This window comes from Giraffa tippelskirchi, chromosome 5, assembly GCF_054371585.1.
Source record: "Giraffa tippelskirchi isolate mGirTip1 chromosome 5, T2T-mGirTip1v1.2.pri, whole genome shotgun sequence".
Lineage (NCBI taxonomy): Eukaryota > Metazoa > Chordata > Mammalia > Artiodactyla > Giraffidae > Giraffa > Giraffa tippelskirchi.
The window spans coordinates 169661455-170608659 of record NC_137279.1 but is presented as its reverse complement, the minus strand read 5'-3'; the positions used below and the strand labels follow the sequence as shown (position 1 = coordinate 170608659).

The 947205-nt window shown below is 39.9% G+C and overlaps 4 protein-coding genes, 9 long non-coding RNA genes, 1 other non-coding gene and 2 pseudogenes across 30 annotated transcripts; 10 read left to right on the top strand and 6 right to left on the bottom strand.

Annotated features, from left to right (window-relative positions):
- The first annotated feature begins 35748 nt into the window (after positions 1–35748).
- Positions 35749–187547, top strand: ELAVL4 (ELAV like RNA binding protein 4). Of its 10 annotated transcripts, none has more exons than XM_081485568.1 (8): positions 36219–36374; positions 54701–54757; positions 138341–138581; positions 164498–164601; positions 179508–179661; positions 181538–181763; positions 183391–183429; positions 186800–187527. In XM_081485568.1, the coding sequence occupies exons 3-8, from the start codon at positions 138353–138355 to the stop codon at positions 187125–187127; spliced, it is 1080 nt and encodes a 359-aa protein (XP_081341694.1). In that variant the 5' UTR covers positions 36219–36374; positions 54701–54757; positions 138341–138352; the 3' UTR covers positions 187128–187527. The 10 variants fall into 10 exon arrangements, with proteins under 10 accessions (XP_081341689.1, XP_081341690.1, XP_081341695.1 ...); XM_081485567.1 differs by lacking the exons at positions 36219–36374; positions 54701–54757 and adding exons at positions 67795–67862; positions 75213–75412; XM_081485566.1 differs by lacking the exons at positions 36219–36374; positions 54701–54757 and adding exons at positions 67809–67941; positions 75213–75412.
- LOC145504519 (uncharacterized) lies at positions 161759–206554 on the bottom strand. The gene is made up of 6 exons (XR_014052264.1): positions 206281–206554; positions 198653–198760; positions 170433–170651; positions 167281–167519; positions 166643–166745; positions 161759–162177 (listed from the first exon to the last, which is right to left on the bottom strand). It is a non-coding gene; the product is annotated as an uncharacterized LOC145504519 (long non-coding RNA).
- On the top strand, positions 172720–172792 carry TRNAG-CCC (transfer RNA glycine (anticodon CCC)). The gene has a single exon. It is a non-coding gene; the product is annotated as a tRNA-Gly (tRNA).
- Positions 206555–206628: 74 nt separating the features above from the next.
- LOC145504521 (uncharacterized) lies at positions 206629–215184 on the top strand. Its single transcript, XR_014052266.1, has 6 exons — positions 206629–206978; positions 207309–207344; positions 209609–209768; positions 212680–212764; positions 213673–214502; positions 215112–215184. It is a non-coding gene; the product is annotated as an uncharacterized LOC145504521 (long non-coding RNA).
- A 41972-nt stretch (positions 215185–257156) lies between these two features.
- Positions 257157–277109, top strand: LOC145504520 (uncharacterized). The gene is made up of 9 exons (XR_014052265.1): positions 257157–257748; positions 258800–258853; positions 260125–260177; positions 262764–266908; positions 267403–267591; positions 270118–270371; positions 271125–271219; positions 274616–274869; positions 276663–277109. It is a non-coding gene; the product is annotated as an uncharacterized LOC145504520 (long non-coding RNA).
- Positions 277110–344839: 67730 nt separating this feature from the next.
- Positions 344840–356548, bottom strand: LOC145504515 (uncharacterized). Its single transcript, XR_014052261.1, has 3 exons — positions 356481–356548; positions 345436–345540; positions 344840–345102 (listed from the first exon to the last, which is right to left on the bottom strand). It is a non-coding gene; the product is annotated as an uncharacterized LOC145504515 (long non-coding RNA).
- Positions 356549–371411: 14863 nt separating this feature from the next.
- Positions 371412–375146, top strand: LOC145504517 (uncharacterized). Its single transcript, XR_014052263.1, has 3 exons — positions 371412–371968; positions 372367–372563; positions 373826–375146. It is a non-coding gene; the product is annotated as an uncharacterized LOC145504517 (long non-coding RNA).
- A 1425-nt stretch (positions 375147–376571) lies between these two features.
- Positions 376572–381898, bottom strand: DMRTA2 (DMRT like family A2). 5 transcript variants are annotated; one of them, XM_081485556.1, is made up of 4 exons: positions 381507–381849; positions 381033–381422; positions 379414–379977; positions 376572–378070 (listed from the first exon to the last, which is right to left on the bottom strand). In XM_081485556.1, the coding sequence occupies exons 2-4, from the start codon at positions 381088–381090 to the stop codon at positions 377022–377024; spliced, it is 1671 nt and encodes a 556-aa protein (XP_081341682.1). In that variant the 5' UTR covers positions 381091–381422; positions 381507–381849; the 3' UTR covers positions 376572–377021. The 5 variants fall into 5 exon arrangements, with proteins under 5 accessions (XP_081341682.1, XP_081341686.1, XP_081341681.1 ...); XM_081485560.1 differs by having other exon boundaries at positions 379414–380242; positions 381511–381836; XM_081485555.1 differs by having other exon boundaries at positions 381511–381826.
- On the top strand, positions 379614–387315 carry LOC145504516 (uncharacterized). Its single transcript, XR_014052262.1, has 3 exons — positions 379614–380015; positions 382817–382963; positions 386550–387315. It is a non-coding gene; the product is annotated as an uncharacterized LOC145504516 (long non-coding RNA).
- Positions 387316–388635: 1320 nt separating this feature from the next.
- On the bottom strand, positions 388636–393303 carry LOC145504513 (uncharacterized). Its single transcript, XR_014052260.1, has 3 exons — positions 392975–393303; positions 390904–391086; positions 388636–390639 (listed from the first exon to the last, which is right to left on the bottom strand). It is a non-coding gene; the product is annotated as an uncharacterized LOC145504513 (long non-coding RNA).
- A 5421-nt stretch (positions 393304–398724) lies between these two features.
- On the bottom strand, positions 398725–882072 carry FAF1 (Fas associated factor 1). 3 transcript variants are annotated; one of them, XM_081485543.1, is made up of 21 exons: positions 881587–882072; positions 825185–825253; positions 750311–750357; positions 749761–749875; positions 748521–748632; positions 736188–736393; positions 697516–697607; positions 689144–689235; positions 664920–665025; positions 618375–618461; positions 565258–565353; positions 546926–547052; positions 545934–545997; positions 544711–544792; positions 529155–529309; positions 506365–506501; positions 502106–502194; positions 454754–454834; positions 453131–453208; positions 438078–438293; positions 398725–398977 (listed from the first exon to the last, which is right to left on the bottom strand). In XM_081485543.1, exons 5-21 carry the CDS (start codon positions 748538–748540, stop codon positions 398894–398896), a joined length of 1812 nt encoding a protein of 603 aa, XP_081341669.1. In that variant the 5' UTR covers positions 748541–748632; positions 749761–749875; positions 750311–750357; positions 825185–825253; positions 881587–882072; the 3' UTR covers positions 398725–398893. The 3 variants fall into 3 exon arrangements, with proteins under 3 accessions (XP_081341669.1, XP_081341670.1, XP_081341668.1); XM_081485544.1 differs by lacking the exon at positions 748521–748632; XM_081485542.1 differs by lacking the exons at positions 748521–748632; positions 749761–749875.
- Positions 702182–704363, bottom strand: LOC145504511 (uncharacterized). Its single transcript, XR_014052258.1, has 2 exons — positions 703326–704363; positions 702182–702899 (listed from the first exon to the last, which is right to left on the bottom strand). It is a non-coding gene; the product is annotated as an uncharacterized LOC145504511 (long non-coding RNA).
- On the top strand, positions 714129–718464 carry LOC145504512 (uncharacterized). Its single transcript, XR_014052259.1, has 2 exons — positions 714129–714693; positions 715463–718464. It is a non-coding gene; the product is annotated as an uncharacterized LOC145504512 (long non-coding RNA).
- Positions 828661–829194, top strand: LOC145507916 (proline-rich protein 3 pseudogene; annotated as a pseudogene).
- On the top strand, positions 846156–850772 carry LOC145507915 (large ribosomal subunit protein eL34 pseudogene; annotated as a pseudogene).
- Positions 882073–888774: 6702 nt separating the features above from the next.
- On the top strand, positions 888775–894681 carry CDKN2C (cyclin dependent kinase inhibitor 2C). Of its 2 annotated transcripts, none has more exons than XM_081485553.1 (3): positions 888775–889892; positions 890348–890487; positions 893935–894681. In XM_081485553.1, the coding sequence occupies exons 2-3, from the start codon at positions 890359–890361 to the stop codon at positions 894310–894312; spliced, it is 507 nt and encodes a 168-aa protein (XP_081341679.1). In that variant the 5' UTR covers positions 888775–889892; positions 890348–890358; the 3' UTR covers positions 894313–894681. The 2 variants fall into 2 exon arrangements, with proteins under 2 accessions (XP_081341679.1, XP_081341680.1); XM_081485554.1 differs by having other exon boundaries at positions 890348–890491.
- Positions 894682–947205: the final 52524 nt, after the last annotated feature.

Below are 947205 nucleotides of genomic sequence, written 5' to 3'. Positions count from 1 at the left end.
TTTCCTTCTCCAGGGATGTTCCTGACTCAGGAATGGAACCTGTGTCTCCTGCATTGGCAGGCAGATTCTTTACCACTGAGCCACCTGGGAAGCCTAGTCTATCTCTCAGAATAACCTAGGGTGCTCTTTCCCATTTCTGCTAATCATCAGTACCTTCTAAGACCAAACTAGAACCTTATTCTTTACTGAATTGCTCTGTCACCCCACAGTCACCTGTGTGTTCGTGTCCAAATATTTACAATGCTCCTAGAGCCAGACATCCTGGAATGTGAAGTCAAGTGGGCCTTAGAAAGCATCACTACGAACAAAGCTAGTGGAAGTGATGGAGTTCCAGTTGAGCTGTTTCAAATTCTCAAAGATGATGCTGTGAAAGTGTTGCACTCAATATGCCAGAAAATCTGGAAAACTCAGCAGTGGCCACAGGACTGGAAAAGGTCAGTTTTCATTCCAATCCTAAAGAAAGGCAATGCCAAAGAATGCTCGAACTACTGCACAATTGCACTCATCTCACACGCTAGCAAAGTAATGCTCAAAATTCCCCAAACCAGGCTTCAGCAATACGTGAACCGTGAACTTCCAGATGTTCAAGCTGGTTTTAGAAAAGGCAGAGGAACCAGAGATCAAATTGTCAACATCTGCTGGATCATCGAAAAAGCGAGAGAGTTCCAGAAAAACATCTGTTTCTGCTTTATTGACTATGCCAAAGCCTTTGACTGTGTGGATCACAGCAAACTGTGGAAAATTCTGAAAGAGATGGGAATACCAGACCATCTGACCTGTCTCTTGAGACACCTGTATGCAGGTCAGGAAGCAACAGTTAGAACTGGACATGGAACAACAGACTTGTTCCAAATCAGGAAAGGAGTACGTCAAGGCTGTATATCGTCCCCTACTTATTTAACTTCTATGCAGAGTACATCATGAGAAACGCTGGGCTGGAAGAAACACAAGCTGGAATCAAGATTACCGGGAGAAATATCAATAACCTCAGATATGCAGATGATACCACCCTTATGGCAGAAAGTGAAGAACTAAAGAGCTTCTTGATAAAAGTGAAAGAGGAGAGTGAAAAAGTTGGCTTAAATCTCAACATTCAGAAAACTAAGATCATGGCATCTGGTCCCATCACTCCATGGGAAATAGATGGGGAAACAGTGGAAACAGTGTCAGACTTTATTTTTTTGGGCTCCAAAATCACTGCTGATGGTGATTGCAGCCATGAAATTAAAAGACGCTTACTCCTTGGAGGAAGGTTATGACCAACCTAGATAGCATATTTAAAAGCAGAGACATTACCTTGCCAACAAAGGGTAAACTCCGGGAGTTGGTGATGGACAGGGAGCCTGGCGTGCTGCGATTCATGGGGTCACAAAGAGTCGGACATGACTGAGCAACTGAACTGAACTGATGCATTATTTACTTCTCTTTTCCTCACTTGAAAGTGAGCTCCCTTATGCCTAGGGTCAGGTCTTTATCTTTGCATATTCTATAATACAACATTGTGCTTGAGGCAAAGAAAGTGTTAAGGAAATGTTTATGGAATGAAAGTGGTTCCTAAGTTCACACCTGCACATTCTTACCTCTTCTACTGAGCACTTAATTTTTTACCAAATACCTTGTTAGATAGGCCCCTAGTCCTCCAGAGGCTCACAAAGAAAGGGAAAGAGGTAATGAATTTGATGGAAGTTAACTAGTCTTACAAGTGCTACAGGATCAGAGGGATGGAAATCTAAGTTAGGGGAGAAGGGGAGGCGATGGCTAAACAGTGAAGACTGCGGAGGGAAGTGGATACCCTAGCTGAGTCTTGAGGAATGACTAACTGCAAGCCAGGGAAGGGAGAGGAATAGTGTGCCAGGCGGAGGGAGCAGCACGTATCCAGACACAGAGGGTGGGGATCACTGTTTGAAACTGCAAGAAGTCCAGTACTGCCCCGGTACAAACTGCACAGGGTAAAGTGTTGTCTCTAAAGAAATTCTTGTATAGTTAAGTAATTTCTTCTTTTGGGTTCCCAAGAAGCAGAGCCTGAGGCAAGGACTTGAGTGCTAGTAATTCTGGGGGGAGGTAAGACTAAGAAACAGAAGTGAGGTATAGACAGTGAAAGAGGGAAGGGGGAGAAAAAACAAGAAAAATGTGTTATTTAGGTCATTGCTTTGGTAGAAACTAGGCTTAATCTCACTGGAGACCCTCTGAAGAACCAGGTATCAATAGAATGTGCCTCAACATTGTCCCACTAAGAACAAGGGTCATTTACCTCAATTTCCATCCCCATTGGTTGAGGGTTAGGACCTTGAACTCTTTCACATTTCCTGGTTACACTGGTCCAGTGCAAAGCTGCCTTCTAGGGCTTACGGCAGAAAAGCAGGACTAGAACACTTTGGGGTGGTTTGCTGGTAACAAGCATGGAACTGTCCGTTCACCCTCACTGAACCAAAGAAAAGGTGTGGACACCACAAGAATATTCTGTAGAAAATTACATAAAAATACCCATCAGAAAATACCCCTCACATTCCAGCAATTTGAAATTCAGAAGTCGTGTTAATACAACCATCAAGATGAAAATACACAAGCTTTCACATATCAGTCCTAATGACTGCCTAGTAAAGGCTGTGAGGCTGTAAGAATTTCAGTGTGGGAGGGCTGAGGGACAAAGGTGCTTCATTAAATATTGTGTGTGTGTGTGAGAGACAGTGTGTGTGTGTGTGTGTGTGCTCAGTCACTCGGTTGTGTCTGACTCTTTGTGACCCCATGGACTGTAACCTGCCAGGCGCGCCTCTCTCCATGGAATTTTCCAGGCAAGAATACTGGATCAGGTTGCCATTTCCTACTCCACGGGATCTTCCCAACCCAGGGATCGAATCTGTGACTCTTACGTCTTCTGCATTGGCAGGCGGATTCTTTACCACTGCACCACCTGGAAAGCCCTCATTAAATATAAAAAGGTGGAAAAAAGGGAGTTTGAAGATCCAGGTTCTACTCAAACTCTGACCTTGTAACTTTATAATCTTGGGCAGATTACTTACATTCATTGAGCCTCAGTTTCCTTTTCCAACAAACTGAGACAGAAGTCCTGCCTGTCACAAAGAATTCACTAAGTCACAAATCGTGTGATAGATTACAATGCATTTGGCAAGTATAAATTTAGTAAATAAAGGATCTAAGATGTTTTAGAACAATTCACTTACACATCCCTTGATTTTTCCTGCTGAGGCAGACTCTGTGCAAGTGCTAGAAATGAAGAGGGGAATATAACACTGTCCATGTTTTCTAGGAACTCACAGTCCAGAAGGGTAAGAGATTTAATCAGTAATTACAACCCAGCATGATCAGTGTTCTGATAGAAGAAAGCATGGGAGACTGTGGGAGCCCAGAGGAAGAGGGCACAAACCAGTCTGGGAGAGAGGGTATCAGTGAAGGGAGATTCAAGGAAAGTTCTGAAGGAGAGAGTGTCTGATCTGATCTGACCCTTCAAGGGCAAGTACCAGTAAGCTGGGCAAAGAATACAGGGATACAGAGAGAAAGGATGATTGAGGCAATAGGAACTGCATGGGCAAAGCAAAGGATAGTGTATTGAAGTGAAGACCAAGGCAGGAGTGGTACCTCAATAGGTGAGGGCAGACTTGGAGAACTCATATGTGGGAGAATTGATCATTTAGTGGGTAGAAGCCCATTGGCAGGTTTTTAAGGAGGTCAGGGTCGCTGTGCTGGTTGCTGTGTCAAGAGTAGATTAGAGCCAGGAAAATCAAAAGACTGTGTAGTAAATAATCTACACAAATGTATGAAGCACATAGAAGATTCTCGTAAAAAGACAATCCAAGGCTTCCCTGGTGACTTAGTGGTAAAGAATCCACTTGCCATTTCAGGAAACACAAATTCTATCCCTGGCCCGGAAAGATCCCACATGCCGTGAAGCAAGTAAGCCTCAGATCAGTCGCTCAGTCTTGTCTAACTCTTTGCGACCCCATGAACTGCAGCACGCCAGGCCTCCCTGTCCATCACCAACTCCCTGAGTCTACCCAAACCCACGTCCGTCGAGTCGGTGATGCCATCCAACCATCTCATCCTCTGCCATCCCCTTCTCCTCCTGCCCTCAATCTTTCCCAGCATCAGGGTCTTTTTCAATGAGTCAGCTCTTCGCATCAGGTGGCCAAAGTATTGGAGTTTCAGCTTCAACATCAGTCCTTCCAATGAACACCCAGGACTGATCTCCTTTAGGATGGACTGGTTGTATCTCCTTGCAGTGCAAGGGACTCGCAAGAGTCTTCTCCAACACCACAGTTCAAAAACATGAATTCTTTGGCGTTCAGCTTTCCTCACAGTCCAACTCTCACATCCATACTGACCACTGGAAAAACCATAGCCTTGACTAAACGGACCTTTGTTGGCAAAGTAATGTAAGCCTACATGCGGCAATTACTGAGCCTGTGCTCTAGAGTCCAGGAACCACAACTACTGAGCCCCTGTGCCACAACTACTGAAGCCCACATGCTCTAGAGCCTTTGCTCTGCAACAGGAGAAGCCATTGCAATGAGATGCCCACACCCACAACTAGAGAGTAGCCCCTACTCACTGCAACTAGAGAAAAGCCCCAGCAAACAAAGAAGCTCCCACACAGCCAAAGAATAATGTAAATAAATAAAATTATTGTTTTAAATGATAATCTGAAAAGTCAACAAACATGTTTCTATGGAACTAAACTGTTTGATTTAAATTTTAAATAAAATGTAAAAGTCAATTATTTGGTCAGACTGTCCTCAGGTCCAGTGCTCAATAGCCACATGTGGTTAATAGCAACTATGTTAGACAGCATACATAGAGAGAGTATTACTATCACTGCCGAAAATTCTATTGAACAGCATTGATAGATAAATGCCAACTGAGCAGAGGAGATGGAATGCCTGGGAAAATCTGCACTGACAGGACCAGGTTTAGTTCTCCTGTGTGTCAGCTCCTCTTCAGAAAGTAGTGCATTCCTTCTGGAGTTCTCAGAGACTTCCCTTTTCTATGTGAAATAGCATAGCCTGGGGCACAGGATAGAAATGCCCCCCACCTAGTTAGTTTTGCCCCCTCACAATAGTTATTTTTACCAGGCTACCATTCAGAGAGTCCCTGGGACATCCGCTGTCCTCAAGGATCTCCTATGGCTCTGCCTCCACAGACAGACACCCACCTACCACAAAGCCAAGGTGACTTTCTTCAGAAAAATATTCTCTGTTTAGAATTCACCCCCTCCCTCTGTAAACATTGATTAAAATGACACCTACTCTGTGCCTGGCACTGAGCTAGATTCTGTATGGAATGAGAGAGATATTCAAGTTATAATCACACTTCTCATGTGCACAAACTCATTTAATTCTCACTGTAAAACTGACATTAATGTCATCATCCTATACAGAAGATGAAACTGGGATTCAGAGAATTTAAGTGACTTACACGAAATCACAGTCAGAAAATAGCAAGACCAAGGAAGACTTGAATGGTGCTAAGAAATTCACCTATGTTATATTATTATATTATATTATTATCAAAAATTCATTCTTTTAATGTTTACAATCTAATTGAGAAGAAAAGATTAATAAAGCTCCAGTTACTTGTAGAGTTCAGGTGAAGAAAGGAAGTCCACTCTGGGTTGCTTCGTAGGTTACCATGCTAAGTCACTTCATTCATATCCGACTCTGTGCGACCCCATAGACGGCAGCCCACCAGGCTCCCCCGTCCCTGGGATTCTCCAGGCAAGAACACTGGAGTGGGTTGCCATTTCCTTCTCCAATGCATGAAAGTGAAAGTGAAGTTGCTCAGTCATGTCCGACTCTTAGCGACCCCATGGACTGCAGCCTACCAGGCTCCGCCGTCCATGGGATTTTCCAGGCAAGAGTACTGGAGTAGGGTGCCATTGCCTTCTCCGGTAGGTTACCATAACTGTCAACTAAAAAAAATGCACAACATGAGAGCTGCAATTTAAGTTTTACTTGGGGCAAAATGAGGACTGCAGCCCAGAAGACAGCACCTCAGATAGCTCTGAGAGACTGCTCCAAGGAGATTGGGAGAAAGGACACTGTGTATGTGATTTTGGTGAAGGGGAGGCTACATACAATCAAGAGCATATTTTTCCAAAAGTTTCTACTAGTCTTGTGAAGCTTCTGCTAGTCATGAGAAACAGTCATCACCATGAGGGATTTTAGTGCTTTTCTAGATATGAAGAGATATAAGAATTGGGTTCATAAAATCAGCTCCTGAGAATATCTGTCTGAAGACCTGTCCTGCCAGTTTTCCAGAAGCACAGAGTGCCTAGTTTCTGCTCTCCATCCTGAACTTCTTCAGGGGCTGTTGAAGGTCAGCAGCTGCAGTAGCACATGATTTAATCCTTGAGAGGTAGACAGCAAGCACTCATGGCAAGTGCCAGTTTGTGGCTGACACAAAAATCCAGTTTACAATTTTGAAAAAATGTTGTAAAAGCAGTGATACAGGAATGATCAGAAAAATATAGGAGCATCAAAGAGAGTTACTTTTGACAAGCATCAGGGAAGGATTTGGGGATGAAATGACTTTTGAGCTGAGTATTAAGTATGAGATGGGGTCAGCCAGATGGAGTGTAGGGTGGAGAGAAGAGAAATTAAAATACTTTTTAATCAAACTTGTCATTTGTGTTTCTACTTTGCTTATGTTAGTTTTAAAAATATTTCCAACATTTTCTTATTTGGTTCTTGAGATTAAATTTAAAAAAGAATTGTGCTATGCTAAGGCTGTAAAAGAATTAGCCGAGGATTTTTTCTTAACCTGAATTAAGTGTTTAAAAGTTAGAACATGACTGAACTCAACAGAAAGGAAAATTATCTGATGTTGAAAGGAAGAGAGAAATCAATGATGCAGTCATTTATCCTTATAATTTACTCTGTCCAGACTACTCTTTTTTCCAGATATCTGACTCACTTCATTCTGGTCTCATCTTAGATGACATTTCTGGAGAGGTGTTTCCCTACAATACCACTTAAAATGTACTTCTTAGACATTTCATAGTTTTTAGTACTGTGAAAGATATCTTATGTTCTATAATTTTTTATAATTGCTTTGTTTGCTGTTAAGGTAGACAAATGCTATTGATTTCTTAAGTTAATATTAGAATTGTGAAATTCAATGAACTTTCATATCTAATGTTTGTTGACTGTTTTCATATTTTTTAAACTATAAGAAAAATCAACAGCAAAACCAGAATTGTATGTACCCTTCCTACTCTTTTAACATATTTCATTTTCTCTATTATTATTTTACCAGAGTCTCTAGTACTGTGTTTAAAAACTGGGATTCTTGTCTTTTCCTGACATTAAAAGAGCTACATCTAAAGTTTTTCCATTAAATGTAACTTTGACTCAAATCTTTGTCAACTTGAGGAATTTTTCAGAGTTTTAAATTACACATTCCCACGTGGTGCTAGTGGTAAAGAACCCAGGTGCCAATACCAGAGACCAGAGTGCAATGCTGGATCGGGAAGATCCACTGGAGAAGGAAACAGCAACCAACTCCAGTATTCTTGCCTGGAGAATCCCATGGACAGAGGAGCCTGGCAGGGTCCAGTCCATAGCGTCGCTAAGAGTCAGACATGACTGAAGTGACTTAGCACACAGCACTTTGAATTTTAGGTTTGTCATAGCTTTTCTTCCTAGGAGCAAGAGTCTTTTAGTTACAGAGCCATAGTCACCACCCACAGTGATTTTGGAGCCCCCAAAATAAAATCTGTCACTCTTTCCAATTTCTCCCCATCTATTTGTCTTGAAGTGATGGGACCAGATGCCACAATTTCAGTTTTTTGAATGCTGAGTTTTTGTTTTGTTTTAATTTATTTATTTTTTAATTGAAGAATAATTGCTTTACAGAATTTTGTTGGTTTCTGCCACACATCAACATGAATCAGCCATGGTATACAAATGTTGAGTTTTAAGCTTTTTCATTCTCCTCTTTACCTTTATCAAGAGGCTCTTTAGTTTCTCTTCATTTTCTGCCATTAAATGGCTATTATCTGCATATTTGAAGTTGTTGATATCTCTCCCAGCAATCTTGATTCCAGCTTGCGAGTCATCCAGCCCGGTATTTCGCATGATGTACTCTGCATATAAGTTAAATAAGCAGGGTGACAATATACAGCCTTGACGTACTTCTTGAAAAGCAGAGATATCACTTGGCACACAAAGATACGTATAGTCAAAGCTATGGTTTGTCCAGTAGATATGTACAGATGTGAGAGTCGGATCATAAAGAAGGCAGAGTGCCAAAGAATTGACACTTTTCAACTGTGATACTGGAAAAGACTCTTGAAAGTCCCTTGGACAGCAAAGAGATCAAACCAATCAATCCCAAAAGAAATCAACCCAAAGAATATTCACGGGAAGGACTGATGCTGAAGCTGAAGCACCAACACTTTGGCCACCTGATGCAAAAAAACCAACTCATTGGAAAAGATCCTGATGCTGGGAAAGGCTGAGGGCAAGAGGAAAAGGTGGCAACGGAGGATGAGATGGTTAGATGGCATCACTGACTCAATGGACATGAGTTTGAGGAAACTCTGGGAGACAGTGAAGGACAGAAACTTGGTGTGCTGCAATTATTTGATCACAGATTGTTTTTTAAATGCATTGTTGTATTCAATTAACTATTTCAGTTTTAAAATTTTTATAAATATGCTAGAAAATAAAATGGGTCATCTGAGCCTAGAGAATTTGGGAAGGGAAATTCTTATCATTTCTAAGTTTTAATGGTTATTATTTTGTATCTTTCTGGAGCCAACTTTGAAGTTTATATTTTCCAGAAATCCATCAATTTTATTTATGTTTTAAATTTTCATATTTTAATTGTTAAGGTCTCTCTTGTGTCTATTTATATTTTTTATTATGAATGGTATTTATTTCCATCTTTTCTTGATTGGCATTACCAGAGATCTATTTATCTTACTGATCTTTCCAAAACTTTTAATTTTGTGAAGCTCCCTCCCTCCCTCTCTCTCTCCCCTCTCACTCTCACTCTCTTTAACCTTTTTTTTTTCTCTCTCTCACACAAGATTAGATTAAGGTACAAATTACAGGAAAACCCAAAATGCCAGTGACTTACACAAGATAAAATATGCCTTTTTTCTTAAGTGTAAAAAATCTTGAGCTAGTTCAGGGCTGTTATGTTTCTCTAGGTGTCAGGGATCAAACTATATGTATCTCAGTGTTCTACCTTGCATGGTTTCCATTTTGGTCCAAGATGACTACTGGACTTCCAGTCATTAAAGTTGTATTTTTAGCGAGCAAGAAGGAGAAATGTCTTTAAAAAACACATTCCATAACTTGCACATATAATTCTACTTATATCCCACTGAGCAGAATTTGCTCATAGAAACACTACTAGCTGAAGAAATAAGTCTCTATTATGGGCAGGAGTACAGAATGAAGCAGGGCAAAGGCTAATAGAGTTCTGCCAAGAGAACACACTGGTCATAGCAAACACCCTCTTCCAACAACACAAGAGAAGACCCTACACATGGACATCAGCAGATTGTCAACACCAACATCAGATTGATTATATTCTTTGCAGCCAAAGATGGAGAAGCTCTATACAGTCAGCAAAAACAAGACCAGGAGCTGCTTGTGGATCAGATCATGAGCTCCTTATTGACAAACTCAGACTGAAATTGAAGAAAGTGGAGAAAACCACTAGACCGTTCAGGTATGACCTAAATCAAATCTGTTATGACTATACAGTAGAAGTGAGAAAATAGATTTAAAAGACTAGATCTAACAGACAGAATACCTGATGAACTATGGATGGAGGTTCATGACATTGTACAGGAAACAGGACTCAAGACCATCCCCAAGAAAAAGAAATGCAAAAAAGCAAAATGGCTGTCTGAGGATGCCTTACAAATAGCTGTGAAAAGACGGGAAGCGAAAAGCAAAGGAGAAAAGGAAAGATATACCCATTTGAATGCATAGCAAGGAGAGATAAGAAAGCCTTCCTCAGCGATCAATGCAAAGAAATAGAGGAAAACAATAGAATGGGAAAGACTAGAGATCTCTTCAAGAAAATTAGAGATACCAAAGGAACATTTCATGCAAAGATGGGCTCAATAAAGGACAGAAATGGTAGAGACTTAACAGAAGTAGAAGATATTAAGAAGAGGTGGCAAGAATACACAGAAGAATTGTACAAAAAAGTTCTTCATGACCCAGACAATCACGATGGTGTGATCACTCACCTAGAACCAGACATCCTGGAATGTGAAGTCAAGTGGACCTTAGGAAGCATCCCTATGAACAAAGCTAGTGGAGGTGATGGAATTCCAGTTGAGCTATTTCAAATCCTGAAAGATGATGCTGTGAAAGTACTGCACTCAATATGCCAGCAAATCTGGAAAACTCAGCAGTGGCCACAGGACTGGAAAAGGTCAGTTTTCATTCCAATCCTAAAGAAAGGCAATGCCAAAGAATGCTCGAACTACCGCACAATGCACTCATCTCATACGCTAGTAAAGTAATGCTCAAAATTCTCCAAGCCAGGCTTCAGCAATATGTGAACCGTGAACTTCCAGATGTTCAATCTGGTTTTAGAAAAGGCAGAGAAACCAGAGATCAAATTGCCAATATCCACTGGATCATCGAAAAAGCAAGAGAGTTCCAGAAAAACATCTATTTCTGCTTTATTGACTATGCCAAAGCCTTTGACTGTGTGGATCACAATAAACTGTGGAAAATTCTGAAAGAGATGGAAATCCGAGACCACCTTACCTGCCTCTTGAGAAACTTGTATGCAGGTCAGGAAGCAACAGTTAGAACTGGACATGAAACAACAGACTGGTTCCAAGTAGGAAAAGGAGTACATCAAGGCTATATATTATCACCCTGCTTATTTAACTTATATGTAAAGTACATCATGAGAAACACTGGGCTGAATGAAGCACAAGCTGGAATCAAGATTTCAGGGAGAAATATCAATAACCTCAAATATGCAGATGACACCACCCTTATGGCAGAAAGTGAAGAACTAAAGAGCCTCTTGATGAAAGTGAAAGAGGAGAGTGAAAACGTTGACTTAAAGCTCAACATTCAGAAAACTAAGATCATGGCATCTGATCCCTTCACTTCATGGCAAACAGATAGGGAAACAATGGAAACAGTGGCTGACTTTATTTTTCTGGGCTCCAAAATCACTGCAGATGGTGATTGCAGGTATGAAATTAAAAGATGCTTACTCCTTGGAAGGAAAGTTATGACCAACCTAGATAGCATATTAAAAAGCAGAGATATTACTTTGCCAGCAAAGGTCCGTCTAGTCAAGGCTATGGTTTTTCCAGTGGTCATGTATGGATGTGAGAGTTGGACTATAAAGAAAGCTGAGCACCAAAGAATTGATGCTTTTGAACTGTGGTGTTGGAGAAGACTCCAGAGAGTCCCTTGGACTGCAAGGAGATCCAACCAGTCCATCTTAAAGGAGATTAGTCCTGGGTGTTCATTGAAAGGACTGATGTTGAAGCTGAAACTCCAATACTTTGGCCACCTGATGCAAAGAGCTGACTCATTGGAAAATACCCTGATCCTGGGAAAGATTGAGGGCAGAAGGAGAAGGGGACGACAGAGGATGAGATGGCTGGATGGCATCACCTACTCGTTGGACATGGGTTTGGGTGGACTCAGGGAGTTGGCGATGGACAGGGAAGCCTGGCGTGCTGTGGTTCATGGGGTCTCAAAGAGTCAGACACGACTGAGTGACTGAACTAAACCAAATATACCCAGAGTAGGAAAAGATACATAATTGGAGGGACCCAGTGAAAATTTTGAAAAATAAATGTTTCAAAAACTTAAGAATTTCAAGATGGCAAGGGGAAAGCATTAAACTAATCTTGGAGCACTGTACTATGTGTGACTGCACAGGTCACATGCCCATGAAACTGATATTGCCCCAGGGTTCTCTATTTAATGAAGGAAAGAAGGAGGAGAAACATTTAGAGACAGATGGAAGTCTATGCCCCCATTATTTAATCTAATCATTCCTGCCCTTTTCCCCCCTTTGTGGTTCTTTGGGACTTTCCAGGTATCTCAGTGGTAAAGAATCTGCCATGGGTCAGGAGGATTCCCTGGAGGAGGAAATGGCAACCCACTCCAGTATTCTTGCCTGGAAAATCCCATGAACAGAGGAGCCCGGAGGGCTACAGTCCATGGGGTCGAAAAGAGCTTGACACAGCTGAGCACACACGCAGGCATGCAAGGTTCTTAGGGTATACTCTTCCTGATTTGAACATTTAGCTAATTGTTGTATTTCCTAAAAAAGTATTATGTATTTCCTTCCATGTACTTAGATGGGTATCATTACAATTGCCATTTTACAAAGCATAAAAATAAGCACTGAGTAGTTGAATAACATGATCAAGTTCAAACAGTTTATTGGCAACATAATTGGGATATGAACCCAACCAACTTATCTGGATTCTGTGCTTTCAACTAGTGCAACATACTCCCACTCTGCATCATGTATACCTCTTAATTGTATCTGTCACTTGAGTTGCAACTTCTCTTCGTGTATCTCCCTTTCCAGTTGTGGGTATATAGTAAATTAAAAATGTGCACAACAATTATTCTGTTTAGGGATACACACTTGGGTGATAAAACCATAAAGAAACATATAGAAGTGATTGCATGTCCTTGGTAAGTCTTGATTGTCTCCAAGAAATATAAGTATCATGTATACATACACACACACGTGCACACACACACACACATATACACACCCTCGGTGAGATGTTATTATTTCTTGGGTGAACTGAAGAGGAAATCAGTAGTGATAACTCTCTGTTAGGGATAGGCAATGACTGAGAAGAGCAGAAGCTAAGGGAAAATTGACACAAATCAGACATATATCAACAAAACATCATAGGACAAATTGTTCTCCTTCAGAGAGAGAAGTAGAATTTCAAAAGTGGGGAAGGAGATCACGGGCCTAAGAGATTTGGAAGAAGATAGAGCTAAAGAAGGAAGGTCAAGGAAACTGAGAAGGGAAAATGGTCCCAAGGATGGAAATTCCCACAAAGGCCACCCTCTTTTTGAAGGGCCAAGTCTAAAAAGCTTCATTTGCTCCTTAAAAAGACACTGCTGAAAATGGATGTGTTTCAGTCTCTGTTTTCCCCACTTCTTTCTAAGTGCTACCTCCTTAAAGAACTTTATATATTTTATATAGTTCTTCATTTTGTTGAGATTAGCAGGACAGGGTAATCCAAGAAGGGTCAGACTTCACCAACCCTTAATATCTAGGGACTCCAGTGGAGATGAGACTGGAGAATGCATTGTACCCATATATAAATTAATTTTTTTTAAATTGAGATCTCACAAAATATATTATCCGTGCCTTAGTTTTATCACTTAATGTTAATCAATGAGAATTTTCTCATGTCACAAGGTCTTCTTTGAAAACATTATTCCTGTTGCTGTAAAATATTCATCTTATTGAGGTGCAATAACTAAACCAATGCCTTCTTCTTGGATATTTAGGTCAATCAAGTCCTCCTTTTTTTCTGTCATAAATGATGCTGTAGTGAACATCCTTGTGCATATATCTTTGATCATCATCTCCAATCAGTTCTTTGGTTTGGATTTCTAGATATGAGGTCACTGGGTCAGAGAGTGTGAATTTTCAAGACTCTTGCAGTTATTGACAAATCCTTCTCCCTAAGGGCCTCATCCCTTTATCCTCACTGGTAGGGTGTGCAAGTACGTGTTACACGATACCTTTACCAACACTCTGGCTGTGACACTCACACAAAGATGTTTTACCCAATTAACTGGAACACATGCACTGATAGAACTTAAACATCTGCTGAGAAGAAACTTGAGAAGTTCGGTTTAAATGTGGCAAAGCTAATTGCAGTTGTCACAGGTGGGGCACCTGCCAAAAAGGGGGAAAATTGTTTTCATCAGTTTAGGAGAGAAGGATTGTGCCCTCCAGGTTTCATGCCTCTTTCAGAGTGTGTGGTATGAACTAGAGGGTGTTCTGAGTTCTCTGTGATTTAATGAAAGTATAGATGAAGATTTCAAGGTTTCTTCATGCTCATGCCTTAACTGATACTTATTTGTATATTTGAAAGAAGACTCAGTAGCATATGGAAACCTAGCTTATTTAATGAAGGTGGCTTGATTGTTAAAAAACTATTTTAAGAAATAAAATTTCAAGCTTGAAGCTAAAAGACTCTCTGACACTCATTTTGCTAAGTTCCCCCAGTGTCATTAGACTGGACTTAATGATGTACCAAATATCGGAATACACTGAGCTTAAAACCCTAGGGAATAAAACAAAGCTATTGCTGACTTGTTCACGAAAGTAACGACATTTAGTTTGAACTTGAGGCCACAGAACCATATTATCCAGTGTCCAGAAGAATAAAAATTTCTAAAGTCATAGACTTACATGGTAGAGATGGAGTAACAATTTCAGAAGAGGTTCACAGATTAATGCCAATAAGACTAAGCTTCCAGAACTGCTATTGGATTAGCATCTCTTCTATCAGTTTTAAGAGAAAGTGATTGTTATTGAGAAATATCAATAACCTCAGATATGCAGATGGCACCACCCTTATGGCAGAAAGCAAAGAAGAACTAATGAGCTTCTTGATGAAAGTGAAAGTGGAGAGTGAAAAAGTTGGCTTAAAACTCAACATTCAGAAACTAAGATCATGGTAACCAGCCTCATCACTTCATGGCAAATAGATGGGGAAACAGTAGAAACAGTGAGAGATTTTATTCTGGGAGGCTCCAAAATCACTGCAGATGGTGATTGCAGCCATGAAATTAAAAGATGCTTGCTCCTTGGAAGAAAAGCTATGACCAACCTAGACAGCATATTAAAAAGCAGAGACATTACTTTGCCAACAAAGGTCTCTATAGTCAAAGCTATTGTTTTTCCAGTAATCATGTATGGATGTGAGAGTTGGACTATAAAGAAAGCTGAGCTCTGAAGAATTGATGCTTTTGAACTGTGGTGTTGGAGAAGACTCTTGAGAGTCCCTTGGACTACAGGGAGATCCAACCAGTCCATCCTAAAGGAAATCAGTCCTGAATATTCATTGGAAGGACTGGTGTTGAAGCTGAAACTCCAATACTTTGGCCACTTGATGTGAAGAACCGACTCATTGGAAAAGACCTTGATGCTGGGAAAGAATGAAGGCAGGAGGAGAAGGGGACGGCAGAGGATAAGGAGGGTAAGATGGCATCACTGATGCAATGGACATGAGTTTGAGTAAGCTCTGGGAGTTGATGATGGACAGGGAAGCCTGGCTTTCTGCATCCATGGGGTCACAAATGGTCGGACATGACTGAGTGACTGAACTGAACTGATTGATATGGTTAACTATGCCCAGTTAAAATATCCCTGAATTTGTGTATGAAAGTATATAAATTCCAGAACTGCCTGGAAATTTACTGCTATGTAATGAAACACTGGGCCATGAATTTTTTTCTATACAACATGTGAAAAGAAAGCTTAATATACAATAGTGATATAAATCTGGAATTGGAATAGAGATGTTTCGATTTATAAGTACACAGTTTTCAATAATAGTTTAATCTGATAAAAACCTATATCCTCACTGAGTTGATCAAAATAGATCAATGAAAATACTAGGCTGAAAACTATATTTCTGTCCTGTTAAAGAAATATGATTAATTTTTCCAAAACATTTGTGCTACATTTAATACATTTCAATTTTATATTTTTTGAACAGGGGCCTTCCCAGGTGGCTCAGTGTTAAAGAATCCACTTGCCAATGCAGGAGATGCCAGAGACACAGGTTTGATCCCTGAGTTGGGAAGATTCCCTTGTGTAGGAAATGGCAACCCACTCCATTATTCTTGCCTGGAAAATTCCAAGGACAGAGGAGCCTGTCCACCCCGTGGGTTCACAATGATTCAGAGATGACTTAGTGATGGAACAACATTTTTGAACAGCCTAAAGGTTTCACTAGGAAGTGAAAGTCATTGTATTGTCGACTGAAATATAACACACAACCTAAAAGTTGAGAGTTATGTTTTACTTGGTGGAAATTTTTAGGACTTCAAGTCCAGAAGGCAGCATCTCAAGTAATCCTGAGAGAGCTGCTTTGAGGGGAGAAGAGAAGCTGAGTTATACAGAAGTTTGGCAACAAAGGGCAGGTAGTCAGAACACCGAAAGATTATCTTATCGTTAATTAGGGAAAACCAGATATCCCAAGTTAAGGAATTTAGTGCTTTTATATGTATGGGAAGATGCAAGAATCTGGGCTCACTGAAATCATTCCTTTGATATGTACCTCAGCATCCTGTTTTCACATCCTGAATATCCTCAGGGTTTAACATAGGGAGTGGTTGTAGCACAATGGCTGCTAGATGGCAGGTATTCTTTTCCTTCCTGAGTTTCCTCAGGCTCACTGGCTCATGTTGGAAGGCTGAAATTGCTGATGACTATAGCATCCTTCCTGAGCTGGCTTAAAAACCCTCTTACACTGTTGGTGGGAATGCAAACTAGTACAGCCACTATGGAGAACAGTGTGGAGATTCCTCAAAAAACTGGGAATAGAAATGCCATATGACCCAGCAATCCCACTGCTGGGCATACACACTGAGGAAACCAGGATTGAAAGAGACACGTGTACTCCAATGTTCATCGCAGCACTGTTTGTAATAGCCAGGACATGGAAGCAGCCTAGATCCCCATCAGCAGACAAATGGATAAGGAAGCTGTGGTATATACACACAATGGAATATTACTCAGACATTAAAAAGAATACATTCAAATCAGTTCTAATGAGGTGGATGAAAATGGAGCCTATTATACAGAGTGAAGTAAGCCAGAAAGAAAAACACCAATGCAGTATACTAGCACATATATATGGTATTTAGTCAATAGGTAAAGATAACCCTGTATGCGAGACATCAAAAGAGACACAGATAAATAGAACAGTATTATGGACTCTGTGGGAGAGGGCGAGGGCAGGATGATATGGGAGAATGGCATGGAAGCATGTAAATTATCATATGTGAAACAAATCGCCAGTCCAGGTTCAATGCATGATACAGGGTTCTCGGGGCTGGTGCACCGGGATGACCTGGAGGGATGGGATGGGTAGGGAAGTAGAAGGGGGGTTCTGGAGGCGGAAAATATGTACATCCATGGTGGATTCATGTCAATGTATGGCAAAACAAATACAATATTGTAAAGTTAAAAAATAGAAAATAAACTAATTAAAGAGAAAAAAAAAAGCTGACTTAGAACTCCACATTCAAAAAACTAAGATCATGACATACAGTCCCATCACTTTATTCAAATAGATGGGGAAACAATGGAAACAGTGACAGACTCTATTTTCTTGGGCTTCAAAATCAATGCAGATAGTGACTGCAGTAATGAAATTAAAAGATGCTTGGTCCTTGGAAGAAAAGCTATGACAAACCTAGACAGCATATTAAAAAGCAGAGACATTACTTTTCTGACAAAGGTCCGTATAGTCAAAGCTATCGTTTTTCTAGTAGTCATGTATGGATGGATGTGAGAGTTGGACTATAAAGAAAACTGAGCACCAAAGAATTGATGTTTTTGAACTGTGGTGTTGGAGAAGACTCTTGAGAGAACCTAGGATTAGCAAGGAGATCCAACCAGGAAATCCTAAAGGAAATCAGTCCTGAATATTCATTGGAAGGACTGATGCTGAAGCTGAAGCTCCAATCCTTTGGCCACCTGATGCAAAGAACTGATTCCTTGGAAAAGACCCTGATGCTGGGAAAGATTAAAGGCAGGAGGAGAAGGGGTCGACAGAGGATTAGATGGTTAGATGGCATCACCGACTCAATGGACATGAGCTTGAGCAAGCTCTGGGAGTTGATGGTATACAGGGAAGCCTGGTGTCCTGAGTCCATGGGGTCACAAAGAGTTGGACACAACTGAGCAGAACTGAACTGACTGATAGCATCCTTGTTTACTGATATGGCAGAAAATATTCCATTTCTCAGAATTATAGAATATGATAGGCAACAGGTAATAATAAGTAGGCACAAGTTTTGGAGTAGAGAAAGTTGAAGTACAAATCCTGGCTCCACCAACGCATGAAATTCTCTCCTTGGCCTTTAATGTCCAACTACCTGGCTAGGCTTGCCTTTCCAATCTCACCTCCGACCCCACCCCTCTTCACTCACCATGCTCCAGCCACACAAGCTCCTTGCTGTTCCTCAAACACTTCAAGCTTGTTTCCCTTTCGTAATCTTATTGTTCCCCTTTGATGGAACTTCTCTTCCCTCATATCTTCATATCATTTGCTCTCTCACTTTATTCGTGTCTTTTTTCAAATATCACCTCCTCAGAGACATCCTCCTTGACCACTCAATTAAAATAACCCACACTTTCAGTCACTGATTATTACATTAGCCAGATTTTTTCTTTACTATCTAAAATCATAAAATTTATTTAATTATTTGTCTAATTGTTTTCAAATTATTTTCCAACTATAATCTCTATGAGAGCAGGAGTCTTACCTGTTTTGTGCCCTGCTGTATCATCAGCAGATAGGATAACTTTGGACACATCATAGATACTTAATAAACATTTTTGAATGAATGATTAAATACATAAATGAACCAACAAAAGCTAAGATAACTCTATGCACAGATATTTGGGAAGTACACAAAAGGTGTACCTAACCTAAATTTGCAGTTGAAATGGTGTATGATCAAAGGAAATTTTCTAGAGGAAGGTAAACTATAATCTGAGTTTTGAAGGATGAGTAGGGAAAAAAAAGAGGATTCTAGGTGAAGGAAACAGAGACATGAGGGGCAGAGGATAAGAGAATACAGCCTGAATACTCAGAAAACTGCAGGTAATCTGGGATGATTCATCAAAATGTGAACAGGAGAAAATGGCTTCTGTGTGGTTGGAGGGGTTGAGTATAGTCCCTGAAGACTTATAAATGATTTGAGCCCCAAAGCTGCTAAAAATATCCTCTTTCTAAATGCTCCCAAAGGTGATCAAAATAATCTGGACTTTCCTTCCAGTAGATTTCCAGAATATGAAAAGTTAACAGCAACATGGAATGAGGAAGACTTCTTTAAAATTCTCTGCGTGTGACTTGTTCATTTCCTTCCTACATCCATTCCCCAATTAAGATCTGATAGAGATTGAGGTCAGCTATCCTTCAGGATATCCAACAAGATCCATAATTATAAGCCAGCAGATTCTATACAGTGAGTTCATCTCTGATAGCTGTATTTAATAATGTATTGCTGTATGTGTCTTGGCAGATGCCCCACGATAAACTGATTGCAAAAGATGTCATTTCATGTATGCATGTTTCCATTACTTTTACAGTGGCCAAGTTAAGAGCCACATGTCCTCTGCATTTGGTTGGAGAAAGGATACGTGCTGCTTTGCAGCAGGTAAAATGGTCCAAACAAAAAACCATATCCATACCCCAAGGAGTTTGTAATCCAAAAGCAAGAGTGGACACGTCATGAAACACTGCAGAACAATGCCCACACAAAACATGCAGATAGAGCAGCGTACGTCTATCCAGCTGTAATGCTTTGTAAAAGATCCCCAAACCATTGCTAGTCTTTGAACATTTCCCCAGTTCAAAGCACAGGATACCATCTCTTATCAGCAAACTCAGAAAAGCCAAGCAAGATGCTTAAAATAGACATGAATAAAGGTCATATTCCTAAACTGTAGAAAACTAAAAAGTAAAGCTCCCTGACAAGTAAACTACTGCCCATGCACATTACCATCTACCCTCAGTGTTAATATACTCTGTATTCATGTTGTCAGAGGCAAATACAACTCATTGACTTTTCCTGATAAGATGCCACTTTGTTCTTTAGTTGTTCAGTTGTGTCCAACTCTTGCAACTCTGTAGACTGTAGCCCTCCAGGTTCCTCTGTCCACGGGATTTTCCAGGCAAGAGTACTGGAATGGTTTGCCATTTCCCCTTCTAGGTTATCTTCCATATTCAGGGATCAAACCTGCACCTTCTTGTCTCCTGTGTTACAGGCGGATTCTTTTACTGCTGAGCCATTGGAAAGTCCAAGATACCACTAAGCAATGATTAAATGAAGATCTTAGATAAACATCTTTTGGGAACAAAAAGGAAAAGTTAAAGAATTATTCATCTGGCTTAAGTTCATTAGCAATTAAAACCCTAGAGCTGTTATTGCTTTTGTTATCCTTGCTGCTAATAGCTACAAACTATAAATAGAAAGGGAACTGGGATGTGATGAAAAGAACATTGAAATGAGAGCCTGATCAGCTTTTTATTCTCAACAAGTCACCTCATCTTTCTAAGCTTCATTTTTCCTAACTGTAAAATAAGAGCAATTAATTGTGAACAGTCTACTTCACTAGATTGTTTAGTCTTTGTGACCCCATGGACTGCAGTCTGCCAGTCTCTTCTGTCAATGAGTATTCTCCAGGCAAGAATACTGGAGTGGATTGCTATGCCCTCCTCCAGGGGATCTTCCCAACCCAGGGATCGAACCCAGGTTTCCTGAATTACAGGTGGATTCTTTACCGACTGAACCACCAGGGAAGCCCAGAAATTAGTTTGCATATATTATTAAGGCATTTTCTAAACCAGAAAGCACTACAAATGTTAGAGCTTATTATGTAATGTCCATTGTTTCTGTGTTCTCCTAAATTCTTGTGGAAACCATTCAAGTGACCCTCTAAGCATTTTTGTTATTTTTTAAATATATTTTACTTTTTAGAATAGTTTTAGATTTACAGAAAAGTTGAGAAAATAGTACACAGAGAGTTCTTATATACCCTATACCTTATTTCCCCCTATTACTAAGTTCTTACGTTAGTATGGTTTCCAATATTGATACAGTATTATTAACTAGTGCATGCATGCTTAGTTATGTACAACTCTGCGGCCTCATGGACTGTAGCCCTCCAGGCTCCTCCGTATTTTCAAGAATACTGGAGTGGGTCGCATTTCCTACACTAGATTAACCAGAGTTGAGAGTTTATTGATATTTCCTTTGCTTTACCTAATATCCATTTTCCTTTCCAAAATCCCATGCTGAGTATCACTTTACATTTAGTTGATATGTCTCCTGAGGTTACTCTTAGCTATGACATTTTCACAGACTTTCCCCATTTTTGATGACTTTAAGTGCTGTTACTCAAAATGATGCCCCTCTATTGCAATTTCTCTGATATTTTTCTCAAGATTAGACAGTGGTTATGGGTTTTGTGGAAGATGATAACAGAGGTAAGTTGCCATTTTCATCACATAATATCAAAGGCATATACTATCAGTATGATTTATGACATTGAGGTTGACCTTGATCATCTGGCTGTGGTAGCATTTGTCAGTTTTCTTCACTGAAAAGTTGTACTTTTCCCCCCTTTCTGTACTATATTCATTGGAGGAAATCACCATGTGAAGCCCATACTTGAGGAGTAGTTATGCTTCCTCTCTCTGGTTTTGTGTTTATCAAATAAAAGCAATATATCCACAGTACAGAGCTTGCCCTTTTGCAATAGGGACTGTTACCTTTTAAGATATTTTCAAAGAGTTGGTATGAGATCACTCTTTTCAGAAGAAAAACTACAGTTAGAGTAGCTTTCTATTCCTTGCCTTGCAAATCATAGTTCCCATTTTTACTTCAAGATAATTTTTATCTTAAAGAAAAAAAGTTTACTTTGTTAAATTTGCCATTCAATGTTTAAGGGGTCTGTCCTCTTCATTCAGTTCTGTTTTTCCTTCTTTCTTCTACTTTTTTATCTGCACCTTCTTTAAAAAGAAAACTCATGCATTCATTTCTTCTTTTAGATTTTTCCACCATGCTACTTCAAATATGCTGCCTGTATAATTTTCTGAGATAAAAATTAGAATCTAAGCTTCTCTCTGAGGGAATATTACCTTTGAAGTTCAGGGAGGCATCAGAATCAAAGTGAAATCTACAATTTACTTCCCTACAACAAATTCTGGGAAGATAAAACTAACAAGATACAAAAGGAAAAATCTGTTTCAAACTGATAATAAAGATGCAGTAATGAGTAGAAATAAAGAAAACATGAGGAAGTCATGAATAAGAACTACTTGATTTACAACAACTGCATTTCCCTAAACCTCAGCAAGCCAAAGTATCTAAATCTCAAACTTCTGATTCAGTCATTCCTAGACAAACTTCATTTCTCAAATACGAGTTTATCTGGCAGAATAAAAAGAGTAAACATACAAATACACCCAGTGAAATCTGACACAAGGAATTTAGATGGATTAAACAGGGGCCACTAACATTTGTCTTGAAAGAAAATCATACAGAGGTAGGTAATTTTTTTCTGGAGCTTCCCCGGTGGCTCAGCAGCAAAGAATCCACCTGCAACACAGGAGACACAGGAGACATGAGTTTGATCCCTGGGTCAAAAAGCTCTCCTGGAGGAGGGCATGGCAACAGACTCCAGTATTATTGCCCGGAGAATCCCATGGACGGAGGAGCTTCATGGACTGCAGTCCATAGGGTCACAAAGAGTCAAATGTGACTGGACACCCATGCAATCTTTTTCTAAAGATAGTAATGTGGATGTACAATTCTTGTCATCTTCCAAATCAAAAATTTACACATATCCAGGAAATAAATTTTGCATTTGGCTAACATACTCTTAATTTCTTTTTTTAACAGAAAAAATAATAATAATAATAATTAAAAGCTTCCTAGTCACAGGCAATACAGTGTAAAGTAAGGAATATTAGTTTTCAAACCAGAAGAAACTGAGTTCAAGTTCCAACCTCACCACTTAGTAGCTGTATGACTGTATGATAAATTATTTAACTTTCCTGAATCTCAATTTCCTCATCTATAAAAGACACACTAGATCTACCTTATGGGTCATTAGGATGATTAGATATAATGTAGGTTAGATACATGGCAAAAAAAAGTCTAATTAATATATAGCAGACTCTGAATGAGACAAAGAGAAGGAAGATACTATTCTGATCCTCTCGGTTTTTAATCTTAGTGGGAGAAATGGAGATTAATCAAGGAAAAATAAAAAACAATGAAATTATTAAAATTTTAAATTCTACAAAGTCACTTAGAAAAAGGTAGTTTTCCCCAAGTAGGTGATGATGGAACTAAAATATATCATGAAAAAGCTGAAAGAAAAGTGAAAATGTTAGTTGCTCTGTAGTGTCTGACTCTTTGCAATCCCATGGATTGTAGCCCACCAGATTCTTCTGTCCATGAAATTTTCCAGGCAAGAATACTCGAGTCAGTAGCCATTCCCTTCTCCAGGAGACCTTCCTGATCCAGGGATTGCACCTGAGTCTCCTGTATTGCAGGCAGATTCTTTACTATCTGAGCCACCAGGAAAGTAGGCACTAACTAAATAAAGCCCCAAGGAAGAGCAATTAAGATGAAGGAAACATGATATGCAAAGTTTCTGCGATGAGGAAAGGAAGGGTGCTTTCAAGGAAATGAAAGGAGAATACAGGTTTGAGGCACAGTGCAGCGAGAGATGCAGCTGCAGCCAGGACAAGCAAAGTCTTGTAGACCATCTTAAGGATTTTGGTCCTTGCTGTACATATAATGAAAAAGCATTGAAAAGTTTTGAACAAAGCAGTGACATTTTAAAACAGGTTCACTCAGGCTGCTGTGGGGATAAACTATATGGGGCAGGAAGTTCAGTTCAGTTCAGTCACTCAGTCGTGTCCGACTGCTTGCAACCCCGTGGACTGCAGCACGCCAGGCATCCCTGTCCATCACCAACTCCCAGAGTTTGCTCAAGCTCATGTCCATTGAGTCAGTGATGTCATCCAATCATCTCATCCTCTGTCGTCCTCTTCTCCTCCTGCCTTCAATCTTTCCCAGCATCAGGGTCTTTTCCAAGGAGTCAATTCTTCGCATCAGGTGGCCAAAGTATTGGAGTTTCAGCTTCAGCATCAGTCCTTCCAATGAATATTCAGGACTGATTTCCTTTAGGATGGACTGGTTGGATCTCCCTGTAGTCCAAGGGACTCTTAAGAGTCTTCTCCAACACCACAGTTCAAAAGCATCAATTCTTCGGTGCTCAGCTTTCTTTATAGTCCAACTCTCACATCCACACATGACTACTGGGAAAACCACAGCTTTGACTAGATGGACCTTTGTTGGCAAAGTAATGTCTCTGCTTTTTAATATGCTGTCTAGGTTGGTTATAGCTTTTCTTTCAAGGAGCAAGTGTCTTTTAATTTCATGGCTGCAATCACCATCTGAAGTGACTTTGGAGCCCAAAACAATAGTCTGTCACTGTTTCCATTGTTTCCCCATCTATTTGCCATGAAGTGATGGGGCCAGATGCCATGATCTTAGTTTTCTGAATATTAAGTTTTAAGCCAATGTTTTCACTCTCCATTTCACTTTTATCAAGAGGTTCATTAGTTCTTCTTTGCTTTCTGCCATAACGGTGGTGTCATCTGTATGTCTGAGGTTATTGATATTTCTTCCAGCAATCTTGATTCCAGCTTCTGCTTCATCCAGCCCAGCATTTTGCATGATGTACTCTGCATATAAGTTAAATAAGTAGGGTGACAATATACAGCCTTGACCTACTCCTTTCCCAATTTGGAACCAGTCTGTTGTTTCATGTCCAGTTCTAACTGTTGCTTCTTGACATGCATACAGATTTTTCAGGAGGTAGGTCAGGTGATATAGTATTCCCATCTCTTTCAGAATTTTCCACAGTTTGTTGTGATCCACACAGTCAAAGGCTTTGGCATAGTCAATAAGGCAAAAGTACATGTTTTTCTGGAACTCTCTTGCTTTTTTCTTGATCCAGCAGATGTTGGGAATCTGATTTCTGGTTCCCCTGCATTTTCTAAAACCAGCTTGAACATCTGGAAGTTCACGGTTCACGTACTGTTGAAGCCTGACTTGAAGAATTTTGAACATTACTTTGCTAGTGTGTGAGATGAGTGCAATTGTGTGGTAGTTTGAACATTCTTTGGTATTGCCTTTCTTTGAGATTGGAATGAAAACACCATTTCCAGTCCTGTGGCCACTGCTGAGTTTTCCAAATTTGCTGACATATTGAGTTCAGCACTTTCATAGCATCATCTTAGGATTTGAAATAGCTCAACTGGAATTCCATCACCTCCACTAGCTTTGTTTGTAGCGATGCTTCCTAAGGCCCACTTGACTTCGTATTCCAGGATGTCTGGCTCTAGGTGAGTCATAGATACAGGAATTCTTGAGGAAGCCAAGGCAGCAGGCTAAGCTGGGAATGAGAGAGGCATCAGAAGAGTAAGTGCAGGCAATCAGAAATTAGTAAGCGGTAGAGCCAAAATTGGCAAGTCTATCTTCCCCAAAATTTTGTGTTTTCTAGCTTTGTATGTTGTAATAAAATACTAAATACCTGCAGTGAACAAACATAGGAGGCAGGATACTGAGTTAAAGAATTTCCCTAGGGCCTGGCACTTAGGTTTCTTCCCAAGGATAGAATCACACAGAGAAAGTGAAGAGCACAGGATAGAAGTGTTCTCAAAAAACCAAGGGGCCAAATATATGAGGGAGGGAGAGTGGCTGGGTAGTAGAAATGGCACTAGATGCAGACACTGCACCCAACACATATTGAAGTTCTAGGCCCAACTCTGCCACATACATTTGAACAAACAAACCCCTTCTCCTCTTCAGACTAATCTCATCTGTGGAATGACCAGGATGAACTAGTTGATCTCTAGGATTCTTTTCAGTGCATATGTTTCCCTAACTGTGGAAGTCATATCTATAAAGGCAACTTAGCACAGTGGTGCAGAGCGCAGGTTCTGAAGCCATCATATTAACAACAAACATGTAATGAGCACTTACCATGCACCAGGCATTGTTCTAAGTATTACATACAAACTGCCTTAATCATCTCAACAAATCTGGTGAAAGTGAAAGTTGCTCAGTTGTGTTGGACTCTTGGCGACCCCATGGATTATACACTCCACAGAATTCTCTAGGCCAGAATACTGGAGTGGGTAGCCTTTCCCTTTTCTGAGGGATCTTCCCAACCCAGGGATCAAACCCTGGTCTCCCACATTGCAGGCAAATTCTTCACCAGCTGAACCACAAGGGAAGCCCACAGGTAGTAACTATTATTATTCTCATTAGCTTCATTTTATATTTGAGAAAATCTAGGCATAGAGACGGAGAAGGCAGTGGCAACCCACTTCAGTACTCTTGCCTGGAAAATCCCACGGACGGAGGAGCCTGGTAGGCTGCAGTCCATGGGGTCGCGAAGGGTCGGACACGACTGAGTGACTTCACTTTCACTTTTCACTTTTATGCATCGGAGAAGGAAGTGGCAACCCACTCCAATGTTTTTGCCTGGAGAATCCCAGGGATGGAGGAGCCTGGTGGGCCGCCATCTATGGGGTTGCACAGAGTCGGACACGACTGAAGCGACTTAGCAGCAGGCATAGAGATGTTAAGTAATTTTTTCAAGATCTCACAATTATTAAGAGACAGAGATAGAATTTCAGTATCATAGTCTATGTGTTATGATATGCACATTCTTTATGATATGCACATTCTTTTAAGGATGTCTAGGTTCAAATACTGGCTCTGAAAAAAAATACTTGCTCTGTTGTTTTTCATCAGTGTAGGTCCCTCTGTGCCTCAGGTTTCTTATCTATAAAATGGGAATAATAATAGTTCTTACCTAAATGTATTTTGTGAGGATTAACTGAGGATATATATCTATATATTTACATCGAGATACATACACAGTGATTAAAAGAATAGGCCTTGGAATCTAGTAAGTACTCAGTAAATGTTCAGTGTGAGTATTAATTGATGGCCCAAGGAAGAAAAGACACATATATTGTGGAAAACACTTGTTGGAAAGAATGACTCATTCTGATCCCAAGTTTTCATGATGTTTCCAAGCCAAGGAAGCAAAGTTTAGATATAAAGACCCTACAAAGAAGAGCTATTGTCTGTTCTATGCAAAGGATTTCTCCTTGTTTCTCTTTACGTCCTCACTTAACATTTGAAAATATGAAAGAAACATGGAGATAGTAAATAAAATAACCTATGAACAAAATAAAATATAATCCCTATATATAGTCCAAAATAATGCTAATTCATTTTGGAGTGCCCTATTGTTTTTATAAACCAATTTATTAAGTCACAGCCAGAATTTAAAAGAAATAACATAATAGGATGGTATAGGATTGGATAGAAAACATCACAGTGCATTGCAAGTAGTAAAGGTTAAGTATTTTTTCATAAAAATTTTGTTTCAGAGGGAGATAAACAGAGAGATCATGAAAATTATAGTCTTCAACTTGCACAGTTTTTAAAAAGTTTAAATAACACTGAACTATTCATTCCACAAACATACACTATCAGTAGTTTGTGCTAAGCATTCTGCCAAGAGCTGGATTCATAAGAAATAATTGAGTTCCAGCTTTAAGTGAAATGGGGAAACAAACCCTAAACAAAACCACATAGAACCTCATGGTGCTTGTACCACTTCCCAGTAGAAGAGTGATGTTTAGGAGAGAAGGAATGTTTGGAATTGCTAAAGTATCATGGGAACTACACCCCTGGGGAAAAGGGTGCTTATTCTGTCACTAAGACAGTTTGATATATTTTCTTTGTTTTTAGATTTACCATGATTTTTAAAAGTCTAATATTTACATGGCCAAGGAAACGGTGAGATATAAATCACATTTTATGTAGCTGATTTAATATATTTTCTTTATTTTTAACAGATTCTTTTCCTCTGGAACATTGTGGGGGCAAAGGGTGGCATGGGAGAAAGCTAGATCCTTGTCCACTCCTTCTCCTCTAGATCCTACCATTATGGGTTAAAAACAGAAGCTATTGAATTGTGGGAAACAGACATAGTTTAAACCCTGCTGTAATTAGTCCAGGAGCCCCACAGATTGTTAATGAGGTTGTTTGAATTAGCACCTGCTCCTCCAATGGTTGGGTGTGAGCGCATTGGCTGCCAGGCCCCTTGAGTCAGCAAGAGGGACATGGGTTTGGAGGGAGGGGTCTGCACACTGCCTTGCAGGTGTTTTCTGAGGGTCCCTGAATCAGTATCTTATTTTCTGGGTATTTTGTGTCATTCACTAAATGCAAGAGGCTGAGCTAGATGTTAGAGGAAATGCACAGATGAGAGACAGCCCTTGCCCACAAAGAACTCATGCAGAGAGACAAGATATTTAGACAAGGGACAAAAGCCCAAAGCAGATGTGGAGTAACACAGCGTGAGAACACTGACCTTGGAATGAATCATTGTCTTATCACTTTCTAGCTGTGTGACCTGGGGCAAAATCATCCTTAAGGAGTTTCAGTTACCTTATCTGCAAAATCAGAATGATTGGGTATTAATAAGGAGCAAATGATAGCCATGAGTGAAGTGGGCAGTATCTCACTGAGTGAATACAGTAACTGAGTTGATTACAAAATCAAAGTGCCTGCAAAGAAATACAAGTGAAATGCTTTGGAGCTTTAAGGAGGGAACACATCAGGAAAAACTTCTTGGAAGTGGCATCTGAAATAGACCTTAAAGGATTTGTCTGATGTTAGAAGGAGGCAGTGGGGGAAATATTCCCAGGGAGGAATGGAGTCAGACACGACTGAGCGACTTCACTTCCACTTTTCCCTTTCATGCACTGGAGAAGGAAATGGCAACCCACTCCAGTATTCTTGGCTGGAGAATCCCAGGGACGGCGCAGCCTGGTGGGCTGCCATCTATGGGGTCGCACAGACTCGGACATGACTGAAGCAACTTAGCAGCAGCAGCAGCAGCGGCAGGAATGGAATAAACAAAGGCATGGAGGTGGGAAGACCTGGGAAATTCCAAATAGCAGACATGTTTTTGCTGTGAATTGTAATTACATAGACAAATAAGTGTGGGCTTCGCAGGTGGTGCTGGTGGTAAAGAACCTGCCTGCCAATGCGGGAGATGCAAGAGAGGCAGGTTTAATCCCTGGGTTGGTAAGATCCCCTGGAGGAGGGCATGGCAACCCACTCCAGTATTCTTGCCTGGAGAGTCCCCATGGACAGAGGAGCCTGGCGGGCTATAGTCCATAGGGTTGCAAAGAGTTGGGCATGACTGGAGTGACTTAGCATGCATGGAGACAAATAAATCCAGTTGCTAATCTCAAAAAGCTCATAGTCTAATGGGGAGATAGACTCACAAATTGATAAAGCAAAGTGACACCAGTTTGTGATAGAGGGACTGTGCGAGTACAGTGGAGGTCCACTAGGACCAGTCTGGGCTAAGGCTGACCAGGTGGGAATGGTAGAGGATGAAGGGGGTGAATGGGACTCTACGGTGGCAGGGAAAATGCTGACTGTGTGGCCCATTCTCAATAGAAATGCCAGTAAGGAAATCATATTGGTATACAGGATAGGAACATGATGAGGATGAAAACTGGATTGGTAGCAGTGAGAGAATAAGAGAGGCAACCAAGAGCTGGAATCAGAGAGAAAAATGGCAGAATTCTAGAACTTAGAGTTGGAGTCATTTAGTGCCATGATGAAGCCTGGAGTTGCTTGTGAAGCTGGGTGGCTAAAATGAGAGAAAGTGATTCCTTGGTGATGAGGATTTCAAGGATAGTGGGATTAAGTGACTGAAAAGACTATTACTGTCTGTTGATGGCTAGGACGGCATAGATAGGAGGGAATGCTCTGTGGAGCAGGTCAATGAACCAAGTATTAATATAAATATCACCCAGAAAGGTAGGATTGTGTCTTGGAGGGCAATAGCTAGTTTTAGTGTTTTAAATGTGCTGTCTAGTTGCTGCTGAGCACCTGCTCTATGCTAGTCACTTCAGACTTATTTTAGTATCTCCAGTTGTGTAGGTTAGCATATTAGTAGGTTTGCTGTGACAGGAAGGTCCAAAATAAGTGGCCTAAATTCCTCTGTCATGTAAAAGTCTGGATATGTAGTCCACGGCTGCTATGACAACATATAATCATCAAGGTTCCGGGAGATTTTCTGTTTTGTTGTCCTGCCACCTTGTATCTCTGTTCCCACCATGGCTTCTGCATTCCTATCAACTGGAAGAAGGGGACAGTGGATAGTGTGACCCAGAGTCACCAAGAGAGACCAAGATTCAAGAGAAAGAGGATGAGATTCCCCTCTTGGTGAGGGAGTAGCAAGGTCACATTGCAAAAGAGAAGGTGGGTAGGGAGATATTGTTGTAGCCACATTTGGAAAATACAATCTGCCACACTTTATAATAAATGACCTTTAACAGAATGCTGCTCAGCTTAATAAATGTGAGTAATCTGCAGGACAAATGACCATGAATAAAATGGATTCCATTTACTTGTTCCATTCATTTTACTCCATAGAACAACCTTCTAAAGTAGATTTATTTCACACCCTCATTTTACAGATATGGCAAGTAGGTAACCTTCCAAGATCCGTGAGACAGTTGTGGAGCTGGGATTTGAACCAGAGCCTGTTTGATTGCCAAGCTTGTGCTCTTTCCTGACATGGCACAGCCTCTCATGAAGCCTGACATCCGGAGGAAATGCAACAGAAAAGAAAGATCTGCTTTTCCTATCACAAGGACTCGATAAATATTCGTCAGCTCGAACCAAGTTAAATCAAACTCCTCTAGGAAAATCTTAGAAACGATATCTGAAAGATGTACATAAAGCTAAAAAAAGTTAGCTTTGAAAGAAATACATTAACCAGCTAATGAAACAAGATCTATGTGAACACCATTTCTTCATTCCCTGGTACCCACACAACAAGTACTAACTCCCTGTTTAATTCTAAAAGGATTCAAATTAGAAATGTCAATAAAATAAAACTTAGAGATTTTCATTATCATGTTAACACACGGGAAATGTCCAGTAAGTGGCAACCCCAGTCATTGATGAGAGCAATGGGCAGGGAGCCCAGAGAACTAGGTTCTGTTCCTGGCTCTGCCTCTCATCAGCTGTGAGAACTTGAGTATATCTCTGGGCTTCCCTAGCCTTGACTTTTCTTGCCAGTAAAATGAGGGTGATATCAATGGTCTCTAAGGTTCTTTTCAGCACGAAAACCTATGTGAAGACTAAAGACTCTTTTTCTTACCATTTCCTGCAAGTCATGATTGCCTGAGTTATTTTCTACTAACAAGCAATTAATCATCTAATCTATTAAGTGCAAACTGCAACTGTTAAGGAGCAACTAAGAATAGTTAAAAACTGTTAGAGCAAAAGCTCTAATCAATTGTTTCTGAACATATGCTCACGGGCTTACTAAAAAACAGCACTTGTCAATTGTTTCCGTTAAAATCTCCTCTTATGAAACATCAGAGAATGCACAAGTTCTGTTATATTCATAATACTACAATGTAGCCTCATTCTGACAATGGAATACATCATTTACTTCACAGCTATGTCTTTTTTAAAAGATATCTCTATCAAGCTTTGATGTTCTGTCTTTCACCTTCTAACTCCTGCTTGTTCCTCAGAACTCAATTCTAGAATCACTTTTTCCCCAGAAATCTTTCCAGACCCTCCCCAGGCTGCTTTCGATGCTCCTGTTCTATACTTTCACAGTCCCCAGTGCTTCTCTCTACTTTAGTACTTGTTATACTGTGGGGTCATAAAGAGTCAGACACGAGTGAGTGACTGAACACACACACATACTGTGTTATATTGAATTGTAAGTCTGTCATTTCCTTATTTTCTATCCCCTGAGGTTGAGATCTTCTCGAGGACAGAAGACAACTCTATTGCCGCTGGTTAGCAGGAGGCCTAGACCTAGTAGGTGCTTACTGCATACCCGTTTAATGAATAGAGTTCTTTCATTCCTTTTCAGGAGGTGTTGATGATGAAGACAACATATGCATTTCTATCTTATGTCAAATCCCCAAATATCCATACTTTCACACATGCCTTTTCTCCTACAAATGTGTATAGTTGGAGACTTTTTTGACTATTCCCAATGCAAAGAGGAAAGAGGAAAGAGAAGCAACTTGTATTAACTGTTCACTTTAAACACTTTTTCCATTAACATTAAAAATAATCTTCATAACCTATGAGGTAAGTACTATTAAATCTATTATATAGAAACCGAGGCTCAGAGAGATAAAGGCACTTGCCAAAGATCACAGGACTCTTAAATGATGGTGGAGGGATTAATCTGACTCTGTCTAATATCACATGGCCTCCCCAGGGAGAAGAGGGAGAGGGTTGGGGTGATGGGAGAGAAAGGGGTGGGGGTGGAAGGGTAGGGATGGGGTTTCATGCTATGTTTTAAAATTAACATATCCCCCTCAAGTTTATACTTACTAACCCTGAATTTTAGTCCTTTACATGAAGATTCAGCAACAAATGCTCCTCCACCATAACTAATACCTGTATTCCTCCCCAGTCATTATTTGGGGCTTGGAGGTTGTGCAGATGGTATTGCTAAGTTGTTCTCATTAAGAGAGAAATAGGGCGGGACAGGGGAGGAGTGTGACAAAGCAAATCTTCAGGACTGACCAATCAGATAAACAAAGAAACACAGGTATCCTTATAATTAAGGTGCACAATGAGCTTGTAATGCCTTTGTGTGAAGATTCAGGACTTCTAAAGAAAAATAATATTGCCATTAATACAAGAATTGTCTTTCAGAGGAAGAAAGTAAGTTCCCAAGCTCTTATTAATTGTTTTGTTACATCCAAGTTGACTATTCTAGAGACACAGTTGACTTGTAATTGTAAAATTATCACAGATTCCATTTATGGTATGTTGGGAAGGAATATAAATTATCATTTACTTTGGAGAATTGAACATAATTCTAAAACAATACTATGCTGATAAAATTAATATATTACCTTTAATTAAATGTGTATATGCACATATGTATATAGTTTAGCCTAAAATATATTTTCAATTGATGACAAATAGTTTTTTTCCTATAGCATGGTTCTTAATACTATGATGATTTATTCTTTCTATGAATTTTTCATAAGCAGTATTATCTTAACATATTTGATTACAAAATTGAAGATGCTTTATTTTTTATCTTTGTGTGGAATTTTTCAATTATTTTCAAAAGACTTCATACATCCAGAGAATAGATCAAATCTCTAATTATAATAAACAAATGCAAGTAAAGTCCTAAATATGCCAGATTCTTTTGTTTGAAGAATCCATGGCTAAACTGATTTTGGAAAAGTTAAGACTGGGAGAATTGGTATTTTTTTGTATATCTTATTTCTGAGTTTGACTTCTGTTTTAGTGATATAAGTGCATGTAAATGCCACATGGGTTTCTTTTAAATGGAGACCGCTTCCTACTATGAATTCTGACACATTTTGCATTTACATAATCTTTTGGCATTAAACAATAATATGTTCAGATATCAATATAAGGAATATGCACTAAGATCTTTATATTAGTGTAAAAAGAACTTACAATTTGTAAAATATGTAATTATTTAAAAACTCTAAGTATACCACATACTATTCTTATTGCTTTCTGTTAACTCAGTTAATACTCAGAACCCCCAAGAAGTCAGTTCTAATGTTATGTCCAGCTTACAAATGAGAAAACTGAAGCACAAAAAGAGTTAAGTAACATAACGAGGATCATAGAGCTTGTAAGAGGTAGAGCTTGGATTCAAACCAAGATAAGTTTTAGATCCCATGATCTTACCCACCATAGTATAACTCAAGTAGATTCCCTGGATTTGAATACTAAAATTGTTATAAAGAAGAGAACTTGCTTCAAGGGTTGTGCTTAAATTATTAAAAAAAAAAAACAACAAACAACTGGCATTGAGTATATATATATATATACATGTGTGTATACATATATATGCATATCTGCCAGTATATTAAGCTAAGTGCTTTAAGTACCCATTGCATTTAACCCTCACCACCACACTATGATGTATTTATCTAACTGTGTAGACTCAGCTTGTTTAACTTGCCTCAGCTTGAGCCTCAATTTCCTTGTCAGTTGAGGTGGAGGTGAGATTGTAAACAGAGTGCATAGCACAGTGTCTAGCACAAAGTAAACTCTCGTTAATGTTAGCTATTACTGTCGTTGCTGTTTTTAGACTTGGAAAAACCAAGTAACCTACTCAAGATGACATACTATAAAAAGGGCAGAGCTTATCTGGAAACTGCCTCTGTTTAATATCTTAACTTCAGTGGTTAGGACAGTGTTCTTTACTGTGCTAAACTGAACTGAATTCTTGCCTGCTGGCCTTTCTTACATTGTCTTGCTCATTATAGGTACTTTAATAATAATCAGAGATGGTGATTCATTAAACAAAATTTAATTCCAAAACAATAAATGTTTACCAATGACATTTAAAAAAATACAGACAAGCAAAAGAGGGAGAAATAAAAATCACTCCAAAATAACCATTGCTAGTCTTTAAAAAACAGGATACAATTTTGTGACCTCCTTTTCTCAGTTTGAAATGTATTGTGAACATCTTCCCATGTTGATAAATATTCATCAACTGTATCATTCTTTATGTTTGCAGAATATTCCATTGTATGGATGATCAGTTCTCTTTGTTGACCATTAAAGACTATTTCCAATTATTCCATATTTCAAAGAATGCTACAGTAAATAATCATAGAGCCAAGTCTCTGAACATATTACTGATTACTTCTTTAAAACAAATTTATAAAAGTGAAACTACTGGGTCAAAGAATACAAGTTAGAATTTTGAGTTGGTATATCCCCATCTTCTCAGGAACAAAACACTTTTGTATTACACAGTCAAAGGAGACTGTGGGAAACAGCTCTTACACACATCAGGGATTATTCTATATTAAGGCTGCACTAAGAATGAAATCATTTAAAACTTGGATTAAATGAGATAATCCATGGAAAGTGCACATAATTTCTTAATAACTAACAGCTATCATTATAATGAAAATAACATCAAATTTGTTTCATTTGTCATTCCAAGTCCTTCTACTACCTAGGCAGTCTCTTTATTTGTGTCTATTTGAAGGTTTGAATGGATCAAGTCCTAAAAACAGAAAATGTGAAAATTCTGAGAATTGTAAAATAAAATAGTAGAACAAGGATCAGGAGAACTTTTACAGTTTCTCCTCCTGATTCCCTTGTGACATGGACCTCAGCGCTGTCACCTATAAAGAAACATCAGCTAAGATGATTCTTTAATATTTCCATTCTAACACTACTATGGTAATGTTTATTTCAACCCAGTAGGTCTTGTCCTACTCATGCTTGTATTTCCTGTATTTTGAATCAAAGTAGATTTCCTTTAGGCAATAATGGGCATTCTCAACAACCTAACTGAGTTTCTGAGTTTCTGGGCTCTTGGCGGGAAAGTTTTACAAAGGTCTGAAGGGCTTGAGAAGACCGTTTTTTAAACAATCTTTCCCATTTTTAACTATCAGATTTATCCAGCACCAGACCAACACTGCAATACTCGAAAGACTAGTGTGGTTTAAGAGGCCACAGAGTAACTCTGCTCTCCCATGTCATTGAAGCCAACAAACATAGCTGAAATCATAATGCACAAAAGTCTTGGTCATTTTTGTTTGGGATTTAGTAATGTTAATCATTGTCTCTATTTCTCACTTTGGATGTATCTTAGACACCAGTCAACTGGTCAAACATGGCTTGAAGGATCCAGTTAGTGTGTCCACACTCCGTCAAAAGTATATCCACACTTTTCTAGTGCACCTTTGCCTAAAGCATAAGATTTAACCTAGTGTTAGTCACTCAGTCGTGTCTAACTCTTTGCGACCCTATGGACTGTAGACCCCGCCCCCCCGAGCCGAGCCTCCCCCGCTCCCCCACCTCGAACCCCACCCCACCTCCTCCCCTATTCTGTTCACAGATTCGTCAGACAAGAATATTGGAGTTGCCATGCCCTCCTCCAGGGATCTTCCTGATCCAGAGATCCAATCTAGTCTTCTACATTGCAGGCAGATTCTTTACCATCTGAGCCATGAGGTAAAGGCTAAAATTTCATCTAAGGGTTCCAAATTGGTCGCGTTTGTAAATCCTTGGAGCCCAGCACAGTATTTGGTCAAAGCATTGGTCAGTTGCTGCTGGTGGACTTGAACTGCGCCCCCCCCAAAAAAAAAGCTAACTCATTTAAAATTTAAGCACCGGTAGGCAGTATTGGTGAAGAGATTCATTCGTTTAACTTTTTAAGCATAAACTCGATGCCAAGCCCGGGGCTAGGCGCCAGGGTCGGTTCCGCCACCTCCTGCGCAAGGCTCCCCCTGGAGCCGGCGGTGGGGGTGGCAGCAGCGACGGCATTGGCGAAGCGACAGCGCTGCGCCGGGCAAGCGAGCGCGGTGCGACTTCGCGGACATCCTCCCGCCCGCCGCGCCCAGCCCAGCCCAGCCCAGCCCAGTCCAGCCCAGCCTCCGCCGCCTTCGGCTGGATAGCGCCGCAGAAGAGATGCGCCTCAAGAACCAGGTAGCCGCGCCTCGGGCGGGCCCCATCCCGGACGCCCCGCCCACCCGCTGTCACGGGCGACAGCGGCCGCGCGGCCACGTGGCCGTGACTCAGTCGCTCCAGGCGCCCAGTCCCGCCACCCCGACTCTCAGAGAGGGAGAAGGGACCCTTGAAGGCAGGAGCTGCCCCCACGCGCCCCTAGCTCGCGGACTTCAGGCGGTCTTCGCCGCCCATGTGGCGGCTCTGTTCCCAATGGGCTCCTGGTCATTCCCTCGCCGGCCACCAGAGACTTCCCCCGCCTCTGGGGAGACAACCGAAAGTTGGGTTGCCGCGCACCCCGCCCCGCGTCACAGTCGACCCAGCCTGGCTGAGATGCCGCTGCCCCGCGCGCGCCACTCCCTTCTGCGCCTTTCCCGAGCTGTCCTCGGAGTGGCTTTGCTGAACTAGCTGGTGGCGCCAAAAAGTCCGGGCTTGTTCGAGCGAGCGGGGCCCTAGGGTGATGAGCGAGTGAGCACGGATCCTCAGGGGGATCCCTCAGTCTGTGTGACTCCCACTAATTGTCTAGAAGCAGCACCCTCGGATGCGTTTCCCCGATTATAGTTGTCGACCTGGGGCTCGGGATATTTCTATTACATGAAATTCAGGGGGCGCGTCTGTTGCACTGAGCAGTGCCCTTGTTTAGCAGAGGAAAAAGGGAGGATCAGATGTTGGGTAGGATATATTTGTTGTGTTGTAATCGTTGCCTCTCTTTGGGCTGGGGTTGTCAAACGTTTAGGATTTAGTAAACACAGGTCTTGAAGTCTTGAACTTGCTGGAGACAATTCGTTTCTAAAAGAGAGAAAACCTCCCTTCCCCCAACATATGTTCAGGGATTTGGGGAGACCACAGGGAAACTTCCCAGAGGAACTTCTCAAAAACAACTCCAGGTTTGGGGGGAAATGAGTCATATTGACTCCCCAGGGGTTAGCCAGTGCTGCTCAAGGGTGGTAATTCTCATAAATCTTCCCTCAAGGTATTCCTTCACATACCCACTCCACAACACATTTTGTCATGACCCCTGTGGGTTCCTGAAAGCCTTCTTGTACCCCTTACCTAGCTGCTTTATTTTAGTAGAACCCCTTGAACAGGCTGTCTCACATTACCTTCCTGCATTTGTGAGCCTAGTTTTTCATTATTTTATAATACTTGCAAACTGACACTGAACAGGCTTTAACCTCAGTCATTTCAGAATAAGTTTGATGTTTTAAGTGAAATGTGAATGGAGCTCCATTCATGAGAGAAGTAGTCTGTGTGAAGTGTTTTGTAAATGTGAGTAGGTTGAGTTAAAACACTGAATAAAATTAATGTAATGGGGAATCAAAAAGTTCAATCCAGCTGTTTGCCTCCGTGCTTCACTGATAAAGTGACAGTGTAGTGCTACAAAGTGATCTCCTGGTGGTTTTGGGGTAGAATGAATGGTTGGATTCCTTCTGTTCATTTTCTGAAGCACTAACCATTTCTTGGGGCTGATGGGGTTGTGACCCACCACCTATATAGAGGATTTTAGCCCTCTCCTAACTACCTTAGAAATATATGAGGGATTTATATGCAGGTTTTTAGTTAAGAAACTTGTAAGTAATCCTCTTTAGTTATCATTAGTATTAGCTTCTGAAACCTTTGCTTGCTTTATAAGATAAGGTACTTGGGTGTGATTGTAATAGAAGTGGAGTTGTGGGTTAGAGCTGGTGGCCTCACTAATTCCACTTCTTAGAATGTATTTTGAATTAACAGAGAACTCCTTAGCATTTGTGTAGAGACAGTGTAGTTTAGCATGAGGAATTCTAATTCAGATATTCTCGATTCAAGTCTATCCCACCACTCAGTAGTTATGTGACCTTGGGTAATCAATTTCTTGATCTTCCTATTTTTCCCCACTCTTTTATTCCCAATAGACTAATGGGGCTAATACCAGCCTTTGACATGGGAATTAAATGGAATACCATATATGCACAGTGCCTGGCGTGTGAGCACTCTGTAAATACTTCTGTTGTTAACAGTCCATAAACAGTAGCTATTACCATCACCGCTGCTACATCTGAAAAATACCTATCTATAGTTGGGGAAAGAGGTTGACTGCAAAGGGGCAAGAGGGAATTTTCTGGAGTAATTGAAATTGCTATATTAGGGTGTTGTGTATCCATTTGTCAGAACTCATCACATTGAACCCTTAAGATCTCTGCATTTCTGTGTATTACATCACAATAAAATGTATTTAAAAAATTAACCTCCAGATGTGTTAAGTATATCCCTTTTGAGAGGTGGAAGTTGATCTAACAGTGTAATTCTGCTTAACCTAGTAATTCATTTCCAGAGGCCCCTCTGCCTATGAGATATCTTCTTCATAAATTCATGTTGGGTCATAGGAAACATGGAGAGAGGGAACTCTAATTTTTCAGGTTGTTGTCAGGAGTGATGGTCCATGGAGAAGAATGATTATTTGGCTTATGCCAGGATTATATTTAATTTAGAACTTGCATATGGTATTAGTTTTTACTAATAGCTTTTTAAAAACCCGATTAAAATGTTTTATTTCATCTAGTAGTGCTCATTTGCATAATATATCCATCCAGTAAGCACAGTTCCTGAAAGGTCATAGTGATTTTGCATCCCTTTCCTTGCTTTCAATAAATTCTTTGCATTGCTGGTAGTGAAGTCAGATACCTAATGCACATTTAGCCTAGTATCAGGCACATAATAAATGCTAATATATGCTAGCTGTTATTATTAAAATTGATATATTCATCTTTTTTGGAGGTCAGAAATCAATACTATACAGATTTTAATGTAAATTCACTATAAAGATTCTGTGAAAAGTTTTTGAAATGAAAACAAGCCAATAAGTATTAATAAAATATTATAAAAATAAAATCTCACTTATCCAAACATAGTGGTCATAAAAACGTTTCAATGTTAGACCTTAGGAATACAAGCAAAAGCTATGGTGGAAGCAAAAACATTTCTGAGAACCAAAAAATATGCCACAGAGAGTATATTAAATTGTTTACTCATGGACAAGCTCTTTGGGCCCTCCCTCAAGCCTTTTAATTCTTACTTAAGACACAGTTCTAACATGCTTAGATCCCTAATTTCTCAGCCTGCAGCAGATTAGAAGGCCTGATAGATGGGAGACACACTGGAATTTTCAGTAAAGGTGAGCTGGAAGTAGGTGCATGCATGCATGCATGCTCAGTCACTAAGTCATGTCAACTGTTTGCAACCCCATGGACTGTAGCCCGATAGACTCCTCTGTCCATGGAATTTTCTAGGCAAGAATACTGTAGTGGATTGCCATCTCAACTGAGGAAAAAACAAATTACAAAAGACATAAGAAATTAATCTTAAGGAGAAGCAATAATTGAATTTGAGTACTGAATAACAATTGCAATTTTATTGAAAGTTTCCATTTTATTATTTAAAAGAGTTACATCATGGTATACTCTGTTTTAAAAGGGGGATAGCATATACCAATGCATTTTTAGGAAGATTTCCATCTGATATGATTAGAATTAGGAAATTTGGTTTGTTAAGAGGCAAGCTTTAGTTACCTATAAATTTTACTCAGTGTGTACTGATTATTCCCTTATGATGTTGCATTAATGAGGTGTCCATCAACATTCATGCTTGTGATTTGTGATAGGTAACTGGATTTTTTAAAAATAATTTAAAAGATTTTTTTGATGTGGATCATTTTTAAAGTCTTTGTTGAATTTGTTACAATATTGTTTCTGTTTTATGTTTTGTTTTCTTGCCATGAGGCATGTGGGATCTTAGCTCCCTGACCAGGGATCGAACCCACATCCCCTGCATTGGAAGGTGAAGTCTAAACCACTGGGCCACCAGGGAAGTCCCATGAGCTGGAGTGTTTAAACTTCATTCTTCTTTTCATGCAATGACATAATGAGATGAATCATACATGATATATTAGGTTGCTAGGGCCACCATAACAAATACCACAGACTCTGTTGCTTAAACAATAAAAATTTATTTACTCACACTTCTGGACGCTTGTAGTCCAAGATCAAGGTGTAGCCAGAGCTGTTTTTCCGAAGCCTCGCTCCTTGATTGGTATACGGCCATCTTCTCTCTCTTCATATGGTCTTTCCTCTTAGTGTGTGTGTTTCCTAGTTCTCCTCTTCAGTCATATTGGATCAGGCCCACTCATAGACTTAATTTTACCTCAATTACTATGTCTTTACAGGCCCTGTTTCCCAATACAGTCATATTCTGAGGTACTGGAGTTTAGGTCATCTATATACGAATTTGCGTGGGGGGACACAGTTCAGCACACAACACATAGTATCTAGTAACAGTGTGTTGATTCTTTCGGAATAGCGCTACACAGTATGGGAAACAAGTGAGATTTTACTTCTTGTTTTGAAACAGTTCAGTTTGGATCTAGATGTTGTAGTTCCGTGTTGCAGTAAGAAACCCAAAGATATCCATTGAGTATCAACACACACACACACACACACACCCCTTTTACTTGTGAGGTTGATTACAACTGAATCAGTTAGGGTCGTTGTCCAACTGAGTTTAATCTATGACTGTAGCCTGTCAGGCTCCTCTGTCCATGGAGTTTTCCAGGCAAGAATACTGGAGCTGAAGTGGGTTGCCATTTCCTGCTCCAGGGGATCTTCCCAACCCAGGGCCGACCCAGGGATCAAACCCGTGTCTCCTACATCTCCTGCGCTGGCAGTCGGATTCTTTACCACTGAGCCACCTGGGAAGCCTAATTCTTTACTGGGTCCACTAAATTATGTCCTTCATTGATTGGCTGTGCAGTGACTTCCTAGTCTTTCTGACTCTGTAGCACTTTGGGTGGTGGAAGTAGAAGATTTGGCTTTCCGGAAAGAAACCATTTAACCCTTTGATACCTTTATACATAATTCTGTCATTTGAACTCTTTGTTTGACTTTCCAGTTATTTCTGCAACACAATAATTATACTAATCCCTCGATTCATATTTTTTGCATATTCATAAACTGCCTACTTCATGATTTATTCCCCTTTCCAGTTTTAACTTTATCTCAGCTCCACATGTTCATGCATCAGGATTGATATTTTATCTAAAGAAAAAGAAAAAAATCTTTATTGACAAAAAAGGGACATAAACTTATGTTGTGTAAAAATGGGTTCCAAATACATTATGTGTGTTACTACCAGTTTGTCTAATTTGCACAGCCTCTGAACAACTGGCAAAGTGGCTAGTGTTGATATTGCAGCTGCCATGGAACTCCCAGTTGCTTTATGAATTTTTACATTTTATAAGTATGCTGACAGAGTTAACAGTTATCCACAATATGTTAATTACAAACACTTGTTATCTATAGTACCACCTTGATGCCTGATCTTTAATAGAAATGTTACAGCTTTTACATTTGGCTATAATGAGGATTAATCATCACTTATATGTTTTCACCTGTAAGAAAATTTGGAGTGAATTACAGTTGAGATGAGGCTATCAGATTTAAAATGCAATGTCAACATAGCTTTCTTTTTTTCAACTTATAAAATTTCCATTAACAGAAAATTGCTAATGTCAGTGAACCTCCTGAAACCATTTCATGTAACTAAATGATTGATTGATTAATTCAGTGAAAATTTGTTGAGTGTTCAATATGGGCCAGGCCCAGTTATATTTGCTTGGAATACATCAGTGAACAAAACTCAAACATCTCTGTCAATAGAAGTACAAGGGGAGATAGAAATTAGCATATGCTTATTAAAAGTTATTAAAAAAAATGAGTAGAATAAAGGGAATCAGGAACTTGAGCAGGGGATTGCAGTTTTGAATAGGGTTGGCCTCACTGAGAAGGTGACATTTGAATAAACTTGATGAAAATGAAGAAGTTAGTCATGTGCTTTCTGAGGAAAAAGCAAAGGGAATAGCCCGAGGAAAGGCCCTAAGTCAGGAGTGTAATTTGAGGAGTCCAAGGAATAGCAAGGAGGTCAGTATGGCTAAATAGGAGTGAACAAGAAGTAAAAAGATTATAAATTGCTTTATAAGATTTGTAGGCAGAATAAATTTTATCATGGTTCATCATCCACTGATAAGTAGATGTGCGTGCACGCCCAGTCACTAAGTCCTGTCTGGCTTTTGTGACCCCATGGACTGTAGCCCTCCAGGCTTCTCTGTCCTTGAGACTTTCCAGGCAAGAATACTGGAGCGATTTCCTCCTCCAGGAGATCTTCCTGACCCAGGGATCAAACACTGTCTCCTGCACTGCAGGCAGATTCTTAACCATCTGAGCCCCCAGGGAAGTTGGTATAGTTTACAAATTATATATGTTATCTCGTTTGACCCTCACAGCAAATCTGTGTGAGAAGTAGATGTCGATTATTACATTTTAAACTGGGTATCTTATTTACCACCTAGATCTACTCTTTATTCTTTTCCCCATTCTTTCTGTGGCCTTGGAGGCTGACCTTTATAGACTGCATCAGTAGGCTCCCTTTCCCTCTTGTTTGTAGAAGAATTTGGCCAACGGGGACACTGGCATGATATCTAAAGACAGAAAGAAAGTGAATTCTGGGTATTTATTTCCCCAACTCTCTCTGCTAGGCTACTGGTTAGTAGTGGCTGTGTGGAGGCCACAGCCCATATTTATCCTACAGCTACACCTCTCTTTCTGTCTCTGTCTCTGTCTCTTTCTGTCTCTCTCTGTGTTCTCTCAAGGTCAAAGAGGTGATAATGAGTCTCCACTATTGCTAGCCCCAGGGTGATTCATCATCCTGTGATGAATTTCCTTCGTTAAACCTTGCTCCATTTTACTCTCTAAGTATGCCTTCTGTTTCCTGACTCAGACTCTGACTGAGACACTACTTTTAAGATAACAATTTAGACATTGGGCAACTTTGCCCAATGATAGAAATCTTTTAAGTGACAGAGTAGGAACCTGGTTTTATGATTCAGAAGCATAATCAATTTTGAATATACCACAGAGGAATATATCTCAATTGGTTGATACTGTTGAAAACCTTTCTGCTTTAGTCTCCAGTTAAAAGTGTACTGTATGGGATATTATTTATTAGTATGTCCTTAAACATGAAAGGTCGGAGGAGCCTAGTAGGCTGCAGTTCATGGGGTCGCAAAGAGTCAGACAGGACTGAGCGACTTCACTTTCACTTTTCACATTCTCGCATTGGAGAAGGAAATGGCAACCCACTCCAGTGTTCTTGCCTGGAGAATCCCAGGGACGGCGGAGCCTGGTGGGCTGGTGTCTACGGGGTCGCACAGAGTCGGACACGACTGAAGCGACTTAGCAGCAGCAAACATGAAAGGGACTTTGTAAAGATTTGGACTCTATAAAAAGAAATACTATTCCCCTTCTTGCCAAAACAATACAAACAAACAAAAACCCTAAACATGATGTATCTTCATAAGAGAAGCATGTAGACAAAATCAGGAAGCATTTAGACTGTTTGCTTTTGGTTATTCATGGTAATAAAAATAGGGACAATTGTGAATAATCAATAATCTTAAATTTCTCATTTTCATCTCTTTACTGGTCTACCATAAAATTCTCTTTACTCTTAGCCCCACTTTTCAGTCTCTTCCCCTCCAACTGGCCCCCAAAACCAAACATCTCTAAAACGTAAATGTGACTCTGACATTTCCCTGAGCTCCACTATCCACAAGATGAAGCCTAAGCTTATTGGTTTGTTATCATACATTTATCCTTACATTTATATCTAAATATTTGGCCCTCCATTTTTGCTCACTCACATCCTGCAATTGCTCTGATATTAAACCGTTTGCAGCTGACCAAACGTACCGCTCATTTGGGCGTCCCCGGTGGCGCTAGTGATAAAGAACACACCTACCAATGCAGGAGACATAAGAGACAACAGGTTTTCGTATGGGTCTTATGGGTCGGGAAGATCCCCTGGAGGAGGGCACGGCAATCCACCCCAGTATTCTAGCCTGGAGAATCCCATGGACAGAGGAACCTGGCAGGCTACAATTCATGGGGTCACAGAGAGTCAGACACGACTGAAGCGAGTTAGCATGCATGCGTACACTGCACGTTTGCTTTTGCTTGTTTGCATGTGCTGTTTTCTTTGCCTACAATATCACTATCCTTTCCCTCAGCCCCATCATCTGTAAAGAGAACTGCTTACCCATCGGAGTTCTGTGGGAAAACATCACAGGAAACCTTTTGGACCCCATAGGCAGAGCTGCCAGACTTAGGGAAAGAAGCCCACCTCCTTGAGGACAGAATCTGTGTCTTTATTTAACATTGAATGCTCTGAGTCTTGGGGCATGGCCTAGGGCCCTGCACTTAGTGAGCAGTCAACAAGTGTTACTGAGCCAGTGACTCTGTGAGGCGCCTTTCACCAAAACCTTTACAAGAAAAGTTTTGAAGTTGTTTCTACTGATTTGAATTAAAATGCCAGAAAGGTGGAGTGAGAATGGAAGCAAAGAAAAGATAAAAAGCAAAAATTCTAAGTTATCATCAACTGGAAAGTTCCTAAAAATGAAGTCCATGCCATTGAGGCCCGTTTTTGCTGCTAGAGACTTGAGGAGGACTCTGTACAACCTTGGTCCCTTACCCAGTATTTCAGCTATGTTTGACCTGTTTTAGTTTTCTCTGCTACTATTATAGAAAAGATTTCACCCAAAAATTGGTTGGTCATTTTTTCCCTACATCTTGGATATTAAAGGTCTTTTATTTCTCACAGCACAAGTTTCTGAACAAAGGGTCATCTTGGAAGCAGCAGTTTTGAGGATCTTACTCAGGTCATAGGAACTAGAACTCGTGTTCCTGAAAGTGCCTGGTGCATGACTGTAATAATAGAAGTCAGATCCTGAGTTTGTATTACATGTAAGAAATTTGTACTACAAATTCTCCCTGTCCACTCAGATTATCACTTGAGGGGAAAATGATACTAACTGTAATACTATACTGTAATTTGAGGTTAAATTACTTTGCTATTTGGAGACATATGGTAGAAGGACAGAGCTCAGGAAAGTTTAGTATACACGGGACAGTCTTATTGTGTTGAAGCAGGATTTTGTTTCCCTTTGAGGGTGTGATCTATTCTTTTGTGATACATATTATACAAGATTAGAATATTCTTTTTTAAAATTAAATTTTTTCATTTTTTAATTTTTAAAAAAATTGGCCATGCTGCATGGCATGTGTGATCTTAGTTCCCTGACCAGGGATCAAACCCACGCCCCCTGCACTGGAAGCATGGAGCCTTAACCATTGAACAGCCAGGCAAGTCTCTAGAGTATTCTTACAATAAAAAATTTCAAAAGACAAACATTTTTACCATATTAAAGTAAGTTTAAATTATTTCTTCTGATTTTTGAAATGGAAGACACATAGTCTGCAAGGGCAAAGTGATCAGAGTAAACTTAAAATTTAGCAGTCTGTCCTCTAGTTACCAATGGTGTCATGCGGAGTCACCATGAAAAAGTGGACTATGGTCTGCTTTTCTAATTATGTTCTGTTGGGTGGGAGACATTCTCTTAATTCATAAATCAGAGAAGAGAGTTAATAAATTTGCCAAGCCATATTTGGATAAACAGTACTATAAAGATTGTCATAATAACCATGGAAAATTGGACATATATGAGATGGAGTGACATTCAGCAGGGATGAGGTCAGAATAGTACATAATAGGAGGAGAAATTTTTTTCCTACAAAATATTGAGATAGGAAATGTTTGTGAGTAGAAGCATTATTACATCATGTTTGTAGAATACCGTTTCACTTCTTTCTTACATTTTTCCACATAAGGAGCATGGTATATTAATAAAAGGAACATGAAAATTATTAAAAAATAAAAATGGAACTCCAAATTAATGGTAAGAATTCTGAGATAATTCCTTTATCACAAGTGTTCTTGCTCCTGTATTTATTATCCTAGCTAATGGCATCATCATTTTCCCACTGGACCTAGGTAGAAGGATCTTGAATTATCCTAGATCCACCCCTCTTCCTTATCACCTACTTTCACTTATAAGTCTCTTAATCCAGGTCAGGTCAGTTCAGTTGCTTAGTCGTGTCCGACTCTTTGCAACCCCATGGACTGCAGCCCACCAGGCTTCCCTATCCATCACCAACTCCCAGAGCTTGTGCAAATTCATGTCCATTGAATCAGTGATGCCATTCAACCATCTCATCCTCTGTCATCCCCTTCCCTACTTGTCTTCAGTCTCTCTCAGCATCAGGGTCTTTTCCAATGAGTCAGTTCTTTGCATCAGGTGGCCAAAGTATCAGAGTTTCAGATTCAGCATCAGTCTTCCAATGAATATCCAGGACTGATTTCCTTTAGGATTGACTAGTTTGATCTCCTTGCAGTCCATGGGACTCTCAAGAGTCTTCTCCAACACCACAGTTCAAAAACATCAATTCTTCAGTGCTCAGCTTTCTTTATGTTCCAGCTCTCACATCCGTACATGACTACTGGAAAAGACCATAGTTTGACTAAACATACTTTTGTCAGCAATGTCTCTGCTTTTTAATATGCGGTCTAGGTTGGTCATAGCTTTTCTTCCAAGGAGCAAGCATCTTTTAATTTCATGGCTGCAGTCACCATCTGCAGTGATTTTGGAGCCCAAGAAAATAAAGTCTGAAATTGTTTCCATTGTTTCCATCGTAGTCAACCTGATTTCTTTAGTTAGCCAATAGTTATTGAGTGCCTAGTATGTGCCTTGTTCAGACCGGGAAATGATGTAGACAAAAATTGCTGCTCTCAGGGGGCTTGCATGTTCTTAAACATCATATTTCTCTGATTTGAAAATAAGATTCCTGAAATAGAAACCCACTTTTACAATCAGGTTTGAAAAAAATGTGATTATCATTGCCTGTGCATGAGTACAGTTTGTGAAGCTCATCCAAGTATCTGTGTAACTGTCACCTTGTTTATTTGCATTTGGAAACCCCCTATACAGTTGAATTTTAACTTAAATTTGTATCCCTAGTTGTCATTTAACATATTAAAAAGTAGCCAAAAGACACACGAAATGGAAATACACATCAAAACCACAGTGAGGTACTACTTCACATCCACTCACTATAACAAAAAAAGAAACAAAAAAATTAAAAACCAAAATAAGTGTTAGGGAGGGTGTGGAGAAATTATAACCCTCGTATTTTGCTGGTGGGATTGTAAAATGATGTAGCCACTGTGGAAAAGTTTGTCAGTTGTTAAATAGGATTACCATGTGACCACCACAATTCTATTCCTAATTATGTACCCAAAAGAATTGAAAACAAGTATTCAAGTACAGATACACACATGTTCATAGCCAGAAGGTGGAAACAGCCAAAATATCCTTCAATGGATAAAGAAATTCTAATATATGCACACAATGGAATAATATTCAGCTGTGAAAAGGAATGAAGTTATGATATAGGCTACAACATTGATGAACCTTCAAAACATACTAAGTCAAAGAAGCCAGACACGAAAGGTGACATATTATGTGATTTTGTTTATATGAAATATTCAGAATAGATAAAACCACACAGTTAGTAGGCATATTGGTGGTTGCCAGAAGATAGGGACAAGGGAAATGGAGAGTAAGGGAACTATTTTTGAACTAGACTGAGGTAGTGGTTGCACAACATTGTGAATGTACTAAATGCCACTGAATCATTCACTTTAAATGTTAATTTTATATAAATTTCACCTCAATAAATTATTTTTAAAATGTTATACTCTGATGCAAAATTGAAAGAAAAGTTATTGTGTACCCTGGAATTTGCCTGTCATATGCCATTCAGTGCAGTTAAAAACTGAATACATTTTCAAATCTTTTTATGTAGATTCTAGAATTTCATAATTCAAAGATTGGTTTGACCTTTTCGTGTGTCATCAAGGACTGTCATAAAGGCATATCTTAACATCTCTATGTCAAGAGCTCAACTTCCAATAGAAGCTATATGGCTCTTCATGATACATGAATATAACAGGGGTATGTATATTCATTTTCTCTTCAGCATCTCAAAGCATGTCGCTATGCCCCACTAGAAATCAGGAGTGGTGTTTTCTCTTTGCAGCTAAGTCATGGAGTAAGCACTGGTGGCAGAGTTACAGCTTGTCTGGGACAGGTGGATTCAGAACCAAGATCCAGAACTGTGACTTAAGGACTTTGTGAAGCAGACTCCTGCTATTACCATGTGGAGGAGGGCCTGGGCTGGCTGTAGCTGAGAATATGCTAGACTAGGTCCTCTTCTAACCAGTGCAGTACCACCAGCATGATCTCACTTGTAGCAGTGCTCTCCCACTGTCATCGGCCAAGTCTCAGGTCTGAGAACTTAGTGGCACTGTGAGACTGTATTTCCACACCCTTACAGGCCTGGAACCCTGACCATCCTACTCCATCTCTTAAGAGTGTGGCTGGACAAAGCCATCTGCTTATTTCCTATGGCAAGATACTCTGAGTGCCTACAGCACTAAAGCATGGTTTACACTCTTAATGTGATAAATCTTTTAACTTAGGAAAGAGAGAACAGAGAGGTTTTTTGCTTTTGTTTTGTATTTATTTATTTTTGGCTGGGTTTTTACTGCTCTGCAAGGGCTTTCTCTAGCTTCAGTAAGCCAGGGGCTACTCTTCATCAAGGTTCTTATAGCAGTGGCTTCTCTTGTTACAGAGCACAGGCTTTAGTTGCTGTCAGTTCTGTCCCTTTCTTATGTCTCTCTGGGCATCCTTCCAGGTCATTTTGTTTCCTTGCAAATGAAATAATGCATATTATTGGTACATGCTTAGTAGTTGAGTAAAACTTTCATAAAGTAAATATTATTGCCATTATTATTAGTGCAATCATATAAATGGGCTTCCCTGATGGCTCCGTTGGTAAAGAATCCTCCTGCAATGCAGAAGACCTGGGTTTGATCCCTGGGTTGAGAAGATCCCTTGGGGAAGGGAACGGCTACCCACTCCAGTATTCTGGCCTGTAAAATTCCATGGACTCTGTAGTCCATGGGGTTGCAAAGAGTTGAACACAACTGAGCAGCTTTCAGTTTCATTTTTAATCACATAAATACATTCTGTTGCTTACACTTCTTCCTTTCTTTTCTGATGCCTGCTTTTGCCATGTATCCTGGCCACTGTCTGCTGTTCTACTTGTTGCTTTAAAGCTGCCTGTAGCTTTCCACATGAGTTTGAGCAAACTCCGGGAGATGGTGAAGGACAGGGGAGCCTGGCATGCTGCAGTCCATGGGGTCGCAAAGAGTCAGACACGACTTAGCGACTGAACAACAGCTTTTCACTATATTAATTCCACTGTTGGAAACACCTGCATGTGCCCTGGAGATTCATCAGCTTCCTCTGTGTCCAATCTCTAGATTTCTGTTCCTTTATCAGCATCTGCATTCATCTGTTTCTAGGACTTTGCTATGCTTATCTCAGCTAACCACTCCTCTCCCACCAAGATCTCTTGGAGCATCTGCTCTTTCTCTTGTCATGTAGAGTTTGTTGACATTTTTCCTACCTCCAGATATCAGTAATTGCTCTCTTCTGTCAGTAGTGAAGCATTTTCCTTGTGTTATGTCCTCCTTCTTTTATGAGGATCCCATGAACATTGGGGCTTGGGCTTTTTGTGATGAGAGTTAATTCATTCTTTATCCCACATCCTTCCTTTTTTCAAAGTACTAAATGTAGCTTTCAGTCAGAACCTCCACTGTACCCTTTTCCTTGTTTATGGTGTTCCCCAGCCCCCCACAAGGTGTTCTGTTTTCCTTCTGTTCAACCTGAAAGTAACATTTAAACTAAGGATGAAGAAAAAATAGAAATTAGCTAGTGGAAGAAGGGAGGCAGGATTGGGTAGGGTGACTAGAAGAGATGAGAGATCCAATAGAAGGTATAGGCTGTGCAAAGCCCCTGAGGCCAGGAGCAACATAGGTGTGTGACAGAGCAAGCAAGGTATGCTGAGATAATGCAAGCACTGCTATGTAGCTGGTGCATGATAGAGTGAAAGGGCTTAGAAGGCGAGCAGTAATTCTGGGAGGTTAGATTGTGTCAGATTAAAGCGTGTCTTTCCTGGATGTTGAGAATAGAAAAAATAAATAAAATTTTTTAAAAAGTTAAACTTGTTGAGTTTTGCCAAGTGCAGGTGTTTTATTCTTAACTAAGTTTTCCCTGGTCCCCCAAGGGCTGGAACATGAACTGCTGACGTTTTGTATGCATTATGCATGGCTTGGATTTCTTCTTGGTCATTCTCTCCACCTTCTTTCCTATCTGGGGGGATTGGTCTAGACATAAGTTTAGATTTATTATCTATTTTCTGAATTTGTTGACTGTCATGATATGGTGGTTGCTTCAAGTTTCTGGGAATATGTTAAAAGCCGTTCCAAGTTTTGGATGTCTTGAGACTCTCAGATAAGTGCTTTTTCCTCACATACAAAGAACTGGCCTTGTCCAAATCTACCAGGTTTGAATAATCACCACGTGGATATCTTGAAGCTACAATCACCATGACAACCCTACAAGAATCACACACCTCCAGTAACAAAAGACTATGATCCCGTAGGAAATCTCCCATCCTGTGTGTCCTTAATGTTCTCTCCCATGTGAATCCTTGCCAGACAGATCGAACCCACGTTTCTTTCCCTTTCCCTTGAACTCTGGACTCTGTTTTGTTTATTCCATTTATTCAACACTAATACCTTCTTACATTTCACCTCTTATTATATCATTTAGCTTTTTATCTATTTCAGTCTTGCATTCCCAACTAATCTTGAGTTCTTTGAGAACAAGAGAACATGGATTTAACTATTTTGAAATCTCCTCAAGAGCCAGTCTTATGGCTGGAGACATGGGAGATATTTGGTATCTGTCTGCTAAGTGACACTATTGACTGGCATTGAGCTGCAGGAAAACATGGAGAATGTGGAAGAGCTGCCTGCAAGGCAGCATGACATAGGTGCTGAAGTTATCAGACCAGGAATGACAGCCCCACTGGGCTACTCACAGGCTGTGTGACTTAGAGAGTTGTGTTAGTCTCTCTGAGACACCCCCTCCACCTTCTTTTCTCTCCTCTGTAAAACAAAGGTGATAACACAGCTTATTTTAAGGGTCAAATGAAGTAATGTATCAGCAAATGAAGTCACTGATGTTATTGTTATTTTTCGTAGAAATGGATCTTTGAGTTGGGACAATCAGAAGCATAGGAAAAGGTTAGAAAAGATTATTTATTTTAGAGAAGACTGGGAAAAGTTCCTTATTTCTTGGATTAAGTAAAATATTGTCTTTCTTGGATTAAGTGCTGCTGTGTAGTTGAACAACCTGATTTAAATTTTGGCCCCACTGTTTGATAGCTATACAGCACTGGGCAAGTGAACTTAAGCTCTGTGCTCGATTTTATAATCTGTACGATGGGGATAATAATATTTACTACATAAAGTTATTGTGAGAAGCAAATGAAATGACCCCTGTAAACTTGGGACTTCCCTGATAGCTCAGTTGGTAAAGAATCCCCCTGCAATGCAGAGACCCTGGTTCGATTCCTGGGTCAGGAAGATCCACTGGAGAAGGGACAGGCTACCCACTCTAGTATTCTTAGGCTTTCCTTGTGGCTTAGCTGGTAAAGAATCCACCTGCAATGTGGGATACCTGGGTTTGATCCCTGGGTTAGGAAGATCCCCTGGAGAAGGGAAAGGCTACCCACTCTAGTATTCTGTCCTAGAGAATTTCATGGACTGTATAGTACCTGGGGTGGCAAAGAGTCAGACACAACTAAGCAACTTTCACTTTCAAACAGTGCTTATTAGCATGGTGCCAAGCACATAAAAGGCTCCTGGTAGGTTGGTTTATTTATTGCTATTTATATCAGTTACCTATCTCTAGATAACTAGCCAGTCTAAAACTCAGTGGTTTGTTATGACTCATGAGTATACAAATCAACTGAGCAGTTCTTCTGATCTTAGTTGGGCTCATTCATACATTTGTAGTCAGCTCTAGGTCAGGTAGGCAGCTCTTCTGATCTTGGCTGGGCTCTGTCACATGTGAGGAGTTGGCTTGTTATAGGCCTTTCTGGTGGCTAGTGCATGTGCTCAGTCGTGTCCGACTCTCTGCAACCCCGTGAACTGTAGCCCACCAGGCTCCTCTGTCCATGGAATTTTCCAGGCAAGGATACTGGAGTGGGTTGCCATTTCCTACTCCAGGGGATCTTCTCAACCCACATTTCCTGTGTCTTCTGATTTGGCAGGCGGAATCTTTACCAATGCACCACCATTATCGTAATAGACTGTTCTAGAATGGCCTTGATTGGGCTCACTGGGCTGTTTTCTATGTAGTCTTTCTTTTTCTGGCAGGACAGCTGGGGCTTGTTCACATGACAGCTGGGCAGGATTCCAACAGAAATTGAAAGTAAGCAAGAGCTGACACAGTAGGAACTCTACTGCATCCTATTGACCAAAGCAAATCACAGAGCCGGCCCAGATATGGGAACCAGGAAACAGATTGCAAAGTCACATTGTGAAGGGCATGTGTACAAGGAGGGTTAAAGATTATGACCAGTTGTGTAGTTGCTCTGCTACACCACTCTTAACATTCCTTATAGAAATAATAGAAACAGATATTTGTAACACAGTTTGCAGAACAAAAGTCTTTTTGCCTATAACCCCTGAGTCTTACAGCAAGACAGTAAATTAAATATTTCTGAGACTCTCTTAAGTATCTGCTTCTATTGATACCTTTTTCTTAACCTTCTTCTTCTTGTTGTTCAGTCACTCAGTCATGTCTGACTCTGTGACCATATGGACTGCAGTAAGCCAGGCTCCCCTGACCTTCACCATCTCCCAGAGCTGGCTCTAACTATGTCCATTGAGTCAGTGATGCCATCCAACCATCTCTTCCTCTGTCGTCCCCTTCTCTTCCTGCCTTCTCTTTCTCAGTATCAGAGTCTTTTCCAATGAGTCAGCTGTTGCATCAGGTGGCCGAAGTACTGGAGCTTCAACTTCAGCATCAATCCTTCGAACGAATATTCAGGACAGATTTCCTTCAAGATTGACTGGTTTGATCTCCTTGCAGTCCAAGGGACTCTCAAGAGTCTTCTCCAACACCACAGTTCAAAAGCATCAGTTCTTCAGTGCTCAGCTTTCTTTATAGTCCAACTCTCACATCCATACATGACTACTGGAAAAACCATAGCTTTGACTATACCAACCTTTGTCAGCAAAGTAATGTCTCTGCTTTTTTGTATGCTGTCTAGGTTGGTCATAGCTTTTCTTCCAAAGAGCGAGCATCTTTTAATTTCATGGCTGTAATCACCATCTGCAATGATTTTGGAGCCTAAGAAAATAAAGTCTTTCACTGTTTCCATTGTTTCCCCATCTATTGCCCACAAAGTGATGGGACCAAATGCCATGACCTTAGTTTTTTGAATATTGAATTTTAAGCCAGCTTTTTCACTCTCTTCTTTCACCTTCATTAAGAGGCTCTTTAGTTCCTCTTCACTTTCTGCCACAAGTGTCATCTGCATATCTGAGGTTATTGATATTTCTCCCATCAGTCTTGATTCCAGCCTGTGCTTCATCCAGCCTGGCATTTTGCATGATGTGCTCTGCATATAAGTTAAATAAACAGAGTGACAATATACAGCCTTGATGTACTTTTTTCCCAATTTGGAACCAGTCTGTTGTTCCATGTCTGCTTCTAACTCTTGCTTCTTGACCTGCATACAGGTTTTTCAGAAGGCAGGTAAGGTGTTCTGGTATTCCCATCTCTTTAAAGATTTTCCACAGTTTGTTGTGATCCACACAGTCAAAGGCTTTAGCGTAGTCAGTGAAGCAGAAGTAGACATTGATTGTTCACATTTGGGCACTAAGGTTTCCGCCTCAGCCTTCAGCTCTCCTGACTCTTCAAGGGTCATTTTATTCACTTTCATGGTCCCACTGATACTCTAGCTTAAACCTTCCAAGCTTTGTTTTTCTATGTCTAACTGTTTGTTAGCCAGCACTTCATAGTTGTCATGTGACCACCTCAACCTCAGCATGTCCAGATGTGTACCTAGATGTGTTATCATTTTAAAATATGATTATACTGGTAATCCCAGAGTAAAAATACTATGGAAATACAAAATATATGATGTAATTGTTTGGTCCTTCTATGACCTTTATGTATGAACTTTAACTCAAAATTTAGAGACATTGTAAATTATTTTATGTAATTAACACTCGGAAAAATATTCTCTTATATAAAGGCATTGCCCATTTGGCCTTAATCTTGGGTTGGTAATTAGGGTCCTAGATATAGATTGGGTAGTTGAGGAGTTTCGGAAATTCAGTTTTTATTTAGGGATTTAGTGTGCTACTAAATATAGCATGTCCCATTTTCCCTTTTCCCTCAGACTGTCTCATTGATGTAACATGAAACCAAATAGAACAGTGCTGAACAGCTTGAAAGAGTGAGTATCATGTGTTGAAAAGGAATATCACAGTATCACCTGATAAAAATAGCTTGTATCCACAGCAAGCAGAGATTGGTGTACTCCAGAAGAGTGTGTGGTTTTTAAAGGTTTTATTCACTTTTTTATCCTCAAGAAATTAATAGATGTTTGCAAAAACCCTACCAGGTAAGGGTTTGATGGATGGGAGGAAAATAAGCTTTAAACTTGGTCAAGCAATTAGTTCTTAAAAAGAAGCAGCAGTAGTGTAGTGAAAAAGATCCTTCACGTTTCCATGTTATCAACCAGATATGTTTATATTTCTGATGATTGTGGTAGAGTTTTGACAAATTCAGGATTAAGAAGACTGAAGAGGAAGGGACCATTTGTTTATTTATTCAACAGATCGTAACCAAGGGACCACATGATTTGTATATTCAACAGGCATTAACAAAGGAAATCAAATTAACAAAGGAAATACCCTGGGTATTGAAGGATACAAAGGTAAAACAGACATGGATCCTCAAGGTGTTTCCTGCCATGTAGGGAAGACATATTCATGTATTAATATAAAAATAAACATATAAATACTACCATAGAGCTTCCCAGGTGGTGAAGTGGTAAAGAATCTGCCTGCCAATGCAGGAGATACAGGAGTCACAGATTCGATCCCTGGGTCAGGAAGATCCCTTGGAGTAGGAAATGACAACCCACTCAACTATTCTTGCCTGGAAAATTCCATGGACAGAGGAGTCTGGCAGGCTACAGTCTATGGGGTTGCAAAGAGTTGGACATGACTGAGCAGCTGAGCACAGTACATAAATATTACCATGTCAAAAGAAATGGATACCCTCAGAAAGGTACAAAATGATATGGAATTTGTGTGTTCTGTTATTTATTTTTTCTGACAAAGGTTGATTGAGTGCCTACTGCATCCAGGCACTGAGGAGGTTGTTGGATGCCACAGTTGGTGCTGGGGTCACAAATTACATTCCAGCAGAGCATATAAATTATAAGCCATTAACAATTAAATAAATAAATTAAATAAATAAAATAATACACTTTCAGATCACAGTTAAATGATATGAGGAAAATAAAGTTAGATGAAAGAGCATAGACCTGGGGATGTTGTTTTAGGTAGGTGGTCAGGAATATGTGGAGATGGGGGTGGGAAATGGAGATCTTGAAGTAAAAGACTAGACATGACTAGACATGGGAAAATAAGGACTGTTTGGGGAAGGACGGTTCAGTTGGACTAACATGGGGATGGGTGAGATGGTGTAATAAGGCTCAGGAGAGTTGATGAAGCTCCATATCCTAGTATTTTGAAGGTCTCTCTAGTGGAGAAGTCAGGAACAACCTGGGACCAATGGCTGGAGGTTTTAGGGGTTATAGTCTATGCTGTCTAATAGTAGAGGGTAGAATGGGTTCTGGCACTGTTATAACAGCATGGTTAACTGCATGTGAGCTCTGTAGGGACACAGAAATGTTGTCTTTTTCATCTCTATATCCCTGTGCGTCTGTCCTAGTGTCTAACACATAATATATGTGATCAAGAGTTCATTTTTTAATTGCATTTCTGAATGTTACACATGTAGTTGTGTGAAATCCATGAGTCTTCTTGCAGGTATTCAGTTGAGATATATGTGAATTTAAGTGGAGGTCTACAGATAAGTTTTCCCCAGAAGAGTAACCTATTCTGTTTTGCTCTCCGATATAAGATGAATTAAAAGTAACCTCTTTTTCATTTCATAGGCATTTTTTCTTTCTCAGATCAGAGAGTGGTTTTCATGTCTGTAGAGCTGTACCTGATTTAAACAGAGTATGGTAATTTAATTTCTATTTTTTCACTTATTCACAATCATTTATTTATTTCAGAGAGAGTAAGTAATTTATTGAGGATTTCACAGACAGTAATCACTGAGGCCTGGTGGCTCTAAGTTCATGCTTTTTCAGCTATATCCTGCTGTCTTATATGAAACAGATTTCATTTCATGCAAGTTCTGTTTATGTATCTCTGAATCATATTTCAATTTCTTTAACAACAGCTCCATTTTATCAACTAAGAGGACTGCCTATTCTGGATGGAGACCTAGTCACTGTGCTGATGAGGACACCTCACTCTCTGTCTTTCATTAATGAAGCCCTCCTGGATCTTTCTGGGCCCCGTTATTTTCTTTTGTCACCTCTAGCATTTATACCCAGACCCTTCTCACAAGCTTGTTTTCTTATTATCTCTTCTGGTGGAGTCTTATCTCCCTAAATGTTCTTGTAACCCAAGAGCCATGTTTTAAACCAGGAACTCTGTTAGTATTTTGTGCAACACTAGACACGGGTGCTTATGAAATATTTGTTTGATTCAGAACCACTCATGGGTGAAAGGAAAATTATAGTCAATTCCTCCAGGGTAGGGATCATATTGTCAACCTTGTTTATATTCCCTGCCACCACCATCTGGCCCAGAGTAGGTGCTCAATAAATGTGTTCTGGATATGTGGCCTTGGATCCCCTATACCCTTGCAGTTTGTTCCTGGCATCTGTTTAGTAGTATTCCTCTTAGTGATGTTACTCTTTTTTTTTTGGCTTCACCATCCTTGAGGCAGGATCTGGAACTTATTCATCTCTTTAATTATGGTAATAATAATAACAGCTTGGTTTTTAAAGTTATTATTATGTACTGGGCATTATGTTAAGTACTTTACATGAATTATCTTATTGCTGCTACTGCTAAGTTGCTTCAGTCGTGTCCAACTCTGTGCGACCCCAGAGACGGCCACCCACCAGGCTCCCCCATCCCAGGGATTCTCCAGGCAAAAGTACTGGAGTGGGCTGCCATTTCCTTCTCCAAGGAATTATCTTATTAAGCCCTTACAATCATGCTCTGAACCCAGGCAGTCTGACTCCAGACTCACACTCCTAACCTTGGTCCTATATTGCCTTTGTAACCCCCTCCCTGTGCTCAATAACTCACAGGGAGTCAGTCCTATCCTAGCGAATTTCTGGGGAAGGCGGAGATATTACCTAAGTATTTTAAACATTTCTAAGTCCTTTCTATTTTAGTTTCAGGGCTGTAATTAATATCTTTCATGAAATTCTGTGAGCTTTTCCCTCTTGGGTAAATTTGCTAAGTGCAGAATTATTACAGGAAATAGCTAGACTAAGTTAGAATTGGTGTATTTGCCATCCCTGGCTTTGCCAGGCTTCAGGATTCCTTCTTTTTCCAAAGTTTTCTTGGCAGTTAATGTAGTGAGACATAGAAGGATATGTGTAATGTAAATAATAGCCACTGGAATGGAGGGGATATCAATTATTGAGACAGTATCTCTGGTTTTCAGGAGATATCCTGCAACTGCAATGGCCAGAGAGGACTGAACACTACATTTGTTTCCCTGTTTCCTCATTTAGATTTCTACTCATTTAACACTATTAAGAGCAGTTCCTGGAAGAAAAATTCATGGTCTCTTCCATGGGGCTCTCTTCCCCATTATTTTCACTTTCCTCTTACCTGACTTTTCATTTGATGGCAAGAATATAGAATTTGAGACTTCCACCACTAACTGGTGAGATTTCAAAAGGGCAGAGAAAGTTATTGTTTTAGATCTCAAGTTTTTCCTGTAAATACCACATATTCCGTAGGACTGTTGCTGGAATAACAAGATCCATATTCCTAACTGTGGCCTGCAACAACCAGTATTGTCTGACCTCAGCCTGTCTCTCAGACCACCCAAGTCCAGCCTTGCTCCAGCCATCTGGTCTCATTTCAGGATGCCCAGCTGGCTCCTGCCTTGGGGTCTTCCTGCTCTACGCATACCTCCAACTCTCAGATGGCTTCCTCCTTCACTTGGCTCAGGCCTTTGCTCAAATGACCCCTCCTCAGAGAACTTTCTGATCCTTGGTCCAGAAGAGGTCTCCTTCTCTCCCTGTACTATCTATCCCCCTTATCCTGTATTATTTTCCTTATACTGCTTGCTTAAACTATTTTGCTTTTTATTGCTTCTTTGTTCTCTCCTCATTTAAATGTAAGTTCCAAGAGGTTGACGACTTCATCTTGTTTCTTTATCTCCTTAGCTCCTCCCGTGGTGCTTGGCATACTGTAAGTACTCAAACAGTATTTCTTGCTAAGGATGTAAACATGCCTAGTATTATCCATTCCTTGAGGAATAAATAGAAATCTTAATTTCAGTTTTGTAACAGCTTTTTTCTTGGATTACACATCTTTTTATTTATGATAGTGATGATAATGATGTAAGTTTAAAGTGTGTAGCATTATAAAATAGCATCAGTGTACACTACAGAGTGATCACCATCACAAGTCTAGTTACCATCCATTACCATATAGCTCCCCCCTCACCCACTCCCAATCTCTTGCCCTCTGGTAACCACTAATCAGTTCTCTGCATCTATGAGTTTGTTTCTACTGTATTTCATTTGTTTGTTGTTTTTGTTTTTAGATTCCACATGATTGAAATCTTATAGTATGTATCCTTCTCCATCTTACTTATTTCACTTAATACCCTCAAGTTCCATCCATGTTGTCAAAATAGCAAGATTTCATTCTTTTTTATGAATGAGTAGTATTCCATTGTGTGTATATATATATAGATAGATAGATATGTGTGTGTGTGTGTGTGTGTGTGTGTGTGTGTACACATATATATACACTCACATCATCTTATCCATTTATCCATTGATGGACACTTAGGTTACTTCTATATCTTGGCTATTAGAAATAATGCTGTAATGAACATAGGGGTACATTTATCTTTTTGAATTAATGTTTTGGTGTTCTTTGAGTAGATACCCAGAAGTGGAATAGCTGTGTCATATTATAGTTCTATTTTTAATTTTTTGAGAAATCTACATACTGCTTTACACAGTGGTTGCACCAATTTACCATTCCCACAAACAGTGTATAAGGGTTCCCTTTTCTCCATTTCCTTATTTGCTATTTCCTGTCTTTTTTATGGTAGTCATTTTAACAGGTATAAGATGACATCTTTTTGTGTTTTTGATTTCATATTCTGATGATGTTAAACTTTTTTCCTATGCCTGTGGACCATCTGTGTATCTTCTTTGGAAAAATGTCTATTTGGATTCTCTATGCATTTTTTAATTGGGTTGTTTGGGTTTTTGGTTCAGTTGTATGAATTCTTTATGTATTTTGGGTATTGAGCCCTTATCAAATATATGATTTTGAAAATATGGTCTTCCATTCAGTAGGTTGCTTTTTCATTCTAATGATAGTTTCCTCCACTGTGCAGAAGCTTTTATTTTGTTGTAGTCCCATCTGTTTATTTTTGGTTTTGAGTTCCATCTTTTCTTGAGTCAGGTACACAAAAACATCACTAAGACCTATGTTGGAGAACTTACTAGCTATATTTACTTCTAGGAATTTTATTGTTCACATCTTACATTCAAGTCTTTACTCCATTTTGAGTTAATTTTTGTGAACAGTGTAAGATAGTGGCCTAGTTTCATTCTTTTACTTTTGGCTCTCCAGTTTTTTCAACACTATTTATTAAAGAGGCTCTCCTTTATCCATTATATGTCATATTTCTGTTCACATTTATCTCTAGATTTTTTAAACATTTCTTCTTTGATTCTGATGAAGATCTATTGGTTATTCAGTAGTGTGTTGTTTAAGCTCCATGTTTTGTTTTACCCTTTTTGTCTTGTGATTAATTTCTGGTTTTGTACCATTATGGTTGGGGAATATGCTTGATATGATTTCACTCTTCTTGAATTTATTGAGACTTGTTTTTTTACCTATCTGAAGAATATTCCATGTGCACTTAAGAAGAATAAGTATTTTGCTGATTTTTGATGAAATGTTCAATATATATCCATTAAGTGAACCTGATTTAATGTGTCATTTAAGTCTCAGTTCAGTTCAGTCCAGTTCAGTTGCTCAGTCATGTCCGACTCTTCGCGACCCCATGAATCACAGCATGCCAGGCCTCCCTGTCCATCACTAACTCCCGGAGTTTACCCAAACCCATGTCCATCGGGTCGGTGACGCCATCCAGCCATCTCATCCTCTGTCATCCCCTTCTCCTCCTGCTCCCAATCCTTCCCAGCATTAGGGTCTTTTCCAATGAGTCAACTCTTCGCATGAGGTAGCCAAAGTATTGGAGTTTCGGCTTCAACATCAGTCCTTCCAATGAACACCCAGGACTGATCTCCTTTAGGATGGACTGGTTGGATCTCCCTTCTGTCCAAGGGACTCTCAAGAGTCTTCTCCAACACCTCAGTTCAAAAGCATCAATTCTTCAGCGCTCAGCTTTCTTTATAGTCCAACTCTCACATCCATACATGACCACTGGAAAAACCATAGCCTTGACTAGATGGACCTTTGTTGGCAAAGTAATGTCTCTGCTTTTTAATATGCTATCTAGATTGGTCATAACTTTCCTTCCAAGGAGTACACGTCTTTTAATTTCATGGCTGCAGTCACCATCTGCAGTGATTTTGGAGCCCAAAAAGCTAAAGTCAGCCACTGTTTCCACTGTTTCCCCATCTATCTGCCATGAAGTGATGGGACTGGAGGCCATGATCTTAGTTTTCTGAATGTTGAGCTTTAAGCCAATTTTTTCACTCTCCACTTTCACTTTCATCAAGAGGCTCTTTAGTTCTTCTTCACTTTCTGCCATAAGGGTGGTGTCATCTGCATATCTGAAGTTATTGATATTTCTCCCGGCAATCTTGATTCCAGCTTGTGCTTCATCCAGCCCAGCGTTTCTCATGATGTACTCTGCATAGAAGTTAAATAAGCAGGGTGACAATATACAGCCTTGACATACTCCTTTTCCTATTTGGAACCAGTCTGTTGTTCCGTGTCCAGTTCAAACTGTTGCTTCCTGACCTGCATGCAGGTTTCTCAAGAGGCAGGTCAGGTGGTCTGCTATGCCCATCTCTTTCAGAATTTTCCACAGTTTATTGTGATCCACACAGTCAAAGGCTTTGGCATAGTCAATAAAGCAGAAATAGATGTTTTTCTGGTACTCTCTTGCTTTTTCAATGATCCATTGGAGGTTGGCAATTTGATCTCTGGTTCCTCTGCCTTTTGTCAAACCACCTTGAACATCTGGAAGTTCACGGTTCACGAATTGCTGAAGCCTGGCTTGAAGAATTTTGAGCATTACCTTACTAGCGTGTGAGATGAGTGCAATTGTGTGGTAGTTTGAGCATTCTTTGGCATTGCCTTTCTTTGGGATTGGAATGAAAACTGACCTTTTCCAGTCCTGTGGCCACTGCTGAGTTTTCCAAATTTGCTGGCATATTGAGTGCAGCACTTTCACAGCATCATCTTTCAGGATTTGAAATAGCTCAACTGGAATTCCATCACCTCCACTAGCTTTGTTCGTAGTGATGCTCCCTAAGGCCAACTTGAGTTCACTTTCCAGGATGGCTGGCTCTAGGTGAGTAATCACACCATCGTGATTATCTGGGTCATGAAGATCTTTTTTGTACAGTTCTTCTGTCTGTTCTTGCCACCTCTTCTTAATATCTTCTGCTTCTATTAGGTCCATACCATTTCTGTCCTTCAGCAAGCCCATCTTTGCATGAAATGTTCCTTTGGTATCTCTAATTTTCTTGAAGAGATCTCTAGTCTTTCCCATTCTGTTGTTTTCCTCTATTTCTTTGCATTGATCACCCAGGAAGGCTTTCTTATCTCTCCTTGCTATTCTCTGGAACTCTGCATTCAAATGGGAATATCTTTCCTTTCCTCCTTTGCTTTTCACTTCTCTTCCTTTCCCAGCTATTTGTAAGGCCTCCTCAGACAGTCATTTTGATTTTTTGCATTTTTTTTCCATGGGGATGGTCTTGATTCCTGTCTCCTGTGCGGTGTCACAAACCTCCGTCCATAGTTCATCAGACACTCTATCAGATCTAGTCCCTTAAATCTATTTCTCACTTCCACTGTATAATCATAAGGGATTTGATTTAGGTCATACCTGAATGGTCTAGTGGTTTTCCCTACTTTCTTCAATTTAAGTCGAATATGACAATAAGCAGTTCATGATCTGAGCCACAGTCAGCTCCCGGTCTTATTTTTGCTGACTGTATAGAGCTTCTCCATCTTTGGCTGCAAAGAATATACTCAGTCTGATTGTGGTGCTGACCATCTGGTGATGTCCATGTGCAGAGTCTTCTCTTGTGTTGTTGGAAGAGGGTGTTTGCTATGACCAGTGCGTTCTCTTGGCAGGACTCTATTAACCTTTGCCCTGCTTCATTCTGTACTCCAAAGGCCAAATTTGCCTGTTACTCCAGGTGTTTCTTGACTTCCTACTTTTGCATTCCATTCCCCTATAATGAAAAGGACATCTTTTTGGGGTGCTAGTTCTAGAATGTCTTATAGGTCTTCACAGAACCGTTCAACCTCACCTTCTTCAGGTGAGGGCATAGACTTGGATTACCATGATATTGAATGGTTTGCCTTGGAAATGAACAGAGATCATTCTGTCATTTTTGAGATTGCATCCAAGTACTGCATTTTGGACTCTTTTGTTGACCATGATGGCTACTCCATTTCTTCTAAGGGATTCCTGCCCACAGTAGTAGATACAATGGTCATCTGAATTAAATTCACCCATTCCAGTCCATCTCAGTTCCCTGATTCCTAGAATGTTGATGTTCACTCTTGTCATCTCCTGTTTGACCACTTCCAATTTGCCTTGATTCATGGACCTAACATTCCAGGTTCCTATGCAGTATTGCTCTTAACAGCATTGAACCTTGCTTCTATCATCAGTCCCATCCACAACTGGGTGTTGTTTTTGTTTTGGGCCATCCCTTCCTTCTTTCTGTAGTTATTTCTCCACTGATCTCCAGTAGCATATTGGGAACCTACCGACCTTGGGAGTTCATCTTTCAGTGTCCTATCTTTTTGCCTTTTCATACTGTTCATAGGGTTCTCAAGGTAAGAATACTGAAATGGTTTGCCATTCCCTTCTCCAGTGGACCACATGCTGTCAGACCTCTCCACCATGACCCATCCATCTTGGGTGGCCCCACACGGCATGGCTTAGTTTCATTGAGGTAGACAAGGCTATGGTCCGTGTAATCAGATTGTCTAGTTGTCTGTGATTGTGGTTTCAGTCTGTCTGCCCTCTGATGCCCTCTCTCAGTGCCTACCGTCTTACTTGGTTTTCTCTTACCTTGGATGTGGGATGTCTCTTCACGGCTACTCCAGCAAAGCAAGATGTCTTACCTGAATGCTTCTATGATACTAGAAGGTATAAGTTCTTTTTGTCTGAATTCACCTCAGTCCTTTGCTCAGTTTCCCTCAAGACTCACAACACCTGGAGCTGGAGAGCATTACTCCACCTTTATAGAGAAATAAATATTCTCCCAGTCCTTCTGAGTAAACAATGAAGTTGGAATATAAACTCAGGGCCCTTAATTTCACATTGCATTATTTCACTTCCTTTGTATCCTTAAACTTTTAAGAAACTTATAAACTTCGGGTATGGGAGCAAGGATATTTGACAGAATCTCTTAATATTGTTTTAAAAACATAAGCTTACCCTAGTTGTAAGGCAAAAGCTATTTTAATCTCTAAAATAGGCACAAATGCTTTATTGATTTTTTTTAAGCAAAGTAACAAAAACTGATGTCCCTCTTTTTGTGAAAAATCATTTTTACTAGGTGTTGTGGTCTGCGTGATGCTAAATAAGGATTCTAGCTAAAATGCTTTGCAAAACTATTTCAATGCAAAATCAATAATATACATGAGAAATTTATGAAAAGATGAAACAGGGATAAAACAACTCCTTACCTTTTAGTGAATACATATACATGTATGAAAAATTAATATGCAGTGTAAATTTTTGGTCATCCACTGGGGGTTTGAGATCTAGTGGTTTTATAAATGAGGAAAATACCAGCAGCTTTGTCTGAATATAAATGGTAAGCATAACCAAATTAGACAGGCCATGGATACCAAAGACCTTTGATGCTTAGAAAGGTAGAGATCTAACTGGATACATGCTCTTGATTTCCAGGTAGGACTCCTTTATCTCCAATTGATTTCCAGACATCTTCCAAGGACCATGTGAACACGACTGTGAGCTAGTATCTGGATAGTCACGGTTGTAAGAGATGCTGTGCAGTGTAGAGCCAGGAGGAGTAGGATAGAGAGGGAGGGAGGATTTGAAAATTATTTAGGGATACAATGCCTGGCTCATAACAGTTACTTGATAAGTATTTGCTAAATGAATGAAAGTACAATCTACAGGATTCAGGAAATTCTGGGGATGAAGGACAAGGAGATAAGATGTAAAAAAAAAAAAAAAAAACCCTGTGCAAGTCATTCAACCTGTCTGAGCCTCAGTTCCTCATCTGTAAGATGGGAAAGGTGAGAATACTTCCTGTATTAGTTAATTAGTCATGGTTCTCCAGAGAAACAGAATAATACCATGTATGCTTGTATGTATAAGATTGGTTCATGTATCAGTAATTATGGAGGCTGACAAGTCCCAAAATACACAGTCAGCAAGCTGGAAACCCAGGAGAGTCCACGGTATGGTTCCACTATGAGTCCAAAAGCCTGAGAACCAGGGGAGCTGATGGTGTAGTTCCAGTCTGAATGCCTGCAGGCTCAAGACCCAGAAAGATGTTTCAGCTGAAGTCCTAAGACAGGAAAGAACTGCTGTCCCAGCTCAAAGCAATCAGGCAGAAGTTCCCTTTTATTCAAAGAAGGTTGGTCTTTTTGTTCTATTCTGGCTTCAACTGATAGGATGAGGCCCAGCCACACTGAGAAGAGCAATCTCCTTTAGTAAGTATACTGATTCAAATGTTAATCTCATCCAAAAGATCCTCAACCATACCTAGAATAATGTTTGGTCAAATATCTGGGTACCCTGTGGCCCAGGCAAGTTGACAAATAATTTAACCACCACATTTCCCATGCTTGTTATGGAAATACTATGTGAGTTTTAAAGCCCTGTATGAATATAAGGTAATACCATTATTTATTCAAATCTAAATATATTCTCTTGAGAGTCCCTTGGACTGCAAGAAGATCCAACCAGTCCATCCTAAACAAGATCAGTCCTGAGTGTTCATTGAAAGGACTGATGTTAAAGCTGAAACTCCAATACTTTGGCCACCTGATGCGAAGAACTGACTCAGTTGAAAAGACCCTGATGCTGGGAAAGATTGAGGGCAGGAAGAGAAGGGGACGACAGAGGATGAGATGTTTGGATGGCATTACCGACTCAATGGACATGAGTTTGGGTAAACTCAGAAGTTAGTGATGGACTGGGAGGCCTGGCGTGCTGCCGTTCATGGGGTTGCAAAGAGTCGGACATGACTGAGCGACTGAACTGAACTGAACTGAAATCTATTCTTTAATGATAATGGCTTTATTTATCTAGTGCTTCACAATACCAGTTACTGTTAAACTTATTTTATATAAGTTCTGTTAAACTTATTTTATCTCTTTTAATTCTCACAATGACCTTATCTCCCCTTTTATGCCTTGGAGAGATCCGTGTCTATAACTGTTACTGCACCCAGACGGCCTGCACTATGACATGCTAATCTGCTGTGATTTGAATCTCAACTCTCTCACTGGCTGCAAGGAGTCAGTAGTTAACTTCTCTGTGCCTCAATTTTCTCTTCTGTGAAATAGGATAATATTTATAAAGTGCTTAGAATAGAGCTGGCATTTCATATATAAATATTAACATATACTATGTATATATGTATCAGTTGTATGTAAATTGATACATATTAATTATGTATTAGTGTTAGTAGTGTTGTTAGTGGTGGTCGTGATGACAGTGATTACACAGAGACAAAGTCACATGCCTTCAGAGGCCAGTCAGGTAACATCAGTAAACATCTTTCCTGTCTTAGGACTTCAGTAACATGCAGCCAAGGATAAGCTGGAAGAAGTAATAGGATATGTGGAGACCTAGAGTGTGTCTTCTTAACTTTCCTTTAGGATTGACTGGTTTGACTGAATGACTGGTCTACCATATGCCAAGCTGTGTGATGAGTGTTTTACAAGTAGTTCCCTTAACAGTCCTGCTAGTGAGGTGGTCTGTTTTACAGAAAGTGAAAATTGCTCAGTCGTGTCCAACTCTTTGTGACCCCATGGACTATCCATGGAATTCTCCAGGCCAGAATACTGGAGTGGGTAGCCTTTCCCTTCTCTAGGGGATCCTCCCAACCCAGGGATCAAACCCAGGTCTCCCGCATTGCAGGTGGATTCTTTACCAGCTGAGCCACAGGGAAGCTCAAGAATACTGGAGTAGGTAGCCTAGCCCTTCTCCAGTGGATCTTTTGGACCCAGGAATGGAACCGGGGTCTCCTGTGTTGCAAGTGGATTCTTTACCAACTGAGCTATCAGGGAAGCCCATTTTACAGATGTCAAAATCAGAGCTTACTTGCCAAGTAGTAAGTACCAGAGAAACTGGTACTGAATAAAGACAACAGAGGCCCAATTCCAAAGCCAGTAGTACTCTTTTTTTTTTTAATTGGAGATAATTGCTTTACCACGTTGTGTTGCTTTCTGCCATACAAAAACACGAATGTCATAATTATCTATATACCCCCTCCATCTTGAATCTTCCTCCCCGCTCCCAGCCTACCCCTCTAGATCATCACAGAGTGCCAGGTTGGGCTCCCTGTGTTATATAGCATCTGACCATTATATGCCAATAAAAGTAGTACTCTTTTGACCCTGGTGTATGGTGTAGAGGTTGCTCGGCGAGTGGAACTGAGGTAGGCATCCTACAGGCCATCTGTTGGCATTGTCACCTTATAGATGTGCTTTCTTGCTGATCTGCTTTTCTAGGTGGTGGAGTCAGGGCAAGTGAAAGAAGGAAGGTGCCTGTGTTCCTTGCAGTCTCCCTGGAACGTCTTCAAGGCCCTCCTTATACAAATCACACGTCCTGCTGACATCACTGTCTATGCTCCATTCTCATGCCTGACACAGGATCCTGTGTTGGTCACCATGCAGGTTATGGCTGTGTTTGTGTTTGTGTTACTCACTCCTTTGTGAGCTCATAAGGGTTGGGCCCTTAATTCATCTTTTCATCCCCTGCCACACCTGCACACTGGTATCCATTGAATGACATCTGCTGGGTCTGAGTTCTGCTTGTGTCCATCTCATCAGGTGGTGAATTCAGGCAATCAGTTTACTGTCTGAGATTTTTGGTTTGCCATCTTCAAAACTGGGATAATAATTGTCACAGGTTAGATTACCTAGGAAGCAGACTCTCAGATATAGTCTAGCATGCAGGAGGTTTATTAGGGAGTGCTCTTGGGATCATTGCCAGGGAGGGGAAGGGAGGTTAGGAGAGAGGAAGAAGCAGGATCAGGCAGGGGGAGAAGTGGGGCTGCAGTACAGTCTCAATAAAGGCCTCAGGCAACCCCAAGAGGATCTCTTGAGATAGCCCTTCAAAACCGTCCTAAGTCAGAATAAGAGTGCCAGGTAGTGCCAGGTCTTCATATTGACCAGTCAGTGGATGTGAGGTGCCCCAAGAAGGGGGCATGACCTTGGGAGAAACAACTCTCTTCAGTCAGCTGAGGGCCATCTATGGGACTGAGACCTTCAGTCCTGAGGGCGTATCTGGGTGGCTTATCACAGCCTCCACAGCAGAAGCAACTTCCAGGGTCGTTGGAAAGCTGATACATACAAAAGCATACTCAAAAGTGCTAAGCAAATATAAGGTTTTAGTTGCTGTTAATATTATATATAATATATATAATAGTAATTATATATATAATTGTATGTGTATATATGTATAATATATATACTATGTATACATACATAATAATGTACTAATATATAATTACTATTAATATTTATATATATATGTATTGGGGAATCAGTAAATATTTCTTCAACTGAGTTTAGTCTATTTTCTTAGAGTAGGGTCTCAGAATCAGGAAGTCAATGTATACCCTTGTTTTTATTCCTCTCACTTCCCCAAAGACACCCTTTCCCCTCTCTCTTTTGTTATTAATCTTGTCTTAAAAGTGCTTATACTGTCTTATTTTTAAACCTCTAGGGTTGGTTTGATTTGATTTCCTTTCCACTGAAATGACTATTCTGAACTCTGACCTTAATCCGGGATGGTTAGAGCAGCTGGAAGCACTTTCTTGACTGTCTATCTATCTTCACACTTTATATCGCATACAGGCTCAGAGAAATTCTAAGTCCTGGTGCAGTTTTTAAATATTGCTAACGTTATTCCTACCAGTGAGGTTAATTAAACATCATTGAGTGCTGGCTCTAGCATTCCCAACTTTGTACTGACCCTTAAGTCAATTCTGTCAGCTTACAGGGCTCAGACACGAGAACACCTTGGCAAAAACCGTCAGTATGGAAGATGAATGTTCCAGAGATCAAGAATATTGAGCAGCTCTGAGTCAATTCCAGGGACCAGCTGCTTATAGGAAGAACTGTGTATGGGAGTTCAAAGGTGTAATACATTCTTGATTTCACACACACACACACACACACACACAGATTGCTTAGGCAGTTATTCTACGAATTTCATCATATGATTTCTCTCAAACATGCACTCATGAGAATATATTTCTAACTCACAAATCTCACTGTCACTTCCCTGCCAAATATCTTCTGTAGCTCCCTAACATCTCTACCATAACATCTAAAGTAATAGGAAAGCTCTTTTAGTTCTCTGTATATATCAGGATCTTTTATATCCATGCCATTTCTTTTCCCCAGAAAACCTTCTCACTATTATGCATTCTTGAGGTCTCAGTTCAAATGTCATGTCCACCAAGCGGCCTTCCCTGGCTTCCCCACAATGCCGCAACACCTGCCACTCTGTATTGCCATTCCTCCCAAATTGTGAGCCACTGAATGGGAAGGAAATTAATTCATGGACCTGACAGAGAAGTGAGAGGATGAGGGTGGGAGAGAATGAAACAAGTTATATGCAAAACCCTTTTAGTTAAAACTTATGTTCTGTAGTGTCAGAACTCAATTATGTATATGTATAAAAGTGTGACATAATATATCTGATATTTGATTTTGTTCTTGGTTTTAAGAAGAACCAAGAACCATCTTTTGATCCAAAGATTAGAAGAGCTTCTAAGGAAAGGTGTTCTGACAGAGGTAAAACTTTCCCCTGACTGCCCTCTTGTGGAGGTGTTAAAAGAGCCCAGAGATGATAGATAAAAAACATAAACCTTGTTCCCCAGGTTGAGAGAACAGTGTTCTGGATTGTTCATTGTTCTGTGTACTCAAGCTGCCATATGTAGGTAATTACAGATTTTTAAAGAATTAGAGTATAGCTAGACTTGCCTCAAATGGAATTCAGTTTGTCTCTGGTAGATCAGATGGTTTCTTGAGAACATTAAAATATCCAGTGTGAAGGTTAATGAACAGCACATGGAGAAAGGCCATGTGTGATAAGAGAGGTCACTGGTGGATTTAAGTGTAGATGCACACCAGCTTTCACTAGCATGTCTTCATAAGCTGAAGGAAGCACTGTTAAGCAAGAACACTTTAGGTTCTATTTCCCCTAGACCAGTGGCTCTAGCCATGCCAAGAATCATCTGCTGAGCTATGTTAAAACACTGATTTCTGAGCTTCTAATTCAGGTCTGATTCAGTGAGTCTGGGCCAGAGCCTTAGGAATATGAATTTTAGTGAGTACCCTGTTGTGATTCTAATGAATGAGACCCCACATATCTTTCAGTGGAGGGGGGTTTTGTAGAGTTACGTATATGCTTTTCCATAACTAGGGCAACTTTCTGTAGAAGTCATGATATTCTGACCCGTCATCCCATATAGTGTACTTTTTAGCCCTCATGCCCTGATTTTTGGCTTGAAAGACATGGTGGTGTTCGTTTCTGTACATGGGATTCCTAGTTAGAATTAGTGTTTGATCTGTAAGTATGGGACAGTTTCCCTATCTCCTTTCCTCTCTTCCTCCCTTTCTTTGTACCCACCCTCCTGTCTACCTGTCTATCTATTTACCTTTGTACCTGCTTACTCATATTATGGACTAACCTATGCTCTGTGCCTTGTGCCAAGTGAACCACAGGAAGAGCCAGCCTTTTGAAACAGAGGTTACCCAAGATTTGGGCATTTTTGATGGGGAAAGATGAAAGGCACTGGCTAGGAAAATAACTTCCCCTGGAGAATAATACCAACTACCATTTCTTGGGTCCTGGTGCATACAAGGTTTTGTTTGAGCCCTCCAAGCATCTCTGGTGGGTATGGGGTTTGATTCCAAACATTATTTTGCCCCTCCTACCATCTTCTTGCATTTCTTTTCCATGGGGATGGTCTTGATCCCTGTCTCCTGTACAATGTCACGAACCTCTTGTCCATAGTTCATCAGGCACTCTGTCTAACAGATCTAGTCCCTTAAATCTATTTAGCATATTTAAAAGCAGAGACATTACTTTGCCAACAAAAGTCCGTCTAGTCAAGGCTATGGTTTTTCCAGTGGTCATGTATGGATGTGAGAGTTGGACGGTGAAGAAAGCTGAGCGCTGCAGAATTGATGCTTTTGAACTGTGGTGTTGGAGAAGACTCTTGAGAGTCCCTTGGACTGCAAGGAGATCCAATCAATCCATCCTAAAGGAGATCAGTCCTGGGTGTTCATTGGAAGGACTGATGTTGAAGCTGAAACTCCAATACTTTGGCCACCTGATGCGAAGAACTGACTCATTGGAAAAGACCCTAATGCTGGGAAGGATTAGGGGCAGGAGGAAAAGGGGATGACAGAGGATGAGATGGTTGGATGGCATCACTGACTCGATGGACATGGGTTTGGGTAAACTCCGGGAGTTGGTGATGAACAGGGAGGCCTGGCGTGCTGCAATTCATAGGGTCGCAAAGAGTCGGACATGACTGAGCAACTGAACTGAACTGAACCGAACCATCTTCTTGAGGCTTCTCCTTTGCCCTTGGACATTGGGTATCTTTTTTTGGTGGGATCCAACATTCTCCTGTCAATGGTTGTTCAGCGGTTGGTTGCAATTTTGGACTTCTTGTAGAAGATGAGAGCACACGTCCTTCTACTCTGCCATCTTGGTTCTGACCCGCCTTGGGTCTCAGCTATGAAGATAACACAGCCCTTATGGCAGAAAGCGAAGAGGAACTAAAGAGCCTCTTGATGAAAGTGTAAGAGGAGAGTGATAAAGCTGGCCTAAAACTCAACATTCAGAAAGCTAAGATCATGTCATCCGGTCCCATCACTTCATGGCAAATAGATGGGGAAACAATGGAAACAGTGACAGACTATTTTCTTGGGCTCCAAAATCACTGCAAATGGTTACTGTAGCCATGGAATCAAAAGACTCTTACTCCTTGGAAGAAAAGCTGTGACCAACCTAGACAGCATATTAAAAAGCAGAGACATTACTTTGCCAACAAAGGTCCATCTAGTCAAAGCTATGGTTTTTCCAGTAGTCATGTAAGGATGTGAGAGTTGGACCATTAAGAAGGCTGAGTGCTGAAGAATTGATGCTTTTGAACTGTGGTGTTGGAGAAGACTCTTGAGTGTCCCCTGGACTGCAAGGAGATCAAACCAGTCAATCCTAAAGGAAGTAAGTCCCGAATTTTCATTGGAAACTGAAACTTCCAATACTTTGGCCACCTGATACAAAGACCTGACTCATTGAAAAAGACCCTGATGCAGGAAAAGACTGAAGGCAAGAAGAGAAGGGGATGACAGAGGATGAGATGGTTGGATGGCATCACTGACTCGATGGACATGAGTTTGAGCAAGCTCCAGGATTTGGTGATGGACAAAGAAGCCTTGCGTGCTTCAGTCCATGGGGTCACAAAGAGTTCAACACAACTGAGTGACCAGACTGAACAGACTGACCATTTCTTGAGCACATACTAGGTGCCATGTAATCTACAGGGCTTTTTAGGTACATTATCACTAACCCAGCAAAGTAGTTCACAGGTGAGAGAACTGGAAGCTTAAAGAAATAATGTAATCATTTAAGTTGTCCAGAGTCACCAAGTTTGAAACTATAAGTTGAATCCGGGTGTGTCTGACTCCAAAGCTTGCTGCTTGCTTTCTCTGGATTAACAATATCTCTAACTACCTTCAGATGGGCACCAAAGCTCATCAGCCTTTTCTAGGTCCATCAGTTAGTTTCTTTCTCATTAAACATAGAATTTTAGGTGAAAACTCCATTTTCAAGGAAGTAAATTAGCAAATCAAGAATTTCTCCAGGGAACTGCTACTAACATCCTCTCAGTTTTTGGAAAATCTAAAAATCAGTTGCATTTAAGCAAAGAGAATTATGCTTACCGTGTTTTTTAAGAGGTTTCTGAAAGTTGTTTAAGGACCAAACTGGACAGCCATATTTCTTAATTTTGTATTTTGTGGAGAACCTGCGGCATTGTTGGCACTCCTAAAAGGTCAATAGCAAGTTGTTTGATATTTCAAGTTAATTGTGAATCTCTGCATGTTTGCATAGCTGAACCTTTATTGCTAAAGGTCCCTTATAAATGTTGCATTGCCTTCAATGTTTGAGGCTGCCTTGAATGCCTTGTATGCCAGTGGAAATGCATTTGTTGCAATGGAAAAGCATTTGATTTAACACAGTATAGTTCATTTTCCTTTAGTCATCAAAACATTAAAAAAAATTAAATTTCTTTTTTTATGACTTTGAAAGAAACATGTTCAAGTGTTTAAAATTAGGAAAATATAAAACAGTGTATAAAGAAGATGAAAGTGTTAGTCGTTCAATCATTCTGACTCTTTGCGACTCCATGGACTGTAGCCTGCCGGGCTCTTCTGTCCATGGAATTCTCCAGGCAAGAATACTGGAGTGAGCAGCTATTCCTTCTCCAGGGGAACTTTCCAACCCGGTGATCGAAACTGGATCTCCCGCATAAAGATGAATCACCCATAATCCTCTCATCCAAGAATAATGGTTGCTGCTGCTAAGTCACTTCAGTCGTGTCCAACTCTGTGCGACCCCACAGACGGCAGCCCACCAGGCTCCCCCGTCCCTGGGATTCTCCAGGCAAGAACACTGGAATGGGTTGCCATTTCCTTCTCCAGTGCATCAAAGTGAAAAGTCAAAATGAAGTCACTCAGTCGTGTCCGACCCTTAGCGAACCCATGGACTGCAGCCTACCAGGCTCCTCTGTCCATAGGATTTTCCAGGCAAGAGTACTGGAGTGGGTTGCCATTTCCTTCTCCGAGAATAATGATAGTAATAGTTAAAAAAATGCTCTTTGAGTAAGGTGTGCTTACTGTGTGTCAGCCACTGTTGTGAGATAGGTGAGATAATCCTAACTTTGTAGATTTGGTAACTAAGTCTTAGAAAGGTTAAATAACTGTCCTCCTGAGTGGCAGGTACTGTAGCCTGGATATAGCATTCTGGTTTTTTTTCCTAGGTCCAAAGCTAATGCTTTCTGTGCCTCTCCCATGTAATCACTGTTAACATTCTAGTATGTTCCTTCCAAGTCATTTTTATGCATATTTTTAATGTCTGAGATCATACTGTGAACACAATTTTTGACCCTCCTATTTTCACTTAACATAAGGGCATAAGCGTTTTTGCTATATAATCTGGCTCTGCCTTCCTCTCTGACTTCATCTCATACCTGTCTGCCAGGTTTCAAGATCTCATGCAGAGTACAAATCTGATGAACTGAGGTTTAAAATGCTTCCATCCCTTAGTTGTCCCAAGTTCTTCCTCCATCATTGTGATGTATCCTCAGTCATCCTGGTAAAATATTTATTAAGTGACATTCTGTGAAAATAAAAAAACTGTCTTATAGGAATTTTTAAAATTTAAAAAAAAAAAATGGATGTCCAATTCCAGCCACACTGACCTGTGTGTTCCCGGAAAAACCCTGGAGTGCTCCTGCCTCAGGACCTTTGCACCAGCCACTCCCTCTGGATCAGCTGTTCATGTCTCAGCTCTCAAATTGTTAGTTTTTTTCCTCATCCTTTAGATCCAAGCTTAAATCTGTAGGTTTTTCCTGAATGTCTGTCTCAGGTAGGTCCTGTTCTCTTTCTTAGCCCTTGTGGGTTTCCTTCATGGCACCTGTTACAACTTACTATCAGTTTATTTTATTTGCCTTTGTATTGTATGCTCATGTCACCTTCATCTTTGTAGGTCTAGCCTTGTATGGGCCTAACATGATTCTATACTGAACACGTTTGTATACATGTGCATGTGTGCATGCTAAGTTGCTTCAGTTCCACGTAAGTTCCACATAAGGGTACCAGTCACACTGCACCCTTGCTAGTGTGATCAGTTTCAAAAGTCTTAGCTAAGTATACATCTGTGAAACCATCCCCTCAGTAAAGTGGTTTTAATATAAAGTGAAATAGACAAAAAAGAAAAGTATTAGCTTTTTTGATAGGTGACTCAAATGATGCCTGCACATTATAGATATCCAGACATTTTTGTTGAATGAATAAAGGAATCTCACTTGATAAGGGGATGATATAAATTGACACGTGGCCGGAGTTTCAAGAACACCTGAATTCTTTTCTCAGCCCATTTTCTTATCAGGTCACACAGAGATGTGTAAGTGCAGAGAGTGATGGCAAGCAGAGGTGCACAGCCGGGCCCCGTCTTCAGTCCTGGTAACCTGGGCTGGACCTTGCAGAGGATTCCTTTTGCTGGACCTACGGGCAGCCAGAGCCTAAAAACAAGGTTGCCCCCTTTCCCTTGACCCTACATCTGCATCAGAATGGTGAGCAAAAGAAGACTATTGTTCCTGGTATAGACCTCTCCAAATGTCATTTCGATATCATCTCCTTAACAGATGAGCTACTATTTTTATTTATTGTATCAAATTAAAAAAGACTTTAAAAACTGATAATATTTAATGCATGGCATAGTAAAAACTTTACCCTCTGAGACTGTGAGCCGATAAAAAGCTCCTGAACCTGACTGGATTTATTCCTGCAAGCCTCTTTTTCAAGTGAGCAGTGAAGGGGGAGATAAAACTGGAAACCTGCCCTCATCACTGTTGTTTTCATGTCTGTGTTTTATAAACTAGTCATGAGGTTAACATCTTATGGAAAAAAATCAAAATAACTTTTTGGCCAACCCAATATTTTCCAAATGTTTTTTAGTCAATTTTAAGCCCTCTTATGGGTAACTGTTCACATATTTTGTCTGAGTCTATGTTGATGTCTTTTGTAATATATTTATGTGAGTGCTTTAAATAGTAAAAGCAGTAATCCTGTTTTATATCTGTGGCAAATGTTTTTCCATCTTATGTTTCTTATAATTTTTACTGTTTTAGTCTTATTAAGCTTTTAAATTTACATGTAGTCCATTCTGTCAATTTTTTTTCTTGTTAGTTTCTTTTAAACTTAGAAAAATCCCAGATTGGATAAATGGTTACTCATATTTTATTCCTATTTTATGCTTTGATGAGTATGTCTGGTTTAGAAGGTGCTTTTTAGTTGTATAAAGGAACATTGAAATTGTTTGAGTTGTAAATACCTGGTCCTGTAGTACCTTCCCCGAAATTGGTGTAAATCTTTTTTTCCAATTTGGCTTTGAAAAAAAATAGATTTCAAAAAGAGGTATGTCTAGATAAGCTTTAGAGGTATTTCTTTGTTTAGTTCCTTGGAATCACTCAGCTTTTTTTATGCTCTCCATGCTAACTCCTGGAATAGTATGCAGAGGAACCCTTTAGCATACTAACATAATAAGGATGCTTTTTATGGCTTAAGAGATCTTGGGAATCCTTGGGAAATTGTTCAGTGACTCTCTGCAATGGAATTAATGTGTTTAAGCCAGAAGCCTGAATTCTCTGTAAGAGATACATTTTCAGAGCTCTTCTTGCTGTGAGCTCTACCACCCCTCCCTCCTGCTGTCCAAGGAGTGGTGCGCACTTGCCCCCCGCCCCCCACACTGCCGCCCCAGATAATTAGATCGCTGCCAGTGTTCCTTTGTTGCTTGTTTTTCACAGACGGGAGGTTGTATTTTATTCTAGAGGGCTGGGGGCTGCTGTGGTGTCAGTGCATTGTCTCAGGAGCTCCACAGATCCAAGGCTGGTCCTTCATTATGAACACCTCAAGTCACTCCCTGGCCTTGGCTATTCTTCATCTAAAGGGAGAGACTCCCAAAGGCAGGTTTGGTCCTTGAGTCAGGAAGATCCCCTGGAGCAGGAAATGGCAACTCACTCAGTATCCTTGCCTGGAAAATACCATGGACAGGGGAGCCCGGCAGGCTATAGTCCGTGGGGTTGCAAAGAGTCGGACATGACTGAGCAACTGAGCGCACACACACACACTGATGTTCTTACCTGTTTTTCCAAAGGGAGAGTGCTGGTACCAAGGAAGAGGGTGGGTGTAGAGGGAAAATCAATTATCTTATTGGCTTAAAACTAAAGAAAATGAGCCCACACTTTAAGGATATTTATTTTATCATCCATTATTTTCCTTAGATAGACCTTGTTGGAGCAGGAGATTCTTTTCCTAATCACTATACTGATTTGGATCCCCAAAACAGCCACCCAGAAATGGAACTCTGAAATATGATTTATTTTAAATTAATGTGTTTTCTTATTTAAACCAGCTTGGTGTAATAAGGAAACAGAGGCACAGAGAGGGTTAGGGATTTAGCCAAGATGTTACTAACTAGACACAGCTACTTAGTTACAGAGTAAAGATGCTTGGTGTTCATGTCTTCCATGCCAGGACTTTCTATTGCTTCTTTTCTCACAATCTCCAGAAAAGTATATTTTACAGCTTTGGCAATGAACAACAAACAGAATACATCTAGCTTCTATTTTTAAAAATTCTTTGCTAAAATGACCCACTGAGGACAGATCATTTTTATTTTTGTGAATTTCTCCTTAGTGATGTGATGTAAATTGTAACCACCTGAAGTAGACGCTGACTTTTCTACATAAAACTTGCTGTAGACTAAATAATGTCTAAAATTATGTCTGAAATTTACATGTTGAAGCTCTTAACACCCAGTGTGACTGTATTTAAAGATGGGGGTTTTAGGAAGTATTTGAGGTTAAAAGTGTTAGTCACTCAGTCGTGTCCAACTCTTTGCAACCCCATGGACCATAGCCCACCAGGCTCCTCTGTCCATGGGATTCTCCAGGCAAGAATACCGGAATGGGTAGCCATTCTCTTCTCCAGAGGATCTTCCCCACCCAGGGATCGAACCTGGGTCTCCTGCCTACAGGCAGATTCTTTATCGTGTGAGCCACCAGGGAAGCCCACTTGAGGTTAAATGAAGTCATAAATGTAGGGTCCTAATTCAGTAGGACTGGTGGCCTTATAAGCAGAGGAGGAGAGACATCTTTCCCTCTCTCTGCCATGTGAGTCCACAGCCAACATGAAAGTGATCGCGTCTATGAGCCAGGAAAATCACCATCATCAGAACCCATAACACCTTGATCTAAGGCTTCCAACTTCCAGAACTGTGGGAAAACAAACTTCTGTTGTTTAAATCACTCGGTCTATGATATTTTGTTATGATAGTCCAAGCTGACTAATATACAGGTTTTATTGTCTTACTAAATTCTGGTTCTTAGACCCAGCAGACCTGAGAATTACAAGATTATTTAGAATGATCTGTGGTTTTTTATTTCTCTGTTTTTGTATTCCGTTTTTGGCCACGCCATGCGGCATGCAGGATCTTAGGTCCCCAACTACGGATAGAACCCACACCCTCTGCAGTAGAAGCATGGCATGTCAACCACTGGACCTCCAGGGAAGTGCCATGATCCATGTTTTAGAAAAAAATTGTTCTGATGGTTTCTTTGATGCTCTGGGTTCCTTTTGTGGATTTGAGTTGTGAATGCTTCAGAGCACTTGCTTTATTTGTAAGAAATAGCTTTTTTTTTTGACTGGTAAGAAATAGCGCTTTTTTTTGACTGGCAATGTCTTGGCTCACTGATGGGTGGCAGCTGACCTGTCTTCCATTAAACCAGGAGTAAAAGATACATTAGCGTCATGATGTCACTGCAGCCAGAGTTCTTTGCTATGCTCAGAACTCACTGCTGGGCTCCTGAAATCACTTAATTAAAGATAAACGCACATAATACCTGAACAGCATTATTGTGCTGGTTTTGTCTTCCCTGCCATGCTGAGTTATTAATTCACATTTGTATAAAACATCTGAATCATAGAATTCTTTTAGGAGGTCATCCCTTCTCTCTGTAGACCAACTCTTCCACACGCATCTCTAATGAAATTCTGAGCTTCTCATCTACCTCACCACAGATTTGGTACCCTCACACCAGTGGATCCAGCTGATGTCAAAATTGGAAGCAAATATTTAATAATCCAACCTCAGACAAACTATGAGATCTAAAAATGTGTGACCTTATGCCTCATAAAGTTCTTTTTTTAATGACTGTATTAGCTCATTTAAAAAAAAATTTCCCTAAATTTGTATGGAAATATAAGAAACCTCGAATAGCCAAAGCAATCTTGAGGAAGAAGAATGGAACTGGAGGAATCAACCTGCCTGACTTCAGGCTCTACTACAAAGCCACAGTCATCAAGACAGTATGGTACTGGCACAAAGATAGAAATATAGATCAATGGAACAAAATAGAAAGCCCAGAGATAAACCCACGCACATATGGACACCTTATCTTCGACAAAGGAGGCAAGAATATACAATGGAGAAAAGACAATCTCTTTAACAAGTGGTGCTGGGAAAACTGGTCAACCACTTGTAAAAGAATGAAACTAGAACACTTCCTAACACCGTACACAAAAATAAACTCAAAATGGATTAAAGATCTAAACGTAAGACCAGAAACTATAAAACTCCTAGAGGAAAACATAGGCAAAACACTCTCCGACATAAATCACAGCAGGATCCTCCATGACCCACCTCCCAGAATATTGGAAATAAAAGCAAAAATAAACAAATGGGACCTAATTAAAATTAAAAGCTTTTGCACAACAAAGGAAACTATAAGCAAGGTGAAAAGACAGCCTTCAGAATGGGAGAAAATGATAGCAAATGAAGCAACAGACAAACAATTAATCTCAAAAATATACAAGCAACTTCTGCAGCTGAATTCCAGAAAAATAAACGACCCGATCAAAAAATGGGCCAAAGAACTAAACAGACATTTCTCCAAAGAAGACATACAGATGGCTAACAAACACATGAAAAGATGCTCAACATCACTCATTATTAGAGAAATGCAAATCAAAACCACAATGAGGTACCATTTCACACCAGTCAGAATGGCTGCTATCCAAAAGTCTACAAGCAATAAATGCTGGAGAGGGTGTGGAGAAAAGGGAACCCTCTTACACTGTTGGTGGGAATGCAAACTAGTACAGCCACTATGGAGAACAGTGTGGAGATTCCTTAAAAAACTGGGAATAGAACTGCCATATGACCCAGCAATCCCACTGCTGGGCATATACACCGAGGAAACCAGAATTGAAAGAGACGCGTGTACCCCAATGTTCATCGCAGCACTGTTTACAATAGCCAGGACATGGAAGCAACCTAGATGTCCATCAGCAGACGAATGGATAAGGAAGCTGTGGTACATATACACAATGGAATATTACTCAGCCATTAAAAAAAATACATTTGAATCGGTTCTACTGAGATGGATGAAACTGGAGCCCATTATACAGAGTGAAGTAAGCCAGAAAGAAAAACAACAATACAGTATACTAATGCATATATATGGAATTTGAAAGATGATAACGATAACCCTATATGCGAGACAGAATAAGAGACACAGATGCATAGAACAATTTTATGGACTCTGAGGGAGAAGGTGAGGGTGGGACGTTCTGGGAGAATAGCATTGAAACGTGTATATTATCATATGTGAAACAGAACACCATTCCATGTTCGATGCATGAGACAAGGGCTCAGGGCCGGGGCAATGGGATGACCCAGAGGGATGGGATGGGGAGGGAGGTGGGTGGGGGGTCCAGGAAGGGGAACACATGTAAACCCATGGCTGATTCATGTCAATGTATGGCAAAAACTATTACAATATTGTAAAGTAATTAGCCCCCAACTAAAATAAATAAATTTATTAAAAAAAATTTTAATTGGAGGATAATTGCTTTACAATGTTTACAGTGTTGGTTTCTGCTATACAACAATGAGAATTAGTCATAATTATATATATATATATATATATATATTCCCTCCATCTTGAGCCTCCCTCCTATCCCCCCACCTCATAAATTCTTGAAATAAAAGAAACCCTGTCCCTGGTCTACAGGTGTTAGCAGAGTGGTAACGCTACTTTCATAATGTTAACCATCTCTGAGGACGGACAGGCTCCTTGGATCACTCAAGGCTCTAGAAACCAGGAAACAAGAAAGAAAACCCACCCACATAGCTAGTGAGCACCTCTCACATCCTCCTACAGACATTGTTCTCCAAATGCTATTCAGTAGAATAATCAGTTAAACCTTGGTGAGTTGCAGTGATGCTTCAGGTCCATTCAGATGACTATATTTGGTTCCTAGACAGGGTTCCTAGACAAGGTGGAAGCAAGCAGGGTACAACCACAGCTCTATTTAACAGCCGATGATGTTGACCTAAAGCAAGGCTTGAGGATTCCACAGCAAAGCTCTGTGACTATGAGCCACCCTAAAAACCAACCAGCTCCCTAAGAATTATCTGGTCCACTGCCAGACACTGGGATCAAGAGGAGAATTAGACATGATCTGTGGCCTTGCAGAGCTCTCAATATAGTGGGAAAGAAAGACCTATAAACCTATCATTACAGCATGAAAAGTGCTGCAAAAGTGGAAAGGAAACAGGGGAGGAAATAGGAACAGAGAGGAGGGTACTTAATACATATTCTTAAAAACTGGCCAAATTAAGTTAAAGAGATAAGACATTGTGACCATGTAAGTTACCTTTTAGATTCTAGGTAACCTTCATAGTTTCTAATTGCGATGAAGAAAACAAATTTTGATATATGTCTTTTAAACTTTGAATTTCAGCATTTTCTCAAGTATTGGCTTCTTAAAAACTTCTTTCTCACCTTTTTTGTAGTTAGAATGGACTGGAGAGGTGGATGTGTGTTTTCAGTGGATGCTACCTTGGGTGGCATGGATGAAGCCAGGTGCAGAAGAACGCAGCTACTGGCTAAGGCCACCTGCAGAAGAAAGCCAAGTGGGGAACCTCAGTGTCCAAGGGATTCAGTTGTTTGTTTTAAGAGTCATGTAAAAACCTGGCTTTTGGGGTCCCAGCATGGAAAGCACAGCATTGGGATTCTGAGATTGATATTTGGGCATTAGGCAGGTAGAGATTGTAAGAAAGTCTGTCCACTGGAGGCAGTTGGAGGATTCTGGTGCTGAGATCAGTGGAAAATGGCAGAGGCCAAGCAGCCTCAGTCAGGGGTTCTGTACATCAATCTGTCTTTTCCTCTTCTTTAAAATGGTGATAGTTTGGTCTGTCTGATAGTTAAAAGAGATAAATGAAACTCACATGCTTACGGACACTGGTCCTTGAAAAAAATCTAACCTTCCCCACCCTTCCTTCCTTCCCATACCCCCTTCCCCTGCCTTCCTGCACTACTCATTTTCACTTTTCAGGAACTTGTAGTCAGTCAGTTCAGTCACTCAGTCATGTCCAGCTCTTTGCAACCTCATGGACTGCTGCATGCCAGGCATCCCTGTCCATCACCAACTCCCAGAGCTTGCTCAAACTCATGTCCTCCAAGTCAGTGATGCCATCCAATCTTTTCCAGCATCAGGGTCTTTTCTAAAGAGTCAGTTCTTTGCATCAGGGGGTCAAAGTATTGGCACTTCAGCTTCAGCATCAGTCCTTCTAATGAATATTCAGGACTGATTTCCTTTAGGATGGACTGGTTGGATCTCCTTGCAGTCCAAGGGACTCTCAAGAGCCTTGTCCAACACCACAGTTCAAAAGCATCACTTCTTCAGTGCTCAGCTTTCTTTATAGTCCAACTCTCACATCCATACATGACTACTGGAAAAACTATAGCTTTGACTATATGAACCTTTGTCGGCAAAGTAATGTCTCTGCTTTTTAATATGCTGTCTAGGTTGGTCATAGCTTTTCTTCCAAGGAGCAAGTGTCTTTTAATTTCATGGCTGCAGTGACTTGGAGCCCAAGAAAATAAAGTCTCTCACTGTTTCCATTGTTTCCCCATCTATTTGCCACGAAGTGATGGGACCAGAAGCCATGATCTTAGTTTTTGAATGTTGAATTTTAGGCCAGCTTTATCACTCTCCTCTTTCACTTTCATCAAGAGGCTCTTTAGTTCCTCTTTGCTTTCTGCCATAAGGGTAGTGTCATCTGCATATCTGAGGTTATTGATATTTCTCCTGGCAATCTTGATTCCAGATGTGATTCATGCAGCCTGGCATTTCACATGATGTACTCTGCAAATGAGTTAAATAAGCAAGGTGACAATATACACCCTTGACGTACTCCTTTCCCAATTTGGGACCAGTCTGTTGTTCCATATCTGGTTCTAACTGTTGCTTCTTGACCTGCATACAGATTTCCCAGGAGGCAGGTAAGGTGGTCTGGTATTCCCATCTGTTGAAGAATTTTCCACAATTTGTTGTGACCCACACCGTCAAAGGCTTTAGTGTAGTCAACAGCTCATAGTACACAGATCTACACTAAAATATTCTCTACAAAATGTACCAATAAGGCTTCTAAGGGAGGTGGAGATACAGTAAATTCTAAGACACTTAGTGTGGTATTGCCATTTGAATAAATGGAAGGAAAGGTTTGCTACAATAAACAAACAACCCGCAAATCTCAGAGACTTAACAAGGTTACTTCTTACTCGTACCAGAGTTTGAAGAGACTGTATTGCTGAAGAGGCTGTGTTGCTCTCATTCAGGACCCAGCCCCTCCCATTTAGTGGCTCTGCCTTCCTTTACTGGCTGGGAGTTTTCCTTGGTACCTCTGCATCTACTTAGTAGTCAAGAATGAGAAGATAAAACATCATACAGAAGTTATTTATGGACCAGGCTTAGAAGTGTTTGTTTCTACCCACATTCCAATGGCCAGAACCCAATTAACTCAGCCCCACTGTTGCCTAGCTGGGTGGCCAGGCAGGAAGGGAGACAAGATTTGGTGGACACGTAGTAGTCCTTGCCCCATGGCCAGAACTAACTAAAATTGGGCAAATTATTGGGAAAGAAGTGAATAACCTTCTCTCATTGAAGCTCTATAAGCAGAGTCCAGTGACCCTTTGTTTGGGATATGCTGTTGGGGTGGGTGGGGGCCTTGGAAGCCAGAAGAATAAGAGGACATTTCTCTCTGTGAGATTCTCTGATTTGGTAAAGCAGCAGAGAATTGGAACCAAATTACCTAGCTGAATTTCTGGTGCCTTAAACTGAGTTCTTGGAGTAGAAATAGAACACTGAATTTCATTTCGTAAATTGTTCTTCCAGCTTGATGTATTGGAGGTTTTTAGCACGCGGGATCACACCTGGCTGCCCGCCACCTTCTGCCATTGCAGATACGCTTACAGGAAGCTGTAAGAGGATCTGTTTCTGATGCTGGCGGCATCTTACTAAAATGCTTTTGCTGGCATCATGGAACAGGAGCAGAATTCAGCTGGGACCAATAATGAGGCTATTTAGAAAGTTCTTTCCTCCACCACCTGACAAGGCAGATATGGTGGGGATTTTTCCACTCTCATTCTGTCGATGGTGGCCGAAATTAGTTCAAGACCATCAAAAGTGTTTAGACCTTGAGAGCTGAAGTCCCAGACCCATAAAGAGGACAAATCCTCTTTTTCCTATCTAGTAAGAGAAAAAGAAACTCACCCCAGAAACTCCCAACACAAAGGTTTGTCACCTATTTGTTCTTTTAACAGACTTCGAAAAAGCACAGCCATGTGTTAGTTTGGAAGGAAAAAAAGTATTGGCCTTTGTTTAAAATATTTCTAGATAACATTACTGTGGCTGATGCTATTGCCCCATGAAGTAATATTAAATTGAAATATTTTTTTCTAAGCACTTGCACTTCTATCTTCTCATTTAAAACTCCTGGCTATTATTGTATGAGCTAGGGATTTCATGACTTATTCCGATTTAATAGACAAGACTACTTGAGGTTCAGAGAGATTAAGTGACTTGTTCAAGGTCTATGAGATGTGAATCAAGATTAGTACTCAGTTATCTACACTTCCAAACTCTTTCGCTAGACCACAATTGGTTATCTTAGCTGATGCTTTTTCTTTGGGGTGGAGGGGAAGGGGTGGTGGTGTTACAGCCCACTTTATAACAGGTTCCCTCTATATGTTGACCCATTCATCCATCTGGCCATCCACAAACTCTGTAGCAGGCATTGTGTTTGAGATACAAAGATGAATGAGGGTCTTTGCCTTCAATAAGTTCACAGCTTAGTACGGGAGACGGTTGTTGTTGTTTAGTTGCTAAGTCTGGTCCAACTCTTTGCGACCTCATGGACTATAACACACCAGGCTCCTCTGTCCATGGGATTTTCTAGGCAAGAATACTGGAGTGGATTGCCATTTCCTTCTCCAGGGGATCTTCCAAACCCAAGGATCAAACCCACATCTCCTGCTTGGCAGGCAGTTTCTTTACCACTGAGCCACCTGGGAAGCCGCTAGGGCAGATGCACATGTAGATAAATAAGTGATGGATACAATTATATGTGAAGACCCCAGGGTATGATGGGTGTGTACATGGGAAAGGAGCAGGATTGGACATACAGTGAAAGCGTGGCTAGTTCTTTCTGGTAAGGTCAGGGATGGTGTCACAAAGGGGGTGACTTTTGAGCTGACTCTTAATTACTATCAGACACATTAAGGGCTTGGGGGACATCCCAACCAAGGGCACCAGTTTGTGTGCAGAAGCATAAGAGATGGAGAGAATATGGCCCATGTATGGATATTCTGGCATATTTGGGGATGATTTGGAGAGTAGTGAACTCTGGGGGGTACCTGGCAACATTGCTGGGCTAAAAGTGAGGGATGACATTCTATAATGCTTGTATTTACTGGTTTCCTTGGGCCCATAGTGATATCTCAACTCTCTAAACTTAGGGAATGTTTTGGGTCTGACCTACTAGAGGCTTCCCTGGTGGCTCAGATAGTAAAGAATCTGCCTGCAGTGCAGTAGACCTGGGTTCGATCCCTGGGTTTGGAAGATCCTCTGGAGAAGGGAATGTCTACTCACTCCAGTATTCTTGCCTGGAGAATTCCATGGACAGACGAGCCTGGTGGGCTACAGTCCATAGGGTTGCAAAGAGTTGGACACGATTGAGCGACAAACACTTTGACGTCAATTCACATAGTCTAGTCCTTGATTGTGCACTCTCTTGTCTTATTCTGTCCTTATGCCCATAAGTAAGCTTGGCCTCCTTAGTGTAATGGTAAATGTTCAAAGATCCTGAACCATGTCATGTTCTTGCTGCATCCCCTATCCCAGAACTAAGAAAAGTACATTGTGGATGCCAAGGAATTGCTTAGTGGTTTGTAAATCTTCAGAAATCAAGCAGTTAACTCTAGGGAATATTCATAGGGTATGACATCATGAGGGGGGAAGCATGTGGCTTTCAGTTCAGTCAGGTAACCCAGCACTGTGGCAGTCATGGGGACATAGATGAACACTGGCTTTTGCCCTAGAAGAGCTCTCAGTCTTGAGTGGAAGGGAGACATGGAAGGCAGTCATTGCAATTCCATGAGGAATGGAATAGTCTTAGGGACAAGTTCTATGAGATGTCAAAAAGGGAACTGTTAATTCTGCCTGGGGGAAATTGGGAAGCTTTGCTGTCTGCTCCTAGTCTGATATAATCTCTCAAGGCAGGAGATTTGTGTGCCTTGTTTAATGTTGAATTCCTAGTGTCTGGCACATAGTAGGTGCTCTGGGAATTAATACTTGGACTTGATATTGAGGGGTGAGTATGTGTTCACCAAGCAGAAGAAGCAGGGGAAATTGTGATCCAGGCAGAGAGAATAGCTTGTACAATGATACATACACAAGTATACGGTTTTTTACCTAAATGTTGTTTCTTTGAATGTAATTCCAGAGAGTGTTCTTGTAGAGTGTGACTATCAGTGGACTTTCTGGATAATGGCCTTTCTTTTTCTGTTGTTGTTTTTGACCACATGCTCCTCACATATTGCTGTGCTAAGTGTCTTAGCAAGGTTGACCATAACCAGCACATATTCACCAGGGACTTTGTCAACATCCTAAGTAGGTATCAGATTAAGCTGGTTTTAGCTAATGTGACCATGTAACCTGATTTGCCTTGGACAGTGCTGATTTATGCCTATTGTCTAAGCATAGTTATTAACAAAGCCTCCTTGTACTCTCAAGTGTATCTGAGTTTGATCAAGAGAAGGAAGGGTTCCTTCTCTCAAGCATCAGTCTGGGAAAGTGGTTGATGTAGAAAATCCCACCACCAGATTTCAGGGGCACTGATTCAACACTTATTTAACAGATATTGATTGAATGTGATTCTATTCTGAATACTCCAAGAATCTCCAAGGATGACCAAGACATGGTTTCTCCTTGGCCCTTATTTCAAAGTGATGATTGCTTATATCCTGTCTTTCTCATGGTTGGTTGTGAGAATATCACAATAATACTCTGAAAATGTTTGTTGAATGATTATAATGAGTCAGTGTATGCATACTTAACTCTCTCTTCCTTAGTTGCCCTCATCTGTCAATGCAGGGATAACAGTAATAGTACCTACCTTATAAGATTATTGTGATATTAAGTGAGTTAGTGCATGTAAAGAGCTAAGACTGGTGCCTGGCATATTACTTATTGAACATTTATGCTCAATAGATAGTAGTTTTTATGTGAAAGCACTTTGCAAATGAAACAGAACTACCTATAGCTTTATATAGCTTAAAAATGAGAAAAACATCTATTTGAAAGCTTGGCTTAGGGAAGGTTGCATTTTTCAATTTATTCAACCATTTGATTATGAGTCAGATATGATCCTACCCTTAAGGAGGTTAAGCCTAATAAGAGAAACAGACATGCAAAAAAAAGACTATGAACTTACCCATCTTTGTGTCATGAAACAATGGTTTATAATTTGTGGAGCCTGTTATAGGTCTGCTGGGTACTCCTTTATAGACCATTCATTGAAAATCTCAGTACAAGAGGAGATGGACATTTAATCAAGGAAGCAATGTAGTTAGATTGAAATTTTAGAAAGGTCACTATGGTTGGTAAGTGGGATTCAGTCAAAACTGGAGGTAAGACTATGTTGATGATAATAATCCAGGAAAGAGATGCAAAGACTTGAACCATGACAGTAGCACTGGGTGTAAGAAAAATTAAGGAGATATAATCTACACAACCAAGCAGTTGGCAGAATTCTTGGGAAACTTTTTTTCTCAATTTTTATTTATTTGGCTGCACTAGGTCTTAGTTGCAGCGCATGGGATCTTTAGTTGCGACCAGCAAACTCTTTGTTGCAGCACATGGGCTCTAGTTCCCTGACAAGGGATCAAACCCAGGCCCCCTGCATTGGGAGCATGGAGTCTTAGCCACTGAATCACCAGGGAAGTCCCAGGACTCGGGAAAACTACAGACAGCTTTTCTCAACAAAAAGAGGTATATCTTGAAGGATAAGATAGAGACACCATTTTTATTTTCCAAGCCCCCTCTGGGTGCTTGTAAAACCTGTGTTGTCTTTGCTATTAATTATTGAAGTTTATATTTCTGTAAGTGAATAATGACTGGAAAGTGGATTAATTGTGAAGCTATAAGGTAGGTAGAAAGTATAAGAGAAGTAAGCACTATTACCCTACTTCGCTGGGGAGCCTCAGAAGCTGAGACTTGCCATTTGGAGTATCAGATAACAATTGTTGTTGTTCAGTAGCTAAGTCGTGTCCAACTCTTCGCGACCCTGTGGACTGCAGCATGCCAGGCTTCCCTGTCCTTCACTATCTCCCGGAGTTCAAACACATATCCACTGAGTCAGTAATGCCATTCAACCATCTCATCCTCTATCATCCCCTTCTCCTCCTGCCTTCAATCTTTCCCAGCATCAGGGTCTTCTCCAGTGAGTCAGCTCTTCACATCAGGTGGCCTAAGTATTGGAGCTTCAACTTCAGCTTCAGTCCTTCCAATGAATATTCAGGATTGATTTCCTTTAGGATTGACTGATTTGATTTCCTTGCTGTCCAAGGGACTCTCAAGAGTCTTCTCCAGCACCATATTTCAAAAGCATCAATAATTTGGTACTCAGCCTTCTTTATGGTGCAGCTCTCACATCTCTATATGACAATTACAAAATGCTTTAAATTAGATGTAATAGATAAGGAAACTTGGGCCTAAGGGTGGTAGCTTTGGTGCTAGAACCCAAGTCTTCTGACCCTCAATTCACCTTTTACCCACAATATTATCATTTAGACTAGACTAGGTTGGTTTCCTCACTGGTTTCTGAGTTCTTCAGAGTGCCCAGGAAGTACGTGGGGGCAGGGTATAGATATTTAATGGGACCCAATCTTCCCCCCACCAGGAGACCTGCACCATTTTACTTGTTATGTGTTAGGGATTTTCCTAAGATTTTACTTTGAAAAATTTACTTGCTGGAAAAAAGTTTGAAAACAAATCCTCTGGAGTTACAAACTGGCTAGAAATAGCATGATAGTCCTAGTGCAGAACTATCTTCTCTCTTTTTAAACTAATTATATACCTGTCCATCTGTATATAATGATTTAACTTTACTGACATGTACATATGCATATTAAATATTAATCAATGTTACTGTCCATATAAGTAGTTATATTAGTTACATGATATTTAGAGTACACTATTAATTCTCCTAAGCACTTGAATTTCCTAGAGTTTTTTCAGAGTTGTGGTTGTTTGGAGCTTGGGAATGTGAGCAGGTGATGAATTTATACTCCAAGCTGTAACATCAGCAGCACTTTCCTCTTTTCCATACTTTCTACATCATCCAGGCCTTATTGGAGTTCTCTGTGATTGAAGACCTCTCCAGCTATAGAAGCACAATTTCAGTGTGCAAACCCTCCCATTATACTCATTAAATAAGGTTGCAGCCAGAGCATCTCCCCCTCTAGCAATAAAATAATGTCTCCGTTGAAAGCTCATGGCTTCAGCTCATGGGTTTATTCTAAAGAGAGACTTCCACTTTATAGAGTTTCTGATTTTAGTCACTTGAACATTTATTAGAGGGGGAAAGATCATTCTTTAGCAGAGATATCTCACTTCAGAAAAAATGATTTTGTGCAAGGGTAGATTCCAAAAGTTAATTTTTTTAGAATCATCTTTGAGATTCATCTATTTATCATTTATTTCTGAGAGGCCGTATCTTCACCTGCCATGTGAATATATTCATTTTACTTTAACAAATATTTAGAGTGCTAACTATGAGACAGCCACTGTGCTCCGTTGGAGGGAAACAAAGACAGATAAGAACAATCCTTGCCCTGGAGTACCTTAAAAACAGCTCCAGGAGACAGACCTGTAAACAACTGTGGTAATTCTCTGGCATGAATTCTGTGGAGGCAGGAAGAACAAGCGGCTATGAAAGCTCAGATAATGAAGCAGCTAATTTTGCCTGGTGAGGCTGAAGCCTTGAAGGATGGGTATGATTTTTTCTAGGGAGAGAAGTCATACCAAAAGGAATGAAATAGCAGGGGGAAAAAGCATGGGATAGAAAGGCCAAGTGATGTAGGAGATTAGAGTGGCCAGCTTAGAGTGGTGTATATGGAAGGGAATTTCCCAGAGAAGTCAGAAAGCTTAAATGAAGGTCAGATTATAAGGAGTCTTGAACGTCATACTGCATAATTGTATTTGATATAGGCAGTGAGAATCATGAAGGTTTTTCGGGTTAAAAAGTCACAGAACATAGATTGAATCATATGAACTTGACAGGATTTGACTGCTTTTGACCTAGAAAAACAATTTCATATGTTCAACCTAATATAAAAAATAGTTAACATTTTGAGTACTTAACAGTATGTCATAAACCTGAAATACATGCCTTACTTCCATTATCTCATTTAATCTTCACAACCTCAGCTTGTTGTCCTCGTGTCAAGTATGATAACACCAAGAGTATCTTTGAACTTAAATCAAGGTTCTAGTCTAGTCAAATTGTTTATTTTTAACTTACCATCTTCAGTTCTGTAGTTTATTAAAATAACTCTAATGACCAAACTAGGTATTGGAGGAACATGATACTAATCTGACTCTTCATTGGGGGCAGTTTTTAAAATCTTCTTCAAAAACTTGATTTCCCTTTAGCCAACATTCTTATACTGTAACATCAGTTGAAAAATCTGAGTTAGCCTTACTGAAAATTTTGTTTGCTAATTAAAAACTATTTATATGTAGACCGTGACGTATTAGAGCTGGCATCCAATTTTACTTCTTCTTTACTCAAAAATATTCTGGTCCAAAGAGAACAAGTGATTTGCCCAAAGTCTAGAATTATTAGTGATAGATGGAACTGACCTTGAGATCTCCTGACTCCTCTCTGTTCCCTTGCAATTTAAAATGGATCTTACTTTCAAGAACACACATTTAACACCTCTTGTGCATGAGGGCCATTGTTCTAGGCATGTTCTTCAGTAATACCCTTACACGTGGATATGTGTAAAACTTCTTGTTAGTTGGATGGCACAATTTGGCTATATACTGGTAGCAACTGAAAAGATATGTGGGGAGAATCTGTCTCTTACTTATTTGTATCTTGTAATTGACGCACATAGATTGTGTGGACTTGATAATAAATTTTAACAGTGAAGAATTCCATTGAAATCACTGCCTTTGTGCATTTTGTTCTCTTGTACCCCAAGGTACCCATATACTAATAGACAGTAAAGAACAAATTTCAAGCAGGAAATTGTATCTGAATTGTATCTGATTGTATCTGAATTGTGAAACCTTTATGATGACAAAAGAGTTTCAAAATTCTTGAAAAAGAAGTCTTAATAATATGCATAGCATAGTTTATATTCCTGGGGTTTTGAAGGCTAGCAAAACCTTCAAGCATTCTCATTTTATTGGCAATGTAAAAATAATCAGATGTGATGATTAGTTGACTATCCCATGATCCTTTTTATGGCTAATAATTAGGCAAGGTAGGTATTGTGCTTAGTCACTCAGTCGTCTCCTACTCTTTGCGTCCCCGTGGACCACAGCCGCCAGGCTCCTCTGTCCATGGGGATTCTTCAGGTAAGAATACTGGAGTGGGTTGCCATGCCCTCCACCAGGGATCTTCCCAACCCGGGGATCGAACCCAGGTCTCCCCCATTGCAGCCAGATTCTTTACCGTCTGAGCCACCTACCAGGGAAGCCCAAGGTAGGTATTAAATGGTATTAAATAACAGTAAGTACCAGTTTGGGGTAAAATTGGATTTCTTTTTTATATTTTTCCTGAAACTGTCCACAGAAGCTTAGGTTATATGTAACATAGTTTGTAAAACCTTGATGTAGGGTTTAAAACTGTGATTTTAGTTATTCACTCTTCTCAGTAAGGGAGCAGACTGAATAGTGAGGTCAGTAACAATAATCCTTTTAAAAGAACTTAAGTATAATTTCTGTAATAACCTAGAATTGATGGTGACTTGATAAAATAAAAGTTATATATTTGTGAATAATGTTAGAGTAGGACCAGGGCTTCTCCAGGAGCTGATATTTCACAGGAGCCCAACATTATTATGGTTACATAGAGCATAATGTTAGATAATTTCATAATATCATAGAGCAAGGTTAGCATGAAATCAGTATTTGTAACCTACAAGGCTTTGGGGGTTACAATGTTAAAACTTCTGTTCAAAAATCTTATATTAAAAAAATACTCATCCTCGTTAAAAGTGTGATCCTTTTCAAGGAGGTATTTTGAACTTGAATCTGCTGTTGCTAAGGTGTTGCTAAGGGAAATGAGCTACTCAGCACTAATGTATAACTTTACCCTTCTGCCTAAAAGTAGTTAAATCATTCCCCCAGCTTCAGAGTCAGAGAGGGAAAGAACTAAAAAGGGTCAAGTGGACAGTTGCCTCTTTCTGACAGTTATATAGCATGCTTCTTGTTTTTCACATTTTTTTCTTCACTTTTCATAGAGAAAGGAAGTGACCTTCCTAGGCATAAGAGGGTTGAAAAGGTAAACTAGGCTGCTGAGTAGGGCAGGGCTTGTAATGAATGTAGACTGTCCCTGGCTAAGGCAGAAGGAAGTGCTTGACCACTGAGAGAAATGCTTCTGCTGATGACCAACCTCAACAAAGGGCTTTTTACAATAAACCGGCAAGCTGTAAGAGTGGTTTGAAAAAAGAAAATTGCATATCAATGAAAGAAGCACCAAATCATTGTGCCCTAAGCATGTGGTTCAAAAGTTCTTCTAAAATATTTGGAATTAATTGTTTGTGTTCTTTTATTGTGTGCGCATTATGTTCCAGGTACTGATATTCTACATACTGGAGTTGTAAGGGAAATAACATACAATTTCTACCCTCCAAGCTCACCATACAGTGTGAGAGTAACAAAGAACTATAATTCATCGAGTACAATCTGCAATAGAATTGTTTGAAAATTGTTGAAGTTCAGAATTACGCTTACAGTTGAGTTTTTGATAAATGAAATTTTGAAAATAGTTGGAAAATTTAACGTATTGGGGGTTTAATGGACAATTCTATCTGAAGATCAGGCACTCTTAACCTTTACTTTCAGAGATGGAGGAGGGACTAGAACACACACAAAATAGTAGCAGGCAAAAAACGTGCCCCTGTAATTCTCAAGGACCAGGATTCTATCACCGCCTGCTGGCAGAATACTAAAATTACAGATGTAAGTTAGGTGGTTGGGGGTTTTTTATTTTAATTATTGTTATTGTTTTAGATGTCAGCACATATCAACAGTATTATTCTGAATGTTAGTTTCTGATTTTAGAGTAACAGTGAATAAGATTTAAATTTTTTCAATGTACACTTTTCTATATAAGGTAGAATTTATAGCAAAAAAAGTTTGGACTGAGATTAAACATATTTAAGCTTGAAACCTAAATTTGCATCTTTCTAGCTCTGTGATCTTGTGCAAATCACTTAAATTCTCTAATCTTTCATTTTCTTATTGGAAATCTCAGACTTGTGAGATTAAATGGGATTTATAAGCAAAGCACCTAATGCAATGTTTGACACACAGTAGATGCTTAATAAATGCTAATTCTTGTTTTGGGGTTTTTTTTTCCCCATAGAAATGCTTACTGAATAAGAGGTTGTCTTTCCCACAGTCATCATATCATAATTTTCCTCTATTTACAACTTTTAAAAAATGGAATGGATTCAGTTCAGTTCAGTTCAGTCTCTCACGCGTGTCCGACTCTTTGCGACCCCATGAACTGTAGCACGCCAGGCCTCCCTGTCCATTACCAACTCCTGGAGTTTACCCAAACTCATGTCCATTGAGTCGGTAATGCCATCCAACCATCTCATCCTCTGCCATCCCCTTCTCCTCCTGCCCTCAATCTTTCTTCAGCATCAGGGTCTTTTCAAATGAGTAGCTCTTCCCATCAGGTGGCCAAAGTATGGATTCAGAGGAGATCTCAAAAGGGATCTAACTAGAATGAGCTGACTGCCAATATCCCCTTCCTGTCCTCCTTTTCAACCTTTGTACCTATATGAAATATTCTCCACTTTCCAAAACAAACCCTGTCATTCTTCAAGCCTACCTTCAGTTCCAGCTTCTCTCATGAAGCTTCCCCCATCACTCCAGATGATATCCTCATCATTGACTGCCCTTCAGGACTTCATTTTGATACTATTTTCTTTACATTCTTCCTTATACTATTAGGATTTATGCATAAAATGAAGCTCCTTCCCCAGCCAGACTGTAAGCTCCTTGGTGCAGATTGTGACTTGTATTTCTTTTTGTTCTTTATGCTAAGAATTTAGCACTGAACTTCACCCACAGGACCAAGTAAATGTTTATCTGCAGCAGAAATTTTTCATTAGAATTGGAACAGACCATTCAGCCTTTCTTAGTTATTATTGTCTTTTTATTCTCTAATTATTTTGAGAGACTCTGAATTGTATTTTCTTCAACAAGATTGCCTTATCTTGTAGCTAGGTACTAATTCATACAGTTTTCCCGTATTCTCCATGTTAATGATAATAACTACCATTTAGAGTGCTGCCTCCACCAAGCCTGTATCTACTTAATTCTGGAAACAAACTTTAATGGAAGTATTATTTTACCCATTTTTACAGATGAGGATATTAAAGTTTAAGGAGCCTACCGTATCATTTCCTCCCGAGAAGGTGTTTGTGCATGTGTGTGTGCTTAGTCGCTCAGCCGAGTCTGCTCTTTGCGACACCATGGACTGCAGCCTGCCAGGCTCCTCTGTCCACGGAATTTTCCAGGCAAGAATATGGAAGTGGGTTGCCATTTCCTACTGCAGGGATCTTCCCGACCAAGGGGTCAAACCAATGTCTCCAGCATCAGCAGGCAGATTCTTTACCACTGAGCCACCTGGGAAGCATCAAGAAGATGTTCAGCAACCCCTAACGAATCAAAAGTAATAGGCTGTGGGATAGTATTTGAGGTGATGAGTGCAACTGTTGATCTTCATTCATTCCCTGTGACTGGAGTGCTGTCTGGAGCCAAGCTCTGTACTGTAAGGGGCTGAGAACAAAGAAGCTGATTCACTGTTTGCTGAGCAGATACTCTATGTAAGAGGTTTTGCCAGTTTTGGAAGAGGAAGTTGGGGACAGGGCTGGGAACTCAAGTGTGCCCGCTTAGATTTTGTGCTTTGTAGCCTTAATTCTTTGTCTCTCACTCTGAATTTACAGCCTGGTCATAATGAAGGATTAAATGAGATACATTTTGTGGGCATGCCTAGTTAGAAGCACATTGCAAAAAAACCTTTTGGACGTTTTTAGTTGAGAAAAAAGTCAAACATGCCTTCCATCTTCCCTTTCCTTTCTCTTTTAGTCTGTGCCCATCTTCTTCATTCATTCAATATGTGTATACTATGTATATTTTTCTGTGATTGTGGAGGGGAGCTCTTACTTTTTTAGATGAGGAAAACACCTTTCTAGAATTCTTAGCTATAAAAATTGTCACTACTGTGATGTTGAATGAGATTGTGCATATCAAGTGCCTAGTACAGTGTCTGGTATATGGTAGACTCCTAGTAAATCAGCAGTGTTTATTCACAGTTTTTAAGTCCTACTATTGCTTTCTTTCTTCTTCTCTTCCCTCCCCTCTACTTCCCTTTACCTTCATCTTTCCCTCTTCCTTCTACTTCTCCTCTCCCTCCTTCTTCCCCAAATTACCTTCCTTGTCTTTTACATTACACCTATTTTTTATTTGTAATTACAGAATCATAAATGAGTCCAGAGTTTTAAAAGGCCCTACACTGAAGCATTTTCAATATTGTATTAACCTAGTTAAACACTATATCCTTTTGTGAATATTTATATCTATACTAGGGTTTTTTCTTTGTTTTTTATTTTTAGTACAGCTCATCTGAACTGAAATGAAAAAGCCTCAAATCCCTGAATACAAGGATCTTCAGAAATCTCTGGGTGTTTGCACATTGGCCCTGCTGAGTTCTCTTAAGTGATGATGAAGAGTATATCAGTGAAAAGTCCAATCAGGGACACTCCTAAATTAGATTTCTTGGATAAATGTGTACTTACCATTTTTTAGAATTTTGTAAGTAAGGCAATTTTCTTGTCTTTTAAATTTTCTTTCCCAGAAAGACACCCTGGTTAATTACGAGTGTGGTCAGAGGCACATTTGAAAAATCATGCATTGTTTCTGGAAAGAAGCCTCTGCTTTCAGCTGCTCTTCTAGCATAGGCTTCCAAGTATGGAAAGAAAGCAGGGAGATCAAGTGTGTATCTACCCTTAAGTTAGTTTCCCTGCCTAGGTGAACTCTTGGCCATTTAAGTGGACTAGACATCCATTTGTCATATTTCTCACACAGCAGCATTCTTACAGCTCTTTCCCACAATCCATAGTAGATAAAACTACTTAGGAAAGAGAAAGGCATCACACAGTCAGGTCATATATTAATATCTCTAATAGAACATCAACAGTGAGTTCCTGATCATACTGATAGACTCTGTGTCATTCTGGCATGTTCTTCTTTCCTCTGTGGTATGTTTGCATTTTCTTATAAAATTTAACTTATTGTTTCTACAAGAAAAAAAGAAAACTAGACAAAACCAACATCACAATTTATCATAGGAAAATTAGGCTTTAAATTTTATCAAAAGCCCTTAAATATAGTATGCCATTGTCTGGGCATACTGATTGTATTTTCCCTAAAAGAAGAAATGCCAGTAGCTCAGGTTTATTTTTCAAAGGAAGAGAGAGAGGATAAAAAAGAAATTGAACCACAGGAAAATGTCAGGTCATAGTCACTGATGATGCTATTTAAATGATGTGCCATAATCATATTAGACCAGAGCACAAGGAATTCCTGAATTCTGCATGACAGTGAAGAAGGGCTGGCAATTATCTCTGTGTGTGTGTGTGTGTGTGTGTGTGTATGTGTCTGTTCACTCTACCTTTCCACCCCATTTTGCTAATTCAATTGAGGGGCAAGAAGAGGTAATCCAGACACCCGGAACAGGAGGAAAAGGTCTGCAGCTGTGCTCGGAGGGACTGGTGTGAAGAGAGAGGCTCAGTCTGACTTGGAGTTGTGTGCTATTGCACGTGAATGCTCTGGAACTGCTCTAATCGACTGAAAATGAGCCGGCTACGGTCATATGGAACAGGTCTGTTTAGCCACATTGCTGGGTAGCATGGCAGATGGTAGACCGTCAATGGGTGGTATTGATTGGCTGGATTTGCCTTAGGGTAACAAGACTATGGGTCCTTAAAAACCCGCTTCATCTTATTTTCCTTTGTGCAGCTACGTACAGTTGTGGTTTTCTCTTCTCACTCCCCTAGCCCCCAATATCTCCTTTTTTCCCTTTCCAAATCAAAAGCCTTCCTTGGTAATCAAAATAGAGAGGTTACCTTGAGATAAACACTCTTTAAATTATCACCAAGTCAAGAAAACTCGAGAATATTTTATTTACTAGGCTGATTACATTTTAATGTTTGAATAAAGTGACATTTTTAAATTAGTGTTTAACGCATATGGTGAGTGTACAAATTAGCTTATTTCATACAACCAGAATTTGATGAGAGCAACTCCTCCTTCTCACTCCCCAGTTAAAAATTGTCATTTGAAACTTACTATATGCGAGGAGGTTAAATGGTATTAAGGGATGCAGACTTGACTTAAAGATGAAAAAGACAGTCACTGTTGTATGTGGCTAAATGTTATCTGGATGGGCTGGAAAAATACCAGTGTTGACATCCGTGTTTGCAAGAGGATGTGGAAGTTTCAGGGCTTTAATTTTGTCCAGCCAAGAAAACAAAATCCCAGGTTTCTCTCTGTGTTGGTTCCTCTTTTAGATATGAGGGAACATAGAGGGATGCTTGCTTGCTCTGTGAGTAATAAAATCCTCCCTAAAAATAGGCCATATAATGATATAAGTGATGAGATTTATTTTTGTCAGGTGGTGCTTTATCCTTTTAACATCATCCCTCCATCACTTGGGGCTTTCAACTTGAGACATTCTATTTATGCCTGGCAGAGTAGCAGATTAATTGGGATAGAATTGTACAAAGGAGACGCCAAGTTTAACTAGACAGACAAAATAGTACATGACAGAATTGTTCCATTTCAAGGTGGATCCTAGGGAAAAGGAACAGCACTGGGGAGATATATGTGATTAGTCTGTTCTTGTGGTTGTTTATAACTATTTGTATAATTGTGTTCTAAAAAGAGATGCTCAAGGCTTAATTTTTTGTTTGTTTGTTTGTTTCCAGTATCTTTTAAGCTTGTGGTTGTTTCCTATCATGAAAGATCATAGCAAATATTACTCTGAAAAAAGTTAACACCCTTGAACTCTTGCCTCCATCTTGTGTGTGCTTCGCTCATATGCACACTTTCGAATTGGGTTTTATCACGTGTCAATATTTCTTTCCTTTTGCTAAAAGAAAATATCTCCATGAAGATTTTGGTTTTCCCCCTTGCTCTGCGTTGATTGGATTTTCCTTTTTCATCCTTTGCTAAATGAAACAAAGCTTGTTTGTTTCATTCTTCACAGTTTTTATAAAAATGGATGGTGGTGTTTTGTTTCCTCACTATTAAGTCAGGAGAGGGAATTTTATTTGTTTATTTTGACAAGACACAGAGAGAGATACAAGACAGATGCCTGTTAGGATGCTGGCGTTTCTCATGTTACATCCTACACCAAAAGCTATTCCAAGGGAAAAAAAAACAAAACTATCTTTTAAGATGGTTCATTTGAATCTGTGCACTCTACCCACCTGGTGGTTATACAGTGAACTGTTACTTTAAAGAGTAGTTTAAACACCAGCCATGTTTGGGGCAGGCTGCTCTTGCAAAGAGAGCAGTACATATAACAGGAGTCTACTGTGTGTGAGATAAGGGGAAAATTCAGCTCACTGACTAGAGGTTTTAATGTGCGAACTCTAGGGAAATAATATATTGACTGTTCCGTGGCACGCAAGAAAATTGAAGAACCCTTTGCAGACGGAGTGCTTTGCAAAGGATTCTATCTGTTTCTCTTAAAACAAAATCTGTGGCAAGATGTTTGAAATCAGCAGGACGCTTAATGCTGCTTTGTTAAATAATGAGGTAATATTTTGTCACTTTTTTCTGGGCAGCATCTGTTTTTTTCCCCCCTCTTCATATTTTCCTGTGTGTTTATGAAGGATTCCTTTTTTTTTTTTCCTTCTTCCTTTCTTTCTTCTTTTTTTTTTTCCCTTCTCAGTGAAGTCAAGGAAATACAATTCACGCTTCTATTTCCATTCCTTCCTTTCGGTGCCTTTGGAGAATTTGGTTGTCTTTTTTTATTTGCAGTTTCAGCCGGCTGCTGTTTCCTAGCCCATTGTGCCACGTAAGGCTTCTCCACTGCGCGGAGTAGGTAGTTATTAACGCTGAATTGGCTTCTGGTACAGTCCATCTGGACTCTGTATGGGAAAGCTGTCTGCCGGCGACTGATGCTGAGATATCTGCAACCTTTGGGATGTGAGCATGGTGGCAAGGGGCTGACTGATAGGAGATTACTTCTTTTAAGGGAAATTGTTATTAATGAGTCAAGAAACTGCTCATTTATGGTAAGAAGGATACAGCGGCACTGGCAGCTCCACCGCTCTAGGATATCATTTTTAGGTTGCCTTTGCTGCTGGAGTGAGACAAGTTTCTTCCCGTGGTGGTGGTGGCTTGTGGTGGAAAAAAAAAAATCATGCATGACTGGGAGACTCGCCTGCCTGATTCTTGCGATAATATATTGAGAATCTGTTGCTTTACAAATGTCACACCACTGATGTAGCGGTCAGCCCCTCACTCTGAAAGATGAATGGTACTATTGGAAATGCAATAATAAGGTTGACTTTTCCCAACAATAGGATTCTGCCTTTGTCTTTAGAGAAAAGGCCTCTGAGGACATTTGTGCGTTTGTTTGAGGATTCTGTTGAAAGACTTTAGAGTGGAGGTTTTTGGAGAAGTGATCGATGTACAAAGTGCATGGATTTTTTAGCCTAGCAAAACCAGCTAATGATTTATACTGTGATATACAGTTACCATTTTGGAAAAGTGGCCGGAATATCTTCTGATACACCTAATGTTAATTTATGGCTCACTAAGCGTGCTGATATTAGTATGGATGAGAGAAAAGGATTTTAAGAAATACTGACTTTTATAAGCTCCAAAGAAATATACAGTAAATATTTCTTTCCCAGTGAGCTGTTTTTATTTGTGTGTTTGTCAGCATTGTGTTCATGTTTACTTTTCACAGTATCTTGATATTGGTGAAATTGCACTCAGAGTTTCTATTGTTGATTTGGGGCACCTGTACCTGCTCTGGGTACGTATATTGAACTCTTTAGAGTGGGTAACCTGTGCATTTGTCCTTTGTACACAGTTCAAAGGATGCTGTAGTACTATTGTGACTCGTAGGACTCTTTATACATTTGTTCAAGAAATTATTTTAAAAGTTTATGTAATTTAGTATTGTTCTACTTGATAGGATTATGGTTTTAACATTTCTACTTTTCTGTTTCATGTACTTTCATTTCTAATAGCTGAATTTATTTATATTCAAGTGTAATTGTTCATATTGTATATATACAGATATTTTTTATGGTGTATCTGTATATAACGTGTGTGTGTATATCTGTATATTTGTGTATTTGTATCTGTGTGTTCATGAAATAGTAGCTTGGAAAGAATAGTTTTAATTTGTAATGTAAAGGTTATTTTCTTTGATAATAATGTTTCACAGACTCATTTATTCTTGGACTTTGAAGCCCAGAGTGTAGCGTGATTTTCGGCCTGGCCTGTATTTCCACGTGGCCCAATCCCATCCCGCTGTCAACTACAGCCAAAGATTAAAAATTGTGTTAAACTATGTCTTGAGTAATATTTGTTACTTCTGTGTATTTATTGAGGAACGAATTGACTAAATTATGAATTAAATAAATAGTGATAAAATAGCCTTTGGGGTAAAAGTAAAACATAAACTCCTCGGATAAGCCACTTTAAAACCCAAAGTAGAACAACAACAAGAAATTATACTACTGAAGGCTTGGTAGCATAGAGGTTATGAAATGTATAAAATAGGCAGACAAACTGTATACATCACCGCACACTATTTTAAGAGGCCAAAATAAAAAGACATCCTTGGAGGGAGAGAAGCAAAATCATGTGTTCAGTTAAGATGAGCACTCTGCACTGGTTATAAAATGAGTCTGTTGTCAAAAACGTATTTTACCTTTCTCTGAAGCAGTAAAGAAAGCAAAGAGAGAATGTGTTCCAGTGGATTTTTAAAAATTCAGATCATGCCCCCATCCAAGTTGAGAAATAAATTTATTTAAATAAATCATCCATCATTCTCTGTTTTGAAAAACTCAGGCAGAAGGCAGAAAGGTAGAGGGTGGCAGCTGCCCCCCATCTCCCTCAGCTTTTTTTTTTTTTTCTGTTTATGAGGAAATAGTTTTCTGAAGCAAACTTGTATGAACCTAGTTCACAGAGCAAGCCCAATCTCAAAATTTCTTTTAGGACGCTGGCCATATTAGCTGCAGAAGGAGCATTACTTACTAAAAATCAGCAATATTGGGAAATAATGAAGTTAAAATGTAGATATATTTGCACATTAAAGTGCTTTTGTTGTATCTTTAAGCCCAGAGGCAGATCATTAAATATGCATTTCGCTAGAAAGCAACTGTCGAAAAAGATAAGGTGGTTGAAAACATTCTATGAAGGAAAAGCCCTTCTCTGAGGGGTGGGGTGGTACAGCCCTCAGGACAAGGGCAAGGGAGAACACTCCCACTGTTAAGGTTTGCAAGCCGCCAGTGACCTGCAGTTGTTACAGTACTTTTGAACTGGGAGGAGGGAAAAGGTAAAAATACAAGTATGGCTGTTGTTGCTTCAGCCTGGCCTTAATTACCAGACACAAGAAGCAGTTCAGAAATCTGGTCTCTGTTGTTGTAGAGGTCACCAAATCATTAACATCGTCAATCTGGCAGTAGCTAATTTAAATAGCACCTGATGTTGCAACGCCTCCCTTCGTTTCCCCAGCCAATCAGATCCTGGCTTCGGCTGACAGATGGTCCCATAAATGGATGTAAAAAGGGGAAGCTTCGAGCCAATTTCAGCAAGGCTCTGTTCAGTTGTTCTTATCTACATCCTAGAATCGGGGGTTTCAGCTCACTGCTCCTTTTCTTTCTTTTTTTTTTTTTTTCTCTCCCCCCACTCCCCCCATCAGATAATTGATTTACTTTGCAATCATCCACGCTGTGTTTGTGGATCTTTAAAAATATATAACAATAGTAGTCATTTAAAAATATATTCTGAAACCTTTGCAAATTTTAAGAGAAGAGTGGAAGCTCTGCGAGACCCAATATTTGCCAATAAGAATGGTTATGGTAGGTATGACTAGATTTATAATCTGTTGTTTGTGTTGCTGGAGGGAAGAAAAGCATCTCCACCTTGACCAGTCTTATGCTTGCACAAGAGTTTAGTTCTCTGCTGCTGTTTGGTTCCTACATTTACTATCTCTTTTGTGTAGAGAGTGCGGGTAGGTCCTTTTATTGAGAAGCAGTGGGGAAATAGATTGTCATTTTTAACAGGTCATTGTCAATTTTCCCTTCAACATAAAGGTGGGGGTGGAGAAGGGGAGGTGAGCTGAAGTAATTGCTGGTTTGCTGAAAGAGATTATATTACATGAGACAATAATGGCAAAAGAAGGATTTTCTTTTTTTAAGGGAGAGGGGTTTGTCTATGTGCCTGGGTTTTGTGGGGCTGGAGGTGGGTGCAGCCGGCTTAGGAATCTCTCCATTTCTGAGCTGGAAATTTAAACCTTGCGAGGCAGCTCCTGAATCCTGAACGTTGAGATGGGCCGTTGTGTTTCGGGGGACTGCGCAGTCAAAACAGCAAAGAGAGTGATTTATTTGGGCTTCAGTAAATGCTGCATCTTGTATTTCAAAGAGTTTCCTGTCATGACCTCATAAAAAAGAGGAGGCGGCTTGTATGTGTAGCGGTGCCTGGCGTGTTGAGTTGTTGCTTCCTTCTCTGGGCAGCAGCTCTGTTAGAAGGAATGTCAGCTTTTACATAACGTTCCTTTCCGCTTTTGACACACTGTGTGAGGGTCCATCTTCTTCTGATCACAGATGGAGTGGAATGGCTTGAAGATGGTAAGTGAAAAGAGGAAGGCAGCTTGGAGATTCCAGCCGTGTGTGTGTCTGTGTGTGTGTGCATAAGGATGGTGGACTGTGCATTGTAAATCACTGTGCAGATCGTTTGTGTATGTGTGTGTTTGTTAGTATTTCTCTTTTCTGAAAACCAGAATCCATCTCCAAGTGTGATGGCACTGCATGCACACAAGGCACACACACTGTCTCTTCCATCGAACTCACATTTTAGCCAAGGAAGGTTGGTGTCTTTTTTGACAATCACAGTGTCACCATCACTGTTGGCTGGCGTGTCCACCGCCTCTGTGAGCTTTCAATGGAATTGCACGACTGCTAAAGTTAAAGGCACATTTCTTTTTCCGTCTCCTGCTCGGAGTGATGGGGAAGGCTGGGAATGAGGGGTGGAGGAGATGAGGTTCAGTACCAGCAGATGCAATTGTGGAACAGGACTTTTGGATGTGGAAGGGGAAGTGGAAAACCTTTCTGCCAAAGTAGTAGATCTATTTTTAGCATCATCTTTTTCTGAAAAAAAAAAAAGAAGCAGGGAAACTCCTTGAGTCCCGCTCCTGTCACCTGATGTTGACCCTGAAGATATGGCACAAAATGGCACGATCAGATGCCACGGGTGCCCACTTTGACTTTGAATTTCACAAGCAATAGCTTTCACGGGATTTCAAAGCTGGTATGGGGGAAGGCTGTAAATTCATATCAATCTCACTTATTTTTTGCTAGAAAAGCCTGGGGAGGACTTTTCGCTCTGCATAGATGTTATAACAAAGCTGTGGTCTTTTTCCCATTCTTAGCGGATTGCCTTTGTCTGGCTGCTTGTTTTGATGGGTGTAAAACAAATAAGATTAGACCGAGCAGCCCAACTGAAAGCGATAGCTGGGAGGAAAACCCAATGAAAGGTTGCCGGGGAAACGAACAGAGGAAAAGCCGAGTAGGGAGCAGGTGGCTATCATGAGAACACACTGCAAACAGTGTAAAAAAGAGGGGGGGGGGACAGGACCTCGATTATCTTTGCTGTTCTTTGTGGCCGGCCCAACTTTAATTATTCTTTATAAATAGGTGTTAATTACATTTCTAACTCTGGTTTACAGTGATTTTTAGAAATCTATTTTTAAGCATCTGTTCTGTCTCCCCTGGCCTTTTTTTTTTTTTTTTTGGTTTAAAGAGATAGAGAGAAGGAGAGGGGGAAGGGAGGGTTGGGAATTTTGCTTTTTGTTTTCCTCTCTGCCTCTCTGTCTTTCCCCCTTTTCCCTGCTGTGAAATTGTACGTGCGAAAAATCGCAAGGAATCCTGTGAGGCCATTTGAAAAAAATGTAAATTATATTGAATGAAGTTGACGGAAGCATAATAGTGAACTCCCACAGCTGATACGTTCTGCAAATGATTTCTTCGAAATTTCCAGCAAAATATCCATAGGAGAAATATAGGTAGAATAGATTTAGTTACCCTAAGCAATGATTTTGTGCTAGGTGATATTGGTGTTTTTACTAAATCAAATATTGATACTACAGTTCCAGGGAGTTCATTGTATCTCTCATTTTATATCCTGAGTAGAAATTGCTTTTTAAAATAATACATGAAAAGCTATATTCTAGTCTATTACTTCACCTTCATCTCTATGCTTCTAGCCGCAGGATCCATCAGGCTGCACCCTTGCGACTACTGCCTTCCATTTGGCATTTGGTCCTAGTCCTGGTCTTGGCATAAACTGAGTGAAAAGCTGATTTTTTTCCAGCGTCTCTGAACGTCTGGGACCCATGCGTGCACTGGGTGATAGGCATCTCTCGCTTTTTCTCTCTCAAAGTGCTTTACTAGTGGTCTCTTTCTCATGATGGTGGGTACCGAAAGGACTGAAAGATATATTACTTAGGTTAATAGAAGGTATCATAAAAACAACTGAAAGTATGATCTATTATGGTTTCTTCCGGAGAGATAAATTAGGTACATGATGATTTTAAGCCCAAGAAAGAGAGATTAAAAGGCACTGAAATGTGTTAAAAGATTGGGAAATATAACTGGCTGTATTGAAAGTACTCTTAATTTTACTCTCTCCAATGCAAATCTCCACACCACCACCCTCCACCCCGATTCTTTCGTCCTTGCAGATGCTTATATTTTATCTTCTTATTGGGGGATTTTTAAAATTTGTTTTGATTGTTGAGATAATAATAAATAAACTTATATTTTTTGTCATACACTTAAACCTTTCTCTCATATCGTGAATGTGTAACCATATGTCACTATTAAAAATAGAATAGTTTTCTGATTATCTCGAATGTATTTTTTCTGAGAATTTTTTAGTATGTTTTAGTTAGGGGGAAAATAATTTCTGTAGGAACTGTCACCTTGGCTTGGGTTGTAATAAAGACACGTGGTTCTACTGCTGACCTTCTTTGCTTCTTTGTCTTAAAAATATTAATACATACTACCTGCATGTGGAGGTGTGTCTTTATAGAAGCACAAGGCTGAGTATGCATTTATTAAGAAATGAAAATCTGATTGGAAATATTTCTGCAAAAAAACACCTGACTACATCACAGTTTTAGTAATCAGAATGTTCATGTATCTTATTGTAAAATAATGTTTAAATAATTTAATATTTAAATTTTTGAATGTAGGTGGGTAGGTAGCTGAAAAATCTCTTTGAAAATCATTGATTTATAGGACAATGTTAATATCTCATTAAAGAAACTAGCAAGCCACTTAAACATTCATTTGTGATCTCAGTTCCATTCATTCCTAACTGCCATTCTTTCAGGTCATCCTCCTGACCAGATATAGATGAGTTTGCTTCTTTTTGATAGTTTTCCAAAGCCTTAAAACTTTTTTATCTTCCTGTAGCCTTTCCTTGGTCCTTTGAATAGTCAAGGATTTTATTATGATAGGAAGACCAGATTGTTGTGAGGTAATAACAATAGAATATTTTTTAAAGAAAGAGAAAGAAAATGGGCTACACAGTTTAGTATTAAAACTCTGTCTTGAAATAGAGTTTGAGACATGTTAGACTTCAAATATTTTACACTTAGCATTTCTGCTGGGGATGATCTGTTTAAATTTTTCAGTCTGGAAGTCGTTGCGTGAATGGTGCTCTGTGTGTGTGTATTTAATACCTCTAAAAGAATTTATAAGTGAATCAAGGTGTTTTACTCAAGTAAGGGTTACCATGAACAATAAAAGGGTTTCTTCAGGGCAGGTCTTTTTCTTTGGTTTGATTTCTTCCCTTTGCTCTTATTTCCTTATTGTGGGTGGGTTCTCTTCCTATATGTAGACCAAAAACTAGTCCTTCCATGAGGAGATATGTTGATATGCTGCTTCAATTAGCCCTTGGTATCTTTATGCCTTATTTTAATTAAGAAAAAGCTGAAACAAATTATCAGTGTGTACTGCGAGTAAGAAATGGCGGTCTTGATAGAGGTCACTGTACATAGACAGAAGTCCTTTGGCCTTGACAAATTTCTTCATCAGTTTCAATGATCTGTGGCCACTAGGCACTTAATTTATATGCCTGGACACTTAATATGTACATTTGTTGGCAAGCTGGCCAACGGATGCTAGACACGTGAGTATGCGGTGGCAAATGCTGCAATGCAGTATTTTTTCCCAATGTCATTGGGAATTTTGGGGGGTTGAAGAGACATAAACAGTCCCAAGCTTTTATCTTACTGTTTTCCAGTTGATGGGCCATATTGTATAGAATTGGCCAATTCCCCTTTTGAAAGTGAAGTCAACATTTTATTGCCCACTATCCATCTCCCATCCATTTGATAGATTATGTGTGTGTGAGCAAGAGGGATTGTGTGTGTGTGTGTGTGTGTGTGTGTGTGTGTGTGTATCAGTGTAAGCATTTGTGTTTCTGGAATCCTGCATCTGTCTTAGGCTTTCCTTATTTGGTATTACCAAATGTGTATACATACTTGCAAATATATGTGCATCTAAAAATGGAAAGAAAACCAAACTGGGCCATCTTCCCATAAGAAGTGGCTTCTCTTCCTCACAAACTCCCAAGAGTTCTCTTATTAGAAAAATACAAAAATTCATCAAAAAGACATCTCTAAACCCCTCAGACCATTAGTAACCAAACACCTTTCTTTAGTTGTGATTTGAGAAACCATGTATGTGCAGATTCATAACAATATTTGTGCACTAGATGCTGCCCTTTCAATCAAGCATTTGGGTTCAAGTTAAAATATACATGTATATGAAAGGAGAGGTGTGTTTTCTTTGGGAGCATTTGCACCTAATCTTTAACCATTGGTAAAAACAAGGAGGAGGTAAGGTGGCTTCTCGTGCTTCATTTTGTGAAGTGTGTGTATGTGTTTTTAGGAACTTCCTTATATTTTTTAAATCTCAGTGTATTTTAGGTGTAGAGGGCTTTTATAGGTGAGCAGCTTTCTAAGAGTAAAAGGAAAGGTGATCTGTGGGTGGCTGGGAGTCATCACAAGCAGTAATTGTCATAAATCAGCCTTCTAGAGGTGGAAAGAAAAACGAAAGCTGGAAGACAAGAGTAGAGAGGGGTACCAACATGGATCTGAACCTTGCCGACATAAGAGATAATGAGTGATAAATCTGAGCTGGTGCAGTGTGGGATGCCCGATAATTTCTCAGAACCTTGACTTTGCAGGTTCATTACTTCTTTGCTTGCTTGTTCACACCTTTAATTATATCCAGTTTGGGATGCTAGCTGGGGGCACTGAAGATGAGCCATTTTGTTTGTTGTTTACTTCATTAGGCATTCAGGCAGTGTGCTCACAATAGCTTTGGAGCATCAACAATAGGAATCAAGCACTTTGGAAATGGAATTGTTACAAAAGAAGAAAAAATGAGAAAGCAATCAGTCAGCTAGCTTGCTTTAGATGTTCACATCCACTCTGCCTAATGGTAATATTTATACTGTTCCTTGTACATTCATTAAGAAATCACTTATGCAGTGTCAGTGCTCTGAATAGGCGATGGCTCTCTCTCTCTCCCTCTCTCTCTCCTCCCCATCTCTCTATCTCTGTCTCTCCCCATGCCCTCTCCCTGCTCCTGAGATTTTTACCTTTTGATGGACCATTATAGCACTGGCCATTTTTGCTTCGGGGAAGAGCATTATTCAGATCCTCATTGTATCAAAAACCAGAAATATTTTCCCCTCTAATGTGGATCCCCCCTCTGCAAGAATCAAGAAAGATTGAATGCCGAAAAAAGAATTCTTAAGTAAATTTTGGTCGAAAAAGCAGTGAAAATGTTGAAGAAATAAGGTCAGAGTAATTGTTGTAGTTGCATTTTTGTCTTATGTTGTTTTAGGAAAGCCTTATTTTTAACCACAAAAGTAAAATGCAGAACTAGCAGATTTGATTTTTTTTAATGGACAAAAATTACAAGTCATAGGTCTCTCCTGAAAATAACTTTCTCTGGACTCTAGGTTTGAAAGTTACTTTTAAAATTGAATTTCATTTCTTAATTATTCATTTTAAAGCTATAAAATATAGTAATTCATGAGGATTTTTTTCTGTAAGAGGTTTAGTTCCTTTTTTAAGATATGAGGAAGCAGAGAAACAATTCCAATCAAATTCTAAAAAACACACCACAGCGTGGAGGTTGCTTCTGTTTTGCACTTTGTGGCTTTGAATCCACTCCTGCTCATTCCGAGTTAGTTACCTTCTATTGTCTGCTCTCTTGGAACAACTCGCCCTTGATGTTATTTTGCCAACTGTATTCATAGTCAGGCTGGCTGCCATTTGTTGTTGGACGAAGAAATACTTGTTGAAGACTTATTATGTGTATTTTTTTTTTTTGAAATGTGAAACTGAAAGTCACCATTTCTTCTGACACTGATCAAAATATATGTTAGAGACTAAATCTCTGTGACTTAGGGATAAAAGGGAGTGAGGGATTTTAAGGTTGGACGTCATTCAATGAGGTTTATGTCAAATTTTGGGAAAAGATCTGCTGAAACATTCAAGTACATAAATGTTTTTCCTTTTGTATTTTAAGAGTCTGTGCATGACTCTAGAAGATGAAAATGAAAACTCTTCTGGACATTTTTGTCTATAAGCTTCCATGTATCCAGATGTTCACTCTTAGGAAAAGGTAAAGTTTGGACAGCTGGAAGGAACTTGGCTATCTGCTGTAACTTGACTAGATAACCTATAATTTTGCAAAAATAAGAAGGCCTTGCTTCTGACATGGATGATTCTCTGAATACTTTTTCTCACGTTACTCTCCAGGGACAATTTGAGAAGATGGTGACCTGCTTGGCATACAACTATGCAAACTTTGTTTTAGTTATATAAAGTATAGCTGATGTCACCCCTGTGCAAACTTGACATTTGCTAGTAGAGAGTTACTTTGTCATGCACACCTATATACTATGTGCAGTGTGTGTATATGTGTGTGTGTGTTCGTGTGTGTGTGGTAGGGATAGACAGCCATGGCCCTCAGTGTGTCCTGGGAAGTCTCAGTAATGGCTTCTCAAGTAGCCTGTGTTTTCCTCAGCTGCCAGTCTAAACCCTTTAGAGTTTTGCTTTTAATTTGTACATGAAAAATAACAGGCTGAGTTGAACTTTTTTTCTAGTGCCCCCTTTGAAGATGCAGCAGTAGTAAATACAGCTTTAATGATAAACTTTAGCTCTAAGTGCTATTTAAAAGTCTGTAGTGGAAAGCCTGAGAACTTGCAATCTTTACTAATGAAACTTTCATTAGGAAAGGACTCACTTAAAATGGAGTAAATGACTAAGTCCCTGTAATTTGTGATTCTGACCAGATTTGACTCATCATTTCTGATGTTACTTTTTGTAATGCAGCCAGCCACACGTCTAAAATTCTAGATATTGTACATGTCCTCAATATTAATTATCTCTGTTAATGCACTGGGTACAGACAGTACAATTCCCATAAGTCCAGATTCTTACTGTAACACTAAAACAAAAGTGATATTTATAAATAATATTGGAAAAGTTGTCCTCACAGTAACCATTCCCCAAAGGAAGCTTTACATAAATGTGCATTTATTATTCACAATATTAAAAGGGAATCCTTAGTTTTTACTTTTTTAATTTGGGCTGAAATATGTAAATTGGTTTTATTTTGGAGTTGCTCTGTTTTAGGTGGCTTTGGGGGAGGATAACTTTCTAGCTTGATTATATTTTAATCGCCTCTGTGGTAGAAAAGGTTCCAGGCCTGAAATCAACCTGGTTATTGCGATTAGAAACCAGAGGGCCAGTGTGCAGATGAGGCTACAAACTTATTACATCGACTTGGGCACATGTAGGAAAATTAGATTTGTTTCTAACTAGATACCACTCTTCCCATGTCTTTATTAGCAGGGCCAACTCAGATGCCTCAGATGTCTGCCTCAGACTCGGAGGACCTTCATAGGGCATCTGTACTGGCAAGCCTATGCAAAGAGTGCTCTGTCTTGGGAAACCAGGATGTGCAAAGAACTTCAGAGTCAGGTGGACTTGGTTAGAATCCTGGCTTCTCCAATTAGTAATAGGGTGATCTTGGTTGAGATACCTGAGCTTTCTGAGCCTCAGTTTCCTCATCTTTAGGATGCGAATGATAATGGCTAACTCAATGGAGGTTCAGTGAGGATCAGATGAGAAAGTATTAGAAGGCACTACTCATACACAGGACTTAAAGAAGGCAATGACAACCCACTCCAGTACTCTTGCCTGCAAAATCCCATGGATGGAGGAGCCCGGTAGGCTGCAGTCCACGGGGTCGCGCAGAGTCAGACACGACTGAGCGACTTCACTTTCACTTTTCACTTTGATGCATTGGAGAAGGAAATGGCAACCCACTCCAGTGTTCTTGCCTGGAGAATCCCAGGGACGGCGGAGCCTAGTGGGCTGCCGTCTGTGGGGTCGCACAGAGTCAGACACGACTGAAGTGACTTAGCAGTCTAGCAGAGGACATTCACTCCCTTTCAGTCTGTAGTCATTCTACCCATGCCAGATGTCCTGGGAAGGAGTAACATTGCATGCTACGCTCACAGTCTCCTTCCTCTCCCTGGAACTCATGAGGATGGGGGTTTTGTTTGACACACATTTGTCTTTAAACATAGACAGGCCCTCAGTTCTTCCCTGGAGTTGTGTGGCTTTATTAAGTTTTCTATATTTTCCTAGGCTTTTGCCTAGGTATGTCCATTATCACTTTTGGAATTAGAATTAACTTGGGATTTAGTCATTAGAAAAAAGGTGAATATAAAATTAATTTTAGCTGAAGCAATCTTTTTCCATTTCATGAAAGAGTGTGTTTAGGAACTTCAGAGTTCAGCCATAAAGAAAATAAAAGTAAGTTAAGGTTAACTGATACGGTCTCGTCTTTGTTGTCTATAATAGATAGATAGAGTGAGTTATTTGACTTTGGGCCAGAAACCGACTTACTTTGGACCTATTTTTTCCCTTCATCACATCAGCTTTTCTTCCCTCTATCCCTCTTGTTTCCCCAACAGACTCAATTTTGAAGTTCTGTTTCTCAAGGAGTTGGGAAGAGGTTGAGGCAGAAAGCAGTTTAATGAGATTTTTGTAACTTGCCATCAGTTTTTCTCCTGCTTGATGAGGCAGGATGATGGATGGCTTTGGCAGTGTAAACAGCTCTAGAAGTGATCGGATTGACTGAGAGGTGTGGGAGATGGGAGTGGAATGCTGGCCCTCAATTAATAGCCTCCGATTTGAAGGAAGAAAAGAGAAAGGGTGGAAATCACCCCAAAGGTCTTGACATAGGTGTTGATCACACACATGTGGGAAGGGGTAGTGGGCGTCAGGACTGGTGTTAGGCCAAGCCTAATTTTATACCTTTTCCCAAGGCTCTGAAGCAGGAAATAAATAGGCACATAAAATAAATTCACAAATTGTTTTAAATTGGGACCTGTTGCTGTCACCAGTGAGGGTGAAGAAATAACACATGTAGCCCTTCAGGGGATTCAAGAATTAAACTGGAAACATACCTTTAGAATACTGTTTTAATATCATGGATTTTGAATTCCACTCCATATAATCATAGCAAGGATGTGAAAGGAGTAATTTTCTTTCCTTCAACTGAACACTTAAAACTAGGGGAAGGGGTTATAAATTGATCTGATCCCCCAAGTGCCATTTTGCAGGCCCTATGTTTTTATGAAAAATATCCTTTACTGTGAAACAGACAACCGAACTTTTCTCTTTCCACATGTATACTATCTCAAGGCTTCACCAAGTTTCATCACAGGATTTTGTAAGCAGACTTATATGCGGTACGCAAACTCTCTGGAAGACTTTGGTCAATTGTTAGATTCTGTTTATATGGTATAAATATATCAGTGGAAGAAAGGGGCTTAAATTTGAAGAAGCTAGACTAGAAGACCTTTCTGCATATTTTGTCCTAGAAAAATCTCATACCTAGTAATCAAAGACCAAAACAAGATGTTTAGGTGAAGGATTTGAACAGGTGAGTGAACAGGGGAGGGGCAGGTGGATATTCTTAGGGTCTCCTTGCCAGATAAGTGTTTGCATTATTTTAAAATGATACATATTTAAGCCTGTATATGTTTGCATTATTTAAAAATGACACATATTTAAGCCTACACTTGAACCTCAGTTCCTTCCCGCTTTATACCTCTGGCTTAAGGTTATCTGCAAGAAGGAAAAAAAAAGACGTCTAGCTTAGAAGAGCTTTAGTAAGAACTCTTGAACAGGTGAACTTTGGAGACGTGGGCTGTATTTGACATAATCTTAACAGTACTGTTCCTGAACTATCAGTTGTTCAGGAATAGAGGAGGAAGTTTACATTTCTAGAACTTCAGCTGTTCCCAGTCCAGTTCTGCTGTAATGGATCTGTGACCATGGAGATCATTTCTCATATTCACTTAACATTGTATGATAATTTTAACCCTGTGTTGGCAGTTCAGCCTCTTTAATGTAATTAAAGAAGGGACTGTTGGCCCCTTTTTATAGAAAAATAAAGCTCAACTGCCTGCCTTAGGTTACGTGTTTAGCAACATCAGAAGTCCAGATCCAAAGTGTTTGAGAATACATCCAACTTGGCTTCTGGGGAAGCGAGGGGGAACAATTCCTTTTCCAGATCAAGTTATTCAATGTGGAATCAGCAAACACAATTGTGTGTCTATTGCATATAAACTACACTGTCAGTGCCTCCTGGGATGTCACAGTATTTAAAACATACTCTAATATAATGGGTAAGGATTATTACAGAATGTGAAAATTGTCTCAGCAGAGGAGGTACAATGTACGTAAGAGGGAGACAGTCACTGTTGCAGGAAGGAGACACGGCTTCATGGAGGAAATGCCATTTCAGTGGGGTCAGGAAAGATGGATAGACAGAAAAATTAGGAGAAAGGGGAATTACATATGGAGGAAATAGTATAAGTAAAAACACAGAGGTGGGAACTTGCTTATGGAATAAATAGTCTGACATGAGTGCAGCATTTATTGTTGTTCAGTTGCTAAGTCGTGTCTGATTCTTTACAACCCCATGGATTGCAGCACACCAGGCTCCTCTGTCCTCCACTATCTCCTGAAGTTTGCTCAAATTCATGTCCATTGAGTCAGTGATGCTATCTCTCTCATCCTCTGCCATCCCCTTCTCCTTTTGCCTTCAGTCTTTTTCAGCATTTGAGTCTTTCCCAGTGAGTCAGCTCTTCGCATCAGGTGGCCAAAGTATTGAAGCTTCAGCTGCAGCAACAGTCCTTCCAATGAATATTCAGGGTTGATTTCCTTTAGGATTGACTGGTTTGATCTCCTTGCAGTCCAAGGGACTCTCAAGAGTCTTCGCCAGTACCACAGTTCAAAAGCATCAGTTCTTCAGCGTTCTGCCTTCTTTATGGTCCAGCTCTCACATCTGTACATGACTACTAGAAAAAACCATAGCTTTGACTATACAGACCTTTGTCAGCAAAGTGATGTCTCTGCTTTAATACGCTGTCTAGGTTTGTCACAGCTTTCCTTCCAAGGAGCAAGCGTCTTTTAATTTCATGGCTGCAGTCACCGTCTGCAGTGATTTTGGAGCCCAAGAAAATAAAATCTGTCACTGAGTACTGCATAGGATGTGTAAAGATAAAGCTAGAGAGACGGGTAAAAGCTATGGTTTAAGGTGATTCGGATGTTTTGTCTTGGTTTGGGCTTTATTTGAATCAGTAGCTAAGGAATGTCTTAGATCAGAGGACTAGAGTTTCCTGATGGTGTTGCAGGGGGTCAAGACCCATCTTTATTGAGTCATGATTTCTCAGAAGTTGAAGTCATCATGAAGATGCTTCAAAATTAAATATTGGTTGTTGAGAGGGTGTCGACATTAAAGCACTCTTCTGGTTATGGTTTGATGTTATAATGCTGCTGCTCATCGGTGCAGCCATACTGAGGATTGCTTTTAGGGTTACAATGGCAAAGAGCAGTTAGAAGGGAAAGACTTCATTTCAGATCATAGAGAAATGTGCCATTAGAGGAGTTCACTGCATTCTCTCACCTACAGGTACCGGTGCTCATTTTGTGGGATGGGTGGCCAGAGAGAGGATGGTGGTAGTTTGGGAATAAGATAATTTCCTCCAGAATAGAAAAGTACCCACTTCAGACTTCCAAGTGCATGTACTGAGACGTGCTACTCTCCTCTGGTAGTCTGGAAGCCCTAGGGGGTGGAGATCGTGCCAAATGGTCTCTTATTTCCGTGTTGGGTACATGGTAGGCACAATAAATGTTTATGAAATTGAGTTATCATAATCTTTTTAAACAGCTTGATTTACAAAGTTAGAAAACTTGTGAATCTTGGGTCTGTCCTCAATTTGTGGGAGTCTATTTAGTCCAAGTCACCTAACCTTTCTGAGTTTCAGTTTTCTAATTTGTAAAATAGAATTTACTACAGCTTCACAGCTTGATGGAAAGATCAGTTAAACTATATCCTTCATATGCTTGAACAGACAAGATAACAATATTAGTTAAATTACTAAGTTCTGGTTGGCCTAATGTTGTTTTACTGAGTCTTGACCAGAATTTTAAACATTTAAAATAGTAAATGAAATAGAAAATTTCAGTTGCTGGTGCTTAGTAAGGGTATTATTTCGTGAAACTTTTGTTTTAGTTACTGATGTTCTGAGTTGCAATATGAAGTTGCTGTGTTCAATATATTTCTTACTTGTTTTTACTTTGTTAGATCATGGTTAGTAAAGTTTGAAAATCACTGTTCTAGATGATAATGAGCTCTGAATTATCCAAAGGGAAAAAAACTAGACAACTTTTTCCAGAGCTGTGCAATGCAAGTTCTCTAGTATCTTCCAAATTATTAAAGAAAGGACAACTTCTAATTATTTTAGATTTAATATGGAACATTATATCCTAGATCTTTGAAAATTAATGTCTGCCCAATATATGTTGGTGCTCTCTATTAATTACAATATTTGTTAACTAGCAAATCTCATTCCTTGGTTGAGCTCTTTTAACTGAACCTGCAAAGTAATAATAATAATGAAAATAGTAAGTAGTGGAGATGAGCTAGATGTAGGACTAGAAATAATGAAATTAGCTTTCACTAGTTGAGCTCTATGACTCAGGCACTGCATCTTACAGACAGCATCTCTTTTAATCCTTAAAACAGCCTTAAATGGTAAATATTAATTTGCCTGTTTTATGGATGAGCTAACTGAGATTTTGGAAGATAAAGTTGTATAGTCAATAATTGTTTGGGCAAGGATTTGGTTTGAACCCAGGTCTGTCAATTTTGTCTATTTCCAGAGCGAAATTTTAAAGAACTATTCAGTTTCATGAAGTTGTAGTAAGATGTCTACTATGTGTTAGCACAGTACTCTTCTACAAAGATAGGTGGGTCCATTGGTCTTTACCCTTGAGTGCTTACTACCTGTCCTTGAGATTTTTCTGTGCATGAAAGTAAGTAAAATGTGATTTAATCATAAGAGGACAGACATAAAGACTCTCATACTAAATATTTTATTTTTGGAAGTACTGAATAAAGTGCCTGGCACATAGTTGTTGTTTGCTATTGTTGTTCAGTTGCCAAGTCGTCTCCGAGTCTTTTGTGACCCCATGGGTTGTAGCCCCCCAGGCTCCTTGGTCCATGGGATTTCCCAGGCAAGAATACCGGGGTGGGTTGCCATTTCCTTCTCCAGGGGATCTTCTCGACCCAGGGATCAAACTCATGTGTCCTGCATTGGCAGGCGAATTCTTTTACCATTGAGCCACCAGGGAAGTCCCTGGCACGTAGTAGGTATTCAATAAAGATGTACTAAACTGAATTGAAATTGGATTAATTCTTACCTGGTGATTGGGGAGAGAATGGGACAGTATTGGAGAAACTTTGTGCTAGAGTGTCTTTACATACAGTGTGGCAGATGTATCTGTCCTAAAGCCACTGGAACTCCTGGAATGGCAGCATGGAAAAGCCCACCAAAGTTGAAGAATTCAAATTATAAACTACAAGTTTCATTCAGGCAGAGAGAACCTTTCCCACTTTAGAATGAAACAAAAATCTGTGACAGAGACATTTGGAGAATGATAAATGGAGGGTGGGGTTCCTTAGAATTAAAAATAGCATTAATTATTATTGTTGTTATTTTTACTATACCACTTACTAACCTTACAACCTCAACAAGTCACATTACCTCTCTGAACCTCAGTTTCCAAATTTGTAAAATATTTATCCCTCTGAGTGTTGTGAGGATTAAATAGATCCACTTGATAAATATTTACTAAGCACTTGGTGATCTCTGAGAATCTATTATAATAAAGGTGACATAGCCCTCTGCCCTCAAAGAACTGAGTGTTTGGTGAAAGTGCTGTGAGAGTGGGATTCAGATTCCTACCACATGAACAGGCCACCACTGAAAGAATGCAACACCCTGCAGTCTGCTTTGGGGCATGCCTGTGATGGTCATGCATGCCTCATTTGCATCATTAGAAGTTCAGGTTTATTGAGGGTGCTATGATAGTCGAAGAATTGATGCTTTCAAACTGTGGTATTGGAGAAGACTCTTGAGAGTCCCTTGGACTGCAAGGAGATCCAACCAGTCCATCCTAAAGGAAATCAGTCCTGAATATTCCTTGGAAGAACTGATGTTGAAGCTGAAACTCCAATCCTTTGGCCACCTGATGCGAAGAGCTGACTCATTTGAAAAGACCCTGATGCTGGGAAAGATTGAAGGCGGGAGGAGAAGGGGATGACAGAGAATGAGATGGTTGGATGGCATCACCGACTCAATGGGCATGACTTTGAGTAAACTCCAGGAGTTGGTGATGGACAGGGAGGCCTGGCGTGCTGTAGTCCATGCAGTCACAAAGAGTCGGACATGACTGAGCAACTGAACCGAACTGACGATAGTCATCTTCTTATCCCCTCCTCCCCTTGGGCCCCAGCCATGCCCATTGGTACAATGTTACCTTATGTAGTTGTCACTCAATGGATCCAGCCTAATTCACCAAATATTTATCAAGTTGTTTGGGTACTGTACTGGGGAAGAGAGGGTAACATTTGCTGAACAGAGTTGAGTTTAAAACAACTTTGGAGCACACAGGGGGAACGTTATCATGAGGCGATGATAAACTACACTAGTGCTAAAAGTCCCTGTGATCTATTTAGGAAGAAAATAGGGTCCCAGAGAAAATTTGGCAGCAAGCCTAAAAAAAATAATGTATTCTTTCTCTTTCTTGGTGCTGTTTTGTTCATATTTCATGGGGAACCACTGTATTGCTACAGGCACAGAAGTTGAGATGCGATCACAGAGATGGCTACCAAATAGATTTGTGGCTCAGGACCAAAGCCCACCACCTTCACCAGGCCCAGGAGATCCTCCATGGCCTGGCCTTGCTCACCTTTCCAGAGTCAAGTCCTGCACCTCTCTGCCTTCCACTCGTTCTGCACTGTGGAGCGGCACTGTGCTGTGCTGTACTTATGCCCAGACAGATCCCTGGGTCTCAAACATCCACTGCTTTTCTTCGCCTGACTCCCTGAGACAAATTGGAGGTGATTTCTCACTCAGGAAAGATTGCCTGTGTGATGCCGGGTTAGAGCCTCCTCTGTGAGCACTGCCAGCATCCGTCCATCATTGATCTTCCACATGGCATAATCAGTTGCTGATTTGTCCATTTCACCACCACCTCAACACTTAAGACTGGGTTTATCTCTGTATCTGGCTCAGTAGGTGCTCATTAATTAATTGTTAATTGAATGATGTAGTTGGATGTCTGTTAGATTGTCCATAAACAGGTTCTTATCTGATGGCCTATTAAACTCTAGCCTATGAGAGAGATGTTGGCCCCAAAGCCCTGTTATCGCTAAGACTGATTTTGACACTCTTGTTGCTCACCAACCACAGTTCTATAACTTTAAGTTAAAGATCTTGAGTATGTCTGTTTACATGAAACTTCTCCTGATCACCATGACTCATCTATGATTCCTCAATAATTCTTCTTTCTTCTCGATTCCTTATGTCACTTGCTCTTTGTACCACACAGTTAACAATGATGTTTCACAGTAATAGTGGCCCTTTATAGTGTATGTGTCAGACTTTGCAAAAAGAACTTTGCTTAGGTTATCTCATTAAACTTCACAACAAATCTAGGAAGCAGGTATTTTTATTCCTGTTTTGAAGACAGAGCACCAAATGGCTTATATAACTCACATAAGGTCACATGAGTGGGAAATGTCAGATTTGGAATTCCAAGCCTAGTCTGTTTGATTCCAAAGCCCATGTTCTGTCTCCCATTATGTGTTCCTCACCTCTTAAAAGGTGGGGACTAATAAGAGGCATTTAGCCTGGTGGTTATTAATAGGGATTTCAATCAAAATTGTCAGGGTTCAAATCCTGGCTTTACCAACTATGACCTTGGGTAAATCACTTACCCTCCCTATGCTTCAATTTCTTCATTGGGCTCTTGTGAGGATTTGATTGACCTATACATATTAAGGACTAAAAACAGTGTTTGGCACATAAAGTGCTAATGATCATCATTATTATTATCATACAATATTAATTTGTGTCGCATTCTTCAAATATTTGTTTAGTTCCTGCTATATGCCAGACACTGTTCTAGGTGCTGGAGATGCAGTGATGACTAAGACAAGTCCCTTGCCTCATGGAGCTCTCACTTTAGAGAGGGCAGATAGACAGCAGAGTAAATTAAAAAGTGGATATTAGTAGGTAATATATATTGTGTGATATCTTAGTTCACATAATGGAATGTTATTTTAAAAATACAGATAATGGAAAGTGGCACTAATGAGTACATGTTTGTGGACATACCAGGAGGCCACCACAGTTCAGCCAATGTCCTGTTTCTACTTGATGAGATAGAACAGTCCATGTCCTACTCTGAAAGGCTGGGCTTTATACGTCCAGCTGCTGACTTTGGGGTGACAGACTTGCCTTGCCTGCAGTTAGTGTGGGGTGGTTATCCCTGGAAAAGTAATTAGATGATTAGGTTGAGGTATCTGGGCCTCAGTAAAGCCCGACATAGAGAACTCATAAGTACGCAGAGGTCTCTGCTCATAAGTTGTCTATGAGGGAGAGGCTCTATTCTATTTCCCTACAGTTGAGGCTGTGAAATGGAGTAAACGTCCTGAGAAGGTCAGAAGAAAGTTTTGGCCAATCATTCAGCTAAGGACAAGGTCAGTTGGAATGTTTTGTCAAGTAATTTCATAAGATCTCCTGGTAGCTCTTTGCAGAAGCCTGGACCTGAAAAGTGCAGGAGTCATTGACTCTATCTTAGGATTCTTTATGTTCATAAAAATATTATATTGGCTAAGAGCATAAGCTTTGGGCACTTCCCTGGTAGTCCAGTGGTTAAGACTCTGTGCTTTTACTGCAGGGGACATGGATTCAATCCCTGGTCAGGGAACTAGTCATGAGGCGTGGCCAAAAACAAAGCAAACAACATACAAAAAAAGATCATGAGCTTTGGAATCAGAGAAAGTGAGAGTTTTTTCTTTCTCTTCTTACCTGTAGTGGAGTCCTATAAGGTCACTAACTTGTCTGAGCCTCAGTTTGTCTATAAAATGGGGCTAATAATACCTACTTTAGTGGCTTGTTCAGAGGATTAATTGTCAGCATATGTAAACAGGCTGGTTCAGGTTCTACTACTAGCTATGTAGTAGAATTTTTTTTTAAAGTTCATTCCCCTCAAGGTGTGCATTTTATACATCGATCATTTATTGCAAGGCTCACAGGAAGAGATTTAGACTAAAATATGTGAGCTACTTCCCATTGTATAGCCTTGAAAAAGGAGAGCGGATAACCTCAAAACTGAGGATATCATCTCAGAAAGGACTGTGGATGCCAGAGGAAAATAAGATTTGATTTGCGCCAGATCTTTATAATAGAGACTGGAACAGCCAGTCTTCCATCGCAAAGTTGTGTGAGCACCATCCTTCTGGAGTCACAAGCCCTTAGAGGCCTGAGGCTCTATGAAGAAAGGTACTTGGTAAAAGGGCTTCAGAATCTGAAATCCTGAGTTCAGTTCTAGTTTTAAGTTTGAGTACTTATAAATGTGTGTTTTCATAGGTCAAAAGGCCCCTATACTAACTGGAATTGTAAATAAATCTACTTGACACTTCAGTGTGAGCCACTGAAGAATATTGGTTTTATAATATAAATAATATAGATAGAAACCTCTGTATATTTTTATTTGCTCTCCATTGTATATACTATTGCATAAAATTAGATTAAAAATCTTAAGATTAAAAAGGAGAGAGAGAAATAAAACTCTTATCCCAAAGCTCCATTGCTTTCATTAGCAATGTGTAAAGTTAAAATTACTTGAAACAAACTCTCCATTAGACTCTTTTAACAGTAGAAAAATACTTGTCCAAGCATTTGACAGCACACCTTTTGTGCAGAGCACTGGATGAAGCCCTAAATATTTTCTTCCTCTTGTGGTTAATGGCATGTTAGTATTGTGATTCTCAGAGACTTTATTTGACCCCCTCAGCTATTAGTTCGTGTTTGTTTTGATCTTGATGCCTGCACTCATCTAAAGTGAAGAGTGAAGAACCGGCTTAAGAAAAGAATTTAAAAATTCAGAACCACATTTTCCTCTTTCTCAGCACACTGCAGAGTCTGGTGGGTCAGGAAAAAGGAAGTCTCTTCCAGGATGTCCTCGTGCTCTCTCCCTCTAACTCTCCTAACACCCTGCCCTTGCCTCTGCTTACCGACTCATTCAGTGGGCTTTAGCTGATTTCTTTCCAGGTACTACATGCAGGGAGCAGGAAGTCAACCAAAATTCAGGCCCTGCTCTCAGGAAGCTCCCAGTCTGTGGAGAGACAGGCAGGTAGACTGTGAATGAATGCGGGATGGTAAGTGCTACAACAGGAGAGAGAGGAGGTCCCAAGATTGTGTGGGTCAGGGAGCCTGGCTTCAACTGAGTTTTGCAAAATGTCAGGGTTATTTAGATGGTGATGGGAGAAGCATTTTACTGAGGGGATAGGGAGCACACCTTCAAAGACGTGGAGGAGACATAACGTGAAAGGAGCATACCGCAGGAAGCATTTCAGACTATGGCACTTCCCTTATCGAATTTTGGAACTTTGTTTACAGATCTATCTGCTAATCCCTAGAGACCTGAATTCCTAGAGGGCAGGTATCAAATGCTTTGGAACTCAATTATCTAAAATAGTAAAATATTTAATCTTTGCCACATCTCTGTTCAGTTCAGTTCAGTTGCTCAGTTGTGTCCGACTCTTTGCAACCCCATGTACCGCAGCACGCCAGGCTTCCCTTGTCCATCACCAACTCCCAGACCTTACTCAAACTCATGTCCATCAAGTCGGTGATGCCATCCAACCATCTCATCCTCTGTTGTCCCCTTTCCCTGCTGCCTTCAATCTTTCCCACAGCATCAGGGTCTTTTCCAAGGAGTCAGTTCTTCACATCAGGTGGCCAAAGTATTGGAGTTTCAGCTTCAGATCAGTCCTTGCAATGAATATTCAGGACTGATTTCCTTTCGGATGGACTGGTTGGATTTCCTTGCAGTCCAAGGGACTCTCAAGAGTCCTCTCCCAACACCACAGTTCAAAAGCATCAATTCTTCGGTGCTCAGCTTTCTTTATAGTCCAACTCTCTCATCCCTGTGAACCTTACCAATACTGAGAAAACTGAGACACAGAACTGATAAGTAATATGGCCAAGGTCACACAGCACAACAAAGATTTGAACCTAGACATTCAGGATCTGGTACCTGTGTTCTTAAACATTATGCTATGCGACGGATATTTGCTAAGTGTTTGAACTGGTTTGAATTGGATGGATGTAGAAGTAATTGCATGATAATGTATTCTCTTATTTATTTGGAAAAAATGGCCAGCATGAAAGACTCTGATATTAACGGCCAAATATTAAGAAACCCCCTTGGTTTTGGCTATGGACTATGTGACATGTAGAAAACCTTACAGGTGGAAATGGTCTCTGGGCTCTTAATCTTCAGACTTCAGCCAGATTCAAATGCAAAGCGAAAATGAAATTTGAGTTTAGGCCTGAAACAGAGGAAATCAGAGGTCAAAGGAATCTGCAGGTGAAGAGACAGAGGCTATAAAGATGGCCTTACCCAGAAAATGAAAGACCCCTGGCCTTAAAATACAGTCTTTTGAAACAATTCTAAAGAAGTTGAGGGAAACAATAAAGGTAAGTACGTGTAGCTTTAAAAGATCAAAGTGCTCCTATTTTTAAATTGATTTTGAAGAGGAGAAAGAGAGAGATGAGAGAGGTTTATGATAAGAGCTGAATGGTGGGAAACAGAGCAAGGAAAACAGATTTCGCTTCGAGCACAGAGAGCCATCCTTTCACTCATTTATTCTACTAATAAAACCTGGAGCTGGTCCCTGGGATTACAGATGAATCAAACACAGTCCCTGTGCTCAAGGAGTTCACAGTCCAGTGAGAGAGGGAGACAGAAAGATGGAGAGTTCCGATGCAACATGCTCAATGTCCGTGTTGGAAATGTGTACAAGGCACAGAGGAAGGGGCCAAGATGGGTGGGGAGGGAGGGTGCATTAGGCCTGTTGATGAGAGAAGAGGGCCTTCTGGGCCAACAGGAGTGCTTTACGGAGCATGGCATGGGAGAGAACACAGTGTGCTCTGCTTTGTCACTGCTGGTCACAGAACACTGCTGCACAGAGTATGCTTTCCAAGGACTTATGGAGGTTGTGGTGGGTAAAGGAGGCAGATGGGAGTCAGATCCCAGCTCTGCACCTTATGAGCAGGGACTAGTCACTCTACCCTTCATTTTCTCCTTAATTCTCAGTTTGCTCACCTGTAAAATGCACTTGGTGGGAGGAAGGAGAATAGACCCCAACCACCTCTGAGGATCTTCAGGAAGATTAAATGGGATGTTGAATGTGCTTACAAACTCTCCTGCGTCTAGCCTGTGATTTAATGAATTCTTCCCAGTGGCTTTGTAAGGGTTCGTCTCATTTCTGCAGGGAAATAACACTTGCCATGTAATTTCTGCTCTTGCCAACACACCTTTCCCATGGTAGCCTGGAAAATCCCTGAAATGCATTTGGTCCATGTCTCTGCCCTTGGGGATCCACAGGAAGGCAGGAGCCATCCAAGTGGAGGGTGGACCAAGAATACACCCTGCTCTTAAACCCTGAGCAGGTCCATGTGGAAAGCCAGGAGTGCCCTCCACTTGCAGTATACAGAGAACACTAGTGATTTGCTGAAATTTCCCATGAAAACAAGAGGGTTTTCGTTTTGAGAAATCTGAAGCCCTAATGACTTTGCTTATTGCATTTGAAGTATCTAACTTTAACCCATTCACAGTAGAGAGTTTTTTTAAAAGGGCTAAGTGTACCTGAAATTGTGTTTGTAAGTGATTAAAATGGTGCTTTCATTATTCAGTTTTTAAAGTTCACTTAATCTCTCCCCCTTTGCTCTGTATTTTCCTGACTGGCATTATTGTAAGAACTTATTAGTTAATGCTTGTGAAGCATTTTGAAAATAGAAATGACTATTGATATAGCTGATGAGTAGTAACGTTTTTAAGTGTTCTTTTCTATTTCAGAAATTAAATTCCAAGGACAGATCTTTCCAGCTCTCAACTTTGCCACCTGCAACACGTTTTAATGGGCACATATTTTCAGTATGTTATGTTTTAGACAACAGGAGTGAACATATACTAAGTGGTTACTCTGTGCCAAGCTCTGAGCCAAATGCCTTAAATTTGTTATTTTTCAATCTTCACAGTAACCCTGCAAGGCAGACAGAAAATTGTTCACATTTTTCAAATGAGTAAATTTAAATTACACCTCAGAGAGTCATAAGTAGCTAAGCCAAGGTCAAGACTGGAGTTCATTTTCAAACCCAGATCAGATCAACTCTAAACTTCATGTTCTTTCCATTACACGATGTAGAATTTTGAATTAAGATCTTTCCAGTAATATCAATTTATTTGGCAGTATTTACTGACTAATAGCAGATATATAGACTAGAATTGTTTTAATAGGATTAGATTATTGACTTTCCCTGAGACTACTGGATTGCCTTTTATGCTGATAGGAATTCTCTGCCCAGACTTGGAGGTTTAGAAAAGGGCACAGAATTTGGTTTCAGACTTGAGTTCAGATTGTGTTCTGGCTGATTGACAGCAGGCACTGCCTGAAGCCTCATTTCTCCACTATATGTCAAGTGACTTCACTGCAAGCCTCAGGCCTCATCTGTAAGTGATAGGAGTGACAGTTACCTACTTTGCAAAGTTGTGGGAAAATTAAGTGAAGTAATATACGTGGAGATACGTATCACCATTTTTTGTGTGCTGTTGGTAGTATTGGAAAGACTTCATGGTAGTTGCTTGCCTAGACATCTTCCTGTGTAAACCGAAGTACTTTTTAATCAGCCTTATCACAGGATCTCCTTTGAGATTGAGCCTTTGCCACATTCCAGGCAGGGACTTTGTTAGCCACTTGATATGTGCTTCTCCATTACCACATTTATGACATTATATTAGTAATTACTTATTTACTTATTTATTTACTTCCTTGCAGGCAGGAACCTCTTTTATTTCCTTCATATCGCTGGCATTTAACAGAATGGCTTCTGGCTCATCGAAGGAACTCATTAATGTTAAGGAAGTTAGCTTGGCTTTTTGTTCCTTTACACTGCTTTTCTTCTTTTAAAAGCTAACTTCAGTTGTGGGAAGGGGCTATTCAAATGAACTGCTATATTATCATTATTAAGTTGTGACTTATAACTTGCTTTAAAATATGCCTATAACTAAAGCAGTGCAGGCTTCCCTGGTGGCTCAAACAAGAAAGGAATCGGTTTGCAATGCAGGGAACCCGGGTTCAATTCCTGGGTCAGGAAGATCACCTGGAAAAGGGAATGGCAACCCACTCCAGTATTCTTGCCTGGGAAATCCCAAGGACAGAGGAGCCTAGCAGGCTATGGTCCATGGGGTCACAAAGAGTCAGACACAACTGAGCGACTAACATACACTATGCTGCTAAGTCGCTTCAGTCGTGTCCGACTCTGTGCGACCCCATAGACGGCAGCCCACCAGGCCCCGCCGTCCCTGGGATTCTCCAGGCAAGAACACTGGAGCGGGTTGCCATTTCCTTCTCCAGTGCATGAAAGGGAAAAGTGAAAGTGAAGTCGCTCAGTCGTGTCCGACTCTTAGCGACCCCATGGGCTGTAGCCTACCAGGCTCCTCCGTCCATGGGATTTTCCAGGCAAGAGTACTGGAGTGGGGTGCCATTGCCTTCTCCAACATACACTATAACTTGCTTTAAAATATGCCTGTAACCAAAGAAGTTTAGGTTGCACTGATTTGACAACAGCTGATTCTGAATATTTGGTAGTCTTTCACTCTTTTAAAAGGTAGATTTCTGGGGTGAAAAGAACATATCAAGAGTCGGAAGACCTTGCAAACAAATTTATTTTGTGATTTCAGAGGAGATTGGTTACCCTACTCAAAGAAGTAAACTCTTCAATAACCTTAGTGTATTATAATTTGGATGTGTCATATCCAAATTATTCTTAGGGATGTATTAAATTAGCCCTTAAAAGACCTTACCTGAGAATTATTTATTACACACTTTGAATTTTAAAAAGATGCACATATATATGCATATATAATAATTTTGGAACTTTATCATGTGTTTTCAAAAGGCTGATTATTTCTCAATTTTTAAAATACCAGTTTGACTCTTGCCCAATTGGTATGAATTAGATTTAAAAGGCATGTTTTGATAAAGACAAAAGATTGTGAAGACAGAAATAGTAACATATTTATCCTCTGTTCTAATCCAGAGTTCTCACTGTTATGAAGCACATCATAATGCATATAGTAAGAGAGTTTGAAAAATAGCACAATGAGATTGAGATGAAGGAAAATGAAGAGAATTTTAAAAATAAGATAAACTCAGGGGTAAGGTTTGTGCTTAAGAAAAATTAGCTGCAGTGAGGTCCTGTGCTCTTTCTTCACACAGAGAGGGCTACAGATCTGGCACTCGTTTTCCTAGCAGTATTACAAAGAGGGAACCCAGTGAATTACAGGATGCAGCATCCATAAAATAAAAGTAAACCCATCACACAGATAATAGAGAATATTAGTTGTTCATTGCCATAATAATGTATTTGCCTCAAAGCAGATAGAAGTATTCTGATATTTGGTATTTGTGATTTTTTTTTTTTTTTGCCTCTCCACTTTGCCTCTTGTTCATGAGATTTTTATAAATATGTATTAGGAAGATCTCCGTAAGCAGGAAAGAGAGAGCGAGAAGCTTAAAAAGCGTAGCGTGGAATGCTGCTTGACAGTGTCATACATTCACAAGATGTCCTTGAAGATGGAGCACAGAACAGAGATCAGGGAAATTTTGGCAGCTGCAGTTGGGAGAATAAATGACTCTTGTATGATTGGGCAGATCCTGAAAGCAGGCTCCTGCTCAAACCATGTAATTAAGAAAAGTGGGAGCTTTTGTCCAAGTGCAGAATGTTCATAATATCAGAGTTTGTCAGCAGGAGCTTTTAGGACGAATCAGTACTTTTCACTCCCTGATCCAAGAAACAGTTTTCTTATAAATCATCCACTCTCCTTGCTGTCCTCATGAAGATTGCCACCAGGCAATAAGGCAGACTTCAGAGTGTAACCTTGCTAATGCGCAGTGATTTAGGTGAAGGGGAGACCAAATCAGAGACTGTCTCAAGAAATGCGATTTTTATTCATTTGGGCTCCTATGTAGAAACAAGCAGAGTGTAGCCAAGGAGAAATACTGCAGGATGGCTCTGGGAAGGAGATGGCATCCTTGTTAATACTGGGTCTGAACTGGGTTGAAGTATTTGATGCTTCTTTTCTTTTTAAAATATAACTTTCTTTCAGATTATAAAGGTGCTATTGTAAAACAAACAAAAAACTTGAAGAACAGAAATGGTGACAAGTATAACAATCACCTATAATCCTACTATTTATTATTAGCATTTTCATTTTTCCCTCCTACTCTGTGCATGTTTATGTAATTGACATAATCCATCTTTAATTCTACCTTTTCTCTACATTGATTACAAATATTTTCTCATGTTATAAAAATGCATTATAAACATAATTTTAATATTTGTAGAATACTGTATCACAAAATTATACGATAACTTAGTCACCCCCTTTGTTGGGCCCTCAGATTGTTTCTATTTTTTCACTCTTCTAGGTACACTGTTCTTAATATACCTTACTGTGCATACTTTTGGTCTACAGAATTTTGGATTCTCTTCTGAGCTTCAGAATGGATCAACAGGTCTAAGAATATGAACATAAGGTTCAGAAAGGTTGTGCCAACTTATATTTCCACCTATAATGATAAGAGAGACTATTTCACAGCACTTTAAAGCAACACTTGCAAACCTTGAATTTCTATGTATGTTCTCAGTAAGCATTTTGTCCAGAGATAATTCAGATCCACACTTCTCCCTGCCCAAGTCTGCATTATCACCAACCATGGTTTGCTAGAGCCTAAGTTTACTTGCTCCCCCTTCCTTTCCCAGAGGGTGTCCCTTTTTTTCTAATGTTTCTTTCTTATACAAAAACAAAGGAAAAAACCTGAGAGGAAGTCAGTGAAGAAGGAAATTAAAAACAAAATTTCAAGTGTGATAAAGTAATTTTTAAAACTACCATAGCAGATTGATGTTCATAATCTTTTCACTGATGAACAGGTAGATGTACTATGAGGCTATGTGCCTTGTCCATGGGTCTAATTTATATATTGGCCACTTACATTACATGCACTGAGGTGCTGAGAACCGTTTTGTTTCTCTCAGTGTCTTTGGCTTCGTAATGTCCCCAGATAATCACTCTCCTTTGAACCGGAAGAGCCGTCGGCATTATACAATTCCTCTCAACAAAGCAAACATTGCTCTGTGCAGATTTTTCTAGATGCCAATTCCCTCCACTTCCCTCTGCTCTCTTCCTCATCTCTACCCCAACTGCGTTAAGAAAATAAGTATCTGTTTTCAAGATTTTTATGTGGATTTCTGAAAAATTTAATCTGAGTGTGCACAGAACAAATTCAGAGAAGTGACCCAATGCTTTAGATCATGATATAGATACCGAATAACCCATGACTTTTTACAGCTGAATCTTGGTGAGTTTGCTCACACTCTGAGCCACTAGCCAGGCTTTTTATAAATACACAGTATTTAATATGTTTACATAATTTGTGCCACTGGCTATTCTTTATGCATTTAATCAGAAGTCTGACTTAGTCTGTGGACAGTTTTACAAGTGACTCATTAGTGTTCTTTGTATGAAAGATGAAGATAACATAGATACCATCACAACTGGCTCCCATCCCAACAGGAATTCATAGCTTATTATTAGGCATTTTGGTTATTTTGTCTACATTAAATATTCGGAGTTTGAGGTCTTAGGGAGTAGAATGGGAAGGGAATTGTTTTCCAATTGATTTTTTTATTAAAGGTGATTTTTTTTCAGGAAGCCTGAGAGCTTGCCCATGAAATTACATTTATATTAATATGAAAACATCTCTTTTTCAAATATGTCTTTAACAAAGAGAGCTTATTGAAAGTTTGGGACTGTATTTATTTACAGGCCATTTTGGAAAAGAAGACTGAATAGACAGTGGGGTGGGGGTGCAGTTTGAAGGTTTCCTTGTCTTTACAGTGAACTGGATGATCAAGCCATCCCTCTGCTCTGGAGAGTTTTCTGTAAAAATCTGTTAAAACCAAGTACTCAGGGGTTTTAGCAGCACTGCCCCAGGATGGGCACACTAGGAGATCATTTTAGGCCAAAACTGAAGCCCTAAAGGGACACTGTAAGATATTAAGGAGGCCAGTATTTATTTAGGAGGAGAAATGTATGTGATGTGTCTACGGAAGAAGATTAAAAACTCGGATTTCTGTGAATTTGAGAATAATGCCTAAGAGAAATTAAATTTTGATTATGCTTTTCATTTAAATGCTGGCCCTGCTATTTTAAGTATTAATGCCTCTTATTCTCTCCAGTGGCTGCTGATTTTAAAAAAAAACAACCCTGACTGCCACCACTGAGAATACTTTTGGCAGGCCCTGTGCTCATCTCCAGTGACGAAGATGCTGTTTCAGAGGAGTAATGCCTCAAGCTTACCTCATCGTTCCAAATAGTCATTTGTTCAGGACGTAAGCATTGAGACTAGAGACAGGCTTGTCAGTTCAGTATCAGAGTGGCATATGACTTGTCTGTATATAATTTCATTTACGTGCTTTTGGTGAGGGGGTAGGGGTGGAGTCATCAGAGACAGTCTGGAGGGAATTGCTTAAAAGAAAGGAGTGTATACCATTGATTTTAATTATTTATCTCCCCTCCTTTCTCATTCTCTCAACTTGAACCCTCTAAGAGCAGGGATCAAATTATTTTTGTTTCCCCAATTCCTCCAACGATGCCTTAGTCTATAAAGCATTCAATAAACTTGTCTTGAATTGAATACACTTGTTTTAAAGATATGCTGAGAATTTATTACCACATGACTTCCTAGAGTAAATAGGTCTTTCAGGTTATTTGTGCATCTGCCCAAAGGTATTATTAAACTGTCAGCATGTTTTCCCCAGTTGGAATTAAATCTTTTTTCTAGAGTTTTCTAGTTACCTTCTAGCAGAATCTACAAAAACTTGGTACAAATGGTTTGGGGGGACATGCGGGCAGTCTTCTGCCAGATTCTCCTGTCTAGCGGTCTCTGTGAGTCATCACCTATAATTTATGAGTCATTACCTTGGTGGTGGGGTATATTCCCAAGTTCCCTTTTCCTAGAGTGATCAGATCATAGATTTCAGCCCCTCCTCTCGGGCCCCATTAATAACTTATGTCTCTGTCCCAGTTGAATCATAACCAGAAAAGCACTGCATTTAGAAAAAACTTAATCTGAAGGGACCTGAGCAAATTAAAACCTCTTGAAAAGGAGAAGAGAGTATAGAGTTTATGAGCTGATGGACAAAACTTTAAAGAAATATGAAATTGGAGGGTGGGGGGGTTGTAAGGACATTTTTAGTATCTTTCAAGGAGCAAGAAGCGAAGTGAAGAATTATTCCTAAAAATAATACGTCTTCAGGAACACAGAGCCTGCTGTGTAATTTTCTAACTTTGGGGATTTGTTTTTCAGGCTTTTGAAAAGGGGGTGAGAGGCAGTAGTCTGGGCTGCTCCACCAGAGTCTCACATACTGCATGTCAGAATTTTATAAGGGTTAAGTGGGAAATGCCTACAAAGAGAATTAGGACTTTTATTTTTGTTCTCATGAATAATTTAAATCTATTTCTTTAATGGCTTGATTCAGTGACTGCCCTTGGTAAACATTATTCCTCATGCTCTTGGGAGTGCTTGTTCTATTACATAAGGGTTAGCTTTTATACATAAATTTTCAAAAGTCCTTCCAACATGGTAAAAGAAAACACCTTTAAATATGCATTAAAATATTTAATAAAATACATATGTGTATCTCAGATGTATACACCTGAGACATGTTTGCAATCAGCGCAGTGCTTTAGTATCTCTCTAGTTTCTGGGAATGCTGACATTTTGAGGGTGCTGAAAGTAGAAGGGAGAATATTTGAAAAAGAAACATATACCTGTGACCTTCTTAGGTTCTTTTCTCTTGATCCTTTTGCCTGCTTTTGGAGTATGAAGGCCACCCCTCCCCTAGAAAATCAGAAGTTGAGGATAGCTGAGTGTGGCGTGATAGAGTTATAAGGGCCCTGCACGGAGCTCTCTGATGATAAATGTCAGCAGTGAGTTCTGCAGGCGCAGGTTCCTGTAATATAAAGTTGTAATCTTTTATTTTGCCTCATGACGTAAATACTGACGGTGTAAACTAGGTTAAGATACATAAATGCAAGACCGTACAGTTTATTGTCAGACTGCCACTTCTATGGAAAATTCTGGAGCAAAGCTGTGACATGGTGTGGCTGACAGAACTGGTGAGGGGGCTATGGTGGGACCCCTGATTTGCCTCTCTGGAGCCTGAAATAGTGATGTCCTCAGTTGTAAGGTGAGAGACCAGCCCTATAATTCTAACCTGACTTCCCCACCCCTGAGCTTGAGCACAGGAAAGCCTTGTGAAGAGTGGGGGATAGAGGGAGCTGTAAGGGATTCATGAGCTGATGGAAGAAACATTAAAGGAGGCTTTAAGTCCTTTTTAGGATTTCAGAATGGCTCTTGCTTAATACACTTAAAGGACTTTCTGGCCATAGGACATGCTTATTCTCTCCTCTGACATGTGGACCCTTTGGCAATAAATATTTGTTGGAATAAATGAATGAATTCTGAGGGCAAGAAATTACATGAAAAGAGTGATTTGGGAAAGAAGGGAAGTTTCTGCCCTTTGATTATATTGCTACTCTTAGAGTCGATTGGGAGATTTTAGTCTGAGACCAAGGATTGATTTTAGTGTACCCAAAGTGTTATGTCCATATATATATATATATATTTCTAAGGAGAAAGGGCAATGGTATTCAGCAAGTTCTCTACAGGGTCCATGTCGGCCAAAGCTTTAGCAGTCCTGCTTGAATGAATGCCTCTTAAAATCTGCATTTAAAATAATATCTAAATGTATGTCTGGCATATGATAGGAACTCAATAAGTATTCTGTCTTCTTGCTATACAGAAAATGGAGATGACACTACTAAAATTATTGGCGTATACTTCACAGGGATGTTAGAAGGATTTAGCGAACTATTGGACTTGCAAGGACTTTCATTCATTCAGTCGTTCTTAATGCAGAACATACCCATTCTCAGGCCCTGTCCTACATGCAGGAGGTACTATTATAAATAAAACAGATGTGGTCTCTCTACTGTGGAGCTCGGAGTTGAGGCTGCCATTCTTTGTGAACTGCCAAGTACTCTACTCAGAAAAGTAAGGAAATAGACATATCTCCACACCTATATTCAGGCACATTTCTGTGATATAACCATCTTCACACTCCCCCCAAAGATAAAGTAGAAGTAAGCTCTCGTCCACATGGCCATGTCTGCATTGTCACAAGAATTCACAAAGAGATACAGACCTGGACTTAAGTGCCATCTCTGCCTCTGGCACTGCGACCTTGTGCAACTCACTTCCATTTTCTCGTCCTCAGATTCCTTGTTGAGATTTCACGGTTAGGCTCAGTGGCCCCTGATGTTCTCTGACATCATGCATCCACCCTGTGAGCTCAGTGAGGGCCAGCTCCCAGTCTTTGTTGTCTGTGTATCCCCTGGACCTTGCACAGTGCCTGGCACTCCAGAGCTCCATCCCCATTCATCTAACATTTCCAGATCTAGCTATCATGGAAATAAGCCCTTTTTTAATGAATATAACCTGGCCTGTCCAGGAAGCAGTATAACATACACTTTAGGTGAACAATAACAAAGGATGTTATCGAATGGTTACTTAGGACAGTTGGGAGGACCCTGGATTGTGGCAACAGAGATGCCACAAAGGGCCGAGAGGCTTGGCTTTTTTTTTTTCCAGTATCATCCTGAGAAAGAAAGCCTGGCCCAACCTCTGCTGCTTCTCCCTTCTGCCTCCCCAGAGATAAACGACCCTGCAGCTGCATGCCTGAGGCCTTCCCTCTTCCTTTTGTTGTATATTTTGCAGAAAAAAAAAAAAGAGGTGGGAGGGTTGAGGTTAATGCATTGAGTGTGAGTAATTAGTCATTCAAACCATCGACATTGACAGTGACAGGATTTGAGTGCCTGCGTTATTGTGCACTGCTTTAATAGTTTATCCCTGAAATTTTCTGCCTGTATAATGTTTCTTAAAATACATCATGGGAACATAAAAGATTTAATGTAGTGCTTTGTGTAACCATTAGAGTTTGAAGTCAACTGAACCTCCTCAAGGCTCTCTTCTGGATGCTGACTGTAATTCTGTTCTTAATTGCCGTTCAGAAGAGAGAAGGAAGGCAAGTCAGGGGTTTGCAACCTGGTCAGCTATGAAGTTGGCTGTGAGACCCACACAGAATCCTTCATTAAAGTACAAATGCACACTTAAGTAACTGATATATTTACTTGCAGTGAAAATTGTGCTGTTAGAATATCAAAGGTGTTACCCTGAGGAAGCAAGCGTTCTAATTTCACCAAGCCAGCTTCTGATTTTATTGGAAGATAGCTTCCCACGAACACACATGTTTACCTCTGGTCTTTTTCCCAAGTTGAGATTGCAGGTGTTCTCTCTGTAAGGTCTATCATGTGACCTTAAAATGCCGTAGTTTCATACTCCATATATTTACATCCTGGCAGCTTCTCTTATTTTCCAAGTAACTCTCTTGGTTCTCTTGTGTGTCAGATTTCAGTCTGACATTTTACATTTCTGATTCTTTTTTTAAGCCTGTCTTGCATCCTGGGATGCGTCATTAAGACCAGCAAGGGGTCTTATTACACAATGTATATTAACACATTTGCAAATGTTTCTCAGCTTTAAAACTGTACGCTTTTATTGAGAAAACTCTGTGTGTGTGCATATGTGTATTTTCCTCAGTTCCTTCTGAGCCCACAAAAGGATAACTGTGGAGTGTGTGTGCAGAGTAAAGAGAGCTCCATCTCCACGAGACGGCAATGACTTGACCTGATTTATAGGTTTGTTCGATGAAAGGAGCTCAGTACTGAACATTGTATTTCATGGTTCCTTTTCAGAGGTTTGGACCCTAGTTAGGTTAGGATTGTCTGATGCACAGATGGGGCTCAGCTCCAGGAGTCAACATAAATTAGGAAATCCACACAGGATGTAAGGAGATCCAGAAGGCTTCTTGGGGAACTGAAATTTCTTTGCTGCAGACTTGATACTTCCTAGGCCTTTCTGGGTCAGGGAGACCTGTGAGATAGTCACAGGGACAAGTACTGGCTTTCACCACATGTGTGTGTGAGTCGAGCATCCAGTGAATTAAAAATGAACACAGCTGTCAGATGACCTTTTATAGTCTTGGTCCCACAGAATCTCAGCACGCTTAGGTATGACTTACATTTGTCCTACTCCATCATTGATACTCTAAATGCTGCCTCACTGCAGGATATTTCTCAGGTGTTTGTGTAGGAACTGTAAGAAGGGTAACCTAAGAAAGTGGTTCAGGGAAGGCGTTCTGTAGATTGTAGGACTGATTTTTTTGCCACTAAGTCAAAATGTAGCTGTTGGGCAACTCTGTGGTTCTGCCAGGCGAGCCTCCTGAACTAGATAAATTCTGTTTTTCAAGTTCCTTATTGAGTTTGTGATGCTCCTTAGGTTTGTTGCCTGGACACCTGACTCAGTGAAGCAGTGAGACAACACAGCAAAGGGAGGCACTGCACAGACCCAGGAGGCCAATGGCTTGGCGGAGCAGAAACCTACCTCCCAGCCAGGAGCTGTGATGATGTTCGAAAACATCATCTCCATTAGCATGATCCCTCCCCTGGGCACAACGCCCTGATTCTTTCCTGGACCCTTGCCTCAAGGGCAGAGCATCTGCATAGGATTTACTGGGTGCATTTTTTTTTTAATCAGTGCTGAGGAGAGCTTGATTTAAGATTCCTCTACAGAGTCCTTCACTTTCTCCTTGCTCTCTGGACTAGCCTAACGCAATCCCACAGTTGTCCTGAAAGTTCTGATGTGACAAGTGAAGCCACTTAGTTACCTACATGATGGCAAAGAATCTTAGACGCGTCCCACCTTCCTCCAGCTGCCTTGTTTCCCTGATTCCTCTTGAGACTTCTTTTCTTTCTTTTGGTTTCAGTTCCCAATTGCGATTATCAGAAGGAGAAGCAATTAGAGCAAAGCTCATCCATGTAGGGCATAATGAGGAGTAATAGTTACGATGCTTGTAGCCACTTTATGTTCTAGGCATCTTACATGTATAAATAACCCTGCCCGGTGGTGTTATTCTGGTTTATGAAGAGGACACAGGCCCAAGAGCCCAACTGCCTGAGATCACAGAGCTAACAAGTAGTAGAACTGGAGTTTTAAGTCGGCTAAAACTCTAAAACGTATTCCTTTTTTACTATACCACTATGTTTCAGATGAGCAAATAAGCAAAAAGCAAAACAAAACAAAAACAGCAACAACAACAAAAAGGCCTCTGAACATTGATGAAGACGAGCAGCAACTAGAACTTTCATATTCTGCTAGTGGGAGAGTCAGTTGGTACATCTATTTAGAAAAACTATAGACAGTACCTACTAAAGCAGAAATACCTCTGAACCCCAAAATAGATTCCAAAGAATATTCCCAACAGAAACGTGTATGTACACCATAGGATGTGTATGTAATGCTCATAGCAGCATTATCTATAATAGTTAAAAAAAAAAAAAAATAACCCACTGTTCTTCAAAGTAAAAGAGATATATAAAATATAATATTTTAATACAATGCAATTTTCTCAGTAGTGGGGAAGAACAGCGTACCTCTACATTTCAAGACATGAAAGACACTCAGACATAATGTGCGAAAAGACATAAAAGAGTACATTTTGTGTGATTCCATGTATATAAAATTCAAAAAAAGATAAGTCTGTGAATTAGAAATCAGAGTAGTGGTTACCTTGGTGGGTGGTATGAATGATGAGGATGGGGACACAAGAAAGTCTTCTGGAATGCTGGTAATTTTCTGTATCGTGATCTGAAAGGTGGTTACTTTAGTGTGAGTTGTGTTCACTTTGTAAGCATTCCTTGAGTTGTACCCTTGAGACTTGTACACTTTACTACATGTATATTATATAAACAGACTTATCTCCCCAAATTTCTCAGAGCAGCCAAATAATAGTAATAATAATGGAAGCTACTAGTAATCAGATATCCGCTAAGCTTGGTTTTCCTTGTCTATAAAACACAGAGGACGTTAGAATATGCCTCACTCCTTTCTTGTGGGGAGTCAGTGAGAGAAATCACATCAGATGACTTGCAGAGCCACCAGGGAAGCCCAAGAATACTGGAATGGGTAGCCTATCCGTTCTCCAGGGCATCTTCCCAACCCAGGAATCAAACCAGGGTCTCCTGCATTGCAGGTGGATTCCTTACCAGCTGAGCTTCCACCAGGGGAAGCCCTAGAATGACTTTAATGGGTGTCAATGATTGTGGTTATGTTCCCACTGCCATTCAGGCACTTTACATATATTCTGTCACCAGATCCTTCTTACCACCTTGAAAGGCAGGCAGCATTGTTCTTCTCCTCTCTCCAATGAGGAACACTAAGGTTCTCAGAGTTCAAGTCCCTTACCCAAAGTTGCACAACTAGGGAATGACAGAGCATGATCCCATTTCCAAGGAGCTGATGTTCAATTTCACAGAAGATGGAAATAACACCATAAAGGATGAGTAAGGGGTGGAGCTCAGATAGAATGGAAAAGTGGGACTGATGGACTGCATTTGGGGCCAGGAAAACTGGGTACAGGCCTAGACTCTGCTCCACTTTCCTATGATGACAAAGAAATCTCTGGATGTCTCTGGAATTCATCTCCAACAGGAGAGTTTTGAACTGAATTGTATTTCCTGAAGTGCCTTCTTCCTGGCTCTGCAGTTTTCTGATTCTCAGTGCTTGTCATACCATACAAGGCATCTTCATGATCCAGCTCCATGAGCTTAAACCCACTTTTCATGTAAAACCTAGTTCTAACAACATCTTCTTGGGACTTTCCCTGAGTACTCCTATCCTTTAAGCAGGTTTGGTTGCTCCTCCATTACATGGCCACTGTCCTATTGCAGCCCTTTGCCTTCTGTGTCCTCTGTGGACTGACTGTAAGCTCCTTGTGGATAGAGACTGAGGCTCGTCTCTTAATCCCATGCATGCTGCCTCAAACAGTTAACACATTCGTGGAAATATTTCTTTAATTAACTATTTAAATACAGAGAAGTCTTTTGTAAGTAATGTGTGAGAGGACCATCTGGGGCTGTGCTAGACTTGAAGTAGAGACCTAGAGAGAACTTTCCTTCACGTTTTTAATTTTATTTGAGGTCCAGGAGAAACAGCAACAGAGTAGCTGGGGAGAAACATCATTAGATAACTTTGTAGCTCCCCAGCGTGCTTTTATGAAATCTAAAGTTTGATCATTATTAAGCATCAGTGAAAATCTAAACCCTTCCCATATGGAACAGCCCCACTTAATTTAATGTCATTTTACTTTATGAGATAGTTAATAAACAGGTACTGTATTTGATCTTGTGAGCGTAGCCCTCTATGTTTGGCTTTTTCAGCTTTAATGGAACTATAATTTTAATCATGATTATTACTTTAGATTTTAATTATAATTTGGTGTGGCTTAAGTATACATTTCTGAGAGTGATTGTGTAATGAAAACAGGAATTAGCTTTTCATTAACAAAATAATGGGAGAGTTCCCACTGCATTCTAGTCTGTGTTCAAAATCTATGGGCTGGCCTAAAAATAGCAAGGGGAGTTTAACATTTTGGTTAAAAACATGCTTCTAAATTGGCTGTGTTCACAACCCCATCTCTTTTGCTCCATCCTGCTTTATCTTGTTCCCTTTCTTTACAAAAAATAAAATCAAATCTTGAAAGAGACTTTGTGTCTTTGAGATATCAAAAGGCTTAATATTTTTATTTTTATTTAGATAATTAGCACCATGGAGCCTCAGGTGTCAAATGGCCCGACATCCAATACAAGCAATGGACCCTCCAGCAACAATAGAAACTGTCCTTCTCCCATGCAGACAGGGGCAGCCACAGATGACAGCAAAACCAACCTCATAGTCAACTATTTACCCCAGAATATGACCCAGGAGGAATTCAGGAGTCTCTTTGGGAGCATTGGTGAAATAGAATCCTGCAAACTCGTGAGAGACAAAATTACAGGTACGCTCTTCTTCAATATTCTAGGCTTGGGATTCACAGCTACCTTGTTCCATTAGATATGCAGATCTTGGCAGGAGTGCGTATGTGTGGTGGTGCCTTTGAGTGTCTGCAGCTTGTGTCCTGCATTCAAGGATAGCATGGGTACTGTCATAAATGCATATGTATGTGAATACTACATGAAACCGCATTGCAGATTGGTAGTACCAGGAAGCAGATAAAGATTTTGGAGCTTCCTCAGCTTTACTTTATGTGAAATAATCCTTTGATTGTATCCTGTTTTATTCTTAATCAGCCACCCCTACACTTTGTTCTTTAGGTCTCAGTTCTGCCCTCTGCCCCCAACCCCCGTACTCGTTTTTGTCTATTTATTCCTTTCCTCTCAAACATTTGGTTTGTGTGTGTCCAGTGTTCTTCCATGCGTCTGAGACAGTGTTTCAGAGGGGGCTATTGTCGTCACAACTGCCCATTGTCCCTGGGAGTAACAGGCCTTAAGGAGAGCAGATTATTCCGGAATAAATCTACTCTGTCATGGGAGGGAGATGCTACGTGAAGGAATTTTATTTTACTTGTTTGTTGTGAAGATATTCTTTGAGAAGTCAGAGACTTTTTACTGGAAAGTAAAACAATACCCTATCCTTCAATACTTGAAAGCTTTAGGTTGTGATTTTTTTCTAACTGACAGTCATTCATTGAGGACCTAGTGTCTGCCAGATACAGACGCTATAATCCTTTGGGGCTGGGGCTGGGGGTCGTTTCCCTGTAATCTTTCTGGAAGTGAGAATGTTTTCTTAGAAAAATACTAGACTACATCGTGATGGCAGTGAAGCTGCTATGCTTTGATGCTCCCCTCCTAAAATCATTCACGCTCAGCTTTGAGTATTTATCATTTTTGAATGTTAACTTTTATTTCCCTCTCTCTGGACAGTTTAATTGAAGAGCAGCTGGCCTATACAGGAAAAAGGAAACTTTAAAATACAGAAATACGTTATCTTGATTTTTAAATCAGAGAATACAGTGTATTTGTGTGCATGTAGCTATATTCTCCAATTCTTCTGATTCACTTGTCAATTTGTTCCCTATATATATTATTTTGCAAAATCATAAAACTCAAATAATTGTGAACATATAAAAATCACATAACTCACCAAACATAATTTCCTCTTCTGTAAAGTTGGAAAATAATACTATCTCAGAGGACTTTTTGTGAGGATTAAATGGGAGACTGGATGTATACTGCCTAACACAATGCCTCTTGCATAGTAGTCTCTCACTAATGGGGAGGGTGTTATTATAAGTACAGTTAGTGTGTTTCAAGAAGAGTGACTAGAACAGAGAAATTTTATCAGGGTCTCCAAATAGGGCCACGGCTTTGGTGTTCTTATCCCAGAGCCCTGGATCATCCATCTTTTGACAGAACTGCCTATGCTGTCAGAAAGCCAATGTTTAGATTCCTGAATAATCTTTATATAATAAGATGATAATTCAAACCGAATTAAAACCAGTTAACCATATGATTCTTCCTCCTACTCCTGTATGGAAAATGTATTTTTGGTATAGCCTTACCTTCTAAATAGGGACTCTGCCAGCTATCTTAGTGAATATTATTAAGCACCTTTTCAAAAGAGTTCCTTTAGAAGTGTAGTGAGATTTTTCAGAAGTACTGATTCATGGTGTTGTTCTTTGTTTTCTAAAGACACATGTTTAAACAAGCAGATTCCTTTACTGAAAGAATGCTAATTTGGTAGTTCACTGAATGGATTTGAATAGGAGTGACAGCTTCGAAGACAGCCTTTAATTTGGTATACAAAACCAAAATTGTCAACTTTGGTTTGTTTAGCACCCTCTCCAGCACAAGCAGAGACATACAGTAGCATCTGAGCTTAAAGAAGAAACTTATGGGTTGAAGGCAGAAATACAATTCAGGCATAAATTTATAATTATGCATTTTTTTAATTCAGGGGGAAAGAATTATTTGCAGAGAACTTAGGGAATGAGGCAGGGAAATATAGAGAGACCAGAGATATTTGCCCTCATTTGGTAGCAGTGTTTAATAAAAGTAGAACTTGTGGTTGTAAAGAGTGCTTATTAAATTCTTCATTTACACTACCTAATTAATTCTAGCATTTTAAATTAACAGTGAAACTGGTCCCTGCTGTACCATTCCATAGATGCAGCATATTTCCTCCATCCACCCGTTGTTCAGGTTTAATTGGCTACGCTAAAAGTCAGAGAAGGAGAGAGAGAGAGACTGTGGGGAGGTGGGGAAGGAGTGGGGATCTCTCTAATGAAAGACCCTCTGAGGCCTGCATTTGGGGTTAAGTGATAACACAGGCTGGGAGGCTGAGGTTTCACACCTGCCAAGTTAAAAGGCTGCTGCTGGTGGTTCAGAAGTCAGGGTAAATGACATCATAGGTATTTTTGTTGCCCTGATTTTTAACATCCCAGTCCCCACTTTTCCTCCAACACCTCCTACAGATCTCAATGCATCTCGATCCTGTGAAGTTTACAAGGAGTTCTAAATACCCAGTGGGAGGATTAGGGGGTGGGAAGTGGCAAAAAGATAAGAATTCAAGATTAAGATTTTCTAGCCTAACCACTCCCTAAGAGAATGTAATCGATCTCCTTAGAAGGTTCTGGCTTCCGAAAGTGCAGGAGGGTGGGGAGGGAGGGAGGAAAGAAGGAGGGAAGGAGGGAAAGAGAAACTGTTAATGGTGTTGCCAGTAGGCTGGCTTCGCTCCTTGCTGTGGGTTGTCAATGAATTCTCTATTTGAATTTGGGCATGGACTTAAGTGTCATGAGGCCGAGAACATACTTGCTATTATTTATCAAGTACTTACTCTAGGCCAGGTACTTATTGGACACTGAACATACCTTATTTTATTTAACACTGAAAATAGCCTCCATTTCCTTAGATGAAGACGCAGAAGCTTAGTGAGGTTAAGTAACTTACCGAGGCAGCACCGTTTATTAGCAGGTGGTGGAGCTGGGATTCGACCCCCGTTTCCAAAAGCATGATCTTAACACAGAAGCATGTGAGGACGCCCCTGCCTGTGTTACCTGAAGATACCTGCTAAGCCTCCCCCATAACCCAGTGAAACATCGCATTCCTCTGAGCAGCGGTTGCTCCACTCTGCAAAGTCTACCTAATGCACCATGGCTTAAAACAAGACCCCTGTGTATAACCGGAGGCAAAGATAACAATATTTATCATCCTCTGGGGATATAACTCAGCCTTCAGTGGAGAGCCAAATTTACTGAAAATGCCAGGTTTAAGACCCCCTTACAGTGCTTTTGGACATTTCTGTTACTTATCTTCTCAGCGATATTAGATCTTCTTTTTTCCAATTGGGAAAGGAGACTTATCAGAATAATCGGGGTACCAACCGGGGAGAGAAAATGTGTGTTGCCAGTTGCTTTTGTGTGCATCTGTGAACACAGGAGACCCTGGAAGCTCTGTCCTTTATTCTTCTCCATCCACCTGCACCTCTGCTCCTGGAGAGAAAGGAAGATGGCATGTGTCCTGCAAGGATTCTTGCCACCGAGGAACTCAGGCAAAGAACACCAACCCCCTGGTAGAAATTCTGTTATTCCCGTGGACTGCAGATAATTGAATTAAGTTCTTTTTTGTTGTTGTTGCCTTTTTGTTTTTCAGACTTTGAGATTGCATTTCTGAATCCAGGTTCCTAGATGATTAGTGTTTTAGGGGAGGAAAACATATGGCTGAACCGGGATAGTTAGGTGGCTCATGGTATGTCTTAAAGCCAGCACAGCTGGAATGCTAAATTGCATCTTTATAATTGTCTCTCTTGTTATCACCCCTCTCGAGAAGGAACAGAGAAAGGAGGGGGGAAAGTAACAAAGAAAATTCCCCAGAAATAAATCAGTGTACGACAGTAAGAAGTTTTGATCTGCCTATCTGGACTGTGTGATTATTTGCATTATGGTGATAAAAAAGAAATATTTTTACTTGATATCACTCTTCATGTGCCCATGCATGTGGTTTTTAAGAGTAGTTTTCTATCCATTTCAGGCAAACGAGAGCTCTGGAGTGGGAGTTTTGAGGATGGGGTGGTCCAAAATGAACATTATCCATTATAAAACTGAATATATGAAGTGACCAGTATATGAAATAAATTATATGGGCTGTGGGTGGTTGAGAAAAGGTGAAGTCTCCATTAGCTAGAGCTACTGAGGTGACATTTGAAGGATGGGGTTAGGATTTAGGTAGACAGAAGAAAAGCAAAAGGAATGGAGCAAAAATTCCAGTCTAAGAACAAAAGTCTTTTTTTATTTTTCTGTGCTTTGGACAAAGGAAGTAAAGCCAGGTCATGCCTCTCAGAAGCAGTCCTCTCATATTGAAGCAGCGCTGCCAAGTGAAGTTAAGCATATGAAAACATTAAGTCAGGGACTTCCCTCACAGTCCAGTGGTTAAGATTCAGCGCTTCCAATGCAAGGGATGTCGATTCAATTCCTGGCCAGGAAACTAAGATCCCACATGCTGTGCAGCGGGGCCAAAACATAGAACATTGTCAGTTAGAGTTGCACCTGATGGACAAAGACAGCATTTCCTAAACCCCACCTCTAATCCATCTTTTCATTCTTCCTTTATAATACATGACTTTGGCTTAATTAATATTATCATTTAGTGGAAAGAGCACAATGAGGCAAAAAAGATGCTTCGCTACTGGAGGCATCGGGGTGAATTCTTTGCCACAGCCTTTGGGAGTAGAATCACAGCTCTAATTAAAGGAACCAACTCAGTGTTGATTCAGTGACACTGGGTAACTTCTGTTCTTTCTTGGATTTGTGAAAGTGCTAATAATCCTGTATTTCCCTCTCAGGAGGTAGGATTGGACTACAGCAGTGGGGGGTTGGAGGCTAGAGGTTGGGGGGAAGCTGTGTCTGTTAGAACATCAAGGCCAAGAGATATTACATAGGATACAGTCTCTTGGGTTCAAGAGGGAGAGGCGAGTGAGGGTTGTGGGTTACTTTATGTTACCTCATATACTTACAAGGAACTGGACTAATAGGGACACTATGGGAATTTAATTGTTTTGCTTCTAAGGTAACATTATAAACAATAAAAAGGCTCTGGAAAAAAAAATCCTCAAGTACAAAAATGCTTTGAATTTACTCCTGAAATGTCAATTCAGCCCTGGGGTAAGTTTATTGGTGTAATTTCTGACAGCATCCAGCAAAGACAAATAAAAATAGTAGCAGCAGCTCTGTATGTTTTTGTGTGTCTTCTGCGTATTCTGGATACTATATTACAAGCTTTAAATATAGTTGCTTATTTAAATAGTAAATTGGGACTTCTTGGAGATTCATAATCATAGCCAGTGTTTATTGAGTGCTTGCTATGTGCTGATCATTGGGCTGAGATCAATAAATGAAGTTTCACGTAATCCCCCAAAGAGTCATTTTACAGTCCAAGAAACTCGGACTCAGGAGCAATTGAGTCATTTACCCAAGGTGACTTAGCCTCCAAGTAGGGGAGCTGGGACTTGAACTCTTGGCTCTCTGACTAATTGTGAGTTGTCCCATTATAGTTTATCTCTGGCAGTTTCCCTAAAAATACTAAACTGACATCTCCCCCTTACAAACCAACGCAACTTATATTACCTAGGGAATGAAAACTTTTAGTACAGGGAAAATATAATTAGAGTTTAAAATCTTTTGTCTTGGAAAATAGCATGGTATGCATTAAAAAAAATACCAGTAGCCAGTAAGGTCACTGCTTACCTGAACAAGAAAAATAGACTTCGAGTGGTTCTTACCTTCAAATTCTCTCTTCACAAGATACCCCTCACTGTGTTCTCCTTTTCTTTGTCTTGCAAGCACTGTGTTGAAATGGATGCTGCCTTAAGTTTAAGCATACTTAAAACCCAGCCTCAATTATGCACATCCAAGAAAATCCCAAGATATTGATTAGCTAAATGAACTTTTCTACATGCACATCAGAGGGATATGCATTAGTGATGGGAAGGGTCAGAGGAAATAGTAGCATTTATCAGCATATTTTGCTGCTGATTTTGCAAATGTACTTGATACAGTGTAATGTGCCTCCTGAATTCAGAGGAAAATCAGGCAGATTTGCAGCTATTATTTTATTTATCACCTCCCTGCAGTCATTTTATACATATTCCACAAAAAAGAGTAAAAGAAATTTGAGTTGTTGACTTGGGGAGAGGATTGATTATTGTTGGGGGTTGAATGGAAAATTTTTAGTTAAGAAGAAGATTTGACAGACTAATGGGGTTACAAAACAGGAGAATAGGGGTCTGCTTTATTAAGGGGAACTTAAAGAACTCCAAAACGTTAAGTGCAAACCGTGAACCGTATAATCATTGTGCCTCTTACACACCCATCAAGGGCAATCAGGGACCTCCCATCCTTTCTAATTAGGACAGCTTGGCAACTGAGTGGAGCTGTGAGGCTTAGAGCTTGTGCAGGTACATTCTGTTTCTTTCAACACATTTTTTTCCCAGGACAGCAATAAGCAGGATTATAGATCAGGTATGGTTTCCTTTTGCCCCCTGGCTATCTTTCCCTTCATCTTCCCTTCCAAATCAGATGGTTCTGTCCTGCTTCCAAACTCAGATAACCATAGGAAAGTATTCTCACATCCCAAGAGAGGTGTCTTAAAGGATTTTTACCTAGGATGTGAATCAGGACTGAGTATTTTAAGGATTTTCTATTTCTGTACTTTAGCTGGCTATTTGGTTCCTGAGACCAATTCCCTGTTCACTCAGCCACCCCTCCTTCCCCCAACACATACACACACACACACACACTCACTCTCTGCTTCTCTTCCCACCTTCTCTATAGAATGACCTGGTTGACTGAGACTAGGAACTAAGCAGGAAGGTAATGTCAAACTGAAATTTCCATACATTATCTAAAAATGTAATTCATCAGCTTCAGGGTAGAAGGAAAGTGCTTTCTGAAATGTGTTAATGGGAAAATCATTTTTTCTTGTCTTCTGTGAGCTGTGGTAGTGGTGATTTTTTTCATTCTCCCCCACCCCACCCCCATTCCACATTTCTCATACTGCTCTTAACTGATGAACTTTGTTACCTGTCTTTTATTCCTTGTCAAAACTAAAGATCTTTTAAGTTGCCTTTTTGTTTTTCCTACAGTCCCAAAATTGAGCTTTGATGGGAGAAGATATTTCTAGTTTGGAGAGAAGATAAAATTCAGATGGAGACCATATAGCTGTATAAGGCTTTTACATCTGTGAAAGATTTTCAGTCAGCCAACTTTATTTATTTAGTGTCTGCTCCCTCAGACCAAATAAATGTTGTATCTTTTCCTTCTCTTCTCTTAAATTCTACGTCAGAGTCTGTGAGGAAGCTAAAGAGAATAAGATGAGTTTGTGTCCACATGTTGCTGCTAGCATGGCCAATGAGTAGAGGAAGTCAGGACAAATTACAGGGCCCTACAGCAGTCTGCAGGTCTGGGAGGGTCTGGGAGCCCATGTGATGCATAAAGGCGGTGCCACATTTGCTGTTTTGTGTGTGTTGGCAAGGGGGGGAACACAGGGGGGCTGGCTAGTGGTTGGGCGTGGGCCGGGGGTTGTTTTCTTTTCACCAAAGCCCAGACTCACTTTTCCTGACCCTTGCTGTTAATTTCACTGGAAAGAGCACAAAAGGATTCATAACAGAACAATGAAGTTGGCGGTTTGATGAGGTACCTACTATGTGTCAGGCCTTCCCTGGTGGTGCTAGATCCCCTTAAAGAGCACATGGCAACCCACTCCAGGATTCTTGCTTAGAGAATCCCATGGACACAGGAGCCTGGAAGGTTACAGTCTGTGCTTAGTCACTCAGTCATGTCTGATTCTTTGCAACCCCATGGGCTGTAGCCCACCAGGCTCCTCTGTCCATGGGGATGCTCCAGGCAAGAAAACTGGAGTGGGTTTCCATGCTCTTCTCCAGGGTATTTTCCTGACCCAGGGATCGAACCCAGGTCTCCCACATTGCAGGCGGATTCTTTACCGTCTGAGCCACCAGGGTAGCCCATGAATACTGAGAATGGGTAGCCTATTGCTTCTCCAGGTATCTTCCTGACCCAGGAATTGAACCAAGGTCTCCTGCATTGCAGGCAGATTCTTTATCAGCTGAGCTACCAAGGAAGCCCTAGGGTCGCAAAGAGTCAGACACGACTGAAGTGACTTAGCACACATGCACACACTACTGTGTGTGAGCTACGGTCAGACATGTCATGTATGTTACCTCATGGAAGCTTTGTAGCAGTTATGCATGGTCCATGGTATTATCTCCATTTTACAGATCAGAAAGCCAAGGCTAAGGATCAGTTAGCTGGAGAATGCAAAGCTCATGGTGTTTCTGTCACCTTACTGCCCTGCCGTTGCTGAATGAAAGTGAATAAAACATCAGCTGTGGGTGTTCAAAGGAGAAAAAGATTGCTGGGGGCTGGGGTTCTCAGAGCAAGCGTCAAATAGGAGTGAGCCTTGAACTTGGTAGAGAGATTATCCGAGATGAGTACACACAGAGAAAACAGCTGAGCCAAGCTTCGGAGACATCTTCGAGGGACAGTGAATAGAACAGTCAGAACTACTTTGTGGTGTAAAGGTAGTACCCACTTTGTGTTGATGAAATAAGGTCAGAGAGGTTAAGTAATTTATCTAAGGTCACAACTAATAAGTTGTGAAACTGAGATTTGAACCCAAGTCTATCAGACTCCAAAGTCTGTGTTCCTTCTACTTTGCCAATAAATAACCTGACCTAACACAGGAGGTGGACAACTTGCAGACTTCTCATGGTGATTTGGGAACTATTGTTTTTCTCACTGAGGTCAGAGTCTGAGGTCATGTTCTCTAGTGAGTCTCTTTCCAAGAACTTCAGTTTCGCACTGATTTATAAGTTTGGTTTTCTGCTTGGCCGTTGTTTTGTTGTTGGATGTCTAGTGAGACAGGGCCCAATCTACACTGAGTGGAATACAGCTAATTAGGGTAATTACTCTAATTCCTATGGCTGCTTCTCTTCACAAACATCTTAAATCAGATTAAATAATTTTATTGGTAGTATGACCATGAAATGTATACTTAATAACCCCTGATATTTGCCTTTCATGTTTATTTGCAAAGGTTTTTATACTCAGTACCTCTTCTGACCCTATTAAAGTACCCAATATCCGCAATGTCTATACTTACTTTACAGATAAGACCAGTGCACCCCAAAGAAGAAACTCTTGACTTCTTATTTTCCTTTCTTCCTCTTTTTCTTTTCTTTGCTTGTTTCCTGTCCTGCCTCCTCTTTCTGCCTTCTTATTTATTTATATGCCATTTGATCCAAAAAGGATTTGAATTGACTTATGAGATAGAAAAGAGCTAAAATTTAAATAGCCATAGATTAAAAAAAAAAAAAAAAAACAAGGTAAAAGGGAAATAGGAGTAGAATGGTAAAAGGAGACCAGAGAGAAAGTTCGTAAATTAATTGTGGCTAGGTGCAGTCCATGGGGTCGCTGAGAGTCGGACACGACTGAGCAACTTCACTTTCATTTTTCCCTTTCATGCACTGGAGAAGGAAATGGCAACCCACTCCAGTATTCTTGCCTGGAGAATCCCAGGGATAGCGGAGCTTGGTGGGCTGCCGTCTATGGGGTCGCACAGAGTCGGACACGACTGAAGCGACTTAGCAGCAGCAGCAGCAGGTGACTCATCTCAAAAGTAACAGACCATCTCCTCAAAACCAGTTTTTCGTTTTCAGCAGTTTTCTTTACATCAAGGAAATGTGGGTGATGACAACCTTGATCCCATTCTCCAGTGGTAACCAGGATCCCAGCCCTGTTCCCTTCCCACCACACTCACTAGAGCCTCTGACTGTGAAGACTGTTGCCAGCTATCCTATAGGTTGGGGTATGAAGCCTGAAATCACATACATAGAATTTTCCTTTTTTCAAATTAAATCCATGTTGGATTGATAGACTTGTTTTTTATGGCTGGGGCAGGCAGCCAACAGAGAAGCTGCCTGAGTGGAGTCCCTGTTTTCATTAATAAAAGGCACAGACAGTTGAAGCAGGCTTCCTTGCCTGCTGCCCTGAACTGAGATACAGGTGGCTTCTGAGTCTCCGCAGTCACTCTGTCCCCTTTACATCCCAGGGTTGGGCATGCAGAAACATCAGACCTCTGCACCCATCTCCCTGGTGAGGGTTCCTACACTGAGTTCTGGCAGGTTCCCCATCATCCAAGACCCTGAGCTGGATAATAAACAGGAAAAACAAATGTCAGCCTCACTTCCAGGTACCGACCCTGGAAACTGCAATTAGTCCTCAGCTGCCTTTTCTCTCCCCAGTGGCCCTCACCTGTCAGCGGAGCCTTCCCAGTGAGACAGACCACCTCTTAACTACAAAAGAAATGAGCACTACCCAAGAGCACTGCAGTCCCCAACGCGCACACACACACACACACACACACACACACATACACACACACACACACTCACATACTTTCTGGTCAAAAACACCAGATGCCAGAAAAAGAACCACCAGATGCAATGCATTGGACTAACCAAAGGTGGGACACATGTCAAACTCCTGTACCACAACCCCCCTCCCCCCACCCCCACACTTAATAGAAGTGGGCATGCCCTTGCATAGGTCACTAGATTCACCTAGACCTCCATTCTCAATATACAATATAAAGGTAAATCTTTACTCTACCTTCTTTGAATGGTACTTGTGAGTTCAAACCAAATGCCACATGAAGACACTTGTAGACTAAAGCAACCTGTAAATGAGAGGGGCCCCTTCTATCTCATAACTCCTTCCCACTTCTCTCCAAGGGTTCTACCACTGGGCCAGCAGATGGATAAAGGGAGAGGAGTGGAGAGGGTTGTAAAAGTGGATTTCTGTTCTGGTTCAGTCCTCAGCATGTTATTCCAAGGAGCAAGTAGGACACAGGGTGTGAGAAGGCCAAAGAACGGAACGGGAACTTAGATTTATTAAGTACTGCTAGATGCCAGCCTCTCTGTTATCTCATTTAATCCTGGCCTTGCCCCCAAGAGGTAATGGTGGCCCCATTTTTCAGATGAGAAAACTGAGTCTCAGAAAGTTTAAAATGACTGACCTGAAGTCACACACTTGGCAGGTGGCCAAGCTGTGTACCTGTGTCTGTCTGACGACATGCCGCTGCCGGTTGGGGCAGGAGACCTTCACAGAGAGGGTTCCTTGTATATTCTGCTGTTTCATCCTGAGTCGTGAACGTGGCTGTGTAGGACGATCCTGGTAAGCCTCAGAAATAACCACAGTAACAATGCACAGCAGTTTTAGTGGCTCTGGAAGATTATAAATGAAAGCCTTTAGTTCAGTATTGGAAAATGTCAGGATGGTTTCTGAGAATTATTTAAAAATCAGACCAGCTTTTATGAGTGGCAGCATGAGGAATTGGAAAAAGTCGCCAAGTTCTTATTCTAGCTCTAGCTCTGGGCCATTCAGTACCTCAGTGCCTCATTTCATGTTGTGCATAAAGTGGGAATGACACTGGCTCTTTCCACCTTGCCGTCTGTTGTGACATCAGATGAGCTGCTAATGTGTTCATAAGTAGTTAAAGAGCCACACCAATTCAGGATATTACTGTGGTCACCCAGAAGATAGGATACTGTAAGCAGGGGATCTGAGGGTAAAATAAATACTAAAACCCCTGTGATAAGCTAGCTTTGCTTTCTAGTCCGCCTTCCAGATGTTTTGTTCAGTTATCTACGTACATCTCAACAAAAGCTGATTACCTCGCTCAGACATCAATGTGTAACTGTTATTAATGCTCAAGCTGATCAAATTACAATGCCACAGATCCTACTTGTGCTTTAATATTAGATTTTGGATTCCGGTCTATAATGAATGATTTTTCTCCATGCATTGGAAAAATTGGTTAGCAGAGTTCATAAGAAAGTTTAATTAGCAGGCTGTTTGTGAAAATAGCGGCTGTGAGTCATCATTCAGAATGAACTAACATTTCTCAGGGTTGGATTTGTTCTTCTCTTCCTTGAGCAGCCACACAGGATCCTTGTGTTTGGGAAGCTGATGTCTGCACGCTGCCCACTTGAACTGCATCGTGTAATAAATTAATGACAAAAACAGCAGATTTGAAAAGCTGGAGAGGAAGAGGAGGTGTAGGATGTTTATATATTTGAGTATGTGTGTCTCTGTCTTCCAGGGAAATATCATGGACCTGCTATAATCCACTGCTATAATCCAGGATTGTATGAGGCAGGAGAGCCTAGTGGTTAAGAGCGAACTGCCTAGGCTTGTATCCCAACCTCACCACCTGAAAGTTAAAAGTGTTAGTCTCACAGTCGTGTCCAACTCTTTGCAACCCCATGGACAGTAGACTGCCAGGCTTCTCTGTCCATGGAATTCTCCAGGCAAGAATACTAGAGTGGGTAGCCATTCCCTTCTTCAGGGCATCTTCTTGACCCAGGGATTGAACCCAGGTCTTCTGCATTGCAAGTGGATTCTTTACCATCTGAGTCACCAGGGAAGCCCTTACTAGCTGTATAACAGGCAAATTTTCATTCTTTCTGTGCCTCAGTTTTCTCATTTGTAAAATAGGGATAGAGATAGGATTGTTGTTTGACTCCAAAACCTCTATTTTTATCTACAATACTAAACTGCATCCCAGGGTTGTGTGCCTACTTAGTAAGGTATAGACAGTGTTCACCTGTGTGCCTGTGTGTATATATATCTGTAAGTGTGTATTCCTGCTTGGGGGCCCATGTAGCCACACACAATTGTGTTTTGTTTTTCGCCTGCATCCTTGGTTCTCCTAGTGAAATTCTGTGAACTCGTTGCATGCCAACTATTGATATGTAGCAAGCTAGACCCAGACTTGTACAGCGTGTGCTCAGTCTCTCAGTTGTGTCCGACTCTGCGACCCCCTGGACTGCAGCCCGCCAGGCTCCTCTGTCCCTGGGATTTCCCAGGCAAGAATACTGGAATGGGTTGCCATTTCCTTCTCCAGGATGTACAGTGTGTACTGACATGAAAATCTATACACAGATGTCTGATCTTCTCCCCACTGTGCTTTTCTGTCCTATGTCTAGATTATCCCAGAAGCAAGTCTGTGTGATGTCTTCTGAGAAACAGAATGATGGACTATCACAGTGAAAAGAGACCGTAGACGTAATCTCTGGCTTGGTCTCCATGTTTTCTGCTAGCCCCTCTGGTATCTCAGGAATTGTCAATGTCCACACCCCCAACTTTAGGTTAATTATATCCTGAAACAGTATTCAGTCCTGTTTCAAAGAGTAATGTTCATTTGGGAATTCTGTCTAAACTTCTTTCCAAAAGGTATTTAATAGGTAATTTATTTTTTAAAAATAGGTTATGTTAACGCATGAGTTTTGGAAACTGAAGTAAACCAAGTTAGGAAGAGGTCTCTTTCTATCACTGCTTCTCTAAGTCTGTGCTCATGTGCACTATAACTCTTAAAAATAATGGTATATAATATGTAGCATTACCCAAAGAAGCTTTTCTTCTCCAACATTTTATGGAATGTACATTCTAAACCAGGAGGAAGAAATGGAGCTCCTTAAAGTAGAAGGGAAGAAGACAGTTGGGGCAGTTACTACCTGATGACCTCATTTCTTTTGTTAAGAAAGAGGTAGGGTCATCTACTGCATGGGGATGGGCAAGTAGAGGCCTTGGTGATCCAGGAAAGTCTTACCAACACCCAGGAGGGACAGAAAATGATGTCACATGGGTCCATCTCTCAAGCACCAGCCAAGTCCCATCACATGCTTGGCATTTTTGTTGAAAATTATTGAGTACTAGATATGTTCTGAAACTTATTTACATTATGGATTCTTTTGGTCTCCTGATTGTCAGGGTGACATTTCATTTTCTATTGCTCAAAAGAGCTGAGTTGTTAGAAAATGTTCACATTTGGTGATTCTCACACACATCCCAGGCACGCCTTCACTGTCCTCTCTCCCAGGTATTTGGCTCAGTGTAATAAGGTTGGTCACACGTGCTTGGTGTCCATTTCCCATGAAGCCCTTAGCTTAAAAAAAATAACATAAGTCAACTTCCCTCCTCAGTTCTTACTCTACAGACTCCTTTCTGTGTGTTCAGTTCAATTGCTCAGTCATGTCTGACTCTTTGTGACCCCATGGACTGCACTACGCCAGGCTTCCCTGTCCATCACCAACTCCCGGAACTTGCTCAAACTCATGTCCATCGAGTCAGTGATGCCATCCAACCATCTCATCCTCTGTCGTCCCCTTCTTCTCCTGCCTTCAACCTTTTCCAGCATCAGGGTCTTTTCCAAGGAGCCAGTTCTTCACATCAAATGGCCAAAGGATTGGAGCTTCAGCTTCAGCATCAGTCCTTCCAATGAATATTCAGGACTGATTTCCTTTAGGATTGACTGGTTTGAACTCTGCTGTCCAAGGGACTCTCAAGAGTCTTCTCCAACACCACAGTTCAAAAGCATCATCAGTTTTTGAACCACAGTTCAAAAGCATCAAGGATTTATTTCTTTATTTTGTCTTACTTCTTACCTGTAAGCTAAATGGTGAAGAAAAGGAAAAATAGACTTTTGCTTCTTATTTCTCTTCTTTTTCATGCATCTGGGGAATTTCTTTCATTTCTAACATTTGTTGGAACCAAACTGAGCTTTCAGACCATGGTCACGAGCTTCCTGATGGCACTTTGCTATCAGTGAACTCTTTGATGGTAGGGATGGGGAGTTCCCCACAGCTGTTAGTGGTAAGTCCAAGGCCAGAGAACCCCAGGCGCTTAGTTCAGAAAAGACATACTGACAAAGGTTTTCCCGTAAAGTTCTTCAGCAAGTCATATTTGACATCTTGACTTTTCTCTGCACAGACAATTATTTATCTCACCTCCTTTGTTGGGAGCTATGAATTTTCTTTTACTTCGAATAAAGGAAATTTTAATAGATTTATATTCAGTTAATATTTATGAAGCATCTCCCTTGTGCCAAGCCCTCTCACATAACTTATCTCAATTAATTTAAATCCCAACATGATATCAGAAACCTCCACCTGCCCCTTATAAGAATAGTGTCTGATGGGAGTTTTGAAAGCCATTGTCTTAGTGCCTAAATACAGCAATTCCTTTCTTCCACAGACATTTCACCCAAAGACAATCTCATTTTGCCCAAAGGCTGATTACAGTGTATATAATTAGTATTAACCTGATAACTTTTTCTACCTCTTCTTCCTTTGTCGCTAAACCCTCCGGTGATATTAGCTGCATTTCTGAAATCACCAGTTGGTTCATATTCATTCTAGGGGAAAGTCTTGTCTGTCTGACCTCTGTATCATGTGAGAGTAAGCCAACCAAGAATGAAGAATTCTTCTTTGTTTCTCTGGCTAGCTGGGAGTTTGCCAAATTCTCCCTCTCTTTTTTTTTTTCAACCCTTGTTAAGAATATTTAAAGATGTGACTATTCTTTCCTGTCTGTAAGAATATTCTGAACATAATTTAATTTAATGTTGCTTCTATTAAGAATCTTTCATTGCCCCAGGGCCATCAGTCTGAACACTTCTTTCTGTGTGATAAATGCTGAAGGTAAGATAGTTGTCACTGAGGCTTCTATTTTTTCCCATACATTACCTAGAATATTTTTTCCTTTTTTTTTTTAAGTCTATGTACTTGATACTGGCTTTTTATCCTATGAATTGCCTTTCTTTCCTGAACAGACAGAAGAAAAATAAGGTTCATATTAGTTCTTAAATTCTACCTGATGAATTTATTGAGGCTTATTATTGAAAAGTATGTTTGAAGATCTGTCATTTGGAACAACTAATTTTATAGGATGGGCTTTCCTGGTGGCTCAGACGGTAAAGAATCTGCCCTCAGTGCAGGAAACCCAGGTTCGATCCCTGGGTCAGGAAGATCCTGTGGAGAAGAAAATGGCAACCCACTCCAGTATTCTTGCCTGGAGAATTCCATGGACAGAGGAGCCTGGCAGGCTACAGTGGCAAAGAGTCGGACATGACTGAGCGACTAAACAACAATTTTATAGGATGAACCAAAAGGGTAAATTAACCAAAAAACAAAACTCCTTTGAGAATTGGTTGATTGTCTTTCTTTATGAAATAGTATACTTTGTAGCTGGTCCTTCTTGCTTTGGGGACTCCTGAAAATCATCATATATGTACTCTGAATTTCCATGTACCTTACCCCAGTAGCAGAGGTAGTATTTTACACCTACTTGAACAGTATGGTTGATATTGTCTCTGAAATTAAAAAACTCTGTTGAAAGCCTGGGTGAGTCCACACAGATGAATTTGTGTCTTGGGATCTGAGGCCTCTGGATATCAGTCTTCTCAATGGTAAATGGCAGTGATCATGCCTACCTTGTAGGGTTGTTTTAGGGAGCAGAAGAGATGATATAAATAAAGCCATCAGGTAGAATTTAAATGTTCTCACCACAGAAAAAGATAAAGATGTGTTGATTAACTACATGGGAGGAATCCTTTCACAGTGTATGCACATAGCAAGTCATCATGATGTACACTTTATCTTACAAGCTTATTTGTCAATTATGCCTCCATAAAGCTTGGGGAAAAAGCACTCAGTACAGTGACTAACACATAGTAAGCCCTCAAAAAAATGATATCTATTTTGTTACTATTTATTTGCTTATTGAATTCATGCATTCATTTAGTCATTCAACACAGATTTATTGAAAGCCTACTATGTGCCAGACGTTGGTTGTGCCAAGATTAATAAGACCTGTATCCCTGACCTAAGGAGCTTAGGGTCCATTGAGAGACACAGTTAGTTCGACAAGTTTATATTGAAGGCCCACTGTGGACCAAGTGCTTTGCTTGTTTTCATCTTGATGTCACATGATGAGTTCTCAACTGGGAAATTACATCTTCTTAGGAAGCCAGAAGGTAGCCTCTGGAAATAACCACGTACTGCTTCAATGTAATTTTAAATTACTTTGGGAAATCAGAAGAAGGAAGGCTGGGTTCTGTCCTTTTCTAATAGCGCTTGTTGTTGGCAGAGAACTGAGGCATTCAAAATTTCAGATGTATACATGGTTTCTGAATCTGTGCCAGGCTATGGAGAGATCTCTTATATACATCTGAGCACTCAACTTAGGGTCCGTATTGTCAGTTCAGGTTGATATCAACGGTATTGACCTCCTGGAAGTGATAGTTATAAACTGAGTAGCAGTCTTCTCTCCTCAAGGGGTAGATGCTCAAACTGTCCCCTCCTCCTGGAATGCCCTTGTCTGTCTGTTACCTGGCTATCTCGTATCAACCTTTTCCAATTAGTCTCAGCTCATATATATCCTCCAGAAAATCCTCTCTCCTTCTCTCCATCATAACACTTAGCCACACTCTACTATAGTTGTTGATTCACAGTTCTGATTTTCTTACTGGGCCATGAACTGCTTGCTTCTTCCTTGGTCCTCTGGTGCTGAATTTGTAGAAGAGACTCAAAGAGGATTGATAGTTAAGTCTTTTCCAAGACTGTCGTTCTATGACATACCAGGTCCAGTTTGAGAGACACAGTCAGTGTGGAAGATGGGAATGGAATACTTTGGGACATATATGGGAATTAAATGGAAAGAATGAGGATTTGGAGATAGTCCTAGAAAACCCAGGCTCTCTTGAAGTCTCAGGCACACTGCTTTGTCAGGGCAAATGTTTAACACACAAATGAGCACATATTCAAGAAATCAAGGCACGGCAGAAGGGCACAGGCTCTGGAATCAGATGAGTCTGGCTACTATTCTCCAACCAAATAATGCTGGTATGTTGCTTCTCTTTTTGAGGCCTCAGTTTCCCCTTCTGTAAAACAGGGATGGAAATGCCTGCTTCAGAGATTGTAAAGATTTAGATAATAACATATGTAAAGTGCTTAGCCCACAGTATGTGCTTAATAAATATTCTCTATTATTTTTATTTTCTCAGTTAAAAAATCAGGATAAACTGTGGACATGGGGTCTCAAATAAATATAATTTAGAAGCTTTGTGTCTTAGCATTAGAAGGGATCTTATGAGTTGATTTTGCTAACTGCTGCAACATCTCCTGATAAAATGTAGACCTAGCCTCTGTTAGCATAGTTCTAGTCATGGGGTGCTTACCACCTCACAGGACAGCCCATGTCTTTATAAAATCATTGGCAGAAAGTTTTTCCTCTTATCAAGGCAAAAATCCATTCCCTAACTTTCTTCTGTTGCCTGGTCCTCATTCTCTCCCCTGGGAGCCCGCGTAGCACATCTACCCCTGCCTTCCCATGCAGCCTTTCAAGTATTGGAAGGGGCTTTGAGCACCTCTAGAGTCTTCTCTCCTTGAAGATTAAAGCCCACAGGGCTTTCAAATGTGTCTCAGGAGATCTGTTCCATATCTCTTACCACCATCGTCTGGGAGCATAGCAGAGAACTGAAAAGACTTGGTTTCTGCCATCAGTGTATTGATAGTCTGATTAGGAATGAGGGAGTGAGACAAGTTCCCTGAAGGCAGGAACAAGTTTTTGGTCACTATGGGCCCACTCATAGTATCTGGTGTGTATTAGGTGTCAGTTAATTGTGGAATTTATGTACTTATTGCATGGTATGTGCTCCAGTGTGAAAGTAAAACATCAGAAATATTCTCCACCTTTGAGGAGGTTGGGGTCTCATTCAAGAGATAGCATCCTCAGAGACATTGGTGAAGGCAGTGTCTACTGGGGCACGGGAGCAAAAAAGAAAGGAACCAGAACCTATTGTGAAAGTGTTAGTCGCTCAGTCATATCTGACCCTTTGTGACTCCATGGACTGTAGTCCTCCGGGCTCCTCTGTCCATGGGATTTTCCCAACAAGAATACTGGAGTGGGTTGCCATTTCCTCCTCCAGGGAATCTTCCTGACCCAGGGATAGAACCCAGGTCTCCTGCATTGCAGGCAGATTTTTTTTACCATCCAAGCCACCAGGGAAGCTCTATTGAGCATCTGTTATACACCAGGCACTTCACATGCATTATCACTCTCAATACTCCTAGTAACACCATGAAAAAATAATATTAAGTCCATTTTACAGATGAGATTACTATAGCAAAAAGGGGGGCAACATAAGAATGCAAAATCTGAGAATGAAAAGAAATAGCATATATTAAGAAATCCTGAGAGCTTTCCTATCTTAGGGGCTTCCCGGGTAGCTCAGCGGTAAAGAATCTGCCTGCAGTGCAGGAGACATGGGTTTGATGCCTGAGTCTGGAAGATTCCTTGGAGAAGGAAGTGGCAACCAGCTCCAGTATTCTTGCCTGGGAAATTCCATGGACAGAGAAGTCTAGTGGGCCACAGTCCTATCAGAGCTTCCCTTCCCCATGACTATGGTTAGATGTGTAGTTTTCTCAGAAACCAGGGTGGGGAGGTTCATTTAACTTAGCCAGGGTCACGCAGCAATAAGCTGAAGCTGCATTTCTTACAACTGGAGAAGGAAATGGTAACCCACTCCAGTATTCTTGCCTGGAGAATCCTAGGGACAGCAGAGCCTGGTGGGCTGCCGTCTATAGGGTCGCACAGAGTCGTACACGACTGAAGCGACTTAGCATTTCTTACAAGCACCCACTGAGGCCAGTAATGCTGGTACAAGGATCACACTTACAGGAACAAGGCTTTAAACCATATATAATTTGAGGAAATTGTGTGAACTACCAAAAGAAAATAAATCCAATTATTAGTTGGCTCTGTCAACACTGAATCTGCAGGAGAAAAGCCAAGACCCAGACTGTCCGACACATGGAAACAACCACAGAGGTGGAATGGGAAGGAGCAGAGCCATGGCTGCTCTAGAATCTCAAAGCATCCCAGTCACTGTGAGGAAGGGAAAGGGTCCCCAACATAAGGGGTGTGCATCCCCTTGAGTTCTTGCCTGATGTCAGACACTCTGCTGTGCCTTTGCACAGAGAGCCAAACCCGGTGGAGAGAAGGTGTGAAGTGGGAAGTCACACAGACCTGGGTTCATTCAAATCCTAGCCTGGAAGCCTGCTTCCTGGTTGACTTTGGGGCAGGTTATTGAACATTTCTTAGCCTCACATTTCTCCTCCTCACAATAGGCTTAATGGTACCCATTTCGCACAGGATTAAATTAGGTAATTTTAGTAAGCCACTTAGCTGGGTGCCTGGCACAGAGTCAGCACTGAATAAATTGTAGCTGCTGTTCATCCACATGTTAATATAGTTAATCCACAATGATGCTTTGATTGTGAGGATAAGGGATTATCTCTGTTTTTCCAGATAAGGGAACAGGCTGGTGAAGCTTAAGTGACTTAACCAAGGATATACAACAAGTACAGTTTGGGGTCACACACTCTAACACATATATACATGCAGTAACAGCCATGGAGCTCTCTGACTCACTTCAGGGTGTGTTGAGGTAGGTTTCAAGGCAGCTGGCGGCAGGGAAAGTCATCCCAGGACTGGCAGGGAGGGAGTCCTGGGGTTTGGAGTTGGCTGCAATGAACCCAGCATGTGGATTACTGCCATGCAGGTGATCTTGAGGTGACTGGGGATTTTATCAAGTGCTTTGAGAACAGAATTTCAGCCTGAGCTAGGAGTTCTAACATCCACAAAAACTCCTTACTCAACTCAGAAGTTTTTATCAACAGCAGCTACCCACCTGGCTGCCCCCAAGGGGACTTTGCAGATGAGGGGAGTAGCTGTCAGGTTTCTGGAGAATGACAGTTTGGGGAGAAAGAAAGAGCAGAGTGTGCAGGTTGACGGTGCAGAAATGCTGAGGTCCCTTCCGGTCATCCCTGAGAGGAGACAGATTCTCTTCTGCTGCCATCAGCCATGAGGATGTCACATTTAGGGTCCTGCTGTCATAACCTCTAGGGCCCCAAAGCAAGGGACAACAACTTCTATCTAGAATGACTGGAAAATGAGGGGTTGTATTTAGCTGTGATGGTAATACTTCCTACAGTTTGAATACAATAAAAGTGCTTAACACAAGCTATTGAAGGTAATTTGCTTTTTCTCCGGTGGTTCAAAAAAACTTCAGAAGTATTTCCAGGCCTCAGAATAGTCACTAACACTTTAATTCCAATGGAGTAACTGTAGTCACAGCAAAGGGGACTGGATTTGCAGTCAGATCTGGACCAGGGGTCAGCAAACTATGGCCCAAAAGCCAAATTGAGCCCACTGCCTATTTTTCTAAATAAAGTTTTATTGACACTCAGTCATGCTCATCAGTTTACACATTGTACGTGGCTGCCTTCATGGTACAATGGCAGCATTGTCATGACAGAGCAGAGGACCCACCAATCCTAAACTATTTAGTCTCTCACCCTAAACATGAAACAGTTTGCCGTCCCCTGATCTAGACTTAGTTTCAGCTATTCACAAAGAGTAGAGCAAATTGCTGTTTCCTCAGAGCTTCAGTTTCCAGCAAATCGCCATTCCCTCAGAGCTTCCGTTTCCACAACTGGGAATGATGATTCTCTCTCCCACAGGGTTGTTGTGAGAATCAGATGTGACAAAATGGGTGGGAAAGCATTTTGGAAACTCAGAATCTCTATGGAAAGGTGGACAGGGATGAGTTTTACTGTTCACCTGATCTGTGCTGGAGGGGAACCCACCAGGACATTTTTTGTTTCTGGTTATTTTTTTTTTCCAGTCCCTGGTGTCAGCTTGTTGTCCTGTTCTCCCTTTGACACAAATACTAAATGAATTCCCCTCTCAGGCACTCTCATGCTCTTCTCCTGCCAAACATAAACATATTCTGGTTATATACTTCCAGCAATGGAGAATTAGTACAAATGTATATATTCATTCTTCCCATTCTCAGGTATCTGTTGAGTACCTACTGTGTTCAAGTATGCAGACTTTATAAACTAGATCTTGTAGGGAGAAGTGTTCTGTTTCTAAGGAGAGAAGTTAGGTATAGAATTATAACAGAAGAGAGATAATGCCACATCGTAATACGAGGACACAGCATGTCTTTGTATGTGTACGTGCACATGTGCAAAGTTTAAAAAATAGAAGTATTCAGGTTCAGATTTAAGAAAAGCTTGTTAAAAACAAGAATCTGTTTAATCCAAAATACACTGAAGCGCCTTAAAAATGTAGCCATTATGTGTAACAGTTTTCTCTTCGAAATTACATTCTAATTTTAAGTTTCCATCCCAAACTGCCAAGAATGCCTTTCTTGCCCATTCATGGTCACTGAGGCCTCTCATCCAAGCCTGCTCGTCAGCCTATTAAGGATTATTAAGGACTGGTCACACATAAGGGTTATCCTGGGCATCAGGGAGCCAGGCACTCACTATAGTTTCTAAATGTTGGAGGTAGTCTTTATTTGAGGCTTTCCAGGTGGCTCAGTAGTAAAGAATCCATCTGCCAAACTGGTTCAATCCCTGAGTCCAGAAGAGCCTCTGGAGGAGGAAATGGCAACTCACTCCAGTATTCTTGCCTGAGAAATCCCATGGTCAGAGGAGCCTGGCAGGCTACAGTCCATGGGGTTGCAAAGTCAGACACGACCTAGTGACTAAACAGCAGCAACAGCAGTCATTTTATAACATTTTATCTTTTCTTTAATTATTGTTTCTCTTTTATTGATGATTCAATGAACACAACTTCAATGATTTAATTTCTTTGATTTGCTATCAAAATACACTCATAAACTGGGAGCAAAAAAAGTTTAATTTTGTGTTCTGAAAGTACTGTCACCATACCTGTATGGTCAGATCTTGCTACTGTTGATAAAGGGAGATGATGCAGTTATTAGAGAAAAAGAAGGAAACGTTATCTATTTTTGTGGTGCTCTAGACTCCAGACTGGTTATCCTGGGCTTTCCCAGTATGGCGACTCTCTTGGTCCTCATGGAAATAGTGTTGATATTCTTTGTGAATGTGTATCTTCCATATTTTTCTATGTACTATGTACAATTTAAATACAGAAGTGCAAATCAAAAACCCATCACCAATATATGGCCACCAAAATTAAGAAATAAAATTCTTCCTCATTTTACTCCCCGCCCGCCCCACCCCCCCATTACTAAAACAGTTTCTGAAAGAAATGAGGCTTGGGTTTTTATATTTTCTACCTAAGGGATTTAATTCCCTCTAGAGTTTTTTTTTAAAAGAATATGCTTAGATCCATCAAGTATTTTTTTATTAGATTTAGCTGTATTCCTTCTATGATGGCAAGAAGCCCACAAATGAAGCTTGTTCATGAACTAGGCTAACCACAGGTAGTTTCATTGTGTTGCCAGTTTATTTGATAGCTTTCAACTCACAGGCAAGCCTTTCCACCCCGCTTCTCCTCCTGTTCATTGCAGTGCCCTGTTTTTGAGTTTGCAGTTCGTTATTTTATATCAAGGAGAATCTCTGATCTTTTTTCCCCTTCCATTCTGAAATGATGTTCATCTGTTTTTTTAGTTTTCCCCAAAGCACCTTCGTTCTTGACTTTAAGTGCAATCTCTCTCTAAACCTAAAGCAGGTGATGATAACACAGTTGTGCTCACTGCAGTCAGGTACTAAGGAGATGGTGGGTTTGCAACCATACAGACAGGTTGGTAGATATGATGCCTCTTGCTGGACAGGAGTCATTCCTTCACTTGACCTTCAGAACCTTCCTAGAATCCGAGTGTGTTTTCCTTCCTCCTGAAGCAGAGCTCCAAAATAAAGATAAAATATAGAATATAAAATTAGAGCCACTATATATACTTAAGATTGCCATAAATATATGAATAATTGGAAAGAAAGTATCTCAGGGAACATGCACCACTAGTAGGCATGATAAATTCTTCCACATATATTTCATAAGTACAATGAGTCATGAATTGCTTGCAGTTAAGTGGTGAGTGTTTTGTCTATGTTTTCCATATTTCATTTTAATTTTATACAAATTAAATTTAGTTGGATAGATTGACTCTGTCTGACCTGTTTCCTAGTACTCATACATAAGGTTTGTCACTGAGATTATTGCTTTAAAAATGCCTTTTAAAGCCCCTCAACTTGGTGCATAACTGTTTAAAAGAAATAATTGTAAGAATATTTTACAGCAATTGTTAAGGCTTCTCTTATATACATGGTAAATGGGACTGATAAATTTGCATGATGAAAATAAATTTAATTAGGTGAATTTAACTAAGCTTGATGAGGTGAAGCTGAATTTAGGATAAATGATATTTTTAAACCAATGAATTAGTCTCATGTATTTTTGAATTTGCAAAAAAAATTTTCTCAGAACGTGTGGCAGGGTCTTGTAATTCTCACACACAGCTCTTTCTCTAATTCTTACTTTCCTGTGCATGTGTGTGAGTGTGTGCCTGAACACCAGCATGTGCGTGCACACACCGCTTGTACACACACGGCTCACATACCACACACAGCACAGTAAGAGAAGGGACCCAGTAGCTACAGGGTGCTCCACATTCTCTCCCCCTTCTTCAGTTACTAGCTCTGGCTGGTGAAGGCATGTCTGGCAAAGTTTGCCCCTGTCTTTCCTATTCTAACCTTGTTATTCCAAAACAGAAGGAATATCCTAATGTATTGTCATTTTAGGTTTCCCATTTTAGAGACAAAATTCATTTGAATTTCCTCCTGATTCTCTTTACTTCCACCCTATAAAGAATAACAAAGTCACCCATTTTCTGATCCGGAACCCAACTTGTTTTCCCAGGTTTCCTCCTGCAACCAACATAAACACAGACATTTACCAGCAAAACAGAAGCTGTTGGAAAGATTTTTTGGCTGCTGAAATGGGCTCCTGTCACCAGGACATGGCAGACTTTTTGCTGTATTGTCTCCCAGCCCTGGCCCCGGTACTCCAAAGAGAGCTTTATATAATCAGCCTTTCCTGACATGTGAGGTCCTGTCATCTTCCTCCCCTTCGGCTCTGCTGCCGCCCACAAATCAATAACATTGCCTGGGAAGTTCAAGCTGGTTGTGCAGCCACCCTAAGCTCTGTATTTCTTAAAGGATATGTCAGAAAATGTAAAGTTTCCTAATGATATTTCTGGCTGATGACACATGGCAGAGCTGATGGACTATTTATAATCAGTGGCACGATCGCAAGCACATTATTTTTATTTCACTTAGTGGGGAGCCCTGTCACTTGCTACTGCTCGTTTCAGACAAGTTGATGCCATCTTCACCTAAAGTAGCTAAATCCTCTTTGCGGAATTCATTTGCACTCTTCCCTTTGTGTTAGGTGCTCCCCAGTTCTTTCCAATCCAGCCACCTCCCCTTTTTATTGTTCTTAAGCTGGGTGGATGATGAGGGCAATGAATGATTTGTAGCAATTGCTTTAAATTCAGGCCATGCCTTCAATATAAATGTCTCCAGTCTTTGCTGCCTGGATCTTGCTACTGTCTTCTGAGTGCGGGCGTGGCTGACATGACCGAGGCAGCAGACACAGCCACTGCATCCAGTACTTGCCCCAATTTTACAGGTCTGAACATAGCAGAGCTGTCTTTTGTTGAGCAGCTACTATGTTCTAGGTAGGCATTTATTTCACATTGAGTATCTCATTAACTCTCTCACATCTGTCTGTGCAAGTGCTGTTATCTGCAGAGAAGAAATATTGGGGCATGGGGGGAAGCAGGAGATTAAATGAATTCAGAGTCACACAGCTTAATTCCTGGGAAAAGCCCCAGGACTCCAGTTCAAATCTCTTCTAACAGACCACACCTTCTTTCTTTCCACTTCCCTGCCCCGCCTCTTCCCAATTAAGTGGACACTTGTGGATATATGATGTGTATATGGTGTGGATGTAGGGAAATTTATGAGTTCCCAGCTAGGGCAGCTCCTGTGAGTTTAAAGGCTGGCCAGAGTGAGAGATAAAAGAAATAGAAACTTCTCAACCTAAGAGTAAACCCTGGTGTAAAAGGAACCATATACTAGAGGGTTTTGACACATTGCAATGGGAAGTGTTACCTCTATCAAGATAATGAGCTCTCTCTCTCTCTCTCTTAAAAAATGTTTCCACAGGACAGAGTTTAGGGTATGGATTCGTTAACTATATTGATCCAAAGGATGCAGAGAAAGCCATCAACACTTTAAATGGACTCAGACTCCAGACCAAAACTATAAAGGTAAGAGGTTATATGTTATATGCCTCTTTATTTAGGAGACACTGGTTAAATTTCATCCTTTGATCTAATAAATCCAGGCTATGAGGGAGCTGGCAGTGGCTTCTTCATTTATTCAAAGGACACTTACTATCTACTGTACTAAGTGAGGGACGCAGATCATTACAGAAGAACAAGGTGAAAGGTGAGTAGAAGGAGGGGACCACAAGCTATGGGACTTCCTATCCAGGGAGCAGATAAGATGCCAGGGATGACCCACATCAAGAAGGCCTGGGAGACCAAGCCTGCAAAGAAGGTCAGAGCAGAGCCAAGGGAAGAAGCTGCTTTAGGTGGAGGTAACACCACATGCAAAGCTGTGAAAATGTATATATACATTGTGAGTGGGGAATGACATACAGAACTCTATGACCTGAGATTCAGTGAGGAGATGATGAAAAGCTGAGGGTGGGAGGAGGGCAGGGGCCTCACATGCTAGACCAAACAGCTTGGCTTTACCCAAAGGTAAAGAGGACTCTCTTAAGACTTGAAAGGGAAGAATCAGTTATAAAGAAACACACTGGTATAATAGGGATGGGTACTATAACATCTGGGAACATAGTAAAGGAATGACAGGGAAAGTAACATTCTAGCAATCCAGAAATAATCAGACTGGTAGGTAATATCTCAGGAGGGGCTGTTTTAAGTAAAAAAAATAAATAAATAAAGCCAGTTATCCAGAGTCTGCTCCTCCAGATGAGGTTTCTGTGGCTGGATTGTCATGCTCTCCGTTCAAGTTTCACCCTGAGGGGATCCTGAGGAGGGGGTGCTGTTTGCTTTTGGCCCCTGACCCCTGGCAGTCGGTGGTGGTCTCCTGGATGGAGCCTGCCCCTCCTCAGCCTCCCTTTCCCTTCTTCCCTACTTCTGGGCAGCATCCTGTTTGGGGGCAGCTGCCAGCCAATTAATGAGTCCCATCCTTCATAGCCTATTAAACCACGAGGAGGTGTCTCCTGGGCACTCTTATCCTCACGACAGCAGGTCTGACGCAAAGTAGGACAAAAGAGAAACCTCTCCCAGAATGGAAATCTATAGATGGCACCAGCTCTTAGCATCTGAAAACACAAAATCAGAACTTTTTGGTTCAACAGACTACTTGTCTAACATCCAGATAGAGAAGGAGGCTACCTGGTGTAAGATAATCTTAGCTGGGAGGTAATCAAAACAAAAAACAAAACAGAAACCTTCTCTTTTGGGAGTGTATTATGTGGTTATCTATTTTTTCTTTTCTACTCTTCCTTCCTTCCTTCCTTCCTTTCTGCCTTCCCTCTTTCTTTCCTTCTGTCCTTTCCTTTAAGCCACTCTACTTTTGGAGTTTCATTTAGCTTATTTCTAAAGACGATTGCTTTCCTGATCTCATACAGTCTGTGCTTCACAAAGACCCCAAAATGTGCTTGATTCAGGTTGCCTCAGTCTCAGCTTAGAATCAGTCCCTGTGAGTTCTCTAAGGGGGAAATAACCGAGAGTTGTATATTTGTGGAATATCCTCTGAGAGGCAGGAGTGTTGATTTCTTTTGAAGGAAAAACATACCTATTTTCAGTGTTTTGAGATGGGATGCTCTTGTCACCTGACTCTTGGATGAGGCCACACCAGGTTGATAGCTGTATTTGTGGATTTAACTGATTTTTCTGTGCTATCCAATTCAGCATCAGAATGTCAGGCATTTGTTCTTCCCTACTCGAACTGAGAAAGGTACTTTTCTTTCCTCTACAGTTTTCTTAAAACCCAAGCCTCCCCAAGAGCTTAAGATCAAATCCTCAGCCATCCATTCTGCTTTTTTTAAATAAAATATTCCATGAAGCTGTTGGGGATTCCCCAAAGGCTGAGTGGACCCAGCTTTTCTGACCTCAGAATGCACTCCCTGGTCCACAGTGCCATCAGGAGCAGTGCTTTGTCTCAGTGGATCTTAGAGACTAGGAACATTGATTATTTTCTTTCTGTGAATAATAAATCTGCCTCCTTCCCTTCTCTGTATCCCTTTCCCCACCCCCTCACCCACCCTGTGCTCACCCGGCATCAAAATGCTGCCAACACGTTTGCACCCAGCAGTAACGTGGGCTTCTGTAGGATCCAAAATGCATGATGCCACGGCTGAATCAATAATTTCCATTCTCTACAACGAATGAAAATTTAATGTGCAAACCTGGGAATTTCAGCCCTTTCATTAAAGCAGTTTATTTGCCATACTAAAAATTAAGTTTGAGTGATAGGTTCCTTTATTAACTTTTCTTCCCTTTCCTAAAGGGACACAGTGTTTAAGGTAAAAATCATATTAAAGAGAAGGAAAAAAATCAGACCCTTTTCCTGTGCTGTTAATAGTCTCATCATTTATTAATTTTTTTAAAATTGCTTTTCTGCCTTTCAGGCTGCTATTTACTTCTTCTGCATCAGTTTGCTTTAATAAGCAAATGAGATTTATCTCTTTGCTCTGACTCTCATGAAGAAATAGATAACTTTCCTATCTGAAAAAAATAAGTATCTTCTCAGGAAGCATGCATTATAGAGAATACAGTCTTGGTGCAGACAAAGCATCAAAGCAGAAAAAAAGAGACTGCTTCATTAAGTACTCCCCTCCAAGTAATGTGGATGACTGCATATAACTTGCCTATCAGGAAAAAACAAGCATCTTCTTTGGAAGTATACATTACCAAGATCTCCCTGGAACCATCTAGTACATGCTTGCAAACATGAGACTGCAGAGGAATTGTTCTTTGAATCATAACTTCTTTAATGGGAGGAAGTGGCCAGGTCCCCATCCCTCTGGAGATCAGGTTCAGAGATGAAGTGACTTGTGCAAAGGCACACAAGTGGCCAGCAGTTGAGCTGAGTTAGCATCCAAAGACACTGTGAAGAGTCTTCCAGGAGTTACTTAATAGGAGAGCATGAGCTTGAAAGGAAATAATAATGATAGTAATGATATGCTGAGTGTTTATGGTGTCTTAACTCCTTTGCATTTCATGCTTAATAATATTTAACCCTTGAAGCTCCCAAAGACTAGAAGCTTTACACACATCAGCTCTGATTCTTAAAATAGTGATTCTCTCCCTTATAAAAATGAGGAAACTGAGGCCCAAAGAGGTTAAGAGACTTACCCAGGATAAGTTAGTAAGTGAGATTTGGAGTAAGAAAAATATGTGTGAAAAATAACTCTGGCAATAGGTCTCCTGTGTTGGAATGTCACACCACCTGCTTGCTCAGCAGCACATGTATTCTGTGAGTGTGTGGGTGTGTATTTGGTTCTGTGCACACATGGGTTATGCTCTCTGGCGAGGGAAGGAGATATAAAAAGCAAACAGATGAATTGTGTGGCTCCTCTAGGTTCTTCAGTAAACAGACTTGCAGTTCGGGGCTTCTGCCATCAATCTGGAGACAGACCTGACTTCACATCATGTCTTCTCAGACTCCTGCCTTCCAGGCCCTGCAGTAGGTTCTTAGGTGACCCAGAGATGACAGTGCCCTGGAGAGTCTTCCATCCATGTATGTCAGAGAGTCATGGGGTATGGACAAAGGGGTTATTTACACTGACTAGCCCCAAAGACCCCAAACTGGATCTTTTCTCAGCATTTCAACCCTAAACCCAATGAAGATAATTTGCCCTGTTTAGGACCTCAGAAGTGTTGTTTAGCGCCTCAGAAGTGTTGTTTAACACCCCGTAACCCACTTTCTCCAACAGAGATCACTTTAGACTCCAAGAAGCATTGGGTTAAACGGCTGTGGATTCTGGAAAATGATCCCCAGTATCCCCTAAACCTCACAGTGGATGCCAGTCCAGTCCTGGACCTCCCTGTGGGCTTTACAAAACAGCTTCTGAATTTCCCCTTTATTCCAGCCTCTCACTATGAAGCACTCCCCTTCTTGGTGCTTCTTAAGAATGCAGTTGCAGTGGTCCAGCTCTGTGTTGCATGAATTAGGAACAAAGAAAAGTAGATGATTCTGTAGTAGCTTCAAAAGAGGGATATGTTTATCAAAAGTTTGAGTTGATATACAAGTGACACTGACCACCTCCAGTAAAAAGTGATCTAAAATGGAATTTGAGGATTTGGAATCCTAAAGCTCTGAGTAGTGGGACACCTCTTTGGATTTTAACCCAAGTTTGAGAAGCAGAATTAGAGAAGTGTTCAGCACTCTTCCTCTGGAAGTTCCTCTCTCATGGGAGACACAAACACTCAAAGGAGCACCTCTAATGTAGGGAGGTGGGGGTGGCCACGGGGCTGCAGGGGTTCCCACTTGATAGGGGTAGAGGGGCGGGAGTAGGAAGCTGTACAAAGTTTGAGCACAGGAGGAGTCTAGTCAAAGTGAAGTTCCAAGAAATTTCATCCGGCAATGGCACGTCACTTGGGGTGTTTGGCGAATGAGGCCAGTGGCCTGCGGGCTGTTATGCTAAGTTTTGTCAGCCTTAGACTTTGGTTTTTCATAATCTCTATTAGGAGCTTTGTTTCACTCATTTTAAAAGCAAAGCAGGCTTATTTATAAATAATTTGGAAAATTCATTATCATCTGATGAAGACAACATCAGCCATTCCCAACTCAACGGTGTCAACATTTTTATGTGTTTCCTTCCTTTTCTCATTGTATTACATTAACAAATGATTTTGTGGTTTTTCTTGCCCTAATCATTGCATTCAGCTATTCCTCAAATTCTGAAACTGTGACTTTAAAGACAGCATTCCCAGAGCACAGCTCTTGTGCAGACTGGAGGTGTGAGTGATTTCAGAATTAGATTGGGCTGAGGGGACACAAAGTCTGCTCCTGCCACTCTGCCTGAACCCAGGAGAGTTGGCACTCTGTCAGGAGAGAGGGTGAGAGAGTAAGAAGGAAGCTTTATCACGAGGCAGCAGCCTGGTTCCAGAGGGAGCAGGGCTAGAGGAGGGGAAGGTGTGTGAGTGAAGGCTTTTCAGAAGGGAAAAAACCTCTTTTCTCCGGGAAGGAGAGCAGTTCCTTTATTTCAGCCTCTCTTGCTCCGACACTGCTTAGCCATTTCTCCCTTTTCGCTTTATTCTTCTAATAGCACTAACGGTGCCTCTAGGGGAATCTTTCCACACTTGAGTTTCGCAGGTTCCCGCTTGCCCCTCCTGCTTCTTTCTCTTGCCAGGGGTCATCAGGGAGCCTCGCCTCTCTCCCTCTGCCCACAATCCACCTGCCTCGCTAAAGGCCTCCATTCCGCTGAGGCATCTTTTCTTTGCACTCGGCATAAGCAATTATTTCTCCTATCACTGCCCTTAATGCCTCCCGGAGAGTTAGCAGATCATTTTTTGCTGACGGATATCACCCCACCCAGAAATGATAGACTACCTCCCTCGGTCTCATTAATAATAAAAAGGCATTTGTCTCTCCTCCTCCATTATGGCTGTAGTCAGAGCCAGTGTGGGAGTGCTTCCCGGCCAAGGTCAGCAGGGGCGGCTGGATCACTGAATCCTCAAGGAGTGAAGAGAGAGGGTGGCAACACCAGTGAAAATGGGAGACCTGTTTACCCCAGTTGTACTGGACCCTCTTTCTCTCCTGTGATAGAGTCTTTTCAGCTGCTTTGCTTCCCAGGGCCCTGTTAACTTGCTCTGAGTGAATAATTTCAGATACAGGTATAGGAGTTGGAAAGATGCAGATACAGTTAGTGAGGCTCATATGTTTCCAGTATCATCCACAGGGCCCCGTGTCTGGGAGACAGAAGAAGATTGGGCAGGAACAGGTTACAAGCACACCTAGGTTTTCACAGTATGTGGAATGAGGCTTAGGGCCTTTAGCTGGCTACAGGTGTAAAAGATCCCACAATGTGATGTGAGCTGCTTAAAAAAATTCGTCACACCTCAGGTGTCTTAGGAGAATTGTCGACTCCAGATCCCAGGAAGCAGTGGTCCTTTCTGGTCTACTCTGGTCGACCCATCCCAGGTGTCTTGTGTCCCATTCTCAGCTCCGCGTTTTGAAAGGACCAGACACTGTAAGGCTTGTTCAGAGGCAAATGAAGAAGACAGCCAAATGGTCCTGCACTCACGTATTCAACCCACAGTGGTTGCTCTTCCATTCTCTAGAGAAAAAAAAAAGTCTGCAGTGACTCTGAAGCTCAATCTTGTATGTCCAGAATCTGAGAAGAGAATCTTTGTGTCTGTCATTTGCCTCGGGTCATAGTGAGTCCCTGACTGTCAGAGACATTCATGTGGAGTCATTAGGGATGACTTAGAAGGACTGCTATACCAGACTGGAGTCTGACTAAATGATCCTAAAGGTCCCCTGTAGCTCTAAGGTGCTATAACTTTGTGTTGTTTCTGGACTCTGAACTGTTCTGTCAAATATAATAGCCACTAGCCATATATGGCTATTTATATTTGAATTTAAATTAATAAGTTAAAAATCAATGAAAAGTTCAGTTCCTCATTCACATTAGACACGTTTGAAGTACTCAGGAGCCACATGTAGATGGTGGCTACCATGTTGGACAGCACAGATCTAGAACGTTTTCTGAAAGTTCTCTTGGGCAGTGCTGGCCTAGAACATCAGTGGCCCTGGAGAATAAATGATCATTTCTCCATGGTTACCATGAAGCCCCAGAGCAAACCAGCTGGTCTGTCAAAGGTCATAGAGCCACATCCCTCTCCCCTTCCCCTTTGTTGTCCATTCAAAAGAACGCTGAGTTCAGATGAAGAGTCAGATCCAGCTCCATTAAAAATTACTAGGATGACCTTGGACAATTTAGTTTATTTCTCTGGACTTATTTCCTGATCTGCAGAATGGTTCCTTCCAACTTTAACAGTATAGCTAATAAAATATTATAGCATGATCTTTCCAGCTTGGTAACTTTCCAAGGAAAGTAGCAGTTTGTGCCAAGTACATAGCTTCTATTTCACTGTCCACATTAGCCTGACATAGTGGAAAGATCCCAGAATCATATCTAGCACTGACATGGTGCTGGCTATGTGACTTTGGACAAGTACTTGTCACACTGAGCCAGAATTTATCATCCGGAAAAGGGAACTAATAATATCTCACTTATAGGTAATCCTGGTTTATAGGGGATGCTCAAGTAATGCTTCCCAGAATGAAGATGATAGTGAATATGGATACCCCAAGGTAAGAATTACATGGAGAGAGGGGAAGAATTTTCCCCATCTGCATGTTTCAGAGATACATGAAGAATGAATCTGAGTCTCACTTTGTACCGTGGAAAGTATTACGGAGCTTTCAAGAGGCCACAGCAGTCTTACCAGTATAGCGAGAGTCAGGAGTTGCAATTTAGTGAGGACACTCAGCGTCTTAAGCCCTGAGCCTGAGACCAGCTCTTCCAGTAACCAGGCCATGAAACCTTTAGCACATCTCTCTCCCTTCCAGGGACCACTAGATAGACCGTAAGGTGCTTATACCAAGTAATCCCCCTTGATAATTAGATGGACTTTTAAAAAGAAGTTGTAAGGCACATGAATTCTATCACCACACCCTTTCTTAAAAGAAGTGTTTATCCAGCATACTCTGTACCAAATACTTTCATGATATTGTTGGATTCACCTCACATCCATGGTTCCCTCTAGCTCCTTCTCCACATCAGAGTCAGTTTCTGGGAAAAGAGCTAAAATGCATTCCATACAGAATATTACACATATTTTTCGCTTCAGTTCAGGGAATGTTATTGAGTTCCTGCCCTCTGTAAGGCTTGGAGACTAGATGCCACAGAGAGTCTGCAGAGACCACCAGAATGCTGTTACTTTGGGGGCAGATAAAATGTTAGCACAGATGGTTGTGATGGGTGGCAGGGTGTGATAGCTACTATCATTGAAATGTGTATCATCTGCAGAGTCTGAGGAGAGAGCAGGCATTTGTGCCTGGGCTTCACAGAGGAAGTGGTATTCAGCCTGAGTCTGGAAGGATGGGCAGGAGTTCATTTTGCCATGAGGATGACAGATAGCAGAAACAGAGACATTTTGTTTGAACTGAGGCTTAGGCTGCTTAGAGGGGTTAGCAGGAGATTAGAGGTGGATCCGGACCCCAGGGGACCTTGGATGCTCAGGTAAGGGATTTGAGCTTCCATCTCAAGGTGCTGGAGAAACAAACACTGAAGGTTTTGAGCAGGAAGAAGCAGCACAATATAACTCATTAGAGGGACTTCCCTGGTGGTCCAGTGGTTAAGACTCCACACTCCCAATGCAGGGGACCCAGGTTCGATCCCTGGTCAGGGAACTAGATACCACAAGTCACAACTAAGTGTTTGCACGCTGCAGCTAAAGATTCTACATGCCACAACTAAAAGGATCCCTCAAGCAGCAATGAAGATTGCATGTGCCACAACTAAGACCCAATGCAGCCAATAAGTTTTTTGTTTTTTTTTTTTAAAAAAAAGAACACAGAATCATTACCATCAGGTCTTGCCCCTGATAGAAGGACATCATATACCAGGTGGTGGGTGGGGAAAATATGAGGCATGGGGCCACATAAGCAGACACTGTCCTGTCTGTTGGCAGGGCTGCAGCCACAGGCACAGGAATACGCTGATCCTCACAATCAAAACTGTTGTTTCTAGAAACCAGCTGGCTGCTTTCTTCTCTCCCTACTCCTGGAGGTGGGATCAGAGGTCCCAGGGAGGGTTTGCTCCTAGAAGGCCTTGGAAGCACCAGAATCTGTTCTCTGCTGCCATCCTTCTGGTCTCTTTGGAATGAATGTCCCCAGGGATGTGTATGTTCTCGGAAGTTTCTGCTCATTCAGAGAGTACTGTGTTACAACAGACTGGGGAAAATCTGCATTCTGATCTTCTGAAATAAGTGTCTCCTCTGCTAGACTAATAGTGCTGTGTGTCAGGGGCTGTTGTATTCATCTTTGTACCGCCAGTGTCTAGCATCAGGCCTAAGTACACAGCAGTTGTTTCAAAGCCCTATTTATTGAGCATTTACTGTGTGGCAGGCATCTGCAGAAGGAAAAGGCAACCCATTCCCAGTGCTCTTGCCTGGGAAACTCCATGGACAGAGGAGCCTGGCAGGCTGCAGTCCTGGTTGCAAAGAGTTGGGCATGACTGAGCAACTCAACACTTTCACTTACTATGTGCCAGGCATAGTGCCTAAAAATCATATATGCATTAGCTTGTTTAATGCTCTATTAGCTCTAATAGGAAGCTTCCAACTAGGTTATTCAAGTGATAAGCTCAGAAAGTGTAAGTGACTTACCCCAAGCTTTACCATTTATAGCTAGTAAGTGATTAGGATTCAAACCTACATCTCTCTACCAAAACCCTTGCTGTTAATCTCTGTCTCTTTCCCACTGCTGAAGAGATGCTCCATTTCTGTTAAAGTAACATAAATGAGAGCTTCCTTGGAGTGATCTGTCTCAAAATACAGTTGTCTGATGCTCTAACTATGACGTATCAGTGAGACCCACAAGATAAGGGGTGATGAGGACAGGAGGGATGCTCCTAGTGTGTGAAACCAGAATAGAAATAGGAGAAGGTTGGAAGCTATGGGAGAGACAGGTTTGAATTCAGCAGAAGGAAGAACTTTCCAATAATCAGTGATGGCCAGTGATTACATACGATGCTTCCTGTCCTTGGAAATGTATAAGGTGTTTGGCCAACTGTCTTACATCCTGCCCTGAACTTTTGAGGTCACTTCCAGCATCAAGTTTCTATGAAACAGGTTTCAAAGATAATGCATTCTGCTGAGATCACCATTATCACTTGTCACCCTTGCCACTTACCGTGAACTATGGTTGTGGAGAGGAACAGTTTTGTGAATAGAATACCAAGCTCATGAAAACATCCAGTCAGTGCTAGAGGTCCTTATAACTCAAAGGAGCTCAACAAGTGACACCCCTGTTTTCTACATCCAAGTTTTAAGCCAACTGAGTGATAAGACAGAAAGAAAAACTATGGAACCCTACGTTCTTTATTACTTGTTAAGGCCCAAATGGATTCCATGGAGACCTTGAACTTCTTAACACAGAACCCCATGCTTTGACAAACTGACATTCTATGTCATTGGTGCTTTGGACTCCATAGGACTCCCCACATGAGAGCATAGCCGACTCCCATAGAACATAGAGCCGGAAATAGAAAGTGGGCTTCCGGCTGGCATCTGGCTCCCAGAAAGGATGAAGAAGGCAGCATCTGTGGCTCACATGCTCATTCCCTTTATTAAAGCCTATTCAGAGCCATTGCACCACTTCCCTGGAGAAGAGGGGATGCAGGGGTACAAAGGAGCTGGACGTTACTCCAGGAGGCGGGCTCCGTCCTGACACGTGGAAGGAAAGTGAGTCTCCCCCTGGCAGGAACAGCCCTCTGCATTGCACTCTCCACCTGTTTGCTTACTTTCCTCACTGGACTGTGAGCTCCTTAAAGAAAAAACCCTCCCAGCACAGGGCCTGGCACACAGTAAGCGTTCAAGAAGGGGAGGAATGAGTGAACGCTCACCTTCTATACCAGTGTTTTCCTAAGAAGCCCCTTTCCTCTCATCTCACCCTCCTTGTAGCACTCAAGACCATGTCTTTATCATGCTTTCCAAGTGCCCTCTTTTTCTGTTCCATGGTGGGTCAGATGAGGGCCACGGTGTTGCCAAATGATTCAGGAAAGGTTTTCCTCAGGCTGTGTTGTTCCTGCCACACCCCGGCTATGAGCTGGTGAAGGTACCTGTGAGTGCTGCCTGGCAAGGGGCAGATCCCACCTTGGTCCTGCTGCCCCATCTGGGATGAATGACAGTGCCTGTCTCCCCGCCTTGGTGAGAATTGCCGGGAACAGCCTTGTGAAGTCACTTTGGAAAGTGGAAAGTACTTTGTAGATGGCAGGCAGAGGAATCTGTAGGAATGTGCTAAAGGAAATTCATGGCTGTGAATGTAAAAGGATGATCCCAGACCCCACCAGTCTGATGGAGGAGGACAGGGCTTCTATAAGTGCTCACTGGTCGTGTTCCAAATGTTTGCTTGTGTGGTCAAATTGAAAGATGTGCCCTATGGGGGCTGGCATCCCAGGGTGACCCACAAAAGTCAGTCTGAGTCATCCCATAATAATATTTACTAAGTAGATTCTAAATTCTAGGTATGTGCTAGACGCATCAAGTCTGTCATCTTCATTCTTTTCGAAAACCCATTGAAGGAGAATTGTCCCCCTTTTTGTCAGTAAATAAACAGACTTATCCAGATCAAATTACTTGCCCAAGGTCACAAAGCTAGTGAGTACTGGAGGCAACCCACATCTCCTAAGCTCTGTGCTGTACTGTCCCTCTTGCAGAGAGAGGAGTTACTGTAAGCCTGTAGGGACGGGCAGGGAGAGGGAGTTTGGAGTGACTGCAGATCTTCCAACAAGATCATTTGTACAGTCACCTGCCTTTGGGCCGCCCTTCCCGGGAGAGAGGTGTGGTCTCCCTACTCCAGCTCCTGAGGTCCAGAGCAAGATTGATGCAGGCTTGGAAATGCCAGTCTTGTCTTCAGAGATTCTGGATGAAAGAAGTGAGCAGGACCCCGATGGTCTGAGACTCAGGGTTCTTTAGGGCATTTCCAGTGTTGGAAGCCCTGGGTTCTAGTGGGGTTAATAAACTAGCAATGGTGCTAAATGTCAGGACGGAGCTAAAAGTCAGCAATGTCTTTAGAAATATTTCAGCCTAACAAAGGGCCTGAGACTTGCAGTCATTCAGTTAGGATTTAATAAATGTATGAAGAAACTTGAAAAGTTTTCATACTGGGACAAGCATTTGGATACTGAACGTAGGAAGATCCTTTTTCTGTTATTTTTGCCCACTCCCACTTCTGCAGGTTTCTGGGACAGGGAATTAAAAGAAATGATAGACCTAAGGTTCCAAATAGAAGAGAAAAATTAAGCGGGATTTAGACTTTGGCGAATGATCGAGGTGCTGTTCACCCTTGAGATCTGTCGCTGGGCTGGGACTGGAGTATGTTGTAGTAGTCCTTCCCAGCTGAGATTCTGCCTCTGTCAGAATCCTCTTTGGGGGAATCGGTTTTGGTTCTGTCATTAACTTTCCTGTGCCAGCTCCTTTTCCCTAGCAGGTCTGTCCCCAGCCTGCTCTCCCTTGTACCCCAGCTCTGGCTGCCCAGAACTAAGGGGATCAAGGTCATTACTATCCATTATGCATTGATGGGGTGCCAGGCAGGCACTGCACTACGCCCTTGACCTTCATCATCTCTTTTGTCCTCAGAGCAGTGGAGGGTTATCATCAGGCGATGGTTCCCTGACCCCACCACACGCTGTCATACAACCTGTCTCCCCACCAGCCTCTCCCCATATAGCCCTGGAATGGCACTCATCTTGTGGCATTATGATAACTTGTCCATTTGTGCACCATTCTTCTGTTCAACTCATTGGTTGAGTACCTGCTGTGGTGTTACCTGTTGCCCCGTTGGACTCGGAAGTCCACTGGGGCAAGAGACCATGCCTGTTCTTGCTTGCTGTGTATCCCCAGCATACAGCACTATGCCTGACTCATAGTAGATCTTCAAGAAATGTTTTCTAAGAATGGCCTCTAAATCTAGTTCTTGAACAAGATTCAGTCCTTCCCACCCCAGATCCTGGAGAATAGGAGACTTATCTCTTAGCTCACAGCTTAGCAGATAAACACAGCTATGATTCTGGATGCTTAACTCTCAGTGATCCCCCTAAGTGGAAGAATTCAAGCTGCAGTTAACCCAACATGCCATTAATGCCCAAGTCATTCATTATGATCTGTGGGTGTTCATTTACTCTTTCAGTAGATGTTGAGCACCCTGTGAGTGTCTGGGTAAGGAGCTAGAACCACAGAGATGAATAAGACACACACACGCAAGGCATGACCTCAAGGAGATCAGCAGACAAGATAGAGAGACGGAGAATCAAGGTCAGAATGGGTTAAGTACCATGGGTGCAGTTCATCAAGAGCACTGCCAGGGAGATTTTTAAGAGAAGGTAAAATTAGGAAAAGTCATCTAGAGAAGGTGGCATTCAAGCTGGACCTTAAAAGGGCCATACGATTAGGACCTGAGGAAGTAGGTGGGAAAATGTTCCCTATGAACAAAAGCGTAGAGATGGGGACGTATGTTTTGGGGGAACATGAAGACATTCAGATGATTAATTTGTCAGCAATCGGCAGGGGTGAAACAAGGGTGACCCTCATTACCATAGACATATCACTATGATGTTTTTATTTCCTTCTCCCTACCGCTCCCTCCTCATGCCTAAGAAAAATAGTTCTGCTAGATTATAACCTGAAAGGTCAGGGTAGGACAACCTTATGTGGAGTGATGCCCTGTCTTGGCAGTCATATGGTCCTTCAGTCATCACCCCTAAATGCACACACAAGGACCTTCCATGCAAAGGCCTCTCTGCATGTCATCCGTTTGCTGGGAAGGAGCCTACAGAGGCCACACGTGAGTTTCTAGAAGAGGCAGACGCTACTGACGGGATTCCTTGCTCCACGGGCAGTAGGAGGCCAGTGTGGCAGATTCGTCACTTGCATCATTTTATCTGTTGAGTCAACATCTATTTTTAGGTGTGGAACCCATGAAGAGACCTGGCACTTCTGCATGGAAAGGGATAGAGTGACAGGGTATACTCATCCTTCATGCCCCTCTGTGGGATTCACTGCTAGACCCATTCTCAGAGGCAAGGTCTGCTTCATTGCTGGAGATTTAGTTCCTAATGCCAAAGGTCCAGTTTAATGCATACAATTCCTTTTGCAAACATGCTTTCATGTGTGCAGAGCACACATACACACAAGCATACCCACTCACTTCCTCACCCCTGTGTTCTTAGCAGGTCCTGTGAATTGTTTATACAAATTATATAAAACTCAAAAATGCTAAGGCATATAGGTCCCTTCCTGTCCAACATTGTCAGATGTGCTCTGAAATGACTGTTTTCATCATCTATTCTGAGCCATAACCACCCCAGAAATAGCTTTAGCAGGAAAATGCTTTTGTTAGACTAGCTGTAAATTATATTTCAAATGTCTGATGTTGTTTTCTTAAAAAAATAAATAAATAAGTAAATGAAAGTCTAAAATTAATGACTGCTGGGGTTTGCTTTGCTTATGTGTACTGCTACAGATTTGGCTTCTTGCAGATGGAATTTCAGATCTGTTTACACTTCTGTGTTAGCTTTTTGGGGAGAAAAAAAAAGCAGTTGAGAGATCCGGGAGGACAAATTTATAAAGTCAAACTTATTATAACCATTGGAGAGGCTCATGTCTCTCTCCACTGGCCTCTCCTCCCTCCTTCCCATTGTGCTCTCATTTTTGTTTATTGTGGTTTTAGCTGCTCCGCCTCCAAGTTCGAAGGCAACTGGTTCTTGCAGATGCTATGACAAGGTCACATATCTAGTTTCGCAAGCAGATGTTCATTCAGCCCCATTTCACCAGCACTTTGTCATTCAGCGAGAGCAGACCTTGTGGGAACAGATTGGAACAACACGAAGGATGGGACATAAAAAAAAAAAAATCTTGCAGAGAACCTGATAGCTTTTTATGTGTTCAAGAAGGGACTGGGGGTTGGGGGTGGCAAGGAAAGAAAGCTGCAGAGCAGAATTTTATGGGAATTTTTCTTTTTTTTTGGTTTATTCAAAGATTATTATGTGTTGGATACAGTAAATCATCTATACACCCACATCCAGGAGGTAAATCTTCAGAACTCCATGCGTGGGTTGTTCTGCATTTAACAGCTGCCATACAGTAGCTATTTTGTTCTGCACTTAGAGACCCTTATCTGTGCATTTGTTTTAAGTTATCATCCACTCTCCTTTTGTTCCTCTGTTGCTGTTCTCCTTGTTCTCATTACTAGTACAAGCACAGCTAAAAATCTGAACTACAGAGTTATTTGAAGTGACACTGTGAGTTAGAATGACAGACGAGGGGCTGTCATCTCGATTGTGGACTCAATCTCTACTTGGAGGGTGTTGCCTGTAACGCATTTAGCACCTCTTGCCTTTTCCTAGGTCTCATATGCCCGTCCGAGCTCTGCCTCAATCAGGGATGCTAACCTGTACGTTAGCGGCCTTCCCAAAACCATGACCCAGAAGGAACTGGAACAGCTTTTCTCACAATATGGCCGTATCATCACCTCACGCATCCTGGTTGATCAAGTCACAGGTGAAGTATTACTAGGCTATTTCCTTCCTTCGGGTCAGTGTCACCAGTCAGTGCCCTGTGACCCACAGGAACAGAGGGGTAATGGTTACTTAGGGAAAAGGATATGGGTTGTAAGTAGACAGCTTTTTGACTTAGAAGAAAGACGTTTTATCAGTCAACTGCTGAAATTTAAAATGGGCAATCCTGGGAAGTAGAAGGACTCCATCATGGGAATGGTTCCAGCAGCAGCTAAACTACTTGGCAGAGTTGTAACGAGGATTCAGCCATCAGGCTGGGAGTGGGGCTGAATGACCTTCAAAGTCTCTTTCAACCCTCAACCAAATAACATTACTTTTGCATGTGAAAAGAACCTCTGTGTATAGCTCTGGCTGCTCTGATAGCACTGTAGAGTTAGAGGGAAACTGAAACTGGCTCATTTCACAGGTAAAAGAACAGAGGTCCAAAGTGGGGCATCTGTCCAGTTAGTAGCAGTGCAGGGATAACCCAGGAGTGGATCCTGTGGTACTTGGGCTATCATAAAGAAAAGCAGCTGCCACCACCTCTCAGTAAGAAAGGCACCCAGGTTGCATTTTTGATGACAGAAGGTTTTCACCTACTCTAATTAAAAACACCCCCTGAGAGTCGTTTGAAAGTGAGAGTGTTAGTCACTTAGTCATGTCTGACTTTTTGTGACCCCATGGACTGTAGCCCACCAGGCTCCTCTGTCCATAGAATTCTCCAGACTAAAATACTGGAGTGAGTTGCCATTCGCTTCTTCAAGGGATCTTTCCGGCCCAGGGATCCAACCCAGGACTCCTGCATTGCAGGCAGATTCTTTACCATCTGAGCCACCAGGAGAGTCATTTAGCGTGTGTTTATCATCTGATTATTGGAACAAACCTCACTGAAGGCAGCTCTGCCCCAGATGCTGTGCAGAGGGACACCAGAGATCAGGGACGAAGGTGTCACAGCCCCATCCTTACAAGACCACACAGTGTGATGAGTACCAGCTAGGGCTGCCTAGCACCCCAGGAGAGCCCAGAAGAAGGTGTGCTGTGCCTGGTAGGCACTGATGGAAGGGAAGTCTCCATCAAGGGGATGGTGTTTGAACAGAGTTTTAGAGGATGACTTAAAGTTGTCCGGTGAGAAGGAGAGATAGAACATTCTAGGTGGATAGGATATATCCCATAGAATAGGTGATAGGACATACCCAAAGGCACAGAGTCGAGGAGGAACACAGCCTATTCAAGGAATATCTGGCAGTTAGCTTGGCTTACATGAGGTCCAACAGGGAGTTGGGGCCAGATCTTCAGGGCCATTAAATGCCATGCCAAGAAGCCTGGAATTCCTCTGTACGCCACCTGGAGCCATGGGAGGGGTTTTTATGGGTTTTGTTCATTTGTTTTTCTGCCTTTGGGGTAGGGAACAATGAGGAACAGGTACATTCACAGGGTAAAAAACAGAAAAGGTACAAAAAGGTATAACAGGTGTTTTTAAAGGGTATCATAAGGTCAGAGTTTGCTTTCAAATGGATTATTTAGTTGCCAGGTATGGAGGACACATTGAGGGGCTAGAAACCAGACAGCGGATGATCAGTTACAGCAACTAAAGTGGGGCTTGAGGGCTGAGCAGGATGGTGGAGGAAGACAGGAAGGGAGAGACGTGAAATATGCCTGCGTTCTGTGGGCAGAAATTGCCAGCCCAGAGCCATGACAGCAAAAAGGCAGGCAGAAGCATTTTGATGGGTGAGAGAAATTCAGGAAGCCAGGCTCAGTCCTGGCCCCACAAGTGGGCTGACTCCCCAAGAAACATTGATGGGACTCAGCCCACATCTTCCTGGGGATCTTTACCAGTCTGGTTTGTTCACTGTTTACAAAGGCTCTTTCTCTGTCCGCAGGAGTGTCCAGAGGGGTGGGATTCATCCGATTTGATAAGAGGATTGAGGCAGAAGAAGCAATCAAAGGTCTGAATGGCCAGAAGCCCAGCGGTGCTACGGAACCGATTACTGTGAAGTTTGCCAACAACCCCAGCCAGAAGTCCAGCCAGGCCCTGCTCTCCCAGCTCTACCAGTCCCCCAACCGACGCTACCCTGGCCCACTTCACCACCAGGCTCAGAGGTTCAGGTAGGTGTACCCACAGGGGCAAGAGCCCTACCACACGAGTACAGAGCTGGGCAAGAGCCAGGGAAGCCCTTGGCCCTGAAGGATGTGGCTGAGTGAGGACATCTGCCCCCTGGAATCACTGTGGGACACTCTCCCTGAACCTCAGTTTCCACTGCTGTAAAATGTGATGACTGGGCCAGATAATCTTCTAAGCCCCCTTTCAAACTAGCACATGACTGTGATTAAACTTCAGATTTTTTGATTGAAACAAATTTCTGCATTTAACCAGATAAGAAGGTTCAGTTTCAACCAGAGTTCATCACAGATAAGGGACTACATTCAGCAGTTTAGACTTAAGGCTAAGGTGGTGACTTTTAATGAAGTCAAAGACAAGAGGAGGCACGTCCTTGCCAAAGGGAGTGGTCTGGTCTGCGCTCCTCTTTCTCTTGCCGGTGCTTCTGTTGGGTTGGGTGGGGGGATCCTCTCTTCTGTGTTAACTTCACTCTGACATTAAGTCAGCAGACTTTGGGAAGGCAAGGAGGAAGACTTTGTCCAAGCCTTATTAGTGTTTCCCTGAGGTACCCAACCCTTAGGAAGCTCCAGGTGCAGTGGGACGTTCTCCTTCTCCTGGGACATTTCTGAAAGGCAGATATCTCTCCATGAAGGCAGTCTGACATTGACCAGTCTCTACTGTGCAAGAGATAAGAATATTTTTAACCCACTCATAATAATTCTAAATAATTATTTTAGTTGACCCATGCCCTGACTTCCCTTTAATGAAAGGGTCTTTCCCTTTTTCAAACATCACATGGAGAGTAGGCCCTTCCATCTGGCCACAAAGAGGAGAAAAATCAGCCTCCAAGTGTCCTCCCATTGCCCCCTGAATATGAAACGGTTAATGATTTCATGAAGAGTCCAAGTCATCTAATTTTTATTTTGTGTGAGAGCACATGCAGTATTTATGTAAAAAGCCTTTCCAGCAGGCTTCTAATGGTGGAAACTATGGTTACTACTGCCCCATGATGTGAAAAGCCTGTCCCTGAGTAAGATACTGAACATGAAGGCGATTATAACAAAATGGCAATTTGCTGGGAGGTGCTTTCAGGTTGTAAATAGTAAGCTGATTTAAAAAAAAAAAAAAAGTCTGAACCCTCAAACTCCCTCCTGCCCAAAAATGTGTGTGGTAAGAAGATTTAGTTAAAGTAGCCAGGCTAATAGGAAAGATCCATTCTGATATGCATGATGTGTGTGCCTGTATTGTTAATCCGTAACAGAGACCTTTATTCATAAATTTCATTACAATAAAAGGTGAACAACATAAGAAGCCATCGGTCCCTTTTTAAAAAATTTCACACACAACATAAATAATATCCACACACATGTTCTAAGAGATGGGGGGAGTGAGATTTATTTAGACCTTGAAAGAAAGGAAGGTTCATTTAGACACTTGCTTTAAACTCTAGCATTGACCTCAGCATGAATTACTTTAGGTAGGAAAAGGGGAAACTACCAGTGGATAGGCTCCTGAGCACCGGGGAAAGTTTTTGAGCTTTTCTTCTTTGAAAATGGAGCATTCTTATTAATAGTTCCATTGAGCGATCTTGCCATCTGTGAGGCATTAACCCAGAGACCCTCCTTCTCTTTGCAGGCTGGACAATTTGCTTAATATGGCCTATGGCGTAAAGAGGTAATTAAAACTCCACAGATTGCCAGATGTCCGTGTTGGCACAGACTGGGGCTAGAATTTTTTTTTTTTTTAATTCACTAACTTTACTTTTTTTTTTTTTAATTCTTCCTTTTTCTTCCACCAGCATGTCAGATTCCTTTTTACTTTCAGACCTCAGTTGTTTTGTTTCTTTTAGGGCACACAAGTGTGTTTGTGTGTTTCACTTTTTCTTTTATTTGCAGGTGGGCTTCTCCTACGGTTCAGGTGCCACAGCTACCAAGCCCTTGGTAATCTGGTCCTCGAACAGCTCCCCTAAGAGGGAAGGCTGTGACTCTTTGCCAGATGATTTTGCAAACTTGCAAGGCAACTGTTTTGCATTAGTGATGCCAAGATTCAGTTAAGAGGGCAGATTCCAGCAAATCAAAATTAGAACATTTTGCTAATCATGGTTGACAATCTTATGATTGCCAGTGGAAAAATTAGATTTTGGACTACCAGCCCTGGCCAAAGCATGAATAAACGCGTGGGTGACCTTATGACTCCTGCCCCCACCTCTGTTCATTCAGGGCACAGCCTGAGAATGAAGTGTATCTGTGTGCACCTCAACCAGAGGTTTCTTTTGTTACAGGTTTTAGCAGTAATTATCAGTCCTCCCTTGGTTATATGTGTATGTATGTTTTAAACTTGCTGTTTCTTTTATTTAAAACCTTTTTGTGGGATTGAGGGTTCAAACAGAGTCAAAGTTTGGGGGACTTTCTAAATGTAGTCACAGGGGTGTTCCAGACCTAGTCTGAAAACTGAATCTGCAAGTTGGGTGCTGTATGTCACTGTGTCCATGAGATTCCCACGTGTACTTTCGATAAGCCCCATTGAGCTGCCAGGGACATAGCATCTTTCTCATCCTGCTCTGCAAAGCTGCACACCTTAATTCCCCTTCCTACTGTCAAGAGAAAAAAGTGCAATCATGAGTAGTCTGAATTATACTGCCCATATGAGGCAAGTCTTTTACCACTTGGCTGTGCAGAGTAAGTATTGGGTTGCCCAAAAACTTTGCTTGAGTTTTTCTATAACATCTTATGGAAAAGCCCACGCATACTTTTTGGCCAGCCCATTACCCTGCTCTGGAAACTGGCACACAGAAGAGGAAGTAACTTGACTGCCGACTTCACTCTCAAGGCACCAGCCTCTCGAATTGCAGTCCCAGCCCCTGTGAGGTTAACTGTGAGTTACCTCCATGTATCTGGCACATGGCTTGCTTGTTCCCACACATTTTACATTTTTCCCAGCTCTGTTCCATACCTTTGCTCTTCTCGGACTTAGTGAGATACTGTGAAGAGAGTGATGCTTAGATACAGATGAGGTCAGGGAAGACAGCACACACGCTGCCATCTTCTCCAGTTCCTCGCCCATAGTGAAACATCACGAATTGATAAGAGCATTCTCTTTCCCTACTAAGCCCAGGTTTGGATCCAGAGTCCTTCCTACCAAAGTGCTCAGGTAGCATTACCACCTGCAGTTGAGGCTCTATTTGAAACCTCTTTGCTAGCCCCTGACTTTGGCTTTATAATATTTAGCTCTTCTCTGCCTGTAAACTGAAAGAGGTCATTTGACTTAGTTGGAGGAGAGAAAGTTGAGAAGACAGTCTTCAGAAATAATGCAAATAACAATTACACATGGATTTGCCCTTCTAAGAATTCATACCATGATAATTTGGGTTTTGTCCTGTTAATTTGTTTTTAAGTAAGAGGGAAGATTGACTTAGTGAATAATACCGAAAATAATATCTGTTGAGTTGTTACGTTTAGCATATTTTCAGCAGCCATTTGATTATTTATATTCTAGTTAGATACAGAGTATTCTTTCATAGGACTTTCAAATCCTATGCATATATGGATATATGCTTATTTTTGAAACAGTCCTAAATGACACTTAATCCATTCTCTTCCCCAGTTTTTGCTTCCTCTCCTTCTATCCATCTCTTCAGGAAAAAAAAAAAACTAACCAAATGAAAAGCAAGTACTAGTCAGTGTGGAGAAGGCAATGGCACCCCACTCCAGTACTCTTGCCTGGAAAATCCCATGGGTGGAGGAGCCTGGTAGGCTGCAGACCCATGGGGTCTCTAGGAGTTGGACATGACTGAGCGACTTCACTTTCACTTTTCCCTTTCATGCATTGGAGAAGGAAATGGCAACCCACTCCAGTATTCTTGCCTGGAGAATCCCAGGGACGGCGGAGCCTGGTGGGCTGCCGTCTATGGGGTCGCACAGAATCGGACACGACTGAAGCGACTTAGCAGAAGTAGCAGTCAGTGTATAGAATCAAAGTACCTGCATAAGTTTGGTATAAGTAAAATGTTAGCAAATATTTTTTCTGCTGTAGGCACTGGTAACCTAATTGTTTCATCTGATGCATCCATCATGAATCACATACATATTTTATCAGACAATGAATAGTATCTGAAGGATTGTTTTTCTTTCCAAGATTATGTGAAAACTGAGAAGATTTCGAAGCCTAATAAAAAAGTAGTCATAATAGGACAAATAAGTTTCCTGCTTTTCTAATGTACAGCGAGTCAAGTTATGTAAATGCACAAACCACTTGAAATCTCACTCCTGTGATGCTTAGAAATGAATTCCAGACAATATAGCATCAAGGAGTGATCACCTTTATTATTATTGCTCAGGGGTTTTTTTGGAACTCTCTTGAATAAATGCTAAATGAAACATAAGCCACCCTTTGGATTAATAGCAAGTCATGTCTGTTCATTCTCATGTATCTCCATCCTCAATAATGTCAAGAGATCTTTAACGATTGTTAAGTCAAGGGACTGCAAAGGTGGTGGACTTGAGCACTTCTAGGGCCATTGCCTAAACTTCCTTAAAAAAAAAAAAAAAAGTTTCCCAACCTCTACCAGTGTTATTCACCTATTCAATCAATAAACAGTTATTGAGTATTTTCTATGTGTCATGTCTGTGAGATTCCTGTATGGCCTCCACTGAACAAATCAATAGAGTGAAAGGATGGATGAAGGAGGGGCCCTTCTATGAAGAGTTCACTATCTACTGTGGGGAGGGAGGGTCAGGGTCAGGGTGGGATACCCTATGAACATATACTATGATAGTGTGACAGAGCCTTGCTCTGAGAGTTCTTCCTGGTTTTTAGGAGTTGACCTATGATTTTCTCTTGGCATTTACATGCCTTAGCCAGTCTAGCTGTTCCCATCAGAAGAAATGCTGCAGACATTAGATTTGCATTTTGGTTTTTAAACCCTGAAGACTCTCCTGCAAACACTCACTCAGCCCTCTGCCCCGTGTCTGTGTCTGTGCATCTGTGTGTTATCCACGGTCAGACTGATGTCTGGACCAGTCCCCCCTTCTGCTTGTCCCCCCAGGTTCTCTCCAATCACCATTGATGGGATGACAAGCCTTGTGGGAATGAACATCCCTGGTCACACAGGAACGGGCTGGTGCATCTTTGTCTACAACCTGTCCCCTGATTCTGATGAGAGTGTCCTCTGGCAGCTCTTTGGCCCCTTTGGCGCAGTGAACAACGTCAAGGTCATCCGCGACTTCAACACCAACAAGTGCAAGGGATTCGGCTTTGTCACCATGACCAACTATGATGAGGCAGCCATGGCCATTGCCAGCCTCAACGGGTACCGCCTGGGAGACCGAGTGTTGCAAGTTTCCTTCAAAACCAACAAAGCTCACAAGTCCTGAATTTCCCATCCTTACTTATTAAATTATATATATAAATATATACGAACAAAACACATGCGCGCACACACACACACACACAAGAGAGAGAAACAAACTTTTCAAGGCTTATATTCAACCATGGACTTTATAAGCCAGTGTTGCCTAAGTATTAAAACATTGGATTATCCTGAGGTGTACCAGGAAAGGATTTTATAATGCTTAGAAAAAAAGAAAAAAAACACAAAAAAATACCTTTGATGCATTGAATGTTCTTTCATAGCTGTCGTTGTTGACTATATATACATAGATAGCGACGTGCAGGGATTTTTACCCAGCCAGCTAACTTTACTACCTTCCTTGAAGGTGGGTCTTTTTAAGATGACCATTCGCTCATTTGAAGAAGAAAAACAAAAAACAAAAAAAAAAATAATAAAAATAAAACAATTTTTACAAAGTAATGGGATTCAAAGAGAGAAAATAAAAGATTTTTTTTTTGTCAAAATGTTGATCCAATCAGATTGGTTAAAAAAAAAAAACCCCACACAAATTAAAGAGGAATAATAAAAATTGCAAAAATTAAAAAACTTTTGCAAATTTTTTTATTTTTCCTTTTTTCTTTTGTATCATGTGAACTAAAACAGTCTTCTGTTAGGGGACGGGGGCGAGGGGGATACCTGATGACATTAACAATTTAATAACATTAACATTGTTGCCAAAGAGGTGGTCTCTTTGCTGAAAATGGGTTTCAAGAAAAATCTATTTTTATAAAATATAAAGAATTTTTACAAGAGAATCTGGATTTGAGAAAAAAATATTTTGACTGGCTAATTTAGGGGAAATTGACAACTTTGTCGCGTTCATACTGCACTGGTAACTTTTTAGAGATCAAGATGTGTGTTTTAAACTGGATTCGTAGACTGTTTTTTGAAGGATGGGCTATAAACAGATGATCTTCATATCTTTTCATAGCATGTAATAATAATAAAAAAATTATTAATTACTAGGGGAAAGGAGTGTTCGTTCTACCCAGGGTACCACAGTTCCCCACAGTCAAAACCCAAAAGCAAGGAGATGAGTTGAAAGACAGTTTTTCTTTAAGTCATCAGTATGGGATGTCAGCAGAACAAAAATTAAAAAGATTAATTTTCCTTTCGATCTAAAACTTCCTTAGTTTGAGCAGTAGGTGCTACTAAATTATTTACATATCTTAGTATCATAGTTAAATGTAATGTGTTTAGGAGAGGAAAACAAAAGATACATTTGCTTTAAATTCATTAAGGAATTTTCAAATTCACTTTGTAGCCCATGCTGATAGAATTGGGCTGTGTTGGTACATTTGAAACACTGTTTATGTTGCTTGAAACACTTATTTATTTAATCGCCGATGTGATGATGCCTATGGCCGAGATCAAATATAGCTAGATTGGCTAGACTACGTATTTGTTTACTTAAACTATGGGAAGAAGCATATTATTGTGTCATTCTGTTGTGTGTGTATGTGTATATACTATATATATATATATATATATAAAGTTATTTTTTCTTTGGGTTAATTTATTATAAGTTGTAACACTTGGCTAGTTTTGTTTGTATATGTCTTAAAATGTTTTCTTATGATATTTAAGTGACAGTTAAAGAGGTATCAAGGTAACTTGTGTAGAACTATTGTTTGATATATTGTCATGTTTGTTGTGAATATTTTTTTTCTTACTGCACAGTAGAAAAATAAAAACAACTGGGTCTTTCTTTTAATGTAATTCAGATTGGGAAAAACAAAACAGAGCTAAGGGAACAAAACGACTGAGGGAGCATTCTCCCACGTCCAGTGCACTGATCATTTTAGTATGTTTGTGCTTTGTACGGTTATATATTTAAAACAAAAACGAAACAAAAAAATACAAGGGTTCATGCTCTTCCCTGGGTAATAGAAACAGTTACTCGCTATGCATAATCTAGTTGATAGTTAAATTTGCTATTGCTTTTCTTGTCTTGTTATATACAATCTTTTCAATACCAGTTTAGTCTTAATGGTAATAAAACGTTATGGTTATTTATAACTTGTGCTTATTTTGTGCGTTTTTTCCCATGCTGAACCCACTAAATGCATGTAGACAGAACTGTTGTTTTCACACTGAAGAGGCAAACTTTGTAGTAGTAGTCGTAGTGGTAGACAGATAACAAAAACCGGGGCTGCACCATAGACTCCTCCTCGAAATTTTTTTTCTATTTTTTTTTTCCTCGTTTCGGTTTTGAGAAAAAAAAAACCCACCAGATTTCAGTTCAGAGAACACTCGTTCAACATTCAGGGAAACCTTTTTATATCACCTGCTATGAATGAACGCAGTTTGCTGGCAAAGTTTTGATGCATTTGCTAAGCATTAGTGGGAAAGGCATGCCAACATCTCTTCTCTATAATGTGTTCACTCTTGGGGGAAAAAAAAAGGAAAAAAAATCTTAGGACCAGGCAGTTGTATACTTTAGTTATAATGAATGACTTCATGTTAATCTTGCTAGTTTAGATGATTTCTGAGGGAAAGTATTGTAAATGTTTTTTTTTTCCTTAATCTTGTTGTGTTTGAATTATTTGTACTTTATCTGTCCAGACAATAAATGAAAGTGTGTAGAATGGATTTGAGCTTCCCAGATTTTTAAATGTGTTTATTCACACTTTTTTTTTTTTGGTAGCATCTTCAGATTTCCCCAATATTTTTACCGTTAAATGAAAAAGGCAGAGTAAAATTCTGTTTTGCAACTTAGCCAGTCTCTCAAAGTCAATTCAGTATTCAAAAGTCATTGCCCTAGTTCCACACTACCATAAGGTGTGGTCTTTAACCCACAGTATAAGCATCATCTGGGAGCTTGTTAAAATGCAGAGTCTCAGGCTGTATGCAAATCTATATTTAACCAGATCCACAAGTGATTCACTGGTAAAGTGTCAGAAGCACTGTCCTGGTTGATAACAAGCTAACACATTTGGCATTGTGTTTGGCTTTATGATCCATTAGCATCTGTTATTCATTTATAAGCATACTTGTGACTTGTGCAGAAGAAAGGGAGTCACTATTTTCAGACCATCTATTATGTGTCAGACAGGCTGTGTGGTGCCCTCTGTGTTCCCTCCCTTGGTCCCACAGCAATCTGGGAGAGGAAGATAACACTATTCTCATTTCACGGATGGCAAGACTGAGGTCAGTGAGATTAAGTAACTTGAAATGGCTAGCAAATTTCCAGCTGGGATTTATATATATATATATATATATATATATATATATATATATATAAATTATTTGGCTGTACCAGGTCTTAGTTGCGACATTTGGGATCTAGTTCCCTGATCAGGGATCAAACCCGGAGCCCCTGCATTGGGAGCACAGAGTTGTAGCCACTGGACCACCAGCACAAGTACCCCAGTTGGAATTTGAATCCAAGTCTGATAGAAGTGTACCACACTTCAGTTTTGAGATGGCAGAGCTTGAGCAATAGTAAGGAAACAGACCATCTCTACTGTAAGTGACAAGAAAGATCACCTCTTTAGTTAAATTCATTTTTGCTTTGAAGTGGCAAATATCTGACTTTCTTATCTTTGAATATAAACCCTAAACAAAGACTTTTTCATGCTGTATATAAAGTACATGATTTAAACTCAGCCTAGGGGGAAAAGACTACCTAAAATATCATGAAGTCATATTAAAATATGATCTGAACTTTACAGATGAGCTTTTTAGTGATTTCCTGATATGATCATTCACTGATGATCTACTGTCTTTCTTTTTCATCTTCTCACTAATTGAAAATTCATAATACTGCATAAAACATCACATCACCATCCACAGGCTGACACAGGAAGAAGAAATGCCCCCACTGATCCAGAGGAAGGAGTAGTCAAGATTCTCCTCCATTTCTCATTACCTCCTTTTTTATTATTATATTAAATTACTTCGATGGTTAGGATAATTAAATTCAGGGCGAAGAATGGGATTTAATTAACCACACTAAATATTAAAACTCTAAGTCAGCCTGAACTTCACATACTTAAAGCTTCTTCCTTTAGTTTTATCTTAAAGACAAGACCCTATGTTCCTTTTCTGAAGAAAAACAGGCATTCAAACTAATCACTGCCCCCCAGGAATAACAGAGCTTCACAAATGTGTGTCTAAGGTACAAAAATGTTGCTGCCAAGCCTATGATAGTTATCACCAAGCATCACCACCACTGCTCCTTAAAGGTATCATTTTAGTGCACTTTAAACAAATGGATACATTATTTTGGAATATTGGAAGCTGATGGAATCTTACCAGTTCAAACAGTTGATTCCCCAACCTCCAACAGATCTATCCTAAAAGTTTCACAAATAGCTGTAGGTGTTTAAATAGATCTTTAAAATATCCATAGAGGGGTATTCTACTTACACCCTCTCAGCAATGCTTCCCACCATCAGCACAACGTGTCTGCCTAACATCTAATAAAAAATCTATCTCACTGCAAGTGTAAGCCTGTTACCTCAAATCTCCAGGCAAACATTGTATAGTTTCTCTAGGTGTTTGTTGGAAAGGTTTAACAAATCACAAGAACACAGAGATTATTAAATTTCTTTCAGGTCCTAGGTACATTATGTTTTGCTTGGAAGAAAAATTGCATTCCAGAGAAGACTGAAGGCATTTACTTAGTATTCCTTCTGTCAAAATGATAGGAAGAGAAGGCAAAAAAACACATACTTGTGTCCATAACCAGCCCACATCATCACCACCATCATCAAAACTACTTACATCTGCTACCAAAGATCAAACACAACCAAATGATAGTTGCAGCCAGCAGTTTTTATCAACTAGGGTCCTGTTTAAGTTTCTTTCATCAAAACCAATCATTACTTGTTCATTTGTAAATAAAACATTTGAATCCCAAAGAATAATATTTGAAAGTATATTTGATACTCACAAAGCCTCTTGGGGCCCCTGCTTAGTCAGTATTTGGGTCTGGTTACTTGATCCTTGTCAGAGTTCAACACTTAATCACCTTTTGCCATAGATGATTCCGGAAACTCCTAGTTCTTGAAATTGTTTTGTCCTGACTTTCTGTAGGCACTATGCATTTGTTCCCTAACAGACATATGCATGTAAACACACAGAGGCAAACATTTGTACAGTTGAATAAGAAACGGGGTTTTCTACTTTCATCTGCAAATTCAAAAATCAGACCTGACAAGATAGCATTAACAGCCAGAGTGTGATTTCTAAACGGAAGAGCCATTGAGGCCATCCTTCCTGGATGCATTCCAGAGCCTTAACAAGAGCTCACGGAACACAGCTATATAATATCCTTACACCCTTCACTGCCTTTGTTCTACCTGTAAAAGAGAACAATAAAAGGAAATTACATTTTATTTCCATGAGCTAAAATCAAATTTTAATATTGTCCAAAAATTACTTGAACTGTTCCTTTATCTTATTAGCTTTTTGGCATATTAGGTAATAAGATAATTTCTCATGGTACAGTATTTATGTTAGAATCATATTTCTCTCTGTGCAGATCACTTACAGAAGTGTCTGTTAACAGGAGAGAATGATGCATAATCGGCACTTAAGATTAAAATAGACCTGAGAACATAAAAGTGTTCCTTCAATTAGAGGAATAGCATTTCTCCAGTCTCATCTGAGGCAGAATTAAAAACTGGCTCAAAATCACCCAACCCTGGGTTAATTACCAGAAGTCTTCCCTATGCAAGTCCAGTTTGATCTACTAGTAGTTCAAATGCAAAGTGGACTCAATGCCACTCCAAGATGCCATGTAATTATCTTAAATGGTTTCCAGCAAAGTCCTCGAGGTTTAAGAAATGGTTTCTAGAAAGAGCACTAGCATTTACTATCTTTCCAATATGCCAGGCACTGTACATTTAGCATTTGGTCTTTCTACCAACTCAATGAGGAGTGACATCCCCCTTTCACACTGAGCAAAAAGATTCAGAGAGATTTGGCATCTTGTCCAAGGGAGTAGGTGGTGAAGACAGAATTCAAACCCAGACCTATGTGACCCCAAAGCTCCCAGTTATACCACCCTGGCTATAAGCCAATTCTGTCATAATTAGAGTTTCATTTCAATTAAAAGTGGAGATGAGTCCTATTATATAACAAACAAGTGAAGTAGCATTAACGCTCTGTGCCTGGGGCTAACCTTCTCCCCAAATCTTTAATGGAAAAATGGGTCCAATAACTTTGGTTTACTGGCAAATTGAAAAACAAAAACTGAAAGTAACAGTTTTTAAACTGCTGTTTGCCCAGCAGTGCTAAAAAATCAAGCAAGATTATTTGTTGACAGACACCAAAAGTCATTGAGGTAGAAGGGAGTCAAGGATAAGATTAGAAAGTAAGAATGTTTACAAGCCACCTTAGCTGCCCTTGAACTTGGTCCTGTTAGACTCCCTATGAATTAAAGGCATTGTGTGAATGAACCAGCATTACTGCGGTGGGAGCTCTTTTCACTACCTGTGCTGCCACCAGATTCTCAGAACAATCCTGGGAAGCACATTACTTAATCCCCATTTTATACTTGACAAAACAGGTTCAGAGATGTTAAGTATCTGGCCCAAGACTGTACAGCATGAAGTAGAATTGGAATTTACACCCATGCCATCTGGCTCCAGTCCAATGTCTTTCCGCTAAACCACACGATGACCTTTCAATGCGACACCACCATCAGTGAGGAAACCAACCTAAGCTTTGTCCACACTAGAATCCTTACCCTGACCATCTGCCAGGTGCCAGGCACTGAGCTAGAAGCACACATTGAGTAAACATACTCAGTTTTCTTTTCTTCCACTTATTTTGTGTGACGCCGCAGTAGGTTATGACAGAAAACAAACAAAAAAAAGGAATAGAAGTTTGGAATTCTGTTACAAAGACAAGATACATGAAACAATTATTTAGCTATGCCAGATAGGTTCTATGCTGGGAGGAGAATTAGAGGAAATTTTTAAAATCCGTGAAGAGTGAAAGGAGTATTCCAGGGCCCAGAAAGGAAAGAGAATATGGCCTGGAGGTAAGAGGACAGCTCTGGTGAAAGAAAGTTCTGGGTTTGAATTCCCTGGTAAACTGTTTAATGTCTCTGAGACTCCTGATCAGAGAAAGAAGGATATAAAATATATCGAAATTCCCTTGTGGTCCAGTGGGGAAGAATTCATTTACCAATGCAGGGGACATGGATTCTGTCCTTGGTTCCGGGAAGATCCCACATGCTGGAGAGCAGCTAAGCCTGTGCGCCACAGCTACTGAAGCCCGAGAACCCTAGAGTCCATGCTCTGCAACAAGAGAAGCCACCACAATGAGAAGTATACTGCAACTAGAGAGTAGTCCCAGCTTGCCGCAACTAGAGAATGCTCATGCATAGTAACAAGGACCCAGCGCAGCCGAAAATAATACATGATTAAAAAAAAATGGATAAAATACATCAAGTCTCTGACACTCAGTGAAGAATAGTAGAAGCCAAAGTGTAGCCAGAAAGATTTCCAGAGGAAAACAGCTCAGACGGGGCCATCTGACTAGGGGGAGGAGGGCAGTGGGGGTCAGTGGTGGATGCCTCTGAGTGCAAAGAACAGAGAAACCCTCAAGTAAAGGAGGGACAAGATAGTAGTGATGCATGTGGGAATAGGCGCTTGGAAATCTTACTTGGTCTCGTGGTACTTGAGTTGCTTTCGAAACATTGGGTTGGCCAGTTGGGTTCTAATTGGGTTCCCCATCATACAGAAAACCCTGAACAAACTTTTTGGCCAACCCAATACTATAGTAAGTCCAACCACACACCAGAAGAGGCTCTGATTCCTCCTCAGCGACCAGAGAACGAATTGGTCCATCCTCTGGAGCCCGGCTGCTACAGTGACTCAGCCATTTTACTTCCTTACTCCCTGCAACTCTTCAATGATGCACTTTACCAAAGGTCCACTTCTCCCTGCATAAACAGCTCAAATACCAGAGAAAGGGACCAGGTTGACCCTGGTTGGCTGGCATTTACAGGCTGCTGCTATTATTAATTCTCTTTCCCACAGACCAACCTAGTCCAAACAGCTGAAGCCAGGGCTGGAGTCATGTGCTACACAACATGGTCTGCTGGTAAAGAATGGCTTGGGTGGGGCAGGCAGCTTGAAAAGCCTGGGCAATACAGTGAGAAGTGTCTGAGCATGGCGGAGCGAAGGCAAGCCTTCTTGAAGTTGGTGAATGGATGGAGGTAGGTGCTGAGGAGCCTAGATAGGCAGTGGTAGGCAGATAGCAGCAGAATAAGAAAAAGAGTTGAACACTCAGGCTGAAGCAAGGGGTTTCTTTAGAAACGCAGGGTGTCAGAAGGTTTTAGAGGAGAGAAATAAGGCATTTTCATTCATAAGCAAATACCTGTTAAAAGACTGGTATCACCAAATCCAGCTCCTCTTGGCTGTAGGCACAAGAGTCGTAAGTTCTGTCTCACCCAAGATGATCTGATCAGACTATTTATAAAAGGTAGCCCTCCCAAACTTGTCACACAATTGGCCCTGGCCTTGCCTTTTTTGGTGGGGCTTCCCAGGTGGCATTAGTGGTAAAGAACCCCCCTCCCGATTCAGGAGACATAAGAGACATGGGTTCAATCCTTGGGTGGGAAAGACCCCCTAGAAGAGGACATGGCAACCCACTCCAGTATCCTTGCCTGGAAAATCCCATGGATGGAGGAGACTGGCAGGCTATGGTCCACATGGTCACAGAGAGTTGGACACAACTGAAGCGATTTTGCAAGCAGCATGCATGCACTGCCTTCCCTGGTAGCTATGAGAAGTCCTTGGAAGTCAGTTCAGCCTCCTTATTTGGTCCTCCCTGACCCCCAGCATTAGTGAGAGCAGGGTTGGGGTTTGTGGTGGCCCCATCTGCCCATCCCTGAGCACACCCTCATCAAACTAGGCCCTCCAGGAGCAAGATGCCACCATCGGATCAATTTCATCTCTGGGCTCTCATGACTTGGTGAATAGAGGAGGGGAAGCCAAATCAGTGGGTCCAATGACATCAGGAGACTGTTTTTCCTCACTCCAGAGGATAGAGTTTGAAGAATAAAGTAGAAAAATGGAAAGAACACTTTCTTATGAGAGCTGGGTCCAATTCCCAGCTCTGCCACCAACTTCTTGTGAGATTTTGAACAAATTATACAGTTGACCCTTGAACAACTCAGACTTTAGGGGTGCCATCGACCCTTTGGCAATTGAAAATCTGAATATACATTATAGTTGGCCCTCTGCATCCCTGGATTCAACCAACCATGAACTGTATAGTACTGCTCTGGTGTTTACTATTGAAAAAAATTCATGTATAAGTAGACCCATGCAGTTCAAACCCATACAGTTCAAGTGTTGACTACATACTTCAGACCTACTTTTGCTCTTGTATTCCACATCCCAATTAATAGGGGACACCCAGGAGTATTTCTAAACTCCAACCCCTTCCCCTAACTATGCAATCATTTACCAAACTCAGTCATTTTTTACCTGCTGAAAATTTCTCATATTCCTCTCTTTCTCCCCCTCCTCATGGCTGATATCCTAGTTTGAGTCTTAATATCTCATTCAGAGATCACCTGGATACCGTCTGTGTTTGTACACAGATTCTGGCACTAACCTCACAGAAGAACTTCCCTCTTCACCATCAACACTCCTTTCACCCCCTCAGCCAGGATGATCTGCCAAAAACACTAATCTGACCAAATCACTCCCGTGCCTACATCCCATCACTGGATTTCCATCACTCAGATGATACAGCCCAGATGCCTGAATATGACTTTCAAGGTCTTGCATCACTTTGGCTCTGATGGTTCAGCTAGTTACATCCTTCTTTTTTTCCTGCCTCACAGTTTGTGGTCCAGCTATGCAAAACTAGGAACTGTTCCCTGAATACACGCAGCATTTGTCACAGTCCTACTCACATTTCTTCTTCCTTTCTAACAGAACTCAGATTTCACTGGGGCAACAAAATGCTTAGCTACAAAATATCTTTCAGCTTTCCTTACAGTTAGAGGTAGCCACATCACAAGGTTCTGGTCAATGAGATATACCAAGTCCTTGGTGAGGCTTCCAGGAAAGCTCTTTAAAAGATGACACAGGGGCTTCCCTGGTGGCTCAGTGGTAAAGAATCTGCCTGCCAATGCAGGAGACATGGGTTCGATCCCTGGTCTGGGATGATCCCACATACCACGGAGCAGCTAAGCCCATGTGCCACATCTACTGAACCTGTGCTCTGGAGCCCATGAACTGCAGCTACTGAAGTCCATGTGCCCTAGAGTCTGTGCTCTGCAACAAAAGAAGCCACTGCAATGAGAAGTCTGTGCACTGCAACTAGAGAGTAGCTGCTGCTCACCATAACTAGAGGAAAAAGCCCACACAGCAATGAAGACCCAGCACAGCCAAAAATAAATTAACAAATAAAATCTGTAACCATGGCTATTGTAAACAGTGCTGCGATGAACATTGGGGTACACACGTCTCTTTCAATTCTGGTTTCTTCAGTGTATATGCCCAGCAGTGGGATTGCTGGGTCATATGGCAGTTCTATTCCCAGTTTTTTAAGGAATCTCCACACTGTTCTCCATAGTGGCTGTACTAGTTTGCATTCCCACCAACAGTGTAAGAGGGTTCCCTTTTCTCCACACCCTCTCCAGCATTTATTGCTTGTAGACTTTTGGATAGCAGCCATTCTGACTGGTGTGAAATGATACCTCATTGTGGTTTTGATTTGCATTTCTCTAATAATGAGTGATGTTGAGCATCTTTTCATGTGTTTGTTAGCCATCTGTATATCTTCTTTGGAGAAATGTCTGTTTAGTTCTTTGGCCCGTTTTTTGATTGGGTCATTTATTTTTCTGGAATTCAGCTGCAGAAGTTGCTTGTATATTTTTGAGATTAATTGTTTGTCTGTTGCTTCATTTGCTATTATTTTCTCCCATTCTGAAGGCTGATAAATATACACAATGGAATATTACTCAGCCATTAAAAAAAAATACATTTGAATCGGTTCTATTGAGATGGATGAAACTGGAGCCCATTATACAGAGTGAAGTAAGCCAGAAAGAAAAACACCAATACAGTATACTAATGCATATATATGGAATTTGAAAGATGGTAACGATAACCCTATATGCGAGACAGAATAAGAGACACAGATGCATAGAACAATTTTATGGACTCTGGGGGAGAAGGTGAGGGTGGGACGTTCTGGGAGAATAGCATTGAAATATGTGTATTATCATATGTGAAACAGAACACCATTCCATGTTCGATGCATGAGACAAGGGCTCAGGGCTGGGGCAATGGGATGGCCCAGAGGGATGGGATGGGGAGGGAGGTGGGTGGGGGGTCCAGGAAGGGGAACACATGTAGACCCATGGCTGATTCATGTCAATGTATGGCAAAAACTATTACAATATTGTAAAGTAATTAGCCCCCAACTAAAATAAATAAATTTATTAAAAAAAAAAATCTGTAACCAAAAGAAAAAAAAAAGAAAGAAAGAAAAAAATGTCTAAAAAAGAGCAGATAATACAATGTTTACCCTTTTCCATTGGCCTCTTCCCCTTCTTCCTTCCTCCCACATGGAATGCTGATGTGATGTCTGGAGCTGCATGTGTCTTGCTGCAACCATGAAGGCACTAGTAAAAACCTATGAATGGCAGATTAGAAGCACATGAGGTGACTAGGTCCTCAGTGGTACCTCTGAATTGCTATAGCAACCCTGGATTATCTCCCCAAGATCTCTTATTACTTGAGAAAAAATATACCCCTTACTGCAGGGCTTCCCAACCACTGAACATATTCTCATTGATGTGCTTATTTTATTTCCTCGACCCTCTGAGCCACCAGGTGGGACCCTGGGCTCTTACAACCCCAAACCCCAAACCATGCATCTCTGGTCCCACATGTCTGTCCCTCTACTCTACTCAAATGAATATTTTTGTACTACATCACCATGTGACAAAGACTAGACAACTTTGTCTCACTGGTTTAAGTTTGCTTACTACTCTGTTGCACTTGGCTGTTGCCTGTGCCCCTCAGTTTGACCACATTGATGAAGCCTATCTTGAACTTCAAGTTCACACCAGATGTTCAGAGCCCCTACTGTCTCCACTGCCATGAATTCCATCCCCACTCACCTCACTGTCACAGCTGTATTGCTGCCTGCATCAGTCTGCCATGTGGCTAAGGCTTCTCCTGGGCTATCCATCCAGTGGCACTGACCTGTCCTTGACCTCTCATGCCCCTTGGGGCCTTGATCCCTGCGACCTGCTCACTGGAAATCTCGGCATCTTTGCTCACCTCCAGATCCCCAAGGCTGTCTCTCTCTCACACACACGCTTGCTCTCTCACTCTTGTTCGTCACTGGGGACGCACCCTTTCTCTCTGTTATCCCACTTTGCTGGGAAAGGAACAATCCTACCACAGAGTGACCCTAGTGTCTTACTGAAATGGTTTTTAGGATTTACCAAGGGGCCAGGTCAACATCAGCTAAGAAGAGCTCTACACAATGCCCACGACTAGTGCTCTGTACTTTCACACCAGTTTACCAGCCTGATCCTCTGTGCTTGCCTCCCTCCACTCCTACAGCAATGTTTTCTCTCAGTAATTCCTTGTCCTCATTGTAATCTGGCTTCCAATGCTCTCTTTCCCCACAACCTCAATGTCCATCATATATGCTTATATATATGTCAGAATCTCAAATATGAACAATCCAAATTCTTACTTGTGGAGTCTATGCCAACCTGGGAACGTAGCTTGACACCTTAAGGGCTTAGACTGTGTGCAGAATCCTGAGGCTCCTGTGACAGAATGAATGTTTAAATTCTCTAGGCCTCAGTTTCCCCATTTGTAAATGCAGGAGCAGTACTACCTAATCTCAGCTTCATCAGTCTAATACCAGGAGGAACCCCAGGGGAGGCTTGAGGACCCAGAATACATTAGAACCAGTCTAGGCACTGGGGGAGGGGGAGAGTGAGGGGGAGAGGAAGTTTTCAATCAGGTGCTGAGCTTTCACTGCCAAAAAATTTCCCACAAACAAACCCACCCCAGCAAAGGAAGCTACTGTCGGCTGGCACACTGTAGAAAAGAAGGCGGGCATGAGGCCTCATTAATCCAGCAAACGTGGGATCAGTCACAGATACCCCCAGCCCACCCACTTCTCACCATCTGCTGCTGCTGCCACGGAGCTGGAGGCATGCGGCTCTGGTGGGAGTCCAGCCTGAAGCCTGCAGAAGGACCTGCGCCCTAGACTACTGGGCAACCTCGGCCACAGGGATCCACACATTCCAGGCTGGTGCCCCAACTGTGTCTTGCAACCCCCATCCTCACTTGAAATGCAGTATCACAACCCTCCACAGAGCTCTGCCTCACTCGGAAGTACCTGCGGGAGAAGCCCCAGCACCCTGAACAAATATTAAGCAAATAAATGATCAAACTGCATTGACTGAGAACCAACCATGTCCCAGGCACACACCTATCTCTCATAAACACTCCCCCAAACCACACTAAGACTCTCCAAAACCAGTCGATCTTAATTCTTGATGATTTCGATATGCACACAGATGATCCTTCCGATATCCTTGCTTCTGAATTCTCAACCTCTGCTTCTCCCTCCTCCTCATTACTCCCTCTCTGCTCATACGTCAGTCCTTAAGACCTGACTGCCAGTTTCAAGCATCCTCTTGTCAATGCCTACTTCCTATCCCACTCTCTTTACTACCCTGACTCAAAATAACCCTTCAATCCACTGAGACCTTCAACTCACTTTTTACTGTCCCTTCCACTCCACCCCGCATGTGCTCACTTCCATTTCTATTCAGTTTAAATTTTGTGGTTGAATATATAATCCCACGCTTACAAGCATCCTTTTTTGGCCATCCCTCATTTCACTGTACTCTAGTTCATTCACTCTCCCTCTCTCTAAGATGATGCCATCTTGCTTTCTCCTCTTTCTTTCAAACCTCCAATACTTCCTGCCTCATCTTCATTTTCAAGTAAAGACTCTGCTTCCTATTCCTACTTTCCTGGCCATCTCTAAATTTCTTCCTCATCTCTTTGACCTCTAAATATTGGAGTCTGAGTTCTTGGACCTTTTCTCTAACTACATTCACTCATCAGAATCACTCATCCAGGATCATTGCTTTTAATATAATTTATGTTCAGATGACTCTCAAATATAATTCCAGCCCAGATTTCTCCCTTTGACTCTGAAGACATATATAGAATTGCTGAATTGATGTCTCCTCCTGACTGTCTAAAGTGCACCTCAAACTTAACATAACCAAAAGCCGTGACTTTTTAGCTTCGCATCCACTCAATCTACTCTCTTCGCCATTTTAGCAAAAAGCAGCACTATCCTTCCAGTCTTTTAAGGCAAAACCTTTGGGGTTACCATTAACTCCATTTATTTTCCTTCTCTCCTCTAGACATTTTCCCCATTGTGCAGAGATTTGGATCTTTGTTCACCATTGTAACCTCAGCTCCTGAAATAATGGCCCTTAGTAGGTGCTCAATAAATGTTTAATAATGAATAAATGTTAAATAAGTGAATAATTAAGTTAATTGAATTACATGACTTGAGTATCAAGTCAATCCATCTGTTTAGTCAATAAATAAAATAATTACAGAATGTGATAAGGTCAACAAAAGAATCCAAAATGCAGTATTTGGGTGCAGTCTCAAAAATGATATAGAATGATCTCTGTTCATTTCCAAGGCAAACCATTCAGTATCACTGTCATCCAAGTCTATGCCCCAATCACTAATGCTGAAGAAGCTGAATAGTTCTATGATGAGCTACAAGAACTTCTAGAACTAACATCAGAAAAAGATGTCTCTTTCATCACAGGGGACTGGAATGCAAAAGCAGGAAGTCAAGAGATAACTGGAGTAACAGGCAAGTTTGGCTTGGAGTACAAAATGAAGCAGAGCAAAGGCTGACAGTTTTGCCAAGAGAATGCAATGGTCATAGCAAACACCCTCTTCCAACAATACAAGAGAAGACTCTACACATGAACATCACCAGATGGTCAATACTGAAATCAGATCAGTTATATTCTCTGCAGCTGAAGATGGAGAAATTCTATACACTCAGCAAAACACAAGACCAGGAACTGACTGTGGCTCAGATCATGAACTCCTTAATGCCAAATTCAGACTTAAACTGAAGAAAGTAGGGAAAACCACTAGACCATTCAGGTATTACCTTAATCAAATGCCTTATGATTATACAGTGGAAGTGACAAATAAATTCAAGGGATTAGATCTGATAGACAGAGTGCCTGAAGAACTATGGATGGAGGTTCATGACACAGTACAGGAGGCAGTGATAAAGACCATCCCCAAGAAAAATAAATGCAAAAAAGGCAAAATGGTTGCCTGAGGAGGCCTTACAAATAGCTTAGAAAAGAAGAGAAGTGAAAGGCAAAGGAGAAAAGGAAAGATCTGAATGCAGAGTTCCAGAGAATAGCAAAAAGAGACAAGAAAACCTTCTTCAGTGATCAATGCAAAGAAATAGAGGAAAACAATAGAATGAGAAAGACTAGAGATTTCTTCAAGAAAATTAGAGATACCAAGGGAACATTTCATGCAAAGTGGGCACAATAAAAGACAGAAATGGTATGGACCTATTAGAAGCAGAAGATATTAAGAAGAGGTGGCAAGAATACACAGAAGAACTATACAAAAAAAAGATCTTAATGACCCAGATAATCATGATGGTATGATCACTCACTTAGAGCCAGACATCCTGGAATGTGAAGTCAAGTGGGCCTTAGGAAACATTACTATGAACAAAGCTATTGGAGGTGATAGAATTCCAGTTGAGCTATTTTAAATCCTAAAAGATGATGCTGTGAAAGCGCTGCACTCAATGTGCCAGCAAATTTGGAAAACTCAGCAGAGGCTACAGGACTGGAAAAGATGAGTTTTCATTCCAATCCATAAGAAAGGCGGTGCCAAAAAATGTTCAAACTATCGCACAATTGCACTCATCTCACATGCTAGCAAAGTAATGTTCAAAATTCTCCAAGCAAGGCTTCAACAATACGTGAACTGAGAATTTCCAGATGTTCAAGCTGGATTTAGAAAAGACAAAGGAACAAGAGATCAAACTGCCAACATCCATTGTATCATCGAAAAAGGAGGAGAGTTCCAGAAAAACATCTACTTTTGCTTTATTGACTACACCAAAGCCTTTGACTGTGTGGATCACAACAAACTGTGGAAAATTCTTCAAGAAATGGGAATACCAAACAACCTTACCCGCATCCTGAGAAATCTGTATGCAGATCAAGAGGCAACAGTTAGACAGACTAGTTCCAAACTGGCAAAGGAGTACGTCAAAGTTATATATTATCACCCTGCTTATTTAACCCATATGCAGGGTACATCATGTGAAATACCAGACTGGATGAAGCACAAGCTGGAATCAAGATTGCTGGGGGAAATATCAATAACCTCAGACATGCAGATGACACCACCCTTATCGCAGAAAGTGAAGAGGAACTAAAGAGCCTCTTGATGAAAGTGAAAGAGGAGAGTGAAAAAACTGGTTTAAAACTCAACATTCAAAAAATGAAGTTCATGGCATCTGGTCCCATTGCTTTATGGCAAATAGATGGGTAAGCAATGGAAACAGTGACAGACTTTATTTTCCTGGGCTCCAAAATCACTGCAGATGGTGACTGCAGACACAAAATTAAAAGATACTTGCTCCTTGGAAGAAAAGCTATGAGCAACCTAGACAGCATATTAAAAAGCAGAGACATTACTTTGCTGACAAAGGTCCATCTAGTCAAAGCTATGGTTTTTCCAGTAGTCATGTATGGATATGAGAGTTGGACCATGAAAAAGCTGAGCACCAAAGCACTGATGCTTTTGAACTATGGTGTTGGAGAAGACTCTTGAGAGTCCCTCAGACTGCAAGGAGATCAAACCAGTCAATCCTAAAGGAAATCAGTCCTGAATATTCATTGGAAGGACTGATGCTGAAGCTCCAATACTGGCCACCTGATGTGAAGAACTGACTCACTGGGAAAGACCCTGATGCTGGGAAAGATTGAAGATGGGAGAAGTAGGGGGCAACAGAGGATGAGATGGTTTAATGGCATCACCGACTCGATGGACAGCCAATACTGGCCACCTGATGTGAAGAACTGACTCACTGGGAAAGACCCTGATGCTGGGAAAGATTGAAGATGGGAGAAGTAGGGGGCAACAGAGGATGAGATGGTTTAATGGCATCACCGACTCGATGGACATGAGTTTGAGTAAGCTCTGGGAGTTGGTGATGGACAGGGAAGCCTGGCATGCTGCAGTCCATGGAGTCACAAAGAGTCAGACACAACTGAGCAACTGAACTGAACTGAACTGTGATAAGGACTGGGAAGGAAAATACTATGGAAGAAAATAGCAGAGGGGTGCTAGCTAGGCAGGGTAGAAGTCTTTTCCCTGAGAAAAAGACTTTGAAATGAAACCTGAAGGATTAGGAGTTATTATGAAAGAGACAGGCAAAGAATATCCATGCAAAGTCCTAGAGGTGAGAACTTGATATGTTCTAGGAAGCAACAAATGGCCAGAGGGGCAGAAGAACAAGAAGCGAAGGGACAGAGATGCCAGAAGACATTGGAGAGCTGGCTAAATCATACAGGCTTTTGCAGGACCCATAAGGTCTGTGGATTTTATTCTAAGGTCACTGAATTCATCTGTCTTGTCAACTTTCTAAAGAATGTGGAGTAATGTTAAGACCTGAGGATTTGAATCCCTGTTCTGCCAGACTTACAGTGTGACCTCTACCAAATATCACTCCTTTGGGATAACCATTTCTGACCTGCTTACTTTGGACCACTGTCTTCAGATTCAAGTGAGATTAGCCAGGGATCATCAGAGGTGTCATTGCCAGGGCCTGTAGGGCATTTTAACCACATTGTTAAACACACAGACCAAGTGAAAGGGAAAGCTAGAAATGGATTGCATTTAGAGAGGTTAAATATAGTTTATACCAGCAAGGGCTGTTTTGCTATGGTGGCAGTTAAAAGGCATTTTCTAGCAATGCCTGGGGGTTTCCAGCCAAGATTCCAGCTAAGTGTCTGGCATTTGAGAAGGGAGGTTGAAAAGTGACCTACTAACAGGAAAAGTACCTGGAGTCTGGAGCTCTGTCCTGTTAAGACCACAAAGTTGGGGCTGGCTTTGTCAATCCCCACTTCTGATTTGGCCATTAACCCTCACCCAAATTTTACCTCTGCAAAAACTTGCTAGGTCTCATCTCCGTGCCTGGGGAGAGTTAAATATAAACCTAAACGAAACTGCCTTGAGGTCAGGACAGCTCCAAGAAGAATTACAAAAGGAGTAGGACATCTGAATCAGGCTTGCCAGACCCATGTGTGCTGGCGACCTAAGAGAGCCAGGCTGGAGTTCTAGGTCAGCACCAGTGGGCAGCATAGTGGCTACAGGGAGCTATATCTCCTCCATCCTCAGATAGTTGCCCGTGGCTGCTCAAGGGAAACTGAGGCAGTTCGGGGAAAAGGACCAGAGTTATACACACTAACATGGCCAGGTCAAGCCCAGGCATGGGGTCTAGGAGCTCAGAGAAGACTTAATAACGATGATGCCTTTTCTTGAGTACAGACCAGGAACCAGGAGCTTGAATACACTGTCATCTTCCTACACCCCCTTTGAAGTATGTAGCATTTTTCCCACCTTACAGGTGAGGATTCAGATGCAAAGGAGTCTTGTGACTCTCCCAGCATCTACAGGTTGTCTGTGAGGAAGATGGGATTCTAGCCCAGTCTTTCTGACTCCAAAGCTTATGTACTCTTTCTACTAAATTTCATTACCTTTCCTAAGATGTCTGCTTCCTCCCTTCTCTCACATAGCCTGATGGAGGGGACATCTAAGGAACTTTTTCAAGAAAAGTATTTGCCCTTCAAAGGTGGAAATTTAAGAATATCACCATTGTTTTCAGTATCAGCATTATCATCTAACCAAGATCCCTTCCTATGCAGCTGTGCCTTTACCCTCAGGAGACCCAAGGTTATTCTTCTCTCATTGGGGTGAAATCCTTGAACTTGGTGTAGAAGTTAAGATAGTAATTCTTAAAGTGTAGTTCCCATACAGGCAGCATCACCTGCCAATTAAAAAAAAAAAATACAAGTTTTCAGGCCCTACCTCAGGATCTACTCAATTGGAAATTTGGAGTGGGGTCCAGAAGTCTGTTTTAACGAGCATCGCTAGTGATTTTGGTGCATGCTAGAGTTTGAGGAGCACTGAGTAAAGGCATCCACTAGCTGCTATAACGGCTTCCCAGGTGGCACAGTTGGTAAAGAATCCTCCTGCCAATGAGACACAAGAGATGTGGGTTCGATCTCTCAGTCAGAAAGATTCCCTGGAGGTGGAAATGGCAGCCCAGTCCAGTATTCTTGCCTGGAAAATTCCATGGACAGAGGAGCCTGGCAGGCTACAATCCATGAGGTCACAAAGAGTCGGACATGACTGGGCATGCTCAAAGGTAAAGCTACTGTAACAGAAAACCTCCCCCACCCAGAGAAGTTTATTTCTCATCCACACAAAGTCATAGCGGGCATTCCTGATAGGTAGGAAGCTTTCCATCAAGTGGAAATTTATAGACCCACATGGGTCTATAAAGCCATCCTGTGGCTTCACCATCTCCTAAGGCCCATGACTCCTCTGCATGTAGTCAGCAGACAGGGGAAGAGAGGGGATTACACGTGGGAGGTTTCTATGGAACCAGTGGCAGAATTACTTCTGCAAACCCTGGGTAAGAAATGTATTTCCATGTGCAAGTGATACTTTCCTATCACTGGAAGCAACAGCTGGAATCTGCAGCTAAACCTGCCCACTATGAGGTATGTGGGAGATGTGTGCTGGGCTGACACTGGTGAGAGAAGCAGAACTGTCACTGGGGCCTCTCCCAGAGATCAAAGAGGATGGAAGCAGTGGGTCAGAAGCAGAGACTCAGAAACATGAGCTAACTAGTGGGAGGGCGCAGGAAATCTGCCATGGTAGAACTTGGCCATATGGAGGGACCCCTGGAACTTGGTGATTTGCCCACCTCCCTAGCAGACCCGCACTTCTATCCCTTGCAATTTCCCCATTCCCCATCCTAGCCAGTTTCCATCTGTTCCTTCATCTTTTCTAAGAATCCCTGACATGCCACGTGGCTGCCTTTCTTCCAGGTCCATCCCACTTACAAGTCCTAGCTCTCCTCTAAGGTAAGACACAGGTGCCATGGAAAGAGCTTGAGTTTGGGATCAGACCTAAGTTCAAATCTTGACTGCATCACAAGATTTGCAACGGTTGGTTCCCTTGTCTCATAAAATACAGATAAAAGTATTAACCTTAATGAGTTGCTGTGAAAGCTAAATGAGAAAATGTATTTCAATCACACATAGTAGATAAGGAAGCTATTTTTGTTGTGCTGATCTTATGACCATGTGTTAAATCTTCTCTGCTAAACTAAAAGATCCTTGATGGCAAGGACAAGGCTTCTAGAGAATACTGAATCCCCAGCACCAGCTTCTAGGGCAGTGCCTGGAACCTAGTAGATGGTTAAGAATATTTGTCAATATACAGTGCTCTGTTAATATAAAAAAAAAGATCCTGTTATGTGACAGGTGGCAAAGACACACAAATCCAAAGTTTGGCCCATCCTCTGGAACTGGCATCCAGTTGTCATCATTCTCATACACGGCAAGAATTGGACTCATTATTAAAATCCCTCCAAGTAACTTCTCTACCAGCTGTCCTTCAGGCTGCAATAAGATGACAAAGATCTGACATCTTCATCACACAATTACTAAAACATCCTTCTTGAGTTGCCATTTTAAAATGTTTGCCTAATTTAGCTGGAATTTGGGTTTAACTACAGGAAGAATGTGGGCTTGAATTTGGGGAAGGGAGGAATAGATAACTGAGGCCCTTTCACTCGCTGAAAGACTTTCTTGCTAGAGAATGCCCAAGTAACAATGGCCTAGTCAAATAAAGCAAGTGACACAAAAGGAACCTGGAAACATCTTTTTTTTTTTTTTTCCAAAGAGCCTTGCAGCAGGAGTCTGAGAAGGTCTCACTCCAGCTAAAAATCCTTCAATATCTTTCTAGGGCTTCAGGACATAGGTCAAGATGCTTGACCTGGTATTTAAGATCCTTTCTTCCTTGTATTTAAGATCCTTCCAGGATCTGGCCATGCCTCCAGTCACTGCAATCTTGTCCCCTCCTCCCATATCTGATCCCCACTACTACCCACCCCATTGACTGTGTGGACCCTTGGGCTCTTCTAGCTTCTCTCCTGACCAGGCCCCAGTTTTATTTCTTCTCCTGTGCAATGGGATTGGTCTAGTCCATTAGCCAGCAAGTAATTATTGGGGATTTGCTATGCACCCAACATGATTCTAGATGATGGGGATAAAGCAATTAACAAACAGATGAAAATTCCCTGGCCTTAAAAAGAAAATAGACAATAAAAATGACCAGATAAATGTCAACAATACTGTCTTTTAAATGGTGATAATTGCTGACCATATTAGTTCATTTTCCCTTTCTGCTGGCACTGGTGAGTAAAGGTAGCAAAACAAAACTTGTGCTTGATTCAGCATATAATTGTTTTAATTTATTTATTTATTTGGGCACTAATAAATGCCACATTTATTACCATGTGGCATGTGGGATGGAACTTGTGCCCTTGCAGTGGAAGCTCAACCTTAACTACTGGACTGCCAGAGATGGCCCTCAAAGTATTGTTTTAAACGTCTTTCTTTGCTGTTCTAAAGACTCAGAGAAATGCTCTGTACCTTCTCCTACCATTGCACTGAGACCCTTAACTAATATTTATAGCACATTATACTGTCCTTCTGACTAGATCAGTAGCTGCTTAAGGGCAAGGATAGAGTTTCATTTTCATGAAGGCACCAGAGACTATCTGCTGAATAAATGGGAGAAGGATTGTGTCAACCCTGGCCTGTCTGTCCACTGACGCCTAGTCATAAACCCTTTTCAATATTTTTCAATCCTTTCATTCTTTTCTGCATTACAAAGTTTCTGCAACTCTTGAAGTGGGCCTGCCCTGGTTTCTAAAGGGGTCTACTGGGGTTAAAATACCTTGGAGCTGAGATCCCTGTGGACGTTTTAAGATTCTGGAAGTAAGCACAGCTATTTTCCAACCCAACTCAATGAAAATAAATATTGCAAAAGTCATCACCTAGTGAGCATCTTCAATTGCCAGGCACCATGCTAGGCCCTCAACTAGAATGTCTTTCTAATAAGTAAAAAAATTCTCCTTGGTAATCCTCACAGCACCAATAACCGTGAGAAATACATGGAAATTACTAGCTGCTATCAATATTACTGTGTCTGAAACTACCGTTTTCCGCTGCATTAGAACAATCTGAACATTGTTAAGCAAAGACATCTAAGCAATTTTAAAATTATTTGAGTCATGACAGAGAGACTCACAACTGAAATATTTACCTTTCAATTTCAGGTGAGGATGTTCCCAGAGATGGAAGATGTGACAAGTTCCCGCATCACATGAGCATCAGAGAAAAGTTCCCCTGACAAGTCACGTGCAGAGATGGGAACCGCTGATTAAGGAGAGGATTAATTTTATCTTCCAAGAATTTCTGCCAGGGAAATACTCTCAGGTTCATAGAATGGTGAGGCTGGAAGGGTCTTTTGAGGTCTCCTGCTCAGCCCTTTTGCCTTAGGGATGGGGAAACAAAGGGCCAGCGATAGAATCGCATCCTAACTGTTCAGATTGCCTTTTTATGTGCCCCACACTAAAATTCACTGCAGGAACAAATGAAACAAATGAAGGGGGTGTTTGGATCTTGAGTTGAATATGGATATCCCTTTACTCAACAAATATTTATTCTTTGCCAGACACTGTTCTAGGCACTGTAGATACAGCAGTAAACAAAGCAAACAAAAATCTCTGCCCTCATGGAGCTTACACTCTAAAGAGAAGAGGTAGGCACTAAAGATACATATGCTTACAGGACTTCCCTGGTGGTCCACTGGTTAGGAACCTGCCTACAATGCAGGGGACATGGAATTTGATCCCTGGTCCAAGAAGATCTCACTTGCCACGGGGCAACTAATCCCATGTGCCACAACTACTGAGCCCACGTGCTGCAACTGGAGTAGTCCATGCCCAGCAACAAAGACCCTTGAAGCCAAAAATATAAATAAATAAATTGCCATTTTTTGCTGTTTCAGTTGCTAAGTTGTGTCTGACTCTTGTGATTACATGGACGATAGCCTGCCAGGCTCCTCTGCCCATGGGATTTCCCAGACAAGAACACTGGAAATGGGTTGAAGTAAATAAATAAATATACATACAAACGTAAATAGCAAAGACTGTTAAATGACCATTAAAAATAGAGAAAAGTATAAAACAGGAAGGCGACAAGGAGGGCCAGTGGAGGAGGGGTTGGAAACTTAGGTAGAACAGTCTAAGCCCTCACTTAGAAAGTGATAGAAGGAAGGGAGCCATGTGGACACCCAGTGGACAAAATTCAGACAGAAGGAACAACAGACGTAAGGGCCTGGTGAGTCCGAAGAATGCTGCGGAGGCCCATGTGGCTGGAGCATAGGGAGTGAATTGCAAGATTTTGGACATGAGTTCAGAGAGCTAGTGAGGAGCTGGAGAGGGGTGTGTCATATCCTGAGGGTTCTGTGCCATCAGCGGCGGGTTTCCTCTTGTATTCATCCTTGCTTGTACTTCTCTCTTGCCCTATGACTTCTCACTAGGTCTGGTCAATGGAAGGCACTGGTAGGAGATGAGAGAGAGGGAGAAGGGAAAAAAGCCAAGTATATCTCCCACTCTCTCTATTTCAAGTGGTATATCTAGCAGGGGCCACAGTTTCCCGTGGGTCCAGCTCCCACCAGACAGGCCTACCTGGTTCTGGCTCCAGAGGGAGAGGTCTGGCCCTTGGGTTCCCTTTATTCCAGCATCCCAAGAGGAAGTGGCCAATCCCTGCAATCTCAGGGTTGCTTCATCTTCCCTTGGTTGCTCTTCCAGATCTTCTAATGCCTTTGTAACAAACTGTCTGTATTAAACAGTCTCTTCTAAATTCCCTAGAGTGGGTTGTTTTCTCAGCTGGGCCCTGCCTTTATATAGGCTGCATAGGCCCCTGTAAAACTTGAGCTTTTGCTCTAAGTGACATGGGCAGTCACTGGAGGGCTCGAGCGGAGGTTCATGAAGGGCTTGGAAAGCCCAGATAAAGCATTTGTTTCCATCGGACTTTCTTGAATTGAAGACACCTGTCCAAAGTCACACAAAATCTGTGATGGTACAGATTCCTGGTGCCTGCTCCTCTGCTCTCCACTCAGTGTTTACTAAATGGCATTGAGGATCCAAAGATTTCAAAGACAAGGAAAGGTATTTGCATATTCTCAAGCAGTTTTGCCCAGGACTCCAACTTGCAGCCCTTTGGTGGTCAGGAATGGAGATGACAGTGCTCAGAGGAAGGCTTTCCTTGTTGATTTCCCAGGAGTACCAGCAGAGTAGAGAAGAAAACCCAACACTTAGGGACCCTTTGCAATATCCTAGGCACCCTGCCAGGCAATTTCGCATCCAGTGGCTCATTTAATCCTACAAGGACACTACTCAGTGGGTATTTTTATCTTTATTTTGCAAACAGAGCTTCTGAGTTTCAGAGAGTTTAGGGGAATTGGTCCAAGATCACACACCCATTCCACTGACAAGTAGATCAAGGATTAATTCAGACCCTCAAGGTAGCCATCCTGGCAATGGAGTAGGAAAGTCTTTGGAGAAAGTATTGGACAAGAGGCCAGATATTTGGACTAAAAGTCATTTGGCCTCTCTGAGTCTCAATTTTCTTATCTATGAAATAGGAATAATATCAAAGATATCCATTTCAAAGGATGGTTTTGAAGGTTAAGATAGGCTACTGCATGATAAAGACTTCGTACATTTTAAAGCTCTATGCCATGAGACAAATGCCCAGGGCTGGGGCAACGGGATGGCCCAGAGGGATGGGATGGGGAGGAAGTTGGGAGGGGGAATCAGGATGGGGAACACATGTAAACCCATGGCTGATTCATGTCAATGTATGGCAAAAACCACTACAATATTGTAAAGTAATTAGCCCCCAACTAAAATAAATAAATTTATTAAAAAAAAATAAAGCTCTATGCCAAAAGCTCTTAACTTGGGGTCCATGCCTGACCTTTGAGGTTCATGAATCCCTTGTTGTTGTAGTTGTTCAGACTTGAGGTTGATGCTAAAATTTCTATGTACAGACAGAGATCTGCTGACACTGCAAAAAAAATCTGACTTTCCTCATGCATCTTCTACAGATAAGCATCTTGCTGTATGGATGGCAATTCTAATATTTAAAGAAAGGTGTTTTCATACATGGCTCCTAAATGTAAAGCAACTATCTATTGTGTAGACTATGTGCACATGCATGCTCAGTCACTAAGTCATCTCTGGCTCTTTTCAACCCATGGACTATAGCCCACCAGGCTCCTCTGTCCTTGGGATTTTCCAGACAAGGATACTGGAGCGGATTTCCATTCCTCCTCCAGGTGATCTTCTATACCACTGAGCCACCTGGGAAGGCCATAGACTATGTACTCTGGACTTCAGAGGCAATTCAAAGGATTTTCAAGGGTAAGTTTGATTACATACGATTTTTGCCTCACAAACTGTGTTTAGAATCCAACTCCTGCATAAGATGTGACTTCTCTGTTTGTCTGTTTGTGGCAGAAGAGTCTGCGGCTCCCAGTAGCAGATTGTCAAAGGAGAAAATGACCCAAAGTTGGCTAGGAAGCACGCTTCTAGACAAATCTTACAAGTATTACAATGTTAATAATGATTAGCATGCTATGGTGATTGTCACTACGTATACATTTACTGAGCAACTACTACATATGCGTCAGGCATAATTCAAGATTGAATTAGAGAAATCCATGACCCCACATGGCTCATAGTGCTGTGGGGATAATGAACCAAGTGTAACAGGCAGGTTTCTTGGAGGAGGTAGAATATGAGCTGGATCCTAAAAGATGCTAGGATTCTTAACAGGTGAAGATGATACAAGGGGTTGCCAGGCAGGAGAGGTGTCTTGAGCAAAGACATGGAGTGAAGAAGGTGGCAGGGCCTGCTTAGAGAATGCTCAGGTGGGACTGGAGTCCAGGCTGAGATGTGAGATGAGAAGTAGGGCCTGGCTATGGATACCTTCAGTGTCAGCCAGGATGCAAGCCTTCCCCTCTGTCCCAATTTCTCCAGCTCATTCAGCCCCTTCTCTTCCCCAGCACCCATTCCAGGGCTGAATACCTATGGATGCTTGGAAGAGGGAAACCTTTAACCTAGATAAAAGCAAGACATTCTTGGATCCCAGTCCTAATTCATCTACTATCCAGCTATGTGACCCTAGGCAAGATCCTTCCTCTCTTTGAACCTCAGTCTCTTCATCTCTAAAATGGGAATAGTCATACTTCTCCTGCCCATAGCATCCAGTAGGGTGTTCAGTGTTTAGTGGAAGCTCATTTCATGTCAGTTGAACTGGACTCTTGCAGGGCATCAAATGAGGTGGTAGATGGTCATGTGATTAGGAAGATAGACCACAGACAGACTCAAAGCCCTGTGTTATTTCCATGGCCACTGACCTTGAGCAGTTCTCACTGCATCCAGAGACAACAAACTCTCAGCCCTCTCTCTGCACACCAAGGTCCCTCTGCTGCAAAGGAGACAGGAGGGACATTCATCAATTGCCTGAACTGATCCCAGACATTGGAAATCTCCCAATGCATGCTAATGCCATCAACCCTCACAGAGATGTGCTGGATTTTCAAACAAGCATATTTGACTCTGATTCACCTCTGGAGAAAAGAAAAGTTACATTATTGATATGAAGAAATATCAAGAACAAAGTCAGTCATCCAAACAACAACAGTTCTCTCCAGGCTTCAAGTTTCCCAACTTCTGCTTAGGTTCAGGTGACACACCCTGGTTAGAGAACCCACAATGCCATCATCCACTCACTTGATTATCTAACAAATGCTCACTTTGAGCAGACCCCAGTAGCACCAAGAGAACACAGAGCAGACCCTGTGCTGAAGAAGGTCCCGGTCTAGGGGCAAGAACAGGGCAGAACCATGGACCCAGACCACTGGGTGAGATGGGTCGTAGGATGGGATAGCCCAGAGTGCTGTAGGAGCCAGAGAAGGGAGACCTCACTAGCTTGAGGTGCACAAGGCCAAAGAGGTTTTGAAGATACCAGACCCTCTGCAGGCTAGGCCCAGCTGCAGCCACAGTGCTTCTGCCCATATCCTCTGCATCACCACACCAATGACCTGCAACTTTTCATCTGCTCCAGGGAATTTCATGCATTCACACCCCTAATCAGGTATGTAAAATGAAGCTTGGGAACAAATGAATGAACCCTTTTCCTGGAAGAGGATTCAAGCAAAGTCTCATAGGCAGAAGCTCCAGTTGGCTCTTGTAACGAGTATAAGTTCACCCAAGTTGCTGGTCAGGTACTCCGAATGGCATGTGGGCAGAAAAGAAAACATGGGCATGGGATGGTACAGAGTTCAGTGTAGCTGGAGCATAAGGAAAGCGTGGGGGAATGTGGAAGTTGAGGTTGGGGGCTGGGACAAGGTGGATGAGGGCCTTGGATACAAGCTAAAGAGTTAGAACTTTATCCGGTAGATGATAGGAGCCCTTCATGGGTTGAAAGTAGGATAGTGACTTGATCAACCATCAAAGGAACCACAGCGTTCTTGAAGTAGATTCAGTAGGGGCCATATTTTTACATATTGAAGGAGAAAATCCTACAATCTGACTCAAAGGTAAGAAAGTGCACTCCAGGCCCTAACAGAGCCTCAGCCAGCGAGCAGTTGCTTCCCCTGCTAGTCTGCAAGGGGACCAGGACTTCCCAAGGTCACCATTCCCGACGGCCTTTGATGTCTCGAGCAATTCTCCCCCACTCTTCTAAACCATCGCCTTTCAGCAGGTTCTAAGCCAAGGACGGATTTGATGGCGAGCAAATGGCCCAGTGGAGAAATAAAATGCTTGTGTTTCTTCAGAAGGGAAAGCTGTTGGGGTTTTTTGTTATCATTATTATTATTTTTCTCTGAGCTGTACAAGTGGCAGAACATAATAATATCATTTATTCTAACTTGCTCCTGCAAATCAGAACTTTTTAATATTTTCCTTTCAGATGAAAATGCCATTTATCATTATCAAATGAAGTGCTAATGAAAACAACATGTATAAGAAGCACATTCGCACAGCAGAGCATGATGGAGCACCTTGTCAGCAGGCCATAGTCTTGCCGTTAATTTGATTTCTGCCAAAAATCACTTAAGTGAGACTTGGGGATTTTTTTCTCAGTGCTCCAGGCCTTTCTACTGAGGCCTGTTTATGCCTCTCTCCTGAGAAGGCTCTGAAATCCTGAGCCAATTTTAATCTGACTTTTAATGGGACTCCCATTGATTGCATGAGGGATGTGTACACAATGGGGAGATGGGGTCATGCTTGCCATGAGTGTATTTCTGCTCATTTATCTCACCCAAGATGTATGTGGCTGGTGGACTTTGGCTGCTTCCTTGTTTAGGTATGTGTCTGTTATGTGTGTGTTTGTGTACTTCATTCTGGGTGTGCCTCAGTAGGTGATTATGTGTGTGTGTCCGTAAGCCATGAGGACAGTATTTATGCCTATTCGTTCCCCATTGTAGGCCCAGCATTCAGCCTATTGCCTGACACATGTTAGGCACTCAATAAATATTTATTAAATGAATGTTAAGTGAACATGCCTGCGTGTCTTCATGAGGCCCGCATTTTTGTCTGTATGGGTTCATATCTGTGTAACTTATATATGTGGGACCTTCAAGGTAGGAACTATCCTTCATCTCTTGTGCTTCATACAGTGCCTGGCACAGGGGAGGTGCTCTGTAATTACCTGTCAAGTGAAAATATCTAGGGGTTTCCACATATGTTTTTTTTAATCGAGGTAAAATTTGCATAATATAAAATTAACCATTTTGGAAATTTGTCTGGTGGTCCAGTGGTTAAGACTCCACACGCCCAATGCAGGGCTCTAGGGGTTTGATCCCTGGTCAGGGAACTAGATCCCTCATACCACAGCTAGGAGCCTGCATGCCACAACTAAGACCCAGTGTAGTCAAAACAGAAATTAACCATTTTTGAGCGTACAGCTCACTGATGCTCAGTATAAATCCACAATGTTGTAAAACCATCACCTCCATCTAGTTCCATAACATTTTTATCATCCCCCAAAAGAAATCCTGTACCCATTAAGCAGTCACTCCACATCCTCCTGCCGCCAGCCCCGGGCAACTGCTAATCTGTTTTTTGTCTCTAAGGATTTACCTGTTCTGGATATTTCATAGAAATGGAATCATGTGACTTTTTGTGTCCAGTCCCTTTCACTTAGCATAATATTTTCAAGGTTCTCCATATATGTTTTCATGTTTATGTATTTAAGTCTGTTATTATTGTTTTAAGTCACTAAGGTGTGTCTGACTCCATCGCAACCCCATGGACTGTAGCCCACCAGGATCCTCTGTCCATGGGATTTCCCAGGCAAGAATACTGGATTGGGTTGCCATTTCCTTCTCCAGGGGATCTTCCTGACCCAAGGATCCTGCACTGCAGGAGGATTCTTTACTGCTGAGCCACTAGGGAAGCCCATAGGTATGTATTATGTGTTAGATATTTGGCACAACAGGTGTATCCCAAGGACATTGCATAGGGTCCAACAAAGAACAGCTGGCAATGAAGAAGACTCCTTTTGCCATTTCTCCATCCCCTTTCCTGTCTGGCACTGCTGAGCCTTTGGGTAGTGTGTTCCTCAGCCCATATCACCTTTCCTCACTCCCACCTCTGCTATAGCCAGGCTAACTCTGAATGATTCCTTAGTGATCTGCCCAAGTGTTATCTACACCAGGCAGGCTTTCCTGACCCCAGGCTGGGTTACAAGAGCCTCCTCTGGTCTCCCACTGCCCCACTGTCCAGTCATTGACAGTCTACATGTCTCTTTCCCTTTATTGGATCATGGGTTCCTAACTGACAGAACTGTATCTTCTTCACCTTTGCAGTCCCCGTGCTTAGCATGTTTAGCTTATAGTGGGTAGCCCATAAGTGTCGGTTAAAGGAATGAATGATTATTTTTTTTAGTAAAAGATGTTCCACGTAGAGGGAGCAGCCTTACAAAAGCCCTGAGGCATGAGAGGGTACATTCATTTTCAAAATTTTCTGCAGTTTGATACTACTTGAACCCCGGTGTAAATCAGGAGGAAATAAGAATTTAAATAAGAAGCAAGAAGCAGGAATGTGTCTATCATGAACCACACTGAAGACAGTGGAAAGTCCTAGGAAGGTTTAAGCAAGTGCATGACATGGTCAGATCTGTGAACTAGAATAATCTGTCTTGCTATCAGGTGGAGGATGGGTTGGAGTGGACCAGAATAAATGAGGGCGGAGCATTTAGGAAACTGCTGCAGAAGCAGGCAGGTAACGAGGGTGGCTTGGTCCAGCATGGTGGCAGTGGAACTGGAGACAGAGACTTGAGTAGTGCTCAGCGAAGTGTGGTCTGCAAACTGGAGCTGATTTGTGAGCTATAACCAGCCCATAATGAGAGAAGTACAAAAAGGGAAAGGTGAGAGTAGGGACTTAGAAATCTTTATAGTGATTTGATATTGCTGAATAGTGTTTTGATATTGCTGAGATGTTTTTATTGTATTTTACAGGAGTATTGGTCCAGAACATAGCAGAAATGGAAAAATAAAAGGTCCCTCACCATAGATAGTTTACAGGACATGCTAATGAGTGGGGTATGTTAGAGACAGGGAGAGAGGAACAGGAATGTCCCCAGCAAGACTGTCAATGACACAGGCCATGACTGAAGCCTCTCTGTGTCCTCAAGCAGCCCCCAGCGTTCATCAGGATGGAGGAGGAACAAGGTCGAGGCTCCCACAGAATGCCAGGAAAGGTATCTTAGTCTGTTTGGGCTGCTATAACAAAATACCATGGACTGGGTGACTTCAACAGCAACAAATTATGTCTCATAGCTCTGGAGGCTGGTGAGTCTGAGATTAGGGCATGAGCAGATTTACTGTCTGGTGAGAGCTCACTTCCTGCTTCATAGTCAGTCATCTTGCTGTGTCCTCACATGGAGGACAGGGCAAGGGAGAGCCCTCTGGGGTCTCTTTTATAAAGTCACTAAGAGCATTCATGAGGGCTTTGTCTCATGATTTCCTCCCTTCCCAAAGGCCCCTACCTCCAAATATCATCACACTGGGGCTTAGTTTTCAAAGTATGAATCTTGGGAAGACACAGAAATTCAATCTATGGCAAAAAGTGAGGAAAAAAGCTGGGCCCAGAAGGAAAACGGGCTCTGCATCTAGGTGGTCAGGAGCCGCAGAGGTGTCCCGCTGTGCTTCCTTCTATCACCAGCTCTGCCCTTGCTCTGCCTAAAGGAACAGGACAGTATGAGCTTCTGTGGAAACTGGAGCCATGGCAGACTCTTCCTTATCCTACATTTAATCAGCCATTAAGCACTGTGATCTCAAGGGGCAGTCTAGTGTAAGGTTGAGAGCATGGACTCTGGAGCCAGATTTCCTGACTTTGAATCCTGCCTTCACCACAAACTAGGCACATATAAATATATATCAAGTGCTTAGAACAGTGCTTGGCATATGGTGAGAGTTCTGTGTCATGGCTGTTATGGTTAATGCTATTATACTAGTTGCTTCTACTTCCTAAGTGTCACCTGGACAAACCTGCCCTCTCTCTATGCCTAGTCCCACTGCTTCAACCCAGGGCACCACCATCTTTCTCCCCAGACACAGCAGCCTCCTCTTCCCCAGGAGCCTCCATGTCTTCCATTGGATTGTCCTTTGCTCCACTCTGGCCCCAGAATGCTCTTTCTGAACCATGAATCTGGCCATGTCACTTCCCTGCTTAAAACCCATCAGTGGCACTCCACAGTCCCCAGGAAGAAGTCCACGCTTGCAGACATAACTCACAATGCCCTTCATGAGTCAGCCCTTTTGATTCTCTGACAGCCTCAGCATTTGCCTCGATTGCCTCCACACTCCATGCATCAGCCTCCTGAGCACTTCTCAGCTTCCCACAGGGGGAGCTTTTGCATATTCTGAGCTCTGTGTCTGGACCACCAGCACCCACTCCTTTATCAGACCAGCTCCTCTGTCTCCTTCAAGCTACAGCTTCTGAGATGCTGTCCCTGAATGCCCAGGCAGAATGAGGAGCCCATCTTCTGTGTTCCCATAAGTCCTGTCCCTCCTCGACATAGCACTGACCACACAGTGCTGTCTTCCGGTGACATACCTACCTCCCCAGACTTGAGCACCTCCAGGGCAGGCTCTGGGCCTAACCCATCTGTGCAGTTGCTCAACAAACCCATATAAAATGGGATTGAATTGGAACCAGCCCAATATTGCATTTTAAGAGCCAGAAAGCAGAATAAAGTGGCTGGATCCAACTTCTCCAGGAGAGGCTCGTGTGTGGGCAAGGGGAGCAGGGGATGTTCTTTTCTCACACAGTCCTCTTCCTGCTGCCAGCTCCCTTCTCACCACGTGAGTCTCGTGAGTTGACTCCAGATGGGATGGGCTTGGCAGTGGCTGCCTGGCTGTGTGCCCACCACCCGTGGGCGCCCAGGAAACACTTGCTGAAAGGAGCTGAGGACCAACGAAGCAGTCCAGCTCTCCAACTCCTGCCAGGAGGCATTGGAGACAGGAGTAGGTGGCAAGCAGGAGGTAGGTCACCTGAGTCTCCAATAACTCTATGAACTGGAGTCCATAATCCCTACTGTAATGATTGTCATGGGTGGTCAAGAAGGTCACAGATGTGGGCACATCATGGGCACTTTTTATTCCTGCTCAACCCTTGTTAACTTTCTTGGCATCACCAGGGAAACTGAGGTGAAGAGAGTGAGAAAAATCACAGATTTGGGTAGGATCCCACTTCATTGCAGTGTAGATAAGAAAGCTCTCTGAAAATGTACAATATCTGCCAAGGACTTGGCTTGTTTTTAAAAGCCCATGGGTGGTGAACTGGGCACTGATTTATAATGTTTAGGAAGCAGAGATAAGCAGTTCAGGAAACACAAGGTTGTGTGTATATGGAAGGGAAGTGAACTTAAACACTACTGTTGGAAAGAGCTAACATTTATAGAGAGAACAGTGCTTTACATATATAATCCAGAGCATCTTCTTCCTGCATCCACTACCCCTAGACACTCACATACTAGGGGTTGACTGTTCTCTTCATTTGGGAATTTGACTGAGAGTGAGCTTTGGAAGTTTTGCAAACCCGAGTACACATTCTCGACCAGATCATCCTGTTAGTCATTTAGTCCCTTCACCATTCAAGTCTCAGGCTTCTTGTTTGTAAAATGGAGACTGTCATACCCACCGCACAAGTGTGAGGATCGAGGGAGGTAATGTATGTGAAGTACCAGCTCCTGGCCAGCTGTAGATGCTTAATAACTGTATTCCCACTCCATCCTACTCTTCCTAATCATAAGCTCCCTTATTTGCTTATTTAACATATCCTGTATGTGTGTCTCTCAAGCTCCATTCTAAGATCTGGGAAAGTAAAGACCAAGATGTAGCCTTCCTTGTCTTACTCAGAGCACCTAGTTCATTTTTAAAACAATAAGAAAGATGGGAAAAGAGAAATAAGTTTTCTCCATTCAGCCCAAAGATGGTACACTGAGAAAGACTGCAACTTTAAAATCTACTCAGTATAAGCATTCTCTCCCAAACCTTTCTCCTTCCTTTTCTCCCTTCCTTTCTCCCACAAATATTTATTCTCCAATCCTGGACATACAAAGATAAATAAGACATAGTCCTTACTTTGAGGAGTCCACATTCTAATGGGGGAAACATCGTGTAGACAGATGTTCACAAGACATGGGTGCCTATATGATGCGTTGATGTACGTGCCCACAGTGGAGGCCAGTGCTGTGATAGAGGGAAGCACCATAGTGTGGGGGTCACAGAGGACACCTGAGAATTCAGAGAAGGCTCTTTGGAAGAACTTACTCATGGGCTGGATCTTAACAGAAAAGTGGAAAAGTGACACGCAAGAGCAGGAATGAGAAGATATCGTAAAAGGAGTGCAGCCATCAGAGTCAGGTAGACTGAAGTTCAGAGCCTCCTCCCTGTGTGGCTCGGGGTGACCCATGTACCCTCTGTGGAACTGAGTTTCCTCTTCTGTAAAGTGAAGTAATAATACCTACAGAAAAAGTTATCATAGGTTTGTTGGCAATACAGAAAAAACTTGTCATAAAATAGGCATCAATGGAAATTAGGTCCATCCCACCAACCACCACTGGGACAATGACCTTTCCTAAAGGAGTGTGTGTGTGTGTGTGTGTGTGTGTGTGTGTGTGTGTGTGTATTAATCGCTCAGTCGTATCTGACTCTTTTCAACCCCATGGACTGTAGCCCACCAGGCTCCTCTGTCCATAGGATTTCCCAGGCAAGAATACTTCAGTGGGTTGCCATTCCCTTCTCCAGGGGATCTTCCTGGACCAGGGATCAAATCCGTGTCTCCTGCATTGGCAGATGAGCCACCTGGAAAGCCCATCCTCTACTTTTCTAGATTTGGGACACGCAGTTCAAGAAAAAAAAAATCCCTGAATTTCTTCCTCCCTTTTCAAACTGAACAAGTTCCTGAACTTGTCAAGTTCAGTTCACTTCAGTTCAGTCATTCAGTTGTGTCTGACTCTTTGCAACCCCATGGACTGCAGCACACCAGGCCTCCCTGTCCATCGCCAGCTCCCAGAGTTTCCTCAGACTCATGCCCATTGAGTTGGTGATGCCATCCAGCCATCTCATCCTCTGTCATCCCCTTCTCCTCCTGCCTTCAATCTTTCCCAGCATCAGGGTCTTTTCCAATGAGTCAGTTCTTCACATCAGGTGGCCGAAGTATTGGAATTTCAGCTCAACATCAGTCCTTCCAATGAACACTCAGGACTGATCTCCTTTAGGATGGATTGGTTGGATCTCCTTGTAGTCCAGGCACTCTCAAGAGTCTTCTCCAACACCACAGTTCAAAAGCATCGATTCTGCGGCACTCAAGAACTTGTCAAACATAAATGCAAAATTATGAAAAAACAATCATAAGTGAAAACTCCAGTTATTAAAATGTATGGGAACTAATTATTGATCTGATGATATGCTGAATTAAAAAGAAAGTGACACGCTTGGATAAAGGGAAATCTTTTAAAGTCATAAATATGCATGTGTTTATTTTCCTCATCTATACTGGAAGCTGCAGTAGGGTGTATTGTCTAACAAATTACAAGGGGTGACAATGCCATGTTCAGCCTGATGTGTGATGTCTCCCCGCTCACTTATTAACTTCTGCCAAATTAAAACAAGGGCACCCTCCCCAGCTTGGGACACAGGAATGTGTAATGCAAATATGGAATGCTATTAGGAAGACTGCTGGGGGAACCTGTACTGGCTTCAAGTGGTTTCCAAGGAAACTGATGGCACTGCCAGCAGAGGGCGCTGCTAGGGGAGGGCAGCACCTTGGTTCTATTCCTGGAAGGGTGGCCCTACAGGCAATCCTTGAACCACCCACTCCCCACATGTCTCACTACTGCCCTGCAACTCCTTTGCAAAATGATTGCCGCCCCTCCGAACCTTGGTTTTCTCACCTGCAAACTGGATCTCAGTGTGCATGTGTGCTGTCTGGCTCTTTGTGACCCCATGGACTGTAGCCCACCAGGCTCCTCTGCTCATGGGAGTTTTCAGGCAAGAGTACTGGAGTGGGTTGCTATTTCCTCCTCCAGGGGATCTTCCCAACTCAAACCCGCATCTCCTATGTCTCCTGCATTAGCAGGCAGATTCTTTACCATTTGAGCCATTGGGGAAATCCAAATCTCCTAGTACCAAAAGACTCAGTATAATAGTGAGAAGCTGAGACTCTATCCAGAGTCAGGAAGACCCCACATTCTAGCTGTGTGATCCTGAGCTATAATAACCTCTCTGAACCTCAGTTTCATCAACTAAATGGGGAAACAATAGCCATGTAACCTCATGGGATTGTCTGAGAATCAAGGAATATAATACATGGAATGCAGTTAGTCAGAGCTAGGCTACATAGTAGATCTTCAATAATTTGTCAGCTATTGTTATTATTGCCTTCCTCACAGCTAAATTAAATCACATAAAGTTTGTGAAAGCAATAAACACTATGCCTCCTCAAAATATTTTCTCAAATTTAAACAAATGGCTCTAAAGTCACTCCCCTCAAAAGACCTCACAGCTTACAGCTATATCAGCCAGGCTGGCTGATCTCTGTCAGGTCTGGGCCCCAGGACCTAGCACAAGGCCCAGCCCAGGAAAATGAGAAGAATCACTAAACTTTACCAGATATTTGTTCTGGGAAAGGCTCTGGGCTAAGCAATTCACAAACATAATCTCACTGAATAGTGTAGTACTTCATAAGGTAAGAAGAAGCACCACATAGTTTTTGTGGACTCAGAGAAGTCAGATCCCTTACCGAAAGTTACACAGCTAGTGAGTGGTGTATCCTGATCAGACTGTGTCTTCCTTCCCCAGAGCTTTCATCACTTCTGAACCTAACTTTAACCACTGCTTCTTAGAGGGAAAGGAAGGTGGAAGGAGGAGAAACTACTTCACTTGCCCCTCTCAGCTTTGACTAGGGCAGGGACATTGGTTGGAAGGTTGTCTTCAGCTTCCAAAAGGGAAAGGTGGTCAAAGCTGACCACAGCCTCAGCAGTTGGGAGTAAGGGGAGAGCTCACTTGTTCCATGGTGGAATGGAGACATGTTTCAGAAGGAGCACCTTCAGGATTTGTTCAGTTGTTAAGTAAATGAGTGTTGAGGAAGAGGGATGGACGGATGGGTAGATAGTAGTGCTGTTGTCAGAAACATGGGCTGTGAATCATCACCCTCATCATTGACTGAGAGAAGTAATTTCATGCCACGCCCTGAACTAGTGCTTTACATACATGATCCCATTCAGGCCTCACAGCAACCCTATAAGAAGCTATTATTGTCCCCATTTTACAGATGAGAGCATTGAGGCTTCCAAGCAATAGCCTATTTGGGACAATTTATGTTGCCAATGACTTGAACCTTATAAAATAAATATCTCACGAGCCCCTTTTAACCATGAAATGTATGCTCTGGCTTCTCAGTCCCTTCCCCTGATGCAAAGAGGTTGGGGTGTCCTATGACCCTACGTTTGTCCCAAAGTCACAATTACAGCATACTGGCACAAGACTGTCCCTCCTAAATTGTTCCTCAGGCACCTCTCCCAGCAAGTTTAGCAAGCCTGCCTACCAAAAGAACCTGGAGGCACCCAAGAGTTCTCGAAGGGGACAGGCAAATCAGCATCTCCCCACTGATGTACCTAAATCTCTGCTGTCCACCCAATGTCTACATTCCACTGTTTCTGAATCCCTGAATTTCCCACCCCACTGGCTCACTGCAGCTTGGGTGTCAGACTCACAGCTACTTGGAGCCCCGGTTCCCGGAGAGCTATCACAATTGGGTAAATGCAGCTGCTCTTTTGAAGGAGTAAGTTGAGGGCACTTAGCAAATCAACTTCCTAATGAATCTTTTCAGGTCTGGATGGAAGCCGTTCCGTTACTATGGAACTTGGCTTGATTTGGAAATTAATGTGGTAATTTACAGCCACTCTGCCAGGCAAGAAGATTACAGGAGAGGGAGGGAGAGAGTGAGAGGAGAGAGATGTGCAGTGGCATAGCCTCAAGAGGCACCAGCCTGGGGCACGTCTGGAGAGCTGGGCCACACACACTGTGTGGAGGCAATAGGGTGGCTTCTGCCAGGCTGGGCCTACATGGGTCAGAGGCAGACAAAGATTCCTCCAAGCAGACCCCAAAACTGATGTCCTAGCTCCTCTTTAGGGATTTGAGTCACCAATACTGTTAATTTATATTTTTCTTGAAATGTACTCACTTTTTATCTTAAATAAATTTTATGTCACATCATAATGAAAAATCTATGTTACATACCAAGAAAAGTAAATGTAAAATTAATTACACTGAAAACAAAATTATTACATTTCAGAGAGGCCCTTGCCCACTAGAGGTTGAGTCTGAAGCCTCCTTTCTATTTGGAAAAAAATCAAATACTAGAGAAATACTCAAGACAGAGTATGAAACCAAGGTGTATGTGCCTCCTGATATAATCAGACAGATTGAAAGAAGAGTTAAAGGGAATCTACTTTCTCAACGTATGAGTTCACTGCTGTTTCATACAATGACCTTTAAAGTTTATGTATTTGACAAATGTTTACATAGCACATACTATGTGCCAGAGGCTGCTCCAAAAGCTTTTTTAAAAATTAATTCATTCAATCCATTTAATTCATCTAATAGTCCTACATGGTTCAGCATTCTTTATCACTCTTCCTGTCTTTAGAGAGAAGAAACTGAGGCACAGAGAGGTCCAGGAACTTGCAAAAGGTCACCTCAAACCATCTTACATGGCACCTAAAATCATGCATGCCCTGGTGAGAGTGGCCCAGGCCACTGAGCTGCAAGCACATGGTAAGGATACTGTTCAGGCTCAGAGTTCTGAATAGCTGCATGCTGATTCCTCAACAGCAGTGTCTGTGGGAGGCTCCCATCAGGCCGCCCCTCTGGGGCCCTCTGGGGCTCTCTGTCTGACTGTGAGTCTGGGTTTTATGACTAGTAGGGGAGAAACAGTTGGATGCTGATCCAAAGAAGAATTTCAGAGAGAAGGTAGTGGATTTTTTGTTTTGAGGGGAGGGTGTTTTTTTAAAAAGCGTAAAGAAATACACACAAACTTGAGAACCACTGCTTTTCTCTGTTAACTACTGAAGGACGTCTCTGAACAGTGCTCCAAGGACCAGTCTAGGGCTGTAGCTGGAGATCAGGTGGTTAGAGCTGAGTTCCCCTGGCACAGGAGTGGCAGCAGGGGTGCAGATGGGACCTGTGGAGAGACGAGGGGCTGTCTGCTGAGGGCTTCTGTGACCAGCCACCTCTGCAAGTGCAAGCAGGTGCCCTCAAGGAGCCCCACTCCAGCAGTCCCACCCAGAAGAGGCCCTGCCTGGCTCTGGCCACAGAGGGTAAGATGTGGGGCAACCATAACCAAAGTATTGAGTGGATGGTGGGAACCCTGCATCTTTACTGTGATAATAAAAGGGTAGCAGAGGCAGTATTTTGGAAATCATTAATGTATCATTTTCTTTTGATTCTCCAAGTACATGAGCCTTGCCCAGTCCAGTGTAAAGTTGAGAATCTTCCAGAAAGAATTTCAAGGAAAGATGAAGTAATATGTAGCTTCCAGTATTAAAAAAAAAAAAAAAAGCCAGAATTTTATCTTGGCTGGAATTGAAAGCAGTATTTTCCCTGTAACTAGTTGGGGAAGAGAGGGGACTCTCAAACGAAATGCTTGAGCATCAGTAGAAAAACTAATGCAATCCTTCTGCAAAGTTGGTCTGGAGTGTGAGTTAAATTTGAAAATTCATGATGGTTAATGGACTTCCCAGATGGCTCAGTGGTAAAGAATACACCTGCTAATGCAAGAGATGCAAGAAACGAGGGTTCAGTCTCTGGGTTGGGAAGATCCCCTGGAATGGGAAATAGCAACCCACTCAGGTATTCTTGCCTGGAGAATTCCATGGACAGAGGAACCTGGCAGGCTAAAGTCCATGGGGTCACAAAGAGTCAGACATGTTTGAGTTACTGAGCACACACACACAGGGACATATAATAGTTAACACTGGCTGAGCATTTCCTTTGCATCAGATTGTTTATTTGACAAGTGTTTTATATACACAGCCTCACTTAATCTGAATAATCCTGAGGTTGGTGCTAAATATTGTCCTCCTTTTATGGACGAGGAAAGGCAGGCCGTTTAGTAGCTTGGCCAAGGAGGCAATTGTACCCAAGAAGCAACCAGTTCCCTTGGCCACTGTGACTCAATTCCCAGAAGCAATCAGAATACATCTCCGGCGAGAGTCTGTCTCCAAGACCCACATTCTTAGGCTCACATCACTCAAGGGTTCATGTCATATCAGTGTCGGGCTCAGGTCAGTCAAGGACTCACCAGGGAACTTCCAGGTAAGAATCTCTGTTCTGTACCTCATGGATGCTAAAGCCCACAGAGGTTCTAAAGGCAACTGGAAATATACAGACCCTGGTCTGCCTCCTCTGGGCACCTCCTGGGACCTTAAACAGACTGGGCACCTGCTCCCACATTCAGATCCCATATCTGTAAATAACTCCAAGGCTTGACACATTTTTGGCAGCCCAGTGAGCCCCCACAGCTGCCACAGGCTCCAAGCATTAGCATACATGAGTTACCATGCTCTTCCTCCCAGGGGGCAGCTCAAAGGTCAAGCAGGACCTGGTTTTCCCTTTGATTGCTGGGACACTAGAGAAGGCCCACCTCCCTTCTCCACCTTTCTCCTGCCCTCTGGCCTCCAGACACAGTCCAGTAGAGAGGACTGAGGCTGTGTTTATCTGCAGGCTCTGCCCCTGGGGTACCCAGACCTCTTCTCCCCGTCAGGCCTTGGGCCTGGAGGTCAGCCTAGCTCTGCTACTATCTACCACATGACCTTCAACAGGAAAGCTACCCTCTCTGAACCTCAGTGTCCTCATCCACTAAATAAAAGATTGGAGGCTCTCAGATTTAGCACCTACTATTCCCGCAGTCTGGCAAATCCTCCCTCTACTTATTGACTGGCTAACTCCTGCATTTTCCTAGACTCAACTCATGTTATTGGGGTAAGGAGGTCTTGCCCCAACTTTCATCTTCTACCTCCTATCCCAAGCTGGATTGCACCCTCCATGATAATATTCAGTTCAGTTCAGTCGCTCAGTTGTGTCCAACTCTTTGCGACCTCATGAACCGCAGCATGCCAGGCCTCCCTGTCCATCACTAACTCCCTGAGTCTACCCAAACCCATGTCCATCGAGTCAGTGATGACATTCAAAAATCTCATCCTCTGTCATCCCCTTCTCTTCCTGCCCTCAATCTTTCCCAGCATCAGGGTCTTTTCCAATGAGTCAGCTCTTCACATCAGGTGGCCAAAGTATTGGAGTTTCAGCTTCAATATCAGTCCTTCCAATGAACATCCAGGACTGACCTCCTTTAGGATGGACTGGTTGGATCTCCTTGCAGTCCAAGGGACGCTCAAGAGTCTTCTCCAACACCACAGTTCAAAAGCATCAATTCTTTGGCGCTCAGCTTTCTTTATAGTCCATCTCTCACATCCATACATAACCACTGGAAAAACCATAGCCTTGACTAGATGGACCTTTGATGGCAAAGTAATGTCTCTGCTTTTTAATAAGCTGTCTAGGTTGGACATAACTTTCCTTCCAAGGAGTAAGTGTCTTTTAATTTCATGGCTGCAGTCACCATCAGCAGTGATTTTGGAGCCCAAGAAAATAAAGTCAGTCACTATTTCCACTGTTTCCCCATCTATTTACCATGAAGTGATGGGACCGGATGCCATGATCTTAGTTTTCTGAATGTTGAGCTTTAAACCAACTTTTTCACTCTCCTCTTTCACTTTCATCAAGAGGCTCTTTAGTTCTTCTTCACTTTCTGCCATAAGGCTGGTGACATTTGCATATCTGAGGTTATTGATATTTCTCAATCTTGATTCCAGCTTGTGCTTCCTCCAGCCCAGCATTTCTCATGATGTACTCTGCATATAAGTTAAATTAGCAGGATGACAATACATAACCTTGATGTACTTCTTTTCCTATTTGGAACCAGTCTGTTGTTCCATGTCCAGCTCTAACTGTTGTTTCCTGACCTGCATACAGGTTTCTCAAGAGACAGGTCAGATGGTCTGGTATTCCCGTCTCTTTCAGAATTTTCAACAGTTTATTGTGGTCCACACAGTTAAAGGCTTTGGCATAGTCAATAAAGCAGAAATAGATGTTTTTCTGGTACTCTCTTGCTTTTTTGATGATCCAGCGGATGTTAGCAATTTGATCTCTGGTTCCTCTGCCTTTTCTAAAACCAGCTTGAACATCTGGAAGTTCACGGTTCACATATTGCTGAAGCCTGGCTTGGGGAATTTTAAGCACTACTTTACTAGCGAGTGAGATGAGTGCAATTGTGCGGTAGTTTGAGCATTCTTTGGCGTTGCCTTTCTTTGGGATTGGGATGAAAACTGACCTTTTCCAGTCCTGTGGCCACTGCTGAGTTTTCCAAATTTGCTGGCATATTGAGTGCAGCACTTTCACAGCATCATCTTTCAGGATTTGAAATAGCTCAACTGGATGATAATATTAATTACCTTATTAAGCACTTACCATATGCTGGGTGCTGTTCTAAACATGCCACATATATTGATTTATTTGGTTCTTGCAATGCCACCGGGTGGATACTATTAGTATCCTTATTTTACAGAGAAGGAAACTGAGAAATAGAGGCAAAATGAATGACTCAAGTTCACTTAGCAAATAAGTGGCAGAGCTGGAATTCGAACCCCTGCATGGTTCCCATGAGTGATGAAAACTGGGAGAATGTACGAAGGAAGTCAACTTGCCTTGTCAGAGTTCCTGTTTTGATATATGAGCCCATTCAGGGAGGCCCAAACAAAATTTTCAGCCAAATTACATCTTTTCTCTGGGCAGTTTTATTCCTCAGGGATAGCCTCAAATCCAACTTTCTGGCCAAACTCCCAACATCCATAGTTCTGTCTGTTGCCATTGTCAAGCTGACTCTCGGTCCACTCAGAATAGAAGTCCTGGGTATGGAGGCACAAAGGTATGGCAGAGCTGTCAGAAAACTTGGGCTCAGCGTCTGACATTCAGCACGATTTTAGATAAGTTCCTGCTCCTCTCTGAACTGGTTCCTCATTGAAAAATGGGGATACAATACTTACCTTACAGACTGTGAAAAGATCAAAAGCTTGTTGAAGTTAGGAGGAAAGCTTGCAAAAACCCCTGGGCAAGAGAGAAATATTTGGTCCACAATTACTCAGCCAGCAGCTGCCTGAGCCTGGTGCTGTTGGTATTAGGACCAAAAAAAAAAGCTTGCTCTCTCAGAGTTTCCATTCGAAGGTGACATTTGCACTGGAGCTATTTCCCAGATCTGCTCTTCCTGAAGGAGCCTGTCTTTATGAAACCACTACATTCTCCCACATCAGAACCTTAGGATCCTCACTTTCGGGCACCCATAGCCCCACTCACTGTTGTCTCCTCTTCTCCCTCCTCTGCCCCACCTAGGTTAAGGGGTGACCTCTACCAGTTCCTCCTCTTCTCTGGGCCTGCTTCCTCTTCTCAAAAATAAGGATCCGGAGTCAGATGGACTTCCAGGAACGTCTAAGCGGCTGTCAGGGATTGTGTGGTTTTTTACTCTTTCCTAGAGGGTATCTCTCCCTTGCGTGATAAGGTGGTGGAGGAGGGCGGGGGTGGGGGTAGGAAAATGAACCCACACATCCAGGAGGGCCTTTGGAGATAACCAGACATGTTCTCATTGACAATGAGGCACTAAGTTTTACTCCCTGGCCACATCAAGCCTCTTCAAGTCCCTTCATCTCCTGCTAAGATCACATGCTGCTTCCTTTGCTGGGAGCTCCCCTCCAGTCCTTGCCTTCCTGGTCAGGACCTATATTATCTGTAAACTTCAGAGCAGAAATCACCTGCTCCCGAGTCTGTCTATTTCTCCCCTTATTGCGCTAGAGTATAATTTATTGATTTGGACATCTGTTCTCCCACCACACTGAGAGCTACTCAGAGGCAGGGACTGTATTTTATAATTTTGTGTCCCCAGGCCCTAGGTCAGTGCGCGGCTCATCGCAGGTTCTCAACTGGTATTGAATGGATTAAATTGAATGTAATTTAAAGTCACCTGCTAAAGTTCTCAGTTTCAGGAAATGGCAAGACAGGGACTGGAATCCAGTCCTGGGGATGACAAATCCAGCACGCCTCATCTCCCTGCAGCTGCCAGAGCTGCCCAGAGGAGGGGTGTCTGGACCAGCCGCCCTCACTGCCCTTCCTCCAGGGCAGGCAAGGTCTCCCAGAGCCTCACTGCCAGAAGAGGTCCTCAGGATGCCCTGGGGCCACTGTCCATGCTGGCATTGCTGTGCATCCTGTTTCCTTCCCTGTTCTCCTCTGAGCCTCCACCAGCTCAGTCCCTGGCTTTCTGGGGGCTGAAGCCAAACCACCCTTTCCCCCTTCTGCTCCCTCTCCCCAGACCTCTATAAATACGGGTGGGAGCCCAGCTTTCTGAATGAAGTGGGAGGGGACAAAGAGAGCCAACCACCCCCATGCCTGTCCAGTGCCCAGTTCATATTCCTGCTGCGACTGTATCTAAATTTGCAAATCATCACCCCATGCCCCACCATCATGTGTCATCTTTTATGCATGGCCACCTCTGCCGTGCTGCTCGGTCAGTTGCTATGCAACCGATGACGGCGCCGCAGGGGCCTGACATTAGTGAAAGCAAATTGACCAGAGGAGCCCTCATCCCGCATGCAAAGCAGCCAGGGCCTCCCTGAGCCTCCCTCTTCTTCTCCTCCAGGGCCAGACCCTTGGACCACAGCCTCCTGGGCTTAAGCCGTGGACAGGGGAAAAACCCAGCACTCCTACTTCTCCAAAAAAGGCTGAAACCTGGCCAGTGACAAGAGCTACCTCCAAAGGGAAAGGGGGTGGGGGGTGGGAGGCAGTGTAGCTTCAGGTTCTAAAATTCTGAGTTTCCAGTGGGATGGACATTGACTTCCATAGGAAGGAAAAAGGGCTACTATTCACTGAGTGCGTACTATGTGCTAGGCATGGTGAGAACAGTACAATGCAAAAACTCTAACTTCCTGGATTCCAGCCCAGTGCCACCATTTCTCAGCTGTGTGTTGTGCATGCAAATTTATAAGGACTGAGACTCAGTCACGGAAAGAGGCTGTCCTCAGACACCTCAGAGGGAAATAAAAGGCTGGATAACAGGCTGGAGGGGGAGGGAGACCAGCAGAGTAGAGGGATGAGAAGATGAGAGAAGGCAAGGAGTGGAGGATGGACCTTGCCCTCAGTATTGCAGGCCTCTGAGCCTCCTGTTGGGAGGAGCAGAGGAAATTAGGAGTTGACAGATCTCCCATTCTGCTGCATCCCTCATGGTCCCTACCCCCAGGAACTTGACCTCACCAATCTCCTACTTGAATATACGCCATTTTGCACTGGGAGAAAGCAAGTCGTGCTAGAAAGAGCAAGCGGTTTGGAAATGATTAGAACTGGCTTCAGATCTTCAAATCCTGAAGTTACTTCAGCCTTTCGAATTTCAGTTTTTCAATCTGTAAAATGGGCATGAGGATAGCTACTTCACAGGGTTAAACAGCTGACATTTGCAAAGTGCCTAATGGGAAATCAGCAAATGCTGCTCTTCTCCCCCAAACTTCAATGGCTCCCAATTGTCAGAGAACAAGTCTGCTTCCAGAGCCCTACCTGGCCCTCACCACTCAGCTTCTCCCTCTCCTGCTCCCTGCACCTCTGTACCTGTGCTCAGACTGCTGCATCTGCCTGGCAAGCCCTTCCTCCAGCTGTTCGCTTTCTGAAATCTGGTCTACCTCTCAGGACCCAGAAAAAATAAAATTCAACTCCAATAGGCAAGCCTGCCCTACCAGGCCATGCCCTCATCCACTGAAATTTTCTAGCAGAAAAAGGAACAAGGAACCAAGAAGCGATCTTCCCTTCTTCAGGGGTTAATTCGAGAAGCTTTCCCAAACTTTGTGATGAGATCACTCAAAGATCAATTATTTATTGAGAAATGCCATTTCTGTGACTCCTGGATCCACAGGTCTACATCTCACCCCAAGGATGTACAAGCCCTGAGGATGGGCACAGCTCACCACTTACTGGGCACCAGGCATGGTTCTGAGCCCTGTAACACCTTGGACTTGACTAACCACTAATTCACAACTATCTGTTAACATATTAACAGTATCTTTAATGTTTATACAAATCGGTGAAGTAGATTTTACCTCCGTTTGCTAAGGAGAAAAGTGCGGCTCAGAGAGAAAAAGTGACAGGCACAAGGTCACACAGTGGATTGCTAAAGATAAAACTGGAGCAGGAACACAGTTCTACGTGAAAATAGACTCTGAGGGTGTCATATATGGACTTCATATCATCAATCATCATTAACGTTTCAGAGAGATTTGCCCATTTTTAAAACCTACAAGTTACCAGGGGAAGCCATTTATCTGTCTCTTGTCAGGACAAAGTCTGTACCAAACCTAGAGAGGGATAGTGGGGAGGGTGCTGAGAGCGCCAGCTTAGCTCTGTGCCCCAGGGCAGTCCATCCTCTGAATAGTTCCCTTTCTCTGAAACAGAAGGTACGTTTACCCATCCCTTCCATGTCTATTCTAAAGGGCAAAAGTGATATAGACACCCAAAGGCTAAACTATGAAGCCTTGTTAGGTTTTAGTATCCCCTTAAAAGAGACATTCCTCCCAACCAGAAGTTTACCTGTTTCTGACATGTGCATTACTTTAATTATTCAACATTGAGTTGTCACTGTTGTTTAAAAGGAGACGTGCCAATTGTATTGCCTTCGTATTGTATTGAAAAGCATTTCTTCATTATTTGGACTAATTTCCAAACAAATTAAAAACTGTTGTAGCAGTTAAGCTCTGACTGCTCCATCTATTAGATTCAGAAGATGGCAAATTCCTTAAACACAGATATAAACAGTTCTGGTAACACAATCTGATTTTATAATTAATTTTCTGCCTGAGAAGGCAAAAGTTCTCCTTCCCGCTTTCTTTGCCCTCAAGTTCCTGACAGTTCTCACACTTCTGGCAGACTTTTGGTTAAAGAAAAGCAGATTCTGTTACATGGGATTCTGTGGTGTGTAAAAAGATAAATCCTCTCAAATGTCCTTTGATCACAGAGATGGCAAGGGTAAAGGAAATCAAGAAGTTCCTTTATGACCTGACCTCATTGCTTCCTATTTCTTGCCCAGTGCAGCCACAGTAATCACATCTTCCTCAATGCCTGGTCACTCAGTGAACCAGCAGAGGCCCCAGCCTGAGCCAGCCTATGGGACAGACATGTGCTGGGGGTGCTCAAGGTCTAATAGAGGTGTGAGGCTGAAACAGGTGAAATAAGGAAAAATATATATGCAAGGAATTGTTCAAATAGCAAGAAAGTTGCCTGGACTGAGCCCCTTGTGAAATGATGGGCATATTAGATGGATCCAAGGTCTAGTCTGTGACCAAGATCAGGATTCAATGTGAGATCAAGTTTATGGCTCAATATATGGCCGGGATCAAAGGCTGAGACAAAGGTCAGGGCTCCATTTGTGACCAATATCAAGACTCAGGCTATGAACAGGATCAGGGCTCAGTCTGTGGACAAGATTGAGACCTGAGATCCAGCATCAGTCTCTGGACTCAGCCAGGTTAACTTGTGGTCAGGATCACGGCTCAATCTGTGACATGCTATTGGAATTCATAAATGATTTAGTCTCTGCTCGTGGATTTCATAGTCTAGTCAGGGAGAGAGTAACAAAAATTACTCTATCAACTATTAAGAGCTTGTGAAAGAGGGTAGCAGGAAACAATAAGAACATGAGTATTGGTCTCTCAATAGTATTCGACTCTTTGTGACCCCATGGACTGTAGCCTGCCAGGCTCCTCTCTGTCCATAGAATTCTCTAGCCAAGAGTTCTGGAGTGGGTAACCATTCCCTTCTCCAGGGGAACTTCCAGACCTAGCGGTCGAACCCAGGTCTCCTGCATTACAGGCAGATTCTTTACTGTCTGAGCACAAGAGAGGGCCAGATTGTCCGGTCTTGAGGACCAGAGAATATCTTCTCAAGAAGGTGAAGTTAGAACTGTGATGCCTTAAGGACTTGGGCAGCTTCATTTCAAAGTCCTTTTTTATATCATTGTTTTGAGCATGTGGTCTCATCCACGTAGTGGTTCTCCAATTGCCCCCAGTACTCTGTTGGATGCAAAGTTAATTCCAAGAGACTATAACCAGGTGTCACCAACTCCGGGCTACAGACCGGCAACTGTCCATGATCTGTTAGGAACTGGACTGCAAAGCAAGAGGTGAGCAGCAGGTGAAATCTAAACCATTCCCCCTACCCCAGTCCATGGGAAAATTGTCTTCCACGAAACCAGTCACTGGTGTCAAAAAAGTTGGGGAGCACTGCTCTAACCAACAAGGTCCTAAAAAACACATAGTTTTCTTCAACCTGAGTACCTCCCAGTATCTGCTGTCCGTCATGGAGATGCTCTGTTTAATCCTGAAACTAATTCCCAGATAACTTTGTGTCTTTGGTTTGGTTGGATGTACTGGTTTTCTATGCAGGGATCCATTTACTCCCTTGTACTACTCATCTTCATCTTGCAGCACAAAGGTATGAACCCTTTCCCTTGGTTTGGATTCAATATCCCTCAGAGGAACAGAATGATGAAGAAAATCAGACCATGAAATCAAGGAAACCAAGTGGGTTCTGCTGCTGCTGCTGCTAAGTCGCTTCAGTCGTGTCCGACTCTGTGCGACCCTATAGACGGCAGCCTACCAGGCTCCGCCGTCCCTAGGATTCTCCAGGCAAGAATACTGGAGTGGGTTGCCATTTCCTTCTCCAGTGCATGAAAGGGAAAAGTTAAAGTGAAGTCGCTCAGTCGTGTCCGACTCTTAGCGACCCCATGGACTATAGCCTACCAGGCTCCTCCGTCCATGGGATTTTCCAGGCAAGAGTACTGGAGTGGGGTGCCATTGCCTTCTCCGAGTGGGTTCTGAGGCCTCTGGAAAATCACCCAATCACTCTGAGCTTCAGTTTCCTCATCTGTTAAGTGGAGCTGAAGCAATCATTGCCCATATTGCAGGGTGTTTTGGATGCCCAGGAAGAGAAGCGATGTAAAAGGACTCTGGAGATGGGGAGAATTACAACAAATCTCCCAGATATAAAGGAGGCAGAAGAAGTTCATTTCAACTTCATGGGACTGGTCGATTCTCACTTGGGTCCTAGGAGGTAGGATCCCTGGTCCCCTGTGTCTATTCACAGTCCGGGTGTGTGGGTGAGGGGAGACTGTGTGCTTCTGAACCACTGCTTTGGGACATGAGCACAGTTTGTACGCCCACTTGTATATCAGTGTATATACCCTTATTGTGTCTTACATTGGCTTCTTTAGAGCAGACTCTGAGATGGGGAATTCACATACAAGTGACTTATTAAGGAGACGATCCCAGGAGAAACCAGTAAGGAAGTAGGGAAAGCAGGACAGGAAGGAGAAGGAGCCAAACAAAGATGTGATCTCAGGAAAAAATCCTACAGAGAGTATATTTTAGTCTGACCCTGCAGGAGAACTCTAGAGTATAAGATTTCCCAACTCAAGATTGGAGCTGGGCTTTCACACTGTCCCTTCCAACAACCATACAATTATTGGCAAACTCCCAGATACTTCTGGCTGTCTGGCATGGTGGGCTAGTGCTAGTGACCAGCAGCCTGAGAGCTGTCCCCTGGAGAAAAGTCATAAGTGCCATTGAAGCACATGAAGTGAGGGGTGGGAATCCAAGGAGGCTGTGTAGAGCACCAACATTATCTGTTAGAAGGCTTTCATTGGTATTGGTTTCCCCCAGCCTGTGAATTTGCTTTCCAGTCTCTCCAGCTAACACTTCTCACTTTCCTGTAAGAACTCTACTTTGTCTGTCACTTAAATGGTGGTATTTCAGTGGCTTAAAACCCTTCCCTGACTCCTGACTGCCTGTAGGATAAAGTCCAAGTCCTTTCACATGGTTGAAAAGCCCTTTCGTGGTTTGTCCTCTACTGAACACCCCAAGCCTCATCATTAACATGTCCCCACACTCTACCCCCAACAAAAATTCTGTGGTATGGGGAACTACGGGGTACTGAAGAGCCCTCAAACTCCTCAATCCCAGTAGGAAAGAAGGGGAAGACAGGGATATGACAGGAAAATTTAGACCTTTTAGGAGAAAAGATAAGGTATATGACCCAGTCTGGGTTCCATGAAGACTTCCCAGGGAAATGAATGTAAAGGATACAGAGGGAATTGGCAGAAAGGGTTGTCTTGGCAGTTTTTGCAACACGAGGGAAAGGTGGGAAGAAGTGCAGGAGCAGATCTGGCAGAGAGTTGTCACACATTAAATATTTGTGGAGTGAATAAATGAATGAATGAATGCATAACACAGCCTGGACTTTGGAATTCAAAGGCCTTGATTCCTGACTCCTCTGCTTACTCACTAAGAAACATCCAACAAGTCATTTAACTGCTCTGAGCCTCAGTTTTCTCATTTAGAAAATGGGGTTAATGAGAATATCTGAGACGATAGATAAATATCCCTTCCTTCAAAACCCTGCTCAAAGGTTTTCATTTATTCACTCATTCAAATAATATTTTTGAGTTCCTGCACCATGCCAGGCCATGTGCTGGAAATTAACTTACAAACAGGAATTAGATGGGGACTCTATTTGTAGATGGAGAGGAGACAGGTTTAGGAGAGAAGGTAAGGAGAGGATAAAGTTTAGCTTTCTCCTATAATCAAGATCTGGGAGCTCAGAGACAGTTTGACTCATGTCATCTAACGAAAAGTTTTCCCAAAGAAGATAACATTTGTATAACCATGCCCTAAAGGATGAGTGGGGTCTTGCCAGATGAAGAATGGGTCTGGGTAGAAGGAGCTTATGTGGAGACACAGAGGCATGAAAGAGAAGTGTGTTTAGATCTTCGGGACTGGTCTGGATGGCAATTGTGTAAATGGGATGATATTGAGACATAAGAGGGAATGGGTAAGTCTCTTGAGGTCAATGGATGGATAACTAAACTGTAGTACATCCAGACAATGGAATATTATTAAGCACTAACAAGGAATGAACTATCCAAGGCATGAGAAGATATGGAGGAACCTTAAATTCATATTGCTGAGTCTTAAGTATTATAGATGAGACCCATCAACTTAGAGAAGTCTGAAACACCATGGACATTCTTCAGATCCACACTAAACATAGCACAAAACAATGGCTACATAAGTTCAGTGTGGTCAGGCAGTAATTTAACTTTCTCTCTTTTTCTTTTTTGGCTGCACCACATGTGGCACGTGGAATCTTCCTCTCTAACCAGGGATCGACATATGCCCCCTACAGTGGAAGCACAGAGTTTTAACCACTGGACCACCAGGGGAGTACCTGAACTGCCTCTCAAAATACAAATCAACACTCTTCAGAGGAAGACAATAGTACTCATGATTTCTACATGTAATATCCACAGTGTCCAATGTTCAGTAAGAAGTTATTAGGCATACAAACAGAAAAATGCAATCTGTATTCAAGGAAAAAACATCAAGTCTATTTGTAAGGTGGCCCAGATATCGGACTCAGCAAAGAAGCTGTTATGGATAATCTGAATAATGAAAAGAAATACAGTGAACAATAAGCAGTCTTAGCAGATAAATTTTATTGTTGTTTAGTTGCTAAATCATGTCCAACTCTTTTGCGACCCCATGGACTATAGCCTACCAGGCTCCTGTCCATGGGATTTCCCAGGCAAGCACACTGGAGAGGGTTGCCATTTCCTTCTCTAGCGGATCTTCCCAACCCAGGGATCAAACCTGTGTCTCCTGCTTGGCAGTCAGATTCTTTACCACTGAGTCACCTGGGAAGACCTTAGCAGATAAATAAAACTAGAGATGTAGAAATTACAGAAAAAGAACCAAATGCAGGGACTTCCCTGGCAGTGCAATGGTTAAGACTCCACACTTCCACTGCAGGGGGTGAGGGTTCAATCCCTGGTCAGGGAACAAAGATCCTGCATGCTTCACTGAGAGGGCAAAAATTAAAAAAAAAAAAAAATGGAAAAACTTCTCAGTTCAGTTCAGTTGCTCAGTCATGTCTGACTCTTTGCGACCCCATGAATCGCAGCACGCCAGGCCTCCCAGTCCATCACCAACTCCCGGAGTCTACCCAAACCCATGTCCATCGCGTTGGTGATGCCATCTAGCCATCTCATCCTCTGTCGTCCCCTTCTCCACCTGCCCCGAATCCTTCCCAGCATTAGGGTCTTTTCAAATGAGTCAACTCTTCCCATGAGGTGGCCAAAGTATTGGAGTTTCAGCTTCAACATCAGTCCTTCCAATGAACACCCAAGACTGATCTCCTTTAGGATGGACTGGTTGGATCTTCTTGCAGTCCAAGGGACTCTCAAGTCTTCCCCAACACCACAATTCAAAAGTATCAGTTCTTCGGCACTCAGCTTTCTTCACCGTCCCACTCTCATATCCATATGTGACTACTGGAAAACCATAGCCTTGACTAGACGGACCTTTGTTGGCAAACTAATGTCTCTGCTTTTAAATATGCTATCTAGGTTGGTCATAACTTTCCTTCCAAGGAGTAAGCGTCTTTTAATTTCATGACTGCAATCACCATCTGCAGTGATTTTGGAGCCCCCAAAAATAAAGTCTGAATCATTACCACACACACACAACCACAACAGCACCACTACCACACTTCAGCAATCTCTCCCTTAGATAGTTATTCACTGTGGAAATATCTGTTCAACATGGTTCTTCTTGAAAATTTTGCTTCTACATCTTGATAGTCATTACACATTAGCTCCCAGTGAGCTTTGTTTGATTCTATTGGCAAGGTATAAGATGAAACACCTTCTAAATACTCTTGAATACCACCCACCACCACCACCCCCCGCCACCGAAGAGGTCTTAACCAGTTATCTATTGCTGTGTGACAAACCATCCAAAACTTAATGGCTTAGCACAACCCTGGCTCAAGACTTTGTAGGTCAATAGTTTGGGCTATCCACAAGTTGATTCTCCTGCTGGTCTTGGCTAGGCTTATTTATCTGTTGGTGTATATCTGTGGGTCAGCGTGGAAGCTTTGTTTCTGGGAGTTTTCTGCCTGTCAACAGAGTGTAAGGGGGTCAACAGAGCCACGTAATTTTCATCAACCAGTAGCCTAGCCTGGGCTTGGTTACATGGTGATAGCCTCAGTGATTCAAGGACACCAAGAGAGGAAGCTGCAAGGCCTCTTGAAGCCTAGTCTTAGAATTCTTCCAATGTCATTTATTTTATTGGCCAAAGCAAGACGTAAAACCAGACTGAAATGCATTAAATCTCCTGCTGGAAGAATTTGAAAGTGTTGTGGCCATTTTTGCAATCTGCCCTAAGGCTTATTTAAGAACTTTTTTCTATTAATCCTGGCATACACAAGGAAGAAAGAATGGAGAACACTCCAAAGAAACTTTTGTTTTTGTTGTTAATTGAATTATTCCTTGTAACCATAACATATACTAACAGTGTCGTGTATTCCCACAGATTATTTATTGTTATATCTTATTATTATTTACTGAGCACCTCATAAGTGTCAGATACTAGTGAAATAACAGTGGAAAAGGCAACACAATACTTTTTTCCATGCAATTTATAGTGTAATATGGAAAATATCTTAAACAAGTAGCTATAATGATTTGATAAGTTAGACGCACTAGTGGTAAAGAACCCACTTGCCAATGCAGGAAACATAAGAGACACCAGTTCAATTCCAGGGTTGAGTAGATCCCCTGGAAAAGGGAATGACTATCCATTCCAGTATTCTTGTCTGGAGAATCCCATGGACATAGGAGCCTGGCGGGATACAGACCGTAAGCAAAGAGTCAGACATGACCGAGGCAAATTAGCATGTAGTATATGTGGCTTTATTAATCTTTTCCTTTCTGATTTCTGTCTTTAGAGTCTCGATTTTTAAAGCCTTCCATAACTCCAAGATTAAATGAATATTTTCTCGTCCAAACGGATCTGTGGAAGAAGGAAGGCAGGTCCCTGACTGGTGGCCCCTCTTCACTTGGGGCTCCAATGAACAAACTCAGACCCAGCCAGAAGGCCAAGCCAAGGAAGGGAAACCACAGTTCATTGCCAGACCCAGGTCTTGACCCCCGCTCCAGAAAAGACTGATGCTGTGTTCCTTTCATATTATGTGGCCTCCCTAGGTAGACACCATTAGAGAGATGTTAGAGACCCTACTTCAGTTAGCACAGACTTGATGCCGACCCAACTCCAGGCTGTATTCTGTTACCAGGTCTCCTACTGAACCCCTCTCACAGGTGTTTTAATGCACAACCTGATGTATAATTTAACCACTCAGTAGCATTTGACTGGATTTCATTTGACTGTATACATTCTTACACACTTACGTAGCTATAGGTGATAGATAGAAAAACAGATAGATAGATAATACATAGATATGATAGATACAGATAGACAATAGATAGTTTTATATTTTTCCACTTAACAGTATATTAGAAAAATTGCCCTATGCTGTTAAATAAATCTACCCTGAGGGATATAGAACAAATAAGTAAATATTAAAGAACCATAAAAGAGGAGCTGTTTACCCAAGCATGTCTCCTTGGAGTATCTCTCCACCCTCAACCTCCCACTGCAACCAGGCCAGTCATCACTGAGAATAGGGCCAACTACCTACCATCACTCCCTCCCTCCACTTTTCTGGGCGTTGGATTAATATTTCTTTGAATCACAGTGATAAGATATGAAAGTGGATTTTAGCATCAGTGGCCTGCTGAAGTATGGGGAAATGCATCCCTGATGGGTTTAGGAGAAGGAAATATATCCTGTGGCCCAGCTCAGTTCCCTGGGGCTTGGAAGTGAAACGCTTAGTTAACAGTAAAGCAGGTCTGGGCCTTCCAGTGCAACCTTGGGGGAGTTCAGAGCTCCATTAACAAAATGGAATTAGGAACAGTACATCCTTTTAGGGCTGTTGTGAGGACTAAGGCAATCAACACAAAGGCTTTAACAGGCCCCAACACACAGTAAAGAGCTCACTTGCTGCTGACTCTGCGCTGCGCTGTGCTTAGTCTCTCAATCATGTCCGACTCTTCGCGACCTCATGGCCTATAGCCCACCAGGCACCTCTGTCCACAGGGATTCTCCAGGCATGGAGAATACTGGAGTAGGTAGCCGATCCCTTCTCCAGGGGATCTTCCTGACCCAGGAACTGATACAGGGTCTCCTGCATTGCAGGTGGATTCTTTACCAGCTGACCTACCAGGGAAGCCCCTATTGACTTTACCCACCACTATTAACATTCATTTGTTTTATTGTTATTACTAAGTGGTCTTGAGTGAGTCACTGAACCCCTTTGGGTCTGGGTTTCACGTTTCACCTTGACACATGCTTCAGGGCTTCATGATGTTTTTGCACACACTTTTGCTTCTGCTAGAATCCCTTCTGCCTGTGCCTACTGGGAAAACTCCTACTCATCTCCCAAGTCCCCTCTTAGCCATCACTTCCCCAGGAAACCTTCCTTCACCTACTCAGGTACACTTAAGAGTTCTCTTCAGGGCTCCTGCACAATGTACCCCCTTTGTCGTGGACTGCTTCCTTCCTTATTTTTACTGTTTATATCTGTGCTGCCCCTACACCCTCCCCTCCTTCAACTCTTCTACCTTGTTTGCTCAAGTGTCACTTTCTTCAGGAGACCATCTTTCAGCATCCAGTGAAAACTGCTTCATGCAAGACATTCCTCATCCTCTTCCCAGCCTTAGTCATCTTATGCATTTCCTTCATTGTCTGCCTTCCTAGATGGATGGGCTTCCCTTGCAGCTTGGCTGGTAAAGAATCTGTCTGCAATGCGGGAGACCTGGGTTCAGTCCCTGGGTTGGGAAGATCCCCTGGAGAAGGGAAAGGCTACCCACTCCAGTATTCTGGCCTAGAGAATTCCATGGACTGTATAGTCCATGGGGTCACAAAGAGTCCTAGATGGCGCTAGTGGTAAAGAACCAGCCTGCCAATGCAGGAGACATAAGACTCAGGTTCGATCCCTAGGTCAGGGAGATCCACTGGAGGAAGGCATGGCAACCCACTCCAGTATTCTTGCCTGGAGAATCCTACGGACAGAGGAGCCTGGCAATCTACAGTCCATGGGGTCACAAAGAGTCGGACATGACTGAAGTGACTTACACACACCAGGGTATATGTTCCTTGAGGGCATGGATTCAGGTCTGTTTGGGTCACTGCTGTAACCTTACCATCTAGAAAAGGGCTGGGCCCAGAACATAAGAGACAATAGTTAATGAACAAATAAATGAGTGAAGTGGGTCTCCTGATACCATTTCATGCTGGGTATTGGCAATATTAGCGAGACCAGTCAGCTACCAGCTGGTGCTATGATGGAGGGACTCAGTACCAGCTGTGCCCCACCATGCTGAAGTCTCCCTTCCTTCTTCCTCCCTCAATATTTCTAGCGATATACTTGCAAAGGATGGGGATCAGCAGAGTTGAGCTTTGATGCCAGTGAACTGATTTCAGAAGCTACACATTCTGCCTTTATTGCTCAATATGGACTCAGAATTGCATTTTTCTATTCCACCACTTCCCAGGCATCTAAAGCCCAAAAGTTCCTTGGTCCCTCCCCCTGTCTTTGGACTGGTATGATGTGAATGTCCTCGTTTGACAGGCTAGGCCCCTGAGGTCCAGGAGAGATCAATCAGAGAGACCACTTCTGTATACAGGGCATGTGGCCACTGGATCACCTCACAGAGGATTTTCTCTTCTTTTTTTGTTTTTTGGTTCCCCTGGGTCTTCATTGTTGCATGCGGGCTTTCCTCTAGTTGTGGTAAGTGGAGGCTACTCCTTAGTTGCAGATCACAGGCTTCTTATTGCATTGGCTTCTTTGTTGCAGAGCACAGGCTTTCGCCATATGCGGGCTTCAGTAGCTGTGGCTTGAGGGCTCTAGAGCACAGGCTCAGTAGCTGCAGTGCATGAGATTAGTTGCTACATAGCATGTGAATGTGAGATCTTCCCAGACCAGGGATCAAACTGGTGTCCCCTGCACTGCAAGGTGGATTCTTAACCACTGGACCACCAGGGAAGTTTGAATTTTCTTTCCTTTACAGATGAAGCTCCTAGGTTTCATCCAGTCCACTGTTTCTTAATCTTTTTTCTATTGTTTCCTACTTAAGAAGTACTTTTAAATAGTTTTTTCTCTTAATTCTCTTTGCCCCATGAAATTTTAATACTACAGGTATATACTGTGTATCTGTTTATGTACTCTGTGTATGTTGGTGTCTTTTACACTTAAAACAGAGTAAGGTTTTTTCCAACCCCCCAAAACCACATTTCCCCCTCTTCATGTGAAAATCACCACTTTCTTGGGGGAAATATTGCCCCCTTTGAGAATGTATGATCTAATCTAAAATGTTCATTTTACAGTTGAAGAAACTGATACCACAGAGGACAAGGTATTGTCTCACGGTCACTTAGCTCAGACCCATGGAGTCAAGAGCAGGTCCAGGATTCCTGGCTCCTCCACCCCACACTGCCTCAAATACAGCTGTCCTCTCTCACTGCCACCCCTGCTTTTCCTTCCCCACCTCAGGGCTCCATCTAAATTCAAGCCCCCAACTTTCTTTCTTTTAAGGAATTCGGGGAGATTTTTTTTTTTTTTGACTGTACTGGGTCCTCATTGTGGTGTGTGGGCCTTCTCTAGTTGTGGCACCTGGGGTCTTCCCTCTCAAGCTCAACACTCAAGCTCAGTAGTTGTGACATGCAGGCTTAGTTGCCCCGTGGCATGTGAGATCCTAGCTCCCTAACCAGGGATCAAATCCACATCCTCTACATGGAAAGGTGGATTCTTAACCACTGGGGAAGAAGAACCACCAGGGCAGTTTCCAGGCCCTCAACTTTCTAAGAGCACGATTGTCTGAAACTAAGGAACCAGGTGTCTTCTAGACTTAGCTATGGATCAGTCCATGGGGAGACCCAAAGGGGCATCTGGGGCTTCCTTCACAGAGGGCTGGCGTGAAGGGACAAGCGTTGCTCACCTTAGGTCTTCACTGACAGATCACACTGTCACTTTCTTGGAGGTTCAGCCCCATCACCTTTTCCAAATGCATGACAAGAATAAAACTACTGCAGCAATGAAAAAAAAAAAAACAACTTGGAAATAATTAAACAGCAAGGCAGCCACCCATAATGATATTCTGCAGCACACTTTGGGGACAGTTTGCTGCAAAAGCGCCCGAGCACTCCGGTTGTTTAATTAACATTGAAACGGCAGTTCCACAAGAACTAAAAACCCTGTTAATTTATGTGTCTCTTAATGATGCTCATTTAAATACTGTCAACTTTCCATTGGTTTAATATTCATGATTTTGAATCATTAAAACACTCTGATATGGGGGCAGTGGAGGGGTGGGCACAACTTACTTATATACCCAAAGACACAAACTGAAGACAATAATTTCCAAATTCCTACCTTCCCATCCATCCCACCAAAATCCTAGCCCCTTAGAGAAACTGTAAACCAGCTGGGGTGCTTTGGGGGCTGCAGATAATGCAGCGGAATGAGTGTAGTTTTATCATTTACTGCCCACTCCCCTGCAAAACTGGGGCTTCCTTGGTGACTCAGTGGTAAAGGCTCCGCCTGCCAATACAGGAGATGCAGGTTCAATCCCTGGGTCGGGAAGATCCCCTGGAGAAGGAAATGGCAACCCACTCCAGTATCCTTGCCTGGAAAATTCCATAGACAAAGGAGCCTGGTGGGCTACAGTCCATGCGGTCACAAAAGAGTTGGACACAACTGAGCGAGCACACACACACACACACACACACACATACCTTCAGAACCAAGCTGGCCCACTCTCACTGTGGGTAGTCACAGAGCTGGGAATTCAGCAGGCAAATGCAGGCTCTTGATAAAGCACCAAGAGGCCAGGTTTCAAACCCCATGGTGTTCAGAAATATTTCAATCATGCCTGAGAGACAAAAGTTACCCTGAAATGTGTTTCTGGAAAAGAGGGACATTTAGGATGGCTCATTTAGGATGGCTCAGAATAAGATGCCAATGAAGTGAAGACGCATAGGTTCAGAAGGGGCTGCGGATGCCTTTGCAGGAAATATACAGCTGCAGGACCTCACACAGGAGCAACACACATGCAATTGCAAACAACGAGTCAACCCACACAGAAAGCAAAGACTCAACACACACAAATGCTCACAGAGACACGTGCAAACTCGGTAAGAGTATGTGAAAACCAGTAAGGGGAATTCAAATCAATCCAGTTCAAGATGACCAGATTCTGACAGTAGCCCACATAGTACACTGGCCTCTGAAGATTTCAAACTAATCAAGTAGGGAAAATGGACAAGTGAATGGGCAAGAGTCATTCACCATGAGATAAGAACCAGGGGAGATGAGGGTGGGACTGTGTTGGAAGCACAGAAGAAGGGGCACATGAGGGGGAAGTGAGACTGGTATCAGAACCCCAGGTTGTCAGTGGGCACTTCCTAAATGCTAGTTCCCATCTCCTCCTCAAGATCTTTCTCTTCAGGAGCATGCTGCAACACTGGATCCTGCTTCCCCTGAGCTAAAAACCAAGTGTGGGGGTAAGTCACATCTATCAGTATCTCTATTTATATATCCTTTCCTCGAGGCAGACAGATTATGATTAAGCATCTTGGGAGCAGGGAACAGAGCACTGACTCCAACACCACCCAGAGCTGGGTTCCACTTACTAACTATCCTTATGACCCTGGGCAAAGCTGGTTAATAAATAAATATGAGTCTGAGCTCCTCATCTGCGAAACTGAGATAATAGCATTAATATTATTTTCTTATTACTGAGGTACAGTCGATGTACAATATAAGTTTCAGGTGCACAACATAATGACTCAGTTTTTAAAGGTTACATTTCGTTTATAGTTATAAAATATTGCCTACACTCCCTTTGCGGTACAATATATCCCTGTGGCTTATCTATTTTGTATGTGGTAGCTTGTACCTCTTAATCCCCTACCCCTATCTTGCCCCTCTCCACTTCTTTCTCCCCACTGGTGTGTTCTCTAAGTCTGTGAGTTCTGTTTCTTTTTTGTTATATTCACCAGTTGGTTTTATTTTTTAGAGTCCACATGTAAGTGATTTTATACAAAATTTGTCCTTCTCTATCTGACTTATTTGGAGAAGGAACTGGCAACCCACTCCAGTGTTCTTGCCTGGAGAATCCCAGGGACGAGGAAGCCTGATGGGCTGCTGTCTATGGGGTCGCAAAGAGTCGGACACGACTGAAGCAACTTAGCAGCATCTGACTTATTGCACTAAACATGATGCCCTCCAAGTCCATCCACATTCTTGAAAATGGCAAAGTTTCATTCTTTTTTAAGGCTGAGGAGTATTCCGCTGTGTGTACATATTACACCTTCTTTATTCATTTGTCTGCTGATAGACACTTTGTTTGCTTCCATACTTTGACAATTGTAAATAATGCTGCTATGAACAATGGATCACCAATATCACTTTTGTTGAAAATAATCTGTTAATGGGGATGTCTTTCCATTAGAATGTGAGCTACCTTGGGGAATGAACAGTTTGGCTTATCTTTATTTTCATGACACGGCACATAGCAGGAACTAGATAGATGCTGAACTGAACCGCACCGTTCACCTCAGAGAGGTTGTAATATAAATGAAGTGAAATATATAAAGAGCACTTAGTAGGTACTCAAAATAAATTAATTGTGACCAGGGAAGGGATCAAGAAGGATCCAAGAGAGAGTCTGAATCTAAAGTAAACCTTGAAGGGTGGTATAAGGTAGGCCAAAAAGTAAAGCATCTTACATTGAAAGAACAGAGTGCACAACGAACCAGGCCGGAAAAGCCCAGCCCCATCTGTCCCTTCTTCAGGCCTCATTCCTACCCCCAACCTTGATAGACCCCTCTAAACATACCATGTTCTCTCACAATCCCCTTCCTGTCTTCAATTCTACCTGTTCTTCCTTAATCACCAGCTAACTCCTACCCAGGCTTCAAGAACTGGTTCTGGAGTCACCTCTTCTAGGAAGCCTCCCTTGATTCCTAACCTCCCACTGGTGCCCTCTCTGGTTTTTTACAAGTCCTCTGTCCCTGCATCATCACACCATGTGGTCATCGCTGTTTATATGCCTGTCTTCTCACTTGGAGATCAAGGCTCACTTCTGAATCACTATTGCCCGGCCCAGTGCCCAGCACAGAGCCTGGCACGGAAAAGTTTTGCCTAACAGATGGAAAGCAGTCTGAGTAAGAATGGTGATTGGAGAATGCAGCCCTCAAATCCACTGGACACAGACACTATCAGAAGTGGACACTTGGTATAAACCACCAAGGCCTGGGCCAAACCAGCTTCTTCCTCTCCCTCCCCCAACCACTATCCAATCGTGCTCTTTGCTTGGCACTGGGCATGCAGTGATGATTGATAAGTAGGCCTTACCTCCAAGTGAGAAGATAGGCATATAAACAGTGATGACCACATGGTGTGAAGAGGCTGGGACAGAGGGCTTGTAAAAGTCCAGAGAGGGCACTAGAGGGAGGTTAGGAGTTAGGGGGTCCCATTGTCTAACCGGATTCTGCTACCACCCTCCGTCCTCTATGCCTCTTCTATCCCCATTCCCACTGCCCCAGCTCAGGGCTTGCCAGCTCTCCCCGCCTCGGGCTACCACTCCCAGCCGCCCTATAATCTATTCTCTGTGCAGAGCCAAAGAGACTGAGCTAAAAACCAAACTTTTCCTCAGAGGGAACTAACTTCTCAACCTGACCTGGAAGGCCCTCAGGGATGTGAGGGCCGCCAACCCCTCTCCTTCTCCAGCCTCATTTCTCAAGCCTGCCGGCTTTAGCCATCCCCTCTCTCTCCTTCAGGCCTTTCACCTGCTGTTTCCTCTGTCTGGAAAATGCTTTCTCCTCTTCACCTCCTCTTCTCCCAGATAACATCTCTTCACCTTTCAATCTCAGCTTCAATGTCACCCACTCCAGAAAGCCTTTCCTGGTGCCTCTCAGGCTGGGCCAGGCCCCCTTGTATCTTCCTTGGGTCCCCCTCCTCTGATTCTGGGCATTTGTCAGGTGAGAGAGAAGATGCCTGGTTAGTCAGAGGTAACAATATGGAACAGGAGGGAGTCCTCTATGGGGCTGCTCTTTCCTGGCTTATTTCACCCTAAGGAGCAGCTGTACATAGACCCCCAAGCACGTCTGTGTGGTCTGTGCCAGGGGAGGGGGGCTGCCAGAGCAAGAGCACCTTCCTCCTGACCTTCTGCCTCTGCACGTTCCTGTGACTCACTGATGGAAAACATCCACCCCTTCTGGGCCTCTTCCTTATTTCATCACTTTAATAAATTAAGAACAGATTGAAAGGCAGGAAACATTGTCTCCTGGGCCCCAGCACCCACATTCCAACTCAATTACAGGATTTGTTTTTCGGGTCTGGCCAGAGGCAGCTGGGATGTGGCAAAAAGAGTGAGAGAAAGAGTTTCAACCAAGAAGCCAGAGAGAAAGCAATTCAAATTTCAGCTCAGCTGCTCACCAGGGGCCTCAGGCAAATTCTTTCACCTCTCTGAGTCTCCTAATCCACACCTGAAAAATGGGTGATAACAATGATGCACCCTACACAGGGTAGTGGGAGCCTGTCGAATGAGTTAGAGAGTGTAAAAAGGCTTTGTGAACTGTCATGTTCTAGGTCATGTGAGAAAAAGATCACTGCTGATTCTCTTGGTTAAAGTTAACATGGCATCAGGCCTGCTTTCCCCTCTAATAACTTAGCTCGGGGATTTTGAACCAAGACTCCCAAATTCCTCGAGGTAAGGTCTTCTCCCACTCCTCGCTGAAGCTAATACCAGGAAGAGGGACTCCCTGAATCTTTAGTCATACATTCAACTGTTGTTCCTGTTGTTTTCATTTGATAGCCAGATTGCTGTATTGGAAAAAAAGCTGAGGTCTGGGTAGGAACTGGGAGATAGAGCCTTGTTCCCAACTGCATCACTTTTGGGGCTCACAGTTTAAGTTTCTCCATGTATACAGTGAGGGCAGAGGGGGAATAAGTTAATAATCCATTATAATTTCACAGCGTGGAGAATAAGATCAAATTAGACCTTTTACAAGCTGTACACAATGTAAATTGCTGTTAAAAGGATATTACTAATTCAATTATTATAATAACAACTAAATAATGATTAAGAAAAATATTCCAGCTAGATGACAATGTCTCCTCTTCTTCAGGGAAGAGAATTGCATAGCTTTCTTTAATCACCCCTTCTGAGTTCTTTGCAATCTATGATACTGGATGTTTTCCCTTCTCAAACCCAATTATTCCATGCTTCAAGTTAAGCCATTCTCATTTCATGCTCTCCCTTGGAAAGGAGAATAAGGTCACCATATCCCCTACGAAAACTTTCACCCAGTTTAAGACCATTCATAAGACACACTTCTTCCTTCCAACCTGCCTGAGGGGAGCACACTGGAGGAAAGTGATAAATTCTGTTTTGGAAAGGTAGGTCAGAAGTGCACATAGATCTTTCAACTGAAATGCACAATAGGCTAGCTGGAAATAAAGTCTGGAGGTTCAACAGAATGCTCTGTGCTGAAAATAGTGGTTCGGGAGGCCTCAGAATAAAAGTGGCAGCTGAATAGCTTCAATCTTATTAAATGATTCTCCATTTCCTGGCCAAGTAATCCACTCTCATGCCTCCCTGCCTTTGTTCCTTCTGTTTTCCCTGCCTAGGCTGTCTTCTCCTTCTTATCACCCATGAGATCCTATGCATCACCTCCAGAGAGGCCCTAAAATTGCCAGAGATCTCATTCACCTTTCAACAAAGTGCTGAAAACTAGTTGTACATTCCAAGCACTGCACAAGGTGTTTTGTGAGACCTAACCTACTCAGTCCTCACAACACCACTGTTAAGTATTATAATCCTCAACTTACAGATGAAAAACTAACTAACATATCCAAAGCCATGCAGTTTGTGGTTGATGTAGGGTTCAAACCAGGGTCTTCAGCTGATAATTCCAGAGATAATTCCAGAATCTACAAGATTCTGTCAACTATTCCAACAGCAAGAGATGTAAGGCAGGAGTGGACTAGCTTCCAATTCTCAGACTCAGATTCAGATAAAAGCCTGACCTGAATTTAGGACAGTTACTCAAGCTTAGGGCTGAGTTGGCCAAGCAAATCACCTGGTCAGCAAACAGAGCACTCCTTTGCTTCATGTCATCTCTTCAGAGGTTGGCCTCCCTTGGAGCTCTCCATGGTACTGACCCGACTTCCATCTGCTAGTCCTAAAAGCCTCACATATTCTCCCCTTAGGGATTATGTCGGTTTGTTAGGGATCCACCTCAGCCATTTCCCAAGTATGTTCCTCAACTCGAACCTCTAGCTCTGCTCTTCCCTATACCAGATACTCCTCTCTCACATACTTTGTTTTGGCTCTCATCAGTTTCTTGATGTGAAGAAGTCACAGTAGCTTTCTCAGAGAGGGTTCTCAGGTAGCTAATATGTATCAACCACTATGGTGATGACTTTTACAGGCAATATCACTTATAACCTACTGACATACTATATGGCATACTTATTTATTGTATTTATTATTTATGGTTTCTTCTCCAACACTAGAATAGAAAGCCCAGAAAGGCAAGGCAAGGTTTATTGTCAATCCACTACTTTATCTCCAGAAGCCAGAAAAAGATGCCTAGCACACAGTAGTTCATCAGTAAATAATTGTTGAATGATTAAGTGAATTACTGAGTTATAGAAAAACAATAATATAACATAAAGAGAGAATTATGACTGCATTTTACATCTCAGAGCTTGGGCAAAATGACTTCTCATGGATGTTTCTTGTCCTTTCCAGATCCAAATTCACAGTGGGCTCTGAGGGAACTGAAATATCAAAGGCAGCCCAAAGAAAACAAACAAGGCATACCCTACAATTGCTCCAGCTTACTGCCTTGAGAGAGTTTCTAGACCTCAGAATAAAGAGGGAGGGCCCAAGAAGAACCTGGTGGACTCTCTGATTTGAGGAGTCAGAGCTTAAGTCAGGGAGAGCAAGTCAATGAGAGTTCATGAGACAGAATACTGGGGAGGAAAAGCACCACAAGAAATCCAGAGGTTTACAGAGATTTCTCTGTGAGCATTGAGCGCATGCATGTGAGAAAATTGTATAAGGCCTAGGAAAGACCCGTCAGTGCCCAGGACTCACATAGGTCAGAAACATTGTCTGGTGGTACAGTGGTTAAGACTACGCCTTACAATGCAGGGGTGTGGGTTTGATCCCTGGTCAGGGAACTAAGATCCTACATGCCTCAAGGTCAAAAAACCAAAACATAAAACAGAAACAATATTGTAACAAATTCAATAAAAAAAACTTTTTTAAAAGGAAAGAAATAGTGCCTGTTTCCACCAGTCAATTTGAAAAACAGCTCATAATTCATAGGGCATTGAGTAAAGCATTCAAAAGGGTCTTACCTTAATAATGGTGAATAGTTAGCTCTAGACTAGAAGCTGCTCTGGTCCTTTTAAAAAAATCTTACAATCGAGACCCAAATGGATCAAACCATTCCCAAGTAACTTAACTATATTCCAGAACAAATCTCAAGAATATTTAAAGAAAGACAAAAAATATTCAAGCAAAAATTATCAGAGATGCAAAGAGGCAGGAAAATATGAGCCATACTGTGGAGAAACATAAATCAATCAGAACTGACATGGATATTAGAATTAGGAGATAAGGTCATTAAATAGGTAATAAGATTAAATTTCCTTTTTTCAAAAAGATAACTAGAGTCATAGAAAATATGAAAAAGAGACCCAAGTTAAACTTGTAGAGTTTAAAACTACAGTGCCTGAATGAAAAATCCACTGGATTGGATTTAAAGCAGACTAGATCTTGTCAAGGAAAAAAAAATCAGTGAACTTGAAGAAATATAACAAAAACTATTTAAAATGAAACACAGACAGGAAAAAAAAAGAATTTTAAAATTAGAAGATCATCAGTAACCTGTGGGACAACTTAAAGCAACCTGACACACATATGATTAGAGTCTATGAAGGGAGTGCAGAAAATAATCTGAAGAAATAATGGCTGAAACATTTTCCAAATCTGATAAAAACTATAAACTCATAGATCTAAGAAATTCAACTTACCTCAAATACACAAAAAAAGATGATGAAAGCTACATGAAGACACTTCATATTTCTCAAAACTAGTAATTAAACTAGCCTTAAATCTATCACAGAAAAAAGAAATGTTTTCATTTCTTTTTTTAATTTCTTTTTTTTTCAGAGGAACAAAAATAAGTTGGAAATGGATTTTTTTTCTTAGAAACAATGTAAGTCAAAAGACAGTGAAGCAGCATCTTTAAAATACAGAAAGAAAGCTGTCAACTTAGACTTCTATACCTAGTGAAAATACCTTGCAAAGGGGAAAACAATATAAATCTTTTACAGACCTACAAAAGCTGAAATAATCCATCAGCAACAGAACAGTGTTGAGTTATAAGAAATATTAGAGGAAGTCCTTTAGTCAGAAGGAAAATGAAACCAGATGGAAAAATGGAATGAAAAATACCAGGAATGGCAACTACTTAAATGTACAGAACTTTTAACTATTGTTTAAATCTCTTTTAAAGATAATTGTCTTTAGTAAGTATAGAATTCCAGTTTTGCAAAATGAAAAGAGCTATGGAGATGGATAGTAATGATGGTTGCACATTATGAATGCATTTAATAACACTGAACTGTACATTTAAAATGGTTAGATGGTTAACTTTATATTGTATGTATTTTACCACAATAGAAAATTTTTAAGATAAGTGACTGTTTAAACAATAATAATAGCAATATATTGTGGAATTTACACATGCAATGCTTGACCAAGTTCACATAAATATCGGATGGGGAGAAACAGAAGTACACTATCAGTTCAGTTCAGTTCAGTTCAGTTCAGTCGCTCAGTCGTGTCCGACTCTCTGCGACCCCATGAATTGCAGCACGCCAGGCCTCTCTGTCCATCACCAACTCCCAGAGTCTACCCAAATCCATGTCCATCGAGTCAGTGACGCCATCCAACCATCTCATCCTCTGTCATCCCCTTTTCCTCCTGCCCCCAATCCTACCCAGCATCAGGATCTTTTCCAATGAGTCAACCCTTCTCATGAGGTGGCCAAAGTATTGGAGTATCAGCTTCAACATCAGACCTTCCAATGAACACCCAGGATTGATCTCTTTTAGGATGGATTGATTGGATCTCCTTGCAGTCCAAGGGACTCTCAAGAGTCTTCTCCAACACCACAGTTCAAAACCATCAATTCTTCGGCGCTCAGCTTTCTTCACCATCCAACTCTCACAACCATACATGACCACTGGAAAAACCATAGCCTTGACTAGACGTACTTTTGTTGGCAAAGTAATGTCTCTGCTTTTAAATATGCTATCTAGGTTGGCCATAACCTTCCTTCCAAGGAGTAAGTGTCTTTTAATTTCATGGCTGCAGTCACCATCAGCAGTGATTCTGGAGCCCAAAAAAATAAAGTCTGCCACTGTTTCCACTGTTTCCCCATCTATTTCCCATGGAGTGATGGGACCAGATGCCATGATCTTAGTTTTCTGAATGTTGAGCTTTAAGCCAACTTTTTCACTCTCCTCCTTCACCTTCATCAAGAGGCTCTTTAGTTCTTATTCACTCTCTGCCATAAGGGTGGTGTCATCTGCATATCTGAGGTTATTGATATTTCTCCCGGCAATCTTGATTCCAGCTTGTGTTTCTTCCAGCCCAGCGTTTCTCATGATGTACTCTGCATAGAAGTTAAATAAGCAGGGTGACAATACACAGCCTTGACGTACTCCTTTTCCTATTTGGAACCAGTCTGTTGTTCCATGTCCAGTTCTAACTGTTGCTTCCTGACCTGCATACAGGTTTCTCAAGAGACAGGTCAGATGGTCTGGTATTCCCATCTCTTTCAGAATTTTCCACAGTTTATTGTGATCCACACAGTCAAAGGCTTTGGCATAGTCAATAAAGCAGAAATAGATGTTTTTCTGCAGATTGTGGTCCACTGGAGAAGGGCATGGCAAACCACTTCAGTATTCTTGCCTTGAGAACCCCATGAACAGTATGAAAAGGCAAAAGGATAGGACACTGAAAGATAAACTCCCCAGGTCAGTAGGTGCCCAATATGCTAATGGAGATCAGTGGAGAAATAACTCCAGGAAGAATGATGGGATGGAGCCAAAGCAAAAACAATACCCAACTGTGGATATGACTGGTGATAGATGCAAAGTCCGATGCTGTAAAGAGCAATATTGCATAGGAACCTGGAATGTTAGGTCCATGAATCAAGGCAAACTGGAAGCGGTCAAACAGGAGATGGCAAGAGTGAACATCGACATTCTAGGAATCAGCGAACTAAGATGGACTGGAATGGGTGAATTTAACTCAGATGACCATTGTATCTACTACTGTGGGCAGGAATCCCTTAGAAAAAATGGAGTAGCCATCATGGTCAACAAAAGAGTCCAAAATGCAGTACTTGGATGCAATCTCAAAAACGACACAATGATCTCTGTTCGTTTCCAAGGCAAACCATTCAATATCACGGTAATCCAAGTCTATGCCCCGACCAGTAACGCCGAAGAAGCTGAAGTTGAACGGTACACTATCAAAAGGGGCCTATACTCTGCATGAAATCTTTCAATGTCACTGAAGGTACACTCTAATGGTAATGTTTACTATAAACCCTAAAAAATCACTAAAACAGCACCTTAAAGAGTTGATACACCAATAAAAGAGATAACATGGAGTCATTAAAAAATACTGTCCATCCCAAAGATGACAGACGTAAATTTACCCCACTTTACATCAATAATGGCATGAAATGTAGATGGCTCCCTGCCTCCCTGGGCCTGTTGAGATGACTATGTTATGAGCATGCCCTCTCACATCTGGATTCAATCCTCAAAGACATTTCTGAGGTAGACAGAGCATGGTTACTGTTTCCTAACACAGATTAGGAAAGCAAGACCTCCTGTGGGAAGATAACTTGTTCAGATCAATGGCTAGTTAGCAAATGAATCCCTGATCTCCCTCCTCCCAAGTTGAAGCTGCTTCGACCAAGCTCTGAGACAGACTCCTCCCTTTGAAAACTCATTTATTCCCACCTACCCCCACTTTTCTCTCTCTGTCTCACTCTTAAAAAGAGAAATACAATTTGGCATGAATTAATGATGAGCCCGCCTGACCAATTACCAGGGCTAAGTGCTCTCCCACTGGGAGCGACCCCCACAAAGCACTAAGTGATGTGGGCCTAGCCAAGGGGCCCCCACCCACAAAGGCCTAGTGCTCTCCTGGGTCCAGGCTTAGAGGAAGCAGCTTTCCAATTAGTTTTTGCCAGACAGACTGGCTTCTCTGCACAGCAAATTGGGTTAGAGAGCTCTCCTCCAGTTGGCCTCTTTGTCTGGTCCCACCCGCCCCAGCAAAGAGGGAGCTAATCAACTGTAAGGCCAAGCCTGCAAGCTTCAGGCCTCCACAGAGGGAGGTCAGCACAGATCTCAGGGTCCTTCCACTAAGGTGGCATTCCAAAAGCTGGGAAATGTACCTGCACCAGTCAGACAATGGCCTCAGAGCCCTGGGATCCAGGCTCCTGAGCTAATCAGAGAAAACCATGCTCAAAGGAAAGAACCCAAGGTCTTATACTTTCGCTCCGCCTATAACCACCCTGTTAACAAAGCCGCGAGTTCAGCTTGCCCAGTGTGCCTTCAGCCTGGGCTTCTCTATTTCTTTCACTTCTAGCACTTCAGAAGATGCAATGCAGGAGACCCAAGTTTGATCCCTGGGTCGGGAAGATCCTCTGGAGAAGAGAATGGCTACTCACTCCAGTATTCTTGCCTGGAGAATCCCATGGACAGAGGAGTCTGGTAGGCTACAGTCCATGGGGTCACAAAGAGTCAGACACAACTGAGCAACTAACATTACTACTCTTAACACTTCAGAGATAGCCCAGACGTCATTTGAATCTGGATAGAAACATGAGCAGAAGGGAGCCTGGGATCTCATCATGATATATTTTAAACCCTGAGTCCCCCTTTTCTGGACCAGCCCAGGTTCTAGCACAAAGGCAGCACTTCCTGTCCACAGGGCTCAATCAAGGAGGGCCTGACCTGCTCTGCCACGCCCTCTAGTGGGCACTGTTACATCGCAGCATTGAACTCACCACACGACTTCACAGTTCACTGTAATTTCAGGGACACTGTTGCACCTGATCCTCACAATAACTCTGTTAGGTAGGCTGAGCAGGGGTTGTGGTTCCAATTCTAGAGCTCAGGAAACGGGTTTGGACAGGTGAGGAAATTGCTCAGAGTCAACGTGAAGCAGGGTTGGGACCGAAGCCCAGGTCTCTCTCCAATCCATAGATGCATTTTCTCAGCTTCCCTTAAATGACAGTGTGTTTTATTTATCCTGTGAGCCTGAGGGTCAGGTGTATCTTCTTATATGCTGTAACCCTCACCTTCACACCTCATGCACACTAAGGTTTGATTCTGAGCAACAGGGAAGGTTCTAGCACAATGTACCCACACAATCAGCCAGCCAGCACAGACCTGAGCACCTGTCATGATCCAGGTACTTGGACTCCAACATGAATTGGACCAAGTCCCTGCCATCAGGAAGCCCACAGGCATTTTGAGAAAATTAATAGACAATGACACCTTGTGAACAGCATGACACTGGAGGTGCCACAGGAGTTAGGAGGTGCGCAGGGCAGGCCCCTGGCTCAGAGGAAAGGAGAAACCTGGACCAAGCAGAAGAGTGAGGAGGAGTTCACTGGGCAAAGATAGGTGAGTGGGCAGGTGGAGACAATTCCAGGCAGAAGAAACCGTAGAGAAAAGAGAAATCACAAGGTGTCTTCAGGAAACTTCTCAGTCTGGCTGTAGCCTGAAGTGTAAGAAGGATGCAGAGAGGCATGGTGAGGGACTGACACAGGGCAGGGCCAGACCAGGAGGCTCTCTGTATGTCCAGCTGTCCAGCTCAAGGCTTTCTCAGAGTGAGCTCCCTGTGAGGTGGTAGCTGCAATCCCACAGCTAGGTGGGTTTATGGCCAAATGTGCTTATACCCATCAAGGAGCTGAGCAGAGACAGGGCCTCTGGGGAGTGAGCAGCTGGTGATGCTGAAAAGTGTCTGCCAGGAGAATTCAGCTGTGAATACTTCCCATTCCCAAGAGGTCAAGAAGCCCTGTTGTTCCTCTCTGGTGGAGGCCCTGAGATCACACTGTCATCCATAATTCATTCAACAAACAGTCTGCCTTGTGCCTGTGCTAGCTCTGAGCTAAAACTCCAGGGACATAGAAATAAAAAGATATTGTCCCTGTTTTTGAGGGATGCATGGTCTTTGGGAAGAAAGGGAGTCAGAGGAGCACAGACTGGGGAATTACTGCAGTGCAGTGGGTGTAGTGGGCACAGAAAGGAAACAGCAAATCTTGTACTAGAGCCAAAGAGGAGAGGAAGCTTGAGCTAGGTTTTAGAGGATGGGCAAGAGTTTGCCATGCAGGAAAGGGCATTCTAGGATGCAGAAAGAGTCTGAAAACCATAAAGATATAAAGGGGCATGGAGGAGCAGGGAGCAGCAGGAAGCAGCTGTGTGTTGAGGTGCATGCATGATGGAGGATCAGGACACAGGAAACCAGTTTTGCTGGGTTAAGGAGCTGGGATGCTCTCCTAGGTTGGGTTTTGGTTTTTTAAAGATGAGTCCAGCAGAGAGTGGCTGAAGCTGAGGGCTGGCGCAGAAGGCTTAGATCCAAAGGTACTAAGGAGGAAGAACTGGCAGGGCCAGAGGACTGACTGACCATGGGAGGAGACATTCATTCATATCTTGCTTTTTTTAAATCACCAAGTACTGCTAAGTGAACCTCTTCTTCAAGGTAAATATGAGGATTCAATGAGCTAAGGTAAGTGAGAGCTCCCAGTACAGGCATCCTCACTCTCACACCCAGTAAACATAAAGTCAGGACTCAATAAAGATCTACTGTGCTGACTCTGTACCTGACTCAATGAGTGAGTAATGAATGAACAAGTGGATGAGGGAATTGATAACCTGTGGACCCCTAGCAAGCAGCATCAGAACAATACAAGTTTCTATGGCCTCCCAGAAGTTCTGGGGAAATGCTACCCAGAAGCCTAGCCGAGTGGTTTATGTTTCTTAGAGAAGACTTGAGTGAGAGTAAATCTCAGGGGTTGTCTTGGAGCTTGGGATCTATCTGATCCTCCTTGGAAGATCTAGCCTTCATTCTTCTGTCTGGTGTCAGGCAATGGAAGGTAACATATCTATACCTGACTCCGAGGACCCTCCATCTCTAGAATTGAGGTTTGAGGGTGTCCAGCTGTCCCATCTTCATTGTGCAAACCTCAGTAAGTCAGAAGACAACTAGTGGGAAATGAAAGACACCCCAGAGGAGTCATTAACATCTCTTAGTCCTAAACTGCACGGGCACTGTGCTAGGTATGCATGCATGCTGAGTCACTTCAGTTGTGTCTGCCTTTGTGACCCCATGGACTGTAGCCCGCCAGGCTCCTCTGTCCATGGGATGCTCCAGGCAAGAATACTGGAGTGGGTTGCCATGCCCTCCTCCAGGGAATCTTCCTGACCCAGGGATTGAACCCACATCTCTTGTCTCCTGCATTGGCAGGCAGGTTCTTTACCATTGAGCCACCTGGAAAGCCTGTTCTAAGTATATCATATGTATTATCTCATTAAATATAGCAATCCTGAAAAGGAAGTGATTTTCTCCACATTTTATTGATTAGGAAACTGAAGCATAGAGCAATGTAATCTTTCTTAAGTCATGTAATGACATTCTGGACTAATTATCTATACTTAAGCAACTTATAGAAAGTTGGAAAAGTGCTTCAGTGTGATCATCCTAACATAGAAGCTATTATTTTGCCTAGCTCCTGTATGTTTGGCATATACTTAGGATTTTATTATTCATAAAATTTTAACTCACTTTTTTCTTTATTTAACATTATATTATAAGCAGTTTTCCAGGTAACCATGTTGCCTTCAAACTATTGTTCTTCATGGCTGCAGACTGTGAAATCAGGTGTAAATACCTGACTTTATTTAACCATTTCCCATGGCTGTGTACTTAAATTGCTACCAATGATTTGATATTATAAATAATCACTCTTCTTCCTTTTATTTAAAATGGTCTCCTTTCAGCAGGATTATTTCCTTTGGGCAGACTTCCAGACACAGAAATAAGAAGTCAAAGGGTATGAATATTTTAAGGCTTTTGATAATTGCCGCAAATGCCTTTCTTGTGGGACCTTTCCGCCTCACTCCCCATGTCCAGATGCCTTCTTTACCTGTCCCTCTTTCCCTAGTCCCTTTTGCCCAGGCATAATGCTTCTTTGACCCTCAGTCTCCTTATCTGTGAGATGGAACTAATGACTCTGCTCTCCCAACCCCTTGAACTGGAGATACAAGTGATTCAGAGGCCCACATAGGGAAGAGAATGTTATTCTATCCAATGTCCTATTTATACAACATGGCACCAGACTACATGGATTTGAAGCCCACATCTGTCATTCAGGAGCTGTGTGTCTTTGGGCAAGTTACCAACCTCTCTGTACCTCAGTTTCCTCATCTGCAAAACAAGAGTGAAGAAAACGATAGCAAACTCCACCCCCACCCCAGAGTTGCAGATGAAGTTTTAAGGAGTTATTTTATACAGAAAGCACACAGCAAGAGCCGTGGTTGTTATAAGTGATGTCTTATGAGGGAGGCAGCACTAGCAGGGAAAAGCTCCAGCATTCCTTCCTACAGGGGCTGCCCTGAGGGGAGGGGGCACTTGCCAGGTGCCCAACAGATGGACCTTTTGTGGAAACAGCTGATCTAACTCTAATGGCAGTGACCATTACTCCCTCTCTGCAGCCTGCCCAGTATGGGGTCTGCGTCTCTCTGCACCCCCACCACCACTCCGCCTCGGGCTTCTGTGGCCCGATCTTATCCCTTTTTCATCAGGCTGCCTAACTGACCGGAAAATGCAAACGCATCCCTAAATGCTTGAAATGGCTGCCAGCTCCCCCCAACCCCCAGCCTTCTCCCCCTTTCCGGGAAGCCAGGCACCAGCGCCAGCCTGACGAGCGGCACTTAATTCTTTATTGAAAACCATTAACTGGAGTTCAGTTCTCTGAGCCCCAGTTTCAAATTACCCACAGGAAACGCCAGACTGAGAGAGTGGCTTTCAAGGGCAGAGTCATCTCCTCGAAGAGACTGGCTCCGGGACTGGGGCTGTGGGGACTTATTTATTTTGAGAGGCAGTAACAGCAACAGCAGCAATCATTTCAACTCCTGGATGCATAAGAGCCGGCAAAGCACCCTCCTCTTCCTGCTCTTCCTCCCTCTCTTTAACAATAACCCAAAGCAGCAGAGCTGGCAGGAAGCATTATCACCCAGGATGGATGGGAAACTGATGGCCTGAGGGTCACCCAAGCAAGCAGGCAGGCAGACTCCAGATCTCCCTGCTAGTGAGCCCCATGACCCTCCTGTCATAGCATGTCATGGACCACCCAGAGTGGGGCGTGCCCGGTGAGGAGCACTGCAAGGGAGACAGGTGAGGGGGATGGGACTCTGGTCCTTGATCAGTCATGACTGGGCAGGGAGACAAAGAAAAAGACAAGGGTCTCAGAGACCCTGGTTCTAGCCTGGGCCTGCCACTAACTGCCTGACCCATGGTGGGGTTAATTATTATTCATGGGACATGAAGGGAAAGGCACTGCTAGAAGATTAAGGACACGAGTGGGGGAACTGAAAAAAATGTGTCCTCAGTCCTCTCTATCAAGATTTCTAGCCAACTGGAAAGAAACTTCATTCATTCATTCATTTATGAATCGCTGAAGGTCACCTGTGTGTTCCAGGCACTGAGCAAAGTACAAAGAATTCTCACGGACTCCTCCAAACAGTATTTTGAGTGGTACTACTAGTCTCCCCACCAGCCAACAAGGAAAGTGAGGCTCCAGGAGCTTGGGTGATTCTCACATAATCACATACAAGTAGCAGAATCTGAACCCAGGTCACCCTGACTCCATGATTCCCACGACTTCTTTGTCACCATCACAGTCAGGATTTTATGAACATCTGCACTGTGACCCAACAAGAGCATGGAGACCACAAAGGCCCCTGTGGATCTCCAGGGAAGGTTTCCCAGAGTGGAGAGGAGGGAGAGACTTGGCCAGATGAAAAAAGCAAGGGAGAAAGTTCTGCAAAGGGACAATGACACAGCCCAGGGTTGGGGATATCAAAGCACATGGCGTGTTAAGGCGAGTCAGAAATTGCTGGACCGTCTGAACTAAGCACAGACGATACAGAGGGGCTCTGCCCTCTGGGAGTTTGCAGCCCAAGGGAGGGATGAAAACACATCAAATGACTTAGTATTTGAGGCAAATTGTGTAGGAATTTTTCTCTAAGAAAAAAGAGCTTTCTACTTGTGTATCTTGCTTCCTCCGCCCAGGAGCCTAAGAAGCAGCTGAACAAGGAGGCTGGCGGAGGGAAAGAGCTTTGGCCTCAAATCACGGGCCTCCTTCCCCGAGACTGACTTACCATCTCTGTGAATCTGGATTTTCTCTTCTCTACAAAGACATCTCCTTCCCAGCACTTCACATTACTATACCTGACAACAGCTTGAAAAGAATCAAGAGACTGGGTTTTATTCTCATTTACTTCGTTACACAAAATGTGAATACTGAGGTTCAGAGACATTAATAACTTGCTTATAGACATTCCCAGAAAATGCTTGATGTGATGTTTGATCTCAGATATAATGGATTCCTCTTCCTCTCTGTCACTTCCACCCACAGATCCTATTCAGCCCTCTGGAAAGCCCAGTGCAATAAGCCTGCTCCTCTGTCCACAACACCCCTTCGGATGGATGAAGACAGCAGCTGTTGTTCTCACATCTCCTCTTTCCAGCCAAACACTCCCAGATTTTGCACCCAATATGATTACCAAATTGCTACAGGATTTAGCCGCTCTTGAGAAAGAAACAAGAAAGAACAAACAATAGAAGTAATTCCCTGGTGCCTGGGCTGGTCCCTTGCCTCTGGATCGGCAGCCAGCACCGCAGTGAACTACCCGCAGAAAACCACAGTCACAACCTGTTTGCCTTCCCCAGTCCCTCAACTCCCACAGCCAAGCTGGACACCAGATTGGAACTCCAGGGATCTGTCTCCACCTAAACCTTGACTCATCCTTGCCCCCGACTGGCCCTTATTTGAGCTGGGTCCATTTTCTTGGCCACCTTGCTGACTGCGGTGCACACTCATTCCAGAAAATGCCGACCTCTGCTTCAAGCAGCCTTGTCGGCAGTTTCCCAGACATAGCTGGACTGTTTATTTATTTATCTTTGTGTTAGCAGAAAGGAGAAAATCACATCGGCCTAAAATGAATACTAATGAAATGCCTTCGTTAGCTTCCTTTGTGATCAGAATGAAAAATCGGATTTCTGCAGAATTGCAAGCCATATATTTCTTTCCCCCAACCTTTTTTTTTCTTTTTTGCCCTTTCCTCTGATAGGAAGATTAGGGACAACCAAGAAGGAGAGTTAAAGTCATTCCATAAAAGATATCTGCATTTTTAAGGGTGCCTTTGTTGCAGAGGGACGTGGAGGTGCAATTTCTCCAAACCCACTTTTCTCAGCCTGTAAAGCAAATGTACCTATTTGTCCTCTGCTGCAACAATGCCAGCTGCATTCAATCAACTGAGAAGCTGCAAGCCATAAACCTTCTTCCCCCAGCTACAGAGGTGGGGGTGGGGGGAGGGAGCAAGCAAGAGAGGAGGCATGCCATAAAAATTCATCAGAATAATGTAGGGATGAGACGCGCTCAGATCGCCGGCAAGCAATCAACCAATCACTCATCTTGTGGCATTTACAGCACGTCTCATTCCCCTGTTCCTTAAGGACAATTGATTTTTCCTGATTCCATTAGCATAACGGCGTGGAAAATGTCTGCAGTGCAATATTTCTGGAAAGTTCCAACAAGTAGGCTGGGCGCTGGAGTGTGACCATCTCCATAAAGCTTCCTCAGGCTCCACAGCAGACATGGCCACAGCTACCGCACAAGGCCCAGAGAGAGGGGCGCAGCCTCCAAAACTCAGGGGTCCAAGGACACCTCAGGGGTGTCTAACTAGGTAATTGGCATTGATATGAAACCCCTCATCTTCTCATCCCTGAACACAGAGGCATTTTCTTCGTACAAGACAGGGTACTATGGACTGAAACCCACCCAGCCCAGGAGGGATGATGTAGGTCTCCAATCCTGGGTCCATTTGTGGGCTTTTGAAGCTCCTGGATTTGGGAGCCATGAAAAGAATGCCTAAGGTGGTTATTCATTTGTGTGTGAACAGGAGGCTGCAGGAGTGGGTGCCCAGGAGTCATTATTCTGCTCCTCCGTCAGCAGGGTCACCATCACCTTCTCCAGTGAGACAGCATACACATGAGGAAGGGATGTGAGGAGTATGGAGCATGTAGACCTGGGTTCAAATCTGCTTCTTTTTATTTTGTGTGTGGCCATGGACTACAGTTAATTAATCTCTCTGATCCTCAGTTTCTCTGTGAAAATTATGGGCCTCATTAATTCACAGGTCACTGGGAGAATTAAATGAAAACATGCAAAGTTCCTAGCATGCGAATGCAGTGACTATTCAACAATCAGATTCTTGTCCCTCCCCCTTTCTCCAAACTTCAGTTCCCTCCTTCTCCATCAGCAATGAAATTCTCGAACTGTGTCAGTTTCAGCTGGTCAAGGTGGTGAATCTTGAAAGTGCCAAAAGGAAACATACAAAACCCTGAATGTTTCCATCTACTCTTTCAAGCAAGATGAAAACCTGGCTATGCCCTTTAGAATGTGCTTGGGGCAACTCTGTACTCTTATTTGGCCTCCTGAGTCAGCCCCTATCTCTTCTCTCACCCCCTCCTTTATTCTCACATTGCACTAGAGGATCTCTCTAAAACACTACATATATGACTTGTCATGCCCCTGCCTAAAACTCCTCCTTGGTTCCTCACTGCCATTGTCTCTTCAGCTCAGACGGAGTCTCCTCCTGAATGCGTGAATGAAAGAATGCATGTGTGCTCAATCGTGTCCAGCTCTTTTGCAGCCCCATGGACTATAGCCCACCAGGCTCCTCTGTCCAAGGAATGTTCCAGGCAAGAATACTGGAGTGGACTGCCATTTCCTACTCCAGGGGATCTTACCACCCCAGGGATGGAACCCATGTCTCTTGCATCTTCTGCATAGGCAGGTGAATTCTTTACCACTAGTGCCACGTGGGAAGCCCATTGTCTAAGGCTCTACACTTATTTCAGTGTTTGTACAGGCTGTTTGGGTGCTGGCCATGGTCCTGAATCTTTAGGCACAACGGAAAGAAGAAAGTAATAAAGAAACCTTGAGTGTGGTAAAAACAATCCACATTCAGATAACCTTTAAGCAGCCAGCCTTTGGAAAGCAGAAGGGGGCAGGGATTCCGGGCACTTAAGTTCCAGTCCTGGCTTTGCTGCAAACACTCTGCTCAAGACACAAAGCCTTTCCAGATCTCAATTTTTCTTACCTGTCAAATGGAAACAAAAATCTGATCTTCCCATATCACGAGATTGTTCTAAGGGTTACAGAGATGATGTCTGTGGATACTTTAGTGATATTTTTTGAAATTGCTTGCTATGAAATGGCTGTAAGTTTCCTTCCAGCACTTTAAGTGCTCACTGACCAAGAATTATCTACAACTGACCACCTCCACTTCCTTATCTCCAAATTGCTCCTCAGTCTATCCTATGTGACTTCTGGACCCATCACTCTGACAGAACATTTCTCAAGAATGACCTCATGCAGCTAAATTCATTGGCATTTTTCAATCCTTATTACACTTGCTCTCCTAAGACCATGTTTCTTGCTCTCAAGCACTTACCTCAGGATATAATTATGCATTCGTTTGTGTGACTGTTATATTAATACCTGTTCCCCAACTAGACTGCGAACTCCATGAGGTTAGGAATTGCATCTGTTTTTGTTCACCACTGCAATCCCATGTCCTGGCACAATGGTCATGAGGAGTAGCCTCCCCCATGATTTAGCAGGAAGGCAGGCAATGTGCCCAGAGCAGGCCTGACCATATCTAGCACTGAGACTCCAACAAAAGCCTGGAACCTCCTGGAAGTCCCAGAGACAACTTACCAATGCCAGAGCTTCTGCCCCAAGCCCCATGGGGCTTGGAGCTCTGAGGAGGCCTCCACCCTCTTGAAAAACATGCATGATATGATGAAGACTGGCATGGTGTCTATCCACCTGAACACAGTAAGTATAAAAAGGTAAGTATCATGGGATAAGATCTGGGAAAACATTGAGCCCAGATGCTTTGCTGTGTGAAAAATGAAAACCAAGGCCAGAGAGTAAGTGTGATCTTACTCATAGTGAGCCCATAGTGAGTTAGTGTTCTTCCTAGTACATAGAGAGCAAGAGGCAAGAAGTGTGATCTCCTGGGTCCCTTGGGCTCCCTTCTCTGGGCTACCATGACCTCTAGGCTGCCCTCTACCATAATGTATGTGTCCTTGAGTGGATATTTTCTGTTCACATGTCTGCCTCCTCCTGGAGGGCAAAGATGGTGTCTGATTGATAGTATTGTATTTCCAGGGCCTAGCTTAAAGTGTGACACATAGAAGGGGTCAACCAATGTTTCTTGAATGGACACCAGATGGTGAAGAGATTGAAGGAGTAGGTGTTGAGGTATAAAAAGGCTGACTGTGAACAGGGCTCTGAGCCCCACCTAGGTCCAAAGCCCAATAATGAGAGATGGTCAGTCTCTGGACATCCCTCAAGAGCCAGACTTGGGCTCCATGGTGAAGTCCCATGGGTATGCTACTGAGTTTTCAGCCTGTTCATCCAAGAGAGCCAGAGCCATTCCACAACCTCCTGGGAATGACAACTTCAGAGTTCATGATTCATCCTTGCAGGTAACACAAAGCAGAGAATACCATCTGTTTGCATTTGAAAGCCAGGGAGACTGAGGTTCTTCCACCCATTCCATGGGGAGGCAGAAGCAGAGATTTTGCAGTTAGAGCCCCCATATGTAAATTCCAGCTTCTTTACTTACAACTGTAAACCCAAGTCCACAGTGTGGATTTATGAGGATATAGAAAATATGAGCTTTGCCTTGAAGGAGCTTTGTTGTTGTTTAATTACTAAGTTGTGTCTGACTCTTCTGTGACCCCATGGACTATAGCCTGCCAGGCTCCTCTGTTCAGAAGATTTTCCAGGCAAAAATACTGGAGTGGGTTGCCATTCCCTTCTCTAGGGGATCTTCCCAACCCGGGGATCAAACCCACATCTCCTGTGTTTCCTGCATTGCAGTCAGATTCTTTACCACTGAGCCACCAGGAAAGCCCAGGAGCTTGTATTCTATTAATAGGAAAAAAGACATGTCAACAAGAACTCTATTGCCAGGTAGAAAGTGATTAAAAGTCCCCAAACAGGATGGTACTGGAAGCTCATAGCCAACTGGGAAGAAAGCTTTATGGAGAAAACAGCCTCTCATCTGAGTCTTGAAAGATGCATGGGATTTTAATGGCACAGAAAGGAAGAATATCCTGGTGAAAGAGGAAGCAGGAGAGCATGGGGCATGTTCCTGGAATGAGAAGTAAGCTTATTTGACTGGAGGGTTTAGTGGATACATGGAATGTAAGTGGGAGCTGAGACATAAAAGTAAGTTGGGCCAAAGAGACTTGAATGTTGTTTAAATACTCAGAGAGGTTAAATAACTTATCCCAGAACATACAGAGTCATTGGGGGATCTAAGACTGGACTCTTGAATGCATCCCCTTCACCACTTTGCCCTCATCTTCAATTTGAGTAATGGCACAACAGTTGGCAGAGCCAGGGGCTGCTATAAAAACACATGAAACAGAAATAATCAGAATTAGTGTAGCTGATTGTGGAGAGATTAGTTTAGAGACTCTAACAAAGGAAAGTGTAAATTACAGGATGAAATCAAGGAAATATGTTTTGCCCCATATCTCTACAAGTAGTATATTCTATTACCCATCAAACTCATGTTTAGAATAGCTCGCTTCTAAAAAAAAAAAAAAACTTTGTCATGGGCATATCATGTTGATACATTCAGTATCAATTAAGCACCCCATCACAATTTTTTCCTTCAGAAATATTTATCTTTGCTAAGATTTTTCATGGAAAATGCAAAGCCAAATTTCAGACCAGCTCACAAATTCTGAATTATCACAAACTGTGAATTTGTTAGTGAAGAGAAGCTGAGATTGGAACCAGGTTGATTCAAATATTCAGCAGCTTTAGAATGCTCTATCAAAATATTCCAGCATCCCCCAGGCTCTAACAAATTGACTTTGCAGAAGGATAGCATGGACTTAGCCAGACCCAGGTCCAAGGATCTGCTCAGACACTATCTAGCTATGTGACCAGGCACTTCAGCTTCACTCCACCCCTCAGGGACCATCTCATATTATGAGGATAAAATAAATCAGGCAATGGATTTGGAGTCTATCACAGATCTCACATTCTAGAGGGAAGAGACAACAAAGAAAACAAAATAAGTGAAATGGGATGCCCGAGCTCTGTAGGTAGGGTTTCAGGCCAGGGCAAGAGAACTATTTGTGTGTTAACAGGCATAAGAAACTTCCCAGGTGGCACTAGTGGTGAAGAACCCGCTAGTGCAGGAGATATAAGAGATGCAGTTCCGATCTCTGGATCGGGAAGATCCCTTGGAGGAGGGCATGGCAACCCACTCCAGTATTCTTGCCTGGAGAATCCCATGGACAGAGGAGCCTGGTGGGCTACAGTCCATGGGGTCACAAAGAGACACAACTGAAGTGACTCAGCACACATGCAACAGGCATAAAGTCACCTTTTGCTTCTGCCTCTCTGAGAGGCACTAAGCTTACCCCTTTTATGTAAATTATTTATTGTTGTTATGATAGAGGTTATTATGTCTCCATTTTACAGAAGAGGAGACTAAAGCTCAGTGTATCTTGCCTAAAGTCATATAGCAACGAAATTACAGGCTGAGATTCCAACCAACACCTCTCTAAGGGCCTGTATGTTCCATCTCTAAGTTATGCCATCTTCAGAGCCCAGTGGATGTCACCATGGAGACCTAATCTGTATATCCACCTTGCAATCCTGGGGTAGTAGGAATCTTTCTCAAGTGAGGCTCCAAGAACCTTGGGAGAAATGATAAAGAGAACTTCAGAATTGATGTTCATTTAAGAGTTACAAACTTAGAGAGGCAATAAAAGCAGTCTAATACCAGGATGGAGTAGTAGTGTGGAGGTGCCTTTTGAGGTAAGAGAGAGTTGAAACATGAATGTCTCATTGGGGAAATTAAAGGAGCCTCAGGGTTCCCAAGTTTTGGAGGGGAGTTCCTGCTCAGGGATTCAATAGCAAAATGGGAGTAGGGAGGGGCAGTGCTGGGCCCAGGTCTAGGCTCTCAGCTGCTTCCTGCTCCCCACCAGGAAGAGGTGAGACTCCTGGTATGGCTGAGGATGGATGCAGAGTCTGAGTGTATCTTGCTGTGGAGGGGTGTGAAGCAGGGGAAGAGGCTAAAAGTTTGGTAGAGCCAGATGCTCATCCTCATCAGAGGCCACGTGCCCGATCAAGTCAGTGCAATACCCAACTCTTCAACATCCTTAAAACCCTGCTTGGACTTCACTGGCTCTGAGATGCTTTCCATGACTTATTCCCTTAGATTTGATCCCTCTCTCCCTCTGACTTCCTGTTGTGACATCTTCCTCACCATATAAGCCACTGTCAGTTTACATGCCTATCACCTTGTGCAAAGTGAGAGATTCCCTGGAGCAAAGACCTACATCTGAGGCATCACTGGGTCCCAAGGGCCTGGCACAAAGTCCTGCTCCAGTGCAAGCTCGGGGACTGTTTGTTGAACTGGATAACAAAAAGAGTGCTCACCAAAAAAGAAATACAAAGGCATAAGAAGAGCAGTAGTGTGTGTGCGTGTGCGCGTGTGTGTGTGTGTGTGTGTGAGTGTGTGTGTGTGTGTGTGTGTGTGTAAGGGGTGCTTGAGGCCAGACCTTGCCCCTACCCTTTGAGGGAGCAAACCTCATTTCTGGAACTAAGATAAGCCTCCTGCCTATACCAGTTCCACAGAATGTTCAGCTGCCTCCACAACTTCTAGGTTAAACCTTCTGCATGGAGTTCATCAGCAATTCTTGTGTTTTCTAATGAACTTCAACTACTTAAAACCTACCTCAAGCTGATGAACACCTCTGGAGACTTCTAGAAAAATGCAGACAGACACCTCACCCTTTGCAGAGATATCTTCAAATACTACATGAGACTACTGTCTGGGCAGAGTCTTCCACATGGCCACCTGAGAGATCTTTCCTAAGACTGATCCCATCATGGCCAAACTGAAAATAAAATTGTAAGGTGATACACCCTCTGCCCCACCCATACTGCTATCCTGGCCATTTGCCAAAAACAGTCTGTTCACATCTCTGTGCCTTTGCAGATACTGTTCCCTCTGTCAGAAATTCCCTCCCCATCTCCACTTAATCTACCCCAACCCCAAGCAAAGGATCTGATACACATTAGGAACTATCCTAGGGGGTTTCCCCAGAAACAAATTCTAAAACAAGGATTCATTTACAGGTAGTATACTTGGGAAAGATATAGGTCCCTTCTAGTGTTTCAGGAAACACTAGAAGAGACCTTGAGAAATGAGACAGGGAAGGGAAGGCACCGATAAAGGGTGCAGCAATTTACATCCATGAGTAAATAGAACCTAACTGTGGGAGCCAATGCAGAACTCTTGTCTCAAAGTTACCCAGCCTGGGGGGGTGAGGAAGCTGGAGTGTTTATCCACCAGTTCCCATCCTTCATTGACTGAGAGCTGCTCTGGGGGAGGTGGGATGCTAACACCCTGGTACTTCTCAGAAATGGTAAATGCTGGAGGCCTAAGAGTGGGCACTGATAGCATCTGCTTCAGATGCTTAGAAATTTTGCTGAACAAATGGTTGACACGCAACTCAATAATGATGATAATAATTACTAATATTTATAATAATGAGTATATAATTACTAATAGTTTGCTATGTGTCCGGGCACAGTCTAAGTACTTAATACTTTTTTAACCCTTCTAACAACCTAACAAGTGAAGTTATTGCTATGTCCAATTTACAGATAAGGAAACAGAAGCACAAAGAGTCAAGTAACCTGCTCAAAGCTATGCGGCTAATAATTGACAGCACCAGGGTCGAATCTTGGCAGTCTGGCAGGTAGGTGCCCTACTTACTCTACCTGTACAATCTGGAGATGCTCCACCTTAGAACCTGGAGCTGCCATTTCATGCTATTTCATGTAGTCTTGGACAAGTCACCACAAGTCTTAGTTTCTTGATCTGTAAAATGAGGAGCCACATCACTTGATTCCTGTACACACAGCAGAAGCTAGTGTATTAGGGCTGGGCTAGAACTTGGTCTCCATCTATAAAAGGAAATCAAAAGCCTCTCCCAGCTCTGACACTCGGAAGTCTTGTAACTCAACCTCCTGCATCCTTCTGTGACCTTGCTCAGGTGCACAACCCCTCATGAGCCTCATTTGTCTCTTCTATGAAGCAAAAATCCCCCCAGTGTCATCAGGAGAGAGGAGGTTGTCTTCCTGCCATCCAATCCTCCTACCAAGAATCCTGACATAATGGCTATAGGAAACTCCAGAGTCTGGGCTAAGAGTCAGATTCAAATTCCAACTTAGCCACCACCAGCTGTGGGGTCTTCAGCAAGTCATTCATGCGAATCTCAGTTTCTCCACCTGAAACACAGAGTTCACAGTCCCTACCACTAAGTGGTTGTGAAGAGCTTAAGCCCCAACACATATTAGGTGCTCAAGTACAAGCAGTTTCACATTCTTTATTTTGAAGAAGTATGCTGATACAGTTCCATTAGGGTGAAAAAAATCTTAACGTTCACTTTAATTCTAAGCCCCGGAGGCCTTTTGCAGGGCTGACAACTTCGTCTGGAGGATGGTAAATATTTGTCTATTTCAGAGGCAGCATTTATCTTCTAAGGCGCTCGTGCCAGTCCCTGTGCTGACAAGCAACTTGTTTATTTATTACCCTAATAGCAAATAGATTGTCAGGCCTGGAGGCTCTGCAAGCACCATCCTTGAGTTTGGGCCTGCTTCAAGCCCAAGCCACCCAGGCTCTTGCCAGCTCTATGAGGCCTGGGGAGCTGGGCGAGCAGTGGCCAGCAGGGACTTAGCTCCTTCCATGACTTGCCATTTATATTTTTATTTGTTCTATCCAAAAACCCCCGTGCAGAACCCACATCATGAGCCTTGCCCTGGGCTGTGAAGAAGAACCACACACAGCCATTATCCTTAAAGGGCTTGCAGTCTTGACAGGGGGAGATGATGAGAATAAAAACAATAAAAATGCTACTAATAGAGTAGCATCAAACACTTACTCTGTGCCAGGTCCTGTGCAAGGTACTTTGTATATACTAACTCATTTGATCCAACCAACAAGTGGATACTTTTATTATCCCCATTTTACTGATGAGGACATTGAGGCATAGAGAGGTTAAAGAACTCACCCAAGACCACCTCTATTAAAATCACAGCAATAGAGAGCAGGGGTAGATACTAGAAATTATGTAATAATTATATAATAATTCTTGTACATTTTTGATGACCGGCACATGTCCTCCTAGCTATTCCTCCCACATGCCAGGCACACCCCTGTCTCAGGGCCTTTGTACTTACTGTTTCCTCTCCCAAAACAATCTTCCTCCAGACATCTACCTCACTCACCTCCTTTAAATATTCATTCAAATGTTGTCTTTTCAGTGAGACCTTCTCCATCTATGGCTGCAGTTCCACCTGACCCTCCCTAACCCTTTTGCTTAATGAGCTTCTAGAGCACTTACCATCCATCACAATACATACTTTACTTTTGTGTGTGTCCACCTCTCCACAGTAGCACCTCCACAGGGCAGGTTTTTTTCCTGTCTTATTTTCTGCTTCATTCATAGCGTAAAGGGCAGAGCCAAGCACACAGACAGAGCTCCATTTTTTTAATTAATAAATTTCACCTCAAAGATTGAAAAGCACATCTCAGCATCTCACCCTGGAACTGCTGGTCTCCTCCAGGTCCAGCCTTTCATCCTCCTTCCAGGAGTCACAAACATTCTCCCTGAGGGATTTCATGGCTTCAGGTTATTCCCTTCTCTGAGGACTCTTGGATCTTTATCTCTAGACCAGAGCCCACTCCTGAGCTCACCAGTATAAGCAAAAATCCAAGGGACATCTTCGTCTGGGCCCTACCTGAGTCTGAGTCCCAAGCAGATCTCCCTACCATCTACACAAAGGCACCCCCTCCTCCTGGAAACCTGTCCCCCAGTCACCCGAGCCAGGAACCCGAGGTTCATCCCCAACACCTCCACTCCTCTGCCCCACAACCAACAGTCCTAAGTCCTCAAAGAGAATGAGATGGTTGGATGGCATCACCAATTCAATGGACATGAACTTGGGCGAACTCCAGGAGATGGTGAGGGACAGGGAAGCCTGGCGTGCTATAGTCCATGGGGTCACAAAGAGTCGGACACGACTAAGCGACTGAAAAACAACAAAGTTTTCAAAAGCGTTTCTTGGCTGCCCCCTTCTCTATCATCACCTGAATTCAGACCATTATTACAGGAGCACTATGGCTACAGCCTCCCTCCTGGCTGCCCCACAGCCAGTTCCTCCCTGTGACCATGTTCTGCAGTCGTTCTAAAACACTAATATGCCCTGCAGCTCTACTGCTCCATATCCTTCAGTAACTGCCCTCTGCCCACTGACTGAAGGCCAAGGTCATAGCCTCTTCCTTTCCCAGTCTTATCGCTGACCTTGGCCCTCCGCATTCCCTAAATACACCTGGCTGTTCCACACACCCATGCCTGTGCTTGGGCAGCTCCCTCTACCTGGAATGCCTATGCGCCTCTCTGTGTAAGAACTCCTCCTCACCCTTCGCAGCCCAACTCAGGTGTCGCTTCCTCCATGCAGCCTTCTCTGAGAGAAGGGGGCTTTGTGAGGACATGAGTGTGAGAAAGAAGGAGGCCATTTTGGGGAACAATGACTTTTGCAGCTTCCAGGACCCTCTGTCAGGGCTGGGCACCTGTAGGTGGTGAGCTTACTCCTGCTTTGAGGGGATGGTGTGTGACTGTCCATGGCTGGGGCTCTCACAGTGACCCCCCCCAAAGGATACACGTCACTCCTGGGCTCTCAAGAGCTTGTGTCACAAGGTAGCTGATGCCTGAGACTGTGGGACTTCTAACCACACAAAACATTCTGGAGGAAAGGGCCTTCCAGGGCTTGAGGCATCACCTCCTGTCACTAATCAGAGAGATGAGGGCCCCACAGTGAAACTGGAACTGCGTTGTATGGTGGTTAAGCCCACAGAGACCCTAGAACTAGGCTGCCTGGCTGCTCTACCACATCCTATCTGAGTCCTTGGACAAGCTACAGATTAGCTGGCCTCAGTTTTCCCATCTATAAAATAGGCAGAGTGATTGTAGCCACTGTACCTCATAGGGTTATTGTGAGGATTAAATGGGTCATTAACACAAAGCACCTAAAACATGATAAGCACTGTTTAATTTTTGGTTATTGTTGTTCTTTACACTGTGTTTTGGCAGAAGACCAGCAATGAGACAGAACAATGACTAGGCACTGCTTCTCCAGGAGAGTAGTGGCCTGTGGACATGACCTTGGGGTGTCCAGGACTCAGCTCCAGCCTACTTTCTCCATCCTCCAAGGAGCTCTCCACTGGAGGTCTTGCCAACCTCCATTATGACCCAATACTGCTCTTGTCTGTCTCCACGCCTGTCTCCTCATCCACGTTGTGAATTCTAAATGGCAGGGTCCATCCTGAAGCAGCTCTGGAACCCAGGTGCATCACTTGGTGCCAAGCAAGTAGTATGGGATCCATAGCTGAGTGGAGCTACAAAAGTTGCCCCAGCCTAGAGCCTGTGGCCTGAAATTTGAAGTTTTCAGTGCCTGCCTCCAAGCTAGAGACACAGAGAAGTACCACACTCCCATGTTCTCAGACCTGGGCATCTTGAAGGGAGTGCTTTTGTTACTTTCTGGAGAGCAGGGCCTCCAAAGCTACTGAGACTGTTTATGAGTTAGAATTCAAGACCTGGGAGGGACTAAGGTGTTTGTCTGGTAGAGAAGGACAGGGCCACAGCCCATTCCCTGTGAAAGGCCTAAATGGCACAATCAACTTGACCAATCAGGAACCCCCTGCCATTGACCATTCCCAGTATTAACTTTTTTTTGTTTCTTGGCCATGCTGCTTGCTTACAGGATTTTAGTTCCCTACCAGAGATCAAATCCACTCCCTCTGCAGTGAAAGCACAGCATACTAACCACTGGACCACCAGGGAATTCCTCCAGTATTAACTCTTAACATTGCTAGACAGTGGGAAGGCTGAGAATCCTATGGGAAATGCCAGGAAAGCTATTGCCAATTGGTATAAAAATATTTCAACATGTTGGTAGTCAGCAGAGCTCTATTGGTACAGCCCAGCCATTAGCCCCGATCACACCAATGAAGCGGACCCAAGGCTTTGTCCTGCAGGAGTTTACTGCCCAGTGAGAAACTAAGGGGCACCGCAGAGACATAAATACCAGTTACCACCCAATGAAACCAGTGCTATAAAAGAACCACATGCAAAGTGTGATGGGACTCCAGTGAAGGAGAACCTGGGCTGTTGAGTGGAGGGGCGGGGAGTTACTTCGGTTAGGCTTTGGAGCCTTGACTGGGTAGGTAAGGGGAAATAGTACCACAGGCAGTGTGAACAGCAAGGACAGATGCCTGGAATTGGGAATATTCTGCGCATGTGGAGGGAACAGGGCCAGCAGGAAATGTGGGAGATGATACTGAAGGACAGGCAGGGCTCAGACTGTGAAAGGTGAGACTCGTATGCCTAGCCAACGAGTTTGGAGTTTTGTCCAGTTGGCAGAGAAAAGCTAAAAGTGTTTTTTGACAGGGGAGTGACACGGCAGGAAAATTGATGTGGCCTCAGTGTGGACAGTGAATTGGAGGGGGCCACATGAGAGGTGCAGAGGCCAAGGAGGGTCCTGGCCAGGGATGGTGAGGGTGAGGGCAGGGTGTGGGCAGTCAGACAGAGCAAAGAGAAGCTGGGCAGTGCCTGCGGGCAGCACCACCTCAGAAGAACATTATCAGCCATGTGAGGCCAGACTCGACCTACAGGAATTGTTCAGTTTCTGGACTGAGAGAACCTGGAAGGCTTCTGAGAGCCAAGGGAAACTTGACAGGTGAAGGTTTTCCTCCTCATGTATTTAGCCAACACACAGGGGAAGATTACTGGTAGGTCCCCACCAGCACAGCTCCCAAGCATGGCTAGCTATCCGAGCGACTGTTGTAATCTCCAGGCCTTGAAAAAGAAAGGGAGAAGTAGCTCCAACTCATCGCAGAAGGTTCAATCATCATAGATCTTTCACTAAGGGACTCTGTGGTCAGAGCAGTTCTAGGAGGCCCGTGGATTATCATCTAATCCATCAAAGAAATGTTGCAAAGTGTGAAGTCAAAAGGCTGTTGTTTGATGCTGAGCCCTGGAGATATTTCTGGGCCAGAAGTCCTGCTGCGGCCACTATTTGTCTCTGTGATCTTGGGAAAGTCATTCCACTGACGTTTTGCCCCCATTTCCTCATCTTTAGAGGATGACCATTCTGCACCTGAAGATAGTGAAGGACAAGGAGGGACCTGTTGCAGTCCATGGGGTCGCAGAGTCAGACATGACTTAGTGACTGAACAACAACCATTCTGTACCTCATCTGAGGATGGCACTTCTGTTCTTGGTTCATCTTCTGCACAATAGTAACAAGCCAGCTACCCAACTCCTCAGCTGTAAAGAGTTTTATACAAATATCTAGCACCCTATTGGGAATAATTAGAACAAGAGAGCTTGGAAGCAGGGAGGAAGGAAGAAAAGGGGGATAAGTTGAGATCATCAGGGTTAAACAGACAAGTAGATATCGGAAGGTTGAAAAGAAATCATAACAAGGTGCTGGCTAAGCCAAAAAGAGCAGCCTCTCTCCCCTCTTCTCTCTCTCCTCCTTTCTCTCAATTGCTATAAGAATAAAATAGAATGAGGTGTGATAGAAGAGATTGGCTAGCTCTTTACCAAACCCACACCCTCTTCTTCTGGGCACATGGCTAGACCACACTTTCCAGTCTCCTCTCATTGAGAGAAACCATATGACTGGATCCCAGCCAATGGAATGTGAGCAGAAGTGACAAGTGCCACTTCTTGACCTGGCACACAGAAACCTCCCTGCTCTTTCCCTTTCTGCTACTGGGTGTAGATGAGAGAATGCTTCCACAGCCACGTGTTGAACTTGACATGCCCACAATATATTAGGAGTCTGGGTCTCTGATTCATCACTTGGAGGAGAGATTCCTCTCCATCAGGAACACCCATTCTGTGAATAAAGAAGACGTAGTATATATACACAGTGGAATACTAGTCAGCCATGAAAAAGAATGAAATAATGCCATTTTCCAGCAATATGGATGAACCTTGAGATTATCATAGTAGGTGAAGTAAGTCAGAAAGAGAAAGATAAATACCATATGATATCACTTATGTGTGGAATCTAAACTATGACACAAACGTATTTACAAAACAGAAACAGGCTCACAGGCATAGAAAACAAACTTATTACCAAAGGGGGAAGGAGGTTGGGGAGGGATAAATTAGGAGTTTGGGATTAGCAGATACAAACTACTATATATAAAATAAACAAGATCCCACTGTATAGCACAGGGAACTATATTCAATAACCATAACAGAAAGGGAAAAAGGAATACCCATTCTAGACTTTACCAGAGAATAAAATAAAATTCTACTATATTTGAACCATTATGCTTTCATGGGTTTGCTTGTTATAGCAGCTAGTGATACACTAACTAAAGTTAATAATTGCAGAGTTTAGTGTAGTCTCTGGAACATGGTGATTACTCAGTTTATGGTAGCCAAGAATTCAGGAGGCCGGAAAGCCCAACAATGAGACCATAATATATCAAAACTTACATGGTTCTAGGAAACAAGTCTTTCATTCTCTGTCTATTCTAAACCCACAAAAGAACTGAGGAGTACATCTCTGGCTCTCTGTGAAATAGAATAAGTAATCCCCATCTGAAATGGTGACCCTGAGGAATAAAGGAAATAATTATGATGTGTCATTTTTGTCAAAATACTTGATTGCATCAGGCATTTAACTAATGGCTTTACCTACATTATCCTATTTCTTTCTCCCAAGAACACTAAGAATCCTCATTTTACAAATGAAGACAGAGACTAGGATGTTAAGTAACTTGCTAAGTCACACAGATAGTAAGTAGGCAATCAAGCCAAGACTTGAACTCAGATCTGATTCATGACAGAGTACAGTCAGAATCCTTAACCACTGGCCTTCCCTGGGTGAACAGATGCCCTCCAGGGCCCATCTCAGGCTAACGGGCTCCACACCATGACCCTCAGCTAACAAGGAAGGACAGTTAGGTCTGGGCTCACCAGGGCTGATTAAGTTGAGTCTCAGTGTAAGATTTGGGGGTTCTGCTGGCCCAATCCATCTCTCCAGGCTCAGCTTCATCCTTATCTCCTGGGACCTGGCCAGCTGCTGCCAGACCAGCATTCGATGCAGCATATAAAACACTGAAAAGAAAATGGAGGAAAACAACTCTGCAGTAGGCAGCAGGGAACTTGTCACCCAACTCCCTTCCACCCCATTCCCAGACTCCCAGGAGGCAGCTGGAGGATGGACCCTGGCTTTCTCCCAAGGTCACCTTCATGACAGTTCCACCAGGGCTCTGGCTGGCGCACCCGCCAACGCCAGGCCGTGATAGATTACTGCTCGCTCTGGCTACTGTTCACTGCACAATCCAATCTAGGAGACACACATATTTCTCAATTCAGGGACTTCTTTTATTTTATGAAAAATCAGCCAGCCGCTCAGGCATGAGCGGTTAGGCTTGGCAAGTGCTTGGATTTTGTGAGCCTCCTCCAGCCTTGTTGCCTTCCCAAATTCCCTTCCCTCTACCCTAGTCTACCCATTACCCACTCTCAGCCCTATAGACTATAGAAGAAAGAACACAGTTTGGGGAATGAGATAGTCCTGGGGTTAACCTCAACTTCTGCTGCTTATTCTCTGAGAGATTTTGCATGAGTCACTTACCCTTCCTCATCATGATGACATTACTACACTTGAAAGTTTTTACAAGGTATAAATGAGTCGTGGGTGTGGAGTTCCTGGCACAGTAGACAGCTCACCTGTACCTGCTATGTACAAGAGCTTACTCAGTTTCCTCTTCTCCATCTCTATTCTTCTTTTTTAAAATACGTATTTATTTGGCTGCATGCATGAGTGTTAAGTCACTTTAGTCATGTCCGACTCTTTGCAACATGGACCAAAGTCTGTCAGACTCCTCTGTCCATGGGATTCTCCAGGCCTAGATACAGGAGTGGGTTGCTGTGCCCTTCTCCAGGGGATCTTCCTGACCCAGGGATCGAACCTGCATCTCTTATATCTCCTGCATTGGCAGATGCTTTACCCTCTGAGCCACCAGGGAAGCCCTCTTTATCACTAGTGCCACCTTATTTGGCTACACAGGGTCTTAACTGCAGCATGTGAGATCTAGCTCTCTGATCAGGAATTGAACCCGGGTCCCCTGTATTGGGGGCACAAGTCTTAGCCACTGGACCACCAGGGAAGTTCCTCCATCTCCATTCTTAACCACTTGTTCTTCATTCTCTCTGTCCTTTGCTCTCTCTTCTTCCTTCTCTATTCTCTGCTTCACTGTAGTTCATGTCAATCCAAAGGATGTCCCAGACTGCTCTATCCTAAAAGTCAGATAATTACTGCCACAGGCCTCTCTGAACTAAGTTTGTTCTTTATTTTCTGTCTTTATCTGGACAACCCTGGTCTGTTTGTGCTGTCATTAGGATATAATCCTTATGACTCAGACAACAGTGATTATGATACTGTGTCACTGACTTCCAGAAAGGCTGATTCCAATGTTCCCTGAAGATCTCTTGCCATTATCCTTTCAAATTCTGGTGAGTCACTGTTCCCATTCCTTCATCTTTCTTTATACTTAACCCCTCAGATTTGAAAGAGATACCCCTACCAGCTCAAAGAGTGGGGAAATTATTCTCTCGTGGAAAGTGACCAGGAGATTATCTTTACAGAGGTGAGTAAAAGCAAAATGAATTTGGGCAAACTCTGGAAGATGGTGAAGGACAGGGAGGCCTGTAATGCTGTAGTTCATGGGGTCACAAAGAGTCAGACACGATTTAGCAACTGAACAACAACAACAAAAGCAAAATAGCAGCTTGATCTCTCTTATGAACCCAAGTTCTCCCACCACTTCATGGATTATTTGAGTCATCTCAATGACAAACTTTTAAATGGATGGAAAGTCAAAAAGATTGACTGGATATAAAATCAAAGCTGAATTAGTGCTATAAGGTAAGATAAAAATTGAAGATAGCATTATATAACATCCCTAGGTCTCCTTTTGCTGATGCCGTCTTAAGGGTTAGAGGAAGTTGGTCCTGCAAGTCAAGAGATACCAAAGACCTTGAGTCCAGGGCAGCCACATGCTGAGCACTGGTACCAGCAGTCAGAACAGAGAGGCTCTGAGCTGCCTGACTCATTTGTCACACATGTCAGCACCAGAATACAGCATCTCCCCAAACATCCTTGACTTCTCAAGCGGACCTTCCCCGCTCAGATACCCAGCCATCCTTCAAGCACCACCAAATCTACCTTCCTTTCTCCATTCACAGTGCTTCTGCCTTAGTCCAGGCCCCATCATTTCTCACCTGAGTCACTGCATCAGCCTCCTTCCTGCTCTTTCAGTGTCCCCCTCCCCCGCCGCCACCACCACCGTCTCTGCACAGCAACAGTGTTCTTCCCAAAATGCAAATCTGACCAAGGCCCTCTACTCCTTGGAAGTCTGCCACTGTTCTCAGGTTCATCTGACTGGTTAGAACAGCAAACATTCTCAGTAAAGGGCCCGGCAGTAAATATTTTCGCCTTTGTGGACTCTGTGGTCTCTGTTACAACTACTCAACCATGCCATTGCAGTCAAAGTAGCTGTTTGACAATAAGCGAACAAATGGGTGTGGCAAGTTTCAATAAAGTTCTACTTATAAAAACAGGCAAGGAGGGCCTCTCTAATGGTCTAGTGGTTGAAAATCTGCCTGCCAGTTCAGGGCACACAGGTTTTATCCCTGGTCCAGGAAGATCCCATATGCCAAGGAGCAACTAAGCCCATTGCACCACAGCTACTGAGCCTGCCCTCTGAGCCCTCCAGCCACAACTACTGAAGCCCACGTGCCTAGAGCCTATGCTCCACAACAAGAGAAGCCACCAGGATGAGAATCCATGCACTACAACGACAAGTAATTCCTACTTGCCACAACTAGAGAAGGCCCAGGGACAGCAACGAAGACCCAGAGCAGCCAAGAATAAATAAATAAATCTTAAAAAAAAAAGCAGGCAAGGAGCTAGATTTGGCCAGAGAGCGATAGCTTTCCAACCTCCGTGATTTACACCAATCTACAAGCCCTGAGTGACTTAGCCACTGTCTCACAGTGGTTAGCCTCGTCACTCATCATGCAGTGAGTTTACTGGCCAGCCAATTGATACGACTCAGTTCCTCCAAACAGGTTGTGCTTTATCAGGTGCCATGCCTCTGCTCATGCCACTCCTTATGCCCATGGCTTTACCTCACTGGTTCCTACTCATCTTAGAAGACTCAGCTCAGTCTTTGAAGAGAAATTTAGTAATACCCAAATATACGTTTCCCTTTGACCCAGCAATTCAACTTCTAGAAATTTGTCTTGCAGATAAACTCACCTACGAGTGTTCAAAGGCATACCTATGAAGAGTCTGTTGTATTATTGTTGCACTATTGTTTGGAGTGTTAAAATATAGATGTTCATGTGCATATGTGTATACCATAATTTAATCATCTGAAAACAGGAGGAGGTTGGTCCTACAAATCAAGAGATACCAAAGACCTTGAGTCCAGGGCAGCCACATCCTGAGCACTGGTACCAGCAGTCAGATGATTAAATTATGGCATACACATACAATGAATAGTATGCTGGTATTAAAAATAATGGGGGAGATCCATCTTGAAATTAATTTCAAGATGTATCGAGAAGGCAAGATGCAAAACACTGTACATGATAGAGTCCCATCTGTGTACAGAAGGATGCACACACACACACATGTCATGAGTTACACACAAATGCTTGATATGTATAGAGCATCTGAAAAGATACATAAGAAATGTAACAGAGGTTACCTCTGGGGAATGGAACTGCAGTTGAAGATTGGGGCAGGGCTCTCAGATATTGTTGTAAAGCTTATATACTACACAAGCCCAGATGGAACCATATACCTAGACCATAATTGTCATGGTGTCCTTTGGAATTGTGCAATACAGCAGCAGCCCTGATTTTGGATAAAATAGATCTTTCATTACCCAACCTTTTATCCCATTTGAATTTTTATGACAGCAAATCCTGGACCCTGAGAGTTGGCCCTGGATTGGAAGACTGTGCTATAGCTGTTCGCTTGCTTGCCAGGCTGCACATTTTTGAGGAGAAAAAGCCTGCTTTACTCAGACCACTGTGTGAGTCACACCATCTAACACAAGAGAAAAAAATACAGAGACCAGAGATTAACCTGACTTGGAGCTGGATCTTGTCAGAGAGAAAAGTAAGGAAGGGTACTTAAGCCAAAGGGAACAGCAAGTGTGAAGGCATCAATGGGTGAAAGAAGTTGCACACTCAGTAGGTGTTCAGGGTAATATGGAGAAATAGACTGCATGTGTGCATGCGGGTATTAGATTTATCAAACAGTTCCTACAATCTACTGGGTGACAGAAAACATGCTGGCCAAGTCACGTTCTTCTGAACAAGTCACATACAGTCAAGGCCAGCCATCCAGAACTGGACACATAACAGCCTTCTGTGATTCCAGTGCTCTGAGGCAGGAAATGAAGATGAAAACAAGCTCAGACACCTTTAAAATGAGGTAAAGTGTTGCTGGCATCCTGGGGATCAGAGGCAAGAGACAACTTCTGATAGGGGCTATCAGAGAAGGCTTCCTGAAGAAGCTGGCATAGCTCGTGGTGGGTGGAGGATGAGGTGAGTTTAACCAGGTAGAGATGGAACAAAGCAGGACTGAAGGGGGTGACACTTTAAGGAAAGGAAGGGACATAAGAGAGCCCAGGACATGCTCAGGTTGCTGGGGCATACAGCCACATGAGAGGAAGTTTGGAAATGAAGCCAGCGAGGTTGCTTGGTTGGCTAGATGGGGAGGGCTTTGATCATGAGGCCAAGGATGCAGGCCTGTTTCCAAACCATTGGTAGAGTCTGGGTTTCCAGCTGACATTCTCGGAAGCCGAGGGTCATTATCCAGGACATTAAGTGTCTAATGGGCCCATCTCAGTGCCCTGTGCAGCCTGGAGCACAAATGTTTTCCAAATGCTGTTTTTATCTCTTGGCAACCGTGAGGCCAAGCCCTCTGAACTAAAAGCCGCGTGTTGGCTGTTGTGCACTCTCGTCTCTACTGCCCAGGGCCTGAAGCCCTGAGAACTGTCTCCTCATCCCTGCCACCCGACCCTGCCCCAGCCACAGCCCAGCCCAGCCCTTCCCCGGAAACAAAGCCAAGCCCACACCTGGTCTCTTTGACCTCATCTCTTCCTCACTAATTGATCAGAGCACAATAATAGCAGGCAGCAGGAGGACTTGTCCCCAGTGGCTGCAGGACTCAGGAGAGAGCCTCAATTATTAATCCCTCACCAGCTGCTGGAGCCAACAGGCCTCTTGGGTGCCCAGAAGAGTGCCCTGGTCCCAGGTGGGGGTGTGGTCAGGGCTGGGGGTGGAGAAGTAATATGCAGCAGCTCCTAGGCACATCTGGAGTAACCATGGCAGCAGGATCTAGTGCCCAGGCTGACTGAGTAGGGGGCCTGCTAGCCATCTTGGCCTTGCTGAGAGGCAGGCCATTTAAAAAGCCCGGAGGACACCCTTCCACTTCCCTTCTGCTCATCTGTAGCAGATGCCCTTCCTGCAGCTTCCCCGTCCCACAGAAGCCCTCTGGATAGAACCAAAGAAGGAACACAAAGAAATCCATCGTCTTGGCCAGGACCAAGCCCAGTGTCTCCCAAATTTTATCTCCATGCTTCAGGTCTTCTTCCTAGGATTCAGATCAAGGTCTTTCTTGGGACCTGGGGGTAGGGACATAAATATTACTCTGCCCCTTCTGCCTGCCCTAGCTGTACCCAACTTCCATGGCCAACCTACCCAAGCCTCACCTCCTCCAGGAGGTCTTCCCTGACTGTTTTGCCTTCTCTGGCTCAGTTCACCTCTGAGTTCCTTTTGCTCTGTGTCATGGAGTCCACAGGATTATAGCCTGCTTTTCTTTATGTCTCTAAGTCAGCCACTGTATCCCTGTAAACTTTTCAAGAGCAAAGCTCTGCCTTCTCCAGACATCTCTGGTGGCACAGTGGATCAGAATCCACCTTCCAATGCAGAGGTAATGGGTTTGATCTCTGGTCCAAGAAGATTCCACGTGCCATGGGGCAACTAAGCCCATGTGCCACAGCTACTGAGCCCATGCTCTAGAGCCTGTGTTCTGCCACAGAGAAGCCACCACAATGAGAAGCCCATGTACAGCAATAAGGAGTAGCCCTGCTCACCACAACTAGAGAAAGCACGCACAAAGCAATGAAGATCCAGCATAGCCATAAATAAATAAATAAAATTATGGGGGAAAAAGCTCTGCCTTCTCGTTCTTCTTGTTGTAGGAAAAGGGAAAAGGCATGGAATCAGGAGCCACCAGAACAGAGTTCAAGCCTGGCCTCTGCCACTAATAAGCTGCAGAGAAGTTGTTCAGCCCCTGTGAGCCTCAGAGTCTCAGTCCACAAATGAAGAAGACAGTAATCCAAGCCTCCCAGGTGACAGGCCAGTGGGGCTGTCCTGTCCATGTCTTCTAACTAGGAACTCCACCTTCACTACTGGGTCTACTCCTCCAAATACCGTAAGTTCCCAAAAGAATCTTTTATCTACTTAAAAATCATATAAAGCAATATGTGTATGTATTGATGATTTGCTGTACCCTCCAGGCTGCTAATGTCACTTCAGTGGCATGTTCTACCAAAGGTGGGTTTCATGGTCAACAAAGGGATGCGTAGTTATAATATGACTCCTGGTAGAGAGACCAGGAACCAGGCACAACCTTGGGATATTTTTTAGAACTCATTAGGCTGCAAGAAAAGACTGAGGGATATGGGACTCAAGGCAACCATCCAGAAGTGGCCCAGGTCCTGGAGTCATCAGGACCTGGGTTCAAATCATACTTCTTTGAAAGCTGTCAGTTCCCATCTAAGCTTTGGTTTCCCCATCTGGGGATAATCATACCTTGAAAGCATATTAAAAAAGAAGGGAAACAAATTCTGTAAAATGCCTGGCACATAATGGATACTCAATAAACTGTATCTGGGGTGACTGATTTTGTGAGGAGTCATCAGCTTTCTTGAGGTATACCAAGATACATACCCTAAAATGCACCAATTTTAAGTGCATAACTCAATGGTTTGAACAACTGTTTCCAGTTATGTAATCACCACCACACTCATGACAGAACATTTCCATCACCCCTTTATCACACATTGCCAGTTCTCTCTTTCAATCTATACTCTCCCCCCAACCATGGCCCCTAGAAACCACCGATCTGAGGTTTGTCCTTATAGTTTTCCTTTTCTAGAATTTCATATAAATGGAATAACACATTACGTTATCTTTTGTGTCTTGTTTTTTTCATTTAGCAGAGTACATTGGAGATCCATCCATGTTGTTGAATGTGTCAATACTTCATTCCTTTTTATTAATGAGTAGTTTTCCATTGTATGGGTATGCCACAATTTGTTTATCCTTTCCCCTGTTTGATGAATATTTAAGTTGTTTCTGTTATTAATAAAGCTGCTATAAACATTGGCTACAAAAGCTATGGTTATTATTTATTATGGAATAGCAGAGAGTTAGAACTGGACACATCTTCAGAGATTACCAAGTCTATCTCCTCGAAGATGAAAAAAATGAGGCTCACAGGGGAAACTCATTCTGCTACTCAAAATCTGGTCCGTGAATCAGCATCATCAGCAACACCTCAGAGCTCACTAGAAATGCAGAATCCCAGGCTCCATCCCAGACTTTCTGAATCAGAATCTAGATGTTAGCAAGATTCCTAGGTGCCTCACAGGCACATTCAAGCTTGCGAAGCACTGGTCTAGAAGAAAAGAGACCTATATGGGACTAGTACTAAGTCATCTGACTCCCAGGCCAGGGCTGCTTTCCCCAAGTCACAGTGACTGGCAGTGGAAGTAGTGGGTCATGAGAGTCCCAGGCTTCAGGATCTGGAAAGCCTTTTGAATCATGGGTTTGACTGGTCCAGCTAAGAGCAGAGCTACAGCTGCCTCTGTAGCCCCGAGGGGCCACAAGGCTGCTCAGTGTCTGGGTCAGCTTGGCTCCCAGAGGTCCTGGGCTCCTTAATTGAGAATCATAATTATTTATTTAGGTAACAATGCTATTAGCATGTAGAATTAATGACAGCCATGTGGCCTCAGTTGAGAGAGGCAGAAGGCAAGGGCAAAAGAGTCCTGGCTGGCGCTTTTAAAGCCCAGAAGTGCTCAATAAACTTTTCTCCTACAGACACCCCTTAACTGTGTTATGTCTATTAAACAGATACCTGTGAGCATAAGCACATTTTCCCCAAACAGCTAAGGAAAATAATAATATTCATTACTATTAAATTATATAATAATAACATTTTATAATATTTTAAAATAGTGATTATGAATTGTTTCTGGTTTTAACAAATTGTAACAGTTCATTGTTCTCATTAGTGGGTGATAATTTCAGGATGGTAAGTTTAGAAGAGAAAATAATATTGCTAGATGTGAAATTTTCTTCTATTTTGTGACTGGCTATTACAGTATATTTCCAGACTAAGAAACAAGGAACAATCTGGTTCACCCCAAGATGGACAATCAGCTAGTAAACCCAGAGCCTTGGGCCTCTCTAAGAGAGAGGGTATCACTGATCTTCATATATTTGATGAATGTCCATGATGTTCTGCTAACTTAAAGCAGGGGGCAGAGAGACAGGAAAGAATTCTTGCTCTCTGGGAGCTCATAATGTAAAGGGGGAGAGAGCAGGAAAAATCTAAGACACAAGTCAAAAACCATACAAGGTATTCTGCCCGTGACCAGTTAGTGGTATAAAATGTCAGTGCTTCTGTAGCTCAGAAAGAAACAAAATCTCTGTGGTTGGAGTGGTTACACAATACTTCAGGGAAGATGTAAGACTGAGAAAGATCTTAAAAGAAGAAAAGGAGAGAATGCACCAGAAAGGGAGAGCAGCTTGAGCAGAGGGCTGGAGGTGGGAAACACACAAGCTGCAGTCTTTGCATGACAAGCATATGGGACTGTTGAGGACAATGGTGTGAGCTGAGTCCAGACACAGAGTTGGAGACCAGCACCCAGCCAGGCTAAGAAAGTATAACTTCGGGAAGTAAGAGTCGCTGAAGAATTTTACACAGGAGCTAATGTGGTCAGATTTGTAACCTAAACTTGAGGAAAATTATAGACTCATTACATATTAAATCTAGGAAGAACCGACTAGTTCACAATGAGAGTAGTCCACATGTCACAATCACCTGGTTTCTTGTTAGAAGTACAGAATCCTCGGCCCCATTTCAGTCCCAATTAATTAAAGTCTCTGGGGTGAGGCCTGGGAATCTGTTTGAATTTAAGAATGGTGACTTTAATTTGTTGAGAGCATTGATTTTAAGTCTTTCATTTTTCAGAAAAGAAAACTAAAGTTTAAATGACAGATTAATTTTTCAAAGGTCATACCACCAGTAAGTGGCAGGGCCAAGAATCCAGACTCCAAAGTCTTGGAATGGCCTGCCTCACCAGATTGACTTAGGATAGATTTTATTTTATTTAAAAAAAAAAAAAAACAACAATGTAGTACCAGACACTGTGATCTGCAAAGGTATTTAACAGCACTATCTATAACCTCCCCAAGAGGAAGCATTCTGGTACTTTCTGCTCACCCTTCTCCTCTGGCTGTCCTCCAACCTCTCCTCCCACCCAGGACACTCAACACAAACCAGCCAAAGTCGGTTTGGATCAGCCTTCAGAAGGGCTTCCTGTTGCTGTACAGAACACTAATGCCTCTCAGCATCCTCTAGACCCAGGTGTGGAGCAGATTAGAGGCAGAGAAAGGAGGAGTCAATCTAATTGCATTTCATATCACATAACACAGAGACTTCATTAAGGGTCAAATTTTGCAAAAAAAAGAAATAGTTATAAATTCTCCTGTGCAGTCTTCCTTGGCCTGCTCGCCCCTCCAGCCCCAGACACTTGGAACTCATTCTCAGAGCTAAATTTGTGGCAGGGGTGGGGGAGGAATGGATCATACTTCCTAAAGAAGGTAGACCTGTTTTACATAAAGTGGAGATCCAAAATGCACAAAATAATAATAGCAACCCTTTACAACATTTACTCAGTGCTAGGCATTGCTTGAAATGCTTTACATTGTCAACTCTTGTAACAACCTTATGAGATATTTGCCATTATTACTCCCACTTTACAGATGAGGAAGACCCAGAGATATAAGTGACTAGCCCTGGGTCTTCAGGCTAGTGAGTGGCCAAGCTAGGAATTAAACACAGGCAATCTGGCTTCAGAGCCCATGCTCGTAACCACAATGCCAAACCCACTACATGTCAAGCCCCATGCTGGGAGCCAGATACAAAGATAAACCACAACCAGCAGCAAAAGAGCTCACAGTGTAGCGGAGGGAAAGAGTCGCTAACACAGACAATAACTGCTCAGTGTGATAAGGGTTGGACAGAGGGCAGCCCAGCAATCTGGGAGCATGGACGAGAACCCCCTCAATGCAGCCTGGAGATCAGGGCTGTCATGCTTAGTTGCTCAGTATATCTGACTCTTTGCGACCCCATGGACAGTAGTCCACCAGGCTCCTCTGTCCATGGGGATTCTTCAGGCAAGAATACTGGAGTGGGTTGCCATGCCTTCCTCCAGGGGATCTTCCCAACCCAGGGGTCGAACTCAGGTCTCCCACACTACAGGCAGATTCTTTACCATCTGAGCCACCAGGGAAGCCAGGAGATCAGGGATGAATCCTAAAGGGAGTGCCTGGTTTTGCCCTTGAAAGATAATCATCTGTCAGTAATTGTTCCCCAGGAGGCAGGCATTAGCATTTCCTGTGCCTGGACCATCTCTTCCTAATAATCCCTTCGTCTCCTAATTGAATCTGGATGCTTTACATCCAGATCCTGCCCTTGATGAAAGAAGACTCAGTAAAACTCTACTTCCTGGATCCTCAATACTCAGGCCTCATAGAAAGCTCCAGCTTAACAGTCTCTCAAAGTCCCACGGCCACAGAGCAGAAGAGATTTTTTTGCAGTAAACCTTCCAACAAAACACAATTCAATTATGTCCTCCAAATCCCAAAATAGAATAATTCTTCTCTTCTCTCTTCTTCAGGATCTTTAAGGAGAAGGGAACACACACGGGGCCTGGCTTAATCCAGCCACTGGAGGGTTTCCGCAAAGGAGGAGCATGAACTGAGATGTGGACAATAACCCCCAGGTTTCTGCCTACATAATGGAGAGGACGGTCCTCAGCTGAGATCAGGAACAAAGGAGAGTATGTCTTGGCTAAGACAGCCTAAGAAACTGAAAGCGTCCTAAGGAGTGTGCCAGCTGTGTCATTCTCCCACTTGGAATCCTTTGAATGAAGAAAAAGGTACTGGTGGCTTCGTTTATTAGTTTGCAGGAGCACCCCATGCAGGTGAAACCTCTAATCAATTTCTGGAAAAGAGATTTTATCAAGCATCCTTAGGGCTAAAAATGGAATGAAGGAGGGGGGAAGACCAGTATTGTTCCCAGAGGCAAGGGGGAAGTCCAAAAGAACAAGACTGGCCTGTCTTCCAACTGACTTGCATGAAGACAGAGTTCTGGGCCCTAGGAAACTAGGGGTGGGCTGAAAAACCAGGAGAAGAGGTGATACTGAGACTATACTGAGATTCAGCTTCCTGGTTGATTACTTCCTCTGAGTCTCAGTTTTCTCATCTATAAGATGAGGCTGATAATCTGTGATAGACTCATCCCTACAGGCTCATCTCACAGAGCTGCTGAGGGAATTGGATGGGATCATGTCTGTGAATGCTCTTTACAAATGGTTTCAAGGCACAAATGTGAGTTTACAGTAACAATGCCCAGCTTGCTTTCTATTCAATCACTGATCTCCACCCAGGAATATGGTCATACTTTTTGTTTGTTTATACCTATCATTACTTTATCATGGGTATTTTTCACTTTATACCATTTCTTTAAGGTAGTCAGGCCAGGTATCATCTTATTCCATAGACAAGAAAGCAGAGGCCCAGAGAGGTGACTTGACTATAATTCAGAATTTTTTCTTCTCCATCAAGCTCTATAGAGGAGTAATAATAACAATTAACATATATATTACTTTATAATATATCAAATATTATATATTTATAATTAAGTATGCACTTATACTTAAGTATCTTCTGTGATCATCCTATAACCTTGAAAGGAGCAAAGTAGCCCCTACTTCTATTTCATAATGAAACAACTCATGCTTCTAGAAGTGAGAGTAGCAAGTTCAATGCCACATAGCCAGAAAGAAACAGAACAAAAACTGGAACTTAGCCCTTCAGATTCCAGATTCAGCGTCTGCTTCTCTCCACTGTTTCAGATTAAGCTACTCTAGTTAGAAACTCCTTCTATTGTAGTGGTTGCAGAATTTAGAGATGGATCAAAATCCATCCAAAGCATTTGCTACCTGACCTTGATTGTCCTTGACCAGTTCACATGAATCCCTTTGACCTTTAAGTGTGCTACTCAATGAATGCCCCTTCTTTGTAACTGCGCTAGGTCCCACATAGACTCTGTCCTTATGTCTGTGACACTTAGCTGTATTTACTTGTTTCTTTCTCTTAGCCTGGGAACCTTCTGAGAGAATGGACTCTATCTTACGTTCCCTGTCCCTAGTGTCTACACATAAAAGCCCACCATCAATGACTTCATAATACTGAACAAGCCCCTCATCGCTCTTGACTTCAGTTTCCCTGCCTATAAAATGAGTAGGAAGTGATTACCTCTACATTTCTTCTAGCATTAAAATTGACTGATTTCATGTGAACAATGTTCTCTCTACCTATCACAATCATATTCACCCTCCAGTGCCAGTTTGGCTCCCACATGCTCTCTGAAGATTTCTCCAATCTCCCATAGAAATTCAGGGACACTTCCTCTCCTGAAATGCTGGAGCAGTCATTCTCTGTACTATTCACTAGCCTGTCGCCATACCACTTCTTCCCTATTTCCTGAGTACCTGTACCTTATTTCCACACATCAGATGATGTAGCTTATCTACACATTTGGATTGTAGTTTGAGAACACAATCCATGCACCAACCTTCTGTTTTTGCCCCCATGGAGTGCTAAGTGCAGCCCTGGGTTCATGACTAGGAATTAGGAGAGCTGGATCCAACTCCCAACTTCTTCACTGACTCTCTGTGTGACCTTGATTAAGCCACTAGACCTGTGGGCCTCAGTTTCCTTTGGTATAAAATATAATTAATATTGCCTTCAGAATTATTGTGATAAAGTAGATAACAGACCAGAAAAGCACTTTGTTAACCATAATAACCTGACAAATATAAAGAACTAAACTTATATTACCATATGTAAAATAGATAGTCAACAGAAATTTGCTTCGTGTCTCAAGTAACTCAAACAGGGGCCCTATATCAACCTAGAGGGGTGGAATGGGGGGAGAGCTTGGAGGAAGGTTCAAAAGGGAGGGGATATATGTATACCTATTGCTGATTCATGTTGAGATTTAACAGAAAACAACAAAATTCTGTAAAGCAATTATCCTTCAATTAAAAAATAAATAAATTTTTAAAAAAGAACCATGTTAGTGTAATTGGTATTATGGTATGGTTGCTATTTAATGTATTTGACTAGGGAGGAATAGAAATAGCATGCATGTATTCATTTGATCAAAAAGTTTTTCAGACACTAAGATTGGTGAACAAGACATGGCTTCTGTCCTCAAAAGATTCTCTGTTCATTGTAGTGAAAGAAGCACTGAATTTAGTGTCAGAGACTTGGGCTTGAATTTCAGTTTTGTCACTTAGAAGTTATGTAACCTTGGGTCAAGTCATGGAGACTCTTTGAAAACCAATTTCCTTTATTTATAACAAGGAATTTGGACCAGCCCAGCCTCCCAGATTTGAAAATCTAAGATTCCATAAACATAAGAAAATTCACTGCATCTTTTCACTCAAGAGGATCTGTGGGAATGGGGGAAATACATGGCTAACTTCTGAGTGGCTGCTGTTAAGCACAGGAATAGAAAAGTGCACCATGACTAGAGTGGAAAATACTGTCCTCGAAAAGCACATGTCCTAAGCACTACCGATCCCTGGCCTGCCTGTGTCCTTTATCGAGGCCGTGAAGCAGAGACTGTTTCAGCACCACGGATAGCACCATGGTGCTGCCCCCATGGCCTGGAGCCTAAACAGGCCTTTCCACCACCAACCAGATGTTCCTGCTTTCTCAGCCAGCTTAAGGCTAAAACAAACCTTTTCAACCAGGGTTTATCAGAGTTTCTAAATTACATACTGGGAAGAAATTTAATTGGTTTAATTAAGAAAGTTTATTTCATGGTAATTCAGTTTTGTTATGCTGCAAGACTTAATGTGTCCTCTGGTGGGAGCGTCTGTTATAAATATTCATTGCCTCACTCAAATACCCTCTCCTGGCCCTAATCTCCCTCCCTTACCCCAATAGAGCTTGAAAATGTGTCTGAAGAACATTGAGAAAAGTGAGGCCTTCCTGAGCAAGGACACCAGGCCAGAATAAGGTCAACTGAGTTGAGTGACAAGGCATAGAAGGTAAGACTTTATAGTGTGTTACTCCTGCATTTTACAAATAGGGAAACTGAGGCCTAGAGGGGGAAAAGGCAGGTTATACACTTAGCCAATGACAGAACTGAACTAGGGACCAAGTCTCCTGGCTTCCAATCCATGGCTCTCACCTCCCAATTTCTAAATACAGAGTGTTTTCAAACTAACTCTATAGATCATCTGGTCAACTTGCTTACATACAAAGGGGAAACCAAGTCCTAGACAGGGATTTGTCTCATCTGTCTCATCTGTTTCACTGTCTCCAGTGAAAAGGAACTCAGTGTTACATTTGCACACATTTACTAGTTGTGATAAGGAGATAGAATTGAGGTTTGACATTGCCCTTCCTTGAAGAAGCTTATAGTTCATTGCACAAAAGAAACAAATTGAAAATAGGCAGCAAAATGGTAGTAATGAACACTTGTTATGCATAGCTCAAATACATTCCTCACAGTTCCCCTAATGTACCCCATTATTTCATGCCTTTGTGCTTTTGTTCAGAGACCCTTTCCCAATGCCTAATCAACTCTCATACATTCATAAAGACCCCAGAAAATCTTCCCAACCCCTCCTCTGACACACACAACCATAACTAAGTCCCTCTTTCCTCCATGTCCCACTAGACTCTACCCTCTTATCTCATGGCGTTTATCACTCTGAATGGTTCCTTTTTCACTTGTCTGTCTGTTCACCTTGGAATCACTCTTTGGAATCACCAGTGCCCAGAGCACTGTCTGGCAAAGACTAGAAGCTCAGCAAAGAGAAGCTAAATGGATGAGTATGAAACTGATTTACTGTGGACTTTCAGTACGTTAGTGTATATACCTGGAATAGTTGATTTTTTCCAATAACTGCTACCAACTGTACTTGGTTAAACTCCTTTTTCCTTCTAGGTAGCAGGCCACCTTAACAAATCCTCAGTCTGAGGCCACAACTTTTCCGTCACTTTCAGTTATTAGAACAGTTCCATTTGAGTTCTTTAGGATACAATTCTATTTGCTTTTTTTAAATTCTTGTTTGATTCAAATCTCTTCCTACCCCACACCCTATCATTCCCTGCCTCTCACCTCTACCATCCCTAACCTAGATCAAGCATCTGCCTCTAGCTGGGGTGGGAGGGGCAGCGTCTGCTCTCACTTCCTTATTCCTCTTCCACTGCTCCGATGTTGGGGTATGAGGGAGGAGAGAAGAGGAAGTAGACTCCTAGTGTGACGGCTCACAGTGAGATGTTGTTGTTCAGTCACCCATTTGTGTCCAACTCTTTGCAACCCCATGGACTGCAGCACGCCAGGCCTTCTTGTCCCTCACCATCTGCCAGAGTTTGCCCAAGCTCATGTTCATTGTATCAGTGATGCCGTTCAGCCATCTCATCCTCTGACGCCCTCTTCTCCTTCCGCCCTCAATCTTTCCCAGCATGTGGGACTGCTCCAATGAGTTGTCTGTTTGCATCAGATGACCCAAATACTGGAGCCTCAGCTTCAGCATCAGTCCTTCCAGTGAATATTCAGGATTGATCTCACTTAAGATTGACTGGTTTGATCTCCTTTCTGTCCAAGGGACTTTCAGGAGTCTTCTCCAGCACCATAGTTCAAAGGCATCAATTCTTTGGTGTTCTGCCTTCTTTACAGTCCAGCTCTCACAACCATGCATGACCACTGGGAAGACCATAGCCTTGACTATATGGACCTTTGTCAGCAGAGTAATGTCTCTGCTTTTAAACACACTGTCCAGGTTTGTCATCACTTTCCTGCCAGGAAGCAATCGTTTTCTGATTTCATGGCTCCAGTCACTGTCTGCAGTGATTTTGGAGCCCAAGAAGAGGAAATCTGTCACAATGAAATAGTCTTCTTCTAAGTATGCCTCAGCCACTGACCCAGTTTGTTGTTTGTGGGATCCTTATGGGTGGTGGGGAGGCTCTCATAAACCTGGTAATGAGGAGCCTCCCCAAGAAGCTCCCCTAAGCACTGGTGATCCCCACTGAGATCTGCCTCATTATTGGTTGACACTCTCATATCCTGGTCTCACAACTCAATCCCCTGACACCTCTCACTATATGAGGCCCTCAGTCTCATCTGGAGAAGGCACTGGTGACCCACTCCAATACTCTTGCCTGGAAAATCCTATGGACGGAGGAGCCTGGTATGCTGCAGTCCATGGGGTCGCTAAGAGTCGGACACGACTGAGCGACTTCACTTTCACTTTCAGGCATTGGAGAAGGAAATGGCAACCCACTTCAGTGTTCTTGCCTGAAGAATCCCAGGGACGGAGGAGCCTGGTGGGCTGCTGTCTATGGGGTCGCACAGAGTCAGACACGACTGACGCGACTTAGCAGCAGCAGCAGCAGCAAGCTCATCTAGTCTCTGTGGGCCCCTCACCCTCAGAGGCCTGTGAGCACATTTGAGACCTGACTGGAGCAGGGGAGCTGACCTTGCCCCTTTTGTTTGAACACCACCTGTCTCTCCTTAGCTTTTCCACTGCTACACCAGAGCCAGGCCAAGTAGTTAAGTGGAGAAGCAAAAAGTCAGTCTACCCTTTCTGCAGGGCCTTGTCTCAAGGAGGGAAAATTCTTTGTCTCCTCCAGAGCATTGGGACGGAAAAGTAACAGCTTTCCCCTCTCCCAATCCTCTCTTTTAGGGAGAAGAGGTCAGAGTGGGACTGATTTTTTAAACCAGGAGACTCTCAGCCAGCAGCGGTCATCCTGACTCCTGGTCACTCCAGCTAGAGTATGGAGAACAGAGATTACTGTTTCATTTTATAAATGAAGAATTTGAGATCAAAACATGCTGGTGAATGGAGGTAGTGACTTAAAATTTAGGGACTTGCTGTCTTTTTTATAAGCTATGGACTTTAGTTGTCAATTTCTGAGGGACAAAATGATCCACTTTGCACCTCTCTTTCTTCTGCTCACTATTTTCTGGAATTGAGGCTGGCACAAGAGAGTCAGAAAAGAGTGATTCCCAGGAGACAATCAGGGGAAACTTCCTAAAGGGAACAGTCTGAAGTTGAACCTCAAAGACCAGACAGAATTAGAATTATGGCCTGGCCATGGGAAAGAAGAAAAATAATGGTTATGACATTTTACAGGAGATAGAACAGAGCTTAGCACATAGTAGACACTCAATAAACAACCGAATTAAATGGATCCACCTGTAGCTGGCTCAGACAGTTAAGAATCCACCTGCAACGCAGCAGACATGGGTTCAATCCCTGGGTTGGGAAGATCTCCCAGAGGAGGGCATGGCAATCCACTCCAATACTCTTGCCTAGCAAATCCCCATGGACGGAGGACAGAGGAGCCCGGCAGTCTACAGTCCGTGGGGTCGCAAAGAGTCAGACATGACTGAGCGACTAAGCACAGCACAGCACCTGCAGCTGGAAGTTCTCTCAAGAAAAAAGTAAAATTGCAAGGACTGTGCAACCAGACTGACTGAATTCAGATCACCACCCTCCCATGATTTTGGCATCTTCAATAAGTTGTTTGACTTCTCTGAGTCTCTATTTCCTCATCTGGAAAAAAAAAAAAAGGATATTAAAACCATTTAGAGGATTGTTATAAGGATTAAGAAGGTGGGTGACGCATTGTAGCTGAGAAAATGCCATGTGTCCACCAAATAGGTTTATTTTCTCCCTGAGCACACAGCTTCATTTCAGTTCCCAGTTCCCACAAGGAACCATGGACTGAATTTTAGCCAATGGAATATGGACAAAAGTGAGGCATACTACTTCCAGGCTTGGCCTTAAATCCACCATGTACCTTCCATGCTTCTTTCATTCACCCTTGTCAATGAGGCTAAAAGGGAAAGAGTCTAGGAAAATAATGTTAGTATAGAGCTGTTCCCAAGAGCCAACTGGCCAACTTCTGACTATGATGGACAAGAAATAAACCTTTCTCGTTTAATCCATCGAGATTTGAAGGTTGTGTGTTTCAGTAGCAAGCATTAATACCTCAACCAACACACACATAGAAAGTGCTTGGTAAATATTGGCCATTATTACTGATAATATTTTATATCACTCTTTAGTTTATAAGAAGTTTGTAAGTAGCTAATCAACACAGAACCCTTGTGAATGGAGTAAGGAGAACAGAGATTACTGCTCCATTTTATAAATGAAGAATTTGAGATCAAAGCGTGCTGGTAAATGGAGGAACCCACTAACCGCACATAAGCAAGGATGTCACATAACCACGACCAGAAGCACTATATGCAACTCAAACCCCTCTTACCCTGCATGCCCCTGAATACTTGTTCTACTAGGCTACATAAAGCACTAGCTGCCCTGGTATCCATTCAGGCTAGAGGGTGATAGTAATCTTTGAGTCAGTGGCAGGATACAATGAATTACTAATTCCTGACAAGGATTGTGCAAGGGCAGGCAGACAGATACTACAGCCAGGTGAGTTGACATCATCACTCATTCAGAAGCCCACATGCTACCACAGAAAGAACAAGGAGTTGTGGATTCTAATGCTGGCTCTGTCACCATCTTGCTGAGTGACTCTGGGCAAGTCACTGTGATCTCAGGACCACAGTTCTGAATCAAAGTATATCGAGTAACACCAGGACAGAGGGGGTAGCCTTGCCCCAGAGGTCTGGGGCCCCCTGGTTACAGGTTGGGCAGAGAATTCCCCACCTCCAGGAGACCTTGGGAGTAGGCCAGCTCCACCCCTTACTCCAACCCCACAAAACTGCTCACTCTCCTGGGAGAAATCCCAGTCAAAAGGCACCTGTCACCAAAACAAGTGGCCTGCCATTCCAACAGGGGGCAAGAGCTGAAAACAAATGGTGTTTTGTCTAAATAACTGTTTCCACAGCAGTTCCCTTTCCAGGAGGGCTTTTATTATTATTATTATTATGCTTGTTCACTAAATATTTCCAATACAGATAACAAATGCCTCCATCTGAGGAATCAACTACCCTCCGACTGCCAACTCTGGTGAATTACCACCTGTTGGGGAGGGACCTGAGAACCAGAGACTACACTGTGAGACCCCAAGAGGGGACAGCCTTGCAAAAGATCACATATAGACTAGAGGCAGGGCCAAAATGAGGATGCAGGTTATCTTGACCCTGAGAGCCATGTCAAGCTGATAATTGTTACTAACATTTATATTATCATATTGTCAGTACCACTGTTATTATTTTAGAACAGATAGACCTGAGTTTGAATCCTGACCCTGCACTCATTAACCACATGCCCCTCTTTAAGTCTCAGTTTTCTCATCTACAAAATGGGTAAATAATTTCCATCATCCCAGGAACATCAAATGAAAAAAATTATGTTAAGTGCCTGCCCTGATCTTTCTTGTGCTTAGTTGTATCCAACTCTTTGTGACCCCATGGACTGTAGCCCACCTGGCTCCTCTATCCACGGGATTCTCCAGGCAAGAATACTGGAGTGGGTAGCCTATCCCTTCTGCAGGGGATCTTCCTGACCCAGGAATCGAGCTGGGGTCGCCTGCATTACAGGTGGATTCTTCACCAGCTAAGCTACCAGGGAAGCCCATTCTTAACTAACATTTAAACACAAGTGGGTAATGTCCTAGAAGGAAAAATAGCATTGTGGATAAGGGCACAGATGTAGAGCTGGGTTGCCAGGATTTGAGCCTAGCTTTACTATTTATTAGTGTTTTGCCCTTAGACAAGCTACTTAACTCCTGGAGCCTTGATTTCCTTCATGTTCTAAACGGGAATGATGATGGTGGTGGTGGTGATCATATGTATATTGTAGGGTTAGAGATGCATGCAGTAAGTACTATAAAAGTACTATCAATTGTTATTTCCAATTTTGCCTCACTCCTATTCAGGTTTTAAAGAATTTTCACAGTAACCTCTCATTGTGGCCTGGAAGGTGGGAGGGCAAAAATTATTCTACACATTTACAGAGGAGACAGGTGACTCAGAGACACCTAGAGACTTGTCCAGGTCACACAATCAGGAGGAGGCAGAGCTTGGTCTTGAATTCAGTGCTCCAGTTGTGAGTCCTGATCTCTTCCTGGCCTCTGACAACAGGTGGCCTAGGCCATAGAGCAGAGCAAGGAGGAAGGCCCCTGCCCCTTTCTACCAGCTTCAGCTCCATTCAGTGCCAGGCACCAGTGGTTGAAAGTGGACCTAGTGAACTGAAGAAATGAATGAGAACAGATAATGCTGCATGGCTGGCTCCTAAAGTGGGCAGGGGAAGGAGAAGGCAATAATTCTGACTGGATTGATTTCACCTATAGAGCCACTAACTTCATGCCTCCCACTTGGTTAGGAGCAAAGCCAAGTGCACCTGAAGGTCCTTGCAGCCTGCTGCCTCTGCTGCTGAGGTTAGAGAGAAGAGAGGGGGTCACCACCGGGAAGGAGGCCAGATCGGGCTGGGACAAGAGTGAGACAAGAAAAGAGGCACTCAACCCCAAGATGGTGTGAGGGCCTACCTAAATTTTGCACCATAGGCATCTAATTTGCCTTACCACTCCTGAACCTGAGCAGAGAAAAGGTCCCACACAGACTGGGGATCAGGACCCCTGAGTTCAAGTCCTGACTCTGCTGCTCACCAGACTGTTGACCTAGGCAACTGATTTTACCAATTCCAAGAAATAGGGGTGTGCATCCCTACAATGAAGGATGAAGGGTGACATGAGGCCTAGATGAGAGGCTGAGCTCTCACAGTGGATAGCATCATTTAGTCACCACCTGCTTTGCAAACAGACCTGCTCTCTGCTCCCTCCCAAAGTCAAGGCACATTGAGCTCCCCATTCTCCTCCTCACTCTTCCCCTCCATTGCCCAGCCTGCATATTCACAATTAGTCCAGCCCCCACACCCTTGCATAGGCTGCTCCCCACCCTCGCCTCCACCCTAGGCCACTAGAATCCTCTTCTTCTCATACTTGACCATCCCATTTTTCTACCTCTCCTCTAAATATCAAGTCCCATCTTGCACCTTTCGGCTCCACAGGACACACAAGAGTGAACATGCAGAGAGACAAGGCCATGTAAGGACATAGCAAGAACGTGGCCACCTACAAGCCAGGAAAATAGGCCTCACCTGAAATCAACCTTGCCAGCACATTGACCTTGGACTTGCAGCTTCCAGAACTGTGAGAAAATGAAAGTCTGTTGTTTAAGTCACCCAGTCTGTGTATTCTGTGGCAGCCCTAGAAGACTGATATAGAAGGCCTGTGTCACTGTTCATTTGTGATCTGGGCTGGTCACTTCCCTTCTTCAAGACTATTTCTACAGCTGATAAAAGAAGAAAGCTCTGCTGAGGGAAACTCAGGAACGTCTTCACAGAGAAGGTGGTTGTCAACATAGAGTAGGTGCTGGCAGAAAGGGTGACATCCAGCAGAGGGAGGGCGCCCAGCAATGCACAAAGGCTTGAAACAGCCCATCCTAAACCACCAGGTGAGGTTTCGTCTGAAAGAGCCATGCACAATGAAGCTGGAGCCTGCAGGGCCAGAGGATGGCCCTGGGGTGGGGTAGGGGGGTGGGGATGAGTGCGGCCAGGAGGGGTAGGTGGGACCTGCTAAGCCATACAAAGGGCCAAGTTCTCATTGCTGAGGGCAAAAGAAATCCACTGAATCTTGAGTAGGGCAGTGGCATGGTTTATGTTTTAAAAGGGTCACTCTGGCTGGCTGTGGAATCCGGATTGCATCTGCAGAGAGGAGGCTGCTCTGGGCTCCCTGACATGGGGTGGTGGTCTGGACTAGTGCAGTGGGAGGAGGAACAGGGTGAGTGAAAGCAGCAGAATGAATGGACTAGATATGGTGTTTGTCTGTATGCAGAGGGAGGAAGAGGGGCACTGTTCCCCATCTTCCATTTGGGCAGCTGCTGGGTGGGGCTAGTCCAAGGTGGAGGGGGGCCTGTGGATATGGAGATACTTTTCCACATTGAGGGTGGGGCTGTAGACCACCCTAGCACCAGCACCACATGACATGTGTTTAATAAACATTGGCTCAATAAATAAATGTGAAGAAACAAAATGGTAAGGTTGTCACCTTGGCTATACCCTTGGTCTGAAACTGGGCTCCCTATCATGAAACTGGCAATCCCCCTCATTACCTCTTTGACCCTCCCAACCAGCCACAACCAAGTAGGACCAGAATTAGGATCGTGTGCTATGGGAGGGACACTCTCACACTCAATACTTCATATAACCACTGCAAGGACCATCCTAGGTAGGAAGATCACCCCCACTTTGGATGGAAGGAAACTGGGGCTCAGAGGAGTTCAGCAACTGGCCTAAGGCTACCTGGGCTACTCGATCCCACAGCTTCCTGTTTCCTTGAGGGCTGTGAACTCTCCACCTTTGACAGAGAACAAGAATAAATTCCTAGAAGTCATCTGCTTCACCATTTAGCTGAAAAGCATTAATATTTCTTTAAAAATTATTCTGTCATCTTCTTTCTTCATATTTCAGAGTCCTGGGCCACAGTTTTTAACTTAATCTGCTGGAAAATATAGCCTGGCCATGTATCCTATCCCTCTGATCTGAAGCATGGCTCTCAATCACAAATTATTTCCACTTCTCATTAATAATATTCATTCATCATATCATATTCAGGGCCCACTTATCCTTCCTGAGACATATAATTAGAATAAAACTGGAAATTTAGAGTATCAGAACTTCCTCTGGTCTGCCCCTTATTGTCAGCTGGGGAAACTAAGGCCCAGAGAGGGAAAGAGACTGGTCGAGCCACACAGCTACTCAGAGGCAGAGCTGGGATTTGAACCCCAGTCTTCCAGCTCTGCAATCAGTTTTCTTCCCACAGCCCCTGCCTCCTCTCAATGAAGCCAGAAGCCAGCAGGTCACCCTTGTGGGCCAGTTCACTGTCTTCTTTGAGAAGGATTTTCTGCGGCTTGATTCCCGAGGTTCTGAGCTGTCACTGAACTCTCCGTTTACTCACTTCTGATTAAAAGGAAAAAGAGAAGAACTATGCAGCAGAACCACATGCTGACACTCTGGTATGAAGAGCCCAAGGACCAAGAAAAGGTGAGTGGAAAGTGAGTTGGGACAGCTGGGGAGGGGCGGAGGGTGGGGGTGGGTGGAAAGGAAGGATTCAAAGATCAAAGAAATAGATGAACCCATATTTTTGAACATCTGCTCTTGCCAAGCACTGGGCTAGACAAGATGCCTTCATTTCCTCATTTAATCCTCAAGTCAACACTATCAAGTGGTTTTCCTTCTTTTTTCGATTTCCTTCCAATCTAGGTTACTACAGAGCACTGCATAGAGGTCCCTGTGCTATACACTATATCTTCATTAGCTATCTGTTTTATACATAGTGCCATCATGTATGTATGTCAATTCCAATTTCCCAATTCAACCCATTCCCTTCTTCCCCCTTGGTATCCATACATTTGTTCTCTACATCTGTGCGTTTATTTCTGATTTGCCTTTTTTTTTTTTTCAGATTCTACATACATGTGTTAATATACAGCATTAATTTTTCTCTTTCTGACTTACTTCACTCTATATTGACAGTCTCTAGGTCCATCAACATCTCTACAAATGACCCAATTCCATTCCTTCTTATCTGCCCCTAAATATTGTGATTTGGATAGTTTGAACAGGGACCCAGGAATCTATTTCTAAATAAATGCTGAAACTGATTGCAATTCACAGTAGGAATTAAAAGCGAGAGGATCCCCTTGAAATATCCTTTGACTCCCACCTCCGCACCAAGGCCCAGTGAGGAGTGTGGAAAAGTTATCACCCTGATATGAGTTGGAGGGCTCTGTATCTTTCAAACAAGGGTTTTCCCTAAAGCCTGTGAAAATTCAGGTTTAATTATTCTTTAGCTCTAAGAGACTAAGATTCCCTGATTCTGTGATTTTTGCCCAGAGGTCTGGCTCAGCAGGGGATGGAGGTGCACCCTGCAGTTTCCTGCTAAGGGGTAAAGAGGAGGCAGGCAGAACAGGCTTGGGGCAGTGAAAACGGCCTTACCAAATTTGTTATACCATTTGATGAACATCTAGCTAACATAGCATAAGTATTTAATAAATACTTGTTGAGTGAATGAAATATTTGTCAGAGTTACAAGTGTTGAAAACCCAGTTGAAATTTGCCAAGATAAAGAAGGGAAGGATACGGAGTGTCCCTTATGACTGGAGTGCAGCTGGGCCTCAGGAACCACAGCAGCCAGGGTCTCAAATTGTTCCAGGTCTCCCTGTCACCCATCTTGCCCTCTTTCAGCATGTCAGCATCATTCCGCCCAAGAAAAGCATACTTTCCCCTATCTAGCCTGAAAAGTGACAACCTACTCCTACCAAGCCTCACATCCAACAACTCCTGCTCTCACAAAAGACCTAGGATTTCCTTCCTCTTATTCCAATTTGAAAAATCCCAAAGATGCCCTCCAACTGGCCCGGCTGAGTCAGGGATGCACCTCTGACCAAGTAGGTAGGATTACATAGCACATACCCTGTTCCTAGGAGAAGGCAATGGCACCCCACTCCAGTACTCTTGCCTGGAAAATCCCATGGACGGAGGAGCCTGGTATGCTACAGTCCATGGGGTCGCTAAGTGTTGGACACGACCGAGTGACTTCACTTTCACTTTTCACTTTCATGCATTGGAGAAGGAAATGGCAACCCACTCCAGTGTTCTTGCCTGGAGAATCCCAGGGACGGAGGAGCCTGGTGGGCTGCCGTCTATGGGGTCGCACAGAGTCGGGCATGACTGAGGTGACTTAGCAGCAGCACCCTGTTCCTAGAGAAAAGGAAAGGTCCATATAGCCAAAGCTATGGTTTTTCCAGTAGTCTTGTATGAATGTGAAAGTTGGACTATAAAGAAGGCTAAGTGCCAAAGAATTGATGCTTTTGAACTGTGGTGTTGGAGAAGACTCTTGAGAGTCCCTTGGACTGCAAGAAGATCAAACCAGTCAATCCCTAAAAGAAATCAACTCTGAATATTCATTGGAAGGACTGGTGCTGAAGCTGAAGTTCCAATACTTCAGCACCTAATGCAAAGAGCCAACTCATTGGGAAAGACCCTGATGCTGGGAAAGATTGAAGGCAAAAGGAGAAGGGGCAGCAGAGGATGAAATGGTTGGATATCATCACAGACTCAATAGATATGAACTTGAGCAAATTCCAGGAAATACTGGAGGATGGAGGAGCCTGGCATGCTGCAGTCAATGAAGTTGCAAAGAGACAGACATAACTTGGACACTGAACAACAAAAACGAATCAGGCAGTTACTCCTTTTGGTGACTATTACAAAAAAAAAAAAATCTATTTGTTTTCCATTGTAAAGCATAGTAAGAGTCAACTTTCCATTTTCATATTTTATTATTTGGTCTTCAAAACAGCCCTGATTGGGGGTGGTAAAAGGAGCATTCTTTACTGTCTGACAGATAAAAAAAAAAACAAAAACTGAGGCTCAAAGAGGTTAAGCAAGGCCCAAGTTAGGTTCAAGGGCTAGGACTAGACCACATGTCTTCTGACTCCTGGTCACATATTTGATGAGCAAAAAAATAGACAAACATGCAACAACAGTAATCACTGCCATTTATAAGTGCCAGGCCCTTTATGTAAATTATTACATTTAATTCCAACTACCCTATAAGTATTATTTTCACTCTCATTTTATAGATAAGAAATTTGAAACACAGAGTGGTTCTGTGGCATGCTAAAAATTAGCTCAGAAAGGACAAAGCCAGGATTGGATCCATGATGCTTCCAATGTGAAAACCTGAGCCCTTTCTCCTGCCACATGCAGCTAAAAGAACATAATATCAATGTCAGGTAATTTTGGAAATGCCAGAAAGTTCCTCAGCTTAAAACTCTCTCCCCCATTTGCCAACTACAAAAGTTCAGCATTCCTACTTGTATAGCACAGAAAACTATATTCAGTACCCTATGATAAACCATAATGGAAAAGAATAATTTTAAAAATGTATATATGTATAACTGAATCACCTCGCTCTACAGCAAAAATTAACACAACATTGTAAATCAATCATACTTCAATAAAATAAAAAGTTGAAATTGAAGAAAAGAAAACAAATGTTCAGCATTCCTTCCAATTGATGTTTATAGTTCTTTGAGCCCAAGTCTGCTCCTGCTGCTGCCGCTGCTGCTAAGTCACTTCAGTCATGTCCGACTCTGTGTGACCCTATGGACAGCAGCCCACCAGGCTCCTCTGTCAACGGAATTCTCTAGGCAAGAATACTAGAGTAGGTTGCCATTTCCTTCTCCAAGTCTGCTCCTGTTCAAGTGCATATATGCCAGAAAGAGGGGTAATCACCCTAAGCCAATGATTATGCAAGTACAGTCCCTGGACCAGCATCACCTGGGAGCTTGTTAGAAAAGCACATTCCAGGACCCCATCCCAGGCCTACCTTGACAGGTTGAACTGTGTCCTCCTCAAATTCACATGCTGAAGTCCTAGCTCTTCAGCATGTAGAATGTGACTATATTTGGAGATGGGCTTCCCAGGTGGCACTAGTGGTAAAGAATCCGTCTGCCAGTGCAGGAGATGTAAGGGATACAGGTTCCATCCCTGGATTGGGAAGATACCCTGGAGGAGGGGATGGCAACCCACTCCAGTATTCTTGCCTGGAGAATCCCATGGACAGAGGAGCCTGGCAGGCTACAGTCCATGAAGTCACAAAGAATAGGATGCTGAAGCAACTTAGCATGCACACACATATCTGGAAATAGGGTCTTTAAAGCAATAATTAAGATTAAGTGAAGTCATTGGAGGGAGAAGGCAATAGCACCCCACTCCAGTACTTTTGCCTGGGAAATCCCATGGACGGAGGAGCCTGGTAGGCTGCAGCCCATGGGGTCGCGAAGAGTCGGACACGACTGAGCGACTTCACTTTCACTTTTCACTTTCATGCACTGGAGAAGGAAATGGCAACCCACTCCAGTATTGTTGCCTGGAGAATCCCAGGGACGGAGGAGCCTGGTGGGCTGCCGTCTATGGGGTCGCACAGAGTCGGACACGACTGACGCGACTTAGCAGCAGCAGCAGCAGCAGAAGTCATTGGAGTGGCCCCTGATCTCACATGCTTGGTGTCCTTGTAAAAAGAAGAGATTAGGGCACAGACACACACAGGGGAGGACCACATGAGGACACCAGAGGAAGATGGCCATCTATGAACCAAGGAGAGAGGACCGCAGAAGAAACTAACCCTGTCAACGTCTTGATCTCAGGCTTCTAGCCTCCAAAAAAGTAAGAAAATAAATTTCTCTTGCTTAAGCTCCCCTGGCCTGTGGTAGTTTCTTATGGCAGTGCCAGCTAACTAATACACCAACTAAATCAGAAATCCTGAGACCTAGCAGTTTGTGTTTTAACAAGCCCTCTAGGTGATTCTGATGCACACTCAGTGTGAGAACCACTTCTCTAAGCTGTAATCAGACATGTATACCTCTCTGTTGCTAGGATGTATGAATACAAGCCTGGACCTGACTTCAGCTATGGTTCTAGCCTGGTGGGGGCAGCCTGTCTGAGAGAATGAAGTTAGACGCAGAGAGAAGCAAAGATGAAACTCAGAAAGGGAGAGAGAGAGAGAGAGCAACAGTGAGCAGAGATGGAAGAAATAGATGACAGTGTTCAAGCTCATAGGAGGCCACTCTGGGATATCCTTGACCAGCTCACTCCAAAGTTCTGACACTTAAAAGACATCTTTGTCAGTTTCGTGTCTGTAAATAGAGTATATGCTCCCAACAGATAAGACCTGGTTCATTTCCCCTACATTCTCCACAGCTCTGAGCAACAGGATCATAGAATAACAGATGTCTTCCAAGTAACTGTTGCCTGGTGAACGCTCACAAAACCACTCCTCCTTCCCGTCCCTGTGGCCATGGCTGAGTGCTGGCCTCATCAGCTCCTGCCTAGAGCCCTACAACAGCCCTTAACTGGTCTTCTACATTCAGTCTCTCCTCCTCACCCTCCCACATCCTTCTACCTTGCAGTGGAGGGAGTCAATTAATCCCCTGGCACTTTGTGACCACACTGCTGCCCTGATGACCACCCCCCTTCCAATAGCTCCCCACAGTCTTCTGATCCTTCAGGAGCTGTTTAGTTAACTCCTCCCCCAAGTACTAACCATTGACCCTTGTTTATGTGGGTGGGTGCACCTCTTAGCCCCCAGCACCTGGGACAGAGACCAGCTAGCTAGCCACCAAATCCATTTTGCCTTCCTTCTGGGAACACATCTAGACTCTATTACCCAAACTCCCTTGCAGCTCACCATATCTATGTGTCTAGCCAATAAAATGTAAGAGGAAGTGATGTGCATCACTTCCAAACTTGGCCCATAAAAACTTCCTGCATGGGGACTTTCCTGCTGGTCCAGTGGTTAAGAATCTGCTGTGCAGCGAAAGGTGCTCAGGTTCTATCCCTGATTAGGGAACTAAGATCTCACATACTGAGGAGCAACTAGAGAGTCTGTGAGCTGCAATGAAAGATCCTACACACCGCAGCTAAGACCCGACACAGTCAATATACAAATATTTTTTAAAAACACCTGCATGACCCACTATACTCTTTTCCCCCATCTACCAGCTGGAGGTCAACATCCAGGGTGACCTTGGCAGATGCAGGGAAGGTTGTAGAGCCTCTGTTGGCCTGGATTAATACTGGTGAGGTTCAGAGTACTCCTCCTCCCCCATTGTCTCTAACTGAACTTTACATGAGCAAGAAATTAACACCTATTATGTTAAGCCATTGACTTTTTAGAGTTTTATCTGTTATAGCATCTGGTGTTAAGCAGAAACCATGGCCTGGATCATTCCAGACTTGTTTGGGGCCTCAAAAGAGACTTGCTGTGTTTCTCTGTTCCCTCTCCTTCATCATCCTGTCCAATCCCATCCACTCTTCAAGTCTAGCTCTGGTCTCCCCTCCTCCACAGCGACTTCCCTCACCCCTCTATGCCCCATACCCCAGGCCCAGTGGATCCCCCTCTCTTTTCACCATGGACTCGCTAACATTTATTGAGCACTCACTATGTGCAAGGCTCTGTGCTTAGGCTTTATAATCATTAACTCTTTGAATCCTCATCACCATGAGAAGTGGATGTAACCATTCTCCCCATTTTAGAGATGAAGCATGGAGGACTAAGTGACTTGCCCAAGATCATACAGCTAGTAGGTGGCAAAGTTAGGATTTCAACTCATGAAGATTGGCTCCAGAGGCCCCACTTTTAATGGTGGCACAATACTGCCTCTCCATACCCCCATTATTTTTCTCACATCTGGTAAGACTGTCTCCTATGACGATATTTTTAAGTGCAAATTCAATATAATGTGATCCTTTAATTAGAGAGCACAATGAACACTGAGCAGATCGTGGTTGGTTATAACACAGTGGAGAGGAAGAATCTGCTACAGGGGAATCAGTGGAGGAGGTGGGTGGGGACTGGGGACCTATGGTCCTGATGTCTCTAGGATGCTTCCTTAGAGGGACTTGGCCCTTTGTTTTTCCAGCAGTGAACAGTCAAGGCAAAGGAAGGAGAGAGGAATCTGCTCTAGGACAATGTTGCAGTGATAGGAAAAGAAAGGCTGTTCATCTTAAGCAAAAGTGTGGGGATGTCTAAGGCTGGATTTGCTCCGTGATGTTCAGGTTTTATAGCCATACACTTATAGCTGTAAAAGCACCTTTATTATTGACGTTCCTAAAGGAAAAATAACTTTGTTATGGCGAGTCTGAAACTGCCTAGCCCTTAACCTCTTTCTCCCCATTGAGGCAATTGTCTCTATGATTCCATTTTTTATAACATAGGATTTTTCAGGATGCAACCTCTGCATCCTAATAGAACACAGCACACCACTGGTGTCTGTTGGGATGTCATTCCCACAGCTGAGTGCCCTGAGGGCAAGACCAGGTCAGCTCCATTGCTGGGACCTTAGCAGCTGGCACAGAGCCTGGCACGGTCTCTGCTGCCACCACCGTCCTTCCTGAGATACCCATCTTCCTTTCTCTTCTCTGTCATATCTTTTGGCAAAAAAAGTGTCACTAGCTGGTCTGACCCACCTGGTCTATCTCCTGGACTCCTATCTACTGTTACTGAAAACCACAGTGCCCAGAGCCCATCAGCATGTGAAACCCCAGCACATGCCTGCACACACTGCACCGTCGCTATTATAAAACTTGCAGTAGCCCAAATAGACCTGGGTTCAAACCCCAGTTCTACTACTTTATAGCTCAAAGATTTGCAGCCTCTCTAAGCCTCAGCTTCTTCATCTGTAAAATGGAGACAATAAAATACCTAGTGCTCAGGGTTGTTGTGAAGATTCAGTTCAGTTCAGTGGCTCAGTTGTGCCTGACTCTTTGTGACCCCATGGACTGCAGCACGCAACTGCAGCTGTCCAACTCCTGGAGCTTGCTCAAACTCAGGAACATCAAGTCAGTGATGCCATCCAGCCATCTCACCCTCTGTCATCCCCTTCTCCTCCTGCCCTCAATCTTTCCCAGCATCAGGGTCTTTTCAAATGAATCAGTTCTTCACATCAGGTGCCCAAAGTATTGGAGCTTCAGCTTCAGCATCAGTCCTTCCAATGAATATTCATGATTGATTTCCTTTAGGATTGACTGGTTGGATCTCTTTGCAGTCCAAGGGACTCTCAAGAGTCTTCTCCAATGCCACAGTTTAAAAGCATCAATTCTTCAGCACTCAGCTTTCTTTACAGTCCAACTCTCACATCCATAAATGACTATTGGAAAAACCATAGCTTTGACTAGATGGACTTTTGTTGGCAAAGCAATGTCTTTGCTCTTTAATATGCTATCTAGGTTGGTAATAGCTTTTCTTCCAAGGAGCAAGCATCTTTTAATTTCATGGCTGCAGCCACCAACTACAGTGATTTTGGAGCCCAAGAAAATAAAGTCTGTCACTGTTTCCATTGCTTCCCCATCTATTTGCCATGAGGTGATGAAACTGGATACTATGATCTTCATTTTTTTAATGTTGAGTTTTAGCCAGCTTTTTCACTCTCCTCCTTCACTTTCATCAAGAGACTCTTTAGTTCCGCTTTACTTTCTGCCATAAGGGAGGTGTCATCTGCATATGTGAGGTTATTGATATTTCTCCCAGCAATCTTGATTCCCGCTTGTGCTTCATCCTGCTCGGCATGTCACATGATGTACTCTGCATATAAGTTAAATAAGCAAGGTGACAATATACAGCCTTGACATACTCCTTTCCCAATTTGGAACCAGTCTGTTGTTCCATGTCTGGTCCTAACTGTTGCTTCTTGACCTGCATACAGATTTCTCAGGAGGCAGTTAAGGTGGTCAGGTATTCCATCTCTTTAATAATTTTCCACAGTTTGTTGTGATCCACATAATTAAAGGCTTTAGTGTAGTCAATGAAGCAGAAGTAGATGTTTTTCTGGAATTCTCTTGCTTTTTCTATGCTCCAACAGATATTGGCAATTTGATCTCTGGTTCGTCTGCCTTTTCTAAATCCAACTTGAACATCTGGAAATTCTCAGTTTACATATTGTTGAAGCCTAGCTTGGAGAATTTTAAGCATTACTTGACTAGCGTGTGAGATGAGTGCAATTTTGTGGTAGTTTGAACATTCTTTGACATTGCCTTTCTTCGGGATTGGAATGAAAATAGACTTTTTCCAGTCCTGTGGCCCACTGTTGAGTTTTCGAAATTTGCTGGCATATTGAGTGCAGCACTTTCACAGCATCATCTTTTAGGATTTGAAATAACTCAGCTGGAATTCCATCACTTCCACTTTGTTTGTAGTGATGCTTCCTAAGGCTCACTTGACTTCACACTCCAGGATGCCTGGTTCTGGATGAAAGACCATACCATCATGGTTATCTGGGTCATTCAAATCTTTTTTGTATAGGTCTTCTGTATATTAAATAAGATAATATATAGAGCCTGGCATAACATTTAACATACAGACATCAAATGAATGGTTAAGTAACACTGTTTCTTCTGCACAAAAGTCCTGAGACAGCAGCAGAGATGGTCCTAGTATTCATTTTCAAAAGAGGAAACTGAGGCACAAGAGCCTAGGTGACAAGCTTTGGATCACACATCCTACAGATTCTACTTCCTCCCTTCCTGCTTCAGCATCCAGTGAACAACCCCAGAAATCCCCACTCAAGCAAGGCAAACAGGGGAGGGCAAGTAGCATTTATGGAGGCTGAGGGTCTAGATGAGCCAGCTACATCTACAGACTGGCCCTATGAGCTGGACCTGCCCTTTGCCCCAATTTCTCTCAAAAAACCCAGAACCACAGGAGCCATGGGATAGTGACCCCCTATTCTGGCACTAACAGTCCTAAACCAAGAGGTGGGTGCACTCGCTTCTACCTTCTACTCCACAAGTCAGGAGCTGTGTGAATTTAGGAAAGTCACTGCGCCTCTCTGAGCCTTCATTTCCTCACTTATCCCTCTCTGGGAGTAGTAATACCTGCTCTTAAAAGTTATTCAAAGATCCAGTGAACTGTTACATGTAAAGTACCTAACCCAGGACACAAGACCTGATCTACACAGGTGTGCTGTGTAAGCAGAAGCTGTTTGACAATGATGGTGGTGATGGTCATGATACTGATGACATAAAATCTCTTCTCAGCGGAATGGGACCAAGGCCTCAGTGAGATTTCTGCCTGCCCCCCCCAACCCAGTAAGCACTAAACGTGCTTATTCTGATGGGTCAGGGGATGCTATTAGAAACCAGGATGAATCCAAGTGCCACTGGATATTCCTGTGCCCAAACCCTGCCCTCCCTTCACCTATCTCCTTCAAGTCCTTGAGTGAAGAAGAACCCAGACAATAAATAGAAAAGGAGTGGCTTGGTTACACTGATTTTTAAATGTAGCCTTGACCCCAAACCCAACACTGAGATCTGGCTGGACCATGGGAAATCTTTTCCACCTGAATGAGCTGGAACAGAACCAAGGCAGGTCCCCAGCTGATTATTCCAGCCCATGATTGAGCCCAAATCTTGGCAAACAGCCCCCTCTGTACCTAGGTAAACGTGGGAGGAGACCAAGGGCAGAAGACAGAGGCTGCCTGATACCCTGAGTAGTGTGGATGCCCTAGGGGAGAAAGCGAGCTGAGAGGGAACTAGGGAACTCCAAGATCAAGAGATGGAGCAGGACTGCAGCAAGGTAGAAAGTGAAGCCGCACTCATGAGCTGTCCTTGATGACCTCTGAAATTTCTAAAACTCCCCCAACCCAGAAAGGACCCCACAGATCAGAGGTCCTCTAAAGGCTGGACTCCACCAGAACCTCTGGGGGTCTAGTCCTTTTCAACTGGTGTGACACCCCAGAAGATAGGCCCACACTTCATCTCTTACTGGCCCCAGGTCTCTGCTCCAGCCAGGCCATCCCCTTGCTGGACAAGCAGCAGTAAGAACTGGTCCCAAGAATGCACAGTTTCTGGCCCAAATCCTTTAGCCTTGTGTTTTCAGCCCACATCTCTCCTTCCCATTGGCCTCAGGCCCAATGTGCCTCTACTTTGATCATCCAGAGCCCCATTTACCCAAACCCACTCCAAGTCATGCTGGTTCCAGCCTTCCCTGTCTATACTAGCACCCCACTGCCTGCTTCTGAGCTCCCACAGCCCATTCTCTCTGCTTCCTCATTTGCTATATTGGCCATTAAAAAAAAACAAACCCTTAACAGAAAGCACCTTGTATCGTCAACAGATGTTTAGTCCCTATTTTATGTTAGAGGTTTGGGGACTACAAAGACAAAAGGACATGGTCTCTGACCTCAAGGAGCTCCTGGATCAGGGTGGACAGCACTCCTCACTAGAATCCATGATGGTGTGGTGAAAGGATAAGAGAGTGACAAGCCTTGTGTGGTGGAGTTCAGAAGAGGGAAAGATGTGGGCAGGTTTCTTGATGTATGCTCAGTCGCTTCAGTCGTGTCCAACATTTTGCAACTCTATAGACTGCAGCCCACTAGGCTCCTCTGTCCATGGGATTCTCCAGGCAAGAATAGTGAATAGGGTTGCCATGGCCTCCACCTTGGGACCCTCCTGACCCAGGGATCGAACCCTCATCTCCTGTGTCTTCCACACGGCAGGCAGATTCTTTACCCACTGAGCCACTGGGGAAGCCCCGAGGCTTCTTGGGAGAAGCTGCATACCAGCAACGTCATCAGAAATGACTGGATTCCAGCAGGCAGATAGAATAGAGAGGGTGTTTGAGGCTGAAGTATACTGTGGGCAAAAACTTGGAATGTGAGATTGCCTCCTTGAGAACAGCGAGTATTTCCATTTGCCTAGAATGTACATATAAATTACATGTACTAGTAACCATGTAGAATATTTCGCTGATTGAGTCTTTGGTGAAGGAGCCTTGACTGGAAGAATGATACACTTATTCCTAGATGTGTTGAGGGAAAGAAAGAAAGAGAAAATAGGGCCTTTGAAAGATTTTCAGGAGGAACAAACACGACATGATCAAAATGTCATCACAGAAATATTAAGCTGGCAGTGTGAGAAGGATGTATTAAAATGAGAAGAGACTGGGTACAGATAAATGAAATACCATTTCACATTCATTAGATGGGTGAAAACAAAATATTTGATAACATCAAGTGTTGGGGAAAATATGAATCTATGGAAATTCTCAGATGTTAGTGATGGAAGTGTTAATTGTTACAACTATTTTGGAAAACAACAAAATTAATTTATATAGCTTGAATATTTGCCTATGTTCATATGCAACCCCTATGACTCAGCAATTTCACTTAGACCAATATTCCTTAGAGCAGCAGTTTTAAGTGTGGTTCAGGGACCCTGAGACTTTTTCAGGGGAATCCATGAAGTCAAAAACACTTTTGTATTATATTTGAAAGGCATTATTTGACTTTTTCTCTCTTGTCTCACAAACATACAGAGGAGTTTAACAGAAACTGTGTAACATAAGATATCTCAACAGACTGAACATGGAAGTAGATATGAGAATATGCTATCATCTATCAAGCCAGACACTAAAGACATTTGCAAAAATTTAATAATGCCACTCTTTTTACTTAATTTGTCTTAGTAAATGTAGTGATTTTTCACTTAAAATATATGATTTATATTAACACATCATGAGTTTGTTACTGCCATTTTTAAATGAATTAATAAATAATATGGTTATATTTTTCTGTTTTAATTTCTAATATAGTAAAATCTATAGATATAATGCATGTAAACAAAAGCTCTCTGGAATATTGAAACAAAAATGTTTGATAACCACTGCCCTAGACAAATTCTTGCACATGTGTACCAGAGACATGAACAAGAATACCTGTAACAGCATTATCTTAGCAAAATATTTGTAGTAGTAAAAACTGGATACAACTCAAATGTCCACAAACAAGAGAATGGATAAAATTATTACAGTATAGTCACACATACTTTAGTGGAATATCATACAGCAATGAAAACAAATGAACTACAGCTTAAAAAAACCAACAGGATATTTCTCAGATTTATTTTGATTTACATTAGGCAAAATCAAGGCAGAAAATAGAAGAACATACTTCACAATATCATTTTTACAAAGCTCAAAAAAGCTATAAAATAGGTATGTATATTTAAGGACACAAACATAAAGTAATAATTTTTTTTTTAAGCAAGAGAGTGATAAATACACAATCCACCCTCTCAGATGGAAGCTGAAAGCTGAGATAAAGAAGGGAGAACTACACAATGAACTGCTACTGATAAGCTTCCAATTATTAAAGTGGGCGGTGGCTGATGAGTAGCTTTTTTATGATGATGCTTCATAATTATATATATGGTATATATCTTTTTGTATGTATCAAATATAATATGAAAAAATACTCCTAGTATTCAGACTCTGGTTTCTAAATACCATTTCCCACTAAAAAGAAAGGGAGACAATTGGTAAGTAGCATTTTAAACTAGGAGCTAAATTAAACTACCTAAAGCCCCTTTTGCCCCAAGGCCTTGGAGAAATGGCTGATTGCAGGCCTAGGGAAGGACGTGCACAAAATGGAGCATCCTGTGATTCACGAAAGCAAGGAAGCCAGCAGGGACCGCTGCTGCCGCTGCCGAGTTGCTTCAGTTGTGTCCGACTCTGTGCGACCCCATGGACGGCAGCCAGCCAGGCTCCGCCGTCCCTGGGATTCTCCAGGCAAGAACACTGGAGTGGGGTGCCAGTGCCTTCTCCACAGAGACTGCTGAGGTTATCATCGAAAGCAGTTGAAGAGGTTCACATTAACGAAAGATAGGACCATTTGAGCATTAATAAAGACCAAAACTGAAATGGATTGAAAAACATCCCTTTTATTTAAATCCATGAGTTCATAATCATACAATATCATCTCATTCGTCACCTTTGGGTAATGCTAGGAAACCAACCCGTTATTTTTTAAATTGAAAATAAATGATAAGAATCAAGCATTTTTCTTGCTTTTCCTATATGAACTGTACCTCAGGGTATCCAAATAGTTTATGAGAGGATGTTACTCTTCAAACAAGTCCAGCTAAAGAACAAAGGAAAAAGTGATCCTGTGGTGGTTATCGTTCCCCTCGAGGCTATGAATGCGTAGATGGCTAGCACATCACTTGGCAATCCTCTTAGGTTATCCAACTATGCCCCCAAACTGCCCGCAATCAAACTGAAACACCTCATTGGTCAACTTCTCTGAATTTACTTCATCAAGTTAGAAAGGCACTCATGGCACTCAGAGGCACTCATGATTCAGGATTCTCTTCCTTTGGCAGATCCCTACTTCCCTGCGTAGTAGTGAGTAGGAATGCGGCTATAATCAGGAATCTCTCCTCAATTCTTAAAGATATTGCAAAATTCACTGCTAAAGCAATAGCTGTCAGACAAAAATCCTAAGCCTCTTTGGCCAAAGTTGTTCTTGATGATAGGATAGTCCTTGATTAATCTTTCAGCTAAGCAAGGAGGTGTCTGCTGTGGCCAATACTACTTGCTGCCACTGGATTAACACTTGTGGGGAAGTTGAAGTTCAGCTGCTTAAGATCACTGAACAAGTCAGTTGGCTAAGAAACCAATGAGATCTTTCTTTGACTTATTTGGTATTGATATTTGGGCCTTGGGGACCATAGCTCTGAGGTGCACTCTACATATTAGGAATTATCTTGTTTATAATAATCATAATGGTCTCCTAATGCACTGTATTCTCTCAAAATCTTTAAATGCATGTTTGCAGCCACTAACTACCAACTAAATTATCTTCCTAGGACTTGAACATCAGAAAAGGAATGAAGAAAATGACCAAAAATGGGCTTCCCATGTGGCACTAGTGGTAAAGAACTCACCTACCAATGCAGGAGAAAGATGCAAGTTCAATCCTTGGGTCCAGAAGATCCCCTGGAGGAGGAAATGGCAACCCACTCTAGTATCCTTGCCTGGAAAATCCCAAGGACAGAGGAGCCTGGAAGCCTCAGTCTATGGGATCATGAAGAGTCGGACACAACAGAGACAACTTAGCATGCAAATGAGTATGAAATTATGAACTGTAAACACCACATAGATTCTGCAAAAAGACATTATGACCTGTGAACCTCATACAAAACTAGAAAAACTGTAAGAACTTCAGGACAGTAACAAGGAGTGATGCTAAGCCCCTAAATTGTGATCAGATCTCTATTAGGCTCTCTCAGTTGACAACATCCCAAAATGGAGTCACTTATGCTAAGCCCCATGTCATCAAACCAAGACTTAATACTTAATTACAGTTTCAGCCTCTCCCAAGAATGAAATCTTAAACCAGTCAGTCAAGAACTACCTAGTCAGAACTAGTGAGTCAATCTACCTGACAGACCCCTGTCGACCCCCAAAGGAAGGTGACCTTGCCACATCCAGTTCATTCCCTTCTGCCTGTAAAGTTCTTCTATTTTGTGTAGGTCCTCAGAGCTCCTTTCTCTCTGCTAGATAAGATCCTGCCCAACTCATGAATTGTTGAATAAAACCAATAAGATCTTCAAAAATTATTTTAATGACAGACTATCATTATTGTGTAAATGCTGAAGAAGTAATGGATCGACGGCAGCTAACAACAAAAAGAGATGTGATGATTAGATAATTTTGTGCCTCATGGTAAAAGTTCACCCCACCTCTGAAGTATTCTTGCTCAGAATTCAAATCTGATGATGCCTCTAGATTTAACTTCTAATATATAGCAAACACAGGGGACAAATGACCATATCAAAGGACACCATGGGATACAAGCAGCAAAGTCCAGATGTGGCAAACAGGATAAACAACCAAGTTTCCTCAACAAATATAGAGCTAGGGAAAAATAGGAGGAGTAACCTACAGATTAAAAAAGACTTAAAAGACACTATAACCCGATTGTAATATATAGAACTTACTTGGATTCTGAATCATATAAAATTTTAAAGAAATAAAATTATAAATTAACTCAGGAAATTTGAACACTAACTGCATATTTGATGATATTAAAGAATTCTTTATTTTTAGGTATGGTAATGATATCATGCAGGCTTAGTTGCTCAGTCATGTCCAGTTCTTTGTGACCCCATGGACTGTAGATCACCAGGCTCCTCTGTCCATGGGATTCTCCAGCAAGAATACTGGAGTGGGTTGCCATTTCTTTCTCCAGGGGATCTTCCTGACTCAGGGATCAAACCCGGGTCTCCTGCATTGCAGGCAGATTTTTTACCATTCAAGCCACCAGGGAAGCCCCTAATGATATTGTAGTTTTGTATTTTTCCAATTTTTATTGTGGTAAAATATACAGAATATAAAATTCATCATCTTAACTATTTTTAATAGTTCAGTGGAATTAAATATATTCATAATCTTGTGCTACCATCCCCCACCATCCATCTCCACAACTCTCTTCATCTTGTAAAACTGAACTCTGTGCCCATCAAACCCTAACTCCTCATTCTCCCCTCCTTCCAGCCCCCGGCAACCACCATTCCACTTTCTGTCTCTATGATTGTGACTACTCTAAGTGACTCCTGTAAGTGGAATCATACAGTGTTTGTCTTTTTGTGACTAGTTTATGTTTATAGCTATGTATTTTAATGTATTCTTATATTTATAGGCCTGATGATATTTTGTCTAGTCTAGGCTTTGCTTTAAAAATAGTCTAGGGGATTCAGACAGACTGATTTTAAGGCAACTCCATCTATTATATGACCCTTCATCTCTGATACTTAGTTCATCTTTTTTTCCATTTGCTGAATGGGAATAATAATGGCAAATATTTCAAAAAAATGTTTAAGGTATTAAATTAACTCACATGAATAATGCTTAAGAGTATCTACTTACAGACAGGTATCTAATAAATGCCATTTTTCCCATTATTCTTTAAACAAATGTTTTTATTGTTCATTTGAAAAGATATTTCACATACTGATAAAAAAAAAAAACAACTATGTATTTGAGAATTGACTGGCTGGAAAGGTTAACAGTTCAGTTCAGTTAAATTGCTCACTCGTGTCTGACTCTTTATGACCCCATGGACTGCAGCGCGCTAGGCCTCCCTGTCCAGCACCAACTCCTGGAGCTTGCTCAAATTCATGTCCATAGAGTCAGTAATGCCATCCAAAAGAAAAGTTATTTTATATATGTATATACACACACACACACACATATTAATAATCTATGGGGACTTTCCTGATGGTACAGTGGATGGGAATCCTCCTGCCACTACAGGGGACATGGGCTCAATCCCTGGTCCAGGAAGATCCCATGGAGCATGCCACAATGCCTCAGAGCAACTAAGCCCATGCTCCGCAACTACTGACCCACACTCTAGAGCCCATGAGCCACAACTACTGAGCTAACATGCTGCAACTACTGAAGCCCATGTGCCTAGAGCCTGTCCTCCATGACAAGAGAGGCCACTGCAAGGAGAGGCCTGTATACCACAACAAAGAGTAGCCCCCACCTGCTGCAACTGGAGAGGGCCTACGTGCAGCGATGAAGACCCAGCTCAACAAAAACAAATAAATAAATTTTTTTAAACAATAATAATCTGGGGGCATGGAGAGTGGGCAGGAGTAGCTAAAACAAGGCAGGCTGTGGGTTGATGACTATGAAGCTGGGTGACAGGTACACAGGGGTTCATTACTCCCTCTACTTTTGTATGAGCTTGTACTTTCCATAATAAATCTTTTTGTAAAGAGCAAAGGCAAAACAAAGATATTTCCAAGCAATAGCAACAACAAAAGAAAGAGAATACGGAAGCGGGGTGGGGGGGGTGTACAATCGTGCAGAGGGAGGACAGCGATGCCATCGAGGGAGACAGAGAGAGAGCAGGAGAAGCAGCTTGGGAGGAGCAGTGATAAATAGGGTTTTGCACACATTGACTTCGAGATGCCAAACTCCCTCATTTAAGCATCCAGGCAGAATCAGTGCATCTCGGAAAGATCATTTTTAAAAAACTCCCAAACTAAGCCGACAAGTTGCAACACAACCAGGGAGAGCTCAATCCTCTACACTGCCTATCTGAGAAAGCAATTATTTGTCTCTGCCCTGTGTTTCCAGTCCATAACTCAGTTCTGTATCTGTGACAAACAGCTTCTCAGTCCCATGGTGACCAGACATGATGCAGCATTCGGTACCTTGGAAACCATGAGAGAAGGGAGGAGACCTTGACAGGGTGGGGGCCGGGAGCACTTCTCAGAGAAATGACTTCACTTCCCCTGCCAGGGAAACTGAGGCTTGGTGAGCACAGAACTTATGCCCAGCAGAGACACCAGCAGAGCTCAGGGAACAGGGTTCTCAGCTAAGAAGGACTGGGACAAAGAGGCAAAAGGTAAGTAGCATTTTTAACTACAAATGGAGGACATTTTTCATGCCAAGCCCACTGGTCATCCCACAGACAGCCCATCACTCCTAGCAACACTGAAAAATTCAAGTTTACAAGGACTGAGATCTGCTGGACATCAGCAGTGGGGACTCCTCTCATCTCCCATGTCTGCCCCCTCAGTTCCTGCAAGATGGAGCCTCTCCCCAAACCTCATATCACGGAGCCCCCACCGTCCACCCAAGCACCCAGGCAGAAGCCAAAGGACCAATCCTAATGCCATGTCCCAGTCCCTCACACCTCACAAGGATCCATCCATCCCTCCTCCATCCATTATTATTTACTGAGCACCTGTTGTGTGCCGGATACTCTTTTATGGTTGACAACATGTCAATGAACGGATCAGAAAAATCCCTGCCTTTGAGGAACTTACATTGTAGTGGAGGGAGATGAACAATAACCATAACAAGTAAGTTGATTATGCGGCACATCTAAAAGTACAGTAAAAGAGCAGGGTAGTAGAGGCTGGGGTTCTGGGTGGGGAGCGGTCCGTCACTGAGAACCATCTCTGCCTCCTCACTGCCCTGAACCAGGCCTCTCTCTCTCTCCTGGACCACTGTAGCTGCCTCTTCATAGCCCTCCCTGTCCCCACAGGCCCTCTCCCATCCATCTTACAGTCAAGTTCATCTCGCTCAATCACAGATCAGATCATGTCATTCCTTATGTAAAACCCTCTTATGACTATAAATCCCTCCTTAGCATCCACCTGCTCAGCTCATCACCCACCACACGCTCCTCATACAGCCCTGCCCTCCAACTGTGCATGCGTGCTAAGTCGTTTCTGTTGTGTCCAACTCTGTACAACCCTATGGACTGTAGCCCCCCAGGCTCCTCGTCTATGGAGATTCTCCAGGCAAGGATATTGGAGCTGGTTGCATGCCCTCCTCCAGGGGATCTTCCTGACCCAGGGATCGAACCTGTGTCTCTCATATCTCCTGCATTGGCAGGAAGGTTTTTTTTTTACCACTAGTGCCACCTGGAAGCCCGTCCTCCAATCCACGCCAAAGGATATGACACCCCCGCCCATCCCGCATGGATGTCAGACAACCCCTAGTCCTGAGCTCTGCAACAACCACCCTCAGCCCAGCTTTCCTCACCCTGCTGATGAATCCTGCCCCAAGACAGCCTGGGAGCTCAGGATCTCCATGACCAGACAAGGCAGCAAAAAATCAAGGACTGCAGCCTCTGCCCTTACACTGGGCTTCCTACAAACAGACTCTCAAGAGAGGAGTCATGTACAGAAGGCTTACTGGAGAGTCCTCTCCGGAATCACCCCTGTAACTGGGCAGAGACACAAGCTGACCCACAGTGAATCGCAACTGGTATTTCAGCAGATCCCGCAGAGAGCCCTGGGTCTGGGATGGCCCCTCAGAAGCATCCCAAACAATGGAAGACGGCTGGGTTCTTATATTCCCACATGGGCACAAGGGCCGTTCCTAGCCACAGTGATCCCCTGAGATAAAGTGTATGCAAGGGTGAGGCAGTTCCTACAGCCAAGGACAACTTTCAGTGAGCCACCAGCAACCAACATTCCCAGCAGTTGGAGGATGGTGCGTTGACCCTGGGGAGGGGATCCAGGCAAAACACCACAGTATCCACTACAGCCTCTGACAGACCTGAGTATCAAATTTGCTTCCATCACTTACAGCTGTGTGACCTCTGTGGAGATAATAATAGTCTCTGCCACTCACTGGACGCTGGGAGTCTTAAATAAGAGAAAACTGTCTGGATAAAAATGGCAGCTGAACTTGAATGCTTATCTTGTCTCTCTCTCTGCACCCCCTCCCCTAAAACGGCAATAAGGAAAAGAGAAGATATAAACCCAGAGGACAGGAAGCAAAGAAGAGGAGTCATAATGGATGAAAAAGTTCAACGAATTTCTGTAAGATTGAAAGGGGCCAGAGGAGTGAGTGGTACTTATGTTGCAGAGTGATGGGACCGAAGCTCTCACGCTCCACCACCGCCGAATGAGTGCTCTCGGAATAGCCACACTTGCCTTCTCTCTACGTACTTTGGGGGCTGAATACCCCTGTCTGGTAGAATGTTCCTCAGAATGCCCATATAATATCTCCTGCAGTTAATTCACCTGCTTTTCCCAGAAACAATTGTTTATTCCCAAACCTGTTTATGCCAGCTATACTTGCTCTTATAATTATGTGAGTCAATTTAATATTAATAAGCCAATAAAATATGATAGTGAAAGGGAGTTATTTTATGAAACTAAGTTGAAAGCCTTGAAAAACTCAGTGAAGGCAGATTGCTATTTAAAAACATGTTCAGATGAGTTACAGACAAGCAATTGTAACAGATTGGAAGGAAATTATATAAATCTAGAAGGAATCTGCGTTCAGATTGTTCCATAAGTTCCTGTAAGTTTAGCTGTACTATAAAGAAGCAAACCAGGATCTGGTAGACAATGCTTTAAGCACTGGGGTTTGTGCAAGAAAGACCTTACAGAATTCCCATGAATAGACCCATACTCAAATAGGCATTTGCATGTTTGGTGTTAAAATTAAATGTTTACAATGTGTTTTATTTTTCAGTGATTTCTTACGTGGAACAAATTTTGATGAACTAAACTTGAACTAGTTTCTACTGAATCAGATAAGACCTGCAGAAGGTGTACCACTGAGAAGAAAGTCAATGGCTCTGTTGAGCTGGGAAGGGGGCAGGGAATAGAAGATGAGATCTTGAGGCCAGAAAGGGCAGAAAATAGGATTAACTGAGAATCTGCCCGGGGAACAGTCAGACCCCACTGACCTCTTCTCTACTCTGTAGAGAATGAGGCTGCAAGCAGTGACCACAAGACCCATCACTATGTACCAGGATAATAGCTTTACAAACCCAACAACCCACGGGGTAATATTGTTATTAGGTCTAATTTACAGATAGAAAACTGAGGCACAGGGAGATTAAGTGACTTGTCCAAAGTCATACAGCTTGTAAGTGGCAGAGATGGGATTCGAGCCCAGATATTCTGGCTCCAGAATCCATAATTTAACCACATCCATCCTGCCTTATAGAGTGGTCCCAGAGAAAAGAATTCCCCTTGTTGATATTTATCTGTCTCCCAATCAAAAGGCCAGGCCCTGTCTGGTCTACCTACAGGGAAACTGGTACAATTGCCTTCGTAGCACATCAAATGCCAATCAACTTCTTGGACCCTCATCCTAATTGTGTACAAAAACCTAAGATCACTAAATATCAGCAATACCTCCAACGTGGTGAGGGATACAGAGTCAGAGAGAGACCACAATAAATCAAACAAACAAAACAGGTAAACTAGAGGAGACAGAGATAAGTCAGGGAACAGGAGGAGAAAATCACTAAGTAATATCCCGAGAGATAAATAAAGCAGCTGTATCAATTGTTTTATTTGGGGGAGAACAGGGAACAATAGGAACTCTTAGAAATTAAAAATATAATAGCTGAAATTTAAAAAATTCAATAGAAGGATTAGGACATAAATTTAAGGAAATAATCTAGAGAGCAGAACAGAAAGACAAGGACAAAGGAAATAGGAGAAAAGAGGCGAGGAAGAGCAGGTCCAGGATCCAGCTCATAGGAGCTTCAGAGAGGAAAGAGGAAGAAGGAAATTATTAAAGAAAAAGTGTTTTGTCTCCATGAAACTGAAGGACATGAGTCTCTAGATTGAAAAGGGCCAACCAAGGACTAGCACAATGAATGACAAAGTCACAAACGTGTCACATGCATTCTGAGATTCCAGAATTCCAAGGACAAACAGAAAACCCTAAAAAACAGAGAGGGAGAAGAAGGGAGAGAAGTTACATATAAAATAAGGAATCAGAAAGCACAAAGATTCTGAACAGTAAATCCAGGTGCAGAAGACAATGGAGCAGAGCGTAGTTTCCTGAAGGACAATAATTTCCAACCCAAAATTCTATGCTTAGCTGAATTATCAATCACAAGAGTAGAATGTAGATTAACTCCACATCCATGAAAATTTCCCACCCCTGCCCAATTTCTTAAGAAGCAGCTGGAGTGTCCCAAAGAAGGGGGTAACAAACAGAGCCAGCCAGAGGACCAAGAAACAGGGACATGGGAATAAATCTTCGGGGAAAAGAGCCCCAGCAGACAGCTGGCCAGTGCAGTTTGGGAGGGAACACCTCTGGGAGAACGAGGCCCAAGTCAGACTGCAGAACATGACAGAGGTTTTGTCCGGGGAAATATGGGTTGAGAGGTGCAAGGCGATTCTGATACAGCATTTGGGGAAATGAAGAGCCACATTTTCTTAACAGGAAGGCTGATCACTGAGTTACCTAAATATAGTGTTCCAGATATACTGGGCAGGGGAATGAGGTTGGAACACAGCTAATTCTTTATTTATTCCAACGGGCAGACAATAGGTAATGTCTGAAACTGGTAAATTGAGAAGCAGCAGTATAAGCTTATTAGTTCAAAATATATAAATAAACATTAGAAAACAAGTTAAAAGGGCTCAAACAATTACTACCCGCGGGCAGAACTGGCAGGGTGGATTGGGTGAACAGGTAGAGCTATTTTTTCAGTAAGAGCATCTGGCCTGGGCCTCAGATTTCCTAAAGCATTTTCACATGCAGTATCTCATCCGCTTCTTAGAAACTCCCCTGCGAGGCAGGAAACCGGGGCTCAGACAAGGGCAGTGATCTCTCAAGGTCAAAGAGCGAGTGAGGCCAGACCTCCCAGAGTTGTTCCTTGCCCCTTTCCCCCACCCACACACCGAGCTCCAGAAACCTGCTGAGGACCAGCGGGTGCGCCGGATGGCTCACCCCCAGTCTCCGACGTCCCAGACAGTGTCTGGGAACGACAACAGCAGGAGTGTGGGCGCGGCCGGGCTCAGCCAGCCACTGCCCCTGCGCCGCCCGCCGCGTCCACGCTGTCCTTGGAAGGACGCGCGGGGAGCCTCGCGCAGTGCGGCAGCGCCCCCTGCCGGACGCCGGGCGCTCCGCTCCCAACCAGCCCCGCGCTGAGCTGCGGGTAACGGGATGGGTCCCCTGCGCGCGTGGCTGTCACCCGCAGGCTCCGCCGACTGGGCCGACTGTGGACCATTCAGGGCCAGAGGATGAGGTATTGACAGAGAGACCCTCTCTAGAATCACAAGACGCGTCGGCCGCCGGGACCCTCTCCTTGGACGGACTCTAGGACTAGAGAGGGTGACGACCTACCCAAGGTCACACAGCACGTCCATGGTACAACTGGGACTAGGACCAACACCTCCGGTGGAACCTTCCAGAGATCCAAACCTCCCGGTTTCTAGAGCCCCTTCAAACTGGCCTCATGGGCTTTGGGGAAGAGCCAGGGACGAAGGGAGTTGGGTTCCCGCACTGTTGACACGCACCCTTGGGTGACCTTGGGCGGGACCTCCTCCCGGGGGACCTCGGAGGGCGCCATGACCTCCAAGGGTCCTTCGCGCACCCCGCCGGGCTGTGTTCCGCTCTTGGCTGCCGCTCATCGCTCGAGAGACGCCAACAGCGGCTGCGGCTGACCCCTGTTGGCCACAGGAAGAGTCGCTGCTCTGGAGGCTGGCGGCGAGGCGAGCCCCACTGACCGCGCCCACCCAGAGTCAGGGGGACCCCTCCCTCCCCGCGTGAGCATCAGCGGGCAGTCTCACGGCGCTCACACTGAGCACACAGGCTCAGACACACCGCGGCCGGCTCGGGCGGCATAAGACGCCTAAACACACCTTTCCAGTTGCAAGTTTTAGATGAGGGAGACATTCACAGTGTTTCTAGGAGGGAGCCAGGTTTCCGTAAGAGCAGCACAGTGAGGTGGTTAAGAGCCTTGACTCTAGAGCCCCAGCAACTGGGTTTGAGTCATAACTTTGTTCTTCTCAGCTGTGTGACCTCGGAAAAGTTAACAAAACTCTCTGTGTCTCAATTTTTGCCACCAGAAAGTAAGGATAATACCTAATATATAACATTGTATGTATGTGAACTCATTAAACTACATTGCAACCCTGTTGTGATGTGTGCTCAGTCGCTAAGTCACATGAGTTCCATGTGAACTCTTTGCAACTCTTTGCAACCCCATGGACTATAGCCTGCCAGGCTCCTCTGTCTGTGGGATTTTCCAGGCAAGAATACTGGAGTGGGTTGCCATTTCCTTCTCCAGGAGATCCTCCCGACCCAGGGATCAAACCCGGGTCTCCTGCATTGCAGGCAGATGCTTTACCATCTGAGCCACCATGGAAGCTCCATAGCTTTCTGGTAGCTTAGCTGGTAAAGCATCTGCTTGCAATGTGGGTAGACCTGGGTTTGATCCCTGGGTTGGGAAGATTCCCTGAAGAAGGGAACAGCTACCCATTCCAGTATTCTGGCCTGGAGAATTCCATGGACTGTATAGTCCATGGGGTTGCAAAGAGTCCACAGGCTGAGCGACTTTCACTTCATTGGTCTGGGTGCACAGGTTACTTTGTTTTTAGAAAACCACCCCCATAGCCGAGGGGAATTATTTGCTATTCAAGAGCTGGGGGCCCAGCTTGAAGCCTGAGGGAGGGGAACTCTGAATGGCTCCTTGGGAGGTAAACATCTCACCCCATCAGATGTGATTGACTGGCTGGAAGGCAGGCGCTTGTGTATGGGGAGGGTCATGGGACAGGCTGACTTTCCTGGTTCTTCCACTGGTAAATAAGATTGCTCTTTCAAAACGTCCTTGTTGATGCCTCTTTGGGAGCTAAAGGGACAACCACCCCTCTCCCCTAGGGCCAACCATTTAATCAGATTGCTTATCTTGTGGCTCCCAATTGCAGCCTGAGCTTGTAGGAGAAGAATCATGTTAACCGGATTCTAGAACTTTAGGGTCCTCTTACAGCTTCCCTAGTAGCTCAAAGGGTAAAGAATCTGCCTGCAATGCAGGAGACCTGGGTTTAATCCCTAGATCAGGAAGATCCCCTGGAGAAGGAAATGGCAGCCCACTCCAGTATTCTTGCCTGGGAAATCCCACGGACAGAGGAGCCTGGTGGGCCCCAGTGCATGGGGTCGAAAAGAGCTGGGTACGACTGAGCAACTAACACTTTCACTTTTAGGGGGAACAGACTGGAGAACTTTCAGAGAGAAGGACAAGGAGCAAATATTTGTTGAGCCCTCTTTTGTGTCAGACCCTTAGTAGGTGCTTTACTTCTATGGTTGTTTCCTTTTTAATTCATTTTCATTCTCTTTGGCAGCCGTATGAGGTAGAAGTAGCATTAGTTATTCCCCGTAGGCTTCCCCGGTGGCTCAGCGGTAAAGAATCTGTCTGCAATGCAGGAGACGCAGCAGGAGCCGTGAGATAGATCCCTGGGTCAGGAGGATCCCCTGGAGGAGGAAATGGCAACTCACTGCAGTATTCTTGCCCAGAAAATTCCCTGGACAGAGGATCCTGGTGAGCTACAGTCCCTGAGGTCAAAAATGAGTCAGACACGACTTAGCAACTGAACAACAACAACAAAATTTTATATATAGTAGAACCAAGACTCCATTGGTGGCATTGCTCTCCCAAGGTCATGGGGCAGGAAAGCAGCAGAGGCAAGATTTGAACTCCAATCAAGGTGACCTTAGAATGGGAACCTTTCCCACCACATTCCAGCGCTTTCTTAGAGGGGACTGGTGGCAGGGAGGGATGATGGGGACGACAGAAAAGGAGAAAGGCTAGAAGAGGGGGGTTTTCCAGACCAGCAAAGTTAGAGAAATGCAGGTTAGGAGTCAGCATCTTCACCAAGGTCTTCGTTTCCTCCCGGCCACACAAACTCAGCACGACTGGGGCCTCCTGCCTCTGCAGGGTATTTTTAAAACCACCCACCTCTAAAACTTCTCTGTTCCTGTGCTTTAAAGTCCCTCTGAAAAGTTGGAATAAATTTGCCTGTCTTTTCTCCCAGACAAATGCAGAGGAGGAAAACAAAAAGAACACGTATTTTATGAGCGCAAATTTGGGACAGTGACACCTCCAATCATCATTTTACAGCACAATGATATACAGTAATTAGGTGTCAGGAATAATCTATGGCCACGAGAATAGAGTCATCTCTGCGAGAGAAAAAAAAAATTCTTTCTTCCCCAAAGGAAATCTGAGCAGTGGAGAGAGGGAGAGGGTGGGAACTGCAGCCTGCAGAAGGCAGGGCACAGCTGCCCACGGGGCACAGGGCAGCTCAGGTGGCATCCATGAGGGAGAGAGGAGGGGTCACGAGGACTGGATTGGAGCCCAGCCTCCTGACTGTGATATTTTGCAGCTAAGAGATTCTGGGCAAATCTATTTCCCTCTCTGGAAAGTGTTTCCTGGGTGTGCCAGGGCCCCAGGTCCTCCTGGAAGGTTTCTGAGGAGGGGAGCTGGAGATGGGCCCTGAGAGACGGGAGGATATGGATGGTTCCAGTGAAGCAGGAAAGACATTCCAGACCAAGAAGCCAGCCCAGGCAAAGATGTGGAAGGGAGCAGTCTGCCTTGAGAACCCTCCTAAGGGAGAATTGTTTTTAAGACTGCACCGTTCACAACCATTTCCAGTTTAATCCTTTATGAGATAAAATTCTGGGGTTTTGCCTTCATTTTCTTCACAAAAACACTACCCAAAGAGTATTTTGTGTCTGATAACTTGAGCTCAATTTGTCTCTACAACTTCCTCAATTAAGCCACCACTCAACCTCAGTTTCCTGATCTATAAAAGGTGGATATTGAATCTGAAGCTATTGTGAGGATTACATGAGATAATATAAATCCATGCAGCATAGTCAAATTAATTTTCAACAAAGGAGCTACGAATATATAATGGGGAAAAGACAGTCTCTTAATAAACTGTGTTGGGAAAGCAGGACATACATGTACAAAAGAATGAAATGGGACCACTATCTTACACCACACACAAAATCAGTTCAGAATGGATTAATGACTTGAATGTAAGACCTGAAGCCATAAAATACCTAGAAGAAAACATAAAGGGAAAGCTCGCTGACAATGAGTTGCTGACACCAAAAGCAAAGGCAACAAAAGCAAAAATAAATAAGTGGGACTACATCAAACTAAAAAGCTTATGCATAGCAAACCACATATCTGATAAAGGGCTAGTATTCAAAATACACATGGAACTCTTACAACTCAACACCAAAAAAAAAAGAAAAACCACATAACCCAATTTTTTAATGAGCAAAGTATATGAATAGACATTTTCCCAAAGAAGATGTACAAAAGTCCAACAGATACATGAAAAGGTGCTCAACATCACATACAAGTCAAAACCACAATGAGATGTCACCTCATGAATGTTAGAATGACTATTATCAAAAAAGACAAGAAATAACGAATGTTAGCAAGCACATGCATTGTTGTATTGTTGGTAGGAATGTAAATCAGCCACTATGGAAAACAACCAAGATTCTAGAGAAATTAACAACAGAACTACCATATGATCCTGGAGCGTCCCTAGTGACTCAGTGGTAAAGAATGTAGGAGATGCAGTTTCAATCCCTGGGTTGAGAAGATCCCCTGGAGAAGGAAATGGAAACCCACTCCAGTATTCTCTCCTGGGAAATCCCTCAAATGGAGGAGCCTGATGGGCTACAGTCCATGGGGTTGCAAAAGATTTGGACACAACTTAGAGACTAACCAACAGCAACATCACCATGTGATTCAGCAATCCCATTTCTGGATATATATTCAAAGGATACCAATCACTATCTCAAAGAGATATCTTCACTCCATGTTCATTGTAGCTTGAATTTGTTATAGAGGGCATTTATTATGTTGAGATACATTCCATCTGTACCTAATTTATTGATAGACATTTGTTCCTTGGAAGGAAAGCTATGAAAAACCTAGACAGCATGTTACAAAGCAGAGACATCTCTTTGCTGACAAAGGTCCATCTAGTCAAAGGTATGGTTTTTCCAGTAGTCATGTACGGATGTGAGAGTTGTACTATAAAGAAGGCTGAGTGTGAAAGAATTGATACTTTCGAACTGTGATGCTGTAGAAGACTCTTGAGAGTCCCTTGGACTGCAAGGAGATCCAACCAGTCCATCCTACAGGAAATAAATCAGTACTGAATATTCGTTGGAAGGACTGACGCTGAAGGTGAAGCTCCAATACTTTGACCTAATGTAAAGAGCTGAATCATTGGAAAAGACCCTGATGCTGGGAAAGATTGAAGGCAAAAGGAGAAGGGAGTGGCAGAAGATAAAATGGTTGGATAGCATCACTGACTAAATGGACTTGAGTTTGAGCAAATCCAGAAGATAGTGAAGGACAGGGAACCCTGGCATGCTACAGTCTATGGGATCACAAAGAGTCAGACATTACTTAGCAACTGAACAACAATATATGATTTTTATTAATATGGTGTATGAAATTTATTGATTTGAATATGTTGAACTATCCTTGCATTCCTAAAATAAATCCCATTTGATCAAGTTGTATGATCCTTTTGATATTCTGATTAATCCAACTTGATAACATTTTGTTGAGAATATTTGCATCTATACCCATTAGGGCTTCCCTGGTGGCTCAGCTAGTAAAGAATCCTCCTGCAATGCAGGAGACCTGGGTTCAATCCCTGAGTTGGGAAGATCCCCTGGAGAAGCGAATAGCTACCCACTCCAGTATTCTGGCCTGGAGAATTCCATGGACTGTGTAGTCCATTGGGTTGCAAAGAGTCGGACATGACTGAGTGACTTTCACTTTCATAACATTAATTAATTTTCAAATGTTGAACCAGCCTTGCCGGCCTGGGATAAATATCACTTGGTCATGATCTATACAAAATTCTCAATATTTTAAAAACATTTTTATTATGGACATTTTTTTAAATATACAAAAATAGGGAATATAGTAACCATTCATGAACCTGTGTTCCAGCTTCATCAGTTATCAACGCCTGGCCAGTCTTGATTCATCTACATTTCTACCAGCTCCCCCTCCCCACCATCCCCTCATTGTTGAGGGTTTTTTTAAAATCAAATTTCATTCACTTCATCCGTAAACATTTCAAAATGTGCCTAAAAAAATAGGAATTATTTCTGTTTTAAACAAATACCCTTAGCCTACCTTAAAATTTTAACAATTATTAATATCATTAAAAATACAAGTGGGGGGATAGGAGGGGGGTTCAGGATGGGGAGCACGTGTTGGACCCATGGCTGATTCATGTCGATGTGTGGCAAGAGCCACTACAATATTGTGAAGTAATTAGCCCCCAACTAAAATAAATAAATTTATTAAAAAAAAAATACAAGCAAACAGAAGAAACTAACACAACATTATAAAGCAATTATACTCCAATAATTAAATAAATAATGCAATCGGCATACACAAATATTTTTAAGTAAAGTGTTTTGTTGATATATAAAATTGATACAGAAAGTGCACTAATCATAACTATGCAGCTTGATGAATTTAATAAAGCCCATTGCCTGTCTAGCCATTTCCCAGATCAAAATACAGAGCATCAGAGCACTCCCAGAAGCCTCCCTTGCCACAGAGTAATTCTGCTATTCTTTAAACCCAAAGATTTTCAGGGACAGAGGCAAGCAACAGTAAGCCTAGCCCTACGGGTCTAAGGCCCCAGCACTGATAACGATTCCAGACAGAATCCACACAACCGGTACCTCAATTACTTCTCCTATCTGTCAGCTCTTTGCAGTTTTCATAGATGGATTTTTAAGTACTCCTTGTATCATTTCATCCTTGCACTGACCTAGTGAGGTAGGCACAAGAGGCAGTCCATTAGTTACCCCATTTTATCAAGAAATTGAGATTTGGAGAAGTAGTGTGACATGCCCAGAGTCACACAGGTAGTTAACACTCAGTAGAGAGAAAGCAAGAAACTTGCATGAGCCAGGTTAGTCATATAATTTGTGTCATGTAAACCTCACAGCAGCCCTCAAGGAAGCTGAGGCCCAGAGAGGTTGGAGCCTCGCCCAGGTCACACAGCTGGTGGGTGGTAGAAGCTGGGATTTGAATACAGGTCTGCGTGCATGCATGCATGCTAAGTCACTTCTATCACATCCATCTCTGTGCCACCTTATGGACTATAGCCTGCCAGGCTCCTCTGTCCATGGGATTCTCCAGGCAAGGATACTGGAGCAGGTTGCCGTGCCCTCCTGCAGGGCATCTTCCTGTCCCAGGGATCAAACCCACGTCTCATGTCTCCTGCATTGGCTGGTGGGTTCTTTACCTCTAGGACCGCCTGGGAAGCCCAAATACAGATCTGTGAATGTCGCTCAGTCGTGTCCGACTCTTTGCAACCCCATGGACTATATAGTCCATGGAATTCTCCCGGCCAAAATACTGGAGTGGGTAGCCATTCCTTTCTCCAGGGGATCTTCCCAACCCAGGGATCAAACCCAGGTCTTCCACATCGCAGGTGGATTCTTAACCAGCTGAGCCACAAGGGAAGAGATACAGATCTGCTGGCATCTAAACTGCAACACTGCCCACCCCACCCCAGAGCCATCCCTCCTCTGGATTTCAAGACTGAGCTTCACACACAGTCACTGACCATGCTCCCAGCCCCTTCACTGAGCCTGTCCATTCAGCTCACTTCAACACACTCAGTGAGCAGCCACAACTCTGCTCACACCCACACAAGTTGCCTCCTCCTGGCCAACACCAGGCCTTTTCCAGCGCACTGAGATTTGTGGACCTGAAGGACAATCCCCACCTTCGGAACCCCAGAGGCAGGCAGAGAGGCAGGGAGAAGAGGGTCCCCAGAGCACCACCATCTCACACCCCCCTCCCCTTTTCTCCTCCTTCCCTCCTCTTTCCCTTCTTGCTCCCCACCACTCCCCCCTCCTCTGCCCCTCCCTTCCCCTCAGTTCCCTCCTCCTCCCCTCCCCGCTCCATCCCACAGCCTCCACCCCTCAGACAAACTTCGTGATCCCCAGGGCCTTCAGCAAGTGGGGGGAAATTTTTTCATTTAAAGTCTAGCCTCAAAAGAGAGACAAAGGAGGAAGGCGGAAATTAAAGCGGCTGCTGCACCAGGGAGCTGGTGTCACCTCCCAGCCCAGCGCCAGCAGGGAGGCCACTCTGGACACTGTAATTCTCTGGGTTTGTTATCACCAGCGACCTGTGCCCAGCTCTACTAAAGACCCGAGGGGAAGAAAGGGAAGAAAACAGGATGAAAAACAGGTGTGGGAGTAGGCCTGTGGTATGTGAGTAATATCACTTAATTTTAGCCACCTCTAATTTTCCATTTTGTCATCACATTTGATTTCTTCTCCCCGCCCCACCCCATTCCCAGCTGAACAGTGATTTCCAAATTAGTGGCTCACTCTGGCCCTATCATATAACAAATCTGTGGGCAGATACCAAGTAAGGCAGCACGCTGGAATGGAGGAAGGAGAGACAAGAGATGCTTGTCACTGTTGGTACATGACCTTCAGGAAGTTATTTAGCCTCTATGGCCATCAATTTCCTCATCTCTAAAGTGGGGAATAGATAAACAGCAGCTACCTCATAAACTTGATGGATATGAAGGGAGTTAATATGTGGAAAGCACCTCCAGTGCCAGGGACAAACTAAGTGCTCAATAAATGCTAATTGATATCGTGATAAGCAGCATCCCCAGCTGCATCTCTGGGGGGTGGGGGGACAGGGGTTAACTCTGTCCATCTGAAGCACCAGCCACCCCTAGGAGTTGCAGAGCTGCTGTCAACACTCCTAGGCTTCACTTAGGTCATGACTGCAGCTCTCATTTCATGCCTCTGAGTTTCACATGTGTGGTGTGTCCAGAACACTCTTTACCCCTATCTCTTTTTGGAGAACTGCTATGTACTTCAGGACCCAGCTCACATGTCACCTCCTCTATGAAGCCTTCCTGACTTCCCAGACCATTAGTCAGTCCCTCTCTACTCAGTGTATCCCTGGCATTTTGGGCAGAATCTCAGTTGAGAAAACTCAAGACCACCCTAAGTGCAACGTGCTTTATTATCTGCTCAGCCACTTCCAGGGGCAGATGGTCAATATGTTTCCTATGTGATACGAAGCCCGGGAGGACAGTGCGTTGATTGTCAACATTCCACCCCAGATAGTTGCTGAGGACCCACTGGGAGCCAAGGACCAAGGACTGAATCTTTTAAGTTTGAATCTACAACTGAGAAATTACTTCTGATAAGAAATAGTCTCCACCACAACATCCCAAACTTCAAAAACGTCAGGTGTTTGGTAGAAAACGGGAGTCACAATATCCTCCCCCTTCTCCCACAGAGTCTTTGTTCTGCTCAGCTCTGTCAGTAGCACACAGGGAGAGAAAGAAAATAGAGAAATACAGAAAACCCAGCTGTCGCCAGAGGGGATACACACCAGCACTGTCGCGCATCCCCTGACTTTACATCCCTTATTTCATGTCACCGCTGTAAGGCAGGGACTATTACCTGCTCCCCAATAAGAAAACTGAAGCTCAGAGGGGTGACTGACTTTCCCACCCTCCTGGGCAAAAGTGGGAAATCTGAGACCACAGCCAGTGCATCTCTGGGAAAAACAGGTGCCTTTCTCGCCACAGGGCGGCCTCCAATCACACAACTGGGGCCATAGTCTCCCATTATCTCTCTAATCTCCCCTCCCTGGGTTGGCCTGCCTTCGCCCCTGACTTCCTTCCCTGTTCTCAGGACATATCCGTGTCCCGAGATTATTTATGAGCTCACCATTAATCAGAGATCAATTTCCATGTGTCTTCTGACCTTACAGCAGCCATGAGGGAAACAAACATACCAGGCCTTCCATATACTCAGAGCTCTGGGTTACTTAGGGCAGCTCTAACACCCAGGTAATTGAGGAAACTACCAGACATACGGGTCAGCGATTCGGTGAGACTCCGAACTGTGAACAAGAGAATTAAGTGTCTGCTGCACATCACAGCAACTGTGACTAAGGTGCTGCCATAAGGTTGACAGTATATAATGGAAGATACTACGTTTCATCCCTATAAAACTCAGGTTTAAAAGACGAAGACGACATAAATATTTCAGCCTTTTATCTCACGCTCTACCATTAGAGAATTACCATCTCTCTCAGCCTCTTTCCATTCTTTGAGATTATATCCAACCTGAAAAACTTCTCTCAAATCTCTAAGGCCTTCCGCCAAGTGTTCTAAAAATAACAGCATGTAAAGCCCACCTCCGCCCAGCTCATCACTCTCCCCCCCACCCCCTGGGGAAGATTTTATGCAGCTGCAAAGATGTTTGCTGTTTAGATGGCAACTCAAGTAGAATCCATTAGTACCTAAACATCCTTCAGTTGGAAGCCTCCTGCTCCAAGGGACAGCGAAATTGCACGGGGACTGCAGAGTGGCATGGTGACAGAGCCTGCCTTTTTATTTTGTTATTTACATAGGGCAAGTGTGCAGTGTACATGGCCCTTCCAAACAAGCACTAATCTACAGGGAGCAGGTACCCGTTGTAACGTCACTGACTCCTCAGCCACAGCCACTGGAGGGGAAGGCCATCCCCCAGACAGAGAATGAGGAGTCCAGGAGGCCCAGCTTTCTTCTCTTGGTCCCTGGGGAGGCTTGTGATTCCTGTTCCACAGCATCCTGAGCTTACCAGCTGCCTGCACCAGCACTGCCAGCTGGGAGTTCTCCACCCCTGCTTCTGCTGCCCTCCTCCGTGTGGGCCCTGCACCAAACCAAGGGAAAGACCTGGACACTGCTGTTCCAACTCCAGCTCTGCCAGTTAATGCTGTGCAACTTTGGGGAAGTAATTTACCCTCTCTGAACTTCAGCTTCCTTAAGTATAAACTGTCCGGGCCCAGTTTAAAAAGTCAGATTGCTCCAGTTCTCATTTCTGTGTTTCTACTAAGCACCCTTGCCATTCTCTTTAGGAACCTGAGATTAGTTCTTGCTGGATGGCTTGGGTGGAAGCCACTTCAGGGTCCCTGCTCAGAAGCGCTTTCCTTCACGGAAGACAATGACAAGCCCAGCTGCTGCCTCTCCTGGACACTCTTCCCAGAGTCCCAGGACAGTCTTTGTCCCCCTTTCTTTGACTAACACTAGTGTGTGGAAGCCAAAGTTTTCTTTGGTCTTTTTTCCCAGAAGGTCAGTGCCTCTCTATGAAGACTGAAATCCTAGTGAGCCACCCTAATACCAATGCCAACACCCAACCCAAGAGCCATAGCTGATAGACCAGGATGCTCGCTAGGGCCAGGCTCAGGTCTCAGCACATTCTGTGTTGTTGTTCAGTTGCTAAGTCATGTCTAACTCTTTGTGACCCCGTGGACTGCAGCTCGCCAGGCTCCCCTGTCCTTCACCATCTTCTGGAGTTTGCTCAAATTCATGTCCATTGAGTCAATGATGCCATCCCACCATCTCATCCTCTGTTCCCCTCTTCCCCTCCTGCCCTCAATCTTTCCCAGCATCAGGGTCTTCTCCAGTAAGTTGGCTCTTCACATCAGAGGGTCAAAGGACTGGAGCTTCAGCTTCAGCATCGTCCTTCCAATGAATATTCAGGGTTGATTTCCTTTCAGATTGATGGGCTTGATCTCGTTGCACTCCAAGGAACTCTCAAGAGTCTTCTCCAGCACCACAGTTTAAAAGCATCAGTTCTTTGCCACTCAGCTTTCTGTATGGTCCAACTCGCACATTTGTACATGACTACTGGAAACGCCATAGCTTTGACTATATGGACCTTTGTCGGCAAAGTGATGTCTCTGTTTTTTAATAGGCAATCTAGGTTTGTCATATCTTTTCTTCCAAGGAGCAAGTGTCTTTTAATTTCATGGCTGCAGTCACCATCCACAGTGATTTTGGAGCCCAATAAAATAAAAGTCTGTCACTGTTTCCACTTTTTCTCCATCTATTTGTGGCATCTCATTAATCCTTAGTGTGCCCCCTTTCACAGATGAGGAAACTGAGGCATAGAGGAAGGAGCAGCTAGCTCTGGGGGGGCAGTGAAGGAGGGTATCCTAGAGGAGGTGGCTGGACAGCTCCAGTTACCAGATGGAGAAGAAAGGGAAGGTTCTCTGTGTAGAGAGGACAGGGCTCCAGATGCCCCTCTCCCCTGGCCCGCACTACCTTTGTAGCCTCTGGTGAAGTTCATATGGTTATTTTTTTAAGTTTGAATCCCAGGGTGTGAGCCACTCCTAGGCAGAAGGAAAGGTTCTTACCATGAGCCCATTTACTAGTCCAACTAGTGCAGGCTGAAAACACAATCTCTCCCAGTGCAGTTTAAGCATAAATTACAGGAAGTTTCCTTCAACAAAGAACAGACTGTATTCCTAATTCCACTGAAGTGACCTCTGCCCTCTCCTGAGGGCTGTCCTGGGTCCTCCGGCCCCAGTTCTGGCCGAGCCAGAGGCACTCTATCAAGAGGGAGGAGCAGCCTGTATCGCCCGGCAGGCACACTCGGGGTGGGGCAAGGTGGGGGGAAGTGGGGTTTGCAGGTACAACGGGGGAGATAGAGGAGCACACAGGCAGTTGCCCCAGTCCCGTCCCCACGCCCAGCTCATTCCAACAGGAAAAGGGAAGAGGGGCCACCAGGACAGACCTGGGCCCACCCACCAGATGGGATCATATCACCTCCAGCCAAGGTTTTCTTACCTGTTACAGGGTAAGGAGAGGGATGGACTCAGCCACAGGGGTGTGACCTTAGGGACAGTCTTAAGCCCCTCCTGCAAAAAGCTGAGTTTGGGACTCAGGATGGGGCAGGCTTGGACCTGCATGCTGGGGGCATCATGAGCCAACCACAGGGCTGTTGGAGGTGGTGAGAGAGAAATGCCACAGATGGGAAAGGATGGGAAGGAGGCTCTCTCAGGAAGGGTCCCACCCCCACCTGCCTTCTCATCTGCCCCAAATTGCCAGCTGCCAGATTAGATCAATCCTGAAATTTCAGTGGCTTAACACAATAGAAGTTTGGTTCCTGCTCACATTCCTGGCTGGACAACCTTCCACACCCTCCTCTAGGGGCCCGGGCTCCTTCCATATTGTGGCTCTGCCCACTGATAGGTCCTTGGTATGCTGTCAAGAGATGGAAAAAGCAAGGGTGTGCAGGAGTCATGGAAGGTTCCTGGGCCAGGCCGGGCAGTGGCCTCATCCCTTCCACTCATCTTCTTCGGCCAGAACTCAGCCCGTGGTCACACTGAACAATGAGAGAGGCCAGAGAAATAGTCTACGTGCTCAGGAGGAGAGGGAAACCGGTTTGGCAAACAACAAGCCACTGTTTGTCACTTCAGATCAACTCTTGGCATTTAAGAATCACAGAACCTTAGAACCATAGACCCATAGAATGTTAGGACTATCACTTTAGAGAATCTTAAAAATATGAAATCAGGGGCTTCCCTGGTGGCTCAGTGGTAAAGAATCTACCCGCCAATGCAAGAGACAGGGATTCCATCCTTGTTTTGGGCAGGACCCCACATGCCATGGAGCAACTATGGCCATGTGCCATAACTATTGAGCCTGTGCTCTAGAGCCCGAGAGCCACAACTATGGAGGCCACACGCCACAACTACTGAAGCCTGTGCACCCTAGAGCCTGTGCTCTGCAACAAGAGAAGCCACCATAATGAGAAGCCCACGCACCACAACTAGAGAGTAGCCCCCGCTCACCGCAATTAGAGAAAAGTCCATGCAGCAATGAAGACCCAGCACAGCCAAAAATAATAAATACATAAAATTATTTTTAAAAATATGAAATCAGAGAACTTCAAAGTCCTACCATCAAAAAATTTTGAAATAACACAATCTTGGACTCTGAGGAGTTGGTCATAGACTCATCCACCTTGTCCATCAGATAAGTTATGTGAGAAGCATTTCCCACAACTGCATATCCCCTCAGCATGCGTGCTTAGTCGCTCAGTCATGTCCAACTCTGTGTGACCTCATGGACTGTACCCCACAAGGCTCCTCTGTCCATGGGATTCTCTAGGCAAGAATATTGGAGTGGGTTGCCATGACCTCCTCCAGGGAATCTTCCCAAGCCAGGGATCAAACCCTCATCTTTTATGTGCCCTGCATTGGCAGGCAGGTTCTTTACCCCTAGTGCCACCTGGAAAGCCCCCATCCCCTCAGCACCACCACATTAATCACAAAATGGAAACACTCATAGTGGTAGCAGAGAGGGATGTGGTACCTCCTTTGTGCAAGACTCTATTCTAAACACTTTGAATGTTTAAATTAACTTCTCACAACAACCCTAGCAGGTAGGACTATTATTATCCCAATTGACAGATGAGAAAACTGAGGCAGAGAGGTTAAGGAATTACCCTGGAGTCAGACAGCTAGTAAGCATTCAATAAATATTATTGATGTATAAATGTTGAATCCGTAAGAATTGCTATACAAATGTCACTGTTTTCCTTTCACATTATCTCTCACTTGTAAAGGAGCAAGACAGTGAGTTGTCAGCGCTTAACTGAGCATATAGAAGAGGCCCCACTGATGGAGAACAACTCAGTTTGTCACTTGCTCCCTAAACTTCTGAAACAAATTCCCCATCACGGTGGGGAAACTGGCAGGGCCTCATTAATCTCTGGGAGGGGATTGGAAGTCAGTTTGAAGCACGAGCTACGGAAGGGCTTATCCACCCGCTCACCGAGGCTCCATCTAATTAACAATAAACCAGACGCCGACACAATCCGCTTCTACATCTGTAACACGCTGACAATCTAAAAATGCCAGCCTCCTCCTTGTGTGTCAGCTAAATGTCACTGGCGACATTTGATGCAATTCAGAAATGAAAGTAAATCCAATATTATCACTGACTAAATAACCACAGGCCCAATCACAGGGCCCCAGGCCCCAGAGCAGGATGGGGAGAGGAGGCAGTGCAGCAGGAAGGAGGGGGAGACGGTGCCCTCTGAGATGAACCAGCCCCCAGCTGCCCACTGGCAGGAAACTCCGGCTTGCTGACCTGCTCTGCTTAGGAAGATCAGGACTTAAAACTCCCAAAGCCACCTGATTGGCCACTGAGGGCTGTTTGCCCTCTCTGAGGCTCGATTTCCTCACCTGTTAAGGCAGCAGAACAAAACACTGCCTCTAGTGAAAGATTGATGCTACTCTGATGTTCAGCAATTCATTCAGTCAACCCTTGGTACTATGTGACAGGTACTGGTCTAGATGCTGGGGATGCAGCAATCTTTTCACCAGTGGTCGTCTCTGCTTGACTGTAAGCATCATGAAGGTAAGCACCAGCTCACAGTTCCAGCCCAGTTCCAGCCCACACAGGCGCTCAGTAAATGTGTGTGGTATGGAATGAATGAATGAGTCTACTTGTTTTACCTCCCACTCAACTGGGAGCTTCTTGGGAGGCTACGTAGTCCTCAAGGGCAGACATTAAGTATCACTTATCTCCTCATGTCCAGTTCCCAGCAGAGTGATGACCACCTTGATGCAAATTCCCACTTCCCACCACATGGGCCACTTCTCAGTGGCACCCAGGATAAAAAATTAACACCACCAGTGATGGACATTGAGTGCCTCCTGGTGTTACTCTGAGAAGGACACAATATCACTTATGCAGTGTTCCAGCCATGGGGGCAGCACCTGAATCTAGTCACAAGGAAACATCAGACAAACCCAGAAGGAGAAACATTCAACTGAAAAAGGAGCAGGCAGGGATGGGCAGACTCCATCTTCAAAAATGTCATTATCATAAAAGACAAATAAATGCCAAGAAAGTGATCCAGTTCTGATCCAGTTATAGGGAATTAAAAAGATATGACAACTAAGCAAAATGTGTGACCATAGACTACAGGGAGAAATGTTATAAAGGACATTATAGGGTCAACTGACAAAACTGAAATACCATCGGCATCAATGAAAGTGTTAATATTAGTTTCTTTGCTGCCATAACAAATTATCACAAATTTAGTGGCTTTAAACAGTGCAAATTTATTCAGGACATGGCCATCTTTAAGGGCCACTTTTCTGCCAACTCAGTCAATATTTGAAATAAGTATTGTATTAACGATAAATTTACAGAAGGTGATAACTGTTTATCAATTATGCTTATGTAAGAAGACATCCTTCTCCTTTAAAAATATGCTCTAAAATATTTAGAGGTTAAGGATTGCAATGTATGCAACTTACTGGCAAATGGTTTCAGGAGTAATAAATAATATACAGGGGGAGGGGAAATGACAAAGCAAATGTGATGGTTTACAACAGGTGATCCAGGATAAAAAGGATATGGGATTCTTTTGACTACACTTGAAATTTTCTGTAAATTTGAAATAATTTCCAAATTAAGTGTGTATGTGTGTGTTCTGGATTCTCAATAAGTGAGATTGCCAAAGAGCTGAGATAAGAGGTTTCCTGTGTCTTAGTTTCATCTCACCAAGTAGATGGAGCTCCTCAGAGGTTCCTCATTGTAGAGAGAAGAAAACCCTAGGTCTTCAACGTAGCATTCAAGCTGCTTCGTGACCTTCAGCCTCCTTCTCTGACAATCACATCTTCCATCTCCTATCTATTCCTTTATCCACACCCAATTACTCATCATCCCTCAAAACTGCATTATAACAATTTCTCCATTTATTAAGCAACTGGTGTGTACTGGGTCCAGCCCATGGCATTTCACTTAATCCTCAAGCAACCATTCAAGTTAGGCACCAGTATTTTCTCTTACAAATGGCAAATCATAGGCTCAGAGAGGCTGTTACTTAAGGTCATACAGCTAGAGCTAGAGTTTAAATCATGTCTCTCTGATTCTAAAGCCAGACTCTTTCTCACATACTACACTGCCCACCCTCCAAGTACTGATTCAATAAACATTTCCTAAGTACCCAGTCAGTGCTGGCCGCTATGACAGACTCTGGAGGTACAGTGCGATCAAATCCACTCCCAACCACTCAGTTCAGTTCAGTTCAGTCACTCAGTCGTGTCTGACTCTTTGTGACCCCATGGACTGCAGCACGCCAGGCTTCCCTGTCCATCACCAACTCCCAGAGCCTACTCAAACTCGTGTTCATCGAGTTGGTGATGCCATCCAACCATCTTATCCTCTGTCATCCCCTTCTCCTCCCGCCTTCAATCTTTCCCAGCATCAGGGTCTTTTCCAATGAGTCAGCTCTTCGCATCAGGTGGCCAAAGTATTGGAGTTTTAGCTTCAGCATCAGTCCTTTCAATGAGTATTCAGGACTGATTTCCTTTAGGATGGACTGGTTGGATCTCCTTGCAGTCCAAGGGACTCTCGAGAGTCTTCTCCAACACCACAGTTCAAAAGCATCAATTTTTCAGCACTCATTATTATTTTTAACAATTTTATTTATTTACTTATTTTTGGCTGCTCTGGGTCTTTGTTGCCGCATGCAGGCTTTGTCTAGTTGCAGGGAGCAGGAGCTACTCTGTGGTTGCAGTGCCCATGCTTCTCTTTGCAGTGGCTTCTCTTGTTGTGAAATACGGGCTCTAGGACATGCACAGCCTTCAGGAGTTGTGGCTCCTGGGCTCAGTAGTCGTGGTTCTCAGGCTCCAGAGCACAGGCTCAAGAGTTGTGGCTCACAGGATTAGTTGCTCCACAGCATCTGGGATCTTCCTGGACCAGAGATTGAACCCATGTTTCCTGCACTGGCAGTTGGATTCTTTACCATTGAGCCACCAGGGAACCCCAGCCTCCAGGAATGTATGATTTAGCCAGACAGACAGGGCCAGGACTGGGGCTGGAGTTAGGTAGGGGTCAGGGTCAATCAGTTCCCAGAGCTTCATCCAGAAGGCTATGATTCGAACCATAGTGGTCATGCAAGTAGAGGAGGACATCCTAATGCCCACTCTCAGCTGGTAGGATCAAGCCTGGTGCTTGCTTCACCACTGTTTCCTGGGTGAAGAGTCTAGGGTCCTTTTTATTAATAGTCAAGTCTCTGCTGCCCTCTAGTGGCAAATACGGAGATGACCGGAGGAGAGGCTTCACCAAAAAGACAGGGTAAATGTACAATAACGGAGTCTTGGGAATTCCGTGGCTGTCCATTTGGTTAAGACTCTGCCCTTCGGCTGCTGGGGGCCCAGGTTTGATCCCTGATTGGGGAGCTAAGATCTCGCAAGGTGCATGGCACAGCGAAAACACACACACACACAATTAACTGAGCCTCTGCTTAGCTGCGGTCTGTGAGCTGATTCCCAGGCTTGTCAACAGAGGCCTGGTGAAACATGGTTCAGTCTACCTCATCAGGAGAAGTGGTCGGCTTTTCTCAGATCATATATCAAGCTCCCAAGCTAACACCAGACACAGCCTCCGCAAAGACTGAGCCATGATGAAGGTCACAGCCTGAGCCTTATCCACAGGCTGCGTTCTGACCGTAATTAGAGACTACAGCCATCCTCAGACCTCACCAGACCTCCGCCAGTCCCCTGGTCCACTCCCCGTTGTTTAACACCACCATTATTAAAAACTAAATTCTACATATTTAAAATTATATAAGCTGTATAACAAAACAAAGATAATACAAAATGTATTACTCCTGAATTATTTTATTACATTTTATTTACTCTTCTCCATGCTCTTGAGGTTATTTAGATCTCTGCATCTGCATGGCCCAAATACTACATAACAGTGTGCTGGGGTGCTTCTCCCCCCATCTCTGTCGCCAGGGACGTCACATTGGTTGCTTGAAATCACCACGGTGAGAGTATTTACACCACAGAAATCAGTAAACACTACAAAACAGGCTTGAGTTATTGTTTTGCTAATTGTCTAGACCAGAAATTAGCAAACCACAGACATGTTATTTTTGTATGGTGACCTGAGAATGATTTTTGCATTTTTTAAATGCTAAAAAAAAATAACAAAAGGATAATACCCAAGAGAAACCATAGGAAGCTAAAATATTTACTCTCTGGCTCTTTACAGAAAGAGTTTGCTGTACTGTGGTCCACACCTAGGAAAGTGAAGGAGAAAACGTTAATACTGCAGATTATTAACATGTCAGGTCTTTAGCTGTTACACTGTAAATCCATAAAATATTCAGGAGATATTTTTCCAGCTTTGAAAGCTATTATCTAATGCAGAAAAAAAAAATCATTGACATCACTGACAAACGGGTAAAATTCCAAAATGTGTAGTACTGAAGCTGAAAGAGGTTTAAATCTAATTTCAATAATTTGTATGAATTTTAGGCAACAATTTCACAGAAGAACATACATCTGATTTATTGACTAAATTTAAGTGAGAAAAGAGCATATTGGAATGCATCTCTCTTTGTCAAATAATGATTGAATGACAACCATCAGTTAGCCACACATGTAAAAATTTGACAAATATCAGTGAAACTATCCTGTGAGAATCAATTAGATAGATAGAATTAATAATAAAGAATATTACATATTTTATTGTTGCAAACTTTTTACTCCTATCAGTAAAAATTTATAATAAAATTATGGATGCATACACATGCATATATTTTTAGATGGCTAGTTGTTAAAATTTTTTCAGCACACCCCTACCCAGAAGTTTTCAAATACCTGTTAACTCTATCCCTCATTTGGTAAAAGGCCAGGTTTGCCCTGGAGAAGGCAATGGCACCCCACTCCAGTACTCTTGCCTGGAAAATCCCATGGACGGAGGAGCCTGGTAGGCTGCAGTCCGTGGGGTCACTAAGAGTCGGACACGACTGAGCGACTTCACTTTCACTTTTCCCTTTCATGCACTGGAGAAGGAAATGGCAACCCACTCCAGTATTCTTGCCTGAAGAATCCCAGGGACGGCGGAGCCTGGTGGGCTGCCATCTATGGGGTCGCACAGAGTCGGACACGACTGAGGTGACTTAGCAGTAGCAGGTTTGCCCATGTCCACCAACACCCAGCCCCTTCTTTCCATGGACCTCACCATCATTTTCTCTCTTCTCTTTTTCCAGAACTTTTATCTTTCAGATTTTGGACCTCTGTTTTATTTTTGCTCTTATGTTTTCTACCTTTTTTTTTTTTGCTTCCATTTTAGGTTATCTCCTCAGCTTTATCTCATAGCCCCTCAATTGAGTTTTTCATTCACACTCTCAAGTATTTAACACCCAATATCTGTTTCTTCACTAATCATTCTCTTTATGGCATCCTGTCCTTTAATGGATGCAATAGCTTCTCCTCTCTGAAAACATGCACGATAGTGTGTTGAATATTTTTTAAGTGTTTATCTCCATATACAATCTGTTTCTGCCAAGTAGCCGTTATCCATTTGTTTGCTTGTTTGCTTTATTTTGTCTTGTCTCTATCTTTTCTACTAGACACCTTCCTTGGCTCTCTGGTGATCCTTTGTTGTCTTTATTTGAAGCATTACTGAAAGAATGAAGGGTCCTTGAAGAAATGTCTGATTCCTGAACCAGAGCAGCGAAAGTAGTAGATGAGGCCAGAACATCTCCGTGACAGCTGTGCTCAAAGAATGACATAATGATGGACACAAGAACCAGCCTAAAGGAGCTCCTACAGGATAAACCTGGAATATATTGAGTAGATATATTAAGTAGATATAGATGTAGACTCAGAGAGATTACAGTAGTAACAGATTGTAACTCACTGATTGAAATAAAATCCATGAGTCCACATTGATGTAACTTTATAAATAAATATATGGTAATTAAAGGAAGCTCTTCCTTATCCCAGAAACCCAACTAATAAATATAAAAGGAATTATGGAATTAAAAAATTACCACCAGATAGCATCATGATAAGAATGGTTTAAGAAAGAATCGATGATACTAAAACTAGTGAGTGATAGATATTAATTATAAAGGGGAAACCAATAACACTGGAGAAATGTGACACATACCTCCTTAAGCACTTGATTGAGGTTCACATCACTGGCAATGGGATGAAGAGATGCCATGGGCCTCCTGAATGATGCATCAAGAACTGAACCATTTCTGCAGTGTTCCTGCCAACAGTGCATAAATCAGGGGGAAACATCAGAAACACAATCTGAAGGACATTCTGAAAAATACCTGTCCTGAACTCTTGGAGAAAATTGTCAATATCATGAAGGCAAAGAAATACTGAGGAACTGCTTCAGATGATAAGAAACATGATAACTAAATGCAGCACATGATCTGGCCTTTTCTTCTTTAAAGGATATTGTTGGCACATCTGGCGAAATCTGAATAAGGTCTGTAGATAAGATGACAGCCCTGAAACAATGTTAATTTCCATGTTAAAAAGAACGTCCTTGGTTTTGAGAAACACTCACTGAATTATTCAGTGATAAAAGAACTTTATGTTTAGTAGAAAAATAACAGGAACATAGGGGAATTTGGTGAAGAGTAGACAGGAATTCTTGCGATTTGTCTATAAGTCTGAAATTAGCACCCCCACCCCAAAAAAAATAGTTAAAAGAAAAAATTAAAAAGCTGATTGGGAGCTGTGGGGCTTGGGGCTTGTTGACAGTGGCCACCCCTGGGATGAAGTCTGCCAGAGGTCTGACTGGGCCATTTCATTAGGTGCTGCCCTCGTCCCAGGATCATATTCCAGTCTTCTGCTTCAAGATGCCTGCCTGGCCAGGTGCCAGGAGCTGAGGCGGGCAGGGAAAGGGGCATTGTCCTGGGGATTCCACAGACATTCAGGATGTAAACAGTCACTTAATCTCCTTCTTTCCTGCCCTCAGGTCTCTGTTTCCCCCAGGTCAGAGACCCCCTGTTTTATACTCTCCAAAGAATAATCCTCTAGTTTCCTGCCCACTTGGGTGGGCGAGGGGAGGGACGGGGGTGGATGGGTGTCATCTAGCTGCCATGCTGTGCTTAGTCGCTCAGTTGTGTCCGACTCTTTGGGACCCCATGGACTTTACCCCCCCAGGCTCCTCTGTCTATGGGATTTCCCAGGCAAGAATACCAGAGTGGGCTGCCGTGCCCTCCTCCAGGGGATCTTCCCAACCCAGGGATCGAACCCAGGTTTGCCACATTGCAGGTGGATTCTTCACCACTGAGCCATCAGGGAAGCCCAAGGCACTGTACTTTAGTGAAATAAGCCAGTCACAAAAGGACAAATATCCAGATACATATAAAAAGTATCTAGAATAGCCAAATTTATAGAACCAGAAAGTGGAACAGTTGTTACCAGGGGTTGAGAGGAAGAGAGAATGGGCAATTAGTATTTAATGGGTACAGAATTTCAGTATGAGATGATGAGAAAGTCCTGAAGATGGATAACAGTGATGTTTGCCCCACAGTATGAATGTAATTAATGCCACTGAGTTGTACACTTAAGAATAATTAAAATGATAACATTTATGTATATTTTACTACAATAAAAATAAATTAAAAATATAGTACTGGAGTGTGAAGTCAAGTGGGCCTTAGGAGCATCGTTGTTGAGTTGCTAAGTCATGTCTGACTGTTTATGACCCCATGAACTGCAGTGCATCAGGCTACCCTGCCTTTGACTAACTCCCTGTGTGGTGTGGTTAGTCATCCAGTCATGTCCAACTCTTTGCAACCCAATGGACTGTAGCCCGCCAGACTCCTCTGCCTATGGGGATTCCCAGGCAAGAATACTGGAGTGGGTTGTCATGCCCTCCTTCAGGGGATCTTCTGAAGCCAGGGATCGAACCCAAGTCTCCTGCATTTCAGGCGGATTGTTTACCAGCTAAGCCATCAGGGAAGCCCAAGAATACTGGAGTGGGTAGCCTATCCCTTCTCCAGGGGATCTTCCCGACCCAAGATCTTCTCAACCCAGGAATTGAACAGGGGTAGCTGAGCTACCAATCAGGTGGTCTGTCTACTGCTCTCTTTTTTCAGCCCACCTACTTCTAGAAGTGCCTGAGCTTTTGGAGGGTTCCCAGTGTAAACCCAATTGCTTGCATAGACCAGTGGGGGTGTAACATGCAGCTTTCTGAAGTCTTTTGACTCAAATGAGCTCCTAGCTTCCTTGCTGCTGGCATCTCCTCTCCTGTTCACTAAGTCCTTGCGGCTTTAAATCTATTAATCAAATCTTTTTGCTGTCATTTTAGTGGAGTTTCAGGAAAAGAACATACGTGTCCAGCCTGTCATCTTTGGTTGGAAGTCCTTTGCTGTGTTTTCTAATCTTTCTACAAAGACTGCACATGCCTAATACAGTTTTAAAATATATTTAAGCATGTGAGTTAAATATTGTGAAATCATATAAAACAGTTTAAGAAGAGGATGTTCATCAGGTTTCCAACGGGAGAATACCTCGAATGGGCTGGGGAGTGTAAGAAAGGAATCCAGAGATGCCCGCGCTTTCAGACCACGAAGGCGAATAAATTCCCCTGTGTACTCATAGTGACCACCGCGACCTGCAGTTACAACCGCAACAATTAAAAGGGAGACCACTGGGTGTGGCGGGCAGAGCGGTCCTTAGGGTGATGAGGCTAGCGAAAAACCGTCACAGTTTCTCAGTTCAAACTTCACCGAATTTCAGAGGCAACGGGACGCTTGCACACCCAGATCGGCCGAAGCCCTCCTCGGGCTTGAAGCTCAGGAAGGAGCCGAGCAGCGTAGCGTTCTCGCGGGCAGCGGAGAATTGGGGCGTGGGGGGAGTCACACAGAACCGAGGTGAGAGCCAGGCCTCTGTCCCCTGCACCTAGATGAGGTCAGATAGGTCCGGGGGCGGGGGGAGGCGGGGAGCCAAGTCCAAGGCTGAGTGCCAAACCCACACCCTTGTCTGAAGCGGGCAGAGGGTGAGCCTCCAGCGTGGCATCACCTCTGGATGCACCAGGCTCACCCCAGCTGCGTGCTCAGGTGCGCGGAGCCCGGAAGGGGTGGAGCCCGAGAGAAGCGACCTTTCCATCTAGGGCCACACGGGGGCAGCAGAGGACAGGCGGAGAAGACAGAGGGTCTTGGGATGGGGGTGGAAGAGGGTAAGGAGACGGGGAGAAAGACCTAGAGAGGGCTAAAAACACACACACACACACAGACAAAAGATGAAAGTGAAGGCAGTAAAATGAAGAGAGGGGAGACAGGCAGCCAGACATTCAGTAAAGGTGAGCCTGGAAGCCCCAGAGCCACAGGGGGGCTAAGCACTGCTAATCCTGACAGTGACCCCTCCGGGTGCTGTTTGAGCCTGCGATAGAGTACGGCGAACCCATTTCATTGACGAAGGAACTGAGGAAGAGAGAGGACTGTGGTCAACTGTTAGGACGCGGAATCGTCACTAGGTCGTTTCCTGGCTGGGTTAACTTCGCTGCCTCACTTTACTTACTTGTCTCACGGGGTTGTTGTGAGGATTAAATGAAATAACGTATATAACGTGCTAGACTAGCACTCAGCATAAAAGCCAACAATTATTGTGTTTTTCTACCTTGTGACAACAGGTTAGAACGTTTTATCCATTTAAAAACTTCGTTATCTATTTTTTAAGTTTTTTCTGGGAAATTATTTACAGGTATCTTCCTCCTCCCTTGCCCTTTTTAACCTTTACACATATCACAAAATCAACCAAAATGTTTGCCTACTCTGAAATCTGAATCCTAATTAGTGGGAAAAATTTAAACTTGGTTGGCACATCACACTTTAAAAGTATATGTATCTCTTTTTTTTGCACTATCATTTTATTTGGACATCAGATTATAAACAAGACAAATAAGTAAAATCCAGTGTTAGGAAATAAAAAGAATTTTAAAAGAACAATCAGAGTGAAGAAAGTCAGAAAGAAAAACATCAGTACAGTATATCAACGCATATATATGGGATTTAGAAAGATGGTAACGATGACCCTATATGCGAGACAGCAAAAGAGACACAAATGTAAAGAACAGACTTTTGGACTCTGTGGGAGGAGGCTTGGGTGGGATGATTTGAGAGAATAGCATTGAAACATGTATATTACCATATGTGAAACAGATCACCAGTCCAGGTTTGATGCATGAGACAGGGCCCTCAGGACCAGTGCACTGGGATGACCCTGAGGGATGGGATGGGGAGGGAGGTGGAAGGGGGGTTCAGGATGGGGGACATATGTACACCCATGGCTGATTCATGTCAATGTATGGCAAAACCCACTACAATATTGTAATTAGCCTCCAATTAAAATAAATAAATAAATTTTCAATAAATAAATAAAAAGAACAATCAAGACAAATGAGTCACAAGGGAAAGGAGAGTTCAGTTTAGATAGGTATGTGACTTTTGAACTAGTCTGTGATTTGTATCATTCTGTAACTTAATTTCTAAATATACCAAGTGAATTGATAATTTAATCTCTCAATTGTAATGCTGTAATTTTAAAAAACTAATGTGAATTAAAACATGAAGAGATTTTCATCTTGTTAGTTTTTTTCTTTTGCTGTATGAAAGATAATTTTTATATCATGTTTTGGGAGTAATAACAGCTTGTTTGCTCTATATAAATACTAGTGGAGATTCTCCTGTAACTAACAAAATCATTATTGAAAAATAATAACCTCAAAACATGCAGGGGGACCTTGGTTTCCAAGTTTGCTCAGTGCTGCTGAAAATATTCCCTCCATCCTATAGATGGGGAACCTGAGGCTCAGAGGGATTCAGTGACTTGGCACACGGACTTGAGCCAGGGAAGACCAGAGCCAGAACTTAAAATCAGGTCCTTTGACCTTTCCTTCCATGGCTGGCTGACTCAGCGGGAGACAGGAAGTGCCTACTCAGCCCAGGGGCTAAAATTGGGTTCCACTGTCTAGCGGAGCGCAGCCTGATGCCATGACTTGGCAGGGGCTCGGCAGTGGCTAGCAGCATGTTTTGCTCTCAAGCGGCTTGCTGCAGGGCTTGAAAGGTCAGCGCTGGACCGCGTTGGGAAGTCTGTCAGATGGGCCCACCGTCGCTGTCAGGAACAAACATCTGGACAGGGAACACAACAAACAGGTGGCAAGGGAGGGGCACATGCTGGCACAGGAGGAGGGAAGCATGTAGTCTCCCAGAGCTGGGCCCCAGGTGCAGCTGGGCGCCCCTGGCTCAGATACTTAGACTCCCTCCCCCGCCCCACCCTCTTCATCTGCAAAATGGGGATAACAATGGTCCTTTCTTCCTCAACAAGGCAGATGGGAGGGTGGAATGAGGTGACAAATTTGAAGGGCCAGCCCTGTGCACAGAAGCTCCAAGCAAGGAGCTCCTTTATTATTACTTAAAAAAGGAATAATACTCTTTCAGGATTATTTCAAAGAGTAAAACAAATGAAGGTATTTCAGCACTTCGGACACAGCAGACGCTCAATGGAGACTTCAGTGGCATCTGCTGCCACGCCTTGGAGTGCTGGAGACCCCCGGGGGGATGCACACCCCCACATGGGTTGGTCTTTTCAGCCAACAACAGTAACTGGTGGACAGAACCCGTGGTGCCCCCCAGCCATGCCCTTCAAGAAGGATGTGTGCCCAGAACAGTGAGGCCGGTGTAGGAAAGTGAGCTTGGGGCTCCCTCAAGGAGGCCCTGCTGAGCTCTGCTGGGCCCACTGGTGGCCAATGGGGCTCTCTCCTGTGCACCAGCCCTCAGTCTCACAGATGACCCCAGACTCCGCCCGTCAGCTGTGGCCCCAGAACAGATGACCTGCCCTCCGGCTTTCCCCTTCACCAGTTGCCAGCATCCTCCACCACCCTTGCCCCTGTCTTTCTGTCCCTTCAAAAACCGGGATCCTTCCTCCTGCCCAAAGCCACCCTGCAACCCACACCCCTCTTCATCCATCAGCTCCTCCTTCTCCAGACACCCCCTCACACCTGCCCTCCAGCTCCAGCAGGTCACCCTCCCCCGGTCTTTGCCTCCTCCACACACTTGCAGCGTTGCAGCCCCCACTCTCCTCTCCCAGTTCCCTCCCTTGGCTTCCATCCCTGCCCCTAACAAGAGTCCTTGTCCCCTCCTGTCTCTGACTCTGTCTAGAAAGCTTTGAGAGTTTTTCAAACAAGCAAATGAAAGAAAACCTGGTTTCTATTTGCTAAAGCAGCCCCTTGGCAGCCTGTGGCAGTGATGACCTCCCTCCTTTGAGAAGGTCCCATGTCCCCTTGATCAGGTCATCCCAGGTTTCCCTCCTTCCTCTCCAGCCACATCTCTGCTTGGCAGACTCTTCTTCCCTGCTGACAATTCCTGAAACCTCTGTCTCCAGCCCAGAGATCTCTCCTAAGCACAGACTCACATGCCCAGATGCCCCATCCATCTCCACTTGTGTGTCCCACAGAAACCTCCAACTCAAAAGGTTAAAACCTGAGCTGACTTCCACCCAAACTGCTCGTCCTCTCCATCTTGGACATGGCCATCTCCACACCCTCTGTCAAATAAGCCCCAAACTTCAGCATAACCCAGCACTTCCATCTTTTACTCGCCCCCAACCAATTCACATTTACCTCCTGCCAGCTTCTCTCCCCAGCTCCCTCAAGTCCCCCTTCCCCCAGACACCCTGGGACATCCAGCCCACCTCCCCTGGGAAGTCTTTCCTGCCAGTCCAGGAGCCACTAGCAGCTCCACCTGCAGCTCCCCTCCCCTCTGTCACGTAGGTCCCAAAGCCAAGGGTGCAAACTGGCAACTCAAGGACCAGGGTCAGCCTCCAGAAGTGTTTTACCCACCCCACCATGGACTCAACACAAAGCTTTTGAAAATGAGCCACTGTCAACTGTATTAGTTTCTGAAGGCTGCCAACAGAGTATTACAAACTGGTTGGCTTAAAACAATAGAAATTTATTCTCTCACAGTTCTGAAGGCTGAAGTTCAAAATCAAGGTGTGGGTAGTGCCTTGCCCTTCCATTACCCCACAACCAAAGGCTCTAGGGAAGCCTCCTCCCTGAATCAGGAGGAGTGGCAGTGTTGATCTCCCTCCTTCAAGAAGGTCCTACATTTGCTTGATGAGGTCACTCTAGGTTTCCCTCCTTCTCTTAGGGCTTCCCAGGTGGCTCAGTGGTAAAGAATCTGCCTGCCAATGCAGGAGACACGGGAGATGCGGGTTTGATCCCTGGGTTGGGAAGATCCTCTGGAGAAGGAAACGGCAACCCACTCCAGTATCTTTGCCTGGAGAATCCCGTGGACAGAGGAGCCTGATGGGCTACAGTCCATGGATCGCAAAGAGTCAGACACAGTTAAGCACACACACACACACACGCTGGTTGATGCTGGCAATCCTTGGCACTCCTTAGCACGTGGCGGCACAGGTCCAGTCTCTGCCTCCGTCTTCACATGGCCGTCTTCCCTCTGTGTATCTCAATCCTTGTTTTCTCTTCATATAAGGACACAGGCATTGAATTAGGGTCCGCTCTAAACCACAGGACTGGGACTTCCCTGTTGGCTCAGTGGCCAGGTCTCCACGTTCCTGTTTCATTCCTAATCAGGGAACCAGATCCCGCATGCCACAACTAAGAGTTCAGAAGCGGCAACTAAACACCCCACACGCCACAACGAAGGTTGAAGATCCCACATGCCGAAACTAAGACTTGGCACTGCCAAATAAAGTAAATAAATAAAAATAAATATTTAAATAAATAAATAATAAACCATAGGACTCCATCTTATATATGCGAAGCCCCTATTTCCAAATAAGGTCATGTTCAGAAGTACCACATGAACAGGAATTTGGCAGGGACACTATTCAACCCAGTGTATTTAAAATTGGGAGATTATACATAAATATCTAGATTACCACCCTTCTTTTTTAAAAAAAGATCTGATCCTACATCATTCTCATACATTACTTTGCCAACAAAGGTCCGTCTAGTCAAAGCTATAGTTTTTCCAGTAGTCATGTATGGATGTGAGAATTGAACTATGAGGAATGCCGAGCACTGAAGAATTGATGCTTTTGAACTGTGGTGTTGGAGAAGACTGTTGAGAGTCCCTTGGACTGCAAGGAGATCCAACCAGTCCATCCTAAAGGAAATCAGTCCTGAATATTCATTGGAAGGACTGATGTTGAAGCTGAAACTCCAATATTTTGGCCACCTGATGTGAAGAACTGACTCACTGGAAAAGACCCTGATGCTGGGAAGGATTGAAGGCAGGAGGAGGAGGGGATGACAGAGGATGAGATGGTTGCATGGCATCACCAACTCAATGGACATGAGTTTGAGTAAGCTCCCGGAGTTGGTGATGGACAGGGAGGCCTGGTGTGCTGCAGTCCATGGAGTCGAAAAGAGTCGGACACTACTGAGCGACTGAACTGAACCGAACTGACTGAGGCGCCTACGTGGTGACAAGTGGCTGGAGCAGAAAAGTCTTCTCATTCCCACATATACTGGGCACACGATCTCCACCCACCACAGTCCCTACACTGAGGGGTCTAACAACTTTGACAGCAGGCCAGGATTAGAGACCACTCCCCTACACACACCCTACCTCCTTAAGACTAGCAGTGAGGTTCTATCAGAGTAAGAGGGAGTAGCAAAGCAGAGGGTATGCAACTCTTTAAGAGGCAACTGCCTTCCACCCAAGCATTTCTCTCATTGACATCACCTCCCTGCTTCTTGGAATTTTCACCTGGAGCCTGGCTGTACATTAATGACATGTTTATGTAACTGGCTATGGCTGGAGGTACCACTCACTCTGCACACGCCCACCCACAGCCCTTGTCCTAACTCTTCCACCACCAGCATCTCCACTGCTTTCCGTAAAGGGCTTCCTCTGGCTACCAGAGCCCATTTTCCCACCCCACCCCCTTGCTGGTTCTCAACTGACCGACTGAGTTCCTGTATAAACCCCACCCCCTCACCCTCAGCGGAGGGCTCCAAGGCGCGTGTTCTCCAGGGTTTTCCGGCGCGATATAAGCTCCAGCTGCTCACTGTGGGGACACCGTCAGGTGGCGCTCCGCCTCACTTCCTCTCTGCCCTGGGGAAGTGCCTTCTGGATCTCCCCTCAGATAACCTGTTTACACAAGAGCCCTTATCTCAGGGTCAGCTGCGGAGGAAACCAGAGTTGAGGACAGAGACGAGGTCTGTTTGCTTTGTTCATCTCCACAGCACACAGCACAGTGCAGGCACGCATCTAGTCAGCTGTGTGTGTCGACCCCTGCAGTCTCCTCTCCAGCCAGGCCTGGCTTAGGTGTTGGGAGACAGTGATGAGAGCGCCACTGTTTCCTGCCCTCCAGGAGCTTCCAATCCAGGGAAGAGATCAGAGATGGCTGCCTCCCTAGAAGCCTACCCCTTGGCCATGGAAAAAAACTTAGGAATGTGAAAAAGTGGGGAAACAGCACAAACTAACAAAGAGTGAGAACTAAGATGAATGAGCTGATCCTTCATTCACCTGGCAAAAATCCACTGAGGGATATCCTGACAGGCACACAAACACACAAACAGGCCAACAGAACACCAAGAGGGCAGTGGTCTGATAGGAGCAGAGAGACTGTGGCAGCACCAAGGAGGGCTAACTCAGCCTGGCAGGGCAGGACCCTAGAGGAGGTGTCTCCTCAGCTGAGTCTTAAAGGATAGGAAGATATTTGCAAGATATTAAAAGGAAAAAGGATTCTAGACAAAGAAACTGCACAGAGAATCGTAGAAAGGTATGAAGACGATTCTGTTTAGGGAACTGTAAGTGGCTTGGTATGGCTGAGACAAGGAGAGGGCTCAGAGGGAGGAGGAGCCAGGGGCAAGATTATGGACAAGTTTCTCCGTGCTAGACAGAGGCATTCAAACCTCTTTGGGACTGTTTTCTCCTCAGTGGAATGAACATGACGAGGCTCTTATAAAGCTAAGACGTACTAATGCAAGAACAGACCTTTATACAACAGCTGGCATTTCACTGGCTCTCAGGGAACTGCAGCTACTTCATCCTGAGAACATGAGAAGTCATTGTAGGACTTGAAACAGCACAATAGCGTGGTCAGCTAGGAGCCCTGGGAGACACCAGCAAGGAGGTTGTTGGGATCATAAGGGAGATGTCAGCTGCCTGGAGCCCTACCCTACCTACACAGTGCCAACAGCCTCTTATGTGTCTGCCTGAGAACTCTCTCTAGCGCTGCAGTCTTCTCAGGTACGGGCAAGGCAGGCCGGAAATGCTGAGGAGTTAACGCCCTAGAAACAACCTAACCCAAGAAGAGTTGGGAGTTGGTGGTAAGTCCTCCCGCCTCCTGGATCTCAGGGGGTCTTCGCTTGTTCTGAGCTCCAGGTGATGATAGAGGCAACCCACTTATTAGCTTAACTTTTACTAGCTTTTCTCCATTTCCTGACTCATTTCTGTATTCCTCATTGTGTCTCCTAGAATCATCTTCCAAATAAATGACTCACACCCCAATTCTTGTCTCAGGATATACTTTCAGGGAAATCCAAACTGAGTAGTTGGTAACTGACCCCCCCGAGAAAGCAAATGTCAGCAGGAAATTCCAGAATTAAATGGCTAGCCAGCCAGATGGCAAAAAAAATCCCATTTCTGGTGGAAAGTGGGAGGCTTTAGCAGCATCACAATTCATGACTCTTACCTGTGATGGGTGGGCTGGGCAGATAAATAAGTGGAAAGGGAATCCAAGCTATGTAATAGCTCCAGCGATTGAAAGATATGGAGGCAACGTAACTATAAGGATCATGGAGTTGATTAACTTTTGTTATCTGCCGCAAGAAGCCTCAAAGAAAGAGAATCTGATAGGCTTAATAAAGTCCACTAGCAACTCAGAGCATATTATGAAAACTAAAAGGGCTCCATAGAACAAAGAAACATTTATCTCTTACAACTGCAAGACAGACTGTGTCAAAAATCAGCCCAAAATTTGATTGTAAGCAAGGCCGGGTTACAAAAGAGGCTGAATCCACAGGCCTGGTAAGTCATGGGCTAAAGTTAGGGTCCAAAGGGCAGAAGAGACCCTGAGACTTGGGATTCAGATTTAAGAACTTCAGACTGCCACATTCTCCTGGACCCTGTAATGGTGTCACAAATACCTCCCTTCCCCTCATAGACATGAGAAGCTTCCCATTGCCAGGATATCAGGCCAAGTCCTCACCCAAAACAAATGCTCTCCAAGATAATGGTCCTCCTGCTTCCAACCATGCCACCCCACCCCACTGCCCATGACATCCAGTCCAAAAACTACAGAATGATCTCATAATGACTAGATGGAGTAGTTCAGTCACTCAGTCATGTCTGATTCTTTGTGACCCCATGGACTGCCACCCACCAAGCTTCCCCATCCATCACCAACTCCCAGAGCTTGCTCAAACTCACGTCCATCGAGTTGGTGATGCCATCCAACCATCTCATCCTCTGTTGTCCCCTTCTCCTCCTGCCTTCAATCTTTTCCAGCATCAGGGTCTTTTCCAATGAGTCAGTTCTTCGCATCAGATGGCCAAAGTATTGGAGCTTCACTTCAGCATCAGTCCTTCCAATGAATATTCAGGACTAATTTCCTTTAGGATGGACTGGCTGGATCTTGCAGTCCAGGGAACTCTCAAGAGTCTTCTCCAGCACCACAGTTCAAAAGCATCTATTCTTTGGTGTCAGCTTTCTTTATGGTCCAACTCTCACATCCATACATGACTACTGAAAAAAATCATAGCTTTGACTATACAGACCTTTGTTGGCAAAGATGGAGTAGTACTGGCCCTTATATTGAAGATAACAGATTATTCACCATCAAAGCAACAGGAACTGACTAATAAATAGTTTCAGAAGCAACTAGAAGATGAGGGTGTTGGACCATGGGTGGAAGAAAACTATAAGGCTGGATAGGAGATAGTTGTTGAAGTGGGTGCTCCTATCACTCAAGACTTAATAGCCTGACAAGGAAGTTCAAAGTGAACCTTAATATGTTGCTAGAGATGACAATGGCCTCCAGTAAATGAGGTGGAAATACCATAGCTACCTTGGCAAAGTGTTGTGGAAGAGGTCAGAGGCTCAGAGTGGTGGGTATTCTAGAATGGATTTATGATGTAAGGCCAGACAGCCACCAATGGACTAAGTCCTGTAGTAGGGCTAAAAGACATTCAATTTACTAAGTGGAGGGGCTTCCTTGATAGCTCAGTTGGTAAAGAATCCACCTGCAATGCAGGAGACCTGGGTTCAATCCCTGGATTGGGAAGATCCCCTGGAGAAAGAAAAGGCTACCCACTCCAGTATTCTGGCCTGGAGAATTCCATGGACCATATAGTCCATGAGGTCACAAAGAGTTGAAAATGACTGGGCAACTTTCACTTTCACACTTACTGAGTGACTGTGCATTGTAGAATAATAAGAGATGTACTGGAAGAAACTCAGTGGTAGCTTTCCTCTGTAAGCCAAGTTGATAGTAAGGATGCAGCTATGGAACTGGTCTACCTAGTGGTGGTAGGAATATAGAAATCTGAACTCTCAGAGGCCAAGTGGTAGCATTTAAGCATCAGAGGCAAGGTTGATGGGCCACAAAAGTAGAATGGTAACCAGAGACTCTGATCCACAGAGGGATATGTGGCGATGGCTAACAGACCACAGTATTCCCAGAGATGAGATAGATGGGCAGCTATCTAGAGCGTAGACTTATAAATCAAAAAAATACAAGAGCATGGAAGATGGAGACTGATAATCCATTGTCACGGTGAAAACTGATGGTCCCTTGTCTGGTTTCTAGACTTGACCAGGTTTTCAGACCCAGAGTCCATTAATTTAAGGAGAGGCCAGACCCCTTTGAGGAAGGAGCTGATGTGTCATAGCAAATATATACAATACATATTACCCCCTTTTCCCCAAAAGCCCTGTAACCAGTTACAAGACTAATTGCATATTGAAGAAAGGGAACACCCAAGTCCCTTAAGAGCTATTGAATAAAGTGCCTGAACAGGCACTCTTACCAGGGAGCCCAATATGCCATAATGGCTCCCTTGTTGGACTGGGATTGTTTTAAGGCCAGATGACACAGGGAGTCCTGGCCCAAGTCCATCGTATAGTAAAATCCACCCTATGATAAAAGATCAAGTGAGATCCCCTGAAACTGCCTCCTGCCCTGGCCAAGAGAAGGAATCAGAAGCAGTGCTACATCATGGGTAGGATGGCAGGAATTAGTTCCACCCTCAGTGATTTAAAGGCTGCCAGGGTGGTGGCTTTTACTACATGTGTGTGCGCTCAGTTGTGTCTGGCTCTGTGACTCCATGGACTGTAGCCCACCAGGCTTCTCTGTCCATGGAAATTTCCAAGCAAGAATACTGGAGAGGGTTGCCATTTCCTATTCCAGGGGATCTTCCCAACCCAGGGATCAAATCTGTGTCTCTTTTGTCTCCTGCATTGGTAGATGGATTCTTTACCACTGTGACACCTGGGAAGCCCCATTTTTACCATCTCTCTCTCTAATTTATCATTGTATCCCCTGCAAAAAAATAGATCATGGTAGACAGTAGTGGACTATCGGAAACATAACCAATCACAGCCATCGTGCCAGATATGCTACCTCTGCTAGAAACAATCAGCACTTGGTTATGGAGTTACTGATTCCACACATGTATTCTTTGCAGTCCCCATCAAAAAGGAAGATCAGCAGTTCACAGTTCTCGTTTCACAGTCACCTAGGATGAGCAGCAGTACACACTGATCTTCTTGCCCGAGGGCAGTGGTAATCCTCCTTTCCGTCTCAATATATGTCAGGGGAACACAGATCATTCTGACACTGCCACAGAGTATCATCATATCAATCCACCCTGCTGATGGCATCATGTTAATCCTGTTACAGAGGTACTCTTGGAAAGATACTTGTGTGCCAGAGAGTAAGTAGATTAACCCTACAAGGATTAAGGGGACTGCCACATCAACAACACTTTAGTCATCTAATGGCAAAGGGTATTGGAGGACATCCCACCACCCTAGAGTCAAGGCTGTTATTGTACTTTTACCTCCTACAACTAAGAAAGAGTCACAGCCCTTAGCAAGTCAGCCTACACTTAGGTAAACTGCTCTAATCTGTTTTCTGGGTGACTTAAAAGGTTACCTACTTCAAGAATTCTCTACAGTTGGTTCAGGTTGCTGTAAAAGCTGCCCTGACCCATAAGCTACATGAACTAGTAGACCCAGTGGTGATGGAGGCGTCCATGGTCGACAAAAAGACCATGTGGAATCTCCAACTAGTCTCAAAATAGAGCTTCAGTGTAGGCTTCTGGTGTTCATAGTTCTGCAGCAGAGAAGACTTCACTATTCAAAGACAAGTTCCCGGCATATTACTGGGCCTTAGGATATAAACCAAGAACATGACCTAGAATATAAGATGACTACAAAACCAAAGATGCTTATCAAGACCTGGGTGTTGGGAATTCTCTGGCAGTCCAGTGACTAGGACTCTTCACTTTCACTGCCAAGGGCATGAGTTGGTCGGGGAACTAAGATCCCATAAACCTAGTGGCATGGCCGAAGTAAAAAATACATAATTAATCCAAAAAAAAAAAAACTTAGGTAGGAGTTTCTCTGGTGGCTCAGTGGTTAAAAAAAAGTCTGCCTGCCAATGCAGAAGACACAGGTTTGATCTTTGGTCCGGAAAGATCCCTCATGCTGTGGAGCAACTAAGCAGTGCACCATAACTATTGAGCCTATGTTCTACAGCCTGGGAGTCATTACTACTGAGCCCACGTGCCTCAACTACTGAAGCTATGGTTTTTCCAGTAGTCATGTATGAATGTGAGAGTTGAACTATAAAGAAAGCTGAGTGCTGAAGAACTGATGCTTTTGAACTGTGGTGTTGGAGAAGACTCTTGAGAGTCCCTTGGACTGCAAGGAGATTCAACCAGTCAATCCTAAAGGAAATCAGTGCTGAATATTCATTGGAAGGACTAATGCTGAAGCTGAAGCTCCAATACTTTGGCCACTTGATGCGAAGAACTGACTCATTTGAAAAGACCCTGATGCTGGGAAAGATTGATGGCAGGAGGAGAAGGGGATGACACAAGATGAGATGGTTGCATGGCATCACCGACTTGATGGACATGAGTTTGAGTAAGCTCCGGGAGTTGGTGATGGACAGGAAAGTCTGGTGTGCTGCAGTCCATGGGGTTGCAAAGAGTCGGACACGACTTAGCAACTGAACTGAATTGTACCCACTCCTAAGTCTGAGTATTGTCAGTTAACAGGAAAATATAAAGCTTTTAGCCTGCTTGTTCTACTCAAACTGCCTGCCAAATTGCAGGCAACCAAGTACACTTGGCCAATGAGGAAAGGTCTTTCCTTATAAAAGAATTTCAACTAGAAAATGTTGATGGAATGATGGTATTAGAAAAACACTTTTTTGCAAGTCCTCATGGGATAATATTCTAGATGATGATAAGCAATGGTTAAAAAACACATTTGATCAAAATTTTGTAGATGTATTTTCTATTGCTACTGTAATCACAAATTTAGTGGCTTAAAGCAATATACATTTTAATATTTTACAGTTCTGGAGGTCAGGAGTTTGAAATGAGTCTCAACAGGCTAAAAATCAGAGTATCACAAGAACTGTGTTCCTTATGAGGCCCTAGGGAAGAATCTGATCCCTAGCCTATAGATGGGTTCTAGAAGCCACCTGCATTCCTCGCCTAGATGCCTCTTTCTCCTTCTTCAAAGCCATCAGTGTAGCATCTTCAGAGCTCTTTCAGACTTTGAGCCCTCCCTCTCATACCTCCCTCTTCCACTTTAAAAGACCATTATGCTTCACTGGGCTTCCCTGGTGGCTCAGAGAGTAAAGAATCTGCCTGCAATGCAGGAAACCTGGGTTCAATCCCTGGGTTGGAAAGATTCCCTGGAGAAGGGAATGGCAACCCACTCCAGTATTCTTGCCTGGAGAATTCCATGGACAGAGGAGCCTAGCGGACTATAATCCATGGGGTGACAAAGAGTTGGACATGACTGAATGACTAACACTTTTGACTTTGTGCTTACACTGGACTCACCTAGATGATCCAAGATAATCTCTTTATCTTAATTTCAGTTGATTGTCACCCTTAATTCCATCTACAGTCATTCATCTTTCTAGATAACACATTCACAAATTCTGCCTATCACAGTAAGGAACTAGATGCTTGCAATATATCAAATTATCAACTGACTTAGAGGTCATAAAGGGGGAAAACACACCTTATCAATGAAGGAGTCAGATTGTCTCCAACTAAACCCACTGATCAATTTTAACATCACTAACAGATATGGTATGCATTCTGATGTTATGTAGCATGAAATAAAAAGCATCACCTATGAAATAATCTTAACAGGAATGTTTTACATGACTTTAAACAAGCTTTTGTAACTAACTTGCAGTTTATCAGAAATACTGGGGATGGAGGAAAAAGTTAAATGACATCACGAAAAAGCAGGAAAATTGTCTCAGTTTCTTTAGTAAATCACTGACCTAAAAAAAAAAAACAACCCAATGGCTGTTTAGGATTAAATAATAATCGTTCCCTCAGAAGCAGACCCCCATATGTGGATTTGAGTGTATGTGGGAAGTACTAGAGTACCAGTAGAGACGCAAGGAAGAGATACAGGGAAGGGAAGGTGTTGACCCTGGGTTTACCATTAAGCCAGCTACCACAGTGGGCAGCTGAGTCTCAATCTCACGAGGAAACTCTTGCAAATGACACAAAACACAAGATTCAGAATTACTACACCCCCTCAAAAAAAAAAAAAAAGAATTACCACACCCAAAGAGCAAGGGAGCTGGAATAGCTATATAGCAACTGGCAAAAGTCACTTGTAGAGAACTGGTCCATGGGAGTGTTAATTCCTTGGCATGCAGCAAGCAAGTAAAGCAATCTTGTGCAGTGGTATACCTAGTATACTTAATACATGCAATGGATCACATTTAACCTTTTTCACAATATGAAGAAACTGTTTTCAATAATCAGTATGAAATAAGATGAAAAATAATCAGATGGGAAATACAGTGAAAAGTTTCTTTTGTTAAACTTTGTACAACCATGTCATTAAAATGTAAAATAATAAAAAATAAAATAAATAATACAGTACCAAAAAGGAAAAAGAAAGACAAAGGCTTTCTAAATATATCAACATATTTTTTGAAAAAGGGAGAAAACATACCCCTTATTGATCTATTGCGATAATGAGATAAATAACAATAACATTTATTTTTAAGCCTTAACTTTTATAAATTTGCCAGTGACTTCATCAAAATTATCTTCTTCATATATACATGTCAAACAGACAGTATAATCTGTCAATGTGTCTTTACTTCTTTATATCAGTTTTAATTTTGAAAAATCTCTTTTACATGAAGTAACCCATAAATACTTTGATGGAGATTCTTAAAAATCTACTTCACAACAAATTCTGGAAATTGTAACATCACATACTACTTTGTTTTTGGAGAATGATGCTAGTGGATTCTAATTCGTCTCCAGAGTCAAATTTTTCCACTAGAGTATCTTCACTATTTTACTATGCTTGGTAATCTCCATTTTTATTCTGCAAAATAAGATGAAGTGGCTGAATGACAGAAAATATTGATATTATCTGAGTCATTGTTTTAGAATGAGTGTCCAGTTCTTGGTCGAAATGATCAAAATATTCAAACATTGACTTTTTGTTTCTTCTGGAATCTCTTGTTGTTTCTCCTGGAATTCTTCAAAATTTGGTTCTTTTTTCCATGTAAACATTCATTCCTTTCATTTTGTGCTGTATAGTCAATGGCCTTCTCCATAAGTTTTATGTGTCAATCTTTAATCATGACTTTTACCATACATTGTTCAAGGTTGATTCTGGACCTTTGCAAACATTAGTTTCTTATTAACCTCATCTAAAATTTCAAACCAAATAATAAAATATAATTCAGAAAACAAATCATGTAGGACAAAGAACAAATTATGAGTTGACCTTCTTATGTGCATGCTTTCTTTTCGATTGCACAATATCTCTAAAGTTAACATTAACTTTCAAACTTTGTCCTTATTGTGGACACAGCTTCATTTGCCTAGAATAGTCTGTTTCACTGATATACTCACATTTAGCAGCATTTTTAGTAGATTAGGTGATATTGAAAAGAAAGAATAATTTTTCCCCAAAGTTTGATAAAAAAAAAAGTCACACATTAAAAAGGACTTCCAAAAGTGTGAACTTCATAAAAGTTCAGAGAATATTGTAAAAGGCGTAAATAAGGATTTGGAATTAATATCTTTGATTTTTACCTGAACTACACTATGCTCACCAAAAAAACAATACTGCACTCAAATTTCACACTTTGTTTTACTGTTTTAAATTTCAAACACAAACAAAAATCTCCAAGAGGTCACATGAAGTGACAAAATTAACTCAAGTTCTGATTATTCTTTTATTTTATCATTTATTTCGAATCTGCTGTTTGAACTACATCCTAAGTAAGCTCCGATGATTCCAAACCTTTACTAACTTAGTTTTGAAACAAATGCAAGTAGCTTTGAGTTTTCATATGTTGGGGACTAATTGTATACCTTTAATTTCTCTGAATTAACTTACAAGTAGAATACAAGGCTTGTTAAAATGTAAGTAATTAAAAAGAAACGATTTGGCTCTGGTTCCAGTTGAGTTGGAGTAAGCACATTTCACCCTCTCTCTCCCATTGTATGCAACCAAAACTTCCCAGAAAGGACACTTGGACCTGTCATCTGAAGACTCTGAAAAGTAAATAATAACAGGAGTGTTGAGGAAGGAAACCAGAACATGAAGAACCACTAACCCAGTGGTGAGTTTTCTTGTTTCACTCCTCTAATACCCCGCCAGCACCCCACCCCCTCCCCCTCCCCTCTCCCCCTCCACAGCCTGGACTTAAAGTTAGCCTGAAATCTAAAATAGTACATCCAGAACTAACGGTAAAAGACTAAATCTTTCCCTCCTAAGATTAAGATATGGCAAGGATCTCTACTCTCATAACTCCCATTCAACATTGTAGTGGAAGTAAAACTATCCCTACTTAAAAGATGAGATGATGATTTATGCAGAAAATCCCAAGGAATATACAAAAAAGCTGCTAATAAGTGAATTTAGCAAAGTTGTAAGATATAATGTCTGCTTATAAATATGAAATGCATGTATAATAGTAATGAACAATTGGAAACCAAAAACGTTTAAAAGAGCACTTTCAATGGTTTCCCCCACTCCCCGCAAATGAAAGAGGTATTAATCTAACACAACACGTTCAAAATCTGCGTGCTGAAAACGATGAAAAGCTGATGGAAGAAATGGAAGGAGAGCCATATCATGATCATGGGTTCAAATACTCAATATAGTTAAAATTCAATTCTTCCCTGAAACTGAAATTAAACTATCAATTCAACACAACTCTAACCAAAATTCCAGGAGGAATTTTTGCAAATACAAACAAACATATTCTAAAATTTATAAGGAGAGCTAAAAGGAACTAAAATAATCAAAGCAATTTTTTTTAAAATGAATAAAGTTGAAGGATTCGTGGCACTCAGTTTTAAAGCTACAGTGAGGAAGATGATGTGTGATTAACAAAAGGATAGATACATAAACCAAAGGAACAAAATAGAATCCATAAATAAATGCACATAGACAGGGCCAATTGTTCCTTCAACAAAGGTGCAGAGACAGTTCAATAGTGAAATGATAGTCTTTTCAACAAATAGTGTTAGAACATATGTTCACCTGTACACAGAAACATAAATTTCAATCTGAACTTCATGCCTTTTACAAAAATTAACTCAAAATGAGTCATGGGTCAAAAGTTAAAATATAAAGTTATTAAAATTTTAGAAGAAAATATAGAAAATCTTTATGACTTTAAGCAAACAGTTTGTAGATATGATACCCCAAAAATAATTCTTTAAAAATTGATAAATCGAACTTAATGAGAATTTGAAACTTTTCTCTGTGGAAGGTACTGTTAAGAGAATGAAAAGATAAGCTACAGACTGAAAGAAAAAACTTGCAAATTACATATCCAACAAAGGACTTGTATCCAAAACATACAAAAACAAATGCTCAGTCTTTTTCAGCCGCTAAGTTGTATACAACTCTTTGTGACCCCATGGACTGCAGCACACCAGGCTTCCCTGTCCTTCACTGTCTCCCAGAGTTTGCTCAAATTCATGTCCATTGAGTCAGTGATGCTACCTAACCATCTTATCCTCTGCCATCCCCTTCTCCTTCTGCCTTCAATCTTTCTCAGCTTTATGGTCTTTTCCAATGAGTTAGCTCTTCACATCAGGTGGCCAAAGCATAGGAGCTTCAGCATCAGTCCTTCCAATGAATATTCAGGTTGATACCCTTTAGGATTGACTGGTTAGATCTCCTTGCAGTCCAAGGGACTCTCAAGAGCCTTCTCTAGCACCACAATTAGAAAGCATCAATTCTTTGGTGCTCAGCCTTCTTTATGGTCCAACTCTCACACCCATATATGACTACTGAAAAAACCATAGCTTTGACTATATAAATCTTTGTCAGCAAAGCGATGGATGTCTCTATTTTTTAATACACTGTCTGGATTTGTCATAGCTTTCCTTCCAAGAAGCAAGTGTCTTTTAATTTCATGGCTGCGGTCACCATCCCACAGTGATTTTGGAGCCAAAGAAAACAAAATCTGTCACTGCTTCCACTTTTTCCCCTTCTATTTGCCATAAAGTGATGGGACTGTATGCCATGATCTTAGTTTTTTGAATGTTGAATTTTAAGTTTTAAAAGTTTTTATATTTAAGAACATATAAAAACAAATGTTCAACATTCAATAATAAAAAGAACAAGCCAAACCCAAGGCAAGTAGAGAAAGGAAATAATAAAGATTAGAGTGGAAATTAATGAAATAGAACATAGAAAAACAACATACAAAGTAATATTATACATTTTTTCTTTTTTTATTAATTTATTTATTTTAGTTGGGGGCTAATTACTTTACAATATTGTAGTGGTTTTTGCCATACATTGACATCAATCAGCCATGGGTTTACATGTGTTCCCCATCCTGAACCCCCCTCCCACCACCCTCCCCATCCCATCCCTCTGGGTCAATGCCATTGACCCAGCCCTGAGCATTTATCTCATGCATCAAACCTGGAATGCCATTCTGTTTGACATATGATAATATACATGTTTCAATACTATTCTCTCAGATTGTCCCACTCTCACCTTCTCCCAAAGAGTCCATAAGACTGTTCTATGCATTTGTGCCTCTTTTTCTGTCTCACATATAGGGTTATCGTTACCATCTTTCAAATTCCATATGTATGCATCAATATACTGTATTGGTGTTTTTCTTTCTGGCTTACTTCACTCTGTATAATGGGCTCCAGTTTCATCCATCTCAATAGAACTGATTCAAACGTATTGTTTTTGATGGCTGAGTAATATTCCATTGTGTATATGTACCACAGCTTCCTTATCCATTAGTCTGATGATGGACATCTAGGTTGCTTCCATGTCCTGGCTATTATAAACAGTGCTGCAATGAACATTGGGGTACACGTGTCTCTTTCAATTCTAGTTTCCTTGGTGTGTATGCCCAGCAGTGGGATTGCTAGGTCATATGGCAGTTCTATTCCCAGTTTTTTAAGGAAATCTCCACACTGTTCTCCATAGTGGCTGTACTAGTTTGCATTCCCACCAACAGTGTAAAAGGGTTCCCTTTTCTCCACACCCTATCCAGCATTTATTGCTTGTAGACTTGGATAGCAGCCATTCTGACGGGCGTGAAATGGTACCTCATTGTGGTTTTGATTTGCATTTCTCTAATAATGAGTGATGTTGAGCATCTTTTCATGTGTTTGTTAGCCATCTGTATGTCTTCTTTGGAGAAATGTCTGTTTAGTTCTTTGGCCCATTTTTTGTTTGGGTCGTTTATTTTTCTGGAATTGAGCTGCAGGAGTTGCTTGCATATTTTTGAGATTAATTGTTTGTCCGTTGCTTCGTTTGCTATTATTTTCTCACATTCTGAAGGCTGTCTTTTCACTTTGCTTATAGTTTCCTTTGTTGTGCAAAAGCTTTTAAGTTTCATTAGGTCCCATTTGTTTATTTTTGCTTTTATTTCCAATATTCTGGGAGGTGGGTCATATAGGATCCTGCTGTGACTTATGTCGGAGAGTGTTTTGCCTATGTTTTCCTCTAGGAGTTTTATAGTTTCTGGTCTTATGTTTAGATCTTTAATCCATTTTGAGTTTATTTCCCTAATGTCAGGAACAAGGCAAGAGTGCCCACTCTCACCACTACTATTCAACATAGCTTTGGAAGTTTTGGCCACAGCAATCAGAGCAGAAAAAGAAATAAAAGGAATCCAGATAGGAAAAGAAGAAGTAAAAACTCTCACTGTTTGCAGACGACATGATCCTCTACGTAGAAAACCCTAACGATTCTACCAGAAAATTACTAGAGCTAATCAATGAATATAGTAAAGTTGCAGGATATAAAATTAACACAGAGAAATCCCTTGCATTCCTATACACTAACAATGAGAAAACAGAAAGAGAAATTAAGGAAACAATACCATTCACCATGGCAACAAAAAGAATAAAATACTTAGGAATATATCTACCTAAAGAAACAAAAGACTTATATATAGAAAACTATAAAACACTGATGAAAGAAATCAAGGAGGACACAAATAGATGGAGAAATATACCGTGTTCATGGATTGGAAGAATTAATATAGTGAAAATGAGTACACTACCCAAAGCAATCAATAGATTCAATGCAATCCCTATCAAGCTACCAATGGTATTTTTCACAGAACTAGAACAAATAATTTCACAATTTGTATGGAAATACAAAAAAACTCAAATAGCCAAAGCAATCTTGAGAAAGAAGAATGGAACTAGAGGAATCAACCTGCCTGACTTCAGGCTCTACTACAAAGCCACAGTCATCAAAACAGTATGGTACTGGCACAAAGACAGAAATATAGATCAATGGAACAAAACAGAAAGCCCAGAGATAAATCCACACACCTATGGACACCTTATCTTTGACAAAGGAAGCAAGAATATACAATGGAGAAAAGACAACTTCTTTAACAAGTGGTGCTGGGAAAACTGCACCAATGAAACTAGAACACTTTCTAACATCATACACAAAAATTATACATTGTTTTGAAGATTAACAGAGTTGACAATCTTTTAGCTAGACTGGCCAAGAAAAAAGACTAAGGATTGAGGAAAAAGACTCAAATTACTAAAATCTGAAATGAAAGAAGGGCACTGCTACTGGCCTTAAAGAATTCTTTTAAAGGATTATAAGGGAATATTGTAAACAACTGCTGCTAAGTCGCTTCAGTCGTGTCCAACTCTGTGCGACCCCAGAGACAGCAGCCCACCAGGCTCCACCGTCCCTGGGATTCTCCAGGCAAGAATACTGGAGTGGGGTGCCATTGCCTTCTCCGCATTAGTCATTAGGGAAATGCAAATCAAAACCACAATAAGATACCACTGCACTACTATCAGAAAAGCTTTAAAAAAATGAGCCAGACAAAGCAAGAGTGATGATGCAGCAACTCTCATATGTTGCTGGTGAAAAAGCAAAATGGTATCACCCCTCTGAAAATATAAAGTTAAACATACACTTACCATATGACTTGGCAATCATGCTTCCAAGTATTTACCCTGGACAAATGAAAACCTGTGATCACACAAAAGATTGTTCATAGTTTATAGCAGTTCCATTCATCCATTCATAATCACCAAAAATGAAGACAATCCAAAAGTCTTTCAACAGTGAATGGATTAGCAAACTGTGGTACATCCATTTAATTGGATACTATGCAGCAATAAATATGAATGAACTACTGACATATGCAACAACTTGGTTGAACCTTAAAGGCATTATGGTGAGTGAAAGAAGCCAATCTGAAGAGGCCACATACCATATGATTCCACCTGTATAACACTCTGGAAAAGAAGGAACTGTAAAGCAGAGAACAGTGGGTGCCAAGGGCTAGAGGTTGAGGAAAAGTTTTCATCATGAAGGAGCAGCATGGCCAGTTTTCTGGAGTGATGGAGATGTTCTGAATCCTGATTGTGATGGTGGTTATGCAAATCTATTTGTGCATTCCACCACTTAGCAATGTATCACAGAACAGTCAAATAAAAAATAATAATAAAAATAAAAAATTTTAAATAATAAAAGAAAGAAATATATGAATGTATTATATACATGTGTCTATCTATCTGTATACACACACAGCCACTGCAAGGTTTGTTTAGGACTTTGATCACCAACAATGTTTTTAAGGTAAGTAATATTTTCTTTCTGACATTTTTCAGAATTTCTGGGCTCTGGTGATAATTTAAAAAGCTGACAAACCTGTCAGTATTATTATTGTTTTAAACTCTCTACAAATCATGTACCCACTCACTGCCTACTCTGGACAAAAGGCTCTCACTACCCCAACTCTGGCGTGCCACTTGCTTCTGCGATTCTAAACTTAAAGCCCTTACACATAGAAAAACTGTTTCTGGAAGCTGGAAATAAGTGAACTAAACGGCCCTAGGGATATAAATGAGACTCTGATAGGATCTGCTATAGATGACCAAATCCTGGTTCAAACAATCAATAAGTTATATGTTATATGTATGTCCATGCATGCTCAGTCACGTCTGACTCTTTGCAACCCTATGGACTTAGCCCAGCAGGCCCTTCTGTCCATGGGGTTTCTCCAGGCAAGAATAGTAGAGTGGGTCACCATGCCTTCCTCCAGGGGATCTTCCTGATTCAGGGATCCAATCCATGTCTCTTACATTTTCTGCGTTGGCAGGTGGGTTCTTTACAACTAGTGCCACTCTTTACCACTTAGACAAACAAATAAGTCTATCCCCAATGGGGGCAATTGGGTAAATCTTAATACATTTTGAGTATTAGATAATATAAAGGAATTATTTTTATTATTGATAGTGTATTAACAATACTGCAGTTCTGTAAGAAAATGTCTCATGCTTTAGAAATGCACAGTGAAGTATTTCACAATGGAACTTTACAATGTCAGTAATTTATTTTTAAATACTTCAAAGAAAAATTTAGACCAAACAAATATGGCAAATGTTAGTAATTAGTTAAGTTCTGTGATGAATATGTAAAGACTTATCATATTCTTCTCTAAACTTTCTTAAATGCTTGAAATCTTTCATGATAAAAGGCTTTCAAAATGAAAGTGCACCAGAAAATCCCAGAAATGTTGAGTCTCTTAGTCCCTGAGCCAATGAACTCTCTTTGCAACTAGACCCCATGGTCCGATTGTGGTATATCCTGAGATGAGTTTGAATCAGAGAAAGTTTAGAGTATATCAGTGTCCCTTGGAAACGAAAATGGAAAAGCAAGTAGCATATTTTATGTAGCTCCTACCCTAAAATGTTAAAACAAAACTAGTAGGGCTAAAATGGATATTCAACTGTCCAGAAAGTTTGGTTTTCCAGAGGCCCTATATCCTGCAGAAGCCTTGGTAACTGAGGATTGCTTTCAAGGAGGACATCAATTACCTCTTTTTAAGTTAGTGTGACTTGGGTGTTAGTCACTTGCAACAGTAGAGTCTTGTTACATTCCTTGATCTGTAAGGCTAGATTGTAAAGGGCTACATAGCTTTCACTTTGTTCACTGAAATACCTGCTCTTGGAACCCTGAGTCAACATGTAAGAGGTCTGATACCCTGGGCCACTCTAACAAAGGGCTGCAGATAGGTGCTCCAATCAATGGTCCAGCTGAGCCCAGCCTTCCTGCCATCCATGCAAAGGCACCAGACATGTGACGAAGCTGTTACCCTCCAGACCAACACATCCACCAGCTGAATACCACTAAGAGATCTCCATCAGCACTGTATGGGACAGTTTTTAGAATGACCCAGCCATGTGCTTAGTCGCTCAGTCATGTCTAACTCTTTGCGACCCTTTGGACTGTAGCCTGTCAGGCTCCTCTGTCCATGGGATTTCCCAGGCAAGAATACTGGAGTAGGTTGCCATTTCCTTCTCCAGGGCATCTTCCTGACCCAGGGATCAAACTAATGACTCTGGTGTCTCCTGCATTGCAGGTAGATTCTCCACCCACTGAGTCATCAGGGAAGCCCAATAAAATAAAATAAAAGACATTGCATATTTTTTACTAGAGGCCACGGAAGAACTCCAAACTGAGATGTGCTGTGCTGTGCTTAGTCGCTCAGTCGTGTCTGACTCTTTGCCAACCATGGACTGTAGCTCACCAGGCTCTTCTGTCCATGGGGATACTCCAGGCAAGAATACTGGAGTGGGTTGCCATGCCCTCCTCCAGGAATCATCCCAACCCAGGGAGTGAATCCAGGTCTCCCGCTTTGCAGGCAGATTCTTTACCCTCTGAGCCACCAGGGAAGCCCATGCCCTGTCCAAATTCCTGACCCACAAAAACGTGAGGTAGTAAAATGATTATTGTTTTAAGTCACTACATTTGGAGGTATTTGCTATGCAGCAATAATTAACAGAAACAGGAAACCAGAAGGTGTGACCAATGTTGTGCAGTAGCAGATGCAATTTTTAATGGAGCCTGAAACTTTAAGACAAAGAAGCCACTTGACTATGTACACCAAATGCAAGACCTTGGAAAGAACGTGTACAGGTGAGGAGTCTCAAAGTTTAAGTTTTAAGCTCCATTGTGTCACAATAGATCCAGGACTGACTGCCCAGGGTCCTGCCCCAGGACAATGACCTTTAAAGGGTGTAAAGTTTTAAGAGAATAATTTTAATATGCCAGCCTTCTTGGCATGAACAAAAATGGTGAGAGGCAGAACTCCAATGTCTGGGATCTTGACACCCTTCCCTGGTCCATGGCCTCTACTAAGAGAGTCCTGTGTCCAGGTAGTGCTGACACATTCATCCTCCCAAGGCCCTGCTGCCACTCAAATGTTGACTCTACCATTTCGGTGTCCATTCCTAGAGGCCCTATAAATCCTTCCAAGTCTGTAGTTTGAATATTGAAAAAATGTTCCTCACCCTCCTACCTTGCCTCTGTTTCAGGAGCCCACATTCTGAGTATCACCTTCAATGAGTCACCCAGCCCAGACATCCGCAAATCAGCCATGAGCTCTGCTCCCAGCTAACTCCCCACATTGGATCACCAATGGAGAGTCTGGCTCCCAGCAGTGCTTCTCTTCCTGTTCCTGCTCCCACTGGCCATTTTTGGTGCTCCCATCTCTCACAGCTCCTCCTCAGAGGTGATCAGCCTCCCTCCTAACAATCTATCTAATCCAGGATCTTCCCAACACAGGTTGAATCTTCCCAGTGCAGGGATGGAACCAGGGTCTCCTGCATTACAGGTGAATTCTTTACTGTCTGAGCCACCAGGGAAGCCCTAGGCTATCCAATACAAATGCAAATCTCACCAGGCTCTGCTATCAGCGTCTACCAGTACCCACACTCTAAAAGCCAGACCCCTTAGACTGGAGTTCAAGGATCTCCATGACCTAACCTCTAACCTCTAATCACAGCCTGCCCCCAACTCCTTCCTCTCCACCTGCTCCTTTAGAGGGACACGTCATTCCTTCACTAATTTCCTTCCATGAATTGCAATGCTGCCCCTCATCAAGCTTCTTGGAACCCAGTTGCAGCCTTCCTCTGTCTCAGAAGCATCTTCAGAACCCACACTCTTCAACCTGATGACCTTTCTCTGTGGCCTCTTGCCCTGGGCAGAGTGTCTCCCATAACTCGTGACACTTTAAGAATTTATAAGCTGAATTTGTCCCAGTCACTCTATCCCTCTGAGCCATTTCCTCCTCTGTGAATTGGGACAATGTCCATACCAAAGAATCTGAGAATTACAATAACGGAAGCCTAGTGAGTAGGCATTGAGTAGTGAGTACTGACTAAGAGCTTTTTGCACCGTATCTCATTTAATTCTCACAGCAGTCAAAGTGGCATAGGCTACCACAGCCCTATTTAACTGAGAAGGAAACTAAGGTGAAGCACCGTGCCTAGCTTTCCTTTCATTGGTAGACCTCCCTGGCAGACCTCCTTGACACTGGTCAGCACATCCTCCTTGCCTGCTTAGCTGTCTCCTGACTTAACTCCCAACACAGTTTTTATTGGGCAGGGATGGCACCTGTCTTGCACTGGGTTTGGCATTCAGTAAGCACTGAGTAAATACTTGCTGACTTCAGTGATCTGTGAATGAATACACCTGGCCAAGGACAGAGCCTGGATCCCAGCTCTTGGCTCTTCCTCCCCTGCCCCATCCCAGGAGGGTCCTGTGCAGGTAATATGCTTAGTACAGGTTCTGGCACACAGCAGACACTCAGTAGCATGGAGCTGTTGCTGTTGGGCTCGAAGGGGAGATAATTTTTAAAGACTACTGTTTCAGTGGTGTCTCCCGCAAGGTAGTCCAGCCCAGGGTCGGCTCCAGCAGGCTTAGGGGAGGGTTTGGAAATAAACAGCCAGTACAGATCAAGAAGGGAACTCCTGTCCCATCTTTCCCCTCCAGGAGAAAAGAGGTTATGCTCCCATCTTTGTCCTCTTCATCAGGGGAGAGAGCACTGCCCAATTCAAGAACCTCAAGCTCTTCCCCAATGAGGATCCCAGCGACCTCGGGGCCCAGCCCCCTCCAGTCCACCGAGGAAGCTCCCTGAACCCGAGGTGCCTCCTCACCCACCCCCCGTCACTCCCACCGGTGCAACGCAGCAACCTGGCTTGAGCTTCCTGGGCTCCCAATTCCCGCTGCTCGCACAGGTCCGACCCTGAACGGGTCACTGTCTTAGTCTTCCTGACTGCTCAGTGGGCAGTGGAGTCTGGAGCGCCAATAGATGTAGGCCTTCGCCAGACGCCGACGCCGTGACTGACTGCCCTGGGTTTCCATCGGACCAGCGAGAAGGGGAACCTTGGAACCCCACTACCCCACCCCCTCTAACTTCCACCGCCTGAGAACCGTTCTGAGCTCTATGAAAGATGACGGTTCGAACCTAACGGAGGCCCCGCGGCCTCTCTGGGCGCTAGGAGCAAGTCGTTTCTCCTCTCTGGGCCGCGTGTGTACACAGGAGCACGATTTCCGCAGAGCCCCCACCGTCGGTCAGCCGACACCGCTTCAAGAGAGGAGGAGGAGGAGTAGGCCCAGTGGGAAAATGCAAGGAAAAGAGATCCAAGGTCCCCTGATGGGTGGAAAGTCTCTGAACCACTCTGGATCTCAGTTTCTTGATGATTTGCCTGTGAGGATGAACTACAATAATGACCTTGGAATCTATGAAGCTCTAGGAATTTTAGAGAGTGGTTAACACGGGCCCGTAGGCAGCCTCCCTAGGCCTGGCTTGAGGACCATCAGGAACCAAGAACTTCAGAGCACCCAGTGTAGATCCCTCCTGAAACCAGATGATCAAGGCCGATCTTAAGTTCATCTCGAGTGGGGATAAGGGCAGATGCTGAGGAGGGGGTGGCTGGAACCCAGAATGAGAGAAAATGGGAGGCTTCCGAAAACCTGGAGTGGGAAGCAGGAGAGCGTAGCCTTGAAGCACAAGCAAGTTCACACTTCTAGAAGCTCCGCTCACTTTCTCCCACCTTCCTCTCTACTTCCTAGGTAACTCTTTCCTCTTTCCTTTTCCCCCTCTCTCTCCTTTCCTTCCTTATCTTCATTGCCTGTCTCGCGCCATCTCTCTTGCCCCATCTTTCTTCTCTCGCTCCTTCTCACCGCCCCCCACTTCCAGCTCTCCCTCACCCTCCCACTTTATAACCAAACAGCCAAACCCCTTTCCAATTAAAGTGGAATTAGGCAACTCAATCAAATTAGTTCCCTATTAAAGCCCTTCTTTATTAAACCGTTTTCTTGTCCTGCTATTAAGTTTCACCGCCTGGCGGAACTCGAGTCGGCCCCAGAAGTTTACCTTGGGAAGTCGCCGGCCCAGCCTAGGGGAGGGGGCGCGCCCAGTTTCTCGGAGAGGGGGAGTCACCCAGCTGGGAGCTGGAGGGACGCGGGAGGCCGGAGGAGGGGGTCGGCCCCGGAGCCGCTAATTTCCTCTGCTCCGCTAAAGCAGGGAAGGAAAAAGGGATGCGGAGTGAGGACTGAGGTCGGGCTGGAAAGCTCGTCCTCACTGCCACTCAGATTACACTGCCTAGGGCGAAGGCAGCACTCCGACACCCCGCCACCCCCAAATAACTCCCAGGCCTCTGGCCTCTGTGGGAACACGGTCTTAGCCTTCCCGCCCCAGTCTCCTGGTTGTGCCTCGGCTGCGGTTCGTTCCAAAACCCAGCAGGGAGGCGCGCGGTGGGCGCCCAGATCTGAACAGGAGCCGGGCCGCCAGCCTCGCAGGATTCCAGGGACAGAGAGCACTGGCCAGGCGACCCCGCCGCCCGCCCGAGCGGGAGCTGGAGGGACACCAGGTCCCACGCGAGCAGCGGGCGCCACTCCTCCCGGAGGGCCGAGCGCACGCCTCTCCCAGGCGCGGCTGGAAGTCTCCTCGTCCAGCACCCCCGAAGGTCGTAGCACCCGCCAGACCTCGGCCAAGCTTCTCCCGGGCACCGCGGCTTCCGCGAGAAATTAAGATTTTTCAACCCGGCCGCCCGAGAAGCGGGACGGGATTCGGTGTTGTTTTCTTAGAAAATAACATTTATTTCTAGCTCATGTCTATGCAAAGGAAAGCACAAAGTGAGCCATTCTCTTCAGCAGCGTGTCCCGCTGCCGGCCTTTCGGCCGAGGTGTTTGGCGAGTGCGGGGAGGCGGGGGATGGGCTCCAGCGGGCGGCTCTGGCTCAGTCACACGTCACTCCATTCCTGCTTTCGTGCGCACCTTGACCGCTCTTCAGGGAGAGACCGGCCGCAGGCAAGAGGGGCGGGTGGGCAGGATTCGTCTCGAGTTTACAATATATTTCATCTATAAAACCTGATAAGTACAAAGCGCGCATAGTCTAATTTTTTCCTTCTTGTCCTTTTTTTTTTTGCTTGTTTTTGAATATTTTTCACGTTAATACCGAGGTCACCTACAGATTACAATTAATAACTTAGAATTCCATTTTATAACATTATACACTGGCTTGTATATATATGTATAGTTTATATATAGATTTATACATATATAAAAACTCACACTGCACCAAGGAAACCCATGCTTATCGGCATAAGCAACAAAGAGAGCGACAAATACCGCAACGAGGAAAGTGCACCTTAGAACTTGTTTCCTTTTTTTTTTTAAACAATTGATATCGATATATATGTGTGTCCCAAAGACTCGACTCAGTGCCAAGAGATTTATACATCCTAAATTTATATTTGTTAGAGAGAATATTTAAACTTTTTTAAGGAAAGGGAGACACAGAAGACAGACTATCCTGCCATCCATTTACGAGCGCGGGCAGGTGGGACGAGCATAGAGACAGGAGAAGCAGGAGATGGCGCGGCGGCTGCAGCCTCTGAATTCTCAAGAATTCCTGGCCTTTTGAAAGGCTGGGGAGCCTTGATGAGGGGGTCGGGGTCGAGGATCTGGGTGGCGCATCCCCTCCGAGAACATCTGCACCCGAAGCTGCTCCTCTCTGCTCGGCTCTCCCCACCCACTGTCCAAAACAAAACTGAAAACCACCATGGAGCGAGAGGACCCCAGCCGGGGCGCAGAGAGCGCAGCAGGCGAGGACTGGCCGGCGGCCCGCGGGGACAAAGCTGGGGTCCCTGTTTGGCGGCCGACAGGCTCGGGGCCGCTCGCCCTACTGCTTCTCAGGGGCGCCGTTGACCATGGGCCCGTACAGGCCGCCGCCGTAGGTTGGCTCCTTGTGCACAGCAGCGGCGGCCGACCGGTCGCGCATGAGATCGCTGAAGGCGTAGTCCATGGGTGGGCGGAAGCCGAGGGTGGGCACCAGGCCAGCGGTGGAATAGGGAGCCATGAAGGCCAGGCCGCGGCTGTGCGCCGCCGCCGCCGAGTAGGCCAGGCGCAGGGGGCTGAGGCCGAGCGGAGCGCCCAGCGGGTAGGCGCCGGCGTCGGCGCCGAAGTGACTGGCGTTGGGCTGCAGTGGCGAGAAGGCCGAGCGGCTGCTCAGCGAACCCAGAGCCCCGGGCGCCATGGCGCCGGCCAGCAAAGGTCTGTGGTGCGGAGGTGCGGCGGGGCCCGCCTGCAGCGGAGCGGGGAGCCCCGGGCCGCCGGCGGCCGCGGCGTCCACGCGGCCTGGCCACGCGTCTTCCGCGGCGCCTACAGCCCCCACTGCGGCCTTGTCTGGGGGCACGGTGGGGCCGAGGCCGGCCGCCAGGCCCCCGCGGTGGTGGTTGAGCACCTGCTCGATGGCCTGCACCACGTCGCCGCCGCAGCCCTGCAACACCAGCTCCAGGACGCCCCGCCTGTGGCCCGGGAAGACGCGTGTCAAGATGTCCAGCGGCGTCCGCTGCCGTGGACCCGGGCCCCCGCCCAACCCTGGCGCGGGCGAGGCCTCCGCCTCTTCTTTGTCGGCCTCGGAACCGGATTCTGAACCCAAAGGGCTGGCGGATCCCGGGCTGTCCTCCTCGCCGCCACCTCCGGGGCCAGCACTGCCTGGGCAGCTGCCGCCTGCCTCCTTGGAGGCCCGGGCCAGGGGTGACCCCGAAAAGGACTCGCCTTCGCCGTTCTCCGAGCCAGAGCCCGGCCGCACCTCTGGGGACGATGTCCCAGGACCCGAGTCCGCACCGTCGGGTGATAAGGGCTTTCCCGGCTGCGGCTGCGGGCTGACTGGGCGGCCTGCCTGAAGCAGCGTCTTGGGGAACAAGTCAAACTTCTGTAACTTGGCCTCTAGGAGGGGAGAAAGGGGTATGTAAGGAGGGGTTAGCACGGAAATGACCGCACCCTGTGGCACCTGAGCCCTTCGGATCCCAGCTTCCTTTTCCTCTGAGTCCCACAACCCTCATTCACCGGGCTCCAAAGCCCGTCTTTTTGCTCCAGCATTCCTTCCCCTCTGAACTCCTATAGCCCTAGCTCTCTTTCCAGGCTGTCAGAGCACATTCTTTCTGTACCCAGAACTCCAACCACTTATGCCCTGTAAACTCAATGTCCAGTGACCCTCTTCCTACGACTGTGCCTAACATCTTCACTCTTCCTAGTCTTGCTCTGCTCTGGAGAAGTGGCCTGACCCAGAGTTCAAAAAGCAGCCAACACGACTCGCACCTGTACTACCACGCTGTATAGAAGGCCTCACTCTATCCCTGTGATTCCAAGAGCCAACCCAGCCCCGGTGCTCTCTGGCCCTGGGCAGCACAGCCTGTAAGGGAAGGTACCTTGGGCGTTTATAAGATCTCAAGCCTCTCTAAAGGCAAAAGTAGGGCCTCTGTTTCTAATCCATCCTTTCCAAAATCAAGAGCTAAGAAGTTCTTCCCTCCCAAGCTGGAAGCTGAGACCCCCCCTCCCCCCCTCCCTGGCCTAATTCCCAGCCCTACCAAAACAGCCTGAGTCTCAAAAAGAGTAGGGCTGGACAGCGGGTAGAGGGGGAGGAGGAAAGGGGATTGAGAGAAGGGAGAGAGCGCATACTCTGAGAAAAGGGAGACGAGTGGGGAAAGAAGCTGGAAAAAAGGAGCAGGGTGGTTGATCAGGGAACACTGGAAACAGAAGAAAACGAATCTCGCCCGGGGGACTGAGGGGTGGAAACGGAATTCGGTGTCTTCAATACCTAGAGAAAAGGAAGCGGGGCGGGGGAGGAGATTTGGAGACAGTGGAATTTCTGAAGAGAGTTGGGAAGGAGAGGGGCAAGGGCGGGGGTGGGGGAGGTTGGGGGTGGGGTGGGTAATCTGCGGCGTGTGGAGAAGCGCAGAAAGAAGGAAAATATAAGACGTGTGGGTTTTCGCGCTGGGGAGATGACCCAGTGAACTAACCAAGGAAGCTGGGACATCCCTGCGTTTGGGTAGAGACGATAAGATTAAAACTACTTTGGGGCCTGCGGTGGGAGAAAGGGATAAAGTGCAAATGCTTCAGAAAGGGGAGAAAGGAGAGTTTTGTGTGTTTATGCGCCAAATTAGGAGCTGGATTAGCGGCCAACTCCAGCAGTTGAGGCATTTGGAGAACGGGGTTCTACTCTTTCAGTACCGAGATTAAGCCCCTAAGGCCTCGCACCCCTGGACCCATCCCTGCTCCCCTCTCCTCACCTGAGCTCCCCGCGCCCGCGGCGCTGCCCCCGGTCCCCGCCGGCGCTCCTGCTCCCGGCCCCCCGCCGTCGGCTGCACACACAGAGCCAAAGACCTCGTAGGCCGGTCGCGGCGGGATGATGCCATTGGCGGCGGCCAGCGCCAGGCCCTCGGCAGTGCCGTAGAGCAGCTGTAACTCGCGCGCCTCGTTCTCTTCCTGCGCCTGTTGCCTGCGCAGCGCCACCTGCGCCGCCATGACGCGCTGGCGCTCGGCGATGAGCGTGCACTTGGCGCACAGGCAGTCCTTCCAGCGGCAGTAGCGCTTGTGGCCCTTGAGCGCAGACACCACGCCGTGGTTGCGGCAGCGCGCGCACTTGGGCGTCCGCGGGTACTTCTCCGCAGCCCGCAACAGCAGCGGCGGCGCCCGTAGCAAGCCGCCCGCTACGCTCACCGGTAGCGAAGCGGCCGCCGCCGCCGCCGCTGCCACGGACGCCACCGAAGCCACGGGCGGCCCCGTCGCTGCCGCCGCCGCCGTCGCTGCGCCGGGTACGCTGGGCAGCTCGGAGCGCAGCTCCATGGCAGGACCTGGCGTGGAAGACCGTGGGAAGAGAGGAGAAACTTGGGTGAGGAGAGCATGGTGCACTAAGCTAAAGCGCACCCTTGAGGAATCCAGGTTTAGAGAGGGGCCTTCCGGCAGCGGACAGTTTGGCTAGCAGCTACCAAATTGCTGGGAGGAGTTGCTTTGGAGCTTCCTTGTAAATGCCCAGCTCCTTCACCCCACTCCCATCAGAGTTCTTCTTATAACTCATTTATCCACTGTGTGTAGGTTTCATTTGAATTAGTGGTTCCGCTGGGGAAAAAAGTGTGAAAGTCACTGGTTCAGATGAATGTAACGTGGGTTCTTTTTTAAAAAATACCCCCAAACTTGAGCATAACTGAGGTTAGTCGGGTAGAGAAGAATGTTTGATGGGACATGGGTTAGAGAGGAAAATTTGACCCAACAATTAGACTGATACCAAGACCAAAACAGGAAAATCCAGGGCGAAACATTCGGTTTTGTAGAAGGGTGACGAGGAGGGAAGTACAAACGCATGGAGATCAGCTGGTGGGACTGGAACAGTTTTCGCTGGTGAGAAGTGAATGAGAGAAAAAAATCAAGAATAGAAAAAAAAAAAAAGCTCTAGGAAGTGGAATGAAGGCGAGGAAACAAACTCAGGGGCAAAGTTAGGCCCAGGGGCCCAGGCACCCGTGGGAATGTGGGGGCTCCAAATTCCAAGGTACGAGCCTCCAGAGAGTAAGAGAAAATGGTTGTGGAGCTGAGTTTAGGAGGCCTGGGGATGAGGATTAAAGAAAAAATTCAGAGCAATAAACTTCTTTTCAATAGGCAAACCCACCCCGAAGATTAGCATGAGAGGCGAGAAAAACAGCGAGAGGCAGGTGATATTGGGGTCTGGGACCGAGGGTCCACGCGGGAGAGAGGTGTGTGCGTGAAAAAAAGAACCCTCAGGCATAGGCTGGGCTGGGGATCGAGTAAAAACTACAAGTTTTTAGCCTTGTAGTCTGAAGTAGTCGGGGAGGAAAAAGTATCTTGCAGAAGTTAGGCATTGCAGAAGAGAGAGCCTTTTCGCTGAGCCACTCACCCAGCCTTCCCCTCCCCTCCTGGTTTAGGGATCCAGTCGTCAGACACGCCCTCCCCATCCTGGGGCCCCGCGGGACCCCACTCGGGAGCAGATTTCCCAAGTTCTGGTCTCGGAGTTGGGCTCGTGGGACTTGAACGGCCCAAGCTGGCGGGACCGAGGCGTTGGGAGTCGCCTCTGGAACTGGGTCTCGGAGAACACAGGAGTCCCCCCTGTGCCTTGGCCTCTGAAGGCCCAAGAAGGCCCAACTCTAAGCTTCCGCCGCGGCCTCCTCTGGGTCCCGGGTTCCCGGCCTGAGCCCGGGACCGGATCCTGGTGTCTCCGCGCAAGAATTCTGGACCCCGTTCCAGTGAGCGCTGCCTCTTCCCTCAGGCCCCTCGAGCCGCGCAGTCCCTAAAGCCAGAGTGGCCCGGGCTTCGTCAACAGGGGCGGAAGGCCGGGCCGCGTCCCTCCGCCCTCCCTGAGGCCCTCAACTACCTGCCTTGGGCTCGGGGATCCTCCTCCGCGGGCGCTGCGCGCGCCTCCCAGCTTCTCCCGCGACGCTGGCGCTCTCGGCCTCGTCCCCTTGCCCCCGGCCCCTGATCTGACCACGTCACCCTCCTTCAGTCACCATGTCCGAACTTCCGGACCCCCTCTGAACGCTGCGCAGTCCAACCCTTCCGTCAGAAATCGGAGCCGGGGGACCGTTTAGGGATCGACTGGCTGGAACCCGCGACCCGGCCCTCACCGCGTCCCTTCGCGGAGCGCGCCGGTCGCTGCGCACAGCCGGGCCCCAGTTGCCCGGCGCTGCCAGACCCTCAATGAGCCGCTCGCCCGCTCTATTGTTGCTCCTTAGGGCTCCATTAGACAGAATTGGACAACAATGTGGCGCCTGCCATTGGCCAGGGGAGGCAGACGGCGCTCTGATTGGCCGGGCCCGCGTCCGGGGAGCCCCGCATTCTACAGTGTCCGAAAGATTCGAAACTCCAAAAGCTTCTCTGAGCGCCTCGGGGAGGGGAGGGGAGGGAGCGCGCCAGGGAAGGAGTGGAAAAAAGTGGGCAAGGAGGAGCGTTGAAAATACCGTGACAAGTAGTTTCCGTGTGCCCAAGAGCGTGTGAATTGCGCCTAATTACCGTGTCCAGTGCGCCTCTACGTAGACGTGTGTAACCCTTCGGTTTCTGGGGCGCGGGCTCCGCTGCGCCGCTCTCACTGGCTAGGGGCGCTTGGCAAGGCCGACATTCCCAAGTAGCCCTGGCGGCCGGGGGCGGGATGGGGGCAGGTGACAATTCAATTACCGCGGCCGGGGTGGGGGTGCAGTGGGAGCGCGGGGGTGGAGAAGGGAGGGTGCTCATGGCATAAATGCCAGAACGATTTTTCCTGCCTCTATGCCGCTCTGTTTCGGCTCGCTCCCAAGTCCAACGCGTTTGGGGTAGTTGAGACAATTTTTTCCCCCCTTTTGCCGCCTTTAAAACGCAGGTCCTTTATTTTAAAAGTCCTGATACGATGGGCATCACGGAGGGTAAGTGTGCCTTGACGATTTTCGTTTTTAGAAACGAGCCAGGAGAGGAGAAATGAGATTGCACTTCCTCGTCGGCGACCGCCTGGGCAGTGCGCTCTGCGCCTTTCCCCTCCCAGCCCCCCTACCTCGTCCTTCTGCCCCATCTTGCGCTTTCTTTTCCTCACTTTTGCAGCATCCAGATACCTTTTCCGTGGTGGTAGGGGGGTATTTTCGTCCTTGTTTTAAGTTAACAAACAGTTTTATTTTCTTTTTTAAACGAAAGTAAAAAGTGGCCTCTCCGACTCCCCAGATCCCCTTGGACGCAGGACGCACATCAGTCTGTCTGTCCTTCCGGTCTGGAGACAAGGTCGCCGCGGGCCCCCAAGAGTAGTTTTAACTTTGGTTACACTCTCCCGTCCTGACGTCACGGCTCTGAGGAACAGCTCGGTGCGCTGAGGTAACAGGTTTCGGATTTTGTTTCCCTTTTGAATGGCAACATCTGGAATTAATGCCGCTGTGCTCGGGAGGCATCGCTTCGGGGTTTTCTAGCTCTAACTCTCTTTCCCTTTTCTTTTTGTCTTTTCCTCGTTCTAATGTTCTCTCATTCTTTTTCTTTTCTCTTTACTCCGAAAGTAAAGAAAATTCATTTAATTCATGAGAAAAGAAAAATGAATTTCCTGTCGTTCTCTCTCCACTCCCAACGAAGCGTTTCCGCGTTGCTTTTTCGAACTTCCAGGGCCCCCAGGCTCTGGCCCGCAGTCCTGGGCGCGGAGATTCGGCCGGGGCCTCCGGACGCAGCCCTTCCCACCTGGAAGGTCAAGTGCTGCCAGCGCAGCCCCCTTTGAGCCGGGGGCTGGGCAACTGGGGTGGGAAGGCTAGACGAGCGGGGTTCCCACTGCATCCTGCAGAACATCGCTCAAGTTCCTCCGCGAAGCCAAGCCGGGGACCCCGGCAGGGGAGGGGCTGGTGCGCGGAAGCGCCTGGCACGTAAGGGGAGATTGCTTCCAGAAAGTTGACCAGGCCCATGCGCGACATGCTCAGACCTTGACGGTCTTCGATAATGATAGAAACCGGGCTGTTCGCCCCTAGCAAATTCCACTCACTGGAGCCCGAGAGAGAACGGCATCAGCCCCCATTGCGTCTCCCGCTCTGGGTGAGGGTAAGGGAGTGAGTCTGGGATAACAAGTCCTGCAGGGGCGTAGGACCCAGACCCCCACCTTCCAGCACCTTGAGGTTATGAGCTTAAGGAAATCTATGCGTTAACTGCACCCTAGCAGGGCGAGGGGGGTGGGTGGCTGGAGGAGAGAGAAAATCTGGCGCCGGGGGCCAGGCGCCTTCCAGAGCTCCCTTGGATAAAGTTTTCGAGTCATTTTAAACCCCAAACGAAAAGAAGTATAGACGTTCGCCTAGTTTGGGAGGCGGAGGCGGGGGTGGGCGTTGAGGCCAGGCCGCTGTGAGATTCCCCCACTCCTGTCTCAGTGATCCTTCGGCAGCCAAGGGTCAAGCCACAGGGTTTGGGGTCCCCGTGTTTTATCCCGCTGGTGTAGAAGGAATCTTATTTCCTTAAGATGGGGAGAGAACACAGCCTGGACCCCTGCTCAACCAGAGGGAACCTGCCCATCCCTAGAGTCTGGCCTCTTTCCTCGCATTCACAACCCAACAGGTCCAGGACCACAACCTTTTCTTCTGAGGTTCTGATGTCCCCCTTGCTCATGTGAGTGCATGTGTCATGGAAGGAGTCAGAGTAACCGTCCTCCGACGAGGTGGCTGTTCTCACACCTCCATAGGCCACTTTGGGCTAGTCCTGATTTGAGCTGTGCTCTCAGAGGGGAGCAGACCGGAAGGGGGTCATTGGACCTGGCCGTCAAGGGTGGGGAAAGCATGCCCAGATTGAGGCATTAGGGGCTATGCCCCTAACACACGCTGGAGTGTGGCTTCACAGCTGGACACACAATCTGCACGTGTGACCTCATTCTGCACAAGTCTTGGACACACTCTCACACCTGAACACCTCAGGTGGTGGTGGTGGTTTAGTTACTTAGTCTATCCAACTCTTGTGACCCCATGGAATGTAGCTCATCAGGCTCTTCTGTCCATGGGATTTCCCAGGAAAGATGACTGGAGTGGATTGCCATTTCCTTCTCCAGGGGATCTAAACGCATCTCTGACGCTGCTCTCCCACCCCAGAGGACCCCTTCCGAAAGTTTGATGGACTTCACAGCGCTCTCATAAGCATGTTCTCATTCTGAGACATCCACTCGCTGTGTGACCTCTCACCCAGAGGTCCACAGACTCCCACCCAGGTGACTGAACACCTAGACCAGAGCATACGCGCTTGTGCCTGGCTCGTTCACGGACCTAACCCTACTACAGGGCCCTGCGGGCCGCCGGACCCTGGGCAGAGAAAGTCAGACCTCAGGGAAAAATGAGATGCGGAGAGCAGAAAGCCCGTCTTCACACAATCGCACACATACACACTCGCTCACGCATGTCCTCTTAGCTCAAACTCATTTGCACACACAGTTCTGCTGTGCCAAGGTGTGGGGGCCCCGGGTGAGCGCTCCGAGCAACGAAAATCTACCGCTTGCACGTCTGAGACTGGCCCCCAACCTTTGCCCCCGCCCAGGCAGCGTTGGGGTATAAAGAGATGCTCCTGGTGGGGGCCCAGGGAGAGGCCAGGGGTGGGGGCTGTAAGAGGACGCGGTGGCGCTGAGTAGGAGCCGGGCCGGGACGCCTATGGGGGGACCCGGGAGGCATTGACTTTTGCGCTGTTTGCCCTCGGCCGCGGAGCGAGCAGACGCCATCTGTTTGCCGGCTGCGGCGCGTCCCGTTTAATTACCCTCCCGGCAGCCTAATAGAGATGATATTAAACTAAATCTTTCTGACATTAAAAGTAATTATCCCCAAATCAGTGGCTTCGGGACGGAATCGCCCCTCCCGTCCCTGCCCCTCAGATTCCGTTAGTTTGGCTGAAACTCCTAACCGGGAAGGGGGCGCGGGGAAAAGAGGGAAGGTGCCTTTGGGAAAAAGGAGTCTACGCGGGCCGCACCAAGCACGCTGTTCCCTGCACAACTACAGACGCTCTTGTGCATACGACCTGCGCATGGATACACGCACACCTGTACACGCACAGGCACACAACAACAACATCTTTCTCCAGATCAACTCGCGAGCTACGTTCATTAAAATTGTCTGCCGCGTGCATCCCCAGATGGACAGGGAGAAGCGCAGCCCAGTTTGCAGTCCTGGTCCCCAGCCCCTAAAATGGTCTTTTTGCGTGGTCGAGGTCTCGGATCTGGCCTAGGCCAGGACCAAAGACCCAGATACAGGTTTGCAGCCACAAAGACCCTCTGCCATCGTGGCGCTTGACTTCTCAGGCGCTTGTCCTGTGAGGGCCCTGCGCCTCATGCTTCCTTCACATGCGTTCGTAAGTCACACCACCCTCTTCCTCTGAGAGGCAAGTGCTGTTATCCCACTTGACAGGTTAGAAGACAGACTCAGAGAGGTGAGGTGACTTGTCCCACATCTTACAACTAGTACGGGACACAACAGAATTCGAACTCAGGTTACCAGGGAAGCCAGAGTCCAGGTTCTGCCGGATTCCAGGCGCGGGCTCTCGCTGGGCACGGTGGGTTTCTGGGCCTGAGGCCCCTCTCGGAACCCTTACCCTGGCGCCCGCAGGACCGGCTTCTTCCCGGACTCTCAACTCCCCCAGGGAAAGAGTGAATCGGGGGCCTAGCTGCAGGCGGAGGGAGCGAGGGCATCCACGCGGAGAGCGCGGTCGGAACCCCAAGGCAGAGCCCCAGCCGCAGCCCGCCTCTGGTTCAAGCCCTTGCCTCTGCAGGTCGCGCCCAGGAGGGGCGGTCGCCCCTTGCCACCTGGCTTCCTATCTCCACATCCTTCTGGTTGAGCGCATCTGAGCCTGGGACAATCGCGCAGAGAGTGATGTTCATCACCCTCCTACTTGCTTCTAGTTTTGAGTGCCTACTGTGTATCGCTACTCTGCTAAACGCTTGGTGTGTGCTGTCTTGCTTGTTCCGCAGTCCTTGGGGGAGGTGTGACGTGCCGCCTTTCCGGATGTCTGCCGAGGTTCCAAGGTTCAGCGACGTGACTTGCCCGGGGTTGCAGTGCTGCTGAGTCCAGAGGAAGACCGGCACCCAGATCCGACTCCCATTCCCAGGCGTTTTTCTTCTCACCTTCAGTTCTGGGCTGGTAGGGTCAGACCTAAGGGCTTTCAGTCGATTCCATTCTATTCAACTCGCTGGTTATTCACGGAAACGTGAACGTTGGTCATTCATTCATTTCATTAATATCGAGCACCTGGTATGTGCCTGGCCCTGAGGACTGGAGATAAGTCAACCGCCGTGGGCCCTTAAAGAGTTCATTGGCCAGCTGTGGACCCAGTCACCTAACAATGACCTCACAGGGAGTACAGGGCTGAGGTGTGAGTGGGCAAAGAAGGGTCAAAGGAACTTTCTGAAGAAAGGGACCCCTGATGCAAGACTTTAGGTTTCCCAAATGGAAACATTACTGTCTGTTCTGATAAGTAAAACATTTTCGACATTTCAGCAAAGTGTATCTGGAATATTTCTGTGTGCCTACATTTACAAAAATATACTTCTTGTTACTTTTTAAAATTTGCAAATATGATAAGCACTTTTCATATCAATCAATATATCTACATAATCTTTTAAAGAATTGCTTAATATTTCATTGTATAAATGTAACCTAATTTATTTAGCCAATTCCCTTTTAATAGGTATTTAAGTTTGTTTCCAATATTTGCTATAATAAAAAAAATACAACGAACATTCTTTGTGAATTTGCCTAATTATTTTCTTAGGATAAATTCCTAGAAATAAGATTGATTAGTCAGAGGGCCAGAGGCTTTTTTCAGTTTTTGATTGCTACCTGTCAGCACTCAGGAGAAGTTGTATCAGTGGACACACTCAACAGCAGTGCATTTTGCTGATCTTTTTAATCTTCGCCAGTTCAAGCAGGAAAAAGCGATCTTATTGTCACCGTAATTGGCATTTCCTTAGTTTTCCCCATATGTGTTGGTCACTCATGTTTAAAAAATATCTGCTTATATCTTTACTTATTTTTCTAACAGCTTCTCTTTTCCTTAATTTGTAATTGCTTTATATAGTAAAATCAGCAGTATCCTCTTATCTGGACCATATGCTGCATTCTCCATTTTTGTTGATCCTATATTGCTATTGTTATACCAAAACTAACATTTTTCATGTAGTCACATCTGTCATTTTTTCTTTATTCTATTTATAGATCATACTTAACAAGAGTTTTTCAAATCCAACTATCCAAAAGCATTTATTTATATTTTATATTAGCACTATGAAATTTACATTTATTTACATTTTTGAAATTATTTGAAAATTAATAATGTGTGGAATGTGTGAAGTAAGTTTGTGGTTTAATTCCACCCCCCTCTGCCACCCCCCCCCGCGATGATTAGTCAGTTATGATAGCCCCGTTTAATGATTCACCATGTCCCCACTAACCAGATGCCATGCTCTGCCTTCTCAGGGGAACTCAGGGCCCCTCTGTGCTTTCTCATCTAGGGAGCTATTTCCTTTTGCCCTAGTCTCACCTTTTTAATTATTGTAGTCCTGTAATGCTTGAAAGAGCAAGACACCTTCTCATTCTTGATTCTTCCCTCCCTCCCCAAATTCTCATAGTTATTTTGGAAAGACAGTCTTCTAAATAAATATTTTAGAATTTTAAGGCTACTTCCAAAAAGAAAGTGAAAAATTTTAAACCCTTTGGAAATTTAATTTAACTGCCTTTGGACATTACTTTGAGGGAGATTATACATCTTCACAGTATGGTATTTTTTCATCTAGGACCCAGAATGACTTTCACTTATTCACAACTTTTACAGCCCTTTGTAAATTCTGTCGTTTTTTTTTTTTTTTTCCTGTAGTTCTATTTCTTAAGCATTCTTTGGCATTTTACGTCCAAATATCTAAGAGCCTTTTAAAAGAAAACAAACTGGGAGGGGCTCACTTGTAAGCAGTTTATCATGATCATAACTGATACGTGCTGTTGTGAATGAAATCTTTGCACTTATTACAGTGTCTAACTAGTTATGACAGGAGCACCAGAAAGTTATGGGTTATAGTATATTTATCTTGAAACCGGTCTCCTTTCTGACCCTTCCGCCTTTTAAATTAGTTCTCCAAGTTTCCTGGAGCTGAGGTTGGAAGGACCAGGAATTGACCAGACCGAGGAAGGGAGGAAGGGAGAGGCAATTTGGCACAGACTAAACAGTGCAGAGGCCCATGTGATTTGCAGGTCCTCCTGGGACTTTGGAGAAGGTGTTCACCCGCAGGGTGGTCTTCTGGAGCTTTCTTCTCCTGGTCTCCATCTCCCAAGACGGCCTTTGGAAACGGCAATTGGGGAATCCACCCTGGGGGCGACAGGCCATCCAGACTTAAGCCACTGCTGTGCTATGTGACCCACTCTGGGCTCACCTCCTGGCCACCCTGGAATCAGACTATCTGGAGGAGGGTAGCGGCCAGGCCGCCGCATTTCAGGGGAAGAGAATTCGAAGCGGACGGAACGGGCATTAGGGCTAGGCTCTCGCCTGGGTCTGAGTTCCGACTCCACTTCAGAAATGCGTGGAGGAACGTGTGTTAGCCAGCGTATGCACCCAGCCTGTAATCCCCAGGTCACTGACCAAAATGAAGATATGAGGGAGGAATGGGGCTTGGAGGGAAGAGACCTAACCCATCCTCACTGGCAGCCCCAGCCCCCACGCTGGGCCTCTTTCCCTCAGATAAAAGAGTTCTGCTACTCTAACTTCCACCCCCACAGCCCCACCGCCCATTCCCTCCACCCCTTCTTTTGCGCTAGGACCGCCCTAGTCTTGAAACTGTATGGTGGGTGAGTTCCAAGCTACATGACTGGCTCAGGACCAGATACTGGTTGGCCTGGAGCCCAACATGTTAGCTCTCTTTCCTGGCCGCTGTGGTGGCAAGGTCGGGGTCAGGAAGCTGGCTCACAAATAGGCCTTTGTGCCCCAGTGGGTGGTTCAGACTCTAGGCTTGAGGTGATAACTAGGTACAGACCACCAACCCCGCCCCCTCTTCCAGGTTCCTAGGCCCAGGCCAGTCAAGTTACCTGGAAATTTCTACCGATGCTCTAGTACCCAGCCCCTTGGATGCCTTACCGTCCTTGTCAGAGGCACAGTAGGCACAGTGTGACCCTGCAAGCTCTCCAAGTGCCTCTGCATTCCCCTCTCCCCTCTCTGAACCAACACAGCCACATCATGTCATATCGGAGGAACCTGAGCGGGGAAGTGACTTTTCCAGGCTCATCCAGCTAGGTGCCGGGTTGGGGAAGTGAACTATTCTTTGCATCTACAGAAGAGACTGGTTGGCGACTTGGAGGAGGAGTTGAGGCCGCTTTCTTCACCCTCATTTCTCTGAACCGATCCCCTGGGGATGGGTGGAGGAGGAGTGGAGGAAGGTGTTTGGAGCCTCTTCTCTTGGGGGTTTCTTCACTCCTTTCTGTGCACCTAGAACCCCCCTTCACCCCTCAGGATGGACCACACTGTGCCTCACTGCTGGGCAAGACTCCAGCACCACCTTTCACACATCCTCGGCACCTTTGGTCACAAGGCCTGGCTGAGCAGGGCTGCCAGTATGGAAGCGAACCTGGGCTGGAGTCCTGCTTTTGTCACATTTCCTCCTTTTTGTCACATGGGAGTAGAACTAAGGCTTTCATGGGAGCATCGTGAGGCTTCAGTGACACAAGTGATGTAAAGTCCTCAGTGTCTGACACATAGCAGACAGTCAGGTGTACTGGATATTCTTATTTGTTAGCAGTTGTTGGATGAATGATTTTCTCTGTCTTCAGAGAGGAAAACTGTTCCTTTTTCAGTACTTTTTTTTGCCTCCATCAGAAGGAAGACTGGGGACCTGGAAGCTGGTGACAGGAGGTGCCTCCACACTTGAATCAAAATCTGAAAAGCCCCTCCATAGTCAGAATTCTGATGGATCTGCATGGCTCAGAGAGCTTGTAGCAGGCCCGGGGTATTCCCTTCTTCGGTCACCTCACCCACTCTGCCCACCACCTTCTCCTGGGACTCCATTAACCAGAGCGTGTCTGCTACAAAGCACAAAGTCGTACAGTGTCAGTAAGAAAGAAGCAGCCCAGCTCAGGGCACACCCCCAGCCTCTGGAAGCATCCCCACCTTTCTCTTCTCAGGGACCTCCACTATTTGGAGCACATCTGGCACTGCTGATTCCTAGGAGAGCTCCCCTAGTAGGGCTCTGGACCTCGATGGCACACTACCATTTTTATTCCACAGAACCTGTTCTTCATTCTGTGTTCATGACTTCTCATAGCACGTAAAAAACTCATAAAATGTACCCCTTTTCATATGAAGAAACGGAGGCATGTAGGCAATAGCTGTGCAAGCCAGTTCCCCACTGATGTTTGGTGTGGTTGATGAGGCTAGAAGGGAGGCCTTGGCCAAGTTACTTCATTGCTCTGGCCCCTTTCTTTTCTCATCTGTTGAAAGAGGAAAGGTAGGCCTGCTGATCTGGAAATGCTCTGAAATGAGAGAAGGACTATGCAGACTCCACTAGGAAGATGATGATTCCCACATAGGATGTGCCATCCAGCTGAGGCCCTGGCATCCACCTCTGGAGTAGAGCAAAGTTCCTGGCCTCCACACCTGGTTTCCCATGCATGTGCTTCCACCTGACCCCCCAAACACAGAAAAGTTTCAGTAAGACTCTCCTTGTTGCCACCTCCTTGGAAAAGTCCTACGCAAATAAATGTTAGTGTGTGCCCAAGGAAGGCAAGAACATTTCCAGGGGCCTGGAGACCTGAGTCCAGAGGGGCAGATCTGATCCCTAGGACGCCTACCTTCTCTAACTCTGGGATCTGACTCTTGGGCTCAGGCGGCCCATTCATTACAGAAGGGACTCAGGCCAGAGCTCCTAGATGGGGTTCACCCCTCCCCAGAGCCCCTCTGACTGCCTGCATCAGGGCCTCCTCTGGGGTCCCACATCTCCTGGCAGTCCTCTAAGAATTGCCCACACTGCCCTGGAGTTGGTGGCCCCAGGCCAACCTGGGACTTCTGGGTCAAGGGTAGAGGCTGCGAATTTCTGTTTAACAAAAAGCCTAAATGATGAATAGATGTGTGAGTCAAAACTGACCTAATTTCCATAAGGAAAAGGGCACTTAAGTGTCCTTAAAAGTACTTCAATTAAATGCTGGTTTGATGAAAATGCATGATGGAAAAAGTGTTTATTTTAGAGTATGCTATATAGTAGCTATGAGACTTTGGGCAAATGATTTAACCTCACTAAGCCTCAGTTTATCAAGGTAAGAGACAGGGATTATAGATCCTGTATATTTCACCTCAGAGGGCAGTTTTGTAATTCATTCATTCATATAACATTTACTGCCTGTGCCCTATGCCAGGCCCAGTGAGGACACACCTGTCATGGTCCACAGAGGAGACTTCTGTGCAAATAATCACAATAATATGGTAAGTGCTCTACTGGGGGTAAGCACATGGATTAGAAGGTGTCCTAACTTGTCCTGGGGATTCCATGAGGCTACCTGGAGGAAGAGTAGTGGGGTGGAGTGATCATTGCCTGAGTTCTGGAGACAAACTGCCTGTGTTTGAATCTGACTTCTTGGTTTACCAGCTGTATGACCTCGGGCAAATTACTTACCTAATCTCTTGTGCCTTAATTTGCTCACCAATAAAGTGGGGATAGTAATATTAATAGTTCCTACTTCATAGGATTGCTCTGAGATGTAAATGAGTTAATACAAGTAAAGCACTTAGTGCCTGGCATACAGTAAACGATATAAATATTCACTATTGTAACAGCCATCTATCAAGCACCTACACAGTGCCAGGCCCGTGCTAAGGATCTGTCAATGATCAGATTGACACGGACTCTACTCTCACGGAGGCAAAATCTGAACTGAGTATCAAAGTACAAATTGCTTCTTATCTAAGGAAAGTTTGGAACAGCAGAAGGCAAAGGAAGGAACTCAGTTGGTGCTGACATTTCACAGGCAAGCAGAGCAGGAAGACTACAGAGCGGACAGAGGGAGGCCTTTCAGAGAGGTGGGAGGGAAAATAAAGAAGTGCAGAACCCTGGAAGGCAGAGGGGAGTGGGTGAGAATGCTCACTATACTCTATTATCTGTGGGCTAGAAGTTACAGCCACTGAAGAAGCTCATGGAAGGAGTCTCACTGATGAGGGGAAACAGCAGGCATGAGGGCTGGGCTCAGATCCGGACTGGAAGGTCAGCTTCTCTCCCTACTTGGACACGTCTCTTGGACAGTGTCATAGTTTCTCCGAGCCTCAGTTTTCCTGTTAAATAAGGGACGTTAAGAGTAGGGACCTTACAGTGATTCTGAGGCAGTCGTGCGAGGACAGTGCATAGAGCCCTCAGCACCATGCAAGGCTTACCTGTGCACTCAACACCAATTCCTCTGTGTCTCTCCTCACCAGCGCCAGTTGGTTTTGCTCCAGCTCCAATTAACTGCTTCAGTAACTACTGGGTGCACAACAGCTACGTGCCAGACCCTGGGCTGGCTCAGGGAACAAACAGATGACTACGATCTGGTCTCTGCTCTCACAATGTTCCCAGAAAGGCTGGATGTTAGAGATGGAAGTGACCACCTTATTAGTATTGATACGTGACCATCATGATTTCTCTGTTTGAATTTGGCTGCTGCTGCTGCTGCTAAGTCGCGTCAGTCGTGTCCGACTCTGTGCGACCCCATAGACGGCAGCCCACCAGGCTCCCCCGTCCCTGGGATTCTCCAGGCAAGAGTACTGGAGTGGGTTGCCATTTCCTTCTCCAGGGCATGAAAGTGAAAAGTGAAAGTGGAGTCGCTCAGTCGTGTCTGACTCAGTGACCCCATGGACTGCAGCCTGCCAGGCTCCTCCGTTCATGGGATTTTCCAGGCAAGAGTACTGGAGTGGGGTGCCAAGTGTGCTTATTTCAAGTCATTTTGCTAGGCCTTGAGGGTATGAAGCAACTCAGACTCTTTGGGGAGCTCACAGTCTAGGGTCAGGGGGAGGGACATGTGAGCTGAGAGTTCCAGTTGAGAGTGATTCAGTGCTGCAACAAATCCAATCCAGCTCAGCGCAGGCCCCTAACCTGGAGAGTGTGCAGGGGTGTGGCTATGGTCCGGTAAGCCACTGTGGAGGAAGTAGAGCCTAAACTGAAAGTGAGGGCTGGCTGGATGGATGGTGCAAGGAGTCTCACGGTGATGGAAGAGCAGTCGGTGGGGGGAGGGACTAGAAGTTGATGCTTTTAGGAAACTGCAGGTATTTCAGGATGTGTGTTGAGGGCGTGGCTGGAGATACAGATGGGGAGGGAAGTAGGGACAGATGACAGGCATTTTAAATTCAAGCCAAGTTTGGATTTATTTGGAGGGCAACGGGAAGCCTTTGAGGGGATCGAAGCAGGGGTGTGGCATGGTGAGGCAGGTGTTCTAGAAAGCTCTTTCTGGCAGTTAGGTGGAGACTGGTCTAGAAGAGAAAGGACTGGAGAAAGGGAGATCAGTTAGAATGTAGTTTTATAAGCCAAGTGAGAAATGAAGGTCAGTAGGGACAAAGGATGAAGGAGTAGGGAGTGGAGTTTGGAGATGTCAGAGGCAGAAGCTATGGAAACCTTCTTAAATCACTGCATGTACTTAAGAGGCAGTGCTTAAATTCTGGCTCTGACACTCTGGGGAATGAGTCATTTTGGAAAGCTGAGTTTTCTATAAAAATGTGACTTTTTTAATCCCTCTTGGCATCCACCAACATCTAAAAGACGTTATTATTGTAACTATTATTTGAAATGCTTTAGTTGTGTCATACTTTATCTGAAGGTGGCACTGAGCCGTCATCAACACAGAAGCTTTGGCATTGAAGATCTGGGTCCTGGACTGCTCTGCACTAGCTCTAGAGCTCGGCCAAGTCACTTCATCACTTTGAGTTCGCTGCCTCTTCAAAGTGGGTCAAGATCACCCACCTAGCAGGTTGTTGTCTTATGGGAGGTAATGTACACAAAGCTCTAAGCATAATATGGGCATATCCTGAGTGCTCAGCAAGTTAGTCCTCCTCCCTCTTCCACTTTCTCACGATGCCCTGGGCTGATCCTTACGGACACCAGTAACTCAGTGACACTTTGTGCAGGGCTCTCTGACCTTCCCTGAAGGACGCCAAGGCAGTGCTTCTGGACTTGTGTCTGCTTTTCACGTTTTCTGTGTCTTCCCCCATAACCTGCCATTTTGTACTGCTGTCATCACCCACATAGTAGTTGTTCTCTAACTCCCTTACATGTTAGCTAACAGTTAAGTGTTAATCATTTAATCTTCACAACTTTATCAACCAGGTACTTTTATTACACATTTCACAGCTAAAAAGCTGAGGCACAAGAAGGTGAAGTGATTCCCAAGGGCACACTATTAAGTGGGGGAGTGACTTGAATTCAGGCAATATGGCTCCAGAGGCTATTCTTTTAACCACACATTATGTCACAGTTAATAGACTGAAGACTGGAGAGCAAGTCTCTTTCATTGGTGTTTCCTTTCAGACCAGACTTTCAAAATGCAGGAGCTGTATGGCCAGTTGGGGTTGTTAATGGTGATCTTCCAAAGCAGACTGAGACAAAGGAGAAGCACTAAATGTAGAGGGAAGTTCAAGGCAGGAAAGCCTGGTTGTTGCATCTTACCCTCTTTGTGGCTTTTAGATTAAAAAAAAAAAAAGGCTTGATGAGAAGAATGGACATATTCAACTTCCCAAATGGTCTGATGTTGTTTGCATAATGTAAGTGTGTGTGTGGGGTCAATCGGACCCACTAACAATCTGATAAATACAGATTCTCCTTCCAGAATAGTACACATTTAACTTTTTGTATACAGTTTTAAGGAATTCCAAGATCCATGATTGGACATGAAATTTAGAGGTTCTTTATGGAAGAGCTGTGGACCTGAAAATCAGAGCCTGGGGCTTGAGTTCTACTCTTCTACTGCCATTCTCTGAGACTTCAGGCAAGCATTTACCCTCTGAGCCTCATGTACAAAATGGAATGATCATGCCTGGCCTGCTTCCCTCTCTGCAGTGGACTGTAATGATGACTGTGGAAGGTATGGTAAAATGCAAAGTGCTGTGCAAATGTTATCAGCACACTGAGGTTCAAAGAGTTTACTCACCTTGGGTCATATAGCTATTAAGTGGCAGAACCAAGGTTCAAACTGAAAGACATTGTAGTCTCTGGAACGTGTGTGTGTGTGTTTAGGTCTTCCTCCAAGAATCTGAAAAAGCATCAAATGAGATAATGCATGTGGAAGGGTCACTTAGACTATAAAGTGAATTACTCCTGGACTGAATTTAAGATTCCACATCCCATCTGCCTGTGGGATTCAGGACTGTCAGAGGAGGGGCTGAGGGGGATGGTGGAAGTGTGTCAATCAGAGATGTGGCTTATGGAGACAGTTAAGACCCCCACCCACATCCAAATGAACTTCTGTGCTTTCAGGGAAATCTGTTGGAGCTCTGCAACCTCATTGACCAGCACATTTGACTCCGCATGTCTAGCTTTGAGAGTAGAAATTTTGATACAACTGCAGACTTATTTTATGTTTTTAATGTCACCAATAAAATCTATAAAAGCCTGAATCCTCTTCTCTTACACTGAAAAGGAAAGACTCCATAAAGAACTCAGAACTTGGATGCTTGCAATTCAAAAATGAACACCCGTGTGTCCCAAAAAACTCGTGGTGCCCGAGCACGACACCACTGTAAACCAGCAAACTCCCCCAAGTGGCACCTTCTGAGAGGCAGCAAGAAGCTGGTGATACTTCCTTAAACCTTCCAACAATTTCTCCAAACATACAAGTGATAATCCAAGAAATACAAAGGAGTGAACTGGATTGAGGCAGGGATGACTGTGGCCCTGGGATGTCCCTCAAGACTGCTGGGCAAGAACACAGAGCACGTGTTCTGACTGACACACGTCTGTGACTGGAGGCTGGGATGTAAAGCCCAAGGCAGCAGTAAAGCCAATGGTAGGAGGAAGAATTACAAAGGACACTGCTGTTTCTATGGGGACAGTAAGTCACTTAATGTTTTTCTTGGGTCCTAACTTTATATGTCATTTTAACATTGTGTTTGTAAGAAAGGACATAACATTGCTCTGGCCTCCTGTTCTAAAGCTCAGTAGAACAGAATGGCATGAGTGAACAGTGATAACTAGCTGAGGTGTCTCCTAGCAGAGGGACCAATACGATAGGATTTCATGGGACTGAGAAAGAACTTTTCAAGGCAGGGTTGAAAAAGGGTGTGTAAACTTCATACAGGTTCAAGTAGCATTTAATAACTTTTATGAAATCGGTTTCAGAGTAAAGTCTATATTATTGGAATACAGAAGTGAGGGTGATAGAGGGGAACAATATGATGCAGTCAAACTCAAATTAGATGGAACAGGTTAGACACGAGAGTGAACTCAGAGTCGCCTCCCTCCAGTCCCCACCCACACCATTGCTGCTGGTCCTGAGTGTGGCCTTAGTTCAGGGCTGTTGCTTCTCCACAGCAGCTACAGAACATGGGCTCCCTGGAGAAAGAAGAGCTGGTGCCCGAGTACATCTGTAGCATTGGAAATGATCGTCTTGTGAGGCCATCAGTTTAGGAAGGTGGGAGTAGAGCTGGAGAGGAAGTGCTCAGGTTGAACTACCCCCCTTTGGGTCTCTTTTCCTTACAGCCTCCCTTGAGAGACCCCTGGGGCCAGAGAAGGCCTGTACACAGGCAGATGTAGCACTAGACTGTTAGGAACACACTTCTCTTAAGAGAGGGTTCAGGGGAGGTCCCTGGTTTGCGTGTCAGAGAAAAGACACAAGGTGGAATTTTCCTGGCCAATACCCATTTCTGGGCAGAGGGAAAATGACCAGGCATATCTCAGGCTGTTGTTGAGTCTTCTGAGAACCCCTTGGTTTGGGTCAGGGGTATAAACCCAGCACTTAAGACTCTTCTGGGCACGTACAAAATGTCAAGTCAGGATCCAAAACCCTAGGATAGAGACCACAGGTGATACAAAAACAGATACGGAAAAACATTTCAAGACTGAAAAGAAATCACTAGTGGTGAAGGTATAAACACTTCTTGCAAGAACTAAATTCCCAACCCCAAATCCATAGATTATTAAGAATCCACATTTACTAAATCATCCCAAATTATTATATGTAAGTTCAGGCAATACATGTCTTCTGAGCTGAGCCCACAGGTTTGCTCTCTTAAATATATGAAATCAGAATTTTCAGCCACAGAATGAGATCCCTTTAGTTTGAGACAGGAGTCTACCATCTAATACTGAAACATTAAAACAGTGGGGCAGGTTCCTTATTACAGCCGGGCTCAGAGTCCATGGGGTGGCTGGTCAGATTTTGGCGACAGTCAAGGTGCTTAAAACACCAAGTGACAAGGTCCAAATATGTGATGGAGTAGAGGGAGAAAAGAGCAAGAGAGAACTGCGTTCAGTGTACACTGACGGACCAGCAACCTGAGAGCTGGTATCAATGAGGTTCTACCTGCCCAAGTGCAAACCTAACAGCAGCTTTCTGCAGCTGGGCCAGACACTGAAGTCCTGGTACTGGTCCTCTTCATACTATCTCAACATTCACATCGTGAGCTTAAACAGTTTCTCACACTGTAATGGAACAGCAAATAACTCCCAGATGGAACCTGAGGACCCAAGGCAGCAGCAATAAATAAATATCTTGCTATATGTCAGATGCAGTCCTCAAACACAACCTTACATCTTAGTAAAGCAGTCAGGAAGTATCCACAAAAATGATATGCCTTTTGTTTTCCTACAATAATGTTTAATCTCCATGCCAAGAAGTCCCATTTGACTTTTTCCTCCTGCCTCTTAAAATTAGGTGACAAAGTAGAAATCCAGTCATCAAAAGAAAAAGGCAGGGGTGTATGAACCCTGGCTCAATGAGACATATCAAATAGACAGCAGCCTGGTGTCACAGGTCAGGCAGAACGGTCCCAGACCCTGTGTGGAGAAGATGGGCACCGGAGAGGTAAAAATCCTACTTCATGATCACTCACACTTTAACAGCGCATTAGTCATTGAACAAAGGTGAGGTGAAGGGGATCAGGGTGGAAGAGTTGTAATTCTCTACAATGAGGATTGGGAACATATACTCATGGATGGGAAATTTTAAGTAGCTATGTTTATTATTACTTTTTTCCAGCAATCTTGCAAGAGGCAGAAGTGTGACATTGAGTTGAGTGAGACGAGCGTGTAAGTGGGTTGACGTGGAGCCCTCCTCTTGATGCAGGCCTCTGGCTTGTCAAGGAATGGCTGGTTCCACCACTGAGCCATGTTTACTCTTTTGCTTCAAGGAAAAGGGTTTCTTGAGGGAACAACTTTACCTCCAATAATGACTTATTTGGGTCCAGCTGGGTTACCTAAAAAGAAAGAAAACATATACTCAAAAGACTGGAATAAGCACTATTTTCTCTCATGGCATTCAGATCCTGTCCTGAATTTCGATTTTGAGCCTACTATGTACCAGCACGAGCATTTTCACACCTACTATTTCATTTGATTCTCAAAATAACCCTGTGAGGTAGGTGGTGTTGTCCCCATTTCATAACCAAGGAAACTAGGGCTCAGAGAGGCCAAGTCTCATAGTTTAGTGGAAGAACTAGCATTTTACCTCAGGGTGTAGGTTCAGAAGCTGAAACCTCTTCCTGGGCAGGTGGAGACCCACAGCTCAGCTGGGACAGCAGAGCAGGAGGACCTTAGGAAAGGGTGCTGGTCAAAAACTGATTGGCATTCCAGAGGACATGTACTTGTTTAACTCTGGACAGCAGGGAGGGCTTTTTCTGCTCGGTGGGAGAGAGCTAAGCTTTTGGGGCTGATCTTCCTGCTGAACACACCTGCAGCAGAGACTATACGGTGCGCACCCCACGGAGCCCAGAGACGAGCATCTCCCCTACTGAGGAGAGGCTCCCTAGGGAGGCATATCAGTCTCCCTATTGGTAATGTTGGTGAAGATATTTAGTTCCAAAAAAGGGAGGGAGTTGATGCCCTAATATGACTTTATATTTTAGAAATAAAAATTATTTTATAATATGAACTAGTACAGAGAAGAAAGCTAGATAAAGTCTTCTTGGCTCACTGGCGCATGTTAATCATACCCCAAATCAAATCCTATATTAGGTTTATGGCTTCCTTGGTCACAGGCAAGGATGTGATGTGGAGATTTTCTGAATCCGAGAGTGAGAGAAAAAAAACCCTAAACTTTCCTAAAGGGAACATGAATTTTAAAAAGCTGAGACATACTAATACTAGTCTAGTGATAAGGACAATGGGCTGTGACTCCAGAAAGATTGTGGTTTAAATTACAACTGTGTAGCTATTAGCTTTGTGGCTCTGGAGTTAGTATCAACCCTGTAGGACTGATATGAGGATTAAGTGAGAAAAAACATAATTAGCACAGTGTCTGGCACAGAGCAGGTATTCAATGATGGCTGCCATGTATGTGAGTAACTGTAAGGGTGGATGATGGACACACAGATAAACGGACAGCTCCAAGTGTGTGTGATGGGAGGCCGGGCAGTCTGCTCAGCCCGATTTGTGTACAGGAGCTCTGGGCCCCTGGGCAAAGACTACACAACCTGACATGGGCAATCTTGTCCTCTGCTCAACCCAAGCCACATCTAATGAGATGGCTCTGCTGTCTTCTCCAAGATGATAGGGAGGGGACACCCTGGGGGCCTGAGTGTCACAGGCAGGCTGGTGAGCTGAAGAAGGGAACACTATCTTTGATTGTATCCAGATGGAAACCTGGTATGCCCAGGAGGGTCATTAAGGAGACACATCCGCCTCCAGAATCCTCTGTGCTTACAAGGAACCCATTGCAAGGCTGCTCTACTGATATCTCTTGGGCTCTGGGCAGATGGGCAGACAAAGTGGTAGGGAGGGTCTAGCCTGCTGTCTGTCTTCCAATGCACAGGGGGTAGGGTTGGGGGGTGGGGAGGGGGGGCAAGCTGCAGGCAAATGTTTACCCACTTCCCCAATTAACGTACAACACTGCGCTGGCTTCTGTCAACAAACAGAGCTATGCTGCCTCTGCTTCTGACTTGTTGGCATTTTCTGCCCAGCTGCTTCTGCTATTGTTCTTAATTAACAAGCCAGAGCTCTTCCGGCATCTTCTACTTTGTTATTTGTGGTTCGTAAATATGATGTTTGCTGGGAGAAACCAAAATCATAATAGTGCCAGAGCTGTGCATACCAGCAGAAAGTCAGGCTAAGAAGCAAAAAGAGGCTGGGAGATTGGAGCCTCGAGGCCAAATTATCAATATACAAGGTTAGATGTTACGAAAACACACCCAGTTTTCACTGTGTCTGATAAAAGTTGAGTGATTTTTCCTAGTCACTTTAAGTGGGAGAGCTGGGATTTGAGAAGGAAAAAACTGTAATTTCTTGAACACCTATTACATGTTGAGCACTTTAAATATGTTATTTCATTTAATCCTTAAAAAACTATGCAAGGTAAGATGGAGATGACAGAATTGAGGCTCAACATGGCTGACACTTGTTTAAGGCCACATAGTTAGTGAGGGTCTGTCTATACAGTACAGTAGTTAAAAAGAGTGAAGTAACAGATTCAAACTCTAGCTCTGTTACTTACTACTTATATGACCTTGAAGAAGTAATACAACCCAAGAGTCTCAGTTTTCCCACCTATAAGATGGGAATAGCAAATTTCTCTTTTATAGGTTGTTGTGCTAGTTAAATGGAATAATGGTGATGAAGGCTCTGGTACAGAGACTGAACCAGTAAGTGCTCAGCTGGTAGCAGCCATTACTAGCTGGAGCACTGCCTTGGGTGGGGACTGGATCTGCCTAACTTTAGCTGGAGCTCTTTCCCCAAAGTCTCCTGGAGCCCAGGCCTGCACTAGGCGCTCTCTCTTATTTCCATCTTGTTGCTCAGAAGGGCTCCCTTTTCTCTGATAGATCAATGTCTCAATACTTGGAGAACCCCTTCAGCAGGGCTGTGCCACCAACAGACTGCTCACACTAAATGTGGTTGTGTTGGGGCCGCTCCTTCTGGTGCCCTGTATCACAAGCAATTTTTTTCTCTAAAGGTCACTTCAGACAGAAATTTAAAGTGAACAAGGACAATTTTCATTTCCATTCTCATCTGCCTGGAGTAGACAGAAAGACTGTATGGAACCTAGCAAGATGCAGGATGCCATGCCTTTCCCCAGCAAAAGCTTGGCCATACTATGAAATGATCCTGAAGTGTTCTGGGCCCTATTGAAGAAGGATAGGGAGTGTGCTGGAGGGACCTCCTGTTAGGGAGGAATCTAAAAACCATGTTTTCTAACACACATCTGAAAAATGGGGTATGTCTTCCTGCTGCTGTAGGGGCAGGGAGGGGGCTGTGTGCCCCCTTTGAACATCTGCAGGGCTGGCAAGTAAGCCAGGCAAACAGAGCAGATGTGTTCTCTGCAACTCCAGTGAACAGAGATGGCAATGATGAGGTGAAATTGTAGGGGAGCAGAACTCAGCTGGTCAGAAAATACTTTTTAATAGAGCAGCAGGTGCTGGTGTGGCCACTACTTCTCTTTCATCTTTCTTCATTCCCCTCTTGTCCTGTAATTTTCTTTTTGTTTTTCTTTTATCATCATCATCATAGTAGCAATCATCAATTCTAGTCAACCCTTGAACAACCTGGGGGTTAGGGGCATCACCTTTCTAAGCAGTGGAAAATCACATAATAACTTGTCGTCCCTTCATATATGCAGTTCCTCCATATCTGTGGTTCCTCTGTATGTGGGTTCTGCATCCACGATAAAACTGAGAATGGCATATTACTGTAGTATTTGCTACTAAAAAAAATCCGCCTATAAGGGAACCTGTGTAGTTCAAACCCATGTTGTTCAAGGGCTAATCATATTCAGTGCCTACAGTGTAGCTGGAACCACGCTAAATACTTCATATGAAATGCTTTTGAAGTAGTCCTCAAAACAGCCAAATAAAGTATGTATTATTATTACCATTTTAAAGTTGAATATACCACGGCTTATCTTACCCAAGGTTGCAGACTGAATATGGTTTAAAACTCAAATCTGCCTGACTGCAAAGCTAAGGATAACCAGGGTGCTTCTGACCTACATGTCGACAGGCTGCCCTGGGACAATACAGGAGTTGGGAGGGGAGGGGAAGTGTTCAAAGAGGGGCTTATTTGAGGAAGAAGAAGATCATGATGATAAAGCTAACATTTATTGGGCATTTAATTTGTACCGGCCACATTCTAAGCACTTAACGTTTATAAAACAATTTAATTTTCATAATAACCCTCTGACATAGGTACAATTGTTATTTCCATTTTACAGATCAGGAAACTGAGCCATGGAACATATTAACACTTGCTTAAGTTCTCAAAGTTGTTAAGGGCAGAGCCAGAATGTGAGTCAAGGCAATTCAGCTTTGGAATCCATATGTTTAACTATTGGACTATTTTGCCAGAGGTGCCGCTAAGCGTAGAGTCCACACAGAGAAAGAAATTGGATGACATGACCCTGAGGTTGTTTCTAACCAAGCTTCTAGGATATAAGATCTTCACTTTAAGAATGGCAAAAGGTCAAGGGTCAAGGAAAAAATCCTGAAATGTTTATAAAATACGAATACAAAAATGCAATCTGAGCTTATGTTCTGCCATTTACTTGGGATTTTACTGAATTATTGACTTTCTAAATCAACAGAGAAACCCTCCCTTTGGGACCCTCTGGGGGAGGAGGGGCCATTCTCAGATAAGAAGTATGGCCTGACTTTGTCTATGTTAGAAAAGGGAAGTCAGCCTTCTTGATACCTTATTCATTATATTTAGGAAACCTGAAAAAAAAAAACTCTCATTAAGTTTACATTTTAGCAAACTGGCTTTTGTTTATGTTAACAAAAATGGGACATGCTTTCTGTCAAAGAGAGTTATTCTTTTCTAGGTCACTTTTCTCAGCAGTTTGAGCTTTCATGTACATCGTACTTCTATTATTTCCCTGGGCTTTATTTTTTTTTTTTTTTCCTGAAGAAGTATAACATCGCTGCTGAGAAAAATGTGAATCAATATGACAGTTTCTCATCCTTAGGCCACACTGAGTGAGTCCTACAATGTTAGGGTGGGAAAGCTCCTTAAATGCCAAATGGTCCAAGCCCTTCATTTCTCTGCAGGCAACCTGAGGCTCAGAGAGATCAGGATTACAAGACATGGCCCAGCTCACATGGTTGATAAGGCATAGATACAGTGCTCTACCTGTTTCTGACTTCTGATTTGAGAGGTTCTTTTAGTCACACTATTTTGCTTCTCACTTAACAAAAATTCCTGAGCACAAATACAACACTACTACTAGGCTGGGGGCTACCTGAGAGTAGGAGCTGAGTAATACTAAAAATAACAGTAACTGCAATATCTGAATAGTACTTTATAGTTTGTAAGATATTTATACAAACATTAAATCAAAATGTTGTAGGGTTGGTATTATTAGTCTTTTATGTTTTATTTAGCTTTCCTAAGGTAAGCTTTTATTTTAAAATTGAATAAAGGAAAGTTTGGATCTAATATTTTCACATTTAGAAAAAAATGCTAAGTTCAACAACTGGTTTTGGAACTGAACATCTGCATGCAAAAAATGAATCTAGATGTATAGACATTACAGCCTTCACAAAAATTAACTTGAAATGGATTGTGGACTTAAATGTAAAACACAAATCTATAAAATTCCTAGAAGATAACACAGGAGAAAATCTAGATGACCTTGGGTATGGTGATGGCTTTTGGGATACAACACCAAAGGCACAATTCATGAAAGAAATAATTGATAAGCTAAACTTCATTAAAATTAAAAACTTTGCAAAAGACACTGTCAAGAGAATGAAAAGACAAGACAGAGACCAGGGGAAAATATTTGCAAAAGACACAACTGATAAAGAGCTATTATCCAAAATATACAAAGAACTCTTAAAACTCAACAATAAGAAAATGAACAACTCAGTTAAAAAATGGGCCCAGAACCTTAAAGACACCTCAGTAAAGAAGATTGACAGATGGCAAATAAACATATGAAAAGATGCTTCTCCAACATTACATGCCATCAGGGAAATGCAAATTAAAACAATGAGATACCACCACACACCTATTAGAACGGCCAAAATCCAGAACACTGACAACACCAAATGCTGACACTCATTTAATGCTGGGGGAATGCAAAATGGCATAGCCACTTTGGAAGACAAGTTTGATGGTTTCTTACCAAATTAATCATATTCTTACTATATAATTCAGTAACGGCACTCCATGGTATTTACCCAAAGAAGCTAAAACCCTAAGGCCTACACCAAAGTCTGCACACAGATGTTTAATAAGCACCTTTATTCACAACTGCCAAAACTTGGAAACAACCAAGACTTTCTCAGTAGGTAAATAGGTAAACAGATTGGAACATCCAGACAATGGAACATTATTTAGTGCTAACAAGCTCTCCAAGTACCCTAACATATATTATCTAAACCTTAGAGCTATCCTAAGAGATTGGACTAATTTATCCTCATTTTCACGGATGAGAACACCAAAGTTCAAACAGGGACATTACTTGCACGTGGTCATACAGCTAGAAATTGGTGGAGCTCAGGTCTTCTCACTCCAAATCCTGAGCTCCTTCTATTCTATGAAGCAGGACAAAGGCCACATATTTAGTAAAACTGAATACATCTGCCCTTGGTTTTGTTCAAAATTGGCATTTACTTTGAACTTGAAAGAACAACTTGTCTTTCTGGTAAGCTATGAGTAACATATTCTGTTAGCTGTGTATGTGTGCTCAGTCGTGTCCAACTCTTTGTGACCCTATGGACTGCAGCCCGCCATGCTCCTCTGTCCATGGGATTTCCCAGGCAAGAATACTGGAGTGGGTTGCCATTTGCTCCTCCAGGAGATTTTCCCAACACAGGGATTAAACCTGCGTCTCTTGTGTTTCCTGCATTGTCAGGTGAGTTCTTCACCACTAGTGCCACCTGGAAGCCCCAACCTGTTCTATTGGTTACTCCATTAAAAAACATGCATATTAAATATTACAAGTTTAAAAAATAAATGTCAATGTCATCACTATCAAAAAATTTACCATTTATTTGGCAAAGTGTCAGGTACTATACTAGTTGTTCTACATATTACCTAATTAAATGGTCACAACAATCCTATGAGATAAGTACTCCTGTTATTCTCATTTTATAATGAGTTCTCTGAGGTCAAAAATGGTTAAGGGACTTGCCCAAGATTACACAGGTTAAGTAGGAAAGATAATGCTGGAATTTGAACCCAGGTTTGTGAACTTCTAGCCTATCTAATGCACTGCACTTCACTTCCTTTTAACTTCTGATTCTTCTTCTAAACAGGGGACAGCTAATGTGACTAACTGGCTCTTCTTGGCCATAAAGAAAGCAGCAATTCTTGCAGCTGTCCTGGCTCATGTCCCTGTTGTGGCATAGGCTTTGTTGTTCCCCACAGGAAAACAAGCTACCTTTTGTTACTATCAACTTGGTCCTAACAGCGAATTGTCCATTTTCTTTAAACACCTTTTGATGAGCTGGGAATCCTTAAAGAGGGCAGTTATACCCACAAAGTATCAGAGGAAGAACTTAAGATCCAATCTGCTGGTCATGTGCTGATCAGGGTATGAAAAGGCTTTGGTAACTGTAAAGTCATAAGGGACTGACCATCAACATCATCCACAACACTAGTTGTAGCTCCTAGCAAATTCTCCTTTACATTTGCTGCAGGTGGTAATGCAACCTCAAAAAGGAGTTCCATTTTGGAACGGTTGCACTATGGGGCTGGGGCTTCACTACAGCTTATTTACATCCCAGCTTCCAGTATAGTTTCTGGACCAATCTGTCTCACAGGATCACAGAAAAGAGTGGCACTGGGATAAGGATTTCCAGGAAAGAGTGAGAGATGCTATTCTTCCCATTATTTAAGTGTGGCAGAACAACTGGGGTGCTAGAAGTGAGGGTGGGTGGTCTTCTGTGGCTGCAAAGCACAGGAATGCCTATAGGACATCTTATCTTGATGTTTTTAGGTGGGAAGAAGAGAGAAAGAAAGAAAAGTTAAAGGAAGAACAAAGGGAGAGAAAACTAAGGTCCAGGCTGCCCTATGTGTTCTCTCTTTTTTTAAAATAATATTATAATGATAACAACAGTTAACATTTATTGGGCGCTTACTAGGTGCTAATTGTACCAAGTACTTTATAAGTACTACACAACCCCATGAGGGAGGTACTATTACCTCCACTTTAAAATGAGGAATAGAAGCTCAGAGAGATCATATAATCTGCCTAAGATCGCACAGGTGGGAAGTAACAGAGCAAGGATTTAAAACTAGGTCTGGTTCCAAAGTCTGTTTTCTTAACCACCACATTAGATACTTCTAGTACTACAGTCACACAATGCACTATTTATTCTCTGCCTCTTGTTTGGAAAGACTATCCCCTTTGTGTAACTGAAGCATAAATTTCCCCACAACGGAGTATATTACCAACTCAGGCATTTGGGCAAATTTCATTCATAGCTCCTCAATTATCACAGACCTAGTGATTGTTGAAGCTGGAGGGCCTTTAGGGGTCCATCTCTGTAATAGATGGGGAAAGAAAAGCCCAGTGAGTGGAAAGAACTAATCCAAGGTTACTTAGCACTCTCAGCAGATCTGGGACCAAATCTGGATTCTTCATTCCCAGCCTGTGCCTTTAGACAGGCTGTTTAATGAGGATACCAATTCTAAAGTGTTCCCAGTAACAAAATGACCTCAAACTTGGTATACTGTCAGGGAGATCCTAGGCACCAAAACAAAAAAAATGTGAGCCTCTCCTTGCACTGTTATCCCTGATGGTGGTTTTGGTCACTACCTTTTTTTTTTTTTTTTTGAAGTTTGCAGGTTTTTTGAGAAAGACACATATTCCATAGGCAGAATGTCGTCCATCTCATAAGGCGAGAGTGGCCTGGTCACTGTATTAAAGGGTAGTGGGGAAGACCCAGAGGGAACAGAGGGACTTCTATCAGGAGAGGTGGGGGGTGGGCTGGGGAGGGGAAAGCCTCTTTAGTTTAGAAACACAAGAAGATCCAAATGGGCAGAATGAACATAAAAAGCATAAAAAGAATAGAAGAAGCATGCCTCCTCACCCTGAGAAGCCCAAGATTAGTCCTGTCCCTCCTGGGCTCTGGAAGACACAATTTCAAGTAACTAAAAGGAAGTCCTGCTTTACAGAGTGGTTTGCAAGCTCACTGTTTCTGAAACCTTAATAAACAGGGTATAGGCAAATTCATTAATGAGGGTTCTGGAGTGTGGCAAGAGAAAGCCAGAGCCACTCAGCCTTGCTGGTGTGGGTTACAGGTATACCAGGACATGGGTCTCATTCCTCAAAGCAGCCAGGATCCTGAGGGGTGGGTTACCTTTGACCCTGAGCACCTGGTGTGATTACCCCCAATGAGGTGCACAAACATTTGCAATGCATGTTCTGATCTGAAACAGTCTGGGAAACATTGATGGAGGGGACATGCCTCACTTTCAGAGGCCCATATCATGGAAGGCAGCCAGGATCTTGCATAAAAAGCTCCTGGATGCCTCTGATAAAAGATGGGTCCACAACACTAACCACTGTGTCGAAACACGGCACTAAGAGACAATGAAAGGAGAGAAACCTGTTAACTGTTTAGATTTAGAACTGCCACTTCGGCTTAAATACTCTCATAGAAACTCTGATTATTGTTCTTTAGTAGACATGGATTAAGTGCTAATTAGGGAGGCAGTAAGAAAAAAGTCTGGTGGGTTTTGAATCTTGGTTCTGCATGAGCACTCTTGAGCAAGTCACTGGACCTCCAGAAGACCCAAATTTCTCACCTGTAATGACAGTATCATTCAATACCTAATAAGCTCTGACAGACCATTTCTCTCTGGGTTTCTCCTGTCACTCAAGAGAGAGTTGAACGAAATAACTGAGCCCATTTCCCTCCTACTTAAAACTCCTACAAGATTCCATACTACAACAGGATAGTTCCTTTTTGCTTTGACCTCATTTCCCCCAATTTGTAAATGGGTAAGTTTCCTGGCAAGGCTCATAGCATACCTATAGTGGAAGGAATGGCTGGAAAGACAGTTTGGAGACCGACTGTGAGGGACTCAAACACCATATTATGTTTAAACTTCTTGGAAAAAATTTTCTCTCAGGCTTTAGAGAGACCTGGAATAGCACACTAGATGCACTCTTCAGGCAGAGTGGCTGGGGAGAATATAAGCATTTGAAATGCATTTTAATACTCAAGCAGAGCCATGCGAGCTGGTGTGTGCATTAACTCTGCACGCCAACACAGCTCAAGAGCTGGAGCTTTGAACAGGAGTTAAAAGAGTTGAGTCCCTAACGACGTACAAAAGACTCGCTGGTGTGATTTATTCTGATGTATTTACTTATCCAATTACCAAAACAGCAGGAGATCATTAAATTTTCTAGTTACCAGATGCAGCACGTTCAATATCTTAAATGTTACCAAGGCTCTCTCAGAGCTATTTGATATTACATTTCATCTGCCCAAAGCTTATGAAACTGGAAGGCAAGAATCATGAAGAGAGCAGGTGTTTTCTTTGAAGGCTGGTACAGTGGGTGTTTCTACTGCACCAGCCTTATACCAACTCCCAAACTCGTGGATTTAAGGAAAAGTACTCTGATGAGAAACAAAAGTATTTAGGAGGGAAGATGTTAAGAAAGTGGAGATATGCAATTGAAGGTGGCTAGAGATACGCATTTTATCTGGCCAGAACTTTTCTTCATGCTCATTTCCTATCGCTTCAGTTCCGAAGTCCACAGAGGGTCAGTCAGGCCTCAGAGTAGAGAAGAGAATGGAACGAATACCCTCTTAGTGACTAAAAACTTCACCACTAACTTTAGCATACCTGTGTGAGCTTGAACAAGTCACCTTTCCTTCTCTGAGCTTGATGCTGACATTTGATGCAGCATTTTACAGGCCTGTGATGAGCATCATCACAGCTTGTCTTCACACAAACATTTCTTGTGTAAGACTGAATAACTTAAAAGGCAGGACTGTTTCCGGCTTCTGTATCTCCAACATCCAGCAAATAATCTGGTATATTATATGCTCTCAATAACTGCTTGTTGAATAAATGACCAAACCAGAGAATGGACATTATGGAATACTAAAAAATACAGAGCAAAACTTTATTAATGATATTTTAGGAGTAAGTTGCAAAATAGACATTTATTCTATTTTCTTTTGAAAAAAATATCAACAAGTAGAATCTGGGCCTAAACTTTTTGAAAGGGTGGTGGTGGCTTGTCCCCAACATACTTTATTATTTTGATCTCTAAATACCATCCCTTCAAAGATGTCATGCTCTGGTCAACCAGAACAGTTTGCTATTCCCCATTTATAGCTTCTGCTTCTCTTCCCTGAACCTCTGTTTATGTTGTTTCCACTAGTGGACCATCCTTTCTCCCCTGTTTCACATGTTGAAAACATCCTTCAAAGCTCAGCTTAACCGCTATTTCTCTCATGAAACCAGGTCTAAGTGACAGAGCGTCTTCTCCCATTCACGGGGTCATGGCTCCTGTTGACAAAGGGGCCATGTATGTTCACTGAGGTCTCTCCTTCATATTCCTATTCCACTGCCCTGCACCTGAGGAATTCACACTTGCTTAACTAACACTTTTGTTTCCTCTTAGGTTTCTCAGACAAGGTGGCTTAAAGGGTCTGCTGGCAGACTCAAGGTTACTGTTCAAACTGGAAAACAGGCACAGGTAATGGCACCGTTGTCCTTTGTTAAAATAGTACTCCTATACATGGTATGCCTATACTTTGACCAACCCATTTCCGAAGGACCTACCCCAAAGGATCAGCTACTGTCTCAGACTAAGTTATCTGTCTGTTCTGCCTCTCAAGCTATATTGCAACTGTCTATGAGTCAGTCTCTCCAGTTATATTGAATTCTGAGGGCATATAATAAGGTCTTACTGACTTTCTATCCCCAGGGCCTAGTAGACTACTGCAAACAGTGTGAATTCAACAACTGTTGGCTGAAAGACTGACCTACTGAATGACTGAGTGGAGGCTCCCCACTACCTGCTAAAGCCTCCACCAATCCAAAATCAAAAGAAGCCACATCCCCAGACCTCTACCCTAGACTCACGCCTGTGGCAGGGAGGGCCTGCCAGTAATGCCACCAGAAGGTCACCCAGGCAAGCCCTCTAGCTCTGGACTCTCTCTGGCCCTTGCCTCAGTCAGCCCTGCTGCACAGACAAAGGGAATGAAAATAAGTTTGCATCTGTTGCCCTTTCAGAAGGGACAGATTTTTCTCTGCTTATTTAAACTGCTGTTGGAATTGGATAATTAGGAGGATTTAAAAAATCTTAATACTCTAAACAGAGAAAACTGGTTCTGAATTATTAAGCAACATTTTCAATGCATGTGGATAACCTTAAGTGACTTAACTGCCACCTGATCCTAAGCTCTGGCTCAGATAAATAAATGTGAAATATTGGCAAAGCCCCGGCTTATAGGAACTGCCAACTACAGTAAATAAAAGCTTAAGTCCCCATAAACTGCTTGGGACAGAGACATTCTCATATAAAAGGAGTAAGAGAAGATGATCTTAAATAAAGTCAGTAGGACTGGGAAGCCAATGGTTTTGTTTTAGTTTTCAGAAGAGAGTTGTCAACAAGGTAGGTATTATCTATATCCAGGTCATTTAATTATAGAATCACATAGTATCAGAGCTGACAGAAGATTAAGAAAGCAGTAATTTTAATCTCTTCATATTTCAGATAATGAAAACAGGACCCAGAACTTATTTCTCTAGTAAGTACCTTCCTTGAGATCATACAGAAAATGGCTGGAAGAGTAAAAATTCTGTTCCAGGATACACGGCTCCCAGCTCAGTCCCCTTTCCACTACATTCCATTCATCTGAGACTATCCTACTGGAGATGTCAAAATAAGAGGCTGACTGTTAAAAAACACCTGAAATATTATTTCCATCCCTTCATTTTTAATCTATGTGTATGGCGCTAGTGGTAAAGAACCAGCCTGCCAATGTAGGAGACATAAGAGATGGAGGTTTGATCTCTGGTCTGGGAAGATCCCCTGGAGGAGGGCATGAACCCACTCCAGTATTCTTGCCTGGAGAATCCCATGGACAGAGAAGCCTGGCAGGCTGCAGTCCACAGGGTTGCATAGTTGGACATGACTGAAACAACTTAGCATGAACATCCTTTGCCCTAAAATGGGTCTCTTGTAGGCAATGTATTGTAGGCTCTTGTCAGAGGTTCCTTAAAAAGCTAAAAATAGAGTTATCATATGACTCAGAAATCCCACTCCTGGGCATATATCTGGAAAAGATGAAAACTCTGATTTGAAAAGATACATGCACCCTGATGTTCACAGAAGCACTATTTACAACAGCAAGACATGGAAGCAATTTGTGTCCATTTGACAGATGAATAGATAAATAAGGTGTGGTATATATACACAGTGGAATACTACTCAGCCATAAAAAGAATGAAATAGTGCCATTTATAGCAACATGGATGGACCTAGAGATTATCATACTAAGTGAAATAAGTCAGACAGAGAAAGCCACATATTAAATGGTATTACTTAGTTGTGGAATATAAAAAAAAATGATACAAATGAACTTCTTTACAAAACAGAAATAAACTCACAGATATAGGAAACAATCTTATGGTTACCAAAGGGGAAGGGGGGTGTGCAGAAGGGATAAATCAGGAGTTTGGGACTAACAGATATATACTATTATATGCAAAATAGATACATAAGAAGGACCTAGTATACTGCACAGGGGATTACATTCAATATCTTGTAATAACCTATAGTGGAAAAGAATCTGAAAAAGAACATATGTATATCTCTATATGTCTGAATCACTTTGCTGTATACCTGAAACTAATATAACAATCTAAATCAACTATATACTTTAGGAAAAAAAAAACAAAAAACAACATGGGGGAAAAGTAAAAAAAAAAAAAAAAGAAAAAAAACTAAAAATGTAACTACATGGGTGACTTCTTGAATTCCAGAGACTCCATGCTTTGAAGTTCTGCTTCCATGACTATGTGGGGGGAGCGAGCGGGAGAAAATCAGAGAGGGAGAGGGAAAGAAAGAAAGGAGAGGAAGAAGGGAGTGAGTGAGAAAGTGTACAGGAACGTGGAGGGAAGAAAAAGGAATAAGTGAAGGTGAGTGCCACTATAATGTGGTCCCTCTCTTGCCTTCCTCAACCATAAGGATACCATAAATTACACATGAGTTTCTGCCTGGTGAGATGAGAAATACAAAAACCAAACAAAAAAAGTAGATATATGAATGGGTAGGAATATTTTATTTTCTCTCATTTATTTACTAGACAAATACTTCCTGAGTGTTTACTATGAAGTCAGAAATCATGCTGGGCACTGGGATATAACGGTGAACACAGCACTACCTCTCCCCTCAAGGAATGCAGCATCCAGGGCAGGATGTGCAAGAAATCGGCCCACTGCAATTCAGAACAGTAGAGGGCTACGGTATGGAAGAAGGTAGCAGGGGAGCACAAGGAAGGTAAACACCTGACCCAGTCCTAGTGTGTCAATTAACTCTGTATTGCTCTCTCTTCTTTGTCTCATTCCAGTACGCACAACTGTTTCCCACAATCTAATTAACCATTCTACTGACTTTCAGATACAATAAACTAGTATTACTCACTTGGTATGTGCCAGGCACTGTACTAGGGAAAATTCAGATGAATCAGACATAATCCCAAATAATTTCAGATTTCATATGTATAAATTTTTTTATTGTTTAAAAAAATGTGTATTGTTGTTGTTATTGTGTCCGACTCTCTGCGACCCCATGAACTGCAGCACAACAGGCCTCCCTGTACCTCACCATCTCCCAAAGTTTGCCCAAGTTCACGTCCATCGCAATGGTGAAGCCATCCAGCCATCTCATCTACTGATGCCCTCTTCTGTGCTCAATCTTTCCCAGCATTGGGAACTTTTCCAATGAGTTGGCTGCTCGCATCAGATGACCAAAATACTGGAGCTTGAGCTTCAGCATCAGTATATCTCACGCTAATTCTGTGACTATGTAAACTTGGGTTAACCATTTCTGCTTTTGGTGACTTTGGTTTTTCGAGGCCTTGATCAAATTATTTTTTTTCTCGGCATCTTGGTTTTCTCATCTATAAAATAAGGACTTTTTGCAGTTCTCATAGCCTAAAATACATGCGTGAGGAAGGCCTGTTTAAACAAGGAAGGAAAGTTGAATAAACTTGGAAATATCAAGAATCTTCAGGTTTGGGATTCAGCCACAGACACTAAACCTGAAGCCCGCAGGGCTAGATTCTGGATGAAAAGCAGGGTGTGGTCCAGGTGAGGGAGGCTAGGTCTGCAGCCCAAGCTGTAATGGGCACTGCAGTGAGGCCCAGGGGAACTGGTATGTTGATGCATGAGCTACTGAACTGTGCAACTCCAGCACTGGCTTTGAAAATTACAAGGAGTGTCTAGAAAAGGTTAATCTGTGCATATACACGTTTGCAGTTGTTTGTATTTACAATGGGGTTATTATACAGACTTTAAGGGAGCAAAGCATGTCTGCAGAAGCACCTGGAATACTGAGCACAGAACTAATGATTTTTTATTTATGGCCGGATGGAGCTAGATTGGATTGTATGTACAGCCTTCAAAAATTTATTTGATTTCTGATACTGAATGATATAGTGCTTTATAAGCACCTTATAAAATTAAGTTCTGGGGCAAAGTAAGTTAATTTTGGAAAGGTTTAAATACATCAGCCTATCTACACACAATCCTAACAGTCATTGCATTTTATGTTCAGCATGGTATAGGGAAAGAACCTGGATTTTAGAATCAAATGCTGGTATTGACATTTACTATGCAACTGAGAAATTTAAGCTCTCTAAACTTCTGTGTCCTCATCTGTAAAATGGAAATGATACGCATCTTTCAGAGAACTAATATACTTGATTGTGCATATAAGTGGCATAAAATACATGGCTTTATTCATTGTTATAACCCCCTACTGTTCCAAGTACTTTGTAAATGAGTTAGAAAGGGGCAAGGGAGGATTTTATTAAGGTTTTGAATCCCATTCAACTTTCACAAAATGGCTGTAATCACCTCAAACATATTTTAAAAACTCTTTTGTGTACCCCTTTTGATCTGGCAAGGAGCATTTAATGATGGGTTTTCTTACAGACTATCACTTGGTCTCTCAATTCTTTTGTGGGTTAGCAAGATCCTTTCTGCTCCTTGCCATCAACTTCATCACAATGGTTTAGGTATACTGAGCATTTACTACATATTGATGCTAGTTCTTTATAAGTATCATCTCATTGCATTTTTCCAAAAGCCCTGTGAAGTAGGTACTAGCATTATCCTTCTCTTATAGATGAGGAAATTGAACTACGTAGAGGTTAAGTAATTTGCTGAAGATCAAAAAGCTAGGAAACGCAGAGGTGAGAATCAGCTTGGGACTCCAGAATGCAATCTTTTAACTACTGCTTTATACTGTCTCTCTGTCCCTCATCTCCTTCAAATCCACTCCAGTTACTGCCAGGGCCATTTTTGGTACTGAGCCAGTCTCAGTTTAAATCTCTTTGCCCTCATCAGAAAGCACCACCTAGACTTTCTCCTGGCACCTCAGACTTAACAAATTCTAAAGCAAACCTGCATCTTCATCAGTCTTTTCTGATTCTGCACATGGTACCTCTAAGCACCTTTGACAACTCCTTCTTCCTACCATCCCCATCCTGACATAGCTAGACAATCACCAAATCTCAGTGATCTGTGCTTCTTCCTGATTCTGTGTCTCCTCTTCATCTCCACTGCTGTCATCTTAGTTCTAACTCCCATAAACCTGTTGTCTTGTGTACTTCAAAACAAGTATCTGGTTTCCCTTTCCCAGGCTCCCACTACTCTGATCCTTTCTGATACAAATAATCAACAGGTTTGAGACAGTAGGGAAAAAACATAGAAATGTGTAATCAGATGAGGTCAGGCACGTTTAGGGTGGCAAGATGTAGACAGAAATGTGGACTCAAAAGACCTAGCTGGAGCCATTGCTCTGCAACTTCTTTAGCAACCCAATTTGTTAGCCATTTGACAGCTCTAAGCCTAAATTCTGCATCCTTACACAAGGGCCAACATCTACTTTAACTAGTTAAAATTTCCACTAGAATTGGTTTCATGAGGATAAAAACTTTATGTAGGCTATTCACTACTGTATTCCCAATGTCTTATGCTATAAAAGAAGTACTCAAGTATTTGTTTAATGCAAAGAGAACTCTCCAGTATTTTTTACCTCCCATCTCATTTTTCTCCACATCCAACTTCATATCCTAAAATCTAGTCACAGCAAATTGTGAGCAATTCCCAATCAATGGCTGCTAAGCATAGTGCTGAGGTGCTACCTAGTGTTCCTAAATGTAGGAAGGCTGTGTATAGGAAGGAGAGACTAAGTGTGTGTTAGATAAGCTGTGCATACCCATGAGTTGGTCACAAATTCAATGTTAACTAATCAACATTATATGTCAAATAAGGTGTCTTTAAAAAGAAACACACATAAGATAAGGTTATATATTGATTGGTTAATGAAAATTTGTGACGAGAGGCTCATAGTAATTTAACCCTCTACTTCACCTAGGGGCAACAATTGAGTATTTGCTTCTTTAGTGCTTGTGACAACTTTATACAACATAACTACTGCAAATTATAAGACCTGGCTACACCTCCTAGTTCTAAAACTAATAGCTCCCATGACCTACAGAATAAAATTGTTAATTTCTTAGCTTTAGTTACCTCTCTCACTACAATGCGCACTCCTGATAAACCTTTTTGTTCGGTCAAATCAGTGTATGCTTCTGTGCCTCACTTGGTGGTATGTGCCCCACGCCTGCTAGGGTGATCTCCTGCCTTATTGCCCCTATAGACTTGGTCTTTTAGAACAAGGCCATGTTATAATTGTCATTACATTCTCCCCAGTATGTGCCTTCCACTACACTCCATCTACCCATAGTTCAGGGAACCCCTACTCTGTGATAGGCCTGTGTGGTCCCTGTGTCAGAAACAGGGGTCACAAAGGCAAATAAGACAGTACAGCTACTGCCCGACGTGAGCTTACACAGAGTCGGCCCTGGAGGACCCTGATATAAATGTCATCGTGAAGAAATAAGCCTGTCTCTCACCCTCAGAAAGATACCATAAACTAATTCAGGAATGTTTCCAACTATGAAAGAAATCTGCTGTTTTGGTAAAACAGAATGCAGATATTAAACTCTGTATGCTTCTACCTGAACACTCCGTAACCTTTTGTTATTGGTCATGCAAGGTAGACTGTTAGATATCCTTCCTGTAAAAGCTGATAGTTTCTAAACAGTTAATATTGGATAAAGATTTCTTGTCTTCTTAAAACCAAAACAGAAAAGAAAAACTAAGGATAGGAAAGAGGGTGTGGGAGTGAAGTGAGAAATAATCACCATTACATCATATCAGTTACCATTATTAGATTCTTACCCTGTTAAATGCTATATATATATTAAACATGTTACATTTATTCTTTCACTTAACGCTCACAACAACCCTTTAAAGTAGATACTGTAACTCTCATTTTACCAAGAGATTAAGTAATCTCTCTAAGATCACTCAGCAAAAAGTTGATCTAAATTCAAGGCCAGGTCCATTTGACTCCAGGTCTATGCATGCTCCTGTTTCAGGCTACAGTGCCTCAGAAATGTGACTGAAGAGAAGTAGTGTTAAATAAATCATCCTTACAGTGTTGATTTATATTTGCTTATAAAACAAGCAAGGAAAAATAAATACCGACAACTCCCTCTTTATTTTAAGTAGCCAGTTTGAAGAAACTGGCTCTGTGGTGAGGGAGCGTAGCTGCAACCTCAAGAACAACTGCAGGGGCTCTGAGCAGACTACTACAGATTTGGGGGTGACTAAAAAATAATGGTTTTGTGGCTACTATATTTGCGTATATAGTAAAAATTGATATAAAACATTATATACCTCTAATTTCATAAATGCTAGCAGAATCAGCTTAACTGGGGAAAGCTGCAAGCAAAAAGTGTTAGCAGAACACAACTGCCTTGCTCTTTGCTGCTGGTGAGTGGGTTAGAATTTAAACTCTTTTAATAACAGAACAAGTCTCCAGAACGATTTTTGCTTATTAGAGCATCTGGAGGAAAAAAAGACAACACAGAAAAGAGAGGCAACCTCCAGACAGAGATATACCTTGGGAATTTTTAAAAAGTAGTTTTTAGTCTACTCATCAGCACTTATAAAATCAGATGTCTAGTCTTTAGAGGCTTATGATTTTCCAGGTAAACTGTGCATATTTTTGAGTAGGTAAATTTGGACAAGGCCAAAACAGCGTAGGAAAGTCTTGCTTGCCATTTGAACTTGGAACACAGCTGTCTGTCCCTATAGCATCTTAGCTTTGCTGCTGCAGAAGAAAAGTTGCTGGCTTCCATTGTTCAGTTGCTAAGTTGAGTCCAACTCTTTGTGACCCCATGGATTGCAGCACAACAGACTTCCCTGTCCTTCATTATCTCCCGGACTTTGCTCAAACTCATGTCCACTAAGTTGGTGATGCTATCTAATGATCTCATCCTCTACCACCCCCTTCTCCTTTTGCCTTCAATCTTTCCCAGCATCAGGGTCTTTTCCAATGAGTTGGTTCTTTGCATCAGGTGGCCAAAGTATTGGAGCTTCAGCTTCAGCACCAGTTCTTCCTTTGGGATTGACTGGTTTGATCTCTTTGTCTCTTTCCAAGGGACTCTCAAGAGTCTTTTCCAACACCACTATTGGAAAGCACTCAGCTTTCTTTACAGTCCAACTCTCACATCCATACATAACTACTGGACATCATAGCTTTGACTATACGGACCTTTGTCGGCCAAGTGATATCTTTGCTTTGTCTAGGTTTGTTGTTGCTTTCCTTCCAAGGAGCAGTTCAGTTCAGTTCCGTCGCTGAGTTGTGTCCGACTCTTTGCAACCGCATGGACTGCAGCATGCCAGCCTTCCCTGTCCATCAACAACTCCTGGAGCTTACTCAAACTCACGTCCATCAAGTTGGTGACGCCATTCAACTATCTCATCCTCTGTTGTCCCCCTCTCCTCCTGCCTTCACTCTTTCCCAGCATCAGGGTCTTTTCCTATGAGTCAGTTCTTTAATTCAGGTGGCCAAAGTATTGGGAGTTTCAGCTTCAGCATTAGTCTTTCCAATGAATATTCAGGACTGATTTCCTTTAGGATGGGCTGGCTGGATCTCCTTGCAGTCAAAGGGACTCTCAAGAGTCTTCTCCAACACCACAGTTCAAAAGCATCAATTCTTTGGCACCCAGCTTTCTTTATAATCCAAGTCTCACACCCATACATGACTACTGGAAAAATCATAGCTTTGACTAGATGGACCTTTGTTGGCAAAGTAATGTCTCTGCTTTTTAATATGCTGTCTAGGTTGGCCATAGCTTTTCTTCCAAGGAGCAAGCATCTTTTAATTTCATGGCTGCAGTCACCATCTACAGTGATTCTGGAGTCCAAAAACATAATGTTTCTCACTGTTTCCATTGTTTCCCCATCTATTGGCCATGAAATGATGGGACCAGATGCCATGATCTTAGTTTTCTGAATGTTGAGCTTTAAGCCAACTTTTTCACTCTCCTCTTTCCCTTTCATCAACAGGCTCTTTAGTTCTTCTTTGCTTTCTGCCATAAGGGTGGTGTCATCTGCATATCTGAGGTTACTGATATTTCTCCTGGCAATCTTGATTCCAGCTTGTGCTTCACCCAGCCCAGCACTTCTCATGAAGTACTCTGCATATAAGTTAAATAAGCAGGATGACAATATACAGCCTTGATGGACTCCTTTCCCAATTTGGAACCATTCTGTTGTTCCATGTCCAGTTCTAACTGTTGCTTCTTGACCTGCATACAGATTTCTCAGGAGGCAGGTCAGGTGGTCAGGTATTCCCATCTCTTTCAGAATTTTCCACAGTTGTGATCCACACAGTCAAAGGCTTTGGCATAGTCAATAAAGCAGGTGTTTTTCTGGAACTCTCTTGCTTTTTCGGTGATCCAACAGATGTTGGCAATTTGATCTCTGGTCCCTCTGCCTTTTCAAAACCAGTTTGAACATCTGGGAGTTCATGGTTCATGTACTGTTGAAGCCTGGCTTGGAGAATTTTGAGCATTACTTTGCTAGTGTGTGAGTTAAGTGCAATTCTGCAGTAGTTTGAGCATTCTTTGGCATTGCCTTTCTTTGGGATTGGAATGAAAATAGATCTTTTCCAGTCCTGTGGTCCCTGCTGAGTTTTCCAAATTTGCTGGCATATAGAGTGCAGTACTTTCACAGCATCATCCTTTAGGATTTGAAATAGCTCAACTGGAATTCCATCACCTACACTAGCTTTGTTCGTAGTGATGCTTCCTAAGGCCCACTTGACTTCACATTCCAGGATGTCTGGCTCTAGGTGAGTGATCACACCACTGTGGTTATCTGGGTCATGAAGATCTTTTTTGTACAGTTCTTTTGTGTATTCTTGCCACCTCTTCTGAATATCTTCGCTTCTGTTAGGTCCATACCATTTCTGTCCTTTATCGAGCCCATCTTTGCATGAAATGTTCCCTTGGTATCTCTACTTTTCTTGAAGAGATCTCTAGTCTTTCCCATTCTATTGTTTTCCTCTATTTCTTTGCACTGATCACTGAGGAAGGTTTTCTTATCTCTCCTTGCTATTCTTTGGAACTCTGCATTCAAATGGATGTATCTTTCCTTTACTCCTTTGCTTTTTGCATCTTTTCTTTTCTCAGCTATTTGTAAAGCCTCCTCAGACAACCATTTTGCCTTTTTGCATTTCCTTTTCTTGGGGATGATCTTGATCACTGCCTCCTATTCAATGTCATGAACCTCCGTACATAGTTCTTTAGGCACTCTATCAGATCTAATCCCTTGAATCTATTTGTCACTTTCACTGTTATCATCATAAGGGATTTGATTTAGGTCATACCTGAATGGTCTAGTAGTTCTCCTTACTTTCTTCAATTTAAGTCTGAATTTGGAAATAAGGAGTTCATGATCTGAGCCATAGTCAGCTCCTGGTCTTGTTTTTGCTGACTGTATAGAGCTTCTCCATCTTTGGCTGCAAAGAATGTAATCAGTCTGATTTCGGTATTGACCATATGGTGATGCTGACGTGTAGAGTCTTCTCTTGTATTGTTGGAAAAGGGTGTTTGCTCTGACCAGTGCGTTCTCTTGGCAAAACTCTGTTAGCCTTTGCCCTGCTTCATTTTGTACTCCAAGGCCAAATTTGCCTGTTACTCCAGGTGTTTCTTGACTTCCTACTTTTGCATTCCAGTCCCCTAAAATGAAAATGACATCTTTTTTGGGTGTTAGTTCTAGAAGGCCTTGTAGGTCTTCATAGAACTGTTCAACTTCAGCTTCTTCAGCAGTACTGGTCGGGGCATAGACTTGGATTACTATGATACTGAATGGAATGCCTTGGAAACAAATAGAGATCATTCTGTCATTTTTGAGATTGCACCCAAGTACTGCATTTTGGATTCTTTTGTTGACTATGAGGGTTACTCCATTTCTTCTAAGGCTACTCCATTTCTTCTTGCCCACAGTAGTAGATGTAATGGTCATTTGAGTTTAATTCACCCATTCCAGTCCATTTTCATTTGCTGATTCCTAAAATGTGGATGTTAACTCTTGCCATCTCCTGTTTGACCACTTCCAATTTGCCTTGATTCATGGACCTAACATTCCAGGTTCCTATGCAATATTGCTCTTGCAGCATCGGGCTTTACTTCCATCACCAGTCACATCCACAACTGGGTGTTATTCTTGATTTGGCTCCATCTCTTCATTCTTACTGGAGTTATTTCTCCATTGATCTCTAGTAGCATATTGGGCACCTATCAACTTGGGGAGTTCATCTTTTCAGTGTCCCATCCTTTTGCCTTTTCATACTGTTCATGGGGTTCTCAAGGCAAGAAAACTGAAGTGGTTCGCCATTCCCTTGTCCAGTGGACCACATATTGTCAGAACTCTCCACCATGACCCGTTGTCTTGGGTGGCCCTACACGGCATGGCTCATAGTTTCATTGAGTTAGACAAGGCTGTGGTCCATGTGATCAGATTGGTTAGTTTTCTGTGATTGTGATTTGAAAAGAATGAAAATCCAAGGAGCAAGCATCTTTTAATTTCATGGCCGTAGTCACTATCTGCAGTGATTTTGGAAAAAAATTCAAAATCAAAATCACAAATGCCTTCTATTGGAATCTTAAATCCACACACAAATCCATTATGGCCCAGGCCTGACTTTAACCTAAAACCTGATTGTCTGCTGTGAGCAGCTTCAGCATCAGAATATACTACAAGTGCTGAACTGCAAGCAAGCATAGGTTCAATGAACAGGACTCTGACTCTGGGACCATTGTAGATTTAGGATACCTCTGGGTAGGGCCTGAAATTATGAAACATTATGAACGTTGTCTGTACCATCTGAGTCACATACAAATGCCAACAGGAAAGTGTTTGTATTTTGATTGGACCATCCAAAATCAACCTGCTGATGGGCTTATATTTGATATGGAGATGGAACTATCACAGAGTGTGACCCCTTTGCCCCCTCTTGACAGAATGGACTCCTGACTGCCTCTGGGGGACATCTCATTGCTGTTGACTCGTGTTTAACTTCCCAGAATAGTTGGAGTGTGCAACAATGGACTAATAAATAGCCTGACTCTGCTTCTCTCACTTTCTCAGGGAGCACACAACTCTGAAAGACAATTTGATTATTAAATGCTACTGTTCTCAGAAAGGGATTGATCTTTTCCAGGCTGCTCATGGGATAAATGAACAGGACAAAAGAGTGGGAGGTTATATAAAGTCACTTTGAAAATTTTTCATAATTCAGGATTTTGTACTAACCAAATCCTAAACATGACGTGTCTTTCTGGTTTAGGTGTATAAAAATGATATTCTATAAATATTTTTTTTTCCTGTTGTATACACAGTCCTTCCTGAGGAAGGGTCTGGATGAGAGCAGGGGATAGTTTTTAAAAAAGTAAAGTTTTGACTGTTGAGACACAACAATTTTAAAACAAAGGAGAAGAAGCTAAACAAAAACCCTGACACCTGGTGGTGGTAGTGGGTTTACAAAGGAGGGAGAAAGCATTAAAGATCTTTGCTTTTAAAAACTGTTCCCGGATGCTTTTCTTTCTTCCTGAAGGAAAACTCTCCATGCTGCCTTTCCAAGCTGCTGCAAGTGCTTTGAATTCAAACTGACTGCTGAGTCTACAATCACACATGACAGTGGTGACTATGAGACAGCAGGCGGTGGTCTCAGCTCCGTAAGTTCCAAACAGAATGTCTCCAGATGCCATCTACACTCAGGAGGTGAATGAACTAGTATCACAGCTAAGCAAAACTGTTTGAGACTGCCTCTGAAACCAAGGGCTGAACTAAATCATTGACTGAGAACCCAGCGGTGGGAGGTATCACAGTGGGCCCAACTAATGCATGTCCTGCTTGGGATGCTCTAACACTTGCAAGCTTTGTTTCCAGAGGTAGCATGACCATCCTCTGTGATTGCACTTCTGGTGTGTTCCTGGATGTTGTGACACCGCCTCATCTGTGGAAGGAGCTTCATGTCAGCTTCAACTAGCTAGTTGTGTTGTAACTGAACCAATGCCTTGGGCCAGGTGAGAGAAGGGGTTAACACATAAACTTAAGGAGGAATTCATCTGGCTTTCTAAGACAGACTATAATGGTTAACAGGATTTGTTTTAACTGGCTAAGTCTAGGATCCCTAAAAAGCTTAAATAACTCAGATCAACAACTATAGGTTTTTCTCACCCTGTGTATAGGTTCCTACTGATCATAATTTTTCTGTAAAGATGCCTCGGACAGGAGCAAAGGGTGATCTCTGCAGAAAAGAGTTAACATAGCAGGCCCAACTGCTGTTCTTTGAAAGGTTTGCTTACGAGGTCGGCCTTTGGCTGGTGTCTGGGAACTTGGATTTTAGGGGGTTCCCATTATTCCCGGAACTGATAAGAGTAGCTCACTAAAGTTACTTAAACGGTTTGTGCAAACAATATAGGTATGCTAAACACCTGCTTTCCTTCTCAGATTCTGAAATTTTTGTGTGTACCAGGCAGAGGGTCCTTATGTAATCAGACCCCTATTAAGCCCCTAAAAAGCTTCCTTGATTGGCAACATTTCACATGTGCTGTCCAAATCACTGCTGAGGGAATGAAGCTCATCCTATGTGACTCCACTGACAGAGGACCCTTGGAAGAAGCTTTGCCCGATTTTCTCTGGACTTGGCCCCATGTGCCTTTTCTCTTTGCTGATTTTGCTTTATATTCCTTTGCTATAATAAATCACAGCTGTATCACTGAACCTGGAGGTAGACCTTGGGGATGCTCCTGACACATTATATAAAAAGTTTTCCATTTAGGATAAAAAGCATAGGTTTTGGATGTTCAAATCCCAACTATGTCAGTTATCATGTATATGACCCTCGAAATAATACTAAATGTCTCGCTGCCTCAGTTATCTTATTTGGAAAACAGAGCCATTATCTATACTTTAGAGTTTGTATAAAGATTGAGAGAATACTTTCTAAAGTGTCTAGCACAGCATAGCACATTAATAATTATTATAATCCTTGACTGAGTGAAAACGGGAAAAGGCCCTAAGAACTGAAGAGATCACCAAATCAGGCACAAACATTTCAAAGAAAACTTTCACATCAGCATCCATTCACTTTCAGAAGGCTCAGACCCAGCTCATCTGAAACTAAAGTAAAAAATTGTACCAACACTTTTTACTAAAAACCCCTCTGGTGTTTAGTCACATTTCCATGTAGTCCTAACTAACAGGATTCTGCTTTATGGAAACAGTGGTGTGGAAAAAAGGAGAAGAGAATATACTTCCTTAAAGGAAAGCCTGACTAAAAGTTACATGATGTGATCTCATCCTACACACAGTGCCTTGACCAGGGGACATGCCCATGGTGAGATATGTCACTTCTTCCCAGAATAAGGTCTACACATCTTAAAGCCTCACATATCCTGAGTACCTACTACGTGCCATGTCTGTGCTCTCAAATCACCTCATTTAATCCTTAAAACCGCTCTATAGATGGCTATTATTATCTACCTCCTTACATGTGAAGGAACCAGTTTATAGAGGTTATGTGATGTATCCAAGGTCCACCTGATAATTCATTCTTTATACTACAGCATCATGCTGTCTCCCCCATTGTGACTGCCAATGCTCAGAACACATTTTTCCTACACCAGGGGAACTACAATAAACAGTGGACTTTCTTCCAAGAAAGGGCCTGTTATAATCCAAGTGACCAAGTGCAGGTCACCCTCATATTAAGAATGAGGAACGTGTCTATCAAAATTTATCTTTTAAAAGTTAGAGACAGGTCAAAGGCAATGACTTGCTGGAGATGGATCAAAGAAACTCAGCATTACCAAATCAAATGGCATGGCCCTCTGCTGTCTACCAAGTGTTCTCATTATCACTTTTGATCTTATCATCATAGTGTATCTGTGAAGATGCACATTATCCTCATTTGAAAGATGAAGTAACTGAAATATAGAAAACAAGTCATTTACTCAGTGTAACTCAGCAAACGGACAGAAGTGCCAACATGAGAATGAAGATCTGTCTGACTCCAGGTACAGAAAAGGCAGGAAGATCTGTAGAACCATTTATCACAACACTTATAGTCTAAGCATTAGACTTTACATACATACAACCATCTCTTTAATCTCCCCGTTTAGTTGCATTTTTATCAGTCTTATCTTAAGTATTGTGACATCCTCTGACTATTGTTCTGGCTTCAGTCTTTCTTCATGTCAATTCATCTCTCCAAACTGCCAGTGAGATATGTAAGAAAAAGAATAAGGACCCTCATATTTAATTTCCAGCTCTGCCACTCTCTGGCTATGTGATCTTGGTCAAAACACTTTTAAAGAAATTTCAGTTTCTGTATCTGTAAAATAGAGATAATATTTGCTTGATATAACATAGTCTGGACCTGGGTTTTTAACTTGGTTCTTTATGCCTTTAATTTTTTTCAATTATAAAGTAATGATAATAGCAGTCTCATAGGGCTGTTGTAAGGATTCAATTAAATGATACCTGTCCAGCGCAGAGCACAGCTGCCCAACACACAGTGGGAACTCACACAGTGGTAGACAGCATTATTATTACTTCACAGGTTATTTGTCTGCTTTATTCAATAGACAGTTATTTACTGAGTATCAATTAACTTCCAGGTACTGTTCTAGGTGCCAGGTATACAGCAGTGAACAAGTAAAGTTCCTGCCTTCAAAAAGCTTTCATTTTGGTAGGGTGTAGACAATAAACAAGTAAATATCTATTATTATCTATGTCAGATAGTGATCAGTTCAGTGTAGGAGGGAAAAAAGCAGGGTAAGATGCATAGGGATTGCCATTCTGGCAGCTTAGGGAAGGTGGGGACAGAGAAGAGGGAAGGAGAACTGGTTTTTTATGTAAGTTGGTGAGAAAAGGCCTCAATGGAAAGGCAGTATTTGAGCAGAGATCTAAAGGAAGTAACAGCATGAGTACTATGAATATCTAGAGGAAGAAAACACAAGTGCAAACACCCAGAGTGGGAAAATGTTTCATGGTTTTAAACAAACAAGGATGCCAGGGTGACTGCAAAAGACTGAGTGGGGTCAGAGGAATGCCAAGGAGTCGCATCAGAGAGGGTCTTTCAAAAACTCAGAACTAGATGGGAAGCCATTACAGGGTTTTGAAAAAAGAAATGACATGATCTGTCTTATATTAAAAAAAAAATAACTGTTATTATTTTTCAGAAAGAAAGACTGAAAGGGCGAGGGTGCACGGGTGGAGGCAGAATGGCCAGTTAGGACACCATTACAGTAAACTAGACAAGAGGTGATAGTGGTTTGGACTAACATTTATTTGCAGAAGCAGTGAGAAGTAGATTCTGAATGTATTTTGAAGGTAAAATCAACAAAATTTGCTCATGAGATGGAGCAAATGAGAGAAAGAGAAATCAAGGATGAATCTGAGATTTTGGGACTAAACAAGAAGAATGAAGTTGTCATTTAATGAGATAAGGATGACTAGGAGAGAAGCAGGTTCGGGGGAGGGAGGAAATCAGGAGTTTAGTTTTGATTGTTTAATTTGAGATGCCAATCAGACATAAAGTGGAGATGTTGAGCAGGTAGTTGTACATATAAACATCTGGAGTTTAGGAGAAAGCCTGGGCTGGAATACGCACTTCAGAGCTATACCTGTATACAAAGCATTTGAAGCTACAAGATGAATGAGATCATTTAGATATTGAGCATAGATAGAGAGAGATCAGAGATTTGACACTTACTGAGCACCTACTATGTGCCAGGGAATGTGAATTTATATATTATGGAGTAATGTAGAGGTAATCTTACATTGACGATAACCATGACTACCAAGTCCTTCCTTTGTTCAACAAACTACTCATGGAATAAGCTCCCTGTCCTGATATTTGAGGTTTTATACAATCTCCCATCAGTCTTTTCTCAGAACTTTTTGATACAAACTCCATATTTCAATCATCAATCTGTTCTATGCTCCAATGCCTAGCCATGCCTTGAACTTTCCAATATTAGCTTCTTTCCTCAAGCTGGCCCAAGGGCTGCAGAATGTTCTCCCTCTATCAGCCTACCAAAAATTCAATCATCTTAAATTTTTGTTTATCTGCTTCCTCCTTTACAAAACTTTCCTTGGTCATCCAGGCCAGCTCTGACTTCTTTTGCCCTTTCAGTCTGAAATATTCTTAGGACTTACTATGTGAACCACACTGTGAGGATTATTGATATGAGAGGTCAGAGTATTCTCAAAGGAAGGACTGTGCTCCATTCCTTAGCACTTAGCACAATGCCTGGATAAACAGAGTAAGAAATACAACTAAGTGTATATTTTACCTACATCTGGCTTTGTCTCAGGAATAAAAATTACAAGGATAATATAAAGAAATCAGAGATAATGAAACTTTCCCAAATGTATAAAACTAGGCTTCATTTACACATCAGAAGCATTTTTTAGACCATAAACTATCTCACTAATTCATTCCTTACTTGGCTCAGGAGGCATGAGAGCAGTCTCTAGAATCATACACACTTAGGTTTATATTTGGTTCGGATATTTACTATGACACTGGGCAAGGTACATAACCTATTTTGTGTCTGAGGACAGTATGAATACTGACCTTTAGAATAATTTTTTGGATTAAATGATAATGCATACAAAATTGGGAAAGGAGTACATCAAGGCTGTATATTGTCAGCCTGCTTATTTAACTTATATGCAGAGTACATCACATGAAATGCTGGGCTAGATGATTCACAGGCTGGAGTCAAGATTATCAAGAGAAGTATCAACAACCTCAGATATGCAGATGATACCACTTTAAGGGAAGAAAGTAAAGAGGAACTAAAGAGCCTCTTGATAAAGGTGAAAGAGGAGAGAGAAAAAGCTGGTTTAAAACTCAACATCCAAAAAACTAAGATCATGGCATCTGGTCCCATCACTTCATGGCAAACAGATGGAGAAAAAGTGGAAACAGTATCAGATTTCATTTTCTTGGGCTCCGAAATCACTGTGGATGGTGACTGCAGCCATGAAATTAAAAGACGCTTGTTCCTTGGAAGAAAAGCCATGACCAACCTAGACAGTATATTAAAAAGCAAAGATATCACTTTACCAACAAGGTCGACCTAGTCAAAGCTATGGTTCTTCCAGTAGTCATAGATGAATGTGAGAGTTGGACCATAAAGAAGGCTGAGTGCTGAAGAACTGATGCTTCCGAACTATGGTGTTGGAGAAGACTCTTGAGAGTGCCTTGGACAGCAAGGAGATCCAACCAGCCCATCCTAAAGGAAATCAGTCCTGAATATTCATTGGAAGGACTGATGCTGAAGCTGCAACTCCAATACTTTGGCTACCTGATGTGAAGAAATGACTCATAGGAAAAGACCCTGATGCTGGGAAAGATTGACGGCAGAGGGAAAAGCGGGTGTCAGAGGATGAGGTGGTTGGATGGCATCACTGACTCAATGGACATGAGTCTGAGCAAACTGAGAGAGACAGTGAAGGACAGGAAAGCCTGGTGTTCTGCAGTTCATGGAGTTACAGAGTCGGATATGACTCAGCGACTGAACAACAACAACAACAGTGTATAGGACACAGTAAGCCCTCAATAAATACTATTAAAATGTTTTTATCCTAAACACTTGGTTACTGGAGAATCATCATGATGGTCACTATTTTTCATATTTGGACAGTATCTCACAGTTTACAAAGCACTTTTATATACATTACCTTATTTGAGTCATGCTATGGTCTGGGAGAAGCAGAATTTATTGCTTCTATTTTATAGAGAAGAAAACTGGTATACAGAGAGAGGGTGTACCTTGTTGAAGGTTGCACAGCTAATAATCATGTGATTCCTAGTCCAACGTTCCTTCTTCTATACCACTGTTTTCCCTTTATTCCTATCTCTTCACTCATTCCAACGATAAAGTAGAAGCCCCTAAAAACGGTGAGTTTTCAGACTGGTTCAGCAAGGAAGGCATTGTTAAGGCATAGGATGCTTCATCTCATTACTCAAAGGAAAAAAAAAATTAAAACTTACAATTTAGAAAAGAACAGATTTCTTAAACAAAATGACTGATCTGAATAAATATAAACCACCTTTGCTAGAAAAGTCTTTTTCCCTTGAATTAGTCTGCTGCTTGCCAAGAGAACGCACTGGTCATAGCAAACACCCTCTTCCAACAACACAAGAGAAGACACTACACATGGACATCACCAGATGGTCAACACTGAAATCAGATTGATTATATTCTTTGCAGCCAAAGATGGAGAAGCTCTATACAGTCAGCAAAAACAAGACCTGGAGCAGACTGTGGCTCAGATCATGAACAGCTTATTGCCAAATTCAGACTTAAACTGAAGAAAGTAGGGAAAACCATTAGACCATTCAGGTATGACCTAAATCAAATCTCTTATGATTATACAGTGGAAGTGACAAATAAATTTAAGGGACTAGATCTGATAGACAGAGTACCTGATGAACTATGGACAGAGGTTTGTGACATTGTATAGGAGACAGGAATCAAGACCATCCTCATGGAAAAGAAATGCAAAAAAGCAAAATGGCTGTCTGAGGAGGCCTTACAGATAGCTGGGAAAAGAAGAGAAGCAAAAAGCAAAGGAGAAAAGGAAAGATATTCCCATCTGAATGCAGAGTTCCAAAGAATAGCAAGGAGAGATAAGAAAGCCTTTCTCAGCAATCAATGCAAAGAAATAGAGGAAAACAACAGAAAGGGAAAGACTAGAGATCTCCTCAAGAAAATTAGAGATACCAAGGGAACATTTCATGCAAAGATGGGCTCGATAAAGGACAGAAATGGTATGGACCTAACAGAAGCAGAAGATATTAAGAAGAGGTGGCAAGTATACACAGAAGAACTGTACAAAAAAGATCTTCATGACCCAGATAATCACGACGGTGTGATCACTCAGCTCGAGCCAGACATCCTGGAATGTGCAGTCAAGTGGGCCTTAGAAAGCATCACTATGAATAAAGCTAGTGGAGGTGATGGAATTACAGTTGAGCTATTTCAAATCCTCAAAGATGATGCTGTGAAAGTGCTGCACTCAATATGCCAGCAAATCTGGAAAACTCAGCAGTGGCCACAGGACTGGAAAAGGTCAGTTTTCATTCCAATCCCAAAGAAAGGCAATGCCAAACAATGCTCATAGTACCGCACAATTGCACTCATCTCACATGCTAGTAAAGTAATGCTCAAAATTCTCCAAGCCAGGCTTCAGCAATACGTGAACTGTGAACCTCCAGATGTTCAAGCTGGTTTTAGAAAAGGCAGAGGAACCAGAGATCAAATTGCCAACATCTGCTGGATCATCGAAAAAGCAAGAGAGTTCCAGAAAAACATCTATTTCTGCTTTCTTGACTATGCCAAAGCCTTTGACTGTGTGGATCACAATAAACTGTGGAAAATTCTGAAAGAGATGGGAATACCAGACCATCTGACCTGTCTCTTGAGAAACCTGTATGCAGGTCAGGAAGCAACAGTTACAATTGGACATGAACAACAGACTGGTTCCAAATAGGAAAAGGAGTACGTCAAGGCTGTATATTGTCACCCTGCTTATTTAACTTATATGCAGAGTACATCATGAGAAATGCTGGGCTGGAAGAAACACAAGCTGGAATCAAGATTGCTGGGAGAAATATCAATAACCTCAGATATGCGGATGACACCACCCTTATGGCAGAAAGGGAGGAAGAACTAAAGAGCCTCTTGATGAAGGTGAAAGAGGAGAGTGAAAAAGTTGGCTTAAAGCTCAACGTTCAGAAAACTAAGATCATGGCATCTGGTCCCATCACTTCACGGGAAATAGATGGGGAAACAGTGGAAACAGTGGCAGACTTTATTTCTGTGGGCTCCAAAATCACTGCAGACGGTGACTGCAGCCATGAAATTAAAAGACGCTTACTCCTTGGAAGGAAGGTTATGACCAACCTAGATAGCATATTTAAAAGCAGAGACATTACTTTGCCAACAAAGGTCCGTCTAGTCAAGGCTATGGTTTTTCCAGTGGTCATGTACGGATGTGAGAGTCGGACGGTGAAGAAAGCTGAGTGCTGAAGATTCGATGCTTTTGAACTGTGGTGTTGGAGAAGACTCTTGAGAGTCCCTTGGACTGCAAGGAGATCCAACCAGTCCATCCTAAAGGAGGTCAGTCCTGGGTGTTCATTGGAAGGACCGATGTTGAAGCTGAAACTCCAATACTTTGGCTACCTCATGTGAAGGGTTGACTCATTGGAAAAGACCCTAATGCTGGGAAGGATTGGGGGCAGGAGGAGAAGGGGACGACAGAGGATGAGATGGTTGGACAGCATCACCGACTCGATGGACATGGGTTTGGGTAAACTCCGGGAGTTGGTGATGGACAGGGAGGCCTGGCGTGCTGTGATTCATGGGGTCGCAAAGAGTCGGACACGACTGAGCAACTGAACTGAACTGAACTGAACTAGATACTAGTTGCATTCCATTCCACAGTCATAGTCCTTATTCTCTGAGTCTCGATTACTTAGAGATACTAGAAAATCTCAAATAATTAGATATGGTGATGTAAAGTATCTGAAGGGAATGGAACAAGCTCAGCATTGCAACTTTCATGCATTTCAGTGATTAGATGCTTCATCTTGCTTTACTATGAAATTGATGGTTTTAAGATATGGGTAGTTAAATGGCATTAAGGTTTTTCCTTCTGATTCTCTTTTTTGGTTTATTTGTTTGTTTGTTTTTAATCAAACTCAGTCTAACATAAAGTGAAAATCAACTCAGCTGCAATATTAGAGGCACTGACATATGAAAGTCAATGAAGTACAGAATATTTTAAAATACTGGTGCTTAGAGTTAGAATTTACTGCATTTACTAGGTGGTCTCTAATGTTGGTTTTTAAAAGTTCTAATGTCCTTTGGCTCTAATTTTAAACTGGAACTCTATCATCTATTAATAGATTTCTAAAAGGAGCCCATGACCTTAAAGATCAATGGCCATAAGAAAACGTGGGTTTTAGTGCCAGATCTGTTATTAAAATTGACCACTGACTTAAGGAAAGTGTGTAATTTTACCATGCTCTAATTCTACCATCTGTAAAATGACAGTTGGCTTTGATATCTCTGAGATGCTTTTCAAATATGACCTATTATAACTCCAATGATACATTCTTTTATCTGGTTTAGAGCATCTGGATATTTTAAATGAAGACATCCATCACTGCTCTAGAGGAAAAATTCGCTGCTATCCTGCTTTCTTTAGCTATAAGCCTTTCCCACCTCTTCTGCCTCTCTCCACATAGTACAACGATTTGAGCAAACTCCCGGAGTTGGTAAAGGACAGGGAAGCCTGGCGTGCTGCAGTCTATGGGGTTGCAAAGAGTCAGACACAACTGAGTGACTGAACAACAACAACTGTTTATTACATGGTAGGGACACGGTTTACATTCACTTATTTAATCACAATTCTCTGAGCCTGGTATTATTATTCTCTTTTAAAAGTGAAAAAGTAAAAGTTCAGCAGGGCCAAGTAAGTTGCTCAATGTCATAAAACAAGTATGTGATGAGGTGGGATTCAGATATAGGTCTAACCACCACTAAAATTTTTATTAAAAGCATGACTTTTAACTAATCTATTTCATTTTCATTCACCCAACAGCTCTCTGTGAAAAACTCAGGTCAAATTCATTTCCTTTATGAAGTCTTATCATTGCAAGCTGAAAGTATCTATCCTTCCAACTGTTGGTATGATCTGTAATACAGTTTGCTTTACATGTGTGTTTTTACTAGAATGTGAACTCTTCAAGGTCAGTAACAATTCCTTTATTTCTGTGTCATTAGTGTCTGGTATGGAGGCTGGCTGAGTGGTTGCTCAGCAAATGTTTTACTCTATGAAAGAATGAATAGAAGAATGAAATGCCAATTAACCTACTTTTATTTCCTTATGGTGGTAAATTGGATATCCTCGTATTATCAATAAAGTCTAAAGTCATCCAGCAGTAGCTTCTGGATACAGACTGTTAAGTTTGACAAGGGTAAGAACTATGTCATTGTTTTTTAATACTGTGTTCTCAGTACTGAGCTTAGTGCTTGGTGCTTAGTGTAGTAAAAGGGGATGGGTGACAGAGGAAGGAATCTGTATACCCTCAATTTGTAAGGCTTTCCTCCCAGCTCATTTAAACAAACCGTCACTGTCCTGGGGATTTATAGCTACAGATCTAGAGGAGACATGTTCTTGGGGCAAGAAGGGGGGGCTGTGTGATTATGCAAGTGGCAAGACACACAGGTCACCAGTCCTGAAGCTCACCTGTCATCCCCATCCTCATTTTGCAGTAGTCTGGATTCATCTGATAAATAGTAAGACCTCACATTCCAGTTGCAGGTGGATATGAGTAGGGAAAAGGAGGAGGCAGGAAGGAGAAGAGCTGTGGGATTAAGAAAACAAAAAATGGAGGGAAGAGTGAAAACAAGGAGGAGAGCGTAATAAGGGTAAAATGGGACTGAAAAGAAGATGGAGGGGTGGGAAAGAAAGGAGGCGAGAAAAAGGAAGAGGAAGGCTGGGGGATACTGACAACTTTACACTGAGTGGCGCCAGACAACTGCAGAGGGCAACGGGGAGCTGGCAGGGATCCCTTACTCCGATTCCAAAGCAAGGTGAGGAACAGTGGGGGTCAGTGTCATTCTTCAGCATTTAGACTCAATTACCTCACTGCTAGGGTATGCCTGAGTAAGGAAAATGGGCCAATGACGTTCATATGGCTCTAACATACCCATGAGGTAGGGCCTAGTGATGGCAGCTCTGAAATGAATATTACTTCTTCTCTTAGTAACTGTCATTAGCAAAATGGAAGACAATACAACTAAACAAACAAACAACTCAGTGTTCTCAGCATCTTGACAATCAGCTTCTCCCAGAAGGCCCGTGTCTGCTGCTATTTTGGTTGTCCCACAGCACTCAGTTCAGTGGTATACCCAGTAGACATTTAGTAAATAGTTGGGACAGCTGGGAAATCTTAACATGAAGTATTGTTTTGATTGGGGGGCGGGGGAGCAGAAAAATGTTTAACAGGTCCTCTGGTGAGAAACCTGTCTCTGCTTTGTGGAGAAAAGGCTGAAGACACAATAAGACTCCTAGAGTTAAGTCTTATGTTATTTGTTATTAAAAAGGCAAGGTCTTAAGATGTGCTTTTTAACAGTCTTTAGTTTGGCTGTAATTTAAGATGACTTTTACAAATTAGATCCTAATCCTTGCAGACACAGATGGCTGTTACAGAATAGCCTTGCAAAAACACTAGTCATTCGACTTGAAAGAGCATTCAGAGAAGGATGAAGGGCCATTAACTCTCATCCCACCCCTAGCTCTAGGAGGTCTAATGAGTCTTGGGTGGGCTTTCTGGGTTTAGGTGTGGGTCTGGAATCTGGGTGGGCCTATGGCCTCTCTAGTTCACTCTGGAATCAGGGATTTAGGATCAATCAGACTTGAGGTCATTAACACTTAACAACATTAACTTGAATGCTTATGTGTGAGTCATCATGCTGGTAACTTCATGGGAGATAGATACAAACATGATATGGACAGTCTCTAAATAATTACAGAACAATAGGACAAGTCCTATGAGAGTGGAATGTATAATCTAAACTGCATTGGATACATAGGTGAGGAGCTTAAGAGAAGGGGAGGGCTTCCCAGAGGAGGTGACATTTGAACTAGGCATTAAAAGACAAGTTCAAATCGGTTAGGAAAAGTGGGAAGGGTAGATATTCAAGGAAAAGAGAACAAAGTATATACAAAAGCACAAAGGCATGACAGTCTCTTGTGTCTTTAGTGAAAAGTGAGCAATATCCTATCTCCTGGTGACAGAATTAAGTAAGAGGAGACAGGATTTAAGGTGGGAGAGGTAAGATTGTGGGCCAGATTGTGATGAGTTTTTAAGAAACATTCTAAGGGGTCTGTATTTATCCTAAGGGAGTATCGAGCTACCAAAGATTTTTTAAATAAAAAGAATGATCAGGGTAGGGTTTTAGAATAATCATTCTGTGGCAGATAATTTCAGGTTGACCAAGGACCATAAAATGGACCTGTGATGGATACTGGGAAGCTCTTGATTTACCCAATAGGAACAAGCCTTTTTGGTTAGACATTTTCTCTGAGCAACTGGGCCAAATTTAGTCTAAACTGGCCTTCGGATGAGATGGAAGTAGAAAGGGATGAGCGAGAAGAGACTGTTAACCAGATTGAATAGTGTTCTTCAGCAGACTAAAACAAATGTGATCTAAGGGTAAATTTTTTCTAAGACCAAGTGACTGACCCTCCATTTAGGGCAAATATAGACTGACACTTAACATGGTCTACACTGAAAAGGTTGAATGCATGGTGAATAGAGCTCAAGGCAGGCAGGGTGCAAGCCTAAGAACCCTCTGCATTTCACGTCTCAGTTGCCCTGATTCTTTTTAACAGAAACTTTTCACAGTCCACATTTTTATCCTATGGGAAGAAGTTATTAGTGTTGATCATAAGACCCAGCTCCTTTTAAGAGAGTCTTCCTCTCATCCCACTCCCAGAAATCAGGTTCAAAAATTGATCTGAAAGAAAGGTTACTTTTAAAAGCCAGGAAGGTCCATAGATTTCATTTCTTTCAGTACTTTCATTTTACAGATGAGGCTCAGAAGGGTGACTTAAAACCAAGTGTTGGAAGGGGCTAATTTGGCTTCTAAGTTATACAAGTTCTCCAAGGTGAGATGTTCATGGTCCAGCACAGCCTGAAAGAAGCATGAGAGCCAGGCTGATCTTGAACCCCTTGACAGTGCTTCTTTTCTAAGTGTTCACCCATTTAAAGTTCAACTTCAGCCCTAGAATTTAAGGTAGTTTCTTACTTGGCCATGTGGTCCATAGAGCGTGTGCATGCATGTGTTTCATTATGCATATTCTGCATCTTATATAAGAAAAAAGAAGAAGAGGTTGGAGTAGTAGGTGAGGGCGGTGAGAGAAGAGACCATGTCCAGCACCTGAGGTCCACTTTAGTCTCCTTGGCTTAGAGATAGTTGTTGGATCTTCATCCCACTTAGGAGATTTGTAGCTGAGTGGTAGAGCTAAACACATACCACTAGCTTCTGTTTCTATCCTGCAAATCCAACAGCTAATGTGAGGGACTAAGTTGGTGAAGGACAGGGAAGCCTGGCGTGCTGCAGTCCACGGCGTTGTGAAGAGTCAGACATGACTGAGTGACTGAATGATGATGATGAAGATGAACCTCGACCAAATTCTTGGTTTTGGTGTTGAAGTCTATGCTATTAAATCTCACATTAGCAGATCATAATGTAATCACAGAATATCAAGATTTAAAATGTATCTTAGAGATAAGCTAGTCTCAGCCCCTTTTCATATAAAGTAGGAACACCAGGAATGACTCCATATATATCCATTACTGCCAAAAAGGGATAATTCAGTAGTGCTTTGTTAACTTCAAAAATAGAAAAATCACTATCTCACAACACAAAATATTCTTTTCTTAGAAAGACCAAATTTGCCTCCCATAACTTTCAAATTACTGGTCCTACTTTATTGTTGAAGTCACACAAAATCAGATTCCAGTTTTTATTGGTAGGCTTTCAAACAGCTGAAGACAACAACCACATCTCCCATGGCCATTCCTTCTCTAGAGAAAAATATTTCCCCAAATGATATGATTTCCTGTTTCCTTGTCTTCCTAACTACCCTGCTGTACATAAGCTCCTATTTCTTCAAGTGACAACAAGGAGTTTCAGCATGGAGTCTAAGGACTACTCAAAGGTAGTTTATTTTTGTACAGAGTTGACTAGGACTTAAGCTATTCTCTTGATGGGATTATACCTCTAAAAATGCAGCTGGCTTTTTGACGGCGGTCATAACATATTATTAACATATATTCACCTTAATTTAACCATAATAACTTCTATTCAAGCATGATTTTTCCATCTCAAACTTGAGCAATTTGTTTCCTAAATCTATGCAGCCATCTTTTTCCATATGTATATATTTCTGTAAAATTTTTCTAGGTTTTACTATTTTAAGGATTTCCTGAATCTTGTTTTTCATAATCCATAAATATGATAATGTCTTCATTTAAGTTGCTGATAAGTATGGTGAATAATTACATTAAATATAGAGCCTTTTGGTTCCTTCCAGGGAGAGGACAGTCTCTTAGCCAGCAGTTTCTGGACACATCTATTTAATCAGTAAAGAATCTACCTAACTGTCGATTTATATCTCTCTACTTTTCTCCAGAATATTGTGAGAGACTATCAAAAGCCTTACTGAAATAGATACACAGTGAATTCAGGTCACCCTCCCTGACTTCCCAGGCTAATAGGAACTATTAAATTACAAAATATTCTTGGTTTAGCATGACTCTTTCATGGTGAACCTATAATCATTGACCCCGATCTGAGTGTTAAGTTGTTCAGCACATAATTCTCAGATCTCCTACAGGATACAGAGATGAGATCTTGGGAAAGCCTGTATGAGTGCTGGAATAGGGGGAAATCGTTAGGAAGGAAGAAAGACCTGGTACTCAATTCCTTACCTAGGCTACTAGGCACATGTCTGCTGGCCTGGGAAACCATACCTTCTCCAAAGGCTGAGGAGAGAATGGTGTGCAGAACAAAGAAGGACTCGTAAGTGCTTGGTTTTGTGGTAAGGTGTGCCATGGCACTTTGCTTGGACTACTTTGTCCGGGCTTAATCATGTGCTATCTCCCATCCAGACGTACTTCCCGAGACAGCTGTGAGAACTTACATCTCTCCTAGGAAAGGTACTCAGTAACTTGAATTCATCCCATGGAAATCCTTTGGAAGCTACGAAATCAAAGACGATCTGGAGCTTATTGCTGGCTAGGAAACGCCGCTCGAGGAACTCGCCACTTGGGGTCCGGATCCGCAGTTTGCTCACAGGCTCAGCATTTTCTTCCTTTGGCTCAGGAGGCAAGGCCTGCTCTAAGGAGAGCCTGATGGCCTGAAGAGGGCAAAAACCAGGTGTTAAACTGCTGATAGATGGAACTGTGGCGGGTGGGGGAGGGAGACACTAGAAAAACCTGATGGCTTCTAGAAACCCATCAAAAAGTCATTGCCCATTTATTAACTAAGCCTAATACTTGAATAACAGAATCACGTGTTTTTCACCTTTTTAAATATTAGCCCAATATGCAAGTAATTAAAATAAATCCCATCATGATGACACATTAAATTGATAGGTAATGACATAGAAAAGAAATTAATTTTTTACTGAAAGGCTCAGTATTTGTGATTGAGGAAACAGGTATCAAACACCCAATTGCTTCCTTTCTGCGGTATGAATTAAGGCTATTAGAAGCATTTGCAAAAGCTTGCACACACACACACACACACACACACAGATGGGGACATGGAGGTGGGGGGAGAGAGAAAGAAAGAGAGAGAAAATATACATTTCCCAAGTAGAAATGGCTGAAGACTTTGTAGAATTCTGGATAAGATATTAACAGTGAAATGGAGGAATGATTCTGCTTGGGGTGATGAAAAGTTTTGGAAATAGTGGTGGTGGTTGCAAAATTGTGAATGTAATTCATGCCATTTAATTGTACTTAAAAATGGTTACAAAAGCAGATTTCTGTTATATATATTTTGTTTCAATACAAGAAAATGGAATGGAAGGAAAAGAAACTAAAATATCAGGTTTACTGGAGCAGACTATGGTCCTAGTTCCAGCCTTGCCACCAAACTGCTGTCAGATTTGGCCAAGTCCAGATCTCTGGATCTAGAGATGGCAGATTCAAACACCTGAGGGTAAACTGTTGGGAGATCTCATGGCTAGGGTTGGGCTCTAGTTCTTAACCTAGTGTTACATTGTTTTACATTCAAGATACTCCAACCAAGGAAGAAGTTAAAGGTCTCTGATGTCCCTGCCTATGGCAGAAACTCACTAAAACCATTTTGTTCCTAGCACTGGGGGAGGTTCCTTAGACAAATAAGCCTGGAATTGGCATGCTTAGCTTCACAGAAAGTAACCATGTGTTCATGGTTACTCTCACTCTTTCATGTTCCCCATTTTCATCAACAGGAAAAATAAAAATTTCCCCCAATTAATTTACAACTATTATAATCAGGTAATGTGAGAGAGAGAAATTGGGATATACATTTTCTAAAATCTCAACACAATTCTCCAAGTTGGTGTCACTCTTTGGAGAAAGAACAATCACAAAAAAAACTCTATTAAACAACTCTCAGGTAAAAGGGGAAATATAAATGAAAACTACAGACTATCTAGAAAACAATGATTATTGAAATTTCATATTCATATTAGAATATATGGGATTCAGTGAAAACAATACTCAGAGGAAATTTGTAAACCTAAAATTCTTATATAATTCAAAAGGAAAGAATAAAAATAATTAAGAATGAGGCTTAAAAAACTAGGAGAAAAAAAAACCCAATAAAACAAATGGAAAGTAAGCTGAGAAGAAAATAAAACTAAAAGCATAAAGTAATTGCATTAGAAAAAAAGAAGAAAAACATAACTAGTAACCAATAAATAGGCTGCTTCTTTGGAGAAAAATCAATAAACTTACAAAGTAATAAAAAGAAACACAAAGATGGTAACCTACAGAAGTGGGGGTAAACAGGGTGGAAGAAGTGACAGCATTTTCTGAATATGCTGTTTAATATTTTTTACTTCTGACTTATATAAATGTATTACCTGTTAAAATATACTTAACACAACTAATAGCAGAACAAAATCTGCTCAGACTCTAGTATGAATAAGAAATTACTTTCTGTGTTATTTAGATAATCTGGTGGGTTCTTACATTGAAGTATTTTCAAAAAAGCATTAAAAGTTTCTGTACTGTATAGAAAACCTAGTCTTTTCTATGATACTGAGGTCATTTTCCTTCTGGAGGCACTGAATTAATATCACCTACTTTATCCTGTGTGCTCAGTCATGTCTGACTCTTTGCAATCCCATGGACTGTAGCCTGCCAGGCTCCTCTGTCCACGGAATTTTCCAGGCAAGAATACTGGAGTGGAATTGCCATTCCACTTGCCATTCCTTCATAATACTTGCCATTTCCTTCAAAGGGGATTATAAACATGGGATTATATACACAACATATGTAAAGTTCCCAGTGTGGTGTCTGAGACGTAACAGGCTTTGGTTAATGGTTGCTTAGGGCTACACTGGCTAAATAGTCCTACACTCTCATTTTTTATATGGTGAAATTGATACTCAGAGATGGAGACTAAAATATTGTTTAAAAACCAGAATAGAAGTTAAATCAGTTACTTTTATCTTTTTTTTTGGATATCACAAGTAGAAGTTTATCTAATATTAGTGTTCTGAGTTAGCAATGAGTTTCAGCAAAATATTTTCAGATATTAAACTATTTTAGTAACACTGTCATATGTTAAAAGCCCAATGAAGAGATGAACCTATGTACATCAAAATTAAGTTCCAATTATGTCTATTATAGCTTTCAGTATACTATGTTATTGATACCTGTTTGTTTAATGTCTGGCTTTCCCACTAGCCTGCAGGCTCTGTAAGGATGTGAGAATATGTCTTACTTTTTATTATAACTATAGGGCATAGTACAAAATAGATGCTCACTATGTATATTTGATAACAGAAGCAATAAACTAACATGTTAACTGAAATACTACATGTAAAAGTGCTTAGTATGGTGATAAGCACATAGTAGGTGCTCACAAATGCTAAAAGAATCTGAATATCATGGCCTCTATTTCTAGGAACCAAGAACTGAACACCCTGAGTTTCCTTTCTTTGAGGCTGACTTCCTCCAGCATCAACTGTTCAGACTAACTTTCTACATGGGTCCTACAAGGGCCAGCTAACCAAGAGTTATTTAAAGGGTATGCTACCTCTATAGATTAGTTATATACATTTTCTAAACTATTTTTCCTGATTATAAATGTAATATACATTTATTGTAAAAACTAGAGTAAGTGATAAGAAAACATTACTAATTAATATCTAGATTCACCACCAAGAGATAGCCACCAGTGGCATTAAGTATATTCATAGTGTTGTGTTACCATCACCACTATCTGTTTCTAAAACTTTTCATCACCTCAGAATCTCTTCATTAATTTTCATTTAAATACACATTTTAAACTCTTAAAAACAAAATTTGAATCAGTGTTATACACAGCTGATACACAGTATCTTTTGTTAGAAGTTGTATTTTGTCACTGTTTCAAAGTTTTTATTGAAATATAACATACCTGAAAAAGTGCACATATCTTAATGTACAACTTGATAAATTTTCAGTAAGTGAACATTTCTGTATAACTAGCACCCTGATCAAAGTTCTCAGAATCCTTTTGTCCCCTTCTTGAGAATTACCTTCCTTAAAGTTAATCACTATCCTGACTTTTAATACGGCAGTTTAAAAAACTCTAATCTATTAAATGTAATATAGAAAACAGGCTTTTGGTATGACAACCAGAGGTTCAAATCCTGGCCAACAGGTATATGACAGTCTTTATGAACTTCAATTACCCTATTTAACAGGGCCAATAATATCTTCCACATAAAGGTTCTTGTATAAAATGCAGTCATATTTATAAAACACTTAGCAAGTGCTGACACATGGTCAAGACTCAAATTAGTCAGACATGCCCAGCACTGAAGTTCATGCCGTAACACTGTGCACAACAGATGACAGTCACTGTTGTTGTTATCATTATCCCTTTGCATCTATTTTAAATCAGAACTTAATGTGATATTTCCTGGTTTCTCCTCCTGTTTCTCCTTTAATCCACCTGTCTGCCTGCTTTCTATTTTGACATTTCCCTGCACAGTATAACAACAGATGCTACATTATTATCTGAACTCAACCAATTATACTATAGACAAATAAACAACAGTAGCTCATTACCCCATTCATTGTGCAGACAATGTCTGCTCCTCAATGCACCCAGTCTCCAGGGCTTTTCCCCAAAATGAAAACAGACCTCAGATATCCCTCACCAGTGATCCAATGTGGAAAACAATGGAGAGATATTAGATAAGTCAGCAACCTTGGGATCTGAATACCCAAGTTTTACTGGCAAATAAAGAACAAAAATACGTCAGTAGCTCAGTTTCAAACTGGCTAAAAGCAAAGGCCTTGTGCAAGTAAATACTGTGGTAAAACAAATGACATAAAGGACAGCTACACTTGAATAGCAGTCATAGTAAACACTATTGTTAAACTTTGGTTTGCTCAACAAATACATTTTTTTATTTGCATTATTTTAGGTTTGTAACAAAACGAGGAAACCTAGTGTAAGCTGGAAATATGAACTGATCTTGGGCTTTTTGTTTCACTAAAGTCAAATGAATATTCAAAGCACTCATATCTGAGGGATGAGAAATGAGGACTTTTTGAAGTGAAATTAAGCAGTGAAGATAGATATCCAAACAAGACTGTTTCTATACAATTATGTTTTTTAAACAAAGTGTAGGATACACCTACATCAACCTTTTATAAGAATAATCCAAGACTGGCCTAACTTACACCCACACATGCATACATAAATACATGCACATGCACACTCTCTTCTAGTCAGTTATGAGTACACACCAAATAACAATTGATAGCTGGCTGAAGCAGAGTGTGAAATAGGCTAAAGCTAGCATTCACTAATCCCATGAACTCTTAAAATGAGCACCACCTATGTGTCACCTCCCATCTAGATGATGGGAAAATAAGAGGGAATAAAACAGATAAAATATTCTGCTTCCATGAGGCCGACATTTTAATAGGGTGGGAGAAAAACAACAAATACACACATAGGAAAATATACAGTTTGTCACATAATGATGAGTACTATGGAGAAAAGGGCAGGAAGTATTGGTAAAGGGAGGAAGGGGAACATTAAATACCATAAACCTCAGTACAAATATAAATACAAATACCATAGGCCTCAGTGAGTAGAAGCCTAAAGGAGAGAAGGAGTCATATTTATATCTGAGAGAAGTATTATAGGCAGAAGTCACAGTGAATGCTAAGCCAGAATGATCAGGTGGAAAGGGGTAGGAGTTGGAGTCAGAGAGGAAGTAAAGGAGAGGAGCGATTAAATCGTATGTCTTGAGTAGCCCACTTAAATGATTTTTTTTTCCCATTTAAAAATTTAGGTATAATTTATATATAGTAGCTCAGTGGGTAAAGAATCTGCCTGCAATGCAGGAGACCCTGGTTTGATTTCTGAGTCAGGAAGATCCACTGGAGAAGGGATAGGCTACCCACTCCAGTATTCTGGCCTGGAGAATTCCATGGACTGAATAGGCCTTGGAATAGGCTCCATAGGCTCAGACATGACTGAGCGCCTTTCATTTTCCTTTTCCTTGAAAGAAAAGCTATGACAAACCTAGACAGCATATTAAAAAGCAGAGACATTACTTTCCTGACAACAGACCATCTAGTCAAAGCTATGGTTTTTCCAATAGTCATGCAATGATGTGAGAGTTGGACCATAAAGAACGCTGAGTGGCAAAGAACTGATGCTTTTGAACTGCAGTGTTGGAGAAGACTCTTGAGAGTCCCTTGGAATGCAAGGAGATCAAACCAGTCAAACCACTTTCACACACACATACAGTAAAACTCATCCTTTTAAATGCATAATTCGACGAGTTTTGATAAAATGCATATATTTGTCTAACCATCATCACCCATCAAGATAAAGAACAATTGTATCATCTACCTCCCAAATTCCCCTATCCCCAGGCAACCTCTGTTTTCTATCCCTGGTTTTGCCTTTTCCAGAATGTTATATAAATTTAGCTATAAATGTCATATAAATGGCTTCCTTCATTTAATTTAATGCATTTGAGATTCATCCATGTTGTTGAATATATCGGTAGTTCACTCCTACCTATTGCTGATTGGTATTCCATTATGTAGATATATTACAGTTTGATTACTCTTTCTCAAGTTGAGGGACACTTGAGCTATTTCCAGTTTGGGGTGATTACAAACAAAGCCAATATAAACATCTGAGTACAGACTTCTGCATAAAAATACATTTTTCTATTACTTTCATTTCACTGATACAAATACCTAGGTGTGACTGCTGGGTCATATGGTATGTATATTTTAACTTTATAAGAAAGTGCCAAATTATTTTCCAAAGTGGATGTGCTATCATTAATGATTCCCATCATTAATATATGAGCATTCCAGTTACTCTTCATCTTTGCTACTACTTGGCATTGTCCTTTTTTTACCTAAATGCTATTCTATTGATAATTGGTGTGTATCTATTGTGGTATTAATTTGCATTTCCCTAATGACTAATAATGTTGAGCATCTTTTCATATCCTTATTTGCCTTGATGTATATCTTCCTTGGTGAAGTGTCTGTTCAAATATTTGGCCCATTTTTGAACTAAGGGTTTTTTTAAAAAATTATTGAGTTTTGAGAGTTCAGTATATATTCTGGATATTAGAAAGACGATTTTTCTTTCAGTTTGTGGCTTGTCTTTTCAGTTTCTTAATGATGTCTTCTAAACATAAGTTCTTAATTTTGATGAAGCCTAAATTATCTGTTATTTTTTGACTTGTGCTTTTGGTGTCAGAACTAAGAAATCTTTGCTTCACTCAAAACCATGAAGGTTTTCTCCTATGTTTTCTTTCAGGGCTTTAATAGTTTTAGGTTTTACATTTAGGTTTATGACCCATTTTCAGTTAATTATTGAACATGATGCAAGATATAGATTGGAAGTGTTTTTACTGCTTTGTCTTCAATCGTGTTTTGCATATGGATATCCACTAGTTTGCAGCATCATTTGTTGAAAAGACCAACCTTTCTCCATTGAATTGTCTTGGCACTTTTGTCAAAAATCAACTGATGATCCACACATGTGGACCTATTTCTGGATTCTTTGTTCTGTATCATGGATATATGAGACAATCATTTTGGCAATCCCTACACTGTCTTGATTATACTGTCTTGAACTCTGGTAGTTTAAATCCACTGACCTTTTTCCTTCAAAACTGATTTTTGGCTATTCTAGTTCTACTGGTTTTTCATAAAAATTTTAGAATCCATTTGTCAACGTCTAGAAAAAGAAAAAAATTCCTGCAAAGATTTTGATTGAAATCACTGTAAAGATTTTAGCTTTTATTTTGAGATATGAAGACAGCTGACATGAAATGACATGATATGCCAATTGTTTTAAGAAGAATGTATCAAAAAACATACAGGAAAGGCAAAATGGAGGCATGGAGTCAAGTTGCGAGACTACTAAAGTAATCCAGGTAACAGAAAATGGTTGCTTAGGTGAGGGTGGTAGCAGTGGAGTTAGTGAGAAGCATCTGAGTTCCACATGTATTTTGAACGTAGAGTCAACAGGATTTGCTCATTAAATATGGACATGAAAGAGAGAAGTCAAGAGTAGTTCCAAAGTTTTTGGCTCAAACAACTGGGAAGATTCTCTGCTTATTACGATAGAGAAGACTGTGGAAGGTAAGATTGAGTGGGGAGAGTAAGATCAGTTGTTCAGTTTAAGACATGTTAAGTTTGTGATGCCTATTAGACATCTAAATGGAGATGATGGGCTGGCAATTATACATTCACGTCTGGAGTTTGAGGAATGGGAGGAGATGGAGATATAAATTTGGGGGCCAAATGTATAGACAGAACTTAAAATCATGATAATAAATGAGATCATCAAATAAGTGTAATGGATCTTATACAGGTACCGCTGGTCTGATCCAATCCTGTAGCCATTCTCTGCTCCTGGCAACCAATCATCCATCTAGGGGGTATAAAAGCTTACTAAAAATACAGCCTTGCTGCTGGATAAAGTAAATCAAGGCAAATGGTTATATTTCATAAACTAATATTCAGATATATGATTTTTGGGCTGCTTCTCAATATGAAGAACAGGCTGCAGGTAGTAGTTTGGGTACCATGAAAATGAAATTTCTAGTTTAATGGTTCACAAGGCTAGCAGCAGAATACTTTAATTGGAACCACCTAACCAATGAGTCTCTATAATTATAGTAAGGTGTATTTATATATTGACACCTTCCTTATTAAGTTGTTGCAGAGATTCAATAAGTTAATATCTGTAAAGTGCTCAGCACAGAGTTTAGGACATATTAACTGCTCAACAGATAGTGACATGCTGATGGGAAAACTGATTATCACTATGGTCCAGTGTAATGGTATTATCTATGTGAAAAGAAGCAACTTATCTAAGATGAAAACACCAACTATAAAAAACCATTTTAGTTTAATAACCTATTCACGGTGCCACCTTCATTCTTCCTGTGTAGAATAATAGGTAAAAAGAATACTGGATTGGAGTTCTGCTTCTGCTTTTACTAGACAAATGCTACGTAGAATTTTAAAACAGGCTTTTTAATCCTGCTACAATCTTATTTTCTTCATCTGTAAGACTGTAATGATTGTATCTCCCATAATCCATTTTGTAGGATGGTTGTGAAGATTAAATCAGCAAATTGAAGAGAAGTGCCAATGTTTCTACTTCCATGTTCTTCTGTTCTCTTATTTAGTGGTCTTTAATATTGCTTAGGATTTTCTACTTGAAGAGGCATAAAGATTGAAAGGAACCAACTCTGAGTAGATAGGCAAAAACACAACGTTAAAATTTTCTGTTTGAGGAAACCAGCAGCAAAAGGGAATAGCTTTGTGTCCATTCTTTCCTACCCATGATTCCCCAAAACTTGGCCTTCTAGCACTTAGCTCTAATGATTAAGACTGTGTTCCAAATCTGCCCATTTACAGTTCTGAGGAAGTCCTATGCCTTTCTCCCTTTTTTCATGATTATGCAGCCCATACCTTTTGCCATTCGTCCAACCACCTATCTATTCAATCCATCCAAAATACTCTTCTACTTCATCTTTAACCACCAATGTATTATCAGCCCTCCAAAGCTTCCTTCCTCTGTTAAGTCTTCCTCGCTGCCTTCCTAGTCAGAAGTCATCTTCTTCCAAACCTGCCATCTAATGGTTTTTAAAATGTATGTTTTCCTATAGTTATTTGGTATTCATCTACCCCCCTGTACTAAACAGTGAGTTCCTTGAGGGTACAGGCTATCTCACACTTGCTGTATAGTACCCACAGTACCAGATTCATTGATTTGTACACACAAAAATATTAACAAATATTTGCTGAATACTGATTGATTAAAAGACTTGGGAGTCAACAATCTTAGTTGAAACCTTCTCTACTTACTCCAAACTTGGTGGCAAAAAACAATATTCAGGGAAGATTTCTTAAAGGATATGTAGCTTATACATTTCTTGAAAAAAAATTTTTTTTTTTTTTAAATTTTTTGGCTGTGCTAGGCCTTTGTTGCTACACAGGCTTTCTCTAGCTGTGGCATGCGGGGGCTAGTCTCTAGTTGCAGTGCACAGGCTTCTTATTGCAGTGGCTTCTCTTGTTGCAGAGCATGGGCTCTAAGGCACGCAGGCTTCAGTAGTTGTGGCTCCTGGGCTCAAGAGCACAGGCTCAACAGTTGTGGCACATGGGCTTAGCTGCTCTGCAGCATGTGGGATCTTCCCAGATCAGGGACTGAACCCATGTCTCCTGCATAGGTAGGCAGTTTCTTTACCACTGAGCCACCAGGGAAGCCCCATACATTTCTTTAATTACGATAAAACCCATTCTTTAAACTGAACTATCAGAAAAATGTATTGTTTGAGCCTTCGCAGAGATGCTTTCATTAAATTGTGCTTTGGTCTTATGACTTTAAAGTTGAAAGTTGTTAGAAGCTGTTATACATGACTTGCTATTGCTATTATAGCTACTAGATATAGTTGAGTACAGTATTCACCATACTGCATAGTTTCCTCTTGAGCAGGAACCATATGGAACATCGCTCTATGGTCTTTGTGCTTGAAAAATCTAGGCACCTTCTGAGGGACTGTAACATCAGCTTTTATCTGATATTATAGACAGAGTAACACCTGTAAACAATCGTATTTTCCTTTAGCCCAAGAGAAGCAAATAACAAATTCTGTGGAAAAGTACAGAACTCAGTCATATGCATTTGGTGTCTCTGCTGTTGTCAACATATTAATCTTATCTTTGGCTTTATCTTTCTTAATTTACCTTGTTTTGATTTCTATCTTTTCTTTTTGCTTTTAATCCATTTGAATTGAATTGCATGTATTTATGTCAGTTACTTGAAACTCATTTTGGAAAGAATAAGTAGATATATAAATTAGCAAGACAGCACAAATTTTTGTTGTCATTTCTTTTTTTTTCCCTTCAGAATAGTCTTACAGACTTTCACCTCATCATGGCCAAGGACCAGATCAAAATGCATTCCTAGATTTTACTGATTTTACTTCAGGACTTACCACAGCAAAATAAGCCAATCCCGAAGGAATTTTCCTGTAACCAAGGTGATCTAACTATTCAGCACTTAATTTTTCTAAAGAATTTTGTAATGCTTAGAGATAATAAAAATAATAAAACCATTCTTGTTTCTCAATGCAATTACATAGGTTAGGTTTTCTGGTTAGAAAGGGATGCAGTGTTACTGTGAAAAGTCAGGTGACTTGATTTCTAGTCCAGATTATGTGTCCAACCAGTTTAGTGACCACAAGAAAACTGTATAATCTCCCTGGGTCTCAGTTTTTTCAGAGGTTTAAAAATACCAGCTTTTTCCAAAGAGACATTTGTTATACACTAGTGTGCTGAAATATGTTAACTGGTGCTCCACGAAAAAATAGGAACAACTGAGTCTAGATAGCACTGAATTAAATTGAGATAGGTGCTCGTGCTCAGTTGTGTCTGACTCTTTGCAACTCCATGGACTATAGCCCACCAGGCTCCTCTGTCCACAGGATTGTCCTAGCAAGAATACTGGAGTGGGTTGCTATTTCCTCCTCCAGGGGTTATCTTCCTGATCCAGGGATCAAATCCGTGTTTCCTGAGTCTCCTGAGCTGGAGGCAGATTCTTTATCCCGGAGCCACCAGGGAAGCCCAAACTAAGACAAGCAGAAGATAAACAGTTTCTCAATGGTGGGGTTTATAAAAGTCATTAACGTGACTCTCTGAGGGAGAGGATAGTTCAGCATTACCTGAAGTTGTTTTTGGGAGTACACCAAAGGACAAGTTCAAGTAATGACTAGCTGCAAAGTATGACTTATCCTTTCTCCCGCTGCGTTCTGTCCTCACACATGTTTACAACTGGAACACACCTGCACTAAAGTATGCTAAAGGACATTTATGGGGTTTTCTATGAGGGGACAAGCTTTACCAAGATTTGGGAAGAGAGAAAATTTTATCCCAGGGTGAATAAGGTAAATCATCAGAAGAAAGTACATATGCTACCAAGCTCAAGATCCCCTGGAGAAGGGAAAAGCTACCCACTCTAGTATTCTGGCCTAGAGAATTCAGTGGATTGTACGGTCCGTGGGGTCGCAAAGAGTCAGACATGACTGAGCGACTCTCACTTTCACTTTCTAGGTCTAAAACAGGCAGTTAATTGTGTACACTTGGCATCTAACAAATATATGTTGAAAATACACTATTAGAGAGAGAGTGAGCACATTTGTGAAAGAGCATGAAAGTGAAAGTTCTAATATTTTAAAACTATATTTCTTGGGACTTCCCTTGTAGTCCAGTGGCTAAGACTCCACACTTTCAATGCAGGGGTGTGCTCAGTCACTCAGTCGTGTCTGACATTTACGGCCCCATGGACTGTTGCCTGCCAGGCTCCTCTGTCCATGGAATTTTCCAGGCAAGAATACTGGAGTGGGTTGCCATTTTCTACTCCAGGGCATTTTCTGGACCCAGGGTTTGAACCCAGGTCTCCAGCTTGGCAGGAAGATTCTTTACCAGTGTGCCACCTGTGAAGCCTTCAATGCAGGGGGCTTGGGTTCAATCCCTGATAAGGAAACTAGATCCTGCATGCCACAACTAAAGATGCTGGAATTAAGACCCTTTGTAGCCAAATAAATAAATACTTTTTAAAAACACTGTATTTCTTGAAATAGCCTAAAAGTATAGTGACAAATCTCTTATCCAAACTTTCATAAAACTCTACACACATGATTCCTATGGTCTTATACAATGAAAAATGGCCTTGTACTGGAATAGAGTAAGCAAAAGAGCATGAGCTTGGTACACAGTCATAAAGACCTAAGTGAGAATCTCAGCTGTTCCCATTTCTATGTGTGACTTCTCAATGAGCTTCAGTTTTCTCACATTTGAAGAGAAATCTCTAACCTTGTAGCTTGTTTTAATGTTCAATAAGTAAACACAGGTAAAGCAGCTGACAGAGTACTTGACACACAGAAGATGTTCAACAAAGTACTTTCTACCTTTCATTATTGAGAGTCTTCAGCGTGTACAAAGACTAGAGTACAGTACAGTATCTTGCACATATGTGATAGGCACTCAATAAGTGTTTGAAGTGTTTGAACATGACTGATTTCCAAACAGTGAAATCTTACACATTTCTCAAGACCTACCTCAAATATCACCTCTTCTATAGTGTTGTCTGATTTCAAAAGCTGTGAAAGATTTTTACTTAGCCCCTGAACTCATAAGTATTTTGCTTTTATTTCTCTTATGTTATTTATCACCCTCTTCCTTGATCTGCTATTAATTGTAGACATGTTGCATCTTCCCTACAACATGTAATCTCTTCTTGCAGGCAGAAAATGTCTTTCTAGCCTTTGTTTCTCTTTCAGTGCTAAGCATGATTCTTATTCAAAAATCATTTGTTGATGCTGGAGAGGGTGCAGAGAAAAGGGAACCCTCCTACACTGTTTGGAGAAGGCAATGGCACCCCACTCCAGTACTCTTGCCTGGAAAATCCCATGGACGGAGGAGCCTGGTGGGCTGCAGTCCGCGGGGTCGCTAAGAGTCGGACACGACTGAGCGACTTCACTTTCACTTTTCACTTTCCTGCATTGGAGAAGGAAATGGCAACCCACTCCAGTGTTCTTGCCTGGAGAATCCCAGGGACGGGGGAGCCTGGTGGGCTGCCGTCTATGGGGTCGCACAGAGTCGGACACAACTGAAGCGACTTAGCAGCAGTAGCAGCAGCTTACACTGTTGGTGGGAATGTAAACTGGTGTATTCACTATGGAGAACAATAGGGAGGTTTCTTTAAAAACTAAAAATAGAGCTACCATAGCATCTAGCAATCCCACCCTTGGGCATATACCCAGAATAGATTAAAAACTCTAGTTTGAAAAGATACACACAACCCAATGTTCATAGCAGCACTGTTTACAATAGCCAAGACATGGAAGCAACCTAAGTGTCCATCAACAAATCAATGGACAAAGAAGATGTGCTACCTATACACAATGGAATATTACTCAGCCATAAAAAAGAACTAAATATTGCCATATGTGGCAACATGGATGGATCAAGAGATTTATCATAATAAATGAAGTAAGTCAGACTAAGAAAGACAAATATTATGGTTACCAAAAATGAAAGAAGGGGAAAGGGATAAAATAGGAGTATGAGATTAACACACTACTATATAAAAAATAAACAAAAATAATTTATTGTATATCATAGGGAACTATATTCAAAACCTTGTAATTATCTATAATGGAACAGAATTTGAAAAAAAAAATATATGTGTGTGTGTGTGTGTATATATATATATATATGAATCATTTCTCTGTACACCTGAAACTAACACTATGTTATAAATCAACTATATTTCAATTTTTAAAAATCTGCTGAATAAGTTATGAGGCAGCATCCTCTGACAAAGAATGAAGACTAATGGAGTTTTCCTCAGCCCAAGTTAGGGCCCTCCAGGCTTTTCCATCACTTGCTTCCTCTTTTTATAAATGAATTTGGCCATTAATTTCATGTCTAGCAAAAAGTCCTAAAAGTCCTTTTCTGTGAGCCATCCAAGGAAGTCATTTGATACCACTTCCTTTTTTTCCCATTGCACTTCAGATAAATCACTAGAATAACTTTTACAAATATTATGTAATTTTATTTTTATAAGACTATGAATTCCTAGAGGGGAGGACCCATATCTGTATCCCTGTTCCCAAAGATTTCAGACACGTACTAAGTAGTCAAAAAATATTTGCAAAATGAGTGAATGAAAAATTCTCTATGTTATCACAGACATGGCATGAACTCAAGGGGGAAAAAAAAATCAGCCAAGCTAAATGGATTTCTCATAATTAGGGGCCCAGTGCAAGATGTTGCAGGAGTAACTCTGTTTCTTTGGGTGGGTATAGCGAAGCCTGGGAAAAGGGGAGAAAATACAGTCTTTGTGGGGTGAGACAATATTTAGGAAGGATGGGAGTATCTGTCAGGCATGAAAGGGGAGAGGAATTGAGAAGAATAGAAAACCATGAATCTAGTACAAGGTCAAGTTTTCTAAGAGTTCAACAACACAACAGATCAGGAATGATTCTTCTTAAAAAAAGGTTAGTTTTCCATACTAAAATGAGTCTGGGAAAAGTGGAAAGAATTAAATTATAAGAAATATTAACATCCTTAGTATCAAATGCGGAGAAGGCAACGGCAACCCACTCCAGTACTCTTGCCTGGAAAATCCCATGGACGGAGGAGCCTGGTAGGCTGCAGTCCATAGGGTCGCTAAGAGTCGGACATGACTGAGCGGCTTCATTTTCACTTTTCCCTTTCATGCACTGGAGAAGGAAATGGCAACCCACTCCAGTGTTCTTGCCTGGAGAATCCCAGGGACGGCGGAGCCTGGTGGGCTGCCGTCTATGGGGTCGCACAGAGTCGGAGACGACTGAAGCGACTTAGCAGCAGCAGTATCAAATGCAATGGAAATAGACGTAGCATTTGAATAACTTTTCTAAAAATTATGCCCTACCTCACGTTCTTCTTCTTGTTCTTTTCGAATCTGTTCCAAACGAAATTGTTCTGCCATCTCTCTCTCATGAGCTTCCCTCTGTTGATAAAAGAGAATGGAATTCAGCACTCAATAAACACTGGTCTACTTAGAGAAAAAATCCATTCTGAGCATGGCCCAGAGGTACACTGTAGTAATGAAAATGTTTCTCTCTGGAACAAAGATGGAAATTAAAGCAACAACAAAGCATAGGTTTGATCATGTTTAGGTTCCTATTAAAACATCTAGGTGCTCTGGGTAGTGCAGCATTCAAGATCCTTTAGAGCCTTTCTCTGGTCATCCTTTCTGGTCTTTTCTGCTACCTCAGTTCAGTTCAGTCAATTGGTCGTGTTAGACTCTTTGACACCCCACGGACTGCAGCATGCCAGGCTTCCCTGTCCATCACCAAGTCCTGGAGCTTGCTCAAACTCATGTCCATCAGATTGGTGATGCCACCCAATCATCTCATCTTCTGCCATTCCCATCTTCTCCTCCCTTCAATCTTTCCCAGCATCAGGGTCTTTTCCAATGAGTCAGTTCTTTGCATCAGGTGGCCAAAGCATTGGAGCCTCAGCATCAGTCCTTCCAATGAATATTTAGGACTGATTTCCTTTAGGGTTGACTGGTTTGATCTTCTTGCAGTCCAAAGGACTCTCAATAGTCTTCTCCAACACCACAGTTCAAAAGTATCAGTTCTTTGGCACTCAGCTTTCCTTATGGTCCAACTCTCACATCCATACATGACTACTGGAAAAACCATAGCTTTGACTAGACAGACCTTTGTTGGCAGAGTAATGTCTCCGTTTTTTAATATGCTGTCTAGATTTGTCACAGGTTTTCTTCCAAGGAGCAAGTGTCTTTTAATTTCATGGCTGCAGTCACCAACTTCTCCTGTACGCAAATACCAAACGAGCCTCTGTCATGAACCCCTGCTTTCTGCCCTTCCTGCTAGCATATATTACTTCCTTTCTTATCTCTCTTTCTCTATCTGGTTGGAATAAATAGCCTCTTCTATGAAACCCTTCCAAGTACATTCCCACTTCTTGGCTGTCCATAAAAGCTTTCCACTGGAAATTCTGTTCATTGAACTCTTACAGAACTCAGGGCTTCCCTTATGACATTTAGGATCCTTGCCCAAGAGTTCCAGCTATCTGTGCTCTTGACTTAATCTACTCTCCACCACAATGACCCTTCTTTTGAGGGTAAGAAACTGTGGCTTATTCATTTTCCTCTTGTGGAAGTATGCGATCAAAAGCACTAAATAAGCCAGTGGTTCTCAACCCTGACTGCACATTAAAATCACCTGAAGAGTTTTTAAAACATTGCTAGATTTTACCATAGGCTGATTAAAGAACAAATGAAGTAAATACTAGGCCCATTTGTGTCTTCATTTCTCATGATTCTTGAAAAAGCTGTATCTTGTCAAAATGAACCATGCTTTAAGAACCAGAGGCAGAATTATATTCTTTCTGTTAACTGAATCCAGCTTTCTTCAAGGCAAAGCCACTTCTCATGGATCAAGATGATTAAAGGACCGGCACTTAAATAATGAAAGACTATTTAGGATTGATGTCTTTATCCCAGAAGTCCCTTGACCAAACCTACCTTTGCTCTGTCAGCCTCAAGTGAAAGGCGATAGGCCTCATCTTGTTCTCTCTTCACATTTTCTCTGGCTTCTCGTTCATCCTTATTAAGAAAGGAAAATATTCAATGCATTTTACCACATTACTGTTTTCTAAAGGAAAAAACAATAATCCCCTTGTCTTATCCATGTTTAAATTTATTATAATTAACAAGGCACTTATAAAGTGTACAGCATAAACAAGTAATAAGGTGAGTAGCACAGTATACAGTGAAAATAAAAAGTTTGAAGCCGAGTGCCACCACTTACAAATTGTGTGACCTTGGGCAAGTTATTTGAGTTCTCTAGGTCTCAGTTTCCTCAACTATAAAAAAGAAATAACATTTGTCTTATAGGGTTGTTGTGAGAATTTAATACCATATTATATAAACTATTAACATCTAGAAAAGTACTTGACATTTAGTTCATTTTCAGTGATTAGTGTCTTTCTCTTTTTCTCCTGATTTTTCTAAGATAAACCCGGAGACTATCAGAACTGGGCCTAAGGGCTGGGAGACAGAAAAAGACTAGGAAGTAATCCCCTGGTCAGCATAGAAAGACGCTGAAATCTCACTGCTTAAAGCTTGGTTGTGCTATGCTGTGCTTAGTTGCTCAGTCGTGTACTCTTTGCGACCCCATGGACTGCAGTCCACCAGGCTCCTCTGTCCTTGGGGATTCTCCAGGCAAGAATACTGGAGTGGGTTGCCAAGCCCTCCTCCAGGGGATCTTCCTGACCCAGGTATCGAACCCAGGTCTCCTGCATTGAAGGCAGATTCTTCACCGACTGAGCCACCAGGGACATTGTATCAATGCTGCTACTGCTGCTAAGTCGCTTCAGGCGTGTCTGACTCTGTGCGACCCCATAGACGGCAGCCCACCAAGCTCCCCCGTCCCTGGGATTCTCCAGGCAAGAACACTGGAGTGGGTTGCCATTTCCTTCTCCAATGCAGGAAAGTGAAAAGTGAAAGTGAAGTCGCTCAGTGGTGTCCGACTGTTAGCGACCCCATGGACTGCAGCCCACCAGGCTCCTCCATCCATGGGATTTTCCAGGCAAGAGTACTGGAGTGGGGTGCCATTGCCTTCTCCGTAATACACGTACTGAAATTTCATAAATACCCACATTGGTTGACATTGGAGTAGAGCTTCCTTTTAGGGTTATTTTGCAGGATAGGTTGAATCATATAAAGTCATCAATATTTGCTGGCTTTTGACCCATAAAAATGGACATTTCATACGGTTTAACTTAATTCTTTCTTTTTGTCTCCTCAATTCAATATATGTTTACTCAGGCTGAGTATATGCTCAGCACTGTCTTAGGTGCACCCTCTGACATCTACTCAAGATTGGCCTTCTCCCTGAAGTCTCATACTCCTTTTGGTTTCAACAATCCCATTAACTCTACAATTTCTGGTATGAATAGTGACATTTCATTGATCCCTAGTCTTTCAAATAAAAAATTATAAAGAATTAGATGTTGCTGTCCTGAAGTTAATTGCTATCTATGATGAAGAAGTATGCCAGGGAAATTTAATGTTACAATAAAATATCAGGAACAATGTTTAACCTGAGAGATCACTTAAATTGCGAAGTAGTAAGGATAATTTACAAGCCATGTAATATTACACATGAATAAAACTAGGTTTTAAAAACTTCTACTTGGAGACTTAGTACTTAGCTATTAGTATTTTCATTTTCAAGAAATAGAAGCATATTCCTATAAAGATATCCTCATTGATTCCAACGGGTATTTCCCACTTTGGCCTACATACTACAGTTTTACTATGACCAGGTACAACCAGACTGATAGGACATATTTTATATATTTCTGTTTATATTTACATTTGCCTAATTCATTATTCTCTAAGTACCTCCCTCCCCCAATATACAAGCTTGTACAGAGTGGACACTTAATAGCTCTTTTGGCCATGGCTGATCTATATTTGATGTATAATATCTTTATTTTTTTTACTGAGAGAAGTAATGAGAAGATTAGTAGACCTGTGTTCAAGTTCCAGCCATGCTATTAGCAAGCTGTGTATTCTTGGGTAAATAGTGTCTCCCTTTTCAGTCATTTATTAAGCTGAAGAATCGAATTTTTAAGGATTCTGTGCCTTTCTGAACAAGTCTATCTTTCCAAATTTAGATATCCTTAACTAGAAAAGGCAGAGGAACCAGAGATCAAATTGCCAATATCCGCTGGATCATCGAAAAAGCAAGAGAGTTCCAGAAAAACATCTATTTCTGCTTTCTTGACTATGCCAAAGCCTTTGACTGTGTGGATCACAATAAACTGTGGAAAATTCTGAAAGAGATGGGAATACCAGACCACCTGACCTGCCTCTTGAGAAACCTGTATGCAGGTCAGGAAGCAACAGTTAGAACTGGACATGGAACAACAGACTGGTTCCAAATAGGAAAAGGAGTACGTCAAGGCTGTATATTGTCACTCTGCTTATTTAATGTATATGCAGAGTACATCATGAAAAACGCTGGGCTGGAGGAAGTGCAAGCTGGAATCAAGACTGCCGGGAGAAATATCAACAACCTCAGATATGCAGATGACACCACCCTTATGGCAGAAAGTGAAGAAGAACTAAAGAGCCTCTTGATGAAAGTGAAAGAGGAGAGTGAAAAAGTTGGCTTAAAGCTCAACATTCAGAAAACTAAGACCATGGCATCTGGTCCCATCACTTCATGGGAAACAGATGGGGAAACAGTGGCTGACTTTATTTTTGTGGGCTCCAAAATCACTGCAGATGGTGACTGCAGCCATGAAATTAAAAGACGCTTACTCCTTGGAAGGAAAGTTATGACCAACCTAGACAGCCTATTAAAAAGCAGAGACATTACTTTGTCAACAAAGGTCTGTCTAGTCAAGGCCATGGTTTTTTCAGTGGTCATGTATGGATGTGAGAGCTGGACTATAAAGAAAGCTGAGCGCTGAAGAATTGATGCTTTTGAACTGTGGTGTTGGAGAAGACTCGTGAGAGTCCCTTGGACTGCAAGGAGATCCAACCAGTCCATCCTAAAGGAGGTCAGTCCTGGGTGTTCATTGGAAGGACTGATGTTGAAGCTGGAACTCCAATACTTTGGCCACCTGATGTGAAGAGCTGACTCATTTGAAAAGACCCTGATGCTGGGAAAGATTGAGGGCAGGAGGAGAAGGGAACGACACAGGATGAGATGGCTAGACAGCACCACCGACTCGATGGACATGGGTTTGGGTAGACTCCGGGAGTTGGTGATGGACAGGGAGGCCTGACGTGCTGCAGTTCATGGGGTCGCAAAGAGTCGGACACGACTGAGTGACTGAACTGAACTGAATATTATCAACAACCTATGGGAGTTATCTTTTAATATTTCAAATAGGGAAATATTTAAGATGCTTAAAATTTTAACTGTAACATACTTTTTGATCCCACCCTTGCAAATTAGTTTAGATTTCTCTTGTAACATCCTGTATTTTCCCCTTAAAAACATTTATCACAATTGTATTGTCATATGATTGTTTATTTAATGTGAGAGTCCCCCATGACAACTGTAAGCACCATAAAGGCAGGGACCTTGTCCATATTACATACCTTTATATTACAAGTGTTTTGCACAATGCCTAACTTTTGGGAGGTATTTAACAAGCATCTGTTGAATAAATGAACTGCCTTTCCAGGCATAAAACATTTATTGTCTACTGTAAAAATTAGGGAGGAAAATGATACAGCTCATTCACAACGCAGCTCCATCTGAGTCAATGAAATTGACTAGCTGGGCAGAAATGACCTGTTATGACACTATGTACACACCACAAAGGGATCTTCTAAAAGCTCTCTGAGCACAAATATATTCTATAATAGAAGTATTCCAAGTGAACAGCTCTTTTTTAAAACAGACTGTTGCATATATGAAAGGCCATTAAATACAGGGATCCGTGGCATAAAATGTGGCACCTGTTGTGACAGGACTTCCTAAGCCAGCTAACTTTCTTCCTTCCCTCTCCCCTCTTCTCCCTTCTATTTCTCTGCCCTTTTTTCTTTCTTACAAATATTTATTAAGCACCAATTTTACTTCAGGCATCACACTAGCAGTGTGAAGCAGGAATACAGAATACAGAAGCAGGACACAATTTAATAGAGGGAGACATAGGTAATTATACATGGACCACTTTCATCATTATTTTAGGCATCTACTGATTTACTGTGACAAGTTCAGTGTTCAAGTTTTGCATTATTTTCCTTTAGTTTCTTAAATAACATCACTCTTACCACCTGGAAAACTTCTTGTTCCATTGGCTCTATCCCTCAAAATCCCAACAGCTTTTCATATATTTTTAGAAATATAAGAGACCAGTATACAGATAAAGAAACTGAAATCACATAAGTGTAAATAATTTACACAAGACCATTAAGTTAGTGGCAGAACTTAGATTTGAATCCAGATCAGCAATATTTTCCTCTCCTCTCCCCTGGTAATTCAATGTTCCTTTCCTTACTCACACTGTTCCTGAGTATCAGACAGGGAGACAGAAGGACCGGCTCAGGCATGTGGCTCAGAGTCAATTTTCCTAAATTCATCATGGTCATAGCTTCTTGCATGTTTGGCAGTTGCTTCTGAATGACTATCATCCATTTTTTTTCTGTCTTTTAGATATTATACTTGCTTCTCCAACGGTCCTACTCACAGTCATTTCCAATTTGGGGATATAGAGGATGTTGCTTACCCTTTCCCCCTCATTATCCTATGTTGCTGTTGTTGTTCAGTTGCTAAGCTGTGTCCGACTCTTTGTGACCCCATGGACTATAGCCTGCCAGGCTCCTCTCTCCATGGGGTTTTTTCAGGCAAGAATACTAGAGTGAGTTGCCATTTCCTTCTCCAGGGAATCTTCCCAGATCAGAGATTGAACCCGCATCTTTTGCACTGGCAAGGAGATTCTTTACCACTGAACCACCTGGGTAGCCCATATTACAATCAAACTTTTAGGACAATTCCAGGTACTGTGGTTAACAGTTCATGTATAAATTTGTTTTCATAAACTGTGCCTCTTGGAACTTCTGTGTCCTACTAATACTGTCCTTGTAGAGGTTCCCCTTGCTAAATCTCAGGGGATGCATCAGACAAAGTGATTACAAATACACTGTTGATTAGGTGGAGATAGAACAACTGGATGATCCGGTTTAGGAACAGGTTTCAGGTGCTGCCTGATCTATGGCTTGGGCTACTTAGTATAAAAATACTTCCTGTTATAGGAAAATGAGAAGCTGGATTGCTCAGAACTAAGTAATAAGAACTAAGCAATAACCTCTTGGAGAAGGAAATGGCAACCCACTCCAGTATTCTTGCCTGGAGAATCCCAGGGACAAAGGAGCCTGGTGGGCTACAGTCCATGGAGTCACAAAGAGTCGGACACGACTGAGTGACTAACACAAGCAATAACCTCTACTGGAGCCTTTCATCTGTAGCATACTTGTCACTGCTCTCATGCTGCTTTGTGCCACACTCATCTGTATATCTATCTCACTACTCCCTACTTGAGCTGTAAACTCCCTAAGGGAAAGGACTCTATATATTCTATAGCACCTAGGCTACTATCTTATACATATCAAGCATTCGATACATATTTGGTAGATGAATGAGTGGAATTATCAGTGCTCACCAGTTTTACATCTGAAGTTCTTGAACTTCAAGTATTGTTTAGACTAGTGATTTTTTTACATAAGCATATTTTTTCTGAGTAGTATAATTACTTGCAAAGAAGTGCTAGAATTCAAATTCAAACCCAGTTTTTTCCTTCCGAAAGCCTATGCCTTTTCCCCACTGTGGCTCTCTGGGTTGCGCAGTAGAGTTTTCTTCTCTGAAACAGTGACCATTGAATTAGATGTCTCCACAACTTATCAAAAATAATGTCCATTAAAAACAATGAACACATTTTATGAGCTATCAAATGGTTCTTAAATGAGGAAATGAACCAGACATGGAATTTAAGTGCAACTTGTTACTCTTCCTTGTTTAAAGTTAGTAATCATCAGTTAATTCTCAAGGACTAATGCAAAATTTCACATTATCAAATTGAAGCAAGCTATAGTGATTAGGCTGGTTTCAAATAATAACCAACTGTATACACAAATACCCACATACATATACACATATGGTATTTATTTGTTCCTCTGAATACCCAGGTTAAAATGTACCTTAATAAGTAGGCCTTTGACAACAAGGAAATGATCCTGGTCTGTCCCTAAGGAGATATGGACCAAGATAATGTGAAATTCTTTCAATATAAATACTTAGTAGATAAAATTTGGCAAAAATGTTAAAAAGTATTACTTAGCATGTGAGAAAGAAAGGACAAAGGAGAATTCCTAAGTACCAGAAATATAGAGGAAATTAAATATCAGCACTGTAAACAGTGAGGTAGTACAGAACCTGACAGGTAGATTATCCATCTTGGTAACCTAGAGGCCCAGTTGGAACCAGAAGATTTTATTTTGGACCCAAGCAAGGTAGCAAGTTGGAAAAGTTATCTATGGGATAACTTTTGGTAATCTAACATAAGTGTAATTGGAAGCTGGAAATAGGTGCAGGGAATAGGGAAAGAAAAATTATTTTAAGAAATAATGGCCAAGTTTTTTTTGAGTTTGATAACTATAAAGCCACAGATCCAAGAATATAAATGAACATGAGACAAAATAAAAATGAAGAAAGCTACAGCCAGGCACATCATAACCAAATTGCATAAAATTAATTAAAATGAAAATTCTTAAAATCTATCAGAGAAAAGACATAATATGTATAGGGAAAAAAATAAAGATGAGATCAGATTTTTCATCCAAAACAGTGCAAATGATAAGACAGTGAAGCAACATCTTTAAAGCACTGAAAGAAAAGAACAAAACTTGTTTACTTAGAATTCTATACCCAGTAAAAATATCTTAAAAATTGAAGGTGAAATAAAGACTTTTTCAAATATATATAGAAGCTGAATTAACTACTATCATATGTACTACAATAAAAGTTAAAGGAAGTCCTTTAAGGAGAAGGAAAATAAGCCCAGTTAGAAATCTGGATCTACCCAAAGGAATGAGAACTGAAAATGGGCATTTCATGCGTAACTTAATAGACATTTTCCCCTTACTATTTAAATCTCTATAAGGAACAACTGAGTGTATCTCAACAGCATTTGTTACAGAAATAAAAAATCCATTCTAAATTCACATGAAAACTCAGAGACTCTAAACAGTGAAAAAAAAAAAAAAGAAAGAAAGAAAGAAAAGAAAAAGGAGAACAATTTTGACAACTCGCATTTTCAAAACTTACTACAAAGTTAAAGTAACCAAAACCTTCTGATCTAAACCAATGCAATAGAACAGAGAGCCCAGGAATAAACCCTCATATAGGGATGCCAAGACCATTCAATGGAGACAGGTGAGTTTTTTCAACAAATGGTTCTGGGGAAGCTGGATTTCCATATGGGAAAGAATGAGATTGGATCATCACTTTACATCACATATAAAAACAGCAACTAAAGATGAATAAAAGATCTAAAATTAAGAAGTTAAAACTATAAAACTCTTAGAAAATAAAGGTAAAAATCTTAATTACGTTGAATTAAGGCAATGATTCCTTTTGTATGACACAAAGCTCAGGCATTAAAAAGTAAAAATAGATATATCAGATTTCATCAAAATTAAAAACTTTTATGTATCAAAGGACATTATAAAGAGAGTGAAAAGACAATCTACAGAAAGGAAGAAAATATTTGCAAATCATCTACTTAGTAAAAGTTTAACATATAGAACTCCTATAACTCAACAACAAGAGCAAACAATCCAATCCAAAAATAGGCAAAAGATTTGAATAGACGTTTATATATACAAATGATATAAACATCTCTCTCTTTATATATAAACCAATATATCTAAAGAAGATATATAAATGGTCAATAAATACATATTCATAGTAGCATTATTCACAATAGCCACAAGGTGGAAAGAACCCAAATACTCATCAGTGGACAAATGGATAAACAAAATGTGGTATATACACAATGGAATATTATACAGCCATAGAAAGGAACAAAGTTCTAATACATACTATAATACAGATAAGCTTTAAAAGACATTATACTAAGAAGCCAGACACAAAAAGACAAATATTTTGTTTCCACTTACATAGGTACCCAGAATAGGCAGATTCAGAGAAAAGAAATATTAGAGAGGAGGGGGGAAAGGGTGAGTTATCATTTATTAGACTGCCTAGAATCTCCAGTCTGATGGTGGTGAATAGAAGTGATAGGAACAGGCATCCCTGCCTCTTTCCTAATCTTAACAGGAAAATATTCAGTCTTTCACTAGTAAGCAAAACATTAGCTGACAGGTTTTTTAATAGATGCCCTTTATCATGTTCTAATCTATTCCTATTTACTGAAAGCTTCTATCAGGAATGGATTAACTTTTGTCTAATGCTTTTTCTGCATCCATTGAGATGATTGAATGTTGAACACAATGACTGATTTCCAAATTGAAGGCAAGAAAAAGAAATAAAAGACATCAAGAATGAAAAGAAGAAAAACTCTTACAGATGAAATGATTAGGGATCTGGAAAATGCTGTGGATTCTACCAAAAACCTATTAAAACTAATAAGTGATTTTGGTAACAATGCAGGATATAAAATTGACATACAATAAGCAATTGTACTTCTATACACTAACAACAAATAATCAGAACTTACAATTTTTAAAATGTCACTTATAGTAGCATAAAATATATGAAATATTTAGGAATAACTTTGAAAAAAAGATGTACACTGAAAAACTAAAACATTTCTGAGAGAAATTAAAGACAACCTAAATAAATGGAGACATATAACCTTTTTATGGATTAAAAGAGTTAATGTTTTATATGTCAATTTTCTCTAAATAATCTAATTAATAATAATCTAAATAATCTAATTGAATCTACAATGCAATGCTAATATAAATACCAGAAATATTATTTTTTTAAGAAATTCACAAACTGATTATAAAACTCATATGGAAATGCACAGGACTTAGAACAGCCAAAACAACAATGGAAAGAGGAACACTAGAGGACTTATACTACCTGATCTCAAGATTCATTATAAAGCTAAAGTAATTGCGTGTGGTATTAGTATAAGACAGATAAAAGAATAATAAAATGGAATGGAGTCTAAATATATACCTACACAAGCAAAGGTAATTTAGCAAACAGTGCCAGAAGTACTGAATATCTATATATTCTTTTACCTCCCAGAAAAACAAAAAAACCCTTTAGTCCCTACTTTATACAAATTATGAAATTTAACTCAGATGGATCACAGACCTAAGCATACTATCTAAAGGTATAATGCTTTTAGAAGAAACATAGGAGAAAATAGTGACCTTGGTTAGTCAATATTTCTTAGATATGATGCAAAAACAGAATAAAAGAAAAAATTCTAAATTGAATTTCATCAAGACTAAAATCTTTCGCAGTACTAAAGACAGTTGAAAATGATAATGAAAATTAAGCCACAAATTGGAAGAAAAATCTTTGAAAACTGCATATCAAATAAAGGATGTGTATCTAGAGCTTATAAAAAACTCATTTAAATATAAAATAGGGTTTTGCGATAAGATGGCGGAGGAATAGGACGGGGAGACCACTCTCTCCTCCACAAATGTATCGAAAGAACATCTAAACGCTGACCAAACTTCACAAAACTACTTCTGAAGGCTGGCTGAGGACTTCAGGCTTCCACAAAAACTGCGCATTATCTTCAAAAGAGGTAGGAGAAATTATAAAAGATAAAAAGAGAGACAAAAGAGTTAGGGACGGAGACCCGTCCCGGGGAGGGAGTCGTAAAAGAGGAGGAATTTCCAAGCACCAGGAAACCCTCTCACCGGCGGGTGTGGGGGAGGATTTTTTATCTCGGAGGGCAACGTAACTGGGAGGAAAAAATAAATAAAATCCACAGATTACGTGCCTAAAGCAACTCCCAGCAAAGAACCCCAGACACTCGCATCATCCGCCACCAGCAAGTGGGGGCTGAACGGAGAGGAGCGGGCGGCATTGCCTAGGGTAAGGACCGGGCCCGAGTGCCCCGAGGGCAATCTGAGGGAGCTAACGTGAGATAGTAACCTAAACTGTGGGACAGCGAGAGAGAGAGAACTATCCCGCGAAAAGCCCAACTCTAAGGCACTGCCGGCCCGCTCACAGAACAAAGGACTGAGCGATACCAGAGGAGAGCTAGCCGGCTGCGGACCGCCCCATCCTCCGCCGGACACAGCGGGCAGGCGGGGCCCGCCAGAGCCGGAAAGGGGCAAACTCGGCTCCAGAGAGGGCACCCCCTACCAAACTGCAAACAGGCTCCCAGTTTCTAAGCAAAGACTGCCTGAGATCCCGGAGGGTCGACAGCCGCCGGGAGGGTCGCAGCCAGAGACCAGCTCCCCAGAACCGACACAAAGCACACCGGAGCCGGGCGCGCCCGTAAACCGAGGCGGGGACCAGGGAGGTGATAAGCAGGGAGGTGATAAGCCGCACCGCCCCAACAGGGAAGAGCGCCCTCGCCAAACTCCTGGCCGCCTGGGCAGCTCCGACCGGGAACGGCACAAGCCGCGGGCGAAACCGAGTCTGCGCCTTTGTGGAGTAACCGGGAGCCTGAACCTGAGCGGCTTAGACCTGGGAAGTGCACGCAGCTCAGGGCCCGCTCCCCGGCCGAGTAACCTGAAGCCTGAGCAGGGTAGATGGGGAAAGCACACACGCCGTGAGCAGGGGGCGAACCCAGTGCGGCCGAGACACTGCGAGCTTACCACACGCACGCCAGAATTGCAGTGTTCCTTCCTCCCCACAGCACGATTGAACAAGCGAACCTAAAGAGATCACCTCCACCGCTTTGTTGCAGGGCGGAAATTAGATACTGAAGAGATCTCCAAACAGAAGCCAAATAAACAGAGGGAAGCGCTTTGGAAGGGACAGGCCAACAGATTAAGATCCCTGTAGTTAATACCGACTGCATTGAAAAGGACCTATAGATCTTGAAAAGTATAAGCAGGAATAAGGATCTATCTAAAACTGAGCAGATCCCACACTGCTCACAACAGCTCCAGAGAAAGTCCGGGATATATATATTTTTTACTTTTTTTTTTTTACTTTTTTTTTTTCTCTCTTCTTTCCTTTTTCTTCAAGTCCTCTATTACACCTTTAACTTTCATTTTCATAACCCACTATTAACTTGCAAAAAAAAAAAACCCTATTTTTGAAGCAAACTACATACATATATCTTATACCTTTTGTGTTTTCTTTTTTTAATGTTTTTTTCCTGTTCTACATTTTTTTTACTGTTTTACTGTTTTTTTTCTTTTTACACTGTTTCCTTTTTTCTTTTTTTTTATATTGTAAGTTTTATAAGAGTCTAACCTCTACTCTAGATTTTTAATCTTTGTTTTACATATTTGATATCAATTTTGTACATTTAAGAACCCAATCTTTAGGACCCATTTTTACTCAGGAGTGTGATCACTGGCCTGATCACTCTCTCCCCCTATTGATGCTCTTTCTTCTCCCTCAGGGAACTTCTATCTCCCACCCTCCTCCTTCTCTTCTCAACCCAATTCTGTGAATCTCTGAGGGTGTTCTGGGTACCGGAGAACACTTCAGGAACAGGATACTGCCCAGATCTCTCTCTCCCCTCTTAATTCCTCCCTTTCTACTCATGCTCACCTCTGTTACCTTCCTCCCCCCTCTCTATGTATCTCTGTGAATCACTCTGAGGGTTCCAAACTGTGGAAAGCACAGAGGGAAGTGCTTACTGGCTAGATTGCTCTCTCCACATTTGAATTCCCCTCTTCCCCTCCTGGTCACCTCAACCCACCCCCCCCACCTCATCTCTCCATGTAACTCAGTGAACCTTTCTGGGTATCCCTCACTGTGGAGAATCTTTTCACCATTAACCTAAAAGTTTTATTATTGAGGCTGTATGGAAGGAGAAGTCTTGAGGCTACTGCAAGAATAAGACTGAAAGCCAGGGGAAACATTAATTAATAAGAGACCATCCAATAGCCTCCATAAATTCACTGAAACCAAGCTCCACCCAAGAGACAATAAGTTCCAGAGCAAGACATACCACGCAAATTCTCCAGCAACGCAGGAACATAGACCTGAGCATCAATATACAGGCTGCCCAGAGGCACACCAAATCCATAGACATCTCAAAAATTAATACTGGTCACTCCATTACACTCTAGAGAGCAGAAATCCAGCTCCACCCACCAGAACACCGACACAAGCTCCCCCAACCAGGAAGCCTTGACAAGCCACCTGTCCAACCCCAACCGCAGTGAGGAACCTCCACAACAAAGAGGAACTTCATACTACCAGAATACAGAAGGGCCACGCCTAACACAGCAATCTAAACAAGATGAAAAGACAGAGAAATACTCAGCAAGTAAAGGACAATGAGAAATGCCCACAAAGCCAAACAAAAGAGGAGGAGATAGGGAATCTATCTGAAAAAGAATTTAGAATAAGGATAATAAAAATGATCCAAAATCTTGAAAGCAAAATGGAGTTACAGATAAATAGCCTGGAGACAAAGATTGAGAAGATGCAAGAAATGTTTATCAAGGACTTAGAAGAAATAAAAAGGAATCAATATAGAATGAATAATGAAATAAAGGAGATAAAAGACACTCTGGAGGGAACCAACAGTAGAATAACGGAGGCAGAAGATAGGATAAGTGAGGTAGAAGATAGAATGATGGAAATAAACGAAGCAGAAAGGAAAAAAGAAAAAAGAATCAAAAGAAATGAGGAAAACCTCCGGGACCTCTGGGACAATATGAAACGCCCCAACATTCGAATCATAGGAGTCCCAGAAGAAGAAGATAAAAGGAAAGGCCATGAAAAAATACTCGAGGAGATAATAGTTGAGAATTTCCCTAAATTGAGGAAAGAAATAGTCACAGAAGTCCAAGAAACCCAGAGAGTTCCAAACAGGATAAACCCAAGGCGAAACACCCCAAGACACATATTAATCAAATTAACAAAGATCAAACACAAAGAACAAATATTAAAAGCAGCAAGGGAAAAACAACAAATAACACACAAGGGGATCCCCATAAGGATAACAGCTGATCTTTCAATAGAAACCCTTCAGGCTAGAAGGGAATGGCAGGACATACTTAAAGTAATGAAAGAGAATAATCTACAACCCAGATTACTGTACCCAGCAAGGATTTCATTCAGATATGAAGGAGAATTCAAAAGCTTTACAGACAAGCAAGAGCTGAGGGAATTCAGCACCACCAAACCAGCTCTCCAGCAAATGCTAAAGGATCTTCTCTAAACAGGAAACACAGAAAGGATGTTTCAACATGAACTCAAAACAACAAAGTAAATGGCAACGGGATCATACTTATCAATAATTACCTTAAATGTAAATGGGTTGAACGCCCCAACCAAAAGACAAAGGGTTGCTGAATGGATACAAAAACAAGACCCCTATATATGCTGTCTACAAGAGACCCACCTCAAAACTAGAGACACACACAGGCTGAAAGTGAAAGGATGGAAAAACATATTCCATGCAAACGGAGACCAAAAGAAAGCAGGAGTCGCAATACTCATTTCAGATAAAATAGATTTTAAAATAAAGGATGTGAAAAGGGACAAAGAAGGACACTACATAAAGATCAAAGGATCAATTCAAGAAGAAGACGTAACAATCATAAATATATATGCACCCAACATAGGAGCACCACAATATATAAGGCAAATACTAACAAGTATGAAAGGGGAAATTAACAATAACACAATAATAGTGGGAGACTTTAATACTCCACTCACGCATATGGATAGATCAACTAAACAGAAAATTAACAAGGAAACACAAACTTTAAATGATACAATAGACAAATTAGATTTAATTGATATTTACAGGAGTTTCCACCCCAAAACAATCAATTTTACCTTTTTCTCAAGTGCACATGGAACTTTCTCCAGGATAGATCACATCCTGGGCCATAAATCTAGCCTTGGTAAATTCAAAAAAATTGAAATCATCCCAGCCATCTTCTCTGACCACAATGCAGTAAGATTAGACCTCAATTACAGGAAAAAAACTATTAAAAGTTCCAACATATGGAGGCTAAACAACACGCTTCTGAATAACCAACAAATCACAGAAGAAATCAAAAAAGAAATAAAATTATGCATGGAAACGAATGAAAATGAAAACACAACAACCCAAAACCTATGGGACACTGTAAAAGCAATACTAAGGGGAAGGTTCATAGCAATACAGGCGTACCTCAAGAAACAAGAAAAAAATCAAATAAATCAACTAACTCTACACCTAAAGCAACTAGAGAAGGAAGAAATGAAAAACCCCAGGGTCAGTAGAAGGAAAGAAATCTTAAAAATTAGGGCAGAAATAAATGCAAAAGAAACAAAAGAGACCATAGCAAAAATCAACAAAACTAAAAGCTGGTTTTTCGAGAAGATAAACAAAATTGATAAGCCATTAGCCAGACTCATCAAGAAACAAAGGGAGAAGAATCAGATCAACAAAATTAGAAATGAAAATGGAGAGATCACAACAGACTCCACAGAAATACAAAGGATCATAAGAGACTACTACCAACAGCTATATGCCAATAAAATGGACAACTTGGAAGAAATGGACAAATTCTTAGAAAAGTATAACTTTCCAAAACTGAACCATGAAGAAATAGAAGATCTTAACAGACCCATCACAAGCACGGAAATCGAAACTGTAATCAGAAATCTTCCAGCAAACAAAAGCCCAGGACCAGACGGCTTCACAGCGGAATTCTACCAAAAATTTAGAGAAGAGCTAACACCTATCCTACTCAAACTGTTCCAGAAAATTGCAGAAGATGGTAAACTTCCAAACTCATTCTATGAGGCCACCATCACCCTAATTCCAAAACCAGACAAAGATGTCACAAAAAAGGAAAACTACAGGCCAATATCACTGATGAACATAGATGCAAAAATCCTTAATAAAATTCTAGCAAACAGAATCCAACATCATATTAAAAAGATCATACATCATGACCAAGTGGGCTTTATCCCAGGAATGCAAGGTTTTTTTAACATCCGCAAATCAATCAATGTAATACACCACATTAACAAATTGAAAGAAAAAAACCATATGGTTATCTCAATAGATGCAGAAAAAGCCTTTGACAAAATTCAGCATCCATTTATGATTAAAACCCTCCAGAAAGCAGGAATAGAAGGAACATATCTCAACATAATAAAAGCTATATATGACAAACCCACAGCAAACATTATCCTCAATGGTGAAAAATTGAAAGCATTTCCCCTAAAGTCAGGAACAAGGCAAGGATGCCCACTTTCACCACTACTATTCAACATAGTTTTGGAAGTTTTGGCCACAGCAATCAGAGCTGAAAAAGAAATAAAAGGAATACAGATAGGAAAAGAAGAAGTAAAACTCTCACTGTTTGCAGACGACATGATTCTCTACATAGAAAACCCTAAAGACTCTACTAGAAAATTACTAGAGTTGATCAATGAATATAGTAAAGTTGCAGATATAAAATTAACACACAGAAATCCCTTGCATTCCTATACTCCAATAATGAGAAAACAGAAAGAGAAATTAAGGAAACAATACCATTCACCATTGCATCAAAAAGAATAAAATACTTAGGAATATATCTACCTAAAGAAACAAAAGACTTATATATAGAAAACTATAAAACACTGATGAAAGAAATCAAAGAGGACACAAACAGATGGAGAAATATACCGTGTTCATGGATTGGAAGAATTAATATAGTGAAAATGAGTATACTACCCACAGCAATCTATAGATTCAATGCAATCCCTATCAAGCTACCAATGGTATTTTTCACAGAACTAGAACAAATCATCTCACAATTTGTATGGAAATATAAGAAACCTCGAATAGCCAAAGCAATCTTGAGGAAGAAGGATGGAACTGGAGGAATCAACCTGCCTGACTTCAGGCTCTACTACAAAGCCACAGTCATCAAGACAGTATGGTACTGGCACAAAGATAGAAATATAGATCAATGGAACAAAATAGAAAGCCCAGAGATAAACCCACGCACCTATGGACACCTTATCTTCGACAAAGGAGGCAAGAATATTCAATGGAGAAAAGACAATCTCTTTAACAAGTGGTGCTGGGAAAACTGGTCAACCACTTGTAAAAGAATGAAACTACAACATTTCCTAACACCGTACACAAAAATAAACTCAAAATGGATTAAAGATCTAAATGTAAGACCAGAAACAATAAAACTCCTAGAGGAAAACATAGGCAAAACACTCTCCGACATAAATCACAGCAGGATCCTCCATGACCCACCTCCTAGAATATTGGAAATAAAAGCAAAAATAAACAAATGGGACCTAATTAAAATTAAAAGCTTTTGCACAACAAAGGAAACTATAAACAAGGTGAAAAGACAGCCTTCAGAATGGGAGAAAATAATAGCAAATGAAGCGACAAACAATTAATATCAAAAATATACAAGCAACTTGTGCAGCTGAATTCCCGAAAAATAAACGACCCAATCAAAAAATGGGCCAAAGAACTAAACAGACATTTCTCCAAAGAAGACATACAGATGGCTAACAAACACATGAAAAGATGCTCAACATCACTCATTATTAGAGAAATGCAAATCAAAACCACAATGAGGTATCATTTCACACCAGTCAGAATGGCTGCTATCCAAAAGTCTACAAGCAATAAATGCTGGAGAGGGTGTGGAGAAAAGGGAACCCTCTTACACTGTTGGTGGGAATGCAAACTAGTACAGCCACTATGGAGAACAGTGTGGAGATTCCTTAAAAAACTGGGAATAGAACTGCCATATGACCCAGCAATCCCACTGCTGGGCATATACACCGAGGAAACCAGAATTGAAAGAGACGCGTGTACCCCAATGTTCATCGCAGCACTGTTTACAATAGCCAGGACATGGAAGCAACCTAGATGTCCATCAGCAGACGAATGGATAAGGAAGCTGTGGTACATATACACAATGGAATATTACTCAGCCATTAAAAAAAATACATTTGAATCGGTTCTACTGAGATGGATGAAACTGGAGCCCATTATACAGAGTGAAGTGAGCCAGAAAGAAAAACAACAATACAGTATACTAATGCATATATATGGAATTTGAAAGATGGTAACGATAACCCTATATGCGAGACAGAATAAGAGACACAGATGCATGGAACAATTTTATGGACTCTGAGGGAGAAGGTGAGGGTGGGACGTTCTGGGAGAATAGCATTGAAACATGTATATTATCATATGTGAAACAGAACACCATTCCATGTTCGATGCATGAGACAAGGGCTCAGGGCCGGGGCAATGGGATGATCCAGAAGGATGGGATGGGGAGGGAGGTGGGTGGGGGGTCCAGGAGGGGGAACACATGTAAACCCATGGCTGATTCATGTCAATGTATGGCAAAAACTATTGCAATGTTGTGAAGTGATTGGCCCCCAACTAAAATAAATAAATTTATAAAAAAAAAAACCCTCTAAAAAAAAAAAAATAAATATAAAATAAAGAACACAATTTTAAAAATAGGCAAAAGATTTACAAACATTTTATTAAAAAAGATATAGGTAGCAAGTAATCACATGAAAAGGTGCTTGACCTCATTAATCATTGGGAAAATGCAAATCAAAACTACAATGAGGCACCACCAAAAACATATTAGAATATCTAGAATTAAAAGAGACTGGTTATACCAAGTGTTGACATACAAACTGGAAGTAGAAAAGTAAAATGGTAGTTGTTAAACTAGTCCTACTTTTAAAAAGTGTTTTAAATTTCATCTAAAAGAGAGGGACAAATGATTTTGGGACGCTATTTCTATGGAGATTTTGTAGTTATGTATGGCTATTATCAAATTTTTATTGTTGAAAGCACAATGTCAAAGACTTACCTTTCTGAAATATAAATCACAGTATAATACTCCTTTTTCCTAACCTTCAATGACTTTCCCACACCCTCAGGATAGTCTAAACTTCCTAGCATAGGAGCCCTCAATTACTTTATCAGCTTCATTTCCCACTTTCCCCTTCCTCACACCCTATGCTCTAGCCCTCTCACTGCTCCCTGAACAGACCTGGCTTTGCATCCTTCTCTGCCTTTGCATATCCTTTATCCTCAGCCTGGAATATTCTTTATAACTCCTCCTTTGGCAAAATCACCCTTATCTTTCTGGCCCAATGTAAGTGTCAGCCCAGGTACCTCACCCTGGGTTGAATGGCTTCTCTTCCGTGTTCTAGTCACACTGTATTATTATAATTATATATTTACACATGCCTCTCACTCAGTAGACCAAGCATTTAGAGGACAGGAATACTGTCCTATTAATTTCTGAATTTCCAGCATACATGAACACTACCATGTTGGCATTTGATAGACAGTAATAGTAAACATCCAGTGAATGCTTAGTATATGCCAGACATTCTTCCAATTATTATTTTATTGAATCCTCAGATACAGTAAGGGAAGGAGGAAAGAAAAGAGATGACTATACAGATAAAAAGAGAAAGAGACCTAAGGTATCTGCTCCAGGAACTGTCATGGACCTCAAAAGTGGCAAAAGTCTTTGCAAGCTAAATGCTCTTATTTTACTTTCCTCTTGCTAACATAGGGCTTCCCTGGTGGTTCAGATGGTAAAGAATCCGCCTGCAATGTGGGAGACCTGGGTTCGATCCCTGGGTTGGGAAGATTCCCTGGAGAAGGGAACGGCTATCCATTCCAGCATTCTGGCCTGGAGAATTCCATGGACAGAGGAGCCTAGCAGGCTATAGTCTATGGGGTCATAAAGAGTCAGACACAACTGAGTAATGTTCTTTCTTGCTACCATTACCCTAACTGGGGTTCTGAGGCTACAGCTAGAAGCATTGAGAGAAATAACAATATAGGCAGGATGGGAAAATGCAAATAGCTCTCCTGAGGAAAATTACAGCATCCTCTTCTAGGGTGCTAGATAATTTTAGGACTATCTTCCTTCTATAACATAATCTGTAAGGGTGACAAGTTTCTTTTCACAGGACTCTTCATGTGATGACTGGGCACAGTGCCTGGCATGGAATAGGTATTCTACAAATGTAGACTGTAGACTCTTCCAACAACACAAGAGAAGACTCTACACATGGACATCAAGAGATGGTCAACAACGAAATCAGACTGATTATATTCTTTGCAGCCAAAGATGGAGAAGCTCTACACAGTCAGCAAAAACAAGACCAGGAGCAGACTGTGGCTCAGATCATGAACTTCTTATTGCCAAATTCAGACTTAAATTGAAGACAGTAGGGAAAACCACTAGACCATTCAGGTATGACGTAAATCAAATCCCTATGATGATAACAGTGGAAGTGACAAATAGATTTAAGGGACTAGACCTGATAGACAGAGTGCCTGATGAACTATGGACAGAGGTTTGTGACACTGTACAGGAGACAGGGATCAAGACCATCCCCATGGAAAAGAAATGCAAAAAAGCAAAATGGCTGTCTGAGGAGGCCTTACAAATAGCTGGGAAAGGAAGAGAAGTGAAAAGCAAAGGAGAAAAGGAAAGATATTCCCACCTGAATGCAGAGTTCCAAAGAATAGCAAGGAGAGATAAGAAAGCCTTACTCAGTGATCAATGCAAAGAAATAGAGGACAACAACAGAAAGGGAAAGACTAGAGATCTCTTCAAGAAAATTAGAGATACTAAGTGAACATTTAATGCAAAGATTGGCTCAATAAAGGACAGAAATGGTATGGACCTAACAGAAGCAGAAGATATTAAGAAGAGGTGGCAAGAATACACAGAAGAACTGCACAGAAAAGATCTTCATGACCCAGATAATCACGATGGTGTGATCACTCAGCTCGAGCCAGACATCCTGGAATGTGAAGTCAAGTGGGCCTTAGAAAGCATCATTACGAACAAAGCTAGTGGAGGTGATGGAATTACAGTTGAGCTATTTCAAATCCTCAAAGATGATGCTGTGAAAGTGCTGCACTCAATATGCCAGCAAATCTGGAAAACTCAGCAGTGGCCACAGGACTGGAAAAGGTCAGTTTTCATTCCAATCCCAAAGAAAGGCAATGCCAAAGAATGCTCATAGTACCGCACAATTGCCCTCATCTCACACGCTAGTAAAGTAATGCTTAAAATTCTCCAAGCCAGGCTTCAGCAATCTGTGAACCGTGAACTTCCAGATGTTCAAGCTGGTTTTAGAAAAGGCAGAGGAACCAGAGATCAAATTGCCAATATCCGCTGGATCATCGAAAAAGCAAGAGAGTTCCAGAAAAACATCTATTTCTGCTTTCTTGACTATGCCAAAGCCTTTGACTGTGTGGATCACAATAAACTGTGGAAAATTCTGAAAGAGATGGGAATACCAGACCACCTGACCTGTCTCTTGAGAAACCTGTAGGCAGGTCAGGAAGCAACAGTTAGAACTGGACATGGAACAACAGACTGGTTCCAAATAGGAAAAGGAGTACATCAAGGCTGTACATTGTCACTGTGTTTATTTAACTTATATGCAGAGTACATCACGAGAAACGCTGGGATGGAAGAAGCACAAGCTGGAATCAAGGCTGCTGGGAGAAATATCAATAACCTCAGATATGCAGGTGACACCAACGTTATGGCAGAAAGCGAAGAAGAACTAAAGAGCCTCTTGATAAAAGTGAAAGAGGAGAGTGAAAAAGTTGGCTTAAAGCTCAACATTCAGAAAACTAAGATCATGGCATCTGGTCCCATCACTCCATGGGAAATAGATGGGGAAACAGTGGAAACAGTGTCAGACTTTATTTTTTTGGGGTCCAAAATCACTGCAGATGGTGACTGCAGCCATGAAATTAAAAGACGCTTACTCCTTGGAAGGTTATGACCAACCTAGGTAGCATATAAAAGCAGAGACATTACTTTGCCAACAAAAGTCCGTCCAGTCAAGGCTATGGTTTTTCCAGTAGTTATGTATGGATGTGACAGCTGGATGGTGAAGAAAGCTGAGCACCGAAGAATTGATGCTTTTGAACTGTGGTGTTGGAGACGACTCTTGAGAGTCCCTTGGACTGCAAGAAGATCCAACCAGTCCATCCTAAAGGTGGTCAGTCCTGGGTGTTCATTGGAAGGACTGATGTTGAAGCTGGAACTCCAATACTTTGGCTACCTCATGCGAAGAGTTGACTCATTGGAAAAGACCTTGATGCTGGGAAGGATTGGGGGCAGGAGGAGAAGGGGACGACAGAGGATGAGAGTGCTGGATGGCATCACCGACTCGATGGACATGGGTTTGGGTAGACTCCGGGAGTTGGTGATGGAAAGGGAGGCCTGGCGTGCTGCGATTCATGGGGTCTCAAAGAGTCAGACACGACTGAGTGACTGAACTGAACTGAGACTGAATTGAGCTGCGAGGACAATTAACTGACTTTTCTTGAATCACTAAAACAGATAAACCAGTTTCTAGAAATTTTGCAGATTCAGTGATGTCAGAAAAAAGTAAAATAATTCAAATATTTAATCATTTAATGCCAAGTTTTCGAAACCTGCCTCTAAAGCTAAATTGATTATTTTATATAAATACTTGGTTGGTGTGAGACCAGAGGAAGCAGAGATTTTAACAATTAAATTATTCTTAAGGGGCTAATTCATTAGGCACCAAAAAGATGTAAGACTGCCTCAGTTTCTTCTTTTGTATTTGAGAAGTAAAAAGCCTCTCTCTCTTTTTTTAAATCTCCATTTTATGGTTTAATCAGGACAGAATTGGAGTTTAGATATTTAAGATTTTATTTTTGAAAATTTCTCAGACCACAGGATATCCTGATAATCTTGTTTATAAACCAAGATATTTAAATAGTATCCCATATTTTTAAGTATCAGAATTAGACATTCCTCCAAAGAAGATGTACAAATGGACAACAAACACATGAAAAGATACTCAACATCATTAGTCATCAGGGGAATGCAAATCAAACCACAAGGAAATACCACCTTATATCCACTAAGATGGCTATTATTTAAAGAAAAGAGAGAGACAACAACAAGTATTGATGAGGATGTGGAGAATCCTTGCACATTGCAGGTTGGAATGTAAATGGTACAGACACTGTGAAAACTGTTTGAAGGTTCTTCAAAAAGTTAAACAGAATTATCATGTGACCCAGTGATCTATTTCTAGGTATATATCCAGAAGAACTGAAAACAGGGACTCGAGTAGACACTTGTACACGAATGTTCATTCTATTATTACTCACAACAGCCAAAAAATGGAAGTAGTCCAAATGTCCATTAATAGATGAACTGGTAAACAAATTGTGATGTATCCATACAATGGAATATTATTCAGCCATAAAAGGAATGAAGTACTGATATATGCTACAATGTGGAGGAACCTAAGCGAAAGAAGCCAGACACCAAAGTCACATGTTGTATGATTGCATTTGTGTTAAATATCGAGAACAGGCAAGTCCAGAGACAGAAAGCAGCATGGTGGCTGCCAGAGGCTGGCAGGGAGCCAAGAGGGCTAGGGCAGGGAGCCAAGACTGCTTAATAGGTTTGGGGTAACTGGATAGAGGTAATGGCTTCCCAGGTGGCGCTAGAGGTCAAGAACCCGTCTGCCAATGCAGGAGACATAAGAGAGGGTGGGTTTGATCCCTGGGTTGGGAAGATTCCTTGGAGAAGGAAATGGCAACCCACTCCAGTATTCTTGCCTGGAGAATCCCATGGACAGAAGAGCCTGGCAGGTTATAGTCTACAGGGTCACACAGAGTCAGACATGACTGAAGTGACTTAGCACATTTACAGATAGATGTAATAGGTGCACAACACTGTGAATGTACAAAATGCCAGTGAATTGTATGCTTTAAAATGGTTCATTTTCTGTTATCTGAATTTTGCCTTGCTGCTGCACCCCCCCACATATCAAATTACAGAGCCAAGAACTGAATAGTGACAAACCTCTCTACGTGTAAAATGGAAGAAGAATATTTTAATTTTTCTGCATGTCAAGTATAAATGATGAGGGCACTACTTGAAAAGATGTGTTAAGTTAGCATTCAAAAGAAGTACTGACTGTGTAGCACCGGCTTCTTGGTGTACTGTGGCCAGGACATTCGTCTTCCAGTCAACTTGGATTCTTGTCCTTGTTTCATCTCGATGGCAGAGCAGTACAGGGAAAAAATACAGCTTCAAACACAGATATTTTAGTTTGGTTTGAATTTTAGGTTGGCCACTTAATTTCTGTGTCTTTGGGCAAGTTCCTTGACCTCTTTCAACATTTATCAATTTTCTCTCTAAAATGGGAAAAATACCTCCTTGCTGGAAGGAGGAAATTAAATGATGAATACCTATCACCTAGCATAGTGGGCATTTGATAAATGTTACCCTAATAATCATCACTATCATCATCACCCTAATAATATTAGTCCTCTTCCTTGTAATAACTAATGTGTAACCTTAGGCCAAACAGTTGTATTTCTCTGAATTTTTCCCAAGGACTTCCTAGGGAGGATCTGGGGCAAATCATCCCTCATTAATAGCATCATTTTTCAACAGGTAAATTGGCAATGGTAGAAGAAGATAAACAGGGGAACATTCATAAATGATTATGCAGACACGAGCCTCAGGTCTCTGAAGCATCTTCCCACTGTCCCATAGCTGGATGCTGTGCCCTACTCTAGTCACTATCTGTGTACCAGGGCTCTGGCAGAGATCCCAGGGCCAAAAAAAAGAACATTAGAGGTCTGAAGCAGAGATTATACAGCCTATGTAATTTAGAGGCAATATTAAACCATGTTCAGAAGTCTGACAAAATTCTAATTTTTCTTAAGACTACTTTGATTTTTCTGAAATAATAAATTTCAAAAAGGTATCTCTCTGTCTCTATATATTTTTCCTATTTGGTGAAACTACTTTGCTTATTTTACAGGTGCTTGGTCTGCCTTTATATAATCACATTTTAAGCTGCAAAGGAGGGAGGTTTTTAATATGAAGGGCCCAGGACAGACCCCTAAGTTTGCTCTACTTCCAAGAGACCCAGGCTGTGAGGATTAAATAGAATACATGATGGGACAGTGCTCTGAAATGGACTAAGATTCCAGACTGGAAGAAATGATCAGTTTGTGAACAGAATTAGGAATGACTTAGAAGGCCTCATTTACTCTGTGGTAAGAATGAATTTCTTGGCACTAGCCCTAATTTATCACTGATTTCCATTCTGTAAAAAGCTCTCATTTCCTTGTTAATCAAACTGACCATTAACTAAGTATTTGCAAAGGAAAATATAGTAAGTATTAATAAATATCCCCCTGCCTATATCTTTATCTAAGATTTTTAATCCTTTAAAGTCTTATATTTCAAGGTTTACAAACCACTTCCACATGTGATACTTACAATAATTAGGCTGGCCAGGAAGGGACTTCGATCCCCATTTAAAGAAGAGGAAACAGACTAAGGAAGTTTAACTGATTTTCCCAGGGACACTCAGCTTATTAAAATGTAGGCCACCCATTCTCATCTACAGTTCTTTCTGTCATTTCACCTCTCTTTAACCAACACACTTATCATGTTTCTCCCTCTCTAAATTTTCTTCCTTCCAAACATTGCAAATATAGCTCTTGAATCAGTACAGGCATGGTTATGGTATGATTTTCATGGGAATAAACTATTTTCACTTGCTGAATGAATGAAGCAGGAAACATAGATACAGGTTTAGTTCACTTCATTACCAATGGACTCTCCACAGAGAAGAGCAAGATGGTATAGAATGGATATGTACCTCCAGCCTGTATTATCCTGTAGAGTTGTGATCATCTCTTCACTTGTCTATTTCTCTCTTCAGACTCTAAACAAACTGAAGAGACTTTTCCTTATTTATCTCTGAATCCCTGGTTCTAATCTCCAGCAGTACCTGTTACTTTCTAGAAACTTAAAAACAGAATAATGAATGAACATTTTGAACCCACAGACATGTGCATTATAAGTTTAGACTTGTCAAGCTGAATTGCTTGTAAAATCATCAATGACAGCTAAAAAACAGTGAAATGATTATGGCTAACCTGACACTTGACATTCTTTCAGGTTCCTGAAACAGTGTTTGGTACCTATTATATCAAGGGCAGAGCCTACATGTTAGACTAACTGGTTATTTTTAAAAATCCAGTTATCAAAAGTTTTAAGCAGAAAAATTTCAAGATAGTTGTATCTGGTATTTATATCATAGTCTTATGATAGGACTATGAAAACAGAGATGAATTCACAAATAGAAAGTAACTTCCAAGTCCTAACTAAGACTGTCTTGCTTTGCTAGAATGCAAGTCTCTGGAATTTCCGGCAGAGATGTTTAGAAAAGATTCTTTTTCATCTGGACAGAAGTGGTATGTGGGAGTGAGTTGAAAAGCAGGATTTAAGACTGGTTTGCTAATTTCTTTAGTGGCAGGATTTCAAACGATGAACTGCGTCTCAGAGTCTGCTTTAGAGGAAGTGGGACAACTTGTGAAAGATAGAGTTCATGTTAAGCTAAAACAATCCAGAGAATCTACCTACCTGCCTGGTAACCTGGGATGAAACCTGCATATTTTCCAAGCATGATGCCTCAGTTCAGACCCTGGTCATCTCTTGTGACTATGGCATTGGCCTCTTAGTAGATCTCCTAACTTCCAGTCCCTTCCTATAAAATTCATTTATCCAGTCATTCACTTACACATTTGTAAATCATTTATGCTCACCTACTATATGTTAAGCTTTGTGTTAGGAAATGGAAACAGTAAGAAAGAAGTTGTTTCCTTCTCTCACTAATTGCTGGAAACAGATGTATAAGATTGGAGAGGAAGGCAATATGAGCGCCTATTATGGATTAGTTATTTTATAATATGCTGTTTCTTCTCACCCTCACACTACTACAATTATTATTTCCACTTCACTATGGGAAAACCAAGACTTGACTTGGTTACATAATTTGCCTGTAGTGTCCAGCTTGTATGGGACTGAATTGGCTTTAATACTTAGGTCTGTCTATCAGTTTGTAAAGCCTATATTCTTTCCACTAAACTAATGGTCCTCAAATTTTAAGATATACAGGAATCACTTGTGAAACTTGTGAAGACCCAGCTTCTCTGGCCCAACTGCAGAGATTCTGATTCAGTAGGTCTAGCATGGAAACTCAAAAGTCTGGACTGTTAACAAACATGTGCTCAGGATCACATTTTGAAAAGCACTGCAACTCAAAAAGAAAAAATGATAAATTATAACTCCAAAATAAGTACTATCATAAGGATATGAACAAAATGATTAGCAAATAGCATAGACATCAGAATTAATTTCCTAAATAACAAATCTAATTAGGTCAACTTCCTGCTTAAAAGAAGAGATGAATACTCACTCTGCTCACAGTTTAAGGTTCAAATGCTATAGCAGAGCATAAAAGTACAGTGTGGTCCTAAAGCACATTTTTAGCCTCTTCTTTTCTCTTTTCATACCGTTCATGCTGTTCATGGGGTTCTCAAGGTAAGAATGTTTAAGTGGTTTGCTACTCCCTTCTCCAGTGAACCACATTTTGTCAGAACTCTCCACCATGACGCATCTGTCTTGGGTGGCCCTATATTGCATGGCCCATAGTTCCACTGAGTTAGACAAGGCTGTGAACCATGTGATCAGTTTGGTACAAGATGGTGGAGTAAAAGGACATGTGCTCTTCTTCTCCTGCGAGTGTCTGGAGTCGCTGGTGGAGGCATGGGTCAACAGTGCAGCTGGGTCAGTGGCACTGACTACAACTGTCCTGGGATCAGCGGCGTGCTGGTCAAGACACTTGCTCCTTGGAAGAAAAGCTATGACCAACCTAGACAGCGTATTAAAAAGCAGAGACATTACTTTGCCAGCAAAGATCTGTCTAGTCAAAGCTATGGTTTTTCCAGTAGTCATGTATGGATGTGCGAGTTGGACTATAAAGAAAGCTGAGTGCTGAAAAACTGATGCTTTTGAACTGTGGTGTTGGAGAAGACTCTTGAGAGTCCCTTGGACTGCAAAGAGATCAAATCAGTCAATCCTAAAGGAAATTAGTCCTGAATATTGTCACTGGAAGGACTGATGCTGAAGCTGCAATACTTCTGCCACCTGGTGTGAAGAATTGACTCGTTAGAAAAGACCCTGATGCTGGGAAAGATTGAAGGCAGGAGGAGAAGGGGAAGACAAAGGACGAGATGGTTGGATGGCATCACCAACTCAATGGACATGAGTTTGAGCAAGCTCCTGGAGATGGTGAAGGACAGGGAAGCCTGGCGTGTTGCAATTCACGGGGTTGCAAAGAGTCGGACACAACTGAGTGACTGAACAGCAACAACTTTCCCCTTCCCTCTACTAATACCTCCTTCCTGTCTTACAGAACTACTTTTCATTTCCCACATACCTCAAGTCATTTGATAATCGCCAAGCCGTAACACGTTTCCATGTTTTTTCAATGTACTTCTTCTTCCTTAATCCAAATGATTATTTCCTACTTGTTCTTCAAAATTCAGTTTATATATTATTATTGAAAATATTTCAGAAGTACTTACTAGATATCAGGTACCAACCCAAACACTTTACATGTATCAACTGATTTAATCAAGTAACTACCAACTACTAATTGAGGAAACTGAGGGACAAAGAGATTGAAAGAATTTTCTCAAGGTTATACAACTGCTAAATGGCAGAGCTAGGGCTTGAATTCAGGCTACACGGCACTTGATATGAACATAAAGTAAAATAATTATTTTTAATGTATGTTCCTATGAATTTTAACACATGGATAGATTCACGTAACAACCACGGAAACAGGATACAGAACAGCTCCATCATCCCACAAATATCCCTGAAGCTATCCCTTTGTTGTCATCCTCTCTCTTGAGTCCTAATTCTCAGCAACAACTGATTGGTTCCCTGTCCCTAGAGTTTTGTCTTTGCAAAAATATAAAATGGAACTCTATAGTATGTAACCTTTAGAAACCTTTTTTTTTTTTTGACACTAAGCAGAATGCCTTTGTTATATATCCACATTGCTGTACGTATCAGTAGTTTTTATTTTTATTTTTTAAATTTCTGAGTAGTATTTCACAGCATGGATGTAAGCAGTATATTTATTCACTCACCCACTGAAGGTGAACTGAAGGATAATGAAGGTCCTATTTGTTTCAGCTCTGACAGTTATGAATAAAGCTTTTATGAACATGTACAGTTTTGCTGTTAACATAAGTTTTCATTTTTCTAGGGTTAATAAATACCCAGGGATAAGACTGCTGGGTCATACGTTAGGTATATGTTTAACTTCCTGGGAAACCATCACCAACTATTTTTCTGAATGGCAGAACCATCTTGTATTCCCAGGAGCAATGAATGAGAGTTCCAGTTGTTCTTCATCAGGTATCTCAGTGTTCTCTCTTTAACTTATGGGTAATAAGCAGCCCTAGTCCAAGTCCCCAAAGCTATGCAAAGTGATCATGAGTATTTTTGCACATAAACAGTGAATTGCTTCAATAAGACAATGTGTGAAAGTTGCTAAGTCGTGTCTGACTCTTTGCAAACCCATGGACTATACAGTCCATGGAATTCTCCAGGTCAGAATACTGCAGTGGGTAGCTGTTCCCTTCTCCAGGGGATCTTCCCAACCCAGGGATCAAACCCAGGTCTCCCGCACTGGAGGCAGATTCTTTACCAGCTGAGCCCCCAGGGAAGCCCAAGAATACTGGAGCGGGTAGCCTATCCCTTTTCCAGCGGATCTTCCCAACCCAGGAATCGAACTGGGGTCTCCTGTATTGCAGGCAGATTCTTTACCAGCTGAGCTACCAGGGAAGCCCAAAAAAATGTGTACAACTGAGAATTCCAAAAGCAAATCCTCTATTAAAATAGTTTTCTCTAATCTGCTTTTTTCCTAGGATATTTTTCTACATATGTCCAGACATGAACACATACACCCCTCCCCCGCCAAACAACAACAAAAATTTAGAAGTGTGGAGTGCAGAGGGCCATTTATCTTTGTAGTATCTACTGCTAGTGTACTTTATGGTAAAAATGGTCAGAAAGACAAGATGAGTATAATAGGATATGGGAAGTATATATGGCTATTGTTAGAGTGAAATATTTAATCTGAAATTAGAATCATTCTGCCCAATTAACCAAGCAGCCCTCCTTTACTTATAATGTGTGTCTCTTCTGGCTGATGATGTAGTCTTCTGATGTAGCCAGCTACTAGAAAAGTACCCTTCTTCTGGAAGACACTGCCCTATAAATCTACCGGCTACAATGTTGCTTTTTCCTTTTTAAAAGTTTCAACTTAAAAGAATTCTCCCTGATAGGCAGATTTAACATCCTACATCTATCTCCATCTTGGAATTATATAATTATACTGGGATCCTTATGCCAACATGTCACCACACTTCTAAAGGATTTTGTCATCCTTATATCTACTGGTGCTTAGCACAAGGTGTATATAGCAGGTCCTTAATAAAAATGTGTTGATTTAGTGGCCAAAGTAATGAATTAATGGTGGTTTACTTGGTGAACATCTATATGTCATGTTTTAAGATTCAAATGTTTCTGCCTCTAAGAAGTCTTTATGTCACCTCTGCACTTTGTGTGTGTGTGTGTGTGCACACGCACGCAAAGTTGCTTCAGTTGTATCTGACTTTTTGCGACCCTCTGGACTATAGTCCAGCAGGCTCCTCTGCCCATGGGATACTTCAGGCAAGAATACTGGAGTGGGTTCCATGCCCTCCTCCACAGGATCTGGAGAAGGAAATGGCAACCCACTCCAGTACTCTTGCCAGGAAAATCCCATGGACGGAGGAGCCTGGTAGGCTACAGTTCATGGGGTCGCAAAGAGGCAGACAAGACTGAGCGACTTCACTTCACTCACTTCATACTTTCTCACTGGAGAAGGAAATGGCAACCCACTTCAGAATTCTTGCCTGGAGAATCCCATGGACAGAGGAGCCTGGCGGGCCATGGTTAATGGGGTCGCAGAGAGTCGGACATGACTGGAGTGACTAAGCACGCACGAGGGGATCTTCCCAACCCAGGGATTGAACCCACATAGCTTACATCTCCTGCACTGGCAGGCGGGTTCTTTACCACTAATGCCACCTGGGAAGCCCTCTGTATTATGTACTTACTGTCACTGCTGTTTTACATACTATACCGTAATTACTGTTTGCTGGTAGCAGTAACTGAATAGTGTAACTGGAGTTAAGGCAAATTTGTAACTGTAAGAAAGGTACTCATCCCATGAGAGGCACAAAAATCAGAGAAAAGTAATTTTGAAAGGCAAAGGTGACTTGTTGAAAATACTAATGGTAGGCAATTTAATTTTCCCTCCTGCTATTCTTTCTACACAAATTCTCTGTTTTATCTAAAACTGACTAACATGCCTTCAACTTCTTTACACTATTCCTTTGGTCATACTTTCTCCATATTGTAATGCTCTCTCCTCTTATTTCTGAACATGCAGACTGCTTTGTCCTTTCCAGTTCCAGATCCAATCTCACATCTTCAGAGAAGTCTGACTACACATTTCACTCCTTCTGAATTCTTTCAGGTCATATAACAAACTGTTTACTTTTGTAAGGATGTGCTTTAGCTTTCAAACTGTAGGAAGTAAGTCCCTTAAAGAAAAGTACTGTCCCTCACAATTTTATTTTTAAAACCTCTCCAAAAACAAACAGCAATAGGCCCTCTTCAAGGTAAAGGAAGAATGTACATGCACTTCAGCTCCTAAATCCCTTCTCACAAACACAACCATATATTTCCTAGTGGGAAAGAACAATTTGTGAAGGATATGACTATCTCTAAAGATAGGGATTTAGGTATCATTTAAGATATGAACAGTTTCTTCTGAACCTTTTGAATCTTTTTTGTGCCTTTCAGGCTTATGACATTGGGGAAATCTTAACAGCCACTTGAGAAAGACTTTGCAAGTAGTAGAAGGCTTTAATTTTTATTTTGAGAACACTAAGATAGCTACTTTGAAAACAATGGTACATAAAAGAAAATATAATAACTAGATATACTTCCCCCAAAGCTAGCTAATATTGAATAACCAGAAAAAAAACATACTTTGTTCGACTCTACTGCTACTAAAAGCAAAAACTGGACAGGTTGGGCCAGTTGTTTAAAAATTAGTGCCTTTATAGCAATAAATGTTGACAGCCCAAATCAAAAAAGAATGCATTACTGAGATATCATCAATTGTGTTCTGTCATTACAAGGCAGCTCCACCCAGTCTAAGCTTGTCAAAAAGTGTTACTGTAATCCATGAAGAAGTCTCCACCTCAGGCAAAGGAAGGAAAAATGTGATGGGCTGGCTCTGAACAGGTGTGTTGAATTGTAATGCCAATGTTGAGTCATAAATCTCTTTACATTAGCTTCACAAATGACAAATTATCAACTTCTACACTGAGGTGTCAAGCATGAATGAACAGATCCATCAGTAGGCACTTTATGAGCAACAAATGTAAATAAACAGGGTGTGAATATAACTTTTTAACAGTGAGCATTATTCCATGCTCAAGACAAATGTTTTTATCCTGCTCAAGTGAATGTGATATTTGGGAATCTATGAGTATCTGACCTATTCTTTGGGATAGTCCACCGATTCTCCCTAATCTTGATAACAGAACTGCTTCAGTTTACCCCCTGCATCTTTAATGTGAATGTAACTCAGCTTTACAAGGGATGATGAGTGTATGAAAAGCATGTAAGTGTATATTCTGGTTTTGACACAGCTGTGTGACTTTGGGCAAATTATTTAACTTCTATAAGCCTTACTTTCTTCCTCAATAAAATAGAGATAATAAGAGAGTATTTCATAAGATTACCATGAAAGCTAAAAGGGAATATTTACAGAAATTATCTAACAGACACTCAACACATGCTTGTTCCCTTCTTGAAGGTACTTCAACTGACACCCTTGCTTCCCTAATAGGTAGAAGTTAGGAATTTAATCTAGAGTAATAAACTGCTCAGGATGAAAATTTATGAAGGTGAAGATTGAATCTTTTCCATTCTATGTCAGTCCCCAGGAGTGTCAGCAAGTATTAAGCCCAAGAATCAACAAGATTGTAGGTCCACAGCATTCTGTATTCTATGAACTCAAAAAGTACTAAACATGCTTGTGTATTGTTTTCTTTTATAAAACATTATTATAGTATTTCTTTTTTTAAACATTATTCATTAGAAGGACTGATGCTGAAGCTGAAGCTCCAATACTCTGGCCACCTGATGCGAAGAACTGACTCACTAGAAAAGACCCTGATGCTGGGCAAGAATGAAGGCAGGAGGAGAAGGGGACGACAGAGGATGAGATGGTTGGATGGCATCACCAACTCAATGGATACGAGTTTGAGCAAGCTTCAGGAGTTGGTGATGGACAGGGAAGCCTGGTGTGCTGCAGTCTATGGGGTGGCAAGAGTAAGACACGACTGAGCAACTAAACTGAACTGCTAGTAAGATATATATATATATAATATATAATTTACTATTTTAAGTATCCACTTTAATGACATTAACTATATTCACAATGTTTTGCAAACCATCACCACTACCTAGTTCCATAACTTTTTCATCACTCTAAACAGAAACTATACTCATTAAGCTTTAAGTCCCTAATCCACCCCATACCTCCACTCCCTGGGGCTCTGATCTACTTTCTGTTCTTAGGAATTTGCCTATTCAAGATATGTAAGTGGAATCACACAATATTTGACCTTTTGTATCTGGCATTTTTCATTTCAAGATCTATAAGGTTCATCAATGTTGTAGCAGGTATCAACACTTCAATCTTTATTGCTGCTGTTGTTCAGTCACTAAGTTGTATCCGACCTGTGTGACCCCATGGACTGTAGCACGCCAAACCTGCCTGTTCCTCAGTGTCTCCCAGGGTTTGCCCAAGTTCATGTCCATTGAGTCAGTGATGCCATCTCATCCTTGGCCACCCTCTTTTCCTTTTGCCTTTAATCTTTCCCAGCATCAGGGTTTTTCCCAATATGTCAGCTGTTTGCATCAGGTGGCCAAAGTACTGGAGCTTCAGCTTCAGCATCAGTCTCTCCAGTGAATATTCAGGGTTGATTTCCTTTAGGATTGACTAGCTTGATTTTGCAGTCTAAGGGACTCTCAAGAGTCTTCAGCACCATAATTTGAAAACATCAATTCTTCAATCTATATTATAACTAAATACTAATCCATATAATGCATATAGCACATTTTGTTTATCCATTCATCTGTTACTGGACATTTGGATTGCTTCCACCTTTAAGCTTTTGTGAATAATGCTGCAATGAACATTCATGTACAAGTTCTGAGTCCCTGTTTTTAATTCCTAGAAATGGATTGCTGAGTAAAGTGATAATTCTGTTTAACTTTTCAAGGAGCTGCCAAACCGTTTTCCATGTACCATTTTACATTCTCACCAGCAATGTACAAGGTTCTGATTTCTCTACATCCTTGTTGACAAGTGTTATTTTCCATTCTTTTAGATTACAGCCATCCTAGTGGATGTGAGATGGTATCTCACGGTGGTTTTTATTTGCATTTTTCTAATGACTAATGATGTTTAGCAATTTTTCCTGTGCTCATTGGCCATTTGTATATTTTCTTTGGCAAAATGTCTATTTAAGGCCTTTGTCCATTTTGAATTGTGCTGTTTGGCTTTTCATTGTTGAGTTGTGAGAATTCTTTATATTCTGGATATTAAACCCTTACCATATATGATTTGTAAGTATTTTCTTCCATTCCATAGGTTGTCTTTTCACTCTCTTGATAGTATTCTTTGATGCACAAACGTTTTCAATTTTTATGAAGCTGAAATTTACCTATTTCCTTGTTGTGTTTTCTGTGCTTTTCATGTCAGATTCAAGAAACCATTACCAAATTCAAAGTCATGGTGATTTCCCTCTATATTTTATTCTAAGGGTTTTATAGTTTTAACTCTTAAATTTAGCTCTTTGATCCATTTGGAGTTAATTTTTGTATATGGTATTAGGTAAGGGTTCAACTTCATTCTTTTGCATCTGGGTATCCAGTTTTCCAGCACTCTTCCTTCCCATTGAATAGACTCTTCCTTCCCATTGAATGGTCGTGGAGCCCTTGTTGAAAAACATTTGACCATACATATGAGGAATACTTCTGGGTTCTCTTTTCTGTTCTGTTGGTCCATATTATTATGTTAGTGCTATACTGTTTTGAAACTGTAAGTCTGTAGGAAGTTTCAAAATTAAGAAGTGTGTATCCTTCAACTCTGTTGTTCTTTTTCAAGATTGTTTCAGTGATTTGGGGCTCTCTGAAATTTTGCATGAATTTTAGAATGGATTTTTCTATTTCTGCAAAAATCACCTTTGGGATTTTGATAAGGACTGCACTGTTTTGCAGATCACTTCGAAGTGTTATCTAAAAATCATTTAGTCTTCCAATTTCATGAACGGGGAAGTATTTACATTTATTTAGGTCTTCTAAATTTCTTTCAGCAATATTTTTAGTTTTCAGAGTACAAGGCCTAGGCCTCCTTGGTTACATTTACTTCCAAGTATTTTATTATTCCTAATGTTAATGTAAATAGAATTGCTCTCTAAATTTCCTTTTCAGATTCTTTGTTGCTAATTTATACAAATACAACTGATTTTTAATTTTATGTCTGGCAACTTTGTCAAATCTGTTCATTAGTTCTAATAGTACATGATGTGTGTGTGTGTGTGTGTGTGTGTGTGTGTGTGTAATCTCCAGGGTTTTGTACACAGAAGATCATGTCATCTGTGAACAGAGATAATTTTGCTTCCTTTCAATTTGAATGCCTCTTATCTGATTTTCTTGCCTAACTGCCCTGTATAGAACTACTACTACTGAAAAGCAGTGGTGAAAGTAGGTATCTTTGTTTTGTTCCTGACCTTAGGGGAAAAGCTTTTCAATGTTTCACAACTGAGTATAAATGTCAGCTGTGGGTTTCTCAAATATGGCCTATATAATATTGAGGAAGTTCCCTTGTATAAGTATTTTTGTTTCTGTTTTTATCATGAAAGACTGTTGGATTTTCTTAAATATTTTTTCTTCATCAATTGAGTCTCATTAATACCATATTTACAGATTATGGTGTATAATAGTACGGATGCACAATATTTGAGGGCATATTTCCAGTTCATTTTTATCTTAATTTGTGCACTAGTAATAGTTTATTGTCAGTTAAAAGATAATTGATATTGTTTACAATATTTCACCAAAGTTATTTATATTCAGTTTGATGACTCCTAGGGCAGCTGTAACGTAGATTTCATATTCTATTTCTTTTCTTTATTTCTAATAACTTAGAAAATTACAATTAGACATTATATTAAGAATAGAATCTAACTGTTGTTGTTCAGTCACCAAAGTCATGTCCGACTCTTTGCAACTCCATGGACTGCAGCATGCCAGGCCTTCCTGGCATTTTAGAATCTAATGCTTGTTGACTTTTTCAGTTATATCTAAATATCTGGATCAAATAAAGACTCAAATTATAAAGATATTTCTCAAACAGGGCTACTTTTCCACCCCACAACAAGTGGCAAGTGGGATCTTAGTTACCTGACCATGGATTGAACCTGTACACCTTTCAGCGGAAATGTGGAGTCTTAACCACTGGACTGCCAGGAAAATCCTCATACAGGGCTACTTCAAGTTATGTCAGACTTAAGTCAATCAGTTTATCACACTTAAAAGATACAGAGTTGACTGTTTACCCTTGGGAAACAGTGATAAGTAGATTCCTAACTTCATTCTTTGGTTGCTCTTGCCCTAAAAAGTATTTCTTCATGTTCTGCTGAAGCTTTTATTAGGGATTTGAAATATCCTCTACTATACATAATCAATTTCACTAAAGAATGAAGAAAAATTATCAAGTTTTTAGAAAGAATCAAACTCTCGATAATTAAAGCCATGTGCACCACAGTTCATTTTTTCTTAAGAAATCTTGAAACTTTATTCTCAAAATTAAAAATTATATTTTTAGCTCTGAAAAATAGGTTTTGGCTGCTCAAGAATACATTGTTGATTTCTGAAATCTGAACAAGGCCCTTGCATTATTACCTGTATTATTAGTGTCATGAAAAGATTTTATGACATGCCTCATTACAAAAACCTATGCTCATACCCTTCCCTTAGAGCTGAGGATTGTGTACTTTATTGTGCAGTAGAATCAGTTACTGGGCTTATTAAAACTGATTACTGGGTCCCACCTCTTAATTCTGATTCAGTAGGTCTGGGGCTGGGGCTTGAGAAACTGCATTTCTAGTAAGTTCCCAGGTGACACTATGAGATCATTGACTCAGATAACCTGTATACTTGTTTGAGAAGGAACATCTTAGACTGTTTTCCCATTATTTACATGGTCTACCAGAAAGATATCTACTTAAAGCTGCCTAAAATATTAACAATTTTCATTATTTTCTTCAATACCATAACAAGATTTGGGGAGAATATTATTATTAGCTAATCATTTCAGTAAAGCAGTGTGTAGATTGACATGAAGTTGCAATCCTTTTCATTCCAATAGTCATAATCTTTCTTGCTGTACTTAGTTTTGTTTTTTTTTAAATAGCTTGAGATATAATTCATTTGTATCATATAATTCACACATTTAAAGTATCCAAGTCAATGTTTTTTGATATAGTCATAGATACATGCAACCATCTTTATTAACATATAAATCATACATAACATATACTTCATACATTTAAAGTGTACAAGTCATAGATGTATGCAACCAACAACATAATCAAAGTTACAACATTTTCATCACATCAAAAAAAGAACCACATATCCTTTGGTTATCACTCTCCTATCTTCTAAAATCACTCACTCCCCACAACTAACCATAATAAGCAAGCACAATGCTACTTTCTGTGTCTACGAAGTTTCCTATTCTGGACTTTTAAATGAGTGGAGCCATATAATATGCGGTTTTTTGTAATGAGTTCATTTAGCGTAACGCTTTCAAAATTTATCTGATGCTACAGCATGTATCAGAATTCCATTCCTTTTGGACTTCACTGGTGGTCCACTGGTTCAGACTCTGCATTTCTACTGCAGGAATGAGAGTGAAAGTGAAGTCGCTCAGTCATGTCCGACTCTTTGCGACCCCATGGACTGTAGCCTAGCAGGCTTCTCCGTCCATGGGATTTTTCAGGCAAGAATACTGGAGTATTTTCCTTCTCCAGGAGATCTTCCCGACCTAGGGATTGAACCCAGGTCTCCCGCATTGTAGGCAGACGCTTTACCATCTGAGCCACCAGGGAAGTAGTTCAATTCCTGCTAGAAGAACTAAGACCTCACATGACTTGAGGCATGGCCAAAAAAAAAGAATTTCCCTCCTTTTTATGGTTGAACAACATTTTATTGTATGACTATACCACATATTGCTAACTCATTCATCCCTTGATGAACATTTGGGTCGTTTTCATGTTTGGGCTATTATGAGTAATGTTGCTATAAACATTCATGTACAAAGTTTTATATGGACATATCTTTTCACTTTACTTAGGTATACAGCTAGGTATATAACTATGTTTAATCACTTGAGGAACTGTAGACTGTTTTCCAAAGCAGCTTCACTATCTTATATTCCTACTAGCAGTCTATGAGGGTTCAAATTTCTCCATATCCTGACCAACATTTGTTATCTAACTTTTTGATTCTAGCCACTGTAGTTGGTGTGAAGTGGTATCTCGTTGTTTTGAATTGCATCTGCTTGATGACCAATAATGTGGAACATCTTTCCATGTGCTTACTGGCCATCTGCTTTTTTTCCTTGGAGAAATTTCCCACAATTTTTAATGGGAGCAATTTGTCTTTTTTTTATTATTGAGTTGTTGGTGGTCTTTATATATTCTAGATACAAGTCCCTTATCAAATATATGATTTGCAAAGATTTTCTCTTAATCCAAGGGTTGCCTTTTCACTTTCTGGGTGGTGTTATTTGAAGTAATGTTATTTGGTCATCAATAATGATCCTACCCAGGGCTTGAAAAATATTTATTAACTAAGTTAAAACTTCTCTGGTAATATACATGTCTCACTAATGAACTGAATGAAAAGTGATGACTATTTCTACCTCATATATATATATAAACTATATATATATATATAAACAATAGACCAAGAATCAATTCTTACTTTGCACTCAATATGGTTTACTGCTGCTGCTGCTGCTGCTAAGTCGCTTCAGTCGTGTCCGACTCTGTGCGACCCCATAGACGGCAGCCCACCAGGCTCCGTCGTCCCTGGGATTCTCCAGGCAAGAATACTGCAGTGGGTTGCCATTTCCTTCTCCAGTGCATGAAAGGGAAAAGTGAAAGTGAAGTCGCTCAGTCATGTCCGACTCTTCGTGACCCCATGGACTGTAGCCTACCAGGCTTCTCCGTCCATGGGATTTTCCAGGCAAGAGTACTGGAGTGGGGTGCCGCTGCCTTCTCTGCAATATGGTTTATCTAACTGCAAACCAAGATAGTGATGGCCATATGTAGAGTTGTCTCTTGGATTGTTGAAAAAGCGTGTTTGCTATGACCAATGCATTCTCTTGGCAAAACTCAGTTAGCCTTTGCCCTGCTTCATTTTGTACTCCAAGGCCAAACTTGCCTGTTACTCCAGGTATCTTCTCTTGACTTCCTACTTTTGCATTCCAATCCCCTATGATGAAAAGGACATCTTTTTTTTTTTTTTTTTTGGTTGTTAGTTCTAGAAGGTCTTGTAGCTCTTCATAGAACCGGTCAACTTCAGCTTCTTTGGCATCAGTGATTGGAGCACAGACTTAGATTACTGTGATGTTGAATGGTTGGCCTTGGAAACAAACTGAGATCATTCATTCACCTTTGAGGTTACACCCAAGTATTGCATTTTGGACTCTTCTGTTGACTAAGAGGGCTACTCCATGTCTTCTAAGGGATTCTTGCCCACAGTAGTAGATATAATGGTCATCTGAGTTAAATTCACCCACCTGCCCATATTAGTTCACTGATTCTACTATGTTGATGTTCAATCTTGCCATCTCCTGCTTGACCATGTCCAATTTACCTTGATTCATGGACCTAACATTCCAAGTTTCTATGTAATATTGTTCTTTACAACACTGAACTTTACTTTCACCACTAGACACATCCACAACTGAGCACTGTTCCCACTTTGGCCCAGCCACTTCATTCTTTCTGGAGCTATTAATACTTGTCCTCCACTCTTCACCAGTAGCATACTGGACACCTTCAGACCTGGGGGAGCTCATCTTCCAGTGTCATATCTCTGTGCCTTTTCATACTGTTCATGGGGTTCTCCAGGAAAGAATACTGGAGTGGGTTGCCATTCCCTTCTCCAGTGGACCACTTTTTCTCAGAACTCTTCATTATGACCTATCCATCTTGGGTAGTCCTGCACAGCACGGCTCATAGATTCACTGAGTTTCACAAGCCCCTTTGCCGCAACAAGCGTGAAGAGAAAATCAGATTGATTGTGTTCTTTGTAGCCGAAGATAGAGAAGCTCTATACAGTCAGCAAAAACAAGACCAGGAGCTGACTATGGCTCAGATCATGAGCTCTTTATTGCAAAATTCAGGCTTAAACTGAAGAAAATAGGGACAATCACTAGGCTATTCAGGTATGACCTTATTAAAATCCTTTATACAATGGAGGTGACATATAGATTCAAGGGATTAGATCTCATAGACAGAATGCCTGAAGAATTATGGACAGAGGTTCATAACACTGTACAGGAGGTAGTGGCCAAAACCATCCCAAAGAAAAAGAAATGCAAGGAGGCAAAGTGGTTGTCTCAGGAGGCTTTACAAATAGTTGAAGATAGAAAAGAAGCGAAAGGCAAGAGAGAAAGGGAAAGATATACCCAACTGAATGCAGAGTTTCAGAGAATAACAAGGAGAGACAAGAAGGTCTTCTTAGATGAATAATGCAAAGAAATTGAGGAAAACAACAGAATGGGAAAGACTAGAGATCTCTTAAAAAAAAAACAACAAAAACTGGAGATATCAAAGGAATATTTCATGCAAGGATGGGCATGATAAAGGACAGAAATGGTAAGGACCTAACAGAAGCGGAGGAGATTAAGAAGAGGTGGCAAGAATACACTGAAAACTATACAAGAAAGGTCTTAATGACCTGTATAACCATGATAGTGTGATCACTCATCTAGAGTCAGACATTCTGGAGTGTGAAGTCAAGTGGGCCTTAGGAAGCATTACTGCGAACAAAGCTAGTGGAGGTGATGGAATTCCAGTTGAGCTATTTCAAATTCTAAAAGATGATGCTGTTAAAGTGCTATACTCAGTACGTCAACAAATTTGGAAAACTCAGCAGTGGCCACAGGATTGGAAGAGGTCAGTTTTCGTTCCAATCCCAAAGAAGGGCAATGCCAAAGAATGTTTAAACTACTGTACAATCATGGTCATTTCACATATTAGCAAGGTTTGCTCAAAATCTTTCAAGAGAGGCTTCAACAATATGTGAACTAAGAAATTCCAGATGTACAAGCTGGGATTCAAAGAGGCTGAGGTCAAACTGACAACATTCAATGGATCATGCAGAAAGCAAGGGAGTTCCCAAAAAATATCTACTTCTGCTTCATTGACTACGCTAAAGCCTATGCCTGTGTGGATCACAAAAAACTGTGGAAAATTCTTAAAGAGATGGGAGTACCAGACCACCTTACCTGTCTCCTGAGAAACCTGTATGTGGGTCAAGAAGCAACAGTTAGAACCAAACATGGAACAACTGACTGGTTGAAAATTGGGAAAGGTTGTGTATTGTCATCAAGTTTATTTAACTTATTTGCAGAGTACATCATGTGAAATGCCAGGCTGGATGAATCACAAGCTGGAATCAAGACTGCTAGGAGAAACATTAACAATCTCAGATATGTGGATGATACCACTCTAAAGGCAGAAAGTGAAGAGGAACTAAAGAGTCTCTTGATGAGGGTCAAAGAGAAGAGTGAAAAAGCTGGCTTGAAACTCAACATTCAAAAAAAAAACTAAGATCATGGCATCTGGTACCATTAGTTCATGGCAAAGATGGGGGAAAAGTGGAAGCAGTGACAAATTTTATTTTCTTTGGCTCCCAAATCACTGCAGATGGTGACTCCAGACATGAATTTAAAAGATGCTTGCTCCTTGGAAGGAAAGCTTTGACAAACCTATACAGAGTATTAAAAAGCAGAGACATCACTTTGCTGACAAGGTCCATATAGTTAAAGCTATGGTTTTTCCAGTAGTCATGTACAAATGTGAGAGCTGGACCATAAAGAAGGCTGCGCACTGAAGAACTGATGCTTTCTAAGTGTGGTGCTGGAGAAGACTACTGAGAGTCCCTTGGATTGCAAGGAGATCAAGCCAGTCAATCCGAAAGGAAATCAACCCTGAATATTCATTGGAAGGACTGATGCTGAAGCTGAAGCTCCAATACTTCAGCTGCCTGATTTGAAGACCCAACTCACTGGAAAAGACCCTGATCCTGGGAAAGACTGAGGGCAAGAGGAGAAGGGGGCAGCAGAGGATGAAATGGTTAGACAGCATCAACAACTCAACAGACATCAATTTGAGCAAACTCTGGGAGATAGTGGAGGACAGACGAGTCTGGCATGCTGCGGTCCATGGGTCGCAAAGAGTCGGACACGACTTAGGGACTGAAAAACAACAAAGCAAGACAGTGAGCACAGTGTGGTCACCGCTCTTCTACAGACCATCCTGTGCCATTGCATGCCATCCAATAGTGCCATTTGATGAAGTTACTTCCTTCAGAACTTATTCTGCTTAATTGTTTGGGCTTTTCTTTTTTTTTACTGTTAATTTTGTAGTAGCTGGATTTACAAGTTTCTTGGCAACAGTAGAATTTGAATCCATTTTTACCTCAAAGACTGCCATTTGTAAGCAGTTTCCCCTCTGTGGTTTGCTTACTTTTCTGAGGTAAGAAATACGATTTAAAAAATGTGTTAATGGTAAGTATTAGTTTTCCTTTTGTCCTGAAAAAAAATTATTGCTTTAACAGAGTGGCAGGTCACTGGACTTTACTTAAAAATGAAACAAAAACTTAGAAGGCTTTGTGTTTTTATGAAAAATTTTATAACAGAGAAGCAGTGACATTAGGGTAAACAGACTGTGTTTCCTACACAATCTGTATTCATATATTTACTTTTCAGTCAGAAGTTTCTTTCACCGAGGCCAGTATGAAATCAATATCAAGAGTCAGTTCCCTTGCATTTTCTATGCTAGTATTAGAGTTCTCTCAATTATGTTTACACTGATGTTGAACTAGCTTCAACTGTCTATACTGATTTACAGTATTTTTAAATATTTATTTTTATTTTATTTTTTTATTTTTGGCTGAACTGGGCCTTTGTTATGGCACATGGGATATTTGGTGTGGCATGCAAGATCTTTCATTGCAGCATATGTGCTTCTCTCTATCTATGGTGTGTGGACTCCAGACTCTGTGGGCTTCGTAGTTGCAGCATGTGAGAACTTAATTCCCTGACCAGGGATCACACCCGTGTTCTCTGCACTGGAAGGCAGATTCTTCACCAATGGACCACCAGGGAAGTCTCCTGATTTACAGTATTCATTTATAGTATTTTCATCATTATCTTTATGCTTCAATGAACCACATGTAAGCCATGAAAAATTCTAGTGAACTAAGAACATAACTAATTTAAGCAAGAAAATATGAACGTAAATTTGACAGTAACACATGAATGACATGAAAGTCCAGAAGCTGAAATCAACTGCTGCAGTCAATTGAGTATTTGTCAAGACTAAACAACCAATGCAATCCTTGTAATACAGGAATCTAATAAATTGTAAAAGATATGATGAATGAAATAGGATTTGGAAGGATACTATAATTTTCTTACATTTCAAAATATGAAATAAATGTGAACAAAACTGACTATGTTGCTTGTTCAAACTAGCTGCTTGTAATCCTTGATAGATAGCTGAGTACACCATTAACCTGGGAAACACAGTGAAAAACATTGCCTTAGAGATTAGAACTATACCTGGCATGTAGAACGAACTTGAAGAATGACTACTATTATTACCTTATTTCTTATCTCTTCTACCTGCCTCTTAGCTTGCACTGGCAGTATGTAAGAGCTCTTCTGTGTGCTCCATGGCAAGCTGCCTACACAGCATGCCTAGCTCTCCCTGGATAGGTGCTCCTGGGCCTTCATCTACCTGACAGCTTCATAGACTTATTGGACATGCTGGGTGGGAAGTCCAAGGACCCTGTCTGTCTTGCTACAGCTGTGTTACTGGTGCCCTACATCTGGTGCATAGAGAAAGAATATGAAATGAATACACAAGCAAGATGACACAAAACATCATCTGCTGTGATTGGGGACTAACTATGTAGAAAAGTCACTGGATGAAGAACTCTTTTAAAAGTATTCATGAACCCCAAAAAAGGAGCACCTAAATATTCAGTTGGCCAACCCAATACACACAAAAAATATTAACAGACCTAAAGGAAGAAATAGATAGCAATATAATAATACACTACTTTATTTGTAGATATTTTTGTTAAATGGTATTTGGTTTTCTAAGTGTTTACTGCGCATCTATGAAAGATACAGCTCCTCACTAGAGCAAAGTACCTCTCTGTCCCCAGGACCGAGCCCAGTGCTGTATCTTTCACAGATGCTCAGTAAACACTTAGAAAATCAAATTAATACCATTAACAAAAATATCTACAAATAAAGGTATGAAGAGGTAGTTCTGTCAAAACAGAGGCTCATGTACTTTATACTTCCTGGTTAGAGACAGAACAATTAATGATATAAAGGTTAGTTCATTCTGAACCACTGAAGAATGAGTCATTAATATATAGTTTGTGCTTGGTTCTATCTAATAAAAGCTTTATAATATAGGCATTTCTGGTTGTATTAATACAATGGAATCATTGAAGTGATGAACGTTAAGTGAACCAAAGTTAAGTTTAAATAAATCCAGGTCTAGGAAGCCATCCTTCAAACCTGCTCACAAATTCCATTTTAACTGTAAGCTTAAGTCTTATTTGAAACTTTTAAAGAAGTAAAGCCAAATTGACAATTACAAGAGACAGTGTTTCTTATCACTTACTCACCAGATACCAAATCATGATCTGTGCATAGTCCACAGAAGATTTTAAACTTAGAAAAGCTTTTCTTAGGAATTCTACTTATGACCTGAAACATAACTTTCATGAAGACACTCTAAAAACAAGGAGAAACCCTTCTCTCTTGCAGTTCAATTTCAATAAAAAATTTCAATTATATGGAGTCTTAGACATTTCCTGTAACCTTCATATTAAATTTTGTGCTCAGTATTAAAGGAATTAAAGTCAATTTCCTTACCAAAAAATTATGAGGAACACAAATTAAGATGAAAGAATGAACTGGGGATATGCATGCAAATATTGTACATTCATATTATTATACAGCATAATCTGTAAATCTAGTACTAATGAGACTCAAGACTTAAATGGCTGAAGAATGCGTTTAGTGCATTATTGTCAATCAATGCCTCTATTTCAGGATAAATGTAATCTTGAATGGCAACACACCAATTATTACAAATTCCTAACTAAGTACAGTACTTCATAATTTCAAAATGTCAATATCAATTTATAAAGTAACAGATAAACATCTTTCTACCATATATCCAATTACCTTTCCCTCAGAGTAAATGAAACACTATTAGGAAAAATTACAAACAAAATTTTTACAGCAACAAAAGGAACCTATTGAGTATTAAAATTCTAGTTATAGCACTCTGAATTTACATATTTGTTAATGTGGATACATCAGGTTTTATACCACTGTAATTAAGTATTATATTTTCAAGTCACATTATTTTATATAAATTCTTTCAATAATTTATTTAGTCATTTAACAAACATTTTTTAAGTGCCTACTAATGACTGAACTGAACTGAACTGAACTGAACACTGTGAGAAGTTTGTTATTGTTTAGTTGCTAAGTCGTGTCCAACTCTTTTGCAACCCCCTTGGACTGTAGCCCACCAGGCTCCTCTGTGGGATTTCCCACAGAGGAAACGGGAATTTCCCAGGCAAGAATACTGGAATGGGTTGCCATTTCCTTCTCCAGAGGATGTTCTGGGCTCAGGGATCAAACCCATGTCTCCTGTATTGGCAGGCAGGTTCTTTTACCACTGAGCCACCAGGGAAGCCCAAACTGTTACAAGACAGAGTTACAATATGAATATGATATAACCCTTGCTTTTAAACTCAGTCTAACAGAAGACAGAGACAAATAAATAAAGTTAAATACAATATTAAAGGTTATACTGAAATTGTTTACATGTTTCCCATTTGTAATAGCCAAAGGGTATTGTATTGAAAACACTCATCATACCTGGAAACTTTACATTATTGCTCAAAAATCAAACTCTCCTTTATTTGTTCTATGTAAATCATTCTTTAAAAATTAAAAACAAAGAAAAAATTAAAAAGAATAATTTGATAGATACATGAATTTAGCATCTCAAATTAATAGATGATAATATTTGTTTAATATTTTACCTTTAGATTGCTTTTCAAATCCAGAAATTTCTTGACTGATAAAGCACTAATAATTACTTGAGATTAACATAGATCCTACTAGCTGTGTGACCTTGGGTAAATTAACCTTTTTGATTCTCAGTTTTCTCATCTGAAAAGTAGAGATGATAGTACCAATCTGTGTTGGATTATGTTCCATTTGCCCATCCAGTTCCTGATGGCTCAGATGCTAAAGAATCTTCCTACAGTGCAGGAGACCCAGGTTCAATCCTTGGGTCGGAAAGATCCCATGGAGAAAGGAATGGCAACCCACTTCAGTATTCTTGCCTGGAGAATTCCATGGACAGAGGAGCCTGACAGACTACAGTTCATGGGGTCGCAAAAAGTTGGACAAGACTGAGCGACTAACACTTTCACTTTTCTTTCACCTATGCTCTACCTGAGCTTCCCTAATAGCTCCGTTGGTGAAGAATCTCCCTGCAGTATAGGAGACCCCGGTCAATTCCTGGGTCGGGAAGATTCACTGGAGAAGAGATAGACTACCCACTCCAGTATTCTTGGGCTTCCCTTGTGGTTCAGCTGGTAAAAAAATCCAATAGCAATGCGGGAGACCTGGGTTTGATCCCTCAGTTGGGAAGATCCCCTGGAGAAGGGAAAGGCTACCCACTCCAGTATTCTGGCCTAGAGAATTACCTGGACTGTACAGTTCATGGGGTCACAAAGAGTCAGATATGACTGAGCAACTTTCACTTTCACTTTTCACTTTCATGCTCTACCTAGCTTTTTGCCCAGGGAGGTTCTCTTGCCTGCCTTTCAGTTGCTAGTTGGGTTAAGTCAATAGAAGGTACTAGCAGGAGATCCTAAGTATAAAAGGGAAGGGAAGCTATTCCTTAGCTTCCTCCTTACCAGCTCAAAAGGGCTAGCCCTAAAAGAAGCAATCAGTCTCCACATACTACCCTTTCCTAGGCCTTCAGGCCTAAGGGTGGTAATGGCTCCCTTTAGCCCTATAGTATACTATCCATTGATGACTCCTATAAACTCTGCCCATATCTTTGTAAATAGTTGCCTTATTAAACTCTTCTCAATAATCTAGTTTGAAAGCATCACCTGTTCTAGCCAGAACTCTGAATTATATGCAACCTCGTGGGATTGTTTTAAGAATCACATGAGATGATTAATGAAAGGTGCTTTGAATAGTGCCAAGTATTAATACACTATAAATATTCAGTAAGTGTTGACTACTATTGTATTATCATTATTCTATTATATTTGAGGTTCCATGCCCATGTCATCTATGCCATCTAAATGTTTGAGAGGCACAGAAATTCAGAATTCTGGTGATCTTTTTACTAATTCTCACAGTGATTCAAAAATATGTTCAAATGTAAAATGTGTTTATTGGTAATCAACCTCAAAAAGAGTAAGAGGACCTTAAAAGGGAGTGAAATACCCATATAATAGTACCGGACTATATAGTTTCTCCTGTAAACATGCTTCAGAATTCGTTTCCTGTAAATTGCAAATCTAGCAAAGTATAACTTCATAAAGTTAAACAAATTGTTGGGTCTTTGGGTCATGAAAAGAATGGACTGAAAGGTAAATTCAGTGGCATAAAAATCCTCAGTTCATGTAGAAATGCATCTTCATCAATGCCTTGTTTATCAATCATGACATAGGCAAACATCACCATTTGACAAATTATCTCCTCAAAATCCTATTAAAGGTCCACTTAACCTTTCACCTTACCTCATCCTTTATATCTTCCTGTTGTTGGGCTGTGAAGATCTCCATTGCAGCCATGAGTCTCATCATTAACTCATCCACTGTTGTGTTACCTAGCAACATACAGAGATTGCCAAACTTTACATCAAGGTTAGAAAATGGGAAGTTGCTCTAGAATTAATCAGTAAGGAATAACTACAGTCTAAAAAATTACAGACTAGCATGCCAATAAAGACTTTTATGCTTGCACTGAAAAGTTTATTTTCAATAAGAAAGTAATGCAGTACACTAGCAGTTGAAATTTCAGAATACTTAGATTTGTGAGAACAGTCTCTTTATAAAAATTTTTGGCACTATTTAGAATATCCAAGTCACAAGGAAAAAAGTATCTTTCAAATTAGGAAAACATATCTACTTAACAACATTGGCAACAACTACTATTTGTCTGTAAGTCAGTAATTAGGTTAAATGATTAGGTTTATATATATAAAATCTCACTTAATCTGTATAACAGTTCTATGAAGGCTCATTATGATTTTGATAGTCAAGAGAAGGAAAATGAGGCTTACAGAGCTCAAGTAACCTGACTAAACAAGGTCAAGTTGGTTAAGTTATAGGACCAGGATTTGAAACCATACGAGTCTGACTCAAAAGTCTGTCTTCTTTGCCACTTTAGCACACTGTTTACTTAGAATTATCTCCTATTACTAAAATTTCTTTGGTGAAACAAATAGTAATTCAATTTCTGGGGAAAAAAAGGATTTTTTCCCCTAAATGGTATTTTTCCCTTTTAGCTGCTTTCAAATAACTATGCTATATAATCTTTATGGACAGGATATTTCAAATGCTTGATTTTCTTGAATGCTATTTTATTTCCTTGCCAAGTCCCTAACAAACATATAGCACATACATGCCATTTTTTGCATGCATTGAGTCTTGCTATTTGCTTTGGATGCATCTACAAGAGAGAAAGTCATGAAGATCCATAAAGATATAGCAATTTTTCTCTTCTTTCAAACCAACAGGCAAAAGAGCTGTCTTTCTCCAAGGCCTTAGGTGTCTTCTAGTCCCATTAATGGAATGGCCACCAATGAGACAACACATAACAAGCATCCTTGCTTGTATTCCTCCAGAGTACCATCTGCCTAACATGATCCTTCAATGGTCCTTTCCCAGTTTTCCTTATGATCACTGGCAACATGGGGTTAGGGGGCAGTTTTGGTCTCTAGTCAAAGAAATAATCTAATCTGGCCACATCGAGCACTACTCTCTCCATAAATCAGCTAGAGAACAAATATTATCTTGGTGTGGTATAACATTACCAAGAAGTAGAATTGGTTTTAGAGTCAGAGTTCTAACCCTAGTTCTACTTCTTACATGATCTAGTACCTAGAAACTGCCTAGCACATGACAAGGGCTTAATAAATACTCACTTAGTAAACAAGCAAATAAGAAAAGAGGGCGTGACTATAGCTCTGAAACAATCAATTTTCTTATCTGCAAAATGAAGATAACACTACCTCTGTAGGGTTCTTACAAGGATTAGAGATAATATAAAGTGCCTGGTACCAAGGACACACAGCATCCCTGTGTGTGATAGATACAGGCATCCCTGTGTGTGATAGATACAACAAACAGTAAAAGTTTAGTAAGAGTAACTTCAATGTAGATTTTGATACTGGGAAAATCTTTGGGTTCCCATTTCTTATGTGTAAACTATAGTGACTAAGAAAGCATGGGGCATGAATACTTTGTAAAGGTACTAGAATCATCATTGGGGAAATATTATAATTTTATTGCTGTTGTTGTTGTTCAGATGCTCAGTCATGCCCGACTCTATGCAACCCCATGGACTGCAGCATGTAAGGCTTTCCTATCCTTCATCATCTCCCTGAGCTTGCTCAAACTCGTCCACTGAGTCAACGATGTCATCCAACCATCTTGTCCTCTGTTGTCCCCTGAATAGGTGACTACATCACGGCCATTAATTTTTAGGCTTAAAGCCACTGCTTATCAACTATGCTTCGGCCCTAATTTATGGACTCATTGCCAAACTGTACTTGAAGGTACTTTATACCTAAGCCCTTAATGATCCAAGATGCAGAAAAGTATCAGTTAATGCAGTTCAGGGACAATTTATTTGTTATAGTTTATTGCAAAAGAATTTCTTTATATACTTAAAAACTGTTGAGATCCCTGAAGAATTTTTATTTATGTGGATATGGTTACCAACATCTACTGTGTTGGAAATTAAAACTGAAATATCTAAAACATAGTTATCTATCCATTTAAAAGTAACAATAATAAACCCATAATTTCCTAATATAAACATCATGTTTTATGAAAAATGACTATATGTTCCAAAAGATTGACTGAGAAGAATGTCATTATTTTAACATTTTTGCAAATTTCTCTAACGTTAAGCTTAATAGAACACAATTGGATTCTCATATCTATATCTACATTAAACTAGTTATAATGTGTCATCTTGGTTGAAATTTATGAAGCAATTGTGGGTTCACACAGATACGTAGTTGGAAAAGGGGGGAGTATTTTAATAGGTAATTATAGATTTTTTTATTTAATACTCCCAAACTGAGAAGTGGGATTTTTTTTTAAGATTAGGTATGTGAGGAACTGGAAACTGTATCAGTAAGTACAGAACTTACTGTACTATGTTATATTAAAATCCATTGATTTATTCTGCCCTTTGAATAGGTCTGTTACCCATGCATGAATTTATAACATTATGCACTGGTCATCTGGAAAATATTGGTTCACTGAGTCATACATTTCTCTTGAATGCTGACACAGCTAATTTTATGATACTAAAAAAATCACATTTATTAGTACCACCACTGATGTCACCAGGAAAGTATTTAAGCTGTCAGTCTTAAATGGTGGAGGACATTCTAACTTTTTGCTTAAGAAACCAAATTTCTATCATTGGCAACAAATGTTGTTAGTTCTAAAGCTTGAAGTAACAGGCTGTCACTTTGTTCATTTTAGAGAAATGTCTGCCCAATTGTGTCACATAAATGATAAAAAGGTTTAACATTTAATAAAATGACTTTTTAAAAATGTACACACGTGGAGGTGGAAAATATGACTACTAGTACAATTCTGGGTCATGGCCCTGATTTGTACTAAGGTGCCAGCAGTTTTAAACAGCACTGATTTTGTGCCATCAGTGCAAATGTCAACACAGTAAAAAACGCAAAAAAAAAAAAAAAAAAAAAAGTCTATTACTATTATGAAAACATTTTTGACCTTGTAGATGCCCTGAAAGGGTCTAGGGGACCTTTAGGGTCCATGGACCATGCTTTGAGAACCAGTAGCTATTGTAACATTGTCCCTGAAGGGAAAACTGAAATGAAACATTATCTATTTACTCGAGGTAATTTGTCCGCCCAGCAGGTCTTCTTTAACACTGTTTACGAAAGTGAACACTCTAGTTATAGAGAAAACATAAAATACTGGAGGTTTTGTTTTATTTGAGTTTGAAAGGCACCAGAAGTTATACCCCTTCCTCACTGAATTATCTATTATTGAACTTTTAGCTTAAATAGGGGCGGAAATTAAGTATTTCAGACACAAGCTTTAGCTTGGAGCACTTGGAAACATCGTTTTCCCTGTGCCATAGAAAAAATAAACTGTTTTCAATTTAAGCTTTGCCACGAATAAGGTAATTTTTTATACTAATCTTTAGGGTATGTTAGTAACATAAAAAAAAAAAACACTCATTTTTTTGGTAGAGAATGTGCACTGTGATTAAACTGACAGGTATCCTATAGCTTCACACCTCAAGGTTGCATTCTAGACAGATTCACACAAATAAGAAAAAACAACTGCCACTGTGAACTATTCAATTCACAATACCCAGTCACAAGTTTTTCCAGATAACTAAACATAAGGATTTCCTTCAACCAATCAAAATTACAGCAAGAAATACACATACACACATAGGACATCATCTTTGATGACTGATTATGACTTAATTTCTATTTTAGAAAACTTAGCAATTTTGAATATTTAACATGATTAACCTATATTCCAAGGGCTGTGCAGTTTTATTAAGGTGTTTCTATTGGATTTTCATGTAGCATATTTAATATTTCATAGCACCTATACTTTTTGAAGATATTCTTCTTCAGGATGTTCTATATTTCAAAATGCAAAGATATTCATCAATACAGAGAATAACTCTCAGCTATGATGGTAAATATTATAAGGTTATCACATAAATAAGGAGACACTCTACTCCTCTTGTGAATGTACTTTACCTTGTATCACATTTAACACTTCATTAGATGATCGCTTTCCCATAATAATCAGAAAAAGTGGAAACTGATCTGTTTTTTGAGTCCGAATGGTTTGCGCAACAACACTGCCAAAGTGTCTATTGCACATTGTTAGAAATCTAAAATGAGACAAAATCCAAAGTTAGCTTCATTTCAGAATTTAAGAAATTTACTACTACCCAAAAAAATTCAGTCTTATTATAATTATAATATTATAACTGAAAAAATTCTGTTATATTAAATTAGACAGTCTGCCTGATATCAGTAAGTAAAATCTTACTATATTAAGTTTTCAACTACATCATAAATGGAATAGAAATGATTATCAGAAATCAATATCAGAAGTGATTATCAGAAAACAGAAAATCAGGCAGCACACCCTAAGTGCTGAGTAGGACTGACAGCATAGGATTCTTAGTTTTAAACATTACAAGCTGTTATTACCCTAAACTATCAGAAAAACAAGCAAAAAGAATTTTATGAGGAAAGAATTTCTTCAAGAGGACAAATACTGGGTGGTAAAAGTTAAATTGACGAGCTGCATCCTAGTCTAAACAGGATTCAGCAACATTTTTGCAAGTCCTTAGAATAAAGAATTGTACTTTAGAATTGTGTTTTCTCCAGCAGTAGTAGCAGGTCTTCTAGTTTCATACTTAGTATGGGATAAAAATAATAATTCTAAGCTTTTGACCAAAAAAAGCTCAGAGATATTAGCATACCGAAGTCTTGCATTAGTATTCTTAACACGATCTGGAATAAATGAAAAAACTGATAAAGCTTTTCTCTTCTATTAGAGGACTGTTTGAAATTAGCATTTCTTTCAAGAGAAAAGGGTAGCTTATGATATGTTTTCAGATCTGATGGTAAAAAGTAAATGTCATAATAATAATGAATTATGAAAGACCAAATGCAAATATAGAATGCTTTAATAAGATCCAATTTAATAAAGTCTGTAAAAATAATGGACTTTTAATAATACAGGTCACAAAAGGCAAAACAGTGGAAATTCTGGGGACTAGCCCCTGGTACTGGCTTATTAATTCTTAATTATGTTCATGAAAGGCAACTTAAATCGTGTGTTCTCGCATGCCTTATGATAATATTTTAGGTAACAACTCCTCCGAAATGTATGTTCTAGCTGATGAGCAAAGTCCTGTCGTCACATGCATTAGAAAGTAAATCTATTTGAAAAGACAAACGGCATTAAAATGTCATGTGCTCAGATTCACTTGATATCCAAATTCAAAACAGAATCAAACCACTTAATTTTTAAAGCCAATATATTTCTTGTGTATAGAAATTTATCCCAGAAATTTAGGCTGAATCCTCCACAAAAACCTGTGCTGTGACTACACACAGGGCCACAAGACTGTCGGCAAGAGTCTCAAGACAAGTTAGCACCCCTGCAACAAGTTCAGTAGGAGTTAGGTTCATATACACGTTTAGAGCAGCAATAACCAGATCTCATGGCAATCTGAAATGACAAGGCCTTAAAAAACCCATTGTTGACCATGAAATATCAGTGCTCCATGAAAATTCAGATCTTCACATTCCACAACTATTATGGGATAAAAGGTGCTCATGCAGCTTAAGCCTCTATATCAAAATTCACACCCACACAGCTTTAATTCATCAGTGAAGATGTGTAAATCAGGAGACTAGAAAGATAGATCTCATTTTTCTTTCTGCTTACTACTAAAGTATTTCAAAGTCAATCTTGACCCTCATCTGATCACTGGCAACCTCTGAAATTAAAGATGTCAAAAAACAGTTGGAATGCTGTTTCCTACAAAAGGGAGAAAGTAAGTCCTTGTTGCTTTCACACCAATGGATTAAGTGGATATCACAAAGTAGATACATGCCCATCACAGCATTAGCCTCATGAGTGATATTAAATATTAGCTAGAGGAGACCTGCAAAAAGTGAAGGAAGGAAAGAAGCCAGGAAGGAAGGAAGAAAAGGGAGGCAGGTAGGTAGGTTGGCTTAGTAGTTTTAGGAATTCAATTTCAAGACAATTTTGTCTGGAAATTGTGTACGTCCCAAATCCTCTTTTTGTGAAAATGAGCTAGATGGGAAAATAATTATGAAAATATAGGTATTAAATTGGGCTTAAATTTACAACACAAATTTCAAAACTATATAAAACATTCAAGGGAGGTACAGACTTCAAGGTCACATTAACCATTAAACCATTCAATTACTATAAAAAAACAAGGTGATCAGTTTTCTACCAGGTATTAGCAAATCATTCCAATCATTTCTAAGCAGGTGAGAAATATTAAGGGGTCACACAGCCAGTTGATGCTTTCTAGTGGCCTTAACTAACAGTTTATTGTAATCAGAGAAACTTTGTTAAAACTTTACTTAATCTGATTAATTTTCCTAAGATCTGAATTAAGAATTCAGATCTTAGCTCCTAAGATCTTCCTAAGATTTGAAATTTTCAAATTGCAATCATCAAGAGCCCATAGCACCAATGGACCACCCCCAATTAAAAAATTCCTACTTGCCAGTTCCTTCCTTTACAAGAACTTCACAATGCAAATATCAAATCTTTCTCATGGGTGGGAGGCCCTGCTTCTTCTTCTCCAGATCATTCACAACACAGAGTTACCATTCACATCACACTACCAGCAGCAGAAATCTAGTTCAACACCTTACAGCAAAATCAGACATGGGAAAAACAAGTGGTTTTAAGAGAATAAATGCAGTTCTCTCATAATTGTGGTATTTTCTTCCTTTGAAAACACAAAAGTGTGCCAGTGCATCTAGAGGCAGCAGCAAACTTGTCTAACTACCAATGGTGCTCATCAGAGTCAGGTGCCATGAAGAGATAAATGATTTCCACAGCAATTGAACTGCTGCAATCTCAAACACCAAAGGGGGAAGCAATAGTAACCATTCTGTGGCAAGAAGAAATGACTTTGTTTTTTGATTGTAAAATATTTTAATAAATCAAACAACCTATGCATCATAGACTGACTTGAGGAATGGGAATAACTAACTGCAAAATCAACCTCCCAAAGCCAAAGGCTAAAGTAACAGTTTGAAAAGACAAAGAATGCTCTTACTAAGGGGGCAAAATTAGGGAAAGAGGGAAAGAAGAAGGACAAGTTGAGAAAATGAATGAAGTAAAATGGTTAATAATAAGTCAGAATTAATAAAGCAACTCACTGTTCCCTGGAGCATGGGGGGCGTAGATAGTGGTGGAGGTGGTGGGGATAGGGAGTGGGAAGCCTCAAACTCTGGCCTTGGTAAAGAAAGTGAAAGTGTTAGTTGCTCAGTCGCGTCTGACTCTTTGTGACCCCGTAGACTGTAGCCCACCAGGCTCCTCTGTCCAGGCAAGAATGCTGGAGTGGGTTGCCATTTCCTTCTCCGGGGATCTTCCCCACTTAGGGATTGAACCCAGGTCTCCTGAATTGCAGGCAGATTCTTTACCATCTGAGCCACCGGGGAGGCCCAAGAAAATATAATTAGAAGCGTATATTCAACAATTCTTGCTATTAGAAGTCTAAAATTGGAAAGATAAGAGGAAGTGGTTTTAATCTTAAGTTTGAGGAGAAAAATAAACAGAACATCTGATGGCTAGCATATATTAATCTTTAGAAAATTTTTAGTCTCTGAAGCAGAGATCTTTTCTATCCTGTTAATGGAAACCAGGATTACTAATAAATCAGATATGAGAAAAAGTAATCTCATTTTAATTCAAAACATGATATAGTTTATTTCTTTCACTGAAACCCATAATTACATAAGTCATCAACTTTAAATTATATTTCAACAAAAAATATATACTAAAAGAAACACAGCAATTTAGGGAGACGGTGATGAAATTCTACATCTACTGTCTACCTACTGTATATCAGGTAATGTAAAGAGGCACATTTGATAAAAAAAAACCAAAACTGCTAAATACTCTGTGTGAGGCTTCCTGATTATTACATTTCAATGTGACTTCCATAAGTTTAAAGAAGCCTTATATATAAAGTGGAAATAACACATCTTTAAAACACTTAACATTCTTATAAGATACAGAAAGCACTCAGAACTGTGCTTAGAACATGGTAGACCCTTAAAATTGGTAGCTATTTGATCATTATTAAATGCATAATTATATTTAAAATTTTTATCATTTTTTCCATGATTAAAATGGTAACTTATACCTATGGGCCAACAATAAAAGATTATTTTGTGTATTAAGATACAGCATCAAAGAATTGTTGACTAAACAAATACAATCACTGGTATTACTCTCATTCAGAGAACGAAAGGGCAGGTATTGATATTTGGGAAATAAGGAAGTACAATTATAAACGCTGCAGTTGTGTAGTACTATAAAACTTTACACACTTAAAAGGGAATATGAAATTAAATAATCTGGAGTAAGAAATGGCAACCCGCTCCAGAAGTCTTGCCTGGAAAATTTTATGGACAGAGGAGCCTGGCAGCCTACAGTTCATGGACTCACAAAGAGTCATACTTGACTGACAGCGTTCACGCATGCTCGTGTGCATGCACCTGTGTGTGTGTGCGCGCAACACACACATACACACACAGTGTTAACTAATTTGAAACCAAGAATCAGCATCACAATTTCTGGTTGCTTATCCTTGAACTATTAAACACATTAAATGTCGTTCTGATAATGTGTGAACCATTTTCCCAAAACGAAAGGTTATCGAGTAGAAGAAATTCACATTCAATAGCAATATAGGACTTTTCCAGTATGGGTTGCTGAGTGGGTTTTTTTTTGGTTTGTTTGTTTTTTATATTACATCTTTTGAAGTCACTTTGATTTAAGGAGGCTCTTCTTTTTAAAGCAAGCCAAACTTGGTTTTTGCTATAGTAGTAAGCCTCATTTGTTATACATATTCATTCATGCGTTCAGGGTTTGTTAAAAAACATGTATATAGCTCAGTAGAAAAACCAGAACACAAAATACACAGAAAGGACCTTAGAGATCCTCTACTGTCTAGCCAACACAGAATTCTCCCTTCTTCCTTTTTTGCCCTTAATAGGGAAGTTAAAGCCAAGGGCCTATAACATGTAAAGTGAGACCTAACAATGTTGCTAGCATTGTCAAGCATACCCAAAACAGCCAAAGACTACTGTCTCCTACCACAACATCATTTCTCCAAGTCTTCATGCCTATCCATTGTGCAGCTCACTTCTGGAGATGATCTTCAGCACCACTGGCATTCGTGCCTTTGCCCTTTAAGGGTGGCTTTGAGGTTTTGAAATAGTTCTAAGTCTTTGGGTCAAAATAAGTTAGGTAAACAAGCTGGGAGACACTGACTATAAAGGCAGTGATTTTCAAGCTTAAAAGGCCTAGGAATCACCAGTAAAGTTTATTCAAAAGGCAAATTCCTCAGTCCCATCGCTGAGAGATTCTGATTCAATAGATCTGTGGTAAGGCCCAGGAAACTGTCTTTTTAATAAGCTCCCAACTGTCTCCCTCCAAGGTGTTTCTGATTCAAGTGTTTAGTAGGACATACTTTGAGAAACACTGCTTTTAGGAGGCAAGACTTCTTTCTTTGAAAGCCTTTAAGCTTTCTCTGAAGGCAGCTCTTAAAGAAGTGTCCCCTAAATGTTTTGGGCAATGGCATATTCACTGGACCTAGTGTCTAGTCTCCTGAGGTGATGACACTTAAGATAATTCCCACTTGCTTCATCTGTACAGGTGAGGTGTAATATGATGTGAGACAAAACTAATGTCTGTCAGCTCCAGGTGATGGAGGAAAAACAAGGCAGGGAAGAGGTGTTGCAATATTACATACAGAAGTCAACTTAAAAGTTGATACTTGACCAAAGATTCAAAAGAGGTAAAGGATGAAGTGGAACACATATCTCTTAGAAGAGAATTCCAGTCTTAAAGTTGGAAAGTATCTAGTATATTTGAAAGCTGAGTATAGCTGAAGCAGAGTGAAACATAAAAGAGAAAATTGATAATTTTGAGTTTTCACATGTTTAGAAGAAAACCATAGCTAGGCCAAAAAATAAATTATGAACTGGAAAAAAAATTCTGAATTTGAAACCACAGAAAAAGGGCTAATTTCCCTAATGTATAAAGAACTCTTAATAACTGGGAAAAGATCAACAAAGAATATCTGTCTGCTTCCAGAAACAGAAATGGCTCATAAACATGTGAAAAGATACTCAAAATAATTCCTAATGAGTTAGCTCCTAATTAAAACTATACTAAGAAACCATTTTTTATCTGTCAGATTAGTAAAGACAAAATAAAATTTGGTAATACCTTGCACTGGCCGGGTTATAGGGAAACAGGCACTATTGCTCGCTGTTAGTAGCAGTGAAATTGGTACCCACTCTCTTGTGGGAAACTTGCCAGTGTCTATTAAAATTAAATACACTAACTCTTAACCCAGTACTCCTACAACTGGGAATTTATTCTATGGATATATTTTCCAGATGGAAATATATGTGCATAGTTATTTACTGTAAGCTTGTAACAGAAAAATATTGGACATGACCCAAATGACAACCAATAGGATCTGGTTAAATAAATTACAGTATATTATGGAATTCAAAGGAATACTATGTAGCCATAAAATAGAAAGGATTCTTTATGAACTGATACGAAATATCTTTTAAGATATGATGTTAGTGGGAAAAGGAAGGTGTTAAATACTACCATTTGTGTAAAATGGGAAAATAATGATATATTAGCTTATTTATGTATAAAATAATCTCTGGACAGATAAATAAGAAACTCAAGACATTACTCCTGGAAAAGGTAACTTAGAAACAAGGATAAGGAGGATACTTTTCATTACGTACCCTTCTATGACTTTGAGTTTTGATTAATATGAAAGTATTACCCAGTCTATAAAAATTTGAACCTAAGACAGTAACTCTCTTACAAAAACAAAGAAAAATTGCACACAATCCCCAAATTTACCACAATGTTAATCACATTTATTACTTATCAGTCTTTTGCACACGTAAATCTTTTTCTTTCTGTGGTAATCAGTGTTTAGTTGGATACAGTTCTTTTGCCATCTATATAACAGTAACGAACCAGCAAGTTAGATGGCTGAATAACATTCCACTGAGTAGATGTAACATAGCCACATTCATAACTATTCACCTTCAGCTAGATTTTTCTTTTTAGTTTTTTTTTTTAATCAGTATAAATAATACTGGGATAACTTCTTCAGTATTTTTAAGGGAAAAGTCTGTCTGTGAAGTGGAATTACAGGGTAAAAAAGTATAGAATCATTTAATGACTGGTAACAAATACTGTCAAATTGTTTTCTAAAAGAACAGTATAATGTCTCTCCGTACAAATGCAAATACTGAATGCGTGCGTGTTAAAGAACACAAACTAAAGGTGAATTTAAGAAAACGCAAGATGAAATTTTGTGAAAATTTAATCTGAGCAGCTTCTTCCACTTGTCTGTGGTTTAAGACTAACCAGTAATGGTAAACTGCTAAATTGTCTCAATAGATTAGTAGTCAAGAGTTTTAAAAAAACCAAGTATCTCCTGTTGTCATCTATAAATTATTCAAGTGGAAATGCTTTGAAACACTGACAGTTTAATGACAGGGCTGTAACTAATCTACAGGGACCAATTTATACTAATTTTTTGGAGGGACAATAATCAGATAACTGGCTGTCTTCTCACCATGAGTAAGAATATAAACATTTATTACTCAAAAACATTTAAGTACCCCATTTTAAGTTAGGTGAGAGACTAGAGAACATTTAACCCAATCGCTTATCAGACACAGATATTTCTTCTCTAGCAATGTAAAGAGAAGATTCATTTCCCAGGGGCTATACAAGAGAGCAAATTTATGTTAAATGGCAGATAATATTTTTTCTGTATTCTGCCTTTTACCAACTGATAGGTATTTATGAGGGTCTACTAACTATGCAAGATAAGACACGGTCTGTGTCCTTAAAATAATAAGAATATTTCGGGTTTGATAAATCAACACTGCCAAACAGGAAATATAATCTGATATAAAACTGGGGGCTAGATAGAGTGGTTCAGATTAAGGGCTGGAAAAAAATCAAAGAAAGGAATGGGAGCTTAGAAATCATGGAGAACTTTCTGTTCCAAGATAGTGCTCTTGGACAGCTAGTAGGAGAACCATCTTTTAATCGCATCTGTATTCCTAGCACCTATTGCCAAACAGTATATATCAATATTTGTTACAAGAATGGGCTAGTTCATGCTTCAATAACTTTTATCTCCACCGTAACACTGATGATCATATAATCTTCCTTTCCCTCTTCCAACTACTTTAGTTGAAATCAGTTTATTTTTATTTATTTGGCTGTGACAGGTCTTAGTTGCAGCATGTGGGATCTAGTTCCCTGACCAGGGATCAAACTTGGGCTCCCTGGCAGAGTCCTAGTCACTGGACGACCAGGGAAGTCCCCTGAAATCAGTTTAATTAAAACAGTTGGTATGAATGACCATTGTCTCCAAGGCCTCTTCCAAGGATGAAACATACCTCTCCAAGGTATGTTTCTACCTTGAGAGGTCCTTTGATCCCTCAAAATAGCAGGTATTCATCCACAAGTTCATGACTCTAAGTTTCCCACCTGATTTTTAGCATACTGTAGTTTTTACATAATTTCATCCTGTCACCATCTACTAACTGAAAATGTTACTTATGTTACTTAGAAGAGGTATAAAGTATCCAAATTTTAACGTATTAGAGAAAGTATTAATAGGAATTATTGTAAGCAACATAACATTGTAAGACAAAGACTTTGGAGTAAAATAAACCTGATTTTGTTGCTTACTAATTGTTTCTTTGGATATCTTAATCTTTCTGAGTGAGTGAGTGAGTGAAAGCCACTCAGTTGTGTCTGACTCTTTACGACCCCATGGACTATACAGTCCACGGAATTCTCTAGGCCAGAATACTGGAGTGGGTAGCCTTTCCCTTCTCCAGGGGATCATCCCAACCCAGGGATTGAACCAGGGTCTCCTGCATTGCAGGCAGATTCTTTATCAACTGAGCTATCAGGGAAGTCCTAATCTTTCTGAGCCTGTTTTCTCACATATAAAGTGAAGGCAATAATACCTACTCTGGGAGTTGGTCTGTGGATTAATCAACATTACCTCTTTTTCATCCCTATTATATGTTTTAGAGTCAAAATGGGCTTTTCCTTTCTCTTCCCTTCCCTCCAAATTAAGGATATGGCAAAATGGTTCCTAAAGTAAGTTATAATAGTGAATCTTAGACTCATATCACTTAAACAAGAAGTCATACATATAATACAGTGCCAAGCACTGTATTACAAGTTACAGTGCTCTGTAACTTCTACGGAATCATCATAAAGTAAGATTATGCCCTACTCTGAGGGGGAGAACAAAGATACACATATTTTTTTCCATGTTATCCTCTATGTTTTTTTTTTCCCTGCAAAATTTGGAGACTTTGTGATTTTATTATTATGTAAGATTCACTCAGCATTATTATATAAAAATTTTTCAGATTTGGTTGGCTTCTCTTGAAACCTTGATATTTATATACAATTTCCTTATGTATTTGAAAAGAACTATTACTCTAATGGATTAAAAAAATGTAGGAGAGCATCAGGAGAAGTCTTATACACAGGAGGAAAGTCTTTAAAAGATAAAAGACCAGCAGCACTGAGTATTAGCACTTCAGTCACTTATCAAAGCTTTCAAGCCAGAACTGATTACAACCCAGCACTCGACAAAGGCTCATTTGAGACAGCTGATGTTTGACAGAAAGTTGAACGGTCAGGTTTACTACAAGGCTTTTTCTAAGCTCTATGCCTGTTATAAGTTAGATCATGAAAAGGAGTATTTCAGGGCCGTATCACTTAAAGAATTACCATGTCTGAAAAAAGATTTAATACAAAGCCCTCTGTTTTTCCAGGGGATTGACATAAGAAACATCTATTTAAAGTGATCCATCTTTCTACCATAATAGAAAATAATTGTTTATTATATTTTATTATATTTCCTAATGTTTTTCAAATTGAAAATCATGCAACAAAATTCTTCTTTGAATTCAGTGCCAGGAAACTTTGACACAAACGATTCAGTTCAGTTCAGCCGCTCAGTTGTGTCTGACTCTTTGTGACCCTATGAACCGCAGGACACCAGGCCTCCCTGTCCATCACCAACTCCCTGAGTCCACCCAAACCCATGTCCATTGAGTCTGTGATGCCATCCAACCATCTCATCCTCTGTTGTTTCCTTCTCCTCCTGCCCTCAATCTTTCCCAGGATCAGAATCTTTTTAAATGAGTCAGCTCTTCACATCAGGTGGCCAAAGTATTGGAGTTTCAGCTTCAACATCAGTCCTTCCAATGAACACCCAGGATTGATCTCCTTCAGGATGGACTGGTTGGATCTCCTTGCAGTCCAAGGGACTCTCAAGACTCTTCTCCAACACCACAGTTCAAAAGCATCAATTCTTTGGTGCTCAGCTTTCTTTATAGTCCAGCTCTTACATCCATACATGACCACTGGAAAAACCACAGCCTTGACTAGACGGACCTTTGTTGACAAAGTAATGTCTCTGCTTTTTAACATGCTGTCTAGGCTGGTCATAACTTTCCTTGCAAGGAGTACGCATCTTTTAACTTGATGGCTGCAATCACCATCTGCAGTGATTTTGGAGCCCAGAAAAATAAAGTCAGCCACTGTTTCCCCATCTATTTGCCATGAAGTGATGGGACCAGATGCCATGATCTTAGTTTTCTGAACGTTGAGCTTTAAGCCAACTTTTTCACTCTTCTCTTTCACTTTCATCAAGAGGCTCTTTAGTTCTTCTTCACTTTTTGCCATAAGGGTGGTGTCATCTGCATTTCTGAGGTCATTGATATTTCTCCTGGCAATCTTGATTCCAGCTTGTGCTTCCTCCAGCCCAGCGTTTCTCATGATGTACTCTGCATATAAGTTAAATAAACACAGTGACAATATACAGCCTTGACGTACTCCTTTTCCTATTTGGAACCAGTCTGTTGTTCCATGTCCAATTCTAACTGTTGCTTCCTGACCTGCATACAGGTTTCTCAAAAGGCAGGTCAGGTGGTCTGGTATTCCCATCTCTTTCAGAATTTTCCACAGTTCATTGTGATCCACACAGTCAAAGGCTTTGGCATAGTCAATAAGGCAGAAATAGATGTTTTTCTGGAACTCTCTTGCTTTTTTGATGATCCAGCGGATGTTGGCAATTTGATCTCTGGTTCCTCTGCCTTTTCTAAAACCAGCTTGAACATCTGGAAGTTCATGTTTCACGTATGGCTGAAGCCTGGCTTGCAGAATTTTAAGCATTACTTTACTAGCATGTGAGATGAGTGCAACTGTGCAGTAGTTTGAGCATTCTTTGGCATTGCCTTTCTTTGAGATTGGAATGAAAACTGAACTTTTCCAGTCCTGTGGCCACTGCTGAGTTTTCCAGATTTGCTGGCATATTGAGTGCAGCACTTTCACAGTATCATCTTTCAGGATTTGAAATAGCTCAACTGGAATTCCATCACCTCCACTAGCTTTGTTCATAGTGATGCTTCCTAAGGCCCACTTGCCTTCACATTCCAGGGTGTCTGGCTCTAGGTGAGTGATCACACCATAGTGATTATCTGGGTCATGAAGATCTTTTCTGTGCAGTTCTTCTGTGTATTCTTGCCACCTCTTAATATCTTCTGCTTCTGTTAGGTCCATACCATTTCTGTCCTTTATTGAGCCCATCTTTGCATGAAATGTCCCCTGGGTATCTTTAATTTCCTTGAAGAGATCTCTAGTCTTTCCCATTCTGTTGTTTTCCTCTATTTCTTTGCATTGATTGCTGACGAAGGCTTTCTTATCTATCCTTGCTATTCTTTGGAACTCTGCATACAAATGGGTATATCTTTCCTTTTCTCCTTTGCTTTTCCCATCCCGTCTTTTCACAGCTATTTGTAAGGCCTCCTCAGACAGCCATTTTGCTTTTTTGCATTTCTTTTCCATTGGGATGGTCTTGATTCCTGTCTCCTGTACAATGTCAAGAACCTCCGTCCGTAGTTCATCAGGCACTCTGTCTATCAGATCTAGTCCCTTAAGTCTATTTCTCACTTCCACTGTTATCATCATAAGGGATTTGATTTAGGTCGTACCTGAATGGTCTAGTGGTTTTCCCTACTTTCTTCAATTTAAGTCTGAATTTGGAAATAAGGAGTTCATGATCTGAGCCATAGTCAGCTCTCAGTCTTGTTTTTACTGACTGTATAGAGCTTCTCCATCTTTGGCTGCAAAGAATATAATCAATCTGATTTTGGTATTGACTATCTGGTGATGTCCATGTGTAGAGTCTTCTCTTGTGGTGTTGGAAGAGGGTGTTTGCTCTGACCAGTGCGTTCTCTTGGCAGAACTCAATTAGCCTTTGCCCTGCTGCATTCTGTACTCCAAGGCCAAATTTGCCTGTTACTCCAGGTGTTTCTTGACTTCCTACTTTTGCATTCCAGTCCCCTGTAATGAAAAGGACATCTTTTTTGGGTGTTAGTTCTAGAAGTTCTTGTAGGTCTTCAGAGAACTGTTCAACTTCAGCTTCTTCAGTGTTACTGGTCGGGTAGACTTGGATTACTGTAATATTGAATGGTTTGCCTTGGAAACGAACAGAGATCATTCTGTCGTGTTTGAGATTGCATCCAAGTACTGCATTTTGCACTCTTTTGTTGACTATGATGGCTACTCCATTTTTTCTAAGGGATTCCTGGCCACAGTAGTAGATATAATGGTCATTTGAGTTAAATTCACCCATTCCAGTCCATCTTAGTTCACTGATTCCTAGAATGTCGATGTTCACTCTTGTCATCTCCTGTTTGACCACTTCTAATTTGCCTTGATTCATGGACCTAACATTCCAGGTTCCTATGCAATATTGCTCTTTACAGCATCAGACCTTGCTTCTATCACCAGTCCCATCCACAACTGCGTGTTGTTTTTGCTTTGGCTCCATCCCTTCATTCTTTCTGGAGTTAGTTCTCCACTGATCTCCAGTAGCATATTGGGCACTTACTGCTCTGGGGAGTTCATCTTTCAGTGTCCTATATTTTTGCCTTTTCATACTGTTCATGGGGTTCTCAAGGCAAGAATTCAGTATTCAGAATTCAGTATTCAGTGGTTTGCCATTCCCTTTTGCAGTGGACCACATTCTGTCTGACACACAGTTGGGGCTTAATTAATGATTGTCATTGTTGTGTGTGTGTGTGTGTGTTTTAAACCAGTAGTGATAATCTTAATTTTAGCTACTGACCCTCTGTCAGTAAGTAGAAGCTCCCATCACAAATGGCAAGAGTTTGAAGGACAGTTCTAAGAATAAGGAAGATGCCTTTACTGGTGAAAGAGGTGGAAATAGTTGTGGTTTCCTTAGCTAGACCCCACGGAGGTCACTCCGATGGGATCACAAGCTGGTAAGGGCAGTACACTACAATCTACTTACAAACTTTATTAACATTCATTTTTATTTTTTATTTTTAAATGAAAGCTTGCTTACTTCTCATTTTTCTATTGAAAATTGTGTGTTTACATCATCAGAAAGTCATAGCATTTTAGAGGTAAAAAGTTCACATAGGGTCAAGTCCCCCACATTTTCACAGAAGAAAAAAAAAGCTACAAATATTATACCATCTGCCTAATAAACCCTGATTCTTCATAATCCCAGACTAACTGAGTCTTATTCTTACTTTACCTACATTTTATGATTTACGTATGACTGTAGGCATAAACAGTGAGGAAACAGTTGTATTGAAAATCAGTTTTTTAAGAATAACAGCTAACATATTTAAATGTGAATAAGTTTTGCTTTAAGAACTAATAAATAATAGTTACATAGTTTTCATAATATCCAGATAGATTTTTGTTGCTGTGGTTGTTAATTAAGTAACTTATTTGAGAACAGTTCAGAACCTCCAATACTTTATTTGATACTGGGACTGGGAAACATAATTTCTCAGATTGAGACATAATAGTCATAGTCTCTTTATTGTTAATATCAACTTGCCTCATTCTTTCCTTAGTTGAGATCTGTCAAGAAGTATGTTAAAGAGGACTTTCTTGGTGCTGATCACATACTGAGGAAAGGAAAGATACATGAAAGGTGACAACTTATTAGGAGGATTTTAAAAATTGTTGTGGCTACAGGCTGAATCAATCAACAACAGATAAATTAACAGATGGCTGTTAAAAAACCTCTATAGTTAACTCTTTATTTGTAAATACATAAAATTTATGATTTTCTCTATTATGATAATGTAACCAACCAAGTACAAAGGTACAAACGTATGCTGAAGTAAAGAATATCAAACCTATTCCCTAAAAAACTACCTAAACACCTACGAAATAGGAGTTCACCTGACCCCTCAACTCCAGACAAATAGTTATTTCCTCTTTCAATTTTTGGTTGTATGTTTGGCAGATTCAATCACTAAGATTATTGGGCACTCAAACCTCTTTTGAGCATCTAGGTAGACTGAAAGGCAAATACTGGAAAAGTATCAAAGGAATCAGTTTCTATAGGTGGTTTTACATGACTGACCTAATATGTTTCTTTTATAGTTTCTCTCAGCATTTTACTATCAGCATTTATGAAAGAGAGAAATATGCTACCAATTTAAATGGCATAGATGACATGATTAGTAAAAATTCTTCAGAAACAACCACGAATATAGAAATTATCAATACTGACAAAGCAATTAAGAAAAATCTCTTGAGATCTTATCAATTTCAGGAAAGAAGAAAAGCAAATGATATGAGGGGGTATATTACTTTAAAAAATATTTTATTGGGGGAATGTCATCATTTTAGAATTTGTTTCATTAGATAACTCATGTTTAGTAATCTATATATATAAATTGAATCGAGTATCTCTGGTAGTCATATTTATTTGAACCTGTATTTCCTAAAATACAAAGATAAATAGCCATTGGAAGTGAATATTTGCACAAAACTATACATGGGAGTCACACAAGAGGTGTGGATTTGGCAATACAGCACAAGGGGGTGAAGGCTTGGTATGAAGCTCAAACTATATATATCTTGAGAACACAATTCTTTGAATTCTATGACTCTCAAAATCAAGATCCCTAGAATACTCAAAGCACAGAGTTTAGGAGAAAGACCAAGGAAAACGCCAATAGAGTAATAAGAAAAGTCTAGTGCATGAGGAAAATGGGATTTGATAAAAACTTAAATGTGCTTTTGGACTGCCATGTCAATAGTATCACCCTGCATTGTTCTTTTGTAACAGTCTTCATGTAGACTGTGAAAACAGACAACTGTATCTGAGTTAAATACATATTTCTTGAATAGTATTAATTACTAATAGATGAATGTCAAGGAAGTAAAATTGTTTTTACACAAATGCTTGATTCAGATACAATGCATGCACCACCAGACAGTTATGGCTGCAGTACTAAGTAGTCGTGTGGGAAGTATCCAACTCAGAGTTAAAAGCTGGTAAAGTGGTAATTTAAAGTTATATCAAAGAACACTTTTACAAGGATAATTGTCTATTTTAAAAACAGTAAAAAATGTATTGTAAACAGTTTAGCTATCATCTATATACAGACTGGCTTCTTCTCAATTGTAAGAGGCCATCACCTCTTATCCTCTCCCTCTTTTCCTTCCTTTCAGTACTATTAAGAAACTATTCACAAGCGCACCCTTGGACAATGCTGAGCAGTAATTATGACTTGCTGACGAAGAGATATGAACAATTACTGAGCCCATTTTGAAACCCTACACTAATAAAGTCATTAGATGCTGCCCTTGCCATGATCCTTCTAAAAGCTTCTGAAGTTACAAGAACACACAGCATTGTTTGCAGGGACAATTGCTGCTGGCAGAATGCAAACCTTGGGTTAAACCATGCTGCAAATTGATCTTGACATTCTGTTAAGACCGCCACTAAAAATCAAAAGCAGAGGAGAAAAGGAGAAAATGAGTGGGTAGGATGTAATCATGGAACAGGAGGGGTTCCTCCTCACCTTCTCTCCTCCCTCTTCACAAAACAAACCAGGGAGAAAATGACAAACTCTCCTGGTGTTTTGGAACCTTTAGTTTAAAGCATTAATTAAGCCTTGACCTGGGATGTTTAGGATGGCAATACATTTCCTTTATAAGGATTTGGAAGGAAAATGTGTCACAAAGGAAATAAAGGAGTTTGGGGAAAATTATATGAAAATCTGGCATGAAGCACTATGGAAGTCTTAATACTCTGACCATAACATGTCCATCTGTTTTTATCAGCTACTTCTGCAGAATCCATATCTGCTCCTAGGGAAGCAGCTGGAAATTAACACTCCTTGTGTCTCCCAAGGAGACACCACACCTGGGCTATATTTGCTGGATTAAATGGAAGCATAGGGTTAGAGTAACATGGTCAGCTAGCTTCAGCCAGGCATGAACCAGCAAGTAGTTTGGAATTAAGGGTAAGCCACTGTGATATGGCTAATTACTGAGATGGAAAGAGCAGGCAGACAACCTAATGATAATAAGAGATTTAAGCCAATTAACTCTTGTCAAAGATTAAGTAATGTGGAAAACTATTACTTGAATATCAAGGCTAACAAGTACCTGTCAGCACAGCAGCTTAAGTCTACAGTGACCTGATATATTGCAGCCAAGGGCATTAAGTTCAAAAGCTAACATTGATAGGCAATAGAATTGTCTGTGAACACTGGTACTAATTGTGTAATGCTACATATGTTACATGTAACCTGTGTAACCCAGGCACTGTCAGTAATTCCTAGGGTTCTATTTGCAGGTACTCTGAACACCACGTAGAAATAGTGTGCAATGCCTAATTTAACACTTCATGGCATGTACACTGATGTGCTAAACATTTTCATCTCAGGAACTTACATATAAGCAGCTCATTCTTCAGCATTCATAGATTGCTGATTACCCAGTTTGTGCTATCCTAGTCAAATTCAATGTTTAAATTTTCTAGAATGAGATAACCTAAAGCAATATCTATACTGTATGTACTATGACATTAGCCACGTGGGCCTATTCAGAATAAGTAATACCCATTAACCTACTTATTACTGGTTAATACAGGTGGTTTATTGTGCCACATGTGTTACATGGCTTCCCCCGATGAAACAACTTCGGTCAAGAACCTATAGTTCAACACCAAGGGCATTCATGCGTCAATGTTCCCACTACCCAGTCCCAAGTAGCTCTAATAGAGTGTTTTATATAGTTCTATGTATATTTAATTATGATGGTGCCCAGATGGACCTTTGTCTAGCTTCTTGACATACTGCACCATGAAGCAAGTCCACCATTCTTATATATCCAATGGGCATATTTATTTTAATCAATGCCACCACCAAAGCAGAAGGTTCAGAGTACCATCCCAAATGGCCCAATTTGAGACCAATTGCTTTAGAGGTATCACAGAAACTTGCTGAGTCTGGGGGAGAAACTTTGGAACCAATGGATAAACTCATCTTGGTTAGAATTCAATCCTTTTTCCGGATGGCCAGCGGGTGCCAGGGGCACAAGAGCTGAGGCCACGACAGCCTGGGGTACTAATGTTAGCAGAAGATGAGATACACTTTCTAGTTATTTTTAGTTCATTCTGCAAGGAGAAGACTTTTGCTTTATTATTCCTATTAATGGCTGTTGGGGAAAATCATACAATTAGAGGGATATGGTAGCATTTCCAATGATATTTCCACTATCCAAGCTGATCTCTCTTATTCATTATGTTTCAAAAATCCTATTAGTATTGGTTTTAGAATTGAAAGAGACGTGTGTACCCCAATGTTCATCGCAGCACTGTTTACAATAGCCAGGACATGGAAGCAACCTAGATGTCCATCAGCAGATGAATGGATAAGGAAGCTGTGGTACATATACACAATGGAATATTACTCAGCCATTAAAAAAAATACATTTGAATCGGTTCTACTGAGATGGATGAAACTGGAGCCCATTATACAGAGTGAAGTAAGCCAGAAAGAAAAACAACAATACAGTATACTAATGCATATATATGGAATTTGAAAGATGGTAACGATAACCCTATATGCGAGACAGAATAAGAGACACAGATGCATGGAACAATTTTATGGACTCTGAGGGAGGAGGGTGGGACGTTCTCGGAGAATGGCATTGAGACATGTGTATTGTCATATGTGAAACAGAGCACCATTCCATGTTCGATGCATGTGACAAGGGCTCAGGGCCGGGGCAATGGGATGATCCAGAAGGATGGGATGGGGAGGGAGGTGGGTGGGGGGTCCAGGAAGGGGAACACATGTAAACCCATGGCTGATTCATATCAATGTATGGCAAAAACTATTACAATATTGTAAAGTAATTAGCCCCCAACTAAAATAAATAAATTTATAAAAAAAAAAAAAAATCCTATTAGTATTGGTTTAATATATTGACATAACACTTATATTTTCAAAGGTACTTTAATGCATTGACATCAAAGACATAGCTCCCTTGGGAAGTTGACAACCGAACAGGGAGCTAGACAATAAACATTCCATATAATGAATGCCATCAATACAAGTTAGTACAGTGATACTATGACAGTATACAGAATGTGCATTCTTACCCAGATTGAGGCAAGGGAAGAATGGGAGTAGATGCAAGGCTTCCTAGAAGTGATATGTGTTCTGAATTTCAAGAAATTATTCTCTCATAGACCATTCACTCACTATATTATGCTAAAAATATTTTTATTGTTTATGTTTATTAGTTAAGTCCACCATGGTTTTATACATGTTACAAGTCCAAAGGGTACCTGATCTCTGCTCCACTGTCTGCCTATAAGCATATGCCAATACCAGCGTGAGTTATTGACAAAACAACTTCTTGAGATCTGTCTATCCCAATTGGCTGGCCTTAATGTTCAGTTTGGTTCAGATCACACAGGATTACATTAGCTGGCCAACTCCTATTTTTTCTCTCCTCCACAATTCAGATAGCTAATTATGAAGCTTAAAGTACCAATATCTGTTTGTAAGAATAGCAAGTATCTGCAACTCAATAAAGTAAGAATGCTGCTAATATTAAAAAATCTCTGAAGAGAAAGAGTGAAAATCTATTATCACCTTCTGTGTGCCATCTCTTTCAAGTCCTTCCCTGGCTCACTCAGGTAGAGTGACTCAGTATGAATTTCATCTATACTCCCAAGGCACCCTGTATATATTTCATATTACATATTAGCTCTTATGTCAGTCTTACCTACTAGACTATGAGTGTTTTAAGCATTAGCACTGTGTCTTTTTCAACTTTTCATCCTCAGTGCATAGCACTGATCCTGGTTCATACTAAACATTCAGTAAATGTTTGAAAAGTGAAAGTGTTAATCGCTCAGTCATGTTAGACCCTTTGTGACCCTCTGGACTGTAGCGTAAAGCCATTTCCTTCTCCAGGGAATCTTTCTGACTCAGGATCAAACCTGGGTCTCCTGCACTGCTGGCAGATTCTTTAAAACATCTGAGCCACCAGGGAAGCAATAAATGTTTAATAAATGAATAAACATGGAGGAATATATACCTTTCTTAAGATATTTTAGCCACTTCCATTGATTTACAAGATCTCTTTGTTTACTACTATCTATTTGGCTTTAGCTTTTTCTTTACAGTTATATCCTACTGTTTTTATCAGGATCATTGTTTAGCTGGATATTTGGGAAATGATATCCTCTAGCACCTTTCAAGACTAACGAGGGCTTTCTGCCTACTGCTTTAAGAAAAAATGGCTCTGAAATGCAACTACACTTGTCAGCCAGTGAGACTGTATAGAATTTTCTAAGAAAGAAACTTCCATTTAGATATACAATACTGAAATTATAAGCAACATTCTTAAGTGGAATTAAATGAATACATTCATTTGTCAAATTCTTATTGAGCTTCTTCCCCAGAATTTCAAAAAGTGCTTTGTTTAATGAGACAAATAAAATAAGTCCTTCCAGAAGATCATGATTTAGTGAGGGAGAAAAGAGGCAAGTAATCACTACTGTTAAAGTTTGATGTTTTAGTTAATATTGGACTGTTCCATGATCAATCTAGAAGTTATTCTAATCCATTATACAGATATAGATTAGTTAACTTGAGTATTCAGCTTAGAAAGTTACTAGAATCATTTTGGAAGGGGGAAATCTAAACCAACTATATCTTCAGTGGTGTATACCTGTGACATTCTATAGAAATCTGTTTCTTATTTATTCTAGTTTGTTACCGAAATCAGGCATTCTGGATTGTTAGCAAAATGAGGATATCTAACTTATAATATCAATTCACACTCAAATTCTTGTAACTTAACCAAAGCATTCACTTGGTTCAATATCTTTCACTTATCTTTTACAAACAGAAGAGATTCACAGTAAATTATGGAGGACTAATTTCCTGTAGGTTTAATCCAAGTATTTCTTAAGCAAAAATAAAATAGTTTGGCAAGTCCTTTCCTGTTTTGGGCATCAATGTCCCCAGCTATCATATCAGAGGACAGTCTCATAAAACCACTAAGGAAGCATCCAGACTAAACAGCTTATAGACATCACAGAGATGGAAACTCAATTAGATAATTTTATTTAGATAAATCTATGGTAGATGGTAAGAAAATTGTGGCTAAAGCCAAACTCTTTTGGGGGGCAATACATCAGCCTAAGTAATTGTCTTATAATTTTGTATATCAAAAGGAAATCTACTTTTACTCTTTTTTAGGAACATTCCATTCCAGCAAATTTTCATCTTGTGTTTGTAGAATGTGAATTTTACCATAGGCCTTAACTGTATAAATGAGCAGCTGTACACAAACAGTAGCAACGTCATTTTACTTATTACTTTATAGAGATAAATGTAATACTTTAAAATAGTATTTAATTTGTAATATGGATAGAATTTGACTTTGAATAAGGATGCCAAATATTTTAAACCCCGGAAATTATGTTCTTTTTCTCCCCATTGCCTTGTTGCTTGTTCCTATAAGTGTTTATTAAATTCCTAGATGTTTCTATTTAGTCTTTAATATCATTTCTTTTTATTTTCATAACAGTAACTTAATAATGAGATGCCACATAAATGTAGATTGAAATATCCTATCATACTTCATAGTTGGTCTTACAACTCCTTGAGAAAGAGCTCTAAAGCCTTAAACAAGGCCTTTATTTTGTGTTTTAAAAAAGTGTCATAAGGAGTTAATAGGACACAGCTGTACTGGCTCTTTCTAATAAGCAGCTTCTGTCGCTTTGGTCACCACAGGTGTCTCTGTAACCTGCAAACTCTTATTACTAGTGTATCAAAGTTGTGCTACTTAACAGACTTCTTTAGTAAAACATAACAAAGCAATTACATGGCTGTTGATTGCCAGTCATAAAAAAAACCCTCAAACACTGCTTTTCAAAAGAAACTACACTGCAATTTTTTGTCATTGTAAAATAAAAGGAACTGAGGAATTAAATGGAGGATAGAACAAAATAACAGCAGGTAGCCTGCTGAACTTAGCCACTACAGATGGTTTAGAAATAGTGTTTCCTTCTCCATCAAGTTGTGAATAAAAGGAAAGGAGGAGATTCCTTACTGCCAGTGAATGGCAAAAGATTTAGCCAAGTCTCTAGTCTATGTATTTTGCCTCATGAAAGACCTTCGATGCTGCATTTTTATCTGTTTTTGGCACTGCTTTTCATCACCTTTAACTGAGTGTGAATAATAACCTGATTTAATTTAAACAAATACAGGTGCTAAAGGTTCTTTATTTAACAGGGAATATTTCCAAGGCAGAACGAAGTCATCCTATGAAAATTCCTAACCATTTACTTAAAGAAATGAAATATTAGATGAAGAAATTGCTTCAACATTGTTTTGCTTCACTTTTAAGGCAAGAATCATCTTTCTTTTCAGATTCAGATTACATAAAACAAAGTCTGAATGATGAGCGAAAATTCAGTGAGCCATAAAATAATAAAAAGACAAATAAGATGATTTCCAATTGTTCTACAGTCATTTAAATCATGTAACTACAATAAGATAGCCTTAAAATGAATTAATTTAATCTCCCTGTTCATAAACCAGCAGGCTGTGATTATGATTGTGTGAACACCACCCAAAGTTGCATCACAGGATGTTATGGCCACATGTGTAATTAAACACGATGAAATATATTTCAGATGGTAAACTCAAATAGGCAAAATATGAAGAATTATTCATTACTTACAGATATTATGATTAACAAACCAAGTAAATTTATCCTGACAGCTAGGAAAGGGAATTTTTTTTTTCTACTGAGAATATGGATGTATTGCTGGCTGTGTGCAAAAGAATGTGTGCAATAAAGCGATTACATCAATTAGCATATGCTAGAGTTAAGCTATTACCAACTCCACTGGACTGGTCCAGAATGTCCTGCCTTCATCACTGGAATTATTAAGAAAGTAAACTTACTAGTAGGATTATATATTAGATTTTCTTTGTCTTTTCTGATTATTATAAGAAACAGATTTTAATGTTCAACAACATATACAGTACAAAGAAATGTCTTTTATTATTGCAAAAAGACAAGAACAATGTATTTTGGTTTTGGTTTTTGGGTTATTCCTGAATTTAAGAAATCTTTTATTAGTTAAAGTATTTTTTCACAACTGTAAATAACTGCATATATTAACTACAACAAACAGTTTTTATCTAATTAAATGTAATAATAGAAAACTTAAGCTGAGGATGAAAATGTTTATGATGATAAGAAATCAAATACAATGATGACTTTAAAAAAAATAAAAGCCCAACTTAAACCTTATGAACAACAGTATTACCTTGCTCTGTTGGCGTCCTTTGTCAGATCCCAAGCCCAGGTTATAAAATTTTGACTCAGATAAGAGACAATAGATTCAGCACAAAGCATTTGTGAGCAGAACACGTTGGTTAATACACTTTCATCATGGTGGAGGTAGATAGCAAGAAGCTTTCTCTGAAAAGAGGAGAAAAGACTGATGAATTAAAACATCCACTAATGTAACATTTCTTGAATTTTGAAAGGCACAGTCAGTCAATACAAACAACAAAGATAAAAATTAAATGTTATTCCCTAGGAGTATCTGACACCTGGAGCTCCTAAAGCATCTACTAATATGAATACATTTTGTTTCCTTACACTCTAAAAAGGCTAGGATGATTACACTCTGTCTTATAGACTGCTGCCACAGATTCCTGTTAACATGTGCAAGCCTATCTCAAGCATGAATCAAAAGAGGATTGCATTTTCTTTAAAAGAAATGTAATTACAATTCTTCGTATTTAGTACATACTTTATAAGTAAAGGGAAAATTAATTCTGAGCTATTCAACAATACAAAGAATAAAATACCGATTAAGATTGAATGCCAAAATCTCCTCTTACATATTTTTTATGTTTTTAACCTGAACACTGAAGAGTCTCTTCTACTTGAAAGAAAAAAGCCTGAAGTAACTTTTGTTTTAGTTCCACAGGTAATTTCAAAGTCCTTAATGTTTTCCCATGTCAAAGTCCTTACTTCAGAACATGTGATTGGTATCTACTTGCCATTTGAAAGGATGAGAGAAAAATGTTTACTTCACATGAGTTCTTTCTAGTTTATATTTCAGAAAATATCCAATGTAGTTTCTCATATAGAAAATTATTCTTTCCTTTTCGCCTGATAAAACTTGCTTTCAAGAAATGACATTTGCTCTTTTAAATGTACCCTCTGTCTTAGCTAGTTAATCAATAAAATAACTGAAACTAAAAACTGATATTGAGCAATATAATTTGCAAATGTCAGCTTTAACCACAACAATGATGGTTAAAGAACCTAAATTGTCCTCAACTAATTTTCTGGTGCTACCCTATAGAATAGGTGAGTTTAAGAACAGTCAGTTACCACGAAATGGAAAGATAAAATATTATGATAAATACACAAACTAATCTGTGAAATTCTGGTGAAGGACAATTTCAAGGAAGCTTAGAGTCCTTTCCCTCATATTGAAAAAGAATGTGATGATGAAGAAAAACTGCTCTGTAAGATGAACAAAAGAAGGGTTGTTATTTATAACCCAGGGTTTTTATTTATTTAACCCATTTATAGAAAAAGGGTTCATGCTAATGACCATCTGATGCTTGGAATTATGTTGATAAACAATCCTAATAATAATAATCATCATTATTTTCTTCAAAGGAAAATTTTGTACTAGATGAAGGGAGCCAGAAGTAGATGCTTCCAAAATGAGTGTGTTAGTTACACACTCATTATCTACTTTAATCCCTAGAATAAACCTGTAAAATAGTGTTCTTAACTTTATTAACCTATGAGGAAACTGAGCTTTAGAAACCTGACTTATCCTAAATTCCACAGTTAGTAAGTAAGTAGTATATCTGGGATTGGAATCCAGATTGACTGACTCCAAGCCTAGTGTTCTTTCTTTGATACTATAGAAGTAGCAAAGAACCCAACTACACTACACTCCAGGCTTAGAGAGCTTGTAGAGTATTAAGGCACCAGATGCTCACACATCAGTACTTCTGGGGCCTCAGAGACAGCATGTAATGTGAATAAGGGCAGAACTCCTGAGTGTAAGTAGCTCCAATAGTAGGTGCTTCCAGGTGTTAATTCATTCATTCAACAAGTATTTGTTAAAATATTCTCTGTCTCAGGCTCAGGAGGAAGCAGAAGTGATGAAACATCGAACAAGAAAGGTTTACGGTTTCTTCATCTATGTTGACACCTGCAGGTAACAGTAGCTGGTATCTAGGAAGTCTGTAATCAGATACATTGTGGGAGAGATATTTATCTGGAAGATTCCTACTCAATCTTTAAGGCTCAAAGTAAATGCCTCTATGAAGCCTTCCCTGATTCTCCAAGGCAGTGTTAAGCGCTTCCTTTTTAGGCCTCTATCTCTTCTGTTAGTATTATAACTGTTAACCAGTTTCCTCTCTAAACAGTCTCTCAAGGGTAAAGGACAGGATCTCTTTTGGCCTTCTTTGCATCCCTAAGTTAGCACAGGTCTCAGCATATTTGAGGAAAGAAACAGGAATGCTGGTATCAAGACGGCCCTCAGGCAAAAAAGACACCAAATGGTAGCCAAATCACTCTTAGTAAACGAATCTAGAAATGTACTACTTTAGGGATGGGAATGTGAACCTGGCAGCACTAACAAGTTCAGCACAAACAAGTCCTCTTCTTAGAAGCTCTCTAGCCCAACAGACAGAGAGATGTCAACCTCTAATTCTGCTTGATTGTATCTCAGCAACTACATTTAAGGAGACACTGGGAACAAGAGAGCCATCCATTTTTGAATCAGCATATTTTTAACCAAACAATAGCTACGGCTAAATCTTTAAAATGCTTATTTCTCTCAAGAACACTACAATGGAACATTTAGACTTTGGGAAAGAGATTAGCAATTTACATTGCTATCTCACTGATTTAATTTGAATGCTCTTCCAAAACAAACACACATATACTGAAGAGGCTACTAAGAAACCCAACATGGAGAGTTCCCTATAAGTGCAGCTGACACTGTTGACTGAAACTAAACTTGGAAATCCAGGGCACTAATGCACAATATCAAGCAATAAAAAGCATCTCTTTGGCAATATTTAATTTAAAAAAAGAAGAAAGAGGCAGGCGAAGATCAGGCACTGTCTGTCTTGGAGGATCAACCATTCTGCATTTCAAAGCATTGGTCCCTGCAATATCCAGGTTACTGTGCTAGAATCTCGACTATTATATCGCAGTTGTGAGAGGGAGGGCAAAGATGTGTTTACTCAGTGATTAGGCCCTTAGAATAAGCCTCTAGCTCCTAGAGAGACAGCTCACCACTTATTCATTTGGACCAATTCACAAAGCCTAGGAAGATTAAACATCCATGCTGAGAAGACAAGCGAATGCAGACGGTGAAAAAGAAATAAAAATTCTTTAAAAACTCTGAGATGACTTCATTATTTTTCCACAAGGAAACTTTAGGAAAGTGTTTAGTTAGAGAAAAACCCACATTGACCTCTCTCTAAACCCTTAATCTTTCCTTTGTGGTGGCACTGCTTTGTGGTAAGCGACTGGCTCGCCTCGCCCCTCTTTTCACTGGAAGCTGAGAGAAAAAAGGCTCTGGAGAAACAGTTTTCGTTCCAGGGACACAAACCCCTGACACTGTTAAACATGAGATGCCAGGAAAACACACTTAAAAAAAAAAAATCTCACTTTAAGCTCTAAACTGTGAGAAAGGAGATGATACAAAGAGTATCAGAGAAGGATCTTCAGGTTGGGGGTGCTCCCATAGTAGCTTTCAAAAGAAAAGCTGAAAAATCTTAAAATAATCTTTTCTCCCAAACATAATAACACTTTCAACTTTCAACAAAATTTTTTTCTTCTGCTATTATAACAGTAAAAATAGGTAAAATGTTAAGACTTAATAATATAAAAATGCTACTAAATTTGGGCTCCCTAAATATCTGATTAAATTATAGGCGCACCTAAATGAAAACCCCAAGACTCAGATTTCCGATTACTTTATTGACTCAACTAAACACAGGCCAAAACAGTGAGAACTGGGTTGAGCATATCAGAAAACTGCTTTTGTGAAGAAAGGGCATTTAGTACATAGAAAAAGCATAGGAAAATGTTTTGTTTTCCATTACTATAACCATTTTTCCCTTTGGTCCATTAATAATTCAGTTTAATAACATTTACAGAGTGCCTATGTGTTAGGCATTGAGAATATAAAGATGAATAAAACAAAGTTCCCTTGATCTCTAAAAGTTAGGGGTCTGGAGGGGATGGCAAATGCAAAAAGCAAAAATTTAATTGCAGTATCATATGAGAAGCAGTAAGATCAGGGCATTTAAAGAATGTACATTTTATTTGTCCTTTCTAATTTGGCCGAGAGAGTGTAAGCCTGGTTGAGGAAAAAGACAAGCAGCCTAGCTATATTCTCCTCAGACTCCCTCTTTGTGATCTAGGTTTTGGTAACACAGTTAAAGGAAAGCCTCCAAGCATTAAAGTAACAGAAAGCTCTGTGCTGAATCCAGTTTTGCCACTTACCAGCTGTGTGACTATGGGGGCAAGATGTAAGGATTGTGGATACAGTAGGTAAAATACCTATTTATGATGCCTGGCCCATAGTAGGTGCCAAATAAAATGCAGCTATTAGGATCAAGATTCTGGAAATATCCAAGCAAAATAAAGGATTTAAAGGCCATTTCAAGTTAAATTATAGCCATAAAAATACAGCTTCTTCATTTCTCCTACTAGTGTTCGGGATGCTTAATTGTGCCCACGATTTCAGGACTTCACTAATCTTCATATTCAAATCCAGGCGCTAAGGTACTAAGTTGATCCTTAGAAAATGCCAGGCTGACAGCAACCAATGTGACCTGGCCCTGAGCTACAGTAGCTATTGTATTTAGACACTCAGCATCACAGAACTACAGAACATTAGAGCTGGAAGAAATGAGCTGGCTACGTCTCAAAATAAGCCAGGCACAGAGGAGACACTCAGATAATATTTGCTGATGGACTGAAAAGAAAGTTGTTTAGTTTCTTTTTAGGTACCAGAACATCCATAATTTGTGTGTTCAATGATTTTGAAGATGATACGACAAATGATTTCTAGAAACGGTATTTCATAGCTTTTTCAGTGTAAGAATTAAAATAAATTTAAAATAATTATCTTTGTGTGAATTGGGACCCAATTTTATTTCTCCATTTTCAGTTTCCCTTCTCCTTTTATATCATGGCCATAATAATCAGAATCATCACTCTTCTTCTAAGTTTGGGGGTGGTTTACTGATACAAGCCATTGATAAACTGATACAACAGTAAACACTCTTATATTTTACCTAGATTGATCAATTATTAACATTTGCCGTATTTGCTCATTCTTTTCATGCTTCTTTCCCTGAAAACATTTAAAGCTGCACATATCATGACACCTCCACTGTACTTTAGTGCGTGTCTCCTAAGAAATAAGGATATTCCCTTACATAATCATTATTTCTTTAATCACACCTAAGACATTTAATATTGTTTACAATATTTACAACTTAATATTGTACAATTATCTAATATGGAGTCCATATTCAAATTTCTCCAGTACCTCAAAATGTCCTTTGTAGCTATCTTATTTATTGTTTTAAATCCAGGCTCTAAGTAGTTCACTGCCAGTTCTAATTAGTTCATCCAAGTTCACGGCCCACTTCCACAATCTTGTCCCTATATATGGATATTCATAGATCCAGCCAGCATCCAACCAAGACTCAAGCACACAGTAAGAACTGTGGCACAGCAGCATGAAGCTACATTGTCTGGAAACAAATTCCTGCTTCGCCACCTCCCAGCTCTGTGACACTGGGAAGGCTATTTCTCTTCCCTGTGCCTTGGGTGACACGTAGCTTTGGAAGTCCAACACTCTTAGATGGGAGTGGTGACATGACTGCTATAACAGAGGGGGTCCTTGGGTCTAGGCATGAACAACAGACAGGCTGCTTCTTTATGAAGGTGATATTTGAGCTGAAATTTAACTTGAGGTGATAGTGGAAAAAAGGAAGAGTGAAAAAAAGAGTAAAAGCAAAGAGAAAAGGTTGGGAAAAGGCCCTGTGATGTCAATGGCCTGATGTATTCAAATAACTCCAAGCTAGTAATTTTTGAAAAGTAAAGAACCAGTGTGCAGACTTATCTTGGAGCAAATCGTGACACTGCCTTTTTTGTTTTTTTGCTCCTAAAACTGAGTTCAGGGAACAACTGATAGCAACCAACTAGAGAAGTTCCAAAAGAAAATAGCCAGCTAGTGAAGATGAAGAGATGCTAGGATGGTATCTTTTCCCTTTTACTTCCTAAAGCAGATGTTGGAATGGCACTCTTGAAGACACAGTATATGCCTGAGATGTATTTGAGTCTCACATTGGGAGGTCGCTCACGTGAAAGTATAGGTTAAACAAACAAATAAACCCAAAAGCCTAAACCAAAATTAAACTCTCTTTGTAAAATAAGCTGACAAGTGTTCACTGGGTACAGAGCTTTATCAGTTTGTGTTGTTCAAACTGTATTACTCAGGTCATAAAATATCTTTGAGAAAGATAATCATGTGTCTAAAGTTCTTATGAATAAAGAAATTGGAAGCCTGGGACTTCCCTGGTGGTCCAGCGGTTATGAATCTGCCTTCCAATGCTGGGGACACAGGTTTGACTCCTGGTCAGGGAATTAAGATCCCACAAGCCGTGGGGTGACTAAACCCACGAAGCATAACTAGAGAGCCAGTGTGCTGAAACTAAGAGCTGAACAGTGTGCTGAAACTAAGAACTAACAGCCAAAAAAAGTAACTATTAAAAAAAATAAACTGGAAGCTCAGTTGATTGGCTGTTACAGCAAACTGACTGTTTTTATTTTTCTTTTCTGTGAAATATTTACTTATATTGCTTGCCCCTACTGGGTCATTGTCCTCTTTTAACTGATCTTTACGAGTTCTTCATGGGGCTTCCAGTTCTTTGTAATTGTATATGCTAGAGAAATTAAGTTCCCAATACTTCTAATAAAGATACTAGGCCCTGCTTAACATCAGAAATACTTTGATTTTCTTAATATAGTTATTTATAAAAGACTGTAAATGACAAGGCAAATATAAAACCAACAGATTCTATTGAAATGCTTCACAGAGTAAAGAAAGGTCAGAACACATTAGTGTAGGTCTATCACAAAAGCAGTATTATTTTGTTTTGTTAGGCACTCCAAGAAGGGTGTGGGAGAAACAGGATACTAGAAGATACACATGTATAAAAAGGTATACAAAAGCTAACAGGCTGTGAAAGGCAGGAGTCAAAAAGTTTGTAAACTATACTGTGCTATTATTGTACTATGATTTTCTAATCATTGCCTGATACTCCACAATTATACATATACAAACGTACACAGTTGCTCAGTCTCTGCCACCAATTTCTCCCTTTCCATCCATTCTATTGATACAAACTGCCACCACAATACTTATTTCTCTGACAGTGTCACCCTCTTCTTCAGCACTTTCAAAAGCTAACTACTACCTCACAATAACAATAGTCTTTAGCTGGCATTCACGGATTTCCATGTTGAAAGCCCAGTCTACTTCTCTCTTTCAGTCTGATTTCCTATTGCTCCTTTACATGTACCAATTATGTAGGCCAATTCATCTTCTCTAATATGTGCATCTGAATAACTTGGTTACTGTGAAGGTGAAGATTCATTATTCCAAGGTGGGTTGATCGCCAAGATATTTTAATCTCCATTTCAGAGAAAATGTTGGCTTATATAGTCAGTTTCAGGTTCCAGGTTCAAATCCAAATCTACCTGATTTACTCAATGTTCATCAACTAAAAGCAAACAATCTTAAAGATGTTTCACAAACATTTTAAAGCTGTTTTACTTATATTAATTTCTTGTTAACCTTGTGAAGTATGTACTACAATACAAATTTTTAAGTTGATGCTCAGAGAGACTGAGTAACCTAATTTTAATAGCACACCACAAGTAAATGGGGGCTCAGAATTAAATATAAGAATCCCCATTATCTCTCTTTCTACCATACTCTTTATATTTAAATGAAAATGTTTAAGATTAGATATGGAACAAACTTCTTAAATTTACAAATGGAATGAATACTTGAGATACGATTTAGCTTTTTATCATTTACAAATAGGTAGTATGAGTAACAAATACTTTCTAGGGACAGGGAGGGCTCCTTAAGAGAAATGATACAAATATGACTAAAGCCCACCAATAAAAATCAGCCTTGCTTTTCATATTTTAATAAATTTTACCATACAGCTTTTTGAATACGGTTATATGGCTCTCAAAAAATGGTGAACAGCAATAAATTGAGAAGAATGTTTCACAACATAGCAGCATATCTTAAAACTAATTAACAAAATAATTTTATTATAAACATTAAAGATTTTTACAATTTTAATTAGGTAGATCTGATAACTTGGAGAATTAGAGGCAAATTCTAGATAACGTGCTAACTATATACTGTTTAGTGGAAATATCTAATTACAGAAAAGCATATTCAGTATGGCTGCACTTACATAAAACCCAGCAACATTTTTACTGATGTATATGTTTGGAGACTTTTCTTTTTTAAATCACATTTAAAAGTAAAAACATTTAATAGTGCTTATTTTCAGGTTTAGGATTATGAGGTAACTTAATTTGCTACTTTAAATGTATCTGTATTCTTTTCTTTTAACAAACATTTCATTTATATGAAAACATACTTCGAAAGTTATACTAGCATCATAGTTCTTATCTCATACATGTGCCGGATGCTATCCTAGCTGTCATAAAAAATTACTCTAAAGACACTGTCTGCCTTTAAGGAATTTAAATTGAAAAGAAAACAAAGACATGATGAACAAACTGTGCATATTTTCCAAAGCACAAATAGGTCTGTTTGGCTGATTTTTCTGGATGATAGAGTGCTAGAAACTTATCAATTGCAGTTCTGGCTTCAGATTTGATTAGAGCTTATTTCTTTTCAAAAAACATTGACCAGGGATGGTATTTAGGTTCTTAACTTGAGGAAGTTGAAACAGCACTACTTTGTTGCTTAGTTGCTCAGTTGTGTCCAACTCTTTGCAACCCCATGGACTGTAGCCTGTCAGGCTCCTCTGTCCATGGGATTTTCCAGACAGGAATTCTGGAGTGGGTTGTCATTTCCTTCTCCAGCACTACTTTAAAATGGGCCAATTTTTTAAATGAATGTAATAAAACCTGATAATGAACAAAGTACTGTTAAAGCAAAGCATTCATTTTAGAGCTAGAAATGCTCAAATGGGTTCTCAAAATTTCTTTGTGGAACTGTTCTTAAAAGAACAGTTTTGTATTATTTTTTTATTCATGAACTGCATAAAGAAATCAGTTTTGGTATCTTTCAGATTCTTTTCCACTGCAGGTCATTATAAGATATTGACTATAGTTTCCTATGCTATACAGTAAACTTTATTGCTTGTTGTATATCTATTTTTCAAATTAGAAATCTAGCATTCTATTCATATTAAGTCAAACCTGTGTACATGTATAAATGAATCACCTTGCTGTACACCTGAAACATTGTAACTCAACTATACTTCAATAAAATATATATATTAAACTAATATGTAAATAAATAGACTGCAAAAAAACAAACTGAAAATCGGTTTTGCTATTTTACAAACATTTCTGAAATTTGTCTAAAACTATTTAAAAACACCTTAGCCATGATGCTGGGTACATTTATGAAAATATCTTGAAAGTCGCTCAGTCATGTCTGACTCTGTGACCCCATGGACTATACAGTCCATGGAATTCTCCAGGTCAGAATACTGGAGTGGGTAGCCTTTCCCTTCTCCAGCGGATTGTCCCAACCCAGGAATTGAACCAGGGTCTCCTGCATTGCAGGCAGATTCTTTACCAACTGAGCTATCGGGGAAGCATTTATGAGGAGATCCCACTTAATCCTTAAAACAACCATATAAAGAAGACACATATTATCATCAATCCTTCTTTTTTCTAGATTAGAAACAGGCTCATTACTTGTTTGGGAACACAGAGTTACCAAGTGGGAAATCAAGAATTAAAGCACTGGTTTCCTTAATTTATGTGTAATATTTGGAAACAGCACTGGGTCTGAAGTGAAGATCTAAGGAGGTGTAACAGGATTACCGCTATCAAAGCCCAGTCTCACAAAGGGCTGCTGGGAAAGGAACAATCTTTCACATGGGACATAAGCCCTGGCACTGGGATTTTTACTGCTGTTGATTTTTAGTCACTTACAAATGTCTAATCATTCTCTGGGGGACTTTTTGTTGTGAAGAGATCTCAGGGACAGCAGAACTGAGAGGTGGGGAGGCTATAAGGAGAAAAAGAAACTTCTTCAGGGGAAGAAAGTCCCAGGGAATTATGGTGTGGCTAGTGGTAACTTCTGCAACTGTAATTAAGGAAGCAGACCACTGGCTCTTCCTTATGTATAGATAAAAATGTAAGCTTCATTCAACAAATATTTTTTAAACACCAGGTAATGCCAGGGCATCACAGACCCCTCTATGCTCCTGTTGATGTTCTCGGCCTCATCATACCAGGCAATCCAACTCTCTGTCTTGCATTGTTTTGCTCTCTGTCTTATTTTTTTTGGTGGTACCTTCCCTGGTAGCTCAGATGGTAAAGAATCCACCTGCAATGCAGAAGACCCAAGTTTGATCCCTGGGTCAGGAAGATCCCCTGGAGAAGGGAATGGCAACCCACTCCAGTGTTCTTGCCTGGAGAATTCCACACAGGACCCTGTCGGGCTACAGTCCATGGGGTCACAAACAGTCGGACATGACTGAGCAACTTTCACCCTCAATTACAATCTTCTGGTATTTCCTTAAGACCTTCTTTTTGTTTAGAATTCTATTTGCCTAAGTTTTATTAATCTTACAAGATTTAGGTAAGAGGTACTTCCTCTAGAAATCTCCCTGAACTTCTAAGGCAGATGAAGTACTTCGCCTCTTTGCTCCTATAGCATTTTACATTTATAGAATTTTATAGATCTATTTATATATTGTTTTATCTTCCCTACTAGGGCTTCCCAGGTGGTGCTAGTGGTAAATAACCTGCCTCCAATGCTGGAGATATATAAGAGATGCAGGTTCAATCCATGGGTCAAGAAGGTCCCCTGGAGGAGGGCATGGCAACCCACTCTAGTATTCTTGCCTGGAGAATCCCAAGGACAGAGGAGCCAGGAAGGCTATAGTCCATAGGGTTGCAAAGAGTCGGACATGACTGAAGTGACTTAGCACACCTCTTTCCTACTAGACTGTGGACATGTCAAGGACAGGAAACCTCTATATTCTAGGTCCTTAAATAGGCATACAATAAATATTTTTGGCCTTCAATTCAATCAACATCCCTAACAGTTAAGGGCAAAGAAGAGATCATAAAACCGATCAATCCATTATCAGAAGTCAAAACTTTCCACAATATACTTAAACACAAGAACTTAGAAAACCTGTTTCACTGAAGTTGGAGCTCTGCTTTGAACAGTATTGTAAATTTCTCATGAAAAAGGCAGAAAGAACTGTCAGTACCTTCACCAAGTGCTCTCAAATGAAATCAGTTTGAAGCAGTTTTCATTAAGATGGACTGAATGAGTATCGTGAGAAACACTTTATCAAATGTAGTGTTTTACTTAGTGATTAACTATATACCAGTTGATGAAGCTCCCCAAATCCTTTGTAATCCTACCACTCCAATAAACATTTAATGAGTATATAAGTTCAAAAAGCCTAGCAGAGGATTTAAACCTTCAGTCTTGTTTTTATTTACTCTTGGAACTCAATTTCTCACTTCAAGTGAAGATTGCTGGTGCTCAAGGCTCATCTGTTGCCCTGGTAAAATTAATGTGCCTCCCACAGTTTAAATTAAACATGTGATGTTTAAGATGAAAGAAATTTAGTAACAATCCACAGTATTGGTCATACTTGCCTTAAAATGTTTGAACATAATAGGAAAACTCCTTTCTTAAAAATGATTCATTTAGAAGTTTTTAAAAAAATATCAAAAACAATTTCTTTTAACTTTCATATGTGCAGTCTGAAAGAAGAGATGAAGTTTGTTGATAACTGAATACAGTAGTTTAGCAGTTAGCACTGAAAAGCTTCTGGAAGTAAGAAGGTATAGTATAAAATAGACTTTCATAAGTTAGAACACCTGCACTTTTTTTTTTTTTTTTTTTAACACCTGCACTTTTACTTGGCCTCTACTGCTTACCCTTGATTTGCCTTTGGTTAAGTCATGTAACTTTTCTGAGCTTCCTCATCTCTACAATTGGAATACTGATATTATGTATCCCTATCTCACTGGTTTGTTGTGGGGTTGAAATGAGATATGCATAGGAAAAAGCTTCACAAACCATAGTACACCATATAAACCTAAAGCAGTAGTACTATCTCTATACTTTCTAGACAATCGTTTTTAATTTGAAAAGAATATGTATATAATTTGGTTGATGACTAAAATAAATGTTCCTTCTCAGATTTAATTTTGAATAACTTATCCACTATGCAGATAAGATAAATCTTAAGTTTAGAGCAATGTAATAAATGATACATAAACTGCTACTGATCTTTAACTTGGAAAAGAGAAATGAAGAAAGAAAAAAACCCTGGACAAGCAGAAAAAGATAAAGATAGTTTAGGAGTCCAAAGAAGTCAATGGATTTTGGCATCAATCTAATATAAAACAACACACTTAATTACATGAACCAATGACTTTCAGTTGTTAAAATACTAATTTACTAATCAAAAACAAAGGATAACTTATCCACTATGCAGATAAGATAAATCTTAAGTTTAGAGCAATGTAATAAATGATACATAAACTGCTACTGATCTTTAACTTGGAAAAGAGAAATGAAGAAAGAAAAAAACCCTGGACAAGCAGAAAAAGATAAAGATAGTTTAGGAGTCCAAAGAAGTCAATGGATTTTGGCATCAATCTAATATAAAACAACACACTTAATTACATGAACCAATGACTTTCAGTTGTTAAAATACTAATTTACTAATCAATTGTTTCATTAGAAATACCAGAAATTATTAAGAGTTTATGCTCCTCTGGGGATCAGCAGTCTGAATAAATCCAAATGCCAGTTTACTGTACAAAGACACTCAGTAAAAAGTTCTTTCATCTATTACATATTGTATATTTAAATAATATATCATCCCTGAAAGTTATAATGTTTCTAATAGCTTTTAAAATGGAATTCAACAGATGACTGTGCCTATTTGGGAGTTGTATTTAGGTTATAAAAGACCCTTGTAACTTTCTAGTTACTCCAACTGCTTAGCAATCTTGCTGGAAAGCAGAGACAAATTAATCCCAAATACATTCATACCCAGGAATGAATTGAAAAATAGATTATTTTAAAACTATAAATATTCTTTCAAACATATTTATGTTCAATAATAAGTGATTGTTTAAATAAAATAACATCACCATACAATGATGGACTCTATAACCATTAAAAATCTGATTATAATAAAGTATTCAGCATTACTTAAAAAGCATTCTTGCAAAAAAAAAAAAGAAATTCACCTGAATCTAACAAAGCTTTAAGCCTTAATATCCATTTCTCAGGAAATACAGAGATAGAGGAACAAGTTGAATAATATCACAAGGAAACAATCACACAAATCGAGAATTTAGAACAATCTGTAATCATCCAACATAATTTCTTCACAAAGCAAATGTCATAAAAACAGGCAGTGGGGAATAAAGGGGGTGTTTGCTTAAAAGGGTATAAGAAATCTAACAACAAATATAATTTGTTATCCTTGAGTGGATCATGGTTTCCCAATCAACCAGCGAAGTTTGAATATGCACTGGATACTAGATGATGTTAGGAAATTATTGTTAATTATGTTACAAGCAATACTGGTATTGTGATTCTGTAGGAGAATATCATTATTTTTGAAAAGCGTATGCAGCTGTTTTTATGGGTAAACTATGATGTCACCTTGAAATGGCTTAGCAAAAATAATGAATATATAAGGGTATCCTAACTTATGCAGTTTTAAGTTTTAATAATTTCAAAAGTTTAACTGCTAAAACTTACAAAAAAAATTGCAACTTTATATTTCTTTTATATTTGCTTTTATGAACTTTGAATAGTAAATTCAAAATTATTTTCTGTTTCAGTCAAAGTTTGTCATTTTCAGTCAGAGGGACTGAAAAAAATCTACCATAAAAATTTATTAATCAAAGTCATAAATCTAATAGCATAAAAAATGTAAATAATTAAATTTCAAATGCTGCTCCTTTATAAGTATGTAGCAGTTAAACTTTTGAAGTTATAAGGCTTAAAACTCCACTAAAACTTAAGGATGTCCTATATATAAAACAAATATGGTAAAATTTTAGTGATTATTAAGTCTGGGTATAGGTGATTTGAGTGTTTATTGTACTATTCCTTTACTTTTTCTGTATTAAAAATTATTTTAGTAAAAGTTTAAATATTATAAAATATAATTAAGGAAATGATCATATAATATTAAAAGGTGAAAATAAGCTGTTTTAACAGGATTATAACAGGATCAATTTCCTGTTAAATGTGTAAGTGGGCTCAACAAAATATTTAATAAAATATGGAAAGAGCATGTATCATAAAGCTAATCTGTGTTAGAATGTATTCTTTGTGCTTTTCAGTATCTTCCAAAACCTGTATAGAAACTATAAAACTTTATTACTGTAAATATATGTCTTCAAAAATAAAATCCATTTAATATAGTTTTAATAGTTAAAAAATTGATGGTTAAAACAGACTTTACATGGGCTATTCAACTATTCTTAGGGTAAAGAACAGTTTATGTTTCTTAATCTACTTCACTGAGCTGTCAATGACAGATTTAAGTTGATCACTAATTACTGTCTTGGAATTCCATTTTTCAAAGTTGTTTTAGATGAATTTTTCTTTAGGTTGTAAGTAGAAACTAGAAATTCCAGAGTCATCCTTGCACTCTATTCTCAAAATTCCTAATTCCAAAACTTTTACTCTAACTCCATCTATACATTAGTCCTTCCTTCCTCCCTTTTTTCCTTTATTCATTAAACATTCAGAGTATTTAGCTAACCAGGTAAAGAGCAAGATGAAAGGTATTCTTAACAGTAAGGCAGCATTAGAAAAGAGTAAGATTATGGGGAAATACAAATGGTACACTACTGCTACATTAATTAAGTGTAAGGCAGGAAATGGGAAGAGCTGAAGCTGTACAGGTAGGCGAGAGCCAGATAACTGAGGCCTGGACTGCAGTGTCAACATATGAATAGAACAGTCACATAGAATCTTCTTGCTCAAAATATAACTACTGATTTCTTGCTACATATTTCAATCTTCTTGATTTTAAGATCACAAAGCTCATTTCTGTATTTAAAGAAAAATCTTCTTGTTGTCTAAAATGACTTTTAGGAAAAAATATTAGTTATTAGATATATACTGTTAGATGGAATAATCATTTGCGGAAAAGACTGAAGGACAAATCCTTTAGCAAGAAACTGTCAATCACATAACTAAAAAGAACACAAGTACATAGCCTGGTCCCTTCTAAGCATGTCCACCCCTTTTTCCCCCTTAAAAAAAAAAACAAAGAAAGAAACCCTGTTTCAAAGCTTGACAAAGTCTTCTGCAAGAGCCAGTAGTACCCTATCATACTACTGCCCTCTGACTGAAATGGGCATCTTGGTGATGATTAGGTTGGGAAATGAACCAAAAACAAAATCAAGTCTTCAATTTGAAAAAAGCAGAAAACATTAAGCATTGCCTCAGGCCTGCTGGTAAACCTATGGGATGCATTTTTTAATTAAAAAAGGTAAATTGCACTTACATCTCGGGCTTTCACATAGAAGGCCTCTTGAAAAGCTGCTTCTAATGAGCCAATAAAAAATACAGGATGGCAGTCACCATATCTATAGGAAAAATTGCATCTATTAATTAAAATACATTTCAAATTTACTTCAAGTTTCACAAGTCTAACCAATGACTTTTAAGTAAATGTTGGGGCTAATGTCTCTTTAAGTATAGACAAGACATTGAAGTATTTCTTTAAAGGCTTCATCAGTTTTTTGAACTCTTCTTGGCCTCTAGTGATAGGTCAGAACACTGGAATTTTAAGTACATTGAGCAAATGGATTTAGTAAGTGCCCCAATGCCATTTATAAGTAGTAATTCCTGGTTACCTATTTCCCTAAGATTTCCTAATTACAACAGCCTTAACTTTCCATTTTAGTTAATTTATTCTGGAAGTCCAACACAGAGAGAAAAGGGTCCCTTGCTAAGTTTCCAAATTACATTACATCAGAAAATAGAACTAAAGAGAAATATCATTTACATGAAAATTTAGGTTTAAATATTTAAACACCTTAGGAGATCTCAAATACACAGAAAAACTTGTATTAGACTATTAAAAGAAGAAATGCTAAATGATTCCAAAAAAATTAAAAGTTTCATTTACATTTAAAAATGTTTGTCTTTTTATCCAATAATTTAAAAAATATTTTGTTTGCCCTAGGATATACTAAAACTTAGTATCCTATACCTAGTCCTTTTGGACTTCCCTAGTGACTCAGCAGTAAACAATCTGCCTGCAATGCAGGAGATGTGGGTTTGATCTCTGTGTTGGGAAGATCCCCTGAAGAAGAAAATGGCAACCCACTCCAGTATTCTTGCCTGGGAAACCCCATGGTCTGAGAAGCCTGGCAGACTATGGTCCATGGGGTCACAAAAGAGCTGGACATGACACAGTGACTAAACAACAACAGCCTAGTCCTTTTGCAAATATCATCAAGATATTAAATAAGTAATCCATTTATTATGCTTCTATAATGACATAGAGACAAGATAAATACATCTCTGTAATGGTATAAGTAGTTTATAGTTATCTGATTGGAACACTCTATATTCACTATCAGGACTATATGTATAGATAAATGTATACTTTGAATACTTTAAGGATAAATTTTAAAACAATCTATGATTAAAGTTGTTTCAAAAAAAATCACAGTAGCATTAAAAGAACATCAATTTATATAGTTAACGTCCTAACCCTACCTTGAAGAAAACTCTGCTGTAAATTGTAATAAGGCATCTCCTTCATTTTCTGCGTTTTCTGGCACTAAAAAACAAACAAAAGAAAAAATAAAAACAAAAACCCCAAAACAAATAGACACAAAAAACAAACCACATAACATCTAATCCCACATATAAGAAATACACTTAATCAATAAAGAGGAAATTAAATTTTAGCTTCTGTGATATATCTGAGAAGACATTTTAACTCCAGCTATGTTAGAAGATTTCATTAAACCTTAAAAAAGAACCCCTCAAAATGTCAAGCTCATGAATTTTTGAAAACTAACTGACACAATCTTGCTAGGTGTTCAAAATATGTACCAGTCATCAATTGATTTCCAAGGTGTCTTGAAAATGACATCTTGTAATTAAATTATATAAAAAGGCTCTCAAATTATTTTAAAGACCTAATGGGAAAAATCAACTTTATGTAAATATCACATCTATTTCTGCCCATAAAGGTTCCCTAATTTCAGAGTAAATGAGTCATTTATGGGCTTAGTTTAACAATCATCTTGTATGTAGCACCACTTAAGATCCTACACTATGCATCCTGTCAAGTGCAAGTGAGGGAGATGCTATAGTTTACTTTTTTCCCTCCAAAGATGGGTGAATGGAAAAATAATAAAACTACTGATAAAACTGGTATCTCCAATAAGATGTGTGGTGATAACTACAGTCACAAAAAGTACAGCTATTTTATCAACTTCCAGGCTTCAGATAGACAGACGAATTCATACATGTGAAACTAAAGTTACATTCCCTTGAGTTTTTAATGAATTTTACTAAAGTATTGCGAATGGTTGGGCTTAAGATCAAAACTTAAGAGGCTCTAGTTCCTATGAATAATGTCTACTTGCTACATTTATCTCTCCAAACCTGAAAGTCAGGAAAAATTTTTAAGTTCATCGTTCCTCATAAGTTTCTGAACTAGAAGGGAGAATCATAATGCTGGAGCTATTAATACTCACTCATTGGAGATTTTCTCAGGGCAGATGACGCCATGCCGAATACTTCTCCATCATCCACCCCAAATTCGGAAGCATCTTCAAAGTCATCTCCATCACTATCACTAACCATATGAACATCGGTGCTTTGCTATTTAAGAAAAGTCCTATAATTAGTTTCATACTGACTTTAGGAAATCAAATTCCTAACATACAAGTTATATAATCACAATAGGGCATTAGAATTATAAAAATTCTATTAAATAAGAAGCTACTTGCTAGAGTGAAGCTTAGTATTTCTCATTTTAAGGCTTATATATAATATTAAATATATACATATATGTTTCTAATCTTGCTATGATACCCCTATACTAAAGGATGGAGGCTGAGGGAAAATGAAGGATGCTTTACAAAATCAATGAAGACTGGGGTTTTTATCAGTTTTATCCCCAGCCTATAGTACACAATTAAGAGCACAATAAACAAGGAAATGGGTAAAATCTAAGAGGTCAGAGATAAATAAGCTATACAGGTCTTTCGAAAAGTTTATGGGCAGGAGTAATGATAGCATTTTAAAACTTGCCACTTCCTTATTGCAATGGTTCTCAAATTCTTCATTACTGAAATATGGTATGCAACCTCCATGGTATTTTTGGAAGGTAACACAAAATAATATATGAAAGGTCTTTTAAACTGAAGGCTATTAAATGAGATGTAATAATGATGCTTCAATTCAGTAAACGTTTACTGAGAATTTACTACATGCTGGGCACTAGTAAACATGCTCTGTTTATTTTGTTTTCAGCAACATCAATTGAGATGTAAGGTACTACAGTGAAAAACTTCACTTTCAAAATTTGAATTCAGCCCCTGATCTCTAAATTAGAATGGGATTTCAAACATTAAAAAAATTATTTAATGTTTTGGTTGCATTGGTGCTGGGCCTTTGTTGCTGCCAATGGGCTTCCTCTAGTTGTGGCTCCCAGGCTTCCTCTAGTTACGGAAAGGGGATACTCATTGCAGTGGCTTTTCTTGTTGTGGACCATGGGCTTTAGAGTGCACAGACTTAGTTGTCCTGTGGCACGTGGGATCTTTCCCAAACAGGAATCAAACCTCTGTTTCCTGCTCTGGTAGGCAGATTCTTAACCACTGGACCACCAGGGAAGTCTGAGATACCAAACATTTGAATTGAGTTGTGAATACTGACAAATGTTCACATCTTGGATAATAAGGGCGCCCCAGCAAGGTATCTGGCTAAATGCCTGTCTGTACCATGTTTAATAAATCAGGTCTACAAAGCTCATTTAATCAATGAAGTTTCTATATTTTAAATTATGGTGGTGTGCACCTAAATTATTAAAATGTATTAAAAGGAACTCAGGAGCAAAGATTCATGAAACTTGTCTAGAGGGGATGTTCTAGTTTGGTCAGTCACAGAATTATAGATACTAAAACTGGAAGGGATTTTAAAGATCTCTCACTAACGGTTTTCATATTTCTTTTCACAGTTACCTAGCTGCCCTCTGTTTTTGTTCAGTCACTCAGTTGTGTCCAACTCTTTGTGACTCCATGGATTGCAGCACGCCAGGATTCCCTGTCCTTCACCTTTTTCCCAAGTTTGCTCAAACTCATATCCATTTAGTTGGTGATGTCATCCAACCATCTCATTCTCTAGTGTCCTCTTCTCCTTTTGCCTTCCACCTTTAGCAGCATCAGGATCTTTTCCAGTGAATCAGCTCTTCGCATCAGGTGGCCAAAGTACTGGAGCTTCAGCATCAGTTCTTTCCAATGAATATTCATGACCGATCTTCTTTAGGATGGACTGGTTGGATCTCCTTGCAGCCCAAGGGACTCTCAAGAGTCTTATCCAGCACCACAGTTCAAAGGCATCAATTCTTCAGTGCTTAGCCTTCTTTATCGTCCAGCTCTCTCACATCCAAACACAACTACTGGAAACACCATAGCTTTGACAGTACAGACCTTTATTGGCAAAGTTATCTCTCTGCTTTTTAATATGCTGTCTAGGTTTTTCACAGCTTTTCTTCCAAGGAGGAAGTGTCTTTTAATTTCATGGCTGCAGTCACTGTCCATAGAAGTCCAGGAAAATAAAGTCTGTGACTATTTCCATTGTTTCCCCATCTATTTGCCATGAAGTGATAGGACGGGATGCTGTGATTTTAGTTTTTTGAATGTTGAGTTTTAAGCCAACTTTTTCATTCTCTTCTTTCACCTTTATCAAGAAGCTCTTTAATTCCTCTTCACTTTCTGCCATTAGGGTGGTGCACTGGCAAATATGAGGTTATTGATATTCTCCTGGCAATCTTGATTCCAGTTTGTGAGTCATCCAGGAGTAGATATTACGGTCATCTGAATTAAATTCACCCATTCCAGTCCATTTTAGTTCACTGATTCCTAAAATGTCGATGTTCACTCTTGCTAGCTCCCATTTGACCATTTTCAATTTACCTTGTTTCATGGACCTAACATTCCAGGTTCCTATGCAATATTGTTCTTTACAGAATCGGACTTTACTTTCACCACCAGACAAATCTACACCTGGGCGTTGTTTCCACTTTGGCTCAGCCTCTTCATTCCTCCTGGAGCTGTTTTTCTGCTCTTCGCCAGTAGCGTATTTGGACACCTACTGACCTGGGAGGTTCATCTTTGAGTGTCCTATCTTTTTGCCTTTTCATACTGTTCATGGGGTTCTCAAGGCAAGAATGCTGAAGTGGTTTGCCATTTCCTTCTCCAGTGGACCACATTTTGTCAGAACTCTCCACCATGACCCGACCATCTTGGGTGACTCTACATGCCGTGGCTCATAGTTTCATTGAGTTAGGCAAAGTTGTGATCCATTTGATCAGTTTGGTTAGTTTTTTGTGATTGCTGTTTTCATTCTGTCTGCCCTCTGATGCATGAGCATAAGAGGTTTATGCAAGCTTCTTGATGGGAGGGACTGGCTATGGGGAAAACTGGGTCTTGTTCTGGTGGGCAAAACCAGGCCGAGTAAGTCTTTAATCCAATTTTCTGCTGGTAGGTGGAGCCTCAGGCCAAATGCAACATCTTTCAAAAGGACTTACGCTAGCCTGAAACAAAATATGTTGGCTTTTCCTCCTTGGGCATAACAAAACATTAATGCCCAGGCTTGTAACATTTTCCCTCTTACCTTAAAGACAGTTTTCCCAATGGTTTGAACAGAGAAGGTACATAATACTTATTGGAAGAATGAAATGAATGGCTCTTGCCCTAAGCCTCTTCTATTCTAACTTTACCACTATTTCTCACAGAAGCCTTGATTCTATTTGCAATCCTAATGTTTCTTAAGTGTTTTGTTGTGTGGAGCCAAGATCTCCTCTCTATTTCAGCAATTCAACAGCTTAAAAATGTAAACCCTTTCTCATATCAAAACAGCGAGGGAGCCTACTCCTCAAAATAACACATTTTCTAGGACCATAACTGTACTTAAATTCCATCTGTGCTTCAGGTAGGCAAATATCTGGAGCATGAACTGCCTTTGAATTTTGAGGGTCAGTCTTTAAACAGGTAAAGGCTCAGGATATAAAAGGTACACTATACATTCCTTTAGAGTACTTAGCCAGGCTCACAGGCAAGTGGAAAGAAACAAAGGTCCAGTATGACAAACTTTCTCATATTCTCAGCCAGCTAAGCTATCATCTCAGCCTTCACTTAGTCTTGCCTATCACTTACCCTCCCTTTAAGAGGCATCAGATTAAGAAGGAGGTTTGGAGGACAGAAGGATAAAAAGAAAAAAATTGTTCTATATATTATCTCCCCCCCCCCACTGTTTTACCTTACTCTCTCACATCTATCCTTTCTCCTAATCTAGTTTTCAGACAAATAAAAACCCCTTTTCATAAAAACAGGACTTGACCTCATACTAGGAAGGTGATTTTAATTTTGTGCCTATGTAATGCATTGTTTTTTCTTCACAAAGTATAGAATTTCCAATTCTCTTAAGAGAGAGATCCTAGAAAGACAAACCCTACAGCAACAACATCTTCAAAGGAGGCTATCTAAAAAGCCAATTTTGTTGAAAAAAGTATATTTCAAATATAAATTATTGAACTATCTGCAAGAATGAGCTACTTAATTATGTATAAGGAACTCCCAATCTCTTCACATTTTCTTATCAGCCATCTAACAGGTTAGGAAAACCTTTGTCTAAAAAATGAGATAAATAATCTTTTCTCTTTAATGTTTGCTGATGTGAATAGATAATCTCTTGGTTCAGTCATGGTTGCCCTAAAATTCTTTGAATCCAGAGAACTATTTATTCAGAATTTTTAAATAAAGGTAAAAGAAATTAGTGATTCTATTTTGGCTTATTGCATTCACTTATTCCCTTTATCATTTAAAATATATCCATAAGCCCTACTAAGTGTTACATAGCCTGGACTTGGAAGAAAGATATATAGTGTATGTTCTCTCATGGAATATAATGTAATATATTTGTGACCCCAAAGGACTGTAGCCTGCCAGGCTCCTCTGTTTATGGGATTCTCCAGGCAAGAATACTGGAGTGGATTGCCATTCCCTTCTCCAGAGGATCTTCCCGACCCAGGGATCAAACCCAGGTCTCCTGCATAGCAAACAGATTCTTTACCATCTGAGCTTCAGGGAAGATCCAATGTAATATATAGTTACAGGCAATTATAATAAATAACAATAAGTGTTAAAAAAAAAATAAGTGTGAAAAATAGAGATCTCTTCAAGAAAATTGGAGATACCAAGGGAACATTTCATGCAAAGATGGGCCAATAAAGGAAAGAAATGGTAAGGACCTGACAGAAGTAGAAGAGATTAAGAACAAGAATACACAGAACTCTACAAAAAAGGTCTTAATAACCCAGATAACCACAATGGTGTGCTCACGCACTTAAGAGTCAGACATTCTGGAGTGCGAAGTCAGTGGGCCTTAGGAAGCATTACTACAAACAAAGCTGGTAGAGGTGACAGAATTACAGCTGAGCTATTTCAAATCCTAAAAGATAATGCAATTAAAGTGCTGTACTCAATATGCCAGCAAATATGGAAAATTCAGCAGTGGCCACAGGACTGGAAAAAGTCAATTCTCATTCCAACTCCAAGGAAAGGCAATGCCAAAGAATGTTCAAACTACCATACAACTGTGCTAATTTCAAAGGCTAGCAAGGTAATGCTCAAAATCCTTCAGGCTGGGCTTCAACAGCACGTGAATTGAGAACTTTTAGGTGTACAAGTTGGATTTATAAAGGGCAGAGGAATCAGAGGTCAAACTGCCAACATCTGTTAGATCATAGAAAAAGCAAGAGAATTCCAGAAAAACATCTACTCCTGCTTCATTGACTATGCTAAAGCCTTTAACTGTGTGGATTACAACAAACTGGAAAATTCTTGAACAGGTGGGAAAATACCATTTTACCTGCCTCCTGAGAACCCTGTAGGCAGATCAAGAACAGTTAGAACTGGACATTGAACAACAGACTGGTTCAAAACTGGGAAAGGAGTATGTCAGGGCTGTATATTGTCATCTTGCTTATTTAACTTACATGCAGAGTACATCATGCGAAATGCTGAGCTGGATGAACCACAAGCTGGAATCAAGATTGTGGGGAGAAATAGCAAAAACCTCAGATATGCATATGATACCACCCTAACAGCAGAAAGTGAGGAGGAATTAAGGAGCCTCTTGATGAGGGTGAAAGAGGAGAATGAAAAAGCTGGCTTAAAACTCAACATTCAAAAAACTAAGATCATGGCATCTGGTCCCATCACTTCATGGCAAATAGCTGGTAAAAAAAAAAAAAAAGTGGGAAAAGTGACAGATTTTATTTCCCTGGGCTACAAAATCACTGTGGGTGGTGACTGCAGCCACGAAATTAAAAGATACTTGCTCCTTGGAAGAAAAGCTATGAAAAACCTAGACAGCATATTAAAAAGCTGAGACATCACTTTTCTGACAAATGTCCGTCTAATCAAAGCTATGGTCTTTCTAGTAGTCATGTATGGATGTGAGAGTTGGACTATAAAGAAGGGTGAGTGCCGAAGATGCTTTTGAATTGTTGTGCTGGAGAAGACTCTTGAGAGTCCCTTGGGTTGCAAGGATATCAGACCAGTCAATCTTAAAGGAAATCAGTCCTGAATATTTATTGGAAGGACTGATGCTGAAGCTGAAGCTCCAGTACTTTGGCCACCTGAAGCAAAGATCTGACTCATCGGAAAAGACCCTGATGCTGGGAAACACTGAGGGCAGGAGCAGATGGCGGCGATAGAGGATGAGATGGTGGATGCCATCACTGAATCAATGGACATGAGTTTGAGCAAACTCCAGGAGATGGTGAAGTATAGAGAAACCTGGTGTGCTGCAGTCCATGTGGTCACAAAGAGTCAGACACAACTTAGTGACTGCACAACAACAAGTGTTAGGACAGGTAAGTTCAGTGGAGAGCACCTAAGATCCTGGCAGTGGGAGGAATCAGAGCAAACTTCTTAGAAAAGAATATAACTAAACCGCTTGAGACAAAAATTTAGAACTCATATATACATAAGGGGAGCTCATAATTAAAGCTGATATTTCTTTCACCAACTACTCACTATGTTAAGAACATAGTTAAAAGTCTGGAATACAGAGAAAATCCATGGTTCCAGTTTTCAAGAAATTCCCATTTTAAAGCAAGACATATTTGGTTGCAAATATGTGTTAAGGGATACAATAAAAGTTTAAGCAAAAACTACTGAAGAACAAAGGAGACTGTGCAGGCCTCACACAAGTGCTAATATTTAACCCATATCTTTAAAAAAGATTATATATTAATGAGATTATCTCTTCAACCATTACCTGTTTTGCAAATATTTTCCCCATTTACATCTTCATTTTATTGTGCTTTTGGAGACAAGAAACTTTTTCATTTTTACACTATTGGACTTTTGCTTCACAGTTTTTCTTTTGTTTGTGGTTAGGAAGCCCTTCTCATCCTGTCGTATCTTGCAGTTTTTGTGTTTCCCAAAGTGCTTAACATAGTGCCATACGCATATCGTTTTTAACGTGAACATGAGGTTTTAGGACTAGGTGCTTTATTTTACAGGTATGCTTGGGCTTCCCTGATAGCTCAGTTGGTAAAGAATCCGCCTGCAATGCAGGAGACCCTGGTTCGAATTTCTGAGTCAGGAAGATCCACTGGAGAAGGGAAAGGCTACCCACTCCAGTATTCTGGCCTGGAGAATTCCATGGATTGTATAGTCCATGGGGTCGCAAAGAGTTGGACACGACTGAGCACTTTTCACTTAAAAAAGATGTGGAGAGTGTGTAATGGAAGATTGTTGGGGAGGGAGCTGTACTCTAGGGAGAGAAAAAACACAAGCAAGAAGTTGGATATCTTAAAAGATCAATAAAAAATGACAAAAAATAAACTAAACCATCAGCTTGATGTATGGAAGTGGAATGTGGACTGGCTACAAGGCAAGGAAGTTTTCAGGAAACTAGATTATAGCACTCAAACTGGCACATTTAGGAATTTGGACTTTGCTCTGATGGCAACAGGGAAATCACTAACGATTTTTAAGGACAGGACTGTTTATAGAGAACAAACTCTGATAGATGGATGGGTGTGTGTGTGTGTGTGTGTGTGCGTGCGCACGCACGCGTGAGTGCGTGTATGTCTTTTGTGGTGATTTGGTAGCATATGGCAGATAACATCTGAAGACATGAGAAGGCATACTTATTTCAATGTTCCAAATGCAGAGACTTGAGAGTTTATACCTTAAAAGCAGTGGGAATTTAACGAAGGGGACAAACTACACACAACTTCACAACTACATGAGAAGCTGCTGAAGAACTCAACATAGACCATTCTAAGGTCATTTGGCATTTGAAGCAAATTGGAAAGGTGAAAAAGGTCAATAAGTGGGTGTTTCATGAGCTGACTGCAAATCAAAATAATTATCATTTTGAAGTGTTGTCTCTCTTACTCTACGCAACAATGAACCATTTTTCGATCGGATTGTGACCTGTGACAAAAAGTGGATTTTATATGACAACTGGCGACAACCAGCTCATTAGCTGGACTGATAAGCTCCAAAGCACTTCCCAAAGCCAAACCTGCACCAAAGAAAGGTCATGGTCACTGTCTGCTGTCCGTCTGATCCACTACAATTTTCGTAATCCCAGAGAAACCACTGCATCTGAGAAGTATGCTCAGGAAATCGATGAGATCCCCGAAAACTGCAATCCCTGCAGACAGCACTGGTCAACAGAAAGGACCCAATTCTTCTCCGCAACAACACCTGACTGAATGTTGCATAACCAACACTTCAAAAGTTGAACGAATTGGACTAAGAAGTATTGGCTCATCCACCATACTCACCTGATCTCTCACCAACTGACTACCACTTCTTTAAGCATCTCAACAACTTTTTGCAGGGAAAATATTTCTACAACCAGCAGGAGGCAGAAAATGCTTTCTAAGAGTTCATCGAATCCCAAAGCATGGATTTTTTGGTGACAGGAATAAACTTATTTCCCACTGGCAAAAGTGTGTTGATTGTAATGGTTCTTGTTTTGATTAATAAAGATGAACCTAGTTATAATGACTTAAAATTCATGGTCCAAAACCGCAATTACATTTGCACCAACCTAGTTTCACCTCTTAGTCAGCCACCTGTATTTTGGCCCTCACTTCCCTCTTCCCAAACGGAAAGGCTACCCACTCCAGTATTCTTGCCTGGAGAATTTCATAGATTATATAGTCCATGGGGTCGCAAAGAGTTGGACACAGCTGAGCAACTTTCCTCACCCTCTCCCTACTGGTAACCACTAGTTTGTTCTCTTTATCTGTGAGTCTGCTTCTTTTTTGTTATATTCACTAGTTTGCTGTGTTTTTTAGAATACAGACATAAGTGATATCATACGGTATTTGTCTTTCTCTGTCTTATTTCATTTAACACAATAATTTCCAAGGCCATCCATGCTGCTGGAAGTGGCAAAATTTCATTCCTTACTATGGCTGAGAGGTATTCCATTGTGTATGTAAGCACACACACGTGTGTATGTAAAATACTATACATATTAATACACACACACACACAAATATATAATGCCAGGACCCCTGGCCTGGGAACCCCAACATGGGGCTCAGAACTCTGAGTCCTATGAGAGCCTCTGCAGTATAATTATTCTCCAGTTTGTGACTTGGGACTATGAGACTTGATTATATCATGAATCTGCCCCTCCTACCCATCTCATTTTAGTTCCTTTATGTCTTTAGTTGGAGGAGATCTTTTCTGGTAGGTTCTAGTCTTTTTCATTGATGGTTGTTCTGCATATAGTTGTGATTTTGGTGTGCTTGTGAGAGAGGTGAGCTCAGGATCCACCATCTTAAATGATCTCCCAAAGACTATCATCTGACTCTAAGAGTTAAATTCAATTTTAGTCACATAGCAGAAAGAAGCCATGCTGTAGTGAGTTAACAAAATAAACAAGGAAGGAATAGAGTCATTCAGTACAGATTACTCTAAGAAGCTTGGCTGTGAATAAAAGAACAGATGAGTTAAAGCTTGAGGGGGAAGCTAAGTTTGAAGGAATATAATATATATAGGTAATATATATATTTATAATACAATAATATAAAATAAAACATAATAATATGTATTTTTATATAATGTATGTTTATTATATATATATATATTATATATATATATTTAGGATGAAGAGAAGGAACCAATAGATAGAGTATTAAAAATGCAAGAGCGAGTCCTTACCCTTCCCATGTTGTAGGGAGAGGCTAGTTGGAGTAGGATCAAGATAATGGGCAGAACATAGACTCTAACAAAAAACACTTCAGCTAACAAATTAGGGTAAAAAAATCTGATGCTGATATAAAAATATCCTAATTTGAACAGTCAAAAGGATCATAAACATCTTGATGTATCAGATCAACTGGGACAGTTTCAAAGAATAGCAGGTCCCTCAATGACTGGAATAAACAGATTTTGTCTTAGCTTAGCCCCCACGCTCACCTCCCACCTGGCCGCCCAGTCCCACTGTGACACCCGGCCACCTCTGGAGCCCGACACAGATATCATAACGACGCAGATACCATAAGCTAAGTTTTTAAGTAATTGCCTCGCCCTGGGAGTGTGGAAAATAAGAAAGAGACTTTGTTTCAATAAAAACCAGTGTGTCTGGTTGAAACTTTTTCATTTGGGCATTTCAGTTGTATGCAGAGATCAAAACCTAACTAAAGAGCCAGTTTAAGATGGCGGAGTAGGACGTGTGCTCATCTCCTCTTGCGAGAGCACCAAAATTGCAACTAGCTGTTGAACAATCATTGACAGGAGGATACTGGAACCCACCAAAAAAGATACCGCATATCCAAAGGCAAAGAAGAAGCCACAGTGAGATGGTAAGAGGGCATAATCACGATAAAATCAAATCCCATACCCGCCAGGTGGCTGATCCACAGACTAGAGAACAGTAATACCAAAGAAGCTCTTGCACTGTTGTGAAGGTTCTGAACCCCACATCAGGCTTCCCAGCTTGGGGATCCAACAAAGGAACTGGGAATCCCCAAGGAATCTGGCCTTGAAGGCCAATAGGATTTGATTATAGGCCTTCCAGAGGACTGAGGGAAACAGAGGCTCCAGTCTTGGAGGGGAGGCATAAACAAAATTTTGCACACACCAAGACCCAAAGGAAAGGAGTTTGACCCCACAGGAGACTGAACCAAAACTACCTGCTAGGGTTGGAGGGCCTTCTCTGGAGGTGTGGGTCAGCAGGGGCTCATCACATAGGGACAGGGCACTGGAAGGTCCTCCTTGACATAAACTTTCTTGGAGTTCGCCATTAGCCCATAACACCAGGGCTGGGTCAAACAACTACCAGGGAGGGAGTGCAACACCCCACCCATCAGCAGATAATTGGATTAAAGTTTTACTAAGCAAGGCCCTGTCTACCAGAGCAAGAACCAGTTTTTCTCATTGCCAGTCCCTCCAATCAAGAAGCTGACACAAGCTGCTTAGACTCATCCATCAGAAGGCAAACAGAAGAACCACAGTCTCACAGTGGCTAAAACAAAAATCATATTACAGAAAGTTAATTATGATGAAAAAGTAGAAAGTTAAGTCCCAGATGAAGGGACAAAATAAAATTCCAGAAAAACAACTAAATGAAGTGGAGACAGAACTCAGAATAAGAATTCAGAATAATGATAGGGGAGATGATCCAGGATCTCGGGAAAAGAATGGAGGCAAAGACTGAGAAGATTCAAGAAATGTTTACCAAAGACCTACAAGAACTAAAGAACAAACAGTGATGAATAATACACTAGAAGGAATCAACGGCAGAATAACTGAGGCAAAAGAACAGATAAATGGCCTGGGGAGGACAGAATGGTGGAAATCACCGCCACAGAACAGAACATAGAAAAAACAATGAAAAAAAAAATGAAGACAGCCTAAGAGACCTCTGGGACAGCATTAAATGCACCAACTATTGCATTATAGGGTTCCCAGAAGGAGAAGAGAGAGAGAAAGGACCTGAGAAAATATTTGAAGAGACAATAGCTGAAAACTTCCCAAACATGGGAAAGGAAATAGTCAACTAAGTCCAGGAAGAAGAGAGTCCCAAGGAGAAACACACCAAGACACACAGTAATCAGAGATAAAATATTAAAAGAAACAAGGGAAGAATGACAAATAACATACAAGGGAACTCCCATCAGGCTATCAGCTGATTTCTCAATAGAAACTCTACAAGCCAGAAGGGAATGGCAAAATATATTTAAAATGATGAAAGGGAAGAATCTACAATCAAGAATACTCTACCCAGCAAGATTCTCCTTCAGATTTGGTGGAGAAATCAAAAGCTTTTCAGACAAGCAGAAGTTAAGAGAATTCAGCACCACCAAACCAGCTTTTCAAGCTGGTTTTAGAAAAGGCAGAGGAACCAGAGATCAAATTGCCAACATCCGCTGGATCATCGAAAAAGCAAGAGAGTTCCAGAAAAACATCTATTTCTGCTTTATTGACTAGGCCAAAGCCTTTGACTGTGTGGATCACAACAAACTGTGGAAAATTCTGAAAGAGATGGGCATACCAGACCACCTGACCTGTCTCTTGAGAAACCTGTATGCAGGTCAGGAAGCAACAGTTAGAACTGGACATGGAACAACAGACTGGTTCCAAATAGGAAAAGGAGTACGTCAAGGCTGTATATTGTCACCATGCTTATTTAACTTATACGCAGAGTATATCATGAGAAATGCTGGGCTGGAAGAAACACAAGCTGGAATCAAGATTGCCAGGAGAAATATCAATAACCTCAGATATGCAGATGACACCACCCTTATGGCAGAAAGGGAAGAAGAACTAAAGAGTCTCTTGATGAAAGTGAAAGAGGAGAGTGAAAAAGTTGGCTTAAAGCTCAACATTCAGAAAACTAAGATCATGGCATCTGGTCCCATCACTACATGGGAAATAGATGGGGAAACAGTGGAAACAGTGTCAGACTTTATTTTTTCGGGCTCCAAAATCACTGCAGATAGTGACTGCAGCCATGAAATTAAAAGACGCTTACTCCTTGGAAGGAATGTTATGACCAACCTAGATAGCATATTTAAAAGCAGAGACATTACTTTGCCAACAAAGGTCCATCTAGTCAAGGCTATGGTTTTTCCAATAGTCATGTATGGATGTGAGAGTTGGACAGTGAACAAGGCTGAGTGCCGAAGAATTGATGCTTTTGAACTGTGGTGTTGGAGAAGACTCTTGAGAGTCCCTTGGACTGCAAGGAGATCCAACCAGTCCATCCTAAAGGAGATCAGTCCTGGGTGTTCATTGGAAGGACTGATGTTGAAGCTGAAAATCCAATACTTTGGCCACCTCATGCGAAGAGTTGACTCATTGGAAAAGACCCTAATGCTGGGAAGGATTGGGGGCAGGAGGAGAAGGGGACGATAGAGGATGAGATGGTTGGATGGCATCACCGACTCAATGGACATGGGTTTGGGTAAACTCTGGGAGTTGGTTATGGACAGGGAGGCCTGGCGTGCTGCGATTCATGGGGTCGCAAAGAATCAGACACGACTGAGCGACTGAACTGAACTGAACTAAACCAGCTTTACAACAAATGTTAAAGGAACTTCTTTAGGCAGGAAACACAAGAGAAGGAAAAGACCTACAGCAAATAAACCCAAAACAATTAAGAAAACGGTAATAGGACCATTCATGTCAATAATTACCTTAATTGTAAATGGATTAAGTGACTGGGTGTAAGAAAACATGTGGCTGTATGCACTTCCACTTACCACATCACTCTGCTTGATCTGCCCAAACTGTATGTAATTATTTTATACTGTTAAGTTAATCATGTTCCAATTATTGCTTGCAATTGTAATTGTCTTTTATTTTTTGTCTGGCTATTGATTGTGAAAACTGATAAACATGTTTTACTACTGTGATTCTGTAACTATTACTCATTTAATGAGTGGTCAACAGAAAAATAATAGAACTCTATATCACCAAAACGAGGATAAACTAGAATCTAATAGAAAAACCTGTAATCACTTTTTAAAATCCAGATGCATATCAGAATTATCTTGAAATTTTTTGAAAAATACAAATGCTCAGGTATTGCTTTTTCTCCAGAGCTCCAGATTTATGTTTCTAATGAGCAGTCATGTTTGAAAACAACCGGACTATATGATGATCTTTTACTTTTATGTAGTTTGTTTCACTTTTTCTATTTGATATTCAGTGTTTCCTTTCACTTAATTTATGTTCTCCAATTTCTCCATCTTTTCTTTGATGTTCTTCTTCAAGCCTTTATCAAATGTAGCAGAAAAGCTTTTGGACAAACACACACACACATATAAATATGTATAATATATATATATTTTAGAAAGCTTATAAATTTTTGCCTAACTAAAAAAATTACAACATTTTGCTTGTACTTATTTGACTTAGTCTGAATAGAATGCTAGATTTCTTAGTAAAAAATAGATATGCAACAAGAAACAAAGGTTTACTGTATAGCATAGGCAACTACAGTCAATATGTTATAGTAACTTGTGATGGAAAAAACTTTCAAAAATAATATATGTGTATTTGTATAACTGAATCACCTTGATGAGTACCCGAAACACTGTAAGTCAACTATACTTCAATAAAACACATACATTAAAAAAAAAAACAAACTGAAACACAGATTTTGGGCAATTATGTGCAGTCAATTTCATTTAGTTAGGAACAAGCTCCTTTATGGAAAGACTATTTTTATTCATAGCCATAATCCTAACACTTATGCCAGTGTCAGGGGTAGAGTAAGGATGTAATCAGAATTCACTGAATAACTACTGAATAAATCTTTTCTGCCAATTAAGCCAAAATCTAGGTATTCTTATCTTCTCCCTCTTTCTTCTCCCACAGATCCTATCTGTCACCAGTCCTACTGATTTTCCCTCCAAAATATATCCTGAATCCATTTCCTTCTCTTTTTTTCACTAGTGATGTTCCAGTTTAGGATCTCATTATCTTCTGCCTATACTAGTACAACAGATTCATATCTGATTTCTCTGTCTCGAGTCTTGCTTCCCTTACATTTAGCCTCTGTACAGCAGTCAAAATGCTTTTCTCTAAAATGCCCATTTGGAGGAAAAAAAAAAAAAAATCACCCTACACTTAAAAGTCTTCTGGCTCCCCAGAGTTCAAGTTTCCAACTTGACATATAAAAACCTATTCATCTTTGCCTCATCTCTTATCTTTTTTTGTCTCCCCCTTTACTTTGCACGAACACCAAACTGCACTTAGGTCCCCCCATTCACTACATCAAATCATGCTATTTCCTCCGAATGGAATACTACATCCATGTTTCTTCATTTGGCTCTGACTCATTCTTTTCATTTTCCTTTGATTTGGATATAAATTGCTCTAGTTCCCCCTCTCCTTCTCTCTCTCTCTTTTTAAAATATTCATTCACAAAGTATTTATTCTGTGGCTGGTATATACCAGGAGCTTTACTAGGTGTTAAGAGCTACAGAGGTAGCTACAGAGGTAGATAAGGCAGACAAGGCTTTTGTCTACAAACATGCTTGAAGGTTAGAGCACCCCTTTCCCCGTGTTTCTCTAGTATCTTATGCTTATCTCACCTTTCTCATTAATTATATAATATGAAATTTTCAGTTTATATTCATTTGATTAGTATAGGAAGTATTCAATAGATGTCTGCTTAACTGAAATTACAAATCAATAGTTTTAACATTAACTATATTTTAAGTTTGGGATTTTATTTTTCTTGTTGTTATTCTTGGAGTATCCCTCCTACTCTTATACTATCAACTGAGGATTGGACAACTCTCAAAACACCTGGGTCCGGGGGTGGGGTCCCTGTAATGTCCCACCCAAGCAGCTGGGATGAGGAGAGACAGGTACCTAGCTAAGGTACTTAGAAATATGGAAAGGTCATTGAAAGGGAGGAGCTTCCCAGGTGGCACTAGTGGTAAAGAACTTGCTTGCCAATGCGAGAGACATAGGAGATGTGGGTTTGATCCCTGGGTAGGGAAGATTCCCTGGAGGAGGACATGACAACCCACTCCAGTATTCTTGCGGAGAGAATCTCATGGACAGAGGAGCCTTGTGGGCTACAGTCCGTAGGGTCGCAAAAGACTCAGACACTACTGAAGCAGCTTAGCATGCACATAAGCACTGAAAGGGAGCTCAGGAACAAGGGGAAGATGGGAAGAAATGAGAAAATATTAATTATAAGGAAAATGTATTTGCAGGGCTAGAAGGAGGATGTAAGAAAAAAAAAATTCCCCCAGTTTAAGAACACATAATTACAATGCATAAAATTCAAAACCTGAATTTAACTACTGGTCTCAAATATCTTCTTCCTAACTCAAGGCTGAAGACAGTCAATAGCAAAGTAGTAATTATCTTGAAACACACAAAGTCATGTAAGAGAAGGGTTAAAACAAGAGGAAAGAAGTAGAACCACTGGGTTCTACACAGTTCTACACAGTCATAGCTTCCAATTTAATATAGGGTAGATACCAACAGAGATGCTCAACAATGGAACCAGTTGCCTCATGAGGACAGAACCCTGCCATTAGAGATAAAATGCAGATATGATTTAGTGTGAGCTCTTTCAGCACAAAGACTGGGATCCTAATGTTTGGCATGTAGAAGACACTGAAAAAATGTTTAAATAAACAAGGAATAAATGGATGGGTGAGTGTAAATCAAATAAAAAATTCCTTCCAGTTTCATAATTCTATAACAACATAAAAACCAAGTCACAGCTCCTTTCCCATTTCTCACCAGCCCCCTGGAGGAAGTGGTATATTTACTTAGCCAGGGAAGGAAAAATAATGGACTCATCCCAGAAAAGCAGATTTAAAGATATCCCCAAGGCTGTGGCTCTCTTAGTTTTACAAAGCTCCCTAACCCCACTCTACTTTCTTCCTTAATTAATCTAAAGTGTATGCCACCCTCTAATAAGCTTTTCCTCAGTTTATGGCATTGAATTCCTTCCACTGAAAGTTAAAAGTGAAAGTGGAAGTCCCGCAGTCATGTCCGACTCTTTGTGACCCAAAGGACTATACAGTCCATGGAATTCTCCAGGCCAGAATACTGGAGTGGGTTGACGTTCCCTTCCCCAGGGGATTTTCCCAATTCAGGGATCAAATCCAGGGATCGAACCCAGGTCTCCTGCACAGTGGGCAGATTCTTTACCAGCTGAGCCACACATTCCACTGAAAGGAACGCCCAAATAACACATATAATGGTGAGGGTGAGAAAAGGAAATAAAATGAAATCAAACGGGTAACTGTCACCTCTTAGAGCATAAAATCATTAAGAATTCTGGGTGGAGCTAGTTGGCTTCCTTTTAATATTAGCAGATTTATTCATTAAAGGGTTGAAGCATAACTTATATATATATATATATATATGTATGCATATATATATATATATATATATATATATATAACTTAAAAATATACTCAAGCAGTAGAAGGAAATATTTCAATAAATTGTTTTTGGCAGTTTCTGCCAAGCAGTGAAACTCAATATTATTTTTCCTTTCATGAGGAATTAGCGAGATAAAGTGTTGGAAAAAATGGTGTGGGCTCTTTAAAGGAAATTAACATTTTTTAGAAACCTAAAGAAATAGTATAGTAGTATTTGCAGTGCAGGGAAAAGCTCCTTTCTTTATGGATTTCCAAAAATTGAGTAACAAATTGTCATTTTCACAGGATGATCATAGATTACAACTTTAGTTATTCAGTCCCTTTTCTCTTTTACATATTTAAATGATGAGATTACATATTCAGAGAACAGACGGAGAGGTTTTGTGGCAGCTTCCATAATAAATATCCAAAATATTTAAGTTTAAATAAAAATTTGCAACTATATTTTGTATAGAATGTAAATGGAAAAGGTTTTACTGGAGTAATTTAAACTTTTGAGGGACTTCCCTGGTGGTCCAGTGGCTAAGACTCCATGCTTCCAATGCAGGGAGCCTGGGGTATGATTCTTGGTCTGGGAATTAGATACCACATGCCAAAACTAAGAGTTCCCATGCTATAACTAAAGATCGAACCTGCCTCCACTGCACTGGAAGCACAGAGTCTTAACCACTGGACCACCAGTAAGTCCCAATAAATACTTCTAAAACTGATAAACTGCAGTGTCCAGGCTGTCTCTCTCATTCCCTTATACCCGAGTCATGGTTGGACACAATGCTACTGCACCCAAGGAAAAGATTCTGCCTTTTAATATAGCTCAGACCTGCAAAGACATACGCAGGCATACCACACATATAAACATGTTCAATCTCCTTGCCCCTCTTTGTTTTTACAGCACCCTGTAATGCACTGCTACCACTGCATTTATTACATTTGCCATTATTATTGGTTTACTAATGTATCACCTTTGAGCACCTTGGTATAGGTACACTGTTACTCATCTTTGTTACCTAGTACTGAGGACAATGTTTGGCACATAGAATGTGATCCAGCTCAATGAGTTAAAGGACCTTCAGGAGGAATTCTAATAAATGTAGTCTACTATATAGTCAGCAGCTAAAAAATTCCTTTGTTAACCTGACAATTCTAAGTAAAAATCATTTCAACTGATCCACCCCAATTCTATCTGTTTGAAACATGAAACTTACAGAACAAGAAGAAGCACATTAGCAATAATCTTACTCGGAAAGTTTCTGCCTTTAAGAATTTACTGAGATGTTATTCATGCTACATTAACTCTACCTATTCTTTGCTGTGGCAGGTAAAAAAGAATAGGAAGTGGGCAGGAGAGTGGAGGACAGATATTATGTTTGATGAAAAGCTAGCAAACATGCTTACCTCTTCAGATTGCTCCCGGGTCTGTGTAGGTGAAGATCTTCTTCCCACTGTAAGTCGATGGCAGGGATAAGAGAGCCCTGATTCAGCAAGACACATCTGCAAAATGTAGAATCCACCATTTGTAAACAAAATGAGGTCATATTTTACAAAAAAATTTTTATTTAGACATATTCTATTATTTCTGAAGCAAAATTAAAGTTCACTCTAGTAGTCTAGGCATTACATATTCAAAGGAAGGCTTTAAAAATCTGAAATTTTTCCACATATGAATGTTACATTGGTCAAGGCTAGTTTTTATCAGAACAATAAGCTGGGGCTTCAGGAAACTGCAGCAAGCCTAAAATAAAGCTAATCATATACACCTCCCGACCCTAGCATGTCTGCTACTTTTCTGAGCAGGAGAATAACAAATCCATTTCCCAATTCCCAAGGCAATACTCTGTAATCTTTTTTTAAAGTGTTCCTGGAAGAGTGTTTGCTGAAGGCATTAAAAAACATTTCTCTTCAATGTAACAATGTCATTTATGATCAAATCAATATTAACCCACAAGTTCAGATCATTATAGCTGATGAGTCTGTAATATTTATAAAGTACCTAGCACAGTACCTGGCACAGACATTTAGTTTTATTACCATTATGATCTAAACACTAACCAAGCTTAGCCAAACCAATGAAATTAACATGAATTTATTTCTATTGAATTTTATAGTGGGTCAGATATTAAATAACTATTTTGAGATTTAAATTAAATTTAGGAAAATAAGAACATGTTCAGTTCATGTTTGAGTTCAGTTCCGTTGCTCAGTCGTGTCTGACTCTTTGCGACCCCATGAACTGCAGCACACCAGGCCTCCCTGTCCATCACCAACTCCCAGAGTCTACTCAAACTCAAGTCCACTGAGTCGGTGATGCCATCTAACCATCTCATCCTCTGTCGTCCCCTTCTCCTCCAACCTTCAATCTCTCCCAGCATCAAGGTCTTTTCCAATGAGTCAGTTCTTTGCATCAGGTGGCCAAAGTATTGCAGTTTCAGCTTTGGCATCAGTCTTTCCAATGAATATTCAGGACGGATTTCCTTTAGGATGGACTGGTTGGATCTTCTTGCAGTCCAAGGGACTCTCAAGAGCCTTCTCCAATACCACAGTTCAAAAGCATTAATTCTTTGGCACCCAGCTTTCTTTACAGTCCAACTCTCACATCCATACATGACTACTGGAAAAACCATAGCTTTGACTAGATGAACCTTTGTTGGCAAAGTAATGTCTCTGCTTTTTAATAAGCTGTCTAGGTTGGTCATAACATTCCTTCCAAGGAGTAAGCGTCTTTTAATTTCATGGCTGCAGTCACCATCTGCAGTTATCTTGGAGCCCAAAAAAATAAAGTCTGTCACTGTTTCCACGGTTTCCCCTCTATTTGCCATGAAGTAGTGGGACCAGATGCCATGATCTTAGCTTTCTGAATGCTGAGTATTAAGCCAATATTTTCATCAAGAGGCTCTTTAGGTCTTCTTTCTGCCACAAGGGTGGTGTCATCTGCATATCTGAGGTTACTGATATTTCTCCCAGCAATCTTGATTCCAGCTTGTGCTTCATCCAGCCCAGCATTTCATATGATGTACTCTGCATATAAGTTAAATAAGCAGGGTGACAATATACAGCCTTGACATACTCCTTTCCTGATTTGGAACCAGTCTGTTGTTCCATGCCTAGTTCTAACTGTTGCTTCTTGACTTGCATACAGACTTCTCAGGAGGCACGTAAGGTAGTCTGGTATGCCCATCTCTTTAAGAATTTTCCACAGTTTGTTGTGATCCACACAGTCAAAGGCTTTGGCACAGTCAATATAGCAGAAGTAGATGTTTTTCTGGAATTCTCTTGCTTTTTTGATGATCCAATGTATGTTGGCAACTTGATCTCGGTTCCTCTGCCTTTTCTAAACCCAGCTTGAACATCTGGAAGTTCACAGTTCACATACTGTTGAGGACTTGCTTGGAGAATTTTGAGCATTACTTTGCAAGTGTGTGAGATGAGTGCAATTGTACAGTAGTTTGAGCATTCTTTGGCATTGCCTTCCTTTGGGATTGGAATGAAAACTGACCTTTTCCAGTCCTGTGGCCACTGCTGAGTTTTCCAAATTTGCTGGCATGCTGAGTGCAGCACTTTCACAGCATCATCTTTTAGGATTTGAAATAGCTCAACTGGAATTCCATTACCTCCACTAGCTTTGTTTGCAGTGATACTTCTGAAGGCCTACTTGACTTCGCATTCCAGGATGTCTGGCTCTAGGTGAGTGATCACACCATCGTGATTATCTGGGTCATGAAGATCTTTTTTGTACAGTTCTTCTGTGTATTCTTGCCACCTCTTCTTAATATTTTCTGCTTCTGTTATGTCCATACCATTTCTGTCCTTATTGTGCCAATCTTTGCATGAAAAGCTCCCTTGGTATCTCTAATTTTCTTAAATTCTCTTCGGTTCTATGAAGACCTACAAGACCTAGAACTAACACCCAAAAAAGATGTCCTTTTCATTGTATGGGACTGAAATGCAAAAGTAGGAAGTCAAGAAATACCTGAAGTAACAGGCAAATTTGGCCTTGGAGTACAAAACAAAGCAGGGTAAAGGCTAACAGAATTTTGCCAAGAGAGTGTATTGGTCATACCAAACACCCTCTTCCAACAACACAAGAGAAGACTTTACACATGGACATCAACAGATGGTCAATACTGAAATCAGATTGATTACATTCTCTGCAGGCAAAGATGGAGAAGCTCTATACAGTCAGCAAAAACAAGACTGGGAGCTGACTGTGGCTCAGATCATAAACTCATTATTGCCAAATTCAGACTTTAATTGAAGGAAGTAGGGAAAACCACTAGACCATTCAGGTATAACCTAAATCAAATCCCTCATGATTATACAGTGGAAGTGACAAATAGATTCAAGGGTTTAGATATGATAGAGTGCCTGAAGAGCTATGGACAGAGAGGTTCATCACACTGTACAGGAAGCAGTGATCAAGACCATCCCAAACAAAAAGAAATGCAGAAAGGCAAAAGGGCTGTCTGAGGAGGCCTTACAAATAGCTATGAAAAGAAGAGAAGTGAAAGGCGAAGGAGAAAAGGAAAGATATACCCATTTGAATGCAGAGTTACAAAGAATAGCAAGGAGAGATAAGAAAGCCTTCCTCAGTGATCAATGCAAAGAAACAGAGGAAAACAATAGAATGGGAAAGAGTACATGTTACTTTTGTCTATAAAAAGGAACTCAAGTAACACTGAATAGCCAAAATATGTATTTTTTCCTTGGGGTAGTAAAATGGCACATATTTAATATAACGATGATATCAAGTTTCTCTATATTATTATTAGAAGTAAAATAGGTTATACATTAGCACACTGGAAACATCCTCTGTAACTTTTAGGGAGCTGTGAGTTAAACTGACATATGAAGAAACCCAATTATCTGCAAATTCATAGGTACCAGACTTAATAGTGGGTTAGTTCTAACTACAATTCAAACATGTGTTATAATTAGGCTAATTATCTGAAGACAAATACTGGAATGGAAAACATAAATGTCACCTAAATATCTACATAGTTTCAATCATGTGCAGTGTATACTGTCATATGGATTATACAAAAATCATGTCTTTGATTATTGTTATCTTTCTTTTAGCCTCATTAGTGGTTTTTGTTTGTTTGCTTTTGCATCTAGATATTTTCGCAGTGTACTTCACAAATGCTAGAAGGCCTGATTAACACAGCAAACAAACAAATAAAACTTCACTGATTCTGTCATTTCTATCCACCAACATAAACTGTCACAGTTAGCTCAATTTATTTTATTTCAGTACAAATAAAAGCAAAGCTAAGTTGGATAAGAAGCATAAGCTAAATTTCAAGCCACACTGCCTTCATTTTCTCATTTGAAAAAAAGTTCTCCTCCCCCACTCTGAAATCCTCTGGTAATGAAATAGTAATGATGGTAAATGTCACTGACAATCAGAAGTAGTGTAGTGTAATGGAAAGAGACCTGGAGGAGCCAGAAAAAACCTCAATTTAAGTACTGCCCAGCCTCCTGATCTTGGAATAGTCATTTCTCTATTGTAAGCTAGAGTTTCCTCTTTTATTAATTGAGGTGAGTAATCCCTGCCCTAACTACCTCAATGGACTCTTGAAAGGGTTAAATAGGATAAGATAAATAAAAGATGGCTTTGAAACTATATTGAAATAGCAAAAGAGCTTTTTATCACTCCAACAGTCATTATTTTTAGGACTGAGGGAAGAAAAATAGTGATTAACTTCCACTGTGACTATCACTGCATATAGTTCAATCATAAATCAAAACAGGATATATTTTAGGAGGAACTGGAGGAAGGCACTCACTAAAAGTACCTGGCACTACAAATGGACTGTCTCTTTAATGGGCTTGTCTCCACAGTTATCAACATTAACCTTCTCCATTGTTGTTGCTTAGTCGCTAAGTCTTGTCTGACTCTTTTGCAAACCCATGGACTGTAGCTCACCAGGTTCCTGTGTCCATGGGATATTCCAGGCAAAAATACTGGAGTGGGCTGCCATTTCCTTCAGGAGATCTTCCTGACACAGGTTCAAATCTGAGTCTCCTGCATTGGCAGGCAGATTCTTTACCACTGAGCCACCAACTTTCCCCACAGCTACTAATAATTTCTGAAGATAAGATGACAGTGGTCAGTACTTTCTCCTCAGTCTATAGTGACCAGGTAGGCCTCACTCTGCACTGAGGAAATTAAAGGGTCAGGGAATTTTTAAGTTACTAGGTGCCCGGTGTTGATTAAACATAAGGCATGATGTCTATTTTAAAGGAATATATATACCAGTTGGGGAGATTTACATACGAACAGAGACAGAAAAAGGATAATTACTGCAGTCTCAGTAGAGCTGGGGACCCCTTGAAGGGACAAGTAACTCAGACAGTCACTTCAAGAAGTTAGTGCTAAAATTTTGCTATGATTCATGACAAAAACTTATAACAGATGTGAAGTTAGAAGGCTGAGGTTGCAGCCTGGCTAAAGCACTCAAGTCACCCAATGATAATGGGCAAAATCACTTAGAATTTCTGTACTTCAGGTTTCTTACTTAGAAAATGATGTAATACAATTTGTCCTTAATTTACAAGATAGGATAATACAATCTGTTCTCTCTCTCTCTCACAGAGTTGGTATGAAGATCCAGAAAGATAATGTATGTGAAATCAAAGATAATGCATGTAAAAGATAATGTATGTGAAATCAAATTGTGATATCATTATTATCACTGGAGTATTTATTTTGCAAGAAACTGGAAAAAGAAAAAAGATTAAGGCTGCAGGTTTGTTTGACTTTATAGTTTAAAAGTTTACATTTAGATATACATACATCATAATAATTAACCTCGACATAAAGGTAATCTTTCAATCACAAGATTGCTTTAACCTAATACAACTGCACTCATCTCACACGCTAGTAAAGTAATGCTCAAAATTTTCCAAGCCAGGCTTCAACAATACGTGAACCGTGAACTTCCAGATGTTCAAGCTGGTTTCAGAAAAGGCAGAGGAACCAGAGATCAAATTGCCAACATCCGCTGGATCATCGAAAAAGCAAGAGAGTTCCAGAAAAACATCTATTTCTGCCTTATTGACTATGCCAAAGCCTTTGACTGTGTGGATCACAATAAACTGTGGAAAATTCTGAAAGAGATGGGAATACCAGACCATCTGACCTGTCTCTTGAGAAACCTGTACGCAGGTCAGGAAGCAACAGTTAGAACTGGACATGGAACAACAGACTGGTTCCAAATAGGAAAAGGAGCACGTCAAGGCTGTATATTGTCACCCTGCTTATTTAAATTCTATGCAGAGTACATCATGAGAAACGCTGTGCTGGAAGAAACACAAGCTGGAATCAAGATTGCCAGGAGAAATATCAATAACCTCAGATATGCAGATGACACCACCCTTATGGCAGAAAGCGAAGAACTAAAGAGTCGCTTGATGAAAGTGAAAGAGGAGAGTGAAAAAGTTGGCTTAAAGCTCAACATTCAGAAAACTAAGATCAAGGCATCTGGTCCCATCACCTCACGGGAAATAGATGGGGAAACAGTGGAAAGAGTGTCAGACTTTATTTTTTGGGGGCTCCAAATTCACTGCTGATGGTGATTGCAGCTATGAAATTAAAAGATGCTTACTCCTTGCAAGGAAAGTTATGACCAACCTAGATAGCATATTTAAAAGCAGAGACATTACTCTGCCAACAAAGGTCCGTCTAGTCAAGGCTACGGTTTTTCCAGTGGTCATGTATGGATGTGAGAGTTGGACAGTGAACAAGGCTGAGCGCCGAAGAATTGATGCTTTTGAACTGTGGTGTTGGAGAAGACTCTTGAGAGTCCCTTGGACTGCAAGAAGATCCAACCAGTCCATCCTAAAGGAGATCAGTCTTGGGTGTTCATTGGAAGGACTGATGTTGAAGCTGAAACTCCAATACTTTGGCCACCTCATGTGAAGAGCTGACTCATTGGAAAAGATACTAATGCTGGGAAGGATTTTGGGCAGGAGGAGAAGGGGACGACAGAGGATGATATGGCTGGATGGCATCACCGACTCGATGGACATGGGTTTGGATAGACTCCGGGAGTTGGTGATGGACAGGGAGGCCTGGCGTGCTGCGATTCATGGGGTCGCAGAGTCGGACACAACTGAGCAACTGAACTGAACTGAATACAATGAAGGATTGTGACTCATTTCAAAATCTGTTTCAAGTCTTTATTCAGTTTTTTCTGGTTATGTTAGACTTAATTCTCTGACTTTCATCATGACAGATGAAGATATTCAAAATCCGTTCAAAAATTCAACACAGAAAAAAGTCAAGAAACCTTTATTTTATTATTTAATTCTACACAATTGGCAAAAATCTGGGTGTATAATCTTCTGGACACTTAAGGATTGGGAAGACTGACAGAAAAGTAGAATTTTTATGACTAAAATATCACTGGTATCACTCATCGCATATTTTTATGCTAAAATGGGTAAGTTGTTGAATGGGTTTTGTTGAAAGGTTTGATTGGGCATAGGATTTTGTTATGTATGTATTAAGACTTTTTTTTAAAGAGTAATTTTAGCTGTACAATAAAATGAAAAGCAAAGTACAGCAGTTGCTCAAGTTATTTATATAAAATGGCAGAGTACAGTCAGCCCTCTTTTATCTGCAGGTTCAGCATCTGGAGTCAAACAACTGCAGAGCAAAATCCACAAATAGGAAGGCTGATTGTATGCATTTAAAGTTCATCTATGTCTTGCCATGTCTAAAAGTTCATTTACTTTCGGTGTTGAATGATATTCCTGGATTTGCCATGGTTCAACCATTCACCTATTGAAGGACATCTTGGTCGCTTCCAGGTTAAGGCAATTATGAATAAAGCTTATATATAGAGTGGAGAGGACAAAAAACTTGTAAGTCTACCACTGTAGTAGATTCTATAAGGGCAAGAATGGAGCCTGTTTGTCTAGTTATTGCTTCAGTTTATCATTAAGAAAATTGTTAATAATAATTGAGTGAAAAAAGAAAAATGTCTCTGAGATGAAAATAAATGGCTCTAATTGAAGAAAGTGGAGAAAACCACTAGACCATTCAGGTATGACCTAAATGAAATCCCTTATGACTATACAGTAGAAGTGAGAAATAGATTTAAAGAACTAGATCTGATAGACAGAATGCCTGATGAACTATGGATGGAGGTTCGTGACATTGTACAGGAGACAGGAATCAAGACCATCCCCAAGAAAAAGAAATGCAAAAAAGCAAAATGGCTGTCTGAGGAGGCCTTACAAATAGCTGGGAAAAGAAGAGAAGCGAAAAGCAAAGGAGAAAAGGAAAGATATGCCCATTTGAATGCAGAGTTCCAAAGAATAGCAAGGAGAGATAAGAAAGCCTTCCTCAGTGATCAGTGCAAAGAAATAGAGGAAAACAATAGAATGAGAAAGACTAGAGATCTCTTCAAGAAAATTAGAGATACCAAGGGAACATTTCATGCAAAGATGGGCTCGATAAAGGACAGAAATGGTAGGGACCTAAGAGAAGCAGAAGATATTAAGAAGAGGTGGCAAGAATACATAGAAGAATTGTACAAAAAAGATCTTCATGACCCAGATAATCACGATGGTGTGATTACTCACCTAGAGCCAGACATCCTGGAATGTGAAGTCAAGTGGGCCTTAGGAAGCATCACTATGAACAAAGCTAGTGGAGGGGATGGAATACCAGTTGAACTATTTTAAATCCTGAAAGATGCTGCTGTGAAAGTGCTGCACTCAGTTCAGTTCAGTTCAGTTGCTCAGTCGTGTCCAACTCTTTGCGACCCCAAGAACCGCAGCACGCCAGGCCTCTCTGTCCATCACCAACTCCCGGAGTCTACCCAAACCCATGTCCATCGAGTCGGTAATGCCATCCAACCATCTCATCCTCTGTCGTTCCCATCTCCTCCTGCCCTCAATCCTACCCAGCATTAGGGTCTTTTCCAATGATTCAACTCTTCGCATGAGGTGCCCAAAGTATTGGAGTTTCAGCTTCAACATCAGCCCTTCCAATGAACACCCAGGATTGATCTCCTTTAGGATGGATTGACTGGATCTCTTTGCAGTCCAAGGGACTCTCAAGAGTCTTCTCCAACACCACAGTTCAAAAGCATCAATTCTTCGGCACTCAGCCTTGTTCACTGTCCAACTCTCACATCCATACATGACTACTGCAAAAACCATAGCCTTGACTAGACGGACTTTTGTTGGCAAAGTAATGTCTCTGCTTTTAAATATGCTATCTAGGTTGGCCATAACCTTCCTTCCAAGGAGTAAGCGTCTTTTAATTTCATGGCTGCAATCACCATCAGCAGTGATTTTGGAGCCCCAAAAAATAAAGTCTGACACTGTTTCCCCATCTATTTCCCATGAAGTGATGGAACCAGATGCCATGATCTCAGTACCATGCAATCAATATGCTCCTTAATGCCTAATGACTTTTCTAATGAGATTGGAGGTGATATTAACAGAGTGACTTTTTTGACATTATATAATGAACTCTTTCACCATTAGAAAATCTGTGTTAACTCAGAGGACCAACACCCTACAAATAACAATGAATGCATGACATTACAAAATTATGCATGGATAAAGGATATACTCAAAGTGCGAGACAGATCAATGGATCTTGTAACAAAGTACAAAAAATACACTGATATGGTTCCAGATTCCACGTTGAAACTAATCTTTAGAAAACTATCACTGGTCAAGTTCGCGTTTGGTATCAAAGAAGAATATCCACAATTGTCTGGAAAGACTATTAAAATACACCTCCCTCTTCCAACTATAACTCTGTGTGAGGCCAGATTTTCTTCATATACTTCAGGAGTCCCCAAACTCTGGGATCTAATGCTTGATGATCTGAGTAGACCTGATGTAATAATAATAGAAATAAAGTGCACAATAAATGTAATGTGTTTGAATGATCCCGAAAGCGTCACTTCCCACCCCTCAGTTCGTGGAAAAATTATCTTCCACAAAACTCCTGGTGCCCAAAAGGCTGGGGAATGCTGATCATACGTCAATGAAAACAACATATCCGAATAGGCTGAATTCAGAAGCTATGAGAATCTAATTGTCTTCAATTAAGCTAGACCTTAAAGAGATCTGTTAAAGTGTAAAACATCTCTCTACTCATTAATTCTAGTTTTTATGAAAATATAATTACATGACAATCCTGCAAATTAAAGGCAATCATGATTGTATAAATCACAAAACAGCCTTTTGAGAGGTAGAACAACTTATCTAAGATCGGTCAACTACCAAGGAGCAAAGCAGATTTTACTCCAAAGGCCATGGAGGCTTTCAACTACATCATATTTCTGAGCAACACAAAGTCTTTTTATGGAGCCCTGAAGATGACTGCTGGAACACTCCTTTAAAATTTTCAGATGTTCACTGTTTAGCTAGACAGATTATTAATGTAGTTTAAGCCAAACTGAATCATGAGGCTGAAGCTTCATTTACTGCCAACCAGAGTGCAAATCAAAAAAGCTTATTTATTTCACAATGCAAGCTTTTTTTTTTTTTAAATCACTTATGTGCTAGAAAAATCACAGAGCTTTTAATTTGTGGCAGGTTGAAGCAAGCTTATTAAGAATGTTAGTTACCCCCACTTGTCTGGACTAGTCCACTGTCACATTCTTGTAGCAAGGTTAAATAGCAGTTTAGTCACCTCATAAAAAAACACACTGTTGAAAAGGATGTGACTAATAATAAGCTGGAACCAATGGAATATCATAAGAGATGTATAGGTCAAGATCAATTATCTACAAAACTCCTGTGTAAATAGCCAAAAAAACTGTATTCTCTGCCTGGCCTTGTTGTGCTACAGTACTCAGTTGATTTGGCAAGTTAGTAAGATTTAATGAGATAAACACCAACAGTAACAAATTCTGAAGTTTTTTTGTTATGTACATAAATATGAATGCTATCAGAAAAGCACAAACCGAGTTGGAAAAACAAGGAAGGCTTTCTACAGACGGGTTCGTTTTAGACTCATAAGATACGAGAGTTGGAAGGGTCCTTAGAATTCATCAAATGGCATTCCAGCAGGACACCACAGATCTTGAAACCTTAACTGTGTTAAGCATTGCTGCCATACCCTCCCTGTCAAGCATCCCCAGATCCCTTCTAAGCTAGAATTGAGAATCTCCAGAGAGAAATGTATCAGCAGCCAATTCTTAAACTTCTTCTATCAGGAGTCCCATCATCCCAAACAGATTCCAAATGAAAAGCAGTTTCTTCTCACAAGAAGGTCTGGTCTAATTCTCCCATTTAAGTGGGAAAGAAACTGAGATGCAAAGAGGTTTAAGTTGCTTGCCCAAGTCACGTATCTGCTTAATGACAGCATAAACATATTTTCTTGACTCATATACAGTATCTTTCTACTAAATAATGTTAATTGTGTATTCTTCAGAGGTCATAGGTAGTTGTAAAATACTAACAACTATCTTGATTTAATAACACCAAATTTCTAAAAAATTTTAGGAATATGTATGAAAATAATAAAAAAAAGCTTCGGACTTGTTCTTATTCACTTATTTGTTTCTTTCAATCTGCTGGGGAGCTCCAAAACACATTATAACTGCTCACCTTTATGCTTCTCTGAACTGCTCAAACATTACCTTGAGTTCTATCAAGAAAAAAAAAAAAAGAGGGTCCTGCATATACAAGTTTTGTTTAAAAGAAAAGATCTTCTATTGCAACCCAGCCCTTAAAACCAGATTATACCATAGAGAGATAAAAAGTTGCCCACTGCACCAGAATTAGATGTATTTTTATTTTAAAATGTAGTATTTTTATAAACTAGATATATAGGCAATAGCAGCATTCTTAAACCCTTTTATTGATTCTAGTAAGTACACTTAGAAGAGCATCTGAAAAACTTCAGAATACTAGAATAAAACCGAAGAGCATTAAGTTATGCAAGAAATATTACCCTATTAGATCAGCCTGATGCTGCCTAGTTGCATAGTATTTCCCATATCTATTTAGCAAGATTGGTCAGGTTTACCTGCATAAAGATACTACCACAGGCAGGCAGACAAGTTGTTATTTGCAAGCCAACTTTAAACCAAAGAAGCTATTTCAACTGAATCAAAGAGTTCTGTTTTAAAGTCAGCTATTTCCCACAGGGGCCAATAATCCATGCTGTGAATTATAATGGTACTGGTTTCTCGGTTTCTGTTTTTATGGCTTTCTGTCATTTAATTGCTTATCAGCACCCTCTGGTGGAGGGCAGAAGAGAGAAAATATTGCTTCTAACTCACAAAACTGGTGATGGAGGGAAAGTAATCTGAAACAACAGCAGATTTCTCTTGACTTTTCTCTTCTTCCTTATAATTAGTTCATAATTTAGAGTTAGCTGTTGAATAAGCTTCATTAACCATTTCTTTATCTAGAGTCTATAACTTAGTCATTCAATAAACACTTATAAAGTTCCTATTATATGCCAGGCACTTAAAATCAGATAACCTGGTCTAGGATTCTGATTTCGATATTTAATGTCATTTCCCAGGTAAGTTGTTTAACCTCAAAAGACCTCAGTTTCCTCATATGAGAAATAATAATATCTTGGTTGACAACATTAAAAAGATGAAAAATGCCTTAGAAGAGTGGACTTAATTTTGCAATTTGAAACACACACAAACACACACACAACTTCATCTTTGGCTCTTTGAACAGAGGAAAGGACTATTATATGGGTGTTTTCAAATGCAATATGCAATTATTTCTTTTAAGAAATTTAAGCCTACTCACAAATACAGGGAACAAACTAGTGGTTACCAATGGGGTGCAGGGCAATTTTGGAGTGGGGGAGTGAGAGGTACAAATTATTGGGTGTAAGGTAGGTTCAAGGATGTATTGTACATCACAGGGAATATAGCCAATATTTTGAAATAACTGTAAATGGAAAGTAACATTTAAAATTGTGTAAAATTTTTTAAAAAAATTTTAAAGAATTTAAGCCTAGATGCCAGTGTTGGTGTTTATTGGTATACATTGTTTTATAGCACTTTATGTCAACTATGTATACTTTATTTAGTATGTATCCTGAAACATACACAGAGCAATCAAAAATATTACTTAATCTTTTCCACAGCAAAAATATCCAGATGTTGATCAATACTTGGTAAACTACTTTTTTCCTAGGTGAACAAAGTTTATTGAGGTGTTCCTCATCTCTTCTCAAGCGCTTATATGACATTCTTTTAAGTGCCGCCCAGTGGAGAGTATGTTTATTTAGATATATTCTGGCTCTCAGTTTGTCTAAGAGTTCATCTCTGAAATGCACTATCTGCTTATGACTGGTATTTTTAAAAGTAAATCCTATAAGTGATGTCCAAAAGTGGAACTTGTTTAACTCATGAGATGAATTTAATGAAGACTGAGAGACACGAAAACAGGTTATTGAGGGTACAGAAAAGTCACTGCTGCAGTGACTTTAGGAGACCAGTTAAGCCTACTGAGAACTTTCAGGTTAAATACACTTAACTTAGAAGAGCCTGTAAGCTACTTCTTTTCTGTCACCACCATTAGAGCAAAGCAAGTATTGTTCTTTTATGTCTTAAGACTGCATGGTGCCTTTTTATGACTTTCTCCCATCAATGCTGCCTGTGATATGATTCTATGTGTATAATAATATTTGTGGACCACTGTGCACAGACAAAAGGACCTGGGTAAAAATTCTAAATCTGCCTCTTACTAAAGTTATTTCCAAGTCCTTATCTCTTACTCTAAACCAATTTTTCAAGGCTGTTACGTGGCCCACCTTTCCAATTATTATCTCCCACTATTTTTTATACTGTGTACAGGTGAGAGGGAAAGGAACTATACTACTGAATAAGGAAGGAGCCTCATCCCCTATATGAACTCAATGTCTTCTGAATCATTTACATCTGTGACAAGGAAGTTTCTGGAAAAAAGTATGTCACTGTAAGGCAAATTCTTTGCTAATTAGGTGTCACTATATTTGCTTGGAGAACTATATAAGAAGAGTGATTATGAAGTTGACTCCAAAGCTACACTGCCAGTGTTTGAAATCCTAGTTCTGTATGCCTCTGAACAATTCTCCTATCTTCTAAGTGCCTCAATTCCCTCCTCTGTAAAGTTCCTAAGTCAAAATCTTACAGTGAGGCAAGTAGTAGACTCACAGACATATAAAACAAATTAGTGCTTACTGGCAGAGGAGGCAAGGGGAGGGACAAACTGCTGGGTATAAGATAGGCTCAAGAATGTATTGTACAACTTGGGGAATATAACCAATATTTTGAAATAACTGTAAATAACTGTAAATCATAACAAATTTTATAAAACATTAAAAAAGGAAAATTAAGATTATTGTAAGGATTATAGTCTATATGTATACATTATACATATGTAGATAGATATAGAAGCCTGGCAGGGTACAGTCCATGGGGTTGCAAAGAGTTGGACATGATTGAGCAACTAACACTTTCACTTTCATTTTTTCATGCAGCTGCACACAGTACATCAGAGACCTAACAAGATAGCCAGGTTGGCTCACATCTAAAGTGGAGGTGATACCACTTTTTTAAAAAAAGCTAAAAGTCAACATATGTTAGTCCTGACTCTGCTCTGTTTATTGGCTCTGAGATCTGGGGTGAAAATAGGAGCTTCAGTTTTCTTTTCTATAGAATGGGACTGTAGCAAACTATGCCAAATGCATTTTCATTTAGGGTATACCAAGGATTAGGTATACTAAGGATTGGGATGGACAGGGAGGCCTGATGTGCTGCAGTCCATGGGATCAGAGAGTCAGATACAACTAAGCGACTGAACTGAATTGAACTGAAGGATTAGGTATAGCAGAATAAAATACAGGTAACATACTCCACAATTCATTCACAAACCTATAGCCTAGAAAACCATTCACTTCATCAAAGTAGATACTGTTTATCATTGGTGGTATTCTTGGCAGTCAGCTGAGAACTTGGCACATAGTAGATGCTCAGATATTATTAGTGAAGTGAATTTATAATATATTTAGCACTTTACTTAAAACAAATTTAGTACAACCTATTTGTCTTTTCCTCAGAATTATATTCTAAAATCCTTACCATTGACCATATACCTATATATGTCTTTACTTATATCTGCTGCTGCTACTTAGTCACTTCAGTCACATCCGACTCTGTGAGACCCCATGGACTGTAGTCTGCCAGGCTCCTCTGTCCATGGGATTCTCCAGGCAAGAATACAGGAGAGGGTTGCCATTCCTTTCTCCAGGGGATCTTCCTGACCCAGGGATCAAACCTGAGTATCCCGCATTGCAGACAGATTCTTTACTATCTAAGCAACTAGGGAAGTTCCACAGCAACATGGTAAAGTTGAATTACGAAAAAAAAAAAAAGTTTCTAGATGTCATTAGATCACCTGAAACCATAACTCTAGAAAGGCAATGAAAGAAATAAAGATAGCAACTTATGTTGCAAAATCTCTTCAGCTTCTTTGCAGTTAGCTTCTATTGTCTGGAAATTTATGAAGAAGAACCATACTAAAACTTCTCTATATTTCTCAGGTTAGATAAACATAGTCATTATGTCATTTGAATTATTTTGTAAGTAAATTAAAGGTCTCCTGCATTGCAGCACGGACTCTTTACTGACTGAGCCACTAGGAAAGCCACCTTAAAAATACTACTGTCAAAAGAAAATGACAATGGATGGTGCTCGGAGAACAGATGAAAAAGATTTATCAAATCTCGCCTGGGTCCTATTCCACTCAGGAAGTATACTGCTGCTATACTCCTCCAAGGAAGCATGTGCAGCACTGCTGATACGATGACTTGCATTTCATTCACCTCATTTGTATGTATTAGTCTGCTTTGTATGGGCAAATCAGTCCAATATACTGAATACATCTCAAAGTATCTGAAAACCAAACTTTCAGGCAGTTTTTGGTACTAGTTGTGAAAGTATCCTTTCCCAGAAGACAATATAACTTTCTATAAACTATTTGAGATTTCAGACCATAATGGCTTGCCTAAAACAAGCATGAAAAAAATTTACCAAAACTACTAAAAAAGAAAACCCAAAGAAATCATGTGTTAACCTAAAAAAACAAATGCATGTCTTCCAGCAATTTATATTTCATGATAATAATTAAGTTATTGTTTAATTAGGCTCCATGAAAATACCTCTTGAAAGGTATTCAGCAGTTTATGTTAAATGGGTGAAAAAATCTATCTTGGGTCCAGTGTGTTCAGGTTATAAAAGCACCAGTGCTTATTTTATCTCCCCACAGAGTGTTGCTGAGATAATTACTGCTGACAGCTTTATTCAAGGTTCATTTCACTTTTTCTGCTATTTTTCTCTGGTTAGAAGTTCAACAGAGCCCATGGGAAGCCACACCCCTCACACCTGTTAGGCTTCTTCATGTTACGGAGGGCCAGTATGGACATGTCACTTCAAATTAGCATTGTACCAGGGCACTAACTGTGACAATTACTTATCACAGGTTTAACTAAAAAAAAAAAAAAAAGTTTCTAATTCAACCACAAAAACAGTGTGACAGAATGTAATTTAAACCTGTAAAAGCAGGTTGCATTAAAAACATTCAGAGAGCAGCAGCAAAAGTTCCCAGGGTTGAGCTTTGTGCTATATCTGAATCATGCAGGAATGCTCTGCAACTGAACATTTCCTTTAAAACAAAACCAAAAAGGTAAACAAGGAAGAGCCAGCAATTATACTTTACCAGTAAGCAATGGTGATAAGTGGGCCTCTTTATGTTTCTCTCTCAATCTTGAATATTTTATTCATTTTGCTAATTCTTTTGTGTCATGTAACTAAATCAATAATGAAATTTCCAGCTAAAGCAAAGCTGCTACTTATAGATTTACCAAAGGAAAAAGCTCTATAGCTCTATAACTTGGTAGGAAAGAATACTCTCTTCAAATATTTGCTTTTTTTTTTTTCCCCCACTTGTAAACCATAACATTATTTAGGGAGGGCAGACATTAACCGGAAAAGAAAAAGGAAAAAATTCACACTCTTAAATGTGTTTCAAGCTAATTATTGTAAGTCTCTCTGTTTCAAGTGCAGAATAATCTCAGAATCAGGCCACCTCTGAAAGACCTGGGATGGTTGGAGGTGGTTAATATGGACTGCTGGGAGGCTAATTGTGGATCTTGAGTTAATTACTGTCTCCTCATAGGGGATTTTAAAAATAAATAAAATGGTCCTTTACTCAATTTTTACTTCAGTTTGGAGTTAAGGAAACACCAGTGATGATGGCTAAGCTCTGGATACTTCATTATTTGCTGCTGTTATTTATATGAAGAAAGTCTGGGAAATAAATATGTCCACATCATAATCAATGCTAATGTGCACTAACAAAACAATAGAGAATGTATCTGTACTTGCCACAGCATGCACAACTTGATTCACAAATGCCCAGTGTCTGTTACCTGGGCACAGTTAAAAGGAATTCAGTGTTGTTTCTCACACACATACACATACCCTCACATGCATGGACGCACACAGATACATGTTAACAATCTGGCTGGAGGATGCAAAGCTAAAGCTCATGGAGACTTCTTTGAAAAAGAATCTAGAAATATTAAACACTTATAAAAAGCAAAGGACAAAATAATGATGCTAAGCAGGAATTCAATGGAAGAAGTCAGTCACAAATTTATAGGAAATTACAACTATTGGTGAATCCATCGTAATTTTGGTATGGCAACATAATTTCAATACCTTAACAGTTCCAGAAATTAAAAAGCCATCATATACATTAATGGTGCATTAAAAATACAGAATTTTTCTCCATCTAAAATACAGACAGGGTATCTTATGTAGAAGAAAAAAAAAAGAAACTCCTCAAAATATTTTTCTTCATTTTTCCAACATTTAGAAAGTTAACAAAAGCATATAAAGTCAACATAGGAAATATTTATCATAAGAATCTAAGATCTTATCAGAACAAGTCCTTTGCCTTATTCTATAATCATAACATATTCACAGGCAATAAAGACAAAATCTTTGGTTAGAAAGGTGCTTTTTACCTCAAGGTGGCTCCTCATTTAAGTTTGATGACGAGGTACTATTAGCAGAAAAACCTCATTATTTTAGAGAGCTACTGTATTAATCAGTGGTGACTTCAGCTCATCATAACCACAGAAACTTCAGATATACAAGGATACATCTCAAGTCTGTTTTGTATGCATAAAGAGTACTAACCAGCCATTTGGCACATATATAGTCAATAGTGGGATGCCATTTACCTCACAACACTGTGGAACTCTTTGGATAGCAAACATAGCAGCTCTGGATATTTTTCCAGCAGCATCTAATTCCTTGGCAAACTTGGGCAGTTATGCTAACAGCTTTGGTCTCAGCACATGGACATAATGCTCCTGGGCATCTTGTCATGGCTCTTTCTCCTGGGAAAAACAGCCTGAATTAACTACACAAAGTTAGGCACAGCACTATAAATGGGTGCTATCTAGAAACTAGAAAGAATGTCCCCTCGCTCGTTAATGCATACCTGGCCCATCCCAGCCAAGTGATTTTTCTCCTTTTGCTCAACTCCTATACCCTTATTGTAAACTTCTAGAATTCTTAATCTGTGGTCCTTTTAACTCTGCTTGTGTCTACGTTTAGGTCTTAAAGTCCTTGAAGACAAATCAGTGTTCTCATTTTCAGCCCCCATGGGACTTAGTAAGTTGCTTTGATAGGCCAGCCATGTAATAAATGTCTGGCATGGGGTGTGTGCTCAGTCGTGTCCGACTCTTTGTGACCCCATGGAATGTAGCAGTCCAGGCTCCTCTGTCTATGGAAATTTCCAGGCAAGAATGCTGGAATGGGTTGCCATTTCCTACTCCAGGGGGTCTTCCTGACCCAGGGATTAGGGTTAGGGTTAGGACTAAGTGACTAACACTTTCACTTTCAGCCTAAATAAAACACAAAAAGATACTTGTAATTTTCTGGAGAAAAATTTATATCTACCTGGGGAGGGGCTGTGCCTGGAAACTATTTCAAAGTGAGATAAGAAATGCTAAAACTATCATCAGAGTACTGTTTTAGTGATCTCTGGGTTTGAGTGACAAGTATAAGGCTCAAAAGGATTCTGACATAAAATAGTTTAAATTTAATTCAGTAGTCACTGATGACTTGAAACAACTAGTCAAAATAAATAAAAACAGACCACTTAAGTTCAACATCAATGTAATTTGAACTTCAGTTCAGTTCAGTCGCTCAGTCATGTCTGACTCTTTGCGACCCCATGAATTGCAGCACGCCAGGCCTCTCTATCCATCACCAACTCCCGGAGTTTACCTAAACCCATGTCCATCAAGTCAGTGATGCCATCCAACCATCTCATCCTCTATCGTCCCCTTCTCCTCCTGCCCCCAATCCTACCCAGCATTAGGGTCTTTTCCAATGAGTCAACTCTTCACATGAGGTGGCCAAAGTATTGGAGTTTCAGCTTCAAACTTAGACATTTTCATTTTTTTATATAATGGCACATCAGTTTCATTTCATATTTAGCATTTCTGCAAATTATCTTTCCATTCTAAAGTATTACATCCTACATACTACATGGAAATTAGAGTAATTCAAATGTCACTTAAGCTCTACTCTGTAAACATGGTAACTCTCAAACTTATGAGGATACATAATATAGCTAATAAAAATGTTTTCAGGTATAGAAACTACTCAGTAATGCACACTATAAACCAAAATGCTATAATACATTTTAAATGTCTCATATAAAAATAACAATATACCAGAATTACTTTACTATTATATTTTTTTAGGACTTGCACTAGATAAATACAAGAATCAATAAGTCATCTCTCTATTATACATATGTATATGTTTCTTATTGGTTCATTGGTTCTTCTAGGTCCACACACAAGCTCACACACACACACACCAAGAATAATATTTTGTATTAAAAAATAGGAAAATCCTCAAATTCAATAATCTTTAAAAAAATATGTGAAACATGATAGTGTTCCTTCCTTGAGTTAAGCATGTATTCTGTGGGCAGATTCATACCTGCAGCAGTTATTTATATCAATGCCAAAAAAATTATTGTAAAATGAAACTATGCTAAAGTGTTAATTCTCCAAACAGGCAGTAATCACTGTAGGATACTAAGTCTTATTTTTCAAATAACTACCTGTGAAAAGAAAGTGAAAGTGTTAGTCACTCAGTCATGGCCGACTCTTTGTGATCCCATGGACTGTAGCCAGCCAGGCTCCTCCGTCCATGGAATTCTCCAGGCAAGAATATTGGAGTGGGTCGCCATTCCCTTCTCCAGGGGATCTTCCCTACCCAGAGACTGAGCCTGGGTCTCCCGCATTGCAGGGAGATTCTTTACCATCTGAGTGATCAGAAACTTCACTTCAAGCTAAATAAATTTACTGAAAAGTACTACAGTTAAAAATAAATAAACTTTAAATGAATTAAAAAATTATTTACTTTAAATAAATAAATTTATTAATAAACTTTAATGTGAGTATAACAAAACTAAACAGTAAAGATTTTTCTCCAGAGGCTAGGAATAATTCATTTTATACAAAATTATTTTGATCAACGTATCAACATACAGTAATAACGTTAACAAAATGAAAGCAAGAAATGATCAAAGAATTTAGGAAAGTTTTATTTTTAAAAGAACACTAACACAGTTGTCACTCAGGAGTCATTTATTATTTTAAATTTACCTACTTTTATTTCATTTGTTGAAGACTTATGTAATAGAATTGCCTAGAATTAAGAGAATTTTAGAGTTAGGGGAAACCTTGGAGTTGGGGGTAGGGAAGATGATGGAAAGGGAGAGGATTCCAATATTTATTGAGCATCTACTATGCACCAGGCACTTTAAATTCATCTTCCCACTTCCCATTAATACAAGGGCTCTATGAGATAGGTATTAATACTCCAGTTTCAGGAAACAGAAGTCCTGAGAGACTATATACTCCTGATGGGGTGAGATTTAATTTTAATTAGAGATGTTCTGATTCTAGAATCTGTATTTGTTCACTCATATAAAAGAAACTGACTTTAATTCAGCCAAGCAATCCATATTCATGAACTCATTTAATCCTAAAGCTGCTAATATTGACACATGACAGATGAAGAAACACAGACTTAGGAAAATTAGTAAATATGTCTAAAGCTACTTTAAGATCTATTATACCTGATCACATACATATTTTCTAATATATCTCATTTTTCTGCTCAGAAAATCAACATTCAGAGGATTTACATGACTTCCTAAGTCAATAAGATGGCAAGTTACAGAGGAAAGACTATGACATGGCTCTGTTAGCTTCAATGTGCCACTTTTTCCATTCTTTGTCACTCAAGATACACATTTCACCACCACTTAATCCAAAAGTCTCATAAATGATGTTATATAAACTCTTCCCCAGCAAAAATGACATTCAAAACTATCTGACAAGATCAAAATAACATTACCCAAACTTAGTTCTCTAATTTCCTAATGCTAAAACTTTTACCCAGTTACAGCCTGGGAGAAAATAATACCATGCTGAAGCCAGTCTTAGGTGAAGTCTGTTAGGGAAGCAGGATAATGTAAGCATCTTCCTGCTTTGCTAACTCAGGAGGCATTCATCAAGGTTGGTTCCTTGGAGCTTAATAACCAGCAGGTTGCCATTTTGGACACATACAGGAAGCTAAGGCAGAAGTGGCAATGAATGACCTTCTAGAGTTGAATGTCCTTGGAGATACCATGAGCGGAGGGGAATCTGGTTCTCCAGGGGAAGCTTCGACTGTACAGCTGTGTACATCTGGGAGCAGTGTTAGTCACAATTGGGCACAACTAGGAGGTAGCCTAGAACTTCTTCTATACTCTACCCCTGTTCCCTAAATCGCCTTCTAGGATCTGGGTCTCTCCTTCATCATCTTAGACTTGGTAACTTCATTCTGTACCCTCATCTCCAGACCTTCAGTTCAGTTCAGTTCATTGCTCAGTCATGTCCAACTCTTTGCGACCCCATGGACTTCAGCATGCCAGGCCTCCCGGTCCATCACAGTGATATGAAGCAAGTGAATAATATGATGCAAATGCATTTAATAAAGATAACTAACTGAAGAAGGGAGAAAGGACTAAGGGAAGCAAGAGAGGAATATCTGGAACAGGGAAAGCAGGAGAAAATGATGAGAGTCTGAACTATGGCAGGAATCAGAGAACGACCATGGAGACAGATCAACAAACCAAAAGAATGAGAACTGAAACCACAATAATTTTTGCCATTTGTTGGCATAATCCTAGTATCATAGCAAGATATAATCATCTGAATATTCAGTAGCAAGAATCTATCTGCTTGGGCATAATAATACCAGTTCAGTTCAGTTCAGTCGCTGAGTCGTGTCCAACTCTTTGCGACCCCATGAATTGCAGCACGCCAGGCCTCTCTGTCCATCACCAACTCCCGGAGTCTACCCAAACCCATGTCCATCGAGTCGGTGATGCCATCCAACCATCTCATCCTCTGTCGTCCCCTTCTCCTCCCGCCCCCAATCCTACCCAGCATTAGGGTCTTTTCCAATGAGTCAACCCTTCGCATGAGGTGGCCAAAGTATTGGAGTTTCAGCTTCAACATCAGCCCTTCCAATGAACACCCAGGATTAATCTCTTTTAGGATGGATTGGTTGGATCTCCTTGAAGTCCAAGGGACTCTAAAGAGTCTTCTCCAACACCACAGTTCAAAAGCATCAATTCTTCGGCGCTCAGCTTTCTTCACCGTCCAACTCTCACATCCATACATGACCACTGGAAAAACCATAGCCTTGACTAGATGGACTTTTGTTGGCAAAGTAATGTCTCTGCTTTTAAATATGCTATCTAGGTTGGCCATAACCTTCCTTCCAAGGAGTAAGCGTCTTTTAATTTCATGGCTGCAATCACCATCAGCAGTGATTTTGGAGCCCAAAAAAATAAAGTCTGACACTGTTTCCACTGTTTCCCCATCTATTTCCCATGAAGTGATGGGACCAGATGCCTTGATCTTAGTTTTCTGAACGTTGAGCTTTAAGCCAACTTTTTCACTCTCCTCTTTCAACTTCATCAAGAGGCTCTTTAGTTCTTCTTCACTTTCTGCCATAAGGGTGGTGTCATCCGCATATCTGAGGTTATTGATATTTCTCCCAGCAATCTTGATTCCAGCTTGTGTTTCTTCCAGCACAGCGTTTCTCATGATGTACTCTGCATAGAAGTTAAATAAGCAGGGTGACAATATACAGCCTTGACGTACTCCTTTTCCTATTTGGAACCAGTCTGTTGTTCCATGTCCAGTTCTAACTGTTGCTTCCTGACCTGCATACAGGTTTCTCAAGAGACAGGTCAGATGGTCTGGTATTCCCATCTCTTTCAGAATTTTCCACAGTTTATTGTGATCCACACAGTCAAAGGCTTTGGCATAGTCAATAAAGCAGAAATAGATGTTTTTCTGGAACTCTCTTGCTTTTTCGATGATCCAGCAGATATTGGCAATTTGACCTCTGGTTCCTCTGCCTTTTCTAAAACCAGCTTGAACATCTGGAAGTTCACGGTTCACGTATTGCTGAAGCCTGGCTTGGAGAATTTTGAGCATTACTTTACTAGCATGTGAGATGAGTGCAATTGTGCGGTAGTTTGAGCATTCTTTGGCATTGCCTTTCTTTGGGATTGGAACGAAGACTGACCTCTTCCAGTCCTGTGGCCACTGCTGAGTTTTCCAGATTTGCTGGCATATCGAGTGCAGCACTTTCACAGCATCACCTTTCAGGATTTGAAATAGCTCAACTGGAATTCCATCACCTCCACTAGCTTTGTTTGTAGTGATGCTTTCTAAGGCCCACTTGACTTCACATTCCAGGTTGTCTGGCTCTAGGTGAGTGATCACACCATCGTGATTATCTGGGTCGTGAAGATCTTTTTTGTACAGTCTTCTGTGTATTCTTGCCACCTCTTCTTAATATCTTCTGCTTCTGTTAGGTCCATAACATTTCTGTCCTTTATCAAGCCCATCTTTGCATGAAATGTTCCTTTGGTATCTCTAATTTTCTTGAAGAGATCTCTAGTCTTTCCCAATCTGTTGTTTTCCTCTATTTCTTTGCACTGATCGCTGAGGAAGGCTTTCTTATCTCTCCTTGCTATTCTTTGGAACTCTGCATTCAGATGGGAATATCTTTCCTTTTCTTCTTTGCTTTTCGCTTCTCTTCTCTTCCAAGCTATCTGTAAGGCCTCCTCAGACAGCCATTTTGCTTTTTTGCATTTCTTTTCCATGGGGATTTTCTTGATCCCTGTCTCCTGTACAATGTCACGAATCTCTGTCCATAGTTCATCAGGCACTCTGTCTATCAGGTCTAGACCCTTAAATCTATTTGTCATTTCCACGGTATACTCATAAGGGATTTGATCTAGGTCATACCTGAATGGTCTAGTGGTTTTCCCTACTTTCTTCAATTTAAGTCTGAATTTGGCAATAAGCAGTTCATGATCCGAGCCACAGTCTGCTCCCGGTCTTGTTTTTGCTGACTGTATAGAGCTTCTCCATCTTTGGCTGCAAAGAATATAATCAATCTGATTTCGGTGTTGACCATCTGGTAATGTCCACGTGTAGAGTCTTCTCTTGTGTTGTTGGAATAGGGTGTTTGCTATTACCAGTGCGTTCTCGTGGCAAAACTCTATTAGCCTTTGCCCTGCTTCATTCTGTACTCCAAGGCCAAACTTGCCTGTTACGCCAGGTGTTTCTTGACTTCCTACTTTTGCATTCCAGTCCCCTATAATGAAAAGGACATCTTTTTTGGGTGTTAGTGCTAAAAGGTCTTGTAGGTCTTCACAGAATTGTTCAATTTCAGCTTCTTCAGCATTACTGGTTGGGGCATAGACTTGGATTACCGTGATATTGAATGGTTTGCCTTGGAAACGAACAGAGATCATTTTGTCGTTTTTGAGCTTGCATCCAAGTACTGCATTTCGGACTCTTTTGTTGACCATGATGGCTATTCCATTTCTTCTAAGGGATTCTTGCCCACAGTAGTAGATACAATAGTCATCGGAGCTAAATTCACCCATTCCAGTCCATCTTAGTTCGCTGATTCCTAGAATGTCGACGTTCACTCTTGCCATCTCCTGTTTGACCACTTCCAATTTGTCTTGATTCATGGACCTAACATTCCAGGTTCCTATGCAATATTGCTCTTTACAGCATCGGACTTTGCGTCTGTCACCTGTCACATCCACAGTTGGGTATCGTTTTTGCTTTGGCTCCATCCCATCATTCTTTCTGGAGTTATTTCTCCACTGATCTCCATTAGTATATTGGGCACCTACTGACCTGGGGAGTTCATCTTTCAGTGTCCTATATTTTTGCCTTTTCATACTGTTCATGGGGTTCTCAAGGCAAGAATACTGAAGTAGTTTGCCATGCCCTTCTCCAGTGGACCACAATCTGTCAGATCTCTCCACCATGACCCATCCGTCTTGGGTGGCCCCACAGGGCATGGCTTAGTTTCATTGAGATAGACAAGGCTGTGGTCAGTGTGATCAGATTAGCTAGTTTTCTCTGTCGGCCGCCACCCCGGCCCCCGGCCCCCGGCCCCCGGCCCCCGGCCCCCGGCCCGGCCTAGCCCCTGTCGGCCGCCGCCCCCGGCCCCCGGCCCGGCCTAGCCCCTGTCGGCCGCCGCCCCCGGCCCCCGGCCCGGCCTAGGCCCTGTCGGTCGCCGCCCCCGGCCCCAGGCCCGGCCTAGGCCCTCTCAACCGCCGCCCTCGGCCCCCCGGCCCGGCCTAGGCCCTCTCAACCGCCGCCCTTGGCCCCCCGGCCCGGCCTAGCCCCTGTCGGCCGCCGCCCCCGGCCCCCGGCCCCCGGCCCGGCCTAGGCCCTCTCGGCCGCCGCCCCCGGCCCCCCGGCCCGGCCTAGCCCCTCTCGGCCGCCGCCCCTGGCCCCCGGCCCGGCCTAGGCCCTCTCGGCCGCCGCCCCTGGCCCTCAGGTCCCGGCCCGGCCTAGGCCCTGTCGGCTGCCGCCCCTGGCCCCCGGCCCGGCCTAGGCCCTGTCGGCCGCCGCCCCCGGCCCTCGGGTCCTGGCCCGGCCTAGCCCCTGTCGGCTGCCGCCCCTGGCCCCCGGCCCGGCCTAGGCCCTGTCGGCCGCCGCCCCCGGCCCCCGGCCCCTGGCCCAGCCTAGGCCCTGTCGGCCGCCGCCCCCGGCCCCCGGCCCCTGGCCCGGCCTAGGCCCTGTCGGCCGCTGCCCCCGGCCCTCGGGTCCTGGCCCGGCCTAGCCCCTGTCGGCTGCCGCCCCTGGCCCCCGGCCCGGCCTAGGCCCTGTCGGCCGCCGCCCCCGGCCCCCGGCCCCCGGCCCGGCCTAGGCCCTGTCGGCCGCCGCCCCCGGCCCCCGGGTCCCGCCCGGCCTAGGCCCTGTCGGCTGCCGCCCCCGGCCCTCGGGTCCCGGCCCGGCCTAGGCCCTGTCGGCCACCGCCCCCGGCCCCCGGCCCCCGGCCCGGCCTAGCCCCTGTCGGCCGCCGCCCCTGGCCCCCGGCCCGGCCTGGCCTGGCCTGGCCCCTCTCGTCCATATTATATATATAATAATATATATTATTATATATATTATTATATAAATAATAATAATTATTATTATATAATACCAGTTCCTTACATTTCTTTAGAGTGTTGTATTTTAGGGTGTGTTTCCACATACATTATCTTATTTGAACCCTACAACAATGCTGAATAGCTGTTAAGAATTGGAAAATGAGGCTCAGAAAAGTTTATTCATTCAACCAATATTTACTGAGCACCTTCTATCAGAAGGTATTAGTTATGTAAAGCTGAACAAAAATAAGATATTTTCCCTATGGAACTTAAAGCTTATGTGGTAGATAATCACTTACATGAAATATAAAATCACAAATGTGGTAAAAAGGAATGAAAAAGCAGCTTCCATAGAGAAGTGCCTGAGTTTGAAGAATGAGTAAGAAATATACAGAAGAGACTGAAGGGAAGATGACTGTTCCAGGTAGAGACAACAGCATTGCAAAGATCCAATAATGGTAATTAGAAGAACTGATAGAAGACCAGTGTAGCTAGAGAAGAAAAGGCAGTGTAATATAGACGAACACTAAAGAAGCAAGCAGGAATCAGACTATACAGTGCCTAGTGGGTTATGTTGAGGATCTTGGTGCTTATAAGGGAAAATTTTAACAGGGACATTGCCTGAGTAAATATATTTACTCAATAAATAAATAAATATAAATATATATATATTTAAAGCTTATCCTAATACAGTATGAAGAGTAGTTTGAAGGGAAGTGAGAGTGGTTATGGGAACCCAGATTGGAGATTCTTGCAACAGTTCAGATTCAAAAAGTTGGTAGCTTATATTAGGGTGATGACAGTGGAAATGGATAGCAGAGAATGAATGAGAGATATATCAGCTAATATCGACAGAACTTGACAATTTGGATATGGTCAGCATGGGAGAGCTATCAAGAGTAGCTCCTATCTGGCTTGCAGAGCTGGTGGGTGGAGGTGCCATTCATGGAATTAGGGAACTTTAGCAAAAAACAAGGTATGGCCAGGGGAAAACATGGATTCAATTTTGGATATGTTGGATTTGAAGTCCTTTGGGACCTTTAAGTGGAGATGATGAGGCTCTTCTGGATCTGACATGGGATGACTGGGCCAGAAATACATTTGCTAATTGCCATCACCTGGGTGATAACTGAAACTACAGCTGTGATCAGAATGTCAAGGAGGAACACACCAAGTAGGACAGGATGATCGCATGGGGCTGAGCCCTATGCTGCTGCTAAGTCGCTTCAGTCGTGTCTGACTCTGTACGACCCCGTAGACAGCAGCCCACCAGGCTCCCCGGTCCCTGGGATTCTCCAGGCAAGAAACTGGAGTGGGTTGCCATTTCCTTCTCCAGTGCATGAAAGGGAAAAGTGAAAGTGAAGTCGCTCAGTCGTGTCCGCATCTTAGCGGCCCCATGGACTGCAGCCTACCAGGCTCCTCCGTCTGTGGGATTTTCCAGGCAAGAGTACTGGAGTGGGGTGCCATGAGCCCTATGGAGCTCCACTATTCAGTGACTGGGTAGAGAACGATAATGGCTCCCAAGGTGACTCAGTGGTCAAGAATTCGCCCGCCAATGCAGGAGATGCAGATTCGATCCCTGGGTCAGGAAGATCCTCTGGAGAAGGAAATGGCAACCTGCTCCATTATTCTTGCCTAGGGAATCCCATAGACAGAGAAGCCTGGTGGGATACAGTCCAGAGGATTGCACAGAGTCAGACACAACTGAGCGACTGAGCACGCACGCAAGCAGAGAAGGATGAGCTTCCATAGGAGACAGAAAAGGAAGGAGCATCATAAGGGAAGGGGAAAAACCAGGACAGTGTTATTTCCTGGGAGCCAAGGGAAGAGCACTTCAGGAAGTTTTCAACAGGGTCAAACGCTGCTGAAATCTCTTTAAAATAGCCCAGCAGTAGAAACTACCCAAAGACCCCATCAACAATAGATGAGATGAATAACATGGAATATCCACATGATGGAATATTATAAAGCAATGAGAATGACTGAACTATAACTACATACAAGAGTATGAATCAATCTGATAAACATAAGGTGGAGAAAAAAAGGAAGGAAGCAAAGATGGAGAGGGGAAGAAAGGAAAGAAGAAAAGAGCTAGACAAAGAATATATGCTAAAAGGCTCTATTTATATATGTTTAAAACAAGACAAAACTAACCTATGGTCTTATCTCCTAGATAAAAGAGACATGAAGGAGTTTTTAGATGCTGGAAATGTTCTTTTTCTTAGTCTGGATCCTGGTTACCTAAAGGTATGTTCTTTATGAGAATTCATCAAGCTGTACATTTATGACTTGTACCCTTTTATGAGTAAATGTATTTCAAAAAATGTATGTGTGTGTTTCTTTCAAAGTAAGAGGCTTTTCATGTTTAAATATGGACAGAATATCTAGTACTATCAGATTAGTAAAAAAATACTAAAGTAGAGATTATTGATCACGATAATTGATCATTATTAACAGTGCAGAAAATACAAAAGGGGATGGGGCACAGAGCACAGGTAGAGGAATGGTCTTACTCAGCTTGGACTAGAAACAAGATTTTCTGATCCCCAAGTCCAGTATTCTTTTTCTACACACAGTTATCTGATTGGAAGTGTGGGTTGGGGCTACAGGCAATATTCTAATGTTCAGGGTAAAGGAGTTTCCAAGTTTTAATCCTATTTCTGTGGCCTTGGACAAATTTTTAAATAGCTAGCCACAGTATCTTCCACGTTTAAAAAGAGGATAAATTTAATAACATTTCTGAAGTCTGATGACCAATTTGTAAACCATAAACTAATATTTCTTTAAAGATGGAAAAAATGGAATGATGATACTTTCTTCTTCCTGGAAGTTAAAAGGTTATTAGTAATTAAACAACTGTCTCTAGACCAGTGACAATAAAAGAAAAATAAAGAGAATTGGCACACATGGTGCATACTATGGTTAAACTGCACTGTAAATTATAGAAAGATCCAGTTTCCATTTCACATTTCATGAAAGTGGAATTATGGCCACAATGAATGTGGTGAGTTCATCCTTGAGTTGCTCCACAGCGAACATTACAGCATGGTGAAGAACAAAGATGATGGTTAGGTTTTCACAGATGTCCTGTCACTGATCTTCCTCTGCTATTATGAGAGGCATAGAGTAAGGCCATGAACTCTGTTCTACCTGAGTTCAAATACCATTGCTACTGATTATAAGGTCATAGGAATATGCCTCAGATTGTCCATGTGCAAAATAAACAAATAATAACCTTTACCTCATGGGGTTGTTAGACAGATTGAGTCATATTATTAATTGTATATTGCCAAGGCAATAGATATAATTTGTATATAGTAAGTATTTTCAAGTATAATGTTAAGTATAATGTATTCACAGAGAACAGGTCTAAGATGAGCCTAAGGCAATGGAACAAATTTTATGGGGCTAAGATAGAGTAAGGAAAATATCTAAAAGTTCGTAACAGGTAAAACTGAAGAACTATGCTAGGGAAGGAAAAATAAGTAATTGGGGTTTAAGGTCCACAAGGAAATCCCTATGGTACAGTGCAAAGAGGTAGCCTTTAGAGTAAAACTTGGGACAGCATCCCCTTCCCACCACTTCTCTGTGTGTTGCTGGAAATGTTACTAAGCCACTCTAAGCTTGAGCTCCTTCATGTGCAAATGTGGGATAATAACATCTACCTTTCAGAACTGATTAATACAAAGACTAGAGATAAAACATATAAAAGTCCAGAAAAGTGCATAGAAGAAAGCAGGATAAATAGATACTATTATTAACAACAAAATACTTATAGAAATAAGGAGAAATGGTTAAATTTCATCTAGACATTTTATTTTACTTCCTAGAGTCAAGTCACAAAAATATTTCATATTTAGTTGTAATATTGTGTGTTAAAATAACAAAACTGCAATTTTTGGAAGTTATTTTAGTACACTATAAAATGTGTGATGTCATACTGCAATGGCTACTTTTCACTGAATTATTTTTGACTTTATAGTTACCTGAAAACAGATAAACATCAAAGGCAAAAACTATGATGAAATTTTTGAGTTTCTGAATTCAGGGGATAGGGTGTTATGTTAGTAATAAGAACCAATCTCCTTAACATAATAAACACTTTTTAACACGCAGTCACCATACTTTTTGAGAGCCAACATGCCCTTTTCCTCTATTCTGTAGGTTTCATTACTTTGGTTTGTTTGCTTGTTTTGTGTTTTTTTTTAAGCAACAATTATAAGCTGATATTTATCAATTCTAAAACACTGTGGGAATGATATGGTCTTAAAGACCATTTCAGTGAGTGACTAAGTTTTGAGAGAGACTCTTAAGTGGATAACCACAGCACAAAAAAGCATATGACATAATAATACAACTCTTAAAAATTTCTCTTCTCTTTTCCTCTTAACATAGCAAAAGATAACTGATGATCAAGTTAAACCATAAGAAGGAATACAATGAACATCACAGGGTAACACAGTGTTAATAAAAGTCTACTAAATATCATTTGAAAATGTCATATTCACTTGTCACTAGTCTGAAGGTTACCCTTTTTTGTCTGAATGACAAATATTTGAATTTTATGAGTGAGTTTATACTGGCTCAAAATGAGCCTAAAAGGTCAGAAAGTAAAACAAAGTAGAACTCCAGCTTTTCAACTGTACAACTGATCTAAGAATTAGATTTTTTAGGCCAAATTCTCTTCTGTGCCCTCATTCATGTGCTATTTTTGCCTGTTCCTCTAGCGTGGTTCATCAGCAATTCTGAAACTGAGGAACACATCTATTCTTTTTCATGTCTTCGTATTCTCAAGTTACTTCTCTATTTGGCTGGTTCTACTTGCTGCCTATTTAACTGCAAATTACATTTCAATTTTAGGAGTAGACGTTTAAGTGTTTCATACCTCCTTTCAGATTTGCATAGTTTAATTTAGGTTAATGTTCCTCTTCTTTTTGGTGTTCTTTTTATTGGTCTCTTTTAAATAATATCAACCATACAGACAGTCTGGTTCTCAAAGTGTCCTTTACTTTACCCAGTGTTACTAGAGTTCTTTCTTGCAGAATAACAAATATTAACTCTCCTAGCTTTAAGAGTCTAGGGTGGGAAAAATGGCTTCTTAAGACCTCTGCTTTTTCCAGGTAAGATTCCATTTTCTCCAGTTATTTCCTGAAATGTACCCTCCCCTCAACCCACCATGTTTCATCATCATAGTGTTTTCTTCTTTATAAGCTTCTGAATACCTTATACCATTATATAAGTTATTTATAAAACATTCATTTTTAATTATTACACTGAGAATGCCGAAAAGAAAGTATAATTATAACCCTAAGAATATGTCCTCTAAATGACAAAATGTTAAAGCAATGGTTTCAAATGAGAAAATGATATACAGAAATGAAAGATAACTTCTAAACTCTGAGATGTAACAGCTTCGAGATGTACCGTGGTTCATCAAGTAATTTAGAAGTCAGGTGCATTTACTTAGCAAGTGCCTAACTACATTATTCCTAATAGCTGAAAATGTCCAAATTAATTTGTTACATATGGTTGTGAAACATGAATTGGCACTTTAAAGTTTTATTTGTAGTATCAGTCCTGTCTTTTCTAACCTGTTATAATTAATTCACTCCCCTTGCACTTTGAAATCTCCACAATAATAAGAACTTTATCAGGCTGGTGTTGGTATGAAGTGGCACAGCAAACCGAAATCCCACCGGGAGCAGTCCACAGACTTCTCTTCTAAGCAGCAAAAAGCTGTTATCATTTTCCGAATTACAGGAACTATAAAAGGACACTCTACTCAAGCTGCCGCTGAATGTCACCTGAAAAGCAATCACAAAAGGGCTCTGTCTTGGCTTATCTCTGAGCTCTGTCACTACGGCAACCAGCAGGGAATAAGTATCTGCGGGTCTATGAATTTCAGAATCCCATAAAAGCCAGGGCTAAAAAGGCATGTGCAGCCTCTCAGAGATTGACTGCATTAATACATTAGCAAATACTGTGAAACACTGGATAAATGTCAGCAATTATGGAAAAAGCGTCTAATAACGATATTCGTTGCCTGTCAAACCCCCATGAGGTTTGATATGTAACTGCCACTCAAAGCTGTCTGTAATTTTATCTCTTTTATACATCTGAATCCACAGCATTCAAATTTGTACTTTGAAAGTAATAAACTGTAAAGCAGTTCATTCCATGTTGATCACAACTGTCAACAAACATACAATAAAAGAACAAAAAGACTTTCTTTGGCTGTGGGAACAATCAGTACCAGCAATCTCTGTGGCTGTTTATCAAAAACACCCTTATATATTCTACATGTAGAATATCAAACAAAGTCATGATGTGGGGGCAGCAATTGATTTGACTATTGATCAAGGCACCTAGAGCTCAAATGGCTACTTTAACATGTATAAATTTTCATTTTAAGCCTTCTCTTTCGGTTACAAAGTTTGTAAGAATTTAGCCAATTAGACACAGTTGCAAACATCCTTTTAATTGCACATCAAAAAATGCCATGGGATCTTTGTTAGCCAAAACAGGCTGGAAGGCTCTCTTTACTATCTTTCTCAAACAGAGAATTATGGGCAATTGATTGCATCTAAACCCAAGGGTCTAAAGTCCAACTTAACAAGCTGGGAATACTGCCCTTCATATTCGTACTTCCACTGCTCAAGAAAAAGACGTATTAAGAAATCTTATCACATATGTTACAGCTGTTCAAATGCAACAGACAGCATGTTAACTTAAAAACACAAATGCCAGAGATTAAGTACTGCACATATGTATTATAAACAACCTTCCATTTCTCAGTAATAGAATAGGGTCAAGTACACGAGTTCTGACAACTTCTTTCTCAGTTAACAGAGGAAAAGAGCTTGCTTTCTTGAAAAAGAACAGGGGTGTCTCTGAAGAAAGTAATGATATATATTGGAGAATTAAACTAGCAGCTGTTTATTGCAATTTAGCGTGAATCACTTGACTTTTCATCGTTAGGTTTAACATAAACACAAGAAACCTTTACTGAATGTTTATTTTGTGCCAGGGGCTTTGCCAGGCACTTGAGACACAAAAACGAATAAGACATGCTTTCTAAGAGGTAGCTATTAAGAAAATATGGCTTGGAGAAACTCTGAAGAAAATTTCTACAAAGAGTAGTGTATTCCACTGTATACTATTTCTATCAAAAATTATTTGTAATCTACTACTTGGCTCAAATGAGATCATGTATATGAAATATGCTTTGTAAACTAAAATCATTACATAAATGTCTGTTAATATACTCACCGACCACTATGTTAAATAACTACGAGTACCAAAATAGAGTCCTGTTGCTCATTCTCTGCCACATTAATGATATGGCTACTATTCAAGAAGACACATGCATATAATCCAAAGTGCTACAGTGAAAATTTTAAGTTCACTTATCTTCAAAGACTCCTAAGTGCCAACTTAACAAAGGAAAATAAAGGCAAAGTTTGTTTCTCTGTTACTGTCTTTTATGAATAACTTTAAAACTTCAAACCAGCATAAATACAATTTTGGGGAAAAATTAGACTGGATATTTCAAAACTGGAACTATTTTGAGCAACATGGAATACACAAGGACTAGCATGGTACAAGAGAAAGAACATCAGAGAGCAAGCAGATTGAGAGTTGAATACTGGTTCTGCATTTCACCTTCTCATGTACAAGTTACACTTTCAGATCAACATGTTCATCATAAATCACTAGTTAAAATTAATTGAGACCTAGTTACCTATAATAAAATGCACCCATTATAAATGTACACTTCAAGAGTTTTGTCACTTCTAACTACCACCACTATAATAAAAATTTCAAAAAGTTCTATCACTCCCCTAAATTGTTTTGTGTTACTATTTATTTGTAAGACTTTTTTATGTAACAGGATAGAGGACCTTTGCCAAATATGTATTCAGATATTTTCTCCTTATTTTATCTATGGCTTGCTCCCTCCCTTTTCTCTCCTACATGGAGTCTTCTGAAGAACAAAAGTTGCAAATTGTGATGAAGTCCAATTTATCAGGGTTTTTTTTCCATTTACGAAGAGGGCTGTCAGTATCCTAAGAAATTTTTTTCTCCTCTGAGGTCATAGAAGATTTTCTCTTGTATGTTCTTCGACTAATTTTACAGTTGTAGCTTTTGCATTTGAGGACTATGATCCATTTTAAGATATTTTTGTGTATGGCACAAGGTAAAGGTTGACACTATCCTTACTGATGTCCAGTTGATTCATCACTATTCATTAATAAAAAGACCATTCTCTCCCTTTTGCACTATTTTGATATCTTTGGTGGTTCAGAGGTAAAGAATCTGCCTGCCAATGCAGGAGATGTGGGTTCGACCCCTGGGTCAGGAAGATCCCCTGGAGAAGAAAATGGCAACCCACTCCAGTATTCTTGTCTGGGAAATCCCATGGGCAGAGAAGCCAAATGGGCTGTAGTCCACGGGGCCATAAAAGAGTCAGATAAAACTTAGCGACTCAACAACAGCAACAACCCTATGATTACGAGTGTTTGCAACCAAGCATACACTTGCTCAAAATCGACTGATGACATGCATATAAAACTGTATTTGAAAGTTGTATTTTCTCCATTGATCTATGTGAACCTTTGCACAAATTCCATATTATCTTGAATAATGTATTATATTTTAAAATCAAGCGGTGAGCAATACGTTAACCGTGAACTTCCAGATGTTCGAGCTGGTTTTAGAAAAGGCAGAGGAACCAGAGATAAAATTGCCAACATCTGCTCGATCATCAAAAAAGCAAGAGAGTTCCAGAAAAACATCTATTTCTGCTTTATTGACTATGCCAAAGCCTTTGGCTGTGTGGATCACAACATACTGTGGAAAATTCTGAACGAGATGGGAATACCAGACCACCTGACCTGCCTCTTGAGAAACCCGTATTCAGGTCAGGAAGCAACAGGTAGAATTGGACATGGAACAACAGACTGGTTCCAAATAGGGAAAGGAGTACGTAAAGGCTATATACTGTCACCCTGCTTATTTAACTTACATGCAGAGTACATCATGAGAAACGCTGGGCTGGAGGAAGCACAAGCTGGAATCAAGATTGCTGGGAGAAATATCAATAACCTCAGATATGCAGATGACACCACCCTTATGGCAGAAAGTGAAGAAGAACTAAAGAGCCTCTTGATGAAAGTAAAAGAGGAGAGTGAAAAAGTTGGCTTAAAGCTCAATATTCAGAAAACTAAGATCATGGTATCCACTCCCATCACTTCATGGCAAATAGATGGGGAAACAGTGGAAACAGTGGCTGACTTTATTTTTCTGGGCTCCAAATTCACTGCTGATGGTGATTGCAGCAATGAAATTAAAAGACACTTACTCCTTGGAAGGAAAGTTATGACCAATCTAGATAGCATATTAAAAAGCAGAGACATTACTTTGCCAATCTAGTCAAGGCTATGGTTTTTCCAGTAGTCATGTATGGATGTGAGAGCTGGACTATAAAGAAAGCTGAGCGCCAAAGAATTGATGCTTTTGAACTGTGGTGTTGGAGAAGACTCTTGAGAGTTCCTTGAATTGCAAGGAGATCCAACCAGTCCATCCTAAAGGAGATCAGTCCTGGGTGTTCATTGGAAGGACTGATGTTGAAGCTGAAATTCTAATACTTTGGCCACCTGTTGCGAAGAGCTGACTCATTTGAAAAGACCCTGATGCTGGGAAAGATTGAGGGCAGGAGGAGGAGGGGACGACACAGGATGAGATGGTTAGATGACATCACCAACTCAATGGACATGGGTTTGGGTGGACTCCGGGAGTTGGTGATGGACAGGGAGACCTGGCGTGCTGCAGTTCATGGGGTTGCAAAGAGTCGGACATGACTGAGTGACTGAACTGAACTGAACTGAGTGAATCTTCTGACTTTGTTCTTTTTCAAAATTGTTTTGGAAATTATAGGTCCTTCACACTTCCATATAAATTTCAGAATTAACCTATCAATTTCTACCCCAAAAAGAGCCTACTGAGTTTTTACTGGGATTGTAGTTTGAGAAGAACTACCACTTTAAAAATATTGTGTTCCAATCCATAACCATGATCTATCTCTCCATTTTTAAAGACTTTATTTTTTCATCAATAATTAGTAGTTTTCCAAAAGAAAAAGCCAGTCCACAGAATGGGAGAAAATATTTGCAAACTGACTAACCAGGAATTAATATCCAAAATATACAAGCAGGTCATGCAGCACGATAAAAAGAAAAACAAAAACCCAATCAAACAGCCCAATGGGTGGAAGGTCTAAACGGACATTTCCCCAAAGAAGACAAACAGATGGGCAAAAAAGCACTTGAAAAGACATTCAACATCACTAATTATTAGATAACTGCAAATCAAAACTACAATGAGGTATCACTTCACATTGGTCAGAATGGCCACCATCAAAAAAACTACAAACAATAAATGCTGGAGATTGTGTGGAGGAAAGGGAATCTTCCTATACTGTTGGTTCAGCCACTATGAAGAACAGTATAAAGGGTCCTTAAAAAACTAAAACTAGAGCTTCTACATGATCCTACAATCCCACTCCTGGGCATATATCCAAAGAAAACCATAAATCAAAATGATACATGCCCCCCAATACTCAACGCATGCTATTTACAATAGCCTACAATAGGTTGCATGGAAGCAACCTGTCTATCAAGAGAGGAATGGATAAAGATGTGGTGTGTATACATATATATTCAGTACAATGAAATATTATTCAGCTATAAAAAAGAATGAAGTAATGCCATTTGCAGCAACATGGATAGATCTAGAGACTGTCATATTAAGTGAAGGAAATCAGACAGAGCAAGACAAATATCATATGCTATTGCTTACATGTAGAATCTAAATATTGGTACAAATGAACTTACTTACAAAACAGAAAGAGTCCCAGATGTAGAAAACAAACTTGTGGTTACCAGTGGGGAAAGAAAGGGCAGAGAGATAAAGTGGGAGACTCAGACTGATATTACACACTGCTGCTGCTGCTGCTAAGTCGCTTCAGTCATGTCTGACTCTGTGCGATGCCATAGACGGCAGCCCACCAGGCTCTTCTGTCCCTGGGATTCTCCAGGCAAGAATACTGGAGTGGGTTGCCATTTCCTTCTCCAATGCATGCATGCAGGCTAAGTCACTTCAGTCGTGTTCGACTCTGTGTGACCCTATGGACAGCAGCCCACCAGGCTCCTCTGTCCACGGGATTCTCTAGGCAAGAATACTGGAGTGGGTTGCCATTTCCTTCTCCAGATATTACACACTACTATATATAAAACAGGTAACTAACAAGAACCTACTGTACAGCACAGGGAACTCCCATCAATACTCTATAATGACCTAAGTGGGAAAATAATTTTTTAAAAAAGTGTATACATGGATCTGTACAAATGTTTCACTTTGCTGTACGACAGAAACTAAAACGACATTGTATATAAACTATACTCTAGGACTTCCCTGGTGGTACAGTGGATAGGAATCTGCCTGCCAATGCAGGGGAAACGGTTTTGATCCCTGCTCAGGCAGATTCCACAAGCCAACCTACAGAGCAACTAAGCCCATATGCCACAACTACAGAACCTGCACTCTAGAGCTTGCGTGCCATAACTACTGAAGCCCAGGCTCTGCAATAAGTGAAGCCACCTCAATGAGAAGTCTGAGGACCACAATGAAGAGTAGGCCCCGGTCGCTGCAACTAAAGTAAGAAAGCCCACACATAGCAATCAAGACCCACTGGAGCCAAAAAAAATAAATAAAGTATCAATTAGAGTTAAAAAATATATACTCCAGTAAAATTTTAAAAATCAAATCACTTTCCATAAAAAAATAGTTTTCAGTGTATAGATATTACACATATTTTGCTACATCTATCCTTAAACATTTCATGTTTTTGGATGGAACCATGAATCGTACAATTTTTAAACATTCCATTTTCAAATGCTCTTTGATGCTATACAGTAACACCTTTTTTTTGGTATGGTAATCTTGTAGCGCCGCAGAATTGATGCTTTTGAATTGTGGTGTTGGAGAAGACTCTTGAGAGTCCCTTGGACTGCAAGGAGATCCAATCAATCCATCCTAAAGGAGATCAACCCTGGGTGTTCACTGGAAAGACTGATGTTGAAGCTGAAACTCCAATACTTTGGCCACCTCATGCGAAGAGTTGACTCATTGGAAAAGACCCTAATGCTGGGTAGGATTGGGGGCAGGAGGAGAAGGGGACGACAGAGGATGAGATGTTTGGATGGCATCACCGACTCGATGGACATGGGTTTGGGTAAACTCCAGGAGTTGGTGATGAACAGGGAGGCCTGGCGTGCTGCAATTCATGGGGTCACAAAGAGTCGGACACGACTGAGCGACTGAACTGAACTGAATCTTGTAGCCTATCACCTCGGTAATTTCACTTTTCACTTAGTTTTTTGTTGATTACATTGGATATACAAAGAAACAGACTGCTAAACATTTTGTACAAAATAAAGGTAACATACAAATTACCAAAATTATAAAACATGTAGTTTCATTTTGCTTTCCTCTGAGATAATACTCTTCATTTCAATCCTCAAAAATTTACTGATACTTTATGGTCCAGGCTATGGTCTATCTTTGCGAACGTGCCATGTGCAATGGAAAAGAATGTGTTCTGTCACTGCTGAGTGAAGTATCTATAAACTTCAAATAGGTTTAGCTGGTTAAGAGTATTGCTCAAATCTTCTACATACCTATCTGTCATTTTCCTGTATACTGTCCATGCAAGGATGGGAACGATAAAGAATAGAAATGGCAAGGACCTAACAGAAGCAGAAGAGATTAAGAGGAGGTGGCAAGAAAACACAGAAGAACTATACAAAAAAGGCCCTAATGACCTGGATAAACATGATGGTGTGGTCACTCACCTAGAGCCAGACATCCTCTAGTGTGAAGGCAAGTAGGCCTTAGGAAGCATTTTTGCTGTTCAGTTGTTCAGTTGTGTTCGACTCTTTGTGACCCCACGGACTGCAGCACACCAGGATTCTCTGTCGTTCACCATCTTCTGGAGCTTGCTCAAACTCATGTCCACTGAGTCGGTGAAGCCATCCAACCATCTCATTCTCTGTTGTCCCCTTCTCCTCCTGCCTTCAATCTTTCCCAGCATCAGGGTCTTTTCTAATGAGTCAGCTTTTTGCATCAGGTAGCCAAAGTATTGGAGCTTTAGCTTCAACATCAGACTTTCCAATGAATATTCAAGATTGATTTTCTTTGGGATTGACTGGTTTGATCTCCTCACAGTCCAAGGGACTCTCCAACACCACAGTTCAAAAGCATCACTTCTTTGACACTCAGCCTTCTTCATGGTCCAAATCTCACATCCTTACATGACTACTGGAAAAACTGTACCTTTGACTATATGGACCTTTGTTGGCAAAGTAATGTCTCTGCTTCTTAATACGCTGTCAAGGTTTGTCATAGCTTTTCTCAAAGGAGCAAGCATCTTTTAATTTCATGGCTGCAGTCACCATCTGCAGTGATTTTAGAGCCCAAGAAAATAAAGCCTGTCACTGTTTCCATTTTTTCCCTATCTATCTGCCATGAAGTGATGAGACTGGATGCCATGAACTTAGTTTTTGAGTGTTGAGTTTTAAGCCAGCTTTTTCACTCTCCTCTTTCATCTTCATCAAGAACCTCTTTAGTTCCTCTTCACTTTCTGCCATAAGGGAGGTGTCATCTGAGTATCTGAGCCTATTGATATTTCTCCTGGCAATCTTGATTCCAGTTTGTGCTTCATCAGCCTAGCATTTCATCATAACTTACATACTCTGCATATCAGTTAAATAAGCAGGGTGACAATGTAAGCCTTGACGTACTCCTTTCCCAATTTTGAACCAGTCCATTGTTCATGTCCAGTTCTAACTGTTGCTTCTTGACCTGCATACAGTTTTCTCAGGAGGCAGGTATGGTGGTCTGGTATTCCCATCTCTTTAAGAATTTTCCACAGATGTTTTGTGGTCCACACAATCACAGGCTTTAGCATAGTCAATGAAGCAGAAGTAGATGCTTTTCTGGAATTCTCTTGCTTTTTCTATGATCCAACGGATGTTGGCAATTTGATCTCTGGTTCCCTAACAAAACTAATGGAAGAGATGGTATTCCAGATGAGCTATTTCAAATTATAAAAGATGATTCTGTTAAGGTGTTACATTCCATATATCAGCAAACTTGGAAAACTCAGCAGTGGTCACAGGACTGGAAAAGGTCAATTTTTCACTCCAATCCCAAAGAAAGGTAGTGCCAAAGAATGTTCAAAGTACTAGACAACTGCACTCATTTCACATGCTAGCAAAGTAATGATCAAAATTCTTTAGGCTAAGCTTCAGCAGCATGTGAACCGAGAACTTCCAAATGTACAAGGTGGGTTTTGAAGAGGCAGAGGAACCAGGTATCAAATTGCCAACATTTAATAAATCAGGGAGAAAGTAAGGGAATTCCTGAAAAACATCTACTTCTGTTTCTCTCTCTATGCTAAATTCTTTGACTGTGTGGATCACAACAAACTATGGAAAATTCTTAAAGAGATGGGAGTACCAGATCACCTTACCTGTCTCCTAAGAAACCTGTATGCAGGTCAAGAGGCAACAGTTAGAACTGGACATGGAACAACGGACTGGTTCAAAACTGGGAAAGGTGTACGACAAGGCTGCATATTGTCACCCTGCTTATTTACTTATATGCAGAGTATATTTTGTGAAATTCTAGGCTGTATGAATCACAAGCTAGAATGAAGACTGCTGGGAGAAATATCAACAACCTCAGATATGCAGATGATAACTACCCTAAAGGCAGAAAGCAAAGACGAACTAAAGAGTCTCTTGATGAGGGTGGAAGAGGAGAGTGAAGAAGCTGGCCTGAAGCTCAACATTAAAAAAAAAAAAACTAAGATCATGGCACCCAGTCCTATTGCTTCATGGAGAATAGAAGAGGAGAAAATGGAAGCAGTGACAGATTTTATTTTCTTGAAATGAAAGACACTTCTTGGAATGAAAGCTATGACAAACCTAGACAGCGTATAAAAAGTAGAGACATTACTTTTCCGACAAAGGTCCAAATAGTCAAAGCTATGGTTTTTCCAGCAGACATACATGGATGTGAAAGATGAATCATTAAGGAAGGCTGAGCACTGAAGAATTGATGCTTTTGAATTGTGGTGCTGGAGAAGACTTTTGAGAGTCCCTTGGACAGCAACGAGGTCAAACCAGTCAATCCTACAGGAAATCAACCCTGAATAATCATTAGAAAAACTGATGCTGATGTTGAAGCTCCAATACTTGGGCCACCCTATGCAAAGAACAAATTCATTAGAAAAGACCCTGATGCTGGGAAGATTGAAGGCAAAAGGAGAAGCAGGTAGCAGAGGGTGAGATGGTTAGATAGCATCATTAACTCAATGACATGAATTTGAGCAAACTCCAGGAGAAAGTGGAGGACAGAGAAGCCTGGTGTGATAGAGTCCATGAGGTCTCGGAGTCAGACATGACTTAGTGACTGAACAACAACAGCAATCTGAAATTAAGTTCATTGGTGAAATTATCATTTCAGATATTATTTCTCTATCTTTTATATATTCTATGCTTTCATCATGAAATTCACATTTTCCTTTAAATCCTTGAGCCTATTCACAATATTTACAATAGCTAAAGTCCCTATCTGTCAATTTCATTGTGTAACTTCTATGTCTATTCTTTTTTTTTTTAACTGATTTCTCTCCTGGTTAAGGATTAGATTTTCCTGCTTGTTTGTATATATAGTAACTTCTAACTGGATGCTGGACTCTGTTCTTAGAGGCATTTACCTATTAATCATCTTAGTCCTTTTAAAAACTGTTTCTAAGCTTGTGGAAGGGAAGTCCTAGAGTAGTCTTCACTCTAAGCCTTGTTTACACACTGCACAAGGTGTGATTCTCCTGTGAGTATCTCCTATGGTGATCCATGTATTCACTGAAGTGTCTTTACTATGGCTTGGGGGAACTCAAACTATTCCCAGCGCTGTGTGGGCTCTGAGTACGGTTTGCCTTACAACTCCCCATTAACTGTTCTTTTTCCAGGCAGTAGTTCTTTGCCGAGTCTCCTGGAATTTCACTCCATGTGTGGCATCCATGGATTGGTATTCAGCTAAAAATCAGGAGAACCATGTAGATTCTGGAGTTTTTTTCTCTGCTGGTAGTCTATCTTGCAAAGTCTAGCTGCCTTGACCTCCCTAAACTCTATTTCAGTCTCTTCAATTGCAATAAAATCACCAGATTCTGTTTTAGCTTTCTCTCCCTGTTATGGGGTCCAGGAACTGCTTCCCGGCAAGGCTCATTTGTGTCCTTTTTCAGAGTCCTGAACTACCTGTTGTCTAACATCTGAGAACAGCTGTTTCATACATTATATCCAGTCTTATAATTGTTCACAGAAGGAAGACAATTCCCATAGCAGTTACCTCTTCATGGGCAGAAGCAGTATTGTACACGTTTGAGATTTTAATAAAATGAAGTCAACATTGACAACATCAGATCTTAGTGTCTGTAAATTTCCTGTTTGTAAATCTCACTTTCATGTATTCGCCCTCATATTTACCAAGTAAATATGTCCCTTGAGGGCTTCACCCACCCTCCTGAACTTCTCACTCTCACTCTTCAGGGTATAGTCTATTTTACAACTTCCTATTCCTTTTAAACTTAAACTTTCTTCTACTGCTTTTAAACCTGTTGTTCCTGTCTGTATAGTCTTTGCCTGTGTTATTTGTAAAAGACTCTATATGTTGACAAGGGCAGTGAACCTTCTGAAGCTACTGAGTCTCATCACCGTTAGAAGCAACATTATCTATGACCTTGTCAAATAAAGAAAAAGCCAGTGAAAATGTCCAAAGATTGCCTGAATCTGTCTGACCTACGACAGGCTAACAAAGTAATCTAAATAGCATAAGATGACCCTGAAGCGACTCAAAGAATACTTCTGATTCTGCATGTGTATGTGATATAAAGAAGATGCTTATTCAAGGGAAAAGGAGCTAACGTTTGTTGAATGCCTACTTGATGCCAAACATTACACCACGGGTTAGCAAACATTTCTGTTAAGGGTCAAACAGTAGATATTTGAGGCTTTGTGGGCCATGTAGCTTTGTTGCAATTAAACATCCCTGCCACTAGTTACAGTGTAAAAGCAGCTGTATACAATACAAAAGCAAATGGTGTGACTGTGCTCCAATAAAACATTATTTACATTCATCTTGGTGTTGAATTTTTGGATCTGACTCTAAATGCAAAAATAAAAAGTGGGACTACATCAAACTAAAAAGTTTCTCCATAACAAAGGAAACCATCAACAAAATGAAAGGGAATCTACTGAATGGAAGAAAATATGTGCAAATCACATATCCAATAAGGAGTCAACATCAAAGATAATAGTAAGAACTCAAACAACTCAACAGCAAAAAAACCAGACAAACAAAACAACATCTGACTAAAAAATGGGCAGAGAATCCAAATAGACATTTTTCTAAAGAAGATCTACAGATAGCCAACAGGCAAATAAAAAGCTGTTCAAAAACATTAATCCTCAGGGAAATGCAATTCAAAACCACAAGGAGATATCAGTTTACATCCTGTTACAATGGTGATTATCAAAAAGGGAAAAAATAACAAGTGTTGGTAAGGATACGGAGAAAAGGAACCCTTGTGCACTATTGGTGGAATGTAAATTGGTACAGCCACTACAGAATGGAGGTTCTGCAAAAAATTAAAAACAGAACTATCATATGGTCCAGCTCTTCCACTTCTGGGTATTTATCCAAAGAAAACAAAAACGCTATTCAAAAAAGATATTTGCAACCCTACATTCATTGTGGCATTATTTACAACAGCCAAAATATGGAAGTAACATAACTATCCATCAGTTGGTGACTAGATAAAGAAGATGTGGTGCATGTGTGTGTGTGTCTAATACTATTCAGCCATAAAAAAAAAGGCGATATAGCCATTTGTGACAAGATGAAATAGACCTTAAGGGTGTTATGCTAAGAGAAATAAATCAGATAGAGAAAGACAAATAGCATGGCTTCACTTATATGTGAAATCTAAAAAAAAAAAAAGAACCAACAAAACAAAATGCATAGATACAGAGAATAGTCTTCTGGTTACCTGAAGACTATTGGAGGGTGGGGGGAAATGGGTGAAGAGGGGTCAATTTTATGGTAATAGATGGTAACAAGACATTATGGTGGTCACTCTGCAGTGCATACTAATATCAAATCATTACACTGTATATCCAAACTAATATAATGTCTTATACCAATTTTGGGGCTTCCCTGGTGGCTCAGATGGTAAAAGATCTGCTTACAATGCAGGAAAAACAGACAGAGAGTAGGATTATGGCTGAATTGCTAAATCCTGCATTATATAATATTATAAGCTTTATATATTAGGTAAAACCATATGGAATGGCTAATATTCAACCATTTTGTCCTTTAAAAATGGCAATTTCATACAGTTCAAACTATTATGTTAATCCATTTAATCTTCACAATAGACTTTCAAGGGTGTTAACGTCATCTTCATTTTGCAGATGAGGAAAATGAAGGTCATACAATAAACAACTTATCCAAGTGATAGTAATGTAGGGATGTGATGAACTTGGACATGTCTGCTTATTTCTCTCACACACACATGCACACACACAATTAAACACATGCTAATATAAATTCTCTTGGTATAGTGGCTCCTCACCTCCTAAATTTGCTAGTCTACTTACCAAGAAATATTGATTTTGATCATTTTTATTAGAAAGAAAATAAACCTGATTCTCAGTTTATAAAGTCATTATATCATACCAATTCATCATTTAGTTGTTTATTGTCACAGATGTCAACTTGGTGGAGCTCTGAACAACTCAGATGAGTGAATGTATAAAACACTATGTTAAAAAAAAACCCACTACACTTTATCCTGCAGTGCAAACAAAAATAAGGAAGACAGTTCTTACTCCCAATTTTTAGAATTTACGTAAGTGAGGAACACAGGATACAAATTAAAACGTAGTTTAGACTTGTTTAATTAACGTAAGGGGTATTTGGTTCCTTTTTCTGGGGAGGCATTTTTTCACCACACCATCTGCTAGAGAAATTAGCTGTTTCCTCTTCTATGATTTTATGTTTTGCATTTACATAAACTTCAATCGTCACTGTTTATATATCTGTCTCACACTATACTTTGCAAACCCTGAGGAATAGGACTTCATCCTTGTAACTTTAAGGTCCAGTTTGTTTACTGGTGTAAAAGAGTTTTTTTCACGAAATGAATGAATAGATATATGGATGAAAAAAACAGTAATAGCCAAATGACTGAAGCAACTTAGCAGCAGCAGCAGCAGTACAGACTACTTCAATCTTCAAAATTAAATAAAGAAGTAACTATATTTGTAACTACTGGCTTAGTTTTTACAAAACTCTAGTAGGAGTATTATCTGTGTTTATGGTTATAGAGACTGAGACTCAAAGAGGTTAATCAAGTTATTTGCAGTTACTCAGATAAGTAATGGAGCCAGGTGGGAGGGAATGAAGGATGAAAAAAACAAAAATAAGGAAAAATAAAATAATTTAAATAGAAAAACAAATAGAAACTAATTTCTAAGATGGTTGGAGACGGTAGCATGGGATACAGGCAAAGTTTCTAAAGGAAAAGTTTTGAAGAAAATAAATAATTGTTGCAGATATTCTGGGTAGAAGGAATAGTATGATTAACTACAGGAGTAGAGAACCAAGTGTATCAGAAGAACAGCAAAATGGATATTTAGCTAAAGTGGAGATATATGTGGTATCGTATTCAATCACTTATTCAAGAAACAAATAAATTGCTCAATAAAGAGCAATTTCTCTAGGCTTGTAAGGGAAAATAAACCCAGAAGGGAAGTTTCACACTGAAGAATGAAGGTTGTGAATGACAGCATAAAAATCTGTACAACCCAGTATGTCAACACATACTGGGGTGCCATTGAAGATAAATAAGTAAGGCTGATAGTGTGGTAGGTATGTGGTAATAGGGAGAGTCTGTACTGGGACAGCAGCTGCTATACAGTGGAGTGTGGGGATCCAGTATAAGGGGAATGTTTACAATTTGACACCTGCCAAAAACAAACCATCAGGAAGAAGTTACAGGAGAAAATGGCCTCCATCAGAAGGATGAAAGTAGATGGCATTCCCTCATTCACAAATTCTTTTTAATAATAATAAAAAAAGGAATGTCATGTGTGTGACTTTTGTTTTATTGTTATTTCACAGAAAAGCCACCAGGTTTATTTTGTTTATAAATGATTTCATTTTCAATGTGAAAATATTTAATATTTAATAAGTAGTTTTCTGATTCCTAACATATACCTAAAGACCTCTGGTCCTAGAATTCTTAATTTCTCAAATTCTGATTTAACATTGCTCAGCCAGTGATGAAACTACAGATGATTACTATTAAGGAAAAAAGAGGAGGGGAGCACAACAGTAAGTATTAAAAACTGAAGGATTTTTCTTTCTTTGTATAACTATTACTAAAACCTGGAGTTTTAAAAACTACATATATTCAAATTGTCTGCATTATGATAAGGTGCCTTGACATAATTCATAGAGTTAAAATCATTTCTACTCTCTGGAAACCAAGAGTGTCCCTGTTAAAGTGTAAAATGAGATTTTGCCTACTTGCAACTCCTTGTTCTCACAGCTGAACTGTCACAGCATGAAAACATTCCCCTACTGGTGAAGCTTTAGATACCTATTTCCCTGGTGAAAGAGCGCAAAAGGAACTAAAAGAGTTATTGACAATTCATACAGTATCCCATGTCCCATTAGAGTACAACTATAAGCAAAGAAAATATTTTAACTCTTAAGGGAGATGGGGCAACAATGCTTTAAATGAGTGTTAACTTCACTGAGTAGCGTTGGAAATGTCAAAAGACTGTAGTCTATCACATTTGTAAGAGACTCAAGATTATACAAGAATCTAATTGTAAGAAGTCTCTTTCTTTGTCCTGTTTGTTAAGTCAAAGGTTAATGAGAAGTACATTGAAGAAAACACCTTCTGTGTTACTGCAAAGTATTTCTCATGGAACATAAAAATGTAAACCAAGATATATTTTAATATAGTTCTTCACGAGTATCCTTCAAAAAATAGCTTTACTGAGATATAATTTACATGCCATAAAATTTATTTTTTGAAATGTTTAATTCTACGATTTTTAGTAAATTTACAGAGTTGTACAGTCTTCATCACAATCTAATTTTAGAACATTTCCATCATCCCAAACTATTAGTTTCTTGATCTAAGATATTTCCATTAATTCACAGAAGCCACTGGTATCTAAAACTATTACATATTCAAAGCCACAAAAATTTCTGCAACTGAGCAGGAAAAGTATAAACTAATCTCACCTTTAATGACCTTTATAACCAATCCTCTACTCTGGCATTGGGAAGAAAATGTTCAGGTGCTTTCTCTGAAAGTTAAACCATCCTAAATATTCAGTTATGGCACACTGTCTTGGAAAGAAATTAATTATATTTTTGTTGGTAACACATTTCAGGCTGTTTACACAGCTGACATTTCTCAGCTGCACCCAATTCATGCCCTAAGCTGTGAGGACGATCTTATTTTGTAGCAGATGCCTCCACTTGAGTGACTTAAATAAGTATAAAAACACCATCTCCTGCAACAATATAGATTACAGGCACCAGCTTTATGAGTTTTTTATACTCCTAATGAAAGAAAGGTTGCATGACATTTCTTTGGCTAGGATCTCCTTAAAAGACTACAATTATAAGCATTTTTTGCCAAGACTCAAGCACTGGAGCTAGTGGATCTGCTGTGGCACGGATTAAAAGCAGCCTGGCCTTAAACATCTTTGTTGTATCAAATCACGCAGATCAAGGCAACATCCTGCCAATGTGGCAACATATGCTCTAGGGAGGTACAGGCAGACATCACTTCACGGGTTCTGGGACAAGGTGCAAATATGAAAAATGAGGAAAATAGAATCAGACTTCTTAATGGAGATTCCCTGTTTACTGGGATTTCTAGTACCAGGTAGAAGCACAGATGGGAAAAGAATGGTCCAGTGGTAAAAGGCGGTAAAAATCTGCCTACCAAAGCGGGGGATCCAGGGCAGGCAACTAAGCCCATGCTCCACAACTACTGAGCCCACACACTTTAGAGGCCATGCTCTGCAACAATGAGAAACCGGAGCACTGCAACTAGAGAGTGGCCCCTGCTCATCACAACTAGAGAAAGCCAGTGTGTAGCAACGAAGACCCAGCATAGCAAAAAATAATACAAATAAGTAAATTTAAAATATATTAAGTATTATGTTACAGAGGAATATATTGCATTTCACTGATTTGCTTATCACTCTTGCAACTTGCTCTGATAAGCCCATTTCAGCTTGGTATTCATAAAGATGGGGCCCACGAGCAACCGACTTTTCCAACCCTATTAAGTACCACATTTCTGGACTTTCTTATCTTAAACTAGACAATTATTTTTGTTTTAAACTTACAGAAATTTTCAAATGTATACAAAACTTGAGAGTATAGTATAAAAAAATCATATATACACATTAACTATCTTCAACAATGATCAGTTTGGATTTATGAATATCCCCTCTCACTCTTCCAACACAAGAGGTTATTTTGAAGCAAATCTCAGGTACTATTTCATTTATGTAAACCAGTCAATTCTTGCCTGTGATCACTCTCTGAGTTATGTTAACATTGTTACAATACTGACTCTCGGAATCCCTTAGAAGAAATGGAGTAGCCATCACAGTCAAAAAGAGAATCTGAAATGCAGTACTTGGATGCAATCTCAAAAACGACAGAATGATCTCTGTTCATTTCCAAGGCAAACCATTCAATATCACAGTAACCCAAGCCTATGCCCCAACCAGTAACGCTGAAGAAGCTGAAGTTGAACAGTTCTATGAAGACCTACAAGACCTTTTAGAACTAACACCCAAAAAGGATGTGCTTTTCATTACAGGGGACTGGAATGCAAAAGTAAGAAGTCAAGAAACACTTGGAGTAACAGGCAAATTTGGCCTCGGAGTACAGAATGAAGCAGGGCAAAGGCTAACAGAGTTTGGCCAAGAGAACGCACTGGTCATAGCAAACACTCTTTTCCAATAAGACAAGAGAAGATGCTAAACATGGACATCAACAGATGGTCAACACCGAAATCAGACTGATTATATTCTTTACAGCCAAAGATGGAGAAGCTCTACAAAACAAGTCAGCAAAGGACTGGGAGCTGACTGTGGCTCAGATCATGAACTCCTTATTGCCAAATTCAGACTTAAATTGAAGAAAGTAGGGAAAACCAATAGACCATTCAGGTATGACCTAAATCAAATATCTATGATTATACAGTGGAAGTGAGAAATAGATTAAGGGACTAGATCTGACAGAGTGCCTGATGAACTATGGACGGAGGTTCGTGACATTGTACAGGAGACAGGGATCAAGACCATCCCCATGGAAAAGCAATGCAAAAAAGCAAAGTGGCTGTCTGAGGAGGCCTTAAAAATAGCTGTGAAAAGAAGAGAAGTGAAAAGCAAAGGAGAAAAGGAAAGATATTCCATTTGAATGCAGAGTTCCAGAGAACAGCAAGGAGAGATAAGAAAGCCTTCCTCAGAGATCAGTGCAAAGAAATAGAGGATAACAAAAGAATGGAAAAGACTAGAGATCTCTTCAAGAAAATTAGAGATACCAAGGGAACATTTCATGCAAAGATGGGCTTGATAAAGGACAGAAATGGTAGGGACCTAAGAGAAGCAGAAGATATTAAGAAGAAGTGGCAAGAATACACAGAAGAACTGTACAAGAAAGATCTTCACGACCCAGATAATCACGATGGTGTGATCACTCACCTAGAGCCAGACATCCTGGAATGTGAAGTCAAGTGGGCCTTAGAAAGCATCACTACAAACAAAGCTAGTAGAGGTGATGGAATTCCAGTTGAGCTATTTCAAATCCTGAAAGATGATGCTGTGAAAGTGCTGCACTCAATATGTCAGCAAATTTGGAAAACTCAGCAGTGGCCACAGGACTGGAAACGGTCAGTTTTCATTCCAATCCCAAAGGAAGGCAATGCCAAAGAATTGCCTCAAACGACCGCACAATTGCACTCATCTCACACGCTAGTAGAGTAATGATCAAAATTCTCCAAGCCAGGCTTCAGCAATACGTGAACCGTGAACTTCCAGATGTTCAAGCTGGTTTTAGAAAAGGCAGAGGAACCAGAGATCAAATTGCCAATATCCGCTCGATCATCAATAAGGCAAGAGAGTTCCAGAAAAACATCTATTTCTGCTTTATTGACTATGCCAAAGCCTTTGACTGTGTGGATCATAATAAACTGTGTTAAATTCTGAAAGAGATGGGCATACCAGACCACCTGACCTGCCTTTTGAGAAACCTGTATGCAGGTCAGGAAGCAACAGTCAGAACTGGACATGGAACAACAGACTGGTTCCAAATAGGAAAAGGAGTACATGAAGGCTGTATATTGTCACCCTGCTTATTTAACTTATGCAGAGTACATCATGAGAAACGCTGGGCTGGAGGAAGCACAAACTGGAATTAAGACTGCCAGGAGAAATATCAATAACCTCAGAAATGCAGATGACACCACCCTTATGGCAGAAAGTCAAGAGGAACTAAAAGCCTCTTTATGAAAGTGAAAGAGGAGAGTGAAAAAGTTGGCGTAAAGCTCAACATTCAGAAAACTAAGATCATGGCATCTGGTCCCATCATTTCATGGGAAATGGATGGGGAAACAGTGGAAACAGTATCAGACTTTATTTTTTTGGGCTCCAAAATCACTGCAGATGGTGATTGCAGCCATGAAATTAAAAGACACTTGCTCCTTGGAAGGAAAGTTATGACCAATCTAGACAGCATATTAAGATGCAGAGACATTACTTGGTTAACAAAGGTTCATCTAGTCAAGGCTATGGTCTTTCCAGTAGTCATGTATGGATATGAGAGTTGGACTGTGAAGAAAGCGCAGTGCCCAAGAATTGATGGTTTTGAACTGTGGTGTTGGAGAAGACTCTTGAGAGTCCCTTGGACTGCAAGGAGATCCAACCAGTTCATCCTAAAGGAGATCAGTCCTGGGTGTTCACTGGAAGGACTGATGTTGAAGCTGAAACTGCAATACTTTGGCCACCTCATGCGAAGAGTTGACTCACTGGAAAAGACTCTGATGCTGGGAAGGATTGGGGGCAGGAGGAGAAGGGGACGACAGAGGATGAGATGGCTGGATGGCATCACCAACTCGATGGCTATGAGTTTGGGTAAACTCCGGGAGTTGGTGATGGACAGGGAGGCCTGGCATGCTGCAATTCATGGGGTCGCAAAGAGTTGGACACGACTGAGCAACGGAACTGAACTGAACTGAATGAATAGAGTATTTGTATTATTGCTAATTCTCATTACAATGCTTTAAATAAGTGAGGTATCTGAAACTCAGTGACACTGCTCCATCTTAATAATTTTCTTCTATTAATGTTATAAATTGTAGCAGGTTATTAGACAATGCTAAGAACATTTCTGGTTTCTTCATATCTTCTCAGGTAAACAAAAAGCTATCATTTATATACTTAGTTTCTTAATTTTATAAAAATAAATGTATCATATTTTCCATCAAATTTCTCAGCCTAACTGGAGAAAAACATATTAAAAGCAACAACCACATTCTTACCACTTAGCTGTGGACAACCATCAATAATTATAATGACACACTATAATGTCAATGTCAAAATTAACAGGTTTTAAACAAGTGTAGGTGCCTATATGTAAATAATTTTTTTCTGAAGGGTTCACTTTAAAAACAAGTTTTTCTATTTTCTGGTTATTTTTGAAGTTTCATAATCCACAAAGCATTTTCCAAAGGCACAATGTTTAGATTGTGGAATAATTAGACTCAAGTGGCATCTACATAAACAAATTGTTTAAAAATGTTACTGTCTTCCACAAAGAATTCCTTTTGACTAAAATATATGATGGTGGTGCTAAGAGAGAAATGGTAATTATTATCATGACAAAATGTAATATTATTCTGACAAATGTAATATTTAGAATATAAGATAACATAATTAAACTCCTGGCCATAATCATTATTTGGACATTTATTGTTGTAAGATGTTTACAAAATCTTAGCCTCTTTTTAGCCCTATTTATTTTAAAAATAAGGCTCACTTCAAAATTCTTGAAAGATTCTATTTTTTCCTTAAAAAAACTGGTTAGAACAATCAAGATTGTGGATAAAAGTAGCCAAATGGCCTCCTCAATGATAAAATTTACTCTCTTAGAAAAGAATAATCACTGGAAACAAGATAGAGATAGGAAAGGTTTCAAAATTTACAACAGGAAATTATTATCAGTAGATGTAAGAATAATTAAAAATTACAGACTAGGTCTTTTCTTTCAGTTTTTTATGGCAGTGAAAATTATGAGTGTGTTTAAGAATAGAGTGCTATTAACTATAAAAATTAACTTTTTAAAGTATAGGTCTAACTATGGCAAATGCAGTTATAAAATTAAATAAAGTGATTAAATTGATTTTGAAGTATCTGTAATTTAGGAAAAAAAATTTTGTGTTTGAGACATTTCATTAGAAATATCTGAATATTTGTATTTTTTCTCATCAAGGAAAAACTTAAGTCAAATCAAGCAGCATAAAGTTCCTGATACTGATACTGTAACATTATCAAGAGAATGCTGATATATTTGGCTTATGACACTCGTTCTGCAAGTGAACGTATATGATTTATAAAAATTATTTCCATGGATTCAAAGCATTTGATTTCTGCTTAATATCACTGCCAATTAGGCTGAAAGTGGAAAAAGAGATAGGAGGATATAAAACTGACAATTCAACTGTCATTTACCGAGTCATCTGTGGCAGAAGTTGGCCAGCCCTCCCATAACTGATGGCGAACAGGGATACTCGTGAGGTCATATACATTTCTCTTTACCTATAAAAAGAAATAAAACAATTAAAATAGGGTTTCCACATGACTTACTATAGTTGCTACTCAATTTATGGGATATACTGTGTTTCCTCTGTTTTCTTCTAGATTTAAAATGAGAATTTGAGACTAGGAAAACACAAATCATAAAAAATTTTATTAAAAAAACTAAACCAAATTTAAAAGCAGATTCTCAATGAAGGTTAAATGAAGTAAGAGTTCAAGCCATATTCTCCTACCTCACCCTGCTGATTATTTTTATAATCCTGGACAGCTTCAAGTTTCTTTTCAGTCAAAAAAGGGTAGTAGTTTCTTTCCCATCAGGGTGAAAGGAAAAACCTGGAGTTTCCTTCATTGTTTTACAAACATATCAAGGATACAATAACTTAATAATAAAGCTGCACAGGGTATATTTTTTTGAAATCACCCCAAATTAGAAACTATTTAAAGAAAATATTTATTAACTGAGGGCTTTCCATTAATATATCACTTAGGCCCTTTCCCCAAAGAAAATATAGTACTGATAGTTATTTTAAATAAGATAAAAGCTGAAAAACTATTTCTTTCAACATTTAATATTATACTTTGAAACTACTTATTTACTTATAGCCATACCACACAGCTTGTGGGATCTTCTCCACCAGGGATCGAACCTGCATCCACAGCAATGAAACCATGGAGTCTCAACCACTAGACCACTAGGGAATTCCCAATACTTTTTAACTTGAAAGGCGAGGACACAAGGAATTATCAGAATGAAGTGCTGGAAGGTTAAACTCTTATTCAGTAATTATCAGATCCTTTTTTAGCTTTTTTCTCTAAACAGGTTACAAAAATTCTCTTTCATTCCATATTTCCAAATAAATGATCAAATCCTAAGAATGAATAGACCATCCATCTTAGCTAACTCTTCATGTAAGTTCCGGAATTAACATACTGTTAACAGTGAAACTAATTTAGAAATGTTGCACATAATACATTCTATAATATGATTTCCATGTGGAAAAGAAGCAGTGTTCATTCATGTTTTTAAAATGCAGAAGCCTGAAGTATCACATTGTCCAATTACAGCATTTCTGTATCACATTACTGTTTATTATACATAAGCATATCTAAGTTACACTTCCAGTGAAATGGAGAAATATATTCACTGGGGAAAGAAAGAAACAAAACAAAACCTGGAACTCAATCTATTTTTATCTCTAATGTACACCTGTGAAAAAAAGACTTAGTAAATGAGAACTGTGGAGCTTGGGGGCATGGCTTGATCCCCACTCAATTCAAACAAACAGCTTTTTTCCCCCAAGATTCTTAGCAATGGCCAGTCTACCAGGCAGTATTTTGTTTATGGTCAGTCATATCAAGTTTGGAAATTTTCGTTAGTCATTATAACCCAACAATTTAACCAAATGCAACTGGACTAACCTCTTACCACCTGCACTAGCTAAGACTATTCTGTCATGCTTAAACATTAGTGCTCTTAAGAGGAAAGGTATTCCATAAAGCCAAAGTATTATTACTATTATTAATAAAAGAAAGGGAGAGGACAGAAAATGGGAGTATGAGGAAACTTTAAGCCACAAGGCAAAAAATTCCTTTCTTAAAGTTAGTTTTAATTATGTTGTCTAGAGACACCAAGGGTCAGCAGTTATTCTTGAAGGTGGAGGGGAAGGCAGGGCAAATATTTACATCTGTTGGGAAGGTGGCAAGGCTACCTCTGCATTGGAGAATATACACAAATACTATGAGTTGAATATACAAACGAATAACTCTGGAGTGGAATTCTTTAAATTCCATCTTAATTCCAAAACATAACAATACGGTATTATGAAATAAACAGTATTTTTCTTCTTTCATTAACTCATCTGTAACTGCACTGAATGAATAACATTCCTTTGCTATTCTAAGCCTGAAAAGCATGTTCTGGCTATAGTGCTATGTTGGTATAAAGCACAACGCCAGACTGATGTGCTGAACAAAAGTGATCAAAGTTAGAGTAATGTTAGCCATTGCACAAGTATTTGGCTTCATTGTTCTCCCCAGAATGACATCTGTTAAGCAACTTGTCATAGAATAAACTGGTTAATGCAGAAAGAACTTGGCTGAGAGGGTACAACATAAAGTATATTAGGCTAATGTTTGACTGTTTCAATGGAAAAGCTAAATTCACAGTGTTTCTGAAATTAAGCCAAAAGAATCTTGTGTTAAACCATAATCACTAAACAATATACCTGAAAACAAATTAGTTTTTCAAAAATAATTTCATGTTTATCAGTGCTGAAACCATAGGCAGATTTTACCAGTATATGGAAGAAAGACAAGTGATAAGACAGCAAAGGTACAAAATGAGTGATGGTTTTATTAATAGAGATGAAAAAATTCCATTGTCTTTATTGATGACTTTAATTAAATTTTCAGTGACAATCCTGCAGGAAAGAAAAAATCAGAAATATATACAAAGTAAAAATTATTCTTTTAAAAAATTAGTATTCTAGGAAAGCTGAAGGACAAAATATACCTAATTATAAAATGATGTAGATGGATTTAAGGTCATCATGAATCAAATACAGGACACAGAGTTTTCTCAGAGAAAGAAGGATGAAGGAATGGAGGGAGGAGAGAGGAAAGACTAAAGGCAAGGGGAGAAGTGAGGGGCGGGAGAGGGGGGAAGGTTCGGAGATTGATTTATCTGAGAGATTTAAGAGCTCTTGAGAGAGGCAGAAAGAACACATACACAGGCTAAAGTTGCTGTAGCTGGCATGCTCAGCTGCCATTACTGTGCTACTTCTGATGGAGTTTCATCTTTAGAGATTTGTGCTAAATTCCAGTTAAGGACAAGTGGCACTTCACAGGGTAACATTTCCTAAGGGCCCTTTTGTCTTACATACTTTCTTTGATCAGCATTGGCTCAAGATCATTCTGAATCTTCATAATCTTTTTCAATTCTTGTTATGCATTAAGCTCTAAATCTATGAGATTTTAGGCTGCTAAACTATGTAAATGTTTCAATTAGTTCTGAAAAAACTTAATGTAAGCTTTGATTACCAGCTGAACATAAAAATTATGTTACAAACTACACTGTATTTGGATCAAAGGTTCTAGATTGACAACAGATTTTCCAGATTTTCTAAAACAGTTTCATTTCTCCGCCTTCAGTTGTTTGTGACTAAGAAAAACATATTTGAATCACATTACCCTGAAATAGTACAGAATTAATGCAGTACTGATTCATTTCCTTATTATTTGCTTTTCACTGTTAATAAACATCTATTTATATATAATAAATTATGTAAGCAATGATCTCCACTTCAAACTTCATATTTCCTCACTGTGGAAACTTCAATGATACACACAGCACTGGGAAAAAGATTACTTTATTACAACCTGCTCAATAAAAAATTATATAAGACATTCATCTCCCACAAAGCTTTGAGTTCCATACATTTTTAAACAATTTTATACGTTGGTTAAATTTTATCAGAATTTCTTAGAAAATAATTCTTAGAAAGTTCCTCTTCTAAAGATTAGATTCTGAGCTTGAGGTTTTAGATTAGTCTTAAATGAGCTGTTTGCAGCTATTCAAACTGAAAAATATAAAAACTGGTAGACAACTTTGTCAGCTATATTTTATAGCAAAATGTTGTGAACTATACATTGGATACACTACTGAAAAATATTTTAGGGAATTTTAAATTTCATTCAGGTGTTACTCAAGTGAAAGAAGATTCTGATAATGTTATACAAGTCACAAAATTTGAGTTACTGTGGCATAATAAGAGACAGAAAACTAGATTTCTAGTCCTAATTCTACCCAGCTGTTACTGTGGTGCAAACTGGTAGAAACTGAGACCTAGTTTATTCAATATTAGAAGAGAACAAAATGAGCTCATTGCTAACTTTCTAAGCTCTAAAATTCTTTGATTTTTTTGAAAATACTGGAGTTTATCCTAGGTAGAGGAAAAGAAGAGCCAAGTATATTTAAGATATGCAAGTAAAGAGGGAAAGTTTAAAACCATTAAGGCTAGAAAATGAAAGAAAAATAGTAAAGAGTTAATAAATACATCAAAAAGGAAAACTGTAAATAATTTCAGTTAAGAAATCCAGACATATAATAAACATTTTAAGTGAATTTTTTTCTTGAATAAAGAGAAGTCTTAGTTTCTGCTTTTAATTATACTAAAAAGTCTTTTAGTTTTTTCTTAAAAAGAAAAGACTCAATAATATTTTTCCCCCAAGAGATCTGATTTAAAAGTAAAGCTTACTGGTTTACTTACATACTGGTGTCCCAAATAATTATTTCTTTTTTTTATTTTTTTTTTATTTTTTTAATAAATTTATTTATTTTAGTTGGGGGCTAATTACTTTACAATATTGTAATAGTTTTTGCCATACATTGACATGAATCAGCCATGGGTTTACATGTGTTCCTCTTCCTGGACCCCCCACCCACCTCCCTCCCCATCCCATCCCTCTGGGTCATCCCGTTGCCCCGGCCCTGAGCCCTTGTCTCATGCATCGAACAAATAATTATTTCAACAACCAAACAGGCTAAGTGTTGCCAGAATACTAAAAGCATAGTGATACAACTGTAAAGTTCTATTAATTTATTTCAACATTTAAAAAATTTTGAAATCTGGCCTATGAATTTTCACATATCAAATAGTTTAAAGTAGCAAAAAGAAACAGATACAAAATACTGAATTGCCATGGGCTTAGGACAGTTATCAGTTTGTTAGCACTTTAGTTTCTAGATTTTCTGAATTAAGAATACCTTTACAAATTACAGCCCTTACAAAAAAGCTGAAACTACATACATTTATCTCATTCTCTTATCAATCTTAGAAGAGAAAGGCCTTTGGGAATATTAGAACCTAAGCTTATTCAAATGTTAAAAGTATCAAAATCTGAACTGCAAGTAATTCACACCATCAAATGATGTTCCAGTTGAGTTTGCTAAATAATAACTGCACCAAACAAATAAGTATCTGTGTGTGATTAAAATAAGACACACAGACTAGGCTTAGTTCCAGTTTCTTAGCAATCACTGGTGCTCAGAAAGGCTTATAATAGGAAACCAGTCACTTCTGATCCAGACTGGGTTTTGAACATATACTTCATATCTAAGGACTTTTCTTTCTCTTTTTTTTAACATACTGTACACTCGATGCAGTTGCACATGGATCTGTTTTACTATGATGCAAGTTAAAATCCTCCTAAAAATACTTCTTGAACAAAAACACTTGAAACCGGATGGTGCAAGGGGAATGAGAAGGTGGCATCAGTAATCAAATGTTAATTAGCAAGCTTTTTTCCCCCTCTTCCCTCAGGGCTGGCCTGTGCTGGAGAATTCAAATCAGAAATCAATGCTCCAAGTGTTTAACTATTACTTCTTCTCATTAACCATTTAAGAGACTCAGCAATTCTTTCCTCATAAAAAAAGTAACTCAAGACATTTCTTTTTCGCAAATACCATCTTTCCAGAAAACAATGAAGATGTTGTTTGAAGAAAACTATAAAATTGGTGGCTTTCAATCAGGCTTTGGACTGCATTCTGTTCTATTAAAACATTTTTTTTGGCTGTAACTGAATTCTTCATTCCAACAACTGTAACTAAGTTTTGCTTTGCAACATACTTAAAAAACTTATTTCACCTCTTACTTGTCTGTAAAGAAATCTGACAACTGGCATCGTAAGCAATTACTGGGAATGATGACAATAAAACTAATCAAATATGGAAACTAGTTTGAATGCATATAATTAGATGGGATTTTATCCAGCCTGATAAACTATCATGGATAAGATTTAACACTTTCAACATGGTTATACTCATAATATCCTATTCTTAAAGTTTGGTGTGGGTGAAAATGATACAAAAATTGCAGTGGGAGATCATAAAGTAAATGAACTTATGGTCATAAAGTTATTAAAATTAATTCATATATATATATATATATATATACATATATATATATATATATTTTAGTGTTCTTGCCTGGAGAATTCCATGGATAGAGGAGCCTGATGGGCTATAGTCCATGCAGTCGCAAAGAGTCGGACACAACTAAGTGACTCACATATATATATACATAAATATCTTTAGTTAAAGGGTAAGCCTGGATTTTAAAAAAACAGAACTTGTAAAGAGTGAAGAAAATGTTTATAAATGACCAAGGTTAAGTATGTTTCACAAATAGAAAAGATGCTAAATTTTAAGTCTTTTGGCGGGGGGGGGGGTTTAGAGAAATTGTGAAGTTATAGAAGTTGAAATTATAAACAACACCACCACCACAAAGGGGAACAATTATTTTTCTGCATTTGTGACTCTCAACGTGTGGTGCCTGATATTAATACAAATAGTATTAGTATCCCCTGGAAACTACTGGAAATGAAAATTCAGGGAATCCACCCAAGGCCTAGTACACTGGAAATGCTAGGATCCTACAGTATATGTTCTAACAAGCACTCTAGGTAACTCTTACCAAAATTTGAGAGTTACAGGCTCTTCTAGATGGCCATGCCTTTCTAACTTACTGATTCTAGAGTTCTTTGAACTTCTGCCTGAGGTACTAGTCCTTTTGAGAATGAACATTATTAATAATGATTTGTTATAGAAATGCTAGAAATGCTATCATTTTTACGATGATAAAGTAATTACTTTTAGTCTAAGAAAGTAATGAGAGATGGTACTACATCACTACAGACTCCACAGCACTGAAATAATTGATAAATAGTAATCTTCATCACTGAAAATCTGTGTTAATCTTCAGTTCTTCAGCCTTAAGCTTAAGTGTTATTGCTTTTTGGCTATAATATTTATTTGGGCATTGCAATAAAACTGCAAATACACAATAAATGATCTATTGGTCATACTAAATAAACTCAGAAGGCACCTGTACCTGTCAGTTGAACTGAGGACATGCCCCTGAACACCAGAGAACCGTTTGAAGCAAAGGAAAGACTAAACAGTTTCTGGTTTGTTTTTTTGGTCTCTCTCATAGGCAAGCTGAAATAAGACCCACAGGAAAAACAGTGGGAGGTTAACCTCATATCAGTCAGTAAAGACCTTATCCTAGAAGGTAGTATTTCCTCTCTGTACTTTATGGAAACAGTGAAAGAGCAAAATCTTTCCAACAATGGCCTAATAGATACCAGAGAGGTGAATGTTTTTTATTGTCTTCAATGAATAAAACATTAGTCACTCATTAAATGCTCTTAAAATTTCTCCTTTTAAAATGAAGCAAATTAATTTAAAAATTCTTCCATGAAGAAAAACACTAAGTAAAAAGTCAATCTTAGAAGTAATGGAGTAATCATAAGAACATTTTAAGGAGTCCTACTTTAATCTTAAAATGTTTTCATAAAGTTCAATTTTATGTACAACTTTAAAAATTGGACACATAAACCAAGAAACACTTGTATATCAGGAACACTTTGATTTTTAAGTCTGAACTTTAGTAGACAAACCATTTGCTAAGTCAGAAGCACTATACGAGTTAATGTTTAAGGACATAATCATACATGTAAGCCAAATATTTAACTACAAAGATATTCACTGCGGTCTGTTTATTATTACACACACACATACACACAATTGGCACAAATTTAATATCTGATAATAAGATAGTTAAATAAATAAATACCATGCAGCCATTAAAATGATGATGTAGAACTAGGGAGTGCAGCCTATAGGTCAAATTCCGCCTGCTGTTTGTTTCTGTAAATGAAATTGTATTGGAACACCACTACCTCCATTTGTTTACATACTGTCTGTGGATGCTATTGGCACTACCATGAGGGCAGACTTAGTAGATGCAACCGAGATCACAGGCCCTGCAATGCCTGAAATATTTATTATCTAGCCCTTTGTAGAAAAAGTTTACTGACCCTACCTAGAAGAATATTTAATAACATATAAAGTTGTTACATATTAAAGAAAAACCAAGTCACAAAATTATGCCTATTTCTGTTTATTAAGCTATACACACACATATACAAAAGTGAAAAGTGAAAGTGTTAGTTGCTCACTCGGACTCTTTGCAACCCCATTAACTGTAGCCCCCCAGGCTCCTCTGTCCATGGAATTCTCCAGGCAAGAATACTGGAGTGGGTTGCCATTTCCTTCTCCAGGGGATCTTCTCTCACCAAGTATCACACCCGTATCTTCTGTATTGGCAGGAAGATTCTTTACTGCTAAGCCACCAGGGAAGCTCACCTGACACATGATTGTAACGTGTAAGAATTTTCCGTTAAGACCATTTACACTTACTCTGAATGGTGAGCATTATACAGTAACAAAAGTGATCAACCAAGGTTACTCTCTCTCATAACTGAGCCTTTTCATACCTGTTGTGCTGTAACAGGCAACGAAGAGCAGTTACAGGCTGTCAATTTTGTACTCTAAGTGCTGCAGAGGAAGGACAACTACAAGATCTGTGACTTATTGTTTCAGTGACTGAATGCTGCCTTCACAGTAAGAGGGCAGTTCCTGGTGTCACACACAGCTGGGAAAGAAATAGCAAGATAAAACATATTCAAGGAAAATAAGTCAAGGTAAAAGAAGAAGATGTGATGGTTGGCAAAGACTTCCTTGTATAAACTTTTGCTGAATGCCTTCTGAGTTTCTACCCAACACTAATGTTAAGAGTTTTGTCTAGAATATAAATATAGGAAGACTGATGCTTCTACTCTGTCTATATACAGTAGGTAAATCAATTATGTCCTATCTTGTTATTCCAGTTTTTCCTTCTCTCAACAACTGGGCACTGTTGCCAATTCCTCTTCTGTGCTTTGGATCTGGACAAGTGAAACTCGGATCAGATATTTATTTGCAACCTCATTAAGTTCTAAAATGAAATTGTATCCATAGGGAAGACGATATAGGGCAATGCTATTAATCTATTCTGCCAATTTATTTTTCATAGAACTATATTTTCTTTTAAATTTTACACACAGAAAGATTAAACTACTTGCCTTGCAAATGTCATTCACTTAGTTAATGCCTAAGTCAGGATGATAATGCAAATTTAGAAATATCTTTTTAATCTATTTCTTGTTAAGCAATTTTTTTTTTCCCCTTTAAAGAACCAATGTCTCTATAGAAACTTCAAAATTTTTCAGATGCTGGCAATCTTACTGTTTTGGTGAAGACTCATCTTTATATTTTGATAAAGACTGTGTGTATCCTCCCCCACTCTGGTAGCACCAACAATGATGCTTAGACATAATGTTTATGTTTGCTTTGCTGCTTTCTGTTGCCTATCCAGGACTTTGCCTTTCTCTGAGATGCTGAAAAAAGTGGTGGGAACTATCAGCAATGGAACCTCAGTCTATAATCAGATCTCTTATAATTTTATCTTTTCTTGTTAACAAAAAAATTCAAAAAACAAAGACAACAAAGGGACTTAGTGTTGGGGTCTGCCATGAATACTAAAGTGCCTGGGGGTGTGGCTCATCAAGGGAAAATAAACCATTCAAGTCACCCACATCAAGGAGAAAGTTTGGGAACAACTAGGCCAGTGTTTGCATTTGGGGCCCTGGAGTCAGGAGACTTACATTTCCCTTCCCTCTGCTTAACTAAGGTACCAGAGACAACCTATTTAACCTCTCCTTTTGGAAATATTAAGCAATCACCAAAGAACAGCTCTGTGAAATATTTTAAAATGTGTCTACTCACGTTTTCTTGCTATTTGCCAAGATCAGCTTAATGTTGGCATTACTTTCTCTGAGAGAAATGTGGGTGGAAGGGCACGAAGTGTATCTTAAGAAAAGTAACTGCCTTGGCCAAGAGCAAAGTTACAATAAGAGCATAGCCACCAAAATCACAAACCTAGTTAATTTTAGATGAATGAAGAAGAGTTAGAAACTGGTTCCAAATAACAATTTAATTAAACCTTTCAAAGTGAATTGACATCATGAATGAAAATCTAATACAGTACAATAAACTTTAAAGACTGATGATGCCAATGCTCAGACGCTCCATACAACTGGCTTTTAATTAAGGCAGTTAAAACCGCACCCCAACGATTTCACTGTTAGGACTGACCCTGAAATGTAAATGTAATTATTTTATAAAAAATAAAACAGGGATACCTTAGCATCATCTCTTAATGTATTAAGATCAGAAAATCTTTAATCACATGATTTATTAAATAAACACGCATTCTAAACAAACAGCCTGAAGTCTCCTGTTTAAAAAAAAATTTACTCCTATTTATTCATTAACAAAGCTATTGCTTAGCTCATCCCTGCCATAACCTACTCTATTCAAAACCATATGGGAAAGGACATTAAAAAACCGCCACAAACCATGGACTTCTGGTATTAGTGCTACACATTGCATACCCCTATTCATTATTCTACCTCCCTTGTTTAATCTATCATTAAGATTCAGTGACCCTACACTAAATTTAAAGCAGATCCTTCCTTCCTCCCATGCCTAAATTCACATACTTTTCTAGTTGGGGATGCCCTCAAGTATTAACAACTCAACGGGGTTTCTCTAATCTCAGCTCTGAACTATGTCATGCTATAGAACCAAGAAATTGCTGTTTTACATCTCTAACTATGAAGACTTCCATAAAAAAGGACCATATAATTTACTTAATAAGATAAAGGGAGAAAAATCACCATTTAATAAGTATTTTTCTTCATTGTTTATAGTAGAAAAGGCACATGGAGACATTATTATACACTGTGTTGTCTTAAAAGTGAATAATACTTCAACTGTATTCATCACAGAATTTAGAGTTTTAAATAATGAGGAAAATGTCAGGTATTGACTATCTTAATAAATGGAAAAAGCATATTGTTTTAAATATATAGTTGACAAAATAATCATTTTTGGGGCAAAGAGATTTCAAGAAATTAAGCGAGATAGTATTTCTAGGACATATTCAATTTCATTTTCAAATTACAAACAAAATATCTAACATACAATGTGGCAAAATAAGGGATAAGGATTTGTGTATATGATAGCCTACCAGCTGCTAACAGAACTTTCTGTGATGACAGAAATGTTCTGTGTCTGTCCTATCCAATAGGGTGGCCACTAGCCCCATGTGGCTACTGAGCACTTAAAACACACCTAGTGTGACTAAGAAAAATGACTTCAAATTTCATTTCACTTTAATTAATTTAAATTTCCATATGTGGCTAGTAGCTACCCTATTGGACAGTGGATTAAGAATGTAGAGAATATAGACCCACACAAAAATACACCATTGATATTTCTATATATAGGGCTTCCCTGGTGGCTCAGTGGCAAAGAATCCATCTGCCAATGCAGGAGACGTGGGTTTGATTCCTGGGTCGGGAAGATTCCCTGGAGAAGGAAATGGCAATTCACTTCAGTATTCTTGCCTGGGGAATCCCACAGACAGAGGAGCCTGGCGGGCTACAGTCTACGGGGTCACAAAAGAGTCAACACAACTTAGCGACTAAACAACAACAACATACTTTATATACAATGTATACTATATATTTAAACATGCTTTAACACATTATTTCCTTACAGTCTTTTAGGCATAAAGGTAGAAACATTGTGCTAAACTAATTTTTCATTTATTCTTTTATTATTTTTAATAGGAACTATATCCATTAGTACCACAAAACTGAAAAGAGTAATGATAGAATACATGTAATCATAACTTGAAAAAAAGAGCAATAATAAAATACATAATAATTAAATATCAGAGACAGTAAAAATACTCTGTGGTTAAAGAAATAAGTTTATAACTCACATAACTGCCACATTATATTGGTCTAATTATTCATCAATTCATGCATTCATTTACAAAATGGTTACCAGGGAACAACTACAATGATGTAGATGTTACTAAAATAATTCATGTTAATTGTGCACCTGGCAGTTTTTTTTATTTAAGTGAGTGATGATTCAAACTTAATCATTCTTTTGGGAGGAATTCATAGGAGCAGAGCGGGAAAGATAGGTGTAATGGATGCCATAAGAGTACCAGTCTCACACTCTGTCTCTTATTGACTCAGTAAGTTCTTACCAGCATCTATCACTTAAGTCATTACAACACAGCAAAGAAAGTGGTGGACAGACAAGATGAAGACTTGCATACTCCCTTAAGGAACCAAATCTGGTTGGGAAGAAAATGTGTAAATAATTATGTATAACACAAATACACTTGTTACAGGATTTTTATTTTAAAGGTAGGATTTTTATTTTAAAAGTGAATAACATATGACTGAAAAATTACAGATGGGACTGAGAGTTAAGATATACACATAAAATTCTTGCCTCCTTACAAAAAGCACTTCATTCCTTATATTAAGTGCTAAAAATTAGGGTGTCAGTAAAAAATATTTTAAAAGAAATACATAATCTACTACTAACAAAGTGCTAGGAGAATCTCTCACTGGACTTATAAGCAATAGATAAACATGCTCTAGTTTAACAAGTACATTCACTGAGTGCTAATAATTCATGAGCTACCCAGTCAACAAATATTTATTGAGTGTCTACTAAGAGGAAGGCACTATTTTGTAGTGGTTACTGAGAAAACAAAGTCTCTGCCTTCATGGAGCTTACACTCATTCTATATAGTAGGTGTATGGTGAAGGGAGTGGTGAGAAAGGAGAGAGAAAGAAATGTGAATATATAAACAAGATAATTTCAGAATTAGGTAAGTTCTATGAAGAACGATATTAGACTCCTTCCAGTCATTCTCTATTTCTTGGATGGGTTGAATCCTGAATGAGAAGGTACAAATCCCAGAAACAATGTTCCAGGCAGAGAAAACATGAAATGCAAAGGTTCTGTGAGATGTTTTACATATATGTATATATTCTCTAACTCTTACTATCAACTTCAATGCAGCTTTTATTTATTTTCTTTACAGAAAATGCAACTGAGGTTAATAACTCTTCAAGTAAGAAGCAGAAGCAAAACTCAAAAGGAAAATTATGGGATGCTGAGGAACTTTCTCTTTTTTAACTATTTATGATATTTTCCTCCAAAACTAAAACTAGAAAAGTTTTCCAGTACATCATTACTCCACCCCATTCCTTACCAAAGAAATGTTACCCACACTTTTCACTTACTTGGCTAAACTTTCCTTCACAGGTTTGAGACATGCATCAGTTCAACTAAACATAAATCCCAAATTACTGTCAGGTATAAATTAACAAAGTTTATTACACTAATACTAATTCAAAGGGATATTTCAAAGTTCTGATCAAAGATTCCTTGTCTTCAAACACAGTAGGGTGTTGTTTGTATGTTTTGCTTAAGTGGAAAAGATATTGCCATGCATTCCAAAATAAATGGCAAGTGCATTTGATCATATTTTATTTTTTGTCATGTTTCACTGTACTACACCAGTGGTGAATAAATTTGAGGATGTCTAGTTTTGAAAATGTGGCAGTCTAGTAATCACATCCAATGAAAGCCAGTTATTTCAGAGCATCATTCTCTGACCATCTCCAACATTACCATTACTTCCTCATGCTGTATATTGAAAAATGTGATGGGAATAGTTGTTGTTAAAGCACAGCTAGATCCTCATCATTTGGGCATTTTAAAGTAGATCGAGTAAACCATCTATACTTGTTTATGCTTAAGGTTCTTTCAATCATTCATTCATTCAACAAACATTTGTTGAGCGCTTTCTAAGTTACAGACAGGCTTCCCTGATGGCTCAGACAGTAAAGAATCTGTTCGCAATGTAGGATATCTGGGTTCGAACCCTGGGTTGGGAAGATTGCCCTGGAAAAGGAAATGGCAACCCACTCCAGTATTCTTGCCTGGAAAAGCCCATGGACAGAGGAGCCTGGCAGGCTACAGTCCATAGGGTCACAAAGACTCAGACATGACTGAGCAACTAACAAAGTTACAAACTCTCTGTCATTAGAGCAGCTTTCTCAAACACAAGTATCTAGAAAAGCAGACAAAAGATGAGTGAAATGTGACGGGCAAAGGGCATTCAGCTTTAGTTCTGAGGAAGCAATACTCAGGTGTTGAGGACTATGGCAAACCAGACAGCATGCCTCTTGAAGGAGGCAGCTCTACTCCAGAACAATTCATTACTGCCACGGAAACTCTGGCATTCAGTATTGCTGAATTTTCTGATTCTTTGAGACAAGCCAGAAGCCAGGAGGAGAAGGCAATGGCACCCCACTCCAGGACTCTTGCCTGGAAAATCCCATGGACGGAGGACCCTGGTAGGCTGCAGTCCATGGGGTCGCTAAGAGTCAGACACGACTGAGCGACTTCACTTTCACTTTTCACTTTCATACATTGGAGAAGGAAATGGCAACCCACTCCAGTATTCTTGCCTGGAGAATCCCAGGGACGGCGGACACTGGTGGGCTGCTGTCTATGGGGTCGCACAGAGTCGGACATGACTGAAGCGACTTAGCAGCAGTAGCAGTAGCAGAAGCCAGGAATCCTGTAATGTTTTGCTTTATCTTAAAATGTGAAGCTTTTAAACTTTCAAATGTTGGCAACCAGTTCAAATTTAAAACACTCTGGGACAAAAACGGGACAAAACAGTGTTGTATTTAGTAGCTGGAAGTTGCAAACTGCAGGAGAGACATGAAGATAGAGGTGATACTCTCGCCTTTAAGAAAGTCACAGCCCAATGAATATCTGTCACACTCAGAAACAAATACTCATGGTACAATGTGAGAATTATAATGGTAAAGATATCAATGAAGTATTAGGAGGGTAGAGAAGAGACAACTATAACAGCTGCAACTATCATTTATTGAGTGCCACGGCACTGATTACCCAGTTTGCATGTGTTACTACGTTTCATGCTCACATCAACCCTGTGTATACAGAAATGACTTTATTAAAGTGGCAAACCTAGATTTGAACTCTATTGTTTCCAACTGTAAATATCTGTTTTTGTCCTACCGTATTAAACTGGTACCCACTGCTCTAAATAAAAGTCTTAGTTTCTAAAGATCAACCACATGAACATGTGAAAATGAAACAAACTACTTTTTCACCCATTCTACCTCATTTCAGAAAAAAAGAGAAATCTTTTTTCTTTTCAAATTAATAATCACACTGGAAGATACTTATAAAATGCATTCTTTAAGATGTAATTTTTAGACTTTCACATTTGAGTTGTAATATATTTGCATCATTAAGTTTTATTGAAAATGCTGAGATTCAAGTGTTTGAAGAATTACATGTACTCAATATGCAATAATATTTATGAATTTAATTAATTTATTTAGCAGATATTCAAATAGTACTTACAGGCACTAATCTAAGCACTTTGTAAATGTTAACCATTTTCATGATTTTTCTTTTATACACCATTTTACTGAAGTATGATTAAAATATTAAATGCTATACATATTTAATATCTACAACTTGATGAATTAAATCTGTGAAACTATCACCAGAATTTATGCCATAAATCCATCCATCACCTCCAAAAGTTTCCTCCCACCCTCTTTATTTATTATCATTACAATTACCAATATTTTCTGATAAAAACACTTAACATAAGATACACCCTCTTAGCAAAATTTAAGTATATAATATAGTACTGTTAACTACAAACACTGTGTTTTACTGTAGATCTCTAGGATTTATATATTTTGTATAACTAAAACTTTGTATCCTTTCACTAATACCTTCCAATTTCCTTCTTCCTCCAACATTTAGCAACCACCATTCTATTTTATGCTTCTATAAATCTGATTATCTTAGATTCCTCATATAAGTAGTATATTGGAGAATTTGTCCTGTGTCTATTACATCTAGGCACACTGTCCTCCAGATTCATCCATGTTGCTGCAAATGACAGCATTTTCTTCTTTGTTAAGGATGAATAATATTCCATTGTATTTATAATTTATCTTTATTTATTATTTATTTTTAATAATTTATAAATAAATTATTTGTTTATTCATCTAGAGATAAGGCATCTGAGGCACAGAGATGATATGCAACTTAACCGAAATCGTGTAACAGTAAGTTCCAGAGGCAGTATTCTGGTCCAGGCAGTCTGGCTCAATGATCCATACTTTTAACCACTATGCTCTTCTGCCACTCTACATTTTATTCCAGTAATGATATATTGAAAAGGGCACTAAATTAAACACTACAACATATACTTGGTCTAAAGCAAAATTAACAATGTGACTCAAGGGTGGCAATGTCACTGTAGTTTAACCACTACTATACACATTAATTAATCACCACTAATTCAATAAATACTAAAATAACCTGACTTGGAAAATCCTATAATATCATTAAGATAATGATACAGAAAAATGTTTACTTTTTGAGTAATTAAGGAAATACATATTAAAACAAACACCACTCACACCTTTCAATTCAGTTCAGTTCAGTCGCTCAGTCATGCCCAACTCTGTGACCCCATGACCACATGCAGTATGCCAGGCTTCCCTGTCCATTACCAACTCCTTTGTTGTGATCCACACAGTCTAAGGCTTTAGCATAGTCAATAAAGCAGAAGTAGATCTTTTCTGGAACTCTCTTGCTTTTCCTATGATCCAAAAGATGTTGGCAATTTGATCTCTGGTTCCTCTGCCTTTTCTAAATCTAGCTTGAACATCTGGAAGGTCTCGGTTCACATACTGTAAAGTCTCCCTTGAAGGATTTTGAGCATTACTTTTCTAGCCTGTGAGATGAATGCAATTGTGTGGTAGTTTGAACATTCTTTGGCATTGCCTTTCTTTGGAACTGGAATGAAAACTGACCTTTTCCAGTGCTGTGGCCACTGCTGAGTTTTCCAAATTTCCTGGCATATTGAGTGCAGCACTTTCACAGCATCATCTTTTAGGATTTGAAATAGCTCAACTGGAATTCCAACACTTCCACTAGCTTTGTTCATAGTGATACTTCCTGAGGCCCACTTGACTTCACATTCCAGAATGTCTGGCTCTAGATGAGTGATGACACCATTGTGGTTATCTGGGTCATGAAGCATCTTTTTTGTATGATTCTTCTGTGTATTCTTGCCACCTCTTCTTAGTATTTTCTGCTTCTGTTAGGTCCATACCGTTTCGGTCCTTCATTGAACCCATCTTTGCATGAAATGTTCCCTTGGTATCTCTAATTTTCTTGAAGAAATCTCTAGTCTTTCCTATTTTATTGTTTTCCTCTATTTCTTTGCATTGATCACTGAGGAAGGCTTTCTTTTCTCTCTTTGCTATTCTTTGGAACTCTGCATTCAGATGGGTATATCTTTCCTCTCCTCCTTTTCCTTTACCTTCTCTCCTTTTCTCAGCTGTTTGTAAGGCCTCCTCAGACAACCATTTTGCCTTTTTGTATATCTTCTTGTTGGGAATGGTCTTGATCCCTGCCTCCTGTACAATGTTACAAATCTCTGTCCATAGTGCTTCAGGCACTCTATCAGATCTAATCCCTTGAATCTATTTGTCACTTCCACTGTATAATCGTAAGATATTTGATTTACGTCATACCTGAATGGTCTAGTGGTTTTCCCTACTTTCTTCATTTTAAGTCTGAATTTTGCAATAAGAGGTCATGATCTGAGCTACAGTCAGCTCCTGGTCTTATTTTTGCTGACTCTATAGAGCTTCTCCATCTTTGGCTGCAAAGAATACAATCAATCTGATTTTGGTATTGACCATCTGGTGATGTCCACGTGTAAAGTCTTCTCTTGTGTTGTTGGAAGAGGATGTTTGCTATGACCAGTGAGTTCTCTTGGCAAAACTCTAATAGCCTTTGACCTGGTTCATTCTGTACTCCAAGGCCATCTTTGCCTGTTTCTTCAGGTATTTCTTGACTTCCTACTTTTGCATTCCAGTCCCGTATAATGAAAAGGACATCTCTTTTGGGTGTTAGTTCTAGAAGGTCTTGTAGGTTTTCATAGAACCGTTTCCTATTTGGAACCAGTCTGTTGTTCCATGTCCAGTTCTAACTGTTGCTTCCTGACCTGCATACAGATTTCTCAAGAGGCAGGTCAGGTGGTCTGGTATGCCCATCTCTTTCAGAATTTTCCACAGTTTATTGTGATCCACACAGTCAAAGGCTTTGGCGGAGACAATAAAGCAGAAATGGATATTTTTCTGGAACGCTCTTGCTTTTTCGATGACCCAGTGGATGTTGGCAATTTGATCACTGGTTCCTCCCCTTTTCTAAAACCAGCTTGAACACCTGGAAGTTCTTGGTTCACGTATTGTTAAAGCCTGGCTTGGAGAATTTTGAGCACCACTTTGCTAGTGTGTGAGATGAGTGCAATTGTGCAGTAGTTTGAACATTCTTTGGCACTGCCTTTCATTGGAATTGGAATGAAAACTGACCTTTTCCTGTCCTGTGGCCACTGCTGAGTTTTCCAAATTTGCTGGCATACCGAGTGCAGCACTTTCACAGCATCATCTTTTAGGATTTGAAATAGCTCTATTGGAATTCCATCACTTCCACTAGCTTTGTTCATAGTGATGCTTCCTTAGGCCCACTTGACTTCGCATTCCTGGATGTCTGACTCTAGGTGAGTGATCACACCATCACGAAGATCTGGGTCATGAAGAACAATATAGTTCTTCTGTGTATTCCTGCCACCTCTTCTTAATATCTTCTGCTTCTGTTAGGTCCAATCAATTTCTGTCAGTTATTGAACCCATCTTTGCATGAAATGTTCCGTTGGTATGTCTAATTTTCTTGAAGAGATCTCTAGTTTTTCCCATTCTATTGTTTTCCTCTGTTTCTTTGCACTGATCACTGAAGAAGGCTGTCTTACCTCTCCTTGCTATTCTTTGGAACTCTGCATTCAAATGGGTATATCTTTCCTTTCCTCCTTTGCTTTTTTGCTTCTATTCTTTTCACAGCTGTTTGTAAGGTCTCCTCAGACAACTATTTTGATTTTTTGCATTTCTTTTTCTTGGGGTTGGTCTTGATCCCTGTCTCCTGTACAATGTCACGAACCTCCATCCATAGTTCTTCAGGCATTCTATCAGATCTAGTCCCTTGAATCTATTTCTAACTTCCACTGTATAATTGTAAGGGATTTGATTTCGGTCATACCTGAATGGTCTAGTGGTTTTCCCTACTTTCTTCAATTTAAGTCTGAATTTGGCAGTAACGAGTTCATAATCTGAGCCACAGTCAGCTCCCAGTCTTGTTTTTGCTGACTGTATAGAGCTGCTCCATCTTCAGCTGCAAAGAATATAATCAATCTGATTTCAGTATTGACCATCTGGTGGTGTCCATGTGTAGAGTCTTCTCTTGTGTTGTTGGAAGAGGATGTTTGCTATGACCATTGAGTTCTCTTGGCAAAACTCTACTAGCCTTTGCCCTGTTTCATTTTGTACTCGAAGGCCAAACTTGCCTGTTACTTTAGGAATCTCTTGACTTCCTACTTTTGCATTCTAGTCTCCTATGATGAAAAGGACATTTTTTTTTGGTGTTAGATTTAGAAGGTCTTGTAGGTCATCATAGAACTGTTCAACTTCAGCTTCTTTCACATTAGTGGTTGGGGCACAGACTTGGATTCCTGTGATATTGAATGGTTTGCCTTGGAAACGAACAGAGATCATTCTGTCATTTTTGAGACTGCACCCAAATACTGCATTTTGGACTATTTTGTTGACTATCAGGGCTATTCCATTTCTTCTAAGAGATTCTTGCCCACAGGAGTAGATAAAATGGTTATCTGAATTAAATTCATCCATTCTGGTCCATTTTAGTTCACTGATTCCTAAAATGTTGGTGTTCACTCTTGACATCCCCTAGTTGACCACTTCCAATTTACCTTGATTCATGGACCTAACATTCCAGGTTCCTATGCAATACTGTTCTTTACAGCATCGGCCTTTACTTCCATCACCAGTCAGGTACACAACTGGGCATTTTTTTTGCTTTGGCTCTGTCTCTTCATTCTTTCTGGAATTACTTCTCCACTCTTCTCCAGTAGCATATTGGGCACCTACCAATCTGTGGTATTCATCTTTTAGTGTCGTATCTTTTTGCCTTTCAATTAGGAAAACAACTAAAAATACTGATATAACCCACTGTTTGGTAAGAGTACAATGTAACATGCATACTTAATAGTGCTGATGGGTGAAGAAATAGGCAAAGCTTTTTTGAGGGGAGCAATCTGGCAATATCTATCAAAATAAAGTGAAAGCAACCTTGAAAAGCCGCCACTGCATTTCTAAGTAGCTATTTTAGAGAAATCCACACAACTCACAGAGTAGGACTATCATCTTTTATTTTTTAGACTCCTGAGTTCCTGAAAATATTATTTATTATTTTATTAGTATTATTATTTTCCATGAAAGTATTATTCATGTACTTTTTGAGTAATTAAAAAAATAACATTATGATGGAAAAACTGCTGTTTACTTCTCAATGTCAAACTTAAGGGATACTTTCTTCACTTAATTTCACAGTAGTAGATTTTAAAAAGTATGAATTATGAAACAAATCTAGGCCACATATGTAGACTACAAAATGAAAGTAATTAACTTGTATTTTTTGATAACTTAAGACTATTTGAGACAGCCACTATCCATTCAAAATTAACACCTGATATCAGGCCCTTTCCCTTCTATAAGGAGCCTTAAACAATCCCCAACCCCCCACCTCACCCTATAAGATATTTCAAAATACAGAATCTAAAAGCTGCATAAAAAAATGGAATTTCCCCAATCTCTCATAAATCTAAATAGCATTAGCTTCCTAGACAAGCGGATAGGGACTCAGTAACCAGGCAACTCTACACTATTGAAATCACAATGTCATTTTTATTTAACTCATGGGTCAGGTAATGTCAAGCATATATCTAAGGGCAAATTCATTAGTGTTTGACAAGGGTATTACAGGGACTTCTTTTTAACCCTAGCCTACACATTTCATGAAATTCACTGATTTTTAAGAGTAAAAACAGAAGTGAGCAAGAACTAGACAACCTGATAAATTAAAACTAGTTGCTTTTAAAAAAATACATTTTCCTATGGCAGATTCTTTATCTACCAAATATGATAAATCAACACAGGGTACAATTCTTTGTAACTGCTAAATGTGGCAACAAAATTACAGAGGGAAAGTAAGCCAGTTCCAATTTGTTAAAGGGTGCAGTTAAAAGGTTTTAAATATCAACTTCATTCATTTATTCCTTCATTCATTCAACTAACTATTAAATGCCACATGTTCTATACATTACCACATCCCTCAGTATCCCTATTAAATATTAACATTATTTCCACTTTAAAGATGAAAAAAATGACATCTAAGGAGTTGTCCAACTGATATACCTGTTTCTCCACACAGACATTTAAGAGACAATGAAAAGCTAACAGCCAAAGCTAAATTATCATCACATTCAGTCCTCTTTATTTCCAATAAATGACACTACCATGCACTCAGTTACTCAAGTCAAGATTTCAGGGATCATCTTTCATTTTCCCCTTAATCTCACCATCCATTCCCTTTTAATCCATATTCAAAACAAAACTACCATAATCTATTAGCTGGACTATGGCAAGAACCACTTCACTAGTCTAGATGCTTTCACTTTTGCCTTCTGCAATCCACTCTACACACAGAGCAAAAATAGTATTAAAAAAAAATAGGTTATATCATTTCTCTATTTAAAACCTCTAAAAGCATCCCATTATGCTTAGAATGATTTGGTCCCAACTTTTCCAAATTAATAATTTATCCTCTCTCCCATCAAGTTATTTGTTTAAAGATGAATATATGGCCCAAGCTGGGCCATTTAAATCAGCAGCAAGAATTCTGCTGTAACCATGAGAAAGGCAAACTTCACTGAAGTTAAACTCAGAGCTCTATAGTAGCCACTGTATCAGTACTTTGGAAGCTATTGACTAAGAAAAAAAATATTTCAGAAGAAAATAGAAGCAAGAGATGCACATAGAGAACCATTTATGCTGACTTGTAATAGACTCACATCACTCCATTTATTACTCAAACATTAATAACTTACTACATGTTAACCATGTGTGTTGGGTAGACCCAGACAGGATCTGAAGATAAAAGAAATCTTTTATATATATATATATATATATATATATATATATATATATATATATATATATATCAGAAAAATAATGTTTCCTTAAAATGCAGTTACTTTCATGCCTCCACACTTTTTCCTCTGTCCCTTGGAAAATTCTTACTCATTTTTAGAAGTTCACCTCAAATATTGCCTCCCGAGAAGGCCTTCTTCAACCCTGCAGGTAAAGTTAATCCCAGTTCCTACAATTCTTCAACACATTTCATCATAATACTTACTAAATCATCTTTAATATGTATGGGTTTATCTCAGAAAGTCCACATGCAAACTATATTTGTGCTGTCGGCTGTCAGAATGGTGCTTAGCATGTGGCAAAAGCACCAGGAATATATTTTGTATATATATGTGTATGTGTATATTACATGGGGAGATGTTTACACAAATGTTGGAAATTGCACTATTAAGTATCAAAAGAAAGTAATTCTATCTCTATGAAAGATTAGCAAAAGTTTTATAGAGGTGGCACTTTTCAGCATGGATCTTAAAGGCTTTCTAGATATGGACATGGAATGTAAAAACAATGAGAGCAGAAGCAGTATGAACAAACAAAAGTACAAGAAATTGAAGAAGTGTGTGTCTAAGAATGCAGAGCAGCCTGGAGCAGTCAGAACCTCTGGTGAACAAGGGAGAATAAAGGTGAAATTGTTACTAGCTTGTTACAACAACACTCAGACATGAAGAGAGCAACTATTATTACGATGTAGATACTAAAGGGATAGAATCAAGCATCAAATGGGTGTTGAATTAGACTTTAAATTGCTATAGAACACTGTACAGTAAATCCCCTACATATGAATTGTAAATTTTCAAAGATGCAAACATGCCCCTGTATGTAAGCTGTTGTACTGTACCGCTGTACTTTTCAAGGTACTGCACTGTAAGATTAAAAATGTTTTCTTTACTTTGTGTGTGTGTTTGGTTTCTATGCATTACTGGTATGAAAAGTATTATATATCTATTACATTACAGTACTATATAGCCAATTGTATTAGCTGGGTACCTAGGCTAACTATTTGTACAAATTGGACTTATAAATGTGCTCTCGAAACAGAACTCATTTGTATATAGGGGACTGACTGTACTAGATAAGAGTAATATATACAAGTAAGTAAGACACACCCACTATCCTCCTGAAACTTACAATGAAAGAGAGTAATGGATACAACAATAAAAGAGTTTCACACAATCCAGGCAATAATACATCTTAAAATAACATTATAGCATGTATTGAGTGCTTATTACATTTTAAGCATTGTTAGGAGCTTCAGATACACTGCTGCTGCTGCTGCTAAGTCACTTCAGTTGTGTCTGACTCTTAGCGACCCCATGGACTGCCTACACATATATGTACAACAAATATTCCTGGTGCTTTTGCCACATGCTAAGCACCATTCTGACAGCCGACAGCACAAAGATAGTTTGCATGTGGACTTTCTGAGATAAACCCATACATATTAAAGATGATTTAGTAAGTATTATAATGAAATGTGTTGAAGAATTATAGGAACTGGGATTAACTTTACCTGCAGGGTTGAAGAAAGCCTTCTCGGGAGGCAATATTTGAGGTGAACTTCTAAAAATGAGTAAGAATTTTCCAAGGGACAAGAGGAAAAAGTGTGGAGGCATGAAAGTAACTGCATTTTAAGGAAACATTATTTTTCTGATATATATATATATATATATATAAAAGATTTCTTTTATCTTCAGATCCTGTCTGGGTCTACCCAACACACATGGTTAACATATAGTAAGTTATTAATGTTTGAATAATAAATGGAGTGATGTGAGTCTATTACAAGTCAGCATAAATGGTTCTCTATGTCCATCTCTTGCTTCTATTTTCTTCTGAAATATTTTTATTCTTAGTCAATAGCTTCCAAAGTACTGATACAGTGGCTACTATAGAGCTCTGAGTTTAACTTCAGTGAAGTTTGCCTTTCTCATGGTTACAGCAGAATTCTTGCTGCTGATTTAAATGGCCCAGCTTGGGCCATATATTCATCTTTGAACAAATAACTTGATGGGAGAGAGGATAAATTATTAATTTGGAAAAGTAAGTTGGGACCATGGGACCCTCCAGGCAAGAGTACTGGAGTGGGTTGCCACTGCCTTCTCCTCAGATACACTAGTAAAGTTAATCTTCATAACATACCCGAGACTGATCGTCATCTCAGAAATGAGTAAACTGAGGCAGGAAGAGGCTAAATAACTCCCAAGGTCACAGAGTTTCTAAGTGGAGGGTATAGTGCAAAGTGTTACATCAGTTTAGGAGACTGGATTTGACTGGAAATGCTTCTTAGAGGCAGTAAAACTGTGTTGTAGATATTGAACTAGGTGCTTGGATTATGCCAGGGAATGGAACAACATGGTTTTACTCCCATGAAGACTACAGTCTAATAGGAAAGACAAGTAAACAAATATTTAATTACAACTTGTGATCAATCCTATGAGGAAAATAAACTAGATTTAGTAATGGAAACTAACAAAGGAGTGGAAACCAACTTAGATTGGAGGGGGGTGGTGGCAGAGAATGTCAGACAATATTTAAACTGAGACCTGAAGAATGAAGAACCAATCATAAAAAGAATGTTTCAGACAGGACAGTAAGAGGCAGGCAAGAGCCTTATGTGTTTAAGTAAAGGAGGCAATGTGATAATTCTGAGTAAATAATTTTGTAGTAAATTATAATTTATTTCTATTAGTTATATTTCAATTTAGTATTCCTGAAAACATATTGCTGATTAACAAACTCATAACTCTATGTAATTAAAATGTAAAGTACATAGTAGGAAAATAGAAAATAAAAAATACTGGTAATTGCTGTATCATTCCACATGTATTTGTAGGTCACAGATATTCTAAATGCAAATACTAAAAAATAGTTCTGTAGCATGTGAACCATACATCTTGGCAGTTAATACATCTAATAACAACATCACACAGATCAACAATATATTCCATATATGATAAATGTCCTACACAGGAATAAGTTCTAGGGCCTGGAACTTATACCTTTGCTTCAAAATAAGTAACATTTTGCCTGATATAAAATCTAGTTAAAAAATGGAAAATAATTTTCACTGTGATACAGCTAGTACCCATAGTAGGTGCTCAAGAAATCAGTTTTGTTTCATACCAAATTAATGATGATACAGAATTAGGGAATGTTAAAAGATTAAAATAATGTTTTCCAAGTTGAAGAAATGTCAAGCTCTGATAATGTACAACAGAGTGGTAACACAGATAGCTAATTATTGTTTTCTAAAATTAGTGTTCAAGTGTTATGACAATTAGTTTTATCACTTGAATTATATTTTTTAGTCTGTTCCCTGCTATACATTATTTAGATTTTATCAAAAGTATGCCTTCGAAAGAGAAGTTATAATGCTCTATCACATTTTTAAGAAAACACTTTGAAAATCAACAGATTATAAGAACTTTAAAGCCAAAAGTGACCTATGGGATCACCTAGTCAAGACATCTACTCAATGCAGTAGTCTCCATAACGAAATTATCTCACAACTGATGAGAATTTTGAGAGAATTTCTAACCCTCTCCAAGACTTAAGATCAACTTAAGAGACTTCTAATTTTCCCATTCTTACAGTATAGGACACTTTTAGAATTTAAGCAAACCCATTATATGCAGACTCTACAGAAAGCTATTCTCTAATCTGAACAGTTGCTCTACAGACAGAAACTGACTATGTATTACAGATCACAGACACTACATTAAGATTTCCAATTATTTCAATGAAATGCCTGAAAAAATGAAAACTCTTAGTTACATGCTTAATTTGTGATAATCATGACTTTGTCAGAAAAAAGTAGTTAACTTTTTGTTTTGATATATTGTTAATTTCAAGTATTCATTAGTCTCTGGAAATGTTTCACAAATATTCTCCCCTACATACACTTCAAAAGAAATCCTAACACAGTAAAGTTTTTAATCCAAACAAGAATCTCTCATTTTTCTGAACAGCTTGTATCTCCTAACTGTGCCATACAAATAGGTAAGGTTTTATTAAGATGTCATCCCTCCATTATTATTATCCTTGAACCAAACATCTTTAGTATCTGTGGTACATCAATTCCATAAAGCACAGAATTTCAACATGCAACTGAGTAGCTGATGCTGAAAGATGGACCTCCAGGGATAAGAGTGCACTTGCACCTAATCAGAACTGTTTGAAATTTTTCGCACATTCAGTAAAAACAACAAATATGCGTGTTGTCTACTGTCATTTTCTGTTTGTCTCGATTTTAACCAACAAAACATTTAACTTATTGTGTAAAGTGAGAGCAGAACGTGAAAAACAAAAAATTATGTTGATAAGCGATTAGTCTATTCATTTACCTCCTTGATCAAAAGAGTGAATCTGTTACACATCTAATACATACTGGGACTTTCTGTCTTTCTAAAACAAATTGAAAGTACTATAAGTCACATAAAATATGGTGTACAGAAGATAAAACTTACTGAAATCTTTAGAGAGTAAGTTGCTATATTTCTATTCTTTTAATGATTAGTGTTGAGATCTCAATATAGTGTTGATAAATCTTCAAATTTTAAAATAAATTAAAAATGGTTTCAAGTTTAGATGGTAACAGATGGAACACAGAATGGCCAGAAAGCTAGCATTATTTTTTAAAAAACTTCCATGCAACATCATTATGAAGGATGTTTTATAAAAAAATTAAAAAGTCAAGTGACTGTTAACATCTTTAAATTTCATCTTATATGCTACTTTTGATAAAATCAACAGAAAAATTAATAAAACAGTCAAGTTCTATTAATATAGAATTTTTAAAGTAATATTTTAAGGTCTTAAGACACTATATTTTCATTTGTTGGTATTTGTAACATCTGTGACTGGAGAAAAATCAGTTAGTTACCTCTTATAAATATGAAAAAAAATCTTTCAGCTAATTTGAGATGGTTCACACTCTTGGCTTTCAACTTGAAAATTAAAAAGTAAGTTAGTCAGTTAAGCAATAGGTGCCCAAAACTTAGTAGGTAGCAAAGTCATAGCAAGGGTAGCTTAACAAGGTGATAATCGACAGAAATGCCATCCTAACTGTGCTATTGAAACGTGTGTTTAACAGCCTTGATTTCCAACAGACACTTTTTTCTGGTTTAAACTATGAAGCAGAAAGAAAACTGCAGTCCACGACAATGGGTCATTTCGGAACTTGGTCTCAAAAAATATATTAGATTCTGAAATTTAGTTTCTACTAGCAAGAGTCAGCTGTACAGGAATAAGGCAGTTGATATATTCAATCACTTATTTATTCACTAATTCAGCAAACAGCTTTCCTATCACAGAACAGGCACTGAGGCAGAGATGAATCTGAAGGAGTTTACAATCTGCTGGGGGTTAGAGACACACAACCAGTTGTGTCCTGATAAAACTGGATCTCCAAACAAAAGGCTGTTATTTGAAAAGATTGCTGATTTCCGTGGTATAAATACTCTCACTGTGGCTGATTTAAAGCAAGCAACAGTTTGTCAAGTTCACAAAATTCCTGAGTATCTCAGTTAATGTAACAAATACCTTTTCTTCTACTACTATTCTAAAAGCATTCTGTTCGGTTCTATTTAGAGGAAATAGAAAGATGAGAAGACATATATTAATAGTATAATCCCTCTCTTCTCAAAGAGCATATAGGCTGAACAATGGGCTAAGACATCTACATGTTAAGTACTGGACACAGTGACACTCTGTGGCATATGAGGACAAAATCAACAGGTAAGGAAAGGTTACATTCACAATAGGACAGAGGACTTAAGATTTCCTACAGGGTGGTATAAGCTAAGTATGGTCTTCCTGAAACATATAGGGGTGGTTGAACAGTGTGAAGAGAAGGGATCAAGCAAAGAGAGAAGAGTCAAAGGAACCTTTTTAAAAATAGTGGGGTGTGAGACAATAATATCATTTAGTAAAATCCAGGTTACATGGAAAGTAAGAATAACTCCTTTAAAAAGTATTTTAGAGTTAATAAAGTTGTATTCAACTATATTATCTCACTTTCATGCTCACAATTAAATATCTGCCAGGCAAGTAATATTATCACTATGCTAACTTTAAAGATGAGGAAAGAGTCTATGTAGAGACAAAAGGAGGGTGAAGAAGGTTATTCCTCAATACACACACTGCTAATGGATTAAAGATTTAGGGAATGGAATCCCTGAAGGTACTACAAATCATACAATGAGGAAAAGCAATGATTTTATTGGAGACTCTTAGAGACCACTTATCTACAATCTGCATTAGTACTTCTCTTTATTTAGCAGGAAGAGTTTCCATCAAGTCCTACGTTCACATGCTCATCAAGACCACAGCTTTCAGGAGGTGCCATTTTCAACCTGTGTAACAATATGCACAGGCCTGACACTGGTAGAGTCTATAAGAATCAAATGAACTAAGGCAGGAAGAGGGGAATTGAAAACTATAAAACACTAACCCAATGCGAAGCTTCCTCCTTTTTCCTCTCAATGAAGTTATCAACAACTTTAAGGTTAAAAACCAGAATATCACTGACTAGAGTAGTCTCCACAGAAATTCATCCAAGAATTTGAAAAAGAACAGACACATGTATATGTTTAACTGAATCACTTTGATGTATACCTGAAACTAACACAACATTTTTATTCAACTCTTCTCCAATATAAGTGTTTTAAAAAAGAATTAAAGCCAATTACACTATTGAAAAGAAAAATACACAAACAAATCCAACTAAAAGTGGGGAAAACTGAATTTAAAAAAAAAAAGAAATTTACCCAAATTACTGTGAAATAAAAACCATTCCAGTTTTTAATGAGCCTCTACTAGATTACAGATGACAGATAATAATTTCTCACAGAGAATGTTTTTTAACAGACTAACAAATAACAAAGAAAGGAAATGCCAAAGAATGCTCAAACTACCACATAATTGCACTCATCTCACACGCTAGTAAAGTAATGCTCAAAATTCTCCAAGTCAGGCTTCAGCAATACATGAACCGTGAACTTCCAAATGTTCAAGCTGGTTTTAGAAAAGGCAGAGGAACCAGAGATCAAATTGCCAGTATCCGCTGGATCAAAAGCAAGAGAGTTCCAGAAAAACATCTATTTCTGCCTTATTGACTATGCCAAAGCCTTTGACTGTGTGGATCACAATAAACTGTGGAAACTTCTGAAAGAGATGGGAATACCAGACCACCTGACCTGCCTCTTGAGAAACCTCTATGCAGGTCAGGAAGCAACAGTTAGAACTAGACATGGACCAATAGACTGGTTCCAAATAGGAAAAGGAGTACGTCAAGGCTGTATATTGTCACCCTGCTTATTTAACTTATATGCAGAATACATCATGAGAAATGTTGGGCTGGATGAAGCACAAGCTGGAATCAAGATTGCCGGAAGAAATATCAATAACCTCAGATATGCAGATGACACCACCCTTATGGCAGAAAGTGAAGAAGAACTAAAGAGCTTCTTAATGAAAGTGAAAGAGGAGAGTGAAAAAGTTGGCTTAAAGCTCAACATTCAGAAAACTAAGATCATGGCATCCAGTCCCATCACTTCATGGCAAACAGATGGGGAAACAGTGGCTGACTTTATTTTTTGGGGCTTCAAAATTACTGCAGACGGTGATTAAAAAATTGAAAAGAAATTAAAAGATGCTTACTCCTTGGAAGGAAAGTTATGACCAACCTAGACAAAATATTAAAAAGCAGAGACATTACTTTGTCAACAAAGGTCCGTCTACTCAAGGCTATGGTTTTTCCAGTAGTCATGTATGGATGTGAGAGTTGGTCGACAAAGAAAGCTGAGCGCCAAAGAATTGATGCTTTTGAACTGCGGTGTTGGAGAAGACTCTTGAGAGTTCCTTAGACTGCAAGGAGATCCAACCAGTCCATCCTAAAGGAGATCAGTCCTGAGTGTTCATTGGAAGGACTGATGTTGAAGCTGAAACTCCAATACTTTGGCCACCTTATGCGAAGAGCTGACTCACTGGAGAAGACCCTGATGCTGGGAAAGATTGAGGGCAGGAGGAGAAGGTGATGACAGAGGATGAGATGGCTGGACGGCACCACGACTCAATGGATGTGAGCTTGGGTAGGCTCCAAGAGTTGGTAATGGACAGGGAGGCCTGGCATGCTGTAGTTCATGGGGTCGCAAAGAGTCGGACACAGCTGAGCAACTGAACATCTTATTAACATCTTTATTCTAGACACAAAGTATCCACTCCATGCTCAAAAATGCATCAACTATGTCAAAGTAACAGAACAATACTGATGGGGAATTTCCTAGTGACCAGTGGTTAAGACCATGTGCTCCCAGTGCAGAGGTTGCAGGTTCGGAACTAAGATCCCATATGATGTGTGGTGTGAACAAAAACAATACTGATGAAAAAGTTCTATGAAAAATTAAATCACAGAAACTCCGTATGATGAAATTATCAGGACCATTTAATAGTAATGTTCATGTTACCACCATGTAAAGAAATTGGTATTAATCCACTTGGGATATTATTCTAGTCATGCAATAGAGTTGCCATGAAGTAGAAACAAAGTAAAGAATCTGTCCCTTTTAAATATTTACCAGAAATGCTTATAAAATATGATTCCATAAATCTCTCCAATCCTTAATAATACCAATCTTAAGAAAAATTCTCTTCAACATTACCAAGTCTGTCTGTTTCCTCTTGACTTGATTTCAATAGAAAGGGGGGCGCGGAGGGACATTTAGTTACTATCTTGAAAAGAGTTCTTTAAATTCTTGGCAAACAATGGTAAATTGATATCTGGTGTCTCATATATTGGGTTGGCCAAAAGGTTAGTTTGGTTTTTTTTCTGTAAGATGGCTCTAGTAGTAGTCAAAACAATTTTGTTAGAGTATAGTGTGATAGCTGTCATATCAGTGTACATTTAAAAAACATAAAAACTGGTGAATTTTTGTGTAGCCATTTTAATAGAAGATAGAAGAAAAACTGAAGATAGAAGAAAAAGCAACATTTCAACATATAATGCTTTATTATTTCAAGAATGGTATTAATAAAAATGCAACTGTAATGCAAAAAAAGATTTGTAGTGTATGAAAAAGGCACTGTGACTGACTAAATGTGTCAAAAGTGGTTTGCAAAGTTTCATGCTAGAGATTTCTTGCTCGACAATGCTCCAAGGATGAGTAACCAGTTGAAGTTGATAGTGATCAAATCAAGACATTAACTGAGAACAATCAATGTTATACCATGCGGGAGATAGCCAACCTACTCACAAAATCCAAATCATGTGCTGAAAATCATTTACACTAGTGCAGTTATGTTCATCACTTCGATGTTTGGGTTCCACATAAGTTAAGTGAAAAAACCTTCTTGACCATATTTCCACATTCGATTCTCCACTTAAATGTAAATATTCTGTTTTTAAAACAAATTGTGACAGGCAATGAAAAGTGTATACTGTATAGAAATGTAGAATGGAAGAGATTGTAAGGCAAGTGAAATGAACCACCAACCACACCAAAGGTCAGTCTTCATCCAAAGGTGATGTTGTGTACATGGTGGGACTAGAAGGGAGTCCTCTAGTATGGTGTGTCTTCTGGAAAACCAAACAGTTAACGGCAACAAGTAATGCTCCCAATCAGATCAACCGAAGGCAGCAACAAAAAGTGTCTGGAATTAGTCAACATAAAAAGGATAATCCTCCATCAGAGTAATGTAAGAACACATGTTTCTTTGATGACCAGGCAAAAACTATTATAGCTTGACTGGGAAGTTCTAATTCATCTGCCATGTTCACCAGACATTGCACCTGCAGACTTCCATTTATTTTGGTCTTTGCAAAATTCTCTTAATGGAAAAAATTCAAATTCCCTGGAAGACTATAAAAGGTACCTGGAACAGTTCTTTGCTCAAAAAGATAAAAAATTTTGGGAAGATTAAATTATGAAGTTGCCTGAAAAACAGCAGTAGGTAGTGGAACAAAATGGTAAATATATTTTTCAGTGAAGTTCTTGGTGAAAATGAAACATGTGTCTTTTTACTTTAAAACTAAAGCAACTTTTTGGCCAATCCAATACTTTATCCTGGTGGCATCATCCCCAGTTCTTTAATCTTCCTTTTGGTACAATATTTCAATCAGTAGGTGTTGCATTCTCATAGGCTCTCAGTTCTTGATACTCATTTTTGTTTAGTTTACTTTACTATTTTTAAACGTACAGTACAATGGGTTTCAGTAAGTTCACAAACTTGTGCAACCATCATCAATAATGAATTCCAAAGTTCATCACTCCAAAAAGAACCTTTCCCAAAATGGAAAAAGGATTTAAATGGACATTTCTCCAAAGAATATGATATACAATGGCCAATAAGCACCAGAAATAATTCCAGGTCAATATCACCAGCCATTATGAAAATGAAAATCAAAAACCAAAATGAAATACCACTCTACATTTACTAAGATGGTTATTATTAAAAAGACAGAAAATAACAAGTGTTGGTGAGGATATGTTGAAACTGGAAGCCTTGTGCATTGCTGATGGGAATGTAAAATAATGTAGCCACTATGACAGTTTCTCAAAAAATGTAACCTAGAATTACCATATGACCTAAAAATTTTACTTGTGGATATATATCCAAAAGAATTGAAAGAAGGGGCTTGAACAAATATTTGTCCACCCATGCTCAGAGCAGAATTATTCACTACAGGTAGAAGGTAGAGGCAACCCAAATATCTCATCAATGGATGAATGGATAGAACAAAATGCGGTACAAAAAATACAACGGAATTTTATTCAGCCTTAATAAAACCATGGAAAAATCATATATACAGCAAATTTAGATATTTTTAAAATTTTAACCTTTTATTTTTTAATTTTTTAAAAATTTATTTATTTTTTATTTGAAGGATAATTGCTTTACAAAATTTTGCTATTTTCTGTCAAACATCATCAGATGTTTTTTTAGAAAGCCAAAAATATTTTAGAACTCTGAAAATTCACTTAAGTAGGGAGAGATATGCACACAAAAACAAATGTATACACAAAAAACATGAAGATTTAAATTGGCTTTCCTAATTTCTTAAACATTCTATGGGTACCCATATGAAGACCACTGTGTTGTATTTAGATTACATTATATTTCTCATCATGAAAAGATGTTGCATGTAAATAAATACACAGTTAAAGATATTTAATATTCTAATGGACTGTTGCATACCTAGTTGTTTATTATTAATGAAATGCAAAAAACAAAAACAACAAGACATAGGAAAACAATATCAAAACACCTAAGTTCATTTGCAGCCATGACCCATTCCCCTTTCTTACTCAGCCAGGTGTCCCTGACAACCATGAATCTACTTAAAAAAATTTTTTTTTTAAATAGGCTGTAATTTTTAGAGAAGTTTAGGTTCACAACAAAATTGTGCAGAAGGTAGAGTTTCCACATACCCCTTGCCCTGACACATTCACGGCCTTCCCATTATCAACATACCCTACCAGAGTAGTGTATTTACTACAACTGATAAACCTACACTGACATGTCATTATTACTCAAAGACCATATTTTATGTTAGGGTTCTCTTGGTGCTATACAGTCTATGGATTTGGACAAATTTATGGCATATATCCACCAGTATAGTATTATACAGAGTAGTTCAGCCCTACTAACCTTATGTGTTATCTCTGTTCATTTGCCTATTTGGGGCACTTCATATAAATGTAATCACACAGTATGAGGCCTTTTTGTGTTTGGCTCTTTCATTTGAATACTTTTCTCAAGATTCATCTAAATTTTTTTTAAGCAAGTATTGGTATCTCATTTTGGTTTGGGTTTGCAATTCCCTAATGACTACAGAAAGTGAAGTGACTAGTGCCTAAAGAAGGCAGAAAGTGAAGAAGAACTAAAGAGCCTCTTGATGAAAGTGAAAGAGGAGAGTGAAAAAAGTTGGCTTAAAGCTCAACATTCAGAAAACTAAGATCATGGCATCCAGTCCTTTCACTTCATGGCAAATAGATGGGAAAACAGTGGAAACAGTGGCTGACTTTATTTTTCGGGGCTCCAAAATCACTGCAGATGGTGACTGCAGCCATGAAATTAAAAGACTCTTACTCCTTGGAAGGAAAGTTATGACCAACCTAGACAGAATATTAAAAAGCAGAGACATTACTTTGTCAACAAAGGTCCATCTAGTTAAGGCTATGGTTTTTCCAGTAGTCATATATGGATGTGAGAGTTAGACGACAAAGAAAGCTGAGCGCCAAAGAATTGATGCTTTTGAACTGCGGTGTTGGAGAAGATTCTTGCGAGTCCCTTGGACTGCAAGATCAGTCCTGGGTGTTCAATAGAAGGACTGATGTTGAAGCTGAAACTCCAATATTTTGGCCACCTGATGCAAAGAGCTGACTCATTAGAGAAGACCCTGATGCTGGGAAAGATTGAGGGCAGGAGGAGAAGGGGACGACAGAGGATGAAATGGTTGGATGGCATCACCGACTCGATGGACATGAGTTTGGGTGGACTCCGGGAGTTGGTGATGGACAGGGAGGCCTAGCGTGCTGCAGTTCATGAGGTCGCTAAAAGTCGGACAGGACTGAGCGACTGAACTGAACTGAACTAAATGACTAAAGATGTAGAGCAATTTTTCATGTGCGTACTGATTGCCCAGTCTTCCCTGATGGCTCAGTAGGTAAAGAATCTGCTTGCAATGCAGGAGATGCAGAGACACTGGTTCAATTCCTGGATCAGGAAGATGCCATGGAAGTCTTCAGTATACTTTCAGTACCCCTACTCTAGTATTCTAGCACATAAGCATGAACTTTTCCTCATTTTACCATTGGGTTATTTTTCTTTTTGAGCTGTAAGAAGTTTTCACATATTTGAGATAAAGTCCCTTACCAATGTATGATTTGGAAATATTTCTTCCATTCTATGAGTTGTCTTTTCACTTTATTGATTCTGCTCTTGGAGGCACAAAAGTTTTTAATTATGATGAAGCTCAATTTACCTACTTTCTTTTTGTTATTTATGTCTTGGTGTCATATCTAAGGAACCACTGCCTAACCCAAGGTCACAAAATTATTTCTATGTTTTCTGTTAAAATTTTTATAGGTCTAGTTTTTACATTGAGGTCTTTGATCCAAGTGACTTGATTTTTGTATATGATGTGAAGGAATAAGCCAATTTTATTCTTTTGCATGTAGATATCTAGCTGACTCAGTTTATTTCTGGACTTTTAATTCTATTCCACTGATTTATATGTCTATTATTATGGCAGCAACTTAGCCTTGGCATTCACATAGAATTTTAATTCACTTACTACAAGTGAAGCTAATGACATCAAATTAATATACCACTTACTTCTATTGCATCTCAGTATTTTTTAAATTTTCTTATATATTAGAAAGATGTGTCATGCTTATGCAATTAACTTTTAAAATCTTGTTGCATGATACACATTTAAGGCAAAATTGTACTTTAAGATAAAAATAAAATTATTCAGAAAAATTCTTAATTATAGAAATTCAAACACCATGGCAACAGAGGCCTCTATTTCAACCTTTGAGCCTTTTAAGTAACACCTTAATGATTAAAGGGATATTTACATTCCACAGTGGCAAATATGCATACTTATATACATAGTTACTACCTATTGACCAATTTTTTCCTTCTCTCTCTCTCTCCCTCCCACACACAAGCACATATGAAATTTTAAAATTCACATGTAATCACAACATTTTAGAACCAGAAAAATTCTTGGGAATCATTTTCTATTTTTTATAGATGAACCAAACCCAGAGTAGTTAAATGAACTGCCCAAACTCATATAGGGAGAGAGCAAAATATCAGATATTAGAATCTAGGTTTCCAAATTTCATTTCAACCACTGAATGCTAATTCATGTAAATATTTGCTCATTCAACAATCATTAAAAGGCGCTATGCACTAGGCTTAGTGCTGTAAATATGAAGATTAAATGACTGAGATCCTGCCCTCAAGGAGCCTACTATGAAAAGGAAAACAAACACAAGGCAAATAGAGGGACGAAAGTGCTACAACAGAAGTGTCTAACAAGTTCAGTAAGACACAGGGACTTTATGCATATTTTAAGGATCGTTTTATATTTTCACTAGCAAAAACAGAGCTTATGTAGTCTTACACTGAAAAGGCCAAACAAACGAAAAAGAAATACCAGGCCACTCAGGCCTAGATGATCATATAGCTTTCTAGTGGCAGGGGGTTTAGACCTCAGATTCACTATATCATAATGCAATGATCTTTCCACTATCACAAGTTAATTAATTGCCAATTGAGAAGTACTATAACCTAAAACACTGAATCTTGGATAGATATTCACTGTACTTAACATTAAGCTTATCTCTATCAGAGAACAAAAAGAGAATTACATAAATCTATACAGAGTCATGCTTTCAAAGTGTGACATATTCAAGAGGTACAGCAGGTATGTAAAAATTCTAGAGTTGTTTAGCTTTAAAATCTACAAAATGGAAGTTTCAGTCTTTCATAATATGGTTTTTCTCCTTCAACTACGTGGCTTTCTTTATTTTTTTATTTATTTATTTTTAACTCTCTGCTTACAAAGCAAGGAGAATTTTATCAGTATCATTAAATATCCTCCTTATGGACAACTTGAAAGCAATTCAGATTATTTCAGTCAAATAGGAAGTCATGGTTCCCTGATCTCTAACAATGAAAGAGAAATTACATTTATAAGATAGTTTTATTTAGAACATTTTCTTGTCTTCTCACTCAATAGTTTAATCTTGGACCTCCTATGGTATATAATTTATGCTGTCCTTCCAAATAACATAAATAAAAGTTTGTACTTTCTCAAATAAAGGTTATTTAATCCTAATATCCCCTTACAAATATAAGCCTAGTATTTGTTTTGGAGACAGAAAATAATTCTCTCTTGGATGCCTACAATCATTTCTAGTCATTCCTAGCTAAAAGTTTAACTAGGAAGTTCCTCTCTCATCTTCTTCTGAAATTGGTCCAATCATTTATTTCTTCACTGTTTTTTCCCAACTAATGTCTCTAAATCAAACAGAACAAACATCTGGTTTTTATACTGATACTTTTTACTAATACTTTTAATTATTTCTAATTTGTGGGTACCTAACTTTTGTAGCATAATAATTTTTAGCAAATTATTCCATAATCAATGTGTGGAATAACTGTGGCTAAAAAGGAAAAGATTTCTGTCTTGTGTTCAGCCACATGGATTCCATACCTCTAGACACAAAGACTAAAACTCCGCTGGCATTTCAAAAATTCTATTTTGCACTTTATGTGCAAATCTAATTGGTTTTCCACTGTCACTTGTAAGTCTTTCCCAGCATCATTCTTTTCCAAAGTACTTTCTTTCCTCTTGTTTCCTTCATCCTTTTCCATCAAGTGTCCATGTTCAATATTATTTCTCCCCCTACTCTCCCTCCACCCCCATGTATTAGCTGTAAAATAGATGTAAAGCTTGGTGTAAGTCCAAAAATTTTATGATCAAAATACATACTTAGCAAATTGTTTGGCTAAATCTTTCATGTATGATGAAAGATTATTACCACAATTCATTAGCAAATTATAGACTTTGAAATGTAGGCAGACAAATATTTGGCCCTGTATCAATCAATTTGGACCAGCTGGGTAGAAATTCACACAATCCCAGGAAACCCGGGAAATGAGGTGCTCTTTCATTTTTCATTCACTTGAAACATTAAAGAAAAATTATCATTCTATAAAAATGTCCACTTCTCAAGATTTTAGCAGAGCTCTTTTAGATTGAGTTTTATTTTCAGTCAAACACTACTTTAGTGGCCAATAAACTGACCATTTTCCTTGCAACTGACTGCAGAATAGTGCCTAATGCACACACAGGCTTCTTGACTATTTATATTTCAGTTTAAAAGCTAAATATTTAATAATGATTCTATTGCCCTAAAAAGCAGGTGGGGGAGAAGCTATGAGGACTCTACATATACTAAACCAGCCTGGAAACTAATTTTGCAGTTATTCATGATAAATAATATCATTAACATTCTTCCTCTGAGCCTCTCTTGCCTAGTGAGGTGACCCTTGTACAAAGATTCTGATTGATCCTGCGTGTCTGTTTTATGGGGACAGCTGCACTTTGGGAGCAACTTAAAACAAATTTCATCTAAGGGGCATCTAATCCAGTCCTTGGTACAAGACACATGGAAAAGTCAGTGTCAAAATTAAACAATGCCGGCTTTGCAATGAGCAGATGCTTTTGCCTTGCAGCTGTAAAAACCTTAAAACAATCCAGTACTCTACTGTCTGGTCACGCAATGACCACAAAGCAAGGAATACATTTTGTCATTTACAGAAAATGTTTGCTATGAGCTTTTAAAGTCTTTTTCTTCTAAAAAAAATGTTTAAGAAAATAATAATAGGAATACATTGAGGGTAATAATAAGGCAATACAGCCCTAGACTGAGGAACAAAATTTTTTGAAGTATACTTGCCAAAATAGATACGTTTGAAAAAGGATAACTACTTGGCTAAATAGTACTAGGCCACATACAAGACACATTAGACAAAAGAAAACTTACCATACACAGACATTTTAAGAGGTTATAGATAAATAATGTTTGGTATATAGATAAACATGTAAATATTTCCTATATTCAGACCTTATTTTTATACATCTAGTCTTAGTCTAGCTTATGTATAAGCACTTTATGTTCACTTACCTACCCATCCTTTGATTTACTTCTTTGTTTTTGTTTATGTTTTTGCTGGGGGGCGAGTGGAGTGAGGGGAAAAATATAATTCTCTTTTATATTTTTATAATTATATAAAGGAGGCTACATAATTCTCTTTAATATCTTTATATCTATATAAAGGAAGCTATATAATTCTTATTTTATGGCTAGAGGCTAGTAAAATGTTAAAACACTTCTCGGCTTAAGTAATGTGGTATTTATCAAGGTATATAAACCACAGTATTTTCCAACATTTACCCATAGAATAGAATCTTGTCTCTGACATTCGGGAATCTAGGGGTTAATATTTTAATACTGAAATAAACTCTTCTTCATGAGGAGAAAAGCTCCAACTACTGTGCGTGTGAAACCAAAGATTGAGCCCCACCTAAACAAATGCCTGCATGGTCATGATCAATCCACTTTTGCTAAATGAGGGTCTGGCTTTAAACATAGCTTTTTATGGTACCTACAAGAAAGAGAATCTAGTAGTCTTATCTTTATTTTAAATAGTCTACTGCAAAAAAATTTTTTCAGTAAGTTCCCCTAATCATTCAGATTTTTTCTTGAAATCTCTTTCCCCCCAAGGATATCAATTCATTAACACCTCATTGCTTATAAATTTCATTAGATATTTTGTTAGTTGAAAGTCTGGGGATTCCCCTTATATTCCTCTCCAGCCTACAATTTATATTTGAATGAACAAGTCCCAAAGTAATGACTGCATTAATAGGAAACTAATTTAATTTAATTTAAATATCAAGCAGCATGCTATCCTCTTCATTAAAGGTCTATGAAAAGTAAAATTTTAAATGTTTTTGTGGTTGTCTTTATATTTCTATATTTTATTTTCTAAGAATATAACTATAACATATTGACATATAAAGCGTATTGGTACATTATGCCAAAATGTAACCTCTAGATATTTATTTTTTTATAAAATGTTTATAATTATCACATAAGTCATATACTATTGGTATGATTCTGTTGTTCTTTGCTAATGGCTATATTTAAAATAAACTTGATTACAGTGTAATATGTGCCGTTAAACAAAAGTAAACCATGGAACAAAAATATATCATAAGAGAATTATGCCTGAAATATAAAAATGCACAAAATAATTTTCATGTGATCCTTTGTATTTTAGTCCATATACCTTAGAATAAGAATTAATTATTTTACACTGTCAGTATTCCAAGTTACAATTGTACACAAACAGCTTTAAGAATAAAAAACAACTAAAAATTTGCACAAACTGGGTTTGCTTATACTTTCTTTTTTTTTTATAATAATTTTGGTAACTAATCAGAATTATGCTAACAGAGCTGTGCAAAAACAATTTATTTGGAAGTTCATTTGAACTTAAGGTTATTAATTACACAAGTCCAATTTACATTTAATGGACTTTAATACATTATATATTTTTACAGTACCATGTGGAGATTTGGAAAAATGGATGGCTCAAATAAGTGGGTCTCTTTTAAGTGCATTTTATCCCTTTGGGTTTACTCTGTAACAGCGATATATTTTTAAAGTATATATTTTACTCAAAAAATTCATAAGTAAGTCACAAACCAAAAGCTAACAGATGTGTGACTTCTAATTAGTTATAATAATCTCTGCTTCAATGCCATTAGAATGAGCCTTTCTTTTCTTTTGAAAACTAAAAAAGCTTTCCTTTGAATTTTAAACTGTCAGGGTGCTTCAAAGTCAATGTACAAAATCTGCTTTGATTAAAATTTTAGACATCTACAGTGATAACTTTATGAAAGGAAAATATTAAATTATAATTATCCTAAACAGACACAGTCTTGTGAAACTAACCCTACATTCATGTTAAAACACAAAGAGTTGAATATAATGAATTTGATTCATCCTTGAACACAAAGCTTCACCACAGTAAACTCAGTCAACTGTTGCTCTTGCGCCTATATTCATGGTGCTTAAATAGCGCACTTTAAAACAAAAAAAACTCCAATTGGCTTTTCAGACATCCACCCTCCCCAAAAATAACGCACTTGAAAAACTCAAATGATATGAAAGGCTTCAAGGCCTCTTTTCTCCCTTTCATACCCCCCTTTTTTTTTTATTTCTGTTTGCAGTAATCTGCCTTTCTCTTTCTCTTTCTCATTGCTACAGAGCAAGCGAGGAGGCTCGGAGCTTTGAAAAGGGGGCTCAGTGTGTAATGGGTCTACTAGAATTAATTTACTTGCACCAAATCCATTGAGCACAGAGGGATTCTTCCCCCCCCCCTCCCTCTCTCCTCAAATCATTTGGAGTCTAACGCAGCCCCCCAGCCTTTGTAATTCTAGTAAAGCACTTAAAGTGCACAGTAGGTGTTCATGAGGACCATCTGGTCAAAAGCAAAACAAGCTGCTGATTTTGCCTTTGAATAGAATGAAGCAAGTGTGAATTAGTCTCTTCAATTAGCACTATTACAACCTGTCAAGTGCATATTGTAAAACAGGATTATTACAGTATTGGTCACCAGTGCAATTATTTACTCTCTGCCTTTTCTTGCATATAAAAATGTCTTATGTTTATTAGTTGCTGATAACTGAACATAATATCTCTTACCCCAGGCATTTAAAAACTACCAACAGACAAATCACAGATTATGAAATACAGTCAGCCAAGAAGTTGTTAGGATACACGTACCTTAAGTAACAAAGGTCTAAAGCACTGTCAACTTTTTAACAAAATTTCATTGTTTCTATCTTCTTGAAATGTAGGAGAAGAAATACTTACATGGGCTAAAAAATAAATGCCCAATAGAGATTATTTTAAAGTACTTTCAGTGGGAGAGAAAGACTTGTCAGTTCCAATGGCTACACTGTAAATATTAAATATATTTCCTAAGGAGATAATTTATTAAGCATCACAGAAAACCCCAATATTTATAAACTGATCGTTACTGATTTGTTCATTCGAAATAGCATAACTTTAACACATCTCTGTTATAAAGTGCAACTTGAAACTTATAACATACATGCATATTTAAAATAAACTCATAATCTCCTTTACTGAAAGCTGAATAAAGGCTTGAATTCACTGCCCAGTTGCTTAAGAAATTATCTCTTTTATTCTTGCTTAGATATCATTTGTGATTTCAAATTTTAAAAAAATCAGACTATGATACATGCTAATTAAAATGGGTTCATTATAATTGAGCTTATATGTCATTTATCTTGCAGTAAAAATAAACCACTTAAACTTTTAATTAAATAAGCACACAATTTAATTTATCCTATTGCATATAAACATTCTCATCTCCCTACTCTTCAGTTCTGTGCCAGCAGCCCCTACACTCTCCATACTGGAAAACAAACAAACCAAAAAATAAACAAACAAACTATATCTAAAACATATAGAAAGGGCATGTTAGTTAAGAAGTTACAGTCAATACACTACTAGAAAATTGCTCATTATTATAATCTGTAAAAGACTACATATTTGACTACTGGTAGTAACCTCTAACACTAAAGGAGAATAGTTTGAAATACATGTTAGTCAAGCAAGTTGAGAAAGTAGGAAAAGAAAAATGCACACAAAACCCTAACAGGAATTTCAAATTTGCAGAATCAGAATTAGCCTCATGATTTCACAGTTATTTAGCTGACATTATTTTCAAGGACTGGTATGATTTATTTAATTCACTTCTACTTGCTAATTCAAACTTGTAGCTTCCCACTTAACAATCACTAGTATTAGTAGTAAAATGTTCTACTATTTCATGCGAGATGTATCTTTATAGGTTGTCAATTTTTCCCTTTAATTCCCATTAAGAAATAAATCAACATTAACAAGAACAGTGAGAATTTTAGGATAAAGCGAAACTCAGAAAAGAATTTAAATAATTCCAACAGCTATTCATCATGCCTTCTGCTGTAAGAGACATGGAATACTCCATGATTCAGAACCAAAATTAGTTTCTTTAATCCTTGTTATTCTGGGTCATGTGTGTATTCCTTAAGTTTGTATGACATCTACAAAGCAAAGTAGATATTTTGTCTAACAAGAGCTTTTGCAATAGCAAGATGGACAACAAAGAATTAGTTTCCAAGAAAAGTTGGCTTGATTTCAGGGACTTTATATCCTTTTCCACACCTGGGATTAGGATTTGCAGTAGGCAAATCAATCTTTTTTCCCCCTTAATTTAACCAACCCCAAGTGCATTTGTAACCGCTGATCTTTAATAGTATTTGAAGACAGAATTACTTAGATCTATACAATTAACTGTTTAAAAAATCTAAATTCTCAGGGTAGAAAATTCATTAAATTAAGGTAAGCTTGTTTAAATTTTCAAGGAAAGTCACTACAGTGTGCCAACCAGCTAATTTAGGACCCCAAAAGTAGAATTGTCACGAAATTATCGTTACATTATTTGATAATTTTTATAAACTATCTTGTCATAATGGAAAAGGATAATGGATTTTTTATTCTTATGACTACTTGCAACCCTCCATTTTGACCTTTTTATACTAATATTGCCTTTTCCTCAAGTAGGAGGATAATGTAAGTGGAAGGATTTGTCAAGAGCTTAAAAAAATAACCTCAATATCTAACTAGCTTAAATTAAAGTCTAGAGCACCCAAAGGACATAAGTCATGCATTGTGAGGTAAGAGAGCACAGAGCCAGAATGAACAAACACTTGTACAACTATCGGTTTATCACCACTAACTTGCACGAACATATGGTCAGTGAAGAGTTATTTAAAATTCAAACTGCATCTAAGTTCTATTTTCCAAGTCAGTATTTTTTAAAACGTATTTTGTTAATTAAAAGTTGAAATTATAGTGCCTTTTTCAATCCTATTTCATTTAATAGAACTTTCCCTTTAGAGGGGAAATATTACAAGAGTTTTCTTTTTAAAATACAAGACTTTCAAAATACCCCCTAAATGACATTTTTCCCACCTAAAACAAAAATAATATACTACTAAGTGAAAAATAAAATCAAGTTAAAAAAAATTTCTTCCTTTCTCTCCTACGTTGCTTAGAATTCTTCTTGAACCTTTTAAACAATACTGAAAAGAGATTTCTGAAACTGGTGACAAAAATTAATTAATAAGTTAGAACATATGATATCATTAAGCTTCCACAGTAATAGCAATATTTCTAGCATTTATAAAGTAACACTGTAAAATCATTTCAAGATTATATTTTTGTTGTGTTGCAACCTGACTTTCCATCAGGCTACTACAAAAAAACATGTATTTAAGTGTCACTGTGGGTTGCAAAGCTGTAGCATAAGAGCATTTTGTCCTCCTGAATCCCCTTCCAGGTATTCCACAAGTTGAAGAAGAAAAGTCTTAGGGTTAGGCCTAGAGTAGGACCTAAGGCCTAAAGAGTATAATCCACATTCCTTTTCTAACCTATACAGAATAAAAGAGCCTATGTGTACCTGTCTGCCTACAGAAAAGCAACAGATATTAGAAACGAAAAATGTTTATTTTTTTCCTGGCAATTAGTATTTCAAAATATTATTTTAGGTCAACTTTTTAAAAAGGAAAAAAAAAAAGAGAGAAAAGGAAAAAGAAAAAAGTAAAAACCAAACTCTTGTTAAGAAATACATTTAAGAATATCCATCTGCAAAAATATTTTTGAGACATTTATCATTTAGAAAATGGTGTAAAAAGATTTACTGTTTTCAAGTCCTTGAAGCTTAAAATATATTTGATAATCTAAATAGCAGGCTACAGAGAACAGTTTCAGCCAACTGTGGCATACAATGGCACATTTACAGAATTTTAAATATTTCTTTTAATAATTGATGTAGTCATTTTGAATCATTCTGCATAGGATATCAGGTGTGAGCAGATTGCATTAACGCTGCTTAAACATTTCAACTTGTCAGTATGGCCAACTCGATTTCGGAAATATTTGCAGTATTTTCCCATCGAAACAGTAATAAAGGCAAAATAAATATATGCCACTACTTTATAATCACCGAACATTAATGAATATTTTATGTCTTTTTAAATCTCCCTGTTTAATTTAAAAGGGTGAAATTAAGTCTCCTCCCTGCAATGTGCCAATTATCTGTAAATCAAACAATAACTTGGCCATTATGCTCCTTTTTGTTAATATAAGAGAAGCTAATTTGAAAACACTGAATGGCATTTTTAGACTATCAGTTTAATAGTCCTCTCTGCCCTCTTGTGGGAGAAAGTTGAAACACACTCAAACTATAAAAATTGGGAATGTTAAAACTACAAAAAACAAAAAAAGGTAAAATTTTGGCTATAAAAATCTCAATCAGAAAGAAAAATAGGTCAGTCTATATTTATCCTCCATGCATTATACTAGTCTTCAACTTAAAAAAGTAAATCAATAACAATGAAATTTATCTCTCATTATCTGTGCTTTTCTTCATTAAATTGAGGTTATTTATTATGAAACCAAATTTGTTATTTAATTTTATTCAGTACATAATTTAAATTTCATAATCATGAGGTTCCAAAAATAACTTTCCAATAGGGCCAGAGTTATTATTTTTATTTTATTATTTTTAACATAAAAACAACAATGATTCTTCAAGGAATTAAAATTTTAAATTCAGAGAACAGAACATCCATTTTAGAGATTTTAAATGAAATGGCAGTTACTATATTTAAAATCTTAGAAAAAAATCAAATAATTTAAACCTAAAATTCAAATTAGGGGCCAAGAAAAATGTTTTAAATCTTAGTTACTAGTCAATAAACTTTTCAAGTGATAAACAGAGAAAATAAACTTCATGTAATGAGTTATTTTTGCCAAACTCAGTAGTTGAAATTTATTGATAAAATGAAAAAAGAAAACCATTAATTGTACAACCATTTTGGAAACAATTCATACACTTCTGAAATATGATTAGGGTGGAAACTTGTTCTTTCAATATGACATTAATAATTAGTTTAAGCAATGTAGACCAAAAAAAAATTTATGAAACAATCCAAGATTAAACATGATTAATAAAAACATGATTAGACACATGATTGTTGTCTTCATACCTTGTAATGTGACATAATCAGATTTCATTTCACTGTTTCTAAACACAAGTCTCATCATAGCCTTACACATATCTGCCCCGCCCCATCCAAGGAGATAAATTACTAGCTTTTAGGTGGGTGCGGCCACAGACAAGAAGTTACCTCTTCTCCCTTGGGGAAGGTCCTTTTTTGAAACAGTGGCCCTGGTTGGCTCCACTGAAGAAAATATTGACACTATAAATAGATTCCTCTTAGATACTCTGAGCGAACTGACTGGGTTCCTATAGCATCACACTGCCCAAGGCTGGAATTCAGCTGCTTAAGAAAAGCCTCTTCAATTCCTTTTGGAAGCAGGCAGGATACACATTATAAATAATATATTTGAGAGCAACCGTTCAAATAAAATATAAGCATGTTTGAAAATGCATGCTATCAATAATTTCCAAATTAGTATTCTGAATAATTACTATAAAACTGTGAAATATATAGCAATGAGTTATTTTTAAGCAAGGTTTTAAAAGTTGACTATTTTAAGAATTATCAAGAGCTTTCATTTACGACATCTATCTTTCTAGGTCAAGTAATATTATCCACAGTAATCACTGATGCTCCAGTTAATTAAAATTAAGAAGCCAATAATGAAACATAAAGAGAGTTTCCAACCAGAACAGATAAGCCCTCTTTAACAGGGTCAACATTAGCTATAATGAGCTACCTTTATTCCTTAGCTGTGAGACATAACTCACCTCTTGAATGGTACTGCTTCCTGAGAAGTTCAGGTTGTACTCCCGCTGGACTTCTCGGTGGGTGATGATCAGCATGAAGTTTTGATTTAATGACTCCTGCAGGGCACTGAAAGGGTTGAAAGAAAAACAAGGAACTCTGAGATGAACAAGTTCTAGCTTGCTTTACAGTTAGCTGCAAAAACCCCAGGAGTACCATAACCTCCACACAGGCATGTCCGGGCCCAATGTTATCATCTTTTCAGCTCCTAAAGGCAAGAGAGCACGCTGAGAACAACCAAGGGGAGCTAACTTGTTAACTCCTTCTCTACCAAGGTGTTTTTAAACTTCAATTATAAATACATTGCATACATAAGAATTTCTACAAGTCATATGCTATTGCCTACATATGTATTTTCACCAAGAGAAGCAAATTTTTCAATTATATTAAATTCCAAATATGCTACTACAATGTACACTCAAAGACTCTGGTTTCCAAGTGAAACAGCAGTTCTGGAAGAACAGAAATTTGAAACTATACTCAAGAGTATTGTATAGAAACAGAAATACAGCTTCGGTAAAAATTGAGAAACCATTGAAATCTACAGAACTTTAATTGCTATACCATAATTCCTTCAAAATAACACGTTTTCACTTAGGACTCAGAAAAACTCAATATTTAGAAACTGGAGAATTCAGAGCAACATTAAACTCTGTGCCAAAGTTCCAAATAGTAAGAAATGTGCCAGAATCATGAATAATAAATACATTTAGCCACATAAATTAAGAAACATAAGCCATGGTTCTATTTGTTTATGATAATATTAAAAAGCACTATCAGCAATAGAAATTTTTAAATGTCACCATTACATATGAACAATCTGTATTCCTAGTCTCAAGTGTAATTATGCCATGCTTATGGAATAAAAAATAATAAACGTTTCTGGCCTTCATCATTTCTCCTTTGCCAATATGTAACTATGGGATAGATATACATACAAAGTAAGATTAGAATTAGGCAGTTATCTGTATCTTGGTGCCTCCCATAGGGTTCACAGGTTAATTACAGATTCAAAATATCTAGGAAACACCAATATACAGCATGAAGTATTATTAATCAAAATCAAAGAAAACAATACAGTTTCTTTGGGCAGGGACCTTTGTCATTGTAGCCTTACCATGTAAGCATAATGTCTGGCACACTGCACATAAATATTTGTTTCATAATGAATAAATTATAAATTCAGAAGGCAAGAGCAATGTTATCTTCTGGTAAACTACCATGGGAATCAAGATTCTGATTTTTATTCATTTATTTATCCATATTAACTGAATGCCTTGCATTATTCCAGATGCTAAGGAAACCAACCCAAATAATATACAGCTCCTGTTCATGAAAACCTTTGCAATCTAATGAGGGCAGACAGATACATAAACAGCTGTAGTATAATGTAATAAGTAAAATTGAGAAACTGAAAAAAGTACAATGAAAACTGAGAAGGAAGTGCTTAATTGTGCCTTAGTGAAAGGGTGAAAGGGAGAAGGAAAAGCTTCAGAGGAGAAGAAAAACAGAAACAGAAACTTAAAGGACCTTAGAGTTTATTAATGGAAAGGGATGAAATTTTAGGTTGGGGGAAGAGAGATGGGTAGCACTTCTTAGACAACAAAAGAACACATGGAAGAACACAGCATGCTCATTCAGTCAACATGTATTTATTGAGCACCTATCTACATTTATGACACCATTCTAGGAGCTAGGGATATGAACAAAAAAACCATGGTCCCTGCTTTCATAAAACTTATATTCTAATAAAGGAAACAATACTCAAATAAATGAATAAGTAACTTTAGAAAATGCTAAGTGTTGTGAAAAAAATAAACAGGATTATAAAAGGTAGCAGAGGGGAAGGGGGAAGGGAATTATTTTCAATAGAATAGCTGGGGAAGACATCTCTGAGGAAGTGACATTTAAGTTGAGGCTGGTGTAAGAAAGAGATAGCAGGAGTCTGATCATGTAGGTCCTTACAGACCACACTAAATAACTTGGTATTTATAGTAATTGCAAAGGAAAGCCATTGGAGAGTTTTACATTGGGAAATGGTTAAGATCTGATTTACACTTACATTTATACAACATCATTCTGGTTGCCCTGGCTACAGTGTGGAAAGAGTCAAGGCATGGCTGGTCCAAGTAAGAAATGATGGTGGCTTATGTTAATGAGGGTAGCAGAGGCAGACATAGTGAAGAGTTGCCAGGTTCAGCTGTATTTTAAAGGAAGAAACCAGACAACTTACTAATGAAATATGAGAGAAAAACATAACTCCAAGGCTGTCTAAGCAAATGGAAAGATGGAATTGCATTTAACAAAGAATCGGGTTAAGAACAGGTTGGGTGGAAAAACTAAGAGTAAAATTTTGTATATATTAAAGTTTCAGGTGTCTACTAAAGATCCAAAAAGAGATATGATGTACAGTTGTGTATAAGAATTGAGGGTCAAATAAGACAGCTTAGAGCAAGAATCAAGATTGCCGGGAGAAATATCAACAACCTCAGAAATGCAGATGACACCGCCCTTATGGCAGAAAACGAAGAAGAACTTAAGAGCCTCTTGATGAAAGAGGAGAGTGAAAAAGCTGGCTTAAAACTCAACATTCAGAAAACTAAGATCATGGCATCTGGTCCCATTACTTCATGGCAAATAGATGGGAAAACAGTGGAAACAGTGACAGACTATTTTTTTGGACTCCAAAATCACTGCAGGTGGTGACTGCAGCCATGAAATTAAAAGACACTTGCTCCTTGCAAGAAAAGTTATGACCAACCTAGACAGCATATTAAAAAGCAGAGACATTATTTTGCCAACAAAGGTCCGTCTAGTCAACGCTATGGTTTTTCTAGTAGTCATGTATGGATGTGAGAGTTGGACTATAAAGCAAGCTGAACACCAAAAAATTGATGCTTTTGAACTGTGGTGTTGGAGAAGACTCTTGCGAGTCCCTTGGACTGCAAGGAGATCCAACCAATCCATCCTAAAGGAGGTCAGTTCTGAATATTCACTGGAAGGACTCATGTTGAAGCTGAAACTCCAATACTGTGGCCACCTGATGGGAAGAACTGACTCATTGGAAAAGATCCTGATGCTGGGAAAGATTGAAGGCAGGAGGAGAAGGGGATGACAGAGGCTGAGGTGGTTGCATGGCATCATGGACTCAATGGAGATGAGTTTGAGTAAACTCCAGGAGTTGGTGATAGACAGGGAGGCCTGGAGTGCTGCAGTCCAAGGGGTCACAAAGAGCTGGACACAACTGAGTGACTGAACTAAGAGCAGGAGAGTCGACAGCACATAAAATAGCATCCCCCTATCCTCAGTTTCCATTTCTGCAATTCTAGTTATCTGTAGTTAACCAAGGTTCAAAAATATTAAATGGAAAAATTCCAAAAATAAACAATTTCTAAGTTTTAAACTGCAGGTTGTTCTGAACAGCGTGATGAAATCTCATGCTCTCCTGCTCCATCCCACCTGGGTCATGAATCATCCCTAGTTCAGAAGTCACTCAGCAGTTATCTCGGTTATCAGACCAACTATCACGGCACTTACATGGCAAGCAATCCTAATTTTACTTAATAATAGCCACAAAGCACAAGAGTAGTGATAGTGGCAATTTGGTATGACAAAGAGGAGCCATAAAGTGCTTCCTTGACGTGAACAGGTGAAGGTTAAAAAAAAAAAAGTATACCGAGTTTGCTAAACTCAACAGTAAGAACGAATCTTCTATCCATGAAATTGTGATGAAAGAAAAAGAAATCGTACTAGTTGCAGTCTCACCTCTACTTCCAAAAGTTATGGCTACAGTGTGTGAAAGCGCTTAAGATGGAAAAGGCATCGTATTTACACAATAAGATATTTTGAGAGAAAGTCCACATTCCTGTAATTTAATACAGTATATTGTTATAACTTTTCTATCAACATTTATTGTTGTTTATCTTTTGCCTAATTTAATACTGTGCCTAATTAATAAATTAAACTTTATTATAGGTATGTATGTACAGGCATACCTCATTATATTGCACTTTGCTTTATTTTGCTTCACCGTGTGTTTTTTTAACAAATCGAAGAGTTGTGGCAACCCTGTACTAAGCAAGACTATTGGCATCATCTTTCCAATAGCATTCTTTTTTAATTAAGGTATATACATTGTTTTTTTAGACAGAACTCTATTACACACTTAACAGACTACAGTATAGCATAAACATAAGTTTACATGCATAGGGAAACCAAAAAATTCATTTGACTTGCTTCATTAGTGGCTCACATGGTGAAGAATCTGCCTGCGATGTGGGAGACCCAGATTCAATCCCTGGGTCGGGAAGATCCTGTGGAGAAGGAAATGGCAATCCACTCCGGTATTCTTGCCTGGAGAATTTCATGGACAGAGGAGCCTGGCGGGCTAGAGTCCATGGGGGCACAAAGAGTCAGACACGATTGAGTGACTAACACTTTCACTTTCATTTCATTATGATATTTGCTTTATCGCAGTGGTCTGGAATTTACTTTAAAATATTTCTGGGGTGTGTGCCTGTATAAGGAAAAACAAAGTATATGTAGAATTTGTACTCTTTGTAGTTTCAGGCCCACCATGGATGGCAGAACTACTATAGATAGTATTTAGATTTTGTAGCCCCCCCCCCAAAATCACCTAGGGAACCAGGTTAGAGAAAAGGAGAAAGGCCAAGATGGAGCTCTGTGACATTCCAATAATTCGAAATCAAGCAGAGGAAGAGAAATCAATGAAAAGGAGATTGATAAATGGTCAGTGAGATAACAGAAAAACCAAGGTAGCCAAAAGACATAACTGTTTCAATTAGGAGGGCATAAGCAATTAGTCAAACGATACTTGAGTTTTACATGCAGTAAGGTCAGAAAAAATGATCATGTTCAAGAAACTGCGGAAAGCTCAGTGTAACCACAATAAAGGGTATACAAGAGGAGTATGGTGAGGCTCAAACAGTAGGCTAGGTCAATGCTGGAATGGGCAGCCATTCTCTTCTCCAGGGGATCTTCCCAAGCCAGGGACTGAACCTGGGTCTCCCACATTGCAGAAGGATTCTTTATCATCTGAGCCACCAGGGAAGCCCCTCAATATACATACATATGTGAAATGAACCTGGAGTCAGAAGTGGCAAGAATGGAAAGTCTACTTGGGGTTTCAAGGTCTTGCATCAGTTCAGTTCAGTTCAGTCGCTCAGTCATGTTCGACTCTTTGCGACCCCATGAACTGCAGCACACCAGGCCTTCCTGTCTATCACCTACTCGTGGAGTCCACCCAAACCCATGTCCATTGCGTCAGTGATGCCATCCAACCATCTCATCCTCTAAGGTCCCCTTCTCCTGCCTTCAATCTTTCCCAGCATCAGGGTCTTTTCAAATGAGTCAGCTCTTCGCATCAGGTGGCCAAAGTAGTGGAGTTTCAGCTTCAACATCAGTCCTTCCAATGAACACCCAGGAATGATCTCCTTTAGGATGGACTGGTTGGATCTCCTTGCAGTCCAAGGGACTCTCAAGAGGTCTAGCAATGGGTAGACCTATTTCACAATTATTCTCTAGAATTCAGCTTTTGCTCTAGAGCTTGGCTGACTTCCCTTCACATCAAAACTTTACACCAAACTCACTTTGATCTCGATTCATAGTTTTCATCCTTCTTTACATCCCTCTCCTCCATAATACTACACTAATATCTTATTTAATACTTATTTAGTGTGTTTTGTAAGGTTTGCTTTGCTTCATGTGTGGAAGGTCTGAATTCAAGACTGCAACCTTTTTGAGGGTAAGTGTTTTATGGCACCCCACTCCAGTACTCTTGCCTGGAAAATCCCATGGATGGAGGAGCCTGATAGGCTGCAGTCCATGGGGTCGCTAAGAGTTGGACACGACTGAGCGACTTCACTTTCATGCATTGAAGAAGGAAATGGCAACCCACTCCTGTGTTCTTGCCTGGAGAATCCCAGGGACGGGGGAGCCTGATGGGCTGTCGTCTATGGGGTCGCACAGAGTCGGACACGACTGAAGCGACTTAGCAGTAGCAGCAGTTTTATCATTTATCTGTATTTCCTTTGGCGTTAGCATCTAAAAAGTGATTCAATTAAATCCTATAAATATTTAAGAAATAATTCTGCATATAGTTTAAAAACTTCTTTGATTCTATGTTCTTTGTACACCAGCGTTCTATCTCCCAAATAGCTAGGCTGCTTTGAGGATGTAACAATGAATAAGACCCGGGCCTGCTAGGAGTTCACAACTCCTCCCCTCTTTCTATAATTATTTGATTCTTATTTGTAATAATAAAGGAATCAAAGACATAATCACTGAGTTAAAATATGTGAGGATTTTGGAAAAGCGAACAAATACTTTGAAGTACTATAAAGAAGAATAGATGGTTATTTTATGAAGTAGATAATGGAGGTGATTTCAGACACAGACTAGTTTGAGCAGAGATGGCGACTGGAGAATACAGGGAAGGGTGTAGAAAGCAATGAGGAAGAAGTATAAGAGGATGTAAAGAAGGGTTTCTGAAAGAGGAAACTTGAAAAACATTAAAGACCAACATTATGGGAGCTTCAAATGCTAGGCTAAGGAATTCAAAATTCCAGAATTCTTGATTATTATATAGACAGATCTTATCTTTACATATGAATTTACACAAATGCTTAGTATCCTTAGTGCTTGCCTTTATATAATTCCTTAGATACGTTTCTTGATCTTGATTTGCAGACTTGTGCAATAACTTTGGAAAAAGGTTTGCCAGGACCAGCACTGACTGCCAGAATAGATTAGAAGAACACCAATTTAGTCTAGTGCTATAATTTTCTAGTAGCCCTGGGGAAGGGTTAAGTTTGGCAAGAAAAATTATTTATGGCTTCAAACTGGGAGTCAGAGACAGATTTGAATTCCTGCTTCATTACCTGCTAGTTGTTGGGAGTTGTCCCCCAGCCCCACAATAACACATTCTTTGAATACTATTATTATGCCACCATATACAAGGCCTATAGTTGAGACACTTAACTACTCTATAAATTTTCAGTTTCCTCTTCATAAAAAGGAAAATAGCTTTTACTTGATAAAACTATGAATATTAAATTTTAGAAAGCCAAGTCGGAATTATTACATACAAGATTTATGGTTGTCTATTATTAAAAATTAGAATACTTTTGAGGGGTACCCACAATTTAAAATCTTACAGTGACAATGAAACATTGACCAAAGGATCTTTGGTGCTTTCGAAGCAGCTATTTTTCATTTTTTAGTTCTATTTTTCTGTAGGAATTCATAGACGGTAAAACTTTTTTATAAATTTTTATTTTATATTGGTGTATAGTTGATTAGCAATGTTGTGTTAGTTTCAGGTATACAGCAAAGTGATTCTGTTATATATGCATCTTCTTTTTCAAATTTTCCCATTTAAGTTGTAAGAGAATATTGAGTATATAGCCTGTATTGTGCCATACAGGCTATTTATTTTAAATATAGCAGTGTGTACATGTCATTGCTTTCCTGGGGGCTCAGTGGTAAAGAACCCGCCTGCAACGCAAGAGGCGCAGGTTCAATCCCTGGGTCAGGAAGATCTCCTCAAGGGCATGGCAACTCACTCCAGTATTCTTGCTTGGGAAATCCCATTGACAGAGGGGCCCGGTGGGCTACAGTCCATGAGGTTGCAAAAGAGTTGGATATGACTTAGCGACTAAATAACAACACACGTCAATTCCAAACTCCCAGTCTTTCCCTCCCCTCCCAGGGAATACTGGAATGGTTAGCCTATCCCTTCTCCAGGGATCTTCCCAACCCAGGAATGGAAACGAGGTCTCCCGTGTTGCAGACGGATACTTTACCAGCTGAGCTACCCATATGATAATCTCCAGGTAAAACCATGTTTGATGCATGAAATATAAGTGCATATTATGCCTAATATTATACAAGCTTATAGGTTCTTTTTAGCACAGATCTTGTTTAGTATTGATACACCACATTCATGTTCCCTGTGAAAACATTTTTTTATTATTTGCAACCTCAGACTCCAGCCTGATTCATTCACTTAGCCATTTGGCTACTCTTCAATGAGTGTAGACAGTCAAGAATCTGCCTGCAATGTGGGAGACGCGGGTTTGATCCCTGGGTCCAGAATATCCCCTGGAGAAGGGAATGGCAACTCACTCCAGTATTCTTGCTGATAGAATTCCATGGACTGAGGAGTCTGGTGGGCTACAGTCCATGAGGTTGCAAGGGGTCGGACATGACTGAGCAACTAACACGTTCACTTTTCATGCTAGGATAGTTAGCCACAATTAATCCACCTTCAAGCAGTCTTCTTTCACCTTCAAAATGCAAAGTCATTCATGCTACTTCAACTTTGACCTTCAGAATAGCTCTAAGGGTAACTGCCAACCAAAGTAGGTGGATGAGAAATAATACAAAATGGTTTTTTGTTGCACTTAATGGCATGTTTTCTCTTCAATTAGAGGGAGAAGGAAAGTGTTAGCAAATGTAGAAAATTTTCAGAAACAGCTGAATTTTATAAAATGCAAGAAGTGGTTTTAAATAGAAATCTATTCCCTCCTCTCTGGTTTTTAATGTATTATTCTCTGTTGTGATTTTCCTTTCAGTTTTAATAGCTGCATTTACCAACAAGGAGATGGTTGTTTCTACAAACAGACAATAGTTATTAAAACTTACCATTACTCTACCCTCAAATACAAACTGAAATTAACGTTTAAAATGTAATGAAAATCATATACATTGTCCCCAAGCTTCAAACTGGTGGGTATTTGCAAAAACTACAACACAATGAATGTTAATATTTTAAAGCTGTTAGTGGCAAGTGCACATTTACCATCTCATAATTTTCCAGCCAGTTTCTTAATATTCAAGTTGGGGGGAAGGACAGAAGGAGGGAGGTACATTCTAAGAGAGGGAACTGTAAAAAGACAGACAGATAGATGAATAAATAGATATCCACCTCCTTAAAATTTTCAGTATGATAACTAAGCATTCGTATCTAACACCAACAAAATTCTAGAAGTAGTTTCAATAGAACATCCCTTCTCTACTTTCATTTTTGTCCACAAGTCTTGGCCTTCCAGTGCTCTTTCATTAGCAGAATGTCCATCTCTACCTGGGGGGGGAAATCCCATTCCAATTTAATTACAAGCATTTATCAGGAACAGTGAAGTCATCTGTAAAATATCTGCCCTGTAGTGAATAACAACTTCATTTTAATTCACTGACTTAGTTTAATACATTTTATATTCCTTTCTAGTTTTTTTGGGGGGGGAGGGGATTGACTGTCAGGAGAAAATAGCATACAGCAAATCTTAACACAGGCTCCAATAAATAAATCTGAAGTTACAGACATTTTTATACCTGTGAACATAAAAAGTCATAAATTACCGGCTTCCATATGTCAAATACGGATAAAACAACATTAGGAAAATATAACAGCCTTTACTGTCTTGACTTTATTTCACATTGAGAGAGCACTTTAATGATTCACTAATACAGAAAGCATATGGATATTTTAATATGTATGCCACAGTGATTTTTCAAGATTAACTTATGGTTGAATTACGGTAGCGAAACAATCATTTGATCATCATATCGCTATATACCTGTCATTAATTCCTGATTAAGAAGAGGAATGGCTTCTTCCTGACAAAGAGCAGCAGGCCCATAGGGTAGAACAGTAGAAGGAAGGGTGTTTTGGACCAAGGATATTAACAGTAATTTTAAGGATTTCTTCTCCAGAAATTCCTTGAATCAAGAATTTCCTCTTAAATCTTCAGTGGACAAAAGATTTGGTCAGGCTAAACCATAGCCTATTATTAATAAAACAGAAACAGTTCTGTGAGTAGCACTCATTGTTATAAAGTATAAATCTATCAAGATTAAACAACTAGACTAGGAAGAACAACACATTCAGACTTGGGATTCAAGGCTGTTACAGAATGAATGTTTGTGTATCCCCTCAAATTCACATTCTGAATGCCTAACACCCAACGTGATGGTATTTGGAGGCAGGGTCTTTGGAAGATGATTACATTTATATGAGGTCATGCAGATGAGACTCCTAAAATGAGATTACTGTTCTTATAAGAAGAAGAGAGAACAGAGCTTGTGCTCTCCCTCTGTCAAGAGAGGACACTGTGAGAAAGTAGCCATCTGCAAGCCAAGAAGCAAGCTCTCACCAGGAACCAAGTCTGTCAGCATCGTGGACTTTCTAGCTTCAAGAACTGTGAGAAAGAAATGTCTGTTGATTAAGTCACCCTATCTACAGTATTTTTTTATAGCAGACTAAGCTGACTGACATAAGAGTTTTTAGGGGTCCTGTATTCATAGCACTCAAGTAAACCATCAATTCAGCACAGGCTATCTGTTTGTTAAATACCTGTATACACACATCCAAATTAAGATCCCACTCATTAAAACCCACTGTAGAAAACAATAAGCATTTGTGAAATCTCATGTAACTGGGGGGCACTTAAGAATTATGCATTTATTGTATGTAAATTATATCTCCATAAAAAATTATAAGCCATAAAACGTACTTCAACAATTGGATAACTACTATTTGTGCAGTCAAATGAGTCCTGTATTTTTAACTCAAAAACACACTTTTAATCAACGTAAGTGGGAACTATGGATTTTTTCTCCAATGCTACTTTATAAGAGTATGTGACCACTGACATATACTGGTTGTTGTCCGTGAAATTAAGTTTCTCAAATCAATGTTGTATAGGTAGTTCAGATGAGTAAAATATTAACATCAGTAGAGAGATCAAAAATCTTCTGTTTCATTTCTGCTCGTATGTGTATGCTATTTCTTTTCTTGCACTGGATATTTTAAACAAGTATCAATGAAAAATAGGTTTAGAAGGTTCATTTCCATTAACTTTATTTTTTAAATATGACCTAATACTGAAGCCAAAAAATTAATTTTTTCAAATTACTGATTTTCTTTTAAAAATAAAAGAATCTTAGAATGTGTTACTGAATTTTTCATTAATATTTTACAATTTATATTTTTCTAAAAAGCTCTATAAAATTTTCTCTCCTTTGTCTCTTTGGGAATATTTTATGATCTACAATGATCTTTTTATCCTTTCAGATATATTAAGCTTTTAAATTCAAAAGCATGACACATGGCAATTTAAATTTCCATTCTAAACTTACAGAGTCATATGAGCTCTTGTCAACAAAAGACCAAATTTACTATAATTATGGATTATTTACACTAAAACAAAATAAGAAATCAATATGTAAATGTAATGTTTGTTGTAGCTAATGCAGCCAGCAATGACAGATTAGGTTCAAATAGCAATCAGTTTGAAAATCTGGCACATATGTAAATGAGCTAGGGACTTGATGTTTACCTTTGACTGTATTTCATTCAGGATTTTTAAATTGTCTTAGGAACAGCACAAAAATAAAATGTTAATCTTTCTACTACAAATAAGACTTGAGCCCTCATCATAACTGAAATTAGGTTTTATTCCTGTCCACCTAAACTAACATGTGATATTAATAATTCTGAGCTGCAGATTACATCATTCTTAATTAACACTCTGCTACAGTTGTTAACATCCTCCAAGACACCATGTTATCATCACCACAAGTTCTGTAACAATCTTAAAACCACGTTTAACAAAGGTTGGCCTCTTACTCTGCAGCTACTTTTAATTGCTTTCTTTGCTGGCAATTAAATATGTCTAGATAAACAAACATTTGGTTTCACATAATTCTTAATAACATTTTTCAGGAAGATTTCAAAGTTCAGGTGTCCTTATGTCTATAATTACTGTTTATCAATATAGAGATATATTGGATTCAGCAAAATGTACTAACCAAAGTATATAAGATTAATCAAACTGTGGTAATTAGCGGTGACAGTGATATATTGTGATCCACCAAGTAGTTCATAGCAAAACTGTCAAAACATAATTCTATCCATCTAGACAAACCATGAAGAAAGAAAAAAAATTTACAGATACATTGATTTTTGTTTCATGAATTAGTGACCAAGTTTCCAACTTCCCATTAAATCAACCAAAGAGAATACCTGTAGTTCTTTTTCAAAGTGTGATTTTAACAAGCTAATCTCAGTAGTCACTGACCTATCAATAGGCAGTTAACTATATAAACAGGTTTGGTACATCAATCCAATTAGATGTGTTGTGATCTCCATCAATGCTGTAATTGGGGACAAGTTTCTTTTATCCAGAATGCATAACTTTAGGGAAATGTCATCTTCTTAAAATAAGCCACTTTTCAGTACCCTTTATTAAGACACATTTACCAATACAATACTTCCTAATATCACTTTTACAAAATGTAATAAAAATCTCACGAGAATTGAAGTTAAACAGTAATCACAATAAGGTACTTAAAACATTGATTATACTATATTAAGAAATGATGAGTTGCTTTAAGAATGAAATACATCAAATTGTTATCAAATACTGTACTGCTTACAGCACCAGTAAAACATCTTCACAGATGAGTATCACTTGTGAAAAAAACAAAAAAGTTGTTTTGTAAAGTATTTTGGAAGGAAAAATTAATCAATCCATTCAGAACATATACTTGCATATGTAAAGTTACACCTTTCTGTACCTCACTTCAGCCAGTCATAAAATGGGACTAGATTAATGACTGCTTTAAATCCTTCCAAAGATGATATCCTTATTCTAAGTCAGAGATCTCATAACTGTGACTATTGCATTAAAGGAGAACACCAAAAATTGAAATAGTAGGACACAGACAAAAAGAGTGAAAAATATTACAAGGATCAACATCTGTGCAGAGATTGTAAGGTGGTGGGGAAACAGAAGTAGGATGAGAGCTATCTGAAAGCATCCTTAGAATGTTCTTGTAATAAGTGGACCCCAAGCAGTTCTATGAGACTTCTCAGTAATCTTTTTAGTTGAGATAATGAGGGTAAATGAGTATCTTGAATGGCCTCAGAACTGGGTGGGATAGATGGGAAAAAAGAAACAAAAAGAAAAAAGTAAACTGTCTGTGTAACTATCAATATACATACCACCCAGAGGTTACCTCTTAGCTAAGACCAAGGCTAGGAACATAGCTGCATACTTATTACCACAGCTAGTTATAAGAAGCAGGGACAGAAGAGGAATACTTCCATTTTCCCCTTATTATACCATGCTTAATGGATATAGGAAGGGCATATCCAAAGCACATTAGAAGAGACCTCAGGGATCATGAGAACAATGTTTTATTTGCTTTCCTTCAAACTTCTGCCTCTGCTCACAGGTAAGTACTGTTTCTGCCCATGCTGCTTCTCTTCACAAAGGAAGACTTTTAATAAGAACACTTGTAGCATTTTTTCCAGATTCTAAACTCGCTTCTTCCAGAAAAAGAGAAAAGACTATTACAATTATTCACAAAGTCACCGTGTACTAGATTAGGTTTCACAGAAGGTGAGGATGAGGCCAGCAGCTTTGTCCCCCATTTCCTATGCCCTAGTGCACTAAATTACCTTCCACTTTTTATCCTCTGTGGTAGATAGCCCTGGACAAGGTTTGCCATGAGCTCTCTAAGCTACATATCCTGCTGTGACCAGGTTGGTGAGGCAGGCCTATTGCATCAGTCCTTAAGGCTCTGAAAACCCAGTCATAACTCTTTCTGCAGGTCACTTGAGCACGTGAAAAAGTGAAAGTGTTAGTTGCTCATTTGTGTCCAACTCTTTGTGACCCCAAGAACTATAGCGTGACAGGCTCCTCTGCCCATGGAATTCTCCAGGTAAGAATACTGGCATGGGTAGCCATTTCCTTCTCCAGGGGATCTTCCTGACCCAGGGATTGAATCTGGGTCTCCTGAATTGCAGGCAGATTCTTTTCCATCTGAGCCACCAGAAACGTGGGTGCTAAGATTTAGGTCTGGGGTGAAAGGTAAAAGACCTCACGAAGAACTCAAGTCAAAGCCACATGATCCACTTGGTGCTTGTCTGGTTACTAAAGCAGTTTCTTTTTCCCAATCATGAAGCCTCTTTATTTTCCGGTAGCATCTGGGGCCCAGAGCAGAAGAGTGACCTGCCCTATCAAACAGTGATTCTGTGGGAGAGCTGGGGCTAGAACTCAGACGGGCCTGTGACTCAGATATCTTGACTCACTAATACTCAATTTCCTTCTACAGTATCCACTGGAAAATATGCTACTGTAGATTAATTCAAGGCTATTGTTACCTGATTTCCCACCAACGGTTTTCCAAGAACAAAGAAAGGCCACATGTTTTAACACCAGTGGTTTACTTACCTATCACAAGAGTCTCAATTAGTACCCTGAATTTACTCAAGCTTGCACAAATAGCAGCTAAGCAAAGCCAAAGGAGGCCACACAAGAGGACCATATGCTAGACTGTATGACCAGAGTTCAACAACACCCTCAACAGAACCCATCAAAATATTAATGGGAACCATCCTACCAGTATAAAAATGTCAAAGTTCAATAGCAAGACTCAATTACTACTTGTAAAAAGGGACAACTATATATAAGGGATACCTTATTTTCTGTCACCCTGCCACAAAAAATTGAGACAATCTAAGTAATTATAATGGAGCTGGACATTTTTATCACTTATTAGGATAAGACTAAAGCAAGTTGAAAAGACTATATTACCAAGGCACCTATTCAGTTACTAGTTATTGCCACTAGTTATTTGGCATTAGTTATTTCCCTTGCCTAGAATACTATTCATTCTGTTCTTCACTTTAATAGTCTTTAATCATTCATGTCTCAGCTGAAATAGTACATCTTCTGAGAGGCCTTTCCTCACCATACAACTTACAGGAGTCACCCAGTTACTTCTTATCATGTCATTCTATTTCAGTTTTCTGCAAAGCACTTATTATCATCTGATGACTGTTCTTGTTTGATTTATAGTTTGGTGCCTGTCCTTCCACCCTACTCCCATGTCTACATATAGTATGTTGTAAATTCCATGAAAGCAGGTACGTTGTCATCTTGTTTCTCATTGTATCTCTAACATCTAGAACAAGGAACTAATACACTGTAAGTAAGATGGTACTCAATCTGTATCTGGTAAATGAATGAATAATTGACATCCTATAAGAATAAAACAAGATGAACTCTTCATATATCTCAAAAACACAATTACCAAAACAGCCAATGGAGAGACTATATATATATGGATGAAAACTAAGTCCCTCAATTTGTCATGAAACTTTTCATATTCATTAACAAGAAATGTCTATTAAGGGCTTCTACATAGATAGCCATAGATGAGCTGAGGGAGATGCTCAGAAAGAATGCTCTTGTTTTCATAGCTTAGGATCTGGCTGGAGAGAGAGGACAGCCATTTATGAAATAATACTGGGGAAACTAAGACTCACAGAAGAAAAGTGCTGCCGGAGGCCACAAAACCAGTGGGACAGACATAGGATAAACAGTGTCTGACTATAAAGCCAGAGCTCCTTCCATTATCCCAAACTTCAGTGAAAAAAAAAAAAAAAATCAAAAGGAACACTGGACAAAAATGCTAAACTCAGGCCAACGAGTGAACACTGCCTAATTTATTACACTTATGTAACACTTGTAAGATCTTCAGCTCCCCAAATATCTTATATCTGTTCTGCATGATGCTTGATATCCCACACTAGAACTTTACTTGTTAGCTTTGGTCTCTCTTAGGAGGCAAACATTCTCAGGGAAGTATTACTTCACAGTATTCATTCCATTAATATTTCTAAGTACTCACAATGCTTCAGGCACTCTTTCAGCTGCTGAGGATACAAGAGTAGACAAAAAGGTCCATAATTTCTTGTAGCTTTACATTGTGATAAGGAATACAGACAACAAGTATGAATATATTACTAATATAATGCATTTTGTAATAATGTAAGATAAAGGGAAAGAGTATAACAGAGGAGCTCTTTTAGCCAGGGGAATCAAGACAAATCTATCTGAGAATGTAACATTTGAGTAGAGGGCTGAATAAAGTGAAGGAGTGAGTCAGGTTGATAACTGAGGAAAGAACACTCCAGGTAGGAGAACAGCATAGTGCAAGGGCCCTGGCGTTGATGAAGCACACTCAGAATGGTTAACGAACAAGGAGGCCGGTATGGCTGGCAAGATACAAGCCAGAGATGAGAACGATAACAGATGACGTGAAACAAGTCAGGGACAAGATTATGTAAGTCCTTAATATACTTTGGTAAGGAACCTGAATTTCTGTCTAAGAGTAATGGAAAGCTAATGGAGGGGTGTGAGCAGGGAAAAGACACAATCAAGCTACGGTTTTGATTCATGTATATCTTAGACCATTTTAATACGGGGAGAGCTGCCATTTGAAGGTAGTGGAATAAGGACAGGGGAAAGAAGAAGTCATTAAATGGCAAGACTGAGAGAAAGCAAAGGAAAATTTACCTACTCATTTTTATTATCTATGATTATAAGTAAGAAATACACACAATTTTTTCTTACATTATTTTTTTCCAGTTTTGATAACAAGATTACACAAACATTATAAAATAAGATAGGTAGCAGTCCCACTGGGAAGTTTGTGTAAGATTTCATTATGGAAATCCTCTGGGCTAGGGTAAGAATATAGCATGCAAAATTTTATACTATAAGTTCAATTTCTGTAATGGTTATTACTTTTTCAGGTTATATAATTCTTATATTCATTTTAGTACCTGATAGTTTATACAAAATTCCCCACTTCAACGAAACTTCAGATTTTACTGCCACAAAGATAAGTTTATTACTATTCATGTACACTTTTATTTTAGAACAATTTATTAATTTCTTATGTTTAGCATTAACTTATTTAATAATTATTATACTAATCAAAAAACCTCTGAATCTGTAGTTAAGTCCTCTTTGTCACACCTAATATTTTTGTGCTTATTCTCATCTTTTCTTGGCTAGATTTTTCAAGTAGTTATTATTTGTTGATTACTTCTATCATTAATTGCATGCGTGCGCACTCATATTTGACTCTCTGTGATCCCATGGACCATAGCTCGCCAGGCTCCTCTGTCCATGGAATTTTCCAGGCAAGAATACTGGAGTGTGTTGCCATTTCCTACTCCACTATCATTAATTACTACTTTAAAATGTTTCTTTCCTTCTATTTTCTTCAGACTTACTCTACTGCTATTTCTCTAATTTCATAAGTAGAACATAAAATGCAATTATTTTCTATCTCTATTGTCTTCTAATTAGTGGACTTAATATTACAAATTTCCCTCTTGGCATCACTTTTGCTATATTCAAAGTTTCAATATATAGCACTCTTATTTGATCAGTTCAGTTCAGTTGCACATTCGTGTCTGACTCTTTACGACCCCATGAATCGCAGCATGCCAGGCCTCCCTGTCCATCACTAACTCCCGGAGTTCACCCAAACTCATATCCATTGAGTCGGTGATGGCATCCAACCATCTCATCCTCTGTCGTCCCCTTCTCCTCCTACCCTCAATCTTTCCCAGCATCAGGGTCTTCTCAAATGAGTCAGCTCTTCGCATCAGGTGGTCAAAGTAATCGCACTCATCTCACACGCTAGTAAAGTAATGCTCAAAATTCTCCAAGCTAGGCTTCAGCAATACTTGAACCGTGAACTTCCAGATGTTCAAGCTGGTTTTAGAAAAGAAGAGGAACCAGAGATCAAATTGCCAATATCTGCTGGATCATCAAAAAAGCTAGAGTTCCAGAAAAACATCTATTTCTGCTTTATTGACTACGCCAAAACCTTTCACTGTGTGGATCACAATAAACTGTGGAAAATTCTGAAAGAGATGGGAATACCAGACCACTTGACCTGCCTCTTGAGAAACCTGTCAGGAAGCAACAGTTAGAACTGGATATGGAACAACAGACTTGGTTCCAAATAGGAAAAGGAGTACGTCAAGGCTGTATATTGTCACTCTGCTTATTTAACTTATACGCAGAGTACATCAAGAAAAACCCTGGGCTGGAAGAAGCACAAGCTTCTTCCCGGGAATCAAGATTGCTGGGAGAAATAACAATAAACTCAGATATGCAGATGACACCACCCTTATGGCAGAAAGTGAAGAAGAACTAAAGAGCCTCTTGATGAAAGTGAAAGAGGAGAGTGAAAAAGTTGGCTTAAAGCTCAACATTCAGAAAACTAAGATCATGGCATCCGGTCCCATCACTTCATGGCAAATAGATGGGGAAACAGTGGCTGACTTTATTTTTTGGGGCTCCAAAATCACTGCAGATGGTGATTGCAGCCATGAAATTAAAAGACGCTTTCTCCTTGGAAGAAAAGTTATGACCAACCTAGACAGCATATTAAAAAGCAGAGACATTACTTTGTCAATAAAAGTTCGTCTAGTCAAGGCTATGGTTTTTCCAGTAGTCATGGATGGATGTGAGAGTTGGACTATCAAGAAAGCTGAGCACCGAAGAATTGATGCTTTTGCACTGTGGTGTTGGAGAAGACTCTTGAGAGTCCCTTGGACTGCAAAGAGATCCAACCAGTCCATCCTAAAGAAGATCAGTCCTGAGTGTTCATTGGAAGGACTGATGTGAATGGGAAAGACTAGAGATCTCTTCAAGAAAATTAGAGATACCAAGGGAACACTTCATGCAAAAATGGGCTCGATAAAGGACAGAAATGGTATGGACCTAACAGAAGCAGAAGATGTTAAGAAGAGGTGGCAAGAATACACAGAAGAACTGTACAAAAAAGATCTTCACATCCCAGATAATCACGATGGTGTGATCATTCACCTAGAGCCAGACATCCTGGAGTGTGAAGTCAAGTGGGCCTTAGGAAGCATCACTATGAACAAAGCTAGCAGAGGTGATGGAATTCCAGTTGAGCTATTTCAAATCCTAAAATATGATGCTGTCAAAGTGCTGCACTCAATATGTCAGCAAATTTGGAAAACTCAGCAGTGGCCACAGGACTGGAAAAGGTCAGTTTTCATTCCAATCCCAAAGAAAGGCAATGCCAATGAATGCTCAAACTCTTATTTGTGCTCATTTCTAAATTACTAGTGGTTGTTATTTTGACTTCATTTTTACTTGTAAATTATCTGTAGTATCCAAATGTATGGGGGACCTCAGAGATACCTTTTAATTACTACTTCACTTTTAATTTTACTGCAAAATGGCCAAAGAATGGATCAGCATGACAGTGATTCTTTGGTAGTGATTCTTAATCATCCTACTTGGAATACACTGCAGTATTTTGTACCATTACCACTGTATATTTGAGACAAAAAATACAGGTAGTAGTACAGATTTCTCAGGATTGTCTCAATCTAGACATGACTGAATTACAAATGGGACACACATACCAGTGAAAGCTCAACTGGCAACTAGGAAACAGGTGTTTATAGAGATTTGTCATTTATACATATTTGGAAAACGAAGCACTAAGAGGACATGTCAAGGAAAATGTACAGTAAGAGGGGCTGCTGAAAACAGAACTCTAGGGGACACCAACTTTACAGCAGATGAAGAAAAGAGGAGCTTACAGGATGAAACAACATGAGTGGCAGATAGAACACCAAAAGAGTGTTGGAAATTTTCTTTAAAGACATTAATTTTTTTAAAAGTCAGAAGATGTCAATGACTAGGTTGTAAGTGCCTAGAGGACAGAGCATATTTTCATCTAGTAGTTAATCAATAAATCTTTGATAGACTGACCCTTTCCTATGATATGAAACAGGTATAATTAACAGCTCCCCCTTTTAATTTTATTGTGATTGACAGTACAATCTGAAGTTGTGCCATAGGGGTAACCACATCACCTTTGAATTAATAAGTGAAATCTGATCTATTTTAAAAAGCTTAAAAACACTTTTCAATTGTTGAAAAGATTATGATTAAACAGTTTGCTCTTAAATTCTCAAAAATCCTGAAATTCTATTTTCCGAAAAACAAAAACATAATTTACTTTAAAATAATTCTAAATGTAATTCGGTTATAGACACTTATATGGTAATTCTGCTGCTTTTAGCTTTTTAAAAAATATTGTAAATACAAAATAAGATTCAATTACCAGGCACCCCCTAGTGGCAGTAAAATCAAGTTAAAAAATTCTCATAAGGCATGGTTTAATAGAGAGCTCTCACCAAACCTTGAGAATAAAACTGTTTGTCAGTAACAATTTAACAGCATGTTATTTTACATCTACATTTTACTAGATGATGAATAGTGTACAGTAACTAAAAAGTTTATTCACACACTAAAATTTCATCAATATTCTTGAACTACAGTAACTGAAATGCATATAAATGAACTTCAAGGACTATATAATGACAAATTACAAGATTTTAAAAAGTGTCATTATAGAAAACAGCTTCCAAAAAAGAAGTCATCTCTGGAATAAAGCTTTGTATGTTTCTGTCAAGAAACTGGAAGCTAGATGGAGAGTCAGATGAAGATATCAGTAGCAGAAGTATTATTAACTGTTGACCTTAAACCAGCTGCAAAACTCTCTTTAAAAACACCTCAATTTCCTAATGTATAACATAGATATCAATATCAGCCTCTGTATTCTTACAGAGAGGCTAAAAAATGAAGTGAGAGTTGAATGAAAAAGATTACTGCTGGTATTTACTAGCATAAATGTTTTAATAATTATGCTTTGTAATTTGTGCTTTTGCATATAAATGTGCCTCTTCTGTTTAATGAATTTTTATAACTACCCTGGCAACTAAAATCAATGCTTCCTATTTTATATAAGGAGAATCTAAGACCCTAGATAAACTGGGATTATAATCTGGGATTTTTCTCTCTAGATCTTACCTTTTTTGCATGGATAGATTATAATCACATTACTTTCCTGATTTGGTTGTAATAAACTTTGTTAAGGAATGACACCATAACACCAGTATTGTCTAGTTCATTGAGAGAAGACTGATACTCTAAACATAATGTTTGCCACTGCACTGAAATTGGAATGGTGGAATCCAGCAGCAGGACCTTGTCATAGTTCTGCACTACAATTAACAGGCAGTTTATTACCCAGTTTTCCACAACCACTGACTCGTATCAGAGAAATAAAAGAATAAAATCAATTTAATATCAAACCAACCACCTAAATCAAATATATCTTTAAAAAAAAATCCCAAATCTGAGGAGAAGGATGGGGTGATATGTACATAAACTTTGCTATTTTCCTATATCAGTTTTGAAGTTTTTCTCTTTATTTGCCAATTCTCAAATATAACAATCAGAATGATCTTTTCTCCTTTTTAGATTATAAACTGGGTTACAAATTACAAATAAGGTTTGTATGAATCCACCAACTATAACAAAATTTTACAAAGACAAATCAACTTGATTTATTATGGAGTTTAGTGCACAGCAATTTTGTCTCCTATATTTGATAATATGATATGCTATATAACTCAATATTAAATTACTTTTGGGTTCCATTATACAGTTATGATATTAAAAATTATTTTTATTTGATAAAACACAAGTGAAAATCATAAGTTAAAAATAATTATTACCATTAGCTTTTAAAATTCTGTATGGATTTTGTTTTTAATTGTCTCTCATGAAATGAGAATTTAAGATATATATTATAGATTAAAAAAAGAAAATCTCTAGCTTTATAGAAGATATCTTAGATTAACATATCTAGAAGAAATACACCTTAACTTTTATGTGCATTAATAAATTTCTTCATCAGCAGGAGCCTCTATGCTCCTCTTCTCACTAGCCAGTTACACTGTGTTTTTTGTATCTTTTATTTGACTTTGAATTTTTATGTCTTATCATTCCAACACAGGAAAAAGCACCATTATAACCTGCTAAAAATCCATACAGCCAACTAAGGAATACTACTTTGAAAAGTGAAAGTGAAAGTCACTCAGTCCTGTCAGACTCTTTGTGATCCCATGGAATTTCCCAGGCCGGAATACTGGAGTGGGTTGCCTTTCCCTTCTCCAGAGGATCTTCCCAACCCAGGGGTCGAACCCAGGTATCCTGCATTGCAGGCAGATTCTTTACTAGCTGAGCCACAAGGGAAGCCCAAGAATACTGGAGTGGGTAGCCTATTCCTTCTCCAGCAGATCTCCCTGACCCAGGAATCAAACCGGGGGGGTCTCCCGCATTGCAGGCAGATTCTTTACCAGCTGAGCTACCAGGGAAGACTACGTTAGTGTTATATAAAGTAGTCATTCTCCAATAAACACTGCATTTCAAGAAACACTGTAGGCCGCTGTAGGCCTGCCTAGGGACTGAGCAGTTGGCAATCAAATTAAGGACAGACACATGGCAATGAACATTTCCATTAGCCCAGGAAGACATTTTTGATAAATCCATTTAATCATGCTACTGAAAAGCAACAGACTATAACCAATGATGTCTTATGTACATTTAATTATGTGGATTACATACTGGATGACATTCTTAACTAACCTAAAAATAACGTTGTACCTGAGTAGATACAGAACTCATACCTATAATCTCATCTGGCATTTAAATCAACATTACTATAAGCACAAGGACTATAAGTACTGTTTGTAATAGTATGCAAATTCCCATTAATATATGATCTGAACATAAGATACAGAGCAACCCAAGAAATCTTTAAATTCTTAGCCTAAAACAAACCATTAACAGACTATCAGATACAATTATATTAGATTTAACTTTCTTCAGTTTGATGACTTCTACTTTGGTAAAGTGAAATTTATTTTTCTTTTTGATACTATCTACCTGCGACGGTATGAGCTATTAGAAATACACATTTGGTTTTCTTCCCCATACAGAGCTCCTAAAATCTTTGCAATTTTTCAAGTAATAAGAGTGATACCAACAAGCTTCTGTCCCAGTTGCCAGGGGAACCAACCTCATGATTAGAGGGTTAGAATGTTTAACCACCTCTCCCTCCCACCCTACTCTGTGAAGAAGAGAGGAGCCGGAGGTTGGGCTAATTACTAATAGCCAATGATTCAATCAATCATGCCTATGTGGTGACTCTCCATAAAAAATCCTGGGGAGCTTCCAGGTTGGTAAAAAAGAAAGCATCCATGTGCGGGCAGGGGGGCACACCTTAAACATTACAAGCACTCCTCTGCTCAAGACCCTTTCAGATCGCATTCTATATATCTCTTCATCTGGCTGTTCATTTAAAATATGTTTTACAATAAACTGGTAATAGTATATAGAGCATTTCTGAGTTGTATGAGCCATTCTCTCGCAAGTTATTGAACACAGAAGGAGTGGTGGGAACCTCCAATCCACAGCCAGCTGGTCAGAAGCATAGATACAACCTATACCTGCAATTGGGTCTGATGTGGGGCAGTCTTACGGAGCTGAGTCCTGAACTTATGGGATCTAATGCTATCTCCAGGTAGGTAGTATCAGAATTTTGTTAAAAGTGAAGAATATCCAGCAGGTGTTGAAGACTTGGGGAGTAGGGGACACATTTGTTGGCCAGAACTGTTCCATGGGTAGTATAGTAAAGAAAACAGGACTTTTTTCCTTTCACAACATTAATAATAAAGATAGTGGTGGGGAAAAATTTGACAATATTTGAAGTTTAGAGATACCAAGTTGTATTAAATTAAAAAAAAAGAAAATGTGCAAAAAATTGTGAAAATCTAAGAACAACTTAAACACAGTTCCAGAAGGATACTGTGCTCAGGAAAATTATGCCTCTATCACTAGCTTTATGATTCACTTTAGATCAAGTTGCTTCATTAGGCAATAATAATGCAATAAATAATTAAATATTGAAATCATTTGATCATTCTATAAATATACTGAGTTTCACTGTAAAAACTGAAAAAAGAATGAGACTCTCTATTCCAAAAAGAAAGAAAATCTTAAAAATTTTATATCAATGTATTTCAAGCTGTATTCTCCAGAGCACAAGAAATTTCCTCAAAGATATACTGCTTCAGCCAGGGGAGAAACTAGAGTTCCAGTTACTCATTCTCTTCCCTCCAACTCCAGTTCTTCCCTTCAAACAGAGAAGTACCATTTATGACTCTTTTATTATATACCATAGTTTTGCTAGCTTTTCTTTGTAAAAAGATTCCATCAGTAAAATCAAACAAATAAATACTCCAAATAGTTTGAAACTTCATATAGTTAATAGTTGTTAGTATGCTAAAACTTCAACAAGATTTTGACTTGATGTAATCTTGATATATTTATCTACAGCTTAAAGAAGTTTAACAATCAAACTTTTCATTTCCTATTTCCAGGAAAAGTAAACACCTTACCCAGCATGACTAGATGATGAAGGTGGCGGCAAATCTGGTGTAAGGACATAAAGACTGTTGTTTTTTGGCAAGTGTAGTGATTTTAAGACCGTCTGAAAAAGAAAAAGTAAAAACAAAAAATAACCATGATTGTGCATTATTAATCCTTTCCTATAATTCTTGGAAAATTATTGCCATTGCAGCTTGACTTTTCATCTTTTGACAATTTCCTAAACAGGATAATATAGAAGAACTATTGAATCCAAATAAATTTGTTTCTCCCATGTATAAGTTAGCATAAATATGAGTATTAAAATAAAATACAAATTCTTTAGCTCACAAAGAGACACAAATATACAGTTATATAGACAGTTGAGGATTATTAATTACTTCATTGAAGAAGTATAACCTTGCAACTAATATCTACTTCATTCAGGATCACTGTAGCAAAAATTAGCAAGTTATGTTTTCAGAGATCATTAGACCTAGAAAAGATGATAGAGAATATCTCAAACCAAAGATTTTTATAAATGAGGAGCTACAGCCTAAGAAGTGAAAAGACCTGGATGAGGTCTCTACTAAGTGTCACCTAGGTTTACTTAACTCTTCCTCCAGATAATCATCATGTGTGTGTGTGCTCAGTAGTGTCCAACTCTTTGGGACCCCATAGACAGTAGCCTGCCAAGCTCTACAGTCCATGAGATTTCCCAGGCAAGAATCCTGGAGTGGGTTGCCATTTCCACCTCCAGGAGATCTTCTCAACCCAATGATCAACCCATGTCTCTTGCGTCTCCTGCACTGGCAGGCAGATTCTTTACCACTGCACCATATGGATGATAAAAAAAAATTTTAACATGAAAGTCAATGCTGAAGGTTCTTCAGAGAGGAAGGACTGGAAATGGAAATGAGGAACAATGAGGACATATATTTTACCAGTTAGTCCAGTAGTATAATGGCTACTAGAGAAAAGCAGTTAAAACTGAGAATCCTCCAGAGAAACAATATCCTCAGGAAGGCAGATTTCAGTCAGAGGTAGATGGTGAAGAGAACGTGTAGGCAAGAGGTTGGCAATAGAAGGAATTTTGCTAATGATGAAATTAGTTCCATAGGGCTCAGGAAAAAATTTTCAAGCAGTGGAGAGCAAAATGAACAGAGACAGATATGGGCTATACAGAGGCTATGGAGATTTAAGTGAGGAATAATTTGGGAATCTGAGACTCCTTGTGGTGACTGGCATAAACAGTATAAAAGGCATAATGAAACTGGTTCTGGTTGAATCAAAGCAAATAATAATGTCAAGGCTGAAAGTATGGGAAAGAAAGGTGGAGTGGAATCTAGGAATCACTTTTAACCCTGCATATGAAAGCAGGGACACCTGGGGAGAACTGATCTTATCCTAGCATATAACCTAACGAATTTATTCTTCACCCTCCATGAGAGGACCCATCTTACTAACGGCAGAGTCTTCCTTCACGAGCTTTGGGACTTACTCTTGACTTATATTTGTCATGTCTTAATACTTACTCATTATTTGCAACATATTCTGACATCCTTTATCCTATTTCTTTCTCTTTTAATGCTGGATATAACCCACTCAATTAACTTCACAACTCACTAATGGTTTGTGACCCATGGTTTGAAAAAACACTGTAATAGGCAGTTAATCATAACTTCACAATCATCCAGGAAGCCTTGAAGTTCTGAATCTTTTTGTCAAATATATGCAAGTTATTCTGAAATAGATCTTTGTTACCGGGCAAGAGTTAACATGCAAACAAAAAAACAAACAAAATAATATGGCATACACACACAAGAAAGTTACTTTTACCATTTTTTATCTTTCGTTATTTTACTTTGATGATTACTGATAACAGCTTGGTCTTATCACTTGATCATTACTGTCATTTTACCATGCCTGATCCAAAGATTTTCCCAGTAAATCTTCCGTCTCAAACCACATATGATATGATTAAACAGATACTTTAAGGTAGATGGTCAGTCATTCCACAAACATTTATTTGATGCTTATTATATCAGGCATTGGATATCTAATGATGAAAGAAACACCATTATTTATGGTAGATGGTCAGTCATTCCACAAACATTTATTTGATGCTTATTATATCAGGCACTGGACATCTAATGATGAAAGAAACACCATTATTTATGGTGTTGTGATAGAAAATGCTGGGATGGAAGCCATTTTACAAAATACAAACATCTGTTAGAGAAAGTAACACTTAAGCTGAGACTTGAAGGATGAAAAAGTCACCCACATGAAGAACTGAGGGTAAAGCATTCCAGGCAGCTAAACAGTATCTGACAGACAAAGATGTAAAGAGCTTGAACATTTTAGAAGAACTAAAAGGTTCTATGATCGCAGCTTGGAAAGTGAAGGTATGAAAGGTTGAAGATGAGGTTGTAGAGGTGATAATACAATACCTTTTAAATCATGGTGAGTAGCTTGAATTTTATTCAAAGTGCAATAAAAAGTTATATTTTACCAGGAGAGTCATATAATTTAGGTTTTTAAAAGAACATTGTGGATCCTCTATGAAGAATGCATAGGAATAATCCCCTCAAAAAAGCTGGGAAAACAATAATGAAGCTATTACACTGGTCCAGGCAAGATATGCTAACAGCATGGATTAGGCTGTGCAATAACAATAGTGTAAAGTGGCTATGGTTGAGATATATTTTGAAAACAGAGTCTACAGGACTTATCAAAGGATTAGGTACTTTTGAAATTTTAAAAAAAATTATTTTATTGAGGAACTCCCTGGCAATTCAGTGGCTAGGATTCAGTTCTTTCACTGCCATGACACACGATCAGTCCCTGGTTGGAGAATTAAGATCCTGCAAGCTGCAGAGCATGGCCAATTAATTTATTTATTAAAATTTATTTTACTGAAGTATAGTTGATATACAATGTGCTGTGTCAGTTTCTGAGGATTAGGTGTGTTTCAAATGGGAGAAGATTAATGCCCACATTTTTGGATTTAGCAGTGGTGATATGGTTCTGCCATTAATGCACTGGTAATAGCAAACACCCTATTCCAACAACACAAGAGAAGACTCTACACGTGGACATCACCAGATGGTCAACACCGAAATCAGATTGATTATATTCTTTGCAACCAAAGATGGAGAAGCTCTATACAGTCAGCAAAAACAAGACTGGGAGCAGGCTGTGGCTCAGATCATGAACTGCTTATTGCCAAATTCAGACTTAAATTGAAGATAGTAGGGAAAACCACTAGACCATTCAGGTATGACCTAGATCAAATCCCTTATGAGTATACAGTGGAAGTGACAAATAGATTTAAGGGACTAGACCTGATAGACAGAGTGCCTGATGAACTATGGACAGAGGTTCATGACATTCTACAGGAGACAGGGATCAAGACAATCCCCATGGAAAAGAGATGCAAAAAAGCAAAATGGCTGTCTGAGGAGGCCTTACAGATAGCTGGGAAGAGAAGAGAAGCGAAAAGCAAAGGAGAAAAGGAAAGATATTCCCATCTGAATGCAGAGTTCCAAAGAATAGCAAGGAGAGATAAGAAAGCCTTCCTCAGCGATCAGTGCAAAGAAATAGAGGAAACAACAGATTGGGAAAGACTAGAGATCTCTTCAAGAAAATTAGAGATACCAAAGGAACATTTCATGCAAAGATAGGCTCGATAAAGGACAGAAACGGTATGGACCTAACAGAAGCAGAAGATATTAGGAAGAGGTGGCAAGAATACACAGAAGAACTGTACAAAAAAGAGCTTCACGACCCAGATAATCACGATGGTGTGATCACTCACCTAGAGCCAGACATCCTGGAATGTGAAGTCAAGTGGGCCTTAGAAAGCATCACTACGAACAAAGCTAGTGGAGGTGATGGAATTCCAGTGGAGCTATTTCAAATCCTCAAAGGTGATGCTGTGAAAGTGCCGCACTTGATATTCCAGCAAATTTGGAAAACTCAGCAGTGGCCACAGGACTGGAAAAGGTCAGTTTTCGTTCCAATCCCAAAGAAAGGCAATGCCAAAGAATGCTCAAACTACCGCACAATTGCACTCATCTCACATGCTAGTAAAGTAATGCTCAAAATTCTCCAAGCCAGGCTTCAGCAATATGTGAACCATGAACTTCCAGATGTTCAAGCTGGTTTTAGAAAAGGCAGAGGAACCAGAGATCAAATTGCCAATATCCGCTGGATGATCGAAAAAGCAAGAGAGTTCCAGAAAAACATCTATTTCTGCCTTATTGACTATGCCAAAGCCTTTGACTGTGTGGATCACAATAAACTGTGGAAAATTCTGAAAGAGATGGGAATACCAGACCATCTGACCTGTCTCTTGAGAAACCTGTATGCAGGTCAGGAAGCAACAGTTAGAACTGGACATGGAACAACAGACTGGTTCCAAATAGGAAAAGGAGTACGTCAAGGCTGTATATTGTCACCCTGCTTATTTAACTTCTATGCAGAGTACATCATGAGAAACGCTGGGCTGGAAGAAACACAAGCTGGAATCAAGATTGCTGGGAGAAATATCAATAACCTCAGATATGCGGATGACACCACCCTTATGGCAGAAAGTGAAGAAGAACTAAAGAGCCTCTTGATGAAGGTGAAAGAGGAGAGTGAAAAAGTTGGCTTAAAGCTCAACGTTCAGAAAACTAAGATCAAGGCATCTGGTCCCATCACTTCATGGGAAATAGATGGGGAAACAGTGGAAACAGTGTCAGACTTTATTTTTTTGGGCTCCAGAATCACTGCTGATGGTGACTGCAGCCATGAAATTAAAAGACGCTTACTCCTTGGAAGGAAGCTTATGGCCAACCTAGATAGCATATTTAAAAGCAGAGACATTACTTTGCCAACAAAGGTCCGTCTAGTCAAGGCTATGGTTTTTCCAGTGGTCATGTATGGATGTGAGAGTTGGATGGTGAAGAAAGCTGAGTGCTGAAAAATTGATGCTTTTGAACTGTGGTGTTGGAGAAGACTCTTGAGAGTCCCTTGGACTGCAAGGAGATCCAATCAGTCCATCCTAAAAGAGATCAATCCTGGGTGTTCATTGGAAGATCTGATGTTGAAGCTGAAACTCCAATACTTTGGGCACCTCATGCGAAGTGTTGACTCATTGGAAAAGACCCTAATGCTGGGTAGGATTGGGGGCGGGAGGAGAAGGGGACGACAGAGGATGAGATGGTTGGATGGCATCACCGACTCGATGGACATGGGTTTGGGTGGACTCTGGGAGCTGGTGATGGACAGGGAGGCCTGGCATGCTGCAATTCATGGGGTCGCAAAGAGTCGGACACGACTGAGCGACTGAACTGAACTGAACTGATAGAGAAATGGCATGGGAAGGAAAATCAAAAGTTCCATTTTAAATATGTTAAGTTAAAAATGCCAATAAGGTATGCAAGAATAAAAGTGAACTACCAATTTGGTTATATGAATTCACAGAAGTATAACATAGCAACAAATATTTGGGAGCAATAAGAAAATTAATGGCATAGAAATAGCAAATATCACTTAGGGAGAAGAGCACATAACAGTCAGCCCTCTGTATCCATAGGTTCCACACCCAAGGATGGAAAAGACTCATAAAAATAAAAATTCCAAAAGCTCCAAAAAGCAAAACTCGAATTTGCCACACATCAGGACCTATTTACATAGCATTTACCTTGTATTAGATATTGTAAGTAATCTAGAGGTGATTTAAAGCATATAGAGGATTTATAGGTTATATGCAAATACGATGCCATTTTCTATAAGGGCCTTGAGTGTCCATAGATTTCGGTATGAGGAGGGAACCAATCTCTTATGTCTACTGAGAAACAACTTATCAGAATACATTGCTTTAAGAACATTTTCAAAAAGTTTGGCTTTCTTTTCACAACCTACCAAAAATGCCAGGTAGGTGATTCATATCCATGGGTTTCCCAATAAATGAATGGATAAATGATATAGCTATGTAAACTAACGCATTTTGCTGTTTTATTTCTGCCAAGGTTGTTGATTTACTCAGTCAGCACTTCCTTATATTCTTAAATCTACGTTTCAATTAGAACAGCCATAAAGGACCAGGGGTCAGTCAACTATAGCCTGTGCAAAAATTTAGCCTACTACTTACTTTTGTATGGCCTGTCAGTTAAGCATGGTTTTTGCGTTTTTAAATGTTTGAAAACAAATCAAAAGAAGAGTAGTGTCTGATATGTGAAATTATATAAAATGCAAATTTCTATGTCCACAAATATTGATTCAACCCAACAGTCATGCTCACTGGTTCATATATGGTCTAAAGTTATTTTCATCTATGCTAGCAGAACTAAGTGGTTGCAACAGAGATTCCATGGTCCACAGCCTAAAATATTAACTACCTGGCTCAGTACAGAAAAAGTTAGCTAACCCCTAATATTGTTGTTGTTCAGTCGCTCAGTCGTGTCCAACTCTTCGAGACCAAGTGGAGTGCAGCATACCAAGCTTTGTTGTCCTTCATCACCTCCGGAGTTTGCTCAAACTCATGTCCACTGAGTCAATGATGCCATCCAACCATCTCATCCTCTGTTGCCCCCCTCTCCTCCTGCCTTCAGTCTTTCCCAGCATCGAGATCTTTTCCAATTAGTTGGCTCTTCACATTAGGTGGCCAAAGTATTGGGGTTTCAGCTTCAGCATCAGTCCTTCCAGTGAATATTCAGGACTGATTTCCTTTAGGATTGACTGGTTTGATCTCCTTGCAGTCAAAGGGACTCTCAAGAGTCTTCTCCAACACCATAGTTCAAAAGCATCAATTCTTTGGTGCTCAGCTTTCTTTATGGCCCAACTCTCACATCCGTGCATGACTACTGGAAAACACACAGCTTTGACTAGACAGACCTTTGTCGGCAAAGTGATGTCTCTGCTTTTTAATGTGCTGTCTATGTTGGTCATAGCTTTTTTCCCAAGGAGCAAGCATCTTTTAATTTCATGGCTGCAGTCACCATCTGCAGTGATTCTGGAGCCCAAGAAAATAAAGTCTCTCACTGTTTCCATTTTTTCCCCATCTATTTGCCATGAAGTGATGGGACTGGATGCTATGAACTTAGTTTTGTGAATGTTGAGTTTTAAATCAGCTTTCTTACTCTCCTCTCTCACCTTTATCAAGAGGCTCTTCAACTCCTCTTAGCTTTCTGCCATTAGGGTGGTTTCATCCACATATCTGAAGTTCTTGATATTATTATAATATCAATAACCTCTAATATAGCACATCACTAATTTGTACTTAAATTTATAAATATCTTGCCAACCTGAAATTCCTATAAATAACTTAATGAAGTACTCAGAGTATCTCCATATAGCAAATGAACTCACATACAAATATTTATAAGCACAATGTCTACCAGAAGCTGTTGACAGCGAGTTGAACCGAAAGTTGAAGATTTTAAGTTCATGCCTGGTATTTAAATATCAACTCAGTAACTAGTGTGAAAAGATTTAGTTACTTCTATTTCAAACACCTACAACTTTAGTTAACTCATTTCTTTCCATTCTTTACCACTCATTCTGTCAGAAAAAGAATGTGCATAAAATATTTTATGCCTAAGGCTGCAAATGGGTGCTTGAGAATAGCAACTACTAGCTTAAAATTGTAACATTTTGTATAAATTCTTAAAATATAATGCATCCATGCACCTGACCCTATCCACATAACAAAGAAATATTCTTACCATTTAAATTTTCTAAGTTAAAAATATTTCCTATTACCTTTTTTGTTCCATATAAATACTTGATATAAACATATATGGGCTTCCCTGGTGGCTCAGATGGTAAAGAATCCACCTACAATGCAGGAGACCTGCAATGCAGAGGTCAATCCCTGGGTCGGGAAGATCCCCTGGAGAAGGGAATAGCTATCCACTCCAGTACTCTTGCCAGGAGAATTCCAAGGACAGAAGAGCCTGGTGGGCTACTACAGTCAATGGGGTTGCAAAGAGTCAGAAACAACTGAGTGTCTAATACTCACTTTCATAAATGTATATATACTAGGTATGACTTCTTTCAGGCCAACAATTAACTGTTTAGAAAATTATTATTCCAAGGCAATTACTGACATCATATGAGGTTTGAGAAAAGGATAAAATGCTCTCAAAAAAGGATGTCAAGTTGACTTCTATAAAATACTTATAAATAGGAAAAATATGCCAAAGAGTGATTTCACTTACATACCTAACAAATGTTGCTGATTAACTATGAAATGTTTTAACTTGGAAAACACTGTTTGCTGTATTCTTAAACTAACTCACTATTACCAAATCTCCATCTGTCATATGTAACAACATCAACAAAAAACAATTTTATACATTAGTCAATAGCATAACTTAATTTTCTTTTATTTCTAGGTAATTATGAAACTCACACTGTCTTCCACGTCTCCAGTCTTCCAGCCTTTTAACAGCATTTTAGACATAGGTATCTGAAGTTCATTTTCTAAAATCTGTTTAATTTCTCCTGTACAAATAAGAAGAGACCAGATATTATTAACAAAATAATACAATCAATATTTATTCATATCCAGAGCTAGTACTAATATTAGGCATATGGTCCTCAAGTCAATGACATTTGTTTCATGAATGAATATGAAAAATTTCAGTAGCCCAAACTTCAAATCTTGATCATACAACATGATGCCCCTTCGAAGAACTAAAGTTTCAACATTATAATAAAAAACTTAACAATTAATTAATTAATTAAGCAGCTTTTTAAAAAGAAACAGATATCAGTGACAGGGGTTTTGAATAGAAATAATCTATTTCAAACCAACCAACAAACCAATACGTGATCAGCATATGGTGGGAGTAGTCAGTAAAGTATAAAACTTGAGGCATTATAGTATAAGGAAAGCAAATTGTGCGATGCAATTTGGGGTTGAAGACTTAGCTTAAAGAAATAAAATAATTTGTCTATTTTTAGTTTTTGTATCTGTAAAATGGGGAATAATATTGTCTATCTTATCTACCTCTAAGGTTCAAGGATAAGAGGAGACAACATCCACGAAAGTAGCTGGAAAAAAAAAAAAAAACAATGCATATAATCTAGAAGACAATTTAAACTGTCTTAAAGAGAAAAGGAACAGAATTTAAGAAAAGAAAAAAAAATTATGTTGGATCAAATAGAGAAGGCTTTGTAAGACAGATGAGACTTAAACTCAGTTTCAATTGTAGCTGGATTAAAACCCAGCATGAAGTATCTTAGGGTTGTGAAGGAGAACCAAATCAAACGAAAGGATATACTATTCAGTGAAGAAAAAGACCAAAAGGTAAAAGCAAAAGTGAAAATGATGCTAATCAGAAACTAACCCTAACCCTAATCACAATTTTTCCAGTATGCTACAAAGTATTTTTCAGGAATCAAGTCTACTTATTAATTAACCAGCTCATTTCTGGTTCTACAGTATAATAAACAGATCATTAAATCAGAATGTACAAATATTTCATGTATATGCTGTTATTAGATTGGTTAGTCTATAATTTTAGATTAACATGTAATGCAATTCCATTTATAACAAGCGATTGAACACTGCAGAAAATGATCATACTATACATTAAAAGAAAAGTAATTCCATGCTGATAAAGGAACAGAAGGAAGGTGGAGCTTACCCTGCATAAGTTCTATGGAATCACAGTGGTCTAGGTAAGCAATGCTACACTCAAACCCTTCATGGCCTTCAGTTCAGTCAGTTCATTCACTCAGTCGTGTCCAACTCTTGCCAACCCCATGAACCTCAGCATGCCAGGCCTCCCGTCCATCACCAAATCCCAGAGTTTACCCAAACTCATGTCCATTGAGTTGGTGAGGTCATCCAGCCATCTCATCCTCTGTCGTCCCCTTCTCCTCCTGCCCTCAATCTTTCCCAGCATCAGGGTCTTTTCAAATGAGTCAGCTCTTTGCATCAGGTGGCCAAAGTAGTGGAGTTTCAGCTTCAACATCAGTCCTTCCAATGAATACCCAGGACTGACCATCTTTAGGATGGACTGGTTGGATCTTCTTGCAGTCCAAGGGACTCTCAAGAGTCTTCTCCAACACCACAGTTCAAAAGCAACAGTTCTTCGGCGCTCAGCCTTCTTTATAACCCAACTCTCACATCCACATGACTACTGGAAAAGTGTCCTTAGTGACATTTTCTTTGCTTTCCTAAGAAAATTCCTATCTGGGCACTTTGAATAGTGATTAAACATCATAAAAAGAATTCTGATTCAACATTATGTTTTAGAAGCACAAAATACATCAACTTTGACCTTCAAAACTTTCACTGGTGAGAAAGGACTGTTCTCTTCATGGAAATAAAAGAAAGGTGAGCCATATTTCTTATGTGATTGTGATTGTGTTAAGTCACTCAGTTGTGTTCAACTCTTTGCAATCCCATGGACTGCAGCCCATCAGGCTCCTCTGTCCATGGAATTCTCTAGGCAAGGATACTGGAGTAGGTTGCCATTCTCTTTTCCAGGGGATCTTCCTGAGGATTGAACCCAGGTCTCCTACATTACAGGCAGATGGCACTGCCACTATAGTACCCCTATATATGAAAACTGTGATGACGTAGATTTCATCAAGGAACACTCCACTGACTGCCAAGCATATTTCTGATATGGGTTTAATATCCAAAATATATAAAGAACTCACATAACTCAACCAAAAGCCCCCAAATAATCCAACTAAAACTGAACTGATTAGACATCTTTCCAAAGAAGACAAAAAATGGCCAACAGGTACATGGAAAGATGCTCAATATCACTAAACACTAGGGAAATACAAACAAAAAGCCATAATGAGGTATCATCTCACATCTGTTAGAATGGCTACCATCAAAAAGACAAGAGCTAAGTGATGGTGAGGATATGAAGAAAAGAGAACCATTGTGAGGCTGCTTCCTTTTATTCTTACTTTTCTGGGAGTTTAATTACTTAAAATTTTTTTAAAAATACAAGAAATTTTAAATGTTTTTTAGTCACTAAGTCGTATCTTTTGCAACCCCGTAGACTGTAGCCTGTCAGGCTCCTCTGTCCATGGGATTTTCCGGTCAAGATTACTAGAATGGGTTGCCATTTCCTTCTCCGGGAGATCTTCCTGATCCAGGGATTGAATCTGCATCTCCTGTATTGGTGGTGGATTCTTTACCACTGAGCCACCAGCGAAGCCAAATATTGTTGTTAAATATTGTCAAATGCTTTTCCTTCCATCTATTAAAATGATCAATAGATTTTCTCTCATTCATTGTACTAATATGGTGAATTAATAATGGATTATATATAAACTGTTAAACAAGTCTTGTATTCCTGAGTAAAATCCACTTGACCATGAGGTAGCAATATATTATACATATCTATATATTTTGTTACATTTAATGAGTTCAATTTATAAATATTTATAAAGGATTTCTGCCTCTAGACTAAGAAATATCAGTCTATAATCGTTTCCTTTTCCTATAACGTCTTTGTCTGGTTTTAGTATCAGAGTTAATGCTGATTACATAAAATAAATTAGGTAATATTTCATCTTTCTCTATTTGTGAATGATTTCTAACACTTCTTCCTTAAATATTAGACAGACTAAAAGTGAATCCATCTGGGCTTGGGTTTTTTTTTTTGGGTGGAGGAAGGGGGAAAGGGAGCAGGGAAGGTTTTGATTGTTATCACTTTATATACTAGATGTAGAGCAATTAAGATTTTAAATTTTTTTCTGTCAGCTGTGGTAACTTACACCTTTAAAATAATTTTTCTAGCTTTTAAAGTGTTTTATGTAACTTTTAAATTTTCTAGCATGAATCTATTCTTAACGTTGCCTTATAATCCAGGTACCTTTCATTCTCAATACGATTAATTTATGTTTTCTCTCTTGTTCTTATTCACATTAGCAAGAGAATTACCACCTTTATTGATCTTCTCAAAAACAAAAAATCTTTAGGTTGTGTTCATTTTGTTCATTTTCTCTACAATGTTTATCCATTTTCTGCTTTAGTGATTTCTATGCCTGTGTCTATGTATGTTTAAGTTTTTCCTTCCATACTTACTTAGGGTTTGACGGCTCTTTACAAAAAATTTAAGTTTTATTATGATTGGTAAAAAACAAAATATACATATTCACAATCTGTAATTTGGTAAGTTTTAACAAATATATAAAGCAGTAAAACTATCATCACAATCAAGATTATGAATTTATTTAGCAACCCCAAAAAGTTTTCTTATACACCTTATTAACTCTTTCACACTACCCCTCCTTTCCATATCCCCAGGGAACCAATGATTTGATTTTGGTGATTATGAATTGGTTCAAATTATCTAGAATTTTAGATAGAAGGAATTTCAGAATATACTTTTAGAATATGGCTTTCATTCAAAATACATTGTCTGAGATTCTTCCACATTGTTACATGTAATGACAGTCTGTTTCTTTAATTACTAAATAGCATTCCATTGTATGAATATAAAACAATTTGTTTATCCATTCACTGGTTTATGGACATTTGTTGTTTTCCACAGTTTGGGGCTACAAATAAATATTTGAGGTTACAAATAACATACATGACTTTGATAGGACATATGATTTCATTTCTCCTGGGTAAATACCTAAGAGAAGAATGGTCAGTGTATTTTTAATTCTGCAGGAAAGAGTTAAACACTTTTCCAAACTGGTTTTTACTGTGATGTCTTCAAATTCACTAATCTTTTCTTCTTCAATGTCTAATCTTCTGTTACTCCCACGTTGTTTTTCGTCTCAGACATCAAGGTCTTAACCTCTAGACATTCGATTTGGGCTATTTTTACATTTTCAGTCATTTATGATTTGAAATCTTTTCTCTCTCTTTCTGAACTTAAGTAACAGTTATAATAACTGTTTTAATGTCCTTATTTGCTAATTCCAACATCTATGTCAATTCCGGGTTGTTTTCGGTTAACTGATTTTTCTGTATGGGCCAGGCTTTCCTCTTTCTTGTATGCCTGGTAATCTTTATTGGATGCCAGATCCTGTGAATTTTACCTCAATGGATGCTAAGTATTTTCTTATTCCTATAAATATACTTGAGCTTTATTTTGGGAGGCAGTTACTTGAAAATAGTTCTGTGCTTTTGGGTCTTTGCTTTTAAGATGTTGTACCACATGAGCAGTATTTAGGACTAATTTTGACACTACTAAGACAAGAGCCTTCTTAGTACAGTTAACTCTTAAACAACACAGGTTTGAACTATGAGGGTTCAGTTATATGCGGATTATTTTTCAACAGTAAACACTACAGTATTATACAATTTGCCGTTGGTTTAATTAGTGGATGAGTTACTGCAGATAGAGAGGAAAAGGGTATACAGAGGGTTGACGCTAAGTTATACGTGGATTTTAAGTAGTGCAAATGGTTGGTCCCCCTAACCCTTGAGTTGTTCAAGAATCAACTGTACTCTATCCAAAGCCTCATGAACTATGAGGTTTTCTAGTCCAGTTGGTAAAGGTATATTTGGTTCTCGAAAGCAGAAGGGTGGGGTGGAGTGGGGACATTTTTCTTGTTTCTTAGGTGGAAGCTTTGATCACTGCTTTCAGAACTTCCGTCTTATATAAATAAGCATGTGAACCATAAATTTCCCTTCCATACCACTTTGTCAGCATAAAACAAATGTTGATATGCGATGTTTCCATTATAACTAAAAATATTTTCTAATTTCCTTTGTGATTTCTTAGTTGATGCTTAGTTTACTTAGAGATATGTTAATTACCTCCAATATTCTTGCCTGGAGAATCCCATGGACAGAGAAGCCTGGCAGGCAAGAGCCCACAGGGTCCCAGACAGTTGGACATGACTGAAGCGACTTACAACACACACTTGTATGTTAATTACCAAATATATCAGAATTTTCAAGTTTCCTTTTATTTCTATTTTAATTCCACTGAGTCAGAGAACATACTTCACATGACTTTTTAAGTCACTTTGGGTCACTTTCTGTGACTTGTTTCATGGCAGAGCATTTTTTTTTAACCTTAATGAATGTAGAAAGTGCAGGTGGAAAGAATATAAATTTTCCTATGGTTTTGAGAGGGTTTCCCAAGTGCCTCAGTGGTAAAAGAATCCACCTGCAGTGCAGGAGACCTAGGTTTGATCCCTGGGTCAGGAAGATTCCCTGGAGAAGGAAATGGCAACTCACTCCAGTATGCTTGCCTGAAAAACTCCAGGCACAGAGAAAGCCTGGTGAGCTATAGTCCATGTGGTGGCCAAGAGTTGGACATGAATGAGTGACTAAGCATGCATGCATGGTTTTAAGAAGCATTTTATCTATTTCAAGTAAGTCGAACTGGTTGATATGCTATTCATATTTTCTACCTGTTGTTTTGAACATTGCTATGAGAAAGGAGTGGTTTTATGCCCAATTACAACTGTAGTTTTTTTCTTTTCTCACTGCAGTTCTAGTGATTAGTTTTTGGTACACAGACTTTCAGAGTTGTTGTTATATATGCACACATTTAGGATACTTATGTCTTTAGGATTAACTGACATTTTCATCATTATGAAGTGTCTCCATTTAGCCTTCATAATAGTACTTGCACAGAATTTTAGTTCATTTAGTATTAACATAATATGTGATTAATAGAATACATATATTGGTTACTATTTTCTTACTAATATTTCAATCTTACACTTTATATTTAAAGTGGATTTCTTATACATATATAATTGGTTTTCCTTTGTTATCCAGTCTCACAATCTCTACCTTCTCATAAGGATGTGAAGGTAATTTAATTATCTATATGCTTATTATTTGTTTCCTATTTGTCTTGACTTTTCTTTATCATCTTTCACTACCTTCATTTGCAAATATTGAATATTTCAGGTATTTTCATTTCATTTCAACCCTTGACTTAATTACTTTTATGTGTGTTTCATTGTTTTAGGGATTGGTCTAGGGTTTACAATATACATATATAATTTCACACAGTCCATCTTCAAATAACACATGACTTGTCTTACAAAAACATACTTCCATTCCCCTTTCCTGTTCTTTGTGTTCTTTCCATACCTCTACATCTATAAAGTCAATTATCTTTTAAAGAAATTTAAATGAAAGAAAAAATATACCCATATTTTTACCATGTCTCTTCGTTTCTTTGTGTTAATCTAATTTCCTATCTGGTGTCATTTTCTTCAGCTTGAGGAACTTTCTTCAATAGTTGAATAGCTCTTGTAGCTTTTGTATGAAAAATAAAGTCTTAATTTAGTCTTCATTTCTGAAAGATTCTTTTGTTGAATATAGCATTCCAGGTTGACATTTTATTTCTTTGGCACTTAGAAATATCATTAAATTGTCTCCTGGCTTGCACTGCTTCTATTATGAACAATATAGTTTTATTTTGAAGGCTTCCCAGTGGCTCAGTGGTAAAGAATCTGCCTGCCAATGCAGGAGATGCAAAGACAGGGATTCGATCCCTGGGTCAGGAAGATCCCCTGGAGTAGGAAATGGCAACTCAATCCAGTATTCTTGCCTGGAAAAGTCCATGGACGGAGGAGCCTAGCAGGCTCAATGAATGTCTGTATTTAATGGTTTGGATCTAAAGAGTGTAGAAGTTTATTTTGATGGGTCCTTAAATTTCATACATATCAGGTTGATCCATTTGAGACTTCTTTACAACACTATTTTGGTGCATCTAAAGCAGTGATTTCCCGAAGTATAATTCATAATTTGGGGAAATTCCTTGAGACTGTATAAAATTAATGATCACTCGGTTGAAAAGCATTAGCTCAATTCTATCACTAAGTGACTGTTATTGACCCAATTTATAGGCCCTCTCTGAGACTCAAATTCCACATTAATTAAAAAAAAAAGCTAAGAATGTATTTCGTATTAATGTCACCTTTTACCATTTTTTAATGAAAAAAAAAAATTAACACAACATGGCACCAAAAAGTAAAAACTGCCCCTAAAGAAAAATGAGACTTAGTCTCCTAGTAAATACAAGAAAATCAAACCTGTCACCTAGAAAATGACAAATAATATATCATGTGACTTTCTCTCAAGCACAAATCTCAAAAGTGAATTTCTACCTCCTTTGTTCAAATCACACTTTTTTTGTAATGTCAGAAATCTTCCAGTGCCTCCATTCATTTCCTTATTTTAAACACTATAAGCCATCAACACCTACAAACATTTGTTTCAACTATGAAACTGCTCTTTTGAAAAAAATCTGACGAAGATTCTGTAGCAGAAGCAGCATATTACATATTAGATATTCAGGGCTAGAAAGGACCCAGCTCAGAGGCTGTTTAAAATCATCCTGGGATATGACTTACCCACAAACAACTAATAAATTAATGGCAAAACCTACAAGGCAAAGTTCCATTGCTTTTCCCTCTATACATTTTCACCCCAGATATTTAAAGATGCAGTCCTTATATATCTTGCTGCTCAAGCATACAAATTTAAACAAGAAGATCACTACTGTAACACCTATAGTTATCAACAGAATCATAAGTATGTGACAACTTACAAAGTCTGAGACAAGAGGGTTCCAGAAAATGCTACTCAGTTTAACGTTATTTACAGTATATCACTGGGTCCTACAGGATTTGAGATTACACCCAACAATGCACACAAAATACTCTATCAGATTGTTCTAAAGGCCAATGTTTAATTGTATCTGTAATATTAAAAGTCCTTTTTTCCTAAACATTTTTTGTTTGTTTAGTTGCTAAGTCATGTCTGACTCTTTGTGACCCCATAGACTGCAGAACACTAGGCTTCCCTGTACTTCACTATCTCCCAGAGATTGCTCAAACTCATGTCCACTGAGTTGATGATGCCATCCAACGATCTCATCCTCTGTTGCCCCCTTCTCTTCTTGCCCTCAAATTTTTCCCAACATCAGGGTCATTTCCAATCAGTTGGCTCTCTGCATCAGGTAGCCAAAGTACTGGAACTTCAGCTTTAGCCTTAGTTCTTCCAATGAGTATTCAGGGTTGATTTCCTTTAGGACTGGCTGATTTGATCTCCTTCCTGTCCAAGGGACTCGCAAGTCTTCTCCAGTACCACAATTCCAAAGCATTAATTCTTCAGCTTTCAGAATTCTTTATGGTCCAATTCACAACTGTACAGGACTACTGGAAAAACCATAGCTTTGACTATGCAGACCTTGGTTGGCAAAGTGACGTCTCTGCTTTTTAATATACAGTCTGGTTTCCCAAGGAGCAAGCATCTTTTAATTTTGTGGCTGCAGTCACTATCCACAGTGATTTTGGAGCCCAAGAAAATAAAGTCTGTCACTGTTTCCCCATCTATTCGCCATGAAGTAATGGGACCAGATACCATGATCTTTGTTTTTTGAATGTTGAGTTTTAAGCCAGCTTTTTCACCCTTGTCTTTCACCCTCATCAAGAGGTTCTTTAGTTCCTCTTCAGTTCAGTTCAGTCACTCAGTCGTGTCCGACTCTTTGCAACCCCATGGACTGCAGCACGCCAGTCTTCCCTGTCCATTACCAACTCCCTGAGCCTACTCAAACTCATGTCCATCACGTCGGTGATGCCATCCAACCATCTCATCCTCTGTTATCCCCTTCTCCTCCTGCCTTCAATCTTTCTCAGTTATCAGAGTCTTTTCAAATGAGTCAGTTCTTCACATCAGGTGGCCAAAGTATTGGAGTTTCAGCTTCAGCATCAGTCTTTCCAATGAATATTCAGGACTGATTTTCTTTAGGATGGACTCCTTGCAGTCCAAGGGACTCTCAAGAGTTTTCTCCAACACCACAGTTCAAAAGCATCAATTCTTCAGCACTCAGCTTTCTTTATAGTCCAACTCTCACATCCATATATGACTACTGTCTAATCAAAGTTATGGTTTTTCCAGTAGTCATGTATGGATGTATGGATGTGGGAGTTCCTCTTCACTTTCTGCCATTAGAGTGGTATCATCTGCATATCTGAGGCTATTGATATTCCTCCCAGCAATCTTCATTCCAGCTTGTGATTCATCCAGCCCAGCATTTTACATGATGTACTCTGCGTATGAGTTAAATAAGCAGGGTGACATTATATAGCCTTGATGTATTCCTTTCCTAGTTTTGAACCAGTTTGTTGTTCCATGTCTGGTTCTAACTGTTACTCTTACACATAAATGTTCCATTAATTCTAACAGAAGCCTAATAATTATAACTAGAAAGGGAGTATTCAAAATAACTTTACTATGAGCAAAAGTTCCAGTCATTTAGGAAGCATAATGATCAATAATGATTGTCAAATAATTTTCATTAGCAACTGTGTTTTCTGTTTACCTCTTTGCTTCTTGATTCATAGAACCTTTACCCAAATAAAGATACTCTGTGTTCACCATAAATAAAGCAGAATTATTTTAAGTTAAGTGGAGAACAGACTGGGCTAAAAGTCAAAAGACAGTGATTGGCTGTTCTGGGGTCTGCTACTAACTACCATGGCAGGGTAGCCTTCCTAAGCTTTAAGTTTACATACCTGTAAAATAAAGCAGCTAGGTTAAATGCCCTCTAAGGGCTCTTCCAATCCTAAAACCTCATGTTCACATTACAGCCAATATGCATATGGCACTATGTTAAGCACTTTGGGAAATACAAAAACTGAAAGATATCTCAGGATGAGAAGGGCTTCCTAACCACAAACACAAAGAAAAGCTATAAAGGAAAAGTCCATTAGTGTAAAAATAAAAAAAACTTCCATGTCTCCAAAAGCACAATAAAATGAAAATGTAAACGAGGAAAATATTTGCAAAACAGGTAATGAATGAAGAGATAATCTCATTAATATATAAGTTCTTATAAATTTAAAAAAATTTTAATGAAGTTACAGTAGAAACATATAAGCTTACATAGAAAAGAGCCGATAAACCAAGTGTATTAACTAATTAAAAAAAAAAAATTTGAACTGAAAACATAATATTTCCAAACTGACTTTTCTTTTCTTTTTTACTGTAATAAAATATTCATACCAAATGTACCATTTTAAAGTATACAGTTCAGTGACATTAAATACATTCACATTATGCAACTACAACCACTATCCATCTACAGAATGTTTCCTCAATCCACAATGCAACTCTTTATCCATTAAATAACTCCCCATTTCCACCCCTTCCCAGCCCATAATAACCACTATTCTACTTGCTGAAATTTGACCATTCTAAGTACCTCTTGTAAGTGGAGTAACATGTATTTGTCCTTTTCTGCATCTGGCTTATGAAACATTTAGCCTAATGTCTTCAAGATTCAGCCATGTTGTAGTAAATAGCAGAATTCTGTTTCTCTATAAAGCTGAACATTATTCTACTCCATCTACATACCACAATTTGCTTATCCATTCATCAGTCAACAGTCAGTCGGGTTGCTTCCACTTTTTGTTCTGCTTTTCTGTAAAAGCTCCAACTTTTCATTATTTTGGATAATGAAAACTTCTGAGTTCCACTCAGAATTGGAACTGATAGATTATGTGGTAATTCTATGTTTAATTTTTTAGAGAACTGACATAACGATTTCCTCAGCAGTTGTACCATTTTGCATTCCTACCAACAATGCACAATGCTTCCAATTTCTTCATACCCCCAAAAAAGCAGATTTTAAAGCATTAAATTGCCAACATTTGTTACTTTTTGTTTGGTTGGAGTTATTATATATATATATATAACAGTTATTTTAAAGGGCATGAAGTGGTATCTCAGTGTGGTTTTGATGTCCACTTCCTTAATGATTCATGATGTTCAGCATCTTCTCATGTGCCTACCAGTCACCTGTATCTTATTTGCGGAAATACCTATTCAAGTCCCTTTGCTTATTTTAAAAAATTTTCATTGTGATATAATTGACATATAACATTGTATAAGTGTAATGTATACATGTGCTGATTTGATATATTTATATACTGAAATACAATTACAACTATAGGATTAGCTCTATCACATCACATGGTTTTTTTGTAGTAGGAACTATTTTAATTGGGGTTTTTTGTTGTTGTTAAGTCATAGGCGTTCTTTATATTCTGGATACTAATCCCTTATAAGATATATGATTCATAAATATTTCTGCCATACTGTAAGTTGCCTTTTCACTCTATGGACATTTTTTTCATGCATAACTTTTAAATTTTGATTAGGTCTGATTCACTTGCTTTTTCTTTTGTTCCTGTGTTTGGTGTCATAAATAATAAATCGTTCCCAAACCCACTGTCATGAAGCTTTTTCCCCTATGTTTTCTAAGAGTTTTATAGTCTCAGCTCTAATGCTGAAGTCTTAGCGAGAGTTCTGTCTTTTTAATATCACAAATGACTGGCAAGACTATATTGTTGATGGCAATTTAAAACAAGATTTCTCTAAAGAGTAATTTGGTAGAATATATCTAAAACTTTTAAAGTGTATGTCATCTCTCATGCAGAAGTACACCTCTAGGCATCTTTATGAAGAAAAATAATCAATGAGGTTCAACAAAGTTCACTACAGCATACCACAGTGAAAGATCAGGAATGAGGGGAGCTCAAAATAACCAGCAAAAATAAAATGGTATAATAAATCATAGCACAGGTTTTAAAAATTATGTGATTCAATAGTATTTTAAAATATTGAAAATGACCATGATATAATAATATTGCAAGTAAAAAAAAAAGCAGATTTTAAAGCATCAAACATAGTCTATCTCAATTTTGTAAAACATTTATTTATACAAAAGACATAGAATGAAACTGGGAATAAATGCAGCAAAATGTTAACTGTAGTTAAAAGTAGAATTACTGGAAACTTTTACTTTTTTCACACTTTTGTTCAATTCATAAACTTTCTACAATCAACACTGGAGCAGGAATATGGTTGGAAATGAATTATTTCAAAACAGAGCAAGACAATTTCTAACCCAGGATTCAAGAAAGAAAGGGGAGACAAAGAAACTAATATCTATTGAAAGTCTTTCTTCTAAGTGCCAAATTTCAACCACGTATATTGAATAGTAATAAGGAATTTGTTACTTTTTCAAACAAGAAAATCTAGCAGTAGAGCAAAGAATTAAAAAGGAAACAGAAGAGAGGAAACCTATTAACCAAGGGTATTAAAACAGCAAGATAAGAAATAGTAAAAGAAGGCATAAACTGCTTATGTTGAAAGTGGAAAAGGTGATGCACAAAACAGTAAGCTGAAAAAAGACTCTTTAGTTTCTTAAGATGTAGTTCTTCAATTTCATCAGAATAACCTACTATTTGTTTCTAAAAATGTGGGCTCTACATTGTTACACAATTAGAATCTAAATCTATGAGATGTAACCCAGGACTTATACATTTAATCAATCCCCCATCCCCTTTCCAAGGTGATTTTTATGCATATAAAATTAGTAACATTCTTATGGAATTTAATAACTAGTAGAACCTGAAGATGACAGGGATGAAGGAACAGAAGAAACGGTTGAGCTATCACGCATGCTGGTACCAGCTCCATGTTGCTGTAGACTCTTCATAATCCACAGCCTTGCCACAGAACTGCTGCTTTATACTTACTTTACCCTAACAATCACTTTTGCCTAAAGTTGGTTGCTTCCCATCATACTACCTAACCACTTAATTTGTTCTTTAGGGAGTATATTTTATTAACCTCTGAAGCTATTTACCTTAAAACTTAATATGCATTTTAATGTCAAGTCTATCCTTAATGGATTAGAAGAGCACTTGAAGGCATACAATGAAATCAGAACCAGGTATTTAAAAGGTAAGGAAAGCAGTAGGGCTAGAAAGGTAGGATAAGACCAGATAATAAAGGGTATGTGTTTCCATACAAACTGTGAAATTATTTGTTCTACTTCTGTGAAAAATACCATCAGTAGCCTGATAGGGATTGCACTGAATTTATACACTGCTTTGGGTAGTATACTCATTTTCACCATATTGATTCTTCCAATCCACAAACATGGTATATTTCTCCATTTACTTGTGTCATCTCTGATTTCTTTTGACAGTGTAGAGACTTCTTAAAAAATCAGAAATAGAACTGCCATATGACCCAGCAATCCCAGTGATGGGCATACACGCTGAGGAAACCAAAACTGAATGAGATACATGTACCCCAGTGTTCATCGTAGCACTGTTTACAATAGCTATGACACGGAAGCGACCTAGATGTCCATCAGCAGACAAATGAATAAGGAAGTTGTGATACACATACACAATGGAATATTACTCAGCTATTTAAAGAAAAAAAAAAAAACACATTTGAGTCAGTTCTAATGAGGTGGATGAAACTGGAGCCTATTATACAGAGTGAAGTAAGTCAGAATGATAAACACCAATACAGTATATTAGTGCATATGTATGGAATTTAGAAAGATGGTAATGATGATCCCATATACAAGGCAGCAAAAGAGACATAGATGTAAAGAACAGACTATTGGACTATGTGGGAGACGGCGAGGGTGGGATGATATGAGAGAACAGCATTGGAGCATGTATATTACCATATGTAAAACAGATGACCAGTGCAAGTTCAATGCATGAAGCATGGCACTCAAAGCCAGTGCTCTGGGACAAGCCAGAGGGATGGGGTGGAGAGGGAGGTAGGAGAGGGGTTCAGGATGGACGGGGCGGCGGTGGAGGAGCACGGAGCGCGCATGTGCACCTGTGGCTGATTCGTGTTGATGTGTGGCAGGGGTCCCCACAGTGTTGCGAAGTGACTGTCCTCCAATTAAAATAAATAAATTAATTTTTTTTAAAAAAGGGTATACATATGCTAGGCTAATGCACTAGAACTTAACTGCAGTTAATCTCTTAACTCCGGATCTGATTTCTTTCACTAGTTTTACCTTTTCAGAAAGTTATATAAATGAAATTATAAAGATTTCCTTCTGTATCTGGCTCCTTTTACTTAGCACAATATTTGAGATTCAACCATGCTGTAACCGGCATCAGCAGTTTATTCCTTTCTATTGCTAAACAGTATTCCACTGCATTGTTGTACCACAAGCTGTTTACTTATCAGTTGATGGACAATTGAGGTATTTCCTGTTTGGGGTCATTATGACTAAAGCTTCACTGAACATTCACGCAGAAGTCTTTGTGCGGAAATGTTTTCATTTCTCTTGAGTAAATATCTAGAAATATAATCACTAGGTCATATGGGTAAGTATGTTCTAATTTATAAGATTCTATTATATCATACCAAACTCCAAAACGTTTTTTCAAAACTATATCATTTTGCATTCCTACAGCAATATATGAAAATTCTAGTTGCTCTGCCTCCATGTCGCCCTTTGGCATTCAGTCTTTCTAATTTTAACCATTCTAATAGTTGTGTGGTTGTTTCTCGTTATGATTTTAGTTTTCATTTTCCTAATAACTAATAGTACCGAATTTTTTTCACAAGATTATGTCCTACCTCTCCAACAAAAAAAAATGTTTTTAAGATTATTTTTTACCTATGTATTCTTTGATAAAGTGTCTGATAGACTCTTTTGCCCATGTTTTATGGGCTGTTTATCTTCTTCAGATTGAATTTTGAGAGAGCTTCCCTTGTGGCTCAGCTGGTAAAGAATCTGCCTGCAATGCGGGAGACCTGGGTTCGATCTCTGGATTGGGAAGATCCCCTGGAGAAGGGAAAGGCTACCTACTCTGGTATTCTGGCCTGGAGAATTCCATGGACTATACAGTCCATGGGATCGCAAACAGTCGGACACAAGTGAGTGACTTTCACTTTCACTTTAGATATCCTGGATATAAAACCTTTATAAGGCATGTGTTTTGCAAATTTTTTCTTCCAATATTCTTCAACTTGCGTTTTCATTTATTTAAAGAATATCTTTCAAAGATCAGAGTGTGTAACTTTGATAAAGTTTAATATTTCAAATTTTCCTTTAGATTTGTGCTTTTTCTGTCCTAGGGAGCAAGGGGACCTTGGCCTAGCCCAAAGTCACAATGATCTTCTTTCAGAAATTTTACAGTTTTAGCTCTTACATTTAGGTGTGTACACTATTTTGGATTAGTTTTTCTGTGTGGTATAAGGGTAAGGTGGAGGTGATGCTGCTGTGGCTGCCTTTTTTTTTTTTTTTTTGGTATTTCAATGTCCAGATAGTACCAACTCCCTTTGTTGAAAAAGCTATTCTCATTAAAATAAATTAACTTATCAAGTTGTAAAAAACTGACTGACCAAGTATATGTAGGTCTATTTCTTGACTTTATTCTGTGCCAATGACCTATCTGTCTATCTTTGTTGCCAATACCATATTGAAATGGTTACTATTTTAAAATGAGTCTTAAAATTAGGTGGTATAAAACTAAAAATGTTTGATCTTTTTCAAAATTCTTTTGACTATTCTACACCATTTGCATTTCAATATAAATATTAGAAAAAACTTGTCGGTATCTATTTTTTTATAGCTGGAATTTTTATTGGAATTGCACTGATTCTATAGATTAATATGAGAAAAAGGACCCTTTAATAAAATTGAGTCTTCCAATTCATGAATGTAATATATCTCTCCATTTGTTTAGGTTTTTAATTCATCAGGAATGTTTTGTAGTTTTTCCTTAGATGCCTTACATATATTTTGTTATATTTACCCTAAAAGGTGAAAGTGTTAGTCCCTCAGCCATGTCCAACTCTTTTGAGACCCCATGGACTGGCCTACCAGGCTTCTTTGTCCATGCAATTCTTCAGGCGAGAATACTGGAGTGGATAGCCATTTCCTTCTCCAGAGGATCTTCCCGACTCAGGGATCAAGCCCACATCTCCTGCACTGAAGCAGATTCTTTACCATCTAAGCCACCAGGAAAGCCCTAAGTCTTTTTAAAAATATTTTTATAATATAAAATATGTTTTTAAAAAATTTTAGCTTCCAATTGTTCACTGCTAGCATAAAAAAATACAATTGATCTTTTATATATTTATTTTGTATCTTGTTGACCATAGGAATTTCAATTATTAGTTCTAGTATGTACTTTGTAGATTATCTGGGGCTTTCAACATAGATTACTATCAACATAGATCACTATCATTTTTGGATAAAGATATTTCAATCAATATTTTATTTCTTCTTCTTTCTTGCCTTCTAACCTAGGACTTCCAGTAGAATGTTAAACAGAAATGGTAGGAGGGATCTTCCTTGCCTTCTTCTTATTCTTAGGTTGAAAGCATTCGATCTTTTATCGTTAACTATTATACTAAGTATAGGATTTTTATACATGCCCTTTATCAGGCTGAGGAATCTACCATTAATTCCTAATTTTGAAGAGCTTCTTTCAAATGGATATTGAATTTTGTTAAGTGCTTTTTCCATATCTGTTAAGATGACTGTATGGGATTTTTTTTCTTTTAAGTCTGTTGATAAGGTACATGATTTCCTAAAGCAAATCAACCCTAAATATTCACTGTAAGGACTAATGCTGAAGCTAAAGCTCCAATACTTTGGCCACCTGATGTGAAGAGCTGACTCACTGGAAAAGACCCTGATACTGGGAAAGACTGAGAGCAGGAAGAGAAGGGGGGCAACAAAGGATGAGATGGTTGGATAGCATCACCAACTCAATGCACAAGAGTTTAAGCAAACTCTGGGAGACAGTGAAGCACAGGGAAGTCTTGTGTGATGCAGTCCATGGGGTCTCGAAGAGTCAGACACAACTCAGTGACTGAATAACAACAAGGTACATTAAATTTTTTTCAGTCACAGGAGTGACATGATTCTAATTCTATTCGTGATAGATAACTTTTCATAGGTTGAAGTTTATTTTTAATGAATTGGTTATGTCTATATCCCTTACTAAGTTCTATGAAAATAAATGTTATGCCTGTTTTCTTCTCCGTCTTATATCTAGGATCGAATACAGTACCTAGATCACAGTAGAACACACATACTGAGTGAATAAACAATGTGTAAACAAATGCAAGAACAGCAATTGCTATTAAGAAGCAGCTAGAACGGAGAAAGACCAAAAGTGGAGAAAATAATGAGACTATCTCAATGAGGGTTGATATTTCCACAACAGAGTAGTTAAGGGGTAAAGGATCTAATCTGATTAGGAAAACAAAAAACAGACAAACAAAAATTTCAAAGTTTCTACATGCCCAAGATAGCTGGAGAAATTTAGGCTGATATCAGCAGTCTACGTCAATCAGAGTGTGAGTTATTGTCATCACCAAACTAGGAAATGAAAGCCAGGAAATCTAATTCTCCTGGGTTGCCACATATACTTGAATTAACCTAAAATTTTAAGTTTCCTTGATCCTCTCCAAACTAGAATTTATTTTCCAAGCATATAAAGGAATTTCCAAACCAAATGTGTTTGTGTTATCAGCTTGAAAATGAAAGTGAGAGTTGCTCAGTCGTGTCTGACTCTTTGTGACCCCATGGACTATACAGTCCCTGGAATTCTCCAGGCCAGAATACTGGAGTAGGTAGCCTTTCCCTTCTCCAAGGGATCTTCCCAACCCAGGGATCAAACCCTGGTCTCCTGCATTGCAGGCAGATTCTTTACCAGCTGAGGACAAGGGAAGCCCAAGAATACTGGAGTGGGTAGCCTATCCCTTCTCCAGCTGATCTTCCCAACCCAGGAATTGAACCAGGGTCTCTTGCTTTGCAGGTGGATTCTTAACCAACAGAGCTATCATCAGTTTAATATTCTATAATAGCATAAATGCCTAAAAAGGGAGAGAAGGTCAGAAGAGGTATGCAAAACAAAGGATAAGCTCAAAAGTACAACAATCCTAACATACCAAGATATACTAAGATGTTTGTTTTTATTGAAGTATAGTTGATTTACAATGTTGTGTTAGTTTCTGGTGTACAGAAAAGTGACTCAGTTATACATATACAAATATTCCTTTTTATACTCTTCTCCGTTATGGTTTATTGCAGGATACCGAATATAGTTCTCTGTGGTATATAGTAGGATGTTAACTGTTTATTTTATATATAGTTATTCGTATCCTCTAATCCCAAACTCTAAAATTATCTCTCCTCCACCTCCTTTCCCCTCTGGTAACCATATGTTTGTTTTCTATGTCTGCAAGTATGTTTCTGCTTTGTAAATAAGCTCATTTGTGTCATATTTTAGATTCCAAATATAAGCAAACTATCACTTGATAACTGTCTTTGTTTGACTTACTTCACTTAGTATGGTCATCTCTAGGTCCATCCATATTAATGCCAATGGCAACGTTTCATTCTTTTTATGACCAAGTAGTATTTCATTGGGTATACCACATCTTCTTTATCCATCCAAGATACATTACATTTATAAGAGATTGTTGGGCTGATAGAAGAGGTAATAATTAAAAACGCCTTACAGTAAGGGCATATTCCTATTGCTTTTTCTTCTCCAGACTTTAGCCCACTAAGATGGTAAACAAGCTGGCCTTTGGAAAGGCAAGAGGATGGTCTGAGCAAATCAGAAATTCAAGCTGCATATGAATTGGAGCTATAGGAAAGGAAATTCTCATCCAAAAAACAAAACCCACAAACTAAAAGAAAAGGAAAATGGACAGGAGAAGATACCATTAAAGTTTAAGTATCAGATCAGTGCTCATCCCATTATCCAATAAATGCACTCAACAAATATTTAACTAACACCTACTATTGCCACGCACCAAGGCACAATAAAGATAAGAATTATGTCCATCTTCAAGGAACTCACAATCTAACAGAAAGATAACTTGTTAAGAAACCATAAAACAATTGCTGTATGCAAATATATAATGGACGGAAAGAGAGCACAGGGCAAGAACCAACCACCATCTCACTGTGAGACTCTGAAACACCTGAAAAGGAGGTTCCAAAAGATACATCCTAAAATGAACCATGGATCTAAAGCATGAAACTATCTGGAAGTAATGCCTCATAAAGAATGTGCTATTTCCAGTTTTACTGAAATATAATCGCTATATAACATTATACTGGTTCCAAAGTACACAACATAATGATTTGGCATATGAACTGCAAAATGTTTACCACCGTAAGTTTAGTTGGCAATCACCTTCTTAAAATTTTTTCCATGCCATGAGAACTTTTTTAAGATCTACTCTCTTAGCAAATTTAAAATACCTAATACAGTGTTGCTAACTATAGTCACAATGCTATCCATTATATCCCCACAAAGCATGCATTTTAATTTCAACACAATTCTGTGCAATGGATGAATGAACTGAAGATGTTTAGTCTGAAGAAATGGGGAAAAATAGAACTGTCTTTTAATATCTGGAGAACTGTCAGGAGAGAAAATATATCACTTTGTGTATTCCTTCTCTGAAAACAGAATGAGATCAAGTAGAATGAGGTCAAAGTGGTCACTTAGAATAAGAAAAAGTTAATACATTTCGCTGATACCTGTTTTGCATGTGGTTGATGAAGCGTTTTTATTTATAAAATTTTAGTCAGAACTGCTGAACAATGGAATTACTTCCTTAAAACTAATGAGCATCCCATTGCTAAAAGAATTTAGGAACACACTAGATAAACCTAAAACAAAACTGTAGAAAAGATTGCTTACTTAGTGATCAGCTAGACGAGTTTTTACATATCCTTCCAAAACCATTAATCTCCATGAACCAATAAGTCACTTACTCTCTTATGTCAGTTCTCACATCTATAATGTGCGGATCCAGGTTCTGGCTATCTCAAGGTAACATGAAAATAAGTAAGTCAATGAGTATAAAAGGGCAGGGGCAGAAGTGAGGCAGGATCAGGAGAGGGAACTATAGCAGAAGTGAGGCAGGATCAGGAGAGGGAACTATAGCATGAATCTGTCACTGGTAGAAAAGGAGAGGTTCTGTACTGGTAGAAAAGGAGAGAACTTTTCAGCTATCTGAAGACCACAACCCCATCTTTATGCTCAAGATATTCCTCCAGACACACCACTATTATTCCTGCTTCTGTGCTTTTCCTTGCCTAGAATAAACTCCTATGTCCACATGACATATTTTAACTCATATTTCATAGCCTGGTTCCTCTCTGTAATCTTTCCTAATCACCCTCATAACTCTATTTATACCCTTCCCATATTTCCAAGTCACCAAATAAAACTGAATTGTTTCTTTTTCAACAATCTCACAGTACTCTGTACGTATTTCCATAACTGACACTGTTTTACTGGAAAGATCATGAATTCTAGATTTAAGACTAAATCTGTGGTTCAGGAATTATCTGAGCCTCAGTTTATTCCTCTTCAAAACAGTTATAATAACATCTGTCTTACAGTATTGTTGTAAGGGTTGTATAACAATTAAGTATAGTCAATATAGTAGCTTGTATGGTAGGTAATGTATGTTTGTGTGTGTGCATGTGTGTAAATGAATGAATGAATAGATAAATGTCCTTTTATCTATGTCTTCTTCCTCTCTCTATCCAAACAGATGATGGAGTTTTCTGGGATAAGGAATTCCTTATTTATACATAGTACAAGATCTTAGCGTAATATTAAGCATAAAGTAATCACAAGCATCTATAATAAAATGACCCATTCTAACTGCACAAAAGTCTTTTGCAATTTACTTCCTAATTTTCAGCAGTAATTGCTAAACATGAGGCCCTGGGAAAGTACAACGTTATTTACTATTGCTATTACCTCATTTTATTGCACTTTGCAGGTATTTCCTTTCTTACAAATTGAAGGTCTGTGGCAACAAGGAAATCTACTGGTGCCACTTTTCCATCAACATTTGCTCATTTCATTCCTATGTCATATTTTGATAAGATTCACGAAACTTCAGACTTCTTCATTACTCTTTTATTTGTTATGGTGATCTGTGATCAAATGATCTCTGATGTTACTAAAGAAATTGTTTGGAGGAACTATGAACAACGCCCATATAAGACTAGGAACTTGATAAATACTGTGTGTATTTTGACTGCTCCACCATCAGGCCATTCCCCTTTCTCTCCCTTTCCTTGGGTCTCCCTAATCCCTTAGTCACAGTAATATGGAAATTAGGACAATTATTAACCTTACAATGGCCTCCAACTGTTCAAGTGAAAAAAAGGGTCATATATCTCTCACTTTAGAATCAAAAGCTGGAAATGATTAAACACAGTGACCAAAGCATGTAGAAAGTCAAGAAAGGCCAAAAGCTAGGTGGGCCTTTTTGACCAAACATTATCAAAATTGTGAAAAGGAAAAGTTCTACAAGAAAATTAAAAGTGAATATATTTCAGTGCATACACAAATGAAAGAAAGGGAAACAGCCATATCTGTGACATGGAGGAAGATTCAGAGGTCTGCACAGATCAAACTAACCACAACAATCCCTTGAGCCAAAGCCTAATTCATAGAAAGTTCCGAACTCTCTTCAATTCTGAGAAGGTTGAGAGAGGTGACAAAAGTACAAAAGAAAAGTAGGAGGCTAGCAGAGGTTGCTTCAAGAAGTTTAAGGAAAGAATCCATCTCCATAACAAGAAAATGCAGCAAGAAAGCTGCAAGTGCTGAGGTAGAAGCTAAGGCAAGTCAGTCAGAACATTAGTTAAGATAATTAATGAAGGAGGATACACTAAACAACAGATTCTCATATAGACAAAACAGCCTTATATTGGAAGAAGATGCAATCCAGGGCCTTCACAGCTAGAGAGAAGTCATGTTGTTGCTCAGTCACCGAGTCATGTCCAATTCTTTGGGACCCCAGGGATTCCAGCACACAGGCCCCCTAGTGCTTCACTATCTCCTGGAGATCACTCAAATTCATGTCCACTGAATCAGCAATGTCATCCAACCATCTCAATCTCTGTCATCCCCTGCTCCTCCTGCCTTCAATCTTTCCCATGATCAGGGGCTGTTCCTATGAGTCAGCTCTTCGCACCAGGTGTCGAAAGTATTGGAGCTTCAGGTTCACCATCAGTCCTTCCAATGAATATTCAGGGTTGATTTCCTTTAGAATTAACAGGTTTCATCTTCTGGTAGCCCAAGGGACTCTCAAGAGTCTTCTCTGTCAGTTTAGTAACATAGTCGTGTCAGACTTTTTGCAACACCATGGACTGCAGCACGCCAGGCTTGCACGTCCACACCAACCCCAGGAGTTTGCTCAAACTCATGTCCATCGAGTCGGTGATGCCATCCAACCATCTCAACCTCTGTAGTCTCCTTCTCCACCTGCCTTCAATCTTTCACAGCATCACAGTTTTTACCAATGACTCAGTTCCTTCCATCAGGTGGCCGAAGTATTGGAGTTGCAGCTTCAACGTCAGTCCTTCCAATGAACAACCAGGACGGATCTCCTTTAGGATGGACTGGTTGGATCTCCTTGCAGTCCAAGGGACTCTCAAGAGTCTTCTCCAACACCACAGTTCAAAACCATCAATTCTTCGGTGCTCAGCTTTCTTTATAGTCCACTTCTTACATCCATACATCACTACTGGAAAGACGATAGCCTTGAAGAGATGGACCTTTGTGGGCAAAGTAATGTCTCTGCTTTTTACTATGCTGTCTAGGTTGGTCATAACTTTACTTCCAAGGAGTAAGTCTCTTTTAAATTCATGGCTGCAATCACCATCTGCAGTGATTTTGAGGCCCCAAAAAGTAAAGTCAGCCACTATTTCCACTGTTTCCCCATCTATTTCCCATGAAATGATGGGGCCAGATGCCATGCTTTTAGTTTTCTGAATGCTGAGAGCTTTAAGTCAACTTTTTCACTCTCCTCTTTCACTTTCATCAAATGGCTCTTTAGTTCTTCTTCACTTTCTGCCATAAGGGTGGTGTCATCTGCATATCTGAGGTTATTGATATTTCTCCCGGCAATCTTGATTCCAGCTTGTGCTTCTTCCAGCCCAGCATTTCTCATGATGTACTCTGCATAGAAGTTAAATAAGCAGGGTGACAATATACAGCCTTGACGTACTCCTTTTCCTATTTGAAACCAGTCTGTTGTTCCATGTCCAGTTCTAACTGTTGCTTCCTGACCTGCATACAGTTTCTCAAAAGGCAGGTCAGGTGGTCTGGTATTCCCATCTCTTTCAGAATTTTCCACAGTTTATTGTGATCCACACAGTCAAAGGCTTTGGCATAGTCAATAAAGCAGAAATAGACGTTTTTCTGGAACTCTCTTGCTTTTTTGATGATGCAGCAGACGTTGGCAATTTGATCTCTGGTTCCTCTGCCTTTTCTAAAACCAGCTTGAACATCTGGAAGTTCACGGTTCACGTATTGCTGAAGCCTGGCTTGGAGAATTTTGAGCATTACTTCACTAGCATGTGAGATGAACGCAATTGTGCAGCAGTTTGAGCATTCTTTGGCATTGCCTTTCTTTGGGATTGGAATGAAAACTGACCTTTTCCAGTCCTGTGGCCACTGCTGAGCTTTCCAAATTTGCTGGCATATTGAGTGCAGCACTTTCATAGCATCATCTTTCAGGATTTGAAATAGCTCAACTGGAATTCCATCACCTCCACTAGCTTTGTTTGTAGTGATGCCTTCTAAGGTCCACTTGACTTCACATTCCAGGATGCCTGGCTCTAGATGAGTGATCACCCCATCATGATTATCTGGATCATGAAAATCTTTTTTGTACAGTTCTTCTGTGTATTCTTGCCCCCTCTTCCTAATATCTTCTGCTTCTGTTAGGTCCATACCATTTCTGTCCTTTATCGAGCCCATCTTTACATGAAATGTTCCCTTGGTATCTCTAATTTTCTTGAAGAGGTCTCTAGTCTTTCCCATTCTGTTGTTTTCCTCTATTTCTTTGCATTGATCACTGAGGAAGGCTTTCTTATCAATAAAGCAGAAGTAGATGTTTTTTTGGAACTCTCTTGCTTTTTCAACGATCCAACAGATGTTGGCAATTTGATCTCTGGTTCCTATGCCCTTTCTAACTCAACTGGAACATCTGGAAGTTCACACACTGTTGAAGCCCGGCTTGGAGAATTTTGAGCGTTCCTTTGCTAATGAGTGAGATAAGTGCAATTGTGCAGTAGTTTGACATTCTTTGGCAGTGCCTTTCTTTGGAATTGGAATGAAAACTGACCTTTTCCAGTCCTGTGGCCACTGCTAAGTTTTCCCAATTTGCTGGCATATTGAGTGCAGCACTTTAACAGCATCATCTTTTAGGATTTGTAATAGCTCAATTGGAATTCCATCACCTCCACTAACTTTGTTCGCAGTGATGCTTCCTAAGGCCCACTTGACTTCACATTCTAGAATGACTGGCTCTAGGTGAGTGATCACACCACTGTGGTTACCTGGGTCATTAAGATCTTTTTTGTATAGTTCTTCTATGTATTTTTGCCACCTCTTCTTAATATCCTCTGCTTCTGTTAGGTCCATACCATTTCTGTCCTTGATTGTGCCCATCTTAGCATGAAATGTTCCCTTGGTATCTCTAATTTTCTTGAAGAGATCTTTAGTCTTTCCCATTGTTTTCCTCTTATTTCTTTGCATTGATCACTGAGGAAAGCTTTCTTATCTCTCCTTGCTAAGAGTCTTCTCTAGGACCACAATTTGAAAGCATCAATATTTTGGCATTCAGCCTTCTTTATGGTCCAACTCTTACATCCTTACATGGCTACTGGAAAAACCACAGCTTTGACTAGACAGACCTTTGTCAGCAAAGTGATACCTCTGATTTTTAATATGCTATCTGGGTTTGTCATAGCTTTTCTTCCAAGGAGCAAGCGTCTTTTAATTTCATGGCTGTAGTCACTATCCACAGTGATTTTGGAGACGTCAGTGCCTCACTACAAACCTACAAAGGACAGGCCGAGTGTCTTGTTGGGAGTTAATGCCACCAATAGTCATTTTATCATTCTGAAAATCCTAGTACCATTAAGAATCAAAGTAAATCTACTCTGTTTGTGCTCTATAAATGGAACAACAAAACCAGGATAAAAACACATCTGATAACATATTTGCTGAATATTTTAAGCCCACTGTTGAGTCCTACTGTTCAGAAAAAAAAAGATTCCTTCCAAATTATTTCTCTCTACTGACAACGCACCTGGTCATAAAAGAGCTCTGATGGCAATGTACAAAGAGATTCATGTTGTTTTCATGACTGCCAACACAACGTTTATTCTGCAGCCTATGGATGAAAGAGTCATTCCAAATTTCAAGTCTTACTTTTTGAGACATACATTTCATATGGCTATAGCTTCCATAGATAATAATTCCTCTGATGGATCTGAGCAAAGTAAATTCAAAGCCTTCTGGAAAAGATTCACCATTCTAGATTCCATTAAGGATAGTCATGATTCATGGGAAGAGGTCAAAATATGAACATTAACAAGAGTTTGAAAGAAGTGGATTCAACCATCATGGATGACTTTGTGGAGTTCAAGACTTTAGCGGAGGAATTAACTGCCAATGTGATGCAAATAGGAAGAGAATCAGAATCAGAAGTAGACCCTGAAGATGTGACTAATTGTTGCCATCTCATGGTAAAACTTGAACAGATGAGGAGCTGCTTCTAATGCAGGAGCAAAGAGAGTAGTTTCTTGAGATAAAATCTACTACTAGTGAAGGTGCAGTGAAGATGCTGAAATGACAACAAAGGACTTAGAATATTACATAACTTTAGTTGATAAAGCAGTGGCAGGGATTGAGAAGATTCATTCCAATTTTGAAAGACGTTTACTGTGGGTAAAATGCTATCAAACAGCATCACACACTACTGAGAACTCATTTGTGAAAAGAAGAGTCAATTGATGTGGCAAACCTCACTGTTGTCTTATTTTAAGAAACTGTCACAGGCAAGCCAAGCTTCAGCAACTGACACCCTAATCAATCAGAATTCATCAGCACTGAGACAAGATCCTCAACAGGCAAAAAGATCATGACTCACCAAAGGCACAAATGATGGTTAGCAAATTTTAGCAGTATTTTTAAGGCATGTGGATTATTTTCTTAGACATAATACTACTGAACATTTAACACACTACAGTATAGTATAAACAACATTTTTATGCACTGTTTTACTGTGACAGTCATTTTATTGTAGTAGTCTTGGAACCAAACCCACAATATCTCCAAGGTATGCTTGTATATGTATGTGCAAGCCATTACTATGCATGATTATTCCTTTAAAAAGGAAAAAAAGGTATTTTACAATCTTTCAAAGGAAGATGATGGGAACTATCAGAGGAAAAGGAGACTGAAAGATGAATGGAAGAAAATAAAGATGTTAGAAAACATAACTCTATGCTTCTGATCTTCACTGCGTTGCTATGAAGATATGACAACAAAATTCACATGAGGAATGAAAGTAACTGAGAAAACATTATTTCCAGATAAAGACATTTTATAAAATGTCAAACTTAAACCACACACCAAACTGACAATTGCATGGATTTAAGAATCAGAGGTGGCTCAGACAGTAAAGATTTCACTTGCAATGCAGGAGACCGGGTTCGATTCCTGGGTCGGGAAGAGCCCCTGGAGAAGGGAACCATCATCACCCATTCCAGTATTCTTGCCTGGAGAATTCCATGGAGAGAGCACCTGGTGGGCTACAGTCCATGGGGTCGCTAAGAGTTGGACATGACTGAGCAACTAACACTTCGACACTTTTACTTTTGAAGAATCAGAGAGAGGGAAGGTGCTCATTTTGTTCTTTAATATACATCTCTATTTTTAAAATGCTTACTAAAGCGCAGTATCTAAAAATGTGAGGCTAAGTTTTTTAAAAATGCTAATGCATAAATAAAAATAAATTATGCAGAGTAAGACCAGTCTGGGATGCTGCTTATTTAGATTTTAAATTGACTTTATATTATGTATATAACTCAAATCATTATGCTTAACACATTAAACAGTGCTCTATGTCAATCATAACTCAATAAAACTTGAAAAATGATTTTATAAATAATTTGGGGTACATAATTGTTAACACGGTGACAACAGACATGAGTTTGCTGATGGCCCAAAGAATAATACTACTAATAGACAACATTTGGTATCTTTCCTCTTCAAAAGTACAAGCTATGATCAGTTCTCTTGCTTCATGCTAATTCATATATGTGAGGCAAAAAAGATTGCTACTATTTCTTTCCACATGTACTGATAACAACTAACAACAAAATTACAGAGTTTATCTGCATGTAAGAGTCAAGACCAGAAAACAAGTTTATATATTCAAGACAAAAACCGGTTTGAAATATTCCAAACTATTTTTTTTTAGGTTCAAAATGCACTTGGTGAATGTTTAACTCTTTCCATACTCAATCAAACACTTTTACACTAAAATGGCATCCAACATAATAAAAGGATTAAAAACTCTTTTTTAAAAGAGAAGATTAAAAACAAAAATAAATAAGGCAAATGGTTCAACTCACAAGAAACTTATTTTTCTGCTACACTCCAGAAATGGAACTTAAGGCTATGCTGAACAGGTCCAGCAAAAGTAGGTTTGCTGACAGATTTTATTGAACAAACTGTATTGAACAAATACCTGTATGTCCACTGCTAGATCTTAGACATAAAAATACACAATAATTCCTATCTTCAAGGTGATACTACTTCACACTAGATAGTATTACTGCTTTAAAATAATTCTTTAAATTTATTCAAAAAAATCCAGAACAATTTTGTAATAAAATGAAACTAAAGTAATAAAAAGGACACAAAAATATTAACAGACTAATACAATTACCACTAGGTGTCACTCTGATATAAAGTTCTTGGCTGCCCTTAGGCCTACTTCTATATTTTGTAGTCTTCCCGGTAATAACATGGGAATGGCATTATCTTATTTAGCATCTCTCTGTACTTTAGTATTTATTTATAGATAAATAGATGGATAGATAGATAGATAGATACAGGAAAAGTAGTAATAACAGTAAGATGGCCAACAGCTAAAAACTAACAATTACATTGTAAGTTGCATAAAATTTCATGTGTCTATTTTTTAAATTTCCTGCAGTAGATGAATTAATATGCATACAAATTTACACACATGCTCATTTACTGAGACGTACATTTTCTCAATTGATACTACTCTATGCCAAACATTGTGTTTAGAGGAAGAATTCAGAGAAAAAATAGAACTTGGTCTCTGAGTTTGAGAAGTTAACATTCACAAGGGAAAACCAAAACACAAAAAAAGAGATGTTTTAAAATCAATTTTGAAAGTATACACAAAATTTTATATCATAGGAGATGAATCAAAGTAACTATGTCCATGGTGGTTAGGAAGGGCTTCATAAAAGGGAGATATTTACTCACAGCATTGAAAGATGAGTGTAAGCTTTGCAGAAAACTAAAACAAGAAAGGACACAGTCAAACAGAATACAGAAAGTAAGGTACCAACAAAGGATATGAGGAGATTTAGAAAGATTATAAAAGATCACCACAGGAAAACTATGTAAGATACAGACTAGAGGAAGAAAGAAACTGAAAGAATAGAAATAGAGGGAGGAATTGTAATAGTAACTAGTGAAAAAAATTAATTCTTGAACTGCAACATAAGGGATCAAAATAAAGGAGGAATTCAAGTGATACCGTGAAACTAAGAGAACTTAATCAAAAGCAGTGAAAGAAATGAAAGAAGAAAAAACTTCCAACAATTCCAAATATCCCTGAGTGTGCCTTCCACAGTGATGCATATCAACAAACCAACAATGAACAAAGAAAACACGCATGATGTGATTCTTTAACTGGCATATAATTCATAATAAGAGAATAACTATAATTCAGAACAAATAAAAAATTGGAACAGTGTGGAAAAGTAGGAGAAAGGTACATATCATACAATAATAGTGTCTGGCTTACAATTTATTTGGAATCAAGTTTCATTTCTACCATACTTCAGCAGAAGTCCATTTTTACAATAAATTAATAAGCTAAGAGTTTACAAAATGTGACCCCTAGAAACTCTATCATTTACTTCTATAACAAAGCTTTAAAGTAGTTCACATTCTCCAAACTAAGATAGAATTAAAGTATAATTTTAACATATATAATCGAGAAATGAACATTTTGATCACTATCTTTGAAATGAGCAGGGACAGAAAACTGACTCCAACTGAGTGAACCAATAAAAAAAATGGTTCAAGTGATTAAAATATTTGTGAACTTTCACCATATCCCAAATATTTCAACAACAAAAGAGTGAAGTCGCTCAGTCATGTCTGACTCTTTGCGAACCTATGGACTGTAATCCGTCAGGCTCTTCCTCCATCCATGAGATTTTCCAGGCAAGAATACTGGAGTGGATTGCCATTTTCTTCTCCAGGAGATCTTCCTGACCCAGGGATAGAACTCAGGTCTCCCACAACAAAAAGAATTAATTTGAAAGAGACACTATTAACTACTCAACCACATGCTATACAATAGCAGATAAAATTTATTTAATACAGAACTGTATTCTAGTATTCTTAAAATAGGTAAAAATTTGAGATAATTTTATGATTTAAAAGAGAAAGTATGATATGGCACCGAGTTACTTCTCTAATTACGGTGAATATATTCATCATTATGCTAAGAAAGTAAAGGCCTGCTAATACCCTCCCAATACACCAAGGATAACTTAGCAATATTACTGAAAATACATATGAGCAATAAGCATGGTCAATTCTAACTAATTACAATACCACTGTAAAGATAATTTTTCAATATCAGTAGATGAGTTTCGTGATTTTAAAAATACAAGCTCATTTTAAATATCAACAAAGAGATAGAAAGTATAAAAATTATAAAAACTAAAAAAAGGATCAAACATAAATCCTGGAACTGAAAAATAAAAATATAAGTGAATCGAACATCTCACTAAAGGGGCTCAACAACAGACTTGATTAACGAGAAGAAAGAATCTATGTGCTAAGACATGTCACTTGAAATTATCTAGAGAAATAAAATGAAGGATAAAAAAGACTGAGGAAATGCCAAAGGCCTTATGGTAACCCATTAATGGACAAATATACACATAATGGGAGCTGCAGAGAGAAGGAGAAAGCATATTTGAAGAAATAATGGTTGAACATTTCCCAAATATGGGAAAGAAAAGACCTTCAGATTCATAAAGCACAAAAGATAACAAGAAGAATGACTCCTAAGAAATCCACATCAAACACATGAAAATCAAACTGACAAATTATAAAGGATGTGAATGCGTGCATCTGTGCTCAGTCATTCAGTCATGTACAACTCTTTGCAACTCCATGGACTGTATGTAGCCCGCCAGGCTCCTCTGTCCCTGGAATTTTCCAAGCAAGGATATTGGAATGGATTGCCATTTCCTACTCCAGGGGATAGTCCTAATTCAGGGATCAAACCCACATGTCCTGAGTTTCCAGCACTGGCAAGTGGATTCTTTACCACTGAGTCACCTGGCAATTAAAAGATAAAGAGAAATGTGAAAGCACCAAAAGAAAAGTTTGTCACATAGAGGGAGCCCTCACAAGACTATTAGCTAATATTTCTCAGTAGAAACCTTACCAGTCGAAGCACAAGCTGGAATCAAGATTGCTGGGAGAAATATCAATAACCTCAGATATGCAGATGACACCACCCTTATGGCAGAAAGTGAAGAAGAACTAAAGAGCCATTTGATGAAAGTGAAAGAGGAGAGTGAAAAAGCTGGCTTTAAAGCTCAACATTCAGAAAACGAAGATCATGGCATCCGGTCCCATCAGTTCAGTTCAGTTCAGTCGCTCCGTCGTGTCCAACTTTTTGCAACCCCATGAACTGCAGCACGCCAGGCCTCTCTGTCCATCACCAACTCCTGGAGCCTACCCAAACCCATGTCCATCGAGTCAGTGATGTCATCCAACCATCTCATCCTCTGTCGTCCCCTTCTCCTCCTGCCCCCAATTGTACCCAGCATCAGGGTCTTTTCCAATGAGTCAACTCTTCGCATGAGGTGGCCAAACTATTGCAGTTTCAGCTTCAACATCAGTCCTTCCAATGAACACCCAGGATTGATCTCCTTTAGGATGGATTGATTGGATCTCCTTGCAGTCCAAGGGATTCTCAAGAGTCTTCTCCAACACCACAGTTCAAAAGCATCAATTCTGCGGCGCTCAGCTTTCTTCACCGTCCAACTCTCACATCCATACATGCTGCTAAGTCGCTTCAGTCGTGGCCGACTCTGTGCGACCCCATAGACGGCAGCCCACCAGGCTCCCCCGTCCCTGGGAATCTCCAGGCAAGAACACTGGAGTGGGTGACCACTGGAAAAACCATAGCCTTGACTAGATGGACTTTTGTTGGCAAAGTAATGTCTCTGCTTTTAAATCTGCTATCTAGCTTGGCCATAACCTTCCTTCCAAGGAGTAAGCGTCTTTTAATTTCATGGCTGCAATCACCATCAGCAGTGATTCTGGAGCCCAGAAAAATAAAGTCTGATATTGTTTACACTGTTTCCCCATCTATTTCCCATGAAGTGATGAGACCATATGCCATGATCTTAGTTTTCTGAACATTGAGCTTTAAGCCAACTTTTTCACTCTCCTCTTTCACCTCATCAAGAGGCTCTTTAGTTCTTCTTCACTTTCTGCCATAAGGGTGGTGTCATCTGCATATCTGAGGTTATTGATATTTCTCCCGGCAATCTTGATTCCAGCTTGTGTTTCTTCCAGCCCAGCGTTTCTCATGATGTACTCTGCATAGAAGTTAAATAAGCAGGGTGACAATATACAGCCTTGAAGTACTCCTTTTCCTATTTGGAACCAGTCTGTTGTTCCATGCTCAGTTCTAACTGTTGCTTCCTGACCTGCATACAGGTTTCTCAAGAGGCAGGTCAGGTGGTCTGGTATTCCCATCTCTTTCAGAATTTTCCACAGTTTACTGTGATCCACACAGTCAAAGGCTTTGGCATAGTCAATAAAGCAGAAATAGATGTTTTTCTGGAACTCTCTTGCTTTTTCGATCATCCAGCGGATATTGGCAATTTGATCTCTGGTTCCTCTGACTTTTCTAAAACCAATTTGATCTCTGGTTCCTCTGCCTTTTCTAAAACCAGCTTGAACATCTGGAAGTTCACGGTTCACGTATTGCTGAAGCCTGGCTTGGAGAATTTTGAGCATTACTTTACTAGCATGTGAGATGAGTGCAATTGCGCGGTAGTTTGAGCATTCTTTGGCATTGCCTTTCTTTGGGATTGGAACAAAAACTGACCTTTTCCAGTCCTGTGGCCACTGCTGAGTTTTCCAAATTTGCTGGCATATCGAGTGCGGCACTTTCACAGCATCATCTTTGAGGATTTGAAATAGCTCAACTGGAATTCCATCACCTCCACTAGCTTTGTTCGTAGTGATGCTTTCTAAGGCCCACTTCATGGCAAATAGATGAGGAAACAGTGACAGACTTTATTTTCTTGGGGGCTCCAAAATCACTGCAGATGGTGACTGCAGCCATAAAATTAAAAGACACTTGCTCCTTGGAAGAAAAGCAGAAACAAACCTAGATAGCATATTAAAAAGCAGAGACATTACTTTGCCAACAAAGGTCCATCTAGTCAAAGCTATGGTTTTTCCAGTAGTCATGTATGGATGTGAGAGTTGGACTATAAAGAAAGCTGAGCGCCAAAGAATTGATGCTTTGAAAGTGTGGTGTTGGAGAAGACTCCTGAGAGTCCCTTGGACTGCAAGGAGATCCAACCAGTCCATCCTAAAGGAAATCAGTCCTGAAAGTCACTGGAAGGACTGATGCTGAAGATGACACTCCAACACTCTGGCCACCTGGTGCGAAGAACTGACTCATTGGAAAAGACCCTGATGCTGGGAAAGATTGAAGGCTGGAGGAGAAGGGGATGACAGAGGATGAGATGGTTGGGTGGCATCACCAACTCAATGGACATGAGTTTGAGTAAACTCCAGGAGTTGGTGATGGACAGGGAGGTCTGGCATGCTGCAGTCCATGAGGTCTCAAAGAGTGGGACATGACTGAGTGACTGAACTGAACTGAACTGAACAAAAAAGGAGAGAATAAAACAGCAGAGGTTTTGTATATGATTGAAGTTAGTTTAAAATAGATTGTAGTAACTGTAAGATGTTTTATATAAACCCAATGGAAACTACAGAGAAAATACCTAAAAAAGATTCACAAAAGAAAATGAAAAGAATCAAAGAATGACACTACCAAAAAAAAAGAAAAAAATCAACAAAGGAAGACAGTAAAAGAGGAAAATAGAGACAAAAAACCTACAAGACAGAAATAATTAATAAATGGCAATAGTACATCCTTTCCTATCAGTAATTACTTAAAGTGTAAATGGATAAAACTCTCCAATCAAAAGACACAGACAGGCTAAATGGATTAAAAACACAAGGTCCAACTATATGCTGTCTATTGTGTATATGCTCAGCTGTGTCCAACTCTTTGCAACTCCATGGAGTATAGCCCATCAGGCTCCTCTGTCCATGGGATTTTCCAGGTAAGAGTACTGAAGTGAGTTGCCAAGGTATCTTCCTGACACAGGAATCAAACCCACGTCTCAGGCATCTCCTGTATTGGTAGGTGGATCCTTTACCACTGAGTCACCTGGGAAGCTCATATACTGTCTATAGGAGACTCTAGATTCATGAACACACACAGGCTGAAGCTGAAAGAATGAGAAAAGATATTCTGTGTAAATGGTCCAAAAACAGACAACTGGATGAAGGAGATCCCTTGCTCTCCCTATCCCTCCCTCCTGCTCCCCCCAAACACACACACACACACACACGAGTATTATTCAGCCATAAAAAAGTACAAAATGCTGTCATCTGCAGAAACACGGATAGATCCAGAGAATATTATACTTGGTGAAATAAGTCAGACAGAGAAAGACAAATAATATATGATATCACTTATATGTGAAATCTAAAAAATCTAATACAAATGAATGTATATACAAAACAGAAAGATATCCACAGACATAGAAAACAAACTTATGGCTAAAAATGGGGAGAGGGAGCCAGGGAAGAAAAATTAGGAGTATGGGATTAACACACTACTATACATGAAATAAATAAACTGTACAGCACTGGGAATTACACCCAATATATTGTAATAATCTATAGGGGAATATAATCTACAAAAATACTGAAACACTATACTGCACACCTAAAATTAACACAATACTGTAAATCAACTATACTTCAATTTAAGAAAAAAATGTTGTGAGAAAATATTATGTAATGATAAGAGAAGCAATTCACCAGGAAGACATATCAATTATGAGCATATATGTACTCAACATCAAAGAACCCAAGTTACAAAGTAAACAAGGAAAGAATCAAGGAGAGAAATATACAACAACACAAAAATAGCAGAGGATTTCAATAATGGATAAAACTTCCACAGAGAAGATCAATAAGGACTTGAACAAAAATTGTAGACAAAATGGAACTAACAGACATGTACAAAATGTAACACCCAACAGCACCAGAATACACATTCTTCTTAAGCATACATGGAACATGCTCAGGACAGATAATAAATTTAAGAAGAAAAGCGTAAAGGAAAGTGCTGCTGACTTTCAGTTTCATTATACTGTGGTTGGAAAACATACGTGGTATGATTTCAGTCTTCTTAAATCTGTTAACTTGTTTGTAACCTAATACGTCAGGATTCCCTGGCAGCTCACAGGTAAAGAATCCCCCTGCAAATGCAGGAGATGCAGGTTTGATCCCTGGGTGGGGAAGATCCTCTGGAAAAGGAAATGGTAACCCACTCTAGTATTCTTTTCTGGAAAATCTCATATATAGAGGAGCCTGGAGGGCTACAGACCATGGGGTCACAAAAGGTGGACATGACTTAGTGACTAAACCACCACCACCACCTAACATGTCCTCTATCCCAGAAAATTCACAAATATGCAGATATTAAACAATTTAATGCTTGAACAACCAATAGGCCAAAGAAGAAATAAAGAGAAGTAGAAAATATCATCAGACAAATAAAAACATAACATACCAAAACTTATGGAAAGCAGTACGAAGAGGAAAGTTTCTAGCAATAGATGCCTACATTTTAAAAAGTAGAAAGATGTCAAATAAAAACAATACTAAAATTCATATGGAACCACAAAGGACCCTAAATAGCCAAAACAATTTTGAGAAAGAAGAATGAAACTTGAGGCTTCACACTTACTGACTTCAAGAAATTTTACAAACTGATCAAAACAGCCCAGGACTGGCATAAGAAGAAGAATAAAATAAAGTCCAGAATAAAACCCACACGTAAGTCAAATGATCTTTGACAAGGGTACCAAGTCTACATTATAGAGAGTCTCTTTAACAAATAGTGTGGGCAAAATTGGATAGCCACATGCAAAAGAATGAAATTAGACCTTTATCTTATACCATACCCCAAAATTAACTCAAAATGGGTTAAAAATCTGAAACTGCAAAACTTCTAGAAGAAAACATAAAGAAAAAACTCCATAATATTTATCTTGGCAATGATTTCTTGGATATGACACCACAAGCATAGACAACAAATATAAAAATAGACTAGTGGGACTAAATTAAACTGAAAAGCTTCTGTACAGCAAGAGAAATAACAGAGTAAAAGGAACCTATAGAATGGGAGAAAATATTTGCAAACTACATATCTGTTATGGGGTTAATATTCAAAACAAAGAAATTCACAACTAAATAGCAATAAAGTTAAACAATCCAATTTAAAACTTGGCAAAGGACTTGAATAGACATTTCTCCAAAGGCATACAAATGATCAACAGCTATATAAAAAGATGCTCAATCATGAACTGTAAATCAAAACTACAATTAGATATCACTCATACATGTTAAGATGGTCATTATAAAAACAAAAACAAAATATCAGAAAATAACAAGCGCTGGTAATGTGGAAAAATTGGAAGGAATCCTTGTGTACTATTGCTGGAAATGTAAAATGTTCAGCCATTATGCAAAAGAGTATAGAAGCTGCTAAAAAATTAAAACAGAAATAACAGAAATAACAGAATAAACAGAAATTTATAAAACAGAAATAACATATGATTCAGCAAGCCCACTTCTGGGTATTAATCCAAACGAACACAGCTAGAAGTCCCTTGACAGGAATGGATAAGGAAGATGTGGTACCTATATACAATGGAATATTTGTTGTTGTTTAGTCCCTAAGTTGTGTCTGATTCTTTGTGACCCCATGGGCTGTAGCCCACCATGATTCTCTGTCCATAGTATTTCCCAGGCAAGAATACTGGAATGGGTTGCCATTTCCTTCTCCAGGGGATCTTCCTGACCCAGAGATCAAACCCATGTTTCCTGCACTGGCAGGAGGATTTTTTTACTGCTGAGCTACTAGGGAAGCTCTAACAGAATATTACTCAGCCATATAAAAGAGTGAAATAATGCCATTTACAGCAACATTGATGGACCTATAGATTATCATACTAAGTGAAGTGAGGCAAATATCATATGATATCATTTATATGTGGAATCTACTTTTTAAAAAAAGTTACAAAACAGAAATGAACTTACAGATACTGAAAGCAAACTTACAGTTAGCAAAGGGGAAATGGGGAGGGGTGGCAATAAACTAGAACCCTGGAATGAACACACATACACTACTATATATAAGATATTAATAGATAACCAACAAGGATCTACTGCACAGCACAGGGAACTCTACTCAGTATTCTGTGATAGCCTATATGAGAAAAGAATCTTAAAAAAAAAAAGAATATATATACACATATAACTGAATCACTTTTGCTGTACATCTAAAACTAACACAACATTTTAAATCAACTACACTCCAATAAAATTAAATACAGAAAACAAACACAAAAAAACAGAGGAAAAAACCAACATATACACACAAAGAATTGAAAGTAGTGTCTTAAGAGATATTTGCAACCCCATGTTCACAGCAGCATTATTTACAATAGACAAGAGGTGGAAACAACCTAAATGTCTATAAACAGATGAACAGATAGAGAAAATATGGTACATACATACAATGGACTATTACTCGGCTTTAAAAAAGGAAATCCTGTAATATGCTACAACATGGATGAACCTTGAGGATATCATACTAAGTGAAATAATCCAGAAACACAAATGCTGCATGATTCCACTTATATAAGGTATTTAAAGTAGTCAAACTTATAAAAGAAGAAAGTAGAATGACAACAGCCAGGGAACTCGGTAGTAGGGGAAAAAGGAGAGTTGGTTTTCAGTGGATACAGAGTTTCACTTCTACAAATGAAAAAGGTTATAAACATCTGCTGTACAACAATGTAGCTACTGTTGATAAAACTATACTGTACATATCTCATTTACATGTGGAGGAAGTTAGGCAAAGAAAAGAACAAGGCCAAATGCCCTATTGGGTATAACCTATTCGGTGAAGCAAAAGAAGTCCATTACAAGTTGGGCATGGTGAGTAAGAAGGAGAGTGATAATAGATGAAAACTAGAAATGCAGCAATGTCTGGTCAAGCAGGAACTTACAGGCCATGTTAAAAGACTTGAATTTTATCCTCCAAACAATGGAAAGTTTCTTAATGGATTTAAGTAAAGGAATAACTATCTGATTAGTTTTAACAGCCTTGCTGTTCTCTTAATGTACTTCAATTAATAAAATTAAATAAGAATCTCCCCAAAAAGGAACAAAAGCAAAATTTCAGAAATATCTAAAATTTAGATTTAAGGCAAAACTCTATTAAAATAGAAATTAATACAATTTCTGGTTCTACAACAAATATGAATCAAATAATCTGAATCGAATATGAATTCAACATAGTTTCTCTACAGAATTTTAGTAAAGTTTGTCTTAAAATGGCAGGCATACACTGAGTCTCCTTTGAAAGAATAACGCTAAAGCATTTATTCAGCCACCAGGGAGAAAAAGTGATGGAAATGTCTTATTTCTGATCTCTCATTAATCAGTATTAAAAATGAGGGTGCATCAGCTAAAAAGTCTGATATCAATGTACTTAATAATTTTGTTATTTTTTTAAGCTCTGAGATGTTTGATTTGTATTTGCCCTGAAACAGCTTCATATACTATTCTGTATATGTAAAACAAAAAACTTTCTTCTCAAACTTACCTCAATCTCAAGGCAGTATTTAAAATTAGAACACAATAATATATATGGAACAACATCAATCTGGTTTTTTTCCCCCTTTCTTGGTATAGCACTCAACTCAAAAGAAAAGAATATGAGCTGAATGTTTACCTAATAAATTTCTTATTTGTGAAGGCTATATGGTAGGAAAAACTTACCAACAGTACAGCTGTCTTCAAGTACCACATCAACATTTCTGTCTCTGTACTCAACCCTGAAGTCCAGCATCCGCGGTTGCCTTTCTACAATTTGCCTAGATGGCATTACAGGTCGAAATGCTGAAGAGGAAGAGGGAGCAGGAGCTGGAGCTGGGTGAATTGCTGGATCAAACGCAGGTCCTGATATAGTCTCACCTCCATAGTCACTGAAATATTGACAAAAAAGGATTATCATCAACCAAATCACTACAAATTACCACTAAAGATCTACTCCATACTTGGCTTGTGTTGTTTTCACATCAAATTTATCTATCTGTGCATCAAGGACTAACTTAAGTTCTAACTCTTTCACAAAATCTCTCCCACTGACTGAAAGCCACCTTACTTTCCCTCTCATAGTAGTATCACACATATCATTCAACTATTTTTTTGTCTTGTGCTCTTACTATGTTGGTAAAACATTGTTTAAACTCTTGTGAATTACAGTGTTTTCTTAACCCACTCTGATTTACTTACCCAGTTATTAATTAACTACACTTTCCACAAAAACTATTCTGAAACTTTACCATTCCTAAACCAAATAAACAAATAACCTTAACCATTCCTTCTAAGAACAATCTTTCCTTCCCATCCCATCCCCAAATTTCACCTTTCGTCTAGCTAATTAAATTAATCCTTCATATCTCAGATTGAGTATTTTCAACTCAGAGGATGTTTTACTACCTCAGACTAGTTCTAACTTCTCACGATTACCAATAAGTATAAAGCTCACATTTGTGTTTTTATTGGCCGTGTCATCTGCAGAGTTCAATACTTTATCACAGAAGATACACATTTGACAAACTAATGAGAGGAGAAATAATTCTAAAGAATTTGGATTTCTTTCTCTGACTTAATGTATATTATATATATACACATATATATAGTCACTGTTTTTCCCCCTCAGTAGGAACAGTAGTGGGGGAGCATAAGAAATGCTCCTGTTAAATACCATTATTGTATAATTTTTCTCCAACATCAGAACCATAAGCTCAGTTCTAAAATACCTTTCTTCTCATCCTGAAGTTAAAGTAAATTAATGGGTGGGGGGCTCGAATAGGAACAAGGACAAGAATGACCAAAAACAAGCTAAGTTAAGCGTTGTTTATACAATTAAGAAGGAGAAAATATTTACATTTACTTCACATTTTAAAGAATAGAATTAGAATAAGACTAAGAATAGAGTTGAAGAGAACAGAATAGACTAGAAATTATCAGTATGTTTAACAGTTAGAACTAAGTATTGTTTCAAAAAACTTTTGATTCTGGGACATCCTTGTAATATGTGTTTTGGATTCCAAATATTTCTCACTGTAGGTCACCGTCAAAGTCTTAACATGACTAGCTTAGATCTTAACTGAGCTCAGGCACTCTAGTAATCGCTGATTCAAACACAAAAACCTATCCATTCTCCCAGCTGTTACAGTCAAGGAAAGTAATGTGGGAAGGAACACATGAGAACAGAGAAAATGTCCAAAGCAGGAAGAATGTCACTGCTGGAATCCAAAGTGAGTTTCTAAGTATCTAAGAACAGAATCTGTGCAAGGATACTTCACACATCTAAATGTTGTCACAATGTCTCAGAACCTAAGAAAAACAGTAGCTTAGTCACTAACTTATTGTTTCTTAACTCCAAATTCACCCTTGTAGTCTTCTGTAATTTAGGAGCTAGGATTTCTGCAAAATTTTATATTTTTTATTTAGTTTCCTGATAGACTTTGTCAAACAGAGGATACTAGATAGAAATTAGTAACTAGGAGGAGGGCAAGAAAGATTTCCTTCTTCCTGTTTACATGCATTTCCATTAGCATCACCCTGCAGCTTTCAGTCTCATGCTTTTTTCAGTATTCTTACAACCAGCTTCTTGTCATTCCCTCTGAGATACCAGTTATTGGCTAGACAATAAACATCCCACAGAAGTCTGATACTCCATTCCAAAGAACCCTTCTGAGATTTAAAGTTCTGTTAATTCCTTACACCTTCAAGTGGTAACTTCCTGAAGCAATTATTATACCTAAGTTACTTCAGTTTTACTTTTTTGCTCTTTTAGTCCTCCAAACCTGTGTAACTGATCCTACATTGTATACTTAGTCACTCAGCCGTGTCCGACTCTTTGAAACCCCATGGACTGTAGCCCACCAGGCTCGTGGGATTCTCCAGGCAAAAATACAGGATCTTGGATTCTGAATTCATGCGATTCTCCAGGAAAGAATTCTGAAGTGGGCAGTCATTCATTCTCCAGGGGATCTTTCTGACCCACAGATCGAACCTGGGTCTCCTGCACTGCAGGCAGATTCTTCACCGTCTGAATACCTCTGTTAAAAATACCCTAGAGTATAGTTTCATTTTCTTGATAACAAAGGTGTCCCAGGAAACACAGGATTCAGGAACTGCCTTGATTATGGCCTTGACCTTCAATGCACTGCTTAGCTCCTTGCCAACGGAAAATGGGATATTAGTGATCCAAGCCATGCACTGGCATAATGATTAACTATCACTACTGAAACAAGTGCCTGAAGGAAACAAATGACAATCTGACCTGACCATTATGGTGGTAATAATGATAACAAGAACTATGAGCAGGCTGCTTCTGACTCCAAAGGAGCGCTTACAGAACAGAATGACACACTGGGGGCGGTTAACATTCCATTCATTCATGTTAAGAATGTTACACAGTTTCTGAAGTGGCACTTTTAAACAAGTTTCTTATTTCTTGAAACCAAAGGTATGATTCTCCTAAAAATCAGACTCAAATTTAAGTTTTCAGCTTGTATAGCTATAGAGAAAGTTGAATATACATGCTTTTTAAGTCTCTCTTGTGAAAGTTAAGGCACTGTTGTGGAAGGAGTGAGGACCTAAGATGTGGAATGGGGATGAAAGTGAAAGTTGCTCAGTCATGTCTGACTCTTTGCGACCCCATGGAATGTATAGGGGTCATATAGGGGACTGTATTCTCCAGGCCAGAATACTGGAGTGGATAGCTGTTCCATTCTCCAGGGGATCGTCCCAACCCAGGAATCAAACCCAGGTCTCCCACATGGCAGGTGGATTCTTGACCAGCTGAGCCACCAGGGAAGCCCAGGAAATGCAGATACCTGAGTGGATTCAGATAAAGGCTGGAACTGTGAACTCCTTGAGTCTCTCTGAGCCTCTTTTGTAAGCAGAAACAGGTCCTCCTCCCATGGTTGAGAAGACTAGCCTCTTGCTTAAAAACTATTAATACTATTACCTGAGACAGTTCCTTGAAAGTAGATGCCTATTCTTAAAACCTACCTCCACCATTCCTTACTACCTCTAAAGTCAGATGTAGGCATGCTCCACAAAAACAAGTACAACATATCAACTGAGAAAAGATAGCTTATATCCAAAAGTAATTATAAGATTTTGATAAATTATATCAGCAAAATCCTAGGGAATAGTTGTGGAAATAAATTTGAAGTGAGTTTGACAAAAAGAGTTTGGATAGGGCCAAATATAATATGTTTGCTTAAGCAGCTGTAAGAACCTCTGATAGTTTTCTTGTTGACTGAAGGAAACTTAAATTCCAAATGAGTCTACATTTAATGAGGATGAAATGCCCAAACTTTTCTGGCAAAATGTAGAAGAAATCGAGATGCTTAGAAAAACATAAACGCTGGAGTGGATTAATCATGTACAACCTGAATATATACACATCATCCCACAACATTATCCATGAGGTCCCAGAGAACACTGCACTAAAGCACTGAAAAAAATATTAGTAAGGAAATACACATGCTTGAAAAACTCTGCAGTAGCTGTCTTCTGTGGGTAGGGAATAAGACAGGTGTTTCAGGGCTAATGACACTACTGAAAAAGATTCCCTAACAGGCATGATGGTATCCCACAGTGCAGAGGTCACACAGCAGAGTTCAACAAGAAAAAGGTGGAAGCAATGATGTTAATAGACAGCATGGATGAAATGTAAGAATCAGAAGATTTCAACCTGCAGAAATCTTCAATAGTACTTCACTGAATGTGGTACTTCTAAGAAACAAAATTGAAAATCAGTTGACTAAAATTACTTGATCTATGAACAGTAGAAACCTAGATCTGGCAACCTAGATCCTAACTTCCATAACTACACTGGAGGGTCATAGTTACTCTCAGTTTCCAAACACAAAGTCCTTGGTCCCCTAAAGACAATGCAAGAAAGCCACCGTAAGTATTGTAAAATTTCCTCTAAGAATTTCCCTAAGAGACCTGTAGCTATTTACTAAGGGTTTATGTACTGATTAAAGGAAAATCTAGATCTTTAGGATATTACTAGATGCCAACTCTAATACTAATTCTACTGGGAATATAAAAATGGAAGATTACAGTGGTAAATGAAGTTTTGGCCTAAATCAAATCACACAAGGTTCATTTATTCTCTTCAACCTACCCTGCAGTTTTTTCCCCAGATCCCGATAAATAGCTCATATTGACTTCCTGATCCATGCTGCTGCTGCTGCTGCTAAGTCACTTCAGTCGTGTCCGACTCTGTGTCACCCCACAGACGGCAGCCCACCAAGATCCCCAGCCCCTGGGATTCTCCAGGCAAGAATACTGGAGTGGGTTGCCATTTTCTCCTCCAATGTATGAAAGTGAAAAGTGAAAGTGAAGTCACTCAGTCGTGTCCGACTGAAATCAGGGATATTACGTAGGAGGAGAGAACAGGAACAACAACTCTTGCATACACTTTTTGTTTTAATTTCAAGCACCATGACAAGCATTTTGCTTCTTCTCAGCAGGGTAAACAATATGCCTTCACTGTCTTTTCCTGAAGATTAAATCAACTCTCTTGCTCTTTGTCATAATTATCTAGCCTGGACAGATCTTGAGCACCCAGGTATCCCACAAACATTACAGTGATGACAATGCAGACTGGCCCTGAAGAGCAAAAGTAGCAAGTATTTTGATGCTTTGGTAAGATACATGGGCGTGCTAGACATTAGGAGATACACACCACAAAAATGCAAGGCCCTTCACCTTGGTGAAGTTTCAGGGTCCAGGGGTCAGAAGCTGGCTGCTGTACCTTGTACTCCCATCAATGCCTAAGAGATATCTAAGCTAACTGAGAAAGAAAAAATTTCGACTGGGAAAGGAAAAAATAATTATGTATAATATGCCGGTACCAACCAAAAATAAACTGCTGAAACATTACAACTCTAATCAAAGATATCCCTGAAGGACTTCCTTGGTGGTCCAATGGTAATGAATCTGCCTGCCAATGCAGGGGACACAGGTTCGATCCCTGGTCCGGGAAGATCCCACATGCCTTGGAGCAACTAAGCCCAAGCACCACAACTACTGAGCTCACGTACTACAACTACTGAAGCCTGTGTGACTAGAACCCATGCTCCCCAACAAGAGAGGCCATCACAATAAGAAGCCCACACACTGAAATGAAAAGTAGCCCTACTCACAGCAATTAGAGAAAGCAACTAGCACACAGCAACAAAGATGCAGCACGGCCAAAAATAAATAACTAAATAAAATTTTTTAAAAAGACAGTAGTGCAAGTAAGGAGAACTTAAGGTTGTAACACAGGGTGATCACTGCATTTAGACAGAGAAATAACTTGGGATACAAATCTACACTGAATCACATGAAGTAGTTAATGAATTGGTCAGCTGATCAGAACTTGGAAAACATAAAAAAAAAAATTGACTCACACAAGAGTCTGAGGAAGAGGAATGGAAATGGATCATTTAGAGTGGACACAAAATGTGAATATATGTTACTGGGTGACTGCTGTGTCTGAAAATGAAAGTAAAAGTCGCTTAGTCGTGTTCAACTCTTTGCAACCCCAGATACTAGTCCATGGAACTTGTCAGGCCAGAATACTGGAGTGGGTAGCCATTCCCTTCTCCAGAGGATCTTCCCAACCTAGGGATCGAACCCAGGTCTCCTGCATTGCAGGCGAATTCTTTACCAGCTGAGCCACCAGGGCAACTATCCAGTTTAAAAAAAAAAAAAAAAGGACTCTCAATACGGATAAAATGGCATTGTTCTGCTGATGCCAGTGAGCTTTATTCATTTGTACCCCAGGACTATTCAATGCTTTAAGGTACAATCTGGCCATGCCAATAGGAGTGGAGGTTAGGCACAGGCACAGCAACATCAACTTACCCTCACCAAGTCTGAATCTGGCTAGGGAACCGACAGAATGCCTAAACTGCAAACAACAGAGACCAATATGGAACCCCCAATACAGCCCCATTCCTCAGGGGTCTGGTAATGGATTATTTCTACCATGGAGGGGGCAGTCAGTGATCTGTTCCTATCTAAAAAAGACACTTTTCTGGATACATAGTTGACTTCGCTGACAGCAATGCTTCTGCCAGCACCACCATTCATGGATTTAAGGAAAGCCTTATTGATCTATGGCTTTCCATGCAACATTGGTTCTAACCAAGGAACTCATTTCACGGTAACAGAAATTCAGCACTGGTATCACTGGTGTATACCATTACCCAGAAACAGCTAGCTTGATTTAACAGTGGAATGGTTGAAGATAGTTATGCCACAGATTGGGTATAGTTTGTGTGTCAGTTGCTGAGTTGTGTCTGACTCTTTGCAACCCTATGGACTGTAGCCCACAAGGCTCCTCTGTCCATGGGATTCTCCAGGCAAGAAAACAGGAGTAGGTAGCCATTTCCTTCTCCAGGGGATCTTCCCAACCCAGGGATCAAACCCAGGTCTCCTGCATTGCAGGCAGATTCTTTACCGCCTGAGCCACCAGGGAAGTAGTCCTCAAAGTTTAAGGGTCCACCTTAAAGGATGGTATATGCTTTACATCAATGACCAAAACACAGTGATATGTCTCACTGCCAGGGAAAAAAAATGGGTATGGGAATTAAGTGGTGGTATTAACTTATGCCTAATAACTTACCAAATTTTTGCTTCCTGCAACTTTGGGATCTGGTGGTTCAGAGATAACAGGACGTAATGTTTCCACAGTACTTCCACTGTGTTAGAATTTGAGAATGCCACTTGGCCATGCTATACTCCTCAAACTACTGAATCAGCCAACAGAGGAGGAGGAGATACTAGCTGATATCTCCTGATAATCAAGGGGAAAAAAAATCAAGATTGTTGCTACATGCAATGGACTATTTTCTAGGGTATGCCCAAAATTAAGAGTTAATGAGAAACTATAACCAATTTTCTTCAAAAGTCCACTGAGGATACTAACTCTTCAAGAATGAATGTTTGATATGTCCCACCAAGTAGAGAATCTCGACTATTGAGGTACTGACAGAGAACTGTGGAAGAACAAACAAACCATGGCTTTATGACCAGTAACAGAAACAAGGACAGTAACAGCACGTGTGTACACACACAAAATTCTGTTCTTACAGTTTACACACCGATCCTATCAACACTACCCTAGCAGTGAGAGCACCATCAATGGCACCCACTTTGTTTCAGAGTCAATCAATGATGTTGGCTTCTGTTTTCTTTCAATACTTCAAAACAAACCTCTGCATCCTGTCAGAAATATCAGTATCAGCTGAGCAAGATTTCTTTCTCATATGTCTGGTGCTAAGTTCCTAGGGTCCTTCCTCTGAGCTCCAAAATTCTGCTAACTTCAATCTCTCCCAAAATCTTTCTTTTTTCCCTCCAGTACGAGGAATGACCTTGTGCCCTTCAGTGGTCAATAGGGGGTTCTTCTGGGCAGCCTGTCCTAGAGCAACCTCTCTGGAGTGGGTTCCACGGATCTGCCCCATACAGTTCCAGCTCTGCCCACCCTTCTCAGAGGACGCCACAGCTTTAAGTTTTCTCTGGCTCTAGGCTCCCTTCCTCATTCACCAGTAGAACACACCCCATCTGGGCCTAGTGGTGTAGTTGTTTCCTGCAGTCGCTATATCCAGATTGTTTTAAGTATCCCTTTTTGGCTCTTTCAACCTACACCACATCTGTGTAACTATGCACTACATGAAAGACCCTCAGATTTGAAATTCCTAGTGTACTGCTTTTTTTCTCTTTACAAAACCCTAACTAAAGGACACAGTTTAATATTTCTAATCAGAGCAGTCTATTTGGTATGTTTGTTGGTCACAAAGAGGACTTTTTTTTAAGTTAGCACTTTAAAATTTTCTTACTAGCTATAATTATTCTATTTCAAGATCAACAAAACATAATGAATTTACATTAGAGTTTCTTACTAGCAATCAAAAAGAGAGAGAGAGAGAGAGTAAAAGAGGTCCAGTTAATGAATGATCTTATCAGTTGTGACTAATGTTCAATAGCGTCCAAAGAGTACAAAGGCGTCCAAAACTGTTGACTCAAAAAATATATTTAAAAATTTTTCATCTATGAAGACATCAATCCTATAATCTGACCTTCTCACTATTCTAGTTAACCAATAATTTAAAAGAAGAAAAAAAAAAAAAAAACAAACATACACACAAGCACACTGAGTGGTAAGGGAAACTCTATGGAGAAAATTATTTTAGATCTAAACTTCAACTAAAGCGTTGTTCAACTTTCCTCTACAAACCACACAGGTCCAGGGAAGACAGTGAACAAAGAAAAGCAAACAGAGACTTTAACCTTGTTATTTTCATTTTGAAAAGTTCACCCCTTGGTAAAACATCTAGGTACAAGATAAATAAATAAAATGTGCCTTAAAGATAAATGTCTTTAAAAAAAAAAAAGCCAGATTTTTTTAATGGGCATCGGAAAAGACAATAAATAGAAACTAATTAGCCAAAATGGACATTTTCTAAATTAGAAAACCTCAGCATCTACCTATTCTAAAAGCTATTTGTAATAATGCCCAAGATTTGAAAACAAACCTCTCTTCTCTAGGCTTCCTCAATGAATTAATAAACACAGAAACATATAGTACATATGTCTGGATCACAAAATAAATTGGTTGATAAATACCATTCAGTCAATGAGCAAAATTACACAATATTAATTCAAAAAATTTTTACAAAACATAACAAATACTGGCCACTAATACAAGTTATTCATTAGTGCATCTAACAAAGCTGCTGCTGCTAAGTCACATCAGTCGTGTCCGACTCTGTGCGACCCCATAGATGGCAGCCCACCAGGCTCCTCCGTCCCTGGGAGTCTCCAGGCAAGAACACTGGAGTGGGTTGCCATTTTCTTCTCCAATGCATGCAAGTGAAAAGTGAAAGTGAAGTTGCTCAGTCGTGTCCAACTCTTCGCAACCCCATGGACTGCAGCCTACCAGGCTCCTCCGTCCATGGGATTTTCCAGGCAAGAGTACTGGAGTGGCCAGTGCCTTCTCCGTTTCTAACAATAACTATCTCCAAAAATAATTTTTTAAAGGTGCACAACAATATCCTGAATAAATAAAATATTTTACCAAGAAGGATTAAATATACATGATTGTATTTGATGTTTATTTATGAATAAATGAATGGTTTAGATTTTGACTGCATTAGTTACAAACTTTATTCAGTTCAGTACAGTCGCTAGTCGAGTCCAACTCTTTCCGACCCCATGGACTGCAGCACGCCAGGCTTCCCTGTCCTTCACCAACTCCAGGAGCCTACTCAAACTCATGTTCATCGAGTCGGTGATATCATCCAACGATCTCATCCTCTGTCATCTCCTTCTCCTGCCTTCAATCTTTCCCAGCATCAGGGGCTTTTCCAATGAGTCAGTTCTTTGCATCAGGTGGCCAAAAGACTGGAGTTTCGGCTTCAGCATCATCCTTCCAACAAATATTCGGGACTGATTTCCTTTAGGATTGACTGATTTGATCTCCTTGCAGTCCAAGGGAATCTCAAGAGTCTTCTCCAACATCACAGTTCAAAAGCATCCATTTTTGGTGCTCAGCTTTCTTTATTGTCCAACTGTCACATCCATACACAACTATGGAAAAACCATAGCCTTGACTAGACGGATCTTTGTTGGCAAAGTAATGTCTCTGCTTTTTAATATGCTGTCTAAGTTGGTCATAGCTTTTCTTCCAAGGAGCAAGCATCTTTTAATTTCATGGCTGCAGTCACCATCTGCAGTGATTTTGGAGCCAAAGAAAATAGTCTGTCACTGTTTCCATTGTTTCCCTATCTGTTTGCCATGAAGTGATGGGACTGGATGCCATCATCTCAGTTTTCTGAATGTTGAGTTTTATGTTAGCTTTTTCACTCTCCTCTTTCACTTTCATCAAGAGGCTTGTTAGTTCCTCTTCACATTCTGCCATAAGGGTGGTGTCACTGGCATATCTGAGGTTATTGATATTTCTCCCGGCAATCTTGATTCCAGCTTGTGCTTCATCCAGCTCAGCATTTCGCATGATACTCTGTATATAAGCTAAGCAGGGTGACAATATACAGCCTTGATGTACTCCTTTCCCAATTTGGAACCAGTCCATTGTTCCATGTCTGGTTCTAACTGTTGCTTGGACCAACATACAGATTTCTCAGGAAGCAGGTAAGGTGGTCTGGTATTTCCATCTCTTGAAAAAATTTTCCACAGTTTGTTGTGATCCACACAGTCTAAGGCTTTAGCTTAGTCAATGAAGCAGAAGTAGATGTTTTACTGGAATTCTATTGCTTTTTCTATGATCCATCGGATGTTGGCAATTTGATCTCTGGTTCTGCTGCCTTTTCTAAATCCAGCTAGAACACCTGGAAGTTCTCGGTTCACATATTGTTAAAGCCTCTCTTGAAGAATTCTGAGCATTACTTTGCTAGCGTGTGAGATGAGTACAATTGTGCGGCAGTTTGAACTTTTTGGCATTGCCTTTCTTTGGGATTGGAATGAAAACAGACCTTTTCCAGTCCTGTGGCACTGCTGAATTTTCCAAATTTGCTGGCATACTGAGTGCAGCACTTTCACAGCATCATCTTTCAGGATATGAAATAGCTCAGCTGGAATTCCATCATCTCCACTAGTTTTGTTCATAGTGATGCTAACTAAGGCCCACTTGACTTTCCACTCCAGGATGTCTGGCTCTAGGTGAGTGATCACACCATCGTGGTTATCTGGGTCATTGAGATCTTTTTTGTATAGTTCTTCTGTATATTCTTGCTACCTCTTTACATGAGTTCAAAAGTAGAAATTTTCTTTTTTTTAATGCTTAAGGTATTGTGTTAGGTAATTCATATAGTTTTCTTTATTAATGCCCATTAAAACCCTTAAGAAAGAAATGCTCATATTTCATAGATGAGGAAGCTCAAGATTAGAGAATTTATAGATTCACCAAATGTCACAAATGTAATAGGTGGTGAGGTCTAGATTTTCTCATTCTAAAACCATGCTCTTTCTTTTATACCACTCTGTCCTCTTGAAGTTATTAATCTAGTCATGCCATAACTTTTAAGATTTTTTTCCTTGGGATAAAGAAGGTAAAATTTAATGCATATATATAGCATCTTTCTTCTATAGCTTTGTTTTTACAGTTATTATTTGAGTTGTAAGCAAGTATATGCTGTATTAGCAATGTATTGTGTAATGAAATAAGCCTTGGAGGATGAGGCAGAAGACTTGCTTATGTTCCTGACTCCATCAACATCATGCTGTATTATCTGAGTCAAATCACTCATGCCTTATTCTCTCTCCTTTAAAATGAGGGATAATAATACCTGAGTTTACTCGCTTACAACTGAAATAATGACTGTAAAAACAAAGCTATAGAAGAAAAATGCTATACACATGCATTAAATTTTAACTTCTTTACCCCAAGGAAAAAAATCTTAAAAGTTATGACATGACTAGATTATTGACCTTCAAGAGGCCAGATTGGTATAAAATAAAGAGCATGGTTTTTAAAATGAGAAAATCCATACCTCACCACCTACTACATTTTGTGGCCTTCAGTGAACCTATAAATTCTCTAATCTTGAGTTTCCTCATCTATGAAATATGAGTATTTACTTCTTAAGGGTTTTAATGGGCATTAATAAAGAAAATCGTATCAATTATATAGCAAAATACCTTAAGCATTAAAAAAAAAAGTTTCTTTGCCTTGAACTTATGGGTACATAAAAGAAATTTCCACTTTTGAACAAACGTGAACATCTGATTTCAAGAAAAACTATAAAGTACAGAGATTAGGTTCTTTTCCCCAAAATAATTATATATAATTATTATATATAACATATATTATATATTATATATATTATAAATATTTATATATTTAAAAAAACCCTCTTCTTGGTAGCTCTTTTCTCTGTTGAGGTATAAACTGACAAACTGAGGTAGTTGTTTTCACAGACTATCATCAACTTATTACAAAATTCAAACACACAAAATAAAGATTCTTTTAAACTGCCTACATAAACCATTCCTAGCATTGTATCTTACACTTTCAGTCTTAAATCCATGAGAAAGTACAAAGAGCCCTCTTTCGTTTCCTCTGGTCAGCAGACATACAAGAAGAATTTTCAGTTCTGTCAAATCCACAGTGATTTGAAAACTAAAGAACAAAGTTAGGAAGGAAAATCATTGAAAACTATTACTTTTTTCTCTAGACATATGATTCATTCCTTTAACAAGCAAACAAAACAAAATAAAACCCATTCTGATGAAAGTTGAACCCCAAATATTATAGTAACTTTATTACTAATCAATTCAGTACTGAATTTCTAGCTATAAAATATATTAAACAAAAAGTATCTTCTGTGACAAGAGAGTTGGGATGTTTCCAGGGATGAGGGAATTTCTACAGTTCACCTCCAGCAAATACTATTAATTATAAGATATATTCAATATGTACTCAGAACCTAGCAGCTGAATCCACAAGGGTTTAGGAAGCAAAAATTTTGGCACAAAAAGTGACATAACATTTACTCAAGAATAAAACTGGAGCCATATTTAGCAGTCTAAAACTTTCTAAACCAAGGGGAAAAAATAATCTTGAAGGAAGCTCTTGTAATCATCTGGTTTGCTTTCTAGACAAGGGTTTCAATAGAATTGAATCCTTGTGAACTAAAAAAAAAAAAACTGAACAAACCAACAAACAAAAATTTGGTACAGACTACGGAAATCTGCCACATTTACTCTAGATGAAATTCTGATAGTCTTCCAAAAAAGAGAGAGAGTGGGGAATATGTCTGTTTATCACTGCTTTGACCTAAAAACCATTAATTACAAAGGATGGTACAGGTATCAAACAGAATTTTTCTTCCTTTCTAAATATACACAGTTTCCTATAAAGTACAGCACATTCTGCAGTTCATGGTGAATTTTTTGATGTTTTTGCAACAACACTTTTCTTCCTCTCCAAAACAACCTCATTCCTAGTCTGCTGTTTCTGTTTGCCTCATCTGCACTTAGCAGATCATGCTTCAGTGACTTAGAAATCCTAGCCACCAAACTTCAAGCCAAAGTTTGAACTGCAAGGAGAGAGGAGGGGTAGGGGGGAATCAAGTAATTAAACTATACTTGGAAGGGAGAATGGTTTACCTCCTATGACTTTATAATGTGCTCTCTTAATCCATAACCAGTCTCCAATTTTAAGAAATGAAAGTTATGAATTTATTTTTAATTTAAGGAATTATTTTGTAACTACTATAGTTCTCTTGGCATCATCTTCCAACTTTACCTTTTGGCAATGACACAAAACCACGAAGACTATTCCACATGCTTTACAGCGGATACTTCAGGCAAAATAGTTCAAAGCTCTGGGAAGTTTCATTATTAAGGACTTACTCAAATTGCTGCAAATTAACAAAAATTTAATTTAGAAACCAAAGAGAAGGAAAAAAAGAAAAGAATTAATAAGGTTGGACATAAAGCCTGTATAGTTAAATGATAACCATGCTCTGGAGTTACTGAGCCATGTCTGATTTTCTCACTACTAACAGCTTGAAGGATTCAATTCCTTCCATCTTATGAATGAGAAGATGACCTTGAAAAGTTTTCCTAAAAATAAAATAAAATCATCTTTAAAAATGGTATCACTCAATCTGAAATAACATTACACAGTTAAACACTAGAGACTTTCAGAAATTAATATAACTAATCAAATGTCTGAAAGAAGAACTGTATCAATAACTTTATAGACCAAAGATCAAATGCTCTATGAAAAAATGAAACAAAAAAAATTAACCACTGTCCTTTTTGCTTTAAATTCTCCTCATCTTATAACATACCTTTGCAGAATGCCATTTTCCTGGGGTATTACACCATTAATAGCTGCCTGTAAACAAAAAACAGAAAAGACATTTAAGGAAGTAGAAAAATGCTCAGGGGTGGAGTGTAGTGGGGTGGAAAACACTATAAAGGAAAATAAGTATACTTTGAAAATTTAAACAAAATATTAGGTGTTTCCTCAGTGATAAAAAAAATTCTCTATTAAATATTTTTTATACACCTCTATAATAAAACTGTATTTTAGAGAATTTTTAAAAATGCATTTGGCATACAATATTCACAAATCTTGAGTCATAAAAGCTTAATTCCACAGTTCTCATTCAAGCAAAACACCCACAAAAAGAAGGATGTTTAAGGATGTTAGAACAGTAAAATCAGTACCTTAAAGTTATCTCTTAATATTATTTCCTTCCTCAGATTGAGAGGAGCAAGATATAGAATCACAAATGAAAAATGCCAATAAGAATTTTTAAATTAGCTCAGGAATTAAATTCACTGTGTTATGTCAGTCATTATTCTTAAAGAAAAGAACAATCAGAAGGAAAAAATGTAGGGGCAAAAGGTGTCTGATAAACACACCACAATTGTATCAGGTTACAAAAGGAGCAGAAGCATCACTGGGGAAGTCTCCTTACATAAAACATTTCTGAAATTGATCTCTAAGCTAACAAGTCACCAGTTACTTAAAAGATAGCACAAATGTGACATGGTATGGACATTTTTAAAGACTACTAAGCAAACAGGTTGTTACATCCTGGATTGTGGGCAGATCATTACAGGGTAATAGAGAAGATTCTCTGAAGGAAAAAAAAAAATGATTCTTCAAACTTTGCTTTTGCATCATAATGACTTCTTCCCTCCTCTTTCCCACAAGTCCACATCAAAATGCAGATAAATACTTCCATGTTTTATCAGCTGTGTGGAGATCAACTGCAAAAAGGAGCTTGTGTATTTTGTGAAACATTATTTGCCAAAGGTAGGTCAAGTTTACAAAATTATACCGTTGAATAGAAACAATGTAGAGTATAAGACACTTGCTATGAATTTTCAAAGTTTTAATGCTCCACGGGCAAAAGTCAAAGAAATCCACAGATTAATATAGATAGTGGATACCATAGAACCCTGACAACTCTGGAGGCTCATAAATCCTTTGAGTCAAGCAAACCCTAAAATCAGTTTTGAAAGCCACAAATTCAATAGAAGCATCTCTTCCTGGTGCCAGGTCAATTATCCCTTTTCTGTTGACAGCAATGGTTCCACATACAAATATCTTCTTTGTTAAGAAACAGAAAGTGGTAAGGGAATGTTCTGTGATGTTGGAAAAGAAATAAAATACCAGAGTTTGGAAAGATTCTGTTCCAATTTTCACTAGAGAATGCCAAGGTATAATGGAAAGAACACTAAGGATTTATAAAGTTCAAAGTTTGAATCTAGATTCCCCTAATTATTGCTTTGATGACCTTAGTATATATTCTCCATTCACTGAACTTCCTTGAGTCACAGTTTCCTCATCTGTATGAGTAAATACTACATCTTCAGTCAAAGTGGACTTGACTTTTTGTTCCTTAAAGGCATGAAGTTTTTATATCTTGGGGCCTTTTAAGATACTATATCTGCTTGGAATGCCCTTTTCCCTGTTGCCTGTCTGGCTGAATCTTAATCATCCTGGCTTCTAGCATGGAAAAAATTCCATTCAACAATTAATTTTACCATGAGAAGTTCTGGTAATATCCAAAAGGAGACAAAAAGTAATTTTAAAATTACTTTTCTTTAAATTGAAAATCAGAACTAGATTAAGTAAAATATCTGTTTAAAGGCAAATAAAATGAAGCTCTGGAAATATTTTAATTCCCTGCCTCTCTTTCTTCTTTGGTGAAGAGAAGTGAGACAAAGAGAATCTTGGGAAATTCATATATGTAAGAAAAGAGAAGAGAAAGCTAAAACCAAAACCAAAACAACAAAAATGGAAGGATTAGAAAAGAGGGGAAAGAGCAGGACTATGTCATAGAGAGGGCAACAAAGATACAATTAAAGAGGGATTAGACAAAATAAAAAAATATGAAATCTAATATAATGAGGCCTAATAAGAGACTGTTAGACATATTTGAAAACAGTTTTAGTAAAAACTGTATTATAAAAGACTAAGAAATATATAGGAAATAAGAAAGTATAACTGATCTTGAAACAATACAAAAAGTAAAAATATAGGACCTGCAAGAACAATGGCTACAATAAATTTTTGTTTGTGTTTTTTAAAAAAAAAAAGAATAGTGATTTATTGAGTTCAAAGAGAATTCGTTAGAAAAGGGAACAATAATGAATGAAGAAATAAAGAATAAAATTAAAAGTTCCATTCAACAAACTTAACAAATGCCTATTCATTGCTGGGCACTATGCTAGACTACGGGGATGCCTGGGATCTATCTAGGGCTCAGGAGAGCACAGACAGAGAGGATACCTTTAGGAAAGAGACTAGATTTAGAAAAACCTACATTAGAGACTGGGCTTCCTTAGTGATCTTCATCAGACTGAAATGTATTTCGAAAACAGCATCTTGCCTTGATCTAGGTTATAATAGTTTGAAAATCCATTTTGGTATAACTATTATTGCTTTTATGCCATTATACCAATGACATTTTTAATCCACTAATTTACCACAATTAGAATCCAGCTTCTAAGTTCTCTTTAGCAAAACTTGACACTTGAAACATCATTTCTCAGAATCCACTGGAAGATAGGTGAGGTTATGTTTTAAGTATAATGGAAGTCAAGGTCAGAGGTGGCTGTAAGAAATATTCTTATCTTCAGCCTTAACAGATGGAGAAAATGATGACACTCATGGTGGGCTTTAGACCTTTTTGGCGACGGGAGACAGCAAAAATTCCTGTAGATAGTCTTACATTGTCAGATATGAAAGAAAAACAAGCCACTGGTAAATTGGTAGATTATAAAACTATGGCATCCAACAAATAAATAAATTTACATCATCTAATGCAAATCATCCCCTACACATATAGTAAATCTTGGCTTTGGGTTTCTTTACATTTAAGAAAACATTAATAAGATTTCTTCAGAGGGGAGGGAGATGAGATAGGCATGTACAGATATTACCCAAAAATTTCAGTGTCAACTTCCGAGTAAAAGAGATACAGTAATAATAAAGGTAGCTAACATTATATATTAACAGTTCTTACTAGGTGTTATGCTTTCTCCAGGTGCTTTACTTATGTGTGTTCTCAGTCATGTCTGACTCTTTATGACCCCATGGAGTATAGCCTACCAGGCTCCTCTGTCCACGGAATTTTCCAGGCAAGAATACTAGAGTAGGTTACCATTTCCTACTTCAGAGGATCCTCCCGACCCAGGGATAGAACCCTCATTTCTTGCATCTCCTGCATTGGCAGGCTCAAACTAAATCATTCAGCTTTCATATTACTCCCTCATTTTACAAATGAGGATACCAAGAAAACACAGTGGAAAATGATAGGCAAAAGATGAAAGAAAAAAATGATGAATATAAAATTTTTAAATGTTTGCTCTTTGAAAGACACTATTAAGAAAATAAAAAGGTAAAACACAGACTGGGAAAAGTATTTGCTACATATATATGTCTGAGAAGGGATTTATATGCAGAATTTTAAAAAAATTCTTATGACTCAAAAATGACAAATAATAAGATTTGAACAGAAAAGTCTCAAAAAAAGATGTATGAACAGCCAGTAAGTATATAAAAAGCTGTTCAAATTAAACAGTCATCAGAGAAAGGCAAACTAAAACCATGGTAAATGACCACCACATACCTATTAAAATGGCTAAAATTAAATCAGATGATACAAGTTTGGACAATAATGTTGAACAATAGGAAGTCTCACATATTGTACAATCACTTTCAAAATTGTTTTGTATATAAAGGTAATAAACATATAAGCTAGCAAAATTACTCTTAAGTATTTACCTAAAAGAAATAAAAACATATTCCCCAAACAAAAACTTGAACACTATAATACTCATAGCAGCTTTAATCACAATTCCCAATAACTGGAAGTAGCCCAAATGCCCAACAACAGGCAAATGTTGTTTGGGGTATAACACATTGTCTGGATACAATGGAATACTACTCAGTAATTTAAAAAAAAAGAACATACTACAAATACTTTCAACTATATGGGTACACCTCAAAAACATGATGCTAAATGAAATCAGACACACACGAGAAAATACTACATGATTTTGTGTATATGAAATTCTAGGAAAAACTAAGTTAATCTCTAGTAAAAGAAGGCAGATCATGGGTTGCTTAGGGTGGATGGGGAATGACACAGCACTAACAATAGAGCAATTAGGGGATAATGACTCTCGTGGTGGTGGTAATATAGATTCATACAAAACTCATCGAATTGTACATTTAAAATGAGTCCATTTTACCATCAATAAACTTGATTTTTGAAAAAGAACAACAAAGAAATCTGCTTCAAACACACTAAAATGGGTGAAATTAAAAAGACTAACACCACCAAATGGTAGCAAGGATTTGAAGCATAGGAACTCACACACTGCTGATGGCACAACTACTTTGGAAACAGTTTGACAGTTTCATATATAAAGTTAAACAAACACTTAACATACAATATGAGTCGGACACGACTGAAGCGACTTAGCAGCAGCAATATACAATAACACTTAGGAATTCATCCAAGAGAAATAAAAACATGTCCAATAAATACTAGCATACAAATATTCATAGCCACTTCATTCATAATACCAAAACACTAGATACAAGCAAAATGTCCTTTAACCAATGAATAAGCAAGACTGTGACATATTCACATAAAGGGCTGTTACTCAATAACAAAAATGAACTTCTGATACCTGCAACAATACTGATGACTTTCATAAACATCATGTAAGTAAACAATGCCAGACACAGAGACTGCATACAATGGGATTCCTTTTACATGAAGTTTTAAAACAGACAAAACTTTCAAAATGTAGTAATACAAATCAGATCAGTGACTGCCGGAAGCAGGGTTAGGAGTTACTGAGGGGAAAAGAAAAGATTTTCTAATGATAGAAATCTTGAAGGGATGGGGACTGGACACACAATGTATACATCAACAATGTAAACATCATCAAAACTCATAGAACTGTATACAATTAAAGTTTGCATATGCATATAAATTAGTCATTTTCAAAGTTGATTGAACAAAAGAACATTAAAACTCTAATTCAGTCTCATGGAACACTAGAAATTAATGTCATCTCAGACGTATATATTGTCCCATTAGCTATTATTGTGCCCTACCTGTGGTTTGTACCCACCCATCATCACCTCCCTCTTTACTTTTGATTAAGATCATCTGTTTCCTTTAGAGAACTACGCATGCCTCACCCCATGTGATACTGAAAACGTGTTAATCATGGTGACCCAATTTAGACCAATCAGGCTCTCCTGGGAGTGTGGATCTTGAACGAGTAACTAACTGGTTGAAGCTATGTCCTGACAATAGTGCTCAGAGGCACTTTTCACAATAAGCTTCTGACGGAGCAATTCTGTTTACTAATTGTCCTAAGACTTGGTTGTTCAAGATTTCTTTCAAATATGTGAGCAACCTTCCAGTAAACCCTGCTTCTTATTCTCCCTAATTCTACTTTGCAGTCAAAGACTGATAAACCAAGATTTCAATGAGGTTACATGACAAACTCAATACACATTAAGTTATAGAGCACCATTTTCCCAGTCTTCAACAACTGTCATAGTATTATTAGCTTAATTCTTATAGCAGCCTCCTCAGCTGGTCAATCTCCAAATTAACTATTGATTACAACTCAGTATAACTAAATACATTTCAAATACAAGAATCTATAGACAAGTAGAAAAAGAAAACCTGTTAAATTTTAAAATTTATGAAAATAGAAATGACATATACATTTTCATTATATAATTATACACACACACACACACACACACACACACACACACACACACACAATCTCCAGATAGACTAGTATAGGCAACTCTATATATTCTACATGTTTGGAAAGCCTGTGAATTAGGGTAATAATTATGATCATAATATTAGCATTGTTTCCATCTCTTGAAAATACTTAAAGTACAAAAAATGCTTTCTAAATTAGTGCACTTTTGTTAAACTTGAAATCATTACTCTATGATATTGTCAGATTTCAGGTATTTTCAAAATATCCTAATAATAGGTGCCCGACTCCCAAAGTACTCGTATTTTACATTCACAATTCTGATCCTGCCATCAAGTGAATTCTTCCAACAAAATCCAGGCTTTCTTTTCCCCATTATCAAGGCAGTGTTTTAGACACTGGAGGGAATACAAGGATGACAGACACATTCCTCCCACGTTGAGCAGTTAAAGAAACAATTAATGGCAGTCCAATCTGAGAAACAGTATGGAATTAGAAAGGAAGGAATGTCTATTGTTGATTAGTAGAGCTCAAGACCCAGATCTGAATCATTTTCTCCAAGAAAATTTAACTGACTCACACGTTTTTCTCAATGATTTTTCCATTGTGTTGTACTTATATAGCCATCATTCATCTCATTCATGCATTTGAATATTTCATTCTTTCAGTTCAGTTCAGTTCAGTCGCTCAGTCGTGTCCGACTCTTTGCGACCCCGTGAATTGCAGCACGCCAGGCCTCTCTGTCCATCACCAACTCCCGGAGTTTACCCAAACCCATGTCCATCGAGTCGGTGATGCCATCCAACCATCTCATCCTCTGTCGTCCCCTTCTCCTCCCGCCCCCAATCCTACCAAGCATCAGGGTCTTTTCCAATGAGTCAACTCTTTGCATGAGGTGGCCAAACTATTGCAGTTTCAGCTTCAACATCAGTCCTTCCAATGAACACCCAGGACTGATCTCCTTTAGGATGGACTGGTTGGATCTTCTTGCAGTCCAAGGGACTCTCAAGAGTCTTCTCCAACACCACAGTTCAAAAGCATCAATTCTTCGGTGCCCAGCTTTCTTCACTGTCCGACTCTCACATCCATACATGACCACTGGAAAAACCATAGCCTTGACTAGATGGACCTTTGTAGGCAAAGTAATGTCTCTGCTTTTAAATATGCTATCTACGTTGGTCATAACCTTCCTTCCAAGGAGTAAGCATCTTTTAATTTCATGGCTGCAATCATCATCTGCAGTAATTTGGGAGCACAAAAAAATAAAGTCTGACACTGTTTCCACTGTTTTTCCATCTATCTGCCATGAAGTTATGGGACCAGATGCCATGATCTTAGTTTTCTGAATGTTGAGCTTTAAGCCAACTTTTTCACTCTCCTCTTTCACTTTCATCAAGAGGCTCTTTAGTTCTTCTTCGCTTTCTGCCATAAGGGTGGTGTCATCTGCATATCTGAGGTTATTGATATTTCTCCTGGCAATCTTGATTCCAGCTTGTGTTTCTTCCAGCCCAGCGTTTCTCATGATGTTCTCTGCATAGAAGTTAAATAAGCAGGGTGACAATATACAGCCTTGATGTACTCCTTTTCCTATTTGGAACCAGTCTGTTGTTCCATGTCCAGTTCTAACTGTTGCTTCCTGACCTGCATACAGGTTTCTCAAGAGACAGGTCAGATGGTCTGGTATTCCCATCTCTTTCAGAATTTTCCACAGTTTATTGTGATCCACACAGTCAAAGGCTTTGGCATAGTCAATAAAGCAGAAATAGATGTTTTTCTGGAACTCTCTTGCTTTTTACAATTTGTTTTTAGTCTAATACAAAAAGAAAAAAAAAATGCTCACTGAATATTTCCACACAGATATCACTATCACAATAGCCCAACATACAAAATCAAGACTGGTGCAAAACAAATTAAAGACAGAGGAATACAATGCAAATCCTAAGACTAATGATGGTACCTGAGAGACTCACCCTTGTCAAATATCTATATATGAAAAAATAAACAGCAAAAACAACATAGCTAAGATCAAAACAAATGGAACACCAAGATCTCATTTACTAAAACCGAAATGTAAGAAAGGTGATTTCTGTCATGGTCACTTGCCTTCCCTGGATTCTTGACTCTTCCTTAGGCAACTGGATGGTACTTAGACTTTAGTCAGCATCACATAAAGGGCTACTCAACCTCTCTCTCCTGCCTATTACACAATAATTATTTTCTGCTCTATCCAATGACTGTGGAAAGAGAAAGGGCAAGTTCATTAATCTGCCTTTTCTAGATTCAACTGGCAAGCTAAAACCCAAGAGACAGAAATGTCTTAAGGTTAGCAGTTTGAAAGTTTTATAGAGGTAGACATACTACAGTATTCAAGGGAAGACTTTTAGTTGGTTGAGCAAAGCCAACAAACCAGATATGCTTTATATTACAAGCAGCAACATAAGGAAAACACTTTTTCTGGTTACTAGCAGTCCTGAATACAGCTACCTCCATTTTGAGACTGATGTTCATCTAAAAAAAATCAATTTAATCCAGGAAGTAGATTGCAATTACTCTGTACAAAGAATTGTGCTAGATACTACAGATAACAAACAGGCAAGACAGCCCCAAACTTTTGGAAACCAGGAGGACAAATAACAATATAACATTAAGAAGAATATAGAAAGTTTCACAACCTTAATAAATGGCAACTCCATTCTTCCAGTTGGTCCAGCCAAAAACTTCAGAATTATCCTTGACTCCCTTTTTCTCTCACTATTCCCTTCTTCTCTACTCATTAGCAAATTCTGATTTCTGAAAAAACATTCAGATTCTGAAATTTCACTGCTACCACATTTCACTGCCACTCTGGCCCTAGTCTCCATCTTCTCTCTCCTTCATTATTATAATAGCCTCCTAATTGATTTCTGAGCCTTGCACTTCCTCACTTTCAATGTACTCTTATTTAATAGTGAAGTTATTTGATCACGTAAAAGCTCTACTCAAAATCTTCCACTGATATGTTCCCAATATAAAAAGACAACATCGTTAAGATGCATTATTCCTCCCTCACTCCCCTAATCTCTCTAATTTGTCCGTCTCCTCTTTTCTTGAGCCATACTTGTGTCTCCTTGATGTTCCTGGGAAAATGTCAGACCTTAATTTCTCACTTCAAGAATGTTTGTGGTCACTATTACCCCAGCCTGAAATGTTCCTGCCCCCAGATACATGGATCATTTGCTAACTCCCTTTTTCCAGGTCTTTATTCAATTATCACCTGTCTACTTTTTCTTAAAAAAAAACCAAAAACTGCAGAGCACCATCCAACATACTTTAGTCTTCTTCCCTGTTTTATTTTTTTTTCCCTTAGAGTTAACATTTTCTGATACACTATATAATGTTATTTATATCATTTATTTCTGTCTCCCATTAAGAAAATGTAGTTCCACCATGACAGGGATTTGGATGAAACTGTTATTTCCCTAGCACTGAGAAGAGAACTTTGCATATAGTAAAAGCTCAAAAATATTTTCCGGTGAATTTCTGATTGAGTGTCAAGTGAATAAATCTGAATTATTATATGTGTTTGGGGACTTAGAGAGGAATGAAGAAGAAAGGGAGCATCTGTCATGTGCAAGGCGTAATTACACATCATTACCTATCTCATTTAATCCTCACTCTATGAAGTAAGCATGTTAGCAGATGAGGAAAATGACATTCTGAAAAATTAAGAGATTCATCCAAAATCACATACAGTAGCATTCAAACTGGGGCCTCTTTGACTCCAGAAAGTCCAGCTCTTTTAATCATAAAGCAAGTTGGGGTCTATTTCTTGACAACATAGAGGAGAGGGGGTACTTTTGAGAATCAGATCAATACAGTACAAATCTCTATAATTTACTTGCAATACTAAAATTTACTATAGTTTCTTAGGTCACTAAGTCTATTTTAGGAACTGGGAAATCAATCCACCTCTCATCTGTGTCTATGTGGGGGAAGGGAAGGTGATGGCTGGGTTGGACGGTGAGGTAGAGCGGGGCATGGAACTGACTACTACCACCAATACGATCATTCCTAGAAATCTCTGAATTCCTTAAGGCTACAAAACACCTTTCCAGAGTAGTGCTACCCAACAGAACTTTCTGCAATGATGGAAATATTCTGTATCAGCACTATATGACATTGTAGCTACTAGTCCCATATGGCTATTGATCATTTGAAGTATGGCCAGTGGGACCAAGGAATTAAATTATATTTTAAATACCTACATGGTATTTAAACAGTTCTGTATTGAACAGCACTGTTCCAGACTCTCCATCCCACTTAAACCACCTCCTTTGCCTAACTCACTAGGCTGACTTGTAATACTTTGGTCAATTTTAAATGATGACACTGAATATAGGGTTAAATCTGTCCCCCAAAACTATCCCAAAGAAAAGAGAAAACTGCCCTATAGCTGAGTCTTTACATTATTTTATTTTTTAAGAACTGAAACAGGTTACCAAATGGAATCAGTTAAAAAGGATGTCAAAGAAATTCAACAGATTTCATATTTATTTGGCAGAGTTGCTGCTGCTGCTGCTAAGTCGCTTCAGTCGTGTCCGACTCTGTGCGACCCCATAAACGGCAGCCGACCAGGCTCCGCCATCTCTGGGATTCTCCAGGCAAGAATACTGGAGTGGGTTGCCATTGCCTTCTCCAGTGCATGAATGGGAAAAGTGAAAGTGAAGTCGCTCAGTCGTGTCCGACTCTTAGCGACCCCATGTGCTGCAGCCTACCAGGCTCCTCCGTCCATGCGATTTTCCAGGCAAGAGTACTGGCAGAGTGGGGGAAGGTATTAGCTCAGAATTAAAACTTTACATATCATTATAAATAAGCCTGTTAAAGATTACTTTAAAGGGTTTCATTGTAAAGCCCATGAATAGCAAATGAGTTCTTCTGGCTTGAGATTAAAATTTCCAGAAAAAGTACCATATCCAGACTTTTTAAGTGCTCTAATTTAAACCACTTAAGCAAAAATTAAGATCAGGCGCTCTGGAAAAATAAGAGACTAATTTCAGTAATGGGGAAGACACTAATGTTTAAAATTGTGTGTCAAGTGTTTGAATATCATTGTTCCATTACATGAGTATTTTTTAAAAGCAACATTTCTAAAGTAATATTTTATATTATATGACTTAAAACATGTATATATAAGTTAATAAGCTAACTTAATGACTATTTCATATACAAGCTTTAAAAAGTTTATAGGGCTTCCTTGGTGGCTCAGTGGTAAAGAATCCACTTGCCAATGCAGGACACAAGTGTTCAATCCCTGGTCCGGGAAGATCCCACATGACACAGAGCAACTAAGACCATGCACCACAACTACTGACCCCCACATACTGCAACTACCGAAGCCCACATGCCCTAGAGTCTGTGCTCTGCAACAAGAGAAGTCACTATAAAGAGAAACTCAAGCACCACAATTGGAGAATAAGCCCCACTCACTGCAACTAGGGAAAAGTCCATACAGCAACGAAGGCCCAGCACAGCCAAAAATAAATAAACAAAATTATTTTTTTAAGTTTATATCTTCAGGCTAACAAAAATATTTTTATCTTGTCACTGAAAAGTGAGAATTATCTCATATTCAGATATATACAATAAACCCCCATATTTATTTTAGAAGCTAAGCTCATCCACTCCAGTCAATAGTCACGAGGCCCAATTCAAGTCTCCCAATTCAAGTGTTCCCTACACTTAGAGTTCTCAAGCATTCTCAGATCTTTCAATTTTTACTGCCAAAATAAATTTGAATACGCTTATTTTATGGGTCACTCACTTAGCACACAGAAATATATTTTGCCTTATAATGTTAATCCTTTTTCTCCCAGCTATATGCTCTGTATGTTCCAGATGTTCAAGCTGGATTTAGAAAAGGCAGAGGAATCAGAGATCAAATTGCCAGCATCCGTTGAATCATTGAAAAAGCAAGAGAGTTCCAGAAAAACATCTACTTCTGCTTTACTGACTACACCAAAGCCTTTGACTGTGTGGATCACAACAAACTGTGGAAAATTCTTCAAGAGATGGGAATACCAGACCACCTCATCTGCCTCCTGAGAAATTTGTATGTAGATTAGGAAGCATCAGTTAGAACTGGACATTGAACAACAGACTGGTTCCAAACTGGGAAAGGAGTACGTCAAAGCTGTGCTGGATGAAGCACAAGCTGGAATCAACATTGCTGGGAGAAATATCAATAACCTCAGATGTGCAGATGACACCACCCTTATGGCAGAAAGCGAAGAAGAACTAAAGAGCCTCTTGATGAAAGTGAAAGAGGAGAGTGAAAAAGCTGGCGTAAAACTCAACATTCAAAAAACTTAACTTCTGCCATAACTTCATGGCAAATAGATGGGGAAACAATGGAAACAGTGACAGACTTTACTTTTTTTGGGCTCCAAAATCACTGCAGATGGTGACTGCAGCCCTGAAGTTAAAAGACGCTTACTCCTTGGAAGGAAAGTTATGACCAACCTAGACAGCATATTAAAAAGCAGAGACATTACTTTGCCAACAAAGGTCCGTCTAGTCAAAGCTATGGTTTTTCCAGTAGTCATGTATGGATGTGAGAGTTGGACTTTAAAGAAAGTTGAACGCTGAAGAACTGATGCTTTTGAACTGTGGTGTTGGAGAAGATTCTTGAGTCCCTTAACCAGTCCATCCTAAAGGAAATCAGTCCTGAATATTCATTGGAAGGACTGATGTTGAAGCTCAAACTCCAATACTTTGGCCACCTGATGCGAAGAACTGACTCACTGGAAAAGACCCTGACGCTGGGAAAGATTGAAGGCAGGAGGAGAAGGAGATGACAGAAGATGAGATGGTGGGATGGCTTCACTAACTCAATGGACATGGGTTTGAGTAAGCTACAGGAGTCGGTGATGGACAGGGAAGCCTGGCGTGCTGCAGTCCATGGGGCTGCAAAGAGTTGGACACGACTGAGCGACTGAACTGAACTGACTGATATGTTCTATGTCCTCAATTACAGTCTAAGCTACCACAGGCATGAACAATGTATTACTTCTTTGCATTCATCATAGCACTTACAGCTGATTGATTTTCTAGAAGACAGAAGAAAAGCTGTGTATCAGGTGCTCCAAATATACTAAATAATGACAAAATAAAATTGCCTTCAATCTATTACACAATAGATCTGCAAGACAATTACCTCAAGTTCAGTAAACTTGAGTAATCTGTACAAGGTCAGTGTTACTAAAATCTAGGGTCTTTCCAATCCCAGTTCTCAACTGTTAATACTTTACTGATTGATCACCATCTTATTTGTATACTTTAAATATTAGCTCTCAGAAATCAAAATTCTAAAAGAGCACAAACCATTGAGTTGGTTATATTTTTTCCTTTTTTAGTCCTATAAACTAATAATGAGTAAGCTCCCTTTGTAACTATATAAAACTAAGAGTAATATGCAACTTAATGTTCTGCTTACTTTCACCTAAATGAAAACTTCTCCCCACCCCCACCCTCTCCCCTCAGCCCCTCCTACTGGCACTACAGGAAGGGAGAAAAGGCAAGAGAAATAAGACGGAGGAGAGACAATAAGGGTTAATGGCAGCAGAAAATTTACATGTGTCCATGGAACATAATTTCATGGTAAAAGTGTCCACTGCAGAAATGAATTGGCTAGCAACAGTCAGACAACAGCCTAGATATTTTCACTCAGGAAAGAATCAGTATTAACAAAAGATAAGGGATCATAAATAATTAACACCTAAAGGTAAGCTGTATGAGTAAGTAAGTGACGGGTATAAAAGAAATATGCAGAGAATGTAGCATAATAATTACGAATCCCAATCCCAGATACAGTGATCTAAATTCAGATAACAGGTCTATTGCTGACTGTGTGTGTCATCTTAGGCAAGTCATTTGCCCTCCAAATATGCAAAATTAAACACAGTAATAATAATACTTATTTCCTAGGGCTGTTGTGAAAGTTAGAGAGAAAGAAAAATACAAATTACTTAGGAAGGACCTGATGTATGGAAAGTACTCAATATGCTTATTTTTTATTTGAAGTAGGAGAGAGTGAGCTTTTCCACCTGGTTTTATAGCTCTGGGCATGGTTATTTCAGGTAATAAGAGTGTTGAATTGGAAACCAAGAGATGGGTTCATGTCGTGGCTTTCTCAGTAACTTGATGTTTGATCTTGGTCAATTTCTTTCCCTCTGTGAGCCTTTATGTTTCCAAATCTGTAAAACCAAAGGGGTTGGCCTAAATGATCTTGTATCACTCAGAGTTCTCCAGAGAAAGACAATTAATAGGAAGGGGAGAGAGAGAGAGAAAGAGAGAAATTAATTTTAAGGAACTTGCTCATGCAGTTATGGAGGCTGGCAAGTCCAAAATCTGCAAGATGGGTCAGCAGGCTGTATGCCTAGGAAAAAGTCAACGCTGCAGTTGTCATCTACTACATAATTCCCCCTTGCTCAGGAGAGGTCAATCTTTTTTCTGTCCAGGCCTTCAACTGATTGGATGAGGCCCATCAACATTATAAAGGGCAATCTGCTTTACTAAGTTCACCAATATAAATATAAATCTCAACCAAAAGCATTCTCACAGAACATCTAGCATGCCAGATCAAATATCTAGGCACTATGGTCCAGCCAAGTTGACATATAAAATTAACCATCACAGATTTCTAGGGTCCTTTCCAGACCTACGATTCCACAACCTTGGACTTCTGCATCTGTGAAAATATTTACTTCATAAAGTCTACTGATGTATCTCTATGGAATTCTTAGATTAATAACAATAACTACACATACATATATATACATACATATGCATGCATACATACTGGAGGAAGGCATGGCAACCCACTCCAGCATTCTCACCTGGAGAATCTCAAGAACAGAGGAGCTTAGCAGGCTACAGTCCATAGGGTGCAAAGAGTTGGACACGACTGAAGCAATTTAGCATTCATGCATGCACATACATACACACATAATTTGTTAAAGTGGTTTTAATTTTAACAGGCTAACAGGACAAGAATTGAAACTAGAATAGATGTAAAATCTCCAATGACTCTGTACACTTTTAAAACTAGCCACAAATTCTTGGACCTTACTCCCATCAAGAAGTGGGCTCTTAAATCTATATAGGCTTATGTGACTGCTTTGACCATTGAAGTACAGCAGTAGTATACTATGTGACTTCTGAAGCTAGGTAATAAAGGGCTACAGATGGTAACCTTTCACATGGTTTCCTTAAAAGTTCACTCTTGGGAAACTCCTTTTCAGAACTTAACCCCAAGCTGTGAGAAAAGCACACACCACATGGAGAGGTCATGGAGAGATGATTCAGTTTACTGTCCTAGCTGAGCTCACTCTTGTAGTCATCCCAGCACCAGGTTCCAGACACATGAGTGATGAAATCATCTTGGAAGCAGATCCTCTAACCTCAGATATTCCAGCTCCCAACAAGGAGTCATTCCAAGCCATCCCAGCTAAAGCTCTGGACATCATGGAGCAGACATGCCATTCCTACCATAATCTTTTAAAATTTCTGATCCATGGGATCTGTGAACATAATAAGGTGTCTATTTTATGCCACTGAAGTTTTGGAGTAGTTTATTATACAGCAATAGTAACTGGAACACTTTTTCATATCTAGCACTCAATATCAAATCAGATTCAATATGACAAACACATTGCTAGGCACTTTCCATATGTAATTTTGTTTAATCCTTATAGCCTGTGAAATAATTATGATTACCTGAGGATTAAAGCAGTTACTTTAACCAAACAGCCATACTCTTACAGTAAATATTAGAATGGAGCTGTAAATCAGGTCTTTAGGCATTATGTCTACTATTACAGTGCTACCATCTTCTCAAATATGATGTTGAGAGAGAAAGTAGAGCTAAGGTACTGAGATAGATATGTGAATAAGTGAAACATAACCTCAAAAAGTAGGAATGTGGACTTAAGGCAATTGCAGACTGAATGACACAGTGAACCAACACCCTTCAACTCCAATGTATTTTCTTTAGTGTTCTAACCAGCTATTGAAAGAAGCTCATAAAAATTACAAACTTGGTTGGAGGTGCGACACGGCTCTGCAACAAGCTCCCCAGGTGATTTTTAGCTCACTGAAGTTTAAGAATCACTGATTCCCAAACTAGACCAATGTCAAGGAACAGTGATACTCCCTTGGTTTCAAATTTCACCAGGGAAATCTATATTTTCCCTGACATGATTTAATGGCTTACCTAAGAAGTCCTCAAAACAAAATAATATCAAATATTAGAGGTGAAGGAGTAAAAGTGATGCTCATTTGAATTCACAAATTAATCATACAGTATATTTTTGCAAGGTTGAAACTATTACACTGGGTTGGGGTAGGATTGGAGTGATTTTAAAAAATATTAAATCCTAATGAGTAAAACTCTGATAATCAATAGATATAGCTAATTAGACTGAGCAAAGGCAAATGTTGTCTTTTCCCAACTAAATAAATAATACAATCATTTTATATACATAAAATATATTGAAACTATTCAACATCTGAAAACATCCTGGCCATACAGAATAAATAGCTGTAATTAATAATGCTGAATTCATTTAACTGAGCTGTGATAACACAGATATTTTTCAATCAATAAGAATGTAGAGTACGATTCTTTTTTAAGTTTTCTTTAAATTTATTTAGTTATTTATTTTTGGCTGCACTGGGTCTTCGTTGCGACAAGGGTTTTCTCTAGTTGTAGCGAGTGAGAGGCTATTCTCTAGTTGCAGTACACAGGCTCTAGGGTGCTAGGGCTTCAAAAGTTGTGGCTTGTGGGCTCGAGAGTATAGGTTCAATAGTTCTGGTGCATGGGCTTAGTTGCCCTGTGGCATGTGGAGTCTTCCTGGACCAGGGATCAAACCCACATTCCCTGCATTGGCAGGAAGATTCTTAACCACTGGACTACCGCAAAAGTCCTAGAGTACTCTTCTTTACAGGAATGTGGAAATGCTATAAATGACTTCATAAAATACTCAAATACACTTGTTCAGGCCTTAAAATTTTTCTGTAACGCTTCTTCAACTACAATCCATACAAAACACCCTGACGTTTTTGCTTCATCTATCCTTTTAACAATACAAAATGATGGCAAAATCTTATCTGCCAACTGGTACACAGATGTTAGTCACAACAGCAATGTAGCACACCTGAACATTTAACCACAGCCTTAAAACACAAACAACATAAACTGCAAAATGGGCAAATTATACTCCTTGAGCATGCCAAAAAAAGTAGCTATCATCTCCCCTATTTTTGGCACATATGGAAAGATTAAAAATTCAGTTAGCTTTTCCTCTAGTGCCTTTTCCATCACACTAACAATTTTACAACTTAAGTCTCATATCAAAGCACTGAGACAGCAAAAATTACAACCAATAATTCTGTAACACTTGGTTGACATTTGATCTCAAATCATCTCTAAAGGACTTCCAGCCACTTTTTCTACTTTCCCAGATGGTGCCATCTTATCACTGGGCATGGTAAGAAATACAAAGCAAATTAATAAGATAACCAACAAGGACCTACTAGCACAGGGAACTCTACTCAATATTCTGTAATAACCTAAATAGGAAAAAATGTGGTTTTTTTTGGTTTTTTTTTTTGGAAAAAATATTTTGAAAAAGATAAAGATACTTGTATATATATAACTGAATCACTGCTATACACCTCAAACTAACACAACACTGTAACCAATTATACTTCAATATAAAATAAAAATTTTTAACGTTAATGGTAGAATCTAGGTGGCAAGGTAACAGGTGTTCACTGTAAAATCCTTTAAATTTTTCTATACATTCAAATATTTTCATAAAAAATATTGAACATTTTTTTTTAAAGAAACCAAATTGAAGTTCAGCAAAAGACACCTCCTCTGGGCAAAAATCCCTTAGAAGAAATGGTGTAGCTCTTATGGTCAACAAAAGAGTCCGAAATGCAATGAAAAGTGAAAGTGAAGTCACACAGTCATGACAGAATGATCTCTGCTTGTTTTTCAAGGCAAACCATTCAATATCACAGTAATCCAAGTCTATGCCCCAACCACTAATGCCAAAGAAGCTCAAGTTGAACGGTTCTATGATGACCTACAAGACCATCTAGAATTAACACCAAAGAAAGATGTCCTTTTCATCATAGGGGACTAGAATGCAAAAGTAGGAAGTCAAGAGATACCTGGAGTAACAGGTAAGAATGGCCTTTGAGTACAAAACTGAAGCAGGGCAAAGGCTAACAGAGTTTTGCCAAAACAATACACTGGTCACAGTAAACACTCTTTTCCAACAACACAAGAGACAGATTTACACACAGACATCACCAGATGGTCAATAATGAAATAAAATTGATTATATTCTTTGCAATTAAAGATGGAGAAGCTCTATACAGTCAGCAAAAGTAAGACCTGGAGCTGACTGTGGCTCAGATCATCAGCTCCTTATTGCAAAATTCTGGCTAAAATTGAAGAAGCAGGGAAAACTACTAGACCATTCAGGTATGACCTACATCAAATCCCTTACGACTATACAGTGAAGGTGACAAATAGGTTCGAAGAAGTAGATCTGGTAGACAGAGTGCATTAAGAACTATGGACAGAAGCTTATAACATTGTATAGGAGGCGGTGACCAAAATCATCCCAAGGAAAAAGAAATGCAACAAGGCACACTGGTTGTCTGAGGAGGCCTTACAAATAGCTGAGAAAAGAAGAGAAGTGACAGGCAAAGGAGAAAGGGAAAAATATACCCAACTGAAGCAGAGTTCTAAAGAATAGCAAGGAGAGATAAGAAAGCCTTCTTAAGTGAACAATGCAAAGAAATAGATAATAACAGAATGGGAAAGACTAGAGATCTCTTGAATAAAACTGGAGACATCAAAGGAACACTTCATGCAAAGATGGGCACAATAAAGGACAGAAATGGCAAGAATCTAGCAGTAGCAGAAGCAGAAGAGATGGCAAGGATATACAGAAGAACTATACAAAAAAGATCTTAATGACCCAGATAACTACAATGGTGTGGTACTGGAAAACCTCAGTTTTCATTCCAATCCCAAAGAAAGGCAATGTCAAAGAATGCACAACTGCACTCTTTTCACACACTAGCAAGGTAATGCTCAAAATACTTCAAGCTAGGCTTCAACAGTATGTGAACTGAGTACTTCCAGATGTACAACCTGGATTTACAAAAGGCAGAGGAACCAGAGATCAAATTGCCAACATCCAACGGATCATAGAAAAAGCAAGAGAATTTCAGAAAAACATCTGCTTCAGTAACTATGCTAAAGCCTTTGTGTGGATCACAACAAACTGTGGGAAATTCATAAGGAGATGGGAATACCAGACCACCTTACCTGCCTCCTGAGAAACCTGTATGCAGGTCAAAAAACAAGTTAGAACCAGACATGGAACAACGGACTTGTTCCAAATTGGGAAAGGAGTACATCAAGGCTGTATATGGTCACCCTGCTTATTTAACGTCTATGCAGAGTACATCATGTGAAATGATGGACTTGATGACTCACAAGTGGAATCAAGATTGCCAGGAGAAATATCAACAACCTCCTAAGTGCAGATGCTACAACTCTAATGACAGAAAGCGAAGAGCAACTAAAGAACCTCTTAATAAGGGTGAAAGAGGAGGATGAAAACGCTGGCTTAAATCTCAGCATTCAAAAAATTAAGATCATGGCATCCAGTTCCATCACTTCATGGCAAATAGAAGGGGAAAAAGTGGAAACAGAGACAGATTTTATTTTCTTAGTCTCCAAAATCATTGCAGACAGTGACTGCAGCCAGGAAATTGAAAGATTTAAAGGAAGAAAACCTATGAAAAACCTAGACAGCTTATTAAAAAATAGAGACATCACTTTGCCATATAGGTCTATATAGTCCATGCTATCATTTTCCCAGTAGTCATGGACAGATGTGACAGCTGCACCATAAAGAAGGCTGAGCGCTGAAGAATTGATGCTTTCAAACTGTGATGCTGGAAAAGACTCTTGAGAATCCCTTGGACAGCAAGATCAAACCAGTCAATTCTAAAGGAAATCAACCCTGAACATTCACTGGAAGGACTTGATGCTGAACCTGAAGTTCCAATACATTGGCCACCTGATGTGAAGAGCCGACTACTTGGAAAAGACCCTGATGCCAGGAAAGGCTGAAGGCAAAAGTAGAAGGGTGTGACAGAGGATGAGACAGACAGCATCACTGATTCAATGAAGATGAATTTGAGCAAACTGTGGGAGATAATAAAGGATAGGGCAGCCTGATGTGCTGCAGTCCATGGGGTCACAAAGAGTTGGACATGACTTAGCGACTGAACAACAACAAAAAAAATTATGCTTCAATTAAAAAATTTTTTAAGTTATAAAAGAAACCAGAAAAAGAGCAAATTAAAATCACAGGAATGCCATGAGACTGGCCCACTAAAAACAAAATAGAAAGGCCAGAATATAATGGATGAATGATATCTTCAATCAATGTGTTAAAGGAAAATAACAACTAACTTAGATTCTATACCCAGGGAAAATATTTTTCAAGAATAAAGGAACGAGGGGAAAATGATGCTTCAGATAAACTAAACCTGCAACCTAATCATCGAAAGGACATCAACACTTTATTGTTATCACTCACACTTGACAGAAGGATACTAAACAAGTGCATGAACATATAGAGGCAGAAATCACCAGGAGCCATCTGAGAGTCAGTCTGACAGCAAAAATATCAATAAACTGCAAAGGACTGAAATCATACAAAGTGTACTCTCCCATAATGTTATAATTATAGCAGAAAACAATAAGAAAGATTAATATCTTAAAAAACATATATTTTAAATTTTATACACATATGTCCAAATATATCCATTTGAATTCTACATACATCCATGTTAATTCTAAATAAATCCATCTGAATTTGTTTTATGTTTTCATTGCACTGCTTAAACACTCCACTGTGTCGCACAATAACACTTTTAAAAAATTCTTGCCTGATCACTGAAATATATGGATACCCTATGGATCTGTTTCTCTTGGTCTTCAGTACAAAGTTTACTTCTGGGGAAAGAAGAATAGTACGGAACCTTTAATTGAAGGGGACAGTACTAGCATTTCCTAAAACTGACAGGTATCATCAAGACACATATCAAAGAAATCCTATGAACTCCAAGCAAAATAAATAATGAAGAAGCCACACATAGGTACATATTAGTTAAACTGCTAAAAACCAAAGACTATCTTAAAAGCAGCCAAAAAGAAAAGTTTTCCTTTCAGGAACAAAACTAAATCTATAGTTGTTTTCTTCTGGAAAGCCAAAGGAAAATGTTTTCAAATTAATGAAAAAGTAGATAAACTTTCCAACTCAGAATTCTATATTCGGTAAAAAATATTCTTCAATAATGAAGGAAAAAATGAGATTACAAATACATTTCTGAAAATATTTTATTTTTTATTAATATACCCACAATAAAGAAAAAACTAAAAGGTGTTCTTCAAGCAGAAGAAAATGGTACCAGATGAAGGAAGGACATGCAGAAAGAAATTAAAAGCAACAGGAGTAATTAGAAGGTAAATCTAAAGACATGCTGCTGCTGCTGCTGCTAAGTCGCTTCAGTCGTGTCCGACTCTGTGCGACTCCATAGACGGCAGCCCACCAGGCTCCGCCGTCCCTGGGATTCTCCAGGCAAGAATACTGGCGTGGGCTGCCATTTCCTTCTCCAATCTAAAGACATATTATAGTGTAAAACAATAATAATAACCTCTTATAAACTACAAATGCATATAGAATTAAAGTAAATAACAGAATGGGCTTCCCGGGTGGCACTAGTGGTAAAGAATCTGCCTGCTAATGCAGAAGACATAAGTGACACGGGTTCAATCCCTGGGATGGGAAGATCCCCTGGAGTAGGAAATGGCACCTCACTCCAGTATCCTTGCCTGGAAACTTCCATGGGCAGAGGAGCCTGGCAGGCTACAGTCCGTGTGGCTGCAAAGAGTCAGACACAACTAAGCGACTGAGTACACACATATATAACAAAATACCTAAAACACAAGAAGCAAAAAATGGATGTTGCATTGCTCTACTGTCACTGCTTTGTTTGGAAAGAGGTAAAACTCTTCATTTATATTATGTTTTAAAAAATCAGGGGTACAATGTTTAACCTCTATCATAATCAGGTTAAAAAGAATAGAATACCCAATAAATAAGAATTGAATATCTTTGCAGGATATAGGTCAATATATAAAATTAATATCTGTCCTATATACCAGGAATGAATAATCCAAATTTTAAATTAAAAACATAATATAATTTACACTAGCACACTCAAAATGAAATATTTGCTCTAAATCTAACAAAATTCCAGGCATAGATTGCTTCACGGATAAATTCTACCAAATGTTCACAGAAGAAAACACCAAAATTACACAAACTCTTCCAGAAGAAAAGAGAGAGGCAACATTTCTGAACTTACTTGTGCTGCCATATAAAATACAGTACACCAAATTAAATTCAAATTTCAGGTCAAAAAATAAATATTTTCAGTGTAATTATTCATGAGATTTTTATTTGCTATATATGGCAGGCCTTTACAGTCAGATAACCTTGGTATCAAAACATGTTAACATTACAAGAAGAAAATATTTTACTTTACTAAGTTACTTTCTTAAGCACAGATGTAAAATTTCTAAAACATTAGCAAAGTATATCCAGAAGTAAATGGAAAAGAATAACATAACAGTCAAACATTAATCAATTAATGCATAACATTAATAGAAGAAGAAAATGTCTGTGGCCATTTCAACCAATGAAGAAGTATTTAGTCAACCTCAATACCAATTATAATCACTAAAAGATAATTTCTTTACAAGAGTAAAAAGAAACTTCACTAGCCTGATAAAAAGTAGCTATAGAAAACCTATAACATCACTTTTAAACACTCACTGAAATCTCTACCTGTAAGAATGGGAATGATTCAAGGATACTCACTAGATCACTCCTTTCAACAGTATAAAAAAAGATCTTAACCAGAACAATATGCAAAAAACAAAATTCAAAGTATAAAAAACAATGAATAAAAATTTTAAAACACAGCATTTACATCACAATCACAAATGTCTTAAGTATCTGGAGACTATCTAATGAAAAATATAAAAGACAACAACAACAACAAAAAACAGAATACTAAGAGACATTGAAAACAAGTTCAATAAATAGAGTGATAGTCTACATTCATGGATTTGAAGATTTCATGCTGTAAAGATGTTAATTCTCTCCAGATTAGCCTCTAAATTCAATATAAACTCAACTATAGTCCTGGCACAATTCTTTGTTAAAACTGATAACCTGACTGTAAATATATATGAATATGCAAAGATTCAAGGATAGCCAAGACAACCTTGGAAAGAACAAAGTTCAAGGACCTATTCCATGAGATTTCAAGATTTTTTTAAAACAAAATATAGTAGTAATGAAGCAAGGGTAGATAAATATAGCAATGTAACAAAACAGAGTTCAGAAAACAGGTCTACACATCATAGGTGTAGTCGATTTATGACAAAAATGGCACTGCTAATAAGTAGGGAAAGAATAGTATTTTTAATAAATGATAGTCAAACATATTTGTAAGAAAAAATAAAACAAAAAACCTGAGCCTATCTTATACCACACACACAAAAATCAACTCCAGATGAATTACAACTCTAAATGTAAAAAGCAAAAATGGTAAAGCTTCTAAAAGAAAACATCTGTAAGAACATTTTCATTAATTTAGGATAGGCAGAGACTTCTTTAAAAAAAAAACAACAGGACCCAGAAATCAAATTCAATAAAGGAAAAGATTAATAAGCAGAGCTACATTAAAATTAGTCATTCCTGCTCATTAAGGATCCCACAAGAAGAACAATAAGGCAAGCCACAGAATGGAAGAAGATATTTACAATATATACAACAAAGAGCTTCTAAACCGAAAATATGCACAACTCTTAAAAAACCAAGCGGGAAAAGACACAATCCAATAAAAAAATAAATAAGTAGGTTTGAATGGGTACTCAGAAAAGAACATAACCAAATGGCCATCAGTAATTGGGAAAGTATAAATTAAAATCACAGTGAAATGCCCTTATATGCCTAAGACAAAAGATAAAAATTAAAAGACTGGTAACACCAAGTACTGCCAAGTATGTAGGACAACTAGAACTTTCATACTCTGCCAACTGTAATAAAATTGGTGCAAACACTTAAGAGGTAATGTGACACAATCATTATGTAGAGGGGAGTGGGATATGAAGGTGCATTCCTGCAAGGAGCTTTATTCCAACATGAAGGTAAAAAATGGAACCAAGCTGGTCAGAAGGGTGGGGCAAAATATACAAAAAAGGTCTTATCCTTACGCACTTTTTCAATAGTCTCATAACTTGGTTTTCACAGTGTTAGCTACTATGGAATACTAACAGCGTGTGCTGTAAACTATAAATTGATTCACCCTCAGCTAAACAGCCTCTCATTAAAGCCAAACCTCAACACTGCTGACACCCATCTGTTGCCTTCCTCAACACATTCCCAAAGCAGAAAACAGGCATGTGTGCCAGGGTAGGTAGGAAACTGAGACTGCTGCTCAGAATTAAAAGCAGTCAACGGCAACAATCCTTCCCAAAAGTCCATTCCTCTTTCAGAGCATTTTGTACTACTGAGTGGAAACATCAGGAAACCAAGAAACTACCCACACACCATTCTCTTTTTTCCTATTCCACTTGTTCCTTCTAAATCTGGGCAGCTCTACTGCATCGTGTAACTGAGCTGCCAATTATTGACAAATCAAGGGCCAGCATTTCAGTTGTTTAAACCTCATGAGCCAAACTGCTTTTATAAGTGAGTTAAATAAGAAAAAAAAATTATTCTAAATAAAAAGCATTATTAGTAGCTTGAAAGAAACTGTGAGGTTACAAAAGTAACAACAGGTTGGTCATTAGAATGTGTCCTGCACACAGCACCCAAACCTTGGTGACACAGAGACACTATTTTTTTAAAGGTTGTTCTTATAAATTTGATCATTAAATCAACGGAGAATCAGTACTTCAGCAACCATTTTTTATAAAACATTTCCAAGTTTTACCAACGTACATTTTATAATCTGAATAGAAATTCTTACTAGTTTATGAGAAGCTATTCTATATTGTGACTTCCTCCAGGGCTCAAAGTCTTGTTCACCAATTCCAAAGGCTTCTCATATCACTTTAAAATATGAAATAAATACAACTAAAACTTTACTGAAGAAAATAAAAAGAAAATTTGAAGACATGGAGAGCTACCCCTGAATGGAAATATTATTGCAGTGATGCCACTTTTTCCCAAGCTACCTTACAAGAATAAAGAAATCCCAATAGTAATAACAGTTTTCTTTTTGTAACTTAAAATAATTCTAAATCCAATCTAAAGAAAAAAAAAATCTGCTGAAAACAAGGAAAACATTTTTATAAGAGGACTGTAAGGAAAATATATTTGTCCATCAGATGTAAGTACATACTATAAAGCTACCTTAAGGAAACCAACTTGAAGCTACTTCAAGAATAGATTTTAAAAATTAAAGGGACCACCATATGTTCCAACAATCCCACTCCTGGGCATATACCAGGAAAACACCATACAGTAAATCCCACTCATACGAATTTCCAAAGATGCAAACATGTGTTTGCATGTCCAATCACATAAGTCAGTTCATGTGTCTAGCGTACATTGTCACATGCATGCATCCTCTACAAGTGGTTGTGCTTTTGCATACTCTACAGTACTGTATAAAGTACAGTAGTACAGAATCTTTATTTGAAGCCCAGGATGTCCAGAAGCAAGTATAAAAGTGGTGATACAGCTGGTACTGCTAAGAAGCACTAAGAAATGACAATGGAAACAAAAGTGAAAATAATTGAGAATGGAGCAAGGCAAAAGGATGGTAGATGTCGCTTGTTCTTGTAAACAGAATCATTTAACCATCAGAACGATTCTAAAAAAACAAAGACAAGATCATGGAACACATGAAGTCTGTTGTCTAAAGAACAAGGACAAGATTGTGGAACATGTGAAGTCTGCCATTTCAATGATGTCGACAATAACATCAACGATGCATGGAAAAGTGATGGAAGAGATTAAGAAATTGCTCAATGTGTGGATGTAGGGTCAGCATCAGTGTCAGGCCCCACACAGGTTAATACTGATTCAAGAGAAAGCTAAAAGCTTTTATGAAGACGAGAAGAAGAAACATGGTGAAGAATCAGGGGGCACATCTTTAACACCAACCATGGCTGGTATCATCAGTTCAGGTTTACAGCCAATCTTCACAATGTAAAAGTTAAGTATTGACTGCAAAAACAGTAGCTGCCCAGGAATTTCCTGAAATACTTCCAGAAATTATTGATGAGAGGCATATTCACCTGAGCAGGTTGAAACAGGACTGTACTAGAAGAGGATGCTAGACTGAAGTTACATCAGTAAGGAGGCAAACTTGATATCAGACTGTAAAGCAGCAAGGAATAGGCTAACTCCAATGTTCGGAGGCAATACTTCTCTGCAAAAAATGTACAAGCCAGAAGGTAGTGGCATCATATTTTTAAAGGGCTGATAGAAGAAAACGTACAACCTAGGATATTCTACTCAACAAATTACTACTCAAAACTGTACAAGAGATAGAGAAGTTCTCAGACAATAAAAACTAAAAGAATTAATCAGCAGTAAACTGACCCTACCTTTGTAGCCACAATGGGTGTGATCACTCACCTAGAGTCAAACATCTGGAATGTAAAGTCAAGTGGACCTTAGTAAGCATCACTAAAAATACAGCTAGTGGAGGTGACGGAATTTCAGTTGAGCTATTCCGAATCCTAAAAGATGATGTCGATGAAGTGCAGCACTCAATACGCCAGCAAACTTTGGAAAACTCAGCAGTGGCCAAGGACTGGGAAAGGTCAGTTTTCATTTCAATCCCAAAGAAAAGCAATGCCAAAGAATGTTCAAACTGCCACACAATTGCACTCATTTCACACGCTATCAAAGTAATGCTCAAAATTCCCCAAACCAGGCTTCAACAGTACGTGAACTGTAAACTTCCAGATGTTCAGGCTGGATTTAGAAACGGCAGATGAACCAGAGATCAAACTGCCAACATTCACAGGATCAAAGAAAAAGCAAGACAATTCTAGAAAAACATCTTCTTCTGCTTTATTGATTATGCCAAAGCCTTTAACTGTGTAGATCACAATAAACCGTGGAAAATTCTTCAAGAGATGGGAATACCAGACCACCTCACCTGCCTCCTGAGAAATCTATATGCAGGTCAAGAAGCAACAGTTGGAACCAGACATGGAACAAACTGTTCCAAATTGGGAGAGGAGTATGTCAAGAAGGTATATTTTCACCCTGTTTATTTCACTTATATGCAGAGTACATCATTCAAAATGCCTGGCTGGATGAAATACAAGCTGGAATCAAGACTGCCACAGAAATATCAATAACCTCAGATATGCAGATGACACCACTCTTATGGCAGAAAGTGAAGAGGAACTAAAGAGCCTCTTGTTGAAGGTGAAAGAGAGTGAAAAAGCTGGCGTAAAACTGAACATTCAAAAAACTAAGATCAAACTCAAAATGGATTAAAGATCTAAACGTAAGACCAGAAACTATAAAACTCCTAGAGGAAAACATAGGCAAAACACTCTCCGACATAAATCACAGCAGGATCCTCCATGACCCACCTCCCAGAATATTGGAAAAAAAAGCAAAAATAAACAAATGGGACCTAATTAAAATTAAAAGCTTTTGCACAACAAAGGAAACTATAAGCAAGGTGAAAAGACAGCCTTCAGAATGGGAGGAAATAATAGCAAATGAAGCAACAGACAAACAATTAATCTCAAAAATATACAAGCAACTTCTGCAGCTGAATTCCAGAAAAATAAACGACCCAATCAAAAATTGGGCCAAAGAACTAAACAGACATTTCTCCAAAGAAGACATACAGATGGCTAACAAACACATGAAAAGATGCTCAACATCACTCATTATCAGAGAAATGCAAATCAAAACCACAATGAGGTATCATTTCACACCAGTCAGAATGGCTGCTATCCAAAAGTCTACAAGCAATAAATGCTGGAGAGGGTGTGGAGAAAAGGGAACCCTCTTACACTGTTGGTGGGAATGCAAACTAGTACAGCCACTATGGAGAACAGTGTGGAGATTCCTTAAAAAACTGGGAATAGAACTGCCATATGACCCAGCAATCCCACTGCTGGGCATATACACCGAGGAAACCAGAATTGAAAGAGACGCGTGTACCCCAATGTTCATCGCAGCACTGTTTACAATAGCCAGGACATGGAAGCAACCTAGATGTCCATCAGCAGACGAATGGATAAGGAAGCTGTGGTACATATACACAATGGAATATTACTCAGCCATTAAAAAAAATACATTTGAATCGGTTCTACTGAGATGGATGAAACTGGAGCCCATTATACAGAGTGAAGTAAGCCAGAAAGAAAAACACCAATACAGTATACTAATGCATATATATGGAATTTGAAAGATGGTAACGATAACCCTATATGCGAGACAGAATAAGAGACACAGATGCGTAGAACAATCTTATGGACTCTGAGGGAGAAGGTGAGGGTGGGACGTTCTGGGAGAATAACATTGAAACATGTATATTATCATATGGGAAACAGAACACCATTCCATGTTCGATGCATGAGACAAATGCTCAGGGCCGGGGCAATGGGATGACCCAGAGGGATGGGATGGGGAGGGAGGTGGGTGGGGGGTCCAGGAAGGGGAACACATGTAAACCCATGGCTGATTCATGTCAATGTATGGCAAAAACTATTACAATATTGTAAAGTAATTAGCCCCCAACTAAAATAAATAAATTTATAAAAAAAAAAACCAAAAAACTAAGATCATGGCATCCAGCCCCATCACTTCATGGCAAACAGATGGGGAAACAATGGACACGGTGACAGACTTTATTTTCTTGGGCTCCAAAATCACAGCAGATGGTGACTGCAGCCATGAATTTAAAAGATGCTTGCTCCTTGAAAGAAAAGCTATGACCAACCTAGACAGCATATTAAAAAGCAGAGACATTACTTTGCTGACAAAGGTCCATCTAGTCAAAGCTATGGTTTTTCCAGTAGTCACGTATGGATGTGAGAGTTGGACTATAAAGGAAGCTGAGTGCCGAAGAATTGATGCTTTTGAACTGTGGTATTGGAGAAGACTTCTTGAGAGTCCCTTGGACTGCAAGGACATCCAACCAGTCCATCCTAAAGGAGATCAGTCCTGGGTGTTCATTGGAAGAACTGATGTTGAAGCTGAAACTCCACCACTTTGGCCACCTGATGTGAAAAGTTGACTCATCTGAAAAGACCCTGATGCTGGGAAAGATTGAGGACAGGAGGAGAAAGGGAAGACAGAGGATGAGATGGTTGTATGCCGTTACCGACTCAATGCACATAAGTTTGGGTAGGCTCCGGGAGATGGACAGGGAGGCCTGGCATGCTGCAGTTTATGGGGTTGCAAAGAGTTGGACACGACTGAGTGACTCAACTGAACTGAACATATTCTTTTGAAATGCACATGGAATGTTCTCCAGGATAGATGACATGCTAGACCACAAAACAAGTCTCAAAAATTTATGAAGATAGAAATTATATCAAGTATATTTTTCAACCATAATGGTATGAAACTACAAATCATTTACAGGACGAAAATATGGGACAAATACTAACCCAAGGAAACTAAACAACATCCTACTAGGAAACCAATGGATCAATGAAGAAATTAAAAAGTAAATCAGAAAATACCTCGAGAAAATAAAAGTTTACAAAATTTATAGGACATAGCAAAAGCACCCCTCAGAGGGATGTTTATAGCAATAATGGCCTACCTCAAGAAAAAAATTTGTTTTCAACTAAATAACCTAACCAAGCATTTAAAGAAATTTTAAAAAGAACAAAGCCAAATGTCACCAGAAGAAAAGAAATAATGAAGATCAGAGAAGAGTTTTAAAAAATGATAATAATAAAGAAAAAAGGATAGAAAAAAATCAGTGAAATCAAGAGCTTTTTTTTTTAATAAACAAAACTTCTGAGTCTTCAGTCAGGTTTATTAAGAAAAAATACAGGACCCAAATAAAATAAGAAATGAAAGAGGAGAAAGTACAACCAATATCACAGAGATAAGAGAATAGGGCAAACAGTTATATGCCAATGAACCAGACAACTAGAAAAAATGGATAAATTTCTAGAAACATATAATTTTCCAAAACTGAGTCAGGAAGAAGTAGACATTCTGAACAGATGAGTAGTGCAACTGAAAAGTGTAAGTGTTAGTTGTTCAGTTGTGTCTGACTCTTTGCAATGCCAGGGACTGTAAACTGCGAGTCTCCTCTGTCTACAGAATTTTTCAGGCCAGAATACTGGAGTGGGTTGCCACTCTCTTCTCCAGGGGATCTGCCCAACCCAGGGATCAAACCCTGCATTGAGACAGATTCTTTACTGTCTGAGCCATCAAGGAAGCCTGTAGTGCAATTGAATTAGCAATCAAAAAACTCCCAGCAAACAAAAGTCCAAGATTGATGGCTTCACAGGGGAAATCTACCAAACATATGAAAAAGAACTAATATCTATCCTTCTCAAACTGTTCCAAAAAACTGAACAGAAGGGAACACTTCTAAATTCATTCTGAGGCCACCATCACCCATACCAAAACCAACAATAGTACAGAAAAAGAAAAGTAACAGGTCAATACCTCTAATTAATATAGGTGCAAAAATCCTCAACAGAATATTAGCAACCAAATTCAACAATATATAAAGAGGATCATATAGCATAATCAAGAAGGATTTATTTTGGGAATGCAAGAATGGTTCTATATCCATAAATCAATCAACATAATATAGCACACTAACAAAAGGAAGAATAAAAATCACATCATCATCTCAATAAATGGAAAATAGACATTTGACAAAATTCAACATCCATTCATGATAAAAACCCTCATCAGAGTTGATATAGAAGGAGCATGTCTCAAATGAATAAAGGCCATACATGACAAAATCACAGCTAACATTATACTCAACAGTGAAAAGCTGAAAGCATATTCTCTAAGATCAGCAACAAGATAAGGATGTCCACTGTTGCCACTTCTATTAACATAATACTGGAAGTCCTAGCCACCGCAATCAGATAGTTGAGTTAAGTTCAGTTCAGTCGCTCAGTCGTGTCCGACTCTTTGCAACCCCATGAATTGCAGCACGCCAGGCCTCTCTGTCCATCACCAACTCCCGGAGTCTACGCACACCCATGTCCATCGAGTCAGTGATGCCATCCAACCATCTCATCCTCTGTCGTCCCCGTCTCCTCCTGCCCCCAATTCTACCCAGCATCCGGGTCTTTCCCAATGAGTCAACTCTTTGCATGAGGTGGCCAAACTATTGCAGTTTCAGCTTCAACATCAGTCCTTCCAATGAACACCCAGGATTGATCTCCTTTAGGATGAATTGATTGGATCTCCTTGCAGTCCAAGGGACTCTCAAGAGTCTTCTCCAACACCACAGTTCAAAAGCATCAATTCTGCGGAGCTCAGCTTTCTTTACCGTCCAACTCTCACATCCATACATGACCACTGGAAAAACGATAGCCTTGACTAGACGGACTTTTGTTGGCAAAGTAATGTCTCTGCTTTTAAGTATGCTGTCTAGGTTGGTCATAACCTTCCTTCCAAGGAGTAAGCGTCTTTTAATTTCATGGCTGCAATCACCATCAGCAGTGATTCTGAAGCCCAAAAAAATAAAGTCAGCCACTGTTTCCACTGTTTCCCCATCTATTTGCCATGAAGTGATGGGACCAGATGCCATGATCTTCGTTTTCTGAACGTTGAGCTTTAAGCCAATTTTTTCACTCTCCTCTTTCACTTTCATCAAGAGGCTCCTTAGTTCTTCTTCGCTTTCTGCCATAAGGGTGGTGTCATCTGCATATCTGAGGTTATTGATATTTCTCCCGGCAATCTTGATTACAGCTTGTGTTTCTTCCAGCCCAGCATTTCTCATGATGTACTCTGCATATGAGTTAAATAAGCAGGGTGACAATATACAGCCTTAACGTACTCCTTTTCCTATTTGGAACCAGTCTGTTGTTCCATGTCCACAATCAGATAAGATAAAGACATATAAAGTATCAAAATCAGAAAAGAAGTAAAACTGCCACTGTTTGCAGATAACATGATACTACATATACAAAATCTAAAGGCTCCACCAAAAAAAGTTTTAGAGTAAGTGAATTAAGCAAAGCTGTAGGATACAATAATTTACAGAAATCTGTTGACTTTCCACACAGTAAAAAATAAACTATCACAAAGAGAAATTAAGAAAACAATCCCATTTAAAAATCCTTTCAAGACTTCCCTGGTGGTCCAGTGGTTAAGAATTCACCTTGCAGGCCAACCCACAAGAGAGCCTGTCTGCAGCCACCCTAGCCGAGCCCTGTAGACTCACTACAAACTCACTAGGAGCAGGAGCGGATGTTGTGAACACCATCTGTGGGTGAAGACGGTGCTGCTGTACATGGCAGAGATCAAGCCCTTAGCCTTTGGAGTGGGAGCACTGACTCTAAGACCCTAGACTACCAGAGAACTAACCCAAGGGGGTACCAAACAGTGAGAACTCAAAAAGGAAACCACTGGAATACAAGACCCAGCATCACCCAACCACCAATAGCACCCTGTGCATGATGCCTCATCTAAACAACAAACAAAACAAAAATACAAACCCAATCATCAGCAGACAGGATTACCACCTCACTCAGCCTTGCCCATCAGAGGAAAACCAAACAAACAAAAACTCAGCAAAAATCTCACCCTATAAGAAGCTTACACAAAACACTGGACCAACCTTGGGAGGGCAGAAACCAAAAGGAAGAAAGAACTCTACCTTGAAACCTGGGAAAAGTAGACCTTAAACACAGTAAGTTTAAAAAAAATAAAATAAAGAAAAAGCAGAGAAATACTACACAAATGAAGGAACAAACTAGAAACAAAGAAGTCCAAATAAATGAAGAGGAAATAGGCAAACTATGTGAAAAAAATTCAGAATAATGATAGTAAAGATAATCAAAAACCTTGAAAACAAAATGGAGAAAATGCAAGAATCAATTAGCAACAACTTAGAAGAATTAACAAATAAACATGCAGGGACAAACAACACAATCACTGAAATTAAAAATACTCTAGAAGGAATCAACAGCAGAATATCTGAAAAAGAAGAACGAATCAGTGAACTGGAAGATAAAATGGTAGAAAAAACTTCTGAAGAGCAGAATAAAGTAAAAAGAATGAAAAGAACTGAGGATAGTCTCAGAGACCTCTGGGACAATATTAAACACACTAATATTTGAATTAATGGGGTCCCAGAAGAAGAAGAGAAAAAGAAAAGCAATGAGAAAATTTTTTAAGAAATTATAGTTGAAAATTTCCCCAACATCAAAAAGGAAATAGTCAATCAAGTCCAAGAGGCACAAAGAGTCCCATACAGGATAAACCCAAGGAGAAACACAACAAGACACATACTAATCAAACTAACAAAGGCTAAACACAAAGAAAGAATATTAAAAGCAGCAAGGGAAAAGCAACAAGTAACATACAATGGAAACCCCATATGCTTAACAGTTGATCTTTCAGCATAAACTCTGCAGGCCAGAAGGGAATGAACGGCAGGATATATTTAAAGTACTGAAAGGGGAAAATCTACAACCAAGATTACTCTACCCAGCAAGGATCTCATTCAAAATTGATGGAGAAATAAAAAGTTTTTCAGACAAGCAAAGGTTAGGAGAATTCAGTACCACCAAACCAGCTTTACAGCAAATGTTAAATGGACTTATATAATGTCAAGAAATACAAAAGAAGAAAAAAGATCTGCAAAATCAACCCCAAACAATTAAGAAAATGGCAATAGGAACATATATATCAATAATTACTTTAAATGTAAATGGGTTAAGTGCTCCAACCAAAAGATACAGACTGGCTGAATGGATACAAAAACAAGACCCATATACATGCGGTCTACAAGAAACCCACTTCAGACCTCAAGACACATACAGACTGAAAGTGAGAGGATGGAAAAATATATTCTATGCAAATGCGAAGCAAAATAAAGCTGGAGTAGAAATCCTCATATCAGACAAAAAATACAGAAGATTACAAGAGATAAGGAAGGATACTACATATTAATCAAAGGATCAATCCATGAGGAAGACATAACAGCTGTAAATATCTATGCACCCAACATAGGAGCGCCTCAATACATAAGACAAACACTAACAGACATAAAAGGAGAAACTGACAGTAACACAATAATATTAGGAGACTTTAACACCCCACTCACACCAATGGACAGATCATCAAAACAGAAAATTAATAAGGAAACACAAGTCTTAAAGGATAAAGAAGATGACATGGATCTCATTGGTATCTTCAGGACATTCCATCCAAATGCCAAAGAATACACCTTCTTCTCAAGTGTACATGGAACATTCTCTAGGATAGACCACATCTTGGGTCACAAATCAAATCTCAGTAAATTTAAGAAAATTGAAATCATATCAAGCATCTTCTCCAACCACAACACTATGAGACTAGATATCAATTACAAGAAAAAAATTGTAAGAAACACAAACACATGGAGATTAAACAACACATTTCTAAATAACCAAAAGGTCAATGAGGAAATCAAAAGGGAAATCAAAAAATTTCTAGAAACAAATGACAATGAAAACACAACAACTCAAAACCTATGGGATGCAGCAAAAGCAGTTCTAAGAAGGAAGTTTATAGCAATATAATCCTACCTCAAGAAACAAGAAAAACATCAAATAGACAAGCTAACTTCACACCTACAACAACTGGAAAAAGAAGAACAAAAAAACCCTAAAATTAGTGGAAGGATAGAAATCATAAAAATCCGAGCAGAAATAAATGAAAAAGAAATGAAAGAAATAATAGTAAAGATTAATAAAACTAAAAATTGGTTCTTTGAGAAGATAAACAAAATTGACAAACCTTTAGCCAGACTCATCAGGAAAAAAAGAAAGAATCAAATCAACAAAATTAGAAATGAAAAAGGAGAGATTACAACAGACAATGCAGAAATACAAATGATTATAAAAGACTATTATGAATAAAGACTATTATGGCAATAAAATGGATAACCTGGACGAAATGGACAGGTTCTTACAAAAGTTCAATCTTCCAAGAATGAACCAGGAAGAAACAGAAATTATGAACAACCCAATTACAAGCACTGAAATTGAAGCTCTGATCAAAAATCTCCCAAAAAACAAAAGCCAGGACCAGAGAGCTTCACAGGAGAATCTGAGAATTCTATCAAACATTTAGAGAAGAGCTAATGCCTATCCTTCTAAAACTCTTTCAAAAAATCACAAAGGAAGGAATACTTCCAAACTCATTCTACGAGACCACCATCACCCTGATACCAAAACCAGACAAAGACAACACACAAAAAAAGAAAACTACAGGCCAGTATCACTGATGAACATAGATGCAAAAATCCTCAACAAAATTTTAGGAAACAAAATTCAGCAACACATCAAAAAGCTCATACACCATGATGAAGTTGGGATTATTCCAGGAATGCAAGAGTTCTTCGCTATATGCAAATCAATCAATGTAATACATCATATTAACAAATCGAAAGATAAAAACCATATGATCATTACAATAGATGCAGAAAAAGGCTTTAAAAATTCAGCACCCATTTATGATTAAAATTATTCAAAAAATGGGCACAGAAGGAACCTACCTCCACATAGTAAAGGCCATATATGATAAGCCTACAGCAAATATTATTCTCAATGGTGAAAAACTGAAAGCATTCCCACTAAGATCAGGAACACGACAAGGGTGTCCACTTTCACCACTATTATTTAACATAGTTCTGAAAGTCCTAGCTACAGCAATCAGAGAGGAAAAAGAAATAAAAGGAATCCAAATCACAAAAGAAGTAAACCTCCCACTGTTTCCAGATGGCATGATACTGTATATAGAAAACCCTAAAGACAGTATCAGAAAATTACTAGAGCTAATCAGTGAATTTAGCAAAGTTGCAGGATACAAAATTAATACACAGAAATCACTTGCATTTCTATATACTAACAATGAAAAATCACAAAGAGAAATTAAGGAATCGATCCCATTCACCATTGCAACAAAAAGAATTAAATATCTAGGAATAAACTTAACTAAGGAGACAAAAGCACTGTACACATAAAATTATAAGACACTGATGAAAGAAATCAAAGACAACATAAACAGATGGAGAGATATTCCATGTTCCTGGGTAGGAAGAATCAATATTGTGAAAATGACTATACTATCAAATGCAATCTACAGATTCAATGAGATCCCTATCAAATTACCAATGGTATTTTTCACCGAACAAGAACAAAAAATTTCACAATTCATATGGAAACACTAAAGACCCCAAATAGCCAAAGCAGTCTTGAGAAAGAAGAATGGAGCTGGAGGAATCAACCTTACTGACTTCAGATTATACGACAAAGCTACAGTCATCAAGACAGGATGGTACTGGCACAAAAACAGAAATATAGGCCAACAGAACAAGATAGAAAGCCCAGAAATAAACCCATGCACTGATGGTACCTTATTCTTGACAAAGGAGGCAAGAATATACAATGGGGCAAAGACAGCCTCTTCAATAAATGGTGCTAGGAAAACTGGACAGCTACATGTAAAAGAAAGAAATTAGGACACCTCCTAACACCACACACAAAGATAAACTCAACATGGATTAAAGACCTAAATGTAAGACCAGAAACTATAAAACCCTTAGAGGAAAACATAGGCAGAACACTTGACATAATCAAAGCAGGGATCCTCCATGACCCACCTCCTAGAGTAATGGAAACAAAAACAAAAGTAAACAAGTGGGACCTGATTAAACTTAAAAAGCTTTTACAGCAAAGGAAACTATAAGCAAGGTGAAAAGACAACCATCAGAATGGGAGAAAACCATGGCAAATGAAACAACTGACAAAGGGTTAATTTCCAAAATATATAAGCAGCTCATACAACTCAATGATAGAAAAACAAACAACCCAACCAAAAAGTGGGGAAAACACCTAAACAGACATTTCTCCAAAGAAGACATTCAGATGGTTAACAAACACATGAAAAGATGCTCAACATCACTCATTATTAGAGAAATGCAAATCAAAACCACAATGAAATATCACCTCACACCGGTCAGAATGGCCATCATCAAAAAGCCTACAAATTATAAATGCTGGAGAGGGTGTGGAGAAAACAGAACACTCTTGCACTGTTGGTGGGAATGTAAATTGATACAGCCACTATGGAAGACAGTATGGACATTCCTTAAAAAACTAGGAATAAAACAACCATTCAGTTCAGTTCAGTCACTCAGTCATGTCCGACTCTTTGCGACCCCATGAACCACAGCATGCCAGGCCTCCCTGTCCATCACCAATTCCCGGAGTCCACCCAAAGCCATGTCCATCGAGTTGGTTACGCCATCCAACCAACTCATCCTCTGTCATCCCCTTCTCCTCCTGTCCTCAATCTTTCCCAGCATCAGGGTCTTTTCAAATGAGTCAGCTCTTTGCATCAGGTAGCCAAAGTACTGGAGTTTCAGCTTCAACATCAGTGCTTCCAATGAACACCCAGGACTGATCACCTTTAGGATGGACTGGTTGGATCTCCTTGAAGTCCAAAGGATTCTCAAGAGTCTTCTCCAATACCACAGTTCAAAAGCATCAATTCTTCGGTGCTCAGCTTTCTTTATAGTCCAACTCTCACATCCATACAAGACCACTGGAAAAACCATAGCCTTGACTAGACGGACCTTTGTGGGCAAAGTAATGTCTCTGCTTTTTAATATGCTGTCTAGGTTGGTCATAACTTTCCTTCCAAGGAGTAAGTGTCTTTTAATCTCAGGGCTGCAATCACCATCTGCAGTGATTTTGGAGCCCAGAAAAATAAAGTCAGCCACTGTTTCCCCATCTATTTGCCATGAAGTGATGGGACCGGATGCCATGATCTTAGTTTTCTGAATGTTGAGCTTTAAGCCAACTTTTTCACTCTCCTCTTTCACTTTCATCAAAAGGCTCTTTAGTTCTTCTTCACTTTCTGCTATAAGGGTGGTGTCATCTGCATATCTGAGGTTATTGATATTTCTCCTGGCAGTCTTGATTCCAGCTTGTGCTTCTTCCAGCCCAGCATTTCTCATGATGTACTCTGCATAGAAGTTAAATAAGCAGGGTGACAATATACAGCCTTGACGTACCCCTTGTCCTATTTGGAACCAGTCTGTTGTTCCATGTCCAGTTCTAACTGTTGCTTCCTGACCTGCATACAAGTTTCTCAAGAGGCAGGTCAGATGGTCTGGTATTCCCATTTCTTTCAGAATTTTCCACAGTTTATTGTGATCCACACAAAGGCTTTGGCATAGTCAATAAAGCAGAAATAGATGTTTTTCTGGAACTCTCTTGCTTTTTCAATCATCCAGCGGATGTTGGCAATTTGATCTCTGGTTCCTCTGCCTTTTCTAAAACCAGCTTGAACATCTGGAAGTTCACGGTTCACGTATTGCTGAAGTCTGGCTTGGAGAATTTTAAGCATTACTTTACTAGCATGTGAGATGAGTGCAACTGTGTGGTAGTTTGAGCATTCTTTGGCATTGCCTTTCTTTGGGATTGGAATGAAAACTGACCTTTTCCAGTCCCGTGGCCACTGCTGAGTTTTTCCATACTTGCTGGCATATTGAGTGCAGCACTTTCACAGCAACATCTTTCAGGATTTGAAATAGCTCAACTGGAATTCCATCACCTCCACTAGCTTTGTTTGTAGTGATGCTTCCTAAGGCCCACTTGACTTCACATTCCTTGTCTAACTCAATAAAACTAAGCCATGCCGTATGGGGCCACCCAAGATGGACAGGTCATGGTGGAGAGGTCTGACAGAGTGTGGTCCACTGGAGAAGGGTATGGCAAACCACTTCAGTATTCTTGCCTTGAGAACCCCATGAACAGTATGAAAAGGCAAAACGATAGGACACTGAAAGATGAACTCCCCAGGTCAGCAGGTGCCCAATATGCTACTGGAGATCAGTGGATAAATAACTCCAGAAAGAATGAAGGGATGGAGCCAAAGCAAAAACCACGATATGACCCAGTAATCCCACTCCTAGGCATATACCCTGAAGAAACCAGGGTTGAAAAAGACACATGTATCCCATTGTTCATTGCAGCACTATTTACAATAGCTAGAACATGGAAGCAACCTAGATGTCCACTGACAGATGAATGGATAAAGAAGTTGTGGTACATATACACAATGGAATATTACTCGGCCATAAAAAGGAATGCATTTGAGTCAGTTCTGATGAGGTGGATGAACCTAGAACCCATTATACAGAGTGAAGTGAGTCAGAAAGAAGAAGATAAATATTGTATTCTAATGCACATATACGGAATCTAGAAAAATGGTACTGAAGAATTTATTTACAGGGCAGCAATGGAGAAAAAGACATAGAGAATAGACTTATGGACATGGGAGAGGAGAGGAGAGGGTGAGACGTATGAAAAGAGTAACATGGAAACTTGCATTACCCTATGCAAAATAGATAGCCAACAGGAATTTGCTGTATGGCTCAGGAAATTCAAACAGGGGCTCTGTATCAACCTAGAGGGGTGGGATGGGAGGGAGATGGGAGGAAGGTTCAAAAGGGAGGGGATATATGTATAGCTATGGGTGATTCATGTTGAGGTTTGACAGAAAACAACAAAATTCTGTAAAGCAATTACCGATCAACTAAAAAAATTAAAAAAAAAAAAAGAATTCACCTTGCAATGCAAGGGACACTGGTCTGATCCCTCGTCCAGGAAGATACAACATACTGCGGAGCAACTAAGTACATGCACCACAACTACTAAGCTAGAGCTCTAGAGCCTGCAAGCTGCAACTACTGAAACCTGTGCACCTAGGGCCTGTGGTTCACAGTAAGAGAAGCCACCACAATGAGAAACCCAAGCACCAAATGAAGAGTAGCCACCACTTGCCCCAACTAGAGAAAGTCCATGTGCAGCAGTGAAGAGTCGGTGCAGCCATAAATAAATAAATAAGAAAAAGTAATAATAATAAAAAAAAAATCACAACCACCAAGTGTTGGCAAGAATGTGGAGTAAAAGGGAACTCTAGTATACTGATGGTGGAAATGTAAACTGGTGCAACCATTATTAGAAAACAATACAGAGACTCTTCAAAACACTAAAAATAGAAATACCCTAATACTTAGCAATTTCACTCTTGGGTATATATCTGAAGAAACTGAAAACATTAATTCAAAAAGATATATGCACCCCAATATTCATAGCATCATTATTTACAAAAGCCAAGGTATGGACACAAACTAAGTGTCCATCAACAAATGAATAGAAAGATGTAAAATATGTGTGTATGTGTAAAATACGTGTGTGTGTATATATATATATATATATATGTAAGTATGCATGTATATATATAATATCGATGTGTCTGAATATATATACATATGCATGTGTATACAAACACACATACAATGGAACCATAATCAGACATAAAAAAGAATGAAATTTTGCCATTTGCAATACTGTGGATGGACCTGCAGGGTATTATGCTTAGTGAAATAAGTCAGACAGAGAAAAAAAAATACTGTATGTTATCACATACAGAATTAAAAAAAACAAAACAAAACTAATATATATGACAAAACAGAAACAGACTATCAGATACAGAGAAGAAGCCAGTGGTTACCAACGGGAAGGGAAAAGACAAGAGAGGAGGGACAAGATGGGGTAGGGAATTAAGAGGCACAAACTAACATGTATAAAATCTGTAAGATACAAGAATATATTGCACAGCACAAGAAATATAGCCAATATTTTATAATTTCAAATGGAACATAATTTATAAAAAACTGAATCACTATGTTGTACACTTGAAATCAATACTGTAAATCAACTAGACTTTAAGAAAATATAAAGATAACATACTTACTTATCAGACTGGCATACATCTATTTATACACACACAAATAGAGAATGGCTAAAGACATAATGGAAAGGATTTCTTATATATTGTTGGCGTGATTGCAAATAGGTGCAGCATCTTTGGAGGTTGGGGCTTCCCTAGTGGATCAGATGGTAAAGAATCTGTCTACAATGCAGGAGACCTGGGTTTGATCCCTGGGTCATGAAGACCCCCCTGCAGATGGGAATGACAATGCACTCCAGTATTCTCGCCTGGAGAATTCCATGGACAGAGGAGCCTAGCAGACTACAGTCCATAGGGTCACAAAGAGTCAAACACAACTGAAGTGACTGAGCATGGCCTCTATGAAGGTTAATATGATATGCTGCTGCTGCTAAGTCGCTTCAGTCGTGTCCAACTCTGTGCGACCCCACAGACGGCAGCCCACCAGGCTCCACCGTCCCCGGGGTTCTCCAGGCAAGAACATTGGAGTGGGTTGCCATTTCCTTCTCCAATGCATGAAAGTGAAAAGTGAAAGTGAAGTTGCTCAGTCATGTCGTGTCCGACTCTTCGAGTCCCCATGGACTGCAGCCTACCAGGCTCCTCAGTCCATGGGATTTTCCAGGCAAGAGTACTGTAGCATCAAAAACATTATAAAGGGTCAGGGAAAGAGATCTTTTAAATCAACAAATCTATCATACATAAGGTATTTGGTTTCAGGAAACAGTTAGTAGAATTTGATGTGGTTTTTCTACATGGATATTCACTCTGGTGTTCATATTATAAAAAATTAGAACAAACCAAGTGAACAGAACCTGGAAGCTGGTTCAAAACTACATTTCATGATAGGACCCAGGGTCACTGAAAATCAAACTTTATAAAAATATACATTATAACATCCTAAAAGAAATACTAAAAATAAGATAATGTATAAAAGAATCATTTGAGGGAGAGACTTAAGCCAAATTATTAACAGTACTGATAACTGGATGGAGAGAAACCTACTCTATATTTTTCTAAATTTCATAAAATGAATCTATATGACTTTTATAATTATGAAAGAGGTTAAGTTTGAAATATGTAATTACATTTGGAATATATTTTCAGCCAAAAATGTAAAAGTAGCAACAAGCTTCCTCTGCCATTTTTATTTTTAATTTGGGGAGACATTTAAATGAAATTTTCAAAAATTATGTCAGGATAGTATATGCTAACATAACAATACCCCAATTCTGGTGGTTTAACAAATCAAAAAGTTTATTTCTCACTCATGCAAAATCTGCTGAAACTATGCACAACTCTCCAGGATAGCTGTCTTCCATATAGTAACTCAGTGATTTAGGCTACTCCAGTATTGTTGCTCTATCACATTAGCAGAACTTTCATCAATGGCCACAGCTTAGAATGAAGTAAAAAAGAAGGGAAGGAGGAAAAAGGAAAAGAAAGGAGAGGGGGATGTCCCTCTGTAACTTCAAAAGGGCTAGAAAAAACAACTTTTCTCTTTTCCCAGGAAAGAGTCATATGAAAAAAGGGATTTTGGATAAATTTATTATTTATAGGCCTTTGCCACAGTGTTGACAGGATTATTGCAGTCCATGATCAGGAGTCGATGTTGTCAGAAAACAAAAGTTTTATGATTTGTTCTCATTCCTCCATATGCATTCTATGATTCAGTGATACTTTAGAATCTATAGTTTCCTAAGCCACTCTCTTTCAATCTACAGTGCCTTTACACCTGATCCTTGTCTTCTTTCAAGATAAAAATGTTACCTCTTTAATCTGACCTCCTTCCTGATTCTCCTCTTACCTCCTCCTTCCTAGGTCCCTGAACAGTAAATACAGAATGAATACAAACAGGTATTCAGCACCTGATATAAGCCCCTACCACCCAGTTTCTCATACTGCACTGCAGATAACAGGGTCTATATCTGCTTTCCAAATACACGGGAGGTCTTGAAGAGCAAATAATCTAACTAGTCCCTGTTCCCTGGAACCTACTCCTGGTACACTGTTCAGTTCAGTTCAGTCGCTCAGTCGTGTCCGACTCTTTGCAACCCCATGAATTGCAGCACACCAGGCCTCTCTGTGCATCACCAACTCCAGAGTCTACACAAACCCATGTCCATCAAGTCGGTGATGCCATTCAACAATCTCATCCTCTGTCGTCCCCTTCTCCTCCCGCCCCCAATCCGACCCAGCATTAGGGTCTTTTCCAATGAGCCAACTCTTCGCATGAGGTGGCCAAAGTATTGGAGTTTCAGCTTCAACATCAGTCCTTCCACTGAACACCCAGGACTGATCTCTTTTAGGATGGATTGATTGGATCTCCTGGCAGTCCAAGGGACTCTCAAGAGTCTTCTCCAACACCACAGTTCAAAAGCATCAATTCTACGGCGCTCAGCTTTCCTCACCGTCCAACTCTCACATCCATACATGACCACTGGAAAAACCATAGCCTTGACTAGACGGACTTTTGTTGGCAAAGTAATGTCTCTGCTTTTAAATATGCTATCTAGGTTGGCCATAACCTTCCTTCCAAGGAGTAAGCATCTTTTAATTTCATGGCTGCAATCACCATCTGCAGTTATTCTGGAGTCCAAAAAGATAAAGTCTGACACTGTTTCCACTGTTTCCCCATCTATTTCCCATGAAGTGATGGGACCAGATGCCATGATCTTAGTTTTCCGAACGTTGAGCTTTAAGCCAACTTTTTCACTCTCCTCTTTCACCTTCATCAAGAGGCTCTTTAGTTCTTCTTCACTTTCTGCCATAAAGGTGGTATCATCGGCATATCTGAGGTTATTGTTATTTTTCCCGGTAATCTTGATTCCAGCTTGTGCTTCTTCCAGCCCAGCGTTTCTCATGATGTACTCTGCATAGAAGTTAAATAAGCAGGGTGACAATATACAGCCTTGAGGTACTCCTTTTCCTATTTGGAACCAGTCTGTTGTTCCATGTCCAGTTCTAACTGTTGCTTCCTGACCTGCATACAGGTTTCTCAAGAGGCAGGTCAGATGGTCTGGTATTCCCATTTCTTTCAGAATTTTCCACAGTTTATTGTGATCCACACAGTCAAAGGCTTTGGCATAGTCAATAAAGCAGAAATAGATGTTTTTCTGGAACTCTCTTGCTTTTTCGATGATCCAGCGGATATTGGCAATTTGATCTCTGGTTCCTCTGCCTTTTCTAAAACCAGCTTGAACATCTGGAAGTTCATGGTTCACGTATTGCTGAAGCCTGGCTTGGAGAATTTTGAGCATTACTTTACTAGCATGTGAGATGAGTGCAATTGTGCGGTAGTTTGAGCATTCTTTGGCATTGCCTTTCTTTGGGATTGGAACGAAAACTGACCTTTTGCAGTCCTGTGGCCACTGCTGAGTTTTCCAAATTTGCTGGCATATCGAGTGCAGCACTTTCACAGCATCACCTTTGAGGATTTGAAATAGCTCCACTGGAATTCCATCACCTCCACTAGCTTTGTTCGTAGTGATGCTTTCTAAGGCCCACTTGACTTCACATTCCAGGATGTCTGGCTCGAGCTGAGTGATCACACCATCGTGATTATCCGGGTCGTGAAGATCTTTTTTGTACAGTTCTTCTGTGTATTCTTGCCACCTCTTCCTAATATCTTCTGCTTCTGTTAGGTCCATACCATTTCTGTCCTTTATCGAGCCTATCTTTGCATGAAATGTTCCTTTGGTATCTCTAATTTTCTTGAAGAGATCTCTAGTCTTTCCCAATCTGTTGTTTTCCTCTATTTCTTTGCACTGATCGCTGAGGAAGGCTTTCTTATCTCTCCTTGCTATTCTCTGGAACTCTGCATTCAGATGGGAATATCTTTCCTTTTCTCCTTTGCTTTTCGCTTCTCTTCTCTTCCCAGCTATCTGTAAGGCCTCCTCAGACAGCCATTTTGCTTTTTTTGCATTTCTTTTCCGTGGGGATTGTCTTGATCCCTGTCTCCTGTACAATGTCACGAACCTCTGTCCATAGTTCATCAGGCACTCTGTCTATCAGGTCTAGTCCCTTAAATCTATTTGTCACTTCCATTGTATACTCATAAGAGATTTGATCCAGGTCATACCTGAATGGACTAGAGGTTTTCCCTACTTTCTTCAATTTAAGTCTGAATTTGGCAATAAGCAGTTCATGATCTGAGCCACAGTCTGCTCCCGGTCTTGTTTTTGCTGATTGTATAGAGCTTCTCCATCTTTGGTTGCAAAGAATATAATCAATCTGATTTCGGTGTTGACCATCTGGTGATGTCCACGTGTAGAGTCTTCTCTTGTGTTGTTGGAATAGGGTGTTTGCTATTACCAGTGTGTTCTCGTGGCAAAACTCTATTAGTCTTTGCCCTGCTTCATTCTGCACTCCAAGGCCAAACTTGCCTGTTACGCCAGGTGTTTCTTGACTTCCTACTTTTGCATTCCAGTCCCCTATAATGAAAAGGACATCTCTTTTGGGTGTTAGTTCTAGAAGGTCTTGTAGGTCTTCATAGAACCGTTCAATTTCAGCTTCTTTGGCGTTACTGGTAGGGGCATAGGCTTGGATTACTGCGATATTGAATGGTTTGCCTTGGAAATGAACAGAGATCATTCTATCGTTTTTGAGATTGCATCCAAGTACTGCCTTTCGGACTCTTTTTTTGACCATGATGGCTACACCATTTCTTCTAAGGGATTCCTGCCCACAGTAGTAGATATAATGGTCATCTGAGTTAAATTCACCCATTCCAGTCCATCTTAGTTCACTGATTCCTCCGTATGAAAAGGCAAAAAGATAGGACACTGAAGGATGAACTCCCCAGGTCAGTAGGTGCCCAATATGCTAATGGAGATCAGTGGAGAAATAAATCCAGAAAGAATGATGGGATGGAGCCAAAGCAAAAACGATACCCAACTGTGGATGTGACTGGTGATAGACGCAAAGTCCGATGCTGTAAAGAGCAATATTGCCTAGGAACCTGGAACGTTATGTACACTGTTAGGGTTCATTAAATGTTTTTTAAGCAAACAAGGGTGAATATGATCAAAAGGAAAGAAGGTCTCTACCAAAAAGTTTTCAAATAACCAGCACTTCTCTGTAGTAGGTTGAACAATAGGCTAAATAAAAAAATTTCATTTCTACCTATAACCTAAAAGTGTAACCTTATTTGATGCTGGGAACCTTACTGATGCTAGGAAAGATTGAGGGCAGGAGGAGAAGGGGATGACAGAGGATGAGATGGTTGGATGGCATCACCGACTCAATGGACATGAGTTTGAGCAAACTCGGGGAGTTGATGATGGACAGGGAGGTCTGGCGAGCTGCGGTCCATGGGGTCACAAAGAGTTGGACATGACTGAGCAACTGAACTGTACTGATCTGAACCTTATTTGAAAACAGGGTCTTTGCAAATGTGATTCGATTAAGATAATACAGAAATAGGATGAGCCCAGTATTTTTGCCAAGGAAATCCCATGGACAGAGCCTGGTGGGCTATACAGTTCATGGGGTCGCAAAAGAGTCAGACACAACTTAGCAACTAAACAACAACAACAAATCCAATGAAAGTATTTTTATCAGAGACCAAAAAAAAAAAAACAAAACAAAACCCTGCACAGATAAGGTCATGTGAAGATGGAGTTATGCTGCCACAACACAAAGAACATCAGGAGCCATCAGAACGTAGAAGAAGCAAGAAAGGATTCTCCCCCTAGATTTTTCAGAGGGAGTGTGGCCCTGCCAAGACCTTAATTTTGAGTATCTGGCCTCCAGAATTGTGAGTAAATTTCTCTTGCTTTAAGACACCAAGTTTGTGGTGATTTGTTAAGGTAGCCGTAGGAAACTAATATACCTGCGGTCAGAAACATGAATGTGCAGTGTGACAGGGAACATATGAAGTATGAAATTGGAAAAACCAATACATTTCCCCTCAACTTATCTGCAAACCCAGTGGAACCATTAGTTAGAAGTTCTAGAGTAGTAGAGACGTTAGCAATAGCTGTCTCAACAGTTGTTACCAGAGTCCTATACTGCCACAGAACCCAGCAGTAGTGATAAGAATAGAGTGATCCATCACCCACTGCACTTCTTATACTTAGTACCATTTTTGATACCAGAGAGTTTTCCAGATTTCTTGCCTGTCTGGAGGAATAAAGGCCAGCAGCATCCTTATAGTATAATAGTTTTTAACAGCTTCCTGCAGAACAAGTATGAGAGTACAACAAATACTAAATTTAAGTGTGCAACTGCAATAATACTAACAAGGAGACCTTCATCACAGTGTATGTTCCATAAGAAAATTCTCAAAACCAAAACTTATAGCCTTTGAACTCAATGAGCATGTTTAGAGAGTTGTTTCTTTTTTTCAAAATTAGTCTTCTCTTTTTCTGTCTTTAAGCTGCTTCTAATAACCTCTCTGTTTTTAGGGAAAACAGAACCTAAACTGGTTTTTAAGGAACCAAGTCTTCAGGTGGGAAAAAATACATATATTCTGTATAAATCTGGAAATGACTACGTCTCTGGTTTGAAGTTCCATCTTTTATTCTCTTTTGACACTAAGGCTGAAATTAGAAAATAATTTAAGCTATTTACTCCCCTAGTTATATTTCCCTCAACACAGAAAATCCAGTTTCTTACAAAAGAAAGAAGTATTGTCATGCCCTCCTCCAGGGGATCTTCCCAATCCAGGGATTGAATCCACATCTCTTCTCCTGTTTACAGGCAGGTTCTTTACCACTAGTGTCACTGGGAAGCACAATTTACCCTACACATTCTGTCAAAGTGGAACTCTTACAAAACTACTGTCATTGTGTCACATCTTGCTCAAAAACCTTCCAGATGAAATAATAAAGTCAGAGTGACTGGGAAAGATGGATTTATGGGGTAGGGAGGGGCAGAAAACATTTAATTCAACCTGTCATTAACTGGATGAGGTAACAGAGGTCTAGAAAATTAACAGTGACTTGCCTAAAAGTGTACAAATACCAGAAATCAGGTTCTCCAATCTACCATTCCAACACCAAGGATGAACAAAATAAACATAAAAGTCACAACAACTCTGAGAAAATCTAGTTTTTCCAGCTCCCCCAGGGAAAGGCAGTTTTACAGTTTTACTATTAGATGGTGGCCCATCAACATTTACTGACCCTAGAGTTCAGAGTTTTAAAGCAAGGCATGAAAATGTAGTTCTATAACAGAAACATGCATAGGGCAAAGAAAAAGCACCTAATTCAGCCATCGAAGGTGTTATGAAGACTTCAAGTAGGAATTTATACTTTAAAATCTTGAATAAGTGTGACAGATAATGTGGCGGAGAAGACAGCTAGGGAAATAACAAATATGAAGGCATGCAGTCACAAGAGACTTGTTGTCGCTGTTGTTCAGTCGTTCAGTCATGTCTGACTCTTTGCGACCCCATGGGCTGCAGTACGCCAGGCTTCCTTGTCCTTCACCATCTCCCAAAGCCTGCTCAAACTCATGTCCATTGAGTCAGTGATGCCATCCAAACATCTCCTCCTCTTGTTATCCCCTTCTCCTCCTGCCTCCAATCTTTCCCAGCATCAGGATCGTTTCTAATAAGTAGGCTCTTTGTATCAGTTGACCAAAGTATTGGAGTGTCAGCTTCAGTGTCAGTGCTTCTAATAAATATTCAGGGTTCATTTCCTTTAGGATTGACTGGTTTGATCTCCTTGCAGTGCAAGGGACTCTCAAGAGTCTTCTCCAGCACCACAGTTTGAAAGCATCAATTCTTTGGCACTCAGCCTTCTTTATGGTCCAACTCTCACATCCATACACGACTACTGGAAAAACTATAGTTTTGACTAGATGGACCTTTGTCGGCAAAGTAATGTCTCTGCTTTTTAATACACTGTCTAGGTTTGTCATAGCTTTTCTTCCAAGGAGCAAGCGTCTTTTAATTTCATGGCTGCAGTCGCCATCTGCAGTGATTTTGAAGCCCAAGAAAATAAAGTCTCTCACTGTTTCCACTGTTTCTCCATCTATTTACTTGAAGTGATGGGTCTAGATGCCATGATCTTCATTTTTTCATTGTTGAATTTTAAGCCAGCCTGTCACTCTCCTCTTTCACCTTCATCAAGAGGCTCTTTAGTTCCTCGCTTTCTGCTATAAGGGTGGTGTCATCTGCATATCTGAGGTTATTGATATTTCTCCCAGCAATCTTGATTCTAGCTTGTGCGTCATCCAGCCAAGCATTTCACATGATGTACTCTGCAAAGAAGTTAAATAAGCAGGGTGACAATATGACATACTCCTTTTTCTATTTGGAACCAGTCTGTTTTTCCATGTCCAGTTCTAACTGTTGCTTCTTGATCTGCATACAGGTTTCTCAAGAGGCAGGTAAGGTGGCCTGGTATTCCCACCTCTTGAAGAATTTTCCACAGTTTGTTCTGATCAACACAGTGAAAGGCTTTCGTGTAGTCAATGAGCAGACTATAGCAGCTGCAATTCAGCTCTTCATTGCAGCTGGAAAGTAGGATAGATGTGAGAAGCATGTAAAGATGAGGAAAGAGAAGCATGTAGGGACTATGTGATATGAAGTGCCTTGTTTGCTGTTTTCATGCTATCAATGAAAAGAAGCAATATGGCTAGATTTGCTTTTGAAAAGGCTCACTCTTCAACCGGAGAAGACAAAGGCACCTCACTCCAGTACTCTTGCCTGGAGAATCCCAGGACGGCGGAGCCTCGTGGGCTGCCGTCTATGGGGTCACACAGAGTCAGACATGACTGAAGCGACTTAGCAGCAGCAGCAGCAGCACTCTTCAACAGCATGGAAACTTAACTAAAGAAAATGGGGTTGATAGGAGAAAGACTGATTAAGTAGGCTCTTTAAGCAATCAAAACTGAGACTTAAACAACAGTAGTATCACTGAGAGTAACAGAAAAGGTCTTAACTTAGGAAACTGGAGAGAATGAAGTCCTTAGAAACTGTTAAGTATGTGTGTGTATGTGTGGGACTACGTGTGCGTGCACGTGCATGTGTGTGTGTGTGTTCTCAGCCACTCAGTAGTGTACAACTCTTTGCGACCCCATGGACTATAGCCCATCAGGCTCCTCTGCCCATGGGATTTTTCGGGCAAGAATACTGGAGTGGGTTGCCGTTTCCTCCTCCAGGGGATCTTCCCGAGCCAGGGATCAAACTCACGTCTCCTTCATTGACAGACAGATTCTTTACAACTGAGCCACCAGGGAAGCCCCAGAATATTGAATAAGTACATGAAAAATACTAGTTCTCTTTCCCTGTTTCTTCTTCTCCTAAAGACAATTACATAAAAGAATAGTAATTGTAAGATACCCAGGTGCCTGGCAGATTCACCTAGATAGATCGAGGCACCCCTAACCATGGAAAATAAAGAGAAAGGAATAAGCTTGTGACACTTTGCATTTAAGATATCTGTGCGACATCTAGATGTCTCATGAGTAATTAGAAAGAGGAAGGACCTCAAGGTTTAGGAGAGGAGTCTGAGCATGAGGTAGCTGTCTATGACCTTAGGCATATTTCTCTAAGCCTTACATTACTCATCTGTAAAGTTAAGAAAACATCATCTATCTTACCTAGTTCACAAAATGTAATAGAGTATATATAATCCTTTATATATATTCTTTTCAGAGTTACCATATGATCCAGCAACCCCACTCCTGGGCATATATCCAGAGAAAACTCTAATTTGAAAAGGTACATGCACCCCAAAGTTCACAGCAACACTATTTAAAATAGCCAAAACATGGAAGCAAACTAAATGTCCATCAACAGCTGAATGGAAAATGTGCTATACAAACAATGGAATATTACTCATCCATTAAAAAGAACGAAATAATGCCACTTGCAGCAACATGGGTGAACCTAAGATCATCATAATAAATGAAGTCAAAAAGAGAAAGATAAATATCATATGCTGTCACTTATATGTGGAATCTAAAAAAAAAAATTATACAAATGAATTTATTTACAAAACATAAACAGACTCACTGACACAGAAAACAATCTTATGGTTACCAAAGGAGGTAATGAGGGAGTAGGGAGGATTAGCATTTGGGGATTAACATATACACACTACTATATATAAAACAGGTAAAAAACAAGGATCTATATATAATATATAAAGAATATAAAAAGAATCCCTATAATAAGAAAAACAACACAAATATAATGCACAAAAGATCTGAATAGACACTTCACCAAAAAATATAAATGACCTATAAACAATGGAATGTTTCCTATGGAATCTTTCTGTGACAGTGGAAATGTTCTATATATTGACTGGAGGCATTAATTACACAGGTATATAAAACTGTCAAAATTCATCTTATTGCATACTTGAGCACTATGCGTTTCACTTATAAAAATTATAACAAAAAATTCCATAATGTGTAGTGTTAGTAAAAATAAACTTTGTTATCTATAAATTTCTCAAGTGCAACTCGGCAATTCATATCAAATTTGAGCAATTTCACTTCTAGGAGTATATCACAAGGAAATCGTCAAACAAGTAAATAGGAAGGTATTTACCGCACCTATGTTTTGTTTATAATAGAGAAATATTAGGAAGAGCCTAAATGTATGTCAGGAGAAGATTAATTATATAAATTATGGTACATTCAACAATGGAATATTATTCAGCTGATAAAAAAATTACACGATGGGTTATTAAGACTGGTACTGACGCTACATATTACCGAAACTTAAAGTCTCTCAGGACCCAGTCACTTAGTACATGGGTGTCACACTTTGACAAAAATAGCTAACATTGGACATGATTATGAAAGAGGAACATCCCAACTATAGCATTACCATGACCAAAGGTATGGAGCACAATGGCTCTACTGCAGAAGTATAAGATCTAAAAGAATAAGGTTTAGCAACACATAACAGTCAGTGAAAAAAAACCAGTGGCGATATACTGAATCCTGAATTTTCCTGGAAATATATATAAAACATTATCTTTCAAGTGCTTTTTTTTTCATCTGTAAGTTCCAAAATATTTTAAGATACTTGTGACCCAAAACAGTTTAAGAAAAACTGATACATATGCATATATGTTTATACATAAGCACAGGATGGGAAAAAAAAACTAGAAAAAAATTTATCAAAATGTCAAACAAAAGTTATAGTATCAAATGATTAATGACTTTCTCCTTTGTTGCTTTTACATAGTTTTCAATTTTTTCAACAATATCTTATGTATTGTTCACTATTTAAACACAAATATTTATATCATAAAAATATAATAGTAGTAAACTCAAAAGAAACAGACTAAACCTATCTATGTTTTCCATTTGTTTCTTTGCCTTTAAGGTTTTAGTAAAAGGAAGATAAGGGTAAGAACTCAAAGCCTTTGCCTAGCAAAGGGGAAATAAAAGACAAAAAGATATGAAGTTATTTGAAAAGCAATATTTTTAATTAGCCAGTCAATTAATGTAAGAGAGAATGAAAGGCCAGATAGTAAAAGATTTTTTAAAAGACGTTATTAAGGCAAAAAGAAAAACTCAGATTGAGGTGTAAAATTTTAACAAGATCGATCCAAAGCAGGGCTTGAATAAACTAATGATTCCAAAACTTCCCTTTGATCACTTATTTCTATTTCCTTTCCACCAAACCTTCATACCAGTTGCTAAGCAGTATCCAGCTAAGTGCTGGACTATTATACTTCCTGACCAACTAGGAATGCTGGATCATTACATTTCCAGACTAAGTAAGAGATTTGGACTCCATTACATTTCCTGACTGACTAGGAATGCAAGGGCCTCATTATATTTTCTAACTTACTTGGAATTCTAGACTACATTTCACTTATTGACCAAAAATGTAAGATCCCCTTATACTTCATCTAAGTATACCAAGTTTTATTACCCTAAATACGGTTGCTGGGTCCAGACACATTAATGTCCTAAGCCTCATTACACTAAGAGTACATACTTAACCACTTCACACCTACTGACCAGAACCAATACTTACTTTTGATCATGGATTTTGAACTCTTATATCACTGCAGACCAAAAAGTGAAAGACAGGTAGGTACAAAAAGAACTGAGCATCTGAGAAGTGATTTCTTCAGAACAGTAGTAAGTTCGTCCCATTGTTTCTTCATTGATAGGTATTATATAACTTGCCATTTTAAGAAAATACTATTTTGTAACCCAAACCAATATTATTTTCTATCATTCTTAAGCATGTATTTAAATGTTTCATGTATTAATGAGAAAGTAATTTTTGGGTTATGAGTTATCAAGTTGAAATTTTCTTGATACATATAAAATTTTCATTTTGCCCAAAGATGGGCACAATAAAGGACATAATGGTAGAGACCCAGTAAACACTGAAGAGATCAAGAAGAGATGGAAAGAATACACAGAAGAACTGTACAAAAAAGACCCAAATGAACCGGATTACTATGATGGTGTGGCCAGCCATCCAGAAGCCAGACGTTCTGGAGAGCAAAGTCAAGTGGGCCTTTGGAAGCACTGCTGTTAATAAAGCTAGTGGATGTGACAGAATTTCAATAGAACTATTCAAAACCCTAAAGGATGATGCCATCAAGGTGTTGCATTCAATATATGGTCACCAAATCTGGAAGACCCAGCAGTGGCCACAGGACTAGAAAAGGTCAATCCTCATCCCAATTCCCAAGGGTAGTACTAAAGAATGTGCTAACCATCAGACAATTGCACTCACTGCCCATGCTAGTAAGGTCATGCTTAAAATCTTGCATGCTAGGCTTCAGCATTATGCAAATAAAGAACTTCCAGATGTCCATGCTGAGTTTAGAAAAGAAAGAGGAACCAGAGATCAAATTGCTAACATTCACTGGACCACAGAAAAGCAAGGGAATTCCAGGAAAATCTCTACCTCTGTTTCATTGACTATGCCAAACCCGTTGACTGTATGAATCATAATAAACTGTGGAAAGCTCTTAAAGAAATGAGAATAGCAGATCATCTTATCTGTCTCCTGAGAAGCCTGTATGTGGGTCAAGAAGCAACAGTTAGAACCCTATATGGAACAATTGATTGGTTCAAGATTGAGAAAGGAGAATATGCTGTCACCATGTTCGTTTAATCTATATGCTGACAACATCATGAGAAATGCCAGGCTGGATGGTTACAAGCTGGAATCAAGATAGGCAGGAAAAACATCAACAACCTCAGATAGGCAGATGATATCATTCTAATGGCAGAAAGCGAAGAGGAACTAAACAGCCTCTTGATGAGGGTGAAGGAGAAGAGTGAAAGAGCCAGTTTAATACTAAATATTAAAAAAATTAAGATCGTGGCATCTGGTCCCATTACTTCATGGCAAATAGGGAAAAGGTGGAAGTAGTGACAGATTTCCTCTTCTTAGGCTCAAAAATCACTGTGGACGGTGACTGCAGCCATGAAATCAGAAGATGTTTACTTCCTGGCAGGAAGGCTACGACAAACCTAGAGTGTGTAGAAATGCAGAGACATTAATCTGCCGACAGAAGGCCATGTAGTCAAGGCTATAGTCTTCCCAATGGTCACGTACAGTTGTGAGAGTTGGACCTTAAATAAGGCAGAGCACCAAAGAATTGATGCCTTCAAACTGTGGTGCTGGAGAAGACTTCTGAGAGTCCCTTGGACAGCAAGGAGATCAAACCAGTCAATCTTAAGGGAAGTCAATCCTGAATACTCACTGGAAAGATGGATGATGAAGCTGAAACTCCAGTATTTTGGTCATCTGATGATAACAGTTGACTCACTGGAAAAGTCCCTGATGCTGGGAAAGATTGAGGGCAGAAGGAGAAGAGGGCATCAGAGTATGAGATAGCTGGATGGCATCACCAAAGCAATGAACATGAACCTGAGCAAACTTCAGGAGATGGTGAGGGACAGAGAGGCCTGGCATGGGAGTCACAAAGAGTCATGTACAACTGGGCAACTGAACAACAACAATAATTTTTAGATTATGAGTTATCAAGTTGAAATATTCTCGATACACATAAAATTTCCATCTACAGAGTCCTACAAATTCGAGTCCCTATCTCTTGTTCTGCCTTCTTAGTATTCTCTTCCCTTTGCTCACTATAGCCACATCAGAGTTCCATCTCTTCCTCCAACACATGTTGACTCTCACCTCAGGGTCTTTACATTTCCTCTTCCCTCCGTCTCTGCAAAACTCTTTCCTTGTATCTTTACATAACTGGCTCCTCATGTCCAGGTATCAACTAAAATGCTACCCAATAAAATAACATTACTTGAATCCACAATATAAAACAGCCCTCTCTATGTCTCCAGTCTGGTTTGGTTTTCTTCCTGTTTGGTATTACTTTTTAAAATTATATTGTATGTTTACAAATTTATTTACAGATATTATGGCTCCTACCCACCCAAGATTGCAAGTTCCAATAAGACTTGCTGGTCTTGTTCACTGCGATATTCCCAGTGCCTAGGAAAAGTGCTGGCACATAGTAAGGACTCAATATATTTAATCAATTAATAAGTGAAGCAGATAAACACACTTTGGGGTTGTATATTAGCTTCATAGAACACATCATGGCAGGTGGTGGGAGCAGAGAAGCGATGTCAATTATTTTTGTCTAAAACCAAAACCTAAAATTGCTACTTGAACTTCATTACTAGTGAACACAATTGATTTTTAAGATACTCTAAAATAAATGTGGTTACAATGAAAAATATATGTCCATGGTAGGTATTCAGAAGCACTTGTGTCACTTTTTCCTACTAAATCTGGACATAACCTCAAATCTTAATACACTTCTTTAGTCAGGCACTATCAACTGCCTTTGCAAGTAAAAAAAAACAAAAGAAAAATCAACAGAATTGGGTTACGTGCTAAAAGCATCTGCTGTCTCTACTAGAGTGAAATCTAAATCCAGCATCAGAAAACCTGGACAAAGTTCTGGTCCTCCAGCAATGTCAATGTAATGATGGAAGCTAAACTTTTAGTCAAAAAAGATAGATACACAAGGTTTGAAAAATAGTGTAAAGGTGACAGAATCAATCAATTGTAGATCCTAGTGTGCCTGAAGAATTTCCAAGTCTAGCTATTTAAGGGTACGAGATACAGGTGGGAAAGACAGTTGTCTAAAATTAAGATTACCAAGGATGGGGCAGTGATTGGTAATAAAATGGTTGAGAAAAAGATTATAATAAGGTGCCTATGGCAAGATAAATGTTTGACACACTGAGAGGAAGGAAAGGTTTGAAGTACCAAGTGATGGCATGGCAAACATAGGGTTTAGTAAGAAAAAAAGGGCACAGATATATAAAATTTGGTGCGACTTCCAAGTAACTTAAGCCAACAATGGCTGCCTAACTATCATGCAATATTTCTTTCTGTGTTATTTATCAATTTATTGACTCTCAGATCTGAATGCACATTTCAGTTATGTTCTAGGATAGGGCTGAATAGGAAAGGAACAAAACAAAATGGAACGAAATGAAATTCCTTTAAATGTCTCTTTTTTAAAGGGAGCACAATCTTAAACTTTCTCAGTTGAGAGCACCAGAAGGATACTCAGAGGAAACAGGCTCTCCTGCAGTTTCCTGCTGCCACATAGGCGCTGGCAGCGTGGAAGTAAGGACACCCAGTGGAGCTATGCCCCAGACATGGGCCCAGAACACAGTCTTCCTGTAACCTTGCAATCTTGGCCTCGAGATAATATTTTCATGGCCCTTTCAATATAAAAACCAGTGTTCAAAGATCTCTTGCCTACCCACAGCACCTTGACTCCCTCTACAAGCCCCTGTGAACAGCCTGACTGTGGTCAGAGGGTTCACACCACGCCACCACTCCTTCTTCAGGTCTCCCATCCACCACATGCAGCGTTCCTGTGCCCAGAGGATCCGCAACTCCATGCAAGCTCACTGTACACCCATACTGATTGCTGATTTGCTCCTCCATCTGCACACCAGGGGGCTTCCCAGGTGGCCCTAGTGCAGAACCTGTCTGCCAATGTAGGAGACATAAGAGACTTAGGTTAGATCCCTGGGTTGGAAAGATCCTCTGGAAATGGCAACCCACTCCAGCATTCTTGCATGGAGAATCCCATGGACAGAGGAGCCTAGCGGCCTACAGTCCGTGGGGTCGCAAAGAGTCAGACACAACTGAAGTGACTTCACACACACACAGCACACCAGAGAGTGCCAATTACTTGCCTAGCGATTACAAACCATTTCTGGCTTCATCAAACAATGAACATTTCTTCTACTGAGTGAGCTGAACAACTTCTCCATCAAGGTCTGATTCCCTTCAAAGTATGTCCATCCTTGGGTACACTTCCTCAGTACTACACAGTACTATACAGAGTCTCCTCATATCTTATCCTTATTGGTTTATCATAGTTAATAATTCATTATATTAAACTTCACCTGTTTAACCTACTTTGTGATTATATACATTCTGATTGAACCCAGACTATTATACCATACATAACAATACTATCCAACAAGGGGAAAATAAAGCTAAACAAAGAGAATATTGAAACTTCAAAAACAACTATGACTAAAAAAAAAATTACCAAATCCTAGTGCATGATCATCTCTCATGTTCCTGGTCCCACCCCTACCTTACAAAGACATACCCAGAAAAAAATGAGAGGAAGACAGAAAAGGGAAGCTAGGGAAGGAGATTAAAATTGCTCTAAAACTACTGCCTGAAAGCCTAAGTTCAATCTGTCTGAAAACATTAAAAAGAGTATATCAACAGATCAGAGCAAAGATTACAAGAAAGGAACTTCAAAAAAAGCACAACTTAAAAGGAGCAGACATGACCTAAAAGGCAAGTTAAGAAATACATAGCTTCTGCAAAGAAGAAAAAAGGCAAAAAGAAAGTGAAAAGTTCCCTACAACAACCAAGTGGTAAAAGGAAAAAGAGGCAAAAGAGAATCATAAAACCAAAGCACTTGTTACTCCTCACCACCCTTCCTCACCAGCCCCACACACACTAGAACAAATCAGCCCAAAAAACTAGCTAAAGTATCTGAACTTTGACAAACTGACAGAAGAGGGCGCCATTAAATAAAAATATAAATCACACCATTACCATGAAAATACAAAGATGTATTGCAAAAAAAAAAAAATCATGAAATGAAATTACACACATTTCTACTACGAAAAATTCCTTCCCAAAAAATAACCATGAAGAAGGAAAAACCGGTAAATCAAATAGTATATTAAATATACTTATATATTACTTATATAAATATACTTGTATTAGTATATTAAATAAATTCATAATGACTAACTCTGAGACATATTCTACTAAAATATACTTCAAACAGTATATTAAATATACTTAAATTAGCATTTGAGGATATGAAAACTCACCTTGAATTAGAAAATTCAAAAACTATAAAACAATCCCCCTCAAAAAAAGGCTTGGAAAAATGGAAGAAAGTTGATGTTACAAAGAAAGAAAAGAAAGAAAATTCTCTTAGAAATGAAGAACAAATCACAAGATGCCCAAGGGAAAATAGATACCAACAAAATTTAATGTGAGGCACTGAAGAAAGACAAGAAACCAACCAAGAAAATGAAAATAACATAAAGGTAAAAAGGATCAGCAGTGGCCACAGGACTGGAAAAGGTCAGTTTTCGTTCCAATCCCAAAGAAAGGCAATGCCAAAGAATGCTCAAACTACCGCACAATTGCACTCATCTCACACGCTAGTAAAGTAATGCTCAAAATTCTCCAAGCCAGGCTTCAGCAATACGTGAACCGTGAACCTCCAGATGTTCAAGCTGGTTTTAGAAAAGGCAGAGGAAACAGAGATCAAATTGCCAATATCCACTGGATCATCGAAAAAGCAAGAGAGTTCCAGAAAAACATCTATTTCTGCTTTATTGACTATGCCAAAGCCTTTGACTGTGTGGATCACAATAAACTGTGGAAAATTCTGAAAGAGCTGGGAATACCAGACCATCTGACCTGTCTCTTGAGAAACCTGTATGCAGGTCAGGAAGCAACAGTTAGAACTGGACATGGAACAACAGACTGGTTCCAAATAGGAAAAGGAGTACGTCAAGGCTGTATATTGTCACCCTGCTTATTTAACTTCTATGCAGAGTACATCATGAGAAACGCTGGATTGGAAGAAACATAAGCTGGAATCAAGATTGCCAGGAGAAATATCAATAACCTCAGATATGCAGATGACACCACCCTTATGGCAGAAAGTGAAGAAGAACTAAAGAGCCTCTTGATGCAGGTGAAAGAGGAGAGTGAAAAAGTTGGCTTAAAGCTCAACGTTCAGAAAACTAAGATCATGGCATCTGGTCCCATCACTTCATGGGAAATAGATGGGGAAACAGTGGAAACAGTGTCAGACTTTATTTTTTTGGGCTCCAGAATCACTGCTGATGGTGACTGCAACCATGAAATTAAAAGACGCTTACTCCTTGGAAGGAAGCTTATGGCCAACCTAGATAGCATATTTAAAAGCAGAGACATTACTTTGCCAACAAAAGTCCGTCTAGTCAAGGCTATGGTTTTTCCAGTGGTCAGGTATGGATGTGAGAGTTGGACGGTGAAGAAAGCTGAGCGCCGTAGAATTGATGCTTTTGAACTGTGGTGTTGGAGAAGACTCTCGAGAGTCCCTTGGACTGCAAGGAGATCCAATCAATCCATCCTAAAAGAGATCAATCCTGGGTGTTCATTGGAAGGGCTGATGTTGAAGCTGAAACTCCAATACTTTGGCCACCTCATGCGAAGGGTTGACTCATTGGAAAAGACCCTAATGCTGGGTCGGATTGGGGGCGGGAGGAGAAGGGGACGACAGAGGATGAGATGGTTGGATGGCATCACCGACTTGATGGACATGGGTTTGGGTAGACTCCGGGAGTTGGTGATGGACAGAGAGGCCTGACGTGCTGCAATTCATGGGGTCGCAAAGAGTCGGACACGACTGAGCGACTGAACTGAACTGAACTGAAGAAGAATCAGAGAGAAAGTAGTGGAAGTGGTAGACAAAGTAATAATATTCACATTGCCAAATCCCTAAAAAAGAAAAACAAAGCAATGGAATAGATATAAAATTTAAAACTATAATCTTCCCAGCTGGCAGTAATGGTAAAGAACCTGCCTGCCAATGCAGGAGACACAAGAGAAGCAGGTTTGATCCCTGGCTCAGTAATATCCCCTGGAGGAGGGCATGGCAACTCACTCCAGTATTCTTGCCTGGAAAATCCCATGGACAGAGAAGCCTGGCAGCCTACAGTCCATAGGGTCGCAAAGAGTCAGACATGACTGAACCCACTTTATAATCTAAGAAAGCTTTCCAGAAATACAATAAAGACAAGAATCTATATCTTGAATAGCTCACTGGATGCCTCAGGAAAATTCATAATGACTAACTCTGAGATATATTCTACTAAAATTACTAAATTTCAAAAATAAACTCCTCAAGGCCTCCAGGAAAAGATCAATAATTTACAAAGGCAAAAGAATAAGAGTAGCATCAGAGTCTTCAAACCAATATATAAAACAAAGCAATAATGAAGCGATATTGGGGGGGTATAAACCAAAGATTTCTATATGCAGAAGAGCTGTCTTTCAAATTTCAGGGTGACAGAAAAATAGTTTTCAATAATACAGGAACTTAAGGAATTATGCTTCAGTCAGCCCTTCTTGATAAATCTACTAGAGAAACAGCATCCAACTGATGACTAAGAAACTTTAAGTAAAAGGATCAATGATAAATATTTTAAAAATATGTGAGTATTTTTAAATACAAATAAATATACACCACTAAAACAAAGGTGGGATGCAAGTTGAAAGGCAAATAAATAAATCTTCACATTCTTAAAAAGTATAAACAATGCAATTTCTAAGTGAAAGAAGGACAAGGGAAAGGAAAATAAGTATATTGATTGCTACATAGGCAAAGGTAGGCTGAGAGTACTTGAAAATTGATAAATCACTTAGTATTTCATAGAAAACATAGCAAATACAATAAAGTATGCAAGATTACAAAATATTATAACAGCACTGACCAAACACATCAATTATATTTAGTGAATATGAATGGACTAAACTATTAAAAGAAAAACATTTTCAGTTCAGCTCATGAAACAAGACTCAACTATATGCTATATATATATAAGAAATACAACTAAAACAAGGTAATGACTAAAAATAAAATTAAAATATCAGGGTAATGGAAACAAAGAGAGCAGGGGTAGCCTGATGATATCAGACAAAACAGAATTTAAGCCCAAAGCATTATATGTGAAAAGGTCACTTTCTAATGCTTAAAGCCATATTTCACAATAAAAGATATTACTCTTATGAATATGTATGCATGAAATAAAGCAATCAATTTCATGAAGGAAAAACTATACGAGATTTAAAAAGACAAAAAGTATACTAAATAATAAGGCTAAATACACTCATTACTCTCAATAAAAGACAGATCAAACTGATGAAAGAAGGTAGAACATCTTATGGATATATACCTTGAACTCTACATTTTATAACACAGAACACACCTTGTCTCAAAAGCCAAAGACACATACACAAAAATCAATTATATGTGAGATCATAAGAAACATAATAGACACAAAATAGAAACATCATAAGCTGATACTCTCTGAATGCAACAAAAGAACTAGAAGTTACTAACAAAACAAAAAAAGAAAACAGAAAGGACTCTGCATCTGAAAATTTTAAAACCATCTATTAAACCTTGGTTTGGAAAGAAATACAAACTGAAATTACAGTGATTTCTCAACGTAATGACAATGAAGCATTAGAGAACCGGAAAGTATATTGCTTCCAACCTAAATATGGATATCTTACCACGGATGAGACATGCAAGCTATTACTTTTGCTGGAATCTGATCCCAAGGTCTATTCTCTACCTTTAGTGGTAATGTAAGTATTGCATTACTTATAAAAACCTTTTCAGCCATATATGTATTCAAATGTATATGATAAACATGTGAATCACATGTACTATGAATATGTCATTAATACATGGATGACGTTATAAAAGGTGACCACCTTATAAAGGACTTCCCTGGTGGCTCAGATGGTAAAGCGTCTGCCTACAATGCAGGAGACCTGGGTTTAATCCCTGGGTCGGGAAGAACTCCTGGAGAAGGAAATGGCAACCCACTCCAGTACTCTTGCCTGCTGAATCCCATGGACGGAGGAGCCTGGTAGGCTACAGTCCATGGGGTCACAAAGAGTCAGACACGACTGAGCGACTTCACTTTCTTTTCTTTCTTTCCAGCCTTATAATGGAAACAGCAAGAGCATAGGCACACGACTTTCCTGAAACCCATCAGAAAGTAAGATCACAAGGCAAAAAACTGGCCCGAAATCTAAGACAGGTTAACCCTGTCAGAGACAGACAAAATGTGAGCACCGGCTTACTAAGGTAAAAGTTACACTAGCATGACTGACAAATTGGTAGAGGCTAACAATGTACTGGTGAGAAAGTTAAGACAAGTATAGGGAAGGGGTCTGCAAGTTCCTGCAGGCTTTTACTCCATCAACACCACAAAGTGCTCACAGAAAGGGGGGGAAAAAAGAAAGAGGAGGGAAAAATAAATAAATAAATGGCAAAGTCCTAAGGAACTCTCTATTATGGTGCAGAACAAAGAAAGAGGACATTATGAGAGGGGCACAAAACTCTACCAGGACTCTTGCATCTCCCCCACAAAACAAAAGCCTTAATCTGAGAGGAGAAGGGCAACAACCATCGTCATCTTGGTGCACTTGTGATACCCAAGTAGAAATGGGAAAAAATCCTCTGCCCCAGGAAGAGGAGCAGGAAAACATGCTGGGCTCAGAACTATATCTGGAGAGAGACATGAGCTTTTGCAAAGGCCACAAATCCAAGGCCCAGGGACTCAATGCCTGCAGAAGCCTGAAATACAATCAGAAACAGAGAATGCCCCTCCAATTCCCATAGTCAGATGGCTAGCAAAGTACAGGTAATTTGCAAAAGATGCACCCTCTCTAAAAGATGATGCTGTGAAAGTGCTGCACTCAACATGCCAGCAAATTTGGAAAACTCAGCAGTGGCCACAGGGCTGAAAAAGGTCACTTTTCATTCCAATCCCAAAGAAGGGCAATGCCAAAGAATGCTCAAACTGCCATACAATTGCACTCATCTCACATGCTAGTAAAGTAATGCTCAAAATTCTCCAAGCCAGAATTCAGCAATATGTGAACCATGAACTTCCAGATGTTCAAGCTGGATTTAGAAAAGGCAGAGGAACCAGAGATCAAATTGCCAACATCCGATGGATCATCAAAACAGAAAGAGAGTTCCAGAAAAACATCTATTTCTGCTTTATTGACTATGCCAAACCTTGACTGTGTGGATCACAATAAACTGTGGAAAGAGATGGGAATACCAGACCACCTGACCTGCCTCTTGAGAAACCCGTATGCAGGTCAGGAAGCAACAGTTAGAACTGCACATGGACCAACAGACTGGTTCCAAATAGGAAAAGGAATACATCAAGGCTGTATAGTATCACCCGGCTTATTTAACTTCTATGCAGAGTACATCACGAGAAATGCTGGGCTAGATGAAGCACAAGCTGGAATCAAGATTGCCAGAACAAATATCAATAACCTCAGATATGCAGATGACACCACCTTTATGGCAGAAAGTGAAGAAGAACTAAAGAGCCTCTTGATGAAAGTGAAAGAAGAGAGTGAAAAAGCTGGCTTAAAACTGAGCATTGAAAAAACTAAGATCATAGCATTCAGTTCAATCACTTCACGGCCAACAGATGGGGAAACAATGGAAACAGTGAGAGACTTTATTTTCTTGGGCTCCAAAATCACTGCAAATAGTGATTGCAGCCATGAAATTAAAAGACACCTGCTCCTTGAAGAAAAGCTATGACAAATCTAGACAATCTACTAAAAAGCAGAGACATCACTTTGCCGACAAAGGTCCGTATAGTCAAAGCTATGGTTTTTCAAGCAGTTACGTACAGATGTGAGAGCTGGACAATAAGGAAGGCTGAGTGTCAAAGAACTGATTCTTTTTAACTGTAGCTGGAGTCTTGGAGAAGACTCTTGAGAGTCCCTTTGACTGCAAGGAGATCCAACCAGTCCATTCTAAAGGAAATCAATCCAATATTCACTAGAAGGACTGATGCTGAAGCTGGAGCTCCAATACTTTGGCCACCGGATGTGAAGAACTGACTTGCTGGAAAAGACCCTGATGCTGGGAAAGACTGAAGGCAGGAGGAGAAGAGGACGACAGAGGATGAGACGGTTGGATGGCATCACTGATTCGATGGATATGAGTTTTAGCAAGCTCTGGGAGATGGTGAAAGACAAGGAAGCCTGGCGTGCTGCAATCCATGGGGTCATAAAGAGTTGGACATGACTGAGCAACTGAACAACTACTATCTTACATAAAATGTCCAACTTTCAACAAAAATTGCAAAGCATACCAAAAGGCCATGTAAAGCACATTTGCAAGTAACAAGCAATCATCAGAAACCTACTTAGATAGGATACTAAAATTGACAGGGAACTTAAATGCCTATGATCAAAATATTAGAGACTTTAATGGGAAAAATAGACAACATATAAGATCATATGAAAAAAAATTTGGGGGGGTTAAAAAGGGAGAGAGTTACAAGAGGCTATGTTAGAAATTTAAAAAAATAATAATACAGTAACAGATGAAGAGTATCTTCAACAAGCTTATCAGTAAAATTGACACAAGGAAAGAATCAATGAACTTGAAGACAGGTCTAAAGAAACTACTCAAACTGAAACATATAGAAAAAAAAAGATAGGGAAAAACAGAACAGAGCATTAAAGATGTGAAGAACACCAAATCACACTATTTAATATATGCAACACAGAAGAAGAGAAAAAGAAAAGAGCAGGAAAACATAATAACCAAGAATTTTCAAAACCAACTAAAGAGAGCTGGTGGTTGCACAACACTGTGAATACACTATATACCACTCAACTATATACTTCAACTGTATGTTACATGAATCTAGTCTCAAAAAGAAAAAAAATCTTCAAAGTCACAGATCTAAGAACATCAAGCTGGATTACAAAAGCTACACACACACACACACACCCTTGGGTAGAACATAGTCAAACTGATGAAAAACAAAAAGAAAATCTTGACAGCCGTAGGAGAGGAAGAAGACATTACATACAAAGGAACAACTACAAAAACAGCAATGGACTTCTCTCCAGAGACCAAGCAAACTAGAAGATAACAGCATGGCATCTTTAAAAAGGCAGAGGGCAAGGAAAAAAAAAAAACAAAACTTTCAGTCCAGAATTCCATACCCACTGAAAGCATCTTTCAAAGCTGGAGACAAAACAAAGACTTCTCAGACTAAAAAAACTTATGAGAACTTACTGCAGCAAACCCACACTACCAGAAATAAAGGAAGTAGTTCAGGCAGAAGTATGATACCAGATAAAAACTTAAACCTACAGAAAGAAATAAAACAAACACAATTAAAATTTAATTATTTTTCCTTATATTTTATTGCTCTAAAAGGTAATTATCTTAAGAAAAATAGTAGCAACATATTATGTGTCATAGCATATGCAAAACTAAAATATATGAGAAAGTGAAAGTTGCTCAGTCATGTCCAACTCTTGGGACCCCCATGGACTATACGGTCCAAGGAATTCTCCAGGCCCAGACTACTGGAGTGGGTAGCCTTTCCCTCCTCCAGGGGATCTTCCCAACCCAAGTATCAAACCCAGGTCTTCTGCATTGCAGGCAGATTCTTAACCAGCTGAGCCACAAGGGAAGCCCAAAAATATATGAGAACAACAGTACAAAAATAGGTGAGAAGAATTGGAAATACAGTGATATAGGACCATCATACTACATACGTAACAGTATCTTATTATTTAAATGTAGATTCTGGTGGCTTAAAGATTGCATTTTAAAACCTACAACAACTACTAAAAAACAATTTCAGGAGAGATATTACAATAAATCAACAGAGGAGAAAAAATTAGTGGGAAAAAGTTTAGTGAAAAACAAGATATTTGTATTGTCTCAATGTATCTCCTCGTAAGATACTGCCTAATTACAAAGGTGAAGAAACCTGGGAGACATCGTTTTAACCAAGTGTCAAAGTTAACACCGTCAATAATAAGACACATTAACATTATGTACCTTCTGCTGCACCGAGAAGGCAATGGCAACCCACTCCAGTACTCTTGCCTGGAAAATCCCATGGATGGAGGAGCCTGGTAGGCTGCAGTGCATGGGGTTGCTAGAAGTCGGACACGACTGAGCAACTTCCCTTTCACTTTTCACTTTGATGCATTGGAGAAGGAAATGGCAACCCACTCCAGTGTTCTTGCCTGGAGAATCCCAGGGACGGGGGAGCCTGGGGGGCTGTCGTCTATGGGGTCGCACAGAGTCGGACACGACTGAAGCGCCTTAGCAGCTGCACCGAGAAAGGCACAAAATTACATGTGCAATATTCTTGCCAAGAATGTATAAGCTCAGTCAATCATGAGAAACATCATACAAATCTCAACTTAGCAATATATTGCATGATATCTGAAATGTCATGGTCTCCAAAAGTGTCATGGTCATGAAAAAAAGATCACAGATTAGAAAGGGCTAGAAAGACATGAAAACTAAATGCATTGTGGATCTCAGATCAAATACTGAACCAAAAAAAGTACATTAACAGAATATCTAGTGATATTCAAATAAAGTCTGTTGTTCAGTTAATAGTATTGTAGCAACAGTATAACAGTACCAAAATATAGTACTATACCAATTGTATTGTGTTTATGCAAGATGTTAACATTACAAGTCTGATGAAGGGTATCAAGAACACTGCACTATTCTGCAACTCTTCTGTAAGTCCCTAGCATTTTTAGATGTTCTCATGCCCTACACACATTGTTATACATGCTCCAGAGTTATGGAAACTCATTCATAATGAAATTGTTTAGTTTGTAAGTCATGCCCGACTCTTTTGCAACCCCATGGACTGTGACTGCCAGGCTCCTCTGACCATGTGATTTCACAGGCAAGAATACTGGAATGGATTGCCATTTCCTTCTCCAGGGGATCTTCCCGATTCAGGGATCGAACCTGTGACTAACTAACACAGAGTATAATTAGTCTTAGAGTACCTTAATATCTGAGAAACTATGAAACTATGTTTATCACTGTTTACTATGGAGAGAGTTTAAGCTTAGCTATGATTTTTTTTAAACATACAGCAAGTCTGTGTTTGACAGAAATCTGCCCACAAGAGAAAGAAGTATTAAATGAGGACCCCAAAAAATATAATTAAAAAATTACTAAAATATCATGTTAAACAAAACCTAAACCAAACAACAAAAGCCAAAAATAGATTATTAAAAGAAAGTGAAGTTGTTGAGAGTAGATCTTAAGCATTCTCATCTCGAAAAAAAAAAAAATGTTTAATAAGAAAAATAAGTAGAGGGAATGAAGAAAACGAGAAGCACAGGATACATAGGAAGGAACTATAAATGTTTTTATGTGAACATTTTTTTTTTTATGTGAACATTTTAAGCACGATTTTACTTAAAGACAGAAATACAACTAAACTTTTTAAGAAACTATATTGTCATTAAGTAGCAAATTATTTAAAAATTGTCAGTATAATTACAAAGTTCTAAAGATAGGAATTTAAAATACCATATTACTTTTTCTTTCCAAGCACATACTGATTTATGTCAGCTAATCCTTGAAACCAGCAGAAAGAACAGCAAGTCATCACATTTACAGGTGTAGCCACTAAACCACTTATTTTGCTGCAATGATATTTTGTTTAAACCACTTCCAGTAACAGAAATAAATTAGTTAAATATAACATCAAGGCAATCAGTTGAAAATAAACCCATTTTTCAAATGAAGTTAACTTGTAAGTTAGCAAGCTTTGTAAAATATCAAGATCAAACTACATCTAATTGAACTGAACAACTGTAAAAACAAAACCATGTACATTTTCATCTTCTTTTAAATGTTTAAGTCATAGCCTTTGGCTTAATTTCATAGCAGTAAGGGGACTCCTTACTACATGCTCATTTGAAGAGTGTACCTGTGCTCTAAATCATAGGTTAGATAAGTAGTACTAGAAATCAATAAATATTAGGCCACATTTCCAAATTTCACTTAACAATGGGCATATCATTTATTTCCTGCCGGGTGATTAACATACCACATTCTCACCAAGTCTTAAACCCTCTGAACTTTTATCTATCATGTGTTTTATAAAAGAGGAGATGTCTGGTTTATGTAATAGAGTAGTTCTAGAACTAGATTACATCCAAAGGAAAAGTAACATATGAAGCAAAAGCCAATAACGAAATAAGCAGAAAGTTAAGTTGCAGTCTGGGGGAAAATGTGGACCTCAAACAGTTTTGATTTAATAATGTGAACCATTAACTGTAAGTTTAGTAAACTGAGAATTTCATGTTTGTAAAAACTCAAGTTTTCCTTTGAAAGGCAGAAAACAATTCTTTCATACCCACTTCATTATACATTAAGTAGAAGTGATCTTTTATCACACTTAGTTTTCTCCTGAGAGGCAGAATTGTGAAAAACTTCAAATAGGTTGGATTAGAGGTTTCTTTACGGTAGAATGGTACAACCAGAAATAAATAGGAGTGAAAAAATTTTTTGAGATGCCAAGAAAAAAACTTGCAAAGAAAAGGATTTATTTGTGAATAATACTTCTCAAAAAGCCACAACAGGTAGAAACCATCTAACTTTTATTCGTAAGATAATGAAATCAGTCCAATCTATTCCTTATGTAACTGGGCCTCCCTCTTTCCTCAAATCTTATGTTTGCCAGATAAGGAAGACTGACAGCAGTAAGAGTCACAAGTCTAAACAGCAAAGACTTTTCCAATATCCAAATAATGGAAATGGAAAATAGACTTAAAAATAAGTATGCTAACAACAAAATCAGTCAAATATTTTAGTAAGCAACTACCATGTGCTAAAACAAAATATAATAAGAAATATAATTCCTTTCCTCCAGAATATTAGAACCTATTTGAAATCAGAGCATAAACATATTTAAATTACCATTATGTAACTATAGCAAAAGCTCTTTCATTTGACAATGTGAAATAAGCTGTGAGTGACAGAAAGAAAAGTACAGGAGTTCAGAAAAGATTAACACACTACAGAAAATCTAGTAACCTTAAAACTATAATATTAAAGCTATTAAAATTTTAAAGGGGAAACCTGAGTTCAAAACCACAGTTTTACCCCTTATTAGCTGAATGAGCATGAACAATTTACTTAAAGCACTGGGCCTCAGTTTCTCATCTATGAAATAAAGATGATATCTACCTAGCTACCTTAAAGACAATATCTACTGCTGGGAAGATTAAATGAAATAATGTAGGTAAATCACTTGACATGATACCTAGCACAAAGCAGACCCTCAATAAAAGGAGAGAAGGTAGAGGTGGGTGGATGATGGTCAAATTACAAAGTGAGAAACTGAAAACTTCTGTAGAATTTTAAAGGGCTTATAGTTCCATAAAACAAGGTAAACAAAGAAGGCTACAGCAAAGGAGGAGAAACTGATATGATAAGGTATTCCTTCACAGTAAAATCTCTTTTGTCACAGCAAAGATCTGTGTAAATATAAGCCAGTGTCTAATGGCCTTTGATGAGGCCCAGCACTCAATGCTTGGCTGCTTTCTGACGATGACAGAGACTCATTATGTCACTGGTTAGACTAGTTCATTCATAAAACCGCAGGTGTTCATAACACTGTATAAAGTAGCAAAGCAATGCACATTCGAGGAACTCTATAGCCATATCTTGAGTAAGGTAGAAGAAGAAATTGTTCATCACATTTCAGGATAATTATTAAAACACATTTCTTCAAAAGTGAAAATTGGTGGAATGGAAATGTCTCAAAGCACCTCAATGAATCTCAAAATGAGACAGATTATGTGTATAATTTTCCTTGAGTTTGACTCTTTAGATTTACTGTCTTTACTATAAACTTCTATTAATACAAAATTATTTTTGAAGACTAGAAATTCAGTAATGATCCAAAATTGGACACACTGATTTGTTTCACTCTTGCCGTAAGTTGGGACATGTAGTTAAAGATAAATACAAGCACTCTGAATAGAGCCTTTCTTCAACAAAGCAGCTATGTCAGCACAGGCAGCAAATTAGAGCAGAAACTGAGTGCAAAGTTCAAAAATCATTTCCAAAGAGCATGGAGTACTTAAAATGTAGTATGGCTAGGTTAATGTTTACTTGTACTTTATTTCACTTAGCATTGGGTTATTAAGTATACGTCAAATAGCTTCCCTTGGATCTCCTAGAGCTCAGTGGAAATTTTAATTTATTGAAGGAGTTCCATATATATAGACCTTCCATGAAACAACTAGCACAGCATCTTGTCCATTATCTATGTCATAAAGCTGTTAAGAGGATTAATCAAAATGATAATACACACAAGTATTTCAAACTTATAAAGTTCCATTAAAATATTTACTTGTACTATAATTCATAATTGACTTTTTATAGAATATTATTAGAAATTCAGACATAAACAGACTCTTCATAAATATTTAATGTTTCAGAGATATTGAGTATAAACTAGTCCAAATTCCTTAATTTTATATGACATTCAGAGAGAAGTAACTTGGCCTAGGCCATACTGAATAAAATTGTAACAAGAAGTTTGAAAAGTCAGGGCCCTTGATTCAAGACGAATACAATGGGTTTACCATGATAGTTAGCTGCCTCGTATTTTGATTACTCAAAATAAACACAAGCTGCACAGACTACCACTCTCCATTGGCCCAAAATCTTCTACACTGAAAACAGAATATGAGCAGTGGGTCAATACTGGAGCCCAAATTTATAATTTATAATATATAGTGATCATGTAGCATATTCCCATGTAAGAAGGTAATCCTTTGGTAAAAGATTCTAATTCATTGTTAATAATTCTTCCTTAGGTATTCACCTTTCTGGATGTACACTGAAAATACTTGTCTGCAATGAAGGAATCACTGCAATGACATTAATCTTAACTAAAAATGCAAGACAAGGTGAAAAATGTAAGTCTGAAGTAGATAGAGATACGGGGAGTAATACTACAGGATTCACATCCAGTAGATCATTATCTCAAGATGCTTACCAATATTATTAAAGTTAATGTTTTTATAATGTTATTAATGTTATTTTGTTTTCAGAATTTAGCATATATAAGCCAACCTGCAGTCGTCCCCAAAATAAGCAGTCAATTGTAAGACACTTAAAACATTGGGTTTGGAAGCACTGCTCTGTGGATAGCTATATAATGAAAATAATGTACAGGATCAGAGAAAGTGACTAATAATTAAAGTTGCTAGGACTGGGCTTTCATATAAAGTTCTTTTTTATTTGTATGTCTAAATCTATAAAATGGCAACAATATTTGCAATCATTACTTTTTCAGGAAGTTATACCCATTTCTTAGTATAATATGCATGTATAAAAGACCACCTGTCTTATCAATTTTTCAGTACACTTCAGACACCATATAGTATTAACATGTTCTTAAGCTTCCATTGTATCAAACTTAAAGCTGGGTAAACTGTAAGCATTCAGTACCAACAGAATGAGTTTTCTGTTACTGGACTTTTTAAATCTCATTACAATTCCAGACCGTGACGCCTAACTTACATTCCTCTCCACATCTCTAGTAAAATATGCACAAAAACACTGGAGGAGATGTCTAACTGATACGTACAGCAAATTTAAAATACAAACATGTCCTAAGTTAAAAGCTTAAACTATACAAACTCTTCCACAAGGCCCATAAAATACAAAGCAGTGATAATCATAATTTAAAAACACAAAATACAATGCACAGACAAAATATATAAAATACCACATAAAAAGTTTCATCATCCTAACGAAAGTTTGAACTAGTAATGGATTATTCAAAATACTTGATTTGTTTTTTAAAAACCACAATGTAAAGTGAGTACTACATAAAAACAAGGTAAATGAGGACTTTTACAGAGTAAGACAGTTACACAACATAGCAACTGTTTACTGTGGATAAAAGTGGATTATTTGCAAAGAAAAGCCAGCTATGACAAATATTTCAAAAAAAAAGCCAGTTTAAAACTGTGAAAGATGGCCCAACAAAGGATGTTTGGGCCCAACAAGGATGAGATTGCATTTCTGCAGAAAGATAGCATCAGTGTTTTTAGTCCAAATGCTATTTTAATATTTTTCCAAATTTTAACTCACAGTTGGAGAATACCTGTATCATTCAAATTTAACTACCTGGGAAAATTCTCCTCTTGCAATATTCTAGATTATTGGGTTGAGAAAATATCCAGATCTAGTAAGAATTTAACCTTCAAAACTAATGAAACAGACCAATATGAAGCAGACTAGGAAAGAACTTCTATCCATTCCCCCAAAATGGTAATTCTTACCTCCAAGACCTGCAGTCCCTTACTCCCAACATACAACCTCCCTTTACTCCAGTACCATTCATGAGTGGCTTAGTGAGATTTTTAACCTTAACCAGTAATTTGCATCAGCCTCTCCAAGAGATACTCTAAAAATATACATACTAAATAAAGCAATGTTCTTGCTATTGCAAAAGAAGTTTCAAGACAAGAAACCTGGTGGTATTATTTCAAATTAGCTACTGTCCTTTCCCCCTTCCACCACATAGAAATCAGGAATATGACACCTCTATCATGCTTTGTTAAGAGAATCACAGTGGTGAAAGCATGGTTTTGAAGTCAGGCCACACAAATATTTATAAACTTTGACAAGTGCTAAACCATGAAAAAATAAGATAATGAAACAGGCAATCTTAAAAATGTATGTAAGTCAGTAGAAATTTAAATTAGCGCAACCAATCTGGAAGGTAGTATAACTATAATTATCCAAAAGCCTAAAAATATGTTTATAGTTTGACCCAGAAACTCAAATTATTAATTGAACTTATTCACTGTCTTCCAGGAAAACAGTAGGTTAAATATGCAAGGATGAATGTACAAGAATGTCTTCTAATGTATATAATTCCAAAATATCACAGAAATTCTAACTATCTAACAGCACAAGACTGACTGGTCAAACTACTCTGCTATAATCACACCATAAAGCACCAGCCAAACATTAAACACTAGAGAGAATGATGAACAGTCACATTTACTCAAACAGAAAGATATTCATGATAGCCCATTCAGTGAAAAACTCAGACTACAAAACGGTAGGAGTAGAAAACTATAATTTGCACTAAACAAAAAAATTTATATCGTATAATTAAAAGAAAACATTCTGGAATAACATACACAAAAAAGTTAAACAATAACTATCTCTAAATGATGGAATTAGAAGTGATTATTAATTTATCCTTTATAAATTAATAGTGGTAAACCTACACAAAACACATAGATAATTAAGTTGATAATATAAATCCATGTATGGACTTGAACATAGCTATATATCTAAGCTCTATTATTATCTTGAGTTTTGACTTTTGAAAATTAACATTTCTTCAAAATTCTAATTTAGACTTCTTTAGGATTTCAACGGCATTGAGAGATATCTGTGTCATCCCAACACAACCAACACCGTTCCTATACTACTGTATGATTTATTTTTAGTTTGCTTTGCAGTTGTAAATAAAATACAATTTTGTCAATGTGCAGTGCTATGCTGGGCCTTGCCGTCTTTGTTACTGCCCAACCCCCTCCAAAAAAAAAAACTAAACCATTTCTATAATAAACTGCCTGAAGTTCATAAGGAAAACCACAGCACAATGCCACTTCTTTACTAGCTTTAGAAAAGAGTAATCATCAGTGAGGCACCCCCACCTCCACCCCAAGAGGAGGAGAAACATCAAGTAGACTTATTCAGACATTCAACAAGTTTGACTTCTCTCTCCTTCCAAACATCTCTACCACAATACTACAGGGGAAAATGAACCTTAATATACAGTAAGAGAAGTTTAAAGATAATTGAAATTACCTAAGATTTCATAATAATTTAGCAATTTAATACTGAACTAAATATGAACTTCATATTAAATATATGACATTCAGATTGTCCTCATTCAGATTAGAATTATAGGTAGACCATGTATAATATGGTGAACCACCTATAAGTAATGCTAAAGACATTCAAGAATTCATAAAATTTCATCGTCAAGATAATGAGTTAGTTGTTCAGTTGTATTCAACTCTTTGCGACCCTATGGAGTAAGGCCCACCAGGTTCCTCTGTCCATGGAATTCTCCAGGCAAGAACATTGGAGTGGGTTGCCATCTCCTACTTCAGGGGATCTTCCTGACCCAGGGATCGAACCCCCATTTCCTGCACTGCAGGCAGATTCTTTACGATCCTAGCCATCAGAGAAGCCCAGATAAAGAAAAAAGCACTTGAAATAAGTCAGATAGTGAAAGACAAATACTGCATGATTTCACTTATATGTGTAATCTACAAAAAAAACCAAATCATAACAGAGTAAAGTGATAGTAGCTAGGTGTGGGTGGAGAATGAGTAAAGGTGTTCAAAAGGTTACAAACTTCCAGTTTTAACATGAATAAGTTCTGGGGATCCAATGTATAGCATGGTAACTATAGTTAACAATACTGTATCATATGCTTGAAAGTTGCTAAAAGAGTAATCTTATAAGTTCTCAGCCAAAAAAAAACCACATAACTATGAATGTGTTAACTAACCTTACTGTAGTAACCAGTTTGCAATATATATGTACATCAAATCATCACACTGTACACTTTACACTTACACAATGTTGTTTCTCAAGTATATCTCAATAAAGCTGGAAAAAAGAAAAAAGCACTTACCACTAAGTCCCAATTATTTTGTTCAAGCAATGTAATAGCTTCATCAATGTTTTCAATGCCAGTACATGCCTGAAAACAAAGTAAGAATTTTAGATAGAATTTTGGGAATGAGAGGTTAATTAGCGTTGAAAGAAATAAACAGCATAATGTGCAATTTAAGTTTGAACAGGTATGTGAACAAAGCCAAGACACTAAATGCCTAACACTTCTAAGCATTTTACACAGATGGTTTGAAAACTCTTCATTACAATATAACTTACCATTACACTGAAGTAAAAGACAATAAAGTAACAGTTCAGTTCAGTTCAGTCGCTCAGTCGTGTCCGACTCTTTGCAATCCCGTGAATTGCAGCACGCAAGGCCTCCCTGTCCATCACCAACTCCCGGAGACTATCCAAACCCATGTCCATCGAGTCGGTGATGCCATCCAACCATCTCATCCTCTGTCGTCCCATTCTCCCCCCGCCCCCAATCCTACACAGCATTAGGGTTTTGTCCAATGAGTCAACCCTTCGCATGAGGTGGCCAAAGTATTGGAGCTTCAGCTTCAACATCAGACCTTCCAATGAACACCCAGGACTGATCTCTTTTAGGATGGATTGATTGGATCTCCTTGCAGTCCAAGGGACTCTCAAGAGTCTTCTCCAACACCACAGTTCAAAAGCATCAATTCTGCGGCACTCAGCTTTCTTCACCGTCCAACTCTCATCCATACCTGACCACTGGAAAAACCATAGCCTTGACTAGATGGACTTTTGTTGGCAAAGTAATGTCTCTGCTTTTAAATATGCTATCTAGGTTGGCCATAAGCTTCCTTCCAAGGAGTAAGCGTCTTTTAATTTCATGGTTGCAGTCACCACCAGCAGTGATTCCGGAGCCCCAAAAAATAAAGTTTGACACTGTTTCCACTGTTTCCCCATCTATTTCCCATAGGTGGCCAATATGCTAATGGAGATCAGTGGAGAAATAACTCCAGAAAGAATGATGGGATGGAGCCAAAGCAAAAACGATACCCAACTGTGGATGTGACAGGTGATAGACGCAAAGTCCAATGCTGTAAAGAGCAATATTGCATAGGAACCTGGAATGTTAGGTCCATGAATCAAGGCAACCTGGAAGTGGTCAAACAGGAGATGGCAAGAGTGAACGTCGACATTCTAGGAATCAGCGAACTAAGATGGACTGGAATGGGTGAATTTAACTCAGATGACCATTATATCTACTACCGTGGGCAAGAATCCCTTAGAAGAAATGGAGTAGCCATCATGGTCAACAAAAGAGTCCAAAATGCAGTACTTGGATGCAATCTCAAAAACGACAGAATGATCTCTGTTCGTTTCCAAGGCAAACCATTCAATATCACGGTAATCCAAGTCTGTGCCCCAACCAGTAATGCCGAAGAAGCTGAAGTTGAACGGTTCTATGAAGACCTACAAGACCTTCTAGAACTAACACCCAAAAAAGATGTCCTTTTCATTATAGGGGACTGGAATGCAAAAGTAGGAAGTCAAGAAACACCTGGCGTAACAGGCAAGTTTGGCCTTGGAGTACAGAATGAAGCAGGGCAAAGGCTAATAGAGTTTTGTCACGAGAACGCATTGGTAATAGCAAACACCCTATTCCAACAACACAAGAGAAGACTCTACACGTGGACATCACCAGATGGTCAACACCGAAATCAGATTGACTATATTCTTTGCAACCAAAGATGGAGAAGCTCTATACAGTCAGCAAAAACAAGACCAGGAGCAGACTGTGGCTCAGATCATGAACTGCTTATTGCCAAATTCAGACTTAAATTGAAGAAAGTAGGGAAAACCTCTAGACCATTCAGGTATGACCTAGATCAAATCTCTTATGAGTATACAGTCGAAGTGACAAATAGATTTAAGGGACTAGACCTGATAGATAGAGTGCCTGATGAACTATGGACAGAGGTTCGTGACATTGTACAGGAAACAGGGATCAAGACAATCCCCATGGAAAAGAAATGCGAAAAAGCAAAATGGCTGTCTAAGGAGGCCTTACAGATAGCTGGGAAGAGAAGAGAAGCGAAAAGCAAAGGAGAAAAGGAAAGATATTCCCATCTGAATGCAGAGTTCCAAAGAATAGCAAGGAGAGATAAGAAAGCCTTCCTCAGCGATCAGTGCAAAGAAATAGAGGAAAACAACAGATTGGGAAAGACTAGAGATCTCTTCAAGAAAATTAGAGATACCAAAGGAACATTTCATGCAAAGACAGGCTCGATAAAGGGCAGAAATGGTATGGACCTAACAGAAGCAGAAGATATTAAGAAGAGGTGGCAAGAATACACAGAAGAACTGTACAAAAAAGAGCTTCACGACCCAGATAATCACGATGGTGTGATCGCTCACCTAGAGCCAGATATCCTGGAATGTGAAGTCAAGTGGGCCTTAGAAAGCATCACTACGAACAAAGCTAGTGGAGGTGATGGAATTCCAGTGGAGCTATTTCAAATCCTCAGAGATGATGCTGTGAAAGTGCTGCACTCGATATGCCAGCAAATTTGGAAAACTCAGCAGTGGCCACAGAACTGGAAAAGGTCAGTTTTTGTTCCAATCCCAAAGAAAGGCAATGCCAAAGAATGCTCAAACTACCGCACAATTGCACTCATCTCACATGCTAGTAAAGTAATGCTCAAAATCCTCCAAGCCAGGCTTCAGCAATACGTGAACCATGAACTTCCAGATGTTCAAGCTGGTTTTAGAAAAGGCAGAGGAACCAGAGATCAAATTGCCAATATCCGCTGGATCATCAAAAAAGCAAGAGAGTTCCAAAAAAACATCTATTTCTGCTTTGTTGACTATGCCAAAGCTTTTGACTGTGTGGATCACAATAAACTGTGGAAAATTCTGAAAGAAATGGGAATACCAGACCACCTGACGTGCCTCTTGAGAAACCTGTATGCAGGTCAGGAAGCAACAGTTAGAACTGGACATGGAACAACAGACTGGTTCCAAATAGGAAAAGGAGTACGTCAAGGCTGTATATTGTCACCCTGCTTATTTAACTTATATGCAGAGTACATCAGGAGAAACGCTGGATTGGAAGAAACACAAGCTGGAATCAAGATTGCCGGGAGAAATATCAATAACCTCAGATATGCGGATGACACCACCCTTATGGCAGAGAGTGAAGAACTAAAGAGCCTCTTGATGAAGGTGAAGGAGGAGAGTGAAAAAGTTGGCTTAAAGCTCAACGTTCAGAAACTAAGATCGTGTCATCTGGTCCCATCACTCCATGGGAATAAAGTAATAAAGTATGTTTAAATGCTGATTGGAGCCCAGGATGATCACTACATTTCTATCAGCCCAGGACAACTTCTATTAAACAGCTTCTGATGAACAATCATGTGTTCAAAAAATGAACTTTGATCCATAGTTCGCACTTGATTCAAAAATTAACTCAAAATAATAACAGACAAAATACTCACTGCAGCCACTGCCAGAACCACAATGCTGAAAGGAAAGCAACAGCAGCAGCAGCCCTCACTGCCAGAGCAGGAGGAGACTGGAGAGGGCTAAAAGTCCCATCAGACTACCTAGCCTTCGAGGCCCTCCTGTCATGGCAGTGAAAACCCTGGTGACCCCAAGTCAGCTCTTCACACAGGTCCTCCAGGATCAAGGCAAACAATGATTCCACCACTGCTCAGTCTCCCATCTCCTCCCTGGGGCAGGGAGAAGGGTTAAGCCTCAGATCTGGTTCATGTGGTCACAGCTGGTAGGGGGCCAATGCTGAACTGCCTTTTCCTGGACCAGGCCACAGGGATCTCTCCAGGGAGGCTTTTGCAAAAAGCGGAGAAACCCTTGAAGTCTCACAAGCTGGTCTCTTACTAAGAATACCTGCCCATCCAAGGATGGACCCCAGGTTATGAAAGACAAGATTCACCTGCCCTGTCTGCTGACGCTTTGCCAAAAAGGTCCATTGTTCATATGGGGACTGATCTCTGTGTCTTCTACCACCCAGGCATCAATGGACCTCCTCTGTGAGACTGTGCCTTCCCACGGCCCTCTGTAACCTACCGGCCATATACTTCCCTGTGGCCCTGTGATGGCTACTGTGGGGCTGTTCCATCAGTCAGTGACACCCACTCCCTTGGCCACCTCCCTCATTTGGGGTCCAAAGTTGTGTTTCATCACTGGTGCACACTGTACATACTTCTGATCCAGCCTCCAGAGACTCATTTTCAGGACCCCATCCTTTGCTCTGTTCAGCTGCCTCCTGGATCCTCTTCCCCCTAGCCAATGACTGCTGAACAGGAAACTTCTTTGGTGCTGTTTCTTATTCATCTGTCCACCCAGCCTCCAGGGTTACCCTTAATACCTGAGAGGCAGAGAGCAGTTCCCTTCTTCTAGCTGCTTTTTTTAAAGTTCTTTATATGTCACAACCCCTACACCCAATAGTGTCAGCTACTCTGTGAAACTCACCAGCTGGTCTGATCCCAGGTCAAGTTTGAATGACTGGTAGTCATACTCCCTGAATGGCTACACTTCCTGTTTTCAAGTTTCATAGTTTCTGCATCAATAGCATGATCCCCACTACTATGGTCTCTGGTCAGTATACTTTGTGAAACTGTGTGTCACCTCATAGCCTTTCTTGGTGTTCACATAATCTTTATCACTTTCAACAGTATAGTACTCTTTTCTCCCCAATTGAGTGAGGCCACTGTACTGTCTAGACTTTCCCCACCTCCCAACATGGAAAAATTATGAAACTTAACACAAGACTGCCTTTCTGGTTCTCCCCATTCTTCCAGTGCCAATTTCTTTGGGTCTTACATAGGCCCAAGAGATGTCCTCTAAGTATCAGATGGGCCTACCCTATGTCCTCTTCAGCCCATTTTACTTAAGATTACATCTCTGTGAGGTCACCAGCCCTTTTGCTTGAATTCTGTGAATCTCCCCCTAGCCTATCTTTGGGTAGAACCTAGACAGTACTGTTGCCTACTCCCAACCTTCTTTCCCTAAATCCGTGGCACTCACTGTTGTCTATGAAAATGGCAGTGAACAGATTCAGTTTTGAACCGGCCCTAAGGAAAGAGGTCGGAGTTGTATGGGCAAAAGGGAGGAATAAGAGCCGTTGGAGAACTGAGAACGAATTATTTTAACTTTTTTTATATTAGTAACAAATGCAGTGGAAAATAAACAAATACATACACACCTAAATAAATAAATAAATAACAGACTTAAAGTAAAACCCCAAACTACATAGCCTCTAGATTTATACTGTTGTATATGGTAGCTACTACACACATATGGCTGGTGAGCCCTTGAAGTGTAGTTCAACTGAGTTAAGATGTGCTGTGTTAAATACATACCAGTGTAGGACTTAGTACAAAGATTAAAATGGAAAGTATCTCATTAATAATTGTGCTAATGAAGAAATGTTGAAATAATCATTTAAAGTATATTGGCTGAAGGGCTTCCCTGGTGGCTCTGTGGTAAAGAGTCCACCTGCCAATACAGGAGACAGGGTTAGATCCTTGGTCGCAGAATATTCCACGTGCTACAGAGTAGCTAAGCTCACCCACACAACACAACTACTGAGTCTGTGCTCTAGAGCCCAGGAACTGCAACTACTGAAGCCCATGCGCCCTAGAGCCCGTGCTCCACAACAACAGAAGCCACTGCAATGAGATGCTCACGCACCTCAATGAGAGAGTGGCTTCTGCTCCCCATAGCTAGAGAAAAGCCCACGCAGCAACAAAGACCCAGCACAGCCTAAATAAACAAACATAATTATTAAAAATAAAATATACTGGCTTGAATAAAACACATTTAAATTTATTTTACCTGTTTCTTTTTTGTTTCTTAACGTGAACACTAAAAAAAATTTATTACGTATATGATTCATTCTATTTCTAATGCTATTCTAGAAGGAAATATTTGTGACATTTAGATACAAAAGCAAAAGTACAATCAAAAAAACTGATAAAATGGACTTTACTAAGAACTACCACTCACGAAGACCGAAACAGACATTTCTCCAAAGAAGACACAGAGATAGCCAAGAGGCACACGAGAAGATGTCAAACATCACTAATTATCAGAGAAAGGTAAATCAAAATGACAATGAGATATCACCTCCCACCAGCCAGAAAGGCTATCATCAAAAAATTCACAAACAATAAATGCTGGAGAGAGTGTGGAGAGAAGGGAACCTTCCTATACTGTTGGTGGGAATGTAAATTGGTACAGCCACTGTGGAGAACAGTATGGAGGTTGCTTAAAAACTAAAAACAGAGCTATCATATGACCCCACAATCCATTCCTGGGCATATATCCAGAAACAAACATGATCCAAAAAGATAAATACACCCCAATGTTCATTGCAGCACTGTTCACAACAGCCAAGACAAGGAAGGAACCTAAACGTCCATCAATAGGGGAATGGATTGCCTGTACTTCCCAGGTCTAAGCTGCTCACGAAAGGGCGAGGGCGGGATGATATGGGAGAATGGCAATAAAGCATGTAAATTATCATACGTGAAACGAATCGCCAGTCCAGGTTCGATGCATGATACAGGGGGCTCAGGGCTGGTGCACCTGGATGACCTAGAGGGATGGGATGGGGAGGGAGGTGGTAGGGGGGTTCTGGAAGGGGAACACATGTACACCCATGGCGGATTCATGTTAATGTATGGCAAAACCAATACAATATTGTAAAAAGTAAAAAAATAGATAAATAAATTTTAAAAAATAAAATAAAAATGAAAATCATATTTCAACTGAAAAAAAAATAGGGGAATGGATAAAAAAGATGTGGTACATATATATAGTTCTTACTCAGCCATTAAAAAGAATGAAACAATGTCATCTGCAGCAACACAGATGGACCTAGAGATCGTCATAATGAGTTAAACAAGTCAGACAGAAAAGGAGAAATATCATATGACATCCTTTATATGTAGAACCTAAAAAGAAATGATACAAATAAACTTACAAAACAGAAAAAGACTCACAGACTTAATGAGAACAAACTTATAGTTGTCAGGGGGAAGGATAAGGGAAGGGACAGTTACAAAGTGTGGGATCAACATATACACACTGCTATATTTAAAATGAATAACCAACAAAAACCTACTGTACAACACAGGGAACTTTGCTCAAGGTTATGTGGCAGCCTAGATGGGAGGAGAGTTTGGAAGAGAATGGATACATGGATATGTATGGCTGAGCCCCTTCACTGTTCACCTAAAACAATCACAACATTGTTAATCAGCTACACATCAATAAAAAGTTTAAAAAAAAAAAAGAACTACTACTCATGAGAAAAGGGGACGACAGAGGATGAGATGGTTGGATGGCATCACCGACTCAATGAACATGAGTTTGAGTAAACTCCGGGAGTTGATGATGGGCCGAGAGGCCTGGCGTGCTCAGTCCATGGGGTGGCAAAGAGTCGCACACAGCTATGCGACTGAACTGAACTGAACTGACCTGAAAAACAGTTAAGATAGGGCAAAAGTTACATAGGAGGAAGTAGAAAGAAAAACTACAGGAGTAGAGAGCAAGTCTAACCACAGAAATTACAAGCAAAAATACACCTTTTCAATGACATTACTATTCTTCAAAAAAAGAAAAAGAAAAAAGTGGGGAGGTAGTTCTTAGAGCCCATCCCTCCACAGAAATATAAATCAACTGAGCAATAACTGTCAGAATCAAGTTTGCCAAAACTCTGAAAAGTGGTGAAAGCTTTATGTCAACCAAGCAAATACTGAAACAAGATAAAGGTGACTTAAAAACAGTATGAAAACCTTAAGGCATTTTTATTTCCCCCTTCTTCAGTCTTGGGTCTATAACAATCTTGAATGCACTAGCCCACATTCCAATGGTTGGACCCTTGACCCTAGTTCTACAGGGAGCAGAGTATACTTTGTTTTCAAAGAATATGTTTGTCTACTGTGACCTGTGTGGGGCTACCTCAAGGACTGATTGAAGGCACTCTCCTTTGATCAATTTGGATCTCTTCAGAGAGAAAAGTAGCTATCAAGGGGCAATTCTTTGAAAAAAAATTTAAGGAAAATGAAAAATCCACTACAAGAACTTCCCTGGTGGTCCAGGGGCTAAGACTCTGTGCTCCCAATGTAAGGGTCCATGGTTCAGTATCTGGGCAGGGAACTAGATCCCTGATGCCACAACTAAGAGTTTATATGCTGCAACTAAAGATCCCACGTGTCACAACTAAGACCCAGCAGAGTCAAATAAGTAAATAAAAATAAATATTTAAAAAGAAAAAAAATAAAAATCCACTGCCTTTTGGGACAAAATATTACAGTTAAGTGAAATAACACACGTCTAAAATCTGGAGAAAAAGCTGGAAAGTGAATTTCTTTGGGAAATTAGGGCACTGAAAAACATTTGGGGAATTTAGAAGGACATGCACATGTCCAAGGTAAGAGACACTTACTCATAGAAAACTACTGGCTCATCTCTAGGCTTAGCATAAGCAGGAAATGAAGGCTAACGTGGAGTTTCATACAGCCCAGCTGAGTGTTACAGTGCCCCAACACAGAGACAGCCTGCAAAGACTAGGAAAGAATTTCCTTTCTTCCTTTTCTTTCTTCTTATTTTCTTTGTTACTCTAGGTGTTCAGGAAATCTCTCTCACAACACTAGCAGCTAAAGAAAAAGAGATTTCAGATACTGTTACACACAAAATGTTTATGTCCCCCAACCCCCTTCAAACTTATACGCTGAAGTCCTAAGGCCCAGTGTGATGATGTGTGGGGATGAGCCTTTGGAAGGTAATTAGGTTTTGCTGTTCTTCAGTCGCTCGTTGTGTCCAACTCTTTGAGACCACATGGACTGCCGCACACCAGGCTTCCCTATCCTTCACCATCTTCTGAAGCTTGCTCAAACTCATGTCCATTGAGTAGGTGATGCCAACCAACCATCTCGTCCTCTGTCACCACCTTCTCTTCCTGCCTTCAATCTTTCCCAGCATCAGTGTCTTCTCTACTCAATCAGCTCTTCCCATCCAGATGGCCCAATTTTTATTGGAACTTCAGCTTGAGCATCAGGCCTTCCAAAGAATACTCAGGACTGATTTCCTTTAGAATTAACTGGCTTGATCTCAGAGTTCTAGCCTTCACAACTGGGCAAAAAGAGATTTCTGTTATTTGGTATTTTGTTATGGCAGCCTTAGCAGATTAAGACAGAAACCACTCATAACCAAATAAATTACAAAAATAGTTTATAAAAAGTCACTAAACAAACAGAAAACTACAACTCACAGAAAGCAACAAACACAAGCCATAAGTAATAGGGAAGAACCTTATTTCCCAAGTTATCAAGCTACAATATTTTAAATGCCACTTTTAAACTATGACACATGCGGGTAAATAAAAAGGATGGTCCATTCAAAGGAGAAGTAAGTAGAAACTATCTATGAGGAAAGAACAGAAATCAGACTTACTAGAGAAAGACTTCTAATCACTATCTTAAATTCGCTCAAAAAACTCAATAAAAACAATAAAAAAAAGAACTAATGGAAACCAGAAGGATGACAGGTGAACAAATAGAGAATATCAATAAAGAGATAAAGATTATTTTACAAAACAACAACCAAAAAATCTAGAACTGAACAGTACAATAACTGAAATGAAAAATTAGCTATAGGATTTTAACAGCAACTTTAGGCAGGCCCAACAAAGATCAGAGAACTTGAGGACTGGCCAACTAAAATTATCCATTCTCAGAAACACAAAGAAAAATGAACAGAGCCTAAGAGATAATATGGGACCCCAATAAGTGTACCAGTACATGCAGAACAGGGAGCCTCAGAAGGAAAAGAAAGAAGAGAAAAATATTTGATGAAATAATAGTTGAAAACTTCCTAAAAAACTTCCTAACTTTGACCAAAGATAAGAAACCACATATTCATGAAGTTCAATATGTTCCAAGAAGGATAAATGAAAGACACCCATAGCAAAACACATTATGATTAAGCTGTACATGCTTAGTCACTCAGTCATATCCAATTCTTTGTGACTCTATGGACTGTAGCCTGCCAGGCTCCTCTCTCCATGGGATTTTCCCAGCAAGTATACTGGAGTGGGTTGTCATTTCCTCCTCCAGGGGATCTTCCCAACTCAGGGATCAAACCCATGCCTACCCACATCTCCTGCACTGCAGGTGGATTCTTTACCAGTGAGCCACCAGTAAAGCCCATGACTAAGCTATCAAAAGCCAAAAAGAACCTTGAAAATAACAAGAGAAAAGTAGTTCATGTATAAGGAATCCTCAATAAGATTAAAAGCTAATTTCTCATCAGAAACTATAAAGGTTAGGAGGTAGTGTGATAACATATTTAAAGTGAAAAACAAAAACTGTGAACCAAAGGAAAACACTGTCCTTCAAAACTGAGGGAGTAATATATTCCTAGATAAACAAAAGCTGAAGGAGACCGTCACTGCTAGATCTATGCTTCAAGACATGCTAAGCGGGAAATGAAAAGACACCAGACAGTCGCTGGAAGCTATACAAAGAAATAAAAACACTGGTAAACAGGTAAATATAAAAGCCAGTTATACTGTGCTTTTGATTTTTAACTCCTCTTTTTTCCGTATGATCTAACTGAAAAATGCACAAAACTATAACTATAAATTGATGTTAATGGGCACATAATATGTAAAGACACATCATATGATTACAGCATAAAGGAAGAGAGATAGAAGCATAGCTATATACTGCTGAAGCTGGTATTAATTCAAAATAGAAAAACTTAAAAATATACAAAAAAGGAAATTAGAAAGGAATCAAATCAGTACAATATAAAAAAGTCAAACACAAAAGACAGTAATGAAGGAACAGGGCAGGGGGTGGGGAGAGATAACACATTAAAAAAACAGCAAAATGGCACAATTAAATGTTTCTTTATCAGTTATTATTTTAAATATAAATGGATTAAACACACAAATTAAAAGGCAAAGATAGCAGAAGGAATAAAAAGACATGACTCAACTAAATGTTATCTACAAGAGACTAACTTCAGATTCAAAGACAAAACTAGGTGGAAAGTTAAAGGATGGAAAGATATGCATGCAATTACTAACCAAAAGAGAGCTTGGGTGGTTGTACAAATATGAGATAATCACTATGGTACAGAACAACTAGATAGAAGATCAATAATGAAATAAAAATCTTGAAAAATATTATAAGCCAACGAGATATAACAGACATTTGCACAACACTTCATGCATTGGAGAAGGAAATGGCAACCCACTCCAGTGTTCTTGCCTGGGGAATCCCAGGGACAGGGGAGCCTGGTGGGCTGCCGTCTATGGGGTCGCACAGAGTTGGACACGACTGAAGTGACAGCAGCAGCAGCAGCAGCCACTCCCACATAACAGAAATATGTATTTTTCTTTAGTGCATATGGAATATTCTCTAGGATAACACATTATACCTAGCCACAAAACAAGTTTTAATAAATTTCAAACACTAAAATCATACAAAAGATCTTTTCACTACCAAAAATGAATGTACAGCTATAAACATCTTCATTTTAAAAAACAAAAGATCTCAAGCCAATAATCTAATTCTATACCTTAAGGAACAGAAAAAGAACTAACTAAACCCAAAGCCAGCAAAAGGAAAACAATAAAATTAGAATAAAAATTAATAAAATACAGAATAAAAAATAGATAAAATTAACAAGACCAAAAGTTGGTTCTTCACAAAGACTAACAAAATTGACAAACTTCTAGCTAGACGAAGAATAAAAGAGAGAAGACTCAAATTACTAAAGTCAGAAGTGAAAGTAGGGATATCACTACTGACCTTATACAAATAAAAGTATAAAAATAATGTTATAAACAATTATATGAAAACAAATTAGGTATCCCAGATGAAATGGAAAAATCCCTAAGAAACAAACTACCAAAACTGACTCAAGAAAAAAATAGAAAATCCAAATTGACTTACAACAAGCAAAGAGATTGTATCAGCAATCAAAAGGGTAATCAAAAGGCTTTCAACATAGAGAAGACAAGAATGAGATGGCTTCGCTGTTGAATTCTACCAATCATTAAGAGAAGAATTAATACGAATTCTTCTGTAACATTTCCAAAAAAATGAAGAGGAAACACTTCCTAAGTCAGTCTATGAGGTCACTATGACCCTAATAACAAAGTCAGACAAACAGAGCACAAGGAAAGAAAACTAGAGACCTATATTTGTTACAGATAAAGGTGAAAAAACCCTCAGCATAACACTAGCAATATGGAATAAGCTACATATTAAGGGTATAAGGCATGATCAAGTGGAATATTACAGGACTGAAAGGAGGTTCAACAAAGAGGAATCATTATACCACATTCATAAGCTGAAGGAAAAACAAAACAAACAAAAAAACATAATCCGTTCAAATGATGCAGAAAAAGAATCTAAAAAGCCAACAACCTTTCATGATAAAAATACTTAAACTATGAATAAAAAGGAACCTCTTTAACATGATAAAAGACACTTATGAAAAACCCAGAACTAAATCATACTCAGTCATGAAAGACTAAAAGCTTTTACTTACCCTAAGATCAAGAACAAGATAAGGATGCCCACTTTTATGCAACATTATATAGAAAATTCTAGCAGATCAATTAGGCAAGAAAAAGAAATGAAAAACATCATAACTGGAATAGAAGCAAAACTATCCCTATTCCTAGATGACAAGATCATATACAAAATCCTAAGGAATTCACACACACAAACACACACACATACATACCTCAAACAACCATTAGAGCTAATAAATTCAGCAAAGTTGAAGGATAAAAGATCAACGCACAAAACTCAGTTATATTTGCTACATACACTAGCAAAGAACAATCTGAAAAGACTCTCAGAAGAATAATTCTCTTTATGATGTAGTCTAAAAGAATAAAATATCTAGGAATAAATTTAACCAAGGAAGTGAAAGATTGGTACAGTGAAAACTACAAAATATGATTAAAAGAAATTTTAAAAGACCTACGAATGAAAAAACATCAAATGTTCACAGATTCTAAGATTTACTTTCATTAAGAGTACCCAAAGTAATCTACAAATTCAATGCAATCCCTATCAAAATTCCAACAGCCTTTTTTGTAGAAATGGAAAACCCAATCCTCAAATTCATATAAAACAGCAAGGAATCCACAATAGTTATAATAATCTTGGGAAAAGAAAAATCAAAGTTGAAAGACTCACACTTTCCTATTTCAAAACTTACTATCAAAAAGAACTGAGTCCAAAAATGAACACATACATCTATCAGCAATTGCTTTTTCAAAAGTGTGCAAAAACAATTCAATAGGGAAAGAATAGTCTATTCCACAAATAGTGCCAAGAAAACTGGATATTCATATCACATGCAAAATAATGAATCTGGACCCCTACTTTATACCATATACAACAATTGACTCAAAATGAATTAACTACCTATATATGAGACCTCAAATCTTTGCAACTCTTTGAAAAAAATTAAAGTGTATATCTTCAAGACCTCAGATTTGGTAATGAGTTCTTAGACATGACATTTAAACAATGAGCAACAAAATTTAAAAAGCAAATACTAAAATTCATAAAAATAAAAGTATCTGTGGTAAAGAGCACTAACAAGAAAATGAAGAGGCAACCTACATAAGGAGAGAAAAATATTTGCAAATCACATATCTAATAACAGCCCAGTGTGCTGCACTCATCAGGCCAGCAAATTTGGAAAACTCAGCAGTGGCCACAGGACCAGAAAAGGTCAGTTTTCATTCCAATGCCAAAGAATGGTCAAACTACCGTACAATCGCACTCATTTCACATGCTAGCAAGGTAATGCTCAAACCCTTCAAGCTAGGCTTCAACAGTATGTGAACTGTGAACTTTCAATATACAAGATGGATTTAGAAAAGGCAGAGGAACCAGAGATCAAACTGCCAAAATCTGCTGGATCACAGAGAAAGCAAGGCAATTCCAGAAAACTTCTACTTCTGCTTCACTGACCACGCTAAAGCCTTTGACTGTGTGGATCACAACAAACTGTGGAAAATTCTTAAAAGAGATGGGAATCCCAAACCACCTAACCTGCCTCTTGAGAAACCAGTATGCAGGTCAAGAAGCAACAGTTAGAAACAGGCATGGAACAACGGACTGGTTCAAAATTGTGAAAGAAGTACATCAAGGCTGTATATTGTCACCCTGCTTATTTAACTTTTATGGAGAGTACATCATGGGAAATGCCAGGCTGGATGAAACACAAGCTGGAATCAAGATTGCTGGGAGAAATATCAATAACCCTCAGATATGCAAATGACAACACCCTTATAACAGAAAGCAAGGAAATTAAAGAGCCTCCTGATGAAGGAGAAAGAGGAGAGTGAAAAAGCTGGCTTAAAATTCAACATTCAAAAAACTAAGATCATGACATCCAGTCCCATCACTTCATAGCAAATAGATGGGGAAACAATGGAAACAGTGAGAGAATTTATTTTCTTGGGCTCCAAAATCACTGTGGATAATGACTACAGCCATGAAATTAAAAGACACTTTGCTCCTTGGAAGAAAAGCAATGACAACCTAGACAGTGTATTAAGAAGCAGAGACATTACTTTGCTGACAAAAGTCCATACTATCAAAGCTTTGGTTTTTTTCAGTAGTCTTGGATGGATGTGAGAGTTGGACCATAAAGAAGGCTGAGCATTGAAGAACTGATGCCTTCTAACTGTGCTGCTGGAGAAGACTCTTAAGAGTCCCTTGCACTGCAAGGAGATCAAACCAGTCAAGGCTAAAGGAAATCAGTCCTGAATATTCATTGGAAGGACTGGTGTTGAAGCTAAAGCTTCAATACTTTGGCCACATGACGCAAAGAGCCAACTCACTGTAAAAGACCCTGATGCTGGGAAAGATCGAAGGCAGGAGGAGAAGAGGGCGACAGAGGATAAGATGGTTCAATGGCATCACCAACTCAATGGACATGAGTTTGAGCAAACTCCAGGAGATGGTAATGGACAGCAAAGCCTGGCGTGCTGCAGTCCATGGGGTTGCAAAGAGTGGGACATGACCTAGTGACTGAACAAGAACAAATAGTTGATTTACAGTATCATGTTAGTTTCCGGTGTACAGCACAAGGATCCAGATAGACAGATATATAAGATTCCTTTTCAGATTCTTTTCCTTTATACGTTATTATAAAATATTCAGTATAGTTCCCTATGCTATATACTAGGTCCTTGTTGGTTATCCACTTCATATAGAGTACATATGTTAATGATAATCTGCTAATTTATCCCTCCTTTCAACCCCATGTCCCCTTTAGTGACCATAAATTTGTTTTCTATGTCTGTGAAGACTGCTTTAATATTTAAAACATTTTTCCCAACCATGGAGTAATTCCAGAGTCCTTATTCTGCCTGCAGTACACCAGGCTTCCCTGTCCATCACCAACTCCCGGAGCTTGCTCAAACTCGTTCATCGAGTCGGCAATGCCATCCAACCATGTCATCTTCTGTCGTCCCCTTCTCCTGCTTTCAATCTTTCCCACCATGAGGGTCTTTTCCAATGAGTCAGTTCTTCGCATCAGTATTGAAGCTTCAGTTTCAGCATTAGTCCTTCCAATGACTGTTCAGGACTGATTTCCTTTAGGATGGACTGGTTTGATCTCCTTGCAGTCCAAGGGACTCTCAAGAGTCTTCTCCAACACCACAGTTCAAAAGCATCAATTCTTCGGTGCTCAGCTTTCTTTATAGTCCAACTCTCACATCCATACATGACTACTGGAAAAACCATAGCTTTGTCTAGACTGACCTTTGTCAGCAAAGTAATGTCTCTGTTTTTAGTATGCTATCTAGGTTGGTCATAGCTTTTCTTCCAAGGAGCAAGCATCTTTTAATTTCATGGCTGCAGTCACCATCTGCAGTGATTTTGGAGCCCAAGAAAATAAAGTCTCCTACAGTTTCCATCGTTTCCCCATCTATTTGCCGTGAAGTGATGGGACCGAATGCCATGATCTTAGTTTTTTGAATGTTGAGTTTTAAGCCAGCTTTTTCACCCTCCTCTTTCACTTTCATCAAGAGACTCTTCAGTTCCTCTTTATATAAAGATTTGCATAAGAATGTTAAGTCTATTTTATCCATGATAGTCAAAAAGTAACTAACAACTCAAATATCCATTAACAAGTGAACAGATAAATGAAATGTGAGATATTTATATAATACTCATTGTTGTTGTTCAGTCACCAAGTTGTGTCTGACTCTTTGTGACCCCCATGGACTGCAGCACACTAGGCTTCTCTGTCCCTCACCGTCTCCTGGAGTTTGCCCAAGTTCATGTCCATTGCATCAGTGACGCCACCCAGCCATATCATCCTCTGTTGCCCTCTTCTACTTCTGCCTTCAATTTTTTCCAGCATCAGGGTCTTTTCCAATGAGTTGGCTATTTGCATCAATCACATGGCCAAAGTACCGGAGCTTCAGCTTTAGCATCAGTATTTCCAATGAGTATTCAGGGTTGATTTCCTTTAAGATTGACTGGTTTGATCTCCTTGCTGTCCAAGGGACTCTCAAGAGGCTTCTCCAGCATCACAATTCGAAAGCATCAATCATTCTGCACTCTGCCATCTTCGTGGTCCTGTTCTCACAACTGTACATGACTACTGGAAAGACTACAGCCTTGACTATACGGACCTTTGTTGGAAAAGTGATGTCTTTGCTTTTTAACACACTGTCTAGGTTTGTCATAGCTTTCCTGCCAAGAAGCAATTGTCTTCTAATTTCATGGCTGCAGTCACAATCCACAGTGATTTTAGAGCCAAAGAAGAGGAAATCATATAATATAATACTTGTTGTTCAGTCACCAACTCGTGTCCGACAATACTAAGTAGTTTAAAAAAAAAAAAAAGAATGCATTTCTGATACATGCATCAATTCATATAAATTTCAGAAATATTGAGTTCAAGTAGCAAATACAAAATGTATATGCTACATGATTCCATATACACGATATTCAAAACTAGAAAACACTTATCTATGGTGATAGAAATAAAGATAATAATTGCTTCTGGAGGTGAAGAACTGATGGGCCAGAGACATGAAAGAACTTCTTAGGGTGACAGATGTGTTCTTTATCTTAACTGGAGCTATGGTTTCATGAGTATACTTTTGTTGAAATTTATCAAACTGTATTACTAAAGGTGTACCTCAACAACAACAAGAAAAGCTACTAGGGAAAAATTTAATGAATGATTGGTCTCCCTAACCCTATCTCACTCCATGCCTTCATTCACCCACTCAACACATATTTATTGAGGATCAACTACAGTGGTTGATCCTGGGTTTAGTGCTGGGGATACAGTGAATAAATATAGAAAACCCTGCTTTCATTACACATGCACTGTAAAGGGAGGATATAGATAATAAACAAGAAATATAGTTTAAATACATATATATATTTAAGATAGTTAATAAACTAAGTATTAAAGCAAGGGGAATGTGCAACATTAATAATAGACTGCAATTTCTGACAGGTTGACCAGTGAAGACCAACAGTAGGAATATAACTTTGGGGCTTATATCTATGACTTGGTTGTATAAATGGAGTGTAACTGGATACGGCATTATAATTCTGAGCCTAAGCCTTTAGTTATCATGAGTTTCTGCTTGTCCCCTTACATCTATGTCAACATCACAAATGTTAACCCAGACAATCACTGGGTTATCTGCAGTCCCCTAAAGAGGATCTTAAAATGAATATGTATAGGACCTATCTGAGCCCAGCAAGGAGCCAAGTTCAACTAGATCTGTACCTTGAAGCATACATTAGTCAACTCACAGCAAGTGGCTGAATGAGAATAAGTAATTGTTGTTTTAAATTACTAGGCTATAGGGTGGTTTGCTGCTTAGCAGTAGCATTGCTATGCTAAGTCGCTTCAGTCGTGTCCGACTCTGTGCAACCCCACAGACGGCAGCTCACCAGGCTCCACCGTCCCTAGGATTCTCCAGGCAAGAATACTGGAGTGGGTTAGTTTGGAGGAAAAATACTGTCTGAGATTTACATTTTAAAAAATACTCTAGCAGTACTACATAATTACAAAAATTGTTCTATAAATTACAAAGAAGAGACTTCAGAATATATCCACGAGTGAACAAAAAAAAAGTTGTAGAAAGTTTGTGTAATATGCTATCAACTATTTAAGATTAATACAAATAGGAGAGCTCAGTTGGTAAACAATCTGCCTGCAATGCAGGAGACCCTGGTTCAATTCCTCGGTTGGGAAGATCCACTGGAAAAGGGATAGGCTACCCACTCCAGTATTCTCGGGCTTCCCTTGTGGTTCAGTTGGTAAAGAATCCGCCTACAATGTGGGAGATCTGGGTTCGATCCCTGGGTTGGGAAGATCCCCTGGAGAAGGGAAAGGCTACCCACTCCAGTATTCTGGCCTAGAGAATTCCTGGGACTGTATAGTCCATGGGGTCACAAAGAGTCAGACATGACTGAGCGATTTTCACTTTACTTTTTTTACAATGCGAAAAAACATTTTTTAATGTTAAAAAAGAGAGGCAATGGGCAATAGGAACAATAAAGCTAGACTTCTTTAAATATACTTTGATTTATAGATTTCACTGTTATTATGTAAATATTTTACATTATTATTCAACAACAACAACAAAAAAGGATTCTCAAAGATAGAATAACCAGATTTACTCTCCTATCTGAAACAAATTTTAAAGTCATACAAAATGTGTGATGAAAATATTCCAGTCAACTCACAGTGATCCTACTAAATTAAACTTCAGCAGTTATTTCTGATAAACTTGGTCCTTCCCTCTACTATTCTTCAATGATACCTGAGCATTTATCAGACTGTATTATAAAATATTTGTTTAAAAAATCTCTCCTCTATCTTCCTACTAGATTCTGATATCCACATGAAGAAATCATCTTTGTAATCTTTTTATCGTAAGTGCACAGTCAAATAATATTTGTTCATATCTAATGCATGTTCATATCTAATGTATGTGACTTCCCTGGTGGCTCAGATGTGAAGCGTCTGCCTACAATGCGGGAGACCTGGGTTCGATCCCTGGGTCAGGAAGATCCCCTGGAGAAGGAAATGGCAACCCACTCCAGTACTCTTGCCTGGAAAATCCCATGCACAGAGGAGCCTGGTAGGCTACATTCCACAGGGTCACAAAGAGTTGGACACGACTGATCAACTTCACTTTCACTGCATTTTCAAACTACCCCCCCATCGCTGAAGTTATTTCCTGTTTAAAGCATCATTAATGTCTTTTCTACTACTCAAGACACCTCATTCTGTAAAATTTTCCCTTCCCTAACCATCTCTAGCCTCTAGATCCTGGAAGAATCACTAACCTGTGTTTTCTTAGGACTTCGTGTATCTCAAAGTCCCTGAGATATATATATACACCCATATATAATAAATAACACACTGTATCCTAATCATTTACTTAAAGGTATGAACAATGGCTTACTCTTTTTTGTAGCTCCATCATCGATAACTATGTCTAGTATAACTGGCAATAATAAATGTCTTTCAAAGGAATTAAATAGAGCATCCTTAATATACGCATAAATTAAATCACTGCACATGCACTAATAAAAATTCTGTTTTCTAAACAAAAAAGTTATAACATTTGGATATTTAATACAAACTGCAATGAATAGAGAACTCTAGGTGTAACAGCAGATTGAAAGGGAGGAAGGGGCAGGACAGAAAGGACTCCATCTGAAAACCAACCAGGTTAGTTAGACGGTAATATATACCCCCAGGGACAAACCGAGTTGCAGCAACAGATACGCCTAAGTTTAATTCTCCCTGGCTTCCTAAAACAGGGACTAAGGACTAGTCTCTACTCCATTTTTGTAGTCTCTTACTGCCTTTATGTCCAGTTTGCTCTTTCAAGAGTGTAGATATAGGCTACTTCCTCTAACTTCCTCCTCTAGAATCTCACAAAACTAGCTGTGTAAACAAAACCTGTATGAAAATCTGTTTACTCTGGCACCTCATATCAGTATACTGGAATCATACTGTTATTCTACACCATCACATACTTGCAGGGAAAAAAGATAATGCAGTAGAAGTGACCTCTGAAATAAGACATAAACTCTCTTGAAAGGTTTTCCAACTTTCCAGTCAGTGGTCCTTCATGGGACCAGTTCCTGGAACCAATTTCAAAAGATCCTTGAAGAAATCAAATATTCTTAGTCAACCAACTCCATTTTCACATTTATTCTTTTCTAGTCTTCCTTGGTTGCTTTTCCTCCTGAGAAAGTCTTTTAAATCACTATTGCCTTGGTATAGGAAACAACAAATCTGGGAGAATTATTTTTCAGATTAATTTTTATACCTTCTATGTATTAAATTTATTTTTCAATACATATAATTCTGTTGCAGGCTCAACTTTTGTTGCCATTGTATGAAACTGAGATCTATATTGTTTATCACATGCAATTATTCATATAATTAGTTTTTAATGATCTAGTTTGCATCAATTTAAATCAGGCACCAGTATCATGTTTCTGTACATATTTTTATTTGAGCATTTCCCATCCCACCATTTAGAAAAAATTAATATAACCACATATTTTTCTTTAAAAAAGAAAATTCTGCTTAAGTAAAGCAGTCCTAACACGCAAGTACCATTCGATCTAGCAATTCTAATTCTGCTGCTGCTGCTGCTAAGTTGCATCAGTCGTGTCCGACTCTGTGCGACCCCATAGACAGCAGCCCACCGTCTCCTCTGTCCCTGATTCTGGGGATATACCAAAGAATTGAAAGCAGGGACCCAAATAGATCTTTGTACACTCATGCCCAAAGCAGCATTATTCACGATAACCAAAATATGAAAGCATCCTAAGTGTTCATTCATGGATGAATGGATAAGTAAAATGGGATATACACATATGACAGAATATTATTCAGTCTTAAAAAGGAAGGAAATCATAACACATGCTACAACAAAGATGAACTCTGAAGACATTAAGCTAGGTATATTAAAAAATAATAATAATGGGCTTCCCAGGTGGCTCAATGGTAAAGAATCCACCTGCCAATGCAGGAGCTGCAGGAGACAAGGGTTCAATCCCTGCTTTGGGAAGATCCCCTAGGGGAGGAAAAGGCAACCTACTCCAGTTCTCTTCTGGGAAAAATCTCATGGACAGAGGAGCCTGGCAGGATATAGTCCATGGGGTCACAAAGAGCCAGACATGACTGAGCAACTGAGCACACACACACAAAATAAGCCAGATGCAAAAGGACAAATATTGTACAATTCCACTTATAAGAGTAGTCACTTATAAGTTAGTCAAATTCATTAAGACAGAAGTAAAATGGCTGCTGGGGAGATGAGGCAATCAGGAGTTGCTGTTTAACGGATACAGTTTCAATTTGGAAAGATGGAAATTTTCTGGGGATAACCGGTGGGAGAAGGCAATGGCACCCTACTCCAGTACTCTTGCCTGGAAAATCCCATCGGTGGAGGAGCCTGGTAGGCTACAGTCCATGGGGTCGCTAAGAGTTGGACACGACTGAGCGACTTCACTTTCACTTTTCACTTTCATGCATTGGAGAAGGAAATGGCAACCCGCTCCAGTGTTCTTGCCTGGAGAATCCCAGGGACGGCGGAGCCTGGTGGGCTGCCGTCTATGGGGTCGCACAGAGTCGGACACAACTGAAGTGACTTAGCAGCAGCAGCAGCAGCAGACGGTGGTGACAGTTACACAGCTAAGTGAATCTACTTAATGCCAAAGAACCGTAAACTTAAAAATGATTAAGATGATAAATTTTATGTTATATATATTTTATTACAATTGTAAAAATCCTGTGTAATTAAGAAAAGCCCTCAGTAATGCTTAGTTGTGCTCAGAGTTTCCTACCAATCTCAGCGAAGCCAGGTTTTCAAACATCTCCTAGAGGATTTCATTCTGGGATTTACCATCCCAAATACAGAGAAACCTTCCCACTTACACTACAAATGGCCCTAATAATACATTTACATTTCAATTTTTTCTATTTTGAGTAAAGATAGGGAAGTTAGTATCAGTTTCCAAATATCTACTGATACTAATGTTAGGTAGTTAGAATAGGAAACAGGAGTCCAAAATGGCAGTGGCTAAAAGACAAGGAAGGGAAAAGCCTGCGAAAATGGAACAAAGGAAGGTCCGAGGACCGGAGTGAGAACTTCAGGTAGAACAGCACTGCTGGCTAAGCCCAATTTGCATAGGGCAGGCCTCTTCGAGGATGGATTTTCCTGCTATTATCTAAATAAAAGAGCTGTAAAACTGAGCTGTAACACTGATTCGTCTAAGAGCTATAACATGGTCTGTTCGAGACCTGAGAGCTAGAATGATCTGTCCAAGACCCGAGAGCTGTGACCCGTCGAGGGCTCTAATATCCGTCACTCCAAATCTTTGTTGAACGAGACAGAATGGAGAAGCATACCCTCGCCAGACACTAACATATTTGCCACCCAACTTAAAAATTACATCATTTTCAATCTCTGAAGCCTTCCCAGTACTACTCCCTGATCACCTTCCTTTCTCCACTAATTTAACTACTATCCTGAGTTTTACCATTATTTTGTCTTGTTTTCCTTAAGAAAAATCTCTTTCCATGAATGAGTAAAACAACTATGAAACTTAACTAATAATACTGAGAAAATTCAAAGCATATTATTCACTTATTCATTTTCTTTATTAAGCACCTATTCTATTCCAGGTTTAAGAAGCTCATAGTTTGCTAAGAGAAACATAAACAGGAGTGGTGGGAGAAAGGAACAGGTAAAGAAAAAGATACTAAGTCCAAAGAAGAGATAAAGCCAGGGAAAGAGCATTCATGTTAGGAAACTAAACATAATTTACTTTTATTAAAGCATCAATTCTTATCAGAGGAAATTTTTTAAAGTAAGAAAACATGACATCCCCCACATTTTGAGAAAATTCAGATATACCCAAGGCCACTGAAAGCAGAGCACTTAGATGACCAAAGCACGACACAGAGAAGACTATTATTGTCAGTGCTGCAATGGTAAGAACCATGTGATTTAAAGAAGGTTACCAACTTCAGAAAGATAGAAACAGAAGGGTTTGAGCAGCACAAGACAAGTCACTATCACAGATTGCAAAAGAGGCAGCATGATGGACTAGAGTGTTATTTACAGTAGAGTCCTCATGTCTGCTATATCAGGTTTATCTGCTACTGCTGCTGCTAAGTCACTTCAGTCGTGTCTGACTCTGTGCGACGCCACAGACAGCAGCCCACCTGGCTCTGCCGTCCCTGGGATTCTCCAGGCAAGAACACTGGAGTGGGTTGCCATTTCCTTCTCCAATGCATGAAAGTGAAAAGTGAAAGTGAAGTCACTCAGTCATGTCCGATTCTTCGCGACCCCATGGACTGCAGCCTACCAGGCTCCTCCGTCCATGGGATTTTCCAGGCAAGAGTACTGGAGTGGGGTGCCATTGCCCTTTCCCAGGTTTACCTGAGAGGACTATTAAAAATACAGAGTTTGGGGGCTTTCCTGGTGGCTCAGTGGTGAAGAATCCGCCTGCCAATGCAGAAGACACAGGTTCAATCCCCAATCAGGGAAGATCCCACATGCTGTGGAGCAACGAAGCCCATGTGCCACAGCTATTCAGCCTGTGCTCTAGAACCAGGAAGCCACAACTACTGAGCCCATGTGCCACAACTACTGGAGCCCATGTACCCTAGGGCCCGGGCTCCACAACAAGAGAAGCCACCACAATGAGAAGCCCACGCACCACAACTACAGAGTAGCCCCCGCTCAACACAACCAGAGAAAACCCCGCGCAGCAGTGAAGACCCAGCATAGTCAAAAATAAATAAATAAAAATTAAAAAAAAAAAAAGTTTTAGACTATGCCTCAAACTAGCTAATCAGACTTCCCAGAAATAGGGCTCTAGAACATATGTTTTAGTCAATACCCCAGGTGATTCTTACACAGACTAAAGTTTGAGAATCATCAGTACAGTAGGAAGAGAGCCTTACCCACCTCCTAACCCCCAGCTAGACATTTTCAAGTATACTATGTTGTTTAACTCGGTGCAAAAGTTCTGTTGGTTGTTAAAAAGAACTACTGAATAATACTGTTTTAATTTTCACCATACATAGTTGTTCTTTTTTTTAACATTATGCTGGTTGTAACAACCTACATAGTTGCTTCCATCCACTGACAATGTGTACTAGGAAAAATAAATCATGTCTCTACCATTTCCCAAAATAAGCTGGCATAAGATTCTACACCACTGCAATCTACTCACAAGTTTGTGAATGCTTATAAATGCCAAACAGTGTCATAGAGCAGATGCACACAGATTTTGTCAAACAGTAGTTTGATATTAGAAAATACTATAAATTACTGACCCAAATTTGTTTCTTAAATAACTTTTCTTTTTAAAAGTTTTTCTTAAAACTTTAAGGTTTTCTTAAAAAAAGAAAATTGAAATGCAAAAGCCACACCAAAATTTAATTCTCTTTAGCTATCCTTCACACATTTCCTTCATATAAGTTGGACACACATTCAATTCACAGTAATGAACCAGGCACTCTTACTAAGTTGGGTGACTCAAGCCTTGAAAAGTGTTACCGATTTTGACACTGCATTTTTTAAGGCACCTCTAAAAACACCTATAAATAGGCTTCTATCACTTATCATAGCACTTAACACATAGTATTGTAATTGCTTATTTATGTGCCTCTATCACCCCCTAAAATGTAAATGCCATAAGTGAAGAGATCACAGATCACTGACTATCATGGTCAGTGTTGTAACCTCATGCATAGCAAACTATCTGGCACATAAGTAAACCACTCTATTAATATTTGTTGAAAGGATAAATGGATGATTTTTAAACAAGTACATTTCTCATGCACTGTTCAAGCATTTTAGACATACTAATTCATAACTGTCTCATCATCCTTACAAGATAAAGTATCACTGATGAGAAAACTTAAGCTTAAAGAGATCAAATCACATATCCAAGTTGCTCATCTGTTAATACTTGGCAGCAGAACTAGAATCTAAATCTACAGCCAGAAAACTAAAGCATTCAACCTTTTCACTACAATCCAGCAAATTTCATCAAGGTGTTAACATTAAAAAAGGAAGGGTATCTGTAGCACAGTCTCAGGAAGGCTTGGGTTGTTCCCCAATTTCCTCAAGAAGAGCAAACTGTCACTTGTTTTTCCTCTTCCAGAGACTGTATCTAGATGCATTCAGGATAGTCCAGTGTTTGACTTACCATCGTAGGCTGTCCTACAATACAGCCTCTAACAAAACCAGGATGTCCAGAGGTTCCCTGGTAATTGTTTACCTTTATACTAAGAAGGTTGGGAAAGAACCAAAATCTGCCCAGGCAGACTCCAAGGAGTTCTCACTGTGAGACCTACAGTTCTTAGAGGCTGTCTAAAAACAAAAAAACACAGCCAGGCCTATGGTGGTTCCATGTGTGCTAAATTTGTCCATGACAGGATCAAGTTCGCTTTCCTTATCAAGGAGCAGAAAACCAGTATGTGAAATATTAAAAGCACAAGTACAGAGTCAGAAAGTAAAATTTAAAGCATGAAAGTTTTTTTCAGACTTCCCCAGTGGTCCAGTGGTTAGGGGTCTACCTGCCAATGCAGCAGACACAGGTTCAATCCCTGCTCTGGGAAGATTCCAGTGTGCCACAACTACTGAGCCCACACGCCGCAACTACTGAAACCCACCAGCTGTAGAGCCCATGCTCCGCAACAAGAGAAGCTACTGCAATGAGAAGCCCACAAACCGTAACTAGAGAGTAACCCCGGGTCATCACAATTAGAGAAAGACCACACATAGCAATGAAGACCCAGCATAGACAAAAATAAATAAAAATTAATTAATTTTTTTAAAAGTTATATCTTCTCCATTTACTTTCAACTACACCAAATGGAATTTTGCTTTTGATGCCACAGACATATATATAAGTATATAAAACTAGGCCAATAAAAATCATTTTTTACTGTAAGCTAAATTTCCCCCTAAATAAGTGTGTGATAGTAAAGAGAGTGAACTAATGCTCCTCTCTAGTGTCCAGCATCAATTCTTCTTCAGACTTAGCTCACCTGCAAACTGCTTTTCCAAAACTACTGTAATTAGAGTATCAAAACAAAACAAAACAAAAAAATCTGAGTGACTTACTTAGCATTTAATCACATTGCATTTTGAAATGTGGGAGAGATAAAGCCAAAAGATGGCTTGGATTTTAAGCCGTAAAGGCTTAAAGTCCCTCATATATGAAGTCCTAGAAAAACACAATTCTTTTCTGTTCTCTTATGAGTCTCTGTAACAACCACTTTGCATTTAATTCTACTCTGCCTTATACTATCATTTGCCTCATAATGCTATTAATGAAATTTAGGGCACCTCAAACATAATGCCACTTTTCTGGTAAGCAATATTTACTAAATTTTAGGCATCCTCTGGTTAGAAAGTTAAAAAAGGGTTAGAAAGTTTAAAAAAATAAAAAAAACCCTCTAAAGAAAAGAGCATACTTTTTGGCAGTCTTACAAGACAAAACTTACACTTCAACAATAGCCAGGGGGCAAGGCCTCAGACAACACACCAGGCAGGCTCTAAGGTAAAATAAAAAGGCAAGACACAGACTAGGATAAAATATTCATAATACACGTATCAGATGATCCTCAAAAGCATTAGGTTGAGGGGAAAAAAAAAAACCCAGACTTGAAAGACTGCATGCTATATGGTATTGTTTATATAAAGTTTAATAACAGGCAAAACTAATCTACAGTGATAGAAGTCAGACCTGTGATTTCCTACAAGGGCATAGGGATTGACTGGATGAGGCCTTGGGGGAATGTTTCGAGAGCAAGGAAAATATTCTACATCTTTATTAGGATAATGGGATACTACATGGCAATTAAAAACTACATATATTCTCACACATGGATGAAATGCAAAAGACTGCATGCTGTATGATTTCATTTATACAAAGATAAAAAAAATGGCAAAACTAATTTACCATGATAAAAATCACAACAGTGGTTCTGGACATCCCTGGTGGTAACAGTGGTTAAGAATTCAACTGCCAATGAAGGGGACACAGGCTCACCACAGCTACTGAGCCAGAGCTCAAGAGCCTGCTAGCCACAGCTAGTAACCCCATGTGCTGCAACTACCAAAGCCCACAGGCCTACAGTCTGTGCTTTGCAAAAGGAGAAACCACCACAATGAGAAGCCCCAGCACTGCAACCAGAGAAAATCCATGTTGCCGCAACAAAGACCCAGAGCAACCAAAACAATAATACATAAAATATTAAAAAAAAAAAAAAGAACAGTGGTTTCCTATGAGGCATGAGGATTGATTGGAATAGAATATGAGGAAAACTTTCCAGAACAATGGAAATACTACGTATTTTCTTATGGTGGTGGTTAAAGGGGTACTGTCCATGTAAAATGCATTTCAATGAATACGCATTTCACATAAATTAAAAAATTTTTAGTTATAAACAGTAAAATAAAATTTAACTTATCAAAAGAAAAAAAGCAGAGTAATCAAATTGTGAAATAGCCAAGTCTTAATTTCCCTAATGAATTTAATACTCTGCCAAAATGTTTTAAGTACCCAGCACAGTTAAGTTTAACACTACTTCTGGTTCAGTTCAGTTCAGTACAGTCGCTCAGTCGTGTCCGACTCTTTGTGATCCCATGAATCGCAATATGCCAGGTCTCCCTGTCCATCACCAACTCCTGCAGTCTACCCAAACCCATGTCCATCGAATCAGTGATGCCATCCAGCCATCTCATCCTCTGTCGTCCCCTTCTCCTCCGGCCCCCAATCCGACCCAGCATTAGGGTCTTTTCCAATGAGTCAACTCTTTGCGTGAGGTAGCCAAAGTATTGGAGTTTCAGCTTCAACATCATTCCTTCCAATGAATACCCAGGACTGATCTCCTTTAGAATGGACTGGTTGGATCTTCTTGCAGTCCAAGGGACTCTCAAGAGTCTTCTCCAACACCACAGTTCAAAAGCATCAATTCTTCAGCACTCAGCTTTCTTCACAGTCCAACTCTCACATCCATACATGACTACTGGAAAAACCATAGCCTTGACTAGACGGACCTTTGTTGGCAAAGTAATGTCTCTGCTTTTAAATATGCTATCTAGGTTGGTCATAACTTTCCTTCCAAGGAGTAAGCGTCTTTTAATTTCATGGCTGCAGTCACCATCTGTAGTGATTTTGGAGCCCGAAAAAATAAAGTCTGACACTGTTTCCACTGTTTCCCCATCTATTTCCCATGAAGCGATGGGACCAGATGCCATGATCTTAGTTTTCTTAATGTTGAGCTTTAAGCCAACTTTTTCACTCTCCTCTTTCACTTTCATCAAGGGGCTCTTTAGTTCTTCTTTGCTTTCTGCCATAAGGGTAGTGTCATCTGCATATCTGACTACTTCTAACTCCTTTGTAAAAAAATAATATATAAATAATTAAAAGGCAAAATAAATTTTCAGATAAACAAGAGCTGAGTTTCCCACCAACAGATCTTTCTTGGTACAAGAAATAGTTAAATTTTTCATGCTGATGGGAAATGATACCAGAAGAAACTTTTACACCGAGTGCCAAAAATGGTAAATATATAACATTTTTTCTCATTTCTTGTATTCTTTAAAAGACAATTAACTTCTGAACTTCCTTGGTGGTACAGTGGATAAGAATCAGCCTGCCTATGCAGGGGGCACTGGTTGGATTCTTGGCCTCGGAAGATTCCACATGCCACAGAGCAACTAAGCCCGTGCGCTACAGTTACTGAGCCCGTGTGCCACAACTACTGAAGCCCAAGTACCCTAGGGCCCGCTACAACTAATGAGTCTATGTGCCACAACTACTGAACCCCACATGCCAGAGCCTGTGCTCCGCAACAAGAGAAGCCACCCCAATAAGAAGCCTGCGCAATGCAACCAAGAGTGGACCCCGCTCGCTGCAACTAAAGAAAGCCTGTGCACAGCAATGAAGATCCAGTACAGCCAAAATAATTAATCAATTAACTTTAAGAAAAAAGATAATTAACTCTTTAAGGTAAAAATAATAGCAATGAATTGTGATGTCTTTAACATATGTAGAAGCAACAATATATAAAAATAAAACATACACTGAGAGGAGATAAATCAAAGTATATTCTTTAAAGTTCTCTCATTATATATACAGTGGTATAATTAAAGTTAGACTATGCTAATTAAGCTATGTATGTTGTAAACCCCAGAAAAACAAGGTGAAAAAAAGATGCAGGTGGTATGGCAAAATGGTATCAACTGATCTCAGATTCTATCTAAGTTGCAACCACATTAATGAAAATTTCTTCTGAGTGGTTTCAGGTCAGGAATGGCCATAATAAAAATATGTGCAAGATTTAGAAGGCAGAAGAGAAGCAGCAAACAAACTACCCTCCAAAAGTCTAGTTATGGCCCAAAGTGTTATTGTAACCCATATACACTGTTACTGATCCACTGGCTCACCTCATGAACATGGAACAGAGAGAAGGTCCACAATTTCTCCAGATGTGAACTAATTTTCGTCATGAAAACAGATGCAAAAACCCTTAACAAAACCAAATCCAGGGACGTATAGAAAGAATAACACATCATGACCAAGTGGGGCTTCTTCCAGCAATGCAAAAGTGGTTTAACATGAAAGGAGGAAAGGTAACTTTTAACATAAATGACTGTACATAGAAAATCCTCTGCATTCTTTAAAAAGAAAAAGCTTCCAGAGTGATAGATAAATGTTTAAGTTCACAGGATACAAAATATATGACAAAAGTCTACTATATTCTCAAAAAACTAAACACAGAGCCACTATTTGATCCAGCAATTCTACTTCTGGGTATATACTCAAAAGAACTGAAAGCAGGGACTTGAATAGATTTTTATAGATTTGTGCTCATAGCACAATAAGTCAAAAGATGGAATCAACTCAAATGTCCATTGACCAATGAATGGATAAACAAGATGTGGTATATACATACAACAGAATAATATTCAGTCTTAAAAAGGAAGGAAATTCTGACACATGCTACAATAGGGATGAACCATGAGGTCATTATATCGAAATAAGCCAGACACAAAAGGACAAATATTGTATGATTCTACTTCTATGAGGTACCTAGAACAGTCAAATCCATAGACAGAGAAAGAACGGTGGTTGCCAGGGGCTAGAGTGAAAGGAGAATGGAGAGTTAATGTTTAATCAGTACGGCATTTAGTTGGGAAAGATGAAAAATCTCTGGAAAAATGGTAGTGATTGATGTGCACAATAAAGGGCATGTACTTAATGCCACTAAACTGTACACATAAAAATAGTTTAAAAGGTAAATTTTATGTTACACATATTTTAATATACAAAAAGAAAGCCTACATGTAGTTTCACACATACAGTGTTTTTTCAGGTAAAACTAATATATATAGTATTAGATTCAAAGTACTGGGTTTTCCTAGAGCATGGGGGACAGCGCAGGGGGAAGTACTGACTAGAAAGAGACTTCTATAGTTCTACTTATATTGTTTTCTTAACCTGAATGTCGTTTTCACGGACATGTTCATTTTGTGCAAGTTTGTGAAACTATACTTTTATGATTTGTGTTCTTTACTATATGAATATTATACCACAATGAAGTTTTATTTTTTGTCTTAGTTAATGACAGATAAATTGTGATTTTGCTGATTGAGGACTGGATCATGCTTCATATCTAGATAGGTTTCAAGAACACATACCAGTCTAGCAAATGAGCCCAATATCTACCTGGATGGGTGGGGGTTTGGGAGAGGATGGATTCATGGATATGCACAGCTTATTCCCTTCACCATTCACCTGAAACTATCACTACATTGTTAATCGTCTATACTCCAATACCAAATAAAATGCTTATAAGAAAAAAAAGTCTGATATCTATACTACAATAAACATTTATTGCACGCTACCTGTCTTTGGCACATAGAGTATAACTTTTCTCAAGAGGTGAAAATATTGCTTCTGTTTCAAAAATAGTCTAAAATGAAAGTCAACTTCTTCTATTAACAACAGAAGTAAATAGAAAATGAAATCTAACAGTGTAATATGGAAGTCTCTAAGTATATAAAGAAAAGAATGTCAAGGATATATACATGTGTTAAAAAGATTTTTCTACATGTCAAGGTATTTCCAAGGCCCAGATCCTTATTGTCTCAGTTGGATTAAGTCTTTAGAACAAAAACATTATGCATTTTAAAAAAACTGTTTGGTCAGGTCTTCTAATATTAAAAGCTATAGAAGGCAAGCAAATTGATTAAATTTTTATTTTTACTTTGATCAAAACAAGTAATGATTTTTAACACAGGAAATAATACTCTCAGTAATACTCTCATAATATACAAAAATATCTAATGTGGTTTTAGAATTAAAACAAAAGTTATTTTCATAATTGTAATTTATATGCAGAAAATTAGAAAGAGTATACTTAAAAAGTGCTACTAAGTTCTGGATTGAATAATAATTTACAAACTTTATCTTGGACATTACACAGTGATACCTGAACATGAATTCTGTCTGTTTTAGGAGTGTACATGAACTAAAAAATTTACAGAGTTGATAAAGTTGTATGAATTATATCCTTCCAAAAAGAGAAATAAATTGATGTTTTATATACTATTTATGGCTCACCTTTTAAAAACAAAACTAGAGAACAGACTTATTATAAGAACTTACATTCTCCTTTATATCCACAAGAGGGAGCAAACATTTAATACATCTTTATAGGAACTGCATTACATACTAATTTTTACATAAGACTTTTAGGAACAATAATCAGAAAAAATAATAAAACTACCAAAAATATTTCAGTGTCTACCACATACCAGCAGAGTCTGGAAATACAGCGGGTAAAAGATATAGTCATGATCTCAGATTTCACAGCATATCAAGCAACAAAGTACATCTAGAGACTTGTAAGATATTTTAATAAACACAAACAAATAATAGTTAGCTTTTTATAGCATCACTGTAAACTAAAGTTTATAAGTATTCAGTCTGATCAGAAACTGCAAATGTGGTGAAAAGATTAAACAAGTATCAGTAATGCATAGTCTACAACTCTAAGAGGCAAATAATATGCATTATGCAATTTATCATATAAAGAATGCACAACAGGCTACAAAATGCCAGCATCTTTTTACCAAGCAGACTTCGATGATCTAAACTACTTTGTCTTTCCATTAAGCTTAATCAAAATGAAAGCAAATTAACACTGAAATAGGGGAATCCTGAGCCGTAGTTAAAAGTATTTCAGGAGAGGCATCTTTGAAATGTACTGATTAGTAGTAAAATCATAATGCCAACACTAAAAAGTCTCAATCACAACCTATTAATAACATTTGAATACAATTATTTTTATATGACTTTAAGAAGAACGGGTTCCAAAAGGGCATGATTAATTAGGTAGTAATAATCCAGGAGATCTTCCAATTAGGTGTGCCTATATAGAAGCAAAACATATATAGATACAGTCCTTTTTGGGAAGGTACATTGTCAGGCAACAATGTATAGTGAAAAAAATCAAGTCTGAATCAACACAGAACCAGCAGGACTTCCCTGGTGGCCTAATGGTTAGGACTCCATGCTTTCACTCTTCCGTAGATCCACATCCATCTTTAGCTTAAAGAACCTGCATCAGCATTTCTATGAAGGGCAGGTCTGCTGGCAATAAACTCTCTCAGGCATTATCTTCTGACAACGTCTTCACTTACACTTTTGAAAAATAATTTCACTAGATATAAGACTCTATTTTGATTTTTTTTCAGTACTTAAAGATATCATTTCATTGTCTCCTGTATTCCATAATTTGTGATGAGATGTTAGCTAACATTCTTCTCACTGTTCTCTTCATAGAATGTCTTTTTTTTTTCCTCTGACCATTTTTAAGACTTTTCTCTCTATCTTCTCTATCTTTGGTTTTCAAGAATTCAGGTGTTATGTGCCTATGTGTCAGTTTCTTTGTAATAATCCTACTTGGTGTTCTCAGCGTAAATCTGTAAATGTATATCTTGCACCAAGACTCATCAAAGATACAAAGGGATTTTTCTTTTTTCAGCATAAGGCTAGAATCACTTCAAAAGAGGGGGAAAGTAGAAAAATTAAGATAACTATTACTTTGCTATCAATTCATAACAAATTTTAGAATAAATTCTTGAAGAGATGCTGGCCAATAGATCCTCAGAGGTAATTATTATCATTATCAATAAATGATGCCCAAACATTTTTTAACAGATGATTTGACTTGTATGTCAGGAATATAACTACATTTTATAAATCTGGATTTCAACAAGACAACTGACAAAATTTCTCTGACTTATTCTGAAAGATTAAATATAGAAATAGGGACTTCCCTGGTGATCCAGTAGTTAAGACTTCACCTTCCAATGCAGGAGGGTGTAGGTTCGATCCCTGGTTGAGGGGCTGAGATCCCTTGTGTCTCACAACCAAAAAATCAATACATAAAACAGAAGTAATATTGTAACAAACTCAATAGTCTTTAAAAAATGGTCCACATTTTTTTAAAAATCTTTTTTAAAAAAAGTACAGAAATAAAGATGAATGTTACTAGTCATGCTGAAGCTTTAGAGCATGAATGCCTTCATCTAATTTCAACTTGACTTACCTCTGTTCAATAAACACTGGTACCCTGATATTCAGCAGGCACTGTGGTAGGTACTAGAAATACAGAGGTGAATATGACACGATTCCAAATCTCAGGACACTCAACAGTCTTAACTAACACACTGATGTTCATTTACATATACAAAAGACACAAAGCTAAAGTAGCTAATATTCTGATGCCAAAATCAGGATCCAAAATCTAGTGCATATGCTTCTCATCATACTTTATCTTATTTCAACAATATCAAAACTAGTTTGGTTCAATTTAATACTCAGTGAGAATATACTTTGTGCCAGAAAGTATGCTAATCATTAAGAATATCAAAATTACTAAGATCTAGTTCCTGGCTGTAAAGAACTCACAAATTAGTAAGAAGGACAAACAGATATTTAAAAAGTATGTGACAGCTGCAATGACAGTTATTATGTATAAGAATAATAGATACAGAGGAGGAAGGAATAAATAACTGTAGGGAAGACTTCACAGGAGATAATGCCTATGCACAAGTCTAAGGGATAAACTGAAGACTGAAACACAAGCAGTTGAGAAAACTGGCAAAGGCAAAGTGACATGACATGATAAAAGTTCACAGAAATTACAAGTATCAAAGTATCACTATAGAACAAGTCATTGGGAAAGTATAGGCTACCTTGGGACAAATCACAAGGAGCTCTGTTAACCATGTCAATTAAGTTGACTCATCCTATACAAACAATCAAATAGAGAGTTCAAGAGATGTTAGGAATGAGGCTGCTGCCTTGGGAGTCAATAGCACCTACATAAGTGAGTGAACGTTGCTCAGTCATGTCCAACTCTTTGCAAACCCATGGACTATACAGTCCATGGAATTCTCCAGGCCAGAATACTGGAGTGGGTAGCCTTTCCCTTCTCCAGGAGATCTTCCAACCCAGGGATCGAATCCAGTTCTCCCACATTGCAGGCGTATTCTTTATCAGCTGAGCCACCAGGGAAGCCCAAGAATACTGGAGTGGGTGGCCTATCCATTCTCCAGCGGATCTTCCCAACCCAGGAATCGAACCGGGGTCTCCTGCATTGAGGGCGAAATCTTTATCAACTGAGCCACCAGGGAAGCCCAGCACATACATAATGGGTAGTTAAAACCAAAGAAAAGATGACTATCCAAAGAGACCATATGTGACAGGGAAGGATGGAACGGAAAAGGGAACAAGGAGGGACCCTTCAGGTATACTGATAATAATATTTAAGAGAAAGATGGGAGCAGGAGGGAGAGATGGAAGCATTCAGAATAGGACATAGAATCAATAAAGCCTATATTTAAACTGAGAAAAACTTGGCAAATCTTTAAATTGGAAGTGGGCACAGAAACAGGAGCCAGTAGAAAGGGAGCCACAAAGCCAAAGGAAATGTAACGAAAAACTGATGTGGTGCAGATTCCTAGAGAGATGATTAAGAGCAGATAGAGGGATAGCAGTTAAAGTTTAATGATAAACTCCCAAGCTCCTCCTTTGAAGTGTGTCATTAATAAGTACATATATCCAGAAAAAGCAACCAAGTGATAAGACTAGTAGAAAGAACTGGAAAATTAGGGCTCAGATAATAAAGAGTTAACAGTGACATAGCTGCCTTCATGTGGTGGGAAAATAAATCTTGTAAGGGTCTAAAGTAAATCAGTACATCCTGGAATGCGAAGTCAAGTGGGCCTTAGGAAGCATCACTACGAACAAAGCTAGTGGAGGTGATGGAATTCCAGTTGAGCTATTTCAAATCCTAAAAGATGATGCTGTGAAAGTGCTGCACTCCATATGTCAGCAAATTTGGAAAACTCAGCAGTGGCCACAGGACTAGAAAAGGTCAGTTTTCATTCCAATCCCAAAGAAAGGCAATGCCAAAGAATGCTCAAACTACCGCACAATTGCATTCATCTCACACGCTAGTAAAGTAATGCTCAAAATTCTCCGAGCCAGGCTTCAGCAATACGTGAACCATGAACTTCCAGATGTTCAAGCTGGTTTTAGAAAAGGCAGAGGAACCAGAAATCAAATTGCCAACATACACGGGATCATCGAAAAAGCAAGAGTTTCAGAAAAACATCTACTTCTGCTTTATTGATTATGCCAAAGCCTTTGACTGTGTGGATCACAACAAACTGTGGAAAATTCTGAAAGAGATGGGAATACCAGACCACCTGACCTGCCTCTTGAGAAATCTGTATGCAGGTCAGGAAGCAACAGTTAGAACTGGACGTGGAACAAACAGACTGGTTCCAAATAGGAAAAGGAGTACATCAAGGCTGTGTATTGTCACCTTGCTTATTTAACTTGTATGCAGAATACATCATAAGAAACACTGGACTGGATGAAGCACAAGCTGGAATCAAGATTGCCAGGAGAAATATCAATAACCTCAGATATGCAGATGACACCACCCTTATGGCAGAAAGTGAAGAAGAACTAAAGAGCCTCTTGATGAAAGTGAAAGAGGAGGTTGAAAAAGTTGGCTTAAAGCTCAACATTCAGAAAACTAAGATCATGGCATCCGGTCCCATCACTTCATGGCAGATAGGTGGAGAAACACTGGAAACAGTGGCAGGCTTTATTTTGGGGGCTCCAAAATCACTACAGATGGTAACTGCAGCCATGAAATAAAAAGACACTTACTCCTTGGAAGGAAAGTTATGACCAACCTAGACAGCATATTAAAAAGCAGAGACATTACTTTGCCAACGAAGGTCCATCCAGTCAAAGCTATGGTTTTTCCAGTAGTCATGTATGGATGTAAGAATTGGACTATATAGAAAGGTGAATACCAAAGAATTGATGCTTTTGAACTGTGGTTTTGGAGAAGACTCTTTAAAAAGTCCCTTGGACTGCAAGATCTAACCAGTCTATCCTAAAGGAGATCAGTCCTGAGTGTTCATTGGAAGGACTGATGTTGAAGCTGAAACTCCAATACTTTGGCCACCTGATGTGAAGAGTGACCCATCTGAAAAGACCCTGATGCTTGGAAAGATTGAAGGTGGGAGGAGAAGGGTACGACAGAGGATGAGATGGTTGGATGGCATCACCGACTCAATGGACATGAGTTTGAGTAAACTCCGAGAGTTGGTGATAGACAGGGAGGCCTGGCGTGCTACGGTCCATGGGGTCACAAAGAGTCAGACACGACTGAGCAACTGAACTGAACTGAAATTTTTATTAGCTATCTTAGTTGCATTATGAAGTAGTGATCTCCCAATTACTAGTACAATGCCTGGCACAGAGTAAGTATTCAGTTTTGTCAAGTGAGTAAAATATTCACGAAGATAGTTTCAGGTAATATATATTTTTCGGTATTCTTCATATCCTCACATCACAATACATGATATGTAATAAGAATTGAAGATTCTAGTCATTAATCCAGGACTATCACTAATACCACCAAAACTCCATGATACTCCTATCTCTTTTACTTCACTCATCTGACCAGAATAACAACCAGAAGAGACATATCAATATTTCTGAGGAAAGGCCTTGTTGGGCAAGATCAGCACATCCTATCTGGGATAAGTGAAAAAAGTAGCCTAAATACATGACTCTATAGTTTTATACTTTTCCATGGGTGACAAACAGCAGCTGCAACTGTGAGATGTGGCCTGGCCAGCAGGGAATTCCTTGAAAGTATCTTCATGAAGGTCTCCTAAAAACTCAGGAGGACTGCATATGGAACAGAGTCCTAGGGCCAGCTATGTATGTTACCACTGCCCTTTAATCAAAGGATGACTCCACATTAATGTTACGTCAGTATACCTTCAGAATCCATCCCCCAGAAATGCCAAGGCTCTTCTTCAATTTCTCTCTGTCTCTCTCAAACACACACACACGTGCACATAAAGCATAGGTTAAAAAAAAAGTGAAGACACAAAAATCCTCTGTTAGACATGCCAGGAAAGCATGTGGGTGTTTCTTGGCATATTATTATTTTTACCTTTGCAAATTAAATTACTCCTGGATTATGGACAGGATTTATGATCCAACAAAATCTTTAATCTTACCAATAAAACATACTTCATTATGTCACAATCTACATTTTAACTTTACATACTCTTCATGCCTGCTTAAGTGGGAAGACTAATAACTTAAGCACTATTTCTCTGATCTTAAAACAAATCCACATTAAACATGCTTCATGAGGCCAGCATTACCCTGATAGCAAAACCAGGCAAGGACATCACACACAAAAAAATTACAGGCCAACATCACTGATGAACACAGATGCAAAAATTCTTAATAAAATATTAGCAAACCAAATTCAACAATATATAGATAGGATTATATACCATGACAAAGTGGAATTTATCCCAGAGTTGCAAGGATGGTTCAATATCTGCCAATTAGTCAATGTATACACCACATTAATATAACAAAGGGGGGAAAAAATCAAATGGTCACCTCAATAGATATAGAAAAGGCATATGATAAAATTCAATATTCATTTATAATAAAAACTCTCAATAGGTATAGGGTGAATGTACCTCAACATAATAAAGGCTACATGTGACAAACCTGCAGCTAATATCACACTTAACAGTGAAAAGCTATAAGGAACAAGACACAGATGCCTACTATTGAAATTTTATTTAACACAATATTGGAAATCCTAGCCACACCACAGCAATTTGGCAATAAAAAGAAATAAAAGGAATTCAAATTGGAAAGGAAAAAGTAAAATTGTCATTATTGGCAGATGACATGATACTATATATAGGAAATCCTAAGGACCCCACCAAAATACTACTAGGACGAATAAATAAATCCAGTAGCCATAGGATAAAAAATTAATATATAGAAATTTGTTGCATTTCTATACACTGACAATGAATTACCATAAAGAGAATTAAGACAACAATTCCACTTATAACTGCATCAAAAAGAGTAAAATGCCTAGGAAAAAATACTACCAAGAGAGGTGAAAGACCTGTACACTGAAACCTATAAGACAATGATGAAAGAAATTGCTGCTGCTGCTGCTAAGTCGCTTCAATCGTGTCCGACTCTGTGCGACCCCATAGACGGCAGCCCACCAGGCTCTGCCATCCCTGGGATTCTCCAGGCAAGAACACTGGAGTGGGTTGCCATTGCCTTCTCCAGAAATTGAAGAGAACACAAATAAATGAAATTCCACGCTCATGGATGGGAAGAATATTGTTAAAATGTCCATACTACCTAAAGCAATCTACAGATTCAATGTAATATCTATCAAAATTACAATGGAATATTTTATAACTAGAACAAATAATTATAAAATTTGTATAGAACACAAAAGATCCTGTTTAGCCATAATCTTGAGAAAGAATGAAATTAGAGGTATCATGCTCCTTGATTTCAAACTACATTACAAGCTATATACTATGGTACTCACACAAAACAGATTCAGAGCTCAATGGAACAAAATTGAGAACCTATAAATAAACCTACAGATAAATGGTCAATTAATTTATGACAAAGAAGGAAAGAACATACAATGGAGAATGGATAGTATCTTTAGTAAACTGTGCTGGGAAAACTGGACAGTCACATGCAAAAGAATCAAACTAGACTACTATCTGGGCTTCTCTGATGGCTCAGTTGGTAAAGAATCCACCTGCAATGCAGGAGATCCCAGTTCGATTCCTGGGTCGGGAAGATCTGCTGGAGAAGGGATAGGCTACCCACTCCAGTATCCTTGGGCTTCCCTGGTGGCTCATCTGGTAAAGAATCTGCCTATAATGTGGGAGAACTGAGTTCGATCCCTGGGTTGGGAAGATCCCCTGGAAAAGGGAAAGGCTACCCACTCCAGTATTCTGGCCTAGAGAATTCCATGGACTATACAGTCCATGGAGTCACAAAGAGTCGGACAGGACTGAGCGATTTTCACTTTCAGACCACTACACCATACATAAAAATCAACTCAAAATGGAGTAAAGACATGAATGTAAGACCTGAAACCATAAAATTCCTAGAAGAAAACATAGGTTTTAACCTCACTGACATCAGTCTTAGCAATGTCTTTATGGATGAGTTCAAAGGCAAGGGAAACAAAAGCAAAAATAAACAAATGGGACTACAGCAAGCTAAAAAGCTTCTGCATAGCAAAGGAAACCACCAAAATGAAAAGGTAGCCTACTAAATGGGAGAAGATATTTGTGAATCATATCTGATAAGAGGTTAACATCCAAAACATATTTTAAAAACTCATGTAACTCAATAACAAAAATTAAACAGCTGTTGTCAAACAACAATTAAGAACTGGGCAGAGGATTTGAATAGTTATTTTTCCAAACAAGACATACAGATAGCTAACCCATACATGAAAAGGTGCTCAATATCTCTATCAGAGAAACACAAATCAAAACCACAATGAACTATTACCTCACAACTGTTAAAATGGCTGTTAAAAACACAAGAAATAAAAAGTGTTGGACAGAATATGTAGAAAAGGAAACCCACATTTGCTGTTGGGGGTTTTGTAAACTGGTGCAGTTACTATGTAAAACAGTATAGAGATGCCTCAAAAAATTAAGACTAAAACTACCATATGATCCAGCTATCCCACTTCTGGGTATTTATCCAAAGAACACAAAAATATTAATTTGAAAAGATATATGAATCTCTATGTTCACTGCAGCATTATCTACAATAGCCAAGACACGTAAACAATCTGTTTCCATCAGTGAATGAAAGGACCAAGACGACATGGGGTGTGTGCGTGCGTGCGTGTGTGTGTGTGTGTATGTATAAATTATACACAATGGAATACTATTCAGCCATAAAATAAATTTTGCCATTTTTGACAACATGGATAGACCTTGAGGATATTATGTTAAATAAACCCAGAAGGAAAAACACAAATACCATATGATTTCATTCATATGTGGAATCTAAAACAAAACAAATGAACAAACAAAAACAGTCTCACAGATACAGAGAACAGATCAGGGGTTATCAGAGTACGGGAGCTGGAGGTGGATGAAAGGGGTAAAGGAGGTTAAGTACATGGTGATGAAGGGTAACTAGACTTCTGGGGGTGATCACTTTGTAGTACATAAAGATGTTGAATTATAATGCACCTGAAGCATATATAATAAAAATGAAAGAAAAGGACAGAAAGAAAAAAACATATTTAAACATTATCATCACTTGCTATACTACTGGGACAACAAAGGCAGAATGAAAAGTAAAAGGGCATTGCAAAAAGCAGATTGTATCAATACACAGAAAATGACACATCACTAACTGGCCTTTATCTTTTGCTTAATATATCTTTTGTACTTAGGTTTCTGATTTCATTTAAATATTGCTTTGAAAAAAGAAAAAAGCTATTAGCACCTCTTTGCCAAAATAACACTTCTCTTCAGTTATTCAAATTTAGCACACAAAGTTAATTCTTTACAAGTTTCTTTTATTTTAGTTAGAAAATTGATTATTTTCAGGAAACCTTTATTCCAAGACTTCAGGTAAGGTTTTTAGAAAGAAAATTTAACTAGTAAGCTACTTTAAATTTTACGTTGAAGATCAAAAATATAGACATAAATTTACCAACTATATTGGTAAAATGCTAGAATTACATAACATTAATATGATTGTTATAATTTCCTTATAATAGTCATACCCCTATTCCTCTAATCTTACAGTCCATTAGAACATGAAGATACTATCCTAAAGCTTACAATCCCCCCGAAGTTACTTTTATTTCGGCAAAACATTTTTTTTTACTTTTTTATGAAAAAGATCTAGCACATACAAGAGTAGAGGTTAACAGTAAAATGAACAACCATGAACCTCGTCAACAAGTACCAAGACACAGCCACTTTTGTTTCATTCCCCATCAATCTACCCCCAAAGACCTCCCAGAGAGTTCCGAAGTAAATTCCAGACATCATATCATTTCACCCATAAGTATTTCTGTATATATCTCTAAAGGATAAGGACATTTTTTAACATAACCTAACACATTATCATATTTAAAAACCCTAAGTATTTAATTTCATCAAATATTCAGTCAACCCTGGCAAAATATCTCTTACTACATTATCCCAAAATAATCACTAAGTAATTTTTTTTGTTTTTAAATACTACGCAAAAAACAAAAACACAACACAGTGTAAAACAAAGTTCGTGTATATAAACTTGGGGTCAACTTGATCGATTCAGTGGAATCAACTCTATTACTCTTGCCACTATATCATTACAGTATCCATGGAGGTAAAAGCTGTAGACAGTGAGGGCCCACTGTATTCACTGTACTAGGCCATTCTATATAAGGGACTTAAACATCCTGGGATTTTGGTATCTACAGGGACTCCTGGAACCAATCCCCCGTAGATAAAGAAGGACTTTAGTTTCACATCCCACTACCAGGACCTCACAAATATACCCAGATAGACAGCATGCCCCAAAATGATGCAAATTTACTTAGTATAAATATAGATTGCTATTACCACAATACAAATACTGATAAATGCAAACGTGAAGTAAAAAAAATACCAGTGACAGGATAATCTCTTGCTAAAGTACTAAGTAATCCCAGTAGAAACCACTGCCACACACAATTTCAAGATAAGAAGTTAATGAATACCAGTTTTTTTTCTTCTTTGATTCCTCTACTAGCCTCAGTAAATTCTGAGACACCAGAAAAACCTTGTTATTCTTCCTTTTCGTGTTTCACAAAGCTATATACAATAAGATGAAAATCAAAAATAACTGGAGGCATCTTTGATTTGTATTTTTTTTAAGGCTAACTTGTAAACTGCAGTTATTAATATTTTCCTCTACTGTAGTCAGAATAATACAGGAAAACATGTTCTCTCATGGAAGGAGGGGAGGAGATGACCCAAAGAAAAGCAGGCCACATTTTTACAATTTCTTTGAAATTTCCTTTTCTATTTAAAATTCATGCAAATTTTATATTTACTTCATGATAACTGTCTTTAATTTTTAAAAAACATATTTTTCTTTTATTCTAGTAAATTGGTCCTACAAAATGTGCATATTTATTCTGTAGCTTTGAGTACTCTCTAGCATGCCCATTTAAGAAATGTGGATATATAAGATCACAGACTAGAACTGAGTTCCAAAACCAGTCTTGTTATGACTACCTGTCATTAGATAATTACTTAACCTCTTTACACCTCCATTTTTTCACCTTTAAAATGGGAATAATAACAAGAGCTACCACAGATAAGATGTCATATACCAATTAGTTTGGATAATGCAGATAAAACACATCACAGACACCAGTAAAAAGTAATGTAAAGTAATGTAAAGTAAAAAAAAGTAATGCTCAGTAAATGTTAATAGTAATTACAATTATCTCCAAAATCAATCTATACAATGAGGGATTACCAGCCTTTCACGATGGTAAGAACTGTGAAGCATCAAATATTACTCTCAACTTACTTGCATGCTAACAATGCAGCCTGTTGCAATTTCATGAACGCTGGAGGGAGACTCAGTAGTTGTGGTACACTGGCTTTGCCTCACGGCATGTGGAATCTTCCCAGACCAGGGAGTGAACCCGTGTCCCCTGTATTGTCAGATGGATTCTTATCCACTGGACCATCAGACAAGTCCGAACATGAATCTTTTATCATGGACAGTAAGCCTGCCTACTCTTTGCTTTGTTTATCTTTATTTTCCAGGCCATAAGCAAACTTGCCCTTTGGTCTGGAAGGAGACATGTGACCATGGCTCATCACAATCCAACACCCTTGAAAACAGCAGTTTGGAACAACCAGTGTCTCTATTCATAAGACATGCAGAAATAGAAGAGACACAGAGAGAACCGTCTCCCAACAATATCTATCCCTCAATCCTAACCATCTCTGCCACTGAACAGTTTCTCATGGGTATACCACTCCAACAGCCACTGTGATTAATGTGATTGGCAGAAGCTAGGGCTAAATCTATCTAATTTGTCTCGTACAACATTTAATTAAGGCAACTATCAAGAGTCAGCAGGATGATGACAACCTTCAAAATTTATTTCATCCATGTTCCTCAGGGTTCCACACCCAAGTAATGTGAAAAAATCAGATAAGTCATCAGGGTTTACCTCAGAAAAGTGTGTGGGACTTCCCTGGTGGTCTAGTGGTTAAGAATCCACCTGTTGATGCAGGGGACACTAGCTCAATCCTACCTGCTATGAGGCCTGTGAGCCACAACTACTGAGCCAGTGCTCCAGGGCCTACGCACGGAAACTACACGCTGCGACTACTGAGGCCTGCACACCGAGAGCCCATGCTCTGTAACGAGAAGCCATCGCAAAGAGAAGCCCGAGCACAGTACAAAGACCAGCCCCAGCTCACAGCAACTGGAGAAAGCCTGTGCACAGCAACAAGGGCCCAACACAGTCAAAACATAAAATCTTTAAAAAAAAAAAAGCTTTCTCTCAAAGTTTCTGTACTAACTTCCACTTGGCCCAAGGCATTAATCTAGGAACAAGGGAATGAATTAACAATTATACAGACTCTACCTTGACCCACAGGAAAGAAGTATAGGGCAATTTTATCAACCATAACAACTCTGGTCAGCGACTTGTGGCTGACCTGAATGCTCTCCAGGGCCAAGATGATCCACTGATCACTTTAGCTAAAAAGTCAGGAACAAATTTTGAACCACCCATTCTAATTGAATGACTGCCCTCAGAGAGATAACTGTCCACAGGGTGCACATAAATAACAAATCAGAAATCACTCTGCAAGGCTTTCCCAAAGATAGCCTCATTTGGGAGAGATCTTGGCAGTCATATGAAGGCTACAAAATCTACTGGTGATGTTTACTTAAATATTCAAAAGGTGAAGGAGTCCATATTTTTTGGAGGGAGGCAAATTAATGCTTGGTTTCCACATAAAAAAACAGTCCTGAAGGCAGACACAGTGCACCTAGAAAGAGTGGGTTGTTCACAATTGTTGGTTCCTTCCAAGTGGGACCTACATCAGTCTGGAGGCACTATTAACTTGTGTCTCAATATGATGTCCCATTTAAGTGGTGGCCCTTAGGGTTCCCAATTCAATTCCTACAATTGAGCTTAATCCTTGTTGTTGACAGGAATTAATGAAGGCAGTTAATCCAAACTGTCCCATCTGACCAGGCCCACCAGTAATCTGCCCCACAGAATCTCTAACTGAAGGCTATGGTATGGGGCTGGGGTAGGCATCAGGAAGTGCTGACAGGTGTTTTGCATGAAAGTAAAGAATCTGGAGGCCAACTCCTGATATTTCCAACAGACCTGTCCATAAGGTTAAGAGGAATCACAGGAATGACAATCAAAAAGCTGTGAATGGTAGAGTGCATGAAAGGTCCCTCAAATACCTTGACTGTCAGCTCACTATTGACTTTTGCAATAAAAACTGCACCACTATCAGACTGCAAAAGGTCCAGAAAGATAGAAAGTATAGCACAATTAGTTTCAAGACCCAAAATGGCGTAGCCAGTCAGCTAACTGGACCAAGAACAGTGAGGCACCGCTGATACTTCACAGAGGGAGGTCAAGGTCCAATTTATTTAACCTGCCAAAAGCAAGCAGGGGCCACATCCCATGCAATGTGGCTTCTCTCATGTGACAAACAGGTCAACTTTTGGCAGGAGTCACAAGTCTGGCATGCAATGGTGGTACCCTCTGCATCAGAAATACAGTCTTTTACTTTATACATACTTTATGATAGTTGATATGTTGTCACATCTGATATGATGATGGATCCTGGCAACAGTAATGGCTCTGGGCAGTACAGGCTCAATCAGAAGCTTGATTCCAGGGGGCTTCATCAGAGAAAAAGCCCTTACTGTGGGCATCTACATGAGTGATTCAGTTTGATCAGCAGCTATAATTTGTTTCCATAGTTCACAGCTTCAAAGAAAGCTGTCTTTAATCTGTCAGTCTATAGTTTCCAAGTGGCAGACCAAATAGCTGGGCCACTGGCTACAGGCCAAGGGTCAATAGAAATACAACAAGTCTCATGAAGGAAAGGACAGGCCAGACCTACAAGAACACTCTTGAGTTCTATCCACTGAACACAGCAATTACAGTCATTACTAGTCTGCATAGCTGGTGCAGAGGCTGAACAGTCACAAAAGACAAGCAGACACAACCCATTTCAGCTTGGCTGAACCACTGGTGAACCAGGTCCAGCTTTAGGGAAACCTTAATAAATTGAAGACCTCACTGAATCACTGGCTTTGCTTTAGATAATGAAGTTGGGAATAAAGCTTCCTCCAAAGGAGGGGTTGAGCTACAAGCATTATGCACCCTCACCCTCTTATCTCTCAGATAAACCAGTGAAAGTTCTAATAATTTTGCTTTCTGTCCACAGTGACTGTAAATTTGACTCATTTCATACTCAAATGTAGGTGTATATACATCTGTAAATGTCTGAAAGGAGGCAGAACCTTCTGCCCAGCCAGGACAAATCTTAGTGCTATTTGCTACATTGTGGAGCATCAGAACCTGAGTCTGACTGACAGATTGGTGGAAAACATTCCCTCTATCTGAGAGGATATTTGAGAGTTGTTGAAAGTTAGCCACAACCAGTGAAGAAGGAAATGACAACCCACTCCAGAATTTTTACCTAGGAAACCCCTAGACAGAGGAGCCCAGCAGGCTATGACAACAACAAGCCACAACCAGAGGATTGTTTAGGCAGCTGTCTTTGAACCTATTTCCTGGTACTCAGTCTGCAACCACCTACTTACTTCCTCCTCATTAATAGGCAAGAAAGTAGTAGAGAACCACTAAGTTTTGTAAACATATTCGCTACCAATTCCCAAGAACTTCCCTCAAATTATTAACCAGCCCATAAGGCCCTCACTCTTCCTCTTCTAGAAAGTTATGTGTCTGTCAACATCCCATCCTTATTACTAGAACTGTTGAGAGAATTGAAGGATATGTGATTTTCACCCGACTTGCAAACGAAGTTGGAGCCTGCCAGTTTCGTGGATGCTGGCAGAAGACCTAGACTCCTGAGTTGGAGACAATGACCTTTATGATTCATGGCAATATTCGTAGTCAAAATACTAGAATTTTCTTGCAGTTTCCTAGTTCCATTTCCCACTGGGCGACGCAAACAAAGCAGCCCAAACGATACCTGCACACACAATGGACTGTCTCAGAGAAGGAACCCAGAGCCTGGAGCACCGGGTTCTTTCTGCATGGACACTGTGCATGCTTGCCCTTTGCTCCAGAGAGAGACAGTACCTCTATCTTCCAAGGCTTCTCACTGCACAAATATCCTTGAAAATATAATCAGAAACAAAAGCAGCAGCTGTCAGGGCTCTGACAAGTCATACAGAAACCATGGTTATCTCTGAAATCCAAGACAGATTTGCTGTAGAATTTAGATGTTAAGAACCTAGTACAATATCTGGCACATACAACCAGTCAAAAGCTATATGCTAATAGTATTATTCCTTCCTCATTAAACCTAAAATAAAAACAATCAATTATGTCTCCATCTCGCTTTAAAGATGCCAAAGAATACGACTAAAATTGACTTTAAAAATAGTTTAACCACTACTCTTCCCTTGAGAGAAAGAGAGTGGGATGCCAGGAGAGCACAAGAGACAAAACTTTCCTCTAACATTTTTCTATTATAGCTCAGTCATTAAAGCACATGAACTCTGGGATGGAGGGGAGGGGAGGGGAGGAAGGGAGGGGAAGGTGACTGGAACCTTATAGTCACCATTAAGGTGCATATAACCTGCAAACTTTTCTACTTTTCTTTATCATAACTTGATATCTCATTCTATCTCAATTTTTCCTTTATAACCACAAATAAGTGTAAAGACAGGTACAATTATTCTGTTAATTTTGCTTCTCAAACTTACCTTAAAATCAATGACTAATGATTTAACACGGTAAGAAATTTTGATTTGAAATTACAATTTCTGCCTTAAAAACAGTTTGAGTGAAAATGTAATCAGGTAGAGTGGTAACATAAAGCAATTCAGTGATAGCATTCAAATTTTACAAAGATCATGGCCTCAAGCCCTATATTTTGCCACATTACCTTACTGAGTCCTCTATAAAAGCTTACACAGAGGGTAGGTGTTTTGAACTTCTCTATAAATGGGTCACCTTGAAGTTATAACCCTCAATTCAATAAATGAGTCTAATTTTTACTCTCCTAATGACAGATTTACTTATTCAAAACCATATGTCACAAAACAGTAGGCACTTAAAAATACATAAAAATTTACAATTCTACTCCATTTATTTGTACCATAACAGCCAATATTCATAATATTCCTTCAAAAAATATTCACTGAGTACCTCTTAATAGATACTACAGGAACAGTGGTTAAGATCCAGGCAGTTGTTCACTCAAACAGCTGACAGTAGAGGAAAGAAACATGGTAAATGATTAGCAACAATCTGATATAAGACTCAAAAGAAGAGAAATATGTACAAGATAATTAAGAAGAAATGATTAACACTAACTGGGCACAGAATATTGATGTAATTAAATAAGAAAAAGGTAGGCAATGATTTTGAAAGACAAATAGAAGTATTCTAAAAGGATATGAGGGTTTCCAGCGTGGCTCAGCGGTAAAGAATCCACCTCCCAATGCAGGAGACACAGGAGACACGGATTCAAGCCCTGGTTTGAGAAGATCTCCTGGAGGAATAAACAGCAACCCACTCCAGTATTCTTGCCTGAAGAATCCCATGGACAAAGGAGCCTGGCAGGCGATAGTCCATAGGGTCACAAAGAGTCAAACACGACTGAGCACACATGCACTCAAAGGGATGTGAAAACTAAGGGTTCAAACATATAGACTCATGAAACAGCACATTATGAGCATCAAGTATACACTGAAATACTCAAATCTTCCTAAGTCATAAAAAATGGAAGAGTACTTAAGATCACAAAATCAAAGAATCACAGGAATGAATGTAATGTCAAAAATCATTTAGTTCAGTTCTCTAGTCCACAGATCCAGCAACATCAGAATAACCTGAGAATCTGGTAGAAATGCAAATTTCCTGGTACCATCCACGATCCACTGAATTAAAAACTCTGGTATCTTGTGATTTAACAAGTCCTCCCAGTTGTTTTTTTTTTTTTGGTGTTCCCTGGTGGCTCAGTCAGTAAAGTCTGCCCACAATGAGGGAGACCTGGGTTCAATCCCCGGGTTGAGAAGATCCCCTGGAAAAGGAAATGGCAACCCACTCCAGTATTCTTGCCTGGAGAATTCCACGAACAGAGGAGTCTGGTAGGCTACAGTCCATGGGGGTCACAAAGAGTCAGACACGACTGAGTGACTAACACTTTCATTTTCTTTCCCAGTTATTTTTATGCAAGCTAAAGTTTGAGAACCACTAATTTAGACCAGTGGTTTTCAGCACTACTGAAATTCTGGGGCAGATAATTCTTCACCATCATGGGATGTCTAGTGCATTATACAATATTTAGCAGAACCCTGGCCTCTATCCACCAAATGCCAGCAGCACCTCCTAGTAGTGACAGCCAAAAATGTTTCTAGAAATTGCCCAATGTTCTTTGGGGGACAGAAATTATCCAAAGTTGAAAACCACTCATCTAGACCAGGGATTAGTAAACTCTCCTGTAAGAGACAGGGCTTTGCAGACCATGCAATGAACTACTCAACTCTGATAACAAGGGCAAAAGTGGCCAGAGACAATACATAAATGAATATGCATAACTGTCTTCCAATAAGGCTTTACTGACCAAAAAAAAAAAGATGGTGATTTGGCACTCAGGATGTAGTTTGATAACCCTTTAAGCTAGATAAGGGCTTCCCAGGTGGCACTAATGGTAAAGAACCAGCCTGCCGATGCAAGAGACATAAGAGATGCAAATTTGATCCCTGGGTCAGGAAGATCCCCTGGAGGAGGGCATGGCAATCCACTCCAGTATTCTTGCCTAGAGAATTCCATGGACAGGAGACTGACAGGCTACAGTCCGTAGGGATGCAAAGAGTTGGACACGACTAAAGCGACTTAGCATGCACATGAACTCAACAAGCTAGATAAACTGGCTTCTCTGGTGGCTCAGTGGTAACAAATCAGCCTGCCATTGCAGGAAACACAGGTTCAATCCCTGGGTCAGTAAGATCCCCTGGAGAAGAAAATGACAATCCACTCCAGTATTCTTGCCTGGGAAATCCCATGGACAGAAGAGTCTGGAGGAGTAGGGTTGGTCTATAGGGTTGGTCATAAAGAGTCAGACACGACTTAGGGACTAAACAACAACACAACAAAGCCAGATAAACTACCTAAATTATATCTGAATGTCCCCAACCTCAAGTGATTATCCATACTCTATCTGAACACCTGATATAGTCCAATCTTTTATGTTCAAGTAGACAGGGCTCTAAGCAGATCTCCATCTTATATTCTGAGTAACTGATATCCAGAAAGGATAAATGACTCACTCAGAAAACCACAGCCACATGTACACCCATGGTGGATTCATGTCAATGTATGGCAAAACAAATACAATATTGTAAAGTTAAAAAATAGAAAATAAACTAATTTAAAAAAAAAAGAAAATACATATATCTGGTGAATGTTGAGCTGTTACCAGTGCATTTTGAACCAAAGTTTGTAATGGAGATTTATTAACGCTATTAAAAATATTATTGATTAAAAAAAAAAAAGAAAACCGCAGCCAAAGCAAAAAAAAAAAAAACAGAGCTCTAGTTGGCCTAAGTGCCTCCTATAGAAGAGCAACCATGTAACGTGGCCTGTGATACATTCAAATGTTCTCACTTCAGAGTTACTAAAACCTAGAAAAAAAAAAGTACTGATATCATGGGGTGGGCTGAAGAGGGTGGTATGGGAAAAGGTAGATAAGTTTATCCTAAAAGCCCAGATAGTAAATACTTTAAGCTTGTGGGCCAAGAAGTCTCTGCCTCAACTACTCACCTCTGTCACTGCAGTGACAGAGCAGTCACAGAAAACAGGTAAATGAATGGGTGTGGTTGTGTGTCAATAAATCTTTATTTATAAAAACAGGCAACCAGCTTATAGATTACAGTTTCCTGACCCTTGAACTACAGAGTCCATAAAACCTGTCTGGCAAACAATAGGCATCCACCCAACCATTCTGAACAAATCTGAAGTCTCTCCCGTTCCATGGTTTCTGACCACCTGTGAGGTTAGAAGCAGGGCACTGAACTGAATTGCAGTCTAGGGAGATCAATCCCTCCCTTCCTCCTTCTTTTCTTCCCTCCCTTCCTTCCTTCTGGCATGTCTGCTATATGCCAGGAACTGTTTATTTATACATAAGTTTTATCAATTTAGAGAAATTTCTAAGTGATGGATCTTGTTTTCCTTTAGAAATTCAAGCTATCTGACAAATTAAGCTAGAAAATGAACACTCTTATGTACACCTGAATAAAACCTTTGTTTCAAACCAGTTCATGACCTTGGACAAGTTACTTCCTTTTTCTGTGTCTCAACTTCCACAAAAGGAAAAATGAGAAGCTAGAAATAGATGATCTCTGAAGTCGCCTGCAGGAAACAAGTGTGTACCTTAAAACTGTAACTGTCAACAATGAAAATAACAGCTAAATTTATTAAACACTTTCTATATCAGACATCTGTTCTAATCACTTTAACTCATTTTTCCTACGGGAAAACTAAAGCAAAGTGGTATGAAGTAAGTGGTCAAAAATGACAAGACTGAGTAAGTGGCAGAGCTGTGATTTTAATCTAAATAATCGGACATCAAAGTCCATTCTCTTAACCACTATCTACTAAACTTTAACCTACATGCCAAAACCTTATTTCCACAAAGACCAACCATCCAAATACAAAACAATATGATTTGTCCCTTTAAAAATAAAGGGGACAGTGAAGAAAAGAAAAGAAAAAAGAGTAACAAGACTACTTTCTACCACAGCACTCAATCTCACTCAAGATAACTTCCCAGGAAATAAAGATGATGTTCCATGAATACTTAGTTTGGTCCCTGATTCACAACATCACCGAGGAAACCTGTCTGTCTGACTGGTACCAATTCTACTCACAGTCTGATATCCTCTTTTGTAGAAGATAACCCTTCGTGTCAAACTGAAAAAGACAGGAGAGGGATTCACAGCTTTATTTAGAAGGAAAAAATGTAATGAAAGGGTAGACCAGTAGTGTCATGAAGAGTTCATGCTTCAGAGAGGCAAATGAAAATTTATTATACTCCATATTGATAATCCAATAAATGTAAATGCACAAAGCAATTTAGGTAGCAAAGGTATTACTAGCTGGACAGACCAGGAGTGGAAAACAAACACACAATTGTGTCATCCAGGATACACAACTGAAGTAACATCAAAATCAGTGCCAAATTAGAGAAGAAATAAAGGTCTTCTTATTGTGATTAACAGAACTAGATTCAGAAAAAAATACTTTTTTAGCAAGGCAGATGAGTTTTGTTTAAGAAAAAGTCTGAAAGAAAATATTACTACTAGAGTTGCTTTTGCTTCACTTGAGTAGAACTCTAATCTATGTGTCTGTATTATCAGTTACCAAGAAACTTACATTGAAAAAAAAATGAGATGCACATGTGACAGTAAATTGCTACACCACTCAATTTGTTCTCAAAAAAATATATATAAGTAAAAAAAGTATCTTAGAGGAAAAACAATTTGGCATAGTATTAACTGAAAAGTTAAAGGGATAGGGAAGGGAGAAGACTCATTCTTCTGTTCATCTAGAATTAAAGTAAAAGGTAACTAATTACTTATTAAATAGCAACTACAATTTTGTTTGCATAAGTGTTTTCTCATCTGTAAGCAAATCAAATACAGTATCAAGAATTTGTTTGATCAAATGATTTTTGTTCTGTACCTCAACCTTTAAAAAAATTCAAAGAATTATACAATTACAAAAAGATTTGAAACTTTCACCTGAATGCATCTCTTTGTTACAAAAAGACCTTAAGGAAGGAAAAAAACTCACAATTTATCAGTGCCTGCCTGTTTTTTAATCCTAGGAAATTCCTTTACACCCCCTCCTCATTCTGGTTAGCCAGAACTGTAGGTGTACTAGTCTATTCATTCCTTTACCAGTAATATACTATGCTAACACTATTTACATTTAAAGCTGAGTTTTGTTACACTATTCCAAGTTCCAAACTTACTTGTTCAGAGTGGAATTTACAAATAATTGATTAAACACTATGTTGTCATTCTCTCCACTCAATTTTGGTGATGCAACCACCGTGGAAAACAATAGGCAATTCCTAAAAAAATTAAAAATAGAAATACAATATGATCTAGCAATTCTACTTCTGGGTATATATATACAAAAGAACTGAGAACAGAGACTTAAAGAGATATTTGAACACCCATGTAGAGCATTAATGATTCACAATAGCCAAAACATGGGGAAAAAGTGTCCACTGGCAGATGAATGGATCAACAAAACGTGGTACATACACAAAGTGGAATATTATTAATATCCCATTATATTCTATATTCCATAATATTATTCCATATATTCAATAATATTAGAAAGGAAGGAAATCCTGACACATGTTACAACATGTATGAATATTGGGGCCATTATTCTAAGTGAAATAAGTAAGTCACAAAAGAACATATACTGTGTGATTCCACTTAACTAAAGAACCTAGAGCATTCACATTCACAGAGACAGAAAGAATGGTGGTTGCCAGGGGCTGGAGAGAAGGAAGAATGGGAAGTTATTTAATGGAAACAGAGTTACAGTTTTGCAAGATAAAAAGAGTTCTGAAGATGGTTGGTTGCACAACTGTGATCATACTTAAAGCCAATGAACTGTCATCCACGCATCTATATCTCAAATCTCTTAACTTGAAAATAGCTAAGATGGCAAAGTTTATCTTATGCATATTTCACCACAATTTAACATTTTTTCCAATTGATAGCTGCTTTTACTTGGCGGGGGGGGGGGGGGGCGGCGAAATCTTTTAGAAGACAATTCGAAATATATTTGCTTTGTAATTAGTTCACTCACCTACAAAATCTCAAATCTATTCCATTAAGTGTGAGCTGTAATCTTTCATCCACTACTTATCCCATTAAAAGAAACCAGGCAATTCTTTAAAATTATAGCCTAAGACTTGGAATGTAGATGCTTGAATGATACATGCTTCTTCTATAACTGGTCAAATCAATTTCCCTACCCAAAACTGAACATAGTAAAATTCTGTTCTATTTACTTCATATGATTGTTAACCACTCCTCCACTGACTTCAATAGAAGTTCTTTCTTTATTAAGTTGAAATATTTAGAGAGAATACAAAGTCCTTCTCAAGAACTTTCCCACATTTGGACATTGTATTTATAAGAACCTATTATCCAGCAATAATCAACATTATAAACTTAATTATTTTAAATTTTAGTCACATTTTAAAATCATGTCCTTTTCTACAATGGCAGCAATGAGCTCAAAACTATTATTAATTTTCACAGTCATATGAAATAAACAGAACATAATTACACTATGTTCACTTTTGCTGGGGAAATCAATTTGTCCAGTTACAGAAGCCAGTATCATCCACACATCTATATCTCAAATCTCAAGCTATAATTTTTAAAATAAATTGACTGGTTTCTGGTAACTGGATAAATGCTATTTTTTAGGTTAATTCTATAAAACTTTTATATAATATTTTTTGAAAGAATAATTTTTATTTTTATTTTATATTGGAGACAGCTGATTTCCCTGGAGAAGGGAATGGCAACCCACTCCAGTATTCTTGCTTGGAGAATCCCATGGACAGAGGAGCCTGGAGGGCTACAGTCCACGGGGTCGCAAAGAGTCGGACAAGACTGAGCACTCTCACACACACACACACACAAACACACACACACACACACAGCTGATTTACAATGCTGTGTTAGTTTCAGGTGTACAGCATAGTGAAGAATAATCCATTTTAAAACCAAGTCCACTGGAGTAAACTGATCTGGAATCATCATTTGCAAGAGGAATACAAGGTTCCTAAAATACACAAAAAGCTAATGTGCTTGTGTATGGTTTTTGAAATAACTTTATTCTACAATAATATCCTCTTGCCTATTTGACAATATGAAATTACCTCTCACCATTTGGCAAACAATTGTTTGATGCAGATGCCATAGCTTTTTTTTTCCATTTGTAAACAATCGTTCACAGCATTGCCATTTGTTTGAAGAAAAAAACTTACTAGAATGTTTTCATGTGCTCAAAATAAAATCTCAAAAGCTTGTCAGAAAATCTTACTTTACCTCTGAATCCAAGAATCCTAAATTTTCGGACCAAAACCAATACATCTAAGCATAATAATTGTCACAAACAATGAGAGAAAAATCTACAAGTTATTAGAGTAAGTTTTAATGAGTAAACTATCCTTTTTGTTGTAGTCTAAAGCCGTTCCTACTAGAGCAGAACAATTTTACAAAAGGATAAAACCATTTCTAGATATATAGAGTCCTTTGTCACACAATCATATTCCACATTAGGTAAAAGACTGAATTGGAGAATGAAAAAAGAAGGTGAAATTAGGCAGAAAATCTCAGGCCAATCCTAATTCTACAAAGCACCAAAATCTTGTGGTCAACTTTTATTTTCAGAACCTCTTTCTGAGTTTGAAAGTTACAGTATAACAAAATGCAGATACATGCATTTTCCTAATGTAGCAGGTATCACTTAATTAAAAGAGCAAACTCTGGAAATGGACATCAGAATATAAAGTTGTAAAAATAAATAACTTCAAAAATCAAAGAAAGAAGGAAAGCCCTACAAAATATCAGTAAGAAAAAATACTGCCTACTAAGCTAATGTCAGACCATGTGCAATGATGACAGCGTTAAAGGAAGGAAATGTCTGCCTATATGTAACTGAAGCTTCTAAATTAATGCCAAAATAAATGATTAAAAACATCTCACTACAACATTTTCTTCAAACATCAAAAGGCAAAAGTGGTGTTTACAGGGTATTAGTTCTAACTCCAAGTGCTTCATGAAGCATACAGCTCTACTTTCAAAGGGTCTCCCTAAAACAATTATACGCCAGTGGCACTACAGTTGGGTTCACTAAGAAATAATCTTAGCTCATCCTTAAAACTATTCCTGGAGAAAGAACACCAACCAAGTAATTCAAATCTGTAGAGGGAGTCCAAAAGCATGAATTGGTAATTTATTCAACTTGTGAATTCACAGCGTGTTAATTCACTTTGATATATACACTCCTCATCTTCCTATACCCAATGATTCTAATAAGGCATCAAAGTCTCAAATGTTTATTTCTCCCTCAAAACCAGCACAATGCCCTGCTACCCTTACCACCTCATCATTCTTTTTAACTCTCCCCTTAATACACCACACCCACACCACACCCACAGTCCACACAGCACACTCTCCTCATAAACAATCCAAACTCCTCACCCAAAGCACCTCATACTTAGAAGCTCCACATTTAATATCTTCAAACTCTACACACTCTTCATATAATTCAGGAAACAATACACAGTCCACACACAAAACAACCCAACACAATACCACCTCACCCTATAAACCACATTCAAACCGTACATAACACATTCTACACACCCCCCAACATAACCTAGTCTCCCACAGTTCACAAGACACACACATCCCAAGCCAGGTACTGTATAAAAAAACCTAAACCACACAGCACTGCTGTGCTCAAACAAACGCTGGGAAGAGGCCACCCTTTGGGCACTGGGAAGCCACGAGGCTGGAGATGGGAGGATAGCTGGGCCCAATACTTCACCTGAAAATCCGCCAGGATCATCTCCCGGTCCATGTTGGACGTCATGGCGGCCGCCGAGTTCCGCGGCTCCGGGAGCGAAGCGCGCACCTGGGAGCGAGACTGCGCCTCCTGCGGCCGTCGCCGCCGCCGCCGCCGCCGCCGGGCGCCGAAAGGCTGGCGGGCGAGCCGGCGGGCGGGCCGGCGGGCCGGCGGGCGGGGCAGTGCGGGAGGCTAGGCGCTCATGCACTCGGTAACCTTCAGGCGCCTGGGCCGCCCGCCTGTGCCCTGTAGAGCCCGCTCCGCAGCCGCCCAGACCGGGAGGTTGGTAAGGATGTGGGTCTGGTCTTACTGTCGCCGGCCAGGATGAAGGCAGGTTGCGACAGCGCGCACCCGGCTCTCTTCAGCGGCGGCGAGACCGGCGGGGGCGGAGAAAGCGAGCGAAAAAGCAGGCGGGCAAACGCCACGGCCGCCTCCGCCTCCTCCGCTTCCTCCCAGGCCACCGCCTCCGCCCCTGGTTGGCTAGAGCCAAGGCTGTCGCACATTTTGCCTGTCATCGAGGTCGCAAAGCGCCGCTTTGCGGCTGCCACGTGACTGCTCTCCTGTCAAGCGCTGGGCGCGCGACTACCGGGCGGTGATCTGCGCGCCGCTGGCGGGAACGCCAACCTGAAACTGCGGGAGCTTGGAGTCCCGCAACAGGTTTTTCCGGTTGGAATTAAGCAAAGGCCTGAGGTACCGCCTCCTCCTGGTTGGGTTGGCGATCAGTTTCTTTTCCTTACGTTGTTATACAGTAGCACACATACACGTCAAACCTCACAAACCAACTCAGCACAGTCACAACCCGTCTAACAAACAGCATTTCATAAATGTACATTTTCTCTAAGTTTAACCAAAATACAACTTCATATACAGTCTTTACGTCAACCTGTCAAAACCCGCTTACACAGTCACACTCGATCCCAAGCCCTGACGCTTGCATCCTCAGACATAATTGTATAAAGGATGACGCCTTGCATCCTCAGACATAATTAACAAGGAGTAAGAAATAACCAGATTCCCACGGTAGTTATGGGGCAGACAAGGAAGCTGAGAAAGGGGAAAATATCCATCCCAAGACACAGATGATCAGGCTTTGAGCCAAAAATAGACAAAGACTATGTACAGTGAAGTGTGATAGTTTGTAATTGTCGCTGGAGAAAGAGTGACAGTAGAATTGGTTCAACTCTGACTTGGGAAGATATCTTCTGGATTGAACTAGAGCTTGTATTTGCCTTGGCAAGTATATAAAATCCTGAAAGTGTAAAGTAAGATTGATAATTTTGTGCTGTAGAGTTAAAATCGATAATAGTGAAATCACCATATAGAATCAAGGCCTAAATCTTTGTATTCCCCGAACACGAAGAGCACTGTGGTGTTCCAAAGATGTAGGTTTATTCTGTGGGTTTTTTTCTTTAAATGAATAGTCTGGCCTACAATTCTCAAGTAATAGTCTATATTTAGACCATAATTAGCTAGATAAGGAATAGAACCCTCCATAGCCATATGAAATGGTTTCCTGGTTAATTGCTGCCCCCCAAGGAAGTAATTCCAAGACAAAGCATGAATGTGAATCAGGAGGTGAAACATACTACCAGCAATTTAAGTGTGGCAATTCACTTGTCCCATTCATATATGTCATTCTCAGCACAAGGCAGGTGAGCAAATTCTGCAAAGTTGAGATTTTTCTCCATGATGAAATGTGTATCTGAGCCAATTCAAACCCAGTACTGCTCCCCTTCTCCCTCCCTTCTCTCCATCTGGAAATTAAAAGAATGTGGTAATGTAGAAACCAGGGAAGAGTGCACTAAACATTCAGGAATATGGTTTCTAGTACTGCTTTCCCAACTACTTAGTTAGGGGAAACTGGATGGGTCACTTAGACTCTCTGACTTCAGCTTCTGACATGACTATTTCAGGTGATGAGAAAACAATTATGAAAATGCATGGAAGCATAAAATATTTTTACAAAACAAGCATAGACTGCATAGCATTACTAGGCTTGCGTTCTAGTTCTGCTCCTTGACAAAAACAAAAAGCTTCTCTGACTCTCAATTTATTTCTAAAATGGGACTCATAAAACTTACTTCATAAGGTGATTGTGAATATTGAGTGTATAATGCTTGTGAAAACTTTTCAGAAACCTTAAAGCTGTCTAAACATATTAGTTGCTATTACTTGTACGTATGCGTGTGTGCTAAGTCACTTCAGTGATGTCTGACTCTTTGCGACCCCATGGACGGCAGCCCGCCAGGCTCCTTCCTGCAGGCAAGAATACTGGAGTGGTTGCCGTGCCCTCCTCCAGTATTACTTGTACACCAGTTCCTAAATGCTTTTCTCAGGATAATCTCTTTTATAAAACTTAACCCAACAAGGATTCTCTTCCTTTCTAATCACTGCTCTACAATCTTTACAACACAATTTAATACTCTGTAATTAAACTCTGTAATTTTTTTGTCTAATTGTTTCATCTACTCATGTTTTTTTTAATATTTATTTGGCTCCTCCAGGTCTTAGCTGCAGCATGTGGGATGTAGTTCTTGACCAGGTATTGAACTGGGCCCCTGCATTGAGAGCTCGGAGTCTTAACCACTGGACCACCAGGGAAGCCCCTATGCATGTTTTAATCTCTCCTCAAAGTCTGAACATTCCTTGAGATTATAAGCCGTTTCATTCCATGTGTTTTTATATTCACCATAGTTCATTCATGGCAAAGTCTTGGGTATATAACAACCAATCCTTTTGAATTTATTAATTTTTATTGGATGTCTAGTGTGTACAGGTATTTTACACATCTTATCCCATTTAATGCTTACAACAGAATAAACAGAATAAAAAACTGCTCTGAGAGGTTAAGAATGTGCCCAAAGTCATGCTATACAGTGAGGCTAGGTCAAAACTAGTGCTCTTTCCACTTACCCTGTTGCCTCCCGGCATTTTATCCTCCATAGTGTATAGTTCCTGAGGAGACTGATTCTTCTCTATGACCTAACTATTCATGGTTGGATATCCAGAGTAATTTTCAACTACAAAAATAAATATTGAATTAAGAGAAAATTCATTTCACCAGAATTCCTTCCTTAAAAGAAACAATTTCACTGCAGTGTCACTAACTAAGAGAATAAAAATGTATAGAGATTCTCTGTCCATAAGCATGAGCAAAGAAAAATGGTTTTAATATATCCATTCTCTTAGTTGTTCTACTGCATTAACTCATGGAGCTCAGTCTAATTCAAATATAGATCTTTTTCTAGAATCTCCATGTTCTTTGATCTTACCATTCTTCTTTCAAAAGGAGGTTTTATTTCATATTTTTTCAAAAACATATATAATATAGTCTACTTGTAGATATTTTGCTAAATTTTTAGTTGTAATAATTTTAGATTTATCTAATACTTGCAAACATAGTACAGAATACTCCTTTAATCCAGCTTCCTCTAATATTACCTTCTTACACAACCATGGTACTGTTATCAAAACTAAGAAATTAACATTGGCATAATACTGTTATGTTTCAGAGACTCTATTTGGATTTTTACATTAATGTACTTTTTCTGTTCCTGGGTCCAAACCAGAATTCCGCACTACATTTAGTGGTTCTGTTTCCCTAGCCTCTTCCAATTGTTGAAAATTACTCAGTCTTGACTTTTGAAGAATAGTGGTCAGGAACTTTATAGAATGTCCCTCAGTTTGGGTTTGTCCTATAATGTCTTCTCAGAATTATGCTGAGTTTATGGATTCAGGGGAGACCACAAACATGATATGTCCTTATCACATCATATCAGAGACACATGATATTAACATGACTTATTATTGGGGGTGTTAACCTTGATCTTTTGATTAAGTTAACCAAGTTTTAAAACAATGCTACTCAATTATAAATCATGAGATTAATGCTACTACAGTTAGATCCACACTCAAGAAATCAAAAACTTATTACATAGAATGATTTAATGTTCCTTAGGACACTAGTGCCCGATCCTGTCTGTTTTTTTCTTTTTTTTAAATGTATGATTACAACTTATTACAGAGAAAGGGGAAAGGATACAGGCCAAAACCAGCCATTGGAAGAAGCATTTAGAGAAAAATCTGGAAGGGTTCTGAACACAAAACTCCCAGTGTCCTGGACTCTGAAGTAATGGAAAAGGCCTAACATTTGGGAACCCAAGATCTGAGTTCAAATCTTATATCTACTACTTACTGGCCTTAGTCACAATTTCTATAAGTCTCAATTCCTTCACCTGAAAAGAATGAGGGGATAGTTATATTTACCTCCCAGAGATGTTGTAAAGATTAAATAATGTATACATCGTATGTTATAACCAGGAAACACTACACAAATATTAATTGTTGCTATTATACTTAAACTTTTGAGTTGCTTACTGTGCATTTTTTTCTTACTTTACAAAAAGACTTCCATAAATGGTATGAGAACCCATATGAAAAAGCCTACTGAATCTCAGAAATAAAATGCCAAATGCCATTTCATTATGCCACGATAATGAAATGACGAAAAGTTCCCGAGTGTACTAACCTGTTTCCTACCTCCCTTGGATCTATAAATATAACAAAAGGAAGATTTTGAAACTATGTAAAGAAATTGTAAATACCATATACACATAACCATAAGTTACTCATTCAGAAACGATGCATACTTATGTCAAAGAGGGGGAAAGCACAAAATAATTTGATTATAATCTTTCTATAAGTCCTTTAAAACAAGTATGAACTGCTGAAAAGAAAAAGATTTCCATGACTATTTGTATTTTATACCCAACTAAAAGGCTCTGTTTCAGTGTTTGAGAGATGTGCCATTACTGTGTTAAAAGACAAACTACTATTTTCAATATAGTAGATGTTTAACTGTAAATCTTGTATACCATGTTAGAATGTAAGCTTGTTGACTGCAGAGATACTCACCTTTGAATCTATTTCAGTGAACTAGCAATCAATATGAGATTTTCATTGAGGGTCCTCTGTAGTCTTACTTATGCTTTCTGAACTAAGATTGTAACTTCTGTGCCTCTGTGCTGCCAGTTCTGGGTTATACGATAAGCAAACAAAGCATATGCTTTAGGACACCAGCAAAGCCAAAGTGAAAAAAAAAAAAACTTCCTTAAATTGTTTAATATTTCAGCAGAATCACTAAAGTAGTCAAGATGGGAAAAGTCAAAACTTTGTTGGACTTCTTCACATTTATTTTTTGGTCTTGTATTATTCTTATTTACACATTAGGTGAATTGGTGGGAAATCAAAATCTTTTCAGTGCTTAGGATCTCCAAAAATCTTAGTCCACCTCTGTAGGCATCTTAAATTACCCTGTTTTATTTCTTGTTATTCAGCAAAAAGAATTTTATTTCATGAAAATTATAACCCATGTATACCTATACTTTACATAAGTACAATTTAAGATTTTTCCTTATTACACTGTCTTCTCTTAGTAAGAAACCATAATAAATGCTAGAAAGCAATTCTCATAAGTTGGACTAATGCCAGTTATCTCTGATCAGCCAACAATACTACCATAACATCACACCCTCCAGCTGTACTTAAGGATTACATACTAATTTCCCAGAATAATCAGAAGTAAATTATATTATTTATGGTATTTACTGGTATATATGGAATCCTAAAAGTTCTATTTGAAATGTCTAAATACACGTAAGAAACAAGAGGAGTTAATTTCTTGTGTTGTAGTTCATGTTTGATTCACATTTCAAATTTAGTTACCTAAGAAAATAGCTCTGGTTATTTTTCTGTCAACAATTCCGTTAAAGGAAACACCACCAGAATGAACAAAGTTTGAACTCTCCCTCTACCTACCAGGCAATCTGTTGCTAATGACTATCCAGATGTTACTAGCGTGTTTCGTTGCTAATCCTTACAATGTACCTCAAGGAGCTCGATATAGATGTTGCTTGAAAATATGCCTGCTAGAGGCCGGTAATAATTAGACCACTTGTCACTCTTTGTTTGGTTTCATTTTGGCCACTGAGTGCATCATGCAACCGTATTGGATATTTTTAAGAGCAAAAAATGTAGAAAGCAGTAATTAGTTAATCTTACACAGCTAAAAAAGGAAGTAAAAGTACAGAGAACTGGTGCCTCGGACGACTGAAATAAACATTAAGGAAGATACTATTCCTTTACATTTAGACACCCCTCCCCCACCCCCAAACAAGTCCCATCTAAAGTAGTCAGAGAGAACTTTGACAAAAACAAATGGCCTTGTTAGAAAACCTTTCCCAAGACCTACTGTAAAAAAAGGTTTTTTCGCTTTAACGTCAATTGCTTTTCTCCCTTTCCCCAAAGAAATGGAATATTTCCGTTTCAAGTCCCTGGAACATTAAGGCTTCAGAGTTCGTCGTTATTTCTTACCTACACCATGCCTTTAGTTTTCGTAACAGTCAGTCTAGAAAAGACTTTTGCTTTTTCTGAGCACAGTTTTCTGCTGTCAGTCAGGTCTCTCCCTCCGTCCCCGAGGCCACCTCGGGCCACTGCGTTGATCTGGCAGGTGCGAGGCCGAAGCGCTGGACTGAGAAAAGGAGGCCGAGTTTGCACAGAGCGCGCCACGGAGGTGGTGGCGGCGGCAGCGGTAGGCCTGGCCTCCCGAACCTCGAGAGCCTGGCCGGGAAGTGCTGAGGCGGGCGGCCTGCCCCGCCAAGGCCGGGGAAAGACTCGCTCCGCGCTAGCCTCCTCTCTGCCTTCCAACAGTCAGCGCCGCCGAGCCTCCGAGGCCCTGCGGCTCCCCGCACCCTTAATTAACAAGCCCCTTTTCCCCACCTCCGCCCCCGCCGGCCTCAGGACAGCTCGGGATTTCACGTCGCAGCCTCCATTCCGCCCGCCAGCCAAAGGAGGCCAAACCCGACTTCGCCGGGCCGAAAGCCGCTCCAGCCCGGGCCTGGCGGCTGGGCGGGCGGGTGGGAGCCAGCGCAGGAGACAGCGAGGGAAGCGGAGAGCCGGGAGGCGGGAGAAAGGGCGCGGGGCGGGGGGCGGGGCCAACCCGGCTGAGAGCTCGAGCGCCACCAGGGCGGAGGGCGGGGCGTGGGCGGTGCCCGGCCTTCCCGCTCCCGCGGTGCTGCAACTCCGCCGAGCCTCCTTAAAACTCTGCCGTTAAAATGGGGGCGGGTTTTTCAACTCAAAAAGCGCTCAATTTTTTTCTTTTCAAAAAAAGCTGATGAGGTCGGAAAAAAGGGAGAAGAAACCGGCACCGTCTCTGCAGCGGCAACAGAAGCAGCAATTGTTTGAGCGAAAAAAGAAGCGAGGGAGGGAAGGAAAAGACCAGAAAGGGGCACGACGCACAAGTGTCCTACAGACACTTGTGAAGGGAGTAAAGGACCAGTGATTTGGGGGGGACCAGCTACAAAAGAAACTGTCACTGGGAGCGCTGCGGCTCGGGAGGAAGCGGTGCTACCCGGCTAGGCTCCAGGGCACAGCTGGCTGGCGGCCGCTGCCCTATCGGCGGCACAGGCTAGGGGCACAGGCCAGGGGACTGCGAGAGGCTGGCGAAGTGGCACAGGGCGCCGAAGCCGTTGAGCTCTCGCCGAGTGCGGAACTGGCTGCGCCCTGGATTTGTGGCGACTCGCAATACTCAGAGCTTGGCCTGAGACTTCCTAGGACCCTCCCGATCTCTGGAGCCCTCAGAAAACCGGGAAAGGAAGGAAAAGAACCGGCGGTCGCTCAGTGAGCTTCTACATTAGGAAGTCTGAACTGGCTCGGTTGTAGGCGGGAAGTTACCGGTGGGCTGCCCCGTGCAGCCGCGATGCTGCAGCGCGCTGCCTCAGCAGCCGGGGCTCCGTAGACACTTCCCGCATCTCTCTCCCCCTTCCTCACGCTGCTGGGCGTCCCAGGACCCGGTGGGGCCGGCATGACCGGCTTGCCGGGGGCCCGCCGCGCGCCCGGCCGTCTCCGGAGACGCGCGCCGAGCCTGGCTCCCACGGCCTCTCAGGCTCGGCAAGGCTGCGGTAGCCCGGCGGGCGGGCTCCGGAGCCCTCCCGCGCGGCGTTAGCCCGCAGCTCGGCCTGGACGCGGATTAAGACTCATCCGGAGAATCGAAGGCCACGGAGGAGTCGTTACGACCTGTAACTTGAGGGCCACGGAACTGCTACTCTCGTTTGATTTTGGCGATCATCTTTAACCCCCGGAGCACATCAGCATCCAGCCACCGAGGCGCTCTCCCTGCAGCGGAGGACTCAGAACTACCCCTTCGGCGAGACGGATGGAGACCGAGCCCCTCCGAGGACCTGCCCCTGCGGTACTGGCTCGCGCGGCTCAAGTCACTACTGTGAACAAGGGTGGGTTAATACCTTTTCTTCCCCCCAAATGTCTCTTATTCCACGGTATTTTCTGCCCTAACCTAGTCCCTTAAATCTCCGCATACATTCCTCCCGGAGATCTGTAGTGTAGGTACGTGCCAGCTCTGCCTACATTTTACGTCCAGAGTAATTTACCAGGAATATATGTGTATCTGTGTATCTCTCAGTTTAATCACCAGAATTCTTCATAGGGGTTAAGCTAAAAAGCGAGGAGCGGAGCCCCTCTCCAATGGCTCAGTTTTGCTGAATAATCACGTGTGAATCGAGGGGCGGGCTTTTGGCAGGCAGATCTTACTAGTATTTACTACCAAGCTCTACTCCAGATTAACCATCCCAGTCCTTCTGTCAGTCTCCGATGCCATCATGCAGCCTGGTTAGGAGCGAAGGAAAGGGGAAAAAGAAAAACAACTAATTCATCTTTTCCCGATCGTCAGGACCCTAAAGAATGGCCGAGCCTTGGGGGAACGAGTTGGCGTCCGCAGCTGCCAGGGGGGACCTAGAGCAACTTACTAGTTTGTTGCAAAATAATGTAAACGTCAATGCACAAAATGGATTTGGAAGGACTGCGCTGCAGGTTGGTATCCAGAGAGGTGGGGAAAACAGGTCAACAATGTTGCCTACGTGACCCGGGTTTCTAGAATAATAGCTTTCAAGCTTTCAGGGGTACTAAATTTCACTGTTTTTAAAACTAGTTGGTTGCCATATTTTATATCTTTAAGTGGATCCAACTCCCCAAAATGACGTACTTTGAACAAACTCGTCAAATCCAATAACATCCTCTATATCAAGTGGGTTCCAGGTTTGGTCTTAATTTTTGGAATGTTTTTGTGACTGTGGGGATTGTGTACCAGTCGTAACAGCGCCGAGTTTTTTGGTTTTTTTTTTTTAGACAGTTCTGTAAACACGTTATTATGATTATTATTTGAAGTAAATACACTGCTATTAGTGGTTTCCGTACTTTGCTCCAATAATTGACTTTAATGTTAATTTTCTTGACTACTGGTGAGGGTATTTTTCCTTCAAATGCTTCAAGTTTTGACAAACGACCTTTCCTCGTTTGGAATGGGTGGCCTGGGCACGGGCACAGGATGTACATTTCACAGTTAATATAATACCATCCACCCATTCAGGATTGAGAAGGAATAAAAACTTGAATTTCCTAATCAGAGCTCAGTTTATAGTGTTTTTGTCTCTGCGGTCTTACCGTGGTATGTTCTAATTTTTAGTAATTAGATTTACAAGCAACAAATGAAACATGTCCAGCTGCCAAGTATTGTACCTGATAACTTTTTTCCTCCTCTGAACATTATCTTGTAACTTGGTTGAAAGGCTTAGAAACAGAAAAATGGCAAAGTAGTCTCAAACAGTTGCTTTATCTGAGTTCTGATGATATTCTTATGAGCTGTTCGTATTTGAAATGCAACACTTAAAGCTGTTTTTGAAAATCCACTGGGGAGAGGGTTTTTAGAGTGCTTTGTTTTTAATTGCAAGAATTAGAAATTTAAGTGACAGGAGATGTACTACTAACAGACAAAGTCCATACACCCTGTATATTTTAAATCAGAATACACTGACTTTGCAAAAATTTCAGTATTAAGGAAGCTTATAGATAGATACTAAATTATTTATCTTGTTATTTCAGGTATATTAAGTGGGGAAAGGATTTTTTTCTTTTTCCACCTCGTAGTTTTTAACAGGTATTGTGATGATAGCAATGTCACAAATTTAATATATTGAAATTTTTCCTATTGAACATTCAAAATATTATATAAATCTCACAAAGAATGAGCCACTTAACCCTGTAAGAATAGGATCTTGCAGGACTTGTGACGAGCAGGAAGACTAGGAGATTAATACTGCAAAACAAAAGTTTTGACAAACATTTTTAATACAACTCTGCAGTCTTGTTTATATTAAACATACTTATCAAGATATTAACACCCACTTATTGTGGCTTAGTCCTAGTACATATAATGAAACACACACAAACAGGAGTCTCAAAGCTTGTTCTCAGTATGTATAATCCTGACTCTGAAGTTGTATCATAACTCAAGAACGAACTTTCTTTCAAAACAGTTTCCAGCATTGCTATTATTTTCTGTGGAATATGGCAAAATTTCTCCTACAGTAATGTTTATTTAACTCAATTACAAAAGGTTTTTCCCTCTTCCTAGTGTTAGCCTCTCAATCAGGATAATATCAAAGGCCCTAATCGTACATTTGCTTTACAAAGATCCAAGGTGTCTGTCTCCTATTTTTCCCAGTTCAGTTCCTTAAATGTAACTAAATATTTCGAGGCAGTTGTGGTAAAACTTAGATTGTGTTAATTTTTAATAACCAAAAAGTGTATTTCATCTAAGTTCTTGAAAAATAAATTATGTATCATTTTTAACCACTGCCCCAAAGAAAGGGCTAAAAGTCAGCAGAGTTTTATCAACAGGGAAGCTTAACATCTTGGTCATTTATATAGTTTGAATTTATAAAATATTATTCATTCTAAATATATTTTATATTACTTAATTTGTGATTTTTAAAACAAACATTCTAAAGAGATAGATCAGCTTTGTATGTTTTTCCAGGATGTATTTAATTTCACAAACATTTGAGTGTCTACTATGCAATGTATTTATTATAAATTTAGGTTATTGTGAATATATCTAGAAATAAAACAATTAAAATGCTGAAATTTCCTTGCATGTTAATGAGACTATATTTTTTCACAACTAGATTATATGTATTGTATAATTTCATGCTGCTGTACAAAATACTTTAATTATGAGAGCCTAATAGAGACCTCTTATTAGAGTGAAATATATTCAAACACCAGTATATAAGTCTTTGTCATGTAAATTAGTTGTATGTTGATAGCAAATTTTAATATCAAATTCTGGCTTTTAAAATATTGGCAGTTTACAAATAACTATTCCTAAATGCCTGATAACAACTGCAAAAGGAAATAAGATGAGATCACCAGTTGATTAACAAATGGGCTGAAACCACAGACAAAGCTTTCTATGTCCCAAAATATACGTTAGATATCTTACTTTCTCTTCTTTTGCTCAATTGAAAATTAGGAAACTAGCTAGGACTTTTTAGGAGACAGTAAGTAAAATAATAGAATGACTGTTCCATTCCTTTTAAGAACAGTTGCCATACAGTCTTTTCCTATCTAATACAAGGCATATCATGAATATGTTATGTTTTAGATAAATCAGAATCATTGACAATGTAAAAAACATTGTTGCTTTTTTTTAAAAAAAAAACACTTTAATACTCAATAACGTTTTAAATTTTCAAGTGGAGGATTCTAAGCACTAAATACACCTAGTAACCCACATGAAATAATTGCAAAGAAAGAAAAACATTTAAAAATTACTTGGAAACTTGGGGCTTATCTGTTTGGAAAGAACTTGTGAAAATTAATAATTTAAGAAAATACCAGGTTTGGATTTTTAAGAGATCATTTTTACACTAGTAAAATCAGACTAGATGGAGTCTGGTGTGTGGAAACATTTCTTTGAGGATTTAAAGAAGCTCATTCTCCTTCTTTTTAGCTATTTAGAAAAATTTTACCCACATTTAATTTTACAGAATCAATACCCCAGGCACATTTTATGAGCATGACCAACCAAACAGAAGACTTACTTAAATCTCAAGTTCCACTTCTTTTATTTTAATAAATTCATGAAATTACACAACTCTTTATGGGAGACAGAGAGCTGAGTTGTCAGTGAATTTTGTACAAATAGGACTCATTCTATTTTTATTAATCAATATATCCTACTTTGGGGCTCGTTTAAGATATTCCATCATAGAAGCTCAATTTTTAGAAGTTTTCTTCTACTTTTACCTAATAGTACTCATTTGCTGCAACTGAGCCCTTCAAACTCCATCACATGGGTCTTCCCAAAGCACTTCTTCACCAAAAAAAGTTACATAAATAAAAAGAAAGATGGATATTCTAAAATAGTCTTGTAGTAGGAGCGCTTGAAGAATTCTACCGTTTTTTCTCCTTTTCTAGGTTATGAAACTTGGAAATCCGGAGATTGCCAGGAGACTACTACTTAGAGGTGCTAATCCCGATTTGAAAGACCGAACTGGTTTCGCTGTCATTCACGATGCGGCCAGAGCAGGTTTCCTGGACACTTTACAGACTTTGCTGGAGTTTCAAGCTGATGTTAACATCGAGGATAATGAAGGGAACCTGCCCTTGCACTTGGCTGCCAAAGAAGGCCACCTCCCCGTGGTAGAGTTCCTTGTGAAGCATACGGCCTGCAAAGTGGGGCATCGGAACCATCAGGGGGACACCGCCTGCGACTTGGCCAGGCTCTACCGGAGAAACGAGGTCGTTAGCCTGATGGAGGGAAACCGGGCGGAGGGAGCTGCGAATCTGCAATGAATGTGGGGAGGGCTCTCCCACACTGCCTTCTGCTTTGTCAGTTAATTGATTGGCTGTCCTATTTTAATATCATTTGTTAAAATTCAGTTTTGTCATATTTTAAGCAGCTAGTTAAAGCCTCTGAAACTGCTAAGTGGAAATCTTACTACAGCTTTATGAATATATTTAAGCAACATCTCTTTCACCTGCAAAACCCTGAGTTCTAACATGTAATTGCAAAAGATTTGGCTTTCTGCTGAATATTTTATCTTTCCCTGACTTTTCTCCTTGCCTCTCCCTTTGCCAGTCTCAATACCCAACTTGGAGACTTTGTTTTTAAAATGGTTTGTCCTGATGCTTCTTTTGCCTGATTAAAACACATTTTCAAAATAGGACAATGTTTTCTGTGATTTCCACTCCTCTTACAATCCGCACATGATATGCCTCTTGCTAAGGAGAAGTAAACTGAAAGATCATGGTATTTTAAGTCTTGACGTTAGAAAAAGTAGACCAACTGAAAAACTAGACATAGTCTATTGATGATCCAGTTAAATGCTTTCTTTCTCTCCTCATGCCTCCCAGCAAAGATTTTACTTAATGCCTACCTGCTATGTCTGCTTTAAAATAGAGTAAGAACAACATTTTTGGGGAAATCAAACCTGAAATTACTTCAGTGTAAATTTATCCTAATATTTGATCTTCCTTTTTTCTCAAAGTCAAGTTAAATCGTTGAAAAACAGGTTTCAGAAATAACGATCTGGAATCAAATATATGTTAGCCCTAAAAGCCACTTCAAAAAGAAATTGCCATTAAAAAGTGCTTCCCATTTGTTGATTTTTTTTAAATCACAAAATGAAACAATTGGTTAAATAGTATATTTCCCAAAAGTATACCATAAGTATGCTAAGTGTAACAATGGCTTTTTCTCCCTGAAATACCAGAAGTGTAAAATTATAAAATGTTTAAGTATTAAAATGCACTGCAAATACCACTATTGAGGTGATAAAAAGCTTAGCAAGAACATACATATATTACATATGCGTCATTACTTATTTAGGGGCTACAGTATAATAAATATAGAAACTTTTACAGTAAATAAATAGGCCACTCCTACACAAGTACTTGATTCCCTCAAAACTTTTTAGTAAAGGCATATAAAACTCTTAATAATACATCTAGCTAAAAATTTTTTTGAATGAAATGGAAATATAAAATTTCCAAGAGAGTTTTCCAGTATCTACTACTTACTGTTATTTTAAAGATTTCACCAAAGGATTTCAATGCAGTTACCCCTTATAAATTTATAAATACTTTATTCATCATCTCCCACATGAACAAAAATGTTTTATGTAAAAGGTCCCTCCTTCTGTTTCATAAGCTCCCTGCCCTCACTCCAAAAAGAACAAAATACTTCAAGGTTTATTGAAGGACATGGTTCTGATGCTTGCCCTAACAAGGATTGGAAGGTTGCAGACAAGTGGTTTTTGATAATTTATTTTCCATAGTAGTATAAAAGAATATGCAAGAAAAAATCCTTTTCGTTTGGCATTTTAAGTTCATCTTCCCTATGTCAAGTGCAAAAAGACTTCAACTTCTGCCATCTCAAACCACAAGTTACTGAATAAATTTATTTTTGACAGCAACATGAAATTATATGTGAAACACTTATTTTTAAGTTTAGAAAAAAGTAGAAATTGAGATGATTTTGAAAGAAAAAGGTGTATTTTGGATTTAAAAACTAGAATCAATATACAAAATACACTGCTTGAGTAAGCTGAATACTTTCTAAACACAAGACTATTACTAAAAATAAAAGTAATACTTCTTACAAGTTGCAACTGTAAAGATAAATGTTTCTTAAAGTCGATTTAATGGACTTTTCAATATCCACCAACTATAAGCATTAAAATCGCTCTTTAGCTATTTCGAAGATAGGATGTTCATTGAAGTTAAACAGAGGTACTTCTGCTGTTGCTTTAGTCTCAGGTGGTCGGAGCACGAAGCGAGGAGAAGGAGCTCTCTCTCTCTTCATCAGCCTAAAACTTGCCTAGACATTAAAACATCGCCACATTTCTTTGGTTCTTCGCAGGAAATAGCTTTGCTAATCTAAGTATTTTAGAAATGAGTTGTGTGGTCCCCTCTAGGAAATATGAAAAGCCATTATTCAATCTCTTAAAAACCTCGACAATATTCAGTAAGACAAATATCCCGAAATGTATAGGATGGAAGAAACGGTACTGCAGAGTTTAACGGGGTTTAATTTACAGCCAGCTGAGACCGGAAAGGATCTGAGCTTTTTCAGATGCAGAGTAAAGAGGCAAGTCCTAATCAATGGAATGACCAGGGCCTCAGGGGACGAAGACATAGACAGAGTGGGGAGGCAGTAGGCAGAGATGCGTTTCTCAAACTCACTTATTCTCCGAGCCCGCATCCACGTCGGGAAACTCAGGCTTAACCTTTCCTCAGCAAACTGAACCCCCGGCTTACACCTGGGGCAAAGCAGGGCCGGAGAGGGGTTGCGGGGAGGGTAGGGGAGAACACCAAAAGGACCTCAGTCCACGTTCTGGTCTCCAAGCCACCAAGCAAACTGCATTTTATCATTTTTCGGTAGGAAATCAATAGTTCTCTGATAAACAATACGCATCTCCTAATGGTGTGATGAGCTCCTACAAACACACACCACGCAGAGTGACTAATAAATGGATAAAATATTTCTGTCCCAGGAAAGCATTTCAATTAGTACTATTGTAAATGTCCTTGATAATGTGGGTCAAACAAACGTTGTGGAATCCGTAGCCCCGGACTGGTTTCGAAATCTCAGTTCCCAAAAAGGTGCTTTCGGCTTTTGCCGGGGGAAGAAGTAATCGTCTAGAAGTGCTGAAAGAGCACAGAGCTGGAGCAAGAAAGGGTCGTACTCATAGCCTTCCTGACTGCCCTAAGCGACCTTCATCAAAAAGGGGGGGGGGGTACGGTAGGGGGATGGAGGGGAAAAGTCCGTGTCTTGGTCTATGGAGACTGCTTTGATTTTACACCACAATTTCAAAAAAATCAGATCCACGTAGGGACCTAATGAGAGGCTGGAGACAAGCTTCCAGCCTAAGACCCGGGATAAAAAAGGCTCTGCCCGTCGTCAACCCAAGTCCTCTATGGAGGGGCTGCAGAGTCATCCTTTCTGTTCCTTCGAAATTCTCCAGACTCCAACCGCAGCTCCCGGCTCCCTAGTGAGGAAGCTGGAGCCCAGAGCTCCCTCAGGGCGCGCAGAAAAGCCCGGGGTGGGGGTGGGGGAGTTTCAAAACCGTTAGCTCGCGTTGTGTGTGTGTGTTTTTTTTTTCCCCTCCCTCGCTAAGGTTTCTTTTCTTTTCTCTTCCTGTCCAAATATTTCAAATTTCCGCGCCTTAAATAACAGTCTCCTTTTATTTAGTTAGTTTCCTCGGCAGGTTTGGCCGCCCGCTTGTCTCTGCCCCCCAGCGGGCCCGGGGCGCCTTGGACGCCTCGGTGCTGCCTGCAGCCCCTGCGCGCTGCCCCCGGCCCAGCCAGCGCGGCCCGGAGCGCGGCCGCCGGAGCCACAGCCCCCTCTTGCCGCGACCTCGCCTGACCCGACTCTCCCAGCACCCAGAGCCAACTAAGGCCGCCCCCCACCCGGACGCTCGTCTGCTCCCAGCTCGAGACTTCCCTCCCCGGACTTTGGAGTCTATTCTGCTTTGGGGTTTGGAACCCGGTCGCGCTGGAGCGGCTGAAGGGCCGCGGCGATAGGAAAGCAGCGGAGGAGGCCAGTGGCCGGAGACTGCCCCAGCCCCCACCCCGCGGGTAACCTTGGAGGCGCCCTCGGAGTGAGTGTGTGCGCTGCTGCGCCAGCCGGCTGGGGCAAGCGGGCGCACGGCGCGGCAGGCAGGAGGCGGGAGCGGGAGCGGGGGCGGGGAGGGGGAGCGGGCCCCGGTGCCTCACTGCAGCCGCCGCAGCGCCCCGGGTGCTACGGGCTGCCAGGGCGGCCAGGGTTCCCCGGCCCTGGCCCTCAGGCAGCGGTCCCTGAGGAGGCGGCGGCCATCCCTCTGGATGGTTCCGGCGACCTATGCCTGAGGACTGGGGCCGGAGGGCGACTTGGGAGCAGGGGCGAGCGGGCCGGTGAGTGCCTAGCTCTCCGCAGAGGTGAGCTGGCGGCGGGACCGGGCGCGGCGGCTGGAGCAACTCCATGCCCAAAGCCAATGCCAGCACTCCCTCCCCCCTCCCCCCGTGACAGCTGAGGACAGCCGGGCTCCGAGCCTCACGTCCAACTGCGAGGAGGCAGTTGCCTCTCCGGCTTCTCACCCTCTTCGACTGTCCGAAAAGTCCTATGGTGTTGCCTTTACCCCCACAAATTATTAGACGTCCGGGACTGAAAATGCACATTCATTCGGAAAGACCCTCAGCTTGAAACACTGAGAATTGCAGGCCCGTCGGGACTTTGGGTGGGGCTGGGGTGCGCAAAACACCTAGAAGTGGTCTTGTTTTTTCAACCCGGAATAGAGCCGAAAATCCAGTATGGATCTTCAGCGGTGCCTGAAAAGATTAAAAACTCTCCAGATCTGGATATTCACTTGGTAAATCAAGTTTTCAGTGAAATGTTTTGCCATCTGCTATAGAAACATTGTGCGAGCTTCAGGTGTTAGGATGTGGGTTTGGAATTTTCTGTGCTGTCTTTAATCCTCAAAGACATTCAATAACAGCATGGTAACGCACCCGGCAAAGGAGCAGAGGTTATCCTTGCCACCACAGCACCTGCAAAAGCACAAGTGGGTCTCCTTCCTAAGTTCTGAAATGGCTTCTGGACGGTCCAGAGGTACCGGCACATAGGAGGAGAGGGACGGGGGGCTGGAGGAGTTGGTACATTTTCTAAAACTACACAGATACTGTTATACTAAGAGTGTTTGACCTCATCTCTCCTCTCTCCAGTCACCATTGGTCAAGGAAGATTTTCAGTGTAGGCCTATTCAATAATTCTACTTACAGACTTTTTCTCTTCCCTCCCCTTCCCCCCCCGCAAAAAAAAAAAAAAACAGTCAGCCAAAAACATCAGCTCTTTGGGGGAGGAAGTAAAAAAACCACCAATCCTTATCCAAACTACCCGTCATTTCTTTGAGCACTAAGAAGAAATCCTACATATAACCTATACTGTAAAAGAAAAAATAATTTACCAGGACTTCAGATGCATTCAATTGATATAATTAAAGTGATATTAATTGCCTTTTAACATTAAAATAATGGGACAGTTTCTGGAATTGATAGGTGAAAAGCTTAAAAAAACTGCATTGAAATTTTGGGAGATGGGAGCTTCTGCTCTGCTTTATATTTCATAAGTACAGTAGTTACTTAGAAAAAAACCTGATACTTTATCTTGACCATATAAAGCAGAATCATGCAAACTAATTTTATTTTAGTTATATGCCTTAGTTTTCAGATTAGTTATAAGAAGAGTGAAAGTTCACATATTAAGCAAAACTGACATCTTTAATGTTAAAAGTTTAATTTAGAAATGCAACTAAATTATCACAACTATACTAAAGTACAGTTCACTCCCTTGTTTCTTCTAAGTGTACTGTTTGTACAACTTGCTGGTAAAGAAGTCGGTCCTGGGTTTAAAATGTATGCCTTGGAAACATAATTTCCTAAAGTAAAAAATAACTCACTATGCTTTAAGAATGGTTATTGTATAATTTGGCTATTCTGTACTATTGCTAATGTAACAGTATCTTCTTTTATATTTTGGAACTATTGTAAAAGCCATTTGGGCCCAAATTGTTCTTGTTCCAAAGTTTTCTTCTTCAAATATTTTTACTAAGAAGTGGCTATCCTTAATGATGTAGCAGCATTCTGATGCCCATTCTGTTAATTCAAGAACTTCATACTAGACTTATACACACATTTAAAAAGAAATGTCCATTTCTTCTTTTGTCCAAGTTCAGAACAGATGTGGATGAACGTTAACATTTGAAAGGCCTAGAATAATTAATTTGCAAATCAGTTATTACACTGTGATGATGAAAGATGAAATTTTTAAAATCTCATATATCAAAAGAATAAATGGGATCACATTATTAAGTTAAGCACCATTGATGTTGATTAATAGTACAGTATTACCTATCTCAAATTCAAATAAGTGATAGTGTGTATTGTGGTATGATTTTTAACTGTGAAAGACAGTTATGTAATACTCCTGATTTATAAAAGGAGTTGAAGTCCAGAATATCTTTTTCAATGTTACATAAGATATAATTAAAATACATTAGTTAAAAAAAAACTTAACTACACTATCACCTATGTTTTTGGCTGTCCCCATATTTCTTTCTTTCTCTTTTTTCCAACTTCTCTTACTTTTTTGTCTCTACATTATAGGTGATGAACAAAAATAGCATGTAGAAAAGGTTTCCAGTTCTCCTTTATTCCTGCTGCCTCAGTCATCCACTTCTCTATTCACAAACATGACTTCAATTTTAAAAACCCTGTTTTGTGATGCTAAAAAGTAATTATTCCCATTAATTAAAATTTATCATAGGCCTATGAGTGAAAAAGCATTGTCAGTATTTTATTTAAAATAAAGTTAAGTGAAAAAAATGGGCATTAGGTTGTAGCCAGTGTATATTTATGTTTTGAATATAAATTAGTTGGAATCTTAAAATACATTCAAATTTTGACATGTGCGAGGGTTATAATTTTAGAATCAAGATCTTGAAAATATGAAATTTAGTTTCTGGTCTTTGCAAAATAATTTAATATATTTTAATTTGCCACAGTAAGATAAGGCTAATTGTTTTAACTAGTGAAAAGTTACAATGTTGATACTTGGAAAATATGAAAAGAGGACTATGATATCAAATCCAAGGCAGTGTTTTCTTTTTTTAAATAAATTACTCCTACTGGTAAATTATATACTTTAATTGTAGTGATTGTTATTTTATAATTAAATTTTACACTTGGCAGATGGACCAAAGTTCTCTGTGTTTATCTGTAAGCATATATTTGGTTATGCAGATAATCCAAATAATACTTTGTAGTCCTGTTATATATGAGCATTCTTATGTATGTGTGTGTATATTTAGATATTTCTTACTAATGTTCAGTACTGAGTAAATAGATATTTTGAACAAATACTACAAATTCACTTCCTATTGCTGTTTTTTTAGATGATAAATTATGATTTGCTTCAGGAATATAAGCTGATAATTTTTTAGATATACATGAGATCCTTTTCACTAATGATCCAGGGAAAGGATAAATTAAAATCTTAGAACTGAATACACTGACGCAGGTCTTAGTTCTATCTAGGTTATTGTTTCAAATTCTTATCATGAAGCAAATATATATGAAAGCCACTTAACATCCACAATTAATGTAATCAAATTTGAAATATTGGAAACAGAATTGTGGTAAAGATAAGAGGAAGAATGGACATTTCAAGTGTTTTGGATAGCCATGCCTCTGAATTAGCTTAATATCAATTACATGATGGGCAATTTGCTAAGTAATCCAAAAGCAAGGACAAAGCAAGACCAGTAAAGACATTTGCCCAATAATTCAAAAGTGGGGCAAAGACCAAAAAACAATTTTTTCCCATTACACCACCATGGGAAATAAACAAATTAATGTACTTGTATGGATAATTTTACAGTTTCCAGTGAAGTTTTCTACTATTTTACTTAGATAATGTTTTTTAAAACACAGCTGGAAAGTAACCACTTATTATATGTGGTCATATTTAAAAATTACATGTATGTTTTACTTATATACAACATATACATATTCTGGCCAAAAATAGCAAGTTTAACACCAATCTGAAAGGGTGAATGGATACAGTTGGACACCTGGACTAGACTGAGGAGCTGTTTAATGTGCAGCCTGAGTAGGGCCGCATGGGAGAGAGTACAGAACTGACTGAATGCTGGCTAATTTGCTTAAGAGTAATCAAAATGGCTCTGAGGTAGTATAAATTTCCTACAGTTTTTAAATACACCATGTATCTGATGAAAAAGCAAATAACTTTATACAAGGACAGTTAAAAGAAGGAATATATATATGTTTTTTGCATCCATAGGGACATCACAAATGTCATGGGGAAGTATTAATGTAATATTAATATAAAAGAGAACTGTACGTAATAACATCAGCTGAAGGTAAATGATTGCTTTCATTTCTTTAAAAAGGCTTATTTATTATGTTTTAAAATTTTTAAATGTACAGTTCTTCAAACATGGGTAATATCTATAAAATATAGTGCACATACTAATTTTTGATATTCGAATTTTTAAATTTTTCTCAAAAAAGTTATTCAAAGTACCTTTTAGTTCATCAGATCCTATTAAAAGATCATGTACCATACCCTAAAATCAGCACATAAACGTTGAGGCTTAGCCATATAAAAGAATTGTAAAGGTCAGTGCTTTCTAAGGAAAATGTTCTGTCTCAAATTATCAAGATAAAGGTCTGGGAATTTTCAGTAGCAGATTTCATCTTCTATGAACAAATAGATTATATTTAGGATCAATGTAAGGTTTATTTAATATTTCTATAGTAAGGTAATATTTTAATATCATCATTTTGAGTTTAAATATGTAGAATTTAAACAATGGAACTCTGTAGAAACATCGAAGGCTTTCTCCTTATTTAGCAACAGAACAGATTAAAGAGAAATCAGATCAAAACATAAAATTCAGATAAAAGATTCAAGTTAAATAACAACAATGATATGAAATCAACAGAAAAATTGTCTCACCTGAAAATCTTCCATTAATTTGGGGAAAAGGAGTGACAGGAAAAAAATATTTAAATCCTTTTCCATTAGATTAAAAGATTACTGATTTCTTATCCAATATTGTTGGAAATAAAATCCTAAATATTTAGAAAAAGGGATATGACCATGCTAAAAAGCAAGTGAGTCTCTGTATAGGAAGTGTGATGGTAATTGACCTGAGAGGATTTTCTGAAACTATTTTAATATAGTTATGAACATGTTAGCATATAAAAAGTACTAAATATATTGAAATTTGTCATCATCCTGTTAAATTGTGTACACAAAGAAAGTAGGAGAGGCTCTAATAATTGTCTCTTCTTTTTGGTACTTCTTAGTTTATAAATATATTAATTCAATTTACATTTCAGTAAAAGGAGAGAGAAGAAAACACAAAATCAAGCAAGTTAATAGGTCAATATCCATTATTTAGTCTCTGTATAACCTAATTTAATATTCATAGCCCCTTCATGGGTTGAGCTTTATTCTCCCATTTTTACAAATCCAGAAACTCAGATTTAATGATGTTGAATAACTTGCCCATGTTACAGGCTTGTAATTTATGGCATAAGGATATGAACCCATCTCTTTTGTTACTTCGTTATAGCCAGATGAAAAGATCTTTCAGGGAAATAACAAATCAGTCAACTCAACAATCATATATTAAGGATCCATCATTATAGTCACTTAATAGGTTTATAGCTTTGAGACCAATTATATCCAAAGCTTTCTACATCTGCAAAATGGGGGTAATAATACCTAATTCGTTGTGTTACTATAAATGAAATTTGTGTAAATTTCCTGGGATTCAGCAAGACTTTACTAATGGGAACTATTATTATAGGAAATACAAAGGAACAGAAAACCCATTCTTGACCCCAAGGAACTTAGAAAACTATTTGGGTAAATAAAGTTTACATGTGGCATACATATAACAACTAGAAATCAAGCAAGATATAAAAGCAAGTAAATGGCAGTTAGGTGGTATAGCTTACACCATCTTATTAGATTTATGATACTGATTTAAATATCCTATAGTGGAAAATTTCCTATACTGAGAAGAAAAGGGAAAAGCCACTTCAAAATAATTGACTTCTTCTAGCATGTACACTCTGGAGGTGTCTACATCTAACAATATATTGGGTGAACAATGGAAAGCGACTACATGGACAGAAAATATAAAAAACATGTGTAAGTAGGTGTTTTGAAAGGTATAAATGAAAGACATTATTTTAGAATAAGTGACTGTGATATTTGGATTCAAATGGGAATAGAAATACCTAGGAGTTTCATAATCATTAGATAATAGGATCCCTAATAAGCAGTAGAGGATAGTGAGTGGCTCTAGGACCATTCACTATTCAAAATAAATAAACTTTATTTCTAACTCTGGTAGATACTATATATCTTACTTTGGAACAGGCACATAACCTTTCAAATCCTCATTTTCTCATTTGTAAAATGGGTATAATAATAACAATTACTTTACAAGGTTGTAATAATTAGCAATAACATTTATTAATAAGTCATTTAATACTCTAACATAGGAAGCTTGAAAGGCTAGACACTAACAGGTTTCCTGAGATTTAGAGTTAGTTATATTAATCAGAAAGAAAAGAAAATCCCTCTTCTGTGAGTACAACCTTGAGTAACACAGACATTTGTGGATTAAGAATAAAAAGTTTTAATTTAAAGTCATTACTCCAAGTATCTATGCATATGACCCATATATAAGTATTTTCAGTTTAATAACCGCATTTATTAAAAACCCATTATATGTGAGGTGCTTTTTCCATATGCTGAGGATATGAAGGTAAGACATCATCTCAGCCCTCAAGGAACTAGAAATTTAATGAGGGAAATAAAATATCTTATATGGTGTATAGTAGGATATTAGATATAATGAAGTAATAAGTTAGATTTGGAAAGGAATAAGTAACTTTGAGACACCAAACTCCATTTTCAGAAAGTTACTCTAGAAGAGTCAAGTAGATTTGCATTTCACAAAATGAAGACTAGATTTCCTTAAAAATCTTCCCAAAACATAGCAAATAAATTGCTGGATAAAATATTTTTTAAAATATATTTTAGAATTCAGAGTTCCACTGATAACAAGGTAAGGGAAATCTGCAGAGACCAAAAATGAGGGAAAGTGAGTCTTGATGCCAGCTGTTCTGGGGGGCATCCACTGATCTCTAGTATGTTACTTTCCTGGGGCTGCAGTAATGAAGTATTACAAACTGAGTTGCTTAAACAACAGAAATTTATTGTCTCACTCTTTAAAGGTGAGAAGTCTGAAATCAAGTTAGTTTCTTCTGAGGGCTGAGGGAAAATCTATTCCGTTATTTTTCTAGCTTTTTGTAGCCTCAGGTATAACTTGGCTAGTAGATGCTGTTCACCGTGTTTTCTCAGCCTTCCCTTTATGTGTGTCTACTTCTGCATTCAAATTTCCCTTTTTTATAAGAATACCAGTCATAATGAATTAGGGCCCACCCTAATAATCTCATCTTGATCATCTGCTAAAGCTCTATTTCCAAACCAGAACACATTCACAGGTACTGGAGGTTAGGAGTTTGACATTTGTTAGAGGGACAAAATTCAACCAATAACATTTAATAACCTCAAGTTTTAGTTTTAAAGAGACTCAAGGAGAGGAAAAAAGACAATGCTTAGGGCAATTGTGACCTGGGAAGACTGACAGAAGGCCCCTTGACAAAGCCAGAATTGCCAAAGGATAATACAAGGAAAAGTTAAACTAAATGTCAAAATATTTCGCCTACTTTATTGTTTATTTTCTTATTATTGAATTTTGAGACTCCTTTGTATATTCTGGATACAAGTTTTTTATCAGATACGTGTTTTGTAAATATTGTCTCCTAGACAGTGGCCTGTCTTTTTGCTTAACCATGTCTTTTGAAAAGATGTCTAATTTAATGAAGTACACTTTATCAGTTTTTTTCTTTTCTGGTTCATGCTTTGCATGATCCAAGAAATCTTTACCTAAACCAGGGAAATAAAGTTTTTCTCCTAGAAGTGTCATAGTTTTAGAATTAACATTTAGATCTGTGATCTATTTTAAGTAAATTTTTATACATGGTGTGAGGAAAGGGTTAAAGGTTTGGAGTTTTTTTTTTTTTGCATAGATATATCCAGTTATTCTCAGATCATTTGTTGGAAATACTATCCATAACCACTGAATTATCTTGACATCTTTGTAGAAAAATCAATTGACCATCTATATGTGTAGGTCTAATTCTGACTTTTTATTCTATACCACTAATCTATATGTCTATCATTATACAAAAAAAATTTTTTTTTTGGCTAGGCTGTGCATATTCTGGGATCTTAGTTCCCTGAACAGGGATTGAACCTGTGCCAGGGCAGCAAAAGCACTAAGCCCTAACCACTGGACCACCAAGGACATCCCTATACAAGTATCATAGTCTTATTATACCTTTACAATAAGTTTTGAAATCAAGTAGTGTGAATTCTCCAACTGTTCTTTTCCAAATTTAATTTTGATATTCCATGTCCTTTGATTTCTATATACATTTTCAGATTTTAGGTTTAGCATGTCACATCCTCAAAAATGATTAGGATTATGTTGAATCTATAAATTAATTTGGGGGAAGTTGACATCTCAGCAATTTTGAGGATTTTGACCATGAATATCTCTCTAATTATTTAGGTTTAAATATTTTTTTCATTAATATTTTGACATTCATAGTATACAGATTTTGCATACATTTTACCAGACTTGCTCCTATTTCATATTTTTATGCAGTATACAATTCAATTTGCAATTGTTCATTGCTAGCATATAGAAAATCAGTGACTTTTGTATTTTAACCTTATATCCTACAATCTTGCTAAACTCACTATTTATTCTAGCTTTTTTTTGTAGGTACTTTTTGACTGTCGACGCAGATAACCATGTGGCTATAAATAAAGACAGGTTTCTTTTTTTCCCCCGTCCAATCTGTATGCCCTTTATTTCTTTTTCTTGCCTTACTGCACTGGCTATGACCTCCAATACAGTGTTGAATAGGAGTGGCAAGAGAGCACTTTCTTCCCTTATTTCATTTCTGAACTTAAGGAGAAAGCTTTCAGTCTTTCACCAGTGTGCTCAGTTCAGTTCAGTCGCTCAGTCATGTCTGGCTCTTTGTGACCCCATGGACTGCAGCATGTCCAGCTTCTCTGTCCATCACCAACTCCCAGAGCTTACTCAAACTCATGTCCATCGAGTCAGTTATGCCATCCAACCATCTCATCCTCTATCATCCCCTTCTCTTGCCTTCAATCTTTCCTAGCATCAGGGTCTTTTCCAGTAAGTCAGCTCTTCATATCAGGTGGCCAAAGTATTAGAGTTTCAGCTTCAGCATCAGTCCTTCCAATGAATATTCAGGACTGATTTCCTTTAGGATTGATTGGTTGGATCTCCTTGCAGTCTGCGAGACTCTCAAGAGTCTTCTCCAAGACCACAGTTCAAAAGCATCAATTCTTCGGTGCTCAGCTTTCTTAACAGCCCAACACTCAATCCATACATGACTAATGGGAAAACCATAGCTTTGACTAGATAGATGGACTTTGTTGGCAAAATAATGTCTCTGCTTTTTAATATGCTGTCTAGGTTGGTCATAGCTTTTCTTCCAAGGAGCAAGTGTCTTTTAATTTCATGGCTGCAGTCACCATCTGCAGTGATATTGGAGCCCAAGAAAATAAAGTCTCTCACTGTTTCCATTGTTTCCCCATCTATTTTCCATGAAGAGATGGGACCAGATGCCATGATCTTAGTTTTTAGAATGTTGAGTTTTAAGTCAGTTTTTTCACTCTCCTCTTTCACTTTCATCAAGAGGCTCTTTAGTTCTTCTTTACTTTGTATCTTAAGGGTGTGTCATCTGCATATCTGAGGTTATTGATATTTCTCCCGGCAATGTTGATTCCAGCTTGTGCTTCATCCAGCCCAGCGTTTCTCATGATGTACTCTGCATATAAGTTAAATAAGCAGGGTGACAATATACAGCCTTGATGTACTCCTTTCCTGATTTGGAATCAGTCTTTTGTTACATGTCCAGTTCTAACTATTCTAACTGTTGCTGCATACAGATTTCTCAGGAGGCAGGTCAGGTGGTTTGGTATTCCCATTTCTTTAAGAATTTTCCACAGTTTATTGTGATCCACACAGTCAAAGGCTTTGGGGTAGTCAATAAAGCAGAAGTAGATGTTTTTCTGGAACTCTGTTGTTTTTTTGATGATCCAACAGATGTTGGCAACCATGATACTAGTTCTAGATTTTTCATAGATGCCTTTTTTATCAATTTGAGAAAGTTTTCTCCTACTCCTAGTTTGCTGACAGTTTAAAAAAATCATAAATGAATGTAATTTGTAAAAATTTTTCCTGCTTTTCTTGAGGTGATTTTTTTTAGCTTCTCATAGAGGTGAATTACATTGGTTTCCAGATATTAAATCAACCTTGCATTCCTAAAGAACTCCCACTTGGTTTTTATTATTTTACTTCTTACACATAGCTGCTTTTGATATGCTAATATTTTGTTAAATATTTTAATGTTTATTTTCATGAATGTTATTGGCTTATAGTTTTGATTCCTCTTGACATCTTGATATAGATGGAATATTTGTGTCCCTGCCCAAATTCATATGTTGAAACCTAATGCTCAGTGTGATGGTATTAGGAGATAAGGGCCTGTGGGAAGTGCTTACATCAGGAGGGCAGACCCTTCATGAATGGGATTAATGTTCTTATGAAAGAACGCACCCCCCAGAGCTCAATAGTCACTATTACCTATGAACCAGAAAGCAGACTTTCACCAGATATTGAACCTACCAGAGTCTTGGTCTTGGACTTCCTAGCCTCCAGAACTCTGAGAAATAAATTTCTGTTGTTGAGAATTCCCTGGTAGTCCAGTGGTTAAGACTCTAAAGCTTTCACTCACAAGGTCTGGGTTCCATCCCTGGTCAGGCAGCTAAGATTCCACAAGTAGTGTGGCACAGCCAAAAAAATAAATAAATCTGTTTTTAGTAAACCACCTAGTCTATGGTATTTTGCAGCCTGAAGAGATAAGATGCATCTCTCTCCCTCTCTGATTTTGGTAGTATAATAATGTTGACCTCATAAAATGAGTTGGGAAACGCACCCTCTTCTGTTTTATGAAATAATTTATATAGAACTGGGATTATAACTTTCTTAAATGTTTGGTAGAATTCACTAGTGAAGCCCCCGTGGCCTGGAGTCCACTTCATGGCAACATTTTTATCTACAGATTGAAAATTTAAAATAGATACAGGGCTGTTTAGGTAATCTATTTATTATTTAATAAGATTTGTTAGTTTGTGTTTTTAAGGGAATTTGTCTATTTTATTTTTGTTGTTAAATTTATTGAAAATACATTAGTAATAATATTGCTTTTTTTATGTCTGTACTATAGATAGTTATATCCTCTCTTACATTCCTGATGTCGACAATTAATATCTTCTCTCTCTTTAATTCATTTATTTTGATCAATTGAAGATGTTATTGTACTGAACTTTTCAAAGAGTCAGCTTTTGGCTTCACTGATTTTCTTTATTGCTTTTTTTTTTTTTTTTTTGCTTCAGTTTCACTGATTTCTGCTCTTACCTTTATTATTTTCTTTCTGTTTGCTTTCAGTTTAATTTGCTCTTATTTTCCTTTTTAAATAGAAGTTTAGCTGATTTACAATATTGTCTTAGTTTCAAGTGACAGCATAGTGATTTATTATTTTTGCAGATTATATTCCATTATAGGTTATTTTAAGATAATGAGTATAATTCCTTGTCTGTACAGTATAGCCTTGCTGCTTATCTATTTTATGTATAGTAGCTTCATTGGAGGAGAAGGCAATGGCACCCCACTCCAGTACTCTTGCCTGAAAAATCCCATGGACAGAGGAGCCTGGTAGGCTGCAGTCCATGGGGTCGCACAGAGTCAGACATGACTGAGCGACTTCACTTTCACTTTTCACTTTCATGCATTGGAGAAGGAAATGGCACCCCACTCCAGTGTTCTTGCCTGGAGAATCCCAGGGACGGGGGAGCCTGGTGGGCTGCTGTCTATGGGGTCGCACAGTGTCGGGCATGACTGAAGCGACTTAGCAGCTTCATTGGTTAGTCCCACACTCCTAATCTGTCCCTCCCCACTTCCCTCTCCCCTTTGGCAATCACGACTTTGTTTTCTTTATCTGTAAGTCTATTTCTGTTCTTCATATAGATTAATATGTGTTATTTTTTTAATTTTTATTTTTTTTCATTTGTGTTATTTTTAAATTTTATTTATTTATTTTTGGCTGCAGCACCATGCAGCATGCAGGATATTTAGTTCCCTGGCCAGGTATCAAATCTGTGTGCCTTGCATTATAAGCATAGAGTTTTAACCACTGGACTGCCAGAGAAGTCCCTGTGTTATTTTTTAGATTCCACATGTAAATGATATCATACAGTATTTGTCTTTCTTTGTAAAACTGATTTTACTGAACATAATATTCTCTAGGTTCTTCAACATTGATGCAAATGGAAGTATTTGATTCCTTTTTATGGCTGAGTAATATTTCATTGTGTATATGTACTACATCTTAACTGAATCATCTGTTGATGAGTTCAGTTCAGTTCAGTCGCTCAGTCGTGTTCGACTCTTTGCGACCCCATGAACCGCAGCACACCAGGCTTCCCTGTCCATCACCAACTCCCGGAGTTTACCCAAACCCAGGTCCATCAAGTCAGTGATGCCATCCAACCATCTCATCCTCTGTCGTCCCCTTCTCCTCCTGCCCCCAATCCTTCCCAGCATTAGGGTCTTTTCCAATGAGTCAACTCTTCGCATGAGATGGCCAAAGTATTGGAGTTTCAGCTTCAACATCAGTCCTTCCAGTGAACACCCAGGATTGATCTCCTTTAGGATGGATTGATTGGATCTCCTTGCAGTCCAAGGGACTCTCAAGAGTCTTCTCCAACACCACAGTTCAAAAGCATCAATTCTGCGGTGCTCAGCTTTCTTCACCGTCCAAGTCTCACATCCATACCTAACCACTGGAAAAACCATAGCCTTGACTAGATGGACTTTTGTTGGCAAAGTAATGTCTCTGCTTTTAAATATGCTATCCAGGTTGGCCATAACCTTCCTTCCAAGGAGTAAGCATCTTTTAATTTCATGGCTGCAATCACCATCAGTAGTGATTTTGGAGCCCCCCAAAATAAAGTCTGACACTGTTTCCACTGTTTCCCCATCTATTTCCCGTGAAGTGATGGGACCAGATGCCATGATCTTAGTTTTCTGAACATTGAGCTTTAAGCCAGTTTTTTCACTGTCCTCTTTCACTTTCATCAAGAGGCTCTTTAGTTCTTCACTTTCTGCCATAAGGGTGGTGTCATCTGCATATCTGAGGTTATTGGTATTTCTCCCGGCAATCTTGATTCCAGCTTGTGTTTCTTCCAGCCCAGTGTTTCTCATGATGTACTCTGCATACTTGGGTTGTTTCCATGTCTTGGCTATTGTATGCTGCTGTGAACACAGAGGTGCATGTATCATTTCAAACTGGCATCTTTGTTTTTTCCTGATATATACCCAGGAGTGGAATTGCTGGGTCATATGGTAGTTCTATTTTTAGTTTTTTAAGGAACCTCCATAGTGGTTGCACCAATCTACATTCCCACCAACAGTGTATAAGGAGAATTCTCTTTTCTCCATATCCTCTCCAACATTTGTTATGTCTAGACTTTTTGATGATAGACATTTTGACTACTCTGATATGATACGTCACTGCAGTTTTTGTTTTTAATTTTTTTAAAGATTTTAAAATATTTATTTGTTTTTGGCTGTGCTGGGTTTTCATTGCTGTGCATGGGCTTATCTAGTTGTGGCTAGCAGGGACTACTTTCTAGTTGTGGTGCATGGATCTCTCATTGTGGTGGCTTCTCTTATTGCAGAGCATAGGCTCTAGGCATGCGGGCTTCAGTAGTTGTGGCACATGGGCTCAAAGGTTACAGCTTGCAGGCTCTAGAGAGCAGGCTCAGTAGTTCTAACACATAGGCTTATTTGCTTTATGGCATGTGGGATCTTCCTGGACCAGGGATTGAACCCATGTCCCCTGCATTGGCAAGCGGATTCTTAACCGCTGGACCACCAGGGAAGTCCCCTCATTGTAGTTTTGATGTGCATTTCTCTAATAATTAGCAGTGTTGAGCATCTTTTCATGCACTTGCTAGCCATCTGTATGTCTTCTTTGCAAAAATGTCTATTCAGGTCTTCTGCTCATTTTTTGACTGTTGTTTGTTTTTTGATATTGAGTTATATGAGCTGTTTGTATATTTTAAATGTTAACCTCCTGTTGGTTGCATCATTTGCATTATTTGCTCTTATTTTCTTAAAGCGGAAGCTTAGATGATTGATTTCATATATTTCTTATTTTCTAAAAGAATCAGTTGCTTCTCAAATTTCCCAACATCCAACAAATTCTGATATGCTCTGTTTTCAATCAATCAAAAATATTTCTAATTTTCCCTGTGACTTACTCTTTGATCCATGGGCTATTTGTACTATGGCCAGAAAATATACTTTGTATTATTTCAGTTGATATCAACTACATCAGCCATATCAACAAATGTGAATGGCCAAAAATCATTAAATGAGAAAAATGAGGAAATTTTAATAATTACTGAAGACAACAAAAAACAGTGAAGTTATAAAAGTTATGAATTATATGAACGAAATAACAGCAACTTCATAAATAACTTATCATTATAAATTAGTTAGTACTTATACGAGGTGCAAGGAAAAATGGACAAAAACATACTAACATATGATTCTTAATCCAACACATGTCAATTTTAACCAAAGATGTAAGACTCAAAAAGTCTTAAACAACACAATAAGTATGGCAGGCCTAATGCAGATATCAAACTTTGCACTCTGATAATAGAAAATACACCTGCCTCTCAAGTGCACATGAAGCATTTATGAAAATTAGTCACATAGTGAGCAAAAAAAACTCAACAAATACTATAAGGTAAATATATTACAAACAAGATTCTCTTATTTCAATTAAGAAAACTAAAAATAAATAGTAAGGTTTTTTTTGGTCTCCAGAAAATGTTTTATGTAGCTGCTGCTGCTGCTACTGCTTAGTTGCTTCAGTTGTGTCCGACTCTGTGCAACCCCATGGACTGCAGTCCTCCAGGCTCCTCCGTCCATGGGACTCTCCAGGCAAGAATACTGGAGTGGGTTGCCATTTCCTTCTCCTTTTATGCAGCTGTGTAGCTTAAATATTTTGTTTGTTTTGTCGTTAGAGAATATAGAGTAATGATGAACAATGCCTTGTTTTTCAGACCCTCTATCTTGTGGCATTAATAATAATGGCAGTTAACATGTATTATAAACTATGTGCCAGATACTGTCATCTTTTTATTAATTTTTTATTTTACATTGGAGTACAGTTGTTGAACAATGTTGTGTTAGTTTCAACTGTAAAGCAAAGTGATTCAGTTATACATATACATGTATCTAATCTTTTTCAAATTTTTTTCCCATTTAGGTTATTATAGAATATTGAGCAAAATTCCCTCTGCTATACAGTAGGTCTTTATTGGTTATCTATTTTATTTTATTTATTCGTTTATTTAAATATTTTATTTTATTTTATTTTGGCCGTGCCACATAGCATGTGGGATCTCAATTCCATGACCAGGGATCAAACTCATGACCCTGGAGGCTTGGAGCCTTAACCACTGGACAGCCAGGGAAGTCCAGTTATTTATTTTAAATATAACAGTGTATGCATGTCAACCTCAAAATCCCAGTCTGTTGCTCCCCATATCCTTCCCATCTGGTAACTAAAAGTTTGTTCTCTAAGTCTGTGAGTCTGTTTCTGTTTTGTAGATAAGTTCATTTGTATAATTTTTTTTTAGATTCTGTATACAAGTGACATCATGTGATATTTGTCTTTTTCTGTCTGACTTAACTTCACTTAGTATGATAATCTCCAGGTCCATCCATGTTGCTGCAAATAGCATTATTTCCTTTTTTTTTTTTAACTTAGTTCTTTATTTTTCCTCAGTTTTTTAAAATTTATTTATTTTTTAATTGAAGGATAATTGCTTTACAGAATTTTGTTGTTTTCTGTCAAACCTCAACATGAATCAGCTATAAGTATACATATATCCGCTCCCTTTTGAACCTCCCTCCCATCTTGGCTGAGTAAATATTCCATTGTATATATGTACCACATCTAAAAAAAGCTTCTTCCAGCTACATATTTTATAAATTTCTCACAAACAACTCTTGGCTATGAAGGAAAATAAAATTGAAAATCCCAAAATTTCTCAAAAAATAACAATGTGTAGATGTCAGAATCTCAGTGATATAATTAAAATAGTGGTCAGAGGAAAATATCCTTAAACACTTATATCAATAAAAATGAAAACACATGAATTAGTTTTTCAATTTAACAAGCTAGAAAAAGAAAAATCAAATGAAATCAGAGGGAGGACATAATATGTAAAAGCAAATATTGAAGTAGAACACAGAGAAACTGTACAATAAATAAGTTAAAGCTTCTTTTGCTTTGGGGAATGTCAATAAAATAGAAAAATCACTAGCTTTCCTATCAAGTGGCAGAAGGTATACATATGCAAAATAAGAAATGACAAATGGGAAGTAAACAGTGATACAGAAAATATGAAAACAAATAATGAAGAACTACTTTTCACAACTCTATGCAAACACATTTAAGTATAGTTAAAAATACATAATTTCTAGTAAATAAAATTTACTAAGATTGACCTCAATGTAGATAAAAAGCTTAAACTGGCCAATTTCCACAGGAAAAAAATAGATTAAAATTATCAAAGAAGTAGCTCTCAAAAAAGCAATATTATGTGTTTGACAAGCGAATTGTACCAACTTCTCAAACATAAATAATGACAAGCTTACTTAAGTTATTTCACAACATCATAAAAAAAGGAAAATTTTTAAATGCTATACTTGATAAAGATAGGAACAAAGAAAAATACTGTGGTAGATTGAGTTTTTGGTCAGTTTACATAAAGTTGGATAGTCTAGAATGGTTTTTAAACATTTGAAAAAATATTCAATTTCATTCAAAATTTTATAAATGCAAAGTGAAAATATAATTCTCATTGATAACTTTGGTAGGAAGATTTTAGTCTGGTAAAAAAAAAATGAACAGTACGTTCTGTTGGTGAGGCTAGGGGAAAACAGGCACTCAAAATCTTTACTGGTGGGAATAAAATAGTGGTACAACCTCTCTGAAGAAAATTTGGCAACACATAACAAATGCATTTGAATAAATGGATAAACAAAATATGATATATTCATAAAATATAATATTTTCAGACAAAAGGGAATGAAGTATTGATATATGGTATAACATAGAGGAACCTTGAAAACATTATGCTAAGTGAAAAGAAGTCAGGCATAAGAGACTACATATTGTATGATTCCATTCATATAAAATGTCCAGAATAGGCTATATACACAGAAAGTTGTCAGGAGCTATTGGAGGGGGAAATAGGGAATGACTGTTAAAGAGTATAGAGTTCCATTTAGGAGTGATAAAGAAGTTCTTGAACTAGATAGTGGTGATTGCTACACAACTTTGTAAAAATGCCAAAATCACTGAATCGTTCACTTTATTAAAAGGGTGAATATTATGGTGGGTGTATTATATTTAAAATCTTTTTAAAAAAGAGAGAGACAAAAAAGACAAAATCAAAACCCAGAATGTGTCTATGCCTTTACTTGATAGAAAGATGATGATGAGTCTAAAGAGAATATGTTCTTTAGTTTTGAAGTGCTAGAAGAGGCTGTTTCTTTATTTCTCTCAATGTGAACGGGGAAATGTATTTCTTTTGGTTACCTCACTATCCCTAATTCCTACCATAGTGCCTAGAACATGGTAGACGCTGGGTAAATATGTGTTGAATGAAAAAGGAAAGCAGAATGAAGGAGAGAGTTAAGAAATGTTATTTTGTAATCACCAGTGTAATAGTACTTAGCTAGAAATCACTATGTGAAAGTTTGCTGGGTAACAAGATGCTTATGAAACCAAGCAGAACCCTGTGAGACTCCTGGGCACGGAAACTTTTCTGTGTCCCTCTTTCTTTGTTTTAAGTTAATTAATTTATTTTAATTGGAGAATAATTACAATATTGTGATGGTTTTTGCTACACATCAACATGAATCAGTCACAGGTATACATGTGTCCCCCCGATCCTGAACCCCACTCACACCTCCCTCCCCTCCCTATCCCTCTGGGTTGTCCCAGAGCACTGGCTTTGGGTGCTATGCTTCATGCATCAAACTGCCACTCGTCATCTATTTCACATATGGTAATGTACATGCTTCAGTGCTATTCTCTCAAATCATCCCACCCTCACCTTCTCGCACTAATTCCAAAAGTCTGTTCTTTATGACTGTGCCTCCTTTGCTGCTCTGAATGTAGGATTGTAGGTAGCATCTTTCTAAATCCCACATATATGCATTAATATACAGTATTGTCTTTCTCTTTCTAACTTACTTCACTCTGTATAATAGGCTCCAGGTTCGTCCACCTCATTAGAACTGACTCAAATGTGTTCCTTTTTATAGCTGAGTAATATTCCACAGCTTCCCTGGTAGCTCAGCTGGTAAAGAATCCATCTGCAATGCAGGAGATGCCAGTAGACATGGGTTTGACTCCTGGGTCAGGAAGATCCCCTGAAGGAGGAAATGGCAATCCACTCCAGTATTCTTGCTGGGAAAATCCCATGGACAGAGGAGCCTGGCAGGCTGCAGTGCATGGATTTGCAAAGAGTCAGACATGACTGAGTAACTAGGCATGCACAGCTTAATCATAATGTGTTTTGCTATGGATGACATTCATTATTTATCCTTCTTGGAACATATTGAACTTCTTGAATACGTAGTTTTTTATCTTTGGTCAAAAAGCACAGGCAATATTTCATTGTGTATATATATCACAACTTCCTTATCCATTCATCTGCTGATGGACATTTAGGTTGCTTTCATGTCCTAGCTATTGTAAATAGTGCTACAATGAGAAATGAAAAACAAATGTAAATCAAAACGACAATGAGGCATCATCTCATACCGGTCAGAATGGCCATCAACAAAAAGTCTATAAACAGGTGCTGGAGAGGGTGTGGAGAAAAGGGAACCCTCTCACACTGTTGGTGGGAATGCAAACTGGTACAGACATTATGGAGAACAGTGTAGAGATTCCTTAAAAACTGGGAATAGAATTGCTCTACAACTCAGCAATCCCACTACTGGGCACATTCCCTGTTTCTTTTAGAGAACTGACTCCAGCCTTCATGATCCTTGCTGAATTCCAAAGGGCAGATTGAACAGTTGCTAATTAGACAAGGGACAGGGATACAGAAATAAAGGAGAAACAGAAACAATATTGCTGCCTTGGGGGCATTGTCCTGATGCTACCTCAAGGGATACATAATACAATATCTTTGACCTCTTTGTTGTTATTGTGGTTGTTCAGTTGCTAAGTCCTGTCTGACTCTTTGAAACCCAATGGACTGCAGAATGCCACGTTTCCCTGTCCTTCATTATTTCCAGGAGTTTTATCAAACTCGTGATGATAGAGTTGGTGAGGCCATCCAACCATCTCATCCTCTGTCACCTCTTCTCCTCCTGCCCTCAATCTTTCCCAGCATTAATATCTTTTCCAATAAGTGGTCACTTCCCATCAGGTGGCCAAAGTATTGAGCTTCAGCTGTAGCATCAGGCCTTCCAATGAATATTCAGGGTTGATTTTCTTTAGGACTGACTGATTTAATCTCCTTTCAGTGCAAGAGACTCTCAAGAGTCTTCTCCAGCATCACAATTCGAAAGCATCAATTTTTCAGCACTCAGCCTTCTTCATGGTCCAACTCTCACATCCATTCATAACTACTGGAAAAACCATATCTTTGACTATATGGACCTTTGTCAGAAAAGTGATATCTCTGCTTTTTAATATGCTGTCTAGGTTTGTCATGGGCTTCCCTGGTGGCTTGTGCATGCACGCATGCTAAGTCACTTACCATGTCTGACTCCTTGCGACCCTATGGATTGTAGCCCGCCAGGCTCCTCTGTCCATGGGATTCTCTGGGCATGAATATTGACATGGGTTGCCATGCTCTTCTCCAGGGAATCTTCCTGATCCAGGGATCAAACCCACATCTCATATCTCCTGCATTGGCAAGCGGGTTCTTAACCACTTGCACCTATAAAGAATCTGCATGCAATGCAGGAGACCCTAGGTATGATCCCATTACTTCAAGGCAAATAGATGGGGAAAAAATGGCAACAGTTACAGATTTTATTTCCTTGGGCTCCAAAATCACCGCAGATGGTGACTGCAGCCATGAAGTTAAAAGATGCTTGCTTCTTGGGAGAAAAGCTATGACAAACCTAGACAGCGTGTTAAAAGCAGAGACATCACTTTGCTGACAAAAGTCCATATGGTCCAAGCTATGGTGTTCCCAGCAGTCATGTACGGATGAAGGAGTTGGACGACAAAGAAAGCTGAGTGCCAAAGAATTGATGCTTTCAAACTGTGGTGCTGGAGAAGACTCTTGAGAGTCCCTTGGACAGCAAGAAGACCAAACCAGTGAATCCTAAAGGAAATCAACCTTGAATATTCATTGGAAGATGTGATGCTACAACTGAAGCTCCAATACTTTGACCACCTGATGCAAAGAGCCAACTCATTGGAAAAGGCCCTGATGCTGGGAAAGATTGAGGGCAGGAGGAGAAGGAGGTGACAGAGGATGAGATGGTTGGATGGCATCATTGACTCAATGGACATGAGTTTGAGCAAAGTCTGGGACATAGTGAAGGACAGGAAAGCCTGGTGTGCTGCAGTCCATGGGATCATAAAGAATCAGACACCACTGAGCAACTGAATAACAAAGGTTTGTCATAGCTTTCCTTCCAAGGAGCAAGTGTCTTTTAATTTCATGGCTGCAATCACTGTCAGCAATGAATTTGGAAACCAAGAATATAAAATCTGCCACTATTTCCACTTTTTCCACTTCTATTTGCCATGAAGTGATGGGACTGGATGCCATAATTTTAGTTTTATGAATGCTGAGTTTTAAGCTAGCTTTTTCACTCTCCTCTTTCACCCTCATCAAGAGGCTCTTTAGTTCCTCTTCGCTTTCTGCCCTAAGAATAGTAATCTGTATCTCTGAGATTGTTGATACTTTCCTAGCAATCTGATTCTAGACAAAAACTCTCAACAAAGGGAAAATTCTTCACTCCAGAGAAGAACACGTAAGAACATCTAAGATTAAAGGAAGTAGAGAAACTCATCAAAAGACTGCCTGAAATCAGATCAAAGGAGGTCAGACCCTGTACACACCCTAATCCTTATCAGCAATCCCACCCTTGAACCATTGCTATAAAACTTCTCCAAAATCCTCCTAGGTGGGCACTCATAGTTTTTCAGGGCATGAGTCGGTGTTCTCTTCTGCCTGACAATGAAATAAAGCTATTCTCTTATAAAGTAAGTGTTAGTCATGCAATTGTGTCCAACTCTTTGCGACCCCAGGAACTGTAGCCAGCCAGGCTCCTCTGTCCATGGAATTATCCAAGTAAGAATAATGATGTGGGTTGCCATTCCCTTCTCCAGGGGAATCTTTCCAACCCAGGGACTGATCTTGGGTCTCCCACATTGCAGGGAGATTCTTTACCATCTGAGCTACCCCCAAACTCTGTCTCCAAGATTTGATTCAGCACAAGTGCACAGAGGCCAAGTTTCTGGCATCATTTATATGACCTCCAAGTATCACACTTAAGATTACTTATTATTCACAAAAGGGAATCCTGTAATTATAGTGGAGATCTCTTGAACATCACTTTAATCAAATGATCAAACTTAGCATGACTGTAATGGAATGAATTGATATTTAAGCATCTCCTGATAAGATACAGGGGATGAACACAATTGTTGTTCACTCAGTCGTGTCCAACTCTTGGAGACCCAATGGACTGCAGCATGCCAGGCTTCCCTGTCCTTCACTATCTCCCAGAGCTTGGTCAAACTCATGTCCATTGAGTTGGTGATGCCATACAACCAGCTCATCCTCTGTCATCCCCTTATCCTCCTGCCTTCAATCTTTCCCAGCATCAGGGTCTTTTCCAATGAGTCAGTTCTTCACATCAGGTGGCCAAAGTATTGGAGCATCAGCTTCAGCATCAGTCCTTCTAATAAATATTCAGGGTTGATTTCCTTTAGGATTGACCAATATGATCTCCTTGCTGTCCAAGGGACTCTCAAGAGTCTTCTCCAGCACCACAATTTGAAAGCATCAATCCTTCAGCCCTCAGCCTTCTTTATGGTCCAACTCTCACATCTGTACATAACTACTGAGAAAACCCTAGTTTGGACTATATGGACTTTTGTCGGCAAAGTGATATCTCTGCTTTTTCATATGCTGTCTAGGTTTGTCAAAGCTTTTCTCCCAAGGAGCAAGCATCTTTTAATTTCATGGCTGCAGTCACCGTCCACAGTGATTTTGGAGCCAAGAAAAATCTGTCATTGTTTATACTTTTTCTCCATCTATTTGACGTGAAATGCTGAGACTGGATGCCATGATCTTGGTTTTTTGAATGCTGAGTTTTAAGCCAGTTTTCACTTTCCTCTTTCACTTTCATCAAGAGGCTGTTTAGTTCCTCTTCACTTTCTGCCATTAGACTGGAATCATCTGCGTATATGAGACTGTTGATATTTCTCCCTGCAGTCTTGATTCCAGCTTGTATTTCATCCAGCTTGGCATTTTGCATGATGTACTCTGCATATAAATTAAATAAGCACGGTGACGATTTACAGCCTTGACATACTCCTTTCCCAATTTGGAACCACTCCATTGTTCCATGTCTGGTTCTAACTGTTGCTTCTTGACCTGCATATAGGTTTCTCTGGAGAGAGGTGAGGTGATCTAGTATTCCCATCTCTTGAAGAATTTTTCACAGTTTGTTGTGATCCACACAGTCAAAGGCATTAGCATAGTCAGTGAAGTGGAAGTAGATGTTTTTCTGGAATTCCCTTGTTTTTTCTATGATCCAACAGATGTTGGCAATTTGTCCTCTGGTTCCTCTGCCTTTTTTAAATCCAGCTTGAACATCTGGAAGTTCTTGGTTCACATACTGTTGAAGACTCACTTGGAGAATTTTGAGCATTACCTTGCTAGCATGTGAGATGAGTGCAATTTTGCGATAGTTTGAACATTCTTTGTCTTTACCTTTCTTTGGGACTGGAATGAAAACTGACCTTTTCCAGTCATGTGGTCACTGATGCGTGTTCCAAATTTGGGGGCATACTGAGTGCAACACTTGAACAGCATCGTCTTTTAGGATTTGAAATAGCTTAGCTGGAATTCCATCAACTCCACTAGCTTTGTTTGTAGTGATGCTTTCTAAGGCCTACTTGACTTCACCCTCCAGGATGGCTGGCTTTAGGTGAGTGATCACACCATCATGGTTCTCTGGGTCATTAGGATCTTTTTTGTATAGCTCTTCTGTGTATTCTTGCCACCTCTTCTTAATAGCTGCTGCTTCTGTTAGGTCCATATCATTTTTTCCTTTATTGTGCCCATCTTTGCATGAAATGTTCCCTTGGTATCTCTAATTTTCTTGAAGAGATCTCTAGTTTTTCCCATTGTATTGTTCTCCTCTATTTCTTTGCATTGTTCACTTAGGAAGGCTTTCTTATCTCCCCTTGCTGTTCTTTGGAACTCTGTATTCAGATTGGTATATCTTTCCTTTTCGCCTTTGCCTTTCACATCTCTTTTTTTCTCTGTTATTTGTGCACAGTGCTACTTACGTATTGTATGCAGAATATTACTTATGAAATTTCTTGCCCAAAATGTTTAACCAGAGTCTAATTTTGAAAAGCAATCAAACACTAAACAGATTGTGAGATATTCTATGGCTCAACCCTTTAAAAATATCAGTGTTATCAAAGAAAAAAGAGATTTACAGTGACTAAAGAGATGATATATGCAGCAACATCCTTGGTCTTGTCTTGGATCCTTAAATGAATTAAAGACAACTTTAAAGAACATTTTGGGACAACTAGGGTAATTTTAATATGGACTGTATATTGGACAATATGAATGTATCAGTGTTAAATTTCCTGGGTGATATAATGGCAATGTGATTATTTTCAAGAATATCCTTGCTAGAAGATACCAAAAGCTGGCCCTTGAATAGGTTAAAAGTATTCATAAACCTTTTAGCTAGGTTGATCAAGAAATAGATAATACAAAAATTAACCACTATAGATTTTTAAAGGATAAAAGAAAAATTATGAACAAATTTATCTTAATAAATCCAAGAACCTGAATGAAAAGTACACATTTCTTCTTGGAGATAACAGATAAACAAATTAACAAAATTGAATCAAGAAGAAATATAACCTTGATGAGTTGCATAGTGTTTTACCTATTAAGGAAATTAAATTCTTAGTTTAAAACTTTAATGCTAAGGTAACTCTGGTTCCAAATGACCTCAATGATTTGACTTCATAAAAGTTTTAAGGACTTCATAAATCTTCATAATGCTAACCCTGAACCAACTCTTTCAGAAAACAGTAGAAATACTTTCCAATTGATTTTATGACATAAGCATCACCCTGACACCAAAACTGGGTATCAGAAGAAAATAAAGCTATTGAATATCTCTCACAAACATGGATAAAACACTTCCTAACAAAATATTCACAGTTAGAATTCACTAATATATAATATACCCTGAGGAAGTAAAGTTTAGCACAGAAATGCAGGGTTGGTTTAACATTCAAAGGTCAATCAATTTAATTCACTATGTTAGCAGAATTCAGGAGAAAACTCATATAATCATCTCAACAGATGTAGAAAAAGCATTTGTAGATATATCCATGCATTATAAAAAGTAATAATAAAATGGATGTCTTTAACCTCAACAGGGCATCTATGCAAAAATTATGACTAACCTCATTTTCAATTATTAGACTCAGTGTTTTCCTCCATCAGATCAGGAGCGTGGCAAGGATGCACATTCTTACCACTTCTATTCAATGTTGTATTGGTTATCCTAACGAGTGAAATAAGCAAGAAAAAGAAATACAAGGCACAGACATTAGAAAGGAAGTTACTTTTTAATGTTACAAATTACTTACTGATGAACTTAACAAAATATGTGCACAAGTTATATCAAACCACAAACACTGGCAATAAATTTTAAAAATAAATGGAGAGATATAGTGTAATAGACTCAGGGATTAGAAAAGTCAGTAGCACTAAGATCTTAATCTTCTCAAATTGACTAACAGAGTCAACAGAATCACATTCAAATGCCTAGAGGGTACCTTTTGTTAGAAACTAACAACTGATTCTGTAATTTGAATGAAAATGCAAAGCTCCTAGAAGAGTAAAGATAATTTTGAAGAGAAAAATAATGTTGGAGGACTAACTCTACCTGATTCCTAGATATACTATAAAACTTCACAAATATTTTACACAGCAAAGGAAACCATAAACAAAACAGAAAGACAACATATGGACTAGGAGAAAATATTTACAAATGATGCAACCAACAAGGGAGATAATGGACAGGGAAGCCTGACGTGCTGCAGTTCATGGGCTTGTAAAGAGTTGGACATGACTTAGCAACTGAACAACAACAACATACAACTCAATAAGAAAAAACAATTCTATCAAAAAATGGGCAGAAGATGTAAATAGACATTTATTCAAAAAAGGCATATAGGTGGCCAACAGGTAGATGAAAAGATGCTCAACAGCACTAAGTTTTAGAGAAATACAAATCAAAACTATAACGAGATATTACCTCACATTGGTGAGATGACCATCATTAAAAAATCTACAAAAGACAAGTTCTGGAGAGGGTATGAAGAAAATGGAACCTTTGTAAACTGATGGTGAGAATGTAAATTAGTGCAGTCACTATGGAGAATAGTATGCTGCTGCTGCTGCTGCTAAGTCGCTTCAGTCGTGTCCGACTCTGTGCAACCCCATAGATGGCAGCCCACCAGGCTCCCCTGTCCCTGGGATTCTCCAGGCAAGAACACTGGAGTGGGTTGCCATTTCCTTCTCCAGTGCATGAAAGTGAAATGTGAAAGTGAAGCCGCTCAGTCGTGTCCGACCCTTAGCGACCCCATGGACTGCAGCCTACCAGGCTCCTCCATCCCTGGGATTCTCCAGGCAAGAACACTGGAGTGGGTTGCCATTGCCTTATGAGGGTTATTCAAAAAACTAAAAAATATAGTTTCATATGATTTAGCAATCCCCACTACTGGGCATATGTCCAGAGAAAACTATAATCTGAAAAGATACATGCATCCCTATGTTCATAGCAGCACTATTTATAATAGCCTTAGACATGGAAACAACCTAAATGTTCATCGACAGATGACTCGATAAATAGATATGCCATACACACAGACACACACCCACAAGAATATTATTAAGCCATAAAAAATAATGAAGTCACTTGCAGTTACATGGGTGGACCTAGAGCTTATCATACTAAGAGAAGTAAGTCAGAAAGAGAAAGGCAAACATCATATGATATCACTTATATTTGGAATCTAAAATATGACACAAATGAGCATATCTATGAAAGAGAAACAAACTCACAGACATAGAGAACAGACCTGTGGTTGGCAAGGAGAAGGAGGAGTTGGATTGGGAGTTTGGAACTAGCAGATGCAAAATACTATATATAGAATAGATAAGCAATGAGATCCTATTGTACAGCCAAGGGAACTATATTCAATATGTTGTAGTAAAGCATAATGGGAAAGAATATGAAAAAGAATATTCTGTACACCAGAAACTAACACAGCATTGTAAATCAACTGTACTTCAGTTTTAAAAAGCCATAATGGAAAAGAATTTTTAAAATACTTCGGAAGTAAAAGATATACAAATTGGAAAGGAAGAAGAAAACCATCTATGTCTATAGATGATATGATCTTATATGTACAAAACACTAAAAATTCTACAATCACACACACTTTAGAGTTCATAAATCAATTTAGAAAAGTAGCAAAGTTGCAGGTTACAAAATTAACACACATAAACCAGCTGCATTTTTATACACTATCAATGAACAGTTTAAAAAGGAGAGCAAAATATGATTCCATTTACAATAGTATCAAAAAAGAATAAGATGTTTGAAATAAATGTAACCAATCTGTACACTGAACATCACTGAAAGGAATTTTTAAAAGGAATTAAGGAAGACTAAATAAATGAAAAGACACCTCATATTTATAAATTGTAAGACAATACTGTTAAGATGACAATATTATTAAGATGAGAATACTACCCAGAGTACTCTACCAATTTGATGCAGTTCCTATCAAAATCCAAACATTTTTTTCATAAATAGAAAAACTCATTCTAAAATCCATATGGAATTTCAGGGGACTCCAAATAGTCTAAACAACTTTGAAAAGTAAGAATAAAATTGGAAGACTCACTTCTTGACTTTAAAACTTACTACAAAGGTACAGTAATCAAAACAGTGTGGTACTGGCATAAGGATAGACATAAAAATCAATGGATGGACTTCCCTAATGGTCCAATATGCCTGCCATTGCAGGGGACACAGGTTCTTTCCCTGGTCTGGGAAGATTCCACATACCATGGAGTACTACTGTGCACCACAATTACTGAGCCTACACTCTACAGCCTGCAAGCTGCAGCTACTTAGCCCATTTTCCCTAGACCCCATGCTCCACAACAGTGAAGACCCAGTGCAGCCAAAAACAAAAGGAACAACAACAACAAACACCACACAATGGACTAGAATAAAGCCCTCTCCCCCAGAAAAAGAACACAGAACTATATTCTCACATAATGGTCAAAATTATTTCAATACTGCTGCCAAGATCATTCAATGAAGGAAAGAAGAGGGTTTTTTCTTTTTTTTAAACAAATTTTACTAGGAAAACTGTACATCCACATGCAAGAGAATTAAATTAGAATAATACTTTACACCACATAAAAAATTAACTCAAAATGACTCAAAGACCCAAATGTAAGAGAGAAAACCATAAAGCCCCTAAAATAAAACATAGAGGGAAAGCTTCATGACATTAATTTTGGCAGTGTTTATTTGATACAACATCAAAAACACATGCAACAAAAGAAAAAATAAATTGAGCTTCACCAAAATTAAAAACTTCTGTGCACCAAGGGACACTGTAAGGAGAATGAAAACACAACTCACAGAGGAGAAAAATATTTCCAAATCATATAACTGATAAGGGATTAATATCCAGAATATAAAAAGAACTCCTACAACTCAACAACAATAACAAAAAATCCAGCTTTAAAATGGGCACAAGATTTAAGTAGTCATTTTCCCAAATAAGAAATACAAATGGTCAATAAGCAAACAAAATGATGCTCAACATCACTGATTATTAGGGAAATGAAAATCAAAACCATGACAAAATGTCACTTCACACTTATCAGGATGGTTGTTACTACTTTTAAATGAAAATGACAAGATGCCATCGATAAGATGAAACTTTCATGCATTTTTGTTGGGAATGTAAAATGGCACAGTTGCTGTGGAAAACAGTTTTCAGCGTTCCTCAAAACATTACAGAATTACCAGATGACCCAGTAATCTATTGCCAGATATATACCCAAAAGAATTAAAAGCAAGGAATCAGATATTTGTACCATGATCACAGTAGTATGCTTTTGGGGGGGGGGGTGCTGTGGCAGGTCTTAGTTGCAGCACTTGGGATCTTTAGCTGTGGCACATGGGATCTAGTTCCCTGACCAGAGATTGAACCTGGGCCCCTGAATTGAGAACACAGAATCTTAATCACTGGACTACCAGGGAAGTCCTCACAGTAGCATTCTTCAAAATAGCCTGACGGTACAAACAACTCCCATCTATAAATGGGACATATAAATCCAACATATAAATGAATAAACAAAATGTGGCATATACATACAATGAAACATTACTCAGCCTTAAAAATGCAGAAAATTCTAATACATGCTACAACATGAATGAACCTCAAAAACAATATACTAAGTGAAGTCAGCCAGACACCAAAAGATAAATATTGTGTGATTCCAATTATATGAGGTCCTTAGAACAGGCAAATTCATAGAGACAGAATGTGTAATAGTGGTTACTAGGGACTGAGGGAGCAGGGGATGAGGAATGATTGTTTAATAGGTACAGAGTTTTTGTTTGGAATGATGTAAGAGCTCTGGAAATGGATAGTGGTGATAGTTGTACAACATTGTGAGTGTAACTTAATTCCACTAAATTGTATGTATAAAAACAGTTTAAGTGGCAATTTTTGTTGTATATATTTTATAATAAAAAAGAACAATGTAAACATTTATTAAAAAAAATTGTGATCTTGGTGTAAGGGCAGACATAAAAAACAATGAAATAATAAAATCTGCAGAAATACTCCCATGCAATTATGCTCAATTGATTTTTATTTTTAATGTTTTATGTATTTTTTAAAAATTTCTTTGGTTGCATCAGGTCTTAGTTGTGGCAAGTTGGATCTTCCATTGTGGTACTCAGGCTCCATAGTTGATGCTCTGGTTGTCTAGTTGTAGAACATGCACAGACTTAGTTGCTCCGTGACATGTGGAATCTTAGTTTCCCGACCAGGGATCAAACCTGTGTCCCCTGCATTGCAAGGCAGATTCTTTACCATTGGACCACCAGGGAAGTCCAGCGGGTTTTCAACATACCAAGATAATTCAAAGGAGTAACTTCAGTATTTTTAACAAATGATATTTATTTGGAATAAATGAATCTTGGCTCTTACACCATACACAAGTTAACTTGTTATAAAAATAGATTTTAAGGAAATATATGCAAATCATATATGTGATAATGGACTTGTTTCAGAATATATAAAGAATTTTTACAACTCAATAATAAAAAGACAAATGACCTAATTTTAAAATGGGCAAGAGTATTTTAATAGATATTTCTCTAAAGAAGATATGCTAATGGTTAATAAACCCATGAAAATATGCTCAAAATCATTAGCGGATAAAACAAACAAGGAAAAAAACACACACAGGGAGATACCACTTCACATACAGTAGGATGGCTACAATCTAAAAAGACTATAAGTGTTGACAAGGATGTGGAGACAATGAAATCCTCATTCACTGCTGGTAACGATGTTAGTTAGTAGAGGCACTTTAGAAAACAGTTTGGCACTTTCTCATATTGTTAAACATGAAGTTACCATATGATGTGGAAATTCTACTTTCAGTGTATAGATATATCAGAAAAAAATAAAACATATGTTCAAAAAACTATGTACACAAATGGCCATAGTAGCATTATTGAAAGTAGCCAAAATAGTGGATACAACTCAAATGTCCATTAACTGATGAATGAATAAACAAAATATGATATATCCATACAATAAGTAAAATATTTAAGTTTTAATGAAGCCCTTTTATAATTGTTCTTCTGTCATGATTTTCAGGATCCTCTGTAAAAACTTAGCCTAATTTATGACCATGAAGATATTTTCTTTTTTCTTCTTCTAATAGATTTAGCTCTCATATTTAAATCTGTCATCCAGTCTATCAGTGGTTGACACATGGCTATTGAAGTCTCCGTCTACAATTATGGATTTGTCGATAGTTCTTTCAGTTCTATCAGTTTTTACTTCTCATTTTTGCAGATCCGCTGTTTGGTGCATATATATTTAGTATTGCTGTGTCTTCTCGGTGGATTGATCACTATATAATGTATTATACATTCAGCAAAACAAGACCAGGAGCTAACTGTGGCTCAGATCATGAATTCCTTATTGGAAAATTCAGACTTAAGTTAAAGAAAGTAGGGAAAACCACTAGGCCATTCAGGAATGACCTAAATCAAATCCCTTATGATTATACAGTGGAAGTGACAAATAGATTCAAGGGATTAGATCTGATAGACAGAGTGCCTGAAGAACTATGGACGGAGGTTCGTGACATTATACAGGAGGCGGTGATGAAAACCATCCCCAAGAAGAAGAAATACAAAAAGGCAAAATGGTTGTCTTGTCTGAGGAGGCCTTACAAAGAGAGATGCAAAACACAAAGGAGAAAAGGAAAGATATATCCATCTGAATGCAGAGTTCAAAAAATAACAAGGAGAGATAAGAAAACCTTCCTAAGTGAATAATGCAAAGAAATAGAGGAAAACGATAGAATTGGAAAGACTAGAGATCTCTTCAAGAAAATTAGAGATACCAGAGGAACATTTCATGCAAAGATAAGCACAATAAAGGACAGAAACAGTATGGACCTAAGAGAAGCAGAAGATATTAAGAAGAGGTGGCAACAATACACAGAAGAACCATGCAAAAAAGATCTTCATGATCCAGATAGCCACAATGGTGTGATCACTGACCTAGAGCAAGATATCCTGGAAAGCAAAGTCAAGTGGGCTTTTTAGGAAGCATCACTATGAACAGAGCTAGTGAAGGTGATGGAATTCCAGTTGCGCTATTTCAAATCTTAAAAGATGATGCTGTGAAAGTCCTGCACTCCATATGCCAGCAAATTTGGAAAACTCGGCAATGGCCACAGGACTGGAAAAGGTCAGTTTTCACTCCAATCCCAAAGAAAGGCAAGGACAAAGAATGTTCAAACTACCACACAATTGCAATCCTCTCACATGCTAGCAAAGTAATGCTCAAAATTCTCCAAGCTAGACTTCAACAGTATGTGAACCGTGAAATTTCAGATGTTCCAGCTGGATTTAGAAAAGGCAGAGGAACCAGAGATCAAATTGCCAACATCCGATGGATCATCGAAAAAGCAAGAGAGTTCCAGAAAAATATCTACTTCTGCTTTATTGACTATGCTAAAGCCTTCGACTGTGTGGGTCAAAACAAACTGTGGAAAATTCTTAAAGAGATGGGAGTATCAGACCATCTTCCCTGCCTCCTGAGAAATCTGTATGCAGGTGAGGAACAACAGTTAGAACTAGACATGGAACAACAGACTGGTTCCCTACCGGGAAAGGAGTACATCAAGGCTGTATATTGTCACCCTGCTTATTTAACTTATATGCAGAGTACATCATAAGAAATGCTCAGCTGGAAAAAGCACAATCTGGAATCAAGATTGCTGGGAGAAATATCAATAACCTCAGATATGCAGATGAAAGGGAAGAAAAACTAAAGAGCCTCCTGATGAAAGTGAAAGAGGAGAGTGAAAAAGCTGGCTTAAAACTCAACACTCAAAAAACTAAGATCACTGCATCCAGTCCCATCACTTCATGGCAAATAGATGGGGAAACAATGGAAACAGTGACAGACTAAAGCAGAGACATTACCTTGCCAACAAAGGTCCGTCTAGTCAAGGCTATCGTTTTTCCATTAGTCATGTATGGATGTGAGAGTTGGACTATAAAGAAAACTGAGCACTGAAGAATTTATTGATGCTTTTGAACTGTGGTGCTGGAGAAGACTCTTGAGAGTCCCTTGGACAGCAAGGAGATCCAACTAGTCCATCCTAAAGGAAATCAGTCCTGACTATTCATTGGAAGGACTGAAGCTGAAGCTCCAACACTTTGGCCACCTAATGTGAAGAACTGACTCATTGGAAAAGACCTTGATGCTGGGAGAGATTGAGGGCGGGAAGAGAAGAGAACGACAGAGGATGACATGGTTAGATGGCATCATCGACTCGATGGACATGGGATTGGGTGGACTCCGGAGTTGGTGATGGACAGGGAGTCCTGGCTGCTGTAGTCCACGGGGTTGCAAAGGGTCGGACACGACTGAGTGACTGAACTGAACTGAAATGACATCTGACTCTCTTTGGTTCTTGAGATCCTCTTTTTCGCTTAACTTTGTCCCATACCTATAAATATCCTTTATAATGCTGTCTTAACTTATGTACTTTTGAGCATGCCATCCATTTAGTGCAAAGGCTATAAATGATTTCAGCATGCACTCTGAATGAAGGTTGATGTTAGAAATATTCAGATTCTGGTTAGAAAGTGAAATTGAAAGTCGCTCAGTCGTGTACAACTCTTTGCAACTTCATGGAATGCAGCACGCCAGGCTTCCTTGTCCCTCACCAACTCACAGAGCTTGCTCAAAGTCATGTCCATCAAGTCGGTGATGCCACCCAGCCATTTAATGCTCTGTCATTCTCTTCTCCTCCTGCCTTCAATCTTTCCCAGCATCAGGGTCCTTTCAAATGAGTCAGTTCTTCGCATCAGGTGGCCAAAGTATTGAAGTTTCAGCTTCAGCATCAGTCCTTCCAATGAATATTCAGGACTGATTTCCTTTAGGATTGACTGGTTGGATCTCCTTGCAGTCCAAGGGACTCTCAAGAGTCTTCTCCAACACCACAGTTCAAAAGCATCATTTCTTCAGTGCTCAGCTTTCTTTATAGTCCAACTCTCACATCTGTACATGACTACTGAGAAAACCCTAGCTTGGACTATATGGACCTTTGTTGGCAAAGTGATATCTTTGCTTTTTAATATGCTGTCTAGGTTGGTCATAACTTTTCTTCCAAGGAGCAAGCATCTTTTAATTTCATGGCTGCAATCACCATCTGCAGTGATTTTGGAGTCCAAAAAAATAAAGTCAGCCACTGTTTCCACTGTTTCTCCATCTATTTGCCACGAAGTGATAGTACCAGATGCCATGTTCTTCATTTTTGAATGTTGAGTTTTAAGCCAGTTTTTTCACTCTCCTCTTTCATTTTCATCAGGAGGCTGTTTAGTTCCTCTTCACTTTCTGCCATAAGCATGGTGTCATGTGCGTATCTGAAGTTATTGATATTTCTCCCAGCAATCTTGATTCCAGCTTGTGCTTTATCCAGCCCAGCATTTTATATGATGTACTCTGCATATAAGTTAAATAAGCAGGGTGACAATATACAGCCTTGATGTACTCCTTTCCCGATTTGAAACCAGTCTGTTGATCCATGTCCATATCTAACTGCTGCTTCTTGACCTGCAAACAGATTTCTGAGGAGGCAGGTAAGGTGGTCTGGTATTCCCATCTCTTGAAGAATTTTCCACAGTTTGTTTTGATCCACACAATCAGAGGCTTTAGCATAGTCAATAAAGCAGAAGTAGATATTTTTCTGGAACTCTCTTGCTTTTTTATGATTCAGCAGATGTTGGCAATTTGATCTTTGGTTCCTCTTCCTTTTCTAAATCCAGCTGGAACATCTGGAAATTCTCAGTTCACGTACTGTTGAGGTCTGGCTTGGAGAATTTTGAGCATTACCTTTGCTAGCATACGAGATGATTGCAATTGTGTGGTAGTTTGAACATTCTTTGTCCTTGCCTTTCTTTGGGATTGGAGTGAAAACTGACCTTTTCCAGTCCTGTGGCCGCTGCTGAGTTTTCCAAATTTGCTGGCATATGGAGTGCAGGACTTTCACAGCATCATCTTTTAGGATTTGAATTAGCGCAACTGAAATTCCGTCACCTCCACTAGCTTTGCTCGTAGTGATGCTTCCGAAGGCCCACTTGACTTCTCACTCCAGGATGTCAGGCTCTAGGTGCATGATCACACCATTGTGGTTATCTGGGTCATTAGGATCTTTTTGGTATAGTTCTTCTGTGAATTCTTGCTACCTCTTCTTAATATTGTCTGCTTCTTTAGGACCACCAGGGAGTTCCCTAATATTAAATGTTTTACTTGCTTACTTACAATCTTCTCCAGTAGACTGGAAGCCTAGAGCAGAAACCATGTTTATTTTTGCTGCACTGTATTGCTTGTTTCTAGCATATAGCAGATTATTAATAAATATTTGATTTTCTACTTATTTAACAAATAAACATTAATTGAATACCTATTGTGTGCCGGGCCCTATTTCAATTTCTGGAAACAGAATAATAAAGCAAATTCCTTCTCTTATAAAATGAATAAATAATTTGCATCCTAAATATCAATCTATGGGAATTAATAGCCCTTACGTGACAAAAGCATTTTACAGACATATAAATTTAGGAAACAGTTACTGAAATTTTGTATTAAACTTTTTGTTCCAGGCTTTATCAGTTACTTTAATAAGGAAACATGATTTTTGCAAGAGGGTCTTGATATATATTCACTGTGTCTTCAGCTCTTCTATCACAGAGCTCCCTTTTCAATGAGCATTCAAAGATAAAGATTTTAAAGTAGGCCATAATTTGGCTTCAGGGTTGTGGCATGGTTGTTGTTTTAGACTTTTAAGTGGGTCTAAAATGTTAGAGATTTAATTTCCCTATCTAATCCACTCCTATTTATTATCCAATCCACTCTTATTTATTTCCCCACCAGGGAAGCCCCATTGCTCTTTAACCAACTGATTCAAAATGTATAACATAAAATGATTTTTTTTGAAGATATAAAATTTAGCATTTTTTTCAGGTGATTCATGGAGTGATGTATAATTTTTTGTGTTTTTTAATTTATTTATTTTTAATTGGAGGATAATTGCTTTACAGTATTGTATTGGTCTCTACCGAACATCAGCATGAATCAGCCATAGATTTACTCATATTCCCTCCCACTGGAACATAATTAATAACAAATTTTCCATAGAAAATTTGCTCCCCAAAGAGGTATAATTTCAAATTTATCCATGTTTTCTTCAGGGTCATGCCAAAATAGCCTTCATCAGTTTTACCAATTCACAAGATGGCCTACTGGGAAAACCATGTACCTTCTCATTTCTACCTCTTAAATGCTCTTTTTTTCCCAGAAGAAAGCATAGTTCCATCTCTTAATCACTGTTTCTTTGGGGAAAAGGTCTCATCTTTGAACCTCAGTTCTCAACTATAAAATGAGATAATAATTGCTATCTCATAGGAATAAATAAGATTATATATGTGTATATATGTATGTGGGCTTCCCTGGTGGCTCAATGGTAAAGAACCCAGCTGCCAACCCAGGAGATGCGGGTTCAATCCGTGAGTTGGGAAGATCCCCTGGAGAAGAAAATGGCAACCCCCTCCAGTATTCTTGCATGGGAAATCCCATGGACAGAGGAGCCTGGTAAGCTACAGTCCATGGGGTTGCAAAAGAATCAGACATAACTTAGTGACAAAACAACAACAAATATATGTATGTATATATTTATACACACATACATATATTTCCTCTAATGACTGGGAGGTTATAGAAAAGTCTGAGAAAGAGACTAGAGTGATAAATGTGGTAATGGATTCAAGTTGGCCACAGCAGTAAGAAAGCATGTTTGATTAATATAGATACAGATGAGCAAATACAGCATGGATCATCTTCTGTCATCAGAATGTAAGAAACTGTTCAAAACATATACACATATTAGTGGGACATGTCAATGGGGCATAGGAGCCAACTGAAAGAATTCCCAGTGGTCAGAGTTGGAACAATCTAAGCACTGTTCACATATAAGCAGGATTGGATTATAACCAAAAGTGCAAAATAAATATTCACAAACCCATATTGATATAAATAAATGACTGAATACATTAATAAATGAAGGAGAACAGACAAATCTCCCATGCAGAAGAATTTCAAATAAATTATGCAGATGCTCAAACTTAAAGGAAGGGGAGAATATGTTCCCACTCTTTGAGTGTGGGCTGCACATAGAGAATTTCTTCCAAAGAGTACAATGTGGAAAGGAGGGAAGAAAGAATAGCCTTACAGTGGAGAAGCCTGATGAACATTACTTCAGTCAGGTGGTCAAAGTCAACATCAACAGTCTTAAGTAATGGTGGTGGTATGTAACTTTGATATGATATTATAAAATGGAACTTCACATTTGTAATCTTCCTCCAAAAACTCCCTAACTCATACCATTACACACCTATTAGAATGGCCAAAATCTAGAACTCTGACAACACCAAATTCAGGCAAAGATGTGGATCAACGGGGACTGTGACTCATTGCTGGTGGAGAAGCAAAATCATAAAACCACGTTAGAAGTTTGGCAGTTTCTTACATAACTAAATATACTCTTACTCTTTGATCCAACAGCTGCATTCCTTGGTGGTGATGGTGGCAGTTTAGTGGCCAAGTTGTGTCCTCTGGACTGCAGCATACCAGGCTTCCCTGTACTTCACTATCTCCTGGAGTTTGCTCAAATTCATGTTCACTGAGTCTGTGATGTCATCAAACCATGTCATCCTCTGTGGCCCCCTTTTCCTCCTGCCCTCAATCTTTCCCAGCATCAGGGTCTTTCCCAATCAGTGGGCTCTTTGCATCAGGTGACCAAAGTATTGGACCTTCAGTTTCAGCATCAGTCCTTTCAATGAATATTCAGGGTTGATTTCCTTTAGGATTGAATGGTTTGATCTCCTTGTTGTCCAAGGGACTCTCTAGAATCTTCTCCATCCCCACAGTTTGAAAGCAAGTAGGTTAGGAAGCATTACTACAAACAAAGCTAGTGGAGGTGATGGAGTTCCAGCTGAGCTATTTCAAATCCCAAAAGATGATGCTGTTAAATATACTAGCAATATACGAGCAAAATAGGAAAACTTAGTAGTGGCCAAAGGACTGGAAAATCAGTTTTCATTACAATCACAAAAAGAGGCAATGCCAAAGAATGTTCATTTTACTGTACAATTGCACACATTTCACATGCTAGCAAGATTATGCTCAAAATCCTTCAAGATAGGCTTCAGCAGTATGTGAGCTGAGAAATTCCAGATGTACAGGCTGGATTTAGAAAAGGCAGAGGAATCAGAGATCAAATTACCAACATCCGTTGGATCATAGAAAAAGCAAGGGAATTCCAGAAAAACATCTACTTCTGCTTCATGGACTACACTAAAGCCTTTGACTGTGTGGCTCAAAACAAACCGTGGAAAATTTGTTAAAGAGATGGGAATACCAGACCACCTTACCTGCCTCCTGAAAAACCTGTATACAGGTCAAGAAGCAACAGTTAGATCTGGACATGGAACAAAGGACTGATTCCAAATTGGGAAAGGAGTACATCAAGGCTGTATACTATCACTCTACTTATTTAACTTACATGCAGAGTGCATCATATGAAATGCTGGGCTGCATGAAGATCAAGTTAGAATCAAGATTGCTGGGAGCAATATCAATAACCTCAGATATGCAGAAGACACCACCCTAATGGCAGAAAGTGAAGAAGAACTAAAGAGCCTCTTGATGAAGGTGAAAGAGGAGAGAGAAAAAGCTGGCTCAAAACTCAACGTTCAAAAAACTAAGATCATGGCATCCAGTCCCATCACTTCGTGGCAAATCAATGGGGAAAAAGTAGACACAGTAGCAGATTATATTTTCTTGGGCTCCAAAATCACTGTGGACATTGACTGCAGCCACAAAATTGAAAGACATTGCTCCTTGAAAGGGAAGCTATGACAAACCTAGTTCAGTTCAGTTCAGTTCAGTCACTCAGTCGTGTCCGACTCTGTAACCCCATGAACCGCAGCACCACCAGGCCTCCCTGTCCATCACCAACTCCCAGAGTTTACTCAAACTCATGTCCATTGAGTCGGTGATGCCATCTAACCATCTCATCCTCTGTTGTCCCCTTCTCCTCCTGCCTTCAATCTTTCCCAACATCAGGGTCTTCTCAAATGAGTCAGCTCGTCGCATCAGGTGGCCAAAGTATTGGAGTTTCAGCTTCAACATCAGTCCTTCCAATGAACACCCAGGGCCAATTTCCCTTAGGATGGACTGGTGGGATCTCCTTGAAGTCCAAGGGACTCTCAAGAGTCTTCTTCAACACCACAGTTCAAAAGCATCGATTTTTATGCACTCAGCCCTCTTTATAGTCCAACTCTCACAGCCATACATGACCACTGGAAAAACCATAGCCTTGACTAGACGGACCTTTGTTGACTAGGTTGTTTCTGCTTTTTAATAGCTGTGTAGGTTGGTCATAACTTTCCTTCCAAGGAGTAAGTGTCTTTTAATTTCATGGCTGCAGTCACCATCTGCAGTGATTTTGGAGCCCCAAAAAATAAAGTCAGCCACTGTTTCCACTGTTTCCCCATCTATTTGCCATGAAGTGATGGGACTGGATGCCATGATCTTAGTTTTCTAAGTTTTAAGCCAGTTTTTTCACTCTCCTCTTTCACTTTCATCAAGAGGCTCTTTAGTTCTTCTTCACTTTCTGCTATAAGGGTGGTGTCATCTGCATATCTGAGGTTATTGATATTTCTCCTGGCAATCTTGATTCCAGCTTGTGCTTTATCCAGCCCAGTGTTTCTCATGATGTACTCTGCATGTAAGTTAGACAGCATATTAAAAAGCAGAGACATCACTTTGCCAACAATGGTACAGTAGTCACATGCGGATGTGAGAGTTGGACCAAAAAGAAAGCTAAGTGCCGAAGAATTGATATGCTTTGTTATCTCATCAGGTATCAACTTAAATATCATTTCATAAGGGAAACCTTTCCTGACTCCTTAGAGCAGGTTAGATGGTCTCTTATTTAATGCCCTTATATCAACCAGTACTTGAGTTTAATGATATTTATGTAGTTGAATATTTATTTGGATAATTTCGTGTTTAAAGTTGGTTTCCTGAATTAGGCCATAAGCTCCATGATGTCTCTTCATAGTAATATGCTCAACAACTAGCAAAATATCTGGCATCCCGTGGGTAGTCAGTAAACATGTACTTGGTGCCTTTCCTTTGTTCAGCATGTTTCTAGACTCTAATACATTAAAGTACAAATAAGATAAAAATTCTACCCTCATAGATCTTACATTCTAGTAGAGAGAATTAAGACAAAACCCAAAGCATACAAATAAAATATGTGGTATGCTAGAAGATGGTAAGTGTTATGAGGAAAATAAAACAGCAAAGGGAAAAAGAGAGTGTTGAAGGAGTTGCAATTTTAAATAGGGTCATTTTGGAAGGCCTCGGTGAGGTAAAATTTAAGAAAATACCTAAAGATATGAGCCAACATTAATATATAGGTTAAGTTAAGGCAAAGGGAAAAGTAAGTGTAAAGACTCTCAGGCAGGAGAATACCTGTCATGGACATATTCAAGAGTGATGAAGCTAATATGGTAGAAATTGTAAAGTGAGTGACAAGAAAATAGGAAGACATGACATCAGAAGAGAGATAGTAAAACAGATAATGTGTGACCTGGGAGAGTATTGTTAGGACTCATACCTTGAGTTGACATGAGAAGACACCATTGGAGTTTGAGCAGGAAAGTAATATGATCTGACTTCTATTTTAACACTATGACTATGACTATGATACTGAGAAGGACCACAAGGACAAGTGCAGAAAAGGGAGACCAGTTAGGATGCCCCTGCAATAATTTGGGAAACAGATTAAGGTGATGTGGACCAGGATGGTAGGAGTGGAGGTAGTGATAAATAATCAGATTCTGGATATGTTTTAAAGAGCAGTAGGATTTGCTTCCAAGGTTTTAGGTTTGAACAAATAGAATCAAGACTGGAAAGGTTGTTAGAAAAGCAGATTTGAGGGTAGATATAAAATATGAGATGCCTATCATATATCCAGATGGAGATAAATGGGTAGGCAGTCAGATACACTTGAGTTTTGAGTTCAGGAGAGAAAGTCTGGTTGAAGATAAAAATTTGGAGGTTGTCAGCAAATAGATGATATGTAAAGCAACAGGAAGTTTTAAACTACAGGAAGTTTATAACTATAGGTAAGACAAGGTCTAGGGTGTTATTTTGGTAGTAAGTCACAGAGGTAGGTTGGAAAGAAGTTAGGTAATGAAAGGTACACAGTCTAGTGGAGATTATACTCAGGGGTAAGGATCGCATAAGAGATCTGGGCTTTTTATAGTGATTTTTATAATGATTGATATAAACAGGAACTAATGGTTCACAAGATTACGTCTCATGGTCCCAAGGAAGCTGCTTGTGGTAAAATAGTATTGCAAGAGAGAGGCGATCTTTCTAAAAGCTAAGAGTTTTGCGCTACATCTTCAATTCTGTTGGAAGCACTGAGGAATTCAGAGGGTCCCTGAATAACAAAATGTAACATTCATTGAATTCAAGGCACTAAACTCAGAATCAATGTAAGAAAATCTTGTGGTCAACTTGCTCAAGTCTGGCTTCAATCCCTACCACTGTACTAGAAGGGTGCCAGTGAGCCTGATTGGGTCTCATTAGGAACTCCATACAAAAGGATTGCTTTGAGGGTGAGGTGACCTCAACAGATGGGTGAAATGTCAGAAACTAAGGTTGAGGGAAGTTGTAATCAATAAGCTTAAAGAGACATTTTGTATTATAGAGAGATTCCTCTTAGCTTTCACATAGATTCCCTAGATTCCACATAGATTCTATAGATTCTGTAGCACTCATACATTAAAGGCACTCTAAAAAATAAGGTTAATGATTGTGTAACTGCCATAAAGACGACTCTGAGGAAGATTATAACTATATTGGTTAAGTGAGATTTTTCTGCCTCTTACTTCTCCTCATTCACTAGACTATATCTAGACTGGAACAAAGGATAGTCCAGTTTAGATATAGTCTGGTGAATGGAGGAGAAGGAGTGAAAGTGTAAAGTGGTAAAGTAGAACAGAAGTCAATTATGTTATTCTCTCCATCAGAGGATTTTACATCTGATAGAAGTCAAACTGGGTAAAGGAGTTTAAATTATATGAGTTTGAAGTAGGAGAGTTTGGCCTGGACAATTTTTTCATTTTAAAAGAGACTTCATTTATTTGAATAGGGACTTTTTAAAAAATTACTGCAAAGTGAAAGTGAAAGTGTTAGTCGTTCAGTTGTGTCCAACTCTTTGTGACCTCATAGACTGTAGCCCACCAGGCTCCTCTGTCCAGAATTCTCCAGGCAAGAACACTGGAGTAGGTTGCCATTCCCTGCTCCAGGCCGTCTTCCTGACCCAGAGATTGAACATGGGTGTCCTGCATTTAGTTGACTAGGGGATTTTTGCTAGCACTGTACCCAGTTCAGCTTTTTTAGTAAAAGGATACCATAATATCATAAGGTAGAAAATGTCAAATATTACAGGAAAGGAAGGGGAAAAATTCTTTGAGAGTTGAGTGGAAAAAAAAAAAGAATTCAGGAAGTAAAATGGAAGAGGCAGCATTTTAATAGGGCTGAAGATAACATTGGATACTTCAGACTATATAGAATTAAAAGGTGAGAAGGAAAAGCTGCTAACTAACAGGCTGTATTAACCTGGGTTCCCTAGAAAACAAACTCTGAGGCAAAGCTGAAGTGCTATAATGTAAGAGTAAAGAAAAGGGGCAGTGAAGTAGGGGAAAGTTGGTAGCAAATATTAATATAATGTGGTACATTACTAAACAGGCCTTTACTTCTCAAAGTTATACAACCAGAAGCTTACCCAACAGGACATCTCCAGGCAGATAATACAGGAAAAAACATATCTTAGAAAAATCTATTGGAGAACAATGAAGAGAGAATTTATTGGTTGGCTACTGCTGTGTCCTGTCCCCCACTGTCAAAACTGCCCCTCACAGAGTTAATTACCCTGTACTTTACAGTCACTTGGCCTCTCCTATACTTTATAAGCAAGATATCATGATCTGTGGCATGATCCTTCATTTAAGTCTGGAATTTGTGACAGGAGTCAGAGACTTCAGGATTCATTTGTGAAACCACTTGGATCACTGCAGTCTATGGAAATGGTAGGGGAGTTAGTAGCTGGGGCTGAGCAGGCAGCTGAGAGCCAGGAAGACTATTGAAAAATCTGAGGCAATGCATAAAAAAATGTCAAATATACTTCCCAACCTATAACTTGTGCCGGAATTAGCAAGTGTAACGAGGAAATAAAATAATTGGCTATTGTCAGCTTACCTGGAGAGGGCTCTTTCTCCTAAACTTTTAATTCATCTAAATGAATGTTGGTGTATTTTAAAATATGACTTTTTGTAATTTATTCCACTAGGATGGTCCACAGGCATCTTAATTTCAACATTTCTAAAATATTTTCTAACCTTTTTATTATGATATATTACATATCCACAGAAGAGGGAAAAAAGCCACAGAGAAAGGGAATATACTTGCAACACATAAAATTTACCAAGGACTCATTATAGACAATATATATATATATAAATCTCCTTCAAATCATCAAAATGTAAACAACCTAATAGAAAAAAAAAAGTAAAAGACATATATTTCACAAAAGGGAAATCCAGTGCCAATAAATAAATGAAAACAGCTCAATTTAATTAGTAATCAGGAAAATTCATTTTAAATCATAATGATAATTCCACTTGTAGATAGGATATGGGGGAAGGTAGATCAATGTTCTGCTGCAATAATTTGAAAAAATTGGATAAATTACAAAAAGTCATATTTTAAAAGACACCAGCATTCATTTCAATGAATTAAAATTTCAGAAGGAAGAGATCTCTCCAGGTAAACTGACAATAGCCAACCTTTTTTTTTCTTCATTATACTTATTAATTCCAGGCACAGACTGAAGAACTGGGCTTGGCCTAGTCAGAGGGACACCTTTGGAAGAAAAAGAAACAGAAAACCATTTGATATCTGGCATAATGGATCAGAATTTAGAGGTACCCCAAATGTGCAGACAGTTTATCACATGGGATTTTTTGACAGACTGAATCAGAAAGCTGGTAGGCCTGGGCCAGGGAGGCCAGAAAAATGTTCAAGGTGTTTAGGAGACAAAGAATCTCGTTAAAGTGAATTAGTTCAGTTCAGTCACTCAGTCATGTCTGACTCTTTGCGATGCCATGGACTGCATCATGCCAGACTTCCTTCTCCATCACCAACTCCAGCACTTGCTCAAACTCATGTCCATTGAGTCAGTGATGCCATCCAACCATCTCATCCTCTGTTGTCCCCTTCTCCTCCTGCCTTCAATCTTTCCCAGCATCAGGGTCTTTTCTAATGAGTCAGTTCTTTGCATCAGGTGGCCAAAGTATTGGAATTTCAGCTTCACCATCAGTCCTTCCAATGAATATTCAGGACTGATCTCCTTTAGGATGGACTGGTTGGATCTCCTTGCAGTCCAAGGGACTCTAAAGAGTCTCCAACACCACAGTTTAAAAGTATCAATTCTTCGGCTCTCAGCTTTCTTTATAGTCCAATTCTTACATCTGTACATGACTAATGGAAAAACCATAGCTTCGACTAGATGGACCTTTGTCAGCAAAGTAATGTCTTTGCTTTTTAATATGCTGTCTAAGTTGGTCATAGCTTTTCTTCAAGTAGCAAGCGTCTTTTAATTTCATGGCTGCAGTCACCATCTGCAGTGATTTTGGAGCCCAAGAAAATAAAGTGTCACTGTTTCCATTGTATCCCCATCTATTTGCCATGAAATGATGGGACCAGATGCCATGATCTTCTTTTTCTGAATTAAAATGAAAATAAAATTAAAGTGAATGATCCTGCAAGAAAAACCTTAAATATCCCTCTCAAGAAACTTGCTAGATTTTAAACATAGATGAGAAGCTCAGCAAAATAGTTAAGTTCAAAACCTCAATGTTTTCAAAGAAATTTCAGGACTGAGGAGACAAAGGCTCACTAGGCTTTCAATCAAAAGCTTGGGATAGTCACACTTGAGGATGGGATTAAGTTGAAAAGGTAGAGTGAAATCTCTTGTGCTTTCACGATTTTCAAACTTCTAGATGAATCTCCCATGGTGTGTCAGGCTTCTCCCAGAGTACTGAAGACCCACCAAGCTTTCAGTGAAAAGCTCAAAAGGGCCACCTCAGAGGAGGAATGAGTTTCATTAAAACCGAAACTCAGCTCCAACCTAGTTCAATCCAGATTGTACTGAGGAAGAAGAACTAAAGAGCCTCTTGATGAAAGTGAAAAAGTTAGCTTAAAACTCAACATTCAAAAAATGAAGGTCATGGCATCCAGTCTCATCCCTTCATGGCAAATAGATGGGAAAACAATTAAAACAGTGAGAGACTTTATTTTCTTGGGCTCCAGTATCACTGCAGATGGTGACTGCAGCTGTAAAATTAAAAGACACTTGCTCCTTGAAAGAAAAGCTATGACCAACCTAGATAGCATATTAAAAAGCAGAGACATTACTTTGCCAACAAAGTCCATCTAGTCAAAGCTATGGTTTTTCCAGTAGTGATGTATGGATGTGAGAGTTGGACGATAGAGAAAGCTGAGCACCGAAGAATTGATGCTTTTGAACTGTGGTGTTGGAGAAGACTCTTGAGAGTCCCTTGGACTGCAAGGAGATCGAACCAGTCCATCCTAAAGGAAATCAGTCCTGAATATTCATTGGAAGGACTGACATTGAAGCTGAAACTCCAGTACTTTGGCCACCTGATGCAAAAAACTAACTCCTTAGAAAAGACCCTGATAACTGGGAAAGATTAAAGGCAGGAGGAGAAGGGGACAACAGAGGATGAGATGGTTGGATGGCATCACCAACTCAATGGACATGAGTTTGAGCAAGCTCTGGGGGTTGATGATGGACAGGGAAGCCTGGCGTGCTGCAGTCCATGGCATCGCAAATAGTCGGACACGACTAAGCAACTGAATTGACTGAATCTTCACGTTACTCCATTTACTTAGCAGAGAAAAAGCATAAACTATTTCTGGGAAAAATAACATCACCAGTATTCTCTATGGTCTATTAATACAATGCCTGCATATAACTAAATATTACAATATATGTTAAAAGAAAAAAAGTGATACCGATAATCAAGATAACAAACAATAGAGTCAGAACCAGAAATGAACCACAAGTTCAAATTAGCAGACAAGGACTTTAAAATAACTATTAGGAATATGTCTTTAAAAATTTAAGAAGATAAACCTATTTGCAGGGCAGCAATAGAGATGCAGATGTAGAGAACAGACTTGTGGATACAGTGGGGGAAGGAGAAAGTGAGACAAACCAAGAGAGTAGCACCAAAACATATACATTACCATGTGTAAAGCAGACAGCCAGTGGCAATTTTCTATATGATGCAGGGAACTCAACCCAGTGCTGTATGACAACCTAGAGGGCTGATGGAGGCAGGTTTAAGGTGGGGGACGTATGTATACCTATGGCTGATTCATGTTGACGTATGGAAGAAACCAGCACAACATTATAAAGCAATCATCCTCCAATTAAAAAATAAACAGTAAAAAATTAGGTATTTTTAAAAAGTGGGTGAAAATGTGGAGAACTTCAAGAATGAGTTAAAATTGATAAAAAAGAATTATCAAATGGATAATCCAGAAATGAAAAATGCAACAATGAGTTCATTAAATGCATTTAAAAGCAGACTAGAAAGACTAGTGAACTCAAAGACAGGTCCAATGAAAATATCTAAACTGAACCATAGAAAGAAAAAAGAGGGACTTCTCTGATGGTCCAGTAGGTAAGACTTCACACTCCCAAGGCAGAGGGTTCTATCCCTGCCCAGAGAACTAGATCTTGCATGCTGCAACTAAGTGTGCACACGCCCCAACTAAAGATCCTGCATGTTGCAACTAAGATCTGGTGCAGCCAAATAAATAAATAGAAAAAAGTAAGAAAAACAGAAGAGAAATAAAAGACTATATCATACACAGTCATGTAATCTAATACACATATAATTTGAGTCATGAATGGAGAAGAGAAAAAGAACACGGCTTTCAAGAGATATTGACAAGGATTTTCCAAAACTGATAAAAAGATCGCAAAATAACAGAGTCAAGAATTTCAGGATAAATGCAAAGATAACCATTCCCAGATAAAATTTAGTAAAATTGCTGAAAATCAAAGGAAGGAAACCTAAAATTTTAAAAGCATCAGAGAAGAAAGGCAGCATTTCCTTTAAAAGAGCAACAATAAGATTTCTAACTGATTTCCAGTAGAAGTTGAAAAGATCATGGAATGACATCATTAAATTGTTAAATGAAAATGTCTCCCAACCTAGAATTCTGTACCCAACAAAAATATTATTCAAAATGAGGTAAGATAAAGACAGAAAGCAAGCTAAATGAATTTGTTGCCAGAAGACTCAGAGAACAATAAATTCTAAAAGGTCTTCAGGCTGAAAGAAAATTATATAGAATAAGTACAGAGCTTCAGAATGTAGTGAAATGTAAATACATGGTTTACTGCAAAAGAATGCAGGTTTTTCAGAAGGCAACACTAACAATAGTATTGTCTTGGGGGGTTTATTACATATACAGAAATAAAATACATGGTAACAATGCCACATGGGGATCATGGGAGATAAATGGAGTGAAACTACTGTAGATTTTGCTATTGTGGTAGGGAAGTTTTTATTTACTTTGACTGTATTTACTGACTTATCTACTAATGATTATAAGCCAAGGATTAAAACAGAGATTTCTAGAATATTGCCCATTTGGTAGCCAGTTATATGTGTCTATTAAGTACTTGATGTAGCTAGTTCAAGTTGAGATGTACTGTAAAAGTAAAACACAGGTTTGGAAGATATAGTATAAAAAAGAATGTAGAATATTTTATTAACAATTTTTATACTGATTACATTTGAAATGGTAATGACCTTGGGTATATTTTGTTAAATAAAAACATTCTTTAAAGTAATTTTGCCTCTCTCTGTTTGCTTTGTTAATGCAGCCAACTAGAAAATTTTAGATTACATCTATAACTTGTATTATATTTCTATTGAACTAATCTAGAACAGTGGTTCTCAACCAGGGTTGATTTGGCCAGCCCAGGGAACATTTGGTAATGTCTTGAATTTTTTTGGATGTCACAATCTTGTCAGGGGGTTTGGGAAGGTGCTGCCACCGCATATAAGTCAGATATGTTGCTGAATATCTTATAATTCACAGGACACAAAAATTATCTGGTCCAAAATGTCAATAGTGGAGACTTCCCTGGCAGTCCAGTGGTTAAAGACTTTGCCTTCCAATGTAAGGGGTGTGGGTTTGATCTCTGGTTGAGGAGCTAACATCCCACAAGTCTCATGGCCAAAAAATCAAAATGTAAAAAACAGAAATAATACTGTAACAAATTCAATAAAGACTTTAAAATTGGCCCATATAAAAAAAATCTTTAAAAAGTGTCAGTAGTGCTGAGATTGGGGAAACCACATTCCAAAGTGATCCTTAATATAATAATAAAATAAAATATGTAACCAAAAATTCACCAGTACAAAAGAAGAAGATTAGATCACTACCATAGGAAATGAGAAATAAGAAAACAAAGACTGGATGAAACAAATAGGAAACAAAAATAAATATGATAGATTTAAGCCTAAATATATCAGCAATTAAATGTATATTGACACTGATTAAAAGACACTGACAGAATGACTGAAAACATCCTAATATATACTGTTCACAGGAGACATGCTGTGAAGATAAGAATAGATAAAAGTTGAAAATTAACTCTAGTCAAAAGAAAACTATCATAGCTATATTAATGTGAGAAAAAGTAAACTTTAAGGCAAGATACATTGCTAAGTATAAACAGAAATTTGATAATGTTTAAAGTATTGATTCAAAAGGAACATGTAACAATCCTAAATATAAGCACCTAATATCATAGCTTCAAAATATATCAGCTCAGTTCAGTTCAGTTGCTCGGTCGTGTCCAACTCTTTGCAATGCCATGGACTGCAGCACGCCAGGCTTCCGTGTCCATCATCAATTCCTTGAGCTTACTTAAACTCATGTCCACCAAGTTGGTGATGCCATCTAACCATCTCATCCTCTGTCGTCCCCTTCTCCTCCTGCCCTCAATCTTTCCCAGCATCAGGGTCTTTTCAAATGAGTCAGTTCTTCACATCAGGTGGCTAAAGTACTGGAGTTTCAGCTTCAGCATCAGTCTTTCAAATGAATATTCAGGACTGATTTCCTTTAGGATGGACTGGTTCGATCTCCTTGCAGTCCAAGGGATTCTCAAGAGTCTTCTCCAACACCACAGTTCAAAAGCATTAATTCTTTGGCGCTCAACTTTCTTTGTAGTCCAACTCTCACATCCATACATGACTACTGGAAAAACCATAGCTTTGACTAGATGGACCTTTGTTGGCAAAGTAATGTCTCTGCTTTTTAATATGCTGTCTAGGTTTGGTGACTCAGACGGTAAAGTGTCTGCCTACAATGCAGGAGACCTGGGTTCAGTCCCTGGGCTGGGAAGATCTCCTGGAGAAGGAAATGGCAACCCACTCCAGTATTCTTGCCTGGAAAATCCCATGGACAGAGGAACCTGGTGGGCTA

Bases quoted from the DNA above. Each gene is read 5' to 3' on its own strand.
- ELAVL4 (XM_081485561.1), top strand. From the start codon at position 99,686: ATGCTGAGATATCTGCAACCTTTGGGATGTGAGCATGGTGGCAAGGGG. The intron at 99,803-138,340 runs GTAAGAAGGATA...ATTTTTATTTAG, and splicing joins CAAGAAACTGCTCATTTATG to ATAATTAGCACCATGGAGCC. The intron at 138,582-164,497 runs GTACGCTCTTCT...ATGTTTCCACAG, and splicing joins CGTGAGAGACAAAATTACAG to GACAGAGTTTAGGGTATGGA.
- DMRTA2 (XM_081485556.1), bottom strand. From the start codon at position 381,090: ATGGGGAGGGCGTGTCTGACGACTGGATCCCTAAACCAGGAGGGGAGG. The intron at 379,978-381,032 runs GTGAGTGGCTCA...CTTCCACGCCAG, and splicing joins GGAGGGGAGGGGAAGGCTGG to GTCCTGCCATGGAGCTGCGC. The intron at 378,071-379,413 runs GTGAGGAGAGGG...CTCCCCTCCTAG, and splicing joins CGCGGGCGCGGGGAGCTCAG to AGGCCAAGTTACAGAAGTTT.
- FAF1 (XM_081485542.1), bottom strand. From the start codon at position 881,631: ATGACGTCCAACATGGACCGGGAGATGATCCTGGCGGATTTTCAG. The intron at 665,026-689,143 runs GTAAGGTGTTTA...CAACCCTTTCAG, and splicing joins TCATCATCTAGTCATGCTGG to TGCCCTGCAGGAGTCATTAA. The intron at 618,462-664,919 runs GTGAGTTATGTC...TTCTTTTTATAG, and splicing joins GAAGCAGTACCATTCAAGAG to GTAAAGAGAAATGTATATGA.
- CDKN2C (XM_081485553.1), top strand. From the start codon at position 890,359: ATGGCCGAGCCTTGGGGGAACGAGTTGGCGTCCGCAGCTGCCAGGGGG. The intron at 890,488-893,934 runs GTTGGTATCCAG...CTCCTTTTCTAG, and splicing joins TTGGAAGGACTGCGCTGCAG to GTTATGAAACTTGGAAATCC.